General features: G+C 43.1%; 2 pseudogenes; one reads left to right on the top strand and one right to left on the bottom strand.

The window, feature by feature from the left end:
- The first annotated feature begins 283,752 nt into the window (after positions 1 to 283,752).
- On the top strand, positions 283,753 to 284,709 carry LOC147723092 (uncharacterized; annotated as a pseudogene).
- Positions 284,710 to 1,017,272: 732,563 nt separating this feature from the next.
- Positions 1,017,273 to 1,017,978, bottom strand: LOC147723091 (uncharacterized; annotated as a pseudogene).
- Between the last annotated feature and the right edge of the window lie 135,455 nt (positions 1,017,979 to 1,153,433).

Genomic DNA, 1,153,433 nt, shown 5'->3' with positions numbered 1-1,153,433 from the left:
TGGGCCCCTGTCTTTCCTTTCAAAATGCTGCCAACAATATTATATCAAACTCTGCATCGGTACTTACTTATAAATGCAGAAACAACTCAATTAACACAAGGGCTCTTTTCAGAGCCACCTTATATCAAAGCACTCAAACTTCTGATTTATCTCCATTTTCACACTTTTGTAAATAGGTGTGCGCGCCCGAGTGCGCGCACCCCGCAACTTTTTCGAGAAAAAAATATATATATTTTCGCTTTTAAGGACCTTACTGCACACCCTGAGAAAACCTACGCAGCAAAACAATCTCTACCTTCTCCCCTTTCCATGTTCCAACGCTTTGAAATGACAATATCTTTACTCGCAGTGACAAAATGGCGGTCAACACTTCCTGATTTCCTTCTAATCGAACGTTAACAGACGTCACGCAGCAAAAAAAATTCCGCTCACGCGCAGCCACTTGGGTGCGCGCACGCATGCGCGCCTATAGATATATAATTGACTTTAACTTTAATTTTCTCAACAACTACGAAACGGATTTACACCATTCCAAAAAAAGCGTAATCTGCGAGCCGGACTGTACAGTTTTGCCAAATTTCTTATAAATCCATTCACCCGTTCGACCTGTAGCCGAGTCTAAAGGTCCTATGGAAAATAACATGGAGAAAACACGTTTTGGGACCCCCCTTTTATCTCAGCCCTCACTTGACCAATTCCCCCCAAACTTTTAGGGAAGGAGCGCAGCGGACTGAGCCATCTTCTTTGAGAAATTCGCAAAGATTCTTCCACCAGGGCCAAAGTTATCCCAAATAGAATGTTGAGGATTTCCTATGGAAACTAGGTCCTAACTATAACTAGCTACTGGCGACCGCCAGTAGGTAATATATATATATACAACGCAATACGGTGTAAACCAAGCTCCGGCAGCGGCGCCACCAGAGACCAGACTTTGGAATGGGCCCCAAAATGCTCTACAACAGCATCGCCGGAAAATAAACGTGCAAAGAAATGAAATGTTTTCCTGACCTGTGGCGTGTGCTCCTCGACCTTTCTCTTGGAGCAGAGAAACTGTGAATGAAATTCGATACAGCCCGGGTCCTGGCTGATGAGCGATGCACCCCCAACAAAGCGCGCCGGATTCTGCCTCAAATGGACCAACAACGCAATACGGTGTAAACCAAGCTCCGGCAGCGGCGCCACCAGAGACCAGACTTTGGAATGGTCCCCAAAATGCTCTACAACAGCATCGACGGGGACACAGGCTTCACAAGATTGCCAAAAAATTAACTGTGACATCGACCACCAAAGGTTAAAAATTGCAGGCCCAAAGACGCACTACATAGACCAGAATGCACGACATCACACACCCACCTGAGGACAATTATTGATGAAGCAAATTAAAGGTCAGTGTGCGCCTGGGAGGCCATGAAATGTCAAAGGCTCCCTCCCTCTCCTCTGAAGAAGGCCGATGCGGCCGAAATGCATTATGTTAATTGGAGCCGGAAAATAAACGTGCAAAGAAATGAAATGTTTTCCTGACCTGTGGCGTCTGCTCCTCGACCTTTCTCTTGGAGCAGAGAAACTGTGAATGAAATTCGATACAGCCCGGGTCCTGGCTGATGAGCGATGCACCCCCAACAAAGCTCGCCGGATTCTGCCTCAAATGGACCAACAACGCAATACGGTGTAAACCAAGCTCCGGCAGCGGCGCCACCAGAGACCAGACTTTGGAATGGGCCCCAAAATGCTCTACAACAGCATCGACGGGGACACAGGCTTCACAAGATTGCCAAAAAATTAACTGTGACATCGACCACCAAAGGTTAAAAATTGCAGGCCCAAAGACGCACTACATAGACCAGAATGCACGACATCACACACCCACCTGAGGACAATTATTGATGAAGCAAATTAAAGGTCAGTGTGCGCCTGGGAGGCCATGAGATGTCAAAGGCTCCCTCCCTCTCCTCTGAAGAAGGCCGATGCGGCCGAAATGCATTAGGTTAATTGGAGCCGGAAAATAAACGTGCAAAGAAATGAAATGTTTTCCTGACCTGTGGCGTGTGCTCCTCGACCTTTCTCTTGGAGCAGAGAAACTGTGAATGAAAATATATATATATATATATATATATATACATATATACCACCAAAGTTGCGCCGGTAACTGAGCCACATGCACTTCAGGGGGGGTCAGTGTAACGGGACCGGTGCCCCCCGTTAATGTTCCAACAACACCCCACTTGCCTTACAAGTAGGAACACCGACACCAGGCTGAAGGTTAAAGGAAAATGCTTTTATTCCGTGATGAAAGGCTGGCAAGTAGGTGAAAATAAACCCAACGCGTTTCTCCTCCCAAAGAGGCTTGATCACGGGCACAGTCTCTGCTTTCACCTCGCCTCACGCTTTTCCGGAAGGTTCAGTGTTCTCCCAGAGTGCACTTTTAAACAGGTGTGTCCATTTTTTTATCCACGAAGAGAAACAGCAAGTTGCAACTTTATTGTTCCTTATCAAAGCAAACATGCTGCCTTTAGTTCTTTAAGTGGGGTGTGTTTAAAAATGCCAAGTTCATTTTTCAATCTACTTATTCACCTTTTATCTTTCTCACGTTGCACAGTCCTTCCTTCAGTCAGCAAGTAGAAAATCCATCTTGCTCCCCATGCTCGCATTTCATCCGATTTTCATTTGGAAAAGTTCCGTCCTTATTCTTTGAAAATGCTTGCAGGCTGGGCTCATGTAATTTAAACACCACCAAAGTTGCGCCGGTAACTGAGCCACATGCACTTCAGGGGGGGTCAGTGTAACGGGACCGGTGCCCCCCGTTAATGTTCCAACAACACCCCACTTGCCTTACAAGTAGGAACACCGACACCAGGCTGAAGGTTAAAGGAAAATGCTTTTATTCCGTGATGAAAGGCTGGCAAGTAGGTGAAAATAAACCCAACGCGTTTCTCCTCCCAAAGAGGCTTGATCACGGGCACAGTCTCTGTGCGTGAGGCGAGGTGAAAGCATATATATATATATATATTACCTACTGGCGGTCGCCAGTAGGTAGTTATAGTTAGGATTTTTTTCAATGTTAAATCTCAAAATTCTATTTGGAATAACTTTGGCACCGGTTGACGAATCTGCCTGAAAATTTCCTGAAAATGGCCTCGTCGAGCTCCGGTCCTTCCTTGAAAGTTTGGGGGGGATACGTCAAGCGGGGGCCGAGATAAAAGGGGGGTCCCAAAACGCGTTTTCCCAATGTTAATTTCCATAGGGCGGTCGATTTCACTTTTAACCCGAACGGCTGAATGGATTTCCACCAAATTTGGCAAAATTGTAGGGACTGGTAGCCTGATGTGCCTTTGCTATGTCTCAAGATATGTGCTGCAGTGGATTTTGAGTAATTTAGGTTACAAAAAATATATATATCTATAGCAGCGCACCGGTGCGCGCACCAGGGAGCGCTCCAGGCGCGTGACGCGAGGTGCGCATGGAAAGCTGATTGGCTCTCGGGTGTCTGTAAACATTCGAAACAGTCCAGAGCGGCCGCCATCTTGTGTCTCGGTAAAATCGAGACATAAGAGGTGGCTAAAACAAAGGGGGAACTGACCATAAGGCGTCAGGGATAGACCCCTTTGACCCCCTAGGTTTGATGTGGGGGCTATAAAAGGGCCCCGCGGGGCATTTAAAATATATTTTTTTTTTTTCGTTTTGCGCGGGGGAAGCGCCCGGTGCGCGCACCAGGTAGCGCACCGGGGAGCGTAAAATGAGGGAAAAAGATGACAGAGTTTTTAAAAAAATGAAGTTTTTATTTAGAAATTGGAGGTAGTTCTAAAAAGAACTTTTTTTTTTCTTCTTTTTGTTGTTTTATATTTTTTTTGTGTTTTTTGAACTTTTTGAACTTTTTTTGGCTTTTCAAAACAGTTTTATATTTTTTTTGTATTTTTTTAGGGGGAGAAACAAAAAAAGGGAATTGAAACTGGCTCAACTGGAGCAAAAAAACAAAAAACCCAAAAAATTACTTCTTTTTGGGGCACTTGTGATTATCACCTGCAAGGACGATGAGCTTAACGCTTTTTTCGCCATAGGCGATAAGCTTGCCACATGCAGAACAAGTGATTTTAAAATCAGCAAATCTCGGCTGAATGCAAGGCATCACCTCGGATGTTTCTGGTTCTGATGAGGTGGGTTGGTTTCTTTGGGAGGGGGTCCTTGATGACTGGGGGAGGTTACTGGCCAGTTCCCTGAACTCTGCACGAGAGTAGTTGTTTGGGTGCTTTCTGGTCATGTGCCGAACCATGGTATAGTTACCAAAAGAATATTTTTTGTTTGGGTTGCCCCGTGAAAGTTCATCATTGCAGATGAGGCAAGTCACCTTGGGCGCATTCACCTTTTTTTTCCCCTCTGGGATTGAAAAAAACTGCCATACAATGTGTGGTTTGGGTTTGTAAGGTGTATTTTCTTCTGGCAGCCATCTTCTTCTCCCCTCCTCCTCTTCCTCTTCCTCCTCCTCCTGTTCTTGACCACCAATATAATTTGGAGCTGGTCCTTTTGGTGGTTGTGGTGGTGGTGGTGGGGCAGATGCACCAGCTGATGCTACTACTGAAGCCATTATTTGGAGCAAAGTAGAGAGAGCAACAAACAGGTCTTCCTCAGTCAAAGGACAAAGTCAGAATAAGCAAAAAAGGTGGGGTCTTTCATCATTTAGAAAAAAAACTGTCCTGAACCAATGAGAAGTGTTATTTTCAGGTCACAAGACCAGGGGCTTCATCATTATGAAACTAAAACTGTTATGAACCAATGAAAAGTGTTATTTTCTGCTCACATGACCCGACGAGCTTACGCTACGCGCCCGGGGGCGCGCAGCGTAAGCGCGTCGGAAGTTTACGTTTTGCGATCGTATTCGCTCGAGTACTTCCGGGTGCGCTTACGCCGTGCGTATCACGCGGTCGCGGTTACGCGATACGTCACGATCATGTTTTCGTTTGCGATATTGGCGCTCACGGGACGCTCCCCGGAGCGCGCCTGGGGGCGCTTTTCGGAAATACGCTTTTCGGGGCGCACTCCGGGGCGCGCTCTGGGAGCGCTCCCCCCAAAAATTTAAAAAAAAAAAATGGGATAATTGTAGGGACAGGTAGCCCTATTCTGAAGTGGTTTGTAAAAAAATTAACTTTATAAAAATATGTATTGTGCTACATTGGGCTTAATATATGTTAGAGCCAAAATGTAGCCCAAATGTAGCCCAAAGTAGCCCAATGTAGCCCAAAGATGGCCACCAGAGACCAAAAATTGTAAATGTAGCCCAAATTTCAACTAGATGTAGCCCAACTGTAGCCCAATGACAGAATGTACCAGAGTGTTAAAAAGAACAACTAGAGTGCTAACAGTCTTATTTATAAAGTGAAACTTATAGTTAGGAATTAGCATTAACAAAACCTATGAAATTCACTGAAAAAACCATAGGTTTCACACCAGTTATAGTTAGGAATTAGCATTTAAAAAACCTATGAAATTCACTGAAAAAACCATAGGTTTCACACCGGTTATAGTTAGGAATTAGCATTTAAAAAACCTATTAAATTCACTGAAAAAACCATAGGTTTCACACCAGTTATAGTTAGCTGGAAATTTTACTGATATAAAACCATTGAAATTCCCACGTTATAGTTAGTCGGACTCACTATAACTTGCGCGTGCAATGCACTGCTGATGACATCACAAATTACATCACTCATGACATGGTGAGTGACATCACTCATGACATCACTGATGACACCATCCTTGTGACACAGTGACAGACCTCCTCTCAGTGTAAAGTAACCCTTGAGACACATATTCAAAAATAGAAACTGAAATTTTTAAAAAATGGACATACCTATATCAGTTACAACAAGCAATTCTGTACTTCCACTATCTATATACACATCCACTCATTCACCAACAGTTCTATATAGTCACTCATACATATACTCACTCATCATATGAAGAGATACACCTATACATCCTGTTACACACCGACATTCATCCAAAAGTTACTCACACACATATTCACACGTGCAAATAAACTATTGAACAACCATTTATTTGAATATAGAGTTATACACACACTTCCACCTTACTTCTATTGAAAATTACACATATTTATTCTCTTAAACAATCACTTATAGAAACACATACTTATTTAAACAGGAACTCTTACAATCTCTTACTCTCACATATACTCACTTATATACATCAATATTCATATATACTAGATTAAAACATATGTAGTTACTGATAAAGACACTAGTGAGACAGTCATTCACTCACTAACGAACACATATAGACACTCATCCACCCATACAGTCCTGTACATATGCTGTCTCCAAAACACATACAAACAAAGAGTCAGTCACTCATGCATCTATGTGCTAAGTAATACCCCCACCAAACCATATAGACACTCAAACTGATACTAATAAAAATATCAAATAACCCATATACATACGCATGTAGCTACTTATCAACACATGTAGCCACTTATACACAAAGTGAAACACTAATATATGTATTTAAATATTTAAACATAACTCACTAATATTTATTTTTCAGAAAGACACATATTCACTGGATGGTGTCATCAGTGATGTCATGAGTGATGTCACTCACCATGTCATGAGTGATGTAATATGTGATGTCATCAGCAGTGCATTGCACACGCAAGTTATAGTGAGTCCGACTAACTATAACGTGGGAATTTCAATGGTTTTATATCAGTAAAATTTCCAGCTAACTATAACTGGTGTGAAACCTATGGTTTTTTCAGTGAATTTAATAGGTTTTTTAAATGCTAATTCCTAACTATAACCGGTGTGAAACCTATGGTTTTTTCAGTGAATATATATATATATATATATATATATATATGCTGGTGGCGATATTTTTATTTAATAAAACATCTTATCACCTGAGCCTGGATCGACTTTCGTTGCTGGACCAGTGTGCCTGTACAACTGCGATGGTACGCTGATTCGTTTGGGACGAGTGCGAGTAGCATATACACTTATTTTATCATTTAATAAATATGTAATATGGATATGGTAATATGCTCTGATTTATTTTCATAGTTCAGATACATTTTCAAATTCATAATGCGAAGACTTAGTTGAATGCACCAACACAAATTATAAATTTAGTTGACCTGTGACTCGTACATGAACCCAGTAAGCCACATTATATGGGTGGTATTTTCTGGTAACGATTATTTCCTCTACCTGGGTTCAGGGATGCAGCGGTACTCAAAGCCATCTTTTGCAATTGAATAATATAATCAAAACAGCACTGTGAAACACAGAATAACATTTAAAAACGTGTATTTCTAAACCCCAGGTCTAGTGCATAAATTGCTAACTGTAACCACACAGAATGCAATGATACATTAAACAATGCATGACGTGGTCAGCAAAACTATATTAATATTCCTAACATGGTTTGCAATTTCCAAGCATCCTACCACCATGCAGGTACTTCTAAGTGCTAAACAAAAATTTAGCTAAAGGAGAAAATAGTAAGACTATAATTGGGGTTTTTTGAGATACACTGCACCTAATACCTTTTCTCAGTGAGAAATATAGGGGCAGATATATCAAGATTCCGTTTTGCGAATCTCAAATTGCGAGAATTTGCGATTCGCAGTTTCAGATTCGCAAAACGGGATGTATGTAAAAAATCGCAAAAAAATCGCAGAATCCTATTTTGCGATTCCTTATTTGCGAAATTGGCAATTTAAGAAATCGCAAATCTGGGAATCTGCAATACTGGTGCAGCTTGATGACATCACAACCAGGAAGTGGGAGTGATTAGCTGCACCAGTTTGCCTGAGCCACACCCAGAGTCAGATTGGTGTGTGTTTGGAGGCTGCACAGCATTGAGCATGGAGTTACAGAGGCTACAGGAGGGCATGGAGCCTGAAAAAAAAAGCACAAGTTTTCTGAAAAAGAACAGGAGGTACTAATTGAAGAAATGGTCTGCAGCCATTAACTCCTGTTTGGAAAAAAAACCTTGAAGGTACCTGAGGCAAGGAAAAGAAAGATATGGCTGGAGATCAAGGAAAAGGTGAATGCTGTGGGAGTGACCAACCGTAGCATTGATGAGCTGCGAAAAAGATGGTATGACATGTGCCAAAGATCAGAGAAGAGGGTGGCAGCCAGGTTGAAGGAGGCAATCAAGACTGGTGGAGGAACTTCAACAGCAGAACAGCCAACACCCCATGAGGAGCTGGTAGAGTCCACACTCCTGCCTGAGAGAGAGTGTGTGTGGAGTGGCTAACATTGGCAGCTCCGACCCTGCATCCAGTAGTCAAGGTAAGATGCATGGCAAATAATCTGTAAGCAGCTACACTTAGCATTCACTCTGTTTAGAATGAGTGAAATGGTTTAAACACATTTGACTCCGGTCCACTCCTAACAACACATGTAGAAATGCATTATGGTAGTTGTAGTAGGATGAAGGATAGTTTGTGAATGAGACAGATAAAATCATGCCTTAATTGTGCGTTGCAGTAAAGGAAAAATTACAGTGTCAGAATTGAGACAACTTGAAAGTTGAAAACTTTATTCAGTCCAAAATGCATGACAAAACACAAACTCATATGTCCCCCTTTACATTCACAGCACAACCAAGGGCAACATGGGACAGTGCAAAGGGAGAGGACTCCCAAATTAATTTGGAACACACAAATGAAGGGGAAAGCAGTGATGGATCCAACCAAACTCCGATTATGCGCAGGAAGCGTACATATGTGCCCCCAATGGATCCATTGGAGGACGACATAGACGGCACTGGGGATGAAAAGTGACAATACACCTCAAATTCAGGAAGTATGTGACGGTCGTGCACTACTGCAACCACGGAAAAGGTCTCAAACAAATGCAGCATGTAGGTCCTTGTCCAGGAGCAGCAGTGGCAATGTTGAGGATCACACTCTGTTTGCAGGACTGGAGCAGAACATGATTCAAGTGCAGTGCCTGCAACACAAGGCACTGCGTTCAATAAACAGGCAGCTGAACATATTAAATAAAAATCAGAGGCACATGGGAGAGGGCATGATGGCCATGGCAGGTGCCATTGAGAAGCTATGTGCTACAATCGAACGCACTGAAAGTGCCAGGAACAGGGCTGCAGAACGTGCCAATGCACGTATGCACAATTACACCAAGGCTGTAAATCGGCTCTGCGCAACCACCAGCAACCTAACTCGTTGCAGCATCACGATGCAGATGCGGATGACACACTGCTGTCAAGACATTGCCAGAGGGCTAGAAAAAGTTACAAATGCTGTTGAACAGATGCAAACTGCCAACTTTGGTGGGAGCACACTAACAGTCTCTGGGGAGAGTGAAGAGACCTCCAGTAGGAGCAGCATCACTCCTACATTGCCACTTACACAGCATCGCAGTGGCAGACATGGTGCTGCAGCTAGCCATGCAACAGAGGGCACACCGTCAGAACACCGCCCTGCAACAAGTTGTCACCGGAGGAGGTAAAGTAGACAATAACACTAATGTCAAAAGTGGTGAAGCAACCAACGAAAACTGATTTCCTGACATTAATCATCAGTGCTATCACTGTGTTGTAACAAGTGTTTGGTACTGCTAACAATATTTTGTGTGAAGTGTGAATCAACACATCACATGTTTCAAAATTCATTCTTGATCATTATATTTATTTCTTACCTAAAAGTAAGGGTGGGCGGGCGGCTACGCTCCGTGCACGGAGTGTGAGTAGTGCCGGCTTCAACGCATTTTGCGTAGCAGGCGTAGAATCCGGCACTACGCACACTCCGCAGACGGAGCGTAGCTGGCCGCCACCCGCCTCCCTCCCGCCCTCCCTAAATACTTGAAATTAAAAGTGTAAAAGAATTTAAAAGGCACTTACCTTGCCCGCCGCTGCCCGCCGCGTCCCCGGGGCTCGCTATCTTCATTCTGCCGTCTTGTGTACTAATGCGCATGCGCGGGCGGCCGCGCATGCACATTTCTCACGAAAAAATGCGCGGGCGGCCACGCACTAGTACACAAGACGGCAGCAATGAAGATAGCGAGCCCCGGGGACGCGGCGGGCAGCGGCGGGCAGCGGCGGGCAGCGGCGGGCAAGGTAAGTGCCCTTTTAATTCTTTTACACTTTTAATTTCAAGTATTTAGGGAGGGCGGGAGGGAGGCCTGCGCTGCGTTATGGAGCTACGCGGAGTGCGGAGGTGGGCGTAGTTTCTCGCCCACTTCACGTAGCTCCGCGAAGCCCCACTACGCCCACTACGCCCAGGGTTACCTAAAAGTAGCTGTGTGTGATCTCAGCCCATCTCTGACGTCCAGCGGCTGCCCCTACTCCTGCTGCTGCCCTGTCAGGGGGAGGTGTGCAGTCATCATCTGATATGTCTGAGTCGCTCACATCAATTTCAGTGCCTTTCCTCATTGCCATGTTGTGGAGCATTGCGCAGCTTGTCACTATTTTACAACATGTTACAGGGTTGTACTGCAGTGCCCCTCCACTTTTATGTAGGCACCTAAAACGGCTCTTCATGAGGCCAAATGTGAGTTCTTTGATGCTGCGCGTTGATCTGTGTGCCCTGTTATACCTCCTCTCACTTGCATTTGCTGGATTCAGATATGGTGTTAGGATTAAGTCTTGCACTGCGTAGGCACTGTGACCTGCATGGATGAAAAAGAAAGGTAAGTCAATGTTCCCCCCCAATGAGAAGTGGATGGATGGATATGTGCTATTGATTTACCTAGCAGGTATCCCTCTTCAAACTCTCCAGCACTCAGACGTCTATGTATCCCACTATGTCGGAAGATGAAAGAGTCATGTGTGCTGCCAGGGTATTTTGCCAAATGTTGTTGATGATGTATTTGGCATTGCACACAATCTGTACATTCAGGTAATGGCAGCATTTTCGGTTCCTAAACACATATTCTGTTGCTGCTGACAGTGTGAGGGTGACATGGGTCCCATCAATGCAGCCAATGACATGGGGGAAACGTGCAATTTGATAGAAGTCAAGTTTTGTTTGCTGTAATGCCAGTTGGGTGCTGGGGAAGTATATATGATGTGCTGGCCTGTTCAGCATTGCATCCAAAAAGGCATGGAAAAAACGAGATAGTGCACTCTGTGACAACCCGCCAACCTCTGCTATGACTCCTTGAAAACTGCCTGAGGCCAGAAGGTGCATTAAGCACAATACCTGCACAAGTGGGAAATTGGTTGTGTCCTACATGTTTGGTGTTCCAAAAGGGGTTTCAGCTCCACAATTAGGTCCAAGATGGTGTGTGGGTGCAGCCTGAACTTCTCATGAATGTCCTCTTCAGTCTGCTGGAACAGCGTGATGCGCAGCTTTAAATATGCGGTCCTGTCTCAGTCCCCTCTGTGCAAGGGCATGGATACGCAGCCTCCTGGCTATCACATATATTGCTGCCATTGTGGAAGTTTCAGTTGCATTGTGGGCTGCTTTTTATACCTTCCACCTGGTTACCAACTGCATGCACTTGGTGGTAATTGCGATATCTTAATTTGCGAATTTCTTAAAATTCGCAATTTGAGAATTTTTGTTACATGTCACTGCTATATCTAATTTTGGGATATCCAGTTTGTGAATTTCACAAACAGAGGACATCGCAAATTAAGAAATCGGAAAAAAGTTCACAGATTTCATGTTCTCGCAACGTAATAAATCGCTATTTTTGCGATTTCTTATTTTGCGATGGGATTTGTGGCATACATACCTTTTTCGATTTCTAAGACGCAAACGCTGCTTTTTAGCGAATCACAGCATTTGCGACAACAGAAACAGTTGATAGATATGCCCCTAACTGTTTAGCTATTCTCTATAACGGTCCTTACTGAATATGATAAGCAGTGCTGGGTTGAAAGCCACTTCTCTGTTCTTGCACCCCAGAGCAATTCCTGACTGAGGTTGGTTTGTTGCAGCAAACTAGTGTGATCTATGGCCTGACAGTTCCATCACAAACCAGCTTCAAACTATTGCCAATACAGGGGCATTTAGATAGCACTTTATTGCCGATTTTTATCTCAAGTTTATAAGTTCAGTGACATTAAAGTCATTACAAGACAAAATAAGTATGCCAATAAATGTGTCATCTCGAGTCACATGTAGACAGTTTAGCCTGCACTGTAAGCATTCATATTAACATGACAGCGACCATAACATAAAAAACAAAAATATATCAGCTTAGATAACAGGCATACATGATGCTATAATTTCTGAGCATGTCTAAACGTCACACTTTGTATTAGAAAGAGATAAAAGAGTCTGCAGGCAAGCACATGATAAAAAAAGAAGAGATATGCATGAGCCGCCCTTTCACAGTGTTCATGACAAAACGTTATTAGTTGTCTCTATGCTTTTACATATAGAGTTCTCCTCCATGGCTGGAGATAACTACCTACATTTGAAAAGTTATTAGTAGTACATTAATACTCCTAAATTTATTCTTAGATGTAGCCAACCTCTGAAATGATGCAGTGAAGATATTTAGGTTTAAATTTATGCTCAGAAGTCATGATCAGAAAAGAGTATACACTTACACATAGGTGCAAATGTAGAGATAGATGTGTGTAAATCGACTAGGTATACATTTATTTTTTAGTACAGGGCATTAAATGTTTTAAAAATGCGCATTTTGCCCTTATGTATTATTATGTTGTTATAACATCTTAAAAATTTAACAACATAAAACACATGTAAGAATTGTGTATATATTATTTTCATCGTTTCTATTCTTCTCTGTTGTATGCGCAGTCGTTTGCTCATAATGAGACCATTGTCCTTTGTGGTAGCAACCTTTGTACTATAATTCAAGAGATTTTAGCCTTCCAGCTATCGACTGCTCACAGATGAATTTCTGCTATCAATGTCAATTACATGATGAGAAATATCAGCAAGTTATATTGTATTGATCAGCAGTAGTCTTCGTTCTCCCTTTCGTTAGAGCCGGCCTCAAGAGACATAAAATGGAGATCCATATTATGGTCTCATGGAGTCTGTTGAATTTGGAAAGCGATCACGTGTCACCGGTACTTGACTGAGTCTTTCAGAATAGTATTCATTCACTTTTGATTTATTTAAAATGTTTTACTCATGAATATATTATTTCCCATGTTCTAAAATTACACTCACCCTTGATGATGTATGTTTTGCTTTCCACTGTTCTGCAATTATATGCATCCGTGAACGTAACGTTACACCCGTTCAACACTCAGTCCCACAATGGCACCCACCTTTACAAGCCGCATCTCAGTGCTGCCTCATAATTATACACATCCATGACCACATACAGTTTTTACACTATTTTCTAGTACAGCTTCTATGGTACTGTCCTGCAGCACCTCTCATATGTGATGAAGAAGACCATCAAATGTGTTGATATATGCATTTGTACATGGGAAACAGCCACTTCAACACAGCAGTTTCCACGAATTCAGTAACCACGCATGCTTTACAATGCATGCGTGGTTACCACTATAACCTTTACCACGCATTCCTTTACTACGAAATACGTAGTAAAGAAATGTGAGTTAAAGGTTAAATAAAAAAGAGGGGGCTTGGGGGGGGCTGGGGGTTCTCCCCCCCCCAAAAAAAACAAAAAAACGAGCGGATAGAAAAAAAAAACTTACATAAAAACGGTCTTCAGTGCCCCTGTCATCAATGAAAGAGCCGCCACAACGTCGCAGCGTAGCATGTCCGTCATTATAGAAGTCCTTTTTTAATTTTCATAGACGTGTTTTGACGCTTGTTTCTGTGGTTGGTGGAAGTAAGGGCTGCTGATGAAAGGCGTGCAGGTGTCAGGTAAGAAAACAAATCTTTGTAAATAAAAATTACCCTGACTAAAAAGTATGAAGTGTTTCTCTCCTTTCCTTCTGTAGACTGACCCCTCTCCAGGCCATATTTTCCTGGATATAGCCTGCTAACGCTAATAATAATATGCACAAATTGTTTAGCCTATCACTATCATTATGTATATGTGCCTAAGGGACGTAAAATGTTTCGAAGATGTTTTTTTTACCGTAGAATAATCCTGCGTACAAAAATGCTGCGTGCTAAAGCCACTTGCGAAGTAACATTCGCGTGGTAATGCCATGCGTGGTACTGGTTAGCGTGGTATAATCATATAACCTTTGTACATGGGAACGTTTACACAACATGCATTTCTGACGGATGCTGATCACAGCCCGCATTGTACTGTTTCTATTCACACTTATGCTGCCCCACGTGAGCGCGATGTTGTTAAAACTGTGAAGGAAACGTATTGTCCTTTTTTATTGGGTGTTCTACTATGCTCTCTCATTCGTGTGCACACTAGTCACACATTTTTCAGTTTCTAGAACTTATATCGCTGCGTAGCAAGGTAGTAGGATCTCCCTCAAGTGGGTCACTGTTCAATGAATATTATGATGTAATTCATCTATACAAAGCTTACAACAACATTCGTATATATTTCTAATCTAGAATGCAAGCTAATATTTAATGGCAATGTTAGCATTTTCATTTGCACGCTAAAAAAACCTCTTTTATTAATAAGTTCCCACAATTCACTCATGTAAAGCGTTCTTCCTAGGGCCCTATTAAAAGTGCCCCGGGAGCGAAATTTGCATTTGTGCCCACTTTGCGTGTACCAGGGGCACTTTGGTATTACAGAAGTGGGCGCAGATGCTTGTGCATCCCCTTCAGTAATACCAATAGTGCTAGTGCACTTAAAGCGCCAGTGCTACCTTCAGGGGCGTTCCTTCATTTGCATAGGAGCGTGCCCTATGCAAATGAGGGGACTCCTTTGCCTCTGCGCTTGCGCCGTAATACAGACAATGGTGCGGAGGCAAAGAAGCTCTCAGGGGGCTCACACACTGTAAGTGCGCCCTCTGAAAGCAGTGCTCTGGAGGGGAGAAAGGGAGTCCTATGGCCCGGCGCAAACAATAACAATGCGTAATATGGCCCCTACTGTTAATTCTATTGTGTCATTACTACTGTATTGGATCATTTCACCACTCTATTTGCTTTGAAAAAGCACATGTACAATTTACGTAAAGACAAAAAACGTGAACACATCACTTAAGGACTGATTCTGATGCGGTTAGGAAAGCTTTCCCACCTAGGGCCTGATTCTGATGCTCTTGGGAAAGCCTTCTGAAAACATTTGCTCCTTCCAAATAGGATCTGGAACGTGCCTTACCGACCGATGGACCTATTATGATGTCGTTAGAAACATATGCTCCTATAGAAGTCAATGGGAGTCCAACCAAATCTGAACCATCGGTCTGACTCTCCTGATCCGAGTGGGTCAGAAAGCATTTCCAAACCGATTCGGTCGGGAAGCTTTCCAACCCGCATCAGAATCGGGCCCTTAGTGTGGAATATATATAATTTAACAAATGCAATGGAACACAACATTAAACTTACAAAAAGCACTTTCGTAATAGCATTTCTCTCCGTTTTGCTTTCAAATACATATTGATTCTTTTCATATATTGACATCACATTTATGAAAACAATGAAGTTACTATTGCGTGTCTGAGTCTTGAGAACACGTTACTGGGTACATAGGCCAATCTCAGTGACAAGCAAAGCAGCTGCCTTGTATGTATCCAACTTAGGGGCACGTAGCTGGAGGACTTGACCCCTATATGCACAATCCTATGTCACAAAATATGCTTTAAAATGTGAGTTGAATATTTCAGGCTGATATGCAGGATGTAACGTTAACCCCACGACGAAGGGCATATTGATTGAAGGCAATGTATGATCTTTGTGATCCATTGACATAATTGGGATAATATCCAATTAGGCTGCCTTGACTCAGAGTCAGTTTTAGTTCACCCATGCTGGCACTTGTGCAAGGCAAGGCAATCAGTGATAACACATCGGCGTTCCAGGGTGTTCAATAGCTTTGTGTAGTCATCAGTATACAGGTAGTATCCAGCGTTGTGTTTACTGAAGATGATCCTGAGTGGTGCTATGGGGCCATTGAATCTAAATGTAAAAAAGACCCTTAAAGAACGCCATATTTTCCATTTTGGTGCAAAGCCTCAGCTGATTAGTAATATTTAATATGGATTACACAAGCCACAGTAGTGCTGCTCTTTCAATTCTGGAGTACATCTCCAAATGAGTGGAATGGGCTTTGTGGTCTACTGTATAAAAAGGCCAGGAAGAGTTTGAGCAGGCTTAAAGCATAAACCAGACATTAGTTCCTGACTGAGAGACATTTTCTACTAATGTCCTTAAAAGCAGTTATGGTCCCCTTACACACGATTGTATTTCAGGCAGTTTTCTAAGCACATGATTCACCAACTTCTAGCAGGTGCATAGGTACTCAGATAGCCTGGGCAGCTTACAATCACACTTAGGGCCCCATTACGATGCGGGCTTAAATGGCTCTCACTGTTGGTAGGAGCCCTTCAGCCCACATCGTAATCGGCATGTCGAATTCCTTTCCAACCAACCCATTTTGATTTTGAATTGGATTTTCGAATGGCTTCCGACAGCCCGTCCACCATTCGGCAAAGCCTTCTGTAATCCCTCGGCCGGATCTTTCTGGCTGAGGGATTACGATGGTAGATTCCCACAGCCTTTCGGTGCCAGCCTTCCCGGCACAGAAAGGCTTTGGGAATATGGCCTGTGCTCCCTGTTGATCACTGCACCCAGTGGCAGGCACCTTGAGTGCCTGCCACGGGGTGCAGGGATTAACTGCACATCTGTTTACAATAAGAGCATGCATTTCGAACTAAAAGCATGCATTCCGTTCAAAATGCATGCTCCCATTGTAAAGTAACGGATTGTGACCGAACAGAGCTCTGTGGCATCCTACTTGCTGGGCTAGAACCAACAACAGGAGGTCGTTCGGTTCCAGTTCCCAACCGATGTAGGACAGATTCCGGTGCGTCCGACATTGGAAACTGCCCCCTAGTTGGTAAAATTACGCTTTTGACCAAAACAGGATTATGAAAGTGCTCAGAATGTGGACTTGTATAGTTTGTTTGATTCACGATGGGGACGGAGTTCTGAAGTGGTTACCTTAAAATTTTTATTTTCAACAGAAGTTAAACCAAAGATTTACATTGTTTTGATAGATAGTGATTGTAAGGTTCTTGGATACATTGATAGGCATGAGAAAAGCATTAATAACCTCGGAGTATTTACCCTCGGTTACCAGTTGAATATGCTGGTAGATGGGTCTGGTACTGCAGTGCAGGGTTTCAGTACGGAACAGACGGCAAGTGCGGAATTTATTTCTGAAAAAAGGCTTCAGATTATGATCATGACGAGATCTTGAGCAATATTGGTTACACTATTCTACACCTCCATGTAGCAGTCGCTTATTATTAGTAATTCCTGTGTAGGTGATATACACAATCGTTGCCCAGGGTGGTCCTCAGCACTACACTATCCACCGAGTGACAATAGATATTAACACGATTCAAACATTTACACATGCGACTTCCTGAACACTAACCACCTAGCACAAAATGGCGGAGCGTCAGAACAACTCCAGTGAGAACCACTATCATTTTACTGCTTGACGTTTCCTCCTGTATGTTACAAATCAAAAAATCAGTCCATTGCTGTGCTCGGCAGAGTCACCAGGGATGCTTAGATGAATTGTATTAGCGGAACTAACCTCTTTTTTATTTTAAATGGTACACATGTGAACACTCATGGTTACATAATATATAACCCTAAAATTAATGTTCCAAACCTGCCTTTCTTAAGAATTGCTTCTTATTTACTTTACTAATACTTGAAACGCGTGCATTCACAGAAGAATAGTAAAGTCTACAATTATCTCTCGCAGATGGCTGCACGTGCATAACGGCAGCCACAAAAGGACCGCGTTTGCGCGATCTGCTGAGTTAAACGTAAAATTCCTGTGGTAGCACTATATGTGTAAAATCAATAAATAACAGCCACGATCACCCATCCAAACATTTTGCTGAAGTAAGCATGCTTCATTATTGCCAGACAGGAAGTGTGCAATGGTATTAAATAAATTGCATGACCAAAGTCAGTTCCGCCTTTTATTACAAACGCATCCATCATGATGTATGAGAAACTTGGGTGCTTCTTATTTCTCTTTAACTTGAATGCACAGTCCCAGATTCACAAATGAACAGTCATCCTTTTGCACCTGTAAATGTTCTCATACGCTCAGATGTAGATGTAGTTCATTCGCACTACTAGGAATGCCAATGGACAGGTGCTATTTCCAAATGCATGGTTGCAAGCAAAAAATACAATTCTGAATAGAGGAGAACTGGACCTCTGTGGAAAAGCCTTTTTTCCCCAAAAGGAAACATTTTCCCACGGAAAAAAAAACACTGCAAGAAATTAGGTTGTTGGTTGAGGGTGTGAACCGCTACTTAAATAGGAACCACAATCCTCCTCAGGGTGAAGTCACAAGCAAACCCTAAATTTACCTGTACTCAACTCTCGGGTAGCTTGGCACGGAGCAATGAGACTTAACTCAGAGGCAATATGTAAAGTATTTGGGCAATACTTTAAACAGTAACAGAGTGGACATGTCACAGTGATGATTCCATCATTGGGAAACGAGAGAAACTTTTATTAAGCAAAACAAGCCCAGAATCACTAAAATCAAATCAGTAGAACAATCCATATGCAGGTTTAAAGATTCAAGTGAAACTGACTCCACAAAACGCCAATTGGGAATATCTGGTTGTGCCGAGCAAGACAAAGTTGCCTGTTCTGTCTGTTCTGTCTGTATTGATAGAGCACAGTCCAGCTAACAGGTATCCAGTGAAGCCCGCTAAACAAGAATATCTAAAATCTTGTTTGGGCAGTTACAAGGTCCTGTGTTGAGGATGTATCATGCATAGGGCTCCCGGTTTTATGGTATTTATCTTTTGACCATTTCCGTCTGTATTTATCCATATTTATTTTTTGGGCATTTTTTCTGTATTTATCCACATTTATTTTTGCCACACGCAAAAGACGCCACTACAGGTAGTATTTTTCTGCATTTATTTAAATTGACAATGCACACTAGCGTCGGGTTGTTATTGGTCAACACAATACATTCATCTGAAAACTTTGCCATTGTAGTACAAGCACATGTGCATTTCAGGAGACTTTGCAGACATTGCGGCTCTTTCTGGTTTGTTAATGAAATGAAGACCACTGAAAACCCGTTCAATATTTGCTGATTTGTTGTTTGATGTGCTTTTTCTCTGAACAGTTACCCTCACCGTAGGCAAACACCATACTGACTATCAACCTGATAAGGATGAAAGGCCGAGTGGGCCCACCGATTCAAAATTAACAACCTCTCTTTCAAACAGTGTGCTAATAGTAATAATAAATAATTACATGGAAGTGCAAGGGCCTTGCAGCAGCCGGTGAGTCAGGAGAGTGCAACCCACTGAAAGCAAGAAACACAAAGTGAACACAGACCCCTCAAGGAAGTTCTCTCACTATAGGAAATTCTGTACTCCATGCCTATAGAAGTGCCTTCCCAGTGTGTTCTTGTGTTTGGAGTGACAGCACTCATTGCAGTATTATACTTCTATTTGTATCCAGTATGCTTATCTAACATGCACACTTGTCACTGTTCCCTCTTGTAACGTACCGGTTGCTACCTCATCTTGTACCTTGGTTACTGTTGTTACTTGCACAATTGTCACTTTTCCCTCATGTCACGTAGCGTTTGCTCTTGTAATGTTACTGTTCATATTGTGAAGCGCTCTGATACCTTCGGGTAAAGTCTGCGCTATATAAAAACGCATAAATCAATTAATGCCTTGACAGGGGGCCTAAACGCAACAGTCTGGCCCTGATGACAGCCAGGCACCTGGCATGTGCATAGCGTTCCCATGGGCCAGAACTGCAGGCTGCAATTCCCATCTCAAGAGAGAGGAGGCAAAGTGCAGGGAGTAGACCAGGATCTGCTGGGCACATGAGAAGGCAGATAGACAAAACTGAGTGCAGGAGCTGCGCTAGGCAGCAAATGGAGCCATACGCACTGCCCCAGTCGACGAGAAATGGAAGCTGGAACCTCGTGCACCGGGCTGAGCTCTGTACCAAGCTGAGGATAATACATTTTGTTCCTCCAAGCCCTGCTAACATTTCTCCTCGTTTCCTGCTGTTGGGAAAGGTACCGGTTCGCTGTTTGTGGTTATTTAGTTCCTCGAGGTATCGGTCGACTACTGAGCGCAAGAGGGGGTATGTTTGGCTCTGCGTGGTCTGGTACAGCCCTGCGCACAGATACAATCAACAATGCCATGAAAACAAGCATTATTGACAAAGTCCTATATCGAATTGTGCGCTATTACATTTGCCAGGAAGATCGGATCTTGCTTAATGTGCCTGTTACATTATTAAGACCATGCTTGAAGTATGTGTGTGTTAGAAAGTGAAGTCAGTTAATCAGAGCATGGTAATAAGGTTTGACAAATGCTGTTAAGTTTGTGAAAAGTCCGGCGGGTAGGTGCAGGTGAACTCTGGCGGGGGCTGGCCTCTGTAAGCTGCCTGTCTCTGTCCCTCTGCAGCCTCGGGCTCCTGCCTCCCTCCCCCACCCACGCAACACCAGGGATGCAAACAGCTGGTGCTGCACAGATGGGGGCGGGTGGGCAGGAGCCCGAGGCTGCAGAGGGACAGAGAGAGGCAGGAGCTGCTTTTATGGTGTATAGACCTGCCCACAGACATCGGGCACATACACCTACTTTTAAAGTGAAAATGCCGGCGGGTTGGTGCAGGCGAACTCTGGCGGGGGACTAGCCACTGTAAGCTGCCTCTCTCTGTTCCTCTGCAGCCTCGGGCTCCTGCCCTCCCTCCCCCACCCACGCAATGCCAGGGATGCAAACAGCTGGTGCTGCGCAGGTGGGGGCGGGAGGGCAGGAGCCCGAGGCTGCAGAGGAACAGAGAGAGGCGGGAGCAATCGATCTGCCCACAGACATCGGGCACATACCTTTACAGTGAAAATGCCGGCGGGCTGGTGCAGGCGAACTCATTTACTCGTATTTTTCCGCTTCTACATATAAATACAGACGAAGGAAAAAAACGTTTCCGTCTGTATTTATATGTAAAAATCCGTAAATACGGAAAACCGGGAGCCCTAATCATGCATCCGAGGTGATGTGCCAGATCCAAAGTGTTGTAGGACTGTGGTGCAAGGTCCTTCCTCACCTTTCAGGAGCTAGTTGATGATGAACTGGCGATGTTAGAACCTGGGTTTGGGATACTTGGCATAGCGGCCCTTCCAATGAGAATGCGCACTTGAAAGCATTGCGGAGTCCTTGATCCGGGTGAGTCCACGCAGAAGAGGTGATGTGTTGAATCTGCTAGATCCACCGATCGGCTGGCAGAGCACCTTTAGGCCTACTTCAAGGGGGCCAGAACTGGGTTCGCACTACTTGGCAGGGCAGGACTTACAGTTGCAGAGTCCAGGTACACAAGAGACTTGGCCCATGGTGTCACTCCAGTGGTCCTGGGTGCATATTGGAAGAGCCTATCCTTCACACCTAGGCAAGAGGGAAACAGGCAGCAAGTCAGCACAGCAGGCATCAGTCGTTCTGGGCAGTAGTCCAGCAGAGTGGCAGTCATTTCAGAAGCACAGCAGTCATTCTTTCTGCTAGATTCTTCCACAGGTGCCGAAGTGTACTCGAGAGCTGGAGTCTGAGGTCCAATATTTACTCATTTGAAGAGGAAGAAGATCCGAAAGGTTTCTTTTGGAAGTGCACTGGTTGCCTGCAACCACTCCCCCAGCTCCAGACTAACTACAGGGGGTAAGGAATCCTTTGTGTGAAGGCAGGACAGCCTATTCAAGTTTAAGTGGGGCTGTGCCTAACTCCACTCTTTCATCCTGCCAATCACAAACCAACCAGGCACACCTAAGCTCTCTAATGTGTGCCACTACCTAGCAGGAATACACAAAATCCAACTGCCAACTACACTTGGTCATGTGACCTAGAGAGAGGCTGCAAGCACCAAATGGCTAGGATAGGAAAACATTGCCTGAGAGATGTTAAAAGGCAACTTAAGTGGGAAGCCCAATGAGTGCTGCAGGCCCACTAGTAGCATTAACCTACTGGTAGTGGGCTCTGGTAGTATCACTCTACTAGGGACTTACAAGTAAATTCAACATGCCAATTGGGGATAGTGAATGTTGCCATATTTGAAAGGATCGAGAACACACACTTTAACACTTGTTAGCAGTAGTAAAGTGCACAAAATCCCTAGACCAAGAAAAACGACATCAGAAAAATATGGAGTAGTAAGGCAAAAATATTTGGGGAAGACTGCCCTAAGGACAACAGGTCTAAAACTCACAAATATTGGGCTGGCCCATTCTCATTCACACCCAGATTTTTGTACTGAATCCGAACTATTCTGGAATAAATATTGGACCATTTCCAGGGTCAGAACAATCTGGGAAAGAGTTTGTGAATACAAAAATTTACAAGTTTGTGGAAGTTCACACACTCTCAGAGCAAACCGTATTTTCATCCCGCTGTACATCACCTGCAAGGGGATTACTAGTATTTTTGTATTCAGTTATGTCATACAATTACACATCTGTTAAACTTTTTATTGATATTTCTGCCCATAAACGTGGGTTTGTGCCCAAAATCAGGTTTGTGAATGATGACCATAGAGTTGAGATGTATTTGATGCACATCACCACAAGAGTGAAATAACTTTTTATCAAATACCCTTTCCTATCAACAAAAGCTGGTGGATGTACATGCACTTCAGAAGTTCTCCACTGATAGCTGTAGAAGAGGAATGTATTGGCTACCTAGAGGGTGACAGATGTGGATTATGTGGGGTCAATCCTGAATCTTCAAAATATTCCATTATTTCAATTTGATAACTACCTGCAAATTTTAATAAGACCAGCGTCATTGTGTGAATTCAATTGTAATAGTGTTTGAGTGTATTATGATCATAATGCATTAACTTTCATTTGGAACAATTTTTTCCTTTTCACTTTGGTGTTAATATCAGTTTTATGTTTTATAACATGTGTAAGGTTGGATTAATCAATGGACAGTAGACATTGAAGAAATGTAAAGATTTTAGCCGAGTGTGCACTGCCCACAATGCTGTGCAGAGGACTTCCAAGCCCAACATAGGAAATGAACAAAAAGAAAACAGTACTCACATAGAAAAAAACACGTTTCTTATTGTCCCAAGTGATAATAGTACTACAATTCAAATGAAATTCATGTTCCATGTGTATAAGTAATAATACATTTTTTGCAAAGAAAATCTGCAAAATAAAATTTTAAGAAACATGCACTTGTTATAATCTCATCATCAGGAGTGATGCTGCTATAGTGAATATTAACTGCAAGCTGCACCATTGGGAAGCAGAAGAAAGTCCCTGGGAAGGCCTCGTCAAAATAAGGGATGGATACTTGGTAAACTATAAAAACACAGGCACACTAATGTAATGGTGTCAGTGTTTAATTGGAATGCGGAAAGAGATGAAAATAAAAGGGACGCCTATGAGATGAATGACATTGTCAGATTGAAGTACTCTGAATAAGACCTTTTTGAATTCTGCATCAGGGGGAAAAAATAACTAAGTATCACATTACGGATTATCGGACTACCAGAGAAAGTCCAACAGACAGTTCGGAGTCACAGTTACATGAATGGCTCCCATCACCTTAAACCCACATCTGGTCCCAGCCTGACTGAGTCCTGAACGCTCAATGGTGTCTCATCAGACCTGAAACTGTGCTTGTGGTGCTAAAGGTGCTCAGGGAGCCAAAATCTAAATCTTGGGGCTTAGACAATTTTTGGCTACAAACTTCTCTGAGGACCAAAGAAAGACCGGGACCATCCCGCTCCTTGATCTACTCAAGGTGCATTGCCAGTCTGTCTGATTTTGTGGCTGTCCCCACTATGTTCTTCTATGCAGCAGCAAATCCGGTTCAGCGGTCCTTCATCCTAAAGGGGAATGTGACCTCCTGGAATTGTCTTCGCCTACAGCCTCCTACCCACTAGAGACTTTTCACTTCCTAAAATGACTAAGTCCAAACATAAAAATCTTCTTGTTCAGAATCTCCCCGATGATGATGGCCCCTCTTCGGACACTGCCTGAAGCCTTGCCAAGTGTAGAAATTTACCTACTCCAACATTTCTCTTAAGCCTGAAGGTAAGCGATGACCGTACTCAATCTAGTTCTTGTATCCAACCTGGACTCCACCATGGTCAGCCATATATTTCGACTTTGAACAGGTCCACGGTTGGTGCTTTGATCTTTTAGGTGCTAGTTTCAGAAATTATTCTACTGCCTGTAGACCTTGCATACATGCTATACATGTTTGAAGGCTTCTGATGTCTAGAGTTATGAGCTAGAAATGTTCTTTTATTAACAACAAAAGAGAGCCTACTATTGTGAATTTCTAAAAGACATAATGCCTAGGTGGAAAAAACACACAGTGACTGGACTAGATTAAATATGTGGTCAAAAAACTAAAGGTAAGAGAAGAAGCTATCTTATAAAAGAACCCTCACTCACCCTAGTGGTGACATGCTTCATCATGGGGTTCGCCACAGGAGGGACCGAATATCACCCCTGTGTGCTTCGACGCCTGCACTTGCAGCGGAGCTGGTATTTCGATAGTGTGATGTGTGAGATCAGTGATTAGTGAATTAAAAGATCCCAACTGAACCCCAACAACTTTATTAAAAGGCCAATTGTTCACAATAAACAGTGAGATCACTTAGAGGTTTAAATTAGAACCCTAGTGACCTAGTGTGGGTGATCAACATGTTTCTGCTGTATATTGCTTTCTCAGCTCAGCTTTCTTCAGGACCAAATTAACAATCGGAAAAAAAAGTCCTTCGGGGGTCCACACACACTAAGGTGTGCCCACACCGTTAGGACAGAAGAGAAAAGGCCAAGATTTAATACTCTTATCAATTAACTCACGGTTTTACCCGCAGTCAAAGATCCTGCAATTTGCCTGGATACAATCTGTAATAAAAACACATGCATTTTAGATGTATCTGGTTGTGCCGAGCAAGACAAAGTTGCCTGTTCTGTCTGTTCTGTCTGTATTGATAGAGCACAGTCCAGCTAACAGGTATCCAGTGAAGCCCGCTAAACAAGAATATCTAAAATCTTGTTTGGGCAGTTACAAGGTCCTGTGTTGAGGATGTATCATGCATAGGGCTCCCGGTTTTATGGTATTTATCTTTTGACCATTTCCGTCTGTATTTATCCATATTTATTTTTTGGGCATTTTTTCTGTATTTATCCACATTTATTTTTGCCACACGCAAAAGACGCCACTACAGGTAGTATTTTTCTGCATTTATTTAAATTGACAATGCACACTAGCGTCGGGTTGTTATTGGTCAACACAATACATTCATCTGAAAACTTTGCCATTGTAGTACAAGCACATGTGCATTTCAGGAGACTTTGCAGACATTGCGGCTCTTTCTGGTTTGTTAATGAAATGAAGTCCACTGAAAACCCGTTCAATATTTGCTGATTTGTTGTTTGATGTGCTTTTTCTCTGAACAGTTACCCTCACCGTAGGCAAACACCATACTGACTATCAACCTGATAAGGATGAAAGGCCGAGTGGGCCCACCGATTCAAAATGAACAACCTCTCTTTCAAACAGTGTGCTAATAGTAATAATAAATAATTACATGGAAGTGCAAGGGCCTTGCAGCAGCCGGTGAGTCAGGAGAGTGCAACCCACTGAAAGCAAGAAACACAAAGTGAACACAGACCCCTCAAGGAAGTTCTCTCACTATAGGAAATTCTGTACTCCATGCCTATAGAAGTGCCTTCCCAGTGTGTTCTTGTGTTTGGAGTGACAGCACTCATTGCAGTATTATACTTCTATTTGTATCCAGTATGCTTATCTAACATGCACACTTGTCACTGTTCCCTCTTGTAACGTACCGGTTGCTACCTCATCTTGTACCTTGGTTACTGTTGTTACTTGCACAATTGTCACTTTTCCCTCATGTCACGTAGCGTTTGCTCTTGTAATGTTACTGTTCATATTGTGAAGCGCTCTGATACCTTCGGGTAAAGTCTGCGCTATATAAAAACGCATAAATCAATTAATGCCTTGACAGGGGGCCTAAACGCAACAGTCTGGCCCTGATGACAGCCAGGCACCTGGCATGTGCATAGCGTTCCCATGGGCCAGAACTGCAGGCTGCAATTCCCATCTCAAGAGAGAGGAGGCAAAGTGCAGGGAGTAGACCAGGATCTGCTGGGCACATGAGAAGGCAGATAGACAAAACTGAGTGCAGGAGCTGCGCTAGGCAGCAAATGGAGCCATACGCACTGCCCCAGTCGACGAGAAATGGAAGCTGGAACCTCGTGCACCGGGCTGAGCTCTGTACCAAGCTGAGGATAATACATTTTGTTCCTCCAAGCCCTGCTAACATTTCTCCTTGTTTCCTGCTGTTGGGAAAGGTACCGGTTCGCTGTTTGTGGTTATTTAGTTCCTCGAGGTATCGGTCGACTACTGAGCGCAAGAGGGGGTATGTTTGGCTCTGCGTGGTCTGGTACAGCCCTGCGCACAGATACAATCAACAATGCCATGAAAACAAGCATTATTGACAAAGTCCTATATCGAATTGTGCGCTATTACATTTGCCAGGAAGACCGGATCTTGCTTAATGTGCCTGTTACATTATTAAGACCATGCTTGAAGTATGTGTGTGTTAGAAAGTGAAGTCAGTTAATCAAAGCATGGTAATAAGGTTTGACAAATGCTGTTAAGTTTGTGAAAATGCCGGCGGGTTGGTGCAGGTGAACTCTGGCGGGGGCTGGCCTCTGTAAGCTGCCTGTCTCTGTCCCTCTGCAGCCTCGGGCTCCTGCCTCCCTCCCCCACCCACGCAACACCAGGGATGCAAACAGCTGGTGCTGCACAGATGGGGGTGGGTGGGCAGGAGCCCGAGGCTGCAGAGGGACAGAGAGAGGCAGGAGCTGCTTTTATGGTGTATAGACCTGCCCACAGACATCGGGCACATACACCTACTTTTAAAGTGAAAATGCCGGCGGGTTGGTGCAGGCGAACTCTGGCGGGGGACTAGCCACTGTAAGCTGCCTCTCTCTGTTCCTCTGCAGCCTCGGGCTCCTGCCCTCCCTCCCCCACCCACGCAATGCCAGGGATGCAAACAGCTGGTGCTGCGCAGGTGGTGGCGGGAGGGCAGGAGCCCGAGGCTGCAGAGGAACAGAGAGAGGCGGGAGCAATCGATCTGCCCACAGACATCGGGCACATACCTTTACAGTGAAAATGCCGGCGGGCTGGTGCAGGCGAACTCATTTACTCGTATTTTTCCGCTTCTACATATAAATACAGACGAAGGAAAAAAACGTTTCCGTCTGTATTTATATGTAAAAATCCGTAAATACGGAAAACCGGGAGCCCTAATCATGCGTCCGAGGTGATGTGCCAGATCCAAAGTGTTGTAGGACTGTGGTGCAAGGTCCTGCCTCACCTTTCAGGAGCTAGTTGATGATGAACTGGCGATGTTAGAACCTGGGTTTGGGATACTTGGCATAGCGGCCCTTCCAATGAGAATGCGCACTTGAAAGCATTGCGGAGTCCTTGATCCGGGTGAGTCCACGCAGAAGAGGTGATGTGTTGAATCTGCTAGATCCACCGATCGGCTGGCAGAGCACCTTTAGGCCTACTTCAAGGGGGCCAGAACTGGGTTCGCACTACTTGGCAGGGCAGGACTTACAGTTGCAGAGTCCAGGTACACAAGAGACTTGGCCCATGGTGTCACTCCAGTGGTCCTGGGTGCATATTGGAAGAGCCTATCCTTCACACCTAGGCAAGAGGGAAACAGGCAGCAAGTCAGCACAGCAGGCATCAGTCGTTCTGGGCAGTAGTCCAGCAGAGTGGCAGTCATTTCAGAAGCACAGCAGTCATTCTTTCTGCTAGATTCTTCCACAGGTGCCGAAGTGTACTCGAGAGCTGGAGTCTGAGGTCCAATATTTACTCATTTGAAGAGGAAGAAGATCCGAAAGGTTTCTTTTGGAAGTGCACTGGTTGCCTGCAACCACTCCCCCAGCTCCAGACTAACTACAGGGGGTAAGGAATCCTTTGTGTGAAGGCAGGACAGCCTATTCAAGTTTAAGTGGGGCTGTGCCTAACTCCACTCTTTCATCCTGCCAATCACAAACCAACCAGGCACACCTAAGCTCTCTAATGTGTGCCACTACCTAGCAGGAATACACAAAATCCAACTGCCAACTACACTTGGTCATGTGACCTAGAGAGAGGCTGCAAGCACCAAATGGCTAGGATAGGAAAACATTGCCTGAGAGATGTTAAAAGGCAACTTAAGTGGGAAGCCCAATGAGTGCTGCAGGCCCACTAGTAGCATTAACCTACTGGTAGTGGGCTCTGGTAGTATCACTCTACTAGGGACTTACAAGTAAATTCAACATGCCAATTGGGGATAGTGAATGTTGCCATATTTGAAAGGATCGAGAACACACACTTTAACACTTGTTAGCAGTAGTAAAGTGCACAGAATCCCTAGACCAAGAAAAACGACATCAGAAAAATATGGAGTAGTAAGGCAAAAATATTTGGGGAAGACTGCCCTAAGGACAACAGGTCTAAAACTCACAAATATTGGGCTGGCCCATTCTCATTCACACCCAGATTTTTGTACTGAATCCGAACTATTCTGGAATAAATATTGGACCATTTCCAGGGTCAGAACAATCTGGGAAAGAGTTTGTGAATACAAAAATTTACAAGTTTGTGGAAGTTCACACACTCTCAGAGCAAACCGTATTTTCATCCCGCTGTACATCACCTGCAAGGGGATTACTAGTATTTTTGTATTCAGTTATGTCATACAATTACACATCTGTTAAACTTTTTATTGATATTTCTGCCCATAAACGTGGGTTTGTGCCCAAAATCAGGTTTGTGAATGATGACCATAGAGTTGAGATGTATTTGATGCACATCACCACAAGAGTGAAATAACTTTTTATCAAATACCCTTTCCTATCAACAAAAGCTGGTGGATGTACATGCACTTCAGAAGTTCTCCACTGATAGCTGTAGAAGAGGAATGTATTGGCTACCTAGAGGGTGACAGATGTGGATTATGTGGGGTCAATCCTGAATCTTCAAAATATTCCATTATTTCAATTTGATAACTACCTGCAAATTGTAATAAGACCAGTGTCATTGTGTGAATTCAATTGTAATAGTGTTTGAGTGTATTATGATCATAATGCATTAACTTTCATTTGGAACAATTTTTTCCTTTTCACTTTGGTGTTAATATCAGTTTTATGTTTTATAACATGTGTAAGGTTGGATTAATCAATGGACAGTAGACATTGAAGAAATGTAAAGATTTTAGCCGAGTGTGCACTGCCCACAATGCTGTGCAGAGGACTTCCAAGCCCAACATAGGAAATGAACAAAAAGAAAACAGTACTCACATAGAAAAAAACACGTTTCTTATTGTCCCAAGTGATAATAGTACTACAATTCAAATGAAATTCATGTTCCATGTGTATAAGTAATAATACATTTTTTGCAAAGAAAATCTGCAAAATAACATTTTAAGAAACATGCACTTGTTATAATCTCATCATCAGGAGTGATGCTGCTATAGTGAATATTAACTGCAAGCTGCACCATTGGGAAGCAGAAGAAAGTCCCTGGGAAGGCCTCGTCAAAATAAGGGATGGATACTTGGTAAACTATAAAAACACAGGCACACTAATGTAATGGTGTCAGTGTTTAATTGGAATGCGGAAAGAGATGAAAATAAAAGGGACGCCTATGAGATGAATGGCATTGTCAGATTGAAGTACTCTGAATAAGACCTTTTTGAATTCTGCATCAGGGGGAAAAAATAACTAAGTATCACATTACGGATTATCGGACTACCAGAGAAAGTCCAACAGACAGTTCGGAGTCACAGTTACATGAATGGCTCCCATCACCTTAAACCCACATCTGGTCCCAGCCTGACTGAGTCCTGAACGCTCAATGGTGTCTCATCAGACCTGAAACTGTGCTTGTGGTGCTAAAGGTGCTCAGGGAGCCAAAATCTAAATCTTGGGGCTTAGACAAGTTTTGGCTACAAACTTCTCTGAGGACCAAAGAAAGACCGGGACCATCCCGCTCCTTGATCTACTCAAGGTGCATTGCCAGTCTGTCTGATTTTGTGGCTGTCCCCACTATGTTCTTCTATGCAGCAGCAAATCCGGTTCAGCGGTCCTTCATCCTAAAGGGGAATGTGACCTCCTGGAATTGTCTTCGCCTACAGCCTCCTACCCACTAGAGACTTTTCACTTCCTAAAATGACTAAGTCCAAACATAAAAATCTTCTTGTTCAGAATCTCCCCGATGATGATGGCCCCTCTTCGGACACTGCCTGAAGCCTTGCCAAGTGTAGAAATTTACCTACTCCAACATTTCTCTTAAGTCTGAAGGTAAGCGATGACCGTACTCAATCTAGTTCTTGTATCCAACCTGGACTCCACCATGGTCAGCCATATATTTCGACTTTGAACAGGTCCACGGTTGGTGCTTTGATCTTTTAGGTGCTAGTTTCAGAAATTATTCTACTGCCTGTAGACCTTGCATACATGCTATACATGTTTGAAGGCTTCTGATGTCTAGAGTTATGAGCTAGAAATGTTCTTTTATTAACAACAAAAGAGAGCCTACTATTGTGAATTTCTAAAAGACATAATGCCTAGGTGGAAAAAACACACAGTGACTGGACTAGATTAAATATGTGGTCAAAAAACTAAAGGTAAGAGAAGAAGCTATCTTATAAAAGAACCCTCACTCACCCTAGTGGTGACATGCTTCATCATGGGGTTCGCCACAGGAGGGACCGAATATCACCCCTGTGTGCTTCGACGCCTGCACTTGCAGCGGAGCTGGTATTTCGATAGTGTGATGTGTGAGATCAGTGATTAGTGAATTAAAAGATCCCAACTGAACCCCAACAACTTTATTAAAAGGCCAATTGTTCACAATAAACAGTGAGATCACTTAGAGGTTTAAATTAGAACCCTAGTGACCTAGTGTGGGTGATCAACATGTTTCTGCTGTATATTGCTTTCTCAGCTCAGCTTTCTTCAGGACCAAATTAACAATCGGAAAAAAAAGTCCTTCGGGGGTCCACACACACTAAGGTGTGCCCACACCGTTAGGACAGAAGAGAAAAGGCCAAGATTTAATACTCTTATCAATTAACTCACGGTTTTACCCGCAGTCAAAGATCCTGCAATTTGCCTGGATACAATCTGTAATAAAAACACATGCATTTTAGATGTATCTATCTCCGTTTCTTGACCTACCATTCCAAAAATTTCTTTGTACTATGATTTGCTGACTCATATTCAGTCTATTAATGAAGTATAAGCTGTAATTAAGCTAGTTAGCTGCCCATCTCATTAAAGGGATGTGAATCAGAAGGAGTTTTGCTTTACATTTAAAAACACCCGATAACCAGCCCATAAAATTCCAGTCCCTTCAACCTCCTCTCAGAGGCCTCCAAGACAGGCCAAACAGACAAGTCTCAGCAGGAAAAATGGTCAATTATAAAGCACTCACTCTGTCTGAAGGGTCGGCGTGCCACATGGACACTCAGTGTGGCAATTTCTTCACGTCCCATTTTATCTGCGGAAACAAACCAAACGGAGCGGGTTGCCAAACGTCAGTCCTCCCATGCTGCTAAAATATTAACACAGCAATAAGGACTAAAAATTGAAGCGTGGTGCACAGAAATATTCGCTTACTTTCAACAGGACGACTCGCCGCCTGGAACCTAGAGTATCTTTCCACTGGAGTCCGGATCTTACTCGTAATGGCGCCGTTGTCGCATTTAAAACGGATTTATTGGTACCTGACTACGTCATGAATCACATGACTGGAAAACAACCACTAGCTCTTTACGCGCTAACACTACCCTTCCGGTGGAGTCAACAGGAAGGCTAGACTGCTGACCTTGCTCATGAATCGTCGTGTTCTTATTTTGATAATTAGTAAGTCTTGTACACTGAAGTGTAGTAACGTAACAATAAACAGAATGACACAGAATTAAATTATAAACTGAATTCCGATCGTGGCGGGGTCTTAGACCTGCTCATTAGGTGCCCAGTCCGGATAGAGAACCCAGTTGTGTAAAAGTCCTAAAAGTAGATGTGCATAACTTTTAGGGCTGGAAGGCGGAATGAATGGGCATTATCTCAGTACGCTGCCCCAGGGAATATCATCATTAAGTCCCCTCTGGTGAAACGGCAGACGGTATACCCATCTCTGTTCCTGTTCAAATAATTTCTGCTCATTGCCATATTGCAGGTGTTCAATCACTGTCCAGTGAATGTCATTGGGGGAGTGTTTACATTCTAAAAAGTGTGTAGTCATTTTCGTGTTACTTTTGCCACACCTTATACTGCTCCTATGTTCGCATATGCGGAGTTTGACCATCCTTTTCATCATTCCCACATAATTTAGACCGCAGGGGCAGGTTATTAAGTAAACAACGTTGGTGGTGTTGCAGTTCGGGTGGCTTCCCTGTTCCCAGATCTTATTGGGTTCCAATTCTACGGTCTTTGAGCTTGTGGTAAAAGGACACACACTGCAACTACCACAAGGGTAGTGCCCCACTACAGGTGGTAAACCCCAGGCATTCAGGACACTTCGAGCAGATTGCTGCGTCTTCCGGGGGCGAGTGTGGACCAAGAAATCCTTAAGACTTCTTGCTCTCTTGTACGAGAAAAGAGATTTTTCCCAGTTACAATTGTTGGATGTGAGGATTCTCCAATGTTTATTAATGCAGAGACTCACTACATTAGATGCTGTATTATATGTAGTGACGCATGTCAATGGTGCCTCATGTTCTCATTGTGTGGGGTTTCTTCTAACAGGGAGTCACGATTTTGATTCCTTGCCCTTTTATAACTCCTTGTTAGTAGATGTTCGGGGTAGCCCCGAATATGCATTTTAACAGTCAGGTTCTTGGATTGCTCTTTATAATCTTCTACATCAATGCAGTTCCTCCGAATGCGGAGGTACTGCCCAAATGGTAGATTCTCCCTCAATGGCTGGGGGTCGAAGCTGGTATAGTGTAGAAGATTATTTTTGCTGGTTGGTTTGTAGTAGGTTTTTGTTTTTAGCTTGTCACCTACCCGTGTAATGGTCACATCTAGGAACAATACTGTTGATTCGTTGAATTCATGGGTGAATTTGAGATTCGAATCTCAACCATTAATCCAGCTGAAAAAGGAACCTAGAGTCTCTTCGCTCCCTTTCCAGACCAGCAGCACATTGTCTATGTACCTTTACTATAGTATGATGTTGTCAAAGAACGGATTGTCAGATGGTAAAATGTGCATTCTCTCGAAATTAAAGACATACAAACCAGCCACACTAGGGGCAAAAGTGCTGCCCATTGAAGTACCGGTGGCTTGTAGGTATAACTGGTCTTCATACTGGAAAAAGTTCCTTTTAAGGGCTAAAGAAGCACAATCAACCACAAAGGATTTTGAAGTCTTGTAATCCCACACTCAGGTCTCTAAGGTGTTAGCAATTACTTCAATGGTCGCATCTTGCGGAATGCAAGTGTAGAGGCTCTCAATGTCTAATGTCGCCAAGAAACATTGACCTTCTGGTAAAATTACTGTTTCCAGCAGAGCGAGTAAGCTTTTGGTGTCCTTAATATAAGTGCTGGTAGCCTCAACTATCGGTCTTAAGAAAAAATCACAATACTTGGACAAAGGTTCAAGCAAGGAGCCCAAACCCGAAACAATGGGTCTCCCTAGTGGCGGTAGGACCCCTTTATGTGTTTTCGGGAGAATGTAGAAGTAAGGTATTTTACCTTCTGAAACTGTCAAGAAATCAGCCTCCTGTTTGGTAACCCAACCTTCCTGCTCTGCTGACATTACAAGTTCAATTATTTCTGATTTGAGACTCTCAGATGGATCCTCTCTCCGCAGAATATAGTTGGTTTTGTTACTTAACAATCGCCTACATTCCTGATCATAGGCACTTTTGTGTTGGATGACAATGCCACCCTCTTTGTCTGCACTCTTTATAACTATATCTGAGTTTTTCTGAAGTGACTGTATAGCTTTAAATTCGCCAGCTGTTAGATTTTTATATGGACTGGGAGTCTCAATAGATTACATTTCTTTGATCACAGCCTGTTCAAAAGCCAGTATTTCTGGTGGAACACTGTGTGGAGGAGGGGTGAAAGTGGACTTGAGTCTGAAATTAGTATCACCCTGTATTCTCTGTGTTGGATCCGTCACCTGTTTTTCAAAAAAACTTTTTAGTCTCAGTTTTCGAAAGAAATCAGTAAGTTCACAACGTAGTTTAAATACATCGAAACCCGGAGTTGGGACAAACCCAAGCCCCTTTTCCAAGATTCTTTTCTCATCCTCTGTTAGAATAACATTAGTCAAGTTGGTAATTAGACAATCTGGTTGCTTGGACCCGGTCTCTGTTCTGCGGTCTTGCTCCTCGTATTGTCGCCGACCACTTCGTCCTGATCCCAATGGGACTGATTGGACCCTTTTCTCTTTACCCTGGTGCCCCGGCCCCTCCCTAAAAAAGGAGGTTGGAACATTGGGGGCTGATAGAAGGGTGGTTGTATGTGGCCAAAAGGTTGATTCCAGCCCATCATAGGGGGAAAAGAAGGTTGAGGGGGATATGGATTTTGAAAACGTGGTCCATTCTGTTGGTATGCCTGCCAATTAGGATTAATCATGCCTCAACCCCTTCCTCTTCCTTTGTTCTTTTTACTGGCACTACCAGTGCTGGAACCACTGGACTGGGAATCATCAGAATTGTCAGAATGATAACCTGATTTAGTCAGAGTAATATAATCAGGAGTTGAGTAAGGATATACCTTCTCATAAGCCCATTTTTAAAAAATCTTTCTGAAACTTCTGACCCTTGGACTGAGCCAAATTCTCTTTATAATCATTCAGCTCTTCATTTAGATCATCCAATCTTTTTTTATAACCCGTAAGGGTAGCCTTGAAATGGGCTTCTGTAGTCTGTATCTCTAATTGGATGGCCTCCGAAAGTCGTAGAACGTTTTTTATTATGAGAATGACCCAGTCCCGTGTACAGTGCCAGGCTATTTGGCCCTTTCTTTCCTGAATAATGCATCCTCAAGGAAGATTATTGGAGTGTTAGTCACCAACAGTCCCTTGGGAGCCGTATTCTATAGCAGATATTGTTTAAGCATCGTACCGTGTAAGATTGCTCTAACACGGCTTCTTTTTAATTTTCCCAACTTATCCCACTCCGTGGTTTGAGAGATCCTCTGGGATATAGAGGGATCAGCAAACTGAGTCGCATCTCCTAAGAGAGCATGGACCTCTTCCCTGCTATATGAAAGACCTAGATCCTCCATGTCTGTCTGAATGCGCTGTACCGGTGTAAAAAATGTAATTACTCTCGCAGCTGTGCGTTGCCTAATATGTATATACAACCTGAGAGGAAGGGTACAACAGGCTACTCTCCTAGCCCTCAATAACAATTATTAACAACAAAAGAAATGGTCTTCCCATACGATATTCTGTATGGTTCTGATGAAATCTGTGGTGTCCTTAATATACGATCTTAGACTCTTCCCAAATGGTAAAAGGACTGAGTCTACAAAGATGTATGCATGTTCTAGTAGACCTACCTTCTAAGACACTATTGGGCATCTTGGTAGTCTCTGGCTGTCCTTGTGGATTTTTGGTAAGTAATAAAATGTTGGAACTGCTGAGCACTTGACTTTCTCAGAAGCAAAAGAGGGTCCCATGAACACCCCTTATGCCCCAGGGATTTGGCCCACCTGGGGGCCTTTTTAAAAGGCATCAGGGAGCCCATGTGTCTTTTTCTTTATTTTGCCACAGATTAGTGGCAACACATGCAAATTCGTGGAAAGATGCTAAAACAAGCTTTTTAACCCCTGTGGTGTTCCTTTGGGACCCCCTACCATATCTGGGGGGTCAGGGTATTCCTACGCTTCCCCCTTTTCATTATCTTTTACTTTTTGTTGAACTCCGCTTCAATCCAAATGGAAGGATGGCTGCTAACACTTCCTGTTTGAACTGTTGGCAGCCAATCAAATTTTAGTGGGATCTGCAAGTCCACTGCAAGGACTTGTGTCCCCAGATATCTATATTTTTTAAATTTGCATATCTATGAAACTAAGAATCACATTTACACAAAATCACAAAAAAACACGCTTTCTGGACCAACATCTAGCTTTCTGCCAATTCTGGTGTAATTCCGTTCAGGAATTCGGGCTGTAGTTGTGTTCAAACAATGAAAAATCCCTTTACACATAACATGGGGAAAATGCATATTTATGACCCCCCCTTTTTCTCGGCCTCCGCATTGACAGGTCGCCCTGAAACATTCAACGCAACAGCTGAACCAAAAAAGGTACGTTTTGTGAACATTTTGGGTAAATTTGTCAAGCGGTGCGAAAGTTTTTGGCAAAACAAAAAACACTTTTTCTAAGGAAACTTTGGTTCTAACTACAACTACTTACTGGTGACCACTTTATGTATATCCTACTGCCGCTCACCAGTAGGTAGTTATATTAAGGCCCTAGTTACCATAAGAAAAGCTTTTTTTTTATTAGCCGTGTGAGTTACTGCATTGGAGAGAGCCAGGAACCCAAACAAACAGGACGTTTTGATACCCACGAAAATGTATTGATTTTGCTTGGTGTGACCTGCTAGCTCCCACCAAGAAAAAGTAAACAGCTGTATCCTGGGATACAAAAATATTGTTGTTTAAAATATCGATGTTTTAATTATTGTTATGTATTTTAGTATATATTTTAAATGTATGTGATGTATTTTCTTATATACATATTGTTTAAGGTGTGGTAAATAAAGATTTACCTATGCGGAATTTCTATGCGGTAAAGTTCAATAAGAATAACTCAATCAAAAATGAGAGGCAGAGTCCGTGGCATCTGAGTTTATAAGGGTTTTATTCCATAAAATGGAATTGGTTCGAACCAGGTATCATGTTCCATCACCACGAAGGTTCAGGAAGGGATAGACAATGCTTTATTAACAGAGTACAATATATATAGTAAATGCATACAATGGTGATGGATACAGAAGGCGTAACAGCTGAGGGAAAAGAGATAAGAACACATGTACGTAACAGAAGGCGTGCACGAGGGCGTACACGGAGGTGTGTGCTAGAAACGTCACATGAGAGTGTCACAGGTGGGTGGATCCATAGAGGAATCCTGCAGTGTCAGCAGAAATATATGGCAGAGATGCGCGCGCAGCAGCATGACGTGTGATTGACGTGGAACTGGAGGGTGAAGGGGACTTGACATTTAGCACTATACGTGGAGACAGAAGTCTGGCGTGTCAGAACAACCTAAACCCAAATCATATCTAATATCTTGAGTTTGAGGAACTGTATTATCTAGAAGGAAAGGTCTCTCGGGCAAAGGCTATTCTATACTGACTGCTAGTGCATGCATATGTGACTACGTGTCTACGTGAAATGCGAGGGGCCATGGGCCTACCATGGTAACGGGAGCAATGAATTACTTGCACGGAGACAGAAAAGCCGGGCCCTTTGCTCTGCAGCTGGGGAGATGTTTTCCTAAATCACTAGACAGGAATGTATTTTCGAGGAGCGGAGCAGATAACTTGAAGGTAAAATACAGTCTTGGCAGGCAAGTAGGCCGAGCCAGGCACCGCTCGCCGCACAGGGAGTAGGGTAAGGGTCATGGATGCAGATCCAGGCTGCAGCTTTCAGAGGCAGAAGGCAGAAAGGGCTCGATGGCAGAAATCAGGGCCTAGCTCGCCAGAGCCAGGAAAACGTGAAAGTGCACCATGTAAAGACGGTGGCACGGCATACTTAGGAACTGAATTTTCGACCCATTCATGGTGGATCTGAAAGAGGACATGTTAACGTTGGACGCAAATGTATTTGCGTCTTCATAGCTGGTTGTGGAGGGAACATACATGTACTTGAAGCACGTACATGGAGCCGTTGGGGTCTACGTTAGGGGACACAATTGACCAAAAATTCATATTACCTCATTCCCTCCTTGTCCCCTACGGACCCTTCATGATATATCGATCTTCATTAGTCCATCAATTTGTTCATATAACATCATTTGCTCTTCCTTTTTCAGGCGGGATTTAGAACGTGAACTTGAATGGGGAATACATGACGTGGCGCACAAGCCGCAAATCGCTGGCCCACACTGTAAACATAGACAACAAGTGAACACTATGAGAAGGGCTATTCCGAGGAAGGATAGGACTTTCCATCCCCAGGCTGATAACACGCTTCAGAACCAACCGGACCAAGTCCAGGTGCCTGGATTCTGGTGTATCTGACTTGCAATCTTGTGGAGACGGGTTATGGCTCTATATACTGATGGTGCGTTTTCTGGAATGAAAACACAGCAACTCGATCCGATGACTCTACAAGCTCCGCCCCTATCAGCCAGGATGACGTCAAGAACAAGACGATTTTGAAGAACAACAATCCGCATAGCAGACTGCTCCTCTGTTAAGTTACCTAGGGCGGAAGTAGTTTCATTCACTACTGCTTTGAGGGTTCTGGTTAATTTACGTATCAGTTTACTATTAAAGACAGTACCTAAATAGGGAAAGAAACCTTTATTGAAGTCTGTATACTGCTCCCATGCCGTTTCAGTGTAGTCGACAATCGGGAGATCTCTCTGGGGTCTATTGTGTACTAGATGGGAGTCCCTATGATAATCAGGAGGGGCTAGGAAAACTGGTGGCAGAAGGAATGCAATGTAACAAGTACCATCCCAATCTAGAGGTGAGCGTATATATGCTGTATGACCACAAACGAAATAGGAATGACGGGAAGTTTTGAATGTAGACTTGCCTTTATCACTGAATTCGATCACAGTAGTACATTTACTATGACCTAGGTGTACTGAACCATTCTTTCTGACACATAATTCACCTTTGACTGGTAATACTGACATAGCAGGCAAGACTGGTTCGGCTTCGGACTGGACATTCAGAATCATGAGGTTAAGTGTAAAATTACCTAATCCATATACTTCGTTTTCTAGATCAGTCCCTGTCCTTTGGGGAAGACCCTCCTTGTCAGGGAAACATACTTTATGCAAAACTGTGTTCAGATTGCCCCATACCCAATTGCCCTGGTAAACTACGGAATCAGAATCTAAAGAATTTATTAAACTAAACCATGCACCACAGGAACCATTATGTGTGAACGGGTACGGAAAGAGGGGCAGAACTCCCTTGTACTTCTGATAGGGAGGGAGTCGGCCACATATCCAACAATTGGTAGCATTGCTGGTCTGATGGGAATGATGTAACATACTGATGAATGTATTGTTGCGCAGCACAAGTCGGTAAGATAACTCGTGTGGGGGCAATTCACTGAAAGTATGCTCGGCAGTGTTATTTGAAGAAGAATGTGCACGTGTGAAAATAGGAAAGTACATGTGTAGCAATATGCTTGCAGCAATAATCATAAGACTCAGAAAAAACATGATCAATAATGTCACAATGCAGTGACTGCGGAGAGATTTACAATATTCATGTTTCTTGATCTGTTTCTGTCTATCTCTCTCTCTATTGGGGTCTAACTGGTACATGTCAGGAACTTGTCTAACCGATTCACCTAGGGGAGGACTTGAACAATTAAACTGTCTGACTTGCTAGACCTCAACTTCATACGAAATTCTTGAGAAGGAGTTTTCTCTACCAGTGGGAGTTTAGTATCAGTCTCTGGAAGGGGGCAGGGCTGGGAGTCTGGTTTTGGCGGCAGTCCATAGTGTCTTTTTACATGACTCGAGTGGAGCCAGCCCTTGCGGCCCTCCACCTTCACTGCTGTCCTTGTTGTTAATAACACAAGCTTCGGCTCCTGCCAACGGGGCTCCAGCGGACTCCTCCTGTCAAAATTCCGCACCAGCACCAGATCCCCAGGAACGATCTCGTGTGGCTTCACCTCGTTGTTGTCGGGAAAGGCTGCAGCTACCTGTGAACGACATGATTGTAGTGCAGACATCAAGGAGGCAAGGTAATCTGTCAGCATATTACAGTCAACATCTGTGATCTTACGAGGCAGAGGCGTCCCCCACATATTCGGTGGCCTACCAAAGACCACCTCATACGGGGATAGCCCTGTTCTTGAATGTGCTATCATTCTCATGTAAAAGAGTGCAACTGGTAAAGCTACTATCCAGTCAACGCCTTTCTCTCTACATATTTTGGCAAGGCGTGTTTTCAGGGTCTGATTATGTCTCTCTACGAGACCTGCTGCTTCGGGATGTCGGACACAGTGGAACTTCCACTGATAACCTAGCAGGAGTGATACCTGCTTCATAAGCTCGGACGAAAATGGCTGACCATTAACTGAGTACACGATACGGGGCAAACCATACCTGGGGAAAAATTCACGTACCAGCTGCTTGGCAGTGGTCGGAGCAGTGTAATCTGGGACTGGATATGCTTCTGTCCAATGGGAAAGTGCACATACAACTACGAGGACATATTTGAATCCTCGACAACGTTCCATCTGGATATAATCCATCTGGAGGACTTCAAAAGGGTGATCGGGAGGATGAAATCCACCTTGCTCTACGGGAATGCCTTTACCTGGGTTGAACTGACAACAGATCATGCAAGTACGCACTTTCTGTTTTGCTGCTGCTCGTAAGTGCTTATTGAACCAAAGGTTTTGAATACTGTCTAACATGGCTTTTTCTCCTAAATGTGCAGGACTATGTACTGTGTTAATGATAACTTGAACCATCGAGTCGGGGAGAAACCATGTGGCTTTTCCCTTCGTCATCCATCCCTGTTCTGTCTGGATCCCTCCTAGTTCAGTCCATTTCTTGATTTCGTCTGGTGTGCATGTGTCTGTATGTCAATTACATCTAGGGCGGGATCCCTAACTGTCATGCAATGTGTCGGTGTCGGGACTATTGTCTTTGTCGGGTCAGTTGCGTGAGTCTGAGTCTGAGCTGTATGCTTGGCTGTTCGATCTGCCAGGTCATTTCCCTGGGAAATGGTATCTGTAACTTTCGTATGTGCTTTGCACTTCATGATGGATATGGCTGTAGGCAAATGTATTGCTTCTAACAGAGCTTGGATGAGGGGACCGTGCTGGATCTTGGCTCCGTGAGAGGTCAAGAAACCTCTCTCTCGCCAGAGTACACCGAAGTCGTGTACGATTCCGAAGGCATAACGGGAGTCTGTGTATATGTTAACTTTCTTATTCTTGGCTCGAATACAGGCTTGAGTCAGAGCGATGAGCTCTGCTGCTTGGGCTGACAGGGTGTCAATACGATTCGTTTCTATGACTTCAGTTTCTGTCGTTACTGCATATGCGGCCACTAACTCTCCTGTACTTGTTCTCATACATGAACCATCCACATAAAATGTCAGGTCTGAATCTGGTAATGCAATGTCTGTCAAGTCTTGTCTGGGTTTCGTCGTAATGGTAATGACTTCAACACAATCATGTGCCAAAGGGTCTGTCTCACTTAATGGCAAAAGTGTAGCTGGATTTAATGTATTGCAACGTCTGATTTCTATGTGTGGCTGAAACAATGTCAATTCATAACCTGTCAGTCGTGCTATAGTCAAGTGTTGAGTCTGTGTCCTGTTTAAAAGAACCTCCACGGAATGTGGAACTTGTACTGTCAATTGGTGTCCTAACACTATGGAATCACTTTGTCTGATTGCTAGAGCTGTTGCTGCCACAGATTTCAAGCACGCCGGCAGAGCCTGGGCTACTGGATCTAATGTACTAGAAAAGTAAGCACACGGTTTGTGTGAACCTGCTTGATCCTGGGTGAGTACTGACAATGCAGTACCTTCGCGTTCTGTGACAAAAAGTGTAAAAGGTTTACTGTAACATGGTGTCGCTAAAAAAGGTGCTTGACATAGGGCTTTCTTCAGATCGTCAAAAGCATGTGTATGTTCCTGAGTCCAAGGGAGGACAATCGATGTCGCTGCCTCCTGAGTTGTCAACTGTATGAGTGGCTTGGCTAGAAATGCATACTGAGGGATCCATTGTCTACAGTAAGAAGTGAGGCCTATAAAGGCCCGTACCTCCTTTTGTGTCTTGGGTTGTGACATGTTTACAATTAACTGAATACGGTCAGGTGTTAGCTGTCTCCCCTCTTTGGACAGCAAGTGCCCAAGGTATACCACTTGCTGAACACAGAATTGCAGCTTCAAAGGAGACACCTTGTGTCCCTTGTCAGCCAGAAAATACAAAACTGTCAGTGATGCTTGTTCACATTCTGGTTCACTACGGGCGGTGATCAATAGATCATCGACATACTGAAGTAGAGCAGTGTTGTCAGGCATGTGAATACTGTCAAGTTGTCTTTTCAATGCTTGGCTATAGATGCTGGGGCTTTCTGTGAATCCTTGAGGTGCGCGTGCAAATTTGAAGCTTCGGCCATTTAAACAGAATCCGAAAAGATATTGGCTTTCCGGATCACTTGGTACACTAAAGAAGGCGTTCTTCAGATCAATTACAGTAAAGAACGTTGCCTCTGAATCAATAGCTGTCAATAATGAAGAGATGTCTGGAACCACAGGGTACTGTGGTACAATGCATTTGTTCAATTCTCGTAAATCGATCACTAATCGATAAACTGGAGGTGCATTTGGATCAGTGCGTTTAAGAATCGGAATGATAGGCGAATTACATAGATTGGAGTCAGTTTCTACAACCACTCCTTGTGCAATGAGCTCGTCAATGATTTTCAGTAAAGCCACTACAGCATCTGGGGGTAACTTGTATTGTCGGATTCGTGGTAGTACTACTCCTGGCTTGAGTGTGACACGATATGGAGTGATGTGCATACAACCTACATCAGTGGGGCCTTGTGCCCATAAATGTGCAGGAACATTCTGTAATCTGGAATCAATATCTCTCAACACATAGTGACCCTTAAAGTCACGCAAAAACAATCTTACTCCTTCCGGAGAACAACAAATGACGGCTCCTAGAGCTTTCAGTGTCCTGATACCTAATAAGTTTTCTGGACATGATTTCGTGAGCAATAAATCTGTAGTGCGAGACAACGGACCAACTGAAAGGGGAACTGGTTTCGATACTTCATTTACAATAGGCTTTCCTGAAAATCCAAGGGAAACATTCTGTGAGCCTGAGAGGGGTGCCCCTGGAACCTCGTCGTGACTGATTGTTGTCCTGCTTGTCCCTGTGTCAATCAAAAACTTTCTATCCTTTCCTAATACCTGACTATGTACATAAGGACCCTCTTGATCTACAGGAACCTCAATAAGAGGCAAGCCAACCTCCCTCTCTAGGCTGTTTCATGTGTATCGCTGGTAATCGGGATAATCAGTTTGAGCATATTGGTACATCTGCTGTGTTGTATGTTGGGTTGCGGCAATCGGTTGTGGCTGTGGTACCGCTACGGTCTGTACTGTCTGTTGTGGAGCATGCATAGGCTGTACATTCTGTGTAACGTGTTGTTGGGCCTGGTCCTGTCTAGGAGGACGCGGTCTCTCTTTAGTTTTACCTGTAGATATATTGTGTTTCAGAACTGCACAATCGTTTACATAGTGACCTGGCTGTTTACAATAGTTGCATGTCCCTTTAACAGGAGCTGCCGAATTATTGGACTGTGTCATGCCCTTTTTCTGACCGTCAGCTGGAACTGACTGAGCAACGAGCATTTTCATTTTCGTGTCTTTCATACGTCTTTGTTCGTGATCATGTTCTTCCCTTATTCTGTTCTGGTGGTACTGTAACATCTGTAACATTTGGGAAGGCGTGTTTGCTTGCCATGTGCTCTCGACTTTCAATACACAATTCTTAACTTGGGGCAGAGAATTCTCGACTAATTTGGATACAAAAAGGTGTGGGTATGACTCGCTACTTGTTTTCAGGCCACTATTAATAATGAAACATTTCTCAAATCGGGAATAAAAATCACTAGTGTCTTCATCGGGTTTCTGTTTGCAGGCTGAGATTGCATCCCAATCCTCCTTTTTAGTTGCCAACAACCTTGGCAATACTTGTACTAATAATCCTGGTAATGCTTTAGTATGGTCCCCAAGACCTAAACCTGGGGTTCGGCCAGTTTCTTCTGTTTCTAGTAAAGCCCAATTAATCTTTTTGTCTCCTACCTCCCATTCTTTTTCCTTGAGTTTCTCGTAAATACTGGCAGGTAATAGTACTTTCAATATTTTCATAATGTCGGGATAGGTGTAATCTCCCATGAGTAACATGTCTTTTAGTTCACGATGGAAACCTGCTGGGTCTTTATCATGACTAGGCACTATTTTCTTCATTTCTAACAATTCCATTTTAGTTAAGGGTGTGTATACAAATACACGTTCTAATGAATTATCTGGCTTCCTGACCGGGTGTACTTCTCGCAAGGGATTCTGTCTGTCTATGTAGAACATTTTTCTTTCTGGGGGTGGAGCTGAAACAAACTGTGGATTCAGGAAGGCACTATATCTGTGTCGATGTTCTAAAATTACTTTAATTAAATCGGTACCCAGGCCTCTCCATTTATTCGTGAGTAACTCTACTAGTACATCAGGTAGGGGACCTGGATCAGAATGTTGGCTCTTATACAACGTAAGGAGGTGCTGTATCATGTACATACCAGCTAGTCGCTGTTCGTCTGGAGAAAGATTCAAAAATGTTTGCGCTAATGCGTCATCATTATATCTATCGGAATTGTCAGCCCATTGTACTGCTGACCTGGCTAATTCTTGTTCATCCATGGAATTGAGTACATGGTACCCCATTCGTTCTTGAAGTACTTTATCGGTAGCCTGAAATAGATGTTCAGGAGTCTTCGGATTTGACATAGCAGAGTGAAAAAGTCTCTTGCTTTCTGGTCGTATCATTTTATTAAAAGGTCTACCCTTTCCTACATATGCTACCATACCAATGTCTTCTTCTAGCTCATCCTCCTCTGAGGATTTAGGCTTGTCACTGTCTGCTTCACTTTCAGCTTGCTCTCTTTCATGAAATACTGTTATTTCTTTACGTATTTTTCTGTACATGGCCTCTATACATTTCTTTTTATCATGTTTTCCGTCTGCAATATTCTGACCCCATGTAGTTAGTACCTCCATCTCTTCTTTATTTACACCAGGCCGGTCTCGTTCTCTTATGAAACAGTTTATAAGAAATCTTAAAATCATACTTTGAATGTCTACTTTCTGATGTGTCATGGCCTCGTGAATACACTCCTGACCCTCCCCAGTCTGAACAAAACAATATATCCTGTCTAGATAATCTGTCATTCCTGGAAATAGAACTAAAAAGTTTGCAGCACGTCTTATACGTATTGAGGCTAATAACATGCAACCATCTTTGCCTGGTACTGTATCATATCTACAGTCTGTAAGATACTCTTTGAGCTTTTCAATTGTGACTGGTTTCGGAGTACGTTGCATTGCTAGTTCTCTAATAGTTAATCGCTGTACTGGTGGCGGGGTATGGTAACCTCCTGATGCACCTCCTGAGGCGGAGGCTTGAGCATCACCTGTCTGTAGGGTCAGTGCTTGCTGTAACTGTGTTGGAACCTGGGCCGTGCCAGGCCCAAAAGGATTAAGCGGATTAATAGGGGCTGCAGGAGGGGTCTGCGGTTGCGGACCTGGGGGCTGACGATCGGCGGGTGGTACAGGTGCAGGTGGGACATTGGTATATTCGGGAGCTACATCGTCTAAATAGGAAGAAAGAAAAATATCTGCTGCGGTCTTGTGACGTAATTTAGTCGGAACCAATGGAGGGGGCAGATCTTTCGGTATTTCCGGGGTCGCTTTAGGCAGGCCCTCGGCCAGGACTGGATACAATCCTGTCATAATGGCATTACTTCGTCTATCGTGTTGTTCCATTCTAACTCGTTCTCCTTCTTCTAGTAGTTCTTTTTCTTTGGCTTTTTCAGAATCCTCTCTACTTTTCTCTACTTTTCTAAGTGCTTTCTCTGTCCGTCTGTGTGATTCTTTACGCCATAGTTCAATGGCATCTTTCTGTGACTGTCTGGCTTTCTTTTTCCACAACGCTTCTTCTACTCTCATGATGCATTCGGCATCCCATGTCCCTGTAGCGGGCCATCTCTGATTCTCTGCTAAATCCTTAGTGTAATCCACCCACAAGTCGAGATATAATACGGCATCTAAGCCGTGCTTGTGGTACATAAAATATCCGGGAGTGTCCCTGGGTGGGATGGGAACAGCTTCCTCGAGTATCCCTTTTCTAGTTCCTATCTGTCTCAGTTTAGAAAACAGTGGCATTCTGAACCTTGATACTTGATACTTGATACTTACTCGGACTCGGACACAACCAATACAATAAACACAGTAATGAAGATCAAACAGTCACTCATACCACGACATTAAAACACATTAAAACATTTCGGAACGGACAATAACTTGATAACTTGATACTTGATATACTGCTAAACAGTACAGATACACTGCTAAAACAGTGCAGACCGGGTCTGTGTACCCAAACCCGTCTTGACCGGACACAAATTAATGCACCCGTCTAGATGCGTCCCCAGCAACGGTACTCACCGGGAAGCACGGAACGGAAGGCCTCGGAAACTCGACACTGGACTGGACCGGACTGGACTCGACTCTACTCGTGACGTAAGTACTTCAGAACTGGTGGGCCTCTGAACACCTCGGACCTTGCTCTCTCGGCTGGGCTCTGGTCGGGATCCTCCGCACTCCTCACCGCCTCGTCTGGGTGTCGATCGCAGTCTCAGTCACCTCCGTTGGCCTGAGGGAGATACAGGAAATCCTGCGGGTACACGTAGTTGTCCGTCACGGCTGTGGCAGGGGGCTAGGCCTGCAACGCACCGCCGGCGCGTAAGGTGGGGGAGGGGCCCCTGTTCGGGCGCCAAATTATGTGGTAAATAAAGATTTACCTATGCGGAATTTCTATGCGGTAAAGTTCAATAAGAATAACTCAATCAAAAATGAGAGGCAGAGTCCGTGGCATCTGAGTTTATAAGGGTTTTATTCCATAAAATGGAATTGGTTCGAACCAGGTATCATGTTCCATCACCACGAAGGTTCAGGAAGGGATAGACAATGCTTTATTAACAGAGTACAATATATATAGTAAATGCATACAATGGTGATGGATACAGAAGGCGTAACAGCTGAGGGAAAAGAGATAAGAACACATGTACGTAACAGAAGGCGTGCACGAGGGCGTACACGGAGGTGTGTGCTAGAAACGTCACATGAGAGTGTCAAAGGTGGGTGGATCCATAGAGGAATCCTGCAGTGTCAGCAGAAATATATGGCAGAGATGCGCACGCAGCAGCATGACGTGTGATTGACGTGGAACTGGAGGGTGAAGGGGACTTGACATTTAGCACTATACGTGGAGACAGAAGTCTGGCGTGTCAGAACAACCTAAACCCAAATCATATCTAATATCTTGTGTTTGAGGAACTGTATTATCTAGAAGGAAAGGTCTCTCGGGCAAAGGCTATTCTATACTGACTGCTAGTGCATGCATATGTGACTACGTGTCTACGTGAAATGCGAGGGGCCATGGGCCTACCATGGTAACGGGAGCAATGAATTACTTGCACGGAGACAGAAAAGCCGGGCCCTTTGCTCTGCAGCTGGGGAGATGCTTTCCTAAATCACTAGACAGGAATGTATTTTCGAGGAGCGGAGCAGATAACTTGAAGGTAAAATACAGTCTTGGCAGGCAAGTAGGCCGAGCCAGGCACCGCTCGCCGCACAGGGAGTAGGGTAAGGGTCATGGATGCAGATCCAGGCTGCAGCTTTCAGAGGCAGAAGGCAGAAAGGGCTCGATGGCAGAAATCAGGGCCTAGCTCGCCAGAGCCAGGAAAACGTGAAAGTGCACCATGTAAAGACGGTGGCACTGCATACTTAGGAACTGAATTTTCGACCCATTCATGGTGGATCTGAAAGAGGACATGTTAACGTTGGACGCAAATGTATTTGCGTCTTCATAGCTGGTTGTGGAGGGAACATACATGTACTTGAAGCACGTACATGGAGCCGTTGGGGTCTACGTTAGGGGACACAATTGACCAAAAATTCATATTACCTCAAAGGATTTAATATATGTATTAAATCTTTAGTAGTTATTAATTTTATTTTAATTACATTTTGTTTTTTTTTATTTCGGGTTGTGGGTTTATAGGGGAATAGGGTGGTAAGTAATTTAATTGTAATCTAATAATAATAATTTTTTATTTATTAATATTTATTTAATTGAGATTTTATTATGTTAATTGTGTTTCACATTTTTTGGAGGTAATTTTAGGTGCGGTTGTGTTGCGGTTATGGGGAAAAGGTAAGAAGTAATTATTTAATAATTAGTTGTTAACTAACAATAATTCATTAATTGACAATTAATTATGATAATTGTGTAATTAAGATGTGGTGTCGATTGTGAGGTTTATAGGGGTAAAGGGTGGGAAGTAAGGTATTTTTACTGAATTAAACATTTGTTTTTAATTAACATTATTGAATTGACAGTTAAATATGGACATGTTGTAATTAATTTTAGTTGCTGAATGTGGGTTTCTAGGGTTAAAGGGTGGGAAGTCATTTATTTTAAATCAATTAATAATTAATTCATGATTAAAATGTAATAATTAGTTGATAATGAATTAGGGTAATTGTTTATTCCGTTTTTTTGTGTGGGGGTTTCATTTATAGGGGTGAAGGGTGTTGAGTAAATTAATTTTACTTACTTTATAATTATTTTTCTTAAATACTATTAGTTGTTTTATAGTTTTTTTAAATTGTGTAATGAATTCTTTTACAGTGAAAATGTAGGTTTGGGCTGTGGAGGTTATTGATGTAAGGGGGCCGATTCCGATTCGGTAAAATCCCGTCCGAATCGTTGTACGGAGCCTTTTTCCAGTACAAATCGTACGGAGAACCGTACCCGTACGAACGATGTAGTACGATGTGTACCCAATGCAGTTCTCAGTACAATTCGTACCAAAGACCGTACGACTCAATGATCCGTACAAATCGCATTCGGAACACGCAGTACACAACGTCCGTACAGTTCGAAGCAGCTTTATCGGACCCAGCAAGTACGATTCGTGTCGATAGCACTCTGTACAACGCTTTTGCTATGGGAGTTTAAAACGTCCGGAAAACTAGATTTCGGCTCGAAATGCATACCGCACGTACCCCCCATGTATGGTGTGTACACCCCATCATTGCAGGGGTATGGTGCATCGGGGTACGGTGTGAACACCCCTGGATTACAGGGGTACGGTGCATATGTCCCCGTGCGTACCCCCATGAATATAGGTATACGGTGCATAGGGGTATGGTCCGTACCCCCCAAGGTCATACGTGTATGGTGCGTACACCCTCTGCATACTCCCCTTGAATTTAGGTGTACCGTGCTTATGCGATAGTGTAGATCTCTGTACGAATTGCTCATACTCGTCGTATCCGTACGAATCGCGTCCCGATTCCCCGGTCCGGATTGTACTTGGCGGGTCGCACCGCATGTTTACTATTCATACGGTTTACTGTGAGGGACTATGTATGACGGACTCACCCTTGACTTTCGTACGGTTCGCGTCGAATTGTACGTATTTCGAGCCAAGGGATCGTACTACGCGATTCGGATGGATTAATATGAATCGTATTGAAATGGCTACGAAAACAAATCGTCATACAGATTCGTATCCCGAATCGGAATCGACCCCAAAGTGTGGGATGTTAATTACATTTTATGTGTTTTAATTTGTTTTTTAATTACATTTTTTGATTACTTTATGATTAATTATGTTAATTATGCAAATAAATTTTTGGGGGTGTGGGTTGTGAGTTGTGTGGTGTTCTAGGTAGGAAGTAAATAGACTAAATGTAATAATTAATATGTTTGTAAAGAAATAATTTCTAAATAAAAATGTTTAATTGTTTAAAAATTGTTCATGTATTTTATTTATTATGACATTTGTAGGTATTTGTGGTATGTATTTAACATTAAAATATGTTTTAATTTCTTTATTTGTAATATTAAATATATTTGTATTTTAATTTTTAACATATTTTTAATATATATATATATATAATTTTTTACTTTGTTGATGCTATTGTGTTTGTTTTAAATTTTGAACTTACTGGAGTGAGAATAGTACATTTTTACCCCTCCACAATCCCCAATTCCCTACTGTTGCACTCACTGGAGTGGGAATAGTAAATGTTATCATTCCTCTATCCAACACTTTCCCTACTGTCGCACTCACTGGAGTGGGAATAGTAAATGTTACCACTCCGCAATCCAACAATTTCCCTATAGATGCATTGACTGCAGTGGGAGTACTACATTTTATCTCTCCACTATTCAACACTTTCCCTAGTGTTGCACTCACTGGAGTGGGAATTATAAATCTTATCCCTCCGCTATTTAACACTTTCCCTACTGTTGCACTCACTGAAGTGGGAATAGTAATATTTACCCCGCCACTATCCATCACTTTCTCTACTGTTGCACTAACTACAGTTTACTGTTTTAATTTATAATAGAATGTTTTTTCAAAAGATTTTGTATTATTTGTAAATATAAATTAGGTAGTTATAGTTAGGACCTATTCCATAGGAAAACCGCAACATTCGATTGGCAATAACTTTAACGTTGAACTTTTGGCCAGCTCAGTTCCGCTCTGCCCCTTGTAAGTCTGGGGGTGTTTGGTCAAGCGGGGCCGAGAAAAAAGGGGGTCCCAAAACGTGTTTTACCCATGCAATGTCTCATAGGACCTTCCGACACGGCTACAGCCCGAACGGCTGACAATATTCTTTAGGGCTATTTACAAGACTCTTGCTCCAGTTTGTGTTACTTTTCTCATGTTGAAACTGACGCAAAAGTGGTGCAAGGGGCTTGTAAATAAGGTCTTTCTAAAGCATTTAATCGGAGGCATTGTATATCTAGGTCACTCTGCTTACCTTGTGTAAACATTGTGGCCAACAGAGTTCACAACTTGAACTCAGCTTTGGTTGGTCACGGCACAGTGGGCAGCAGTGTCCATAACTTTAAAAGAGAAAGAGAAATGATGTCAGAGGGAGAGAGAGTAGGAGAGAGAAAACAACATTAAAACTGTGAGACACTGAAGATATGGATGGAGCAGTTAATAGTGGAGAAAATACTCGTAGCTAACCTTTTGCCTTGGTTGTGTGTCCAAGTATGTGCTGGTTCATAGTGCACCCTCCAGTTTAGTGATCGGAAATATAGTATATAGAGTTAGTCATAGTATAGTACCTATATAAGTGGCGTAAGGGGCTTGTAGATTTGTCTCTCAGACTGTTGTAATCTATCTATTGTCACTGCTCGGAGGTAATTGTACATTCCTACACAGTAAAGCTGCTGCACACTACCCATTCTCTCCTTTCACAGATGACTTGTCATTGTTTTGGAAAGAAGCTTTTTTGCTCACCTTGTGCCATTGGTGTGATTCAAAGAGGGTGCACCACGTGTCGTAGCAGCCTTCTCAGACATTGTTACGGAGGCCACGCATCATCGCAGAATCCTCAATCGTTGAGTTTTAGAGGTGTTGGGGGACGCCAATTTGTGAAACACAACCTGTAAGATAAAAAGGAAGTTTAACAATGTGTGTAATTTTTTTATGAAAGGAGAGAGGAAGTGAGAGAATGACTGCAAAGAATATTTGCAGCTCAACTTTCTGTCACCAGTGTGTTTTTCACCACGTGCTGGGACATAATGCACCCTGAAGCTCTACATCTAAAAGATAGTAAAAGAAAGATGTTATGTTTGGTAATTGTTACTATCTTAATGTGGATTTGAATAACATCGGCCTTTCACACACGTTCCCTCTCACATTAAAAAGAACTATTTGTATAGTTTATATTCTGGACGTTTGACCGATTATAAAAACGTTTCTGCTATTGGAAAAAAAAATGTACATGTCATTTGATACCCTATATAGGACTGCGTTTGTCTAAATCGCTGCGTTGTTTTCTTGTATCCAGTCTACTGCAGCCTATTGATTCCCTCCGATGCTCACCAATGCCTCACTACTCACCTTTTTGTGGACAGGACACCTTCTGCATCATGTAGTCCCGCTCTGCCACAAAGAAGTCTCATATATGGTGCTGAGTCTTGATATCGGTATGGCTCATGACATACTTGTGCTCCCATCATCATCATCGCAGGTTCCTTACCCACTCAGTGCTTCTGATACTACTAACTTAGTGACCAAAGAGAGTGGAGAAGTGTGGCTCAGTGGTTAGAGGCGGCAGACCCGGAAGCTGGGATCGACCGTGGACCAGGGTTCGATTCCCCGCCTTAGCGGGTCTCGGGCTCAAAAATTCCACGGCCTCGACAATTCTCGCTCCGGTGCCTACTCAACTCACGGGGTCTCACTCTGCAACTCTGGGCAATAGCTTGCTTAATCTCCACGACGGCCCCTCGCGGCGGGATGCCTGGCTTTCACCCTGTGGACACCCCGCCGGGGCCTATCACAGGGGAATACCAGGACGGGTTCCCTAGGCAAGCGCCAGGATGCCCTTTGGGTGACAGGTTGCGCTATATAAATACACCTACATTTACATTTACATTTACATTTACAAAGAGGACACACACGTGGTGGTGGGCCCCAGTACTCAGTGGTTTAGGCATACATGAAGCATTTTGAATCACTAGGACGGGCCATCACAGGGCTTGGGATGGGAGCAACTCTAAAATGGTGTAGAGCACATGCGCCCCGTCTTTTTTATTAGTAGGGTCATGTGTGTTGTGACGCAGGTGCTGGATGGGTGTGATGTGGGTGTATACCAGCCATGAGGGAGTGTGTGTCTACAGTTCTGACAACTAGACCTGCAAGTAAGAAATCACTAGAAATAAATCTGGGTAATGTTTTGTTGTTATGTTTTCCTGGAAGTGTAAGTGGAGTGGGCTGGCCTGACGTATGCTAGTGCTGCGCGAGGCTCTGAACCATGATTCTAGAGCTATGGTCGTGGTCCCATCGTGAGCTATATGAGAAAACAAGTGATTTAGGTGTCCATTTTGTAGTGCTGACGTCACCCGGGTCTTAAAAAGAAATATGTCATTATATTTGTAAAGTCCCACAGGTTGGCCAACATGTAAGGTACGGGGTATCACTGACTCTATATTCGTTCATAGACTCATACATAAAAGATGGTGGACATGATGCATTTCTGCGATTATAAATCTTTGCTATACATTCAGTGGAGTGTTGTAGGTGTAGTAATACAGGGCTGTGAAATGTTTAAGTTGCAGATTTTGGCACTTGAAGGTCAGCTAATATATATATATGTATGTGGTTATTCAGGTACACTGTAGAAGTTGGTGCTGGAATTCAGTGTTCGAGCCTCGGAGTTGTGTCCACATCCTGTTATTGTAGAGTAATGACGTAATGCACGCGTGCCTGAAAATGTATTGAATTTGCGCTATATAAATATGCTAAAAAAAATGTAGGAATAGCCCACACTTGCTGTCACAGGTAAGATGGTTGCATACTCTATTTATAGAACAATATAAAGTGGTAGAGCGGAGGAGCAGGATTTTACAAACACAATAAATACACAGACTTAGATAGAGAGTTGAAGTGGAAAGATAAGAGAGTGTATATCTCACCAATTGTGAATTTCTTGGTCTTATTTAAAATTTCAGCCATCTGTATTTTATCGAATGGGGTATTTTCCCTAATCCTTCGTGTTAAAAAGTCTCTGATTTGCAGATATTTAAAACAGTCCCTCCATTCCAGTTGATATATTTCCCTCAAGGTTTCAAAAGAGTGCAGCCCTTCATTTGAGAAAAGACATCCAAGATGTGTAAATCCTGCCCCAGTCCATCTATCAATACAAGCACCTCTAAAAATTTTAGGGAGAGCCGGATTGTTGCCTAGAGGAGAATAGAGCGAGAGTCGCCCTATGCCCAGTAATTTCCTCACGGCTTTCCATGCTTTAAACCCCCCCCAGTAAAGTCTTTAGACAGACCTTTTTGTGGTAGCTATCATAGAGAAATCTCAATAGATAGCCTTTACTCTTATTGCCTAGTGCCAGCTGATGAATTGATGGTTGGTCTTCCTCTGAGACTGTCTCATTGTTATCTAGTAGAAAAAGGAGTTCATGATTATAGGACAGCATACATGCTCAATAATATAGCTTAAGGTTAGGGAGGGCAAAGCCTCCTTTTTCTTTGGGAAGAGTCAGGAGTTTATAGGCTCTTCGGTCAAAAGCCTTTTCGGCTTCGAGGAGAATAACCCCCATTGGGTCCCCCGTCACCTCCGTACTGTCAAATAGGGTAATCACTCTATGAATATGATCTGTGGTTCCTCTTCCAGGTATAACTCAGTGCTGGGAATTTGAGATAAGTTTGTGGATTAATGATGCCATACGGTTCGCTATTAATTTGGAGTATATTTTTGAATCCACGTTGATCAGGGTAATAGGGCGATAGGAGCCCATCTGATCCGGAGGTTTGTCTTTTTTCTGGAACACAACTATCTTGGCTTTCGACCATGACCTTGGTGGTTGACCCCCATTAAATATGTGCACACAGAAATCTAGGAGGATCTCTTTATTTGGTCTATGAATGTGATATAAAACTCTGGAGGGATAGAGTCCAGGCCAGTTGCCTTTCCTCTAGGTAAAGCCTTCACTGTCTCTAGAATTTCTTCCAGGACTGGTGTCTTCTCTAGATCCTCTTGACCCTCTTCGTCAAGTATACTAGGTGTTCCTTGATTTAGATATTCTCTCATGTTATCTGTATCGGCCCCTCCTTCCTCTGTATTTAATGTGCTGTAGAACTGCCAGAAAGCCTCCCTAATTGTATTGTTTTCTGAGATTAATCCTTCCACTGGATCTAATATTTCCCGTATGAGGTTCGGAGATGTTTGTTGCCTCATGCGTATTGCCAGTTGATGGCCTACTAATTCGCTTACTTCGTACATTTTCTCGCTATAGACGGTGGCTTTTTTTAACCGCTTTGGTGGTATATGTATACATAATAGCAGCTTTATCAATTGCCATCTGATATTACATTTTAGTGAGCTCTTCTGCAGCTAAGGAGTCATGGGTTGCCCTGATGAGTTTTTCTTCAGACCCCTGTAGTTTTTCCAATAGGGATTTTATACAAGTCTCTGGCCAATTAATTAACCCTCATTGAATACTGTGTGGTCTCCCCTCGGATTCCTGCTTTCAGAGCGTCCCACACTATCTTTATAGAGGTACTCCCTACATTATTTTCTAGGAAATTGGGAATCCATGCTCGCATGTGATTACAATATTCTTCCTCGAAAAGCAGAGATTTCTCGAAGGTCCAATTTCTTGGCATTTGCCCAGTTTGTGTTAGCTCTAGGGTGCATACTAAAGGGTTGTGATCCGATAGTACTCGGGGCAGTTTTTCTATTTGAGTGATAGAGCTTAATGTCTGTGATATAAAAAAATAGTCAAGCCTAGCATGTACCCGGTGTGGGTTTGAAAAGAAAGTGTAGCCTGGATCCTCGGTGTTGGAAATCTGCCACCATCTCGAAGTCCGTGAATATAGCATAGATGTTTTAAGGCTTTAAACACTTTAGGTTTCCTCCCATGATACGCCCAGTTATCATTCATTGACCAATCGGAGGGTAGATTAATATTTAAATCCCCACAAATAAAAACAGGTAGCGGCCAATGTGCAAGCTCACTAGAAACCTTGTTAATCAGGGTGGGATCGTCACAGTTGCTCCCATACATTGAGCAGATGGTAACTAACTGTGATTGTTCAACCTGGCATTCTGTGAGTGCCCACCTGCTGAATTTATCTGCCTTGCATCGGTTGAAACCAAAACCTCCGCCTCTAGCTAATATTACCATCCCCCTAACACGAGCTCCCTGAGTAGTGGCGCAGATTAATTTGTACCCCAAAGATTTTGATTTCTATAGTGAATACAATCGGTATTTAGATATGACACAGATATCTTTAAAAGAAAATTACAAAATTCACATTGTATACAAGCTGTTTAAAATTCGATAAAAAGCTGCAACACTTCAATAACCATAATAAGAGTAGAGATCTCCCACATCCTGAACCTCCTGATTCAATGACATTTTTAAAAAGATACAAAGCAGAGTTTTTAAAATGAATGTACAAAACTATTCAGCCATTTTTTTTGTTGCTCTGAAAATATGCAACATACATATAAAAGACAAACCAGTGTACTTTGCAGTACTATTTGATGGGTTGGCCTATCAGGTCGCAAAATATAATGATCATTTAATTTAATCTTCCCTGGAATTTTATTAGCAGGGCCTCTTTTGCATAAAGTTGCGATATGCTTGCTGAATAAAAGTTATTAGCCCTAGGTTTAGGTCTGTGTTTTCAGGGTTCAGAGCAGCAATAATGGCTTGCCTATATGTCCGAACACCCAGCCTATTCCACTCTACTTTAAGTTTACCCCTGTGTTGAGAATTAAGAGCTGGGCAAAGACAAACCACGTGCAACAGAGTTTCAGCTGTCTTGCCGCACCCTCTACAGATTACGTTTTCCACCGTACGTCGCCAGGGGGGCAAATCATGCAGAAAACGCCAATCAGCCATTCTGATTGCCATGAAACTACGTTTTAAATACAATAAATATGTGCAAGACAGGTAAATGGCGGGGGCTAGCCGTCTATATGAGTTTACAATGGCCCAAGCATGGCTACGTTTGGTAAAGAGTGCCTTATCAATTATAAGGGAAATCTTTCTCACCCATTTTTTAATGCCGGTTTTAAAAGCTGACCGACTGGGATTAAGGGCCCATAAATCACTCGCCGACATTTGATGAATGTAGTCCTTAAAGAGGCAACCAAACGTACCTCCAGGGTTTTTCTGGGTGATTTCTAGCCAGACGAAAGATTGTAGTGTACCTAGGTCCGCTTGTCTCAGTTTATGACAGAGGTTTAGATATGTACCGATGTTAGAAGCCTCATAATTAAGTATCCCTAGCTCTCTAATATTACCTGAGCTGCGGATGCAGAGTACGGCAGATGGAGTACCTTTTTTATAAATGTTGGTTGTGTGTTGATGTAAGGCAGTGTTCAATTTTCCCCTGAACATCTCTATGCCGTATGATAAGGTGGGGCCAGTTTTTGCTCTCAGAACTTCTAAGAGTGGCGAGAGAGTTGGGCAAGAGAGATTTTTTGAGAGCTCAGCTAATGACTCCGCAAGGGTCATTGCTTTAACTGCAATCTCGTTACAATGTTTAATAAGGTTGCCACAAGAGTCCAAATGGACACCTAGGTACTTGTACGAGTGACCTATGACGAGGCTTATGTTGTTGTATGACCAACCTCCACCAGTGTGCCGTTTCCGGCCAAATGGGACAATTTGTGTTTTCTTTAGATTGACCTCTAGTTGGTTCATGATCGTGTAGCTGTGCAGTTTATCGAGGAGCCTTTGCAGCCTGACCCTGGTAAGGCTAAGGAGAACCAAGTCATCAGCATATAAAAGATTACTTAGTGCCGTGCCTCCTACCTTAGGGGGATGACTGTTTGTTTCATCCAGTGACTTTGACAAGTCCGCTATGAACAGGTTAAAAAGCATGGGGGCCAGCACGCATCCGTGCTTCACACCTCTTGTTGTCGAGATTTTCCGCGAGAGATGCGTGCAGGCCCCCGCTTCACCCGGACCCAAGTACTAGAGTGGAGTTGTATGATTGCCTCCAATAGTTTGTCAGGAATCCCCCATTTCCTCAACTTTTCCCATAGAGCAGCTCTCGGGACCCTGTCAAATGCTGCTTTAAAGTCGACAAAGCAACAGAACACTAACCTAGACGTGGAGAGTGCCTTGTCGACAATAGTTGACAATGCTAGTAAATTGGTCATAGTCCCGGAGTTAGCAACAAAACCTGTTTGCTTCATTGGTATCAGATTGTGGTCCTTAGCCCATAGCCTCAGCTCCTCCAAGAGAAGACCAGCGTAATGCTTCGCCTCAATGTCCAGAAGCGCAATGAGTCTGTAATTGTAGGGAGAGGCACGGGAACCTGATTTATGAATAGGTTGGATTATTGCACCCCGTCATGAGTCCGGAATTGTTGCAGTTCTCAGAGCAAAGTTAAAGAGGTTTGTCAACGGTCCTGACCAGAGGGCTACGTCAGATTTAAACAAATTCTGTACCAGGCCATTTGGGCCTGGAGCTCCATCTGATCTAGCTCTTGATACAGCTGTGACATCTGAAGGGCATCTTTGATGGTGTGTGAACACTCTGTTGGGAAGCTCTGCATATTAAAATAATCTGTGTCTTTCTCTCTTGCGGGGCTGCCACATGTAACTCCTAAACATTCTGGAGACCTAAAGTGATCGGTGAGGAAGGATACCCACTCTGATTCTTGAATGTTTGCAGATCCAAAACCCGATGTGCCTGGGTTGGAATGACTGATTAGGGCCCAGAATTTTCGTGAGTTTCGGCTCTTGCTCTCCCACACTAGCTTACACCAGAATTGGTTTTCATGCGTTCGTTTGTCTTTGATAGTTGCCAGCCTGAATGACTTTTGGGCTACTTGATACTGTTTTAAGCGCTCACCGTTCCCTGGAGCTTTTACCAGTAGCCGCAGGGCATGATTTCTAGCTTTCTTAAGTAGCTTTGACTGTTGTGAAAGTGCGAACTGGCACGGGAGGGATTTCCTTGGGGGATACTGTTTTTCTGGGAAAAGATTGATCAGGTGTAAGCACAGAGTCGTCCAAGTCGCTATCGGGGAGGCTTCCTGCTCGATTCCACCTCTTATGAGCTCCATACTCGCATGAAGGATCTTCGGACTAATGTCCTCACTCCACCTGAGGCACTTTCAGATTTTCGGAGTATATTTCCCTGCTGGTTGAAGGTGCAGATATATGCATCACTGGGTTTGTGTTGAAAGATATGACCTGGGGTCGATGATCACTTTCAGATCGCGGATGGATGCAAAAACTGACCAGACAGTGGAGTAGAGCTGAATTACAGATAGAGTAATCCAAGTAGGATCATTTATTTCCATTTGTCCAGGATCATTTGGGGGGGTATTACCCTCCGATCATCCATTTATAACCAGGTAGCCTGCACTATAAAAAGACAAAACACAAAATTTTCCCAGGCCACTGTGGGCTTGGTTTGCCGGTTTGGTTTGTATCGCTGCCTCATTCAAGGAGAATAATAAGGGCCCCTCTGTTTCTTTTAGTTTCCCTTGGAATAAAGTAGTATTAAAGTCCCCGGTGAGAATACAGTCTGAATCAGGATGTTCCGCGGCTAAGTCACTCATAATTTCCATTAGACGTACAAGATGAACTTTTTTTGTATGTGTATTTGGGTTAATATACACGTTTAGGAAAAAAAGTGAGTGTTGTTCCTGCCATGTGTTGATTTTGACCCCAAGCAGCCAGGGTTCATCCAGTTTTAATTGTGTTATTGGGCCTTTTAAGATGATTGATATTTATATTGACAGGCCACCTTTTGGGTGACCGTAACGGCTGTCCCTAACTGCTGGTTTCCATAGATCAATATAGCCAATGACAGGGCAGCCTTGTGTAGCCCAAGTTTCCTGCAGGGCTATTACTGCGTGTTTGCAGATAAAGGAATGAATGTCTGGGTTTCTAATTTTCTGCTGAAGGCCGCTGATGTTCCAAGAACATATTAGAAAGGTGGAATCTACTTGAGGGTTACACTCCGTTGCCGATGGAAATGCTTGAGACCTTATATTTTCCCGGAGATTTGCGGGTCTGATCCGCAGACTCTGCTCCATGTGGTCATTCTGATCTTTTTGTAGATAAGATAGCTGGGCGCCAAACCCAGTCTTGGTGTGAATCGACATTTGAGACTGCATGTGGAGTGAGTTTGTTCTGTTCCTCCGGACCTGACGCATTTTTTTAAATCGAGTATGGTCTAGAGTAGGACATCGTTCTAAGGGTTCTGGTTTTTGTGGGTGGTATTGGCTGGTTTAGTAATGCTGGGGGGTACCCTGGGGTGGAATATGGATAAACTCAAATGCCCCAGTCCTGCAGGATGGCCTTGTGATCCAAAAATACTCCTGCCCAGTAGGCCAACTTGAATGATACCAGGGTTACCTCAGACGGTTGTGTGCCTCTTGGTGGAAGAAATACAATTGATTCTATATCATCCGATACCAGGCCTGCAAACCCCAGAGAACCATCCACTAGTTTTTTTATATTGGAACAATTAAGGCTATCTTGCCAGCCTTTTGATTTATAGTCAGGAGCTAGTAAAATATCAGAGTGTTTTGTGGTTGTAGATAGTTTTAGTAAAATTCGATCTATTCATTTGGTTGACTATCCGAAGTGGAGTTAAAACAGACGCTGTTTTAGGATCGGCTACAGTCGCTGTGATCTCTGACAAGCTTGGTTCGTTGATTTTCACCCTTAGCTTTCCTTTAGCTGTACTAGGATATTCTATCGCTGTTACCACAGCTGTGGTCTCTGATAAGCTTGGTTCGTTGATTTTCAGCATTAGCTTTTCTTTAGCAGTGCTAGGATCTTCTGTCACTGTTCCCCTGAGTGGCTCAATTGGGTCTTGAGTGCTACCCAGAGTCAATTGAGTGATAGTTTCAGATGAGTCCCCTTTCTGTTGGGTTACACTGGCATTCAATAAGGATGATGATGCATCGGATTTGCTGTTAGGTGCCATTGTAAAGAGAGGAAAGAAATTAGTGTGGGCAGCTGTTACTTTTGCCCTTGATTTATTTCTGTGTTTGCGCTGGCGTTTGTGGTCTCTCTTACTACAGGGTGGTAAAGGAGCTGGCTGCACTTCCGAGTTCGAGGGTATCAAGGCTGCTAAACTGGCCTCTAGCTCTGCCTCGATCGGGACTGTGCAAATTGGACGCCCGCTTGGAGACCGGGCATTTTTGGTTGTTGCTTCAGTCCGCTCAAAACCCCTTGTTCTGACTTGAGGTCGGTCGGGTAGTGACTGCTCATTTAGCTGGTTTGAGGGGGAGACTATTCCCGCACTCAGCTGAGTGCCTTGTATTATATTAGTCCAGGGATTAGCTTGTTCTTGAGTCATATTTGGCAATATTTGCGATTGTGAGTGAAGAGTTGTTAATGAATGGCCTCCCTTCAGCAACTTGACTTCATCTATAACGTTTGATAGAAAAGCTGGAAGCGACGAATGTAAGTCGATGATGGGAGAACAGCAGCAGACCGACTGAATGAGCTTTGCAGAGGATTGCGCTCCTATTATTAAGTTATTCAATTTGTCCAATTTATTATCAATGCCTGCTGTGAACAGCGCTAAGGTGATCAGAAGGTCAACCTGCACATCCAGTTTATCCGAATGATAATTTAAAGCATTAACTGTTTGTTGAAAGGTTTGAAGGAGTTGAGGCCAGACACCAGTTGCTGTGGGCTCCTCTAGGTTAGACTTTGCTTTTGGGATATGGTTTCGAGAATTTTGAGTATTTTTAAAGAAACATCGCAAGTCCGCTAAAAACTGGTCATTTGGGTCTGATTTTTTAGGCGATTTTGGTAATGGTGTCGTTGGTGCTGCTGTGGGTGAAAATACAATGTGCTGGGGACTTGACTCATCCGAATGATCCTTAGGTGTACTTATACTTTGAGGTGATTATGCTGATCGTAAGTGGATGTTTTGCACGTGGATTTGAGGGAAAATTAGTTGATTATGGGGAACCGCTGTAGATTCCTTTGATACGGCGAGGTCTTGACATAACAATGGTACTGATGTTTCTGGATTCTGAACTTGGTCTATGAGGGGGTTTGAGTTTTGTGAAGGGCTCAGCGGTAGGGTGTACTGCAAACATGCTTCTTGCGTAAACGTAGCTGTAGATGAGGGGTTTTGACCTGATTGCGATTGTAAAAGGTGATTAGGTTGGAGGTTTTGTTTTAAGCTTACCCCCCCAGCCGGGCTGAGGTTAGGTCATTAAGTGGAGATCCAAAAATAAAAACTTCCGGAGGTTGACCCAAGTTTTTGCTGTTTGTGTTCATCAACAACTGTTGTAGGGATGGGGGTTGTGAAGAAAGCATACTTATTTCGGCCAGTTGATCCGAGGCTCCGAGACCGGTTCCCTCCGGGGACTGAAAATGTGGAAGAGTATTCGACATAGATGGGATTTTAAAAAAATATTCCAGTAGGTTTGAAGATTTTAGGGTATTTTATATGCCCGTATTCTTGCCGTTTTGACTGAGACTGCAGCTGCCATTGCTTTTTAGCGTCGGTTTTGCCGCATTCACTGTTTTATTGCAAGCCCTAGGAGTCTTATCTTGGGCGGACTCCTCATCGGATGACAACTGTTTGGGTTTCCTCCTTTATGGTGCTGCTGCTATTTTTCTTACTTTCCCGGATTTCATGGCTTATGTTAGTTGAGGTTGTTGTTCGAGGCTAGCTGGAACAGGTGCCCTTGCAAGGGTCCACCAGGATTGCTCTACCAAGCTGTTGGAACTCTGGAAAACTGGTGGTCAATGATTCCAACAATGATGTCTCTGGTTAGCTGATATTGTCCTGTATTTATGTTCTATATTGTCTTACAAGTTTAATTATTTTCAACAAAATGCTGCCGATCTGATGGTGGATGGCATTTTTGAGGTTTACTTTTGGCACTTCGATTGAATTGCGCCAGCTTCTATCGGTACGTTAGTAGTGGCACCCCCTGCTCATTTATATGACCCGACCCCCAGTCCACTTGTCTGCGCCCGCCCGCTCACTGCACCGCTCAGGCCCAGGGCCGGGAGTCCAAATCTCACCTCAGCGTTTTCCCCCTCAAAAGAGATTCCACAGGTTGTGGGGCAGACAGTAGGGCTAAGAGATGAGATTGGCTCTGCAGTCACTGGCCAGAGAAGGGCGCGAGGCTGTCGGTCACGAGGCGGCTTCGGGGGGGAGCGGGGGGAGCAGCCCCAGAGCTGGACAGAGCTGCCCAGTCCCCCCACACGGCCCACCAGCCAGGCAGGGGAGTGGGTGGATACAGTAGGGGAAAATGGACGGGCCACAGGTGCAGGAGCAGCAGGGACCGCAAGAAGGGCAAAGAGAGCAAGGAGAGCAAGGAGAGCACCCACAAGCATGTGGAGGCGAGCACTGGGCATACAGGGAATGTTTAGGTGGGCAGCATTGTGCGGCAGCCCCTGCGACACCGTGCGATTCCGAGGGGGGGTGCTTAAGGCTGGGGGCAGAATCTATCCCGCTTTCACCCAGCCAGCCAGCCAGCCAGCCGAACTCCCGGCTCCCACCACTTGCGACAGAGACGGTCCTCACGCCTCACAGCCAAACACCCGTTTCTGCTGACTTACCGATGCACAACGGTGCGTCGATACTGCTGCCACCGAAATCCAAGCTCCCCGTACCACCAGCACCCGAGGGACATAGAGGCCCCCTCTTTCAGCTCGGCTCGGCTCTTGACCCACGACTCGGCACGGTAACCGCAGCCACAACCTTGCTCAGCCCAGCCCTGCCGTGCTGCGCTGCCCTCATCCAGTTCCGCCTACCTCTCCAGGCCACACCTCGCCTCGCTTGACGGCACGTCCGGCAGCACAACAACTCTTTCCGTTAGTGGGGCACGGCCTCGGTACACACTGACATCAGCTATTTCTATATTGAATTGTGTATAGTATTTCACCAGTAGTCTTAGCGTTGTGTACACTATTGTTGATGTTTGAGTTTTTTCCCTTATACTTACTTGGTTGCCACATCTCTGTAGATTGAGCTAGTGTACTGTTGAGGAGATATATTAATTTGGAAAGGTCCGTAGTACTGTTTTGCGCTACATCTGAGATAGTAGGAAGGAGAGGTCTGTGGGGGTGGTTGTAGTGGTAGTGGTGCTGAGTATTGTGATTTTGTTGGGTGTCGGAAGTATATAATTACAATCTCTAGACATATTGCTCTTTAAAAATGGGTGTGAGTTCGATGTAATTCACGTAGTACATGTTCGACATTCTTACAGTAGTTAAATGTTGATGTTAATTTGTTAGTTGTAAGAGGAACTATTGCCTGATTATTTATGTAGAATTGCAGATTTGGTTTCTGGTTGAAAATATGGGGAAGTGGTCAACATAATAAGTAGAAATTGTCATTTAAAAAACCTTTGAAATTCACTGAAAAAAACATAGGTTTCAGGCAGGTTACAGTTAGGAATTAGCATTTAAAAAAACCTTAGAAATTCACTGAAAAAAAACATAGGTTTTTGGAATGTTATAGTTAGCTGGACATGTCACTCAGACAAAACCATCGAAATTCCTCTGTTATAGTTATTTGTACTATCTGTATCTCTCGCGCCCGCAATCCACTGGTGATGATGTCACATATTACATCATTCATGACATGGTCAGTGACATCACTGATAACATCACTGATGACATCTCAAATGACATCACTGATAACATCATCCACGTGACAATCAGACATACCTCATCATACACTACTATAATCTTTCATCACTCACAGTAAAATATAGAGTACCATATTTGAATCCATTTACACACTAATACAAGCTGTAACTGTCCTTAAAAAAAGGTGCATTGACTGCTTTCCAAAAAGCAGTCATGTCCTTTAGTTCTGAGGCCTCCAAAATGGCAGACCATGCTTTATTTTTTAAAAACTCCTTTCGGGTTTTGAGTGCTGTTTTGTACTCCTTACGTAAAACCCTTATCTGGGATTGATCTCTCACTTGCTGCTGCAAAGCCATTTTTAGCAATTTGTGAGCTTTGCTACATTCCGGAGTAAACCACCCATTGCTTCTAGCTTTACACTTATTAGCCTTAACATCAACCCATAGTCCTTTTTTTATATTGGCAATAATCTCTCTGAAATTGATTATAATTTCAGAGTCCTTTGTTTCCGGGTCTAGGCATGCGTCGAAGTTTATACTACATGCTTTCACAAGTTTACTAAGAAATATCTCAGGGACCACCCTAGTCCATTTAAGGACATGCCCATTTTGTCTCTTTATATCCACATCAACAGAAAAAACCTTCACTTTCTTATGCACATTTAAACATGTATCCATCAGTTCTAGCCTTATCGGAAAATGATCGCTGAGAGGGACATTCAGGACATTATAATTAGCAATGCTCTTCATTGCGCTCTTGACCACACAGCCTGCAGCCCCGCCGCGCGCTTACTCGCGCTGTGTCTGTGTGCTGATTTTTAACTTCACAATTGAATTTTAACTGCAAACACTAACCCCCTTTTGTTGTGCAGGTCTCCCTGGTGCCGCTTTACTGCATCTTGCGCCGCCTCGCTTAAAAACCACTCTTGACTTCCTGAGTGCGCGCTGGGACCCGTCCGGTCGCGCTGCACTCCCACAAGCGGACATCTTGCCCCGCCTCCCGGCCCGCCCACTGCAGCCGAGCTAGGTGCTGCCTGGGTCGTGACCTGGTGAGTCGCCATCTTGGGTGAGGGAGTAGGCGAGCGGTGCAGCGCTCGGCCCCTCCCACCCTCGGCCCCATAAAATGGTCCCTCCATTCAGGGAGCGCAGCGGACGGGTGCAGCGGGCGCGCCGTCATCGCGCCGAAGTCGCGCCTAAGTCCCGCCCGTCTGTGCCCGTCCGTGCCCAGACGGGCGCAGGGGCCAGGGACGCTGCTCCCCCCATATCGTATACCGCCGCGGCACTTAAAGCACTGCAGTCCCCCATCTGCCCCCTTCACCCCACTATCTGGGCCCGCATCTCCTCATTGGGAATTGAGGGAAGCTCCCCCCCTCTTCTGGGGCCAGACATTTTAGCCACTCCCGAGTCACACATTCGCATATTCTATCTCAACACCCGCTCCCTTATCAGGCATCAAATGGATGTCTTCCTTTTACTGACTGCCGAGAACCCTGATATACTACTACTCTCGGAGACATGGTTATCGGAGGACTCTCTTCCAGATATTTTAGCAGCATTGCCCTCTGATTACTACATGCTGAACGCCAATAGATCAGACGGCCGTCATGGAGGGGGCGTGGCAGCAGTAATCCGGAAAAATCTACAACTCATTTCCACCTCCTCGCTCACCCTCCCAGCAGTCGATAATCTTGTGATTAACCTGGGCACGAACGAGGGTGCCATCTCGCTCGTGGTATTATATCGTCCTCCCCACCCCATGCCTCTTTTTCCCTCCTCTTTTGCTGAACAACTGGCCAACCTCACCACTTCTTCCACACGTGTGGCCATCTTCGGGGACTTTAATTATTGGTTCCAGCATAAGGATGCTGGCCCCCAGGCCACCGAGCTTTTCGAGACCTTATCGTCCCTCAACCTAAAACAACATATAGATGTCCCCACACATACCGGAGGTCACATCCTTGACCACATCTGGACCCTCGGGATCAAGCTCTCGCACCCGGTGATCACTCCCTGTATCTGGTCCGACCATTTCTTGGTCGAGACCACCCTCACCATCACTGGCCATATTAGGGCTCCTTCTTCAGAGGGTGGTATGGCGCGAAAATGGAAGGCTGTAGACACCCAGGGCTTTCTTGACCTCCTTTCAAAATCGCGCCCTCCCCTCACGCCTGACCTCAGCACTGGCAAGCTGGCCAATGACATTTCTCACTGGCTGCTATCAGCCAGTGATGTCTTGGCCCCTCTAACTAAATTCCCTCGATCCCGGCACAGTCACTCCCACAAGTGGTACAATTCTAGCTTGAAACAGCAACATCTTGAACTCCGCCAATTAGAGCGCAGGTGGAGAAGAGACTATTGCGCCACGAGCAGGGATACCTACTTGATTGCGCGCAAGAAGTACAAGAAAGCTATTATTGCGGCCAAATCTGCACACATCACTGATAGAATCCTCTCCGCACCTATTAAATCAAAAGAGATTTTTAGAGTTATGGGGGAACTTACCACTGACACCAGGACCCTTCCCACCCAGGCCCCCACTCAGGAATCCTGCAACACCCTCAGTTCCTTCTTTGTGGATAAAATCGCCATGATCAAGGATTCCATTTCTGCCCCTCTTCCTGACGCTGACACCACTTCCGTCCCTCACAATACTTCCTCATTTTCACACTTTCCTATCCTTGACTCCGCCACTCTAGCAAATCTTGCCACCCGGGTCAAGTCTGGCTCCCCGGATGATTGCTGTCCCCCTTCTATGTTACGTAACATCTGCTTGTCCCTCCCTGAATGTATCCTCCCTTTGCTGAAATCCTCTCTTTCCTCGGGTACGGTGCCTGGCTCTTTCAAGGAGGCAGTTCTTGTGCCCCTATTGAAGAAGCCTGGGGCCGATCCTTCGGTCCCAGCCAACTACCGACCCATCTCCCTCCTCCCCTACTTTTCCAAAATTCTGGAAGCCCATGTCACTGCTAGCCTCTCACAGTTTGTCGAAAGCTCGAACTTTCTGGAGGGTAATCAGGCCGGTTTCAGGCCTGGCCACTCCACGGAGGCAGTCATCCTGGCCGTGCTCGACACTCTGAGAGGCAATGCGGACAGGGGCACCCCCCAGGCCCTGGTATTGTTAGATCTGTCGGCCGCGTTCGACACGGTGGATCACAACATCCTCATCCGCCGTGTCGAACAAGCCAGCCTCCAGGGCCGGGCGTTGGCCTGGGTCCACTCCTTCCTGTCTGGCAGGTCTCAGTCGGTCAGTCTGGGCACCTTTCGTGGACCCAAAGTATCTTCCACCTGTGGTGTCCCTCAAGGCTCCTCTCTGTCCCCCCTTCTTTTCAATCTTTATCTTCGCCCCCTTCTACTTTCTCTGAGGCAGTGGGACGTCACCGTCTTTAACTACGCTGACGACCTACAACTCATCTTTCCTCTCTCTACCCCCTCTGCTGTTTCTAACTTTCATGCTGTCATGTCTCACATTCTCCTCTGGATGAGTCAAAATCAGCTCAAATTGAATCCTGGAAAGACGGAGCTCCTTCTTCCAGGCAAGAGCTCCATCCATTGGGGTCCTCACTTCTGGCCCACAGGGCTTGGCCCCCCTCCCGCCCCTGTGGCATCTGTAAAGAGTTTGGGAGTTATTATTGACTCCGAACTCTCACTTAAAGCCCAGGTGGGGGCGGTGGTCTCCTCCTGTATGTATCAGCTTCGCAGGATCAGGAAGGTCGCTTATCTCCTGTCCCCCGAAATTCTGCTCCAAGTCACCCTGGCCTTGGTCCTCTCCCGTTTGGACTTTTCAAACTCTTTATATCACAGTCTGCCCAAAACCCTGCTCTATAGGCTGCAGATCACTCAGAACCAAGCGGCACGGCTGGTCTTCAGGACTCCTAAATGGCAGTCGGCCAAGCCTCTCCTTGCCAAACTGCACTGGCTCCCGGTCAATCTCAGGGCAGCCTTCAAGATCGGCTGCATAGTATTTAAATCCCTGACCGGCCCCTCTCCTAGGTTCCTGAAATCCCTCATCACTCCATATCGCCCCTCTCGCAATCTCAGATCTTCCCATCTTCATCTCCATGCCACCCCCTCCTTCAAACTCGCGAGGGTTGGAGGTCGGAGTTTCTCACATCTTGCTCCCACACTCTGGAACTCTTTTCCCCTCTCTCTTAAATCTGCTAACTCTCTCACTCTTTTTCGTAAATCTCTCAAAACCTGGCTTTTCCCCCAATCTGGCTAATCTCTACCTGCTACCTCACTGAAATCCCAATCAGCGCCAGGAAACTCACGATGTCAGTGCGCTCTAAAAGAACCCCCCTAACATAACATAACATAACATAATACAATCATGGTAACTAGTAGAAATGAGGATATAATCTATAGTCAACATCATTCCTCTGCCATTAAAAGTTGCAGTAAATGGCACTCTGTTATAGCACAATTCATTTGCAAACCCTAAATTGTAGGTAAACAGAATTTCATTCAATGCATTCCCCAAGGTCGAGTGCTCAAAGTGGGATATATTAATATCTCTTTCTATGGATAATCCACAATTTCCAGTTGCACCTCTGGAACATAAGGAACAGTTAAAATCCCCGCCCCATATTACAGTAAATAGCCTTTTAGAACCATTGATGATACTGTTTAGCTTGCTATTCAGGGTTTTAGGTACCAACAATATAGTTACAGAACGAATGGTATTATAAAAATTAACTATTAAGGAAGATACAGAACTACTAAAATGAACCCCAACAATATGAAAGTAAGATGTGTGAAAATAGAGCTTTAATTTTTTTAAATGTATGCTATTTGAGATATACATACATAAACCCCCTTTCGCTCTTCCATGTGCCGAGGCTACAGCGGGGATAGAAACTGTTATGAAGGCACTCAAATGATGTTCCCCCTCTGCTCATGTTTCTTGGAGGCATATGATGTCACAATTTTCAGTAAAGAGCCTCCAAGCAGGATTCTCTAACTTAGCCCGAAGACCAGCTATGTTCCAAAATGTTATGGACCATTTTTTCCGGGAGTTTTCATCTAATCCACCACTAGCACATCGCTCACTGTCTTTAATAATTTCCGGGAGGCCCATCCCCACGATTTCATTACCTTTATCAGTTTCATGATAGTTTTCATTTACCCTTTGCTCCTCAAGAATGCTGTCAGGATCAACTTGGCCTATATCATCACTATTACCGTTACCACACATCATGTACCCGTCAGACAGTTTTTCCCTCGAACATGTTACATTGAGTCATTCATTCTCATCCAGTCCAGAGAAAGGGTGGAATAAATTTGACAATGGTATGTCCCAATTATCCCTGGGATTATAGGTATGGAAATTGTCCCTGGAATTACTGTCCCAATTATCCCTGGGATTGTAGGTATGGAGATTGTCCCTGGAATTACTGGTGTAGAAGTTGTTATTGTTAAACAATGGTTTATTTGAGTACATTGGCGAAAAACAAGGGGTGTTATTCCTGTTATGAAAGCTACGTACAACCGGATTCATAATTGAATTCGATCTGTATGGTGCATGGGGTCTATACATCTTAGGAGGATAGGAAGTAGGCATGGGTTGTAAAAAAGGGGAGTCATTTCCATTGTAATGTCTGTGAACTGGGTTCAAGATTGAATTTGATCTATATAAACCATTGAATCTCCGTTTAGTTAATAGAAAATGATTTGTGTTCGTCGTTGGTGGATTATTATTGTTTGGGGGCATCATTAGAGCTTCCGGATAGAAGTAGCTCAAGTTACGCGTAGAGATACCTCCCTTACATCTCCCTGGGAACCAGTCACTGATATATGTGACCAGTCTATGATCTTTAAAATTGACGATGATAACATCCCCTTCGATGTCCTTAGGTCGAACTCCCACCCAATTACATCGCCTAACTGAAACTGTATCTCCATTTAGGTGCATGGGGAGTGGTCTATATTTTCGCAGCCAATAAATGACTTTATTTTTAAGACTGGAATTATGTTCTGTATTTCCATCTGGCATGACCGGGACTCCTGTAGGAACGATGACATAATTTGAAGATTCCGGGGGCAGATCAGCAACATTTCTAGTTTTTGTTCTATTTGTTTTAATAAGCTTGCTTAGGGGTTCATTTGTGGTATGGCCTCTTTTTAGTGTGCCTATATGGGGTTTTTCCTTATTTGTATTCTCAATAGCTGTGAGAGGTTTAGTACCCATCAGTACATTAGATTTTACGACGGCAGGCTTTTTGTTTAATATAGGGGTAGCAGTTTGTTGCTTGGGTAGATTGCTAAGAGGCTGTTTTACTACCGGGTGCATTTTACTTTGGTCACTAGATTTATGGCAAGCTACTTTCTTTTGCTCTTGCAAGATCTGATCCATTTTCTCTCCTAACCTTTTGACCCTTTCGGTAAGTGGGAGAATCAATGCCTTGATAAGGCAATCAATATCCTTTATTAGCCCTTCATAACTTGGGGCAAGTATCGAATTGGCAGTCAAATGCCCTATGGATTCCACATTCCCTGCTTCCTTAGTTATCTTGTGCGGGGAGTACATATTACTAGTGGATAGTCTATTCCCCTTTTTGATTCCACCCTTCCTTCTTCTTTTTCTCGGTGGTGAACGAGAAACACTATTAAATTCCTTAGTGGAAGGTTTTTTAAACTTTTTGTCAGGTACAATAATCGGGTGATGATCAGATCCTAAGGGTGTAAATACAGGGGAAGGTACATTTATATTGTGAAGAGGTGCTACATCATTAGGTAAAGGAGTACTTAAGTCGATTGGCTGATTTTGGTTTGGCTCAGAAGAATTATGGTCAGGAATGACTATAATATCGTCTTGGGCAGGGTGGTTATTCTGAAATATGAGCGGAATATCGTCTGTACTAAATAGCTCGGCATCAGATTCTTTATGAATAATTGAATCTGATGCAGTACATGTATCCACCCTCTGGGCAGGAAGTGGTCTTTGTTTTAGGAGCTCAATAGATAGACGACGCCCAGCTCGCTTCTCTGCGAGCGTAATCTCTCTATCGACTTCGCTCTTCACTTTAGAAAATAATTTGTCCAATGGACCTAGAATAGGAACCCCTACTGTGCCAGATAAGGGATTCACTACTAGTGAAGACATTTTAGGCGTAAAAGTGAAGTTCAAAGGAACTATGTATGAGAAACCTAAGGGTGCAGTTAATAAAAAACCCGGTTAAGCATAATGGGTCATGTAGGACATAACAATCAATAATACAAGTAAAGTACGAAAAATATGGGGCTAAACTCAAAATTGGAGTGTAGTAACTATACCGCAGGTCCACTTTCCAAATATCAGGGGGGTGGCCCAGCCCAGCCTCCTTCGGCCCCTGACGGCCACAGACGGTCCCGCCCTTGTCCCGGGCTTCTCCCGCGCGCTCCCGTGCTACGGGACCAGGCTGTTGCTTTTATCTGTACTGGATGAGGGGAGGAGCCTGCAGGGAGAGCGTCCAGGTGCTGTCAATGGAGGCGGGCGGGCGCTTCTGGGACTTGTAGTCCTGCGCCCACCCTCCCTCGCAGCCCTGCAGCCCTAACTTCAACAGCAACCCTACAAAGTCACAAACAAACGTGGTCTTCCAACAGGGTTCAATTGGAATATCAGCAGCCGCCCCACATGAAGCGGGACCCGCGCAGCGGGTTCCGCGAGGAGTTGTCAGGAAGAGAAGAGTATCTCGCAGTCCCAGACGTGGCAAGCAAGGACAAAGATTTCCACCGATGAAACAGTTTGAAGCACTTTTCAATTAACACGAAAAGCGGGAGGAGCCTGCAGGGAGAGCGTCCAGGTGCTGTCAATTGAGGCGGGCGGGCGCTCCTGGGACTTGTAGTCCTGCGCACACCCTCGCTCACAGCCCTGCAGCCCTAACTTCAACAGCAACCCTACAAAGTCACAAACAAACGTGGTCTTCCAACAGGGTTCAGATGGAATATCAGCAGCCGCCCCACACGAAGCGGGACCCGCGCAGCGGGTTCCGCGAGGAGTTGTCAGGAAGAGAAGAGTATCTTGCAGTCCCAGACGTGGCAAGCAAGGACAAAGAATGCTGTCAATGATAAATAGAACACTATGAAATATACTTATACACCTATATTGACATTACACACCAGCACACGTCCTATTTACTTATGCAGTCATCCTGCTCACTTATGCAAACAATGGATCATACTTATATTTACTGAGCTACACACTTATACAAACACCACTTAATTTAAAGATATAGATAGTAACTCATACTTAGTGTGTTATAAAATTACTATTAAAAGTATACAATTATCTATACAGTCACTCATGCAATCACTGAGTCTTATGTATACTTATTTATATACAACATATGTCATATACACTGCCTTTTATTATTCTAGTTTTTGGGACATGTACCATGGAGAGATATATTTGCTCATCAGCAGATCCATATACATATTCACTCACCCAAACAAGTATTATAACATGTAGTCTTAACATCATATACCTACTAAATCAACTATTGACACATCTTTGTGCAGTCACAAACACCCCACCGAACTACACACAGATTCACTCTCCCATACAAATAATCAGTTAACTAACCAATAACTAATATAGACTTTCACATAGCTAGTAACTCACTGGTGCAGTAGTTTACACAACAATTGAGAAAGTCATACAGATATTCACACAGTTCAGTCACTATCCAATATATTTAGTGAGCCACTATAAATAAGTCAAGTAAATAGTCAATCAAACTGCTACTAAATAGTCCTTTTAGACACTTATACATCCACTCATTCTTCAATGCAGATTGCTATATTTGTAATACATATTTAAAAATGGAACCAAATCACATTCACTGGAAGATGTCATCAGTGATGTCATTTGAGATGTCATCAGTGATGTCATCAGTGATGTCCGTGACCATATCATGAATGATGTAATATGTGACATCATCACCAGTGGATTGCGGGCGCAAGAGTTACAGTTAGTAAAACTAACTATAACACAGGAATTTTAATGGTTTTGTATGAGTGAAATGTACAGCTAACTATAACATTCCTCAAACCTATTTTTTTAGTATATATATATATATATATATATATATATATATATATATATATATATATATATATATATATAATTTTCAAGGTTTTGTAAATGCTAATTCCTAACTATATATGGTCTGTAACCTATGGTTTTTTCAGTGAATATATATATATATATATATATATATATATATATATATATATATGTATGTATATATATATATATATATATATATATATATATATATATATATATATATATATATATATATATATATATATATATATATATATATATATATATATATATATATATATATATATTATAGTTCTCCAACTCATCCAGTTTGATTTCAAAGGCCTTGGAGGATTTAGAGATAGTAAATACCTCTTTTTGGATCGTGGTCATGTTATCCTCCAGCCCTGAAATTCTAGATTCGGACTCTTGAAATCTATTTGTGAAAGAAGTCATTGAGTCTTCAATTTTATCCAAACGATTACTGATTACTTCCAGCTCTGTCTTTTGAAATTGCTTCATTTCTCTTATTTCTCCTAGAATCATATTTAACATGTCTTTCACCGAGAACTGCGAGTCATCGGTAATCTTAGTGTCCATCTTCAAAATCGGACTCTGAGCCACTTCATATACTATCGCATCCTCCCTTAAATCTTCCTTTAAATCTGATCTGGATTGTGACTTAATTGACAAACCAGCGGAAGGGACAGTCGTGGTTGAAGCTCCACTTTTATTCAAGAAAACAGTTTTTGCCTCTGTGGATGAAGAGTCTATTGAATTAACCCCATTACTAACAGATGTCGCAAAGTCTCTTGAATTGAGCGAGGTTGGAGTTAGGGCCTCTGTTGGAAATGCCCCAATCTCAACTATATTCGTATTTGCATTATTAACTTGTCCTGTGCCCTTTCGCTCGAATAACGGAAATTGTTTAGAAACTTTAGAGACTTTAGAGACTTTAGGGGTAGAAATTACCAAAGCATCTTTAGCAGTAGGAATCACCAGGGCATCTTTGGAAGCCAGCGGATCACATAAAACTATAGATTGCGCCTCTTGCACCTGTCCTGGCTTAACCGCTGAGCGGGCTATGGTGGAGTTCCACGCCTCCACGTAGCTAGGATTTCCCTGTTCCTGGCTCCTCCCCCTGACCACGAGTCTGATGGCGATCTGATGGCGATCACCGTTGTTTGGCGTGCTGTTCATTGCTGGATGTGGTGTTTCTGAGGCGGCGCTGGAGTTTCTGTTATCCTCATTACCGGCGGTCGTGGAGATTGATTGCTACGATGCCTGCTGCAGTGACTGGCTGCGAGTGACTGGTTACAGGTTTGCCAGCTACGGCGTTTGGCAGCTACGGCGGAGTTTCATGAGGTTTGGGCTGCTTGCTGCAAGCTGCCGGGTGCGGAGTTGTTTGAAACGGCACTGAAACCCTCTATCATTTTCATTGCTGACAGCTGCAGCTGCAGAGATTGGTTGCCGCGGAGCCTGCACTGTGCCTGGGTTTGAGACTGTCTCACGGGGGAGGTGAGGTGAGGTGAGAAGCTCTATACTTTTGAGACGAATTTTGCACGGATACATTGTCTCAGGCAGGATCAGAGAAATACTACCTTCTTCATCTCTAACAGTCTCTGATAGTATCACTGAGATTGAATGTACCACCAGCTCGTGCACACGGAATTTGGCTGACTGCATACTTGCGTATCTGCAGCGCTACGCTTTCTTCACTGTAACGCCTGAACTGTTAAAATTGGCACATTGACAATTACAATTACCCCGTTGCTGATTCAAACAACTGTGCAATATTATACAAAATTTGTATTTCTGCAGTTTGTATAACCTGTAGACTGGGTGGAACTTTGAGCCCCTGTAATCCCTTTGACTTTTGGCTTTTTGGCTTTTGGCTTCTCGGTTTCTTATGGTGCACAGCAGACAAACAGCTACGCAAATTTGCACTCTTAGTTATGCTTTGAGAATTTCGAGAGAACCCTGAGTACAGCACAGCTGCCAGACTCGAACCTGGTTCCAGTGGTGTAATAAACGGCAGCACGTTCAAATGTTCCTTAAGAGGTACACTGGGTGAGAATTTGAATACTCGGAAACAAGGAAACAAGGGGTGAAGACAGATAAGACTGTGGTTTTTCTATTGCTGGTAAAAGATTGATAAGACTGTGGATTTACTCGCAGCTGATTATAAAAACGTGGCGAAGAAGATAAAACTACAGGTCCCAGCATTCTTAGCGCCCTAGAGTGTACTGGACCCCTTTTTTTTTTTGGAAAATTTTTTTTTGCTTTTTTAATTTCTTTCTGGTGAAAGCAGTGCTGGGTCAAGGCAATAAGAAATATCGAGATATATTGCCTTATAATTTTAGACACTCAGGTTCTTTTAGCCTACTAAGACTACGAGTTTGCTCAATTAAAAGACTGGAGATTACTGACGTTGAGGAGAGAGTACTTCACCTTGTAATCTGATTATGGGCAAACAATTGACGGCTAGGACCAGGGCGTTGAAAAAGCGTCAACAATTGAAATCTGAGAAAGCTAAACTGGCAGGATCAGCGGCAGAGAGGGAGAACTCTTCAGCTGAAAATTCGGAGAGCTCTGGAGAAGGTGAAAATAATCTTCTAAGTGTGAATATAACAGAGGCTCAACAGCAAGATCTCGGTACCTGTGTTACCAGTGAAGGGAAGCAGGGGAAAGAGCTGATGGAGGTCTCAGAGTTACCTGTGGTCAGGGCAGTAACATATGTTCTTATTCTAATTCACAAATATATTTTATATATATTTGTATTATATTTTTTAAATTCAATTTATATTATAGTTTAAATTATTTTTTCTTGTTTCGCTGCCGATCCGCGAAACGGTAAACGTTCCGTTAGTGCAAATACCGCGTTAGAAAGGCACATCGCGATGCGTCCCGTAAACGCAACATATCGCGTTACTACGTAATGTCCCTTAAGACGTTCAGCATTAGCGCACCCGGAAGCGTTCTGGAACGCGAACCAAGGCGCGAAACGTAAAGGCTCGGAATCGATCCGAGGCGCAGCGCGGAACGCGGAACGTAAGCATAACAGGTCATGTGACTTGTTTATAAAACTTTTCATTTGTTCATTTTACTTTTAGTTTCCTAATGATGGAACGCTTGATCATATGACGTAAAATAAACACTTTTCATTGGTCTAGAACATTTTCTTTTCTCAAATGATGAAAGTCCCACCTTTTTTCCTCACTCCGACTTTCATTTTTATGAGAGAAAGACCTGTTTTTGTTTGCTAAGACATGGCATTTGTATTAGCTGCAGCTGGTGGATCTCCACCACCTCCACCACCACCAAAGAAGAGAGGATCGACTAGCCAGGTCATCTTCAACCAGGAAGAAGAAGAAGAGGAAGACGAGGAACAGGAGCAAGGGACAAGTGGCTTTCTGAAAGAAATGCCAAGAACGTCCCATATCAAAGTGAATTTTATCTGGCAATTTTTTTCTCATCCTTCTCATGAAAAGAAAGTTAATTCCAGATACGTTACCTGCCTCATCTGCAAAAAAAAACTCTCGAGAGGGACCGAAAAAAAAAGTATAGCTATGGTAATCATACCATGCATCGGCACATGGAGAGGTGGCACCCTCTTAATTATTCTAAAGCACAACTTCGAGATCTGATGGATAACCCCCGACCGGCTAAAATATCCACCAATGACTTAGCAATAAGTGAGTCAGAGGCAAGAGAAACGGTCCCAAATCTCCAAAAGAACTTTGGGCAGATGAGATTTACATGTCTAGCATGTGGAAAATTAATTTCATGCGGAGAGATGAGTATTACTTTAATAAATACATCATTTGAAAATCATCAATGTCCAAAACGTCCAAGAAAGTAATTTTTTTTTGTTGCTCCTGTTGAGCCCTTTGAAGTGAATCATTTTTGTTTCCCCTTCCTCAAAAAACACACAAAAAAATATAAAACATCAAAAAGAATAAAAAAAAGTTCTTTTCAGAACTACCTTCCCTTTTTAAAAAAATTGCTAGAATGTTTAGCACTCTAGCATCCTCTATTTCTTTTGATTCGCTTCCCGGTTAGCGTTCGGGTACGCGAACCGGGAGCGAACTAAAAAAATATTTTAAAAAAAAAGACGAATAAATAAACAGAGAGTAATGTGAAAAGAAAGACAAATAGAGGGAGTAACACACAGTTACTGCTGAAAGAGGGACTGATAGAAGAAGTGAAAAGAGTAGTATAAGTAAGTAAAAGAAAAAGAAATGAAGGAAGTACCAAAGACAGGAAACTAAGGGTTAAAGAAAAGAAGCAGTGGAACTAATAAAAGTTAAATCTGATAGACATGTAACGTAAAGAGAACTAAACACTTACCTTTTAATTGTCATTACCATACTAAATTATCTTTTTTATACTTTTAATCTGTGTAAGAAAAAACAAAAAAATTTAAATTAATAGAAGGTGGTAAAAAAAGTGTGAGCATGAGACAAAATGAATGTTAAATGTTAAATGTGGTATACTTGTAAAGCGCACAGCTGCCCCAGCAAAGAGGCGTCCCAGCGCTGTATACCGCTGGGGAACCCATCCTGGCTTTCCCTGAGAGATGATCCCTCCTGGGCATCCCCAAGGTGAAGCTAGGCATCCCCGGCGCTGATGGGGCCGTTAGTAGAGATTAAGCAAGCTATTGCCCAGAGTTGCTGAGTGGGACCCATGGTTGGAATAGGCACCGAGGCGAGAATTATCGAGACCGCTGACCATGGCCCAAGACCCTGCCACGTCAGGAATTGAACCCTGGTCCCGGGCTGACCTCTGCTTCCGGGTCTACCACCTCTAACCAGTGCGCCACACCAATCCATATATATATTAGAAATCACAATTCAAAGTAGAAAATTAATTAAACATATTTAATGGTTTATTTTTGCTGTTATCAGAAAATATCAAATTTCACTGAAAACAGTGAGTTGAAGGTATTCATCATATAACAGCGGGGAAAAAAACCCACAATCAAAATGATTGTGTTTAAAAAACCCAAATAATATAAATAAGCAGAAATAGGAACTTCTCCAAGGTAACTTACTTTCTATGACGTCAAAGGATATCCTATGAACAGCTTATACTCTGTTGTGCTGTTACTATTTTCTGCCCGCCACTTTCTGAAAGATAAACTCAATTGTTTTAAGAAAACTGAGACATACAAAGCAATTTGAAACAGCACACTAAATTACAGCAACACCTAGAATCATTCTAGTCCAATTACCTACCCTAAATTCTGACTTCAAAAAACAAGTCAAAAGGCAACATTGCTTCATAGTCAATTAGTAATGTTTTCTCAAAGACTAGCCATTTTATAAATTTTAAATAAGCTGTGTAATATCCAGATGTTGTCAAAGGACCAGTATATGATATAAAAGCTGCAGTTGCAAATGTTCTTCCTGAAATCGATGACTATGTAGCCAAAACATTTTTAATTAGACTGGACAACTTATTTTCTTCCAGTTTATGTAGTTGAAATTGTAAAATGACATTTCGTCCATAAGTTTCCATAAATAATGTGGACAGCATTGCAGACTTACATTTCCTCTACTCCTTATTTTGATCTGCTACTTGACTTTGCTTATAAAAACAAACAGTTTTCGCTCTGTACTACAATTATCCACAAGGCCATATAGAGTAGGAGCCATTAGAACATCTTGAAATTCTTCTGAACAAATCCCAAGCTTTTTTTCCTAAAATTTTGGTTGTAAGAACACCAGGTAAGAATTTTGAAGCTGGAAAGGCAATCTTTTTTGGAAAGTTAAAACAGAATCATTGCAGAATGACCAACCGTTTCCAGATTTCAAATAAGCTGTATAATGTCCTGAATTAGTTGAAGGACCATTATGAAATTTAATTGCAGTAGTTTTAAAAGTCCTTCCTGATATTGACAACTGCGAAGCCACAAAATTATTAATTAAAGTTGTCAATTTAGTTCCATCAGGCCTACATCGTTGGAACATTAAAATGACATACTGGCCATAACTTCGTAAAATTAACGTGGACAGCATTCCAGACTTACATTGCCTGCACTCCATATTTTGATCGGCTGCCTTTATTAGCTTATTGAAGGATACTGATTTACTGTCAGGCAAAGTTAAATATATAAATCTTTCTGAGTCTACACTATTAGTACTTGATAGCCTACAGTTCTCGCAGTCATGTTGCCATTGATAAGAAAGGCCAAATAGATAATCTACATCTACACCTTCATCTTGCAATACATCAAGCATATACATTAAAAACTCCTGACAATCCTGCTGAATGTTTTCAGAGAATTCTGTTTGACCTGAACATTCGTCTAACAGAAAACGAATTTCAGACACACTTTCTACTCTCGTTTTATCAGCACTACATTTCTCTAACACAGAATTCAACAAACAGCATAAACTTTGTTCCGAATTGATCACAATCTGTTCTTTGAAAGTCTCTAGTGAAAAGAGAACATTAACAACTACATTAGCATAGCAGTTGACACCAGAACTATTTTCAAATTTAAAACCAACAACATTTTCAACAGAATTCATTTTATTCCTGCTTCCACTTTTGTATTCATCGACTTTTGGTCTTTTTGCATCAACCTCCCTACTATTACTGATATTTCTTCGTTTCCGGCCTACCACACGTTTCTCAAATAAAGGATATTGAGGCAAATGTGGCGCATACTCTCTTCTTAACCTATTGTATTCCTTAACACAATCTAGATCCGCACAAATGTTTGTGACATCACAGTCAATCAAGTACAATCCCGATAAAGTTCTGACTCGTGACAATGCTACATAAGCCATACCCTCCTTGAACACAGAACTGCCAATATTCACCAAAGCAGTGTCTACACTTAAACCTTGCGATTTATGGATTGTCACCGCATATGCCAAGCAAACAGGAAACTGCTTACGGCGAACATATAAGTCTTTAACAAGCAAAAACCTAGCAGAGCAACGACCAATTAGCTGTACTTCCTCAATGCCATCAAATTTAATTTTTAAAAATTCAATTCCATCTCTACTTCTGTATCTCTCAAAATCAACAACATTGCCCATTGATCCATTTACCAGACCTCTTTCACCATGTAAATTCCTTCTCAAAATGATTCGGCACTTTAAGCATACATTCAAAGTCTTTTCAAAACCCGCAGTTTTAGATATAGTCTTCTCTAATGAATCCAATTTAGATTTCAAATTCTCTGACAAACTAATTGTTGCTCCCATATGCTCTATTTTGTCAATAGCTTCAAGTTTTACAATGTCTTGTTTTTCTAAATTCAACATTTTGTTGTTGAAGATGGAACATTCTGCAAGAGTGCCCTCACCCATAGGCCAGCCCCCAGACCCGGTTAACAAGGTGAGGAACCTGGGTGTTCTGTTCGACAATCGTCTGAACTTCCTACCACATGTCAACCAGATTTCCTCCTCAGCCTTTTACAAGCTACGGCTTATTAAGAAAATTCTGCCCTTTTTACCCGAAAATGCCGGCAAAACTTTGGTGAGTGCCCTGGTTCTCTCCACCCTAGATTACTGCAACGCTTTGTTTCTAGGTGCCCAGGAGAGAGTGCTATCGAAAATGCAGGCCATCCAGAACGCGGCCGCTAGGCTACTAGGGCGAATCTCTAAATACCAACCGGTGTCTCCCATCATAAGACAACTTCACTGGCTTCCGGTGAAGAAGAGGATCAAGTTCAAGTCATTGTGTTTGATATACAAGGCCTTACATAATGCCGGACCAGTGTTCTTCACTCAGAATCTAACCCCCTACTGTCCTTCCAGAACACTGCGTTCCTCCAGCTCCTCTGATCTGGTGGTCCCCCAAACCAAAACTGTCCACTGGGGTGACAGACGATTTCTTGTAGCTGCACCGAAGCTGTGGAACACACTCCCTCTCTCAATCAAGGCCAGCACCTCCCTCTGGTCTTTCCGAAAAAACCTTAAAACCTGGCTTTTTAACCTATGATCTTTTTTATTCTTTACTTCAGCACCCCTTGTGGGTTAAACATTGCAGTTATTAGCGCCGAGATGCCCTAGGGCCTTCGTTCGCACTTTACAAATGTTGTTATAAATAAATAAATAAATAAATAAGAGTTGGCATCAAACATATTCCAGATTTCTTCTCAGTAATTTTCTGAAAAATATCCTCTGGCAAAACGTCTTTTTCTGGATATAAATTTGACAGTAAGCGTGCATGTAAAGCTTCTTTACCACGCTCAGTCACTTTCCCGATTCTAACATCTTGCAGAATATTCTTGTAATCTTCGTCCTTCGCCTGACGCATATTTTCACGCAGCTCAGCATAACTGAAGTTTAACCATATGTTAACGTTGCCAATGCTCCCTGGGCACTTCTTGGTATCTTCATGTGTAAGCAGTTTAAACACTGGTTGTCCTTTCACTGGTGTCAGCTGCAGAAGATCACCAAAAACAATGATGTGTTTGCCACCGAATAACACATCATACTCTGTTTTAAGAACTTCCTGCATTCTCAAATGCACAAAAGCAAGCATGACATTTGAAACCATGCTTACTTCGTCAATGATAAGAAGTTTCATCTTCTTCAGGACTCTAGATACTTCACAACAAGCATCTCCAGATAACTTGTGGTATTGTAATTTGTTATCATGCTCCACTGGCAGCATCAGTAACCGATGCAAAGTAATCCCTTTAATGTTATGAGCTGCCAGTCCAGTTGGAGCGGTCACAACACAAGACAGCGATGATTCAGTCCTTTTCTGCAGATAACATGAAATTGCTTTAATGAGGAAACTTTTTCCAGTTCCTGCTTCTCCACTCACGTACAGTCGGACAGGCTTCAACGACGTACATGAGCACTCTTCCTTCTCATGACTTAATCCATGATCAATTTGGCTGGTAACTTCGTCATATATTTTCCTCTGCTCAACGTTGAGTTGTCTTTCCAATTCTTCTAAGTTAACTGCATCCTTCTGAGCATGTGCCATGGCTCTTTCCACTTCAATCATGGCAGTGGCAGCTTCATTTTCGATAACTGGTTCTCCAAGTGGATCCTGACTCAATGAAACAGAACTCTGACTGTCCTGAGAACTGTCTCTAGCAATCTCGGCTGCAATTGTTGCTTCCTGCTCAATTTCTGCATTCAACATTTGTAGATATTTGGGAAAAACAGGACATTCTATGGACTCCTTGGCTGCATTGAAGGAGTCTTCGTAACAGAGAAAATCCCCAAGCAGTTCCTCTTCTGCACGCCAAGGCTTGAAAAGTTGCAAAAGAGCTAAATAGAAAAACTCTTTTCTTTCGGAAGATTCACAATCCAATTTTCGATGATTTATCAATTGACATTTTTTTTGCTTGACCAGACATCCTTCACTTCCAATTACAGCATACACTCCTTTATCGATATCTTCTTTGATGTTCCTTTTGAAAACGTAATTTTGAAGAACATCATACAGACAAGCATTCTCCAGGTGACTGCTTCGATTTGGATAATATGTATCCAACATGTTGGTCTTCAAAATGTCGGTACTGTTTGGCTCCTTTTCCGCCAAATACTCAATTTCCTGGACAGGTTTTAGAACTTGATTTCGCGTTGCAGCAAGACCAAGACTCGCCCAAACGATACTCCTGGATTTGGCATAGAGACTTGCTGAAGACAAGCGGTCAGAACATTCGTAAGCTCCGATTTCTCGATGCGACATCTACAAACTGAAACTGTACAACTTCTTGCTGAGGCTCTTTTCATGGGAAATATCCTCCCACATATCCTTCAATTCTGTCTTTTCTTTTTTGGTGATGTAAGATGTCACATACCGAGCCACAGCCATACAGTTGTCAGCCACAAACTGTATATCCATGTTAGCATTCCACATGGACAAAATCACAGGGTTGTAGTCGTTGATGTACTTGGACTCTTCATTTCTTTTCAAATTGTATGTGTTTTTGGGTGATTTCCTCGTCACATTATGTCGCAGTGAAGACATCAAACTGTTTACTCTTCCTTTAGAAATTACTGGTCGTGGAAAGTTGAAACGACATTTGGTGTAGAACTTGTCCTTGTTTCTGAATTTACGACGACAGTACTTTCCACAACGATGGCTTTGGAAATGTAGAACTTGTTCTCTTAGGCTTTTCTTCTCCTTTGCGTTTCGAACAGCACACGTAGAATACTGTTCTATGAAACTCATCACTAAGTCATCCAGGTCTGTTCCAAATTTAGGTGCATCCTTGATCCATAGCAGCATATGTATATGAGGAGCACCTCTTGCTTGGTACTCCTTTCTCCAGAAAAAATCCAACACCTCTCCAAGAGGTGGATTCTTCTTATTCATGATGAAAGACATCATAGCTTCAAATCTATGATTGAAGTACCTGCATACATTCACTGGATCTAAAGAGCACAGTTCTCCGGGTGTCTTGAATTCAGTATTTTCAATGTTTCCATTTGCCTCTCGTAGAAATTCAAGTAAGTCTTCCCAGCTATACTCGGCACAGCTGAGAGTGAGGAACCATGTCGGAGTTCCTAAGTTCCTCAGCATACATTTTAAATCACCATGACGACGGTACCAGTACTCATTAGTACCACGCTGACACGCCATGAGAATAATTAGGTGAGAATCCAAAATACTGTCTTGGACATTGACTTTATCCATAAAGTCCCTTGCCGAGATGTTTCGCATCTGTATACCACTTTTCAAGATGTGGTTCACTGCATATGACAGTCCAGACAGATCGCTTTCAAACAGGAGATGAAACAAATACGGAATGCATTGTCGAAACCTAGCATCTTCTGTATACAATCGTAAAGTCCGGTTTTCTGAAGCAGGAACTTGAACAGGTCGCTCATCATATCGTCCTCCTCGACCTGTAGGAAATAACTGTGGAAAACATCGAGCTTCCAAACTTTCCTCCCAAACACTAATGGGACTCCCTTTGGCTTGTTTCATTTGAAACAACTCAATAGCATTCCCCATGACTTCCTTGGAATGCAAAGGATGAACACTATAATGTTCATATATTTCTTCCTTTTTAGAGGCTTCTACTTTCTCAATTTGTCCAGGACACAAATCGCTGTCCTCTTCATCACTTACTTCCTCTTCTGCAACACATACATTCTTGTAGTACTTATTGTTTTTTATCAAATACAATGTTGCCTTTTTGACTTTCCTAACATCCACTAAATCTTGCCAGATTTTCTTACTCTTTGTCGGAACACCATTGACTATGATAACCAGAGGTTCCTCTTCCACTTTCTCTACTCCTATTGTATTAATGTTTTTCTTCAAATCCAAAGGCAAATAAACAACCCTTCCCTTTAATCCTCTCTGTAAATCTGATGGAGGCAACTTTCCTGTCTTTGGCTCCATTCGTACAATAGCCTGGAAGGGATGGACACCTTGAATCAAAATAGATTCATAAGTATTTAAATCCTTCAATTCAGAAGGAATGTCATCTAATTCCAGATTATTATGAACCGCTCTAGCAGGCATCTGGTTTTGGTTTAATTTGGTAAAACAATAAGTACACATACGTTGTACCCTTTTTACCCGAAAATGCCGGCAAAACTTTGGTGAGTGCCCTGGTTCTCTCCACCCTAGATTACTGCAACGCTTTGTTTCTAGGTGCCCAGGAGAGAGTGCTATCGAAAATGCAGGCCATCCAGAACGCGGCCGCTAGGCTACTAGGGCGAATCTCTAAATACCAACCGGTGTCTCCCATCATAAGACAACTTCACTGGCTTCCGGTGAAGAAGAGGATCAAGTTCAAGTCATTGTGTTTGATATACAAGGCCTTACATAATGCCGGACCAGTGTTCTTCACTCAGAATCTAACCCCCTACTGTCCTTCCAGAACACTGCGTTCCTCCAGCTCCTCTGATCTGGTGGTCCCCCGAACCAAAACTGTCCACTGGGGTGACAGACGATTTCTTGTAGCTGCACCGAAGCTGTGGAACACACTCCCTCTCTCAATCAAGGCCAGCACCTCCCTCTGGTCTTTCCGAAAAAACCTTAAAACCTGGCTTTTTAACCTATGATATTTTTTATTCTTTACTTCAGCACCCCTTGTGGGTTAAACATTGCAGTTATTAGCGCCGAGATGCCCTAGGGCCTTCGTTCGCGCTTTACAAATGTTGTTATAAATAAATAAATAAGAGTTGGCATCAAACATATTCCAGATTTCTTCTCAGTAATTTTCTGAAAAATATCCTCTGGCAAAACGTCTTTTTCTGGATATAAATTTGACAGTAAGCGTGCATGTAAAGCTTCTTTACCACGCTCAGTCACTTTCCCGATTCTAACATCTTGCAGAATATTCTTGTAATCTTCGTCCTTCGCCTGACGCATATTTTCACGCAGCTCAGCATAACTGAAGTTTAACCATATGTTAACGTTGCCAATGCTCCCTGGGCACTTCTTGGTATCTTCATGTGTAAGCAGTTTAAACACTGGTTGTCCTTTCACTGGTGTCAGCTGCAGAAGATCACCAAAAACAATGATGTGTTTGCCACCGAATAACACATCATACTCTGTTTTAAGAACTTCCTGCATTCTCAAATGCACAAAAGCAAGCATGACATTTGAAACCATGCTTACTTCGTCAATGATAAGAAGTTTCATCTTCTTCAGGACTCTAGATACTTCACAACAAGCATCTCCAGATAACTTGTGGTATTGTAATTTGTTATCATGCTCCACTGGCAGCATCAGTAACCGATGCAAAGTAATCCCTTTAATGTTATGAGCTGCCAGTCCAGTTGGAGCGGTCACAACACAAGACAGCGATGATTCAGTCCTTTTCTGCAGATAACATGAAATTGCTTTAATGAGGAAACTTTTTCCAGTTCCTGCTTCTCCACTCACGTACAGTCGGACAGGCTTCAACGACATACATGAGCACTCTTCCTTCCGTCTTTGGCTCCATTCGTACAATAGCCTGGAAGGGATGGACACCTTGAATCAAAATAGATTCATAAGTATTTAAATCCTTCAATTCAGAAGGAATGTCATCTAATTCCAGATTATTATGAACCGCTCTAGCAGGCATCTGGTTTTGGTTTAATTTGGTAAAACAATAAGTGCACATACGCTGGTCCGCTCCCAAATCAAAACAATTTTCTACCATCAAGTATGTGGCAAAATCCTTCCATTCACTATTGTTTTCCATATCACTTTTTGCATATATATCCACTAACTTAGTCTGATTCTTATAATAAGTCCGTCAACAACACACACAAGTGAAATTAGGCCTCTCACTTGATTTCACCATAAACGTGGAAATTTCCTTATGAAACTTATCTGTAATGAAAATCTGTACACTGTCTTCCACATTGCCTTCTTCTAGTGATTCAATATCAACATTGTTCTCTTTACCAGCAAAGTAACAGAACTCAATTTCTTGACAAATATTCTTCACATCTACTTCAGAACCATGCAAAAGAGCACAGCTTAATTCTTTAAGCATAATTGCTGGACATAATACAACATTCTCACTAATTTCCTCACTTTATTATGATGCACTGCTAGCATCCTGAAATGATGAAATACACTCTGGCATACTCTCCTGGAAAGACAAGCCAGTGAATGACCACGCAAACCTGTCACTTGTCTCACTCTGCAAGGATCTAATTCTTGCAACATCTTTATTTTTTGCTTTACACTTTTCTTATGAAATGTCCGTATAAAATCACAAAGCAAATTGATGGAATCCTGTCGCACACTGCAAATAGAACTACACTTCCAGGTGTACACTGGTCCCTTAGGACGTCTCCCTAAAACCTCATCACTTAACGCCTCTTCTGCATCTGCAGACACAAGTATTTCTTTTACAACCGGTTGACCGTCTTTCACCTCATAAGCTCGACCACTGGTGTCAACTGCATGCACCAAATCATTGTCCTGAAAATAACTCTCCTCATTTGCCTCACTATTTGAACTATGCATCCATTCTCCTGAGAAAACATCACAAAAATGACTTTGATTTACTTCTCTCTTCCATCTACTATTAGATTTGAAAACATAGATTACCTTGTTTAGTTTCCTAATTCTATTAATTACCAAAATAAATAACTTTCGCTTAATTTCGAAAGCCTGATCAATAATTTTCTCTACATTTTTCTTTTTCTTATAAAATGCCGCTTTCTGTTGGCCCTTCTTTAATTGTTTTAGGAAATTGACAATTACCCTGTTGCGGAACATTCGCCTACGAATGTCCCTGAATACATTTTCCCTTCTACTGCCATGCAGAGAGTTATCTCCAGCTGTAGCAGAAACTTTTTTGACGGGCCTTTCCTTTCCATTTAAATTGGCTCTCTTTTTCGGCACTAAAACTTGTTCTGTAGTTATACTTTTGTTTCTACAAATGTTTCTAAGAAATGATTTCGTTCGCTTACCCGAAGTTTTCTTCGTGCGTTGAGATGATTTAAATGTAGAGGACTGCTGCAAAAATGTAGTAATCTGCTGTCTTTGACGTTTCGTAGACTTTCGGATTCTATCTTTAGATGGCATTGTCTAATTTCTCAATAATCTGCAGTTGAATCTGTGGTAAAATATAATAAAAAATGCTATTAACCACTAATACCAAACAGTAAATCAACAGTAAGAATTTGATTCAGCAACGCTATAAAGATGATTCATTACATTTTCTTTAATTTTACTGTGATAGTGATAGTATTACAGGGCTTTCATGCAAATGACTACCCACCCTGCAAAAAAAAAGCCCACATGAAACTTTACACACATTAAATTGTGTACTTACCTGCAGTAATCCATATGCCAGTGTTTACGTCCCTCCACCCTGCCCCTCACCCTCCCCGCATGCCTGCCCCACCGTAACTCCCTCCACGACCCGCGGCTGCTGTTTTGCAACATGGTGCTTCTTGTAAATCTCTCCTGCATTACAAAAGTGACGCACCAACAGCACAAAAGAGGCGCACAACCATCATAAATCTGTCTCTAAGACTTTAAGGGCCAGATGTAGGTCGGTCGGTAACGACCGAAAAACAGTATTTTCGGCCGTTACCGACCAGATAACAAAATTTGTTATGTAAGGGGCAATATATTACCGAATCGGTAAAATTACCGAATCGGTAATTTTACCGATTCGGTAAAATGAAACATAGATAAATATACCGATTTAAAGCCACCCATATGTAGGTAGGACTCTTCTGGTCATAATTTGAAAACACAGCACAGCTCCTATGTACATACACACCTTATCAGTACTAATACTTTACATTAACTACAATTACAATTGGTAAAAAAATGCAAAATCGCCTTTCAAAGCATAATGCAAACACTTGACGCAAAACATAATTTAAAATATACATGTGGCCTTGGATTTAGGCCCCTACATACCGATTGGCCATTTACCGGTCGGAAACGGCTGAAATCGGCCGTAACCGGTCGGTAAATGGCCTGAAACGACCACCTACATCGGGCCCTAAGTGTGCAAGCATTTGATTTCAAACACAGTTTTTAAACCTTTTATGTAAAACAATAATACACCTACATTCATGCGGAACAGACTTAAGATGCCCTAATACACATCAAAAAGTTTTTTTAAGGAACTTGCACCTTTTTTTCAATAACTTTTAAAATGGCTATGTAACTCAAACAATCAAAATGAAACTTTTTCAGGCACACATGGGGGCGTATTTACAAGGGCCTTGCACTACGGGGAAAGTGACTGCAAATGACCAGACACACATGGGGACGTATTCACAAGGCCCTTGAACCCGGGGGAAGTGACTTGAAATTGCTAAGCACACATAGGAGAGTATTTACAATGCCCGTGCAACACTTATGCATCATTTTTTACATATACACCGTAACAATACCAACACAAAAGCATCATATATCTATTCCGCAAAAGCGACGCATTGCAGGAGTCACATCACAAGTACATAGTTTCTCATAATTTTTTAAAGCATGCCTTTTCCTTAAAAACGATTTTCCAATCATAATTTGAAAACACAGCACAGCTCCTGTGTACATACACACCTTGTCAGTACTAATAATTTACATTATCTACAATTACAATTGGTAAAAGAATCCAAAATCACCTTTGAAAGCAGAATGCAAAACACTTGACGCAAAACATCATTTTAAATACACAGCTGACTTTCTTATTTACGCAAAAAAGCATACTAGTCTTTATCTAAAATATATAAACGATAACTCACCTTTACAAATTCTTTTTGAAATTCAAAACAGACTCAGAAACACACCAATTATTCTTTAGCAGAATTAAAGGTATGCACTCCAGAGGCTGGAACCAACAAAGGCACTGAAACGCTGATATTCCTCACACATATCTCTCATGTCAGCCAATCAAAACTCTTCCCTCACTATTTTCAAATCAACACCCTTCCCCCCTCTGCCCTTTCTACCACCTGCCAGACCTCTCAGGTTTACAAGTTCACACAACAATGTTTCAAATGAACTCTGAACTCTCAGTACACCTGCTAATCCACTGAAATCTTTCATAACATCATTTTTTATTAACCATTCAAATTACATCTTTCAAAGAACACATCCATGCACCCTAACTTTCTGTTTTCACCAATGGAAATACACCAATCACTGCTAATGAATCATTTGCACTTAAACTCCACAAACGTCACTATTTCAACTGCCATTTCATTCCCACACTTCATCTGACTGCAGCAAAAACTCCTCTAGCCATGTTTTCAGTCTGGATTCTTGGACATAGCTACATCCACTGGGCTCACAGGTATGCTCACAGGTATGCTGATAACAGAAATTTACACAACCTCAATTTACAAAATGTGGAAATTAAATGGATTGGCCGAAGAGGATTGAAATGTCACCAATTGATACCATTGGTGAAAACCTTTTTACATTTGCCAAACCCTGACCTCATAATAGTGCACTGTGGCGGAAACGATTTAGGCACTTTGACTGGGGTAGGTCTGGAAATGCTCCTAAAAGACACCTTTGAGCATTTGATGACACTTTTTCCTCAAACTGCCTTGGTATATTCCAATATATGCCAAAGACAAAAATGGAGGTGGTCCAATCAATTTTGTCCACAAATAGAAAAATCGAGGAAGCATGTAAATAAGTCTGTTTCAGCTTACATGAGGGACCATGCAATGGGCTGCATCTACAACAATAACTTGCGTTACTACATGCAAGATATCTACAGAGGAGATGGCGTGCATTTCTCAGATGAGGGGAACAAAGTTTTCATACTAAATTTAAGAATGTGTATTGGTTCCTACTTATAAGTTTCTAGAACATACACAAAACCCAAAAGCTCTTTTCAGAGCTACCTTAACTTAGTGTACTCTTTTGAAATTTCAAATGTACCTTTTTTCACTTATTTTCACCTATATTCGCTTCCCGGTACGCTAACTAGTTCGCGTACCGGCAGCTAACCACGCGATAAAAAACAATTTTTTTTAATGACAAATATGAGCCTCCTGAGCCACCCTCAGAAAACTTAGTGAGACAGGATACGTCTAAACTACCCCAATCTACCCATTCTGAACATTATTTACCCTCCATCTTGTATCTCAATTCTACGGAAACACAAAATGGAGGACTCCCGTAACGCTGCAAGTTCGCGTACCGGGAAACACACTGACAAGCACTCGCTCAAAAAAGGTGGGAAAGTAATTTACAGAAAAACAACTGGAGACACTTTCACCAATTAAACATTAGCTCATACTACATACCAATCCCTACCATTTTCACAAATATTGTTGGAATACCATTTAGCCATTTAGCATGTAGAACTCTCTAAAATCCCTGAGGTAAATTACTTCACAAAACGTATCGGAAGTTTTGGAAATGACAACCAATTAAAAGATTACTTTCAATTTCTACTATTATATCATGACATTTCATTGGTTATGTACCTGAATATATATATACAAAGAGAGAGAAACACACCCATTTTGACTACTACTTCGTGAAGTGCATAACAACAAAAAATCAACTGATAACTTCAACTTATATTTAAAAGGTAAGATATTATTTATAAAACTGAAGTATGTTCTGTACTGAAAGCTAATTAGAAAAACATTTTCTGACAGTTATATTCTATCACTCTGTAATACTTATAGAAAAAAATAGACTTCTCTGTTTTAGTTATGGCAGGGCCAGTCCTAGGATTTGCGAGGCCCTGGGCTAAAAGGGAACGTGCGCGAGGCCCCCTCCAATTTACATAGGTGGCCCCTTGCAAGGAGAACATTCACAGACACTGAGGGGGCCCCATTGTCCAGCATTTTGACGCCCCCACAGTTTTAACTTTTACTCCACACGCATTTCTCACACCTTCATAGGTGTGAGAATTGATTGTGGTCTAAAAGTTAAAACTGTGGGTGCGCAAAAATGCTGGACAATGGGGCCCCCTCAGTGTCTGTGAATGTTCTACTTGCAATTGAAGGAGCGTCTCCTTCTCCCTCCCCTATACCTCCTGACACCATCCATGGGAGGCCCAAGGAGGGGGCCCCCTCCAATGGACCTTAATTGCAGGCGACACCTTTCTTTATGATAGATCTCCAGGAAAACAAAAGGACACATCACCAGTGTGTGGCCCCATGCTGGTGGGCTGAGTGCGAGGCCCTGAGCGGCAGCCCACGCTGCCCATGCCTAGCGCCGGCCCTGAGTTAAGGATAGAGTTAGACTTCTCTAGTATAATTCAGAATTGACTAAGAGTTTATTTGATAATTTTCTTCATATTTCTACTTCTAATTTGATACCATACACTGCCCAAAGAAAAAACACTGTTTAAATAACCAAACTGCCTATCTGTACTGAAACCCAACAATGCCCTTTCTGTACTGATATATTTTTTAAAAATTCATTTTTCAGAATTGAAAATGGAAGAACAACAAAACAACATGAAAACTGAAAAAAAAATTGAGACAGAAGTTGACATGGATTTCTACGACGACACAATAAATAATGAACTTGTGCAATGTGTAGATGCAGTAGAATTTCTACAAAAAAATGAAGAAAAAAATTATCACGATTTTTTAGATTTTCTTTTAAATTTTGAAAAACAAAATGAAAAATACATTTTAATTTCTTAATTCAAAAATTGTTTGACACATTATTTATTTTTATATGTATATTGAAAACTAGTAGCAAATGTATTATAACGTGAAGTCAGACTTAAAATATACTGTGCAACTTTTTGGTGTTACATACTAGCTTTGTTCATAGTTACTTCCTTTCTCCCACTATATAATCCCCAATGTGTATTTAACATCTCTTTATCATCTCCTGCCACCATGTTGTTTCGGCTTTCCAGACAGACTATGGTATGAATTCCATATACCACAATAACTTCTATAACAACAGGCAAGATATTTACAAAGGAGACGCCGTTTATTAAATTATAGACTCTGCATTGTTACCTACATGTAGCTACGTAAATAAAAAAAACAAAAAAAAAACAAATGAACAATCAATAAACATACAAAAAGTTAAAAGTCAATCATTCTTGTTTCCTTATAGTACGCGCCCCAGACCGCTTTCCGGTACGCGAACCGGGCGCACCCCATGAAAAAAACAATTTTTTTTTTTTTGGGACCCGCGGGGCACTTTAATATCCCCCTCATCAATCCTAGGGGGTCAGAAGGGGTCTACCTTGCCCCCTTTCCTTTATTTCCCCCTTCGTTTTGGCCTCCTCTTGTCTCTCGATTCTACCGAGAGACAAAATGGCGGCCGCTACGGACTGTTTAGAATGTTGACAGACACCGGAGAGCCAATCAGCTTCGCTTCGCAAAGCTCCGTTATGCGAAAAGTACACGAACTGGTGCGCTATCCAGGACGCTGTCACAGATATATAAATTTTTTAAAACGTTAATTTCTCAAAATCCACTGGAGCACATATATTGAGACCCAGCAAAGGCACATCGGGCTAACAGTCCCTACAATTTTGCCAAGTTTCGTGCAAATCCATTCAGCCGTTCGAGCTAAAAGTGAGGCCAAACGCCCTATGGAAATTAACATGGGAAAAACACGTTTTGGGACCCCCCTTTTTTCTCGCCCCCCCCTTGACGAAACCCCCCCAAATTTTCAAGGGCTGCTCAGAAACAAAATGTGCCATTTTCCTGAAAATTTCAGCCGATTCCGTCCACAAACGCCAAAGTTATTAGACATAGAATTTTCAAAAGTCCCATAGGAAAAAAATCCTAACTATATATACCTACTGGCGACCGCCAGTAGGTAATATATATATATATATATATTCACTGAAAAAACCATAGGTTTCACACCAGTTAAAGTCAGCTGGAAATTTTACTGACATAAAACCATTGAAATTCCACGTTATAGTTAGTTGGACTCATTATAACTTGCGCGCCTGAAATGCACTGCTGATGACGTCACATATTACATCACTCATGACATGGTCAGTGACATCACTCATGACATCACTGATGACACCAGCCAGTGAATGTGTGTCTTTATGAAAAATCAATATGTTTTATATATGTATTTGTAAAGGTAGATGGACGAATAATTGTTTAAAAAAGTATGTAAATGGATGTTTTTTTAAATAAAATATTGATTGGTTAACTGGCTTATAAAAAATATCTTATTGAATACATATATTAGCGAGTAATTTTTAAATATTTAAATATATGTATCAGTGTTTCACTTTGTGTATAAGTGGCTGCATGGGTTGGTGACTGACTCACTGTTTGTATGTGTTTTTAAGACATCGTATGTGCAGGACTGCATGGGTGGATAAGTGTGTATATGTGTGTGTTAGTGAGTGAATGCCTGCCTCACTAGTGGAGAAGTGTGGCTCACTGGTTAGAGGAGGCAGACCTGGAAGCAGAGGTCAGCCTGGCACCAGGGTTCCATTCCTGGCTCGGCGGGGTCTTGAGTCCTAAAATGTCCATGGACACGACAATTCTCGCTCCGGTGCCTACTCGATTCACGGGTTAACACTCTGCGACTCTGGGCAATAGCTTGCTTACTCTCCACAATGGCCCCTCGCGGCGGGATGCCTGGCTTTCTCCTTGCGGATACCCTGCCTGGGTTATCTCACAGGGGAATATCAGGACGGGTTCCCTAAGCAAGCTCTTAGAAACCGCTCGGTGATTTGCGCTATATAAATTCCTGTACATTTACTAGTGTCTTTATGAGTAACTACATATGTTTTAATCTAGTATATGTGAGTATTGATGTATATAAGTGAGTATATGTGAGAGTGAGAGATTGAAAGACTTCCTGTTTAAATAAGTATGTGTTTCTATAAGTGATTACTTAAGAGAGTAAGTATGTGTAAGTTTCCTTAGAAGTAAGGTGGTAGTGTGTTTATAGTTGTGTATGCAAATAAATGGATATTCAATAGTTTATTTGCATGTGTGAGTATGTGTGTGAGTAACTTTTGGATGACTGTCGGTGTGTAACAGGATGTATATGTGTATCACTACATATGATGAGTGAGTATATGTATGAGTGACTATATAGAACTGTTGCTGAATGAGAGGATGTGTATATAGAAGGTGGAATTACTGAATTAGTTGTTGTAACTGGTATGGGTATCTCTATTTTTAAGAAAATGTTAGTTTCTATTTTTGAATATGTGTTTCAATGGTTACATTACACTGAAAGGAGGTCTGTCACTCTGTCGCAAGGATGGTGTCATCAGTGATGTCAAACCTATGGTTTTTTCAGTGAATTTCAAAGGTTTTTTAAAAGCAAATTTCTATAGCTATGAACTGTAATATTTTTTAAAATAATGAATCCTATATTGTATATTTACTATTTTTTTTATGTATATTCATATTTTTATTTTATTTTATTTTTTTTACCCTGGAGCGCTCCCGGTGCACGTACCGGGGCGCTCACCGGTGAGCGCAGTATTCCGGCGCGCCCCGGTGCGCATACCGGGGCGCGTGCCGGTAGCGCACCCAAAAAAAATTATGAAGGAGTGTGCATGAAGAAAAGGGACAGAGAGAGTGGTGTTAAGAGAAACAGACCTTGAGGGAGGAACACAGAGGGACTGTGTAATAGATAGTAAGACAGAGAAAAGGTGTTAGAAGAAGTAACTGAGAAAAGGAAAGACATGGGAAGTAACAGAGAGAAACGACAGACAGAGTAAAGGAAGGAGTGTTAGAAAGGGATTGAGTGAACCCGAAAAAAAAGGTAAGTGAGGGAGTGTAGGTGAGCAGGGAGACTGAAAGAAGTTTAATGTGGTAGGAAAGTAAGGAAAAGAGAAGGAAACATAGAGGATAAGAATAAGTGAGGGAAGCAGAGTAAGGAAACAGGGGTGAGGTAGGGTGAGAGAAAAGTAGTGAGGTTAAAGCAAAGGGTGATGACAAACTACATTTTTTTTGTCACTCTTACCATATAATTAATGTAAACTTAATTGCATGTTTAAACTACACTATGTATCTGTGAAAGACAAAAGAAAAATTAAGTTATAATTAGTAAAATATATATTTTAAAATAGAAGAGACAGGTCAAGAGGTATAAAATCATAAAAGTGTACTAAGAAATAAAGCAAGAGTGAATGATAAAGAAACGGAATTAAAGTAGAAGGACAAAAAGAGGGAAAAAGAAATAGAAGGAGAGCAAATTACTGAAGGCAAGTAAGATACTAAAAGAATATGAGATACCAAAACTAAATCAGGAAAGAGGAGTAAGTAAAAGGGGAATGAGTGAAAGGGAAAGGAGTCTGATTGAGGATCCATTTACAAGAAAGAGGAATGGAAGATGACTGAGAGTGAGTGAAGGGGAGTCACAGAGTGAAGGGATGAAGGGAGTGAGGTTAATATACAAGGATAGAGGGGAAAGGAGTGAGGAAGTAAGTACACAGAAGGACTAAGGGAAGGACTGGGGTGAAGTGCAGTACAATGAGTGAAGAAAGGAAAAAGAGTAAAGGAGCAAAAGAAGGAAAGAGAGGGGAGGAGGACTAAAGCAGTGGTACTCAGAGAATGTGAGAAAGCAGAAAAGTGGTGCAAGGGAGAGAGGAAATGCAGACAGTTGAAATGGGATTGAGGGGTTGTAAAAGAAGTGGAGTAAAGGAACAGCGATGAAACAAAGTGGGAGAAAGGCAGTGTAAGTGAGTAAAGAGAGCTGAAAAGGGTGGAAAAAGGAAAGTGAGTGTGAGACAATGGGAATACAATATAAATTACACAATACAAATTATAGAATAACTTGTACAACATGTTAGATAGTTTATTTTTGCTGTTCTCAGAATATATTGAAATTCACTAAAAACAGTGAGTTCAAACTATTCATCATATGACAGCAGGAAAAAAAACACAATCTAAAGGATTGTGTTTTAAAAAACCCATATAAACTTACCAATCATATATGTACACTAATCTTTCATTCGCTAACTTTTCCTTGAGGCCAAATAGTAGATCGGGAAGGTCCTTTTTGTTGGAAAATACTCTGCTGTTCTTTTAAATTTCCATTTCATCGACTTTCTATAAAAAAAGATCTAAGAACATCTGAAATAATTCTCAACGTTTTCATTTTCCTCCTTGTGTTAAGTTACGACTCTTTGCTCATACCTTCAACTTTCCTTATGGCCAAATAGTGTCAGATGTATCAGTATGTTTTTAAATTTCTCAAATAAAACTCTGAAATTACCGTTTACCCGATGTTTTGAGAGAAAAGCTCATATGACATTTTCACAATGTTTAAATATTCATATTCCCTTTTTTGATCACTCATGTTCAACATTTCCTATAATACTGATATCACTTACTATGAGATCCACTTACAGTACCTATATGAGAACTGGATTTTTTATATTATGTTGATCACTTTTACTCACAATATAATTTTAAACATTAGACTAACTTTTATTAACTGCTCCTGTCTTCATAGGCCAATTACCTTTACTTAAACTTTGGTTCTAAAAACACTAGGTAAGAATTTTTTAAGTCAAAAGGCAAACGTTGTTTGTAAGTCAAATGAGAATCATTGCAGTAAGTCCAACCTTTTTGACATTTTAAATAAGCTGTATAATGCCCTGATGTTGTTGAAGGACCGTCATGATAAATAATAGCTGCAGTTGCAAAGGTTCTTCCTGTAATTGATAACTGAGAAGCCACGAAATTTTTGATACAAGTTGTCAATTTAGTTCCATCAGGTCTACATCGTTGGAAAACTAAAATGACATACTGACCATAAGTTTGTATAAATAATGTGGACAGCATTGGACACTTACATTGGGTACACACCATATTATGATCAGCTGCTTTAACTAGATTATTAAATGACACTGATTTGCAGTCTGGTAAAGTCAAATATATAAATCTTTCAGTGTCTATTCTAGTAGTACTTGATAAACTACAATTGTCGCAGTCATGCTGCCATTGATAAGAAAGGCTAAAAAGATTTTCTACATCTACACCTTCATCTTCCAAAACACCAAACATATACATTAAAAATTCCAGACAATCCTGCTGAATGTTCTGTCAAAACTTTTCTTGACCAGAACATGTGTCTAAAATATTTCGAATTTCTGTTACACTTTCTATTTTTGCTCTATCACTGCTACATTTCTCAAACACAGAATTCAATAAACCGCACAATCTTTGATTCCGATTGTCAACAATCTGTTCTTGTAAAGTTTGAAGAAAAAAAACAACATTAACCACTACATTAGCATAGCAGTTGACACCAGAACTGTTTCCAAACTGAAATCCAACAACATTTTCATCAGAATCCCTTTTCTTTCTGTTTTCAATTACATTTTCATCTACTTTTTGTCTTTTTGCTACTACCTCACTGCAATTATTCTCATTTCTTCTTTTTCCGCCTACCACACATTTTTCAAACAGAGGATATTGAGGCAAATGTGGAGCATACTCTCTTCTTAACCTATTGTATTCTTTAACACAATCTACATCTGCACAAATCTTTGTCTCATCACACTTAATCAAGTACAATCCTGATAAAGTTCTGACTCGTGATAATGCCACATATGCCATACCCTCTTTAAACACAGAACTTCCAATATTCACCAAAGCACTATCTACACTTAAACCTTGAGATTTATGAATTGTCACCGCATATGCCAAACAAACAGGAAACTGTTTTCGGCGAACATATAAGTCTTTTACAAGCAAAGATCTAGCAGAACAACAACTAATTTGTTGTACTTGCTCAATGCCATCAAATTTAATTTTTAAAAATTCAATTCCATCTCTATTTCTATAATTCACAAAATCAACAACATTACCAAATGCTCCATTTACCAGACGTCTTTAAACATTTAAATTCCTTCTCAAAATAATACGATAATTAAAACACACATTCAGCGTCTTTTCAAAACCAGCTGTTTTAGATATACTCTTCTCTAATGAATCCAATTTTGATTTCAAAATTTCTGACAAAATAATTGTTGCTCCCATATTCTCAATTTTATCTATTGCTTCTAGTTTCACAGTCTCTTCATTTTCTAACTTTAACATTTTGTTGTTGAAGATGGAACATTCTTGCAGAGTTGGCATCAAACATATTCCAGATTTGTTCTCAGTAATTTTCTTAAAAATATTCTCTGGAAGAATGTTTTCATTTGGATACAAATTTGAAATTAATCTTGCATGTAAAGCTTCTTTCCCATGCTCGCTTACTTTTCCGATTCTTATATCTTGTAGAATTTTTTTATAATCTTCATCCTTTGCCTGTCGCATATTTTGAAACAGTTCTGCATATTTGAAATTTAACCATATATTAACGTTTCCAATGTTTCCAAGGGACTTCCTGGTATCTTCATGTGTAAGCATTTTACACACTGGTTGTCCTTTTACTGGAGTCAACTGCAGTAGATCTCCAAAAACAATAATGTGTTTTCCTCCAAATAACACATCATACTCTGTTCTAAGAATTTCTTGCATTCTCAAATGCACAAAAGCAAGCATTACATTTGAGACCATGCTTACTTCATCAATGATATGAAGTTTCATTTTCTTCAGGACTCTGGAAACTTCAGAACATGCATCTCCAGATAACTTGTTGTAATGCAATTTATTATCATGCTCAACTGGCAGCATCAGTAAACGATGTAGAATAATCCCTTTAATGTTATGTGCTGCCAGTCAGGTTGGAGCAGTTACAACACAAGACAGCGGTGATTCAGTCCTTTTCTGCAGATAAGTTGCAATTGCTTTCATCAGAAAACTTTTTCCTGTTCCCGCTTCTCCACTTACATACAGTCAGACAGGTTTAAATGATGTACATGAGCACTCTTTTTTCCCATGTCTCAATCCATGTTCAATCTGTTCTGTGACTTTGTCATATATCTTTTTCTGCTCAACGTTTAGTTGCTTTGCCAAATCTTCTAAGTTAACTACATCCTCTTGAGCTTGTTCCATAGCTCCTTCCACCTCATCCATGGCAGTGGCAGCTTCATTTTGGATAATTGGTCCTCCTAGTGGATCCTGACTCAATGAAGTAGAACTCTGACTGTCTTGAGAACTGCCTCTAGCAATCTCTTCAGCAATTGTGGCTTCTTGCTGTATTTCTTCGTTCAACATTTGCAGATAATTTGGAAAAACAGGACATTCTATGGTATCCTTGGTTGCATTAAAAGAATCTTCATAACAGAGAAAATCTCCAAGTAGTTCCTCATCTGTACGCCATGGCTTAAAGAGTTGCAAAAGAGCTAAATAGTAAAATTCTCTTTTGTCTGGAGATTCGCAACTCAAATTTCGATGATTAATCAAATGTCCTTTTCTCTGCTTCACTAGACATCCTTCATACCCAATGACAGCATATTTTCCATTATTGATATCTTCTGTGATGTTCCTCTTATAACTATAGTTTTGCAGAACTTCATACAAACAAGTGTTCTCAAGGTGAGTACTTCTATTTGGATAGTATGTATCCAACATGTTTGTCTTCAAAATATCTGTACTGTTTGGTTCTTTCTCCGCCAAATACTCAATTTCTTGTACAGATTTCAAAACTCGGTTTCGTGTTGCAGCAAGACCTAGACTCACCCAAATGATTGTTCTAGATTTGGCATATAGACTTGCTGATGATAACCAATCAGAACATTCATATGCTCCAATTTCTCGATGCGATAACATCTTCAGACTGAAACTGTATAATGTTTTACTTACACTCTTTTCATGTGAAATGTCCTCCCACATTTCCTTCAGTTCTTTTTTGTGATGTAAAACGTCACATATCGAGCCACAGCAATAGAGTTGTCAGCAACGAACTGAATATCCATGTTAGCATTCCACATGGACAAAATCACTGGGTTGTAGCCGTTAATATACTTTGACTCTTCGTTTCCTTTTAAATTGTATGTATTTTTTGTGATTTCCTCGTCACAGTATGTCGCAGAGAAGACATCAAATTATTTACTCTTCCTTTCGAAATCACTGGTCGTGGAAACGCGAAATGACATTTTGTGTGGAACTTGTCCTTGTTTCTGAATTTTCGACGACAGTACTTTCCACAACGATGGGATTGAAAGCGTAAAACTTGTTGCCTTAAATTGTTTTCTTCAGTAGTTTTCGGAACAGCACATACTGAATACTCTTCAATGAAACTCATCACTGTGTCATCCGAATTAGTTCCAAATTTGGGTGCATCTTTAATCCATAACAACATATGTATGTGAGGAGCACCTCTCGCTTGATACTCCTTCCTCCAAAAGAAGTCCAAAACCTCTTCAAGGGGAGGATTTTCTTTGTTGGCAATAAAAGACATAATAGCTTCAAATCTATGATTGAAATATCTGCATACATTCACTGGATCCAAAGAACACAGTTCTCCAGGTGTTTTGAATTCTATATTTTGTATGTTTCCATTTGCCTCTCGTAGAAATTGAAGTAAGTCGTCCCATGCCTACTCAGCACAGCTAAGAGTGAGGAACCATGTAGGAGTTCCTAAGTTTCTTAGCATACATTTCAATTCCCCTTGACGACGGAACCAGTACTCGTTTGTACCACGCTGACATGCCATGAGATTGATTAGCTGAGATTCCAAAATACTGTCTTGCAGATTGACTTTCTGAATAAAGTACCTCGCCGCAACATTTTGCAGATGTGCTCCACTTTTCAGTATATGGTTCACTGCATAAGAAAGCCCAGAGAAGTCACTTTCATACAGTAGATGAAACAAATACGGAATGCATTGACGAAACCTTGGATCTTCAGCATATAATCTTAAAGTCCGGTATTCAGCTGCAGGAATTTGAACTGGTCGATCGTCATATCGTCCACCTTGACCTGTTGGAAATAACTGTGGAAAACAACGAGCTTCTCAACTTTCTTCCCATACACTAATGGGACTTCCTTTTACTGCTTTCATTTGAAACAAGTTGATTGCATTCCCCATTACTTCTTTGGAATGCAAAGGATGAACAGTATAATGTTCATATATTTCTTCACTTCTAGACACATAAACTTTTTCAATTTGGCCGACTGAACAATCACTGTCTTCTTCTGTAGCTGTTTCTTCTGCTCCAACACATAGATGTTTGTAGTACTCATTGTTTTTGACCAAATACAACATTGCCTTTTTGACTTTCCTAACATCCTTGCCAGATTTTCTTACTCTTTGTCGGAACTCCATTAACTAGAATAACCAGAGTATCCTCTTCTACTCTTTCTACACTGATTGTATCAATATTTTTCTTGACATCTAGAGGCAAATAAACAACTCTTCCCTTTAATCCTCTTTGTAAATCTGAAGGAGGCAATTTCCCTATCTTAGGCTCCATGCGAACAATAGCCTGAAAAGGATGGACACATTGAATCAAAATAGATTCATAAGTATTTAAATCCATCAATTCAGAAGGAATATCTGCCAACTGAAGATTATTATGAACAGCTCTAGCAGGCATTCTGTTTTCATTTAATTTTTTAAAACAATAATTACAAATACGCTGATCAGAACTCAAATCAAAAGAATTCTCCACCAACAAATAAGTTACAAAATCCTGCCATTCACTATTGTTTTCCATTTCACTTTTTTATGCATATAAATCAACTAATCTAGTCTGAATCTTATAATGAGTCCGTCGACAACACACACAAGTAAAATTAGGCCTTTCACGTTAAACTTGGTAATCTACTCGTCAAACTTTTCTGTACTTAAAATCTTTACATTGTCTTCCACATTACCATCTATTACTATATCCATTTCTACACTGTCCTCTTTGTCCCCAAAATAACAAAACTCAATTTCTTCACAAATGCTCTTCACATCTAATTCAGATCCATGCAAAAGAGCACTGTTTAACTGTTTAACCCCTTCGAAGCTCATGACGAGCTTAGCTCGTCATGAGGTACACCTCTCGTACACTCATGACGAGCTGAGCTCGTCATGAACAATGGGTTTTTAAAAACTTCAGCGCAAGGGAGGAATCCTCATAGCACCGATGGTGTTAAGCTTAAGTGCTGGACTTTTTGCATAATACAACCTTCTCACTAATTTCCTCACTTTATTATGATGCACTGCTAACATCCTAAAATGATGAAAAACACTCTGACATACTTTTCTAGAAAGACAAGCCAGTGAATGCCCATGAAAACCTGTGTTTTATCTCACTCTGCAAGGATCTAACTCTTGCAAGATCTTCATTTTCTGTTTTACACTTTTCTTACTATATGTACGTAAGAAATTTCGAAGCAAATCGATTGAATCCTGTCGCACACTACAAATACTACTACACTTCCATGTGTACACTGGACCCTTAGTACGTCTCCCTAAAACTTCATCAGCTAACACCTCTTCTGCATCTTTGGAAACAAGTTTCTCTTTTTCCATCAGACAACCGTCTTTCACCTCATATGCTCGACCACTGGTGTCAACTGCATGTACCAAATCATTCTCCTAAAAGTAACTCTCCACATTAAAAAATGGCTCAGAACTTGAACTATGCATCCATTCTCCTGAAAATACTTCTCAAAAATTAGTCCGATTAATTATTCTTTTCCATCTACTGTTCGATTTGAAAACATCAATTGCCTTGTTAAGTATCCTAATTCTATTGATTACTAAAATAAATAATGTTTTCTTAACTTCGAAAGCCTGATCAACAATCTTCTCTACACTTATCTTTTTCTTATAGAAAGCAGCTCTCTGTGTACCTTTCTTCATATTTTTTAACAAATTTAAAACTACCCTATTACGAAACATTCGTTTACGAATGTCCCTAAATTGGTTTTGTCTTCTATTACTGTACATACTGTTCTCTCCTGGTCCAGTAGTAACACTTTTGGGGGGACTCTCCTTCCTTTTCAAATTTGCTCTCTCCTTCTGTGTATTCTCTTTCTCATTAACATTTTTTTTTTGCTCTACATATGTTCCGAAAAAAAGACTTAGTTGTCTTATCAGGAGCTTTTTTTGTGTTATTTGAAGTACTTGTTGTAGGGGAGTGCTTTAATTCCGTTGCTGTTTTTGTTTTTTTCCGTATGGCATCTTTCCTTCTCCTCTGCCTTGAAGGCATATTACCAAAACTTTTGAATTGTTGATGTCAATCTGTGGTAAAGAAAATAATAACACATTATAGACCACTATTAGCAAACAACAAAGGAATGACAATAGGCAAACGATATAAAGTTTACAACATATCTACATGTTTGCAAATTTTACCTGTGTTTCCTCAGATTAGGAAGCAGTTTGTGCAGATGAGGTGAGGCCTGTCCCGCAGGGGAGGTGAAGCCTGTCCAGGGGAGCAGAGATGGTGAGGCCTGTGTCTAAGAATGCAGTCGACTGGACTTCATGAAGCCTCTCCCCCACTGCATTCTTAGACACAGGCCTCACCTCCTTTGCACCCCTGGACAAGCTTCTCTCCCACTACACTCTTGAACACAGGCCTCACCTCCTCTGCACCCCTGTGCAAGCCTCACCTCATCTACAACCCTAAACAGGCTTCACCTCATCTGCACCCCTGGACAGGCCTCACCTCATCTACACTATTTATTCCTTCTCAAAAATGTAAAAAACAATCATTTGCCCCAAAATAGTTTTTCGCATCACATTTAAGAAACACAGCATACAATTTCACTACTGAAACCTCACTATTTCACAAAAGACAATTCCTCTATCTTGCATATGTAAATATCAAGCATTTCCAGAAAACATGCCACAACCCAACAAGAAAGAATCTCAATCTGCTTCCTAATTTGAGGTAACGCAGGTGACATAATTCTAAAAGGTTCAAATATATTTATTTAATGAGGCAAACACTATTAATTTCTTCTCAAAAATATAAAAGCCATCCATTTATCCCAAAATCGTTTTTTAAATAACATTTTACAAACACAGCACAGGTCCTATGTACAAGCATTCCATGTCACTAGTGAGTCTTCACTATTTTACATAATGCAATTCCTCTATGCAGCAAAATCTATTTACAAGATTAGGAAGCACATTAAGCTTTTTTATTCCTCCTTTGTGTCATATTTCTTGATAATACTTTGTAAAAAATATTAGTGCATAGAGACATTGTATTTTGTAAAAAAGTGAGGTTTCAAAAGTGTAATGAAATACTTGTATATATGACCTATACTCTATTTTTAAATGTTATGCAAAAATTGATTTACAACACATGAATTGGTTTTACATTATTCACAAGGTTTAGATACTGTGTACATGATTGCACGTTTCACCTGTGTTTCCTCAGATTAGGAAACAGATTGTGCAGATGAGGTGAGGCCTCTCCAGAAGCGCAGAGGAGGTGAGGCCTGTCCAGGGGAGCAGAGGTGGTGAGGCCTGTGTCTAAGTATGCAGTGGACTGGACTTCATGAAGCCTCTCCCCCACTGCTTTCTTAGACACAAGCCTCACCTCCTTTGCACCCCAGGACATGCTTCTCTCCCACTACACTCTTGAACACAGGCCTCGCCTCCTCTGCACCCCTATACAAGTTTCAACTCATCTGCAACCCTGAACAGACTTCACCTCATCTGCACCCCTGGACAGGCCTCACCTCATCTACACCTCTGGACAGGCATCACCTCATCTACACCTCTGGACAGGCATCACCTCATCTACACTATTTATTCCTTCTAAAAAATGTAAAAACCATTCATTTGCCCGAAAATCGTTTTTTGCATCACATTTAAGAAACACAGCACATGTCCTATGTACACGCATACAATTTCACTACTGAAACCTCACTATTTCACAAAACACAATTTCTCTATCTTGCTTATGTTAATATCAAGTATTTCCCCAAAACATGCCACAAACCAACAAGAAAGAATCTCAATCTGCTTCCTAATCTGAGGTAACGCAGGTGACATCATTTTAAAAGGTTCAAATATATTTATTTAATGAGGCAAACACTATTAATTCCTTCTCAAAAATATAAAAGCCATCCATTTACCCCAAAATCGTTTTTTAAATAACATTTTAAAAACACAGCACAGGTCCAATGTACAAGCATTCCATGTCACTAGTGAAACTTCTCAATTTAACATAATGCAATTCCTCTATGCAGCAAAATCTATTTACCAAGCATTATCAAAAAACATGATACAAACCAACAAGAAAGAAGCTCAATCTGCTTCCTAATCTGAGGTAACGCAGGTGACATCATTGTGAAAGGTTCAAATATATTTATTTAATGAGGCAGACACTATTAATTCCTTCTCAAAAATATAAAAGCCATTCATTTACCCCAAAATCGTTTTTAAAAAAACATTTTACAAAAACAGCACAGGTTCTATGTACAAGCATTCAATTTCACTACTGAAACTTCACTATCTGCTTCCAAATCTTCTCCATAGAGCAAACAAGTCTCTATCTATATTAAATGAATCATTACTTACCTTTACAAATGCTTTGGGAGATTGAGAACAGTGTCACACACACACACCAATTTTTCTTTAGCAGAGCAAAAGTTATGCACTCAAGACACTGCAACCATGACTGGCACAGAAAACCTCTAATTCTACACACATATGCCTCATTTCAACCAGTCAAAACACTTCCCTCACTATTTTCAAACCGACACCCTTCCCCCCCTCAGACCTGTCTACCTGTTACCATAGCAACTCTCTCCTTACTGAACTCTCAGGTTCAAAAGTTTATTCTATAATGTTGCACATGAAGTCAGCAAGGATGTTTGACCTCTCAATACACAAGCTTATCCGGTGCATTATTGCTTTAATTGACTTTTTCTTAACCATTCAAATTGCTTCTTTCACAAAACACAACCATGCACCCTAACTTTTAGTTTTCAACTATCTAAATCCACCAATCATTGCTTGTGATTCAAGAGCAGGGAAACTCCACAATTATTTTTTTGTAAACTCCTACTGTTCCAACTGCCATTTCATTCCCACACTTCATCTGACTGCACCAGAACCATCTCTCACCATGTATTCTGTCTGGAATATTGGACATAGCTACATCTACTGAGCTCAAAGGTATGCAGCTAGCAGAAATTTTCACAACCTTGATTTATCAAATGTGGAAATCAAGTGGATTGGCCAGAGAGGATTGAGATGTCACCAATTGATACCATTGGTGAAAACGTTTTTGCATCTGCCAAACCCTGACCTCTTAATAGTGCACTGTGGTGGAAATGACTTGGGCACATTGACTGGGGTAGGTCTGGAAATGCTTTTAAAGGACACCTTTGGTCAATTGATGACACTTTTTCCACAAACTGCCTTGGTATATTCCAATATATGTCAAAGACAGATATGGAACTTGTCCAACCAATTTTGTCCACAATTTGAGAAAGCACGGAAACATGTGAATAAATCTGTTTCTGCTTACATGAGAGACTGTGGAATGGGTTCAATATACAACAATAACTTGCGTTACAACATGCAAGATATCTACAGAGGAGATGGTGTGCACTTCTCAGATGAGGGGAATAGAATATTCCTCCTGAATGTAAGACTGTGCATTGGAACCTACTTGTAGGTACCTAAATTAGACACAGAACCCAAAAGCTCTTTTCAGGGCTACCCTACCTCTGATCACTCAAAATGATTATTTTACTCTAACGTTTTTCACTATTTTTCACCAAAGTTCGCTCCCCGGTACCCTCCCCGGTGCGCGTACCGGGCACGCCCCCACGAAAAGTTATTATTATTTTTTGGGGGCATATATGTACCTCCTAAACTCCCCTAAGAAAACCTAGAGGGTCAGGGTGTGTCTACCGTGCCCCCTTTTACCCATTCCCAACGTTCTTTCTCCTCCATCTTGTGTCTCAATTCTTCCAAAACACAAAATGGCGGACTCCAGTAGCGCTGCCGGTGCGCGTACCGGAGCGTGCACCGGTAAGCGCTCCCAAAAAAATGTGGGAAGTTAATTTACATAAAAACTACTGGAGACACTTTCACCAAATATAGAATAGGCCCTACTACATAGCAGTCCCTACCATTTCCCCAAATTTGGTGGTATTCCATTGAGCCATTTAGGCTGTAGCCCTGTCTAAATATCCTGAGGTAAATTACATGACAAAAACACATATGAAAGTATTGGAATTTACAACCAATTAAAATGTTACTTACATTTTGTACTTTTATGTACTGACATTTGATTGGTTAAGTACATAAATATATATGAAAAATGAGAGGGAAACACAGCCATTTTGACTAATACTACCTGAGGTACATTTTGAAAGAATTTTGACAGAAAACTTCAACTACATAGAAAAAGGTAATTTGTTAATTTGGAAGGGGAACTATGTTGTGCACTTTAAGTTAATTTGAGAAAACATTTTCTGATAGTTATATACTGTCCCTCTATAAGAGTTAGAGATTGAGATAGACTTCTCTGTTATAATTATGGATTGAGTTAGGCTTCTCTGGCATAATTATGAATTTACTTAGGCTTCATTACATGCACTTTTTAATAGTTCTACTTCTTACCTGAAACCATACACTGCCCAAAAATTACTTCACTGTTAAAAACTCAGAAGTACCTGTCTGAACTTAAACCCAACAGTACCCTAACTCTACTAATATAGATAATTTTTATGCAATTTTCAGAAAGAAAATGGAAGGAGAAAAACAATCGACTGTTATTTCTTTCGAAGTAAAGGTGGAAAATCCAGAAGAACAAAAAGATGAATTTGATTTCATAGATGAATCTTTGGACCAACAGTTAATAGAATGTTTGGAACAAATAGAATCATGTACTAATAATTATGAGGAAATTCCGGACAATATTATGTTAGAAGTTTTATTAAATTTTGAAAAAGAATCAGAAGAAAACATTTATATTTAATAATTTTACATTGTTTGAGACATTATTCATTTTTATATGTAATTCATGAAGTAGTACCAAAATGATTATATTATAAAGTGAGACTTATAGTATACTGTGCAACTTTTTTGTGTTACATAGTATGTTTACTCATAGTTACTACCCTTCTCCCACTATATTATCTCCAATGTGTATTTTACATCTCATTTTCATCATAAGGGAGCAGGATAGACTACCAATGATCCCCTAGGACTTCTCAGGGAGTGCTTTTAAGGATCTGTTTCTGCTTTCCTGACAGACTATGGAATGGATTCCATATACCACAAAACCTTCTATAACAACATGCAAGATATCTGCAGAGAAGACGGTGTACATTAAATTTAAGTCTCTGCATTGGTACCTACATATAGGTACTTAAATAAAAAATAAAAAAAATGAACATTTTTATAAAACAGCTACTTTTTTTAAAACTGTCATTCTTTTTTCCCCATGGTACGCTTCCCGTACGCTCCCCGGTGCACGTACCGGGCGCTCCCCCAGCGAAAATCAAAAATAAATATTATTTTTTTTGCCCCGCAGGGCTCTTTTATGGCCCCCACATCAAACCTAGGGTGTCAGGGGGGTCTACCCTGCCCCCTTTTGGTCATTTCCACCATTGTTTTTGCCACCTCTTGTGTCTCAATCCTACCGAGACACAAGATGGCGGCCGCTCGGGACTGTTTGGAATGTTTACAGATACCCGAGAGCCAATCAGCATTCCGCGCGCAAGTCGCGTAGCGCGCTAGGAGCGCTCCCTGGTGCGCGTACCGGAGCGCGGCCATAGATGTATATGTTTTTTTGAACCTAAATTACTCAAAATCCACTGGAGCACATATCTTGAGACATAGCAAAGGCACATTGGGCTACCAGTCCCTACAATTTTGCCAAGTTTTGTGGAAATCCATTCAGCCGTTCGGGCTAAAAGTGAGGTCGACCGCCCTATGGAAATTAACATGGGGAAAATACGCTTTGGGACCCCCCCTTTATCTTGGCCCCCACCTGACAACTCCCCCCCAAAATTTCAGGAAAGGACCGGGGCGCCACAAGGCAAATTTGAGGAAATTTTCAGGCAGATTCCTCAACCGGCGCCAAAGTTATTCACAATAGAATGTTGAGATTTTCTATTGAAAATAATCCTAACTATAACTACCTACTGGCGACCGCCAGTAGGTAATATATATATATATATATATATATATATATATATATGTAGGTAATATATATATATATATATATATATATATATATATATATTACCTACTGGCGGTCGCCAGTAGGTATATATAGTTAGGATTTTTTCCCTATGGGATTTCTGAAAATTCTATGTCTAATAACTTTGGCGTTTGTAGACGGAATCGGCTGAAATTTTCAGGAAAATTGCACATTTTGTTTCTGAGCAGCCCCTGAAAATTTGGGGGGGTTTCGTCAAGGGGGGGCTGAGAAAAAAGGGGGGTCCCAAAACGCGTTTTTCCCATGTTAATTTCCATAGGGCGGTTGGCCTCACTTTTAGCTCGAACGGCTGAATGGATTTGCACGAAACTTGGCAAAATTGTAGGGACTGTTAGCCCGATGTGCCTTTGCTAGGTCTCAATATATGTGCTTCAGTGGATTTTGAGAAATTAACGTTTAAATCAAGATATATATCTGTAACAGCGCTCCGGGCAGCGATCCGGTTCGCGTACTTTTCGCTTATCGGAACTTTGCGATGCGAAGCTGATTGGCTCTCCGGTGTCTGTCAACATTCTAAACAGTCCGGTGCGGCCGCCATCTTGTCTCTCGGTAGGATCGAGAGATAAGAGGAGGCCAAAACAAAGGGGGAAATTTCGATAAGGGGGCCTAGTAGATCTTCCCTGACCCCCTAGGTTTTATGTGGAGGTTGTAAAAGGTTTCTGCAGGGGGGAAAAAAAAAAAAAAAAATTATTTATGCGTGGTGAGCTCCTAGTACGCGAACCGGGTAGCGCTCTGGGCAGCGTACTATAAGGATAAAAGAATGATAGATTTTTTTAATACTGTATGTTAAATATTTGTTGTTTTTGTTAGTTTTTTTTTGTTTTCTTTATTTTTTTTTTTTTTTTATTATGATTGTGTTTCATACTTTATTAAATGTTCTAACATTTCATTGTCAGAAATGTCATAATTTATTATAGGGTGTAATTGTTTTTCATTTTGAAGCAAGTTGTCTACTGCTTCAACACATTGTAGAAGTTCGTGGTCTCTACTGTCATCCATAAAGTCATCAAGTTTGTCTTGGCTGCTCTCCTTCAGTTCAATCGAAAATGAAACTTGTTGTTCGCCTTCCATTTTGCCTGAAATTTTGAATAAGAAAATATATATTAGTAGAGATTGGGCACTGTTGGGATTAATTTTAGATAGGTAGTTTTTATCAGTGAATTTTTCTTTTGGCAGTGTATAGTATCAGAGTGGAAATAGGACTATAAAAAAAGTGTATGTAATTTAACGAAGAGAAGCCTAACTCCATTCCTAACTATAACAGAGAAGTCTATCTAAATCCATAACTACTACAGAGGGATAGTGTATATGTATCAGAAAAAGTCTACCATATCAAGTTATAGTGTTCAATATACAACTTACCTTCAGAAACAAGTTGAAGTCTTAGGTAAGTATTGAAATGTGATGTACAACAAGAAGTAGCAGTCAAAATGGCTGTGTTTTCTTCTCTTCCTTTATATATATTCAGGTATATAACCAATCAAATATCAGGTAATAAAAGTAGAAAATGAAAGTAAGATTTTTATTGGTTGTCAATTCCAACACTTCAGATGTGTTTTGTGAAGTAATTTACCTCAAGGTATTTAGAGAGGTCTACAGGCTTAATGGCTAAATGGAATTTCAATCAAATTTGTGAAAATGAAAGGGATTGTTATGTAGTATGAGTTAATCTATATTTGGTGAGAGTGTCTCCAGTCCTTTTTCTTTGAATTACTTTCCCACCTTTTCTTTGGGCCGCTTCCCGGGAAGCAGTTTAGTCCGCGAACTAGAAGCGTATTGGGAGTCCACCATTTTGTCTTTCGGTCGAATTAACATATAAAATGGAGGTTAAATAATGTTCAGAAAGGGTAGAAGGGGACACGGTACAAGTATTTTGACCCCCCAGGTTTTCTGAGGGTGGGTGAGGAGGACCATATGTGCGGAGAAAAAACATTTTTAAAATAATTTTGGGTGGTTAGCTTCCAGTTCGCGTACCGGGTAGCGCTCTTTGAGCGTAGTTTGTTGAAAATTACAGAAATAAGTTACAGAAAAGTATTAATTGTGAGTGATCAGATGAAGGGTAGCTCTGAGAAGAGCTTTTGGGTTTATGTTCCATTTAGGTACTTATAAGTAGGTACCAATGCACAGTCTTAAATTCAGAATGAAAATTCTGTTGCCCTCATCTGAGAAGTGAACTCCATCTCCTCTGTAGATATCTTGCATGTAGTAACGCAAGTTATTATTGTACAGGGAGCCCATTCCATGGTCTCTCATGAAAGCTGAAACAGATTTGTTTACATGCTTCCTCGCTTTCTCAATTTGTGGACCAAATTGGTTGGACCACCTCCATTTCTGTCTTTGGCATATATTGGAATATACCAAGGCAGTTTGAGGAAAAAGTGCCATTAATTGCTCAAAGGTGTCCTTTAAAAGCATTTCCAGACCAACCCCAGTCATAGTGCCTAAATCATTTCCTCCACAGTGCACTATTAAGAGGTCAGGTTTTGGCAAATGCATAAAGGTTTTCACCAATGGTATCAATTGGTGACATTTTAATCCTCTTTGGCCCAACCATTTAATTTCCACATCCTGTAAATTGAGGTTGTGTAAATTTCTGTTGTCAGCATACCTTTGAGCCCAGTGGATGTAACTATGTCCAACAATCCAGACGTTAAACATGGTGGGAGAAGGTTGTGCTGCAGTCAGATGAAGTGTGGTAATGAAAGGGCAGTTGAAACAGTAGGAGTTTGTAAAGAAAAAAAACTGTGGATTTCCAATGCTAATTATTCATTAGCAGTGATTGGCGCATTTCCATTTCTGAAAACAGAAAGTTAGGGTGCATGGATGTGTTCTTGAAACATGTAATTTCAATGGTCAAGGAAGAAACTTTTAATGAAAGATTGCACTGGATACGCAGGTGCACTCAGAGTTCAGAGTTCAATTGAAACATTGTTGTGTGAACTTGCAAACATGAGAGGTCTTTCAGGAGGTCGTTGCTAAGCAAAAAAAAGGCAGAGAGGGCAGAGGGGGGGAAGGGTTTTGATTTGAAAAAAGTGAGGGAAGAGTTATGATTGGCTAATATGAGAGATATGTGAAATGAATATCTGTATTTCTGTGCTTTCAATAGCTGCAGCCTCTGGAGTGCATCCTTTTTCTTCTGCTGAAGACAATTTGGTGTATTTCTGAGACTGTTTTCAAAACTCAAAAAGTATTTGCTAAGGTGAGAAAAGATTTATTTATTTTAGATATAGAATAGAATGATTTAAGGAGAAAATGATGAAGAAAGCTGTGTTTTTAAAACTGTGGCTTTGTCTATAGTGATATAGAAATAGATTTTGTTACTTTGAGAAATTGTATTTGCATATTCGGTGTAGGATTCCGGCATGTAGTAACTCAAGGTATTGTTGTATATGAAGCGCATTCCATGGTCTTTTATGTAAGCTGAAACAGATATGTTGTTTTTAAAAACCATTTTGAAAACAATTAAATTTTGGATATGTACTGTTAGAGTTTCATAGGTTGTTTTGGGTCATATTTATAAGGCATTTGAGTGTCTTTGATATTATTTTTTCATTTTAAAATGGAAAGCATTCCTCATGGGGCAAGTGTCTTGTAAATACGTTCTCACCTGCGCTTGGCAAATTTAGATTTTGATTATGGGAGTTACATAGCCATGTTAATAATGTCGGAAAAATGGTGCTAGGGTATTCCAGAAAACGCTTTCGTGTGTCTCAAGGACATTTTCAGTCATTTCCTCTTGAATGCAGGTATACAATTGATTTATATGCTGTGTTTAAAAACGAATCTTTTCTATGATGATATGTTTTCTCTTTTAAATGGAAAGCGTTCCTCATGGGGCTCTGAGCAGTATTTAGTCATGTTATTCAATGGGTGGTGGATAACATGGCTAAGAGCATTTGCAGGATAATGCATGAATATCGCTGACTTTTCAGTGTGATATTCATGCATTGCGACCGTTTTTTTTCGCATTTGCGAGCAGTTCTTAGCCATGTTATCCAATAGGAGGTGGATAACATGGCTAAGAGCATTTGCAGGATAATGCATGAATATCGCTGACTTTTCAGCGTGATATTCATGCATTGCTACCGCTTTTTATCGCTAAGGAGAAAATGATGAAGAAAGCTGTGTTTTTAAATTGTGGCTTTGTCTGTAGTGATATAGAAATAGATTTTAGTGCACAGGTTTGATAATATTTCCCTACATTCGCAGGGCTAGGTGATAGGCTGAGACCAGCCTGGCATGTAAAATGGTTGCCGTGCACGACAAAATTGTGGCATTGTAAAAAAGGCAAATTGGCGCAGACATTGTATCTCAATAAGGATTCATTTATAACAATGTGGTATTTTATCAAGCCTGTGCGCTTCAATTATCGCCTCTTTATCAGCCGAAAACGACCGATAAAGCGGCGATAATGGGCTTGATAATATGCTCTATGGATTTCCAATCGAAGTACATGCTAGATGTGAAGACATCTAAAATGGGCTTCGATTGGAATTTCACAGAGTATATTATCAAGCCCATTGTCGCCGCTTTATCGGCGATAATTTTAGCGCACAGGCTTGATAATATATCTCAAAAGATTTTATCGTACTGAGAAATTGGTGGTCAACAGTTCCTGATTTCCTTCGAATCGAACGTTAACAGACGTCACGCAGCAAGAATTTAAAAAAAGCTCACGCAGAGCCGCTGGAACACATGTATCAACATATATGAGACTCCTCAGCCACTCTCAGAAAATATAAGGAAATAGGATACGTCTCCCGCACCTCCTTATTCCTAGTAATTTAATTAAAACGACGCACAAAATGGCGTATTCTCGTGCAGTTTGCGGACCAGTTCGGTGTTTGGGAAGCGGTTCTATCGTGAAAAATATATATTTCTTTATTTTCCTCAGGGGACCCTTTAAAAAATTCCAACAACATTCCTAGGGGGTCAACTGGGGTATACTTTACCCCATTTTATTAAATTTCCCCTTCGTTTTTCACCTTTTCTTCTCTCTCGATCCTACCGAGAGATAAGATGGCGGCCGCTCCGGACTGTTTAGAATGTTGACAGACACTGGGGACCCAAGCAGCTTTGCATTGCTAAGTTCCTTTTCGCAGGTGGGAGCGTATTTACAAGAAACTTGCACCATGAAGAACGCTTTCCATTTAAAAAAGAAAAATAACATCATACTCAGTCATATGCCTTGATTTGCTATGTTAAATAATAAGAAGGGCATTAAGTTTTTGATGACTGTTATTCATTTACTGTTTGGTAATAGTGGTTATTAACATTTTTTATTATATTTTTCAACAGATTCAACTGCAGATTCTTTCATAGTTTGGAAAATGCCTACCAAAAATAGAATTATAAAGGCTCGAAAACGTCAAAGACAGCACGGTGATGTTTTATTGCAGCAGTCCTCTTCCCTAAATACTTATCAAAACACCAAGAAAGCTCCGGGTAAGAGCACCAAGTCTTTCTTAAAAAATATTTGTAGTAAAAAAAGTATTTCTCGCCCAAATGTTTCAGTTCAGAAAAAGAAGAGTAATTTAAATGGAAAGAAAAGACCCATGAAAAATGTTACTGGTAGAGGAAGAGATAACTCTGTGCATGATAGTAGAAGGAAAGAACAGTTTAGGGACATTCGACAACGAATGTTCCGTAATCGGATAATAGTTAATTTATTAAGAAATATTAAGAAATGCAAACAGAAAGCGGCATTTTATAAGAAGAAGAAAAATGTCGAGAAAATTATTGATCATGCTTTTGAAATTAAGCGAAAGTTGTTTATTTTGGTAATCAATAGAATTAGGAAACTAAGCAAGGTAATTTCTGATTTTAAAACAAACAGTAGATGGAAGAGAATAGTAAATCGTAGCAACTTTTGTGAAGTTTTTTCCGGAGAATGGATGCATAGTTCTAGTTGTGAGGCTTTTTTTAATGAGGAGAGTTATTTTCAGGATAATGATTTGGTGTTTGCAGTTGACACCAGTGGTCGAGCTTATGAAGTGAAGGATGGTTGTCCAGTTGAAAAAGAAAAACTTGTGACAACAGAGACAGAAGAGGCGCTAAGTGATGAGGTTTTAGGAAGATGTCCTAAGGCTCCTGTGTACATTTGGAAGTGTAGTTCTATTTGCAGTGTGCGACAGGTTTCCATCAATTTGCTTTGTGATTTTATACGGACATTTAATAAGAAAAGTTTGAAGCAGAAAATGAAGTTGTTGCAAGATTTAGATCCTTGCAGAGTGAGACAAATAACAGGTTTGCGTGGTCATTCACTGGCTTGTCTTTCCAGGAGAGTATGCCAGAGTGTTTTTCATCATTTCAGGATGCTAGCAGTGCATCATAATAAAGTGAGAAAATTAGTGAGAATGTTGTATTATGCAAAGAGTCCAGCAATTATGCTTAAACAATTATGTGCTGCTCTTTTGCATGGTTCTGAAATAGATGTGAAGAATATTTGTGAAGAAATTGAGTTTTGTTACTTTAGTAGTAAAGATGAGAATGTTCAAATTGACCCTGAAGTAGAGAGTAATGTGGAAGATAATGTACAGGTTTACAGTACAGATAATTTTCAGAAGGAAATTGCCATGTTTCAGATGAAATCAAGTGAGAGGCCTAATTTCACTTGTGTTTGTTGTCGACGTACTTATTATAAGAATCAGACTAAGGTAGTGGATTTATATGCAAAAAGTGAAAGGGAAAATAATAGTGAATGGAAGGATTTTGCCACATATTTGATGGTAGAAAATTATTTTGATTTGGGATCGGATCAACGTGTGTGTACTTATTGTTGTAATAAATTAAACCAAAACCAGATGCCTGCTAGGGCAGTTCATAATAATCTTGAATTGGTTGAGATTCCTTCTGAATTGAAGGATTTAAATACTTATGAATCTATTTTGATTCAAAGTATTCATCCCTTTCAGGCTATTGTAAGAATGGAACCAAAGACAGGGAAGTTGCCTCCAGCAGATTTACAGAGAGGATTAAAGGGAAGAGTTGTTTATTTGCCTTTAGATTTGAATAAAAACATTAACACAATTGGAGTAGAAGAAGTGGAAGAGGAACCTCTGGTTATCTTGGTTAATGGAGTTCCGACAAAGAATAAGAAAATATGGCAAGATTTAGTGGATGTTAGGAAAGTCAAAAAGGCAACAGTGTATTTGAAGAAAAATAATAAGTATTATAAGAATGTGTATGTTGCAGAAGAGGAAGTAAGTGATGAAGAGGATAGCGATTTGTGTGCTGGGCAAATTGAGAAAGTAGAGGCCTCTAAAAGTGAAGAAATATATGAACATTATAGTGTTCATCCATTACATTCCAAGGAAGTCATGGGGAATGCTATTGAGTTGTTTCAAATGAAACAAGCCAAAGGGAGTCCCATTAGTGTTTGGGAGGAAAGTTTGGAAGCTCGGTGTTTCCCACAGCTATTTCCCACAGGTCGAGGAGGAAGATATGATGAGCGATCTCATCAAATTCCTGCGTCTGAATACCGGACTTTACGATTGTATGGAGAAGATCCTAGGTTTCGTCAATGCATTCCCTATTTGTTTCATCTCCTGTTTGAAAGCGATCTGTCTGGACTGTCATATGCAGTGAACCACATCTTGAAAAGTGGTATACAGATGCGAAATATCTCGGCAAGAGACTTTATGCATAAAGTTAATGTCCAAGATAGTATTTTGGATTCTCACTTAATTAATCTCATGGCGTGTCAGCGTGGTACTAATGAGTATTGGTATCGTCGTCATGGTGATTTAAAATGTATGCTGAGGAACTTAGGAACTCCGACATGGTTCCTCACTCTGAGCTGTGCCGAGTATGGCTGGGAAGACTTACTTGAATTTCTACGAGAAGCAAATGGAAATATTGAAAACATTGAATTCAAGACACCTGGAGAACTGTGTTCTTTGGATCCTGTGAATGTATGCAGGTACTTCAATCATAAATTTGAAGCTATGATGTCTTTCATCACAAATAAGAAGAATCCACCTCTTGGAGAGGTGTTGGATTTCTTTTGGAGAAAGGAGTACCAAGCAAGAGGTGCTCCTCATATACATATGTTGTTGTGGATCAAGGATGCTCCTAAATTTGGAACAGATCCCGATGACTTAGTGATGAATTTCATAGAACAGTATTCTACGTGTGCTGTTCCAAATGCAACGGAGAAGAACAGCCTAAGAGAACAAGTTCTACGTTTCCAAAGCCATCGTTGTGGAAAGTACTGTCGTCGTAAATTCAGAAACAAGGACAAGTTCTACACCAAATGTCGTTTCAACTTTCCACGGCCGGTGATTTCTAAAGGAAAAGTGAACAGTTTGATGTCTTCACTACGACATAATGTGACGAGGAAATCACCCAAAAATACATACAATTTGAAAAGGAACGAAGAGTCCAAGTACATCAATGACTACAACCCAGTGATTTTGTCCATGTGGAATGCTAACATGGATATACAGTTTGTGGGTGACAACTGCATGGCTGTGGCTCGGTATGTGACATCTTACATCACCAAAAAAGAAAAGACAGAACTGAAGGATATGTGGGAGGACATATCCCATGAAAAGAGCCTCAGCAAGAAGTTGTATAGTTTCAGTCTGAAGATGTTGTCGCATCGAGAAATCGGAGCTTACGAATGTTCAGATCGATTGTCTTCAGCAAGTCTCTATGCCAAATCTAGGAGTATCGTTTGGGCGAGTCTTGGTCTTGCTGCAACGCGAAATCGAGTTCTAAAACCTGTCCGGGAAATTGAGTATTTGGCGGAAAAGGAGCCAAACAGTACCGACATTTTGAAGACCAACATGTTGGATACATATTATCCAAATCGAAGCAGTCACCTTGAGAATGTTTGTCTATATGAGGTTCTCCAAAATTATATATTCAAGAGGAACATCAAAGAAGATATTGAGAAAGGAGTGTATGCTGTAATTGGAAGTGAGGGATGCCTGGTCAAGCAAAGAAAATGCCAATTAGTAAACCATCGAAAATTGAGTGGTGAATCTCCAGAAAGAAAGGAGTTTTTCTATTTAGCACTTTTGCAACTTTTCAAGCCTTGGCGTGCAGAAGAGGAACTGCTTGGAGATTTCCTCTGTTACGAAGACTCTTTTAATGCAGCCAAGGAGTCCATAGAATGTCCTGCTTTTCCTAAATATCAAGAAATGCTAACTTTGGAAATTGAGCAGGAAGCAACGATTGCAGCCGAGATTGCCAGAGACAGTTCTCAGGACAGTCAGAGTTCTGTTTCATTGAGTCAAGATCCACTTGGAGGACCTATTATCGAAAATGAAGCTGCCACTGCTATGAATGAAGTGGAAAGAGCCATGGCACATGCTCAGGAGGATTCAGTTAACTTAGAAGACTTGGAAAAACAACTCAACGTTGAGCAGAGGAAAATATATGATGAAGTTACCAAGCAAATTGATCATGGATTAAGTCATGAGAAGAAAGAGTGCTCATGTACGTCGTTGAAGCCTGTCCGACTGTACGTGAGTGGAGAAGCGGGAACTGGAAAGAGTTTCCTCATTAAAGCAATTTCTTGTTATTTGCAGGAAAGGACTAAGTCATCGCTGTCTTGTGTTGTCACCGCTCCTACTGGACTGGCAGCACATAACATTAAAGGTATTACTTTGCATTGTCTACTGATGCTGCCGGTGGAGCATGACAACAAATTACAATACAACAAGTTATCTGGGGATGCTTGCTGTGAAGTTTCAAGAGTCTTGAGGAAAATGAAACTACTTATCATTGACGAAGTAAGCATGGTTTCCAATGTCATGCTTGCCTTTGTGCATTTGAGAATGCAAGAAGTACTTAAAACTGAATATGATGTGTTATTTGGTGGCAAACACATCATTGTTTTCGGAGATCTTCTGCAGCTGACACCAGTAAAAGGTCAACCTGTGTTCAAAATACTCACACATGAAGATACCAGGAAGTGCCTAGGGAGCATTGGCAACGTCAATATATGGTTAAACTTCAATTATGCAGAACTGCATGAAAATATGCGTCAGGCAAAGGATGAAGATTACAAGAATATTCTACAAGATATTAGAATTGGAAAAGTGACCGAGCATGGGAGAGAAGCTTTAAATGCACGATTACTGTCAAATTTATATCCCAAACAAGAGATTGAGCCTGAGAATATTTTTCAGAAAATTACTGAGAAGAAGTCCGGGATATGTCTCATGCCAACTCTTGCAGAATGTGCCATCTTCAACAATAAAATGTTGAATTTAGAAGAGCAAGAGATTGTGAAACTTGAAGCTATCGACAAATTAGAGCACATGGGATCAACAATTATTTTGTCAGACAATTTGAAATCAAAATTGGATTCATTAGAGAAGACTATATCTAAAACAGCGGGTTTTGAAAAGACTTTGAATGTGTGTTTAAATTGCCGAATCATTTTGAGAAGGAATTTACATGTAGAAAGAGGTCTAGTAAATGGATCAATGGGTAATGTTGTTGATTTGGAGAAATACAAAAATAGAGATGGAATCGAATTTTTAAAAATTAAATTTGATGGCATTGAGGAAGTACAGCAAATTGGTCGTTGTTCTGCTAGGTTTTTGCTTGTTAAAGACTTATATGTTCGCCGTAAACAGTTTCCTGTTTGCTTGGCATATGCGGTGACAATCCATAAATCGCAAGGTTTAAGTGTAGACTGTGCATTGGTGAATATTGGCAGTTCTGTGTTCAAGGAGGGTATGGCATATGTGGCATTGTCACGAGTTAGAACTTTATCGGGATTGTACTTGATTGACTGTGATGTCACAAACATTTGTGCGGATCTAGATTGTGTTAAGGAATACAATAGGTTAAGAAGAGAGTATGCGCCACATTTGCCTCAATATCCTTTGTTTGAGAAACGTGTGGTAGGCCAGAAACGTAGAAATATCAGTAATAGTAGGGAGGTTGTTGCAAAAAGACTAAAAGTCAATGAACCGAAAGTTGTTAGCAGAAAGAAAGTGGATTCTGTTGAAGATGTTGTCGGTTTTCAATTTGAAAACAGTTCTGGTGTCAACTGCTATGCAAATGTAGTGGTTAATGTTCTCTTTTCACTAGAGAGTTTAAAAGAACAGATTGTGTTCAATTCGGAGCAAAGTTTATGCTGCTTGTTGAATTCTGTGTTAGAGAAATGTAGCACTGATCGAACAAAAGTAGAAAGTGTGTCTGAAGTTCGTTATCTGTTAGATGAATGTTCAGGTCAAACAGACTTCTCTGAAAATAATCAGCAAGATTGTCAGGAGTTTTTAATGTATATGCTTGATGTATTGCAAGATGAGGGTGTAGATGTAGATCACCTGTTTGGGCTTTCTTATCAATGGCAGCATGACTGCGAGAACTGTATGGTATCAAGTACTACTAGTCTAGACTCAGAAAGATTTATATATTTAACTTTGCCAGACAGTAAATCAGTCTCCTTTAATAAGCTAGTAAATGCAGCGGATCACAACATGGAGTGTAGCCAATGTAAATGTGATATGATGTCAACATTATTTATACGTAGATATAGCCAGTATGTCATTTTAATGATCCAACGATGTAGGCCTGATGGATCAAAATTGTCAACTTTAATAAAAAAAATTGTGGCTTCTCAGCTGTCAATATCAGGGAGGACTTTTGTAACTGTAGCAATTATCTATCATGAAGGTCCATCAACAACATCAGGACATTATACAGCTTACTTAAAGTCTGGAAACGGCTGGTCATTCTGTAATGATTCCGTTGTAACTTTAAAAAAAAAATTGCCGTTTGACCTTAAAAATTCTTACCTGGTGTTTTTAAAACCAAAATTTTAAGTAGAGGGAATGTAAGTCTGCAATGCTGTCTAGATTAAAAATCCAACTATATAAACCTGATGCAAGTAGGTCTGCTTCATAGTAAGCAGTATCAGTGTCATAGGAAAAGGAGAACATGAGTGACAAAGAAGAGTAAGATATTAGTAGTCCAGGATTGTGAAAATAATCTCAAATATTTTATTTTTGAAAGTTGCGTAAATAGAAAATGTCGGGATTTGATTGGAAGAAATATAAGACTTGCGAATCGCGGCAACATGATTTGGCCTAGTGGAAACATGTGATAGAATGAGAGAAGTTTTTTTTTCTATGTAACATATTTTACGTATCGATGGAGGTTTTCTTTCAGAAAGTAGCGGGCTGAAAATATTTATAGCACAACAGAGTGGATGCTGTTTATAGGAGATCATTCGACGTCATTGAAAGTAAGTCAATTTTAAGGAGTTTTGAAATCAGATTTCTTAGGTTGTATGGGTTTTTTAAACACAGTCATTTTGATTGTGTTTTTTTTTCCCCGCTGTTATATGATGAATACCTTCAAGTCACTGATTTAAGTGAAATTTGATACATTCTGAGAACAGCAAAAATAAACCATTTAACATGTATAATTAATGTTATCGTTTTTGTACTTATGATATACATTTAGAAATGTGAGGTACATATGGGTAAGCTGAGTCTTCTGTAAGTGTCAATTTTAATGCTTATAGTGCTGTACTTCTGGGTACTGTTTTTTTTTAAAAAAAGAAAAGAGGCCTCACCTCAAAGAAAGCTCTTGAAAGCACACATCTTATTTGCATCCTAAAATAATCATTTTAAATGTTAGACACAATTTTATGATGGTTTCACATCTCTTTTGCGCTGTTATGGCATCACTATTGTGAGACATAAGCAATGCAAATGAAGCATCATATTTCAAAATAGGCCTCATTTCATCAGCATGAAGATACTGTTTGTTGAAAATAAATATATTTAGGATTGTGTAGGGGTCGTAGAGAAGTAGAGGTTTATATAAGTGTCAAAGTTGTTTAAAAAGTGTTTCTTCTTGAACCTTTTCCCTTCTTTTTTCTAATTTTTAAATACATGTTTTAATATTTTTGGAAATGTTTGTTCTCTCTTTTACAGATTGAATGTATGAAAAATTTTCGTTAAAAATTAACAAGAATTATAAGGTAAATGTTTTCTACTTTTTTAACCTGCATTCCACTGCTGATGATGTCACTGACTATGTTATGAATGATGTAATAATTGGGCATATCTGTTATCTCGTTAAAAAAACGAACAGTAAGTTTAAGGATAGGAAACAGACAGTTATGTTACAAAAAAGACAGCTATAGGACGTAAACAAAAAAAACTGTTACTCGCAATCCACTGCTGATGATGTCACTGACTATGTGAAAAATAGTGTAATATATGACATGATCAGAAGTGAATTGCGGGTCACAGTATCTTTTCTTTACTCCCTATAGCTATCTTTATAGTAACATAGCTGTCTTTTTTCTTTCCTTATACTTACTGTTCCTTTTTTTAAAAAAAAATTTTTTGGTGCGCTCAAAGTTCGCGTACCGGATAGCGAACTGGGAGCGAACTAATAGAAATAGAGCTTGGCAGAGTTCAAAGAATTCTACCAATTTTTTTTAATAATGGGGAGGTAGTTCTGAAAAGAACTTTTTTTTTGTTTTTGTTGTTTTAAATTTTTTTTATTAGTTTTCTGAACATTTTTTATATTTTTTTGTTTTTTTCTGAACATTTTGTATTTTTTTTTATTTTTTGGGGGGAGGGGGGGAAACAAAAATGATTCATCGAAGAGGGCTCAACAGGAGCAACAAAAAAAAGAAGAATTTATTTTTGGGGGCGTTTTGGACATACATGATTTTTGATGGCTCTAATGATAAGAGTTATACTACTTTCGCGGTAGCATAATGTTTGATTGCACCTCATACAAACTTGTTTGACTTCCCCCATGTCCATTTGAATATTTGGGATCAGCTCCCTTGCTTCAGGTCCCGTTATTTCTGGCACAACCGATCTTCTGGCTATTGCTGGTGAATTCTGTTGTTCGTCTCGAAGCTGAGCTGCACTGTAGTTATTTGGGTGCCACCTGCTCATGTGTCTGTGCATAGTGAAATTCCCATAACTATATTTTTTATCCGTGCCTCTAGAAAGACGTTCGTCACAGATTCGGCAAAAGACATACCTGGCGTTCACTTTCTTTTGCCCTGGTGGAAATTTGAAAAATTGCCAAATGAAATTTTCCTTCCTGTTGTATCTCCTGGGCTCCTCAGGCAAATATTCAGACTCTTCCTCCTCTTCCCGCTCTTCCTCTTCTTGAAAGATTGGTTGAGTTGGTGGTCCTTTCTTTCCATGAGGAGGTGGAGGTGGTGGTGGGGGAACACTACCAGAAGCTACAACAGAAGCCATTTCCCTGGATTGTACAAAGGTCTTTCTCTCATCAAGATGAAAGTCAGAGTGAGGAAAGAAGGAGGGGTTTTCATCATTTGGGAAAAGCCAAAGTTCTAAACCAATGAAAAGTGTTAATTTTAGATCACATGACCTAGTATTACATCATTAGGAAACCAAAAGTGAAATGAACTAATGAAAAGCGTTATTATCGAGTCACATGACCTGCTGTCTTTACGTTTCGCGCTTTGCGCCGCTATCCAATCCGCTTTCGAGTCCGCTAACTTGGCGCGTCGGATAACGTATTACGCGACAACGCAAAACGTCATGATAACGTAACAGTCACGCTTAAGGAGCGATTACCGGCTCGCGCACCAAGTCGCGGCTTTGAATTCAGCTAACGGGAAGCTGACTAGTTCGCGGACTAGGAGCGGAACAATTTTTTTAAAAAAAAAATTGTATAAAAAAATGTACAATATATTTTATGATTTAAAGAAAAATACATTTTAGAGATAGAAATATTAGCTTTCAAAAAACCATTGAAATTCAATGAAAAAACCATAGGTTATACTCCATATATAGTTAGGAATTAGCATTTACAAAACCTTATTTTACTCGCATAAAACCATTGAAATTACATATATAGTTAGATGCGCTAACTATATATCGCGCACCCGCAATCCACTGCTGATGATGTCACATATTACATCATTCATGACATGGTCAGTGACATCACTGATGACATCACTGATGACATCTCAAATGACATCTCAAATGACATCACTGATGACATCTCAAATGACATCACTGATGACATCACTGATGACATCTCATTTGACATGACTGATGACATCACTGATGATATCATTCATGTGATAATACGATGAACCTCTTCAGACTCTAATATAACCTTAGATACAATCAGTGTAAACAGACACTCACAGACTGTCACTCATCCATGGAGTTACTCACACACCTAGTCAGTCATGCAAAGAATCAATCACACCTCCATTTCCTCAACTATACAGTTATACAAACTTTACTTATTCAAACATATACTAACACATATTTACTCTCTTATACAATCCCTGATACAAGTTCACAATGATCCATACAGCCACTCACACATTCACTGGCTCTTATGCACAGTTATTTATATATGTCAACTCTCACATGTACTGTGTTTTACATATGTACTTACTTTGACATGTAGCACTGAGATATCCATTCACTCACCAATACACTCATGCACACAGTCAACCGCCCATACAGCTGTTTCCACATGCACTTTTGAAACCATACATCTAGTGAATCAACTGCTCACACATCTATGCACAGAGTCATACACCTCCCAGCCACCCACACACACACTCAGTCTCCCATACAAATACTTGGGCAACCAATCAATAACCCATATAGTTACTCATATAGCTACTTATCAACACATGCAACAGTTTACAGAACAACAGACATAATGATGCACAAATTAAGACAGTTTAGTCACTAACCCATGCACTCAGTGAGACACATTTAATCACTCACTCATACAGTCAGTCAAGTTCCGATAAGCGAAAAGTACGCGAACCGGATCGCTGCCCGGAGCGCTGTTACAGATATATATCTTGATTTAAACGTTAATTTCTCAAAATCCACTGAAGCACAGATATTGAGACCTAGCAAAGGCACATCGGGCTAACAGTCCCTACAATTTTGCCAAGTTTCGTGCAAATCCATTCAGCCGTTCGAGCTAAAAGTGAGGCCAACCGCCCTATGGAAATTAACATGGGAAAAACGCGTTTTGGGACCCCCCTTTTTTCTCAGCCCCCCCTTGACGAAACCCCCCCAAATTTTCAGGGGCTGCTCAGAAACAAAATGTGCCATTTTCCTGAAAATTTCAGCCGATTCCGTCCACAAACGCCAAAGTTATTAGACATAGAATTTTCAGAAATCCCATAGGGAAAAAATCCTAACTATATATACCTACTGGCGACCGCCAGTAGGTAATATATATATATATATATATATATATATATATATATATATATATATATATATATATATATATATTACCTACATATATATATATATATATATATATATATATATATTACCTACTGGCGGTCGCCAGTAGGTAGTTATAGTTAGGATTATTTTCAATAGAAAATCTCAACATTCTATTGTGAATAACTTTGGCGCCGGTTGAGGAATCTGCCTGAAAATGTCCTCAAATTTGCCTTGTGGCGCCCCGGTCCTTTCCTGAAATTTTGGGGGGGAGTTGTCAGGTGGGGGCCAAGATAAAGGGGGGGTCCCAAAGCGTATTTTCCCCATGTTAATTTCCATAGGGCGGTCGACCTCACTTTTAGCCCGAACGGCTGAATGGATTTCCACAAAACTTGGCAAAATTGTAGAGAAGAGTATCTCGCAGTCCCAGACGTGGCAAGCAAGGACAAAGATTTCCACCGATGAAACAGTTTGAAGCACTTTTCAATTAACACGAAAAGCGGGAGGAGCCTGCAGGGAGAGCGTCCAGGTGCTGTCAATTGAGGCGGGCGGGCGCTCCTGGGACTTGTAGTCCTGCGCACACCCTCGCTCACAGCCCTGCAGCCCTAACTTCAACAGCAACCCTACAAAGTCACAAACAAACGTGGTCTTCCAACAGGGTTCAGATGGAATATCAGCAGCCGCCCCACACGAAGCGGGACCCGCGCAGCGGGTTCCGCGAGGAGTTGTCATTTGAGATGTCATCAGTGATGTCACTGACCATGTCATGATTGATGTAATATGTGACATCATCAGCAGTGGATTGCGGGTGCGCGATATATAGTTAGTGCATCTAACTATATATGGAATTTCAATGGTTTTATGCGAGTAAAATAAGGTTTTGTAAATGCTAATTCCTAACTATATATGGTCTATAACCTATGGTTTTTTCAGTCAATTTCAATGGTTTTTTAATAGCAAATATCAAAAGCTGTAAAATGTATTCTTCTTTTAAAGGAAAAATATATTTTATATGTATTTAATATAATTTTTTTATGTATATACATTTTTTGAGGGAGCGAATTTATCAACTATCATGCTGAAGAAGAGTGTGGGGTTTTTCCTTATTTGTATTCTCAATAGCTGTGAGAGGTTTAGTACCCATCAGTACATTAGATTTTACGACGGCAGGCTTTTTGTTTAATATAGGGGTAGCAGTTTGTTGCTTGGGTAGATTGCTAAGAGGCTGTTTTACTACCGGGTGCATTTTACTTTGGTCACTAGATTTATGGCAAGCTACTTTCTTTTGCTCTTGCAAGATCTGATCCATTTTCTCTCCTAACCTTTTGACCCTTTCGGTAAGTGGGAGAATCAATGCCTTGATAAGGCAATCAATATCCTTTATTAGCCCTTCATAACTTGGGGCAAGTATCGAATTGGCAGTCAAATGCCCTATGGATTCCACATTCCCTGCTTCCTTAGTTATCTTGTGCGGGGAGTACATATTACTAGTGGATAGTCTATTCCCCTTTTTGATTCCACCCTTCCTTCTTCTTTTTCTCGGTGGTGAACGAGAAACACTATTAAATTCCTTAGTGGAAGGTTTTTTAAACTTTTTGTCAGGTACAATAATCGGGTGATGATCAGATCCTAAGGGTGTAAATACAGGGGAAGGTACATTTATATTGTGAAGAGTTGCTACATCATTAGGTAAAGGAGTACTTAAGTCGATTGGCTGATTTTGGTTTGGCTCAGAAGAATTATGGTCAGGAATGACTATAATATCGTCTTGGGCAGGGTGGTTATTCTGAAATATGAGCGGAATATCGTCTGTACTAAATAGCTCGGCATCAGATTCTTTATGAATAATTGAATCTGATGCAGTACATGTATCCACCCTCTGGGCAGGAAGTGGTCTTTGTTTTAGGAGCTCAATAGATAGACGACGCCCAGCTCGCTTCTCTGCGAGCGTAATCTCTCTATCGACTTCGCTCTTCACTTTAGAAAATAATTTGTCCAATGGACCTAGAATAGGAACCCCTACTGTGCCAGATAAGGGATTCACTACTAGTGAAGACATTTTAGGCGTAAAAGTGAAGTTCAAAGGAACTATGTATGAGAAACCTAAGGGTGCAGTTAATAAAAAACCCGGTTAAGCATAATGGGTCATGTAGGACATAACAATCAATAATACAAGTAAAGTACGAAAAATATGGGGCTAAACTCAAAATTGGAGTGTAGTAACTATACCGCAGGTCCACTTTCCAAATATCAGGGGGGTGGCCCAGCCCAGCCTCCTTCAGCCCCTGACGGCCACAGACGGTCCCGCCCTTGTCCCGGGCTTCTCCCGCGCGCTCCCGTGCTACGGGACCAGGCTGTTGCTTTTATCTGTACTGGATGAGGGGAGGAGCCTGCAGGGAGAGCGTCCAGGTGCTGTCAATGGAGGCGGGCGGGCGCTTCTGGGACTTGTAGTCCTGCGCCCACCCTCCCTCGCAGCCCTGCAGCCCTAACTTCAACAGCAACCCTACAAAGTCACAAACAAACGTGGTCTTCCAACAGGGTTCAATTGGAATATCAGCAGCCGCCCCACATGAAGCGGGACCCGCGCAGCGGGTTCCGCGAGGAGTTGTCAGGAAGAGAAGAGTATCTTGCAGTCCCAGACGTGGCAAGCAAGGACAAAGAATGCTGTCAATGATAAATAGAACACTATGAAATATACTTATACACCTATATTGACATTACACACCAGCACACGTCCTATTTACTTATGCAGTCATCCTGCTCACTTATGCAAACAATGGATCATACTTATATTTACTGAGCTACGCACTTATACAAACACCACTTAATTTAAAGATATAGATAGTAACTCATACTTAGTGTGTTATAAAATTACTATTAAAAGTATACAATTATCTATACAGTCACTCATGCAATCACTGAGTCTTATGTATACTTATTTATATACAACATATGTCATATACACTGCCTTTTATTATTCTAGTTTTTGGGACATGTACCATGGAGAGATATATTTGCTCATCAGCAGATCCATATACATATTCACTCACCCAAACAAGTATTATAACATGTAGTCTTAACATCATATACCTACTAAATCAACTATTGACACATCTTTGTGCAGTCACAAACACCCCACCGAACTACACACAGATTCACTCTCCCATACAAATAATCAGTTAACTAACCAATAACTAATATAGACTTTCACATAGCTAGTAACTCACTGGTGCAGTAGTTTACACAACAATTGAGAAAGTCATACAGATATTCACACAGTTCAGTCACTATCCAATATATTTAGTGAGCCACTATAAATAAGTCAAGTAAATAGTCAATCAAACTGCTACTAAATAGTCCTTTTAGACACTTATACATCCACTCATTCTTCAATGCAGATTGCTATATTTGTAATACATATTTAAAAATGGAACCAAATCACATTCACTGGAAGATGTCATCAGTGATGTCATTTGAGATGTCATCAGTGATGTCATCAGTGATGTCCGTGACCATATCATGAATGATGTAATATGTGATATCATCACCAGTGGATTGCGGGGGCGAGAGTTACAGTTAGTAAAACTAACTATAACACAGGAATTTTAATGGTTTTGTATGAGTGAAATGTACAGCTAACTATAACATTCCTCAAACCTATTCTTTTAGTATATATATATATATATATATATATATATATATATATATATATATATATATATATATATAAATTTTCAAGGTTTTGTAAATGCTAATTCCTAACTATATATGGTCTGTAACCTATGGTTTTTTCAGTGAATATATATATATATATATATATATATATATATATATATATATATATATATATATATATATATATATATATATATATATATATATATATATATATATATTATAGTTCTCCAACTCATCCAGTTTGATTTCAAAGGCCTTGGAGGATTTAGAGATAGTAAATACCTCTTTTTGGATCGTGGTCATGTTATCCTCCAGCCCTGAAATTCTAGATTCGGACTCTTGAAATCTATTTGTGAAAGAAGTCATTGAGTCTTCAATTTTATCCAAACGATTACTGATTACTTCCAGCTCTGTCTTTTGAAATTGCTTCATTTCTCTTATTTCTCCTAGAATCATATTTAACATGTCTTTCACCGAGAACTGCGAGTCATCGGTAATCTTAGTGTCCATCTTCAAAATCGGACTCTGAGCCACTTCATATACTATCGCATCCTCCCTTAAATCTTCCTTTAAATCTGATCTGGATTGTGACTTAATTGACAAACCAGCGGAAGGGACAGTCGTGGTTGAAGCTCCACTTTTATTCAAGAAAACAGTTTTTGCCTCTGTGGATGAAGAGTCTATTGAATTAACCCCATTGCTAACAGATGTCGCAAAGTCTCTTGAATTGAGCGAGGTTGGAGTTAGGGCCTCTGTTGGAAATGCCCCAATCTCAACTATATTCGTATTTGCATTATTAACTTGTCCTGTGCCATTTCGCTCGAATAACGGAAATTGTTTAGAAACTTTAGAGACTTTAGAGACTTTAGGGGTAGAAATTACCAAAGCATCTTTAGCAGTAGGAATCACCAGGGCATCTTTGGAAGCCAGCGGATCACATAAAACTATAGATTGCGCCTCTTGCACCTGTCCTGGCTTAACCGCTGAGCGGGCTATGGTGGAGTTCCACGCCTCCACGTAGCTAGGATTTCCCTGTTCCTGGCTCCTCCCCCTGACCACGAGTCTGATGGCGATCTGATGGCGATCACCGTTGTTTGGCGTGCTGCTCATTGCTGGATGTGGTGTTTCTGAGGCGGCGCTGGAGTTTCTGTTATCCTCATTACCGGCGGTCGTGGAGATTGATTGCTACGATGCCTGCTGCAGTGACTGGCTGCGAGTGACTGGTTACAGGTTTGCCAGCTACGGCGTTTGGCAGCTACGGCGGAGTTTCATGAGGTTCGGGCTGCTTGCTGCAAGCTGCCGGGTGCGGAGTTGTTTGAAACGGCACTGAAACCCTCTATCATTTTCATTGCTGACAGCTGCAGCTGCAGAGATTGGTTGCCGCGGAGCCTGCACTGTGCCTGGGTTTGAGACTGTCTCACGGGGGAGGTGAGGTGAGGTGAGAAGCTCTATACTTTTGAGACGAATTTTGCACGGATACATTGTCTCAGGCAGGATCAGAGAAATACTACCTTCTTCATCTCTAACAGTCTCTGATAGTGTCACTGAGATTGAATGTACCACCAGCTCGTGCACACGGAATTTGGCTGACTGCATACTTGCGTATCTGCAGCGCTACGCTTTCTTCACTGTAACGCCTGAACTGTTAAAATTGGCACATTGACAATTACAATTACCCCGTTGCTGATTCAAACAACTGTGCAATATTATACAAAATTTGTATTTCTGCAGTTTGTATAACCTGTAGACTGGGTGGAACTTTGAGCCCCTGTAATCCCTTTGACTTTTGGCTTTTTGGCTTTTGGCTTCTCGGTTTCTTATGGTGCACAGCAGACAAACAGCTACGCAAATTTGCACTCTTAGTTATGCTTTGAGAATTTCGAGAGAACCCTGAGCACAGCACAGCTGCCAGACTCGAACCTGGTTCCAGTGGTGTAATAAACGGCAGCACGTTCAAATGTTCCTTAAGAGGTACACTGGGTGAGAATTTGAATACTCGGAAACAAGGAAACAAGGGGTGAAGACAGATAAGACTGTGGTTTTTCTATTGCTGGTAAAAGATTGATAAGACTGTGGATTTACTCGCAGCTGATTATAAAAACGTGGCGAAGAAGATAAAACTACAGGTCCCAGCATTCTTAGCGCCCTAGAGTGTACTGGACCCCTTTTTTTTTTTGGAAAATTTTTTTTTGCTTTTTTAATTTCTTTCTGGTGAAAGCAGTGCTGGGTCAAGGCAATAAGAAATATCGAGATATATTGCCTTATAATTTTAGACACTCAGGTTCTTTTAGCCTACTAAGACTACGAGTTTGCTCAATTAAAAGGCTGGAGATTACTGACGTTGAGGAGAGAGTACTTCACCTTGTAATCTGATTATGGGCAAACAATTGACGGCTAGGACCAGGGCGTTGAAAAAGCGTCAACAATTGAAATCTGAGAAAGCTAAACTGGCAGGATCAGCGGCAGAGAGGGAGAACTCTTCAGCTGAAAATTCGGAGAGCTCTGGAGAAGGTGAAAATAATCTTCTAAGTGTGAATATAACAGAGGCTCAACAGCAAGATCTCGGTACCTGTGTTACCAGTGAAGGGAAGCAGGGGAAAGAGCTGATGGAGGTCTCAGAGTTACCTGTGGTCAGGGCAGTAACATATGTTCTTATTCTAATTCACAAATATATTTTATATATATTTTTATTATATTTTTTAAATTCAATTTATATTATAGTTTAAATTATTTTTTCTTGTTTCGCTGCCGATCCGCGAAACGGTAAACGTTCCGTTAGTGCAAATACCGCGTTAGAAAGGCACATCGCGATGCGTCCCGTAAACGCAACATATCGCGTTACTACGTAATGTCCCTTAAGACGTTCAGCATTAGCGCACCCGGAAGCGTTCTGGAACGCGAACCAAGGCGCGAAACGTAAAGGCTCGGAATCGATCCGAGGCGCAGCGCGGAACGCGGAACGTAAGCATAACAGGTCATGTGACTTGTTTATAAAACTTTTCATTTGTTCATTTTACTTTTAGTTTCCTAATGATGGAACGCTTGATCATATGACGTAAAATAAACACTTTTCATTGGTCTAGAACATTTTCTTTTCTCAAATGATGAAAGTCCCACCTTTTTTCCTCACTCCGACTTTCATTTTTATGAGAGAAAGACCTGTTTTTGTTTGCTAAGACATGGCATTTGTATTAGCTGCAGCTGGTGGATCTCCACCACCTCCACCACCACCAAAGAAGAGAGGATCGACTAGCCAGGTCATCTTCAACCAGGAAGAAGAAGAAGAGGAAGACGAGGAACAGGAGCAAGGGACAAGTGGCTTTCTGAAAGAAATGCCAAGAACGTCCCATATCAAAGTGAATTTTATCTGGCAATTTTTTTCTCATCCTTCTCATGAAAAGAAAGTTAATGCCAGATACGTTACCTGCCTCATCTGCAAAAAAAAACTCTCGAGAGGGACCGAAAAAAAAGTATAGCTATGGTAATCATACCATGCATCGGCACATGGAGAGGTGGCACCCTCTTAATTATTCTAAAGCACAACTTCGAGATCTGATGGATAACCCCCGACCGGCTAAAATATCCACCAATGACTTAGCAATAAGTGAGTCAGAGGCAAGAGAAACGGTCCCAAATCTCCAAAAGAACTTTGGGCAGATGAGATTTACATGTCTAGCATGTGGAAAATTAATTTCATGCGGAGAGATGAGTATTACTTTAATAAATACATCATTTGAAAATCATCAATGTCCAAAACGTCCAAGAAAGTAATTTTTTTTTGCTGCTCCTGTTGAGCCCTTTGAAGTGAATCATTTTTGTTTCCCCTTCCTCAAAAAACACACAAAAAAATATAAAACATCAAAAAGAATAAAAAAAAGTTCTTTTCAGAACTACCTTCCCTTTTTAAAAAAATTGCTAGAATGTTTAGCACTCTAGCATCCTCTATTTCTTTTGATTCACTTCCCGGTTAGCGTTCGGGTACGCGAACCGGGAGCGAACTAAAAAAATATTTTTTAAAAAAAGACGAATAAATAAACAGAGAGTAATGTGAAAAGAAAGACAAATAGAGGGAGTAACACACAGTTACTGCTGAAAGAGGGACTGATAGAAGAAGTGAAAAGAGTAGTATAAGTAAGTAAAAGAAAAAGAAATGAAGGAAGTACCAAAGACAGGAAACTAAGGGTTAAAGAAAAGAAGCAGTGGAACTAATAAAAGTTAAATCTGATAGACATGTAACGTAAAGAGAACTAAACACTTACCTTTTAATTGTCATTACCATACTAAATTATCTTTTTTATACTTTTAATCTGTGTAAGAAAGAACAAAAAAATTTAAATTAATAGAAGGTGGTAAAAAAAGTGTGAGCATGAGACAAAATGAATGTTAAATGTTAAATGTGGTATACTTGTAAAGCGCACAGCTGCCCCAGCAAAGAGGCGTCCCAGCGCTGTATACCGCTGGGGAACCCATCCTGGCTTTCCCTGAGAGATGATCCCTCCTGGGCATCCCCAAGGTGAAGCTAGGCATCCCCGGCGCTGATGGGGCCGTTAGTAGAGATTAAGCAAGCTATTGCCCAGAGTTGCTGAGTGGGACCCATGGTTGGAAAGGGCACCGAGGCGAGAATTATCGAGACCGCTGACCATGGCCCAAGACCCTGCCACGTCAGGAATTGAACCCTGGTCCCGGGCTGACCTCTGCTTCCGGGTCTACCACCTCTAACCAGTGCGCCACACCAATCCATATATATATTAGAAATCACAATTCAAAGTAGAAAATTAATTAAACATATTTAATGGTTTATTTTTGCTGTTATCAGAAAATATCAAATTTCACTGAAAACAGTGAGTTGAAGGTATTCATCATATAACAGCGGGGAAAAAAACCCACAATCAAAATGATTGTGTTTAAAAAACCCAAATAATATAAATAAGCAGAAATAGGAACTTCTCCAAGGTAACTTACTTTCTATGACGTCAAAGGATATCCTATGAACAGCTTATACTCTGTTGTGCTGTTACTATTTTCTGCCCGCCACTTTCTGAAAGATAAACTCAATTGTTTTAAGAAAACTGAGACATACAAAGCAATTTGAAACAGCACACTAAATTACAGCAACACCTAGAATCATTCTAGTCCAATTACCTACCCTAAATTCTGACTTCAAAAAACAAGTCAAAAGGCAACATTGCTTCATAGTCAATTAGTAATGTTTTCTCAAAGACTAGCCATTTTATAAATTTTAAATAAGCTGTGTAATATCCAGATGTTGTCAAAGGACCAGTATATGATATAAAAGCTGCAGTTGCAAATGTTCTTCCTGAAATCGATGACTATGTAGCCAAAACATTTTTAATTAGACTGGACAACTTATTTTCTTCCAGTTTATGTAGTTGAAATTGTAAAATGACATTTCGTCCATAAGTTTCCATAAATAATGTGGACAGCATTGCAGACTTACATTTCCTCTACTCCTTATTTTGATCTGCTACTTGACTTCGCTTATAAAAACAAACAGTTTTCGCTCTGTACTACAATTATCCACAAGGCCATATAGAGTAGGAGCCATTAGAACATCTTGAAATTCTTCTGAACAAATCCCAAGCTTTTTTTCCTAAAATTTTGGTTGTAAGAACACCAGGTAAGAATTTTGAAGCTGGAAAGGCAATCTTTTTTGGAAAGTTAAAACAGAATCATTGCAGAATGACCAACCGTTTCCAGATTTCAAATAAGCTGTATAATATCCTGAATTAGTTGAAGGACCATTATGAAATTTAATTGCAGTAGTTTTAAAAGTCCTTCCTGATATTGACAACTGCGAAGCCACAAAATTATTAATTAAAGTTGTCAATTTAGTTCCATCAGGCCTACATCGTTGGAACATTAAAATGACATACTGGCCATAACTTCGTAAAATTAACGTGGACAGCATTCCAGACTTACATTGCCTGCACTCCATATTTTGATCGGCTGCCTTTATTAGCTTATTGAAGGATACTGATTTACTGTCAGGCAAAGTTAAATATATAAATCTTTCTGAGTCTACACTATTAGTACTTGATAGCCTACAGTTCTCGCAGTCATGTTGCCATTGATAAGAAAGGCCAAATAGATAATCTACATCTACACCTTCATCTTGCAATACATCAAGCATATACATTAAAAACTCCTGACAATCCTGCTGAATGTTTTCAGAGAATTCTGTTTGACCTGAACATTCGTCTAACAGAAAACGAATTTCAGACACACTTTCTACTCTCGTTTTATCAGCACTACATTTCTCTAACACAGAATTCAACAAACAGCATAAACTTTGTTCCGAATTGATCACAATCTGTTCTTTGAAAGTCTCTAGTGAAAAGAGAACATTAACAACTACATTAGCATAGCAGTTGACACCAGAACTATTTTCAAATTTAAAACCAACAACATTTTCAACAGAATTCATTTTATTCCTGCTTCCACTTTTGTATTCATCGACTTTTGGTCTTTTTGCATCAACCTCCCTACTATTACTGATATTTCTTCGTTTCCGGCCTACCACACGTTTCTCAAATAAAGGATATTGAGGCAAATGTGGCGCATACTCTCTTCTTAACCTATTGTATTCCTTAACACAATCTAGATCTGCACAAATGTTTGTGACATCACAGTCAATCAAGTACAATCCCGATAAAGTTCTGACTCGTGACAATGCTACATAAGCCATACCCTCCTTGAACACAGAACTGCCAATATTCACCAAAGCAGTGTCTACACTTAAACCTTGCGATTTATGGATTGTCACCGCATATGCCAAGCAAACAGGAAACTGCTTACGGCGAAAATATAAGTCTTTAACAAGCAAAAACCTAGCAGAGCAACGACCAATTAGCTGTACTTCCTCAATGCCATCAAATTTAATTTTTAAAAATTCAATTCCATCTCTACTTCTGTATCTCTCAAAATCAACAACATTGCCCATTGATCCATTTACCAGACCTCTTTCAACATGTAAATTCCTTCTCAAAATGATTCGGCAATTTAAGCATACATTCAAAGTCTTTTCAAAACCCGCAGTTTTAGATATAGTCTTCTCTAATGAATCCAATTTAGATTTCAAATTCTCTGACAAACTAATTGTTGCTCCCATATGCTCTATTTTGTCAATAGCTTCAAGTTTTACAATGTCTTGCTTTTCTAAATTCAACATTTTGTTGTTGAAGATGGAACATTCTGCAAGAGTGCCCTCACCCATAGGCCAGCCCCCAGACCCGGTTAACAAGGTGAGGAACCTGGGTGTTCTGTTCGACAATCGTCTGAACTTCCTACCACATGTCAACCAGATTTCCTCCTCAGCCTTTTACAAGCTACGGCTTATTAAGAAAATTCTGCCCTTTTTACCCGAAAATGCCGGCAAAACTTTGGTGAGTGCCCTGGTTCTCTCCACCCTAGATTACTGCAACGCTTTGTTTCTAGGTGCCCAGGAGAGAGTGCTATCGAAAATGCAGGCCATCCAGAACGCGGCCGCTAGGCTACTAGGGCGAATCTCTAAATACCAACCGGTGTCTCCCATCATAAGACAACTTCACTGGCTTCCGGTGAAGAAGAGGATCAAGTTCAAGTCATTGTGTTTGATATACAAGGCCTTACATAATGCCGGACCAGTGTTCTTCACTCAGAATCTAACCCCCTACTGTCCTTCCAGAACACTGCGTTCCTCCAGCTCCTCTGATCTGGTGGTCCCCCGAACCAAAACTGTCCACTGGGGTGACAGACGATTTCTTGTAGCTGCACCGAAGCTGTGGAACACACTCCCTCTCTCAATCAAGGCCAGCACCTCCCTCTGGTCTTTCCGAAAAAACCTTAAAACCTGGCTTTTTAACCTATGATCTTTTTTATTCTTTACTTCAGCACCCCTTGTGGGTTAAACATTGCAGTTATTAGCGCCGAGATGCCCTAGGGCCTTCGTTCGCACTTTACAAATGTTGTTATAAATAAATAAATAAATAAATAAGAGTTGGCATCAAACATATTCCAGATTTCTTCTCAGTAATTTTCTGAAAAATATCCTCTGGCAAAACGTCTTTTTCTGGATATAAATTTGACAGTAAGCGTGCATGTAAAGCTTCTTTACCACGCTCAGTCACTTTCCCGATTCTAACATCTTGCAGAATATTCTTGTAATCTTCGTCCTTCGCCTGACGCATATTTTCACGCAGCTCAGCATAACTGAAGTTTAACCATATGTTAACGTTGCCAATGCTCCCTGGGCACTTCTTGGTATCTTCATGTGTAAGCAGTTTAAACACTGGTTGTCCTTTCACTGGTGTCAGCTGCAGAAGATCACCAAAAACAATGATGTGTTTGCCACCGAATAACACATCATACTCTGTTTTAAGAACTTCCTGCATTCTCAAATGCACAAAAGCAAGCATGACATTTGAAACCATGCTTACTTCGTCAATGATAAGAAGTTTCATCTTCTTCAGGACTCTAGATACTTCACAACAAGCATCTCCAGATAACTTGTGGTATTGTAATTTGTTATCATGCTCCACTGGCAGCATCAGTAACCGATGCAAAGTAATCCCTTTAATGTTATGAGCTGCCAGTCCAGTTGGAGCGGTCACAACACAAGACAGCGATGATTCAGTCCTTTTCTGCAGATAACATGAAATTGCTTTAATGAGGAAACTTTTTCCAGTTCCTGCTTCTCCACTCACGTACAGTCGGACAGGCTTCAACGACGTACATGAGCACTCTTCCTTCTCATGACTTAATCCATGATCAATTTGGCTGGTAACTTCGTCATATATTTTCCTCTGCTCAACGTTGAGTTGTCTTTCCAATTCTTCTAAGTTAACTGCATCCTCCTGAGCATGTGCCATGGCTCTTTCCACTTCAATCATGGCAGTGGCAGCTTCATTTTCGATAACTGGTTCTCCAAGTGGATCCTGACTCAATGAAACAGAACTCTGACTGTCCTGAGAACTGTCTCTAGCAATCTCGGCTGCAATTATTGCTTCCTGCTCAATTTCTGCATTCAACATTTGTAGATATTTGGGAAAAACAGGACATTCTATGGACTCCTTGGCTGCATTGAAGGAGTCTTCGTAACAGAGAAAATCCCCAAGCAGTTCCTCTTCTGCACGCCAAGGCTTGAAAAGTTGCAAAAGAGCTAAATAGAAAAACTCTTTTCTTTCGGAAGATTCACAATCCAATTTTCGATGATTTATCAATTGACATTTTTTTTGCTTGACCAGACATCCTTCACTTCCAATTACAGCATACACTCCTTTATCGATATCTTCTTTGATGTTCCTTTTGAAAACGTAATTTTGAAGAACATCATACAGACAAGCATTCTCCAGGTGACTGCTTCGATTTGGATAATATGTATCCAACATGTTGGTCTTCAAAATGTCGGTACTGTTTGGCTCCTTTTCCGCCAAATACTCAATTTCCCGGACAGGTTTTAGAACTTGATTTCGCGTTGCAGCAAGACCAAGACTCGCCCAAACGATACTCCTGGATTTGGCATAGAGACTTGCTGAAGACAAGCGGTCAGAACATTCGTAAGCTCCGATTTCTCGATGCGACATCTACAAACTGAAACTGTACAACTTCTTGCTGAGGCTCTTTTCATGGGAAATATCCTCCCACATATCCTTCAATTCTGTCTTTTCTTTTTTGGTGATGTAAGATGTCACATACCGAGCCACAGCCATACAGTTGTCAGCCACAAACTGTATATCCATGTTAGCATTCCACATGGACAAAATCACAGGGTTGTAGTCGTTGATGTACTTGGACTCTTCATTTCTTTTCAAATTGTATGTGTTTTTGGGTGATTTCCTCGTCACATTATGTCGCAGTGAAGACATCAAACTGTTTACTCTTCCTTTAGAAATTACTGGTCGTGGAAAGTTGAAACGACATTTGGTGTAGAACTTGTCCTTGTTTCTGAATTTACGACGACAGTACTTTCCACAACGATGGCTTTGGAAATGTAGAACTTGTTCTCTTAGGCTTTTCTTCTCCTTTGCGTTTCGAACAGCACACGTAGAATACTGTTCTATGAAACTCATCACTAAGTCATCCAGGTCTGTTCCAAATTTAGGTGCATCCTTGATCCATAGCAGCATATGTATATGAGGAGCACCTCTTGCTTGGTACTCCTTTCTCCAGAAAAAATCCAACACCTCTCCAAGAGGTGGATTCTTCTTATTCATGATGAAAGACATCATAGCTTCAAATCTATGATTGAAGTACCTGCATACATTCACTGGATCTAAAGAGCACAGTTCTCCGGGTGTCTTGAATTCAGTATTTTCAATGTTTCCATTTGCCTCTCGTAGAAATTCAAGTAAGTCTTCCCAGCTATACTCGGCACAGCTGAGAGTGAGGAACCATGTCGGAGTTCCTAAGTTCCTCAGCATACATTTTAAATCACCATGACGACGGTACCAGTACTCATTAGTACCACGCTGACACGCCATGAGAATAATTAGGTGAGAATCCAAAATACTGTCTTGGACATTGACTTTATCCATAAAGTCCCTTGCCGAGATGTTTCGCATCTGTATACCACTTTTCAAGATGTGGTTCACTGCATATGACAGTCCAGACAGATCGCTTTCAAACAGGAGATGAAACAAATACGGAATGCATTGTCGAAACCTAGCATCTTCTGTATACAATCGTAAAGTCCGGTTTTCTGAAGCAGGAACTTGAACAGGTCGCTCATCATATCGTCCTCCTCGACCTGTAGGAAATAACTGTGGAAAACATCGAGCTTCCAAACTTTCCTCCCAAACACTAATGGGACTCCCTTTGGCTTGTTTCATTTGAAACAACTCAATAGCATTCCCCATGACTTCCTTGGAATGCAAAGGATGAACACTATAATGTTCATATATTTCTTCCTTTTTAGAGGCTTCTACTTTCTCAATTTGTCCAGGACACAAATCGCTGTCCTCTTCATCACTTACTTCCTCTTCTGCAACACATACATTCTTGTAGTACTTATTGTTTTTTATCAAATACAATGTTGCCTTTTTGACTTTCCTAACATCCACTAAATCTTGCCAGATTTTCTTACTCTTTGTCGGAACACCATTGACTATGATAACCAGAGGTTCCTCTTCCACTTTCTCTACTCCTATTGTATTAATGTTTTTCTTCAAATCCAAAGGCAAATAAACAACCCTTCCCTTTAATCCTCTCTGTAAATCTGATGGATGCAACTTTCCTGTCTTTGGCTCCATTCGTACAATAGCCTGGAAGGGATGGACACCTTGAATCAAAATAGATTCATAAGTATTTAAATCCTTCAATTCAGAAGGAATGTCATCTAATTCCAGATTATTATGAACCGCTCTAGCAGGCATCTGGTTTTGGTTTAATTTGGTAAAACAATAAGTACACATACGTTGTACCCTTTTTACCCGAAAATGCCGGCAAAACTTTGGTGAGTGCCCTGGTTCTCTCCACCCTAGATTACTGCAACGCTTTGTTTCTAGGTGCCCAGGAGAGAGTGCTATCGAAAATGCAGGCCATCCAGAACGCGGCCGCTAGGCTACTAGGGCGAATCTCTAAATACCAACCGGTGTCTCCCATCATAAGACAACTTCACTGGCTTCCGGTGAAGAAGAGGATCAAGTTCAAGTCATTGTGTTTGATATACAAGGCCTTACATAATGCCGGACCAGTGTTCTTCACTCAGAATCTAACCCCCTACTGTCCTTCCAGAACACTGCGTTCCTCCAGCTCCTCTGATCTGGTGGTCCCCCGAACCAAAACTGTCCACTGGGGTGACAGACGATTTCTTGTAGCTGCACCGAAGCTGTGGAACACACTCCCTCTCTCAATCAAGGCCAGCACCTCCCTCTGGTCTTTCCGAAAAAACCTTAAAACCTGGCTTTTTAACCTATGATCTTTTTTATTCTTTACTTCAGCACCCCTTGTGGGTTAAACATTGCAGTTATTAGCGCCGAGATGCCCTAGGGCCTTCGTTCGCGCTTTACAAATGTTGTTATAAATAAATAAATAAATAAATAAGAGTTGGCATCAAACATATTCCAGATTTCTTCTCAGTAATTTTCTGAAAAATATCCTCTGGCAAAACGTCTTTTTCTGGATATAAATTTGACAGTAAGCGTGCATGTAAAGCTTCTTTACCACGCTCAGTCACTTTCCCGATTCTAACATCTTGCAGAATATTCTTGTAATCTTCGTCCTTCGCCTGACGCATATTTTCACGCAGCTCAGCATAACTGAAGTTTAACCATATGTTAACGTTGCCAATGCTCCCTGGGCACTTCTTGGTATCTTCATGTGTAAGCAGTTTAAACACTGGTTGTCCTTTCACTGGTGTCAGCTGCAGAAGATCACCAAAAACAATGATGTGTTTGCCACCGAATAACACATCATACTCTGTTTTAAGAACTTCCTGCATTCTCAAATGCACAAAAGCAAGCATGACATTTGAAACCATGCTTACTTCGTCAATGATAAGAAGTTTCATCTTCTTCAGGACTCTAGATACTTCACAACAAGCATCTCCAGATAACTTGTGGTATTGTAATTTGTTATCATGCTCCACTGGCAGCATCAGTAACCGATGCAAAGTAATCCCTTTAATGTTATGAGCTGCCAGTCCAGTTGGAGCGGTCACAACACAAGACAGCGATGATTCAGTCCTTTTCTGCAGATAACATGAAATTGCTTTAATGAGGAAACTTTTTCCAGTTCCTGCTTCTCCACTCACGTACAGTCGGACAGGCTTCAACGACGTACATGAGCACTCTTCCTTCCGTCTTTGGCTCCATTCGTACAATAGCCTGGAAGGGATGGACACCTTGAATCAAAATAGATTCATAAGTATTTAAATCCTTCAATTCAGAAGGAATGTCATCTAATTCCAGATTATTATGAACCGCTCTAGCAGGCATCTGGTTTTGGTTTAATTTGGTAAAACAATAAGTACACATACGTTGGTCCGCTCCCAAATCAAAACAATTTTCTACCATCCAGTATGTGGCAAAATCCTTCCATTCACTATTGTTTTCCATATCACTTTTTGCATATATATCCACTAACTTAGTCTGATTCTTATAATAAGTCCGTCGACAACACACACAAGTGAAATTAGGCCTCTCACTTGATTTCACCATAAACGTGGAAATTTCCTTATGAAACTTATCTGTAATGAAAATCTGTACACTGTCTTCCACATTGCCTTCTTCTAGTGATTCAATATCAACATTGTTCTCTTTACCAGCAAAGTAACAGAACTCAATTTCTTGACAACTATTCTTCACATCTACTTCAGAACCATGCAAAAGAGCACAGCTTAATTCTTTAAGCATAATTGCTGGACATAATACAACATTCTCACTAATTTCCTCACTTTATTATGATGCACTGCTAGCATCCTGAAATGATGAAATACACTCTGGCATACTCTCCTGGAAAGACAAGCCAGTGAATGACCACGCAAACCTGTCACTTGTCTCACTCTGCAAGGATCTAATTCTTGCAACATCTTTATTTTTTGCTTTACACTTTTCTTATGAAATGTCCGTATAAAATCACAAAGCAAATTGATGGAATCCTGTCGCACACTGCAAATAGAACTACACTTCCAGGTGTACACTGGTCCCTTAGGACGTCTCCCTAAAACCTCATCACTTAACGCCTCTTCTGCATCTGCAGACACAAGTATTTCTTTTACAACCGGTTGACCGTCTTTCACCTCATAAGCTCGACCACTGGTGTCAACTGCATGCACCAAATCATTGTCCTGAAAATAACTCTCCTCATTTGCCTCACTATTTGAACTATGCATCCATTCTCCTGAGAAAACATCACAAAAATTACTTTGATTTACTTCTCTCTTCCATCTACTATTAGATTTGAAAACATAGATTACCTTGTTTAGTTTCCTAATTCTATTAATTACCAAAATAAATAACTTTCGCTTAATTTCGAAAGCCTGATCAATAATTTTCTCTACATTTTTCTTTTTCTTATAAAATGCCGCTTTCTGTTGGCCCTTCTTTAATTGTTTTAGGAAATTGACAATTACCCTGTTGCGGAACATTCGCCTACGAATGTCCCTGAATACATTTTCCCTTCTACTGCCATGCAGAGAGTTATCTCCAGCTGTAGCAGAAACTTTTTTGACGGGCCTTTCCTTTCCATTTAAATTGGCTCTCTTTTTCGGCACTAAAACTTGTTCTGTAGTTATACTTTTGTTTCTACAAATGTTTCTAAGAAATGATTTCGTTCGCTTACCCGAAGTTTTCTTCGTGCGTTGAGATGATTTAAATGTAGAGGACTGCTGCAAAAATGTAGTAATCTGCTGTCTTTGACGTTTCGTAGACTTTCGGATTCTATCTTTAGATGGCATTGTCTAATTTCTCAATAATCTGCAGTTGAATCTGTGGTAAAATATAATAAAAAATGCTATTAACCACTAATACCAAACAGTAAATCAACAGTAAGAATTTGATTCAGCAACGCTATAAAGATGATTCATTACATTTTTTTTAATTTTACTGTGATAGTGATAGTATTACAGGGCTTTCATGCAAATGACTACCCACCCTGCAAAAAAAAAGCCCACATGAAACTTTACACACATTAAATTGTGTACTTACCTGCAGTAATCCATATGCCAGTGTTTACGTCCCTCCACCCTGCCCCTCACCCTCCCCGCATGCCTGCCCCACCGTAACTCCCTCCACGACCCGCGGCTGCTGTTTTGCAACATGGTGCTTCTTGTAAATCTCTCCTGCATTACAAAAGTGACGCACCAACAGCACAAAAGAGGCGCACAACCATCATAAATCTGTCTCTAAGACTTTAAGGGCCAGATGTAGGTCGGTCGGTAACGACCGAAAAACAGTATTTTCGGCCGTTACCGACCAGATAACAAAATTTGTTATGTAAGGGGCAATATATTACCGAATCGGTAAAATTACCGAATCGGTAATTTTACCGATTCGGTAAAATGAAACATCGATAAATATACCGATTTAAAGCCACCCATATGTAGGTAGGACTCTTCTGGTCATAATTTGAAAACACAGCACAGCTCCTATGTACATACACACCTTATCAGTACTAATACTTTACATTAACTACAATTACAATTGGTAAAAAAATGCAAAATCGCCTTTCAAAGCATAATGCAAACACTTGACGCAAAACATAATTTAAAATATACATGTGGCCTTGGATTTAGGCCCCTACATACCGATTGGCCATTTACCGGTCGGAAACGGCTGAAATCGGCCGTAACCGGTCGGTAAATGGCCTGAAACGACCACCTACATCGGGCCCTAAGTGTGCATGCATTTGATTTCAAACACAGTTTTTAAACCTTTTATGTAAAACAATAATACACCTACATTCATGCGGAACAGACTTAAGATGCCCTAATACACATCAAAAAGTTTTTTTAAGGAACTTGCACCTTTTTTTCAATAACTTTTAACATGGCTATTTAACTCAAACAATCAAAATGAAACTTTTTCAGGCACACATGGGGGCGTATTTACAAGGGCCTTGCACTACGGGGAAAGTGACTGCAAATGACCAGACACACATGGGGACGTATTCACAAGGCCCTTGAACCCGGGGGAAGTGACTTGAAATTGCTAAGCACACATAGGAGAGTATTTACAATGCCCGTGCAACACTTATGCATCATTTTTTACATATACACCGTAACAATACCAACACAAAAGCATCATATATCTATTCCGCAAAAGCGACGCATTGCAGGAGTCACATCACAAGTACATAGTTTCTCATAATTTTTTAAAGCATGCCTTTTCCTTAAAAACGATTTTCCAATCATAATTTGAAAACACAGCACAGCTCCTATGTACATACACACCTTGTCAGTACTAATAATTTACATTATCTACAATTACAATTGGTAAAAGAATCCAAAATCACCTTTGAAAGCAGAATGCAAAACACTTGACGCAAAACATCATTTTAAATACACAGCTGACTTTCTTATTTACGCAAAAAAGCATACTAGTCTTTATCTAAAATATATAAACGACAACTCACCTTTACAAATTCTTTTTGAAATTCAAAACAGACTCAGAAACACACCAATTATTCTTTAGCAGAATTAAAGGTATGCACTCCAGAGGCTGGAACCAACAAAGGCACTGAAACGCTGATATTCATCACACATATCTCTCATGTCAGCCAATCAAAACTCTTCCCTCACTATTTTCAAATCAACACCCTTCCCCCCTCTGCCCTTTCTACCACCTGCCAGACCTCTCAGGTTTACAAGTTCACACAACAATGTTTCAAATGAACTCTGAACTCTCAGTACACCTGCTAATCCACTGAAATCTTTCATAACATCATTTTTTATTAACCATTCAAATTACATCTTTCAAAGAACACATCCATGCACCCTAACTTTCTGTTTTCAGCAATGGAAATACACCAATCACTGCTAATGAATCATTTGCACTTAAACTCCACAAACGTCACTATTTCAACTGCCATTTCATTCCCACACTTCATCTGACTGCAGCAAAAACTCCTCTAGCCATGTTTTCAGTCTGGATTCTTGGACATAGCTACATCCACTGGGCTCACAGGTATGCTCACAGGTATGCTGATAACAGAAATTTACACAACCTCAATTTACAAAATGTGGAAATTAAATGGATTGGCCGAAGAGGATTGAAATGTCACCAATTGATACCATTGGTGAAAACCTTTTTACATTTGCCAAACCCTGACCTCATAATAGTGCACTGTGGCGGAAACGATTTAGGCACTTTGACTGGGGTAGGTCTGGAAATGCTCCTAAAAGACACCTTTGAGCATTTGATGACACTTTTTCCTCAAACTGCCTTGGTATATTCCAATATATGCCAAAGACAAAAATGGAGGTGGTCCAATCAATTTTGTCCACAAATAGAAAAATCGAGGAAGCATGTAAATAAGTCTGTTTCAGCTTACATGAGGGACCATGCAATGGGCTGCATCTACAACAATAACTTGTGTTACTACATGCAAGATATCTACAGAGGAGATGGCGTGCATTTCTCAGATGAGGGGAACAAAGTTTTCATACTAAATTTAAGAATGTGTATTGGTTCCTACTTATAAGTTTCTAGAACATACACAAAACCCAAAAGCTCTTTTCAGAGCTACCTTAACTTAGTGTACTCTTTTGAAATTTCAAATGTACCTTTTTTCACTTATTTTCACCTATATTCGCTTCCCGGTACGCTAACTAGTTCGCGTACCAGCAGCTAACCACGCGATAAAAAACAATTTTTTTTAATGACAAATATGAGCCTCCTGAGCCACCCTCAGAAAACTTAGTGAGACAGGATACGTCTAAACTACCCCAATCTACCCATTCTGAACATTATTTACCCTCCATCTTGTATCTCAATTCTACCGAAACACAAAATGGAGGACTCCCGTAACGCTGCAAGTTCGCGTACCGGGAAACACACTGACAAGCACTCGCTCAAAAAAGGTGGGAAAGTAATTTACAGAAAAACAACTGGAGACACTTTCACCAATTAAACATTAGCTCATACTACATACCAATCCCTACCATTTTCACAAATATTGTTGGAATACCATTTAGCCATTTAGCATGTAGAACTCTCTAAAATCCCTGAGGTAAATTACTTCACAAAACGTATCGGAAGTTTTGGAAATGACAACCAATTAAAAGATTACTTTCAATTTCTACTATTATATCATGACATTTCATTGGTTATGTACCTGAATATATATATACAAAGAGAGAGAAACACACCCATTTTGACTACTACTTCGTGAAGTGCATAACAACAAAAAATCAACTGATAACTTCAACTTATATTTAAAAGGTAAGATATTATTTATAAAACTGAAGTATGTTCTGTACTGAAAGCTAATTAGAAAAACATTTTCTGACAGTTATATTCTATCACTCTGTAATACTTATAGAAAAAAATAGACTTCTCTGTTTTAGTTATGGCAGGGCCAGTCCTAGGATTTGCGAGGCCCTGGGCTAAAAGGGAACGTGCGCGAGGCCCCCTCCAATTTACATAGGTGGCCCCTTGCAAGGAGAACATTCACAGACACTGAGGGGGCCCCATTGTCCAGCATTTTGACGCCCCCACAGTTTTAACTTTTACTCCACACGCATTTCTCACACCTTCATAGGTGTGAGAATTGATTGTGGTCTAAAAGTTAAAACTGTGGGTGCGCAAAAATGCTGGACAATGGGGCCCCCTCAGTGTCTGTGAATGTTCTACTTGCAATTGAAGGAGCGTCTCCTTCTCCCTCCCCTATACCTCCTGACACCATCCATGGGAGGCCCAAGGAGGGGGCCCCCTCCAATGGACCTTAATTGCAGGCGACACCTTTCTTTATGATAGATCTCCAGGAAAACAAAAGGACACATCACCAGTGTGTGGCCCCATGCTGGTGGGCTGAGTGCGAGGCCCTGAGCGGCAGCCCACGCTGCCCATGCCTAGCGCCGGCCCTGAGTTAAGGATAGAGTTAGACTTCTCTAGTATAATTCAGAATTGACTAAGAGTTTATTTGATAATTTTCTTCATATTTCTACTTCTAATTTGATACCATACACTGCCCAAAGAAAAAACACTGTTTAAATAACCAAACTGCCTATCTGTACTGAAACCCAACAATGCCCTTTCTGTACTGATATATTTTTTAAAAATTCATTTTTCAGAATTGAAAATGGAAGAACAACAAAACAACATGAAAACTGAAAAAAAAATTGAGACAGAAGTTGACATGGATTTCTACGACGACACAATAAATAATGAACTTGTGCAATGTGTAGATGCAGTAGAATTTCTACAAAAAAATTAAGAAAAAAATGATCACGATTTTTTAGATTTTCTTTTAAATTTTGAAAAACAAAATGAAAAATACATTTTAATTTCTTAATTCAAAAATTGTTTGACACAATATTTATTTTTATATGTATATTGAAAACTAGTAGCAAATGTATTATAACGTGAAGTTAGACTTAAAATATACTGTGCAACTTTTTGGTGTTACATACTAGCTTTGTTCATAGTTACATCCTTTCTCCCACTATATAATCCCCAATGTGTATTTAACATCTCTTTATCATCTCCTGCCACCATGTTGTTTCGGCTTTCCAGACAGACTATGGTATGAATTCCATATACCACAATAACTTCTATAACAACAGGCAAGATATTTACAAAGGAGACGGCGTTTATTAAATTATAGACTCTGCATTGTTACCTACATGTAGCTACGTAAATAAAAAAAACAAAAAAAAAACAAATGAACAATCAATAAACATACAAAAAGTTAAAAGTCAATCATTCTTGTTTCCTTATAGTACGCGCCCCAGACCGCTTTCCGGTACGCGAACCGGGCGCACCCCATGAAAAAAACAATTTTTCTTTTTTTTGGGACCCGCGGGGCACTTTAATATCCCCCTCATCAATCCTAGGGGGTCAGAAGGGGTCTACCTTGCCCCCTTTCCTTTATTTCCCCCTTCGTTTTGGCCTCCTCTTGTCTCTCGATCCTACCGAGAGACAAAATGGCGGCCGCTACGGACTGTTTAGAATGTTGACAGACACCGGAGAGCCAATCAGCTTCGCTTCGCAAAGCTCCGTTATGCGAAAAGTACACGAACTGGTGCGCTATCCAGGACGCTGTCACAGATATATAAATTTTTTAAAACGTTAATTTCTCAAAATCCACTGGAGCACATATATTGAGACCCAGCAAAGGCACATCGGGCTAACAGTCCCTACAATTTTGCCAAGTTTCGTGCAAATCCATTCAGCCGTTCGAGCTAAAAGTGAGGCCAAACGCCCTATGGAAATTAACATGGGAAAAACACGTTTTGGGACCCCCCTTTTTTCTCGCCCCCCCCTTGACGAAACCCCCCCAAATTTTCAAGGGCTGCTCAGAAACAAAATGTGCCATTTTCCTGAAAATTTCAGCCGATTCCGTCCACAAACGCCAAAGTTATTAGACATAGAATTTTCAAAAGTCCCATCGGAAAAAAATCCTAACTATATATACCTACTGGCGACCGCCAGTAGGTAATATATATATATATATATATTCACTGAAAAAACCATAGGTTTCACACCAGTTAAAGTCAGCTGGAAATTTTACTGACATAAAACCATTGAAATTCCACGTTATAGTTAGTTGGACTCATTATAACTTGCGCGCCTGAAATGCACTGCTGATGACGTCACATATTACATCACTCATGACATGGTCAGTGACATCACTCATGACATCACTGATGACACCAGCCAGTGAATGTGTGTCTTTATGAAAAATCAATATGTTTTATATATGTATTTGTAAAGGTAGATGGACGAATAATTGTTTAAAAAAGTATGTAAATGGATGTTTTTTTAAATAAAATATTGATTGGTTAACTGGCTTATAAAAAATATCTTATTGAATACATATATTAGCGAGTAATTTTTAAATATTTAAATATATGTATCAGTGTTTCACTTTGTGTATAAGTGGCTGCATGGGTTGGTGACTGACTCACTGTTTGTATGTGTTTTTAAGACATCGTATGTGCAGGACTGCATGGGTGGATAAGTGTGTATATGTGTGTGTTAGTGAGTGAATGCCTGCCTCACTAGTGGAGAAGTGTGGCTCACTGGTTAGAGGAGGCAGACCTGGAAGCAGAGGTCAGCCTGGCACCAGGGTTCCATTCCTGGCTCGGCGGGGTCTTGAGTCCTAAAATGTCCATGGACACGACAATTCTCGCTCCGGTGCCTACTCGATTCACGGGTTAACACTCTGCGACTCTGGGCAATAGCTTGCTTACTCTCCACAATGGCCCCTCGCGGCGGGATGCCTGGCTTTCTCCTTGCGGATACCCTGCCTGGGTTATCTCACAGGGGAATATCAGGACGGGTTCCCTAAGCAAGCTCTTAGAAACCGCTCGGTGATTTGCGATATATAAATTCCTGTACATTTACTAGTGTCTTTATGAGTAACTACATATGTTTTAATCTAGTATATGTGAGTATTGATGTATATAAGTGAGTATATGTGAGAGTGAGAGATTGAAAGACTTCCTGTTTAAATAAGTATGTGTTTCTATAAGTGATTACTTAAGAGAGTAAGTATGTGTAAGTTTCCTTAGAAGTAAGGTGGTAGTGTGTTTATAGTTGTGTATGCAAATAAATGGATATTCAATAGTTTATTTGCATGTGTGAGTATGTGTGTGAGTAACTTTTGGATGACTGTCGGTGTGTAACAGGATGTATATGTGTATCACTACATATGATGAGTGAGTATATGTATGAGTGACTATATAGAACTGTTGCTGAATGAGAGGATGTGTATATAGAAGGTGGAATTACTGAATTAGTTGTTGTAACTGGTATGGGTATCTCTATTTTTAAGAAAATGTTAGTTTCTATTTTTGAATATGTGTTTCAATGGTTACATTACACTGAAAGGAGGTCTGTCACTCTGTCGCAAGGATGGTGTCATCAGTGATGTCAAACCTATGGTTTTTTCAGTGAATTTCAAAGGTTTTTTAAAAGCAAATTTCTATAGCTATGAACTGTAATATTTTTTAAAATAATGAATCCTATATTGTATATTTACTATTTTTTTTATGTATATTCATATTTTTATTTTATTTTATTTTTTTTACCCTGGAGCGCTCCCGGTGCACGTACCGGGGCGCTCACCGGTGAGCGCAGTATTCCGGCGCGCCCCGGTGCGCATACCGGGGCGCGTGCCGGTAGCGCACCCAAAAAAAATTATGAAGGAGTGTGCATGAAGAAAAGGGACAGAGAGAGTGGTGTTAAGAGAAACAGACCTTGAGGGAGGAACACAGAGGGACTGTGTAATAGATAGTAAGACAGAGAAAAGGTGTTAGAGGAAGTAACTGAGAAAAGGAAAGACATGGGAAGTAACAGAGAGAAACGACAGACAGAGTAAAGGAAGGAGTGTTAGAAAGGGATTGAGTGAACCCGAAAAAAAAGGTAAGTGAGGGAGTGTAGGTGAGCAGGGAGACTGAAAGAAGTTTAATGTGGTAGGAAAGTAAGGAAAAGAGAAGGAAACATAGAGGATAAGAATAAGTGAGGGAAGCAGAGTAAGGAAACAGGCGTGAGGTAGGGTGAGAGAAAAGTAGTGAGGTTAAAGCAAAGGGTGATGACAAACTACATTTTTTTTGTCACTCTTACCATATAATTAATGTAAACTTAATTGCATGTTTAAACTACACTATGTATCTGTGAAAGACAAAAGAAAAATTAAGTTATAATTAGTAAAATATATATTTTAAAATAGAAGAGACAGGTCAAGAGGTAAAAAATCATAAAAGTGTACTAAGAAATAAAGCAAGAGTGAATGATAAAGAAACGGAATTAAAGTAGAAGGACAAAAAGAGGGAAAAAGAAATAGAAGGAGAGCAAATTACTGAAGGCAAGTAAGATACTAAAAGAATATGAGATACCAAAACTAAATCAGGAAAGAGGAGTAAGTAAAAGGGGAATGAGTGAAAGGGAAAGGAGTCTGATTGAGGATCCATTTACAAGAAAGAGGAATGGAAGATGACTGAGAGTGAGTGAAGGGGAGTCACAGAGTGAAGGGATGAAGGGAGTGAGGTTAATATACAAGGATAGAGGGGAAAGGAGTGAGGAAGTAAGTACACAGAAGGACTAAGGGAAGGACTGGGGTGAAGTGCAGTACAATGAGTGAAGAAAGGAAAAAGAGTAAAGGAGCAAAAGAAGGAAAGAGAGGGGAGGAGGACTAAAGCAGTGGTACTCAGAGAATGTGAGAAAGCAGAAAAGTGGTGCAAGGGAGAGAGGAAATGCAGACAGTTGAAATGGGATTGAGGGGTTGTAAAAGAAGTGGAGTAAAGGAACAGCGATGAAACAAAGTGGGAGAAAGGCAGTGTAAGTGAGTAAAGAGAGCTGAAAAAGGGTGGAAAAAGGAAAGTGAGTGTGAGACAATGGGAATACAATATAAATTACACAATACAAATTATAGAATAACTTGTACAACATGTTAGATAGTTTATTTTTGCTGTTCTCAGAATATATTGAAATTCACTAAAAACAGTGAGTTCAAACTATTCATCATATGACAGCAGGAAAAAAAACACAATCTAAAGGATTGTGTTTTAAAAAACCCATATAAACTTACCAATCATATATGTACACTAATCTTTCATTCGCTAACTTTTCCTTGAGGCCAAATAGTAGATCGGGAAGGTCCTTTTTGTTGGAAAATACTCTGCTGTTCTTTTAAATTTCCATTTCATCGACTTTCTATAAAAAAAGATCTAAGAACATCTGAAATAATTCTCAACGTTTTCATTTTCCTCCTTGTGTTAAGTTACGACTCTTTGCTCATACCTTCAACTTTCCTTATGGCCAAATAGTGTCAGATGTATCAGTATGTTTTTAAATTTCTCAAATAAAACTCTGAAATTACCGTTTACCCGATGTTTTGAGAGAAAAGCTCATATGACATTTTCACAATGTTTAAATATTCATATTCCCTTTTTTGATCACTCATGTTCAACATTTCCTATAATACTGATATCACTTACTATGAGATCCACTTACAGTACCTATATGAGAACTGGATTTTTTATATTATGTTGATCACTTTTACTCACAATATAATTTTAAACATTAGACTAACTTTTATTAACTGCTCCTGTCTTCATAGGCCAATTACCTTTACTTAAACTTTGGTTCTAAAAACACTAGGTAAGAATTTTTTAAGTCAAAAGGCAAACGTTGTTTGTAAGTCAAATGACAATCATTGCAGTAAGTCCAACCTTTTTGACATTTTAAATAAGCTGTATAATGCCCTGATGTTGTCGAAGGACCGTCATGATAAATAATAGCTGCAGTTGCAAAGGTTCTTCCTGAAATTGATAACTGAGAAGCCACGAAATTTTTGATACAAGTTGTCAATTTAGTTCCATCAGGTCTACATCGTTGGAAAACTAAAATGACATACTGACCATAAGTTTGTATAAATAATGTGGACAGCATTGGACACTTACATTGGGTACACACCATATTATGATCAGCTGCTTTAACTAGATTATTAAATGACACTGATTTGCAGTCTGGTAAAGTCAAATATATAAATCTTTCAGTGTCTATTCTAGTAGTACTTGATAAACTACAATTGTCGCAGTCATGCTGCCATTGATAAGAAAGGCTAAAAAGATTTTCTACATCTACACCTTCATCTTCCAAAACACCAAACATATACATTAAAAATTCCAGACAATCCTGCTGAATGTTCTGTCAAAACTTTTCTTGACCAGAACATATGTCTAAAATATTTCGAATTTCTGTTACACTTTCTATTTTTGCTCTATCACTGCTACATTTCTCAAACACAGAATTCAATAAACCGCACAATCTTTGATTCCGATTGTCAACAATCTGTTCTTGTAAAGTTTGAAGAAAAAAAACAACATTAACCACTACATTAGCATAGCAGTTGACACCAGAACTGTTTCCAAACTGAAATCCAACAACATTTTCATCAGAATCCCTTTTCTTTCTGTTTTCAATTACATTTTCATCTACTTTTTGTCTTTTTGCTACTACCTCACTGCAATTATTCTCATTTCTTCTTTTTCGGCCTACCACACATTTTTCAAACAGAGGATATTGAGGCAAATGTGGAGCATACTCTCTTCTTAACCTATTGTATTCTTTAACACAATCTACATCTGCACAAATCTTTGTCTCATCACACTTAATCAAGTACAATCCTGATAAAGTTCTGACTCGTGATAATGCCACATATGCCATACCCTCTTTAAACACAGAACTTCCAATATTCACCAAAGCACTATCTACACTTAAACCTTGAGATTTATGAATTGTCACCGCATATGCCAAACAAACAGGAAACTGTTTTCGGCGAACATATAAGTCTTTTACAAGCAAAGATCTAGCATAAAAACAACTAATTTGTTGTACTTGCTCAATGCCATCAAATTTAATTTTTAAAAATTCAATTCCATCTCTATTTCTATAATTCACAAAATCAACAACATTACCAAATGCTCCATTTACCAGACGTCTTTCAACATTTAAATTCCTTCTCAAAATAATACGATAATTAAAACACACATTCAGCGTCTTTTCAAAACCAGCTGTTTTAGATATACTCTTCTCTAATGAATCCAATTTTGATTTCAAAATTTCTGACAAAATAATTGTTGCTCCCATATTCTCAATTTTATCTATTGCTTCTAGTTTCACAGTCTCTTCATTTTCTAACTTTAACATTTTGTTGTTGAAGATGGAACATTCTTGCAGAGTTGGCATCAAACATATTCCAGATTTGTTCTCAGTAATTTTCTTAAAAATATTCTCTGGAAGAATGTTTTCATTTGGATACAAATTTGAAATTAATCTTGCATGTAAAGCTTCTTTCCCATGCTCGCTTACTTTTCCGATTCTTATATCTTGTAGAATTTTTTTATAATCTTCATCCTTTGCCTGTCGCATATTTTGAAACAGTTCTGCATATTTGAAATTTAACCATATATTAACGTTTCCAATGTTTCCAAGGGACTTCCTGGTATCTTCATGTGTAAGCATTTTACACACTGGTTGTCCTTTTACTGGAGTCAACTGCAGTAGATCTCCAAAAACAATAATGTGTTTTCCTCCAAATAACACATCATACTCTGTTCTAAGAATTTCTTGCATTCTCAAATGCACAAAAGCAAGCATTACATTTGAGACCATGCTTACTTCATCAATGATATGAAGTTTCATTTTCTTCAGGACTCTGGAAACTTCAGAACATGCATCTCCAGATAACTTGTTGTAATGCAATTTATTATCATGCTCAACTGGCAGCATCAGTAAACGATGTAGAATAATCCCTTTAATGTTATGTGCTGCCAGTCAGGTTGGAGCAGTTACAACACAAGACAGCGGTGATTCAGTCCTTTTCTGCAGATAAGTTGCAATTGCTTTCATCAGAAAACTTTTTCCTGTTCCCGCTTCTCCACTTACATACAGTCAGACAGGTTTAAATGATGTACATGAGCACTCTTTTTTCCCATGTCTCAATCCATGTTCAATCTGTTCTGTGACTTTGTCATATATCTTTTTCTGCTCAACGTTTAGTTGCTTTGCCAAATCTTCTAAGTTAACTACATCCTCTTGAGCTTGTTCCATAGCTCCTTCCACCTCATCCATGGCAGTGGCAGCTTCATTTTGGATAATTGGTCCTCCTAGTGGATCCTGACTCAATGAAGTAGAACTCTGACTGTCTTGAGAACTGCCTCTAGCAATCTCTTCAGCAATTGTGGCTTCTTGCTGTATTTCTTCGTTCAACATTTGCAGATAATTTGGAAAAACAGGACATTCTATGGTATCCTTGGTTGCAATAAAAGAATCTTCATAACAGAGAAAATCTCCAAGTAGTTCCTCATCTGTACGCCATGGCTTAAAGAGTTGCAAAAGAGCTAAATAGTAAAATTCTCTTTTGTCTGGAGATTCGCAACTCAAATTTCGATGATTAATCAAATGTCCTTTTCTCTGCTTCACTAGACATCCTTCATACCCAATGACAGCATATTTTCCATTATTGATATCTTCTGTGATGTTCCTCTTATAACTATAGTTTTGCAGAACTTCATACAAACAAGTGTTCTCAAGGTGAGTACTTCTATTTGGATAGTATGTATCCAACATGTTTGTCTTCAAAATATCTGTACTGTTTGGTTCTTTCTCCGCCAAATACTCAATTTCTTGTACAGATTTCAAAACTCGGTTTCGTGTTGCAGCAAGACCTAGACTCACCCAAATGATTGTTCTAGATTTGGCATATAGACTTGCTGATGATAACCAATCAGAACATTCATATGCTCCAATTTCTCGATGCGATAACATCTTCAGACTGAAACTGTATAATTTTTTACTTACACTCTTTTCATGTGAAATGTCCTCCCACATTTCCTTCAGTTCTTTTTTGTGATGTAAAACGTCACATATCGAGCCACAGCAATAGAGTTGTCAGCAACGAACTGAATATCCATGTTAGCATTCCACATGGACAAAATCACTGGGTTGTAGTCGTTAATATACTTTGACTCTTCGTTTCCTTTTAAATTGTATGTATTTTTTGTGATTTCCTCGTCACAGTATGTCGCAGAGAAGACATCAAATTATTTACTCTTCCTTTCGAAATCACTGGTCGTGGAAACGCGAAATGACATTTTGTGTGGAACTTGTCCTTGTTTCTGAATTTTCGACGACAGTACTTTCCACAACGATGGGATTGAAAGCGTAAAACTTGTTGCCTTAAATTGTTTTCTTCAGTAGTTTTCGGAACAGCACATACTGAATACTCTTCAATGAAACTCATCACTGTGTCATCCGAATTAGTTCCAAATTTGGGTGCATCTTTAATCCATAACAACATATGTATGTGAGGAGCACCTCTCGCTTGATACTCCTTCCTCCAAAAGAAGTCCAAAACCTCTTCAAGGGGAGGATTTTCTTTGTTGGCAATAAAAGACATAATAGCTTCAAATCTATGATTGAAATATCTGCATACATTCACTGGATCCAAAGAACACAGTTCTCCAGGTGTTTTGAATTCTATATTTTGTATGTTTCCATTTGCCTCTCGTAGAAATTGAAGTAAGTCGTCCCATGCCTACTCAGCACAGCTAAGAGTGAGGAACCATGTAGGAGTTCCTAAGTTTCTTAGCATACATTTCAATTCCCCTTGACGACGGAACCAGTACTCGTTTGTACCACGCTGACATGCCATGAGATTGATTAGCTGAGATTCCAAAATACTGTCTTGCAGATTGACTTTCTCCATAAAGTACCTCGCCGCAACATTTTGCAGATGTGCTCCACTTTTCAGTATATGGTTCACTGCATAAGAAAGCCCAGAGAAGTCACTTTCATACAGTAGATGAAACAAATACGGAATGCATTGACGAAACCTTGGATCTTCAGCATATAATCTTAAAGTCCGGTATTCAGCTGCAGGAATTTGAACTGGTCGATCGTCATATCGTCCACCTTGACCTGTTGGAAATAACTGTGGAAAACAACGAGCTTCTAAACTTTCTTCCCATACACTAATGGGACTTCCTTTTACTGCTTTCATTTGAAACAAGTTGATTGCATTCCCCATTACTTCTTTGGAATGCAAAGGATGAACAGTATAATGTTCATATATTTCTTCACTTCTAGACACATAAACTTTTTCAATTTGGCCGACTGAACAATCACTGTCTTCTTCTGTAGCTGTTTCTTCTGCTCCAACACATAGATGTTTGTAGTACTCATTGTTTTTGACCAAATACAACATTGCCTTTTTGACTTTCCTAACATCCTTGCCAGATTTTCTTACTCTTTGTCGGAACTCCATTAACTAGAATAACCAGAGTATCCTCTTCTACTCTTTCTACACTGATTGTATCAATATTTTTCTTGACATCTAGAGGCAAATAAACAACTCTTCCCTTTAATCCTCTTTGTAAATCTGAAGGAGGCAATTTCCCTCTCTTAGGCTCCATGCGAACAATAGCCTGAAAAGGATGGACACATTGAATCAAAATAGATTCATAAGTATTTAAATCCATCAATTCAGAAGGAATATCTGCCAACTGAAGATTATTATGAACAGCTCTAGCAGGCATTCTGTTTTCATTTAATTTTTTAAAACAATAATTACAAATACGCTGATCAGAACTCAAATCAAAAGAATTCTCCACCAACAAATAAGTTACAAAATCCTGCCATTCACTATTGTTGTCCATTTCACTTTTTTATGCATATAAATCAACTAATCTAGTCTGAATCTTATAATGAGTCCGTCGACAACACACACAAGTAAAATTAGGCCTTTCACGTTAAACTTGGTAATCTACTCGTCAAACTTTTCTGTACTTAAAATCTTTACATTGTCTTCCACATTACCATCTATTACTATATCCATTTCTACACTGTCCTCTTTGTCCCCAAAATAACAAAACTCAATTTCTTCACAAATGCTCTTCACATCTAATTCAGATCCATGCAAAAGAGCACTGTTTAACTGTTTAACCCCTTCGAAGCTCATGACGAGCTCAGCTCGTCATGAGGTACACCTCTCGTACACTCATGACGAGCTGAGCTCGTCATGAACAATGGGTTTTTAAAAACTTCAGCGCAAGGGAGGAATCCTCATAGCACCGATGGTGTTAAGCTTAAGTGCTGGACTTTTTGCATAATACAACCTTCTCACTAATTTCCTCACTTTATTATGATGCACTGCTAACATCCTAAAATGATGAAAAACACTCTGACATACTTTTCTAGAAAGACAAGCCAGTGAATGCCCATGAAAACCTGTGTTTTATCTCACTCTGCAAGGATCTAACTCTTGCAAGATCTTCATTTTCTGTTTTACACTTTTCTTACTATATGTACGTAAGAAATTTCGAAGCAAATCGATTGAATCCTGTCGCACACTACAAATACTACTACACTTCCATGTGTACACTGGACCCTTAGTACGTCTCCCTAAAACTTCATCAGCTAACACCTCTTCTGCATCTTTGGAAACAAGTTTCTCTTTTTCCATCAGACAACCGTCTTTCACCTCATATGCTCGACCACTGGTGTCAACTGCATGTACCAAATCATTCTCCTAAAAGTAACTCTCCACATTAAAAAATGGCTCAGAACTTGAACTATGCATCCATTCTCCTGAAAATACTTCTCAAAAATTAGTCCAATTAATTATTCTTTTCCATCTACTGTTCGATTTGAAAACATCAATTGCCTTGTTAAGTATCCTAATTCTATTGATTACTAAAATAAATAATGTTTTCTTAACTTCGAAAGCCTGATCAACAATCTTCTCTACACTTATCTTTTTCTTATAGAAAGCAGCTCTCTGTGTACCTTTCTTCATATTTTTTAACAAATTTAAAACTACCCTATTACGAAACATTCGTTTACGAATGTCCCTAAATTGGTTTTGTCTTCTATTACTGTACATACTGTTCTCTCCTGGTCCAGTAGTAACACTTTTGGGGGGACTCTCCTTCCTTTTCAAATTTGCTCTCTCCTTCTGTGTATTCTCTTTCTCATTAACATTTTTTTTTGCTCTACATATGTTCCGAAAAAAAGACTTAGTTGTCTTATCAGGAGCTTTTTTTGTGTTATTTGAAGTACTTGTTGTAGGGGAGTGCTTTAATTCCGTTGCTGTTTTAGTTTTTTTCCGTATGGCATCTTTCCTTCTCCTCTGCCTTGAAGGCATATTACCAAAAATTTTGAATTGTTGATGTCAATCTGTGGTAAAGAAAATAATAACACATTATAGACCACTATTAGCAAACAACAAAGGAATGACAATAGGCAAACGATATAAAGTTTACAACATATCTACATGTTTGCAAATTTTACCTGTGTTTCCTCAGATTAGGAAGCAGTTTGTGCAGATGAGGTGAGGCCTGTCCCGCAGGGGAGGTGAAGCCTGTCCAGGGGAGCAGAGATGGTGAGGCCTGTGTCTAAGAATGCAGTCGACTGGACTTCATGAAGCCTCTCCCCCACTGCATTCTTAGACACAGGCCTCACCTCCTTTGCACCCCTGGACAAGCTTCTCTCCCACTACACTCTTGAACACAGGCCTCACCTCCTCTGCACCCCTGTGCAAGCCTCACCTCATCTACAACCCTAAACAGGCTTCACCTCATCTGCACACCTGGACAGGCCTCACCTCATCTACACTATTTATTCCTTCTCAAAAATGTAAAAAACAATCATTTGCCCCAAAATAGTTTTTCGCATCACATTTAAGAAACACAGCATACAATTTCACTACTGAAACCTCACTATTTCACAAAAGACAATTCCTCTATCTTGCATATGTAAATATCAAGCATTTCCAGAAAACATGCCACAACCCAACAAGAAAGAATCTCAATCTGCTTCCTAATTTGAGGTAACGCAGGTGACATAATTCTAAAAGGTTCAAATATATTTATTTAATGAGGCAAACACTATTAATTTCTTCTCAAAAATATAAAAGCCATCCATTTATCCCAAAATCGTTTTTTAAATAACATTTTACAAACACAGCACAGGTCCTATGTACAAGCATTCCATGTCACTAGTGAGTCTTCACTATTTTACATAATGCAATTCCTCTATGCAGCAAAATCTATTTACAAGATTAGGAAGCACATTAAGCTTTTTTATTCCTCCTTTGTGTCATATTTCTTGATAATACTTTGTAAAAAATATTAGTGCATAGAGACATTGTATTTTGTAAAAAAGTGAGGTTTCGAAAGTGTAATGAAATACTTGTATATATGACCTATACTCTATTTTTAAATGTTATGCAAAAATTGATTTACAACACATGAATTGGTTTTACATTATTCACAAGGTTTAGATACTGTGTACATGATTGCACGTTTCACCTGTGTTTCCTCAGATTAGGAAACAGATTGTGCAGATGAGGTGAGGCCTCTCCAGAAGCGCAGAGGAGGTGAGGCCTGTCCAGGGGAGCAGAGGTGGTGAGGCCTGTGTCTAAGTATGCAGTGGACTGGACTTCATGAAGCCTCTCCCCCACTGCTTTCTTAGACACAAGCCTCACCTCCTTTGCACCCCAGGACATGCTTCTCTCCCACTACACTCTTGAACACAGGCCTCGCCTCCTCTGCACCCCTATACAAGTTTCAACTCATCTGCAACCCTGAACAGACTTCACCTCATCTGCACCCCTGGACAGGCCTCACCTCATCTACACCTCTGGACAGGCATCACCTCATCTACACCTCTGGACAGGCATCACCTCATCTACACTATTTATTCCTTCTCAAAAATGTAAAAACCATTCATTTGCCCGAAAATCGTTTTTTGCATCACATTTAAGAAACACAGCACATGTCCTATGTACAAGCATACAATTTCACTACTGAAACCTCACTATTTCACAAAACACAATTTCTCTATCTTGCTTATGTTAATATCAAGTATTTCCCCAAAACATGCCACAAACCAACAAGAAAGAATCTCAATCTGCTTCCTAATCTGAGGTAACGCAGGTGACATCATTTTAAAAGGTTCAAATATATTTATTTAATGAGGCAAACAGTATTAATTCCTTCTCAAAAATATAAAATCCATCCATTTACCCCAAAATCGTTTTTTAAATAACATTTTAAAAACACAGCACAGGTCCAATGTACAAGCATTCCATGTCACTAGTGAAACTTCTCAATTTAACATAATGCAATTCCTCTATGCAGCAAAATCTATTTACCAAGCATTATCAAAAAACATGATACAAACCAACAAGAAAGAAGCTCAATCTGCTTCCTAATCTGAGGTAACGCAGGTGACATCATTGTGAAAGGTTCAAATATATTTATTTAATGAGGCAGACACTATTAATTCCTTCTCAAAAATATAAAAGCCATTCATTTACCCCAAAATCGTTTTTAAAAAAACATTTTACAAAAACAGCACAGGTTCTATGTACAAGCATTCAATTTCACTACTGAAACTTCACTATCTGCTTCCAAATCTTCTCCATAGAGCAAACAAGTCTCTATCTATATTAAATGAATCATTACTTACCTTTACAAATGCTTTGGGAGATTGAGAACAGTGTCACACACACACACCAATTTTTCTTTAGCAGAGCAAAGGGTAATGCACTCAAGACACTGCAACCATGACTGGCACAGAAAACCTCTAATTCTACACACATATGCCTCATTTCAACCAGTCAAAACACTTCCCTCACTATTTTCAAACCGACACCCTTCCCCCCCTCAGACCTGTCTACCTGTTACCATAGCAACTCTCTCCTTACTGAACTCTCAGGTTCAAAAGTTTATTCTATAATGTTGCACATGAAGTCAGCAAGGATGTTTGACCTCTCAATACACAAGCTTATCCGGTGCATTATTGCTTTAATTGACTTTTTCTTAACCATTCAAATTGCTTCTTTCACAAAACACAACCATGCACCCTAACTTTTAGTTTTCAACTATCTAAATCCACCAATCATTGCTTGTGATTCAAGAGCAGGGAAACTCCACAATTATTTTTTTGTAAACTCCTACTGTTCCAACTGCCATTTCATTCCCACACTTCATCTGACTGCACCAGAACCATCTCTCACCATGTATTCTGTCTGGAATATTGGACATAGCTACATCTACTGAGCTCAAAGGTATGCAGCTAGCAGAAATTTTCACAACCTTGATTTATCAAATGTGGAAATCAAGTGGATTGGCCAGAGAGGATTGAGATGTCACCAATTGATACCATTGGTGAAAACGTTTTTGCATCTGCCAAACCCTGACCTCTTAATAGTGCACTGTGGTGGAAATGACTTGGGCACATTGACTGGGGTAGGTCTGGAAATGCTTTTAAAGGACACCTTTGGTCAATTGATGACACTTTTTCCACAAACTGCCTTGGTATATTCCAATATATGTCAAAGACAGATATGGAACTTGTCCAACCAATTTTGTCCACAATTTGAGAAAGCACGGAAACATGTGAATAAATCTGTTTCTGCTTACATGAGAGACTGTGGAATGGGTTCAATATACAACAATAACTTGCGTTACAACATGCAAGATATCTACAGAGGAGATGGTGTGCACTTCTCAGATGAGGGGAATAGAATATTCCTCCTGAATGTAAGACTGTGCATTGGAACCTACTTGTAGGTACCTAAATTAGACACAGAACCCAAAAGCTCTTTTCAGGGCTACCCTACCTCTGATCACTCAAAATGATTATTTTACTCTAACGTTTTTCACTATTTTTCACCAAAGTGCGCTCCCCGGTACCCTCCCCGGTGCGCGTACCGGGCACGCCCCCACGAAAAGTTATTATTATTTTTTGGGGGCATATATGTACCTCCTAAACTCCCCTAAGAAAACCTAGAGGGTCAGGGTGTGTCTACCGTGCCCCCTTTTACCCATTCCCAACGTTCTTTCTCCTCCATCTTGTGTCTCAATTCTTCCAAAACACAAAATGGCGGACTCCAGTAGCGCTGCCGGTGCGCGTACCGGAGCGTGCACCGGTAAGCGCTCCCAAAAAAATGTGGGAAGTTAATTTACATAAAAACTACTGGAGACACTTTCACCAAATATAGAATAGGCCCTACTACATAGCAGTCCCTACCATTTCCCCAAATTTGGTGGTATTCCATTGAGCCATTTAGGCTGTAGCCCTGTCTAAATATCCTGAGGTAAATTACATGACAAAAACACATATGAAAGTATTGGAATTTACAACCAATTAAAATGTTACTTACATTTTGTACTTTTATGTACTGACATTTGATTGGTTAAGTACATAAATATATATGAAAAATGAGAGGGAAACACAGCCATTTTGACTAATACTACCTGAGGTACATTTTGAAAGAATTTTGACAGAAAACTTCAACTACATAGAAAAAGGTAATTTGTTAATTTGGAAGGGGAACTATGTTGTGCACTTTAAGTTAATTTGAGAAAACATTTTCTGATAGTTATATACTGTCCCTCTATAAGAGTTAGAGATTGAGATAGACTTCTCTGTTATAATTATGGATTGAGTTAGGCTTCTCTGGCATAATTATGAATTTACTTAGGCTTCATTACATGCACTTTTTAATAGTTCTACTTCTTACCTGAAACCATACACTGCCCAAAAATTACTTCACTGTTAAAAACTCAGAAGTACCTGTCTGAACTTAAACCCAACAGTACCCTAACTCTACTAATATAGATAATTTTTATGCAATTTTCAGAAAGAAAATGGAAGGAGAAAAACAATCGACTGTTATTTCTTTCGAAGTAAAGGTGGAAAATCCAGAAGAACAAAAAGATGAATTTGATTTCATAGATGAATCTTTGGACCAACAGTTAATAGAATGTTTGGAACAAATAGAATCATGTACTAATAATTATGAGGAAATTCCGGACAATATTATGTTAGAAGTTTTATTAAATTTTGAAAAAGAATCAGAAGAAAACATTTATATTTAATAATTTTACATTGTTTGAGACATTATTCATTTTTATATGTAATTCATGAAGTAGTACCAAAATGATTATATTATAAAGTGAGACTTATAGTATACTGTGCAACTTTTTTGTGTTACATAGTATGTTTACTCATAGTTACTACCCTTCTCCCACTATATTATCTCCAATGTGTATTTTACATCTCATTTTCATCATAAGGGAGCAGGATAGACTACCAATGATCCCCTAGGACTTCTCAGGGAGTGCTTTTAAGGATCTGTTTCTGCTTTCCTGACAGACTATGGAATGGATTCCATATACCACAAAACCTTCTATAACAACATGCAAGATATCTGCAGAGAAGACGGTGTACATTAAATTTAAGTCTCTGCATTGGTACCTACATATAGGTACTTAAATAAAAAATAAAAAAAATGAACATTTTTATAAAACAGCTACTTTTTTTTAAAACTGTCATTCTTTTTTCCCCATGGTACGCTTCCCGTACGCTCCCCGGTGCACGTACCGGGCGCTCCCCCAGCGAAAATCAAAAATAAATATTATTTTTTTTGCCCCGCAGGGCTCTTTTATGGCCCCCACATCAAACCTAGGGTGTCAGGGGGGTCTACCCTGCCCCCTTTTGGTCATTTCCACCATTGTTTTTGCCACCTCTTGTGTCTCGATCCTACCGAGACACAAGATGGCGGCCGCTCGGGACTGTTTGGAATGTTTACAGATACCCGAGAGCCAATCAGCATTCCGCGCGCAAGTCGCGTAGCGCGCTAGGAGCGCTCCCTGGTGCGCGTACCGGAGCGCGGCCATAGATGTATATGTTTTTTTGAACCTAAATTACTCAAAATCCACTGGAGCACATATCTTGAGACATAGCAAAGGCACATTGGGCTACCAGTCCCTACAATTTTGCCAAGTTTTGTGGAAATCCATTCAGCCGTTCGGGCTAAAAGTGAGGTCGACCGCCCTATGGAAATTAACATGGGGAAAATACGCTTTGGGACCCCCCCTTTATCTTGGCCCCCACCTGACAACTCCCCCCCAAAATTTCAGGAAAGGACCGGGGCGCCACAAGGCAAATTTGAGGAAATTTTCAGGCAGATTCCTCAACCGGCGCCAAAGTTATTCACAATAGAATGTTGAGATTTTCTATTGAAAATAATCCTAACTATAACTACCTACTGGCGACCGCCAGTAGGTAATATATATATAATATATATATATATTGGATGTTTTAGTGCGTTGCCACTCGCACTTGAAGCCCCCGCCCTGAAGTGCTCGGCGCAGTGTGGTAACTCGTGGAAAGTCTCAATGCTCTTGGGAAGACGCCGAGCCACCGCAGCTGACAGCGCATCGAAAGGCCATTAACATGGGGAGATGACTGCATCGCGTCACCGCTGCCTACTAAGGGAAGTGACACTGGTGCGCTGCTAGTATTGTTGGTGGGGTGAAGGTAAAGAGAATTGACCCCCTCACACTACATTGACCACAATCCTGGGCGAGCTGTGGACACCGCCCACTGGGGCAAGGACTACCGCTAGTGTGTCTGCAGCCAATCAACTCGTAGTTGCGGGTTGAAATTCATCTTCCCCTCAGTGGAACCCGTCGTGTACAGGTGAATTCTACAAACATTAGGCATTTGAAAAAGGCACGTTACGCCGAAATGCATCATGCCGTTTGTTTCCTGTCAATAAAGGAGGTCCGTTCAACTTACCTGTGTGGGCTGACGTCTTCTTGCTGAAGAGGTTCGTTTTTTTTGGATGTTTTAGTGCGTTGCCACTCGCACTTGAAGCCCCCGCCCTGAAGTGCTCGGCGCAGTGTGGTAACTCGTGGAAAGTCTCAATGCTCTTGGGAAGACGCCGAGCCACCGCAGCTGACAGCGCATCGAAAGGCCATTAACATGGGGAGATGACTGCATCGCGTCACCGCTGCCTACTAAGGGAAGTGACACTGGTGCGCTGCTAGTATTGTTGGTGGGGTGAAGGTAAAGAGAATTGACCCCCTCACACTACATTGACCACAATCCTGGGCGAGCTGTGGACACCGCCCACTGGGGCAAGGACTACCGCTAGTGTGTCTGCAGCCAATCAACTCGTAGTTGCGGGTTGAAATTCATCTTCCCCTCAGTGGAACCCGTCGTGTACAGGTGAATTCTACAAACATTAGGCATTTGAAAAAGGCACGTTACGCCGAAATGCATCATGCCGTTTGTTTCCTGTCAATAAAGGAGGTCCGTTCAACTTACCTGTGTGGGCTGACGTCTTCTTGCTGAAGAGGTTCATTTTTTTTGGATGTTTTAGTGCGTTGCCACTCGCACTTGAAGCCCCCGCCCTGAAGTGCTCGGCGCAGTGTGGTAACTCGTGGAAAGTCTCAATGCTCTTGGGAAGACGCCGAGCCACCGCAGCTGACAGCGCATCGAAAGGCCATTAACATGGGGAGATGACTGCATCGCGTCACCGCTGCCTACTAAGGGAAGTGACACTGGTGCGCTGCTAGTATTGTTGGTGGGGTGAAGGTAAAGAGAATTGACCCCCTCACACTACATTGACCACAATCCTGGGCGAGCTGTGGACACCGCCCACTGGGGCAAGGACTACCGCTAGTGTGTCTGCAGCCAATCAACTCGTAGTTGCGGGTTGAAATTCATCTTCCCCTCAGTGGAACCCGTCGTGTACAGGTGAATTCTACAAACATTAGGCATTTGAAAAAGGCACGTTACGCCGAAATGCATCATGCCGTTTGTTTCCTGTCAATAAAGGAGGTCCGTTCAACTTACCTGTGTGGGCTGACGTCTTCTTGCTGAAGAGGTTCGTTTTTTTTGGATGTTTTAGTGCGTTGCCACTCGCACTTGAAGCCCCCGCCCTGAAGTGCTCGGCGCAGTGTGGTAACTCGTGGAAAGTCTCAATGCTCTTGGGAAGACGCCGAGCCACCGCAGCTGACAGCGCATCGAAAGGCCATTAACATGGGGAGATGACTGCATCGCGTCACCGCTGCCTACTAAGGGAAGTGACACTGGTGCGCTGCTAGTATTGTTGGTGGGGTGAAGGTAAAGAGAATTGACCCCCTCACACTACATTGACCACAATCCTGGGCGAGCTGTGGACACCGCCCACTGGGGCAAGGACTACCGCTAGTGTGTCTGCAGCCAATCAACTCGTAGTTGCGGGTTGAAATTCATCTTCCCCTCAGTGGAACCCGTCGTGTACAGGTGAATTCTACAAACATTAGGCATTTGAAAAAGGCACGTTACGCCGAAATGCATCATGCCGTTTGTTTCCTGTCAATAAAGGAGGTCCGTTCAACTTACCTGTGTGGGCTGACGTCTTCTTGCTGAAGAGGTTCGTTTTTTTTGGATGTTTTAGTGCGTTGCCACTCGCACTTGAAGCCCCCGCCCTGAAGTGCTCGGCGCAGTGTGGTAACTCGTGGAAAGTCTCAATGCTCTTGGGAAGACGCCGAGCCACCGCAGCTGACAGCGCATCGAAAGGCCATTAACATGGGGAGATGACTGCATCGCGTCACCGCTGCCTACTAAGGGAAGTGACACTGGTGCGCTGCTAGTATTGTTGGTGGGGTGAAGGTAAAGAGAATTGACCCCCTCACACTACATTGACCACAATCCTGGGCGAGCTGTGGACACCGCCCACTGGGGCAAGGACTACCGCTAGTGTGTCTGCAGCCAATCAACTCGTAGTTGCGGGTTGAAATTCATCTTCCCCTCAGTGGAACCCGTCGTGTACAGGTGAATTCTACAAACATTAGGCATTTGAAAAAGGCACGTTACGCCGAAATGCATCATGCCGTTTGTTTCCTGTCAATAAAGGAGGTCCGTTCAACTTACCTGTGTGGGCTGACGTCTTCTTGCTGAAGAGGTTCGTTTTTTTTGGATGTTTTAGTGCGTTGCCACTCGCACTTGAAGCCCCCGCCCTGAAGTGCTCGGCGCAGTGTGGTAACTCGTGGAAAGTCTCAATGCTCTTGGGAAGACGCCGAGCCACCGCAGCTGACAGCGCATCGAAAGGCCATTAACATGGGGAGATGACTGCATCGCGTCACCGCTGCCTACTAAGGGAAGTGACACTGGTGCGCTGCTAGTATTGTTGGTGGGGTGAAGGTAAAGAGAATTGACCCCCTCACACTACATTGACCACAATCCTGGGCGAGCTGTGGACACCGCCCACTGGGGCAAGGACTACCGCTAGTGTGTCTGCAGCCAATCAACTCGTAGTTGCGGGTTGAAATTCATCTTCCCCTCAGTGGAACCCGTCGTGTACAGGTGAATTCTACAAACATTAGGCATTTGAAAAAGGCACGTTACGCCGAAATGCATCATGCCGTTTGTTTCCTGTCAATAAAGGAGGTCCGTTCAACTTACCTGTGTGGGCTGACGTCTTCTTGCTGAAGAGGTTCGTTTTTTTTGGATGTTTTAGTGCGTTGCCACTCGCACTTGAAGCCCCCGCCCTGAAGTGCTCGGCGCAGTGTGGTAACTCGTGGAAAGTCTCAATGCTCTTGGGAAGACGCCGAGCCACCGCAGCTGACAGCGCATCGAAAGGCCATTAACATGGGGAGATGACTGCATCGCGTCACCGCTGCCTACTAAGGGAAGTGACACTGGTGCGCTGCTAGTATTGTTGGTGGGGTGAAGGTAAAGAGAATTGACCCCCTCACACTACATTGACCACAATCCTGGGCGAGCTGTGGACACCGCCCACTGGGGCAAGGACTACCGCTAGTGTGTCTGCAGCCAATCAACTCGTAGTTGCGGGTTGAAATTCATCTTCCCCTCAGTGGAACCCGTCGTGTACAGGTGAATTCTACAAACATTAGGCATTTGAAAAAGGCACGTTACGCCGAAATGCATCATGCCGTTTGTTTCCTGTCAATAAAGGAGGTCCGTTCAACTTACCTGTGTGGGCTGACGTCTTCTTGCTGAAGAGGTTCGTTTTTTTTTGGATATATATATATATATATATATATATATATATGTAGGTAATATATATATATATATATATATATATATATATATATATATATATATATATATATATATATATATATATATATATATATATTACCTACTGGCTGTCGCCACTAGGTATATATAGTTAGGATTAATTCCCTATGGCATTTCTGAAAATTCTATGTCTAATAACTTTGGCGTTTGTGGACGGAATCGGCTGAAATTTTCAGGAAAATGGCACATTTTGTTTCTGAGCAGCCCCTGAAAATTTGGGGGGGTTTCATCAAGGGGGGGCCGAGAAAAAAGGGGGGTCCCAAAACGCGTTTTTCCCATGTTAATTTCCATAGGGCGGTTGGACTCACTTTTAGCTCGAACGGCTGAATGGATTTGCACGAAACTTGGCAAAATTGTAGGGACTGTTAGCCCGATGTGCCTTTGCTAGGTCTCAATATATGTGCTTCAGTGGATTTTGAGAAATTAACGTTTAAATCAAGATATATATCTGTAACAGCGCTCCGGGCAGCGATCCGGTCCGCTTACTTTTCGCGTTTCGGAACTTTGCGCGCAGAAAGCTGATTGGCTCTCCTGTGTCTGTCAACATTCTAAACAGTCCGGAGCGGCCGCCATCTTGTCTCTCGGTAGGATCGAGAGAGAAGAAGAGGTGAAAAACGAAGGGGGAATTTAATGAAAGGGGGAAAGGTATCCCCCTCTTGACCCCCTAGGAATGTTGTTGGGGTTATTAAAGGGTCCCGTGGGGAAAAGAAAAAAAAAATGATTTTTCACGGTAGAAGCGCTTCACGGGCCGCGAACTGGGCCGCAAACTGGTAGCGAAACGGGAATTCGCCATTTTGTGCTTCGTTAATTAAATTACTAGGTATAAGGGGGTGCGGGAGACGTATCCTAATCCCCTATGTTTCCTGAGGGTGGCTGAGGAGGCTGATATATGTTGATACATCTCTTCCAGCGGCTGTGCGTGAGCTTTTTTTTTTTTTTGCTGCGTGACAGTCCGGAGCGGCCGCCATCTTGTCTCTCGGTAGGATCGAGAGAGAAGAAGAGGTGAAAAACGAAGGGGGAATTTAATGAAAGGGGGCAAGGTATCACCCTCTTGACCCCCTAGGAATGTTGTTGGGGTTATTAAAGGGTCCCGTGGGGAAAATAAAAAAAAAAATGATTTTTCACGGTAGAAGCGCTTCACGGGCCGCGAACTGGGCCGCAAACTGGTAGCGAAACGGGAATTCGCCATTTTGTGCTTCGTTAATTAAATTACTAGGTATAAGGGGGTGCGGGAGACGTATCCTAATCCCCTATGTTTCCTGAGGGTGGCTGAGGAGGCTGATATATGTTGATACATCTCTTCCAGCGGCTGCGCCATCTTGCCTTTTTTCCAATGCCACAATTTTGTCGTGCACGGCAGCCATTTTAGATGCCAGGCTGGTCCCAGGCTATCACCTACCCCTGCGGATGTAGTTTATGGCCCCAGCTGTAGAGAATTCAGACATGCCAACCCTCCCGATTCAGGCGTGTGACTACTGATTTCAGTGCTAGTCTCCCGCCTCCCGATTTCTGCAAGCAAAAACCCGGGGGCATATCACGAACAACTAGCGATAACTTTTGTCTCTAACTTGTTTAGAGACAAAAATTATCGCCGCACATCGGCGATTTTTATCGCAGATAAACCTTGCTATTATCGCAGAAAAGTCAGCGATATTCATGTATTATCGAGCAAATGCTCTTAGCCATGTTATCCACCTCCCATTGGATAACATGGCTAAGAACTGCTCAGGGCAGTTGTTACATTTTGGAGATATTCGCGCTTAGCGCGAATATCTCCAAAAGTTGGTAATAGGAGATAGCGATGTTAGGGACTGTTTCCAGTCGCTAACATCTTGGCACGCCACTTTGCATGTCATTAGTGATAAGTATCACTGACATGCAAAGCGGGGCCCAAGATGGTCGCTATCTCCTTTTAGCTGTCACTAACTGGTGTTAGCGACAGCTTGGTAATAGGGAGATAATTTTATCTCCGCTTTCATGGCTTTTAAAGCCAAAAAAGCGGAGATAAACCCTCTTGATAATATGCCCCACGATTCCTTGGGGGTTTCAGCTGACAGGGCTTGGTATTGTGTTACATGGTAATTTTTCCAGGAAACGTCAGAGGGTCGATGCAGGAGTTCTAGAAGAGGTGATAAACCATTTAAGCCTCATGAACAAGCGCATGGTCTTTTAAAGATTTGTGAAGTACTCGGGGCGGCGGTGTGTGTGTGCCCTCTTTCAGGAGCGGGCGGGGGGGCACTGCCAGCAACTTGCCAGGTCAGGTAGTGTTCAACACGTGCATCACCCTTTCTCTGCCTGCTATTGCGCTCCATGCTTCGGAAAGGTAAGAAAAAGAACGTGCATTTGAGTTTGAAATGTCCGATCCTGCAGCAGCACACTTCCAAAGCCCACACATGACAATAACCCGATTCAAGGCCCTATTCACCCGTTTTTTAAAAAATAGATAACACTCCAAGAAAGTAAGATTATAAAACTTTATTAACTTTTAACTATAATGAACGCAACAAAAACTAAAAACATTTAAACATTTTTCAACTCAAAAAGCAACAATGGTTAGAAGCTGTCTTTTGTGCGAATAGTCCCAAGGCAGCACAACGTGCAGAGTTCTGGACGGCACCCAGGTGATGTCGCCTGGGTGCCGCACTGGTTTTGGGATCCTACAATGCAGCACAGAAAAACAGCGTGGGGCGTCCCGGGTGGTGCGGGGGGAGGCCTCGTCAGTAGCGGTCTGTTGTGCGAATAGTCCCAAGGCAGCAGAACGCGTTGAGATGTTGATGGGACTGTGTCCAGTGTCCCATGGCTGACACAACATGTACGACAGGCACCCAGGTGATGTCCAGTAAACTGCCGCACTGGTTTTGGTATCCTACAATGCTGCTCCGAAAATTGGCGTGCGGCGCCCCGGGGGGGGGAGGCGGCGTGAACGGGCCTCCCCAGGTGGCGGCCATCTAGCTGAGTTGCGCCCGCTCTTGCGGCTACAGCGTCTCGCTCACCATGTTGTTGAGTTGCTCTTAAAATGGCGGACGGCTCCTCGGTTTTGGGCCTGGTCCACTGAAATGGCCCTGGGACACCTTGGAACTCGGACGCTTGCCTGCTAGGGCTTGGGCTCCATTCTCGAAAAGCGTCCCCTCAGCCGTGAAGATTCTACAAAAGTCTTGGGGGCCCCCGACTCCCGCAGGCTTCCGGTGGGGAGCGGCTGCCATGATTGCTCGCGGAATGACCACGACGGAGCCACGAGATGGTGGTGCTCTCATGCTGACGCCAGCTTCAGTCTGAATGATCCAGAAACAAGGTGGGGCTTTCATCGTTTGGGAAAAAAAAATGTTCTAAACCAATGAAAAGTGTTATTTTTAGGTCATATGACCAAGCCTTCCATCTTTAGGAAACTAAAAGTAAAATGAACCAATGAAAAGTTTTATTAACAAGTCACATGACCTGTTATGCGGCATAGGGCTACAAAAAGCGTAGAAAATCCGTTGGCACGTGAGGCAGCGTCAGTAGCGGACCGATGTGCGAATAGGCCGAAGGCAGCACAACGCGCCGAGATTCGGATGGCACCGAGGTGGTGTCCAGCAAATTGCCGCACTGGTGTGGCCATCCTACAATGCTGCGCCTAAAGACGGCGTGTCCAGCTGAGTTTCTCCCGCTCTTGCGGTACAGTGACTCGAACGCGCCGAGATCCGGATGGCACCGAGGTGGTGTCCAGCAAATTGCCGCACTGGTGTGGCCATCCTACAATGCTGCGCCGAAAGACGGCGTGTCCAGCTGAGTTCCGGTCACTCTTGCGGTACAGTGAGTCGAACGTGCCGAGATCCGGATGGCACCGAGGTTGTGTCCAGCAAGTTGCCGCACTGGTGTGGCCATCCTACAATGCTGTGCCGAAAGTCGGCGTGGGGTGCCCCGTTGGCTTATGAGGTGATGTCAGTAGTGGACCGATGTGTGAATAGGTCGGAACCAGCACAAGGCGCCAAGATCCGAATGGCAAGTCCTGGATATTGAGTGTCATAGTTGAGAGTTCTGAGCAGTGCTTGTAAGACTATCTGAAGCTTATTTGCACCTGCTGCAGCTTCACTGTTGCCCAAGGTGGTGTCCAGCAAATTGCTGCAGTGGTGTGGCCATCCTACAATGCTGCGCCGAAAGACGGCGTGTCCAGCTGAGTTCCGGTCACTCTTGCGGTACAGTGAGTCGAACGCGCCGAGATCCGGATGGCACCGAGGTTGTGTCCAGCAAGTTGCCGCACTGGTGTGGCCATCCTACAATGCTGCGCCGAAAGACGGCGTGACCAGCTGAGTTCCGGTCACTCTTGCGGTACAGTGACTCGAACGCTCCGAGATCCGGATGGCACCGAGGTGGTGTCCAGCAAGTTGCCGCACTGGTGTGGCCATCCTACAATGCTGCGCCAAAAGTCAGTGTGGGGTGCCCCGTTGGCTTATGAGGTGATGTCAGTAGTGGACCGATGTGTGAATAGGTCGGAAGCAGCACAAGGCGCCCTGCACTGTTGAGCTTTTTTCAATGCCTGTTTTTTGTTGTTTCCCCTCCATCAAAAGCAAAAAAAAATATAAAAGTGTGCAAAAATACAAAAAAATGTTTCGAAAAGCAGTGCTTGTAAGACTGTCTGAAGCTCTTTTGCACCTGCTGCAGCTTCACTATTGCCCTGGTGTGGACAAAGATCGCCCATGACTTAGGCTGATTGAGAGTTTGTAGAAAAATGGCTTCAGATTTTCCACATATTACTCTTCAACATTCTTCCTAAATGTAACAATGTGAGACTCACTAGGAGAACGGCTGTTTATCTTTCCTTTCAAAATGCTGCCAACAATATTTTCTGAATGGAAGACACCATCTTGTAGCATAAAGGGCCGAAAGGGGTTCTGGTCTGGCCTATTGTTGGTGGAGACATTTTGACTATATCTTGGACCTGCTCGGCCTCGCCCAAAATGGCGCCGGTATAAATGGGACTCGTAACTCCTTGCCCGCAAATGTATATCTAGAAAATTTTATTGTAAGTGGCCCTGTCTTATTTTAATTACAAAATGTACGTCCACCGATTCCGCAACTGTTAGACACCTTAGTTCTTGCAACCTAATGGCCCGCTCGTTACGTTCCTCTACAGTGTAAATGTCTCCTCATCATATACGATTTCAGTTTGCTCCGTGGCCGGCCCAGGTGGTTATAGGCCCGTATTTGTATACTGACATTTTCACAATAAAGGTTTTTAAATCAAACACGGTAGTAGTATTTACATTGGTAAAGTTTTTACTTTTAGTCACTGTTTTCGAATCAGTAAAAGGCAAGTGAAATAAAGCAGTCCAATTACATGACGGATAAAAGGTATAATATGTAGGAACGTAGTAAAGATAAATGGTCAAGGGCAGTTGTTTTTTCTACTCCTGCAACATAAAGTGATCGATAAGAATCTGATAATCAGGCGTATCGGCGACTAAGACAGCAGGCCCAGTCTCTTTTACTCAACGGCTCCGTCATGGAACGAAGAAACGCCCTTTTTCTCGAAAAAGGAATATATTTTACTTGCAGGACAGTTGTAAATTTTCCGGGAAAGTACATTAGCCTGGAATATTATAACATATGTTTGAAAAAAATATATTGTTCGAAAACAATAAAAAGCGTAATTTTTAGGTCATATGACCAAGCTTTTCATCATTAAATTAACAAAAGTAAAATGAACCAATGAAAAGTTTTATTAACAAGTCACATGACCTGTTATGCTTACGTTACGCGCTGCGCGCCGCGCCTCGGATCACTTCCGGGTGCGGTAACGCGGCGTGTCATATAACGCATTACGCGACAACGTAGGTCAAGAATATAGTCAAAATGTCTCCACCAACCAGCGTTCGGAACACAACCCCTTTCAGCAGTCCAAAAAGTTCTGTTAAATGACAACAGAGGGGACAGGCAACAAGAACCATCAGTCAAAGAGGGGAGGGCAAGTTCTTCTCTTCCGGGTCATGTTGGGGCGCTACCGGAACTGATCGAATTGGTAGTCTACAGTGTTTCTGGATGTTTCAGACTAAAGCTGGCGTCAGCATGAGAGCACTACCATCTCGTAGCTCCGTCGTGGCCATTCCACGAGCAATCATTGCAGCCGCTCCCCACCAGAAGCCTGCGGGAGTCGGGGGCCCCCAAGACTTTTGTAGAATCTTCACGGCTGAGGGGACGCTTTCGAGAATGGGACCCAAGCCCTATCAGGGAAGCGTCCGAGTTCCAAGGTGTCCCAGGGCCATTTTAGTGGACCAGGCCCAAAACCGAAGAGCCGGCCGCCATTTTGAGAGTCCTGTGGCAGCCGCCTATCGCTGCACCGCAAGAGCGGGAGCAACTTAACTACATGGTGAGCGAGACGCTGTAGTCGCAAGAGCGGGCGGTAAACAGCTGAATGGCGGAAGAGGCACAGTGTAGCAAAAGCGGGCGGAATGGCAACTAAAACGGTAAAGGGGCGCCCCACTACAGCGTGTCTTCAGGTCAAACGGATTGTGGGACAAAGTCCAGAATAAAAGAGTCATCAAAAGGCAAAAAGTTCCGCCGGACCCCGGGAGCCGGCCGCCTATGTCGGGGGCGATCTCAGGCTACACCAGTGCTATAAGACTTGGGGAGGGGGTCGGAGCCAAGCGTCTTCTCCGAGTCCGTGTCATCACACCGCCCCTCGGGGGCCTCCGTCAAGCGGTTTAGGGAGGTACCATATAACATTGTTTTCAAATGCAGTCAGGTCCACAAACGACCCTCACTTACTTTGAGAATAGTGAAGCTGCAGTAGGTGGAAATAAGCTTCAGACAGTCTTACAAGCACTGCTTTTGTAAACATTTTTTGTTTTTTTTGTATTTTTGCACAGTTTTATATTTTTTTTTTGTTTTTGATGGAGGGGAAACAACAAAGCACAGGCATTGAAAAAGGCTCAAACTCAGAACTCTGAACTATGGCACCCAATATCCAGGACTTTCCATCCGGATCTTGGCGCCTTGTGCTGCTTCCGACCTATTCACACATCGGTCCACTACTGACATCATCTTATAAACCAACGTTATGTAAATAGTTATTTAATAAAATGTTTTACCCTGTTTCTTTGCTGGTGTGTTGTCTATATTTTTAATATTTGCATAGGGTTTGTCGTTATTTTGGGCGGGATGGGTGACGGAGCCGAGCTGTCTTGCAGCCCTCATGAAATCAATCAAATGGAGAGACAGGCAGGCAGGACGGATTACAACGGGGGTAAAGGCCTGCGTTAACTACAATTCAATATCTGCAAAGAGAGAGTACTACTAAGAGAAAAGAGGGGAGGGGGGCAGCGTTCAAAGCACATCAGCGTGCATAAATACGAAAATGTTTTTATCTATCACGTACTTGACATTTTAAAGCTTTTCATATTTGCTATTAAAAAACCAATGAAATTCACAGAAAAAACCATAGGTTATAGTGGATATATAGTTAGGAATTTGCATTTACAAAACCTTGAAAATTCAATGAAAAAAACATTGGATTTAGGCCATATATAGTTAGGAATTTGCATTTACAAAACCTTGAAAATTCAATGAAAAAACCATTGGTTTTAGGCCATATATAGTTAGGGATTTGCATTTACAAAACTTTATTTTACTCGCATAAAACCATTGAAATTCCATATATAGTTATAAGCGCTAACTATATATCGCGCACCCGCAATCCACTGCTGATGATGTCACATATTACATCATTCATGACATGGTTAGTGACATCACTGATGACATCACTGATGACATCTCAAATGACATCACTGATAAAATCACTGAAAACATCTCATTTGACATGACTGATAACATCACTGATGATATCATTCATGTGATAATACCATGAACCTCTTCAGACTCTAATATAATCTTAGATACAATCAGTGTAAACAGACAGTCACAGACTGTCACTCATCCATGGAGTTACTCACACACCTAGTCAGTTATGCCAAAAATCAATCACACCTCCATTTTCTCAACTATACAGTTATACACACCTTACTTATTCAAACATATACTAACACATATTTACTTTACTCTCTTATACAATCTCTGATACATGTTCACAATGATCCATACAGCCACTCACACATTCACTGGCTCTTATGCACAGTTATTTATAGATGTCAACTCTCACATGTACTGTGTTTTACATATGTACTTAATTTGACATGTAGCACTGAGATATCCATTCACTCACTAATACACTCATGCACAGTCAACCGCCCATACAGCTGTTTGCACATGCACTTTTGAATCTATACATATAGTAAATCAACTATTCACACATCTATGTACAGAGTCACACACCTTCCAGCCACCCATACACACACACTCAGTTTCCCATACAAATACTTGGACAACCAATCAGTAACCCATACAGTTACTCATATAGCTACTGATCAACATATGCAGCAGTTTGTAGAACAACAGATATAATGATGCACAAATTAAAACAGTTTAGTCACTAACCCATGCACTCAGTGAGACACATTTAATCACTCACTCAATCAGTCAGTCAGTCATGCACCTAGTAAATCCTTCAACCAGACACTTATATATCCACTCATTCTTCAATATGTAAAACATATTTTAACTTTACAGAAACATACAGTCACTGGATGTTGTAATCAGTGATGTCATCAGTGATGTCATTTGAGATGTCATCAGTGATGTCATCAGTGATGTCACTAACCATGTCATGAATGATGTAATATGTGACATCATCAGCAGTGGATTGCGGGTGCGCGATATATAGTTAGCGCTTATAACTATATATGGAATTTCAATGGTTTTATGCGAGTAAAATAAGGTTTTGTAAATGCAAATCCCTAACTATATATGGCCTAAAACCAATGGTTTTTTCATTGAATATATATATATATATATATTACCTACTGGCGGTCGCCAGTAGGTAGTTATAGTTAGGACCTAGTTTCCATAGGAAATCCGCAACATTCTATTTGGATTAACTTTGGACCCGGTGGACAAATCTTTGTGAATTTCTCAAAGAAGATGGCTCGGTCCGCTGCGCTCCTTCCCTGAAAGTTTTGGGGGGATTCGTCAAGTGGGGGCTGAGATAAAAGGGGGTCCCAAAACGTGCTTTCCCCATGTTATTTTTAATAGGATGTTTAGACACGGCTACAGCTCGAACGGCTGAATGGATTTATAAGAAATTTGGCAAAAAGGTAGAGTCCGGCTCGCTGATTACGCTTTTCTTTGAATGGTGTAAATCCATTCAGTAGTTGCTGAGAAAATTAAAGTTGAACTCAATTATATATCTGTAAGCGCGCACGGGTGTGTGCACTAATGCGGCTGTGCGCGGGAGAAGAATTTTGATTTGCTGTTTGACGTCTGTCAACGTTCGATTCAGAGGAAATCAGGAAGTGTTGACCGCCATTTTTTTAGTGCGAGCGAATATGTTGTACGGAACAAAGGGTTGGAACATGGAAAGGGGACAAGGTAGAGATTGTCTGGCCGCATAGGTTTTCTCAGGGGGTGCAGTAAGGCCCTTGAATGTGAAAATATATATATTTTTTTAATAAAAGTTGCGGGGTGCGCGCACTCGGTCGCGCACACCTATTTACAAGACTGTGAAAAACTATAGTGAAGAGCATGGAAAAGGAGCAGGGTGGAGAGTGTTTGATCTGGTAGGTTTTCTCAGGGGTTTATTAAGGTTGCAGAAAGTCTAAAAGTAGCTTTTTTTTTGCAAAAATGTAGCGGGTTGCGCGCACCCGGTCGCGCACGAAGAACAAAAATAAAAGGAAAGATGGAGATAAATCAGAAGTTTGAGTGTTTAGATATAAGGTGGCTCTTAAAAGAGCCCTTGTGTTAATTGAGTTTTATCTGCATTTATAAGTAAGTACCAATGCAGAGTCTCATGTTACAGAGGAAGATTCTGTTTCCCTCATCCGTGAAATGAACACCATCTCTCCCATAGATGCCTTGCATGTTGTAACGCAAGTTGTTGTGGTATATAGAACCCATGCTATATTCTCTGAGGAAAGCAGAAACAGATTTATTTACATGTTTCCTTGCTTTTTCAATCTGTGGACAATGTGGATTCGACCAATTCCATTTCTGTTTTTGGCATATATTGGAATACACCAAGACAGTCCGAGGAAAAATTGTCATCAATTGCCGAAAGGTGTCCTTTAGAAGCATTTCCAGACCTACCCCAGTCAATCGTTCCCACCACAGAGCACAATTATAAGGTCAGGTTCTGGGAGATGCATAAAAGTTTTCACCAATGGTATCAATGGGTGACATCTCAATCCTCTCTGGCCAATCCACGTAATCTGCACATTTGGTAAATCAAGGTTGGAAATTCGTCTGTTTGCTGCATATTTTTCACTACAGTGAATATAGCTGTGTCCTAAAAGCCAAACCTTCATTTTCAAGGCAGATGCAGTAGTACTCCGATGGGTTCCGGAAGTGGAATGGTAGTTAAAAGCTGAAAGTCCGGATAAAAAAGTGGATGAGGCTTGGTGTGGTTGAAAAACTAAAAATGATTGGTTGATTCGAATACCTCAAGATTGAAGACTACGTTGCATGTTAATGTTTTTGTAAAACGAAAAGTACTATTGGCTGTGAAAAAAAATGAAATGTAACAAAGCAGTGGATAGGCAGGTGTTTTTGGAGGGAAATCAGCCTTCTTGGTTTGATGTAGAACATTGAGATGTGAACTTTTGACCTGTGCCTTCAGCCAGGCGCAGAATGAGGTATTACCATGGTAACAGCCAGAGAAGGCAGAGGGTGAAGGGTGACCTTTATGTGACTTTGAAAATATTGAAAGGGACAACCAACTGAAATGGTAATTTGATTTTAAAATTGTGAGGGAACAAATATGATTGGTTGAAGAGACATATATGAGTCTGTATTGAGAGGACATCTGTGCCATTGAATTTTGGTTGCAGTGATAGAAGCATTATTGAGAGTTCCGTCAAACGAATATCTGTTTTGTGACTGTCACTGTTCTACATCTTATAAAGCATTGGTAAAGGTAAGTCTGTAACTGTTTCTTTTGTCATGTACCGTAAACTGTGGTTTAGTCACTATAATTGGTTGATTTCCCTCACAGTCTCTGAGTAACCTCATTTTTGACTGTGACAATGTCTTGTATTTTTAAAACTATTTTTCCATTTCGTTTCATCATTCTTTAACGACATTATTTGTTTGCAATTATTAGTTTAAAATGTTGAATAATAAATTTCATTAAGCTGAATGGTCTTCAGTCATGTTGTTTTTATGTAATCTTTTACTGTTAGTTCTTTTAATTCACTGTCAGTCAGAGTCAAAAACTGGAGCGAAATTTCGGGGGGGGCAAATTAAAAGTTTTTGTTAGGCGGACATGAATGTTTAATTAGTAGGCAGAGTAAAGCTGCAGGGGCTCTTAGAGGGGGTAAAACAACTGCAAGGCCTAATTAACAATCAAATGGTTGTTTACAGAGATGTGAAACGACCTGTGTGTGTATCTGGAATCTATGTTACCTTGGGCTGCTACACCAGACGGTAGGGGGGGCCTGAAGTCCTGTGCATTTAATGTGGGTTGTGCGCCTTTTCTTCACATTCTTTCAAGTGTAAATTATAGTTTTGTATATATTTTGGTGTACTGAAAAAAATGGAATATAAAATATGTTTAAAATAGACAGTAAATATTTGTGTGATTTTGAAGCGTTTCCATATAATCTGAGAAGTTGGTTTCGAGATGAAAAAATGGTATTAGCAGAGACACATGTAATGCAGGTAGAGAGAGAAATGGTACATTACATGTGATACCATCGTCAAAAAGTGCTAATGCTTAAGGTATTCATAAACTTTCTGTCAGACGACGGAATTAAAGTGTGGTTTGTGGCCGCGGGCTGCACTGGTGGGGGTGGGGTTAGAGGGGGAGGGGGCCGAGTAAAATAAAATGAAAACTTGTGACCATGAGGGTGTAGACAGGTTCGTGCAGTACATGCCTTCATACATTGAGGTAGCAGACGGAGTATACATAGATGTCTCTCCCTCCTGCCGTCTGACTCCATCTTTATCTCCCTCCTGCTTTCCGTCTCCGTTGCCCTGTGTTATCTTAGTGTGTGTGTGTCTGTCTGTGTCTGCCTTCAGCCCGGGCTGAGGAAGTTTGCTCTGCAGGCACACACAGATAGTCGCATCAAATTACTTGGCAGGTGTTTAAAAGACTATTTATATAATTGAGATGCTTTCTTGAAGCGCTAGTGAATGTCTACTTTCACAATTACCACTGGGTTGGCTCCACAGAGTAGAGGGTATGTCGTATTTGACTTCTTAGTGCCTTCGCTTTTCCACTCTGTTCTCTGGTTGCTGGCGGAGAAGTGTTTGTTATAGTAGAGATGAAAGCGTGATAAGTAGTGAAATACGACATAGCGTCTTGTCTGTAGAAGCGGGGGAGCAGTGATTATCAGTGTGAGTGAAGTGCCACTGCGGCGGTGCTTGGTAACAGTAATAAATTATTTTCTTACCAGAGGTACGATTGTTTGCATGGTCCGCGACCCGCTAAGAAAGGCTTGACTGGCCGTCACAGGCCTGCGGGTTGTAGTATGAGTAACTCAGGTCGACAAAAGAAAACATGAACTTAGTACAGCTGAGGTTACGTGGAACACATGAAAGCTCTCAGTATACAATAATTTCGCTTCAGAATATGGATTAAAAGAGAGAACGTGTATATTTGAAATGTTTATTCAGTAATGCAATGATTTCAAGGGAAGTTTCTTATCTAATACGAGTACAGATATTGTAAGAAACAAAGTAATCGGCATAGTCACTAGTCCATAGAATACAAACGGTGCAAGCTTAGTATGATGTAAAATGAATACCGTTTTCCAAAATTTATTCTACACCGTTCTGAGAAAGTATATTACATTTTATTAAATCTAAGAAGGTGTCTTGACTTTAAGTTCAGCAACCATACATGAAAATGCTAGTGGTTACACATCACCTCATTAACAATCAGCTCTCTGCATGCGAAGCACTATCAACTTTGTGTTATGCTATTGTGTAAGGAAATAAAAAACGAGCCAAAAGCGACAAGTTGGCTGGAGCTGCATGTATGTTATCCGTTGGAACGTTCAAAAATCAGTGTTGAGAACAAGTTCTGTATTGACGTATCTTTTGAAGGTTTCAGTACTCGATGTGAGATACAGCTCGAAAAGCAAGGCTAATATTAGTGTAAGAATATATTTTTCTCGTATTAATCGAAAATATTTCAGTACATGGAAAACTAAAGCAGCAGATGTGTGTCAGGCGCAAATAAGCAGCTGAAAGGGAAAATGGCGTTTAAACTTATAAAAAACTCATGCTAACTTTACACATTAATCAGGGCACATGTAGCCTATATTACCCTGCTTTGCTCCGAGTACGTTTCAATTAAGATAAGATAAGATAAGCAACTGAATTGTTGAAATTAGAGTTCAATGAAAAGTTTAGTTTGAAATTGAGTAGGTGAGGAAAAAAAATGTAGTCCACATAAAACACGAAAATCTGACCAGCACAAAATTGTAATGTCCACTATTAGTAAAGCCAATAGGTCTGTTCATATAAAAAAAGAAGTCCAAGAAAACGTGAAAAAGATAGGAAGGGGAAAAAAAATTTAGACGTCAATGGCTTGCATAAGAGTCATCCAACAACTGAGTAGGCGAAATAAGCAGCTACCGCTTCTAAAAGGAAGTCACTGTTATCATCCGAAAACTAGTCAGCCATCCAATTGAAAAGAGGAAAAGAACATACATGCTCTTCAATTACCGGAGCCTCTAGTACCATCAGAGGACAACTCGGTGACTTTTCTATATAGCTGTGTGCCAAGAAATCTTGCACCGCTGCCAATATATTCCAATGACCCAGAACTCCATGTATCGCTGCAAAGGCCATAATCCCTCTGTCGGAACAAAGCTGTTCATGATCAATTAACGGACTCATGAGATGATTGTAATTCACTTCAGGAGATACCAAGTTGCAGAGACATAAGTCCAGGGCCCACATGAAATCACAGTTCAGGCAATGAAATACAGGCTGCACACAGGTGAAATAGGAAAATCGAAATGATAATGCATATGATGCACTCATAGTCGCAAGTGGCAGGATGCCATAGTAGTCAAGCATCCTCTGGCGGAATAGTTCTAAGTGCTCCGGCTAGTTTGCGAAGACAGGACGGACATCCATTTTGTAATAAACAAAATAGGAACACAAAAGCAGCAGCCTTTGGTAGTAGAACAGGACGTCCACAGAAATAGGTCAGCGACTATGGAGTGAATAGTAGCAGAATGACTTCAAATAATTTCTGGCAAAGACGTCACTAAGTAGAATAAACAAAATGGAGAGCAAGGGTTATGAGGGGCGAGTCCCTACCCCTGGGATATAATCAAGTAAACAACGAGGACTGGCCCACTGTGTTAGAGTGATGGAATCTTGTTTGTATTCCATGTCACCTGTAAGTGTAGTTGTGTCAGCTGGGCACAAGCAGTCTTTGTTTAAAAAACCCTCACACACCAACCTGGTTGGTGTCATGCTTCATCATCGGGGTCCAACCAGGCAGCCGAGTGCCGCCTGGTTGTGCTTCAACGCCTGACTACAGCGGAGTGGGTGTCGTGCAATAGTGTGAAGTGGATGAAGGTGAATATTAAAATACACCTCTGGGAATCCTTGCCCGGTAATTTATTAGTGGTGGCCCAGGGTGTCAGTTAAAAAGTATGTGTTGTAACTAATAGTAAAAAAATTATGATTACTAAGTTGGCTTAATAACGGTCTACATGTTTCAGTCCCTGTAGAGTCTGGGCGGAACTTTCTTGAGGACCAGGGTGAGTGAGTGGCAAAAGGGAAGGCCACGTGTTTAAATCTCCAACACACATGCTAAGGTGTGTTGAAAAAAGGCGGCGGAAGGCGCGCCTGTAGGTTGCAGGCACCTTCAGGGAAGCGAAAAAATCATCGCTACTTAGGAAGGTCCAGATAATCGGGGCCACAGAGGACTACTGAATAGGTTGACAGCGGAGCACTCTACATTCACAAATAGTGATAGGAGTGACACCCACCCCCTGTGCCCCGATTCTCCGGACCTTCCTAAGTAGCGATGATTTTTTCGCTTCCCTGAAGGTGCCTGCAACCTACAGGCACGCCTTCCACCGCCTTTTTTCCACACACCTTAGCGCGTGTGTTGGAGATTTAAACACGTGGCCTTCCCTTTTGCCACTCACTCACCCTGGTCCTGAAGAAAGTCCCGCCCAGACTCTACAGGGACTGACACATGTAGACCGTTATTAAGCCAACTTAGTAATCATAATTTTTTTACTATTAAGTGCAACACATAGTTTTTAACTGGCGCCCTGGGCCGCCACTAATAAATTACCAGGCAAGGATTCCCAGAGGTGTATTTTAATATTCACCTTCATCCACTTCACACTATTGCACGACACCCGCACCGCTGTAGTCAGGCATTGAAGCACAACCAGGCGGCACTCGGCATTGTCTGTATGGTGGTGTATATCTCTCTCCCTCCTATTCACCCTTCTTCTCTCCATCTCTCTCTCTCTCTTCTGCTCTGCTTGTCCATCTCTGTGTTCCTCCTGCTCTCTCTCTTCCTATTGTACTGTTTGCCTGCTGTCCTCTCTGTCCCTGTGCCTCCTGCCGTTTGTCTCCTTTGTGCTCTGTCTGTTATTTCTACTCTGTGACTCCCTCTCCATGTTCATCTTTTTCTTTATTGTACCTTCCCTCTCTTTCTTGACTTTTCTCTGCTCCTGGTATTTTTCTGTCTCTCCATTTGTGCTTTGAATGCTGCATGTTCCTCTCCCTGCTACTGTCTCTCTCTCTCTCCCGTAGTCTGTATCTCTCCTGTCCTGTGTCTGTTTTCTACTCTACATCTGTCTCCATCTCTGTCATTAGTTTTGTGCAACTAGTGATCGTCATAATGTAGGAAAGAAAACAAATCACTATAATTAGCCCCTTCCCTGCTGGCCGGTTTCCGCCCCCGTGCGGTAAACAAACGAACAGGGGCAGGCCATGACGAACCCCAGCCGTCATCAGCACACGAGCACCGTAGTGCATGACGGCTGGGGTTCGTCACCAGCATGGAAGGGGTTAGTAGAACATAAAAATAAAACTTGAAAGCAAATTAATCAGCCAAAATTATATGAAAAGAGGCTTTTAACACAGTGTGAAGTTGGAGTTCCATGGTGACTTATTTTGGCAAGTAAAATTGGTAACAGATATGCTAAGTGAGACTGTCTAGCAGTGCCAATCATAAATATTGCATGTAGTATCCTGGAAATGTGTGGGAGATTACACTGTAAAGAAGTTTGATTTAAAATAAATCTGGGTGAAATATTTAGTTATTTGATGTGTTCAAAAAACAATTATTGAACTTACTTAGGCATTAGAATATCTAATGGTAGAGAATCTTAGGGAATTTATCTGTTAGGCTTGTTGTTTGCTACAATGGGTGTATGTTGTGTAATAAATATGTCTGTAATATGTTAATTACATTTCAGCATTTCTCTTTTTTATAGTGTTTGGTGCTGAACAGCAACAACCTGTCTTCTACTTGATAGACTTTTCAGCAATCACATTCTTTTTTTCAGGTGAGTTGGTATTTTTGAAAGGCAATTTTTTTGGGTGCAGATTAAAAAATTAAGCAAGATTTTTTAGAATATTTGCAAAGTTTCTCTTTTGCTGGATGATTTTATCTTCTATTTTTGCCATGTCTGTATCTGCTTGCACTAGATATGTATTTTGACATACTTTTCCACTGTCTGATGACACTATCTTTTTATGGGCCTGGTCCATGTGTTCTTTTTGATGCAGTTCTGGTTCATCTATCCTTTGACTATAAGAGTTTGCTGTTTCCGTGGAATAATTCTTGCTAAGTCTTCATTATTTCTCTAACTCATGCTGTATCATCTGTGTGCAGTCCTTTTTCTTCTTTTACAGAGGTGTATTATGATATGGCTCTTGGTGTGATGGGCATCTTTTCTGCATATCTGTGACTGTACTATCTGTCTACACTGTTTTACATACATTTGCAGAGGTTTATTATGATGTGGTTTCTCATGTTTAGCATGACATTTTGTACATGCTATGAAATTCACATGCTGAGTATGCTGTTGAAACATAAAAGGAACTGTCTCTGTGGGAAGTAGTAATCTGTTAAGTGAATGTTATGATTTGTACATTGTGAGCCTCCCCTTCAGACCGTATATAGTTTGAATAGCGGTTTGTAGTGGTGAACTCAGAAAATGGATTCCTAAAAATCAATTATAAAGTCTATCAACAGTTGTGATATCCAGAAAACCTAAAAACAAATTTCACAGTAAGATGTCTTCTTACAGCAGTAATTATTTAATGAAATAAAAAGAAATAGTGTTAATGTCTAGGCTCATAGTGTCAATTTGTTTTCAAACAAGAGGAAGGTGCTATCTTAATATATGTAGTTAATGAGTTACAAAGTATAAAAATGTATGTAGTTTAAAAATTAGTAAAGGTAGATTTAAGTTATCTATTGATGAAAAAGATATAATTTAGTCTTTATAATTTTTTAAAAGGATACAGAAGACAGAAAAAAGATTACAAAAATGAATAATTACTCTGAAAAAAGTGAATTAAATTTTGAAATCGCTAATGAACTAATCGAGGAATTACTAGATGGAGTATTTGAGGAGGAAATTGAGACAGAAAATGAGGACTTTATGGACAATACATTCAACAGTGCTTATTTAAAAGATGGTGGAAGGGGAAGAGCAGATTTTGGAGGATGATAATTTTGAATCTGAAGAAGTACCCGATGAAATTATGCTACAAGTCCTTTTAGAATATGAACTTTTAAATAAATAAAATTATTTTTAATACTAAAGCATTCGTGAAGACAGTTTTCTTGTACTATTCGTCCTTGATCTGCTTTCTGAGAGTGACAATACATGTTCTCATGAAGTGTATAAGAGATTATAGTCAAAAAAACTTAAAAGCACTAGCATCACCTACAGTGCTTGAAAAACAGTGTGCTGTTTGTATGCCTTAAAAATTAGAATCAGAAAACACGTCTATATTGCTGACACAGCTATGGACTGTCATAAATTTAGAACTAACATTCACTACAGGATTTCCTACTCTGTTCAGAGACTGTTTCTTTGTCTTTATTCTACTTATAAAATGAACCAGTGGTTATAATTTGTATGTTATATGCTAGTAGCGGTCTACAATATTTATTATCTTTTTTCTTAACAGATTGTCATTTTTATCAGAAACATAAATCAGTATGCCGACCAGAAATGAAAAAAGAAAGCTGTATAAATGGGCATACCATTCGAAGAGGAAAGAATTAGAAGAATTATCAAATCAACAAAGGACGGATAAAAAGAAGAGTGCTCCTGGTAAGAAAAGCAAGGATTTCTTTAAAAAGTTACGTCAAAGGAAAAGTGCAAAGGATAATCTTCAAAAGGAAAAACAGTTATCAGTATCTACAAGGAGAAATGCCAGAAAAAAGCAAAATGTTTGTGAAATCAGCAGTGAGGAAAATATGTACAGTAAAAGACGTACTAATCAGTTTGCGGAAATCAGGAAGCGTATGTTTTATAACAGAGTAGTTTCGAATTTAATAAAAAAGGAAAAAGTTTTTAAAAGGAAATCTGCTTTTTATAAGAAGAAAAAATATATAGAGGATGTTGTTGAGCGCGCGTTAGAGACAAAAAGAAAATTATTTATTTTAGTAATTAATAGAATAAATAAGGCAATCAGAGTTTTAAAAGCTAAGAGTAAATGGAAGAGACACATAAATAGAAGTCATTTTTGTAAAGTGTTTTCTGGGAAATGGATGCATACTTGAACTTCTGAGCCATTTTTTAATGAAGAGAGTTACTTTCAAAGTAACGATCTGTGGCATGCAGTTGACACCAGTGGTCAAGCATATGAGGTGAAGGATGGTTGTGCTATTGAGAAAGAGAAAATTGTGGTTAGAAATGCAGAAGAGGTGATAGCTGGAGATGTGTTAAAGGCACGTCCTAATGTTCCTGTTTACAGTTGGAATTGTAGTAGCATTTGCAGTGTACGACAGGAGTCAATTGATTTCTTTCGCAATTTCTTACGTAAGTACACTAAGGAAAGTCTTAACATTTTTTTTTAATGTTGTAATAATTACACCATTGCAGAGTGCGAGAAAAAATAGGTCTGCAAGGCCATTCTCTGGCTTGTCTTTCTAAAAAAATATGCCAGAGTGTGTTTCATCACTTCAGGATGTTAGCAGTGCATCATACAAAAATTAGAAAATTAGTGAGAAAGTTGTATTATGCAAAAAGTCCAGCACTTAAACTTAAACAGTTAAATAGTGCTCTTTTGCATGGATGTGAATTAGATGTTAAAAAGATTTGTGCAGAAATTGAGGTAAGTTATTTTGGTCCAGATGAAGACAATGTAGAAACTGATATAGTTATAGAAGGAAATGTGTTAGAAAATGTCGGAAATTTTAATACTGAAAATTTTGAACAGGAAATAACAAAGTTTAAGGTCATTGCAGGTGAAAAACCAAACTTTCCTTGTGTGTGTTGTCGACGCATTCATTACAAAAGTCAAACTAGGTTAGTTGATTTATGTTTAAAAAGTGAAGATGAAAATAATAGTCAGTGGAAAGATTTTGCGACTTATTTGTTGGTAGAAAACTATTTTGATTTGGGTTTTGAGCAACGTATTTGTAAGTATTGTTATAATAAATTAAATGAAAATAGAATGCCTGCTAGAGCTGTACATAATAATCTTGAGTTGATAAATATTCCATCGGAACTGATGGATTTAAATACTTATGAGACTATTCTGATTCAATGTGTACATCCTTTTCAGGCTATTGTTCGTATGGAGCCTAAGACTGGCAAATTAAATCCTTCAGATTTACAAAGAGGTTTAAAGGGTAGAGTTGTATATTTGCCACTTGATTTAAAAAAAAATATGGAGACAATTGGTGTTGAAAATGTAGAGGAGGGACCTGTAGGTATTCTAGTTAATGGTGTACCTACAAAGAGTAAGAAAATCTGGCAAGATTTAGTGGATGTTAGAAAAGTCAAAAAGGCAACGTTGTATTTAGTCAAAAAACAATAAATACTATAAAAATGTATACGTAGAAGAAGAAGAAGTAAGTGAAGAAGAGGACAATGATTTGTCTATTGGACAAATTAAAAAGGTTGAATTATCCAGAAGTGAAGAAATTTATGAGCATTACAGTGTTCATCCACTGCATTCCAAAGAAGCAATAGGGAATGCTATTGAATTATTTCAGATGAAAAAAGCAAAAGGAAGTCCTATTAGTGTATGGGAAGAAAGTTTGGAAGGTCGTTGTTTCCATCAGTTATTCCCTACAGGTGAAGGTACACAATATGATGATCGACCTATGCAGATTCCTGCATCTGAGTATGGGACAACAAGATTATATGCAGAAGATCCAAGATTTCGTCAATGTATTCCATATTTGTTTCATCTTCTGTTTGAGAGTGACTTATCTGGTCTTTCTTATGCAGTAAACCATATATTAAAAAGTGGAGTGCATCTGCAAAATGTTTCAGCAAAGGAATTTATGGATAAAGTGCAACAGAAAGACAGTGTTTTGGATTCACACCTAATTAATTTAATGGCATGTCAGCGTGGTACTAATGAGTATTGGTACTGTTGTCATGGAGATTTGAAATGCATGCTTAGAAACTTAGAAACCTACGTGGTTTTTAACTCTAAGCTGTGCAGAGTATGCTTGGGAAGATTTACTTGAATTTCTTCGGGAGGCGAATGCAAACATGGAAAATATAAACTACAAGACACCTGGAGAACTGTGTTAGTTGGATCCGGTTAATGTTTGCAGATATTTTAATCATAGATTTGAAGCTATGATGTCTTTTATTACAAACAAGAAAAATCCACCTCTTGATGAAGTTCTGGATTTCTTTTGGAGAAAAGAATATCAAGCAAGAGGTGCTCCTCATATTCATATGCTATTATGGATCAAGGATGCTCCCAAATTTGGAACAGACTCGGATGAGACTGTACTGTCTTTTATTGAACAATATGCCACTTGTGACATACATAATAGTACAACTGATAAGGACTTAAGAGGAAAAGTGTTACACTTTCAAAGTCATCGTTGTGGAAAATATTGTCGGCGAAAATTCAAATCAAAGAATAAATTCTACACCAAATGTCATTTTGGATTTGCACGACCGGTACTTTCAAAAGGAAGAGTCAACAATTTTATGTCATCTTTGCGACATAACATCACAAGAAGGTCACCTAAAAATACCAACAATTTAAGAAGAGGTGAAGAGTCCAAATATATAAATGACTATAACCCAGTCATTTTGTCCATGTGGAATGCTAACATGGATATACAATATGTTGCAGACAACTCTATTGCTGTGGCTCGATATGTAACGTCTTACATCACCAAATCTGAAAAGACGGAACTGAAGCAGATGTGGGAAGACAATTCTCATGAAAAGAGCCTAAGCAAGAAATTGTATATGTACAGTTTTAAGATGTTATCTCATCGAGAAATCGGAGCATATGAATGTTGTGATCGCTTATCATCAGCAAGTCTTTATGCAAAATCAAGAACTATCCTGTGGGTGAGTTTGGATCTTGCAGGAACACAAAACCATGTTCTGAAACCTGTGCAAGAAATGTAATATTTAGCACAGAAAGAACCAAACAGTACAGACATTCTGAAAACAAATATGTTGGATACATACTATCCAAATAGAAGTACTCTGCTTTAAAACATTGGTCTGTATGAAATACTTCAAAACTACAGTTTTAAAAGGAATATTACAGAGAATATTGATAAAGGTGTACACGCTGTAATTGGACATGTAGGATGTTTGGTCAAACAAAGAAAAGGACACTTGATTAATCACCGAAAACTGAGTTGCGAAATACCTGACAAAAGAGACTTTTACTATTTAGCTCTTTTGCAACTCTTTAAACCATGGCGCACAGAAGAGGAACTACTTGGTGACTTTGATAGTTATGAAGATTCATTTAACGCATCTAAAAGTAGTATAGAATGTCCTGTTTTCAGTAATTATCTCCAAATGTTGAATGACGAAATAGAGCAAGAAGCAACAATTGCAGTGGAGATTGCTAGAGACAGTTCACAAGGTAGTCAAAGTTCGGCTTTGTTAAGTCAAGATCCACTGGGACAACCAATTATCCAAAATGAAGCAGCCACTGCCATGGATGATGTCGAAAGAGCAATGCAGCAAGGTCAAGAGGAAGTAATAAACTTAGAAGAATTGGAGAAGCAACTTAATCTTGAGCAAAGACAGATATATGATGAAGTGACAGAGCACATTGAGCATGGCTTTCGTCATGAAAAAAAGAATGCTCATGTATGTCATTTGAACCTATTCGTCTATATGTAAGTGGAGAAGCTGGAACTGGTCAAAGTTTCCTAATTAAAGGAATTACTACATATCTACAGCAAAGAACTCAGTCAACACTGTCTTGTGTTGTTACTGCTCCAACTGGATTGGCAGCACATAATATTAAAGGTATTACTTTACATTGTTTACTGATGCTGCCAGTTGAACCTGAAAATAAATTACAATGTCACAAGCTATCTGGAGAAGCTTGTTGTGAAGTTTCTAGAGTCCTTAAAAAATGAAACTTCTCATTATTGATGAGGTAAGCATGGTATCCAATTTAATGCTTGCTTTTGTGCATTTAAGAATGCAACAGATACTTAAGACAGAGTATGATGTGTTATTTGGAGGCAAACATGTCATAGTTTTTGTAGATCTACTGCAGCTAACTCCTGTGAAAGGACAACCTGTATTTGAAACTGTTACGCATGAAGAGACCAGAAAGTGCTTGGGCAGTATTGGAAATGTTAATATATGGTCACATTTCAAATATACTGAACTGATTCAAAATATGCACAGGCAAATGATACTAAATATGGAAATATTCTTCAAGATATAAGGATTGGAAAACTAACTGAAGACACGAAAGAAACTCTACGAACATGATTACTTTCCAAGTTGTTTCCTAATGAAGATAATGTACCTGAGAAAATATACAAAAAAAATGTTGAAGTTAGAAAATCAAGAAATTAAGAAACTGGAAGCTAAAGATAGAATAGAGCATGAAGGTAGTACTATTGTTTTGTCTGAAAAGTTGAAGTTAAAATTGGATTCTTTTCAGAAATCTATATCTAAAACTGCTGGCTTAGAAAAAAATCTGTATGTATGTTTAAATTGTCGGATTATTTTACGGAGAAATTTACATGTAGAAAGAGGTTTGGTGAATGGAGCAATGGGTGATGTTGTTGGTTTTGTTAATTACCCAAATAGAGATGAGATTGAATTTTTAAGAATCAAATTTGATGGAATTGAGGAAGTTCAACAATTCAGTCGCTGTTCAACTCGTTTTTTGCTTGTGAAAGACTTTTATGTCCGTCGGAAGCAATTTCCAATTTGTTTGGCATATGCAGTGACTATTCACAAATCTCAAGGTTTAAGTGTAGATTCTGCTTTGGTAAATATTGGAAGCACTGTATTCAAAGAGGGTATGGTGTATGTTGCTTTATCTAGAGTTAGAACTTTATGTGGACTTTATCGAATTGATTTTGATGAGACAAAGATTAGTGCAGATTTAAATTGTGTGAAGGAGTATAATAGGTAAAGAAGAGAATATGCTCCAAGTTTACCTCAATATCCTTTAATTCAAAAGTGTATGGTTGGTCAGAAAAGGAGAAATGAGGAAAAATGTACAGAAGTAGTAGAGAAACGAAGAAAAAAAGATGTAGCTGTCATTGGTAGCAGTAAGAAAAAGGTTAGTATTGAAGAGATTGTTGGATTTAAGTTTAAAAACAAGTCTGGTGTCAACTGCTATGCAAATGTAGTGGTTAATGTTGTTTTTTTCCTAAAACATTTGCAGCAACAGATTGTACAAAATCGGGAGCAAACATTTTATTGTTCGTTAAATTCTGTATTTGAAAAATGTAGCAGTAGTAATAGTGAAGTAGCAAGTGTTTCAGAACTAAGGAATGTTTTAGACATATCTGCAGGACTAAATCAATTTTCTCAGAATATTCAGCAAGATTGTCAGGAATTTATTATGTATATGCTTACAGTTTTGGAAGATGAAGGTGTAGATATTGATAGTCTTTTTGGCCTTTCTTATAAATGGGAACATAATTGCGATAAGTGTTCATTTTCAAGTAGTACTGATATACACACTGAAAGATTTATATATTTAACATTACCAGACTGTATAGCAGTGTCCTTTAATAAACTAGTTAAAGATGAGCATCAGAACAAGGTCTGCTCTCAATGTAACTCTGAAATGTTATCAACATTATTTATCCACAGATATGGACAATATGTCATTTTAATGTTTCAACGATGCAGAGCTGATGGGAGTAAATTGTCAACTTTAATTAAAAAATTTGTGGCTTCTCAAATATCTATTTCTAGAAGAACATTTGTAACTGTAGCCATTATTTTTCATGAAGGGCCTTCAACATCATCAGGACATTACACAGCTTATTTGAAGTCTCCAACAGGCTGGACGCTCTGTAATGATAGTCAATTGACTTTTAAGAAACGTTTGCCTTTTGACTTAACTAATTCTTATCTGCTATTTTTGCAACCCAAATTTCTGCAAAATTACTTGATGTAGGAAGATTAATACTGTAAAGATATGAAACTTTGTTGTTTAGAAATATCATGTGACTGAGGGTGTGCAAATCTAGAAATTAAACTTGTATTTGGCATAGTGATAGCATCAGGTACAAGTTTACTTAATGTTTGATGGTACAGAACATGTTGGAATTTTTACTCAAAAGGTTGAGAAAAGAATGGATAAGACTACGATTAAGTAATTTGAGAAAATAACTACTTAACTCATACTATTTGGCCATGCGGAAAAGTATGAGACAACAAAATGTGTACTTGAGATAAATGTTTTTAGAACATACTTGGACGGAAGTTTGTTGAGAGGTATTTAAAAAATAACGAGTTAACTCATACTATTTGGCCACGCGGAAAAGTATGAGAGAAGAAAATGTTTCCTTAAGATAAATGTTTTAAGAACATACTTGCACAGAACTTTGTTGAGAGGTATTTAAAAATAAGTGGTATGGTTTAATTAGTTTGTAACTGTGGAAGATGTACTGTGCTTACTCAAGAAATTGCGAATTAGAGAAAAACATTTAAGACATGTTTTTTTCAGGTATTTATATTATGTATAGAGATCTTGTACGGGTTTTTTAAACACAATCATTTAGATTGTGGGTTTTTTCCCCGCTGTTACATGATGATTAGTATTGAAATCCCTGTTTATAGTGAAAATCAATATATTCTGAGGACAGCAAAAATAAATCATGTAATATGTTGTCTAAGTTATTTTGTTACATTGGATTTAGAAATATGTATTATAACAGATGTGTTTATTGTCTTCCACAGATATTACATTTATAAGGTAAGTACAACTAATAACATCCTAGAGTTTCCTCTGCCTCTCTCTTATCCTTATTCCTTTCATCCCCTTCCTTTGTCAGTGCTGTTCAGTCACGCTTATTCCCTTTAACTTATCCACATTTTGCGTTGTTTAATTTTCTATCCTGTTTTTCTTACATCTTTTCTGTCACTATTTCATTCAGTCTATCTATCTCTTCAGTTTGTTACTTCCGTTGTCTCATGGTGACTCACCTTTATTGACCCTGTATCACCTTTGTTTCTTGAATCTTAATTCCTTTGTCTTACCATACTTTAATATTTGTTCCCTTACTCTGCTTTCATTAATTATGCTCAATTCCTAAACCTAAATCTATAGTTTACTTCCCTTACCCTACTTCATTTCTATTTATCTGTCTCTTACAGTGCTTGTCTGTTTCTACCCCATTCATCTTCTGTTACTCACCCTTTTTCACTTTGTTTCTCTTACTGTTCCTCCTTTATTTTATCTATCTCCTTAAGATATTCCCGTACTCTTAGTCCGTTTCTTTAAGAGACTGTTTATTTCATGTACTATCACTGATCATACTCTCATTTTCTCTTTCACTTTACTATCGTTTAGACAGTCATTCCTTCAGTGCTATTATTTCTTTCAATTAATTATCTTACTCATTGATTTATATACTTCACATTCTGTCTCTGTCTCTCACTCTCCCTCAGTCTTTTTTCTTTCACTTTCTGTTTCATTCACTTCTACTTTGTTTTGTTTTATGAAATGTACATTATAACCTTATTTTTACTTTTCTTCCACAGATACTATGTATTTTAAAGAAATTTAGTTTTACTTTGTTACTATTTCTTAGGTAAGTATAAAAAATAAGAAAACTTTTCCATCAGTGTGTTATTTCTTTGTCTATCCTGGTCATACCAGTGTCATGTTTTATGTGAGCACTTCCATGCAGGATTGGGTGCACTGTCACAAGGAGCGCCTTAACAGTGATTTTATGAAATCAGCAACATTTCACTGAGTCAGTTCACCAACGCTGATATATGAAAACATTGGAGGTAAATGATGTGTGTTAAAGAACTTTGGGGCATATTATCAAGGGGGTTTATCTCCGCTTTTTTGGCTTTAAAAAACAAAAAAGCAGAGATAAAATTATCTCGCTATTAACTAGCTGTTGCAAACACCAGTTAGCGACATCTAGTAGGAGATAGCGACTATCTTGGGCCCCACTTTGCTTGTCAGTGATATTTATCAGTAATGACATGCAAAGTGGGCGTGCCAAGATGTTAGTGACTGGAAACAGTCGGTAACATTGCTATCTCCAATTATCCACATTTGGAGATATTTGCGCTAAGCGTGAATATCTCCAAAAGCTAACACCTGCCCCTGAGCAGTTCTTAGCCATTTCATCCCATACATCCATCTATTTACCATTTCTCTCATCCATACTTCACTCATTCGCTTATCTATCCATCCTTTCCTTATTTATCTATCCATTCGCCTTTTATTCATTCATTCATCCTTTCAGTAATCCATCCAACCATTCGGACATTCCATACTTATTTACTCACCCACCTTTCCACATTATGAGCTGAGCCTTTGTCTGCAGAGTTGCAGGGAGAAGAGGCCTATCAAGAACGAACTAAAGCAAGGGGTGGGGTGTGGTGGGGGAGACTTCACTATGCCCCTGCACATAGGCAGACTGAAAACATAGAAGTCATGAGTCACACATGATGTACAGTGCCCGGATGTGAGGTTAATGTTAAATGGTGTTGTTTCCGGGGCTTTAAGAGGTGTTTAAAAAATGGGGGGGTCTCTTCAAAGGGGGTGTTGGATGTAATTCAGAGGGCAGTTTAAAACACGTAGGCTAAAAATCTGCGCTTAGCATAGTGTTGCGCCGGACTGGTGTAATGTTGTTTATGTCATTCAATGCAGATATATAATATAGCAAATATTTTTTCACCAACAACAATCCATGGGTATTGGCTTTGTCAATGGTTGCTAGTTTCTTAAAATAAAAAAGCAGCAACCATGGCGTTGTTGAATATAATATTGTAAATGCTTATGTTCATAAATGCTGAGACAGTTAAAGAATGTTAACCTGTTTTTTTGCACTTATTTGACAGGCTTCTTTAAATGAAGTGTTCTCTAACATTGTAGCGTGGGCGTTTTACTTTTTTATACCTAACACAATCCCTTCTGTACGCTGTAGCAGGAGGAGCGCCACATGCTTGAACATCCTTGACTGCCCCATTCTCATTCAGTAAGTGGCAATCAGCCCGATACAGAACTTCAATGGGCGGGAGGGGCTGCTCCTGTGCTCCTGGAGGAGTGCAAGGCCGCTCCAGCAGTGGGAGTGAGGCCTCTCAGAGGGGAGCAGCGCTGCTCCCTGTGATGGCCACAATTACAGATAACAGGGTAGGGACGTCCGTGAAATTTACGGACGGTTAGTCACCCTAGACTGCGCGGCGCCCCTAGCACCTCATTACGGCGCACTGGGGAGCCGCGGTGCACAGTTTGGGAACCATAAACTTAGGAGATAAACCTTCATAATAGCAAGGCTCCTAAGCGATAAAAATTGCCGCTGCTCGGCATTAAAAATATCGCCACTATCGGCGGAATTTTCTGCAGTCTTAGTGCGTTAATATCAATGCGAACATATATGTGATAGTAAATCCTGTAACAGCCGGCGTTACTTAACATTACCCTGTGAAAACAAGCGTTGTTTTCAGGCACTAATGTGTGCCTTGTAATTATGGGACGGGGTTGATTCAGTTTTATTTTCCACACCCCCATGTTAACGCTGCTGAATGCTTGATTAGAGCAGGCTTTGGCAGTCCTACGATAAACAAGTTTATTCCACCTCTTTTTCTCGCAACACCTGTTTTCGTGATAGGGTCTTTTCCCCACCAACCACATTTTGCATGTGGTTTGACGTATGCCCACTTTGCATGTCATTAACTTACTGTGCGGCACATATGCAAAGTGGTCTTACGGCAGGCGCTGTAATGCCGTTTTCAATAAGGTGCTGGGGAATATTTTCAAGGATAGGCAAAACATTAACGCCGCTTTTATCGGCAGAAAACTGCAGATATAGCGGCGATAACGGCCTCGAAAATATGCTCTATGAATTTCAATCGAACCTAATGTTAGATATAAAGACACTTAACATAGGTTTCGATTGCAATTCGTAGAACATACTATGAAGGCCATTATCGTCGTTTTATCGGCAGTGTACTGTTGATGAAACCGATGATAATGTATTACGTCTCCTTCATAAATTGCCCCAAGTATCGTCGCTTTTTTGCATAATTGTCCTGAAAAAAAGCGTTGATACTTCAGCTTGTGAATAGAGCTCTTTTTGGTACAATGAGTTAGTTCTGAAAATAACTTTTTTTTTTGTTTTGTTTTGTTCTTTTTTTTTTGACAAGTTTTATATTGTTTTTGATTTTTAAAACTGGAACCGACATTTTGAACTGTAAAACTGAAACAGGATCAAAATAAAATGAAAAAAATCATCTTCTGTCTGAGCTTTGATGATCATTAATTCTTTTTTCAATAAGAGTGAGGCTCTGCTCTCCGTACAGAATAATTTCTCCACACAAGTTGCATTTCATATGCACCTTTGACAAATATGGTCTCAAGTCCATCTGTGCACTGGATGGAGATGCAGGTCGTCCACCAGATGATGTGCTGGCCACAGCTGATGGTATTTTTGTTGCCAGAGCTCTTGTAGATGCCTGTGCAAATTTCTCAGGATGCCTTGTCTCACATGCCTCATCATCGTATGTATTGAAAAGGAATACTTTTTCGAAGTATTTCCTCTTGAAAGAACTGCGTTACATATTGTGCAAGTAACTATGGGCGCATTCACTTTTTTTTCTTCCTTAGGAAAAGTAAAAAATTGCCAGATGAAAGATTCCTTCCTTTTTGTTAAAGGTAGCCGATAATTTTCTTCAGATTCAGAAGATGAATTCTGTGCGGCAGCCATTTCACCAAAGTCTTCAGAAAGATGTAAAACGTTCTTCTCCCTTGAGAGTAAAAAAGATAGTGAGGGAAGTGGGTGGGATCCATGAAAATTCCAGAACAGAAACTACTAAGAACCAATTGGAAATGTTGTTTTCGAGTCACATGACTTGACATTTGCGCATTAGGACGTGTACGCGGTGACAGTACCCGGTCACGTACTTCATTTGGAAGTATCGGTCTAATTTACTGAAGTTTCAAAACGTGAAAAGGAGGAAAGTTAAACACACCCTGATCTTGTACATCTTCTCAGGGGGATCCAAGAACAATATTGTTAAAGTATAAAACTTTTTATGTTTTTGAAAAAAATACCAGGGTGCGCGCAGCCGGTCGCGCACGAAAGTTTAAAAAGGCGTTCTGCACCATTTACTGAAAAGTTTCAAAACGTTAAAAAGAAGGCAAGGTACAGTCTCCTTGACCACTACAACTTCTCTGGGGGGTCTATGAAGAAACTCGATGGGTCAAAAATGCAATGTTTTCCCGAAATATATAGCGGGGTGCGCGCACCCGTTCGCGCACGAAAGTTTACAAAGGCGTTCTCCTCCATTTACTAACAAATTTCAAAACGTTCAAAATAAGGCAAGGTAGAGACTCCCTAATCCACTAGAGCTTTACAAGGAGTCCCTAAACAACTCTGCCAGTCAAGAAAACTGTTTTTTTCCGATAAAAACATTTGCTGAAATTCATTGATAAAACTATAGGTTGCAATCACGATATAGTTAATAATTAGCATTTAAAAAACCTATGTAATTCTCTGAAAAAACCATAGGTTTTAAACCCATTATAGTTAGAAAGTAGTATTTAAAAAAACCTATGAAATTCACAAAAAACTCATAGGTTTTAAACACGTTATAGTTACGAAGTTGCATTTAAAAAACCTATGAAATTCACTGAAAAAACCATAGGTTTTACACACGTTATAGTTAGGAAATAGCATTTACAAAACCTATGAAATTCACTGAAAAAACCATAGGTTTCACACATGTTATAGTTAGCTGGACATTTCACTGATATAAAACCATTGAAATTCCCCTGTTATAGTTACTTCAGCTAACTATAACTGGCGCGCCCACAAACATAGCTATCCGAGTTTTGCTCAAAGGAAGCTCCTTCCACTTTTCTGTGTATAAATCCCATGTCCTCTTTGATGAAAGTTAGAGATTCTTCCGATCCTCCTCAGGTGACGGAGCTCTCTCTTAACTCGAGTTACTGAATAAAGACCCTTTATTCGAACCCTTTCCCCCCACACGCCGGTGATGCGGACGCAAACCGGTCCCTTCAAGACAACAACGGACTTCAAAAGAGTGCATGCTGCAGGGTGTTCCTGCATGAACTCCTTCGTGTCCAAGAGAGGCTGTACGGAGGTCTGAGCATCCATACGAGGCGGTGAGGATGACAGCGGAAGTCTTGACCCAGAGCCCGAAACCTGTGAAGATTGCCGAGTCCGAGGACTTCAGAATCCCACCAAGTCCCCCGATCAAGAGCGCAGCGCAACTAGTACAGTGTCCAGATCTTCAAGATCTTCAAGTTCTCTGCACCACGGTGAGTACTGCTGGGGGTGTATCAAGACGGGTTCTGATTTTTCAGAGCACGGTCAAGACGGGTTCTGGGTTTCTAGAAAACGGTATGTTTGTATTCTGATACTCAGGATATATCAAGTTATCAAGTGTAAGTTTTAGTTGTTTGTTGTTTGTTGTTGTCACAATGCCTTTGTTTTCGAAGTTGTGTAAACTAAGTACCCGGAGGGGATTACTGGAACAAGATGTACCAGTCCCCCAAAGGATACTCCTGGTTTCCTTATGTACACCAAGTATGGCATGGGTGCCGTTTTATATTTGGATTTGTGATAAGAGTACACTCAAGATTTAGAAATTGCAATTAGATGGCCAAAGAGTAGCACATGGGATTTGAATTGTATCATGGCAGTTGAAAAGAAATGTTGGGAAAAGAAAGCAAGACCCTCAATGTTAGAGAGTATTGAATTATGGCGAAAGGAAGCACATCAAAGGGAACAGAAAGAGCAAAGGAAAGTAGAGAAAGCAAATAGAATGTCAAAAGAAAGTAAGATGAGAAAGTTACGAGAACAGAATGGCGATATTAATCTTGAACAAATAAAGAGGGAGGCCTCGGCCTCCGTGACAGGAATGTATCCCGTCCTTTCACAAAAGACAGAGTCCGATGATAACCCTAGTACTCCCACAGCACCCCCATGTCCTAAGAATACTTCTGCTCCCAAAGACTTCATTACCACCTACTTAATGGAACCTCCTCCTGCTTATACCAATCGAATAACGGCTAGACGAATAGTCACCCAGACCGAAACCATCTCCGACACCTCAAGCAGGGATCCACCCACGTTAGAATGTGATTACGACCCGACCCCAGGGGAAGGTTCACAAACAGATATCTCCCTTCATCTATGAGAAGCCCTAGAAGGTACACGAGAGGTAACGAATGTTGCAAATTGCCTAAACAAGATTTACGAAACTCACCGAACAGGAGAAAATTTAGAAGCCCTACAGGAAGCTATCAAAAATAGACCCATAGCGCATAGAAAAAGCCTCTCACGATTCATGATCACCTGTTTTATCAGAAGGATAGCCAGTGCACGAAAAAGAATTCCTGATGATTTGTTACAACTAGATCAAGCAGTGGTTACAGGTAGTTATAATAAGATAAAAGAAATAGATCTCTTTATTCGACTCTTTACAAGCAAGGTTTCTGACTTCCACCAAAAAGACACCCCTACTCAGGAAATAGAGAACGAGAGTACAGACAGGGAAGAAGAAAATGCTTTTCAAGGAGCAATACGATCCCATATCCCTCGTTCCCAGAATATTAGACAAATAAGGATTATAAATAAGAAATTGTCAGCTCATACAGATAGGTTGTTCCAAAGAACACAAGACGCTCTAGATGATTGGATGGACGACGAACCTCCACTCACTACCCAAGAAAAAGAACTAGCCCGATCAAGCACCCATTGGGTATCTCAATACTCTATATATGGCTCTGATATAGTGGCTCAAATGTTTTTATCGATCCCTCTAACATCCCAAAGGCTAGCAAGCATCTATATGGTTCAACACCTCATTACGATGTACGAAGATACTGGTTACCCGCCCAAAAAGTTACATTCTCTCTTACGAGACTGCTTAGAAGGGAGGTGGGTGGCCAGGGGCAAGAATTCCTTAATATCTTCCTTGACCTACGACAGCGATATGTTCAATACTTTTCAGACAGTTATGGCGCAAATCCCCATCACTATGACCAAGGACAGTTCCCCCTCCGAGAAGTACATCCCGTTGTAGATTCTGGAGGAAAGCTACAACAAACATTTGTCTACACACCCCTGGCAAAAATAGAAATACTAGAAATTAAGAAAATGGTCCCTTCTCACGAAAAATATCCTTCGGGTTTTCATAGGGAACTCAAGGATATTCTTCAAATGGGTTCCTTTACCTATAACGATCTCAACATTCTCCTCAAAGTCCTACTACTTCAAGGGACATACGACAAACTAAAAGGAAAAGATTGGGAGGTAGAAGGGAAAAAGATAGTATGGACAGCTTCAGAAACAGAAGAAAGTACTTGTGCTGCTGGACAAGGCCTGGGACCTCTAGTTCTAGAACTCCCTCGCCTTCTCCCGAAAATACTCTCCCAGTTGCTGACTACTAAGAAAGAAGATGGGGATGCTATCTTTGCATGCAAACAGAAACCAGATGAGGAAATAGGGGACTACTATACCAGGTTAGAGAAATGTTTTCTCATCAACAGCGGCCTCTCCTCAGGTGGAGACGCCTGTAGTCGATTATTTGTCTCCAAATTCGTAGAAAATGCTTTGCCTTCAATCAGAAATAGAGTACTAAAGGTAGAGAATACTTGGCAAGCAAGTTCCCCTTCACAAGCACTTCAGATGCTCCAATATCACCAAAACAGGATTAGAGACGAACAAGAACAAGAAAAGAAAAGAACGAAGGATACTAAAATGAAGGTATTGGTAGCACAGACTAATAAAATCCAACAGACCCCTAAACAAGCTCAAGCGTCACAAGAAAAAGTTACTTGCAATTATTGCAAAAGGTTAGGTCACTTTGTGCGTGACTGTCCAGTATTACAGCATAATATTGCCACTGGGAAGACCCAATCCCGTAACTATCCCCCACGACCCTCTGTTCCCACATCAGCTCCTCCGACTGATGCTAAACCTGCCACCCAACTCTATCAGTACCCAGTGTCATACTATCCTGAATTCCCCTCAATTTTATGAGACAGCTGGGAGGAACACAACAGTCGTCCACTGATCCCGGTCCCGGTCGACCAAAAGGGTCCCTATGTAAATGCTACCCTCTTAGGTAAGGAAACAAAATTTCTAATAGACACCGGGGCCAGTAGGACGACAGTACAGCACAACGAAGTTCCCAAGGTACCCCTCTCTGGTTCGAATAGTATTTCCTTGGGTTTCTCAGGTACACCAGTCATCAATAAGGTTTCTTAACGAGTATCACTTCAAGTTGGTCCTCTCAGAACATCCACTGATTTGGTACTTACTAAGTCATGTCCCGAAAACTTACTCGGCATCCAGACGTTAAAGGAACTGGGTGCTGTGATATGCTGTTCCCCGGAAGGAATACGACTATTCCTCCAAGATTTCAAAGGTCATTTCACCACACGAGAATTAGACATCAGACTAAAAGACATTCCTGCTACATTATGGGTGACAGATCCGACTGACGTAGGGTTAATGGACATCACACCACACATAGTCACATTGAAAGAAGGTGTAGTCCTACCTCATGTCCGACAATACAAGTTACCTCCAGATGCAGAAAAAGCCCTCATCCATATTATCGATGACTTAACACAGAAAGGAATAGTCAGAGAAGTACCTTCCAACATATGTAATTTACCAGTCTTACCAGTAAGAAAGAAAACAGATGACGGTGCACCACCCGTTTACCGACTAGTGGTCGGCCTACGTGAATTAAACAAGTGTGTGGTACCACAATACCCTGTGGTCTCTGACATCAGTACACTGCTAACAGCTATAGATCCTGAAGCCACACATTTTACTGTAATCGACCTTTAGTGTACCCATTCACCAAGACAGTCAGTACCTATTCGGATTCTCACTACAAGGTCGTAGCTTCTGTGTCAGAAGAGCTCCTCAAGGTTTTACAGAAAGTCCCAGTATCTACAGTCAGGCACTTAAAAGACAGTTAGATGACATTGTTATGCCTTCAAATACAACATTGTTACAATATGTCGATGACCTACTGATCACCGCACGCTCTGAACCAGAATGTGAACAAGCATCGCGGATTGTCCTAATGTTCCTTGCACAATATGGCCACAAGGTGTCACCCTCGAAATTACAATTGTGTTTACAGCAGGTGGCCTACCTAGGACACCTACTGTCAAAGGAGGGTAGGGCACTCACACCTGAAAGAATTCAACTCATCTTTAACATTCCTGTCCCTAAGACACAGAAAGAAGTCCGTGCCTTTATTGGCCTTTCCTACTGTAGACAGTGGATTCCTCAATTTGCATACTTGGCCAAACTCCTGATACAGCTAACGACCATGACCTCTTACCCATTCCCACGGACACCTGATCATACTTTTGCTTTCGAAACTCTAAAACAAGCACTATGTTCTGCACCAGTCCTAGCTACACCCGATTATGCCAAACCTTTTGTCCTCTTTGTCACAGAACGGGAAGGTACAGCCTTGTCAGTGCTCACACAAACACAAGCCAACAAACATCGTCCCTGTGCTTATTTTTCTAGCACTCTTGACCCTGTTGCACAAGGTTTGCCTGCCTGTCTAAAATCTATCGCAGCCACAGCTCTAGCAATACAACAAAGTGACTCCATAGTACTAGGACACTCTCTCGAAGTACAAGTTCCACATGCAGTAGAACTACTCTTGAATAGGACCCAGACACAACCTTGACCATAGCCCGCCGCAATGGTTACGAAATCACTCTGTTCCAACCCCACATCATCATCAAAAGATGCAATATCCTCAACCCAGCTACATTACTGCCTACTATTCCAGTTGACAATCAGTTTCGCGACTGCTTAGAAGTAGTCGAACTAGTCACAAAACCCCGGTCTGATCTTACAGATGTCCCTCTAAGTACACCAGAACACACACTGTTTGTAGACGGTTCCTGTATGCGCCTCCAATCAGGCGAACTTTCAGCAGCCTTCGCTGTCACTACAGAAAACACAGTCCTCTTAGCAGCTAGGATATACGTACATTTAGCACAAGCAGCAGAGCTAATAGGTCTCACGCAAGCATGTGACTGGTCTAAAGGAAAACGAGTTAACATCTACACCGATTCACAGTACGCATTCGGGGTCGTCCACAATTTTGGCATTTTGTGGAGAGAAAGAGGTTTCCTAACCTCTCATGGAACAAAGATCCAACATGGAGATCTTATCCTCCAGCTACTAGAAGCAGTACACAGACCCACAGAAGTAGCTATACTAAAATGCAAAGCACATACCAAAGTCATAGATCTATCACTAGAGGCAATGCTCTGGCGGACGCCACAGCTAAACATGCTGCTCAGACAGGAACACTAAGCACTGAAAACATCACTAAAACTATCTGTCCAGTTATCGATCCCACCAAAGATATAGTAGACATCCAAAACTAAGGCACAGAGACCGAAAAGAGAAAATGGGAGGAAGAGGGAGGTACACACACAGATCAAGGTTGGGTAACAAAAGACATGTCCAAATGGTTTCTCCCTGACATAATGGTTCCCGTAATGATAGAAACTGCCCATGGCCCTGCCCACCTAGGAGAAAAAGGAATGTTAGACAGTCAGAATTTGATATGGCACAACAAGCATCTGTGTGCAACAGCCAAACAAAATGTACGAACCTGTATGATTTGTTGTTGTTCAATCCCGGGAAAAGTGTATCAGTTAAACAAGGAGGGTTCGATCCTCCAGATAACCCCTTTGAAGTCCTCCAAATGGTTTATATCCCGATGGAAAGATGCCGAGGATACAAGTATGTCCTCGTAGTGGTCTGTACCTTAACCCGATGGACTGAAGCTTACCCTGTCCCAGACTATGGTGCCCAAATGACAGCTAAACAATTGGTTAGAGAATTTTTCGCAAGATACGGGTTGCCCAGAGTCATCTACTCTGACAATGGACAACCCTTCTCCTCTAGGTTAATGGAGGCAGTTTCCCTACTGTTAGGTTACACCTGGAAATTTCATTGTGTCAGACATCCCCAAGCAGCAGGCCTGGTGGAGCGGCACAACCAAACATTAAAAACCAAATTGGCCAAAATATGCGCTGACAAGCAAATAGACTGGGGGACAGCTCTTCCAGTTGCCCTGTTCTACATGCGAATGGTGGCGCATTCTCGGACGGGCCTGTCACCCTATGAGATGACATATGGGAGACCTCCAAATATCTGGGGTGTCCCATCTCCTAAAAAGCTTACTGACATTGATGCAAATGTACTGACAGATTACTTGGCTTCTTTGATGTCTGCACTACGTTCTTGCCGTTCACAGGTGGCTGCAGCCTTTACAGACAAGACCATGCCCGACGAGCACTCCCTTCAACCTGGCCAATGGGTGCTCATCAGAAACTTTGACCGAACCAGACCTCTGGAAAGAAGGTGGACGTCTCCCAAGCTGGTGCTGCTCACAACGAGGACCGCCGTCAAAGTCGAAGGACGAAAAGGATGGCTCCATGTGAGCGACTGCAAGCCCTTCCATGGACCAATTCCTTCAGACACTGTTGCTGATCCCGAGACCATAGACACTAAACCATCAGACTTTAAAGACACTGAAACAACAGACTTTATTTCACCCCTTCCAGTTCTTTTGCCCAAAGAAGAGTACAAATCAAGGCTGCGATCTTATCCAAAACAGACTTGAGACATTGTGCCTGACCTCGACCTACCAGTGGCTAATTAAGCCCAAGACGGACGCTTGGTGAAGCGGTTGCTGGGAAGTGTCCGATCACTGGGGCATACTTTACTCAGACTAAGCAGCCGAAATCATGAAGACAAAGACTCACTGCGCAAAACTATCTCAGAACAAAGTTCCTGTTTTTCTTTCTATCATGATTCTTATTTTCTGCATCATGGCTTGTCTAAGTTGGTTCCTTCATCTATCCTTCCCACTTTCTTCCCCTACGCTTTTGAACAACACTGCTATTCATTCACACGTAGATCTTCCCCCGCATCTCGAAAGTAGAGAAAAGAATTCTTCAATAACACATTCATCTCCACACTCCATCAACACCAACTAGTTATTAACAAAACCAACTGTTGGGTCTGCGGCTTAATGCCACACTCCATACACGGAGGTATGCCTTTTATCCTTCGGCTTTGCTGGATCTGCCTATGCTCTCTCTATGATATTCTCCGACCAAGAACACTAGTACCTGGAACGGGATAAAATCAAAGACTGTGTGCGCTGTTCAAAAGATGGTAGATTTCACCATAACATGGGGACGAGCAGATAATAGTGAATACACCAGTTATTCCCTCTTTAACGACACTACCTCCTTTAGAGAAACATTCTCAGTTCAGAAGAGACAGACAGAGCAGGGAGGAACGGCTGTGCCTCATAAGGGCCTGTTTTGTGTAAGAGGTAAGGGCAAGGGTCAGAAGATGGGAGACAGTGAGTGTAATAAGACGTACACCCTACCTGACTTAAACTTCCCAACAATGACCACCGCCCCCAACACTTATTTTATTTGTGAACCTCATGCATGTACTTGGCTACCTCAAGGATGGTCCGGGAAATGCTACATTGCATTTCTCCTCCCCCCTACCTACACCGCCCCAGCAGATTATCATCTAAGTGATCCTCCGACCGAGATTAATAGACAGCGAAGGGGGGTCATGGATGCTGAAGACACAGTGGATCAAGAGGCTGGCGATTTCTTCAAAGGAATCATCCCTTTCTGGGGGCCCATGTTCAATATCCGCCACATAAGACAACTAACTTGTGTAGTTCAGGGAGCCATAAACGAAACCGCTGGTGCGTTAAACAACATCACGGCTGAGATGGCTTCCGATAGACTTATGACGTTACAGAACCGTATGGTCCTAGATATCATATTAGCGGACCGTGGTGGCGTATGTGAAATGATCGGATCCAGCTGCTGTATATACATTCCAGATAATGCTCCCTAAGTATATGCTGCCATTTCCCGCCTTCATGTACTTTCAAAGAAGCTAGACGCAGACACCGGAGCCTGGTCCCTAACGGGTTTGGCTCTGGGGCCTCCTGTCCTCATGGGGGTAGAATATCCTTACGATACTATGTCTTGCTCAAGCCATTCTCTTCACCTGTTGCCTCTGTATTCAGTGTGGCCCAGCTCTCTGTAGTTTCTGTATCACTACCTGCATTCCCAAACCTCAGTCCAGAAATAAAGAAGAGGAAAGAATCATGTTACAGGAACAAGTAGACGGCCTAATGAGTAGAGAAGTAGACTAATAAGAAGAAGAATTTTAAAGGGTATATTATGGGACAAGGAGGGAATGTGGAAAAAGATTATTTTTTGTAGTTTATGTCCCATCATACACCCTCTCAGTCAAGTCCCCGAGCCCACCATGTTGGAAAACAAGCAAACGAGAAACACGAGTAAACCGATCACGCGCACACAAAGTTGCACATGCACTCTCCTTCCTCTAAAATTCAAAGGTACATTCTTATGGTTAGGGCGATGCTGAGAAACAACTTCCTCACTCAAACTGTACATTCCTATGGTTAAGCTGATTCCGAGAACAAGACCCCCCATTTGTAACCATTTTCCTATAATCGGGCCGATTCCGAGAAATAGGCCCCGTTCTGCTAAACCACGACAACCAATTCCGAGAAGAAGAGCCCCCGTTTGCTGAAAGACACGACACCAGACATCCTGTCAACGACCAGTTCTCCTTTTTCTCTCTCTCTCTCTCACTCTTATCTAAGGATTAAGCCTAGGATTATTTCTCAATGCTCTGCTTCTGCCGTGACTTCCTCCTGATTAAAGACACAGTCACGCTTCTTCCTGTCCTGACTTTTGTATGATTTCGACACACTAACGCTACTATGATTTCTGTAAAATTTTGACACAGCTATCCGAGTTTTACTGACTTCTGTACTGTTGCAAACACAGCTATCCGAGTTTTGCTCAAGGGAAGCTCCTTCCTCTTTTCTGTGTATAAATACCATGTCCTCTTTGATGAAAGTTAGAGATTCTTCCGATCCTCCTCAGGTGACGGAACTCTCCCTTAACTCGAGTTACTGAATAAAGACCCTTTATTCGAACCACCACGGAGTCTGCTCTTCATACTTGACCTTATTGATATTATAGAAATTCCGATCAAGGTAAATTACTAAAATATTTACCACACCTTCCTATCCTCCTGTAGAGAAAGAAGAAAAGATAAGAATTAGAAAAGAATCATAAAGGGCAATAATAGAGAAAAAATGAAATGACAGTTAAAAATGAATGTACATGGTCTATAAATTCAATAAGTACAGTATTGTAGAAAACCTCTAAAGAATAACAGGCAAAGCGAATGATTATTACGATCCTTCTTTCAGGTGTATTGCCAGTTCTTCGTCCATATTAAGACCCCCAGGGATCTTAGTTTGGAAATCAATTATGTACCGTGATTCTTTCATTCTAAGAGCGAGAACTCTGTCTCCCCCTCTCGGTTTCATCGGGATGTGTTACAAAATCATATAGCTACAGTCTGCTGTGTTAGAAAAATGATGCTGTTCAAAATGTCTAGCAACATGGTACTTCGGATCATGATTGGTTATAGCTCTTAGATGTTCCAAGATACGTTTTTTCGCAGCAAAGTTGGTGCTGCCTATGTACCACAGTCCACACGTACACACAATTACATAAATGACAAAATGCATACCACATGTAAGAAATTGTGTGAGTTTTTTTGTCACCCCATTGTAGGCCACTGTATCTTTGTATTTCCTGTTTTTGCAAGCCTTGCAATGGCCACAAGGATAGAAGCCAGCTAGCCCATGTTGTGTGATAAAGGGATATACAGTCACATCATTTCTTACCACTAGGTCACATATGTTCTTACTACATCTATACTTGATATTGGGTCTGTCAGGTATGGAATTCCCTAGGGTACCATCAGTTTTTAGGATGTCCCAGTTCTTAGTGATAATTTTCTTCACTTTCTGAGAATCAGAGTTGTAGGTGAGGATCATGCGTGTGACATCCGTGTTATTGGACGAGTCATCATCCGGTTTATCACAGAGAGTGTCACTTCTTTCTACTCCTGCAACTCGTTTGAGTGCTTTAGTAAGAACCCACTATGGATAGCCCCGTTTCAGAAATCTCTCTACAATGTTAGCGCTCTCTTGCTTGAATGTCAGGTTGGTGTTGCAGTTTCTCTTTGCCCTCAGCAGCTCACCGTACGGAATGCTCCATTTCAGTGATTCAGGGTGGCTGCTGAGGGCATGTAAGACACTGTTGCCCGCAGTTGCTTTGCGAAACAAAGAAGTACATACAGTATTGTTCAATATCTCGAGTTTAACATCAAGGTATTCAGTCTCAGTATCACTGATGTTACCTGTCAGGAGGATATTATATCTGTTGCTGTTCAGTTTATTGATGAAGCATTCTGCTTCTTCCCTGGTGCCATTCCACACGATAAACAAGTCATCAATGTAGCGTAGCCTCATGATGATTTTAGTCAGATCTCCTGAAAGGGTCATGCTTGCAAATATCTCATGTTCCCAATACCCCATGAAGAGATTTGCGAAACTTGGAGCAAAGCCGACCTCATCGCAGTACCCTTAATCTGCCTGTAGAGGGCACCATTGAAAGAGAAAATATTGTTTTGGAGACAGAAAAGTATCATTTGAGCAATCATTTTCATATGTTCCCGATATCTTAGGGCTCGATTGGACAGAAAGTGTTCACACGGTTCTATACCCTGTTGGTGATCTATGATGGTATACAGGGAGTGGACATCAAGAACCACAAACAAATAATTGGGGTTCCAGGTGAGGTTCTCTATTCTGCACAGAAAATCTTTGGTGTCCCTTACATAGCTGGGTAACTGGCAAACAAACTCACGTAAAAAAGTCAACATATTTGGAAACATGTTCACTAACACTCCCTATAGAGGACACAATAGGGTGTCCAGGGGGTTTGGTGTCGTGCTTGTGTATCTTAGGTAAAAGATACAAAATCGTGAGTTTGGGATAGTCTCTCTTTAGGTAACAGTACTCCTCCCATAAAAGTAAACATTTGTCCTTCCACATCACAAGTTTGTCCCAGATAAGAGTGATGCTCTGGTTGTAGATCAAAGTGGTCACAGGTATGTAAAAGTTATTGTCACTCAACTGTCGTATGGCCTCATTAATATAATCCTCCCTTTCTAAAATCACAATATTCCCTCCCTTAACTGCTGGGCGAATAATTATATTAGTGTCATCATATAGAGTTTTGAGGAATTTGCGTTGGTTTATGGAGAGATTATTGTTGCTTTTCATATTTTCACTACCATGCTTCTGTCTTAGATCGGTGAGGCCCTTAATCACACATTTGTGAAAGGTGTCTATACTGTCATGAGGGAGTATGGGCATAAAAGTAGATTTAACTCTGAAATCAGTTCTAGCTGCCACGCTCTGTTCTAATTCCATACTATCTAGTATTTAAATCGCACTGGTCTGTATATTCTGATTGTCATTAGTGTTGTCCAATTCTGCTATATATATATATTGTTACAAACCACTATCAGAGGCCCAGATCGGACCAAGTGAATGTATAAAATAAACACGTACTAAACGAACTCGGGAGAAACCACAGCCAGTTACAAATTGCTAAACACAAACGACACAAAGGATAAAAACGCACAGGAATTAAGAATAGCAATGGAAAACAGAGAAGCAAAAAGGAAGGAACTGGTTTCCACAATGTTTGACAAAGGCAACATGGAGAAAATGCAGGATAAACCTTCTACAGCCAGCAAAAACGATCCTAAAAACAAACTAAGATATTGGGAAAAATTAAACAAAAAGGAAATAAATAAATCCTGGGAAATAATTGCTTTACGGAAATATTTGGAGGTGGAAAGAGTCCCAAGAGGACTCCGAATTATGTTGATGCCAAGCCAGCAAGATGCAACTAATGACCTATTATGTGAATGGGGCGAATACACATTAAATTCATCCTAGGGCTTAAATAAAATACTAGTAAAACATATTGAAATTGCCTTGGAAAAAGTTATAGAAGACCTCAACAAGGTTGAGAAAGAACTGGAATCAATAAAATTAACCCCAGAAATGACCAAAATTAAGGAAAACTTGGATAAACAAATTGAGAAACATGAAGAAATTGTAAGAGTAAGGAAACACAATAAATTTGTGAGAGACGCCAATGACTATGCAGAGGGACGCATATTTACATTTGCCCGGAAATACGATCCTTTTAAAACTAAATTGAATACTACTGGCACATCATCCACCAGCTTGTCCTCGGTTACTTCCCTTACTTCCAATGAACAGAGTGAAGAAGAACTAACAATGGATAGTGCAAAAAACGTTTTTTAGGGGATATGCGCCTCGTTCTCCAACAACAACAGTGGGAACAAACACAGGGAGCGCCAAGACTCCAATGTGGAAGGGGCAGGCCATGGCAACAAAGAAAGAGAAATCAACAACCAGAAGAGGGTGGAGACGAAGGTCGATCCGCAGAAAGGATTGGCACCAAGATGCGCAGTATGAGACAGAAGCAGAACAAATAAAGGACAAATCACAAGTGGTGAACTTATCCACAAGACAAATAACACTAGCAGAAACATCGCTACTCAAAAAGGGCATAAATTACTGTCCCATGAAAAGAATGGACCTAGCTCAAACGCGAATAGATTTTTATCTATACATACGTACAATCTAAGGAAATTGAACTAAATTCTGCCATATCACAATTGGGGGCTGGAATCAGCAAGAAAAAGGCAAAATCGAAATTTTACCCACAACTACCCCCTGGCAACAAAATAGACATTTTTCAAGAGGCAGTGACACATGATTTGTACAACATCCCCAAAACCCAAGGCAAAGACAACTTAACCCCTCAAGAGAGAGAAGCACTTTCGAAATTGATCAACGACAAAGAAATTGAAATAAAAATGGCGGATAAAGGGGGAAATGTGGTTCTGTGGGACAGGCACGCATACATCACAGAAGCAATGTCTCAATTATCCAACCCCCTTTATTATGAACAACTATCAAAGAACCCCACGGATAAGATCAAAAGAGAGATTGACAAAAAACTTGACATTTGGGAATCACAGAACTTAATCGGTTTGGATGAAAAGAAATACCTAGTGGTGGACTTCCCAAGAACTGCGACAATGTATTTTTTACCAAAAATACACAAGGATCCCAAAACACTACCAGGGAGACCGATAGTGTCTGCAAAAGGATTCAGTATTAGAACCAATGGCCAATTTCATTGATTACTTCCTAAACCCTTATGTCCAGAAATTAAAATCTTACATAAAAGATACCACTGACTTTCTATGTACAATAAAAGAACTTACATGGCAATCTAACTATCTGATGATTACAATGATTACAATGGACGTAATCGCCCTTTATACGAACAGTGATAACAATTTGGGCATGCAAGCCTGCAAATACTACTTGCAAGATCGTAATATCCACTACACGGAACACAACAACATGTTAATGAACATGATTTCTTTTTGTTTAGAAAACAACATCTTCTTATTCGGAGACAAAATATTCCGACAACAAAATGGGGCTGCTATGGGCTTTTCCTTCAGCCCAAGCTATGCTTGCATAGCAATGGGATGGTGGGAGGAAACAGTGGCCTGGAACGACCAAAATCATCACTTCACCCGCAATATAGTGACCTGGAAAAGGTTTATTGATGATCTTTTCATCATCTGGAGTGGAAGTGCAGCGGAGTTCCGACAATACTTTGAATATTTGAATACCAGCACACCGTGCCTCAAATTCACCTATCAAATGAGCAATACTAAAGTGACTTTCTTAGACACGGAGGTGTATGTTAAAAATAACCGGCTGGAAACAACACTTTACCGCAAAACCACTGCAACAAATGCAACCCTAGAAGCAACCAGCTTCCATCAGCCTTCTTTGATTTCTAGTATTCCCTATGGGGAATTTCTCCGTCTAAGACGAATATGCAGTGAAGACCTGGAGTGGAAAAAACATAGTGCAGGCACAATGAAACGTTTTCAAAAAAGAAAATATGGAACACGTTTAATCAATAAATGTTGGAAAAAAGCGGCAGAAAAAACCAGAGAGGATTGCCTTAAAAACAAAGAGAAGCAAAATGAACCGGAAAATGAGCCAATAAGATTGACATTGGATTATAGCCAAGAATCCAAAAAAATCTCACAGATTCTGAGGAAAAATTGGAAGATACTCCAACTAGACCCCATGATGGGTGAAAGGATGGGGACCCACCCAGTAATCACCTACAGGAAAGCAACAAATTTAAAAGACCAATTGGTCCACAGCCATTTTGAAAGCAACAAACCTAAAACTTCTTGGCTGAAAACACAAGGATTCGTAAAATGTTTTAATTGCAAAATATGTGAGATTGCAAAACCGATGAAAGAACTAACAATGGCCAATAAAAAAACCTGGAAAATAAAAGAACTCATTACTTGCAAAAGTCCGTACACTGTATATATGAAAGAATGCCCATGCAAGTTGAGGTACATAGGCAGTACCATATGTGAAATAAAAATACGAATCCTACAACATGTCCGCGCAACGATCAACAAGGACAGAAATAATGCAGTAGCCAAACATATGGAAAAGGACCATAACAGCAATTGGAAACTCCTGAAGTTCTGGGGTTTCGAAACAATGTCCCTGTCCGATCGAGGTGGCCACCGGGAAAAACTTTTAAGACAAAAAGTGTCACGTCACATCCTGAATTTTCGGACCTTGTCACCCTTAGGATTGAACCAGTCGGAGGAACTGTACATCCACTTATAAACTATGAATCTCTTACTCCTTTCCATTGACAATTTACTCAAACTTATTCCCCTCCCTTTATGGTACCCTCAATACCCCCCCCCCCTTTTCCTAAAATGCCCACTGGAGGGCAGTCAAGCTGTTTATAACAAACATTCTAACTTAAAGCCCACTGGAGGGCAGCACTAAATAGAACTCATGATTTTCATGATTGACACTGACCATTACAAACATTTCTGGTTAAAGCCCACTGGTGGGCATCACTTAATAGATCATTTGAATTTCATTTTTTGACACTGCATGAACAATTGGTATGAATAAGTAAGATGGGGGCTTCCATAATACCGATGTAAAAATGTGATGATTGAAAATGTAAGCTACATGGGCCAGAATTCCCTGCGGGCGGAAGTGCAAAAATAACTTCCTGGGTAAACAGGGGTACTTTAAACAATGCTTTTGTTGAGTTTAAACTGACCGTGAGCAAGGTAGATGTAACTACTGAAACGCGTTGGATTTCTGTGCAAATCAAAACTTTTTGGCAAGATTACTGGCTGATAGTGATGGCTCACTTTGTTGATTGAAGGGATCGATGCTGTTGGAATAATTGGCGGCTTGGTTCAGCCGCAGTGAGCGACGCACCACTAAGCAGCGCCATTACGGGGGAAATGGAACCATGCTTTTGTGAATATATATATATGTATGTATGTATGTATGTATGTGTGTTCTTATATAGCGCTCGATTTACCCTAGGGCATCTCGGCGCTTGCCTTGGGAACCCGTCCTGGCTTTTTCCCAGTGAGATAACCCGTACTGGGCATCCCCAAGGTGAAAGCCAGGCATCCCGCCGCGGGGGGCCATTGTGGAGATTAAGCAAGCTAATGCCCAGAGTTGCAGAGTGTGAACCCATGATTATAGTGGGCACCGAAGCAAGAATTATCGAGTCCGTGGACAGTTGGGCTCAGGACCCTGCCGCGTCGGGAATTGAACCCTGGTCCCGGGTCTGACCTCTGCTTCATGGTATGCCTCCTCTAACCAGTGAGCCACACTTCTCCACACTATATATATATATATATATATATATATATATATATATATATATATATATATATATATATATATATATATATATATATATATATATATATATATATATATATATATATATATATATATATATATATATATATATATATATATATATATATATATATATATATATATATATATATATATATATATATATATATATATATATATATATATATATATATATATATATATATATATATATGAAAGCTCCAAAGTTGCCCAGCTGACAGGGAAGCACTCAGGGAATCAGCGATGCCACATAGACTCTGTAACCCACGGAATGCAGCCTGACGCGTTTCAATAAATCTTCTTCAGAGGCCGTTTTCGTGTGTATAATGGCATCAGGTGCCACACCTTTATTCAAATATGCTGCCTCCTGATAGGTTCCCACTTGTTAAGCAGTTCCAGCAGTCTCCCACAGCATTGTGGTATAAGTAGTGCGGCACTAATTGTACCTGTATAGGTGCCATCAACACATGTCCACTAATTCATGCCCTGGATGGGCTCCGTAAATTTCAGAGTCTTTCATTCCGGCGCTGACCCCCTCGTTACAACCTGAGCATGATTCACAGCTCGCCGACCCGCTTCAGTTCTCGTGGTGGTGCGTCCCTCGCGGCAGGGCCTAGCGTGTATTCATGAAAGCTCCAAAGTTGCCCAGCTGGCAGGGAAGCACTCAGGGAATCAGCGATGCCACATAGACTCCGTAACCCACGGAATGCAGCCTGATGCGTTTTAATAAATCTTCTTCAGAGGCAGTTTTCGTGTGTATAATGGCATCAGGCGCCACACCTTTATTCAAATATGCTGCCTCCTGATAGGTTCCCACTTGTTAAGCAGTTCCAGCAGTCTCCCACAGCATTGTGGTATAAGTAGTGCGGCGCTAATTGTACCTGTATAGGTGCCATCAACACATGTTCACTGAAGCGGGTCGGCGAGCTGTGAATCATGCTCAGGTCCGTAACGAGGGGGTCAGCGCCGGAATGAAAGACTCTGAAATTCACGGAGCCCTTCCAGGGCATGAATTAGTGGACATGTGTTGATGGCACCTATACAGGTACAATTAGCGCCGCACTACTTATTCCACAATGCTGTGGGAGACTGCTGGAACTGCTTAACAAGTGGGAACCTATCAGGAGGCAGCATATTTGAATAAAGGTGTGGCGCCTGATGCCATTATACACACGAAAACGGCCTCTGAAGAAGATTTATTGAAACGCGTCAGGCTGCATTCCGTGGGTTACAGAGTCTATGTGGCATCGCTGATTCCCTGAGTGCTTCCCTGCCAGCTGGGCAACTTTGGAGCTTATATATAAATATATATAAATATATATAAATATATATATATATATATATATATATATATATATATATATATATATATATATATATATATATATATATATATATATATATATATATATATATATACATATATATATATATTACCTACTGGCGATAGCCAGTAGGTATATATAGTTAGAATTTTTTCTCTATGGGACTTTTGAAAATTCTATGTCTAATAACTTTGGCGTTTGTGGACGGAATCGGCTGAAATTTTCAGGAAAATGGCACATTTTGTTTCTGAGCAGCCCCTGAAAATTTGGGGGGTTTCGTCAAGGGGGGGCCGAGAAAAAAGGGGGGTCCCAAAACGCGTTTTTCCCATGTTAATTTCCATAGGGCGGTTGGACTCACTTTTAGCTCGAACGGCTGAATGGATTTGCACGAAACTTGGCAAAATTGTAGGGACTGTTAGCCCGATGTGCCTTTGCTAGGTCTCAATATATGTGCTCCAGTAGTTTTTGAGAAATTAACGTTCAAACCAAGATATATATCTGTAACAGCGCTCTGGGCAGCGATCCGGTCCGCTTACTTTTCGCTTATCGGAACTTTGCGCGCAGAAAGCTGATTGGCTCTCCGGTGTCTGTCAACATTCTAAACAGTCCGGAGCAGACGCCATCTTGTCTCTCGGTAGGATCGAGAGAGAAGAAGAGGTGGAAAACGAAAGGGGAATTTAATGAAAGGGGGCAAGGTATCCCCCTCTTGACCCCCTAGGAATGTTGTTGGGGTTATTAAAGGGTCCCGTGGGGAAAATAAAAAAAAAATGATTTTTCACGGTAGAAGCGCGGCCGCGAACTGGTAGCGAAACGGGAATTCGCTATTTTGTGCTTCGTTAATTAAATTACTAGTTATAAGTGGGTGCGGGAGACGTATCCTAATCCCCTATGTTTTCTGAGGGTGGCTGAGGAGGCTGATATATGTTGATACATCTCTTCCAGCGGCTGTGCGTGAGCTTTTTTTTTTTTTTGCTGCGTGACAGTCCGGAGCGGCCGCCATCTTGTCTCTCGGTAGGATCGAGAGAGAAGAAAAGGTGAAAAACTAAGGGGGAATTTAATGAAAGGGGGCAAGGTATCCCCCTCTTGACCCCCTAGGAATGTTGTTGGGGTTATTAAAGGGTCCCGTGGGGAAAATAAAAAAAAAATGATTTTTCACGGTAGAAGCGCTTCACGGGCCGCGAACTGGGCCGCAAACTGGTAGCGAAACGGGAATTCGCCATTTTGTGCTTCGTTAATTAAAGTACTAGGTATAAGGGGGTGCGGGAGACGTATCCTAATCCCTTATGTTTCCTGAGGGTGGCTGAGGAGGCTGATATATGTTGATACATCTCTTCCAGCGGCTGCGCCATCTTGCCTTTTTTCGAATGCCACAATTTTGTCATGCACGGCAGCCATTTTAGATGCCAGGCTGGTCCCAGGCTATCACCTAATTCTGCGGATGTAGTTTATGGCCCCAGCTGTAGAGAATTCAGACATGCCAATCCTCCTGATTCAGGCGTGTGACTACTGATTTCAGTGCTAGTCTCCCGCCTCCCGATTTCTGCAAGCAAAAACCCGGGGGCATATTACGAACAACTAGCGATAATTTTTGTCTCTAACTTGTTTAGAGACAAAAATTATCGCCGCACATCGGCGATTTTTATCGCAGATAAACCTTGCTATTATCGCAGAAAAGTCAGCGATTTTCATGTATTATCGACCTAATGCTCTTAGCCATGTTATCCACCTCCCATTGGATAACATGGCTAAGAACTGCTCAGGGCAGGTGTTAGATTTTGGAGATATTCGCGCTTAGCGCGAATATCTCTAAAAGTTGGTAATAGAAGGTAGCGATGTTAGGGACTGTTTCCAGTCGCTAACATCTTGGCACGCCACTTTGCATGTCATTAGTGATAAGTATCACTGACATGCAAAGCGGGGCCCAAGATGGTCGCTATCTCCTTTTAGCTGTCACTAACTGGTGTTAGCGACAGCTTGGTAATAGGGAAATAATTTTATCTCCGCTTTCATGGCTTTTAAAGCCAAAAAAGCGTAGATAAACCCCCTTGATAATATGCCCCACGATTCCTTGGGGTTTCAGCTGACAGGGCTTGGTATTGTGTTACATGGTAATTTTTCCATGAAACGTCAGAGGGTCGATGCAGGGGTTCTAGAAGAGGTGATAAACCATTTAAGCCTCATGAACAAGCGCATGGTCTTTTAAAGATTTGTGAAGTACTCGGGGCGGCGGTGTGTGTGTGCCCTCTTTCAGGAGCGGGCGGGGGGGCACTGCCAGCAACTTGCCAGGTCAGGTAGTGTTCAACACGTGCATCACCCTTTCTCTGCCTGCTATTGCGCTCCATGCTTCGGAAAGGTAAGAAAAAGAACGTGCATTTGAGTTTGAAATGTCCGATCCTGCAGCAGCACACTTCCAAAGCCCACACATGACAATAACCCGATTCAAGGCCCCATTCACCCGTTTTTAAAAAAATAGATAACACTCCAACAAAGTAAGGTTATAAAACTTTATTAACTACTAACTTTAACGAACGGAACAAAAACTAAAAACATTTAAACATTTCTCAACACAAAAAGCAACAATGGTTAGAAGCTGTCTTTTGTGCGAATAGTCCCAAGGCAGCACAACGTGCAGAGTTCTGGACGGCACCCAGGTGATGTCGCCTGGGTGCCGCACTGGTTTAGGGATCCTACAATGCAGCACAGAAAAACAGCGTGGGGCGTCCCGGGTGGTGCGGGGGGAGGCCTCGTCAGTAGCGGTCTGTGTCCAGTGTCACATGGCTGACACAACATGTACGACAGGCACCCAGGTGATGTCCAGTAAACTGCCGCACTGGTTTTGGTATCCTACAATGCTGCTCCGAAAATTGGCGTGCGGCGGCCCGGGGGGGGGGGCGTGGGGGAGCCGGCGTGAACGGGCCTCCCCAGGTGGCGGCCATCTAGCTGAGTTGCGCTCGCTCTTGCGGCCACAGCGTCTCGCTCACCATGTTGTTGAGTTGCTCCCACTCTTGCAGTGCAGCGATAGGCGGCTGCCACATGGCTCTTAAAATGGCGGACAGCTCCTCGGTTTTAGGCCTGGTCCACTGAAATGGCCCTGGGACACTTTGGAAGTCGGACGCTTGCCTGCTAGGGCTTGGGCTCCATTCTCGAAAAGCGTCCCCTCAGCCGTGAAGATTGTATAAAAGTCTTGGGGGCCCCCGACTCCCGCAGGCTTCCGGTGGGGAGCGGCTGCCATGATTGCTCGCGGAATGACCACGACGGAGCCACGAGATGGTGGTGCTCTCATGCTGACGCCAGCTTCAGTCTGAATGATCCAGAAACAAGGTGGGGCTTTCATCGTTTGGGAAAAAAAAATGTTCTAAACCAATGAAAAGTGTTATTTTTAGGTCATATGACCAAGCCTTCCATCTTTAGGAAACCAAAAGTAAAATGAACCAATGAAAAGTTTTATAAACAAGTCACATGACCTGTTATGCGGCATAGGGCTACAAAAACCGTAGAAAATCCGTTGGCACGTGAGGCGGCGTTAGTAGCGGACCGATGTGCGAATAGGCCGAAGGCAGCACAACGCGCTGAGATCCGGATGGCACCGAGGTGGTGTCAAGCAAATTGCCGTACTGGTGTGGCCATCCTACAATGCTGCGCCGAAAGACGGCGTGTCCAGCTGAGTTCCGGTCACTCTTGCGGTACAGTGAGTCGAACGCGCCGAGATCCGGATGGCACCGAGGTTGTGTCCAGCAAGTTGCTGCACTGGTGTGGCCATCTTACAATGCTGTGCCGAAAGTCGGCGTGGGGTGCCCCGTTGGCTTATGAGGTGATGTCAGTAGTGGACCGATGTGTGAATAGGTCGGAACCAGCACAAGGCGCCAAGATCCGAATGGCAAGTCCTGGATATTGAGTGCCATAGTTGAGAGTTCTGAGCTGTGCTTGTAAGACTATCTGAAGCTTATTTGCACCTGCTGCAGTTTCACTGTTGCCCAAGGTGGTGTCCAGCAAATTTCTGCAGTGGTGTGGCCATCCTACAATGCTGCGCCGAAAGACGGCGTGTCCAGCTGAGTTCCGGTCACTCTTGCGGTACAGTGAGTCGAACGCGCCGAGATCCGGATGGCACCGAGGTTGTGTCCAGCAAGTTGCCGCACTGGTGTGGCCATCCTACAATGCTGCGCCGAAAGACGGTGTGACCAGCTGAGTTCCGGTCACTCTTGCGGTACAGTGACTCGAACGGTCCGAGATCCGGATGGCACCGAGGTGGTGTCCAGCAAGTTGCCGCACTGGTGTGGCCATCCTACAATGCTGCGCCGAAAGTCAGTGTGGGGTGCCCCGTTGGCCTATGAGGTGATGTCAGTAGTGGACCGATGTGTGAATAGGTCGGAAGCAGCACAAGGCGCCCTGCACTGTTGAGCTTTTTTCAATGCCTGTTTTTTGTTGTTTCCCCTCCATCAAAAACAAAAAAAAATATATAAAACTGTGCAAAAATACAAAAAAATGTTTAGAAAAGCAGTGCTTGTAAGACTGTCTGAAGCTCCTTTGCACCTGCTGCAGCTTCACTATTGCCCTGGTGTGGACAAAGATCGCCCATGACTTAGGCTGATTGAGAGTTTGTAGAAAAATGGCTTCAGATTTTCCACATATTACTCTTCAACATTCTTCCTAAATGTAACAATGTGAGACTCACTAGGAGAACGGCTGTTTATCTTTCCTTTCAAAATGCTGCCAACAATATTTTCTGAATGGAAGACACCATCTTGTAGCATAAAGGGCCGAAAGGGGTTCTGGTCTTGTCGATTGTTGGTGAAGACATTTTGACTATATCTTGGACCTGCCCGGCCTCGCCCAAAATGGCGCCGGTATAAATGGGACTCGTAACTCCTTGCCCGCAAATGTATATCTAGAAAATGTTATTGTAAGTGGCCCTGTCTTATTTTAATTACAAAATGTACGTCCACCGATTCCGCAACTGTTAGACACCTTAGTTCTTGCAACCTAATGGCCCGCTCGTTACGTTCCTCTACAGTGTAAATGTCTCCTCATCATATACGATTTCAGTTTGCTCCGTGGCCGGCCCACGTGGTTATAGGCCCGTATTTGTATACTGATATTTTCACAATAAAGGTTTTTAAAACAAAACACGGTAGTAGTATTTACATTGGTAAAGTTTTTACTTTTAGTCACTGTTTTCGAATCAGTAAAAGGCAAGTGAAATAAAGCAGTCCAATTACATGACGGATAAAAGGTATAATATGTAGGAACGCAGTAAAGATAAATGGTCAAGGGCAGTTGTGTTTTTCATTTCTGCAACATAAAGTGATCGATAAGAATCTGATAATCAGGCGTATCGGCGACTAAGACAGCAGGCCGAGTCTCTCTTACTCAACGGCTCCGTCATGGAACGAAGAAACGCCCTTTTTGTCGAAAAAGGAATATATTTTACTTGCAGGACAGTTGTAAATTTTTCGGGAAAGTACATTAGCCTGGAATATTATAACATATGTTTGAAAAAAAAATAATGTTCGAAAAAAATAAAAAGCGTAATTTTTAGGTCATATGACCAAGCTTTTCATCATTAAATTAACAAAAGTAAAATGAACCAATGAAAAGTTTTATTAACAAGTCACATGACCTGTTATGCTTACGTTACGCGCTGCGCGCCGCGCCTCGGATCACTTCCGGGTGCGCTAACGCGGCGTGTCATAAAACGCATTACGCGACAACGTAGGTCAAGAATATAGTCTAAATGTCTCCACCAACCAGCGTTCAGAACACAACCCCTTTCAGCAGTCCAAAAAGTTCTGTTAAATGACAACAGAGGGGACAGGCAACAAGAACCATCAGTCAAAGAGGGGAGGGCAAGTTCTTCTCTTCCGGTTCATGTTGGGGCGCTACCGGAACTGATCGAATTGGTAGTCTATAGTGTTTCTGGATGTTTCAGACTAAAGCTGGCGTCAGCATGAGACCACTACCATCTCGTAGCTCCGTCGTGGCCATTCCACGAGCAATCATGGCAGCCGCTCCCCACCAGAAGCCTGCGGGAGTCGGAGGCCCCCAAGACTTTTGTAGAATCTTCACGGCTGAGGGGACGCTTTTCGAGAATGGGACCCAAGCCCTAGCAGACAAGCGTCCGAGTTCCAAGGTGTCCCAGGGCCATTTTAGTGGACCAGGCCCAAAACCGAAGAGCCGGCCGCCATTTTGAGAGTCCTGTGGCAGCCGTCTATCGCTGCACCGCAAGAGCGGGCGCATCTCAACTACATGGTGAGCGAGACGCTGTAGTCGCAAGAGCGGGCGGTAAACAGCTGAATGGCGGAAGAGGCACAGTGTAGCAAAAGCGGGCGGAATGGCAACTAAAACGATAAAGGGGCGCCCCACTACAGCTTGTCTTCAGGTCAAACGGATTGTGGGACAAGGTCCAGAATTGAAGAGTCATCAAAAGGCAAAAAGTTCCGCCGGACCCCGGGAGCCGGCCGCCTATGTCGGGGGCGATCTCAGGCTACACCAGTGCTATAAGACTTGGGGAGGGTGTCGGAGCCAAGCGTCTTCTCCGAGTCCATGGCCATCACACCGCCCCTCGGGGGCCTCCGTCAAGCGGTTTAGGGAGGTACCATATAACATTGTTTTCAAATGCAGTCAGGTCCACAAACGACCCTCACTTACTTTGGAATAGTGAAGCTGCAGTAAGTGGAAATAAGCTTCAGACAGTCTTACAAGCACTGCTTTTGTAAACTTTTTTTTTTTTTTTGTATTTTTGCACAGTTTCATATATTTTTTTTTGTTTTTGATGGAGGGGAAACAACAAAGCACAGGCATTGAAAAAGGCTCAAACTCAGAACTCTGAACTATGGCACCCAATATCCAGGACTTTCCATCCGGATCTTGGCGCCTTGTGCTGCTTCCGACCTATTCACACATCGGTCCACTACTGACATCATCTTATAAACCAACGTTATGTAAATAGTTATTTAATAAAATGTTTTACCCTGTTTCTTTGGTGGTGTGTTGTCTATATTTTTAATATTTGCATAGGGTTTGTCGTTATTTTGGGCGGGGTGGGTGACGGAGCCGAGCTGTCTTGCAGCCCTCATGGTGTGGAGCTCAGTTCATCTCACTATTTTCGTATTTCTCATGAAGGGTTGTTTATAATATTTCTATTTTAGCGAGGTCAAAAAGAGATCCAATTAGTGGCCTACTGATTTTGCTCGATTACTTTTATTTTTTTACACGATTTTTCACGATCTGCAAAGACTAAACAGAGTATTGCGACTTTGTGCTTGTTTGTAAATAGAGAATGAACCAAAGAGAATCAATTGAAAAACAGTAAATGCTTGGATAATAATCAATCAAATGGAGAGACAAGCAGGCAGGACGGATTACAACGGGGGTAAAGGCCTGCGTTAACTACTCTTCACTATCTGCAAAGAGAGAGTACTACTAAGAGAAAAGAGGGGAGGGGGGCAGCGTTCAAAGCACATCAGCGTGCATAAATACGAAAATGTTTTTATCTATCACGTACTTTACATTTTAATGCTTTTCATATTTGCTATTAAAAAACCAATGAAATTCACAGAAAAAACCATAGGTTATAGTGGATATATAGTTAGGAATTTGCATTTACAAAACCTTGAAAATTCAATGAAAAAACCATTGGTTTTAGGCCATATATAGTTAGAAATTAGCATTTACAAAACCTTATTTTACTCGCATAAAACCATTGAAATTCCATATATAGTTATAAGCGCTAACTATATATCGCGCACCCGCAATCCACTGCTGATGATGTCACATATTACATCATTCATGACATGGTCAGTGACATCACTGATGACATCACTGATGACATCTCAAATGACATCACTGATGACAACTCAAATGACATCACTGATGACATCACTGATGACATCACTGATGACAACTCAAATGACATCACTGATGACATCTCATTTGTCATCACTGATCACATCACTCATGTGATAATACAATGAACCTCTTCAGACTCTAATATAACCTTACATACACTCAGTATAAACAGACACTCACAGACTGTCACTCATCCATGGAGTTACTCACACACCTAGTCAGTCATGCAAAGAATCAATCACACCTCCATTTCCTCAACTATACAGTTATACACATCTTACTTATTCAAACATATAATAACACATATTTACTCTCTTATATAATCCCTGATACAAGCTCACAGTGATCGATACAGCCACTCACACATTCACTGGCTCTTATGTTCAGTTATTTATATATCTCAACTCTCACATGTATTGTGTTTTGCATACGTACTTACTTGCACATGTAGCAATGAGAAATCCATTCACTCACCAACACACCCATGCACAGTCAACCGCCCATATAGCTGTTTCCACATGCACTCTTGAACTCATACTCCTAGTGAATCAACTGCTTACACATCTATGCACAGAGTCACGCACCTCCCAGCCACCCACACACACACTCAGCCTCCCATTCAAATACTTGGGCAACCAATCAATAACCCATATGGCCACTCTTATAGCTACTGATCAACACATGCAGCAGCTTACACAACAACAAACATACTGATGCACAAATTAAGACAGTTTAGTCACTAACCCATGCACTCAGTGAGACACATTTAATCACTCTTTCATACAGTCAGTCATGCACCTACTAAATTCTTCATCCAGACACTTATACATCCACTCATTCTTCAATATGTAAAACATATTTAAACTTTACAGACACATACAATCACTGGATGTTGTGATCAGTGATGTCATCAGTGATGTCATTTGAGATGTCATCAGTGATGTCATCAGTGATGTCACTGACCATGTCATGAATGATGTAATATGTGACATCATCAGCAGTGGATTGCGGGTGCGCGATATATAGTTAGCGCTTCTAACTATATATGGAATTTCAATGGTTTTATGCGAGTAAAATAAGGTTTTGTAAATGCTAATTTCTAACTATATATGGCCTAAAACCAATGGTTTTTTCATTGAATATATATATATATATATATATATATATATATATATATATATATATATATATATATATATTCACTGAAAAAACCATAGGTTATAGACCATATATAGTTAGGAATTAGCATTTACAAAACCTTATTTTACTCACACAAAACCATTGAAATTCCATATATAGTTAGTTGCACTAACTATATATCGCGCACCCGCAATCCACTGCTGATGATGTCACATATTACATCATTCATGACATGGTCAGTGACATCACTGATGACATCACTGATGACATCTCAAATGACATCACTGATGACATCTCAAATGACATCACTGATGACATCACTGATGACATCTCATTTGACATTACTGATCACATCACTGATGATATCATTCATGTGATAATACGATGAACCTCTTCAGACTCTAATATAACCTTAGATACAATCAGTGTAAACAGACACTCACAGACTGTCACTCATCCATGGAGTTACTCACACACCTAGTCAGTCATGCAAAGAATCAATCACACCTCCATTTCCTCAACTATACAGTTATACAAACTTTACTAATTCAAACATATACTAACACATATTTACTCTCTTATACAATCCCTGATACAAGTTCACAATGATCCATACAGCCACTCACACATTCACTGGCTCCTATGCACAGTTATTTATATATGTCAACTCTCACATGTACTGTGTTTTACATATGTACTTACTTTGACATGTAGCACTGAGATATCCATTCACTCACCAATACACTCATGCACACAGTCAACCGCCCATACAGCTGTTTCCACATGCACTTTTGAAACCATACATCTAGTGAATCAACTGCTCACACATCTATGCACAGAGTCATACACCTCCCAGCCACCCACACACACACTCAGTCTCCCATACAAATACTTGGGCAACCAATCAATAACCCATATAGTTACTCATATAGCTACTGATCAACACATGCAACAGTTTACAGAACAACAGACATAATGATGCACAAATTAAGACAGTTTAGTCACTAACCCATGCACTCAGTGAGACACATTTAATTACTCACTCATACAGTCAGTCATGCACCTACTAAATCCTTCATCCAGACACTTATACATCCACTCATTCTTCAATATGTAAGACATATTTTAACTTTACAGAAACATACAGTCACTGGATGTTGTCATCAGTGATGTCATCAGTGATGTCATGTGAGATGTCATCAGTGATGTCATCAGTGATGTCACTGACCATGTCATGAATGATGTAATATGTGACATCATCAGCAGTGGATTGCGGGTGCGCGATATATAGTTAGTGCAACTAACTATATATGGAATTTCAATGGTTTTGTGTGAGTAAAATAAGGTTTTGTAAATGCTAATTCCTAACTATATATGGTCTATAACCTATGTTTTTTTCAGTGAATTTTCTAGGTTTTGTAAATGCTAATTCCTAACTATATATGGTCTATAACCTATGGTTTTTTCAGTGAATTTCAATGGTTTTTTAAAAGCTAATATCTGTAGCTGTAAAATGTATTCTTCTTTAAATCTTAAAATATATTTTACATGTTTTTTAGAGAATTTTTCTTTTTTAATTTTTTTATGTTTCGCTCCCAGTCCGCGAACCAGTCAGCTTCCCGTTAGCTCAATTTAAAGCCGCGGCTCGGTCCGTGAACCGGTAAACGTTCCTTTAGCGTAACTGTTACGTTAGCATGACGTTTTGCGTTGTCGCGTAATACGTCATTGGACGCGCCAAGTTAGCGGACCCGGAAGCGGACCGGAAAGCGGCACAAAGCGCGAAACATAAACACAGCAGGTCATGTGACTCGGTAATAACACTTTTCATTGGTTCATTTAACTTTTGGTTTCCTAATGATGTAATACTAGGTCATGTGATCTAAAATTAACACTTTTCATTGGTTTAGAACTTTTGCTTTTCCCAAATGATGAAAACCCCTCCTTCTTTCCTCACTCTGTTTTTCATCTTGGTGAGAGAAAGACCCTTTTTCATTGTTGAGCAATGGCTTCAGTAGTTGCTTCAGCTAGTGTACCCCACCACCACCTCCACCTCCTCATGGGAAGAGAGGACCATCTGCTCAAGCAATCATAGAAGAAGAGGAAGATCAAGAAGAGGAGGAAGAACAGGAAGAGCCTGAGTTTTTGCCAGAGGAGCCCAGGAGGTACAATAGAAAAGAAAACTACATCTGGCAATTTTTTAAATTTCCAGAAGGGAAAAAGAAAGTCAATGCCAGATATGTGTTTTGCCGTATTTGCGACGATCGACTTTCAAGGGGTACTGACAAGAAATACATCTTCGGAAATTACACGATGCACAGGCATATGAGTAGGTGGCAACCAAACAATTATAGTGCTGCCCAGCTTCGTGATGAACAGCAAAATCCCCCGGCAATGGCGAGAAGATCTGTTGTCCAAGAAGTATCGGGACCAGAGGCGAGGGAGGTGGTCCCGAACATTCAAATGGACATGGGGGAAGTAAAGCAAGTGTGCGTGCGGTGTAACCAATTAATATGCTACCGAGAAAGTAGCATTACTCTTATAGTGAAAGCTATCAATAATCATGTTTGCCCGAAACGCCCCAAAAAATAAATTCTTCTTTTTTTCGTTGTTCCTGTTGAGCCCTTTTCAATGAATCATTTTTGTTTCCCCCTCCCCCCCAAAAAACAAAAAAATTACAAAATGTTCAGAAAAAACAAAAAAAATATAAAAAATGTTCAGAAAAATAATAAAAAAATTTAAAACAACAAAAACCAAAAAAAAGTTCTTTTCAGAACTACCTCCCCATTATAAAAAAAAAATGGTAGAATTTTTGAAACTCTGCCAACCTCTATTTCTTTTAGTTCGCTCCCAGTTCGCACTCCGGTACGCGAACCAGGAGCGAACCCCAAAAATTTTTTTAAAAAAAAGAACAGTAAGTATAAGGGAAGGAAACAGACAGTTATGTTACAAGAAAGACAGCTATAGGGAGTAAAGAAAAGATACTGTTACCCGCAATCCACTTCTGATCATGTCACATATTACATCATTCTTGACATGGTCAGTGACATCATCAGCAGTGGATTGCGAGTAACAGTATCTTTTCTTTACTCCCTATAGCTGTCTTTCTTGTAACATAACTGTCTGTTTCCTTCCCTTATACTTACTGTTCTTGTTTTAAAAAATTTTTTGAGATCATTCAGAAACAGTAACATTAATAGAGACAGAATGAGTGAATAAGAATGAAGAAGTATGAGAAGAGAGGGACTGAGAAAAATACTGGAAGGAGTAGAATAATTAAGTAATAGAGAAAGGAATGAGGGAAGTAGCAACCGCAGGAAAGTAAGGATTAAAGAAATGAAGCAGTAGAACTAATAGATGTTAAATGTGATAGATTAAATGATTGATTCAGGATGACGATAAGGTGTGTCCTCTCCAAAAGTTTGTTTAAGGTGAGGCCTACTCAGGGTTGCATATCAAATTTATGCTTGTTGAAGAATACAGAGGAGATAATACATGTGAAGGCCTACCATTGAAGTAAAACATGCCCACTTCACTCTTGAACAACGGCCAGACCTCTTCTGTGTCCATAGACAGACCTAAACTTCATCTACACAATGTCATTCGTAAACTTAGAAAACACAAGTAATGTAATTGAAAAACGTGGAGTTTCTTTTGCTCATTTCACAATCACATCACCTGTTGCCTTTGCTTAGGTATCTCATAGTGCAGATGTAGTCCAGCATATGAAACAGTACGCAGAAGTACAGCAGTGTATGCATTAATACATGTGAAGGCCTACCAATTAAGTAAGTCATGTCCACTTATTACATCATTCATGACATAGTCAGTGACATCATCAGCAGTGGATTGCGGGTAAAAAGAGTAGAAAACATTTACCTTATAATTCTTGTTAACTTTTTCAAATATTTTTTCATACTTTCAATCTGTAAAAGAGAGAACAAACATTTCAAAAATATTAAAACATGTATTTAAAAATTTGAAAAGACAAGGGAAAATGTTCAAGAAGAAACAGTTTTTCAACAACTTTGACATTTACAGAAGCCTCTGCTGCTCTACGTCCCCTACACAATCCTAAAGATATATATTTTAAACAAACAGTATCTTGATGCTGATGAAGTGAGGCCTATTTTGGAACATGGTGCATCTTTTGCACTGCTGATGTCTCACAATAGTGATGCAATAGCAGCGCAAAAAAGATGTAAAGCCATCATAAAATTGTGTCTAACATTTTAAATGATTGTTTCAGGATGCAAATAAGATGTGTCCTTTCAAGAGGTTTCTTTAAGGTGAGGCCTATTCAGTTTTAAAAAAAAACAGTATCCAGAAGTGCAGCACTGTAAGCATTAACTTTGACACTTACAGAAGCCTCAATTTCTCCATATCTACCTCACATTTCTAAATGTATATCATAAGTACAAAAAGTAGAACATTAATTATACATGTTAAATGGTTTATTTTTGCTGTTCTCAGAATGTATCAAATTTCACTTAAATCAGTGACTTGAAGGTATTCATCATGTAACAGCGGGGAAAAAAACACAATCAAAATGATTGTGTTTAAAAAACCCATACAACATAAGAAATCTGAATTCAAAACTCCTTAAAATTAACTTACTTTCCATAACGTCGAAGGATGTCCTATGAACAGCGTCCACTCTGTTGTGCTATAAATATTTTCAGCCCACCACTTTCTGAAAGAAAACCTCCATCGTTTTGAAAAATATGTTACATACAATAAAAGACTTCTCACATTCTACCACGTTTCCACTTGGCCAAATCATGTTGCAGCGTTTTTCAACTCTTGTAATTCTTATAATGAAATCCCGTCATTTTCTATTTTCGCAACTTTCAAAAAGAAAACATTTAAGATTACTTTCACAATCCTGGACTACTAATATCTTACCCTTCTTTGTCACTCATGTTCTCCTTTTCCTATGACACTGATACTGCTTACTATGAAGCAGACTTACTTGCATCAGGTTTATATAGTTGGATTTTTAAATTGACATTATAATTAAAAGTTTTGGACCAATAATCTAGACAGCATTGCAGACTTACATTCCCTCTACTTCATGAACCTTTTGCAATTCCTCAGAGGAAATCCCGAGATTCTTTCCTTAAAATTTTGGTTTTAAAAACACCAGGTAAGAATTTTTAAGGTCAAACGACAATTTTTTTTTGAAAGTTACAACAGAATCGTTGCAGAATGACCAGCCGTTTCGAGACTTTAAATAAGCTGTGTAATGTCCTGATGTTGTTGAAGGACCATCGTGATAGATAATTGCTACAGTTACAAAAGTCCTTCCTGATATTGACAGCTGAGAAGCAACAAATTTTTTTATTAAAGTTGACAATTTTGATCCATCAGGCCTACATCGTTGGATCATTAAAATGACATACTGGCCATATCTTCGTATAAATAATGTTGACATCATTTCAGATTTACATTGGCTACACTCCATGTTGTGATCAGCTGCATTTACTAGCTTATTAAAGGAGACTGATTTACTGTCTGGCAAAGTTAAATATATAAATCTTTCTGAGTCTACGCTAGTAGTACTTGATACCATACAGTTCTCGCAGTCATGCTGCCATTGATAAGAAAGCCCAAACAGGTGATCTACATCTACACCCTCATCTTGCAATACATCAAGCACATACATTAAAAACTCCTGACAATCCTGCTGATTATTTTCAGAGAAGTCTGTTTGACCTGAACATTCATCTAACAGATAACGAACTTCAGACACACTTTCTACTTTTGTTCGATCAGTGCTACATTTCTCTAACACAGAATTCAACAAACAGCATAAACTTTGTTCCGAATTGAACACAATCTGTTCTTTTAAAGTCTCTAGTGAAAAGAGAACATTAACCACTACATTTGCATAGCAGTTGACACCAGAACTGTTTTCAAATTGAAAACCGACAACATCTTCAACAGAATCCACTTTCTTTCTGCTTACAATTTTCGGTTCATCGACTTTTGGGCTTTTTGCTACAACCTCCCTACTATTACTGATATTTCTTCGTTTCCGGCCTACCACACGTTTCTCAAACAAAGGATATTGAGGCAAATGTGGCGCATACTCTTTTCTTAACCTATTGTATTCCTTAACACAATCTAGATCCGCACAAATGTTTGTGACATCACAGTCAATCAAGTACAATCCCGATAAAGTTCTAACTCGTGACAATGCCACATATGCCATACCCTCCTTGAACACAGAACTGCCAATATTCACCAATGCACTATCTACACTTAAACCTTGCGATTTATGGATTGTCACCGCATATGCCAAGCAAACAGGAAACTGTTTACGGCGAACATATAAGTCTTTAACAAGCAAAAACCTAGCAGAACAACGACCAATTAGCTGTACTTCCTCAATGCCATCAAATTTAATTTTTAAAAATTCAATTCCATCTCTATTTCTGTATTTCTCAAAATCAACAACATTACCCATTGATCCATTTACCAGACCTCTTTCAACATGTAAATTCCTTCTCAAAATGATTCGGCAATTTAAACACACATTCAAAGTCTTTTCAAAACCCGCTGTTTTAGATATAGTCTTCTCTAATGAATCCAATTTTGATTTCAAATTCTCAGACAAAATAATTGTTGATCCCATATGCTCTATTCTGTCAATAGCTTCAAGTTTCACAATCTCTTGCTTTTCTAAATTCAACATTTTGTTGTTGAAGATGGCACATTCTGCAAGAGTTGGCATCAAACATATTCCGGATTTCTTCTCAGTAATTTTCTGAAAAATATTCTCAGGCACAATGTCTTGTTCGGGATATAAATTTGACAGTAATCGTGCATTTAAAGCTTCTTTCCCATGCTCGGTCACTTTTCCAATTCTAATATCTTGTAGAATATTCTTGTAATCTTCATCCTTCGCCTGATGCATATTTTCATGCAGTTCAGCATAATTGAAATTTAACCATATATTGACGTTGCCAATGCTCCCTAGGCACTTCCTGGTATCTTCATGCGTGAGTATTTTGAACACAGGTTGTCCTTTTACTGGTGTCAGCTGCAGAAGATCTCCAAAAACAATGATGTGTTTGCCACCAAATAACACATCATACTCAGTTTTAAGAACTTCTTGCATTCTCAAATGCACAAAGGCAAGCATGACATTGGAAACCATGCTTACTTCGTCAATGATAAGAAGTTTCATTTTCCTCAAGACTCTTGAAACTTCAGAACAAGCATCCCCAGATAACTTGTGGTATTGTAATTTGTTGTCATGCTCCACTGGCAGCATCAGTAGACGATGCAAAGTAATACCTTTAATGTTATGTGCTGCCAGTCCAGTAGGAGCGGTAACAACACAAGACAACGATGTCTCAGTCCTTTCCTGCAAATAACATGAAATTGCTTTAATGAGGAAACTTCTTCCAGTTCCCGCTTCTCCACTCACGTACAGTCGGACAGGCTTCAACGATGTACATGAGCACTCTTTCTTCTCATGACTTAATCCATGCTCAATTTGCTTGGTAACTTCATCACATATTTTCCTCTGCTCAACGTTGAGTTGTTTTTCCAAGTCTTCTAAGTTAACTGCATCCTCCTGAGCATGTGCCATGGCTCTTTCCACTTCATTCATAGCAGTGGCAGCTTCATTTTCGATAATAGGTCCTCCTAGTGGATCCTGACTCAATGAAACAGAACTCTGACTGTCCTGAGAACTGTCTCTGGCAATCTCGGCTGCAATCGTTGCTTCCTGCTCAATTTCCAAAGTCAACATTTCTTGATATTTGGGAAAAGCAGGACATTCTATGGTCTCCTTAGCAGCAGTGAAAGAGTCTTCGTAACAGAGGAAATCTCCAAGCAGTTCCTCTTCTGCACGCCAAGGCTTGAAAAGTTGCAAAAGTGCTAAATAGAAAAACTCCTTTTTTTCTGGAGATTCGCCACTCAATTTTCGATGGTTTACTAATTGGCATTTTCTTTGCTTGACCAGACATCCCTCACTTCCAATTACAGCATACACTCCTTTCTCAATATCTTCTTTGATGTTCCTCTTGAATATATAATTTTGTAGAACCTCATATAGACAAACATTCTCAAGGTGACTGCTTCGATTTGGATAATATGTATCCAACATGTTGGTCTTCAAAATGTCGGTACTGTTTGGTTCCTTTTCTGCCAAATACTCAATTTCCTGGACAGGTTATAGAACTCGATTTCGCGTTGCAGCAAGACCAAGACTCGCCCAAACGATACTCCTGGATTTGGCATAGAGACTTGCTGAAGACAACCGGTCTGAACATTCGTAAGCTCCGATTTCTCGATGCGACAACATCTTCAGACTGAAACTGTACAACTTCTTGCTGAGGCTCTTTTCATGGGAAATGTCCTCCCACATATCCTTCAATTCTGTCTTTTCTTTTTTGGTGATGTAAGATGTCACATACCGAGCCACAGCCATACAGATGTCAGCCACAAACTATATATCCATGTTAGCATTCCACATGGACAAAATCACTGGGTTGTAGTCGTTGATGTACTTGGACTCTTCGTTCCTTTTCAAATTGTATGTATTTTTGGGTGATTTCCTCGTCACATTATGTCGCAGCGAAGACATCAAACTGTTCACTCTTCCTTTAGAAATCACCGGTCGTGGAAAGTTGAAACGACATTTGGTGTAGAACTTGTCCTTGTTTCTGAATTTACGACGACAGTACTTTCCACAACGATGGCTTTGGAAATGTAGAACTTGTTCTCTTAGGCTTTTCTTCTCCGTTGCGTTTGGAACAGCACACGTAGAATACTGTTCTATGAAATTCATCACTAAGTCATCCGGATCTGTTCCAAATTTAGGTGCATCCTTGATCCACAACAACATATGTATATGAGGAGCACCTCTTGCTTGGTACTCTTTTCTCCAGAAGAAATCCAACACCTCTCCAAGAGGTGGATTCTTCTTATTTGTGATGAAAGACATCATAGCTTCAAATCTATGATTGAAGTACCTGCATACATTCACTGGATCCAAAGAACACAGTTCTCCAGGTGTCTTGAATTCAATGTTTTCAATATTTCCATTTGCCTCTCGTAGAAATTCAAGTAAGTCTTCCCAGCCATACTCGGCACAGCTCAGAGTAAGGAACCATGTTGGAGTTCCTAAGTTCCTCAGCATACATTTTAAATCACCATGACGACGGTACCAGTACTCATTAGTACCACGCTGACACGCCATGAGATTAATTAGGTGAGAATCCAAAATACTGTCTTGGACATTGACTTTATGCATAAAGTCACTTGCCGAGATGTTTCGCATCTGTATACCACTTTTTAAGATGTGGTTCACTGCATATGACAGTCCAGACAGATCGCTTTCAAACAGGAGATGAAACAAATAGGGAATGCATTGACGAAACCTAGGATCTTCTGCATACAATCGTAAAGTCCGGTATTCAGACGCAGGAATTTGATGAGGTCGCTCATCATATCTTCCTTCTTGACCTGTTGGAAATAGCTGTGGGAAACACTGAGCTTCCAAACTTTCCTCCCAAACACTAATGGGACTCCCTTTGGCTTGTTTCATTTGAAACAACTCAATTGCATTCCCCATGACTTCCTTGGAATGCAAAGGATGAACACTATAATGTTCATATATTTCTTCACTTTTAGAGGCCTCTACTTTCTCAATTTGGCCAGCACACAAATCGCTATCCTCTTCATCACTTACTTCCTCTTCTGCAACATATACAGTTATATAGTACTTATTATTTTTCTTCAAATACAATGTTGCCTTTTTGACTTTCCTAACATCCACTAAATCTTGCCATATTTTCTTATTCTTTGTCGGAACCCCATTAACCAAGATAACCAGAGGTTCCTCTTCCACTTTTTCTACTCCAATTGTGTTAATGTTTTTGTTCAAATCTAGAGGCAAATAAACAACTCTTCCCTTTAATCCTCTCTGTAAATCTGATGGAGGCAACTTCCCTGTCTTTGGCTCCATTCTTACAATAGCCTGAAAGGGATGGATACTTTGAATCAAAATAAATTCATAAGTATTTAAATCCTTCAATTCAGAAGGAACCTCAACCAATTCCAGATTATTATGAACCGCCCTAGCAGGCATCTGGTTTTGGTTTAATTTGTTACAACAATAAGTACATACACGTTGATCCGATCCCAAATCAAAATAATTTTCTACCATCAAGTATGTGGCAAAATCCTTCCATTCACTATTATTTTCCCTTTCACTTTTTGCATATAAATCCACTAACTTAGTCTGATTCTTATAATAAGTGCGTCGACAACACACACAAGTGAAATTAGGCCTCTCACTTGATTTCATCTGAAATGTGGCAATTTCCTTCTGAAATTTATCTGTACTAGAAACCTGTACATTATCTTCAACATTACCCTCTACTTCTGGGTCAATTTGAACATTCTCATCTTTACTACCAAAGTAACAAAACTCAATTTCTTCACAAATATTCTTGACATCTATTTCAGAACCATGCAAAAGAGCAGCACATAATTGTTTAAGCATAATTGCTGGACTCTTAGCATAATACAACATTCTCACTAATTTTCTCACTTTATTATGATGCACTGCTAGCATCCTGAAATGATGAAAAACACTCTGGCATACTCTCCTGGAAAGACAAGCCAGTGAATGACCACGCAAACCTGTCATTTGTCTCACTCTGCAAGGATCTAAATCTTGCAACAACTTCATTTTCTGCTTCAAACTTTTCTTATTAAATGTCCGTATAAAATCACAAAGCAAATTGATGGAAACCTGTCGCACACTGCAAATAGAACTACACTTCCAAATGTACACAGGACCCTTAGGACGTCTTCCTAAAACCTCATTACCTAACACCTCGTCTGTCTCTGTTGTCACAAGTTTTTCTTTTTCAACTGGACAACCATCCTTCACTTCATAAGCTCGACCACTGGTGTCAACTGCAAACACCAAATCATTATCCTGAAAATAACTCTCCTCATTAAAAAATGCCTCACAACTTGAACTATGCATCCATTTTCCGGAAAAAACTTCACAAAAGTTACTACGATTTACTACTCTCTTCCATCTACTATTTGATTTGAAATCAGAAATTACCTTGCTTAGTTTCCTAATTCTATTGATTACCAAAATAAACAATTTTCGCTTAATTTCAAAAGCATGATCAATAATTTTCTCTACATTTTTCTTCTTCTTATAAAATGCCACTTTCTGTTGGCCTTTCTTAATATTTTTTAATAAATTAACTATTATCCTGTTGCGGAACATTCGTTTTCGAATGTCCCTAAACTGTTGTTTCCTTCTACTATCATGCACAGAGTTATCACTTGCTCTACCAGTAACATTTTTGATTGGTCTTTCCTTTCCATTTAAATTGCTTTTCTTTTTCTGGACTGAAACATTTTTTGGAGAAATACTTTTTTTACTACAAATATTTCTTAAGAATGATTTCGTGCTCTTACCCGGAGCTTTCTTGGTGATTTCACAAGTATTTTGGGGAGAGGACTGCTGCAATAATAGATGATCTTGCTGTCTTTGACGTTTTCTAGCCTTTCTAATTCGATTCTTAGTTGGCATTTTTCAAATTTTGTAATGATCTGCAGTTGAATCTGTGGAAAAATATAATAAAAAATGTTATTAACCACTATTACCAAACAGTAAATGAATAACAGTCATCAAAAACTTAACACCCTACTTATTATTTAACATAGCAAATCTTTTGCACCAGCACTGCGTCACAAAAATGACACACAGTGGTACAAAACAGGCATACAACAATCATAAATCTCTCCCTAACATTTTAAATGATTGATTCAGGTTGACGATAAGGTGTGGCCAATCTAAAGGTTTGTTTGGGCCCAGATCTTTGGACTGGGGTGAATGTGTGTCATTGATCCACATTCGGTCCATCACCTGTTTTGTTTGTTTGAGGTGAGGCCAACACATGGTTGCAGATGAGATTTTCACTTGTTGAAGAAAACAAAGGAGATAATACATGTGAAGGCCTAGCAATGAAGTAAGTCATGTCCACTTCACTCTTGAACAAAGGGCAGACCTCTTTTGAATCTGTGGTCACACCTAAACTTCATCTGCACAATGTCATTCATAAACTTAGGAAACACTAGTGATGTAATTGAAAAATGTGAAGTTTCTTTTCTTCATTTCAGAATTACATCACCTGTGTTTCCTCATTGACTTAAAATGTCCTTAATGCACATGAAAGCGTTTTTTAGATTGCCCTTGCACCATTTTTGGGTCATTTTGAACATGGCTATGTTACTCCCATAATCAAAATCTAAATTTGCCAAGCACAAGTGGGAGCGTATTTACAAAAAACTTGCCCCATGAAGAACGCTTTCCATTTAAAAAGGGAAAAATAACATCATAGACACTCAAATGCCTTATAAATATGGCCCAAACAACCTATGAAGCTCTAGCAGTACATATCCAGAAATGTAATTGATTTCAAAAATCGTTTTTAAACACAACATATAAATCAATTGTATACCTACATTCAGTTGGAAATGACTGTAAATGTCCTTGAGACACATGAAAGCGTTTTTTGAATGCCCTGGCACCATTTTTGGGACATTTTTAACATGACTATGTAACTCCCATAATCAAAATCTAAATTTGCCAAGCACAGGTGGGAACGTATTTACAAGAAACTTGCCCCATGAAGAACGCTTTCCATTTAAAAAGGGAAAAATAACATCATTGACACTCAAATGCTTTATAAATATGACCCAAACAACCTATGAAGCTCTAGCAGTACATATCCAGAAATGTAATTGATTTCAAAAAATCGTTTTTAAACACAGCAAATAAATCAATTGTATACCTACATTCAAGAGGAAATGACTAAAAATGTCCTTGAAACACATGAAAGCGTTTTTTGAATGCCCTTGCACCATTTTTGGGACATTATTAACATGGCTATGTAACTCCCATAATCAAAATCTAAATTTGCCAAGCACAGGTGGGAGCGTATTTACAAGAAACTTGCCCCATGAAGAACGCTTTCCATTTAAAAAGGGAAAAATAACATCATAGACACTCAAATGCCTTATAAATATGACCCAAAACAACCTATGAAGCTCTAGCAGTACATATCCAGAAATGTAATTGATTTCAAAAAATCGTTTTTAAACACAGCATATAAATCAATTGTATACCTACATTCAAGAGGAAATGACTGAAAATGTCCTTGAGACACATGAAAGCGTCTTTTTTGAATGCCCTTGCACCATTTTTGGGACATTTTTAACATGGCTATGTAACTCCCATAATCAAAATCTAAATTTGCCAAGCACAGGTGGGAGCGTATTTACAAGAAACTTGCCCCATGAAGAACGCTTTCCATTTAAAAAGGGAAAAAAAACATCATAGACACTCAAATGCCTTATAAATATGACCCAAACAACCTATGAAGCTCTAGCAGTACATATCCAGAAATGTAATTGTTTTCAAAAATCGTTTTTAAAAACAACATATCTATTTCAGCTTACATGAGAGACCATGGAATGGGCTCCATGTACAACAATAACTTGTGTTACTGCATGCCAGAATGCTACACCGAATATGCAATTACAATTTCTCCAAAAAAACAAAATCTATTTGTATATCACTTGAGACAAAGCCACATTTTAAAAACACAGCTTTCTTCATCATTTTCTCCTTAAATCATACTATTCTCTATCTAAATTAAATGAATCTTTTCTCACCTTAGCAAATACTTTTTGAGTTTCAAAACAGTCTCAGAAATACTCCAAATTGTCTTCAGCAGAACAAAGAGGATGCACTCCAGAGGCTGCAGCTATTGAAAGCACAGAAATACAGATATTCATTACACATATCTCTCATATTAGCCAATCATAACTCTTCCCTCACTTTTTTCAAATCAAAACCCTTCCCCCCTCTGCCCTCTCTGCCTTTTTTGCTTAGCAACCACCTCCTGAAAGACCTCTCATGTTTGCAAATTCACACAACAATGTTTCAATTGAACTCTGAACTCTCAGTGCACCTGCGTATCCAGTGCAATCTTTCATTAAATGTTTCTTCCTTGACCATTCAAATTACATCTTTCAAAGAACACAACCATGCACCCTAACTTTCTGTTTTCAGAAATGAAAATACACCAATCACTGCTAATGCATCATTAGGACTGGAAATCCACAGTTTTTTTTCTTTACAAACTCCTACTGTTTCAACTGCCCTTTCATTACCACACTTCATCTGACTGCAGCCCAACCTTCTCTCACCATGTTTAATGTCTGGATTGTTGGACATAGTTACATCTACTGGGCTCAAAGGTATGCTGAGAACAGAAATTTACCTAACCTCAATTTACAAGATGTGGAAATTAAGTGGTTGGGCCAAAGAGGATTAAAATGTCACCAATTGATACCATTGGTGAAAACCTTTATGCATTTGCCAAAACCTGACCTGTTAATAGTGCACTGTGGAGGTAATGATTTGGGCACTTTGACTGGGGTAGGCCTGGAAATGCTTTTAAAGGACACCTTTGAGCAATTGATGGCACTTTTTCCTCAAACTGCCTTGGTATATTCCAATATATGCCAAAGACAGAAATGGAGGTGGTCCAACCAATTTTGTCCACAAATTGAGAAAGCGAGGAAGCATGTAAACAAATCTGTTTCAGCTTACATGAGAGACCATGGAATGGGCTCCTTGTACAACAATAACTTGCGTTACTACATGCAAGATATCTACAGAGGAGATGGAGTTCACTTCTCAGATGAGGGCAACAGAATTTTCATTTTGAATTTAAGACTGTGCATTGGTACCTACTTATAAGTACCAAAATGTACCATAAACCCAAAAGCTCTTCTCAGAGCTACCCTACATCTGATCACTCATAATTATTATTTTTCTCTAACTTTTTTATGTAATTTTCAACAAACTACGCTCAAAGAGCGCTACCCGGTACGCGAACTGGAAGCTAACCGCGCAAAACTTAAAAAAAAAATGTTTTTTCCCCGCACATATGGTCCTCCTCAGCCACCCTCAGAAAACCTAGGGGGTCAAAATACTTGTACCGTGCCCCCTTCTACCCATTCTGAACATTATTTGCCCTCCATTTTATATCTTAATTCGACCGAAACACAAAATGGTGGACTCCCGTTACGCTCCTAGTTCGCGGACCGGACCGCTTCCCGGGAAGCGGTCTAAAAAAAAAGGTGGGAAAGTAATTCACAGAAAAACAACTGGAGACACTCTCACCAAATATAGATTAGCTCATACTACATAACAATCCCTTTCATTTTCACAAATTTGATTGAAATTCCATTTAGCCATTAAGCCTGTAGACCTCTCTAAATACCGTGAGGTAAATTACTTCACAAAACACATCTGAAGTGTTGGAATTGACAACCAATGAAAATGTTACTTTCATTTTCTACTTATATTACCTGACATTTGATTGGTTATATACCTGAATATATATAAAGGAAGAGAAGAAAACACAGCCATTTTGACTGCTACTTCTTGTTGTACATTACATTTGAATAGCTACTAAACACTTCAACTTGTTTGTGAAGGTAAGTTGTTATTTTTAAAACTAAAGAATATTGTGCACTATAACTTAACATGGTAGACTTTTTCTGACAGATATATACTATCCCTCTGTAGTAGTTATGGATTTAGATAGACTTCTCTGTTATAGTTATGAATGGAGTTAGGCTTGTCTTGGTTAAATCACATACACTTTTTTATAGTCCTATTTCCACTCTGATACTATACACTGCCAAAAGATAAATTCACTGATAAAAACTGCCTATCTAAAATTAATCCCAACAGTGCCCTATCTCTACTAATATATATTTTTTTAATCCAAATTTCAGGCAAAATGGAAGGCGAGCAGCAAGTTCAATTTAAAATTGTACTGGAAGAGAGCAGCCAAGGAAAAATTGATGAATTTATGGATCAAAGTAGAGACCAGGAACTACTACAATGTGTTGAAGCAGTAGATAACCTGCTTAAAAATGAGGACATGTTACACCCTCATAGAATACAAAATATATTCAATGACAATTTTGAAATATCTGACAATGAAATGTTAGAAAGTTTAATGAATTATGAAACACAATCAAAATAAAAAAAAATACTTAAAAAAAAAATTTAAAAAAAAATCAACAAAAACAACAAACAATTAACATACAGTATTAGAAAAGTCTATCATTCTTTTATCCTTATAGTACGCTGCCCAGAACGTTTTCCGGTTCGCGTACTAGGCGCTCACCAGGCAAAAAAAAAAAAAAAATTTTTTTTTGCCCTGCTGGGACCTTTTAAAACCTCCACATAAAACCTAGGGGGTCAACGAGGATCTACTATGCCCCCTTATGGTAATTTCCCCCTTTGTTTTGGCCTCCTCTTGTCTCTCGATCCTACCGAGAGACAAGATGGCGGCCGCTCCGGACTGTTTAGAATGTTGACAGACACCAGAGAGCCAATCAGCTTCGCATCGCAAAGTTCCGTTACGCGAAAAGTACGCGAACCGGAGCGCAGCCCGGAGCGCTGTTACAGATATATATCTTATTTTGAACGTTAATTTCTCAAAATCCACTGGAGCACATATATTGAGACCTAGCAAAGGCACATCGGGCTAACAGTCCCTACAATTTTGCCAAGTTTCGTGCAAATCCATTCAGCCTTTCGGGCTAAAAGTGAGGCCAACCGCCCTATGGAAATTAACATGGGAAAAACAGGGGCTGCTCAGAAACGAAATGTGCCTTTTTCCTGAAAATTTCAGCCAATTCCGTCCACAAACGCCAAAGTTATTAGACATAGAATTTTCAGAAATCCCATAGGGAAAAAATCCTAACTATATATACCTACTGGCGACCGCCAGTAGGTAATATATATATATATATATATATGTATATATATATATATATATTACCTACTGGCGGTCGCCAGTAGGTAGTTATAGTTAGGATTTTTTTCAATGTTAAATCTCAAAATTCTATTTGGAATAACTTTGGTGCCGGTTGACAAATCTGCCTCAAAATTTCCTCAAAATGGCCTCGCAGCGTTCCGGTCCTTCCCTGAAAGTTTGGGGGGGATTCGTCAAGCGGAGGCTGAGATAAAAGGGGGGTCCCAAAACGCGTTTTCCCCATGTTAATTTCCATAGGGCGGTCGATTTCACTTTTAGCCCGAACAGCTGAATGGATTTCCACCAAACTAGGCAAAATTGTAGGGACTGGTAGCCCGATGTGCCTTTGCTATGTCTAAAGATATGTGCTCCAGTGGATTTTGAGTAATTAAGGTTCAAAAAAATATATATATATATCTATAGCCGCGCTCCGGTACGTGCACCGGTACGCGCACCGGGCGCGCCATGCGAGGTGCGCACGGAAAGCTGATTGGCTCTCGGGTGTCTGTAAACATTCAAAACAGTCTGGAGCAGCCGCCATCTTGTGTCTCGGTAGGATCGAGACACGAGAGGTGGCCAAAACAAAGAGGGAAATGACCATAAGGGGGCAGAGTAGACCCCCCCTTGACCCCCTAGGTTTGATGTGGGGGCTATAAAAGGGCCCCGCGGGGCATTTAAAATATTTTTTTTTTCGTTTTGCGCGGGGGAAGCGCCCGGTACGCGCACCGGGGAGCGGCCCGGGGAGCGTACTATGAGGGAAAAAGATGACAGAGTTTTTAAAAAAGAAGCCTTTATTTAGAAATTGGAGGTAGTTCTAAAAAGAACTTTTTTTTTCTTCTTTTTGTTGTTTTATATTTTTTTGTGTTTTTTGAACATTTTGTACTTTTTTTGGCTTTTCAAAACAGTTTTATATTTTTTTTGTATTTTTTTAGGGGGAGAAACAAAAAAAGGGAATTGAAACTGGCTCAACTGGAGCAAAAAAAACAAAAAACCCCAAAAATTACTTCTTTTTGGGGCACTTGTGATTATCACCTGCAAGGACGATGAGCTTTACGCTTTTTTCACCATAGGCGATAAGCTTGCCACATGCAGAACAAGTGATTTTAAAATCAGCAAATCTTGGCTGAATGCAAGGCATCATCTCTGATGTTTCTGGTCCCGATGAAGTGGGTTGGTTTCTTTGGGAGGTGGTCCTTGACGACTGGGGGAGGTTACTGGCCAGTTCCCTGAGCTCTGCACGAGAGTAGTTGTTTGGGTGCTTTCGGGTCATATGACGAATCATGGTATAGTTACCAAATGAATATTTTTTGTTTGGGTTGCCCCGTGAAAGTTCTTCATTGCAGATTAGGCAAGTTACCTTGGCCGCATTCACTTTTTTCTTGCCCTCTGGGATTGAAAAAAACTCCCATACAATGTGTGGCTTGGGTTTGTATGGGGTATTTTCTTCAGGCAGCCATCTTCTCCTCCCCTCCTCCTCTTCATCTTCCTCCTCCTCCTCTTCTTGACCACCAATATAATCTGGAGCTGGTCCTGTTGTTGGTGGTGGTGGTGGTGGTGGTGGTGGGGCAGATGCACCAGCTGCTGCTGCTACTGAAGCCATTATAAAGATCAAAAAGGTACAGAGATGTACAAACAGGTCTTCCTCAGTCAAAGGACAAAGTCAGAATAAGGAAAAAAGGTGGGGTCTTTCATCATTTGGAAAAAAAACTGTCCTGAACCAATGAGAAGTGTTATTTTCAGGTCACAAGACCAGGGGCTTCATCATTATGAAACTAAAACTGGTATGAACCAATGAAAAGTGTTATTTTCAGGTCACATGACCCGACGCGCTTAAGCTACTCGCCCCCGGGCGCGCCCGGGGGTGCTCCGGGTCGCGTAGCGTAAGCGCGTCGGATGTTTACGTTGCGCGATCGTATTCGCTCGAGTACTTCCGGGTGCGCTTACGCCGTGCGTATCACGCGGACGCGGCTACGCGATACGTCACGATCATGTTTTCGTTCGCGATATTGGCGCTTACGGGACGCTCCCCGGAGCGCGCCCGGGGGACGCTTTATAAAAGTACGCTTTTCGGGGCGCTCCCCGGGAAGCGCACCGGGAGCGCTCCAAAGCAAAAAATAAAAAAAAAAAATTGGGAAAAATTGTAGGGACTGGTAGCCCTATTCTTAAGTGGTTTTTACGAAAATTAACTTTGAAAAAATATATATTGTGCTACATTGGGCTATATATATGCCAAAATGTAGCCCAAATGTAGCCCAATGTAGCCCAATGTAGCCCAAAGATGGCCACCAGAGACCAAAAAATCCAAATGTAGCCCAAATATCAGCTAGATGTAGCCCAACTGTAGCCCAATGACAGAATGTACCAGAGTGATCTAAAGAACAACTAGAGTGCTAACAGTCTTATTTATAAAGTGAGACTTATAGTTAGGAATTAGAATTTAAAAAACGTTTGAAATTCACTGAAAACACCATAGGTTTCACACCACTTATAGTTAGGAATTAGCATTTAAAAAGCCTATTAAATTCACTAACAAAACCATAGGTTTCACATCAGTTATAGTTAGCTGGAAATTTTACTGACATAAAACCAATGAAATTCCACGTTATAGTTAGTTGGACTCACTATAACTTGCGCGCCTGCAATGCACTGCTGATGACGTCACATATTACATCACTCATGACATGGTCAGTGACATCACTCATGACATCACTGATGACACCATCCTTGTGACAGACTGATAGACCTCCTTTCAGTGTGATGTAACCATTGAAACACATATTCAAACAATAGAAACTAACATTTTCAAAAAAAATGGAGATACCCATACCAGTTACAAAAACCAATTTAGTAATTCCACCATCTATATACACATCCACTCATACACCAACAGTTTTATATAGTCACTCATACATATTCTCACTCATCATATATAGTGATACACATATACATCCTGTTACACACCGACAGTCTTACAAAAGTTACTCACACACATACTCACACATGCAAATAAACTATTGAACATCCATTTATTTGCATATACAGCTATACATACATTAGCACATTACTTATAAGGAAAATTACACATACTTACTCTCTTAAACAATCACTTATGGAAACACATACTTATTTAAAAAGGAACTCTTTCAATCTCTCACTCTCACATATACTGACTTATATACATCAATGCTCATATATACAAGATTAAAACATATGTAGTTACTCATAAAGACACTAGTGAGACAGGCATTCACTCACTAACACACACATATACCCACTCATCCACCCATACAGTCCTGCACATATGCTGTCTTCAAAACACATACAAACAGTGAGTCAGTCACCAACCCATGCAGCCACTTATACACAAAGTGAAACACTGATACATATATTTAAATATTTAAAAATTACTCGTTAATATATGTATTCATTAAGATACACTTAATAAGGCAGTTAACCAATCAATTCTTTTAAAAAAAAAACATCCATTTACACACTTATTTAACCATTTATTCTTCCATCGTCCTTTACAAATACAAATATAAAACATATTTATTTTTCATAAAGACACACATTCACTGGATGGTGTCATCAGTGATGTCATGAGTGATGTCACTGACCATGTCATGAGTGATGTAATATGTGATGTCATCAGCAGTGCATTGCAGGCGCGCAAGTTATAGTGAGTCCAACTAACTATAACGTGGAATTTCATTTGTTTTATGTCAGTAAAATTTCCGGCTAACTATAACTGATGTGAAACCTATGTTTTTTTTAGTGAATATATATATATATATATATAAAAGACGTACTCGCCAAACGCCAGCGCGTATCCAACCGTCTCTGGTAGGAAAAATGACGATGAGCAAAGCCCGTTTCTGGTGCCAAAAATCAGTGCTTTATTAGTGCAATAGATTGCCCAGCATGTTCGCCATGGCGCGTTTCGCTTCTGTCCAGAGGCTTGATCACATGATATGTTGCTAGACACTGGAGAGGGTACTTATAGTTAAAAAAAGACGGTTATTGAGGGCCACACTCAATACAGGGAATCCATAGAGACTGACTGAAGACATACTTCTACAATGGTACAATTTCGATATATAGCAAGTGATTGTGTGAATCCACAAAAATTACTTTCTATATCTATGATCTTGATTCACTGTGTGATTTAAGCACTGTATAGTAAAGTTTTTGTTCGCACTAATGAAGGCGGAAACGATGACACGCGTTTGTCAACTTTCGCTGTAACTTATGGAATGAAAAGAAACCTTTGCTTTGACTCGATTTAAGGCTTTGGAGCGCACTCGTTGAACAGTTTTGGAAATTGTGAGACTGGTGTTGTGATATATATATATATATCAAAAAAACAAGGTTGCCCAAGTGGAGACATCGCACGAAGAGGGGTTACAGCACACGGCCTCCGGTAGAAGCCACCACACATGACCATGACCCACGTTCTCCCCTTATGAAATCCTGCCAAACGCGTTTTGAGCGCTGTGTCGCTCTTGATCACTGGCTGAAGGAGAATGCAGAGGCAGCGATGTTGAATGGGAACATGTTTTATTGAGTTAAAAAGTCCTGCCCCAATGGGCGACACATCGCTCCAAACGCGTTTGGCAGGATTTCATAAGGGGAGAACGTGGTGTATGTGTGGTGGCTTCTACCGGAGGACTTACAGGGTTACAGCAGCAGGTGCAAAAGTTGAAGCTAGTTTTTTGTAACCTTTTACAAAAGGGTTACAAAGAAATTAACTTCAACTTGGGCACCTGCTGCTGTAAGCCTGTAAGTGCTTCCTGGCGTCCCGTTGCCTACTTGCAACTATTCTCTGACCCAGAGAACATGCAAAAATTCGCACGAATTCGCAGATTTTGCGTATTGCAAATTCGATTTCGTGCAAATTCACGGAATGCGAATTCGCAAATTTCGCCCATACTTAATCTAGATACCAGTATATATATATATTTTATTTTTTCCTTGGATTCCCTCGCCTCCGTATAGAGCTATTCACTCCCGGCGAAAGTCACAGAACCACAGCAAGGTAACTGAGTTTTAAAATTGGTTTATTTCCGCACCATTGTGCAAAGTGAGCAAAATTAGGACGGCCTAAATGTGTCGCCCACCAGTAGCCTTCTACTGGACCAAATATATATATATTTATAAATATATATATATCCACACAACCTCCAGCAGAACTGTAGGAAGAGGCCACATGGGGAACACAGGAAACAAGCCTTTAATAGACACGCAGGTAAGGAATGATGCATTTCGACATTGTAGTCTTCCTCTGATCAAACTGCTGCACTAACAATCAGTCCAACACATCCACTTTTAAATACATCTGCAGACTTCCCATTTGTGGGAGGAAGCACCTCCCCTGCCATGTGATTGCTCACCTGCTGTAGTGCTGTCAGTACTACAGCTCCCAGAATGCAACATCTCTGGGCGGGTACTGCGAGAGGAATGAAAGAGTAAAGTCCATGTGGCATTGGTGCACTGCAGAGTGGAGCGCACTGTTGCTGGTGCAAAATAAAGTCATCGGGCATCCCTGGGCCCCCGCATAGATCTTCACCGCCAGAGCATAAGTCCGCCGAGTCATAGGCTGAAATAATATCCAAGCCTTTCCGTGAAGTCACGAGCTGCCAGCTGGCAGCAAACTCTGCTTGACTCGCGCTGGAGAGGTGGGCTGCTGCAATCCGATACCTCGGCTACAAAGAGAAAGCTGCTCACGCAGATGCCAGTAATGCCACAGCCACTTGACATATGGGACCTCTTAAAGCATCTCTGACTGACGCTGTAATTATTCACACAACCTCCAGCAGAACTGTAGGAAGAGGCCACACAGGTAACTCAGGAAACAAGCATTTAATAGACACGCAGGTAAGGCATGATCCATTTCGACATTGTAGTCTTCCTCAGATGCCACTGCTGCACTAACAAACAGTCCCACGCATCCACTTTTAAATCCATATGCAGACCTCCCATTTGTATGTATATATATACTGAAACCTCTGAGGCATGGAAAGCATTAGATAACATCAGGCATGGAGGGTACGGAGAGATGCCGATACCCGACCTGTGCCTATGGATGCGGTACCTCTGAGGCTGTGGCAGAGAGTTTGGGTGTTTGGCAGCCACAAGTTGTGTTAACAAGAACGTGAAGCCCCACCACTGGATTTGGACTGCAAGTACGTTGCATTCTGGGACTGGTAGTCCCCAACACTGACGTATGCAGAGACAATCTTGTGCAGGTGAGCCCGCCACCACTGGGAGGAGGAGCTTAAAAGGAATTCCTGTGTGGACTAGGCATTTGATGAAGGCACAAGCCGAAACCGGTCATGCCACTGTTCCTGTAATAAAAATTACCTGCCAAAACCTCGCTGTGTCTCTGGTGATCTTCGCAAACGGAGGGGAGAAGGATCTTCTTTGAAGTGGAGAGAGTAATTTTATATATATGAGGAAGTGCTGATATGCACGAAATGCGTCTGGCTGAACATTTTATTAAGAAGTGAAGCTTCCTTTCCTGCTTGCATGCTGTAACCTCCAGCAATAAAGTGTGGCGAATTTGAAACCCGTTTTGGGCCTCTCCTTGTTGGGCGCAAGTTTGGTGGATAAGAAGCGGTCACGCCTGGACCGCGGAGAGAGCCCAGCTGCTGTTGCGGTCTAGCTGTGGTGTTTAATTCACCACAGCATTTGGAACGGGTGCCAGAGTTGGTGGTTATCAAATGTGGTGTGAGGCATGAAGAGAGCAACACTCGCCCACTTGGGAAAAATAACTTTTAATTTTGCTCTGAACACGGCGACTCACAGGAGGTTCTAAGGCACTACAAATACCATGAGGCCACGGTGTGGCCACGCCCAGTGGGGCGGGATTTGGGACATTATCAAAAGCCTGAAACTGCCGCAGTTCATTTGCAGAGAAAGCTGTAGCCCATGAGGAAGTGCTGATATGCACGAAACGCGTCGGGCTGAACATTTTATTAGGAAGTGAAGCTTCCTTTCCTGCTTGCACACTGTAACCTCCAGCAATAAAGTATGGCGAATTTGAAACCCGTTATGGGCCTCTCCTTGTTGGGCGCAAGTTTGATGGATATATATATCTATATCTATATACATGTATTTGTAAAAATTTTATATAACTTTTAAGTTCCATAAAAATGATTAGTTTAATAATTGTTTTAAAGGAAATGTATATATTAATTATTATATATGTGAGTTTAACTTTTTAAATTACGTTTATTTGTTATATTTTTTTAAATGTATAATAAATCATTTTTTTTATTTTAGTCATTTTAGATTTTAAGACGTTTAATATTTAAAACTTTATTTTGAATACATATAAAAAGAATATTTTGTACAACTATATTCATGACAATTTTTTTTTGCCAATATTTTTGTACTTACACTTATAATGATACAATGTTGATATTTTTGGCATCTATATTTATGACTCGATATTGTAGTATGGGGATATTTTAGTTGTCGATGTTCTGTAAGTGAACAGGTGCATGAAATACTTTACACATGTTGCTCTAAGTAAGCCTGACTGCTCACTGCCACTCTACCGGGCTTGAGCTAAGGATTGCTGTGAGAGAATCAGAGGGCCACTTTTGTGTATTGGGTTAGTATTACATGATAAGGCCCACCGGCCATATCACATAATACCTCCACCTTGCAACATTGGTGTTTTAGCAGTGGGATTTAGAACCTGTGTTTCATTTGTACCTCCTGTCATTAATAGTTTTTCCAGTGCACAAAAAATCCTTATATTTTTTCAAGGCATAAGGTAAAATTTGTTTTAATTTTTTTTTTCTAAAAGCTAGATTTAATAGTAAATGATATGGCCTTTTGTTACATCCCTATTCCACTTGGGTTAAAAGTTTAAAAAGTGTTTTTGTGAAGTTAGGACAATGTTTTAAAAGTTCTTAGGACTTTTAATAAGAAGCTATACGTTTATAAAACAAGTAGTGCATAATGGAGAAAGTCCTAAGCCTCGATCCTTCTGTTCTCGCCATCCTGAAGATCAATGACCTATGGGCATTATGCAAGATTCGAGGCATTAGCTTTAAAGCAGCATCTAAGAGAGGGGACCTATAACAGGCCCTCAAAGTCTGTGAGGTTGAAACCCTAGAGAGGAATGACCATTCCTCCCTTTGTTGATCAAACAGCAGAAGAAGGAAGGATGTGGTCATAGCCAGTGATGAAGGCTAAGAATCTAGGCTTCACATTTTACTGCAAATTAAAGCTCAGGAAGCGAATCACTCAAGTAACCTCTGCTTGCTTTTGCACCTTGAAAGTTCTGCGCGAAATCCTGCTGTTTATCCCATTTATGTTAAGGAAAACGGTAATTTGAGCCCTAGTTTCTTGAATCGACTACAAGAACGCACTATAACTAGGTACAGACAAAGGTCGAATTGCAAAATTACAATCCATGCGGAATGCTGCGACCCATGTACTGCTCACTCTTCCAAAATACCATCCCACATCTATCATCATCAGACAGCTCCACTGGTTTACCAACCCTGAAGGAGTAACATTCAAAGACCTCTGCCTAGTGCACATGGCGCTATCCGCCAACGCAGGATTGGTACTCGTGCCCAGAAATAGATCGAAAGAAGTAGTTCTCTAGGACCCCAAAATCTTGTCAGGAGGGTGAGCCCAAGATTCCTCACAGTCCAAAGGTGTATCAGGGTAAAAGCTGTGATCCCAAAAAGGCCTGGACATGCTTTGACTGTGGCCAGTTTAGGCATAAGAGAGGTGATCCACCATGCACTAAGAGGTCTCCCACTGGCGGTACTTCCAAGGTTTAGCTAGTTTGAGCATGGAAATGGATGTGTACTCTGGACAGGCCAGAGAATACAGAGAGTCTAATTTCGTTTTCCAAGGTGGGGTGGGTATTGAACCTCTGGATACTCTTCCTGACAACCTGTCTAGGTACAGGCAGAGACCTAAAATCAGTAGGATTAAAGAAGAAGCTAGTATGGATACAGAGCTAGTGTTATCAACATGACAGCCAAACTGGTTTCTCAAGAGGAGTACATTCCTTGTGCTAGTCACCAAATTGCCACTGCTGACAAGGAGACTAAGCAACATTCACTGGCTGTGGTTAGCTTAGAGTACAGAGGGGTTACTGGACCAATGAACAGGGTTGTGTCTCCTGCCTTACCAGTTACATGTATGTCTGTTAGGCAATGATCTGGGGATGATTGCATGGGCAAAAATAGAAAAGAGGGTTCCTGCACATATTCAGGGGCCTCCCTGAACTGGTGTGTATTACTACTAGTGCACAGGTTGCAAGGATGGGTAGTCAAGAGGACTTTGGGCCTAAACATTTAGCCAGAGAAACCAAGAAAATTAAAGATCAGGACGCCTGGTGGTACAGCTTCTAAGAGGCCCATGGGTCAGGAGTAGACAACTTTTGAGAAAGATGCCCTGATGCCTAAGGAGGAAACTGCAGTTGAGGAGCTTTGGGCCTGATCTGACAGAGCTTAATGATGCAGGGGACCCTTCAGAAAGGACCTGTTCACAGAGGAACAAGTGTGCCCAACCTAGAGAGCCTGAGGAAGCAAGCTGCCAGGCAAAAAGAGGGGGATGTGAGTAGAGCTAAAAGGGTCTACTGGGAGGGTGAACTTTTGTATGCTAAGGCCAGGGACACCAAATCAGTAGAGAAGTGTAGTTGTCGCCCATTATTTTTGACCCAGATGTTTGAGAAGATTAATGAATTTTGTCACTCCTGTTCAACCTGTCAAGCCAGTAGCAAGACAGGATCAACTACAAAATCTCCTTTAATTCAACTATCTGTGATTGGGACTCCCTTTGAGCGGGTAGAGATTGACATGGTTGGTTCCCTGGACCCTCCTACTGCATCTAGAAACAAATGTATCCTAGTGGTAGTGGACCATACCTCTAGATATCCTGAAGCAATTCCCCTCTGAACTGCAACAGCTCTTGTAGTAGCAATGGCCGTCCTTGGCATCTTCACCAAGGTTGGGTTTCCTAAAGAAGTGGCCTCAAATAGAGGGCCCGACTCCATGTCCACATACTTTAATATCATAAAGTATGAATGTGGTGTGAGTTACAAATTCACATCCCCCTATCCACCCCAGACCAATGGCTTAGTAGAGAGATTCAACAAGACCATTAAAGGCATGATTCAGGACTCCCTGATAAACTCAAGAAGAGATGGGATGTCTTGCTGACATACCTCCTGTTTGAATACAGGGTGGTTCCTCAGTGAGGGTTGGCTTAAGCCCCTTTGAACTTCTGTTTGGACAACCTGTATGGGGTCCTCAGACTCTAGTGGGGGAGGTTAGGAGAAGGCTCTCAAGCAACCCACACAGGACAATGGACGTTGTGTTAGACCTACGCTCACACATTGCAGAGTACATAAAGAAGGTGAACTAGAATGTGCAGGCCAGCTAGAAGCACATAAAGCTCTAGTATAACCGGAAGGCAGCTGTGGTTGAATCTTACCCAGGTCAGCTGGTGTAGGGTTTTGGAGCCTGTGGCTCCCAGGGTCCACCAGGACAAGTGGAGTTGGCCCTATCTTATTGTAGAAAAGAAAGGGGAGGTCACCTACATTGGTTGACTTAGACACCCCTAGGAGTAAATTGAGAGTACTCTATGCCAATCGCCTAAAACCACACCAAGATAAAGCTGACATAACCATGCTGATGGTCACTGATGAGGGACAGGAGGAGGAGACTGAATCTCTACCTGATTTGTTGGCAATAAATCCTCAAAATGGTACAGTGAATGGTGTAGTCTTATCTCACACTCTCATTGCACAGCAGCAAACCGACTGCAGGAATATCATCAGCCAGTTTACAGAGATCTTTTCCCTGACCTCTGGACAGAGAACGTAGTGTACCCATGATGTGGAAACTGGTGCACAGCCTCCTTGTAAAGAACAAGATAAAGAGATGTCTGACCAAGTCAAGGCCAGCATCAAAGTCAAAGTTAGCAAGATGCAAGGGCTTGGGGTTATTGTACCCTCAAACAGTATCTTGGCCATCGCAGTGCGGATTACAGAGGGTTAAATGCGGTCACTAACACTGATGCCCAGCCCATCCCAAGGGCAGATGAGTTTATCGATAAGCTGTGGCAGTTAGATTTCTCACCATCTGTGACTTGGCATCAGAGAATTGGCAGATTGGCTTGACCCAGGGAGCAAAAGAGAGATTGTATTCTCCACCCCAGATAGTCATTTTCAATTTAAGGTGACAGCCTTTGAGGTAAAGAATGCACCTGCCACTTTTCAGAGGTTGGTGATTCGAGTTCTTTCAGACCTGCATGACTTTAGTGCAGCTTATCTAAATGATATTGCTGTCTTTAGCTCCACCTGGGAGGATCACCTGGTCCACCTCAGAGACGTTTTGCAGGTCCTGCATCAGGAAGGCCTCTCAATCAAGGTAAACACGTGCCAGATTGGGAAGAGTACTCTTGTGTACCAGGGCTAACTTAAGTGAAGAGTGGGTAAGACCTCTCCAACCCAAGATCCAAATTATTCTGGACTAGGAGGCTCCAAAGACACAGACACATGTCAGTGTTACTATAAGAGGCTTGTGAAGGGGTATGGTACTATTGTGTCCCCTCTCAAAGAGTTAACCTCAAAGAAGCAGCCAAAGTAAGTCATTTTGACGACAGGCTGTCAAAATGCCTTTGACACCCTGAAAGCAGCTATGTGCTCAGCACCTGTCCAAAAAGCACCTGATTATGAGAAATAATTCATTATTCAAACTGATGAAAATGAACATGGGGCAAATCAGGCTTGACCCTGTTTCTCATGGGTACAGTCCAGCCCCAACTTTCAAGCCAGGTCTTTCAAGGGTCAAGACTAATTTGCACATTGGTGGGACTGAACTAGGGTGACGAATTGAGCTAAAGAACGATGATGAATTAAACCCATAGCTGTGCCTGGGGGTGAGTTTCTGAAAAGTTGCAATGTCCCATCCATCATCCCATTGTGTTTGCTTTTACCGCCCTAAGTTGACCGCATATGCGCAGACATGGATCCCTTGCTCCCTTTGCCACTGCATTCAAGCTAGACTGACTGAAACCGGTCCTCGGATGCTTGTTTCGAGCCCCGGGAAGACCTGGCTTGGTAGTTTGGGCTGAACTGTTCCTATGAGGAACACGTTTCAAGACTGATTTGTCTATGGCTGGAACTGAACTGGGGTGGTGAAGTGAGCTAAAGAATGATGATGTATTAAACCCAGATCTGTGACTGGGGGTGAGTGTCTGAAAATTTTCAGCGATCCGTCCATCATCTCCTTGTATTTGCTTTGTTTGCCCTAAGTTGGTACGAAATGCCCAGACATGGGTCCCTTGCTCACTTTCCCACTGATTTTAAGCTAATCTGGCTGCTGAGGGGTGAATCCCCAAAACTAGTCCCAGGATGCTTGTTTCCGGTTTAAGGACGGCCTGGCTTGGCAGTTTGGCTGTCCTGTTCCCATGAGGAACAGGGGCAAGATTGATTTGCATATGCCTGGGACTGAACTAGGGTGGCAAAGTGAGCTAAAGAACAATGATGGAATAAACCCAGGTCTGTGGCTCGGGTTAGAGTCTGGAAAGATTCAGTTCCCTGTCCATCATCTCCTTGTGTTTGCTATGAAATAGTGTTAGTCAAAAATATTTTGAGGCCTGACTCAAAGTATCAAAGAAATGTTATTCTTTCGAATTTGCATGACAGATATGTGCTGATGGCCAGTACTGCACTTTCCTGCAGTCTTTCCCAACTACAGTTTCGAGGCAGTGATATAATAATTGTTAGCAGAGTCAGGATTGCATGACTTAAACAAAAATTTCACCTTTCTAACCCCACCCCAGTTCATCTTTGCCCCTTTGACAGTTGACAATCAATAAATAGTCGCTTCTTCTTTCACACTTCCATTACTTGTTAGAACAGACTGAGCATTAGCCAAAGAGAGTAAAAAGGAATAAAAAAGCATATAAATTCGAATTTCTTAGTCACATAATCATCCTATTCTCTATTCAATATTTCAAAAGACACCCTCTATCCACAACCGGGCAGCCTAGCCACAGAATAGTAATTTGTTTGACAGTTTTTACTGAACACGATTTGCATCATTTCTATCTGATAACATCCCTGCATTATAGATTATTAGCTAGGGCACAGCTCTATTTTGATTTGTACTTACAGTTATGCTGTTGCGCCATTGGTGAACTAAACTAACTCACAAAAGAGCGTTCTCATATTGAAAATACTTTAAAATGCTCAGGTTCTGTTTAATATTTGACTAAAGGTTTAAAACACTTGTTGAGGTGGCATGTTTTAAGATCAATATTTATGCTATTCCAGCCCTTGGGCATTGGCTAGAACATACTGGTAAATTCTTCTGCCTAGTAAATGCATTGTCCATGGACGCATCATGACAAGTCATCACTAGGTGAAGTTTTGTGGACTTGCCGTCATTGTTGAACTCCCTAGGTGCAATACAAAATACTGCTACTAAATGGTGTTTTTTCTGGCTACTTTGCTCAGCTATAAAGGTGCAGATCATGCGTCTTTCTGGGTGATGTTCGGTTGCCTGGAATCATGGTTGCTTTCCACTGATGTTAGTACCTTTGACTCATTGGTAGGTTTAATTATTATTTTTTTTTAAATGTGAAAATAAGAAAGAGGAAAAATATAAGAAGAGAATCAATAGTTTCAACTCCAGATCAATTAAAGGTTGTTGCAAAAAATTATATAAACGAAAATCAAAAGTGAGTCATGGTATCAAACAAATGTTACTGGTTGTCATTCTCAGAATGATCGAGGGCTGCAGTTTAGTGCCAGAGCACCATTTTACTAGAGTCAACATGGTTTGACATAAGAACATTAGGTGCCATTGATAAATCTCCTCACGCTTTTCTGCCTCCACAACATCCTCAAAAATATTTCCGCTAATTCTTCTTTCACACTTTTACGATTACGGATTAGAACCTTCTTTAGAGTGACCAGAATTCTAAAGCCAAAAACGGGGACATTTCATAAAAATAAAAGAAGGACTACAATTTTACTTCAAACGATGAGAGCGCTCCTCAGTAGAGAATTACAGAACAGGCAGTAAGAACCTAATTAAATGCAATGTTTAAACCCAGTAGATTGCCTGTGAATTAAATTGCTTTCTTGAAACAACTGCTAACTATCCCTGCTTTGTAAAATATAGAAAACACCTCCCACCGTTTTTAGTCGACCCTCTCTAAAAACAGGGACATGAGCTAAATTTCTTGAAATCTGCTGGGACAGCTGGTTAGAAACAGGGACCGTCCTGGCAAAACGGGGACACCTGGTCTCCCTAACCTTCTTCAACTTGCTGGGTAATATTCCACTAGGACATACAAATATTGAACAGTCAATTCAGTTTTATTTTGGCAGGATGTGATCACTCTCCTCTCCATACACAGCAGTTTCATTCCTTATGCCTAACAAACCGTAATCAATTGTGTACCCGTTTCCACTAAATCACATTGGTATCTTTTCTTAATTGCAACATCCCTGGATGAGCAGGAATAAAGTGCGCAGTACACAGTACACAAGGTGGTTTTGAAAGCTACAATTGCTTAAATTCAAAGTTGATCAAAGGGATGGAGGGTTTGCAAAACATTTTGTTCTTGAAAATGTTACTAATATTGCGTTTTGTGGGAAATTTGGTTTGCCCTATCTTGCTTGACGTTTTTCCCACATGCATGTCTTTTGATTAAACACATCTTGCAGGATAGTAACAAGGGGACTGCTTCAAGTAGAAAAAGCCTTAGGCCTAGATTGATTAACAATATGCATTGTTGTAGTGCCAATTTTTTAGCACAGCCATGATGGAAAATGCTAGTCAAGATTCACAAAGCCACTCAAGCGTCGATTAGCGCCACCTTCTTGGATTTGTAAAAAAAAGGAATGCAACACAGAACTTTGCACTACTTAATCGATTACCCTGCATCAGGGTCCGTATTACAGAAAGTGCCCTGGGGGAGCAACAGGTATTTGTGGTGCATTGTGTGCCCTCGGGTCACTTTGGTATTACAGAAGGGGCCGCAGACAATTCTGCGTCCCATTCTGTAATACCAATAGCGCTAGTGTACATAAATCGCCAGCGCATTCGTCAAAAGGGTATTCCCTCATTTGAATGGGGGCGTGTGCTATGAGAGATCAGATGTGCACAATTTCTTCACAGATATAGTGCATTTGTGCTTGCTCCTTTTCACACAACGCAGTTCATCAAGATGCCTTACTGCAGTGGGTTGCAGAGATTGTCTATAGTTATGCCTGTCATGTGCAAAAAGTACACATTTCATGCATAATGAAAAATTTCCAAAATTGCATGAAGTTTGTGTAATGCAAAATTTTGGAATTGCAAGAACATTGCCAGCATTTTTAGCATTTCTCTTGGACTTACTTATAGATGGCATGTATCACTATTATTTAGCCCAAGTGACTACTTCATAATTATAATCACGATGCTGTACCGCAGAGAACTAGATACATAGAGTGCTTTCTGTCTTACATTTCAGCTATACATCAAACTACCCTAGCCTCATTTAATTTTTCCACTCAGCTATTGAACTAATCCATTTATTCAATTGGCTGATCTGCACAATACAGTCAGGGGGTTTTCTTCACTAAAAACAGGATAGTAAGCATTCTGAAAATGATGTATGTAGTTGTAGTACGTCACATATTCTAAACTCTCTCAATGACACTCCTTAGTATTTCCATTTGTTTAATTTTGACTACTTATTAGAATAGGCTGGCACATCCTTCAGCATATCAATTGTATAATTGCAAAATCATTTATATAAATATCTATGGATGGACAGTGATGCATTAACAAAAGGTATAATTAGATGGTACTTTGCAACTGCCATCATGCTGTGTTACATGAGTACATTACAACAGGTTACTTTTTTGTGGAATTCTGCAATATAATTAGATTACAAAGTTGCAATACCACAGGTTTCTAAAAGGTGGAGTTCTGGCTGGTTCAGTTTCAGGTGTGCTACACCCTATGCTGTTACTAGGTGATCTTTTGCATCTGGGATTCATTTCTACATTACAGCGGTTGTTAGTACAACCAGCTTCTTACTAGTTTATCTTCAACAAAATATTTATTGAAAATAAGGAAGAATGGTTAATAAAAAGGAAGTATGTCCTCTTAAGATGGGATGCATTTTAACTTTTAGAATAGTTACTCCCAGCTAGCATGTGGAAATGTCACATTTAGATCAAATAATGTTTGGCATAGAAAAAATATACACAGGCAAGAAATCAAATGCTTCAAAGAAATGTTAATGTGTCAGCAAGCAAAGATCCTCACTTTTATGCAGTCAGCTAATCACAACTTCCCAGCAATAGCTAATGGTTTTTCCTGAGCTTAGATAGCGTGTGTTTAATTTTGTGCTACTGGTTGGCAGAGGTATGCACCCTGTCCAAGCAGGAACCATAGTCCCTTCAGGGTAAGTCAGAAACACACTTTAAATTAACCTGTGCTCACCCTCTGGTAGCTTGGCACAAAGCAGCCAGGCTTAACTAAAGAGGTAATGTGTAAAGTATTTGTGCAACAGTTCAAACAGTAACACAGTGAAAGCACTACAAAAAGAGTTCACACCAGTTAGAAATAAAATTATGATTTTGTAAATAAGAGAAAGACCAAAATGAGAAAAACCCAATAAGTACTAGCCAATATATGAGTTGTTAAAGAATAAAAGTGCCCAAAACACTCAAAAGCAATAAGCGCCTATGGGGTATCTGGTTATGCTGGACCAGGGTAGAGACAAGAGTTCAAGCCGACAGTGAAGGAGTACGGGCCAAATTCAGGAGCCACGCAAGGCCCGCAGAACAAAGCACCTTTATGCTGGTTGCAACAGAGAGATGTGGTGCAGCCAAGCGATGCGCCGGGGTCGATCCCGCAGTCAAGCTGATGCATCAATTTTCCCCACACAATGATGCCGATGAGCTGGTTCTGTAGATGATGGGCTGGAACAGAGAGGCATTGATTACAAAGCTGATGCACTGATTTTTTCAATGCAGTCAAGGGGATGTACTGAATGCCCCTCACTGCAGTGGCAGAGGTTGCGATGCAATATTTCGGATGGGGAACAGCCTTTACGACACGGCAGTTACACCGCCGTGCCGTTACAACGCGGTCTTTTCAACGCAAGTCGTTACCACGACTTGCGCTGGAGGGCGCTGCAGGACAAGGAATTTTTTTATTTACTATTCAAACACCTTCCCTACTGTACGTAGGCTGGTGTTGGAATAGTAAGTTAACAAATTCCTAAGTCCACACCCCCTCCAACGCAAGTCGTGGTAACGACTTGCGCTGAAAAAAACGCGTTGTAACGGCACGCGTTGTAAAAGTACGCGTCATAAAGCCGTACATCCGTTTTGGATGTGTCAGTTCTAGAGGTGATGTGCTGGTTCTGAGTGCAATGTGCCGGTTTGGTTCCCAACAGAGCTGTGATGCATCAATTCTGCTTCACATAACAAAGGATGTATCAGCCTAACAGGAGCAAGCACAGGAGGAGGATGTGAGATGTATTATCTCTGGGCCTCATATAGGAGTCAATCCAGCATGTCCTTAGAGATCATTCTGGGCAAGAGTCCAGTCATCTTCAGCCATGACCAGAGAGTAGGAGGCAGCAGGGCAGTACACCTCAAAATCAGTTCTTCCAGAGTTGCAGTCCAGCAGAATGGCAGTCCTTATAGTAGTACAGCAGCCCTTCTTCCTAGCAGAGTCTCTTTGCAGGTTCAGAAGTGTCTGATTTGGTGGGATCAGAGACCCAGTACTTTACCCTGTTGTGCCTTTGAAGTGTAGGTGACTTCAAAGAGGGGCTTTGAAGGGCACAGGGGTCCTACCTTCACAGACATGGCTCCAGACACACTACAGGGGGATATGCAACCCTTTGTGTGGGGAAAGAATACTGGTCATTGAGGTGCATCAGCTCCTCCCTCCCATCATGCCCAGGATGACCCAGCAGGATGCAGATGGCCTCTCAGTCACACCTAACCTTCCTTTGTGTGTATCTGTCTAGGGGAATGCTCAAAGTCCAGCTGTCACCCACCCCAGATGTGTAATGGAGACATCTGCAGGCACACAGGGCTTTAAGAACAAAGAAATACCATCTTTCTAAAAATAGCATTTCTAAAACAGTAATGTTAAATCCATCTTTACCAGTAAAGAGGATTTATCATTACCATTCCAATGATAATAAACCTGACATATCTACTCTTTCTCCATCAGGAATTACAGCTCAAAGTGTAATAATGAATTCCCAAAGTCAACCCATGAGAGGGGTAGGCCTCACAGGTGTGGACAATGGATATGGGTGTGTTTCACTTCCAGAACATGCAAACCTTAAACGTACATGTCCTACCTTTTACTTACACAGCACCCTTCCCAATGGGCTACCTAGGACATGCCTTAGGGGTGGCTTATATGTAATAAAATGGAAGTGTAAGGCTTGGCAAGGTGTTTTAAATGCCAAGTCAACATGACAGAGTAAACTGCACACAAAGGCTCTGAAGTAGCAGGTCTGAGACATGTTTCAAGGGCTACTTGTGTGGGTGAGTGCTGACGTACTTTACTCTACTAGGCTCTCAGTGTAATTTATTAGTAACCTAATACAATAAATATATCCATAATATATCTATATATCTATATATAATAATATATATAATTGTGGATAAGGCAATTAAACCATGTTTAGGGGAGAACCACATGCACATTCGCACCGGTTAACAGTGGCAAAGTGCTCAGAATCCTAAAGACAACTAAAATGTGTTTAAAAAAGAAGAGGAGGAAGGCAAAAAGTTTACAGTGATCCTTCAGAGAGAGCCATTTTCCAACATCATACCTTAAGAACAATGCTTCTATTTTGTGCAGAGTCTTAATTATTTGTCCCATGAATGATGCCTTTAATAAAATCTCTAGTAATTACTTTACACTTTCACCACTGAATATAGCATGGAAGACATTTTTCACAGGAAATCAAAAATGTTGAATGGCCATATCAGTTTTCATTTCTGAGGTGTAGGATCACTCTCCACTATAGTAATTACAAAAGATACGCTCCTGCAACAATCCTTCAGCCTAGCAAAAGCTGAACTGTTTGTTTGTTCAATAGTCTTTATTCGGTCATATTAGTGACCATAAAAACACAAATTAAAAAAAAACATTTTACATCACATATATATTTTTAAGGTCAGATTCATAAAAGTAAACATATAAAGACATCAAACAACAATGAACACATAGCTTAAAATAAACACCCAAATGTACGGTGTATAGCAGCAAGGGGTTGTGAAATAGCATTAGAGATGTTCAATTACAAACAGCAGACATTATAACTAAATAATTTCAATTTTGAAAATAAAAATGTAATAACCAAGAAAGGAATAATGGTAACATTTAAAAAACACATTTATGCTATTTAAAAAATTACTTAATGGCACCAATAAAATCTAACATTTTTTTAAATATAATTAACTATCTCATCAAATGCTAAAATAGGTATTATTATAAAGCGTACCTCTTCCTCAGTATTATTGCAGACAAGGTGTAATTAAGAACAGAAAACAAATTGTAAGTGTGTTTAAAGATTTTAAAAAGATCAGCCCTCCTTGGTGAGATATAAAGTGCTTGTGGATTAAAATTGATTGTAAGAAGTGTGCTCTCAAGCTGCTATTTATACTACATAAAACCATAAACTGCGCTGTTGTTTGAGACAAGATGTTATTACATGGGCATCCTGGAAGAGATTCAAACCAAGAGCAGGGGATGGGAAAAGCAACTAAATAGTGAATTGAGTGTAGTCTAAGACTTTTGAGGTAAAAACAATGTTGTGATTTTTCAACCCACGTTAAATACTGCTCCATCCCAGGGGTTGTAGAAATTGGCAAATAGTTAAGAACAAAGGTCATATGAATTGATCTCGCAATTGTAGTGCCTGCAGGACGCTACGAGCTTACAGTGGGGCTGTTTGTTTGCTTGGTCCGGCTGCTTTCCTTCACGCGGTAAGGCTTGGCTCTGCCCTCTTGCCTCAACCGACCGGCCGGGCTTGGCTCTGCCGGTCCTCCTGCTGTTGTTTCCCCCTACAAGCCCCAAGATCCTCAGGGGCAGGATGCTAAACTCCACGCGCCAGGAGGCGCATAAAGACACGCCTGGTGCTGAGTTCCCTGGTGCCTGCTGGACGCTGCGAGCTTACTGTGGGGCTGTTTGTTTGTTTGGACCCACTGCTTTCCTTCATGCTGCCGGGCTTGGCTCCGCCCTCTTGCCTCGATCCGACCGGCCTGGCTTGGCTCCGCCGGTCGGCATGCTGTTGTTGCCGCCTACAAGCCCCAAGATCCTCAGGGGCAGGACGCTAATTTCCACGCGCCAGGAAGCGCATAAAGACACGCCTGGTCCCTCATCCCGCGGGACTCGCCGGGCTAAGCCCGGGCAAAGGGCGGGCCGTCTACAGCCGTCCAAGGCTGGACAAGACTGGGCTGGGCCACCTCCCTAACGTTAACCTTAGACTGGTAAGATCACGAATGTGTACGTGGTATTCAGAGGGAATCCTGACTTAAAGCTTCCAGCCCTATTGATCCCATTCCACCTAAACATGGCAAACCTTTCTCGGAGAAGGGGAGAAAAAGTGTACCAAGTATAACGGGGGTAGTATAACTCTTGATAATTTTATCACGAGAGCAGCCGTGGTGCTAGAGCGAGAAAAAGCCCTCACGGAGAAACGGCTATCCCTGGAATTCATAGGTTCAAAGCGATCCTCTCTGGGCGATTTAAAGAATGCTGTCACACCGGATCATGTTGACTGCCAAAGACTAAGCATAACTAGCCCAAGTTCCCTAGGTAAAGGTAAAGGTATAGAAAGGGGAACTGGAATAACTTTTGTGAATACATCTTCTTGTACTAGCTTATCTTCTGAGGATTTTCACCCTATTGTTATTAACACCAGGTATGTACAGGCTGTTGAAACGCCTAAAAATACAGCCACATGTCCCAAACAAATGGGTAAAAGAAAGAGGGAAAGTGGTCATCAAATAGGTAGAAAACCAAAAGTTTCAAAAATATCAGATAAACCTGCAATATTGGTGCCTACTGAAGTGATCACTACATCTAATACCCCCGCCACATTTTTGCCTGTCCCAACAAGACTCTCACATAGCATGGGTCCCCAGCCTCTAATTAATATTCAAGCTGCACCTGGCGACGTGGAACTCACTGTATCTCATATGGAACAGTTGCTTAAATCGTTCATGCTTCCTCTCATTGATAGACTAAAGATAATAAATGATAAATTGGACATTCTGTATGAGGCTACTGCAGAGAATACTCTTAAATGAGTGAATCTTACACTTAATGTCCAAAATAGGGGTACCTCTGTAGATTTAAGTAATCACGCCGAAATACCACCATTTACCACTTGCTTGATACAAAAGATTGCTGTCGACGATCTGAGGTTCTCTAAAAATAAGGAGGAGCTAATGAATGAAGGCCAAGGGAACAAAGCTATTGTCGAAGGAAAATAATTTAAAAAATAGACAGAACATCCCTTTACCTTCCTCATCATTAAAAAAAGGGTAAGGGGGTTAGAGACCGGGCTGATTCTATTAAAATTGTGGCCACTCTCCCTGTTATTGACTTACCTCCCCAATCTGCACCTCTGGTATTGGTGTTGGGAAATGTTCCACCACTTAGTGAGGGAGTAAAGGAGGACTATAGCCAGTTAAAAAAACAAGGTGGCCCACTAGCTATCATGTAATACTTCAGAAGGCAGCAGGGTAGGGTATAGTGTCATAATGGCCCGACGGGTGTCTTGGTTGGGCAGGAAGAGTAAATCTGAAAGTGGTGTCTGTATTGTAATCAATTTTATCAGTCCAGCACCAGTAGAAAGGGTACTAAGAGAAGTTATGTATGGTGAGGGGCCAAGGGGTCAGGGTATTGAGATCTTCCCACTAGAGTTTTTTATGGGGAACAGAAACCTCCAAGACCTGATAAAAGGAATGGTTGGAAATACATCCGGATGCCGTATTATCAAGCACAACAGGGTCAGGGTCCACTAAGGATGAGGCCACCAGGTGTAACAAGCTGGAGTGGTGAGGGGTTTTCTTCCTTTTTCGAAGGGCAAAATAGATTTGCAGCACTCGCTGGTATTAACGACTGTGACTGACTGCGTGGTAATACTGTTGTAGCCAATGACTATAACTGCAGTTACGGCCCGTTCTTAAATCAGATGCTAGCACATAAAGTGAATAAAGAAGGAGGAGACCAGGTAGAAAAGGTCCCATTGGAAGCCCAAAACGTGTCTGACTTGGTATGGCAGAAAGCTCCTACGCCCATTAACAACGCACCAGATCATGACATAAATGGGAATGTTGATACAATTTTGATAAATTGCTGTAATACATTAGACAGCTCTGAAGCAGATGTCGTGAGGTCAGGAAGGATGCAGAATGTATGGATACTGTTGTTAATGTGGAGACTTCCATGCTCCCTATTGATAATGTTTGGTCAATACCAGCTAGCCCCCCACCTCCCCAAGGACAAGTAAGGATTGTCTCATGGAACATTTGTGGCTTGGAGAGCAAAGTGACTAATACTGGTTGGGGGGAATTTATGCAAAATTTCGACATACTATGCGTTCAGAAAACCTGGCTTTTAACTGAAAAGCATCTGGATGGTTATAAGACCTTTCACATCCCAGCAGTACGCTCTGTGCACTGAAGACATAAAGGGGGTATCTGTGTATACATATCTAATCTGTTGAAGGTCCAGAGAATCGAAAGGAAAAATTGCTCCTCCTATTATCAAATGGTATCTGTTATACTATACTCAGGTCTAGAGTTAGTGGTGGTAAACTTCTACAATAACATTAAAAACGCTGACTTCATAGAAGTGTTAAATAACCTGCATGTAGATTTAAACTACCTAAACTCAGCCAGAGGAAGAGATGTAATTTTGGTTTGGGTTGGTGATTTCAACATAAATGTATGTATGTGGATCACGGGTAAATGTCGGGGAAGAAAGTGATGGCATGAATCACTTTATACACAATGATAGAGGGGAAAAAATAAATGACATCATGGCCACTTTTGATCTTGGCTTTGCTAATATGATGTGTTCCCGCGAGGTAAAATTCAGTTTGACCTTTATGGCTAGGGGTTTTCAATCCGTTATTGACTTTATTATTCTCCCCACCAGATATTCTAACTGGGTGGAAAATTTTGTGATCCATCCAAATGGCCTTAGCGACCATTTGCCCCTTAGCGTGTACCTGATTGTAACAAATCTGCCACCGTCGAGTCCCTGGCTTGGTCACAAGATATAGTATTGGCACGCCAGAATGGGTTCACATTAAAGTGGAGTAGAATGGACCCAGTGAAAACTACTGATGACATTATATCTAAGGCTCTGACACAGATCCTGGTTTGTTTAGATGAGGAATCCACCAACGATGAAATCTTGGATGCCTTTGGGCATGTTACCACGGTCATTCAGGATTTACTTACCAAAACAAATACTAAGAAATGCAATAAGAGTAATGGTTGGTTTGATTCCCAATGTACAAAAGCATATACTCATCTTAAAGCTGCACTAAGCACTAAACCGAGGCATCACGAATTAATCAGAGTCCGTAGAAAGGCTTATAATCTAGCCCGGGTCCATTGGAAAAAAGAAATTAAAGATCTGGCTTGGCAAAACCTGTTGAAGGCTTCACAATGCAGAGACCCTAAAATGTTTTGGCAGACAGTAAATGCTCCCTACTTTACCAAAAAAGACATCGCGAGAATTGAGATCGCTATAGATGAAAATACGTGGAAAGATTTCTTCCCGAATGTATATAAAAACGTAGGTGGGGAAACGAGGACGCCCTTAGAGGCAAATGGGATGTCTATACAAGAGCATGATCATCTCCCAATAGCCATAGATATTTCATATGAGGAAGTCCGACTTGCAATCAATAGTAGCAAAAATAGTTATGCCCCGGGCCCAGATGGGATCCCAAATGATATTTATAAGATGACTACCGATCTTTGGGCCCCACTCTGCATACGTGTCCTAGTGGCTTGTTGTGCTAAAGGTTTTATTAAAACATGGTCTGAATCGGTAATTATACCGATTTATAAAAAAGGGTATAGGTAGAGTCCAGCAAATTATAGGCCCATATCCCTATTGGACTCCCTTATGAAGATTGCGGGCAGGGTGGTTCTAAAGAAATTACAAATTTGGGCTGATGAAAACAATATCCTAAGTCCTGTCCAGTATGGCTTCAGGGAGGCAATGGGTACTGTGGAGCAGGTCCTAAACTTTGTGATGCTACAAGGGAAATATACCCGGGCAAAAGGAGGATGTCTTTATGCCATTTTTGTCGACCTCTCAGCCACTTTCGACTGCGTAGATCACACAAAGTTGTGGCAAATACTGGATGAAATGAAGGTGGAGCCTGCTATAATGCACTTCCTATGACAACTGTATACAGGTGCAACTGCTAAGGTGAGACACAGGTTGAGGGGAGAATGTACAGGGTCTTTCCGCATAGAGAAGGGTGTCAGACAAGGCTGCGTGCTGGCTCTTTTCTTCTTCTCCTTATATACGAACGACCGGGAGGTGGAACTGGAGGGCCAGCACAGTTGATTCCCCGAGGTATGGTAAAAAGCAGGTTGTCTCCCTTCTCTATGCGTACGACGCAGTGCTTATGGCCAGAACTAGGATGGGTGCCCAGAAGGCACTCTCAAAATATGTAGAATTCATGGAAGCAAGGGGTTTAAAAATGAACGCAAAAAATCCTTTGTGATGCTGTGTGGGAAAGGTCGGGCCAAATGTAAGCCCATTAAGGTGGATGGCCTTACAATCGAACATACTAGTACCTTCCCATACTTGGGCGTACTATTGGATGGCTCTGGCTCGTGGGGTCCGGAGGTTAAGAGTAGGACCTTATTGTTTAAACGCTCCATTGCGGCATTGATGAATTTTTAAAAAAAACTAGGGAAAAGACCTCCCGAAATTCTGCTAAAAATTTATGTGGCAAAATGTTGAAGCATTGCACTTTATGGGGCAGGTATTTGGGGCTTCCAGAACGTAGCGTCCTTACAACTAGCGGTAAATCATTTTTTAAAGATATTTGTTAGCGCTCCCTCAGGGCACGTCTGTTTTTAACTGCCATGCAGAACTAGGTATGGACTTTATTTCTGACCTTATAAAATTACAACCAATTTTGCTCTGGCAGAGAATATGGGCCTCAGAAGCACTGGGCCTCAACCGGGAAATCATTAAGGAGGTTATGGCCCTGGATAAGGCAAAACAAATGTTATGGCTTGAGTATGTCAGGAAAACGTTAACTGACCTGCAAAGGCCGGAATTATTTGTGATGTGTGGGTTATCTAGGAAAGAACTAAAATGCTTATGCATGAACCATTTTGAGATGTTAAGATGTTCAAGTGAATTTTCGAAAAAAACAGTAATTCAACATCAAATGTCTTTGGCCTGCTATGCAATTCAACCCTATTTATCTGTTTGTACTAAGGGCTTAGACCGTTTCATTTTGACTAGGTTTAGATTCGATTTATTCCATTGCCTGGTAACTTTTCCGACAAAAAATGATTGTTCCAGAAATTTGGAATTATGCCCATGTGACAATCTATCATTGCAATCTACATTTCATGTGATTTTATTTTGTAAAGTTTACGAGAATAAACGCAGACGATGGATTAAACAATATTTGAGACAGGGTTTTTGGCGGCATTGTCGGCCTGCGTATCTAAGCCTACAGCAATTGGAAAATGTAAAATGTATTATGACCATGACTGGTTTTTTTAAAAATGTCCTGAGGAAACGGAATTCTATGATTTGCTAACTTTCTGAAATGCTATAGATTAATAATCATGTCAATTTAATACTATTTTTAAAGTTATTTAATATGGAATGATGTATATATATACCTGTTGCTTTTATGATTTTATATATTGTGAAAATCTAATAAAGCAAATCTTGAATTGAATGGAATTGAATTGTAGTCTCCTCATTCAGCATAAGGAACTCGTCCTTAACTATAGCCTTAGTTTGGGGGCCAATACTATCTGGAGACTCAAAAGCTTGTTCAGGCCCATATCATTAAAAGTTTTCCTGACATAAGCCAGTCAAGGGATGGAGTCTCTATTGTCTAAATTTAAACAATCACTCAAAATTTTCCTCTAAAATCCTGCTTCTGGGGTAGTCCAGATTTTAACCCAGAGTAAAATGGCAGCTATTTTTTCTTGGTCTTCCAAGAAGCCCATGCCCAATTCATGATAGGAAACAAAACTTGGGGTTGATTTAGAGACAGCCAAAATCCTGCAGAGGAACTTGTTTTCAAAGGCCTGCATTCTTGATGGAACTTCATGGCTCCACAAACCTGCTCAGTATGTTCCTACACCCAGACTTTTAGGTTGATATAGCTGGACCATCTCGTTAATTGACTTGTGCCCCTAATGTTTTGAAAATCTGAAACTTGATCAACAGACTACTCACATTTTCTGTTGGTTATGCTGCCCAATAACAAATTAGTTTGAAACAGGATGCCTAGAAAGCTAAATTGAGAAAATGCAGTGATTTGGGTCTCCCCAATAAAAAAGGATTTTGAATTTGGCTTTTTGGACCACAGGCTAAGTTCAACCATTTTGATGGTTCACTTTTAGGCTTAGGCTTGTCATAAAACTATTAAAACTGTTTAAAACTTTCTGGAGCCCAATTGCTGTTTGTGAAAATAAGCGTTGTCCACATATAAAAGAAGTTGGACTGGACAAGAGGCAATTCTGTGGGTGTTGTTACTACATATGCCCAGGGATGCATCAAGGGAATTAATATAAAATAAAAAAACAAAAGCGATGCCATTATGCAGCACTGCCTAGCCCCTTTGAGTACCTTTATAGGTCGTGTGCAGTCACCTTTTTGTGCATAGTGGGCCTTATTAGTAGTGTTCCAGTGTAAATGCCTGATATAGTTCAACAATGGCGGGTCGCCCCAGCCGACTCCCTCAAAGTCCACAACTTTCCCATGTCAACCAAACCAAAAGCGCAGGAGAGATCCATAAACGCCATGTGTAACGAACCTCTCCTGACCCTGACACATTTTCCCTTAATAAGGGATAAGTTGAGTGCCTGCTTGGTTGTCCCCAAGCCCTGGGCAAAGACTGGTTTGAGCCTTTGAGAAGAAGAAATTAGTTTCAGCCCATGCTTCCAACTTGTCCAAGATGATATGTCCTAATGTTTTCACTGCTGCAGTTAACAAAGAAATCGGGTGGAAACTTGTAGGGGAATTTCTGTTAGCCTTCTTAAGTATTGGCTTTAAAATGGATACCCTCAAGGTGTTAATTGGAGCCCCCTTCACAACTGGTCCGAATACATTAGTAACTAATAGCCCCAAAAATTAGCAGTTACATTTTAACATATCAATGGGGACTCAATGGCCAAAGAAATTATGTGCCTATCTCCACTGAAAAGGATTTGCATTTATTCTTTCTCTCATCATTCTTATATGTGCTGTTACAGGTGGCGTTTAGAACCAGCGACCACTGTTGCGTAACCGAGGTGCATTACATCAAGCCACTCAAGGGCCGGCTTTGGAGCAGTGCGACTGGTGCGGCTGCATTGGGCGTTGACATGTGGAGGGGGCGCTGACCTCATGATAGGGGGACACCATAACTTATGATTAGAGAGATAAGGGGCCCTTATGCCTGGTGGTAGTGAGAAAATCGAGGAGGCGGACATGGGGTAGGGTGGTGCCCAAAATTATTCTCGCACCGGGCTCCAGCCGCGCTAATGCCGGCTCTGAAGCCACTACTTGGCTTTCTGGAAAATTACATAGATTCAGTAGCAGACACCCTTATTACATGCAACTGTGTCTAGCAGCATCACTGAATTCCAAGTCTGTGGTAACACATGCCAGTACTAGCTAATGTTTTATATCTTAGAATCAATGAACAATTAAAGAAAGAGGCATGCCACAGGCTTATAACTACTTAGTCCCATATTACATAAAGTGGCTCTGAGGAGCAAAAGGTGTGTGAACCTTATTTCTACACCCCGGGCACTTTGGTTTTACAGAATGTCTCGTAGATTATTGTGTGGCCCCTTCTCTAATACAAATAGTGCTGGTACTAGTCTAAAGAAGTGTTTCCAGCCCATGCAATTGATAGAAACTCTATAGGGCCCTATTCATAAAATGCATTTTATCGAATGTTCAGTAGTACTTCTCACATACTACTAAATGCTACTCACAAACCTACATGAGGAGAGCTCTGCCTCTTCTATCTTTTCTGTGTGGATATTTCCACACACTTATGTTTACTCTACTATTTAGTAGTAAATGTGGAAGTAATTTAGGTGGTTTGGGGAAGACTAAGGAGGGGTGTCATTAGGAACATGTAGCAACCCACAAAAGAGTAAGCCCAATCCTATTCACAAACTTCTACAGCCAAAAAGTCCCAAAACAGTTGTTAATGTACTTCAACTAAGAATTGGAGTAAGTCTATCTCCACACATTAGCAAACACTGGTACGGCAATACCCTCCCATATAAAATAATGGAGGTATGGACTTAATACTGAACCCCGTAGGAAATAATGTTACAATATATACACATCTTTAACATTTTTCGAATATTTTTTTTTATTTAAAGTGGCCACAGGGGATTGGGTCCCGTGCAGCTATCCCTGTCCATTGTTATTTTGCACACCATGCCACCTCAGTGTTGCCCCAGCCATATGCAAAATTGCAAATCAGTCTTGACCGTGCAGCAATGAGAACAGTCCAGTCTTAACTACCAGGTTGGGGGCTCCCTGCACAGGAACACAAGCAATTGGGGTCGGTGTTGCCGTAGTTAGGGGTCATCAGCCAGGTATAGCATGCTTTCAGTCACACAGTGTGCAGGAGACCCACGTCTGATCTGTGCATTAGGATGCGACTCTGAGCAATTACCAGTGGCTTTGATTATTTCAAGCATTTCATCAATAACATTTTGTATAATTTGATATGACAGGACTGGGCACCAAAGGGAAAAAGAAAAATGGCCAGCTCTCGCAGGCACCCAAGATGGGTGCTGGCTGGGGAGCCAGCAGGGCCAGCTTGGGCTTTGGGGCTCCCCCATGGTCCCCAACTATACATAAAGTGTGGGAGTCCTAGGTGGGACCGGCACACCCCAAAAAATGTAAATGTGGGAGTTTGTTATTTAAAAGCAAAAATTGTATGCCCCTCCCCGACACATAGGCTTTTTTTTCCACATGTACGTAGGGGGTCATGGTTTGTATTATTCTGTCCCTCAGAAAACAAAGAACAGGAAAAAAGAACTCCACTGTGTCCTCCCTAAATAAGGTAAGTGTTGTAATGCCCTTCCTCTGATAGCCCCCTACTCCATCAGGACATCAGAGGAAATATTCCATTGATGGAGCCAACTGTGGTCCTATTGAATAAAAGCTGGCAGTACTCCCAACTCTAAATAGGGTGGGTGAACCTTCGGTTTGGTGTTCAGGATACTCTTGTGATGGAGTACCCTATCCGCTAGACTCTAAACCTACCCCATAGTTTTTTTAAGCACGTTATTTTCATGTAAACTCCTTGTTTATTGTTTCAAAGAAAGTTGCCTTTTTTATAAAAGAAATATTGTATTTCTTATGGATCTGTCTTAATTACTTTTCCAAGTCTGTTACTGTGTATTTGCTCATTACTTGTCTATCACTAGTGTTTCTTTAATTTACTCACGGATCCCGCAAAATCGTTTTTCAGTCATGCATCATTTCTGCCTTAAAAGAATCCAGCCCTCCGCCATTAATCTTCAGTTACTCAGCTATGCGCTAGTACCCTTCTAATGTTAAACAATTCATTCATTCTCAAACTTATCGACACACCTTGCCGCCAGCGTAGTTTACGTAGTTTTGCCTACTCCGAATTCCGTTGCAAACGTGGAGTAGAGGCAAAATTACAACTCCATGGCAGACCGTAGTTAGCCGGCCCCTCACCCTCCCAATGTAATTATAAAGTAATGAAAAAGGCACTTACCTGCCATGGCTGCCTCCTCCTTTCCATGGCCGCTCTCTTTTCTCCTCCTCGCTGTCCTTCATTACTGATAACCCCTATGTTGTACGTCCTGCGGGTACGCATGCGCAAGCGTAAGACGTACAATGTAGGGGTTATCTTAAGAAGAAGGACGGTGAGGATGAGGAAGGATGGTGGTCATGGTGAGGAAGAGGCAGCCATGGCAGGTAAATGCCTTTATAATTATTTTATAATTTCTTTAGGAAGGTTAGGGAGTGGAGCAAGGTTCCACTGAGTTGTTTTCCAATTTCGTGGAACTTCGCATAGAGGCACTATGCCTGCTCGGCCATGGTTTCTTGCCACACACCAACCAGGCAACTAAAGAAGAAACACTTTGGCCTATTGGCTTTAACAGTGCTTTTTTAAACAGTGTTTTAAAATTCTTGCTTCACAGTTAACATATAGGTAATAAATTCGTTTTATGCAGTGTGGATTCACAACACTTTAAAAGCAAATCTTTTCAATATTATTCGCCATATATGCAGAAAAAATACTACTCTTCTTTAGCTAAGTCTTCTTGTTGTTCAGTTAATGATTTAACACAACCAAAATACCTCTGCTGTTATGTAAAAGTCAGACACATTCATCACTGGAAAGCTTGGCCATGTACAGTAATTAAATGCTGTCTCCCAAAACCAAAATGACTCACAGGTACAGTGCATATTAGTTATCTCTACCCTATTATAGGTTCCATTCTGTCATCTGAGAGGAAACATTTGCCTCACATACATTTTCTCCATTTTCTAATTGTCCCTTCTTTGAACTACTAAATTTCATCCACTGAAAGTCGCTCTAGACAGCAATTAGAAAGCAATTACAAAGATAACATTTGAAAAGGAGAAAAACGCGAGAGTAAGAATGGCGAGGATATGAGGCTTTATCTTAGTAGCTGTATCACAAAAATGTTTTTACTGGCGCTATTTTTTGCCCCCGGGCTGTATCATGATGGGTCACGTTGTAAAGCCCTGCGCCATATTGAACCTGTGTCAGGTATAATGTATGCACGGTGACGTTCTCAAACAAAAGCCATGTAGAACTGATGCAGTGAAATTTACAACATTTCACTGCAACACTCTACACCTTCACTGTGTCAAAATCCCCACTCCTGCTAAGACCACGCGTAAGGAATGATGCAGACCATTTTGAAAGGGACCCACCTATCTGTTGTGGTGCAGTGCTGGAGTTGCGTCGCTTTCATGAGCAACACCAGCAATGCAACACTTTTGTGGCAACAGATGCGTCAGAATTTCTGATGCATCAAATAATCCTTGCACCATGGAGCACTGTATTGTAAATACAGAGCATCCATGGTGGTGCAGGAACATTTGGCACTGGAGCAAGGACACTGAGGCATCTATGCAGATGCATCAGTTTCTTGTAAATGAGGCCATGGAAGCACATACCAAAAGCTGTTCTGCTGTGCGCTGACCCAGCAAAGCCTACCATACCTTGGTGGTAAGCGAGGTAGTATTTGGTAGAAAAACTTTTTACCAGTGTATTATAAAAGTAGAAACGTGGAAGTGGTAATAGTGGCAAGAATGTTTGTGAATATTTGTTGAAGTGCATATTCTGGAAGTGTTTCTGGTCTTGATTTTTGTAGTGTTGTGCTAGTCTATTGCACTAATCTATAGTGTAATTCATAGATTGGACTGTGATTGTTATGTTGCAGCCTGTTTTTAATGTTGTGTTGTGCCTTATGTTTTTGTTGTGATGTTACTTTGCTTTCTGTTGGACTTGGCCCTTTTGGCAGGTTCACCCCAAAACTTTTTGCCTTCTCCTAGCCTTTTTGGTGACCTGGTGTTGGTAGTTTTAATCCTCTGGGCACTTTAGCACTGATGTCCAGTTCAGGTCTGTGCGTTTTCTGTGTTACATTGGTGAGATTGGCCTGCCCTCCCATAGGAATGCATTGGGGATTCACTGATCAGTGTGTCAGTGGTAATTCCTGATATGGGAGGAGCAGAGTGGTCGAGTTTAGTATGTATGGAATTGTGATAATAAATGCTGTGCAATGGTGGGGTACAATTTATTATGACTATTTGAGAAATGCCACTTTCAGAAGTTGGCAGTTCTGTCTGCTATGTGTCTGTCTCCCTGATGTGAATTGCATGTCTGGTTTGTGAGTGACAGGGGGTGGAAGGTGTGTGTGGCTCCAATAGGGGCACGGTGAGTCAAAATTAGGCTGAATGGGACATCTGCATTGGGAGTAGTGGGAGGACTAATCCCCTGACTCTGAATAGGACTCTGCCCAGTCTGTACAATGCTGGTTCCACCCCCTGTGGTGTGTCTGATCACCTAACCCCCACCCAACAAAGGGGAAGAGGAGCTTGGAAAACAAAGTGCTCCAAATCCCCCCTGAACCAGTTTCTGCTGGTTCCCCAAGCACTGTGCTTGCGCAGACAAAGGGAAAAGGTGTATAAATACTGGGGTTGTGACCCCATGAAAATGTTCTTTGTTTTTATGCTGTTCCTGACTTAGGGGGGCGTGCTGCTGCTGGGGCCCAGGAGGAACCGGCATGGGGACGTGCCTCCCTGCTGGAGAGCCCTGTGTGCTTGCCTCTCTGGCCCCAGCTATGCCCCATGAACCTGGAAGAACTTGTTGCTTGGACCCATTTGTTTTTCTTTTGGTAGTCCAGGACCTTCAGGACTTTGTGCTGCATCTTGGGCCCTGTGAGTGCTTTATTTGTGATTTTTCCCAAGAAAAGGAGCATGGGCTGTGCAGCGCTGCAGCTCTTTGAGAAGGAATCCCCATAGTGTGGATTCTCAAGTGATGCCATACCGAGCGGTAGCCCACCCGCGTTTTTCTTTATTCTCTTGGGTCCCCACCCCTCATTTGAATTTTGGTGGCCTTTATTATTTTGGAGAGCAGGTTCCCACCCCACTCTCATGTTATTTTTATAGCCGGTGCCCACCCTTTAGCGGTAGCCCAACCCACGTTCTACTATTGAAAATCACTGCTGCGGCCCGAGCCGCCGAAGAAATCCTCCTCGGGCAGTGCAACCCGGATGCGAGGCAAGCTGCATGGTTATGGGCGAGGCCGCCACATGCGACCGGAAGCAAGTTTGCTCCCGGGTAGCTAAGGGAAGCCCTGCGCACACCAAGAACACCAGCAAAGTGAAGAGGCTCCCCGGCGCCAATCCAGAATGCAGAGAGGAGATCGGAGGAGTCCAGCCCCATGGAGGGCCCGGTGAGTAGGCCCATTGTGTGTGCCGATTGAGGCACAGTTCATGAGCGGTCCAGCCAGAAAGCGGCCCGCTCCAACTGTTGGGAATATTTTGTTGTTAGGGCCCCCGTGGGGGTCCCGAGGGCACAGTGGTGCCAGTGCTTTACCCCTTTTTAGTCCTTTTACAGCTGGCCCACCTGGTAGAGGGCAGCTGCAACAATATGGGCAGTGTTATTCAGAAAGCCCCAGTGGAGGCTTCAAGGGCACAGTCGTGCCAGGGCCCTTTATGTTATGCACAGCTGCACTGCACCAGCGCGGGAAGCTGCAATGCTTTTTGCAAATTAGTCCAAGGGTACAGTGATTGCCCAGGCCCATGTTCTTTTCCGCAGCTGCATTGCATTTAGCAGCACCTGCAACGTTTAGGCTGACATTTCTTTGGGGGCATTTTCAGTGAGACAGGAGTGATATGCCCTCTTCTGCCACATCGCAATTGCGCACTTGCGAATTCTGCTGCATTGGCAGCTGCCCTGATATTATGGACACAGGGCATTTGAGCCTTCTGAGAAGGCCAGTTCGCCAGGGGGAATGTGAGGTTAATAGGGCACCAGGCCCTACTGTGATTTCCGTGGTGCGCAGGAAATGTGAATCATGTACTGTGAGTTAAGCACAGTGATTTATGCCTCTAAAGTGGTTTATGCTTATGAGGGGATTTTCATACTTTGATTTATGCTTGTGAAGTTATTCTCCACTGTGATTTATGCCTAATGTGATTTAGGATTAGGAGGTTATGGTCTAATATGTTTAGTCTTCTGATGTTGGCACATAATGTAGTTTGCGCCTCATGTGATACTGTGCCTAATATGATTTAGTTTAGTTTAGTTTATGCCATTTGTTAAGCGCTTGGTTGCACAGAGACCAGTGCGTCCCCGCGCTGACAACCCTACCTACATCTCTTCAGCTTAGCACACAGAGGGTGAGCAAAGGGACACAGGCGTACTATGCTGAATTTATCTTGGGGAAAAGATGGGTTTTCAGCCTCTGTCTGAACCTGGTTTCAGACGGCTCCATCCTCAATTCGATAGGTAGGTTATTCCAGTCATTGCTGGCATGGTGTCTAAAGGAACGTCCTCCCATCCTTGCTCTATGTATCCGAGGCGCCACTAATAGCATGCTGCCCATCGACCTCAAAGGACGTGAGGGGCGATAGACTGGAAGCAGGTCCTGAAGATATGGAGGTGCTTTTTTGTGAGCTATACGGTGGGTGATGCACATAGTTTTAAATTTGATTCTTTCCTTTATTGGGAGCCAGTGAAGGGAGCATAATGCATGTTTCCCAGATTTATGTTGCAGGAAAATGCTGAGTACAGTGTTTGCAAGTAATTACTGGTTGCTTTCTACATTTATTATTTGGTTCTACATTTACTATCATTACCTTGTGATGGTTCTGACAGTGGTCCAATTGGCTCTGTCATGTGTATATAATCCCCTGTAAATATTGCCTAGTGGCAGTTGGCACATTGTATATTGTGGGATTACTATTCTAATGTGTTTATGATAATACAAAGGCTATTTTTATATATAACCTTGTGAGGAGTTCCTTTTGTGGTGTGCCTAGTATGTTGTTGCTAGGTGTGTGTTGCGCAAATGCTTTACACATTGCCTCTGGGATAATCCCGACTGCTCATGCCAAGCTACCAAGGGGGTGAGCAGGGGTTATCTTCAGCGTGTGACTCCCTTGCCCTGACTAGAGTGGTGGTTTCTGTCTGGCTTTGGCGCAAGCCTTAGCCAACCAGAAATCCCATTTCCAACACTTTCTTTAACGCTATTATGTTGTATGCACTTGTGCTATTTAATTACTTTGCAGTTTTCAACAAGTCAAATGCAGCCTTTCCTATAAAATCCCAGTGACAAACACAATTCACAGCAGTCTCACATGGCAACATAACACTGCTCCCAGTCTTCATTTGTTTAAGACACCAATCTGCCCCAGACTGTTTCTGAGAATGTTTTAAATTAGGCGTCCCAGTGGAAACTTTATGTGATCCTGCTCAAGATTTCTAAAACACTTTGGCCCAGATTTGCAAATAAATAACATATTCAGTGCAGAAAGTGAAGTTGCTGTACTGCATCGTGTGACAGGACAGAGCAGGGAGGAAAGGTTCCCTTCCAGCACAAAAACTATGCTGAAAGGCAACTTCCTTTATGTATGTGTTTTGAAGAATGCAGGACACATGAAAAAACATGAAGAGTTATAGCTATTTCTCTCTCTCTTATGCCTGCCCCTGGTAGTCACAGAATTTTGGCGTAAATCCATGTCTACAAGTTTTGTAGATATATGTCCGAAAAAAAATACATGAGTGGATGCACAGGAATACCCATGTGTTGGACCTCGTCCTTTTTGCATGGTCATCCCCAAACATTTTGCCTTAACGCTCTTGTTCTGCTGACTTATTTTTTGTTAGCCTTTTGGACACTGGGCATTTTACCACTGTTAATCAGTGCTGAGGTTGCTCGAGCTCTCTCTTTAAACACAGTAGAATCGGCTTATACCCAATTGGTATATTAAATTTACTTGTATGTCCCTAGTTAAGTGCCACCACATGTGCCCAGGGCCTGTTAGTTAAATTCAATTAGTGGGCTTGAAGCACTGATTGTGCCATCCTCTTAAGTAGCCCCTTTACACAAGGGGTGGGATAAATTTGCGTAGTTGCGTTACGCATGTCTTTACAAAACCACAAAAAATCTCCGCGAGTACGGAATTGCTTGGCCCATCTGTTCACAATGTGTTTTTGCGTGATGCGTTAAAATATATTGGCAACTTGCCCATGCGGCCACTAATGGGCGCGGCCATCTTGTTTTTCACTTACTACACCCATTCGCGATGGCTATTTCCTGTTCTGGATCGCATATTGCATGCTTCCACCCGTTTGCGATGAGTATTTTCTGTTCAGGAATGCGTACTATGTGTTTGCCATGCTTTTTGCGTGTTCAGGGTGAAATTTCGCACCGGGCGCAGCCATCTTGTTTTTCAATCTATTCCATGGTTCTGAGCCTGGTTTTCTATCCTCCCTCTATCTTTGTAATCCTTTGTTTCTGTACACTTTTTAAAGTTGTTTTTAATTTATTATCTATCTCTCTATTTTCCTGATTCTATATTTTGACATTTTTTCTACTTTTTGTAACTGTTTCTACTACTTTTTTACTCTTTTGCCATAAGTTGCTTTTTTTACCTAGTTTTCAATTCCTCCCTTATCTTTTCTGCCTCCCCAAGAGTCCCGGAGCCATGGCCAAGGTTGAGGGCAAAGCCAAGGGCAAGGGCAGGGCTGCTAGCAGCCACAGCCGCAACCACCTTCCCTGCGGAAGGTGGCGCCCAAATGGGGTGCAAGCAAGGGGCTTATTTGGTGAGGCTGAGGTGGCCGCACTTATTTTTTTCATCCAGCGCCACCTCCCCTTAACCCTGGCAACAGGACTGGGTCTGGGTACGGGCAGCGGGAGCATCAGGAGTGGTGGGGAAAGGTGGGCCAGGCAGTGTTTTGCTACTCTGGTGTCCGGCGCACCAATAACCAGTTGACGCACAGGTGTTCCAATATCCTGGACCGACAGCAGGACCTGATGGACCTGCTAGGAGTGGAGGTCCAGGGGCTCGGTGACTATCTATTTAATATTACTACTTTGTGTTCTCCTGCTCTGTATTATATATTGTGAATACATATTTTTACCCGAACAGCAAGAATGCTGCTGCTTACATTGCAGGTAAATTACATTTAAAAATCTTCTGTGATTGTTACGAAAAAGGTGCTCAGCGCTACTAATCGTATTTGTTTACAACTTTGCACTCACTTGGCATTATTATGTAAGAGTTTACTTTAGAGAACTTAAGTTAGGTAATGCTAGAGAGACTCTAGACCTTGTTTTGTCCTCATGCCACTAAGAAGAGATAGTGGTGGATTGATAGGTGTAGTTTAGTTACTTGTTATTAGTAGGTACGTTTTTTAGTGCTCTGCGTGACGCATCCTCCTTCACATCATGTGTTACTGATTACTGCTTACTCCAGTCCTTAGTAGAACCTTTTGTAGTTTGTTTATTGAGTGGTAATATAGGTTTCTTATCACTAGCAGAACACAGCAAGAACCAAGCAAATCTACAATTTGGTGTATGAAAAAATGTATGCATGTGTCCTCCATTGCATTTTTGCAGACTTAGTGAACAATTGGCCCTTCTGGAATAGGTGGGCTAGGTCAGGTGGTTCTTAGGCTTAGTGTTCATAAATATATTAAATAATAACAAGACGGACCGCGAATCCCACAATACTAGTCGACCAGATTTAGATAGGTCATTTTTTTTGCAACTTTTGTTTCCATAAATGTTTTTGCGAGCGTTAAAAAAAATATTTTATTTGTTTCACACCAATCATCCATGTTTGTCTCTTTCTTTCTTATATCTTTCATGATCAATACCCAGGGGCAGGAAGACAGGGTCAGAGTCGGCGGGAGCTGGGGAAGATGCCTCCCAGGGCCAGGAACACTCCTCTATCGAGAGCTCTGCCGCTGGCCCCAGTAAGTCCTCCTGTTGTTAATATTGATAATTATACTTCCCTAACTTTTACTGCACCAGCACCTTATTTTTTCTGAAATGTCGATTTCCTAATTTAATTTTTTACAAAATCTTCTTCAATGTTCAATCTAGGCAATCAGTTTCTAAATTCTTGTTATCCCTGCCTCTAACTGCCTCTGCTATGACTACTACTATTAATCTGTCAGTAGCTAAGCTTGCCCAGGTGGCCACTCTTTATTTTAAAGGTTTTAAATAAAACTCAGATTCACCAATCACTCCAGCCACTGAGTTCTGTCCTTTGGGTTGTCCTCTTCTAGTCTTAATCTTGAGGCTTTTCAAAAATTACCACCAACAAAATGCCCAACCAGATCGTTAACTATTTTTTATAGGATACTAGTACATACTACTACTGTTGTAGGGATTCGGCACATACAGAACTATGAAAATGACGTTTTTGATAGGAGGTTGGACCGTCCTCATACCTCACCTACAATCCCCTGACCAACTAGCTATAGTGTCTCATTAGCTCCCGAACCCCGAGAAGAAACCCAATGATTAAACAACCCAGAACATAACACTACACCCCCGATCTCACAGAGTTGTGGAAGCAATGCACACCCTTTCACTCACTCACTCGTTTAAGTCCACAATCCACACCAAATACCACAGAGTGTATGTAAGTTCAAAGGGTTTATTTTCAAATACAAGCTCTGTACGTTATTCTATAATGCTAATTATATGAGCCAGCACCAACAGCAAAATGCATAAGATTAAAACAATAAACATTGTTACAACTACAAGTCCAGAGAAGACAAAAGAGGAAATCTTGATAACTGAATAGTGATTGAATTACCACCCTCCCCTTAGCAGGAATATAGTTTATATAAAATTATAAATGAAGATCTCTGAGCGAATGCTGGGGGAACCCTCACCTTAGAAGAACCTATGATTACTGGTTACATCATAAGCTCTGCAAAGCTCTGTTCCGTAGAAGGGAATCTTCCGTCTGTAATGAGAAAAATGGTGCGCATTAGCATGTTGCAAGAATTTCTCAGTCGTGCCAAAAGTGTAGCATATTATGGCTAAGAAATACAGACTGAAAACCAGAACTCAATAACAAAGTTGCTTGTTTTTTAAACTTGTATGCAGCGCTCAGACAGTAGCCGTATGAGCTCATGTGGGCTCAAAGGCTTCTTTGTTCTTACACAACAAGCTGCGAGGTAACATGCACAAAAATAAGAGACACAAAGCTAAAATGGTGGTGCGGCTCAGGCTAACTTGGCAAAGAGACTAGCATGACCCTAGAGACCATAACACTACTAGTGTCTACTCTACTCTTGTAGTACCAGCTTTGTACTAGTGGTGTCTGTTGTATATGTGTGTATTTAACTTTAGTTTGAATGCTGCTAGTGAAAAAGAATAAATAGGGGGAGGTGTACATGGCATCTAAATAATTAGTAATTTTTTTTTCTAGGTGTACTACCATTCTGGATGGGACAGGAGATGCGGTACCTGCAGGGGGTGAGACAGCAGCAGTGGCCGGCGATGGTAAGTTATCTTACTTATTGTCATTACACTCGCTGCAAGGGTGTACAGTACACTGTACTGTTGAGACTTACACCCAGATGCATCAAGCACCCATTCTGCGAAATCCAATTTGCGAAAAATACCGAATCCCAAATTGGAATTCGCAGAATGGGATGCATCAAAAAATGCGAATCGGCGAATGCAAATTTTCAAAAATCGCAGAAAATCCGCAGAATCTCCTCTTTTCCCAACCCGAAATTGCGATTTCGCAATTACCGAAATCGCAAATTGCAATCTCGCAATTACCGAAAAGAGGAGATTTTTACGGATTTTCTGCATGAAGTTTCATTTTGAGCACAATGATGACATCACAACCAGGACGTAAGGCAGTTCTCTTGCTCATTCTGAACACTGAGCTGGAGAGAGGAGGAGGCACCGCCCTGAGCTCTAGAAGACACACCCTGCAGCCCCACAACAGAAAAGACATCCAACACCAGAATGTCCCAGGATGCAACAGGAGCCAGTGAAACTGTCAGGAAAAGAAAAATAAAGTTTTCAGAACAGGAGCTGGAGTTTCTGATTGAGGGAGTCAGCAGGGGCCATGATAAGCTTTTGGGGAAGCTATCCAGAAATGTGCCCGAGGTTGACAAAAGGCGCATTTGGCTGCGCATCAGGGCGAAGGTAAACGCCATAGGATTGACCCAGCGGTCAATTGTTGACCTAAAGAAGAGGTGGTATGACCTCAGAGGGCGTGCCAAGGAGCGCATAGCAGAGAGGCTGGGGGAGCAACATGCCACAGGAGGAGGAGACCCCACAGTTGCTGCCAACATACCACTTGGAGACCTGGTTGGGGACACCATCAACCCTGCAGCCTGTGTGGGGGTCACTAGGCTGGACACCTCCCGACCCACACAACAATCACAAGGTAAGAGCCATGCAACTGCGACCCCCTCCCCTAAGAATGCCCATGCCCCCTGAGCAAGCCATTTGATAACCCCTGTAATGCAGTCCCTGCACATCAGAAACTCACTATTGCATTGTGGGCCCTGTAGTGTGACAATTGTTCCCTGATAGCCACACACAGCCAGAACTGTCAAGCGAAACATATACGTAAAGCCAGGCAGGGAATGCAAGCCTACATGCATGTTGCAACATCCCATGTGCAAGATTCATATCAATAATCATGCACCCATTTACAAGACAGGTGCTGCAGAAGCAAAGACCACAGACAGCGAGGCACTCCATATCGAGGAGACCCGAGTGTAGATGGAGGGAGAGAGCCATCCTGCCCCACAACCTGGACCATCACACACACCTGCACCTGCACCAGTACCACCACCTCCACATGCGGACAGGGCCACCCCTGCAGCCACAGGAGGAGTGCAACCACCCCATGCGTCACGCATGGCAGTGGAACAGGCCCCACCACCACCCAGGAGGCAGACATGCCGCACAGCCACTGTGCGGTCGCAGGCAAGCAGCCGGTTGAGGCTGCAGCGTAACGGGGCCACACGAGCAGAGAGAGAGCAACAGGCCAAAGATTCAGGGCTAGGGATCGAATGCCAGATGCTAACTGTGCACCGCAAGCAGGCCCAGCACATGGCAGCCATGCAGCTGCAGCTGTACAAGACTGCACGCAATGTGAATCAGCTCACCGAAAGTGTGCAGGAGTTAACTGCTGCAGTGAAGGAGAACAGCCAACTGATGGTGGCGCAGCAGGACATCACTCGCCGCTGCCACCGCCAGCTTCTGACCTGGCTATCAGCATATACCAGGTCAAACCACCTGATCGAGAATGCAACATCCCAACTGTCACGCCGGTCCCTGGCAATACAAATTCAAATGGTGCAATGCAGCCAGGATGTTACAAGGGCCCTGGAGCAGGTCACCACCACAACCCTAAACCAACAGGTGTGTGGCCATGCCCATGCAAGGGGGGGGGAGGAGGCCAGTGAGGGCACATCCAGCCTGAGCAGCCTGTCTGTGCCGGTGGCACCAGAACGGCGCCGCAGTACCAGGCCCAGTGCAGCATCACGGCCGGACACTGCTGACGTGGATTTGGAGAGGCGACAGGGTGCGTCCGGCAGGAGGCGCCAGTGAATAGCTGAACATTAGCAGCAGTGCCATGCTGATGTACCAAGCACGCCTGCTTTGCATTCAAGAGGCTGTATGATGCAATACAGCAGATAAGTTGTTTGTAAAATACAAAAAAGTTCTAGATCTTGTTCAAAAAATAGAATGAGAATATATTTGAGTGTTGTGTGAGGGGTATGGGTGCACTAGAAATAGTTCAGTGTAATGTTGTGGCGCCTGTGTCCTTTTGCCGGATTCTACCCGCGTGCATGATGCACATGTGCAGGTGGCAGGTTGTCCCCCTCCGACTCACTACCAGAGATCTCCACAGGTATCCTCTGCTTGGTAGCAATATTGTGGAGTATGGCACACACGGCCACAATGCGGCAGCAGACCTCAGGCTAGTATTTGAGGGCCCCACCAGTCTTGTGTAGGATGCGGAATCGGCTCTTCAACATCCCAAATGTCCGCTCAATGACATTTCTTGTGTGAATGTGTGCAGCATTGTAACGGTGTTCCTGTGGTGTAGCAGGGTTGAGGTATGGGGTGAGGAGGTACTCATGGAAGCCGTAGCTGCTTTCACCTGAAGGATGGGAGCAAAGGGTCAGTGCCTGTTATGCACAGCTACATGGTCTTGACATACTGTATGTGGGCATGTGTACTAACCTAGGAGATGTCCTTTGCCAAATCACCCCTGGCCAAGCGGGTGTGTATGCTGCTGTGCCTGAAGATGAATGAATCATGCGTGCTCCCCGTGTTTTCTGGCCACTGTGTCGGTGATGAATGTCTTTGCATTGCAGACCATCTGGATGTTTAGTGTATGGTAGGAATTGTGGATCCGGTTCATGTATTCTGTCTCAGCGGGTGGGCAGATGTGGATGTGGGTAAAGTCAATGCAGCCAATTACATGGGGGAATTGCACGGTGTTATAGAAGTCAAACTTGGTTTGGTTTAAGTCCTGTTGGGGGGTTGGGAAGGTTATGTAGTGGTGTATCCGGGTCAGCATGGCATCCAGGAAGCTCCGTAGGCAGCGTGACAGTGTGCTCTGAGACATCCCCCTGCATATGCAACTATCCCCTGGAAGCTTAAGGAGGCCAGGAGGTGCAGGCAGGACAGGACCTGGACATGGGTGGGCATGGCATTGGTCCTCCTTGTTGGGTGCTGCATTAGGGGGTCAAGGTCTCGGATGAGCTTAGTTATCATTGCCCCATTCAGCCTGTATTTCGATGTAGAAGCTCCTCTTCAGTCTGGCCCAGGAGTGTTATACGCAGCCGGAACATGTGCTCCTGGATCGTGCGTTGGTTCCGGGCTGCAGCCTGGAGCCTCAGCCGCCTTGCCACGATGTATAGACCTGGCATTGTGAATGTCCTCATGCTCCTACTGTGTCTCCTTAAGTGTGTTTGTTTTACCCCACACCTGTTTCTTGTTAGAATTTCATTTTACCAATTGAACTTCATGGTTACCACCTGGTTTGACTACTCCTTAAATTGCGACTCGCATTTAGCGATTTTGTTTTTTTCCGCAATTTGCGATGTTTGATTAATTGAATTTGCGATTTAATTGCAAATTCTCAAAATAATTCGCAGAATAAGTGGAAAATCGCTGTTATAGATTCGCTAAGGGGGTTCCACATTGATTCTGTGAATTTATGTTTGCGAATTCGTAATTTGATGTTTTTTTGCTTAATGAATTGCGAGAGCGGAAATTGCGATTGCAATAGCTGTTTTGCAGCTATTGCGATCACAATTTCAGTTGATGAATGTATGCCTTAGTAAGTAAGAAGTTGTTGTGAACAACCTTTGAAGAAGACACCCTTTACAAAGCATTAGCAATAGTGGCGGGTGTTGAGTAACCAATGGCCTCTTCTATCTGACTTCAACTCAGCTGTAAAGTTTTATGGAGAAGACTAAAAGTCAGGTCAGATGACCTTGATGGGTGTGTTGAACTAAAAGGGTAAGAAGGGTGGAAGGAGGAAGGATGGGCGAGGTGTAATATTTATGACTGGCAGAGAAGGATACATGGGATACAGGCATAGGTGGCTGATAGGAATCAGATGCATGGGTGGTTGAAGGCTGGGTGGAATGTGAAAGAAAAAATGCCTGCCTGGGTGGGTGAAACTGTATGGGTGGAGGATAGCAAGAATCCCCAGTGGTGTTTGGGTCAAACTCTAAACCAAGGCAAGCAAGGAAGTAAAGGACGCATCAGTGGTGGTTTAACAAAATAAAGAATAAATGTTTGTTGGTGAAACAAACTAAGGTTTGTTGAGAGATTAAGAACAATGATAGACGTTTACTTTGAATGGATGGATGACTGGATGGTATCATCATAGATAGCATAGGTGAAAACTGTCACTGGATGAAGAGTCTCAGTTTGAGGAGACTGTGCAAGAATCGCAACAGAGTAGCAAAGCCGAGGAGAATATACGTTTTTTTTTTTCAGAATACTCCCTTGACCCACAGTAGTTTACAAGCACAGCATATATATTGTGTATGAAGGTAGTAGTTATCATCAAGAACCTTCCTCCGACTCACAGGACAACTCCCTACCTATGTAAAAAAAAATTTGACTGTGTCAGCCAGCCTGCCATGGGTGGCCTATCGGCTGGTTACACAATCAATCACAACAAAGTACCTCATGTTGTCCCATATATAAGCAATGATTATTGGATCAGATATCATCTGCCTTTTTCTAGTAGTCAGGACAGGGTCAAACTGAAATTAGGCAGTTGCCCTTGATGTAACAGAGTATGGCCAGTGCCACCTGAAATAGAAAAATACGAGCTTCCCCACCTGCAGACAGTAGTGAATAAATCTAACGTGAGTCAGCGTCATGACTCTAGTATGTTTGTCTTGGGCACAGGGTGGCTGAGTCGACATGCCGGCTTAAACAAAGTTACGTTAATTTGGCAAAACAAGAGAGAAGAAGAAAACTGGAATACTGTGTACTTGAGTTCATACATGGTGCTAGTATAAAGACAGAAACTCCCACAAATGTTAGAGGCAGAGGAAGTGAGAAGATAGATACATACCACAAATATTATGTACTGTGCTGGCTAGTGCTACTGTGCCACTATGTGTTGAATTATTTGTGATACTGTTTGTTAAGAGTATTGGTTAAAACATGTTTTTTTTTATATAGCTACTCCTTCCAAAGCAAAACCATCCAGGAAGAATTTACATCCAAGGCCTGGCGGCGGAAGCTGGAGGCCTTCTGCCAAGAATACCGGCGGTTGGTGGCTCTGGCAGAGGAGGAGGAGGAGGCGGCGGCAGCTGCAGCCTCCTCCAATGGCCTGGGCCCCAGCCAGACCCCTCCAGTCATATGCCACACTTTAATATTCAGTCAGCAATGCTGGCCCCCCAGTGGATGCAACTGCAGGGAATATGCACGATGCATGCTCCTCCGGAATGCATGCCTAAAGGAGCAGTTCGGTACAAAAGGGGGTGGTGATGGACGGATAATCTGAACCAATCAAACACTCACACCTAGTCAACAGATCTGGGTTTAATCCATCACCGTTCTTTAGCCCACTCTGCCACCCCAGTTCAGACATGGCCATATGCAAATCAGTCTGACCCTGGGCCTCATGGGAACAGTCCAGCCCGAACTGCCAAGCCATGCCTTCCCTGGACCGGAAACAAGCTTCCTAGGACCGGTTTCCGGCATTCTAGCCGTCTTTAGCCAGGCTTGCTTGAATCCAGTGCAAAGTGAGCAAGGGACTCACGTCTGAGCATACCCTGCCAACTTATGGCGAACAAAGCGGTACAAAAGGGGGAGGTGATGGACGAAGCATCTGAACCAATCAAACACTCACACCCAGTCAACAAATCTGGGTTTAATCCATCACCGTTCTTTAGCCCACTCTGCCACCCCAGTTCTGACATGGCCATATGCAAATCAGTCTGACCCTGTGCCTCATGGGAACAGTCCAGCCCAAACTTCCAAGCCATGCATTCCCTGGACCGGAAACAAGCTTCTTCGGACCAGTTTCTGGCATTCCAGCCGTCTTCAGCCAGGCTTGCTTGAATCCAGTGGCAAAGTGAGCAAGGGACTCACGTCTGAGCATACCCTGCCAACTTCTGGCAAACAAAGCGGTACAAAAGGGGGTGGTGATGGACGAAGCATCCAAACCAATCAAACACTCACACCCAGACAACAGATCTGGGTTTAATCCATCACCGTTCTTTATCCCACTCTGCCACCCCAGTTCAGACATGATCATATGCAAATCGGTCTGACCCCGTGCCTCATGGGAATAGTCCAGCCCGAACTGCCAAGCCATGCCTTCTCTGGACTGTAAACACGCTTCCTAGGACCGGTTTCTGGCATTCCAGCCATATTCAGCCAGGCTTGCTTGAATCCAGTGGCAAAGTGAGCAAGGGATTCACGTCTGAGCATACCCTGCAAACTTATGGCGAACAAAGCGGCACAAACGGGGGTGGTGATGGACGGAGCATCTGAACCAATCAAACACTCACACCCAGTCAACAGATCTGGGTTTAATCCATCACCGTTCTTTAGCCCACTCTGCCACCCCAGTTCAGACATGGCCATATGCAAATCAGTCTGACCCTGTGCCTCATGGGAACAGTCCAGCCCGAACTGCCAAGCCATGCCTTCCTGGACCTGAAACAAGCTTATTAGGACCGGTTTCTGGCATTCCAGCCGTCTTCAGCCAGGCTTGCTTGAATCCAGTGGCAAAGTGAGCAAGGGACTCACGTCTGAGCATACCCTGCCAACTTATGGCGAACAAAGCGGTACAAAAGGGGGTGGTGATCGACGGAGCATCTGAACCAATCAAACACTCACACCCAGTCAACAGATCTAGGTTTAATCCATCACCGTTCTTTAGCCCACTCTGCCACCCTAGTTCAGACCTAGCCATATGCAAATCAGTCTGACCCTGTGCCTCATGGGAACAGTCCAGCCCGAACTGCCACGCCATGCCTTCCTGGACCTGAAACAAGCTTCCTAAGACCAGTTTCTGGCATTCCAGCCATCTTCAGCCAGGCTTGCTTGAATCCTGTGGCAAAGTGAGCAAGGGACTCATGTCTGAGCATACCCTGCCAACTTATGGCAAACAAAGCGGTACAAAAGGGGGTGGTGATGGACGGAGCATCTGAACCAATCAAACACTCACACCCAGTCAACAGATCTGGGTTTAATCCATCACCGTTCTTTAGCCCACTCTGCCACCCCAGTTCAGACATGGCCATATGCAAATCAGTCTGACCCTGTGCCTCATGGGAAAAGTCCAGCCCGTACTGCCAAGCCATGCCTTCCCTGGACAGGAAACAAGCTTCCTAGGACCGGTTTCTGTCATTCCAGCCATCCTTAGCCAGGCTTGCTTGAATCCAGTGGCAAAGTGAGCAAGGGACTCACGTCTGAGCATACCTTGCCAACTTATGGTGAACAAAGCGGTACAAAAGGGGCTGGTGATGGATGGAGAATCTGAACCAATCAAACACTCACACCCAGTTAACAGATCTGGGTTTAATCCAAAACCGTTCTTTAGCCCACTCTGCCACCCCAGTTCAGACATGGCCATATGCAAATCAGTCTGACCCTGTGCCTCATGGCAACAGTCCAGCCCGAACTGCCACTGGGAGTGAGTGTTTGATTTGCCCAAACGCTCCGTCCATCATCCCCTTTCGTAGCCCTTTGTTCGCCCATTGTTGCTCTAGCATGTGCAACAATGGGATAGCTTGGCTCAAAGTACAGTCCTCCTTGCTGACTTCACGTATGAAGACCTCCAAAGGAAGAAGCATCTCTGTCAGGCATTTAACTAGGCATCATTGGTCCAACTGAAGGGTCATGCCTTTCACAGTAGCATCCAACCTTCGCATGACATATTCATTGATTGGTCTGTACTGCTCAAACAGACATCGAGCATGTAATACGTTGAGTTCCAATGTGTTGCCACCTCCTAAATGAGTGCTTTGACTGGCATTCTATAGTCACATTGATTGATCCGCAGCTGCTTCCGGGCTTTAAAAGAATGGCTGAAATGAGTGCATATATTCTGTGGCAGGTGGTCAGTAAGTTGCTGACTATGGGTAATTTTTCAGAAAGTCTTAAACTATAATGTTAATGCAGTGCGCCAAACACAGGACCCTGAAATAGGCACCAACCTCCATGGCCTTAAGTACATTACTGCCAATATCCAATGTTAAGTCCTCTTGGGCGCAGCCATTCAAAGACCTTGCTGTTAAACTCTTCCAAAATGTTTGCAGCAGTATGAGATTTCTCCATGGCGAACATGGCTACAGCTGCATGTTTGTGAGTAGCATTAAAAGTCACAGCTGTGTCAAGAGCACCTACTTCACATAGCTTTTCTCTAACCCCCACAAAAGAGAACCAGTGTGAAGTGATGCACATGTAATCAGTGGCTTGGCAACTGGTCCACATGTCTGTTGTCAGGCGGATATTGTGAACAGCACTCTGCTGCAAAGCTTGTCCAACCGATTTCAGCACATCATGATGTAGACTGATCTGGTGGCCTCCAAGTGGCATCTTGATCATCAAAAGTGGGGCTTGAAGAAGAAGTTGATGGACTAACCCTCCTTTTCCTTGCTGGGGGTCTGGAAGAAGATGGATCTTCTGAAACAGTGGCTTGCTCCTCTTTATCTGCAAAAAGCTCAATTTCCTGAACTGTCCCTTCTTCAGGTGAAATAACTATTATTGTGGGTTGTGGTTGCGGCTGTGGTTGTGGCCGTGTTTGCATCTGTGGTTGCATCTGTGGGTGCATCTGTGGTTGTGGCTGTGGTTGCGGCTGTGGTTGCGGCTGTAGTTGCAGCTGTGGTTGCGGCTGTGGTGTGGTTCTGGCAGTTGTTGCCCACTTATCTGCTGAGTTTCCGCCTGTGTATGCCTCGGTTGGGTATTACTTTGTGATAATGACATTTCAACATCACTGCTCATTAGTAGACTGGCTACCTGTGCCACACTCATGGGCTAGGGCCTAGGTTGGTGGGGTGGGCCTGCCAATGCGGAGATGCTGCTCCCAGCTTGGCCCCCGCCGGACCCCACTGCTGCAGGCATACGTTTTTTGTTCCCAAAAAAGACCTATGGTGGCACACTAGTCTTGGCAAGTGCCACTTCCTTCTTCTGTTCCTTCGTCTTCTCACTGGCAACTTTCTTGGTACTGGAGGACCTGAGACCTTTCTTTGGGGCCATCTTCTTCAGATGTCAGCAGGACTCAGGTACACAAGTTGCAAAGATGTCTGTGGTCACACATGGACGTGACGTGGTGCACAGCAGGACTTCTGTCTGGCAGTACAATGGGTGATGATGAAACCTCCTCCTCTGTCTTTTTGTGCACCTAAAAGCAAAGATGCCAGGAGAAGAACATTAGTGAAATGTTGCATTTGTTGTTGTTGTTTAATAACTACTTTTACAAACAAACAAATCAAATATATAACTTAGTGTAGCCATTTGTGAGACGTTGTCAACATGGGCTTTCATGGTATACTGTGTACACTGTGTATCAAAAAGGGGGGAAGGGGCGGATCACGTCAAGATCCTAGGGCTCAGTTTACCATTCGAGAACCTCGGAATGGAAGGTCCAGCCACAGTCGGAGCCCATAGGGACAATGTACGGCAAAGACAGACTCGGCTGTTCCTATCGAGAAAGAGAGAGTTATAAGAGGTAGAAATACGGTCACAAAGGGAGAGAAGGTAGTGCTCAATGGATGGCTACCCTGGCAATCCAATATGTTGGTATTTAATGGCATCACACACCCTTGCGAGTGTCATGCTTCATCATTGGCAGTTGCTCCTCGTCGGGCAGGCGGTGCAATGCCCCACGGGCTCACCTCAAAGAGGGGCTCTTTAACGGAGATCTTTTTACCAACTGCCTTGGGTGAAGTGCAGGTGAGGGGCCAGGAAGGAGCGGATAGTGTAGGTACGTGAGTTAAAATGTGACAAAGGGTACCTGAGATCAATTTATTCTGGTGGTCCCCTGTCACAGTTAAAAACAGTGGGTAGCCTATGATCGCTGGAAATTAGGATTCCATGTGTCGGTCTAGAACTACAAATTTGATCGTGAGGTCAACATGTTTCTCGCTGTGCCTATTGGCTGCGATTCTTCAGGACCTAACAATTAACATCTATCCTAAAAACATGACCTAGATAAGTGTCAGTTTAGAAGGTTGTACTACCTGTATTGGACAACTCTTGCCTATGGAGAAAAAAGAAAACATTACCATGGTTATGTTACAACATAAAGCCTTATAGTGACCGTGGACACGCGGTGCAGTGGTAAGTGCAGTGACATCGAGGTTGTGACATACCAGTGCAGATTGGTGACCAGTATGCAGTTGTATACATATCACATGGTTACTTAGCACCGTGCTATTAGCTAAAAACAGAAGGTGAAGTTTAAAAACAGCGGCAATCGAACAAAATCTTCCGTCTAAACCCATGGACAGGGTAACATGTTTACTCACCTAATGGTCAAAGTGTCTAGGTGTCAACAGTACCCGGTAGGTTTTACATCAAGGGGGAGGAACCATAGGGGTTTAAGGCTGAAAAGGGAGTAACAAGCACAACAGCACACAGTATGAAACATTCCCAGAAGTCATCTTATCACACAATCGCCTAATATTGTCAAAGATTAGGGGGAAGGAAATACTATTATTCAATAGGTTGGCTTGGACTCCAGTTATTCCAGTCCATAGGAACAGTGGTATAAGTGTGAGTTTGACTTGCACAGGCTATATTCAGGACTTAGTTAGAGAGGGTTCCTTCTATGTCTCCATCTGGTAGCCTAGCGTGTATAGCTATCCCATGTTAATAAGGGGGTTCCTTCCAGTTATTAGCCTAGCCTTTTTAGCTACCTAACTACCTCTTAGCCCACTCAGTAGTGATAATCTAGCAAGGTGTGGTTTACACAGAGGGCGTGGGTCAGAGAGAATAAGAATAAGAATAACACCTCACCGTACCCCTAGTTAAGTGTAAACACATCCTTGGTGAAATGTTATACGCTAGATCGTATATATATAAAAAAATGATTTAAAGGGGCGAGGAGTTTAAGGAGCTAAGGGAACGTTCACATTACTTAATAGGGTGTTAGCCTGGTTGTACGCTCTCCGGTACTATCATTGGAGGCGTTCATGTGCCGATATGTTAAGAAATGCGCGGTGAGCCAAGTATGCTGGCAGTTGGCGAGCTGGGTATGTAAACAAGCGCCCGGTCCGCTTGGGGAAAGTGCTCGGACCAGGGCGCTGTCCCATGTTTTGGCATTAGCGGCGCCCAAGCGCCGACGTCCTCGGACATCCTCTCTAGGGATCCCTGGTGGCGAGCCGCGTCCGTCAACAGGCGCCGATCCCCGCTCGGGGCAGTGCCGGGACCGGGGCGCGGTATCAGTGGGCTCTGGAGGGGATCAAAGGTTAAACCTATGCGCATGAGTTAAGTGCGTAGCTGTACAGGCATGGCTAGACTCCGGAAATAGCACTCTAACGCTTGGGAGTTTTGGGCGCAGTTGAGACTAGCGCAGCTCCGCTGATTAGTATGCGGCTAAGGGGCAAGACACTTACTTCCTGATGCCTTGGTCAGCGCCGTCTGCCTACCCGACCTACCGGATTCCGGATAGTGTAGAGACAACTGGCCGGCACCTAGATTAATGAGTTGTAGGGGGCGTGGCCAGTGTTCCTCTTGGGTCATGTGTGTGTTTTGGAGTTAACGCGGGGGCCATATTGGAATGGACCTAAAATGAATGAACAGGGTGCAATTTAAATGAGAAAGGGTTTCTAAATAGACCCTAGGTGGATTAACTCAGTATAAGAGGAGTCGTAACCCAATATATACTCACTACATAATTCATGCAGCATATGTATATGCCCAATGTTATGTTGGGGGCGTGGTCTAATTTCCATGGGCGTCATGTATAAGTTGGAGTTATTGCGGGGGCCATCTTGGAAAGGTACCAAATTCAAAAAGTAGGGTGTAGATACAAGTAGAAAGGGTTTATGGATAGACCCTGGGTTGGGTGAAACAGTACAGGGGGTGGCAGACTCAAGTGTGTCCAGTGCATTTTATCTCTTATACCATAATCAGCTGAGAAGGCAAGTCATTAAGGTCAGCGTTATGTGTATATGGTATACTAGTATGGTCGTTGTTTATAGTGCACTCCACGGTATGTCCTCATTAAGACCCCGCCTATCAGAAGAAAGCCTGTGTATCCACCTCTGTTCCTTCTGGAACAGGTTCTGTTTGGATTTGTTGCTTGGTGTCTCTAGGATAAGCCACCTCAATGAGTCAGCAGAATGATTAAGGTCTATAAAGTGTTTACACATTTTTGTGTTGGTTTTCTTGCAACGGAAGTTGCTTCTGTGTTCCGCGATGCGGATCTTGATGGGGCACGTGGTCATGCCTACATATTGGAGGTCACAGGGGCATCTCAGTAAGTAGATGCAATTGGGGGTATTGCAGTTAGTGTGACATCGTAGTTCCCACAGGAATGTCTCTGTTAGTTGGATAGATTTGGTGATGCTGGTGAAAGGGCAAACACTGCAGGACCCACAGGGGTAGTGACCTTTCACTGGTGGAAGTTGCCAGAGTGTATTTTGTCTGTGGGTATCTGCTTGTTTAGGCCTAGTGTGCACCAAGATGTCTTTAATATTTTTGGACCTTTTGAAGGCAAACCTAGGGGGTACAAGGTTGAGGTCTCCTGTGTTGAGGATCTGCCAGTGTCTCCTAATTATTTTCTTGATTTCTGTAGAGGCTGGCGAAAAAGTTGTGACACAGGTCAGCAAGTCCTTGTCTTGTGGGGTAGGAGTATTGATCCCCAAGAGAGCCTCTCTGTGATTGTTCTGTGCTCATTTTTGTGCTTTGTAGACCTCTCTAGCTGGGTAACCTCTCTCTCTCAGGTTGCGAGATAGGATTTTAGACTCATTTTTATAATCTCTGAGATGGGTGCAATTGCGCCTCACTCACAGGAATTGGCCAAAGGGAAGGTTAAGCCTAAGGGCTCTGAGGTGGTGGCTTGTGAATAAGAGTAAGCTGTTACAGTCCGTAGGCTTACGATACATAGTAGTGTCAATTTTACCCCCCTCTAGTCTGATCGTCAAGTCCAGGAATGCTATCTTGGAGTTCGAGGCTGTGATGGTGAAGGTGAGGTACACTCTCAGGAAGGACAGGAAAGAAGAGGAGGAACAACAACAAAAATACAAATGTAATGGAAGTGGACCCTGTTTGACATTCAATGATTTGCTCATCACATCATTCACGGAGCTGCAGCTGGCAAAGGGGATAGGTGGAAGCAGTAAGCCAAGACTAAAACCATGTAGGCCTAAATTCAGCACACTTAAAACTCCCCCTGGAAATGGCCACCAGCCACATGGACACTCACATATCACAAGCAACAAGCAGGAGGTCTGGAAAACAATGTACTGAAAACAGGCCTATAATAGCCAGGCAAAGGCTGCATGCTAAACCACACTGCTTTGCCTGTAATGCAATAACATGCAAAAACGATAATCCACAGGGCTAAACAAGGTCTGCAACACACCACACGCAACTAATGCATTTATTTAACACCCAAAAACTGAGATTCTCCCAAAAGTACACATTTTGCAATTCAATCCAATGCCATCCATGCCCTAAATGATGTTTAAATTCAGCAGAACACACAGAAACAGTTGTTTCATGCACCCCTGACAACCTCTAAGCCTACTGGATGAAAGGCCTGTTGGCAGACAAAGCCACAAGCTTGCAGGCCTATGGATAAAAGCACACTACCAGGTTTTAAAATGGCCACCAGCCACATGGCCAGGCCCACAACAACAAGAAACTGAAGACAGACAATGCAGGCCTATGGCAAAAAGCACACTGTCTGGGTTTAAAATGGCCTCCAGCCTCATGGCCAGGCCCACAACCACAAGAAACTGAAGGCAGACAATGCAGGCCTATGGCAAAAAGCACACTGCCTGGCTTCAAAATGGCCACCAGCCACATGGCCAGGCCCACAACAACAATGGGAAAGCGAAGACAGACAATGCAGTACTATGGCAAAAAGCATACTGCTTGGCTTCAAAATGGCCGCCAGCCTCATGGCCAAGCCCACAACAACAAGAAACCTAGGCCACAAAGGAAACACATGCAGGCCTAAATGGCAAAAGCAGTACACTTATAACTCCCACCAGAAATGGCCACCAGCCACATGGACACTCACAAATCACAAGCAACAAGCAGGAGGCCTGGAAAACAATGTACTGAAAACAGGTCTATAATAGCCAAGCAAAGGCTGCATGCTAAACCACACAGCTTTGCCTGTATTGCAATAAAATGCACAAATACAAATCTGCAGGGCCAAACAAGGTCGGCAAGGTACACAACACACCACACACAACTAAGGCAAAAATACATATTTTACAATTCAATCCAATGCCATCCATGCCCTAAATGATGTTTGAAATAAATAAATACATCACAGAGCACAGGAACAGTTGTTTCATCTTGCACCCACCCATGACTAGCTCTGGGCCTACTGGTTACCCACAGCTATTTTTTTTTAAATGATGAAAATTACCAAAATTGTAGTTGCAGCAAATGCAATGCCCCAATCAAACAAAAAACAACACCAACTTACTTGTAAAATCTCATATCCAAAGTCCTCAAATCCAATGGTAATGATGCAGCAGACACAAAGAGTGATCCATTCAGCTCAAATCCAAATGAAAAATGAACAGGAGATGGAGAAAGCATTGGGAGGAGCCTGTTGGACAGGAACAGGAAGTTGGAGACTCTGTGGCACTTCCTCCCTCTCCCACAAAATACATTTGACAAAAAAGGACAGCCAAACATCAATCATCTCCATATTGAAAATTTTGCAAGTTCAGGATTGCGAGCTTCACCATTATTCCTCCGGATGTCCGATGGCGCGCCAGAATGACGTGTTCGCAATCCAAATCTCTCACGCGGTGAGCGATGTCGTAGCGAATGACATGTTTGCAATCGCACACTCGCGCAGTGTGCGATGGCATGGCGAATGACATGTTCACGATCACAAACTCTTGCGGGATCGCGCGGCCAGCTGCCAAAATCTCATGGCGCCAGCGAACGAATAGGAAAACACGTCGGCGAATGTATGAATCCTGGTAAGTCGCTAATGCGCGCGACAGAATGCATTTTTAAAGCACAAACAAGAAAATAGTTCCGCTAATCAGCAGATAGCAGAATTGCAGGCAATTTCACGTTCTGCACGGAGCACAAAATTGCCAAAATTCCTCAAATTCCCAAAGTGTAGCGGAACTTGACGCCCAGCCCTACTTTAAGCATGTCTCAGGCCTGCCATTGCTGCCTGTGTGTGCAGTTTTAATCTGACAATACATTTAAAAAGTATAGCATGTATTTTTAAGTCTTACATATCCTGGTAGTGAAAAACTCTTACATTCATTTTTATTGCTGCAAGGCCTACCCATCCCATTGATTAACATTGGAGTTACCATATTACATTTTAAGTATGGGCGTAAAATTTGTTCCACTCGCGAATTTGCGGATTTTCTACTATTTAGCGATCCGCGAATCACGTGAAATCGCGGCAAAATCCACGAATCTGCGAGCGGGATGAATTTTGCTCAGGAAGCACTTACAGAGTTACAGCAGGTGCCCAAGTTGAAGCTAATTTCTTTGTAACCATTTACAAAATGGTTACAAAGAAATTAACTTCAACTTGAGCACCTGCTGTAACCCTGTAAGTGCTTCCTGAGCGGCGCCTCATTGCCTACTTGCAACTATTCTCTGACCCTGCTCTGACCCTCGAAGCAGGGTCAGAGAATAGTTACAATTAGGCAACGAGGCTCCTGTAACAAAAATTAAACCTTAGCAGGAAGCACTTACAGATATAAATCAGGTGCCCGAGTTCAAGCTCAAATTCAGTAAGACATTATAATCAACAACCCAAGAATCTAGTGAGCACGGTCGATGCTAGGCAGGTGTGCTTTCTCCCCAAATAGCTGTAATCCGTGATGGAGGTCTAGGCATCCACGAGTTTCTCGAGCGCAATCCCCCTGTACTCCCAGTGACCAGGAGGCTGCTTTCTCCTCATCTGCTGCGCTGATCTGCCTCTGACCTTTATAAATAAGACAATTAGTCGGGAACTAAATCGCTCCCATTCTGTGAGCACTGTTGCGTTGCAAGAAATATATGCTACACTTAATTTCTGTTCAAACATTTCATTCTTGTTGTTCCAATCTTTTAAATCTTTCAATTTTCCAATTCGTTCTATCACATGAAATCCATTTTATGCATAAACATCTGATGCTGAAGGTATGCTAGCGCCGAGACAGTGGAAGGTATTTGTGCGCTTTAGAAATTTTATAAATAAATAAAATAAATTAATAAAATGCCCATCCAGGCCTTTTCCATAAAGCAGGACATATACATATTTCATCCTCAGTAGTTTGTCATTCCCAATGCATTTCGGGCATCTTCCTTGCCCTTCGTAAGGGGTTCACTACAGATATTAGCAATTACTTTAGACTTGTTGTTTAAATCTATAAAACATTTTACATCCTAAACTTGTGACATTTTCATTATTTATTATTTAAATACTTCTATCTGCATATTCCCTCTAAAAGTTCACAACTCGGGACCTAGATGTAATATAACCCCATATTTCTCCCTCTCAGTCTAACATTGTAAACCTTATTAAACTTAAGCAGAGATGTCATCCCACAGCCTAACTTCCCAAATTGCCCCATACGCGTTAAATCAACCGTCTGAGCGACCCTCACATACCTGCAGTACATGTCCTGATCTCGTCCCATCTATTTCGAAAAACCAACTAACCTGGTCTCTCACACCTGCGTCCCTTTTAACAGCCCATGTGACACCTCCCCTTCTCATCTCAATGATCCTACACTACAAAACCCATAATCCTCTGTTCAATTATATCAAAACCAGCAATCCATTACGGCCGTGTATGATCTAACAATGATGACCACCACACCTATTCACCCCGCCCACCCTTACGATGTTTCACGTTATGCCAGATATCAGATGTATATATTAAGCATTAAACATAAACAGCAATAGAAATGCACACGTTCCATCTTATTTCAATTGTTACACAGAATGCAAAATTAATGCCCATTAAAAGAACTAATCCATATCAAAAGTCTGTACGCAGAATGCTCATAAGAATCGAAACCAAGTCCATTTTGTTGCAGAAGGAGCATTTGAAACACGCTCACCCGGGTTGAGGCGAACAAGATTTTCATGTAACTATCCATTTTTGTTTTATAAACCAAATATTCCGTGGGTGCTTCTTCAAATGGGGCTGAAATATTCAGAAGCACCTGTTCCATGCTGTTTTTCGATTAAATCATTTTTAGTTGCGTGCATCACGGAGACGCGGTCAGCCCTACAACCACGTAAAAGATCAAGGCAATTAGTCGGGAACTAAATCGCTCCCATTTCGTGAGCATTGTTGCATTGCAAGAAATATATGCTACATTTAATTTCCGTTCAAACATTTTATTCTTGTTGTTCCAATCTTTTAAATCTTTCAATTTTCCAATTCGTTTTATCACATGAAATCCATATTATGCATAAACATCTGATGCTGAAGGTATGCCCATTCAGGCCTTTTCCATAAAGCAGGACATATACAAATTTCATCCTCAGTAGTTTGTCATTCCCAATGCATTTTGGGCATCTTCCTTGCCCTTTGTCAGGGGTTCACTACAGATATAAGCAATTACTTTAGACTTGTTGTTTAAATCTATGAAACAATTTACATCCTAAACTTGTGACAGGTTCATTATTTATTATTTAAATACTTATATCGGCATATTCCCTCTAAAAGTTCACAACTCGGGACCTAGATGTAATAGAATCCCATATTTCTCCCTCTCTGTCTCACATTGTAAACCTTATTAAACTTATGCAGAGATGTCATCCCACAGCCTAACTTCCCAAATTTCCCCATACGCGTTAAACCAACCGGCAGAGAGACCCTCACATACCTGCAGTACATGTCCTGATCTCGTCCCACCTATTTTGAAAAACCAACTAACCTGCTCTCCAACACCTGCTTCCCTTTTAACAGCCCATGTGACACCTCCCCTTCTCATCTCAATGATCCTACACTACAAAACCCATAATCCTCCATTCAATTATATCAAAACCAGCAATCCATTACGGCCGTGAATGATCTAACAATGATGACCCCCCCACACCTATTCACCCCGCCCACCCTTACGATGTTTCACGTTATGCCTGACATCTAATGCTGAAGATATGCCCATTCAGGCCTTTTCCATAAAGCAGGACATATACAGTCCTGCTTTATGGAAAAGGCCTGGATGGGCATACCTTCAGCATCAGATGTTTATGCGTAATATGGATTTCATGTGATAGAACGAATTGGAAAATTGAAAGGTTTAAAAGATTGGAACAACAAGAATAAAATGTTTGAACGGAAATTAAGTGTAGCATATATTTCTTGCAACGCAACAGTGCTCCCAGAATGGGAGCGATTTAGTTCCTGACTAATTACCTTGATCTTTTACCTGATTATAGGGCTGACCGCGTCTCCGTGATGCACGCAACTCAAAATGATTTAACCTCTTCCCGCCCTATCCCTCACTGTGATGGACAGCTCACTCGAAGAACCTCGGTGCCTATGGGCGCCGTGGCAAAGTTACAGACACACGGGGTCACTGGAGACAACTCTTCTGGGCTTTTACGCAGCTGTAGTGTGGGAAAAGCACAACACATTTACCCAATGAGGTAGCACTTACTGCTTTCTCCTCATCTGCTGCGCTGATCGGCCTCTGACCTTTATAAACAAGAGGCATGTGAACTCGCACAGAAGCCCGGCCCCACACACATTAGGCTATGCAACCTCTTCCCGCCCTTTCCCCCACTGTGATGGACAGCTCACTCGAGGGACCTCAGCGCCTATGGGCGCGGTGCAAAGTTACAGACCCACGGGCTCACTGGAGACAACTCTTCTGACCTTTACACAGCTGTAGTGCAGGAAAAGCACAATACATTTACCCAACAAGGTAGCACTTACTGCTTTCTCCTCAACTGCTGCCCTGATCGGCCTCTGACCTTTATAAACAAGAGGCATGTGAACTTGCACAGAAGCCCCGCCAGACACACACTAGGCTATGCAACCTCTTCCCGCCCTTTCCCCCACTGTGATGGACAGCTCACTCCAAGGACCTCGGCGCCCTTGGGCGCGGTGGCAAAGTTACAGACACACGGGCTCACTGGAGACAACTCTTCTGGGCCTTTACACAGCTGTAGTGCAGGAAAAGCACAATACATTTATCCAACAAGGTAGCACTTACTGCTTTCTCCTCATCTGCTGCGCTGATCGGCCTCTGACCTTCATAAACAAGAGGCATGTGAACTCGCACAGAAGCCCGGCCCCACACACAATAGGCTATGCAACCTCTTCCCGCCCTTCCCCTCACTGTGATGGACAGCTCACTCGAGGGACCTCAGCGCCTATGGGCGTGGTGGCAAAGTTACAGACACACGACTCACTGGAGACAACTCTTCTGGGCCTTTACACAGCTGTAGTGCAGGAAAAGCACAATACATTTATCCAATGAGGTAGCACTTACTGCTCTCTCCTCATCTGCTGCACTGATCGGCCTCTGACCTTTATAAACAAGAGGCATGTGAACTCGTACAGAAGCCCGGCCCCACACACACTAGACTATGCAACCTCTTCCCGCCCTTTCCCCCACTGTGATGGACAGCTCACTTGAGGGACCTCTGCGCCTATGAGACAACTCTTCTGGGCCTTTACACAGCTGTAGTGCAGGAAAAGCACGATACATTTACCCAATGAGGTAGCACTTACTGATTAGCCAGTTGAAAGTACCCCAGTTGAGTATAGTTTGCAATTGCAACAAAATCTGCGATTTCGCAGGGAAATCCGCGAATTCGCAGATTTTTTTTGCGAATTTGAACGAATTTGCGAACAGCGAATTCGCAAAATTCGCCCATACTTATTACATTTAATACACTGTAATTTCAAAATGGGAGTAAATAACCAGTTCGTGTTTGGTGTCCTTGTAATGAAAAATACAAAATCATTGTGAATTTAGATTTTAAACTACAGTTTTGAAAATGCCTCCATTAGAAAGTTGTCAGTTTCCTGTCTTAGCCATTTAGTGACTGTAGCTTGTACCTGAGTCACAACCACACACAATAGAGAGCTTAGGTGTGCCTGATTGGGCCATCACTGGGAGGGCAGGGAGGAGCTAGGCACAACCCCTTTTACACTTGAATAGGCTGTGTCCTGCCTCCCCCAATAGGGCTGCATAGCCCTTGTAGATAGTTTTGGTCTAAGACAGGTAAGGAAGGATGCCTGAGGACTTCAAAGGAAACCCTATAGCAGCTTCTCCCCCACTTCAAAGGCACAACTGGGTATTAATCCTGGACCTCAGACACCAAGTCTTCAGTGCAGTTTTGTACCTGTGGATACTCTGCCAGGAAAAAGGACTGTTGTGCTGCTGAAAGCACTGCCACTTTATAGGACTGCAGTTCTGAAAGACTGTTGTCCTGCTGTGTTGACTTGCTGCCTGCTGCCCTCTTGCCTGGGCAAGAAGGACCAGACCTGCATCTCTTGAACGTAGAATCCAGAGTGACTCCAAATGCAAGTTGGCTGGCCACCTGATCTCAAGCCTCAGGGACACAACAGGCTTCCAAGAACCTTGGACTTGCACATGGACTCTGCAATTTGTGATCCTACTCATCTAAGTGGTGCCACATCAATCCTGGATCCTTGGAAGTAGGCATAATATGCTTGGCCAGTCTCTGTGGATCCTGCGGAACTGACGCATCTCCTCTGCTTTGTGGCGCAAACCTGAGCAGAACGGACGCATCACCACTTCTCAGTGGATTGGACTTGTGCCAAAGATCTGCATCACCTTCTCAATCCCACCAGAACCCCCACTGTATGGCAAATCCTTGGCACACGCCCTTCCATCCTTCATCGACAGCAGCCTCAATGACAACACAGTACTCTGCAGAGCAGCCTTGCATCTTCATATAATGGACACATTGCCATGACTGCCCATCAGATCCTTTGCATTGCAGGATCTTCTGCGACGAATCATGCCCTTACATAATAGTCTCACCACATCTTGAAACCAACACATTGCTTTGGTTGCGCGATACATCCTGAAAACAGATCCTCATAATCATCCAAAAACAAGGATTTAAGGTACTTTTTTCAGTGGGTATAACTGGGTCCCTGTAGCGGGCCCAAGCTCCATCTTTGTCCCGGTCCAGTACAACAAGATATCCACAATTGGCACTGTGTGCTCTTTGGAGCTATTATACTAAAATCTTTAAAATTGCATACATCTGGTTCTACTGATAAGATTTTGGTAATTTCAGTCATGTTCCATTTCTTAAGTAGTGTCTTTTTACTTTGTGTGGGATCCTTTTTGTGAGGTGTTTTCACGTTAGTACTGTTTGAAGTGTTACACAAATACTTTAAACATTGCCTCAAAGTTAAGGCTGACTACTCTGTGCCAAGCTACCAACGGGTTGTACACATGTTAATTTAGAGTTACCTTGCCCTGCCAAGGATTGTGGTTTCTGCTTGGCCAGGGCTCACACCCCAGTCAAGCAACAACACCATTTCTTATACTGTTGACATTTTGTGTACACTACTATGCCATATCTGAGACCAATTCAAATTTAAAATTCTCCTTGATTGGCCTTTTTTCAGTTTCTTTTATTCTCTCCATGACTATTGTGCCTGAAACCACAGATTCAAGAATGAAATTTGAGTTGGTCAACATGAATGCCTACACTGTGGCCCAATTCAGGGAGTTCTGCAAGCAGAGGGGACCTCCAGCAAAGAGTACCACCAAGAATATTGAGCTCCAAAATTTTCTGAAGGCCTGGGCAGAAGCCCACCAGTTGTGGCTTTGAGCTACAGAGGGGTGTGATAATTCGACGAAAGGCCTGGAGCAGACCTTCCTGTGATGCCACCTTCAGTTGAAGAGGATGACAAAAAGGAGGGAGGAGGGAGAGATCAAGATGCAGATGGTCCAATGAGAATGGAGGAAAAGAAACTGCCCATGGAGGGAAATACAATCTTGTTGGCTCATGAACTGAGTCTAAAGGAGCTGGACATCAAAGCCAGACAGGGAGGGGTCCAGCAGGGATGGTGATGGCATGCCTGCAGGGCCCTCTAGAGACAACTGTGTCCATATTTGTAGGGAATAGACTGTGTACGCACATCCAAGTGAAGGGAGGGACATCCTACTGCCCCTAGAGAATGGAGACAGGATGAGGTATCCCCATTCGAGAATTCCTTGTTAGGAAGTATGACCTTACCCCAGAGAAGTATAGGAAGAAGTGTAGGACCAGTCAGAAACTGTCCCATCAGACCTGGGTGGGTTGTGAGGATTCCTTTAGCAAGGCATTGGGTGGATGGGTGAAGGGAGTGAATTACAATATCAGGGGCTGTACAATGTGATTTCAAAGGAGCACATGTTCAGCCTTTATTTTTGCTGATCAGGTTTAACCTGATGAGGGGTCCACTCCTGGTCCTTAGAGAGCAATGCCACCCTCCTCTGAGGAGTACCAATGAGTAAACCAGCCAGAATATGGTAGCCTAGACATTTCAGCCTATTGATGTGCCCTGATGGTAGGATGGGTCTCTTGTATACAGAGAATGTGAGGTTTAAGGGTACAGAATTCCTCTCTGATATACATAACTTTGCAGCAGTGCCAATACTGTTTATGTTCCAACTGAGAATCTTAATCCCACCTTCAGTATTGTTTGTCATTAGGTAAGAATCTACTATCATTCCTACCATGTTGTCTTGCTAAAGCTTCACAACTTCTCTGCTTGCATAAACCCTCTTAATGCTGTAACTCCTCTTTTTAGCCTATAGGACGTCATAGCCCCAGCAGAATTACCCAACTTAGTGCATCATACATTCCCAGGCCCCCCAACTTCCCGCTTCCCCCCATCGTCCCCACAAGTACCTGTCCATCTCATGCCACCCAAATCCAAGCCAATACTTGCCCTAAAACTAAGCAGGACTTGTGACCTTTGGTGTGAAAACACACCAAACCAGTTGCGTCTGTTGAATTAGCAATCCAACTGACTACAAACCCCACCTCCAGGGGAGCTCAACATAGTAATTAGTAAGATTTTGCTCAAAAATAGAAAATAAAGCAATGCTTTTACCCATAAAAAGATCATTGCAGCCTTAAATGCCTTAAGGGCCTTAATCCTGCTGTGTATAATTAAGAGAAAAAGAAAAACTGAATTTCTATTATTAATTCCTTCCTCCCCATCCTACCCTCTTCTATCCCTTACTAGAAAAAAACAAGAGAACAGTAACAATAGCATGCATTCACTGGTTTCACCAGACTGCCTTAACAAGTTGTTTGCCCATTTAGAATCTTGGCAATAAGTAATTTGGCCTTAAAACAGATCTTAATATTGGCAGGTTCCAATAAGGAGGCCTTGGCGCCCAGCTTCTGGAATGATGAAATGGTTTTGTGGGGGCACCATCGGCATTCCACCGTCTCACGAAATAAATCTGGTCTGACAAAGTATCCACTCTGCAGGCTTTTGTTGGAATGTGTCAGTGAGATGTAAATGAGTACCTTGATATGTGCAGGCCCTAAAGCAGCAATACCAATAAATGCAATGTCAATGTATGACATAACCTATGCCTGCATAGCAATGTCAATACCCATGAATACAAAGTCAATGTGTGCAATAATCTGTGCCCATAGAACCTTGTAGATACCAGCAGTAAGGATTTCGATGTATGCCATAATTCATGCAGAAATAACAATGTCTTTACCAGTAGAAACAATGTTGATGTACCCTATGACTTAGGCAAGCATAACTCTGTCAATCAAGATCTATAACGCCAAATGCCAGGCAATCGCAACATATGGTGCGGGAGTCTGGGGTTACACTGACATTAGTCCCATCCAGAAGGCAGAAAACGCCTTTCTAAGATTCCTGTTAGCCACCCCCAAAGGTACCTCAACCTATGCAATGCATCTAGAATTAGCCATACCTTACATAGAGGACCTAATTAAAATAGAACCGCTGATGCTGTGGCGCCGCATTTGGAAGTCAGACAGAAATGCCCTGACACAAGCCATCATTGCAGACTCAATGAACTTGGACAATTCCACAAAAATAAAGTGGCTCCTATATGTGAGAAACTTTTTTAACGATCTAGGTTTTGAGAACTACTATTCGGACCCGGTATCTATAACAGACATTTCGAAAAAAGACCTTAAACAGAAAGCATTAAGACATCTGGAATCCTTAAGACTTGCATCCATTTCCTCAAAAACGGCAGTTATCCATGCAAACATGATTCAAGTAGCCTATGACATTCATCCGTACCTGGCACTCCAAACATCTACATACGAGAGAATGCTAATTACAAGATTCAGGCTAAATACCTTCTTTAGAATGGTCACCTTTCCGTCACAAAACTGTTGGAATACCATACTTCCGCCTTGTCCATGTGACGGTCTATCAACGCAGTCTAACCTGCATGTGATTCTGCTCTGTAAATATCATCAAGCCCACAGAAAGATCTGGCTTTTACCGATATTAAGAACTTGGGGGCTGAGACAATGCAGACCCGCTCTCTTAAGATTGCAAATGCTGGAAACGGAAAATGTCTGTTATTTTGTTAGTAGTTTCCTAAAATGCATTATGAAACATAGAAAGAACCTTTAAAAATCCTCGTCAGACCCACTATGAGCGGCTCCTTGCACATTTTGATTAACTGTTTTTACTGTGAAATGAATTTTATACGAAATTTTACGTAACACATGTATTTTTGCATTGTATGATATTTTCTGCCCGTTTATGGTTTTTCCATTGTGAATAAGCCGAATAAAGATTTTATATATATATATATAACTCTGTCAATATCAGCAAAGACAATGTCGATGTTTGCTATGGCAACTGTACATACATTGTTGAGGATCTTGATAAAAATGACACTAGTTGCTGCCATATTATTTTCAGGAGTTCCAATGAACTGATATCATTGATGTCATATTTTCCCAAGGTGACCTCCTTATCAACCCAAAGTCAGAGATATGTGGTCAGGCAGGTCCTGCGACTGAATCCCATGCCTATCAAATGACAGGTCACAGGTGGGTTCTCACTTTGCACAAATGTGCACCAAGGGAAAACCCTGATCGATCCCACAGATAGACAGTTGCACCACAAAAAGGCCAAAGTAAATTGGCCGCAATAAAACACCTTTTGGCCAAAGTCTTGCATTCCCCCAAAATACCACAAAGCTTGATATCACATGTGGATAGAAACCATTAGTCAATCAGAACACATCATGCACACAACACGTAGTGATCACGTGCTCCTAATGATTGACATCTTGACGTGTAGACTTTGGTCCACACTAGCTCTCCCTGAGGTCGAGAGACATCTGCATCTTTATTAGATGCCCAAACGTGTTAAAGTTATGACAGAGATGCTTTTCAGGAATGCAGAAATTCCTTTATTGTACCTCAAAAGATGAATATAATGTCAACTAAAACTCTGTACACCAAGAGGCTTTCCTCAGACACATTCTGTCAAGACTTTCCTGGCTGCTGCCTCTAATTAAATCAATTTGTTCCTGCTTTGCCAAATGCCTCTTGTCTTTTCATTTCTTGAAAGTGAATTTATATCTGAGCAATACTTTCACTGGATTTTTGGGCAGACCAGCTGAAATATATGTTGCCTAAACAAAAAAGGTCTCCGTGTATATCAAAATAGCCCATAGCTATGTGACTGCCCCCGCCTTTATTTGGCTTGCAGAATGGGAAATGTTAGAAATTGAGTCTCTAATTGGCAGAGGTTTGCACTCTGTACAAGTAGGGGCCACAATCCTAGTCAGGGTAAGCTAGATACATACTTTAAATTAACTTGTGCTCACCCTCTGATGGCTTGGCACAGAGCAGGCAGGATCAACTTAAGAGGCAATGTGCAAATTTGTGCAACACACACATACAGTAGCATAATGAAAACACCACAAAAGCCTCAACTCTGGTATAGATAAGTAGGGAATATTTATCTGAACAAAACAAGACCAAAATGACAACATTTGAATCAATCAATAGGAGTTGAGAATTACATTTTTAAATGATAAATGCGATAACAGTGCTTAAAAGTCAATAGTTCTAAAAGGTTATTTGAGGTCATAAGAGAAGGGGGTAGCTCAAACGTTCAGGCCAACAGTGATGGAGGGGAGGTCGGCTATGAGACTCATGCAGATCCCGCTAAGGAAGTAACTTGGATGGAGCAAAGTGTTGTCGTCGACATTCCGATGCTTCTGTTCTGATTCATGCAGTTGGATCAATGCATCGAAGTTGAGCCTTGCAGTTTGGACCTCGGATCCATGCTGTGTCAGAGTCGAACCTCGCTATCAGGAGCCCGGATGAACACTGCACCATCGTCAAAGGGTCCTGCATTGGTTTTGATAGACATAGAGGTCCAATTGTGTTGGTTTAATGGCAAATCAGCTGCAGAACCCACTTCTAGCCAGGCCAACCAAGGACTGGAGGGAGAACCTCAGGCAAGGGTAGGACTCACATATTGCGGAGTTTAGCAGCACCTGCAGAAATGCAGGTATTATTTAGTCTTCCTGAGACTTCTGCAACTAGGAGGCAAGCCAGCAAGCCCTTGGAATCTCCTCTAGTTCAAGTGAGATAGGTCCAATCCTTGCGCTCAGTAGGGCAGAGATCAGCAGGTAAGCAAGGCAGCTCAGCAAAGCAGATAAGCTGTTTCTCTGGACAGGCAAGGCAAAGTGGCAATCCTTACTGCATAGCAGTCTTTACTCCAGACAAGTTTTTCCCAGGTCCAGTAGCGTCAGAGCCCAGTGCTTATACTCAAATGTGCCTTTGAAGTGAGGAGTTGTCTGCAAGGCAGCTCCTTGAAGTGCACAGGTCCCCTTTTGTCCTAGCCATGTGTGACAGCTATCTGTGGGGGAGTAATCAACCTTTTGTTGTGGAACACAGGGCACTGCCTATTTAGACATATGTGTCAGCTCCCAGTCTCCCTTACTGACCTGGAAGGTTATCAGAATGCAGATGAATGCAGATGAGTCCTCTGTCACACCCATACTTCCTGTGTTTTTGGCTGTCTAGAGGTTATGCAAAAAGTGTTGCTGTCACTCACCCCAGACGTGTATTGAAGACTGTGTGCAAGCACACAGAGCTCTGTTAAGAAAATAAAAATGTCCACTTTCTAAAAGTGGTACAAAAGGGGTTGGTGATGGACGGAGCATCTGAATAAATCAACCCATGAGGCACAGGGTCAGACTGATTTGCATATAGCCATGTCTGAACTTGGGTGGCAGAGTGGGCTAAAGAATGGTGATGGATTAAACCCAGATCTTTTGACTGGATGTGAGTGTTTGATTGATTCAGATGCTCCGTCCATCACCACCCCCTTTTGTACAGCTTTTGGCCGCCATAAGTGTGGCAGGGTATGCTCGGACGTGAGTCCCTTGCTCATTTGCCACTGGATTCAAGCAAGCCGGGCTGAAGACGGCTGGAATGCCAGAAACCGGTCCTCGGAAGCTTGTTTCCGGTCCAGAAAAGACATGGCTTGGCAGTTCGGGCTGGACTGTTCACATGAGGCACAGGGTCAGACTGATTTGCATATAGCCATGTCTGAACTGGGGTGGCAGAGTGGGCTAAAGAACGGTGATGGATTAAACCCAGATCCTTTGACTGGGTGTGAGTGTTTGATTGATTCAGATGCTCCGTCCATCACCACCCCCTTTTGTACCACTTTCTAAAAGTAGCATTTCTAAAATGTTAATGTTAAATACAACTTTACCACTAAAAAGGATTTATCATTTCCATTCCAAAGAAACAAAACATGATTTAACTACTCCTTTATAATTAGGAATTACATCTTAGAAGTGTTTTAAGGATTTCCCAATGCTAACCTATGAGAGGGGTAGTGAAAAATGAATTCAGCTGTTTGTAACTACCAGGACATGTAAAACATAAAAGTACATGTCCTAACTTTTACTTCCAAAGCACCCTGCCCTTAAGGTTACCTAAGGCATACCTTAGGGGTGACCTATGTGTAATCAAAGTGTAGTTTAAGGCTTGGCAAGTGGTTTTAAATGCCTAGTCGAAGTGGCACTAAACTGAACACACAAGCCCTACAATGTCAGACAGGTTTGAGACTGAGAGGCTACTTATGTGGGTGGCATAACTGGTGCTACAGACCCACCTGTAGCATTTAGATTACAGGCCCTGATTGTATGGTATACCACTTTACAAGGGACTTATGAGTAAACTAAATGTGCCTCTCAGGTACATACCAATTGCACCATGCTTAGGGGAGAATCACATGCACTTTTGTACTGGTTAGCAGTGGTAACCTGCTCATAGCCCTATGGACAGCAAAAAGATACAGCACAATATGGAGGTAAGCAGGAACAAAGAGGGAAAGAAGACCACCCTAAGGATGACAGGACTATCAGGATGTTATGGGTCTGTTGTACCTGGCAGTCAATGTCCCAATCACTAGGTTATGGGAAGGACTGTTGGAAAAGATAGACGGTGTAGCACTACGGATCATCCCCTTCCTGTACCTCCGGGAACCCCAATACATGAAAATTATTGCCCTGAATGTTATTTTTCACATCTTCTATGACATGGCCTGCAGTTTCTAATCTTATTGCTTTGTTTGATTTTTCATGTATTGTGCAGACTCCTTCAAGCTTACAGTCTAAAGCTCAATGTCATTAAGCGAACATGGAGGATGTCAATATTCATAGACATTTGTTACAGTACCACCTGTGTTTTTAGATGGAAGGTCTTCAGAGACAATGAGCCTTTTTTGTACTCCTCCCAATGGAACTGGAGCAGATTATAATGAAGACAAGTGAAAGGGAAAATAAGGCCTCCTGCTTCTACTCCTGCTCCTACTTCTGATCCAGTGCTCACAGATTTATTATTCTTCATTAACAACTAAGGTACCTCAATCCTAGTCTTTCCCAGGGTTCAGGGGTGGGTGATTTAGCTCTCACATTCAAATCATCTTCAATTTCCGAGCCCCAATCAGATGTGAGCAGGCTGCCAGTTTTGGGAGAGTGAGAAAAATTACCAGGCACTGGCACAAGCAAAGAATGCCTGTGCCTGCACTCTTGCCACACCCTCCACATGTGGCTCGAGGTCCATGCATTGTGACAACTTCCCTGCTCATGCAAAGCCATCCAAGGATTGCAAAGAGGACCTTGCCAGCAGTCCCCGCCATACCAGCATGTCCCTATGAAACATGGTGATAAGCAACCACAGTAGCGGAGGAATGCCCAGCTCCACAGCCAAGCCAAGCCAATGAGGGTCTGTGGGGCAGTGCTAGCCAAGTAGGTAAGAGGGGCAAAGGCAATTACCAGCTGTATCCCTACAGCATGCAGGCAAATGAGATGCATAGTACAGGCAGAGCATTTAGTTTAGCATATAGACAGCATTCCAATTCATAATCCCCACAGGGAGGTGCGGGATGCAATGAGCCACACACTGTCATCATGCCTCAATGGCACAGTCTGTCAAAGTTGTAATTAGGTCTGAGCAGAGTTTGAGTAGCTGCACTATGCGGAAGTCCGCAGGGTCGTAAAAAAAAAACTCTGCTTCAGCCGAGTCCTCCACCCGATTTCAATAGAGATCATGTGGAGGACTCAGCTACATCATACAGGCTTCCTCCTGGTGAGTTCACATTCAAACTTAGGCATGATGGCAAGTATCTGAGATTTATCCAGGGCTTAACCATACATGGGGAACTTGCATATATGTGCCTAAGTGTGCCAACACGTACCAAAGATCTTTTAAGGGTTAAATTACACACTGGAGCATTGTTAAGTGATAGGGATGCTGTTCCACTGCAGTATAGTGGACAGAAGGTGTTTCAATCTACCTGCAATCCATTTCAGGTTTTGCATGGCATTAAACCTCAATGCCAGACATTACTTTTATTGATGCACTACAAGGACACCATAATATAATCATCTGAGGATAGGTAGTTGCCATATTTATGTCAGTCTCGCTGCATTGACCATGTTATTTAGATACTCCTGTGAGGAGGAAGCAGGCTTTTTTCAAATCAATGAAGCATGGATCTCCTGATGAAGACTTGTGTGCTGAAATGTGCGTAGAGAGATACTTTGACAGCAGTGTGCATTCCAGCCATATTATATTTATTAACTATTTATGATATTTGGCCTCTGGATTCCTTGTTATGTGCCACATCTTGTTTTATAAATCAATAAGCAATTAAGGGCCTGAGTCAGAAAGATAAACTGAGACAAAGTCCAATTTTATGACTTTTGTTATTCACAAAGGGCATTTACTACTCTTTAAGGCCCTTTGTGAATATCAAAAGTTGTAAAGTTGCGGCTTTCGGTATTCACAAAGGGCATGTACAAGTAGTAAATGCCCTTTGTAAATACCAAAAGTCATAGAGTTAGAATTTCATATCAATTTACTTTGTGAATTGGGCCCTATATGTTTTAGAGGTTACCTCGTATAACTAACAGGATCTGTATGTTAAGAAGACACTGACTTAGAAATGTACTGGAATTTAATTGTTGGATTATTAAGTGAATTTTATAATTATATGTGTTATAATAGATGTGGATGATTGGATTGGGTTTTTTTTTAGAGCCGAACTATGTATATTTATATATATATGTCATTTTTTTGTCGAATATGAGTATTGATAATAAAATAATTTTTATACTTTCTATATTTATGTGGTCATGAGCTCTGTGTATTATGGAATAATATGTTAGTAAGTAAAGAGAATGTCTGCTTGAGCATTTACTTTATAGTTGTTTCTTTTCATTGACTCTGGAACTCTTCCTTGTTGCAGGGGGTCCTCTTTTTATTTGCAGTGGAACTCCCCTGTGCTGTCAATGAGATAGTGACAGTTATTAGTTAGCTAGTGCATTCTTGTCTAATTTCTATGTGACTTTATTTTTTGTAGCTCGTACAGGCCCAACTCCCAACCCCAAGCGATTTCCCAGTGATGTGTAGTAAGTTACCAGTAACTATGCATGCATCAGCATGTATGCATTTGAAAGAAATGCAGACTGAGGTGACCCACCAAAGGTTGAGAGATTGAGAACGAGATGCAAAGATCAATTTTCTGTGAGACTGTCAAGGAAATGGGAAATTTGTTCGAAGTCCCAAATAGGGATCCTACTGTGGCGAAGAGCAAAAGAAGTAAGAATACTTCAGGCTGGCTTACTAAAAAATGCAGGGGGAAGAAATCTGTGCTAATAGCTGCTATTAAAAGCAAATCCACGGCTAGGACTAGGGTAGCGAGGAAAGATTACAAGCAGACTATCAATGAGGCAAAGAAAGAATGGGATGACCGGTTTTGGTCTGACCTAAAGGTGGCCAGTGCAGGGAGAGATTCCAGAGCGTTCTGGAACCTAGTGAGGACCAGGGATAGGCCAGATAACACCCTCATTACGTGTAATATCCCGGGCCAACGCTGGCTTAACCACTTTTCCTCCCTATACACAATTACAACGGAAGATTGCCAGGTGCACCATTTGCCTCATATTATCCCAACCACCCGACTAGGGGAATCAATAGGGCAGCCTTTCACTTTCAAGGAAGTTGAGAAGATCCTTGGTGCCTCTTAAAGCAGCTGGGCCTGATGGGATCCCGGCCGACCTGCTACGTGCTAACCCGATTGAGTGGGGGAGAATAATAACACCACTACTCAATGCTGTTAACAATGATGCGCCAGTCCCTGATTCATGGAAGGGGCAGAGGTCGTCCCTATCGTTAAGAAGGGCTGTCGGGACGACCCCGCGAACTATCGCCCGATAAGTCTTATTGACTGTTCGCAGAAGGTCGCAGGGAAAGTGAATTTGGGGAGGTTGCTTCAGTGGGTAGACGAAAACAACATCTTATCTGACTATCAAGCCGGATTTAGATCAGGCACAGGGACCATTGAGCAGGCCTTTAGATTGATGCTTCTGTATTGGAAGGTGGTGGTGCTGGGCAAGGGCAGTCTCTATCTAGCCTTTATAGACTTGAAGACTGCCTTTGACCTAGTACCCCGGAAGGGGTTGTGGGGGGTTCTGACCGAAATGGGGATGCCTCCGTACATTTTGTCCCTGTTGGTGAGGTTATATTCTGACAATTATGCCCAGGTACGGTGGGGCACCCAGGGGTAAAAAACCAACAGGATTCCAGTGAATGGGGGTGGACGCCAGGGTTATGTGCTCGCCCCCACTCTATTCTCTCTTTATGTGAATGGAGTAGTTGACCATCTCTAAACAAAATTTATCGGATGCACCTACCCTGGCGGGCAAGCGTATACCAACTCTCCTATTCGCTGATGACACCCTCCTCATTTCCAAGTCCCCTATGGGCCTGCAGAGTCCCCTTGACAGTTTTTATATCTTTTGTACCCAAAGGGGCCTGATAATTAAGACAGTAAAAACTAAGTATCTTGTTCTGAACCCACTCAAACGATTAGGTCGCCCTCCATTATAAAACTCTGTCCCCCTAGAGAGGGCCTCGGAGTTTGACTATTTAGGTATTCGCCTCACTGATTCAATGCAGTGGAACGCGCACATTCAAAAGAGAATAGTAGGGTCCCTTCTTAAAGAGCAGCGCTCCTCTACAGCCAAACCTATCGCACCGGTTGTCAAAATCTACAAACCTAGAGGGGTGAGTGTATGGGGCCTCTGTATGGGGGAGAACTTTGGGGCACAAGCAATATGGAGTCGTTAGCCAGATTCGAGAGCAAATTCCTGAAGGATCTTATGGCTCTCCCAATGAGTACTCCTTCCTTACCGTTGCTTTTAGACATAGGGTGTCGCTCGATCAAAGATCAGGCCCAAATTCGCCCCTTGCTCCTCTGGGCACGGCTGAGGCGTGTCCCTGAATTGGCCTCTTACGCGGAAGGTCTTTTGGAGGTAATGTCAATGCATGGATGGTCACAAATTAAGTGGTTAAAAGATGTTAAAACCTTACTATGTAAGTTGGGCCTCGGAGACGCTTGAGTTTCTAGAAGTGATCACCCGAAGGCCACTCTTAAGAAATTGCATTGGGGAACTGGATAACCAGTAGTAACAATTCTAATTCGAAGTAAGGCAGAACCACTACTGAGTTTCTGAGGCTTAAGGATGTGCCCGTCTATGAGCCATACCTTGACACTATCACCAATCCAACAGACCGGGCACTGTATTTTAAATTCAGAGTGGGCACCCTTCCAGTAAATGAACTGACTTGGAAGGCATCGTCCATGGCCTCACCTTATTGCCCAGTTTGCCCGTCAAGAGTTGAGTCTGTTGCCCATCTGATGTTTGAATGCCCAGCATATGAAGTGCCAAGACATTGCTGGTTGAAACCCATTTGCCGAGAATTAGGCACTCAGCACCATATTGTGACCCTACGTATTCTGAAGTCGGACACTCGGACTCTGTTTTTATCTGGTGTTTCTAAATTTTTAAGTTGGGCATGGTTCATCCGAAGTAAAAGGCTTTTGTTATCTATTTGAAGGGCTGTTTTTAAACTGGATTTTTACCCCTGTTTTTACTGAAGTATCAATGTTTTCATAGGGTACTGCAAAAAAAATTATTTTAATTGTATTGTAATTTGCTATAAGATATGTTTTTATCGAATAAAGCATTATTCATTCATTCATTTCTTGAAATTTATTAGTAGTTTTATTGCAATTTATGAAATTTGGAACGGGGTTAGGAACTTAAGGAACAGGTCCACAATAATAATAGTAGAAGAGATCCGATTTATGAACGTCAAATCAAATTTTACTGTGTTTGCCTCCCCCAGTCAAAAATGTTTGTGGGAGATTAACTGTACACCTAATCTTTTGTTATTTTCATTTTGTTTATTTCTTACATCAGCCCCCAGGGAAAGGAGGGATACGGCGAGTACCATCACCGTGGCGCAGGCAGGTGAGGGGGCTGGAGTTGCCACTACAAGTGCAGATGGCCCTGCTGGGCCAAGTAAGTCCTTCTGTTAATATTATTTGTTTTACTTTCTTGATTCTTCTTTTAACGCTTCACTTTAAATCGGCTATAATTTTAACACCGTTTCTTGATAATATGCCCCTCAGTTTTAATGTTTATTAAAAGAAAAAATTATACTGTATTGTCAAATTGGGAGTTGTATCTTTATTCCTCTTGAACTGTCCATCAATTTAGGGTGCCTGGCGCAGATGCAGTCTGATAAGGTAAGCGTGAGTGTTATGTTGCTTTTCCAGTTTGGTGCAGTGTAAGAAAAGGGCCTTCGGGTTGAAAAACAAAAATGATATTGTAGAATCAAGGAGAAAGAAACAAGTTAAACTTCATAAGGAGTGCACTGAGAAGACTCAGAGGCAGCGTAAGACAGAAGAGAAGAATAGTCCTTTTTCAATCATTTATTTTGATGACTAGTGAGTTAACAATAGGGTGAGGGCAATTTTTTAACAACCAAAAATCACACAAAGGGGCTGCATGTGGCTATCGGTATAGGGCTGATCAAACTCGCAACTGCCATGATCATCAATTCATCATTCATGAATCATAAGCATTCTATGTAGCCTAACAGCATGTGCATAATGTGATGATCTTTCATGACTAAATGTCTCTCTCCAGTTACCTACAACAGAACCCCCGCCCAACCGCCACTTAGCTTTAAATTTGAGCAGACAGAACTGACTGAGCACACACACCCAGCAACATTGCATTTCAAAAATTAAGTAAATGAATCAATCCACCATTGTCACCACTCACCACCACTCCACAGATTTGGGTAAGCCACTTTACAGTCATCACTAAATCGGTTGTTTCAGTGGAGTTAGAAAAATTCATTATTTTGGTAGCAGTTCCCAAATTAGTCCTTCCACCATCCCTGATCCTCCTGACTCTGAGTTAGGTATCCAACTCTGTACCGACTGTGTCCCGAGTCCGACTCAAATGCAATTGATTGACCTGTAGTACAATGCTGTTGATGCACAAAAAGAGAAACATTGAGTAATTTTTGTGATGACTAGATTAGTGTTTGTGTTTTCTATTCTAATGGGACTGGTCAGGACAAACTCTTTGAGGAGTATAAACTAAAGCAGAAAACAGCACTGTGGAGTTGACCTGGTGCCAGTGAACACATCTCTATAACTCTCAAAGGGGAGGGAAATAATAACCTTCAGGGGATAAATTATTAGTCGCTGGTAGGCCTTCAAAATTGTAATTCATAACAAACATATTTAGGTGTAGTGGTTGCAGATAAACAAACACCCAGTGTTACACTCACTGCCTGCCACCACATGAATCATCTCAAAAACACACTCACAAACAACAAACACTCAGTGTGAAATGCATGTCATTTACCTATTCTTCTAATTCAGGGGTGGTCACTGTGATCATGGTACATTGCCGATCACTTGTTCAAGAAACAGACATTGCCCATCTAAATCGAATATTGTAGGCAGTCTGGCTTGGGGAATAATAAACTAGGAAAGGATAGATAATCACAGGCCATGGGCCGGGATTAGAGGCAGGCACAAATTTGTTTTCATCTCTAATGTCCTTGAGGGAAATGGGTGGAGTGGGGACTTCACTGCACACTGTTGCAACTCCAATCCAGTCATACAAATGTGTCCAAGAGTAAGATGGTGGGGTTGAATTAGTCAACCAGACACAAACAAATACAACTGAATTAATGTTCCCCTAGCTAACCTATTGTTTTTTTGCTACCAAAGAAAAGAAAGAAGATCAGCGATAGAGAGAGAAGTTCTATAGTTGTTGGACTAGGGCTAGTACTCAGGGAAGTAGAGCTTGTCCTCAAACTTAGGTGGGTCGCCCAGAAGTAGGTCATCTAACACACTACTTCCATGACCTAGGTCTCCCTCATTTTCTTCCTGTTGTACTTCAGGTATGGAGTAATCCGGTAGTATAAAGTGCTGATTCATTTTAATCATGATTAGTCTCTGTGCATTTTAGGGCAAGACACTGGTCCTTCTCACTGTGACAGTTACACCAGCTGCACTGAAAAGACACTCAGCGATACATCGGGCAAATCAGATATTTTAGTTTATTGAGAGTCTGCTGAGCACTGGCCATTGGTGCCTCTTCCCATACCAATACTCCAATGGGATTTGATCGAGGTAGACCTCTATTGGGTCATCCAGATACCTTGGGCCATCTGCTTAATGATCATTGGTGCTCCACCTTGCTCATCCTCTTTTGCCTTCACCTTTGCAGTGTATTTAAGCCCTGCCAGTAGAAACCATTTTTGGGAGATTTTGGGGCTGATGCTCCTGTTCTTGTTGTTGGTTTTGGCTGCTGTGAGACATCTGCACTGCCCTCAGGCTCTGAACTTAAAAACTGCCCACGGAACTTGGGCCCTGCTGGTGTTGGCCTCTAATTACCACCCATTCTTTTCCCTAGCTCACTGTCTTCCTCAACTGTCCATGTTTTATAGTTTGCAACATCCATGACTGAAAAAAGAATGAAAATGGACAGTGATGGTTTGCACAGTGGATCAATAATTATGGCACAGATGTAATGTTTGGATAACATAATGTCTCTTTTCAACCTTGTATTAACAGATTAGCAAAGGGTTAAGCTCTCCAGTAAGTCATACACATCTTTGTTCGCCTTGACACCTGCGTACATTGCAGATACCTTCTTTAGCTGTTCCTGTAGCATGTGTAACAATGAGATAGCTTGGCCCATGATACTGTCCTCCTTGCTGACTTCCAGTGTGAACACACCAAAAGGAAGCAGCATCTCATTAGGCATTTGAGTAGGCCCCATTGGTTCATCTCAATGATCATGCCTTTCACAGTAACATCCCATCTTTTCATGACATATTCATTGGTCTGTACTGCTCAAACAGGCATTCAGGCTTGTAATAAGTTGAGTTCCAATGTATTGGCATCTCCTGTGTGAGTGCTTTAAATGCCATTCTATTCTCAAGCTGAATGACCCTCAGCTGTCTCAGGGCTTTAAATGAATGGCTAAAACGAGTGCAGATTTTTTTGCAGGTGGGCATTAAGTTACTTACTTGGTCTTATTTTTTTAGGAATTCTTGTACAATGGTGTTGATGCAATGTGCCAAAAACATGACCCTGAAGTAGCCACCATGGGCCATGGCCGCGGCGGTAATTCCTCTGTGGCGCTGGGGGGAGGAGGGTCGCGCGACGCCACCATGCTTGTGACGGAACCACTCCTTCACGAGCCACTTGTGGGCTGTGCTTATGACGGAGTGGTTCCGTCACAACTCCACCCACTCATGAATTCGCCCGCACAGGCGGGGAATCAGTGCCGCGTGGGCGGAGCAGCGGCGGCATGACGGAACCACTCCGTCATGAGCACACGCCACCCGTGGCTCGTGACAGAGTGGTTCCATCACAAGCATGGAAGGGGTTACCTATATTACTTGCATTGTCCATTGCAACAAATCCAATGTTAAGCCCTCTTTATCGCAGCCATTCTAATACCTTTGGCACATTGTGATGTAGTGCTGGAACAGCAACTCTGCCAAAATAGGACTGGGTGGGAACCTTGCATTCTTGGCAGATGGCTGCCGCAAATTCAAGAAAACCCAGCCCGTCCACAAAAGAAAAAGGGAGGAGGTCCAGCACTAACATTTTATCTAGCTTTGTGTTGTACAAACGTGCCATTGGGTGATAGCGTTCATACTGCCCCTCTGGCCTAAGCATGCAGGAACTGTAGCCTGAATTTTTTCTTTTCTGGTGCTACTGATACAGGTGGCTTCTTCAGAGCAGAGGGTGGTAGGCTCATTCTGAATTTCAGCGGGGCAGTCACTGTCCTCTCTTGCCTTGGTGTCTCAAACTGAGGCTTGTGCCATTGCGATGTTGCTGATGTGGGCAATACTAATGCACTGCTCGTAAGACTGCTGCTTGGCGTAAAGAAAATGTCTTCCTCTTCTTCACCTTCCACAGTGATCAAATTGGATTCCCTGCTCAGCCTTTCACCCCCTTCAACAACAAAACTTGCAGTTTTTTGACCGCTAAGGTGCGCCTCCCACTTGGTCTTATGGTGCTTTCTCAAATGGGTTTTTGGCCCTGGTACCATAGTTTGTACCAAGCTTACCATTTCTAACAATTGTTTTGCAAAAGGAACATATTCAATGTTCACCTCCTTCTTGCTAAAGGCAAAGAATTTCCAAACTGGGGAGGTCAACTTTCTGATGCTGCTGCCAATATCAATGTTGGATGAATTGGTGGTAGGTGGGCATTTTGATGTTTGACTCCCTGAAGTACATATTTCTACTGAAGTGGTTGTGGCTGCTGGGACATTGCAAATATGGCAGCTGGTGGTGGTGGTATCTGTGGGGTCACATCCATCCCAGCAAGTTGGGATGTGGTAACATCAGTGTACACTCGGGCTTGGCTAACATCCATGATGACTGCCTCATGATCATAATCCTCCTCTATATCTGCCTCAATAACTCTAAGGCTTTCTGGAACCTTCCTTTTTCCTAGCCTCGTCTTGTAGCGTGTCTCACTCTCAGACAGAGGTGGGATCCAAGTGGTGTCTAGATTAACAGAAGGAAGCTTGGAGAAGAAGATGATGCACTAACCTATTTTTTCTAGCTGTAGAGCTGGAAGAAAATGGATCTTCTTAAAGAGGCTTCCTCTACTTCCTCAGCATTAAGCTCAATCTCCTGAACTGCTCCTACTTTGGGAGGAACTACTGTAGGTAGTTGCGGCTGTTGTTGTCCACTTCTCTGAGTTTCCTGCAAAGATTGGGTATTACTTTGAGATAGAGAGAAGTTCATTTCAGCGTCACTGCTCATCACCATTGCTGTGATTAGACTGGCCTTGAAAGACATGCCCTTGGGCCTAGATTGGAGTGGGTCCAATAATGCAGGATGCTTCTCCCAGCTTGAACCCTCAAGGCCTGTCCAGCAAGCACTGTTTTTTTGTCTCCAAAAAAGATCTAGGTCAACATACCAGTGGTGGTGGTAAACTCCTTTTTCTTCTTACTGGCCACTTTCCTGGTATCACCTTTCTTTGGGACCATCTTGAAGCTGTCGGTTGGCAGTGGCGCTTAGCTTCACACAAGTTGAAGAGTTATCAGTGTCATGTGTGGGTCATGCGTCACGTCGTGCACAGGCCTTCTGTCAAGCAGGACTGTGGGTGATGTTGTCTTTTGTGCACTTAAACGAAAAGAAGCAAGAAGAACATCAGTGAAACGTGACGTTGTTGCAGTTCAATTAGTAGTACTAACAAGCAATATCATTTAGTGTGGTCACTGGTTACTCTTGTCATAAATAATGAACAAAACAGTGTATCCATTCGTAAAACATGGTGACTGCTGTATTCTCAGGATGCATAAAACAGAGGAACAACAAAAACAACATACAGATGTAACTGTTTTTTGTATGTGCATCAGATTCACGTCACATGGGGTGTGGCACTCAGGGACGTGCAGCTAATAATTGACACTGGAATAAACCTTAGACAATGAATGCTGTTGTGCACCTATAGCAGACATGAGGTTGATTCATTTACGCCAGATGTAGTGAAAATAGTTTGAAAAAAACTAAGAACAATGTAAAAAGTAAAAACAATTGAAAAAACTAAAATTAGCAATTAATTTAAAAAAAGTTGAAAACAATCAAAATTAAAAAATATAAATAAGTGAAGTTATCCTCACAGATATATTATTAATTAATTAAACTGCTATCTCATTGACCAACCATTCATGCAAGCATATGACAAAGCAAAATGCCCCACTGGCAGGAAGCAAAAAAGGTCTGCCTTCCATTGCCACATGGTCAGCAAGAACAAAAATAACAACACTTAGCAAGGATGCATTAGGAACAAAGAGAAGACATGCAGGCTTATGCCTAAAGCACACTGCTTGACTATACAAAATGGCCGCCAGACACATGGTCATTGGTGACAAAACAACAACCAGCAAGTAAGAATGCATGGCCACAAACAAAGAACACATGCAAGCCCATGGCAAAAACACACTGACTGCCTATTCAAACTGCCTGCCAGTCACATGGCACCAAGAAGCAGGAGACCTGGGAAGCAATGACCATATGCAGGCTTATGGACACTGACTGTTGTTGTGATTATTCACTGAATACTGTCCCTCTATGTCATTGTAACTCCATGGTATATCAGTTTTGTTTTTGTCCTGGAAATTAACTGAGTTATAGCCATATATAACATGATGTATGTAAATGATATATAAATAATATATATGGAGAATAACCTTGGTGTGGTGTGATTTGACTCATCCCTTTACTTTCACAAAAAGTGTGTGATTGTTGTTTACTTTTATGCTGTTGATTTTTCTAAAACCTTTATTGGGAAAATTGCACATCACAGGTACAGAGTTCAACAGTAGCATGGGATTAAGCACAGCAATGCAATGCAGCACAACATAGGTGATCAAAAACATGTGACACTTGGAGACAATGTCAGGGAGAGTTGTCATATAACCAGTAGCGAGGTGAGAACATACGACAGACAGAGGCACCATGAGTAAAGGAGAGAGGCAAAGGGGGATGGAGCAGGCGGGGTGCGTCCATTGGGGCTTAGGGGCGTAGCCCCACTTAGCCCCATGGACCCACCGCGTCGTCCCATCGTCACTATAATAAAAATAAAAATATAGAATGATCGCGCTACCCGCCGGCCGGGAAATCCGGGAGACACGTCACATGACCCGACTTTTCCAGAGTGCGCAGGGTGCTGGGCCTGCTGCAGCTTGAGTGACAGTCCACTCAGCTGCAGCAGTACTGCGCAAGTGAATTTTAGGGCAGAAACCTGCCAGCGTATGCGCAGATACTTTCCCTGCTGAAGTTCCCCTTAGAGAGACCACCAGGGGGTGGGCTGCAGCCCCCGGGGCTGCAAAGGGTCGACTGGGCGAGCAGTCATGGTGCCCCCCCAGCCAATCCTGGCACTGCATGCAGCACCAGGATTGGCTGGTCCAGTGGTCCACGTGTGCAGGCGAATCATCGGGACGCCCACCGCTGTGACGTTGTGACTGACTTCGATATCAAATGACTCCCGCCCACCGACCGTCAAGGTACAGGTCTCTTCCACCCGCTGGTGTCCCGGCTCCCAGGCTCTCCCAGCAGTGTCTCCACCAGCCTTGGTCTCCACGGGCTCAGCTTTCGGCTCTGCTGCATGGGGCAGTAGCTGCTGGTTGAAGCAGATCCCAGAGAGAGCCCCCCCCTGCTTCCCGGTGCCATGCCCATTACCCCCAGGGCCACCTGGCGGGAGTGCGGGTGGCTGCTGCAGGGCTTCCTGGCGCTATCTCTGGCGCTGCTCCTCGTCAGCCTCGGGGGCTACCTCCAGCTGCGGGCAGAGCTGCGACGGGAGCTGAGCAGCGGGGGCCAGCACAGCAGCCCCCAGTAGCAGGACCCTGGCACCGCCGTCAGGTGAGTTCCTGCAGTCACCTCATGAGAAGTCATGACTCATGTCTTAGCACACCACAAGAGTGCATATTTTCCCTAGACATTAAGCTTCGCATTTAGAGGTTTACTTTTGAGTAATCAGGAAACTGCAGAGACATTGTATTTCCATAGAAGTAATCTGCAGAAAAGACGTTCCACTGATCTTTGCGTTTTTCCATATTAATAAGTATGCAGTTTACATCCATATTTTGCTGGTTCTAATGGGCCTATATTTAATGTGTTATTATGTGATATAGGGGCCTCCCTATTGTGCTTCTTTCCTCCCTTTCTGTGCTCCGTATTACACTCTCTTGTGACCGTTTGCTTCTCCCCTGCCCGCTCTCATTGCTCGCTCCCACTTTTCCTTTTCCTCCTCCACTATACATTGCTCTTTTTCCCTACTGGTTTACTTGCCTCCTCCCGGTGCACTCTGTGTTGCATCCCCCACCCTCGCCTCCCATGTCGCTCGCTACCCTCCCTGTGCCTTTCTGTTGCTTCTCCCAACTCTGCCTTGATTGCACCCTACCCTCTAAGTTACTTCCACCACCACCTCGACGTTCCATGTTTCTCTCTCAGTCTCTCCCCATTAGATTTCTTCCATTGCCGCACCTTCCCGTGTTGGTTCTCCCTACCCACGACTCCCATTATGTTTCCCTCGCGCCCTCCTGATGCTTCCCCTACCTCCAGCCACTATGATTGTGCCACACCCCTCCTATTACTCTCACCCCCCATGCTACATGTTACTCTTGCCTTTCTCTCAGTTAGAGTGCTGAGTGCTTCCCTCTGTGTTGCTTCCTTCCCTCCGCGCCTCCCATTACGCTGATCATACAACTGTGGAAATTGTGTTGCGTTTTATTTTGCCATGTTTTTATTCATGTATGGTGGGACTCTGAGGCGCATGCCAGTTTTGAGTGGCGGTTCCTTTGTTGAATGTATTTGTTAATTTTTTCCTGATGAAAAGTGTTTGTATTCTAGGTATGCTTAGTGAGAGATTCAAAGCAGCTTGTAACCAATAGGTAACCAATATAAGGCAGGGGAGATGTGGGTGTGTGACTTGGCAGACACATAACGTCACAGACTGTCGTGTTGGGTAAATCAAGTGTCCTGTTCAACGATCACATACAGGAATTTTGGGGGTATGTCACAACTGGTATGAATGAGCCAGGAACAGGCCGTCTGGACATTCGGGGTTACTTATTTAGTTTTAGGCAATGGCGTTTGAGTAGCTAACATGAAGAAATCACTATGGCTACCTCAGGGACTCAAATGGAAAGTTTGTGGGCTGTTTCCTGTTATACAGTACAGAGGTGAAGTCAGTGTGAATTCCATGAAGGGATTGAGATGGCGTGGGCTAGGGAGAAGCAGTAGCTTAATTTTAATTTTCATGTCAGCAATTTTCTACGCCTTGCCGTCTTCTGGGTTACTGTGTTACATGCACCCTGTTCCTGAAAGCCTGGCATCAGCCTCACATCCTGTACTGTCGGAACATAAATACACTTAAACACTATTATGTTAATGTTAAAGCACTTTAATCTGACTAAAGAGCACACAATGGCTGCCACAGTGCCGCCATATTTTTGTGGGCCCCGCTTCTTCCATCTTTCCCTTAGCCTGTAAGACTACACTGCTTCAGAGTTGGCCTTTCTACAATATGTATTTTTTGCTGGTGGGATGTGCTCACTTTTGGGGTACATCTAAGACGTAAAGAAAGACGGACTGTAAAAACTGGCTGCAAGTACTTAGGCCTCAAACAGCCTGACAGCAAGCTCCCTGCAGGAACACAATCTGCATGAGTGTGTGTGTTTGTGTGTGTGTGTGTGGTTGTGTGTCTGTGTGTGTATGCTAGATCCTTTATTTGCCTTTTCGAAAGAATAGGCATGTGTGGTAGCGAGCTGGCACCTCATGTAGTGACTGTGGAGAGTGGAATCTATCTAGATATGTGTGTGTGAGCGTGTGTGTGTGGGGGGGGTGTGTGTGAGTGTGTGTGTAGATTGATGTGTGGGTGTGTGTGAGTATGTATGTGAAAGTGTGTCTGTGTGTGGGCGTGTTTTTGTAATGTAATAACTGCACTTTCACAATTGCTTTATTAACCTTCCTGCTTTCTCAAATTTGCTTGAAAATGCACGATTTTTCTTCTCTTTTTTCAAAATTTTCCGAACCCCCTTATGGGCAGAAAGGCACAAAAAACGAGTGGGACAGAGGGCAGAAAGGCACAAAAACGAGTGGGACAGAGGGCAGAAGGGCACAAAAACTAGTGGAACAGGGGGCAGAAAGGTACAAAAAACGAGAAGGACAGAGGGCTTTGTAAAGCCTGTCTCCCAACTGCTGTGCAACCTTTTCTACTCTTAGAGCTGAGATTTTCATGCAAGTGTTATAGTCTGAATTGAGCAGCATAATAGGATGGAATGTATGAAGCTCTGTGGTTATACTATATAAGCAGCTACCTATGTTATGTCATCTATTAATGTAATAACTGCACTTTCACAATTGCTTTATTAACCTTCCTGCTTTCTCAAATTTGCTTGGAAAATGCACGATTTTCTTCTCTTTTTTCAAAATTTTCTTAGGGGGGTTATCCCCCCAAACCCCCCTTAAGGGGTTCGGGCTCGCTCGCTGTGTTTGCTCGCTATGGTGCAGTATGCAAATCACTTTGCGCCCCACCACTTTCAAATACCACCACCCACCCCTGGGGTGGAGGGGAGCGTGAGCAGAGGGGGAGCAGCTCATGGACATACACTGGCGGCTGTTGTTAGCGGGGTGCCAACAGGGAGCGCGGAAGAAGTTGCACAATGCTGGGAGTCATGGCTTGAAAGGTAGGTAACAAGTTGGCCCCATATGTCAATTGGGTGGGTTTTGGCTAGTAAAAGGTCCCAGAATTCAGACAGAAGGGTTTGGCAGCGGGACGCATCATCGAGCCAGAGGGTAACCTTAGGTGCAGGCCTGCAGCCCCAGCACATAGAGACCCTACACCGCGCAAGGACCAGCAGCATGGCAGTCAAATGACAGGAGGCGTCCGGGCAAAATTTAACAAAGCCAAAGAGGCAGAGCACGGGGTCAGGTTAAAGTGGTGATGAAGTGATTTCCGAGATAATTGCGCAAATTCATGCCAGTATGCCGAGACCCGGGAGCACAGCCAAGCGAGATGAGAGAAATACGCCTCAGGCACTGAGAGGCACAGGCATCTGTCAATTCAATTCAATGGGGCTGCAGTATGTAACTTAATGTGCGGACAAGCAACAAGCATGTGAACAGTCCGCATTCGTAGTCTAGTATGGACATACTGATGTGAGCGTATAGTTACCATTTTTAGATATTCTGCAAAACCAGATTCAGCAAGGTTATATGTATTATAAAAACAGTGTGTAGAATACTGGCTGGTGGCAGCACTACGCTTTTGTGCCTTAGCCCTCATATACACGAGCTTTAGCTCTTTTTTTTGGATGTCCGAGGCACTGGAAGGGTTTTCAAGGACATTCAGCTTAAAGACATCTTTAAATGAAGTAAAAATGCAATTGAGCCAGGGAATCAGGTTACACTTGTCCAAGTGGAGGCAGTCATTTGTGATTTTCCTCGTGAAACTGGTTTGTTCTTTGAGCCAGATAGATCTCCATACCAGTAGGGGTCTAAGGCCAATAAGATCTGATAGATGCTCAAAACAAACCTCCTGATGGATCAAACTGGTAGAGACTGAGGATGGTAAACAGAGGAGTTTCTTAATTAATTTATTTTCTTCAACTTGAAGCAAGTTATGGTTACAGTGTCCCCATACCCCTAACCCCTAAAAAGGGCCAGAGCTACACATCTATGGCGATATATATACAGCATATCGAATATGCGCCTGGAGCCCAATTTGGATGCAAATTTAAAAATGCCAAATGCACATTTGCCCATTTTTGCCCTGACGTTGGTCATCTCATTAGACCATATACCCCCGCTGTTAAAAGTAATACCTAGGTAACAAAATTTGTCAACCACTTGGATCGTTTGCTCCTTAAACGAAAATTATCTTAATTTATTTACTTTCTTTCCACAAGCCAAGATAAAAGTTTTTGAATTGTTGATCTAAAGTTTTCTCCCGTTGATAAAATCCAGAAATTTATTCATAAGTCTCTGCAGCCCGACTGGGGTTCTGGATAAGAGAACAGTGTCGTCCGCGTAAAGCACTACCGGGATTGCTAAACCATCAGCAGACGGAGCATCGGCACTAACTAATCGCAACTCCGACTCTATGGCATTAATAAAAAGAGAGAAAAGAAGGGGGGCGAGAACACATCCTTGCCTAATGCCGGAACCTACTCAGATACTAGAGGTACATTCACCCATTTGCCCAAAGCGGATCTTAGCGGACAAATTACTATACAAACGTGCAAAAAAATGAATAATTTCGGGTGGGGGCCCCATATTCAATAAGGTTGTCCATAGTAAGCCGTGGTCAACCAAGTCGAATGCACTTGAAAGGTCCGCAAAACAGAGGAACAACGAACCCTGTTTGGCACGCGTATACTTGCCTATAATAAGGTCTAGGTTGATGCACTGTTCTATAGTGCCTAGCCCCTTGCGAAACCCAAACTGGGAGTCCGCAAGGATGCCTTTGTCTTCTACCCATTCCTCCAGGCGAATCAATAACACCCTGCTCATTATTTTCATGGAGGAGTCGAGAAGAGAAATAGGGCGATAGTTATTGGCCTCGCCCCTATCTCCCTTTTTATAAATTGTGATAATAATCGACTCTCCCCAGGTCTGTGGTGCAGAGGCCATAGCAACAGCGTTAAAGACCTTGGTCAACAGGGGGCTCCATAGCAATACATCTGCTTTGTATAGGTCGATAGGGACCCCATCAGGGCCGGGCGCCTTCCCTCCCTTACTACACCGGATGGCATTATCCACCTCGGTGATTGTAATATTAAGCGGTGTAGGGGGACCAGAGTCAGCAACCGTGTCTCTCCCTGGGGATGTCCCTCCTGGATTAAATATACTAGAAAAATAGGATACCCAATTTTCCTCGCTTACTTGGGCAGAAAGTACAGGGTATACCTCGTTATGTAGGAATGGGCTATTAACAGTATTCCAAAATAACTTGGTGTCCCGGAGTTCCACGGCCTTGGACATGTTATCCCACGCTTCCTCCCTTAATTCCTGCTTCCTTAAATTCAGGTGCATTTAGTAAGTGTGCCTTAGAGAACTGACCACTTCCCTGTCCCTGGGTTTACTAGTGAGGGCATTTTTTAAATTTTGTAAGGATTTTGTACATGCCCTGTTAAACCACCCTCTAGGGGCCCCTAGTCCCTTTACCTTGTTGCTAGTCAGAATCTTTTTCGTGATCTCGTTAATTGTATCAAACCCAGCTAATATACCTGTCAGGCCTGTATTAGGATCGAGACAGCATTCCACCTCCTGGAGACATGCAGACACGATTTTAACCAACAGCTGCTCCTCATTATGCCTCCCCCATTTAATCCTAGGACTGCGGTCTATCCGGAGTTCCACGGCCTTGGACATGTTATCCCACGCTTCCTCCCTTAATTCCTGCTTCCTTAAATTCAGGTGCATTTTGTAAGTGCGCCTTAGAGAACTGACCACTTCCCTGTCCCTGGGTTTACTAGTGAGGGCATTTTTTAAATTTTGTAAGGATTTTGTACATGCCCTGTTAAACCACCCTCTAGGGGCCCCTAGTCCCTTTACCTTGTTGCTAGTCAGAATCTTTTTTGTAATCTCGTTAATTGTATCAAACCCAGCTAATATACCTGTCAGGCCTGTATTAGGCTCGAGACAGCATTCCACCTCCTGGAGACATGCAGACACGATTTTAACCAACAGCTGCTCCTCATTATGCCTCCCCCATTTAATCCTAGGACTGTTCGGTCTATGCGGGATTAAATCCGCCACTGTTCCATGTGACACACCAGCCTTCTCCCCCCACAAAAACAAATGCATTGTAAGACAATTGTGATCACTAAGGGCCAGATCTAGTACTTCCGGGGTGCTACACAAGGTGTTAATACTTGCAGAGGCTATGAGGTAGTCTATGATAGTGGCGGAATTCCTTCCCACAAAGGTTGGTACCAGATTACCCTCATTATCTTTCCTGGGCGACAAAATCAGCAAATCCAATTTAAGCAGAAGTGTATTATGTGAATCGCCATAGGCCGCGTGTAAGAAATGAGCCTGGTCCTCCCCGTCCTCCCCGTCCTCCCCTCCAAAACCACACACCCTCAAGAAAGAATAAGGGCACATATGAATATTAAAATCTCCTCCCCACAAGATATCAAAGGGAACACAGGTTTGCCCACACAAATTGTCAACTGCCGCATCAAGTTCATCGACCACTAAAGAACTGGAATGGTTGAACACATTGTTATAATGGTTAAATATTAAAACATTCCGGCCACCATTGTGCTGCAACCATATTACCTGTGAATGTGAGCCAACTGTCATGTGGGTTTTAACTCCCACCGGGAGACTCACTGACAGCAGAATCACCAACCCATCTCTGGCTCTACCCATAATGGAACTCTGGGCAGGACAGTTATAAGCAACATAGCCATCCAGTAGGATATCTTCAGTAGACCACGTCTCCTGGAGACAAAGAATATCAAACTTTGTAACAAAATCCGATAAGCCCAGACGGTCCGCCTTATTACACCACCCTGCAATATTCCAACTTATTAACTTGTATCCTTTTCCTGGAATACTTGCTTCCCCGGCAATATGTGTTCCCATATGGGGAGGGTGCAGAAACCTATTCAATGGTTCATCTAAAAACAGGGGGTTGGTAGGTGCCATCCGGGGTGCCATGGGGGATGAACTATCATTTTGGGCAATGACTGAATCCGGGTATACCCCTAATCCCTCATATCCATTTACCGGGCAACCTAAAATGAGTCCAGTGTCATGAGCATGACAATAACCCGGAAATCCCTGCACCCCAGGGTCATTAAGGGGTTCCATTGGGGCCTGATTATATTGTGAGTAAACTTCCCCGTGAAGAGTAATAGAACCCGAGGGATCATTGCACCCCATGGACCTCTGAATATTGTCAAAGAATCTCGGGGCTTCCGCTTCAGTTCTTTCCATCGGACTACTTAGGCGTGTTACAGTAGTTAGAGTGTTGTCCCTAGGAATCCCCATCACATCAACTCCGTTGTCAGTGCCCTCCGAGCTGAAGGTATGTATTCCACTTCCCTCAACCCCTAAACTCAGTAAAATTCAATCACAATCATCCAATCCATTAAATATCTCAAACCTATTTGTGGTCTCCAATGGCGTAAATGGCTTTAAATGGTCCAATCTCCTATTGGCGGTTGTATTGAACCTTGAAGGTTCAAAATTCCACCCATAGGGATCAGGAACCGGTACAGAATAAGGCACATATGGAAGGTTCCTGACATTCTGTATGATTGGAGAATAAGTATTAGAGTAAGCTTGTATTTGCGGGTGTTGAGGGAGTTTGTGTTGAGGTGGGAACACCACGGATCTCGGGTAAAAATACGTCAATGGTCGGGGAATGATGCGGTTGTTAGCATTACCTGGAGGCCAATTTAATATAAAATGAACAGCGTTTTGGTCTCTAAAATTCACTACCACCACATCGCTCTCAATATCCTTTGGTCTACCCCCCAACCACTGAAGGCGGCGGACATGTACAATTTTGCCGCTGATATTACAAGCAATTGGCCTGTATAAACTCAGCCAATGCATAATTTTATTCTTCAGCTGGGCGAATCCCTCCCGCTTGTTCTCTTCCAGCTCAGGCACCCCGGTAAGAACTACCACAAAAGGCACTGCTGCCGGTGGAAGTTCTGGAAGGGAGGCCCTATTTTGTATCCCCCAAGTATGCCTGGTACTTCCCCCTCCCTTGTTGGTATCCCCAGAGATGCATTACCCAGGCCCTTAGATTGTCTGCTGACAGAAATAGCAGAAATCGGGTCATGTTTGTTTATCGGCATTTTAGGAGGTGGATTGTGTTGCTTATTATTTTTATTGCGGGGAGGTTTCTGGGTAGCTGGAATCGGGTTCAATACAGGGTTGGGGGCAGATCTAGTAGGTTGGGTAGGCAGTGTAATGGTTTGCGCAGCGTTGTTTGCTGCAACCCTTATCGGTGCTTCCTTTCTTCCCAGTTCCCGCTCTATTTTCCGTAGTCTTTCTTCCACCTTGTCTAATCTCTCTATGATTGCTAGGGAATAGCTCCTAATTATACACTCAATACTATCCAGTGTAACACTATTATGAGCTACTTGCGGCACAGGGTCAGCTGGAGGAATATCAATACTAGCCTCCCTAACTATATGTGTGGAGGGTGGAGATGCTGGCATTGGGCCTGTTGCTTCGGGAGCAGCTATTGGGGCCTTATCACTCCTAGTGATAGTCTTTACCTTCATGCAAAAAACGGAGTGACTCAACTTTTGTTTATATGGATCCCTCTTTTCCGCCTTTTTTTGTTAGGGGGAGGGCCATAATTTCTATGTGGCGTAATTTTCTTAGCCCTATTTTGTATGATTTTACATGGCATAGGTGTATGAGTAATCAATGCCTCAGTTACAATGGAAGTGCTGGTAAGGTTAGGGGCGAAAAACCATTCACAGTTTTTTTAGGGCAGGTACTGGGTGTCGGCGTACAATCTCTAAATACTAGAGGCATGCTGTTCAGTAAAACAACACTATCATTGCCGTTTTGGCTCTCTTGAATAGTGGGGACAAATGGTAAAGGTGACTCAATCAATGACCTATTCTTCATGCTTTCAACGGAACAACGGCGTTCTGCTTGCCGCTCTGCTAGAATAATTTCCTTAGGAACATCAACGGCAGTCTTTATAAAATAATTATCAAGAGTTCCATTAGGTAGACCCCGAGACCTGTCCGACATTACAGTGTCTGTGCTTAGTGCTAACAATGACATTTATAAATGTTTAAAACACCAGTAAATGATGGACCTGAGTAAACTTACTCAGAATGAGCTCAACAGGACGATAAACAACCAGGGGTTCAGGCCCAGTCCAGTCTCCTCGGGCCTCTGAGGTCCACAGAGGGCCCGCCCTATGCCCGGGCTTCACCCCGCGCTACGTCCCGCACGCTTCCCGCTACGCGGGAATATAGGCAAGTTTAAATCCCCGCAGGCGGGGGGGCGGGAATGCCGAGGGAAGAGGCAGCAGCTGTGGACCAGAGAGCCTGCTGGACCTCGCAGTACCTCGGCGTCTGCAGGTAGTAGATGTTCACTCCCCTCTCCGCTCAAAACACGAGCGCTGGCCAAACAAAAGCACAAGGATCCCACGACGTCCTTCACTCGCCGTCACAGGGAATAGGGTCAGAGCAGTCACACAGCGACACACGGTGAGCGGCACACGATGAGCGGCACACGGTGAGCGGCACACGGTGAGCGGCTCCCGCGGAGCGGGGGCCGCGATAGGTGTTTTAAGTGTCCAGGCGGGGGGCGGGAACGCTGAGGGAAGAGGCAGCAGCTGTGGACCAGAGAGCCTGCTGGACCTCGCAGTCCCTCGGCGTCTGCAGGGAGTCGATGTTCACTCCCCTCTCCGCTCAAAACACGAGCACTGGCCAAACAAAAGCACAAGGATCCCACGATGTCCTTCACTCGGCGTCACGGGGAATAGGGTTAGAGCAGTCACACAGCGGCACACGGTGAGCGGCTTCCGCGGAGCGGGGGCCCCGATAGGTGTTTTAAGTGTCCAGGTGGGGGCGGAAATGCCGAGGGAAGAGGCAGCAGCTGTGGACCAGAGAGCCTGCTGGACCTCGCAGTACCTCAGCGTCTGCAGGTAGTCGATGTCCACTCCCCTCTCCGCTCAAAACACGAGCGCTGGCCAAACAAAAGCACAAGGATCCCACGACGTCCTTCACTCGCCGTCACGGGGATAGGGTCAGAGCAGGTACACAGCGACACACGGTGAGCGGCACACAGTGAGCGGCTCCCGCGGAGCAGGGGCCGCGATAGGTGTTTTAAGTGTCCAGGCGGAGGGCGGAAACGCTGAGGGAAGAGGCAGCAGCTGTGGACCAGAGAGCCTGCTGGACCTCGCAGTTCCTCGGCGTCTGCAGGTAGTCGATGTTCACTCCCCTCTCCGCTCAAAACATGAGCGCTGGCCAAACAAAAGCACAAGGATCCCACGACGTCCTTCACTCGCCGTCATGGGGAATAGGGTCAGAGCAGTCACACAGCGGCACATGGTGAGCGGCTCCCGCGGAGCGGGGGCCGCGATAGGTGTTTTAAGTGTCCAGGCGGGGGTGAGAACGCCGAGGGAAGAGGCAGCAGCTGTGGACCAGAGAGCCTGCTGGACCTCGCAGTCCCTCGGTGTCTGCAGGTAGTCGATGTTCACTCCCCTCTCCGCTCAAAACATGAGCGCTGGCCAAACAAAAGCACAAGGATCCCACGACGTCCTTCACTCGCCGTCACGGGGAATAGGGTCAGAGCAGTCACACAGCGGCACATGGTGAGCGGCTTCCGCGGAGCGGGGGCCGCGATAGGTGTTTTAAGTGTCCAGGCGGAGGGCGGAAACGCTGAGGGAAGAGGCAGCAGCTGTGGACCAGAGAGCCTGCTGGACCTCGCAGTCCCTCGGCGTCTGCAGGTAGTCGATGTTCACTCCCCTCTCCGCTCAAAACATGAGCGCTGGCCAAACAAAAGCACAAGGATCCCACAACGTCCTTCACTCGCTGTCACGGGGAATAGGGTCAGAGCAGTCACACAGCGGCACATGGTGAGCGGCTCCCGCGGAGCGGGGGCCGCGATAGGTGTTTTAAGTATCCAGGCGGGGGTGAGAACGCCGAGGGAAGAGGCAGCAGCTGTGGACCAGAGAGCCTGCTGGACCTGGACAGGTCCAATACTGTGGAGAGGCCAAGACGAGCAGCGTGTTTAACTATTCCAGAGGACTGGAGAGGAGGAAAGTCAGGGTGGTGAATGATTGGCATCGTATTCGCAGAGAGCATATCAGAGCCAGAAATTTTGCAAAGCCCGTCCCAAGCCCAGAGCAAGGTTTCGACCGTGTCAATTTCAGAGCGTAGGAGTTTTTCTGGGGTGAATAAAGCAGTCTTGAGTGGTTACAGGGTGGTGAGGTCGGCCTCCACCGTAACATTAAGTTGGAACGGAGTGGGGTGGAACTAGAAATGAAAAAAGCTGGACTGAGCGCTGAGATCATAGAGCTTGAAGTCCAGGGCCCGCCACGCGACATCGGGAGGGTAGGGATGTTATATGCGATTCTGGGTTGCCATCCGGGCCACGTCAGGGTGATGAGCAGAGAGCAAACCTGATGAGCAGTGAGAGGGATAGGGATATTAGCCATAAGAACTTTGGAAGTACCACTATTTTGGCAATGGCTATGTGCCCGGCTAAAGTGAGAGGCAGCCGGTTCCAAAGAGGGATCTTGGACTCAAACCAGTCCACAGCGCAGCCAAAGTTAACTTTCCAAAGTTCATTCACGTCCATGCTCTACCAAATGCCCAAGTATCTTGTGGGTTCCAAAGCCCACACAAAGGGATAATCGGGATCCAAGGGAGTTGTTGCGTCTGTAAGGGAAAATAGTACAGACTTATTCCAATTGACCTGAATGCCGGAGTAGCCACCAAAACGCATCACCTCATGGACCAGTGGACAGGGATTCTCCTGGGGATGGCGGACGTAAAGAATGATGTTGTCACCGTACATGGAGACTAGCAGAGCACGAGCTGCGAAACCAATGCCTCTCTAGGTATGATGTTGTTGAAGACGAGCTGCGAGAGGTTCCATTACGACAGCAAAGAGCACAGGGGACAGTGGGCAACCCTGTCGAGTGCCACGCCTGGTAGGAATGGGCTCAGAGATCTATTTATTGATGCAGGGACGGGAGGTAGGAAGAGCGTACAGCAGTAGCACATTGTGTATAAAGACCTGACTGAAGCCCAGGCGGGGAAGAACATAACACAGGAAAGGCCATTCCAAGGTATCTAAGGCCTTGGTGGCATTGAGCAGAGCCGTCACTGCCGGAAGCGACAGGTTAATTTGTTGGAGGATGGAGGAGATGGTTCAGAGGTTGTGGGAGGTCGCACGACCGGGGATAAAACTGGTCAGGGCCAGCAATGAGCGGCATGAGACGCGAAGCAAGCAATTTAGCAAAAATGTTATTGTCTGAGTTAATGAGGGACGGGGACAGTAGGAGTCACGCTGCTTGGGTGACTTGTCTGTCTTGAGAAGTAGAGTTAACAATGCCTCACGCAGCGATGGGGGGAACTGCCCTATTTCGAAGGACTCGTTATACATGGCAGCTAAATGAGGGATCAGAAGCGGGGCAAAGGCCTTGTAGAAGGAGGCCAGCAGGCCAGGGAGAACTGGGGGCCTTGTCTCCGGGCATGCTGTTGATTGCCGATAGAATCTCCACTTTATGTATGTGTAATGTATGTATACTTGTAAAGCGCACTCTCACCTGACAGGCATCTTGGCGCTGTATACCGCTATGGAACCCGTCCTGTCTTTCCCTGTGAGATGCTCCCTACTGGGCACCCCCAAGGTGAAACCAGGCATCTCAGTGCTTTAGGGCCATTGTGGAGATTAAGCAAGCTATTGCCCAGAGTTGCAGAGTGGGACCCATGATTAAAGTAGGCACTGAGGCGAGAATTATCGAGTCCGTGGACATTGAGCCCAAGACCCTGCCGCGTCGGGAATTGAACCCTGGTCCCGGCCAGAACTCTGCATCAGGGTCTGCCGCTCTAACCATTGAGCCACACTTCTCACACTTTAAAGAAGGGCTCATCCAGGAATTCCTGATGTGGATTGCCAAGCCAGAGGAGTTAAAGAGTATCGAAATATTGGTTGAGAACCTCGCACGGTGGTACCGATCTGGCCGTATATAGTTGTGTATAAAATGTAATGAAGCGCGCCTTACTTTCATCAGGGGAGGTAGTGCGGGCCGGTCCGCCATCCTGGAGGGCAGTGATATATGATGCCGCTCGAGGCTGGCGAAGGAGATTGACAAGGGTTTTTCCAGGGCGATCACCCTCACCTAAGCCAAGCGCCCACGCCTCTCTGCCAAGAAACACCAGTTCCCGCGTATCTGAGCAAGTGTATCAGGGTGCGGGTTCTGGGCGTGGGAAGCGTCGAGCACATTAATCTCCCTTTCAAGTCTGTCCAAGGTGCCACGGATGGAGTGTAGGACACCGGACTCCTTGGAGATACATTCCCCGCAAATTACGGTTTTATACCCCTCCCACAGTGTGGATGGGAAGTCCACCGAACCCTTGTTGAGCTTAAAATAATTCACAATTGTGGTTTGTATCTCGTTGCAGAAGACCGAGTCATGAAGTGTATTAGGGGGAAGCTGCCAGGAGAAGGCTCGGCAGGGAGAGTGTGGAAGACGGAGGGATAGGCGAACGGGAGCATGGTCTGAGAGAGTGTGCACCATATGATTAACCGAGGTTAGCCAGACCAAAGTGTCTATAGTGGTGATCGATAAGTCCAGTCGAGACCAGCAGGCACGGGAACCAATGACACATGTGCTCTCTCGCACACGGTGAGTATGACGCCGCGCATTGTACAGGGAATTGTCCAGGAGAATAGAGCTAAGGAGTGAAGTCAGGCGTGGGTGGGAGACATGAGAGACAGACCAGTCCAAAGTGGCGGACAGTGTCACATTAAAACAACCCTCCAGAGGAGAGCAGCAGGGCCAAAGAAAGAGATGTGGTGGCAGACTTGTGCAAAGAAGTCTGGGTCATCGCAGTTGGGACTGTACAGCGCAGCAAGCGTCAGAGGCTGGGCCTGTAGGGTGCCGTGAGGGATTACGAAACACCCCCAGGGTCAGTGAGCACTTGAGAGGTCTGCCATGGGAGCCCTTTGTGCAGCAATATGGACCCCCGCATGAGTAGTTGGAGTAGAATGAAAGGTGTATTTCACCCCAATGTCAGGAAAGAAGTCTGGAGGCGGCAGCCGATAGAAGATGGGTGTCTTGTAAAAAACAGATATCTACCGTGTGCCCGGAGAGATGGGCATGGACCAAACGTGACTTGCGGTGATCATTGAGCCCATGGACATTCCAGGTCCAAAGTGTGGTGTTGGTCATGGTGCTGGGACTGGGAAAGAGTGTCCAGAAAGAGTGAAAAAAGGGGCAGGAGTTGTGTGTGACTGTAGTGAGTGGTGCAATGGATAATGAGGAAGGAAGGCAGTGCAATAAGCGTGGAGTCAATCAGAAATACAATGAGGACTCCAAGATAAGGCAACAAGTAAATCAGTACAATCCCCTCAGTAGGAATCTCGATAGTAGGGAAAAGGAGCCTGGTCATGGAAGGGCCGGATAAATGAGCCTGTGCTAAAGGGAACAACAAGGCCTCATAAGGAGACCACAAACCCCAAACCCCCGACACTCAACCTTTCGAGCCCACCCCAAAACACAAAACCCCAGGAAGACCCACCACCCCACACCCAGACCAACCCCCCAATCAGGCTGAGATACCACCCATTTCCACCCCAGGGACCCACAACTAATAGGAAAAAGTCCATGTATGTGAAGGGAATTATCCTGTAGGGGCATGATGATGCCCAGCATACACCCCTGCCGGAAAGACCGGGTGACCAAGCCTTTAGTTCAGCAGACCGCAAAAAATGGGCATCACGAAGTAAAGAGCACCATGCCAAAGGTAAAAAAATTAACAAAGATGACCTAGGAGGCAACGTGAACTCAGGGGTCACAATACAAATTACAAGGCTCAGTGACAAACAGTACACACAGCATAACATCAGAGCTTGACACTAGTTGAAGGGCGCAGGATGAACAGGGGCACCCAGCCTGAGGCATACCCGTGGGTTTCAAGAGCCCTGTGTGGTAGGAAGATGCTAGATAGGCCAATAACAATCAGGTGCACGAGCAACATGAGGAAGAGGCAGCTAGTAGATTAATGGTGCACTTAGTGTCAGTCAGTGTCGCTTATATTACATTCTGCAATAGCATGTGAGTTTACAGGAGAGGATCGACACAACTTGTCCAATTACTTTGCAAAGGCCAAAGAGTCATTGGGATCTGGGAAGACGAGTAGCTTAATGGGAAATGCCAGGGAATAGAAGACTTCATGCTTTTAGAGAATCCGTTTTGCCAGAAGGAACTTGTGAGAAGCCTGCACCACCAGGGTATAATCAGCGTAGAAGGACAAGGAGTTACCCTGATGTCAGATCTTGCCCTTCTCCCTGGCAGCTCGGAGAACATCATCACGGTCCCTGAAATTAAGGATTTTGGCAATGATGGGTTAGCCGGCAGGCCGGGGCCAGGGTGAGGGCTGAAGGAGCGATGGGCATGTTCAACAATAAAAACAGGGGAAAGGATGTCTCAAAAAAGTTCTCAGATGAGTTGTTCGACAAAGTGCTCCATATGTGAGATATTGGTGGATTCCGGCACGCCCGTGATACGAAGGTTGCTCCTACGGGAACGCACCTTCAAATTCTCGTTTTTGTTCCAAATCAGTTCCAGAATCTTGTCCATCTGGAGGAACTTTTGACGATCCTGAGTGGTGGCATCCTCAGCATCAGAGACCCTAGAATATACGGTCAGCAGGCGAGCATCATGAGAATCAACACGGGCTTGACTGTGTCCTGTTAGGAAAACAATTGTTCAAGCTGGGCCGCAATATCGGTGACAGCTGACTTGACTTCCAGCATGATGGACTCGAGGCCCTCCTCCCAAGATGGACCAGCCGGGTCACCCCCTCTGTGACTGCGCCATCCTGACGTGTTTGTCGGCGCTGGTCGAAGGCATCTTCGGCTGTTTGGGGTCGTTCTTCCCCATTGCTGGGCGAGGGGCATGTGAGAGAGTCCGCCACCCACCAGTAGGGGCCAAGGCAGAAAAGGCAGTCAGGCAGAGCCCTTAGTTGCGGGGAGAAGGACCTGGTGGGAGCCAGGAGGATCCAGCCAGTAAGATGAAGAGGCGGTGGTGGAGGCCGACAGTTGGCAGGCCATGGTCAGGCCAGATGAGGGGAGCCGCGAGGAAGCCGTAGGCAGCGCCCCCCACGATGACAAGCCCCGCGAATGTCCCTGCAGGCCCACCAGCTCCAGCAGGTGGGTGACAGGGGAGACTGCGGAGTAGCGACTCTGGGCTGTTGAGGAGGCGCAGAGAGCCTGTAAAAAAGGTACTGTCCGGTGAGTAGTTCTATCAGCAGATACCGCCCAGATGTATTCGCCGCAGAGGGTGGTGTAGCCGTGTGGGTGGTGGCAGCGGGGATGCGCAGGGGACTTGCGGCCTAAAGCACGGGGCAAAAGCAGCAGGACCAGCGGGTGTGGGCACAGATGCAGTGATTCAGAGAACATGCTGGCGAGTAGGCCCATGGTGTGAAACGCAGAAACCCAACCCCACTGCGCAGCCCCCACAGCAGCAGAACACACCTGGAGCGACATGGGAGGTACGTGAGGTGAGCCTTCAGAGGAGCAATCGTAGAAGGCGAGGCATGGATTCCCAATGGCCGTCGAAGACATAGACAGCTGGCCGAGGACCAAGAGGCCCACTAGGTCGGCCCCAGCCCGCACCAGAGTCAACAGGAGGACCGCGTGGACACCAGGTATGGCCCTTCAGTGCAGGGAGGAGGAGAAGGTGACGCTGCAACAACGGGGCCGAGGGCCGGGCGCCTGGCTGGGAAGCAGCAGAGGGGGCCCACTGTGATGAGGAGGCAGGAGTAAGGGAGCTGGGAGGCCGGGTTGCAGAGAGGACCAGGACACCTCCAGCCAGATGCAGCAGAAAGCCGTGGGAAGCCAGGAGCCATGTAGGAGGAGGCAACAGGCAACGGGGAGTCATGAAGGATGCGCCGCCCAAGTCACAAGGCCCGGTGGAGGTGGGCCGCCGAGGCAGGTGCCCGTAACAAGGAAACGGCACCCACAGAAAGGGAAGGCCTGGGCCGGGCAGGACGGTGCACATGCCATCAATCCCGCTGTGAACAAACCCAAAAAGTGGCAGCACTCACTGGCCTCGGCGAATAGGAGGAGGCAGCAGTCCACAGGCCGAAGATACATGCGCAGGAGGCAGTGGTGCATGAGGATCCTACAGGCCAGTCTGTGCAAGCCGACTCACCCGGTCTCAGGGCTTAGACCCGGCGGCAGATCTCCACCCATCAGTGGCGTGAGAGGCCCGGAGTTGAGGCAGGTGGTGCCCCCAAGCAAGGGGGGTCAGGATGGCATAGAATCAGGTGAGTGCTATGATAGAGTCTGCAGGATTTCTTACGGATAGTAGGCTTGGCCGGCTGAGCCCACTTAAAGTGCAGCAATCTTGCAGCCGGCTAAGCCACGCCCCCTCTTGAATGTGGTTTATTTTCAATTAAAACTAAGCAATTGATTTACCCGACGAAACATACTGTAGCATTTACCTATGAAACCCATGTTCTGAGGGACACAGGGTTGCCCCATTACATTTAATGGTCAAACTATGGATTGATCAGCTCTTTACTGGCCTCCAAGTTTTTATTAGTTTTGTTCATGTACTCAGCCAATTTGGATCACAGGCCTAGCACATAGTCTAAAATCTCCTGTTTGGGTTTCTTGAAAATTTTTATGTACCATCTCAGAACGGACTTAAATGACACTTGACAAGGTGCCCAAGCAGACAATACACTTAATTTTCCCTGACAGGTTGTTGGGGTCCTTGTGGTATGCACAGCCACTCACTCACACCCAACATTTTAGCATGGGTCCTTCTTTCCCCCTCTAACCAAGCAGAGCTTTTTAGGTCATTCATCGACAGATACTTGACTGGTATGGCATGGCTCACAGACACCGTTCTAGGGCCAGTAACCACCCCAACTCAAAAATGACCATTTACATGGAGCAGAACCTCTCCTTGTTATCAGTATTGACTACCATGTGTAGAACATCTTGGGTCATCAGCTCTGGTGTCACCAGCCTGTCCACCACTATGGTCATGCTGGCTCTGATATCCCTAAGAGCCTCTGTTTTGGCCCCATGTATGGTTTCGCAATTGCTTGTACTTCACCATGAGGAAAGGCAAGGTGGCCAAGATTGCAAAATCCATCCCACCTAATGAGAATAAAATGTGTTCAATCCAACCTGTTTTCCCCATTCCAACTTCCATCCCAATTTCACAGGTCCCTTGAGACTTGCCATCTGTAGGGAGCTTCTTGGAAAAGAAAGAATCTGCCTACAAATACCCAGTCAAATGACTGCCCAGGCATATTCCAACCTTCAAGGTGTCAAAGGGTTTCTCTCTCTTGTAACCACCCCAATTAAATGAAGGAAAGATTCATGACTTTCCTCGTGATTAGTTCTTTGGGGCCTTTTTGAGCCATCTTTCTTTTTATCCTTTTTATTCCACACATTCCCCCACTGAAGGGCTCAACCCCCTCACTGTAGGTACCAACTTCTACAGCAAGGCTTCCTAATGCTGCTTGAGGAGGTGAAACATTTGTCAATGCCATACACACCACAAACCTAGACACTGTACTGTTTGTCAAGTGAGGAGTGTGTGCCCCTCCCCCCTCTGTAGACACCTAACCATTGCTATCTTCATCTTCTTTGGGCTGCACCAATTCCAATTTGGCCTCCTTTTCTTCTAAGGCTGTGGGTGCTAGCCCATTTTTCAGGGTCTCCCTCAGGTTTTTGCCTTTTGTTGCTGAATCCATTATTGTTGACTCAATGATTCTGTGTACTTTTCCCCTGCTAATCATTGGTAAAGTGCTTGTGTTCTCTCACTAAAAACATGGAATTGGTATCTACCTAATCGGTACATTTAAACTTACTTTTAAGTCCCTAGTCAACGGCACTACATGTACCCAGGCCTGCAAATTAAACACTACTAGTGGGCCTGCAGCACTTCTTGTGTGGCCCCTTAAAATAAACTTTCAAAAACATGTCTCAGGCCTACCACTGCAGATTGTAGTGCAGTTTTAAACTGCCATTGCAACATGGCAAAATAAACATGTTTCCAGGCTTAAAACTTCCTTCAAATACTTATAGGTCACCACTAAAGTAGGCCCTAAAGGTTTATAGTGCAAGATGCATTATCCCCCACCCCGCTCCACACAGAGGCTGGCACCAAGCAAACATAGTGGACCTCCAGAGCTACTCTTCAGAACACTCCTGGACCTGTGAAAGTTACAGAAGAAGGACTGTCCTGTGAACTGCTGCTAAAGGACTGACTTACCTTCTGAGAAAGAAGATTGAACCAGCTTGCCTTCATCCCAGACTGCCCAGAGTGATTACAAGGGTCTGTTGGCTGACCTCCTGTTTGACCTACAGGAACAGATGGCCTGCTGCACTGGACCTGCCTGAGCCCTGCTGCAGGACTCTGCCCAGTGCGAATCCTGATCCCCAAGAGGTGCTCCCCAGGGCCTAGACCCTTGTTTGGCATCAGAGTGTATTCCACTTTGCCTGTGGGCTCCATGTGATTAGCTGTAGTGCAATCGAACCAGACGCAGGATCTCTCATCGCAGCACCTTGCAGCTCCTCACTGATGGCTTCACTGGAACCAACACAGCACAACAAACTTGATGCAGGACCTCCCATTGCAGCCCCTTGCACTCCTGATTGATAGCTTCATTGGAACCAACGCAGTGGGACCAACTTAATGTAGGATCTCATATTGCAGCCTTGCAGCTCCTGATCAGAATAAACACAGCACAGCATGGAGATTTGCATCAAGGGTACAAGGTACAACTCTCAGCAGAACTAGCCCAGTCCCTAAATTCGGCCTGCCCTGCATTGCAGTTGGACTAAACTTTTGACTTTGTCCCAGATATCTGTCATGTTTGTGACTGACCATCCCATCTGCCAAGATTTTAATCAAGCCCTTAGTTTCTGACACAGGAGTCAAAATTCTTCAGCGGGCAAGGTCTGTATCTGTAGAAGTACTCCCGAAGCTAGATTGCCGGTGGATGTGGTCCTACTGATGCTCTTTGTTTAGGTAGGATAAGCTCTAGGCAGGAAAAGTTGAAATTTCTCAACCAGGGAAGTCTTCTCTTCAATTGGATACTTTTTGAGCCTTCCTCTGCCGAGATTTCTTTGTTCGGAGTTAGCCTCTTTCTTAGAGATTAGAATCCTCCAGAGGGAGAAAACTGCAGGCTTAATCCAGAAGGGCTACACTGAGGTCTGATGGGTTAGCCACGATTGTCCTCTGAACAGTTTCTATTGCGTGGCGCAAAGCTCTGCGTGGGACCAACTTGATTTTCTTGGCAGTGAGGCTGCAAGTTAAAAATATTAACTTGGATAGTTGACCCTGGTCCTCTAAAGTCAGAATTCTAAAGTTTGTTCAAGCTCCAATTTTTCAAACAGTCAGCTAGCCAGAGCCAAGGGTTCCAGGACCTAAGTGACAGTACTTAGGTTCAGAACTCACTCCATCAGGGGAACCAGTAGGTCCAGTCCAGGTCCAGCTGCAAAGGTAGGTAAGTACTTCAGGGACAAGGCATCTTGCAGCCTGTGTGCCCCTGCAGCCACATAGCAGGGCAGCAATCTGACTCTTGCAGTCCAGTTGGCCGTGGGTACTAGTGGAAGCAGGTCCAATCCTTCAGGTCTCTTCACAGCTGTTCTTCCGCAGGTTCAGAAAGTATTCAGAGGAGCTGGTGGCGAGGTCCAAATTTGTACACTTATGCAGCCAGTGGATGGGGGTAACACTCACAGAACAATGGGGGAAAACGGGTGTAAAAGTTCTGAGAGGAAACCCCATGCAGTTTTACAGCATAAACTATATGTCTTAGAGCCAACTATTCCATAGTTTTAAGGGTGATCCAAGATGACACAGGCCTTCTCCCTTTGGATGAAAATTGTGTAGTCAGGTGTGTGTTTAGGGAAATGAGCAGTCCCCTCCCCCAAGCTACACAAAACACATTCTGGGATAAACTCCCCCTCCAATTGGTGTGGTGCCAATTTGTCTACTTTTGTCCTGAGGCTGACCCTTCCGTAGATCTCTCAACATATTTAATTCTGAATGGGTAGGCTTCAAATTTGTCCGTTTATAGTTAAAACCCTTCCTGGAACCTCCTCAGCTACCCTTACTGATCCAATGTCTATCCCTCTCTCCACATCCAGCCTCTCCTGTCACCATGTCTAAGCCATTGTCCCTATTCTGGGATCAGTTTTCATAACTTAATAATGTCAAGCACTAGCAGGGTAGTTGCTCTCAGGCTAATGCTAAATAGCTACCAGGAACTGTAGGCAGGTAAAAGATAACTTTCTGAAAGTTACTTTTCCTAAGTATACATTAAAATTCTAAATGCACCATTAGATTGGATTTTTAATAAATATTAAAAATAGTGGTTGAATAATTTTTGTACATTGTCCCAAACCCGAAATAGCAGAATTGCACTTGAAACCCACAGTTGAAGGTGATTGGTGGATTCCAGTTCTGGTTTGAGTGCTGCCAAATGGGAGTTTATTTTTATTTTTTATGAACAATTTTATTTGAATTGTAGTTTAAACACTGTTATTAATACACATCGACTATTTCCACACATCCACATCATATGATATGCATTAGGTCAAAATGTATATCTATGAAGTCCCAAAGTCTAGCCCATGGTACTCCGACTATTTACTCCATACCTGTTCAAAGATTCCAGCGGCAGACCCTTGTTTTAAAAATTAGTTGCTCTTGCTGGGCACACCAGTTCACTCCCTTTCTCCATTCCACCAGTGATGGGAGTTCTGTGGATTTACATGGAATGTAATGTTTGGCCACCAGCATTGCCACCTAAATGAAGACCTGGTCCATCCTCAGTCCGCCCACCTCCTCCAACAAGCCCAGCAGAGCCACAGGGGGATAATTTCAATCCGGCACCCCATAATGTGTTTTCTGCACATTACCCAGTACACATTTTGGTGCCCTTTTGATAGCCCACATGTTGTTAAGTGCTTGTAACTATCGGCGTACAGGAATTACTATGGGCCCGATGTAGGTAAAAGGGATTTTCCGAATTCAAAATACCGAGGCGGGCCGAATCGGTATTCTGAAATCGGAAAACGAGATGTAGCAAACAAACAGCGAAATAATAGCGTATTGGTCGGCATCGGTAATGTGAATCGCTACGTACCGATTCGGCACGGACCGAATCGGAAAGTACCGAATCGGCTACCACCGAATCGGAAATAGCCGAATCAGCTACCACCGAATCGGAAATAGCCGAGTCAGTAAAATCCGAATCGGCAATTACCGAATCGGAGGTATGAAAACACACCCATGGGCAAAAAGCCCATAGGAATGCATTGAAGAAACCGAATCGGTAAAATCCGATTCGGATTTTACCGATTCGTTAGAATCCGATTCGGTAAAATCCGATTCGGTAAAAGCTGATTCTGCAAAAGCCGATTCAGCCAATGAGGTGGATCCCCCTCCCCCACCCAAACAGGGAGTGGCAACCCTGGCAGGTGCAGCTTATTAAGAACTTTCTGGAGAGCCAGCCTGAGCTGAACACTCACAGTTAGCAGCAGTGGGAGTAGGAGGTAGAGAACTGTTCAGATCAAGATGGCAAACCCTAGTGAGAGCCAGAAGTCCAGCCAGAAGAGGAAGCCAAAGTTCAGCAGCATCGAGCTGCAGGTGTTGGTTGAGGAGGTGGTGAGGGTGCACCGGCAGCTATTCGGGAAGCTGTCCCTCAATGTGCCAGACAGCACCAAGAGGAGGCTCTGGAGTGAAATCGCCCAAAAGGTCAATGCTGTAGGTGTCACCCCCAGGTCCCTTGATGAGCTGAAGAAGCGCTTCTATGATATCCGCAGCCTCACCAAACGTAAGATGGCTGAGATCCAGAGGCAAGCTGGAGTCACAGGTGGAGGCAGGAACCCGGCGCCACCCCTCACCGAGCTGGAGGAACTGGTCTCCAGCACCATTGAGAGGGAGAGCGTGACCGGAATTGGGACCCTGGACAGCTCAGCCAGAGCTACAGCTACAGGTAAGAAGCATGCGCATCATGACACACCCTACCAGACACCTCCCCATTAGACACAATGCACAGCCAAACCCCAGCACAGTACTGTAACCAACATACAAGAGACAAGCATCATGGTACATGTAGTCAGCAGAAGTTAGCAAAATATGGCAGTGCAGAATCACAAGACAGGAAACAGTGGAACACATTCTAAGGAGATGCAAGGACATGTGGAATGCTTTAATTGTACTGACTGTAATACATCGGCACTCAATTTACAAATGCTTCTTTGTACCTAGGGGCACCATCAGGCGGAGAACCACTGACAACAGAGGCAGCAGCACCATCTACCAGTGCACTCGCAGGGCCGAGCACGAGTCAGGCTGCCGAGGAGGAGGAGGAAAACACCATAGGGCTGGGTATTGAGGGAGACCTGGCAATTGACTATGATTCACTTCACTCCCCACAAATGCCGAGCACACCCCCCTTGCTGTTCTCCCCAGAGAACTCCCTGACAAGGGACCTCCATCCACCTACACCAGCTCCTGCCACGATTATGGCTGTGGCTCCAGTACACCCTGTCCTGGGAGCAGGGGCTCAGGCCCCGGCCAGCACCACACCCCCACCAGTGGCACCCCAGCCCACTCAGCAGGCCGGCAGCAGCAGTACCCGGCGCCGTGCCATTACCACCACTGCAGCGCCAGCACCGGAGGGCAGTGTCTTCCTGGGCCTTGAAGGGAATATGGTGAAGATCCAAAGGCAGCAGGCGAAGTCCATCATGGCCTGCCAACGCCAGCTCCTGCAGCACAACCTGCAGATGGGGGAAATTGTGAAAGGTTTTCAGGCCTTTGTGGATACCAACAAGGAGGTAGCAGCAGGTCTAGGCAGGCTAACCACTGCCATTACCCAGTTATGTGGCAGACTAGAGGAGCATGAGCTGTCGCGCAGGCGGGATGCCCGGGTGCAAAACCGCTCCATAAGCCGCCTTGCTGCTGCAACGGCACAACTCTGTCAGCGCGGTGCCAACATGGAGTCAAGTCTCACCCAAAATACTGCCGAGATAACAAGGGGAATGGCCCGCATCACCACAGCAATGGAGGCCATGATTATCTCAAACACTGCCGCAAATCCTGCCCTGGACCTGGGGGATGCTGGGGACAGCAGCAGCCGCAGCAGCCCGGCCAGCGCTGCGTCAGAGCCACGCAGGAGCACCAGGCGCTCCGCAGACGCCGCTGGTCATTCTGAAGGGGGTGAGGGACACCCCAGTGGGGCTGCCAAGCGCACAAAGAAATAGGCTTGCAAGGGCGGGTGAGGTAACCTGGACCTTAGACTTTTGTTATCTTAGCTATTACACCTTTTTTTTGTTGCACATCAGTGCAGTAACTGTGTTGCAACAGTATTAAAATTTGTTTTTCACCACAACCATTTACCTGTCTGTGCATCTGTACTCACTCAGAAATAGTTTTCTGTGATCTCCTCACGTCTGTATCTGCCATCACTTGGCGTAGACACCCCAGCTGGCTGTGTCAGTGGCACAGCTTCGTCGTCGTCATGGTCCTCGTAGTCAGACAACTCCACCTCAGTGCCCTTCTTCACCGCAAGGTTGTGTAACATTGCACATACAGCTATGATCTTGCAGCAGGTGATGGGGGTATACTGCCTTGCACCTCCACTCTTGTGCAGGCATCTGAATCTACTTTTCCAGATGCCAAAGGTCCGTTCGACGACATTCCTTGTGCTTTTGTGGGCCCGGTTATACCTCCTTTGGCTGGGTGTGGAGGGGTTGAGGTAGGGGGTGAGTATGAATGAGCGGAGGGCATATGCACTGTCACCTGGAAGGGAAAGGGGTAACATTACACACATGCATACATGTATTCCACCTAGCTACTTTGTGTTATGGGGGTCTGATGATGTGTCTCACCTAGGAGGTATCCTTCACCAAATTCGCCAGCCATCAGCCGTGCATAGATGCCGCTCTGTTGGAAAATATAGGAGTCGTGGGTACTCCCGGGGAATTTTGCTACCAGGTCTGTGATGGTGCACTTCGCATTGCAGATCACCTGCACGTTGATGGTGTGCGTAGACTTCCGATTGCGGTATATGTATTCTGTGTCCGCTGGTGGGCAAATCGGAATGTGCGTGCCATCTATGCAGCCAATGATTTGGGGAAATTGTGCCATCTGGTAGAAGTCAGCTTTAGTTTGTAGCAGTTCTGCGTGGGTTGCAGGGAAAGAGATGTATTGGTCCATCCTGTGTATCATGGCGTCAAGGAATGTGTGGAAGAACCTTGACAGGCTGCTCTGGGTCACCCCTCCTGCCGCTGCAACTCCACTTTGATAGCTGCCAGACACAAGCAGGTGTAGGCTGCATAGCACCTGGACGTGTGCTGGGATGGCGTGTGCCCTTGGGGTGTGGTGGTCCAACAATGGTTTGAGGTCCCTGATGAGCTCAAGAATGGTGTCAGAGTCCAGCCTGTACCTCTGTAGGATCTCTGCCTCTGTGAGCATGAACAGGGTTATCCTCTGTCTGTAGACCTGTTCATTTCTTTGCCATTCCCTCTGTCCTTCCTGCTGTAGCCGTAGCCGCCTCGCAATGACATAAAAAGCTGCCATCCTGCAAGTTGCAATGCATTTTGGGGCTGTTTTTATGGGTTGGAGTTGGTTACCACCTGATTGTAATCCATGGTAAATACCGAGTGAATTCTACCGATTTTGAGCCGAAATCGGTGTTTCTGTGCCTCCCTACATCTCCCCATCTGTCCGAATCGGGGAATTTCCCGATCGGTGATTCATACGAATCGGTAGGTTTTCCGATTCGGCTCATGTCCGAATCGGTGTATCTACCGATTCGGTACATGGACCGAATCGGCTTTATTCCGATTCGGTGTGTCTACCGATTCGGTACATGGACCGATTCGGATAATTTCCGATTCGGTGTCAGTACCGAATCGGTACATGGACCGATTCGGATAATTTCCGATTCGGTGTCAGTACCGAATCGGTACATGGACCGAATCGGATAATTTCCGATTCGGTGTCACTACCGATTCGGTACATGGACCGAATCGGTGTTTGCATCCGATTCGGTGTGTTACCGATTCGTTACATATCCGATTTTCGGTATGTACGTATCGGATTCTTTTCCATTCGGTACTCATTCCGAATCGGTTTTCGCTCCGATTTTGACTTTTTTCTTTGCCCTACATCTCGATGGCTGTATACCGATCGGTAAGGGCCCAAAATCGGTATTTTCGGCCGTTACCGATCGGTAACGGCCTACCTACATCTGGCCCCTAGTGTTATATTTTAAGGAAATGATTTTGCCTTGTAATACATTTATATCAATCAGTCAGAGTTCCTCTATTGCATGTCATCTTGTGTTCAGTGGCTGCAAATCATGTAGTGGGCTGTATTAATATACATCAATCTTGCATTTTTAGCACCCTGACCACCAGCATGCTGCGCCTGAGTGAAGCAGGTAGTGACTGTGGTCACACTGCATTACAGCAGCGTGGTGTCCGCATGCTCAATGAATGAAGGCTGGAACAAAGCCATGATGAGGCATGTACAGCCAGCTCCAGCACCGTCTGGCATTGTGGCTCTGGGACAAGAGCATGTGTCTACAGTGAGCAGAGCATTGAAGTCAGTCCTAAAAGCTATATTTTAATGGCTCTGCTTCTCTGTCTCCACCACAGTTTCACAGAGGGTGCTTCTAGCCTTCCCCTGGCACTGGCACTCCAACCAGCCATCCCCGTCATACTCTACAGCCTGATGGCGCACAGGATTACCAGCTCAGTTTACAATACTCACCTGGGCCCATAAACATTCACACCTTAAACCAGTAATCCTGCTTCGAGTTCTTGCCTATCAGAGTTTATAATTCTCTTTTAGGACTTATACCTGTACACCATAATTTACCAAATCCTTGTCACTTGTACACTAAGTCCTGTGGATCGAAAGGATGTTAGAATAATAGGTAATGATAAAACATTTACCTTTATGAAATAACCACTGACTCAGGAGAAGATTTTAAACACTTTATTCATGCAATAGTTTATGAATCATGAGCCATAAAATTGAGAATATTCTTTCAATTAAGAAAATAATTATTAAAGCAATAGTTCTGCAAGATTTTAAAGATGAACTTTTAGACATTGGCACCTGGGAAGGGTGAGAAAGGGAAACTGTACAAGGACATACCCACACAGAATATATTTACCCAGAATGGTGCAAGGACCAACCCTGGCCACGGGCTGGGACAAAAAGGAAAGAGCTCCCGACAAATCAAGTGCCAACAGGACAGGAAAGGTGCAGGTCGCGACAGGTAACCTCAGCTAAGTGGAATGCCAGCATCACACCCCTCTCTGTGGCTAACAGTCGGACCCCGACTGGGTCAACAAATCTTCTCCCTCAGCAAAACTCCTGATTCTTCTGACAGAGTGCTCGACTAGCACCCTGCTCTCGATTTTCCTTCAGCATATGTTGGGTCTGTGGTAGAACAGGGGGTCTCTAGTTGGCAATGGTATACACCTTTGTTCAAATAGGGACCATTGCTAGTAAGTCAGGATAAGGGGATTACACTCCTAGATAACCCCTGCTCACCCCCTTTGAAGCTTGGAACAAGCAGACAGGCTTATCCCAGAGGCAGTGTGTTAGGAATTTGTGAATATACACAGTAATACAGTGAAAACACTACAGATGGACACAACACAAGTTTTATAAAAATAAGTATTCTTTATATAGACTTAACACAAGACCACAAACAACAAAAATCCACAATACTGTACTTAAGATTGACTTAAAAGATGGTAAAAGTTACTTAGTTCAAGTTGGTGATAAATGCGACACAGTTCTCACAAAAGTATCTGGATGCGTAACGTAAAAGAAACAAAAGACTCGCAGAGGGAGATGTGTTGATTCCGTGCTCTGGGGGAGATGATGCATCACACCTCAATGCTTGCGCAAAGTAGGGGATGCGTTGTGATCCTTACCGGTGCGGGAGTGATGCGTAGGTTCTCGGCTTGCGGACTGGTTGCGATGCGCAAGATGGTACCTCGATGCAATGTGACAATCCTGGTGCGATGCGAAAATATGGTGCCCTTGATGCTACGATGCGAAGATGATGTGTTCACGCCCTGGAAGCCTTGCGACAACTCTATACTTTGGAGCAGCTATAGGCTCAGCAACACGCTTTTTCGGTGATGCAATGGTGACCCTCTCAATGGAGTCACGCTTCTCCGGTGATACGACAGCAGACAGCTTCGATGAAGACATGCTTCCTGGCAGCACGCTTCTCCGGCGATGCGACGACTACAGCGGCGGCTGCGTCACGCTTCTTCTCGTTGCGTCGCACTTCCAGCTCCCAGCGTCAGGCAGGCTTCTGCGTATGGAATTTCCAGCAAGGAAATTCAGAGGGGAGCAGGTGGTGAAGTCTTTTGTCCCTGAGACTTCGGCAGGAGGCAAGCACTTGGAGAAATATTCTGTAAGATGATGAAAGTTCTTTGAAAGTACCTTCTCCTTTCCTTGGCAATGAAGAAACCACTGTAATCCAACCCAGCAAACAGCACACTGGTAGAGGGGCAGTCCAAACTCCTGCAGCTTCCTTGCCTTGGTTCTTCTCCTTGGCAAAAATGTGTCTTGTTCCCAGAAGTGATCTAAAGCTCTTGGGTCAGGGTCCCAATATTTATACTACTTTTCTCCATGTTCACTGAAGGAAGAGGGGCCTTTGCCCAGTCCAAACCAGTTCTGGAGCACTCTGTTTACATGACTCCTTTCCTTTCACAGTACAGGGCAGAAACATCAGCTGCACCCCAGGGGGTCGAGCCAGCATTGTGGAGGGACGGCACAGCCCTATTCAGGTCCTAGGTGCAAATCCTCCCTCCCATCTAAATGCAGATCTCCCTATTCACCACTGGGCTGGCACATTCTGTCTCCTGGAATCCCCAAGCCCTGTCACTCAAACTCCAGACAAGGAATACACAACCTAGCAGAGGCAGGCTTGGATAGTTAGACAAGAAAATAACTACTTTCTAAAAGTGGTATTTTCAAACACAGAATGTTAAAATCAACTTTACTAAAATATGTATTTGATCATACTGAGTTCAGGCATACTAAATTTAAATGTCGACCGTGTTCCCTGTGTCAGTTAGGATTATAAGATGTAATAATCTAACTGCCCATTCTGGCCTAGGGAGAACAGGTAGCCTTGAAAAAGTGAAAAACGAAAAGGGCTGTAATTCACTTTTAGGACATGCTACACACACCAGGGCATGTCCTACCTTATACTTACAATGCACCTTGCCCTTGGGCCTTCCTTAGTGGTGTCTGATATGAAGAAAAGGGAAGGTTTAGGGACTGGCAAGTGGGTGCACTTGCCAAATCGACATGGCAGTACTAGACTGCACATTGCCTCTGCAATGGCAGGCCTGAGACACACTTTACAAGCTGCTTCTGTGGGTGGCACAACCAGTGCTGCAAACACACCAGCAGCATTTAATTTGCAAGCTCTGGGCACACATGGTGCACTGTACTAGGGTCTGACAAGTTAATCAAATAACCCAATCATGGAATCACTAATTAGTACATCAATTGAACATAGGGAACACTTGCACTGTGGCACTGAATAGCAGTGGCACAGTGCCCAAAGCATATAACCAGCAAAACATATCAAAAACAGAGGAGGCAATTTATAAAAATGGAAGGGAGGCTCACCCGAATGATGCCAGGTCTAACAGTCAGTGACAAGTCTGTGACAAGTTGAACAATCTAAATGACTAAGTCTACCTTAGTTATACTATTTTCCAGGGCAATGTACCACCCCCTAGTGCTGCAAATGTGTGTATTCTCTTCATTTGATTGGCCAGAAAGGCTAGGAGAGGTCATCACACCATACCAGTATGAAGTCATTTTTATTCAATAAAATTGATCAAGGTTCCCGCCCATAATTTACTTTCCCATGAATTCATTCCACCCAGCAATAATTGTTTCAAACTCAAATACAAAGTATAAAAAATCATTCAGTCTTTTCTTCTCCTAGGGTCAAATGTTCATGTTCCCATGAATATTGCGAGTAAGTCAGGACTTGGCTGCTTATCAATGTCAGTGTCTTCAAGGTTTTCTGTATTCGCTTGCACCGACGCAGCCTTTAAGCATGGGTGGAAAATCCGTTCTGCTCGCAGATTTTGCGGATTTTCGGTAAATTCGCGAACGCTAGCGAATTTACTGAAAATCCGCAAATTCGCATGCAGCGGATTTTTTTTTCTAGGTGATACAATTTTGCGGCGCAAGTTCGCAATTGCGAACATGTAGGTGCGGCGGGCAGCAACAATCTCGCATTCGCAAAATTACCAAATTTGCAATTCTGCACAAGAAATCCACTAGCAAGCAGCATAGACCTTCTGAAAATGATGATTTTTATCAGAATAACTCCTCAGGTTGGCATTTGCCTGCCCTTTTTTGGATTTGAGGCCTTTTGACTTTCTTTGGATTTTTTTTGGATTAGAAATCAACTTTCACAAGTAAGTTTGTTTGGGGCATTACATTTGCTGTTCTGCAGAAAAAACAAGTTTTGCTAAACTGAAAGCACTCAGCAGGTGCAAAAGTTCAAATTCATCATTAGTAACCATTCCCTGTAGTGCTTCCTGACTGGGGCCCCTCCAGAGTTCAGTTGCTAGTTGCAACAATTGTATGACCCTGCTCTGACCCTCACAGCCGGATCATAGAATAGCTACAAGTAGGCCACAAAGGTCCTGGGAAAAAAAATTGCACTGCAACAGAAAGCAAATTACCAATAAGGAAGCAGGTGCCAGACTGGAATTTTAAAACAGTGACACATTAATAAATCAACCCCAAATTAATTCATGTCAGTTGAAGCAGGGCAGGTGTGCTTGCTTTTTCCCCCCATAATCTACAGTGATGATGATGAACCAGAGGGTGGCATTGATGTACCAGAGGGTGGCATGGGTGAAACAGAGGGTGGCAGTGTTGAAACAGAGGGTGCTGTGAACCTGTGATGATGAACCAGATGTAGAAACAACATAGTCGCGACCGTTGCGTGCCGACAAGTAAGTTCGCAATTGCGAACTGGTACAAAATCCTCGCGAACTGGCAGAAACCCTTGCGAACACTATAAAAAAAAAACGCAAATTTGCAAGAATTCGCAGATTTTGCGGATCGCGAGTTCACAAATACGCAAATTCGCGAACGTCAGATTCGCAAAATTCGCCCATGCTTAGCAGCCTTATAAAAATGGAGTTTGAAAGCCCCCTTCAGGCCCAAATACGTGCTAATAATAAAGTCAAGGAGAAACACATTAGAATGCAAAAATAAATTCATGCACTCTATACCACTTATTTCTACTCTAACCCCATTACTTTAATTTAACTATAGCGTTAATAGTTAAGCAGAACAAACACAGTTTAGTTATAGCAGTAGTAAGTGCATTAATGTGTGAGACATGAAGTGGCCATTTGGGCAATAGTGCGCAGCTGCAAAGATTTCCCACCAAAGCAGAAAGACGTCATATCACATGGATGTGACAGATTCATGCACAGAAGAGTTCCCACGTTTTCGGCAGCCATTTTAATGCATTCGGGTTACTGTTAGTAAAGCACATATGCAAGCTTCTCCTAGATGTTAGAAATGTTGTGTAATGCATTTGTTAATAAAACAAAACATGTTGATTAATAAGTTACATGTTATTTCGAGAGGGCTGAATCAGAGCAAGTTTCTTTATGTATGAGACCTTGATCCATCAATCCCCTCTTTGATAGTGTTCTATACCATCACTAAGTAAGGAACCATATGCCAACTTCAGCACTCTCCCAATTCAATTTCTTCTATTACTTTAGAATGTTGTCTTTCACTATTCTTCTGAAAACCCCTCATTGTTTTTTATATGTCCCCTTCAATTTCTTCAAGCTGAATTTCGTCAATTTTTCTCTTCTTTTGTTCTCATTTACTTCATACCAATGATCAGGTAGCTTAAAGTAATCTTTGTTCCCACAAATAAAGTAGACTCCAGGAAAAACTGGATCAGTTCTCCCTTTTAGTCCCCAACCCCCAATTATCAGGAAATTGTGTTCACATTCACTGGAACCGATGAATAAGTTATTATATTCTGTTTTCAAACTATGGAGACAGATTTTCCCTTCTTTTCAAAGTGCAGAGACATAGCAGCAGGAGTCTTGCCAGTTGCCATATAATCTTCCCTTGCAGCCCACTTGGGTATTTTGGGTTTTGGTTCATTGGCCTTTCTGTCTCCTTTTCTTTACTAAATTCAAAATCACCTTTTCTTGTTCATATAACTTGCAAGTTAGATTTTCGATATGTGCTTCGGCTATATCTATTGTTTTTAATTGTTAAGAAAAATTCTCCCATAAACTGTGCTTCTTTACTACTAAGGACAGGGCTCATGTTTCTACATATAGGAATCTCAGTAAAGATTACGTCTTTGTTGGAATAATAATACTGTAATTTTCCAGTTTTATAAAACAAGCTAGCTAAATTACTACATGAAATACCATAGGTCAAGGGTAAGTGATGGTAGGTCACCCCTTCTGCTACTGATGTGGGCAACTTCATGCACATGTAGCAATAAATAATTTCCATTGTTTCTACATAATGTACTAACAGATTAGCAAATACATTCAAATCTGTCTCATTTCTAATTTCATTTTGGTGTAATTCTATCTCATCTGGGGCTTCTAAATCTACTCTGTCCTGTTTCAGGTTAGCTACCCTTCCATGTGTACTAGTGTTATTCTGTTTATTGGCAGCCATCAAATAAGGTATTGCTATTGTCAGTCTTAACCATGCTATGAGTGCTATCAATATACTGCATATGCATATTCTACAACCTGTCTTTATACAATTTCTTTTCGAGTTTCCAGTAACTCCATTATCAACAATTTTTGAATAAGGAGACTCAGCCCCTCTTTGTGACTTGTACGTAGAATAAACTGCGGCTTAATTTCAAGTTGGCCTCACTTCTTTGTTAATTGGATCAGTAATCAGTTCTTCATCACTTTCATCACTGATTTCAAGATTTTCAAAATCTTCAAGGTTTATATGTGTCCACTCAGGACTCTTGAATTTATAATTCAGTCTTTTCAAGCGTGGACTTCTTCTTCTGGGTTTCTCTGTTTGTGGTCCAGTCTGACTTGTTACTTCGTCTACTTGGTCAGGTTCTTGATTTATTGTCTTAGGGCGATATTTTATTCTTTTAACAAATCTAGGCCAAGCATCACCTTTTCTGAGTCTTTTAGCTGGCACTGTGTTTTGATTTCCTTCTGACACTCTTTTGTTTTAGTTCAGTTGTGCACACTTTGGTGATTTTCGTCTTCTGTTTTCCTCTCTGTCTGACTTTGTCCAGGGCTTATTACCTCTGTCGTTTCTGCCTGGATGGGTTCTTCTATACTAATCTGACCTTGATCAGGATGTTGCAGGATTTTGCTTTGACATTTTCTTTGTTCACCTTCTTCTTCCTGAACACATTTTCTATACTTGTCTGGTCCTGCTCAGGTCTTGTAATCTCTTGATTGTCTTCTGCCTGAGTGTTTGCTCTAATACGTGTCTGTCCCTCCTCCTCTCAGGAGTGCTGTTGCTGTTTTATTGTGCCTGAGTATACTGTTCTTTCCTTATCTGGTCCTCTTCAGAATTACTATTGGCTTTGATTTCTGTAATCTGAGTGCGTTCTTCTATTGCTGCCTAATCCTCACTATCATCCTGTCTAACTAGATAGGTTTGACTTCTAATTCTCACAATATCTTCAGGTATGTTGACTACTGGAATCCATTCATCCTGACTGGTGCTCGGTTGTTCCTCATCAGCTACTTCGGATCGACTTCTTGGGATCCTTCAGTTGTACAACCTTCAGCCTCTAGTTCGTCAGGTTCAGTCACCCTTTTAGTATGACTGGCGTGAATCCAGTTCGAAATTCCTTTGCACTGTACAGCTGTGGTGGTAACCAATATTACTTGGTCTGGTTTTCCCCACCGTGGTGCTAGACACGATTCTTGGGTGTGTTCCTTTATCACTACCCAATTACCTGGATTCATGTCATGTGCTGGAGTCAATTGTCTGGCCACAGCATCTACCCCAACCTGGTGAGAGATAGTACGCACTTGATCAGCCAGCTCTTTGCAGTACTCCTATATCAAATCATCAGTTATGTTTATCAGCTTGGGTCCTGGTACCCACACCTGTCTCATTATTCTTCCCTTGAGTATCTCATGGGGACTCAAGCCTGTGTCTTTGTCTGGAATGCTTCTGAGTCCCATCAGAACAAGAGGTAAGCGTCAGGCCACTCCAATCGAGTAGATTCATACATCTTTCCCAATCTCGATTTGATTGTGGCATTCAGTTGTTCTACCACTCCAAAAGCTTCTGGGCTGTATGCACAGTGCAGCTTTTGCTCAATTTTGAATGCTTCACAAATGAGACAAATTATGTCATTATAAAAATGAGACCCTCGGTCTAATTCAATCGTTACTGGAAAATCGAAACTAGGAATGAGCTCTCTCAACAGAAGTTTGGCCACAGTTAAGCTATCATTCCTTCTGGTAGGATAGGCCTCCACCCATTTTGAAAACAGGCAGACAATGACAAGGACATATTTTAATCCTCGACAAGCAGGTAATTGAATTAAGTTAATTTGTAATCTTATAAATGGGCCTTCTGCCATTCCAATTTTCCCGGGGAAAACTACAGTTTTCCAACCAGGGTTCATTTGTTGACAAATTAAGCATCTCTGGCAAAGACTCTTAGCTACATTCCTGAACTTCGCATTAAACCAAGTTTGTTTGAATAGTATTATCATTGCATCTCCACCTATGTGTGTGTCCCTGTGATACATCCTAGCCATAGGTGCAAGCATACAGTCTGGTAACACAGGCCTTCCATCCAAGTAAACAATGACACCATCTTCAGCCCTTCTTTGACAGCCTATTTTCTCCCATTCTTCATTTTCTTTTTGCTCTACTTCATTTTGCAAATCCCTCACTTCTTCCCATATTCTTACACCCTCTAGCAGCATACGTTGGCAACCGATTCCACATGCATCGATTTTCTTGTTTACTGCCATTTTGTACTTGGCACAATGTTGGGCCACTTCGTCAGCATAACGGTTACCCTCTGTCACTTTGTCATTTCCATATTGGTGAGCAGCACACTTAACCAGGGCCACTTCTTTTGGCAATTGAATTGCTTCTAGCAATTCCTTTACAAGTTGTCCATTTTTAATAGGAGTACTTGAAAAAGTCATGAACTCCCTTTGCATCCAGAGTTGGTCAAAGTCCTGCACAACCCCGTAACGATACTGAATATCAGTATAAATGGTTACTATCCAGTTTTTCCCAATTTTGCAAACTTTTAGTAGGGCTTTTAATTTGGCTACTTGTGCAGACTTGACTCCTGGCAAATAGGATGCTTTGACTATAGCACTCAATGTACACATAGCCTAAGCAGCACTCAAGCTGCCTTCCTCATGTCGCATACATGAGCCATCTACAAATAGCTCATATTCTGAACCTTTTAGCCGGCTTTCCTGTATGTCTGGGCGTGGTTTAGTACTGTATACTGTGAGGTCGACACAATAATGTTCGACTTCTTCCCTTACCTCTTCAAAATGTGAATTTGGTAAAAGTGTTGCTGGCAAGTGTCACATTTTCTGCACCTAGAATAACTCGCTTATACTTAGTCAGCCGACTAGGAGTTAGGTATTGTGTGTGAGTTCATGTCAATAGAATCACAACTGTATGTGGGGCATATAGAGTTACAGGATGTCCTATCACAATGGACTCACTCTGCTCTAGACTCATGCAGGTTGCAGCTATAGCTTTCAGACGTCCTAGCAATGTCAATGCCACTGGATCCAGTGTGGCAGAAAAATATGCCACAGGACGCCCCATTAAACCATGGATTTGGGTCAGTACTGAAAGAGCACAATTGTCTCGTACATCCCAAAACAGTGCACATTCTTTTGTATAATCAGGCATCCCTAATGCTGGAGCTGAGCACAGACAGTTTTGTAACTTTAGGAAAGCAGTCATGCTCTCTTCATCCCATTTTACTGGATCATTTGCATGTTTCTTTGTTATTTGGATCACTGTCTTGGCTAGGACTGCAAATCCCACAATCCACTGCCTGCAAAAGCCTACAACTCTGAGAAACATCCTGATTTCTTTTTGTGTATGGGGTAAATTCATGTTTCAAATTATTTTGATTCTTTCTGATGTCACTCTTCCGACTCTCTCTATCTGGTGTCCCAGATATTTTACTGAAGTGGTGCAAAATTGCAGTTTCTCAGGTGGCACTTTATGTCCACCTTCAGCCAAATGATTCAGTAATGCAATGTTATCAACAATGCTGTCATTTCGGGTTTTAGACGCGACGAATAAGTTGTCGATATACTGCACTAAGACAGTCTGTCCGGGCAGCACCAGAGATTCAAGACATTTTATCAAAATGTGATTAAAAATTGATGGACTTTCTGTGCACCCTTGAGAAACACAATTCCAAACATAGACATGCTCGCCAAACTTAAACGAAAATAAAAATGTACTGTCTGGATGCAAAGGAATTGAGAATAAGGCATGGCATAGATCAATTACAGTGAACCATCCTGCACTCCATGGTATCTGATACAAAATTACTGCTGGATTCGGGACCACTGGACAACATGGGACAACAATTGTATTGATTCTGTGCAGGTCTGGTAAGACCCTATATTTCCTGCATGGTTTTTTTATTCCAATTATAGGTGAATTACATGGACTGCTCATAATTTCTTTAAAAAATGCCTTGCTCTATCAAACGCTCTATTCTTGCTACAACACCTGTTTTTATTTCTGGGTTCATTTTGTACTGTCGAGTATTTGGGTAAACTGCACATTCCTTCACTGTCACTTTTATGGGGTTGACATTTGCCATTAATCCTACTTCTTTTCCAGTAAAGTCCCACACATCAGGATTTACAGTATTTTGAAGCTCTTCTGGTAAATATTTTAGGGTCATCTTTAAATTTCAGTTTCTTGCTTGGCTAACATGATTTTATAAATTCCATCTTCATCTGTAGTTTGAATTTCAACTCCACTTGGGGTGCAGTAAATGGTGCAATTCATTTTGCACAGTAAATCTCTCCCTAACAGGTTTGGAGGACTGGAGTCACATACTACGAACGTATGCATTTCTTTAAAATTGCCAATACACACTTCAATGGATTCTATAACAGGAGTCCTAATTTGTTTATTAGAAATGCCCACTACTTTGATTGCTTCTCCCGAGAGGGGTAGGTTTGGGATGTCTGCTGTTCTTACAGTAGAATGGGCAGCACCAGTGTCCAAAAAGAAGGTGATGTCACTCCTTCAACCTTGCCTTCTACATAAGGACCTGACTGATCTACTGGTAAGGATGTGTCAAGTACGCATTCCTACGCCCCCCTCCCCCTCAGGCACGGTCAGAAACTATCTTCTTCAAAAAATATGTCTTGCAAAAGAAACTGTGGTGTTACTGTGTTTTTCTTTCCACTTCCCTCTCGATTCACAGTATCCACACTGTATTAGGCTTGACTCACAAAATCTGGCATAGGAGCAGAGGGTAACTGGTTTTGATGTTAACTGCTGTGGTTGCCTTTGTGATACTTCATTCTGCGTCTGTGGATTTAAGTTTTGAGTTTGGACATTACTACTTTTCACAGACTTACACTCGTATTTCCAATGCCCCAATTGTCCGCACCCGTGACAGGGGAACTTTTTCTTTGCGTCTTTTCTGCTCATTCTGTTTCTAGGCTGGGCCCCATTACCTTCACCTTGTCCTTCCCCTCTTCCGTGATTATTTGTCTGCTGACTCTGCTGGAGTTCTTGCTGTTCTGCTAATTTTACTTGTGCCCACATTACCTTTTCTTCCGAATTCTGCTGCCTATTATCAATTTCATCCCCATACAATATTTTGCATACTTAAGGATCTCGTCAATAGGCTTTCCCTGCCAACATATTTTATGGTCTTTAATCATTTGCAAAATTTCTGGTTTTAAACCTGACACAAACCAATACAAACCGATAAATAAAATGTGTCATGTCCTTGTTATCAATGGTTTCCAACCCACTGTACTGTTTAAACACTTGTAAAAGGCGCTCATAACATGCATGCACCGATTCATCTTTATTTTGGGTTGTTCTATCTATTTTGTCCAATCTGTTTCCTTTAGAAGTACCGTTCCTTTCAAATAAGTTGTTATCTGATGGTACTTTTTCATAACATCATCTGACGGAGCTCCTGTTTTTAAATCTCTAGAGTATTCATCATTTGGCCAATCTACTGTAATTTTACATTCTGTCCACAAATCTGCAGGAACAACTATGTCAAATAAACCATCCAAATCCTTTAGCAGCACTTTTGAAACTTTCACTAATCTATTAACTTGCCTGTACCATTCTACGGGCTTCTCTCTAAGTTTTGGGAAATCCTTTGTAAATGATAAAATATGCTGTCGAGGCCATGGGACTTGCACATACCCTCTTCCTGGCACTTCTCCTATTGGACACAACCTTTCAAGCTTTTTAGTTTCTTACACTAAATATTCAGATGTAGTTCGATTTGCCTGAGCTTCCTCCTTTTTCTTTGTCCATCTTGCTTTCCATATGTCTAAATCTCCCCATTTTTGTAACAATGATTACATTTCTTTTATTTGCAATTTTCTTCCTGACACATTCATGTTTTCTAAATCTTTGTCAGAAAATTCAGCTCTATATGGTTTCTGCAATACTTTAGATTAACCTATGTTAATTCCCATATCAGAGGCCAAATTCATTAACTTTTCATAAAATATTTTGGTATTTTGGTGATGCTTTTACATATGAATAACACTTCTTCTTCACTGGAAGTATTTCATCTTTCCAATCCTACATTCCCAGCTATCATTTCCTTCAGTTCAAATCTTACTCTAAATATGACTAATTTTTTTGGCTGTGATTTTGGCGTTTTTATGTCTCGTGTCCATCTCTCTATTTCTTCTGGCATTTTTTAGTTCCAGTAAATGTTTCAATCTGTACCTCTCTTGAGCATAAAGGAGTACTTTTTCTTATTGAGTCACCCACTGGTACTCTTATATGCAAATCCATCAGGGAAATCACTGACTCGCACTCGATTGCTTGGTCATCAACTATTATGTTTTCTTTCCTGGGTTGTTCTATAGGTGTGGTCAGAACTGGATTTTTCGGGCTAGGTTGCTTATCTCCATACAAGGAAAAAACAGGACCTATAGTTACTGGTATCGTTAGGGCTCCAGGACTCATATTCAATTGAGTGATTTTCTTAATTAATTTATTACGCTGTTTATTTATAGCTTCCCTTTCCTTTGTTTTGTAATACCTTTTCCATGCTGGTCTCATGTAAAATTTGTGGAATCAAAGGTGGCTTTAAGAATCAAGCAATAGAGTTAACTCTACTTGTTTCTTTCTGATAAGGTGGTGGATTTTTCATTAATAAATCCTCAAGATAATCATCATCTGAATCACCACTAATCATTACGTTTTCATTTTCTGTGTACTTTTACTTCCTGTCAGTTCTTCTAAGGTCAATATAGGATATAAAACTTCCACTAACATAGACTGTCTTCATTGTTCCATCTGCTTATCCCTTGTTTCTTTAGGATATCTAGAATAAAATCTACTAAAACTTCTATCACACCAAGGTCGGTCACGTTCAAAAGCCTCTGTCTCCCACTCTTCTAAAGCTTCATACTGCGTTAATCTTGGTCTGGGATCTAATTCATTCATGCAAGTTTGTACCATTAAAGGTATCAAACTCAAGGAAAAGCCAATATAACGTCGTCTTAGGTGTACTCTATCCAATTCTCAAACCATACACAAGTGTGGTAGCCTCTTTCTATCATCATGTATGATGTGGGCTTTTTTGGTGGTGGAATAATAATACCTTCTCTCGTTTTTACGGGTTTATCTTTTTTAAATAATTCTTAATTTTCTGCAAGAATGAAATTTTTCTCTTTTCTCTATACATGATATGTGGTCTTCCTCTAATTTGTTTTTCTCTAGCAAACCTTAAATATTTTTTATCAGGGAGATTTCCTATAATTGCTGGGTCTAGATGCCACATATAATTACGGCTGTTCTAATTTTAATCAATTGTTTACTTCACTTAAATGCTTCTCTAATACCAGCGCGTCTCTTATTTGCAGCAACCAGTCAACTTTTGATTTACAATTCACTTTAAGCAATGGTTGCGCGACTTTCCAGTTAGATGAGTTTTCTCATGGTCTCTGAACTCACCCCTCCTTTACAATATTTCCTCAGCTACACACCTGCTGCCTCAACCAATCCCAGTGTGGCTCTTTGTGACGTCAGTGCAACACCAGCAACTGACTCCCTCCTTTGCAAGGTGATACAAATACTTAATTCTTTTTCAACTTCAAATGTTCATTTCATTAATAACAACATAGAAACATGTGCTACTGTATCTGATTGACTAAATTCAAAGAAAAGATAGTTTATTTTGCTATGAGTAAAACCCTTCCGCTTACTCTTCACGCACTACGAGTAAAACCTCTTCCGTTTACTCTTCACTCAAGCATCAAATAACCTGTTACTTTTTAAGACTTACCCTTTCTAGGTGGTGTAAGGCCAAAGTTTTACCAGCGAACTTCTTTACTATCATTCACTCGTACTTTTATCCCAGAAAAATAATCCCTAACCAGTGCTTCAAGTTCTACCTAACTATATGCACTTACTTCATCAGACAAGTAACCTCACTGCAGTGTGTCTTCCATTTACCACCTGCTATACAATATCCCCGGAAACTTCCAGACAACGAACAACAATACAAACGGGTTTTGGGTTAATACATAAAATAATATCAAATCAATATAATCAATACACACTAACTACCTATCTTAACTAAACCTTACCCACTACTCTGCTACAAAAACAATACTGATAGCAGGCGGGATAACCAGCTCAGTTTACCATACTTACCTAGGCCCATAAACATTCACACCTTAAACAAGTAATCCTGCTTCAAGTTCTTCCCTATAAGAATTTATAATTCTCTTTTAGGACTTTTACCTGTACACCATAATTTACCAAATCCTTGTCACTTGTATACTACGTCCTATGGATCGAAAATATGTTAGAATAACAGGTAATAATACTACATTTACCTTTATGAAATAACCACTGACTCAGGAGAAGATTTTAAACACTTTATCTATGCAATAGTTTGACAATCATGAGCCATACAATTGAGATTAATATTCTTTCAATTAAGAAAATAATTATTAAAGCAATAGTTCTGCAAGATTTTAAAGATTAACTTAAATATATTGGTACCTGGAAAGGGTGAGCAAGGGAAACGGTACAAGGACATACCCACACAGATTATATTTACCTAGAATGGTGGAAGGACCAACCCTGGCTACGGGCTGGGACAAAAAGGAAAAAGCTCCCGACAAAATCAGGTGCCAACAGGACATGACAGGTGCAGGTCAGGACAGATAACCTCAGCTAAGTGGAATGCCAGCATCACACCCCTCTCTGCGGCTAACAGTCGGACCCCGACTGGGTCAATGAATCTTCTCCCTCAGAAAAACTCCTGATCCTTCTGACGGAGTGCTCGACTAGCACCCTGCTCTCTATTCTCCTTTAGCATACGTTGGGTCACTGACAAGTCTGTGACAAGTTGGAAAATCTAACTGACTAAGCCTACCTTAGGTATACTATGTTCCAGGGCAATGTACCACCCCCCAGCATTGCAAATTTCTGTATTCTCTTTATTTGATTGGTCAGAAAGGCGAGCAGAGGTCATCACACCATACCAGTATAAAGTCATTTTCATTCAATAAAATTGATCAAGGTTCCTGCCCATAATTTACCTTCCCATGAATTTAATTCACCCAGCAATATTTGTTTCAATGAATATTGCGAGTAAGTCAGGACTTGGCTGCTTGTCAATGTCAGTGTCTTCAAGGTTTCTGTATTCGATTGTGCAGACGCAGCCTTTTCAAAATGAAGTTTGAAAGCACCCTTCAGGCCCAAATATGTGCTAATAATAAAGAAAAAGAGAAACACATTAGAATGCAAAAATAAATAAATGCCCTGTATACCACTTATTTCTACTCTAACCCCATTACTTTAATTTAACTATAGCGTTAATAGTTAAGCAGAATGAACACAGTTTAGTTATAGCAGTAGCAGGTGCATTAATGTGTGAGACATGAAGAGGCCATTTTGGCAATAGTGCCCAGCTGCAAAGATTTCCCACCAAAGCAGAATGACGTCACATCACGTGGATGTGACAGACACATGCGCAGAAGAGTTCCAGCATTTTCGGCGGCCATTTTAATGCATTGGGGTTACTGTTGGTAAAAGCCCATAGGCAAGCTTCCCCTAGATGCTAGAAATGTTGTGTACTGCATTTGTTAATAATACAAAACATTGTTGATTAATAAGTTACATGTTATTTCGAAAGGGCTGAATCCGAGCAAGTTTCTTTACGTATGTAACCTTGCTCCATCAAGCCACCCTGGGTGCACTGTTATTCACTGCGGTACTCAGCTCCCCATGTTGTGTGCAGACTGAGCTGCAAGTCTGTCACTCAACCTAAGTTGGCCTCTGTGCTCAGTCTGTACAGTCAGTGAATAATTGAATTATTGACTCAGATTGACACACAGTTTACTGTTGAGATTATAACAACACTTCATATAATTTTAGCAGCCCGACAGCTGCCTGCAAGAACTTGTTATGCAAATAGTGGTTCTGTCGGATTTTTCTCAATTTCTTTGCTCAATTTCTACTTTACTTAGTATTTGTTCATATATACCTTTTTTCATTGATAGACATGGAAATACTTTCATGAAAAATGCACACACCAAACGTTTTTACTTTAAGCAAAGTTGTAATTATTCAGTCACTTTGCAAAGCTTTTTTTCAAACAATAAAAGTTCGGTTGTCCATACAGTTTGAAAATGAAATAACAATAAAAAAGTGCAGAAATGAATAAACGTGATCTGTGATTAATGGTGACTGTTATAGTGATACAGTTTCATGGAAATGCAATTAGAAACACAGGTCCAGCAATAACTTTCGCGGCTGCGGCACTACAAACCCGAATTCTTCACCGGACGGTGATAAATTCTTTTACAAAGATACCACGCTTCAATATAGGAGAGATCAATCACCCCCTGGAGGCTACGAGTAAGACGCCTCAAGTTCTAACCATCAGGTTGTCCCCCCTCTTGTCCTGATGAAGATCCGAAACGGTTGCTAATAAATCAGCACCATACCGCAGGGTCGAAACGTCGACGCTAATCCACCAATTGGTCCTCACTGCATCTCAACAGAAAAATATGAATAATTATACTGATTGAGGGAATTGAAGTTATTGCTGGACCTGTGTTTCTAATTGCATTTCCATGAAACTGTATCACTATAACAGTCACCATTAATCACAGATCACTTTTATTCACTTCTGCACTTTTTTATTGTTATTTCATTTTCAAACTGTATGGACAACCGAACTTTTAATGTTTGCAAAAAAGCTTTGCAAAGTGACTGATTAATTACAACTTTGCTTACAGTAAAAACGTTTGGTGTGTGCATTTTTCATGAAAGTATTTCCATGTCTATCAATGAAAAAAGGTATATATGAACAAATACTAAGTAAAGTAGAAATTGAGCAAAGAAATTGGGAAAAATCCGACAGAACCACTATTTGCATAACACGTATTTCCCAGGTTCTGAGGGTCACTGGGTTACCCCATTAAAATTAATGGCCTGCAAGAACTCGGCTGACAGTGACTCGAGTCATCCTCTGGCTCTAGCCAGCAGGGCTCGGCTGTGCTCAACTGACTGCATTAGCTGTAGCGGAGACTTTTCCTGGCTGCCTCAGCTGTCTGACACTGTGTAGTAACTGAAGCCAATAGATGAGACTTAGGGGCACATGCATCAATCTAGGATTTTGCATTTCCTAAATAGCGAAAATTAAGGAATCGCTATTTAGGAATTGCAAAATCCTATGCACCAAGAAATCCTAAATTTTTGTAGGATTTCTTAAATTTCGGAATTTGCGATTCCTTAATTGCGAATCGCAATTAAGGAATGGCATAACATTGATTCCTATGGGCCTAGAGGCCCATAGGAATCAATGCCGTTTGCATTTCTTTTTTTAGGAAATCGCAATTTGTTGATGCATTGCAAGGGTGCAGAGGGGGGTCCAAGCGACCCCCCCCCTGCACCCCTGAAATGTATTTTAAAGTGCATGTTTCACACACACATGTCCTAAGGACATGTGTGTCTGTAACATGACACTTTTCAAAATGCATTTTTGTGCTTTTTGAAACAATTTTGCAAATCAACACGAGGGTCAACCTCGTGTTAATTTGCACTTCCTATTTCAAAATTCGCATTTTTTTTAAAAATGATGCATTGCATTTAAGGAATAGCACAAATGTGATTCCTTAAATGCATTCGCATTTTTAGGAAATGCAAAAAAAAGCGAATTTTGAAAAATTGTTTCATGCATCCCAAAAACGTATTTAGGAAGTGCAAACGGCCGAATTTACCGATTCGCACCGTTTGCACTTCCTAAATAGGTTGATGCATGTGCCCCTTAGTTCCAGTTGATTTATTAGTCTTAGTTACAAGTTGTTAAGTTCATGTGAAGCAGCCCCACCAGGAGCAGCTTACCTGCTGCTCAGCCCATACTCCAACTGTCACACTTCACCTCACAGGCACCCAAGCATTCCAATTAGCATCATCACAGCAACATTTCATGTAGCACATTTACACTGGCTGAGCAGCTAAGGAGAAAGTAACAGGTTAATTACATAAACAGGATACAACACACTGTCATGTGGCCTGCAGAACTCTGTGCTTGTTGGTTATTGGTGGAGGGGGCATGTGAACTAGCTGTTGCTGTTTTCCAACAAAAACTAGAGCCATCTCCAGTGTCAGTGATGTTTCCTTTTAGTGGTTTTGGATTTGGCCCGCTGGTGGCACCTCTCTCTTTGAGGCTTTCACAGGACGGTCCGGATCCCACGTGGACACACTCTGTTTTCTCATGATGAATTGGGGAAGAGTGCCTGGTCGACACAGACTGTGGCTGAATGTTTTAGTTTCAATGTCCTGCCCGTCTGGGAGGGCCCCGGTTCAGGCATTAATTGCTGCTGCTTCAGGGTCGGTCCCGAGTTAAACAGGAGAGAGCCAGTGTTTGAGAATCAACCACCTGCTCACCTGCTCCTGACCCTGAAATGTGCTGCTGCCTGCCCAGCCCAGGGGTTGACTTGTGTCCAGCAGTGGCGTAGCAAGGTCAGGTGGTACCCGGTGCGGAAAATTTCTTGTCACCCCCGGCTTGACAAAATGGCGAAAATATGTGTTTTAAACACATATTTTTGCCATTTTGTCACCCCCCTCCGAGATGACAACCGGGGCGGACCTAACACTCCGCACCCTCCTTCCTACGCCACTGGTGTCCAGTCACACTGGTGTGAGTCACAGTGAGAGTAGGTAGGGCAGGCAGTGCACAGCTTTCAAGACAGCGATCACTAGATTGCCACCTGCTACTTAGCAGTTCCTCTCATAGCATTGTCACTAGCATGTGACATCACATGAGAATTTATCGGATTCCCAGCTGTCTGTCTGCAGCCAAGCAAGGACAGGAGAGCGGAGTGTGACAGTCTGACTTCAAGCTACCCAAGTCGATTAGCTGCAGCAGACTTTATTTTCCCAGTTGAGCTGTAGTAGTGTGACTGGGAGACTGCTAAGTCACAAATGAATAACCCGCTGCAGGCATTATAATTGTTTGTTATGAGAATGGGCCAGGGGGGTCCAGGTAGGCCATAGAGGCATCAAATGAGGATACACTGTTGCTTCGCTCAAACTGGCAAAGACGAGGGGGCAGATTGATGTTAACTGGCGCATCCCTAGGGATGCGCCAGTTAACGTGCGCCACAGTGCGCCACAGCTCCGCCACCCATGGTGCGCCGCATTTATAATGCAGCGCACCATGGTGCAAAAACGGCACAGATGCGTGACGCATCTGTGCTGGAAATGTGGCGCATTGCTGGAGTTGCGTCGCAAGCGCGACGCAGCTCCAGCAAGGCTCGGGGGTGCCCCATCTACACAATGCTGCATCAAGACCTACGCCTGCTTTAAGCAGGCGCAGGGTTTTGACGCAGCATTGGCCTGAAAGTGACTGAGTGAAATCTCATAGATTTCACTCAGCCACTTTCAGGAGGCGTTCCTGCTCAGGAACGCCCCCCCCTGCGCAAGAACGCCTCCTTATGGCGCAGGGCTTTACAACGTGACGCATCTCCTAGATGCGTCACGTTGTAAATAGGGCGCATTGTGTGCACAGCAGTTGCATCAAATAAAGTGACGCAATTGCGGCGCAAGGGCCTCATAAATCTGCCCCTTTGTCTTCAAGGGAAATGCCTGTTGTATGCCACCTAGCTGTGAAGCAGAGTTGTATTCCCTTGCCATCTGATGATGGGCGCCCTTTTGAAATGGCAGCAGAGGGTTCAGAGAGAGACCCTCACCGCATTGTGCGTGGTTTTCCTCCAAAGGCAAGTCAGGCTCCATCACATATCAGAATCACAAGAAGTGATTTGAATAGCGTTTCTTTGTGTCACTTCTGCATGCTCTCCAACACAAGATGTAATTTAGAGTTTGCACTTATTTAGGAAAACATGCAGTCCGGTGCATGGTCCTGATCTGTGCTGAGTGCACTTGGAACAAACCGGGACTATGTGCCTGCTTGCCTAATTACTTGTGTTGTGTCTCCACTGTGGAAGTTAAGATGCACCTAATGCACTTGAGAAATGTCACAAAAGAAGGTTTCTCCAGGCGTTTCATTGTGGCAGCAAATAAATTCCTTAGCTGTGTTTCTGCATCCTGCACAGTGAAAAGTTGACTGTGCTGGAAATGCAGGACCATCTAAGGTCGGAGTTTTGTCTAACTGAGAGATTGGTTCGCCATGATTTATTAGTGCAAAGGGTTAATATCCTTGCAGAAGAGAATTTGTACCATGGAATGCATATTTGAGAAACTGTATGCTTTTCTCACAAACAGCCTTCTGTTACAGGAACGTCTGCCGCTCAGCACCTGGCACTGAAAGCTGAGGGGTGATGTACTTTAAATAACATGGGTTTAAAACCACCTGACAGTGGGGATGAATTCCTTGTGTGCCCAGGAGTTTCCAGGCAACAATAAAAATGTCAAGATGACTTAGAATAATGTTTGTTGAACAGATCCGCATTTAGTTAAGTGGCATTTTTTACTCCTCATAAAGTTCCATAGAGGGTTAATATGTCTTCTGCAAAGAACATGAATGTTTGACATCAGATTAGAAGTGCTTATAATCCTTAGACAGGTTAGTGTAAGAAATATGGCACTGTCATCCTCTGGTACTTTTATCTCAATACTGTGGGCTGTTTGCTCTAATCTTAGTTTATTTTCTTAATGCTGTTTTGTCCAGTTGGGCAGGTGGTGTACTTGGTCTAGGGTGTAAGTACATATGGACTTTAATAGTCCATTGCTTATTTTATCATGCAAGTGACAATCTGTTGCATTCAGTATGCAATTTATGTGTATCTAACTGTGCAACAAGTGTGTCTGCATATGTGCACAGAACTTTAATAATGTACTGTCTCTGAAAGACTTGTTTAATACCATGGTTACACATTTGTTTTATAACACGACCGGGTTACAAGGGTATGAGATGTAAATATATGTAAATGTATTGCGACTTATATAGCACACGTATCACCCGAAGGCATCAAGGCACTTGCCTTGGGAACCCGTCCTGGCTTTTCCCTGTGAGATAACCCCTACTGGGCATCCCCAAGGTGAAAGCCAGGCATCCCGCAGCGGGTGGGCCACCATAGTGGAAATTAAGCAAGCTATTGCCCAGAGTTGCAGCATGGGACCCCATGATTAGAGTAGGCACCGAGGCGAGCATTATCGAGTCCGTGGACATTTTTGGACTCAGGACCCTGCCGCGTTGGGAATTGAACCCTGGTCCCTGGTCCCGGGCCAGACCTCTGCATCAGGGTCTGCCGCTCTAATCAGTGAGCCACACTCCTCCAGATTAGTGCTCTTCCATTTCTGGTGCTTTAATGAAGTTTCAATTTCGTCTTGGAGTTTCTCGTTGCTCAAATGGGTGTAATTTCTTATATTTATCTATTTCCCTGGATTTCTTTGTAGATTTTGGTCACAAGAAAGCATCACTCCAAGTGTCACACATTTGGTCGTTAAATGTCCCTCATAACTGCTCTGTGAAAATGTCACACATATGGAATATGAAACGTTGGCAGCTATGAGTAATGCATGACAGTTTGTCTCCATGCATGTATTCCTGTATGACTGTCAGGGTGAATGTATGCCAGTTCATCTATTAGTCTGTGTTTCTGCGTGTCTCAGTGTCTTATGCATTATATCCCCTCACATGCACGGTGTGGGCATGTATGGCAATAAGCTGTACGTCTGTGAATGTTCACTGTTCAAAGGCTAAGCCTATTGGCTTTGCCAACGCTCAATATCTTTTGTCATTGACATATTTTGTTAATGTTTGGGAACTTTAAGTGGTATTTTCAGCATCTGCATTATAGTTCTTTCTGTACATTATGCAAACCTTCTCCATGATTAAAATTCTACATTCACTACTGCACTTTCTGATGCTTATTAACTGTACCCAAAGATAATGGTCACGTACGAAGGTCAGTTTTTAAAGTTTTTAAATTATATTTCAAAACACAACGCCAGGTGTTCTGCAATTAAAAAGTGTCGCATATTGAAATATGTCCCAAGCGCCACTGAAGTAACATCTGCTAAGAGACTGCATACTGTTGGATAAACGTTTTATAAGCTTGCTTTGTTTGGAATTTTCGATAGTTTCAAGATATGAAAGTTTCCCCTGATTGTTTTATGGCATACGCCTTCATTGACTGACTTCTAGCAAGCGAGATCTACACAGCACATCATTGTATGCCTTTAGCTGCTAATAAATCGAGTGCAAAGACCGATATTATTTACAAAACTGGGGAAATGTAATTTTCACTCCAGTAATGGCGCAAGCCAAAATTCTGCACTAAATAGCTTTTTTTCTGCTCAATTACTCCAAAATTAAAAATGTCCTCTAAAAACTATTAAACATCTCTCAATACATGAAAGTGTTTGCTTTTCTTTATTTTTTTAATATTAAAATATACTTTTGCAAGCCATTCGTGGATGTACTATTGAGTGGAAAATAAAGTCACACATTTCTGGTGGGGAAAATTGCTGTGATGTAACAAATTTGGAAATTAATTCCTGTTGGACTCAGGGTAAATACGTTTCAACTTATATATTCCCTGTTTTCGAAATTCTGACTGTTTCGAGTCATTCTCTGCTGTTGCCTGATGCCTAATGATGACGAGCACGTTTGTGTGCTTCTGCCGGACTTGTGCCTGCCCACCACCGCATTGGGCTGCACCATTACTCATCCGCCTCCACAGTGAGAGGAGCGGTTTAGCGATTTGGAATCGGCTTCGGAGGCAAGACGGTGAAAAGGAGAAAAATCACGGAAACCAGAGCCGCTAAGGAAGGTGGATTTTACCAGGGGCGGCTCTAGGCTCATGGCGGCCCTAGACAGGGAGCGTAGGTAGGGGGCACCGGAGGAGGGAGTTCGGGTGGGGCGCAGCGCGGAGGCCAGTAAAGAGGGGGGGTTCAGGGTGTTTGGAAGTGAAACAGAGCAGGAGGCCGCCAAATCCCTGAAAGGGGCCACCACGCAAATATGTATCCATCCTCAGAGGATTATTATATTAAGGATATATATTGGCATGGTGGCCCCTGGGGTTTGGTGGCCCTATGCAGGTGCACAGCTTGCACATGCCTAAGGCCGCCCCTGCTGTTACCCCTTACAATCGTCACATTGCCCATTAGCTCATTTGAGAGCTAATTTAAGGGAAGAATAGCAACTGAGTCTCGCAAGGAGCAGACGTGCAGGAATGCTCGGGCTGCTTGTAGGCCCAAAGGGCTTTGGTGAGTTGATTCTGGACAAAACGATAGCTGAGAAAGCAGGAAATTCAGTTGGTGGCAGGGACAGGAAGGTGACACAATACAACACTTCGAACAAACAGGCGCAGCATAGGTAAGTGAAGTGTTTTATTAAGTAAGGTGGTGAGGGCGCCCAGGAAACAATTTAAAGTGTATCAACAGGAGATGAAACCTGTGAGAGGAAAATCTCATAAAGGGAAGGGCGGCAGCCTCCGAATGGACGCTACAACGGGCAATGGTTTCCCAGATGAGCGTGAGGTAGCTCCAAAAAAGGAGGCAAGAAAGTCAACGCGTTGGATCACCAGCAAACAACTTCCTGTAAGCCCCCTGCAAGACGAGAAGGGAAGAGCGCCAGTCACCAAATCCACCAAGGATTTTGTGGGGAAACGCTTTCAAGGAAAATAACTATTGTCAGACCCTGTGCCAAGTAATGTAGGGCAACAAATCACTGTTGGGCCTCCAACCCCGAACTCATTGGACTTAATCCTACCCATCTTAAACAGCCAAATGCCTGCACATCAAAGGGTATTTTCTTTCGAACCAAGGTTGTCTTCGTCACCACGGCTATTTACTCCTCTGACCAGTAGAGATTGACATAAACAGGAGGAGAAGGCTGGAAATATAGAACACTCTGGCACAGCATTGGGGAGAAATGAGACAGAGCGGCGAGCAGAAAAAGAGAATGGTGCATTCCCTAAAAACAGCAAATTAGGAAACCACAAGCTCCACACATAACTCTGTCTCCAATCTAGAGAGCTCAGCATCCCCATCATCTACCATGTTGGATGCAATGGTGGTGCTACAAAAAAACCACTGCAAAGACTGCTGGAACTATCCAAAGTGAACAATGATATACTGAAAGTTAAAAAAGACCAGCTATGGATCATTGCGGGTGAACTTAAAACAAATCTGTGCGCATATGCCACCTATAGTCAGACTGGTGGGAAGTAATAATTCAAACGTGGAGTCTGAAGGCTAGACAGTGACAAAAGAGATAGCTGCACAGTTAGCAGGGGGACAGAGAGTATTTAGTTCTAGATGCCTCATGCCTATAAAAAACTTGGGAGATAACTAGATATAGACAATATATACCTAGAGCAAGGAGGATGTTGAAGAGTGTAAACAGGAGAGTGAAAGTATTGAACAAAAAGGTCCAGTAGGAATAAGAAATTAAAAAAAGTACATACCAAAAAGCACTCCCTAATAGCCCGGATGGAGTCTGAAAACTAGAAGAGTTATGAAGTTGAAGGAAGTGAATCTCAAGAAAGACCAAGGACAGTGGCCTCAAGTTCTAGAAGCAGGAAAGATGGAAGTGTTAGAAATCAGGATGGTGGTTTATGTAGATTAAGAATGAAGGATATTCAGATGTTTAAAGTTTCTAGTAGCAGGAAACTGAAAATAAGGGGAATGGTGGTCATACCTAAGAACAGAAAAGGACCCAATTATAAGGAAAAAAAGGAATGGACGAAACTTGTGGCTGTGCCTTGAACCATCACAGTATAGGAACGGAGGGGGTGCAGAGTGTGAAAGCTACACCCCTTAAATCAATCCCAGTTAATGTTTACCATTTCTAAATTTGCCAGCCTAAAAAAAATAGGGGCAAAAGACCTCAGACAACTAGGATTCATGCTGAATAAAAAGGGAAATGAAGTCACAAAGGTACTGATGTATTCTGGTTTGGTAAAATCAACAATAATAAAAGTGAAAATTAGATGTTTAAGGAAGGAATAAGGCTAAATCCAGAATTAGAGTTGTTTATAGTGGGCAATCATGGAATAGTATTTCTGAGGCATCATACGGGACTAGGACAAAGGCAAGTAAGACTAATTGATCAGGCATTGAATGGAAAGGATGGTAAAGAAATTACAGTGTGTGGTTTGAGGTCCCCAAAGAGTTAGAGAGAAGTGAGCCATAAAAATAGTTACATGAACCATACTCTACCAACCCAGGAAGAAGAGGGATTGTTAAGTGAAATAGATTAGGATGCTGAGTCATTGCACAGCCTTGGAATATAAATGGGTTCAGTAGAATATCAAAATTAGGAATTTTCAAAAAGCTAATAGATACTTATGAGATTTTGTGTGTGCAAGAAACATGGCTGTGTGATGAAACCCCTATGATTGAACAGTATGTGCAGGTACAGATATCTGCTATAAGGAGACAGCAAGGATGACCTGCAGGAGGGTAACCACCCTGACATCCGCCAGGATGGCAAGCCAGGTGACACCATTAGTAGTAAGAGTAAATGGCTGATGGGTTGTAAAGTAAAGCTTTGAGACCCATACCCCAAGAACAAAACTCTGATAATTATAGATGCATATGTACAGGGGGTAGCGGTCAGAGGAGTATAGGTCTGTAATGCGAAGGATGAAGGAAGATATTGACTGTGTGAAAATTACCAGAAAGATATGCTGATACTGATAGAGGATCTGAACCATACATTTAACCCAAATAAAGTGGATATTTGAGCTAAAGAAATACTGAGTTCATATAACATAAAGGTGGTGACTTTCCCTAAAAATAAATGGTCTAAACTTGATATAGAATTGGGAAAATACCTGGGTTCAAGCGGCTTATTTTGTATGAATGGTAGGATGGTGGAGGATTGTTCAGCACAAGAGACCTTTAGGGTTGGCCATCAATTATGCCCAATTGAATGTATATTGATGCATGCCGGGCATTTTGATAAATTAAGTGATTTCAAGTGGGGTCTGAAGAGGGAAGTGATCACCATCCACTCAAATTAACATCAATTGGAGGCAAAAGTATGTTGAGAGAAAAGGTGATCCCTCTTCAGATGGATTATTCAAAATGACTGACCACAAGATTAACAGATGAATATGTGGAAACATTGATTATTTTCATCAAAACACAACAATACATCTAAAGTGGTGCAAGAATATATTCCGACAGGTGGTATAGCGCCCTCAGGGTATATCTAGAAGGAAAGAGAACAAGGAATGTGAAGGTTCTGAATAACCACTGCAAGAAAAACACATGGTTTACTGAGGAATGTAAGAATCTAAAGGCTTAGATAAGTAAAGGGAAAAGAGAGGGCTGGCTTGAATCGTCCCCAGAACAGGGGGGTTTCAAGGAACATCATTCTGCAATTGACCACTGCTTTGCGCTCTGGCCCATTGTTGGTAACACTGTAGAGCAGAGGGGGAACTTATTCTGTTTCTTCGTAGACTTACGGGTAGCTTTTGTTCTGATAGAAAAGAATTGCCTATGGGAAGCATTGAAAAAACATGATATCCCAAAAGACATTCCAAGCTAATCAGGAGCTACACAGGAGAAATTGGGCTCACATAATTATGGGCACAGTGGGGAACTTAACACAAAAAATAAAAATTAATAATGGGTTGAGGCAGGGGTGCGTACTAACCCCTTACTCTTCTCTCTATTTGCTGCTGATCAGCCCGTGGTCCACCGTCTGCTAAAGGATTTAGCCCAGAATAAATGGTAAACACGTGGCATGCCTTTTGTATGCAGATGACCTTATGATTTTATATCAAACAGAAATAGGTTCATAAAGGAAACTAGACATGTTTAGAGAATACAGTAAAAGTAAATAATAGTGGTAAATATGGATACAACTAGAGTCCTTTGCTTTGGGAAGACAAAAAGTAAATTTAATTGGCACCTAGGCCCTGAGAAGCTTGAATCAGTCAAAGAATATAAGTATATTGGGGTCTGGTTTGAGAGGCCCCCGGAATGGAAAACACATTTAGAGGTACTGAAGATCAACGCACTGGCCTCGGTGAGTGGCCTTAAAAAATTCAATAGGAACTTTGGAGAAATGTCAAATAGAGCAGTTTTAAAAGCCTTTATAGCAATTATTCCCCTGTAACTGCAATACGAGGGCAAAGCTGCTATATATTAGTGGCACAAGTAGGTGGGATGCTGAGGAGGGAAACTGTTTGAAGAGATTATTGTCTCTGCCTTGATAAGCAATAAAATAAAAACTTGCATGATATCATGGAATATATTGGCTGCAATGGTGCTTATAAGATTCTTTAAAAGATTGAGTGGGGAAAGGAATAGAACGTTTCTCAGTGGTGCAAAAACAAAATCCTGCACAGTGAATTACTATGGGCAAAAATTGTTAGGAAAGATTTGGGGGCTGTTTGTGAGAAGATGAAAGTAAAGCTGGGCTTACAGAATGAAATCTCAAAGAGTGAGGTAAAGGTGCTAGGTAAAGACATGTCCCATGAATATGCCTATCATTATTTAAAATCTTGGTGGAATAAAGAGAGAGATCCATATGTGGATATATTACCAAATCAGTTGCTAGGAAGTGAATTATTGAGAATAAAGCTGTGAATCAATCCCTGTCAGATAAACAATATGGTAAAATTTAAAAATAATCCAACCAGGAGGCAATTGCACTTGTGGTCTGAATACTAAAGGCGCTATGTTGCACATTTTGCTGGACTGTTTAAAGGTTATACAGCCCTCGGAGACAGCTTTTACACCGAATATTTTTATAATACGGAGCAGGAGGCAGTATTTGTAACTTATATGCGTTTTCTGGATATAGCATGTGCCATTGGGAGATTCATGAAGGTAGTTAAAAATGTGATTATTAAATTATAGTAAGAATGGTGTATTAAGTAATCTATAGGGTTGTATTATGTATTACACTCAAAAGCATATTCTAATGGACGGATTTATATAAGATTGTATTGGATGAAAGTTAATGATGGTTATTTCTGTTTATCTAAAATGATTTAAAATGAATTGAGTATGTATACAGTGTTACAGTTATAAATTGGTGTATTGTTTAAAGACCTATGACCTAAATTATATTCTTTGATTGATTGAATGACTACACCCAATTAACCAGTTGACATTGATGAGAGAAAATATATTTGTTATTGGATCAACATTTTAAATGTTTTCCACCCTTATCATTTAATCGTTTTTTCCCAACCAAAAATCATAATTGGAATATGCGTCATTTTTTCTGGACACATTTTTTCTGAAAAGCGGATACATGTTGAAGGACTGGGTTCTTTTGGACCCAGCGGTGCCAGGGCACAACACCTGAAACCTTCGTGGGTAACCTGCTCCGGCGTACAAGTCACAGAGACACGGGACACTTCCTTCGGCGTCAAAGATTCAAGGTTTATTTGCTGCAGGGAACACAGAAGTCACAGGAAGTACATCAAGTGTAGTTCGGGGAGACTGCTTCAAATTGGTTCTGTGGATCGCTCCTTTTATACAGTTTTTACCCATAGGATGACATTGCACACAAAAGTTTACAACCCGGTTCCCACAATTAGCCCCCAGAGGGGTCGCCTTGGTCACTTTGAAATACATGAGGTCCGGAACATAAGTGCGGAAACATTTGGCGGTTCCCAACTGTAAAAACCATCTTCCCACCATTAGCGAATTCCAATCAGCAGTAAAATAGATCGAAATAGGAACGAAGACAGGTGCAGAGGAAGACGGAGACAGTGGGGAGATCGGAAAGGGTGTAAAAGGGGAGGTATCGAGAAACACGAGATACAGGCATCAAAGGGACGCGCCTAATGAGATGCACGGCTGAGACAATAAGCCCGTGCGGCAAGATGAGCCTCGAGCGGCGCCATCTGCCTTACAGCAGCAACCCCCTCGTCATAAAGACACTTACAAAGAACATGTGTCTTCCGCAAATATCTTGGGAGTCCCAGGGTCGCGAAGCGGACAGCGTCCGTTCGCTGGCTACTTGAGGGCAAGAGACAAAATGGATGCCGTATCTAAGATGGAACCCGTGGGTACAGATGAAAAACCCACATAACAAACGAACGGTTTAAGTTAGCACAGCGAAACTGCGCACACTTACTAAACTCGTCATTTGCGGTTCGTAGATACCAGACTCGACCATATTCGTGCGAGTCGAAAACACCACTTACAATCGTCACGGAACCTCAGACGCTCCTTTTGCCCTCATGTAGGCAAGCACTAGTCGGAATCATACTCGATATTCATCAGACCATCGAGATGTTGTTGTAGCATAACTCTGTCCAACCGAGTCCCCTTGGTAACAGATGGTTGTCTTATACACGTTGTAGCACAGAGGCCACATAAGGCAGGACCACACTGCACGCAAAGGCAACACGTGAACAGGAACACTACCACAACCCCGATGATCATCAGAATCTTCCAACCCCAAGTCGACATCAGGCCCCAAAACCATCCAAGTAGCGTCCAATCCCCTACATCCACGTGTATGGATTCGGAGATCTTATGCAACTTCGAGATGGCTTGATAGACAGTAGGAGCATTATCTGGAATGAAAATGCAGCAGCTCGAATGGATCACCTTACATACCCCACCGCGATCTGCTAAGATGACATCTAAAACCATTCGGTTTTGTAACGTCATAAGTCTCTCCGCCTGAAGTTCTGTGGTGATATTACCAAGGGCACTGGCAGTAATATTAGCTGTCGATTCTACCACTCGAGTCAACTGTCTCAGGTTCCTACTATTAACCATAGGTCCCCAAAACGGGAGGAAACCCTTGAAAAAGTCTCCTGCCTCTTGACCGGCAGTGTCTTCTTCGCTAACTACGCCTCGTACAACTCTAGTCTTATGATAATCGGCATCTACAGTGAACGTCGGAGGCAACAAATTTGCAATGAAGCATGAGCCCATGAAGTCTGCGGGCAACCATGTGTATGCACGATCATAACAGATAAAGTAGGTACCCTTGGCAGCCAGAAACACAGGGGACGAGAACATTGGCAGAATGTAACTTTCAGTGCAAGCACTTGCTCCAAGTAGGGCTTGCGAACCACGACCCATAAGACAAAGATTACCAGTGTGGGGTACGACCCATATTGGAGGCGAGCTTTTAAGCTGCTTTTCACTAGTGAACATACTATATTCCCCTCTACTTAGGACCCTATAGGCTTGTACCTCTTCTTCAGGGATAAGAAAAGGGTCATGGATCTCATCTTCCATATCCTCTATTGCCATCGATAGCAGCCTCTGATACGAGGTAGGACCAGAGTAGGGGGAACGTTGTTCTTGAATGGGGTGGAAACCCAGTGCGCTTCGAAACATTGTTTGGAATGCTCGAGCTGACCCTTGGGAACTATACGGTAACACCAGATATGGAATTCCCTTACCCGTAGTATGTGGCATCAACCCACACACCCAACAATTAGTAGTGTTAACCACTAACTGATGCTGATGGAGGAGCTGAATAAAGGAATTGTTGCGGAATTCTACACGTCTAGCCTGCTCGTGTTCCGGTAACATATGAAAGGAATGAGGAGAAGCAGTAGAAGTAAGGTTAGGGTAAGGAGTAGGAGTAGGGGTAGCAAGTAAGAAGTAAGACATAGTGTAATACACCCCACCCGCCAATAATGCAGAAGCAGTTAAAAACAATACGAACAGTTGTAATATAAAACATTTGGTACGACTGAGTTGCTGCAGCTTGAATCTATAGACTTGAGCTCCCTCCAAATCATTCAGCTTCGAGAATGCCATTCCCTATGACCATCCGCAACGTTTCTTGACGCACTTCGTTCTGTGCAGCAATAGTCAATCCCCAGGAGTTCCTAGGAACCGACGGCCTTTAACCTAGCGTCAAGACCTACTGTCCAGAAGGAAGTACGCGCGCGGCCCTACGGCCTTCAATACACAATATGTATATATAAGCACAATGTCTCTCAGCTGTGGAAGTAAAAAGATACAAGGAAGGAAACTCAATATATATATGTATACAAATCACAATGATACGAATGTCCAAAACTGATCACGGGAAATCGGGGATAATGCAGTTGTCAATTTCAACAAAGCAAGAAAATTTTATTTGTCCTTAGTGCGAGATCGCAGAGAATATCGATGTTTCCCGGGACGTGTCTGCTCGTCGAACAAAGGATCCGTTGAAGAGACAGCGTCCTGCTGATCAGTTGGTTGATCTGGTCTTGAGTCTTTTGCTGACAAGTGTTCAACAGTGGCTTTCTGCTGCGCTGAGTGTTCTCCAACAAGCTGTGCGTCGCTAAAAGGTACAAACGCCGGCAATGTTTCTGTTTCTGTTGACGCAATGCCTTTCCTTACCCACGGGTCTGCCGGCAAAGGAATAGGGACTCGCTTACAATGGGTAGCATGTACCCAATTTTTCCGCCCCTCAAGACGAACGGCAGTCCTCGTGGCCAGGAGTACCTGGTAAGGTCCGGTAAATCGGGGGTCCAGATTGTTCTTGCGTGAAAAGTTGCGAGTAACCACCCAGTCCCCGGGCTGGAGCTGGTGGCCTGGACCCTCCGTCTGCGTCGGCAAGGCGTCGTAAACCTGTTGGTGAATTAACCTCAGTTTAGCAGTCAAGTCATGTAAGTAGTCAATCAACATCGGATACTCAAGATCAGAGAATATTCCTGGCCTAGGAACCCCCCACACATTCGCAGGACGGCCGAACACTATCTCATAGGGACTAAGCCCTATTCGGGAGTGTACAGTCGCCCTAGTTGACAGTAATGCTAGAGGCAAAGCATCAGGCCACGAAAGTCCAGTCGTAGCCTGAATCTTTGCTAGCTTTAGTTTAAGGGTGCCATTGTACCCCTCAACCAATCCAGCTGACTGGGGATGATTGGCGCTATGGAATTTTTGATTAATTCCAAGGCCCTTACACACACTCTTCATCACACTTCCAACAAACTCACTTCCGTTATCTGACCACACGACTCTAGGCATTCCATACCGAGGAAAGTATTCCTTCAGTAGGATTTTCGCAGTAGACAAAGCAGTATTGTCTTTGAGGGGATAGGCCTCGATCCATCGGGAGAATGCGCAAACCACAACCAAAACGTATTTCAGGTTATTGCATCGCTCCATATGGATGAAGTCCAATTGAATCACCTCAAAGGGATACGAAGGAGGAGCAAAACTGCCAGGGGGAGTTGGGGTTCCTTTGCCAGGATTGTACATTATACACACCATACAATTCTTCACCAGACGTTCAGCACATTTCGTAATTCCATCATTCTTCCACACAGCAGCCAGCAACTTGCAAATGCCTTTCGCGCTAATATGTGCCAACCCATGTGCCATTGTCACAACGGCCAGCACATACGCATCAGGCAACATCCATCTTTTCTGATCCGACAAATCAATCCAACAACCATTCGCATCCAACTTTCCCGTACTCTCTTTCCACTTCATCTTTTCAGTGTCGGTGGCCTCATTCTGAATTGTTTTCACGCTCTCAACAGTATCTTCACACATACTTGATTCTGCAGGCCACCTAACCGAACTCGTCACATACATTCGAGTGCTAAGGTTCCGGGCAGTCTCCTTAGCAATCTCATCTGCAAACGCATTACCACGACCAACATCATCCGTCACTTTACGATGCGCACTACACTTAACAATTGCAACTTGCTTAGGCAAAGTCAATGCATCCAAAAGATCGTTCACAAGCTGGCCATGCTGTATCTTCGTACCATGCGACGTCAAGAAACCACGCTCTCGCCACAATCGTCCAAAACTATGCGCTACACCGAAAGCGTACTGGCTATCGGTGTACACATTCACACGTTTCCCTTTTGCTAACACGCATGCTCTAGTAAGAGCGATCAGCTCTGCAGCTTGGGCAGAATTCTGATTCAATCTTGCAGTCTCGACAACAGTATTCAATGTTACAACAGCATAGGCAGTAGTCACATCGCCATTCGGCAACTTAAAACATGACCCATCCACATACAGAATGCCATCCGGATCTTCCAATGGAGTGTTTTTAAGGTCCACTCGACCTTTTGTTTCCTCTTCTGTCCGCAAGTAACAGTCATGTTCTGCTACTTCATCTGACTCTGCACTAATCGGTAACAAAGTTGCCGGATTCAGGACATTACAACGTTTTATCTGAATGTGGCTTGCCAAGAGCGTCAATTCGTACCCAGACAACCTCGCACTCGTCAAGTGCTGAGTTTTCGTTCTATTTAAAAGAGTATCGACTGCATGCGGAACCATCACCGTAAGCATATTATCCATGACCAATCCTGCTGATTGTCGGATGGAGACCGCAGCTGCCGCAGTTGCTCTCAAACAACTCGGCAATGCTCTAGCTACTGGGTCTAAGGTCGAGGAAAAATATGCACATGGACGTTGCTTACCACCAAAAGGTTGCGTTAGAACACTCAAAGCACAACCTTCCCTCTCGTGAACATATAACGTGAACGGCTTGCTGTAATCAGGGGTACCTAACACAGGAGCCGAACACAATGAATCACGTAATTCAGAAAAACTTTTCTGACATTCTTCCGTCCATGGTAAAGGAGTTGAAACATCCTTGCACGTAAGAGCCACCAATGGTTTCGCTAGCAATGAAAAATTAGGAATCCACTGCCTGCAGTACGACGTGATACCTAGAAAGGCACGCACATCTCTTTGGGTTTGTGGCACAGCCATTCGCGCAATCGCTGCAATTCTCTCTGGGGTCAGTCTCCTTCCCTCCTTTGACAATAAGTGACCTAGATAGGTTACTTCTTGACAACAATATTGGAGTTTAGAAGGTGACACCTTGTGATTTAACTCACAGAGATGTTGCAGCAACGACACTGTAGCAATTTTGCAAATGTCCTGAGTATCAGCAGCCACCAATAAGTCATCGACATATTGGATTAAAGCCGCACCAACCGGCAACCTAAACGCATCCAGTTGACCCTTCAAAGCTTGACTGTAAATCGATGGACTTTCACAGTAGCCCTGAGGAGCGCGTTTGAACCGGAAGCTACGTCCACCAAGAGAGAAACCGAAAAGGTCCCTGCTCTCTTCGGCAATCGGGATGCTGAAAAATGCATTTTTCAAATCAATCACCGAAAACCATGAAGCAGTAGCTGGAATCAGAGTCAGTAGCGCCGTGATGTCAGGCACAACAGGGAATTGAGGAACCACAATTTTATTTACCTCCCGTAAATCAATAACAAAACGATAAACAGGCGGTTTGGTAGGATCCGTACGTTTAAGAATGGGCAGTACAGGGCTATTGCACACGTTTCCCCGAGTCTCCTCAATAACATCTTTCTCGATCAGATCATAAATGATCGCTAACAAAGCTCGTTCACCATCAAGGGAGATACGATATTGGGGAATACGTGGCAATCGCACATTCGATTTCAACTGAACAACATAAGGGGAGATATCAAGTAGGCCCACATCATTTGGACCCGTCGCCCACAAAGACGCAGGAAGAGAACTCAATTCCGGTGGAAGCTTATCGAGGGACAAATACATGGGAGAGACTACTCTCTCTCCTAACGTAAGCTTTACACCCGCAGGAGAACAATACAAAGTTGCATACAAACGTTTAAGCAAATCCAGACCCAAAAGATTTTCGCCACAACCAGTAGTCAAAATCAACGGAGCTTCGAGCTCACGAGGCCCAATTTGAAGGGGCAAAGGGCGCGAAACTGGATTGCTAACGGGGGCGCCAGAGAATCCAACGGAAACATTCGTTAAGCCAGACAAAGGTGCGCCAGGGAGTTTCGAACGCATGATAGAACTTTTCGCTGCACCAGTGTCCAACAGAAAAGGCTCAACGACGCCCGATGTAGCAACTGCGACGTAAGGCCCTCTCTGATCAACCGGAACTGATACCACTCCCTCTCCTTGTCTTTGGCTGTCCTAGTAATTACTATCGTCAGTTCCCTGATCGACGTAATAATCGTCTACATTGTACTGTGCAGATCGTCCTTGCGATGATCCACGTTGATCAAAACAGTTATTAGAATTTGATGAAGTGTCAGAGCGATCAGTCTGAGCACCACGACCTCTACCACGTGATGCGTGCTGTGAACCCCCACGACCTCCTTTAGACGAGTTACCACTACCACGTTCATTTAGAGCAGGACAATTGAATTTAATGTGTCCCTCTTGTCTACAATAAGCACATTGATTGTACCCTAACGAAGATCTTTGGAAAGAGGAATCATTACGCGACTGCGATCGATTTGATTGCGACTGCGATCTATTCTGTTGGGGCGCATTCTGATTAGAACGCGGCGGATACGCTTGTTGCAACAACACTTTAGTTTTTAGCTCTTTCGTCTTTTTATCAGCACGGTCATTTTCCTCTTTCTCTCTATTCTCGTAATATTGTGCCGTAGCCAATATCTGAGCTGAGGTAGAAACGGCCCATGCACTTTCCGAATTCTTTAATTTATTGCTCAGATCGGGCAACAAGTTCGACACGAATTTATCCACAAACAACCTCTGTCCACCCTCAGTACCCATATCCTGTCCACTATGATCAATGAATGCTTCCTCAAACCTCGTAAAGAAATCGGAAACACTCTCATCTTTCTTTTGTTTGCAAGCGGACAGCTTGTCCCAATTTACCCTCATAGCTGGCATAAGCGTTTTCATTAATGTTATTATCCGCTGAGGAAGAGCAGTAATCAATTGATCGGGTTTAGTAGCAGCCACTTGTCCAGCATCTGCCGCTGTAATGGCAGCCCAATCGCCACCTAATTCATTTGCGTGATCTTGGTGACGAATCTTAGCCCATACCGGTTGCGGTACGACGTTGCCAAACAACATGTCGATATCGGCAAGATTCATTACCGTAGCATCTACGAGCTGCGATAATTCCTTATAATACCCAGTAGGATTTTTACGAGGATCGGGCAAAGATTGTTTCACCTGAAGCACTTCCGATCGTTTCCATGGGAGGTGTATCCACACTCTCTCAAAATGTGCCACTATCGGATGAGGTTGAGCATTAGGATCAGCTGGTATCCAAACCGGCGGAACTTCACGCATAGGATATTGGCCAGACTCGTCTTGTTGTTCAATATCCTCAACGAACAATGCATGAGGAATAGGAGCGGGACGAAGAGATAGCAACCGCTCAATAGCCCGTCGAACATTAGTGTCTACTATCAATCCAGTTGCGAACTGAAGCCGAAGTTCAGACAGGGCGGTCAGCACCTCGTCAGGCGCATTGGCCGCTATCTGATCATGAAGGAACTTGCACATTTCGTCAAACACATATCTCTGAGTTGGTATGTTGAATTGATTAAACGTTTCGAGGACAACACGGGGTGGATTTCTAAGAGGGTTTACCATCCAACCCATCGCCATATTATATAGTGCAACACGTTCTCTGTTACCAGGAAGCTGACTACGTCTCTGAGGACCATCAGATCCAGCAGACCCAAAAACAGGTCCGAGCGACTGAAAGAAGTTTGTCGCAAGGGGAGAATTACGATTACGAGTAGAGGGAGAAGAGTAAGACACAGGACTAACAAGAGAAGGAGTAGAGACAGTAGCAACAACAGGGGTTATCAACACAGGAGCAGTAGCGGGAGCAGGAGTATGTGGAAGCGGAGGAGCAGTAGGAATAGAAACAGACAAAGGAGCAGGAACAGTCGGAAGAGCGGGTGCAGGTTGAGGAACTGGTGGAGGAACAATAGGTGGAAGAACAGGTACGGCAGGGACCACAGGAGCTGCGGTACCCTGTACGTACGGAGGTGGCGACTTCATAAGATAGGACATTAAAGGATCCTCAACTGTCTCTTCCTTCTTATCCGACTCCGTAGGCAAAGCAGGATAGCATTTATCTATGGCCATACGCTGTAGCCTCTCAAACACTTCCTTATCCTTATCCTCCTTATCACGCTGAAACTGCTCAGCTTTCTTCACTATAGTAGCAACATTATCTCGCTGGCTACGTTTATTTTGTCTGATCTCTTTCTGTCGGGCTTCTTTGCGCCACAACCGAAAGGCATCAAACATGGCCGGCCTAGATTTACGTTCGAACAACTTTATTTCCAAATTATCTAAGATCGACGCCTCGAAGCTACCGTGAGGTGGCCAACGAAGGTCGCCGTCTTTCTTTGTATATTTAATCCAATAATCGTTAAAAGCAATCGGGCCTAGCCCATGTTTGCTATATAAATCATAAGTAGGAGTTCCAACCGGAGGTATCGGACACGAGTCCTCCAGCAGGGAATCCGCACCACAAGGTCTGAAACAACTAAACAAAGTACTGCGACCAGGCATCTTGCACACTAGCCGAGTTTCACAAACTTCAAGGGTTACAGGATTTACCAAGTCCCAGCAAAGAACAAAACCCTCGGTTTTTGGCGGCTGCAGTCGTCAAACAATACAACAACAAAGTACGCTAGCAAAGTGTCACCGACAAAAACACTCACACAGCGTGAACAACAAAGACACTCGCTAAAGTGTCAACAACCAAGAACTCTGGGAGCGACCCACAAATACTTAACTCAAAGATCGATGGCGTCCTCAGGAAGGCCCGTCAATCGTCTCGCTATACCAAGGTCTACGCCAAGCGCCAAAACAGGTCTACAGTCAGGGCAGCAGTCCGTCGCAGCCGTCAGGAGGCGGGAATCTTCGCGGGAAAAGTCTTCGGGCCACTTATTTCGACAACAGGATCGATGAAGCGGGGTGCACCTTCCCTCGGAGATTTCACACGAAGTTCCTCACGATCGTCGGGCTTGGACCGGTACCACTGATGCAGCCCCACGTTGGGCGCCAACTGAAGGACTGGGTTCTTTTGGACCCAGCGGTGCCAGGGCACAACACCTGAAACCTTCGTGGGTAACCTGCTCCGGCGTACAAGTCACAGAGACACGGGACACTTCCTTCGGCGTCAAAGATTCAAGGTTTATTTGCTGCAGGGAACACAGAAGTCACAGGAAGTACATCAAGTGTAGTTCGGGGAGACTGCTTCAAATTGGTTCTGTGGATCGCTCCTTTTATACAGTTTTTACCCATAGGATGACATTGCACACAAAAGTTTACAACCCGGTTCCCACAATTAGCCCCCAGAGGGGTCGCCTTGGTCACTTTGAAATACATGAGGTCCGGAACATAAGTGCGGAAACATTTGGCGGTTCCCAACTGTAAAAACCATCTTCCCACCATTAGCGAATTCCAATCAGCAGTAAAATAGATCGAAATAGGAACGAAGACAGGTGCAGAGGAAGACGGAGACAGTGGGGAGATCGGAAAGGGTGTAAAAGGGGAGGTATCGAGAAACACGAGATACAGGCATCAAAGGGACGCGCCTAATGAGATGCACGGCTGAGACAATAAGCCCGTGCGGCAAGATGAGCCTCGAGCGGCGCCATCTGCCTTACAGCAGCAACCCCCTCGTCATAAAGACACTTACAAAGAACATGTGTCTTCCGCAAATATCTTGGGAGTCCCAGGGTCGCGAAGCGGACAGCGTCCGTTCGCTGGCTACTTGAGGGCAAGAGACAAAATGGATGCCGTATCTAAGATGGAACCCGTGGGTACAGATGAAAAACCCACATAACAAACGAACGGTTTAAGTTAGCACAGCGAAACTGCGCACACTTACTAAACTCGTCATTTGCGGTTCGTAGATACCAGACTCGACCATATTCGTGCGAGTCGAAAACACCACTTACAATCGTCACGGAACCTCAATGTGAACAGATTACTCCTGATTCCATGTCTTTCTACAAACTCCTGTTGTATACAATGCGCAAGTCCGTCTACACAGTTATGACTCCTTACTTTTGCCCTTGTTGTTTCTACTTTTTATCTGAGGGTACGTGATTGTTTTTGCTGAGAAGGCACGTGGCATGCAGAACAAGGTCTTTGAAGAGGAGATCTAAGTCATTTCCAAAGACCCTGCTGATGAGTTCCAATTTCTGAAATAGTGAACGATGGATCACCAGAGAATACTGATGGAGAAAGCATAGCTTGCAGAGGTTATACACTGTTACATTCAACATTACAAGATGGCAACAGCAAGGAAAACGTTTCCACCACCATGACCTAATTTTTAACGTGGAGGTGCAAGCATTCAAACTTTCACATACATAGTTTGTTTGATATAAAATTACAGTAAGTGATATATTTCTACTGTAATGTAAAAGTATAAATACAAAAACAACCATTGGCAACACCAATAGGTTTGACTTTAACATGTTAGTGCATGCCCACATAGGCATGCAAAACTTTTGTTTGCATTCAAGCTCATCCCTGAGCTAACAGGTCTTTTGAGCACAGCACCCATGTAAGAGCAACATGCAGAAATCCTGTTAAGGATAGTGGGAACTAGCTTGCACTATAAATAAATAAATTGAGCATGAGCAGGATATCTAGGTCACAGTTTACAAATGCTAGACCGTGGACAAATGAAACAAAGAGTTGAGTGGTTCACTTCGAGTGCTCATATTGTGCCATTATTATGCAAGCAAATATTATGGGCCCCACCTCCAGGTTTATGATTGAAATGCAGAATTGATATGAGTTGCAGTGGGGTTCCACAGTCTTGTACCTGGAGCCACTGCACTTGCTGCACTGACAATAGCTATACCACTTGCTGCACTAACAATAGCTATACCACTGTCTAAGAATGTACTGTCTCTCGTATTTAAGACGTGACTTAACACAATTTCTGGAGGTGGAGGATCTGTAGGGATGATACCTAGAGGCAAGCCCAACAAATATATGTGTGGCTCCAAAGAAGTTCAGGGGGTTTGGGTTTTAATGGACAGTTTATACAATTGGTTAGTAGTTGTAAAGAGTACTAGCCAATTTCCACAGTTAAATTGTGAAAGAAGACACTGGCTTATTGACCTAACTCCACCCAAATCACTATCACAGAAGTAGATAGCAACCTCTGTTAGAATTCCAGTAGGATTTGTATGTTGGAGGTGACAGCTGGAGTGTCATTGAAGCAGACAGATAATACAAGCCAGTCTCATTTATTAGATTGAGTGAATAAGAAAATGTTTGAGTAAGACAATTGTGCCACCATAAGTAAACATGTCTGATGTACATTCCCTGTTACCACCCCTTCCCCCATCAAACATGTTTTCTATGGGGACAGGTCAACTCAAACATAAGATATGATTTTGCATGTTACTGGTACAGACTGCTGCTGGAGGACAGGGAAAGTAATCTAGTCTTCCTCTCAATAAGCATGCAGACCTCTACATTCATGATTATACACATTCTCCACTGCTTCATCACAATTATGCTCATGTGTAATTGTTATTTGTACTTAATCCAATCACAAATCCAGGGTGAAACACCATCTAACCAAAACACATCCAATCAGGCCCACCTCCTTGATCACTGAGATCCCAACAGGTCATTTGCACAGCCTTCATCATGGTTATCTAAAAATTGCTAGGCAGTGTTCATGTATTCACTTTAAGAATGGACCAGAGAAATAGAACTGGGCACTCGATCCAAAATAGTGCTCAATACTTTGCAAGATTCCATAGCTTCACAGCTGTTGCTGAGAATCAAAATGACAAAAGGGTGACTCAGATGAGCACTGGTTGCCAAAACATGTATCATACCACAGGTGATGAGTTTGAAACCTATAAATGCTGACTCCATGTTCCATGTTTTTGAGGTCTGTACATTTGGCATCCACATAACTACATGTTGCCAACATAACTATACTAATTGCTGCAAAGCCCAGAGCTGTCATTTGAGTTTGTAATGATTTATAGACGCCTTTCATATACACAATATGGGGCAAATTTACTAAAAAGTCTTGAAGGCAGTGTAGCAACCAAAGTTGTTGTGTTGCACTGTCCTAAAGGAAGAAAGCATCACCGAGCCATATGTACTAAGATTTAACACTTCTGTTTTCTTTCCCTGCATTGTGCATTTTATGTTGCCTTGCTCTATGCACATATCCTTAAATCATAGTGCAAGGATGTTTGTGTGGTGTACTGGAAGTTTACCCTTCCAGTAAAAACGAATGGGGCATATGTAAGGTGGGTGTTCCAGTGAAAAAATTGCAGTAAAGCCCAATTTGCGATATTTACAATGGATCCTCTGTCTGGCGATGGTCCCCAAAAAATGCTGCTGAGGCTAGTTAGTGGCGGGTTTTTAAGACAAGAAAAAAGCTGATCTAAAAATGAAGCAAAAAATATAAGCGACACAAAGCCAGAGCCTCATTTGTACACACAATGATGCCATGGAGGTACTACTCCTGCAGCTTGGAGCCCCAAGAAAACCACAACCACTACTTCCACTACCACCAGGACCACCAGAGAGGCAGCACCAAAGAAGAGAGCGGGTCTACCACCAATGCATCCCCCTGATAGACCTCCGGCCAGAGGACATGATCGCACACAAGAGGCTCAAGAAGAACTCCATCTTACACAGATAGCACCAACGATGCAGGCAAGATACCAGTACAGCATAAACATCCCTCCGGCAACAAAGTTAATTGCAGTGCTGCACATTTTGGCCTCTGGTACTTTCCAAGCAACCACTGCCAGAGTGGGTGGAGTCTCACAGTCATCCTTCTCCAGGTTCCTACCCAATGTTTTGGATGTCATCATCAGCCTGATGCCACAGCATCTACCCTTCACCAACACTGCACAGGAACAACTGGAGAGCAAACAAGGCTTCCATGACATTGATGGTTTTCTGCATGTGTTGGGGTCCATTGACTGCAACCATGCCCTACTTGTGCCTCCTGTGGACACTGCACACATATACAGGAACAGGAAGCAATACACACATATACAGGAACAGGAAGCACACACACTCAATCAATGTTCAGGAAATTATGGACCACCTGGGCCTGTTATCAATGTTGTTGCCAAGTTCCCTGGGAGTGTGCATGACTCATCTATATTTCGCAAATCGGTTATCAACCAGCGGTTTGAGAATGGTACTTATGCAAATGGACTGCTTGTTGGTAAGTACAAACTGAACACACCATACACCTCAAGTACACAAGCACGTAGCTGAAATATGAGACAATGCACAGGTAGCAAATGTAATACGATATACCTTGGAACAGGTCCAAACAATGCACACAACCATGCACTGCACATTAATCAAGATATGTGGAACACAGCCCAACAAGGGAAGAGCCATGAAAATATCCCACAAGCCAAATGGCATGCTTGTATCATAGACTTAACAGAACACATCAGACACAAATTTCAATCATCCAATGCAGTATATGATACAGAACATATAATACTGCTGTGCCACATACACGTTGAATACAACAACATGCTCCAGATGTACAGATAGATGACAGATGACCCTGCCCTCACTTGTGAAAGTGCACAATTTGCTGACATGCAAAAACACAGTCAGCAAATCCCCATGTAGTATGTGTACATGCATAAGGGATCCCAAGTTGTGCCGAATGAAGGGAGTACCAAGTGACCACAAATTAATCTAAAGTTGTTTTGTACATCAGTCTGTGTTGTAGCTGAATGAAGGATACATAGCAAAAGCATACAAACTATCCAAATCACATTACCAACACATGTCGTACACACACATGTCTCCCCTGGTGAGGTGTAGCAATCTGATGGCCGAAATCCAATTCCAGAATATGTGTTGTTTGTGAACAGACACACAAATGTGTACATTGACATGTTGTACCACAACATGCATACATGCATAGTCAAACCATGCCCAAGGACATCAAGGCAAATGTATGTTGTCCATATTGTCCTAGGAAATCAAGTGCACCATGTAGCAGTGCCTCTGTCAACTACACTCTGTCCAAAATTAGTGGCAAGGTTGATGTAAAGAGAACCCATTGATTCAAATCTTAAGCAGACACGATGTAGACTCCCAGTCACCCTCAGCACAATGACCAACAATGAGATAACTTGATGATGTCCCAACATAGTAGTCAAAACTAAAGGTTGATGTCTAACATGGGGCATATGCCAATGGTGCACCCTCAACAACATATGCACCGTAGACCTCAGTTATGTACAAAGTGCCTGTAAATACCCACCTATGTTCATTTACACTGACCCATACATCATGACAGTTACAACATGGAGTCAATACACAGGACACAGACAATGACAACATTGTAATGTGTAGTCTATCTAGTATAGGCAAGTCAATTTCAAAGGTAGTGGTAAAGTGTAGCAAAATCAACCTGTCACATCAGAAAGAAAAAACTTGCACAATGCACACACACCTTAGAAGGCGCTCCGTAAAAACATCAGGCACTTGTACTAATGGCCACATAACTCGTCAATCTGTCTCTGGTGATCAAGGATATGCCCTCACGCCATAGCTGATGAAGCCCCTCAGAGTGACACACACATAGTCCCAGAGAGACTGCAACGTTGCACTGGGATGCACAAGGGCCATAGTTGAACGGTCAGTTGGAGTCCTCAATTCCAAGTTCTGGTGCCTTGATATTTCAGGGGGCCGACTTCTGTACAGTCTTGAACTCGTTCGCAAAGATCATAATGGCCTGTTGCATACTGCACAATATATGTGTACACACAAACACGCCATTGGATGAAGAGCAGTAGGATCAGAACAACCCATCTGATGGCCAGGATGAAGAGGCAGATGTGATAAACACACCAGCCTCTGCTGCGGGAACAGCAAGAAGAGATCAAATTATCTTACATTTTTTTTGCCATTACCCCATTACATGTATATTCAGCCAAAATATTTAAACATTGTAACTCAGTATAATAAAATAGCACCTCACCAATTGCGACCTAAGATGGCGGCCCCCTTTGGCAGGACGGTTGCCTGACTGGGAGGATGGCTGCTGTGGTCTGCAGAAATCCTGAGGCCACCTGCCTGTGGAAGACTCTACCTGGGAGGAGGACGATGTGACTCACCTGGACATCTGGGGTGAGGAGACTTCGAGGGGCAGCGGGAGTGAGCGGATGTGTCCTGGCTGGCTGGTGGTGGGTGCCTGACTTCGAGATAGCAGCGCCCGAGACCCGATCGGCGCCACAATAAAGCCTGCCAGGTGTGACTCCTGCTATTAACTGGGCTATATTTGGATGTGCTAATTAGCCTGAGCTGCTGAGCGCGAGACCTCCTGTGATAGTGCTGGAGAGGAGTGGAGGGTTGGCCCGGTGAGCTACAGTACAGTTGCCTGTGAGTGCCTGAGACCTGGGGCGAAGCAGAAGCACAAAGCGCACGAAAAGCTGAGGGGCAGTCGAGATGGTCCTGGTTGCAGGGGCACTGCCTGGCATGAGACTGGGTGACTGTGGCGTGGGCGCCCCGATGGCTGGAGGCGATTACAGCGAGCAGAGTGAACTGCTGATGGAGGCTGCCCGTGGGTATTGAGCAGGTGGCCCCTGAGTTCCTCTGGTCACTGTGTAGAGGGGAGGAGGGATTCAATGTCACCACATGGACAGCTATACAGAGGCTGCAGCTGATGTGGAAGACCTGCGATTTGGAATAGGACAGTCTGATACTGTAGGCGTGAAATCTGAGGTGCGCCCGCCTGGATACTGACGCAGGGCATATTCCATACCTCCACCAGGAGAAAGGAGAACTGATTGAGGCTGTGGGGATGGAATTGACTGTCCTCAGTACTACCTACAACCGGAGCTAGGGACTACATGGCTGGGGAACCCGCTGCTGCGCCTCAACATGGCGGCCATGGGCGGTGAAGAAGAGGCCTGACCGGGAGCTGGTCGCAGACAAGGGGGGTGCCCTGGGAGTGCCCTGATCTTCCCTGCAGATGCCGGAGCAGAGGTGGCGACCCTCCCAGACCATCGGCAATACGAAGCCAGCAGAAGGGGGCGGTTGTTCCTGGTTTACCGGCCTGCCTCTTTTTGGCGTGAAGTGTCCCCTGCTGACGTGAGAGTCCACTAGGACAGGGACTCATTGGAAGGTCCCGTGTGGCCTTGACTGGGCACGAGGAGAATCACCGAACCCTTGGCCACGGAGGGAGGTGAACATAGACTTTGCTGCTCTTACTCACTGTTGTTGCCTGCGAGTGTCAAGATGGGCAGAGTGTCCAAGAGAAAGGGGTTTGAGGTTTTACAGGTAGAGGAGATGGACCGGCACATGGATGAAGGGGATGCTTCCACTGCACGTGGGGCAACCACACAGCCCGGGGACCCTTCCATGGGAGAAATCATGCAGGCCATCATAGCCTTGAGGGAGGCGGTGGAGAAGAGAATGGACGCCATTGGCTCGGATCTCTCCCTGTTAAAGGACGACCACCGGAAACTCAAGAGCGGGTGGCGACAAGTGAAACCACCATGAAAGACATTCCTGACACGGTTACTGCCTTGCAAAAGTCACTGAATGAGGTGGTACGTAGAGTTAAAGTGATGGAGGTGAGAGTGGAGGACAGTGAAGAGCGCTCACAGCGCAACAACCTCCGCATAGTGGGAGTTCCGGAAAGAGAAGAGGGGGCGGATGTGGTACAGGTTTTGGAGGTGGCGCCGGAGGGCCCCTCTCTGTTTTAACGCGCTGGAAAGGGCACACAGGGTCCCAACTCGCCCCCCTTAGCCTGGAGCTCCACTCGCCCAATGGTGGTGAGACTGCTACACTACAGAGACCGTGATCTTAAACTGCAGAGGGCCCGGGACCAACAGAATTTACGGATTGGAAACAGCAAAGTAATGATATTCCCAGACTATACTAGGGAGGCACAGCGCCAGAGAACCTCCTTCCTGGCTGTCAAGTGGAAGCTGTGCCAACTTCATCTCCCTTATTCCATACTGTTCCCAGCCCGGCTACGAGTGGCTGCTGAAGTGAACACACACTTTTTTCTCACACCGCAGGGCACTTGGGACTGGTTGGAAGCCCAGGGGAAAGCCGGGGCACGTTCGTCACGGACGGCTTCACCGCGAGGACACCCGCCCACCGCATCGCCGACAGAGAGGCCTGTGTCTACCAAGGATTGGTGCCAGGAGTGAGACAGGGCAGTTTTAGCAGTGGTGGCCATCAGCCAGGGAGCTGTTAGTCCGGCCAGCAGCAACTTGGAGCACGCGAGGAGTGGAACGGAGAGTCCAAGTTCTAATAGTGCACAGGGGCACTCGGATGCAGATCTTCCTGTAGTTACTCAGCAAACGTCAGCAAACGGCGGATGGGATGTTTGGGTGACGGAGCAATGGGGGAGGCACGAGGTGATCGGTAAAGTCTCTGTTCTGACTGTTGGGACTTGAGTCTCCTTTGCCAGGTGGTGACGGGCTGCAATGACTCTCCGTAAGGACAGTGGGGGGCCCGGATGGATGTATTAACTCGAATGGGGGTGCCGGGGGGGGGGGGTTCTGGGGACTTCATGGTAGAGTCCTGAGTCGCCTTCTCCTGATAGATTGTTATATGCACATTTCCATATTTTGGATGGGGTTGCCTCGTTGGGTGCCTGTCCTGGGGATCGGGAGTTGGGAATGTTTTCCTAGTTGTCCTTTTTTAAGGGGACCCAGGCGTGTCAGGGGGATGAGTGTTGCTGACCATCTTAAATGGCATTACATGCAATGGAACCCGCATTAGATTACCCATGTCTCATATGGAATGTACGGGGCATGCATACTATGCTTAGGCGCCACACGATACATTCATACCTGATCAGTGGGGGCATACAAATTGCATTCCTCCAGGAAACCCACCTCCTGGCGAAAGAGGGGAAGGCACTGCAGCGCCGTTGGAGGGGTCAGGTTTATTGCACTACATATTCTGTAACGCAAGAGGGTTTCTGATCTGGGTTAGAGCAGGAGTGCCATTCCAATGCACGACACAGCTGATTGACCCAGAGGGCAGGTATGTGGTGGTACAAGGGAAGTTATATGGTAGGGACCTTACTCTGGGATGTGTATATGCGCCTAATGCTGACTAGCCTGCCTTCTTCTCTCTGCTATCGTGTAAGCTAGCGACCGCCCTCACAGGACCACTATTCTAGGGGGCGAGTTTAATTGCGTTGCTGATGTCAACTTAGATCGCTCCCACCCTCCCTCTCGAACGCGCCGGCACATAAGCTAGCGGAAGTGATTAGGAACTAGCAGCAGAAATGGGGATAAGTTGACACTTGGCAGGCCCAACATCCATTGACCAGAGACTACTCCTTTTTCTCTGCCCTGCATGATTTGCACATCCGCCTCAATGCCTTCTTGTGCCCCCCAGAAGTCCATGGGGGGATCCGCAGTAGTGAGTATCTCACTAGGACGATTTCTGACCATAATCCGGTGTTGGCCCAGTTGGGATGGTCGCGAGCGCGCCCCAAAATCCCCACCTGGAGATTGAGACCGGAAGCTCTTGATGATCAGGTTTTCCGCACTACCATTGCCACGGCTAGTACAGAATACTTCCAGTTTAATATGGGCACAGCAGGGGCAGTGTCCGTGGAGTAGGACGCTTATCAGACGGTTATTAGGGGAGGGTCCATCTCTGCTGTGGCTGGGACCAGAAAGGCCCTCTTGCACGACATCCAAAGGGATGATGAATTATTGTGCATCCTGGAAAAGGAATGCCCTGAAAATCCGACCAAGCAAGAGGAACAGTTAGTAGCCAGGGAAGCATTGGCAGCTAATGTGGAGCGCCTGCGGTGCTTTGATTATAAAAAAATATATCACGCGGGCGCATTCGGAGCGGGATAAGTCGGGGGCACTCCTAGGTTGGTTGGCTAATCTGGCTCGTTGCAGCTCAGTCATACTGGAACTGCGGGATCAGATGGGGGTTGCCCACTTTAATCAACAGGGGATAAATGATCTGTTCTTTGATTACTACACGGAGCTTTATCGCAGCCGAGTAGTCCCTTCTGAAGCAGAGCTACAGGAGTTCACGGAGGATGCTAACCTGCTGACGTTGGATGATGAGGGGGCGAATTTGTTGTGAGAGAACATTGACGTGCAGGAGGTGGAGTGGCCATCAAAAGCAGGGCCCGTAATAAAACGCAGGACTCGGATGGCTTCACAGTGGAATTTTATCTTACTTACAATGATCTGCTTGCCCCATCTCACGAGCCTAAACAATGAGGCGAAAAGGATAGGCAGATTGCCGGATTCCACTTGGGCATCAATCATTGTTCCCTTGCTAAAGCCGGGCAAACAATCTTGGGACAGAACGGCATATAGACCATTATCAATGCTCAACCTTGACTACAAAATACTGAGCAAGATACTAGCCACTCGTCTGCTACCCCACATGACTACCCTTATTCATGCCGATCAATCGGGGTTCATCCCTACCCGCAACACAGCGCTTAATATATGAAGGCTCCTACATGTTTTGGAGGCGGATTCCTACAATGTGGACTCTGTGATGTGGCAAGTTTGACATATGGATGTCATTTCAAGAGGGCCGCCATATACAGGTATTGATATGAATTTCTTCGAGCATCCTCAACAGCTGATCTCACTTGATTATAAATGAATATTTCATACTGTGAGGATTTACACTATATTAAAATATTCATGATCTCTACAAAGATATTAGAGAGATCGAGCTAATATACCTGTGGTATGCATTACACCTAGTAAAATGGCAGCTCCAGTTTCTCATCTTTTTACTCACCTTACACACTGCCGTTTTGGAGATGCCTAATATCGTGATAACATGACGATATTTTGAGACATAAAATAGGCCCAAAACTAGTAGCTACATTTCAAATCTTCCTCTGTTTGGGACCTGAAACTTCCGGCCTACTGGTAAGAGATTTACGGTTTCTACTTGTTAGGTTTGGGGGTCTCTAGTTGGCACAGGTACTTGTGACAAATAGGGATCCTGGCCTCTAGTCAGGGTAAGGGTGTACACTCCTAAAATAACCCCATGTCACCCCCTTGGTAGCTTGGTATGAGCAGACAGGCTTATCACAGAGGCAGTCTGTAAAGCATTTGTGAACACATACAGTAATCCAGTGACAACACTACAGATGGACACCACACAGGTTTTATATCAAAAATAAGTATGCTTTATATAGATTTAACACAAGACTATAAACATCAAAAATCCACAATACTGTACTTAAAATGGTAGTTTTAGCCTTGTTCTGTTCAGTTCTTAAAATGAAACACTTTTAGTCAATGTACCTTACGATGCGTTAATCTTCCACAATAAAAGTGTTGCAGCGATGGAAATGCGGCCAAATTCCGGTGCAAAGAAATAAAGACGGCACGCTTCTCCAATGTTGCGAGAAGTCTCAGCTCAATGCGTCAGCTGCAGCGGCGACACCCTTGTTCAGAGATGCAACAGCGGCGGCTTTGGTGATGACACTCTTCTCCCTCGATGCGACAACTGTAGCTGCGACACCCTTGTTCGGAGATTCGACAACAGCTGCTCCAATAGCTGCACATTTCTCCGTGGATGTAAGGTGCTTTTCTCGATGCGATGCAATGCGTCAGCTACAGCAGCGACACCCTTGCTCAGAGATGCGATGGCAGCGACTGCGACGGCAACACACTTCTTCCTTTTGAGTCGTGCTTCCAGCTCCTTGCTTATTTGAGGACACAATGTGCCACAAGGGATTAGTTTTTGGAAACAATAAAACCTAGTTGTGAGTCGTACATATGTAACAGACTCGAGTGTATCAACAGAGTATCACTTTAAATCAGTAAGTAGAATTAATAAAAAGGAAGGAAAAACACACGGAGATAGTGAGTTATATTTCTGAAACATTTTTACATATATTTGATGGTGAAGCAATCAATTGACATCTTGGGAGATGGATACAAAGAAATAAATCAAAGCAAAAAACGGAGATCAGCTCCTTGCAACACGCAGTCCCTAAGAAAGCCCAAAACAGCAGCAGACACTTCCCAAAGAACTCTGGGAAGCTGTGGATTGAAGTCTGTTGTCCCTGAGACTTCAGCAGGAGGTAAACTCTGTTCCAAACCCTTGGAGATCCTTACAATTTGATGAAAGTCTACAAAGCCTCTTTCTCCTCTCTTTGCCAGTCAGGCAACCCCTGCAGGCCAATCCCCCAAGCAGCACTTCAGCTTAGGGATAGTCTCTCCTCAGTTTCTTCTGGTTCCACTCCTCAGCAAAGGTTTCTTCTTGTTGTCCAAAAGTGATCTAATTTCTTGGGATCAGGGTCCCAATATTTATACCCCAAAACCCTTTGTCCTCTGAGGGCAGAGGGGCCTTTGCCGAGTCCAACCCAGTTCTGGAGCACTCGGTTGACAAGACTCCTTCTTTCCTTTCACAAGAAAATACCTACTTTCTAAAAGTGGTAATTTCAAACACAGTATGTTAAAATCAACTTCACTAAAATATGTATTTTATCATTCTGAGTTGAGGCATACTAAACTCGAATTTCTACTGTGTTCCCTGAGTCAGTTAGGATTATAAAATGTAATAATCTAACTGCTCATTCTGGCCTATGCACCGTCCCACACAGGTAGCCTTACGATAGTGAAAAACGAAAATGGCAGTAATACACAATTAGGACATGCCAGACACATCAGGGTTTGTCCTACCTTATACTTGAAATGCACCCTGCCCTTGGGCCTACCATAGGGGTATCTGATATGAAGAAAAGGGAAAGTTTAGGGACTGGCAAGTGGGTGCACGTGCCCAGTCAACATGGCAGTACCAGATTGCAGGCCTTAGACACACTTTAAAAGGCTGCTTCTGTTACGTGGCACAACCAGTGCTGCAAATCCACCGGCAAAACACTTGGTTTACAAGCCCTGGGCACTCCTGGTGCACTGTACTAGGGTATGACAGGTAAACCAAACCAGCCAATCATGGAGTCACTAATCCATACATCAATTTACAATAGGGAGAGTATATGCACTTTAGCACTGATCAGTAGTGGTAAAGTGCCCAGAGTCATAAAGCCAAGAGAAACAGGTCTGACAAGGTACAGGAGGAAGGCAAAAAGTTCAGGAATGACCCTGCAAAAACGGCCAGGTCCAACACTACTCCATTATGGTCTCTGTCCAGGGTTTTTTTAGTCATGCTATTACTGCGCTTTACTAATGTCATCTTATTCGTATTAGAGCTCGATTATCATCTTTCTTTGTGCATCTATACAGCGTTGTGTAGAGTTGCAATATTAGATTTGCTTCTACTACTCCCGACTTGGGGAGTTGTTATTCCGTCTTGGAATGAACACATTGTGCAGGGTTATTTATTTGCATAAAAATGTTGATCTTCACAACGTATAGTTATGGTAATTGAGATTGCTGTGAAGCAGTTTCGAGCATGATTTTAGTTGTTTTGAAGCTAGTCTCTAGTTTTAATTTATTCAGCTGGTTAATAGTGGTAGCCGATATTGGCTGAACAAGGATACCAACAAAAGTTAGCCTAAAATGGGCTGAGATTTGTCCTGAATGACGTCAATATATTCATGCATTTCAGAGCCGTCAACCCTTCTTGAACAAATCCGGTGACCTATTTGTGCTCAGCCTATATGTGAGGAAGAGTCCAGTCTGGGTACTTTGTGACTGATTTCGGACAGGTAAGCGCTGTCATTCATTATGACACCCATACAATTAGGATAATTTTCCAAACGTTTTTCTACGAGTCTACCCCACTCACCTTTAATTTATTTTCTCCATTAGAATTGGGTTCCCATAAAACTGGTTGTGACACCATTTGATTTGTATATCTAGAAAAGGCAATTGATAGGCCCCAACCGTGGCCTGATTTAAGACACTGGATAACCATTTAGCCAGTAAATGGAACATAGTATCTTGTGTTCTTAGTATTGTAGATCACACACCATATAGATCACAATCTACCTCTCATTATCGTATCTTGTGATTTTCCATTAGGTTGCGTTCTTCATAACTGGACGTGACACCTTTTGATTTGTGTCTCTCAAAAGGGCAATTGATACGCCCCAACTAGTGACCTTACGTAAGACACTGGAAAATCATTTAACTAGTAAGGAAACTGCACAATTTCGCCTGAGGCTTGAGCCGGGCGGTTCTCTTTTAACTTGCAACCTTTTATTGTACTACTAGCACTTGCCCTGTGTGTCCGCTCCCCCCCCAGCACCAGCACGCCGATTTGAATAGCGACGCTGCAATCTCACCGATGTAAGGGTGTAGATTATATTTTTAAAATTACATTGGCACTTTAGTTTGACCTACCTAGCTAATGCTGCCTCCACCCAGAGTTTTCCGGCCGATTTTAGGGCTGGGATTCCAGGGACTCGGGTGGAAGTGATTACGGCGGCCATCTTGGGTGAGTCACCGGTATAAAATCAAACGGCCATGGCTCCGCGCAGCGGACGCGTTCAGCGGGCGCGCCGCAGTCGCGCCAGAGGTTCGCCAGAGGTAAGCCCATCTGTGCCCGTCCGTGCCGCGGCCAGGCACAGGGCCCCCCCCCCGGTCAAAATATTCCAGCAACCCCATATACTAGAGAGGAGCTACTCTCATTAAACATTCCTAATGAGAAATGTCTAAATATCATAAATGTAGCTGACTGTCATGGTCCGCTTTTCTGTAGTTACTGCGGCCCGCTTACAATCCCTGAAAACTGTAAAACCATACCCCGACTTTCCAAAACTATGAAGGGAGGCTTAATCAATGCTAGATCCATGTGCAAACACGCCGCACATATCCACGATATGATCGAAGAGAATGACTTTGACTGGCTCTTCGTCACGGAAACGTGGCTGAAGGACTGGTGTACCCCCGATGTGGTCAACGCCTTACCACAGGGTTATCATATCCAACGCTCTGACAGGCAAATCAAACAAGGAGGAGGAATTGCTATTGTGCACCGAGATTCCATAAAGTGTACCACCTTCGACCTCCCTGACGTCAAAGGAGCAGAGTGTCTAGGCTTCTGCCTTCATACACATGAATCTAATACCTTTTCCGGAGCTCTGATATATCGCCCTCCCGGTTCTCATAAGGAGTTTCTGGAGAGTTTTACCGAAACGTTCAGTAATATCATCCCTAAATACGCAAATTTTACTATTTTGGGTGATATAAACTTCCATTTGGACACGATTACTGACCCTAATACCAGGGAGTTTCTAGAACTTCTTAATATGTGGGGGCTATCGTTATTAAACATAGACCCTACTCATGAAGCTGGACATATTCTAGACTGTATCTGTACAAATCTAATGACCCTTAAGGCAAATAAACCATGCCCTCAGACATGGACCGATCATATGCTTATTCCCTTGGAACTAATTATAGCAAAGGAACCAGCGAACAAAAGGCAGCAAATAGTACCTTCCCAAAATAAACACGACTGGAGTAAAATTAGTCAGGACCCGGACTTTCAGGATCTTATGAAACAGGGCAAACCCACCCTGACGGGGGACACTGAGGTAGACAATGAGACCTTCAATCATTGGATCACGACTAGTCTAGAATTAATTAGTACTAAGGGATTAAAGAACATGTCTAAGAAAAGGAAAAAAATAGCACCCTGGTTCTCACAATCTCTTAGAGAGAAGCGTGCGGAGGTTAGACTATTGGAGAGGAAGTGGAGACGCTCATACGCAATAGAAGAACGACAAATTTACAAAGAAGCAAGAAATCAATATCATGTGCTGATTAAAGACGCCAAAAAAAGCATTCTTCTCTGAGGCAATTTCGTCGGCAGAAAATAAGCAGAAGGAGATCTTTAAAATAGTGGATGACTTCCTAAATCCAAAGATTACCAAGCAGGACATCCCCCCCTCTCAGACCCTCTGTGACTCCATTGCGAACTATTTTTAGGCAAAGGTCCAGGAGCTCACAAAAGCCTTCCCTATACCATTCATGGGATATAAAAAAGGAACATTAGACCCAGATACCAGAAGGGCGGAGTTGAATGAGTTTCTGCCAATTAGTTTGGAAGATAGCCATCAGGCAATCCTGACCGGAAGATCCGGATCTCCTTTTGATCCGTGCCCCCCCCAAGATATTACACTCTCTGATTGATCTAGTGAACCAGATTATTAATAACATAATAAATTCCTCCCTTGCATCAGCCACAATCCCTCAGGAATGGAAGTTAGCGGCGGTCAAACCCCTACAGAAGAAAGTGCTGGCCGATCCCACCACTCTATCAAACCTAGGGCCAATTTCATTACTACCGTTCCTCTTTAAGCTCACCGAGGCAGTTGTAAATAAACAACTGACCAAATTTCTGGAGGATGAGGATCTTTTACACCACAACCAATCGGGTTTTAGAGCCTCCCACTCAACGGAATCAGCTCTCCTTTACACAACGGAGACACTGAGGGCCGCCATGGATCAGGGGGACAGGGCTGTCCTAGTTCTCCTGGATCTGTCGGCGGCCTTCGACACTATCTCGCATGAGATACTGATCAACCGTTTAGCTACGGTGGGCATAGGGGGCATGGCCTTGGCATGGATGGAAAATCTCCTGGTGGACAGGAAACAGATTACTGTTCTCGGACAGTATCTATCAGCAAAAAAGTCAAATCCAACAGGTGTACCCCAGGGATCAAGGCTAAGCCCGGTGCTGTTTAATCTATATATGACACCTTTAGTTGAGCTAATAACATCATTTAACATCAATACAGTATCATATGCAGATGATACTCAGCTCATCTCAGTTTTAGACAGCAAGTCCAAAAGAGCGGAGGAGAATCTTGGAAATTGCCTCACTGCAACCTTCAATTGGATGAAGACTAACCATCTGAAATGCAACACGGGCAAGACTGAAATTCTCCCTGTGGGTCCCCAAAATCTGTTCTCCCCCCAGTTATGGTGGCCCCCAAATGAGGAAATTCTGCCAAAAAGAGTACCATCCGCACGTAATCTGGGAGTCAGATTTGATGCAAAACTCTGTTTTAAACAGCAAGTGGTTGCAGTGGCAGGATCTTGTTTCAACATCATCCGTGGTCTTCGAAAGTTTTTTAACTTTCTCCCATTAGAAGCAAGGAAGACAGTTGCAGTGGCATCAATTTCATCACGCTTGGACTACTGTAATAGCATATATGCAGAAGTGAATAGATCTACCCTGCATAGGCTGCAGGTTGTCCAAAATGCTGCTGCACGCCTGGTGCTTAATCTTCCTAGGAGATCTTCTGCTTCTGCTGCCTTAAAAAAGTTACACTGGCTCCCCATACATAAGCGAGTGCTCTTTAAGATACTGGTAATTACTTTTAGAGCGTACCACAAAAAAGGGCCTAAATATCTGCTCTCACGGTTCAAGCCATACATACCAGTTCGGAACCTGAGGTCATCAGATATGTGTCTTCTAACAGTCCCCAGATTTAGATTAGCCACCAAAGGAGGAAAATCCCTGGCCGTCCTTGGTACTAAGGCCTGGAACAAACTCCCACAAAGCCTACGGCAAATCCCCACTGAAATCGAATTCAGGAAAGCCCTGAAAACCTGGATTTTTAATGTACCAGACACGGTTAGCAAACAGCTAGTCTAGGCTCTAAATATCTCTCAGGGACTATGAAATTGATGTGAGTAGTGTTTCCAGCCCACCATTCTAGGCTACGGACTACAGCGCCAAGATGCTCCTTGGAGCGATAGAATGCGCTCTATAAAAACTATTTTACAATTTTACAATAGTACTTTGAGTTCTATTGACAGTCCATTGCACACTGTTTTTATCACAATCTACCACTTATTTCCGCATTCTGTAGTTTTCTAATAAGAGCTTTTAGATCGTTCTTGCTTGAGGGTTGTTTTTATACAATAGGAAGGCAACCTTAAGAACTTTATTCATCCTAGGCTGATCATTCAAAGTGTCCATCTTAAACAATTGGGAGGAATGTGAGCCTCCAGCTCTTTAGGTAAGAGACTGCCCACCATCCATGCTGATAAATCCAGTTGGCTAATGCAAATACAGCTCCAATTTTCTTCTTAGTGGGGATTTGCCACATTTAATTGCTCCTACCCCAATTGTTTCAGTATCAGCATATAACCTTCAAGTTTTAATCTTTAAGCTTTTTCCTGTAAATAATAGGCAAATATGAGTAACATAAAGTGAAATATGATATGTGATGCTTTGTGTTTTGAGCCATCACAGGTACATATTACTGATATAGTTTCCTCTTTCTCTTGTTTTAGAAAAGTTTCTTAACATACACTTTAACCTGAAGAAGATGATGATTACTGTCAGTTTCAATGAAACCCACCGTCAACACATGTTTTGAACCAGCCAGCTTATTTGGAGCTTGCTATTTTAAAGAGAAATTTACTTTTTGATATCAGTGTGGAACATTATTTGTACCTATGCAAATATGAACTTGATAAGTTGAGCATTCGAACCGTGCAATAACAGCATTTAATGAATGTACAGTTTTGATCTATTTTGTATATTGTTTCTATTAAATGTTTATATGCTGTTATCTTTGGAGGAATAATACATATTTTATTGTGTAATACTTTATTGCGAAGCATTGAATTGTGAATTTCGTGATTAGACTTGTCTCAGGTATTATGTGTTTCAAGAATAAAACATATAAAACAAAACAGACTTTTTTAACAAATATTAATAGCTTTTTATGCAATTTATTACTATGCATTTCTTTGATATTTGATACATACCTTTGTTAACCTGTTGCTTTGCGTTCAACCATTAATGCTATTTTGGTTTAGGCTTGGGGGAACATAGTGATACAACGCATTAAGCCCCATCCAATCGGGTGCGACGCGGGATGAAATGTATTATATTCCATGCTCGTCATAATGGACATGTGCATATTGATGCAATCCTGAGAAAATTCTCTTGAAAAGGAGCTCTATTTTGTTCTTGATTTCCATACACTGTCTCTTTTCTTTACATAGGATAACTCTCTCGAGATTGTTGACTGACATATGCAAGGCATGCCACAGGCCATGTATGTTGTAGTACACATTTTGTATGTTCATCACATGACAATCAGCTCTTGTGTGATGATGATGCATACAGTCAAGTGTATTGCGCATCAGCATCATGTGATACAGGAGGAAATAATTGACATTTCTAACTTGGTGTTGCAACATAATCAGTTGAGTCACAACACTGTGTCTATGTCCAAGCACAGAATGCATGATATGGGTGATGTCATAGCCATGTCATGGAGTCAATCACACAGCATCCCAAACATCTGTGAGCCCTGGCAATATTGTGCAATATTTCCAGATCTGCATCCTCAAATTTTAATTGTAGGTAGTCACATATGATGATAATTTATCGCAACAAACATGTCACAACTGTTGTTGATCATTATAATGCTAAGTGATGTGTCATTCAGACATGAACTACTGACAGATGACCACATACAAAATTATTGAGAAATTACTAGAATGTACTACCGTCACCATATGGTATTTTGCCCATGACATCAACTGTGTCACCACAAGATAGTGTGGCATGTGCACAGTCCCCTATGGCCACCACAATGTCATTTTAATTTACTAAGTGGTGGCAATTGTGTGTGTGCATTATTTACAAGTCAGCATTAAGCCACTTAATGCATTGTATCTACTCATATCAGTCTCCTTCCATGTGTGCTGCCTTGTGCAGCACGCGGAAAATGTAAATTGCCATTCTTTCTTCATGTACGGGAAAGTGTCCATTCCTGTACATAAACACACTTGAATGTATGTGTCTTTTTGTCACCTTCATTTGTGCTGAATGAAGCAGCACACATGACTGTGACATCATGGTATTTGAGGATTGTGTATGAGAATTTTGGTACACCGTCCCACACATAAACAATACTGCACTGCACACAGCCCCCCTAGCACCATGGCAAAATGGTGCCTGCATTGACGCTAACTTGGTAAAGTTAGCCCCATCGTAGGTTTACACACAAGGCTGCCCCACATTCTTCTCAATGTGGTGCAGACTTGCATGTAAGGTGTGGCGGAGAGAGGACTTACGCCAGGAAGAACAACACATCTCTTAGCCACTTCCTTGTACATATCCCCCCATGAGTAAGTGTCACAGAGGGATGAATGACATGATGAAACTAACACGCTTCGCACGATGTGGAATAGATTGTTGTTACATGACTCGGTCCTATCAAATAGTTGTGTATTGTATGATGAATAAGGCCAATCAATTTAATGCTGAGTCATATAAGCAAACATCTGTAGCCAATAGGAAAGCTTGTACTCACAACATAGTCTTGGACAGACTAATGCAGAGTCAGTGTGGGAGCCTGCCTTGTGAAATCAGGGTAGGACAATCTCAAAACAGGCATCCTTGCAGACTGAATTTACATGATGAGTGTTTGACATTGGTACGCTGCTTAGAGCAATCATCATGACAAAGTACCCACAAATTGACAATAACCTCTGTACATGATCTAATCTGGTTGTGTACCTGTGGTCACACCTCCAAGGGGTCACTCATACATTGTTCTGACATTTGTTCTAATGTATCACATGACTACCACTGTTGTGAATAGTCAGCAGAATTGATCACAGTCAGTGCAGATTACTGTCTTCAGTTGGTTGGAATGGCGGAGTCTGCTATGGGCCTGTCATACTTCAGACATGCTGCATGCCCCTATTGTTCTTGATTTCTGTTAATTTGCAAGGCCAAATTGCAAACAGATATCTACAAATTGTTGTCAGTGCACTGTGTGCTTGCCTTGTCCAAACACAGTACCAATTATTTCATGTGTATATGAGACCACTTTCTGATGTCATCTTGCCTCACAGGATTAAAATCGTCATCTATGCGGATGACACGCAGCTGGTAATTACCGTCAATGGTCCCAAAACTTTCCCTCAGATTTTGAAACCTGTCTGGAGAAAGTGGCCTCCTGGATGGAACATTCCTGCCTTAGACTTAACAGAGGAAAATCAGAATCAATGCTCCTGTGCAATGCCCCTAGCATGGATCTTAAACAGACATGGCCTACTTGACTTGGCCCGCCCTATCCCAGAAGACTAGGATCAAAAGCCTGGGTGTTTTGGTTGGATAACTCTTTTATGTTTGCCCACCAAGCAGTGAAACTGGCAAAGGCCTGCTTGGCATTTTCAGACTGCTCCGGAAAGTTCTTCCTCTCCTTCCAGTGGGGGCAAGGAGAATCCTGATCCAGGCCCTGGTCCTATCACGCCTGGACTATGGCAATTCTCTTCACCTCGGAGCACCTAAAGCAACAATAAGGAAGTTCCAAGTAACACAGAATTGCACTGCTAGTCAGTTGCTTGGGATCCCAAAAACTCAGTCGGCCAAGCCGGCCCTGAAAACCCTACACTGGTTGCCAATTCAGAAAAGAGTAAAATTCATAGCTCTCTGTATAGCCCACAATACCCTATGGGAAAATGGCCCAGCAATCAACAGCTCCCTCATTACCTCTTACCGCCCCAGAAAATGTCTTTGATCGGCCAATCTGAACCTCACTGTCATCCCCAAAATCAGGAGGTTAAGAAGCGGAGGAAGATCTCTTTCCTACAATGTAGCTAGGCTATGGAACATGCTGGCCCCACACCTTTGTTTGGAATCCTGCCATCTGCCCTATCAAAAATTTCTTAAAACCTGGATATTTCAACAATCTGCTCTATAATCTATCACTCTCTCTCCTGTTTGGCTGCTAGCGCGGGGATGCCCTAGGTTAGTTATGAGTTTTACAAATTAATAATAATAATGATGTTGTCATGACGGATAGGACACTTTACCCAGTATGCGTTATTCAGCAGTGCCTTTGCCCTGCAGAATTTTCCCCACTAAATGTATTACAATGCCGGGCTGTACACCACAAACTTATACAACACATTCCCCATTACAACACAGTTTAGTATTCCAACTCCAAAGTTGATCTATAATGGGGAAAGCGATGTAATAGTTTGCGGTGTACTACCCTGTGTTGTAAAAGATTTAGCAGAGTAGAAACTGCAGGGCAATGTCACTGTGGAGTAACGCATGCCGGGTAAGGGATGTTTCCCTGTCAGGACCATCCAATTCGGAATATGGCTATTATGTGTTCATGATTCATCAGGTCATGTGTCTATCTGCATGTTGTTTTTGATGATGTTCAGGTAATCTATGGCTAATTATTGATTGGTGTGTCAAATATGCTTTGTGCCAGCATGTTATTGGAGTCAGGAAATATGACAATTATCATTTCATTTTTTCAGATAACATGTCCCCGGAGGAGCATCATCAGTTCCTCGTGTGAAAACACCATTATGAACATACCAGGTATGTGGCTAAGAGGTACAGGGCAATGGCCAGGAGGTACGGGGATGAAAGGGCTGCAGGCAGATGGAAGTCGATCCCGGACAGTGCAATGATTTCTTGGAAGAAACACAGTACACTGCCTACATCGTCAACACAGCAGAGCCAGACCCAGCCAATCCCTGGACCATCAGGAACGTACCAGCCCTCTCACAAGAGAATGTCTGGTGTCCAGGCTGGATCAGGGGCTTCTCCCCGTGCAGCTGCCACATGCTCATGCATGAATCTTCCTTGCCCACAAAGTGCCCAACCAGGGACATCCTCCAGAACTCATACCCCCTGTGATAGGTCTGTCCTCACCAGAAGGGAGAGAATGTTAATGTTCAGTCTGAACATAAGAGTTGTCCAACAGGAACGGGACCAGGATGACATTAAGGGCCACCTCATGGACATTAAGGGGGGCCTGGGCTCCGTTATTGATGGAGGATGTGCATTTTGTTTCCCACCCTGTCCAGTCCACAGTTACCCTCTCCTATTTATCATCCTGTTAACATATTTTAAAGTTAATTAGTGTAAGTGTAGATTTAGTGTTAGGTTTAGGTAGTTTTTAAATATAGGATTTTATCTCCATAGTACTTTGGTTTAAGTTTCCATGTGTTGTTTGACTTGTTAGTTAAAAAATAAAATATATGTATTTATATAATGTCATTTGAGATGTCATCAGTTGTGTCATGAGTGATGTAACTGACCATGTCATGAGTGATGTAATATGTGACGTCATCAGCAGTGGATTGCGGGGGCGCGAGTTATAGTTAGCTGAACTAACTATAACGGGGGATTTTCAATGGTTTTGTATGAGTGAAATGTCCAACTAACTATAACATGTGTGAAACTTATGTTTTTTCCAATGAATTAGCAAGGTTTTTTAAATGCTAATTCCTAACTATAACGTGTGTGAAACCTATGTTTTTTTTCTGTGAATTTGCAAGGTTTTTTAAATGCTAATTCCTAACTATAACGTGTGTGAAACCTATGTTTTTTCCAGTAAATTTCAAAGGTTTTGTAAATGAAAATGTTTTAATGTATTAAATATTATATTTCTTTCTTTTTATACTAATTTCTTACATTTATATTTATTTTATTTTTAAAATTATATTTCATATTCTTTTTGTAAAATAATAACAAAACTAAATTGCTAATTATTGTGTGGATTTTTTTTCCTCTAATATATTAAAATTGAATTCTATATCATTCCTTTTTCATTCTTTTTTTTGGTAATCGTACCGTACGCGTACAGTAACGGAAGTACACCCAATTTGGCAGATAGGTAGAGTTCAGTTCACAGATTGTGCTTTTTGCTAAATGGTATAAATCGTTCAGTAGTTCCTGAGAAAACCCGATAGACTATGTATGTTGTGTTCTATGCACCAAGAAACTTGTCTTTTACATCTTCAATTCCCCAATCTGTATCCTTACACTTCCAGTAAACACTATCACACTTCTGTTTCAGTATTGTAGTGACCATACAGCACTATGTGCTTATCTATACACTGTTCTAAAAGAATCCATTCACTACATTAAAACACTAATCAGCAGATGTACAATAAGTGGTACATCCCCGGGGATATGCCAGTTATTGTGTGTTGTGATATCACCTCCTTCTGGCGCAGGGCTTTATAATGTGATGCACCTTCCAGATGTGTCACATTGTGAATACTACACACCTTGGCACATCTTTTGCACCACCAGTGCATCATAAAAGTGATGCAACAGCTTTGTTAAAAGAAGCACAAGGGGGTTGTAAATCTACTCGTACCACATAGAAATTCATCCAGGCAGTTTCACCAGCAGTGCAAATTGAAGCATAGACTTGTAATGTATTTATGTGCATATGTTACATTCAAGTTCTTCGGAGGTACTACAGTATACTATAGGTTAACTGCCAATAGATTTATGCTGTAGCAGTTCCTTATAGTTCTGCACTTTCACATTCACCATACACTCTTAATGTATTCATTCATTCATTTATGCACTACACATTCATTCAGACAAAGTTTTACACACTATCATAGAAATATAGCTCTGACCAGTGGAGGTAGTTCTGAGAAGAACTGTTTTTTTTGTGTTTTTAGTTATTTATTTTTTTTGTGTTTTTTCAACAATTTTTTTTAAACCAAAACAAAATGAAACTGGAACCCAAAAAGTGTCCAACAGGAACAAAAGAATGCAAAAAAACCTAATGTTGAGGATAGCAATGATCCTTCTTCCTTCGTTTTATCAGGTTGATAGACTGTTGCCCATAACACAAAAGTTTATCGCAATAAATGCATAGAATTTTAACTTCACCAAAATCAGCATCAATTTGTGGATCTGGACTGCTTGCTGAAAATGCTGCTGCAGCAGTTGATATTCTTGGTGCAGTAGCAGGTGGGTTGTTCTGTAACCTCCATCTTGCAGCTCGAGCAAAGTTGTTGGGGTGCAAGTTCTTCACGTGTTGCACCATATCTGCTGTGCCAAAGGAGTATTTTTTAGATGGATCACCCCTTGAAAGAATTGTTTGGCAAATTTTACAGGTTCATTTCGGAGCATTAACCTTTTTTTTGCCCTTCAGGAAAAGTAAAAGACTTCTAAATTAGAGCTTCTTTCTTCTTCTTTGGAGGTTCTTCAGGGATGAAATCTCCCTCTTGAGAATAGCTGGAAGATGAGTCCATTGCTGTTAATATGGTGATCTTGCTCCTATTTGACAGGATTCTCAGAAGAGTAGAATGATTAAAATGGGATGGAACTTTCAACAGTTGGAATAGGAAGTGTTATGAACCAATCAAATCTCTTCTTTTAAAGTCAAATGGCTTTGCAGACGCTAACGGTGGGCTTACGGTACTCTTCGATATGAGTACGCATGACATTCCACCGCGATTTGTGTAACTGCTTTTATAAAAATATACGATTGTTAAAAGTTTTTTTAAACTATTTTCATAATTATCCCAGATCATTTCTACCCTTAGTATCTATATTAAATACATAAATATATGTTTTTAAACCATTAAAAACATTGGCACCTTTCGCCTACAGGGCGCCGTACATGAAGTCACACGGAAGCTTTGATGCGACGCCTAACGTCAAAGCGTATTCGTAGCGTATGCACGGGTACGCGCTGAGTATGATTAGCAGTACAAAGTATGGTGCGATCACCCTCTCAGTGTCAAATCAGAGCACAGGGCGCACTACAAGAATGATTACAAGTGGTCACTCATTGGAGATCCGATTCTGGGCCTGCCTCTGCGCACATGATAACCTCACCCCCTTCTCTCTCTGCTATTTCTTGTTGGTGGACACACTCACACTTGCACATGCGCGGTGCATGCCCGCCCACACTCCCCAGATGCCACCACCTAGCTTTCTTGCTATTACTAAGCCTGGAAACCAATACATTAGCCAATGGGAGGTCCCCCAGGGTCATCATTCTTGTAGAGCTCGAAAACGCTACCTATGACGGCCCTGGGCTTGGTTTGGTCAGCCCCCGCGGTTCCCATATAATGTGGGCACTGATGTGAGCATGCTCTCTTTTGCCTGCCTGTGCTGCGGTGACAGACAGACTGTTGTCGTCGATTGTACTATAAACTGTTTGCTTGAGCGGAGGAGGACTTGTGACACTCGACGTGGTGTCACTGCTGCTGCCTCCCAGCCAGGCCACCATAGGCGCGGTGGCGGCGGTGCCTGCACCCAGCCCACCCGAGGCCCAGCCAAAGCCCCAGCCTTTGAAGACAAGACAAGAGAAAACAGAAGCAAAGGTAAGAGAAGCCATCACACATCAGCCTCCGCTGTAAATTGTACCTGCATGATAGTATTTTTTTTACTGCGTCACGTGGCCCTCTCAGCTCTGTTTTGCTTTATTGTTGTGCGCAACATGCTTTGTGCTTCATCGTATTATCTTCCTCCTAATCCTCCTGTGACTTTTAATATTTATTGCTGCCTCAAGTGGCCTTCACAGGCCTCTATTCTTATTGATTGTATATTGCTGATCGGAATATTTCCACCTGCATCACGGGGCCCTCCTAGGCCTTTTTTAAATAAATTGTGCGTGCATGAATTTCTGTGTCGTACTTTTGAACTGTGTCACATGATTTAGCCTGTATTGTAATAAATTGTGCGTTCATAATAGTATTTTTTTACTGCGTCACATGCCCCTCCCAGCTCTGTTTTACTTTATTTTGGTGCGCAACATGCGTTATGCTTCTTCGTATTTGCTCCCCTTAATCCTCCCGTGACTTTTAATATTTATTACTGCCTCATATGGCCTTCCCAGGCCTCTATTTTAATTGATTGTATGTGGTTGAACGCAAAGCTTGTTTACGAAACAACGACAAGTTATCTGTCAAAGGAGAGAATATGTAGTATGCAGCAGGGGCGCAATACCCTTTAGGCTAACGGGGCTTCAGCCCCCCCATCCATCGTCTGTGTCTCTTCCACGTTTTAATGTCCTTTTATCTCTCTCTTTCTTAATGTCTCTCACATCATTGTTTTTTCTTTTTTACAGTTATGGACGCTGCTGTCTCAACTGTGCCGTATAAAACCTTACCCAAGTTTGAGTGGTGAACTCTTTTGGCTACAGTGAAGCCTGCTTCAACCCTCTTTTAATCATTGTTTCCCAAACAACAACAAATTATCTGTGAAAGGAGAGAGTTGATAGTGTGCAGCAGCTTGACTGTGTAGAAATGTATAATTAACACAGAGCAGTGAAAATAGATATGGTACAACAGTCTGAGGAACAGCTCTACAAACTTATGCCACTTTTGTGTCACTTTTAACATGGGAAAAGTGGCGCAAGGAGCTTTTAAATCTGCGTCTAACTTTTTTTTTTAAACTCTCAACTCCAGACTCTGCGAGGCAATTTTAATGTTGTTTTCTTTCTCTCTCTCACTCTCTGTGACATCATTTCTCTTTCTCTTTTAAAGTTATAGTCACTGCTGTCTACTTTGAGGTGCAGAAGCAGAACAAAACTCATTGGAAAATATTTTTAGACAAACATATTGATGTGTTGGTGAACAAAGTCTACATTGGAGCAAAGTCTTTGATTGGTCTTACAAATATTTAATCATATGGGGTGATTAAGCTAGGACAGATTTAAACCCAATGCATGGTGGCCATTTTGCTAGGGGGTATGGAGTCTGGACAGTTTTTGGATCTTTTATTACATCTGCCTTCACAACAGCTTCACTTTCCACGTGGGGCTGCAGGGGATGTATGCTTTCATGATTCACAATGCCTTCTGACACCTCATTATAGATTCATGTACAGCCTTGTCAATTTAAAACAACAGTGTGAACAATTGGTAGAATGTTGTGGGAGGGATGTAGTGATGGCCTTTACAGCTAACCCTGGCAGGTTTTGAACCCATTACCAGATTCAGAGCAATGCTTTCCTACACCATTCCTCCTCTTCCTGCTTGACAGAATTATATTCCATATGTGACGTATTAGGTGACGGGAATTTACATGTGTCATGCCACAACACACATTTTTTCACACATTGTCCAACAGATTGACTATGTATAGTTATTCAGTGTATGTATTAATTAAGTATTGTTAGTATACATGCGGGGCCTAAGTAAGAATAGATGGCAGAGTGAGGCGTTAGCAGTCATGGATTAACAAATCCCTCCACCACTGCACAATACTGCAACATGTATACAACATTATGGTGCAGCCTTGCATTTCCCACCGGCACTGGTGCTACACTTAGCAGTGTAGCAGCAACGCAGGCACCCTTGCACCATATTGCCAGAGTGTTTGATTTTAGGGGATGATTGTTTATGTGTAGGAAGGTATCCCTCCCTGCACATTGACAATCCGAAAATGTCTTTTCCTCACTTTTATGTGTGCTGCGTCGTGCAGCAAACATGTAAGTCACTAAATGGCATTGTTTTTTACTTGACATTTATGTTATGGAAGGGACACGTTCCTATACATATAAATCGATGCCAGATAGCTTTTCCATGTGTGATGCACAAGGTACCATGCATGTAAGAAGCAGATAACTGGTGGTAAGATGCTCTTCTCACTTTTTTTCCATGTTTAGAGAAGGTTTACCCTGATCAAAATATATGTACTGCCTCCTATGTATGCTTCACTTGTACATAGGGGGCTGCGTCAAAATGAATGGGTGTTGCGCTGGAACTCCCACCACAACACACACTGACAGACATTTAGTGGATTAACACTGTCTTGTTACTAAGGCCATGACCCTATCGCCATCACACCGTCACAAATAGTAATCTTGTGTTGGCGATAGGGGCTTATACATATAGCCCTTCATGTGTCTGTAAACCGACATGAGCATTGTTACAAATCACAATCAACATCATGGTCATGTAGTACATTTCTTTCTCGGAGACAATGTTGTCTAACAGATCAGGGTATTTTTTATGTTGCACGAGTCAGGCACTCACATTGCATATCATGGACAAAGACCAGGCATTTTTCCTTCTGCAGATGTTCTTTGATTAGTAGTAATGGCTACCCTGAACATGCGTTGTTGACACATTTCTGACATGATTGCTCACAGGCAACACACATCTTCGTTACTCAATGCCATGTGCAATGGCTGATGTGGAAGGTTGGCCCTGTTATTTGTGCAACAACAAACCATTATGTGAAAGCCCGGGGGAGGGCAGACAGAGTCCAGTGTGTAACATGTGCAGAGACATGTTGAAGAAGATGCAGAGTTCAGTCAGCAGGGTGATTGTGGTGTCATTGGGAACCACACAATAAATGGCAATCCATATTGTGTCCAAGATGAGTGTCGCAGAGTGATTCAGGGTACAGTGGAAGATGATGTTCCGGGGCATGTTGCTAGGCACGTATCCAGACAGAAACAGTCCATTTGACAGAGATGACTACTACCACTGACTTTAAAAGATTGTTGATTCATCCACATCTTCCTCCTCTGATGTATCATGTGCCTCCTGTGTGTTTGATGGAATATTGTCTGGGGCACTGTGAGGCAGTGATACATCAGGGGTATGAGATATGGATGTTGAAGGTGCAGTAGCAGTCATCTGTGCCAAAGGTTGAGGAGGTACTGCTGTGATGAGAAGCTGCTGGGCTTGGAGTACTCCAGCAATGTCCTGTGGTATGCAGCCATGGCTGCCAAATGTGTGATACAACTCCTTGGTGACATCGCTGTAGCCACTTTGACTGGACAGTTCTTTACGCAGAGACAGTATTCCAGCAATCTCAGTTATGGAATGCCGGAGAGCATGGAAGGGACTGTGGGTGCCTGTGATGGACTCTAGGTGGTCCCTAATGGGACTGAGACACCTATGTGCCCCATCTATTTTGGCCACCAGGCTGTCAAACCCCACACACACCTGACCAGCCATGTCCTTCTGGACCTCTATCACACGATGTTTAAATCTTAGAAGTGGGTCCTCAAAGTCCTGTGAGACAGCTGTGGTGGTAGGTGCTTGCTGCTGTGCATTTTGTGCAGTGGGTAGAGCTACCATAACGCTGCTGGATGTCCCTGCTTCCGGAGATGAGCTGCCAATGGAGTTGAGCAGCTCTTGGAGGGTGTCCGGGTCCATGGTTGAGATGTCTTCATCTTTGTAATTGAAGAGTGGGACAGGCTGCTGTGCAGTAGGTGGTGTAAAGGTGAGATAATGTTGTATGTGTGTGTCAAGTATGATAATGCTTTTGATCATTTTACAAGCAGACAGCATTACATGCAGGATAGTGAATCAATGTACAACATCACTGATGTGACATTATAGTTTTATTTCTTTTTTGCCTGTTTCTAAGTATGCCAATTGTGAGTGGCAAGTTTCTACACACATGCAGCACCAGTTGTGTCCTCTGTTCTGTAGTGGCAGTGGTGCAGGTTATACCACATTGTTGTCAATGCAGACTAGCTCAAAATAGCTCAGATTTATGTGTCTGTACACTGCAGTGTGATAGAGTCTCTCCTACTCAAATTACTATGTTCTTTTTAAAGGTTGTTTAGTTTTTGAGGTGTGGATTGCATGCTGCACACATTGCTGTTGGCGATGCAACATTATTGTTGTTGTGGCATGAGTAGGGCTTTCACACTGTTGTGATCTGGGTTGATGTGATGTGCCACATAATATGGGCAGGGACAGTGAGTAATGACATTTTAATTGATGCATGTTGATCTGCAGGTATTGTAATGCTTCTGTTTTACTGACCCTTATCCCTGTTACACAGTGACCCTGTCACTTATTTGCATTTCCAATGTATGATGTTTCAGGCAGGAGAAAATTTGGTTTTTGGTCACAGTTTGGACACTTTTGCATTGTTTGACAGTAGATGTCTTTTTTACATCAGGGTTGTGTGGATATGAGGAAGTGACAGAGTGAGACCCGCTCCTTGAAGGATAAACTCCACACTCATCCACTTCAGTAACAGGTGACTGCACCATGCTTACATGTTTATGGTTTCATCATGAAGTGGCAATTGACTTGTCAAGGTGGCATAAAAGCAGGCTGTTTTGCAGGGTAGTACAAATGTGAATGTTCATGTGTGAGGAAGGACCCTTCGGGCACATTAGCAATGATTGACTGATTGATGTTTCCGTATGTGCTGCACAATGCAGTACACATGTAAAACCAATGTAGCTTTAGCAATTGAGATTTTATTTTAGGCATGTTGGGGACATGGTTTTCCTTGCATACATTGCTTACTGCCCTCCTGTTGCATTAACCTTTGTGAGTATAGGGAAGCATGACTTGCTATGGGCATTGCAGGGCGAACCGACAGAAACAACACCTATTACTATAAACATTCACACGATTTGCAGTGCGTAGGTGGGCTGTGATTACATGGCAGTCGTTTTCCCCTGGTTTCTTAGTGGTGCTCGGCCCCTATCACCACCTCAACGTCACATCAAGTGCAATTTGCAGGGTAATGTGTGCTTGGAAATATGCCCCTCAGATGGTCACATGGATAATACTTGCTGTTCTGTTTGGGATTGTTGAGGCCTCTGTTTGTGTGAGGATGTTTACAGACAGGACTGCGTATTTGCTCACCCACACTGTTGCCTTTCACAAAATACTTGTTTCCATACACATCAAGGTGTAATGGGCATCTCACATCAGAAATTTGATTACTGTTATCTGAATGGCACATGCGTACACTTTGGAGCTTTTTGTCATAAGCTATGATGGTGATATGTGGCAAGTTGACATGCATTGGTGCTAGGTTGTTATTCTTGCTTGACATGACAGTTTCTGTGAGCATGACACGCAGACAAGACATGTAGATAATGTTTTGGGGGCATATTCCTGATATGCATGGTCCATGCACTGTACTGTTGTCAGCATATCCCCCCTGCTCATGGTATGACATCACATTATGCCTCAAGTGTGCAGAATATTTCTGCATTGTGGGATATGCACCTTTTAGACAGAAGGCTGCATGATCACTGTGTTGTAGCAATGCGTGTATTTAGGGTTTGCAAACTCACTACATGCTTTCTGCATCTCTGGAACAAGCAAAGGGGCACATTGACTGGAGAGGCGGCAGAGTGTCACATTGGCCTCTTTGCCTGAACACCACGGACATACCAATTGTCTACACAGGGCTGCCTCTATTTGACCACAATATGATGATGTTATGTTATGTTATGTTAATAACTTTTATTCGGCGCACAGCTGCCCCAGCGAAGGGGCGTCCTGGCGCCTGATCAAGTACCACAACACAACAAATCGCCGCTGAAAAGAGAGGAGATCAGTCAACAGAGGTGAACAAATGGGTTTTGATCGCACGTCTAAAGAGAGTCAGGCTGTTAAGGGCACGGATATGGACAGGAAGGGAGTTCCATAATCCAGCCGCCATGACACGATGATGCAGCGTGAACAAGACCAATGATGGTCAGACATGAGTATGCCACCACCTTTGGCAGCATACATGACTATCTGGTTGTGTGAGACTGGAAGAAAGCCGCAAGTTCAGGCAAAACCCCATGGAGAGTGGGATGGATTAAGGGTCCATATTATTCCAATTAAGAGAGATATCTTCAAGTCCAGAGCAAATGGTTCTGTTTTTGGTAGAAGGAGCCACGAGGAGCCACAAGGAGCAGGGAGAGCATTGCGAATGGCCGCCAAAGTAGCGTGAACATCAGGCAGGCTCTTGCGGATGACCGTAGCTGGTGATTCGCATTGGTTGTCCCTGTGAGTGGTCAATGCTGTAGCAATAAGAGTTGGTTGGAAGGAACTTTGCTTTGGTGATGGGCTTGAACAGCAAGGTTTTGGTGCCAGTGGACCCGTTCACAGTCATGAAGAGTGGAAAAACATGAAGGGACCTCAATGGAGGCCACACCAAGGGTCCAGGATCTAACTGGCACCCCTTTGGGGTCGGGAACTCACTCCAGGAGAGGCCAGTAGGGCTTAGGCAGGTCCAGTCATAGGTCCAGTTGCAGGTCCCAGCAACAGAACAGGTGGGCAGTTCAAGAGAGACTCTCGAGTGTGTTATGTCCCTGTAGTTCAGAACTGGAGGTCGTGTGGCTAAAACTTGGATTCACTTCCACCTGGGATAAAGGGTACTGTTCCAATCTTCTTTCTCAGGAAGCAGGGCAGCAAGCAGCAAAACAGTTAGGCAGTGAGTGGAAGCCCTTCTGGCAGCAAAGGAGCACAACAGTCCTTCTTCCGTAGTATTCACAGGTGCAGGATTAGTGTCTGATGACTAATATTTATACCTAGTGCCTTGTCTGAAGTGGGGTAAACCTCTAGAGGATTCCATTTGAATTGCTAGGGCATCCTGCTTTCCCTGTCATGTCTCCAGACCAATTACCCGAGAGTATGCAGCCAGTTGCGCGGAGGCAGGATGCAGCCTATTCAAGTGTAAGTAGCGCTGTGCTCAGCTCTGCTCTCCGATTCAGCCGTTGTTGCCTCATCCAGGCACACCTAAGCTCTATGTTGAGTGTAGCCGTTTAAGGAGAATATACAGAGCTCAACTGTAAGCTACACCCAGCCATGTGGCCAGAGTCAGGCTACAGGCACTAATTGGGTAAGGCAGAAAAATGACAACTTTCTAAAAGTTTAGCTATAGAGAGGTGTTGACCCTGATACACCCAGCTAGAATGGGCCAGTTAATATCAATAACAAATGATCTAGCTGACAGTTTGTAATGCTTGTATTCACTTCAGCGAACTTAAACCAAACTGCAAGATGTCTTGGTCTACATAATTTATAATGTTGATTCTTCAGACGTTTTCAATAAGAAAACACTAAGGCAAAGTATTCACACACAGATCAAGATAACACTTCTTGTTTACATTGACATAAAAACAAACTAACACAATAATGAAAAATAATTTGTTATACAAAAATAAATGTGAATGTTCAACCAGTCAAGAATTCACAAAGCAACCCTCCTCAGAGTTCACAATCATGTTAACAAAATATTCAGAGGTTGCTGACCAAAAGGAATTAGTATTCAAGTCTAAGGGTTTACATATTTGAAAGTAATCCCCTTTGAAGCTATTCCTATTTCAAGCACTTGTTTGCTCAATGGTAAAGCGTGCCGACGCGTTTCAAATTCCAATATGCTTTCTAGGATTTTCTTCAGGGCTAGGACTGCATAGAATCTATGAAAGAAGAAGGAAAAAGACGATTTTTCTTAATTACACCCTTCCTTAATCTTATGCATCGTGAATAATCTATATTTTAAAAAAGCACAGTACCTGCTGTAAGTGACTTCTCATTAATAGAAATGCCGTACCGCTTGTGTTGCCAACTGTCTGGTCTGAAACACAAATAATAAACATTCAGGGAACCACTCACATCAATAGAATTGGGTCTCGTGTTTATTTAAGGAAACACCATAGCTGATCGATTTACTTTCTGCAAGCACTAGGCGAATCTTTAACGACAGCTCTGATTTACAATGCAGTCTTTTGGGGAAATATTCTGTGAATATTAAAGGCAAATGCGAATCAGTGTTTGTGTCCATTTCCTGTTCGTAATTAACGTACACGCAATCAAAGGACTTACTTTGAAATTTCAAATGAGGACACGTTTTCTGTTATCTGTAACAGAAAGTGTGAGTTACAGTTGTATCAGCACCAAAGTTAATAGTTCAAATCGATGCACTCGGCAGATGCGCTCACTTACATTGATCTCAGTTTGTGTATCCATTTGATCTGTGAAGCACCCGCATACGGCTCCAACTAATCAGGTTTTTTCTGCAGCATGAAACTCTGCCTAATCACATGTTCAAGACTTCTTCTTTTCCAGTGACGAGCCCGTGAACCTAGCGGATCGTCATGATGTATCCTGGGCCTTGTAGTTCATGCATTGCCCATACATTGAACATGCTTGGTAATTAAGACAAAATGTTGTGTACATCAAAGTAATGTGAGCTGGGTTCCACAGCCGCCTCTTATATGCTACTGTTCGGAGATTTCTGACATTTCATTTAGACCTATAATTGCACTGTTGTATTTCAAAATCAAGAATTATTCATTTTGCAGCAGCAGTGCTTCAATATTTCCACCTCTGGGGGTTTGTTTTATTACGCAAAATACAGTCCATTTGAAAATCTCTCTCACTGTGATTGACTTGTATGACGTGGCTGACCATTGGAGCATTTAGGACCTTTGTTCTGATTTGTGAACGATGTTGAACCGTTCGCAGCCTCACTTTTTGGTTTGGTTTTAGCAATTTAGATTTTGCTGCAAGGGCAGATGATTGCATAGACAACATTTGTTGACTTATAGTTCGAAAAAGTTTTATGTATCCATTTGATGTTGTTGTGCTCAAATACAATTCCTTCCAAGGTAGATTCACAGGAAACACAATTACCACATTTATGATGGCCTTCGATTAGTTTGAAATTCCATTGGGAAAATAGATCTTTCCTTTTTGATGATGGTTAGATGTCTGCCCTTACCAGCCGCTAACCTATACTGGTGTCCTTTTTCATGGCAAACATTGGTTCATTTCAAATTTTTTAGAAGGTGCCAATTTTTGAGTATTGTTTGATGAAATCTATTCGTATGTGGCTCATAGGTAGATACACAAACCAATTTGTCCATCAGTTTGTTTAATCTTTTTCGAAAGAAGGCATTCTCTTGTATGTTTCTGAAACCTTTCCTGCAAAAAGCTCCTTCCTAATTGAGAAACATGATGGATTTTTTAAATAAGATTGAAGGCCATCAATTTAACTCCTTTCACCAATGGGTTGTCGCGTTTGATGTTGTGTCTTTGTACACACAGATCCCGCAGAATGAGGCACTAGAAGCAATAGGGGTCTATTTGGAAAACCTTGAAAGACCTCATAATTTTCCTACTGAATTCATTCTTCAACTGGCTGCAGTGGCTCTCAAGAAAAACGATTTCAAATTTGTGGACCAATTTTATATTCAACCGAAAGGGACCACAATGGTCTGTCCCTTCACTCCAGAAATGGCGGTACTCCACATGGCCAGATTTGAGGACAAAATCATTCACAATGACAATCCACTTATACAATATCTTACACAATGGTATTGTACATAGACGACATCTGGTGTCTATGGAACGGCCCAGAAATGGAGTTAACAAGGTTTCATGATTGGCTCAATACAATACATCCTGAAATCAAATTCACCTTGACCAAAAGCAGGACATCCCTAACATTTCTAGATGTTGAGGTGAGACCCATCGAGAATGAGCTTAGCACTACCTCACATCGAATTCCAACTGACAAAAACACCATCCTCCATTACAAAAGTTTGCACCCGAGGAATTTGAGGGATAATTTACCCTACGGGCAGCTATTGAGGATTAGACCAAACTGTTCAAGGAGACAAGATTTTGAAATTAGCAAAAGGGCATTGTGTGATCAACTGAAAGACAGAGGATATCCCAGAAAGTTGCTCATGCAAGCGATGAAAAGAGCATAGTTTACACCAAGAGAATGCCTTCTGTTCAAAAAGATTAAACAACCAATGGACAAATTGGTTTGCGTATCCACCTATGGGCAATATACGAATAGATTTTGTCAAACAATACTAAAAAGTTGTCAACTTCTACAAACTTTGGAATGTGCTTTTGATCCACCAATGTTTGCCATGAAAAAGAACACCAATTTAGGCCAGCAGCTGGTAAGGGCACACGTCACACCATCCTCAAAAAAGAAAGATCTATATTCCTAATGGAATTTTAAACCAATCGAAGGCCATCATAAATGCTGTAATTGTGTTTCCTGTGAATCGACCTTGTAAGGATTGGCATTTGAGCACAACAACATCAAATGGTTACACAAAACTTTTTTGAGCTGTAAGACGAAAAGCGTTGTCTACACAATCATCTGCCCTTGCCGCAAAATCTATATTGGTAAAACTATATTGGTAAAACGAACCAAAAGGTTGCGAATTGTTCAACATCATTTACGAATCAGAACAAAGGTCCTAAATGCCCCGATTGTCAGCCACTTCATACAAGCCAATCATAGTGAGAGAGATTTAAAATGAACTGTATTGTGAGTAATCAAACAAACTACCAGAGGAGGAGTTGTTGAAGCACTGCTGCTGTAAAAAGAGGCATAATTGATTTTGAAATACAACAGTGCAATTACAGGTCTAAATGAAATGTCAGAAATCTCCAGAACGTAACTCTGTTTGCTCCACTCTAAAACATATATGAGAAGGCTGTAGAGCTCAGCTCACATTTCTTTGAAATACATAACATTTTGTCCTAATTAATAAGAGTGTTCAACGTATGGGCAAATGCATGAACTTTGATGCCTTGGATACATCAGGATGATCCGCCAGGTTTGCGGGCTCGTCAGTGGAAAACCGGACGTCTTGAACATGTGATAAAGCAGAGTTTCATGCTGCAGTGAACACCTTATTAGTTGGATCCGTACGCCTGTGCTGCACACATCAAACAGATACAAGAACTGAGATCAAAATAAGTGAACGCAACGGTTGAGCTCACCGGTTTGAACTACCAACTTCGGTGCGGATACAATTGTAACTCACGCTTTCTGTTACAGAATTAGACGTTGCAGCTTACTAAATGTAATAAGGTAACTCCAATGTTATCTTTTGGAAGAGGTAGGCCTTGCAGTAGTGATAAACATTTTTAGGAGTTTGTCTCTATCAGGACATGTAAAACTTAAAAGACCTACTTTTAAAATACTTTGCAACCTGCCATGCGGGCTGTTTAGGGCCTACCCAAGGCGTGAAATATGTATTTAAAAGGACATTTTTGACCTGGCAAAAGGTTTATTTTGTTAGGGAATCCTAGATGATACTGTGCACTCAATCTTTCTCTATTATGCTCAATGTAAATAAAGTAAGCTTTGAGAGAGTGCTGCTTTAGAAAAGAGTGTGTCTGTCTCCGTAAAAACTTTGAAAGAGACTAGATAACGACACTTCTACCTAGAGCCAAAACCCACAACTACGTGAGCTCGTAGGCTAATCTTTAGACTTCGTACATCAATTTCTATGAATTTCAAACAGCAAAGTCAAAACACTAACACATTTTAGTGTTTAATAACAGAATTGAAACTTATTGTACATCAATTCTTTCTTTGGAATGTTAAACAAATGTTGCTTCACATTTGTTACATTATCAATGAAATTTTAAAATGTAGATTACTGCTGCATCAGCAACTTGATTGCTGATAACCAATGCATTACTGGAAAAAAAACCTTTGTCAGATGTAGCTGTAAGTGAATAAATAATACAGTATTACATAACAGTTATATTCTTTAGAGGTAAATTCTCACATAAACAAAAGAAACTCCATGGAGCTCCAACCTAACTTAGAACATCTGTGTGTGCCAGCATTGGTGAAAATTAACAATGAGCGTGTTGAAAAGACTTAACGGTCTCATAATTTAATAAGGTGCTAGCAATATCAGTGTCAGCTCCAAGAAACAAATGAGCAACAAATAAAACTGTGTCATGTGCTGCATGCATTCCCATTGGACGAATTAAATGTGCGTGGTGTTTCAACAGAAACTCACATACCCCACATGCAATGTGATAGTTATAAATAAAACTTTCTTACTGCACTAGGAATGTTCTCAACTAGAGTTGTTATTAAGCAACTCTCAATCTGAGAGCAAGAGGATGAAAACTAACTAAGAAACAAATGAACAACAAGGTTATAATCTTGCTATACTGGTGGACATTGATATGACTCAACGTGATGGAATACTTGCATACTTACAGTCTGGAGTGCAAATTGATTAACTAAATTATCGGCGGTACCGGTTCCCAAAAACGATGCGTGGAATGACAGAAACTTGTGTGAAAAATTGGATACTCAAACTTCAATATAATATGCGTAGAACAACTAAATAGCCGGGAACAGATTCCCGAATATGAGTGACCTCTCAGCTGTGTTCCCGATTCTGCATGACTTACGTGCTCATACCCGTCCTTGTGTAGTGAACCCGACTAAGGAAAGTGCGTCTTGATTAACTCGTCATAATGTGTTACGTATGTCCAGTAGACATAAAGAAAAGACACTTGTCCCAAACGTAAGTCGCAAGTAAAGATACAATCATAATCCATGAGTTTAAAATAACTCAGTTGCTAACACAAATTACCGTGGTCCTATAACTTGATTTGTAAAGACGCTATTCAAAACGCCTGATTTGAATTTGGAATAGTGATCAAGAAAATTCCAATATTAGGGATGTCTGTAAATGATTACAATGTATTGCATGCAACCTGTACCAAAGACCACCAGAGTGACTCTAATGTCTAGTCTCTTATAACGAGCACCTGGACTCTTCTAAATTGAAATCTACCCTGCTAATTGGTGCCACCCCAGTCCTGGACCCTTGGAAGTTGGTGTGTAGATGATCTGCCAGGCCATCTGTTGATCCAGCAGAATCAACACATCTCTTTTGTGTGGCGCAACCCAGAGCAGAACTGGAGCAGTGACTCTGGTGGGAGGATTCTTGCAGCCTAAGGACCCTGCTTCCACTTCCCAGCCCACATCAGAACTGCTGTGTCGTGGTGCATTCCCAATGCAAGCTCACGCATCGTAAATTTCTCATTGACCGCAGGCTCGACAGCGAAGCAGGTTCTTGCAAGACAGCCTTACAGCTCCTCTTAACCAATGTATTGCCTCAGTTGCAAGACTCTTCCCAATTGCTGGATTTTGCATTGCAAGGCCTCATTAACGGGCTCCTCAATGGAGATGAAGACCCTTGCATCGCTGCTTCTCAGCTCCTCTTGGCTATGCAATGCAACGTTGGTCAGAACCTCACAATGCTCCACATCCAGGATTTATGGTTCTCTTTTTCCTAACTAAGTCCCTGCAGCTGGCCCATGCTCCATTGTGGTTGGCCTGAACTTGTGACTTTGTACCAATCTGGCACCACCAGATATCTACAGGTGGTGCTCTGTAGTTATGGCAATGTTTTACTGAAATCTTTGAAACTGCATAGCTAGTTATAATGATTGGATGTTTGTAAGTTTGGTCTTGTTTTATTTATTAAAATCTGCACAAATACAACACACATTGCCTCTAAGTTAAGCCTGACTGCACTGTTCCCTGCTAACAGAGGGTTAAGCAAAAGTTAATTTGAGGGTTGCTTGTAACTTCACCCTGACAGGGATTGTGGTTGCTGCTTGAGTAGACTTTCACCCCTCTCAACCAGTAATCTAATTTCTTACAAGTCTAATATACCAAAAGTACTAATTAATTTGAAATAGTGGCACATATGTATTACACAGAGGCACATATCTTCATCCATATTTGTGTTATGCATTATACCTCAAAAGAAGCTGGCTTACTTGCATTCCCAAAAACTCTGTGGGTAGTCATGATATCTAAAGCTGTTCTGCTTGGACACAAACACAGGTGAGCCTGAGCCATGAGAATGAAGAACACCAGTTGCAAGTTGGTGAGGTTCTGACATATGTGCATCTAGGTCTACGTGCAAGATGCAGATAAAAAGTAAAAATATCTCCAAGCTTCAAACACACCACTTGAATGAACATCATTCTAAATAAAAACATCAAAAAGGAAATTGAAGCAACAATGAACATAGTTGACCATCAGAAAAACTGTTCAAGGAACAGCACTAAAAAGAGCGCTTCTAGACTGCTACTGAAGTCATAGAGTTATGATTTAATGCTCAATGGCTGTGGTTGTTCATTTTGCTGCATTTAAGGGGTCATAATAAAGACAATGCAGGTACTAAACTCCATCAGTCTTATCAATAAATTGAGTAGGGTTGCATTTGTGCTACTGGTCAAAGTTCACCTACACATTACAACTTGCAAATCATCATTTATTAGGATACAACAAAACTTTCTCACAGTTATATGGAAACCTACAAATTCCACCACCAGATGACACTTCATACCATACTAATCTCATCAAAAACTACTATGATGAAAGGTATTGTAAGCTGCTGAGAAATCAAGCAGCAACAAGAGCGCAGTTGACCTCTCATCTGTGATCTTAAGGAGGATCTTTTGTACGTTAAAGAGATCTGCCTCCATTATTTGAGCAGGTCTAAAGCTCTGTTACTATTAATCAACTCCCAAGTCACCTCTAAACATGTACCTAATTGTTTGGTGATAATCTTTTTAAGGATCTTGGTAAGAAAATAAGCTTCTGCAATAGGTATATTATTTTCTAGATAAGCAGGACTAAGAGTGAGTTTATTGGCTTATAGTTCAGAAAACTCCCAGGAGCAATGAGTTTCCTGGTTCTCAGACCTCCTCCTGTGTGGCAACTGACAGTGAAGGCAGATGTCCACTTATTAAAGGACTAAGCACACATAAGGCCGTAACCAGCCCTGCCTCACACTATAGAACACTTGGCTGAAGATCAGTAATACTTATATAGGCTCAGCCTACAAAAAAATTAGTCCTGCTTTTATAATCACATACATACAGAGAATAACTTAATGTAATATAATTGAAAAGAAATGGGTTATAGAGGCATCTAAGCAACTCATTGTATAAAATGGATGAAAGGAGGAAAGCTAAACGTAGCATGTTTTAGTTTTATCAGGAGATGACTGGCATCTGCAAACTTAGAACAGAGGGGTACATCACAAGGCTTGTGGCACCGCTACTGACCGCCCGTCAGTGGTGGTCCCACTGACAGGCAGCCCTCAGGCCGACCACTGCATTAGGATGCAGGTGGTCGGACCCTTGTCTGTCGGTTGATGGACCCCCGCCTCCCCCAGGTTCTACTGATCCCAATGGGATGGCGGTTGGAATCATGATCCTAAATGGAGGTGGTGTCTGCTCAGGCACCGCCATCAGGATCACGATGTCCATTTCCCACAGCCTTTTCATAGCAGACCCACCACCATTAAAAGGCTGTCGGAAAGGAACTTTGGGGGCTCCAAGTAGGGCCCCTTCCCCCATGGGCCACTCCTAAGTAACCAGGGGGCACTGGTGGTGCCGCCACAAACATCCATGCACCATGTACCAAGCACAACACAGTGCATAGGAACACAGTGCATGGATGTTTTAAAAATCCCTTTTTCCACTGCGGCTTGTGCTACTTCTCTTTTTCAGGCTGCAGCACAAGCCGCAGTAGAAAAAGCCATTTTACGACCGCCTACACAGTAGTCTGAGACCTCCAACTCTGTGTTGACCAGTCTCAATCCTGCTTCAATGGGGTTCGGATGCTCGTCGGACTGCCATTGTAATGAGCCCCAAAGTTAGGAAACAAGGAGAGAGACTTTGAACTTAGACTTTCTGCCACCATTTTGGGGAAAATGGAACATTAGGCCTTTGTGGTCTGATTTTGCCAAAACACAGCAAGTGTTGAAGAATATAAAAGTGCATTGCATAGAAATTTCACCATGAAACTTTTGGAAAATGTACCAATCATTGCTTTGTTTGCTTTATAACGTACTGTTCTCATCATGCAACACAGTGGTGCCTGGGAGAGGACAGGGGACTGACCCTTCCTTTCCTTGAATATTTGACTCAAATAATTATGCTGATTATGAGGCATATCAGTCCTTTGTTAATAACACAAGGAGGAGGACTATTCTGGACTGCCTATTGCTGTGGACTAAGACTAACGTATTCCATTATAAAGGGGAAGACCAAAGTAAGAGTCAGAGGCAACATTCTATAAAAACAGTGGGGCCGATTCACAGAACTAATCTGAGATAAAATCCTAAACATATTACTTTTGGTATTCGCAGAAAGCATTTAGTAGTAGTTAAGTTAGGACTCCTAACTTTACTACTACTAAACTGAGATAAAATTCTAAACGTACTACTTTTTCTATTCACAGATGGCATTTACTAGTAGTAATGTTAGGACTCCTAACTTTACTACTACTAAATGCCTTTTGTGAATACCAAAAGTCGTAAAGTTAGGATTTTGTCTCAGTTTAGTTGTAGTAGAGATAGGAGTCCTAACTTTACTACTACTAAATGCCTTCAGTGAATACCAAAAGTAGTAAGTTTAGGATTTTGTCTCGGGTTAGTTTGTAAATCGGCCCGATTATGTCTATTTGGAACTGGATTAGTGGCTGTGGTTCTGAAGGAAAAGGAGAGAAATATGTCATCAAACTTGAACCCACAGTCAATAACTAAGCAATGATTCCCAAAATCCTGGTTTACAATCATCATGGATAATATTAAACCTTTGGAGTAACGGGGCAAAGGACGAGGTCTACCTGAAAAGAAACTAAAGGTTCTAAGTGCTAAAATGAATTGGTGACCAGGATGACCACTTACCCTTACTTGCCTTTTCATCCATCACAAACTTGCCATAAAGGCCTCCATAGAACTTCATCTGGCAAGTTAGCAGCACATATCATGCCTCCCTCCATGAAAGTCTAGGCTTCGGTCAGTGCATAGCGCCCATTTAATGCCCTGCCTCCTCCACTATGCCAACATGATGTTTATGTTTCTCGTTGCTTTCAATTGGACTTTTTACTAATTTTGTTTTAAATACATTATTACTGTTTCCCTTTCCAAATTTCTGTCCTGTTGGGAGTCTTTGTAATTATTTGATAATATTCCTTTTTACTAAATAGATCTTAGAGAAATGTAACTTACCTTTCACATCCGATATGTTTGGTACGGTGATTTACACAAGACATGCTTTCTCAATGTGGAAATCCTAGCTGCTCCCGCCAAGCTGTAAAGGTGATGTTAAGATTCCTCACAAAAAAATAATTTTATTTTCAGTATTTTATTTTAGATGCTTAGGTGTTTTTCCTATTTGGGCGCTACACTACAGCTCAAATCAAGACTGAGCATTCCCCCTGCCCCCTCCACCCAAAATCATCACAGTCTGATTTCTTACAACAGTGCAGCATTTTATAATTGGTATTGGCAAGAAAAAGGCCATCTTAATCAGGCTTAGTCTTTGCAACGCATGCCTGGTAAAGGCATGCGTGATTATAGCCGCGCTGTAATGGCTATGTCCCGCACTGTACAATACTTTGCTTCTAAAAGAGAAGAATACAACAATAAAAAAAAAAAAAGCTGACCTAGAGAAACAATAGGAAAACATGAATACTGATACGCCCAAGGGGTTCTAGTAGTACAAAGTGCAAAATATAGAATTTAGCAGAATGCATTTTGTGAAACGGGAACAACACCATAAATATATATCACTCTTCAGCCATCCATTGATTCCCTATTTATAACTGACATTATGATACAGCAACATACATTGTAACGGATGATCGAGATACCTAACGAGTGTAAAAATAGTGCAGCATCTTTAAATTTCTGGAAAGCAAGGGGTTTCAAAATATATTTAAGACAACATAAGAAGAAGGGTCTATAAAATTAAAAAAAAATCATAAGATGCCGCAATGATTGTTCAGTCGCTCCAACGCATGGACAGACAGGCAATTTTCCCAAACAAGTTAATATCTGACATACCCCAAACATTCTGTTTTACCTTTTGCAGCCTTCTATTTATCCTGCACAAATGTGCACCTTATAAGTACATTGAATTCTGCACGATAAGGAGGTGGTGAAGTTTGAATAACGCAAATACCACAGTTGATGGACAGAATGCAGAACAATGTCATACATTCACCCCAGTACAGAGATTTGGGCCTAAATCCATTGTTTTTTTGGACTCCACACCACCCCAGTTCAGACATGGCCATATGCAAATCAGTCTGACCCTGTGCCTCATGGGAACAGTCCAGCCCGAACTGCCAAGCCATGCCTTCCCTGGACCGGAAACAAGCTTCTGAGGACTGGTTTCTGGCATTCCAGCCGTCTTCAGCCCGGCTTGCTTGAATCCAGTAGTGTGGAGAGCATGGGACTCACGTCTGAGCATACCCATCCCACTCAAGGTGACAAATGTAAAAACCACAGTTGATGGACAGAATGCAGAACAATGTCATGCATTCACCCCAGTTCAGAGATTTGGGCCTAAATCCATCGTTTTTTTGCACTCCACACCACCCCAGTTCAGACATGGACATATGCAAATCAGTCTGACCCTGTGCCTCATGGGAACAGTCCAGCCCAAACTGCCAAGCCATGCCTTCCCTGGACCGGAAACAAGCTTCCGAGGGCCAGTTTCTGGCATTCCAGCCGTCTTCAGCCCGGCTTGCTTGAATCCAGTGGTGTGGAGAGCATGGGACTCACGTCTGAGCATACCCATCCCACTCGGGGTGACAAATGCAAAAACCACAGTTGATGGACAGAATGCAGAACAATGTCATACATTCACCCCAGTACAGAGATCTGGGCCTAAATCCATTGTTTTTTTGCACTCCACACCACCCCAGTTCAGACATGGCCATATGCAAATCAGTCTGACCCTGTGCCTCATGGGAACAGTCCAGCCCAAACTGCCAAGCCATGCCTTCCCTGGACCGGAAACAAGCTTCCGAGGACCGTGTCTGAACTGGGGTGGCAGAGTGGGCTAAAGAACGGTGATGGATTAAACCCAGATCTTTTGACTGGGTGTGAGTGTTTGATTGGTTCAGATGCTCCGTCCATTACCACCCCCTTTTGTAAAGCTTTTGGCCGCCATATGTGTGGCAGGGTATGGTCAGACGGGAGTCCCTTGCTCACTTTGCCACTGAGTTCAAGCAAGCCAGGCTGAAGACGGCTGGAATACCACAAACCGGTCCTCGGAAGCTTGTTTCCGGTCCAGGGAAGGCATGGCTTGACAGTTCGGGCTGGACTGTTCCCATGAGGCACAGGGTCGGACTGATTTGCATATAGCCATGTCTGAACTGGGGTGGCAGAGTGGGCTAAAGAACGGTGATGGATTAAACCGAGATCTTTTGACTGGGTGTGAGTGTTTGATTGGTTCAGGTGCTCTGTCCATTATCACCCCCTTTTGTAACACTTTTGGCCGCCATAAGTGTGGCAGGGTATGCTCAGACGTGCGTCTCATGCTCACTTTGCCACTGGACTCAAGCAAGCCGGGCTGAAGACGGCTGGAATGACAGAAACCGGTCCTCTGAAGCTTGTTTCCGGGCCAGGGAAGGCAAGGCTTGGCAGTTAGGGCTGGACTGTTCCCATGAGGCACAGGGTCAGACTGATTTGCATATAGCCATGTCTGAACTGGGGTGGCAGAGTGGGCTAAAGAACGGTGATGGATTAAACCCTGATCTTTTGACTGGGTGTGAGTGTTTGATTGGTTCAGATGCTCCGTCCATTACCACCCCCTTTTGTACCGCTTTTGGCCGCCATAAGTGTGGCAGTGTATGCTCAGACGTGAGTCCCTTGCTCACTTTGCCACTGGATTCAAGCAAGCCGGGCTGAAGACGGCTGGAATGCCAGAAACTGGTCCTCGAAAGCTTCTTCCCGGTCTAGGGAAGGCATGGTTTGGCAGTTCGGGCTGGACTGTTCCCATGAGGCACAGGGTCAGACTGATGTGCATATAGCCACGTCTGAACTGGGGTGGCAGAGTGGGCTAAAGAACGGTGATGGATTAAACCCAGATCTTTTGACTGGGTGTGAGTGTTTGATTGGTTCAGATGCTCCGTCCATTACCACCCCCTTTTGTACCGCTTTTGGCCACCATAAGTGTGGCAGGGTATGCTCAGATGTGAGTCCCTTGCTCACTTTGCCACTGGATTCAAGCAGGCCGGGCTGAAGGAGGCTGGAATGCCAGAAACCGGTCCTCGGAAGCTTAGTTCCGGTCCAGGGAAGGCATAGCTTGGCAGTTTGGGCTGGACTGTTCCCATGAGGCACAGGGTCAGACTGATTTGCATACAGCCATGTCTGAACTGGGGTGGCAGAATGGGGTAAAGAACGGTGATGGATTAAACCCAGATCTGTTGACTGGGTGTGAGTGCTGATTGGTTCAGATGCTCCGTCCATTACCACCCCCTTTTGTACCACTTTTGGCCACCATAAGTGTGGCTGGGTATGCTCAGACGTGAGTCCCTTGCTCACTTTGCCACTGGATTCAAGCAAGCCGGGCTGAAGACGGCTGGAATGCCAGAAACCGGTCCTCGGAAGCTTGTTTTCGGTCCAGGGAAGGCATGGCTTGGCAGTTCGGGCTAGACTGTTCCCATGAGGCACAGGGTCAGACTGATTTGCATATAGCCATGTCTGAACTGGGGTGGCAGAGTGGGCTAAAGTGGTGATGGATTAAACCCAGATCTTTTCACTGGGTTTGAGAGTTTGATTGGTTCAGATGCTCCCTCCATTACCACCCCCTTTTGTACCGAAGTTTGAATAACAACATTAATTTATGTTAACTTAAAGAACAACCCCAAAGAGCGACCCTTACGTCGGCCCACTGGTACCGAGTAGACCTTACATGAAAGTGCAAACTCTAAACGACTTTTACTTATTTAATCAGTTTGCTAAATATATATATATATATATATATATATATATATATATATATATATATATATATATATATATATATATATATATATATATATATATATATATATATATATTACCTACTGGCGGTCGCCAGTAGGTATATATAGTTAGGATTTTTTCCCTATGGGATTTTTGAAAATTCTATGTCTAATAACTTTGGCGTTTGTGGACGGAATTGGCTGAAATTTTCAGGACAATGGCACATTTTGTTTCTGAGCAGCCCCTGAAAATTTGGGGGGGTTCATCAAGGGGGGGCTGAGAAAAAAGGGGGGTCCCAAAACGCGTTTTTCCAATGTTAATTTCCATAGGGCGGTTGGCCTCACTTTTAGCCCGAACGGCTGAATGGATTTGCACGAAACTTGGCAAAATTGTAGGGACTGTTAGCCCGATGTGCCTTTGCTAGGTCTCAATATATGTGCTCCAGTGGGTTTTGAGAAATTAACGTTCAAAAAAAGATATATATCTGTAAGCGCGCTCTGGGCTGCGCTCCGGTTCGTGTACTTGACGCGTAACGGAACTTCGCGAAGCGAAGCTGATTGGCTCTTCGGTGTCTGTCAACATTCTAAACAGTCCGGAGCGGCCGCCATCTTGTCTCTCGGTAGGATCGAGAGACAAGAGGAGGCCAAAACAAAGGGGGAAATGACCATAAGGGGGCATAGTAGATCCTCCCTGACCCCCTAGGTTTTATGTGGAGGTTTTAAAAGGGCCCCGCAGGGCAAAAACAAAAAAACCTTTTTTTTTTTGCGTGGGGAGCCTCCGGTTCGCGAACCGGAAAGCGTTCTGGGGAGCGTACTATAAGGAAAAAAGAATGATAGACTTTTCAAATACTGTATGTTAATTGATTGTTGGTTTTGTTGATTATTTTTTAATTTCTTTATTTTTTAAGCATTTATTTATTATTGTGATTGTGTTTCAAAATTTAATAAACTTTCTAACATTTCACTGTCTGAAATGTCATTATTTTCATTGAACATAGTTTGTAATCTCTGAGGGTGTAAAATGTCCTCATTTTGAAGGAGGTCATCTACTGCTTGCACACATTGCAGTAGTTCTTGGTCCCAAGTTTCATCCATAAATTCTATATAATTTGGATCAATTATTTCTTGGCTGCTCTCTTGCAGGACAATTTGAAATTCAACTTTGTGTTCGCCTTCCATTTTGCCTGAAATTTGGATAAAAAATATATATATTAGTAGAGATAGGGCACTGTTGGGAATAATTTTAGATAGGCAGTTTTTATCAGTGAATTTATCTTTGGGCAGTGTATAGTATCAGAGTGGAAGTAGGAATATAAAAAAGTGTATGTGATTTAACGTAAGTAAATTCATAATTATACAAGAGAAGCCTAACTCCATCCATAACTATAGCAGAGAAGTCTATCTAAATCTTTAACTACTACAGAGGGATAGTATATAACTATCAGAAAAAGTTTACCATATTAACTTATAGTGCACAATATACTTCAGTTTTAAAAACAACAACTTACCTTTACAAAGAAGTTGAAGTGATTAGTGAAAATCCAATTGAAATGTACAACAAGAAGTAGTAGTCAAAATGGCTGTGTTTCCTTCTCTTCCATTATATATATTCAGGTATATAACCAATCAAATGTCAGGTAATAAAAGTAGAAAATGAAAGTAACATTTACATTGGTTGTCAATTCCAACACTTCAGATGTGTTTTGTGAAGTAATTTACCTCACGGTATTTAGAGAGGTCTACAGGCTAAATGGCTAAATGGAATTTCAATCAAATTGGTGAAAATGAAAGGGATTGGTATGTAGTATGAACTAATGTATATTAGGTGAGAGTGTCTCCAGTCGTTTTTCTGTAAATTACTTTCCCACCTTTTTTATTGGACCGCTTCCCGGGAAGCGTCCCGGTTCGCGAACCAGCAGCGTTACGGGAGTCCACCATTTTGTGTTTCGGTCGAATTAAGATACAAGATGGAGGGCAAATAATGTTCTGAATGGGTAGAAGGGGGCACGGTAGACTTATCTTGACCCCCTAGGTTTTCTGAGGGTGGCTGAGGAGGCTTATATGTGCGAAAAAAAACATTTGTTTATGAAATTCCGCGAGGTTAGCTTTCGGTTCGCGTACCGGATAGCGTTCCGGGGAGCGTACTTTGTTGAAAATTAGTGAAGAAAGTTAGAAAAAAATAATAATTGTGAGTGATCAGATGTAGGGTAGCTCTGAGAAGAGCTTTTGGGATTATGGTACATTTAGGTACTTATAAGTAGGTACCAATGCACAGTCTTAAATTCAGAATGAAAATTCTGTTGCCCTCATCTGAGAAGGGAACTCCATCTCCTCTGTAGATATCTTGCATGTAGTAACGCAAGTTATTGTTGTACATGGAGCCCATTCCATGGTCTCTCATGTAATCTGAAACAGATTTGTTTACATGCTTCCTCGACTTCTCAATTTGTGGACAAAATTGGTTGGACCACCTCCATTTCTGTCTTTGGTATATATTTGAATATACCAAGGCAGTTTGAGGAAAAAGTGCCATTAATTGCTCAAAGGTGTCCTTTAAAAGCATTTCCAGACCTACTCCAGTCAAAGTGCCCAAATCATTACCTCCACAGTGCACAATTAACAGGTCAGGTTTTGGCAAATGCATAAAGGTTTTCACCAATGGTATCAAGTGGTGACATTTTAATCCTCTGTGGCCAAACCACTTAATTTCCACATCTTGTAAATTGAGGTTAGGTAAATTTCTGTTCTCAGCATACCTTTGAGCCCAGTGGATGTAACTATGTCCAACAATCCAGACAGTAAACATGGTGAGAGAAGTTTCTGCTGCAGTCAGATGAAGTGTGGTAATGAAATGGCAGATGAAACAGTAGGAGTTTGTAAAGAAAAAAACTGTGGATTTCCAGTGCTAATGATTCATTAGCAGTGATTGGTGGATTTCCATTTCTGAAAACAGAAAGTTAGGGTGCATGGATGTGTTCTTTGAAAGATGTAATTTGACTGGTCAAGGAAAAAACATTTAATGAAAGATTGCACTGGATATGCAGGTGCACTGAGAGTTCAGAGTTCAATTGAAACATTGTTGTGTGAACTTGCAAACATCAGAGGTCTTTCAGGAGGTGGTTGCTATGCAAAAAAGGCAGAGAGGGCAGAGGGGGGAAGGGTTTTGATTTGAAAAAAGTGAGGGAAGAGTTTTGATTGGCTAACATGAGAGATATGTGTAATGAATATCAGCATTTCTGTGCTTTCTATAGCTGCAGCCTCTGGAGTGCATACTCTTTGTTCTGCTGAAGACAATTTGGTGTATTTCTGAGACTGTTTTGAAACTCAAAAAGTATTTGCTAAGGTGAGAAAAGATTTATTTAATTTAGATAGAGAATAGTATGATTTAAGGAGAAAATTATGAAGAAAGCTGTGTTTTTAAAATGTTGCTTTGTCTCAAGTGATATACAAATAGATTTTGTTTCTTTGAGAAATTGTAATTGCACATTCTGTGTAGATGTCTTGCATGCAGTAACGCAAGTTATTGTTGTACATGGAGCCCATTCCATGGTCTCTCATGTAAGATGAAACAGATATGTTGTGTTTAAAAACGTTTTTTGAAATCAATTACATTTCTGGATATGTACTGCTAGAGGTTCATAGGTTGTTTGGGCCATATTTATAAGGCATTTGAGTGTCTATGATGTTATTTTTCCCATTTAAATTGAAGAGCTTTCTCCATGGGGTAAGTTTCTTGTAAATATGCTCCCACCTGTGCTTGGCAAATTTAGATTTTGATTCTTGGAGTTACATATGCATGTAAAAAATGACCCAAAAATGGTGCAAGGGCAATCAAAAAACGCTTTCATGTGTCTTAAGGACATTTTAAGTCATTTCCTCTTGAATGAATGTAGGTATACAATTGATTTATATGTTGTGTTTAAAAACGTTTTTTGAAATCAATTACATTTCTGGATATGTACTGCTAGAGCTTCATAGGTTGTTTGGGGCATATTTATAAGGCATTTGAGTGTCTATGATGTTATTTTTTTCCCATTTAAATTGAAGAGCTTTCTTCGTGGGGCAAGTTTCTTGTAAATATGCTCCCACCTGTGCTTGGCAAATTTAGATTTTGATTCTTGGAGTTACATAGCCATGTTAATAGTGACCCAAAAATGGTGCAAGGGCAATCAAAAAACGCAATCATGTGTCTTAAGGACATTTTAAGTCATTTTCTCTTGAATGTAGGTATACAATTGATTCATATGTTGTGTTTAAAAACGTTTTTGGAAATCAATTACATTTCTGGATATGTACTGCTAGAGCTTCATAGGTTGTTTGGGGCATATTTATAAGGCATTTGAGTGTCTATGATGTTATTTTTACCCATTTAAATTGAAGAGCTTTCTCCGTGGGGCAAGATTCTTGTAAATATGCTCCCACCTGTGCTTGGCAAATTTAGATTTTGATTCTTGGAGTTACATAGCCATGTTAAAAATGACCCAAAAATGGTGCAAGGGCAATCAAAAAACGGTTTCATGTGTCTTAAGGACATTTTAAGTCACTGAGGAAACACAGGTGATGTAATTGTGAATTGAGGAAAAGAAACTCCACATTTTTCAATTACATCACCTGTGTTTCCTAAGTTTATGAATGACATTGTGCAGATGAAGTTTAGGTCTGTCCACGGACACAAAAGAGATCTGGCCTTTGTTCAAGAGTGAAGTGGACATGACTTACTTCATTGGTAGGCCTTCACATGTATTATCTCCTCTGTATTCTTCAACAAGCGTAAATCTCATCTGCAACCGTGAGTAGGCCTCACCTCAAACAAACCTCTGGATACGCCACACCTTATCGTCATCCTGAATCAATCATTTAAAATGTTAGGGACAGATTTATGATAGGTGTATGCCTGTTTTGTACCACTGTGCGTCACTTTTGTGACGCAGTGGTGGTGGAAAATATTTGCTATGTGGCGACATATTTACAACTTGATGCATCTAGGCAGATGTGTCATGCTGTAAAATAACAAGCAGGGTGTTAAGTTTTTGATGACTGTTATTGATTTACTGTTTGGTAATAGTGGTTAATAACATTTTTTATTATATTTTACCACAGATTCAACTGCAGATCATTTCAAAATTTGAAAATGCCAACTAAAAATCGAATTAGAAAGGCTACAAAACGTCAAAGACAGCAGATTCATCTATTACTGCAGCAGTCCTCTACAAAAAAACTTGTCAAGTCACCAAGAAAGCTCCGGGTAAGACCACAAAATCATTCATAAGAAATATTTGTAGTAAAAAAAGTATTTCTACAGAAAATGTTTCAGTCCAGAAAAAGAGAAGCAATTTAAACGGAAAGGAAAGACCAATCAAAAATGTTACTGCTAGAGCAAGAGATAACTCTGTGCATGATAGTAGAAGGAAACAACAGTTTAGGGACATTCGAAAACGAATGATCCGCAACAGGATAATAGTTAATTTGTTAAAAAATATTAAGAAAGGCCAACAGAAAGTGGCATTTTATAAGAAAAAGAAAAATGTAGGGAAAATTATTGATCAGGCTTTTGAAATTAAGCGAAAGTTATTTATTTTGGTAATCAATAGAATTAGGAAACGAAACAAGGTAATTTCTGATTTCAAATCAAATAGTAGATGGAAGAGAGTAGTTAATCGAAGTAATTTTTGTGAAGTTTTTTCCGGAGAATGGATGCATAGTTCAAGTTGTGAGGCATTTTTTAATGAGGAGAGTTATTTCCAGGATAATGATTTGGTGCTTGCAGTTGACACCAGTGGTCGAGCTTATGAAGTGAATGATGGTTGTCCAGTTGAAAAAGAAAAACTTGTGACAACAGAGACAGAAGAGGTGTTAGGTAATGAGGTTTTAGGAAGACGTCCTAAGGGTCCTGTGTACATTTGGAAGTGTAGTAGTATTTGCAGTGTGCGACAGGATTCCATCAATTTGCTTTGTGATTTTGTACGGACATTTAATAAGAAAAGTTTGAAGCAGAAAATGAAGTTGTTGCAAGAATTAGATCCTTGCAGAGTGAGAGAAGCGACAGGTTTGCATGGTCATTCACTGGCTTGTCTTTCCAGAAGAGTATGCCAGAGTGTTTTTCATCATTTCAGGATGCTAGCAGTGCATCATAATAAAGTGAGGAAATTAGTCAGAATGTTGTATTATGCTAAGAGTCCAGCAATTATGCTTAAACAATTATGCACTGCTCTTTTGCATGGTTCTGAAATAGATGTCAAGAATATTTGTGAAGAAATTGAGTTTTGTTACTTTGGAAGTAAAGATGAGAATGTTCAAATTGACCCAGAAGTAGAGGGTAATGTTGAAGATAATGTACAGGTTTCCAGTACAGAAAATTTTCAGAAGGAAATTGCAACGTTTATGGTGAAATCAAGTGAGAGGCCTAATTTCACTTGTGTGTGTTGTCGACGCACTTATTATAAGAATCAGATTAAGTTAGTGGATTTATATGCAAAAAGTGAAAGGGAAAATAGTAGTGAATGGAAGGATTTCGCAACATACTTGTAGAAAATTGTTTTGATTTGGGATCGGATCAACGTGTGTGTACTTATTGTTGTAACAAATTAAACCAAAACCAGATGCCTGCTAGGGCGGTTCATAATAATCTGGAATTGGTTGAGATTCCTTCTGAATTGAAGGATTTAAATACTTATGAATCTATTTTGATTCAAAGTGTCCATCCCTTTCAGGCTATTGTAAGAATGGAGCCAAAGACAGGGAAGTTGCCTCCGTCAGATTTACAGAGAGGATTAAAGGGAAGAGTTGTTTATTTGCCTCTAGATTTGAACAAAAACATTAACACAATTGGAGTAGAAAAAGTGGAAGAGGAACCTCTGGTTATCTTAGTTAATGTGGTTCCGACAAAGAATAAGAAAATATGGCAAGATTTAGTGGATGTTAGGAAAGTCAAAAAGGCAACATTGTATTTGAAAAAAAATAATAAGTACTATAAGAATGTATATGTTGCAGAAGAGGAAGTAAGTGATGAAGAGGATAGCGATTTGTGTGCTGGCCAAATTGAGAAAGTAGAAGCCTCTAAAAGTGAAGAAATATATGAACATTATAGTGTTCATCCTTTGCATTCCAAGGAAGTCATGGGGAATGCTATTGAGTTGTTTCAAATGAAACAAGCCAAAGGGAGTCCCATTAGTGTTTGGGAGGAAAGTTTGGAAGCTCGGTGTTTCCCACAGCTATTTCCAACAGGTCAAGGAGGAAGATATGATGAGCGACCTCATCAAATTCCTGCTTCTGAATACCGGACTTTACGATTGTATGCAGAAGATCCTAGGTTTCGTCAATGCATTCCCTATTTGTTTCATCTCCTGTTTGAAAGCGATCTGTCTGGACTGTCATATGCAGTGAACCACATCTTGAAAAGTGGTATACAGATGCGAAACATCTCTGCAAGTGACTTTATGCATAAAGTCAATGTCCAAGACAGTATTTTGGATTCTCACCTAATTAATCTCATGGCGTGTCAGCGTGGTACTAATGAGTACTGGTACCGTCGTCATGGTGATTTAAAATGTATGCTGAGGAACTTAGGAACTCCGACATGGTTCCTCACTCTGAGCTGTGCCGAGTATGGCTGGGAAGACTTACTTGAATTTCTATGAGAGGCAAATGGAAACATTGAAAACATCGAATTCAAGACACCCGGAGAACTGTGCTCTTTGGATCCAGTCAATGTATGCAGGTACTTCAATCATAGATTTGAAGCTATGATGTCTTTCATCATGAATAAGAAGAATCCACCTATTGGAGAGGTGTTGGATTTCTTCTGGAGAAAGGAGTACCAAGCAAGAGGTGCTCCTCATATACATATGCTGCTGTGGATCAAGGATGCACCTAAATTTGGAACAGATCCGGATGACTTAGTGATGAGTGTCATAGAACAGTATTCTACGTGTGCTGTTCCAAACGCAACGGAGAAGAAAAGCCTAAGAGAACAAGTTCTACGTTTCCAAAGCCATCGTTGTGGAAAGTACTGTCGTCGTAAATTCAGAAACAAGGACAAGTTCTACACCAAATGTCGTTTCAACTTTCCACGACCGGTGATTTCTAAAGGAAGAGTGAACAGTTTGATGTCTTCTCTGCGACATAATGTGACGAGGAAATCACCCAAAAATACATACAATTTGAAAAGGAACGAAGAGTCCAAGTACATCAACGACTACAACCCAGTGATTTTGTCCATGTGGAATGCTAACATGGATATACAGTTTGTGGCTGACAACTGTATGGCTGTGGCTCGGTATGTGACATCTTACATCACCAAAAAAGAAAAGACAGAATTGAAGGATATGTGGGAGGACATTTCCCATGAAAAGAGCCTCAGCAAGAAGTTGTACAGTTTCAGTCTGAAGATGTTGTCGCATCGAGAAATCGGAGCTTACGAATGTTCTGACCGGTTGTCTTCAGCAAGTCTTTATGCCAAATCCAGGAGTATCGTTTGAGCGAGTCTTGGTCTTGCTGCAACGCGTAATCGAGTTCTGAAACCTGTGCGGGAAATTGAGTATTTGGCGGAAAAGGAGCCAAACAGTACCGACATTTTGAAGACCAACATGTTGGATACATATTATCCAAATCGAAGCAGTCACCTTGAGAATGTTTGTTTATATGAGGTTCTACAAAATTACATATTCAAGAGGAACATCAAAGAAGATATTGAGAAAGGAGTGTATGCTGTAATTGGAAGTGAGGGATGTCTGGTCAAGCAAAGAAAATGCCACTTGGTAAACCATCGAAAATTGAGTGGCGAATCTCCAGAAAAAAAGGAGTTTTTCTATTTAGCACTTTTGCAACTTTTCAAGCCTTGGCGTGCAGAAGAGGAACTGCTTGGAGATTTCCTCTGTTACGAAGACTCTTTCACTGCCACCAAGGAGACCATAGAATGTCCTGCTTTTCCCAAATATCAAGAAATGTTGACTTTGGAAATTGAGCAGGAAGCAACGATTGCAGCCGAGATTGCCAGAGACAGTTCTCAGGACAGTCAGAGTTCTGTTTCATTGAGTCAGGATCCACTAGGAGGACCTGTTATCGAAAATGAAGCTGCCACTGCTATGAATGAAGTGGAAAGAGCCATGGCACATGCTCAGGAGGATGCGGTTAACTTAGAAGACTTGGAAAAACAACTCAACGTTGAGCAGAGGAAAATATATGACGAAGTTACCAAGCAAATTGATCATGGATTAAGTCATGAGAAGAAAGAGTGCTCATGTACGTCGTTGAAGCCTGTCCGACTGTACGTGAGTGGAGAAGCGGGAACTGGAAAAAGTTTCCTCATTAAAGCAATTTCTTGTTATTTGCAGGAAAGGACTGAGTCATCGCTGTCTTGTGTTGTTGCCACTCCAACTGGACTGGCAGCACATAACATTAAAGGTATTACTTTGCATCGTCTACTGATGCTGCCAGTGGAGCATGACAACAAATTACAATACCACAAGTTATCTGGAGATGCTTGTTGTGAAGTTTCAAGAGTCTTGAGGAAAATGAAACTTCTTATCATTGACGAAGTAAGCATGGTTTCCAATGTCATGCTTGCCTTTGTGCATTTGAGAATGCAAGAAGTTCTTAAAACTGAGTATGATGTGTTATTTGGTGGTAAACACATCATTGTTTTTGGAGATCTTCTGCAGCTGACACCAGTGAAAGGACAACCTGTGTTCAAAATGCTCACGCATGAAGATACCAGGAAGTGCTTAGGGAGCATTGGCAACGTCAATATATGGTTAAACTTCAATTATGCTGAACTGCATGAAAATATGCGTCAGGCGAAGGATGAAGATTACAAGAATATTCTACAAGATGTTAGAATTGGAAAAGTGACTGAGCATGGGAAAGAAGCTTTACATGCACGATCACTGTCAAATTTATATCCAGAACAAGACGTTGTGCCTGAGAATATTTTTCAGAAAATTACTGAGAAGAAATCCGGAATATGTTTGATGCCAACTCTTGCAGAATGTGCCATATTCAACAACAAAATGTTGCAATTAGAAAAGCAAGAGATTGTGAAACTGGAAGCTATTGACAGAGTAGAGCATATGGGAGCAACAATTATTTTGTCTGAGAATTTGAAATCAAAATTGGATTCATTAGAGAAGACTATATCTAAAACTGCGGGTTTTGAAAAGACTTTGAATGTGTGTTTAAATTGCCGAATCATTTTGAGAAGGAATTTACATGTTCAAAGAGGTCTGGTAAATGGATCAATGGGTAATGTTGTTGATTTTGAGAAATACAGAAGTAGAGATGGAATTGAATTTTTAAAAATTAAATTTGATGGCATTGAGGAAGTACAGCTAATTGGTCGTTGTTCGGCTAGGTTTTTGCTTGTTAAAGACTTATATGTTCGCCGTAAACAGTTTCCTGTATGCTTGGCATATGCGGTGACAATCCATAAATCACAAGGTTTAAGTGTAGATAGTGCATTGGTGAATATTGGCAGTTCTGTGTTCAAGGAGGGTATGGCATATGTGGCATTGTCACGAGTTAGAACTTTATCGGGATTGTACTTGATTGACTGTGATGTCACAAACATTTGTGCGGATCTAGATTGTGTTAAGGAATACAATAGGTTAAGAAGAGAGTATGCGCCACATTTGCCTCAATATCCTTTGTTTGAGAAACGTGTGGTAGGCTGGAAACGAAGAAATATCAGTAATAGTAGGGAGGTTGTAGGAAAAAGACCAAAAGTCGATGAACCGAAAATTGTAAGCAGAAAGAAAACGGATTCTGTTGAAGATGTTGTTGGTTTTCAATTTGAAAACAGTTCTGGTGTCAACTGCTATGCTAATGTAGTTGTTAATGTTGTCTTTTCACTAGAGACTTTAAAAGAACAGATTGTGATCAATTCGGAACAAAGTTTATGCTGTTTGTTGAATTCTGTGTTAGAGAAATGTAGCACTGATAGAACAAAAGTAGAAAGTGTGTCTGAAGTTCGTTATCTGTTAGACGAATGTTCAGGTCAAACAGACTTATCTGAAAATATTCAGCAGTATTGTCAGGAGTTTTTAATGTATATGCTTGATGTATTGCAAGATGAGGGTGTAGATGTAGATCACTTGTTTGGGCTTTCTTATCAATGGCAGCATGACTGCGAGAACTGTAGGGTATCAAGTACTACTAGTGTAGACTCAGAAAGATTTATTTATTTAACTTTGCCAGACAGTAAATCAGTGTCCTTTAATAAGCTAGTAAAAGCAGCTGATCACAACATGGAGTGTAGCCAATGTAAATCTGAAATGATGTCAACATTATTTATACGAAGATATGGCCAGTATGTCATTTTAATGTTCCAACGATGTAGGCCTGATGGAACAAAATTGACAACTTTAATAAAAAAATTTGTTGCTTCGCAGTTGTCAATATCAGGAAGGACTTTTGTAACTGCAGCAATTATATATCATGACGGTCCTTCAACAACATCAGGACATTACACAGCATATTTAAAGTCTAGAAACGGCTGGTCATTCTGCAACGATTCTGTTATAACTTTCAAAAAAAAATTGCCGTATGACCTTAAAAATTCTTACCTGGTGTTTTTAAAACCAAAATTTTAGGGAAAGAATCTCGGGATGTGCTCTGAGGAATTTCAAGAGGTTCATGGAGTAGAGGGAATGTAAGTCTGCAATGCTGTCTAGATTATTGGTCCAAACTTTTGATTATAATGTCATTTTAAAAATCCAACTATATAAACCTGATGCAAGTAAGTCTGCTTCATAGTAAGCAGTATCAGTGTGATAGGAAAAGTAGAACATGAGTGAGCAAGAAGGGTAAGATATTAGTAGTCCAGGATTGTGAAAGTAATCTTAAACGTTTTCTTTCTGAAAGTTGCGAAAATAGAAAATGACGGGATTTGCGTACAAGAATTCCAAGAGTTGTAAATCGCTCTAACATGATTTGGCCGTGTGGAAACATGTGGTAGAATGTGAGAAGTCTTTTATCATATGTAATATATTTTTGAAAACAATGGAGGTTTTCTTTCAGAAAGTGGCGGGCTGAAAATATTAACAGCACAACAGAGTGTAAGCTGTTCATAGGACATCCTTCGACGTCATGGAAAGTAAGTTAATTTTAAGGAGTTTTGAATTCTGATTTCTTATGTTGTATGGGTTTTTTAAACACAATCATTTTGATTGTGTTTTTTTTTCCCCGCTGTTACATGATGAATACCTTCAAGTCACTGATTTTAGTGAATTTTGATACATTCTGAGAACAGCAAAAATAAACCATTTAACATGTATAATTAATTTTCTACTTTTTGTACTTATGATATACATTTAGAAATGTGAGGTAGACATGGAGAAACTGAGACTTCTGTAAGTGTCAAAGTTAATGCATACACTGCTGCACTTCTGGGTACTGTTTCATATGCTGGACTACATCTGCACTATGAGATACCTAAGCAAAGGCAACACAGGTGATGTGATTGTGAAATGAGCAAAAGAAACTCAACGTTTTTCAATTACATCACCTGTGTTTCCTACGTTTACGAATGACATTGTGCAGATGAAGTTTAGGTCTGTCCACGGACACAGAAGAGGTCTGGCCTTTGTTCAAGAGTGAAGTGCACATGATTTACTTCATTGGTAGGCCTTCACATGTATTATCTCCTCTGTATTCTTCAACAAGCATAAATTTGATATGCAACCCTGAGTAGGCCTCACCTTATACAAACCTTTGGAGAGGCCACACCTTATCGTCATCCTGAATCAATCATTTAACATGTTAGGGACAGATTTATGATAGGTGTATGCCTCTTTTGCGCCACTGTGCGTCACTTTTGTGACGCAGTGGCGGTGGAAAAGTTTTGCTATAAGGCGACAAAATTACAAATTGATGCATCTAGGCAGATGTGTTGTGCTGTAAAAAAACCGTGCCACATGAAACCGATGCAGCAGTGATGCAAAAGATGCACCATGTTGCAAGATAGGACTCACTTCATCTGCATCAAGATACTGTTAGTTTAAAATGTATAGACTCATTGTGCAATCCAATCCATGCATTTTATCAATCCTGCAAGTGAGGAGTACTGGTATGGTAACCAGAATATTGAGTATTAAATATCACACTAACATAGAATTGCAGCAAAATAATGATGACCAAAATATTAACTAGTTAAGGTAATTATGTGATGTAACAATACAGAGGTTGTCATTTTAAGGAAGACAGACCTAATGACTTTGTGAACGACCTACTGACTTGTATAAGGGTCAGAACATTAAATTATACAAACCAGACTTATTGCTTTATCAAGGGGTCAGCACATCAACATATATATAGCAGACTTATATTCTTTTTTTAAAGTCACCCAAAACTTTAGTCAAATGTATATTTCATACATTGTAATGTTTAATAATTGAGATCATTTAAAATTATTCTCAAAGCACTTAAAAAAACATTCTAATTTTTTTCAGTGTTTTGTGACATTTTTTCAGACCACAAAGCACAGCCCCAGAACCAACCACAAAGATCCATGCGCTCCACCTGATGAACATACAGCTCTACCCAGAGTTCTTTAAAGTAATATGCTAACCTCTCTTGAGGTCATGGATTCAGTGATCCAGGAGGCTGACTGTGTTTTTTTCTTCATGTTTCTGGGTGGCTACTGCACTCTCTACAGCCCAACACAACATTGAAAAATATTTGGTGGTGCCCCTGTCCCCTTCTAGATTTTACTACCATGCTCCAAAAATATATAAAAAGACCTCACAGGGCATTAAGGGGCACTCCTTGCTTGGAGCAATGAATAATACATGTGCAGCACCTGCCTCTCATTTAATATTCTTTTTATATATTCTTATATTTTTATTGTTTCTTTTATACTTTTTGTGTGTCTCAGTCCCAGTCCCATTCGGGGCATCCACACCATTGTCAAAGGTTTGGTCCTCAAGTGGAGCCCCACAGTGCATAGTGAGTTCTGGCAGGATCCAGCAATTATTTGAAAGTGAATGGCCTGGTGCCTGACTAGGGCACCATAACAAAGCCAATTGTTGACAGTCGCAGGGGGATCCCCAAGGCCCCTACAACCCCAGCGATATTCCCAGCTAGCAGCCATCTTGGGTGAAGTCGGAAGCTAGCCTCATTCCTTCGCTACTGCCTGGGCAGGAGAAGCTTTTTTCAAAACAACATTCAATAACAATATTATATACCAAAGAAAGCAATATTGTTGACAACGATGTTCTGTGAAACAATATTTCTTCAAAAACAATATTTATGACACAATATTTTTGCATCACAATATTAGAAACTAGATACTTTTTTCAAAACCCTCCCCAATATCAGTTCATGAAGCATACCTGTATGTAACGGTCAATCCAGTCTTATTTTTAAGAAATCAAGACTATTGTCAGGGATGATACCTGGCCTGGTTCCACCATTCTCCCTCCAGCTGTTATATAATCTCTGATCTTCAAACCCAGAGTTTCCAAATGTATTGAGATAAGAGTAATCCTTGGAGTATTCTGCGACACACGCATAAAGAGGAAAAAACTTCTGAGGATTGTTTTTGGGCAGGAAGGGGTCCCTTCCTGCACAATAACATTTCTACAGACAACACAGGCACCCTTGCACTATGAAGCAAGGTACTTGCGCTGGCACAAGGCTGCACATTGTGAACCAGTACAAGGACAGGACAGGACAGAAATGCACAGTTTAATGTTAAAATACAGCATAATATACAGCACATTCCTGACCGTTCATGAAGTGCAGCAAGGAAATGTTCTGCATTCTGCTGCATGAAAGTAGGATAAATCTGTATCCTAGTTTTTAAAACTTCTAAACAATTATGATAACTTTTTAAAATAAACGGACTCAATGGTTAATGTATTATAAGACTGTTGTACTGTTAAATAAAAGAAAGTTGGGATGCCTTGTTTTGAAAATTGTTTATGATTTTCGAAAAGCTAATTTTTTATAGAAAATATACAAAAGATACATTTTAGTCATGCTGGAGCAAGAATCAGTTCACAATTTTCTAGCATTTTGGTTCCATTACTCGGGCTGATTCCCACTCTTGTATTACTTGCCTTCCCTTGGTTGAATAGATCTTTGCAGTTGTTTTAGAGTAGAAGGGTGTCATGTATTATATAAATTAAAATCACAATGAATTATTGAATGTTTTATTCAATAATGAGAGTTTGTGGAGGTTTAAAGGTCTGTATTAATCAAATCATTTACTAGTTCAGATTTATTGCAAATCACAAGTGAATTCAGATTAATCACAATAGTCAATAAATAACAGAAATATATAATCAATATTGGTTAATCAATCATATAATAAATGCATTAAGTGTGTTCCATAAAGGAATTAATCCCTACTCTAAGGATTGGGTTTAAATTAGGTTTATCCGAAGCCATAAAGTGTTCTAATTTGAGAGAGAGTGAGATAAAGCATAAGGCTTCAATCTTTCGATCATTTCAAAAGGATCAAAACGTCAAAGCAGAACTTGCCATTAAGAGAGGTTTTGAGAAGGTCAGCGGATTTCCAAAGCAAAACCATTTAAAGTATGAGTAAATGGATTTGTAAAGTCATAAATACAAGTAAGAGAGTATTAAAAAAGTGTGGTAACCTTCTCTAGGAGTATGCAACATTATAGACTTAACATTTCCCGGCTTTGCAACGTGTCTATTCTCGTCCCCAATCAGCTAAACTGCGTCCGATGCTCTCCTGGTATCAGGATCACTTCTCATCTTCTAACACAAATACAGTAGTCCATGGATGTTTTCTACTAGCTTATAATAAATATATGTTTGTTTAGAGTTTGACTCTTTCAGGCTAACCTTTTCACACATATACTATATCATTAACTTTCTAAATCAACTTTTTAAACAATCATCTACGTAGTAGTCAAAATATATATTTAATGAAAGAAAGCATTTTTGCAGGAAATACTTGAAGCTATATGAGTAACTTATTATTTATGCAACTTTCTTTGCTCTTGTGGAGGCCAGAATGAAATATTTTATATGTATTCAGTATTCTCTATTTAAGCTTGTTTTTCAAGCAGCTTTCAAGCAATGCTGCTTGAATAATTTTGATGCCTTGTACAAGTATATCAGATAGCCTACAGATTTATGAACTACATTATTTTCATCAAAATTGCACGTTGGTCCTGTACATGTATTATTACCAACATTATTTTTCATTACATTTAAATCCTGTGTTATCAATCCCCATCTGATTGTTATCCTAGGCACCACATTTTCTCAAACAAATCATCCTCACTTTTAGTGGAGTGTTTTCTCTTTCTTTTTAAACTCCAATAATGCATTAGCTTTCTGTATTCTTTACAGATATGGTCATTTAATGCTAATTTTCTCTCCATGCATTTGTCTCTTTCTCTAATCTTCCTTCTTTTATTACAAAATTTGCAAAGTTTGAAAATTCCAGACACATTCAGTATACAAATCCCTACAACTAGTATAGGCTTTTGTGAACCAATTTCATATAAGAGAAACTCCTTTAATGACAAATTTCTAAAACACTACGTGTTGCTACAGTTTGTAATTCAGGTTTCAGGTCAGAAATGTTCTTTGTGAATTCTAAAATGTTCTTACTTTCATTAGGTATGTATGAAAAACATTGCTGAGTTTTCAGCATCTTGCAGTCACTGCCTTTTTCTACATATACAATGTCTAATGCTAATAGATTTTGCAAAACCATAGGTCTAATAGCTAATATCTCTGTATTTAAGACTAATATTGGTCCAGAAGTACTGTTTTCCAATTTGCCAACAACTGTTGAAAGCTTTCTAATCTTTTGTCATTCAAAATTCCCACTGGTGGTATAATTGCACCAAATATGTCTTCAACTATACCACGTGCATGTCTGTATGATTATGTCATTGTTAATCCGTCTATACAATATACATGATACATCTTCGGAAAGAATAAAGCTGAATAGCAAATACCCGCCAAGTCAGTTGACAAGTGAAAATAAGAATCCTGTTGGTTTCTTCTGCCTGAAAAATTTCACATTCACCTCCTATAACTTCAAATGTGTGTTCACAGCTACTAATTCCTATGTGTCTACTTCTACTTTGAGTTCTTCTTCTGGAAACACATATTTTCTCTTAATGCCATTTGTCTGATTTCAATTTTGGATAGCTAATTTTCTTCCTAAATTGATCTCCTTCTTTCTCCGTCATGATGAATACTTTATTTAGTGGTCTCAATAAGCAGGTTAAATTCTTCTTGTCTGGCTTAACACTATCTATATGATACAAAAAACTGTGATCCAGTCATAAAGAGAGCGGGATAGGATAAAATGATTAACGTATCTGATTCAATTTCAATTTCAACTCAATTTAATACTTTATTTCGGTCTACTTTGGACCATAAAAGTACATAAGATAAAAATACAACACATTAGGTTTAAAAATCATCGTCAACAAACAAAGAATGGCCTGGTCAAGAACCTGTAAGTATGCCGCAACTGAGCTAATGCCCCAAAACCATTAGTAGCACTAGAAGTGATAGCCCGGGTCTGCCAGGAAAATTCCCATCAGCCCACCCATATGGTGGAATGTCGTCATGTGGGAGATGTCACCAATCCCAATCTCAAGCAATGCACCTAGTCATGGTGCAGAGATGGACTACCATGGTGTAGATTCAAACCACTGGGCTTCACTGGTGATGCTAATGGGGTGCAGTGCAAAAAACAAAAGTGAAAAACGTGAATATAAAATTAACTCCAAGGGCCTAAATTAATTTTAATCAGTAAGGCACCTGGGTCAAGATTAAAATATATTGCCTGAATAGTTTGAAATAATAACTATATATGAGCAAAGTGGGTGAAGGTCGACATGTTTCAGCTATTATGACTGCTGGTCTTAGCTTTCTTCAGGACCATTAAGGAAACTTGCGACTGCAAAAGAGAAATAGTGATGTACGCTGATGTACAAAGGATAGATCCTACCAGTTCCTCTGAGCCCAGATGAATACTGTAGGGAATCCAGAATTTTATGTACCTCCTAAGGAAGAGATATAAGCGTAAATCAGAAACCATATAGTGCACAACAGGTTTACAAGAGAACAAGCACAGGATGCTAAGCACACATAACAGGGCGAAGGAGAAAGTCTCTCCCCGCTAATTAATACAACTATGTTGAAAGTGTATAGAAATCACCAACATGTAAATATATGGTAACTTACCCAGCATTATGTGGGAGTACGCCTCACCTCACCCGGAACCAACTCGGGAAAAAGGGAGGCCCCGCTCTAGTTAAGGAGGGAAATGGACAGGAAAGTGCCTTAGAAAATTAGCGAAGGGACTACAAGCCAAATGAGCTACCATTTCCAAGATAAGTCTTAACAATACCTAGCTTAAAAGCAGAAAAAGACTCAACCACATATAAGGAAAATGACTATGACTCTGCAATGATTATTTTAGAAAAAGGGGGGAGCTGTGTTCAGCGCTATAAAATCATTAGAGTAGGCTCTGGCGCTGTCAATCCCTAAGTATAGGGCAAGTGTTGTAAGATGTATGGTCAATTAGGTCATTCTTGCGCTCTCCTACTGGGACTGCAGTAACTAGCCCTGTAAATGTCACAAAAATGGGAGACCCTACCTGTCCGTCGGTACCTCGATGCCGGCGTCCGAGAAGGAACGGAGGTACCGACGTGTAGGGCGCATGCGTATTTATATCCCATTCAATTAGCCAACTATACACAGCTGTTTTCATTCCCCAGCGCGCCCGCCTTATTGCGGGATGACAGCGCTGAAGAGCGCATGCGCAGAGCAGCCTGTAGTGCGATCCCTGAGTACTGAGGTAACAGCACGCATGCGCACCGCATAGTGTACGTAATGCGCATGCGCGGGCTTCGGACCATGTGTGTCTAGCCGCGCATGCGCCTGAATGAACTGCGCATGCGCGAAAATAGAGACACGTCCGCTATTGAGAAAACACAAAAGCGGAGCTCTATATTTTAAAGCAGATAGCCCTCTCTAACGCTTAGTGAATCACTAAGGATCTATAGGGATATGTTCTTTTCTAACCCCTACTAAATATGTTGAAAGGGCAAGTGTTATTACTATCTGAAAAGCAGATAGCCCTCTCTAACACAAAGTGAATCACAACGGATCTATAGGGATATGTTCTGATCTAACCCCTATGAAATATGTTTAAAGGGCAAGTGGTATTACTAACCGAAAGTCTAGACACTAGAGCCATTTTACAATAAACAGTAACTTATGTGGACCACTATTAGAAAGCGCTCAGTCACCATATATGGTCAAGGAAGAAATTATAATGACCATAAAAATGATGACAGGGTTAATCAGAGTGAAAGGCAGATGACGCAATCTGTGGACTGGTTGGATTACAGCGATGTCCACGGTATGTCATCATTCAAACCTTGTATATGACTTTTCAAAAGAAAAATCCATTTCTGTTCCTTTTTGAAAAGGAATTTTGCCACATCACTGATGTGTGACGGAATGAATGGCCGTTCTATAATGACCCATTTCATTTCTTCAGCATTGTGTCCACGCTCCAGAAAGTGATTGGTTAATTTGGTGGACTGTCTGTGACACCTAATGGTGCTTTTATGCTCCCCTATTCTTAATTTGATCTTACGGGTGGTGTAGCCAACGTATCTAAGGGAACAGGGACACGTTATCATGTAGATAGCGTTGTCGGTGTTGCAATTGGTGTGCTTCTTGAGCACCCATGACCTCCCAGTCCCTATGTCAACTATAGTAGTTCTCTCAGTCTGGGGGCAGACGCTACATGACCCACAGGGGTAGTGGCCAGAAACCGGAGGAAGGTTCCATAGGGTTGTCGAGCTGTCAGTCTTGGTATGTCTAGGTCTTGTATGGACCAGAGTGTCTCAAAGGCTCGGTGCCCTTTTAAACGAGAACAGTGGAAATGGAAGGTTAGCTCCAGTGCTGTTAAGAATCGTCCAGTGTTTGCGTACCATTTTCTGGACAGAGTTGGACAGTGTGCTGAACGTGCTTACAAAAGTTAGGCGTTCCATGGGTGGTTTAGGTGGGCGTTTTTCAATCAGTGCCTCGCGGTTGTTGTTCGAGGCACGTTTCCATGCTTTCTTTACCAGATGTTTGGGGTAATAGCGTTCCTCTAGATGTGTGGCTAGTGTGGTTGCATGCTTGTTGAAAAGTTGTAAGGATGAACAATTCCTCCTGACCCGGAGGAACTGCCCCACTGGGAGATTCTCCCTCAGGGAACGTGGGTGATGACTGTCGAATGACAAGAGTGAATTTCTTGCCATCGGTTTGGTAAACAACTCGCTATGGAGACCTCCATCCTCGGGAAAGATGGATAGATCAAGGAAGGGAAGTCTTACATTGCTGAACTCTAGCGTAAACTTGAGATGAGGATTACATCCATTGAGCCAAGTGTGGAAGGCCTGTACTTCAGGGATAGAACCTCGCCACACTACCAGGACGTCATCTATATACCTCTTCCATAGCACCAGGTGTTTAGAAAAAGGGTTGCTATGGTTGAGGATCTGGGTTTGTTCCATTTGGTGTACATAAAGATTTGCCAAACTTGGGGCAAAGACGCTCCCCATAGAGGTCCCGGAGATCTGTAGAAACAGCTGGTCTTCAAATTTGAAATAGTTGTGCCTCATTGCTAATTCTGCAAGAGAAAGGATAAAGTTAACCGGAGTTATGCTGTCCAGATCTTCCAATGACAAAAGGCCTCTGACTGTATCCAAGGTGTCTTGTTGTGGAATTTCTTCCTTGACCATATATGGTGACTGAGCGCTTTCTAATAGTGGTCCACATAAGTTACTGTTTATTGTAAAATGGCTCTAGTGTCTAGACTTTCGGTTAGTAATACCACTTGCCCTTTAAACATATTTCATAGGGGTTAGATCAGAACATATCCCTATAGATCCGTTGTGATTCACTTTGTGTTAGAGAGGGCTATCTGCTTTTCAGATAGTAATAACACTTGCCCTTTCAACATATTTAGTAGGGGTTAGAAAAGAACATATCCCTATAGATCCTTAGTGATTCACTAAGCGTTAGAGAGGGCTATCTGCTTTAAAATATAGAGCTCCGCTTTTGCGTTTTCTCAATAGCGGACGTGTCTCTATTTTCGCGCATGCGCAGTTCATTCAGGCGCATGCGCGGCTAGACACACATGGTCCGAAGCCCGCGCATGCGCATTACGTACACTATGCGGTGCGCATGCGTGCTGTTACCTCAGTACTCAGGGATCGCACTACAGGCTGCTCTGCGCATGCGCTCTTCAGCGCTGTCATCCCGCAATAAGGCGGGCGCGCTGGGGAATGAAAACAGCTGTGTATAGTTGGCTAATTGAATGGGATATAAATACGCATGCGCCCTACACGTCGGTACCTCCGTTCCTTCTCGGACGCCGGCATCGAGGTACCGACGGACAGGTAGGGTCTCCCATTTTTGTGACATTTACAGGGCTAGTTACTGCAGTCCCAGTAGGAGAGCGCAAGAATGACCTAATTGACCATACATCTTACAACACTTGCCCTATACTTAGGGATTGACAGCGCCAGAGCCTACTCTAATGATTTTATAGCGCTGAACACAGCTCCCCCCTTTTTCTAAAATAATCATTGCAGAGTCATAGTCATTTTCCTTATATGTGGTTGAGTCTTTTTCTGCTTTTAAGCTAGGTATTGTTAAGACTTATCTTGGAAATGGTAGCTCATTTGGCTTGTAGTCCCTTCGCTAATTTTCTAAGGCACTTTCCTGTCCATTTCCCTCCTTAACTAGAGCGGGGCCTCCCTTTTTCCCGAGTTGGTTCCGGGTGAGGTGAGGCGTACTCCCACATAATGCTGGGTAAGTTACCATATATTTACATGTTGGTGATTTCTATACACTTTCAACATAGTTGTATTAATTAGCGGGGAGAGACTTTCTCCTTCGCCCTGTTATGTGTGCTTAGCATCCTGTGCTTGTTCTCTTGTAAACCTGTTGTGCACTATATGGTTTCTGATTTACGCTTATATCTCTTCCTTAGGAGGTACATAAAATTCTGGATTCCCTACAGTATTCATCTGGGCTCAGAGGAACTGGTAGGATCTATCCTTTGTACATCAGCGTACATCACTATTTCTCTTTTGCAGTCGCAAGTTTCCTTAATGGTCCTGAAGAAAGCTAAGACCAGCAGTCATAATAGCTGAAACATGTCGACCTTCACCCACTTTGCTCATATATAGTTATTATTTCAAACTATTCAGGCAATATATTTTAATCTTGACCCAGGTGCCTTACTGATTAAAATTAATTTAGGCCCTTGGAGTTAATTTTATATTCACGTTTTTCACTTTTGTTTTTTGCACTGCACCCCATTAGCATCACCAGTGAAGCCCAGTGGTTTGAATCTACACCATGGTAGTCCATCTCTGCACCATGACTAGGTGCATTGCTTGAGATTGGGATTGGTGACATCTCCCACATGACGACATTCCACCATATGGGTGGGCTGATGGGAATTTTCCTGGCAGACCCGGGCTATCACTTCTAGTGCTACTAATGGTTTTGGGGCATTAGCTCAGTTGCGGCATACTTACAGGTTCTTGACCAGGCCATTCTTTGTTTGTTGACAGTTCCTTTCAGGGCACGAGTGGTTCTTGGTCATTAAATATAGCCCTATATTGACCCTCCTCAAACTTATTTTCTGTTAAAAATCATCGTTACAGCAATTTACAAAAATTTGAGCAATCCTGGTGAATAAACCAAATGACAGGGATAGGGGAATTATTTCAACATTTCATCAATAATTTACGGATAAAATCAGTTATGTTTAAAAAATACAATAATTATTTGTATAGGTATAAAAATAAACAGGGGTATTAAGTTAAAAACTTACATTCAATTAAAAATTTGAATATTAATATACAGTCAATCTATCACTGCTGAGATACTCCAGTGTAATGTTCTATAAAAAAAAATGGACAAACAACATTTTAAGATAAAAGTGAAGTGGACTTTTTCCTCCTTGTAACAGTATAGATAAAGTGCTGCTGCAATTACAATTTTAAACCACTTTTGGCTCTATGGAGCATTACGTTCATAAGGAACCTAGACACACAAAATACAATCAATCGATTTGTATCAGATCGTAAAATCCGCTCAGCCTGTCTACAGTGTCTTAAATTTTGGTTTCTTAAATAAAGGTTTAATCTATCTTTCTCTTGAATATTGATAAGCCGGGCAAAAAAATAAGATATGCATATCATTTTCTATGACAGATGTGACATTTTTGCATAAACCACATTTGTCGGAATCTTTATCTTGTGCATTGCTGCCCCATTTGGATTTCTTATCATTGGTCTGCAGGACCCTGTATCTAAATTTAAGATATAAAGATTTTGCTACCGGGGGGTTGACCTCATCCAAGAGAATTTCAAATTTAGGAATGTCTTTGAATTGGAGAAACATTATAGTCACCAAACCTAAATTGGTATCCTGTATCAGTTTGTTACTTAGGTATTTCCAAAATGAGCGTTTTGCTAATTTATTGCAGGATTTTGTTAACTCTTGAGGATTTTCCCAGTAGTTTAATAATCCTATTCTTTTAAACCAAGAGGCAATGTGTTTGAACCATAAAATATCTTTTAGAATACCCAAGGGCATTATCTCCTGTAGTCCCGTTCTGTAATGGATAAGCTCGTCTGTTGTCTAAATTCTTATCCAATACATCAGGGGGCGTAATGCAGCAAGACTATCAGTACGCTGTAGATTAATGTCTAAGAAAACCGGTATCATCAGTGTTCTTTTAGGTAAGGATAATAGTCTTCGTACAAAATTGTTTTTGTCCACTTCAAAATTACGCTTACAGTGTGGACCCCAAAGCTCTGCTCTATAGAGGGCTGCTGACTGGGCCTTAAATGTAAAGTCCTCGATAGCAGTGGATGCAGCCTTAGAAGTACTCTCTCTGTGTTTCTTTATAACAGGCATAGAATTTTGGAGCAGTATTCATTTTGTTTTTACCAATTGGGGTTTCCATGACATTTTGGAGTCCAGCCTGATACCTAAATAATTAAAATCATTCACATACTCTAATCTTTCCCCTTGCAGTTCCAACTTTTTTCTAAATGTTTTACTTGGGTTAATGGACATATATTTTGTTTTGCTTGGATTAATTTCAAGTCCTTTTTTGATACAATATAAATAAAAGCTGTTAATCAGCTTTTGGAGGCCACCGGGAGTCTGAGAAATTAAAATGGTGTAATCACCGAAGAGTAAATGGTGTCGTCAGCGAAGAGTAAATGGTGTTGTCAATTTAAATGAAACCAACTCACCTATCTAGAGGTTAGGTGTAAGTATTATTTCTGAAGAAAAGGCAGAGTACACAAAAAATGTGATCACATACAAAAAAATACACTGAAATGTATACATTTCAGATTGTATTGATATTCAGCAGTATAAATACATTATTTACATATGGTGGTTGCTCCAAAAGATGTGCCAATTTGCTTGGTGATTGTTCATGAACTTTATACAAAAAAGGAAAGGGAAATAGATCCCTTACATATACAATATTCCTTATAACATAACCTGTCTGTAACACTTATACATAGCAAAAGTATATTCCCACTGAACAGATGTAATTGTTTAATTCATCATTGTCTCTCAGTGGACAATTTATCCAATCCAGGCTTTACAAAATGTCGATGGTTTGACCCGGCAAGGAGGGGGAGGTCAGTCTGAGTCTCAAAAACGGGTCTTCATCAGGACAGGGTGAATGAGGAGGGAGGAAGCAACCTATGGAGGAAGATGAGGCTTGCCCATCTCATTAAAAGCATATAAAAGGATGCATGGGTGTAGTAGTAAGGACTATTCCATATACTGTAAAAACCTCACCTAGAAACATACATCATCCATTGAAAAAACTGGAGAAGCAATCATGGAAGTATAAAAAACCTTACAGCTCCTTATCTGCAGGGGATTAATCTATCCCTATGAATGCAAGATTTCATCAGATCAGGCTCAGCAAAGATCACAAATTGTCAGTAAGAGAGTCATGTATGCGGCATTGCTTGAACACAAGAAAATCGGAAAAGAAAAAGAGTGCAGCATTGGAGCCAGGCCCCTTACCTCCGTCTGATAGAAAGTATCCCTGTAAATATCTTGTTCGCAGCTCAGTGAGCAGTCCCAGAACAGAGAAAATAAAGCAGCCATGGCATTAACGTGCAAGTTGATGGTGGCACATTAGTGAAATGTATCTCTGCCGAATAACGTCAGACCCAGATGGACGTCTTATTGGTCACTGTCATGAATTAGGGGGTTAGAAAAAGATGTACTTTTGAGTAAAAAACAGACTGAATGCATTGGGGAGAACGTGCCCGTAGAGTGCAAAGGAAATATACTTTTAAATAAAGGAACGGGCACAGACATTTTTAAGTAGCTAAGCAGTATTTTGTCTTTGCCCTGCCTCATATATGTTTCTCCCAGTATACTCACTAAAACCATCCAATTCCAATTGTGAAAAAGGGTCAAAATCAAAAGAGAATGACAATTTACATTTTATATCTATTGACAGTGGCATAGTATTTATATTAACATTGGAGACTACATAAATTATTCCCTGTTTGAACATGCAACACAATTGTAAACAGACTACATAACAGTACAATATGCGGTAAATTTGTGTGGATGAAGACTAACCCACAGGGATTTTTCTTAATATAAGCCGGTATCTGATGATACTATAGATAAACAATCCAGGGAGACATGAAACATTTTATTGTATATAGACATGACACATTTTATTGTAGGTATCCCCCATCTATTACCATTATCTATAGGCATACATGTTTTAAAGTAATACCAAGTTGTGTCCATTTCTTTTGCTTGTGGCTGTAAATTCATGCTCTTTACTAATGGAACTATATAAAGGACTAAATCATATTTTTAATTAAAATATTCACAGTATTCTTGCCAAATTAGTAAGGTAAGCAAAATACTAAATGTTGTTGCAAATGATACAAGTATGTGTTAATAATCACTTCTACAGCTGATGAAGGTAAGTTGGCACGGACGTAGCAGTTCTTTGCATCTTTTGCTTGTGTGTATTCTTGCACTAATTTAGATTAAATGTTTGTAGACTAATCTTGTTTATACCTTACAAATGATGCTTTTAACTTTCTTTCTTCTAGTGTGTGCGCGGATATTGTAATCTTGGGCTTAAATATAGACTTCGCTGCCTCTGGAGTCAAATAAAATCCATTTAATGTTGTTCTAATCACTAAAACTGCTACTAAAATGTATTACCCATAATAATCTTGTATTTATTTCTATTTAGGCAACACATGTTTGTCTGTAATCGGATCGTTAAGCAAAAATATAGCAGCAATAATTCAGCAATTCAGTTCTGATTATTTCAAGCAGTTTTTTGTTTGCTGTTACTTTTCTTTTAATCACTCTTTTTTTAAGCAATTATTGCTCTTAGCATTTTGTTTACAGCAATTTTCATATAGTCGCCCTTAACCCTACTCCCTCTTCTTCTAAATACTTCCATACTCTTCTTCAACAGCCTTGGACCTAGGGAATCTTTTTTATAATAAAAAAGAAATTCAATCCTTTGCACTTTCTCAATTAATATTTCTCAAACTTTTGTCAATAATCTTTTTAAACAGCTTTTCTCGAAATGTATTTCATTATGATGCCATAGGAGTTCAAACAGTCCTGCGCTCAAAGGAAGTACTTGGTTTGTGAAGTATGTCTATTCATGTCCAGAATACCAAGGCTCTTCTTGACCTTGTTGGTTTTTGCAGTTCTTCTTCTGTGTCACTTATCCTGCCTAACTCTGTCTCTTCTGAAGTTGTTGGCGGTATGTGATAAGTTTGCACACTCAATCTTAATTTCCTTTGACCATACGACTCTGGATATTCAACAGTGCGTGTGACTCTTCTTGTCCAGTACTTGTTCCTTCACCCGGATCGTGTACTTGCATATGTACTGTCTCAATTGCTCTCCCAGGTAGAAATCCTTTTTTCTTCTTCCTCCTCAAAGATTTCAATCCCATTTTTAGAAATCAAAAGAACCTGGATCAGTGTGACGGTTTGTCGTTTTTTGCCCTTGTCTCCTCTCTGCTGTTGTGACTCTTGCTGTATTGCTCCTTGCAATTATCAAACTTGTGAAGGCTCTGTCCCTAGTTCTCTTCATTCAGGTTAATCCAACAATATTTCTTTGTATGGATTTCTTACTCTCTGGGTATATGATGCATGCACCCAGTTTGATATTCCAGCACATTTAACAGCAGCGTTTATGGTGTGGATCACCTAGTAGGGTCCTTTCCACCTCAGCTCCAAACAATACTTATGAACATGCTTCTTTATCAGGACCCAGTCACCAGGACTAAGGCTGTGGCAGTGTTCTCGATGCAAATTTAAGGTGACAGCTTCAATCTGGTGAGAGTCAAATGCACAACATAAGCCAACCCTTTGCAGTAGTCGAATATTATATCATCTGTGATGCAAAAGTGCCTTTGTAGATACAGCAGGCAGTTTCATTGCACGCCCCATCAAAATCTCATGAGGCGATAACCCAGTCTTTCCGTCAGGATAGTTTCAGAGACTATTCAACACCAAAGGTTATGCATCTGCCCATTTAATTGATGTAGAAACACAAACCTCTGCCAATCCGGACTTAATGGTCCATTGAGCTTTTCAATGATTCCAGAAGCTTCAGGTCAATAACTGCAGGGTAATCTCTGATCAGTCGGTTATGCAGCACAAATCATTTGCAGGACTTCTGTATTACGATGAGTCTCACGGTCTATCTCCAGAGAAACCAGCAACCCGTACATCAGGATTAGCTCTCTCAATAACTGTTTAGCAACAGTGACACTGCCATTTTTCAGTGTTGTCTAGGCTTCCACCCGTTAAGAGAAAATGTCCACTATAACCAGGATGTATATCATCGCTTTAGCAACACGCATCTCGATAAAGTCCATTTGAATTCTGTTAAAGGGCCCACCTGATCTTCCTATGTGATTTAGTGTTACTGGTGTTCTTTTCCCTACATTCATCTCTTGGCACATCACACAAACATGGCACAATTATTCTGCAAGCATTCTACATCTGGGATTAAACCAATTTTATGTGACTGTTCTCTCCATTGCATCTCTTCCTAAATGTGTTGAACCGTGTAGGTATTGTGTCATTGGAACCAATAAACTGTACAGCAAAACAGATCTTCCTTCTGCTGATCTCCAGATGTCATTTTTCTCTCATCCTTCTGTAGTCCAACCCTGCTGTTCTGAAACATTTTCCTGCAGTCTTTTAAGCTCTTCCCATGTATTAGTCAGTGACAACATTGAGAAAACAATGTCCTCTTCAGATTCATTTGAGTAAGCTCCATTAAATATGCATGCAACAATTGCACAACAAATGCAACTTTGTCCACAAATCTGTTTCCAACAGTAACATATCCATTCTCCTGTGAGCTGCACATTTAAAAACTTCAATTTCTGCTGGTTTCTACAGTACACCCTATAACTTTCTCACATGTTCCCCATTTCTAATTGGGGTTCCAGAAGAGATCATGAAACATCTTTGTGACCATAACTGTCCAAAATCTATAACACGAAATCTATATTGACTATTTGTAAATATAGTCAATCTCAATTGGGTGGTTAAACTGCAAGTTCTTGTAAGGGCAATCAATTCTACCACTTGTGCTGAGGTCACACCTCAAAGCCAGGAAGCTTCTATAACTTCTTGAATTGTACAGAGACGTACAGACAACATAAGCTACTATCAAGGTATCTTCATTGTTTCGCAAACATGAGTCATCACCAAACATTACATAATTAGGATCTGTCAAAGACTCATGTTTTATATTTGGTCTTGGCTGGGTACATAAATCCATGACATTTAGACAATCACGTTCAACTTCATCTCCATTACAATACTCTTTTACAGATAATAGTGTTGGTGGGTTTAAAAGCTGACAGAGCATCAAGATTATGTTAACCGCTATCAAAATCCATTGCTCATACTTAGTGATCATACTGCCAGTCATGTACGTTTTTTTTTGCCCTGGTAATGTAAATTTCTACAGAATGAGGGACCATAAAGGTTGAAAGGTATCCCATCACTACGGTCCCATGCCTTTTTATACTAACTCCAAAAGTTGCTACTGACTTAAGACAGCCACAGCAAGGGGGTCAAAGGTAGTTTAAAAATAAGCCATGCGTCTTCTTGCATCTCCATTCATCTGAGTAAGCACTGAGAGATTGCAGCCCTCCCTCTCACTGCAGACCAATGCAAACATCTTACTGTTTTCAGGAATTCCTAGGGCTGAGGCATGACTGAGACGTTTTCTCAGCTCTAGAAAAGCTTTTAAGGACTTGTTGTCCCTTGAAAACAGATCAGACCCATCTTTGTATAAGCCTCAGTAAAGGCTTGGCCAATAGGGATAAGTTTGGTATCCACTGTTTGTAGTAGCTAACCATTACCAAAAACATTCTGACTTTTCTTTGTTTTCTGGATGGGTTTATTTGTAAGATTGCTTCAACTATCTGGGGATACTTTCCTTGCTCCTTTCTCAATGATATATCCCAAATATTTGACCTCTTTTTGTTAGTATTGCAGCTTATGTGGAGAAACTTTGTGTCCGTTCTCAATCAGATGGTTTAAAAGTGCAATCATGTCTTGTTTGCAAGCTTCTCACGTATATGATGTCACAAGTATGTCAACAATGGATTGCATGAGAACTGAAAGGTAGGATACCTGAGGGGACTCCAGATTCTTTTTCAATAACTGGTTTAAAATGAACAGGCTCTCTGTATATGCCTGTGGAACTCGACACCATACCAAAACTTTCTCTCTGAACACGAAGGAGAACAAGAACTATCTGTCCTCATGTAATGGAACAGAGAAGAAAGTCTGACACAAGTCCATTACCATAAACCATTCTGCTGTGCACGGAATCTGAAAAAGGATGGAAGCTGGATTTGATACAATGGGATAACATGGGACACCAATGCTATTAATCTTTCAGAGGTCCTACACAACCTGATATTTACCATAAAGCTTTTGTAATCCCATGACTAGAAAGTTGCAAGGGCTTCCAACAATTTTCTCAACATCCCTTTCATCAACACGTTATTAGGTTTCACTGTAACGTAGACAAGTTCTACACCTTTATACAGTCCAATATCTTTTCCTGCAAGATCCCATACTTCTGGATTTACTGCCTCATTTAAATAAGGAGGCCATTTTTCAAATGTATTCACTGGATACAATCCGAGAGCTTTTTTTTGTCAGCAGATTTTAAAATGTTTGTCCTCATTGTTGAAGGGAAGTCAGGGTTTTGCGAATGTGGCAGCATCATAACCTGTGGAACTTTCAGCTACAAGGGAGCGGAGCTTGCTTTCGCAGTGCTGACTTCCCGCGTGGGCCAGTGCCTTCATCATGCACTAGCCGGGTGCTTACATTTTATTCATCAAGCCCACTCTCCGATTGTGAGGTGCTTTCTTCTTTGTAAGTGAGTAGCAGCTTTGTTTATTGTGCAGGTTCTCCACCCTTCTAACGTCTTTGCATTGTACCCGGTTTGTACTGCTTTTAGTGCTTTTTTGCATCAGAAACCAACGTTGACGCTTTTAGTGCTTTCTTGCACCTGACTATCACTGCTTTCAGTGCTTCTCTGCACCTGGTTGTCACTGTTTTTAGTGTTGTACTGTATGAATGACAGCTCTGTGTCACATTGTGACACAGTACCTCGTGACTTGACTTTATCAGCAAATTTCTAGCCAGATAAACAAACTTTCTGTAAGGCTTTCACTGGCAGTACTGGCGCTTTGACTCTACATATGCAAAGTGTCAATTTTCTCTTTGACTAAGGCACAAGTAGCACGCACAAGCAGTTTGCTGGAACACAGCAAACTCTGTGGAAGAGCATTCTCAGTTCTTTAGGTAGTGGGATTTACGTAATCCCCTATCTCATCTCCCGCTAAAGCATCCTCCCCAGCCAGCATAAATGCAAAAGATAACGCCCATACATGGAGCTTCGTATTACAAATCTTTATTCCTCAATGTGTAACCGTTAACTGAACATTCTACATCAGGAATTCTTTCAATAACACCCACACACTTACATCTCCGTACTACGGAGACCATCATGAACCAAAAAGGTCCTGTTATCTCTTACTTAGAAGACAATACACCTTGCATTTGGACATTTCCATTTACCCTGTCTGGATTAAGTCTATACTCCCTTTTCCAGTGCCCGATTTTATTATAAAGGTGACAATAGGTTATTTTCTTCGGCATTGCAACATCTACACCAGAATTCAGATCTGCAGGAACACCTCTACCTCTGCGCTGTGAAACACCCAATCCTCCATGAACATTCTGAGTCTACATTCCAAACACATGCATTCCACCTTGATTTTCTAAAAACTACTGATTCTAAAGACCTTACACAGCAAACTTTGTCTGGGCCAAAATGAATGTTTCCTTTATCTTTTTTGGCTTCAACTCTTGATCATCACTGCAATACTTTGCATACCCTAGAATCTCATCCAACAATTTAGTATGCCTACAGATCAAACTCTGTTGTATGTGCATACTAATCTCTGGTCTTAACCCAATAATAAACTGAGACACGAAAAACCACATATCACTCGACTTGCGATATTCTCTTCTGCTGAGATGTTAATACCCATATACAAGAAGAGGAGACAGGGGGTGAATTAAGGTCTAGTATACATGCCCCCAATTAGGCTATGTAGGTATAAGGAGTATGCAGTTCCTGAGCGAAAGGAGAAGTAATAGGTCTGGTTAGCCTGAGGTGCCAGATCAGGGGATTCGATTGCTCAGTAGCAGGATCCTTCACACACCCAAGTCATGCTTCTTTATCAGGCGGCTCCTCATTGGGCTGGCAGTGCAATGCCCAGTGGGCCCAGCAAAGAGGCTCTTTGCCAGAGTTCCTTTGAATTTTTTGCCAATGTGAATGGTAAGGTAAGGTGTTCAGTGTGTTTATGTGAATAGACTGGCGTAGAGTTGCAGTGGGAGGCCGTCTGGCAACCATGCGCTTTATAAGTGCCATTTTCATTTCATTTCATTTTCATAGAGTGAGGTTAAAAATGACTTAGGGATAACCTAGTCTTTAAATATACAGGTACCCTCGTTATCGTTATAAATATATAATAGGCAGAAATGGATACAATGATCCAAACTGGCTAAGGAGGTGATATATTAGAGGAAGGTTGACAGGATTCTTGCCTATGTAAACTCAAGCCTGATCAAGACTGAGAATGACAATTCATCAGGGTCAGAATCCTATTCTACTCATGATTTGGGTCACCAAGGAGTGCAAAAATATTTTAATCATACCCAATGAATTTGCAAGTGTATACAGTATACATTCAAGATTAAAAACCTACCATATTAGGGGGAGTACTCTGCCCCAGCATGAGTGGCAGGGTTGACGCCCACTGGAGCTAGAACATTGGTGATCAAGAGCGCACTTCGCACATGACCTCCCCCATTCTCTGCCATGAGGAAGGTGTTGTTACAACACCTGAAGCAACCGCTCATTGTAATTATGCACTGATTCCTTTGGCACTTGTGAAGCTATTTTAACCTTTACTCACTCAATATCCTTCAAAAGAAGCTTTCCTTTCAGAAATTTAATCACTGCTTCATATTTTTCTATGACTTCAGGAGATGGCACTGAGCATTCCTCGATGGTTCTGCATGTGGCCATTGTACAGTGTTTTTACGCTCACCGTACGAATCATTCAGCACTACAATGTCATAGAATGTATTTAAATCAATCCACAGCACTTTTGATATCTTAACAAATTTATCGACTTGTGTGTACCATCTCGGACGAACAATGGGATGCCTGCTGTGCGGTCACAAACAAGGTCTCCCTCAACAGCCGACACAAATAAATTCACTTTAAATTTCTTCGTAGGATGTACATTACCCCAGCCAGACTCCATAGAATAGACCCTACCAGGTCGCATCACTGCACCAGATGCCATGCCCTGAATGCCTATTTCGCCCACCTTGCTTGGACCTGTCCGAACGATCAAGCTCCGTGCCGACCCTGTGTACCACAGCCCATAAATATATTTAAAACCCACCTAACTCCTGCAAGAAACAGAAATTCTGGGATCGGAAGATTCACAGCAACGGCAGAGCTGTAAATCGAAGGAGGAAATTGATGGTAGCACCCATAACCAACCCCGGCAAACTCAGGGACCCGACAAAACAAAATGGCGCTTGCAGCTTGCGAAATCGGTGCAATCGGCGCCGAGAGTAGAGCTAATTCGCTGACTTTTCCACCTGCACAGGATCAGGCTCCAGAGCGGCCGACAGGTACTAATAATCTTGGGAATAAAGGACAATCCCCATATGCGCACACTTTCGGAGCCTGAGTCATTGTAAGGGGCTCCGTGACCGGGCTAAACTGAGATGCCCCGACAGTGTCCACCGGTATGAACTGCCCTCTGCCGCAGCAGACATGCCAACTAGTCTGCCCAGAGGCTCCTGTTGCCGAAGAGCGAGGTGAACAGTCTCCTCTCCCCTCCACCCAAGCGCAAGGCAAAATGGCGGCCCCCACTGTACAGGGAGATGTGTCCCCGCGCAGCTACAGGGTGCCTAGGGATGCCGGTAGTGATTGACTTTGTTGTCTGTTTAAACAACTAATGGAAGTCGGACTCTTCCATCCCTGCAAAGCTCTGCTGCACGCGAAACACTCTAAGTATGGCACAGGACCCAAGGATGCCTGACCCCATCATGGCTGACAATGATGACTTCTTCCCCCCTTGCTGATCTTTGACTTACTCTACCGATCCAGGTCTGCACCTGCCCTCGTGAGGACGTCTGCAAGTCTTTCAGACCATGTCTCCCGCCCTCACCCCACTTTTCTGACTATCCCTGAGCACACATGACCTCTTTCCTGACAGCAGAGTCTGAGCATTATGTCCGACGCCCAGTAGAGCTGCTCTGTTCAGCTAATGAGGAGATCAGCCTTGGCTCACCCCCTGAATGTCATCTGCCCAGCCGGACCTTGGGCATAGTTTCTCCCCTTCTCCCTGTCTCACCCACCCCACTCTTCATATTTCCTACGCTCTGCCTTTGCCCTTTCTCCTTTCTATCCACCTTTCTGACCGATGCCCTTTGGAGATTCCTTTGAGAGCTATAGTGGAGACTGCCTCTGGACTACCTTTCGGACCGATGACCGTTGGAGCTTCCTTGAAAGTTATAGAGGAGACTGGACTTGGATTATCTCCCTGGCTGTCACCTACCCACTCGGACTTTGGGCTGACTTTCCCTTTATCTCTTTTCCATTCTCCCCCTCATCCTCTCTCTTCTTACTCTACCTCTCCCCTTTCCCTCTCTATTTGTCTCTCGGACATTGGACACAGTTCTTCCTCGTCTTTCTGCTATGGCTCCTTCCTCCCCTCCTTTCCTATATATTCCATAAACCTAGTTGTTTGTTTACTGTACCGTACTACAAAATTGTAACTGATGTAAATTGTAACACAATGTTCCTCTGTTTTAGCACTCTGATACCTACGGGACTAGTCAGCACTTTATAATCATTTTGATGTACCTTCTATTGCAACGTTCCCCTGCTTATGCGCTCTGATACCTCAGGGTCTAGATAGCGCTATATAACCTTAGCAAATAATATAAACTAAAAACTTTTTTTTCCTGAACGCTGAGACCTGAGCAACATAACTGATGACAGGTGGAGCTGCTTGACAGCTAATGAGGAGATTGGCCCTCGTTTTCCCACTTGACAGTGCCATTGCCATTGGGCATTGTTTCTCCTCGTCTCACCGCTATAACTCCTTCCTCCCCTCCCTCCTATGAATTATTGGAACATTGTTTATGGGTACTGTACCTTACTATGCTCTTGTATCTGCTGTAATTCGTAACGCTACTATCCTAAATGTAAAGCGCTCTGATACCCTCTTGGGTCAAGTTCGCGCTATATAAAACTTTATAAATAAATAAATAAATAAATAAAACAAGCATATTGAGTGGCCATACATGTAAGGTGAGTGGCATGATCAAAATACCTATAACCCCATTGTCTGAGATTGCATTGCTGGTGTACATTACACAGTTCCCACAGGCTACACGCAGATTTGTTGCTATCAGTTTGCTCCTGGCCAAAAGGGAAGTGGCAATCCACTGGGGTGGAAGGACAACTCCCTCGGTAAAAGAATGGCTAAAGAGCATGGCATCTTGCTCTACAAACAGTGACATTTATGCAACAACACTACCCCCCACTTCCAGGCCCAAAGATATCTGGGGCCCCTTCAGGGCATATCTACAACCCGCCCACACAAGCAGACCATGGAATAGTTTCGCTGGAGTGGGCTAGACTGTCGCATTTCGTATGGCACCATTCACCTCTTAGATAATTTGTTAATCCTGTTGTCAAAGTTACAATATGCCCAGACTGTGAGTGTGTAACCTACTTCTGTTAAACATGTGATTGAAATGGCTCACACATTAGTGAAATGGGGATTTGAGAAACACCCTTCGGGCGGCTGGCGAGCACCACAATTTTGTTGAATGTATCATGGGAAATGTATATTTTTACCTGCATGTACTTACCAAATAGTTCTTTTCTGATCCCAGTGCACTACTGTAACTGCAATAAAAAGCAAAATAAAGTGTTAAAAAAAAAACTTGTGTGTACCACTGCACAGGCTTGTCACTAAACTTACCAAAATTATTTGTTAATGTTACAAGATCTCCTCTGCTCCAATGCACGTGAACATATGCTCCTCCTCGTATTTCTCTCTATTGATACATCAAAGCTCCTCCTTCACCTGGAAAATCTGTCAGTGGTTTATTATCTGTTTCATCTACTTCTGTTTTTTTTTCATTCTTCTTTGCCCATTTACTGCCTAGCTCATCAAATTTGCTCCATTTACAAATATATGTTTTCAATTTAGTTTTGCGTAATTGAATCATTGAAGAATGCATTGTTTCAATATAGTCATCATCCAATGGAAACCTGAAACGTTTCTGAAATGGAACACTTTTTGTAAGAATTTCTTCATATTTTTAGGCTAATTCAGTCAATTTGTCATGAGCAACTGCTGCACGTCTGGTTCACATGCTTCAGTTCTAACCATCTTCCTAATTTGTTCTATCTCTATTTTTAATCTCGCGACATTTAATGGTCTCTTCTTCTGTATTTGCAGTGTAATGATAACTTGACCCTCTGTCTTCTATTCTCTTCCATTACTTTGAACGACGGGCGGAAAATCCCATCTTCAAATAGTTTAGTTTCACCCTGTATAATTGGTGTTGTATATTTAATCCTTCTCAATTCTCTCAATGATTGAACTGTTTTTGGTGCTGTACATGCAACAGTTGGTGAATTCTGTGATGTCGAGATAAACCCGGTCACAGCTGCTCCTCCAACATCTCCTTGAGCTACTGTATTTGAAATAACATTTATCAGATTGTGCACGCGGGGGGAGGAGAAAGCAGTTGCGTTCATGAATGACATGTCCAACATCAGGGCAAGAAAGAGCACATGCAGCAGGCCTGGTGGTGAAATTGTTTTATGTATGACATGACATTTCGAGCAACAACAAGAGAACTCTCTGCTACAAACTGAATATTTATGTTGACATTCCTTGTAGACAGGATTACAGGATTGTACTCATGGGCTTCGGGAATCAAAAATGACACAAAACAAGGCAGTTTCCCTGCCAGCATCACTTGCACTAACCTAGCGGCCCTCGATGGGGGCGGGACATCATAGCTCAGCTTCCCCCTGAGTCTAGGAGCGGCCTGAAACTGGTGACCCACAAGATAAGCCCCAATGACTTCTTGTAGAGTGGGATATAATCCAAAGCGGTTTCTGTGCCCGCATCACCCACACTAACCTGGAGGCCCTGGCTGGGTGGAGCTTTTTACCCCAGCTTCTCCCTGAGTCTACGAGGGGCCTGAAACTCATGGCATGCTAAATAGGAGCTGCAACCTCCAGCAGCAAGGGATAAAATCCCAGGGGGTTTCCCTGCCCACATCACCTGCACTAAACTGGAGGCCCTGGATAGGGTAGGGCCTCCTCCCCATTTTCCCTTGAGTCTTGGAGAGGCCTGAAACCCATAATGCACTAGATAAGCCAACAACTTCCTGCAGCGTGGGAAACGCATAGGACATTCCTGGGCATGCACCTGGGCAAAGACTGGCCAAGATAGCCAGAGGAAGGGCTGGGCTGGCCACCTATTTTGCTCCAATAGAACAAATGATGATATTTTGAGACAAATGTTTTTGAGTTTGTTTGAGGCAATTCCAGAGCCATCTGACTTTTAGTACTTTCTTGCCTTCAATTTGTTCACAAGGGGCTACTTCCATTCTTCCCTCACGATGGATAAAATGAAATTAACTGTCAAAAATGTCAGAATTCCTTTTTTCCAATCTCAGCAAAACTTTAATATTGAAGTCTTGTATCGTAAGACATCGCAATGTGGCACTTACACAACAATTGACCAATAGCAGCATGGCACTCTGTGGCCTCATCAACTAATAGTAGCTCAATAGTGCATCAACCAACTAAACTCAGACTAGTTCAAGTTCAAGTTCAAGTTCGGAGATTTGTATAGCGCACTACTCACCCAGAGGATCTCAAGGCGCTTTAGGGAGGGGGGGTGCTTTACTTGCCGAGTTTTTAGTTGCTTTCTGAAGGCGAGGTGGTTTTGTGTAAGGCGGAGGTTGGTGGGGAGAGAATTCCAGGTTTTGGCCGCTAGGTAGGAGAAGGATCTTCCCCCCATAGTGGATTTATTGATGCGTGGAATAGCGTCGAGGGCTTGATTGGACAATCGTAGTTGGCGGGAGGGGGAGTAGAAGGACAGTCGCGTGTTGAGGCAATCGGGTCCTTGGTCGTAGAGGGCTTTGTGTGCGTGGGTGAGGAGGCGGAACGTTATTCTCTTGTTGATGGGCAGCCAATGGAGGTCTTTGAGGTGGTTAGAAATGTGAGGTTGCCGAGGAATGTCCAATATGAGTCTGGCTGAGGCGTTTTGGATTCGTTGGAGTTTTTTCTGTAGTTTGGCTGTAGTTCCGGCGTAGAGGGTGTTTCCGTAATCCAATCGGCTTGTGACCAGTGCGTGGGTGACCGTTTTTCCTGTTTCTGTGGGGATCCAACTGAAGATTTTTTTTAGCATGCGGAGGATGTTGAAGCAAGATGATGAGATGGCGTTGGCTTGTCTGGTCATTGAGATGGAGGAGTCCAGGATGAATCCCAGGTTGCGTGCGTGATACGTAGGTCTTGGGGCCGGTCCCAGGGCTGGTGGCCACCAAGAGTCGTCCCAGGCAGAGGGGGATGATCCTAAGATGAGGACTTCCGTTTTGTCTGAGTTCAGTTTTTGGCGGCTGTTCTTCATCCACTCGGCTACGTCTTTCATCCCTTCGTGTAGGTTGGTTTTGGCGGTGTTTGGGTCTTTAGTGAGGGATAGGATCAGCTGGGTGCCGTCTGCGTAGGAGATAATGTTGAGGTTGTGTTGGCGTGCTATGGATGCGAGGGGACTCATGTATACGTTGAAGAGGGTGGGGCTGAGTGATGATCCTTGTGGTACGCCGCAGATGACTTCGGTGGCCTCAGATCTAAAAGGGGGGATGCAGACTCTCTGGGTTCTTCCAGCAAGGAACGAGATGATCCAGTCCAATGCTTTCCCTTGTATTCCGATGTTGCTGAGGCGTTGTATGAGAGTGCTATGACAGACTGTGTCGAAGGCTGCGGAGAGGTCGAGTAGGATGAGGGCAACTGTTTCTCCGTTGTCCAGTAGTGTTCGAATGTCGTCTGTTGCTGCGATGAGGGCGGTTTCGGTGCTGTGTTTGGCTCGGAAGCCGGACTGTGAGGGGTCGAGGGATTTGTTGGATTCGAGGAAGGCGGCGAGCTGACTGTTGACGGCTTTCTCAATGACTTTGGCAGGGAATGGGAGGAGCGTGATGGGGCGGTAGTTCTTAAGTTCAGTGGGGTCTGCTGTGGGTTTCTTCAGAAGGGCGCTGAGTTCGGCATGTTTCCAGCTTTCCAGGAAGGTGGCAGAGTTGAAGGAGCAGTTGATGACATCGCGGAGATGGGGTGCGATGATGGAATCTGCTTTGTTAAAAATGTGGTGGGGGCATGGATCAGTTGGCGATCCTGAGTGGATGGAGTTCATAAGGCGGATGGTGTCTTCGGTGGTGATTGGGTTCCAGGCGCACAGGTTGTTGCAATGCGATTTTGGTTCAGAGGTGGGTGGGGAGGACTGGTCTTCGGACTGGTTTTCAAAGCTGTTATGTATATCGGCGATTTTGTTGTAGAAGAATGAGGATAGAGAGTCGCAGAGTTCTTGAGACAGATTGATGTCGTTGGTGCCAGCGGTGGGGTTGGTAAATTCTTTGACGATGTTGAATAGTTCCTTGCTGTTATGGGCATTGTTGTCAAGTCAGTCCTTGAATGCTGATTTCTTGGTGGATCGGATCAGTTGGTGGTGTTTGCGGGTGGCGTTCTTGAAGGTGGCCAGGTTGTCAGAGGTTGGGTTTTTTCTCCAGGCTTTCTCGTGAGTCCGACAGATCTTCTTGGATTTCTTGAGGTCATCGTTGAACCAGGGGGCTTTTTTGCTACTTTGCTTGGAAGGATGGTTCTTCAAGGGTGCTAGTTCGTCGGCGCTGTGGGTGATCCATTGTGTGAGGTTGGTGGCTGCTTGGTTCGGGTTAGATGATATGGCAGGGGGATTTTGGTGGAGCGAGGTGAAGAGCTGGTCGGTGGTGATTTTGTTCCAGTTTCTTCGAGGAATAGGATGTGGGGGGTTGTGGGTCGTGGTCTTTTTGTAGCTGAAGTGAACGCAGCTGTGGTCCGTCCAGTGGAGGGCTGTGGTGTGATCGAAGGAGATGTGCTTGCTGGAGGTGAAGATAGGGTCGAGCGTGTGACCCGCAAGGTGGGTGGGGGTGTCGACAAGTTGTTTGAGTCCGAGGTTGTTCAGGTTGTCAACAAGGGAGGTGGTGTTGCTGACGTTTTTCTTTTCCAGATGGAAGTTGAGGTCTCCTAGTAGAATGTAGTCCTCGGAGGTGAGGGCATGTGGGCTGATGAAGTCAGTGGTGTCTTCACTGAATTTTGTGCGGGGTCCTGGTGGTCTGTAGATGAGGGTGCCTCTGAGTGTGGTCTTGATCTGAAAGTGAAGGTTTTGGGCGTTAGCGAGGTTATCGTCAGAGCTGGTTGTGATGCGGATGGTGTTCTTATGGACGATGGCGATGCCTCCTCCTGTTTGGTTGATGCGGTCTTTTTGGATGATCTTGTAGTCGTCCGGGATGGCTATGGCGATGTCGGGCGCTGATGAGGTGTTCCTCCAGGTTTCTGTAAGGAAGGCGACGTCCGGCGAAGTGGTGTCGAGAAGGTTCAAAAGTTCAATGGCGTGCCTGTGGACCGAGCGGGTGTTGAGTAGGATGCACTTCAGGTGGTTAGTGTCTGAGCTCTGTTTGGAGTCTGTGGATTTAATGTGGGTCCTGATGCAGTCGAGCTTGCAGGAGTAGCAGTTGAAGGGTCCATGGGTGTGTCCTGGGGCGGCTTGGTAGCAGTCTTGGAGACGGCCGGGGTTGAGTGCTGAGAGGGAAGCGGCATCATACGTTATGCGGGTGGGGTAGGATTTGCGAGGACCAGGGGGTCAGGCGCTGGGCGCGGTCCAGGCGCGGACGGGCGTAGACGGGCTTACCTTTGGCGCACCTTCGGAGCACATGGGGCGCGACCGCTGCGCTTGAACGCTGCGCGAAAACGCATCTGTCATAAATGGGTAGTGGAGGGGGGGAGGGGAGAGGGAGGAGCAGCTGGGAGGCGGTAGCGGGGTGGAAGTCCAGGCAGGGAGGCACAACAACAAACAACAAAATGGCTGCAGGACAAAAGCGAAACTGGATTGGGGCACAAGGTAAAATATACGCTATGCACAGATCTAAATCCAACCTTCTATGAACGCAATGCACAAAGTGAATTATCCAGCCTAAGGCAGCCAATCACTATACAATGCTGTTAGAAGCGCGATTTCCCAAATATAGCGCTACGATCAATATTTAAATCGAGCAGCAGATAGGCACTAACGCGCGTTTAACAAATAAAGCGCAACGATACAATCATAAATGGCAAGCAGGTAACAAAGGCAATGCAAGTAGGCAGTCTGGCGGTGCAAAGCGCTAAGATACCGCAACAGTGCTGGGAGCTGCGTGGGGAGCGACCACTTCTGAAGCCTTCAGGACGGTCACAGCGTAACTGCAGGCAAGTAAAGCCTACAGTATCAGTGGGAGGGAGGAGCAGCTGGGAGGCGGTAGCGGGGTGGAGGTCCGGGCAGGGAGGCACAACAACAAACAACAAAATGGCTGGAGGCCAAAAGCAAAACTGGATTGGGGCACAAGGTAAAATATACGCTATGCACAGATCTAAATCCAACCTTCTATGAATGCAATGCACAAAGTGAATTATACAGCATCTGTCACATTATGACAAATGATTCTACTTCTCGCAGAAGTTAACCCTCCTTTACAATTCCTCCCGTACTTCCAAAACCTTCAGCAACTTTACACAAACACACATAACTACACTTTGTCTGCTCCACTAAGGAAGACAAATGCAATTCATTAATCTGAATAATAAGTTTTTCATGTCTTCTGACTTTTCACACAAAGAGAGTTTTCACACACAAATGATATCTCAACCAGCGGGCAATCACTCTAATCAATGCAGCTTCAACTTTGCCGAAAAAAGGCTCTGCACACACCAATCAATTAAGTAAATTCACAACAGTTCATCTCTAGCAGACAAGAAAAACCATATAAATTATATTATACTCTTTCCTCAATATATCTCTATTTGTCCCTGGACCTTAGTCTATGTCTAGCCTGATAACTTTTCAACTTCTTCACAATAAGCACATAAACATAAATAATTCCTCCAACTGCAATACGTAACATTATCACTAACAAGAATAACAACTGCAATGCATAACCCATTTTAATACTGACATTTCCAATGCAAAAAACACTTTCGACACTACACCTAGTCAGGCTTCAGATTCTGGTCTTTGGAGAATGGGATTTGGGCATTATAATACATCATGGTAATTAGTTATAGTTCTTCTTATCATACTGTAACCTGTTCCTCTGCAATTCAAATTTGCTGGAGCAGAAACCAGTTCACAATCTTTTAGTATTTTGGTTCACCATCTCTTGAGCTAATCTCCCTTCTTTTATGGTTCACCTTCCCTTGGTAAAATAGATCTTTGCCTTTTTATAAAAGAAGAGTGCAATTTATCTTATAAATAATCACCACAATAAATTATTAAACGTTTAGTCAATAAAGAGAGTTTGTAGAGGCTTAAAGGGTTTTAATATTCAAATCTGTAAGTAGTTCATCTTAATTGCAAATCACAAGTTAATTTAGATTAATTAAGAGTCAAAAAATAACAGAAGAAAAAAACAATATTGGTTAATCAATCGTCTAATAAATGCATTAAGAGAGTTCCTAAAAGGAATACATCCATATTCTAAAAATTTATGAATGAAAAGTTTAAATTTGAGACAGAGCAGAGTGAAATAAAGCAAACATTTTCAGCATTTAGATTAGCTTAAAAGGATCAACACATCAAAGCATTACTTCCCATAAAGAGAGGTTTGAGAAACTCTGTAGAGTCTCAAAGCAAAATGACATAAAGGCTGGATCAATGGGTCTGGAAAGTCATGAGGACAAGTAAGAGAGTGGTAAAAGTTTGGTAACCTACTCCAGGAATGCGCACTAATATAGATTTCAGATTTCATGACTTTGCAACATGTTTCTCTTCTCGTCTACCGTCAACCATTCAGCTTCTAATGCTTTCCTAGGAACAGGATCACTCCTCATCTTCTCACACAAACAATAGTCCATAGACTACAATGTTACATTTTCTACTAACATAACATTTATATATGTTTATGAGGTTTCCCATGTTCAAGCTTACTTCCTAATGCATAGGGTCCAATTATGATGTTGGTAGGAAGGGCTCTGGATAGAATTCGGTATTGTCGAATCCGATTCAGAACTCTTTTTACCACCGAATCGGTCACCTTTACGGATGACCGGGTACGACGCGAGTAAGCAATCCGGGCTGTCCGGGTTGGTTCTGAATGGGATTCAGGCAGCCCATGCCTTTCAGAGCTGAGTTGTACAGCCCAATGGATGCAGTTTCCAAACGAGCGAGTATGATGACCGATTTGGACAGCTGTTCCGATTCAGTTTGACCGAGACTGAACGGCTGTGGGAATCGGTCTTTGGGGGTCCATAGCAGGCTCCCCTTCACCCGAAGGCCTCCAGATGGGCCTGTGGGTGTACCCAAGGGACCCCCTTTCCTAACCAAGCACAGTGCGGCAGGCACCATGGGGTCTCCGCCACAGGGTGCAAGGTTTTCCCCAAATACACCTTTTTGCATTTGGAGCCTGAGTTTTCATTTGGCACACTTTGAAGTCAAACCAAACCGAGTCCGTAAGCATCCGCACACATCATAATCAGTCGGTAGGATCCGATTGGTTGGAATGCTTTCCTAAAGACATCGTAATTGGTCCTATAGACTGCATCATTAACTTCCTAATATCAACTTTCTAAACAATCATCTACGTAGAAGTCAGATCATCTATTTAATAAAAAAATATTTGTTCAGAATCACCATTGATGTGGGAAAAAAGTAGATTAGCAAATCAAGTTCAAATTTTAGACTGCAATTCAATCAATGATCTCTTCATAGCCCTATTAAAGGGAAAAATGTGTCAACAGTAGTCTTTGTGTATATTGAAACACTCAGAAATACTTGAAGCTATGAGTAGCTTTTTATTTATAAAACAATGTTTGCTCATATAGAGGTCAGAAGTTAAACCTTTTATGTGTATTCAGTATTCTCTATTCAAGCTTGTTTCTCATGCAGCTCTCAAGCACAGCTACTTTAATAATTGAGTCCTTCTACAGTATAAGTAATCAGATGAATCCGAGCTTGCAAGTTAAGTCTGCACATTTATTAAAACCAGCATTTTTTTTAATTACATTTCAAATCCCCCTTATCAGTCATATTCCAAACATGCCCAAACTGTTTTATATTTTCAAAGTACCTCGGATTCAAAATAAAGCATATTGCCACTGTTTCCAAATGTTCTAACATTAATTTATAGTTTTGGTTAAAATCATGATATTTTGAAGGTTTGATAATTGACTTCAAAATTATGGGGGAGATTTATTATAGAATGGAAGAGATTACAAATGACCATATTTGCAAAGATGTGGAACATTCCTGCTGCCTCTTTGCACTGGAGCACTGTGTTCTTCCCAGCACCAGCATATGCACCCTTAAAGACATTTTGTTTCTATGTGTGAAGCAGAATGCATCACAAATGGGAAAAGGAAGAAAATTGAATGTAGACATTCACAGGTTTGCAGCTCTTTGTAAATCTGCGAATGCACCAACATCTATGGGTTGATACATGGTTTCACCTACACCCCACCCATAGACGGCATCCCTGCTGTAAGATAATGCAAGGTAGATAAATGTGTTGCCTTGCATTTCCTTGGATTTATTAAACTACCAGAGCCATGCAAGGTGGCTTTGAGTGGCTTAATAAATTCTAGCTAAGAACTAGTGTTGCCTTGCGTCACATAACCCGATGCATTCAAGTCAAGTCAAAATGTAAGTTTATTTAGATCATTAATCTTTAAACCACAAAGAATACACATTTAATTTGAAACTCTTAAAATAATTACTAAAAAAGCATATTGTTTCCATAAGAACTATGAGGTTCCATATCCTCCATCATAGTTATATTAAAACCAATTTCTAACAGCAATGAAATACATTCCAATATCCTAAGGGTAGTTCGACTTCACTAAAACCTGTTTTAAAATATTAAAAGAAGAAAACTTCGTTTTCTATTCCTCATTACTTGATCTGATCCTGCATTTCCTATTCCATGAACAACTTTTTACCAGCCTGGATAAACTTTGCCACCTCAATGGCAATATCAAGGTAAACATATCTGTGAGGAGCTCAATTGCTTGCAGAGGGGACCCAATGCTATATTTTACAAATATCGGTCGTAAAAACTATTTTCGCTGGACTACTAATTTTTGACAGTCTATTAATATATGCAAGCAATTATATTTCGTACCAATCCTGCATGTGCATCTACACTCTGGATCCAACAATTCCTTTTTTATTTTGTCATTTGACCGAGCTGGGTTAATCCCAATTCTCACCCTTAAAAGTTCCATCCTAGGCCCTAGATTTGGCAGGGTGTCTAACTAGGGATACCAATTTTCTTTCCTCCAGCTATTTATCAAGGGTTGCACAGACTCTTTTTTAACAGATACTCTATATCGTTTGATTTGGACAGTTCCTTCCCTAAGAGTTTAAGCTCACTCTTTGACCCTGCAATATACAGGGACTGCAAGTCCATTTCCACTTTTAAATTATCACAGATGGAGTACAGTTTCTTTCTTGTTTCATTCGCCCACCCAAGTTCACTCTTCTGAATCTCCTCCATAAACCATTGTGACACTTTCATCTCTTCTCCTGTTCCCAGCCATTTCCAGGACCGTAACAAACCTACTTGTACCTGGACATCCCACGAAGTCACATCTAGCTCTAACCTAATTGACTGTAACATTGATGAGCTGGGTAATGACAATAGTGCTTTTAAACATTTCCCCTCTTCTCTGTTTCAGGTACTTTTCCCTCCTAAGCATAATATTTCCGCACCATATTGCTTTTGTGGAGGGATCATTGCATTGAATGCCTTCAACAGTGGCCTGTGGGACATATCACCATAGCTAATATTGACATTTTTCAGCCCGCAAACTGAAGCTAGGGCTTTAACTTTCTGGGCCTCCAGGTGCGTAGTCCATTTTAGAGACTTGTCGAACCATATCCCAAGATGTTTATAATGGTTAACAATTTCTAATTTTGTTTGCCCCAAAGTCCAAATATATTTTTGGTTTCTCTAACCAAAGCACAGGATTTTTGTTTTATCTATATTCACTGTAAGGCGTTTAGATGCACAATATATATTGAACTTATTTAACTTTCTTTGCAGACCCAACTACGTTTAGTCTAAAAATACTAAGTCGTCTGCATACAGCAAACAGGATATGTGCTTCCCACTAACTTTTGGGCTTGCGCTTCTATCGGTCATAACGCGATATATTGGCAACGCATGCTCCTAGTAAATCTGGCCCTATATTTTGGAGTTCATTGATAAAAAGTTATACATTACTTCCATAACGTTACAAGAGATGTCATTGTGTATTAAAAATGTATGGATGATTTAAGATCTTTTCTTTAGGATATATAATGCTTTTCTTGCATTGTTGAAGACGATTTAAATTGTTTTATTAAAACAATATGTAACATTCCTTTTTTTACAAATGTATTTTCCTTGTTTGCTGAACCGTTTCTAATGTATAAATAATCTGTATCCAATGTTTGAGCACTCAAGTTCAGCTTTGGTTCTGTTTTCTTAACTGTCCACATATTTCGAAATCCAAAAGACCTTTTTAGTGGGTGGCCTTGCGGATTTTTTGTACAATCTTGGTAAACTACAGCATAATTAAAGAGATTAATCTGTTTTTAGATTGAAAAAAACTTATGTGCAGAAAACAGCTGTGCATGTACAATGGTCCTGCAAATAAGCAGCTAAAATTATTCAGCAAATATTTGAGATCTGTTACTCGGCGTATACTATTGGAAGGATTTTCGTGTACGAGTGGCACTCCCTATCCTAAGGGGAAATACAAAAGAAGTATAAAGAGGAAAACACAAGTTTCCCTTAACCATGGGAAATGTTTTAAAAACTCAATTTTAGAAATGAAATCAGTGGAACATCACAAGAGCAATTGTTCTATAGTTGATGAGCAAAGCTTTAGGGGCATATTACAAGTCTGGTGGTCCACGGACTGTCAAAATTACGGGAGTGAGGCTGTGGCTGTCTTCTGACTGCCCTGTTAAGACGAGGGTGGTAGGGCCACCCTGGGAACACTCAAATGCCAGGGCAGTGCTGCAGTGGTCTTAGGGCTGCAGTATGCTTGGTGCAACTGCCATCAAAAGTGTGGCCCTGAGGAAACAAAGGGGAACTGGTGCCTCATGTCATGTGGATGCACACAGGGGGGCACAACAGGCCTCATGAGTGCATGCATACCAGTACATGCACTGCACAGACTGCAGGTACTGCCATTGACATTTACATTGCAGTGCCTTTCATAAGCACTGCCCTGGGAACACCAAAGAACTGCCCCAGACAGGAGAGAACTCCTGAACTGGCGGTTTATTCCTACACGGGTTTGCCGGTGCAAGAGCTGGGCGGTCCCGCTCCTGCACTGCCAAACTCATAATAAGGCCCTTAGTATACATCATTTATGTGCATATGTAGAGAGCATTATGTAAAATGATAAGAAATAGCATATTATACTTGTGACTTTGTCCTGTGTACTTACTTTAACAAAATATTTTAACGAAACCCTGAATCCAAGGAGTTAAGTTTGTGCAGTATGATAACATCATGTAGAAGTGACTCTTAGGATTGCTTCCTGTGTAAAGTGTACAAAGCAATTATGTCTAATAAGCACATAGTAGCTAACCTCACAACTATGAAATATTTTTAGTCAAGAGGAGTAACCAAAGAGAGATGTGATATTGACTTGATTCACAAAAATGTTGCTGTGAATTACTCTTGTAGTTCTCCTAATTTACTGCCATACTTGTTGTGTAGTTCCTGTAAACCTATACAGGATCTGCGCACAACATAGACTGTGGGATTGGTGTCCAGACTGATTCCAGACACCCCCACAGGGTATGTTAGCCTGTATACCAGCTAGCTCACAGTGCCACTGTAAATTCCTCTTACCAAGGAGACAATAGGTCTTGGCAACTATCGAACATGACAACTCTGTCCAATCAGGGATCGTAGAAACAGTGCAGTACTTTTCGCTCAGTCGTGCTCACTTTTTCTCAGAGAAATACACGGAATAAACTGTGGGGACATTTTCAATAAGCATTTATTGAACCTGCGTCATTCTAGTGTAAAATAGGTGAGCTGAAACAACTTTTAATTTAATTTTATTTAATTTAAAGCCATTTGTAAAGCGCCTGGTTGCTCAAGAACAGAGTGTCCCCGCGCTGAAAACTGCATTGACGCTAAAGGAAGGAGCGCCGGAGGGCCAACTCAAGGGGATAGGAAGGAAAGGCAGAAACGGATATAAATGATTCAAAGCACCAACAGAGTAAAAGGATGGTAGATTCCTACCATAGTGCTAAGACAATGAATACAGGCAGGTATAGAAATTCATGACAGTAATAATGCATACTCCTACGATGCAACCCTAACTAGATGTACCTAAGTGTACCTAGCGTGTACGTAGGTGTAGAGCCAATAAATCCTCTAGGATAATGCCAACCCATTACCTGAAGTGAGAGACTGTAGGACCCCATCTTGGTCTTGAGATTGACACCACACATGGAATGTCAGACCACTGTGAGCTGGAGTGTCAGCATGCAGGAACATCAGCGTCGTTGCATCGGTGTGTCAGCATGGAAGTCCTTTTTCTCCTCTGCCTGCTTAAGCAGGCGATCTACCTTGCTGTGTCATGTCAGACTACGATGACTGAAGGAATGACCCTTATACATAGTAATTATGCAGGAGATGGTAGTCCTGCTGAGATTCCAAGAATCCTCATGCATAATGAATGAGGCTAGTTTTCGGAGAAAACCCCATGCCTTAAGAAGTACCGAAACTAGGTAAAAGGTTTAATTACTCCTGAGCCTATATTAAGGCACCTGTATGAAAGATAACATACTGTTGGAATTCAGAAGTACTTTAGGAATACTAAAAGAGTAAGACACACATATTCACAGCTTTGGTATTAAGTGGTCCTTTTACTACCCTTCGAGTCACCACTTAAAGAAAGTTTATGTACAGTCCTTCTTTCAAAACTGGACACCTTTGACTCATAATGGCGACTCTTTTCAGCCTTCAGTAAGGAGTCCAACTTTTAAAGAAGCACAGTGCATACATTTTCTTTAAGTGGTGACTCTAAGAGTGTCAAAAGGACTTTGGACCCTCCGTCCTAATACTTTACATTTACGGACTATCTCTAGTGTGTACCTTATTGTAAAATTGAGGAAACTTGGACACGTAAAGGAACTTTTATTGGCAGGATTACTGTATAAATGTTATTTTAATTTGTGTGCATATGTTTTGCAGATATGCGTCAGCATGAAAAAGTGTAATGTATTGATATACAAGGTATATCAATGCCCAGTGTAGGATGAGGAGATGTAGGCATTGAAACAAATTATTGATTTGTAAATGTTGATTAAAATAGCATTCACAATGGCAATTGAAAAGTCATTGGAGTCTTCTGGATAATTAATATATTCCTCCAGTGAACATATATATGATTATCTATGACCTATGTTAGTTATGGTTTTTAAGGAAGCCCCTTTATAGTCCAAAAATATATATGAAAAGCATCATCGTCTATAAGGTGTTAAAAGCATCATCTTTTATAAGGTTTTAAACATAAAAGCCACATACATTCAGTGGTAAGATATGACGTGATAGGGCTGAACTAATAATTTATCATATTGTACATAAGATACATTCAATAGCTACACCTAGAAACACCTACTTCCATTGCATATTAATGAATAAGGCGTGTATAGTAAATTAACAAAATTACATTACATTTACATAATACAGAAATACAATAGTCAGTTGAGCTAATGAATTACCCCCTAGAAATGCTATGCTATGCTATGGACACTTATATTGCGCACTGATGCTCCAGCAAAGGAGCGTCCCGGCGCACGACAAGGTAAAACACAACACCGCTAAATGCAAAGAACTGAAAAGGGGAACAGCTACGGGGGCAAAATTAAAATAAGAAAGATTTAATGGCCTTACGGAACAGCAAGAGGTCCTCCAACAGACGGATCTCTACAGGAAGGGAGTTCCAAATAGCCGCAGCTCTCACTTGAAAAGATCGGCCCCCAGCTCGGCTGAGCTTGAACCGGGGGACCACAGCGAGAGCTTGGCCAAAGGATCTAAGAGAGCGAGTCGGGATATAGAGAGACAAGAGGTTGGTAAGGATCTGGGGAGCAGAACCTTTCAAGATTTTAAAGGCCAGACATAAGACCTTGAAATGAATTCTCATCTTGACTGGCAGCCAGTGCAAGGATCGTAGAGTGTTAGAAGCGGAGCAAAACCTGGGCAGGCCAACTACCGCTCTGGCTGCGGCGTTTTGAGTGCGCTGCAGGCGAGTGATTTCTGCCTGGTTGGCCCCCATCAGGAGAGAACTGGCATAATCAAGCCGGGAGATCACCGTCGCCTGAATCACCAATTGCCTGGTTGGGGCATCAAAAAATTTGAGGACAGGTCTTAAGCCTCGAAGAACACCAAAGCAGCAGGCCGCAGTTCTCTTTGTGTGGCCAACAAAGCTGAGGGTGGGGTCCAGCCAGACTCCCAGGTTTCTTAATTCCGTGACCGGAGTCGGGGACAGCCCAAGTTCCGGAGGCCACCACCTGTCCCCCCAAAGTTCCGCTTTCTTACCGACAATCATGATTTCAGTCTTTTTTGCGTTAAGCTGGAGACAGTTGGCATTCATCCAGCTAGCCACCGCCCTCAGTCCACTCTGGAACCTAGGGGCATCCTGCTCAGCATCCCCACTGATAGTAACCGCTAGCTGAGTGTCGTCAGCGTATGAGACCATAGTCATGCCCCACTGCTTGACGACATCAGCCAATGATCTCACGTATAGATTGAATAACGTGGGACTCAGCGAGGATCCCTGCGGAAGCCCCATGCCCAGAGGATGGAATTTGGACTGGTGAGGTGAGATGGCCACGCAAAAAGAGCGATTGTCGAGGAAGGAGCGGAACCACTGCAGAGCAAGCCCACTGATGCCAATCTCCTCCAGGCGATGCAGAAGAATACGGTGAGAGACGGTGTCAAAGGCAGCGCTAAGATCTAATAATACAAGCGCCGCCGTCTGACCTGCATCCAACACCGCACGCAAATGCTCCACCATGGCGAGAAGGGCTGTTTCCATGCTGTGACCAGCACGGAAACCGTTCTGCGTGGGGTCCAGGACATTGGCCTGAGTAAGATGGTCTGAGAGGGCCAAATTGACGTGTGCCTCCGCAACTTTCGCCGGCCAGGGGAGCAATGACATAGGACGGTAGTTTTCAGGTTTTAAATGGTCCAACGAAGGCTTCTTCAGGATTGGAGAAACCACCGCCTGTTTCCATTTGGCTGGAACCATGCCCGAGGCCAGTGAGAGGTTAATCAGGGAGCACACCGTGGAGCGTCCCAAAAAAGACTGGTCTCTAAAAAGGGCAGGTCTTAATGGATCCGAAGGAGAGCCGGACTTGATTTGCTGGGCCAATTTGTTGACCCCCTCAGGAAGTAATGGGGGAAGAGAGTGCAAGATGGTATGGCCTTGTGTGCAATCAGGGGCTCCTGGAGATGGTCCAATACTAGGGAAAGCGTGATAGATAATCTGGACTTTCTCTAGGAAAAAGGATGCCAGGGCCTCGCAGTGGGAGGTGGAACAGGCTTCCGGGGAGGAGATCCTTTTCGCCAAGAGGTCCTTAAGGACTTTAAAGATGGTTTTAGACGGGTTCGGGCTGTTGCGAAATTCCGAGGAATAGAACGCCGCGCGAGCTCTACAGATGGCTCGATGGTAAAGCTTAACAGAAGCAAGATACGCGGCTTTCTTGTCAGCCTCGTAGGACTTGCGCCATTGTCTTTCAGCCCGTCTACAGGTACTTTTTAGAGCACGTAAGGCACTATCGTACCATGGGCTCGACTCTCTAGAGCTAAATTTGCTCAAGGTAATGGGAACCACAGAGTCAAGCGCTCTGGTTCCAACCAAAGGAACTTGAAAGTTACAAAGACAGAAACATCCTGAATATGGCTTCCTAGTGAGGAGCACACTTAAGTACATTTCTTAATACAGATAACGTGGATTGGGCTTATATTTTGAAGAGTATCTGAAAATGGAAAAGCACACAAAGAAATGAATGTGGAAAGGCTGTTTACGTAAAATAAAAGTGCATATTTCTTTCTGCAAATAAAAAGATATTAATGCAAGCTGTTAGAGGCGTAGTAAGGTTAACAAAACAATGTCTACATTAAATAATATTTTCTAATTAGTAAAGACAGTTTAAAAATCTCATTTGTCTTAGTGAGTCTTAATTTTCATTTAGAAAAAATATCACTTCGTTAGAGAAAATAGTTGAAAATCTACACACTTTGACACAATATTTATGCCAAACGATGTCTCTAAAGATAATGTTCTAACATACAACCACGATCCCACCGTCAGGTATGGTGTATCACTTGAAGTCCTGTGACCCCACCTGCAGGAACAGTATCACCAGTAGACGGCTTATAGTGTTTCAGTACTATATTTGTACATGGTTCATCAGCCAAAAACAAATACAAAATACTGTGGGCTACCTCAGCTACCGATGCCCACCTCTCCTCAATATTGACCATATGTCCTGTCTTGTCAAATATGTAGCCTCTAGGCGTGCATTTGCTGTGATGATTGCTCATTCTCTGCCATCAAAGAGTCATGTACCCGGGTTATTCAATTCGATTGCATTCATTTTTACGGCGCTGGCCCACCACTTTTAAAGCAGTGTGCACATATTTAATAATATGTAGTGCCCAGAATCCATTCTCACACACACAAATAGTACTTTCATATGTCTGCCTCCTTATTGTAGACTAGTCACAGGAATTCCTTACATGACAAACTCTGAAACAACTGATGCATAGATGGCTCTTACATGACTCAGACAGAAAACCAGTAGTTTATCAATAATTCCATGACATGTTCAATGGGTTGCACCGTGCATCAAGTTCATTATGGAACAATCATAGAGAGGAATACATTAACTTAATGCAGATCTATGTCTTGAGGCAGAAATTATCACTTTATACTGTATGGAGCCTATTTACAAAGGTACATATACATTTGAGTGCATCTATATATATCTCAAATGACTTCTACTTTGTAGTAAATTTTCTACTGTTGGAACTTCATGTACAAAGGGGTTTACGCATTCTAAACCTGTTTTTTTAAATATATTAAATCTATTTAATTGTTCATACTTTTATTTTTTACAAATCCACCAATGGCTTTAGGAAACAATTAGGAATCTCTATTTATAAGAGACATGCCAAAGGTGTCCTTTCAAAATTAGGGATTCTTTATTGTATGTATTCATGTTTTACAACCAACACCCTGTTATTAAATATTAGTATTTTGTCACCAACTCAAAGGAAGTGGTATCCCATTTCCAAACTGATCCATGTGGGATCCCTTCCCCTCTGTGACTGTTAACAAAAAGATTATTTAGGAGTAGGCAGTGGTCTATGATTACTAATAAAAACTGTTTCTGAAACTTCGATTTTTATCTTTTTTTAAACATCCCATGTTGCTTTAAAGAAAAAAAGCTGTATTTAGAAAAAAAATGATTGATTAAATCAAAAGCAATTACAAACATGGTGGACTGCTGACCATAGAAGGCCACTATCTCTAGGGGTGTAGCCAATCATATGTTGCAATTTGTGACCTTTCTCATGCATAATGATGAGGTAGGTCAAATTGCTACCCACTTTGAGTCTCTATTTGTGAACAGAACTTTTAATACATATATAAAGTCAGAAAATACATAATAAGTAAATGCAAATATTGTGCTTTCAGTGGAACATTCCTAATACATTTTAGTATTTAATCAATTTTATTGGTAGAACACGAAGCAAAGTAAAACAGAACACTGACACCTACAACTCAGTGGGCCGGCTAAAAGCTGACCAGATCACGGCAACAATACAATGAACGAGAGTATACCGACTGGTAATTAGCACAGCATGTCGCCTACACAACCCAAAGAGGGCCGGTAAAAAGGAGAGGAGGGAGGCAACAACCACCTCCCCGGCATAAGAGTATCCATATGGTCCAGTGTGCTGCCAGTCATGCGAGCAGTGATAGCTGGCAGCCTGTGACAGGTGGCAGCTTCTTAGTGGTGCTGCTTTTCACCAGAGGCAAGGAAAACCAACAAAAACCTGTCAACTCCATTTCCCACCCCCTCCCACCCTCCCCATTGAGCAGGAAACAAAGGAAAAGGAAAGAGTCCAACCTGTAGGCATTGTAGGGAGTGTGAAATCCATTAGTCTGAGGGGTTCGTGGGTCCCACGAGGAGCCACCACATTAGGTTGGGGAAATGTCCCCAGGGATCAGTTTCAGGAGCCGAAGACAGCTGGGGCATGTCAGTTTCCGAAATTCAGTGGAGAGGATAGCTATGAATGGGGTCTAAATCTTGGCATAATCTGCGTAATTCCCTAGGGTAGCCATCAAGAGTCCTTCCACACCCAAAAGATACCAGAGTTGATGCAACCATTGCGTATGGTCCAGGGTTAAAACTGATTTCCACCCAGCCAGAATCACTCGATGTGCGGCGTTCAGCGCAAGCACCATCTACCACCCTCTAGTAAAGTGAAGGTGGAAGGTCAGCACGTTGGGTAAGCCTAGTAGAGTGTAAGCTGGGAGCCTGGGAATAGTAGTGCGGAAAGCCTTATCAATGTTGTCTAGTATCATCTCCCAGTATAGCATGAGCTTTGCGCAGTGCCATAACAAGTGGAGGAGGGTACCAGGGCTACCACACCCTTGCCAGCAAAGGCCGTCACAAGAGTGCCATTTAGAGAGTTATGCTGAGGTGTAGTATCAATAGGGCGTAATCTTAAAAGCAGTTTCCGCAAGACCCATGGAGTGTGCTGTGAAATACAGAAAATATCTTCCCATTCCATATCAGACAATGTGCATCCCAGTTCTACCTCCCAGCCTCTCTGTCCTGGTAGGCGAGTTGCTTGGATGCCTAACGTGAGAAAGAAGTATATTTCAGATACAAGCCCACGATCATTCTTTTTGCGAGAGAGCCACTTCTCAAACGGTCGCATCGGTCGGTACGCCAGAGGGCGTGTTGTGGTTCCCGAAATCCAGTGTATCATCTGGGAGTGGAGGAATAGATCAGAGCTCTCCTGCAGGTCCTTAAAAGGGATGAGGCCCTGAATGCAAACAGATGCCCTAGGCATTTGCAGCTGCACTCTAACCAGCGTGTTACTACCTTTTGGTCCATGCCAGGTGGGAAGGCAGGATTGGAAAAAATCAAGGTCATTGGCGAGGGGAACGTAGTTAGGTTAGCCCGCAGAGAGACCCTATCCCAGACCAACATTGTGGGGTGGCTGACTGGCAAGGAATAAAGCCCCCAGGTGCAGCCAGGCTTCGCGCCAGATGTGGTGGCCTGTGACCGTCTGATCCATGAAGACCCAGTATTTCTCAGTCATAGGGTGGTTCTACTCCACCAGGTACCGCAGTAGAGAAGCTTGGTAGTAGCGGGTAATATTGGGGAAGGCGAGACGGCTCTCCTTCTTAGGGCGTTGTAGCAAAGTCCTCTGTAAGCGAGGGGAGATCAGACCCCATACAAAATGCTTGATCTCGGTCTGAATGTGGTGAAGTGACTGCGGTGGGGGGGTCCAAAGGGAGCGTTTAAAAAAATACATGACCCGCGGTAGAACGTTCATTTTGCCAGCGGACAGCCTACCAAACCATGACAAAGGAAGGCGCCGCCAGCAGGCCAGGTCTGTTTGGATGCAAGCTAGAAGGGCTGTATAGTTCACCTCCGCTCTTTTTGCAAGACTCTTGTGGAGGACCAGTCCGAGATATGTGATACCGTCCAACACCCAGTCAAAGGCGAAGTTGGCCCATAGTGCATCAACCGTTGGCTGGGCAGCATTGAGGTTGAGTACCTGAGATTTCTGCATATTAATTTTGAAGCCTGAAGGTCTGTAGGTCTTCCACAATAGCCAGTAGTTAGGTCTTGGGATGTGCCATCGGAAAGATGATGTCATCAGCATAGAGGCCGATAAGACAGTGGTCTAAGCCGAACGGGACACCCTTCGCCTTGGGGTCGTCCTGAAGCCGCTGGGCGAAGGGCTCCATATAAAGAGCGAAGAGCAGAGGAGAGAGGGGGCAGCCTTGGTCCATTCCCCTTCCCACCGCAAAGCTTTCGGAAAGCAAGCCGTTGACTAGCACTGCTGCTGTTGGAGAACTATAAATGCTCGCAATCCACTGTCAAAATCTGGGCCCCAGTCCAAATCGCTCAAGAGTAGCAAATAAATAAGGCTAGTGCACACGGTCAAACGCCTTTTCTGCGTCAACCGCTAGTAGTAAGGCTTCTTCTTTGGACTGTTGTACTTTATCGATTAGGTGGCATAGTCGTTTGGTAATGTCCCCACATTGCCTACCGGGGATGAAGCCTTATTGGTCCGGGTCGACCAGACCAGAATGCTAGAGAACAGTTTTGCATCAATGTTCATTAGCAAGATTGGGCAGTAGGAACTGCAAAGCTCCCGGTCTTTCTTGACCGCGAGAGAGGCCTTTAAGTTACATTGAGGCTGTGAGGAACCCTATATCTGCGAAGGAGTTGAACAAGCGGGTAAACAGCGTGGCAAGTTTGGTACAGAAAGTTTTTTAAAAAAGAGTGCTAAAGCCATCAGGGCCTGGCGCCTTCATGGTCTTCAATCGAGTGATAGCAGAGATCCCCTCTTCAATGTGTATGGGGGCCTCATAGGGAGAGGAGTGATTGCTGCTCCCTGCAGGAACTCGTGGGATTGGGCAGCAGGGAGTGATCAGCAGCATAGAGATTTTTATTAAAAAGAGCAGAAGGCCGACAGTATCCCTGTGTCATCCATGAACTCCGAACCTTTCTCTCCCTGTATTGCTTTTATAGTTTGTGCCGCTTGCTGACTGCGCAGGCAGTGAGCCAACATTCGTCCCCCTTTATTGGGGCCCACATAATGTTTCTGATTGGATTGGACGATCGCGTTCTCAGCTCGGTCAAGGTCTAGCCACCGAAGCTGGAGGCGCTCTTTTTCCAACTGCCGCCAAATTCTGGGAGCGCCTCTGCATTTGTGAATAGCTTCCAGTTCCCTGACTTTAGCTTCTAGGTCTGCGTGCTTGATCTGTCTGTTTTTATTTTCATATGCAGCTTTAGCGATTAGTGTCCCACTCGCAACAAGTTTAAGCACCTCCCATGCCAAGGAGAGTGGTGAAAGTCCCTCGTCCTTACTCGCTAAATAGTCAGTCAGGCAACGCTTGATGTCATCCACTACTGCTGAGGATCGGAGCAGTGAATCTAGCAGGCGGCAGTGGGAGGCGGATAGATGCATGGTTAGGGTGATGTGTGCATGGTCAGACAGGGAGCGGGCTTCAATGGTGGCATCTGTAATGGAGGACCAAGCAGCTGGGGTAACAAGGAAGGGATTCAGGTGGGCAGAGGTCTTGTGCGCTGGTGAGTAGTATTAAAAGTCCCGCTCGTCTGAATGGAGGCATATAGCCATGACTGAACTGGGGTGGCAGAGTGGGCTAAAGAACGGTGATGGATTAAACCCAGATCTTTTGACTGGGTGTGAGTGTTCGATTGGTTCAGATGCTCCGTCCATTACCACCCCCTTTTGTACCGCTTTTGGCCGGCATAAGTGTGGCAGGGTATGCTCAGACGTGAGTCCCTTGCTCACTTTGCCACTGGATTCAAGCAAGCTGGGCTGAAGACGGCTGGAATGCCAGAAACCTGTCCTGGAAAGCTTGTTTCCGGTCCAGGGAAGGCATGGCTTGGCAGTTCGGGCTGGACTGTTCCCATGAGGCACAGGGTCAGGCTGATTTGCATATAGCCATGACTGAACTGGGGTGGCAGAGTGGGCTAAAGAACGGTGATGGATTAAACCCAGATATTTTGACTGGGTGTGAGTGTTTGATTGGTTCAGATGCTCCGTCCATTACCACCCCCTTTTGTACCGCTTTTGGCCGGCATAAGTGTGGCAGGGTATATTCAGACGTGAGTCCCTTCCCTTGCTCACTTTGCCACTGGATTCAAGCAAGCCGGGCTGAAGACGGCTGGAATGCCAGAAACTGGTCCTCAGAAGCTTGTATCCGGTCCAGGGAAGGCATGGCTTGGCAGTTCCGGCTGGACTGTTCCCATGAGGCACAGGGTCAGGCTGATTTGCATACAGCCATGACTGAACTGGGGTGGCAGAGTGGGCTAAAGAACGGTGATGGATTAAACCCAGATCTTTTGACTGGGTGTGAGTGTTTGATTGGTTCAGATGCTCCATCCATTACCACCCCCTTTTGTACCGCTTTTGGCCACCATAAGTGTGGCAGGGTATGCTCAGTTTGAGTCCCTTGCTCACTTTGCCACTGGATTCAAGCAAGCCGAATTGAAGACTGCTGGAATGCCAGAAACCGGTCCTCGGAAGCTTGTTTCCGGTCCAGGGAAGGCATGGCTTGGCAGTTCGGGCTGGACTGTTCCAATGAGGCACAGGGTCAGGCTGATTTGCATATAGCCATGACTGAACTGGGGTGGCAGAGTGGGCTAAAGAACGGTGATGGATTAAACCCAGATCTTTTGACTGGGTGTGAGTGTTTGATTGGTTCAGATGCTCCGTCCATTACCACCCCCTTTTGTACCGCTTTTGGCCGCCATAAGTGTGGCAGGGTATGCTCAGACGTGAGTCCCTTGCTCACTTTGCCACTGGATTCAATCAAGCCGGGCTGAAGACGGCTGGAATGCCAGAAACCGGTCCTCGGAAGCTTGTTTCCAGTCCAGGTAAGGCATGGCTTGGCAGTTCGGGCTGGACTGTTCCCATGAGGCACATGGTCAGGCTGATTTGCATATAGCCATGACTGAACTGGGGTGGCAGAGTGGGCTAAAGAACGGTGATGGATTAAATCCAGATCTTTTGACTGGGTTTGAGTGTTTGATTGGTTCAGATGCTCCGTCCATTACCACTCCCTTTTGTACCACATCTGGATGGAGGCAGCGTCAAGCGCCTCGAATCCCAGCATCGCGCAGCCAGTCACCACCTCCTGTCAACAAGGCTCCTGCCCCCTGGTTTGCGAGCCTCAACAGTCCATCCAGGCATCCATCATTAAGTTGAGGTCACCCCCCACCACCACTATCGGGTCAGGCGTGTGCAGGACATATGCATCTATAAGGAATTTCTCCAGTCGCTCGTTTGTTGAGTAAATAGAGGCTACGGTGAAGTGAGAATGCCCTATACTAAGGTGCAGCACAAGGAGTCGTCCATTGATCTCTGCGATGGGACCCCCTACCGAGCCCCTAAAGTGTCTGGAGATTAGGATAGCTACCCCAGCACACTTACTATTCCCAGAGGACCGGATTTGTGAGCGGAAGTGGCTATTGCACAAGCGCGGTGTGTGTCACTGTGAAGCAGGTGGGTTTCTTGAAGGAGACAGACATCTCCACCAGAGTGTTCACGCAGAGAAAGCACAGCTTTCCGTTTGACAGGGTTATTAAGTCCCCGGGCATTGAAGCTAACTATCTTAAGTTAATGTGAAAGGGACAGGCCAACTGGTGTGAGTGTTGAGGCCCGAACGATGTGCTAAAGGGCCGGACTATAGGAGAAGCCCCAGAGAGGGAGGAGACAGGCATCACTGGACAAAAGTTCGTGTAGGGAATAAAGAGAACCCCCTAACCCAAAAGATAAGAAACCACCCCAACAACCACAAATTAATCATCTCAGGTCTTAGAACACCAATCCAAAAAGGGCCAGCACAGGGAGAAAGAACGTGTAGAGTCCCAACAAATAGGCATTGAAAAATAGACCAAAATAACACAATCCCACAGAGGGGCATTAGACATAGGTCCATCTGCCTTGTGGAAGACTGTCGAACAGAGTACCTGGAGAACCAAGAACTGTAGAAAGGCATTTCGCTGAGCGCAAATTAGTAATCATCTCAGGAGCCCCTCCGACCTCTCTCCGTGGTGGCTAACCCTGCGTGTGTACTCGGGGTGCTCAGGGGGAACACGGAGGGTCAGGGGCTTGTGAGAGAGAGTAGCTCACCTCTTCCTGCTTCTTCGCTACCTCCTCCTGGTCAGGTTTCGCAGAGGCCTTCGGTTTCTGAACAGTGTGCCATTGTGAGAGTCTACATGCAGATCAGTCCCTGGGGCTCTCCTTCCACCCAGCGTCCGGTGAATTGTCCAGCCCCATCAGATCAACGGCCACAGCAAGGGAGTGGATATGGCACAGCTTTCCCTCATGACTAAATATGAGGCAGAATGGATGGCCCCATGAGTAGGGGATGCCTTTGTCCTGGAGGTGAGAGGTGACCATTCGGAAGTCTTTCTGTTTGTCAAGTGTGGACGCAGCAAGATCTTGAAAGAGGTCCGGGGAGTGTCCCTGGAATTGGATCGGCTGGCCCATTCGAGCCCTGTGGAGGATCTGCTGAGTTAGCTGAAAATCGTGCACACAAACGAACACATCTGGGGGGGCTTTCTCTCCCCTGGGCAGGCCCACATGGTGCACCCTGTCCATCTGGATTTCGTGTGGGCCGTCATCTCCCAGGATCTGTCAGAAAAGAGCCAGGACATAGGCTCGGAGGTTGTCTCCATCCGATCACCATGGAATCACTCAGATGCCGATATTGTTCCTTCGTGAGCGGTTCTCCAGATCCTCTGCATGAGTGTGGAGATCTAAGTCTTGGTCCTGCAGCCGGAGCATCTCTTGTTGAAGCTGGTGCAGATCTTCTTCATGAGACAGTTCATGATCCTTAAGAATGACCACTCTCTCTCTTTATCCACGTCACGCCGGACTTCTTTGAGGTCGGCCAAAAGCAGCTCCCTCAGATCCATTATGCCCTCTTTAACCGCGGAGAAGAGTTCCATCATGAAGGCCCTCGTGGTTGGCCCATTCGCTCCTTCTAGTGCCTCCAGGAGCCTCGAGTCCCATGTGTTGTGGTCGCTGAGTCTGGGCCAGATGTCTGTTTCAGTAGCATTGAGGGTCTTCTCCCTTCGCGCTCGGGCTGATGCCTTGATGCTATGCGTGGTATGCTGGAAAGGGTTACAGGGGGGATCTAGGGTGATGCCAAGTCACTTGCTGAGGTCAGGAGTCCGACAGAGTTGTGGCCCGGGCCAGAGTTCGTGCCAGAGTTCGGATGTAGTGGGTATACTTCCATACACACCAGTTGTGACCAGTCAGGCTTTGTGGTTCCGGAGTGGATCCCCCAGTCCTCGTGTTCCAGCGCCCATGTGGCAGGCGGGAGCCCGAGTCCACTCCGGGCAGAAGGCAGAGGCGCCAACACTCGCGCAGGCCAGTCGTAACGGGTAGGGCTGCTCCCACCCTTAGCGTTCAAAAGGCAGGTCTGGAGAAGGGGGAGGCGCAGCTCTTAGTTTTTATCCACAAACTGTAGCGGAACTCCGCAGAGGTAGAGGGGGTGGCATGTGGCAGTGTTGTCGCTTCGTGACCACAGCCCTCTATGGTAGCCGTTGCATCAGCGTGTTGGTGCCACGTGGGTTCAGGCAGGAGCGCCAGTAGGGTAAGGCTGCACTAACCGGGGAACCAGGGGTTGGAGTGGTGCTCTGCGGACAGACCTCAGCGTTCTTGGGTGCCGAACTTTGCCCCAAGTGGGAGAGGCTGATGGGGTAGGTCCTCAGCTAGGCTCTGCAGTCAGGAGACCCCAGGTTCCTGGGAGACCCGTCAATGGTGCTGCAGCCCTGCATGGTCAGGAGATAAAAGAAGATGGTGGGTGAGGTGCCAGCCTCCCGATGGAGGGACGCTGCCACCCCAATTCGTGCCAGGCTGTAAGCTGCAGTCCAGGCAAAGCAGGGCACCTGGCCGGGTTTTCATGCAGGGCCCACCAGCGGTGTCGCAAGGCTCCAGGCGCGGCAGCTTCCAGCTTGCCCGGCCGAGCCACGTGGAGGAGATGCAAGATGGCGGGTGGCAGGCAGACCACTCAATGGTCTGGTACTGCGCCGCTGTATAGCAAGGCTGCTCACCTCCTGTGGTCCTCGGCCAGGCCTCCATTTGGGGTCAGTGCCTGTCGCTGGGTGTGCGGTACGATCAGTCGCCACCCATGCAGTGTTCAGGAAGGCCTCCTTAGGTGCACCAGCATTGCCGCCACTGTGATCTCTCCTGCATTGCCGCAGCCTCGGTGCACCTCCATCCAGAAGCGCTGATGTCTATCTCCTCCCGCTGGCACAGGAGGAAGCACAAGTCTATTCCTCTCTGTGTCCGGCAATTAGAAAGCCAGGGGATGGGGCTAATACAACGCTTTGTGTCAGCGAGGCCAGAGGGACGGAGATTCCATCCTACTGAGCCGCCATCTTGGCCATGCGATGTTCTTAATACAGTTTATAAATGAATTTTATTTTAATGTATTATATTTAAATTATTTATATTTTTAATTAGAAATAAAGTTTATAGTGTAAATGTTGGTACTGCTAACTTTCCACATTTAGAGTTCTTTGCCAGATAAAGAAAATGTAAAATGTTTATTCAACTTGAAAGCACTTAATAAAAATATGTTCATTGTAACTGTTGATCTAAATTATTGCTCTGTATTTATTTTATTAATTTATTTATTTTAAATGTAGAATGGCACCAATATGGTACAGCAATGTTAAAAAATAATTTTGACTTCAATACAATAAATGAACTTTATTTTTTATATTTTATTTAATCACACCACAAGTGCAGTATTTATATTTGCTTACTATGCATTACTAATTATAAAAAGTTACCTTTAGAATAATTGTAACTCAATTTTAAAAATGCAATTGCATTTATTTTTAAATTAAAGTTTATCAAAATATTTAACCATTTCCTATGGAGTTCTATTTTATGCTTCTGCTTCAATTATTTTCTCTGAGATCGTGTAGCAATACCAGTGGTTGACCACCTGGGGTGTTGGACTTATTCTAGGTCTGAACTGGAATACATTTGCTACTGCAATAATGCAGGAACGCCCACAGACCCCTCACAAGCCCTGGGCCTGCCACCTCCCTGGGGCTGAAATCAATGAATGCAGCGGATCCATCGCTGACCTCCAGCCCCGGGGACTACAATCTCCCCGGGCTATGTTCTATGATGGAGGAGGCAATGCAGCACCCATCACAAAGCCATTCATGGCTAAGGGGGCCACCACTCCCCAGTCCCAGTCCCTGAGGTGCCCCCCTCTAAAAGTATCTATTTACTTTTGCTTGGTTGGAGCTGACAGTTCCCACCAAGCAAAATCAAACATAGCTCAGCTTTTGCAAGCCAGAGATGTCAAACAGGTGTTTTTATCTGTATCCCTGAAAACAAATATGCATGCAGGAAAACAGCTGAAACATTGCTAGGTCAGACAGGAAGCTGCTTTTCAGCAGCCCCATGTCTCTCAGAGCAATGCTGGCTCTGACAGGAGGCAGGTAGTTGGCTGGCACAGTGTTGGCCTTGAGGCTCCCCTCCGAGGTCCCATTGGACACTGGCATCCATTGGGTCACTGAAGTGACATGGCCGAGGCCCATGGGACATGTTCCCTGGGGCTAAAATCAGTCCAGGGAGGGTGAGGTGTATGGCCCCCCTCCTCATAGTATTATCGCAGTTCACCATGGGATAGGTTCCGCTGGGCTGAAATTGGCCCAGGGAAGGGGAGTCTGTGTGGCCCCCTCCCCATTGTATTATTGCCCGGCTCTGAGGGATGGTGTCACACAGGGACAAAATTGGGCCTAATAACAAAATAAAGGTCAGAAAGGAGCAGAAAGCGGAACAGTAAAAGTCAGAGAGGAGCAGAGAGAGGCAGAATAAAAGTCAGCAACAAGCAGCAAGAGGTAAGATAAAGGTGAGAAACAAGCAGAAAGAGGAAAAATAAAGGTGAGAAGTGAGCAGAAAGAGTCAGAATAAAAGTGCAAGAAGCAAAATAGAGGTTAGAAACCAGCAGCAGGAGGCAAAATAAGGGTGGGAAACGAGCAGAAAGAGGCAAAATAGAGATCAGGAATGAAAATGACGTAGACATTTTTGAATATTTAACATTTACACATAGTGAGGAACCTATACTTTTCATGACAATCTAAATAATGAGAAAATAATTATAATATTCTCTACAGCTAACAACTTAATGAAACTTAGACCATGTCAAACCTCGACGATTGATGGGATCTTCAAAATGTGTTCTAAACCATTCATTCCGATATACACCATACATGGTGAACAACATAACACAAATAACCCTTTTATATATGTCCTACTACCAAATAATCAAAGCAGAACTTAATGTGAGCTCTTAAACCATATTAAACATGAAAGAAATAACTGCAACCGCAACACAAAAAATTATCATAGACTTTGAACAAGCCATGATTCAAATCATTCTAAAAATATACCCCCAGTATATGGAGACACCACCAAAGAACAGCAATAAGCATAGAATATTCCACAAACAGACAATTTGCCTTTGAAATAAAAAAAATGAAAGTGCTAGCCTATGTCCATATCACAGAGTTTGCCAACCATTACAATTTGCTAATATAAAGCCCTTTGTACCAATGAAATGAAGACAAACTAAGGGCCTTATTACAACTTTGGCCACCACTCCATCCACTAGAGGATCACCAAAGCTATGGTGAAACAACCTGCCAGATTAGGAGTTTAATCCAGGTCCACTTGGCCATGCTGCGGTAGCCTCATGGTGGTGGGCTGTTAGGCTCATACAAGAGCCTAACATGCAGCCTGCCACCGTGCCACACTATGCAGGAACATGGGTGTAATTCCATGTGCCCACCTGCATGCAGCCATAGGAGCGGCATTATAACTCTGTTAGGGCCTTCTTTGCTGCCATTCGCCAACCTTTTTGTGGTGGGCTCACATGCATAAAAAGGGTGAGAGACAGGTACTCGAAATATACTCTATGGTGCCCCAGCAGCACCACCAGCATATTGCAGCTCCCTGACCACTGCATGACTGCCGCTGATCCCTGGTTCCTAGGCGGACACAGAAGTCCTCTGGCTGTCCAACCTCTCATTTGATAATACTGTGAGTGGGCTCACAGAGTGGGGATAGTCTGACTGCCACTGCAAGTAAGGTGGTCCTGTGGACCTCCGTACTCATAATAATGCCATAAGTCTCCTAATAGACTATTTTTAAGACAATTGGGTTGGAAGAATGCATCAATCTGGACACAGATACCAACCTGAATTCCACATACTATGGAGTAATGTCTATGACAGCACCTCAGCAAAGCAAAAACAAACAACATAGTGGAAATGGCACAATGCTTTTCAGTCTACGCTAGACAGACCTCAACCTACACTACATACATTTATAGAAGCATTAAAAAAGGGCAAAGCATCCATGAACTACAAATGGAGCAATCTGATAGCTCATATACATAAAAGGACTACATCACTTAGAAATGATAGCCAAAAGCAGATTTTAAAATTAATATCAACATACCAAAGTCCTAAACAAATGACAAACTCCAAATCAACATACCAAATTAATGTAACTGTCATGCACCAAAATAGATCAAATAGAACTCAATACATCACATAAAATAATTACAACACATTATCCAAACAATTCCACATAACAATCACATAAATATAGCATGAGCAATATAGGGGCCTATTACTATGTCAGTCGGAAAGCCTCCGACCTACAGTTGGAAGCTTTCTGACTGCATCAGTGCCTTTCTGGTTGGCTCAGTCAGTTTTACATTCCGACTGCCCTATTACGATGTTCACAGTCGGAATGTAAACCATCTGGTCATTCTGACTCGGTACTGACCAACTTGCGGAGTATTCCAGTCAGTAGGAACATCATTGTACACCCTTATAGACAACAATTCCACCCTTAGGATTACGAAGTCAATTTCTAACCGCCTTTCCACGTCAGCCTGTAATGGAAAGGCTGTAAGAAAATGTCTTTGGGGGCTGCTGGCAGGGCCCCTATGGCCTACGGTTGATGGCTGAGGGGGTACCAAATGGCCCCTCCTTGCACAATCCTGCACTGTATGGTGCCTGCGACAGGGTGCAGGGCTTTACCCACACACTCCATTTCCCCATTGGAGCCTGATTTAAGGCAGTTGTTGTGCGGAACATGAGCTCCTATTACAAACATGGTAATCTGACCGAACAGTATATGGTAGCATCATAATCTGTCGGTCGGAGCCACCGACTGCAAGTCGTTGGTCTCGATTCCTAGTCAGTGTCAGGCGGAGGAAACTCAGACCGTCATCGTAATGAGGTCCATAATGTTACATTTCACACTCAAAATAAATGAAGAATCAAAACGTATTATTCTGTAGCTGCAGATATTTCTCTGTCTCCAGGTTAAAAAATTAGTAATCCATTAAACATGATCTGAATGAATCTAAAAATCACCCATGAAATACCAGAATATAACAAATCCAATCAAAATCTCTCAAAGCAATCCAATGTATCAAGGTTCCATGAAAAACCCTAGAAGGTGTATCAACCTGAAAAAAGAAATCAAAGTTAAAACCAATGGTGTATTTTTACCAAAACTGATTTACTTTAGTAAAAATAGTAAACTCTTAATGCCCATAAATTGCGCTTGTAAACAAAATCATGTAGTCATTTTAAAAACCCACATGCAAAACACATTGCATTCCCAAAAATACATATACATAATCATCAAAATAAAACAAAAAATATCATAGCATAATAATAGACCATTAAAACAGTGTAGCAAAATGAAAAAACGACAAACAAGTGTAAAACTTGAAATATACCAAAATTACATAAAAAAACACTATATGTAACTTTTAAACCTTCCTCCTGAATGCCCCTAGCCTCAAAATCCTTAAAAATCCTTAAAAAGTGCTTACCTTTTCATGAACAGCAGCGCAATCCGGTTCTGGGAAAATATATTAAAAATAACATAAACAGATTACGAAACAGAACGTAGAGGTAAAAAAAATTGCAGCAAAATAAAAATTAAAAAAACTATATCTGTATAATAATAAACAGGAAATATTGTAAAAAAGTTGAATTCATGTTTACATTTTTACTTACATTCTTTAAATATGTAAAATGTATCAAATAATGTTATAAAGAAGTATGAAAATAATGTAAAGTATAAATTAGGTAATTGTATAAAATATTGACAAATATTTAATATATACTAAAGGCACATGTTAAAATTATATTATAAATATATCTATATATATGTACACACACGCACACGTATATATGCATGTTTAGCAACATGAAAAAGGTAACACATTATTTAACATATAAAACATTTCAATGTTACACAAAATTATCTAAAAATTGTAACTTATAAATTAAGTCATAGTATAAAATATATATAGCGGTCTGACCACTGGTGCGGTGGCCCACAATCACCATCACACCTCTATCATGGGTTTAGCAGTTCCATGGACCGCCCAACTCGTAATCAGGCCCTAAATGTTTTTAATATATATAGTTATAAATATTAAATATCATTAGCATATATCTTAATTTACATTAAAATAAAATATATTAAAATATCAATATGATAAAATACATTTAAAAATCTAAATTATTAATTTGCATACCTTTAATATAATTACTTTGCAAATTAAATTTTAACTATATATTCTTTTAAAATATCTCCACCCTTATCTCATAAAAACCTAATATCGCACTACTAAAACAAATTAAACAAACAATTACATATAATATTAAATATTATTAAAACAAAAAATACAAAAAATTCATAAATAAAAACATATCTTACTAAGAATACTGATAAAAAAATCCAAACAATTAACATGTACACATGAGATTACAATCAACAATATTTTCAACATAAATATTTTTTTCAATAATAAAAACACACTAAAAGCAATATTTTTACCTTTAATATTCCTGTCTATGATATTTTTGATGTCCCGATATGCTTGACACACAATTTTTGTAACACAATATTATTTTCCCAATGTTTGTCCAAATACTAAGGTTACCTGTGTGAGAGAGCTGGTTAATCAGTAATGGAATTTGGCAAGGACTACAGTGTTTAGATGGATATGTTGTGTACTGGCAAAGGTTGAGAATTTCACGGGTGGAAGATGTCAGGGGAAAAGAAGAGGGTGATGTCCTTGGGCGATGGTGTTGGTGAGTTTTGATTTCAGTATAGCTTAAGGAGTACTAATGCTCCTATAAAATTCAGAGACTTGTGAGTTCAGCTTCACCTAATGATCCAAATATTTGCTCATTACCTTTTTTTACTGATATTGCAACATTTTAAAATGTCAGATCGTTTCCCTTTACTATGTTTTGGCATTTGATGTTATGTTAGTATGTTTACTTTGTGCAATGCTTTCTATTGTATCTGTGGATCAGAGAAAATGTGTGGTCTTAAGTCAAAGAACATTATATGGTTAAAAAACTCCTCTGCCATGATTTCACATTTCAGGTCAGGAAAGCCCCTGCTCTCAAGTTACAAACATATTGGATTAATATTATTTAAAATGAAGATATTTGCTCTTGAACATTTCAGGTACTCATGATGATTGTAATTCCAGTAAATCATATAATATCATGAAGATGGGTATAGTTTTCTTCCAACTATCACTTCGATGCTAAAAGAAACAATTCAACCCTACATTGATCAGGACAGTGACAGTGTGTTTCTCAACAGCGTCCTTAACTCTACATTGGACCCATCTTAAGTGCATTTAAATATGTTCCTATATGACTCATCAAAAGACAAGACACAGAACCCCCAAAAAAACACCATTTTTAGACCTGCAACAGATGCCCTTCTGGGACAAAATCATTTTCCAAAGCCACTTAATCACCAACAATTCAGTAACAACTTGTCTTCCTGGCATAAACATGAACCACCTCAGTAATCTAAAATATTTCAGTGAATCAAAAAATTGCCATGCCAGAAAACAATACATGTAAAAAAATACAAATCTTGTTACAAGCTGCCTCCATCTACCAGAAAAGATTCTAGAACACATCATTCACATATGCAAGGCTTTCCATAACTCTTGCAACTCAAACCTAAGTGTAATGTTCAGCTCTTCAAGAGGCATCTTGCAAGTCAACAAAAGTAGTCATGTTGCTGTTCCAGCATTCCTACAACAAAGAGACACCACGCCAAACGTTTCCGTTCGTAAGGGTCCTGAATTCTTTTGATCCCTACTCAGCACCTAATCTGGACTCATTCCTAAATCTAGCAGTATATATATATATATATATATGGACATATATATATATATATATAGACATATATATATATATATATATATATATATATTACCTACTGGCGGTCGCAGGTAGGTAGTCATAGTTAGGATTTTTTTCAATGTTAAATCTGAAAATTCTATTTGGAATAACTTTGGCGCCGGTTGACGAATCTGCCTGAAAATTACCTCAAAATGGCCTCGCGGGGTTCCAGTCCTTCCCTGAAAGTTTGGGGGGGATTCGTCAAGCGGGGGCCGAGATAAAAGGGGGGTCCCAAAACGCGTTTTCCCCATGTTAATTTCCATAGGGCGGTCGATTTCACTTTTAGCCCGAACGGCTGAATGGATTTCCACCAAACTTGGCAAAATTGTAGGGACTGGTAGCCCGATGTGCCTTTGCTATGTCTCAAGATATGTGCTCCAGTGGATTTTGAGTAATTGAGGTTCAAAAAAATATATATATCTATAGCAGCGCTCCGGTAAGCGCACCGGTACGCGCACCGGGCGCGTCACGCGACTTGCGCGCAGAAAGCTGATTGGCTCTGGGGTGTCTGTAAACATTCTAAACAGTCCGGAGCGGCCGCCATCTTGTGTCTCGGTAGGATCGAGACACAAGAGGTGGCCAAAACAAAGGGGGAAATGACCATAATGGGGCAGAGTAGACCCCCCTTGACCCCCTAGGTTTGATGTGGGGGCCATAAAAGGGCCCCACGGGGCAAAAAAAAAATTTTTTTTTTTTGATTTTCGCGGGGGGAGCGCCCGGTACGCGCACCGGGGAGCGTACCGGGGAGCGTACCATGGGGAAAAAGAATGACAGTTTTAAAAGTAGCTGATTAGAAAAAAAAAATGTTTAGTTGTTTTTTTTATACATACACATACATATATATAAATGCATATGCACATATATATATGCATATATATCTATATGTGTGCGTGTAGAGAGAGGTAGAGAGGTAGAGGTGTAGAGGTAGAGAGGTAGAGAGGTAGAGAGTAGAGAGTGAGTAATAGAGAGTAGAGAGTGAGTAGTAGAGAGTAGTAGAGAGCAGTAGAGAGAGTAGCAGAGTGAGTAGTAGAGAGTAGTAGAGTGAATAGTAGAGTGAGTAGTAGAGAGTAGTAGAGAGTGAGTAGTAGAGACTGAGTAGTAGAGAGTAGTAGAGAGTAAGTAGTAGAGTGAGTAGTAGAGAGCAGTAGAGAGTGAGTAGTAGAGAGTGGGAGAGAGTAAGTAGTTGAGAGTAGTGGAGAATATTCCAAAGTTTGGCACAGCACCACTTTCACAATGAGTCCAATCAAATCATATCACTTAGAGTACTTATTGAAGCGCTGAATCTTGGTGTATATTCAAATGCTTTTATTTTCCTTAAGTTTATGTACCACAGCCAGCCGAAACGTTTCGTTCTGTACAACAGAACTTCTTCAGGGCGTTCTTATTTCCTTCAAGTTATGTCGGTATCCCATTGTCATATAACTAGATATTTCTTCCAAATGTTAGACGAGACATAAGTATATTCTTATTAAAAGTGACTAGGTATCAATTTTACCCACACAATTCGGGCAGACTTGAGTAATTTATAGCATCCTCAAAGTCAGTCTTTCAAAAATTCCAAAGTATAGGACATGATAATCCAAATCCAAATGTTTCTCAAGAAAAGTCATTTACAATCGTTCGGAATATCGGTGTTTGGGCAGATATGATCCAGGGACCCCCAGTATGCAAGGGGAATTAGTCCCCCCTCTGCAAAGGCGCCAGTGGCCTGCATTGCAGAGAGGTGTAACAAGGGTGTGGCCTCATTACACTTCTCTGCAATGCAGCTCCCTCGCGCATACTGGAGGCTCCTGGTGGACTAGTTGACCCCAGGGACCCCCAGTATGCAAGGGGAATTAGTTCCCCCTCTGCAAACGCGGCAGTGGGCTGCGTTGCAGAGAGGTGTAACAAGGGGCATAGTCTCATTACACCTCTGCAATGCAGCCCCAGGCGCATACTGGAGGTTCCAGGTGGGCTAATTGGCCCCCAGGGGCCCCCAGTATGCAAGGGGAATTAGTTTCCCCTCTTCAAACATGCACGGGGGCTGCGTTGCAGGGAGGTGTAAAAAGGGTTGTGGCTTCATTACACCTCTCTGCAATGCAGTCCCCTGGCGCATACTGGAGATTCCTGGTGGGCTTTCAGGTCTTATATAGTTAGGAATTAGCATTAAAAAAACCTTTGAAATTCACTGAAAAAACCACAGGTTTCACACCAGTTATAGTTAGGAATTAGCATTTAAAAAACCTTTGAAATTCACTGAAAAAACCATAGGTTTCACACCAGTTATAGTTAGGAATTAGCATTTAAAAAACCTATTAAATTCACTGACAAAACCAGTTATAGTTAGCTGGAAATTTTACTGATATAAAACCAATGAAATTCCACGTTATAGTTAGTTGGACTCACTATAACTTGCGCGTGCAATGCACTGCTGATGACGTCACATATTACATCACTCATGCCATGGTCAGTGACATCACTCATGACATCACTGATGACACCATCCTTGTGACATAGTGACAGACCTCCTTTCACTGTAATGTAACCCTTGAAACACATATTCAAAAATAGAAACTGAAATTTAAAAAAAAAATGGAGATACCCATATCAGTTACAACAAGCAATTCAGTAATTCCACCATCTATATGCACATCCAGTCATTCACCAACAGTTCTATATAGTCACTCATACATATACTCACTCATCATATGAAGTGATACACCTATACATCCTGTTACACACCGACAGTCATCCAAAAGTTACTCACACACATACTCACACGTGCAAATAAACTATTGAACATCCATTTATTTGAATATAGAGTTATACACACACTTCCACCTTACTTGTATTGAAAATTACACATATTTATTCTCTTAAACAATCACTTATAGAAACACATACTTATTTAAACAGGAACTCTTACAATCTCTTACTCTCACATATACTCACTTATATACATCAATATTCACATATACTAGATTAAAACATATGTAGTTACTGATAAAGACACTAGTGAGACAGTCATTCACTCACTAACAAACACATATACACACTCATCCACCCATACAGTCCTGCACATATGCTGTCTTCAAAACACATACAAACAGAGAGTCAGTCACTCATGCATCTATGTGCTAAGTAATACCCCCACCAAACCATATAGACACTCATACTGATACTAAGAGAAACATCTAATAACCCATATACATACGCATGTAGCTACTTACCAACACATGTAGCCACTTATACACAAAGTGAAACACTAATATATATATTTAAATATTTAAACATTACTCACTAATATTTATTTTTCAGAAAGACACATATTCACTGGATGGTGTCATCAGTGATGTCATGAGTGATGTCACTGACCATGTCATGAGTGATGTAATATGTGACGTCATCAGCAGTGCATTGCACGCGCAAGTTATAGTGAGTCCAACTAACTATAACGTGGAATTTCATTGGTTTTATATCAGTAAAATTTCCAGCTAACTATAACTGGTTTTGTCAGTGAATTTAATAGGTTTTTTAAATGCTAATTCCTAACTATAACTGGTGTGAAACCTATGGTTTTTTCAGTGAATATATATATATATATATATATATATATATATATATATATATATATATATATTCACCTGAACCGTGAACAAGCTATCAGGGATAGCGAAACGCGTCGGTTGTCTCCTCAACCTTTGGAGGTGCTTGAAATAAACAATTGGCGAACAAATAAGCCAGTGAGTGAGTTTTTCAAATGAATTCCGTAAGGATTTGTTGTGGAAATATAAATATATATATTTGTATCTCCTGCCATTTTGTTATAATGCTATCAGCTCACTTGGGTCCTCCATCTTGGCGGTTTCGTCTGATCCTCATTGCTGCCGGACATCTCCGTGTTACCTGAATTTACCTTTTCCTCTGGTCTCCCACACTCCTCTCTTTGTGTACTTTCACCTTTACCCGGGTTGTCTTGGACCGTTGGTCTCCAGCCAGTTTGTCTGTCTCTCACTTGACTGCTTTGTCCCCCTGAAGTACTTTCCCCTTGCCAGTCTGCCTGACTCTTTCTGCATTCCTTTCACCTTTTTCCATTCCCCCTCTACTTTCCATTCCCCATTAGACATGTGTCCTGGCTATGCTATACGCTAATAACTCTTGTTATTGTGTTATCACTGTTTTTCTCTTATGTTTATACTTGGCTCTGTGTAACTGATGTAACTTTGTAACCTGTAACTCGCTGATCCTCATGTAAAGAGCTCTGATACCTCCGGGTCTAGCCAGCACAACATAAAACTCTGCAAATAAATAAATAAATACGATAAAATAAATATATAACAAGCTGATGCTCCCTACCTATGCTCCCATTTAAAAAGTTCCAACTTACACCTACTTACAACTGATTGCATGCATTTAAGGTAACAACTTTAGGGAAAGGACCATTAGATAAATAAAATTGAATGAATCAGGATATATCCTATTAATTTGATTTACTAACTCAAGATTCCACTCTGGTTAGGTCAAAACATTGTTCTGTGAGAATCTCTGCTCAACCCCTGGTAACTATGGCACAAGCAGAAAATCATTTTCTGAAATCGTCTTGCTATGTTCACGCACTACCAGCAATTTCAAAATAAAAACACTCTCCAATGGCATTCCCAACCCAAGTTAGAAACATAGAGAAAACATTTATGAGTAAGAAGGCACCATGAACATCAGAATATGTTAACATGAACTTGAGTTATAAATATGAAAAACTTTTAAGGCAAAAAAAACCTAGACAAAGTCAACCACCATGGAATGGCAACAGTTCGCAGTGGACCAGAACCTAGGCAAAATTTCAAACTGACTGCAATGGAGTGGAGGGCAAAAACATCAAGTGGGTTGTCACAATCTTACCTTTGTACTAAAGGCCTGATTACAAGTTTGGCTGCCCATTGGATCTCCAAACCCATGGTAGAAGTGCAGTGGCAGTTGGGGATGCCACGCCGGTAGTCTGATCGCTGTATTATGACTACGGACATCCCTGGCAGTGGCTTTGAAGTCTAAGGCCGCAAACTGCTTGGCAGTGCCGCTGCAGCACCTCCAAGAATATTACGAGTTTCCTCTCTGCCAGCAGTTTCATGTCAGTGCTCACATCATGAAAATACTGGTGGTGAGGAAACTACGCGTCTGGGCCTGAGGATACATGCAATAGGCCCTTAGTCTTGAACTGCCCCGAAACATTCAGAAGCCTATTTCATTCAAGGGTGGGCTTCTGGGACAAGGTCACTCTCCATCTATGTAGCCTGCAAGGTCGAATCCTCTGTAGTCAGCTTGGCCCTTTTGAAGTCAGTGGTCCTCCTGTGTTTTGAATCCCTGAAGCAGGTAGACTACAACTGACCACTTGGATACTGGAGGGACGTTCCATTCCCTGAGTGCCAGAAGGATGCAGGATCCTTGCATCATTGTGTGAATCCTCTTCATCCAGCAGGAGCCATGAGTCAGAAGCCTGAAATCAGGATTGTTCTTCAAGAAGAGCCTTCTTCCCAGGTCCAGGAATGTTCTTAAGAGGAGGTGGTCAAGGTGACAAAATATATCCTGTGCACTAGCCAACGTTTAAAGGAAATTTTCAAAAGCAAAAAGAACAAATGATGTCTGGAACGCAGAACAAATCAAACATTCACTCCTGTCACAGATCTGGGTTTAATTCATATTTTTTTTGCTCACCACGCCTCCCCAGTTTGGACCCAGCCATATGCAAATCAGTCTTGATCCATGGGAATAGTCCTGCCAGGCCAGATCCTTCTCTGACCGGAAACAAGCATTCTGGGACTGGTTTCAGTTCATTACCCCTTACCATCCAGACTAGCTCGAAACCAGTGGGTCAGCTGTGACTTTCTCCCCATGGGAACAGTCCAGCACGAACTGCCAGGCCAGATCCTCCCTGGACCGGAAACAATCATGCTGAAACCGGTTTTAGGGTATCACCCATCAGCAGCCAGGCTAACTTGAATCCAGTAGCACAGTGAGCACGGGACCCATGTCTTGACATACCCTTACTACTTTGGGCTACAAAAATAAAAGAGCACATGATGTACGGAACACTGAACAAATCAAACATTAACCCCCAGTCACAGACTAGATTTAATACATCTTCTTTTTCTCACCATGCCACCCCAGTTTGGACCCAGCCATATGCAAATTAGTTTTGATCCTTCTCCCCATGGGAACAGTCCAGCCTGAACTGCTAGGCCAGGTCCTAGCTCGACCGGAAACAAATATTCTGGGACCAGTATTGTAGTAATACCCCTCATCAGCCAGGCTAATTTGAATCCTGTGGCACAGTGAGCCCTGGACCCACATCTAGGCATTCCATTCCCAGTTTGGGAGACAAAAGCAAAAAGAACAAATGATGGACAGAAAGCTGTACAAATCAAACATTCACTCCCAGTCACAAATCAAGATTTAATGCATCTTTTTTTGCTAACTCTGCCACCCAAGTTTCAACTATGCCATATCTAAATCAGTCTTGAACCGCCTCTCCATGAGAACAGTGCAGCCCCAACTGCCAGGTCAGGTCGTCCCGGGATCAGAAACAAGCAATCTGGAATGACTTTCAGGGTATCACTAATCATCAGCCAGGCTAGCTTCAATCCAGTGGCACAGTAAACATGGGACCCTCATCTGGGTATACCCAGGGAGACAAAAGCAAAAACAAATATTTATGGATGGAATACTGAACAAATCAAACATTCACCCCCAGTCACAGATCTGGGTTTAATCCATTGTTTGTTTGCTCACCACGCCACCCCAGTTTGGACCCAGCCATATGGAAATCGTCTGTGACCCTCCTCCCCATGGGAATAGTCCAGCCTGAACTGCCAGCCAGGTCATCCCTGGACCAGAAACAAGCATTCTAGGACTGTTTTGGGGGTATTAACGCTCATCTCCCTGGCTTGCTTGAATTGAGTGGCACAGTGAGCACAGGACTTACAAGTGGGCAAATCATTCCCATTCAGCGTGACAAAAGCAAATAGAATAAATGATGGACAGAATGCGGAACAAATCGAACATTCACCCCAATACAGATAGTTTTTTTGCTCACCATGCCAGCTGATTTGGACCCAACCATATGGAAATCGGTCTTGACCCTACTCACCATTGGAACAGTCTACTCTGAACTGCTAGGCCAGGCTCTGTGTACCTGAAACAAGAATTTTGTTACTGATTTTGGGGTATCACCCCTCATCAACCAGGCTAGTTTGAACCCAGTGGCACAGTGAGCATGGGACCCATGTCTAGCCATACCTTTCCGACTAAGTGCGACAAAAGCAAAAAGAAAAAATGATAGGCGGTATGCTGAACAAATCAAACATTCTACAGCAGAATCCTAACAATTTTCTTGCAGTGCCTTGCCTCCTATTGCAGTACTTTTTCTCTCCCCTACTGTAAAATTACCCAGGAGCCTCTGTTTCTTAATGGCAGCATCTCCATGTCAAAAGAGGTATGCTAAAGCTACCCTTTGTTCATCCAGCTGTTTCTGTACACTTCAATATACCTAATCCATGCTAGGTGTTCAGTGGTTAACACCCATCTGCTCTTTTCAGAGTCTAGAAGAAAGCCAGAGTTGTCTGACTCAGGGCCCTCACCTCTCCTAACCAAAGATGTGGATTCCAGCTCCAAAAATGTGATAGGTGGCAGAACTGGATTTCCTTCCTACTTTGACTGGGCACAGGCTGTCTAGGAGTTCCTCAGAATGAACACGAGACAATCTTGCTGGCATGTCGAAATCATAAAGTTAGTGATAAAGCGGCCCTTTCTTTTGCCACCTGTTCCTCTCCAATCACAGATAGCTACTCACTGCTAAGTGCCCTGCAAGTAACAACCATTGGCCTTTCCTAGTCCCAGAGGAAGCTATTGCCCATTTGGTAACAGTTTTCCAATATCCGAGTCAAATATGCATAATACAGTTTTGGAGGTGTTATAGGTGGCATAAATGGTTTTAAGTCAGCTCTTACTCAAGCAGTACAAAACACATTTTTACTAAATGCCGCTTAAGATATCAAAAATCTGATTTCACCGATAAGTCAGGTTTATAAAGCTAAGTGGGAAATAACCTTCAAGCAATTTTCTAGCCCTTTCCTAAGTGGATATATAAAATAACGGTTTTATTTGTTCCTCGATGTATTAAAAAAGTTCTTGCCAGGCCTACCAAGTGAAATAGCTTTGAACTTTTATGTAAGTGAAGGGGTACAGTTACTCCAATATGCAGTGTTTCATATTTTTTCATATATATTAGCAGCCTGTAGAGTGGAATTACAAGTCACAATTTAGTGGTACATTCATATATAAAAATTAAATTCTGCATGGAAATACAGTTTTCCCTACTATGAGTCACAGCAGTGCATTGGAAGAGCAGCATAGCTAGAGCACAGCGATGCTACTGGCAGAAATATATATTGTTGCCATAAATGTGTGTGGTGTAAATGCCCACTTCAGCCAATCTTTGACATTTAACTTTCCATTCATAAGCACACATAAGGCACCATTTGCAAGGAATTATAAGAAAGTTAATAGACCAAATATGGATTCCCAAAGTACAGCAATTTTTTTAGAGGTGAAGCACAAACATGCCAGTACATTCATATTTAGCAGTAGTAAAATGCACGGAGTTCTAAAGCCAGCAAAACCGGTTCCAGAAAAAGACAAACAATTCTGTGGTGACCAGGCAAATTTGCTATTATACCTTTGATTGTTTTGCTATCAGGTGTACAGCAGATGAGCTGTGGCACCACTGAAACAATGGAGTGTATATCGAAGAATTGGCAGTGAGAATGCTGCCTTTCATTGAGGAAGAAGGATTTTGAAGCCCAGACTTATTGGTGGGATTGAAATAGGTGTTCGCTCAGAGGCAAATCAAGCAGCATTACCCAGCTTCTTAAAGGTACAGTCTAGCTTATATTTGAAGACTCTGACAGATGCATCAATCCATACATAAGTATAAAAATAGACTAAAAATGAAGAACATGGAAAGAATACAGAAAGAAAAGTACGATTGGTGAGAAATTATATGCTTGATGGAATAGGCTAAGGTAGAGTAATGCCTCTGATTATTTAACGCAAAAACAACAATTGATGGACAGAACGCAGAACAATGTCATACATTCACCCCCTACAGAGATCTGGGACAAAATCCATCAGCTTTTTTCTCCCCATGCTATTCCAGTTTGGACCCAGCCATATGCAAATCAGTCTTGACCCTGCACCCAGTGGGAACAGTCCAGCCCGAACTGCCAGTCCAGGTCCACCCTGTACTGGAAATAAGCATCCTAGGTCTGCTTTCAGGGTTTCACCCCTCATTAGCCAGGATAGCTTGACTCCAGTGGCATGGAGAGCACGGACTGACGTCTGGGTCTAGCCGTCCCACTCGGGGTGACAAATGTAAAAACAACAATTGATTGACAGAAGGCAGACCAATGTCACACATTCACTCCAGTGCAGAGATTTGAGCCTAAATCCATTGTTTTTTGCTCCCCATGCCATTCCAGTTTGAACCCAGCCATATGCAAAGCAATCTTGACCCTTCGCCCAATGGGAACAGTCCAACCTGAACTGCCAGGCCAGGTCCTCCCTGGACTGGAAACAAGCACCCTAGGACCGGCTTCGGAGTTTCACCCCTCATCAGCCAGGATATTTTGACTCAGGTGGCATGGAGAGCCTGGGACCCACGTCCTTAGGCCCAGAGCCCTGTACTGGGGTGAATTTATGACATTGTTCTGTATTCTGTCAATCAACTGTTCTTTTTGCATCTGATTATATAACAGCATGATTTACCACTTGTGATGGTGGTTTACACTAGATGGCAAAGATGAGGTTATAAAGAGTAACCACTGGGGTTTTCAAGCAAACATAGTTGACTCCAACTGCATTTTTCATGGAACAGATTGCAGGTTGCAGATTGTGCCAGATGGTAGAAATTGACATTCTTAACCTATTGACTAGCTCTTCCTCTTTCACCAGGACCTACAATGTTTTATATCCAAAATACATGCACCTAACTATCTCTAACTGAGCCATTTAAACTAGAAAATTAGATTCCCCACCTGGGCACAAAGAGGTTGTTGTCATTTTCTCCTCTGTGACGACATTACGGAGGGTACTTCCGTGGATGAAGAAAATTTGCACTCACACCCATGCGAGTTTAAAATTCATGTTTCGTTTAATTTTGATTCGAGTGTGATTGTAAAAAAGACTGTAAAATCACTTACATTGTCAGTCCTCAACCGCACATTATAGAGAAAGAATATAATACCTGGGAGTTACAAAATAAGTGCTATATCACGCTTTTTCAAGAAGACAAGGACTACATTTTTAACAGCCCATTGGTGACAGTGCATATGCATCCAAAGACAATACACATGCAGAACAAGCTCATTAACATCAAACTTTAATTAGTCTCTCGGTATTTAGCAATGAAGTATCAGCAGCTGTCTTAGATGCCATATGCTAATTAGCATTAATACACTTCAGGAATAATTGTCTCCATTGTTTTATGTCATAATACGCCCTGTAATTGTACTTTGGAGAGCATTGGCTATAAATGGTAGAGAGCAGTACATTAAATTCCTTGAGGTTTAATGAGCATTTTACTGCAATTTGTGGCAATAGAACCAGTATATACAGGAAAGTAAAAGATAAATGGCGAAGAAAAAATCCATAATTATCTTTTTGGCTTGTACCTGTGTCTCCCACTATTGAAAATTCGCAGGTTGAAGATCATGTTCCACTAACCATGGCTGCTTTGTGATAGGCAGATATAAAAAATAAAAAAAAAACACATGAATCTAGTTGCAACAGAACTTGATACGCAGCCTCGGCAAGCGCATTATATTTTGAAATAAAAATGGCGCATTTCGCACCATGGTACAATTTTACAGTCTTTCTATTGGTATTTGAATTTTATGGATGGTCAAAGCTAGTACAATACTTGTCTAATCAGGAGGAAAACTGTTCAATTGTGGGAGGGCGCACTCCGGTTGTGGTCAATACTCATTAACTTCCATTGAAATTGTTCTTTTTTTTCTTTACAGAAAAAGCTTTATAGTGTAGAATCGCTTATTTTCCATGATTGTTATGTTTAAAAAGACAAAGTTTTCTTTTCAACAGCTCAATTTTTCTGCAGGCGGAAAGGAAATGAATTGCCTTGAACTTGTCTGAATTGCATTACTCAGTTTGACCTGGACCGTGCATTCAATTCAACCTCCTTTTTTGTAAAGAAGCAGTCACCATTTTCCGATAATTTACAGAAAGGCATAGATAAGTGTTGTAGCTGAGCAGTGTGAACAATCGCATCTATTTAAATGTATGTATTTCTTATTAAAAAAAGGGTGCTCTTCTCTTGATGAAATTACATCTATTGAGTGACATGATGACTTAATCATAGGCGTTATGTGCTGCTTTTTAGCGATTTTATGCATTATATGACAAAAGAAACGCTTAAGTGTTTTTGATGTGCCCCTTTCCTGGACGTCAGTCGTATATCTGTGGTTGTTAACATATGTATTGCATGCATTTTGGATGCCATCTATTTATGTTAGGTATGCTCTTTTTTAATATAAGTCTAAAGTTTTGCATTCATATGTAAGGGATGATGAAGCAGAGAACATTTAGTTTAGTACTCTATACAATAGTGTTATCCAATACATACTCAGGGTTTTCTGGATCCACATTATGGGCATCATTTATGAGAAATGACGCATCGCTGCGTGACAGCAGCAATGCGTCACTTCTCAGTGCGCACTCCTTGCTACATTCCTGATGAGTCATATTTAATGTATGACGCATCATGTCGCAAGGAGTTACAGATACGTCAGTATTTCTGGCGTATCTGTAAGCGCAAAAGTGACGCATTGCTGAAGTGTGTCACAAAAGTGACGCAACTCCAGCAATGTGTCCTTTCACATGGGGCAAGCCCCATGTGAAAGGGCCTGCGTCACTCTTACGCCTGCTGTGAGGCAGGCGCAAGATTTTGACGCAACGGTGTCCTAAAAGTGACGCAGTGAAATCTCATAGATTTCACTGCGTCACTTTTACCACCCTTTCTTGCGTCAATACGCCCCCCCTTGCATACATTATACCTGGTGCAGGAATAATGTGGCGCAGGGGTTTACAAAGTGATGCATCTACCTAGATGCGTCACTTTATAAATATGGCGCAACAAGGCGCATTTTTTACGCCACTGGTGCGTCACAAAAATTGACGCACCGGTGGCGTAAAAGTGACGCACGGGCTCAATAATGAGGCCCTATATTTTCAGGATAACCACTGACTATGGGGCCCGATTCACAAAGGTAAACATACGCATTTCTGTAAGTTTACACAAAGAGAATCTCCGCACTCAGGAAATAAGCTTTGCATTCAGGGGGGCTGAAAGTTTGATTTCATCCTGACACACCTGTATCAGAGGCTACCATCCCCTCAATCAGCTCCAGGGTAACTCCTCAGCCTAACAGCCAATCCAATCCTTGAACTTGGTGTGGAGATTCCGCATTCGAGCCATAGTAAGGGAAATACATACACCAGCAAACTATCAACACCACCTGCAATCCAAGCACTCCTAACCACATAAAAGCAGTACACATTCAAGGCCCTGTTTTGGCCACACAGACATTTTTGCTTGCCTGCTCTGCACCTTGCCTCCATCATGCTACCTCTGAGGAGGAAGACGAATTATACAGAGGAGGAGACCCCCATTATAATCAAGTTCATAGTGAGGCACCACAAAAGACTGATTGGTCTTCCCCCTACAGCAGCAGTGCCACACAGAAGGCAGCCCTATGGCAGCATGTGGCTACTGCAGTCACTGCACTGGATAAGTATTTCCACACTGTTACAGACATCCAGAAGAAGTGGCAGGATAAGAAGAGGCAGCTGAAGGAGAAGTTTAGCAGAATACAGGTGTTCAAAGCTCTCCTGTTTGGACAAACCGGACCCAACCTCTGTCTCTTCCCAATTGAGAGGAATGTATTCTCCACCATGCACTCCCTCCTGCTCCATGGGATGCCTGTGATTGATGACCTCAATGTAGTATCAGGTAATATGTGATGATTCCAACAATGACACTAAATGATAAAGGCCAATGATATACTACAAATCTGATTATGGATGTTGGCCCAAGTAAGTGCAATTGCATGGTGCGTTAGACCCTCATCTGTCTCAATTTGTCCATTGCACTACGAGTCACAGAATCCTTTGTGATAGAAATGGCAACTTCCAATTCTCAGAGAAAAATGGTGGCCATCACTGCTGGTGTAATTATCTAACACTGGCAAATGTCAATTGATAAGGTGCCTCATTCACTTATCATTACTGGTGGTATGCAGAGGCCATAGAATAAATATGTGAAAAGTTGCACATATTCAACATTTCTTGATTATTTCTGGAGACATTTCCCTTTTATTGCCACATACTGCAAGAGAACAGTCACCCACTGGAGCAGAGGTCTCTACATCTGCAGGGAGACAATGTCATGGGGCACATCCACCCATACCACCAGCACAAACTGGTACATAAATATGGCCAGATGTGAGTCCAAAATTCCACATTTTGATCAAACAACCCATAGATATATTACATAGATTCCATCAACAGTACCAAACCTGTGAACTGATCTAGGAAATCTTGTGCATTGAATCTGTCGGCTAGAATATAAACTGAAAATGCCCATATCATTGTAGGCCCCATGACATTGTCCAGAATAACACAGCTCACAGCGATCTCTGTTACAAGCACAGGTGTGACATCTGGTCAGGCACCACTCACTGGTCGGATACAGGACCCTTTCAAGTATACCTAAGAATGACTTGACCAAATGCTCATGTGCCTAAAAAAGTGAATAATTGTCTGGCAAATGTTTAATTTCACTGTTGTCACTCACCTCCATATGCTCACATTTTGCTTATAACAGTATCAACAAAAGGGAGGGATGGTTTTCTGGGCTTTGGTAGGTCCAACGTACAAGCCCTAAATGCACTTATTAATGAGAAGGGTACAAAGGGGCATATTATCAAGCCTGGGTGATAAAATTATCACAGCTTTATCGGCAGAAAACTGCTGATAAAGCGGCGATAATGGGCTTGATAATATGCTCTATGGATCTTAAATCAAAGCCCATGTTAGATGTTTTCACATCTAACATGGGCTTCAATTGGAATTCCATAGAGCATATTATCAAGCCCATTATCGCCGCTTTATCTGCAGTTTTCTGCCGATAAAGCTGTGATAATTTTATCACCCAGGCTTGATAATATGCCCCTTTGTACCCTTCTCATTAATAAGTGCATTTAGGGCGTGTTCTGCCGATAAATCAGCGATAATTTTATCGCCCAGGCTTGATAATATGCCCCAAAGTTCCTAGGTGATATAATAGTCACTGGTAGAATGCATTAGCTAATCAAGTCTGACAAAATACTACAGGAGGTTAAGGAGGAGAATACCTCCTTTCAGAACTAGGGCTCTCACACACCCAGCAAGCGAGGTGTCATGCTTCATCATTGGAGCCTGCTCCTCATCTGGTTGGTGCTGCAATGCCCGACGGGCACTCTTAAAGGGGCTCTTTATCGGAGATCTTTTGTTTCTTAACGTAGGGGGGCCATGGGTGTGAGGGGCCTAGATGAGTGTAGATGTGAGTTGTGGTGTTAAAACAGGTAAGGGAGTCCTCTTTGATAAGGCTTTATTCTGTGAGGGACCCTGCCTGAATAAAATAAGTGGGGAGGGGTAGCTTTCTTTGTTCTTAATGTGACAAATTGCATACTCTACTCCGAGATGGTCGACATGTTTCTCTCCCTAATCTTGTCATGGAGTATTCATCGGCGATTCTTCAGGACCGTAAAAAATATTAAAGGAAAAACTATCTACATGTGTGTGGTAAGGTGCACTGCTACCTACCACTGGTTATCCCCTTGGGGGTTACTCTTTAGGGAAATGAGGCAACCTGTAGTTTAAAAGGGTAAACACACAACATTCCATATCAGTTGCACAGTTGGCAATGGATGTGGGTTTCCAATTACATAGCTTCAACTAAAATCTGTGTTGATCAAACACATCACAGTTCCAGAAGACAACATGAAAAACACAGTGTGACTTGCATTGACAAACCCCTTGAATTAGCGGTGAACAACTTGTGACAGCACCATGTAGGTGAGTGTAGTAGGGACTCACCTGTAATAGTATAAGATTAAGCCTCATTAGGTGCAGTGGAGTGTATGTACACCGAAAAAGTGGTGTCTCTGAAAAGTGAAGATTGGAGACACACAACCATTTGTCAGGGGTCATCATCATAGTTTGTTGCATCCTGTCTGGTGCAAGAACATGCAGGAAAATAATCATGGGGTCCTAGTCAACTTGCTAGTGACTCGAATCAGGTGCATTTGCATGCCCGCTGAAAATCGATAAGCGTGTGTCTCCAAGCACAAGCCGGTACCCTCAAGGGTGTTGAAGAGTGGCTTAAAGCTAGAGGTTCGCTCCACCCAGTATGAGATGCAGCTGAGCCCCAAGCAATAGTGCCCCGATCCTGGCACCAGTTTTTTGGCAGAGTTCAGAGCACCCCTTAGCAGAATAAATCAGGGTGGGATTGCTCGCTCCCACTAGGGGTGCTAAACAGAGCTAACCCTAGTATCATCTTACCTCCACTTGTCGGCGTAGACCAGGGGAGCATAAAACCACGCTACCATAACTCATCTGCTCCTCAATGGGAACCCAGCGCCGACCTACACTGCTCTGCTGCTCCCAGGAAGGTAGTGCTGCCTCACCAGAGGCAGACTTAAGTATCCTTCATTGCAGGCATCGGGGCGCGGGCAGGACAGCTGTGGTCTCGGAATCTGGTGGTCCTTCATTCCTTTAACTATCAGAAAATGTCAATTACAAGTTTGACTGTTAATGTGGAATCTGGGTGATGTCAGTGCCAATAATATCTTTGATATATTTTTTTGAAGAGTTTTATATAGCGCTGGCGAGACCCAGAGGTATCAGAGCTCTTTACATGAGGATTAGCAAGTTATAAAATTACGTCAGTTACATGATCCTAGTATAAAAATAGGAAAAACATCAGTGTTTCACAGTAACATGAGTTACTAGAGCATAGCTTAACATATACAAACATCCTATGGGGTATAGAAGGAAGAGGGGAAAAGTAAAATGAGGTTGGAATGAAGATTGGGTCAAGGAAGACCGGCAAGGGGGCAAGTACTTCAGGGGAACCAAGAAGACAAAGTGCAAGTCAAGCAAACCGGCTGAGGACCAGCAATCAGCAATTTGTCGGAAGGCGGGGGAGGAAGGAGACACAGCAGAGAGACAAAGGAACGTCTACCCAATGTTCGGCTGGGTAGGTGACAGCCAAAGGGGTGATTCACAGCCAATCTCCTCTATAGCTACCTAGGTAGCGCCACCGGGCATCGGCCATATTGCTGGGTCTCCGCGGTCGGTAGAATATCACAAATCCCTCTGAAGTTGCTGAGGCTGGTTTTGAATTCAATCGCAGGATTTGGAGACTCAAAGGACGGCAGTCCATAGAACCCCACATGTGTATAAAGGTTCAAGGAGGGGGTAAATTGCAGGGGATTAGAGCCAAAAAGGCAATCCCTAGCCAGAGAGCTCCTGACTGGAGCACCTCACCTGTCAGACATTTTGCTGATTAGTTAGTATGGCAGCCGATTCACAAGCCTGTGGATGCCCAAGGTTGGAGTGATCTTCTACACAGAGGACGCCATTATTGCTGCCTGGTCTCTTTGGCCTTCGTCCGAGCACCACCTCTTGATCTCCTTTCTGTCTTGGTGGGTGAACTGGATGGGGGTGTGAGATGGGGGACATGCAGGAGATCTGATCGGTATCCACTCCAGATGCTGTCGCACTTGTGACCTCTGCGGGCATGGGCATCGCCCACCCCTACTCAGCTCTTCTGCTGACCTTAAACTGGAGTCTACCCCCTCGAGGAACTGCCTTGTCACCTGATTGGCTTGACTAATTCTACCCGGACGCCATCTTAGGGTCAGGCAGGCTTGGGCGCATCCTGCAGCCTTTTTAACTGTGGTAGCCAGTTTCCAAAGGCTTTCAGCCACCCCTTGCCCCGCTGGTGCAACTCTTGGTGGCCAGCCCTTGGTGCCCACTGTGGTTTAAGGGGCTTCTCTTCATGCTGCAGTCCGGTGGAGTGAGATGGGGGGACCAGGATACTGCAGGTCTGGGCGGGTGAACGTCCTCCACCAGATTCCATTCACCCCCCCAGCAACGGGTGCACTCACTAGTACAGTCACTCATGGGATGTGCCCACCTCCTCCGTGTGTTGACTGACCGTTTCGCTGCGGTCTGCACTTCAACGGCAACTAGTCGCCATTTTGTGCCCGGGCCGGATGGGTTAACAAGCCTTTATCGCCTCTCTGAGTCCAATGGCCTCACTTCGGGGCTCGGGAGACAAAATGTCTCAGCTTTACAATTATTCAGTCCGTGCGTTCTTTGGGCTAAACTCTAGGTAGACAGGCAGGAATGCATGCAGGTGTCTCCTTGTCAGTGTGAGTGGTGGTATTAGATGCTGAGTTGGTGTGCTGGGCTGCCATTTAAGGTCAGGCACACCAAGCGTTCTGCGGTCATGAGATCTGCGACTCGCTTGTAAAGCTCATAAAGCATATATACATTCCTTACTTGAACTAAATGATCGCTCCACCTCGTCACAACAGTGCAATCTGTGTAGCTGCAGGATCACTAGGCGCTGGTGTGTGTCGATCTGAAATGCGGTGTAGATCCGCTCTCCGGGCTCTTAGTGCTGCTGTTGATCGGGGTCACATGTAAAGGTCAGGAGGGACACATGCAGCCCACCACAGGAAAATTGCACATCTATGGTCTTTACCTATGACATATATGTAAAATCATTATCATCATACTTTGAACTTAAACATGGACATATCTGTCAGCTACTGACAGGACTTCCTCAGTGATTCAGATGACACCATCCAGGGATTTGGGAGACATTGGGGCAGCAGCTGTCAAACCCCAATGCCATCTGTCCAGCAGGCAAGCATGCCATTTAGTGTAGTACCTAAATTATGCACAATAACCAAATCCTTGTGGAAGAACATATACAGATATAGCCGATTTTGCATAACATCTAAAGGTTGTGTGTAAAATGTTCCAAATGTAATCAGTGATGTGTGTGTCAAGTGCATATGTACACATAAATTCATGCACAAAATTAAGTATAGTGTCACTTTCTTCGTAACCTGCTGGATCAAGGAAAACATCTTCTCCAACACACTTAAGGAGGCAGTTTCAGCAGCTGCTGTCACAGCAATCTCAATATCCTACAGAGCTGTGGCTGAAGCTGTTGAGTTTGCTTTTGCATTGCACATCTTCATTGAACACCTCAATACTACAGTGTGAGCTGCCATGTGTAGGTGTACACAAACAAGGCCACATCTTGAACATCCATTGATGCAAAGATCATTTGACTTAACTATTGGGTTACATTACATGCTATACTAAGGCAAATACTTATCCTGTTGCAACCTCTGCCTTCCAGATGCTGAAGATGATGAGTCTCTTCAGGAAGAATGACTATCACCAATGATGGGCGATGAGCAATCTGGGCAAAACATCTAAGCTCACACCTGCTCTGGCCAGCAGAGTGTCAAGGATTGCCCATTCCCAGCAGTCAGCCAACCAGGGACAGCATTCACCGACCCCAACAAAACCATCAACGGCTCACAGCCCTCATGTCTGGTCAGACGCGCTGGTTCCCATGCACACTCTTTCAATGACAGTGCATCTCAGTCCTTCTTTTCACCATCTGAGGGACCTACCACCTCTGGTGAGGAACAGGTATCCCTTAGGCATCAATCTCCTCCGTACAGTCTTGCACCTGCCAATCCCTGCTGGTGGATCTGACAGTCGTATCCGAGGCTGTCCCATGTGGAGGGGATTGGCATATAGTCATAATGGCTAGTTGGAGGAGGATGTTTTTCAACAGCAGGCAGATTTGAGGCAGGACATTTGTGCCATAGGGGCTACTCTGTCGGACATGTCAGACTCACAACAGGGCATACACCAATTCCCAAAGATGGTGGACAGGCTGACCCATGTCTTGGACAGGATGGATTAATCTTGGCAAGACAAGCTAAGGAAGATAAATTACATCATAGCCATCCATAGAGAAGAGAGTGAAAGACACCATGCCTTGGCCATGAAGATGATAACGGGCATGCTGAAACATGGGAGCGAACACATCTACCTGCACCGCATTACATCCAGCCACCTGCACAGACAGCGCCAAACTTCACAGGTACTTACCCTTTGCAATTAGATAACAGCCCATTGGAAAGTAATAAAATACATCAAACAATGGTCTTCATTGTGAATAGGAAGCTTTGGGCAAAATAAATAAAACACACCAGGAAGTGTCTGGGGAACCAGTCTATGTACAAGGGGGAACAAACTGTCCACAGTCCACACATGATCCAGTTACTCGTCATCCTTGTCATCATGATTTTTCCATGATGCGGAGATCCTTTGCATCTATGGCCTCCTCCTGGCTGACTGGTGCAGGACCAGACACCCCACGGGAGTGGGATACATGAGGGGTACAAGGGGAGACAGTATGGGTAGATGTACAGGGTGACACATGGAGTGCGGTTTCGGTGAGGCACTGTGCTAAGGCAGACCACATGGCTGAACCCAAGGAAGTAATGGAGGCATTCATGATAGCCTTGGCTCGTGCATGCTCCCCTTGAAACCTAACCAGTTCATCATAGATCCGCAGTAGTATTTGAGAGGTCATATCTGGCTCCCCATCAGATGTCACCATCACTTCCTGGGATGTAGCCACATGAGTGACAATACAGGGAGGGGTTTGGGTCTCACATGTGGAGTGTAGGCTATCAGGGTAGAGCTTTCCTTTGGTTCATCTGGGCAGCCACTTGGAAAAGGACTAGTGACAGGAGGTACAGCTGAAGACCACTGTGGAATGGGGGCCTCCAGAGGTAGGGAAGGGTCAGTGACATGCCCTGGTGGTGATATGGACTGCTCGGTGCACACTTCAGCTGTGTCAATTTCTTGTGTGTAGGGGGATAGTCACATTTCTTGCCTCCTTGAAGGAGGTGTCCTTTTCAGTACCCATCCTACAGTGTCTTCATTCACCACCCGGTCTGTTGTAGTTGTTGTAGGCCTTGTATGGGTGGACGCACTACCCCTGCCTGCTGAGGTTTCAGGTCCCTCCTCCTCGTCCTTTTCACTGGAGATGGCCCAAGGATGTCCTGCTCTGACCATGGTCCTGTTCTGTTGTTCTTGGCTAGAAATGTCCACTGAAATAGAAGGGAAAACATGATTTAGTTGTTGTACTAGTCATGAAATAGCACCTAAGTACATTAAGCAAGTGCAAGCATTGTTCTCCTTTTATCTCAGTAGCCAATTAGATGTGTCTTGGAGCCAAAAAGTGTGATTAACATCACTTTGATGTCCTGAATTCACTCACACATTGACATATTTTACAATTTTGGAAAATATCCACTACTATACTGACCAACCCTCCCTTTCAGCATTTTTGGATTCAGTGTTTCCTGATATAGCGACATGGTCATCTTCAAATGTCAGTGGAGATGGGGCACAGTCTCAATGGATATATCCACACCTAAGCATGGATCTATTATTATTCTGTAATGTGCAGTGTCATCAGTCTTACACTTAGTGTCACATGTCATGTGTTGTCATGTGTTGTGTAGCATTGTATAACCAAACACAAATGCTGGTTTGGGTGTACATATACAACAAGGCCTTGGATATGAAATTTGCTAAGATGTAAATCTAAGTATTTGAACATCCCTTGACAACATCAGACATACTCCAAATAGCACATTTAGCGTGTCAGGATTTATTTGTTGGTGCTGTACACTGGTTAGCACATGTGCATAGTTAGCACAGCTACCTAGACCTTACCACTACTGGGAAGAGGTGTATATTTTGGCCTTCTTTGGAAATGTTAGTATAATTTTAAGTGAGACAAGTATCACAAAGTCAACCTTTACTCCATGGCATATAATAATACATTTTTGTCTGGAAGAACACACAGAATAAAACCCACACTGGACACTGTCTGGGACATTTCTTCCCAATTGAACACAGCAGTCATAAGGCCTTGGCTCACACGTCATGGTGTTGGGAGTGCATTTATTCATTCAAGTGCAACATGTGAGGGTCATTTCCCTAGTTGTGTTCAGAACACTACAAGTTCACCAATGCACTCTGGTTAGTGCACTCAATGTGCTCCAATGAAACATTGGCCATAACTACTGCAGCAATCACTCAAATTACCTGAGAGGAGACATAAGACACACACAAAAGTTATGCATAATAACATAATACAGCTACCAGCACCCAAAGACCTCTCGTCCACAAAACTGGACATTGTCTCAGCTATTCCTTCTCCATTGCACGCAGCAGTCATAAGACCCTTGGTTCACCAATCCCCACAATGGGAATGCAGAGTGCCGGGCCCTTTGCGAATCAGGTCCATACATGTATTTCTGGATTTCGACCTTCATCAGTGGAGAGCAGCACTCCCAACCACCTTCAATACAGGGAGGTGCAGACAGCTATTGTATGGTCATTCTGAGTCAACTTCACTTCCAAACAAGATCCTCTGCCATACTGCTGCAGTGCTGGACCCACCTCCTCCAACATGGCTCAGAGAATTGAGGGCAAGGCACCCACACATCCTATGATAATGATATGACCATAATAACTGAAGGGGTGCTTGATTGGTTCCCTCTGCATTATGTGAGCAAAAGGAACAGATGAGTTCTGCAGTGCACAAGGAGATCTGGAGTCAATTTGCTACATGCTGAAGGGTTGTGTTTATTAGATGTGCCATAAGAACAGGGGGGTGTTAGTACAACATCACCAGCTCAGACAGTGGCAGCCACTCTATGTCATATATCTCTCAAGGTACCTGTTAAGTTAACATGAGACAGTGACATATCATCATAGGGATACTTTAGACCTGCGTGTGTGATGCACCATACATTACACACATTACAAAATGTCTAGCCATTTTTGAATGGGTCCAGTAAGTGTTAGTCGGATTCATGATGGAGACAGTTTCTAATCATACAGCCCAGCTAAGTTTCACAGGTCTGTTCATGATGTGCTGCTCCAACCCATATGATACACATTGGATTCTGGGACTTGTAGTCTTTTTCGGTCCATAGTGAACCAGGAGAAGAAGTACCAGTTTCCACAAAAAGTAGCAACAGGCCTGTAATGGCACATCACACATGGAGCTGCCGAACATGCTAGCTATGAGCATGGACTGTCTATGTCATTACACAGGTCCACTTGAACCATGGTGTACATCTGGCAGACATATGGCCACACTGCCACATGAGTTGCAGCATACACACATACAAGGGGTTTGATTCATAAGGGGCCTCTGCCCACATGGTGGAAGGAGCCTGAGTTGTGGGGGAGTCTCCGCACTTGGGGCAGGATCCCTGCACTGAGCAATCTCATTGAAGCTATTCCGCCCTGAGTATGGAGACTCCCCCACAACTGCAGGGCAGAGGCCCTTTGTTAATCAGGCCCCTATTGTCAAACTATCCATGGAGGTCCCATGCATGCACTGACATTTAATCCTCTGAGGCAATGGAGTCCTTAGAGATGTTTTCCACTCTAATCACTGACATGTGCACATAACCTACTGCATGTCAAATCTTTTGATTCTTGTTAACGGCTGTTGTTTGCTGACATTATGTATGGCTTACAAAGTAGTCGCAGAATGGAATTTGTGATCAGAGGGCTAAATGGCAAACACAACAAGATGAGTGCTGAAACTTTTCAACCACTTACCCCTGTCACAGATCTGGGTTTAATCCATTGTTCTTTTGCTCACTAATCCACCCCAGTGTTGACCCACCCATATGTAAATCAGTCTTGACCCTGTTCCTCATGGCAACAGTCCAGCATGAACTTCCAGGCCTGGTGCTCCCTAGACCAAAAACAAGGATCCTGGGGCCGCGTTCGGTCTATTACCCCTCATGATCCTGAGGAGCTTAAATCCAGTGGAACAGCAAGCAAGGGACCCGTGTCTGGGCAGGCTCTTGGCCACTTCGGGTTAAATGTCCTCCTAACATCATTGACAAGGTATGATGAGGATGCATTATAAGGATGGTAGTCTGTTTTCCCCTCTTGGGGAGTACAGGGAGGTGTAAATTAGGGGTGCATTTTGACCCCACTGCTATTTACCCTTTACAATAATGAATTGGGGAACACTCTGACAGCAGCCTATAGGGGCATTCCTACAGTAGGTACCAAAACTATACCAGCTCTGTTGTACACAGATGATACAGGCCTCATTTCGCAGACCACTGCGGGCCTACAACACCTCCTGAATGCCTTCATAGAATTCATGGATTCTTTAGATCTGTCCTCTAATTATACCAAATTGCATACAATGACGATTGGCTGTCAGAAGGCCTCTAGGTCCAAGTTCTTTGGGAAATTGATAGAACTTACTAAAGTAATGACCTTTCCCTACCTTAGAGTACTCATTGATGATAGAGGGTCCTGGCAGGCACAGAAATCCCTTAAAACGAGTATTTTAATGAGAGCAGTAGGGTCGACTATGGATTTTACAAAGAGGCTTGGGGCTAAACCAGTGCAAGCCATGGTACAATTGTACCGTGAGAAGTGCCTTCCAATTGAAGTGATGTCTGGGGTTATAAAGATGCAAGTGATCTCCAGGTGACCAAAAATACATTTCTCTGTAGGTTCCTCGATGTTCCCACCAGAACTCCATCATTTTCGGTTCAGGCGGAAGTGGATCTAGGCTATATCACTGATCTTATTGCCCTAGCATCCATCCTGTATTGGCTCAGAGTTTGATCAAGCCCAGATCTTATTATAAACCAGCTTGTCATTGAGGCCTACAGATCACTTGCCTGTGCACTGGATATATCATGGCTTAGGTATATCAAGTTGTCGCTGAATAGTGTGAGTTGCATAGGGGCAGGTGAGATACAGGACATAAAAATGTGTTTCTAACTAAGTGGCAATGCGGAAGAAAAGACGCAAAGTTACTTAAAACCCACAGTAAGACAATATATTTTGTTGAAAACATGTCTCCAGACGGATCATTACCTGTTATCTGTTACCAATGCCCACCACCGTTTTTACTAACAAGACTCTGGTTTAACCTAATCCATTGGTTTTTAGCTGTCCCGAGGGATTTTTTCAGTCAGGTGATTTAAAACCATGCCCCTGCAATAATTTTTCTGAACAAGGCATTTTACATTTTTATGTTCTTCTATGACTTTTATCAGTCACTAAGGTCTAGATATATCATTCCACTGGTAAAACAAAGAATTTGCTCATGTAAGACTAGCCTTAATGTACTTACAAATGCTGTCTTCCCCCATAGTCTGCATTGGGGTTGCAAACTTTCTCGCCGGAGAAGTAAGACTCAGGATAAAGTTATTTACTGACTAGAGGCCATCTTTAGCTGCAATAGATTGTGCCTATTATGGGTAGCATGAGAGAACGCCCTTTTATTAGTATTTTATGTACATTGGTAATGTCATGATGCACTTGCACTTTATATGATGCATGTTACTGTCCTGTTCAGTGCCATATTGGATATTTTTAAACAGTTATTTTTTAACTAACGCAAACAAACCAAAGGTCTTGGGAGGACTGATGGGCAATTCCTTCTATCATAGCGGACATTAAATAAGAGGATTTTGTTGACAGGTTTTTATTAAGATGAGCCCCTACACTGTTTTTGTCTATCTTTTTACACGCTTATTTTTAAATTTTTATTTTGAATATAATATTATGGGATGTCTCGTTTTCATGTCAAAAATGAATTTGTATAAGTTCTTATCATGCATCACATTTGTGTTTGTATACTTGTTTCTAAAGTTATAAGACATGTTTATATGTATAGTTGTCATAAGATTTGAACAATGAGTTTTTACATGTGTTTTATGGCCTACATTGGCTGAAGGAAGAGCGAATGACTGACTGACTGACCATCATTGAGAACAGATTGCAAACAACATGAAGGCCATAGCACAACAGGTTGTTCAGGAGAAATATTTGTCAACCAGCTGGCCACACACCTGCATACCCTGCCTTCTGTTTTGCACAATGGCCCGGTAGTCTGGATTCAGACCTAGCTGAGGATCCAGAGTATGTGTAAGCCATAATTTAAGGCAATGTTGTGCAAGACACAACAGGCTACTATTATCTTGCACACAACTTCATGGGAGAACAGCAGCACCCCCGTACGGTCAAGACATTTTAATTGTGACTTCAGGAGGCCAAACTCTATTATGGCTCATGTATTTATGTGTGCCCTATTGTATCTCCGCTGAGGTACAGTGGTTTCATGTCTGATTGGTGTGAGGAGATGAGGGGAGAGTGCATACGCAGCATCACCTGAGGAGGAAAATGAGGGAATATTTAAACATGTCCCTCTTGCATCTGTACATTACATGATGAATGGAATGGTACATTCTGTGTCAGTTCAGTTCAAATGACTTTATTGTGGCCGCCAGGGGAATAAAAGTATAGACAAATAAGAACAAGTAATAAATACATAAAAATACAATTTGGACAAAGAACAGGCACAGTTGATTAAAGCATAAATATAAGCCAAGCACTAAAATTAACACCAATCTAAAAGATGTAAGAGTTACTCATGACATTATGTGCAAAATTGCAATAACTTTACAGAGGAAAGTATCATAATTATACATCAAAAGGATGCCTAATGGGTATTAGATACATCATCATGCACATGGAGGAGGAGAAAGAAGATTTCACCTAAGTACCCACATAGCACCCAAGAACCTAGCAACATAGATAGCAAAAATAGGATGGAAGTCTGCCCTAATCATGAGAAGGGCAACAGAATGTCTGGGTCCACCCAACAGCCTGCTTATTGGAGCTAACCAGTTTCTGCAGGGGGAAGCATAGGCTGGGCACATGAAGAAAATATGTGGCATGCTCTCCTCTAGAGGGATGCCGACCTGACATGTAGGGGATTCCACACTGGCCCAGTTGGAATTGAACATTCTAAGCAAACTTTCTGTGCAGTGAAACAGATACCTGGTCCCAGAAATGGCCAAACCCAGAGGTGGGCTTGAAGTTAACCAAATCATTTGATAACTTGGCACAAGTAGCTTTTCATGATTCATTGGCCGTTAAAATTGCCCAGTATCACTATTTCAGGGAGTCTTTGGATGGGAAATTAGTAATGCCCAGATAATCACAGGGTGAAGATCCTGCTTCCACTCACATCCATCTCCAAGATTATATCAGGGGAAAAACAGTATCAGGCCCTGACATCTTGGCAGTACAACCCAAAGAGGTTTATCCTTTGTCTAAAAGTCCTCTATATTCTGCTCCTCTTTAAATTGTCCCGTCGCATGGCAAGGGGCAAACCAACAAACACATTCAGTGACATGTTGAAAGGTCTGAAACTGTTTATTTGTGGCAGCTCTGCTTTTATGTTTGCATCAAGGCTGGGATTGGCTGTTCAGTTAAAGAGTTTCACCTAGAGCTGGTTGGTGGGATGGTAGGTTTTTCCTCTTTTACTTGAAAACATACAATCTCATGCATGTTAAATCCGTAACATATTGGCAGCAGAAGAGATCTCTACTTGCTCTATGTTGCATGTGTCTGGAGGTAGCAGTTACAGCCTAGCCTCATACAGCCTCAATACATATCTGACATACTGGACTAACTTTAGGCAGTGCCATATGTCAGACAATTGAGCTTCAAGTCTTGTCAATCATGCACTCAGTTTCAAAATGCTTTATTCGGTTTGTACAAGTACAACCATATAGCAACATACATCAATACAGTTAGAAATCATAATTATGTAAGTTAGATAATGAAACGTTTAAAATTACATCAATATCCATGCCAATCTTGAAGGTATATCTCGTTTGTGTACAGAGTTAAATTTGGTCACTGTATATTATTTAGCAGCAGTTAAAGGTTTAGTGCAAAAGACGCCAAGTATAATAGTGCAAAATCGAAAAGACCTGTTATAGCCATAAAGTGCAGTTGGCATGTGCAAATATGCAAAGTTATAAGTTATAAGTAAAGTGCAACGTTTGTTTGGTCACTTAGGTATTTTAGCAGCAATTTGTATAAAAGTTTGTACAAACGTTAGTGCAAAAGTGCAAAGCCAGAGGACAATCATTACCATAGATACATTTCAACAGGTAAAAATACAGAGTAAATATAAAATTCATATAAGGGAATGCACATGGCTCAATAGTATCTCACAGTTAGTCATAGGATGTAATAACCTACGGGGGTAACAAAAAAAAAATCATATAATAATTGATTTCCTATGCCAAATACATTTTAAAATATAGGTGGCCACATGGTAACACACATTCGGGGAAGCCAGGTTAAACAACAGTTGCATGGCAGCTCTTGTATTGCACATGTTGTGTTCTAAAAATAATTGCTTCAAATAAAACTTTCTAAAACCAGTATAAAAATTACAAAAAAGTAAAAAGTGGCAGACACTCTGTTTGGATTTCCCATCGCATGGGCACAGACATAACCCGGGTTTTTTTACAGTAGGGAAAGCCACCAAGTGGTGGACTATACCCAACCTCAGGCGTGCTAGAACAAAGCGATGGGAGTTAATGCTAACAAATGTAAGATAAGATGGGAATCCTGTGCTAAGGTTATACTCCAGATACAAATTAAACGTACTTTGCATAGCATATTCCTTCATTCTGGTCCCTTTTGCGTGATCCAAATAGGTGGTTTTAAGGTCACGCGTCGTTAAAACCGATTCTGTTAAAATGTCTTTAAAAATGTCCTGACCTAAAAGGATCTTGTACCAGGAGTAAATGTGTTTTAACCAAGGGATTTTTGAATGCCAATCCAATTTAATACAGTCCAAAATTACTTCCTGGGTGAACCTAGTTTCTTCTTTGGCACATATGGACCGCCAAAGAGAAAGGGGACGCAATGCGATCAGGTCGGTGACATAATTTATGCCTAGCTCTCTGTGGGTAATCTCATTTGACGCTGAAACAGGGAGGCATAGTAGTCGTTTCAGGTACCTGTTTTCCTCTTGCTGGATGGATAGGGCAATCTGAGAATTATATCCCCATATCCCTGCTCCATATAGGGCAGAGGACATGCACCTCGAGTTGTAGATGGAAATCATCTCTTTGATTCTACGACCCCCCAGTTTAGAGGCGAATCTGAAGATGCAATTTGTATTTCTAGTCATCTTCATGCCGACACAGGATTGCTCGTTTACCCATCTCCCATCTCCTGAGAAGGTGATACCTAAATAACAAAAATGTTGAACAGACTCAAGTTTATCCCCATCTAAAAAGAATGACTTATTTTTCTTTAGTTTCTTACCACAGGTCATGGTCATAGTCTTACCCTTATTAATTTTAAGCTTTCTGCCCTTAATAAAAATGTGAAATTTCTCAATTAGCTTTTGCAGCCCATTCGCGGTCCTGGAGATCAGGACCACGTCGTCCGCATATAAAAGGACGGGTATTTGTTTTCCATTTATAATGGGGGCATCAGCATAAGATTCTTGTAAAAATTGATCAACCTGGTTTATAAAAAGGGAAAATAAAAGGGGAGCAAGCACACACCCTTGTCGGATCCCTCTGCCAATTTTAAAAAAGGGGGTGCATTCACCATCTGATCCGAATCTGACCTTACTCGAAAGACTACTATACATTCTGGCCAGGAGGTGGATGATTTCAGATGGTGCGCCCATGGCAAGTAGTGTTGGCCAGAGCAGTGCATGTTCCACTAGATCGAATGCGGAACTTAGATCGGCAAAGCACATGAATAAATTCCCCTCCTTGGCTTTTGTGTACTTGGCGATAATAAGTTCGAGGTTCACGCACTGCTCCATAGTTCCTAGACCTCTCCGAAATCCATACTGAATAGGTGAAAGGACATTTTTGTCTTCGGCCCAGGACTCTAATCTTACCAGAAGCATGTGACTCAAAATCTTTAATGACGAGTCTAAAAGTGAAATTGGGCGATAATTTCATGCACTCTTTTTACCCTATCAGAAATTGGAATATACAAAAGGGTCTACCTTAAACTCTGTCCTTTCTCCTGATAGGGTAAATGCTCACAGAACTGTCTCTTGGGTGCCAGCAGAGGTAGGAGACAGGAGAGTTGGGAAACCTGGGCCATGCAATTAAAGAGCATGCAAGCTCTTAGTGAAGAGTATTGCCCACGTACGATTGTGTTCAACTGCCTGAAATTTCGTAAATGTTAGTGAGAAATTGGGTTACTGGTTGAGTGGGGGGAAAGCCTACTCAAGCAGCAACCATAGTCTTTCTCAGGGTGAGGCACAAGCAAACCCCAAATTAACCTGTGCTCAACCCTCTGGTAGCTTAACACAGAGCAGTCAGGTTTCATTTAGAGGTAATGTGCAAAGTATGTATGCAGTACTTCAAACAGCAATAGAGTGAAAACACAACACAAGAGAAATCCCACACCAATGTAGAAAAATAGAATACAGTCTAATTACAAAAGACCAAAATAAAAAAATCCAATCAGTAGAATCAGAAAAATGTAATTCTGAAGATTAAAATAGCACCAAAAAGGCCAGGCCGCCACCCATGGCTATCTGGTCATGGGAGACTGGAAGAAAGTGACAAGCTCCGGCCGACTGCAATGGAGAGTGGGTTGTATACAGGGAGCAGTTTGGTGCAGCTGAAATGTTACCTTCTCTATCCACTGCTGAGTCCCGTTCACGGTGGATGGGGCTGCAAAGAGTAGAGAAGTGTCACAGACCGATGTCAATGTAGCACAAAGAGCAGACCTGGCATCATGGAGGCTCTTTCCTGTAGTGCAAAGATCCTGCTGTCGTAATGAGCGGGCAGACCAGGGCTTCACGGTGGTGCTTCCCTCGAGCAGGCAATGCTGCCTCTCTTAGGCCACATCAATGATCCAGGACTTTTGGGTCAGGGGCTTTCTCCAGCTGGATCTTGGTGTTGGTATAGGTGGTTGGGAGCCTGTTATGTCACTGTGGTTCTAAACAGGAGACCAGCTGACTAGCCCTTGGAGTCGCTCTGGGAGTCTTGGACTCAGGTGCCAGTCCAAATTCCTTTGACTCACGCAGGACAGCAGGGCAGCAGGGCAACAACCCAGAAAGGCAGCAGTCCAGCAAGGCAATAGTCCAGCAGGGCAGAAGTCCAGCAGAGTGGCAGTCCTTTCTGCAGCCCAGCAGTCCTTCTTCGTGGCTGTACGTCCATAGGGCCAGAAGTGTATTAAAGAGTTGGAGTCTGTGTTCCAATATTTATACCTGAACCATCCTTTGAAGTGGGTAAAGCTTCTAGAGATTTTCATTCCGAGGTGCTCTGGTGTCCTGCCTTTCCTGCCCTGGCTCCAGACTAACACCACACATTAGTGGCCAGTGCAGGTAAGAGTGATGGGATGGTGGGGTGGGGCGCGGTCAGTCAACAAATGACTGAACAGGGAAAAAATATAAAATAGATAAAACCACTTACCTTGAACTCACTGCATCCCCGAATGCGAGGTAAGTGCTTTTTTTTTTTACCTTTCTTACCTGCACCCGCTGCAACTGACTAAAGGGGGTAACCATTTGTATTGAGGTAAGACACACCTATTCAAGTGTAAGTAGGGCTGTGTGCAGCTCACTCCTCCCATCCTGCCTGTGAAGACCCATCCAGGCCCACCTAAGCTCTCCATTGTCTGTCTAAGAGGAATACTGAAAGCCAAACTTCCAAAAACATCCAGTTGTGCCACCCAGTAACAGACTGTAGGTACCAAATAGCTAAGGCAAGAAACTGTCCACTTTCTAGAAGTGGCATTTTCAAAATTGTAATTTAAAATTGAAGTTTACCCTGAGAGAGGATTTTTCATCACAATTCCAAAGACACCAAATATAAACTAGTTACCTGTTGCCATTTGGAAATTACAGCACATGAAATGTAATAAGATAACTCCAATTTTATACATGGGGTAACAGACCTTGTATTAGTGAAAAACAAATGTAAGCGTTTTCACTACCAGTACATGTAAAACTTAAAAGTACCTTTCCCACTTTTTTAAAACAATACACCCTACACTCAGTGATGTTCAGGGACTATCCTGGGGGTGACATATGTATTAAAAAGGAAGGTTTGGGCCTAGGAAAAGTTGTTTTTGCCAGGTTGAAATGGCAGTTAAAAACTGCACACTCAGGCTGCAATGGCAGACCTAAGATATGTTTAAAGGCCTAATTGAGTGGGTGGTACAATCAGTGCTGCTGGCCCACTAATAGCATTTAATTTACAGGCCATGGGCACAGGTAGTGCCACATTACTAGGGACTTGCAAATAACTTAAATATGTCTATTGGACATAAGCCATATCTACATTTTGTTAAGGATAATTCACAAGTATTTAGCAGTATATATCTTTGTATGTGTGCGTGCGACTATGCATGTATCTGCTTGTGTGCGTGAGAGCATGTTTAATTGCAAGGTTATGCATATAGGGTGACATCCTTGCTGTATTATGTCTATATTGGCTGTTGCATCTTCGCATAAAGCACAGTGTTATGTGCTAATTAAATTATGGATTTTTTAAAAATAATGCACACGGGCAGGTGCGAGCTACTGTGCAGTGCCGCCACCTGACTCACAGTAAATTACCAGCCTTTTGTTTTCGTTGTGAGATTCTACAAAGGCCCGGCCATGATTCAAAAATGTATACAAATGTGTCTGTTTTCATTTTTCAAAATACCAGCACGGCAATTAAAATGCTGATAGACTAGTATAAAAACAGCCATGTAGCAACCCTACATGTGGAACACGGCACAGATCCAACTAGACAGTTTGTGTTTCATAGGGAAAGTTCCTGCTCAGAGACCATATAGCCCAGTAAACTGGTGGTAGTAGTGCATACCAAAAACAATACATTAAGCACTACTAAGATGCATAGACCTGCCTTGATTATATTACATGAGTGTGTAGAACCAATATTGCATTCCAACAGTACCAAGAGTTTATTTAAGACTAAGAATAAATGGCACTGAGTGCAAGGATTCCTATTTTTGGTCCTCTTCATGGGTAAATTCCATAAACACGGTCAAAATGTCATGCAAATGCACCACATTGTTCTATTGAAACATTCAGATAGTGTATCATGGATAAAAAATGTTAGCAAAAAAAGGTGCAGACAGGATGAGAGAGATTACATAAAACCATATAATGAGTAAGCTGCTCGTTTTCCCCATGCATTCATTTGTACTGCACACAGTCTTTCTGTGGGGCGCCTTGAGTTGTTAGAGACCGTGTGCAGCTCACTACAAGAGATAGCCTTATGAGGGATCATAAAAAGCCTCTTTGCAAGCCTGGAGTCCCATCAGAAAAGTGCATTGTGCTGCTGTAAGTGGAAGACGGCCTCTTATGCCGGGACCAGACTTTGGTGTACAATTTTTCCTCCTAGAATACACTTCAGTTTTATAATTAGTGTGCGACTCCGTAGTTTTATGTAGATTAAACAGCTAACAGTCTTTGGGGGATAGGAATGCATTTCCCAAATCTTGCCCGCTCTGTCGGGTATCCCTACAGTAGAGTAATTATTTTGTTTCCCCACATGTGCGCACCCCGTTAATTAAAAATACTGGATTTATTAAAGTGTGTTGTGCGTTTAAAAGAACCGGCAGATACATAACAGGTGCTTTTAAGGTTTCATCTCTTGTGTGACATAACCTGCAGGAAGCGGCGTTGGCAAGGGACTTCCAACTTCCATTTCTTTCCTTAATTGGGAACACAATAAGTCTTGCGTAGAGGATTCGCTTGAGCGTTCACTTCCCTAAGGCACTGTTCAAGTATGGTAGGAAGGGATTATTCCTGTATGATTTTAATATATGCTGATATTGCAATTAGATTATTCTCTCGGTTTAATGTTTTCCTGACTCGACATAAGCATGGTTTGTTTTTTCAGGGTAGATTTTAGTGTCTGCTAGGTGTGTTCCCAATTTTCCCTAGCCAGGTTCAATTTTGCGCACGCTTCAGTCAAGTAGTCTGACCAAGGATTCTTTCTGACTGTGAATAGGCTCATCAGTCCTTCTTTTTTTTTTTAACTTTATTTTTTCAGTGTATTAACAGATACAAAAAAAACCCCGATTGGCATCGCTATAACGCATGTACACAGTTCGACAACCTCAATATGGCACTTAGGTAGGTATTATCATCCCGAGAGGTACAGACACATGAGGAACCACAGACTAGCAGGCAAATAAATAACATCGTGAGGAAGCAGCCAAGCACAGCACAACTCCTGGTGATAGATAACTCTAGTGGTCCCCCCCTCCCTCACCTTCAGATCCCGACCCCACTGGCAAGCACATCTCATCACTTGCCCCATCAGACTGGTTCTGGGAAGACCTCCCCCTCTCCTTTAGTCCCGAGGCACACATGATTCGCCACCATCAGTCCATCTTTAACTGCATTTGGGGCCGGGAATAATATGTTGTGTGGTAATAACTGATGACCGCGGTCTAATTTCAAAAGTTTGTTTTTTCATGACCAACTCCAAGTGCACTGAGGAGTTTCTGGTACATGAAGGTATTCCATAAATCCACTTGGAAGCTCGACCTTGCACTTTCTCCGTGCTAGCCACTAAAGCCCCAGGGAAAACAAATGCTTGGTAAGAGTTTAGCTCCTATTTCTGGATGGGAGAAATCCAGTAGTTTCACTTTGCGGAATTACGTTGAGTGATATTCCCGGAAGTTCCACAAACAGTAGGAATCGGCACAGGATTTTTAGCACCGGGAGCTTGTTCTTCATTGAAAAATAAGTGCGTACTACACCACCTGATAGAGGTTGCTGCTTCTTTGCTTCTACTCAAGTAGATTTTCTTTTTGAGTGACAGAATTCTCACTCCAAGCAGTTGTTACTGTCTGAGAGAGCCCACATTGAGAAAATCTAACCGGGTGTGGTCCTAGTGCCCCAAAGTTACGCTAGGGGATGCCACTTCTCGCTGGTTAACTTAAGGTTGGTGAGACGCGCACGGGAAAAATCTTGGCCAAGCGGCGGTTGGTGGAGTTTTGCCAGTTTTCCGCATTCCAAGCATAATGTGAAGTGGGCAAAACTCTGCGAAATGTATTGCATCAGTAGAAGTGCTGTGCACGCTTGTGTAGAGTATGTAACTGCCTTTCCGTTTTCTGTTTCCCAAAATGCAGAATCTTCCTTGAATAGAGTTCCTAGCAGCCCAATGGGTTATCTGGGCCCCATCTTGCCTTATGTACTTCAGGATTCAGGAAACCCGGCTGCTCTCGCCTAGAGTCATGGTGGGGGCATGGCTGGTCTCTTGAAGAATCTTATGTTTACAATCTGATTGAACATATGCTGGTTTGTCTTGTGTATGGTATAGGCCAGGGCCACAATCACTGGTGAGTTACTTGCTGTACAGTGCTTTCCCATGCTTAACCCAAGAGTGTGCAGTTACACCATTGCATTTATCTTGCCTACGACCATTTAGAATGTTAATATGCTGCCAGAATTTGGCCTGGTTGCATTGTTTCAGGATATATCTAGCCATTGTGATTCCTGATGTTGTCTTATATGCTACCAATGAGCCTGTTGCGGATCTTTCTGGCTGTGGCTGGTTTATTAGGATGCATCTCTTCCCCTTATAGTTTAAATTATCTGCTGGCTTTCCTCAGGGTTCTCTTGCTCTGTTTCACATCCTTACCATATGCCAGCATATATTCACTGTTGTAGCACAATGGTTCATTTTCTTCACTATTCTCGTAATGCTAATCCCACTAATCTGTTTCATTTTATTGATTATTGAAGCCCACGTATTATAAACAGGAATCACAATTCTCCAATAAATATTAAAATGCCTTGCTGTGTATTTCTTGTGTATTTCTGTGACCACAATTTTCTTGGAGATGGGGTTGTCATATTCTGAGTTTACATGTGCATTTGAATAAAATGAAATGAATTCGTACTTGTATGGCACACTTATACCCTGAGGTGTCTTGGCGCTGTACGCATACTGCTGTGGAACCCTTCCTGGCTTTTCCCTGTGAAATGCCCACTCCTGGGCACTGCCAAGGTGAAGCGAGGCATCCGAGCACTATTGGGGCCATTGTGGAAATTAAGCAAGCTATTGCCCAGAGTTGCAGATTGGGACTCATGATTAGAATAGACACTGAGGCGAGAATTATCAGGTCAGAGGAAATTGAGCCCAAGACCCACCGAGGTGGGAATTGAACCCTGGTCCCAAACCAGATCTCTGCATCAGGGTCTGCCACTCTAACCATTGAGCCACACTTCTCCACATTTGAATGTTTGCAGATTGTTCACTGTGAGATATCGGGGTATAGGCTAACATATCCTGAGGGTGCACATGGAATCAGTCTGGAAAAATACTGATGTTCATATTGTCCAACAAACGCACATTTTCAACTGGCAGGTATAAGCCATACAACATGGTGCAACCAACATTTTAACTTGGAGTTTTATTTAATGGGTCACCTGAGTAGTTTTCTTTTGTATACCCTAAGATCCCGACTCACCAATTTACCATGAGACATCCTTGGTGTTAGGGAAAAATTCTCCTCAGCTGAGTATGTAAATACTATGTATTTGCTATGGGCAGTTCAAGCTTGACCCTTTCAAAGGATTACCCTGTAGTGGTGCCCTCTCTGAGTTCAATATATTCTTATGGCTGAACCTGCAGCATTAAACATACCTGAGAACTGCAGACATTCAGTTACTCGAAAGCTGCTAGAAAATGATCTCACACTTGCGGTGGGGAAGTTACCTTTGGGGTTGAGGCACATGAAGCATTTAGGGAAGAGGTATTCTATTCATGGGTTACATTGCCTGCAGGAAAGGATCACTCACTATTGTTTCACATTTAAACTACAACTGACATTCCATATAACTATACAGCTTACAAAGCTCAAGAAATAACATTGACATCCCACAAACATCAACATTAGTTTGAAAGCACCCTACAACACTCTTAGACTAGGTCCCCTTAATAATGACGGAGCACCATGGTCAGTCATAGCCATTAACCACCACATCGGAAACATAGCTGATATGATAGCATCACAATTATGCAGACTATATAATAGTCTAGTCAGAATATATAGGAGTCTGACACAGTTCATTATGCAAACAATTACTGTGAATCCTGTTAGGGCTGCTCAAGCTGCACAGTGACAATTGGCTTCACTGGGCATAATCCCATAAATGAATAATGCAGTCATGGGTAAAGTTTCCATCAGACGGAAGGAAATTCTCGTTCTGGATTTCACAAAAAATAAGTCAGCTTGATGCAATGTTTCCCAATACAGCACCACAGAAAAAAACATAATTCTTACAATGTGCTTGCCAGTTGGGATGGCACCCCCGTTTTGGACTGCTCCACATGGTGTAAAGTTTTTGCTACGCTATATACCAGAACTCATGGAACACCCTCAATAGTTGGTTTGCCAGAGGCACTTAAACAAATCCCAAATGATCACAGGGCAGCCCTTGTCCAGGATTTTGGGATGAAACTGATTGGCAAATTTGCTGCTGTATCTGCTGTGTATGTTGAGTAACACTGAAGAGGAAACAGCAACATTGGGGGTATGCTAAGGACTCTTTAACCTAACTCCGAGAGAACAGGACCTCGGGTTATCTAAAATAATTTAGGAAACCTATGTCTCCATAGGCAGAAGTAATTTCAGAGCCAGACATACAAAGCTAAACAATTAAGAGCAGTTCTGAAAAGGATAACTCAAAGCTAGCACCCAAAGTGGGATCATAAGAAAAAAAAATTAAAAACTATGTCACAGCAGGTCTCCTCGCCAGAAGGCCTCTCAAAACCAGCATAATCTGCGTAACCATGATAATATTACAATGCCTGAAAAGTATCAGGATACTGATACATGATCATCTTGTTCCTTTCAGGAGTCATCCAAAAAAACGCTCGGAGAGAAGTGGACGTCAGAGTGCAGATCAGAGGATCAAGTGAAACCAAAAAAGGACTCACAATGCTCCCCTGACTACATATAAAAAAGGAAGTTAAACCTAAACAGTCAAAACCTCTATTCAAAAAGAAAAAGGTAGCAGGACTCAAAGTCAAGCATGCCACAAATATTGAGTAAACTGCTTCTGAGTGGGGAGAATGGGGTCTGACCATGCTGGACAGCGCAGCAGAAGTCAAAAGGGTTTGCCGGAACCTGATGGATTGTCTGGTGGCAGTAGCGTTGAGTGATTATATTCAGGTAAACACCAGATACGAGGGTGAGCATCCTGCATTGTTTATATGAGATGCGACTCCAATTGGATGGGGAAGCACTAAGATATATTAATTTTGTCTTTTGGGGGAACTTGTCATTCAGCTATGATATTTTCATGGCTGAAAAATGATTGGCCACCTGAATTTGTGATGGATTACCCAGAAAGAGAAACTGTAATTATGCCTGCCTTCTCTGACCTTGTACCAGAGACCGTGAATGTTCATATGCCAAGGAGTGGGCATGAGCGCTAGCTCCAGTGTTATACCTCAACATTGTGGGGTGGGATGATGGTTCCTCTTATCATGTAATACTTGTGAAGTCGATTCCACTACCTCACAGACAATACCCCGTTAAAAATGATTCTGAAAAGCAAGTTAGAGAGATGCTCACGCAACTTGCATACCATGCTGTAATAGAAAGTTGCAGCTCTCCTATGAATAATTCTTTGTTTCCAGTAATGAAACCAGACCATTTATATCATCTAGTATTAGCGCTCTGGGGGAAAGCTCCCACCACAGGGGAGGTCCTGACACTCGATCCCAGTGCCGTGAGGGGAACGGCGGAAAACTTAATTTTGCCAGCAACCCGACCGCCGCGAGGGCAAGGGACTACATCCCCCAGGTGCCCCGGCGGTCGGGTGACGTCAGCGGAGCGCCTGGAGGCAAGGGACAAAGGCGGGAGAGCCGAGCGCTCTTGTTAGCGCTCTGGGGGAAAGCTGCCACCACAGGGGAGGTCCTGACACTCGATCCCAGTGCCGTGAGGGGAACGGCGGAAAACTTAATTTTGCCAGCAACCCGACCGCCGCGAGGGCAAGGGACTACATCCCCCAGGTGCCCCGGCGGTCGGGTGACATCAGCGGAGCGCCCGGAGGCAAGGGACAAAGGCGGGAGAGCCGAGCGCTGTTGTGAGCGCTCTGGGGGAAAGCTGCCACCACAGGGGAGGTCCTGACACTCGATCCCAGTGCCGTGAGGGGAACGGCGGAAAACTTAATTTTGCCAGCAACCCGACCGCCGCAAGGGCAAGGGACTACATCCCCCAGGTGCCCCGGCGGTCGGGTGACGTCAGCGGAGCGCCCAGAGGCAAGGGACAAAGGCGGGAGAGCCGAGCGCTGTTGTGAGCGCTCTGGGGGAAAGCTGCCACCACAGGGGAGGTCCTGACACTCGATCCCAGTGCCGTGAGGGGAACGGCGGAAAACTTAATTTTGCCAGCAACCCGACCGCCGCGAGGGCAAGGGACTACATCCCCCAGGTGCCCCGGCGGTCGGGTGACGTCAGCGGAGCGCCCGGAGGCAAGGGACAAAGGCGGGAGAACCTCTCGCACCGCGAGACGCGCGCGGGAGCGCCGGGCTAAGCCCGGGCAAAGGGCGGGCCCTCTACGGCCCTCATCGGACATAGGAGGACGTGGACTGGCCACACCTCTTGGCTGTTTGTTGAGGTAATTTTCCAACGTGTAAATCATAACCACATGCCCAACTCAAAAGCAGGGGTAATGCCCAATACAATCCCAGATGACATTTTTGCACACTCACCATCTAACTTCCCATGGCTGGAGGACCTAAATAGTCTGTGCAAGGTCAAATATGTCCCAGCAGTACTCTCCCCCACGCGAAAACGTAGCTCACTACCACCTACAAGGGAGCTGGAATCTATACCTTCCAGGGCCACCCCTGCCAAAAGGAAGACTGAGGGGGTCAAAGATATTGGGAATCTTATGAGATGTCAAACACCTGATAAACATTCTGTAAGCCCAATTCCTACTTAAATTAATTCTCCTCCTACTGTGCCACCTGTTGCTCATCTGGACGATTTGTTACCATCTCCCCAGCAGGCCCTTCTGTCCATGATCGAGCAAATGCTGAAATCTTTAATACACCCCTTGATGGATAAAATCAATACGCTAGAGAATAAGCTCACGGGTCTCGAGAGTTCCATTGGATCTTTCTTGAAACCATCAGCCCATGTCGCTACAGCTAACTCCTCGCCGACACCACCCTTACAAATCTATCTAACCCGATTACTTCTCAGGATGCGGCGCCTATCCAACTCTCAACCACCACTTCCTTGTTGCCCACCAAACCCAGAGGCCCCCTGAAAGTGACAACACCACGCCACATCCCACCTAAATATGTGCGAACCACCCATATACATTTACCGCCAGAAGCAGCGCCTTTTGTAATAGTTCTATCGGGAGTCCCTGAACTAACAAAAGGCAAAACTGAGAGTCACATTGAACTTATGAACAAGGTCAAGTTCTGGTTATCAAAAAACAGACCTCTGCCTTACCATCTTGATGGCCGCATAATAAGTGTCCGGAGGGTGGGTTGGCTTGGACCCCTTAAAAAAGACATCTTGGGGGATTTGATCTTGATCCGATTTAGGAGTAGACACATTGTGCCATACCTGCAGTCATGGCTACCTCAAACTGAAGATGGTCTTATTTCTATTTGGGATCTATATGACTTTTACCCTTACATGCCCTATAATCTTTCAACTAGTACATGGGGCTTTGATAAACATCCCAGTGGGCAGAGGAACCCATGTAAGCAATGGTAATAGTCTTTCACTGCCTACTAACTGTCCCAAACCGTCTTTTTACAGTCCTCTGTATCGTAATTACTAAATCTTTTGGACTACTAAATTTTTTGGATTATTGAGACCTATAACGTTGCCTAAAGGTAGTGTAAAGTACGTTTAACACGTTAACTGTGCAAACCTAAAGCTATTATGAGATTTATTTTAAAATGTATTTAGAATGTATTGTGGTATTTGTCTGTATGCTTTTATGATTTTAATTCTCAAAATCGAATAAAGCTTTGTGATACTGATACTCATCTAGTATTAAATTACAGACACAGATACAATTACAGTCACTGTACAAAACACACATAGCGCATCACTAATGAACAACATAGGCCAGAAAAAATACAAAACCAAATTAGATACCTCAAACACATTTTTATGTCAAAATAAAGCACCTTAAAGCAGGTATTTGACCACTTGTTACATGCTGGGTTCTCAAAACCAGTACTGTTGATTACCTCATGTGCATAAGAATAGCCCAGGGCTGTTCTCAGCACCGACCCCAGAACTCGTGCAATAATTTGCGGACCAGGCATTGTCCTATGTTGATGACATATATTTAATGGGTGATGACCTTTCTACACACTTGAAAAGAGTAGATGACATAGTTCTGGGATTTGCTCCCATGGTTTAAAATTAACTTTTAATAAATCAAAAATATCCCACCTCAATGTCCTATTTTTGGGATATGAACTGTCAAGTGACGGCAAAAACCTTGGGACATACTTGTTAGAGAAGAGTGTGCTCTTACAACCACCAAACATGTTGTAGAAACTTCAACCCATGTTTGGAATCCTTAATTTTGGCAGAACTTACATTCCAGATTATGCAGAGCGGGTTTAACAAATCTACAACTTGATTTGTTCAGACTTTTCAAACACGCACTGGACAACTGAATACACACAGATATTACATTCAGTACAAGCTGACATGCTAGCTTTGAAACACTTACACACGAGTGTAAACACAACAAACCTGGTGATCCGTATGATTGTGGGGTAGTTGGGGTATATCTATATTACATTCAATGTAGGTGACACTGTACCATTTGCATATAAATCATATTTATAAACCACTGCAGAGATGTGTTTTGCACCAACAGAAAAGATACAGATGGCGTTTCAGTCTTCTGAGGTGAGAGAGAGCATTAACTCAGGGGAAAAGAATATTTGACATGACTCCGGTTCCAGCCCTTGAGGCTGGCACCAAGAACAGCATTCCTAATGCTACAGCTTTAAATCCAAGACGGATACAGTGGCCCAAATCTCTCACCACAACAGATGTAGACTACTGTTCTAACTTCACACAGCTGCAATATAAAAATGAATAACCTCTTCCTAACGAAGTCATCCCTCTTGATCAGCATGATTACGTCATCTACACTGATGGCTTGGAACAGCCTGCTGTTGGAGCTAAACTGCAATATTCAGCAGCGTGCTCAGATTTTAAGGGTAGAAAGCAGTCACTGGGTAAATGCACAGTGCATCTGGCAGAACTCAGAGCTCTGATTCTGGCACTAGAGAATACGGATCCCTGTGTGTGAATCGTATTATTGTGTTCAGTCTTACAATGAGTATCTACACTACTGGAGCCAGAATGGATTCAGGGATTCCAAAGGGTACACAAGAATGCCAAAACACTTTGGGGATTAGTGGCTAAGCTGAAAGAAAGCTTGCCACAAACTCATGTAATTCATACCTTGAGTCATCAGTGTGTAAGAAAACAAGTTGTAGGGAATTCCATGGCTGATGAAGCAGCAAAAGCAACAGTGCAAACTACTGCTATCACTGTGTTTTCTCATTTCAGTACGAGCATAGATAGAGAAATTATGATGGCAAACACTTAACAAAAGGATTTACAGCAAAGTACTCATACCATTTTAGTGCCCATTAGCTCATATTCCCGGTGTGGGGGATAACATAATAGCAAATCCAGATTGCAGGTTAGATTTAACCCTAGCAGCACATGAGACCCTAGCATCTGTATACACAGGGGTGGCAGCTGCAATTTCACTATTGCAGCAACGCTATTGGTGGAAAGGTCTGTATAAGCACAGAGTTTCATTCTTCAGGGCCCAATCAGGGGGTATAAATACTAACAGATGCCGTGCACATTTCTTAGGTGACACCAAAGGGTTTAAGATCAGCAGTCTCGACCTAAGTTGGGCACAATCACAACACTCAGGGATGGTAATTACTTACAGTCTTGAGAAGTTATGTATATTTTGGCTTAAACCCTCAGAATTGCCTCAGGTGAAACAACTCTTGTACCTTCTTTATGATGATATGGGATTACAGTATTTTTGCTGGATACTCAAAAACCAGTTCAAAAGTATGTACTATTTAACGAAATGTGAAAGTTTTCACAGCAGGAAGTTGCTGAGAGATTGTGAGAAAATGACCTGGCAAATTTAAAAAGAGCTCTAGCAATAGTTGATAATGATATGACACATTGTCCACTAGCATATACTCACTAGGTAACATTATGTCATCTGCAATAGACCACATACAGAAATGGAAGGTCCACTTTCCAACATGGGAAGTCACAGCTTAGATCGATTGTTTTTAAGTTGGACTCTTCGGACACTTCGTGCCAGTCAGGCACGATGGCAACACCTTAATGCCACTAGTTTGTCGTTAACTTGCAATCTAACAAAACAACAAACCATCATCTAAGAAAGGACGTGAGGTACACAAGTTTACTTATAGAGAAGTTGAAGCAGTTACCATTCACTGTTGCAGAAATATCTTCAGTGGATTTGATTATCCACAGTTTTATTGTTCTACCAATTTTGATATTTCACTTCCAATACTGTTTACAAGACTATCAAGTAGGCAGATAAGAAGTGGTAGGAGAATGATATGTGCACAGTAAGGGACCTTACCTTTTAGATATCACTGGAGGAATGGTAAAACTGTAGTCTTTCTCAACTGGACTGACTGTGAGAATACTTTACGGCATTCCTTGATGTGTTAGAGAGGTTTTGCATTATGTTGCATGTGATGTGTCAAGTGCCAATTTGTCCTGCTATCTGAGGGGGTCTGCAGATGCAGTGATCTGTCTGGCTTTCGGATTGCTCTTGAAAAGGATCAGTTTGATGTTGGACGATCAGGGTGGCTTGGGCATGAAACCGGGAATTGCATATCTGGAAACAGTTTCTACAGTCATGACCTGTTGCACACAAGTACTCTTTTCACCTGCCCGCACATTTTTTGAAGTGACGCTTTGGCCTTCGATAAAACTTTTGAATGTGCATCTTGATGCTTTGAGCTGACTGAAAGCCCTTTTGTTCCACAATAATGTGACCTTAACATCTGCAAAAGAGACGTTTGATCTCCAAGCCGGAAGGTCTTCTTCTGAGATAGCTTTGTTACTCTGCACTAATTTCCCAACAAATTTTGCAGAGCTTGTGTACTACATTTTTAACATATATAGTACTTGCAGGTGTAGAGTACTTTTTCAAAACAATTGGCTTTGGGTTGGTTAGTATCTTCCAGACAGTCTTTAGAGTTCTTTCATCATTCATACACTCTGCCCTTGAAAGAATTTTTGAAGGTCTTCCGCTGGCCCTTTTCCTGATTGTCAGGACTTTGCCTTTATTTTTGCTTCCTCACAAGGGTTGTCCCATTGCCATGTGTTTCCTGCATGGCCGGTTATAGTTTTCCCTATGTTAGCCTAACTGTGCATGCTGCAGGCCACATTTTCATGTGCACACATTAATATATGAACAAACTTGCTTTGCACCACACTGTGCTTTCACACAGACCTGGAGATGATTTTGTGTTCTGTTCTTTTCCTGGGATTTAGTGTGAACATCCTAGAGAGGGTCAAAGAACAACGTCCTTTGTTGTTTTCTCTGGTCACGAACAAACACCTAGACCTAACATGAGAACAAAGTTGCTCTTTATGAGGACACAATGCTTGTCATATAACTGAGTATAAGAGGGTAAGAAAACACATGGAGCAAGAGTTCTCAGACAAGATCACTGTGGTAGTTGAGATGTAGAGTATCCATCTGTGTATGATAAGGAAAGGGGTCCGCCACTAATCCCAGAGATCTTTGATATATAATATTTTAGCTTCAGAAGAAAGAGGGGTTTAGGCTAATCTGTCTAATACCATGAGAGGGCTCTTTATATTATATGGTTCAATAGCCTTGCTAACAGTATTTTTGATATACATTTGTTTTTTAACTGTGGCATGAATACTACATTCTAGGACACAATAGTTTGAATAAATATTTGGTCTTCCTCAGGAACTGTCGCAGTCAAATCCACTTGTTACCCTATGCCGTAGTTCGGTCATTGGGTTTCCCGAATGTAGTAGGTCTCATAAATCCGTATTCTTCTGGGTCTTCCAATCATACAGTGGAGAGGGAGACCGAAGTGACCTCTCGGGGCACAATTGAAGCGGTCGAAACATGTTGACTCTAGCAGTGGTAGGAGGGAAGTCTTGAGTAACCTCATTTTCTGAACAAGACATTTTCCCATCCTTTTTCATTATTTTTAATCCTGATAGGGGTATCAAAATTGGGGTCAATAAAGTAATTCTTTCTATTGGCACCCTTAATCAGTTTTAATCACATCCTAACTGCACTTTTTTTGTCGCACTCTCATCAGATCCACGAGGTGTTCACTAACAAGTTCTATCACTCATTTATGTTATTCGTTGTACGTATTGACTGACTGTGTTGTACGTATTGTGACGTGGAATTTATTATTTTTCCCCCTCCCTAATGCTCTGCCCTGGATGTGGCTACACCAGGGCGTTTGTAGCAGGCCCTATGATGAAGCATGTCACATACTTTGGTATGTGAGTGAGGGCAGTTTTTCCAAATTGGGGAATTTTCCTTTGTTGTAGTTATGTACTCTATATACCCCTTGTGTGTGATCAGCTTCCAAAAAAAAAAACATAGGATAAATCTAAACACCATCAACAGAAAAGTAGACAACATGGAGGTTCTCCACCCCAGATACCCCTGAAAGAACGTACGATTTTCGCGACCACACTGAAATGAATACTTCAGACAGGTATCAGTCATCTGATAGACATTCCCCTCATCCTTTCAGGAATTGTGGGACTAACAGTATGACAGAGGAGGGGGATCTGACCACAGACAATAGGAGTGTGTGAAACCAAAAGGGGAGACACATTGCTCATCTGACAGGAAGATAAAAATGGAGAATATACCTCCTCCATATAAAGCTCCTTTATAGAAAAAGAAAGTTGCAGCCTTAACTGCAAAATATGCCACAGATGATGAGAACCTTCCTCCTGAACAGGAGTTGGGAGGTGACTATTCTCGACAGCGTGAGTATGCCGGAATCTCCACCAATACTGGTACTGAAAGCAACTGAAACCTTTATTCAGGTCGATACACGGATTGTCGGGTTCACATAAACAATGAGATGATAACTCTTCACAATCTTGGTGAAGCATAAAAATAACCACCTCATGATGTCCCCAACTCTGATAGTAATATCAGAGAGCATTAGGGCGATCAAGTGAAGGAAGGTATAGGAGGTGAACAGAAGGGAATAGGAAACCTGGAATACAAAGGACAATACAATGAAGAATTCTATACACAATTGCTACTTTCATATGGTCTCACTAAGAGAAAACGATATCTCTATAACTGACGTAGCTCACAACTGGTCTCCCACTCACATTGAAGGCTAATATTCTTTCTGGTCAAATCTCCTACAAAATGCAAATGCATGATTAGACATGATCTCTTCTTTCTTTCAAAAATGAAAACCTCAATACAGCATATGACCCAGATACATAGCAAATTCATAGTTTCAAAGAATAATATAATAAATGAGAAGATGTGCAAAAATATATTGGTGAAAAAACAAAAAGGTTTACGTTAGAAAGCACAGCATACTTAATGTTTGAAGTATTCACAGAACAAAGACCTTGTTCCGACATCAGCATAGATAAGCCATCACCATAGATAGATTCCCAAAAAGAGTAACCAAACAAAATGCTTTTTCAATAAGCAACAAAGGAGAGGATTATTTTACTACTGGAGCCCAACGTTATGAATAGTGAAGTAGCAAAGTTCGTACCTGAAAGCACCGATTCCTCACCGACTAAGCAGTTTCTAACAATAATAATTTCTTACCGTGGAATTTCTTGGAGAATTAAAGAACAAAGGGAAAGATGTGGGACTATGGTACTGCGAAAGAAAAGTAATTGGGAGATGTTACTCGCTGCCAGCACCATTGGGGAAGGGGTTGAGGTAACGAACAGCAAAGGATGTCTACGTGGTTTGACTCCACAGCCAGACGCCGGAAGGCAAAAAGCCACAGTAACTTCTTTGATACCCCTAGTACGAGGATTGCAAGAAGGCTTCCAAGTGCAGATGAACTCGCTCAGCCGAGTAGTTCCACAGTATAGCATTGATTTTAGGAAGGCGCTAACATGCACAAATCCTGATATGGACACCTGCATGGCCCCTCCAGACAGAATATATATACTTAAATATTCATATTGAAGGTGACGTTAAACACATCATGGAAGCAATATTCTGGGACAACTTCCCTGCATCTTATGACTTTCTCTTGGAGGAGGTCGATTGGCCCCACCTTTTGTTCTTGCATGCCCCCAGGGTGAGGATGTCATTTTCCCTTTTTTTGCGCACCTCCTTCTTGACAAGGTCAAACATGCTTTTGCATCCATGGGTCCTTGCTTTGGCTTCTGCTCTTTATTGCAATCATGCTGGCTGGGATAAGGATTTCCCTTATCATGCTATTCCTATATAGTGTACTCCTCAAGTACAACAAAAGTATACTATTAAAAGAGGTGCAAGTGCACCCGTTAAAAATTTATTTCCCAGCTGGAATACCAGAAAGTAATTGAACCCTGAGTATCTAATATGAATAATCTTCCTTTTCCTGTTCCAAAACCAGATCATTCAATCGCATTGTCTTCGATTATAGACATAAAAAAGTAATTTGTGCACAATTGCAGTGCAAAAAACCCATAGTACGTAATTCATTAATAACATAGTTCGTAAACAATATAAAACCACTTTGGATATTTCCAATGGGGTTTTCCATCACAATTTGACTCCTGAGATCCGAGACTGGTCTGCCTTTAGTGCCTAGACTTTCAAATGCGCTATGCTCGACTTCTATGGGCTATAAAATAGCCCAAGAGTTTTTGCGTCACAAATTGTGTTGATTCTTCATGAAATTGACCCAGATGCTCTGTCCTACGTAGATGATATCTACCTGATTGACGATAAATTAAGCCTCTATCTAGCAAGATTCAATCGCATAATATTGTGATTTGCAGAATTTGGCTACAAGTTGAAATTAAAAAAATCAAATATAGTTGCGGCCTTCAAGTATGCCTAAAAATGACTATCCCTGCTTGGATTTTTGAATTTTGGCAGAAGAGACGTACCTGACTATGAACAGCATATTAAACCACTCTATGTTTTAATATAGCTAGGTGTTTCCACTTCCTCTTAAACACCAGAACTCACTGAAACTCTTGGATCTTTGCAATCTGACTTACTTAAAACACGTCACCTTCATGCAAGTGTTAATACCACGAATGTGGTTACCTGTGATTTACATAAGTCATCATTAATCAAAGTGAAACAGTACCTATAGCATATAATTTGCATTCGTATTCCCCTGGAGAAATGTGTTGTGCTTCTACTAAACAAAAATACTGACTGCTGTAAAGAATGGCCATCCTTAAAAAATCGGTACAAAAGGGGGTGGTGATGGACTGTTCCAATGAGGCACCGGGTCAGACGGATTTGCATATGGCCATGTCTGAACTGGGGTGGCAGAGTGGGCTAAAGAACGGTGATGGATTAAACCCAGATCTGTTGACTTTGTGTTAGTGTTTGATTGGTTCAGATGCTCTGTCCATCACCACCCCCTTTTGTACCGCTATGTCTCGCCATAAGCTGGCAGGGTATGCACAGACGTGAGCCCCTTGCTCACTTTGCCACTGGATTCAAGTAAGCCTGGCTAAAGACAGCTGTAATGCCAGAAATAGGTCCTATGAAGCTTGTTTCCGGTCCAGGGAAGGCATGTCTTGGCAGTTCGGGCTGGACTGATCCCATGAGGCACAGGGTCAGACTGTTTTGCATATGGCGATGTCTGAACTGGGATGGCAGACTGGGCTAAAGAACGGTGATGGATTAAACCCAGATCTGTTGACTGGGTGTGAGTGTTTGATTTGTTCAGATGGTCCGTCCATCACCACCCCCTTTTGTACCACTTTGATCGCCATAAGTTGGCAGGGTATGATCAGTTGTGAGTCCCTTGCTCACTTTGCCCCTGTATTCAAGCAAGCCTGGCTGAAGACGGCTGTAATGCCAGAAACCGGTCCTAGGAAGCTTGTTTCCAGTCCAGGGAAGGAATGGCTTGGCAGTTCGAGCTGGACTGTTCCCATGAGGCACAGGGTCACACTAATTTGCATATGGCTATGTCTGAACTGGCGTGGCAGAGTGGGCTAAAGGACGGTGATGGATTAAACCCAGATCTGTTGACTGGGTGTGAGTGTTTGATTGGTTCAGATGCTCCGTCCATCACCACCACCTTTTTTTACCATCCTTAAGAAATGGCCTCTTTCTCAAAGTAAATGCATTATTGTCATTTCTCCAGTGCCAGCCATTGAGATTGTCACCAAAGCCAGAATTCCTAATGCAAAACTCCTCCATCCTCCATGGATTCAATGGGCTATGACTTTCAGAGCCATAGATGTAGCCTTTGTTTTTTACTCTTTCTTGCAAACGCAAGAATTTCTGCAATATGCCTCTTGATCAATATACGTACATTATTTATACATATTATTTATACTGACGGTTCCACACAACCTACTATAAGTTCTAAGAAGCAGTATTCTGCAGCATGCGCCATCGTTATTGGTATAATGTTGGATGGCATTTTTCACCCCGATCACTTGATATCTGGGAGACTGCACTGTGTATTTGGAAGAACTGAAGGCTTTGCTTGTTGCACTTGAAAATACAGATCCCAAATTCCCTACACTTTTTGTGTATGATTCGTATTTTTGCATACGTTTCAGTTATAGTGCACATTTTTCCAAAATTCCAAAGCAGCACAATCAAGCACAAACTGCTTTTGCTTAAAGTGGCAGATAAAAATGATAGGTTGCCGCAAACTCATGTTATACATACATTGAGTAATCAATGTGTGGAAGCACACTCTGTGTACAGAATTCTCCTGCTGATGAAGTGGCAAAATCAGCAGTAGCCACAACTAAACTTGCAGCTGTGACATGCTCCAAACCTTGTATTGACACTGACATCTTGGCTACCGTGATTGCTTTTAAGAACGGCACCCCTTTACCAAAGGGCTTAACTTAAAAATATTCTAATCATTTGAATAACCAGAATGCTCCTTTTGCCATGATGCCCAACGCTGACCGCAGACATATGCTGGTTGTAGCCACACACAAGGGTGGAGGTTCTGCCTACGCGGGAGTACCTGCCACTATTTCACTCTTAAAATGACGTTATTGGTGGCAGGGTTTATACCAGAAGACTTGAAATAATTTAGTGTTGTGAAAAATGTTGACAGATCAAATGTTCTACTGTGTCTCGACCACCACATACATGTTTATTTATTTTGAACAAACTATTTGGCTGTATTCACTTAGATCATTGTGGTCCACTGATCTCAGTTACTGCATTCAAATTTATTTTGGTTTCAGTTAATTCTTGCTCTAGATTCCTCTGGGTTTGTGCACAGTGCTCAGCTGATGCTTGAACTGCTATAAAAGACATGCAGGTCTTCTTCAGTACTTATACCTGATGTGCGTTCTATTCGGAACAAGACCTGGCTTTTGCTTCTAAGGCATACCATGATTCGATGAAGTCCACGGGTGTACAAGTTCATTATTCTTGATCATATTGGCATGAGGGCAATCCTGTTGTGGAAAGAATGAACAGTGACTTAAAACAGTCCTTGTAAGGAAGCACCTCAAACCCCTACTTACGATATGGATCCGATCCAGATGTCTCTGCCTTGGGTTCCTTCCTATGGGGTCAGGATGACGTCAGCATACACCAGACAGGAACACAGAAAATAAAAATAGACTATTGTTCCTTCGTATAGGACGGAATGACAACCAAAGAACCAATCAATGCAAAGGGAGGCGGAGATAGGACCCCAACGGCCCAATTAACACCGGAGATAGATATCAAGGAGGGGGGCTAAGGAGGAAACAGATGGCCTTTGAGGTATAGGAGAGCGGGAGAAATGTCACGGAGGAGACAGAAAGGTGTTCTATATCTGAAGAAGGACTCGGGTTAACAAGCACGGTTGAAGACGACGCCGGAGACAAAGAAGACCCCGAGCTGGGATGGGAAGAGCCACCGTAACTCTGGAGAGTTGCGGCAGGAAGCGGTATGTGACTCAGGAGAGGGAATAGTTGGGAGTAGTGGGTGGAGGGTAGTTATTACCATCCCTGAGACCCAGGTTGGGAAAACCCCATGCACAAAACCCTAGTTGGTATACAACGTTTACAACGAAGTTTTTACCACGCACTACCACTACAACGCAGGCATTACCACGCATAACATTACAACGCATTGCGCTGGGGGGCGCTCTAGGATAGGGAATAAGTATAATTTTATATCCAACACCTTCCCTAGTGTCCACGGGGACTGGAGTTGGAATATAAAATTATACTTACCACTATCCAGCACCTCTAAGCGCTATGCGTTGTAACGGTATGCGTTGTAAATACCGCGTTGTAATGGTATGCGTGGTAAAGGAATGCGTTGTAACGTCATACATCCCCCTAGTTTGACTGTTTTAGTTCTTTTTTGTTAATTTACTGATTTCATTCCTCCCTTCACGGTCGATCCATCTAACAATCCTTCACAGTGGTGTGGTGGATGTAAATGGCATTAGGCTGAGAGCATGTGCTTACCACTCCATTTTGTTCTCCTTCTCTTCCCTTGTTGGTGAGGTAACTCTTGGGACTTCCACCGGAACTCCATCCCCAGAGGACCATAAGACTAAAGAAGAATTGAAGAAACTTCTCCACAATTCTCCTACGACCCGAAGGAAACAGAAACCAGCTATACTAGTTCTTGCAAGAACCTGTGACCAATTTGTTGTTACCATCTAGTCTAAACCTACTACTACAATAAAATCTTAAATATTCTCCCTATACAGCCTCCTCACTTCTGTTTCTGCCCATCCCTCCGACAGTCCTTAAAGGCAAGGGTAAAAGGTACAGGGTGTAGTTCGTTGAGCCATCTCTATGGGGTTCAACCAGCACTTAATAATCTCCCCAAAAGATCTCTGGGTGGGTGCATCCCGTACAAAGTTACAAAGTACTTTTTGGCATCAAAATGCATGTTTCAGGCCTTGATGGTCCAGGCATTGTGCAGGCTGCTGCATCCTTTGATATGGATAACCATTGTGCTGTCTTACAGGATCTACAAAAGTTCTGTGATGCTCAATCTCACAAGCACTTGTCGGCATCCAGCTCTTCAGGTGCGGATGATCCACTTCCAGTTTCTGGTAGATTTAAATAAATCGGAGACCTGGTTCAAGAAAAGATGGCCATTAACAGGGAATTCAGCCCCATGTACCGTCCTTTTGATCCAGTCCTTTGCATTCAAGGTACACCCACTGTGATCTTGCCACCACTCCTAGGGCCTAAAGAAAAGCACTTTGTCTCCATTGAAAATCTCAAATTACAACATGTGGCTGATTCTTCATAGTATGCCACGGAACAGTTGTGCCTTTCCACCTGTAAAGTAATGTAATATAATGTAAATGCAATTTGTAAAGCACAAACTTATGCCCAAGAGAGTCTTGGCGCTGTCAAGAGCAGATTGAAAAGAAGATTTCTGGCTGAGATCAGGTATCAGCCAGGTCTTTAAGGCCTTTCTGAAGGTGGGTAGGGAGGGAGCAGATTTTAGTGTCAGTGGTAGGCTGTTCCAGAGCACTGCAGTGGTTCTGAAAACGTTCTTGCAACCCCAGGTGGTTCTCCTGAATAGGGGGACAGTCAGGTTCATAGCAGAGCCAGAGCGAAGAGTCCTCCCTGCGATATACCATTTGAGCTTCTCCTTGAAGCGTGCTGGTCCCAAGCCTTGCAGTGATTTACAGGCCGAACATAAGGCTTTGTACCTGCACTGTTGTCTAACTGGTAGCCAGTGGAGTTTCCCATTAGCTGCTCTAGCAGATTAATATTTTGTAAATTTGAAGAGGGAGAGAGTGGCTGCCTCTTCGGGGACTTACAGCAAGTTTAAGATATAGACTGTTGCAGTGTCAATCCTTGAGAGTATCAAAGCAATGATCACAGTTTCCTACAGTGAAAGATTTTTTTTTTTTTACCAGACAATTATTGTCCATCCAATTGCTAAGTTTACACATGACTTTTCGTTGCAGGCCGTGAGCACCACCAACATTGATACTCCCCGACTGTGGGGTAGGCCAAGTCCTCTGTTGACAACTTTACTGATACACTACCTGTTTCTACTTTTACGTCTTTTACAATGGCTTTCATTTATACAGATCTATTATTGGTGAATCCTTCTGAATCAGATTTTTTTGAGCCATACTACTGAGTCACAGCCTTCTGTTTTCCAGCTAAGTACCTCCAGGTACTACATGGATCAAAATGATTTTTCTGCCGACAGTTCATCTGTTTTGCACCTTCTGCCAGCATGGATTTGTTTTGATATCATGGTTAAAGTGCACTTATCTGGTCCCACCATAGATTTATATCTGGATCATACTCTCCTTCGTTCTTCAATTCATGTGGATTGGATTTGTGGCAGTGTTTTTTCTTGTTGATCAATGGCCATTACCTCCCTGAACCTTCTGCTATGGAACTGGTCAATTGGGTGTTGGCCCCTCATTCTTCATCACATCGATTGAAAAGAGACTTGTCGCTCTTTAACATTTCAGCCGTTCCAGTGACTGATGGAATTGTTTGGGACAAGGTTCATTTCGAAGTGTTTGGTTACACGGAGATTGTGTAGATACCATGAGTTTATACAGTTTCTATGGGTGATGTATTAGTGGTGGGTTTACATTTGGATGATTGGAATGTTGAAAGTGTAAATTCTGTGCTATCTGAAGTAGATTATTATACTGTTTTTGAATCTGAGGATTTACATCTTACTTCTGCTAATTACACAGATATGTTCCATTATCATCACTATAGACATAATATTCTGCACAGATCCAGTAGACAGCATCCCCATTTTAATTACACACAGTGGGAACATTGTCCAACTCCCCCTCAAGCTAGATCCAGGAAGCAAAAAGAGAAGTACATGTATTTTATGGGATATAACACTTCAGAACTCAAGTCGTATTATTGCAAATTAGTTCCAACCCCACCAAGAAAATATATGCTTACTCAGACTAAGCTCATCTATACAGCTTCGTATATCAACCAGTTGGACCTTGATGGTTATGACTACTGGAAAAGTGTCAGAAACAGGAATTCCCCTTTGGGTAAATTAAAAGTCACATATACTCACAATCACAGCATTAAATCAAGAAAGGTAAACAAAGAGGAAATGTAAAAGTCACTTCATAAAAATTGCACAGTTTATTCAAACAAATATTAAAAAAACAGTATTCCCTAACCTTAATACATAATAAATCAATAAAAATTATCACACATAGAAATATGCACGTTCTACACAAAAAAACACAAGTGGGAAACAAGTGGGAAACAGAAATATTGAAAAATGGTTCCTATTAAAATGAGGAAAATACAGTAGCTTAACAGTAATCAAGCTCTAACACATATATCTCTTTTAAAGTCAGAGTTGTTGCTTTACAAACTTAGCGTATTTTCTCTCAAATAAGCATCAACGCATTTCAGTGGGCTGATGATTTAAAAAGCCAACATCTTCTTCAGGATAAAAATATTTTGAATCCCACATGAACATACAATATCTTATGTGGGGTCTAAGCAAACCTCCCAATGTCCAAGTATTCACTGCAATGCCACTAGTTAATTATTTTATTCCTTGATGGTTCGTTTCGCTGTGATATTTTCAATATTCATAAAATCCTCATGCGTGGCACAAAACAATATTTCTGAATCGCCCGCATTAGTCTTGTGATTTCCACAGTCAGTAAGTTTTGGCTGTATATTAAAAAATGGCTCCAAGTAATAAAAGCGTCACAGGTTACTCCGTAATCCCGACCGCAATTAAAAATAGCACCGCCAACAATCTTATAGTTTCTATAGTAAATAAATAATGTGCTGGGTGCTGCTGTACTACCAGAGGGAGAGCTAGATGACTGTGGTGACTGCTTGTTAACCTCGCCCAAAGACCTAACTCCTCGCGGCCCCCACTCCGTGGGAGCCGCTCGTGTTGTGGAGAACTGGGAGTGTCTACCTGTTGAACTTGGACAATGAGTGCTGGAGTTGGAGACGCATTCACCGAAGAGCGGGACGGCGAGGTCCAGCCTGCAGAGCGGCTGGTGATTAGCTGCAGCTGGTCCTCTTCCCGCCCCCACCGCCCGTCTGGATAAAGTCCTTGCCAGTCGTCACTTACCTGGTGCTGCTGTACTACCAGAGGGAGAGCTAGATGACTGTGGTGACCGCTTGTTAACCTCGCCCAAATACCTCACTCCTCGCGGCCGCCGCTCCGCGGGAGCCGCTCGCGTTGTGGAGAACTGGGAGTGTCCACCTGTTAAACTGGGACAATGAGTGCTGGATTTGGAGTCGCATTCACCAAAGCGCGGGACTGCGAGGTCCAGCATGCAGAGCGGCTGGTGATTAGCTGCAGCTGGTCCTCTTCCCACCCTCACTGCGAGCCCGGGCTAAGGGCAGGCCCGTTCTAGTCCATTACAGACCGACTAAGACCGGAGCGCCCCCCCCCCCCTCCCGTGTTTAAATCCTCGTGGGGCTAAAAACTGTATGTACTCTATATTAAGTTATTGATTACGAGTGCCTGTGTATCATCATAGATCAAGTGTCTGTCAGGATGGCCACTCGTGAAAGTAGGAGCAAGGCTGCAAAGGGGGGAGGACAGCTAATAGGTACCCTTGATAACTTTATTATTAGAGCTAACTCGGTAACAGACCAGGGCATAAGCTTAATGGAGTGAAGAGTGTCACAGGACTTAGCAGTGGCCAGAAGATTGTCACAGGACCCTGCAATGGCAAAAAGATCGTCCTTGGGCCACATAGCATCTGCTAGAACCCCTGAACATACTGATGGTCTCGCTCTTATTGAGACGCTAGCAGACGTACACCTCATCCCAAGTTCATACCTTCAGGCACCTACACTTACACAAGTGCCAACACAGTTTCCTAATGACACCATAGCCCTTACAGGGTCAGTTGTAGCGGACAACACTATAAATGAAACTATAGAGGCAGAGGCCCAGGAAAATGAGACTAATACAAGACAACTACATGGGAGGAGGGAGGGTGCTATATCGAAACAAAAACGTCCGACTGTTTCTGCACACGCCAGAAAAAAAGTAAAATTCACAAAAGTACAGGAGAATAGGGACACAATGAATAAAGAGTGAGAGGAAATAGGGCTTGTTCCAGAGGTAGTGCAGAGTGGGCAGGACGATGTTCAAAGCATTGTTAATCTTGATATACCAGATGAATCACAGGACTCTCCAATTAGAGATGAGGTGGGAGATAGTAGCGTAGGGATGGCTCATAATGGGACTTCAACCCTGCTAAAGAACATGGGGGAAATCCTAATAAAGCTCCTAACCCGACTGGAAACCAGATTAACACGCATAGAAAATCAGTTACTTGAGGTTGAAAAAAGCATAATAACACTGGCAAGTCTCAGTATAGTTGGAAAACCACCTAAACCAACCTTGGGTACTGCCCTAATAGCAGTGGCACCAGATGTGAACAAATCTCAGCCATTGACCCAGGGGACGAGTAAGAATACCAAAAATGCAACTATGGTGAACCTAGCAAGCACCGTTGCAATAGTTAAAGAAACCCCAGTACAAGGCACTAATGTTATTAAGCCCAACCAGCAGGACCAGAAAGGGCATCAAACAGGGAGGAAATCAAGGGGAGGTTATATCAATCTACCACCAGATGTTAGTCCCTATGTAATTGTCCTGACAGGGGTCCCTGATCAAGGCAATCGACACGAAGAATCCTTTTGGTCACTTAAAAATAAAGTATCACATTGGCTAAATGAAAACAGGCCCTTACCTACTCACTTAAAGGGTGAAATTTTGATTGTTCGAAGGGTCCTGTGGATAGGCTCCACAAGAAAATCAACCACAGGCGACTGTGTGGTAGTAAACTTTGAAGACCCACGAACTGTGTACCATATATGTTCATGGAACTCTCCAGGAGGGAATTCTATAATTGAAACTAAACCACTTTCGTTTTTTTATCCACCCAGGACGCGACCTGAAGGTGGCGGAAGTTGGACTAGGGTCAACTATCATGCTTGGGTGGGCCCAGTGATAGGGGCCTGGGTACTTCAAACCAATGGGTAGGGGCACCAACTTTTAATAGATTTAGCTGCCTAGAAGCAGTAGATTGACTAAAGCCAATTGTGGGTTGTATAACCAGTACCAAGGGGAGACCATGTATGTTGAGCCCTATCTTCAACCATGACCACAGGAAAGGACTCACAGAAGTGATTGTGGGTGAAGAAATCGAAATCGGCCTTACTGCCCGTGCTCAATCTGGGGACTTGAGAGTCCCGAGTATCACTAGCAGCGAAGGAACTGTAGCGGCCGCTTGTCCCCAGGGGAAAGGACCACAGAATCTATCAATGCAAAACCCAGCGTGTGGAAATATTGCCACCATACAGGGAGAGCGAACCAAACCACTGGAAGGACAGAACTCTCTGGGAAAGTTATCCACAGGAGTTACTAGTTTAAATATTAGGCCTCCAACTCTAGAACAACTACCCACAAGCAGCAGTAATGATAAGGTTTTGAAATTAATATCATGGAACATAGCTGGCGTAACAAAAAACCTGAGTGACCCCGATTGGGCAAAGTACATTGATTCGGGTGATTTCTGCCTTCTTCAAGAATCATGGGCACTCGATACACCACATAGGGTAGGCTATAAGTCTTTTGGTATTGGTGCCACCCCCTCAGTAAGGGGAATGCCATCAGGCGGTTTAATCACCTGTGTCAAAGTAACTTTAAGGATCCAGGTAGAAGTTATAGACACAAACTCGTTGGACATACTGGCATTAAAAATTACAACTTGCGAAGGGAAAATACTCTATCTATGCTCCAGCATCTAAAGAATCATTGACTTTGGTAAAACTGGACTCCTTCCTAAATAGAATAGTTGATAAAGAAGCTTTTATCATAGCTGGTGACCTACATTGCAACTATGAACCAATTCTAGAGCTGGGCGATGTTTTTGACGAGGAAGATCAGGCAAATAATATTCACTTGTTGAATAATAATGACCCTCTACATTGCTCAGTTCTGGCAGTTCAATTAGTGAAGCTGTCCGCGGAACATGGTCTCAGGGCTTGTAACAGACGTCTCCCGTTGGATACTTCCAAAAAGCCAACATTCTTTAGGAACAATTGCAAAAGTAACTTAGATTTCGTAATCGTTGAGTATCTGGCAATACATGATCGACCTTGAGGTAAAGGACAGGCTAGAGAGTTATCATCGTCCTTTGGATTTACTGTTAGAAGCATGCTTGTTTAAGGGGGCCGGGAGTACCAAGACAACTGATGCCCATAGCGGTTCCTGCGACGAGATTTTGGTTAGCAACTACAGACGAGCCCTAAAGTGGTCTCATATACTGGAGCACGGAGACATCCTTGCGAAAATCTATTCACAATTTGCAAGGTCATTTCCAGCTTTCATAGGTTCCCCTCCTGAGGACGATAATTCTGGATGCTTTATTGCACTCCATAATGAGTTTTTCAAAACCCTGAAAAGCCTAGTCACAAAAATGCCAAAAAAGACACACCAGAAACTGCTAAACCTTGTCCATAGCAAGCCATAGTATGATAAGATATGTAGGCAGTCCAAGGAAAGCCTCCTGTTGGCGATTAAAACTAAATCTTCGGACGATGTGAGGTTAGCACGAAAAGTTTATAAGCAGGTGCAGGCTGTCTCAAAAAAAGGTTGGGAGGAAGATAGTTGGGCGGCTATGCTGGTAGCTTCAAAGGCAAAAGACAACGTAGGCTTCTGGAGGTTGGTTGCTAACGGGAACCACGAAGGGAGAGTTGTCAAGGATGTTTACCATGACGAACTCACGTGGGTTAACCACTTCACCACTTTATATAAAAAATATGATGAAGTCACTAACAATACCAGCGAAGAAGTTCCTTGGATCATACCTCCCAATGTTAATCTGGAATTTACATTAGAGGAAACTGAAGCAGCCATTAATGCAGTAAAAAATGGGAAAGCACCTGGCTTAGATAAAATTCCCGGGGATCTCTCCAAGCATTATTTAAAGGTATGGGACCCTATATAAATTATTTGTGCAACATGCTAGCTTCTAGTGTAGATTTCCCAGAAAGTTGGCGGGGAGCTGAGATCGTTTTAATTTTTAAAAAGGGTGATCGGTCCGAACCCTCAAATTACTGACCAATTAGCCTAATGGACATTCTCAAAAAAATCTGCTCCAGGCTTATTTTATCCCGTGTAAACTTGTGGTTGGAAGATAACTCGGTCCTCACAAAGTTTCAAGCTGGGTTTAGGAACAAAGTGAGCACCGTCAACCAAGTCTTTAGATTTTGCTGTCTCTACTGGAAATATGTTCATATTAAAAAGGGTCATCTATACGTTGCTTTTGTAGATCTTAGAGCAGCATTTGATTCAGTGCCACGAGATCGTCTATGGAGGTCTCTCCATATGGCAGGGTTACCCAGCTGCCTGTTGTTCCAGATAGTTGGGCTGCATGCTAAGAATTTTGCTTAAGTGAGATGGGGCCCCAATGGGGAACTAACCCAGAATATACCTTTTGAGCGTGGTGTTCGCCAGGGCTGCGTCCTGGCCCCCACTTTATTCTCACTTTTTGTGAATGATATCCCTGTACACTTAGAGGGTTGTAAAAATGACTCCCCAAAACTGAATGGGGAAAGGGGACCCGCATTACTATTCGCGGATGATACCATTTTAATCTCTCAAACTAAGAAAGTTCTTCAGGCACTACTTCATTCCTTTAGTGACTATTGCAACAGGAAAGGTCTGGAAATTAATGCCAAAAAAACTAAATGTATGGTCTTAAACCCTATTAAACCACAAAAAGGTTGCCTAACATTAAACAACCAAAAATTGGAATCGGTCCAAAACCTTTCGTATTTGGGGGTTTCCCTTGATTCCAACTTCACGTGGAGGCCCCAGATTGAGAAAAGCAAGCTATTATTTACTCAAAACACTATACCCATCCTAAGAAAGCAGGGTGCAAGCACTAGTAAAGCTGTGTCACCAGCATTAGAGCTATTTAAATTTAAAGTCCAATCAGCAGCTCTCTATGGTGCTGAGATCTGGGGGCCGATGTCAAAGGATGCTATTACAATTTTGGAGCATAAATTTATGAGAAGCCTTGTAAGGGCCCCAAAAGGTACTCCTTTAGTACCACTTCAGTTGGACCTAAACGTTAAAAGAACCGACCACCACACTATTGTTCGGCCCCTAATGTTTTGGGTGAGACTCTGGCAAACACCAGAACTGCTTGACTACAGGAATGGGTTAAAAGAGGTAAAGTGTTTGGATGTATCGAACTCCAATATAGGGCTAAAACATGTTAGATTATGGTTTACCAAAATATGTTTATCTCAATTTTGGGAGAATCCGGAAAGGTTACCGTACAATAAAAAAAAATTGTGAAAACTGCTTTTTGGGGTTTTATTACCAACCAAATAACGGATGGAAATAGTGGTGGGACTTTAGTAAGCAACTTTCTAAACTTCAAGGATGAGCCTCTCTTTGAGAATTTCCTTGATGAAGTCGAGCCCCCGCTTGCCAAAATCCTATTCATGAAACTAAGATATGGTAAACTTTTGATCAACTCAACCCTGGCACGCTGGTCTAGAAGGGGTAATGCTGACAACGACCAGCGAAACCTGTACTATGTGTGAGGGCAATCTCAAGGAGGATGACCAGCATATCCTTCTCTTCTGCCCAGCCTATGCGTTGGCCAGAAGAAAGTGGATTAAACCTTTATGCAATCTTTTGGGAATAAGGTCATGTAAGACGGCATTAAGAATGATCAAATCTGACACAACCCGAACAATAGTATTTTGTGTTCTGTTCTATTCATCAATTAATGGATATCAGTCCGAGCCCCTCGGCTTTCCGAGCGTCTCATACTCTTTTTACTAGCTTTAATCGCGGTCACGTGCCCTAGTTTCCTGGGTTACGGACTAAATAGGAAGCGTTGCCTTCAGTCCCGAACCTGCTGGGAAGACGCCGGTCATACCACGAATCGGTAAGCCTGCTCGCCATACGGCGGTATATCCAATAGCTACGCTATGTCCATTAACCAGAACTGGAGCGTAACACTAACCCGTTGCTCCATTCTTTTGTTTTCCCAGCGCAGAACTCCTGATTAATGCGGAGCTCCGTGACTCTTCGGGGACGTTTTCTACGGGAATAATTAAACCCGGTAAGCCACTTCTCCCTTGCCTGAATATCTTCCTTTTAGCAAGTGTTCCATGCATAAATATTAACCTAAATCCCTCACTCATTCAGATACTTTGAGTGATTTCCAGTGTCCAGTGTCCCCAGGCCAGCCTTCTAATCTCGCCCCAACGCTAACATTTACAAGCCAATTGTAAGTCTTTCTGACTCATCTAAGTGTACTGGATATAATTCAGTCCGCCCATGCGGACCTTTTTTCAAAAATATTTACACAATATTTGAACTCTCCGCAGGACGTACCGGTCTTCTCGCTGATTTTTTGAATGTGACTATATGACAAAATGGCACCTTTTTAATAGGTAGGCCCTCTAATGGTGTGTTCATTTTAATTTTAATTATGCGACTAAGGCAATTTTGATTAGATAAGTAATGTGTACCTATCACTTGACATTAATAGGTTGCTAGTCCCCCCCTTTGTCCTGATGAAGACCCCGCCGCAAGGACTCCACTGATTCCTGCACTATCTGGGGTCAAAACGTTGACAAGTCCCTGCCTAAATACAGCCCCCTATCCACTATTGTTACATACTATGTATTGTGGGGCATGTACTTGATGAAATAATGTGTTTGAATCAATGACCGTTATGTACATTTATAATTGATTTTTGGATGCATAAGATACATATCTGATTTTATTGTCACTACTCCTTACCTGCACTACCCTCACTATATCACCTCCTCCTCACCTCCAGGGGCACTATTCAACCTTTTCGAAATGACAATGTTCGATACTATATCCTTGGTTTGTTCTATAATGTGAATTAAACATTGTAGACTCATTAATTGTTTCTTTATTTAGCTCAATTTGCATATAACTGTCTCATTCCCACTGGGACCCCTTCCCTCTTAGCATCATTATGACCCAGGTCCCAGTGACTTGTTCTGGGTAAACCCCCTCTCTCATACTCCAATAGTATTTAGTGTCAGTAGATTCTTGCTCTCCATCCACTTTCACCGCAGGAAAAAAGGCCTAAAGCTATAAGGACAATGTTATATACCACTTGCCCATTTGGTTTTCTTTGTTCAGTGGTTTGATAGTATGTATTTTTATGGTTCACTTTCGAGCTCCTTGTCCAAATGTATCACTAGCTAGGTATGCCACCACGTTTTTATTCTTGTCTTTTTTAATCTGTTCTGATTTTATCAGCAACAATTGTCAGTTGTTAAAAAAATTGTGTTTGCTATGCATTTTATAAATGAAATGTGTTTGCTATGCAAATATTTTATGGCCATGCAGGGCCGAAATAAAGATTAATTGGAATTGGAAATAAATAATGGCCGTGTTTTCAGGAATGGCTCCTAATAACAAAACTGCCAAAGTTAACTTCGTAATTCTGACCGCAATTAAAGGCAGCACTGCCAACAATCTGCCTAGATAAAAAAAAAAACGACGAGTAATCAGGGCACACGCCTCAGTGTTTCCGTCAAACCTTATGACTACTGGAAAGACAACATTGATTTTAAATTGCGTTGTGGTACAAAGTCCTGGCAGGTTCAGGGCACAGAAACATTATTTCGATCCTGTTTAATTTCCACCCAAATGATTTCCTTGTATGAAACCGTCCAATAGACTACCTTTCTGGTGTTGGCAAAAATAAAAGAAATAAATGCCCTGACCATTCCCTCTGTTGCCCACTTTGACAGCTGGCAAAGAGTAACAAACTTCCCTGACGACCAATTTAATAGCTTGGAGCAGAATGGCAAATTGAATTCCTCATTTTCAAGACTTGGAGTGTGGTTATTATGGCCGGTGGACACAAATGGTTGTCATGCGTGTTTTTTCAATTCCATGCACATCCATCCAGCAGACATGATCACCGATACTCTCAGTCAACACATTCTGGTATTGTTACCATCTATTCGGTGGGAACACTGGTTGGATCATTCCACAATGTCTTTAGTGAAACAACATCTTTCTCTCCTGTTCGAAGACATACATTTATCAGATTTTCTTTTAAATCCCAGATCCCAGCGTCCTAAAAGATTTCCATATGCAAGTTATAATGACATTTGAAAATGGTTTCAAATGGAAATTGCTGGATGTTTAAGACAAATTGAACAAGATAATTTGGAGAAAATGATAGCTGTTTTTGATAATAGCATAAATATGTTGTAATCATGTAAACAGCATTGTGTCATCTGTTATTGTGAAAAGTGACATGTCAAAATTGTATCATGGGCAAAGTTAGCTTAGATCTATTATGCAGTTTAGCTGGACGCTTCAAGCAATCAAAAATGGGCATGTTCCATGGCATCACATGAATTGCAGCGATTTGTTTCTGGCTTTCAATTTAAAATGTAAACAGCAGTTAATGACCATGAAAGACATGACCCACATAATGCTGCATTTGTTGTTGTAAAAGCTTTTATTCGACACTTTGTCATAAAGCCAACACACATATAATACACGTATTTATCATTAAAAAATGCTGCATTTAGAAAAATTGTATCAACTTCCATTCACCATAGCTGAAACACATTCCATGGTGTATTTAATACACAGTGTTATTTCATTGCATATCTCGATATTTCAATTTACAGCTTGCATGAAACCCTTAGTCATAGAACTGTGGGTGGACCCCCTCAATGCTCACTTGTACTTCCAGTTGCTTCTGAATACATTTCACAAGTCCTCCTGGGATGCTTCTACTCCTGGATATCTGGCACCTTGATCGGCTCTTGTGGATCCCGCACTGGCTGTTACTTCTTCAGTGGCTGCTGAGAGGGACGGATTGGACCACATTTGCTTTATGGATCTGCTCTGATGGGTGCCTCTGAGAACATCGTCTGTGGTTGCTGGGAACAGCAATGTTCCATCTACCTCACAGAACAGTAAACATTCTGAAAGTTTTGAGCCATGGGAACTTTTTAATTCAGCTTTTGTTTGTATATGCTAAATAACAGTTAAATGGTTCACTTTTGTACAGATTGCTTGATTTTACTATTATAACTCTTTAGCTTTTGCTATGCTCTTGGCTTAAAAGTAGCACAAATATTTTCATGCATTTAGGGATGTTATGGATATTTTACCTTATGTTTTAGCATTGCTTTTATCACCTCAAGTCCAAGGAGTGGCTGTCATGTGGTCAGGAAAGTTCCGGTTAAAAACACCACCACTTCACACGCTCAGGTTTCTTAAGTTACCTTCCTTCTTACACAGTGACATTTGACATACATTTGCTTGCATGTCTGTGCAGAATATTATTCTTGAAGCTGCGTTATGTACATTTCCACTTCCTAGGCATTCTATCACAACACCTTGATCATTCCCTGCAAGGGAGAAAGTTTACTGTGCAAATGTTGTTGTCTTGTTTTAGTCAAAAAGGCGACAGAGCTATCATAATATAATAAACAATAGTGGCCTGAACTCGGGTTTCAAAAGGGGGTGGTGATGGACGGAGCATCAGAACCAATCAAAGACTCACACCCAGTCAACAGATCTGGGTTTAATCCATCACCGTTCTTTAGCCCACTCTGCCACCCCAGTTCAGACATTGCCATATGCAAATCAGTCTGACCCTGTGCCGAAACTGGGGTTTCGACATTGCAGCATGGGGGATGTTTATTTTATAAACTGCATCACCAAATTGTTGGGTAGAGGAACATTTTGCTGACACTGTGAGGGTGCTGCATGATGGAATTTCAGCTCAGCTGATTTCTCTTCACCCCTGCAAAGAGGGATGTCAAGGTTACAACCAAGACAGACAGATTGATGACGTTTACCAACAGGTAATGGGGAGTTAGCCCACCCAACAGGAATTTTGGAGATCACCCACCCTATGTAAAACTCGGTTAGTATTTGCTAGGTAGGAATACTTATATGCCAGCATATATTCAATGCTATAGCACAATGGTGGAATGGTTCATCATTTTTAAGCTGTTCAATAAACGCACAGTTTACCTGGAGGTATAAGCCATATGACACTACAGGCCGCCATGATGATTGTGCGTTGATACTGCTTTCGATGCCTGTATGTAGCTTGTAACTGAGGAGGGTGTATAGTACTGCTACTACTTACTGATCCATACAAAAAGTCATAGCGTTTCCATCCATCCAGTTTAAAGGCATCTCAGACCAGTCCTTCAAAAATTCAACACTTGTCACCTAAAATACTGCAGAGTTTGTAGGCATTTAGGGGTAAGTGTTTAATACTATATTCAACAGATAGATTCAGCAGCCTCACTACAATGTATCAGTGGTATCAACAGGCAGTGCCTACCCACCTGCAGCAGCCCTTTAACTGTCCTCAGTGTCTCCCAGAACCAGCCCCAGGACTTGAGCATGGTGGCAGGTCAGTCCTGGTTAACTACTGAGACCTTACCTTTCAAGCCTGCCTGCTTGCCCCTCCCCTTCCAATAGCACAAGAGCCAGAGGACTATGTCCCTGCTCCCAACTGCACTGCATTCTGAAGAGGGGCTAAGAATGGTGTCACCATCAGAGCTAACTCCCTGGCTGCTGCAGCCTGCCCTTTCTCTGCTTGCCCTCCTTAACCTCCACAAACCAACAGGGCTCCTCTAGATACTACAGCAGGAAAGCACCTTTCACTCTTTGATCCTGATTGGACCCTGCCCTTGGCTTAGGTGAGGCGGTAAGCTAATCCTAGTGAATGGCTAAATCTTCACATTTACAGCCCACACCTAAATCGATAATACAGGAGCCAGACCAGAGGCGTAACATGCCTGCATTGACCCCAACTGAAGTATCCTGTGAGTGTGCGTAGGGTTCTGTTGATAATTTGGTCAAAATCAGTGTTATCTGCCTGGCTGCTGCAGACTGCCCCTTCATCTGCTTGGCCTGGTTAACCCTTCCCCCACACCATACAATAGGATCTCTATACACACTGGCATGAAACCGCATTTACTTTCTTTCACCCCAACCGAACTGGTGGCTTTCTTCGCTGCAGCCCGATCTGTGCTTGTGTGCTTGAAGGTTGTCTATAGACGATCAGGGTGCCTTTGTGAGTGCAGTGTGCATGTGTGAGTGCAGGGTAGGCCTTTTACCTGTATGAGTTCAGGTTGTGGAGTGTACCTGTGAGTGTAAGATGAGTCTTCTGTCTGTGAGAGAGCAGAGTGAGCAATATGCCTTTGCGAGTGCAGGCAGAGCAGTTTTGCAGTGTGACAGAGGGTGAGTGCAGGGTGAGCTGTGCAGTTGAATACAGAGACAGCTGTTCATTTGAGTGTCATCAAAAATAATAGAGTTGCCCTGTGTCCCTCAGATCCTGGGTATACAATATTATATACTACAATGTGTTCTGGTGGGTGTCACAAATCATTTGCATTTAGAAATGGTGTCGGAAAGTCACACTTGTACAAAACAATCAATGTATGGTCTTAAAGATACTAGTAGACGTTGGGCCTACATTGACCATTATTCAACACTCCCAAGGTACATTACTGAAATTAACAAAACAGAACCACACAATCATCATTATTTAGTATATTTAAAGACATATAACTAAAAAGTAAGTACAAAAAAAGTTTTACTTTTTTCTATTACTTATTCAAAGTAGGCTGTCATAAACACAGAAACATGACTTTTGTGATAAAGTGACATACTGTGAAAAATAGGTTTGACATTACACAACACAGACAAATACTGTTCTCAACATAATACATATTAAATAAAAAAAGGAAAAGGAATTGTTTATAGGGAATGACTGTTCTCTCGAATCTCAGTAGTTCAATACATATCCTGAACCTTATTGGCATTTATGGGTTTATTGACAAAGAATATGAACCAATGGGATTGCCGTCAATAGTTTGGCTCAGTGTACATGTGTGAGTCTTTCTTTGGACTAATAAAAAATTTACAAAAAATGAACAACCATAGTACCAGTTTATGTATTCTTTTACATTTAGGAAGTTGAGGTGATGATTATGTATGTGGCTCTCTCATTACTCATCTATCCCCTGCATAGGTAGGAGTTGAAACAAGGTGGCATGCATTTTTTTTCCGAGGGGGGAGGGTGGGGGGGAACGTGCATAAAGAAAAATGTAGATAAAAAAAATAAGAATAACAAGGATATTTTTAACCTCAGAGTTCTGAGTGACATCATAGACAACTTAATATTTGCTCTCTTTGTATATACAATGTCACACGGAACACCTTGGTCAAAAACATCCCCCTTATTCTTTGTTAATATTCTATAATTCCGTATTCCACATCTTATGTTTGTTTGCCCAAAACTCATAACTCATACTACGGGAGACACTGGGGTTGTAGGGATATGATACAAAAACAATATGGATAAACGTATTAAAAAAAACTGTAATGTTCAAACAAGTATGCTTGAATAAAAAAAAATATGCTAAAGGCAACAAAAGATTAAAAAAGAGGTACAATACAGGAAAAGTGGGTTGATTGACCTCAGCCATATGAGCAATAATGAAACTGAGTGACTGTACAATTTAAAGTCTGTGAAAGGAAAGTTTTTCCAAGAGAAATAGTTAAAACTCTATACAAAATGACTAAGGGCTACTACAGGCCTTCTCAATAGGGCTAGATCCAAAGTATATGTAAATGAACAGGATCTTGAGGGTTCATCAGAAGAGGTCGCTGCGTTATTTCCCATTCTGTAGTGACCTATGAAGACCAAAAAAATGAAGAATGTAGACAATGACACTGGAGTGCCTGTTCTGGTTGCAGTGTCATCAGATATGTTGGGAGGCTTTCCTTGTTCATTTCTACTGGTGAAGGCTTGGTAAGTTGTATCTTACCTGAAGATAGATCTTGAGACAAATGACTGATTTCAGAAGAAGTTCCTAGTTTTGGAGCAGTAAAGTTTTATTGGTGAATGGTTTTAAAGATTGCTGCCTGGAAATTGTCAGGTAAGATTTTTTTACAGATGTTGAATTGCTTAAATCATGAAGAAACTCGCAGACTAACATCTCAATGAAAAAGTAAATGGCATTGCTGCTTCTACTCCTTATGCTTATAGTCATGAACACTGCAAGAGCTCAAAGACTTTCTACTAAAAGGAACGTCCACTGCAGGTCTTGGACAGTGTATTCATCTTAGACTATAAAGCTGACAAATAAACTAGGATTTTAAGAATTATGTACTCCAGCACCAGGTATTTATGACACTTTCTGTAAGGAGAATACCTCAGTGTCTATGAGAATGTCTGGAACAGGATGAAAAATTTCAGCTGATGGCTGAGAAAACCTTTCTCATTAGATTATTTTTCCAGGGAACTAGGTATTCCCTTTTTTATCTAAATGCTACTATTATTATCAGGAGACTAGGCTGTCTTGGTGTAGAGCAACCCCCTTCATTTCTGTGGAAATGTTGCACAATCTAGGCACCATTTCGAATATTTCTCTGAGATAGCTTACACTCATTTTTTTCCATCTTGCAACATAATCCAGTTCTGAGAATTCTGGCTATAAACTGCCTTAGTCCCATCAAATCCATCTTTGTGAGTTTCTTACCAAGAGTTTTCCCCCATCATTGTTTCAAATTTCTCTCATTCTATGAGAACTGTCATGGGCATTTACATCTGGGTCTTTTTGGATGATTTTGGGCTTCATTAATGGTTTTTGCAGATTGATTAAAGCCTGCTAGTGGGACCCAGGTGAACACTCCCCCAGTGGCTGATTGCCTGCCATATTTAGTGATCCTGGTCCCATTAGTGGGGATCTACGTGCCTTTGGTGCAATCTCCAGATGCACTGTGGGCAAGGCAGATTGCTAAGTGGATGACTTGTGCTTTGTCCCCACTCCACATTTTCTTTTAATTTTCTGTAGCATACTACAAAAGCAAGAGTTATTTTCAGAACAATAAATTATAATTTACAACAATGATGTGCAAGGAGTTTTCTTCCTATACCTGGGGGTTGAGAGGTAACACTTTATGACCCCTGTGCACAACTACCATGCCTGTCAGGTCTGGCCATAACTGCGAAAAATAATTTCAGTAGCCCTGTGCTAATAATAATTTTTTATTATGCTCAGTGGTTGCCAGTCTTTATACAGATAAGATGCTAGTGGGTCATCTCCAACAACAGAGTCAGTGAGGATCCGCTGTTGGAAACATGGTAGTTCTCCTGACACTAAATGAAGCAGGGAGAAACATAGGTTTTGTTGGATGGGAGACCATAACATTTATGATGCTTCTCTCATGCTGTTAAAGAAAGCAAATGACTCCCTTTGTGTGTTTATATGATGCACATCATACTCTAGATATTACATTATATTCTCATTCCATTCATATTTTCTCATAGTGTTGACAGGCTAGCCCCCAGATCAAGGAAGAAATCAATTGCGCTTGCACAGGCTATCGGGGTTTGACCTCAGACAGTGAATGTCATCAAATTCTGGTAGCCAGAAAATGCTGCATGTTCTCCTTTCTATTAGTAAGCTGACAAACTCAGCATAGCATACTAGCACTTACTGAGCTCCTCCCACACGACATTGCAAGAGTTTCATAGAAAATAGTGGTGTAGCTATTGCGGATGCCAACCTTCAACCTGTTCTTGGTCTGTTATATAACAACTCCAGACATTATAATGTTTGCAGTTTCATTATTCTCATTATACACATGAGTATGATAGACCTAGAAAGCTTAACATTTCATATCTATACCCTTGTTCTTAAAATGTTTGACTGTGTACAAATGATCTCAGGCAGTTCTCAGCCATATAAAGTATTGTAACAACAATGTGAATCATGCCCTGAAGGCTTGGGCTGCACTAGCTATTGGTGAATTATTTATTATGCTGAAAAAAAAGAGCAACATTTTTACACAAATTTCACATTTTCTTCCATTTTCAAGTCATTTTGTGAAATGTTTGCCAGCAAGAAACTGGTTTGAGCAGAAAATATCTAGCTGGAACTCTAAAACCGATGTTTGCCATGATCAAGTAACTCACAAGTATGTCTGGTCAATAAGAAAGGAAAACACAGTGCACAAATATGTGATCATACATGCCTGTATGTGTGTATGGTAGTGTGTTGTGTAGCTTTCCGATTAGAGCTTCGCAAACAACGAGAACCCTCACTAACCGGAGGATGACCTGCTTCATCACTGGGTTCTGTCATCAAACCAAAGCTGCAAGGTCCTTGGTGTGGGATACAACTCCCCAGAGGGGGAGGAACTAAGGTGTTTGAAAAATGAGCATTGTTAGAGGGTCAGTGTTGGGCGGAGTACAATGAGGATAGTGAATACAACTGCCTTCAGAGGGCCAAATTAACTTTATTTGATGGTCCTCTGGGACAGGGTTAAAAGAAAGAGAACTCTGAATTTTAATCAAATATACCCCTGTACATGGATTTGCCCTCGGTTGACCCCAACTGGGGATCAAAGGCATTCATCAGCACCTAGACAATTAATTACTTTGCTGAAAAGGAAACAATAATAATCCAAAATATACTGGCTCACCAAAAGATTAACCTTAGCCTGGAGAGCAGTGATTGCCTGTACGTATAACTGTTATTATTATGAGAAAATAGCTCCTACAAGACACACTACTTTGGACAAATAAACATGGTCTCAACTCATGCTGTTAATAAACATGCTTCTCTGGTGTTTATCAGAGATCAAAGTGACTCCCAGTAAGCACACTACATGAATTCCCTTAGCTACAGTGAGAAGAAGAAAAATCCACTTGCAAGCCAGAAGGGCAGCACCTCTAATGCAAAGCCAGAATGAAGTCATGCAAGAAATGGAAATGGAGCAACAAAGAAAACAGGAATACAAACACATCAACTGAATTAGGGCCTGTGGGTTTTATCATGCACACTCTCTAACAGAGCTCCATCTGTTGGAGTACATTAGGGACAATAAAGTGTAGAAGAGAAAACAGATAATGCCGAGCTATATTGTGTACATACAGTGCATCTAGGATGTAAGAATTGCCCTAAATGCAGAGATATCTACAAGGTTGGACCCTGGGAGGAGCCGGACTGGCCCATTGATCAAGTAGGCCACCTCTGGGAGGCACACAGTGACATCCGGCCACAAGAACACAAAATTGAACAAGGTCAGGCAGGCGTGGTACATGATATTCAGTCTAGATAACAAGACAAGAGACAAGGTTATTGGTCTTGACTCTTATCCATTGTTAAGGATCGATGAGCTCTAAGGTTGATCGGAGAGATTACAGTAAAGTAACCAGCTTGCATGTGTGAAGTAGTGGGATCACGTTGAGTCATAAATCAAATGCACCAATAAGACAGCGGACGATAAAAAAGTCTCTGTGGTCACAGGCTCATAGTGAGAGCCGACGAGCCAGCATCAACAAGGTCTCATAAAGGGGACATGGCCCCCTTAACATTGCAGCGGGAAGCTGAAAAATGGCCTGCAACCGAAGACATGGAGAAAGGGAGGCCAGGGAAGTAAAGCAAAGGAGTTCTGAGCGGCATTTTCTGGTCTCCTATGAAATGAAGTCATTTTGCACAAACTTTCCACAGGATGACACTTTACATACAGTTAAGGAATTACTTGACCAAAGGGTCTGGGATGACATGACTCAGACCACCTTTGTGAGGGAATGCCACACAATTGCCATGAAAGAACATTTCTTTCAGTTTCAAGATCATCTATACTAGCAGGTCACTGTAACTTCCATGGGGACCACATTTGCCCTGAGCATGGCTAATCTGTACATACATAGTTTTGAGTCATGTCCCATTTAACAGGTAGACAACCCACACTCTTAAATTCTGAAGGTGTGGAGGAGGTACATAGATGATATTTTGGTGATTTTGGAAGTTGATCTCAAATCTTTACAGTTTTTTTCAGGCTGGCTTTACACAAGAAACCCCTATCTCATGTTCACCTGTGAATTCAGCAAGGTGTCCTTACCTTTCTGAACCTTCTGTTATATCCAAATGAGGGAAGGATCTGCTCTGAGCTATACAATAAACCAATGCCATGAAATTCCCTCCTTTGCTATAACAGCTTTCGCCCACACACCCCAGGAGACAATTTGCCAGTAGGACAATTTTTGAGGAAAAGAAGAAATTGTACTGAAGTAGCAAAATTTAAAGAACAGGCAGCTATGCTTAGTATCCACCTGTACCAGATATTGCACCTTAAATAACTTACTCAGGGTGGCTAAGAGGGCGAGAAATGAAAACAGAGATGCCTTTTTTGAGAAGCATCCTAAATGCCAAAAGGAAAGGTTGGTCTGTGTAAGCACATACAGTCACCTACTTAATACTATTAAGAGAGTAGTAAACAAGAATTTGTTGATTCTGAATGCAGTAGAAAGAATATTACCTAAACTCCTGTGGGCATTGAAATGTAGTAGGAATATTGGAGATATTTTAGTTTGCACTAGAACTTCTTCTTCCCACAGGATGCATCAGAACACCTTGTGGTCACATCCAACTGTTAGATGCCACTTTCCAAGTGGATTCTGTTCAGTTTGTCCACACACCTGACCTATTGTACACGTTGATCTAGGCCTCAAGATTCCATGGGAACTCCTGAATCACATCAATTGTAGCACGTAAGGAGTAATATATCTCCTCAAATGCCCTTGCAAACTTAACTATGTAGGCATGACTACCCTCAAGATCAAGACAATGATAGTAGAACATTGTAGTTCAGTGAGATGCAAGAAGTCTAACACCAAACCCACAATGCTGGCCATACGCTGGCCATACGGAAAAATATATCACATAGGTAGTTATAGCTAAATCCAGCTATCTCCCAGTCAAGGGTAACCTTGAAACAGTTCATTGTCACAGGGAGCAGTGTCTGAGTTGTATTCTTCATTCTATTTATAGATGTGTATTTTGATGGCCACTTCACTGCACCCACCCTTGTTTGACTCGATCCAAGTGGCACACAGTATATGAGTTCCTCATTATCATGATTTATGAGCACCCTTGGGTGCCAGACCTTTTCCTTTATGTTTTGCCAACTTTTTCTACTTAAGTCTTCTATACAGGACAGTATACCCTTTACCTCAGCTGCGGATTCCTCTGTTGCAATGCCAATGACCTAGAGTTTTGCTCCCCCCTCCCGGGTGATTGCATTATTTTAACATGTGGACTTAAGTCAGACAGACTCGGATGTCCAGCATGTCCCCGTTTATCCTATGAGGCACAGTCGACTCATTGCACGAGTTTTTCCTATTTGACTCCAAACCCTGGAAGTCTAGTTGCCTGGCTGTGAGTTTACAGCTAGTGCCGGAGCGCCTAGGGTTGGATGCACCTTAGCGCGTGCATACCGCCCAGGCTCCTTTATTTATTTATTATTATTATTTTTTTTTTTACTTCTCCTTTTTGGTCCTGACAGAAACCTGGAAATCCCTCGAACAGGTTGAAACATGTAGACCCTAGCACTTCACACATAGATATAGTTGGTCAATTTAACCTACTCCAATATCTTATCTTTATTTTTAATATTGTCCAGTACCTTCAGAATAAACTTTTATTGAAGGTATACTGCGCCAATTTTTAACATCACTTTTTGTGCCACACTCAACAAATTAACCCGCTCCACTGTAAATCAGGTGTCGCAGCACACCCGGACAGCATTCGGCTTTCCGGGTGGGACCCCTATGATGAAGCATGTCTCCAACTAGGTTGGTGAGTGAGGGTTCTTTTAAAACAAGGAACATTTTCCTTGTGCCTTCATCCTTTCCCCCATCTCCATTGTAACCATTACCCGGTTCACTGGTGATACTCCTCCCTCTTTTGTTTACATATGACTTAAGTCAGTGCACAGCATCTACAGAAGTATACTTGATAAAAACCTGAGTCCTCTTTCTTTTAACCCGGTCCCAGAGGACTATTGAATACCGTTTATTTGTCCCTCAGAAGAAAGTTTTGGTCATTATCCTCATTGCACTGTGCCCCTCACTGACCCTCTAACAACGCTCATTTTTCAAAACTCCTCAGCTCCTCTCCTCTGGGGAGTTGTAACCCACACCAAGGACCTTGCGACCTTGGTTCGAGAAGGGAACGCAATGATGAAGCATGTCATCCTCGGGCGAGTGAGAGTGCTCAACCTTCAAGAAGCTCTCTTCTGACAGCTACACAACACACTACTATACACACATATATGATCAAATATGTGTGCACTTTGTTTTCCTTTTTTTATTGTCCAGACATACTTGTTTTGTGAGTTTAATGTTAGACAGGAAGTAGTACTTCTCTGGTTGGGCCTCTCCCGCTATATCTTTTGTGATAATGTTCCATAATCAGGTGAAATTGTCCACCAGAACCAGTCTACTTTAAGTATCTTGTGAATTTTTACACAAGTTATAATTTGGTGTTCAGTTTTCAAGCAAGATACATTCCAGGAATAATTAACATAATGTGCTTAATTTTGCACTATATTCAGGGTGTAAGAAATTGCAATTTTAGCCCACTCCTCGTGTGCACCTCAGTTGTGTCTGTGCACAGATACCAGATGTACTTAACAGGCATTGCCCTCCCATGATAGTGTTAATGACATTAGTATGCCACAAATTCCTAAACACCAACAACACACACTCTTTGTTGTTTAGGCATTCACTTTACCAACCATTCCTCCTGAGTGAATTTGCCAATTCAGGCTTATAGTGATTACTTCGCTAATTACTGATGTGCAGACACAAAAATGTATCCATTCACTCAAACTACTGCAGCACACAAATATTTTTAAAGGAAAAAGTCAAGGATAGCTGACCCAGTTCAGTTCCAGGTGAGTAACATTTGTGGTGGTTCAGTGCAACTTTGAAAGCAAACATAAGCCTATTGATTCAGATGTTTGAATTAGTCTTGTCTTAACCAATTTTTACATCTATGCATAGCCACTATTGCATTCTAATTAGAGATGACTGATTTAGCACTGAAGACTCATAAAATGTATGTGTCAAATAGGCCTTGTGAGAAACTTCCATTTACACATTTTAGAAAATACTTCAGACTAGATTTACAAAATTCTCATGCAACCTTGTGAAGCACCCGAAAATGCTGTGCTGCATTGTGTGAGAAGGAGATAGCAGGAAAGCACCATATGTACAGAGATATGGCTCTCTCCTCCACTCTCCCTTGTGCCAGATCAGAATTTTGCTGCCGAGTGCCATGCATACACCATTGCACCTAGCCAAGTCTAGAATAGGTTTTGTAACAATATATGACTAAACAAGTTTTTAAAATGTTCTTTCTTCGTGTATGTGCTGCACAGACACATGCAAAGTCGGAAAAAAGGAATAATGAAAACAATTGTCATTTCAATGCTTGCTTTCAAATGGTGTTGATTTTGATGCAAAGTCCTTTTTCAAATTTTTGGTAGGTAGGGTTTTGCTCCAAAAAAACATGGTTGCATGGGAACACACCCATGTAACACACCTTGAGGATAAGTAACCCAAAGCAGCGCTTCAAACTACTTTGCATTACTTTTAGAGATATTCCAGAACAAAACAAGTTTTGCGCTGGAAAGTAAATAACAAAAAAACCATTTCACTGGTTTGGTCATAAACACAGCACAAAATGTTGGTAAATCTGGCTCATCATGTCTTATCAAAAACAGTATATGTGTAAGACCCCAAGGTCTGCATAGACAGAATGTCACGTTTCTTTGGATCGTTTTACGTGCACATGCCACCACCAATTAAACCACTCGTGTATGGCTGGCCCAGGCTTACCCACTCTAGTTAACTTGTAGATGTCTATTGAATTGTAGGCAGTTTATTGCCTTCCCATAACACACCTCTACTCAAAACATATGATCGTGCTATAGACTTCTTATACCTGTTCATTGGTAGTGCCTACTAAGCATTTTGTTGAAATGGAAATGGGTTTCACAATTACCACAATTATGAATGAATGAATGAATGAATATAAGATTTTCAAAGAGCGGACTAAGCCTAGGGGCATCAAGGCACTGCGGACAGAGATCATTGTGTCAAATGTTCATATGCTGCAGGGCTAAAAGATTACAGCAGATGACAATCATAAAAGGTGAAAAGACAGGTCTTCAAAGATTTCCGGAATGAAGAATGTGTTTCCAAAGTGGAAATTGGGAGAGGTTGCAGATTCCACAGGTTGGCTCCTATCAGCGAGAATGCCCTCCCCCCCAACTGACTTTCCTAAACCTAGGAACTGTTACCCAGTACTTGCTAGCAGATCTCAAATTCTTGCTAGGGATGAATCTGTGAAACATTTTGTTAATGCCTTCAGAACCTCTTTTGTGAACGGTCTTATGAACCAGGCATAAGGCCTTGAACACAATTCTCCTCTCAAGCGGGAGCCAGTGAAGGCTCCTAATAGTGGCTGAGACCGCGTGAAAATTAGGGAGACCCATTACCATCCTGGAGGCTGCATTCTGCACCAATTTCAGTTGATGTAAAAGTCCCTATTTATCCCTAAATAAAGGGCATTGCAGTAATCCAGCCTGGATACCACAAGGGCAACCACTGCCTGTTTCCGAGCTGGAAGGGAGAGAAAACTGAAGATCTTCCTAAGAGTCCATATCATCCCAAAACAGGCAAAAACAGTTCTGTTTATTTGTGACCTCAGAGACAAAGAAGAGTCTACAATAATGCCTAGATTCTTGGCACTGAGACAAGGGACGGGGCAAGATCCTAGAGAAGCAGGCCACTAGGCCTCTGACCAAATGTCCAAAATGTCTCCAAAGATTAAAACCTCAGTTTCATCCCCATCCATGCAGCCACCGCTTGCATGCAGTTTTTGAAATTTACTGCTGAGTCTGAGACACTCTCTGTGATGGAAATCAGGATCTGAGTGTCATCAGTGTAGGAAAGGACTTCTAGACCAAAAGACCTAACCACAGCAGCAAGCGGGGCTACATAGATATTGAAGAGAGTAGGACTCAAAGAGGTTTACTGAAGAACTCCACAAAACAGTTGTTTGGGGGCAGACAGAAATTGGGCCAACGTAACTATTTGTGAACGATCCTTGAGGAATGATGACACCAGATTTAATGCAGAAGCCTCCATCCCAACTTCCTGGAGCCTACAAACCAGTCTACCCGGAGAGATCGTATTGAGGGCTGCAGTCAGGTCCAGGAGGATCAGCAGAGTAGTGTGAGCAGCATCAACCTGTTGCCGAATGTTGTTAAAGACAACAGTTAGTGCCAACTCCGTACTGTGTTCAGTCCTGAAACCATGCTGCGAACTATTGAGCAGTTGGATTTCCTCCAGGTAGCAACTGAGATGGCGGTTAAGATGTTTTTCTAGGATCTTAGCTGGAACCGGCAGCAGGGAGATGGTAAAGTTGAGAGCCGCTAGCATGTCCATGACCCTCATGATGAGAAATTTGGTTTCTGCTCTGCAATGGATTTGTTTGTCTGCTGCTAGCATAAGTGAGAACAGTTAGACACAGCTAGTGTGTACACATTTGGATGTCTATGTTAGTCCTGCGTAGATGCATTAAATGGGACTTGTAGGAAACACGTGTCCACTGAGACCACCTGTCATTTGCCTGTGATTATATTTTGCCCGATTTAAATTTTCACAGAGAGCCTCAAGAACAGATCAAACAGGCTACCACATTTCATAGATTTTCTGGAGAAATTAGAATACATACAATTGAAGAATTCAAACCAAGTAAAAAATGTAACACAACTGCTCAGTTGAACCTGCACCTTTTTGGCTAAATATCACAAGTGTTTGCATTTGAATATTTAAGGAAATGTACAAATATCGTAAATGTTCAGAACTCCTCCCAGGAATCTTGGTGAACACCCTACAAAAATGTGAAATCTGAAATAAACATAGGGGTAAGCCAACAGTAGCCAATCTTTGGTTTTTTAAATTGAATTTTCTGAGGTAGGCAAACTAGATGTTTTATTACACGGAGTCAAAACTAACAAGTTAGTGATTTTGAACCTCATAAAACATAAAGGCTGAGTTATACTTTGACGTAGGGGATGCTACATCATTAGAAGAAACACTATGATTTATTTAATCTATTATTTCAGGAAACATGTAAGGAGAAAAATATTCGCTCTGGTAGCAATTGTTTTGTCCATTATTAGGCCTACAGAGTTGAACATAACACTCACTCACCTAGCAAACTATTGTTAGTGTATCTATTAGCTTGGGTTTTCATTCATATTTGGCACATTAAGGAAGCCAAAAGATAAAAAAAAAACATCAATAATTCACAGTCTTGCTTTAACAGAAGTAACAAAAAAACTCTCACCTGCTGTAATCAGCAAACAAATGTTTCCAGTATATTACTGCTATGCTCTATGTGAGCAGTGACGTGGAATACTTTGGAATTAAGGGGCAGATTTACAATAACTGGCGCATCCCCGCATATCAGCAGGGATGCACCAGTTATTGAGCGTCACGGCTGCGCCACGATGGATGCGCTGCATTTACAATGCAGCGCACCATGTGTCAAAAATGGACGGATGCATGACGCATCTGCTGCCGTAAAGGCGTCGCATTGCTGGAGTTGCGTCGCAAGCATAACGCAGCTCCAGCAAAGCTTGGCGGTGCCCTATCCTGAAAATGCTGCGTCAATCCTTAGGCCTGCTTCATGCAGGCGCAGGGTTTTGACGCAGGATGGCCTTAAAAGTGACTGAGTGAAATCTTGTAGATTTCACTCAACCACTTTTAGGAGGCGTTCCTGCGACGGAAGGCCCCCTGCGCCAGAACGCATACATGTGGCGCAGGACTTTTACAACGTGACGCATCTCCCAGATGCGTCACGTTGTAAAATACCCCGCAGCATGGCACCATTTTTTGACCATCTTCGTGGTTCTACAGCATAAGGTTTATGAGTGAGGTTTATAATTCATTTTTATTACACTTGATACATGAATATCAGTATATGTTGCTCCCTGTTCTGTCACATTTTAAGTCAGATTTACTCCTAAATAATAGTCATCCTAATAATATAGGATTTCCCATTATAATCTCTGAGGAATGGGACTACTTATATCGCTAAAAATTCTTGCACTAGCCACCATTGCTAGTTTTTCCAATTTAAAAAAGACAATATTGTTTTAGTAAGTGATTTTTAGTTGTTCACACTATGTTCACTTCAATAAATATAATATTTACGAATTAAATTTAATTTTTTCATGATTTATTCTTTAGCATGCTGCTTGGTAAAGGAGATGAGATGAACATTACGCATGGGTTCACTACAATTTTTGTTTATTTTTACATTTATTTGTGACATAGAAACCGATTTGCATATTATTTAGATTTTTTTTCCATTGATTTTTGTGCAAATTGATATGTTAGACAAAACAATTAAGAAGAACAATTCTATGTGACAAATTTGTGATATATGACATAAAGTGAAACATATATGCCTTATGATGAGTCTAAAATATGACTGTTTTGTTTGATTATTAATTAATATGAATTTTTTCATTCTGTTAATGTCCTCATGATGCAATGCTTTTCTCCATCAACTGTTGAAGCTCTGATGAAGCACCCATTGTATCCCTTGTGTTGCTACCGTAATACCATCTTTGCTAAGTATTCTCTGGAAATGTGCATCCAACGGTGTTTCATATTTGTTTTTATTTCTCGGATAAAAACAATTTCTTAATGTGGTTTTGTAAAGCGATATAAAGATTGATTGATATAATCTGTTGACTAATACATTCAACTACACTTATATAAAACCCATGTTTTAGTATATTGGCTCGTTTTTCATGAACAAATATTTTATATAAAGAAAAACAAAATTATTATTTCAGTTGGACGCAGTACATCTGGTTTCTAATAGCATAACACTGTTTAGATTGACATATACAAATCTCGCATAGACCAACAGTCTTCCAGGGCCTTGATTTGTTTTACTTTGCTTTTATTCAGGGACACCATTTCAGAAATCTGCATAAAAAATTGTTTAGACAGTCCTTTACTTTCTGCTATTCCAGATTTGTAGGCCTCAAGCCATCCAACATCCTGGATGTTCAGGATGAGAGCCTGGATGTCTCACAAGACCTGTGCCTGGATCCTGAATACCTCACTGGACCTGCACCTGGAGCCTGCATGCCTCGCTGGACCTGAGTCTGAAGGATGGATGCCTCACTAGACCTATGTCGGAAGCCTGGAGTGGGATGCCGAGGGGCTGTGGAGTTAATGTGTGCTGCGCTTGACCCCGGCTACTCCAGTCTACATGTTATTTTTTGTTGCTTATTTTCTATTGGAAGTAGACTGATAGGCAATTTTTTCTAATACAGGTAAAAAATCTCAAGTTGTGCTGACTAACATGCATTTTTTTGTCGCTAATGGGCCTTTAGTTGGTTTTCGCCCACTAACGCCGAAATTTCTATCGCCATCGCGCTAATGTTAGCGGCAGTTTTCGCCGCCGATCCCTGAAGCTGTTGCCATGTAACAATGGCTTGTAAATACATTGGCAACATGGTGATGGTTTTCAGCGGTACACAGGGGTAAGAAAACTGCTGCTAACTAACGATAGCAATAGTTTTCGCCAGTCCTTGTACATATGGCCCTTGGATTCTTAACAGAATTGCGAGTAAATGGAAAAATGCCTTGTTAATGATAATGAAACCGGAGGATTCTGAGACATGCAAATATTTAGGAAACAGGTGAATTGTTCTATTCTATGGAAATGTTCTCTTTTATAGTGTGTTTAGAGAATGGCACCGAATCACGTCTGCATTGGGCAGATATGGGGCTGAATATAGTTTAGAAAGAAAGTCCTGCAATGTTTTATGAACTCCTGATATATAAAAAATTATCTGACCCACAACACCCTCGATTTGAGTCATGCATCTAGATTCAGAATGTTAACAGTTGCCAATCAAAATCCTAACTAATTACTCGATGACATGTTATTGCAGGTGTCTATTTTTCAAAATAGATGATTATGGACTGGCAGGATTGATATAAAGGTGAGCAAAGTTTAAAAGTGTAATAGCTTGCAACTTTGCTGCTTTGATATAATTTCACTACCTCAAGAACAGTGAAGATGGCAAAGTTTAAAAGATAATGGGTACAATAGGATCCTTTGACGGCAGCAGAAATGTTCCTGCTGCCATGAAGGAGAGGAGCATGCTTCTGGATAGGCGTCTACTGTCTGCTCGTCATCTTTTTCCTCACTGATGAAAGTCCTGGGAGGTACAAGGGCATAACACAGCTTCTAACTAGTAATTCCGTATTACCTGAATTGTGTCCAGGGCTAGGACAGCCATGATTGACAGTTATTTAACCCATTGTGCTGGACCTGAAGGAATTTCTGTTTGGATGGAGCATTCAGCTGCAGGGAATGGATTATGTGACCTTCTGTCCGACTTTGTTTTCTCAATTTAACACTACTTGATGACCCCGCACAGAGTGACAGCAAGAGCTGCGATTATCTTGGAAAAAAGCATCTAATTCCAAAATATTTATGCAATCCAGGCTCACCCAGGAAATGTTCAGGCTTTAGTGGCTCTAGATGTCTTTGACTCTTATGAATGAGAGTGCTTTTAGTAGGATGACGTAAAATCACCTGTGGGGAGATTATCATAAAGCAAAAGAAAAGAAAGGGAAGTACCTGGAGATCAATCAGAAATGTACCACTCGGTAGTCTCTGTTAATTACTCTTGCTCTCACTTTCATTCACCCTTGTCTCAAAAAGAATTTTCCAACAGATATATAATACTGCTTCCACACTTCTCACAGATCATGCAATCAATCTGTAGGGTTACCAGCGGTGATTGGTTCTTGGAATGGAAAGCAGTTGACTACTCAAATTCAGGACAAGTAAGTCCACAACGATGCTACCTGAAATGAGAGGAAAGAAACATTCACACTAACTAGCGATATACTAAAAGAAGGGGTTTCTAAAAATACGATGGTTAGAATATACTGAGCCGCATTTAGGAAAAGTGACGCATCTCTGCGTGAAAACAGCGATGCGTCACTTTCCACTGCGCCCTCCTTGTGACACCAATGATGCGTCATATTTACAGTATGACGCATCATGGTGCAAGGAGTTACAGACACGTCAGTATTTCTGACATATCTGTATGGCGCAAAAGTGACGCATTGCTGGAGTGTGTCAGAAAAGTGACGCAACTCCAGGAATGTGTCCTTTCACATGGGGCAACCCATGTGAAAAGGCCTGCGTCAGTCTTACGCCTGCTGTGAGGCAGGCGTAAGAAATTGAAGCATTTGTGTCCTAGAAGTGGCGCAGTGAAATCTTATAGATTTCACTGCGTCACTTCTATGACCCTTTCTTGCGTCAGAACGCCCCCCTGCATACATTTTACCTGGCGTAGGTATAATGTGGCGCAGGGGTTTACAAAGTGACGCATCTACCTAGATGCGTCACTTTGTAAATATGGTGTAATAAGGCACATTGTTTACGCTGCTGGTGCGTCACAAAAAGTGACGCACCGGCTGCGTAAAAGTGACGCATGGCCTCATAAATGAGGCCCACTGAGTCTAATGTGGAACTTATTGTCCTTGGAAAATTGTTCAAATAACCTAATATGTTTGGCAATTTTGAAGAAAGAATTGAAAGGCCGATTGCTGGATAGACTTGGCAGACACAGGAGGGAGCTCCATTGTAATAAGGTTACTGTCAAACAATACTCTTTAACACCCAGTATACACTATACTGTGTCATCATACTTGACATTTGTTCCTAATCTCTAACATAGGTATGTATTGCTGCGATTCTGACTAAATTATATCCCTCCAATGTTAGGCTATCCGGCCAAAAAATATTCTATTAAGGCTTTGTCACCATGCCCATGTGATGGACAATACTCTCAGACTGATTTCCATCTTTTATTCTTCTGTAACCAATATATGGAGGAAAAGAAGAAATATACCTTACCACTTATGCATAAACTTAATTTTAGACAATACCGTCTTGCTTTGTACTATCTCCAACTTTTACCTAATCACTTTGTTTGTTATTGTGTCGCCTTTTTCCTTCTGTCTGCTATAAAAAACAGAAGATTAACCTCATAGGGTGGGTGCTCATTTACAGCAACAAGAGTGTTCCTAAGGTAACACCATGAATTGCTTGTTTTAATGATATGATTCATTTTATTGATCTGTGTGATTTTAAATCGTTTTTATTCATGTGTATGTATCTTTTGTGTATTTATAATGTTTTAACCTCATTGATTACATTTTGTAGTATACATTTTTTGCTGTTTTTTAATAACGAAATAAAGCTAATATGACTGACTGACTGATACTGGCAGTCTTTTTGAAACATCTGCAATTAAAGTACAAATCAGGACGTAAGTACGGATTCCCTGAGGCATAACTGAATGGATACACTAAGGGGGCATATTTATGAAATTGTAGCACAACGCAGCACAACAAAACACCTTGCTGTGCTGCATAACAGGGAAAGGGCATAAATGCTCTGTATTTATTACAATGTGGTGAATTCCTGTCCTTTCCCCAGCACTACACAAAATGGGCTGCCTAGCGTCAACACAGACACCCTTGCACCATTGTGGAAGGGTGCCTGTGTTACATGCAGGATTGTTTTTGTGCAGGAAGGGGCTTAGTCCTGCACAAAAACACTCCTGAGAGGCATACTCTTTCTATGTGTGCGGCAGAACGCAGAACATAGAGAAAGAGGAAGAGTTACGCCTCTCCCTTGAGAAGACATATCTTTTTGAACAATTCTCAGGTCTACCAGTGATGGTAAATATAGGAATGTGTCACAATTAATAGGAGGTGCGTGAAAACACTCACTCAATGCCAATGGAATGCCATCCCGGAAGAGAGTTACTCAATGCAGTGACTTGCGCTGCATTATTGCAGATATATGAAGCTACTCAAGGCCACAAAAGGTGGCCTTGCATAGCTTCACAAGTCACAGTATGAAGTGCAAACTGCATGCTGTGATTGTAGTTCCCATGGCCTCTGTGTGTGTATCTGCCAGCGTCTCACAGTACATTGTTGGTTGTGGCTATTTCCATACCATATGTATAAACATAGCTTCCAGTTTACTGCAACTCAGACAAATGTCAATGGAGCCTGGGAACATTTGTACTAGTCTTTAGGGGGTGAGATATGTATGATGGAGAAAATGAAATTGTGTATACTTAAGCCTGGTGTTCATCAAGACAGTCTTTGGGGCCCTCAGGCATTGTTCGCATTGCTTGTCAGACAGTGTCTTCAAAAGCCAAGTGTCCCAATAATCTCTGAGCGATATTAGAGGAGACACAGTATCCAGTCTCAAGAAGTTGTACAGCATGGTGATGGATCGTTTGCCTATGCCATGCACAAGTAAGTTTGTAGTAATGTGCATGTCATATGTTTGTCATGTGTTTTTCCCCTAACCTTGTTCTATTGCTGAGAAAGGGATGCAAATATCAGAAATGGGTCTGGAGGTACCCCATAGTCGTCCATCAGGGTATCGAACGTACATAGTGTGGTTGACTTCTATTTGTCTGTTGACTAACACCTTGGTCAGTATCTTGCAGTCAGCGTTCAAAAGTTGTAGTGGGTCACTACCTAGCTTGCGACATACCACCAATACAGTCGGTCTGAAGTGAGGTGGGAAGTATACTACTCTTGTAAGCATCTGCATATATTTGATGTAGATGAGGGGCCAATTGTGTGCTAAATGATGCATAAAATTCCAAGGGCAACCCATGAGCTCCTGGTGTTTTTCCTCTCGTCATTTCTTGGGTGGCGTCTGTTATTGGGTATTCTAGCATTGCAAACTGTGGTTACGGAAGTTGGGGAAGGGCTATATGTTGTAGGAAAAGTTGCATCTCTGTCGGGTCACATATTGGGGTGTTTTATATAATTAGGCGTATTATGAGTGAAAATTGTGTTTGATCTCAGCCTGAGTATTAACAAGATATCCTTCCGTATCTTGAATGGCAATAATTGCTGTTCTGGATGTGCCAGAATGCAGGAGCCATGCCAATAGTCTACCGGCCTTGTCCCCCTCCATCTCTCTCCTGGATAGGTATCTTTATAGTCTAGGATGCTCAATTAATCAAGCATTGTTTAATGTTGTAACCTGGTTTGGGCTAGTACAGGTGCAACCTGCGGTGTGGTAGGGAGTAGCTGCTTGTGTTGGCAAATCTCCTCCTTCATGGCACCCAGTTCAATGCGCAGGGTCACGGGCACACTGTATACCTAATTTATCATGTGTCCACGTAACACCACCTAGAGTGTGCCCCATTCTATCCCCGTTCTGGAGCTTGAATTCTAAGACTAGGCGCCAGGTGGGGATGCTGGATCTGATTTTTCCCCATGTCAGCTGTAACTGTAGGGGGTTGTGGTGGGACATTGTGCAACAGAAGATATTCCGCATGGGACACCTTGGTGGCAGCGGCACATGCACTGCACATCAGATCGATTCTGGTGTGCTGAGCATGTAGCCCTAAATACTATGAGTACTCCCTGTCGACAGGGTGTATGCCACGCCATGCCTCTTCTATTTGGAGATTAGTAGCCCATGACCATAGGTGCTGCACATGTAAAATTGAGGGAGCTCCTGGAAGTGGGGAACATGAGCAATCCACTTCTAGGTCAGGGGTGCAGTTAATATCCCTGCCCCAGTAGGTCAGTGCCATAGGATTGGGAAGAAGCGACGGGGTCAGTGATTGCAAAAGGGAGGATTAGCCAGAGTTGGGTGCGTATAATGAAACCAGTGATTTTGGAAGTCCATCTAATAACCCCTCAGCACCATGCAGTGGCTGTTAGGGTCAATGCAAGTGTATAGACTTTTCTAGTGGGGTCTCTAAAGCCACCCAAATCATAGCACCTCTTGCATAACCTGATTACATGGTCCCCACCAGTGTACCCCCATCTCTTGTGCATCAATTACAGTGTCTGGAAACTCAGGTGTGTTTCTTGCAGGAGTCCAATTGTTACCTTATCGCTCCTTAAGTATTGTTATAGCCAATAACGTTTAGCGCACCCTGCGAGCCACAGAAATTTTAACGTCAGTAACAATGTGGATGTTCCTTGTATACCTGTTATAATGGGCAAGCTAATGTGAGTAACTCCAGTTCCACAGCTAGTAGTAACTTACTCTTCCCCCTCCGATCGTGCCTCACCCCCACACAGCATGCACGGAAACCGGAAATATATGCTCAATGATTATTCCATTGTGTTACAAATGATTAAACCTACATAACAACATTTCCTGACTCCCGTACCCATGGCAGTTTGCCAACTCATATGCCGTTCAAACTGATCAAAGATCAACAGTGCCTACAACAGTATTGCAATGTAAGTAAATAAAGAAGTGGGGGGTGAAGCGAGAATGGTGATCTTAGAATGCCCGCCAATCATAGCTCGCTACCTGCTGCCAATGCTCAATATGAAACAGTAAGGCGTTATTGTTCCCCGGCCCACGTCCAAACATAGGCATTCATACAGTCCCCCTTCAGACCTTTTCAAAGTTCGTTACATCAGTTTCTTGGACATATGTGGGGTAACAGTCGGGCCCCCACTGATAGAGTTCACTTTTCGACACCCTAATTACCTATTGCTGATGTATGAGTTAGCATCATATGGCTAACTGATGACGTTCGTATATGCACCTATGCCGAATTACTACACTGCTCCTTACGTATATTCAAATGTATGTGTGACCATATTAGTTTCTTAGCTTAGCCTGTGTGCCGCCATTTTGTGTAACCCTCTGTGCCTGCGGGCCCTGCTCGCTCATATGCCCCTCCCGCAGGAATACAGAAATGTACTAAGACAGCAGTTTTCATTTCTTAGCTTGCCGTGGCCGAAACTAACAAGTCTCTTAATCAGTAATGTTCTCATGCCCAGAGACGCCGGAGCCTAGCTCCATGGCCTTGAGTAGAGATAATAATGTATCCCTCGCAGGTGCAGATGCCTGCTCTATGAGAGCATTGTTCCATGGTCTGGGGCTCGGTAACTTTCCACAAGGGGCGTACCCCTCGTTACTGTATTGCATTATAATGTATTGCTGTGATGCAGAGAGTCAGTCCTCTCGTTCGCACTCCTAGGAGTGAGGTCGGACAGGGCCCTCTCATATGACTGTTGTTTGGCCTAATAAAGACTTTTGTTTATTCTTCTCCACTGTCCGGCTGACTTCCTATATAGCGACTATAGGTGAGTGCGGTAAGTCACTCGGGTGGATTTGAGCCACGCTTATCAGATGGCGCCCGAATAGGGACCCCGCGATAAGGATCTTTCTCACCCGTAAGTGGGTAGCAGAAGACCGGGGACCCGCTGGTCGGCACGGTGGGCCCGGGTACCCATCTGATGCCGAGCTTGGTTCTCGCAGCGCTGCCCCACCCTGCTGATCGGGAGAGGTCCCGGTTCGGATCTTACGCCGGGGTCCAGAAGGCGGAACTTGAAGCTGACCGTGTTGGTCCTGGCAGCCGGAGGTGGAGAACGGTAGAGGTCGGTGCCGCCTACGGAAGGTGAGTGGTCCACCTGTGATTGTTGCAGGAACGGGAGTGTTCCGGGAGACTAGAGTGTCTCCAATGGTTTGAGGAGCCGGTGTGCTCCTGGGGCTAGTGTGCTCCGGGGAACTCAGAGTACGAGTTGGTGCTCTGACAGACTTAACGAGGTTGGGGATGCATTTAGAGGTAATTGTTTGTAGCGATCCGACCGAATGGTACTGTGGTGAAGGCGTGGCTCATTGTGGGCAGACTCCGGTACTTACCCTGAACTCCTAGTGTGGTGGTTCAGTGGAGGTGAGATCTGGGTTTCCCGCGGTAAAGTGCGCAGTGATCCATAGTGCCGCACGGGTGGCGGATCTGTTCCCCGTCCTCAGAACAGTTAGCGTACTGTTCGGTCTGCGGTAGAGTCCAGGTTCCCCAGGACTTGGTCGACGGGCCTTGTCCCATTTGGTAACACGTGTTTAGAGATATTGTATATGTGTATACGTGGTTTTCTGATGTATGTCTATATGTGTGAGTGAACGAGCTCGAGTTTGTGATTCAAGGTAACGTAGTCTGTGGAGAAGTGTTACTTTTACATCGAAGTAAAGATGCCGTGTTTTAGCAAGTTACGATGTTTTGGATGTTGTTGTCGACCCTCAGATACTAGGCTGGCTAAAAGCCAACCTGCCCCTCCTGAGGGCACTCCAAGCTTTGATATGTATGTCAAGCATGGATTGCCCCCGATCTTGTTTGGTACTTTATGGCATCGGTACACTGCTGATAATGTGGATTTGCAATGGCCTTTGACGGGTTCTTTTGAGGAAGAAAAATTGGATTATTTACAGGACAAATTGTTTGCTAGGCGTAGCCGACAGAGCATGTTTGATTCCCTGAGATTGTGGCAGAAAGAAGCTCGGAAGCGTAAGATGAGAGAAGAGAAAGAAGCTTATAAAAAATCCACTCAGACTATGGCGCAGAAGGCGAGAGAACACACTAAGAATGAGAATGAGCAGCGTTTGGAGCGCGCAGACAGGCTCTGCAGGTTGAAAGAAAATAAGAGTTATGTAGTGCGCGAAGACGACCCAGATGAGATGGAAGACATTTTGAACACCCGACCCCCTCCCCCTTATGCCCCACAGCCCTTGTATCCCTCCTTGCCAGTTTCGGCCCCTAGTAGTGAAGTTCCGGGTCCTTCAACCAGTGTTCCCCAACAATCTTCGCCCTCGACACCCCTCGTTTCCCTACTCCAGACCACCTCACCTGCACCCTCCCAATTTTCTTTGGCACTCCCTAGTGTTTCAGCCAGTACCACCCCCAGTCAGGAGATGCTAACGCCGAGTCGAGGCGCAGGTAGCGGATTACTCTCGCAGGTCCGGAAGTTGCTCACGCGTTCTACAGTTGGTTTAGATGAAAAGAGTATGGTAGCCAACAAGGCATGTCAGTGGGCCAGGAACAATATTTATTCGTTTGAGGATATTTGGTCCACTATGAAAGATTTTGAGCCTTTGATGCAGCAGCACGCTTTGTGGCACATGTCCAATGTATTGATACCGCTATGGGAGCAGGGGTATGGAGGTGTGGCTCCAGCGGTTTTACAAGACATACAGGCTGGAGCCTATAGAACGAACACAGGGGTGAAAGAAGTGATGAGTAGTCTGCGTGCACTATTGCAATACAGGAATGAATTACCCTCTGCCGGCACACCCCATTTCCCAGGTCTCCACCCAATGCGCGAGGTGCACCCTATTTTTCACCCCGAGGTCCCCGAGTTGCTAGACCCAGTAACGAAGGCTGTTACTAGGAACAGGATCGATGCACATTTCCAGGAGCAATGGGTGTATACGCCATGGAAGAGAAGTGAGGTATTGTCATTGAAGGCCCAGCTACCGGATTCTAGAAAGAACCCGACTGCCTATTACAAAGAGCTTACGGAAGCGGCGTCTTCTACTGTGATGACCTTGGCTGATGTTGAATTGTTTTTCGGGCTTTTGGTCCCGGTTTGATGTGTGGCGGCAAGTGAAAGGTACGGATCATACGGAGGAGCTGGGAGGTACATGGCAGGAGTTGCAGGATTGGGACAAGGAGCGTAAGCCAGGAGAGAAGCCGAAGGCTGAAATATTAGCTTTGCCAGGGCGCATAATAAAGTATATGCACTCTCTCATTCCCCCGAAAAAGGTAGATTGGGACAAGTTGACGGCTTGTAAGCAGAAAAAGGATGAAGCGGTCTCGGATTTTTTTACGAGGTTTGAGGAGACGTTTATGGATTACAGTGGACAGGACGTGTCAAAAGATGGCGGATTGCGGCTTTTTGTTAATAGGTTTGTTACGAACTTATTGCCTGAAATATCCGCTAGATTGCAAGCGTCGGAGAGTACGTGGACAACGTCCTCTCCTTCGGGTATCCTCAGTATGGCACAGTATTATGAACACAGGGAAAATGAAAGTAAGGACAAACAGGAAAAGAAGGCTAAGGATTTGAAGACGAGAGTTTTGTTACAGCAAGTGGCTAGAGGAAGGGGAAGAGGTGCAGCGCCGAGTCGTGGGGGAGGTTTTGGGAGAGGTGAAAGTAGGGAGAGGCTGGGACCGAATCAGTGTGCGAAATGTAAGCAGGAAGGGCATTGGTGGCGGGATTGCCCACTGCTTCAGTCGGGCACCGGTCCCGGACGAGGAAGAGGACGAGGTGGTGGTGATTTTGGGAGACAGGCTGCACGGTCAGAAGGTGGCGGGAGACTGGGAGGAAATTACTTTGACAATGGTGCAGACAGACAACAGTCGCAAAGGGGTGGGGGCCAGTATTATAACGATGATTACTCAGTGGACGATTTGACAGGGTTTTCCCACAACTAGGACAGCGTAGGACAGAGCATGGGACCAGTACTTATGGAAGTTGATCAGAGGGGACCTTATGTCGAAGCTGACTTATTGGGGTCTCAACAAAAATTTCTAGTGGGTACGGGTGCAATGAAAAGTTCTGTGGCTCGTTCTCGGGTCCCAGGGGCGGCTCTGTCTGGCAAGAATAACATCTCCGTGGGTTTCGCAGGAACTCCGGTGATTAGCCCCATTTCTAAACCTCTCACGTTGACGATTGGCCCTTTTACTGTTGATTCACCGTTTCTATTGACATCCAATTGTGGGGAAAATTTGTTGGGCCTAGATTTATTAAAAAGGTTACACGCCACCATCTATTGTTCTCCAGACGGTGTGTACCTTACTTTGGGCCCGAACGTTGCCCGCCCATTGCAGTGTTTTTCGAAGGATGACCCATTGCCACCTGAATTCCAAGGCATACCAGACAGCTTGTGGGCTGTCAATGATACAGATGTAGGTAAAATGGATATTGCTCCGGTGACAATAAGAGTGAAGGTGGGAGCGAAATTGCCCCGAGTTCCACAGTACAGGATTCCTAGGGAGGGGGAGAAGGCCCTGTTACAAATAATACAAGATTTAATACGGTCTGGTGTAGTGGAAGAGACTGATTCGAACATATGCAACAGCCCTATTTTACCTATCCTCAAAAGACGGTCACCTGAGGCTACTGATAATACCCCTGATGTTTATAGATTTGTGATTGATTTGCGACATGTAAACAGGGTAGTGGAGCCACAGTACCCGGTGGTCTCGGACATTACAACAATATTGACAATGATCCCCCCTTCGGCTAAATATTTCTCTGTCCTAGATTTGAAAAATGCTTTCTTCAGTATACCAGTACATGAAGAGAGCAGATATCTCTTCGGATTCTCATTGGCTGGCCGAAGCTTCCGCTTTAAAAGAATTCCTCAGGGGTACACTGAGAGTCCGAGCATCTATAGTCAAGCGTTGAAGGCACAATTGGATGAGCTGGAACTTCCACCTGGCAACGTCATGTTGCAGTATGTGGATGATATCCTGATAGCATCGGATGACGAACAGGGTTGTCGGGATGCTACTGTGAAATTACTTCATCATTTGGCTACGAGAGGACATAAAGTGTCCCTTCCAAAATTTCAATACTGTCGAACGGAGGTCACCTACCTCAGTCACCTCCTTTCGAAAGTGGGGAGGAGATTGACGCCAGAGCGCTTAAAGGCGATCACTAACATGCAGGTACCTAACACGCAGCGAGAGGTGCGCGCGTTCTTGGGCATAACATCGTATTGTCGTCAGTGGATACCTAACTATGCGTTACTAACAAAACCCCTATTGTATCTGACTACCAAAGAAGTGCGCGAGCCCCTACCCTGGACCCCTGCATGTCAAGAAGCGTTTGAGTCACTAAAAACGTCTTTGTGTTCTGCGCCAGTTCTTGGGACACCTGATTACCAGAAGCCTTTTGTTCTTTACGTGCATGAGGCGGAAGGTTGCGCGTTGTCTGTCTTAACTCAGTGTTTTGGGGGGAAGCAGAGACCTTGCGCTTATTTCTCTGCCTTGCTCGATAATGTGGCGAGAGCGCTGCCGAGCTGTCTGAGAGCCACGGCGGCTGCTGCGGTCTCTATAAGACAATCGGCAGGGCTCGTGCTGGGATCCGATCTCACAGTAATGGTACCGCATGCTGTGGACATTTTGCTGAACAGGACACAGACGCAGCACTTAACTAGTGCTCGTCTGACGGGTTACGAGATGACTCTTTTTGCACCCCATGTCATGATCAAAAGGTGTGCTACATTGAATCCCGCCACCTTGTTACCTATCCCTACAGATACAGATACAAAAGACGATGACATACATGACTGTTTGTACAGGATCGAAGAAGAGACAAAGGGGAGGGTGGATCTGACAGACAGGCCCTTGGACGAACCAGATGGGGAGTTGTATGTGGATGGGTCCTGTTTTAAATTACCAGACGGTACATCGACAGCAGCATATGCAATAACAACATTACAGACGGTGGTGGAGACTTCTAGGATAGCTTACAATTCTGCCCAGGCTGCGGAGATTATTGCCTTACTGAGAGCATGTGAATTGAGTGAGGGGCTAGACGTGAATATTTATACTGACAGCCAATACGCCTTTGGCGTGGCTCATAATTATGGGCGACTTTGGGCAGAACGGGGATTTCTGACTTCTCACGGACAACGCATACAACATGGTCCACTGATATTACGACTGCTAACGGCACTGACACTACCCAAACGATTGGCTGTGATAAAATGTAGCGCACACAAGACGATAGTGGATGATGTGGGAAGAGGCAATGCTTTTGCTGATGAGACAGCAAAGGAAACTGCTAGAGAAAAATTACCACGGATGTTTGTGGCAGGGCCAGTTAGATGGGTCCCAGATGTTCATATGTTCGCAGACACTGTACAGAGTGTCAAGAACATACAGGGAAAAATGACAGACGAGGAATTGGGAGCATGGAAGGATGGGCAGGGACGACTGGATGCGGATGAATGCTGGACAGATGCGACAGACAAGAGACGATGGTTGCTACCGAATGCGTATGTTCTTCAAGTAGTGACGATGGCGCATGGGCCTGCCCATGTGAGTGCCAAGGGCATTTGTAAGCTGTTAGACCCGGTGTGGAGTAATAAAAACATATCCAAAATGGCCACTAATTTGGTTCGCCAGTGCATGGTGTGTTTGAGACACAATCCTGGAAAAGGTACTCCTGTCCCAACTGGAAATTTTGCACCCCCTTCTTTCCCTTTCGAGGTGATCCAGATGGATTACATCGAAATGGAAAGGGTCAATAACTTGAAGTACGTCCTTGTAGTCGTATGTGCCTTTAGTAGGTGGGTGGAAGCGTACGCTACGAAAGATTGCACAGCCATTTCTACTTCAAAAATGTTGATAAAAGAGTATTTATCCCGCTTCGGATTACCTAGGGTGATCTGGAGTGATAATGGTACGTCCTTTAATGCTGAATTAGTGAAACAAATATGTAAAGGTCTGCACATTTCCCAGAAGTTCCAGCCTTACATCCCCAGGCAGCAGGACTGGTGGAGCGGTTTAACGGCACGCTCAAGCTAAAGATGGCCAAAATATGTGAGAGTACAGGTCTCCGTTGGCCAGACGCACTTCCCTTAGCTTTACTTTCAACGAGAGTCACTGTAAATGCAAAAATGGGCGTCTCCCCTCACGAGGTGGTATTTGGCCGTCCGGCCAATATTTGGGGAGTGCCCAGGCCTAAATGTTTTTCTGAAGTGCCCTATCCTTTGTTGACAGATTATCTGTATGCTTTGACTAAAGATCTCCGTTCTATTCATCAGCAGGTAGCAGACACTCTGAAGCCGTTGCCGGAGGGACCTGGACATTCCATCCACCCAAGGGACTGGGTGGTCGTAAGAAGATATCAGCGGAAGTCTTGCCTGGAGCCAAGGTGGTCAGAGCCGCGCCAGGTGCTCCTCACCACGCGCACAGCACTTCGGATCGACGGCAGGAAGGCGTGGACTCACGCCTCACATGTGAAGAGAGTCCCGCTCCCGTTGCCCTATGACAAATGGGTACAGGATGGCATCGCTGACGAAGAGCATGAGTCTATACCGAGGTATGCTCCTTTCTCGGATGCTTCACTGATTGGAGAAGAGCGTAGCGGAATAGAGAATTCAGTGAGCTCTACTACTCCCCTTGCTACTAGTGAAGAGACATCAGAAAGTCCAGCGTCTGCCACAGATACACCTGTTTTGTTCGCTGACCCCGAAGTGCCAGGGAGCACTCGCTACAATTTGAGGCCCCGAAAGAGAAATAACAAGTAACAGTGCTGAAAATGATGGACTAGACACCGGAAGAAGGGCTTAGTGGATTTTCTGAATAAGAAGATTTAGTGGTAGGGATGGACTTATAAGAGCCCTGGTGTTTAGCCGAAGATTGTGTTCTTTGAGACTATAGAGTGGTGCGGGGCCCGAATTAAGTGCTTCCCTTGTTTCCAAATTGTTGAACAGCATCGTTGGAACAAGGTATGGACGGTAAAAGCCTGCCTGTGAGGTTTTGAAGGACACAGGGAGAAGATCCCTTTTTAAGGGTTGAAGAACCCCTCTGGCCGGTTGAGGATTGTCTGGGACTATTTTTTCTAGTAGTAGTGTGATTTTTTCCTTTTTGATTTTTGATATTTTTGACAGATTATTCAGAATGTATCCCTTTGGGCGTCCCATTCCTGATGAGGAGCAGCCTTTTGCGGCTCCTCCGAGACCTGTGCCTGATTCCCCTTGGTTGGCCCCTCCCCGAAGAGGAAAGATAGTGGTCATCGTCATTGTTCTGATTGCTTTTATAGTGACTCTTGGAATATTATTTTTCTTGGACAAGGCTTACCCTGTTCATGTGTTTGCACCCACACCCACTGCTGTTCCTGAACACAATATTATTACTGTTGATTATGGTGAAAGAATGTTGCGGAAAAATTACAGAGATAATGTTTTTATTAAGACTTTGCACCATGCACACGCCACTACCAACATGACAGATTGCTGGGTTTGTGGGCTTTTGCCTTCTGCTGCCTATAAGAAAGATAGATTCCTTGCTCTCCCTTTGACGCCGGTGAATAGTTGTGTGGGGTGGTATACTCTTATAGGTCTCGTTAAATATTTCCAACAGCCAGATTCCCTGACTCCCCGACTACAGAATAGGGGGTGGACAATGACAATGCGAGTGCGCCCTCTGCCTCCATCTTCTCTCGGGCGAATATATACTGATGGACGTTTTGACCAGACTTTTATAGAGACGTGTGAGAAAAGGCTGGGTCGATTTCTGATACCAAATGATACTGACAGACTTAGGGATAGTTTCCTGAAATTGAATGCCACTCTGTCTTACAGACACCCTCCAAAGAGTAACGACAGTTCCAAGTCCCTGATACCCCTGGCAGTGGTGGGTCCTTCTCCATTTTTCTGTATAGAGGGAAGGGGCCCCATAAAAGTTGGTAATAGCTCTTGTAATGTGACTGCTTCAATACGCCTGCCTCTTAGCCCCTCTTTGATTGCCCCACCCAGTATCTATTTCATCTGCGGCGATAATGGATACTTATGGTTGCCTGAGGGTTGGGGTGGGGTGTGCTACCTAGCCTACATGATTCCCCCTGTGTATGTGGCTCCCTCTGATTACCACAAAACTCATCGTCGATTCCCTAGTCCTCAGGAGCAGCTGCTAGAGCAGCGCAAAAGGAGGGAACTTCAGGTAGATGACGTTGATCAGACGGACACCTCGTACCAGCAATGGACTGATTTTTCTAAGGGTTTGCTACCTTTCTGGGGTCCGATATTTAACAGTAGAGCTATTAGACGACTGTCTAGGGTAATGGAAAAGGTAGTTCTAACTGAGGCAGACATTACGACTAACATATCTGTTGAGATTCAGGCTATGAGATTATTCACGATCCAGAACAGGATGGTGCTTGATGTCATACTAGCCGATAGGGGCGGGGCCTGTCGCGTCATCGGGACGTCTTGCTGTGTTTATATACCTGACTCAGCCCCGACGGTTAACTTGGCAGTACAAAAATTACATAGATTAGCGACTGAGCTACATCAGGATAATGGGACATGGTCCCTACAGGGGTGGCTTTGGGGTGCCTTTTCTTCCTGGGGTTGGAAAATATTGATGGGTCTGGTTGGTGTCGTGACTGTAATTCTAACATGCTGCCTTTGCATATACTGCCTCCCTCCATGTTGTTCAATGTGTGCTGCGAATATACGCCCGAAAAAGAAGTTGCCTGGTCAATATGCCAATTCTATGATTACTGAAATTCCTGCTGATGCAAGTTGGTTGATGTTCATTGCAGAAGATGTTCTAGATTAAAGACACAAAGTCCTGCCCCTAGAATGGATGTCGGCACTACCTTTTGGCAAATAAATGAGGCCATAGTTAGCCAATGATGCTAAAAGGAGGGTCTGATAGAGTTCACTTTTCGACACCCTAATTACCTATTGCTGATGTATGAGTTAGCATCATATGGCTAACTGATGACGTTCGTATATGCACCTATGCCGAATTACTACACTGCTCCTTGCGTATATTCAAATGTATGTGTGACCATATTAGTTTCTTAGCTTAGCCTGTGTGCCGCCATTTTGTGTAACCCTCTGTGCCTGCGGGCCCTGCTCGCTCATATGCCCCTCCCGCAGGAATACAGAAATGTACTAAGACAGCAGTTTTCATTTCTTAGCTTGCTGTGGCCGAAACTAACAAGTCTCTTTATCAGTAATGTTCTCATGCCCAGAGACGCCGGAGCCTAGCTCCATGGCCTTGAGTAGAGATAATAATGTATCCCTCGCAGGTGCAGATGCCCGCTCTATGAGAGCATTGTTCCATGGTCTGGGGCTCGGTAACTTTCCACAAGGGGCGTACCCCTCGTTACTGTATTGCATTATAATGTATTGCTGTGATGCAGAGAGTCCGTCCTCTCGTTCGCACTCCTAGGAGTGAGGTCGGACAGGGCCCTCTCATATGAGTGTTGTTTGGCCTAATAAAGACTTTTGTTTATTCTTCTCCACTGTCCGGCTGACTTCCTATATAGCGACTATAGGTGAGTGCGGTAAGTCACTCGGGTGGATTTGAGCCACGCTTATCAATACCACTGAAATCTGTGAGTCAACGATGGAGTGTCCTCTCTTGGGTTCTTGCCTCCGTGCCCGAGGCCGACGCAGAACACGATGCAGCATGTCTCTCCGCTCTCTGCATTCCTCACCACCTGGGCCCTCTTCTTTGTTGCTTGTTCTTTGGTGGGACCCTGTGTATGATGTTTATTGAGTGGTGTCCGGTGTGGCTGCAGTTGCCATGAAGCAGGTGCACCAGGTGTGTCTCAAAGCAGTGTTGCAAGCCCTGTTTGTTCCATCAAGGTCCAGGCCTCCTCCACAGTCATACTGAAGGTAATGGTTCCCTCGTATTTACCTGAAGTTTGGCTGGGAACTGAAGAGCAAACTTCACATTTTGTTTTCTCAAACTGTTCTTTACCTCAAGAAAGGAAAATCTGCATCTCTGGACTTCTAGAGTATAGTCAGGGTAGAAATGCACTGGAGCATATTTGACCGTCCAAGGGCCCTGCGCTCTCATCACCTGTAAGATGTGGTCCCTGTCACAGTAGTTAAAAAGGCGTGCTACCACTGGCCTTGGTGGGGTGCCAGACACAAAGGGTCTCCTAGTACTCTGTGGGCTTTTTACGCAGAGAAGAAGGTACATTTCTAGCCCTGAAGTATTGCGTGGACAAAGCAGTTTGCCATGCTTTGGCACTTGGTTCGTTCGGGTAGGCCTACTATATGAAAGTAATTCTTATATGCTTCTGTGATCCTCAACCGAGCCCACTGGTATTTAACCTCCTCCTGTATAGCCTTTAGGTGCTCCTCAGCATCTAGAACGATGTCCAAAAGTGGCCTGTGTCGATTCACACTCCTCAACACAATCCTTCAATTTCTTATGATCTTCATGAAGTACCCACACCTCTATGCATAGGGAGTCTATTTTGGGTCACAAGGTAGATTTGCTATCTAAAACTGCAGTAGCTCGCAAAAGTGGCAGGAGTGGTCCTCTAGTGTGTCTGCCAGTGTTGTTTCAGTGTGGGCGGTGCACCCCTGGGCATTCAGTGTGGTCTGTTGCTCTGCTGGCCTGATCAAATGGCTTGTCCACCTTATTTTTCCCCATCTTGTAGGAGTCAATGTAGACCCAGTCGTATCTTCCAAGTAGCGACCAACAAGGAGCTCAGCCCGAGGCCACAGCCTGGCCTGGGCAGTCTACTGAAGGGACTGGTCCCCATGTAATGGGAGGCATTTCCCGAGTCACTCCACCCCGCCGGGGTTCCGGCAATAATTCTCTCCGGAGCTGTCTCGGGTTTGACGGTCCACCACTGGGGGGAGCACCCTGTGTGAAAGAGCAGGTCGAGTACTTAGATGAAGAGTTCAAAGAGAGTATAGGGTACAGATCAGTCCTTTGCAAGCACTATGGAGGAGTGACAGTGCTTTACAGGGATTGGTACCCTTGAGTCACAAGGCCCTGTTCCTTCTCTTACTGCGGGGGTATTATATGAGTGTTTATAATTATGCCACAATGATTTTTTACGTTGAATATCCGTTGGGGGTGAGTACTACACCCAAGTACCTGTTACCTCTTGTCTATTTAACCATAAATCCCTGAGAGACCTGGATATATGGTACACATGCACACGGTCTGTCTTATTCACGGTGTGCTCCTTGCTCATAGAATCCCCCAATTACACAGCTGCAGGCCGTGCCCAGTAGGTGGTCTGATGTAGGGAACAGCAGTCCCTTCCTTACCTGAGAGGTGCATTGCATTGTCTCCAATTCAAGTGCCCTGAGTCAGGGCAGTGGCACTTCCATCTCCGGTGAGTGAAAGCCTGCAACACAGTTCCCTCTGTGACTCAGCACCAGGCACCTTTGCTGCAGTGCCTCAGGCCTCCAGCATTTCAAAAACACAAGAGCAACCCATATGTCCATGTGAACTGGGTAGTAGCTATTAAGCTGAAACAATGTTCACAAGGAACTCATTTTGAGAAAAATATTTAAGAATGATGCAAATATCTTGTTTTTTTGCAAATGCTCTTTAGTGAGCTTAACATGGAGAATAATGTCTCTATTAATTAAACATTGAGGTATTTAAGCTAAAACAACATAATAACTAGCCCGAAAAGTTGAATACAGTTAGTACTCACTTCAGCTGAAATTAGTTGTCTGTTTATTTGAGAATGTAAGATCTTTATAAAAAACACACATACTTGAATTGCATATGAAGAATAGAGGCAAGTGACATTTGTGATCCCAGGGAAGTCACCATACCCAATTTCTAATTTAAAAACATGAATTGACTGTGTAAAGTTGAGAAGACGTTATTGGAATAAAGCAGGATGTCGTTTGAATTTCTGATTCACTGTTTTCAGATCGAGGACCAGGGTATTTTTCCCCAGTCCTCTCAAGACTATCCTTAATGGTTGTCGATGATGTTTCGACCCCACTTTGTATATGGGGGTCTCTTCACTACAAAGGATTCTGGGGACTATAGAGATGAGTATTGCATTAGTGCAATAGGATTAAAACAGACCACTACAAGAATTTAAAAGAAGGGAGGTGGTTGCTTACCTAAGGACACACTATCCCTTGTCGTAAGCGCTGGTCACTGGATGTGTACGTCTTCAATTTCAGAGGAATTGGGACCCTGTATCAATGAAACAGGGTGATTGGGGGATAATAACTGTAATAAGAAAAAGGTGATGCCCATGGAATTTGGACTCACCATGTAAGTGAGCGGACCGCCTTCCAAGTTTAGCCTCAGGAGTTAGCAGAGGTTTGAGTGGGCTCCAATACCTAAAGACAGGAGCCTTCATTATTTTATCTTGTCTAACGTGGATCATAAGTGCCTTTTAAGCATAACACGGTTGTACACTCAACGTGCCCGGTATTTTGACAATGTGATTAGAATCACTTGTAGTATGAGTTTCAGCAAGCAGCCAGTGGCAGGTCAATTCGGGTTAGCTGGGTGTGGTCAGATGCAGTGGGGAAGGCCCTCCCAGGCCTCCCATGTCCCCAGCAGACCACAGCCTTCTCCTCTCTGCCGCTCTGATGACCAGGGGTCAATCCACTCCTTGGTACATCAGTGTACAAGGAGCGCTCCGGTACTTTCAAAGACAGCCACTGGTGCACCTACAGGACATGCACGGCAGCCGATATCTCTGCTGCTTCGAATGAGGTCAGCGGCGTCTATCCGCCAACACACAGCGGTCAGACTCCCCCCCAGGTTTTCCGCTCCTCTCCAGCAGCAGTTCTATTCAAGCCGATCCTCTGAGGATGCGTAGGCCTCCAGGCCTGCACTCTGGATTCATCTAATATGTGCCCCCTTAACTCAGCCTCACCTGAGTCTGGAAAGGGGGCACTATGGTAGTGCGGAGAAAAAAAATGGGCAGCACCGGAGAACAGTTGTTATGGCAGGATATTGTGTGGGCTGATGGCTGAACTTACTATTGTGTGTCCACTCATTCCCCCTTATATGTAAACAAAGTAGGCAGAGTGTTAAACTCTGTATGGGGCAATTTTTAAATTCCCACTCCAATGTAAGCAGATGTAGGCTTTGGGGGTTAGATTCATTATTGCCACTCCAGATTGAGCAACAGTTCAGAAAGTGTTGGACTTTAGAGGGGTGAAATTTATTATTTACAGTCCAAAATAGGAGAAAGCAGGGAAAGTGCTGAAGTTTGGAGAGGTGAAATTTAATATTCTCAGGCCAAAGTAAATAAAAGAAGAAAATAGCTGGACTTTGAAGGGGTTAATTTTGATTTTTCTTACTGCACTCTGAGCAACTGTGAGGAATGTGTTAGAATCTGAAGAGGTCAAATTACTATTCCCCATTCCAATTTAAGTAAAAGTTGGGCAAGGGTTGTTCTTTGGAGGGGTTAAATTGCTGTTCCTACTCCAATCTGAGCAGCACTAGGGAAAGTGTTGGACTTTCCAGGTGTCAAATTTATTATTACTATTCCAATGTAAACAAGTGCAGAAAAAGTGCTGGTCTTTGGAGATGTCAGGTTCAGTATTCCCACACCATGTGAGCAGCAGTGTGAAAGTGTTGGACTTTAGTTTAGTTAGAGTTTATATTTTAAATCCCATGCCTCTTAAAAAACATTTAGATTTAAACCAAAGTAAAAAAAACTATTTAAGACATATCTGTTCTAAAAATATAAATTCCATTCTAAAAATGCTTATTTTGTTTACAAAATAAAATAACTAAACATTAAAATATATACGAAATACACTTATTTCCCTATTATTGAGAAAAAAACAATAAAAATTACCAATATGTATATTGAATTAATTATAACAAATAAAACAATGAATTATACAAATCATTTACACAATTCTATAGTTAAATAAATGGTTGAATAAAAAACATTTATTAGAAACACCACATCTTAAATAAGCCAATCAAGTAAAATATTTACATGTTTCATTAGCAATTAAAAATGATTTTACATAAACAAATAAAATTGAAACCACAAATATGCATTCTAAATAACTTCCTAACCAGCAACCAGCTACTAAATCAATATTTTTTAATAAATATATAAATGTACATTTCACAATTACAAACTATACTACAAAATACAATTATTAATATACTAGTCATAACTTATAATGATATATAATGCTTTTTTAAAAACAATAGTATTTACTAAAAAAATTTTTTTTACATTCCATATTCTATCTCAATATTTTTCAGTTGACAATGTTTTTGAAATGCTATTCTTGTATCACAGTACTTTTCCCACCATCATAAGAAAATATCTTTACTAGAGATGATCTTAGGAGGTGCATCTTGGAAAGGCAAGTGTGGAACTGACTGCAGAACTATGAAAATCAAAGGAAAGTCCCAGGAAGCAACATACTGATAAACCCTAGGACAGGAAAATTAAAAACCTCTGTGCAAAACAGGATGGCGCATCAACCACGGATGCAGATCTCTCCATGAAAGATGAACTGTCTGATAGACTGCCAATTGAAATGCAAAAGAAGAAACTGTTAGTCGTAGAAATAAAATGCCTTAGAAGCCAAACATTTGAGAATATCTCAGGATATGGTGTTCAGTTCTCAATACAACACTAGTCATTAAATAGTTATTCAGTTGGTGGGAATGGAAGGTGGCCAAAGCTTTTTCAGGAGAGACCTAGACTGCAAGACCCACTCTATGACATTCAAACCATCAACTTTAGTCATTGCAGAGATCTAAGAGGAAGAGATGGTCAATAAAGCGATAGGGGGCATGTACAAAAGTAATTCTGAGCTATTGCTAAATCCAAGCACAGGGGATATAATGACATTCATGGCCCATGCAGAGCATCTACGATAATCTGGAAACTCTCCCTTTTGATTCAAAGTGGAACCCTTTGAAGCTGGGAAAAAGAAATAATGCAAGTGAAAGTCAATGGGGTCAATGAGAGGTCAGCACATCCCTGCTTATCACCACCAGATCCATTCACATGGAGAAGAACTAGGAAAGTTATGAGTCAGGATGCTCGCAAGGAGATTCACCAGAAGCAATCTGAATCATTGACAAATCTGCTACTGAAAGAGATACACTCTTAAAGAGAACATTGTAGATGAAAGGAGCATTCTGCTGAGGTTATCTTCTAATCTACTGTGTTCTCGACCCCTAGGGAATAACCAGCTGAGAAGGGAAGGAAGGTGAGATTCTGCACATATCCTGTGAGCAACTACTTTCAGAACACACTACCAACTGGTGAATTTCAGAACTGTAGGCAATCTGATACCCTGTTTGCATAGGCCAGCTTGTCCCTGCAGGAACACTGACAAGTGAATGAGAACCCTCAAAACTGATGTGGGGTCTCTCCAGTTTGATACCTGACCTGGGTCTGATGAAGAACCTAGACCCTACTAAGAAGTGTGGCCCAGGACTATACTCCACCCTTTAGACTGGGCATCTATGTTCTTTTTCAGTGGTGAAAGAGGGGCTAGATCCACTCCTTTCAGAAGATTTACTAGTGGAGAGCACCGCAGTGGAAATTGGATAATTGTCCAGGAGACGGGGATCAGAGTCTCAAAATTCATTGAACCTCGGTGCCAAGAACTATAATTTGCCATGTGGTGCTGAGCCCATAGTACCACAAACACTCATGCTGCCATATCCCCCTGTACCTGTATAATAAGTGAGCTGTTTTCAAATTATGCCCTGGGTGCAGAAATAATATTGTAGTTTCAGTATACATTGAAGACGTAAAACAATGCTGCTGACAGGTGAGACAAACAGGCCAGAAATGTTAGCCAATGGCTCATAACGAAATGGGACATTTTTAGATTCGGAAACCACCCATTATATGGAAGAAGGAAACAAGCATGATAACTGTCTTGAAGAGCCCCATTGTGAGAGGGGGCATGAATGAGAAAATCATTTATGTATCGTTACATTTAGGAACATTTTCTGTGAAGTAGAGCTAACATGGGGGCCTAGCATCTTCTTGAACATTCAAGATGCTGATTTGAGGCCAAACAGAAGAACCTGAAGATGAAAATATTTTGAGAGCAAAATGCAGAAATTGTTGATGACATTCCTTTTCTAATGGGTACATGAATTAAGGACTCTTGTAGGTCTATGTAAATCAAGAAATCCCCTGGAGATACATTTGGGAGAGTCTCTATTCTGAGCTAAACACTTTGTAGATTTACATTTTGCTCCTTAACTTCTATAATGAGTTGGACAAATTTAAATGGAATTTACCTCTAGCCTTGCTTCTTCGCAAGAATGTAGATGACAGCATTTTGTGGAATGAGACCTCAATTCTAGGCTTGGGCAGAATTTCATGTGGGCTGGAGTAATGGAGTAATTTTGGTAATTACACGCAGCTATTTGATGCAGAATTACTGATAGTTACTCAATTACGCCTAATTAGGAGTAATTTAGGGGAAAAATCATACCTCAAGGGCACATTTAGCATCCACTAGTGGCCGCTCACGCTCGATAATTGTGGTCTGCTACATTTAGTGCTATTTCTTAGTGCAAAATGAATCCTCATATCCATTTTGGACGTGAGGGTGCATTTTGCACTAAGAAATAGTTTTAAATGCAGTTAATAAGTTGGGGGAAATCTTATGTTAAGAGCAAAATTAGCAACCGCAAGTGGCTGCTCATGCTCGCTATTCGTTTTTTTGTTGCACTTAGAACAATTTCTTAGCTCAAAATGCATCCACGCATCCAATTTAGAAACAAGGGGTTATTTTTACACTGAGAAACTGCAATAAATGCACAATGACTCTTCTTGCTCAACTCAAGGGTAATCTTGTGGAAGTTTTATATACTTCTATGTGATTACGCTACATGAAATTACATGAGTTAAGCTCACCACTACTTAATACCCTTCTTCAGACAACTTGTTTTCAAAGGATTTCAAAGGATTCTATGACCATGTTGTTTTTTAGTAATGTGAAAGACATGGGAAAATCAGTGTAGAATATTTCTTTTTATAATGTCTAGTAACCAATTCAATTCAATTCAATTCAATTTTATTGAGTATATGATTTGGAACTCCTTAGAGATCCACATATAATAAAGCAACAAAAGAGCAGTATGAGAGTAAAACAACTTATTAAAACAGATTGTTGTTAACATGGTTTTACAAATTTTCGTGCAAATTATTTAATACAATTCTAAAAAGCATTTTAAAAAGTTAAAAATTCTATTGCAAAAAATTTCATTGGGAGGACAGAAAATTGCATCAATGAGAGATCTTGCTGATAAAATACCCAATTGCATAACAACTGGTCTCACCCACAAACGACGATAGGCCATTAGGGCAGGACAAACTAACAAAACATGTACGGTGTCTTGGACTGAATTATTGCAGAAAGTGCATATGTTGGGTATACCGTACCATTTGGCCAACAACTTATTCAAAGGAAGGAGATCCTGCCTTAAAAGTAGCCAAAAATGACGCAAACCATGGGGCATATTCCAGGAGACATACGGTTGTAATTGTCTAAACAGGTAAGAATTAACAACTTGAGTGACCCCCTTCTTAAGTGTAATAGAGTTACAGTCCCTTTCGAAGCTGAACTTCCATGTTGCCTGTTTTAATGTAGATTTTAGCTGATGCACAGAAAGGTCAAAGAGGGTTGCTTCCTCCAGATCCAAGAGTGTAATAGCCTTCCTAAAGTTCTTTATGAGTAACGAATACTCTTTTAGGGGGCCCATTAGCTCTTTTTTAATGAGAGATCTTAATGTGGCTGGATTTCCTTTAATCAAGCAGGCGACCCAGCGAATAACTTCTGCCAAACTCTGTGCCCAGCTACTTCTTAATCCAAATTCTAATCGAAGGGATGCTGCAGTGCAACTGTTATTGAAAGAAATTAGGTTTCTCAAGAGGGAACCCTCAATGGTGTCCAAAAAGCCCCATTCACCTAAATCGATAAGTTCTATGCCGTAGAGCAAAGTTGCAGGGATTTTTGCCCGGAATGCTTCTAGAAGATGCATAAAGTGTCTTTTACCGGTTGATTTATATAAGACTCTCAGCCCATTTCCCTGCGACTTTGCTTTGCTGGAACTATTATCTATATGGGGTTTATTACTCAAGTTCCTACTAACTATTTTTCCTAAAAAAACATATGATTTTACACTTTCCAATTTTTGACCTCCCAGCTCCCAACTAATGTGACCTAATTTCAGTTTTTTCTTCCCCTCCAAACACATTACCTTGCTCTTGGAAATGTTTATTTGTGAGCTTCGGAGAATAAGTGTAGGGCATGCAGATGGTTATTAAGGCCTTTTGGGGTAAGGTCTAGAACTAGTATGTCATCTGCATACATTAAACAGGAAATGTAAGTGTCTCCCAAGCGCGGAGCAATTCCTTCACTGAGGGATATAGTGCGGGGGAGGTCACTAACATAAAGGGAGAACAGAAGGGGAGCTAATAGGCAGCCCTGTTTCAGACCATTGGCAGAGGGGATAGGCCGGGACAAACCCCTTTCTCCCCCCAATAGTACTCTACACCATGTATTATCATGCAAATCCTGTACCAAGTGTAGAAGCCTAGGTGGCATTCCGAGAGCAGATAGTTTTTTCCACAGCAATCGACTTTCGACCTTATCGAATGCTGTGGAAAAATCTATAAATGCCACATAGACTCTCCCTTTTCTGGCTCTAATATATTTATCAGTTATTACCTGGAGGGCTGTTAAATTATCCATAGTACCATGGTTCTTCCTGAAACCGGTCTGCTCAAGTGGGAGTATGTTTGTATGATCCACCCAGTCATTTATACGCTTCAGCAAACATCTTGTAAAGACCTTGCCGATTGCATCCAACAATGCAATCTGGCGGTAGTTTTGAGGGGACAAGCGATCCCCCTTTTTAAACAATGGAACTAGGATGCTGCCCTTCCAGGAAGGTAGAACCTTGCCTCCCAATAGGCAAATGTTGAATACAGGACAAAGTAATTTACTCCATTTGGCACCACTTTGCTTTAGTATAGAAATGGGCAATTCGTCGGGGCCCATTGCCCCAGAGCGCCGCATTTCTCTGATGGCTAGATTTATGTCTTTTTATAAGAATGGTACCAGGGGCAGACTAGTCTCCTCTGGCCATGCTTGTGGGGCCACAGAGCTGTTACTTGCATAAAGATTAGAAACAAATTCAATCCATATTTGTTCCTCAATTGGGATGGGTAAAGGTCTTGTTCTCAATCCACAACCCTCACCTATAAGAGACCAGAACTGCCTCATTTCCCCATTAATAGATGCTTCTCTTATTTTTATCTAAATGGCATCCTCTTTTTCTTTACGTATTGTGAATGATAACCTTCTCCTTTTCCTTTTTAACAATTATATTTTTCGTGCTATATCAACAGATCTAGCTAAATATTGAGCCCTTACTAATTTGTTAATTTCTATATTAAGCAATCTCAGGGGGCTTGGGAATATTCTAGCAGACTTTTTCTTATTGGAGTTTTTAGCCACCGCTATTACTGCCTTCATGAACAAAGAAAAATTTTCAGTTTCCAAACCGTGCCAGGAAGGAAGATCATTTATTGCTGCATCGAGCATTCCCTCCAAATTTCGTTGAGCTCTTGCATTCCAATGACACCTTCCTGATTTAACGCCAAAATTTACCCATTCACTATTTAGAGACCACTTATCACATTTAGGGGGCTTTACATTCGCAAAGATAGACAGTATTTTGTGATCACTAAACGGCGTATCAATAATACTGAGATCCTTCAGTAGCTCAAATGAGTGAGTCCCCACTATTACATAGTCCAATATCGATTCACCCTGATAGGATTTATGCGTGAAGTTGGCAGGGGAATCTGAGGGGAGTCTCCCATTTACAATAATCCCGTCCATATCTGCCAACTCGTTTATTTGTTTTAATATTTTCAGGGAGTAATGCCTGAGGTATATGGAGAGTTTCTTCTTTGAATTTATCGCGAAATAAATTCATGCTTAGATTGGAAATTTTGCAATTTAAGTCCCCAACTATGACTATGGCAATCATCGGATCTTTCTCCCTGATACTCTGAACGTGAGAAAAAACCTTTTTCAAAGTTACGTTATAGCCAGCTTCCGGTGGAATGTAGGCATTGATAAGAACTAAGGGTTTAACAACATCATTGTTGCTAGACCTAAATAGAGTTACTGCTTGAAAAAGGTTAGAGGGGTCCATATAGTGGGCATAATTCCAATTTAGATGATTCGATAAAAGACAAGCTATACCCCCACTGGCGTGTCCTCTCTTGTTAATGGTGGCGCTGCCTTCCAACACAAAGTAAACTTTCCCTACCTGAATTTTATCTGGGCACCATGTTTCCTGGAGGCATATTATATTTGCCTCCAGAGACAAGAGGAATTGCATTTTTTCCGGGCTATTTTTTAGGCCAGCTGCATTCCAAGATATTATAGATAACTTGTCGCTAAAGATGCGGATTAGACGTTTGATTGTTTAGGGGTTTTCCTGCTAGAATTCCAGGTAGCCAGTTCCAATGATCTCTTTCATCCCCGGAATCAGGTTGGCGAGATAACAAAGACGGATTAACATAGGACACTAAACGGAGGTCCTTAGACTTACATATTTTTAAATCCACAAGATCACCTGCCTGTTATGTACTACCTGTTGCTGCTTGCAACAAAGAAAAGGGGGACCTTGAAGGGAATAAGGGTTTAGAGACTCTATTTTGTCCAGTGTACCCTAGCAAAGGGATTACGTCTATCCCTCTGCTCTGAAGGGCTTCAGAGCGTTGCAGGATTAAATTTGCTACTAGCTTAGACTGGAACTTCACCCTAGTTATCATCCCTATCTCGGACTTTAATATTAATACCCTGTCTAGATCAGCAGATTGTATTATTGTCAAGCTAGCCGATTCTTGAAAGTACTTAAGTAAAAGAGATCTATTCAAAATGCATTCAGCGTCAAAAAGGGGGGAGAATTCTAACCACATGGTGTTATTGCTATTTTCCTTAAGTTCTTTTAACAAAATGCCTCGTGAGACTGCTCCAGCAAAAGATGTTGCTAAGGGATTGAGAATTGGAATTACATTTCCGGGGGGTTATGCTCTTGTCCAAGAGGAATCGAGCTTATGAATCCAATTGTATCCCTATTAGCATTAACTGGTTGGAAAAGGCTATTTGTGTCAGTTGTTATGGGAGGGACGGGAAAGGGAGTAACTGTTAAAGGTGCAGCCGGGGGCGGAGAAATGATATTTTCCATTATGTTCATATTTTCAGAAATGTTATCATTTTGAACTGCCACCTCGGATGTTTGGCGTACTTCTTTGATCGTAGAGGAGTTAAGGTGTTTTCCAAAAAGGATTTTCCTCCGCCTATTTTTCTCTATCCGTCTTATTAATTTCCTCTTGTTCTTCCCATTCTTTTTAGATTTCACTAGATTCCCTTTATTACTATTCTCCTCTAGAACAACTGCCGCCCTGTCTCCCTCTCCTTGTTGCCTCTTGAAGATCGGGAAGAGATCATTCTCCGTTTTTGGTGGGAACTCCCCTGAGACCTTTATTTCTGAATCAATATCTATTGAGAAATTTAAGGTAGGGATTGGATGGATAGGACTTGAGTTAGCTTCCTCTTTTACCATTTTTAAGTCAGCTTTGGCTATAGGTAACAGATCCTTTATTACTACCTCATCTCGTGCTGTAGGGGACTGCTCCTTTTGGACTGCGTCCTGGACAATGTCCTTCCCATGTCGATTGCCCAACAGAACTTTCAGAATTTGGGTCACTGTGTCTAATACACAATCGGAGCCACCCACAAATTTTTCTAGTAGTTGCAAAATAGACGACAATAGGTGTTCTAATGCGGAGAGAGAAGCAGAAATAGGTGTGTCCATCCCATGGAATTGAAGTGCATTTATCCCAGTTAGATTTAGGTTGGGACTCATTGAAAAATTAGAGTGTGAGGTCTTGGAGGGTGTACTACTGTAAAGATGGAGACCTGCATGTGTTGATGTTACCAGTGTTTTTAGGTCAATCTGAGCCTTGTCTAGATCTGTATCTATGTATCTTTGACATAAATCCTTATCTAGGACCATAGGAGATAGGCCATTATTGAAAGAGTCTCTTGATGGTGAGACAATCAATGAGGGGTGGTTATCATCATGGGGGATTTTCACATTCGGTAAAATATCTTGTGCTATCTCTTTCCTTGTTTTTATAATTACTTCTGGTACAAGATCAATATTGTTTTTCATTGTGGAGAAGAGAGGAGGTGAAAAGTTATGTACAGGGGGTGTAGGTTCTGCTCTTGCTGCTACAGAACAATTATCTACGTTTACCTTTCTCAGTGTGTTAGATAGCATATCTGAATGATTTGCTTCAAGAGCCTTGGTATAATCAGATATGGTATCCACCGTTATAGCTTTATTCTTACCCCTTTCCCAAAGGTTAAAGAGCTGGCAGGTGCCTTTCAAGTGAGCTGCTTGGCTAGTCTTATTTCTGAGGGGGTTCAATTTGGTTTTAGAGCATGATCTTCCTACTAAAATTCTCCCAGACCTTAATTTTTTTGTCGTCATCTCACTCAATGAAAACAGTTAAGACAATAATTACGAAAACGTACTGTTCAATGTACATAAAATACAATACTGCCCCTTTGCTTAAAGATAAGAACAGAGGAAAGAAAACAAATGATCTATATCAACACAACACTTAGTGGAATCGCAAACCCCCTTATTCTTTGCCCAATAGGGGCATAGAAGTAGAAAAAGAAAGCTGGTCCCTTCCCAACGTCCGTAGAAACCAAAGTCAGGAACGACCTTAATTCCCCCCAAAAAAGCTTCGTTAGGTAATACAACGGTATAAAACCCTCTCAAAGTCACTACTCCCTTCCCAGGGACCTGGGCGATTCAGCGGTGGCTCGTGTATTACCGCTAGCTGACCCCCATCTGGATACCGGGAAAGGGGCGGGGTAGGAGGGCGATGAGCAAATAATTTATAACTACCATAAAAACCGCTGGACGGGATGGATATGTTGTGTTGGGATGTTAGGGGACTGGCCTAGCCTAGCTTTCTCGTGCCTCTGAGGGCCTCAGAGGGCCCGCCCTTGTCCCGGGCTTCTCCTGGGACGCTCCCGCGCAGCGGAGGGGAGTACTACGTTTATACTGGAGTAGAGGGAGGTGGGCGTGGCAACCAGGGAGAGCGTCCCAGGTGACTCGGGTGAGCAACAGGGACTCCTGGGAATCGTAGTCCATGCACCGCCTTGCTCGCAGCCCTGCTTCAGCCAACGCCCGCAGCAACAGTGTCCAAAGCACTCCTCAAAGTCACAGGGAGCAAGTGCCGCGAAGCGGGAACCGCGGAGCGGGTCCGGCGAGGTGTAGCGCTGTGCAGATGAAAAGGCGCTCAAAGTTCCAAATTGGCCACACCAACTGCGAAGATCCTGGTCAGGCAGGTAGGCGCTAAGAGAATACGCCGAGGGATTGCAGACCGGTGAATTTAGCAGTCAGTAGGGGGGGCGTGGCGACCAGGTAGAGCGTCCCAGGTGACTCGGGTGAGCAGCAGGGACTCCTGGGAATCCGAGTCCGTGCACCGCCTTGCTCGCAGCCCTGCTTCAGCCAACGCCCGCAGCAACAGTGTCCAAAGCACTCCTCAAAGTCACAGGGAGCAAGTGCCGCGAAGCGGGACCCACGGAGCGGGTCCGGCGAGGTGTAGCGCTGTGCAGATGAAAAGGCGCTCAAAGTTCCAAATTGGCCACACCAACAGCGAAGATCCTGGTCAGGCAGTTAGGCGCTAAGAGAATACGCCGAGGGATTGCAGACCGGTGAATTTAGCAGTCAGTAGGGGGGCGTGGCGACCAGGAAGAGCGTCCCAGGTGACTCGGGTGAGCAGCAGGGACTCCTGGGAATCAGAGTCCGTGCACCGCCTTGCTCGCAGCCCTGCTTCAGCCAACGCCCGCAGCAACAGTGTCCAAAGCACTCCTCAAAGTCACAGGGAGCAAGTGCCGCGAAGCGGGACCCACGGAGCGGGTCCGGCGAGGTGTAGTGCTGTGCAGATGAAAAGGCGCTCAAAATTCCAAATTGGCCACACCAACAGCGAAGATCCTGGTCAGGCAGGTAGGCGCTAAGAGAATACGCCGAGGGATTGCAGACCGGTGAATTTAGCAGTCAGTAGGGGGGCGTGGCGACCAGGGAGAGCGTCTCAGGTGACTCGGGTGAGCAGCAGGGACTCCTGGGAATCAGAGTGCGTGCACCGCCTTGCTCGCAGCCCTGCTTCAGCCAACGCCCGCAGCAACAGTGTCCAAAGCACTCCTCAAAGTCACAGGGAGCAAGTGCCGCGAAGCGGGACCCGCGGAGCGGGCCCGGCGAGGTGTTGCGCTGTGCAGATGAAAAGGCGCTCAAAGTTCCAAATTGGCCACACCAACAGCGAAGATCCTGGTCAGGCAGGTAGGCGCTAAGAGAATACGCCGAGGGATTGCAGACCGGTAAATTTAGCAGTCAGTAGGGGGGCGTGGCGACCAGGGAGAGCATCCCAGGTGACTCGGGTGAGCAGCAGGGACTCCTGGGAATCGGAGTCCGTGCACCGCCTTGCTCGCAGCCCTGCTTCAGCCAACGCCCGCAGCAACAGTGTCCAAAGCACTCCTCAAAGTCACAGGGAGCAAGTGCCGCGAAGCGGGACCCACGGAGCGGGTCCGGCGAGGTGTAGCGCTGTACAGATGAAAAGGCGCTCAAAGTTCCAAATTGGCCACACCAACAGCGAAGATCCTGGTCAGGCAGGTAGGCGCTAAGAGAATACGCCGAGGGATTGCAGAATGGTAAATTTAGCAGTCAGTAGGGGGGCGTGGCGACCAGGGAGAGCGTCCCAGGTGACTCGGGTGAGCAGCAGGGACTCCTGGGAATCGGAGTCCGTGCACCACCTTGCTCGCAGCCCTGCTTCAGCCAACGCCCGCAGCAACAGTGTCCAAAGCACTCCTCAAAGTCACAAGGAGCAATTGCAGCGAAGCGGGATCCGCGGAGCGGGTCCGGCGAGGTGTAGCGCTGTGCAGATGAAAAGGCGCTCAAAGTTCCAAATTGGCCACACCAACAGCGAAGATCCTGGTCAGGCAGGTAGGCGCTAAGAGAATACCATTAACCATTATTGCAACACATCCAGAGAACAAGAACCATTGAAAATATCAGTCCCCCTTCTTGGGTTGGACAAGGAGAAAAAGGAATTGTTTGCTGAGACATATTCATGAAATCTAACTTTTTGTAGTAGCAGGAATGCTTCCCTTTTTATCAGAAGCAGAAAGATGACATCTACCCCTTCAACTGAAGCGCCTGCCGCAGGAGACTAGAGGGCACTAGCGGGAGTAGTTAGGGGAAGGTCTGTTGTGGAAAGAAGAAAATGACTGAAAAAAACCGTTAGGTTTCAAGCACACCTCAATCAACTTAGACACCAGACCAGGCTGAGCATTAAAAAAACTCTTAAAGCAGGGTTAAAGAAAGGTAAATGTAGAAGGTCTGACTGGGCTATAGGTCAATCTGTCACTTTTAGATAGGTCAGTCTGATGGGTGTGGAGTCTTGGTTGAGTGGACTTGTGTTGTCAACATGTATATATAATAAGAACGATGCAGTAGTTTGTTTGTCTGTCAGAATGTCACATTAAAAAATATTGTCTGACTTAAATACTGTGACCTAAATATCATTTACAAAAATATTGTCTCACAGGATGTTGATTATTCACTTCATTAAGGCAATATTTTTGCAGACCATACTTAAGACACAATATTTATGTAAGATAATATTGTCACAATTATAATTTTGAACCATAATTTAGCAGGCAGCACTATTCAGGCAATGGTACATTGCTCTGTGTGCAATGAGCAGTATAGCGTGGCTGTCTCGCATTGTATGGAAGGAGCTCCAATCAGGCCATATTGAGTATTCTTCAGTTCTGTAAATAAATGAGCTGCCACACAACCCACCAATGCTTCGTCACACATGCCTTCCACAATTCCCCTACTCTTCGAACTCCTTATGTTGCATTGGCATTAAATGTGCCATGTATGCTCTTGCCAAATCCCCCTTGAAATGCCGGCAGCACGTAAATGGTTGAATGTGGATGGGTGAAGCCAGTGGGCAAGCTGTGGTCACTTGCCTTTGTAGCATAAACTCTGTCACACTATGAGGGTGAGTTGTTGACTGCCTGACAGGTTCTGTCATATAATGTTGTATGGGGACACCGGACATAATGGTGGAGGAGTTTCTAAGCCAGGGAGACAAACAATATATTTTTTTGATGCGCAGTTTCTGCCTTTCCTACCCTTTGTGTTGATTAATGGAAGAGAAACATTACCTGTTTTTTAATTAACTATTTTCTTACATTCACTATTGCAACAGCCACTACTCCCCAACAAATCCATATTCAAACTCCTTAGAGCCCAGACCGATCCTGCTTGTCTCCGGTGTAGCATGAAACAACATAACCACATATCGACTGTGCTGAAGGCCCGCAACTGGCTCCCTGTAAACAAAAGAGGACATTTTGAATTAATCTGCCTCATCCACAAAGTTTTATATGGGCAAGCCCGAAAATGTAACCTTTTGTCCATCTTTTGGACTTGTCACAAGTTCTGAGATATGACTTTTCACTATAAAGGATCATTCCTGTGAAGCTCTTACCTCTGTCTCTGCACCTGGAATTTGACTTTCTGGAAATCAGGAGATTTTCAAACCCCATTTCTTCAAGCAGACTTCTGACTAACCATACCCATGCATGTGTTTATTTTCCTTTCTTCGGGCTGTTGCCCAGGTGCCTAAAAACATTTTTCACAGACTTGACCACATGTCCGCATTGCCTTATCTCCTTTCTCTCCTTCTTTTATGATACCTCTCCAAGAGATGTCCAATTATTATCCAAAACGTAATCCATTTTCAGTCTTCTGTGCATGTCATTGCTAGCACTCTTAGGCTACCCAAGGATTTTTTGGAGTGCTTTATATACAACAAAATAACTAGTTAGGAGGAAAACTAAAATAGCACTATACCTTTAATGCCACCAAATTAGTCAGTCAGTTGAACAGTACCTTGTGATTTTTAAATAACCAATTTTTATTCATTTAAAAATTACATATAAAGAAATCAAAAACAAAAACAATGCGATCGCTATTACTCTTGATCCCACGTCAACATCCTGAAGAGGACTACATGCAGGGGAACATCCTTTTCAATGCAACTTTTAGACGCATGCCTTTACATCGCAAGTTTTACAACGCATGTCATTACAACCCATTACGCTGGGGGGCGCTCTAGGATGGGGAATAGATTTAATTTACTATCCAACACCTTCCCTACTATCCACGGGGACTGGAGTTGGAATAGTAAATTAAACTATTCACTATCCAGCACCCCTCAACACTATGCGTTGTAACGCATTGCGTTGTAAAACTTGCGATGTAAAGGCATGCGTAGTAAAAGCATGTGTTGTAATGTCATACAACCCTACATGCAGGGTAATCACTGTAAAGACCTGCAGTCTAATATTGGTCCAACCATTTGCCCTATATTAGTTCATGTTTACTTGGGCAGCCTCATGCCATGAAGATGGGTTCCGCTTATGTTGCACTCCAGTCCATCCATTTTCTCCATTCAGCCATCGTCGGTGTGTTTATGAGCCTCCATCTATGGGAAATGTCTTGTTTGTCACCACAGGTAGTCACCTCGATTATGTGTCTTTCCTCCCTAGTATTACCGGGGTCATAGAGAAATCTCAATAGGGTCTCTTTAGGTGACAGTTTGAGGGTGTATCCCAGGACCTGGGAGAGGGAGGGCATGACTTGCTTCCAGTAGTCAATGATTAGGGGACATGGCTATGTCATGAGGAAGAAGTTGGCGTCTGGGCCAGAGCAGCGGAAGCAGGTTGTGGACTGTACCTTTCCTGCTCGCCATAATTTCATGGGGGTGATATAGGTACAGTGAAGGTAGTTAACCTGAATCTGCCTTATGCTGGAAGTTATGGCTTTCTTGCAGTGGGCCATATGGGCTAATTTCAGTCAGTGGCATCCAGGGGGGCTGATCCAGGCTTACCATTTCCTCCTCAAGGGAGTGAAGACATTGGGGTTGTTATTAATCATGGTACAGTACATGCAAGCTACCCAATTCTTCTCTAGTTTCCCCATCAGTAGCAGTAGTAGTTGCAAATATTTGTAAAACTGGGTCTTCGAGAGGACGTACTGTGTCTGAAGGTCCTAAAAGACCTGATAAGGTTTCCTTTCCAGATGTCACCTAGAGTTATTATGTCAATGTTGTTTCATGCCTGATAGCCCCGAGGACTGGAGGTTTGCCTAAGAAGTTGGGAAAGTGTGTCAGACCACCTCATGGCCTTGAGTACCAACTGCCTAGTCATGAAGACCACACATATCACTTCAGGGAGGAGTGCAGGGATGGAATTTCCATAAATAAGTCTCATTACTCAAACCAAGTTAAGTAGAGCTAGTTCAGCTTGATATGCAGGATCATCCTAGTCACCCATCATCCAGTCATAGATCACCAGTAGTTGTGTGGTTTGATAGTACCTTTGGAGATCTGCCATCGCTGTCCCTCCACCATATATTGATTTCTTACATTTATTCCATGCAAAAAAAGTGGCAGACTTGCCCAGACGAAAGTACAGAGCATGGAGGTTAGGTTTCTGAACCACCGGTAGGGGATCAGCAGCAGTAAAGGACTGATGAGTGGTGATATCATGAAACCGGTCAGAGGATGCTTGTTTCTGGTCCAGGAAGGACCTTGCCTGAAAGTTCGGGCTGGAATGTTTCAATAGGGAGAAGAGTCAAGACTGATTTGTGTCTGACCTCAAGTCAAGAGTTGAAGATGCCCAGCTAGACCACAAGGTAGTCTCTGATCAGTCCTCTAGCCTGTTGACAGTAGGGGCAGCATGAGCAGCCAAGGGTGGTCTAGAGCAGTGCGCCGATATGGAGCCTCCAGATCAGCTTAGGAAGTAGCCGGTGTAGGAAGGTGGAGTAGAATGTGGTGTGGGAGTTAGACCTCACCATGATACAATCACAATACCCCAAAGATGGTCCTTGGATTCACACTATTAAACCCTTGCTCAGGCCTAGTAGTGTGGCAAAGAGCAGTCAGGCTTCACTAGAGGAACATTTGCTAAGCATTTCAGAATACCAACATGGACAATAAGCAAATGACATGACTCAAGGGGAATCCAATACCACTTTTTTGAAAAAGCGTGTATTTTTATCTTAATTTAGACACAAAAACAAATGGAACAGCATGCATATATCCGGAGTTATAGATTTTTGAAGCAATATAAAATTAGCATAAACTAATACAGTGAAACTTAGTCACGGTGGTCAATGGTAAAAACACAAGAAGCAATTGGTGACTTGTAGGCGAAGTTGCGTGATATCTTGCAGAGTAAAGGTGATGTGGGTCCCAGTACCAAGCCACGACAGTCAGTTAAATTTTACCTGGACTGTGAAGACTGGGTGCAGAGTTGTCCTGGCTGTCCATGGTGCTGAACGAGAGCCATGGGAGAGCTGATTTTATCACTGAAATGGTGCTGTAGAGGAAACATATGCAAAAACACAACAACAGAGTGGTTGCTGACATCGGTCAGCGGTCAGATGAAGTTTCTACCCAGAGCCCTCTATTCTGCCACATTCTAAAAATGGCAGAACCATTCTTCCGGGTGCCGACTGCGCTGTCCACCCTGCAGCTGTGGCTAGCCTTCTGGGGGTGTACACCGCCTTGACTTTATCATTTCCCGCCTGCCTGGGTACAAATGTGCATGGGACAAGGGGAGGGCTGGTTTCTACTCTGGGAGTTAGCCCTGATGTATATCAGAGGTGGTGCAGCCTTTGAAGCTCACCGTCATGATGAGTCACTTCACTAGTCCGCTTAGGAGGAAGAAAGTGTGACGTCCTTCCTGACCGGGCCTTTGTTTTTGACTTCTGGTAGTAATCACACTGCCTGGCAGGAGGCCAGAATCTTGTCTTGGTGGTAGCAAACGGGGGAAGCACAGGCTTGCCAGTTAGAGCACAGAGAAGATGGGGAAACCAGGTGGGCAACCTCCACAGTAGCCACCGGGGTGCATGCCTAATCATCCTTGACACAAAATTCATGTCAGGGGTGGGAAAGCAAATTGTTTGACACCAAATATGACTTATTTAGATGACACAATAATGGAGCTTCCAACCTCTGGTTTGCCCATGTGCCAGTCCTTGTTATCCTACAGACTGTCTATCACTTATAGTGTCCTTTAATGTTATAGGGCACCATAGGGTTATTAGAGAGTAAAGGAGCCAGATGATTTGTATGTATCCTGCACCCCTTGGGATAATACTACCATTATATTGCTCAGGTGGTTAATACACTTGATAAAAAGATCTGAGTGCAGTTCATCTTTCCAAGTTTTATTAATAGTGAATTTGACTGCTTCATTGTCATAAAATGAACACAACATTGCTTGCAGTAAATGCAAATACCAATGGTTTCCAGGCCCTCAGAGAGCACAAAGCTTGCCTATTTTTAAAAATGCTGATTTATAAATGTGGACTACTTCTTTTCCTAGCCAATTCACACAGGGGGGTCATTTTAATTTTGGTGTCGACCTTTGTATGCTCACTTCTACACTGGAAAAGTGCTAAGATAAAAAAAAAAACTACTGGATTGCATGTGCCCTGCAGTGCACAGCACACATTCAACATGATGATCCTATAGGAATGTTTACTGTAAGGGTATGCTTCCAGTACAAATCATATGCTAAAGAGAGCAAAATCCCCTTTGCACCATGGTACAAGGCAGTGCATCCTTAAAAACATCCTTGTTAGAGCACCAGTGCAAAGAATGGAAGCAGCAGCAGGCCAATCTTTACAGATATGTGTCCTGATTAACAAAGGTAAACTTACACTTTTGGACAGGTCTATCTTTCTACGTGCAGAATTTTCGGCCCGACTACGGAGTCTCAGCAATTGTAAACTTTCTATTAACTCACAGTTTGTGAATATCATAAAAAATGTAATCTTATACAAAAGTTTAAGTTTTACCTTTGGGAATCAAGCTCAGGTGCTGCTTTGTGTTTTGCCATTTGCGCAATGCGGTGCACCTGCATGAAAAATTAATAAATATAAATTCCGCATCTTGAAGTCTTTCAAATAAATACATAGACCCTACTACTTTATTGATATAGATATATAAAAAAAATAACAGGTAATTCTCTAAAAGTGTTTAAGGTAGCAGAAATTAGTGCCTCCCAAAATGTATTCATAGATTGCGTTTTCATTTTGTAATTTTGTATTCGTGACAACACGTTTCTAGCCAGTTTTTAGCATTTGGAAGATGAACTGGATGGAAGCAAAACAGGATATTTTTTACAAATTAATCTCACATCCAGTCAAGCTATTCTTTGAATATAAAATCCTCAAGTACACAAAGGCGATTATGGCAGGAAGCTTCTTGAGTAGAAATAGAACTGGTCACATATGAATATAACATGGTCACATTGTAACAACGTACAGTTTTTGTGCCTATTTAATGTCCTAAATATTTCTGTTGGGGAAAATATACTATTTCTCCATAAACGTCTGCTCTGTGTAAGATGACGGTATCTGTCATCTTAATGTACAGTAACTGAAACTGATTAATGTGTAGCCACATTTAGTATTTGCTGCACTTTTTCTTTTGGAATGTCTGCATAGAGATATTTTGCAGGCTAATTCCATCAACCTGTCTCCAAGGAAGTATTTGTTATGGTCCTCTGGGAAGAGAATCCCATCCACGATGATTAAAAGACAAGTGAACACTGTGGTACGATCGCTTTCTCCTCCTATGATTAGAATATATATGTTCATATATATATTTACAGTTTTCGTTATTTAATCTTGGTCAAAATCATCATAACGCTCCTAAAATTCGGTGTTTATTTTCTTTTATTTGGGTTTTCTTAAAATAAAAACCTTCACCTAACTGAAAGTTGCATCAGGGCACTCAGGGCCCAAGTGGGGAATTAAAATCAGCCCATGCAAAATTGCTCAAACCAGCCCTTTTCTCGCTCAGTCTCTTTCCTTTTCGGTCCACACATTCTCTCACTACCCTTATCTCCTGTCTCTCTTTTACCCCCCTGTAATCTCTTTACCTCGACCTTAGCCCTCCACCCTTCTCTTTCCCTGTCTCTTGAAACCCCTTGAGCCTGCTGCAATTAACCTCGGGGAGCTGGAAAAGTCCCTTGGTTTTAAAACCATCCGCCAAAGTCTCCAGCACTTCCTGGAAATGCCCACCATGTTATTAAAAGGTGGATGTGCCAGTGGCGGCTCCGAGGAGCGTTGCCCCACTGCCCAAAAAGAAAAATGAAGATGGCAATAACGTATCGTTTTAGTCATTTTATTTTTCCGATTGCATGCAGTCAGTGGCCTGTGTGCAGTGGGCTGGCCAGAGCAGGGGTGGAGTGGTGGCACTCCCTATGTGCTCATGAACAGTGGCGGCTGGTGACATTTGAAAGTGGGAGGGCGTAAAATTAGGCGAGAGAGCGGGGGGGGGGGGGGCTTTCTCCCCAAGACAATTTTGAAAAGAGTGGATAAATGGATCATTTTCAAGCAAATTTGAGGAAGCAGGAAGGTTGATAATGCAATACATTCAATACAATGCATTCTAATGTCGGACTCTCGCCCACTGCATGTCTGTACCCTTTCTAAATTTTTATCATGGGCCTGGTGCATTAGAAGCAAAAGGCTTAAAGAAAATGTTTAATTCTTTTTTAATTATTCACTTATGATATGCTTCTTTTATCTGAAAATTAAGACTTCTAAAGTTAAATGTAATTAAATTGCTGTATCTTCCTTTTTCTCTTTTAAAACAAATGAACTTGTGTATTTTTACTGTGAAGCTTTTATAATAATATTTATTGAAATAAAGCCTTTTTGACTTTGACTTTGATAATGCAATACACCCAGCAATGCCCCAGCCTCCTCCTTATGACCCATATTTCCTTCCCATCTCTCTCCTTTGCTTCTCTCCACCTCTCTCAAGTACCGAAAGAGCAGCAGCACTTAAAACAGGTCCTCTGGAATTATGCAACAGGAAGTACCAAATTATGCAGCAGGGTAGGCTACATTTTACAGTGCAATGCAGGGTAGTGTTATGTAAAGGCCAGCAGACGACCCCCCAGCCACCACACGTCACAAGAGCAAGGTAAGTGCCATGTCCCTACTTGATCAGCAATACACCTTGTGTAGCGCCCGCTCACTTCATGTTTATCTTAGCTCGCCCTTTCACCTCATGTGTACAGGCACGTGATTCCCTGCGTTTTTCCTAAAGGCAATCATGGATTTATTTATAACTTGGTGAATGAAGTTGGCCTGCATCTAAGTCATTTATTCTGTCAGTGAGATCAGTGACATTGTACATAAATAAGATGCACATCTGGAGATCGCATCGTGCATAAGACTTTATATGGGGAGAGCGACATTGTACATAGTTTTACAAATGAGGACAGTGACAGCTCTGTTCTTCGAACAAAGCGAAGGCCAGAACATTACAGCATTCAGACTTTACTCCTTAAATTGCTGCGATCCATTGGCTCAGGAAGCAAACCCCCACTCTATCGAGATTTTAATTTCTTTCCGAAGTCCCAACAACAGAATCCCCCCCAAAAAAACACACACACCACACACACAGACGCCTGTAGCCAAAACGCGTGCACTAATATTTTCGAAGAATGATAGGATATTTCACCCTCTGGCCATTTTCTGAAAATGTCTGGCAACGATGGCATACCAGACCAGAGCTGTGGCTTTTCAAATAATCGGACCATTTGATACATTACAGACTTATCCATGATGAATATGCCTTTGCGTAAATGCTGACAAGAAGTCACTACAGTATATGTGCGAAAAAAAAAGGTTGACGCATGATGAACAGGACTGGTGTGAGAAATTGCTCTTTGGGGGGAGAAAAAAGGCTGAATTTAACCCGAGAGAAATGTCCCTAATCCGTTTGAGTCATCTGCTGTTAGCTTCAACACTTAGATGGTGAATTCTAACACAATTACTCCAGGGCCATGCAGCGTGTTTCGCCTCTACGTTTGTGAAGAAAAGTCAATGACTTTTTAGAAAATGGTAAAAAAACGTAGAGGGAATTAGCAGTCGATCTCACCTCACTTACATAGTTAAACAAATTAATTGTAACGTTACAGTTTTTTTTGTTATCTACTGAAAAAGAGAATGCTAGTTTCCTTCCTCTTGTCCTCATAATAAAAAAATGGGCAGGTAGTGAGGAAAAGTGTCAATGCACACTTTGTACAGAAGAAAAGTATAAATGTTGCCTATCCCCTTATTGCCGGTGGGCCTAGTTTTTGGCCTGGACTGTTGCCAGGATACCAATTCCCTGGCAGTGTGTATGTATCATGAGCAGAACAATCGGTGGCTCGGGGTGTGGGGGTGTCACGGCTCGCGGGAGGGGGGGGGGCAGGGAATTAAATATAAATGAAAAGTAAACTGAACACTTACCTGATGGCTGGCCGGTCCGCACCGCCTCTGCTGTCCTGGGCTCCTTCACAACGATTGGCAGCCCCTCTCAGCCAATCCTGGCGCTGCCAGCAGCGCCAGGCTTGGCTTAGGGCACAGCTACTCTTCGCCCGCAGCATGCCCATTAGGAGACCAAGGGGCTCCTAATGGGCATGCGCAAACCACTTTAAACACAAGTGCGCATGAGTGGGCACGGGTAAAAACTTCGCCCTACGTTCCCACTCATGCGCACTTTTGTTGTGCTGCTGCCTGCCTCTGGTGACGGTCTGACAATCATGTCAGTCAACATGACGTTGGGCGTTCCGACGTCATGCTGACTGACATGATTGTCAGTTCTCCCTCGGCCTCTTTGAACTTAAGTAAACTGAATCAGTTTACTTAAGTTCAGAAACGCAGAGGGAGCTGCTGTGGGCGGGGGGGGGGCTACGCCCCCACGCTCAAATGGACGCACCGCGCCTGCTCATGAACTGTTTGGCCTGCCCTTTTGGGGAGACAAAACAGTGTATGCTCCCTTTGCATATTCTTACCAGGCTGCATTACACACCCTGGTCAGGAACATGCACAGGCTCCCTGATCCAGTCTGAGCACCGACCCACGGCGCTCAAACCAATCACAGGCTGCATTGTAGCTTTGTGATTGGCTCAGGGGAGCTTGTGTGCCAGATGCTTCCTGCTTCCAGCCGGATTGCAGATAGGAAGAGGACACAAGAGAGGCAGCGGCCTGCCCTCCGCTCCAAGGTAAGGGTGTTTATTTTTGTTACCCCTCCCACCCCCGTCTGATTGCAGCCGCTCCCTGCCGGTGTTATCCATGGTCTGTCCGGCACCCACAACACCTGACTGGGAGGCGGATATGAAGTAATTTTGCAGGCACTTCAGCAGGTACTGGTGACTGAATGTCCATGGTAGTCAGGGATTGTCATTCCAAATCACACCAGGGAAAACGTTGTGTGGCTGGAGCTAAACATATGAAAAAAAGACACCATGAACTACATACATGTTTAAAGACGTCTTCACTGTGAGCGGCTTTATATTACCAGGCTGAACAGAGAACTGTACTGTATATTTGAAGGCAACATTTTATATTCTCATCCTTAAGCTGGAAAATAAGAAAAAGGACTGTATTCCAAAATATCACCACCCTTAAGAATATCATAAACTGAGCAATGCTTTTGCCTCACAGTCAGTGGTGTTGTGAACCCCCACTTTAGCAGGTGCAGTCTTGGGTCCCAAAGGCAGTCAGGATGGGTTCTAATAAAATGATGATTAGTTTTTTTTGGGACAATTGATTCTCAATGCTTGTGAGCAAAGGGTTGTCAAATAAACCAAATGCAAGAATACAAAGAAAGTTAAATGTGGAAACAAGATTAGAGAAATTTGCCAATAGAAAGATGTAGCAATAGACAGAATGCGGAGAAGTAATTAGTGATGAGAAAGAGAAACAGGTGATAGGAATGATGAATGGGAAGAAAGGGAGCGAGGTCGGAGGTGATCAAAGTGATAACTTACGAGAGGTAAGATGTATGGATGGATGGCATAGACCAACACTTGAGTGAAAGGATGGCTAGAAGAGTGAAAGGAAATGGTCATTAGATGAAGGTGTAAAAAATCCTTCTCCATAACAGGCTCCTATGGGAATCAAGTCAGACATACCAGCAAAGGATTTCAAAACTTTAGTCAAACACTCATTTTTTTGAGACTTGATTATGGCAACATCCTACTGAGTGGGATTTCCAGAATTTCCTTAGCTCCATCAAAAACTTCCCTAAATTCGTTCCAGGTACTACATTATCTGAGCAAATCTCACAGTTGATCACTCGCAAATGCTGCAAATTGTCGTCACTGCGATACACTGTTCCCGGGGAATACTCCGTGCCTCGGTGAGAATTGGAAGCTTGTTATTCGGTAGCAGGCCTCGCTGCTCTCGGACTCCGACGCAGCCCAGCAGCCACAACCTGCTGTGGCTGCCGCGTCCTCTCCATAGAACCCGGGGAGGAAGCCCCATTAGTCATAGATACCTGGCCTGGATGCAGAATCTTACAATTTGTACAATTCTACAATTGTAGAAGACCCCATAGAGCGATGGTTGATGCTGCCGAAGGGGCGCATTACGTAGCTCTGCTTTCATGACGGCCGTGAAAGAAACTACATGGATAATTGTGATCTCAGTGTAGTGGTTACAATATCTACTTGTGATGCTTTATTTGAACTGTTTCTGCTATATAAAGTTGCTAATGGATGGAGAAGTGGCTAGATGATAGATGGAAGAGTAGATTTAAGCAAGTAAGTGTAGATGGTGACTGGATAGGAGGATTGCTTCTTGTAAATGTGAAAAGAAGATAGATAGAAAGTTGGTGTAAGAAATTGTGTTACTGGTTGAGAGGGGTGAACACCTAGTCAAGCAGCTACCACGATCCTTGTCAGGATCAAGTCACAAGCAAACACAAAAATAAGCTGAGCTCAACCCCTTTGTAGCAAGGAACATACAGCCCGATTCATGAAACAAAATTGCGCTCGCAAAGGGCCAGATTCTGAGAATCTGGCCCTTTGCGAGTGAAATTATTGCATTTGGGATTCATAGGAATGAATGGGGAGTTATTACTTATTTGCCATTAGCAATTAGCTAATCGCAAATAAGGAACCTGTAGGAATCGCAAAAAATATTGCGATTCCTACATGAATCCCGTTTTGTGAGTCTGGAATAGCCGATTCCTTATTAATCGCTATTTCAGACTCGCAAAACTTCACAATGATGAATCGGGCTGAGAGCAGTTAGGCTTAATTTAGAAGCATTTTTAAAGTATTTATGCAGCAATTCACACAGTAATAAAGTGGAACACAACACAAGAAAAATCTAAACCAATTCAGAGAAATATATAAATACTTTAAGAGGAAAATGACAGAAATCCAATCAGTAGAATTGGAGTCACGCAATTTTTAAGATTTAGGTGAATATAGCGCCAAAAAGAAAAAAGTGCTCTCTGTGGTTATCTGGCGACTGTGGTTATCTGGCCGTGTGAGACTGGGAAATAGTCTAAAGTTCAGACTGCCTGCAATGAAGCATGGGCCAGATACAGTGCACAAGTTAGGCCTATTGAACAAGAGTACCTTAAATCCTGGTTGTGCAGCATTGCTGCATCACATGTCGAGGTTGTATCATGCAGCAAGGCGATGCAGGATCCTGGTGTGGAGATACATGAGACAGTGACAAGTTCAATAAGCTGCGAGGCTGCGATGCGAGTTCCTGCATCGTTATTGAGGATGCTGTTGATGACGGGCTTGAGATGCAAAGTTCTGTGTCGAAGATGTTTCATGTACCGAGTGGCTCCACAGAAGTTGTAGGACTTGTGATGTGGAGCTCGGCATTCCCATCAAGGATGCTGTCAATAAGGGGCTTGTGATGTGAAGACTTGCACCGAGGATGTGTCGCTCAGCAGGGGTTCTGAGAAAGTGGGGTCTGAGAAGTAGAGTGCAATATGGAGTTTTTCCTACAATTCTTTTTAAACAAACTCCCTATAGCAATGCATTTATAATTGTGACAAACATGATCCATCAGGTGATGAGGTCACCAAGAGCCTGAGACAGAGTAGTATACAACATCACGTGATCTTCAATATAACAAGCACTGAGAATAACATTGGCAGAATTAGATATAGGCTGATACATCAGTCAGATTCCTAATGTTACATAAACAAGACAAGTATTGTGACACTTCTAGTTGTTAATTCCAACATATAATTGAAAATCTGTTTGCAGTTGGGGTACTAGACTCAATATGAAATAGTAGTATCAACAACCAGACCAAATAGAGACGCCAGTAGAAACTGATGGATGAAGAATTGGCTTGGTAGTTTAGTCTGCCCTGTTCCCATGATGCACTGGGCCAGGGACAGACTGATTTGCATATAGCCGGGTTCTGAACTGGGATGGTGCAGTGAGATAAATAACGGTGATGGATCAAGCCCTGATCTTTGGACTGGGTAAGAGTGGTCTGCTTAATTCAGACACTCTGTTCATCACCACCCCCTTTTATGAATCGTTTTTGGCCACTATAGGTGTGGCAGGGTATACTCAGACATGAGTCCCTTTCTCACTGCACCATCTGGATTCAAGCAAGCCGGGCCGAAGACGGCTGAAATGCCAGAAACCGGTCCCCAGTAGCTTGTCTCCTTTCTGGTGAAGAATTGGCTTGGTAGTTTAGTCTGCCCTGTTCCCATGATGCACTGGGCCAGGGACAGACTGATTTGCATATAGCCGGGTTCTGAACTGGGATGGTGCAGTGAGATAAATAACGGTGATGGATCAAGCCCTGATCTTTGGACTGGGTAAGAGTGGCCTGCTTAATTCAGACACTCTGTTCATCACCACCCCCTTTTCTGAATCGTTTTTGGCCACTATAGGTGTGGCAGAGTATACTCAGACATGAGTCCCTTTCTCACTGCACCATCAGGATTCAAGCAAGCCGGGCTGAAGACGGCTGAAATGCCAGAAACCGGTCCCCGGTAGCTTGTCTCCTTTCTGGTGAAGAATTGGCTTGGTAGTTTAGTCTGCCCTGTTCCAATGATGCACTGGGCCAGGGACAGACTGATTTGCATATAGCCGGGTTCTGAACTGGGATGGTGCAGTGAGATAAATAACGGTGATGGATCAAGCCCTGATCTTTGGACTGGGTAAGAATGGTCTGCTTAATTCAGACTCTCTGTTCATCACCACCCCCTTTTCTGAATCGTTTTTGGCCACTATAGGTGTGGCAGGGTATACTCAGACATGAGTCCCTTTCTCACTGCACCATCAGGATTCAAGCAAGCCGGGCTGAAGACGGCTGAAATGCCAGAAACCGGTCCCCGGTAGCTTGTCTCCTTTCTGGTGAAGAATTGGCTTGGTAGTTTAGTCTGCCCTGTTCCCATGATGCACTTGGCCAGGGACAGACTGATTTGCATATAGCCGGGTTCTGAACTGGGATGGTGCAGTGAGATAAATAATGGTGATGGATCAAGCCCTGATCTTTGGACTGGGCAAGAGTGGTCTGCTTAATTCAGGCACTCTGTTCATCACCACCCCCTTTTCTGAATCGTTTTTGGCCACTATAGGTGTGGCAGGGTATACTCAGACATGAGTCCCTTTCTCACTGCACCATCAGGATTCCAGCAAGCCGGGCCGAAGACGGCTGAAATGCCAGAAACCGGTCCCCGGTAGCTTGTCTCCTTTCTGGTGAAGAATTGGCTTGGTAGTTTAGTCTGCCCTGTTCCCATGATGCACTGGGCCAGGGACAGACTGATTTGCATATAGCCGGGTTCTGAACTGGGATGGTGCAGTGAGATAAATAACGGTGATGGATCAAGCCCTGATCTTTGGACTGGGTAAGAGTGGTCTGCTTAATTCAGACACTCTGTTCATCACCACCCCCTTTTCTGAATTGTTTTTGGCCACTATAGGTGTGTCAGGGTATACTCAGACATGAGTCCCTTTCTCACTGCACCATCAGGATTCAAGCAAGCCGGGCCGAAGACGGCTGAAATGCCAGAAACCGGTCCCCGGTAGCTTGTCTCCTTTCTGGTGAAGAATTGGCTTGGTAGTTTAGTCTGCCCTGTTCCCATGATGCACTGGGCCAGGGACAAACTGATTTGCATATAGCCGGGTTCTGAACTTGGATGGTGCAGTGAGATAAATAACGGTGATGGATCAAGCCCTGATCTTTGGACTGGGTAAGAGTGGTCTGCTTAATTCAGACACTCTTTTCATTACCACCCCCTTTTCTGAATCGTTTTTGGCCACTATAGGTGTGGCAGGGTATACTCAGACATGAGTCCTTTTCTCACTGCACCATCAGGAATCAAGCAAGCCGGGCCGAAGACGGCTGAAATGCCAGAAACCGGTCCCCGGTAGCTTGTCTCCTTTCTGGTGAAGAATTGGCTTGGTAGTTTAGTCTGCCCTGTTCCCATGATGCACTGGGCCAGGGACAGACTGATTTGTATATAGCCGGGTTCTGAACTGGGATGGTGCAGTGAGATAAATAACGGTGATGGATCAAGCCCTGATCTTTGGACTGGGTAAGAGTGGTCTGCTTAATTCAGACACTCTGTCCATCACCACCCCCTTTTCTGAATCGGATGCAGTGCACTAAGCACTATGAATGGTATAGGTAAGAGAGAATCAGGAGATATCTGATCCAGTCGACATTTCATTGTCAAATATTCAATGCACTGAATATGTCTTCAAGGCACTATGCCCAATAGTGGATCTATATAATACGAGACTCCAGAGTAACACAGGAATTGGGGAATCTGCCATTCTAAAAACATAGCCAAAAACATACATATTACAGACTTCGGTCAATGCAATTATTACACACACGCAGAAAGTGGGCTCAGGTGTGAATATGTGTACAATAAGTAAACATCACAAGAGAGAATTAATATGTACCATCCAGTCTCTCCTGCTAATACCAGTCTTTTGATTATGTAAATGCTTTACTTAGTTATGGCCTACATGAGTGTGGCTGATTTGCTATTGTATATTTGTTTAAGATCATATTTTGCACTTACATATTCTTATTCAATGCAAATCCCACAATGATTCTTTTTTTTTTTAAATGAGGTAGGTACGCTACCGCAATGATATGCGGTAGCGTACCTACCTCATCGATCTCGGGGTACGGTACGCTACCGCATATCACCAGTGTCACAGTCAGACGTGCCGCACCTACCTCATCGATCTCGGGGTACGGTACACTACCGCATACCACCAGTGTCATAGTCAGACGTGCTGCACCTACCTCATTGATCTCGGGGTATGGTACGCTACCGCATATCACCAGTGTCATAGTCAGACGTGCCGCACCTACCTCATCGATCTCGGGGTACGGTACGCTACCGCATATCACCAGTGTCACAGTTAGACGTGCCGCACCTACCTCATCGATCTTGGGGCACGGTACGCTAACGCATATCACCAGTGTCATAGTCAGACGTGCCGCACCTACCTCATCGATCTCGGGGTTTGGTACGCTACCGCATATCACCAGTGTCACAGTCAGATGTGCCGCACCTACCTTATCGATCTCGGGGCACGGTACGCTAACGCATATCACCAGTGTCATAGTCAGATGTGTGGGACATAAGTCTGCAGTGTCAGTGCAAGTGTAAGTGATGTGTAGAAAACATACCCAGCAATGCCCAGCATCAGAGTGTGAGTGTGACCAAGACCCCCAGCAGTGCCCAGCATCAGAGTGTGTGTGTGGCTAAGACCCCACCAGTGCCCACCAGTGCCCAGCATCAGAGTGTGTGTGTGGCTAAGACCCCCACCAGTGCCCAGCATCAGAGTGTGTGTGTGGCTAAGACCCCCACCAGTGCCCAGCATCAGAGTGTGTGTGTGGCTAAGACCCCCACCAGTGCCCAGCAGTGCCCAGCATCAGAGTGTGTGTGTGGCTTAGACCCCCACCAGTGCCCACCAGTGCCCAGCATCAGAGTGTGTGTGTGGCTAAGACCCCCACCAGTGCCCAGCATCAGAGTGTGTGTGTGGCTAAGACCCCCACCAGTGCCCAGCAGTGCCCTGCAGCATAGGGTGTGTGTGGCCAAGACCCCCGGCAGTGCCCAGCATAACAGTGTGTGTGGCTAAGACACCCAGCAGTGCCCAGCAGCATAGGGTGTGTGTGGCCAAGACCCCCAGCAGTGCCCAGCATCAGAGTGTGGGGGTGGCAAGACCCCCAGCAGTGCCCAGCATCAGAGTGTGTGTGTGGCTAAGACTCCCACCAGTGCCCACCAGTGCCCAGCATCAGAGTGTGTGTGTGGCTAAGACCCCCACCAGTGCCCAGCATCAGAGTGTGGGTGTGGCTAAGACCCCCAGCAGTGCCCAGCAGTGCCCAGCATTAGAGTGTGTGCGTGGCTAAGACCCCACCAGTGCCAAGCGTCAGAGTGTATGTGTGGCTAAGACCCCCAGCAGTGCCCAGCAGAAACACCTTGCTGCATTTTACAAGTTTCCACCCCCGCAACCAGAGACAGAGTATCCCCTTCTCTCAATTTTTGAGAGTAAGGCGGAACTGTACTGATCTTTGCGACTACGACAAACAAGCTGTTGATATGCGAAAAAAGTTCCTAGAAAGGGGATACCCTCACCGACTTCTGGGGGACGCATATAAGAAAGCGCGGTACTATGACAGAGACTCCCTTCTTAGATCAAAACCCAATAAAGAGACCCAACAATTGGCATGCATCACGAGGCATTCCACCCTTGATGCAAAAGTAAAACAGGTCATTAATTCGTCTTGGCACATCCTTAACAGCAATGGCACGAGCAAGCAGAAACTGGATAAACCTTTATTCGCCCATAGACGGAATAGGAATATAAAAGACCTAATTGTGCATTTGAGGTTCCAGGAACTTGCCAATCAAGGAACCCACATGCAAAGATCTATACATACCAATCAGGCAATCAGAGGCACATTTTGATCTTCTAGCTGTATGTCCTGTTCCAATATTTTGGAAGGTGAATTCTTTACTCACAATGGTTTCACTGCATCAGCCACTAATATGTGGAACTGTAGGACTTCCAATGTAGTCTATTTTATCAAATGTCCGTGTCTTCTTGGATATGTGGGTGAAACGTCATGATCAGTGCAGGTAAGGATGACGGAGCATCGCTCCGCAATCAGAACTAAAAAGTTGCTTTCCCCCATGGTGAAACATTTCCTCGAGCATAGCCATGGTCCTGAAGAATTTAAATGGCGCATTTTAGAGAAAATAAACACCCCAGACACGAAAGGGGGTGAGCAGATACGTAAGAAGCATGAGGTCTTTTGGATCTTTTCTCTGGATACCTTCAGAAGGGGATTAAACAGTGAAATCCCGTGGGAGAACGCGTTTATTTGAAATTGACCTGTATGATAATATTAAGTATGACTCAGGAAAAACACCTGGGCCTAGATGTAGGTAATAGCAAATTACCGAATGGTAAATACCGAATTTTACCGATTCGGTATTTACTATTCGGTAATTGCTATGTAGGTAAAAAATTCAGTAAAAATACCGAATCCGTAAGATTCTGTAATTACCGATTCAGTAATTACCGAATCTGTATTTGCCATTGATTCCTATGGGCCTGTAGGCCCATAGGAATCAATGTCAATTACCGAATCGGTAAATACCGATTCGGTAAAATGACCGATTTTGCAAGGGTGACAGGGTGTCACGTTGACACCCTGTTGCACCCCTGATTTTGACTTGTGTGCCATGTGACACACATACATGCCCTTAGGGCATGTCTGTGTGCCACATGGCACAGGTGTACATGCACAGATGTGCATGTACACGGGTATTCGTTATTTACCATGCAATAGAATTACATGGTAAATAATGAATCGGTAAGGGCCTGTGGCTCTGTTTTCTGTGCCACCTACATATTGATTTACCGATTCAGTAAATTTACAGAATCAGTATTTTACCGAATCAGTAACTTTACCGATTCAGTGAATATACCGATTCTGTACATTTTAAGGCCCCTACATCTCCATTTGTCAATACTGGTCGGTAACGGCTGAAATCGGCCGTTACCGACCGGTATTTGCCGGCCTACATCTGGCCCTTAGTATTTTTGGGCGGCTCTGTTCTCTGTCTGTTCACCTGATTTCCGTAATCCCATTATTAAGTAGACGATGGTCTTAAATGGAAATAATCAAGTTTTGATGATATTCTTTGTACCTACTTTCTCTGAATTGTTGTTCGCTGTTGCTAAAAAATCTTTTTGGTCAATTGAGTGGCTGACTTCTAAGGATAAGGTATGACCAGATATATGCTCATTGACACAATGTCCACTTGTTCCTTCCGTGTCTTTATCTTTGATTCTCTTGAGTTATGGAAACCATGGTTTCTACACGGAAGGGATTACATCTTTATAACATCGCGTTCATTTCCTACATTAAAAATAAAAAAATATCTCCCCCTGGCCCCTGATCAGTATCTCCCTACAATGTATAATGTGTTGTTTGTCATACTTTACATTTGGAATTCATTTACTTGCGGGCTCGTAGAATCCATCCACCTTTAATTTTCCAGTTGTATTTCCAATACGTAGTCCTCTTTTCCATTTCTATGAATGAGAAGTCAAGTTCCGTACGCGGCCCGGCAAGTATACCCCTATCATTGGGTTTACTCCCACCTATGGCTGGAGTTATAGTCACCTGGCAGGTATTTAAGTTTGTTCCTGCCTTCTACCCCTTGATATCTTCCCGCCTTTGATGTCCATCGAGACACGGGTGTAGCTGCGAGCCTCCGCGCATCTGTTTTTGGATTTTTTAAATCAGGTATGTTTACCCAGCGAGATCGTTCGTGTCTGTTCATCCCAAAGGGGATTCTTAAATTGGCTAGTTAATAATACTCTTATCCTACTGGTAACAAGTAACTCCCTGTTCTATGTTTCAGCAGTGAATCAGTTCACCTGAGTAATCGGTTCAAGAACATCGTACACTTGACTCGGAGGCAAAACAACGTTACGCTATGAACTAGGTATTTTTTCTTAAACAAATCCAGCTCTTTCTTTCCGTACGAACGGTTATATCCAGCTGAACTTGAATGAATTCCTTTTGTATTTGGTCCTTTGTAGATCAGATTTGTATGTTTGCTGACCTATGGAATAAACATCCTTATACCACGCTCCACAGCTTTCCCGGATCTAGAACCAGAATAATCACGTTTTTTAGGAAAGAACCTTTCTTTTTAATGTAAGTGGCTTTTTGCTTTAAGAAAAAATTGAATGTGTTCTAGCCTGTTGCAACATATAGTGCCTTGAAATTCGAACCCTTATGATATCTGTCCGTCTCTGTCTAGCTCCTTCCGTGCACCGGGCGTTTAATCCAGACACGCTTGACACGTTGAAATATACTTTTCTCGAGGAGATACCAGTGATTAACCATATGGGTAATTATCCTCATTTTGATTTTTGTAATTCCGATTGTGAGGGTTTATATTTAGACAATTTGAACCTAATTCAAAATTCGAGCAGTTGATGCAAAGTGAGTTATGTTATTGCCATTGCTACATCCACTCCGCTAAGAGGTTACTATAGAAGCTACTTTAGAGCCTTCACGGATATGTTTTACCTCCTGTTGGAATCTCATAACCAGAGTTGTTTTAAGATTTTTAGGTTGATTAGTTTATTTTGATTTGCTCTTTATTTATACTCTGTCTATTATTATTATAAGTTTTGAACAGAAATTGTGTCCTTATCAACAATGTGGCCTACATTTATTCAACAGTTAGAGTATCAGTCTTACATATACCGTGACGAAATATATTAAGTAAGTAGAGGCAACATGTTTTATACTTTTTGCTCCTATATAAGGATGGAGATTACTTGGAGTGCATATCTGTTGGAAATGATTTATTAAAACCAGGGGCCTTTTATCCATTAAGAATTTTGGTTTTCCATCTTCCTTTTCTATATGAGCCCTGAGGGTATTTTGCACCCCTGTGTATAGTGTTTTTTTTATATTATACACCGAGATTTACTTAGTGTCTTCTTTTTCATCCCCCTTTTCTATTGAAAATGATTGTTTTCGCCTAGCCCTTTGGCTATTTGTTTCCTATGACTATATGAGCACAGAAGTTCACTTGAAATCCATCCTTATCCATGTGGATTTGAAACTTGTCTTTTAAGGGACCGATAAACATATTATATGCATTTTTGCACAGTGTACAATTGTCATTAGCTTTTTGCTATTTTAATTATTTATATATACACATTTGTTAGTGTTGACTGAATATTTTATTGTTATATTAGATTTGTTTTAGTTTGTAGTTTTATGGATAATTTACACATTAATATTTTGTATTTAGGCAATAGAGTTTGTTCCTGAAGAAGGCGCTGGTTTGCCAAAACGCGCGTCGGATGATAAATAAGTCTTCCTTTTTTATTAATTATATGTTTTTTGTAATAATTGATTTGTCCTTGTTTATGCATGTCCTTTTATGAATACATTATTGTATGTTTTTATTTAACCTTGTAATAAAAAGATGAGTTTTTAACCAATTTTTGTTAACGTTTTGACATTTTGAATACTGTGCTCTTTCACTTGCTTTTGGTCCCTTATTTGTCTATTATAGATTAGACAAGTACCTATAAACTGCCTAGGTTGTTATTTTCTCAAACAAAGTGTGGATTCAGCCTGTCTGTCTCGTATGAGATTCTGAACAGGTGAAACAGCTTTCAACTCCCTGGCTAGCAAACCTTGTCTGAGGTCACTGGGACCTTATATCGTGTGCTATTGTTCGGTACATGTTTACACTGATTGGTGGTTGTATCTGTTGTTTCTATTGTATTAGGGTTAGTGTCCTCAATAGTTTGGTATTTGAGGGTTCTAATTGGTTTCTGGGTCTGTGACTCGATCAATGTAGGGTTCGGACTAGGGCTAGTGTTAGGATTTCTATTGGAAGTAGGGACTAAAGCTTCCTGTGTTATTGGTTGTTGGGACTAGGGTGGGACTAGGGCTAGGGTTAGGCCTTTAATTGGAAGTTCCCTCACCAAAATGGAAGATCTTCAAATAGTGTGATTCAGGTGGTTACAGCGGTATTCATTAACTATTAAAATGTAGTATTCATTTAGTAAGCATGAAGGCTAAGTAGTATGCCCACGAGCCGAAATATGCTAATGAGGGAATACTAGTTCTACTCAACTACCCTTCAAATACATGATGAACACTTCAATTGATTGCTAAAAGAAGACTAGTAGTATTCTAGAAGAATAGTATCTGAAGCTTAGTAGTATTCTGTTAGGGTTTATTTGCAGCTCTTGTGCTATTTCAAAAGCAAAATGAAGGCTAGTCTCATTGCTTGTGACCACTGTTTGAAGACTAGTGGTATTCTTTGTGAGCACTAACTGAATACTAACTGAATACTAACTGAATACTAACTGAATACTAATGATTGCGCGGGGGAGATGGGGGGGTCGCGGGGAGATGGGGGGGTCGCGGGGAGATGGGGGGGTCGTGGGGAGATGGGGGGGGTCGTGGGGAGATGGGGGGTCACGGGGAGATGGGGGGTCGTGGGGAGATGGGGGGGTCGCGGGGAGATGGGGGGGTCGCGGGGAGATGGGGGGGTCGCGGGGAGATGGGGGGGTCGCGGGGAGATGGGGGGGTCGCAGGGAGATGGGGGGGTCGTGGGGAGATGGGGGGGTCGCGGGGAGATGGGGGGGTCTCGGGGAGATGGGGGGTCGCGGGGAGATGGGGGGGTCGCGGGGAGATGGGGGGTCGCGGGGAGATGGGGGGTCGCGGGGAGATGGGGGGTCGCGGGGAGATGGGGGGGTCGCGGGGAGATGGGGGGTCGCGGGGAGATGGGGGGGTCGTGGGGAGATGGGGGGGTCGCGGGGAGATCGCGGGGGGGTCGCGGGGAGATGGGGGGTAGCGGGGAGATGGGGGGGTCGCGGGGAGATGGGGGGTCGCGGGGAGATGGGGGGGGTCGCGGGGAGATGGGGGGGCGTGGGGAGATGGGGGGGTCGCGGGGTAATGGGGGGGTCGCGGGGAGATGGGGGGGTCGCGGGGAGTTGGGGGGTCGCGGGGAGATGGGGGGGTCGCGGGGAGATGGGGGGGTCGCGGGGAGATGGGGGGGTCGCGGGGAGATGGGGGGGTCGCGGGGAGATGGGGGGTCGCGGGGAGATGGGGGGGTCGCGGGGAGATCGCGAGGGGGTCGCGGGGAGATGGGGGGGTCGCGGGGAGATGGGGGGGTCGCGGGGAGATGGGGGGGTCGCGGGGAGATGGGGGGTCGCGGGGAGATGGGGGGGTCTCGGGGAGATGGGGGGTCGCGGGGAGATGGGGGGTCGCGGGGAGATGGGGGATCGCGGGGAGATGGGGGGGTCGCGGGGAGATGGGGGGGTCGCGGGGAGATGGGGGGGTCGCGGGGAGATGGGGGGTCGCGGGGAGATGGGGGGGTCGCGGGGAGATGGGGGGTCGCGGGGAGATGGGGGGTCGCGGGGAGATGGGGGGTCGCGGGGAGATGGGGGGGTCGCGGGGAGATGGGGGGTCGCGGGGAGATGGGGGGGTCGTGGGGAGATCGCGGGGAGATGGGGGGGTCGCGGGGAGATGGGGGGGTCGCGGGGAGATGGGGGGGGTCGCGGGGAGATGGGGGGGCGTGGGGAGATGGGGGGGTCGCGGGGTGATGGGGGGGTCGCGGGGAGATGGGGGGGTCGCGGGGAGTTGGGGGGTCGCGGGGAGATGGGGGGTCGCGGGGAGATGGGGGGGTCGCGGGGAGATGGGGGGGTCACGGGGAGATGGGGGGGTCGCGGGGAGATGGGGGGGTCGCGGGGAGATGGGGGGGTCGCGGGGAGATCGCGGGGGGGTCGCGGGGAGATGGGGGGTCGCGGGGAGATGGGGGGGTCGCGGGGAGATGGGGGGGTCGCGGGGAGATCGCGGGGGGGTCGCGGGGAGATGGGGGGGTCGCGGGGAGATGGGGGGGTCGCGGGGAGATGGGGGGGTCGCGGGGAGATGGGGGGGTCGCGGGGAGATGGGGGGGGCGTGGGGAGATGGGGGGGTCGCGGGGAGATGGGGGGGTCGCGGGGAGATGGGGGGGTCACGGGGAGTTGGGGGGTCGCGGGGAGATGGGGGGGTCGCAGGGAGATGGGGGGTCACGGGGAGATGGGGGGGTCGCGGGGAGATGGGGGGGTCGTGGGGAGATGGGGTGGTCGCGTGGAGATCGCGGGGAGATCGCGGGGGTTCGCGGGGTCGTGGGGAGATCGCAGGGGGTCGCGGGGGGTCGCGGGGAGGTCACAGGGAGATCGCAGGGGGTCGCAGGGGGTCGCGGGAGATCGCAGGGAGTCGCAGGGGGTCGTGGGGGGTCGCGGGGAGGTCGCGGGGGGTCGCGGGGAGGTCGCGGGGGGTCGCTGGGAGGTCGCGGGGAGGTCGCGGGGAGATGGGGGGTCGCGGGGCTTGGACAGTGTATGCAGAGTACTTTGGATGTGAAGGGTTAAGAACAGATGTGAAGGGTGGATAAACAATGGATGCAGAGGAAAATGTGCACATGAAGTGTGGAGGGCACACCTGGATTCTGAAGATTGGATATGGAAGGGGGCCAAAGTGTATGGAGAGCACATTTAAAGAGTGAGACCGATGACCAGTGTCGAAAGTGTGGTGAGGGGTTTGGAGAGTGGATGTGGAATGCAGAGAGAGGATGGAGACCATAGAGTGCAGATGTACATAGGTGCAGAGTCAGTAGCATTTCCATTGCAGATGTGGTGAAGTGGTGTGAAGAATGGATAGTCAGAGTTGGTGTCAACCACCGACAGTGGATGTATGGGGAATCTTGAGGTTGGAGAGCAAATGCAATTAGTTGAAACCCCAAGTGGAGGTTGGAGAGGGCATGTACAGTTTAGAGATAGAGGATGCGGAGGGCAGAGAGTGTATGTCCAATGTGAAAAGCAAATGTGGTGGGACAGGAAGCTGATGTGAAGGGTAGGGAGGGAGATGCGAAGGGTGGTGAGCAGAGTAGTTTGATGGCAAGTGCATTTGAAGTAAAAATCTATCAGTTGGATAGCACATACGGAGAGTGGAGATCAGGATGGTGTGCAAAGCCCATAAAGAGGGCAGGGGTGGATGGCAAAAAGCAGCTGGTCACCGAGAGGAGATGTGTTGCAAGGAAAGAGCATAGAGAGGATGTAAAGTGTGGATGTGACTGCCAAACTTAAAGTGGCAAGAGTATGGATGCAGAGGATTTAGAATGGGTGTGTATTGTGTAGAACAGAAGTGGAGGGTAAATACAAAGGGTGCACATCCGGATTGGAAAGTAGTGCACATTAGTGGACAGTGCACATAGCTGGAGAGGGTGATGTATATGGAGTGCAGATGATGGAATGAGAATGGACAGGAGGTAGAGCAAATGTATAGTTTTGGAATATATATAGAGTGGATGCAGAGCATAGTGGGTGGATGTGGGCCATGGAGTACTGGTGCTCATAGTAGAAAGTAGGGGCCATATGTAAGTAATTCTATTTTACCGATTCATAAATACCGAATTTTACCGATTCGGTATTTATGAATCGGTAAAATAGAAGGGGGGAGATTTAGGTAAAATCGGTAATTGAATTACCGATTCTATAAAAATCGGTATTTACCGAATCGGTAAATACCGATTCGGTAATGCCCATTGATTCCTATGGCCATTGAAGCCCATAGGAATCAATAGGCATTACCGAATCGGTAATTATCGGTTCGGTAAATACCGATTCCAGCAAGGGTGCAGGGGGTGTCACTTTTCTAGCACCCCAAATACAGGCATGTGTGCCATGTGTTACACAGACATGCCCTAAGGGCATGTCTGTCTGTCACATGGCATAGGTGTGCATGCACACATGTGCATGCACACCTGGATTCGGTATTTAACCACCCAATTGGATTGGGTGGTAAAATACCGAATCTGTAAGGCCTTTGGGACTCAGAAGAGTCCCACCTACATCAAGAAGTTACCGAATCGGTAAAAATACAGATTCGGTATTTTACTGATTTGGTAAATTTACCGAATCGGTAAAATAGGGCCCCTACATGCCAATACCTAAATACCGGTCGGTAACGGCCGAAATCGGCCATTACCGACCGGTATTTGGGCTCCTACATCTGGCCCTAGATGTCCTATCTGCACAGTAGATGTAATGAAGTCGTATTGAAAATGGATTTATAGTAAGTGTGGACCACAGAGAGTAGGGAGCGGTATAGGCTGGATATTGTATGTGCAGTATAGAGCACATATGGGGAGTTGCTGTACATGGCAGAGAGCATGTGGAGGGTGGATAACGAGTATGGGTGGTGTAAGGCATATCTTGAGGAGAGGGAGAATGCACCTGGAGGGTTGGGAACAGATAGTGTGGAAAAGAAGGCAAGGTGGTGACAGCAAATGGAGATTTGAGAGAAAAGGTACAGGATAAAGTGCAGATGAACAGACTGTAGACTACAAGTGGAGAATGTAAAACATGTGAAGTGTAAAGATGTCTGGGGTGGAGAGTGATATGCAGGGTAGAGAGCGGATGTGAAGGGGTGTGGATTGTGGACAGTAAACACGAGGAGCGCATGTGGACGTTGGAGAGAATGCATGTAGAAAGTTTATGTGGAAAGATGTCAGCTAATGTGGAGGACAGAGCACACATTTACACAGTGGTAAATGGATTATCAGGTTGTAGAGCATGCATAGACAACAGATGTGGAGGGTTGAGAACGCAGTGGGATAGTGGTTAATCCGTATGCAGGGTGGACAGCAAAAGCACAGTCAGTGGAGTAAATTTGACAGTGGAGAGCAGATGCAACGGATAGAGTGAGAAAACGAACGCCCCTTTACTGCATTCATCTTTCTGCTCTAAATGGAAGCAGACATGGTGCGGGTGTGCCTACTGTGTCAGCAAATTATCCTAAAGCAAATTCACCATATTTCCGTTGGACCCATCGGGATCCGGCTCAATAATAGCTGCTGGATCTGGCTGGATGCCCCTCATATGCAGCACTGACCCCAAGTGCTATTTTAAGACACTGTGCATGATTTAGAGTTTTGTGGACTGGTACTTCATCACACACATGAAGGACTTCCGACTGCCTTATTACAATTGCATTAGGCTATAATCCACTTGTAATAAGGCATACCGGATGTCAGTCACTTTTGCGATGGGAGTACCCGTCCACCAAACTCTAAATAAGGTCCAGTCTTTGCTCATTGCCCTTGTAAATTAGAGATTCTAATCTCGGCAGGGGTGATGTAATCTTTCAAGCTTCTGAGGTTGATTGCTTTAGAATGGTAACCCAAACATCAGCTGTTTTAGCGACTTGAGTCGATTCAGTATGTTGTCAGCGCTACCTGGCTAACAGAAAAGAATATGACAATACCTCTTAAAATTGCAAATAAGAAAACCTGCATTAAAATAGTAATTTATCAGTCCCCAAAAGCAGGACAGTCCTTCATAAAATAAGGGCGATGGCGAATTAGGACATTATAAAACAATGCTTGAGGTTCGAGTTGCTGTTTCCCCTTTTCTTTTGCAGAATAGAAGTCAATGCATTTTTCTGAATTTCAAAGTGCAAAGTTATACCTCTAGCTAGGGAGCAGGTTGAGTTTGCAGGATGTAAAAATCAAGCTGGGTGTTCTTGTGGAGATGACCATAGCTGCCAAAGTTTTAGATTGCTTGTGTGTGACATTTTCATAATTTCCGTGTAAATATGAGTGACATTCAACGAGTATGAGTATTTCGTGAGCAAAATCAAGCTATGAAGATGAGGGAAATATATAAATATAATAAATTACACCCATTTGAGCAATGAGTAACTCTTAGAAGATCTTTAAACGGCAACAAATCACCAGAAATGGAAGGGCACTCCGGAACCCGACTGTACCAAATAGGATGTAAGCATAATTGTCAAGTGTTCAGATTTCTTCGAGTGACATTTCCATGGTTTCAGTGCACCTATCAGTGACATTCTGCTACCAAATGTGACACTCAGGCTGACAATTCTTGCAAATAAAACCAAGCAATTAAGTCCATAGAATGAGATACATATTAGAAATGTTGCTATTTTTAACAATGAGAAGTGCTAAAAGATCTTAAAACTGGTACAAACCCCCTGGTCACTAACCACAGTCCCTTTCTAAGTTGATTATAATGTCATTTCATTGAAGACATGCCAAATTCTTTTAGCAGTTTTATATACTGCCAACTCGACCCGAAGGTATTTGAGTGCTTCACATGAGCACCAGTTAAATTACATGAAGGAACATTCATTTTTTTAGGCACGGGGAGATTCGGTGATTTGCCCAGAATCACAGGATGTTGAGCCGACACTGGGACTCAAAGCTGGTTCTCCACTCCAAAAGCAGTGCCTGTAACGTACGTCACATCTTAAATGTGAGCAATCATTAAATGTGATTAAGGATCAAACAGCCTGATTCACCATTGGGAAGTTTTGCGAGTCTGAAATAGCGAATCATAAGGAATCGCTATTCCAGACTCGCAAAACGGGATTCATGTAGGAATAGCAATATTTTTTGCGATTCCTACAGATTCCTTATTTGCGATTAGCTAATTGCTAATTGCAAATAAGGAATAACTCTCCATTCATTCCTATGGGCCTAAAGGCCCATAGGAATGCATGGGGAGTCATTCCTTATTTGCGATTAGCAATTAGCTAATCGCAAATGAGATTGCGATTTCAAGGGTGCAGGGGTGTTTAAAGGACACCCTGTAACACCCCATGAAATGTCAAATTACACAGATGTTACACACACACAGGTCTTTTGGACATGTGTGTGTGTGTGTGTGTAACATGCAACTTAGAAAAATGCTTTTAAAAGCATTTTTCTAAGTTTTCGCTATTACCACGAGGTTTGACCTCGCGGTAAATAGCTGCCCGAAATTGCGATTTCGCAATTTGAAAATGGATGATGAATTGTATTTAAGGAATCTCAAATAGAGATTCCTTAAATGTAATTCCTCGCAAATTCGCTATCACCGATTTTTGCATTTGGGATGATGAATCCCAAATGCAAAAATTGCGCTCGCAAAGGGCCAGATTCTGAGAATCCGGCCCTTTGCGAGCGCAATTCTCCTTCATGAATCAGGCTGAAAGTGAGGTGTTTTTAGGGGAGAAGTGGTGCCTTCCTGTTTAGAAGCTATATGCTTAGGCTCACAGATATCATGGTTCTATACACTTGACACAAAGTTTTAGGGAACAAATGCGTTCCCAGATGTCAGTGGAAAGGTGAAAATTATATTTTTCTAATCAGTCTGTGCAGGGCTCACCTGGCTGTGCCCAGACGTGCGTTCCCACATGTCTGCACGGCTGTGCATTCTGAGCATGTTCTTCAGCAGCAGCTGAGCAGGGGGGTTGGGGGGGCGGGGTGGTTGGTTAACAGGCTGCATGAGGGCAGTGCTGATTGTACCTGCTGGAGAGGATTACTAGGGGGCCATAATCGGCTTCATTGGACGTTCTGCCGCTGCCATACTCTGCAGTGCTTAGGGCCGGCCATGGTTGCTTGTGTCATGTCCATCCCAACATTGAGTGACGTCATGAGCTGACCCACTGGCGGGAGAGTCGCCCCCGACCCACAAACATGCCAGATCCAAATCAAATACTTTCAGAGGGAGCCATTTAATCAGTCTCCCCGGAGTCCCTTGCGCTGCCCTCACATACTGTTAGTTGGGTCGGGCACGGAAGTGGAGGGTTAAGACTGTGTACGATGTACTTTGAAATAACGGTCTTTTTCGGAATTGTTTTCCAAGCCTTGCTTGTTACTTTATCAAACCTTTTATGGGTAAAGTAAACGTTTGCACTTTCATCAAGTAATTGCGTGTGTAATTTCTAATGCTGCTCATTTTGTCATACGATTTTGTTTTGAAGTGAACTCTGTGAATGATAATTCAAAATCTAGGATGCTGCTCACAAACCAACCAACACTAAGCCTTTTTTCCGGGAAAGCGTGTCTGCCTGAAAGTAGTCACTCGGCATAATAAAAAAAGAAACAGATACTCACAATTCTCCTTAAGATAAAAAGCATACCGTTTCTGCACAGTGTTAATTTTCAAATCTCAGCACTTCTTTGTACTTTTAAACCTACGGGTTATTGTTACGAGTAGGGCATCTTTTGAAAACAGCGTAAGAATGTGTCCGTCACACTTCAGACCATTGCTCAATTAAACCAGGAGTGTCCTGTCGGTGAGTGACTATTAATAGTCAGTCACTCACTGTCTCACGGCAACGCCGCTGAGATCAGACGTTAATGTTCTAGTGAGGATGTACAAGACGCAGAGAGCAGTTGGGCAGGGTAGAGAGATGGAGAAAGTGAAATTAATACAGAGAACACATGTGAGGAGAGAATATACACCGTGTAAAGTGCACACAGAAGATAAAGAACAGGGAGTAGAGGCTAGATGTGGGCAGGAATTCCAAGATGCAGTGAAATGCACAGCAGTACTGAAAGACTTGATAAAAGAGAAATGAAGCACAATGAAAAGGCTTTTAATGAGTATAAATCCCTTTCCGCTCCTACTTACAAAGAAATACCAAACTAGCCAATCGCTCACCTTTGGGGATGGGGAGGGCCGATTCCTCACTTAGCTATTTCTCCCTAATAAGTATTCCCTTTCCCTTCCTGCCAGAGCGCTGCGCTCAGCTTAACACCCTGAAAAGTTTCAGCTGAAAACCCTGCTGATATATTTCCTCCATATAGGCTCCTCGTAGGCTCGGTGTCTTTCCCTCGGTTTCAGCAACAAACGTGAACAAAGAGGTTAGAGGTCGAGTAACATGAATGCTGGTTTGAGAACAACAATCCTCTTGCTGATTGGCCAAAAAGGCTTCGGAGGTGGGCGGAGATTAACAAGGTTGGTTGGATGGGGAGGGCCGATTCCTCACTTAGCTATTTCTCCCTATTAAGTATTCCCTTTCCCTTCCTGCCAGAGCGCTGCGCTCAGCTTAACACCCTCAAAAGTTTCAGCTGAAAACCCTGCTGATGTATTTCCTCCACATAGGCTCCTCATAGGCTCGGTGTCTTTCCCTCGGTTTCAGCAACAAACGTGAACAAAGAGCTCAGAGGTCGAGTAACGTGCATGCTGGTTTGAGAACAACAATCCTCTTGCTGATTGGCCAAAAAGGCTTCGGAGGTGGGTGGAGATTAACAAGGTTAGTTGCAGTACAGAAGAGCTTTTGTCCAATTGTTTTCAACAACCTTTATTGAACAAGCATTTGCAATGCAATTGGTCTCGCATTAGGAAAGTTCGAGCTGTTGGTATTTTAAATGACAATTTTTGTATTTATGCGTTGGTTTTGAAAATAGCGAAATTAATAGCTATGTCATTTACAATGCAAATAGTTTTAACTTTCGCAAATGTGATACCTATAGCATTTGTAATGCAATATGTGTTGTATTTACGTGACTTAGATGTATTGATATTACAAATACCAATGCCGTTTAATTTTTTTAATAATTAATAATTAAATAAAAGTTATTGTAATTTATAATGGCAATAGCTTAAACTTTTGTAAATAACTTTTGTGAAGATTATGTTCAGTGTGTTTTATTGTGATGAAAATCCAAGAACAGAAGTTAAATATTAACATATTTTTGTGACATTTGTAATAAAGCTTGAAACATTGAGAGTACATATTTGAACCAGTTGTTGTTGAATGGTTGAACAGATTTATGCTGTAGTGGCGCTGAGTGATGTTGTGGTGGCGACAAGTGATGCTGTGGCGTTCAGTGATGCTGTGGTAGCGCATAGTGATGACGTGGTTCCCCTGAGTGATGCTGTGGTGGTGCTGAGTGATGCTGTGGTGATGCGATAGAGGGAGGGCGATAGATAGATAGAGGGAGGGCGATAGATAGATAGATGGGAGGGCGATAGATAGATAGAGGGAGGGCGATAGATAGATAGAGGGAGGGCAATAGATAGATAGATAGATAGATAGATAGATAGAGGGAGGGCGATAGATAGGTATACATATAGATAGAGTGAGGGCGATCGATAGATAGATAGAGTGATGGCGATAGAGTGAGTGCGATAGATGGACAAATAGAGTGAGGGCGACAGATAGATAGATAGAGTGAGGGCGATAGATAGACAGATAGATGGAGTGAGTGCGATAGATAGATAGAGTGAGGGCTTTAGATAGAGTGAGGGCGATAGATAGAGTGAGGGCGATAGATAGAGTGAGGGAGATAGATAGAGTGAGGGCGATAGATAGATAGATAGATAGTGTGAGGGCGATAGACAGAGTGAGGGCGATAGATAGATAGATAGAGTGAGGGCGATAGATAGATAGAGTGAGGGGGATAGATAGATAGAGTGAGGGCGATAGATATGTTATGTTATGTTATGTTATTTATTATTTGTTAAGCGCGCATACGCCCAGGGGCTTCTTGGCGCTGGTGAGAGAGTCAAACATAACAATACATAAAAGAAATACAATCACTGTTTACAATAAGCCTGGGAAAAAAGAAAAGTTTTAAATGCCTTCCTAAAAGCAAGGAGGTCCTTGCTATGTCGCAGAGTCAAAGGGAGGGAATTCCACAATGAGGCGGCTAAAAATTGAAAACTGCTGCCTCCCTGACGTTTCTTTTTGAAACGGGGGACCTCAAGTAGGTCTTTGTGGATTGATCTCAAACTGCGCGAAGGTATATATTTGCGCAGTAGTAATCTAAGCAACATGGGACCCTTACCCTCCAGAGCCTTAAACACAATGCAGCCCACCTTGAATGTGGCTCTCTGTTCCACAGGCAGCCAGTGCAGGGTCTCTAGTCCATGTCTAATTGATTCCCACTTAGGGACTTTGCAAATAAGTCTCGCAGCTTGATTTTGCAAGTATTGCAATCTTTTAAGTTGGCCAATAGGCGCCCCCAGATAGAGGCCATTTGAGAAGTCAATGTGGGACAGGACTAGAGCACTAACTGTCTGAATTAAGGCCAGACCTGTAAGAAGATGTGCTATTTTCTTGATCTTCCTCAGTTGAAAAAACCCCGAGGAGACCACAGTTCCGACTTGACTTACCAAGGTAAGGTCCTCACTAAGAGTCACTCCCAAACTTTTTACTGTACAGGATTTTTTTGGGGGCGAGCCCATGTCCGACGGCCAAAAACTAGGACTCCAACTGATCTCACTCTTCCCAGGTAGAATGAGCTCCGTTTTTCCCGGATTTAACTTAAGGTGGTTTAGAGACATCCACCTCTGGATAAAAGACATGGTTGCTTGAAATTCCTCGGCAGCATTGTGGGAGTTTAGCACAAAGACCAGCTGCAGGTCGTCTGCATAATTATATACATCAACCTTAAACTCTCGTAGAGAGAACAACAGAGGCCGCATATACAAATTAAATAATAAAGGGGACAAGGAGGATCCTTGAGGAACCCCACAAAAGGATTTTTTTTTAGGGGCTGTGAAAGAACCTAGTCGAACCGATTGGGTACGTCCAGAAATAAAGGACTTACGCCAGGCCAAGGCCGAGTCCCGAAGACCGGCCTGTTCGACACGGTTGACCAAGATGGTATAGTCAACCGTGTCCAACGCCGCAGACAGGTCCAATAACACCAAAGCCTGGTGCAAGTCCCTATCTGCATTAGACCTTAAAGTATTCTGAACGGCCAATATCACTGCCTCAGTAGAGTGACCAGGCCGGAAACCTGCCTGGTTGGGTTGTAAATACCCAGAGGCTTCCACAAAACTTGATAGGCAGTTGGTTACATGCGCCTCCAATATTTTGGATAAGTAAGGCAGTAACGATATTGGTCTATAATTAGAAAGGTCTGAGGAGTCAATGCCAGGTTTCTTTTTCAAAGGAATCAATAAGGCCTGTTTAAAACTATTAGGAACATTCCCTGACGCGAGGGAGTTGTTGAGCAGTGGAATCAGGCTACTTGGGAGTGCCCGACCAATTTCTCTCATTACTTGGGGAGGGCAGGCATCCTGAGGAGATCCTGATTTAACTCTAGTGAGCAAATCTTGAAGGGTTTGGTGAGTGATTAAGGGGAAGGAATGCAAAGTAAGAGGGTTTAAAAAGGTGTCGTCTATCGGGGCACAAACTGGAAGCTTGGATAGAGTGTCCTTAATCACCACTATTTTATCATTGAAATAGTCATTCAGCGAGTTGCAGAGCAATTGTGAGGGGACAACCGGGGGAGAAGTTCTCTCATCATTGCACAACTCAGTCACAATCCTGAAAATTTCTTTCGACTTATTGGTCGCGTTAAGTATTTTAGAAGAGAAATAAGCAGTTTTGTGAGTGTGCAACGTTTTTTGGTAGTCTTTACGAGTGGAACAGTATGCGATCCTTGCTTGAGGACAATAATTGGAACGCCATGTTCTTTCTTGCTGCCTCACTTCAAGTTTTAGTTTCCTCAACTCCGGCGTGAACCACTTATGCGCGTCCGCGCCGCGTGAGTTATCAAAGCGAGTGAGGGGAACACAAACATTAATGGCCGAGTTTAGCCAATCTTGAAGCCTGCAATCGGCTATCTCCACATCTGAGCTCTGCTCTGGCAGAGTAGACTTTAACAAATTTAAAAAAGCTGACATGTCCAGCGAGGACCATTTCCGAGTCAGACTGGTAGCCTTCAGCTTAAATTGAAGAGCTTTCACAACACAAAATGAGAAACTAATAGTAAAATGATCAGACCAGCTACAAGGTTTAATATCAATAAAATCAATAGCTAGATTCAATGACCAAAGTTGATCGAGACTGTGGCCCTTTTGATGGGTCTGAGTATCTATATATTGTATTAAATTCAGATCACTCAGAAGGTCCCTAGTCTCAGCTGCTTGGGGATCTAATAGGATGTTATCAAACCAGAGATTTAAATCCCCGACCAGGAATAGTTTTGAATTATTAGTGGCTAACATGGCCAGTTGCTCCGCAAGAATAGCAGGGAACATAACCATAGTTTGGGGCGGGCGGTATAGTAAAACCACCACAAGTGTCCCATTGACAGTATCCAATTTGGCAACAATATTCTCCACATTAGGAATATCTAAGGAGGGGAGTTGTCTAAGTTGATGTTTCTTATTGGAGATGATGGCCACCCCGCCCCCAATTTTACCTGCCGGTCGTAACACGGAGATAATATAATACTCAGCAGGCAAGGCAGCTAAGATGTCCGGTAATGAATCCGGTGTAAGCCATGTTTCGGTCAAGAGGAGTAAATCCGGTTTAGTATCGGATAGTAACAGAAAGATATCTGTCTGATGTTTGGTCATGGAACGGGTGTTTAAATAAACACATTTAAAATTACAAGTGGTACCTGGCGTGCTTTCCGAAACCGCGTAAGTAGAGGCAGAGTCCGTAGTTAGGTTGATGGGATTAGTGATGCCTAGGCGAAATGTCCGCTTCACCGCGTTGAGGGGTACGGGGGGGCACTTCATGATGGAAGGTCGCAGCGCTAGTAAATCAGCGGATGTATACACCAAAGGACACGCAGAGTCCTTAGCCCCTAGTCCCGGACGCTCGCGGACGAGCGCAGACGAGCTTGACTCTAGCGCGACTCCGGCGCGCCTCCGTCGCGCCCGCTGCGCTCGTCCGCTGCGCTCCCTCCACCACATTACGTTTTATGTGAGGGAGCCTCGAGCGACTGGACCGCTGCCACAGGTCCCTGCGCTCTCTGGCTCCTCCCAAGATAGATAGAGTGAGGGCACGTTACTCTCTTCATTCGGCCTCAGACTAGTACAACTCGGCTCCCGCTTCCGTTCCAACCAATGTTAAATGGCTGCGGCATGGTTGCCTGGATCCTACTAAAAGTAGCCCAAATGTGGCCCATTGTTCTACACCGAGGCAGGAAGGTCTGGGCACTTGATATAGCCAGACCTCCCAAATTGAACCGCCTACATCCACATCAGAGAGTGTGCAAAGGCTCTGGGCAATTATGTTAAAATGTCAAACAACGTTATTAAATCAGTCCAATATTTTCTATTGGTTATTCATCTGCAAATAGGTAAACCTCTCCCTAAAATGTCAATCAAGTATATCATGAAAAAACAAGTATATAGAATATTGCAAACAGTGTTAAAACACGCCTCGGTGCCTTACATAGCAGGAGCAAAGAAAACACAAAGCAAGAAGTTGGATAACGTCTATAATGCACCTTTCAACAAGCATTGAAAATGCAATTGGTCGTTCATTTGTTGATGTTAGATCTCTTTGCATTATAAATGGCAATACCTTTTACCTTTGTGTTCTGGAATGAAGTAAAGCAGAATGGCATTGAATGGAGAGAGTCAAGCAGAGTAGTGTGGAGTAAAGCAGAGTGCTGAGTGGAGTAATGCGGAGTGAATTAAAGCAGAGTGGCGTTGAGTGGAGTGGTGTGGAGAAATGTGGAGTGGAGTGAAGCTGAGAGGAGTGGAGTAAACCAGAGTGGCGTGGAATGGAGTAAAACAGAGTGGAGTAAAGAACAGCAGAGCGGAGTAAAGCAGAGTGACGTTAATTGAAGTGGAGTAAAGCAGAGCGGTGTTGAGTGAGGCAGAATGGCGTCGAGTGGAGTAAAGCAGAGCATAGTAAAGCAGAGTGGCATGGAGTGGTGTGGAGTAAAGCAGTATGAAGCGAGTAAAGCAGAGTGGAGTAAAACATAGTTGAGTGGATCTTGAGTGGAGTAAAGCAGAGTGGAGTGGAGTAAAACAGATTGGCGTTGAGTGGAGTCAAGAAGATTGGCGTTGAGTAGAGTGGAGTGGAATAAAACAGAATGTAATTGAGCAGAGTGAGTAAAGCATAGTGGTGTTGAGTGAAGTGGAATAAAGCAGAGTGGCATGGAGGAAAGCAGAGCGGTGTTGAGTGGAGAAAAGCAGAGTGGCATTGAGTGGAGTAAAGCAGAGTGGAGTTGTGTGGAGTAAAGCAGTCTGGAGTGGAGTAAAGAAGAGTGCTGTTAAGTGGAGTAAAGCAGAGTGGCATTGAGTCGAGTACAACACCACAACACTACCCTAAAACACTACCCCCAGCACGACCCTCCACGATCCCCAGTCCGGTCCCCACACTCAAACACTACCCTGCACGACCCCCCAGGACTACCCTAAACCCTAAAACACTACCCTAAACTACACAAACACCATAATACTACCCTAAACCCTTAAACACTACCCCCAGCACTACCCTCCACGATCCCCAGTCCGATCCCCACACTCAAACACTACCCTGCACGACCCCCCAGCACTACCCTAAACCCTAAAACACTACCCTAAACTACACAAACACCACAACACTACCCTAAACCGTAAAACACTACCCCCAGCACTACCCTCCCCCGACCCCCAGTCTGGTTCCCACACTCAAACACTACCCTGCATGACCCCTCAGCACTACCCTAAACCCTAAAACACTACCCTACACTACACAAACACCATACCCCTACCCTAAACCCTAAAACACTACCCCCAGCATGACCCTCCCCGACCCCCAGTCCGGTCCCCACTCTGAAACACTACCCTGCGCGACCCCCCAGCACTACCCTAAGCCCTAAAACATTACCCTACACTACACAAACACCACAACACTACCCTAAAACACTACCCCAGCACGAACCTCCCCCGACACTCAGTCTGGTCCCCATACTAAAACACTACCCTGCATGACCCCCCAGCACTACCCTAAACCCTAAAACACTACCCTACACGGACCCCACAACACTACCCTAAACCCTAAAACACTACCCTACACAGACACCACAATACTACCCTAAACCCTAAAGCACGACCCCCAGCACGACCTTCCCTGACCCCCAGTCCCGTCCCCACACTCAAACACTACCCTGCACGACCCCCCAGCACTACCCTAAAATATTACCCTACACTACAGAAAACACCACAACACTACCCTAAAACACTACCCCCAGCATGACCTTCCCCAGACCTCCAGTCCGGTCCCCACACTCAAACACTACCCTGCACGACTCCCGAGCACTACCATGCCTAAAACACTATCCTACACTACACAAACACCACAACACTGCCCTAAAACCTGAAACACTACCCCCAGCACACCCCTTCCCCAACCCCCAGTCCGGTCCATACACTCAATCACTACCCTGCACGACCCCCCAGCACTACCCTAAAATATTACCCTACACTACAGAAAACACCACAACACTACCCTAAAACACTACCCCCAGCATGACCCTCCCCAGACCTCCAGTCTGGTCCCCACACTCAAACACTACCCTGCACGACTCCCGAGCACTACCATGCCTAAAACACTACCCTACACTACACAAACACCACAACACTACCCTAAACCCTAAAACACTACCCCCAGCACAACCCTCCGACGACCCCAAGTCTGGTCCCTACACTCAAACACTACCCTGCATGATCCCCCAGCACTACCCTAAACCCTAAAACACTACTGTATACTACACAAACACCACAATAGTATAATAAATAAGGCATACAATTAGTATAATAAATAAGGCACCAATCTACCATTCGGCATGCAGCTTGAATAGAATGTTAATAGTAGTCTGGGTAAAGTCCAGTAGTATTCAAATTGTTTGTATTCACTAAATGTTCTGCACTGTAAATGAAGACTATGCAATTACAAATAAGTATGTGCTTAGTATTCTGTTAGTATTCAAGAAGCACCACTCACATATCAGTAGTCTTCATGCACTAGCCTTCCCAAAAAGAATACTACTGAATACTAAAATTGGCATAAAATAGTCTTCGAATGCTATAAAAAGACAGGTTAACCACTAAATGTAGTATTCCACTTCGGTAAGGGTTACGATTAGGGCTCCTGGTGTGATTGGTTGCTGGACTAGTTGTGGGACTCAGAGTAGGATTAGGATTTCTATTGGAAGTGGGGAGTAGGGTTTCCTGTGTTATTGGTTGTTGGGACTAGGGCTAGGGTTAGACCTTTAATTGGAAGTAGTGATTAGGGCTTTTGGTGTGATTGGTTGCTGCACTAGTTGTGGGACTCAGAGAAGGGTTAGGCTTTCTATTGGAAGTAGGGCTAGGGCTTCCTTTGCCATTGGTTGCTTGGAATTGGGTTAAGACTACTGGTAGGGCTAGGGCCTCTATTGAACGTAGAGATCAGAGTTTTTCAACTGATTGGGTGCTTGGACTAGGACTTATATTGGCTGTAAGGTCCTGGTCTCCTATTGGTTCTAGATTTTTAGGGCTAGTGTTGTGATTGGATAGTGTTAGGGCTAGGGTTCCCATTGGCTGACGGGGTTACCTTATCACTAGGGCTAAAAAAGGCCAGGGTTAGGGTATGTCAGCCAAGGGTGGAGAGGACAAGGGCAGTTGCCTGTTTGAGCCTGTTCGAGACTGACCAGGACTAGGGCCAGAAATGCTGCTGAATATATATACCTCCTTTATGCATCTATATACTTTCAATGCACTTATGGATCGATATATTTATCACTTTCTTCTAATTTAGCATTTCCAATGCCCTTCCCTATTTCTCAGCCTATATTTCGCTCAATATATCTTCTAGCCCAACCTTCTGACTCATCTCAAACTTCTTTCTACTACTCTTTTCAATGGACTACCCTATCTCTCATTTCTATACATCTATCAATATATCCTCTACATCCACTCTCTCATTTTTCCCAAACCCCATACCACTACTATGACCCCCAAAATAACCCTTTCTAGACTCTTTCCTACTCTACCTCTCCTTGTATCATCTGACACCTCTTTTACTATACTGATACCCCAAAACAAACCTTTCTAAACTCTTCCCTCTTTTCTACCCCTTCCCAGCCCATTGACGTAAATAATTAATTTACTCTCTTAATTTCTATGCAGGTAAGTACTTAATCAATAATAACTCAATCGGAATGAAAAAAGACAGAGTCCGTGGTGTTAGAGTTTCTAAAGGTTTTATTCCTCATTAAGGAATGGTCTTGACCAGGATATCATGTTCTGACCACCACAGGGGTGTCAGAAGGGATAGAGCAAACTTTATTGATATTACATAGCTTATATACTTAATTCACATCATAAGTAATAATGTAAGAGGCGTAACAGCTGAGAGAAGACAAGATAACAGTATACACGTGGTACTAGTACGTGATCAAGAGGCGTGAACTAGGCGTGAACCAGAGGTGTGTGCTAGAAACGTCACTGATAGGTGACGCAAGTGGGTGGCACCAAGGGGTGGTGCTAACAGAATTGTTGCAATGTCAGCAGAAATCGGAAGCTTGGATGCGCGCGCAGCTGCATGACGTGTGATTGAAGGGGTGCAGGGGACTTGACATTTACACTGACGGAAAGAGACAGAAGTCTGGCATGTCAGATCAACTTGTACTTCTATCATATCTGATATCTGATGTTTAGGAACCATACTATCTGGGCGGAAAAGTCTCTAGGGCAGAAGCTATTCTATGCTAACTGTGGATGTGTGTATAAGCGCCTAAGTGTCTGCATGTGAAGCGTGGGGGCACGGGGCCTTCCATTGAAGCATGGTAACAGAGGCTATGAATTACTTGCATTGAGACAGGTCGGCGCTTTGGCTCTGCAGCTGGGGAGGATGTTTACTGGAGCTGGTAGGCCGGAATGCATTCTCGAGGAGCGGAACAGATAACTCGAAGGTTATAGTCAGTCTTGGCAGAAAGCAGGCTGAGCTGAGCGCGAGGGGCCGCGCTGAAAGTAAGTCAGAGTTCACGGGTACAGAGGTAGCCTGGGCAGAGGCTGTCAGAGTCAGGAGCCAAAAAGAGGTTAGATGGCAGAAATTCAGGGCCTACTCTGCTAGAGCAGGAAAACATGTAAAGTGTACTACAAAAAGACGGTGGCATAGCATACTTAGGAACGGACTATATAATCCATCCATGGTGGATCTGAAAGAGGACAAGTTAACGTTGGACGCAAATGTATTTGCGTCTTCATAGCTGGCACAGGAGGGAAGTTACATGCACTTTAAGCTGGTACATGGAGTCGGTGGGGTACGCGCTAGGGAACATAACATGACCAAAAATTTAATTTTCCTCATTCCCTCCTTGTTCCCTACGGACCCTTCATGATATATCGATCCTCATGAATCGATCAGTTTGTTCTTGTAACATCATTTGTTCTTCTTTCTTTCGTTTACGTTTTGAGAGAAAACTGGAGTGTTCAATACAAGAGGTGGCACACAGTCCACAAATCGCTGGCCCACACTGCAGGCACAGGCAGCAACTGAATACTAGGACTAGGCCAATGCCTAGGAAGGATAGGATCTTCCATCCCCAAGCTGTTAACGTTGTCCAGAACCAACCGGACCAAGTCCAGGTGCCTGGATTCTGATGTATCTGATTTGCAATTTTATGAAGACGGGTGATAGCTTGATATACAGATGGTGCGTTTTGTGGTATGAAAACACAGCAACTTGACCCGATGACCTTACAGGCTCCACCTCTATCTGCCAAGATGACGTCAATAACAAGACGATTCTGAAGGACAACAACCCGCATAGCGGACTGCTCTTCTGTTAAGTTACCTAAGGCGGAGGCAGTTTCATTCACTACTGCTTCAAGTGTTCTAGTTAATCTGCGTATTAATTTACTATTCTGGACAGGGCCTAAAAAGAAAAAGAATCCTTTATTAAAGTCGGTGTACTGTTCCCATGCCGTTTCTGTGTAGTCGACAAGTGGGATATCTCTTCTGGGCCTATTCTTTACTAGATTGGTATTTCTATGGTAATCAGGAGGAGCTAGAAAAACAGGGGGCAGAAGGAATGCAATGTAACAGGTACCATCCCAATCTGGAGGTAGACGTATGTATGCGGTATGACCACAAACAAAGTAAGAATGACTGATAGCTTTAAAGGACGATTTTCCATGATCACTGAATTCGACCACAGTAGTGCATTTACTATGACCTAAGTGTACTGAACCTTTCTTCTTGATACATAATTCACCAGTGACTGGCAATACTGACATAATGGGTAGAACGGGTGTGGCTTCGGATTCGACAGTGAGAATCATGAGGCTAATTGTATAATTACCTAATCCATACACTTCATTTTCTAGATCAGTTCCTATTCTGGTGGGGAGTCCCTCCTTATCTGGGTAACAGACGTCTAGTAGGACTAAGTTCAGATTTCCCCAAACCCAGCCCCCATCGAAAACAGCAATATCAGGATCTAAGGAGTTAATTATTTTAAACCATGCTCCGCAGGAGCCATTGTGAGTGAACGGGTACGGAAAGAGGGGCAGAGCTCCCTTGTAATTCTGATAGGGAGGGAGTCGGCCACATATCCAGCAATTTGTAGCATTGTTAGTTTGATGAGAATGATGTAACATACTAATGAATGTGTGGTTGCGCAGCGCAAGTCTGTAGGAAAGCTCGTGTGGAGGTAACTCACTAAAAGTGTGTTCAGCAGAGACATTATAGGCAGATTGTTCACGCTTGAAAATAGGGTAATAGATAGGCAAAACGATACTGACAACAATAATTAAAATACTCAGAATAAACATGATTAATAGTGTCACTATACAGTGACTACGAAGTGATTTACAGTATGTACGTTTCTTTGCTTCTCTCTCTCTCTCTCTATCTCGATCTAGGGGATACATGTCAGAAACTATTTAACCGATTCACCTAGGGGAGGACTTAAACAATTAAACTGTCTGACTTGCTAGATCGTAATTTCATGCGATAACTTTCTTGAGGAGTTTTTTCTCGTTCAGATTCTGTAAAGTCTTTTTGTTCGACACAGTCTTTGGTGGGGGTGGACGAGTCTCGGTCAGGTTTCAGTCCAGAGAATTTTTTTATATGACTCGTGTGAACCCACCCCTTTCTTCCTTCTATTTTCACGGCCGTCCTGGTGGTGAGAAGAACGGTCTTCGGAGACTTCCAGCGGGGCTCCAGCGGACTTTTTCTGTCGAAGTTGCGGACGAGCACAATATCGCCAGGACGGACGTCGTGTGGCTTTACATCAGTGTTGTCAGGGAAGGCTGCGGCAACCTGTGAACGACATGATTAGAGTGCAGACATCAAGGAGGCAAGGTAATCTGTCAACATGTTACAATCAACATCAGTAATCTTTTTCAGAATGGGCGTCCCCCACATATTCGGTGGTCTGCCAAAGACCACCTCGTACGGGGATAGCCCTGATCTCGAATGGGCGACCATCCTCATGTAGAATAGTGCCACTGGCAGGGCGACTATCCAGTCGACCCCTTTCTCCTGACATATTTTGGCAAGGCGGATCTTTAGTGTCTGGTTATGCCTTTCTACAAGGCCTGCGGCTTCGGGATGTCGGACACAATGGAACTTCCACTGGTATCCCAGTAATAAAGAAACTTCTTTCATTAATGCAGATGAGAATGGCTGACCGTTATCTGAGTACACGACACGAGGCAGGCCGTATCGTGGGAAGAATTCACGAACCAACTGCTTGGCAGTGGTCGGAGCAGTGTAATCTGGGACTGGGTATGCTTCGGTCCAGCGGGACAGAGCACAGACAACTACGAGAACATATTTAAATCCTCGACAACGGTCCATCTGGATATAATCCATCTGGAGGACTTCAAAAGGGTGATCGGGAGGATGAAATCCACCTTGCTCTACAGGGACGCTTTTACCTGGATTGAACTGACAACAGATCATGCAAGTACGCACTTTCTGTTTTGCGGCTGCTCGTAAGTGTTTATTGTTCCAGAGATTTTGTAAACTGTCTAACATCGCTTTCTCTCCTAGATGTGCAGGACTATGTGCTGTATTTATCATGACTTGAACCATAGAGTCAGGGAGAAACCATGTAGATTTTCCCTTCGTCATCCAACCTTGATCTGTCTGGATCCCTCCTAGTTCGATCCATCTCTTTATTTCTTCTGTAGTAGCATGTGTCTGAATGTCGATAACATCTAGTGTGGGATCCCTGAGTGTCATACAGTTTGTCGGATCTGTTGTCTTTGTCGTATCAGTTGTCTGAGCGTGAGTCAGTGCTGTATGTTTTGCTGTCTGATCTGCCAGGTCGTTACCCTGGGAAACAGAATCTGTGACTTTAGTATGTGCTTTACACTTCATGACGGATATGGCTGAAGGCAGATGTATTGCTTCTAACAGTGCTTGAATGAGAGGACCGTGTTGGATTTTGGCACCATGAGAGGTCAAAAAACCTCGTTCTTGCCACAGCATGCCGAAGTCGTGTACGACTCCGAACGCATAACGGGAATCAGTGTATATGTTGACATTTCTGTTCTTGGCTAGGATACAGGCTCGGGTCAGAGCGATGAGCTCTGCCGCTTGGGCAGACAGTGTATCAATACGATGTGTTTCTTTAACTTCAGTTTCAGTGGTCACGGCATACGCGGCCACTAACTCTCCTGTACTTGTTCTCATGCATGAACCGTCCACATAAAGTGTCAGGTCTGGATTTGTCAATGGAACATCTGTTAAATCTCGTCGGGGCTTTGTTACTGCATTAATGATCTCTATGCAATCATGCGGAACTGGATCTGTCATAACTGTAGGTAACAGTGTTGCTGGGTTCAAGATACTGCAACGTCTGATTTCTATGTGTGGCTGGAATAATGTCAATTCGTAACCTGTCAGTCGTGCTATAGTCAAGTGTTGAGTTTGGGTTCTGTTTAAAAGAACCTCTACAGAATGTGGGACTTGTACTGTTAACTGATGACCTAGAACAATTGAATCGCTCTGTCTGATTGCTAACGCTGTTGCTGCTACTGACTTTAAGCACGCAGGGAGTGCCTGGACTACTGAATCCAATGTACTTGAAAAATAAGCGCAAGGCTTATGTGAACCTGCTTGATCTTGAGTGAGGACAGACAATGCTGTACCGTCACGTTCTGTGACAAAAAGTGTAAACGGTTTGCTGTAACATGGTGTCGCTAAAACTGGTGCTTGGCATAATGCTTTCTTTAATTCCTCAAAGGCTTGTGTGTGTTCCTGAGTCCAAGGGAGGGCAATGGAAGTTGCTGCCTCCTGCGTCGTTAACTGGATGAGTGGTTTAGCTAGAAATGCATATTGAGGAATCCATTGTCTGCAGTACGAGGTGAGGCCTATGAAGGCCCGCACTTCCTTTTGTGTCTGGGGTCGTGGCATATTTACAATTAACTGAATGCGATCGGGAGTGAGCTGTCTCCCCACTTTGGACAGCAAGTGACCCAAGTACACAACTTGCTGAACACAGAATTGTAGCTTCGAAGGAGACACCTTGTGTCCCTTCTCGGCCAGGAAATGTAAAACCGTCAATGATGCTTGTTCACATTCGGGCTCACTTCGTGCGGTGATCAATAGATCATCGACGTATTGCAGTAAAGCGGTGTTAACTGGCATTTGAACACAATCTAGTTGTCTTTTCAGTGCTTGGCTATAGATGCTGGGGCTTTCTGTGAATCCTTGAGGTGCGCGGGAAAATTTGAAACTTCGTCCATTTAAACTGAATCCGAAGAGATATTGGCTCTCCGGATCAATAGGCACACTGAAGAAAGCGTTCTTGAGGTCAATTACAGTAAAGAACGTTGCTTCTGAATCAATAGCAGTCAATAGGGAGGAGATATCGGGGACCACAGGGTACTGCGGTACAATGCATTTGTTCAGCTCTCGAAGATCAATCACCAGCCGATATACTGGCGGTGCATTGCGGTCTGTACGTTTAAGAATTGGAATGATAGGTGAATTACAGATATTGGAGTCGGTCTCTACGACCACCCCCTGGGCAATTAGCTCATCAATGATTTTCAGTAAAGCCACTACAGCATCGGGTGGTAACTTGTATTGTCTGATTCTGGGTAGAACAACTCCTGTCTTGAGTGTAACACGATATGGAGTGATATGCATACAACCTACATCAGCTGGGCCTTTTGCCCATAAGTGATCTGGTACATTTTTCAATCTGACATCAAATTCACGTAAAACATAATGACCCTTGAAATCCCGTAGAAAGAGTCTAACTCCCTCCGGGGAACAGCATATTATAGCTCCTAGAGCCTTCAGTGTTTTAATTCCTAACAGATTTTCTGGACATGATTTCGTAAGTAGCAAATCTGTAACTCGGGATAATGGACCCACAGCTAATGGTACTGGTTCCGATACTTCATTTACAATAGGCTGTCCTGAAAAACCAAGGGAAACATTCTGTGAGCCTGAGAGGGGTGCCCCTGGGACTTCATTATGACTGATTGTAGTGCGACTTGCCCCTGTGTCAATTAAAAACTTTCTGTCTTTTCCCAATACGTGACTGTGTACATAAGGACCTTCTTGATCTACAGGAATTTCAATAAGAGGCAAACCACCTTCCCTCTCTAGGCTGTTTCATGTATATCGGGGGTAATCTGGATACGCAGATTGGGCATACTGGTACATCTGTTGTGAGACTTGCTGAGTCGCGGCAATGGGCTGTGGCTGCGGTACTGCTACTGTCTGCGCTGTGTGGGATGGAGCATGCATAGGCTGTGTGTTCTGCATGGGCTGTACGTTTTGTGAGGTCTGTTGCTGGACCTGATCGTGTCTAGGCGGATGCGGTCTCTCTTTAGTTTTACCTGTTGAGATGTTATGTTTCAGGACTGGACATTCATGTACATAGTGACCTGGCTGCTTGCAGTAATTACATGTCCCTTTAACGGGAGCTGTAGAGTGATTGGTCTGGGCCCCACCTTTTCTTTGACCGTCGGCTGGGACCGTCTGAGCTACTAACATTTTCATTTTCGTGTCTTTCATACGTTTCTGTTCCTGATCTTGTTCTTCCCTAATTCTGTTCTGATGATATTGTAACATTTGTAACATCTGGGATGGCGTATTTGCCTGCCAAGTACTTTCAACTTTGTACACTCTATTTTTAACTAATGGTAGGGAATTCTCGACTAATTTTGATACAAAAAGGTGTGGATATGACTCGCTACTAGGTTGTAGGCCACTATTTATAATGAAACATTTCTCGAATCTGGAATAGAAGTCACTAGTATCTTCATCTTGTTTCTGTTTACAGGACGAGATGGCGTCCCAATCTTCCTTTCTAGTTGTCAATAATCTTGGCAAAACCTGTACTATTAATCCGGGTAATGCTTTAGTCCTGTCCCCAAGGCCTACCCCTGGGATCCGTTTGCTTTCTTCGTCTTCTATTTCCGCCCATGCTATCTTTGCCTCCCCCACTTCCCAATCTTTTTCCTTTAATTTCTCGTAAATGCCCGTGGGCAACAGTACTTTTAACATTTTCATGATATCATCATACGTGTAATCCCCCATGAGTAACATGTCTTTGAGCTCTCTGTGAAAACCTGCAGGGTCTTTATCGTGACACGGGACTAATTTCTTCATTTCTAACAGTTCTAACTTAGTCAGTGGTGTGTGAACATACACACGCTTCAAGACTTGATCCGCACCCATAACTGGGTGTACTTCTCGTAATGGGTTCTGACTTTCAATGCCACTCAGGCATTGCATGTGGTACGTTTTTCTTTCTGGAGGCGGGGGGGGGGACATATTCAGGGCTTATGAAGGTGCTATATTTATGTCGTTGTTCTAGAATTATTTGTATTAACTTGGTGCTGAAACCTCTCCATCTATCCATGAGTAGGGCTTCTAATATTTCGTGTAAGGGACCTGGGTCGGAATGGTGGTTTCTGTACTTGATGAGGAGGTGCTGAATCATGTATACACCTGCTATTTTCTGCTCTTCTGGGGAAAGGTTCAAGAATGTCTGTGCTAACGTATCATCATGATATATGTCTGGGTTTTCGGCCCATAACACGGCTGACCGAGCTAGTTCCTGTTCATCCATAGAATTGAGTACATGGTACCCCATTCGGTCTCGAAGCCTTTTATCAGTTTCCTGGAACTGATGTTCAGAAGAATTCGGGTTTGTTAAAGCAGAGAGAAAAACTCTCTTGTTTTCCGGACGGATGCCTTTCCTAAGGTAGTTTCCCTTACCTACATACGCTATAGTATCTGTAGTCCTTCCTTGTTCTGTAAGTTCTTCTTCCTCCTCGGAGGAAGCTTTATCATTCCCTTTCTGATGTGCCGTTATCACTGCCCTTCTAATTTTCTGGTACATACTGGCTATGCAAGCCCCCTTGTCATGTTTTCCTTCGGCTATATTTTGACCCCACTTTGTTAGTCCATCTAATTCACTTTGATCTGTCTCGGGCCTGTCTCGTTCTCTTATTAGACAATTTATGAAAAATCGTAATATCTGTGCTTGAATGTCCACTTTCTGTTTATCCATGGCATCCTTGATACTGTCGGGGTCTTTCCCTGTCTGAATAAACTCATATATTCTATCGAGACGCTCCTTCATTCCTACATAGCATAGCAAGATATCAGTGGCAGATCTTAATCGTAGTGATGCCAATATCATTAGATCGTTTTTTCCGGGTACTGGATCATATCTGCAAACTGACATGTTTTCCTTTAATGCGTCAAGACGGGGAGACTGGAACATGAAAGGGTTCTGCGTGTCCCTTAAATTGAATCTGTGTGTTAATGGCGGGGTCTGAGGACCCGCAGTCGCACCTCCTGAGGCGGATGCTTGGGCATTATCTCTCCGCGGAGTCTGGATCTGAACTTGAATTTGTCGTTTAGTAGGATCAGGTAGGACTTGTTTCGGTAGGTCAATCTTGAGTGCGGGAAGTGGCGGAGCGGGCGGAACAGGGGAGGTCTGTCGCGGTACTGGCGGAACATGATCTGGGGGCGTAGTGCCACCCCCATCCCTGTCAGTAGGCAGGGCACGAACAGGCAGATTGGTGTAAGCTGGTGCTACATCCTCTAGATAAGAATTTAAGAATATGTCTTTAGTAGTTTTATGCATTACTTTAGTTGGAACTAATGGTGGCGGTAAGTTTTTCGGTAATTCTGATAGGCCTTCAGATGTGCCCTCGGCCGCGAGATACATTCCGTTTACAAGATTGTTTCGGGCACGGTCTATTTGTTCTGTTTTTACTCGGATCCCTTCAATAACTAATTCGTTTTCTTGGGCCTTTTCTGATTCTTTAAGTCTGTCTTCTCTACGGAGTGCTTTCTCAGCACGCTTATGTGATTCCTTACGCCAGAATTCTATGGCGTCTTTCTGGGATTGTCTAGCTTTCTTTTTCCATAATGCTTCTTCTACCTTCATGATGCACTCGGCATCCCATGTTCCGGTAACAGGCCATCTGTGTCTTTCGTCTAGGTGCTTGGTGTAATCGGCCCATAAATCTAGATATAATATGGCATCTATGCCATGTTTATGATACATAAAGTTACCGGGAGTGTCCCTAGGGGGAATAGGAATTTCTTCCTCCAGTATCCCTTTCCTAGTTCCTATCTGTTTTAACTTGCTGAAAAACGGCATTTTGCTTACTTATTACTGAATGCTCAATCCTTATTCCTTAATACTCTTGACAGCTAGTTTATACGAGAAACACAATAATACACATTTAAACAGTCACATTCATACCACGACATTAATCACATAAGAACGTTAAAGACATAGATGACTACCCCCCTATACTGGATGTACTGCTCAACAGTACAGATACACTGGTGTAACAGTGCGGAAATTCGGAATACTAGATATACTGCTAAACAGTACAGATACACTGCCTAAAAACAGTGCAGACCGGACTTGCGTACCCAAACCCGTCTAGATACGACCCAGCAATGGTACTCACCGGGAAGCACGGAAACAGAAGGCCTCGGAAAACTCGACTGGACTCGACTCGGAACTTCGGAAAACCTCGGAAAACTTCGGAAACCTGGTGGGCCTCTTGACACCTCGGACCTTGCTTCTTTCGACTAGGCTCTGGTCGGGATCCTCCGCACTCCTCACCGCCTCGTCTGGGCACTGATCGCAGTCTTCGTCACCTCCGTGGGTCAGAGGGAGATGCAGGAAATCCTGCCAGTACGCGTAGGTTCCTTCTAACTGATGGCAGGGGACAGAGCTTGCAACGCACCAACCGGCGCGTGAGGTGGGGGAGGGGTCCCTATTCGGGCGCCAAAATGACGTAAATAATTAATTTACTCTCTTAATTTCTATGCAGGTAAGTACTTAATCAATAATAACTCAATCGGAATGAAAAAAGACAGAGTCCGTGGTGTTAGAGTTTCTAAAGGTTTTATTCCTCATTAAGGAATGGTCTTGACCAGGATATCATGTTCTGACCACCACAGGGGTGTCAGAAGGGATAGAGCAAACTTTATTGATATTACATAGCTTATATACTTAATTCACATCATAAGTAATAATGTAAGAGGCGTAACAGCTGAGAGAAGACAAGATAACAGTATACACGTGGTACTAGTACGTGATCAAGAGGCGTGAACTAGGCGTGAACCAGAGGTGTGTGCTAGAAACGTCACTGATAGGTGACGCAAGTGGGTGGCACCAAGGGGTGGTGCTAACAGAATTGTTGCAATGTCAGCAGAAATCGGAAGCTTGGATGCGCGCGCAGCTGCATGACGTGTGATTGAAGGGGTGCAGGGGACTTGACATTTACACTGACGGAAAGAGACAGAAGTCTGGCATGTCAGATCAACTTGTACTTCTATCATATCTGATATCTGATGTTTAGGAACCATACTATCTGGGCGGAAAAGTCTCTAGGGCAGAAGCTATTCTATGCTAACTGTGGATGTGTGTATAAGCGCCTAAGTGTCTGCATGTGAAGCGTGGGGGCACGGGGCCTTCCATTGAAGCATGGTAACAGAGGCTATGAATTACTTGCATTGAGACAGGTCGGCCCTTTGGCTCTGCAGCTGGGGAGGATGTTTACTGGAGCTGGTAGGCCGGAATGCATTCTCGAGGAGCGGAACAGATAACTCGAAGGTTATAGTCAGTCTTGGCAGAAAGCAGGCTGAGCTGAGCGCGAGGGGCCGCGCTGAAAGTAAGTCAGAGTTCACGGGTACAGAGGTAGCCTGGGCAGAGGCTGTCAGAGTCAGGAGCCAAAAAGAGGTTCGATGGCAGAAATTCAGGGCCTACTCTGCTAGAGCAGGAAAACATGTAAAGTGTACTACAAAAAGACGGTGGCATAGCATACTTAGGAACGGACTATATAATCCATCCATGGTGGATCTGAAAGAGGACAAGTTAACGTTGGACGCAAATGTATTTGCGTCTTCATAGCTGGCACAGGAGGGAAGTTACATGCACTTTAAGCTGGTACATGGAGTCGGTGGGGTACGCGCTAGGGAACATAACATGACCAAAAATTTAATTTTCCTCACCATCTCAATCCAAATAACTGATTAACATATCCACCACAAAAATGACTTTCATGTTTCACCATACTAATCCAACACTAATCCTGATGGGTTCCAGAGTAGCGCGCTACTTGCGCTTCAAAACCCCATCAGGGGTAGCAAGCGCTATATAAATACAAACTTCTTTCCCTTCACTATCCCGCCACCTACACTTCTCTACCCAAATAACTGAATAACATATCCACTATTTAAATTACTTCATATTTTACCATACTAATTTTCAACACTAATCCTTTATGGGTTCCGGAGTGACGTGCTATTCGCCAGAAAAGCGCGTCAACATCCATCAGGGGTGACAAGTGCTATATGAATGCAAACCTTTCTTCCCCTTTTATACCTCCATTATTCTTCTCACTCCAAATAACTGACTAATATCCATCACTGAAATTACTTTCATATTTCACCATATTAATTCACCACTAATCCTTCCTGAATAGCGTGCTCCAACACCCTATCAGGGTTAACAAGCGCTATATAAATACACTTTTTTTCCCTCTTCTTTCCTTCGGCTATCATTCCACATCCAAATAACTGACTAAGCTATCCACTACTTAAAATGTACTTGCATGTTTCACTATACTAATTCAAAAGGAATCCTCTATGGGTCCCGGAGTAGCGTTGTCAGGGGTAGTAAGGGCTATATAAATGCAATTACAATACAATACAATACAATAGATGGTGTGCATGAAAAGAGAGTGGCTTATATTTTATCACTTTAAATCTCTACATTCCACTTTGCAAGCCAGTCAGAGCAGGCTTATTCTTTATCACCACCCAAGCCTTCCTCGCCATGTTCACTGCTGGTAAATGACATTGATTGCAGGAGTCGTGGGTTCTATATTTAAGGTACTTAGAACATAATAAAATGTGAATATAATTATAGAAAACACAGAGCTTAGACACTAGTATATTAATTTACCTGTACCCACTAACTTTAATTTGACTGTTTTCAAAACTGAAGCACTCTCAGCCTAACCTGGGGTGCATTATCCAGTTATTTATTTGAGGTCAATTTATATTTAAAATGCAAACGAAGAGATAATTAACCATCTGTTCCGAATAAGATGTTGAATGTTTTTTCTGAGTCCATGAGGAGATATTTATCTAGAGAGTTGGCAGTGACTCCTGTCATTGTATTCCATACAAGAGCTTCATCAGTACCAGCATCAGACCAGACGCGCAAAAATATTGTGAGAGACAGAGGGTAATGGTCAGATAAAGTCTTTTCTCATAAGGACTCTACCAGTCAACAAGTACCTGTCATGCTAGAGAAAGTTTTCCTGGGTGGTACAATGAAACAGAGATGGCTCATCTCTAACGTTTTGAGAAAATAAAATATATCCAACCCAGCAGCCTTGGAAATGAAAGTAGTAGTCTGGGTCAGGTAGAGGGATATCGACCTCCAATTCACATTTTATTGGATATTTCTTTTCCCAAATGTAGTGTTACATGTATAGTTTTATTTGAGATCTCATTATAAACAATAATTTATCATTTACAATATATTGTGTTAAAACTTATATATATTAAACGATTAACATTTAGACATTTTTATGTAAAAAAGTATAGATTTAAGCAATTAAGATCAATTTTAAGTTTAATTTAAATTTGTGTTTAAATTACTTTATTTTATAGCTTACCTGTTCATCAGAGTTATTTCCTGTGTAAATTGATTTCTCTGGGAGTGTGTTGCAGAATCAGTGACTGGCAATATATGGTGCTTACATTATTCCAAGACTGCGCTGAAGTACATTCCTGCCTTTTTTGTCGTTAGTTCTAGTGTAGTAGACCGTGTAGTACATTTAAAAGTGAATTTTATGATGTACAGTTGTTTTACTCTTATGCATGTTTGTGGTTTGTATTAGCATGTCCCTCACTAAGCCCCCCCTTGAATTTCTCTTAACACCAGCCATTTTATAGCAATTAGTCCCCATTTTCCTACCACTCCCCTATGCCTCAATGACATTTACCACTAAATCCTATTGTTATGTGTGCAGAGATCATCGACCCTGGGGTGAAGAGCTTCATACAAAGAATAGGACTGGTATAGGTGGAGATCACCAGCCATTGGTATATGAATTGCATTTTGGAGTACATAAAGTGGTTATAATTTACCTAGTCAGGAATAGCAATAGTGAATAGGCCTCTCTGTTTATATGTCAACACCAAGCTTGTTTCCATTTTATAATAAGTGTTACTAATATCAGCAGCTACATGAATTCCTTTGAAGAACACGCCATTACCAAAATCTGAAAGAGCTCAATTGAAAGATAACATTGGGAAAAGCATGATTGTGTGGAGGGTAACCGAAGAAGTGAGCAGTTGTGATGTGTTGGCAATGAGGTAGTAAAATTGACTGAAGATTGTGATTGGACAAGGGACTGTTTTAGCATGTATCATATCCTGTGCCAAGAGTAATATTTGTTTATTGCATTGTACACCTCATCATGGTTGCTGTATAATACAGGTCGTTTTCTGTGAAAGAGTGTTCGTTAAGTGTCATTTGGTAGGTCAGATAAGCAAGATTAGGTATTTCTGTGGCTCACAAGCAATGAGCCTTTCTAGTGGCTCTTTCATGGGGAGAGCTTTGGAATTCTGTTGAATGTAAGCGGCCTCAGTAAGTGACCTGGTTGAGAAGAGAATTAAAAGTGAACAAGCATTCGCAAAGACAAAAGGTCTGACTGCAATGTGTTAATTAGTAGCACAAGCCTCAATATTGCTGTTGCTTCAGTAACAGAAGGGGGCTATCCTGGTGGAAGGTACTAGATGTCTCTGTTGAGTCTCCAGCAAAAAGATACAATTGCACAAACTGTTACAAAATGTTCCTTTTAGGTAAGCAGCATAAAGGTGCAATAGCACAATCCATTACTATATATTCCTTTTGAGTCAGTAATACAATGTTGCCATCCCACAGGTTGAGACTAGAAGTGCCTACTAAGTGTGATGCCCTAAGCGAGACACGTATGCCCAAACATGGGTCCCTTTCTCACTTTATCACTACAATCAAGCTTCTCCCGACCGAACATCCCCAAATAAAGCTAAGTCGGTCTCGGGTTATTTGTGTTTCAGATCAGATAGGACCTGGCATGGCAGTTTAGACTGGACTGTTCCTATTGGAGTAGGGCAAGGATGATTTTTAATATAGATGGGTCTAATCTGAGGTGACATTGTGGGCAAAAAATCTATAGTCCAGAGGGCCAGACACATAAAGATTGATAAGGGTTAAGGCTCCGGCCACTTTTGGCTTTCGTCAGAACCTCATATCAGAAGTTGCCAAATAAATCTGGTCTGTGTGTAGTGCATTTACCCATTGTCAAAGATGAGTCACTGTGCTTGTGAAAACAGGTGTCTTAATATGGAACTGTTAGCAGTGAAGAACGAGGCAGTGTTGTCCTTGAAAAAAGGATTCAGAATATTGTTGAAGTAGCTTATCAAATTGTTGACTAGAGGTAAAAGTAAGTATTGTTTTCAGACCTGTGAAATAAAAAAAAATCAACTTGCATGCTTCCTATATAACATTTACTATGTACACGTTCCTGCCTAGTCTAATATGCATGCAGTGATAATATAAATGTATTGGGTGCTACAGGGGAAAGAACCTCATTTGAGTAGGTTCAACTTGAGAAAAATAACAGAGTTTTGCTTCTGTTCAAAACCTAGCTACTTGAGCTTTGAAGAAAACATGAGTGCACTTAGGAAGAAATTGATGTACAAAGGTTGGTTGAACATGTCCTCCTCTATTATTGTAGTGGTGTTCAGCTGGACGTCTCCATAAAGAAGAGCTAAGTAATGCTCAAATGCTTAGCCATGTATTGATCCTTTTGCAGTTAAGCATTTTTTTGTATAAAGAATAAATATTTGGCAGAGCTCCAGTATGTACCATTTTGAGTTCGTACATCTGGCACAGAGTTCATAAGTTTAAAAGAAAGACCTCAAATACAACTTCAGAGTTCAATGTATCAGTACTTTCTAGTTCAAACGGGATGTTTTACTCAAACTACACTATGAATTTTTATGAGCTAGTACCTCTAGAGGTTGAAGGTACTCAGATTATTTTGTTCCTTACTAGAGATAATGTTTTTGTTCAGTGGTATGCAATTGCTTTTTTTCTGTGTTAAGAATGTTAGGTAACGATTTAACAAGCTTCTGCGCAAGGCAATGCAAGAACAACACAATGGTTTCAGTAATATTAACAAACCCATGCAAAGGTTTATTTGAACTACCTTGGTTGGCTTTGTAAAGAAATGTAAATGGAACACAGGGACTCACAATGTGTTACAATATTTTTCAAGGCGGAAGGCGTTCCAATAATGGAGCATGGGCTTTCCACATTTATCCTTGGCTAGCGCTTACTTTGTAAAAAACAAGTGCCAGGGCCCTCGTCAGGAGGCAAATGCAGCTTGCACTACCCATTGCCCCTATTCAGCGCTGCCAATGACAGTACTAACACAAATAACTACCACACTCTTACAGGTGTGACAATTTAGACTATCCCAGGCCCCCACAACTATTAGAATGGCTTCAGCAGCAGGTGTTAGTTATTTTCATTGTGTACTGAATTATTAAATGACTGTTGTTGTTATCATTTGTAAATTAGGCAGACAGCACCACCATGTGACAGGCCATCATAAGTGCCGATGTTGACAATTAAGTGCTGGTGCTGCGCACCGGAAACCATTGGCTCATATTAAGCACTGCATGAATTTCCAGATTTCCAGATTTACTAAAGCTAGTAAACCTGGGAATGCATCAAAATTATATGCTTTTCCCAGTGAGGCGTACTGAGGGAAAATATCTTTATTTCTTCTTCTTACTTGCTCTTTCAGTAGCACACATAAAAAGAGGAAAATGCCACTAAGGGTTGTTTCTGTGCAGGAAGGTGACACTCCCTAAACAAAAACAATCGTCCCGTAGTGCAGGCCAACTTGCACGTCAGTTGGCAATAGGCAGCACAGATTGCACCGGGGCAAGAAGGGAGCATAAAGGCTCTATATCTTTGAATATATGAAGCATTTATGCTCTCTCTCTTTCAGACCACTCAACAACTTTGCTAGCTGCCCTGCATTGGGTGAAAGATTAGTAAAAATGCCCCATTGTGAGTAGTATCTATGGAATATCTGTGCACTAGTTCACCGGTGAGTGTGCAATGGTACAAGCAATTTGCCCATCAATGAGCATTCAAGATTCAGTATTTTGTTTGAGTGTATGAGTTGGTATATTCCAATACATTGATGGCCACATGTTTGTGGTACTAGATATAAATTCTACCACTCTGGCCCAGGGTACAAGGTGTACATATACCGTTTTTGCATCCTCTGAGCATCAGTGAATATCGAAGAAGTAGCCCCCTCCAGCATGCTTACATCACGGTCTGTCCTGAAGAGTAATCCTCTCCATAGAGCTAGTTGTGTTCTGCTTTTGACTTTATCTTATTTAAAGTGTCTCTGAGGAGGGCAATTTCAAATGTGTGTTCTACATCAGTGGTTGGTAGCCATCATTTGGGTTCACTCCTTGGTGTGATCTGCTTAGTTATTTGTTAAGCTGAATATCTGAGTGTACATGCCATTGTAAAGATAAGTTAGCTATGAGTGAGTTGTATTTGGTCTTCTTGTTGTCTTTATTTTCTGTTGTGTTTATTCACTAGCGTCAATCTGGTTCTCTTGTGGAAATTTAAGGTAGTGGTGTCACATTCATCTGCCTGTGGGTGTTTCACTTGAGCCCATGATTCACGATGCTGGTCGCATGTGATTAATGTAACCTGTTTGCCATATCCCCTAACCAAGCGGTCATTAAGATATGTTTGTCTGTCAACAGAGTGACGTGATCTAAAGTTTCTTATTGTGAATGTTGTATGTTACATATTGCAGTATTTATCTATTTGGTATTGTGCTATTCATGCTCTTTCTCTTCCAAAAGATGGTTATAGTCTGTGTCTCGGAAGTTCCCTTTGTATATGTTGGTTTGCCCCTGATCCACTCTAGCTCTGTAATGCTACTGTTTCTCGTTGAGTAAAGTTAGCATACACACACAGGGGCAGATTTACAAGCCCCTTGCGCCTCATTTACGCTGCTGTTGCGTCACTTTTGAGATGCAGCGGCTGCGCAAATCCTGCGCCATGGTGGGGGGAACTTACAACGTGACGCATCTCGGAGATGCGTCACGTTGTAATGCCCTGCGCCACATATAGGTGTTCCTGGGCAGGGGAGTGCGTTCCGGCGCAGGAACGCCTCCTAAAAGTGGCTGAGGGAAATCTACAGGATTTCACTCAGTCACTTTTAGGCCAATGCTGCGTCAAAAGCCTGCACCTGCTTGAAGCAGGCGTAAGGCTTGACACAGCATTGGAAGAATAGGCCCCCCCAGAGCATTGCTGGAGCTACGTCGCGCTTGCAACTTCAGCAATGCGCGGCCTTTACGGCACAGATGCGTCACGCATCTGTGCCGTTTTTGCCCCATGGTGCGCCGCATTGTAAATGTGGCGCATCATGAGTGACGGAGCTGTGGCGCACAATTACTGGCGCATCCCTGCTGATATGCAGGGATGCGCCAGTAATTGTAAATCTGCCCCACAGTTTGTTGGTTAGTCAGTCAGACCAGCGGGCTTGGAGATGCCATTATTGTGTCTCCTGTGGGACTTTTGTCCATAGGAAAAGTGTGTAATAAGTTAATAAGCTGCAACGTGGCATTACTGCCTAGGTTTAAGCAACTTTGCATCGTGATGCTTCAATGTATTTCACTTTTACACAATATAAAATCAATGAATTTATTATTAATTGTTTGTTAGTGTACCTATGTGGTTCTCAAGTCAAGTCAAGTCAAAGGATTTATATAGCGCACTACATACCCAGAGGGTCTCAAGGCGCTTAAGGAGGGGTGGGGAATTACTTGTCAAATATCCACGTTTTAAGTTGCTTTCTGAATGCTAGGTGGTTCTGGGTAAGGCGAAGGTAAGTGGGAAGTGAGTTCCAGGTTTTAGCTGCCAGGTAGGAGAAGGATCTACCTCCCATGGTGGTCTTGTTGATGCGAGGTACAGTGGCAAGGGCTTGGTTGGAAGAACGAAGCTGGCGGGAGGGGGTGCAGAAGGACAGTCGTGTGTTGAGGCATTCTGGTCTGATTTCGTAGAGTGCTTTGTGTGCGTGGGTTAGGAGCCGGAAAGTGATCCTCCTATTGACGGGAAGCCAGTGGAGGTTTTTCAGGTGGCCAGAGATATGTTCTTTACGCGGGATGTCTAATATGAGCCTGGCTGAGGCGTTTTGGATTCGTTGGAGTTTTTTCTGGAGTTTAGCGGTAGTCCCGGCGTAGAGGGTGTTTCCATAGTCCAGTCGGATCGTGACCAGAGCGTGGGTGACCGTTTTCCTAGTTTCGGTGGGGATCCAACGAAATGTTTTTTTGAGCATGCGAAGGATGTTGAAGCAGGATGAAGAGACGGCGTTGACTTGTCTGTTCATTGAAAGTGAGGAATCCAGGATGACGCCCAGGTTCCGTGCGTGGTCTGTCGGGATGGGTGCTTTTCCAAGGGCTTCTGGCCACCAAGAGTTGTCCCATGCGGAGGGGGAGGTACCTAAGATGAGGACTTCTGTTTTATCAGAGTTCAGTTTCAGACGGCTGTGTTTCATCCATTCGGCTACTTCTTTCATTCCTTCGTGTAGGTTAGTTTTGGCGGTGCTAGGGTCATTGGTGAGTGATAGGATCAGTTGAGTGTCATCCGCGTAGGAGATGATGTTGAGGTTGTGTTGGCGGGCGATGGCCGCGAGGGGGCTCATGTATACGTTGAAAAGGGTGGGGCTGAGTGAAGATCCTTGTGGTACGCCGCAGATGACTTCAGTGGCCTCTGACTTGAATGGTGGGAGGCGGACTTTCTGGGTTCTTCCGGAGAGGAACGAGGTGATCCATTCCAGTGCTTTTCCTTGGATTCCGATGTTTCTGAGGCGCTGTAGAAGGGTGCTATGGCAGACTGTGTCGAAGGCTGCGGAGAGGTCGAGGAGGATGAGGGCGACTGTGTCTCCATTGTCCAGTAGAGTTCGAATGTCGTCTGTTGCTGCGATGAGGGCGGTCTCAGTGCTGTGTTTTGCTCGGAAGCCGGACTGAGAGGAGTCGAGGGATTTGTTGGCTTCGAGGAAGGCGGCGAGCTGGTTGTTGACAGCTTTCTCGATGACTTTGGCCGGAAATGAAAGGAGCTAGATGGGGCGGTAATTTTTGAGTTCGGTGGGGTCCGCTGTGGGTTTTTTCAGAAGGGCGCTGAGTTCAGCGTGTTTCCAGCTTTCCGGGAAGGTGGCAGATTTGAAGGAGCAGTTGATGACGTCTCGGAGGTGCGGTGCTATGATGGAGTCTGCTTTGTTGAAGATGTGGTGAGGGCATGGGTCTGTGGGGGATCCAGAGTGGATGGAGTTCATCAGGCGGATGGTGTCCTCAGTGGAGATTGAGTTCCAGTCATTAAGGATGTTTGAGGGGGGTGAAGGTGCAGCAGATGGTTGGGTGGGTTGGTCTCCGGGTTGGTTGTCGAAGCTGTTGTGGATGTCTGCAATTTTGTTGTGGAAGAATGAGGCTAGGGAGTCCCAGAGGGCTTGAGAGGGGGTGATGTCGTTAGAGTTGGCCGAGGGATTGGTAAATTCCTTGACGATGTTGAAAAGTTCCTTGCTGTTGTGGGCGTTGTTATCTAGTCGTTCCTTGAAGGCGGTTTTCTTGGCCTTTCGGATCAGTTGATGGTGTATGCGGGTGGCGTTTTTGAAGGCGTCCTTGGTGCTGGTGGTTGGGCCTTTTTTCCAGGCCTTCTCAAGGGAGCGGCAGAGTTTCTTGGATTTCTTAAGATCATCGTTGAACCATGAGGCCTTCTTGCTGCCAAGTTTGCTTTGTCGTTTTTTCAGTGGTGCTAGGATGTCGGCGCTGTTGGATAGCCATAGGGTGAGGTTGGTGGCGGCTTGGTCGGGGTTTGAGGAGTGGGCTGGGGGGTTTAGAAGAAGCGAAGAGGAGTTCTGGTCGATGGTGATTTTGTTCCAGTTTCTTTGCAGAGTTGGTTGGGGGTGGTTGTTGGGTTTGGGCTTGTTGTAGGTAAAGTGAACGCGGTTGTGGTCAGTCCAAAGGAGATTCGTGATGTGGCTGAAGGAGACATGATTGCTGGAGGTGAAGATAGGGTCGAGAGTGTGACTGCGATGTGGGTGGGGGAAGTGACCAGTTGTTTAAGTCCGTGGTTGGCGAGGTTGTCCAGCAGGGTGGTGGAGTTGCGGTCGTTGTTCTTTTCAAGGTGAAAGTTGAGGTCTCCCAGAAGGATGTAATCTTTGGAGGGGAGCGCGTGTGGGGTGATGAAGTCCGTGATGTCCTCACTAAATTGAGCGCGGGGTCCTGGAGGCCTGTAGAGGAGGGTGCCTCTGAGTGTGGTCTTGGGGTCGATGTGGATCTGGAAGTGAAGGTGTTCAGAGTTGGCGAGGTTGACGTCAGAGCTGGTTGAGATTTGGATGGATTTCTTATGGACGATAGCGATTCCTCCTCCTGTGTGGCCGGTACGGTCCTTGCGTATGATCTTATAATCTTCTGGGATGGCAATGGTGATGTCTGGGGCGGAGGAGGCGTTCATCCATGTTTCAGTAAGGAAGGCGACGTCCGGAGAGATGGTGTCTAGTAGATTCCATAGGTCAATGGCGTGCCTGTGGACCGATCTGGTGTTGAGCAAGATGCATTGTAGGTGGTTGGTGTCGGGAATCTGAGGTGAGATCGTAGCGGAGTGGTTGACGGTGCAGAAGAATTTGCAGGAGTAGCATGAGAAAGGTCCATGAGTGTGTCCAGGAGCGGCTTGGACGCAGTTGGGGGGACGGCCAGGGTTAAGGGCTAGGAGGGTGGTGGCATCGTAGGTAATGCGGGAGGGCTGGGCAATGCGAGGACCAGGGGGTCTGGCGCTGGGCGCGGTCCAGGCGCGGACGGGCGTAGACGGGCTTACCTTTGGCGCACCTTCGGCGCGACTGGGGCGCGAACGCTGCGCGTAAACGCTGCGCGCGGGACCTGCTGTCATATATGGATAGTGGAGGGGGAGGGGCGAGGGCGGCTCAGCTGGGAGGCGGGGCAGGTTTACTCGGACCACAACAATAAACAAAATGGCAGCGGAGCACTGGGGGATAACGCGCAAGCACAGACAAAGTTACACTGGCAATTACAAATTAAAACAGAACAAAAGCGGCAATGTAAAATGTAAACAGAGCACAAATGCGCCAAGCAAGGCAGATAGCAGGTAAATACAACGAGGCGCTGCACAACGATACCAGGTGTCATCAAAGACACTGGGGAGCGACCACTCGGCTCGGGAGAGAAGAGCGTAAAGCACTCACATTGTGCCCGGTAGGCATTATAATGCAGCATTGCTATTGCTGCATTTTTACTTCATATTGACAGCCTCCCCGTGCATGGTTCAATAACATGCATATATATACACATTTAGAAACATCAGCATTCAAAGGTCGATTGCAGTTGTCCTAGTAGCTCTGGCAAAACTTGGCAAACTCTTTGGGGTTACTGTTATTTGAAAGAGTTTTACCATGAAGAATTGCTGCTCTACTTTCTCAGCATCATGATTCTGTTACTTCACTAGTTATTCAGGTGTCTTTATATTCAGCTTCTGCTATTGATTTCCTACTACCTCTCGCTTTCTTTGACAGAAACAAATTACAAAGATTTATATTAGGTTCTTTTTCACTCAGTTCATTTGCCCAATCAATACATACAAATATATTTGATTTTTTTTAAACAATAGACTATAAAGTGGTTAGTATGGTCTAAAGGCATACAATATTGGGTATGCATGTACATAATACTAAACAATGATACAATAAGATTTAAATATAGCTAAATATGTGTATAGTATCTTGGTATGCTTGCAAAAGGCTGCACACCACTAACGCGGCTGCAGTCACTTAAAAAAGAGAAACATTAGTAGGGCTACCCAGTGCTCTCTCTTTGTGGTGCTGCCTAATTTTTGTGGCTAAGGGTTCAATCGCCAAAGCAAGTAGGATTGGGGATAGCGGACAGACTTGGCTTGTTCCCCTTCAAATATCAAAGTTAGTGGATCTGGCTCAGTTCAGTAATACAGTGGTTACAGCCTGCTTATATAGCAGTTTCACCCAGTGTAAAAAAACAAGGGGCACCCTCATATACCCCAGAGTTACTATCAAATAGTAGTCCTACTCTACCGAATCAAATGCTAAGTGGCATCAAGAAATACTGCTACCGCCGAGCAGTTGGGGTCCAGGTCCTGCATTACCGCTAAGAGTGTTCTGAGATTGAGTGATGTAGCATGATTTGGGATGAACCCCTCTTGATCCGGCAGCACCAGTCCCTCCATCAGGAGACTGAGTCGAGTAGCCAAAACTTTAGCAAGGATCTTAGTGTCACAATTCAGTAATGACAGGGGACGGTAAGAGTCACAGTAAAGCGGGGATTTGTCCGGTTTTAATAAAGAGACTATCTGTGCATCACGGATATTTGTCGGTAGGCAGCCCTCCTCCCCTGCCGCATACAAGACCTCTTTCAGGATGGGGGCCAATTGTGTCACACTAGTTTTATAAAATTCTATTGGTAATCCGTCTGATTCAGGCGCTCCTCCAGATTTCATGTTCATAATTGCGCCAGTAATTTCATCTACTTCTAAATCTAAGCTAAAAAATATACGCTGAGTAACTCCAAGCCAGGCTATGGCTGTGTTCGTAAAAGTACTGCAGCAGCTTAAGTGGGGCCCCCCTTTGGGACGTGTACAATGAACTATAATAGTCCACAAATGTTTTCAATTGCTGCAGGAGGTTCCTGTGTACCGTGCCCTGTGAGTCCTGGATCTCTGCTATATGATTAGAAAAGTACAGAGGGTGCACCACACTTGAAAGGACTTTCCTAGGACGATCCCCTTCATCATACACTCTTACCCTGTGATGTTTTCCTTGAAATTTGAATTCCCCATTTGCAGTTTCTTCATATTCTGTCATTGCATTCCGCAGTTTGGCTCTAGTTAGACTTTCGTCTTTGCCTAAATTAAGATCTCTCTCAAGAGCTTTGATGTCCCCTTCCAACCTGTGTAGCTCTCTACGTATGTCTCTAAGTATGCCCCCGCCCTTAGAAATGCACCACCCCCTGGCCGTGACTTTCAATGAATTATCTTTGAGTTGTAGTAAATTAGACCTATGTCTGTTTTTAACCATCTTGTGACCATGTGGAATTTTGTAATATATGATGTCATTTTTGACTTTTTGAAATATGGTGCCTACCTGATGTAAATAATTGTGATTTGTGTATGTATGTATGTTTTATACTTTGTATAATTTTAATTAATCGAATAAAGTGGTTTGACTGACTTTAAATGCCTCCCATACAGTTGTGAGACCAGCCACTGATGTTATATTACGCGCAAAGAAGTCCTGTATTTCCTGTTCAATTTCAGTCCTGAAAACTTGGTCGTGGAGGTGTAGAGGGTTAAGGTGCCAGTTAATATAGGTGTCCTGATCTACCTGGGCCTGCTGAGCCACCATCACAGGGGAGAGATCGGAATACGTGCGGGCTAGATGAGCCACTTTTTCCAGCCAGTGTGCCATTCCCACGGATACAATCAAGTAGTCCAACCTAGACCATGTTGAGTGTACCGCAGAGTGATGCGTGCCTTCCCGCTGCATAGGATGTTTATATCACCATGTGTCAAGCAAGTAATTAGTATCAATCAATTCCTTTAGTGATTTTTGCGCATTTGTATAGTGTGCAGGGGAGACCTTGGATCTGTCCATTTGCGGGCACACTACCGTATTAAAGTCCCCACCCCAGATAATATAAGTGGTGCATACATGTATGAGTGATTGTATGGGTGAATGAGTGGATGTGTGTGTAGACCTAGGAATCAGTGAGTGTGTATGTAGTAACTGGTATTGTGTCTATGGTTTCGAAAATGGTAGTCTGTATTTTACAGTGGGTGTATCAAAGGTTATATTAGAATGTGAGGAGGTGCATCAGATTTTCATGTGGATGATGTCATCAGTGATGTCATTTGAGATATCTTCAGTGATGTCACTGACCATGGTGCCTATCGCTTGTTCCTTACTCCACAGCAGTAGTAAGGCATGTGTATCATTATTGTTAGGGCCATAATAGGAAGCTATCGTTACATATTGGGCGTCTAGTTGCCCCCAAATCAGGCAAAACCCCCTATTGGTGTACGTTTCGATCCTCCCATCACGAAGTTCACTCCGCGTCTGATAAGAATGGCTACCCCCCTAGAGTGTCCAGAATCTGATGCGAAGCAGCGTTGTTATGCCCATTTTGCGGCAAACTGAGGCGTGGGTTCTGAGTTTACGTGCGTTTCTCGCAAGAGAGCTATCTTAATGTGATGCCTATCTAAGTACCCCAATACCTGCCTTTTCTTCTAAGTGTTGTTCAAACCACGGACATTCCAGAATACTATGTTGAGTGTATCTATGTCATGTGTGGCGCCTGCTATTTCCCCATCTTCGCATAAATTAGACTTAAACACATGTTACTGCCATTTGCAGGCTGAGTGAAGTACAGCCCAACCAAACCAGGACATCCTGCCCCCACCCACTCCGACATTCCCAACTTGTCAGGCATATATACCCTCCCAAACAGTTAGAAACTTAGTTCAAACAGTTGTCAATTCTCAGTACAGTAAAATTGGGGGATCGCCCTCATTGGAGAGTAACTAGGGGCTCACGACTTGCCCACTCACCTCCTCTATTGCACCCACACACCACTCCGCTATTGCCAAGCGGGCAGCTACTGCGGGATGGAGGCGAGTGCCCGGGTGGAACGAAATGTAATGCAATTTCACAGTTAATACTTTACCTGTTGGGAACTATTCGCAAAGTTTATCTCTGTACATGCAGTCTTGTTCGCACTGGCAGGAGCTACCAACTTCAATCTGGGTTTGACAGTGGGAATTGGGATCTGGAGTGTTGACGTGTCTCCGCTTCCTCGGATGCTGCTCGACGGTGCTGCTTGAGATAGTCCTCTGCCTACTGTGGATTCTGGAAAAAATGCGGCTTTCTGCAGTGTGTTATTCGTAGTTTCGCCGGGTACATCATGGCATATGGGATCTCCTGAGCCTGCAGTTTTTTCTTTACTGCTGCAAATTTTCATTTTGCCTCTTGCACTGTCTGTGTGAAATCTGGGAAGAACGTCAAGGTGGTATTTTCATAGGGGAAATGTTTCTTCTCCCGGCCTCGTGTCTCTATCCCGGTAGTTCAAGAAGCGCACTATCACCGGGCGTGGCCGTGCTCCTGGGGGCGGGCGAGCGGCTAGGTTTCTGTGAGCTCTTTTCACTGTCAGGTGCACCGAGAAGGAGTCTCTCTCGAACAGTTCGAGGATGAGCTTTTCTATAAAATCTTCCATGCGGCCCCTATTGGTCGATTTAGCCAGGCCAAGAATGAGGACGGTATTCCTCTGGAACGAGCTTCCAAGTCCACATTCTTATCCGCTATTAGCTTAAGAATCTTGTCCATGTGCAAAACTCGCTCTTTATTCACCACCGCCCCATCCTCCAGTTCCACAATCCTTGATTCTGTCTCTTTGATACGTTGATAATGCTGTTCTAGTTTGTTGACCACAGAGTCCTACAGCGCCATCATAGTATCCATTTTCGCATCTATGGACGATAGGCTTTGTTTCATGCCTAGTAATAGTGCTTTCCAATCTTCTTCCTGGTGTTCCGCTGTATCTGAGTCTGCCTGCTCCACCGAGCCAGATTTTGGCGGTTTGCATGACTCGAATGGTATTTTCATCTGCTTTGTGTCGGTTCGCCCCATGCTTCCTGGCAGGTGCGTGCTAGGTACTTCGAGTTGTGATTTATAGCCATGCTCCACCCTCCTCTCTTCGCCCTCTGATTATCGGCACTTTTGTCTGCTGTGTTCTATCTTCGATTCCCTAACCTGACAGGCCAGGGTTCTCCAGAAACCACCTGAGCAATAATACACTCAACTCTCAACCCCAGGAGTCAATCACTCGTGATTGCAGATAGTATCTCCCTGATATCTTTCTGTGGCAGGACCAGGTCCTTCGTGTGACTCAAATGTGCCACCATGCTACGGGGTCGTCCGGCCACTCCACTCGTGGCAGCAACTGTAAGTTACTAGGCGATGTTATTGTGGGATGCAATATCCTAAGAGATCACACAATATGATACTGCAAATTGCTCCGAGTGTCCAGACTCACCAGCTCACCACCAGCACCACCATTATCTCACCATAACCATCTGGACTCGCTCTGTCTCTATCGCCATTCAGCGGTCAGTTCTGGCAGAGGCCACATCTCACTTCTCACTTTGTGTCACGAATTGGCCACCTCCAGCACCAGCCACGTGCTCTCTCCTCCACTGCAATTAACCCGGCAGAGCGTGCCAGAGTCCACCCCAGCAGCAAAAATTGCCTCTTTCAGCTTAAGGGGTTTAGCACACAGGTCGAGAGTTATATTAAAGAGGCAGCTGGCTGTGTTCCCGGTGGGTCCCCTGTGTGTCTCCGGCCGTGACTGCCTACTAAAATGGCGGTCCCTCCGCTCGGTCCCATTTTTCGTAGTGGTGTGCTTTTTACTACACCAACGAGGCACCCAGCGTCACGTGACAGCCCAATATGCCCAATACTGTCTTCCCACTAATTAGTAGCGCCAATTCACAGTCCGTTCACACTGCAGCGGTGTTTGTGTTCCGGAGCTCCCGCTATTCCACCCAGCAGACCCTGAGTGATTCTGCCAGGTGCTTCTTCGTGTCAATCGCCTGATGTTATCTTTAGCGCCGGAGCAGCGTTCCCGTCACTCCTGTTCGCCTCTCACATCAAGCACATGGGGCAGTACGTTGTTACGAGTGCTGCAGCCGCTGTGGTTCAGCCCTGGAGCTTCCTGCACCTCCGCCATCACTAGGGCCGGGCCTGCAAAGTTCTGCTGTGCCCCGGACTTTCCTGGCATCTGTTCCTGGCACCAAGCACCAGACGCCTGGCTCAGTGCTTGGCTCGGGTTATCTCTGGTCACTGATGTCCGACTGTCTGCTCCTCCCACTGTAGACTTGCACCGTATGTATCAGCAATGTCTCAGCTGCTCTTTTATGTGCATTCAGGCCCTTATAATCATTGCAGGATGGGGAATATGAATATTAGTCCACCCGGCTCGGCAGGAGCCTTACTGGTGTGCGGTCATCTTGGTCGCGCGCCACCTAGCCCCCCCTGTTGGCTTAGGTCTTTTGCAAAGTCATTTACATCCTCAATGAAGGAGTAAGTAATTCTTTATTGTTTAATTATTTAAAATCTTACAATTTTACCAATACAAAACATATACTATAATGATAAAAACTGTTGAAAACTATTACACCATAAAATTCATTATAACTCATTAAGCCTCTTAATTTTATAACTTAATCTCCCAATTTTGTTTTAGCTATCAATAAAAACCTTACCAAGGTGGCGTTCATACCTATATCATTAGAGTGAAGGCACCTTATCAGTTTGTTGTTCGGTTGATTATCTTTTTTAAATGATGCCTTTCATATTGTGTTATTCCAGATTGGCATTACAGCAAGATTTTCTATCGCTTTTTTCAGATTATTCCATGCAGGTGACTTTACATTGTCTTCTATTTCTTGCCATGATAACTGTGATAACTGATTATCATGGTCATTTTTTATTCGATTCCATGTTTTTATAAATTGGCCCTTTCTTGCATAGTATTGGTTATTTAGTCCAAATTCTAATCTGATTTGTGCAGGAGAGGCATTGTTTGGAAGGTAAAAAAGAGATTTAAATGTTTTGGATAAAGCGTTATTTATTATTTCCGAATCTTTCCCAATTAGCGCCTCGCTGCCATATGTAATAGTCGGAAGAAGTTTTGCCGCTATAATCTTTAGGAGGGGACGATATGTATGGTTACCAAGGGATTTCTGTAGGATCCTGAATGCTGCCATCAAAGCTTTTGCCTTCCTTTGTATATCCAGTTTTTTGTGGAAAATAATTTCCCTTTTCGTCGAATAATACACCTAGATACCTATATACTTCGACTTGTTCTAGTTGGGTGTTCTCCATATACCATTTGATTTTATATCTTAAATTTATATTCTTAGTGACCACCATGATTTTAGTTTTTGGTTTCATTTATCACCATTCCATTTTCCTTTGGGTATATGGTTATTCGGTTGATTAGACACTGTAATCAAACTTTAGTTTGGCTTAAAAGGATGGCATCATCTGCATATAATAGACTAGAAATTTGTTTGCAACCTAGTTTTGGCGGATGTGCATTTATCTCGTCCAGGAACACTGTTAAATCTGCCAGGAACAAATTAAAGAGAAGGGGGGCCAATACGCATCCCTGCTTGAGTCCTTCAGTTGTTGGGATTTCGTTTGATAATGTTTGGCCATCCCCCATCCTCACTCTGTCCCAGGTTTTACTGTAGAGAAGTTGAATCAGTTTTAATAATTCAGTTGGAATATTTTTTTGCTGGAGCTTCTTCCATAGTAGGTTTCTTTGGAAGCAATCAAAGGCAGATTTAAAATCTACAAAACATAAATACAGCGGCTGTTTGGCTCTGATTGACTTATTGATTAGTAGAGATAATGATAAGATGTTTCTTAAGGTTCCCAATCCTTTAATAAAGCCAGTCTGGTTTGATGCAATACCTTATTTTCTGTTGCCCAATCATTCAAGTTAGTAAGCAAAATCCCTGCAAACAGCTTAGCGTCTGAGTCTTGTAGAGTGATAAGCCTATCATTTTCAGGAAGCGCCCAGTTTCCTTTATTAAAGATTTGCGAGATTAAAGACCCTCGCCATGATTCTAGAATAACACCTGTCTGTATTATTTCTTTAAATACTTTTACGAGATATCCTGACCATAGTTCCAGATTTTCTTCATAGAGAGCAAACGGAATTCCATTTGGTCCTGGTGTCCCACCTTTTTGCTTCTTAATTAATTTCGTTAGTTGGGCTTTTGATATGTCAATTTGTTCTTCAATCTCATACTTTAGTCTATTTGCAAGCTGTGTTTCATCTTTTATTTTTATTTTTCCTTTTCGATTTAGGTGTTTTTCGAGGAAGGTGACCCACTCTTGCTCCGTTAGAGTTGATGATACCACCAATTTGTTCGGCCGCACGAGACCATTTTCTCTTGCGTTTGCTTGTTTACTTGCATAGAACAGTTTTTACCAGAATACTTATTTTGCTTGATTTTTTTCATTCCATATTAGTTTCTTCAAGTTTTGATTTAAAGATTTTAATTCACTCAATATTTCATCATTATCAGTGAAATTTGTGATTTGTCTTCTTAGCCTATTACAAGTTCTTTTTAGTTTTGTTATTGTAAATGGAAGATTTATATATGTTTTCATTTCCTCTCCTTGCTTATTTTGGATCCTCTTGTTTAATCGTATTTGAGTTTGAGGTTTAACCAGCTTCCTGGTAAAATGTACCCACTGTTCAATCGGCGACTCCAATGTTCTATCATTCAAATAATTCTCTATAAGTTTCTGGACTTGATCATTCATCTCATCCTTGTTCTGGACAGTACAAATAAGTTTTTTATAATTTATCGTTCCAAAGTGCCCCGGCCCAGTTTGGTAAAGTTGTTTTACATTACTCCTGATGTTTGTAGTTATTATCTGTTGGCAATGGTCACTTTCTGCAACCTTCTCCAGCTGATATGAGGAAATATTACAAAAGATGTTAAGTGATACCATTGTATAATCAATCCTAGTCTTTGCATTATGCGAGATGTACATATATGCTGGTGGAGTATCTGCTTTAAATCTCCCATTTAGAATACGTAGCCCCATTGCTTCTATGTCCTAGACACATTTTATACCGATTTTATTTCGTAGGGAGTTTGTCTCCATTCCTAAATCCTGGTGGGGGATTGACCATTGATGATCTTGTGATTGGGAGATGTCGTCTCTTATAAAGGGTGCTAGTAAATTCAGGTTAAAGTCCCCTGTCATCATGTAGTCTGCTAATGGGTCATCCAACATTTGTTCCAACAAAAAGTTATTAAGTGTTGCACACGATGATTCTCTACTACTTTGTGTGGGATGTATATATATATTAATCAAAATTAAGGTCTTTGTTTTCTGATTACTTGTTTTATATTTTCACTTGACTACTAAAATGTCAGGGCTAATTGAGTCCATTTGCTCATGTTTAGCCTGCAGGTTACTAGAAATAAATGTTGCTAGCCCCCCACTCGGACGGCAATATTTATGGGTTTTATTTGCATATTCAAAGTAACCTATATAGCCCTGTAACACAAACAGACTGGTTTCCCATGTTTCCTGCAGTAGGATAATCTGACAGGGTTGTGGAATAGAATCTATGGGCCAGATTCACAGAATGAATTTAAGACTCAATCCTAAATTTACTACTATTTTGGTATTCACAGAATGCACTTACTACTTTTGGCATTCACAGAATGCACTTACTACTTTTGGCATTCACAGAATGAACTTACTACTTTTGGTATTCACAGAAGTTAGGATTTTGTCTTAAGACAGACTTAAGACAGACTTAAGACAAACTTAAGACAGACTTAAGACAGACTTAAGACAAAATCCTAACTTCTGTGAATACCAAAAGTAGTAAGTTCATTCTGTGAATACCAAAAGTAGTAAGTGCATTCTGTGAATGCCAAAAGTAGTAAGTGCATTCTGTGAATACCAAAATAGTAGTAAGTTTAGGATTGAGCCTTAAGTTCATTCTGTGAATCGGGCCCACTGTGTGCATTATAAATCTTAGTTCCCACTCCGTTTATGTTTCCATGAACACATCATAATTTTTTCAAGATCCTTTTCGTTCTTTGCCGGGAGCATGATTATATTCCCTTATTGCTATGTAATGCCAGGTTAATCCATTTTACATTTATTCCTGAATTTTTTTCCTATTTTCCCTTGCCGCATTGTGCTACTATTTTATGAGCAGATCCACCCCGGGCATTTTTTAGTACAGTACCGATTTGCAGGTTCCACTATACCTTCTGTACCTGATCTATCTCATTAATGAGTGGTGTCGGATAGACCTTTGGAGCTGGCTTACTAATTACTATGCCCCAGGCGTTAAATATTTTGCGTTTGTTTATAATTTTTTCTGCTATTAACATTGAATTTAGTGTATTTAATGTCAGTGCCCGGAGACTATCCTTATTATTCATAAATTCGATGGAATCAATATCCTCACTTGCAATGTTAACTAAAGACGGGATTGATTTACATAATCAAAGTATATTTCCTCTATTTAATATATCTTGTTTCCCTCTTGATTCAAATTCTGGTTTAAAAATAAGTTCTACCTTCTGATTTGATATATGGTCATCATGTCTATCTGTTTCCATAGCTTGCTTTGCTTTGTAAGTAATTTGCTTTACTCTATCCCAATTTTCAATAACAAGTTGATCCCAGTCTGGTAAGTTTGTTTTTGTCTCCACTATTTTTAATGTATTCCTTCTATCCTCCTCATTTGCATTAGATTTCAAATATGTTTCTATCTTTTCGTCAACATATTGAATTTGTTGTTGACTTGCTTTATTGTTACCTTTAAGGAGTGCTATCATTCCATCTTTGACAACTATGGATGCTTAGGCAACTATCATGTTCTTCTTCCTCTTTTTCTAATAACATATCTTCAAGTTGAGGTGGCCTTGCTATAATCCTTTGTTCTGCTGGTTCTTCTAATTTTCTCTTTTTTGTGAACACCGGCGCTTGCTCTGTGATCGGCTCTTTACCCAATGATTTCCTTTTTCCCAGCTTGTTACCTTCCTCCATATTTTTCTGTGACTTCCCCATTTGGCTTGTTTTAGCTGTCTTAATAGCTATATTCTTTTGGGCACTCAATTTTTCCATCGATAGTTCTTTTTTAAATATTGCAAAATATTTATTTTTCTCATTCTTATTTATTGGTGAGGTCTTTTTTTCTTCTCTTGATGATTCATTTTGTGATTCGTATCCTTGAGTATCTATCAGTGTGATCGACTCTTCATCCGATTGTATTATTACGCAATTTTGTGGTTTAGCCTTTTTTTTTACATAATTTTTTTCTTTGACATTTTGTCATGGTGAAGCCTTTGGTGGCGTGGTCTTTAATTTCTTGATCTACCCTTGTTTCTATACTGGTTATCTCGTCCCTTGTCTGGTCCATTGTTTGTACGTCTATTGCTGTTATTCTTTCATCATGTGAATTTGATTTTGCCTGTGGCTTTCTTGTTGGTGTTTGTTCTAGCCCATCAATACTTTCAACATAACTGTTATATTCTTTATCATTCTTCATAATGAATTTGAGTTTTTCTTTTATTTTGAAGGGACTTTTTGGTATCTTCTATTATGGTATACAAAACCTCCGGTATTGTTGCTAGTTTGTCTATAATAGGTATACAAATGCAGTCTTTCGGTTTGAGCTCTAATTATCAGGCCATTAAGCTGGGCAAGTTTTTTGTCAATCCCCGCCACTGCATTTGCCATCATTTTGAGAAGATCAATTTGAATGTCCATTTTATTTGACTGGTACTTTAGTGCTTCTAACATCAATGTAGAGGTTTAGTAAAAAATATCCACGCTCATCCCCGTATCTTGTTCTTTTATTCCTATTTGCTTATCTTGTGTTGGCTTTCCATATTGATCTTTACTGGTAGTAGAAGTTGAATATTCCTTTGTGGCCATGTCATTTATTTTTGAGTCAGTATCTTCATTTATTTTCTTTCCTAAATCATCCCCCCCATGTGGTTTATACTGCTTTGTTCTATGAGGATCATCGTCTTCTTGAATGACAGTCCCTGAATTGCAATTTTGATAGATCAATTGACTGGGCATTCTTTCCTCAGGATTCGTCTGACATATTTTCTTGATTTCTACCTTTACTTCTATAGGAACCATTGACCTAGGTGGCAGTTTTTCTTCATTCGTACCTCTCTGGATTACATGATTAACATCGGTATAATTGAAATCAGAATCCCTTGTATAGCAATTTATGTCGTTAGATAGTACACCTGTTACATCCATTTCTTTTAGATTATCATGATGATTTGCATTGGAATGTGAAGTTACACTTAATATATCCTGATCTGTAATTTGGAATTCATTATCCTTTGGTTCATTACTCTTAATTTGTGAGTTGCACTCTTCTTCTTGTTGAAGACTTTGTATGACTTGCATGCTCGATTTCTCACTACTAATAGGTTTAGTTGGGATTTGTAGGTTATTTTTTTCCACATCTATTTGCATTGTCATCAAAACTCCAGTTGGATCTTTAATACATTGAAATTTATCTGGCACTTTGTGGTATCTCCCTCTTTGCCCCCCGGCAGCTCCGCATGTAATGGTGCTGCTCGCGGTGACATCATTTAGAATGTCACCGCGACCAGCGTTCCAAGGCGAGCGCCGGGGACACTGAGGCGGTGACAGCGAGCAAGAGGCTGTGGCTGAGGTCACAGGAGTCCGTTCTTATTAAACGTTTGTCTAGCATTCACCGTGTCTTGGTCATCCTTTGGTTGTGTATTAAACATGCAAAGTGTAACCCCTCCACCCTTTTTCCTGACCAGCCCAGGGGACCCCAGCATCCTGTGGAAAAAATGGAAAAAAGTGTTCCTTAATTATGCTACTGTGTGTGGGCCCAACTTGGGTCTAGAAAGGAAAGTTGCATTATTAGCTTATTACTTGGGCGCAGAGGGGGAGGAAGTCCTAGACCATCTCCCGGATTTAGGAGCACAGGAGGCAAGGGGTCTGAATGAATTTGAAATTAGTCTTAAGAAGTTGGACTTGCACTACCTCCCCAAGACCAGCACAATTATGGAGAGGTACCATTTTGGTAAGAGGGCACAAAAGGATGGGGAGTCCATAGAAGATTTTGTGTCTGAGTTGAGGAAGTTAGCTGCGACGTGCAAGTTTGGGGGAGCGAGCGAGGAGAGAATTAGGGACCAGTTCGTTTTGACCTGCAGGATGGAGCGAGTGCGCGAGGAGCTGTGGCTCAAAGATGACCCGCCATTAAGAGAAGTTCTCATCATAGCCAAACAGGTAGAGCACATGTTGCAGTGTGTAAAAGAAATTAAGCAGGATGCAGGGGAGAAAAAGATCGATGACAAGGTCAGTGTCAGTGAGGTGGTGTCCGAATGTGAGTCTGTGTCTGTTGTTAAAGGTCAGAAGACAGTGGGCAAGGAGCAGAAGGAAAGCAGACCGGGAGGGTCGTACAAGGGTACCTGCTACAGGTGCGGGAAACAAGGGCATCTAGCCAACGACAAAGAATGTCCCGCCCTCAGGTTCACATGTAACAAGTGTGGCAAAAAGGGCCATTTCAAGCAGTTTTGCAAGAGTGGGCAAGGGGCCAGTAGACAGAATAGGGACAGAACGAACGTGGTGAGCGACGAATTTGTTGTGCAAGTGCAAGAGTTGAAGAAACTAGGTCCAGGGAACCCCTTGAGCAAAGAAGTTACAGCACAGGTAGAAGAGGAACAAGTTGAAAGTCCCAAAGACACTATAAAAGTTGGGAATGTTGAGATAGATGCATTGTTTGACTCTTGTTCTCGAATAACTATCATTAATGCCAATGAGTTCTCACGTGTGTCAAAAGGCAAAATAATCTTGAGAAGGTTAGACCTGAGACCAGGAGGGTATGCGGGGCGCCCCATCTCCATGAAAGGGTACTTCCTGAGCAAGATCGAGTACAGAAACAGGTCCACTGTCTCCAAGGTATATGTGTCCACTGTAGGGGATAACATTTTGGGGTGGCGTGCACAAAAGGGGTTAGGGGTGTACCTCAATCCCAACAGTAATCCCCAAATTTTGATACAGGAGATACAGGAGGGTGAGGCTAACTTCACGAGAGAATTTGAAGAAGTATTTAGAGAAGGGCTTGGATGTTTGAAGAACTACTGCCACAAAATCAAATTGAAGAAGGATGCCAAGCCCGTTGTAGCGAAAGTCAGAAGACTCCCCATAGCCATTCAGGAGGAGGTCAGAACTGAGCTCGAAAAACTGTGCAAGGCAGGAGTTATTGAACCTGTGGAAGCGACCGAATGGTTGGCGCCCATCGTGGCAGCGAAGAAAAAGGATGGGTCAGTCCGGCTCTGCATTGATTTGAGGGCACTCAATAAAGAGGTCGTCGTTGACCGATACCCCTTGCCGAACATCACCCAAATGATGAGCATGCTTGAGGGTGCCAAGGTGTTCTCCACCCTCGATCTCACCTCGGCCTATTTCCAGATAAAACTTCACGAGGAGTCTCAAGAACTCACTGCTTTTGTGACACCCATGGGCGCTTACAAGTTCAAGAGGATGCCTTTCGGCCTAGTCTCGGCGGCCGCCGTTTTTCAAAGAATCATGGGCAACATCCTTAAGGGCATCCCGGGCGTCATGTGTTACCAGGATGACGTACTGGTGTTCGCAAAAAACCAAGTTGAGCATGATCAGAGACTTAGAGGTGTACTGAGGAGGTTTTTGTCCCAGGGTCTTACTGTGAAGAAGGACAAATGCGTTTTTAGCTGTGCCGAGTTGGATTTCCTGGGTCACAAGATTACAGCAGGAGGCATACGTCCTAAGGTCGAGCTCCAAGACACCATTGTGAATTTGTCACCACCCAAGAACAAAGACGAGATCAAATCATTCATGGGGATGCTGGAGTTTTATGGGAAGTTCATCAGAAACCTAGCTGGCAGGACTTACGCCATCAGGCTGTTACTGAAGAAAGAAAGCGAGTTCAAATGGAGCCAAGACTGCCAGAGCGAATTCGAGGATGTAAGGAGAGCTCTTGCGGAAGCCCCTAGTTTGAAGTCCTACATGCCCGGCCGGGCAACGATCCTCACCACTGATGCAAGTGCAAAAGGGTTGGGGGCGGTTCTAACCCAGAAAGGTGTGGAAGGAGAAGAAACCGTGGCCTTCGCCTCAAGGTCACTCCAAAAATCTGAGAACAATTACTCGGTCATTGAAAAGGAAGCATTGGCGGTATCCTGGGCAGTAGGGAAATTCAGAGACTTCCTGTGGGGTACGCAGTTCACCCTCCGAACTGACCACAAACCGTTGGTAGAAGTGTTCAGCAAGAAGGGATTGGATGCCATCTCCAGTAGGATAAGGCGTTGGGTGGTCAGTCTCCAGGAGTACACCTTCAATGTCGAGTATGTTCCGGGAACACAAAACCTTGCAGCCGACTGTCTGTCCAGGCTTGTCAGTGATGCAGAGGCGAGTGAATTGCGAGACAAAACAGATGAAGATGAAGAAGGTTTCATGGTTGAGAATGTCTGCACAATCCAGAAGGCGTTGGGAGAAGAAACGTGGAGAAAAGCACAAGAAGAGGACAAGACCATGGAAGAAGTTTGCAGAAGAGTGAGAGGTGGATGGAAGCACGTGGACAAACGTGTTGAAGACCTGCGGCCCTTCCTGGCTGTAAAGGATGAGTTAACCATTGTCGACGGATGCCTGTTCAGGGGAACAAGACTTGTACCACCAGCTAGCGTGAGAGACAACCTGGTCGAGATAGCTCACGAAGGGCACCTAGGAATCACTAAGACCAAGCAAAGACTCAGGGAGAGATATTGGTGGCCGAACATGGACCTGATCACGGAAAGAAGAATCAGGGGGTGCATCCCGTGCTGCAATAGCGACAAGGTTTTGAAGCAACAGACACCACCCATGGTGTGTAGGCCGCCCCCGTCTGGACCATGGGACGAGTTGGCTTTGGACATTTTGGGCCCGTTGTCCGGGGAATTGCGGACACCCTACATCTTGGTGCTCGTGGATCTGTATTCTCGGTGGCCAGAGATAAAACTCGTCAGTGAAGTCACGACAAAGACTGTCATCGGATTCTTGCAGGAGGTGTTCATCCGTGAGGGGCTCCCCAGCAACATTCTCACTGACAACGGGGTGCAACTATGCTCGAAAGAGATGGAGGACTTCCTGGAAGAAAGAGGCATCAGACACAAGCGATGCGCGTTATACCACCCAGAAACCAATGGCATGGTCGAACGCTTCAACAAAACCATCAAGGAGAGCATCCAACTGGCCAAAGCCAGTGGCGTGAATTGGAAAGAAGAATTGTGGAGGCGTCTGGAAGCATACAGGTTCACACCGCATCAGACGACGGGCGTCACCCCATTCGAACTGCTCCGTGCAAGGACACCCAACACCAAGCTTACCCCGGGGTGGATGGAATGGCACAAGGGGTGGTCGGACCGAACCAAAGAAAAGGACAGCCTGAAGAGAAGTGAACAAGCCATGAAGATGAGGAAGGAAGGATACGATCAACGCAAGGCCACACGAGAGGTTGATTTCAAAGTTGGAGACGACGTAAAAATCAGAGCTCCCACAGGGAAGGCAAGCTGGTCAGAGTACAGCAGTCCCACGAAAATCACAAAACTTTTCAAGAATGCAGTCAAGACCCAAGAGGGGAAAATATGGAACCTAGGGAGGGTTGTGAAGTACCACCCTCCTGTTGAAGTCCCAGAAAAGGAAAAAGGGGAGGGGAATGGTCCTGGAAGGGATAGCGGGTTCGCTGTCAGGAGATCGTCAGGTGTTCCTCATCCGGGTCATGGGCCTCGCAGGAGGGTGACCAGGCCCCCCAGGCGTTTTGACCAATATGTAATGATTTGACTATCGCCAGTCTGTTTATGTAATGTCTTAACTCATGTTTGATTTCTGCACCTCGTTTATCTAATGTTTTCTATTCCGCAGGGAAGGGGGATGTGTGGTATCTCCCTCTTTGCCCCCCGGCAGCTCCGCATGTAATGGTGCTGCTCGCGGTGACATCATTTAGAATGTCACCGCGACCAGCGTTCCAAGGCGAGCGCCGGGGACACTGAGGCGGTGACAGCGAGCAAGAGGCTGTGGCTGAGGTCACAGGAGTCCGTTCTTATTAAACGTTTGTCTAGCATTCACCGTGTCTTGGTCATCCTTTGGTGAATGCCACACTGGCGACGAGGATGGGATGTGTCTTGGTCATCCTTTGGTGAATGCCACACACTTTTTTCCCGATTTCTCAAACATCCTTGCTATGGGAGATATTAGTGACTGATTCACTCCTACAGTGTTAGCATTCACCTTTTTTAACACCTTCGGCATTTCTATTTTCTTTGTACGTCTCTCAATTGGTCCTGACGTGCTCTCTTTACCTGAGCGCATATTTCCCCCTCTATTCCGTACTGTTGAACCCTTTTCGTGTTTTCGTCCCGTGATCGTTACCTGTGTTTTTTTGAGTTTTGAGATTTTTTAATTTAGCTTCTCCCGCAATCAGCCCCTTAAGAGTTTCAAGTAGAGGTAATCAGGGTATTTGTGGAGATTCCACTTATAGCTCTACATTGGCTAGCTGATCATGTACTAGCAAGATTTTATGCTATACACACCCCCTTTGTTGTCCTCCACTCTCTTACTCAGACCAACTGCTCAAGGGCTCAAAGGCTTAGGGGCTTCGGGGGCTCAAGAGGCCAAAGGAATAGCACTCTACCCCCATATCGCTCCCCGCCACTGTTTAGCAGGCCACTCGTCCCAATAGCTCTAAAATCTGCTTGGGTTTAATGCTTGAGTTTTAATGTATTTATACTGTGTTTATAATCTTCCAAAAAATGTTCCAAAAAGAAATAACACAACCACTGTAGTGCTCACTGCTAGATTTCGCCTGCCCCAACAGCAGCAGCAAGAGCCACTCGCGTGTAGTACCAGACTCCATTCGTCTTCCAGTGCCCCCTGACGCTCCACTGAGGCTCCACAGTGAATAAGCAGCAATTCTGCAGCTCCTCGTTCGAAGCGGTGAGTCAGCTGCTCAGTGCTCACTGCTTTCTTCTTCCTTAATTCGCTTAATCGCTGATGTGTGCCCTCAGCTCACTCGCACACTCGCACACAGCTCTGCCTGTCAGTTTTTGCCCCCAGACTCCACTCCGCACCCTCCTGGCTTAGCAGGAGGGGGGGGGCTCCGCTCAAAGAACCAGCAGTCAGCAGATGATAGCCACAGGCTGACTCTGCCGACTCCAATCACCCGCGCCGGCTCTCAGCTGCGCACGCCAGTTTCATTAAAGGCTTTTTTGGCTCTAGGCCGCGTTTTATCAAAAAAAAAAAAAAAAAAAACACAGACTGCAGAGTCCCCACCACGTCCTCTCCACATCAAACAAGCGCCGCAGTTTCCCTTTCGCTTATTCTGAGGGAAATGCTCTTCTCCCCATCTCCGCCTTGGCTGCAACTGGAAGGAGAGAAACTGCAGCCCGCACCTCTGGTGCACACAGGCACACCGTGACGGTCCGCAGCAGTCTCCTCCTCCCCAGCCTGTCTGCACCCAACCTTGCTCCCAGACACAGAAACGGCCGCCAACGCCAACCACCAACCTCCGCCGGCCGAAGAGGCAACAAGGCGGCATGGTGTGGCAGAGATGCGGTAGCAGCCCTGACAGCAGGGAAAGCACTGGAAGCAGCAGCTGTCGGGAGATAGCAGCCAAGGTACGTGTCTCCTCCCTCCAGACAGACAGAATGAAGGACCTTCAATGAAGGAGTAGATTATATGAATGTTTGCTTCCTAATTTTTCCCCACCCAAGAGAAAAATTCCAACCAAGCCAGTCTCAACATAGCTTCATACACACACTTGTGTACTCAAACTGCACGATTGTACATGCAACCTTCTAGTCGAGATGATATTAATCCTTTGGCTACCTATATCCGCTTTACTACATGGGTCGCGAAGGCCAGCATCTTGAAAGCTTTTTCAAAGAATAGATATGACATACTAAAAGGTGTGAACGGTGCCCATTCAAAGGATGATTCTGTAATATGCTACTTTATGCTTCCACATGATTTCAGTTGCTTTTGCGTAGAGGGCTTGATCCATGAGCACTACAATTTTCACAAAATGCAATGATTCCCTGATCAGATATGAGTGTTTCAAAATTTCAGAAATAGTTGTCAGTTCAGTTGTGGGCGCATTAATGGAGGTCAAGTAGCTAGTAGAAGCCTGTGATACACTAACTAGGTGCTGATGTTAAATCCTTACCACCTTGGTATTAATTGTGCAAGGCTCGCTTCTTGTCTTGTAACAACCCAGATTACGTTCCTATTTTATACAAGCTTCAGTTGGGCAACACATCACAGCAAGACTTCAGTACTTATCATCAATGGCTGAGGGCCAACTCATTCATCATCAACATACATGAACAATTCTTCAGCATTTGTGGTGGTCAATGCTCTTTGCTTTCGATTCTCAATGCTTGGGAGAGGAGCTTTAAAAGTTTGTGGTCCAAACAACCTGGGATGCACAGCTATACTGTTGACTCGATAAGTTGTCCCCTTACCAGCAAGAGTCTCTTTCAGCCTATCAATATTATCCCATGCTAAGTTAGTGAAGACATAAGACTGAATGTCAGCTGGAAGAACAATTTACTCATTTACGGTAGCAGCAAGTTTCTGGAGACGCAAGGCAGTATTATTTTCTTCCAGTTGTGAGTATGAAATCCCATTAGCAAGTCTGTTTAGAGTGCAAATGATTTTGAAATTGCCTGTCACTGTTGTTATGGTATATGGGAGAAACAATTGCTTGGGGGGTTCTGCTGGCCATTTGTCGCTGCATATGTAATGTTCTGACTCAATGATTGCATAAGTAATGTGACCCTTTTGATTGGCTTTGTGTTTTCTGGCTCTCCAGTAGGAAGTCCTAATAGGAACTGTTTAAGGTAATCAGGCACTGCAAATGAATCTTTATCAATGTATGATGGATGATATTGCCATGGTGTTGATGTCAAGTTTGTTTTAATCATTGTTCTTATGTGCACTGATGTTTGATCAATGATCTTGTTCATGACTGTTGCCTTAACCTTTAAAACCGATAATTCTCTTTTCAAACTCTAGTTTTCTCTTAAACCGTCCTGTAGCATGACACTATCAGGTTGGGCCTATAATTTTCATTGGTTGTCCGGGAATATTTGGAGGCCATCACTGAACTCGGAGTCCAATTTTCTTCGAATATGTTTCTTGGATGATTAGTCTATTCCCTGTATTCCTCTGCATGTCATGAGGGTTTTAAGCCTTTAAGTGACAGTTGTTATATTGGTTACTTCTTTGTTAACAATAATCACAGTTTCAATGTATTGAAATAGTTCATCATATCCTTCATCTATCATATTTTAGTAATGATCATCGGTTTAAATGCTAAAAGCATGATCTTCCTCCTTTGCTTTAACCCTTATTTCTCTATCAACATGCATGATAATGATCTTCTGCAGCCACTATGTCCCTTCTCCAAACTGCCAAAATCTTTGAATCACAAATAATTGTTGCACACTCTTTGAGCCTTTTGTCACTCTATGCTATGTGGCCTTGATTAATTTCACACGTGTTGATGTTCCCTTGTAGCATTTTACCTTTCCTCAAAATATACATTCTTCAGCAAACACGTTTGACTTTAACGATGTTATTCTTTTTAAATATTTACTTGTGCACTCACTTGTTCCAGCATCATCAATGACACTTGCTTTAGCTTTTCACTTAATAGTCTATAAATCTCTCTTCATAGTAGACAGGCTCCTGCACCTCCTCTGGTAGAATACTTGTAGAACTGTGTTGCTTTCTGCATTTCTCGTATTGTCTAACAGTGGAATGTGATTTCTTACTTGAGCTGCTTCTAACAAAGTTTTCCATGATGAGTTGTCCTGCGGGCGTGTCAGCGTAACTCCATGTTGCACATTTCACCATAAACGAACTACACTAGGGATCAGAGGTACAGGCAGTGCTTTTTCAGACTTCTTCATGATGCGGCACTGTCAATCACCACCAGCTATGGAAAAAGAAATTAACTAAAACATTTATACATTTTACTTGGTGTAGTTAATATAATCATATGTACTATTATAACTGTTATCAGTTTATATAATCACATTCACTGTAATTGTAATTTTTAATAATAAAATTCACAATAATAACAATTATGAAAAGATACCCGTTTACATTAGGGTATCATGGGAGTGGAGTGGCAGCATACAAAAGGCAAAGGGACACATGCATCACGCATTTTACCGGTTTCAAATGGGCCGATTCGCAGAATCGGCCCATTTGCGACTGGAAAAATGCCTTTTCCGATGCATTTAGCTTTTTGCATTTGCAATATAGGTACTCACAATTATATGTGATTACCTAAATTGCAAATGCCTTTAGGGAATCACAATTTGCAAACACAAAAGTGCCACAATTCTTGCAGAACTTGCAGCCCTTCTCAGGACCCCCTGAGAAGGGCTAGAGGGTAGGGGGGTCTCTACCCTGCCCCCTTTTCGGGTTCTACACTCTTTTTTTGGGCTCTCTTGTGCCTCAGTTCTCCTGAAAAACAAGATGGTGGCCAACACTTCCTGGTTTGGACAGTTTGGAATGTTGGCAGTTGACTGCCAGCCAATCAGAAATTCACTCGCGGACGTAAGGGTACGCACACGTACGCGTACCGTGAGCGCATATAGATATATAATTTGATCAAATTCAGTTTTCTCAACAACTACTGGAGGGATTTTCACCAAATATAGAAAAGGCACTACTGCATACCTGTCCCTACCATTGTGAATAACTTTGGCGCCGGTTGAGGAATCTGCCTAAAAATGTCTTCAAATTTGCCTTGCGGCACTCCGGTCCTTCCCTGAAAGTTTGAGGGGGATTTGTCAAGCGGGGGCCGAGAAAAAAGGGGGGTCCCAAAACGTGTTTTCCCCATGTTAATTTCCATAGGGCGGTCAACCTCACTTTTAGCCCGAACGGCTAAATGGATTTCCACCAAACTTGGCAAAATTGTAGGGACTAGTAGCCCGATGTGCCTTTGCTATGTCTCAAGATATGTGCTCCAGTGGATTTTGAGTAATTTAGGTTAAAAAAAGTATATATATCTATAAGCTCTCCCCGGTACGCGCACCGGGGCGCTAACCAGCGCGCTACGCGAGTTCGCACGCGGAAAGCTGATTGGCTCTTGGGTGTCTGTCAACATTCCAAACAGTCCGGAGCGGCCGCCATCTTGTGTCTCGGTAGGAACGAGACAAAAGAGGTGGCAAAAACAAAGGGGGAAATGACCATAAGGGAGCAGAGTAGACCCCCCTGACCCCCTAGATTTGATGTGGGGGCCATAAAAGGGCCCCGCGAGGCAAAAAAAATAAATTCCATTTGCATGGGGGTGGGGGGAGCGCCCAGTACGCGCCCCGGGGAGCGGACCGGGGAGCGTACCATGGGGAAAAAAGAATGACAGAGTTTTAAAAAAATTTAGCCTTTTTTTATAAATTGGAGGTAGTTCTAAAAATAACTGTTTTTTTTCTTCTTTTTGTTGTTTTATATTTTTTTAATGTTTTTTTGAACATTTTGTACTTTTTGGGCTTTTATGAACTATTTTATATTTTTCTTGTTATTTTCATGGGGAGAAACAAAAAACAGGGAATTGAAAACGGCTCAACTGGAGCAAAAAAAAAGTCAGGAAAAAATTATGTTTTTTGGTGACAATTGTGGATGTCACCAGCACGGTTGATGAGCTTTATGCTTTGATCACCATAGGTGATGGTTTTACCACAAAAAATACAAGTGATCTTGTATTGCCCAAACTGGTTGTATGTTTGGGACCATCTCCCTTGTCTCTGGTCCCGATGGAGTGGGTTGCTTTCTTTTGAAGGTACTGGGTGAAGATTGGGGAGGGTTACTGGCCAGTTCTCTCACCTCTGCCGCAGCATAGTTGTTAGGGTGCTTGCGTTGCATATGGCGAATCATGGTGTTATTGCAAAATGAGTATTTCTTGTTAGGGTTCCCCCTTGAAAGTTGAGTGCCACAGATTAGGCAAGCAACCCTTGGTGCATTCACTTTTTTTGGTCCTTTGGGATGGAAAAAAACTCCCAGATAATGTGCTGCTTTGGCCTATATGGGGTGTTATCTTCTGGCAGCCACCTCCTTCTCCTCCTCTTCCTCCTCTTCTTCATCTCCACCACTGTGGTGTTGTGGTGGTCCTCTTGGTGGTGGTGGTGGGGGTGGTGGCTGAGATGCTCCTGCTGCTGCTGCTACTGAAGCCATTTTTCAGTCAAAAAAGGTACAGAGAGGTCTTTCAACAGGTCTTCTTCACTCAAAGTACAAAGTGAGAATGAGGAAAAAAGGTGGGGGCTTTCATCATTAGGAAAAAAAAACTGTCCTGAACTAATGAAAAGTGTTATTTTCAGGTCACATGACCAGGGCTTTCATCATTTGGAAACCAAAACTGTCCTGAACCAATAAAAAGTGTTATTTTTAGGTCACATGACCCAACGCGCTTACGCTACACGCCCTGGGGCGCGCCCAGGGGCGCGTCGCATAAGCGTGTCGGATGCTTATGTTGCGCGATCGTATGCGCTCGAGTGCCTCCGGGTGCATTTACGCCGCGTGTATCACGCGGACGCGGCTACGCGATACGTCACGATAATGTTTTCGTTCACGGCAAAAGCGCTAACGGGACGCTCACTGGTACGCGCCTGGGGCGCACAGAAAGACTGCACTTACCGGTGCACTCACTGGGGACGTGCACCGGGAGCGCTCCAGGGCAAAAAAACATGAACAATATACATTAAAAAAAAGTATTACATAAATATACAATATAGGATTCATTATAAAAAATATTACATTTCATAGCTATAGAAATTTGCTATTAAAACACCTTTGAAATTCACTGAAAAAACCAAAGGTTTCACACCAGTTATAGTTAGGAATTAGCATTTAAAAAACCTATGAAATTCACTGAAAAAACCATAGGTTACACACCAGTTATAGTTAGGATTTACCATTTTAAAAACCTATTAAATTCACTGGAAAAACCATAGGTTTGACACCAGTTATAGTTAGCTGGAAATTTTACTGACATAAAACCATTGAAATTCCCACATTATAGTTAGTTGGACTCACTATAATTTGCGCGCCTGCAATGCACTGCTGATGACGTCACATATTACATCACTCATGACATGGTCAGTGACATCACTCATGACATCACTGATGACACCATCCAGTGAATGTGTGTCTTTCTGAAAAATAAATATGTTTTGTATATGTTTTTGTAAAGGTCGATGGAAGAATACATTTTTAAATAAGTGTCTAAATGGATGTTTTTAAAAAAACAAAATTGATTGGTTAACTGGCTTATAAAGTGTATCGTAGTGAATACATATATTAGCGAGTAATTTTTAAATATTTAAATATATGTATCAGTGTTTCACTTTGTGTATAAGTGGCTGCATGGGTTGGTGAGTAGCTACATGTGTGTGTAAATGGGTTATTAGATTTTTTTAGTATCAGTATGAGTGTCTGTATGGTTTGGTGGGGGTGTTACTTAGCACATGGATGCATCAATGACTGACTCACTGTTTGTATGTGTTTTGAAGACAGCATATGTGCAGGACTTTATGGGTGGATGAGTGTGTATATGTGTGTATTAGTGAGTTAATGACTGTCTCACTAGTGTCTTTATCAGTAAATACACATGTTTTAATCTAGTATATGTGAGTATTGATGTATATAAGTGAGTATATGTGAGAGTGAGAGATTGAAAGAGTTCTTGTTTAAATAAGTATGTGTTTCTATAAGTGATTGTTTAAGAGAGTAAGTATGTGTAAGTTTCCTTAGAAGTAAGGTGGTAGTGTGTGTATAGCTGTATATGCAAATAAATGGATGTTCAATAGTTTATTTGCAAGTGTGATTATGTGTGTGAGTAACTTTTGGATGACTGTCGGTGTGTAACAGGATGTATAGGTGTTTCACTACATATGATGAGTGAGTATATGTATGAGTGACTATATAGAAGTGTTGGTGAATGAGTGGATGTGTATATAGATGGTGGAATTACTGAATTGGTTTTTGTAACTGGTATGGGTATCTTAATTTTTTAGAAAATTGTAGCTTCTATTTTTGAATATGTGTTTCAAGGGTTACATTACACTGAAAGGAGGTCTGTCACTCTGTCACAAGGATGGTGTCATCAGTGATGTCATGAGTGATGTCACTGACCATGTCATGAGTGATGTAATATGTGACGTCATCAGCAGTGCATTGCATGGGCGCAAGTTATAGTGAGTCCAACTAACTATAACGTGGGAATTTCAATGGTTTTATGTCAGTAAAATTTCCAGCTAACTATAACTGGTGTCAAACCTATGTTTTTTTCAGTGAATTTAATAGGTGTTTAAAATGGTAAATCCTAACTATAACTGGTGTGAAACCTTTGTTTTTTTCAGTGAATATATATATATATATATATATATATTTATATATTTACATATATATATACATATATATTTGTTCCAATCCTGCTTCCGAGATCAAGAAACAGGCACCAACTCCTTGGGATGTGGATCAAAGAAGAGTATTTATTCTATGCAATACAGCCAGATGTGTTTCGATGGATGAGTCCACCTTGCTCACTACATATATTGTTCATTAGTATTGTTCTCAACCTCCCATTTTCCAGCCTATGTAATAAAATACAACCCATGACTTTAATAGTAGAATCTAGGAGGGCAATGGACCTGTTATTATTTGGTTGGGCTTTAACCACTTTTTTTAAAAATGTGTATAATTGCAGAGCTGTTTCAAGTCTCTGGGAGACTCTGGGAGACCTACGTTTACTATTGCATTAAATGCATTATTAGCAACGGGGGCCACAGATCCAAATTGTCAATAAAGACATCTAGTGGGACCATATCCGGGCCTGGGACCTTCCCCTTCTTGCTTTCCTTCCTTCAGAGCCCTAGAAACCTCTACAGACTCAATAACCAAGTGAGCCTAGCAGTTTTTGTAAGGTTCCTTCAACCATCCTCTACTTGATCCTCCAGGAAATCGTGGGTGGAATAGAGGTTAGAGAAAATCCCTACCCACTGATGTTCCACAATATGTACTTCAATAGAGGGCCCCAATGTATCACTGAAATCAGGAGCATTAACCACCTGCCAAAAAAGCAGCACTATCTTTCTGCACACTAGCTGAATGCAGGGCATTCAACACTACCTCTTTTATCTGCTTTTTTTCTAGCAGCCAAGGCTGATTTATAAAGTGCACTTGCATTTCTAATTGACTCCATATCTCATGGTCTAATATGAAGGGCAGTGTAAAGGGCCATGTGTGCTTTGGTGCAAAAACTATCAAACCACCCACAAGGCTTACATGGGGGGAATTCTCTAGAGCTTATGAGAGACTTGCTTATGCTAGACAAGATTTCAATACATGCAAACCAAACCTTGTTAGTCGCTGCTTTGGTGTCAAGATAGGTTGCTACCTATGCATGTTTTTTTTGGATAATAGTTGTATAGAGATGATTAGGTAGAACCATTTTTGCGAGGATGGATGGGTTTATATCTGACTTTAAGCTGACTTTTAGACAGAACCCCAATCCCCACCCCTAGAGATAAAGCAGAATAGTCACTGTGACAAGTAAACTTAAACTCAAAGTCACTAACTCAGGGTTTCAGACACCAGAACAAAATCAACAGTGGATTACTTAAAAAGGTAGGTGCTAACTTTAGGGATACTGAGCCCATATATTTAGTCATGAATAACTTATACATGACTAATAGGTTGTTCAATGTATTCTCATAGGCATCATGTACAAAATGAGTCAGGTTATCCCCATTTAATCTACCAATCCACACACAGATTTAGCTGACAATTTGCAGTGGTGAGCATTAAAACCTTCTACTCAGAATACTCGTAATGTCTTAGGGTGCTCACTGAAAATCCATTAAAGTGAATCATCCAAATTGGCTACCACATGACTACTTTTAGAGTAAAAACAGTTATTATAAAAATGAACTATGATCATAACCCACTCTCTCTGCAACTCAGACAGAAGTAAATGAAAGAACGTGCACTCATTACAATTTTTACCAGTTTCCCAGAGAAAGTGTTTATAATGTAATTTGCAAGCCCTCCCTGGGCTCTTCCTGAGCAAGAAGGCTGAGCCGGTGTGGAATACACTGAATATCCATCAAGGTAACTACCCTGCATCATCCATGTTTCTTGGAAACAGAGGAATTGAAAGGTAACAACATATTCTCTCCAGTTAGCCATAATCAAGTTTTTCTTTAACCCCAGTATTTTCCATGATAAAAGCCCGACTACATTTGCATCACTCATACACTGTGATTTATATCCATGATGATTAATCTAGAGGTTAAAACCACATTGGTCAAAATAGGAACAGTAGGTAAGGTAAAGCGGATACATTACAGTTTATATGATCTATACCAAGAGGATCACCATTACAATTGACACGATCAGAGCCAGAGAAATCACATTTTCTCTGTGCCCTATTTAAAGGGAGTCAGTTTTGGCTAAATCACACATGATAAATGTGTAGGTCAAATATGTGGAAGATTAATCAACTTCTTTTCAGATACTAGAATCCTGGATCAGGGCCCAGGGGATTGACTTCATTAAAACTCATTTAAAACCAGTAAATAAAAGGATGATGATGGTCACAGATAGTCACCGGTTATTTACTGAGGATATCCAGATCATATGTCAGATTGTGTCACATAGCATAACCCTGCCTCCACGTATTTACTTCGTTACTTGCATCAGTTGAATAGTTGCAGACCTCCAATGCCTATTCAGGTTTGGTTGGTTTACACTATAAGTTGTTGACAGTTTCTGGTTTGAGATCTAGAAATGTGTGTAGTTATCTGTGTAGTTCCATAGTGCCAACAAGCAAAACCAAAGTGTCAGTATTAGCAGAAACCCTTTACCCCTATTTCCACAAGATGCACCAGAGCTACCTTCTCAGGACCACAAGCAGAACCACAAAACACACAAGCACAGTCTCTCCTACTTTATTATCTCCATGGAAGAAGCATGCTCCTCCTGTACCTTCCCAGACTAGCTGGTTTTCACTCAAAACATTTAGGCGACTTTTAAGGAGGGGCACTAGCCACGCAGGGCATGGGTGCTACTGACCACTTCCGAGTTTGGGGAGAGAGACTAGTTGCTCATGAAGGACTGGCTGTTCATGGTAGGGTGTTGAAAGGAGGATTTATTTCTGCAGCTCCTATGCCACTGCAGTAAAACAACTCCGGCTTCACACCTCACTTCTACTCTCACACCCTTTCCTGATATCACCTCAAAAGAAAGCGGCAAGTCACAATCTGCCATTGTCCACTATGGATGATCTAGCCCCAGCAACTTCCTCAGAAAGGTCTACACCACAAGGCATGCACCACCGCAGCCGGTCGATCGGTCAGCAACAACAGGTGAAGGTACAGAGTGAAAATGGGGCCAGACAGGATGGGGCTGGCCCGTGCTGAGGGCTAAGATTTAGACCAAGGTGATGTTGCATGGTCTGATGTCCACATTCTATGGTTCTGTTGTCTATGGGTCCGTGGTTTAGTCTATGGAGTAAGAAGAGGCGGCGGGAGATCGGAGCAGAGCAGAAACTCAGCGCTGAGAACTCTGATAATCACGTGGCACATAGTACATGTCCATGTCACTTTCATTAGAAATCACAGATCAATGACACTTACAGATTATTGGCAGTTCATAGAAAAATAAACATCAGAATCATTTTCTAGACATTATGGCCATTTTTCACTTATAACAGTCATTATCGCCATCTCCTAGCTACCACAAATCCATGGCAGTCCACTGTTAGCACATGCTGTTGCCAATTTGTAAAAATCACATGTTTGTCTTTTTTCCAGTGTGTACATCACAGTCAGTCCATGTCAGGTGCATGCAGGACCATCAGGAATCTGTCCATTTCATCCATGGCCCTGAAACTGTTTCCTGATATCTTAAATGATGTACCATGCCACAGGAACAGGATCCAGTGAAAAGGAGACAAAGATATGACAACTTCAAAACCTGAAAACACTAAGGGCCCGATTCACGAAGGTAAAATGAGAAAAAATTTAACTTTTTGACTTTTGGTATTCACAAAGGGCATTTACTATTCGTAAATGCCATTTGTGAATACTGAAAGTCAAAGTTCAACATTTGGTATTCACAAAGGGAATTTATGAGTAGTAAATGCCCTTTGTGAATATGAAAAGCTGTAAAGTTAGACCTTCGTCTCAGTTTACCTTTGTGAATCGGAACCTACATGGTTGGAGATAGGGAATAAGGTTAGTTTCACAGCATGAGGTTGGTAATGGAATTATTTCTTTGTCCCACCGACTTATGTATGTATGCCTATCTTCTTTGTCCAAAGAGTGAAGGGACTAACAGCCAGATTCATCAATGTCGAATTCTGCGATTTTCAAATAGCGAGTAAATGCGAATCGCAACGTAGAAATCGCAGAAAGGCATTCATGATGTTTTGCGATGAAAAAATGTGAATCGCAAGCGGCCGCAATCGCCGATTGCGGGAAGGCAGAAATCGGCAAATAATCGCAGAATCGGCCGATACCCCTGTTGAAATTGCGAATTCGCAATTACCGATATCGCAAATTGTGATCTCGTTAACTGCGAGATTGCAAAAACGGGAAGTCGCATCCTGAGCACAGTGATGACATCACAACCAGGAAGTAGGCAGGTCCCACCCTCATTCAGCATTGAGAGGCTGAAGCCCAGGCAGCAGTAGCAGAGCTCCCCTCCAGCATTCAAACAGGACAACAGCAGGAGACACCACAGTGGCAGCCATGGCAGAGGATGCAGCAGGAGCTTCCACCAGTGGGAGGAAGCACAAAATAAAGTTTTCGGAGCAGGAGCTCGAACACCTAATTGAAGGAGTCTCCAGGGATCACAACCACCTATTTGGCAAGGACTCCCGAAGGGTGCCAGAGGCGGACAAAAGACGCATATGGCTGCGCATCCGCACCAAAGTGAATGCTGTGGGGGTGACCCAGTGCTCGGTGGACGAGCTGAAAAAGCGCTGGTATGACTTGAGAGGGCGAGCAAAAGAAAAGATAGCAGAGAGGCTGGGGGAGCAATTGGCGACAGGTGGAGGGGAGCCCACTGTCCCACCGAACACCCCACTGGAGGACCAGGTGGAGGAGACCATTGACCCACAGGCCTGCTTGGGTGTGACCCGGCTTGACTCCTCCCGACCTAAGACACACCAGGGAAGTGCCATGCGACTGCAACCCCCTGTCCACTAACATTGTCCACGACTCCAGTGCATCCCATTACAAACCCCAAGCATGCAGCCAATGTACAGCTCCATAGCGCAATTGCATTGTGGGACATGTAGTCTGCCCACAATTACCAACCTGTACCATAGAGCCCCACATGTCCAGTGACAGTCAATCCTGCAGCCAGACAGGGAATGGTAGACTGCATGCATGTAGCAAGCCTAAGTGCGAACGTAACATGCCACTAATCAACGTCCACTTTACATCACAGGTGGCGCTGATGTCCCCAGCACTGACAGTGAGGCCCTGGTGATAGAGGAGAACACGGAGGACACGGAGGGGGATACACACCATACTCCACAGCCCGGACCATCAGGGCAAGCTGCAACAACACCGGTCATCCCACCACCCACCCCTGTGGCCCGTGCCACCCCTGTGACAACAGGAGCTGCAGTCGTACCACGCAGCACACAGCCACCAGTGCGGCCTGCAACACCAGCAGCAGGTCGCCAACAAACCCGCCACCCTGCGGCTGAGAGGAGCCAGACGAGCAGTCTGGTCAGGGAGCCGCGCACCAACACATCCCGCACTGGCAGGGGCAGAATTGTTAGAGCAGGTGGGCTCTCTATTGAGCACAGGCTGCTGAGTGTTCACCAGACCCAGGCCCGACACCTAGCCGCCATCCACCTCCAACTGGATAAGACGGCACGTAACGTTGCGCAAATGACTGCAGCTGTGGAGGCCAACACTCAGGCAATGTCCAGGCAGCGGGATGTCAATCGCCGCAGACACCGTCAACTGTTGACCCGCCTTTCGGCGTACACGAGGTCAAATCACATCATTGGTAACGCCACCTCCCAGCTCTCGCGACGATCCCTGGCCATGCAGGTGCAAATGGTGCAGTGCTGTCAGGACGTCGCTACAGCCCTGGAGAACATATCAGTAGCCATGCAGGGCATGCAGGCCAGTGGCCAAGGCCAGGCGGGGGGGCAGACGACAACAGTAAGGCAACATCAAGCCTCAGCAGCCAGTCCCTACCACCAGTCGAGGCACCCCGCCGCAGCAGCAGGCCCTCTGCCGCCGCACGGCAAAATCAGGAGGAGGACGTACAGAGGAGGTCTGGGGCAACTACCCGGAGGTGCCACTGAACTGTGGTGCATTACAAAGAGGCCACATGCTGACACAACAAGCATTCCATACTAACTAACCTGGACATATGACGCAATATGTCAATCTTTGAACACTTTTCAGAATGCCATGTTTATTGTGCAGTAACAGTAACTAAAATTCTGAATAACGTAAAGTGCCTCATGTCATTATTAATGTTGTCATGTATGAGTTGAGTAATGGGTGTGGGGAGTGGGTCCCCTAGAAATAGTTCATGCAGATTTCGTTGCGGCGCCTGTGTCCTTCTGCTGAATTCTCCCTGCGTGCGTGACGCACATGTGCAGGTGGCTGATTGTCCCCTTCTGACTCACTGCCTGAGATGTCTACAGGTATCCTGCGCTTGGTAGCAATGTTGTGTAGGATAGCACACATGGCCAGGATGCGGCAGCAGACCTCAGGATCATATTTGATGGCCCCACCAGTCTTGTGCAGTATACGGAATCTGCTCTTCAAAAGGCTAAATGTCCTCTCGATGCAAATTCTTGTGCAAATGTGTGCTGCATTGTAACGCCGTTGCTGTGGTGTTGCTGGGTTGAGGTATGGGGTGAGTAGATACTCACGGAGAGCGTAGCCGCTGTCACCTGCATGATAGGAGCAGAGGGTGAGTGCCTGTGCAGCGCAGCGTCATTAGCATATTGTACTGTTGTGTGGCATATGTACTTACCCAGTAGGTGTCCTTCACCAAAGTCTCCCCTGGCTAGTCATGTGTGGAGGCCACTGTGCCTGAATATGAAGGAGTCATGTGTGCTCCCGGGGTACTGTGCTACTATGTCGGTGATGATTGTCTTTGCATTGCATACCATCTGTATATTGAGGGAGTGGTAGGACTTGCGGTTCCGATATATGTATTCTGTTTGTGCAGGTGGGCAGATGTAGATGTGGGTACAGTCAATGCATCCTATGATGTGTGGAAATTGGGCTACATTGTAAAATTGCAGCTTGGTTTCGTTCAAGTCCTGTTGGCTGGTGGGAAATGAAATGTAGTGGTGTAGGCTGGTCAGCATGGCCTCCAGAAAACTCCTTAGGCAGCGGGAAATGGTGGGCTGGGATATTCCCCCTGCATCAGCGACTATTCCCTGGAAGCTTCCGGAGGCCAGTAGGTGCAGGCTGCACAATACCTGCACATGTGTGGGGATGGCGTTGGTCCTCCTTGTTGGGTGCTGGAGGAGGGGGTCTAGGTCCCGGATCGGCTTCAATATCATTGCCCCACTTAGGCGGTACTTTGCGTAGATCTGCTCCCTGGTTTGGCCCAGTAGGGTGACCCGCTGACAGAATATCCGCTCCTGGATACGTCGTCTGTTCTGTGCTGCTCGCTGTAGCCTTCGCCCCCTGACCACCATTTAGAGTCCTGGCATTGTGAGAGTCCTGAGGCTCCAGCTGCATGTCCTTAAGTGTGTTTGTTCCAGCCAGCACCTGTGGGTACTTAGCAATACTTTTTTTCAGATGTGTTGTTTTTTTTTCATGGTTACCACCTAGTTTGGGTTCTCCATAATTTGCGCGTCGCTAATTGCGATTTTGTTTTTTTTCCGCAATTTGCGATTTTTCATGAATTGCGATTGCGATTTCTTAGCGATTTCGCACTTTTATTCGCAGAATACCTGCATTCTCGCTATTACCGATTCGCTGTTTGTGTTCTTCCTGGTTTCTGTGAATTTCATTGCGATTTTGCATAGATTTTTAGCGATTTCGCAAATTTGTTTGTTGAATACCTTTTCTTCAAATTGCGATCGCAATTGCTTTTTCGCAGCTATTGCGATCGCAATTTGGCTTCATGAGTCTAGCTCTAAGCTAATAAGGAGTATCCAGCAGGTATTCTTCTAGAAATTCTGTATGAAAAAAGACAATCTGATCCCATTCTGCATGACCCTTGTCTCTTCGGTAATGGAGTCGTTGTCATACATACGATTTTTTCTGAGCCTTGCCCTCTCTTGATCTCCTTCCCAGGATTAGTTTTTGGACATGCCAATGTTTCTCAGGGTGTTTTCTCGTGGCAATCCATGCTTCCTCTCTGATCCTTGACATCCTCCTCAAGGTGCATGACCCTTGATTAAGTCCTCGAGGTGTAGTGGCACCACTGTTCACGCCTATTCTAGAGCATTTTCTAAAGGTTTGTTTGTCCGCACACTGGTTCCACTGCATCAAAGTCAGCTTTGTAGGTATGAATATATTGGTACTTGTACAGTGCAAAACTAGTAACTGTCTCAAATGCACTAAGCTACTTTATTTACTCTGCAGGTCAGCATTTAAAAACAGAACAAAAGAAGAAGCCAACAAGTAACAAAGGGAACGGCTTGCCAAGATGCCAGGAAACAATACATCTAAAATAGCAGCCACTTCAAAGTTAGGTTCCGCATAACAGTTCCTGATACAAAATTAAATACTGACAAGGGTGTTGTATTTTTTCTGTCCTCATTCGGTGGGATTTTCAAGGTCTTGTGAAATTTGCTAACTCTTGTGTTGTGCAAGAGTTGAAATACCAGCTGCACACCACACAGCACCTACTGCCCTAGTGCTCCAGAAACTGACAAAGACACAGGCTGGTTTCACAAAGCCTGTGGAGGTGGCTTTCACGGCTCAGACGTGGGGGACAAGGCTGGCATCTTTGGTGAATTGGTCTTCAGAGGTTTAGATGCCAGCTTCCGCAGCTCTTTCATCTTCTGCATCTCTCACAACAACCTATTTAGCTTCTACATGCAGTTCTCAGGTCGCATATAATATGGAGTTGAACTCGTCAGTGATTAAAACATTTTTTGTAATTCATTGTAGCACAAACTGAGACCACAGGCATTTAAAAAAACTTTAGAACCGAACAAAAATATGTTACTCTTTTTTTTAAATCATTTTCATTCACAGTAAGATTATGCGATTTGTCCAGAATTACAGGATGGTGAATGAGGCTAGGATTAAAAACCTGCTTCTTCATGTTCTGAATTGGAATCCTTTCACCACATGGCCACATCTCCTACCCGCACTTCTATTCAGCTGCATAACGGGTAAATTATGTGGCCCACCTCCTGAATTAGATGGTGGATCCCTGTACCTCTTATATGAGATATAGACTGGATGGGACCCCCCTGAAGAGTTAGAGACCCCTGCTCCGTAGTGGCTGCAGGGGCCTGCAGCAGGACCCTGCTTCTATTTAAGTTCTCAGTAAGCATCCAGGTTCAGATTTATTATTGGACTGCACTGCCCTTGCATCAGGCATGGTGTTGCAAGGGCAACGCAAACCTTCAAGTCAGAATTAACAAGCAAGAAAAGGCCCAGGGAGGGATTCCATGGGTGGAGCGTGGGTGTTCCCTTGCATCCAAGCATGGATTTTGGTGCATTCCCTGGCTTACCAAGACTGGCCGATCTGGGGATGTTCCAAAATCCTACAGCATCCTGATAGAGTCAAAATATATTTCTTTCTCTTTTCTTTCCTCTTACTAAGTGTGCCACATTCTGCAGCACACAGAACATAGAAAAACACTTCTAAGGATTGTATTTGTGCACAGATGTGTCCCTTCCTGCACAAAAACAATCCTGATGTAAAGGAGCCTGCGTTGGCACTAGGACGCACTGAGTGTGCCAGTGCACAGTGAGAGCAGAAATGCTTCATATCTTGATAGATGTGGCATATACATTGGACGCAGCGCTACAAGGTGCTTGCTGAGTTACACTGCGTTAAAGTTTGATAAATCTCGTCCCAACGTCCAAGAATAAAATGCGCTTCTTTCCCTCCTAGAAGAAATTGAAATGTAAAATATTTAGGGGCAGATTTACAAGCCCCTTGCGTAATTTTTGCTCCGCCGTTGCATCACTTTTTCTAGTGAGATGCGTCACATTGTAAAGCCCTGCATCACATTATACCTGCGTCAGGTATAATGTATGCAGGGTGCTTGCAACGCACCTCCAGCAAAGTGAGGCTTTTGTTCCAACAGATGTGTGAACATTTCTGACACATCTGTCATTCCTGGCGCCATGGTGAGCCGTATTGTAAATACGGCACATCCATGGTGGTGCAAAGGTTTTGGAGGCTGGGGCATGGAAAATGACATATCTCTACAGCTGTGTCCGTTTCTAGTAAATCTGCCCCTCAGTTTAGAGTTAAGGTTGTATTGTTCTTGTGCTAATGTCACTGTAGAAAAGTCAGCAATGGAATGATTTGAAACTTTGTGAAAGTGGGTGTATTTATAGATTTAATTAATGATCTGGGTCAATTTTCGAGACAGTACCAGTGAATTAAACTTTAATGGTCACATCTTTCTATACAATAAAATAAGCCAAATGTCAACGAGTTCCCTGCTGTGAAATTATATTACAATGCAATTATATGATGCAGTTCGCTTAAAGTAAGTTTATTTTCAAATCAAGCAGATCCATCTATAATCGACCTTGAAGAAGGGTCGTTCAGTTTCTGTCAACATTTTTAATGTAGCACTCTGCACAGTTCTTGTTTAAGCCACTAACATTAACAGTGGCACTTTCATTAAATATGTATTTGTGGTAACGGTGGGTAAACATACAGAGGCAGTAAAACATTAACAAACCAATGCAGAAAAGCATTTAGTGAAAGCAAAACAACTTGACTTTCATAGAGCTACACTGTAGTGTAGGTTGTGTGACAAAAACTCTTAGCCATGTGAAAATGGTTTGGATGCTGATCCTGTGCCCTTGACCTGGAAAGGCTGAAATATACACAAGCGTACAAACATAGGGCCTCATTAATGAAGAATAAGCATTGGGCAGCATTACAAGTCTTCTTGCAGCGCTTGCCTATGCCAATGTGAAAGGGCTGCAATGCACAGTATTTAGGAATTATGGTGCATCCTTGTCCTTTTCCCTGGCGCAGCTGCATTATTTCCTGCATAGCAACAATGAAGGCACCATTGCTTCATGGTGCAAGGGTACCTCCAATGCAGGCAGGATTGTTTTGTGCAGGAAGGCGCACCTTCCGGCACAAAAACAATCCAGAGAGACGTTTTCCTCTTTCTATGTGTGCTGCAGAATGCAGCACACATGGAGAGAGCAACAAAAAAAGGAGAACTACAAATATTTCTCCTTGTTACGCCTGCTCCGGGGAGGCATAAGATTTTGGCGCTGTACAACATAATAAAGTAAATCTGGGGCAGCATCAGCATCCATGGGTGTTGCGTGGGAAAACCCATGTCAATTCCCATGGAATGCCTCCTGTGAAGCAGAGTAAGGCAAGGCAGTGACCTCATAAATATGATTGAAAGGCTAGCACTGCCGGAGTGTAAAAAAAGGTGATGCTCAGACAGTTCAAGGCTCTCATAAATTAGACCCACATTTTGTTATTGTAATATTAAGAAAAGATGATTACAATATACTATTTAGAAACTAATCTTCACAAAACTTTCCTCAAAAAATCTAATTCACTTCAGCTCCTTTCTGGAAAGTTTCGGAGTGATGCGTCAAAATGGGGCCTGAGAAATAAGGAGGGTTACATAACATAAAATCCTCATGCATTTTTCAATAACTCTTTTAGACAGCACTATCGTAAAAACTGCAGAACAGAATTACACCAAATTTGACAGAAACCTAGACCGTTGTACGAAGATGGTGCTTTTTGTGATTTGGTGTAAATCTGCTCAGTAGTTTTTGAGACATTATGGTAAAAGTATATTTTCATATATGGATGGTTTAGTCATCAAGAGGCTAAGAAAAAGTCTCACTTGAGCTGCAATTTAAAAATAGGACATTCGGTTTGGCCGAGGGAGCTTTTTTTCCCTTTGGGCCATCTTGCTTCCACAGGAGTCAGAATCCTGCAGTAGCATGTAGTCCCCTGCCCTGGACTTAAAAAAAAAGTAATAAAGGTGCAGGGTGCAGGATACAGGGGGACCTCCCCAGGCCAAAAAAAAACCAACATTTGGTGGCTTTTGCTTTTATCCTGCGGGTCCATCACAAGATTGCGGCAAAAACAACAACAAAAATGTGGCTGTGATTTGATTTTTGTATATGCGATGGGGGCCTGAGTAGGGCCCCTCACTCATTTTAGGCCCCAGGGCCCCATCCTCCTGTGCCATTTAGATTATGTAAAGGGAGGGAGGTGCAAGGCACCCCTCCCTGAGCTGTTTAGGCCCCAGGAACCAAATCTCCTGGGTTCCAATATATTTTATAATGGGAAGGAGCAGTGCCCCATCTCTGAGCAATTTTGGCCTTGGGGATCCCATCCTCTGTGTCCCAATACCTTTATAAATGGGAGGGGACATGCAGCCCTCCTCCCCAAACCATAATCACCCAGGGGACCCCATTCCATGGGGACCAATGTGTTCGAAACGCAGAGGGGGTAGTGTGGCCCAACTCCCTGAACCTTTAAAGGTCCTGGAGACCCTATGCCCCAGGGCCAGCTCAGTGACTGTGTCCAAAGGAGCTGGACCCTGGGAAACAGACGTTTTCCTGCATGCACCAGCAGGGGCAAGGAAATTTCTGTTTGCTTCCATCTGGCAGGATCACGTTCAAATCTCCCGCCAAACGAGCGGGCTATACCGGCTATTAAAGGCCCGCTGAATCGTTAAAGGCCCGAGCCGAAGGCGAGGGACTATAACGAGACAGCAGGACTTTAATAGCCGTTATAGCCCTGCTATGAAGGGCTATAAGGCTATTAGAACATTCTGCCACTAGAGGGCAGAATGTTCTAACAAATTAAACAAAGGGTTCTCGAAGTTCGAGGGGATATAAATCCCCTCGAGCTTCGAGAGGCCTTTGTAGAACATTGGAATGTTGCTCTGCGGGCCTTTACCGGCCCGTAGAAGCAGGGAGCACTCCATTGTCTGCAATGGAGCTCCCAACATTCCAATGTTCTAATTGCTATTAGAATACTTTTCTATTTATTATATGCCTTCCAATCTAACAGATGTATTACCTATACTCTCATTATTTTTCTTGTTTTTACATTATTGTGTACCAATGTGTTACTTAATCTTAATAAACATCTTTTTGAACTGAAAGACTGTAGAATCACTGATTATTTGATACTGATCACAATATGTTGCATGTCCTCAAGCAAACATGCTCTTGTCATTTCTTCGTTACCTTCGCTTTGTTTGGATAATAGCCGAGATGCCAGGCTTCTATTCTTTTCTAGACACTGTTGGGGATGCTATTTTCACAGTCCACAATGAAGCAACCCATTCAGATGCTTGTTCAGCAGCCGTCCTTTTGAACCTTAATATATTTTTTGAGACCTTGAGGCATAATATCACCTTGAGGGACCTTCAACTTCAGCCATTCCCATGCTCGGTTTTTTAAGAGCATCTCTGGGTTAACACCTAGATGGAGTTAGAATATTTATCAATATGAAGATTTTTTGTCCTTAAGCAACACTTTTAAAAAATGTTTTATATTGGGCGTGTGATCTTTTTTAACACAAGATTATCTTTGCCCCCACAGGCATGAACAGTTGATCTCTTTATTGATAGTTCGGTCCATCATGTCAGGGGTTTTGCCTCGGTCTGTGTGGACTCGTTTTCGGGTAGTTGAGGGAGGCAGCTTAAGGGTTTGGTGAGAACCGCTTTCAAAATGGCCTGGGGAATCTGGTTGGACTGTGCTCCCATGGTGGGTTATTATAACAATTTGAGTTGCTTCGGTCTGTCTCCCAATGCCTTCGGTGACAACAGGTCAGGGCTACTAAGAAAACCACCTACAAGATTATTGTTTTCTATGAAGGCCTGGACAATGCTGTTTTATGTTATGGAGCATGTATTCCTCTTGTAAACAATAGCAGGATCTTTAAATTCTTTCAGCTAACTGGGCCTTGATGAATACTCTCTCTCTTGCTCAAAGAATCCCAAGCGAGCGATGCACATGCGCAGAGGGGCGTCTCCTTTCCATACCAGGGGCCTTATTTATGAAGGCCTTGCGCCGCCGGTGCGTCACTTTTTCCCATGTTAAAAGTGACGCACCGGCGGCGCAAGTCCTTCATAAATAAGGCCCCAGAATTCTAAAGGATGACATCACTGAGTTAACTCCTTCTGTGTATTTTGCAATCATTACTTATAACGTGAAGATGTGTCAATGTTTGTTTTCATGCAATTTCGTAATCATATTTGATTCAAATACCGCCACCAGCATATTGCACATTAGGCAGCCAATACACAGCTAGTAAAATATGTTTTTCTATTGGTTGTTGATAGCAATCTCGCCCGATTTCAGAAAGATATAGGGCCCTAATCCAGAGTCATTTTTAGCCGTAAACATATGAATACCGTATACATTGCATGATTTAAACATCGAAAGTAACTAGAAGGCAAAAATGCATTTACTGTCGCAAACTTTATACCTTGGCTGCAGAATGGACCACTCCTAAACTTCTTAGGTGCACAGTGCAAGGGTTCTCCAGGGGAATGAAAAAAACATGGGGAACGGAATGAACACTGACTTCCTCCCCTGTGGAAATCTACAACTACAGCTTTCTAGATGCTCTAGTGATATTTTTGCAGTATTGTAAAAAGGGGCCAATTTATGTCCTTCCCTAGGAGCACTTCTGCAAGTGCACGTTTACAGTTGTTTTTTATTTGCTTTTTTTATGAATCATGCCCTTTGTACGTAGTGGTTTTACCTAGTTTGCTTAGTTTACATCAGGCTTCTTTTTAACATAGCCTTGCATTGCCCACAAAATGTTATCTCTTATTTTGAACAGTGCACAGCATTAAACCATGCCATGAAATGTGCACGGTTTCTGTCCACAGTAACCGATGAAGAATGACAATTCATTGTTAAAGCCTGTGGCCTAATTTACAAGGTCGTTGCTAAGAGTCTTGTATGACATACAATTTTAGTACTCCTAGTGGGATATTCTCAAGAACACTTGATAATCATTGCCAAAATCAGTTAACTCAATCACTCATATCGCCGTTCATTGTGGGAAAATGACTCTCTGTCAACGTCATATTCACAACACGGCGGTAACATGCAATAGCCTCCTGATAACGTGTCAAATGCCCATGATACAATCACCGGGAGGGAGATAAAGATCGGAACCCGAACGTGACAAAATCTGTGATGGGCCCAACTGCGAGATAAAATGCAGCGATATGAAGCGCACGCCTGCAAGTCCCACACGTCAGGCTGGAAACATCACTATAAAAGCACACATATAATTGTGAAGCACCATGGATGTAGCCCGAACCCCACAACCCTCAATGGAGGACGAGCCTGGGGCCAGCATTGGGGAGATGGTGACAGAAGTTGGGGGAGGACCGGACACTGCACAACATGACCTGAGCCAACAGCAACAGGGTGAGTATCGACCATGGAATGGGGGACGGGGGGAGATGGGCACAATGGCATACATGCATGAGTAAGAATAGCACATCTGTTGGCAAACCATGCCCCAGAGTCACAACTCCGACCAAGGGCAAAATTTACCCAAGTCTTCAACATCTCAGCACTGCATAAGCGCAGAATTGAAAGGCACACCGCTTGAAAGGGATAAGGGCCAGCCAAATCAGAGCCGAAGGGGCAACACACCCACAATGCAGCACACACACATAAGATGCAGAGCACCCCAACATTCACAACAATGTGGTAATTGCAACACTTTCACAACAGAACAGAGGACACAACTGCTGCCACTTGTGAGTAGAACATGGCCATTCGCATTTGGCATAGCAGGAAACCATGAGATGACAATGTACAACTCCACCCCCACATCCCAGATGGCATAGAAATGCAAAGTGTCCCGCTTCAAATAGGCATCTCCTCATAAACAGTCACAATGTACATTGCCATGCAGCCTGACAGGAAACGTGTACAATGCGTGAACATACATGTGAACACAATGCCAATCTGCATTTCCCCTTCACATTGCAGAGGGAGAATCAACACCTCCTGCACAGCAGAGCCAACAACTCAGCACTGATGATGAAGAGCACCTCCCCAACATTTACACGGATGCACTACAACAGCTCAGGGACAGCTCCAACACCCAACCTCCAGGAGCAGGGCAGCCCAGCTGCATCCATGAGACCCCACCCCCTGCACAGACCTCAACATGGACTGCCATAATTTGTTTGGTTACCAATGACACAGCAAACACACTTTGGACTGTAGTCTTCCACTCCCTATGAACTTGTCAATCCCGAAAGGACTCTGGCTGGCCATCCACAGGCCAGCAATGTTACGTAGGGTTTGCATGGCCCTGTACTGGTCCAGCTACAACATTCCACTGAATGTGAATGAACATCACAATTCACACAGATGTGTCTTGACCTCGATCAAACAGGAATGAAAGTATGAATTTATGTAGGGACAGTAATTCCACATAAAGGTACTCCCTGAGTACTGCAATCAATGTGCATGTATGGCCATGACCCAGCTAGGCATTGAGACGCACATTGTCATTCAAATCGTCACTCATCACAGTTGAATACAAGTGAAAGTGCGTAGACTTTATTAGCATTTGCATGTCAGTACGGGCAAGATAGGTGCCAAAACATGCAGACAAATGCTGCTGTATGTCAGAACGAGGTAAATTGCCATGCGCCGCTGTGCACTCCAGGGGAGTACCTCATTTTTCACAGGTGTGTGTTAAGCCGCGTTATGTTCCGCTCTTGTATTCTGAGTCCATGAGAATGCAGCCATGCCCACTTTTGTCGTGGTATATGTGACCAAATCTCCTAGATGCGACATATTGTTGGGACAAGTGCAATGTGTACCAATCTGTTGTGGCTGCAGGTATGTAGTTACTCGTCCATAAAAGCGATTGCTGCTTCGTAGGCTAACATTTCCAACATGAGGTCATTCTCGACTTCATCAAACAGGACGGCAAGTCCATCCATCAGCGGGTCCAGACAAATGTGCTGCAACCACACCCTTTCACCAACTTGCAGTACAGCCCATTAGGTGGGGTTCAGTGTGGCACTGTACACGAGGATTTGTGCAAGCTCGCAGGTACAGCTGCCAGCACGTATGCCAAGTATCATGGCAGCCCATAAACGGGTATAACATTGACAATCCTGGTCGTGTGCCCACAGGGGGTGCACACACATGTCAAAATCCAGTTTATCAATCGTCCTGTTTGATAGTCAGACATCCTTGCACCACTTGAATATGCATGTGCGACAATGCAACACATGCTGGACATTGGTGACATTGGCAAGGCGTATGCTTAGCCGGTAACTGATCCGTATCTCTGCCAATGGGAGCATCCCCAGCATATGCAGCATACGTGCACGATACAGTTCAACGTGACAGGGGTTGTGCATGTGTCCGGGATGTTCGGCCATTGCGTCAATGGCTCTGGTTGATGCGCCACTGGTCTGTACTGCACCTGGTCTGTGGATGAAATGCCACATCTTGAATCAATGAGTTGTTTTAGTGTGCAATGGTTGTACGCCTGGGATGGTGTGGGAGTAAGTGTGAAGGCCATTCCATGTAAGATAACTTCGAGCAAAGACATCTGTCTGTGGGGGTGGATACTTTGTACCTTTGTCGGCCTGATCGTAGTGTGGGAGTCGGCATCTGCTGCAATGGTATCAGTCAGGAGTGCTAGGCACAGGCTATTCAAAGGATGGAGGGGCAGATGTGCTCCTGCATGATAGTTCAGACAAAGGAGCTTTTAACCCTAGTGTAAGTTTGGAATCTGCTTGCATTCATGAAATGTGAAGTGGCTTGTTGGGGGTGGAGTTTGCGATGTTTGCGACTTTTGGATTAATGTTTGACATGTCTTGCATGTGGCATATGAGCGGCATCACTGTGTGTTACATTGCCTCACAGCTGCTCCTCACTCCCCTGAGCCTATTTACGTGTGCACAGTGCGGTTGCATCACTTGCACTCCTAAGATACACCATCACCATGCATGTCTGCGCATGTCCACAAGCCTGACTATGACACTGTGATGTTGGCCATTGTAGGCGTTGAGCCACGTGAGTGTAGGCCTATGTTAAGGTTAAGGCAGACGCAGTTGTGGAGTACATAGTTTGCTGAAGTGGCGCAGCTAATGTGTCTAGGCATTTGGCTCATGCTGCAGCAATACAGATAGACACAACACTTGGCATGTATGATTCTGGACCCCCAGCGGTCTTGCTCTCCTTCATTACTCCGTTCTTGCGAGCCCGCCCTTCGGGTGCATGCTACATTGCAACATTTTCGCCTGCAGCGGGGGACTTAGCTACATGTCCAAGCTCTTACCCACTGCCTGAGGTAACATGGTTGCGTCCACTGTCCACAACACTACAAACACCAACAGTATATATTCACATGGACATGTCTGTGCTCTACATACTGAGGACTATCCAGCACATCACTGCCACACTTGGCATTTTATGCATTCTTATTCATGGGTGACTTGCCTCCTTCACACATACTTGGTTACCACCTCTCCCCAAATTCTGCTATTGTGTGGCTGAGGGGCCATGCCGTTTTCAGAACATCCACTGTCCTGTTCTATGATGCCTCAGTGGTAGTCCAGTGGGGGGGGCATGGGGGTGGTGGCGGTGGGTGTTGTGACCCTCTTGGGTCTCCGAGCTGCATGTTCAGTTTCTCCTTGCCATGTGTTAGCCTTCAGATGTGGGTCTGGGATGGGCTCCCATTCATAATGCAGGTAGTCGTCCTGCTTTACATCAGTAAAAGGCAGGTGTTAAATCCCTGCTGCTAACGCGCCTTATCTCCTTTTTTTGGATCGCAGATCTGTCTGGCCGTTGTGAATATTGCGTAGTAGTGTTTTCATGCTTTTATGCAAGGGAATGCCTACTCTGCATATCATTAACGTTAGTTGTCACTCTCATCCATGTCAATGTTTTTTGCGGGTGCTTTTGCAGGATAACTGGCTCTATCAGCAGTTTGCCCCAGCTTGTGAATGAAGTGTTGATTCTTTCGGCACTTTTGCTGCGCTAAATTGACGATGACTTGGCGATGAGTCCTTGAGAATATGCCCCCTAGTTTACTCTTAATCAAGGAGTAAGCAAGAGTAGGATAACATTAAATGATATTAGGTACAGCACGCATATCCATGTCAGAGTGCTGTCAACTGAGAGTGCAATCGACCACTTCAAAAAGATACAGATTCAAATATCTTTCCCCATTGTCCTTTTAAGCACATCTAAAGCGTACTCCTTGTTACAAACAAGGTTAACACGTACATAAAACTGAATGTAATTCAACACGGTGTGTAGTGCCAACTCACATTATTTTTTTAAAATGAGACACATAGGACATATCTCATTCCAGGTTTTTCCAGCACTGGTTTGCAGACTGGGGAGTACCGCCGAAGAAACGTGTGATTTTTTTTCATTTATTCATATTTCTGGGAGTAATTGCTTCCCTGTCTTTTTAGGCGTGGGACATGTACAATTTTATCTGGCACTGAGCTATTAAAACCGAGTATCTCCCAGCAGAAAGTTTTCATTACAATGTGTCATTCAATTCCATTTGTAATCACAAATATTCAAACAAGGGAAAAGATGAAAACGCAATTTCACCCTTAATCTTTCTCAAATATATCTAAGGAGATATACACGTTTTTTTTGTGTTTCCACCTTCTAATTTAAAATCTAGCGCTGAAAAACACTTGCATAATAGATACCATCTGAGATATCAGTCCTTTTATCAAAAATGTGTTACTGATGGATAGTTTGCCACCCGTACCTGGCAGTAAATTAATTATCCACCTGTCTAACTAATTTGGCGAATATTTAGATGTATAGAAAAGGAATTCTTCCACGTATAACATTCTTCAGGCTCTTTTTAATGGAATTCAGAAAATCGAGCTCAGTGTATTATTTCGTTTGCCATGCATAAGAAAAGTTGTTACCAAATTAATTTAGTAGAAAAAGCACCGCGTTAAGATGAGAATAGAAAACACTGAGAATCCAATTGTGGAATTATAATTGCATTTTTCATCTGCATCAAGATTTTGTTAAACAACAGTGTCAAATAATTATTATTTACTCACAATTATAACAGTTTGAATCAGTTACATGATTTTGTAGACAAGTATTGAAGATGCCATACTTTTAATGTAATCAGAGTAAATGTAATGTCACTCAATCAATCAATAATAACTTATTCTTTGTGTAGATTACTTTAAAATCATTCACAAACCTTTACAATTCACAAAATGAAAAACGAGCAATAAAGTAGTTCCTTTCATAAGACTGAACAATGTGAAGTTGGACTGGATACATATTCTCGGTCTTACAGAACGATAAGCCAAATATAGGAATATTTGGTTGCAAATTATTGGTCACAAATTGCGACCATTGAGTTTGTGGCCAGTAAAGATTTTTAAGAACCGGCCTATATACTAACTGGTCGTTTAAAAAAAATCTGATTTGATGTTGGGTGCAATAGTAATGGGGTGGGTTGCAGATTGCAAATCCCTTTGATTGGAGGCGATCACAGGGTTGTGGCCTGTTCGGGCCAGAAGACCACCATGTCTGTGATTGCTTTGAATGAAGTCTTTTTTTCAATACAGCTACTTTTCCTAAAAAGAAACAAGCCTTTGTTTAAAAAAAAAATATGTAAGTTTATGTAATTGCTGACCACTGCCTATTCCACCAATGCTTATTTTTTAACACACTTTTACAAAGGGTAAGAGGTCCCTTTCACAAATGCTTTATGACCTCATAGTAGGAGCCAGTAAATATTTAGGGGCATATTTATGTTAACTGGCGCACCCCCAGGGATGCGCCAATTAACATGCGCCACAGTGCGCCACAGCTCCGCCAGCCATGGTGCGCCGCATTTATAATGCGGCGCACCATGGTGCAAAAACGGCACAGATGCGTGACGCATCTGTGCCGGAAATGTGGCGCATTGCTGGTGTTGCGTCGCAAGCGCGACGCAGCTCCAGCAAGGCTCGGGGGTGCCCCATTTTAACAATGCTGCGTCATGACCTACGCCTGCTTCAAGCAGGCACAGGTTTTTGACGTAGCATTGGCTTAAAAGTGACTGAGTGAAATCTCATAGATTTCACTCAGCCACTTTTGCGAGGCGCACCTGCCCCGGAACGCCCACCCTGCGCCGGAACGCCCACAAGCGGCGCAGGGCTTTACAACGTGACGCATCTGCCTAGATGCGTCACGTTGTAAATCGTTCGTAGGGATGCGCCACGTTTATGCCGCCTTGCGTGACGCAACAGCGGCGTAAACGTGGCGCAAGGGCCTCATAAATCTGCCCCCAAATGTTTTGAAACTGGATTTCAGTTTCAAAATATTGAGACACAACATAACTATCCGGTATTTGGGAGGGATGCCTATAAAACGGCATTTCCATATATCAAAACGATATCCATTCAGAATCCCATTTTAGGAGTCAGAAAGTTTTTCTGATTCCTAAAATGGGATTAGTGCACAGGAAAATTTTAAATATTGCAAGTGCCAAAACGAAGCATTTGTGCTCATTAAAATGCTGAGTACTTCTGGCCCTTAGGGCCTTATTTAGAGTTTCTGGATACTCTCTCAATATGTGAGGGAGATGCACTTGTGACACAGTGAACAACGCATTTGTCACTTTTATGGAATATTCCTTATGCTAAACTCTAAATAAGCCCCTAAAGCCTTTAATCCTATCAGTCATATATAATATTTCTGCCTGCCAATGTTGTGCAAATGTGTCTAAACATCTCATTTGTATCTACAATTGACCTTTGATATAGGCTTTACATGCCTATAGCCTACTGAAATCCCCAGCTTTGAAAGCAAACATTTAAGTATTCTTACTAGTGCATCCTTATATTTTTAACAGTGAAGTAATAGGTGTGAGCTATCCATTTCCACATTTGAGCCATATTTACACGTCTGCTTTTTGACACAATCTTTCAAAGTCCTGGTAGCCTAAATAGCTTTACTTTATCACAACGCATCACCAGAGGTTTTGTCTTAACCTGGCACTTTAGGTGTAATTAGATGTACTGCTGGAACCTTCTTTACCAAGCAGTAACACATACTATTGCTATCTAGTGATGGGGTATCTTGAGCTAGAATCTCCCATTCCAGCCAATATTCATGTACCGAATAATGGGCACTTCCAGTTATTCCACATGGAATGGGAAAAAATAGTGGCCCACGCAATACTGGTCATTTTATGCATTTATTTCCCCTTTAGTTTCTACTAAGAGTCCTTTTATCACTTAAATTTACCACCTATTTTGAGATTAGAAAGTTTTGGAACAAAGTGTTGACTGAGAATGCACTAGTTATTGGCTGCAGTCTGCCCATGTCCCACTTGTTTATGTTGTTTCACTCCATGCCAGTCTCTTTAAATATGGTATAAGAAAGCAACTTTGTTTGTTGTGTGGATTTATAAGACTCCAAACATAAAAGACTCTGGAGCATATGTAGGTAAAATAGGTTTTGCGATTCGGAAAATGCGCTTTTCCCCTAATCGCATTTTCTGAATCGCAAATCGCGATGTAGGAAAATAATCGCAAAAAATAGCGATTACCAATAATTCGCAGAATAATATAGCGATTACTCAAACAGCGATTCCTTAATAGCAAAAACGTTAATAAGGAATCACAATTACGGAAAACAGCAATTTAGGTGCAGAATGATGACATCACAACCAGGAAGTGTGACTGCCCAAGCTGCACCTGATTGCCAGAACTTGTGTCTGAGTGAGAAGCTGCCTGAGAGACTGTGAGGAGGGAGTGTGGTTTTCACTCAGCAGTTGCAGGAAGGAGAAATTGAGTCTCAGGGGAGTGAGAAGCAGCCAGAGGAACCCACAAGGAAAAGAAAACAAAAATTTAGTGAGAGGGAGCTTGAGGTGCTCACAGACGAGGTTGTAAGGCGACATGACCTCCTTTTTGGAAAGAACTCACTCCGTGTTCCAGAGGCAAGGAAAAGGAGAATCTGGAATGAGATCAAGGAGAAAGTGAACGCGTTTGGCGTAACCCAATGCATGATTGAACATCTACGCAAGCGGTGGTACTACATGCGCCAAAGGTCCAAGGAGAGGGTGGCCACCAGATTAGCTGAGGCAAAACTGACTGGAGGTGGGACCTCAACAGCACCAGAGCCGACGTCCCTGGGGAAGTTGTTGGAGGGCACACTTATGCCTGAGACTGTGACTAGCGTAGCTGACCTGGACAGATCCGAAAATACAGACACCAGCTCCAAAAATACAGACACCAGACAAGGAAAGATGCATGCCAATATCCCCAAAACATACCCAGCCCACTTACAGCCCCAAACACCCATGCCTGAGTACAACTCCAGTATATGTCCCCAAGCACACAGAATTGCATTATGGGAAATGTAGTTCCATTGACTGATACTTGGTCCTGTGACACATAGCAAGGGGACATAGGGTGGAGTTATACTTGGAATTTGCAAAACAGACAAGTACTAGTCATGTGATTAGTTCTTTTATAAACTTTAATGCATAAAAAAAATGTTAACATGACACACAACTAATGTGTGCTTTTTATTTTAGAGCACCAACAACAACACAGGAAACAGTGGCTGAAGGGCTGGAGACACCAGCAAATGTAGACATGGCAGGGCAGGAGGAGCAGGGCGCAGCAAGACACACACAACCTGCTCCACCCAAACAGCGCAACATTGTTCAACCACTGCCACTGATGGAGGCAGAGTCCACAGATGCAGATGAGGAGGCACAGCCAGGTCCACGGCAACTAGCAAGGCAGCATAAACCACAGTCCACTGTATAAACATCAAATGGCAGTGGTGCAAGACACAGGGCACGGACCACCACCAGCAATGCACCATCCAAAACAGACACGGTGTTTGCAGGCCTGGAGGGCAGCATGTTAAGAGCGCAGCTCCTGCAAGGTAAAGGCATTCGATCAATCCAGCGCCAACATGCAACACACAACCATCACATGTCTGAGTTGCGGCTCAGTGTGAATACCATGACTGGTGCATTGGAAGGACTGTGTAGGGAGATCAGGAGAGACAGGCTGGCCAGGCGCAGGGAGAAACACCGCCTACACCCTCAGATGGACCTCTACACTAAGGTTGTGAACCGCCAGTCCACGGCCAGATCCCTTCTAGCTAGGAGATGTGTGAGCATGCAGCACGAAATGGCATACTGCTGTCAGGATGTGGGTAGGGGCCTCGTGCAGGTCACATGTGCGGTTGACCAAATGCGTGCTGTAGCCACAGGTGCAAAAACAACAGTTGATGGACAGAATGCAGAACAATGTCATACATTCACCCCAGTACAGAGATCTGGGCCCAAATCCATCGTTTTTTTGCACTCCACACCACCCCAGTTCAGACATAGCCATATGCAAATCAGCCTTGACCCTGTGCCTCATGGGAACAGTCCAGCCCGAACTGCCAAGTCATGTCTTGCCTGGACCGAAATCAAGCAACCTAGGACTGGTTTCTGGCTATCAGCCGTCTTCAGCCAGGATAGCTTGACTACAGTGGTGTGGAGAGCATGGGACTCACGTCTGAGCATACCCATCCCACTCGGAGTGACAAATGCAAGAACAACAGTTGATGGACAGAATGCAGAACATTGTCATACATTCACCACAGTACAGAGATATGGGGCCAAACCCATTGTTTTTTTGCACTCCACACCACCCCAGTTCAGACATGGCCATATGCAAATCAGCCTTGACCTTGTGCCTAATGGGAACAGTCCAGCCCGAACTGCCAAGCCATGTCTTTCCTGGACCGGAATCAAGCATCCTAGGACTGGTTTCTGGCTATCAGCCGTCTTCAGACAGAAAAGCTTGACTCCAGTGGTGTGGAGAGCATGGGACTCACGTCTGAGCATACCCATCCCACTCGGGGTGACAAATGCAAAATCAACAGTTGATGGACAGAATGCGAAACAATGTCATACATTCACCCCAGTACAGAGATCTGGGCCCAAATCCATCGTTTTTTTGCACTCCACACCACCCAAGTTCAGACATGGCCATATGCAAATCAGCCTTGACCCTGTGCCTCATGGGAAGAGTCCAGCCCGAACTGCCAAGCCATGTCTTTCCTGGACTGGAATCAAGCATCCTAGGACCGGTTTCTGGCTATCAGCTGCCTTCAGCCAGGATAGCTTGACTCCAGTGGTGTGGAGAGCATGGGACTCACGTCTGAGCATACCCATCCCACTCGGGTTGACAAATGCAAAAACAACAGTTGATGGACAGAATGCAGAACAATGTCATACATTCACCCAGGGGGCATAGGAATACTGGGCAGCTGGACACTGATAAACAGTCAAGCAGGAGCAGCCTAACTCCTCTACCTCCTGCAGAAAGACGACAGAGTGGGCGTCAAGGTAGAGATGGGGAAGACACCAGTGAGGCCAGTGCGCAGGCCTAACGAGGGACAACAGGGTGTGCACGCAGGAGATGAAGGGGCAGCATGTACCCATGGCAATGTGTGAGGCAACACATGCCATATGGACTAAGTGACTCTTGACAATGATAGTACTGTGCAACTAGCAACATTTCAGTCACGCTGTGTGACAGGTTTAATCCTGCTGTTAAGGAAGTAAACATCTTATTTGAGCCTCAATATTTGGCATTGTGGCCTCATTTCTCACCTAGATGTAGTTCTGTGTGATGTTATTACATCTCAGATGTCCGGCAGCTGCCCCTGCACTACCTGCACGTCTGCGTTGGGGAGCTGGATTCTCCTCATCTGATGTGTGTGCATCTGTCAGATCCACTGGGATGCCCTTCTTGGTAGCGATGTTGTGTAGCATTGCGCAGGCCACCACGATTTTGCAACACGTCTCAGGGCTGTACTGTAGGGCACCTCCACTCTTATGGAGGAACCGGAAAAGGCTTTTAAGGATTTCAAAGGTCCTATCAATGGTGCATCTTGTGTCTCAGTGGGCACTGTTGTACCTCAGCTCTGCTGCTGTGGCTGGATTGAGGTATGGTGTGAGGATGTAGGCACGCACAGCATACGCACTGTCACCTGCAGGGCAAAAGTAGGTTGATCTTAAGTACTGTCCTGCCAGTTCATACCTTTCCTACTTGTATGTGTGTTTGTGCCATGCAATTACCTAGTAGGTAGCCCTCTCTAAACTAGCCATTTGTGAGTCTGCGATGTAAACCACAGTGGCGAAAAATGAAGGAATTGTGTGTGTTTCCTGGGAATTTTGCAACAATATCTGTGATGACATGTTTAGCATTGCACACTACCTGGATGTTCAGGGAATGATAGGATTTCCTATTTCTAAAAACATACCAATTCTGTGATGGGGGTGACAGTGCGACATGGGTCCCGTCTATGCAGCAAATCACATGGGGAAATTGGGCTATTGGTAAATATTTTGCTTGGTCCGGTCTAGTGCCTGCTGTGTGTTTGGGAATTGGATGTGGTGATGCATCCTCTGAGGAAAGCAAGAACACGTTCCCCTGGACTCCAGATTATGGTAAGTATTCACATCCAATCCTGCTGCTCACTCACAGATATATAAGCAAGAAACAGTGAATGTGAATGTTTCATGCTGATATATCTGTGAGCGAGCAGAGGATTGGATGTGAATAGTTACCCATAATCTAGAGTCCAGGGGAACCTTTTCTTGCTTTCCTTAGACTAGGCTCTGCCCCCTGGGACCGAGGGAGCCACCTCTCCCTTCTGTTCAATACGATGCATTCTCTGAACCATAGCATCAAGGAAAGCGTGGAAAAAGTGCAAAAGTGCACTCTGGGAGACCCCTTCTGCTGTGGCTATTATCCCTGAAAACTCCCTGATGCTAGGAGGTGCAGTGAGCACAAAACCTGTATGTGGGTGAGAATGGTCTGTGCCCTGTATGTGGGGTGTTCAAGTAAGGGTGTCAGCTCCTCTATCAACTCCAGGATACTGTCTGGGTGCAGCCTGTAGTGCACATGGATGTCCTCCTGGGTCAGCTGAAAAAGGGGGATGCGTGCTCTGTAGATCCTTTCCTGGTGTCTCCTTCTCTGTGCAGCCTCTTGAATATGTAGCCTCCTGGCTATCACATACAGGCCAGCCATTGTGGGAAGTCCCAGTGGCATTGTGGGCCTATTTAAATAGGTTGCACCTGGTTAGCACCTGTTCAGAGTTGGTGGTATTTGAGAAGTGAAAAATTGCGATTTTTGTAAAATCGCAAATTGCGATTTTTTGCTACATCTCAAATTGTGAATTTGCATTTTGCATTATCAGTATTTGCGATTTTTGCAAATACTGATACACACCTTGCGATTTCGCAATTTTATTTGCAGAACTCTTGCCATGCAAAATTGCTAATCGCTAAATTTGCGATTCTCATTTTTGTGAGCTGCAATGCTTACCTGCATCGGAACACTCTCTTTTGCGATCGCAAACACCCTGGATTCGGCGAATCGCAGTTTTTGCCATCGCAAAAGATGTACCTACATATGGCCCTCTATTCTTAAAGATAGATTTCAATGTGTACATTTACTTCTGAAAAAGATTCCCTTAAACTTTATAGTAACAATACTACTTTTGACTAATTGCCATTTCTGAGTGTAAAGCTACATTAAAGTGTAGACATACATGTCCCTATCCCCTGAAACCAGAGGGTGGAGCAAATTTATTACAGTAAAGTTACTACTTGTAACTGTCCACATGTAGGTTGAAATCTCTACCAATGACGTTGAACTATCTCTGTAGTGGTGGCTGGTAATTTTAGCAGGGAGGGGGCAGACAGGCCACACACACTCACATCCAGGCATTCACACATGTGAACACTCACACATCTATTAACAACACTCACTCTCAAATATTCATACATACATACACGCACCAAACATTAAAGTAAATTACATTTGCCTTCTGCAGCTCTCAGGGATCAAATCCTTGTAGGTGCTTGTAGGATTGGGACTGCAACCTTCTCTCATTGGCTAACCTTAGGTCAGACAAAGAGGGGAGGCAGCAGTCCCTACCTTGTCACAGAATGGGCTGGGGTCAGCATCCCAATCTGTTACAAGGTGCCAGTGATAGGCACTCAAGGCTTAAAACTGAAAGGTCAATGCCTGAGGCTATGAATGATGTCCCCCTCATCACGAGGGGGAGGGCCTCCAGCTGCTTTGCCAGGCTGAGGAGGTCACGCCCACAATAGTTGTGACATCTTCAGCCTGGCAAACCTCAGCTCAGGCAGACCGGAATGCACATTTAGAGGATATCTAGCTCCTAGTTGCATGACCTGAAAAAGAAGAGCGTCTGCCAGGCAGTCTACTTGTTGTGAAAAGGGTGGGGGGTGTAGCCCCTTTCCCCATTAGGACAGGCAGAGGTTTATCTCTGTAGTAAAGTAAAAGGAAACATAAAAAACTTCTCTTTAACAATTAAAAGATAGTACAAATAATGTTAAATAGTAATGTGAAATTATTATATTTTTAAACCTAGAATAAATAAAAAGATGTTCAAGCACTAGTGGTGGAACTGGCATACTTGTGGTTTCCTCATACTTTTTGCCTTCACACCTCCTGTTTTTGCTGTCTTTGTTTCTGCTTGCTTTAGGAGTCCCAGCACTTTAGCACTGCTGACCAGTGCTAAAGAACTTATGCTCTTTCCTTAAACAGGTAAATGTTGGCGTATCCATAATTGCCATATTTAATTTACTTATAAGTCCCTAGTAAAGTGCATTACATGTGCCCAGGCATGTATATTAAATTCTGTTAATAGGCTTACAGCACCGATTGTGCCACCCACTTAATTAGCCCTTTAAACATGTCTCAGGCCTGCCATTGCAGAGCCTATTTGTGCAGTTTAAGCTGCCATGTCGACCTAGCAAGTTTAACTTCTTGCTATGCCCAAACCTGCCTTTTTAATACATAAAGAGCAGGGTGCAGTGAATTTAAAAATTTGGAAATGTACTTTTTAAGTTTTACATGTCCTGGTAGTGACAAACTGTCAAATTTGTTTTTCACTACTGCAAGGCCTATCATTCACAGGATAACATGGGGATTACCTTTTTACATTTTATAAGTGTAATTTCTAATTGGGACGATATAAGACACTCAAGTTTGGTGTTTCTGTACTCACAATCAAAAATGACAACTTAAGGTGTAGTCAGATTTTAAATTACAATTCTGAAAATCCACTTTTACCCTAACTAGAATTGTGGTTACTGATTAACCAGGGCTCCCACCTCAGTCAACCACAAACCCGCTTTCTGTTAACTATGATCTAAAACATGTATTAAAAGGTAATCAATTTATTAGTCTTAAATTAGTGTATGATTGCTCATTTAAGGATTTATTTTGAAACACCCATCCAGAGGAAAATGGTTATTTGTATTTAATAAGTATTTAAATGACTAAAGTTATGTAGTGAATTAATTTTAATTATTAATAAAAATAAAGTTTACATTTACATTTTTAAAAGTTTTTTTAAAAAGTATAACAAGACAATATTTATTTTTAACTATATATAATTGTTTTAAGATGAAATATGATTTCTATATATATTTTAAACGGCAAAATATGTTAGTTTTTTTCATTAATATTTCACATGGAGCTTTATTTTGAGTTCTTGTCTCAATTATTGTCTATAGAAGGGAGCCTCAGTTTCACTGGTTCGTCATGTGTGGTGCTAGACTTACTGGTTTGTTTTAGCTCTGAATGTCTCTTCTTTTTCTCTCTGGCTTTCCTCCTTCACCCAACTTTTTGCGTTTGTTCATTGGTTGCAAAAGTTTCCTAATTATTCCATAAATTAACATTTTTTGCACTACATACATTTCCATTTTACACGTATGTTTAGACTTTGACTGGTGGTAAGAGATTGTGTATATTTCCTGATGATTTATTTTGAAAGGTTAGTAAATACATTTGAAAAAAAAATAGGGTTTGGTTGCAACCTTTACCCTATCCCAGCTTACACTCTCAGAAGTTCTCTTGATTGTAGTTGCGAATCTCGGAGGTATAGAACATACCTTTATTTATACTTCAATCACCATAAACTACATGGCAAAGCTGGTGAGGCTGAGAGCGTTGAAACTGAGTAAGGGAAGAGGTGAAACCAGATTGCACTGGCCATGGGATCGACTAGGACAACCTCCAGCACACACAGGAAATAGAGGAGGAAGAAGATGGTGAATATACTGCAAAAGATTTGGGGAAGTCTCACGGAGCTGTTATCGAATTGATTTGTGTATATAAGAAGAGGTTGAGACATAAGGAGCAAGAGTAGATTGGGCATTGATGCTACAATGACAGAGGCCTTTATTTCTGTCAGGCAGTTCTCATGTAACTCTAACTGGGCATAATTAGATCACATGCCAGAATGCATATTTCAGTGTAGTTAGACTCAACCCATTCACCTGGCAGCATAACAGTGCTAGTACCCACAAAAGAGAGACAAGGGATAATAGTTTCTCTAATTCCCTTATTCATATATCAAGCCCACGTAGCAGAGAAACCTATACTGCATCAATATTGGACCTCGTCTGTATTTAGAGTGGTAACAGATCAAGTTCCCAAAGTAACATAAATAATGGCACACAAGACTCACTAGAAACACCAGAGGGAGGTCCGCAAGTGTCTTAAAACTGCCCTCACACACCTTGCGGTGTCATGCTTCATCATTGGGCCACATCAGACACCTAGGCGCAGACCAACACTCTAGGTGGAGCGTAAGATTTTTTTGACGAAGACAGGTGGTAAGGGTAGTAAAATAAAAAAAGTGAGGGTGATAATACACACAAGACACTTGCAACATTAAATGGAAAGGAAAACATACAAAACATATATGGCGGGATTACTTCTTTCCCACACTGACAGGACCAAACTTAGCAGTAAAGTGAAAATAAAAAAGACTAGAGGTTTCCCAGTTTCTACTTTATTCTATAGGGAAAACTCTGGCTGGATTAAAATGAGATAATGGGGGTATATATAGGGAAGTTATGGTCCCTTGATCCCCTCTGCTTCTACCAACATGTTTCTGCCTCTTTGAGTGCCTCCAACTGGATGGCTTTAGGCTTTCATCAGGGTGTTGGTCCCTGTTTTCCAATCCTCCCCCAAATCGGGTGAACATTACCTTAATTAGGTTTTTCGAAATGGACAAATCTGTTCCACCTTGTTTGTCCCCCTCGCCAGAAATTCTGTGGGGAAACAGATACCTAAGGAAGTAAACACACATAAAGTACTCCATGAGTGTGTATCTAGCCATCAGGATATCTTTGTTTCTCACTCTACTAGTTTTTCAAAGAGTCTCATGCCATCTACTCACTTACACGCAGCCATTAAAAAAAACCTTTGTGTACCATCCACCAAGGTTTTCGCACACACTTAAAATATGTGGTTTAACAAAACACAAATGGTGACACAGAACTCACAAAACCATTTCTTCCATGTATTAAGTCAAAAACCACGTATGGGTTCTTACTTACATGAGTTTAGAAGAACTGCTCTTAACCCGGGACTGTGTGGGTCAGGTTCTCTCGCCGTCACACTGTAGATATTAAAGAGCGCGTGAATGTCTAAAAAATAAAGCTCCAGATTTTATTTATAATCATTCTTCTGTCCCCTCAATTGTTAACATTAGGTTTACATGTGGTCCATTACTCCAGAGTATACACTTACTAGTCACAAGAGAACAACTGGTCTTATGCTCCCACTTTCGCAGTCCACCGCCGATGCAGTGTGTGCAAAAAGACGCAGTTTCTAAATACTCCATTTTCACTAACCCACGTGTCGGTCCTACTTCCTGGATGCTGCTAAACATAGTTACAGGACTATCTGCGCTCGCTATGTTATTCCATGTTACGCGGGCGCCATCTTGGAAGGGTAAATGTCGTGGTTCACTAGAGTAATGCCCTCTCAAAATTACTACAAAAGTGTTATGTTACTAATGTCACAGTGTTTTAATAATTCGTTTTCCATGACATGAGGGTCAGATGTAGAGAAGTCGAACAGAACGGAAAATAGTTCAAGTATCGGGATACATGTAGGCTCATATTTGCATAGTAATGCTGGCATAACAGTGCTCACTGCTGCTCCACTTGCTCAATCCTGTCTCACTCAACTTCACTGGTTAAGAGGTAGAGCGTGCTTGGTGAAAGAAGTGAAACTTGACAAATTTGGATAGAATGTGAGCAGGCGACTCAGCCAGCATGGGATGGGTACATGCGATGAATGAGCAAGGAGCAACTTTGGGGAATATTATCAAGAACTGCGATAACATTATCGCCGCTTTAGCGGCAGGAAACTGCCACTAAAATGGCGATAATGAGCTTGATAATATGTCATTGTGAATTCCATAGCAGCCCAGGTTCGGGTGTTAACCTGGGCTGCTATCCGAATTCACAAGGGCATATTATCAAACCCACTATGGCTGCTTTAGCAGCAGTTTCCTGCCGCTACAGCAGCGATAATTTTATCGCAGTTCTTGATAATATGCCCCTGAATTCTCAGACTAAGGAACAGCTGGTCAAGAGGGGGACCAAGAGACACTGTAGTGTTCATCGTAGTAAAGCACAGGAAATTATGACATATGTACTCCAAAGATATAGGAAGGAAGTACCTTTGCACGTTTTATAACATGTCTATATCTTGAATGTAAAATGATAACAATCGCTATTCTACATTTTTAGATGAGTTCAACATTTACACGGTATGATGAATTGCCTCTGTATCACGAATGTGATATGTGACGTCCTCTGACACTCTAGGGTTGGTGTGAGAGAGGCGCTATATAGAGATGAGTGGTACTGTTGGAAGGTGATAGAGAGGGAATGCGTGGAGAAGAAGGTCACTGGGGGTGCCAAAAAAGATTGTTGCATCAGGCACCTCTAACTCTAAAGTAAACCCTGTAAATCAATAATCAGGGTTCACTGGCCCCTCCATGGCTTCTGTGCCATGTTGGGGGTTGCTGAACCTTCCGCACCATCTAAGGCCATGCCCCTGCTACCCTATTCACTTCAACAATAAGCCGTGATCCATGACGTCCCGCATCACGGTTGCCTCTCAGTACCATACATTTCGAGTTTCTCACTTATTGATTTATTTTGAAATGAATGTTTTATAGAGATGTTTTGGCTTTTTTTTAAAGTCATTTGTACTCTACGTGCAGGTTTTGTGGCTTACAAGGAATTCTATATTTAGGGCCATGTTTATGTGCCCCCTGAACCACTGGAGCATCACTTTTTTGTGATGCACCAGTGGTGCAAACTACAACATCATATTTATGGGATCACCCAACATCACTTTGCCTTGCTTCAAATGGCTTCACAGTTATGGAGTAAGGCAAGGCAGTGCAAATCACTGCATTGCCTTACTGTGTGCTAGGGAGGCATTCCATGGGCGATGTGGTGGCTGTTCCCTCCCAACACCCATGTTTTTTGACACTTCCCCAGATTCACAACACCATGACAACCTGGGGATGCGCCAAAACCGTATGCCTCCCCAGGGAGGCTCAACGAGGGGAAATAACTTTATTGCTCCTAGTGTTTTATCTATATCCACATGCACTGCATTCTGCAGCACACAATAACAAGGCAAAAAAACCTCCCAGGATGATTTTTGTGAAGGAAGGTGCCCCTTCCTGCAAAAAAACAATCCTGCTCTCGACACATGCACCCTTGCACCATGGTGCCAGGGTGCCTGCATTGGCGCTAGCCTGCCAAAATGGTGCCAGCGCAGGGGGAAAGGAAAGGAATCCACGATATTGGATAAATACAGTGCATTTGTGCACTTTTTTTTGATGCCCTACGCCAAAACCCTATAAATGAGGGGGCATATTACCAAGCAATAGCGATAATTATCGCTATTGTTTGGTTAGAGACAAAAATTTACCTCTGAGCTGCAGCGATTTTTACCGCAAATAAACCTTGGTATTACCAAGGTTTATCGCAAATGCGATAAAAATCGCCGCAATGCATGAATATCGCTGAAAAGTCCGCGATATACATGCATTACCGAGCTAATGCTCTTAGCCATGTTATCCCCCTCCCATTGGATAACATGGCTAAGAACTGCTCAGGGCAGGTGTTAGCTTTTGGAGATATTCGCGCTTAGCGCAAATATCTCCAAAAGTTGGTAATAGGAGATAGCGATGTTAGCGACTATTTTCAGTCGCTAACATCTTGGCACGGCAACTTTGCATATCATTAGTGATAAATATCACTGACATGCAAAGTGGGGCCCAAGATGGTCGCTATCTCCTACTAGCTGTCGCTAACTGGTGTTAGTGACAGCTAGGTAATAGGGAGATAATTTTATCTCCGCTTTCTTGGCTTTTAAAGCCAAAAAAGCAGAGATAAACCCCCTTGATAATATGCCCCGTGGCCCTTATAATCCTTACGCTGCAGTCTCCAAATACTAATTTCCAATGTGTGAGCTTATTTCAGATTCTAGTATTATGAATGACCAAATTCCTTATGTTGATTACACGGAACGCAGTGCCACATCGAGTCTGGTGTAGGGACGAAATGTATGAGGTTTGCTCTTTCATTTGCCAAGCATTTTGGATGCAAACTGTTTCAAGCAGACATTTCTTTTGCCATTTCTCATGACCCAGTTACTGAGTTACATTCCATGTATATTCTTTTAGGTGTCCATCTACCTTTTCTGCAGTATGTACCTTTATGTTTACTAATGATCTGTTCAATTACCACAGGGCCTGTAAGATGGCGCCAGAATTTTCTCCATTGAAACATTCATGTTAACCAATGACTTAAAGTTTCATGATGTTGGCTGGATGCTATTACATAAGCCCACATACTACAATCTTTTAGTTCAAAATGTGCAGGCTTATTTGGCATGTCACTAAAGTTTTGTGACCCTGTTGTGTTGTACACTTCAAATGTTTTGCCAGCCCTTTTTATATTAATTAACTTGGGGTTCCTATCCACATGTCATTTTGTTTTTTTATTAAATGATTGCAGAGGCATCCGATTGCATGTGCTTCAATCTTTGTGGTTTCTCTTCTTCACGATAGCTTCAAATAACCTAATCCTTCTTCTGTAACTTGTAACAACACCTTTGATGTAACCTGCAAGTATAAATACAGGTAACAAAATGAAGTCTCTTATCTTGTTGAATTTTGTGAGCAGTTAACTTGACACAGGCCAGAGAGGCAAGTCATATTGTTTCTGCTCGACCATTGCTGTTTTGATTCTGTGTTTAGGGTCGAGCTTGCAAGAGCATACTTTAGCCCAAACCTCCGGTGCCGGTGCGCAGTCCTGAGCATTGGGCGCTCCACGTGGGTGGCACTATGTAGGGCATCTGGCGTCTCTGCTTTTGGAGTGAAGTAGACTTGTCTCAGAAAAATAAAATACTCAGGTGTACTCACACCTCCAATCGTAGTACGGCCAGAGTGTTTGATCCTGATCTGCAGGAAGTTCCGGGAAATTGCTTAGGCTGCAGCTAGGGAGAGTAGAAGGGAGAAGGAAAGGAGCCGGGCTGGATACAAACTGCCCGAGAAATGCACCATGGGGGAGTTGAATCCAATAGAAAAAAGGGCAGTCAGGTGAGGACGCCTGCCTTAATGGGTCTGTAAAAAGTGTTGTGGTGGTCCCTGGGGGCAATGTGTCTGAGGGCGGGTAAAGGGCTTCACCAAACAGTATGAAAAAGAGAACAAATTGGCCATGTAACCAAACTGCCCTAAGGAGGAATCAGCCCCACTTGAGATACCTCCCTAAAAAAGTCATTGTTCTTATTTTACACTTTGATGGGCATCTGATAAGGCTGTTGCTGATGCATTACATTTTTAACCAATACCGGCTCTGTTACGTCACATTGGAATATCCTAACTATAAAATGCCCTTTGACTATTCGAACCTCCCTTTCCGTCATAAATGAGACACACCTGGAAGATGGCTCAGCAAGTTTTACGGGCTCCTGGCATCTGCTGCTGCTATCTACACTTCAAATCCTGGCAATGTCAACGCAGCCTTTCATTCATCCACAGAGTTCCACTACACAGGACTTTAATAATGGTTTCATTGTATTCATGAATTGAAAAGAGAACATGGGTGGCAGTGAGCACTATATAAAAACACTTACAGTTATATTCGGCATGCGCTAATGGGCAGAAGATACAAAATGTTCTCGTTTGATACCGGGATCCTTTACTTACAATCTATAAAATGCATCTCCAAACAGGACCAAATGTCAACCGAGGGACGCTTTACATTCTCGATGTTAAAGTGACGTGTGCACATTAAAGTCTCTTACAAAATAGTCCTCCAGAATAAATACTGTGGCCCTCATTTATAAAAAGTGACGCATCGCTGCGAGAAATCAGCGATGCATCACTTTTAATTACGCCTTCCTTGCGACACCCATGATGCGTCAAATTTTAAACCAACGACAGCCCCGCTGGAGCGGGCGCTGTCTAATACCTGCACAAACAAATTGTGGGGAACGTTTCCTGGCCAGCCCTGCCAACTGGGCACCTTCAGACACTCCCGGTCTCCCTCCCTCCGCCGCAGCTTGACACCTAGCAGCCACCGAGAGGAGGGAGACTACATCCCCCAGACTGCTTGGCTTCGCCGCGGAAGCCGCCACCGCAACTTCCGTGCCCGGAGGCGCTTTAAACTAACGACAGCCCCGGTGGAGCGGGCGCTGTCTAATACCTGCATAAAGAAATTGTGGGGAACGTTTCCTGGCCAGACCTGCCAACTGGGCACCTTCAGACACTCCCGGTCTCCCTCCCGCCGCCGCAGCTTGACACCTAGCGGCCACCGAGAGGAGGGAGACTACATCCCCCAGACTGCTTGGCTTCGCGGCGGAAGCCGCCACCGCAACTTCCACGCCCGGAGGTGCTTTAAACCAACGACAGCCCCGGTGGAGCAGGCGCTGTCCAATACCTGCATAAAAAAATTCTTGGGAACATTTCCCGGCCAGACCTGCCAACTGGGCACCTTCAGACACTCCTGGTCTCCCTCCTGCTGCCGCAGCTTGACACCTAGCGGCCGCCGTGAGGAGGGAGACTACATCCCCAGACTGCTTGGCTTCGTGGCGGAAGCCGCCACCGCAACTTCCGCGGCCGTAGGCGCTTTAAACCAACGACCGCCCCGGTGGAGCGAGCGCGATCTAATACCTGCATAAAGAAATTGCGGGGAACGTTTCCTTGCCAGACCTGCCATCTGGGCACCTTCAGACACTCCCGGTCTTCCTCCCGCCGCCGCAACTTGACACCTAGCGGCCGCCGAGAGGAGGGAGACTACATCCCCCAGACTGCTTGGCTTCGCGGCGGAAGCCGCCACCGCAACTTCCGCGCCCGGAGGCACTTTAAACCAACAACAGCCCTGGTGGAGCGGGTGCTGCCTAATACCTGCATAAAGAAATTGTGGGGAACGTTTCCTGGCCAGACCTGCCAGCTGGGCACCTTCAGACACGCCCGGTCTCCCTCCCCCCGCCGCAGCTTGACACCTAGCGGCCGCTGAGAGGAGGGAGACTACATCCTCCAGACTGCTTGGCTTCGTGGCGGAAGCCGCCACCGCAACTTCCGCGCCCGGAGGCGCTTTAAACCAACAACAGCCCTGGTTGAGTGGGCGCTGTCTAATACCTGCATAAAGAAATTGTGGGGAACGTTTCCTGGCCAGACCTGCCAACTGGGCACCTTCAGACACTCCCGGTCTCCCTCCCGCCGCCGCAGCTTGACACCTAGCGGCCGCCGAGAGGAGGGAGACTACATCCCCCAGACTGCTTGGCTTCGCGGCGGAAGCTGCCACCACAACTTCCGTGCCCGGAGGCGCTTTAAACCAACGACAGCCCCCGCGTCGCGGGATCGCGAGCGGGTCGCACCGGGTTAAGCCCGGGACAAGGACGGGCCCTCTGTGGCCCTCAGAGGCCTGAGGAGGACTGGACTGGACCACTATCCTTGAATTTTATATTTCTCATTGTTTCACAGTAAGATATTGGTATATCTGCTGCGCTCCCTGATGACAACTTTGCACCATTAGGTTACATGTAACTAGTGAAAAGTAGCCTCGAAACTGCTTGAAATGGCCACCAAACACAACAAGAGTGAAAAAACTGAAAAATCTGGAAGTAGGGGAGGGAGAGGAAGCATAGCCGGTACTTTAGATGCTTTTATAACGAGGGCATCAGCAGCTCTGGAAAAAGAGTTTGGTTTAACTGTGCGTCGAATCTCTCTCGATCCAGTGTTTTTAAGAAGATCTTTACTCGGAAGTATAGCAACAGTACCCTCACCCTTACAACCCCTTACTCTGATCATACCGACTTCTCGACACTCGCGAGACTTACCCACCATCATAGATGTAAGCAAGATCGATGTAAGTCTAGATTCCTTTATGACATATCCTAGTGCGGGGTCGGACCGTAGAAATAGCAACAAGTCCGTAAATAATCAACATACAGTAGTTAAACAAACTGAGGGCACTTCACTAACTGTCCCTAATCAAAAACGTAAACGTGGGGGGCAATCGCCTAAAGGTGGCCGTTCTAAAAAACCTAAGGTAGCTACCCCGAAAATTTTTAAAAGACAAATGAGGATAGAATCAAGACACCGACTCAGGTTGCGAAACCCGGTCTCGAATCAAGTCATCGTAGGGAGGAAACTTTTAAAAACCCATTGGACGGTAAGAATAGTATTGAATGCTTACTTGAAAACATAGAGAAATTGGTGAGATCCTTAATTCTCCCTCTGTTGGAGCGCACTAAAAGGATTTGAACTCATCTTGAGGCACTAGAGAAATTAATACAGGGGAATGCTGTAATGTTAAAAAAACTGGCTGACAACAGATCCGCCCACATTTTAGATCCTCCGAAACCAAATATCAATCAGAAGACACTAATTAGTGAAACGGTGGGATAAAAAGGGAAGGGAACACTAAAAAGTACAAATAAAAAGGTAACTACCATAACTCCACAGAGTATTAATAAAACGATAAGGGCCGTTGAAGAAGATAAAGCCGAGAAGAACATTAGAACGAGCGCAGATAAAGTGAGGGAAGGGGAAGATCTTGTAGATCTAGCAATTACTAGAAGTACTGCCAACAAAAGGAGGACCGACTTGCCACCAGAATCATTCCCATATGTCATCGTGCTAGCGGGTGTCCCCGAGCGGAATGGTCAGAGGGGTGAGACCTACCATGAATTAAAAAATAAAGTTATATTCTGGTTAGGAAAAAATTGACCCCTCAGACCAGACTTACAAGGGAAAATTATGAACGTCCAGAGAACCAGATGGGTGGGACATAAGGCCAAAAACATTGATGGTGACTGCATCATAGTGAATTTCAGAGACCCGCGAGTTGTGGAGTTCATTAAAGGTTACCAGAACTGTGATAATCTTCGAGGAATCATTACCCTAGACTTAAGTTACTTCTATCTACCGCGCCCCTTTTTGTATGGCAGATACAGAGTCCACCTTCCTCGCCATGAAAGAAATGATCACCAACTAGGAAGTCTATTTAATGGTGCTCCAACAACTAATATACATCGCGGAAATTTCCCCACTAACTATCCCAACACTCAACTAGCAGGGTATATATATAATGCACCAATCAGCAATCGTTTTGATTGTTTATCCGGTTTGGGGGGTGTGGATTGACAACCAAAGAATAAACTTAATACTACTGTAACTAGTACTGATAATTCTCCGAACCAGTTACATAAGGTTTGTCATGAAAATTTGATTACCCCAGGATTAGTAGAACCTGATAATCTTGTAACAGGGATGGTCCTTCCTGAAAATTTGGATGGTGCATTGACAAGGGAACAAATTCCAAGTGGGGGCATTATTAGTAATAATTCTGACTATGAGAGAGCAGAACCTAGCAGGTCCATTATTTATCCTGGATCCCCTGAAGAGCTTAATGTGATCACTGTGAGGAAGGTAAATGCGGGGGGGAGGCCCGCTGAACCCCCTAAAGAAAGTGCGGCGTGCCATAATTTAGGTTTGAATGGAGGGCCTGGAGATAAATGGTCCATTATATTTTGGAACATAGCTGGCCTTAAGGCCAAATTGGATAACCCAAACTGGCAAAAATTAATTAATAACTGTGATTTTATATGTTTGCAAGACTGCACTGAATCGGAGCAACATGATGCCCCGTGTCGGATGCACAGCTTTAATGTTCATTGCATTTACAAATGCTACTACACTTATTTTTCATATTCCAAATCCTTTTATTTTATGTTTGTCATTCACATTCTTTTTCCATTATCTTTGTAATCCACATGTAATCAAAACTTCATGCTTTTTAGGCAAGTCACAGGAGAGACATTTACGTTTTCACCGTATTCTTTAAAGACACAGAAATGCTAATCTAAGCTTCCTCCTGCACCCCAAGGGTGTACGTAAATTTTATCCACTAGCATGACTATTTACCCAATGCATTTTGGGCAATCCATTCGGCCCTTCCTCAGGGGTTGTTTATCTAAAATGTAAAAACACATGAATCAGTCTGTGTTTTCCCCAGTCTCCCTCGATATTTAAAGGCACATTATCACCCATAGCCCAACCCCCACCAATCAACATCTTCCCGCAATATATATAGCTGTTGCTACATCTCTTATCGGGTATTTGCACTTTCAACAATGCCTCTATCCCCTCCTACTTCTCTTCCAGTGCTGTATCCTTTATAATACCATATCCCCCACTTGAATCATGTGTCATTCCTCCGAAGTACCTCTCTTTAAGGTGTCACCACTCTACACACTCCTGTTACCCCTCCTCTTCAACCCCTTTACGATTTCACTGGAAAAGTCTCCTCTCCACCCTTCCATTCTCCATACCATTCAATCTGCTAATGCTAGCCTCTTTCCATCGACTCTTGCCGAAATCGCCAACTGCTTCAGTCTTCTCACACATGCTTCTCAAGTCACTCCTTATACCGGTGTTTGTACCCGCCCCTCTTCCACACCTGTTTCCCAACCGCCTCTTCCCGTGCAACACCTTCCTTCAGTTTCACAACTATAATACCGCTGTTGCCTATCAGGCCCACAATGCACTAGACCCATTTCTTGAAACAGAGGCTCCAGTTCCCGTTTGAATGATTACACTGTAAACGTAAACCTCCCCACTTGAATAAATACCCAACCTCTATTGCCCCGCCCACCCCCTGGTGTCAAACCTGATGCTGATTGTTCTATATGTTTGTCCCACAATATGCCAGGCTTTTGTGCGTGCTGAGTTAAACTTGTTCACACTTCTGAACTATGATGTTTTCTAAGAACTTGTATATTAAAACAAGAGTCCTCTTTCTTGTGTATCACATCCGATCCCAGTCTTGCTGTGCTCAGATAAATTTCCAATTGTCTCTCTTGTGACGTATCTCCTTTGTGACCTTTTTAATTTTACACTTTTTCACTTGTAGAATTTTCTTCCGTGAGTGCTTCGTGTCCCGTGGGCCGAAAACATTCACATTGCACTGTAAGAATGGAACGGTGCACACCTTTTTTAACTTATTGTCTCTCTTTTTTTCTCATTTCCTTCGTTGCATGCGTGCTACCCGAGGAGCGTGGACAGCCCAATGCCACGCACATAACTGAATACTGCACTGAATCTGAGCAACATGATGCCCCGTGTCGGATGCACAGCTTTAATGTTCATTGCATTGACAAATGCTACTACACTTATCTTTCATATTCCAAATCCTTTTATTTTAAGTTTGTCATCCACATTCTTTTTCCATTATCTTTGTAATCCACATGTAATCAAAACTTCATGCTTTTTACGCAAGTCACAGATACCAGAACTGTGATAATCTTGGGGGAATCGTTACCCTAGACTTAAGTTACTTCTATCTACCGCCCCCCTTTTTGTATGGCAGATACAGAGCTCACCTTCCTCGCCATGAAAGAAATGATCTCCAACTAGGAAGTCTATTTAATGGTGCCCCAACAACTAATATACATCAAGGATATTTCCCCACTAACTATCCCAACACTCAACTAGCAGAGTATATATATAATGCACCAATCAGCAATCGTTTTGATTGTTTATCCGGTTTGGGGGGTGTGGATTGACAACCGAAGAATAAACTTAATACTACTGTAACTAGTACTGATAATTCTCCGAACCAGTTACATAAGGTTTATCATGAAAATTTGATTACCCCAGGATTAGTAGAACCTGATAATCTTATAACAGGGATGGTCCTTCCTGAAAATTTGGATGGTGCATTGACAAGGGAAAAAATTCCAAGTGGGGGCATTATTAGTAATAATTCTGACTATGAGAGAGCAGAACCTAGCAGGTCCATTATTGATCCTGAAGAGCTCAATGTAATCACTGTGAGGAAGGTAAATGCGGGGGGGAGGCCCGCTGAACCCCCTAAAGAAAGTGCGGCATGCCATAACTCAGGTTTAAATGGAGGGCCTGGAGATAAATGGTCCATTACATTTTGGAACATAGCTGGCCTTAAGGCCAATTTGGATAACCCAAACTGGCAAAAATGTATTAATAACTGTGATCTTATATGTTTGCAAGAGACATGGGCTAAGAAAGAATACCATATGAGTGGTTTTAAAACTATATTCATCCCAGCCATAGGATAAGTACATGGTCGAGCAAAGGGGGGATTATGCATGTACATTTCAAATTGTTTTCTATGTAAAAAAATTGAGCTGTATTTCCATAACTGTTTTTACCATATTGTTGGGCTACATATTAATACCACTGTTTGTATACTGTTAGAAAATTTCTACATTAACATCCCTGTATTAGATATTCCAGTGGTGCTTAGAACCTTGAACTCTAAACTTTATAGCATAAACAACAGTGCTCATAAACAGTTCATTGTCATATGGGGCGGTGATTTTAATTGTGCCCTTTGTGAAAGAGCAGGAACAGGAAATTGTGGGTTAATGGTGGATACGGATACCGCTTCGTCACATTTTGAGCACTCAGTAATGGGGACTGCTTCAAATGAGATCATGTTTAATAATGATTTAGGGTTCTCGAACGAACTATGTAGCACTGAGGCATCCTTCTCTCCTACTTTTAATGGTAGAGGTTTATTCTCTACAATTGACTTTATCCTAATTTCCTCGTGTTATAGGGACAGCATTGCAAGTTATAATGTTTTAAAATCTCCCCTAAGGGACCATTTCCCCATCAGGGTAGAATTATCCGACCCACAACTGATAGTGCATAAAAGACGGAGGTTTCTTCTGAAAACCTAGAAATTGCCAGGCAGAATGGATACGCTTTAAAATGGACTAAGGTCGTCCCCGAAGAGTTTCTTAGCAATCTAATTAATGCGTGCAACATGAGTTTTTCTGTTTGTTTGGATTTGGCATCTGATGATGCAGACATTATAAATAATTTCAAATAAATAACTGCTTGAATAAAGAGGGGTCTGTGGGTAAATGCTAAGGAAAACACGACTCGAAGGAAGTAAAAAGGCTGGTTTAAATCAGCATGCAGTAAGGCCCACAAGCAATTAAAATTGGCTTTTCATAAGCATGACAGAAATCAGACCCTGATAAGGGCCCTACGCAAAGAATATAAAACTGCACTTAAAGTTCAAAGAGACCTGATGAGAGGGAAGCATGGACAGCTATAATGGAGGCCTCTGAACTAAAGGATATGACGGCCTTTTGGAAAGCAGTAAATGCCCCATTTTTTAAAGATAGTACAAAGGCTCAAATTGAGATTGCTGTTACCGAGGACGAATGGGTCAAGCATTTTAAAACACTTTATAGCCCAGTATCAATCACCACTGACACACTGAGTGAACCCACGTTTAAGAAGAAGGGCACTGAAGGGTTGCAACTCAACTTTTCCTTGGATGAGGTAATTAAGGGTATTAACTCTAGCCTAGGGGGAAAGGTACCCGGCCCCGATGGTGTCCCAGTGGACATTTTTTTTAAAATGTACCCCTCTGGGCACCATTGCTTACTAGAACTTTTAATGCGGCTTGTACAATAGGACTGATTGGTACTTGGTATAAGTCGATCATTATCCCCATTTTCAAAAAGGGAGATAGAGCAAGTTGTGTGTGCTATCGGCCCATATCCCTGCTTGACTTCACCATCAAAATTATTGGCAGAGTCATTTTAGACAGACTGCACTCATGGGCAGACAAACATAATATTATTAGCGACCTCCAATATGGTTTCCGCGAAGGAGTTGGTACCACTGAACAAGTACTCAATTAATCAATATTAATAGAGAAATATACTAAGGCTAAGGGAGGAAGACTGTTTTTAACATTTTTAGATTTGATATCTGCTTTTGATTATGTAAATCATGGCAAACTATGGATAATTTTAACCCGGTTGGGAGTGGAGGAAAATATCATCAAATTTCTGAGAGAACTGTATAACGGGGCTAGTGCAATGGTTAGATACGGTAAAAACGGGGAGTGCACAAGAGAGTTCAGTATAGCGAGGGGCGTGAGGCAAGGGTGCGTCGTTTTTATTTTCTATTTATATAAACAGCCTGGAGGAAACTCTATTACAGGATTTCACTGATATGCCAATTGTTTCAGCCCGTCGTATACCTGCTCTTATTGATGCAGACAACACTGTTCTCATGGCAAGAACCCCTATAGCCATGCAGACTCTGATTACCTCCTTTAGCTCCTTCAAGACCAAATTAGAACTACAAGTAAATTGAACTAAAACTTTCTCTATGAACTGTGGCGGTAACGTGAAACAAAAGAAAAAAACTATGTTCATAGGATCGACTCCTGTAGACCATACTCCAACATTCCCATATCTGGGGATTTTGTTTGATTGCACAGGTAAGTGGAGCAGTGCGATCTAAGCTAGAGATTTGCTATTTTCTAAATCTATAATGGCCCTTAAGTCGTTCAGCAAAAAGATGGGAAAAAAGCCAGTTAAAGAGCTTTTATATATACATAAATCTAGTTGTGTTACGGTGGCAATATATGGGGCAGGAATCTGGGGTGATTGTAATGTCAGTAGCTTACAATTAACTGAAAATGGCTTCTTGCGACATCTTTTAGCTGTCCCAGAGAGTACGTCCAGTTATAATTGCCACACTGAATTGGGTATTACCTATCTGGAAGACTTAATTAAGGTGCAACCGATTCTTTTATGGCATCGGGTATGGACTACTGAAAAATGCCACCTAATTCGCCTCATTCTGGGGGATGCTCTGAAATTAGATGGCGTGAACAGGATAAAATGGCTTTGCTACATTAAGGCATTCTGTGATAATATTAACCATCCGGAATTTTATGTAGACCCTATGTCGATGTCTAATATCACTAGGAAAGCACTGAAACAGCTAAGTCTAAGGCCCACATGCATCAAGCACTTTTGCATTCGCAAACGGTGCGATTCCTTAAAATCGGCCGTTTGCGAATGCAAAAGTGCTTTTTCAGATGCATCATCATTTCTGAATGGAATTCGCTGATTTTGCGACTTTCCAGAATGCGAATGCATTTAAGGAATCGCAAATTTGCGATTCCTTAAATGCAATGCATCATTCAGAAATGAAATTGCGAGAACAAGGTTTGGAAGTGCAAATTACCACGAGGTTGAACCTCGTGGTAAATTGCGAAAAATGTTTAAAATGTACTAATTTACATTTTAAACGATGTCATGTTACAGACACACATGTCCTTAGGACATGTGTGTGTGAAACATCCATTTCAAATTACATTTCGGGGGTGCAGGGGGGGGTCCTTTGGACCCCCCCCTGCACCCATGAAATTTTCTAAGTGCCATTCGCAATTTCCATTGATTCCTATGGGCCTTTTGGCCCATAGGAGTCAATGGGAATTGCGAATTCGCAATTTTGAAGTCACAAAATATTTGCGAGTCGGTAAAAATTGCGAATTTTACCGAATCGGAAATATTTTGCACTTTCCATGATGCATCCCGTTTTGCGAATCCATATTTGCGATTCGGTAAAATTCGCAAATTTGGAAACGCAAAACGGGAGTTTGATGCATGAGCCCCTAAATTTCCTAGAGAATCGAAGAGAACAAACATAACTGCTAAAAAAGACAGTAATTGCACATCAATTGATAATAAAAGCAAGGGTTATTCAGCCTTACCTAAACCTCCAAATGAAAGATCAAGAAAGGTATCTGTTGACCCGATTTAGATTTGGGATACTGTTCAGACTGCTGAGCTTTCCTGTTATAAATGATTGGACAAAGGAAATTTGTAAATGTCTGTGTGATAATGTCTCCACTCAATAGGATATCCATATTTTATTTTTTTGTAGATTTTATGTAATATCTAGGAAAAGATGGATTATGCCTATTTTAAAATATATGAATATGAGACAGTGCCGCCCAGCTTTTTTAGCTATACAATTTTTGGATGATATTTTCTCAGTGGCATCTGTTTCGGCATTTCTTAAAAGTATTTTTTATCTACGTAAGAGACTGATTGTATGAAATCCATTATTTTAAATTCTGGCCCATGTTAAATACTGTGTTTATTGATTTTATAATATTAACTATGATGATGTAATACTTGATGTGATTTGATGTACTTTTATGGTTATTTATGAAATATAACCAAATAAAGTCTTTTGAATTGAATTGCGTCACATTTACAGTATGACGCATTATGTTGCAAGGAGTTATAGATACGTCACTGTTTCTGACGTATCTGTAGGCGCAAAAATGACGCATTGGTGGAGTGTGTCACAAAAGTGACACATCTCCGGCAATGGGTCATTACAAGTGGGCAAGTCCCAAGTTAACTTTGCCTGCATCAGTCTTACGCCTACCATGAGGCAGGAGTAAGATATTGACGCATTTGCGTCCTAAAAGTTGCGCAGTAAAATCTCATAGATTTCACTGCGTCACTTCTATGACCCTCTCTTACATCAGGACACTCCCCACTGCATACAGAGGGCCCGATTCACAGAATGAACTTAAGACTCAATCCTAAACTTACTACTATTTTGGTATTCACAGAATGCACTTACTACTTTTGGCATTCACAGAATGCACTTACTACTTTTGGTATTCACAGAATGAACTTACTACTTTTGGTATTCACAGAAGTTAGGATTTTGTCTTAAGTCTGTCTTAAGTCTGTCTTAAGTTTGTCTTAAGTCTGTCTTAAGTCTGCCTTAAGACAAAATCCTAACTTCTGTGAATACCAAAAGTAGTAAGTTAATTCTGTGAATGCCAAAAGTAGTAAGTGCATTCTGTGAATGCCAAAAGTAGTAAGTGCATTCTGTGAATACCAAAATAGTAGTAAATTTAGGATTGAGTCTTAAGTTCATTCTGTGAATCGGGCCCTATATACCCAGCGCAGGTATAATGTGGCACAGGGGTTTACAAAGTGACACATCTACTTAGATGCGTCACTTTGTAAATATGACGCAACATGGTGCCTTTTTTAACACCGCTGGTGTGTCACAAAAAGTGACGCACTGGCGGCACAAAAGTAACGCAAGGGCCCATCAATAGGCCCTTGTGTGTTTATGTGGCCTGGTGAACAGGATGCGGGGATGTAGCTTGTTCTGCACTTACAATGATTGGAAGTGGAGCTTGTCTCTTTAATCAACCCTCTGTCATGGCCTCACTTCACCTTCTCCTTTCCCGGAAGTTCCTCAATGTGTTTTGTGCTCATCCCCTTTATTTTGTTAATTAAATTGAAATATGAGTGACTTTCCAAAGCTGTCTATATTAAAACTCCACTGTGTGCGTCCCTGGTGCGATCCTGACCCTTTATAGAAAGGTACACGGAGATTGTTTCTTGAAACAGAGTTCCCTTCATTCCTTGTTCCTTTCTTCCCTTCCCTTCTCTTTTCTGACTTTCTTCTGACCCCCACCCAAACATGATGATATCTTCTTTCTCGTTGTGTTATTTATTAGCTTCTATTTGGTCTTCTGACCTGCGAGTCCCAGATAAAAGTAAAGAATAGCCCACAGGTACTTCTCTTCTGTGTCTTGTTACTTCCATTCCTGCTGATGTGATATCTCAGATGGTTAAAATACCTGCTGTAGCTATCTAATAGTTTCCTCCAGTTCACAGAAGTTATTCCTGATAGCCCAGAGCCCAGAAATCCCGGCATGGCTTGTTACAGGATATGTTCTGCTTATCTGTGCCACAGCACAGATTTCGGTTAACCTCCTAGCACTGGAAGGGACACGTTTTTGCAGGGGAATGTTTTTAGTTGATTTGAAGTCTAGTTTGGACTTGACATTGGTTGAATAAACAAAGGCAGGTGTCACTGAGTCCTAAAGGCTGGCCTCTTGCCCTTCCTGTGTTTAGGGATAGATCATAAATGAGTGTTACTTGCTGGGCACCCTTCTAAAAGGTTCACTTACCCCAGAGGCTGGTTGAATACTCACATACACGGAGAAGTGGATGAAGGAGAGGGAACCATTTACAGGAAAAAGGGGGCTAGAGAGAGGGTGCACTGATGAAAGGGAAGAGAGATAGCGAGAGAACACAAGAGCAGTATTTACCTGAAATCTCAGGGCTCAGGTTAGAGACCACATGTGCGACACAGAAGACAGTTTATGGTTTCACACACTGTCCCCGCCGCATATGGGTGACTAACCCCCAATCCAGGTCCACCGGCCGGGTCCTAATAAGTGTCAGGTGGACAGCAGTCAGTGGTCATTGGCGACAAAGGCACCTATGGGTGGAGTGGAAGCTGAAGTTTGTGGTGACGGTCTAGTGTTTCCCGGAGGGCGGAGACCGGAACCGGAAGGGCGGCCATCTTAGATAGCGGCCAAGCCCGAACGTAGCAAGAGCGTTTTCCCCGGCGCTCCGAGTGATTAAAGAAGTATAAACATATTTCAGGCTCCAGTGTATTTATTAAGGCATAAGGGGCGACCTCCACAATGGCGACGAGGCGGGATGCACACAGAGCGTGACCCACAGAGAAAAAAAGGAGGACAAAGGAACACACAAGGAAATACTGGAAGTGCAAGCCCACGTTGTGGAGAACTCCCGCGGCAGAGGGGCAGAGGGTGCGCATTGCACAGGGCCATTGGAGCAAGCGCGAGCCACACCAGCAACACGCCTAGTCTGCGCAAACAGGGCTCGGAGGCGATACGCCGATCAAGGGCACAAGGTAGCTGCGAATCGCGCCAGAAGTCAAGCCCAGCTGCGAGCAGAGGCAAGAAGCCTCAGGCAGCGAAGGTGAAGGGGCACATAGCACCAGGATACACTCCACTCTCAGAGTCACGAGGGTGCCAAGGTACGGCCGCTACCTAAACTGAAAGGAAGCAAAAAGCACCAAACGGGCAGACTGGGCTAGGGGAGAGCCAACAACACTACCAAGGTAGTAAGGAGGGAAGCAAACCTGGATGCCCGAGGAGCATCAGACAGCGATGACGGCAGCTGGACCCAGGAAGGAGCAAGAGAAAAAGGGCAAGCACCCGGAAGCCCACCCAGTAACAACAGGCAAGCCCGAGCTCAGCCAAGGGGCAACGAAAGGATGGCTACACCCTCCAGTTCACTCACCAGCATGGTGCCGTTCCTGCCCAAGAGAGGAGAACCCACGATGCCATGGGAGGACTGGAAGAGGTACTTTCTCAACTAATTGTCGGCACTAGAGGAAGAAGGCAATGCGGAATTCTCCAGCCCAAGGAGGAAGAAGATACTCCTGCACAGTTTAGGGCTGGAAGGATTAAGGGTGTACGACAACATAGTCAAGATAACTAGGCAAGCTACAGACACAGATGTCTTCCAACACGCAATAGAAGATCTAGATACACACTACAGACCAGTCGTGTATGTGTGGCCATAGACAGGTGCAATTTCTTCCGGAGGAAGCAGGAGAGCGGCAAGACCATTGATGAATATGAAGCAGCACTACAAATATTGGCCTTAACATGCAAGTTCGGAGACCTACAAGACGAACTGGTAAGAGATCAAATCATTATGCACACGTCGAACACAGCGGTACAAGAAAAATTACGGGTAAATTGAGATGCTCCCCTTAAGGAGGTATGGGCCTTAGTGAAGAAGGCGGAGTTATCCAAACTATGCAAGGAAGCAGCAAGGAAGGACACGGGGAGCAAACAAACAGTGTGCAGAGTGATGGTGAACAGCAAAGGGGACAAACCTAAACAAGGTGGTCCAACCAGAAGCCAATACTTGAAAAAAAAACAGCCGAATGCAGGAGCGCAGTAGAAGGCGAGTGGGGAGAAGGAGAAGAGAACGAGTTGTTACAGGTGTGGCAGCACATCACATGTGGGCAACGACAAAGTGTGCCCAGCATTCAGAGCGAAATGTACGTACTGCGGAATATTTGGCCACTACAAAAAGGTCTGCAGGAGAAAGCCCAGAGGGGCAGCAGTTAGGTATGTTGACCAGGTCAGCGCTGACAAAGAAGAAGCGGAAAGAGGCGAAGAGTATCTGGAAGAGGTCCTCTACATAGCGGACCATATGTTGGATGTGGACTGCAAGGGGTCCAACAAACCGGTACTAAAAATGAACATAGGAGGAGTGATAATCGACATAGTGGCAGACTCGGGATCTCCTATCACGATCGTGCAAAGGAAAGTATGGGAAGAAGAATTTCTGGAAACAATAAGGAAGGAGCTACATCCCATGGATTTGAGACCAGTCACCTACACAGGACAAAGGATACCCATGCTGGGGTATAGTGCCTTGCTGTTTGAATTCAGAGGACGACAAGCCGACTGCAAGCTGTATGTGACGGAGAAGGGGCCCTCGGTGCTCGGATGGAAAGACCAAGCCATTCAACTCAATCTGGGCGGAGTGGAGAAAGTAATGCTGACGGATACGGAACAAGGATACGAAGGAGAGGCATGGAAAAAAGAATATCCGGAAGTGTTCAGTGGAGAGATAGGGAAATTAACAAAATGTATGCACATGATACACTTGAAGGAAGGAGCAAAACCTGTGAGCCTCAAGGCCAGAAACATACCGTTCCGATGCAGAGAAGCAGTTGAAGAAGAACTTGAAAGGTTGGATAGAGGTGGCATGATAAAGGCCATAGAAAGTGCTGAAAGGCTATCACCCCTTGTGGTAGCACAAAAACCCAATGGGAAAGTGAGGCTGTGCATGGACCTCAGAAAACTCAACAAGAACATACTGGTTGACAAATTCCCACTGCCACGCATAAACAAGATGCTCACGAAAACCAAAGGAATAAAGTGGTTTTCTACGGTGGACTTGTCCTCAGCATAACATCAAGTAGCGCTGCACCCCACATGCAGCCACCTCACATCCTTCATAACACCGTTTGGGTGTTACAAATTCGTGAGAATGCCATTCGGACTAGCGTCAGCGGCAGCTGTCTTTCGAAAACTGATGCATAAGATATTCAAAAAAGTGGAAGGAGTACAGTACTTCCTGACCGATATACTGGTAATGGGGAGGTCAAAACCTGAGCACAATGACAAGCTACATGCAGTACTAGTGATACTAAAGAACAACAGACTCACAGCTGAGTGGGGAAAATGCAAATTTGGAGTACCATCTGTGACATACCTAGGACATGAAATCAGTGAAAAAGGTATTGAGCCCAAGAATGCCAACTTGGCGGCGATAAAGGATGCACCGGCTCCCTCCAGAAAGGAAGATGTCAGGTCGTTCCGAGGGATGGCTGAATTCTACAGCAAGTTCATCCCACACTTTGCTACCAAAACCCACCACCTACGACAACTACTGAAGGATAGAAATGGGTTCAAATGGAACAAGGAAGAACAAGAAGAGTTTGAGGCACTAAAGAAGGAAATGAGCGAGGCCATACCACTCAAGGGCTTTGATCAATCAGCAGCATCAATACTGACCACAGATGCCAGTGACAGAGGGCTGGGGGCGGTGCTGATGCAGAAATCTGACACTGGAGAGGTCTCTACTATTTGTTTCGCGTCGAGAGCCTTGGCGTCCAATGACGAAAAGTTCAGTGTAATCGAAAAGGAGATGTTGGCCGTCGTGTGGGCGATGGAACGTTTCCGACAATTCCTATGGGGAGCCAAGTTCTTGGTACGCACGGACCACAAACCTCTGATAAAAGTGCTCACCTCAACCGGACATGCACATGCAACACTGCGCATAGCGAAGAAAACGCTAAGGCTGCTAGATTATGTTTACGAGGTGGAGTACATACCGGGTCCTAGGAACAGGGTTGCGGACTTCTTAGGCAGGGCAGCAGCAAAGGAAGGAGCGGATGAACAGGAACGCCCCGGATGGTAAGGGCACATGGTGGCGACCATGCAGGACATGGAACAAGTCATCAGTGAACAGGAATGGGCGGAAGCATACAGCCAAGATGAAACCTTGGATGCGATCAAAGAGTATGTGACTCATGGATGTCCGGAAAAGAGACACCTAGACAGCCAGATGAGGAAATGTTGGAAGTGAGAGAAGAACTGTCGATTGGAGAGAATCCCACGTTCTTGTTGAGGGGGGATAAAGTCATTCCTCCCCAGAAGTAGGTGAAACACTTATTGGCCATTCTACATGAGGGACATCAAGGAATCACGAAGACCAAGGAGTTGGCCAAGCAGGCATTCCTGTACCCATGCCTTCTCCCCTTTCTTTATTAAACAGCGTAAGGCACTGCATGGTAAAAGTTAAAACCTATGTAGGATGAAAACTCTGTGTGGTACTTACTTGCCTGGTAAAGAATGTTTTTCTTTTTATTTACTGAACAACTTTGATCAGTAAATAAGCAGAACAAAGCACCCTCATTACTTGATTGACACATGCTTGCATGGTGCACACACCTATAAAATGATGCAGACGGCTCCACCTTAGGCTTTTTTCTTTCTTCTTTAGCCATGATGCACAGTATTAGGGATGCTGTGCAACATTGGTAAAAACCATTGGCAAAACCGTTAAGTTCCAAAGGCGAGACCTAATGGCTTTGCCAATGCTTGTTTTCACTTTGTTTGTTGATTTGAGCCACACAATCATCCTTGGATGCCGTGATCTTCTTCTGGATATAACTAACCCTCCCAATTTTCAATTTTGTTTACGGATTTTTACAGATAGATACAGACAGAAAACAATGTGCTTTTGGTCTGCATTTATTTTTTAAAGTGGGTAAATTCAGAAAATTGGGTTTCTTTAAAGTGACTTTCTGATCTGTCTTTCAGCTAAGCAGAAGGACAGCATAGGAAATTAAACAACAAGATGCAATTTCTATAAATAATGGCATATGTCAACGTACATTTGTGGTATAATGCTAATATTTACTAGTGGATATAGTGTTTTGTAATAATTGGCAGATTAACCCTTTCGTTGTGCCTGTCGGCCAATGGCTGTCGCGAGCACTACTTCTGTAGTGCTGCACACGTCCGTGGCCGATTCGCCGTGGTTAGGGTGTTAAATAGCTAAAACACTACAGACATGAAAGTGTGAGTGCACATCTATCAGTTAAATATAGAATGTACTGTATTCCAACTTCATTTATCCACAAAACACAAAATAAATATAGATAAATACAGATAAAGTGGGCAAAAAATAAATATGGATAAATACAGATGGAAATTATGAAAAAATAAATACGATAAAACCAGAAGCCCTGGATACAACTTACTGAGGTCTGCTTTTCATAACTTTATCTCATATGCACTTTGCAGTCTTCATTAGAATGAACTCACCCCAATGAAATACTGTGTTTACAACTCATAATCAACAAAGGCATTTATATCGAGCTGCACATGTGATCTATACACAGTACTCTGATTTTCATCTAGAACTGATGGAATTGAAGTTGGGTCCAAATCTGCCTCTCACTTCTGCTTTTTCAGTACCTGGACTTTCTGTCTAACTATGATAAAGACATTCACTAGAATCTATTTAACCTCCCACACTTGCGCCATATACTTTCTGAAAATATTTTCCATCTGTTAGTGCAGCTGTTCACTCGTTATTATCATAATCTTTAACTATACATGGTTAACAAGAGGTGACTTTTTATTTCAGCATGTCCCCCTACTACTGGTATTGTGTATTTTGGGTTTTACTCTACTTCTCATTTGTGGTTGTTGCTGTTCACTCTATTTAGACTCTTAGCCTCTTCAGTGCTCAGGACCGCCCCTGGCCGTCTGACGTCATGGTGGACGTGTGCTAAGAACGGCCGTGGGCCGTCCGAATCCCGGCCACTTATTAATTCTCCCGCACAGCAGGAGACTTTCCGCAGCTCCAAAGGGCTTTAACAAGGAGCCCATGGATCATTGATTTCTGGTCACCATGCACTGTTGTTGCTGAGCATTCAAGCATAAACACTGTTTATTATCAGCACTAATGTCTTGTAGCTACTTATTAGTGGTGATGGTGATTTCTGTAAAGACTTCTAGCGACTGAAGAATCACCAGATCCTGTAATTGCTCTGTCCTGCACCCTTTCCACAAATTTGTTTTCCCTTTTTTTTCTGAATCTTTCCTAAAAATATCAGTTGGAGCCTCCCCTTTCCCAAACTCTTTCATTTTATACCAGTTGCTCTACTTTCATCAGGTATCATCCTAACTTTGAGATTATTAACACTTAGGCCCAGATGCATTCAGCTAAAAACCGCTCACAAAGGGGCAGATTCTCAGAATCTGCCCCTTTGCGACCGGTATTTTTGCATTTGAGATGCATCATCCCAAATGCAAAAATCGCAATTTAAGAAATCGCAAAACTGCGATTTCATAGGCATAGATGCCTCAAGCGATATTGCGATCGCAATCACTGCGAAACAGCGATTGCGATTGCAATTCCTACTTCTGCAATGCATCATGTACAAAACCAACAAATAGCAAAATCGCAAAACAAAGAATCGCAAAACCATTTTGAAACCCCCATTGCGATTCCTTAAGAGCGATTCCCCACAAATTTTGCAAAACAATAGCGAATTCACAATCAAATTGTGAATTCGCTAATAAATCGCTAATCACATTCATCAAAAATCGCAAGTCATACCACTCCCTCAACAGATGGTCTGCAATGCCAAGACCGTCATCACAGACATTGTTTCACAATACCCGGGGAGCAGGCATGATTCGTTCATCTTCCGGCACAGCGGCAATCACACCCGCTTGGCGAGGTCTGATTTTGGCGAGGGACATCTCCTAGGTAAGTACACATGTCCACATACAGTATGTTAGGACATTGTTGCCGCGCATAACAGGCACTGACCCTCTGCTCCTCTCTTCAGGTGACAGCGCCTACGGACTCCGTGAATACCTCCTCACCCCATACCCTAAACCTACAACGCCACAGGAATGGTGGTACAATGCTGCGCATATACACACCAGAAATGTGATAGAGAGGACATTTAGCATGTTAAAGAGTCGATTCCGCATCCTCCAGAAGACTGGTGGCACCCTGAAATACCGGCCTAAGATCTGCTGCCGCATCGTGGCCATGTGTGCCATACTCCACAATATTGCCACCATGTGGAGGATACCTGTGGAGGTGTCTGGTAGTGAGTCGGAGGGGGACAACCTGCCACCTGCACATGTGCATCATGCACATGGGGAGAATCCTGCTGAAGGTCACATGCGCCACGCAAACATCATACAGAACTATTTCTAGTGCACCCATTCCCCTCACATAACACTGCACTCATGCAAGCCACATGAATGATTGACAGGAGGATGATTTGTGTTCAAAATAAAGCTTTTGTTTATTGCACCAGCTCTCAATGTGCTTCAATCAGCAAACAATAGTTCAACTGTATTCTGACATACAGTCTCATGCAACCTGAGCAGGCGAGCGTGGTTTCCTCACTGCAGCACTGCCGGATGCACCCTCTCGCCTCTCACCCTCCAAGTTGGGATTGTTTTGTTGTGATGCAGTGTTGGCCCAGGAACTGCGGCGCCTTTCTGATTGCATCGGCACAGACAGGCTGCTGAAGCTAGATGTCCCTTCACTGGCATCATCCCCCCCTAGCATTGCCATGGCCGGCCGCCTGTTGGTTCTCCACAGCGGTGGGGACCTGCTCCAGGGCCCTTGCAACCTCAGCACAGCATTGGACCATCTGTAGCTGCATGGCCAATGGCCTGCGCGACAGCTGGGAAGTGGCGTTCCCAATCAGGTGGTTCAATCGTGTGTAGGCAGATAGCCTTGTGAGAAGCTGCCTGTGGCGTCTGCCGGTGATGTCCTGCTGCGCCACCATCAGTTGATTGCTCTCCTTGACCACTGTGGTCAGCTCCTGTACACTCTCAGTGAGTAGACTTATGTTGCGTGCAGTTTTATATAGCTGCAGCTGCATTGCTACCATGTGCTGCGCCTGTTTACGGTGCACAGCAAGCATCCGAGCCTCAATGCCCAGGCCCAAGTTGTGTGCTTGTTGCTCCATGTCTGCTTTGGTGGGCACAGAGCGCACCTGCCTAAACCTGCTGCTTGCGTGGGACCTCACACTTGCTGGGCGTCGTGTCTGCCTCCTGGGTGGGGGTGGGGGTGGGATCGGCTCTACTTCCATGCGTGGTGAGTGGTGAGGTTGTTTTCCACCTGTAGCTGCAGGGGTGGCCCTGTGTCTTGGTGCAGGTGCTGGTCCAGGTGCTGGTCGAGGTGCTGGCTGGCTCCCTCCCTCCGTCTCATCAGGTGTCTCCGCAATGTGGAGTATCTCACTGTCAGACGTGCCATCATCTGCAGCACCTGTGATATGGATGAGTGCATGATTAATGATATGATTCAGGCACCTGGGATGTAGCAACATGCATGCACGCTTGCATTCCCTGACTGGCTTTAGGGGTCTGTTTCACTTGACTATTCTGACTGTGTGTAGCTATCAGGGCACATTGACACACTACAGGTCCCACAATGCATTTGGGCATTTGGGAGGAGCAAGAACTGGTTACTGGGGTTACAAATATGGCTTTCTCTGGGGGCATGGGCATTGTTAGTGTACGGGGTCGCTGTAGCATGGCTCTTACCTTGAGATTCATGTGTGGCGCGGGAGGTGTCCAGTTGAGTCACGCCCACGCAGGCTGCAGGGTTGATGGTGTCCTCCACTAGGTCCTCCAAGGGTGTGTTCTCAGGGACTGTGGATTGTCCTCCTCCTGTAGCCAGTCTCTCCCCCAGTCTCTCCGCAATGCGCTCCTTGGCACGGCTTCTGAGGTCGTACCACCTCTTTTCTAAGTCATCAATGGACCGGTGCGTGACTCCCACCGCGTTGACCTTAGCCTTGATGCGCACCCAGATGCTCCTCATGGTAGCCTCGGGGACCTTCCAGGACAGCTTCCCAAAAAGTTGGTCATGGTCCCTGCTGACTCCTTCTATCAGGTACTCCAGTTCTTTTTCTGAGAATTTGATTTTGCGCTGCCTGGGTTTTTCACTTTGTCCTGCAGCTTCCTGGGACATTTTGGTATTTATTTGTAACCTGTATTGGGACTGAAGGGTGTGTCTCTTGGAGCTCAGTGCTCTGCCTGCTCCTAAATCCAGCTCTGTGATCCAAATGATGCATGGAGCAGGCTACTTCCTGGTAGTGATGTCATCATTGTGCTCAAAATACGACTTCACGTTTTTCGATCTCGCAATCTGCGAGATCACTAATTGCGATTTCGATAATTGCTTTTTTAGTTCGGTAATTGCAAAATCGCAATTTGGGTGTAGGAAACAGCCGCTTCTGCGATTTTATAGTGATTTTAGCAAATTCGCATTTGGCGATTGCGACCGGTTGCGATTCGCTGATATTTACCGATTTTGGTGATGCATCCCATTCTGCGATTTGAAAGGGCAATTTTGTTCTACTTTTGATCCAGTATTGCCATTGCTGATGAAGAGATATGCCCAAAAAAAGGGGTCTTCCGGTTTGCTCACATTTGTTCATTGCACCGTAAGGGAATTGATCCATCTGTTCCTTTCAAGTGCCTTGGCTATACTTGTGACGTCATCAAAAGGTGATTTGTGCGCCGTACGCCGTCAGCTACGTTCACATATGTCTTCTGTTTCCTGATTTCCAGATTTGTGTGTGACACAAGCCATCTGCTACGTTCACACATTCCGTGGATGTCATTTTTCTTCTTCTCAGCGGCATGCACTCAGGAATCTGCTGGAAAGTTTCAAGATTCTCTGCTTGGGTATACAGTGAGCGTTGCAGTTTGGAGCTTGACTCTTTGTCCAATTTAGTTAAATCGGCAGTTGGACATATTGTTATGTTTATTTTTGGCTATTTGGCACACGTCTGAGACTCTGGGGTATGTTGACACAGTGAGACACACATTTGGATCATCATTATTTTTTTATCTTGTGTGTCAGTTCAAGACTATGGACCGTTAGAACTCAGATTTTTGAGGGGAAATTGTGTGGCATTTTCATATGTATAACGGGGAAACTTTTGTTATGTGCTATCTTTAATATTATATAGTGCATGCAATTGTCTTTTTGTTTGTATATGTTTGTGTTCAAGATTTGAAAAAGGGTGGCAGAATTTGCTTATCTTCTAATTAAGTGTTAGGTGCATTATACATTTGTGTCGTTTTTTTTCTCAAGTACACTTATGTCTTCTGTATGCACATTTGCATTTCTTTCAACTACAAAATGCAAAGTGTACAAGCTTCTCCCCTTTCTTGCAGCTTCCAGATGACCCACCTGCCAGGTGGAAAGTATGGTATAGGGCTTTCAAAAAGTATTTAGGGGCTATTGGTGGTTTCAAGTTCAGTGCGGAACGGAAAAAATATATTCTGGAGCACAACCTTGAGCTTGAAGGACAAGCTGTTCTGGAACATTTACCACCTCTTAAAGTAGTAGAAGGTAAGGAGCATCTCAATGAATTTGATTAAGCTGTCGCTATGTTAGAAAAGCAATTTGATGTTGAGGGTAGCTTAGTCATGGCCAGGCTAAGTTTTTCACTAGAGAGCAAGAAGCAGATTAAAGTATTGTTTCTTATGTAGCTTCTTTGCATATCTTGGCATCCGATTGTGAGTTTGAACATTTTACCTCGCAGCTGATCAGAGATCAAGTTGTGGTGCGTTGTAGGGATAAAAAAGTGCAAGAAAAGCTTCTCATGTTGAAAAATCCCTCATTACAATAAATGATTTCTATTAGTAAAAGTATAGAGTTGTCACATAAAGCTTCTAGAGAGTTGAAACCTGACAAAGCTGCTGTTGGTGCAATAAAGGAAGAGAAAGACCATGGTGAAAGAAAAGTTAGTGAACAAAAGGGAAATAAGGTTCTCTTCACTAAGCCGGAAAAGAAATTTGGTCAACAAAGAAATCTTTGTCCAAAGTGTGGTTTTCCCTCACATTTTCCCAACTCTCATTTGTGCCCTGCGAGGAGTGCTTCTTGTCAAAAATGTGGCAGACAAGGTCATTTTGCCAAAGTGTGTAATTTCAGGGGGAATGTCAATGCAGTGTAGGTTGATGAAGATAAGTGTGACGTGTCTGTGGATGTGGTTAGTTCCATGAATGATTTGATGCTTGTAGACAAGGATGATTGTGAGGATTGTGTTGATCACATTGTTGATGTTATTGTTGATGGGAAAAGCATTTGATTACTTGTTGACTCAGGTGCTCTTATGACAATGATCACTTAGGAATTGTTCGAGTGTTTGTGGACTGATAAGTTAGTGGAACCTCCTGATGGAAATCCTGCTTCGCATGAGGGAAGCAGAATTGAGTTGGAGGATTTTTTTAAACCAATTTTGCGTTCAGGGAGAGATGTGTCAATGGAAAAGTGTATATCGGCCAAAAAGTTTTGAATATTTTGGGGTGGTACCACCAGGGGTTATTTGGCATGACCCTTAGGCCTGGGACAAAAGAACCTGTGTCTGTTGTGGATGATGATGTCATTAGTGATGGGCCATTTCACTAGGGTCCTAAGTTCCGCAGGGTGTTTGATGACAACTTGGTACACATTAAGGGTTTCAAACATCTTATCAAGGTGAAGCATCAAGCTGTGCCTGTGAAACGTAAGCTACTGAATGTACAGTTCAGTCTTAGAGATGCCCTGGCAGAGGAACTCAAGAGGATGTGTGAGTCTGGAGTCATTGAGCAGGTTGAATCATCTTTATGGTAATCCCCAATGGTTGTAGCATGCACAAAGATGGTAATTTTAGGGTCTGCATTGACTTGCACAGTTTGAATAAGGAGATATGGGTCTATCACACCCTCTACCCCGTATCAATGACATTCTTTCCAAATTTGCAGGTTCTAAGTGGTTTTCTAAGATTGATCTGTCCTCAGCGTACCATCAGGTCGAGCAGGACTCGTCTTCTAAGCACCTTACTGCTTTTCTCTCTCATGTTGGAAGCTTTCAAAAGGATGTCATTTGGGCTTGCATCGGCAGCATACGTATTCCAGCGCATTATGGAAAAAGGTGTTGGGAGGACTTGAAGACACCGTTGTGTTCCAGGATGACATTCTGGTAGCCGGAAAATGTAAAGATTTGCATGATAAGAATCTTACTGTGTTGAGCAGATGACAAGAGAAGGGAATTGTTGCTAACAAAGATAAGTGTGTTTTTGGTGTAGATTCCATTGAATATTTGGGCTATCGTATCTCTGGTGAAGGAATTCTACTGAGAGAGGAGTTGATTGATGCCATATTTAAGGCAGCAAGTCCTAAATCGAAGGAGCAAGTGTCTTCATTTTTGGGAGTATCCCTAATTTTGCTGCCAAAACGTGTCAAAGGGGTGAGCTTCCTTCCTCGGGATCTGGACGCGAATATACAATGAACCCACCTCTTGATACCTTCAACTCTAATTTTTATACAACAGAGTATTGAAGTGATCAAGCGGGGGAAGGGAAATTAGGAAGGGAACAGCTGGGAAGGAGATCTGGAAAGGAAATGGTCAGTAGTCAACACTAAATTAAGAAAACAAGTCTTAAACAAAACCTTATGAGCATCTAAGTGCTTCTTTTCAGGTATGCTTCCGCCAATAGCACAATAAGCACATTCATGAAAATAAAATGCCTCATAATAAGAGATTCGTTGATGGCACGTATAAAGAATCAAATGATTCCTTCTATGATTTCTCTCAACCTCTCACTAGGTTAGTGGAACTCTACTAAGTCATTACGTGAAAAGATGCTCAATACATTAAAAGAATGCTCAACTTTGAATTCCAAAAAGTGAGATGAGCAAAATAAACAAGATTGCCAGTATCAGTAGAACAAAGGAACCATATAAGTGCCCCTATCAACAATCAGGGAGAGACAGTTGTTAAGAGTCACTGCGCTGGTCAGTATAACATATGTATATTCTGTCTAACAAAACGATAAGTCTCAAGCAACTCCGTTATATCGTGACGAGTCTTACGTTCAGAGTTAGACCTACTCTGATATTCTTTCTTATCTTGCCAATGCTGGGGAAGGCTGCGGGAACCAGGGAGTGCTGCCTTTGATGCTTAGAGCTGTGGGAGCCAGGAAGCGCTGCCTTTGATGATGAGAGCTGCGGGAGCTGGTGAGAAAATGCAGAGAAGAAGAGGAGTCCAAGCGGGAATGCAGAACAGGACTCGGCTGCTTCAAGAGAGATTCCCAAGTGCTAACTAAAATCTGCAAGGCGCCAGAAACAAAGCGGAATGGGAGCAAAGATCAAGAGCTCCGTGCTCTGGAAGATTTTAGGAATAGTGAGCATGGAGGGAAGGGCATGGCCGATGACGTAGATATCGTCACGCTCTCCGTGGATGCCCCAAGCATGATGGGATTTGTAGTGCTTGGAGGCAATTCAACTTTTACAATGCTCCTGCAAAACCATCAATGATCCTAAAGACCACCCAGCATCTAGGGCACAGAGAAATACAACATAGATAAAGGCAGACAAATCACCTACCATGAAAACAGGATTCCCACCAACGAGTGATGGAAGCTGACTCATGAGCTTTGCCACAGTGCACCTTTGCACACAGTGGTATGGGAACAAGTGTTATAGGGATATGTGACGTTAATGGGGCGGGCTCCAGACCGCGTACCACCCTAATCCTGACAAAACGGTTCATTTATATGATCTTCTTAAAAGGAGAGCTACCTTCTTGTGGGATCAAGTGTGTAAAAATGAATTTGATCAGATTAAGCACAAGCTCGGTGTTTGTGAAATTGTAACTCCTTTTGTTCCTTTGTTGCAGTGCATTGTCTCTGTTGATGCTATTTCGGATCGTTTTGGTGGTATGATTACACAAATCAAGCAGGGGATTGAGCACACTGTTGGGTTTGCCTCCCGTTCTTTACGTCAAAGGTAAAACAACTACTCAGTTATTGAGAGGGCACTACTAGCTTGTTGTTGGGCAGTCAAAAGAGTTAAGACCTTTTTGTGGTGTAGGACTTTCAAGTTGTTAACTGATCATAAGCCTCTCATTCCCATTTTGAATGGGCTTGTGGTGAAAGGGCATACTCCTAGGATTGCCAGGCTTCATTCTAAATTGCTTCAATACAATTTTTCAGTGGATTAATTTCCTGGTGGAAGAAATATTAGACCTGATTTTCTATCTAGATCAACGTTACCTTGCTGTGAGACTGATTTACCTGGTGATGATGATGAGGAATGCTTAATCGCTGCTATAGATGTTTCTTGTAATATTGTTTTTTCAATGAAAAGGAATGGTTTGATGCTTTGGACTCTGATTGTTTTCTCAAAAAAGTTAAGGGCTATATTGTCCATGGTTGGCCTAAGGAAAAACATCTTGATAATGAGCTCTAACCATTCTCCAAAATTGCTGAACTTTCACCTGAGCGTGGTGAAATGGTTTTACGAAGTGAAAAATGTGTGCCTCCTGTTTGACTGAGGGATCGCATCGTTAGTGCTGGCCATGAGGGTCATCTTGGACAGACCAACACCAAACTTAGAATTTGTGCAGTCTATTGGTGGTCTTCCATGATTGTCAAATAAATGATGCAGTCAGAGGTTGTGTTATTTGTTGCTCTAGTAATAAAGTTGTCAAAACTGTTACCCCTCCAAAACAGGTTGTGGAGCTCCCTTCTGGACCTTGGAGGAAGTTGGATGAAGTTGTCTGTTTATTTTGTAGGACCTTTCAATGCTCTACCCAACAGATATAAATGTGCGTTGCTGTTTGCTGACTACTATAGCATGTGGTGGGAGGTACATTTTATGATTAATCCCAACACTCATGAAGTTATCAAATTCTTTGAGAGCCTTTTTGCCAGAGATGGATTTCCCAAAGAATTGGTTTCAGACAATGGGGTACAATTTGTTTCTAAGGAAATGTCTGATTTTCTTTGTCGATCTGGTACTCCTCATCACTGAGTCGCTCTTTATCACTCTCAGGCCAATGGTTTTATTGAGCTCATGAATCGCATTTTAGTTGAGTGTGTTCAATATGTTGTTTCTAAAACAGGGTGGAGGTTAGAGAAGCTGTGCAGAGCATGCTGCGGGCTCATCGCACTACCCCTTGTGTGGCTGTTGGGAAAAGTCCTTTTGAATTGTTGAGAGGGAGAGTGGCCACTTTTGGTATGTGTCCTGTGTGGATGAGGCATTGGAGTTTGTGTTCTTTATCAGGTGTGGCTGGTGGTGGGGAACTTAGCAAATCTCCTGTTGAAGTTCTCTCCAAGAGCGACAAGCAGAAAAAGGGAATGGTGTTCTAAAGTTCTAGTGGGAGATTGGGTGAAAATCAAATTTCCTCATAATGTTCCTAAGGGTTTGTCAAACTTTGGTCCTACTGTGCGAGTAGTTGCCACTTCTTGTTATGCAGTAAGAATTAACGGAAAAGGTGGTGGAATTTATGAAGGATTTACAGGATTCCTAATCAAAGTATACGCCAATTGGGACTGGAATTCAGTCTAGAACACTCTTTGGACAAGTATGATCAAGGTGTTTCCAATTTCAGTGTCCCGGGGTGAGGAAATATAAATTTTATGGTCAAGTAATGTTCCCTAACGGGTACCCCACCGTCTCCATGTACCAGCTTGAAGTGCATGTAACTTCCCTCCTGTGCCAGCTATGAAGACGCAAATACATTTGCGTCCAACGTTAACATGTCCTCTTTCAGACCCACCCTGAATGGGTTGAATATTCCGTTTCTAAGTATGCTATGCCAACTTCTTTTTGTGGTGTACTTTACACGTTTTTCAGCTCTGGCAAAGTAGGCCCTGAATTCTGCCATCGAGCCTTTTCCTGTTTTCTGACTCCGAAAGCCTCAGCCCAGGCTGCCTCTGTACCCGTGACCCTTGCCTTACTCCCTGTGCGGCTCACGGCGCTTAGCTCAGCCTGCTGCCTGCCAAGACTGTATTCAACCTTCAAATTATCTGTTCCGCTCCTCGAAAATGCATTCCTGCCTACTAGTTTAAGTAAACATCCCCCCAGCTGCAGAGCAAAGGGCCCGGCCTCACTGTCTCCGTGCAAGTAATTCATAGCCTCTGTTACCATGGTAGGCCCATGCCCCTCGCATTCTCATGTAGACACTTAGGCGCTTATACACGCACTCACAGTCAGTATAGAATAGCTTCTGCCCCAGAGACCTTTCCCGTTTAGATAATATGGTTCCCAAACATCAGATATCAGATATGATAGAAGTACGAGTTGATCTGACATGCCAGACTTCTGTCTCTTTCCGCCAGTGTAAATGTCAAGTCCCCTGCACCCTCCAGTTTCACGTCACTCACACGTCATGCAGCTGCGCGCGCATCCAGGCCTCAGGTTTCTGCTGACATTACAAGATTCTGCTTTGTTGCCACCCACTTGTGACACCTACCTGTGACGTTTCTAGCACACACCTCTATGTTCACGCCTAGTTCACGCCTTCTAATTACGTATCACTACCACGTGGATGCTGTTATCTTGTTTCTCTCAGCTGTTACGCCTACTGTATTGGTTTCTATAATGTCACTTAAGTATATAAGCTATGTATTGTCAATAAAATATTGCTCTATCCCTTCCTGCACCCCAGTGGTGTCAGGAACCCGATATCCGGTCTTGACCATTCCTTTTTAAGGAATAAAACCCCTAAGAACTCTAACACCACGGACTCTGCCTCTTTCTTTCCGATTGAGTTATTATTGATTAAGTACTTACCTGCATAGAAATTAGGACGGTAAATCAAATATTTACCACATTATTTTGGCGCCCGAATAGGGACCCCTCCCCCACCCCACGCGCCGGTTGGTGCGTTGCAAGCTCTGTCCCCTGCCATCAGTTAGACGGAACTACGCGTACTGGCAGGATTTCCTGTATCTCCCTCTGGCCCACGGAGGTGACGAAGACTGCGATCAGCACCCAGACGAGGTGGTGAGGAGTGCGGAGGATCCCGACCAGAGCCTAGCCGAAAGAAGCAAGGTCCGAGGTGTCAAGAGGCCCACCAGTTTCCGAAGTATCCACGTGTCGAGTCGAGTCGAGTCCGGTCCAGTCCAGTCGAGTTTTCCGAGGCCTTCTGTTTCCGTGCTTCCCGGTGAGTACCATTGCTGGGACGTATCTAGACGGGTTTGGGTACACAAATTCGGTCTGCACTGTTTTAGACAGTGTATCTGTACTGTTTAGCAGTATATCAGTTATTTCGAGTTCTTGCACTGTTTTTAGACAGTGTATCTGTACTGTTTAGCAGTACATCCAGTATAGGGGGGTAGTCATATATGTCTCAAATGTCTTTCATGTGATTAATGTCGTAGTATGAGTGACTGTTTTTAATGTGCATTATTGTGTTTTTGTATAACTAGTTGTGTTCAGAATTAAGTAGCAAGGATTGAGCATTCAGTACTAAGTAAACAAGATGCCGTTTTTCAATAAGTTAAAGCAGATAGGAACTAGGAAAGGGATACTAGAGGAAGAAATTCCTATCCCCCCTAGGGACACTCCTGGAAATTTCATGTATCAGAAACATGGCATAGACGCCATATTGTATCTAGATTTATGGGATGATTATACTAAGCATCTAGACGAAAGACACAGATGGCCTGTTACTGGAACATGGGATGCCGAGTGCATCATGAAGGTAGAAGAAGCACTATGGAAAAAGAAAGCCAGACAATCTCAGAAAGACGCCATAGAATTTTGGCGTAAGGAATCACATAAACGTGCTGAAAAGGCACTCCGTAGAGAAGACAGACTTAGAGAAGCACCGGATAAAGCCCGAGAAAACGAATTAGTTACTGAAGGGATCCGAGTAAAATCAGAACAAGTAGACCGTGCACAAAATAATCTCGTAAATGGTATGTATCTTGTGGCCGAGGGTTCGCCTGAAGCCACTTCAGAAATACCGAAAAATCTGCCACCACCATTGGTTCCAACTAAAGTAAATCACAGGACTACTAAAGACATATTTCTGAATTCCTATCTAAACGATGTAGCACCCGCTTACACCAATCCACAGGCCCACGTTCCGCCTACTGACGGTGACGGAGGTGGCAACCCGCCCCAAGATCGCATTCCGCCACTACCGCAACAAGGTTCCCCCGTCCGACAGCCTGTTCCTCCACCCCCACCACTTCCCTCACCTAAGGTTAAGATACCAAATCCGTTCACGCCTGATCCTACTAAAAGACAAGTTCAATTACAGATACAGACTCCACAGAGAGATAATGCTCAAGCCTCCGCCTCAGGAGGTGCGACCGGGGGTCACCAGACCCCGCCAGCAACACACAGATTACACCTTAGGGATATGCAGAAGCATTTTTCACTCCAATCACCCCGTCTCGACATACTCAAAGAGCCGCTTCAAGTTTGCAGATATGATCCAGTACCCGGCAAAGATGATAGGATGTTTTTAGCATCACTACGCTTACGACAAGCTACAGATTACCTACTGTTTTTCTCAGGAATGAAAGAGCACCTAGATAGAATATATCATTTTGTCCAGACTGGGGAAGACCCTGACAGTATTAAGGAGGCCATGGCATACCAGAAAGTTGACACTCAAGCATATATACTACGTTTTTTCATAAATTGTTTAATAAGAGAACGAGACAGGCCTGAGACAGAACAGGATGAACTAGAGGGACTAAACAAGTGGGGTCAAAATATATCCGAAGGAAAACATGATAAAGGGGGTTGCATAGCCAATATGTACAGGAAAATAAGAAAAGCAGTGATAGAAATACACGAAAAAGAGAAAGAAAAAGCTTCCTCCGAGGAGGATGAAGAACCTGAAGAAGCAGAAAAGACCACTGATACGATAGCGTATGTAGGTAAGGGAACTTACCTTAGGAAAGGCATTCGTCCAGAAAGCAAGAGAGTTTTTCTCTCTGGCATATCAAAACCGAATTCTCCTGAACATCAGTTTCAAGAGACTGATAAAAGGCTTCGAGAACGAATGGGGTACCATGTACTCAATTCTATGGATGAACAAGAACTAGCCCGGTCAGCAGTACTATGGGCTGACAATCCGAACATATACAATGATGACACAGTAGCGCAGACATTCCTGAACCTTTCCCCAGACGAGCAGAAATTAGCAGGTGTATACATGATTCAGCACCTCCTCACGTTATACAGAAACCAACATTCTGATCCAGGTCCCTTACACGATACATTAGAAGCACTACTCATGGATAGATGGAGAGGTCTAAGTACCAAGTTAATACAAATAATTCTAGAACAACGGCACAGATACAACACTTTCTTAAGCTCCGAATATGTTCCCGCTCCGCCCCCAGAAAGAAAAATGTACCATATGGAGCGTCTGCATGGCATTGAAAGTCAGAACCCCTTACGAGAAGTACATCCAGTTATGGGTACCGATAATGCCTTGAAACGTGTGTATGTACACACACCTCTGACCAAGTTAGAACTATTGGAAATGAAGAAACTAGTACCCTGTCATGATAAAGACCCTGCAGGTTTTCATAGAGAACTCAAAGACATGTTACTGATGGGAGATTACACATATGAAGATATCATGAAAATGTTAAAGGTACTACTGCCCACCGGCATCTACGAGAAACTAAAGGAACGAGAATGGGAGGTGGGAGACAAAAAGATTGCATGGACAGAAATAGAAGACGAGGAAAAACTCCGTACCCCAGGGCTAAGCCTTGGGGAGAAAACTAAAGCATTACCAGGCTTGATAGTACAGGTTCTGCCAAGATTACTGACAACTAGAAAGGAAGATTGGGACGCTATCTCAGCCTGTAAACAGAAACACGATGAAGATACTAGTGATTTCTATTCAAGATTCGAGAAATGTTTCCTTATTAATAGCGGCCTTAAACCAAGTAGCGAATCATACCCACACCTTTTTGTATCAAAATTAGTCGAGAATTCCCTGCCAGCAGTTAAAGGTCGTGTATACAAGGTTGAGAGTACATGGCAAGCGAATACGCCATCCCAGATGTTACAAATGTTACAATACCATCAGAACAGAATTAGAGAAGAACAGGATCATGAACAGAAACGTATGAAAGACACGAAAATGAAAATGTTAGTGGCCCAGTCGGTTCCAGCCGACGGCCAGAGAAAGGGTACGACCCAGACCCAGAATTCAGCAGCTCCCGTTAAAGGGACATGCAACTATTGCAAGCAGCCAGGTCACTACGTACATGAATGCCCAGTCTTGAAACATAATATATCAACAGGTAAAACTAAAGAAAGGCCGCGTCCACCTAGACAAGACCAGGTCCAGCAACAGACTTCACAGAATATACAGCCTATGCAGAATACACAGCCTACGCATGCTTCATCACATACAGCACAGACGGTAGCGGTACCACAGCCACAGCCCATTGCCGCGACTCAGCAAGTTTCACAACAGATGTACCAGTATGCCCAATCTGCGTACCCCGATTATCCACGATACACATGAAACAGCCTAGAGAGGGAGTTTGGCTTGCCTCTTATTGAGATTCCTGTAGATCAAGAGGGTCCTTATGTACACAGTCAAGTATTGGGAAAAGACAGAAAGTTTTTAATTGACACAGGGGCAAGCCGCACAACAATCAGCCATGACGAAGTCCCAGGGGCACCCCTCTCAGGCTCACAGAATGTTTCCCTTGGTTTTTCAGGACAGCCTATTGTAAATGAGATATCAGAACCAGTTCCTCTGGCTGTGGGTCCATTATCACGTGTTACAGACTTGTTACTTACAAAATCATGTCCAGAAAATCTGTTAGGTATCAAAACATTGAAGGCTCTAGGAGCAGTGATATGTTGCTCTCCGGAGGGAGTTAGATTGTTCTTGCGAGATTTCAAGGGTCACTATGTATTACGAGAGTTTGATGTCAGATTGAAAAATGTACCGGATCACCTGTGGGCACAAGGCCCAACCGATGTAGGCTGCATGCACATTACACCATACCGTGTTACACTGAAACCAGGTGTTGTTTTACCCCGAATCAGACAATACAAGTTACCACCCGATGCTGTAGTGGCTTTACTGGAAATCATTGAAGAGCTCATTGCCCAAGGAGTGGTCGTGGAGACCGACTCCAATATCTGTAATTCCCCTATCATTCCGATTCTTAAACGTACTGATCCCAATGCACCGCCAGTATATCGGCTGGTGATTGATTTACGAGAACTGAATAAATGCATTGTACCACAGTACCCTGTAGTTCCCGACATCTCTTCCCTATTGACTGCTATTGATTCTGAAGCAACGTTCTTTACTGTAATTGACCTCAAGAACGCCTTCTTCAGTGTACCTATTGACCCAGAGAGCCAATACCTTTTCGGATTCAGTTTAAATGGACGAAGTTTCAAATTTTCCCGCGCACCTCAAGGATTCACAGAAAGCCCCAGCATCTATAGTCAAGCACTGAAAAGACAACTAGATTGTATTCAAATGCCAGTTAACACCGCTTTACTGCAATACGTCGATGATCTGCTGATCACCGCACGAAGTGAGCCCGAATGTGAACAAGCATCACTGACAGTTTTACATTTTCTGGCCGACAAGGGACACAAGGTGTCTCCTTCGAAGCTACAATTCTGTGTTCAGCAAGTTGTGTACTTGGGTCACTTGCTGTCCAAAGTGCGGAGACAGCTCACTCCTGATCGCATCCAGTTAATTGTAAATATGCCGCAACCCCAGACACAAAAGGAAGTGCGGGCCTTTATAGGCCTCACCTCGTACTGCAGACAATGGATCCCTCAGTATGCATTTCTAGCTAAACCACTCATTCAGTTGACAACACAGGAGGCAGCGACTTCGACTGCCCTTCCTTGGACTCAGGAACACACACAAGCTTTTGAAGAATTAAAGAAAGCCTTATGCCAAGCACCAGTTTTAGCGACACCATGTTATAGCAAACCTTTTACACTTTTTGTTACAGAACGTGATGGTACAGCGTTGTCTGTCCTCACTCAAGATCAAGCAGGTTCACATAAGCCTTGCGCTTATTTTTCAAGTACATTGGATTCAGTAGCCCAGGCACTCCTTGCGTGCTTAAAGTCAGTAGCAGCAACAGCACTAGCAATCAGACAGAGCGACTCAATTGTTTTAGGACATCAATTAACAGTACAAGTTCCACATTCTGTAGAGGTTCTTTTAAACAGAACTCAGACTCAACACTTGACTATAGCACGACTGACAGGTTACGAATTAACGCTATTCCAGCCACACATAGAAATCAGACGCTGCAGCATTCTGAACCCCGCTACATTGTTACCTTCAATTATGTCAGATCCAGCTCCGCATGATTGTATAGAGATCATTAATACAGTAACAAAACCCAGACGAGACTTAACCGATGTTCCATTGACAAACCCAGACCTGACACTTTACGTGGATGGTTCATGTATGAGAACAAGTACAGGAGAATTAGTGGCCGCGTATGCAGTGACCACTGAAACTGAAGTTAAAGAAACATATCGTATTGACACACTGTCCGCTCAAGCGGCAGAGCTTATTGCTCTGACCCGAGCCTGTATACTAGCCAAGAACAGAAATGTTAACATATACACTGATTCCCGTTATGCGTTCGGAGTTGTACACGACTTCGGAATGTTATGGCAAGAACGAGGTTTCTTGACCTCTCACGGTGCCAAGATCCAACACGGTCCCCTCATTCAAGCACTGTTAGAAGCAATACATCTGCCTTCGGGCATATCCGTCATGAAGTGTAAAGCACATACTAAAGTTACAGATTCTGTTTCCCAGGGTAACGACCTGGCAGACCAGACAGCAAAACATACAGCATTGACTCACACTCAGACAACTGACGTGACAAAGACAATAGTACCGACCCATTGTATGACAGTCAGGGATCCCACACTAGATGTAATCGATATTCAGACACATGCTACTACAGATGAAATAAAGAAATGGACTGAACTAGGAGGGATCCAGACAGATCAAGGTTGGATGACGAAGGGAAAATCTACATGGTTTCTCCCCGACTCTATGGTTCAAGTCATAATCAATACAGCACATAGTCCAGCACATCTAGGAGAGGAAGCGATGTTAGATAGTTTACAGAATCTCTGGTATAACAAACACTTACGAGCAGCATCAAAACAGAAAGTGCGTACTTGCATGATCTGTTGTCAGTTCAATCCAGGTAAAAGCGTCCCTGTAGAGCAAGGTGGATTTCATCCTCCCGATCACCCTTTTGAAGTCCTCCAGATGGATTATATCCAGATGGACCGTTGTCGAGGATTCAAATATGTCCTCGTAATTGTTTGTGCACTTTCCCGTTGGACCGAAGCATATCCAGTCCCAGATTACACTGCTCCGACCACTGCCAGGCAGCTGGTTCGAGAATTCTTCCCACGATACGGCTTGCCTCGTGTCGTGTACTCAGATAACGGACAGCCATTCTCATCCGAACTCATGAAACAGGTTTCCTTGCTGCTAGGATATCAGTGGAGATTCCATTGTGTCCGACATCCCGAAGCCGCTGGCCTTGTAGAGAGGCATAACCAGACACTAAAGACGCGCCTTGCTAAAGTTTGTAAAGAGAAAGGGGTCGACTGGATAGTCGCTCTGCCAGTTGCATTGTTCTATATGAGGATGGTCGCCCACTCGAGATCAGGACTATCCCCGTATGAAGTGGTCTTTGGCAGACCACCGAATATGTGGGGGACGCCCATACCTAAGAAAATTACCGATGTTGATTGTAATATGCTGACAGATTACCTTGCCTCCTTGATGTCTGCACTCCAATCATGTCGTTCACAGGTTGCCGCAGCTTTCCCTGACAACACTGATGTAAAGCCGCATGATGTCCGTCCCGGGGACACGGTCCTAATTAGGAACTTCGACAGGAAAAGTCCGCTGGAGCCCCGCTGGAAAGAGCCGAAGACCGTCCTTCTTACAACGCGGACCGCTATCAAAGTAGAAGGCCGAAAGGGGTGGATCAATACAAGCCATATAAAAAAGGGTAACGAACTGATGCCAGAAAAGGACTCGTCCACCCCTTCCAAAGACTGTATCGAACCTAGTGACTTTAAAGTTCCGAAACAAGAGAAAACTCCCCAAGAGGAGTACAGATTGAAACTTCGATCTAGCAAGTCAGACAGTTTAATTGTTTAAGTCCTCCCCTAGGTGAATCGGTTAAATAGTTTCTGACATGTATCCCCTAGATCGAGATAGAGAGAGAGAGAGACAACTCAAGAAACGTACATATTGCAAATCACTCCGTAGTCACTGTATAGTGACATTATTGATTATGTTTTTTCTAAGCCTTCTGATTATTGTTGCTAGTATATTGCTTCCCATATACTACCCTATTTTCAAGCGTGAACAATCTGCTTACAATGTTTCTGCTGAACATTCTTTTAGTGAATTACCTCCCCACGAACTTTCTTACAGACTCGCGCTGCGCAACAACACATTCATTAGTATGTTACATCATTCCCATCAGACTAACAATGCTACAAACTGCTGGATATGTGGCCGACTCCCTCCCTACCAGAAATACAAGGGAGTTCTGCCCCTCTTTCCGTACCCGTTCACTCACAATGGCTCCTGTGGTGCATGGTTTAGAATAATTAATTCCTTAGATCCTGATGTCGCTGTTTTCAAAGGGAGCTGGGTTTGGGGAAACTTGAACTTAGTTCTGCTTAATGTCTGTTACCCTGACAAGAAGGGACTCCCCACTAGAATAGGAACTGATCTAGAAAATGAAGTATATGGATTAGGTAATTATACAATTAACCTTATGATTCTTACTGTTGAATCCGAAACTGCACCAGTTCTCCCTGCTATGTCAGTATTACCAGTCACTGGTGATTTATGTGTCAGTAAGAAAGGTTCAGTACACTTAGGTCATAGCAAATGTACTACTGTGGTCGAATTCAGTGACCAAGGCAAATCTTCCTTTAGAGCTACCCGTCATTCCTACTTTGTTTGTGGCCATACCGCATACATACGCTTGCCTCCAGATTGGGATGGTACCTGTTACATTGCATTCCTTCTGCCCCCTGTTTTTCTAGCCCCTCCTGATTATCACAGAAATACAAATCTAGTAAAGAATAGACTCCGAAGAGATCTCCCGATTGTCGACTACACTGAAACGGCATGGGAGCAATATACAGATTTCAATAAAGGATTCTTTTTCTTCACAGGCCCCGTCCAAAATAGTAAACTAATACGCAGATTAACTAGAACACTTGAAGCAGTAGTGAATGAAACTGCCTCCGCCCTAGGTAACTTAACAGAGGAGCAGTCCGCCATGCGGGTTGTTGTTCTTCAGAATCGTCTTGTTATTGACGTCATCTTGGCAGATAGAGGCGGAGCTTGTAAGGTCATCGGGTCAAGTTGCTGTGTTTTCATTCCAGAAAACGCGCCAACTGTATACCAAGCTATTACACGTCTTCATAAAATTGCAAATCAGATACATCAGAATCCAGGCACCTGGACTTGGTCCGGTTGGTTCTGGACAACGTTAACCGCTTGGGGATGGAAGATCCTATCCTTCCTAGGCATCGCCCTTGTCATAGTATTCAGTTGCTGCCTGTGCCTACAGTGTGGGCCAGCGATTTGTGGACTGTGTGCCACATCGTGCATTGAACATTCCAGTTTTCTCTCAAAACGTGAAAGAAAGAAAGAAGAACAAATGATGTTACAAGAACAGACTGATCGATTCATGAGGATCGATATATCATGAAGGGTCCGTAGGGAACAAGGAGGGAATGAGGAAATATAAATTTTATGGTCAAGTAATGTTCCCTAACGGGTACCCCACCGTCTCCATGTACCAGCTTGAAGTGCATGTAACTTCCCTCCTGTGCCAGCTATGAAGACGCAAATACATTTGCGTCCAACGTTAACGTCCTCTTTCAGACCCACCCTGAATGGGTTGAATATTCCGTTTCTAAGTATGCTATGCCAACGTCTTTTTGTGGTGTACTTTACACGTTTTTCAGCTCTGGCAAAGTAGGCCCTGAATTCTGCCATCGAGCCTTTTCCTGTTTTCTGACTCCGAAAGCCTCAGCCCAGGCTGTCTCTGTACCCGTGACCCTTGCCTTACTCCCTGTGCGGCTCACGGCGCTTAGCTCAGCCTGCTGCCTGCCAAGACTGTATTCAACCTTCAAATTATCTGTTACGCTCCTCGAAAATGCATTCCTGCCTACTAGTTTAAGTAAACATCCCCCCAGCTGCAGAGCAAAGGGCCCGGCCTCACTGTCTCCGTGCAAGTAATTCATAGCCTCTGTTACCATGGTAGGCCCATGCCCCTCGCATTCTCATGTAGACACTTAGGCGCTTATACACGCACTCACAGTCAGTATAGAATAGCTTCTGCCCCAGAGACCTTTCCCGTTTAGATAATATGGTTCCCAAACATCAGATATCAGATATGATAGAAGTACGAGTTGATCTGACATGCCAGACTTCTGTCTCTTTCCGCCAGTGTAAATGTCAAGTCCCCTGCACCCTCCAGTTTCACGTCACTCACACGTCATGCAGCTGCGCGCGCATCCAGGCCTCAGATTTCTGCTGACATTACAAGATTCTGCTTTGTTGCCACCCACTTGTGACACCTACCTGTGACATTTCTAGCACACACCTCTATGTTCACGCCTAGTTCACGCCTTCTAATTACGTATCACTACCACGTGGATGCTGTTATCTTGTTTCTCTCAGCTGTTACGCCTACTGTATTGGTTTCTATAATGTCACTTAAGTATATAAGCTATGTATTGTCAATAAAATATTGCTCTATCCCTTCCTGCACCCCAGTGGTGTCAGGAACCCGATATCCGGTCTTGACCATTCCTTTTTAAGGAATAAAACCCCTAAGAACTCTAACACCACGGACTCTGCCTCTTTCTTTCCGATTGAGTTATTATTGATTAAGTACTTACCTGCATAGAAATTAGGACGGTACATCAAATATTTACCACAGGGGAGTCCTGCTCATGTTCCTTTTTTGCGGAGAAGTGGAAGAAAGAGAGTTCCAATACAACGCATAAATCTGTGATTTTGTCTTTTTTCCTTTTATACTGAAATGTAGTGCACATTTTGTTATTCTGTGCTATCATTTGGTATTTGCTAAGTCTTTAGTGCTTCTTTTCCTTTTTTGCATCTTTTTCTTCTTTTTCCTTTTTGTGTCCTTTCTTTCTCTTATTTTCTTGCATTGTTTAGCTTCCTGTGTCTCCCTTTTTGTTTGGTTTGTAAAGAAGGGAGATGTTGTAGTAATGCTATTATTTGCCTAGTGTGCCTACCTCCATGGTTATGGAATGTTGGTGTTCAAACTGCCAGGGACTGTTATTCATTCCCTGGAAGCTGTGAGGACGAACGGTCAATAAACATATGATTTCTCCACTTACCTGTTTGGAGTGGTTACTTCAGTAGTCCTTCATGTCCACATCATATATGTTCTCTTGGGACATTGTGTATAATTGACACCAAAGAAATTGTTGTGAATAAATACCACAGTGATTGTTAATTGTTGTCTGCAGTGGTTTTTTTAGTGGGTCATGCAGCCATTTTGGCTAAACAATAGGCTGTTTTTTTTTGTTTTGATGGGTAAAAGATTTCACCAGACAACTTTGTTTGCAGCACTGATACAGTTCTGAGTGGGTGAAGTTAAGAAAACTGAAATTGCTGGAGACCACAGAAGGCACAACCACCTTCTTGTGACAGGAGATAATTATTTTCAACATTTCAGCTGTACTTTTTTTCGTCTGAGTTTGGCACGCCAGTAGAAAATTAACCACTTACATGTTTACCCTTTTTAGAATATTTTAATTATGCTATTAGTCTTGGTGTTTCAAGCCTTAATTGTCTACTTTGGTGTTTTGTAAAGTATGTTCAAGGGAAATGTTTGGTTTGTGTCAAACTAATCGAACTTTGCAGTTGATTGTATAATTCTATAGTTAAATAATTTGAACATCAGTTTAAAAGTTACAATTCTGGAAATATGGACCTTACTTATTCTTAAAATGTGATGGTCTGTGAGTGATGAACCATTTATATAATGACGTTTATAGGTACATTTAAGCCATTGCCCATTATACACTGGTTAGCCCGACCAACCAATGTTTAAAATAATTTTTACACATCCACCATTCCATAATCAGATTACTGCACAATTAATGAACAGAGATAAGGTGGTAGTAGTGATATATTATGGATACACGTTCCACACCCTTGTGCAATGCAGGGACTACTCCACAATTATATGTAAGAAAATAAGACATAATGTCAAATGGATGAGTGAAGATTCTGGACTAAGTGCAGGGCCGATAGGCCTTATGCCTTCCCTTTCACCACAATTCTAAAAAGACTATCCTCAAAATGTCTCTGGCGCAAATATTGTTTTGACACAAATTAAGGGTATGTTTAAAGTGATTGGGTTGTGGACAGCTTCTGGTGTGGATATGGGGAAATTGGTATACTCATTACCAACAAAAGTGACCCAAGTTGCTGAATTACATTTTTCTTTATTCACGGGTAGATGAGTTGTAAGGGCCATTTTGTCAACATTTCAGGAGATTGAGAGTGTACGTATGGCATGAGTGATTTTACTCATGTGAGAGAGTGCAGTAGCCTATGTGCAACATATTGTGTCAATATATGTATGACATGTATATGTGTTTGAATGATTGTGTTTCTGGGCCGTGTTATTGTGAGTGTTTGGGAGAAAGAGATGGGTGTGAGCATGTGTTGTGTGCATGTTGGATAATGTATTTGAAAAGTGCGACATCTGTCTGAGTGTCACCTAGAGTGTGTGTGTAAGAAGGTGATTATGTGGGAGACACCTAAGCCCTTTCTATGAGTGGCCTCTTAATTCTGATTTACAAGAAAGCAGGAGTCCTGCACAAAAGTGAGATATGAGTTCTGCAGTATTACTACATGTTTCGTGACCAGGTGGAATTTTAACTAGTATCGCATGTGAGATTACAAGAAAAAAATCCACCTGGTCAAACCCAGTGGAACATGACGCTTCTCAGGTTCAAGGCCACACATTCTAAAATGTTAGCAGAGCCAGAGGGACAGTATGCCTGAGTAATTTTGCCCAGGATTTGAGTTTTAGGGAGAAACATTATGACAATTGAAATGGAATCTATATGTCTAAAGATTCAGAGTCTGGCAGATGACATTTTCCATTACACATGTGACTAGCTTGCCTGCCCACAGCTCAGAATAATCTGACACTGCCTCATGCAATCAGGATATTGTGACTTCTAATTTGATGATCCACACTTTAACCAAATATAAGAGAGTGTCCACATGGAGAATTAAAAAAACTGTTTAAACTCAGTTTGAAAGAGGAATCAAGGAAATATAGGGGCATATTATCAAGGGGGTTTATCTCCGCTTTTTTGGCTTTAAAAGCCAAGAAAGCGGAGATAAAATTATTTCCCTATTACCTAGCTGTCGCTAACACCAGTTAGCGACAGCTAGTAGGAGATTGCGACCATCTTGGGCCCCAATTTGCATGTCTGAGAAATATATCACTAATGACATGCAAAGTGGGCTTGCCAAGATGTTAGCGACTGGAAACAGTCGCTAACATCGCTATCTCCTATTACCAACTTTTGGAGATATTCGCGCTAAGCGCGAATATCTCCAAAAGCTAACACCTGCCCTGAGCAGTTCTTAGCCATGTTATCCAATGGGAGGTGGATATCATGGCTAAGAGCATTAGCTCGGTAATGCATGAATATCGCTGACTTTTCAGCGATATTCATGCATTGTGGCCGATTTTTATCGCATTTGCGATAAACCTTGGTAATACCAAGGTTTATCTGCGGTAGAAATCGCCGCTGGTCGGCGATACATTTTTGTCTCTAACCAAGCAATAGCGATAATTATCGTTATTGCTTGGTAATATGCCCCATAGAGCATTATTCAAAAATTGAATTTTGCAGTACGTAAGTGATAGAGCACGCAGGTCACCCGACTCAGTTTACCATACTCACCTAGGCCCATAAATAATACAACTTATATTTGTGAGTTTTAATCAGGTAACCTGTGCACTTCCTCTATCAGTGAATTATAACTTTCATTTAGGACCTATACCATTGACTTACCAATCCACGTCAGCGGTACCTAAAAGTCCTAAGGGATCAAGGGTGTTAGAATATTAGGTAAGACAACATTTGCACTCATATAATAACCACAGACTCAGGAAGTTTTAAAATCTTTATCCAAGTTTCTTAAATGGTCATGATCCAAAGATTAAACATCAACAGACTTTCAATTATGAAGATCAGAATTAATGTGTAACTATGCAAAAGATATATTATACTGAACATTTAGCAATAAGGGAAGGTAAGAAAAGGAACGATTTGGCATTTAACAACAGGGAAGGGTAAGATAAAAGGGAATACGTAATCAAGATTGTCTTAAGATTTTAACCATAGGGAGGATAAGAAAAAGGGAACATATGTAATCAAAACTTTTAACGGTAGGAAGAGTAAAGAGAAAGAAATAATACCATGACACACCCAAAGGTTATGAACGGCACCCGCAGTTCAGTTGCAACTCCTGTGCTACTCCCTCTCTGCAGCTAACAGCCAGAACCCCGATCGGGTTATCGATTTCACTGACAAAGTGCTTTGCCAGCACTTAAGCTTCCCGAACCCCGAATGAGTCAGCAAATCTTCTGACAGAGTGGGCCGCAGCTCTCTGTTCTTGGTCACTTATTGAGTACGTTGTGTCTGTGACAGGTCAGCTATTCGGACAAGTCGGACAAATTAACTAAATTACCCTACCCTAGTTATACTATTTTCCAGGTCAGTGTACCAATCTCCAATGTTGCAAGTGTAAGGATTGCCAATTTTGATTGGGCAAGGAATGAGGAGAGGTCATCAGACCATACCAAAAATGAAACTTTCTGCATATCATATTTAAATTAACGTTCCCGCCCATCATTTTATTTTCTCATGACATCTCTATTCCACCCAACAATGAATGTTCTATTAGTAAATACATTGTATTAACATTGTACATTTGAGCTTCCTCTGACAGAGGTAAAGGGTCAGTTTCCCAGGCGCATCTTTGGATGAGACTGTTCCTGGCAACCATTCAATGCCATTTCTGAAGCGTCCCTTGGTTTCTTTTGTGCATGTTCAAAATTGATTCAGTGGGATCTCGTCAGGCCCAAAGGAGTTACATGTAAAAATAGAAGACAACCAGTTTTAGAACAAAGGATAAAAGAGTATTCTGTATACAACTTAGCTCTACTCTGTACCCATTAATATATTTTTAACTATAGCATTAAGATTAGGCAGAACATACAGCTTAGCAAAAGCAGCTGAGCAAGCTTCATGCATGCGATTACACAGAGCAGCCATTTTAGTTCAAATGCGCAGAAAGGAAAGTTTCCCTCCAAGCAAAAGATATGTCATGTCACGTGAGTGTGACTGATGCATGCGCAGTAAGAAATCCCGCGTAGCAGCAGCCATTTTATTTGCAAGCGAATTAACATTAGTAAAACACATAAGCAAACTTCACTCAGACACCCATTTGTTTTGTGTAATGAGATATTAATAAAATAAACATGTTGATTAATGTATTAACGTTATGCCGAGAGGACTGATTACAAGCAAGTCGCATTACGTGTGTATCCTTGCTCCATCATAAGTATATACTACACACATTTGCTAATATCCACCTCTCCAATATTGTCTATGCGGAGATCCTCACACATGTAAGTTTGATATTTAGTTGTAAATATATGAGGGACCGGGGGAGTGGCTGGAAAGTTGGAGGAACTAACTAGAAACTGGGAGTGGCATGGGGGGATAAAGAGGGGTATGTAAGTGATAAATAGGGATTTAGGGAGATCAGACACCCACAAACAAATGAGTTAGCTCACTGTAATCCACAAACTGCTATTTTAAAGTTAATACAGCCCAAAATGACAGAATAAATGAGCCAAAAATGACCACATGTACTCCTGCACAGAGCTGGTATAAGTCCTGCACCATACATGGCCACCCACTGGACCTACAACATCATCCCTTTGAAAAAAATGTGGGCACGGATTTAAAATAGAAACCAGTAGCAAATAAAAGGAAAATAAATTAATTAATGTTGGCATTTAGAAATCTATGTACAGTGAATTACAATAGAGAATAAATATTTAAATACAAAAAAATGTTGATCATTATATTAATAAAGTTTTTCAAATTAAAAAAGTTTTACATTCATTTTTTCATTGAAAAGGGTTTTAAAGCATTATACCACACAATGTTAATTTTATTTATGTAATGTAATTTAATGTAATGTAATGTAAATTGGTATTTATACCGCGCGACTATCACTCCAAGGAGCATCTTGGCGCCTACACAGACCAGAGTGGATCTAGAGTCTGGTCCGGCTGGTTTTAGTAGTATGACCAGGGTACTCATTCTAGGGCTCTTGCGCATGTGTCAGGGAGACTAAAAATCCAGGTCTTCACTGCCTTTCTGACCTCAGATTCCCATTCCATAGCACAGAGAAGTGGGGGGAGTTTGTTCCATGCCTTGGATCCTAGTACTGGCAGGGATTTGCCACCCCGTGAAGTGAGTCTAAAAGTCGGGATAGCCAAAAGGTTGGCATTAGAGGATCTCAGGGTGCGCAATGGATGGTATAGGGAGAACCTCTTTTGTATGTACTTTGGTCCTTACGAATGAAAGGCCCTGAAGGTGATCAGTAGGACTTTAAACAACACCTGTTTGACCACTGGTAACCAGTGAAGAGTGTTTAATGTGGTCGACGCTGAGGATTTCTTTGTCCATTTCAAAACCAGCCTGGCGGCTGCATGCTGCACCGTTTGCAACTTATGAGTAACCACCTTGTTGGTTCCCACATATAGACTATTACAATAGTCGAGTCTCGATGTTACGAGGGCGACCGCTACCATTTTCCTGGCTGATAGTGGGAGTAAATCAAATAATTTTCTTAGACTTTTAATGACATTGAAACAGGTAGCAGCTACTGACAGCGCATGTAGTTTAAACGACAGATCGGCATCAAACTTGATGCCTAAGTTACGTGCCGCATTAGTCATGTTTGGCGGTACCTCCGCATGTACATATGTACATATCTCTCACACAATTCACCATAACGATATCTACTATGCAGGCGGAAACAATGAAACATGCAATACCATCAAAGTAATTGGAAAACAATGAGATTGTGCGGGATTGATAATGTTTTGCCACATGAAAGGGAAAGACACAGAACAAGAAAACTCCACCAATTAGAATCCAAATACATAATCCATTAAAAAACTAAAACACCATTTTGTTTGAATAACGATGTATGTACATCTGCAAAATAATATGATGACCTTAGGTAACAAAGAATATCAAAATACTAATATTGAGGATCACTTTTATTATAAATATAGGAGATTAATTCCATGAGGAAATATACAACACAATGCTAATGACTCATTTCACTACTGAGGTCAACAATAAAGAGATAATTATTAATGTGTAGTGAACTCGTTAATCAAGCACTATATGCCCACTGAGGCCGATATGGAGTTTGTTTGTTCATAGTCAAGAAATCTCAGATATTATGTGGCTATAGATTCATTCACATGATTAAGTTATTATAAACTGAAGCCCTTACACACAATATTTTAAATAACGTGATTAAATTGGCATGTTATGTCACTCCAAGATTCACAATGCTGAAAATGAGAAAAAAATCGGTTCAAATATGAGTCAATTGAAAACGGAAATATTGTTCTTGATTTGTGAATATATTTTCATTAAAAACACATTATCAATTATTACAACAATATAAGTGTTTTAAAATGAACTACATGTCCCAGAATGTTACACTGTAGGCAGGGAAGGCTAATTGTGTAAATTATGAAATGAAAAATGGACTCACCTGCAGTGATCAAACCCATTGTGGTCAAAAAGTGAAACTGTGGGCCCCAAATAAATTAATTTTAACAAGATATATATATTCACTGAAAAAACCATAGGTTATAGACCATATATAGTTAGGAATTTGCATTTACAAAACCTTGAAAATTCACTGAAAAAAACATAGGTTAGAGACCATATATAGTTAGCTGGACGTTTTATTGATATAAACCCAATGACATTCCATATATAGTTAGTTGCACTAACTATATATCGCGCACCCGCAATCCACTGCTGATGATGTCACATATTACATCATTCATGACATGGTCAGTGACATCACTGATGACATCACTGATGACAACTCAAATGACATCACTGATGACATTATCCAATGACTGTATGTTTCTGTAAAGTTAAAATATGTCTTTCATATTGAAGAATGAGTGGATGTGTAAGTGTCTGGATGAAGAATTTAGTAGGTGCATGACTGACTGTATGAGAGAGTGATTAAATGTGTCTCACTGAGTGCATGGGTTAGTGACTAAACTGTCTTAATTTGTGCATCATTATGTCTGTTGTTCTGTAAACTGCTGAATGTGTTAATCAGTAGCTATATTAGTAACTATATGGGATATTCATTGGTTGCCCAAGTATTTGTATGGGAGACTGAGTATGTGTATGAGTGGCTGGGAGGTGTATGACTCTGTGCATAGATGTGTGAGCAGTTGATTCACTAGAAGTATGGGTTCAAAAGTGCATGTGGAAACAGCTGCATGGGCGGTTGACTGTGTGCATGAGTGTATTGGTGAGTGAATGGATATCTCAGTGCGTAAAATACAGACCATGTGAGAATTGACATATATAACCGTGCATAAGAGCCAGTGAATGTGTGAGTGGCTGTATGGATCATTGTGAACTTGTATTAGGGATCGTATAGGAAATTAAATATGTGTTAGAATATGTTTGAATTAGTAAGGTGGGTATAACTGTATAGTTGAGGAAATGGAGGTGTGATTGATTCTGTGCATGACTGAGTAGATGTATGAGTAACTCCATGGATGAGTGACAGTCTGTGAGTGTCTGTTTACACTGATTGTATCTAAGGTTATATTAGAGTCTGAAGAGGTTCATCGTATTATCACATGAATGATATTATCAGTGATGTTGTCAGTGATGTCATTTGAGTTGTCATCAGTGATGTCATCAGTGATGTCACTGACCATGTCATGAATGATGTAATATGTGACATCATCAGCAGTGGATTGCGGGTGCGCGATATATAGTTAGTGCAACTAACTATATATGGAATTTCATTGGTTTTATATCAATAAAATGTCCAGCTAACTATATATGGTCTCTAACCTATGGTTTTTTCAGTGAATTTTCAAAGTTTTGTAAATGCAAATTCCTAACTATATATGGTCTATAACCTATGGTTTTTTCAGTGAATTTCATTGGTTTTTTAAAAGCTAATATCTATAGCTGTAAAATTTATTCTTTATTACGTGACGTATCACGTAGCCACGTGAGACGCCTCATGACGCGTCGCATAACCGTGACGTATCGGCTCTGCAGCGCAAACAAAACCCGTAACGTAAGCGCGCCGGAGCACGCTTACAGATAAATATATTTTTTTTAACCTTAATTGGACAAAATCCACACGTGCACATATCTTGAGGCCTTGCAAAGGCACATCAAACAAACAGTCCCTCCAATTTTGCCAAGTTTGGTGGAAATCTATTCCTTTAAATTTTATTTTACTGTTTCTCTTGGTTTTCCCCTTGTTACGCTTACCGGAACGCTACCCGGTACGCAAACCGGACGCTCCAAAAACACAAGATGGCGGACTCCCGTTACGCTGCCGATTAGCTGCCCGGTTAGCATACCGGGAAGCGCCTCTACCGCGAAAAATCGCAAAAAATGTTTTATTTATTTTTTGCCCCGCGGGGCACTTTAATATCCCCCTCATCAATCCTAGGGGGTCAGTAGGGGTCTACCTTGCCCCCTTTCCTTCATTTCCCCCTTCGTTTTTCACCACCTCTTGTCTCTCGATCCTACCGAGAGACAAGATGGCAGCCGCTCCGGACTGTTTACAATGTTGACAGCCAATCAGCTTCTCCTCTGTCTCCCGTTACGCTGCCGGTTAGCTGCCCGGTTAGCGTACCGGGAAGCGCCTCTACCGCGAAAAATCGCAAACATTTTTTTATTTATTTTTTGCCCCGCGGGGCACTTTAATATCCCCCTCACTAATCCTAGGGGGTCAGTAGGGGTCTACCTTGCCCCCTTTCCTTTATTTCCCCCTTCGTTTTGGCCTCCTCTTGTCTCTCGATCCGACCGAGAGACAAGATGGCGGCCGCTCCGGACTGTTTAGAATGTTGACAGACACCGGAGAGCCAATCAGCTTCGCTTCGCAAAGCTCCGTTACGCGAAATGTACGCGAACCGGAGCGCTGCCCGGGGCGCTGTTACAGATATATATCTTTTTTTGAACGTTAATTTCTCAAAATCCACTGGAGCACATATATTGAGACCTAGCAAAGGCACATCGGGCTAACAGTCAGTACAATTTTGCCAAGTTTCGTGCAAATCCATTCAGCCGTTCGGGCTAAAAGTGAGGCCAACCGCCCTATGGAAATTAACATGGGAAAAACGCGTTTTAGGACCCCCCTTTTTTCTCGGCCCCCCCTTGACGAACCACCCCCAAATTTTAAGGGGCTGCTCAGAAACAAAATGTTCAATTTTCTTGAAAAATTAAGCCGATTCCGTCCACAAACGCCAAAGTTATTAGACATAGAATTTTCAAAAATCCCATAGAGAAAAAATCCTAACTATATATACCTACTGGCGACCGCCAGTAGGTTATATATATATATATATATATATATATATATATATATATATATATATATATATATATGCCATTAAAGGTGTTGAAACTTCTCCATGAGTGGCGTCTCCATAAGGGCAAAAAAACAGAAGTGGATGTTTTGCGGCTTGCTCAGTCGCGGAGACACCCTTCTGCAAGCAGGCGGATCCGTTGGTCAGTAAACACTGAGCACAAAGGAGCGGAAAAGGCCGTGTGGCAGGGCTTGATAATTAACAGATGCAGGGGTGTCTCTACGCCTCCAAATCCACTTGGGGCATATTGCAGGACACTAGAGGCAAATTGGCACCCATTGGGAAAGCATATGCAAAGGACCATGAAGACCAGCATGCCTCTGAGCATACGCCCATTGGGGCGGGACTTTCTATCAGTTTAAGGAGCCTTTGAAACTTGCCGATTTGATCACTCACCTTTCAGCCCATGAACAAGAGCACCTCCGTGCTCGAAACGCTTTGGGCATTTGATTTTAATTGAAGGAGTTTTAGATGCTGCTACACTGATGTCTGCCATTAAAGGTGTTGAAACGTCTCCGTAAGTGGCGTCTCCATAAGGGCCAAAAAACTGAGCTGGATATATATATATATATATCCACCTATTGTTAGGAACTAGTTTCCATTGGAAAAGCCTTTTTTGACATGCCTATATTTTTTGTTCTGTTTGATGAATCCTAATGGAATTTTCCCCAAAAAGTGTGCCATTCATTCTACTTGTGCATGGAATGTTTGGTGGTGATCTGTCAAGCAGAAGCTGATAAAAAGAGGGGGAGGGAAAAAATTTAGCTGTTCACATGTTAATTCCCTTAGGAATCTTAGCTATGACTACATAAACAACGGCTGGAATTACATCAAGTTTGGCAGAAAGGTAGTTCTTGGTCAAGAAAGCAACCTGTTTGTTATTTGGTGTAAATCCATTCAGCAGCTTTAGGGATATTAAAAGAAATCCAAATGTGTGTATCTAGGGACCCTTTATGAACCCTCGATCTTGTGTAGAGATCTGATTGGCTGCCAATGCTTCAAGCAGGAAGTATTGGCAACCATCTTGGGACTCGGGTTCAGCTGAATCCCAAACAAAAACCTGAAAAAAGAGAAGGGGTGGGGTAGGAATACCCTGAACCCCTAGTCTTGGTACTGGGGTCGCAGAGGGACCCCACCAGAGATAAAATTCAATTTGTTTTAAATGTTTTAGGTGAAATTCATGACAGATTCATGAATTCTGTAACACCAGACCATGGTGGGGAAAATGGCGGCCGCTAGTTAGTAGCGGTCACGGGGCTTCAGTTCTACTGAGGCAAATTTTCTGAAAGACTGCAGATGTAAAGACATACGACTGACCTTTAAGTGATCCTCGGCGGGATCATTAGTTTTGCGCTTGGCTCTCTCGGTTCTCAGCTGAGTGTTTCTCCTTCGCAGTCCGGTTCGTGGAGTGAGTGCAGTGGAGGCCGGCTGGGAGGAGGCGTTGCTGAGAAGCCACTGGTCAGAGGCGGCACTGTGGATTGCGCGAGGCAGGTGCACCGCTGCAAGAGTCGGCTTCTGGGGCAGCGGAGGTCGGGCATCCAAATTGCTCCTTGCACGTTTTTTCTCCCAACTCCTGGAGGTTCACAGGCAATCCCCCGGTGGACACACGCAGAGGCACAGCTCTGCCGAGGGACAAACCTGTTACAAACCAGGGAGCTGGTCTGCTTGAAGGAGGAAGCCCCCTGAATATGGCCTTCATCAATGACCCCGGTAAGGAGGAAAGGAGGAGACTGGGGGCCTACTTTAAAATCAGAAAGAGGGGCCTCTCGGAAGGAGATACAGGACGGTGAAACTCTCATAGGAGCCAGTTAACTAAATAGATACACCCTAAGAAGCAGGGAAATCTGGGGTAAAAATCAACTCCCCCCTGAGATTGTTAATAAGGATCTCACTACAACTACTGAGCAACCCGACTCCCCAATAACTGCAAGCGTCCCACAGAGTGAAAAGACCCTTGCAGGAAAGAAAATCGTAAACAAAGTGTCAAAAAAAATTCTAAGAGTAAATCAGCAAATGTACGTGTTACTCCATCCCTGAGATCATATTTTAATGTACAAGCTCTGCAACCTGCCTTGTGTGAAGCATAGCAAACTCCTGAATATACCCTTGGGGGAACAATGAGTGGTAAAAGCACTCCGAAACAACATCCCCCACTGCAAACACCTTTATTAATGGATAACAGAGGAGCAGGAACTGAAATGGTCTCTATCTGCCCTGGCAAAAGATATGCTCCCCTGTTGACCCTGGTTGAAAGTGATACATTTATTACTACTCCCCCACTTACTTTGTCTGAGAATAACATCACAACCACAGTTAGTCCTAATCGGAGCGCCAACATCGAGGCACAATCTCCTGCGCAGAGTAGTACACAGTTTTAAGAACCACGTCCTCCAAGCATAAACTAACACAGGAGATTTACCCTCCACGGATGGATTACTAACTACTCTTCTCACAGAAATAAGAGAAAAATGTGCTGTCTCCGAGAGTAACCAGTTAAAAATACAAGCAGCCTGTGAAATACTTGAAACTAAAATGAATGCCATCTCGGAAAGAGTAGGGGCCTTGAAACAGGCCATGGAGGACCTCATGACGCAAGTAGAGAAGAATGCGTTAGAAATCCAAACTCTGAAGAACAAAGATAAAGATCTAAGGGATAAATAAGAAAGTTTAGAAAAAAATGCAAGAAGGAACAACATCAGGCTCTTGAACATACCAGAAGACACGGAGGGAGGTGATATAAGATCTTTTACAATCAACCACCTTTATGAACTGCACCCTGATATAGATAAACAACTCCCAGAGGACGATATACAAAGAGTTCATTGCGACCCCTTCTCCAAAAGACCTGGAAAGCAATATCCAAGAAGGATTTTGGTCAATTTTAAATCCTACATGTTAAAAGATGAAATCTTGATAGGCGGTTTAAAAGCAGGGGTGTACAACACAGGGGAATGGTCATTCCACGTTAAATCAGACATTTCACACGTCAACCAGGACAGACAATGGGTGGAAGGTAAAGCCATGCAAGAACTAAAAAGCCTGGGTGCCACAGCAAACCTAATGTTCCCTGCTTTATTAAAAGTGATGTGGAACAATAAAATGTTTAGTTTTAAGGATTCCGCAGAGGCAATCGCCCTGATTAACCAGATTAAAAGCACATCTATATGAATAATTTCAAAGTTCCGCCCGGATAGAGACAGAACTCGAAAATCAGAGGTATTTTAACTATACTTTTAGCATCAAGGGAGGGTTCCCCAGGGGAGGGGGTAGGGTCACAATACAAATACAAAACTTTAATTATTTTTATTTATACACTGGGTGGGGGAGCAAGTGGGGAAAAAGAAAAAAAAATCCTAATTTCCAAACAACATGCAAATTCTCCAGCTAGACTTCCGTAGTCTAATGTTCTCCTTTCTAAATATAAGTAGCACTCCATAAAGGAGTAGGCACAACTAATACAAATATGAGCAAAAACATGAAAATATTGTCCTGAAATGTTAATGGTCTAAGGGTCCCCTCTAAAAGAAAGAGAATACTTGAGTATCTAAGATTATCTGATAATAGCGTTTTCTTTATCCAAGAATCGCATTTGCTTACATAAGAATGGAATTCTATTCTAAAAAGCCAAAAATGGATCGATGATTGCATTTGCACTACCTAAATATGCACAGTTAAAGGGGTTCGTCTTTTGTTTAAGAAAACCACCCAAGCCATGCTAGGTGACTGCAAGGTCTACTCCTCGGGTAGGTGGGCAACCACTAAGGCCAAAATCAATGGTTCATGGTTTACGTTTGCAGGGTACTCTGGACCAAATTTAGACCATCCAACTTCATTGTATTCTCTACTTCTCCAGCTAACCAACATAAATGACCCTATTATATTTGGGGCAATTTTAATCTAGACTTAGACCCAAGCCGAGATTCAACTTCAAGGTGAGCTACGGCAAACACACAAAACATGAGAGCTGCTCTCAGGCAATTGATGACGGATATGAGTAAGTGAGTAAGTGAGTACATGAGTCTCCGAGTGGGTCTATGAGTGGGTTCATGACTCTGAGTGGGTCAGTGAGTGGGTGTATGAGTCTCTTAATGGATATATAAGAGGGTGCATGAGTCTCTTAATGGGACTGTGAGTGGGTGTGAGTGTCTGAGTAGGTCTGGGAGTGGGACTGTCCGAGTGGGTCTGGCTGGCGGGTGACTGCTGCAGACTGCTTGGTTGTGTGGTGCATCTAGGCTATATGGGACGGCCTGAGGGCTCAAGGCTTTGAATCCTCACCTGGATCACCTGGATCGGACGGCCTGAAGGGTTTGATGTTTGCTCTCCTTGCCTTGATACAGTGCAGAGCATTGGAGTTGGAAAATTGATACCCATTGCTCACAGCAGTGGGGACTAGTGCTGTGGTTCGCAGGTGTCGGGTGCGGAAGCGGCTGGTATTAGGCCAGTGCAGCTTGCACTTATGCAAGTCTGCTCCTCAGCGCTTCTCTGCCACTATTTGCATCTGTATCGCTTCTCTTCCCATGTGCTGCCTGGTCCTGAGCGGCCGATACTGGGTTGAGGTCGGCTGAGCAGCTAGGGCTGGAAAACCAGCACGAGTGTCCAGTGGCCTCTATTAAAGGAATTTCTGCCAGCATCTGCACCGGCACCTGGACCAGAACCAGTGAAACTCTGGAGCAGGTCAGGGGGAGCTAAAGAGAGGGGGTGGCACTTCTTGTGGCAGTTTTGTGCAGTATTTCCTCTGAGGAATAGTGGGTCTTACCAGTCTTGAATTCACCATTGGTTGAGCCGAACTCTGGACTCTGTGCATTACACTCTTGCTGAATCCTCTCACTCCATACCTCTTTCGATAAAAGCCCGCAGAGTGCAATCTGCTGCCCCTATAGGCAGACCACCACAGAAACACCCAGCATCTGTCGAAGTTGGCAAAGTTAAGCTTAGTAAGCTAAGAAAGACAAGACATTTTAAGACATGTGGCCCACTGAATAAGGGCAGGTAGGACCACACACAGACCTAGTTTGGTCAGCAACAAGAAACTAGAGAAAAACATGGTGATATAGCTTGTTTTTATCAGGCTGAGTCTCCCGAGTTTTCTCTTAGCAGAGATAGCACGAGGCTTAAACCCAAGGTCCTCTCATTTCCGCAAGTTTGCAACATTCTTAGAAATACCTATAGCCACAATTATAGGGATAAAGAGAGCAGCCAACAGAAGCACTATTTTCAAAAGCGAAACTGCATTTGCATGTACTAGTCTGCATCATTAGCCTGCATCAGTAATCATCAAGGGGAACAATTAAAAACAGCACACCAAAAGCAATTGCGGTGAACCTCCATCAAACCTAAACCTCAAAGAAGTCATATTTGAAGACAAGAAATATAATACACCAAAACTGACGCTGATTAATTTTGGAGCTTGAGATAAACACTTGAAAAGCAAATATGCACTGAGGTAATACCTGAGGTCCTACAGCAACTCAAAACATGTGGAGAGAAAAGGGGAAATATAGAGAATGAATTTAAAAATCAATCTGACTTTCAAAAACTACTATAAATCAGCAAAGAAGTTCACTCAACTAACTAGAACACTTGGGGGCATATTATCAAGGGATTTATCTCTGCTTTTTTGGCTTTAAAAGCCAAGAAAGCGGAGATAAAATTATCTCCCTATCAGCAACTGGATGCTAACACGCAAATTCGCATTTTAGCACCCTTTTTCTCTATGCTTCTCCTTGCATCTCTAATGAGATGCAAAGGGGGCGTTCCAGAGGAAAATAATAGGAGAAATGTTGTTAAGCGACATTTCTCCTATTATCAAGGATTCCGCTAACCCTGTTAGTGATAAAAAAAAGCAGCGCTAACCGCGGTTAGCACTGCTTTTTTTACACCTGGTATTTTTCTGACTTAGCCATGATATCCTATGGAAGGTGGATATCATGGATAAGTTTGTGAGCCCCTATCATCAAGCTAACGCCAAACTTCGAGAGATTATCGTTGGTTTTCCAGCGATAATCTCTCAATTGGCAGTTAGCGCGACGATTTTTATCACTTCTGAGATAAACCTTGCTAATAGCAAGTTATCTCTGCGATAATTTCCGGCGATGCTTAGCGTTAAAAAATTTGTTGCTAAGCATCGTTAGCTGTAAATATCGCTAAACGTTGGTAATATGCCCCTTGGTGCTAAATATGGACTCAAGCCCAAAGCAACCGAAAATAAAGGAAAAATGTAACTACATGAAAAAAGCGGGGGTTGTAATATATTCTTGCAATGGGAGCATCACTGGACTTCCCCAGCCTCTTAGCCCCATTGTAATAATTAAAAAACAAGAAAAACCGACGGCGATACAAAAATAACCAGCCAGAGTGATAAAGCAGAAGGAGAATAATTAACAAGTTAAAGACTTAGAAGAGGAGGAACAGAAGGTGAATAAAAGTCCCTTAGGAGGAGTCTGTAATAACAATACAATCAATAACCCTCAGTTTTCCAGTCAGAAGAACCTTGAAACTCATTAATGAATGTGCAATTTCATGGTCTAAATGCACTGAGTCAGCGCACAAAAAACGAGAGCTCATAAATACAGGGGGCACAGGGAACAAAACCAGAGAAGGTCAGAGAAGGAACACTCAAGAACTATTTGAGAAGTCTCCACCAATAATATGCAGACAAAATGAGAGCAGACAAACCTGCTGGCACCCCAGATCTAGCCAAAGATCTTTTTGCATTTGAACACCAAGGAATGGGAAAACTTGCTCAATACATACACCAAAGAACCACCACTGCACACCAGAAATGGACCTATGGAAACTTGAGGTCACTGGGCACTAATCCTCAAAAGCTTACAAAGTTTAGTGAAGGCTTTAAATTATCAGGCCAATAAAATTAATATTCAGATTAGCCTCCTAAATACCTTGGCAATGTACACAGTGGGAGACGGCGAAAACATTGGCAATTTAAATATTTTGATCAGAAGAGCTCAATCTGATGCGCAAAAGGCAGAGCAAAATTGTAACTGCTCACCGGTACCAGACAAACTGGCAAGCCTCCCGGACACAATCACCCAGCATGTGGGGGAGCTGAAAGTAAACCTAGCGCAGAGCGAAGTAATTAAATATGGAGCCTACGTAAATTCTATGAATTAAGCCTAACGACCCCACGAGGGGTGCAAAAAAAGCAACCACAGACAGCGGATAGAGAAATCATAAATAGGACCAAAACCGGGGAGGCTACTGAAACTGAAGCTCAAGTAAACCATTTGCAGGAAAAACAAAACAAAAAGGTTGTACATCTGGGGTAGCTAAGTGTTAGACCTGGCATCTTTGGCGTGGTTTCCCCTGAATTTCTGATGCTGTGCTGGATTTCATTTTTGCTGGTTTAGATGCTTTGGGCACTTTACCACTGCTAATCAGTGTCAAAGTACAAGTGCTCCCTGAGTAAATTGTAATTGTGATTGGTTATCCATGATTTGCATATTTGTATTACCAGGAAGTCCCTTGTAAAGTGCACTGAGTGTGCCAGGGCAGGTCATTCAAATGCTACTAGTGGGCCTGCAGCACTGATTGTGCCACCCACATGACTAGCCCTAAAATGGTGTCTCCGCAGTGCCTGTGTGCAGTTGCTAACTGCCATACTGCCCTGACCAGTGTCCGCACTGGCCAGGCCTACCCCTTCCCTTTCTGTACACATTGGACACCCCTAAAGAAGGCCCTACATAACCCCCTGGGCAGGGTGCAGTGTATATGAAACGTAGAGTATGTACTGGTAAGTGTCACATGCTCTGGTAGTGAATTCCAGCAATTTTCGTTTTTCACTACTGAGAGGGCTATCTTGCCCATAGGCTATAATAGGGATTGCTGTGTATAATGTTTACCTGCATGTATTCCCATTGGAGCAAGATGAAAAATTAAAGTCTGGTATCCCTGAGCTCAGAATGAAATAACACATCTTTTAGGAAAGATGGTTTTTAAATCCTGTGTTTGAGGACAGCACTATTAGAAAGTGTATGTCCTCTTGTCTGACCTTTCTGTGTGCCTTGGCCTGTTTGTGAATTGACTGGTTGTGTAAGTGACAGGGGCTGGGATGAGTCAGCCCTAGGCTGAATGACTGAATCTGCATCTTGAGTGGGAGGAGGGGATAGCACCTGGGCCTGCATGGGGCTGTGCCTGCCTTCCACAATGCAGGCTCCACCTCCTGAAATGCAGCTGATGACCCTGCCCCTCTCTCTGAATGGAGAGGAGGAGACAGAAAAACAAAGTGCTCAGGAACTAACTTGAACTGGTTCTGACCAAGCCGAGACCTCTCTGCCTCTTGAGAACAAAGGAAAAACTGGTGTAAAAAGGGCTACCCAGACAACAAAAAATTAGATCATCCTGGAATCAAAAAGGAACCTCTGCCAAGGAGATAGCTGGAAGACTGAAGAGGAAGGACTGTCCTGCTGTGTGTTTGTGGGCTGACCTGCAGTTGCTTTGCTGACAATGAGAGGGGAAGGGCTTTGATGTGGCTTTGTCCCCTTGCTTGAAAAGATCTCCAAGGGCCTGAGGAGTGCTGGCCTCCTGTTGAGAAGTCCCAGGAACAAAAGGACTTCACCCCCAGCTTCCCCCTTAACTCTGCTGAGTGAGTTCTGCCCTTCCTAGAGTGCTTGGTCCAATTGTGGGGCCTCTGGAAGTTGTGTCTGCTGTTTGGGAAGCTGGACAATGAGAAAAGAAGAAAATCTAAAATGTTTATGCATCGCTCGCTTGAGGAGCGCATCGTCGACAGTGCGAGGAAATTTCTACCGCCGCGAAGATCGAGATCGTCGCAGCACCTGTTGTTGCCAGGTGAGATCACTCTAATGCTTGTTTGCAGACCGTATCACATCGCTGCGAACATCGTCGTAGAAGCATCGCATCGAGGCGCCGCAAGAGGAGAAGATTGACGCTGCACTGAGCATCGCCGCCATAGCTGAGATCGTCGCCGTCCCGAAGATCATCACATCGTGCCTGTGCGAGACGCTTCCCACCGAACCTGCGCACTGGAATCCATACAAGGTATCACCTATCACCTCCCTCCCCATACAGACAGGATCCAAAGATCATCGCATCGTGCCTGTGCGAGACGCTTCCTACCGAACCTGCGCACCGGAACCCATAAAAGGTATCACCTATCACCTCCCTCCCCATACAGACTGGATTCGTCGCAACACACCCGCTGCGTGCAGTGGACTGTCACATTGCCTCCCCAGGGTCTCAGGAGTGATGCATTGCTTGTTTTTCAACGCTGCAGCTTCCATTTGGAACTTTTTTCGCATCTAAAGGTATTTTGGGCTAAACATGACGCAACTGTGGATTATTTTGACACAAACCATAGATCTCTTTTTAAATCATATTCTTGAGCTTCGTATGTTGGATTTTTGTCATTTTGGTCTTGTGTAGTTTAGTTAAAGATACTTTATTTTTCTAACCTGGTGTGGAGCCCATTTGTGGTGTTTTCACTGTGTTACTGTGAGTGTTGGTACACATACTTTACACATTGTCTTTGATAAGCCTGTCTGCTCGTGCCAAGCTGCCTAGGGGGTGAGCAGAGGTTATCTAATGTGTGTATCCCCCTTCCCCTGACCAGAAGCAAGGAACCCTATGTGAACATTGGTACATACCTCTGCCAACTAGAGACCCCCAGATCAAACATTGGTGGTCAGAGGAGAGGATTTGAACTTGTGTTTGTACTTGAACCACAGTAATTGGTGTACATCATTAGTTTAGTGCAGACCACTATGCAGCCACCGTGCTTTGATTTTTGGTTCTATTTTAGAGTAACTCTTCAAAAGCATCATGTCTCTGAAGGAGAAGGCAGCCAGTGAAGGGGCAGAAGTGGAGTTTCACATTGAGGATCTGTATTCATACAAGGTGGAGCAGCTTATACACTTCTGCAAGGATCGTGGTTGCCCTGTGAAAAGCAGCTCCAGGAAGGATGAGCTGCAGAGAGCCTTGAAGGCCTGGTGGGAGGCCCAAGAGGCAAATGATGCAAGTGACTGGGATGGTTTTCAACCCCAAGATTTGCCAGTGAGAAATCCAGGCTCAAGCCTTGGCAGCAACCATTCTAGTAGGGGTTTCACTCCAGAAGAGTTAGAGGAGAATCAGAGAGTGAGAAACTATGACTTGGAAGTCATGAAGTTAAAGATGAAGCAATTGGAAGTGGAGAAGGACAGAGAGAGGGCGGCGGAGGCGAGCAAGAATGCCCGTGCCCTGCAAGAAAATAAATTGCTTTTGGCTCATGAGTTGAGCATGAGAGAACTGGATATCAAAGCCAAGGAGCTGGAGTCCAGTTCAAATGGTGGCAGCGCACAGCCAGTGCAGGGGGGTAAAGTATATATTCCCAAGGACTTGGTACAGAATTATAATAAGAGTGAGGATATCTATGCCTGGTTTACCTCTAGAGCCCTTAGAATTACCAGGTACCATGACCTACCCCAATATGAAGGCGGCCCTATGTCTCAGGTATGGACTTACCCCAGAGCAGTATAGACTGCAGTTTAGGAACTCCAAGAAGAAAGACTCTGAGACTTTGATGGGGTGTGTGAATCTGTACTCATGTACACTGAAAGGTTGGATGAAGGGCAGCAAAGTAACTGATTTTAAGGGGTTGTTACATTTAATTAGTTGAGAGCACATGAGTAGTCTTTGTGTTCCAGAGCTGCGCCAGCATCTTTTAGACAGCAAGCTGATGGACCCCATTGAGCTTGATAAGGACGCGGACCACTGCACCAGTGCCAGGGTCCACAGAGGAATTGTGGGTACCATAGCCAAAGGTGGGCGGGGTCCCAAGCAGAAGAGTATAGGGACAGGGGTAACCAAAAGGAGTTCTCTCAAGGGCCCCAAAACAGTTCCCAGGGAAAGGAGTTCCAACCCCCAGACCTAGACAAGCCTGGCCCCCTAGTGGCAGGCGGGACAATTGGGGGTCTCCCTACCTGCTTTCATGATGAGGTGGGACACATTGCCCCTAGCTGCCCCAAGAAATCTCAACCACCCACTGGTGTTCCAAAACTGGGTTTAGTGAGTGTGGCTTTGGGAGGGGATTTAATTTCCAGTGAGGGGGGGAGACTAGCAGTAATGACCCTTGTCTCTTTAGGAGACCAAGAGATGGTCCAGGAAACCTACCTGCCCCCGAACACTAAGAAATACGGGCAGTAGGTGACCATCAATGGGAGGTAGTTCGAGGCTCTGAAAGACACAGGAGCCAGCGTGACATCTGTAAGGTGTCAGTGGGTGTCTGAAGAGCAGGTCATTCCCAATGTACTTCACCCAGTAGTTGCAGCTGACAACTCGGTGCACCTCTGCATATTGGTGCCTGTTCCATTTGAGTGGAGGGAATTCTCAGGTCTCTTGAAGGTTGTTGTGAGTCCATTCATGCCTGTAGACTGTCTGCTAGGAAATAACCTGGAGAGTTCCCCATGGAAGGAGGTGGAACACCAGGCTCACATGGAGATGTTGGGTCTGCCCGAGTGGGTCTGTCTGACCACCCGGTCTATGGCAGCCAGCAGGGGTGATTCAGCAAACCTGGAGCCTGAAACAGTGGCCCAGGAACTTGCCAGGAAGCAGAGGGGCAGGGGGTGCGGGAACCCCACCCCCACCCTTCCCACAGCCCAGGAAGGAGCAGAACCAGAGGGGGATGCCCTTGAACCTACTGGGGAACAGGTGGCTGAACTGGGGGACCTACCTAAGCTGACCTATTGGCAGCAAGAAGGTGGCCCCTCCAGTAAAGAGTTCTGCAAAGCGCAGATAGCAGGTGGAGAGTCCAAGGACCATCTTCTCTACTGGGAAGATGGGTTGCTTTATAGTGAGCCTAAGGTCACTGAGCCCGGCGCAGCCCGTGTGCTGGTGGTACCCGAGCGCTTCAGGACCTTCCTAATGGGTCTGGCTCATGACGTGCCTCTCGCAGGACATCTGGGGCAAGACAAGACCTTCCAAAGGCTTGTCACCCACTTCTTCTGGCCACAGATGAAGAAGCACGTCGGTACATTCTGTAGGACTTGCCAGACTTGTCAGGCAAGTGGCAAGAGCGGAGAGAAGTGCAAGGCACCCCTCCAACCCTTTCCTGTGGTGAGCAACCCTTTCGAGAGGGTGGGCATCGACATTGTTGGGCCACTAGACCCCAAGACGGCCTTAGGCAACAGGTTCATCCTGGTCTTGGTGGACCATGCCACCCAGTACTCTGAAGCTGCCCCTCTCAGGACAATCACAGCACCTGAGGAGGGCCGCACATTGAGGGTTATCTTTTCCAGTGTGGGGCTCCCCAGAGAGGTGGTCTCCGACCAGGGTACCAACTTCATCTTAAGGTACATGAAGTCTCTGTGGGAGGAGTGTGGGGTAACTTATAAGTTCACCACTCCTTACCACCCTCAAGAAAATGGGTTGGTTGAAAGGTTCACCAAACTCTGAAAGATATGATTATGGGCCTTGCGGAGCCCATGAGACGGAAGAGGGACGTCTCTTTACCATGCCTGTTGTTTGCCTACAGGGAGGTGCCTCAGAAGTCTTTAGGGTTCAGTCCCTTTGAACTTCTGTATGGCCACCCTGTTAGAGGACATCTCACTCTGGTGAAGGAGGGGTGGGAGAAATCTCCCGGGAAAAGCCCCCAGGATGTGTTCAGCTGTATGCTGGTCTTCCGCAACCAGGCACAACGCTTCAGGAAGCTGTCTCAGGAGAACCTAGAAGCTAGCCAGTAAGAAATGAAAAGATGGCACGACCAGAATACCACACTGGACAAATTTCAAACTGGGCAGAAAGTGTGGGTGTACCACCAGTGGAGCCTTGTGCGCTCCAAGACAAGTGGACTGGGCCATATGAGGTGGTGGAGTGTAAGAGAAAAGTAACTTACCTGGTTAACTTGCAGACTCCCAGGCAACCCCTGAAGGTCTAACATGTGAACCGCCTCAAACTCCACTTTGAGAGGTCTGATGTGACAATGCTCCTAGCTACAGATGTTGGAATGGAAGAGGAAAGTGACCCTCTTCCTGACCTCCTGGCAGCCAAGGAGCAAGATGGGTCAGTGGATGGTGTGGTCCTCTCGTCCACCCTGACACCAGAGCAGCGAAAGGACTGCCTTCAGGTGTTGGGTCAGTTCGCCTCCCTGATCTCCCTGACCCCAGGTGTCACCAATTGGTGCGGCAATGATGTGGACACTGGAGATAGTCTACCAGTGAAACTGAAATTTTACCAGGTAGCTGACAAAGTCAGTGCCAACATTAAGTAAGAGGTTTCCAAATGTTGGTGCTAGGGGTAATTGAACCCTCCAGCAGCCCCTGGGCTAGCCCAGTGGTCTTAGTGCCAAAAGCTGCTGCGCCCGGTGCCACTCCAGAACTCCGGTTTTGTGTGGACTACAGTTGGCTCAATGCAGTCACCATGACTGACGCGCACCTCATCCCCAGAGCTGATGAGCTTGTGGACCGGTTGGGCGCTGCCCAGTACCTCAGTATGTTTGACTTAACATCTGTGTACTGGCAGATTGCCTTAACTGAGGGGGCCAAAGAGAGGTCTGCATTCTCAACGCCAGAGGGGCACTTCCAGTTCCGTGTCATGCCCTTTGGGTTGAAGAACACCCCTGCCGCGTGCCAGAGACTGGTCAACCAGGTACTGTCCGGGCTGGAGGAATTCAGCGAAGCATACCTGGAGGACATTGCTGTGTTCAGCTCCACATGGGAACAACACTTGCAACACCTCTGCAGAGTGTTGAAAGCTCTGCAAAGGGCAGGCCTCAATATCATGGCCAGTAAGTGCCAGATAGGGCAGGGATCTGTGGCGCACTTGGGACACCAGGTGGGGAGCGGCCAGGTGGCGCCCCTACAGGCAAAGATTGATACCATTCTGGCTTGGGAGCCTCCAAGACCCAGACAGAGGTGAGAGCCTTTTTAGGTCTCACCGGGTATTACCGAAGATTTGTCAAGGGATGGTGGGAGGGGGTAGCACCTGGGCCTGAATAGGGCTGTGCCTGCCTTCCACAATGCTGGCTCCACCACCTGCTGGGTGGCTCACAACCCTGCCCCTCTCTCTGAAAGGAGAGGAGAAGACATAAAAACAAAATGCTCAGGAACTGACCTGAACTGGTTCTGACCAAGCCAAGGCCTCTCTGCCTCTAGAGAACAAAGGAAAGACTGGTATAAAAAGGGCTACCCAGACTGCAGAAAATTAGATCATCCGGGAATCAAGACGGAACCTCTGCCAAGGAGAAAGCTGGAAGACTGAAGAGGAAGGACTGTCCTGCTGTGTGTTTTGTGGTTGTGGTATAACACGGGAACCAGCATTGATGCCCACTCCTTGGTGTATGAGTGTTTAACTGATTCTGGGATGAGGTCGTAAAAAAATGTGGTTTCTCCCTTTGGGCAGTCAATGAAAAATGTTGGTGCCAATACTTTTCGCCAAAGATAATGTCATATGACAAGTTCTCCCAAAAGAGAACCTTTCTGGGCACTGTATTTCCCCTTCGATGTGAAGCTCCATCTCAAATAAATGATGTGGAACACTCACTCTCATATATAGTATTTCTACCTGGCTATAGTCACTCAAAGCTACTGCCGCAAAACAATCCATCAGGTTCTGGCAAACTATTGTGACTTCTGCTGCCCTGTCCAGCCTGGCCAGAGCCCACTCCCATTCAGAAGCATGTTCCTCAATACCCATGGCATGCTTCAATTTGATGCCTGCCACTTTCTTCTTTTTGAACTGAGACTTGAACTGTTTGGGTTTGTCTTCCTTTTTTATGATGTAGTCAGGTGAGCGTTGTGAGTACTTGTTCGGTTTTGCATACTCCTCTGATCTGCGCTCTGACTGTCCACCTCTCTCCGAGCCTTTTTCAGATGACTTCTGAAAGGAAAGAGACAAACGCGTATCAATATCCTGATACATGTCAGGCGTTTGAATAGTTTCACGGTCAGTCAGATTGTAGATCTTTTTAAAGGTTCCCTGTTGAAGAGACCCACCCCGTGGCTTAGACTTTTCATTATTTTTCTTATTATCCACACTTCTTCTTAGTTTAAGAGTGGCGCTAGCTTTGAGTTAACCTTTTCAGAATTACTCTTAATTTGTGGTTTCCTAGGTCTGGCACCAAAATTATCTCTGTGCACTATGACGTGAGGTTCTTCAAAACATTTTCTGTCGGAAGCAAATATCTGGTGTATAGCCAGTGCTGCTGCTTCCCTTTGATTGTTACTAAACCTTATGGTGGACACTGAAGTAAAACTGCACATTGGTTTCATCTCCAAGTACAGGGGAGGTGTGGCCCCCTACTCATTTTGGATCTGTTTTAGCACTTTAGGTAAAACAGCTAACGAGGGTGAACCGTGAGTTCTGGAATATACTGCAGCAAAGACTGTGCCCCAAGTAGTGCAGCCCTACACAGTCAGAGCCATCCACATCAGCAAGCATTTGGTACAAATCCAGTGTTTTTCCTGAGGTACCATATGGGGAAACTCTGCTTCAAGCTGACTTGCTTTTGTGCAATCCTGAATGGAATTTCCTCCCACCTGATGTGAACTTTCCCCATTACTGCATTTATTGTTTTTGGGCTGAGAGAGGGCTACTGATGCTGTTTATGGTGTCTATCCAGACATAAGATAGACCTGAGCAATAACCCTGCGTAAGAGTATGAATAGCGAAGTTATTATAGTAAAAGTTACACGTCCTGTTGAAAATTGGAACTAAGTACACTACTATGCAAGACATGCATTGTGATTTTTTTTTCTTTTGGCATAAGTGAAGGCAATCCAATTTGTATTTTGTGGACAGCTGCAATACACTTTCGCAGTGTGTATGAGAACTAGCTGTTATTAATTGTATACTAAAATTCAATCACGGACCACTTAGTAGCTCTCTACAAAACGTTACTGTGTTAATATTGTTATTTTGATACACGGGTAATGTTCCAAGATAATGAAAATGTATATTTACTTGATGGTGGCTTCCAGGGAAACACTTGTTGCCCCTTACATCTGATGAGATACAGAGGGCTGAAAGAGCTTGCCCTCTTTGGAGGACTAGAAGGGAGACCCTTCCTTCAGTGGTCGGGCTATAATTTAGCGTATCTCTGCCCAGCCGAGTCATTTCCACATAGACTCCTTGGCAATGAAAGAAGCAATACAATTAGTAATTATTGAATAGAACAAACGCCTGTATTCCTGTAGGAACTAAGAAGTATTAGTACATTTAATTCTTCTACACTTAGTAATGCCACATTTGGGGATTAAAAGTGCTGATGTATTCCATTTATATAGTGCTTACTACCCTTCATAAGGCATTAAACCGCTTTACTCCGAGATGGCCGCTGTTCTGGAAAAAAATAAGTTTTTTGTATCCAGCGTGTATTAATTATTGTTTTTTATCGTGATTAATCTTGATCTCGAAAGGAAACCATTCCATGCAGTCACTCCAGTTTCTTACTGTTTCGTTTAGTTCTTGTATTTATTTTAAAAAATTGAGTGCCACAAGCATGATACAAAACTCCTATTTTCTAACAACATTATTAATTTGCCGATAACATTAGCCATGTTGTGACATTGTTGTACACATATCTGGTGCATTTTCGCTAGTGTAATTTGTAAATGCAGTGGGTTATTATTTTTCCTTCAACTCCAATATGACTTGAAGGTCTAACCTCTTTTTTCTTCTTTTTCTCCACTTCCCTCTATTCCCTTTTCTCCTTTGCTATCCTTTTTATTGCTCCATTTACTTGTAGCATGTTTTGTACTTTAATCTAATATTATCTTTAAATTATTCATACATACTGATAGTTCCAACTATCTCTATTTTCCAGTAGCGGTCGGCAGTAGGTGTTTCTATAGGGCGGTGACGTGGGCAGGAGGAGGGGCAGGGTGGGGGGAAATAATGTATGGATTACGGAGTTTTACAGGTAAGTAAACATTTAAATACATAAAACGAATTTCGTTGGGCACACTGCATCACCAAATGTGATGCAGTGTGCGCAACGAAATTCGTTTTATGTATTTAAATGTTTACTTACCTGTAAAACTCCGTAATCCATACATTATTTCCCCCCACCCTGCCCCTCCTCCTGCCCACGTCACCGCCCTATAGAAACACCTACTGCCGACCGCTACTGCTATTTTCGAAATATTTGTCTAAGTAATGACTTAATGTACAATCATATTCTTTAAAATATATTATATATTCCTTGTCGAATAGAAACCTTTAATTATGGATTACTGATACAGGTCAGAATAGCTTCTTCTGTTTATTGGGTCTGCTTATTTACTATGAAAATACTATTTAACCTAAAAGTGTGGCCCAGTAGTCTATGCTCAGTAAGTGGCACAAAATACTGTTTTAGTTTCAATATTAGGGAAACTCGAGTTAGTGACCCTCTGACCTTGTAGAGTGATCTGTTTGCTACTTAGCTGTCTTCAATATTTTTGCGGCTTAAGATAGAATGCTCTTCACTGCAGGAAATTGCTTTCCTTTCTTCCAAATATATTGTAAGGGCACTTTGTGAATTTAAGGTCAAGTGGTCTCTTTATGATACAGAAGTTAAGCATGTTAAAACCTGGACGTCTAAAATCAATAATACATCTCGGAGCTTTAATTTCCAGATGATATTAAAGGAAGGGCTATTAACAATAGATAAAACAGTGACAGGAACATGAGTCCCATGTGCTTTGTTGCAGTAAGAAACTCTGAATTTAGAAACTCGAACTATTTACTTGGCAAAGACATATTAAAACTTTGGTGAAGGTGTAGGAAAGTATTACACGCTGCTCTCCTTCAGTGTGATTCCTCTGTATTGGGTGTTTATGCAAACTTCTGTTATGCTCACTAAGGGGGTTATTTACTAAAGTAGTTGCAGGCGCACTGGTGGCGCTACACAATTTTGCGCTCTCCTTGCAGGCTTTTGAAATGGTAAGCAAATTGATGCAATACTTTTGCATTCATTTGTATAACTAGAGTGACAGTGAATATGTGTTAGGAGCTAACCCCCAATTAGGATAATATGATTATATAATTGGCGATTGCAAACTGATTAACATGTGTTAGCCTTAAAATAATCACTTTGGGATGATTTCTGCATAGGACAAAGTTCCGATCAGAAGTAAACAGTCCATGAAACAGTAGCAGCCGCTGGCAGGGGAAATCAGTAGGGCAGGGATTAAAAATAAAACAAACAAAACTTATCTTCAGCCTGACATCCACCGCCTTGCTGCCTCGCGCCACTTCAGCTCCGATGCTCGCACAGGCTCCCGGAGTCCCCTGCGCCAATCCAGTCGCTACTCTCATGCTAGTTTTACCTAGCATGAGCAGCTTCAGGATTGGGCAGAGTGGGCTGTTTCCATGCTTCACCAGGCACTAGGATTCTGTGCTCCTGAGCCTGCCGATATCTCCAAGCAATAGCCTGCAGACATCAAAGTGCGCATGTTGGTTTAGCCGGCTGTGGATGGCCGGCCAAAGAGATATGCACACTAGCAGTGCCAATAGGCAACGTAACTGATTCTATGTAAACTGCTGTAAGAACATGTAACGGAACTGGTGCTATGTAAAGCGCTCTGATAACCTATCGGTTCAAGTTCGCGCTATAGAAAACTCTGAAAATAAAAAATAAAATAAATAGCCTACCAGTCTTCCTGCTGGCCCTGCTCTCAAGACTCGGCTGTGGCTCAGCTCTGGAGTAAAATAAAATCATAATAAAGCAGTTCCATAACTGCTTTATTATAATTTTATTTTACATACGTCTGCTGGTTACTGCAGTGGAGCAACGCTCGTCCGCCTTAACAGAGGAGGCACCCCTGCAATGAGCCTTGCTGTTATATAATAAATAAAAGAGGACACATAATGGAACACCTTATTATTAGGAGGGTGAATATTTTTAATATTTGATCATAGATCTCGATTATTGGTCTATTCACAGTTTATGGAGTTTCCAGTTCGATGTCTGTGTTGTGGGATAGTTTTCAGGCAAACTGTCAATACTTCTTCGCGAATGGAACCTGGTGCTGAAAATGGATTTGCTATTTTCTCATGAGTTAAATTTCATATTTGTTTGTTTGGGTCTTTGTATTTGAATCAGTGTTGCCATTCTTTTTTCTCACGTCAATTTCCAAAAGGGGCCCAAAAGTCCTGGCTTTCGTGGGAAAATGCATTTGTGAGTATCTGTGCAAATAACGGCTAGTAAGTGTAGAATTCGTGTGAAATACTGTTCCAAAAAGGACAATTTAGCATTTTTGCATGGCCTAGATTCAACTCTTTAAAGACCTTTATTCAATTATATAGAAATATTGATTTGAAGTATTCAGGCCACAAAAGCAATTGAAAGTATGTGAGAAAAGGAATATGGTATATTTCTGTAGTCGACTTCCAAACCTCTTTGAGGATTGACAAAATTAGAAGAAGTGTCTAATGGCTTAGCACCAATCTCACAAATCCTGTTCCCAGAGCTGCACCAAATTAATCATCTGTAGGTGTTAATGCCTTATCCTTATTCACAGAAAATAGGATTCATATCAGTAGATGGAACTTACAACAGCAATACATCTTCAGTTATAGTCAAGTTTCTTCAGTTTTATGATAGTAATAGGTATGTTGGGCCTGATAATGATGACGGAGGGACCACCACCGACAGCCCGTAAGTGGCGAACCCACCTCCATTGCAGTAAAGATTTCCTAATGTGGCAGGCGGATGGTCGGGGTGGAAAGACCGTCCTGGACCGTCGGACGTTCTGTAATGCCTACAATGGTGGGGGTGCCTGCTCAGGGACTGCCATTGGCATTACAAGGTCAGTTTTCGCGAGCCCTTTCATGGTGGTGAACCCGCCATGAAAAGGCTGGCGGAAAGGGATATTGGGGGCCCCTAGCAGGCCCCCCTTACACCCTGGCACCCAGACACGGAACCTGGGGGGCACCTATGGTGCCCCTTACATATCCCTGCATCATGTGGCAGAAAACACATGTCTGCCATATAGAGCAGGGATATGCAAAATGTGTGTTTTTTTGGACTGCGGCATGTGCTGCAGCCTGCAGCACATGTCGCAATACAAAAAATACACTTTGCGACCACCTTGAAGGCTGTTGCATCGTCATACAGCACGTGGGACAGCCAACAGCTTGTTGAGCGATCCCATCCCCAATACGATGGCAGTTGTCCATCGTAATCAGCCCCATACTAATTCTCATGTGATTGAAAGGGGTGGTGTTTGAGAAGGTGGTGAACACCTAAAAACACTCACAACGATTCCCAGTCTTTTTCCACCCTATTTTCATGGGTAAAAGTTAAAATTGACTACCAGTAATTTTTATAGTCTTAGTTCAATATTCATGGCTTCAATGCAGAATAAAAAAATATTACTGACTGCACACATGCAGTGAGTATAGAAGCCCCGCCTACACCCATAACACTTTGTACAACAAGCTATTAACACTAAAAACTAATTTTTCTGTCTGAGCAAGCTACGTGATTTGGCATAGTAAACTATACGCATGAGCAGGATATATTACAACTGATTAAGGAAGATTGCACTCAGAGGAATGGAATTACTTGTAAGTATTTAATTGTTACATCTTCATACCCTCCCTCATTCCAATAATTACTAATGAGGCATGCTTACTCAATTTAGTTGGATAAATGACACTCAATCCAGGATTACAATGAAGAGCAACATGAATTTAACAAAATAGTTCTTTTTGTCTGTTCATAGACGAAACAAGTTAAGAACCAGAATATCATTGCAATCAGAATGCAAAAACCTACAACCCTTATTAGAAGTAGGCATAGAACCAAAGTAACTACAAATGTTTCGGGGCTTCTTTTTGCCCCAAAGACAGTGGGCATTTGCATTCAGTATTTATAAATTGAAACTTCTGTTTCTTCCTTTTTAAATCCATACTTCTTTCTGTTATTCAATGTTCACTTAATGTTCACTTTCTCCTCTCGAGATGTCAATCACATCACCATGCAAGATCAATGCCATTTTCCATAGTTTCTCATATTCCAGTCGGCCTTCCGAACCTTTCTTCCAAGAATACGCACAAGAAGCACCATTCATAAAAAGCAGTTTATTAGTAGTCCAATGCATTTCGGACCTCCAGGGATCCTTCGTCAGGGAAAACTGTAATGACAACATCAAGAACATCCTATTAGACTTATATCCCACCTCGCTCATGTTCACAGAACTTATTTTTAAAGAAACATTTGTTGCACATGTTTAACTGCACTAATTTGCTCGGTGAAGAACAACCCTCTCTCTGCTGCAACCTTCCACTTCACCATAACCAACTCATTCCACCGTTCTGTTCCTCCTGCTCCACCTTAGGCAAATCTTAAATATCACCTTCTTTCCTAACCTACACCCATATCTCAACCTTTTTATTGCCTCCCAGTTTTACTCTCTCCACAAACCTGCTTTAACGAGTCATTCTCGTATCTCAATCCAGCGTATAAGATCTACTACGTCCGTTTTAACGCTGCTCTCTTTACTCACTCACTCCCTCCCTCCCACCTCTTTGCCTAGACCCTCCCTCTCACTCCGTGAAATGATTCACACCTGAGCCTTCCTTGGGAACTACAACTCCCATAATGCTGATGGTTTCTCATTTAAACAGTGGTGTTTTTAAAATCTCTCTGCAGCCTTTCATCCAAAAACGACTTCATTTACAAGGAACGTTTTGTCATGAGAGAAAAAAGGAAGATGTCCAAAGTATTACAAATACATTTTTCAATGTTATTCGACGACAAATTTCACATAAACATGCTCAACGAATGTCGATGTCTCTCCTTGCATGGGAAATGTTCAAATATTTTGAAAGGTCCTAATTCATCGTGGGTGCTTACCCAGTCGGGCTAAAGTATTACATTTCACATATAAGTGGGTAGCACACCCTTCTTTGTGGGGAGAGTAAAACTGGGAGGCAATAAAAAGGTTGAGATATGAGTGTAGTTTAGGAAAGAAGGTGATATTTAAGATTTGCCTAAGATTTTCCCTGACGAAGGATCCCTGGAGGTCCGAAATGCATTGGACTACTAATAAACTGCTTTTTATGAATGGTGCTTCTTGTGCGTATTCTTAGAAGAAAGGTTCGGAAGGCCGAAATATGAGAAACTATGGAAAATGGCATTGATCTTGCATGGTGATGTGATTGACATCTCAAGAGGAGAAAGTGAACATTAAGTGAACATTGAATAACAGAAAGAAGTATGGATTTAAAAAGGAAGAAACGGAAGTTTCAATTTATAAATACTGAATGCAAATGCGCAATGAAAAGAGGCTGTCGCCACTGTCTTTGAGGCAAAGAGAAGCCCCGAAACATTTGTAGTTATGTTCAAGCACGTGCTGTTTGGGCTTGGCACGATTTAGTGAGCACGCCAAATGTGGAATTGTCAGTTAAACTAAGGTGAAATTGGATGCTTTTAAGAAGGGTGTGCTACCCATTTATATGTAAATAGAACCAAAGTAAGCCATTCTGCAGTTCTCCAATAAAAATTCCCCTAAGACTAAGCCTTGGGGCAAGCAATTCAGATTTGAAGATGACTTCCCACCCTTTTAGGCTGGACCAAAATTGAAAACATAGAGTCTGATTGACAGAAGGAAAGCCATCATCATGCAATAAATCAAGACTGCTCTATTTACATTCATATTTTGACACTCAAGCTCTTCATGCGAAGAAGGAGAACATAAACCTTCTTTTATTACCATCTCTAGGGTCTAATGACAATTGTATGCACCCTTTGGATTAAAAGAAGGAGCCAAACATACGGGCTCATTAGGATGGCGGACAGAAGTGCCTCCGCAGCCCCGGAGCATGCGGAACATGCCTATTCTGCGTCCGCCCGTCGTGGACACTCCGTCCGCCAGATCAGGATAGGAAACATGGGCCAAAATCTGTCCGCAGCGGTAGATCACGCTCCGCCGCCCAACTACACCCAACCACGCGGCGGACGTAACCAATCCAGAGACTCCGCCGTACGGACTGACGTCTAGGACCGTCCTCCAAATCAAGATGGCGGAAAATACACATTAAAGCGCTGCGGAAAAACAACCTGCCTGAACACTGCGGATGCCCCACAGCGACCATACCCACCACGAGCCGATCGCGGACATGGACCCAGCACTACACGCTTACCCGATACTCTTCGCGATCCACCAAGTCCTACTCTTGGCCCACCATCGAGGACAACGCAGGTAGGCTACAAACCATACGCTGTCCGGAGAGGAGTACCTGCAAGGGCCGTGACGTAGGGAGGGGGGAGTGACATGTATCTGAAACCACTGATTTGTGTGGAGGGGAGCAGCTGCAAGGGTCGTGACGTAGGGAGGGGGGAGTGACATGTATCTGAACCCACTGATTCGTGTGGAGGGGAGCACCTGCAAGGGTCGTGACGTAGGGAGGGGGGAGTGACATGTATCTGAACCCACTGACTTGAAGTAAATACAAATACACACCAGCATCACACACGCAGGAATGACTCTGACAACCCACGACACATGATTGACAAGTTTATTTACACATAATCGGGGTAACATCACAGTCTAGGCTTCAGCATGGGCATAGTGGACACCAGAGCAGGTACATCAGAGGCAGTACATGAGAGGGCAGACAGCAGTATCTGAACAGCAACAGGGAATTGTGGACACCAGAGCAGGTACATCAGAGGCAGCACATGAGAGGGCATACAGCAGTATCAGAACAGCAACAGGGCATTGTGGACACCAGAGCAGGTACATCAGAGGCAGCACATGAGAGGGCATACAGCAGTATCAGTACAGCAACAGGGCATTGTGGACACCAGAGCAGGTCCATCAGAGGCAGCACATGAGAGGGGCTAAGTGCACCAACAGTCCATGGCAAGGCACAGGTCCATCAGAGGCAGTACATGAGAGGGCATACAGCAGTATCAGAACAGCAACAGGGCATTGTGGACACCAGAGCAGGTCCATCAGTGGCAGTACATGAGAGGGGCTAAGTGCACCAACAGTCCATGGCAAGGCACAGGTCCATCAGAGGCAGTACATGAGAGGGCATACAGCAGTATCAGAACAGCAACAGGGCATTGTTGACACCAGAGCAGGTCCATCAGAGGAAGTACATGAGAGGGGCTAAGTGCACCAACAGTCCATGGCAAGGCACAGGTCCATCAGAGGCAGTACATGAGAGGGCAGAAGGCAGTATCAGAACAGCAACAGGGCATTGTGGACACCAGAGCAGGTACATCAGAGGCAGCACATGAGAGGGCATACAGCAGTATCAGAACAGCAACAGGGCATTGTGGACACCAGAGCAGGTCCATCAGAGGCAGCACATGAGAGGGGCTAAGTGCACCAACAGTCCATGGCAAGGCACAGGTCCATCGGAGGCAGTACATGAGAGGGCATACAGCAGTATCAGAACAGCAACAGGGCATTGTGGACACCAGAGCAGGTCCATCAGAGGCAGTACAAGAGAGGGCATACCGCAGTATCAGAACAGCAACAGGGCATTGTGGACACCAGAGCAGGTCCATCAGAGGCAGTACATGAGAGAGGCTAAGTGCACCAACAGTTCATGGCAAGGCACAGGTCCATCAGAGGCAGTACATGAGAGGGCAGACGGCAGTATCAGAACAGCAACAGGGCATTGTGGACACCAGAGCAGGTACATCAGAGGCAGTACAAGAGAGGGCATACCGCAGTATCAGAACAGCAACAGGGCATTGTGGACACCAGAGCAGGTCCATCAGAGGCAGTACATGAGAGAGGCTAAGTGCGCCAACAGTCCATGGCAAGGCACAGGTCCATCAGAGGCAGTACATGAGAGGGCAGACGGCAGTATCAGAACAGCAACAGGGCATTGTGGACACCAGAGCAGGTACATCAGAGGCAGCACATGAGAGGGCACAATGCAGTATCAGAACAGCAACAGGGCATTGTGGACACCAGAGCAGGTCCATCAGAGGCAGCACATGAGAGGGCCTAAGGGCACCAACAGTCCATGGCAAGGCACAGGTCCATCAGAGGCAGTACATGAGAGGGCATACAGCAGTATCAGAACAGCAACAGGGCATTGTGGACACCAGAGCAGGTCCATCAGAGGCAGTACATGAGAGGGGCTAAGTGCACCAACAGTCCATGGCAAGGCACAGGTCCATCTGAGGCAGTACATGAGAGGGCAGACGGCAGTATCAGAACAGCAACAGGGCATTGTGGACACCAGAGCAGATCCATCAGAGGCAGTACATGAGAGGGGCTAAGTGCACCAACAGTCCATGGCAAGGCACAGGTCCATCAGAGGCAGTACATGGGAGGGCAGACGGCAGTATCAGAACAGCAACAGGGCATTGTGGACACCAGAGCAGGTACATCAGAGGCAGCACATGAGAGGGCATACAGCAGTATCAGAACAGCAACAGGGCATTGTGGACACCAGAGCAGGTCCATCAGAGGCAGCACATGAGAGGGGCTAAGTGCAGCAACAGTCCATGGCAAGGCACAGGTCCATCAGAGGCAGTACATGAAAGGGCATACAGCAGTATCAGAACAGCAACAGGGCATTGTGGACACCAGAGCAGATCCATCAGAGGCAGTACATGAGAGAGGCTAAGTGCACCAACAGTCCATGGCAAGGCACAGGTCCTTCAGAGGCAGTACATGAGAGGGCAGACGGCAGTATCAGAACAGCAACAGGGCATTGTGGACACCAGAGCAGGTACATCAGAGGCAGTACATGAGAGGGCATACAGCAGTATCAGAACAGCAACAGGGCATTGTGGACACCAGAGCAGGTCCATCAGAGGCAGTACATGAGAGAGGCTAAGTGCACCAACAGTCCATGGCAAGGCACAGGTCCTTCAGAGGCAGTACATGAGAGGGCAGACGGCAGTATCAGAACAGCAACAGGGCATTGTGGACACCAGAGCAGGTACATCAGAGGCAGTACATGAGAGGGCATACAGCAGTATCAGAACAGCAACAGGGCATTGTGGACACCAGAGCAGGTCCATCAGAGGCAGTACATGAGAGAGGCTAAGTGCACCAACAGTCCATGGCAAGGCACAGGTCCTTCAGAGGCAGTACATGAGAGGGCAGACGGCAGTATCAGAACAGCAACAGGGCATTGTGGACACCAGAGCAGGTACATCAGAGGCAGTACATGAGAGGGCATACAGCAGTATCAGAACAGCAACAGGGCATTGTGGACACCAGAGCAGGTCCATCAGAGGCAGTACATGAGAGAGGCTAAGTGCGCCAACAGTCCATGGCAAGGCACAGGTCCACCAGAGGCAGTACATGAGAGAGCAGACGGCAGTATCAGAACAGCAACAGGGCATTGTGGACACCAGAGCAGGTACATCAGAGGCAGCACATGAGAAGGCATACAGCAGTATCAGAACAGCAACAGGGCATTGTGGACACCAGAGCAGGTCCATCAGAGGCAGCACATGAGAGGGGCTAAGTGCACCAACAGTCCATGGCAAGGCACAGGTCCATCAGAGGCAGTACATGAGAGGGCATACAGCAGTATCAGAACAGTAACAGGGCAGTGTGGACACCAGAGCAGGTACATCCGGGGCAGTACATGAGACGGGCTAAGTGCACCAACAGTCCATGGCAAGGCACAGGTCCATCAGAGGCATTACATGAGAGGGGCTAAGTGCACCAACAGTCCATGGCAAGGCACAGGTCCATCAGAGGCAGTACATGAGAGGGCAGACGGCAGTATCAGAACAGCAACAGGGCATTGTGGACACCAGAGCAGGTACATCGGAGGCAGTACATGAGGGGGCATACAGCAGTATCAGAACAGCAACAGGGCATTGTGGACACCAGAGCAGGTCCATCAGAGGCAGCACATGAGAGGGCGCAATGTAGTATCTGAGGCACCACAAGTACAAATCACAATTAACCCGTCCCAAGGACCACAGCAGTGGAAGACTGTTTACAATGGACAATGTACACACCATGTGCAATGACATGTGAGTGAAGTCAACAGCACCTTACATCACACTATCAGGTGGATTGCGTGAAGTACCCGCATCAGACAGACTGCCAGCACCAGAAACAGGAGTGTGACACACAGCCACAGCCCGAGTGACTAACACATGGGCCACAGACCCAGATACACTGCCAGCACCAGAAACAGGAGTGTGAGACACAGCCACAGCCCGAGTGACTAACACATGGGCCACAGACCCAGATACACTGCCAGCACCAGAAACAGGAGTGTGAGACACAGCCACAGCCAGAGTGACTGACACATGGGCCACAGACCCAGACACACTGCCAGCACCTGATACAGGAGTGTGAGACACAGCCACAGCCCGAGTGACTAACACATGGGCCACAGACCCAGATACACTGCCAGCACCAGAAACAGGAGTGTGAGACACAGCCACAGCCAGAGTGACTGACACATGGGCCACAGACCCAGACACACTGCCAGCACCAGAAACAGGAGTGTGAGACACAGCCACAGCCCGAGTGACTGACACATGGGCCACAGACCCAGATACACTGCCAGCACCAGAAACAGGAGTGTGAGACACAGCCACAGCCCGAGTGACTGACACATGGGCCACAGACCCAGACACACTGCCAGCACCAGTAACAGGAGAGGGCACAACTGATACAGTGCCACTACATGATGCATGACAGCAAACAACAGACACAGTGCCACTATCTGACACATGCGAGTCAACTGCAGCTGCGCCACTGGGATCACTGAAATGATGAGCCACAGGGCTGTATGGGCCAGGAGGCAGGGTGGCTCTGGGAGTGGGGGATAGTTGCAATTGGCCGACATCGGGGTGGGCATGTGTCAATGCTGTGTGTCTACGTTTCTTGGGGACATGTGACTGCACCCTGGACAGGACAGGACTGGCAAGTGGCCCGGACTGAAAAGAAATATCACCCACCATGGGAGGTGCATCTGCTGGCGGGGGAATGCTCTGTGGGGACGTGCTGGAGCCTGCTTGTCGTTTGCTGTGTGGCTGCCTTCTGGCCTCTGCAACATGTGTCATGGGGATGCTACTACAGGGTCCACCTGCATCCGCTCCTGACGGGCCCTGATGGGAGTGGAGGTAAGGGGTGACTCCACTGTGGAGACATCTGTATTCCGTTCCCTCAACAACAGCAGCCTCAGTGCATCAAGGGGTGATGTATGCCTGTCCTTGACAGCGCCACTGTCCATGGGAGATGCCTTGTCCCTTGGATGTTCCAGTTCAGTAGGAGGAATGTTGTCTGTGTACCTTCCTTGTTCCCTGGATGGTGCCCTGTTCCAGGCAGCAGACTTGTCGTCTGTGGTGTACCTATCCCCAGAACACACCTTCTCCCTGTATGTGTCCCTGCCCCTGGGAGTGTCCGTGCCCTTCTTAGGTGCGTTTGTCTTGTGACTGTCCTTGTCCCTGCCCTTGGTAGTGGCTCCTTCCTTCCTAGTCTCTGTGCCCTTGGGAGTGGGTCCTTCCTTCCTAGTGTCCCTGCCCTTGGGAGTGGGTCCTTCCTTCCTAGTCTCCGTGCCCTTGGTAGTGGGTCCTTCCTTCCTAGTCTCCGTGCCCTTGGGAGTGGGTCCTTCCTTCCTAGTGTCCCTGCCCTTGGGAGTGGGTCCTTCCTTCCTAGTCTCCGTGCCCTTGGGAGTGGTTCCTTCCTTCCTAGTCTCCCTGCACTTGGGAGTGGGTCCTTCCTTCCTAGTCTCCCTGCCCTTGGTAGTGGGTCCTTCCTTCCTAGTCTCCCTGCCCTTGGGAGTGCCTCCTTCCTTCCTAGTCTCCCTGTCCTTGGGAGTGCCTCCTTCCTTCCTAGTCTCCCTGCCCTTGGTAGTGGCTCCTTCCTTCCTAGTCTCCGTGCCCTTGGGAGTGGGTCCTTCCTTCCTAGTGTCCCTGCCCTTGGGAGTGCCTCCTTCCTTCCTAGTCTCCCTGCCCTTGGGAGTGGCTCCTTCCTTCCTAGTGTCCCTGTCCCTGGGGGTGTCCCTGCTCTCATGAGGTGCCTTAGTCTTCTGACTGTCCTTGTCCAAGGTAGTGTCCATGGAACTGGGAGTGAGGCTTGCCTTGGGAGTACCTTTTGTGTGGGATGCCTGTGCAGCATGTCTTTAGGGGGATAGTGAGTGTGTTTACAACAATTCTTTGTATCATCAGGCTGAATCCTTACTCATATAGATTGAGTCAAAAGTCCATTTTTGTGTAGAAAAAGGATCTTTATTGATTCTAGTAAAAACATGAACAGCCGACACGTGTTTCGCCCCCTTTGGCGATTTGCGCCAGGGCTTTTTCAAGGCTGTAAAAGATCAGAGTTACATGTATATGTTTAATAAAGGTTGCCGAAGACTGACCTTTGACCCCAATACAAGTGAATGAAGTGTTGGAAAGGAAAAAGGAAAAGTGAATCAGGTGAAGCAAAAAGACTCCAATTTATTTAGTCCATTGCTTTCATGCAAGATGTGATTGATAAGGAAACAAGAGAAAGGAAGTGCTATTTTAAGGATTTGTGACAGCAGTTTCGAGTTGAAATTTCTGGTTTTCAATCACTGTGAAAAAGAGCCATAGTGACAAGTACAAAGCATAAAGGAAAGGGTTGATACCAAGCGAAAAAAAGCGTTCACCTATGTGGTTTAAATATTGTCTATAAAAACAGTAAGTGCAGTCAGTTTAACTATTAAAGAGTTTAAGAATCAGGAATTCAAGTCAAATCAGATAGGACAAGCCATAAGAGTCCAAGTGATCAATTTAACATGCCAGAGGGAGGTAGAACAGTCTAAAAAGCTAATAGTTAGTGTTGCATACCTATTTGCATATCAGTCTGCTCATTGCAGTTCTTCATCATTGCTGTACTGTTTTCCAACAATCATCTGGTCTTTCAGAGAGTAAATCTGTTAATACAACGTTTTCTTTTAGCTACAATTTTTTCACTATATTCATGGGTTTGTACTTAAACACTTTTTTCATAAACAGAAAGAGATTCACTTTATACGGTCTGAACTGTTTGCTAAACTGGTTGTTGCATTATCTCTGCGAGACTGGTTATAAAAAACATTGTCTGCATTGTAACGTCTTTAACGTTTTTAAACCAGATCTGATTGAGGAGCAGTGCGCAACAATACTTATGATTTAGTTAGCGAGAATGTATTTGGATGGCCTATGTCACGTTTATTTTTACACTTGGGAGTATGGTATTTCAGTAGAGGGCGATCACTGTTTTTCAAAAATCTAATTCAATACAAAGCAGGTTGTTTAGTGGTGAGTAGCCTTAATGGCCTGGCATATAAACTCCGATGTTTGGTCAGGGGAAGATATAATGCCAGCGAGATTTTTTGCAAAAGGCGTATTACCGGAGTACGCAAAAGGAGAGGGTCCGATATTAAGTGAGCGGTAGGGTCACACGGACATAAGAAAAATATTACCAAGAGAGAAACCGTCCATATAACCGGTAGGCGCACTTACTTGTGAGGGGAAATCCCTAGGTTTCAAAGTCGGCGTCTGTGACTTGTTCCTGCCGCTTTCGCGTGTTCCTATTTTATGTGGCTGTGGGCTGCCTCTTTTAAACCGGAAGGGCAAAAGATGACCCGGAATACAAAACCAGTGCGGTTTTGCGGAAAAAAAGTAATTAATTTTGTTTCTGATAATTTTAGTGAGCCGTGCAAGCATGTACGTTCAAGATTAAGTAGGCTCCATAATTACTGCTACCCAAACGTGTTTTTTTGTATCTTTTCATTTATTCTTTATGGGTATTTCCGCCGGTTAAACCCGAGGGTGGAGGCAGTGTTATGCTTTTAGTGAAGATCGACAACGGACTTAGGCAGAGCGTGAGCTCGTATTTTTAGCCACCGCCATATCAGAGTGGCGTTATTAAAACTAGTTCGAAATTTATGGTTATGGAATGGACAGCACAAGTGTCCATGAGACAGCGTCTTTTAGTCATTGTGGGGATGGCAATGGGAGTAATCAAAGTTGCTTTAGATGTTAATATGTTTTCAAGGGAGGTAGGCAAAGTATCACCAATTGATCTTGAGCGTTGCTGTGAGGGGCAGGGAGTCCCTATGCTCGGATTTACATATAGGGACGCCAGCATTAGTGTGTATCAGACTTGTAGGGTGAGCAGTCACATCACTTGCTCTTCTATTATGTCTAGGATCAACATATATAAAAGGCGATGGCAAGTTGTTTGGCTAACGTGTGATGGAAGGATAATGTGATCAGTGGAGTGGTGTGGCTGTGGAGTGGTGTGGCTCACTGGTTAGAGGCGGCAGACCCGGAAGCAGAGCACGGCCCAGGACCAGGGTTCAATTCCCGACGCAGCAGGGTTGTGGATCAGGGTCAACGGACTCGATAATTCTCGCCTCGGTGCCTACTCTAACCAGGGATCACACTCGGCAACTCTGGGCATTAAGCTTGCCTCATCTCTACAACGGCCCCCCACAGACGCCGGGGATGCCTGGTTTCACCTTGGAGATACCCAGAAGGGACCATCTCACAGGGAAAGCCAGGACGGGTTCCCCAGCGGTCTTCAGCGCCAGGACACCCCGAGATGGGGTAACAGTGCGCTTTACAAGTATCATCATTATTTTTCATTACAGTTAACGAGTCCAGTACTTTCAATATCTTTCAATGGTTAAACACGGAGTTTTGCTCATGATAGAAGTCAGTTCTCAATCACAAAAGTCCTTATATCAGAGTCCAATTCAAAGGCACGTTTTACTCTAACCAATGGTGCCATTCGTATTCTTGGTTTAGGCTCTTTTCAACTGTCTCCATTTTTATGATCAGTGAGCTCTCTTCCCTTCGTAGGAGGCGGTCCAAATCGCCGCCACGTTTCGGAGTTTTTAGTCTTTTTATACCAACAAAGGAAAATGTTAGGTGATGTCCATGGTATTTCAAGAAGTGTTCCACTAGAGATTGTCTGGTGTCTGTTTTGTGAATGTTCCGATAGTGTTCTTGGATACGGATTTTAAGTGGTCTCCTTGAGCTCCCAATATAATGCTGGCCACACGGGCATGTGATCAAGTATATTACATTGGTGCTTTCGCAGTTGATGAAATCTTTGATTTTGTATCTGTGTCCATTTATGTTAACTTCTTTGGTCTTGGAGTTACCTAGTTTACAGATTGAACAATTAGTACAGGTATAGATGCCTGTAGTTTTTGGTGGAAAGTCCTTGATTTTGTTCTTTTTTTCAAAGAAAGAAGGACACAGAATGTCACGTAGATTCCTGCTTCTGGAGAAACCTAATTGTGGTTTGTCTGTTAGAGAGTCTGACAGCGTGGGGTTGTCTCTCAGGAGATGCCAGTGTCTGTTCAGGATTTTTCGAATAGTGTATTGTCCACTATGATATTCAGTATTGAAGCGGATAATTGATTTTTTCTCTGTGATGATATTATTGTGGAGTAGAGATTATCTGCTGAGATTTGAGAATTTTTTCTTAGCTTTAGTTAGTGAGTGTTCCTTGTAGCCTCTTTGTTTGAGTCATTGTGTTACTTCCTCTACAATTTAGACGAGCCCGTCTATATTCTCCTCCTGGAATATTTGCAATTGTGTGTGATGGATGACTGCTTGAGGCATAGAGGATTGAATTTGCAGATGTTGATTTCCTGTGTATTTTTGTCTGTAATTGCTGATCCGCGATCATTACCAGCAGGAAACTCCATTGATATGTTCTAAAAAAGAGTATCTGAGGATCTAGACAAGGAATTTCAGAAATATAAAGCAAAACAGAAATACACCCCCAACAACATCTCTGCAAAAGTAAGATCGGCTTTGAATGAATTGAGACAAAATGAAAATCTTATAATCAAAGAAGCAGACAAAGGAGGTAACGTTGTTCTTCTAAACACCTCAGACTACTTATTAGAAGCTCAAAGACAACTGGAGGACAAAACATGTTACCAAATGTTGGACCACAATCCCACCCAACATATTCAAGAGAAACTAACCATTCTACTGAACCTCTGGTATGAAAAAGGATTATTGAGTATGGAAGAAAAAAATCTACTTCATATCAAAAACCCAATTACACCAACACTATATCTGTTGCCCAAAGTGCACAAGCCAGGAAGAATATCAAAATGAAGACCAATAATTGCAGGCATAGATTCCATCTGCTCAAATGTAGGAGCATTTACAGACGCAGAACTACAACCTCTAATGAAAGCGTTACCGTCCTTCCTTAAAGACACCAAGGATGTCTTACAAAAATTAGAAAACATAACATGGCAGGAAGACTATCTCCTGACAACAATTGACATCAACAGTCTGTACACCTCAATTAGACACTCTGATGGTTTAGCTGCATCAAGGAAATATTTACAGACCAGATCAGTCCATCTAACTGCACGGAACAAAATGGTCTTGGACCTATTAGAATTCTGCCTCTTCAACAACTACTTCCTCTTTAACGGGAAGTATTATGCTCAACTGCAAGGGACCGCAATAGGGGCCAAATTTGCCCCGCCCCACGCCTGCCTCCTGATGGGAGCAGTAGAAGAACACTGGCTCTGGCAAGAAAGATCTGATGACGTCACGACACCATAATTATGTGGGGTCGCTACATAGATGATATTCTTCTAATTTGGCAAGGCAGTGAAAAAGAGTTGAGAACCTTCATCAAATCTCTGGTACCAAACAAATGGGGCATTGAAATCACATATAACATATCAAGAACAGAAATAGACGTCTTGGACCTAACTATCTACGTCGCGGATAAGCAATTACAGACAAAAATACACAGGAAATCAACATCTGCAAATTCAATCCTCCATGCCTCAAGCAGTCATCCATCACACACAATTGCAAATATTCCGGGAGGAGAATATAGACGGGCTCGTCTAAATTGTAGTTCAACTGAAGAATATCAAAACTACTCTGAGGAAGTAACACAACGACTCAAACAAAGAGGCTAAAGGGAACACTCACTAACTAAAGCTCAGAAAAAATTCTCAAATCTCAGCAGACAATCTCTACTCCACAATAATATCATCACAGAGAAAAAATCAATTATCCGCTTCAATACTGAATATCATAGTGGACAATACACTATTCGAAAAATCCTGAACAGACACTGGCATCTCCTGAGAGACAACCCCACGCTGTCAGACTCTCTAACAGACAAACCACAATTAGGTTTCTCCAGAAGCAGGAATCTACGTGACATTCTGTGTCCTTCTTTCTTTGAAAAAAAGAACAAAATCAAGGACTTTCCACCACAAACTACAGGCTTCTATACCTGTACTAATTGTTCAATCTGTAAACTAGGTAACTCCTAGACCAAAGAAGTTAACATAAATGGACACAGATACAAAACAAAGATTTCATCAACTGCGAAAGCACCAATGTAATATAATTGATCACATGCCCGTGTGGCCAGCATTATATTGGGAGCTCAAGGAGACCACTTAAAACCCGTATCCAAGAACACTATCGGAACATTCACAAAACAGACACCAGACAATCTCTAGTGGAACACTTCTTGAAATACCATGGACATCACCTAACATTTTCCTTTGTAGGAATAAAAAGACTAAAAACTCTAAAACGTGGCGGCGATTTGGACCACCTCCTACGAAGAGAAGAGAGCTCACTGATCATAAAAATGGAGACAGTTGAAAAGGGCCTAAACCAAGAATACGAATGGCACCATTGGTTAGAGTAAAACGTGCCTGTGAACTGGACTCTGATATAAGGACTTTTGTGATTGTGAACTGACTTCTATCATGAGCAAAACTCCTTGTTTAACCATTGAAAGATATTGAAAGTACTGGACTCGTTAACTGATCACATTATCCTTCCATCTCACGTTAGCCAAACAACTTGCCATCGCCTTTTATATATGTTGATCCTAGACATAATAGAAGAGCAAGTGATGTGACTGCTCACCCTACAAGTCTGATACACACTAATGCTGGCGTCCCTTTATGTAAATCCGAGCATAGGGACTCCCTGCCCCTCACAGCAACGCTCTAGATCAATTGGTGATACTTTGCCTACCTCCCTTGAAAACATAATAACATCTAAAGCAACTTTGATTACTCCCATTGCCATCCCCACAATGACTAAAAGACGCTGTCTCATGGACACTTGTGCTGTCCATTCCATAACCATAAATTTCGAACTAGTTTTAATAACGCCACTCTGATATGGCGGTGGCTAAAAATACGAGCTCACGCTCTGCCTAAGTCCGTTGTCGATCTTCACTAAAAGCATAACACTGCCTCAACCCTCGGGTTTAACCGGCGGAAATACCCATAAAGAATAAATGAAAAGATACAAAAAAACACGTTTGGGTAGCAGTAATTATGGAGCCTACTTAATCTTGAACGTACATGCTTGCACGGCTCACTAAAATTATCAGAAACAAAATTAATTACTTTTTTTCCGCAAAACCGCACTGGTTTTGTCCTCCGGGTCATCTTTTGCCCTTCCGGTTTAAAAGAGGCAGCCCGCAGCCACATAAAATATGAACACGCGAAAGCGGCAGGAACGAGTCACAGACGCCCGACTTTGAAACCTAGGGATTTCCCCTCACAAGTAAGTGCGCCTACCGGTTATATGGGCGGTTTCTCTCTAGGTAATATTTTTCCTATGTCCGTGTGACCCTACCGCTCACTTAATATCGGACCCTCTCGTTTTGCGTACTCCGGTAATACACCTTTTGCAAAAAATCTCGCTGGCATTATATCTTCCCCTGACCAAACATCGGAGTTTATATGCCAGGCCATTAAGGCTACTCACCACTAAACAACCTGCTTTGTATTGAATTAGATTTTAAAAAAAACAGTGATCGCCCTTTACTGAAATGCCATACTCCCCAGTGTAAAAATAAACGTGACATAGGCCATCCAAATACATTCTCGCTAACTAAATCATAAGTATTGTTGCGCACTGCTCCTCAATCAGATCTGGTTTAAAAACGTTAAAGACGTTACAATGCAGACGATGTTTTTTATAACCAGTCTCGCAGAGATAATGCAACAACCAGTTTAGCAAACAGTTCAGACCGTATAAAGTGAATCTCTTTCTGTTTATGAAAAAAGTGTTTGAGTACAAACCCATGAATATAGTGAATAAAATGTAGCTAAAAGAAAACGTTGTATTAACAGATTTACTCTCTGAAAGACCAGATGATTGTTGGAAAACAGTACAGCAATGATGAAGAACTGCAATGAGCAGACTGATATGTAAATAGGTATGCAACACTAACTATTAGCTTTTTAGACTGTTCTACCTCCCTCGGGCATGTTAAATTGATCACTTGGACTCTTATGGCTTGTCCTATCTGATTTGACTTGAATTCCTGATTCTTAAACTCTTTAATAGTTAAACTGACTGCACTTACTGTTTTTATAGACAATGTTTAAACCACATAGGTGAACGCTTTTTTTCGCTTGGTATCAACCCTTTCCTTTATGCTTTTTACTTGTCACTATGGCTCTTTTTCACAGTGATTGAAAACCAGAAATTTCAACTTGAAACTGCTGTCACAAATCCTTAAGAGAGCACTTCCTTTCTCTCGTTTCCTTATCAATCACATCTTGCATGAAAGCAATGGACTAAATAAATTGGAGTCTTTTTGCTTCACCTGATTCACTTTTCCTTTTTCCTTTCCAACACTTCATTCACTTGTATTGGGGTCAAAGGTCAGTCTTCGGCAACCTTTACTAAACATATACATGTAACTCTGATCTTTTACAGCCTTGAAAAAGCCCTGGCGCAAATCGCCAAAGGGGGCGAAACACGTGTCGGCTGTTCATGTTTTTACTAGAATCAATAAAGATCCTTTTTCTACACAAAAATGGACTTTTGACTCAATCTATATGAGTAAGGATTCAGCCTGATGATACAAAGAATTGTTGTAAACACACTTACTATCCCCCTAAAGACTTTACTTTTTAAAACTCAAGAGGTCCAGATTTTTTTGAGTGTGTTCCTCTTACACAAAACTACGTGAAAACTGATATAGCCTTGGATTCTCCTTTGGACCACCTCCCCTTTCTAGAAGCCTGTGCAGCATGTGTAGCCATTACACCCAACCCCTCTTGTGGATCCCATGTGTGTACTCCAGTGTATCTGACGTTGTCTTTGTGACGAGATTTTGCTGACCTAGGGGATGGTGTCTGAGCCCTCCGTGCCTTGACGTGCTGGCTGACGCTGCTTCTAGTGCAATAACCTGTATTTGAGTCCTGGTCAGAATATTCACTCCCCCCTGAGACGTCCAGTGTTGTAGATGGTGGAACAGAAGTAGCACCCAGTCCATGCGACTGTACAATGGCAGACGACACACTGTTAGCCAATGACTGCACTGTCCTGTGTAGCCCAGCCAGATCGCCATGCATCCCTTCCATGAAAGCCACCACCTGCCTCAACTTCCTATCGTGGTCTTGGAAAGCATTTATCATATTGGTCTGCCCCACACACAGCTGTCGCAGCAGATCAACAGCCTCTGCACAAAGAGCATTTTGGCTCACCGAGGCTGGGGCAGCGGTGCCGACACCGAACGCCACTCTGCTCCCCCTACTCCTGCGTGCACGAACAGTACATGGTGCAGTTGGCGCCAGGGTGGGCCCTGTGTGCTGTGTCCCGACCGAAGGTGTCGATTGCCCACTCCAAGTCTGTGACAACAGTGCTGACTCACCAACACTGTCAGAAGATGATGACGATGTTGTCTCCACATGCGAGTCCTCCGGGACGGTCCTGTCCCCCTCTCCGGCGCTGGCCTCTTCTGTGTCAGTCTGCGTGTGCGCGACGTCTGATCCGGATGCATTGCCTTCAATCATCTCCTCCGTCTTTGGCTGAGTGCCCTCTGCCAATGCTGAAATGCACAGGAAATGGGTGTAAGTCATGGGCACACTCATGTACAGTACTGCTACGGAATCCCTAATGCCATTGATGACAATGTACATCGATCCCCCAACCTGCACACGGGCCACCCCTACCAGTCATCCTCACAGGAAATAAGTGGTGTTGGCCGTGCAACATGTACAGCATGCGGACAGGGCATGAGCACGTACATCTGCACACCAGTTTTGCCATGGGGTGAGGGAGCACTACAGCATGTGCATCAACACTCAACTGCTTAGCGAGTGGCGTGTCAACATGCCGGACATGGACGTGACATTTCACTGCGCCAATGTCACCAACATGCCATTGCAACAAGACACACGCTACACGGAAGTCACTAATGTGTCTGGGCAACAATACATGCATTGCACTCACAATCAACATACACTGACAGTATGCTTACCGCCACGTTGCTGTTCATCCACACGCAACCGCTCGGACAGGTCAGGATGCGTCACAGCAATGATACGGTGCATGAGAGGGGTCATTGAGCATCGGGCCAGACGTGCCGTTCTTGGAATCATCCCTAGTGTCACTTCCGCTACATTCTTGCTCAGCCTGGAAATGTCGTCCCAGCATTTGTGGCAGTGTGTATGTCGTCTATTGGACACCCCCACTGCCCGTACATCACGTGCAATGCTCCTCCACACGTCCTTGTGAAGGTGCAGCTTGACCTACCATGATGGGAGACAAAAGGGTGCAAGTCAGTGGACAGTAGGCCAGTCACACAGATAGGGGCAACACGTATCTCTCAGCAGCCATGCACATTTCGACTAATGTGTTGGTCCCACATTACACCGCCAAGATTTCAGAGCCCAGGTGTCATGGACCACCTCATGCACACCAACATGTCCCCCACTGCACTTACCACCTGTCCGGGTGCGCCGTACAGGCGTCCGAAGTTGTGGAGCACACCGTCCACGAGGACATCCAGCTCCGCGGCGGTGAAGGGACGGGACCGGATCTCTTTGACTCTCGACATGGCAAGTTCACGGAGTATGGCACTAGAGCGGCAGTCGGTGGTCAGCTTCGCAGCAGCAGGTGGAGGTGATGGTCACAGGCAGCAGTCGGTGGTCAGCTCCGCAGCAGCAGGTGGTGGTGATGGTCACAGGCAGCAGTCGGTGGTCATCTCCGCAGCAGCAGGTGGAGGTGATGGTCACAGGCAGCAGTCGGTGGTCAGCTCCGCAGCAGCAGGTGGAGGTGATGGTCACAGGCAGCAGTCGGTGGTCATCGTAGAATGTGTGCTTTTGCACATCACACATATATAGGGCCCTGAGGCCATGTCAGTGGCATACGGCGCCAGCCATTGGTCAGCCCTGGATGCGTGTTTGGAAATGGGCCAATGACTGGCCCTGGTGTTGCGGTGCACAGCATACGCTACATTCAATTGGGCATACGCGGGCCTTGTTCACACTTCCCATTGGCTGCACGTGCACAGACAGTCACGGTCACACACCGGCACCCGCATGTGGAAGCTTCCAGGATGGATGCTTCATTTGCAACAATGTTCAATCACTGGCGCCAACATGGCGGGGCACGTATTCGGCGGGGGAAGTGCAGGCCAACACATCCATTAGCTGATGTCAATGGACATGGCAGGTCATGACCCCCCTTACTGTGACATTGCATTATCCAGCCTACACCTGCCAGCCCAGCCCTGCCCAGGACCGCCGTGCCGGCCATGTCAACTACCGCCGTGCCAGGCCCGGCCCAGGACCGCAGTGCCGGCCATGTCAACTACCGCCGTGCCAGGCCCTGCCCAGGACCGCCGTGCCGGCCATGTCAACTACCGCCGTGCCAGGCCGGCCCAGGACCGGCGTGCCGGCCATGTCAACTACCGCTGTGCCAGGCCCCGTCCACCACCGCCGTGCCAGGGCACGGCGGTAGTTGACATGGCAGGCACAGAGGTGGTGGACGGGGCCTGGCACGGCAGTGGTGGACGGGTCCTGGCACGGCGGTAGTTGACATGGCTGGCACGCCAGTCCTGGGCCGGCCTGGCACGGCGGTAGTTGACATGGCCGGCACGGCGGTCCTGGGCAGGGCCTGGAATGGCAGTAGTTGACATGGCCGGCACGGCGGTCCTGGGCCGGGCCTGGCACGGCGGTAGTTGACATGGCCGGCACGGCGGTGGTGGACGGGGCCTGGCACGGCGGTGGTGGACGGGTCCTAGCACGGCGGTAGTTGACATGGCCGGCGCGGCGGTCCTGGGCAGGGCTTGGCCGGCCGGTGTAGGCTGGATGATGCAATGTTACTGTAAGGAGGGTCATGACCTGCCATGTCCATTGACATCAGCTAATGGATGTGTTGGCCAGCACCTCCACCGCCGAATACGTGCCCTGCCATGTTGGCGCCAGTGATTGAACATTGTTGCAAGTGAAGCATCCGTCCCGGAGCCTAGCACATGCAGTTGCCGGTGTGTGACGGACCGTGCACATGCAGCCAATGGGAAGGTGGAACGCGGGCCGCGTATGTCCAGTCGTAAACAGCGGAAGCAGTGCACCGCCATGGCGGGGCCAATGATTTTATCTTTGCTGACGAAGCACCTTGTTCTATTGTCTGCAGCTGCCTGATGACGGTTGTGTGCGTGATTGCGTGACTCCACATGTCATGCTCTGTCCCATGTGTGTCCATACCATGGCCATCGGTGTGCCACAAATGTGCATCACATGTGCATGTCGACATCGGGTATTTCCATACACAAGTTTGTAGTACCTCACATCTACATAGTAGATCCCGGATGCATCGACACAATCACATTCAGTTGTCAGTGAGTGGTATATGTGAGATAATGACTATGGTGGGGGTACACATGTGTTCAGTGCATGTGTGTTGCCTATTGTGTCACCATGCATGTGATGTACGTATGCCCACCATTATTGGTGTTGCCATTGGTGCATGATGAAATGGTGTGTGTGTGTGTATCTTTTCGTTTGTGTGCATGCACTTGCATGTGTGTATGTGATGTTGTGCCTACACATTTGGGTCATGTCACATGTCTTGTTGGCAGTAATGTTGACCTGAGACAAAGTAGCATTGCACATGTTGAGACACATCATGTTGCTAGTGGCTGCACATTGTTGCTACGTCAATCCATGTTGTAGTGACAATCAGAGATGTCACACATATGACAATTATACACTGCATTTTACGTGTTGTTAGAGTTCGTTGACATGGGAGTGAGTTGCACAGACATGCGTTGTATGTGAATTGACTTCCATTCCATCTACTCCAACACAGGAGGGCTCCAAATGCCCATCGCCCATACACTGTGCTTAAGGATATGGTTGACGAGGAGGTGATCAGGAAATTCCGGCTGGATCGACGTCGATTGATTGAGCTTGTGAACCAATTGTCTCCTCACCTGCAGCCGCGAAGAACCTATCCAGGTTCCATTACTCCCACGGCAAAGGTGATGGCGGCACTACACTTTTTTGCTACAGGCACATTTCAGTACACAGTTGGACATGCCGGGGGGATGTCACAGGCCATGTTAAGCATGGTACTTCGGGATGTACTGAGTGCCATGATGCTGTACAAGTATGACTACATTAATTTCCCACAGGCGGCAGAGTTGGCAGCGGTCAAAGTAGACTTCTATGCACTGGGTCGGATACCACAGGTTGTGGGTTCCATTGATGGCACACATATCGCAATCATTCCACCACGGACACGTGAGCAGGTGTTTAGGAATCGGAAGCACTTCCATTCCCTCAACGTGCAGGTGGTGTGCCAGGCCGACAACATAATATTACATGTGTGTGCAAGATTTCCAGGCTCTGCACATGACGCCCAAATCATGCGGAGCAGCATTGTCCCCCAACTGATGGCAAATCTGCTTCCGGCACAAGCGTGGCTTGTTGGTGAGTATGCTGTGGTGACAGGAGTGATATCTGTGTGGCATGGTGTGCCCACCAATTCTGGTTGTGATGTTTCTTTTTCTCTCTCTCTTCCACCAACATAGGCGACTCGGCTTACCCAAACAGGCCTTGGCTGCTGAGTCCCATACGCAATCCAACTACAGCGGGAGAAATGCGATACAATGATGCCCATGGAAGGACACGTCGAGTGGTAGAACGTACATTTGGCCTGCTTAAGTCTAGGTTTCGGTGCCTGGATAAGACTGGAGGGGCCCTGCCCTACTCACCTGGCAAAGTATGCAGGATCGTGATTGCCTGCTGCATGCTCCACAACCTGGCTGTGCGCAATAACATTGAACTGCTCTTGGACCCTGATGAACAGCAAGTTCCTCGCCCTCCCGACCCACCCATGCCCACTGATGAGAATAGTGGTGAGGAGGAAGGTGTGGACCAGAGGTGCCAGCTCATTGATCGCTACTTCCCTTGAATGTGAGTGTGCTCCTCTTGTGCTGCTTGTGTATGCCCTGTGTATGTTTGCTGGTGTTGTGTCATTGTGGTGTGCATCATCTATGTGTTCTGCAATGTGATGTATGCATGTGTGTGTGTGTGTTTATTTATTTGTACATGCAAGTCTCCATGATGTGTGTACTCTCATCCAATCATGTTGTGATCAGTGTAGTTTGTGGAATGTTGCACTGCAGTGTGTTGTTATGAGTGTGAATCTGCTTCCTGACGTGTCTTTTCGGTTTCTATATTCCCCTAGGTCACTCCCGCTGCGGCATGATTCTGTACGACTTGGATCCCTGAACCTGGTAACGTCTGTTTCTGATGCAATCATGTGAATAAACATGGAGGCAACACATCATTGAGTGAGTAAGTGGTATTTATTTACAGATTGTGCATTGGTGTTGGTGCATATTTACAAATGAGTGAAGGGGTGGGGGAGTGTGAGTTAAAGGTTATGGCATATGAAATGTCCGTGCTGACACCACATAGGGTGGTGTCTGCCTAGTGCAGCAGGCCTGTGCCAATGATTGGCTAGGTGGGACAGGATAGTTGGCAGGGTGAATGGCTGGCTCAGGTAGTGTGACAGTCATTGTCGGCTCCTCTTGGAGTGTGTGGAAGGAGCATCCACACTGCTCTCGCCCACTTCCAGCCTCGGACGGCCCCTCCGTCTTTGAGTCGGGACGGAGTCAGCTGGGGGCGCAGGCTGATCTGGTACCACATCCGTCGCCAGGGGCGCAGGTGGCGGTTCCGGTGGCGGTGGCGGTGGTGTTGGTGCCCGTGGCGGTGGCGGTGGTGTTGGTGCCCGTGGCATTGTTTGAGGGGATGTGGGGAGGGTGGTGTTGGCGGCTATCCATCCCATCCACATGCTATTGTTCTGGGACATGAGGTCCACTAGTTGGCCAAGCCGCCTCTCAATGGCCCCCAACATTGCAGTGTTCTCAACAGAGTCCTGGTGGGCATGGTCTGACTGTGCCTGGCCACGTTCATAGGTTTCCTGGACCCTGGCTAGGGCTTCCAGTGACTGCGCCACGGCATTGGGTGGGTGTCCTTCCTCAGAACGTCTTTGTGCTGTGCTCCTGCCTGCCGGATGTGGCCTTGCCTCTCTGCTTTGCCGCACACTCTCCCTGCGTGGCTGGGATGGCGCAGGCCCGGCGTCGTGCGGTGGGTTGGCCAGGGTGGCAGGGGCAGGAGTGGTGGTACTGGTGGTGGTGGAGGTCGTGGTGGTGGTGGTGCTGGTGGTGGCTGTGCAGGTCACAGTGGCCGGTGTGGTGGGAATGGCAGAGGCCGTATTAGTCGGTGCTGGTATCACCTGGGAGCCAGATGGCCCTGGCTGCCTGCTTGTGCCCGCACCATCCTCCGCACCGGAGCTGGCTGGGCAATCGTCCCCAGAGAGTCCTGAGTGAGGCGAGTCTGGAGGCCGGGTGGTGGTTCCACCTGTCAGATTACGATCACCTGCAAAACAAAAATGTGAAGATGAGTACTGTGGGCATTACGTGTTATTTTCATTTTGTTGACTATTCAGTCGCCCCTCACACTCACCCCACTCTACCACCACCGCCATCCCTATGGACATGGGTGCCTGGTGGGAGTTGGACTAGTGGCCTCTCACACACCCCACCCTACCACCACCGCCATCCCTATGGACATGGGGGCCTTGTGGGAGATGTAGTGCCGTCCCCTCACACACCCCACCCACCACCACCGCCATCCCTATGGACATGGGGGCCTGGTGGGAGTTGTAGTGCCGTCCCCTCACACACCCCACCCACCACCACCACCATCCCTATGGACATGGGGGCCTGGTGGGAGTTGTAGTGCCGTCCCCTCACACACCCCATCCACCACCACTGCCATCCCTATGGACATGGGGGCCTGGTGGGAGTTGTAGTGCTGTCCCCTCACACACCCCACCCACCACCACTGCCATCCCTATGGACATGGGGGCCTGGTGGGAGTTGGACTAGTGGCCGCTCACACACCCCACCCACCACCACCGCCATCCCTATGGACATGGGGGCCTGGTGGAAGTTGGACTAGTGGCCTCTCACACACCCCACCCACCACCACTGCCATTCCTATGGACATGGGGGCCTGGTGGGAGTTGGACTAGTGGCCTCTCACACACCCCACCCACCACCACCGCCATCCCTATGGACATGGGGGCCTGGTGGGGGTTGGACTAGTGGCCTCTCACACACCCCACCCACCACCACCGCCATCCCTATGGACATGGGGGCCTGTTGGGAGTTGTAGTGCCGTCCCCTCACACACCCCACCCACCACCACCGCCATCCCTATGGACATGGGGGCCTGTTGGGAGTTGTAGTGCCGTCCCCTCACACACCCCACCCACCACTACCGCCATCCCTATGGACATGGGGGCCTGTTGGGAGTTGTAGTGCCGTCCCCTCAAACACCCCACCCACCACCACCGCCATCCCTATGGACATGGGGGCCTGGTGGGAGTTGGACTAGTGACCTCTCACACACCCCACCTACCACCACCGCCATCCCTATGGACATGGGGCCCTGTTGGAGTGGTTTAGACGTTGGTGAGTATGTGGACTGCATGCATGGGTTGGGGTCTGGGAGATGTGTCTTCTGAGTTGTGTGAGGCACACCATGTTGTTCTGCTCGTGGTGCTTGGTTTGTACTTACCAGCCTCTTCTCCATCCTCAAGTCCATCAAGGGTCTCTGGGTGCAGGATGCTCAGCACCTTGTCCTCCCAGTCGGTGTACGGTAAGGGCTCCGGGGGGGTTCCACCGCCTGTGTGATTTGCACGAAGATAGTTCTTTGCACGGATGGATTTGACTCAGGTTTTGAGGTCGTGCCACCGCCTCTGCATCTCCTGCTTCGTCCTTGGGATGGTCCCAGACGCATTCACCCTGGTGACTATCTGGTCCCACATGTTGTTTTTCCTGGCAACGCTTGTCTGCTGCACTAGGGCCCCGAATAAGTGGGGTTCTACACGTATTATTTCATCTACCATAACCTTTAACTCGGTGTCTGTGAATTTGGGGTTCTTTTTTGGTGCCATAGTGTGTGGTGCTTGGGGAGTGGGTTTTAGTGAATTGGGAGGTGCAGGTGTGTGGTGTGTATGAATGGTGTGGTGGGTCTTTGTGTAGTGGGTGTGTTTGGGTGTTGTTTATGTGTGAGATATCGGTGTTCGCTGTATGTTCTGTGGTCTCTCCTGCTAGCAGCTATGCTGTGATGCAGAGGATTTCGGGAGTGGGTGGGAGTTATTTTATAGTCTGTGTCTTGGTCCTGTCTGAATGGTTATTGGCAGTCAGGTGCTAGGTGGGTGTGTTGCCAGGTGTGCATTATGTGGTACTTGGGGGTGGGTCATTGTGTCTTGTGATTGGTTTTGATGTTTCAGGTGGGTGGTCGTTCATTTTCCTGTGTTTGGTATTAACTTCCGTCGCACTGTATGGCATTGGTTTGACAGTAGGGATGTTGTTCGTGTTGGCCTTCCGCTGTGGAGCACGGTTTCTCGTTGCATTGGTACCGCAGCGGACGTGGATCGCGGTGGCTACCGGGGTAGTTGCGGAGTTATCCTAATTGCGGACACGGACACTACGCAAGTATGGCGGGAGAAGTGGATGTTCTCGCGGTCATGTGCGTACGCGGCGGTCGGTGTTCTTTCGGTTCCGTCCGCCTGCGGCGGTCTCAGGTGTACTTCGACCGCCGCGGACGGGGTTTGGTGTGCTCCGTCCGCCGCGATCGGTGTTTCATTCATATATTATCCTAATCGCTATTGCGGTTTATCCGCGGACCGGTCCGGAGTATCTTGCCACCTTCCTCGGCGGACGGAACACGTTTACGTCTGCGATCCTAATCGACCCCTTAGAGTCAATATATTAGGAAAAATACTTAAAAAAGGATGTCTACTGGAATTAGCGTAATTCCCCCAAAATTCTTGCTGAAGTGAATGCTACTAGAAAAATAAGTCTCCCCTAATGATTCAAAAAGGGATCTCTTCCAAACCTTCAAGAGCATAGCTGAATACCAAGAAGGAAACAGAGACCTTTAAGCAGGACAATGGAAAGTAAAACCCCTAAGAAGAGGAAGCGCAGTGATTTCCATTGTTTGACTCCACTACCTCTTTCTCTGAAAGCTTTAACAGTAGCACACTGTGCATTGACACCTCTATACTTAAAAGAATCCTTCATGAAGGAAAGAAAGGATATGGAATTGAACACCCTTTTATGGGTGGGGTCTATATTTTTGGAAACACCTTGAAACCTTAAAACATTCCAATGGTGAGAGTGAGCCCTCAGTGTATGTGTCTTCCTGGCATCTTGGACTTCTATTCTTAAGTTCCTCTACTAGCCAGCTGGTTCAACTTACCGGTCGTCAAGCACTACCATTTTAAGATACCATCTCTTCATTATCCTAAATGAACCTTCAAGAACATAGGAAATGGGGAAAGGCAAATAACTGACCCCTGGGCCAAGGTAGACCATCTATCCCTGCAATCCCCTTCTCCTTATTCTTGGAAAATAAATTCAAAAGATGAGTATTCTTTTGACTTACAAACTGGCTCAACAAGGAGAAGTGAGGTTTGGTTTCCCTTAAGATGGCCATGCTCTGAGGAGCTCCGACCAGCACAGGAGGAAGAACATGAAATTTCAGTGGACCGGACTGCAATGTTGAACCAAACACAGTGGCAACGCAAAGCGGCATATCAGTGGAATCACTGGAGTTTCAGTGAATTATGGAATAAATCAAGTGATGGATCAGAGAGCAAAGAACACAGATTTCCCTAATGGGAGGAAACATCACAGTACAAAATCAAATTATTACAAACTGAGGTTAAAATGAGAGTCACAACGTGTCCTACTACACAACAGCGTAAGCGGACACAGACTAGCATGGCTGAAGGGATGGAGAAGGAATGCAAATGTGAAGCACAGACCTACACCAATATCAGAGAGAAGTGTGAGACAGGCCGTAAGACAGCAGGACAGGGTCTGATACTGAATTGGACAGCAAAACCCTAATACGCCATTGAATCATTACAGTGGAGAACAAAACGAGAATCACCACATGACACAACACTTGACAGGCCAGAGGGAGGAACTGCAAAGACATCTTTACACCTCGGCTAATACCAATGCCCTGTGTAGGCACTGGCCTGACCAGTATTCAGTATCGAGTATTTCAAGAACCATATGGGGATGTAAAATTTCAGTTGAGGAACAACTGGAGCGTTCTAGTTGGATGGGCAGGAAAGCACCTCTCATGGTAAAGGGGATCACTTTGACCTCCACAGATCTTAAAGCACCAACCTTCTAGGAATGTAAATATGAAGCACAGACGACGACCATTTACTTTGACATGAGCTGAAAAAGGTTCTGTTATCATGTTATGGACATTTGTAGAGTGCACTTGGGAGGGTATCCTGGAGCTGAGCAGGTTTGAATCTAGTCTCACGTAGGGCCTAGTGGGACTATAAAAAAAGCCAAGGCTTCAGCTTCTAGCGTAATTCAAGAATTGAGTAGGAGCCTCTTATGTTAAGCAGCAGGTTGTACCATGCTCTAGGAGCAATGTAGGAGAAGGCTCAACCAAAGAATCTGTTTTTCCGTATTTGTAGGATTTGTGCAAGTAGCAGTCTGGATGAGCGGAGGTGTCTGGAAGGTTTGTGAAAGTAAGTGCAATTTTTGAGGTATGCTGGCCCAATGTTATGAGGTGCCTTGAAAATGTGGGTGACGAGTTTGAATTGTGTTTGTGAATAGCGAGTCAGGGGAGCTCCTTTAGGTGTGGGGTGACGTGAGTGCGACATGGGAGGTTGAGAGTGATTCTGGCCATCAAGATCTGAATGATCTGCAGCATTATGTTGAGGTTTTTGTTGATTTTAGCATAGAGGGTCTTTTTGTAGTGCAGCTTGCTAGTGACCAGGGTGTGTGTGATAGTTTTCCAGGTGCTGATTGGGAGTCATTTGAAAATCCTCCTCAGAATTTTTTATGGAATCATGAGGCAGTGAAGGCATTGACTTTGGCGGCCAAATTGAGTTTGCTGTTGATTATAATCCCGGTGATTTTGGCATGGGAGGTGTGGGTGGTTGTTGTTCCTTGATCTGTTGACCACCAGGTGGAGTCCCTGGATGATGTGCTCTTTCCAAAGGTCATTATTTCGGTCTTGTCAGTGGTGAGCTTCAAAGAGGTGATCTTAAACCAATGACCGATTTCAGTCATGCGGACATTGACTGGATCCTGGTACTGGATGTCTTGTCCATGAAGGAGAAAATTATTTGCATGTCATTGGTGTAGGAGAGGATGTTGATGTGAGAGTGATTGATGCTGTCTAGATGGATCATGTATGAGTTGAAGTGTGTCTGGCTCAGAAAGGATCATTGCTGAACTTCGCAGATGAGGTCGAGGGTGTCCAAAGTTGATGGTGTCAGGCTGATTCACAGGGTTCTTCTAGTTAGGAAAGTGTAGATCAATTTGATTGTATGCCCTTGAATTCCAATGTCGTGTAGACATTGGATGAGGATGGCGAGGGAGACTGTGGCAAATGCTGCACAGAAGTCCAGGAGGATGAGGGCTGAGTTGTCATCTCTGACCAGAGCCATGCGGATGTCATCCTTGGGGATGATGAGGGCAGTTTCCATGCTGTGTGAAACCAGACTGAGTGATGTTGAGGGGTTGGTGGTCATTGACATATTTCGTGAGGCATCTGTTGATGAGTTTCTCTAAGACTTTGACCAATATGGTCGCTGGGAGGTTGGTATGTAGTTGATGAGCTTTGAAGGGTCCTCAGAAGGTCCTCAGCAATAGGACAATAGTTGCATTTTTTTCAAGCATCTGGAAAAATCACAGAAAAGGTAAAGGCATTCAGAATGAGTGTGAGTCCTCTGGACTAGGCGTGGTCAAGGTAGGAGTCCGAAAGAACACCTGGGTGGAAGGATTTCATAGTGGGGGCAGTTCCTTCTGGGATGATGATGGGCCATGTTGTTAGCATTCGTTCTTTGGATAAGATTAGGAGGTGTTTGGGGAGGCCTCTAAGGTCAGGTTGTGGACTGAAGCTGACATAATAGGTGGTGATTTGGTTGCTGAAGAAGTGAGATTGTTGGAGAGGTCGTGCAAAGAGGAGGAAGTTGAAGGCGGCTGACGGTGAAGTGAAATATTTCACAGTGGCAAAGATTTCTTTGCTTCTGTTGGTGTTGGTATCAATGCAGTCTCTCAGAAGGGAGCATTTGGTGGTCCGGATCATTTTCTATTACTGTATTAAACCGAAATTGATAATGCTCTTGTCTGCATTGTCTTGGCTCATTCTCCATTTGTGCTCAAGTTGTTTGTCATGGCTTTTCATCAGCCTGATTTCCTCCATGTACTAATTTACCTGGGGTCTGGATCTTGCTGTATTGCTATGTTGGGGGGGGGCAGGGGCAGCAGGTGACCCAGTTATTGAAATTTGTGATGGCTCTTGGGAGGACATTGCTGTGTTCCTATAGAGAATGGTGTTCTAGTCCTTGTCAGTGATGCTAATCTAGTGTTGGTGGACTGGTCTGGCGGTGGTGCATGTGCATTAGGGCAGAGATGCTGAGCTTGACAACGACATGGTCTGTCCAGGGGACTGGTGTGGTATCACTGACTCAGATGTTGTTGAAATTGGTGAAAACAGGGTCCAGGTGGTGCTAATGACTTTGAAAAGTGTATATTTGCCACAATATATAAACACTTGCTACAAAACTATTTTTGGAGGTCCTGAAAGCATGTAAGGCAAATAACACTAAGATCCCTATAAATAGTGAAAACGTCTTGTAGTAAAGCACCTATGTACAACCAAAGACATTCTCATGCACACTGTGTACATACAAAATTACAAGTATCACTGGGAAGATGGGTGGCTTGGATTCCCCTCACACAACAGGAAGGAACAGTGCTTACTTCTTCTAGAGAGACACCTACGTGTCTTGTGCCTAACAACATTCAATATGTAACATATTTCTCATGCTACAGGCCTTCCAAAGCTCAACCCAAATGCCCAAGGCAGCTACTCTCTTCAGAAGCGGTCCGGGATGGAATCAAGAAACCCCCAATCATCAACAGCCCTCACTCAGCCATGGTAGAAATCACATTACGAACCCTAATGCAGGAATTAACATCCATCAAATGGGTGTTGAAGGAAAGCACAATCTAAGTAGAGATAATAGATCAAATGTAGCTCTCATTTAAATATTTTTTTGGTATGCTAATAATACACACTTAAAACCATTACATGGGGAAAAAGGAAACCTACATTTAAAATGTCCATATTATACACCTCCATAAAATATAGAGTCTTGAGATTCCCTCACATACACTCATTTTATTTACAGGAGCGGCCAGTCGCACTTTGAAGCGGTGGGGCGGGGGAGTGGGGAACACAAAAAAGACAATAATAAAATGAAAAAAACTGCACCTAACTGCTTCGACGGCAGCCACTTTCCTCCTGATCCTCGGGTCCTTGGCAGGAAAATGGTGCACACTGTGCAGGATCTCAGCTCCCAATTCCAGTGCTGGGATAGGTGAGAGAACCTCAGTTTGCCGCTCAGACATTGACTCGGAGCCTGTGCTGGTTTCTCCACCCAGCTGTACAACACAGCTAGGCGGAGAAAGGCTAAGTGCGCATGATGGTTTCGCCATCCCTCTGGGGGTAGCCAAACCATCATGCACACTTAGCAGTGCCCACCACATCCCCCTCCTCCATGGTGATGGTGCTGCTGCATTACTGTGGCTTTCCTCACCCCTCCCTCTGATCGATTGGAAGGCAGCCTGCAGGACGCAAAATAAAATGATAACAAAAACATTTTATGATCATTTTATTTATGTCCTTGCCTCTGCTAGCTTTCAACAGGGGGCAACACTCCTCCACCATTACGGAGGATCCGCCACTATTTATTTGGTCAATATAGGTGAAACATTGGCTCAGAGTAGTGACAGGGCGCCTGCATGGCGGATAACAGAGAATAGGTTGATAACAGCAGAGGATAATAAAGAGATTATTTATGCAGAATATATGATTTAGACAGGAGCAGATGATCCAATATTGAATGCTACTAGGAAACCTTGTCTAACCATACACAAGCTGTTTAAGGTTTATCTTTAAGTACATGTGGAAGCTCCATGTTGGAGAAACATGAAGCTTATAATAGGAGTCTCCACAATTCAGTGTAAATACAGGCAGACAAAGAACTACAAACCGTACAGGACCTAGTACAAGAAGGTAGACTAAAATCATTCATAGATATAAAGTAAGGATCTAACATGCACGCCTCTCACAGATAGAAACATTCAAAACTTGCTGAATGTCTACAGGCATGACTAGAATGACCCCTCTTATGACCTCCCATCTTGATCCATTCGCGAATACAAGTGAAGTACATTGAAAGAGGAGGTGTCTGGAATCTATGGAAGTTAAAGAATTGAAGTTTTCTAAATCCACATCAGAAGGGTCAAAACAGTATTGGTAAAAGTCACTAGACAGTAAAAAATAAAATGCAAAATGGGGCACACTAGTAGGACATTAGTAAGAGGGACTGAGAGAGGCCAGCCTTAAGTTAAATGTTTTCAAGATTATTTATTGTTGGCACTGATCTCAACAGCAGCTACGCAAATCCAATTGAGCTCTAATTTTAAGTGCTAGAGAAGTCACCTAGAAGCAGGAGACCTACTACATGGCCTCTGGTTGTCCCCACAGCTACCTCAATATTGGCAGGGAATTCACACAGAAATGGAAACAGTAAAGGGGTGAAACATTTGCAATGACAGCACATATGGTGATGTTACATGATTTCTCAGAAAATGGGGGTATGACTATTCATTGGCGAAGGCGGTTCACTCCAGCCACTGCAATGGCATAGATAGCTATGCTTAGAAAATGGAAAGCGGAATTGCTGTCACCTAGTGAGGACCAGCTAATGAAAATGAGGGTGATGGCAGGTTATGGAAAGCTAGTTTAGAAATTCAGTGATCAATCACAGGTCTTTATGAGTATCCGGAAAAGTTCTGGAAAGGTGGCTAATGCTTACGGTAAATAACAAGACGTGCATCCCAGCAACCCTGCTGGCCAGCTAAGTGAAAGGGTTGTAAAATGGTACACTATAGAATGTTAATGTCTGTACACACAACTGGCAGTTGGCACAATTGCCACTACTGGGCCTAGGCATGTAAAGACAGGAATAATGCTGCAGGGATATTTTACATGTTGAAGGACTTCTACAATCTTTTGACAAGAAAAGGACGTAAACTCAGTTCAGAGGGGTAAGATTGATTCGTACAGATGGATTGTGATAACATTTGATTCCTTTTATCATGTAAGTGGTTTTTGAAACTGAACAAGACACTAAGCAGATTTCTGCAAGCAGGGGAGTGCATTAGGATCATGCTGTTCGCTAAGATTTTGAGCACCAAGTGTTCGTCCCGGGTTGTAAAATCATCATGAATGGCACCATGTAAGAGGGCGCAGCATTCTTTCTGCCGCTTAAATAGATTTTCTACTCGAGTTGCAGCTTTCTCAATGACAATGGAATGTTTTTCAACGTGAGCGGTCCCAACCTCCTGCAACCACTAACATTGAGAAATCCGAATACGTTGAGCTATCTCTCCAAGAGGTGGATTTTCCTCGCTCATCAACTTTACATTGACGAACGTGAGTGAGAAAAAAATAATCTGCTCTGCCCTGCAGAGCGGAGTTTCTGGTAACTCTGGGTGCTCCATGGAGTGTGGAAAACTTTGCAAACTCCACAAATGGAGTGGAGTAAACCGCCCTGGCCTAGTGAAGAATGGAACTGCCTGCTTATACTGCCTGGCAAAACATTCTGAGTTCCCTGAAGGTGTATTGTGGATGAAGCTGTCAGGGACACCAATCTAGTACTACTGACTTTTTACATAGCACTTTAAGACTTGGTTGACACATCTGTTCTTATAAGAACAGATAGGCTTACAGAAACAGAACAAAATTCCAAAAGGTTCTTACATTCCTCCATCCATGCCCACATGCAAACCAACAGGCATCCATTTTCACCACTGCCCATTTTGTTAGGAAGGGAGAAACACCTTTCATAGATAAGAAGGATAAGCTGCCAGTTTAACTCTTTCAGATGAAAGGAAACAAGTCTTTCCTCTTCTCAAAATCTTGTAATAGTGTATCTTATCTTGGCAGAATTAAATTAATCATGATACCTGGCTGTAATCAAGGAGCTAAGGGGCTCATTAGTATGGCGGCCAGACTTTGTCTGCCCTCCATATCAGTGGGAAATGGGACCGCCCACTAAGGGTACGGCGGTCCTGCACATCCCATTAGGATGCACCCGCCACAAGGGGTGCACTCCGCATTTCTGACATTGGAGCATGAGGTGCTGAAAGCACTACCCGCCGCAATGCCAAAAATGCATGTTGTGCTTTTCAATGCACAATGTGACAGGCAACGGCCGGTGCCTGCCACGCTGTACATCGAACTGCAGGGGGTACCATAGGTACACCCATGTGCAACCGCAGAGTCCCTGGGGGCCCGCAACGGGCCCCTGCAAGACATTCCTGTGTGCCTTTCTGTGGCGGCAATGCCGCCACAGAAAGGCATGTTCCCGCCCACATCTTAATATGACTGGCGGTGTCTAACAGACACCACCACCATATTGAACGCTTTTCCGCCCGGTGGACTTGTCGACTGGGCGGAAAAGCGGTGGATGGTCTTTCCGTCCACCACAGACCCCCCAGCCATAGTACTATGGCGGGGGGGTCTTTGCAGCAAGGTTGGCGAGTGGATCGCCCCTGCCAGGCCCGTGGTGGCGATCTGCTCGCCATCCTAATGCGGCCCTAAGTCTCTGTGTCTTCATATTGGCTTCAGGCAGTGCCTTCGCCTGCTGGTAGAGCCAGTGGGGAACTGTTGATTCTTATTTCAAATAAGTTATCAGCCATTAGTGTTAAAGAATTATTACAATTGGTGCACACTCTCAGATCTTGTGGTTGCATTATAACGACTGTAGGTACGTTGATGTGGTTACTTACTACAACAATTTGTTTGATTCAATGTGTAGTAAAAATGTATCTGAACTAGATAATGTACTTGATAATTTGTTAAGCATGATCACAACAAATATTGCAATAATATCGGTGGGGGATTTTAGCATGCAGTCATGTCCAATGTCAATGACTAAGGTCTGTGGGAATATGCACAGTGAGGATGTCTAGTGTATGCATTTCACACACAATGATTATGGAGGAGCTCTAAATCCGATGATGGCTAAACGTGATCTGGTATTACTACAGTGTGCCAAGGATATTAGTGGTGGTCCTATACCAGCGTTTATTGGCAGAAATTATGCATCTTTCATCGACCATATGTTAATTTCAACTAGCATTAGCTACTTATGCTCTACTCCATTAGCACTGAGTGACCATAACTGTATTTCTATGTTTATTCTTGTTTGGGGCCCGAAAGTGGTAGTAAATCAAGATTTCATAACTAGCATCGCTCCTATTAGACCAAATAGGACACGCATCCAAATGGACAGGTGTGGAACTGGCAAAAGTACTGTACGAAATTGTTACAAAATGTGATGCAGAGATTTCCTATTGCCTTAATGAGTATGTTAGCTCCTCTTTGTTGTTAGCTAATGTCTCAAAAATGTATGTTGTAATAGAAGAGATTTTGACTGTACCTTTTGGGAAAAGAGCAGACAACACAGAGGTTGGTTTGACGACACCTGTATTCAGGCATTAAGCCAACATAAACAAGCGTTAGGCAATAAACCTAGAAATAACGAAATCATCAAAAACCTTCATTTTAATTATAAATTGGCCATTAAGAGGGGGAAAAGTAAGCTTCAAGAGCAATCGTGGGACAAGTTATCCATGGCAGCGGATACAGGGAACAATAAGTTATTTCAGGAAACTGTAAATTCACAGTTTTTAAAGTTTGATTCATTTCTTGAACTACTGTCCCAGGTTAATTGTGACGCATGGGTCAAACATGTTGTAGTATTTTCAATCCACCAGATCCCAATGTATCTAGGAAGCAAAGCCTAAAAAGGAGTGAGTTGCCAGTGATACCTCTAGATATCATAAACAAGGAAGTACAGGAAGGATTGACTGGAAGTAGGGGTAGTAAAGCACCTGGCCCAGACGTCCACATAGATGTCTATAAAGCTGAAATACATCTCTGGGGCCCTATTTTAACTAGAGTTTGTAACTTAGCCGTGACAGAGGATATTCCGTCTTCATGAGGTCAATCAGTGATAATTTCCTTTTTAAAAAAATACATAAAATCCGAGGCTAAAAATATTCGCCCATCTCGCTTTTGGACTACTCATATAAAGTGATGAGCAGAACACTATTGGTGAGATTAGAAGATTGGGCCGACGAAAAAGAAATACTCTCACCAGTGCAATATGGTTTCAGAAAAGGGCTGGGAACTCTAGAGCAAGACATCAACTTAGAACTTCTGATAGGAAAATATACGCTTGCTAATTAGAAAAGATTTTACCTGTGTTTTGCACATCTCAGCAATGCCTTTGATCTTGTTGACCATACTATTCTGTGGCCAACACTGCTAAACCTCAGTGCCTCCACAGAAATATTTTGCTAGACTATATGAGAAAGTGTCATGTAAGTTGCGATATGGTCAGCGTGGTGAGTGCACACCAAATTTTGAGGTTAAAAGAGTTATCCGCCAAGGTTACGTCTCAGCATCACTACTTTATTCCCTATTCATAAATTAAGTTGACAAAGCCCTTCTGTTGACAAAGGCAGATGCACCCGAATCGCTCGCAGCCCGGTACCCATCCTACTTTATGCGGATGATGAGGTGTTGCTCTCTAGAACCCCAGTTGGCCTCTAATGGTTAACAGATAATTTTTGTAATTTATTACTAATAGGAAGTTATAAATTAACAAGGCCAAAACTAATGTAATGGCCTGTGGCCAAAAAACCAAGTAAAACAAAACTTTTTATATTGAGAGTTTGCCAGTAGAATCTGTCAATATCTTCGGCTATCTGGAAATAACCTACTCAGATGAAGGGAACTGGATGCCTGAACTATCTAATGTTCGCTCTAAAATGGTCAAGAGTGCCCATGGAATCTTCAAATTTGCATCAAAGCTAGGTAATCATCGTCTCAAGAATATGGTAGACATCGATAAGGCTAGATGTGTTGCAACAGCCCTTTATGATGCAGGGATGTGGAGCCACAATCATAATCAGATTTTACAATATAAAGAAAATTATTTTCTAAAATGCCTTCTAAATTTAAATAATACATCAAGAAGTATGAATAAAGTACCTGTCGGATCAAATTACCATGAGACCTTTATTGTTAATGAGATCCATTTGAGCCAAAGACAAGACTAAGTTTACTCAAACATTTGTTAAAGACTGTCTACTCCTTGATAAAAATGTGTGCATTCCCTGGATTAAATACTTTTATGATTCATTTAGTAATTTATTTAATCTCCAGATTCAGGCAAATCCAGGTGGCATGATAACCATATCTAAACAGGAGACTAAAGACACTTTTTTAGCCAATAAAATTGAGACTCGTATGAGAGTTGTTGGGAAACAACCCACCCTTGTATTTTATCAAATGCTGGAGCTTAGAGTGGGATTTCAAGATTATCTGTCATTTGTGACTAGGCCCTTGCACCGTTTTGTTCTGACACATCTGATATTAGGTATCGTACATCACCTAGGGGCCGATTAGGATTGCGGTGATTCCGCATCCTCCGGGCCGGCGGAAGCCACGGCCGGCCCGGAGGATGCGGAATCACCGCTGCGGCCCTTCAAAACATCCTAACGCAAGATTAGGATGGCGGTGGGATCAGCAGCGGACAGCAGATCCGTCTGCTGCTGATCCGTGGGGTGTTGGCCGCAATTTAGTGGCGGTGTCTGCAAGACACTGCCAGCCAAATTACAATGTGTGTATACACATGTTTTTCTGCGGCGGATTTACCGCTGTGAAAAAGCATGTGGAAAATAGCTTCTAGGGGGCCCTTAAGGGCCCCCATGGTGTTCGGGGTGGGGGGTGCACATGGGGGGTACCTATGGTACACCCCAGCATTTGCATTGCATTTGCATGTACAAGGCGGCAGGCACTGCGCGGTGCCTGCCGTTTTGTGCATGCAAATGGAAAGCATGCATATTTCACCTTGCCGCAATTTTAAATATACAGGATGTGACCACCAGGGTGGCGGTCACATCCTAATTCGCACAGAGGGACCACCGCTGCCCCTGCGGACGGTCCCTCCACCTCGGGGGTGGCAGACGGACGCAGGTCCATCCGCCATCCTAATGAGGCCCCTAGTTTCTTTTCCGACAATTAAAATGTGCCCCTCTACCCCATGCCCGTGTGATGGGCAATATAAACAAAGCACCATGTACTTTATGCTTTTTTGTAAGTTTTATTCTCCATTAAGATGTGTTTATCTGAATAACTTTTTATAAAATATAATGCGAGAGAACAACCCATGCTGCTGTGAAATTGTTGGTTACTCTCAATGATCCTGGGATATGTTTTTATGCTGCGTCCAATATCCCAAAAACTATTTCTGTAAGGAAATGCATCGTGCTTGATTATTAACTGTTCTATTTTATGTATTGGAATGTTTTAACAAATGTATGCTAAATTTTATTTGTATTTTATTTTACGGTTGTTGTTTATACCAAATAAAACTCTTTTGAATTTTGAATTTAACTTTAAAAAGCAAATTATTTTCACTATTAACATAAATATTTATCAATTAATTAAAAAATGATTAACTTACAAAACTATACCCACTCAAACCCCAAAAGTCACCCGTAAAATGTAAGTAAAAAAAATGTGATTGCAAAATTAACATACTTAATTATCAATTAAATAATTAATATTAACTAACAACTAATTATTAACTAATTAAAATTCATTTAGTTCCCACCCTGTACTCCTATAAACCTCACAACCCCCACCTAAAATAAAAAAATAAAAAATAAAAATTACAAAATGAACATATTTATCAATTAAATAATTAATATTGATTAACAACTAAAAATGCAAATGAATTTGCTTCCCACCCTATACCCCTACAAACCATACAAACCAAACGTAAATATTTTTTAATGATGTATACAATTAGCATAAATAATTATCAATTAATGAAATACTAATAATTAACAACTAATTATTACTTCACTAAAATTAAATTACTTCTCACCCTTTACCTCTAAAAATCCCACAACCCACACCTAAAATGTAAATGAAAATAAGATTAATTGTACAATTAACATTATTAATGATCAAATAAATCAATACTTTAAATTAATAAGAATGTATAATTTATTATAATTAAATTACTTCCCACCCTGTACCCCTATAAACCCACAGCCCGCTATGGTACTAAAAATCACACAAATAATTAACTATATTAAAAAAACATAAACAATAATTATACAACAAAATGACAATATATACATTTAATAAATATACTAAAACACATAACAATAATTAAAACACAATATTATAAATAACTATATTTTTGTAAATGATATTAATAACTTTTATATTTTAAAAATCAATATTACTTCCCTCAAAATTGATATCCTTGACAATGATATACTTGTAGACGATATTTCCATATGACAATATTTTGGGTACTATATTTTCGTAGGATGATTTTGAAATGTTTATATTTTTGGCCTAATTAGGGCTGTAGGACCACAGTGGAAGCTGCATTAAGAAACATTTATGTTTCCAGACATTCATGAACCATGTGGTGCCAAACACATGGGCTATAGATGTTTGGGGCCTCACAGGGGTGGCCATGGGGGAAATAAGGCCCTACTAGGAGACCAAAATCCATTTCTGACATCCTTTCTATGGTGGTCGGACCCTCATAGGAAGGCTGTCATAAAGGGACATTGTTATCCCCACATGATGCCTGAGCAGGCATTGCCCAATTGTGGGGTATTTCGTTCCGAACGACATTCGAACGGGCTCTTGAGCCCATTGGAAGCGTCAGTTGGATCTCTCACCCACGGCTTCCGTCTTAAGCACATCATAATGAGGCGGTCAGACCGCTGCACCTGATGGCGGTCTGACCGCAACCGACGGCCTGTGAGTTGTGATCTGACAGACATCGTAATGAGGCCCTTTGTCTGAATACCATTTTAAAGAGAGCCAGGAATTGACTTGTTTTACAACTAGCATTGGGCAATATCCAGCTGAAGCTGTTATGATCAAAAATAGGATAGAGGAGACTGATTGACCTTAGTTCCTTTCTGGTGCAGGAATACTTGCTTTTTTGCTCAAATAATGTAAATATACCCTCCTACATGGCTAATACCTTCCTTCATGGAGCAGGGTTACTGAAGCTACCCAAAGTAGAGAAATAGATATTGTGTAATTTTGTTATTTCATAAACAAACAACTTCTTCCCAGTAAAAGAGATTTTCAAGCAAGACGGCTTGTCTGCTTTTCAATCCTCTTTTCAACAAGGAACGACTAGAAAGAATGGAAGAACATAAAGTCAAGGACACTGCTCTGAATGTTTTTCAATATGTTAGGGACCCCCTCTGAAAAAACATACAAGGTCAGGGAGAAGAGGCGAAAATATGACACAACAAAAACAAAGTCTCCCTCTCGACCTTTTTTTCACTTAATTTGACACAAATACAAAGCGTGAGCTCAGAATCCCTTAGTGACAAAGTACTCAGACAGTTAACAAATATATATTATTTTATTTCATTTCTTTTATCATAAATGTTTTCATCATGATTCTATATTTACAAATTTTTTACTATATATAACACCTCAACATATTATCCTTCAGATAATAGTATAATCACATCTAAGTGGAAAATACAATAGAACAATAAATAAAGAATATTGTAGTAATCCAGAGAAAAGGTTGAGTTTAAAAGGTTTATTCAACAGCACAGCATAAGTTCTTTGTACAGCTGGATCAAGGTTCAACTGACATAAAATACAGAATGCTACTTGAGGAAAGCTCTGTTCAGAACATGGAATGCAAGCAGAAACATAACATGTCGCATGCAATTAAAGGAACAGTCTTACAAGGCTAAGCAATAAATAAAACTTTAACAGAATGTAACACATCCCCCTCATTAACGAAAACAACATAAAAAAATGTTTTATACAAAATCTTGTAAGGAGATGGGTCTTCTCCTGATTCGTATATCATCTTTGATTCTTGAAGCCACTGAGTCAGGGAAATAAATATCTTTTGTTTCAACATTGTCTAAATCATCATGGGACTGAAACTGTACATCATTTTGCATTGGGTATTTGGCAACTTTACTCACATTCCAAACTTTGCCATCTTGAGTAATGACAGAATTACTGAAAACCTTTTTAACTTGCATCGGTCTGCCATACTTACCCATGCCCTTGCTGACCATGAAAGGTTTTAAAATCCTGACCCAATCACCAACCACAAAATTATGCTCTTTGGTTTTCCACCTTCTATTGTACCACAAAGCTGACTTGCTTTGCTTGCAACTAACCCTGTTGGCAATTCTTCCTCTTTTTCCACATTTTTACACTTCTCCTTAAACCACCAGGGACAAATAACTGAGGCAGGATCTCTACCTTTAAGAAGTTTGAAAGGACTAACTTCCGTGGTAGTATGAGGAGTTATGCGATAAGTCCAAAGTTTCTCTCTAAGCACACTTAACCAATTATTTTTCTCCTTAACTGCATCAGCAACAAAACCCTTTAACACCCGGTTAAAGCGCTCAACCTGTCCGTTCTCATGTGGTTCATAAAGAGATGTCCGAATGTGTTTGATATTACAACCCTTTAAAAATGATTGCATCTCAGAAGAAACTAATTGCACACCATTGTCAGACACTAAAACAGAGGGAGACCCTTCTCTCGCAAAAACTTCTTTGAAAAAAGAGCTAACTACCTCAGAGGTAAGTTTAGCCACAAATGTTACCTCTGGCCACTTAGAATGATAATCTATCATGACTAATGCAAAACGAGAGGCTTCTGGTAAAATATTGAAGGGGCCTGAAATATCAAACGCAATTGTATTCCAAGGGAATTCCGGCCATTGCACAGCTTTGAGCGGTGGAACATGCACTTTAAGCATTTTGTCATTGGCACAACACTCACTACACTCCCTAACTGTGCGGTCAACAAATCTGTCCATCCCTGGCCACCAAAAATGTAATCTTATTAAACACTTTATGGCCGAAAATCCCAGGATGGGTCTTGTGAGCTAACTTAAGAATAAGTTCTTGTATCCCAACCGGTGGAATGCATTTACCAGATTTGAAAATCAAATCTCCTTCACACCATAACTCATCCGCCACATTATAAAATGGAATTAAATCATCTGTAACATTGGCTTTGTTAGGCCAACCTTCAAGAAGATATTTTCTTAACAAAACCAACTTTTCATCATTATCTTGACATTTCAACCAACATTGCTCAGTGATCTCCTGGTACTGAGGAGAAACAAAATCTGACAAAAATGTAATCTTATTAAACGCTTCATGGCCGAAATCCCAGGATGGGTCTTGTGAGCTAACTTTAAGAATAAGTTCTTGTATCCCAACCGGTGGAATGTATTTACCAGATTTGAAAATCAAATCTCCTTCACACCATAACTCATCCGCCACATTATAAAATGGAATTAAATCATCTCTAACATTGGCTTTGTTAGACCAACCTTCAAGAAGATATTTTCTTAACAAAACCAACTTTTCATCATCATCTTGACATTTTAACAAACATTGCTCAGTGATGTCCTGGTACTGAGGAGTAACAAAATCCGACAAACTTAACACAAAATCAACTTCCCTGAAACAATTAATTTTGTTAACCGTACTCTCACAAGGCAAACGTGACAAGAAGTCAGCAGTAACATTTCTTTTTCCAGGAATATATTCCACTGTAAAGTTGTATTCCTGTAATTTTGATGCAAGACGTGCAATTCTTGCAGTGGAGTTCCAACCTCCACCCACCGATAAAATATGTACAAGCGGCTTATAATATGTTCTCAGAACAAATTTACTGCCCCATATGTAAATTCTAAAGTGTTCAATAGCCCAGACGCAAGAGAGCAATTCACGTTCAATGACTGCATACCTGCGCTCCGTCTCACTCAACGTCCTGGAAGAAAAAGCCACATTCCATTCTATGACACCATCTGTCTGAGACAACACACACCCAAGACCATACAGACTTGCATCAGTGGTAATAATACATATTTTACCCATTCCAAAAGGTTTCAGAGTTGGCGAATTTACAATATCATACTTAATGTCAGTTAAAGCTTTTTCCTGTTCATCTTTCCAAACAAACTCATTACTTTGTCTTAGTAACCTCCTTAATGGTTCCATCTTAGTAGCAAAGTTTACAACAAATGTACTGTAATACTCGCACATGCCCGAGAATGACAGTAGTTGTTCCTTATTGCTTGGGGAAGGAGCTTTGAGAATAGCCTCCACATTAGATTTTTTAGGAATCAAACCTTCCCCCGACAATGTATGGCCCAAATACTCCACAGACTTACTAAGCAATTTACACTTGTGTGCCTTGAGAGTAAGACCAGACTTTTCCAGCCTAGTACACACTTCACTTAAGTGTGTGGCATGCTCAAACTCATCTTTAGAAAAGATCAAAATGTCGTCTTGAAAACATTTAACAAATGAATCAAGGTCTCTAAAAAATTGGAACATAACCCGTTGAAAAACAGAGGCAGCAAATGCCAAACCAAAAGGCATTCTTCTATACTGAAAAAGACCCATGGGAGTGATGAACGCTGTATATTTTTTAGATTCCGCCGTGAGCTCAATTTGATGGTACGCAGATCTAAGATCTAATGTGGAAAAAATCTGCGCACCATCAAAAAGAGAAACAAGCTCATTAATATTTGGAAGAGGATGGCAATCTATAATTATGTTTGAATTTAGTGCCCTCAAATCAATGCAGACTCTTAATTTTTGATCAGGCTTCCGTACCAAAACTATGGGCGAAACCCATTCTGATGACTGAATGGGTTCAATAATGTTAACCTTAAGTAAATCATTCAACATTTCCTTTAACTCTTCCCTAACATTGAGAGGGACTCCTCTTAATCTTTGTTTAACTGGGAGTGCGCCTTCCTTCAGTACTATTTTATGTGCAAAATTCTTTAATTTTCCTAACTGGTCACAGAAAACCTTATCAAATTTGTTGCTCCAGAAGGAAATATCATTTTTTTTAACCTCAGTAGAACAAATGGCATTTAACATATCTTGCTCACTACAGAGTGAAATAGGGTCTTTAGCACGTGGATTTAACATGATACCCAGTTCCCATTGGTCATGCCAACCCAGAACATTAACACCTTTAACAGCAATATACCATTTGATATGGGCTAATCTTCCCCTAAAGCTTAACGGAACTTTGAAATAACCTTCAACATCAATTTTGTTCCCATTGAAACTTTCGGCTAAAATATGTGATTGTTGAAAACAAGCAACATCACATACATCTTGTAGTTTTTCATTAAAATATTCTCTAGTAATTATAGTCCAAGGGGACCCAGAATCCACCATAAGTTCAATAGCAATATTAAAAGTATGAAAGATACATTTTGGTGATTTCTTACTGGTTAACATAACACAACCATTTTCAACAATAGAGACAACAAAACCTCTGTCAAGATTTTGTTCAACACACTCGCTGCTACTGCTACCAATGGATGAAACTTTGGCGGGAGTAACATTGTGAGAGGATGGACGTGTTTGTCCTGTTCTCAATTGCCTATTAAAACGCCTCTCTCTACAGACATTACTGAAATGTCCTACTCTACCACAATTATTACATGTTTTATCAATAGCAGGGCAACCTTGAAAAGATGCAATGTGTGATTTGTTGCCACACCTGTAACAAGACACAAAATTATTACCCAGTTCTCTCCTCCTATTGGTCATACCATACTGATTCTTGGTTCTCACTTGTGCGGGAATAAAACTTTTGTTGTCAGTTTTAGGCTTTAAAACACATACCTCTTCTTCAGAAGAAGTTTTACCAGGATTAGAATTTTGTTTGACAACAACATCCATCCATTTTTCTGACAACTCAGTGGATTTAGCAATGGCAATAATTTCCTCCAAATTGGGATCACCTATACACCATACCTTATCCTGAATTTTTTGGTTTCTAACATGAACAATAATCTGGTCATGAATCATTTCATCAGACATAGCTCCGAAATTACAATGTAACGATAGAGCCCTTAGAGAAGTGAGAAAATCATCAAATGATTCTTCCTGCTTCTGTGCCCTAGTGTAAAATTTGAACCGATTTAAAGCAATGTTGGCTGTAGGTTTGAATCTTTTTTCCAATCTATTGAGTGCTTCAGTATATACATTCATGGTATCCCCACTACCAGTAGGAACTGACAACTGTGGTAAAGTTCTGAAAATTTCCTGTCCTTCAGAACCTAAAAAATGTAAAAGAATACTTCTTTTTCTTTCCGCACCCATTCGCTCCCCATCAATAGCCCTCATATAATTCAAAAATTCCTCCTTCCATCTAGACCAGGGCATGGGAGGATCACCCTTAATCTGTAAGAACTTAGCAGGGGGATCAAACTGCATTGTAAAATAGATAAAAAAAAAAAAAAAAAAAATAAAGTAATATCACTAGTACAATGTAAAGAAAAATATGAAAATAACAGTGTAGAACAATTAAACTAACAAAATAACGCAGTAATAATGACAGTGTAATTCAAGTTTTAAGGCAGTACTTGTGATGAAATACTCCAATTTTGAGGAAAAATGTACTGAAATTTATTTTCCAGAAGCCAAAAAGTGTTGAAGATTGCCTGGAAAAACACGAGTAAACACGAAGGAAAGGAGGGCTTCGTGTAAATGAAGATTCAATGTCGGTGGTTCCGATGCCAACCGTTGCTTAGCAACGCTGCCGGTGAACAAATAGTCTGAATGCAGCAATAGGGTGAACGCGCTAACGTCAGCGTCGTAAACACCAATGGGAAGCCTCGTAGGATGAAAGCGCTCGTGTAAACACACGGAGAAAGGAAATAAAATAAATAAATTAGCGCTTAAAACGAAGGCGATCCCACACGCAGACAGGCCTCGAAACTTCAGAAGTATGAAGAAATGTAATCAAGAAACAATACAAAGGCTTTGGAAATTTGTGAGGCGCAGGGTCAAACCGGCACAGGAATCACGTCAGCTTCAGAGCGTTCAAGACGGGAAGCTCGAGCAGAGACGGCGTTGTAGACAGGTAACCAGGCAACAGTACTTGAAAGATGCATATGTAGGAAAAACACTTGAAAACGATGTAAAAAATGTAAAATTACGCAGGATGACTTCCAGAAGCAATGTTCTTCAAAAGGAAAAGAGGTAGAAAGTTTCTTCCAGATAAGCTTGCAAGGAAATTAGAGATCCAAAGGAAAATAATCCAGAAAAGTAGAACATTTTAAATTGGGTCCAAAACTCCGCTCCTGTGCTGTAAATGGCTGGAGTAAGGTTGTCCACGTCGCCAAATTTTGTAGTAATCCAGAGAAAAGGTTGAATTTAAAAGGTTTATTCAACAGCACAGCATAAGTTCTTTGTACAGCTGGATCAAGGTTCAACTGACATAAAATACAGAATGCAACATGAGGAAAGCTCTGTTCAGAACATGGAATGCAAGAAGAAACATAACATGTCGCATGCAATTAAAGGAACAGTCTTGCAAGGCTAAGCAATAAATAAAACTACAACAGAATGTAACAAATATCCCCAGGAAGAGAGACAAAAACCAAACTCAGACACTCTAATTCATTCCATACTCTTACACTCCCAAAACAGCCTCCAGACTAATTACATATATCTGGGTTCCTAACTACAGAATAACATAGTAGTCTGGGTGACCAAATACAAAAACTGCATAGAGCATGGTCTAACAAGGCAGTAGTTGACACGTTTCGGTGGCTGCAAAGCGATGAAATGCCACCTTCCTCAGGACCTGCCAGATATATAGCCCTAAAAAGCCGCTCAACCCGCGGGGGGGGGTGAGAGACAACCTGAAAAGGTATAAAAACAATAAGGAAAAAATAGCCCACATACAAAATATGAATTGATACAATTTATAAGTGGATTGGACCATATTACTCAAAAGCTACAGGAGTACTCATAATTACCATTGCTTTGATGTTTTATATCAGATATTCATTTTTATCAGTTATACTGGATTGATCAACACAAAAAACTAACCGTAAAGAAGGGTATAAGGGGAAAACTTTTAAAGACCTACTTGCATCCTATCCCCCAATCTAACTAGCAAAAAACACACAAAGGATACCAAGGGTCTGACCCATCAGCCCACCCATTGGCGGAGTCTCGTCATCTGGGTTTTCTTGTATAAACTGGTATCAACTAGATGCCTCACTGAATGTATAGTGAGGATTTCTAGTATAAGATCCACCAGTGAGAGAAAGCCAACAGGACTTCTCTTGAAGGAAAAAAGTGGAGGTGGAATTTCACGCCGGCAGTATTAAGAATACGCCAGTTCTTTCGGATAATTTTCGGTACCTGTGTAGAAGCTGTACTAAAGTTGGTGACAAAAGTCAGCTTCTCTAGGGGAGGTTTAACAACCGGTGGAGCTAGTAAGGCCTCTCGATGGTTGTTGGAGGCCCTCTTGCGTGCTTTTCTTAACAAGGCTCCAGGGTATAGTCGTTGCCTCAGTTTGATAGAAAGATCTCTGGATTGAGCATCGAAATCAGTTTTTTCAGAGCAATTTCTACGGACCCTTAAAAATTGTCCGAATGGCAAATTTTCTCTTAGGGAGCGCCGATGGTAACTGTCAAATCGGAGCAATGAGTTCCTAGACATAGGCTTCCGATACAGTTTACTTGCTAAGTGGCCATCTTTGAAATGCAAGTATGCAAGTATGGAAGCAATGTCATGGGGACATTGCTTCCATATTTGCATTTCAAAATTGGTTGAACACTCAGAACCAATTTCTAAGATTCACAGTGGAATACAGTGAGAAAGAGCTTCCTTTTCTGGACCTACTCATCATCCCCAAAGATGGCCACCTAGCAAGTGGCCATCTTTGCAAGAGAGCCCAGGAAGGCTAACGCTAGTTCATACAGCTTTTAGAACTAAATGTTTCCGGTTCCGGTCCTCATAACTAACCAATCATCTGACAAGAGGAATTGTTTCCTTTCTGGTCCGCATACACTGCATTTAGCTGGCCGGGCCGTACTGTCCGTCACCTTCCCCTCGGCTCAGATGGTAGCCTGAGGCACCGACGGACAGGTGGGTGGCCGCTTTATCGAACGAGGCAGTTTCCATTTTTTCGAACGAGGCAGTTTCCATGTCCACATACAAAGGTTATGGATCATTAGCGGCCGTACATTGGGTTTTTTCAAAGCAGTCTCTGTCAGTGAGATTTACTTTACCTTCTCTAACCTAGACCACCTATATTAATTATCGCCCAGGGAGCTTTTTCATGAATGGAGACGCACACCCTATCTCCATATTTTGCCTTTTGGGAGTATTTGTCTTGCTTTGAAGTGAACAGCACCCTGTGACTGTTGATGTATAGTTACAACGGCGAATGTAATGGAGGCATAAAATCGTTGCTTCTGATATTTTTGAAAACAAGGATGTTGTTGTGTTTTTAAATGGCATAATAACATAACCTTTAGAGTCTCATTTACCTACAGGAGACCACTGAATGTTTAGGCTGTTAGAAGTTGCCATCTTCCCTACCTACACCAGAGTGATTTCCAAGAATTGGTAGAAGATAAGGAATTATGACATACGCACACTGTTTGTCATTATACTATAAAAAAAAAATTCCCCTCCCCATTTTCTTAGAGCGGGGCCTCTTATACCTGATCGAGTGCCAGGCGAGGTGAGGCTTCCTCCCTACAACTTTTTGGGTGAGTCAATTTTTGCAAAATGCTGAATGAACATTGATTGCTACGTTATTATACGTTTACACATACATTTTTGTATTGTTGTCTTTGTTATTTACTATATCTGTTTCGATGTATCTTCCTTGTGTTACAGGAGAGAATTTTTCTAACCATGACTTTATACTACCATTTAGTATTCTACTCACGGTAGGTTCCGATTTTTACATGGTTCCAATGTATTTACTTTCCACTGTTGCAGTAGTGTTATACTTACGGGTCCTAAGTAAGCCTTGTTAGGCTGAAACATGTCGACCATATAGTTCCATCTACCGATAGCAGTATTTGTTGTCACACTATCGTCACTCTGCTTTTAATCTTGCCGTTATGATGACGCCCTTAATAAAGTCTTACTTCTGGCACCAAAACAGGCAATCTTAAACATCACTTTTTCACTTCTTTTCACACATTTTTAGAGCACTGCAACTTTTTCCCTCCAGCATTACCAACATATCCTGTTGGCTTTCTCTCACTGGTGGATCTTATACTAGAACTCCTCGCTATACATTCAGTGAGGCATCTAGTTGATACCATTTTATACGAAAAAAACCAAATGACGGGACTCCGCCAATGGGTGGGCTGATGGGTATATATATATTCTTTTTTCTAACACTTTCTCAACAATCTTCTCTCTCATAACACATTGATTACCTCTCTACACACTACTTCTGAGTGTACAGATATTTATAGCTTTACTCAGACCCTTGGCATCCTTTGTGTGTTTTTTTTTATACTGGATTGATCCCAAAAAAACATGTGACAAAAAAACTCAATTCGCCCCTACTTACTCAGGGCTATTAGTGAGTTTTACATGCAAATCAACCAACTACCTCCACCAACACCAATTTTGGTGAAAGAGAAAAGACAAAAATCAGCACATAGAGCATTTCTCGAGGGTGACTGATTAACCAGAGGTTAAAAGTCCAACAACACCAGACCTGTTCCATTCTCGATAATTACTAATGATGTATTCTACTGTCATCTATTTTAGTAAACTTTGCTGTTTCAATTATCCAGATATTCAATATACTGTCAAAAAAATGTAGACCAACATAAAAAGACAAAATAGTCACTTATCTTCAAATCACCACTCAATAAGGACCCTATACCACAACACAGTTGCCTGCCAGATTTAAATGGTCTTTCTTATCTGAGACGACTGAGGATAGTATTATGCCACTTCTCATGAAGATTGCCACAATTTCAAGCTCTTCTCTCCTGTAAGGACAGAGTAAAAAGAGAAAAAAAGTCTCATAACCAAGCCCATCCATAATCCAATGTGAACAAACCACACAATGTGGTAGCTGTGGTAGCTGAAAAAAACACAGCAAAGATACCTTCCTGAGGGTGAAATTGCACAGGAAGATGACTCCTTCTGTTCGTGTACGTAGGGCTCAAAACTTCTCAAACAATCGCAGTACGGCGTAACTATAGAAGAATCAGAGAAAATGTGTGCCATCAATATAAGTGCGGGAAGGTTCCTTCACCTTTCTCAAATTTATGAGTCTCTTTGGGACCGCGCTGTGAGGGCAACGGCTGCTCTTACCTGCAAAACCGCTGTGAGGGCAACGGCTCCCTTGATGACATTGCCATGAGGGAAACGGCTGCATTCCGATGCGGGGAACTACATCCCCCAACAGCCCCAGGGCACGGCACTCCAGTGACGCCATCACCGCGCCCGGAGGGGCCTTAAGGGAAGGGGGCACCGAACGCTCCCGGGGCTCACAGCTTCTCGTTGGGACCACGCCGTGAGGGCAACGGCTGCTCTTACCTGCAACACTGCCGTGAGGGCAACGGCTCCCTTGATGACATTGCAGTGAGGGAAACGGGCACTTTCCGACGTGGGGAACTACATCCCCCAGCAGCCCCAGGGTTTGGCACTCCAGTGATGCAAACACCGTGCCCGGAGGCGCCTTAAGGTAAGGGGGTGTTGAACGCTCCTGGGTCTCACAGCTTCTCTTTGGGACCACGCCGTGAGGGCAACGGCTGCTCTTACCTGCAACACTGCCATGAGGGCAACGGCTCCCTTGATGACATTGCCGTGAGGGAAACAGACGCATTCGATGCTGGGAACTACATTCCCCAGCAGCCCCAGGGCTCGGCACTCCAGTGACGCCATCACCGCGCCGGGAGGCGCCTTAAGGGAAGGGGGCGCCGAATGCTCCCAGGGCTCACAGCTTCTCTTTGGGACCATGCCGTGAGGGCAACGGCTGCTCTTACCTGCAACACCACCGTGAGGGCAACGGCTCCCTTGATGACTTTGCCGTGATGGAAACGGGCGAAATCCGATGCGGGGAACTACATACCCCAGCAGCCCCAGGGATCAGCACTCCAGTGACGCCATCACCGCGCCCGGAGGCGCCTTAAGGGAAGGGGGCGCTGAACGCTCCCAGGGCTCACAGCTTCTCTTTTAGACCACGCCGTGAGGGCAGCAGCTGCTCTTACCTGCAACACCACCGTGAGGGCAACGGCTCCCTTGCCGACATTGCAGTGAGGGAAACGGCCGCATTCCGACGCGAGGAACTACATCCCCCAGCAGCCCCAGGGCTCGGCACTCCAGTGTCGCCATCACCGCGCCCGGAGGCGCCTTAAGGGAAAGGAACGCCTCCCCCCCTGCGGCACGCGCTTGGGCAGCGCCGGGAGAAGCCCGGGACAAGGGCGGGACCATCTGTGGCCATAAGTGGAAAGAGGAGGCCGGGCTGGGCAACCCCTCTTGGGTCCTCCATCAAGTACTTTCCTTGTACCCAGCGGTATCCAGACAGTACGAGTATTCGGCTGATAATAGACACTGGACTATGGCGGTCGGTTATTGATTTGTAAATCACTTGTGAAGGTGGGAAGGGGGGCCTACTTTGTAAGCTCTTTTTAACTGTGGGAGGAGGCACTTTCAAATCTACGGGTGAGCCCAAAGGATATAAATGTGATAGTGAGGCCCACCAGTTTGTTTTCTTTTACTATGGCCAGCAAAGTGAAAACTCGCTCCACCAAGGGCAAAGCTCATATCCCCCTCACACCCTGCATAACAGTGCTTAAGCCTAATGTATCACTATCTCAAAAAGCTCAACCTACCGCAATTGACCTTATGCCGAGGAAAGTTATTGGCGCAGTCTCTGGGGAGATCGAGCACACTGAGAGATGCTTATCCCTAACGCCAACAACTGTTTTATCCACCCCCTCACAGGCCATTGACAAGGAAACATCGGCTGTTCTCCCACTTGTCACTTTGGAAATTTCGACTGACGATATTCCTTGCGCCCAGCCGGTAGTGGACACGGAGGTGGTAACAGCCGTGGCTGACAATAAAATCCCTAGCAGTAGAATTAGAAGAGCGGGCCCAAGAACTTTTACTCCAGGAAAGTAAAACCAAGTGCCTTTATGCCCAGAACAAAAGATACTGAGGATGAAGTTACTGAAGTAGAAGCGACATACCAGCCAGCTCCACCAGGGTGGATGGCTCAAGTAATAATAGATCTCCAAAAACATCTGGAACTTTTCATTGCAAGCCAGATTAAACCATTAATCAGTAGGTTAGACAAAATTACAAACAAACTGAATAAGCAGGGAAGGACAAAAGACTCTACTATAAATAACAACTTACTCGTCAACCCTGCTCCATCAAACACCATTCCAGACCGGCAGTCCCCCACTAATAAAAACTGTGTTAGCAATGAACAATGCACGATTGAACAAGTTCATGCCCCTCCAAATCTTCCAATGCAGGCGGAGTTGGAAATAAGCAGAAAGTAGGGGACAAGGGTTCAGATAAGGGCCAAAACCAAACAACTATGTTGCAAACACAAAATAGGAACCCCTCAACCCTTAGATTGGCAGAGACACATCATAGACGTTGAGAGACAAATGGAAGAGGTAACAAATCCTTACCAAACATAAACTTACCCCCTGAAGGGTGCCCCTACGTAGTTGTTCTAGTGGGGGTACCAGAACTTAAGCCAGAGCAGAAAGAGTCACATACAGAACTAAAAAATAAGATAATTAATTGGTTAAATCTGAACAGGCCTTTGCCCGGCAAGGAAAGCAGGGAGATTCTCCATGTCAGAAGAGTAAACTGGATAGGTAGTAGGAGTAAAGACACGGTGGCCAATTGTATTATAGTGAATTTCAGGAATACTAGCCTAGTGGAATATATATTGGAAAATGGTAATATGAACCAGACTAGCACCATACGACCATTGCCACTAGGATATTGTTACCCAATACAATGTGTCACATATGATCCAAGGAACACTTTTGGAAGAATGGGAAGGGCCCCAGACGTGACCAGGGCAAGGAACCACACTCTGGAAGGTCTGGTTTCAAAAGATCAGGGTTTGGCAGAATGGACAAACAGATTCAGCCCCCTATTGTCCCTCAATGAAAATGACTGACTAAATAGGTCAGGGGATCCCCAAGATCACATGGCCGAGGAGGAGGGTGTTGAACCTATCTTTCAGGGAGTGTTTGGGGAATATCAGCAGTGGGGGATCAAAGAACTCCAACTAACGCAAGGTCAGGGGAAACAATGGGGTATGTCAATAATGAGGTATGGATCCACCTTAGATAACCTGGGAGCACAGGTCACACAACGATCTGTGGGAGGGCTAAAAATATTGTCTTGGAACGTAGCAAGCTTAGCGGGGAAATTTGACAACAAAGACTGGCGGAATCAATTAAGTGGGTTCCAAATAATAAGCTTCCAGGAGATCTGGGCGGTTGATAGTACCCCTTCCAAATACCGGGCTACAAATGTTTCTTTGTACCAGGACAAGAAGCAAAATCTGGAAGGGCAATGGGGGGGCTAGCACTATATATAGACTTAAACCTATAAGGAGTCTGGGCACTCCCATCCTGGACATCGCATACTCTCCAGGCGGCAACATCTTCAGGGAATGGTTTGAGGCTGTTGATATTTAACATCTATAACACAGGGCCGGTAAAAGGAACTAATGCTGTACTCCAGGAATTAGATTATAGACTCAATCAGGAGCTAGAATACAGGAAAGGGGCGGCAGAACCAATTGTAATAGTGATGGGCGATTTAAATTGTCATCTATGCCCAAACTTGCTCCCAGTAATCACTGATTGGTCTTCCTGCCAGGTTGAGACTGACCCACACTTCGAACACAATTCTGAGTGGTTAGCACTCAGCAAATTACTAGACACATATGCTCTAGTACACACTATTGACTTGGTTGTCCAGGGAAAAGAGGGGCCCCTCACCCCAACTTTCAAAGGAAGAGGATGCTCCTCTTTTATAGACTACATTGTAGTATCCAGTTTTTCAAAAAACTAGATTACTGGGGTGAGGATTGATTGGAGCATTTTTAGTGACCATAACCCTTTAGTCCTGGAACTCATGTTTAGAGGCTGTCCCAAGAGGAGTAAACAAGTAGATACAGTCCTGAGGGCAATTGATCAGGGGAGATGACTTAGGTGGCCGAAAATCGATGCTCAGGCATTCTATAAATCTTTAATAGTAAAGGGTAAAAGTCAGATCGAAGGATGCCTAGATCCACTGATAGAGGGGTGCTCCCTGGTCATGGCGTTTGGGTCTATAACCAACTTGGTTGACGAGTTAATGAAGGCAAAAGGCCCCAGGAAAAACATAACTCAGCCAAGATGGTTTGATACTAACTGCTCTCGTGCACTGAGAGATTTAAAATCTAGTCTTAAAGCCAATCCTAGGGATAAATTAAAAGTGGCCCTTTTTAGACAAACCTACAAAACTGTGTTAAAACAGAGAAAGGTTACCCTTCAAGCTGAAGTGTAGGCCGACTTGAGGGAGGCTGGGGAGAAAAGGGACTTGACGGAATTCTGGAGAATAATCAATAGACCATGCTTCCAGGACAGCAGTGCCCCGGTGATTGGAACCAACATACTCCCTGAACAATGGGTGACACACTTTGAAGGACTTTACAATCATACCCATGATACAAACCCAGAAGGGGGTTGGGATGGAGTTCGGAAGTAGAATTTTCCCTCACAGACATAACTAAGGCAATTCAAGGTCTAATCCGTAATAAAGCCCTAGGTCCTTACGGCACCCCGCCAGATTTGTATCTGAGCAATGTGGCCCTATGGGCCCCAATCTTGACGAGGGTCCTAAATGCAGCTGTTAAAACTGGGCTGCCCCGCTCTTGGTCTACAGCTACAATTGTCCCTATATTTAAGATAGGAAGTAGGGACAATCCTCAATGCTACAGACCGATATCGTTGATCGATCTCTCTGCCAAAATCCTGGGCCGGGTAGTATTTGACCGACTTATGGATTGGACAGAAGAGCACCACACTAAGGCAGACACCCAGTATGGCTTTAGATCAGGAAAATCAACTAGCGACCAGTGTCTTAACCTTTACTTGCTGGTTGCTAAATACAGAAAAGCCAGTAGCGATACTATTTATCTGGGGTTTATGGATCTGGCCGCGGCATTTGATAATGTAAACAGGAACAAGCTATGGGCTGTGATGAGTAACCTGGGAATTGACCCTGGACTAATTAACATTCTTGGAGAAATACACTGGAACACCCCTGCCAGGGTCCGCTATAGCACGGAGGGGGGGTACCGAACCCTTTCCGTGCACTAGCGGAGTGAGGCAAAGTTGTATCCTTGCTCCCTTCTTGTTCTCACTTTATATTAATAACCTTGCAAGAACTCTGATTGCCCTGAACACAGACTGTCCAAAAGCCGGAACGCGTTATATTCCGGTACTTTTGTACGTGGATGACGTGGTCCTGCTTGCCGTACCCCATGGAGCTTACAGTGCTTGATCGACGGATTTGTAAAATTCATGGACAGCTTAGACCTGTCTGTGAATTTAAGCAAGTCCTTTGTGATGTTGGCAGGTAAAAAGCCTTGCAGGAACTTTGCATACAAAATAGGAACCCACACTTTAGAAATGGTGAAGACTTTCTCCTATTTCGGACTCTTATTTGATGGGGCACTAAAATTTAAAACCCTGATAGAGGAACGCTGTTCAAAATTGGTTTGCTCAAATGGTGCTATACTAAATTTTGCCCGAAGGCTGGGTCGCTAGTCCCCAGAACAGGTGATGAACCTATACGGCTCCATAAGTACCGCAAAAGCCCTGTATGGAGCAGATGTTTGGGGCTTTGGGGATGCAAAACAATTGCAGCTGGAGGAAGACACATATCTCAGCAGGATTTTAAAAATCCCGCAGAGTAACCCAGCGGCAATTGCGCACAGCGAACTGGGAAGCCCTTACATCGTAGATCAGGTAAAGCTGAGCCCCATTATGGCATGGCTTAGAGTTTGGGAAAATCCTGAGACAGAACTAAGTAGAGTAATTGTAGCAGATTGCTTACAAAGGGACAAGGGGTTGCAAATCCCGTGGCTAAATTATGTCAAGGTTACGCTAGAGGATATAGACCTGGAAGGATCTTTTTACCAACCAACACATAATTTCTACCTCTTGTAAATTACAGATTAAAAAACTGTTGCTAGAAAAGTTTGCATTTCGCAGAACAGGTTCTGAATTGTCGAAGAGATCAGTAACTGCTCATTGTCTTGTGAGTAATAGTGAGGGTATGGAACCCTATCTATTTTTGATGTCCAACTCGCAGGACAGGTTTTTAATGTGTCGTTTTAGGCTCAATATGTTACCAAATATATTGTCTTATCCATCTGGTTTTATTTTAACAATTGAGCAGAAGGGTGCCGGCGGCTGCGACAATAGGTCTCCGCAGGACACCCTTCATTTTGTACTTTTGTGTCCTTTTTATCAGATGCCTCGACGTAAATTTCTGGTGGCTATTTTGAAAGAGGACAAGTTTCGTCATGCCAAAACTGCCTTACTCTTCTTACAAAGAGCAAACAACATGCGAACATTATGCTCTATTATGAATTTTTTAAAAGTGGCAGTAAGATTAAGAATTACAAGAGGTTAATGTTGAGGAATTAATGTATATTATACTCTGTTTTATAATTGTGTTTTTAGATAAAGTTCACACATGCTATTTAATACATTTTTAACTGTATATATGTATTTTTATGATGGTTTTTAATCATCAAAATAAAGATTTACTGAACTGAACTGAGTACTATATGTTTTAATTGGCCAAGAAAAAGGAAGGTTTTAAAACAGTAACACCTTTAAAAATGCGGAATTGCTGTTCACCGAAGCATCTCCTATTTCTCCATGTTAATGCAAACAAATGGAGTTTCCTTTAGCAATAAGGGTCTGCTATGACTGCCAAAAAATTGAAAAAATCCATCATCACTCTAAATGCGAACCAATACACTCCTCTTTTCTTATGTTACTAATAAAAGGTGTTAAAGTCTAAACTACCAACCATTCACGATACGTCCTGCTACCAAGACTCAAGGCAGTAGGCCTCATCCTGTATTTCTTTCGAAGCAGTAAACAATACAACCAATGAGTGGTACGTAGTCTCCAAGATGAGAAGCATATATGAGCTCCACAATTTCCTAATGAGTATTGTTTTACGTATCCTATCAAGCTCACAACATTTTAAATCGTAACTGCTACGGCAGGACTCCTCCCGATACCTTTCGTACAAACAGCCTCTTTTTAATCCTTAAGTTACTAGTAACAAAATTTGTCTAGCGGTGATGCATCTAGAATATTACTTAAGAATAATCCCCATTGTGCCAGTACTTTTCTAAAGGACCAATGAAACTTCTGACACTTCAAAATTTGCTAACATTCGTGACAAGAATTTTCAATTCTATTAAGGACAGGGAGGCGAGGATTATGCTTATACTCATTTCTTTACTGACATATAGCAGCCAATCACAGAACAGTAAAGAAAAACAAAAACTACGTTACCCATGAACCCAGGGTAACCATAGAGTACACCAATAGTATATAAACAGTCTCAGAGGTAACCACTTCCTCTTTCTTTGTCCAAAATCCATTAGGAAGAACAACTTAAACATCAGAAATCCAAGAAGAACATCATCCGAAAGGACCAAAATCTGAACGAGGAGGCGGAGGAACTTCCCAAAGCCACAGGAACAAAAGCAGGCCAACGAGGAGAAGAAACTCGCAGCACATCTTCCACAAGGACGGAGCCGGAGGAACATCACTTGGGATCAGAGCCTGAAAAGAGACACAAAGCCGTAATACACATTCCGTGTAATCATGAGCAAATAAAGGGTGGGTAGAGAAAAAACAAGGCAATCATCACATTACATTAGGACTAAGATCCATGAATCATTGCATAGTAACAATATAAGATATAGTACATGCATATACAATGGGTGGGATAATCCTCGCCTCCTTGTCCTTAATAGAATTGAAAATTCTTGTCACGAATGTTAGCAAATTTTGAATTCTATTTCAGGACAGGAGGCTCCGATTATGCTTGTTCAAAGCTCCTCCACCACAACAGAAGCAACAGTAGGAACAGGCTTGAAGTAAAAGGTCTTAAACACAGAATCTGAGGACCAGTCAGCAGCTTTCATAATGTCACATAAAGTGACACCCAACGAAAAAGCCTTAGAGGCCATGGCTCCCCGAGCCGAGTGAGCACCAAACACAGAAACATCAATGCCCGCTTCCCCCATGAGCCATCGTACCCAACGAGCCAAAGTGGCCGGAGTAACGGGCGAAAGGGCTTTTGCAAGGCAATCAACAATTGGCCTTGCATATCAGATCGATGAAGAGAAGTACTTACCTCATAATCTTTAAGACATTGGACCACACAAAGGTTAGGTCGAGCCGGAAAAGAAGGGTAAGAGATGACCTCAGTGTTAGTTTTAGTGCGCCGGGAAAGGCGAAAGGAAACACCCTCAGGCGTGAAGCTACGACCCGCAAGATCTAAAGCGTGGACGTCTGATATTCGTTTGCAGGAAAGCAAACACAACAACATAGTAAGCTTGGCCGAAAGCTGTTTACGAGTCAATAAGGAATTAACCGGCCAAGCTTCCAGAAAACGTAAGACCACTGAAACGTCCCATAAGGAAACATATTTAGGACGAGGAGGAGTAGCCATACGAATACCTTTTAGAATCTTGGCCACAAGAGGATGTTCACCAACAGGTTTCCCATCCACAGGAAGATGACCCGCCGAAATGGCGGAACGGAAATTGTTGACAGTGCAGTAAGCCAAACCCGAAGAAGAGGACAGAGAAGCCAAAAAATTGACTATCAAAGAGATATCAGCCGATGTGGGATCAACTTGCAGTTGAGCACACCAATCACTCCAACGTTTCCAGGAGCTTCTGTAACGCTTGTGAGTGTTTGGGGCCCAGGCGTTGCTGAGGAATCTGGTAGCGTCCGCAGAAAAGCCTGGCACCGTCCAATGTTCCCCGAAATTCGCCACGCCAGGAGAAGGAGGGATCCGGATTGAACCAGGGGATGCGGATTCTGCAGTGGAACTAGAAGGAGATTCTCCTTCTAAGGAAGAAGAAAGGGCAGGTCGCATGCCATCTCCAGAAGAACAGGGAACCACGGCTGAGCCCGCCAGAGAGGGGCAATCAGAATTAAATCCGCCCGAAAGCGCGTCACATAGGCCAGAACTCTCGGGAGCATCATGAATGGGGGAAACGCATAACAGAGGGACGACGGCCACGTCTGGAGGAAAGCATCGGTGGCCAGAGCTTCTGGGTCCGGTCTCCAACTGAAAAACTGGGGAAGTTGGGTGTTGAGACGGGACGCAAAGAGGTCGATCAGACACGGACCCCAACTGCGAAGTAGTTGGCGAAACACCCGAGGATGGAGTCTCCAGTCGCTGAAGTCCTTCAGATATCTGGAGTTCCAGTCCGCCACAAGATTGCGAGACCCGGGAAGGTACTCTGCAATAACTGTGATCTTGTGCTGAAGGCAATAATGCCAGAATTCCTTGGCAATCTCTGCCAACAACCTCGATCGAGTCCCTCCCAGCTTGTTGATGTAACGCTCTGCGGAGACATTGTCCATCCGGAGAAGGATGCAGCAGTGGGACCGAAGAGGCGACAGGCATTTGATCGCAAACGACCCCGCCAGCAACTCCAAACAGTTGATGTGGAGTGAAAGTTCCTGCGGAGACCACCGTCCCCCCGTCGAGATTGGACCGCAACGAGCTCCCCAGCCCCAACGACTGGCATCTGATTCGATCACAATCTCCGGAGAGGAGCCGAAAAGAGCCCTGCCGTTCCAGGCCTCCATGTGATCCAACCACCATTGCATCTCCAATCTGGCCTCCTCCGAGAGAGGAATCAGGTCGGAATATCGCAGGCCCCGCTGAAGATGTTGAATCTTCAGACGTTGAAGGGCCCGATAATGTAGCGGGGCTGGAAATATTGCTTGCAGGGAAGACGCCAAGAGACCGACAACTCGTGCTAACAACCTCAATGACACAGTCGGACTCGAGATAATGGAATTCAATTCTCTCTTGATATACCGAATCTTCTGTTGGGGAAGCAGAAGTTGACAAGTGAGGGAGTTGACTCTGAACCCCAAGAAATCGATCACTTGAGAAGGATGAAGTACGGATTTGGGAACATTCACCAGAAAACTGAGTGACTGAAGAAGGTCTATGGTCCAGTCTAGATGAGTCATTAGTTTGACCGGACAATCCGCCAGTAGGAGGATGTCGTCCAAATAAATGATCAAACGAACTCCGCGACTGCGGAGAGATTCCACCACAGGACGTAACAGTTTCGTGAAGCACCACGGTGCTGACGAAAGGCCGAAGGGCAGGACCTGATACTGATACCAAGTCCCCAGCCACTGAAACTGCAGAAAACGGCGATGGGGACGGAAGACCGGGACAGAGAGATAAGCATCTTTGAGGTCCAGACGAACCATCCAATCCCGCTCCCTCAAGAGATCTCGCAACAGATGGATGCCCTCCATCTTGAAGTGCCGGTAAACTACTCCCGCATTGAAATCCTTCAGATTGAGGACCAACCTTGATCCCCCTCCCTTCTTCTCCACCAGAAAGATCGAACTGGCAAACCCCTGAGGATGGCGTACTGTCGGCACAATGGCCCCCTTCAATACCAGAGACTTGAGTTCCTCTGTGATGAACTCCTGACTTTGCCTTGAGAAGTGAAGAGGGAAGGGAGGACGAGACTGGTGGAAGGGATGATACAATTCGATTTTGAATCCCTGAACCGTTTCCAGCACCCAAGCATCGCTTGAGATTGCACGCCAATTGGCTAGAAAATGGCGAATCCTGCCCCCCAGAACAACACTGCATGCAGGAAGAAGTCTCACCTGAAGTGGCGGAATCCTGATATCCGCCGGAGTTGCCGCCTGAACCTCCTTTTCTCTACTGCCCACGTCCTTTCCTGGAAGGGTAGAAGTTAGACCGCTGGGCATAACCGGAATCCTGCTGGCCTCCCTTATGGGACTGGTACCCACGTTGATTGGGTTGGTATTGACCACGGCCGGACGAGCGTCCCCTGTTTCGTCCGGCCTTGCTGAAAACCGGACGCATGGCCCGTTTCAAGGTGGCCTGTGCCTTGTCAATACTGCTAAAGGTATTGACAAAATGCGTGAGCTCCTTTAAGAAGGGCTGGCCGAAAAGAAGACACTGAGCTGCAGCCCCTGCCTCAGAAGAAGAAAGTTCAGACAATTTTGGGTCCAGCTTCAGCAGAATTGAACGCCGAGGTTCACTTGAGAGGGCACAGTTGGCGTTCCCTAAAAAGCAGACGGCCCGCTGTGCCCACTCAATGAGCTCATCAGGATCAACCGTGGAAGATGCTTCCTTGGCTCGGAAGCCCAGATCTAACATTTTAGTGATAGGACCTAGGAGGTCCAAGACCTTATCCTGGCAAGCCCGCCAGGAACGGTCTAGACCCTTCTTGGGGTCCTTAGAAAATTTCTTCATGTATGTCAGCATTGTAGGGTCGACCTCAGGCGTGTCCGCAAGGTTATCCGCTAAATCTGGCCGCGGACACTCCGAGCGAAGACGTGCACGTACGTCCTTATCAAAAGGATGGCGGATATATTGCTGAACATACTCCGCCACAGCTGGGGAGGGGAGCCAGGCAGAAGAATTAGGGTGCACAATATCCTCAGGCTCAAAAGTCAAGACAGGAGGCTGAGAGGAGGCGTCAACAAAATGTTCTTTACATTTACGCTTTTTGGGAGGAGGAGGCAAAACCTCCGAGGAGGAGGAGGAAGCATCATGGTCGTCGCTCTCAACAATTACAGGGACAGTCTTCGACTTGGAGGACAATGACCGAGCTAGCCTTCGAAAATCAGAAGAATGGGGATTACCAGGGGATGAGGACTTCTTGGAAGGCACCCAACCTTGCTGTTGCGCATATTGCGTCAAATGGCGCTTCAGGGGTGTAATGGCGCGAACCATCGCCTTGTTCATAGAATGCTGAACCCCTTTGTCCAGTGCCTCAACAAGGTCCTGCTCAAAAAATTCGGACCCCTCCTCCTCATAGTCACCTTCCTCCTCATAATAATAGGAGCCACTCATGATACACAGGGAACGTGTGACTATAGCCCACCAGGTGACAAGGAATCTGGTATGTCAGTAACACAGTCCGAGGGAGTGAAAAAACCTCACAGCCAGCAAGTACAAGCAGAAAAAACTGCAAAACAACAAGTAGAGCATGGAGGGAGGCTTGCTGACAAAAAACACAATCACTCTCGGCAAAGCCTATGCTATAAATCAACCGGGACTTTTTCCTCAAGCTCCGGTGTCAAATGGGGCCAGCTGACAGGCAGTGGGCGTTTTCGTCGACAGACGAGGTCAGGAGCCGGCGCTGCGATGTCAACAAACGCAGCAGCGCGAGGAAAGCTCTGCGTGACAAAGGTCGTGCATGCGCAGTCACCAGGCTCGCCAGACAGCCAAGGAACCTTCTCGCGCTGAACGCGCGCGAGGCAGGACCACCCCAAACTCCCTCCACAAAGAAACGGGACAAACGGCAGCAAGTGCCCGACCCAGGGAGGTGACACACGCTCCCCACCGTGCGCGCCGGTCGAAGAAACGAACGACCAAAAACGGCAGCAAGAGCGCGAGAGAAGCGCCGATGAAAGCAGCACACAGCGCATGCAAAGCGGTATTAATAATATCAAAACACAAGTCAAATAACAGTGAAATAACAAATATGCACTTAACTGGCTGCGGAGCAGCAAAGAAAGAGGAAGTGGTTACCTCTGAGACTGTTTATATACTATTGGTGTACTCTATGGTTACCCTGGGTTCATGGGTAACGTAGTTTTTGCTTTTCTTTACTGTTCTGTGATTGGCTGCTATATGTCAGTAAAGAAATAAGTATAAGCATAATCGGAGCCTCCTGTCCTGAAATAGAATTAGAATGTAACTTGCCACCTTCTCACATTTGATATGGAATATAGCCCGTCTACACGTCCTGCAGTCGACCCGGTCATGAACACATTAAACGGCGGTCGAATTTAAATGCCTCAGCCAGCCGACAGAAATTGCACGCTCTGAGATAGCCTGCAACTGGGAGGACCAGTCGACACAGAGGAAGGACAACACCATCAAAATGCTGCCACCATATTAGAAGAGTGCATGGATTGCGGACTGCAGTCAGACTAGAAGATGGACTAACACATATCCGAGTGATATGTAGAAGAGGACTCTGCACCAGATGCTGACTCGAGATAGTACAGCTATCTTAGAAAAATGCTGCCGCCATCTTTGAGAAGTATGTAGATTGCAAACTGCAGTCAACATGGAGGATGGACTGATTCCCAGATAACAATGTAAAAAGGGAATCTACACCAAACGCTGACTCAATAGAGCCGCCAACTTAAATAGCACAGCTATATTTATGGAAGCAAAAAAAATATTTTAATTAAATTGAAAATTGTCCATGCACAACCACCATTTGCATAGGAGCCCAGGATGTTTGGAAAAATAAGCTACATGTAAACGAGGAACCATAATATGCTAATGTATCTGTTATGTACCTCTTTTTATAACAAAACGATCCCTACTCCCAAGTACAAGTAGGTGATCTACTAAAGAGCAAGATGTCTCATGAGGGTGTCTACTTTCTCCAATCATAAATCCTTATCATTGAATTACAGGCTCCTAGAAAGAGTTTTTATATCCCAAAAAGGCACAAATGAACCAAACTCCTAATCATGGCAGAAATCTAGGGCTCTAGTATATCAAAGAAGTGCCAACAAGCCTTACCTCCTTCCTAGATTAGTTATGGTACTACCACCAGACAAATTACAAAGATTGAATGACATGCCATTAGATATCATCATTAAGACCCTGTTTCACACTGTCCATAGTAAAAATCCAAAAGGTTTCCCTCCTTTTACGGATGATATTGACGGGAAATCCAGCCTTGCTTTTAATTTTTTCTAAAACACACCATCTGATGTCACTCAGAGTGGCTTTTATCCAAACAGTGTTGGACAAGATGGGCTGTAGTTTTCCTTGTGCTTATAGCTGATTTATGCTTGCCAAAGCATACGCAAAACTCTTGTGCAGTCTCACTAATGTATACTAGTCCACATGGACACATACGCAAATACACTGTGTTTTTGCTTCTACAATTGGTAAGATCACGCAGAGTAATCTTGCGACCATGGTAACACAATGATTCCTTGACAATCGCTGCCTCACAGGCGTGACAGGACCCACACCTATGGTTGCCTAATATTAATGGCAATCCCGTGATCAAAGTCTGGCCCAAAGTGCTGTTCACAACTGGTCTTGTGTGGACCAATAGGTCACACAAGTTCCGATTCCTGCGATAAGCTGCTAAAGGCTGTTCCGACTGTACCTCGTTCTCATCGCTATTCAGAATTTTCCAATTCTTTTGAATGATATTTTTGATTTTAAAGATCAGGCCAGAGTGGTGAACAACACATACTACTCGATCTTGGGGTGTACGATGTGTTCCCTCTAACAAGGCATCACGGTTGTAATATTTAGCCCTTTTGTATGTGTGTTGTACTAATCTCTGAGGATACCCTCTAGCCATTAAGCGTGTCCTTGGGGCATCACCATGTTTATGAAACTCCGCCATATTCGTGCAGTTCCACCGTACTCTTAAAAATTCTCAAAAAGGAATGGAGTCTTTTTGACAGGTCGGATGGAAACTCTGGTACTGCAATATGGTGTTTTTTGCGATAGGCTTCCAGAACAAGCTTACCTCAAGGGACCCATTTACACCTGATATTAAAATGTCCAGAAATTCGACGCTGATGGAGCTACTATTCGCAGTGAACTTCAAGTTGATGTTCCTCGCATTCAGCCACAGTATATAGTCTTGAAATGAATCACTATCTCCCTTCCATACAAAAAAGATGTCATCAATGAAGCGTCTCCATAGACCAACCTGGCCATAGAATGGAGCCGCCTCATTGAATACATTCTTAATTTCCCACTCGCCCATGTAGGTATTTGCTACGCTGGGAGCACAAGATGCTCCCATGCTGGTCCCCTTCAATTATTGGTAAGTTGTGACATTTAAAATCAAAGTAGTTGTTTTTAAGCACTATCTCTAAGCACTCGAGAATGAAGCCATCAGGTCTTTCTCGGGCAACCTCTGTAACAAGGTGGCGACCACTTGCAACGCTTGACATTGAGGGATGGTAGTATATAAGGCCTCAATGTCAAGCGTTACAAGGATCTCAGTGTGTTGATTGTAAGGTGTACCCTCAATATTGCTTATGATGTCACCCGTATCACGGATGTATGAGGCGTAGTTCTGTGTCAGAGGGCACGAATAGGCATCCACAAACTTGGACAATGGTTCAGTTCTAGACCCGATATTTGAGATGATGGGATGCATAGGGGTATCTTCAATATCCTTGTGGGTTTTTGGTAGCTCATAAAGGGCTGGCGTTTTAGGACATGTTTTATTGAGGAAATTGAATTTCTCTTGGCAGATATATCCCGGATCTAATGCTCTTCCAGCCATTTCCTCAAAAGTGGTTCTCAACTTTGTTAATTCTCTAAGGTGGGATCTTTTATAATGTTCTGGGATAGCCAGCACTCTCAAAATGTTGTCATTATAGTCTGACTGTTTCATTAAGACTATCCCACCACCCTTATCACAAGGTTTTACAATCAGATCTTTATTTTATTGGATGTTCTTTAACTAACAACGAGGAGCTTAGAGGGAAAGTTGGTCATAGGTCGCCCTCCACTCAATATATGTGTTCACAAAAAAGACCTAGACCACAAAGGCATCTGTAAGTTAACCACGTAATGCTGTACCATATATTGCAAAACTTTTGCAAATCACTCCTCTATTTTAATTAATGAGGTAGGAGGTATATCCATGTTATGCCATATTTAAAAGAATTTGCCCAATCCCTTGAAAAAATGACAGTTGTGAGACAACAAAGAACACACACCTATGTGCCAAACTCAGACAGGTAAAAAAAAGTGTGTGTGAGCGAGATGGTGCCTCACGGGCGCACCACCAACGGGAACCTGGCAGGTACTCACCAGGATTGCCCTGATCTCATCATTGTCACCATCAAGCTCAAAAGTAAGAAATGTACCCAAAAACAAACAAAGCTGTGTTTGTGAGAATGTGCAGTGTATAGAAACCACGAACCACACAAATCGTGTCAAAAAACAAACATATAAAACCACAAACAACACAGAACTTGGCTGTATTCTGTCTCTTTCGTGTTGGTTGTTGACTCTAAAAAAGTGAAAGTGGCTACCACCTATCTAACCACACTCCACTTGTAAGTGGAGTGTGGTTAGATAGGTAGTTCCGTGTCAAAAATCTGCAGGCACATGCATCAAAGGAAAAAACGGTCGCAAACGTGCAGATTCTCAGAATCTGCTTGTTTGCCACCTGTATTTTAGCATTTGGGATGCATCATCCCAAATGCAAAAATCGCACTTTAAGGAATCTCTAAATGGCGTTCCTTAAATTGCAATTATATTTATGGAATCTCAAATTGTGATTCCTTAAATGCAATGCATTAAAGTAAAAAAAGTTGCAATTTCGCTAATAGGAGTAGCAAATTAACATGAAGTTGAACTTCATGGTAATTTGCAAAAACATTGAAAAATGCACTTTTGTGCATTTTTCAAAGTTTCATGTTGCGCACTCACATGCCCTTAGGGCATGTGTGTGTGCAACATATTTGCACATATCAAATTCAGGGGTGCAACAGGGTGTCATTTTGACACCCTTGCACCCTTAAAATTGCATGAGCAATTTGTGAGTATCTACTGGTACTCGCAAATTGCTCATGCAATCTCCAATTCATTCCTATAGGCCTGGAGGCCCGTCGGAATGAATGGGACAGCATTCCTTAATTTCGACTAACAATTTGCGAGTCACAATTAAGGAATGTGTAGGAATTGCTATTTTTATGGCGATTCCTACATGCATAGGCTTTTGCGGTCCTTAATTGCGATTCCTTAATTATCGCAATTAAGGAATCGCAAAAGCCTACGTGGATGCATGTGCCAGATTGTTGTTAAAAATATTGTTTTATTTAAATGTTTAGAAAATAATGTAAAAAAAAGTAAATACTACAGATAATTAAAAGAAACATAGTTGAAAATATTTTTAAAATGTTTAAAATTATAACTAATACATATAATGTAAAAATAGATTAAGCATATACATATAAAATATAATATAAACGTATGTCCACTAACACCCGCTCTCAGATTTCTTGCCCAAAAAGAATTTAATGGAGGTTACGTGTTTCGGAAGCAAACATCCTTGTTCACACGAGGAACTCATTTCAATGCGTGGGTTTACATAGTAACAGTACTGGTAATAGAAAGAGGACTAGAAAGTCTGTAGTCAGCGGCCATCTTTGAACATGCAATTTGACATACCATAGTGAATTTATACGTAATTCTGTCCGCATATTGCAAAATACTTATGTACATACATACAGTGGCATTTTATATACATGGTTACATTTGCATACCACGTCCTGATGGTCAAGCACTGAAATACTAAGCTTGGCATCAGCGTCCATCTTATATATAATTTAACACCATAGTGAAACTGTCCGCATATCTCAAGATACTTCTGTACAATTGCATTTAGAAATTAAAACGCATACTTGCATGTGCCTTTCATATCCTCTTATAATGAATATGTAGTAGTAGTAGTAGCTTTATTTCGATACGGTACATATCATAAAAGCAGTACAAAGAATAAAATCATTACAAAGATGCATAATATAAAATACCGTAGGGAATCATGATAAAAACAGTAATACACGAAATACACATTTAAGCTATCATTCCAATCGTTTACGCTAATGTCTGGACAAAAAAAGGCATTACTGGATCAGTAGCTTCCTTGCAGATCTTAAGCGCCAAGCCCAGCCAAGAAATTTTGCCATGCAGCATGCAAAGAATGGGCGAGCATCAGAGCGCAGTATACGTAGGGCTTCTACATGTGATCTTGTACCCAGACTTCTACACAGGGGCTTTAGCCATTTCAATCTAGGCGCTGCGTAGACACTGCACTCAAATAAAAGGTGGGCGACAGACTCTACCCTTGAGTTGCAAAACGGACAAAACGCCATCGTTTGAAAAGGAGGATTCCAAGAGGAAGTTAGCGATCCTAGGGGGAGAACACCCACCCTAAATTTAAAGTAGAGTGATCTGTCTCCAGAGCTGTGGATTAGGTCCAGATAGGGTTCCCTGAAGGGGAGATCTTTAACTAACAAGAACTGGGCAACAGATTTGCAATGGTTGGAATTACGCATTCTGTTGTTTTTTACCCATAACCAGTAAGCGTTCTTTAGTAACTGCTTGGGCGGTGCTGTTTTATTGGCCCAGGCATCTCCTAATCCCAGCTCGTAGAGCAATCGTTTTACCTCCTTGAACCAGGGTATCTTATTACAACCTGGAAGAGACAACAGATCTATCAGGGCATCCGCGTAACTACTCAATTCTGGGACATTCCATACCCGGGACCAGAGTAGCAGGGGGCGTAATTTTGCTTGCTCACAAATTGGGCGAGTACCTGCATCCATCAAGAGGGGGATTGTAGAAGTACTGTGGGGTAGCCTCATCAGATCTTTATGGAAGTTATTTTCCAGATGGGCCAAGGTATCGACTCTCTGCGTACCCCACAGTTCAGCGCCATATAGAGCTGCGCTTACTACCCTTGCTCTGTAGATATCTAGCACTGCCCCAATTGGTTTCACCGAAGAGGCTCGTTGTTCCTTGAGCAAGGCACCTGTGACCCTTTTATGAGTCAGAAACACCTTTTGATGGTGTGCCTTCCAACTCATTGAGTCACACAAACGAATTCCCAGGTAATCAAATTCTTTGACTCTCTCCAGAGGGATGGAGTCTAGAACGGGTGGGGCGACAGATTTCTTGGGGGGGTTAAGGACAAGGAATTTGGTCTTGCTTATGTTTATAGCTAAACCCCTGCTGTCACAGAAGGATTTAAAACTAGAAAGCAATTTCTGAATGCCCGCTGGGGATTTCGAGATCAGGAGGGTGTCATCCGCAAACAGGAGCGTTGGGACTTTTCTGCCCGCCAGGGTAGGTGCATCCGCAGGGTGTTGCAGCAGATGCTCCACCACTCCGTTGACATATAATGAAAACAGAGTGGGGGCAAGCACACACCCCTGGCGGACGCCCCTGTCTACTGGGATACAAGATGTTTTTTCGCCTTGGACACCCCACCTGATCTGGGCGAAATTGCCTTCATGGAATTTTTTAAGCAAGATCAGCAAGTAGGTGGGTAACCCTAATCCATCGAGGACATTCCAAAGTAGTTTCCGCGGGACCAGGTCGAAGGCCGTTCTCAAGTCAATAAAGACTAGATATAACGTACCCCCTCCCAGTACCACCACCTTCCAGTATATCATCAGAAGGCGGAATGTTTGCTCGATGGTGCCTGTCCCTGTTCTAAAACCTGCCTGAAAATCAGACAGGATCTTTCCCTCATCGGCCCACTGCAGGATCCTACCCAGGACAACTTTCCCCGCAACCTTCTGGGTTGAATCCAACAAGCTTATGGGGCGATAGTTGGCTGGGTCGTCCCTGCTGCCTTTCTTAAAGATAGGCACAACTTCTGCACCCCTCCAAGAGTCAGGAAAAGATTCTCCTAGCAGAGCCTCATTTAAAAGTGAAGCGATTAATCTGCTCCACGCTGCTGGGTAGGATTTCAGTAGGTCCCCTGGGATCCCGTCGGGGCCCGGGGCCTTATTGGGGACAATGCCTCTGATAGCCCTTTCGACTTCCTGACTAGTGAAAGGGAGGTCTATGGCAAGAGAATTAGCAGTTGTAATGGACAAGGATCCCGGGCATGGAGGAGACAAGTCCAGTGCAGCAGAATAGAGCTTGGAGAAGTGTGCAAACCAAGCATCACCCGGGATGTTACAGGTTATTTGCTGGTCAATGGGCTTGTTCCTTGCTCTTAGGAGATCCCAGAACCTTTTGGAATCCTTCAAGCTACTAGCTTCGGTTAGGTCGCACCAGAAGTGATAATCATAAGCCTCCTTTGCCACCGCCACTATTTTTTTATAGGATTTCCTTGCAGAACTAATAGCTACCTGATCCCTACTCTTTACCGCAGCGATAAGCTCCCCCTTAGCAATACGACATTTAGGAGAATACCATTTGTCTCTAGCATTAGAATCACTTTTGGAACCCACCCTGGGCTTGGTATGGTGAACAATGAACAGCTTACTCAATGATTCTATGGTCTCTAAGAAAAGTGATAGGACTTTAGTGCTAGATGGGTTTAAAGCGTCAAGCCGTGGCTCCACCACAGACAAGATGGACCCGGCTTGCGCCAACCTTGCCTCATCTGCTTTAACTTTTGCCCACTTCAAACGCCTACCACAGTTGGACGGAACGATTTCATGGGATGACTTCCAGATATGGATTTGCTTGTCGTGTTTCTTAGTTTGCCAAGGGGGAGAAAGGGTTAAACAAAGAGGGTTGTGATCACTGTCACAAGATGCAACAACCTCCATATCTAGGTGAAAGGACCAAAGGTTATAGTTCAAGATGATAAAATCGATTCTGGAGGAGTGGCCCGGTCTGTTATAAGTGTGAGCACCCATAAGGTCCGATTTTGAACGCCCATTCACTGATCTCAAATTATGCTCCAAACACAGTGCATTGATATCTATCGCACTTTGTTACCATTTGGGGATCGGGTCAAGGGACAGGGTCGGGATACCCCTTCTAGCATCTTCTTCAAAGGAATCCAAAATATCTTCTTTTGCCAAGGGTTCAAAGCAACAGTTAAAGTCGCCTGCAAGGAGAATATAGGAGTCTATCTTGCAGGCAGCTAGGTCGTTGCTAAGACCTGTCTGCGGTAGGCTTGATGTCCCGCTCCTAGCGCCCCTCAGATACAGGTTAAAGACCTCTAACATTCTTCCCCCCTGGCAATATATTGAGATCCTCTGCAAGTCGGGAGAGTGTGTGGACCTATGGCTCACTTTTAGGCCCAAAGCAATGCTAACCCATATTAAAAGGCCTCCAGACGGGCGGCCCTTTAAACCCCTTTGTTGAAGAGCTGGGACAAAGTAGGTGGTATATCCTACTCTGTGTTTTGGTTCCAGGATCCAGGTTTCTTGCAAGATACAAATATCAAATGGCTCTAAGAACACATTCCATTCGGGATTATCAAAGTTCCGATTTAGCCCTGCCACGTTCCAGCTTACAATCTTTAACGGGGGTACATCTATGGTAGGTTGGCTCGAAGAATGAGCAGATGCAGGTGGAATAGGCACAGCCACTAAAGGTAACCTATCAAGGGGTTCATTTTGGGAAATTTTGTAGGAGGTTGAAAGGACCGTAATTCCCTCAGGCTGGGTTCCTACCGATAATGTGGCAAGTATGGAGGCCTTTGGTAGGGTGTTGGAGGGTTCCAACCGGTCATCCCTAGCTTGAGGGCTAAAAGCTCCCACTTCAGACAGTTCAGCTAAATCTACACTACTCTTAGCTATCAAACCCCCCTCAGAAATAGAACTATATGATGTTCGTACTAAACCAGAAGGATGGACAGTGACTGAGGATTTAATGCTTACACAAAGGGAATCGGGACGCCCTTGGGCTGGCAAAGATGGTGCATTACCCGCTGTGTAGGAACCAGAGTGCCTGGGGAGTCAATCTACTTCCTCCAGGCCACCGAATCTATTTGAGATTGGGAAACCATTCCAATGTGAAAGGGGATCCACTTGATGGTTATAACGGTTTCTCATTGGTTGGTGTTGGACTAATGACCAATTATCCGTCTGGTTATACATGGGTCGTGGGGGATAGAAAAAAGACAAAGGTCTCGGGATGACAGAGGACCCCTCGCTACATGGCCACGAACATATATGCTGAGCCGTGTGCGGATCATCAAAAGTTACGACTATACAATCCCCCGCTTTCGTTTTCCTAGTAGGGCCCACCCAGGAAGTTCTGCGCACCATCAAAACTTTACTTCTGCGGCCATTGGGAATAGGTCTATTGACATTAAGCCAATGCATTATTTTATTTTTCAAGGACCAATGATCCTCATATTGGCCATTGCTAATCTGAGGAACTCCCGTCAGTACGACTACAAAGTCGTTAGCTTCCGGGGGAAGGTCAATATAGCCCCCTCTAAAATTATTCTTTACCTGGAAGTCCTGGGTAGGTGGTGTAGTTGCCTCGCTAGGCTGGGGTTTTGAGGTTAAACCAGCTTTGGTGTTAGCAGGTAAGTGGGTTGGAACCCGTTTGGGGGCCTTAGGGATTGTAACAGTTGACATTTGGTCCACCTTCACAGTTCTAGGTTTGGGGACCGGGCGTGCAGTAGTAGGTATAGTGGGCAGACTTTGGTGTGCTTCTGCTGGGGTAACTAGAGAAGTAGTTTCAGCTACAGGGAGACCCTGATTCTCAAGACTTCTCAAACCGAGAGTGGCCAGAGCAATAATGCTCTTTTCCATCTCAAGCAAGTTATTTTCGATTCGTGAAAGTCTGAGATCTAGAGGAGAAAGAAGCTTTTTAAGGGATTCCCATACCAGATCTATAAATTCCCTATCGTTATTGCCCAAACCATCTATCTGTACACCTTCAATTGCTGGGGTGGTACCGAGTGATTGCTCGATGGTTATCCCCACCCCAACTTCCTCCGGTGGGGGCTGCTTCCCAAGAAGCCGGGCACCTTTGGTGGTAGGTGTTAAGCCTTTTGTCAGTGTCAGTTGTTGAGACACCGCAATTTTCGCCTTCTTCCGTGAAAAAGCGGAACGAGAGCGAGGCTTCCGGTTTGGTTGGGTAGCACTAGGAGCATTAAAAACCACTGGGGGGGGGAGGGTAGTAGTGACATTCTGAGTGCAAGAGGTGGCAGGTACACTCACTTCCACAAGGTTGGATTGTGAGGTGTGGTGTGGGGAAGGAATAAGTTGGGGCGGGGTGGGGTGAACCTCAACCTCTGAAATTATGCAGTGGGGAATCGGAGGGCGCTCTGGAGTAATCGCCGCAGCTATAGGGCCCAATGAGGATTTTTTGGAAGTAGCAATAACTTCAGACAGTCTTCTAGCCGCTGCCAACTCAAGAGATACTCGAGTTTGAAGCTTGGATATTTCCTGATCAATGGCGAAGTTAGTACGGGTAATGAAGTCGTCCATTGGACCACTAATTGGATGACCACCTTTAGAGGCTTTACTCCTGGTTATTCTAGTGCACATATCTTAAGCAAGGGGCAAGGCCAGGCAACAAGTTATATATGGAATGGAGGGTGTAGATTGAACTTTGTGGTCCTCTGTAATAGGGAGCAGTGGGTGAAAGAGAGTGGGCCAGTCCAGTCCGCTCAGTCCTCGAACGGCCTCAAACGGCCCGCTCTTAGCCCGGTCTTTGCCCCGGGCTGCGTCCCGCGCTGCGGGAGAAGAGGCTATGTTTAAAGTGTTGATGAAAAGGGCGAGGGGCGGAGCTCCAGGGAGAGCGGACCGGAAGCTGACCACGGTCTCGCAGGGACACCTGGGAACGGTAGTCCCTGCACGCTCGCAGCCCTGGAGTTCAAGTTCCACCCTGCGTCACCCCCACCGAAAACAGGCAGAGACAGCACCGGCACGGTGTCCCAGGTGAAGCGGCACCCGCGGAGCGGGTGCGGCGAACAGCACAACAGTCAGGAGCAGGGGTAAGATGAGCGCCAATTCACGAGTGCGCTAACAGCCACAGCAAGGTATCCCAAGGTCAGGAACTGCCCAGATGGTTTTAATTGCCTTCAGATGGGCGGGGGGCGGAGCTCCAGGGAGAGCGGACCGGAAGCTGACCACGGTCTCGCAGGGACACCTGGGAACGGTAGTCCCTGCACGCTCGCAGCCCTGGAGTTCAAGTTCCACCCTGCGTCACCCCCACCGAAAACAGGCAGAGACAGCACCAGCACGGTGTCCCAGGTGAAGCGGCACCCGCGGAGCGGGTGCGGCGAACAGCACAACAGTCAGGAGCAGGGGTAAGATGAGCGCCAATCCACGAGTGCGCTAACAGCCACAGCAAGGTATCCCAAGGTCAGGAACTGCCCAGATGGTTTTAATTGCCTTCAGATGGGCGGGGGGCGGAGCTCCAGGGAGAGCGGACCGGAAGCTGACCACGGTCTCGCAGGGACACCTGGGAACGGTAGTCCCTGCACGCTCGCAGCCCTGGAGTTCAAGTTCCACCCTGCGTCACCCCCACCGAAAACAGGCAGAGACAGCACCAGCACGGTGTCCCAGGTGAAGCGGCACCCGCGGAGCGTGTGCGGCGAACAGCACAACAGTCAGGAGCAGGGGTAAGATGAGCGCCAATCCACGAGTGCGCTAACAGCCACAGCAAGGTATAATGAATATGTGCATCTATACAGTTTCAAGTGAAAGTAAACACAAACTTAGGCATCATTGATCCTATTAAGGTATAGGAAATTGATAGTACTCATGAGCACTACGGGGTGCTAAGAACTTGAGATATCTGAAGACACAACTGATAGTGATTGAGCGGGATAAGTCTGCTGTAAATACAGGGGCAGCTGGGAGCTTAGACACGCCTAATGCCCTCTGTGCTGTGCTACAATCACAAAATGCTTTAGGTGTATTGGCTCGGTGGTGAATAGACAGAGAAATGCAGGATCTGACTTTGTACTGGACATGACAGACAGTATAAGTGAGAGATCTAATACTAGCGCCAAGTGGCTGAGTTTACACAGAGATACCAGTTACTGTCCAAAACAAGACTATAAACAGTGAGAAATAGTGAAGAAAATAAAATGGGTTGAAGTCTTATCCATGCTTCTGGTGGTGCACTCTTAGAACTGGTGAAGAAAAGGGTAGGTGGCCCGTGAAGTGCCCGAGAGTGGCTGGTGGGCCCCTTCCTTTCCTCCTGTGAAAAATGGAAAAAGAGAAAAATAGATTAAAATATTAAAATATAAATTTACATATACTAATACATATTCTTGCGAATATAATATATACACTTACTTAATATTTCTAAATAATTATTGTAAAAACGTATTCATTGTTAAAACATTTTTTATAAATTATAAATACATACATACACATACAACAATAATAAAAATCAAAATTAAACAAAAAAATATAACAAATTTAAAACAATATATAAATTATACACTACATTAACTAAAACAGTACATTTTGGATAGCGTAGGGGTAAAAATTACTATTCCAACTCCAGAGAGTGCAACAGTAGGGAAAGTGTTGGATAGTGTTGGGGTAAAAATTACTATTACCCCTCCAGAGAGTGCAACAGTGGGGAAACTGTTGGATGGGGTCGCGTAGGGGTAACAATTACTATTACAACTCCAGAGAGTGCAACAGTAGGGAAAGTGTTGGATAGCATATGGGTAAATAATACTATTCCAAATTCCTAGAGTGCAACAGTAGGGAAAGTGTTGGATAGCATACAGGTAAAAATTACTATTCCCACTCTAGAGAGTGCAACAGTAGGGAAGGTGTTGGATAGTGTAGGGGTAAAAATTACTATTCCCACTCCAGACAGTGCAACAGTAGGGAAAGTATTGGATAGCGTAGGGGTAAATGTTACTATTCCAAATCCAGAGAATGCAACAGAAGGGAAGTGTTGGATAGCGTAGGGGTAAACATTACTATTCCCACTCCAGAGAGTGCAACAGCATGGAAAGTGTTGGATAGTGTGGGGGTAAAAATTTGTATTCCAACTCCAGAGAGTGCAACAGTAGGGAAAGTGTTGGATAACGTAGAGCAGGGGTCCCCAATCCGGTCCTGGAGTGCCGGATCCATGCCAGATTTTTAAAATAACTACATGTATCTCAATGGGGATATCCAAAAAATCTGGCATGGATCCGGCCCTCCAGGACCGGTTTGGAGACCCCTGACGTAGAGGTTAAAATTACTATTCACACTTCAATGAGTGCAACAGTCGGGAAGGTTTTGCAAAGCGTGGAGGGAAAATAGCTAATCCCCCTCCAGTGAGTGCAACAGTAGGGAAAGTGCTGGATAGCGTAGAAGTAAAAATTACTATTCCCACTCCAGTTAGTGCTATAGTAGGGAAAGTGTTGGATAGCGTAGGGGTAAAAATAACATACAAATATTTAAAATAAATGTTTTAAAATAAATAATGATTTATTATTAAATAACAATAAATTAATTATCACTACCAAAAAATAATCAATGAAAAATATTAACCAATTAATATTTAATTAACAATTAAATTAATGATAAATACCAAGAAATAATCATTATTTAAAATTAGGCACCAAATAAAAATTAATTAACAATACATTAATTTCCAGCACCCCAAAACATTAATTATTAAAAAGTATGTATCAATTAATAATTGATAAACAATAAATTATTGATAAATACCAGTAAATAATAATTAATACACATTAGTTACCAATTAAACATAAATTAACAATACATTAATTTCCAAAACCAAAATATTAATTATTAGAAATATATTACAAATTAATAATTAAGTAACAATAAATTAATTATCAATACCCAACAATAAAATAATAATGACTCAATTAGAAATAAATTGCTTCCCACCCTATTTCCCTATAACCTCAGAACACACTCCAATATTAAATCAATACACTTAATATAATTATCAATTAATCAATTAATACAAATAAATTAGCAATCAATAAAAATAATTACCAATTAATAATTATTTAAAAATACATTCATTATCAATACCATAAAATAAAAATAAATAATTACTTAATTACAAATAAATTACTTCCCACCGTATTCTCCATATAAACCCACAACTCGCTACAGAACTAAAATGCCTAATTTACTTAAAAAACATTACTAACTTCTAAAAATGTTATACATATTTTCAAAAACCAGTACAATACTTAACAAAAAATATAAACACAAACCTATAAAATAAATATTAAAATACAGAACACTAATATGAATATTGATATTAGTAACATAGATATTTTTGCTATCGATATTACTAACTTCGATATTAACCAAAACAATATTTCTTACCTTCAGATGGATATTCTGGTAGTCCATATTCTTGATTTTGATATTGTGTCCCTACGATATTTACAACTTGATATTACAGTGGGTCGACATTTAAAACTCGATATTTACACTGCGCACAGTAAGGGACGGCATATTGTGTACGAAAACCAAAATGTCTCACCATCCTGAGGCCGAATCCTGTTTTATTTTGGCGGTGACTGAATGTGTTTGTGCATTGACAGCATAACACAGGCAATTCTGGATCCATAGCATTTGATGTTTGAGCTATAAAATCTTTTAGCGTTATTTAAATGTGTTGCACTAACTGATATTATTGTCAGTGCTTCTTAAGTACTAACAAAATATTTAATATAATAAGCAGCAAATATCAAGCGCCCTACAAATTACTACTAACAAATTACTTTGCATTTGAAATATTTGAATTCAAATGGCACAAAACGTTTTACCTGTGTTTGGCTCTAAATTGAAGACACTGATTCCTCAATCTATAGATAACCATCTGGAGGCAGTGGTGCAACCAGACGCTTGGGTAGCCCATTTCAGAAACCTATATAGTGAGTGGCCTCATGATATAACACAGGGCATAACAGATCCTACTTTGGACCACATAACACACAAGGGTGGGCCCAATGATTAAGATCTTGATGATTCACCCCAAATTACCACTGCCGCCCTAGTTGTTAATATATTATTGAATGAAGGAGATAGCTCCAGAGATACAAAGAACTTGAGACACTGGAAAGAATGCAGGCCTTTAAGTTTATAAAGAGGGAGTAAGCTACAGGCCCATATGGCATCCCAGGAGATCTCGACATGTCTCAGCCCGAAATGTGGGTCCTCTACCTGAACGCCCAGGGAAATTTCATTGTGAGAGGGGAGGAAAATCCTCCCTCTTGGTAGGGAGTCACCATCGTCCCCATCTAAAAGACGGAGAAGTGGGACTCCCCATCCATTTCAGGCCAATTAGCTTGATTGATAACAGCAAAAACATTTTTGCAGCCGGGCACTAGTAAGGCTTCAATCTTGGGTGACAAAAAACTCTCTCAGATTGTCAAGCTGAGTTTAGGTCTAAGATCAGTACTCTTGACCAAGTCTTCCAATTTAAGATGACATGCTGAAAGTATGGAGACTTTATTGACTTAGTGGTGGCATTTAACTTGGCACAGAAGGAAAATCATTGGAGAGTACTTGATACATATGACATTCACATCGATATTCTAAGAATTAATAAGGAATTACAACAGGACACATATGCACAGGTTAGGTGGAATTCAGGTGCGGATTTCACTGAGAGGATACCAATTAATTGCGGTGGCAGGCAAGGATGCATGCTTGCCCTCTATTTATCTCTATTCAACTTGTATATCAATAGAGCAGTAGAGTGGCTGGCTAAGTGCAGACATGATCTCCCAACTCTGCAGGTACTAGTTTACCAATACTCATGTTTGCAGATGACAAACTCCTTATTTCCTGAACTCCATCAGGTCTCCAATCCCTCTTGGATAGCAATTTCAACTTCTGCTCAAGGAGGGGTCTTTAGGTGAACTCCATTCATTCTAAATTCATGCGGTTCAATCCTCGCAGGTCCTTTGTAGGCAGGAAGATACTGGACAGGGAGATCCTCGAACAAATGAAATGCTTTGACTACCTAGGACGCTGATTGGCTGATAATCTGTCCTGGGCCCCCCCTGGTTGGAAAAAGCCGGGTGAATCTCCACCGAAGGGCAACAGCTATAATTAGGGAATACAAGGTTCACCTCCAGTGGCGCTGTAACATCTGTTCTAGAGGTTTATAGAGCTGCCGCCATGGTGAGGGCCATATACGGGGCCGAGCTCTGAAGTGTCTTCACTTACACAAACAGAAAATAAATCCAAAAGGTCACTGTTTAATCTTCCCCAAAGTTGTGCCCTTAGTCCCCTTACTCCTCTTCATCTTGACCTTTCACTATCCCAAAATGAACATGAGGGGGCATATTATCAAGAAAGGGCGTTATATTATCGCCGCTTTTATCGGCAGGAAACTGCTGATAAAGCGGCGATAATGGGCTTGATAATATGGCCTATGGTATTCCAATCGAAGCCCATCTTACATGTCTTCACATCTAACATGGGCTTCGATTGGAATTCATAGAGCATATTATCAAGCCCATCATTGCCGCTTTATCAGCAGTTTCCTGCCGATAAAAGCGGCGATAATGTAAAGCCCTTTCTTGATAATATGCCCTGTAGTTCTTCTAAAGCCGCTGATATACTGGGTGCGCCGGTGGTCAATGCACGAAATGGCTATGTAAAGGGAAGGTATGGCAGAACTAATTGAGATTGACAGGAATATATGTGTCACATGGTGGAGTAAGATTGGGCACCTGAGTGAATTCATTAAGATAGGGGAAGTGTGGAAATATCCTGCTACACTTAAAAAAGGCATTCTCACTAATCTGAAGCAGGCCTTTTGGGACCTTGTATTGCACCAGATATCTAATGAGCGGAAAGAGGGGAGCATTATTGAAAAATGTTGTTGTTCAAATGTTACTTTAGCTGTGAGCTGTCCTTGGATAGGACCAGCCCTCTACAAGCTGAAAGCCTCTATATGAAGTTCTAAATTAGCAGCATTCCTTTGGTCTCTTTTACAAATGGAACAAAAAAAGAATCTGTATCTCCAAATTCTCCATTTTGCCTGGGGTCGCCAGAGACAGACGATTATTTCATTTTCTTTTGCCTAGTGTATGCTCTACCTCAAAGGAGGTGGATATTCCCTGTATGCAAGCTTTCGGGCATTATTGGGAAGCAAGTGGAATTTTTTGATGCCATACAACTTAATACACATCGTGTTGGCTGTCTCTACGTATTTACTGTGGGCATGGAGAGTTTGAAAAACGAATCTGGCAGGGAGAAATAAGGACACGCCCGAAAAAGCCACCAGGGCTAATTGTAGTTACTTGTTTTTCTGATTATTTTTATTATCTACTATTTTCCTCTCAGTCTTCGATCCTAGGGCCCCATTCACAGAATGAACTTACTACTTTTGGCATTCACAGAATGCACTTACTACTTTTGGTACTCACAGAATAAACTTACTCATTTCGGTATTCACAGAAGTTAGGACTACTAACTTTAGGACTCCTAAATGCCTTCTGTGAATACCGAAAGTCTTAAAATTAGGATTTTTCTCAATTTAGTAGTAGTAAAGTTAGAACTACTAACTTTAGGACGCCTAAATGCCTTCTGTGAATACCGAAAGTCTTAAAATTACGATTTTTCTCAATTTAGTAGTAGTAAAGTTAGGACTACTAACTTTACTACTACTAAATTGAGAAAAATCCTAATTTTAAGACTTTCGGTATTCACAGAAGGCATTTAGGCGTCCTAAAGTTAGTAGTCCTAACTTTACTACTACTAAATTGAGAAAAATCCTAATTTTAAGACTTTCGGTATTCACAGAAGGCATTTAGGCGTCCTAAAGTTAGTAGTCCTAACTTTACTACTACTAAATTGAGAAAAATCCTAATTTTAAGACTTTCTGTATTCACAGAAGGCATCTAGGCGTCCTAAAGTTAGTAGTCCTAACTTTACTACTACTAAATTGAGAACAATCCTAATTTTAAGACTTTCGGTATTCACAGAAGGCATTTAGGAGTCCTAAAGTTAGTAGTCCTAACTTCTGTGAATACCGAAATGAGTAAGTTCATTCTGTGAATACCAAAAGTAGTAAGTGCATTCTGTGAATGCCAAAAGTAGTAAGTTCATTCTGTGAATCGGGCCCCTAGTTCTCACTGAAAGGTACTGCAACAAATCTTTTATGCAACCATGATTTGTAAAATTGATTTATCTTAATGTATATTGTATTTTGAACGCCAAAAATCTTTTTTGTAACTATTTACGTGTATGCTGTTTTTATGGTTTGCATAAACTGAAATAAAGAAATATGACTCTGAGATTCCTAAATAATTGCTGACTGGAAATATTGAAAAGAAGCATAATCAACAGAAGCAAGGTTACATATGTTAATATATGATTTAGATACTGTCACAACAGTATAAATAGATAAAGTCATTTCTGATTTATTGAGGAGAAAATGGAAAATATTCAGCTAAATTATTTGAAAATGGATAATGCAACTGAGAACCTCGGCTTAGTCCCTAATGTTGCCATCTCGGATGGACCATTTGGAATTTTCATGTTACCTTTTGTAGAATATATTGTTAATGAATATATTGCACCTCTTGTTATATAAAAAATAAATATAGCATTAGCACACAATTGTCATTAAACTATGGATTGTTTCAAAGGCAGTAAACACTTTACACCCATTCAAAAAATGAAACACAAATGTGGCTGTTATTAGGAGAACAATTTACGAGCCGATTTGCATCACATTAGCACCATGCAACTTGGTACATGTGTGATGCAAACCTTAAATGTGATTTATGGAGTCACGCAAGGCCACTTTGCTTGGTCCTGAGTGGCTCAATAAATCTGGAGTAAAGCAAATCAGTGCATAAATTGCTGCATTGACTTACCCTGTGGAAGGGAGGCGTAACAAGAAGAAATATATTTATTTCTCTTGTTTACTTCCTTTTTCTATGTGTGCTGCTTTCATGGTGAAGGGGTGCCTGCCTTGGCGCCCCGGCTACCAAAAGGGTGTGAATGCAGGAGAAAGGCAGGAATATGTTGTAATGCCTCAAATACTGTGCATTCCTGCCCTTTTCCTGTCATGCAGTGCAGTGAAGCAAGGTTATTTGTTGTGCTGCACTGCGTGACATTCTCGTAAATAGGCTCCTAATTTTCTAGACTTACAGTCAGAGGATGTTTGGGTAGAGTCATAAAAATAACCTCAATCAGACCTGCTAGCAAAATCAGGTTGTGCTGCTTAAACACAAAGCGAAAACAATGATTTTTATTCATGGGTGTCATTTAGGGGTTTCCAGGGGTCACAGCTGCGACCCCTGGCATGCCCCTTGCTACTCTTGGCACTGCTTTTACGACCCTTGTCCTCAGAGGTGGCAAAATCAGTACCTGGAACACAGGGGATGCTCTTTCTAATGGAAGCTAGTTGGAGCTCCACTTGCCTGGTTTTCTGTCAACTTTTTTATTATACGAATAGTGAATAATATTATTCACTTTTAGTGTAATAAAAATGGAGTTCATCAACTGGAATAGGACCCTATCTGGAAGTTAAAGTAGGTAACAGAATGCTGTTAAATGTATGTTTTATGCATGCTTGTGGGTGGGAGTCTGTTTATGTACACGAGAGTGTGTGAATGTGTTAATATGTGTAAGCATGTTTGTGTGAGTCAAAGTAAAGGTCAAACAGTGTTCAATGTCATATCGCTACCCCTGGCATTTGGACGAATTGACGCCTAGGTTTTTTATGTGTCAAATTGTCAGCTCAACAAATTGCCAGCTGATCAAACACAATTTTTTTTTCTAGAAGTGATGGAGAGTCAAACTAAAGAAGCCACACAATTTGAAAGTTAAGGAAAATAAGACAAGAAGATGGATGAAACTTCAAATATAGCAACACAATATATTATTGTGATATAGTGATAGAATAAGTAAAGAATAGGCATAGACTGAAACAACTAACTCTTACTATGAACCAAACCAGAAGAAGAAGAAAATATGGGACCAGATGCAGACAAAAGTAAGTGGTGAGACAGACATTTTTAGAACAGAATATGTTTGTCATGTTAAAACCAACCTGTAGATCGAACAAGAATATTACACTGGCTGGTCTGGATGACTTGATTCTACTGAAAGGCTGTCAAACAGATATGGTCTGTGCACAATTTGTAAAAAATGACAAAATAAATATGCAGCCCTATTCTTGATAGGTTCTAGATGCATTACATACGGATATTTTTGAATGGCTTCGCCTACAAAAACAGTGCTCCGAAAACAAATTGCACAATTGGTATCAACTATTTTTCACTGATAGCTAGTTGTCAAAAGTCTTTATGGTTTATCAACTGGTCTTCACCACAGGATACCCTTTGTGACAACTTTCTGAACAAACTTCTTTCAGGTTAAGTTTTGTGGCACAGACATTTCTGCTCATGATGTGGTCCCAGTGTGCATCGGCTACATGACACCAACGAATGATCAAGAAAAGAGTCTCTTCAAAGTTTCAGTATGCAGTGCTTGCAGATAAATATCACAGGCCACCAACAGCTACTAAAAAGGGACAATCCAAGTCACCCACAAAACGAATAAAGTAGGATATTCTCTTATTCTGATAGAATCATAATAAGGGATGTTCTAGATTATAATATGATCTAATGTCATCATAACTGGGAGATCCTGATGACTGGTAGAAGCTACTTGAGCCTGGAGAATCTTCAGGGTGATATCAGATAGCCTATCTTTGGCCAGAGTGCTCTCTATTCTTTCTTCAGGGCTGCAACTTATGGCACTACAAAATCAAATGTAGTTCCAGAATTATTTCAGAAGTTCAATACAATCTTCTTCATCTGCATTACAAACTATAGAGATTCAAATATTTTCACATTGGTTTAGTTTCAGACTGAATATCATGGCATGCCAAACCCAGCTTATGCTATAGACATAGAAGAAGAACTACCTGTGAAATGTCTATTTATAGAAGCAGATATTAATCATTTTTTTGACATGTCATCTGTTTGTAAACAACATAGCAGCGACGTTCTTTTTTCAATGTTTCTTCAATGTCTATAGTTCAGTTGGCCAAGTGTTTTTTTTTCTTTTGCTTTAATCGCTTACTTTTTTAACCAAGGGTAAGACATTGTGGCGGCCTGCAGATTTGGCTGTGGCACCTCGAAATGAGATTTCAGAGCGGAATGAGCAATTCTTTGGTCCGAGCAATACCAAAGAGAAAGACAGTCCACAGGCTGCAGCCTGGATAAAATATAAACAAAACAATACTTGAGGTTCTTACTCAGAGGACACAATCCCCACAGATCTCATCCAAAGCCTCAATTACTAGGATAAAAGCAAATTGCCATGCAATAGCCGAGCTGAAAGCACTCAATGATTTATTTTTAGACATGTCGAAATATAAGGTTCACTCTGGCAATTTAAAAAACAGAATGTAAGCAAAAGAAAAAAGTTAATAAACAGACAAATATAAGAATAGGCCAATGCCTGCAAAAAAAAGGTGGTTGAAAAAGGCAAAAAATAAGTATAAATCACAGTTTTATAAATCATAAATACATAAATATATTGAGATTTTCGCAGTCAGCAGCAAGAAGATGCAACGTTCCACAGACTGGAAGACTTTGTGGTGTTTTCTGCATAGGACACACTTATAAAGGATATTACCATCATGGTAAGGCAGGGATTAGGGCAGAGGTCTTCAACCTGGGGAGTGGGCCACACTATGGGGGACTCAAGTGATGGGGGGGGGGCAGACTGTGGCTAAAAGAAGCACTATGAAAATAAAAGTGCTTTGTATTAAGCTGAAAACAATGCATTGCAGTTAGCCGCTTTGAGATGGGTCATCGCTAAAGTCTCTTGTCATTTATTTCCTGGCTTCAAAACTCTCAGCCCCCATTTCTACTAATCACACTGTGGATACTCTACATGTTAGTAAGGCCTGCCTGACCAGAATAGTATGTGTGGCAATCATATATTTGATCACAATTTCAAAAGGATAACAGAACTTAACTGCAAAGCTTATATATGTCTTGACTTATTTAACAATGTCAGTTTAATGGAATAATTATGAAAAAGTTTGAGGGTGGATCTGTCATTTTTTCCCATTGGGGGCGCGGGATTAAAAGGTTTGAACACCACTGGACTAGGGTGACCACCACACTCTAGGTCACTACTAGCGCTTTCTCCAGTCCTAAACAATTTGCCTACAAGTCATTGTTTTCAGGTATGCTAGTTTAATTAGTTCCATGGAAGTGAATGAATACTGCAGCACACAAGATGCAGTAGGTTTTCACATAAAAGTTCAAAAAGGGAAACAGTATCGGTAGTAACCTGGAGACATGAGGTCATCCTAGTAGGGACAATTAATTTTTCTACCTCAAGAAAAGTCATGATTCAGCTGGCAGATGGGTGACTGCACTTATATTAATGGGAAGAAGGAGAATATTAGGGGCAGATTTACAATGTCCTTGCATGACTTTTGAGCCGCCTTTGAATCACTTTTGTGGCGCAGCGCCAGAGTAAACGTTGCGGCCCATTAACAGCATGATACATCTAGGGAGATGCGTCATGTTGTAAAGCCCTGCGTCACATTATATATCTGTGTCAGCTATAATGTATGCAGGGTGGGCGTTCCCACGCGAAAAGCCATGTAGAACTGATGCAGTGAAATTTACAACATTTCATTGCGTCACTCTACGCCGCCTGTGCGTGAAAATCCCTACGTCTGCTCAGACCAGGCGTAAGGAATGATGCAGGGCTTTTCGTATGGGACAGACAGACCGGCATCGTAATGACCCTCTGTGCTTGCTTTCAGCAGATGATGGCACCAGGAGAAATACTCCATTTTTGCCCTATTCCTACAAAACATTACATTTCGACGGAGCTGGTAACTCCCTTTACCGGCTTCAATTACATTCTTGTGCCACTCATGAGTGCCTATGTCAGTTGGTGCTGTAATCCCCTTGTTAGAAAGCCTGAGAAACCACATTTCAAGATATTGTCTTAATAAGTGTTCATAGATGTTTTTAACAAATTGTCCAAAGAAGAGTCTGTATTTCGTATACTTGGTGCCCAAACCGTTTTCTAGTAATTCACCTAATGATATCCCATGATTCATTTTCTCTTGGGTTTGTGTCTTGAGTCCTTGTGCATTTGGTACTCTGCTCGTGGCAATGGCTTAGGTAAACTATTCACCCTCAGTTCTTCTCTGGCGTTTGTTTTGATCTTTAGTCATTCTTCTGACATTTTGCTGAAATAAAATAGTACGAGGCTTGTTGGCGACAGTTACTATCCACGGGTGGTATACTGACTTCAAAACAGAGGTTGGACTGCTTCTCTTTTTCTTCTCTATTCCGAACAGAAACCCACATCTCTCAATGAACAATAGAAACAAAATGTGCACCAAGTGCACAACCACTTTTTCTGTGAATCAAAAAATCGTAATGGTAGTTTGCTCATTTACTGAACGATGTAAAAAGTCAATCTTCGCTTCTGTACAGAGATCATTAGAGATATGTAGTGTTTAGTTTTTTAATTGTTTTTATGTGACAGTGACACACAACCTTCTGATCTCTGGCATTATTTAATGGCTTTGTGAAAGGATACAAGAAGGTAGCGTGTATTAAACTCATGGAATAGTTCGATGACTGCAGTAATTGGAGGGCTACCATATCTGAAATAACCTTTGACATGAACGGCAATCGGGTGATCAAGTTATAACTCACCTTTTGTACTTCATATTGACAGATGCATAGTGTGGCAGCGGTGCTAACGGATCGACACTAATGAAGCAAGGCTGCTTACTTCTGGTTTAAACGACACAACTTTCCATTCGCTGTCAAAAATGTGGTGCCTGTCATCACACATCCCTTTGGTTTATGCTGGTAGTATCTTTGTCAGCATTGATAGGCATCACTCTTTAAGGAAAAAATACTCAATTTTGTCCCAGTCTTGGGCTGTTATTGATATAATTATTAATATGATGGCGAAATAATAATAATAACAATAATAATAATAACAACAATACTATTATTAGCCGCTTCGTTGTGCACAAGATTTCTCCGCTGTGAGGGCGAATTCCACGCGTGTGCAAATTGCACTCCCAACGTGACGTCGGACTGCCATAGCAATAATAATAATAATAATAATTACAATAATAGTAACAATAATAATGTTTTTTTATTAATAGGTATTTTGTAATATTGTTAGTGTTGCTGTTGTTAATGTTATTATTTTTATTATTATCATCATTGTCATTATTATTAATACTGCTACTACTACTAATAATAACGATAATAATGGTAATACTTGTCAATATTGTTTTAGCGTTATTATTGCTGTTATTATTGTTAATTATTATTATTGTTGTTATGCTTTCATAAACAATGTCATGATAATACTGCTTGACATAGGACATCACTACATCAACTGTAATTATGCCAACGTTACTGCTTTTACTTGCGCTTCTACCACTACTACTATTACTAATACTACTACTACTGATAATAATAATAATAAAAATAATACTAATAATAATATAATAATAATAACTCTGAGCATTAATTATTAACTATCAAACTGGACCTGCTTTCCTTCTACCGCTGCAGGTGAATAAGGATGGAGATTGGAGATATTTAGCAGGGTGTGGCGATACCCTAAAGTGGAACCGTGACCCCAGAGCTGGGTGTGGCTTCATTCCTGTTTGTCCATTGGAAGTATTAAAGTTAACAGGATTCTTAACTATTGAAAACATTGTAATGAAAATTGATCAGTAATTTCTTTTTTTGAGTTTTAGATGTAACTAGACCCGAAGGTATCAGAGCCCTTTACATGAGCCCCGGTTTTGTTAGAGACAGACAGATTCATTTTGTCAGGCACAGGGAGATTAAGTGATTTGCCCAGAATCACAGGATTTTGAAAGTCCCTATTTTTGCTCAAACCCAATTCCCCATCTTCGAAATGGGCCACTCTAGCAGTTAGGCCTCATCTTCCAGAAGTAAAACTATTCTAGGTAGGAAAATATACATGGATTTTTCAGGTGTTAATATTCACATTTTTCCATAACCTCAACTCTCTGCAAATGATATATCTATATCTGTCCTATATATATATATATATATATATATATATATATATATATATATATATATATATATATATATATATATATATATATATATATATATATATATATATATATATATATATATATATATATATATATATATATATATATATATATATATATATATATATATATATATATATATATATATATTCACTGAAAAAACCATAGGTTATAGACCATATATAGTTAGGAATTAGCATTTACAAAACCTTGAAAATTCACTGAAAAAACCATGGGTTATAGACCATATATAGTTAGGAATTAGCATTTACAAAACCTTATTTTACTCACACAAAACCATTGAAATTCCATATATAGTTAGTTGCACTAACTATATATCGCGCACCCGCAATCCACTGCTGATGATGTCACATATTACATCATTCATGACATGGTCAGTGACATCACTGATGACATCACTGATGACAACTCAAATGACATTATCCAATGACTGTATGTTTCTGTAAAGTTAAAATATGTCTTACATATTGAAGAATGAGTGGATGTATAAGTGTCTGGATGAAGAATTTAGTAGGTGCATGACTGACTGTATGAGTGAGTGATTAAATGTGTCTCACTGAGTGCATGGGTTAGTGACTAAACTGTCTTAATTTGTGCATCATTATGTCTGTTGTTCTGTAAACTGCTGAATGTGTTAATCAGTAGCTATATGAGTAACTATATGGGATATTCATTGGTTGCCCAAGTATTTGTATGGGAGTCTAAGTATGTGTGTGAGTGGCTTGGAGGTGTATGACACTGTGCATAGATGTGTGAGCAGTTGATTCACTAGATGTATGGGTTCAAAAGTGCATGTGGAAACAGCTGCATGGGCGGTTGACTGTGTGCATGAGTGTATTGGTGAGTGAATGGATATCTCAGTGCAACATGTCAAAGTAAGTACATATGTAAAACACAGTACATGTGAGAGTTGACATATATAACCGTGCATAAGAGCCAGTGAATGTGTGAGTGGCTGTATGGATCATTGTGAACTTGTATCAGGGATCGTATAGGAGATTAAATATGTGTTAGAATATGTTTGAATTAGTAAGGTGTGTATAACTGTATAGTTGAAGAAATGGAGGTGTGATTGATTCTTTGCATGACTGACTAGATGTATGAGTAACTCCATGGATGAGTGACAATCTGTGAGTGTATTTTTACACTGATTGTATCTAAGGTTATATTAGAGTCTGAAGAGGTTCATTGTATTATCACATGAATGATATTATCAGTGATGTTGTCAGTGATGTCATTTGAGTTGTCATCAGTGATATCATCAGTGATGTCACTGACCATGTCATGAATGATGTAATATGTGACATCATCAGCAGTGGATTGCGGGTGCGCAATATATAGTTAGTGCAACTAACTATATATGGAATTTCAATGGTTTTGTGAGAGTAAAATAAGGTTTTGTGAATGCTAATTCCTAACTATATATGGTCTATAACCCATGGTTTTTTCAGTGAATTTTCAAGGTTTTGTAAATGCTAATTCCTAACTATATATGGTCTATAACCTATGGTTTTTTCAGTGAATTTCAATGTTTTTTTAATAGCAAATATCAAAAGCTTTAAAATGTCAAGTACGTGGTAGGTAAAAACATTTTCGTGTCTATGCACGCTGATGTGCTTTGAACGCTGACCCCCCCTCCCTCCCTCCCCCCCTCTTTTCTTTTAGGAGTATTCTCTCTTTGGAGATAGTGAAGGGTAGGTAACGCAGGCCTTTGCCCTCGTTGTAATCCGTCATGCCTGCTTCCCTCTCCATTTGATTTATTGTTATCCAAGCATTTACTGTTTTAGAATTGGTTCTCTTTGGTTCATTCTCTATTTACAAACAAGCACAGAGTCGCAATACTCTGTTTAGTCTTTGCAGATAGTGAAAAATCGTTAGAAACAAAAAAAGGAATCAAGCAAAATCAGTAGGCCACTAATGGGATCTCTTTTTGACCTCGCTAAAATAGAAACATTAGGAGCAACCCCTCATGAGAAATATGAAACTAGTGAGAGGAACTGAGCTCGACGCCATGATGGCTGCAAGACAGCTCGGCTCCGCCGCCCACCCCGCCCAAAACAACGACAAACACTATGCAAATATTATAAATATATACAACACACCAGCAAAGTAACAGGGTAAAACGTTTTATTAAATAACTATTTACATGGCAGCCTGCTGCAACATCGATCCAAATGCATGCCGCCGTTCCCGGGATTTCTCCCCGACTACTCGGCGGCCTACGAGATGGAGAGGCCGGGGCGTTGACTAAGCAGGGCCTCCAGCCGCAACCACAGCGCCAACGATCTCTGCTAACAGCCACTGATCTGAAGAACCGCTGCCTGCGATGCTTCCCTGAGCCGCTTGACGGAGGCCCCCGAGGGGCGGTGTGGTGGCGTGGACTCGGAGGGGGCGCTTGACTCCTGCCCCCTCCCCAAGTCTTGTTGCCCTGGTGTGGCCTGAGATCGCCCCCGACATAGGCGGTCGGCTCCCGGGGTCAGGCGGAACTTGTTGCCTTTTGGTGACTCTTCCATTCTGGACCTTGTCCCACAATCCGTTTGACCTGAAGACACGTCCTGCGGTGCCCTGGTCCAACCATCACATATACCTGCGCCAGGACACTGCGTGGGGTGCACTGAAAGGGAGAGGCGGCGCGAACGAGCCGCCCCCACCTCCCCAGGTGGAGGTTTCTCAGTTACACCCCAGCGCTTCACTCAGCCACCTGAGTTGCGCCCGCTCCTGCGGCACAGGGCCTCGCTCGGCCAGCTGAATTGCGCCTGCTCTTGTTATTGCAGCGTCTCACCCGCCATCCGGATGAATTACACCCACTCATGCAGTACAGCGACAGGCGGCTGCCACGGAGCTCAGGAAATGGCGGTCGGCTCCACAGACTTGGGCCTGGCCTGCAAGGATGGCTCTGGGCAACCCTTTAACTCGGACGCTTGACGGCGTGGGGTGCACTGAAAGGGAGAGGCGGCACAAACGAGCCTCCCCCACCTCCCCAGGTGGAGGTTTATCAGCTACACCCCAGCGCTTCACTCGGCCACCTGAGTTGCGCCCGCTCCTGCGGCACAGGGCCTCGCTCGGCCAGCTGAATTGCGCCTGCTCTTGTTATTACAGCGTCTCACCCGCCATCCGGATGAATTGCACCCACTCTTGCAGTACAGCGAGAGGCGGCTGCCACGGAGCTCAGGAAATGGCGCTCGACTCCACAGACTTGGGCATGGCCTGCAAGGATGGCTCTGGGCAACCCTGGAACTCGGACGCTTGACTGCTAGGGCATGGGCCCCATTCCCAAAAGCGTCCCCTCAGCCTTGAAGATTCTACAAGAGTCACAGGGGCCCCCGACTCCCGCAGACTTACGGTGGGGAGCGACTGCCATGATTGCTTGCGGAATGGCCACGACGGAGTCATGAGATGGTGGTGCTCTCATGCTGATGCCAGCTTCAGTCTGAAACATCCAGACACACTGTAGACTACCAATTCGATCAGTTCCGGTGGAGCCCCAACGTGACCCGGTAGAGAAGAACTTGCCCTCCCCTCTTTGACTGATGGTTCTTGTTGCCTGTCCCTTCTGTCATATGACTCGCCGCGTTAGCGCACTCGGAAGTGCTCCGGTGCGCGAGGCACGAAAAGCAGCTACCCGGAAGCGATCCAGGGCGCGGCGCGGAGCGTGTAACGTAAGCATAACAGGTCATGTGACTTGTTAATAAAACTTTTCATTGGTTCATTTCACTTTTGGGTTCCTAATGATGTAAGGCTAGGTCATGTGACCTAAAAATAACACTTTTCATTGGTTCGGACTGGGAAGGGGCGCTTGCCTCATGCCCCCTCCCCAAGTCTCGCTCGGCCAGCTGAGTTGCGCCCACTCTTGCGGCCTACGACATGGAGAGGCCGGGGCATTGACTAAGCAGGAGCCTCCGGCCGCAACCACAGCGCCAACGATCGCTGCTAAAGGAGGGGAGCCTTGCCAGTGAGAGCCACTGATCTGAAGAACGGCTGCCTGCGGTGCCTCCCTGAACCGCTTGACGGAGTCCCCCCAGGGGCGGTGTGGTGGCGCGGACTGGGAGGGGGCGCTTAGCTCCTGCCTCCTCCTCAAGTCTCTCTCGGACAGCTGAGTTACGATTACTCTTGCGGCCTACGACATGGAGAGGCCGGGGCGTTGACTAAGCAGGAGCCTCTGGCCGCAACCACAGCGCCAACGATCGCTGCTAAAGGAGGGGAGCCTTGCCGGTGAGAGCCACTGATCTGAAGAACGGCTGCCTGCGGTGCCTCCCTGAACCGCTTGACGGAGGCCCCCCAGGGGCGGTGTGGTGGCGCGGACTGGGAGGGGGCGCTTGGCTCCTGCCCCCTCCCCAAGTCTCTCTCGGCCAGCTGAGTTGCGCCTGCTCTTGCTATTACAGCGTCTCACCCGCCATCCGGCTAAATTTCACCCACTCTTGCGATACAGCGACTCTTCTATTCTGGACCTTGTCTCCCCAGAGGTACATCACCTTACACAGACATGCACTCTAATCTCCTTGGTCTCAGTCAAGCATCAATAGTAAGATTTTCATAGGTGAGTGTAAGTGGGGGCTGTTTGAGGACCTGACTGCATTGGAAAGCAATGTGATGCGGTGCCTCCCTGAACCGCTTGACGGAGACCCCCGAGAGGCAGTGTGGTGGCGCGGACTGGGAGGGGGCGCTTGGCTCCTGCCCCCTCCGCAAGTCTTGTTGCCCTGGTGTGGCCTGAGATCGCCCCCGACATAGGCGGCCGGCTCCCGGGGTCCGGCGGAACTTTTTGCCTTTTGGTGACTCTTCAATTCTTGACCTTGTCCCACAATCGGTTTGACCTGAAGACACGTCCTGCGGCCTGGTCCCTGAATGTGTGCAAGGGGACGGTATTGATTGGATCAAGATGGCGGCTTCACACAAAGCTGACTCAAGTGTTGCTGCTGATGCTATGCAAACAAAAACTGGTTTTCAGTTTGTACATTCTTCAGGATTTTTCCATCCAAGGCTGGTTGAGAGTTTGTAGAACGATGGCTTCAGATTTTCAACATACTACTCTTCAACATTCTTCATAAATGTAACAATGTGAGACTCACTAGGAGAACGGCCGTTTATCTTTCCTTTCAAAATGCTGCCAACAATATTTTCTGAATGGAAGACACCATCTTGTAGCATAAAGGCTGCGTCAAGGGTGGTATTGCCCAGAATGTCTTGTTTTCTAGTGCTCGTAATGACGAAGCCAGAACTGCCGAAAAGGATTCTGGTCCTGCCGCTACTTACTGGAGACATTGAACTATACTCTGGACCTGCCTGGCCTCGACCAAAATGGCGCCAGTATGGGAGCGACTTGCAACTCCTTATGACGTTCTAGTTACTTAGCCTTGACGTTATGGGGGATGTATGCGGTCTTTGTGCACATGGCGGGCGGGGAAGGGTACTGACTGGCATTTGGACGAATTGACGTCTTGATTTTTTATGTGTCAAATTGTCAGCTCAACAAATTGCCAGCTGATCAAACACAATTTTTTTTTTTAGAAGTGATGGAGAGTCAAACCTAAGAAACCACACAATTTGAAAGTTGAGGAAAATAAGACAAGAAGATGGATGAAACATCCAATATAGCAATAACCGTGCATAAGAGCCAGTGAATGTGTGAGTGGCTGTATGGATCATTGTGAACTTGTATCAGGGATCGTATAGGAGATTAAATATGTGTTAGAATATGTTTGAATTAGTAAGGTGTGTATAACTGTATAGTTGAAGAAATGGAGGTGTGATTGATTCTTTGCATGACTGACTAGATGTATGAGTAACTCCATGGATGAGTGACAATCTGTGAGTGTATTTTTACACTGATTGTATCTAAGGTTATATTAGAGTCTGAAGAGGTTCATTGTATTATCACATGAATGATATTATCAGTGATGTTGTCAGTGATGTCATTTGAGTTGTCATCAGTGATATCATCAGTGATGTCACTGACCATGTCATGAATGATGTAATATGTGACATCATCAGCAGTGGATTGCGGGTGCGCAATATATAGTTAGTGCAACTAACTATATATGGAATTTCAATGGTTTTGTGAGAGTAAAATAAGGTTTTGTGAATGCTAATTCCTAACTATATATGGTCTATAACCCATGGTTTTTTCAGTGAATTTTCAAGGTTTTGTAAATGCTAATTCCTAACTATATATGGTCTATAACCTATGGTTTTTTCAGTGAATTTCAATGTTTTTTTAATAGCAAATATCAAAAGCTTTAAAATGTCAAGTACGTGGTAGGTAAAAACATTTTCGTGTCTATGCACGCTGATGTGCTTTGAACGCTGACCCCCCCTCCCTCCCTCCCCCCCTCTTTTCTTTTAGGAGTATTCTCTCTTTGGAGATAGTGAAGGGTAGGTAACGCAGGCCTTTGCCCTCGTTGTAATCCGTCATGCCTGCTTCCCTCTCCATTTGATTTATTGTTATCCAAGCATTTACTGTTTTAGAATTGGTTCTCTTTGGTTCATTCTCTATTTACAAACAAGCACAGAGTCGCAATACTCTGTTTAGTCTTTGCAGATAGTGAAAAATCGTTAGAAACAAAAAAAGGAATCAAGCAAAATCAGTAGGCCACTAATGGGATCTCTTTTTGACCTCGCTAAAATAGAAACATTAGGAGCAACCCCTCATGAGAAATATGAAACTAGTGAGAGGAACTGAGCTCGACGCCATGATGGCTGCAAGACAGCTCGGCTCCGCCGCCCACCCCGCCCAAAACAACGACAAACATTATGCAAATATTATAAATATATACAACACACCAGCAAAGTAACAGGGTAAAACGTTTTATTAAATAACTATTTACATGGCAGCCTGCTGCAACATCGATCCAAATGCATGCCGCCGTTCCCGGGATTTCTCCCCGACTACTCGGCGGCCTACGAGATGGAGAGGCCGGGGCGTTGACTAAGCAGGGCCTCCAGCCGCAACCACAGCGCCAACGATCTCTGCTAACAGCCACTGATCTGAAGAACCGCTGCCTGCGATGCTTCCCTGAGCCGCTTGACGGAGGCCCCCGAGGGGCGGTGTGGTGGCGTGGACTCGGAGGGGGCGCTTGACTCCTGCCCCCTCCCCAAGTCTTGTTGCCCTGGTGTGGCCTGAGATCGCCCCCGACATAGGCGGTCGGCTCCCGGGGTCAGGCGGAACTTGTTGCCTTTTGGTGACTCTTCCATTCTGGACCTTGTCCCACAATCCGTTTGACCTGAAGACACGTCCTGCGGTGCCCTGGTCCAACCATCACATATACCTGCGCCAGGACACTGCGTGGGGTGCACTGAAAGGGAGAGGCGGCGCGAACGAGCCGCCCCCACCTCCCCAGGTGGAGGTTTCTCAGTTACACCCCAGCGCTTCACTCAGCCACCTGAGTTGCGCCCGCTCCTGCGGCACAGGGCCTCGCTCGGCCAGCTGAATTGCGCCTGCTCTTGTTATTGCAGCGTCTCACCCGCCATCCGGATGAATTACACCCACTCATGCAGTACAGCGACAGGCGGCTGCCACGGAGCTCAGGAAATGGCGGTCGGCTCCACAGACTTGGGCCTGGCCTGCAAGGATGGCTCTGGGCAACCCTTTAACTCGGACGCTTGACGGCGTGGGGTGCACTGAAAGGGAGAGGCGGCACAAACGAGCCTCCCCCACCTCCCCAGGTGGAGGTTTATCAGCTACACCCCAGCGCTTCACTCGGCCACCTGAGTTGCGCCCGCTCCTGCGGCACAGGGCCTCGCTCGGCCAGCTGAATTGCGCCTGCTCTTGTTATTACAGCGTCTCACCCGCCATCCGGATGAATTGCACCCACTCTTGCAGTACAGCGAGAGGCGGCTGCCACGGAGCTCAGGAAATGGCGCTCGACTCCACAGACTTGGGCATGGCCTGCAAGGATGGCTCTCGGCAACCCTGGAACTCGGACGCTTGACTGCTAGGGCATGGGCCCCATTCCCAAAAGCGTCCCCTCAGCCTTGAAGATTCTACAAGAGTCACAGGGGCCCCCGACTCCCGCAGACTTACGGTGGGGAGCGACTGCCATGATTGCTTGCGGAATGGCCACGACGGAGTCATGAGATGGTGGTGCTCTCATGCTGACGCCAGCTTCAGTCTGAAACATCCAGACACACTGTAGACTACCAATTCGATCAGTTCCGGTGGAGCCCCAACGTGACCCGGTAGAGAAGAACTTGCCCTCCCCTCTTTGACTGATGGTTCTTGTTGCCTGTCCCTTCTGTCATATGACTCGCCGCGTTAGCGCACTCGGAAGTGCTCCGGTGCGCGAGGCACGAAAAGCAGCTACCCGGAAGCGATCCAGGGCGCGGCGCGGAGCGTGTAACGTAAGCATAACAGGTCATGTGACTTGTTAATAAAACTTTTCATTGGTTCATTTCACTTTTGGGTTCCTAATGATGTAAGGCTAGGTCATGTGACCTAAAAATAACACTTTTCATTGGTTCGGACTGGGAAGGGGCGCTTGCCTCATGCCCCCTCCCCAAGTCTCGCTCGGCCAGCTGAGTTGCGCCCACTCTTGCGGCCTACGACATGGAGAGGCCGGGGCATTGACTAAGCAGGTGCCTCCGGCCGCAACCACAGCGCCAACGATCGCTGCTAAAGGAGGGGAGCCTTGCCAGTGAGAGCCACTGATCTGAAGAACGGCTGCCTGCGGTGCCTCCCTGAACCGCTTGACGGAGTCCCCCCAGGGGCGGTGTGGTGGCGCGGACTGGGAGGGGGCGCTTAGCTCCTGCCTCCTCCTCAAGTCTCTCTCGGACAGCTGAGTTACGATTACTCTTGCGGCCTACGACATGGAGAGGCCGGGGCGTTGACTAAGCAGGAGCCTCTGGCCGCAACCACAGCGCCAACGATCGCTGCTAAAGGAGGGGAGCCTTGCCGGTGAGAGCCACTGATCTGAAGAACGGCTGCCTGCGGTGCCTCCCTGAACCGCTTGACGGAGGCCCCCCAGGGGCGGTGTGGTGGCGCGGACTGGGAGGGGGCGCTTGGCTCCTGCCCCCTCCCCAAGTCTCTCTCGGCCAGCTGAGTTGCGCCTGCTCTTGCTATTACAGCGTCTCACCCGCCATCCGGCTAAATTTCACCCACTCTTGCGATACAGCGACTCTTCTATTCTGGACCTTGTCTCCCCAGAGGTACATCACCTTACACAGACATGCACTCTAATCTCCTTGGTCTCAGTCAAGCATCAATAGTAAGATTTTCATAGGTGAGTGTAAGTGGGGGCTGTTTGAGGACCTGACTGCATTGGAAAGCAATGTGATGCGGTGCCTCCCTGAACCGCTTGACGGAGACCCCCGAGAGGCAGTGTGGTGGCGCGGACTGGGAGGGGGCGCTTGGCTCCTGCCCCCTCCGCAAGTCTTGTTGCCCTGGTGTGGCCTGAGATCGCCCCCGACATAGGCGGCCGGCTCCCGGGGTCCGGCGGAACTTTTTGCCTTTTGGTGACTCTTCAATTCTTGACCTTGTCCCACAATCGGTTTGACCTGAAGACACGTCCTGCGGCCTGGTCCCTGAATGTGTGCAAGGGGACGGTATTGATTGGATCAAGATGGCGGCTTCACACAAAGCTGACTCAAGTGTTGCTGCTGATGCTATGCAAACAAAAACTGGTTTTCAGTTTGTACATTCTTCAGGATTTTTCCATCCAAGGCTGGTTGAGAGTTTGTAGAACGATGGCTTCAGATTTTCAACATACTACTCTTCAACATTCTTCATAAATGTAACAATGTGAGACTCACTAGGAGAACGGCCGTTTATCTTTCCTTTCAAAATGCTGCCAACAATATTTTCTGAATGGAAGACACCATCTTGTAGCATAAAGGCTGCGTCAAGGGTGGTATTGCCCAGAATGTCTTGTTTTCTAGTGCTCGTAATGACGAAGCCAGAACTGCCGAAAAGGATTCTGGTCCTGCCGCTACTTACTGGAGACATTGAACTATACTCTGGACCTGCCTGGCCTCGACCAAAATGGCGCCAGTATGGGAGCGACTTGCAACTCCTTATGACGTTCTAGTTACTTAGCCTTGACGTTATGGGGGATGTATGCGGTCTTTGTGCACATGGCGGGCGGGGAAGGGTACTGACTGGCATTTGGACGAATTGACGTCTTGATTTTTTATGTGTCAAATTGTCAGCTCAACAAATTGCCAGCTGATCAAACACAATTTTTTTTTTTAGAAGTGATGGAGAGTCAAACCTAAGAAACCACACAATTTGAAAGTTGAGGAAAATAAGACAAGAAGATGGATGAAACATCCAATATAGCAATAACCGTGCATAAGAGCCAGTGAATGTGTGAGTGGCTGTATGGATCATTGTGAACTTGTATCAGGGATCGTATAGGAGATTAAATATGTGTTAGAATATGTTTGAATTAGTAAGGTGTGTATAACTGTATAGTTGAAGAAATGGAGGTGTGATTGATTCTTTGCATGACTGACTAGATGTATGAGTAACTCCATGGATGAGTGACAATCTGTGAGTGTATTTTTACACTGATTGTATCTAAGGTTATATTAGAGTCTGAAGAGGTTCATTGTATTATCACATGAATGATATTATCAGTGATGTTGTCAGTGATGTCATTTGAGTTGTCATCAGTGATATCATCAGTGATGTCACTGACCATGTCATGAATGATGTAATATGTGACATCATCAGCAGTGGATTGCGGGTGCGCAATATATAGTTAGTGCAACTAACTATATATGGAATTTCAATGGTTTTGTGAGAGTAAAATAAGGTTTTGTGAATGCTAATTCCTAACTATATATGGTCTATAACCCATGGTTTTTTCAGTGAATTTTCAAGGTTTTGTAAATGCTAATTCCTAACTATATATGGTCTATAACCTATGGTTTTTTCAGTGAATTTCAATGTTTTTTTAATAGCAAATATCAAAAGCTTTAAAATGTCAAGTACGTGGTAGGTAAAAACATTTTCGTGTCTATGCACGCTGATGTGCTTTGAACGCTGACCCCCCCTCCCTCCCTCCCTCCCCCCCTCTTTTCTTTTAGGAGTATTCTCTCTTTGGAGATAGTGAAGGGTAGGTAACGCAGGCCTTTGCCCTCGTTGTAATCCGTCATGCCTGCTTCCCTCTCCATTTGATTTATTGTTATCCAAGCATTTACTGTTTTAGAATTGGTTCTCTTTGGTTCATTCTCTATTTACAAACAAGCACAGAGTCGCAATACTCTGTTTAGTCTTTGCAGATAGTGAAAAATCGTTAGAAACAAAAAAAGGAATCAAGCAAAATCAGTAGGCCACTAATGGGATCTCTTTTTGACCTCGCTAAAATAGAAACATTAGGAGCAACCCCTCATGAGAAATATGAAACTAGTGAGAGGAACTGAGCTCAACGCCATGATGGCTGCAAGACAGCTCGGCTCCGCCGCCCACCCCGCCCAAAACAACGACAAACACTATGCAAATATTATAAATATATACAACACACCAGCAAAGTAACAGGGTAAAACGTTTTATTAAATAACTATTTACATGGCAGCCTGCTGCAACATCGATCCAAATGCATGCCGCCGTTCCCGGGATTTCTCCCCGACTACTCGGCGGCCTACGAGATGGAGAGGCCGGGGCGTTGACTAAGCAGGGCCTCCAGCCGCAACCACAGCGCCAACGATCTCTGCTAACAGCCACTGATCTGAAGAACCGCTGCCTGCGATGCTTTCCTGAGCCGCTTGACGGAGGCCCCCGAGGGGCGGTGTGGTGGCGTGGACTCGGAGGGGGCGCTTGACTCCTGCCCCCTCCCCAAGTCTTGTTGCCCTGGTGTGGCCTGAGATCGCCCCCGACATAGGCGGTCGGCTCCCGGGGTCAGGCGGAACTTGTTGCCTTTTGGTGACTCTTCCATTCTGGACCTTGTCCCACAATCCGTTTGACCTGAAGACACGTCCTGCGGTGCCCTGGTCCAACCATCACATATACCTGCGCCAGGACACTGCGTGGGGTGCACTGAAAGGGAGAGGCGACGCGAACGAGCCGCCCCCACCTCCCCAGGTGGAGGTTTCTCAGTTACACCCCAGCGCTTCACTCAGCCACCTGAGTTGCGCCCGCTCCTGCGGCACAGGGCCTCGCTCGGCCAGCTGAATTGCGCCTGCTCTTGTTATTGCAGCGTCTCACCCGCCATCCGGATGAATTACACCCACTCATGCAGTACAGCGACAGGCGGCTGCCACGGAGCTCAGGAAATGGCGGTCGGCTCCACAGACTTGGGCCTGGCCTGCAAGGATGGCTCTGGGCAACCCTTTAACTCGGACGCTTGACGGCGTGGGGTGCACTGAAAGGGAGAGGCGGCACAAACGAGCCTCCCCCACCTCCCCAGGTGGAGGTTTATCAGCTACACCCCAGCGCTTCACTCGGCCACCTGAGTTGCGCCCGCTCCTGCGGCACAGGGCCTCGCTCGGCCAGCTGAATTGCGCCTGCTCTTGTTATTACAGCGTCTCACCCGCCATCCGGATGAATTGCACCCACTCTTGCAGTACAGCGAGAGGCGGCTGCCACGGAGCTCAGGAAATGGCGCTCGACTCCACAGACTTGGGCATGGCCTGCAAGGATGGCTCTGGGCAACCCTGGAACTCGGACGCTTGACTGCTAGGGCATGGGCCCCATTCCCAAAAGCGTCCCCTCAGCCTTGAAGATTCTACAAGAGTCACAGGGGCCCCCGACTCCCGCAGACTTACGGTGGGGAGCGACTGCCATGATTGCTTGCGGAATGGCCACGACGGAGTCATGAGATGGTGGTGCTCTCATGCTGACGCCAGCTTCAGTCTGAAACATCCAGACACACTGTAGACTACCAATTCGATCAGTTCCGGTGGAGCCCCAACGTGACCCGGTAGAGAAGAACTTGCCCTCCCCTCTTTGACTGAGGGTTCTTGTTGCCTGTCCCTTCTGTCATATGACTCGCCGCGTTAGCGCACTCGGAAGTGCTCCGGTGCGCGAGGCACGAAAAGCAGCTACCCGGAAGCGATCCAGGGCGCGGCGCGGAGCGTGTAACGTAAGCATAACAGGTCATGTGACTTGTTAATAAAACTTTTCATTGGTTCATTTCACTTTTGGGTTCCTAATGATGTAAGGCTAGGTCATGTGACCTAAAAATAACACTTTTCATTGGTTCGGACTGGGAAGGGGCGCTTGCCTCATGCCCCCTCCCCAAGTCTCGCTCGGCCAGCTGAGTTGCGCCCACTCTTGCGGCCTACGACATGGAGAGGCCGGGGCATTGACTAAGCAGGAGCCTCCGGCCGCAACCACAGCGCCAACGATCGCTGCTAAAGGAGGGGAGCCTTGCCAGTGAGAGCCACTGATCTGAAGAACGGCTGCCTGCGGTGCCTCCCTGAACCGCTTGACGGAGTCCCCCCAGGGGCGGTGTGGTGGCGCGGACTGGGAGGGGGCGCTTAGCTCCTGCCTCCTCCTCAAGTCTCTCTCGGACAGCTGAGTTACGATTACTCTTGCGGCCTACGACATGGAGAGGCCGGGGCGTTGACTAAGCAGGAGCCTCTGGCCGCAACCACAGCGCCAACGATCGCTGCTAAAGGAGGGGAGCCTTGCCGGTGAGAGCCACTGATCTGAAGAACGGCTGCCTGCGGTGCCTCCCTGAACCGCTTGACGGAGGCCCCCCAGGGGCGGTGTGGTGGCGCGGACTGGGAGGGGGCGCTTGGCTCCTGCCCCCTCCCCAAGTCTCTCTCGGCCAGCTGAGTTGCGCCTGCTCTTGCTATTACAGCGTCTCACCCGCCATCCGGCTAAATTTCACCCACTCTTGCGATACAGCGACTCTTCTATTCTGGACCTTGTCTCCCCAGAGGTACATCACCTTACACAGACATGCACTCTAATCTCCTTGGTCTCAGTCAAGCATCAATAGTAAGATTTTCATAGGTGAGTGTAAGTGGGGGCTGTTTGAGGACCTGACTGCATTGGAAAGCAATGTGATGCGGTGCCTCCCTGAACCGCTTGACGGAGACCCCCGAGAGGCAGTGTGGTGGCGCGGACTGGGAGGGGGCGCTTGGCTCCTGCCCCCTCCGCAAGTCTTGTTGCCCTGGTGTGGCCTGAGATCGCCCCCGACATAGGCGGCCGGCTCCCGGGGTCCGGCGGAACTTTTTGCCTTTTGGTGACTCTTCAATTCTTGACCTTGTCCCACAATCGGTTTGACCTGAAGACACGTCCTGCGGCCTGGTCCCTGAATGTGTGCAAGGGGACGGTATTGATTGGATCAAGATGGCGGCTTCACACAAAGCTGACTCAAGTGTTGCTGCTGATGCTATGCAAACAAAAACTGGTTTTCAGTTTGTACATTCTTCAGGATTTTTCCATCCAAGGCTGGTTGAGAGTTTGTAGAACGATGGCTTCAGATTTTCAACATACTACTCTTCAACATTCTTCATAAATGTAACAATGTGAGACTCACTAGGAGAACGGCCGTTTATCTTTCCTTTCAAAATGCTGCCAACAATATTTTCTGAATGGAAGACACCATCTTGTAGCATAAAGGCTGCGTCAAGGGTGGTATTGCCCAGAATGTCTTGTTTTCTAGTGCTCGTAATGACGAAGCCAGAACTGCCGAAAAGGATTCTGGTCCTGCCGCTACTTACTGGAGACATTGAACTATACTCTGGACCTGCCTGTCCTCGACCAAAATGGCGCCAGTATGGGAGCGACTTGCAACTCCTTATGACGTTCTAGTTACTTAGCCTTGACGTTATGGGGGATGTATGCGGTCTTTGTGCACATGGCGGGCGGGGAAGGGTACTGACTGGCATTTGGACGAATTGACGTCTTGATTTTTTATGTGTCAAATTGTCAGCTCAACAAATTGCCAGCTGATCAAACACAATTTTTTTTTTTAGAAGTGATGGAGAGTCAAACCTAAGAAACCACACAATTTGAAAGTTGAGGAAAATAAGACAAGAAGATGGATGAAACATCCAATATAGCAATAAAATATATTATTGTGCTATAGTGATAGAATAAGTAAAGAACAGGCATAGACTGAAACAACTAACTCTTACTATAAACCAAACCAGAAGAAGAAGAAAATATGGGGCCAAATGCAGACAAAAGTAAGTGGTGAGACAGACATTTTTAGAACAGAATATGTTTGCATGTTAAAACCAACCTGTAGATCGAACGAGAATAGTACACTGGCTGGCCTGGATGACTTGATTCTACTGAAAGGCTGTCAAACAGACATGGTCTGTGCACAATTTGTAAAAAATGACAAAATAAATATGCAGCCCTATTCTTGATAGGTTCTAGATGCAATACATACATATATTTTTGAATGGCTTCGCCTACAAAAACAGTGCTCCGAAAACAAATTGCACAATTGGTACCAACTATTTTTCACTGATAGCTAGTTGTCAAACGTCTTTAAGGTTTATCAACTGGTCTTCACCACAGGATAGCCTTTGTGACAACTTTCTGAACAAACTTCTTTCAGGCTAAGTTTTGTGGCACAGACATTTCTGCTCATGATGTGGTCCCAGTGTGCATCGGCTACATGATACCAACAAATGATGAAGAACAGAGTCTCTTCAAAGTTTAAGTATGCAGTGCTTGCAGGTAAATATCACAGGTCACCAGCAGCTACTAAAAAGGGACAATCCATGTCACTCACAAACAAAATCAAGTAGGATATTCTCTTATTCTGATAGAATCATAATAAGGGATGTTCTAGATTATAATATTATCTAATGTCATCATAACTGGGAGATCCTGGGGACTGGTAGAAGCTACTTGAGCCTGGAGAATCTTCTGGGTGATATCAGATAGCCTATCTTTGGCCAGAGTTCTCTCGATTCTTTCCTCAGGGCTGCAACTTATGGCACCAATAAATCAATTGTAGTTCCAGAATTCTTTCAGAAGTTCAATACAATCTTCTTCATCTGCATTACAAACTATAGAGATTCAAATATTTTCACATTGGTTTAATTTCAGACTGAATATCATGGCATGCCAAACCAAGCCTATGCTATAGACATAGAAGAAGAACTACCTGTGAAATGTCTATTTATAGAAGCAGATATTAATCTTTTTTGACATGTCATCTGTTTGTAAACAACATTGCAGCGATGTTCTTTTTTCATTGTTTCTTCAATGTCTATAGTTCAGTTTGGCCTAGTGGTTTATTTTTCTTTTGCTTTAATCGCTTACTTTTTTAACCAGGGGCAAGACATTGTGGCCGCCTGCAGATTTGGCAGTGGCACCGGGAATGAGATTTCAGAGCGGAAGGAGCAATACCAAAGACAAATACAGTCCACAGGCTGCAGCCTGGATAAAAAATAAACAAAACAATACTTGAGGTTCTTACTCAGAGGACACAATCCCCACAGATCTCATCCAAAGCCTCAATTACTAGGATAAAAGCAAATTGCCATGCAATAGCCGAGCTGAAAGCACTCAATGATTTATTTTTAGACATGTCGAAATATAAGGTTCACTCTGGCAATTTAAAAAACAGAATGTAAGCAAAAGAAAAAAGTTAATAAACAGACAAATATAATAATAGGCCAATGCCTGCAAAAAAAAAGATGGTTGAAATAGGCAAAAAATAAGTATAAATCACAGTTTTATAAATCATAAATACATAAATATATTGAAATGTTCGCAGTCAGCAGCAAGAAGATGCAACGTTCCTCAGACTGGAAGACTTTGTTGTGTTTTCTGCATAGGACACACTTATAAAGGATATTACCATCATTGGAAGGCAGGGACTAGGGCAGAGGTCTTCAACCTGGGGGGTGGGCCACACTATGGGGACTCAAGAGATGGCAAGGGGGGGCAGACTGTGGCTAAAAGAAGCACTATGCTAATAAAAGTGCTTTGTATTACGCTGAAAACAATGCATTGCAGTTAGCCGCTTTGTGATGGGTCATCACTAAAGTCTTTTGTCATTTATTTCCTGGGTGGAAGAAGGTGTCAAAAGGGAGGATACTCTAAATATTCTTCAAAACTCTCAGCCCCCATTTCTAATATTCACACTGTGGATACTCTACATGTTAGTAAGGCCTGCCTGACCAATATAGTATGTGTGGCAATCATGTATTTGATCGCACTTTCAAAAGGATAACAGAACTTAACTGCAATGCTTAAATATGTCTGGACTTATTTAACAATGTCAGTTTAATGGAATAACTATGAAAAAGTTTGAGGGTGGATCTGTCATTTTTTTTCCCATCGGGGGGCGCGGGATTAAAAGGTTTGAACACCACTGGACTAGGGTGACCACCACACTCTAGGTCACTACTAGCGCCTTCTCCAGTCCTAAACAATTTGCCTACAAGCCATTGTTTTCAGGTATGCTAGTTTAATTAGTTCCATGGAAGTGAATGAATGCTACAGCATACAAGATGCAGTAGGTTTTCACATAAAAGTTCAAAAAGGGAAACAGTATCGGTAGTAACCTGGAGACATGAGGTCATCCTAGTAGGGACAATTAATTTTTCTACCTCAAGAAAAGTCATGATTCAGCTGGCAGATGTGTGACTGCACTTATATTAATGGGAAGAAGGAGAATCTTAGGGGCAGATTTACAAGGTCCTTGCATCACTTTTGAGCCGCCGTTGCGTCACTTTTGTGGCACAGCGCCGGCGTAAACATTGCGGCCCATTAACAACATGATACATCTAGGGAGATGAGTCATGTTGTAAAGCTCTGTGTTACATTATATATCTGTGTCAGGTATAATGTATGCAGGGTGGGCGTTCCCACGCGAAAAGCCATGTAGAACTGATGCAGTGAAATTTACAACATTTCATTGCGTCACTCTACGCCACCTGTGCGTGAAAATCCCTATGTCTGCTCAGACCAGGCGTAAGGAATGATGCATTGCTTTTTGTATGGGACAGACAGACCGGAATCGTAATGACCACCTGTGTTTGCTTCCAGCAGATGATGCCACCAGGAGAAATACTCCATACATGCTCTATTCCTACAAAACGTGAAATTTCGACGGAGCTGGTAACTCCCTTTACCGTCTTCAATGACATTCTTGTGCCACTCATGAGTGCCTATGTCAGTTGGTGCTATACTCCCCTTGTTAGAAAGCCTGAGAAACCACATTTCAAGATATTGTCTTAATAAGTGTTCATTGATGTTTTTATTAAATTGTGCAAAGAAGTGTTTGTATTTCGTATACTTGGTGCCCAAACCGTTTTCTAGTAATTCACATAATGATAGCCCATGATTCATTTTCTCTTGGGTTTGTGTCCTGAGTCCTTGTGCATTTGGTACTCTGCTCGTGGCAATGGCTTAGGCAAACTATTCACCCTCAGTTCTTCTCTGTCGTTTCTTTTGTTTTTGATCCTTAGTCATTCCTCTGACATTTTGCTGAAATAAAATAGAACGAACATGCCGCAAGCTTATTGGCGACAGTTACCATCCACGGGTGGTATACTGACTTCAAAATAGAGGTTGGACTGCTTCTCTTTTCTTCTCTATTCCAAACAGAAACCCCCCATCTCTCAATGAACAATAGAAACAAAGTGGTCGATTAGGATGACGGACGGACTTGCGTCCATCCGCCACCCGTGGTGGAGGGACCGACCGCAGTGGCAGCGGCGGTCCCTCCATAGCAATTAGAATGTGACCGCCACCCTGGCGGTCACATCCCATATATTTTACATTGCGGCGGGTGCTGCTTTGAGCAGCACCCGCTGCAATGTAAAATATGCATGTTTAACTTTGGCATGCACAACTTGGCAGGCACCGCGTTGTGCCTGCCACCTTGTGCTGTTGTATTTCTATCTAGGACCCTAATTCGATATTCCCGATTCATGCCCTTATGTGGTTATAACAAATAATATCCTTATAAAGGCATAAGAATCATATCCATATTGAGTAATAGCCCATGCAGTCCAAAACACGGCAAGGCTACTCCCATAAACTCCTAGAAAGCACAACACGTTCTTTAAACAAACCAAGCCTCCAGCAGCCTGGGAAAACCCCCTGCTTTTGTTTTGATTTGCACAAGAACTCCTGGAGTCCAGAAAGAATTGTTAGTTCTTAGTGACGTCTTATGTCCAACCTTAGGTCAAACCCGGCACCTTTCAGGCATAAATATACCAATGTTGCCTTAAGCAAACACACGGTGGTTGGGAGCAGAGCGACGTTCTACTTGCCCGGGAGCTCAGCTGTTATGAGAGCCGAAGGAAACCGCCCCTCCCCTTGACGCACTGAGAGAGACGCTGTCTTTTTCTCCAGCCGAGAAAATCCAGCTCGGGTGTTCCCAAGTCACCCTCGCGGGTTGCGGGGAGATCGAGTCCTGAGAAGCTAGATACACGACCTCCTTCATTCTATAACCAAGGTACGGAGCCTATTAAAACCTTCGAGAGAATTCTTGATTCCGAAACTTGGCAAAAACTTAACTTAACTTAAAACTGCAAACTTACTTACTCCTTCCCACGTATTAGGCTTAGGTCAGGTACACCCGGGTAGGCGTATTTAGAAGCACCAGTTGAGTTCGTAGTCAATGTTTTTATGTATGTATATATTTTGTCCATTTTAAAGTATCATATGGATAAGAAACCGTATCAATGCTTTTACAGTATTATTTCATAATACTACTTTTACTGTATGCACTTTACTTTATAATAAGTATTGCAATTGAGGCAATTCATTTCTCTTGCATGAGAAAGAAGACTGCTCAATAAAATGACACCTTTTTATTGAAAACGCCTGTCTCTCTATTTCTCTGCACTCTGGTGGAACTTAGCATGCACGATTGACTGAGTGAAATAGCTGTCAATTGTTTTCACAGGACTCTAGAGATACACTCTTTATTCTGGGGGAGCAAAGTTGTCATGTTTATGCGGTTGTCAGAAACTCATCCCTTCTTGTCTAAATCAGGACAGTTAACCCTTTCCTGAACATTCAAGAAAGTTTCTAGTGACCTCTGAGCTAGCTGGCAAAACAAATTAAGTCTAACATAGTCAGTAGAGACCTAGATGACCTCAGTCCTACGTCTACACTGCTGTTTATGTTATTCCAATGCGCAGAGCCTATTGGGAATATAGGAACTACACTACAGTGCATGCCAAAGCAGGGGGTTACCATAGGTACCCCCCATGTGCACCCCCCAACCCCCAACACCCTGGGGGCTCGCAACGGGCCCCCAAACACAAAAGACCACATGCTTTTCCACGGTGGAAAATCCGCCATGGAAAAGCATGTTTCCGCCTGCATCATACTATGGCTGGCAGTGTCTTGCAGACACCGCCACCATATTTGGGTACACACACCGCGGATCAGCGGCGGACGGACTTGCCGTCCGCCACTGATCCCACCGCCATCCTAATGTGGCTGGTGGTGTTGTGGCAGTCCAAGGCGGTGAATCTGCTTCCTCCAGGCCGGCGGTGGCTTCCGCCGGGCCGGAGGATGCGGATTTACCGCCATCCTAATCGGCCCCAAAATGTGCACCAAGTGCACAACCACTTTTTCTGTGAATCAAAAAATCGTAATGGTAGTTTGCTCATTTACTGAACAATGTAAAAAGTCCATCTCTTCGCTTCTGTACAGAGATCATTAGAAATATGTAGTGTTTAGTTTTTTTATTGTTTTTATTTGACAGTGACACACAACCTTCTGATCTCTGGCATTATTTAATGGCTTTGTGAAAGGATACAAGAAGGTAGCGTGTATTGAACTCATGGAATAGTTCGATGACTGCAGTAATTGGAGGGCTAACATATCTGAAATAACCTTTGACATGAACGGCAATCGGGTGATCAAGTTATAACTCACCTTTTGTACTTCATATTGACAGTTGCATAGTGTGACAGCGGTGCTAACGGATCGACACTAATGAAGCAAGGCTGCTTACTTGTGGTTTAAACGATACCACTTTCCATTCGCTGTCAAAAATGTGGTGCCTGTCATCACACATCCCTTTGGTTTACGGTGGTAGAATCTTTGTCAGCATTGATAGGCATCACTCTTTAAGGTAAAAAGACTCAATTTTGTCCCAGTCTTGGGCTGTTATTGATATAATTATTAATATGATGGCGAAATAATAATAATAAAAATAATAATTATAACAAGAATACTATTATTAGCCGCTTCGCTGTGCGCAAGTTTCCCCGCTGTGCCGGCGAATTCCACGCATGTGCAAATCACACTCCCAACGTGACGTCGGACGGCCATAGCAATAATAATAATAATTACAATAATAGTAACAATAATAATTATGTTATTTTTTATTAAAAAGGATTTTTTGTAATATTGTTAGTGTTGCTGTTGTTAATGGTATTATTTTTATTATTATCATCATTGTCATTATTATTAATACTGCTGCTACTACTACTAATAATAACGATAATTAAGGTAATACTTGTCAATATTGTTTTAGCGTTATTATTGTTGTTATCATTGTTAATTATTATTATTGTTGTTATGCTTTCATAAACAATGTCATGATAATACTGCTTGACATAGGACATCACTACATCAACTGTAATTATGCCAACGTTACTGCTTTTACTTGCGCTTCTATCACTACCACTATTACTAATACTACTACTACTGATAATAATAATAACAATAATACTCATAATAATATAATATTTATAACTCTGAGCATTAATTATTAACTATCAAACTGGACCTGCTTTCCTTCTACCACTGCAGGTGAATAAGGATGGAGATTGGAGATATTTAGCAGGGTATGGAGATACCCTAAAGTGGAACCGTGACCCCAGAGCTGGGTGTGGCTTCATTCCTGTTTGTCCATTGGAAGTATTAAAGTTAACAGGATTCTTAACTATTAAAAACATTGTAATGAACATTGATCAGTAAATTCTTTTTTTGAGTTTTATATAGTGCAAACTAGACCCGAAGGTATCAGAGCCCTTTACATGAGCACCAGTTTTGTTAGAGACAGACAGATTCATTTTGTCAGGCACAGGGAGATTAAGTGATTTGCCCAGAATCACAGGATTTTGAAAGTCCCTGTTTTTGCTCAAACCCAATTCCCCATCTTAGAAATGGACCACTCTAGCAGTTAGGCCTCATCTTCCAGAAGTAAGACTATTCTAGGTAGGAAAATATACATGGATTTTTCAGGTGTTAATATTCACATTTTTCCCCCCCCAAAAAAAAAAAATATATATATATATATATATATATTACCTACTGGCGGTCGCCAGTAGGTATATATAGTTAGGATTTTTTCTCTATGGGATTTTTGAAAATTCTATGTCTAATAACTTTGGCGTTTGTGGACGGAATTGGCTGAAATTTTCAGGAAAATGGAACATTTTGTTTCTGAGCAGCCCCTGACAATTTGGGGGGGTTTCATCAAGGGGGGGCCGAGAAAAAAGGGGGGTCCAAAAACGCGTTTTTCCCATGTTAATTTCCGTAGGGCGGTTGGCCTCACTTTTAGCTCGAACGGCTGAATGGATTTGCACGAAACTTGGCAAAATTGTAGGGACTGTTAGCCCGATGTGCCTTTGCTAGGTCTCAATATATGTGCTCCAGTGGATTTTGAGTAATTTAGGTTCAAAAAAAGATATATATCTGGGCGGAGCCTAACCACACATCTGATCTGATTGGCTGTCAGCACTTCATCCAAGAAGTGTTGGCAGCCATCTTGGGACCAATATACATGATAGCACCTCATTAAAAAGCATTGTAGTTAATAGAGGGTTTTAGGACTTTAGTTAAATTATAAATCATTTGTTGATGGTACCATACTCGTTTTAGGAATTGTGGTGGGTTCTAAGGTGATTTTACCATGTGAGAAAACCTTCTGCTGTGATATCATGAATATTGTTTGAAAGAAAACTAATATCTCATGATTTTCCCACAGTGGTTTGGAAGGGGATCTATAAGCTAAACTGAAAGCATATTTTCTGTAAATTCACATTATCTTTCTCAGTCATGTGAAAATGAAGTCTGACATTCTCAGTAAAACATGCACATCCAACAAGGACAGAGACTGTCAGTTGATTCCTTTGTGTTCTACTGCAGCCTCCTAGAGTGTTCTAAAGAACAACTAGAGCGCTAACAGTCCTACTTATTACAAAGGTATGGCACACCTGAAGCCATCTTGATTGGAATAAAGTGGTAACTCTTAAAACATTTAATTTAAAAAGAAACAACATGAGGGGGTATATTTTGCCATAGAAAGTATGATTAGTGCTGCAGAATGAAAAATTAGGGCACATTTTGAGTGACTTCTCAAATCCTTTTCTATTTCATTAAAACATTCTGACATGCAGTCTCCCAAGATGGCCACCAGAGACAAAAGAGCCCAAATGTAGCCCAAATATCACCCAGATGTACCCCAAGTATAGCCCAATGACAGAATGTCCCAGAGTGTTCTAAAGAACAACTAGAGCGCTAACAGTCCTACTTATTACAAAGGTATGGCACACCTGAAGCCATCTTGATTGGAATAAAGTGGTAACTCTTAAAACATTTATTTAAAAAGAAACAATATGAGGGGGTATATTTTGCCATAGAAAGTATGATTAGTGCTGCAGAATGAAAAATTAGGGCACATTTTGAGTGACTTCTCAAATCCTTTTCTATTTCATTAAAACATTCTGACATGCAGTCTCCCAAAATGGCCACCAGAGACAAAAGAGCCCAAATGTAGCCCAAATATCACCCAGATGTAGCCCAAGTATAGCCCAATGACAGAATGTCCCAGAGTGTTCTAAAGAACAACTAGAGGGCTAACAGTCCTACTTATTACAAAGGTATAGCACACCTGGAGCCATCGTGATGGGAATAAAGTGGTAACTCTTAAAACATTTAATTTAAAAAGGAACAAAATGAGGGGGTATATTATGCAATAGAAGGTATTATTAGTGCTACAGAAAGAAAAATTAGGGCACATTTTGAGTGACTTTTCAAATCCTCTTCTATTTCATTAAAAAATTCTGACATGCAGTCTCCCAAAATGGCCACCAGAGACAAAAGAGCCCAAATGTAGCCCAAATATCACCCAGATGTAGCCCAAGTATAGCCCAATGACAGAATGTCCCAGAGTGTTCTAAAGAACAACTAGAGCGCTAACAGTCCTACTTATTACAAAGGTATGGCACACCTGAAGCCATCTTGATTGGAATAAAGTGGTAACTCTTAAAACATTTAATTTAAAAAGGAACAAAATGAGGGGGTATATTTTGCCATATGAATTATGATTAGTGCTGCAGAAAGAAAAATTAGGGCACATTTTGAGTGACTTCTCAAACCCTCTTCAATTTCATTAAAAAATTCTGACATACAGTCTCCCAAGATGGCCACCAGAGACAAAAGAGCCTAAATGTAGCCCAAATATCACCCAGATGTACCCCAAGTATACCCCAATGACAGAATGTCCCAGAGTGTTCTAAAGAACAACTAGAGCGCTAACAGTCTTACTTATGACAAAAGTATGGCACACCAGAAGCCATCTTGATTGGAATGAAGTGGTAAGTCTGAAAACACTCAATTTAAAAAGGAACAACATGAGGGGGTTAATTTTGCCATAGAAAGTATGATTAGTGCTTCAGAAAGAAAAATTAGGTATCATTTTGAGTGACTTCTCAAATCCTCTTCTATTTCATTAAAAAAATTCTGACATGCAGACTGAAACATGCACTTTGAATACCAGCAGCAGATGTCCCTGGTGAGCAGTAGCTTTACTACAGTGATCTAATGTGCAACTAGAGTGCTAACATTCAGAATTTATGGCAAATGTGTGACACATCTGAATGCCTTCTTGATGGAACCAAAGTAAACAAGCATTGAAAATGCAATAGATCTCGCCCTCGTTTAAGTTAAAGCCATTCTGTTTGTAATGAGGTGGCTTTTTAGCTTTGCTTTTATTAGTGTTTTTTCAACTTTCATGTAAATAACATGCATCTGTATGCATATAAGTATATGTATGCATGCATTTATGTTTGTATTTATATAGATATACAGATGATATATGTTTATATATGTATGTATATATATATATATATTCACTGAAAAAACCATAGGTTATAGACCATATATAGTTAGGAATTAGCATTTACAAAACCTTGAAAATTCACTGAAAAAACCATAGGTTATAGACCATATATAGTTAGGAATTAGCATTTACAAAACCTTGAAAATTCACTGAAAAAACCATAGGTTATAGACCATATATAGTTAGGAATTCGCATTTGCAAAACCTTATTTTACTCACACAAAACCATTGAAATTCCATATATAGTTAGTTGCACTAACTATATATCGCGCACCCGCAATCCACTGCTGATGATGTCACATATTACATCATTCATGACATGGTCAGTGACATCACTGATGACATCACTGATGACATCTCAAATGACATCACTGATGACATCACTGATGACAACATCCAGTGACTGTATGTTTCTGTAAAGTTAAAATATGTCTTACATATTGAAGAGTGAGTGGATGTATAAGTGTCTGGATGACGGATTTAGTAGGTGCATGACTGACTGTATGAGTGAGTGATTAAATGTGTCTCACTTAGTGCATAAGTTAGTGACTAAACTGTCTTAATTTGTGCATCATTATGTCTGTTGTTCTGTAAACTGTTGCATGTGTTGATAAGTAGCTATATGAGTAACTATATGGGTTATTTATTGGTTGCCCAAGTATTTGTATGGGAGACTGAGTGTGTGTGTGGGTGGCTGGGAGGTGTATGACTCTGTGCATAGATGTGTGAACAGTTGATTCACTAGATGTATGGTTTCAAAAGTGCATGTGGAAACAGCTGTATGGGCGGTTGACTGTGTGCATGAGTGTATTGGTGAGTGAATGGATATCTCAGTGCTACATGTCAAAGTAAGTACATATGTAAAACACAGTACATGTGAGAGTTGACATATATAAATAACTGTGCATAAGAGCCAGTGAATGTGTGAGTGGCTGTATGGATCATTGTGAACTTGTATCAGGGATTGTATAAGAGAGTAAATATGTGTTAGAATATGTTTGAATTAGTAAGGTGTGTATAACTGTATAGTTGAGGAAATGGAGGAGTGATTGATTCTTTGCATGACTGACTAGGTGTATGAGTAACTCCATGGATGAGTGACAATCTGTGAGTGTCTGTTTACACTGATTGTATCTAAGGTTATATTAGAGTCTGAAGAGGTTCATCGTATTATCACATGAATGATATTATCAGTGATGTGATCAGTAATGTCAAATGAGATGTCATCAGTGATGTCATCAGTGATGTCACTGACCATGTCATGAATGATGTAATATGCGACATCATCAGCAGTGGATTGCGGGTGCGCGATATATAGTTAGTGCAACTAACTATATATGCAAATTTCAATGGTTTTGTGCGAGTAAAATAAGGTTTTGTAAATGCTAATCCCTAACTATATATGGTCTATAACCTATGTTTTTTTCAGTGAATTTTTAAGGTTTTGTAAATGCAAATTCCTAACTATATATGGTCTATAACCTATGGTTTTTTCAGTGAATTTCATTGTTTTTTTAAAAGCTAATATCTATAGCTGTAAAATATATTCTTTATTACGTGACGTATCACGTAGCCACGTGAGACGCCTCATGACGCGTCGCATAACCGTGACGTATCGGCTCTGCAGCGCAAACAAAACCCGTAACGTAAGCGTGCCGGAGCACACTTACAGATATATATATATTTTTTAACCTTAATTAGACAAAATCCACACGTGCACATATCTTGAGGCCTTGCAAAGGCACATCAAACAAACAGTCCCTACAATTTTACAAAGTTTGTTGGAAATCTATTCCCTTAAATTTTTTTTTACTGTTTCTCTTGGTTTTCCCCTTGTTACGCTTACCGGGACGCTACCCGGTACGCGAACCGGACGCTCCAAAAACACAAGATGGTGGACTCCCGGTATGCTGCCGGTTAGCTGCCCGGTTCGCGTACCGGGACGCGCCTCTACCGCGAAAAATCGAAATTTTTTTTTTTTGCCCCGCAGGGCACTTTAATAGCCCCCTCATCAATCCTAGGGGGTCAGGAGGGGTCTACCTTACCCCCTTTCCTTCATTTCCCCCTTTTTTTTTCCACCTCTTGTCTCTCGATCCTACCGAGAGACAAGATGGCGGCCGCTCCGGACTGTTTACAATGTTGACAGCCAATCAGCTTCTCCTCAGACTCCCGTTACGCTGCCAGTTAGCTTCCCGGTTAGCTTCCCGGTAAGCTGCCCGGTTCGCGTCCCGGGACGCGCCTCTCGTTTTTCACCACATCTTGTCTCTCGATCCTACCGAGAGACAAGATGGCGGCTGGTCCGGACTGTTTAGAATGTTGACGGACACCGGAGAGCCAATCAGCTTTGCTTCGCGAAGTTCCGTTACGCGTCAGGTACGCGAACCGGAGCGCTAACCGGAGCGCTGTTACAGATATATCTGTTTTTTAAAACGTTCATTTCTCAAAATCCACTGGAGCACATATATTGAGACATAGCAAAGGCACGTCAGGCAAACCATATCTACAATTTTGCAAAGTTTAGTGTAAATCCATTTAGCCGTTCGAGCTAAAAGTGATTCCAACCGCCCTATGGAAAAATTAATGGGAAAAACGCGTTTTGGGACCCCCCTTTTTTCTCGCCCCCCCGTGATGAAACCCCCCCAAATTTTAAGGGGCTGCTCAGAAACAGAATGTGCCATTTTCCTGAAAATTTCAGCCAATTCCGTCCACAAACGCCAAAGTTATTCGACATAGAATTTTCAGAAATCCCATAGGAAAAAAATCCTAACTATACATACCTACTGGCGACCGCCAGTAGGTATATATATATATATATATATATATATATAATATATATATATATATATATATATATATATATATATATATATATATATATATATATATATATATATATATATATATATATATATATATATATATATATATATATATATATATATATATATATATATATATATATATATATATATATATATGTTTAAGCAATGCCCTCGAGCTTTGGACAGGGCACTCTGACGCTGACACTCACCATCCGGTTTAAAACCTTGCTGAAGCACACAAATCGCCTTTCAAGTGATTGTCCCCAGATCCGACGCGTTTCAAGGCTGTTCCGCCCCTTAATCATGGATGATGCACAGTGGACAGCAAGAACTCATACCTCGTGACTTTCCACCCTTTTATTGATTGAAAGTACGCCCCCAATAGGCGTGGCATTCTGACAGTTCAACCAGCTGCATGCCGGTATTTATAGTCCTCACGAGGTGAGTAAATAATCCTTGAGTAGGTTTGCCTACACTGTTGGTTGCATTTAAAATTGAATTCCTTAAGTAGGATTGAAGGTTTGATTTGCGTGCGTTTTCGCCCTGTGAAAGCGTGCTTCTCGGCATGGAAAGGGTTTCCTTCCGAAGCGTCCTCTGTCTCCGGCTGACTTCAGGGGAGAAGAAGATGGTGCTCCTGCCCCACGGCCAAGGGGGCCGTGTAGAAAATGTTTAAGCAATGCCCTCGAGCTTTGGACAGGGCACTCTGACGCTGACACTCACCATCCGGTTTAAAACCTTGCTGAAGCACACAAATCGCCTTTCAAGTGATTGTCCCCAGATCCGACGCGTTTCAAGGCTGTTCCGCCCCTTAATCATGGATGATGCACAGTGGACAGCAAGAACTCATACCTCGTGACTTTCCACCCTTTTATTGATTGAAAGTACGCCCCCAATAGGCGTGGCATTCTGACAGTTCAACCAGCTGCATGCCGGTATTTATAGTCCTCACGAGGTGAGTAAATAATCCTTGAGTAGGTTTGCCTACACTGTTGGTTGCATTTAAAATTGAATTCCTTAAGTAGGATTGAAGGTTTGATTTGCGTGCGTTTTCGCCCTGTGAAAGCGTGCTTCTCGGCATGGAAAGGGTTTCCTTCCGAAGCGTCCTCTGTCTCCGGCTGACTTCAGGGGAGAAGAAGATGGTGCTCCTGCCCCACGGCCAAGGGGGCCGTGTAGAAAATGTTTAAGCAATGCCCTCGAGCTTTGGACAGGGCACTCTGACGCTGACACTCACCATCCGGTTTAAAACCTTGCTGAAGCACACAAATCGCCTTTCAAGTGATTGTCCCCAGATCCGACGCGTTTCAAGGCTGTTCCGCCCCTTAATCATGGATGATGCACAGTGGACAGCAAGAACTCATACCTCGTGACTTTCCACCCTTTTATTGATTGAAAGTACGCCCCCAATAGGCGTGGCATTCTGACAGTTCAACCAGCTGCATGCCGGTATTTATAGTCCTCACGAGGTGAGTAAATAATCCTTGAGTAGGTTTGCCTACACTGTTGGTTGCATTTAAAATTGAATTCCTTAAGTAGGATTGAAGGTTTGATTTGCGTGCGTTTTCGCCCTGTGAAAGCGTGCTTCTCGGCATGGAAAGGGTTTCCTTCCGAAGCGTCCTCTGTCTCCGGCTGACTTCAGGGGAGAAGAAGATGGTGCTCCTGCCCCACGGCCAAGGGGGCCGTGTAGAAAATGTTTAAGCAATGCCCTCGAGCTTTGGACAGGGCACTCTGACGCTGACACTCACCATCCGGTTTAAAACCTTGCTGAAGCACACAAATCGCCTTTCAAGTGATTGTCCCCAGATCCGACGCGTTTCAAGGCTGTTCCGCCCCTTAATCATGGATGATGCACAGTGGACAGCAAGAACTCATACCTCGTGACTTTCCACCCTTTTATTGATTGAAAGTACGCCCCCAATAGGCGTGGCATTCTGACAGTTCAACCAGCTGCATGCCGGTATTTATAGTCCTCACGAGGTGAGTAAATAATCCTTGAGTAGGTTTGCCTACACTGTTGGTTGCATTTAAAATTGAATTCCTTAAGTAGGATTGAAGGTTTGATTTGCGTGCGTTTTCGCCCTGTGAAAGCGTGCTTCTCGGCATGGAAAGGGTTTCCTTCCGAAGCGTCCTCTGTCTCCGGCTGACTTGATGGTGCTCCTGCCCCACGGCCAAGGGGGCCGTGTAGAAAATGTTTAAGCAATGCCCTCGAGCTTTGGACAGGGCACTCTGACGCTGACACTCACCATCCGGTTTAAAACCTTGCTGAAGCACACAAATCGCCTTTCAAGTGATTGTCCCCAGATCCGACGCGTTTCAAGGCTGTTCCGCCCCTTAATCATGGATGATGCACAGTGGACAGCAAGAACTCATACCTCGTGACTTTCCACCCTTTTATTGATTGAAAGTACGCCCCCAATAGGCGTGGCATTCTGACAGTTCAACCAGCTGCATGCCGGTATTTATAGTCCTCACGAGGTGAGTAAATAATCCTTGAGTAGGTTTGCCTACACTGTTGGTTGCATTTAAAATTGAATTCCTTAAGTAGGATTGAAGGTTTGATTTGCGTGCGTTTTCGCCCTGTGAAAGCGTGCTTCTCGGCATGGAAAGGGTTTCCTTCCGAAGCGTCCTCTGTCTCCGGCTGACTTCAGGGGAGAAGAAGATGGTGCTCCTGCCCCACGGCCAAGGGGGCCGTGTAGAAAATGTTTAAGCAATGCCCTCGAGCTTTGGACAGGGCACTCTGACGCTGACACTCACCATCCGGTTTAAAACCTTGCTGAAGCACACAAATCGCCTTTCAAGTGATTGTCCCCAGATCCGACGCGTTTCAAGGCTGTTCCGCCCCCAATAGGCGTGGCATTCTGACAGTTCAACCAGCTGCATGCCGGTATTTATAGTCCTCACGAGGTGAGTAAATAATCCTTGAGTAGGTTTGCCTACACTGTTGGTCGCCTATTGGGGGCGTACTTTCAATCAATAAAAGGGTGGAAAGTCACGAGGTATGAGTTCTTGCTGTCCACTGTGCATCATCCATGATTAAGGGGCGGAACAGCCTTGAAACGCGTCGGATCTGGGGACAATCACTTGAAAGGCGTTTTGTGTGCTTCAGCAAGGTTTTAAACCGGATGGTGAGTGTCAGCGTCAGAGTGCCCTGTCCAAAGCTCGAGGGCATTGCTTAAACATATATATATATATATATATATATTTAACGCTAGCTGTCCTGTCGCAGAGGGAGCACTTGGCAGGTTGGTGCTGGAGTCGGAACCAGGACCGGGTTCCGTGTTTAGATTCCTCACAAAAAACGTATTCCAGCACTCGGTTAGTTATCAAGGTTTGATTTATTCAGTGCAAAAAGTACAAGCCTACGCGTTTCGAACCCACTGGTTCCTTCTCACGGCGGCATAAACAATTGTCCTACTTCACTTTCCATATTTAAGTGATTGTGGTTACTTGGTGCATTGTGGGACATGTAGTTGGTTATGGAAAGGGTTCCAACCAACACCATTTGAAATAATGACATTTACACTAGGTTCAGTGTTGATACAAATGAAGCATACATGTATAGCTTTTAAGTCACAATTATGGCTAAGTGCCTTAATTATTATTTGATTTAAGTCCCAACATTAGCACATTTCTGGCAGCCTGGCAGTGTTCACATTTTGAAACTAATATGGATAAGCATATTCCAATTTAAAGGGGAGATTTGGTGGTTTCTAACATTCCCGTGTGCAAATTGTTTTGTTTCTAGGGCTGAGTGCCCTTCCCACCGCCAATGAATGGTTGCCAATAAACTAAATTTACATAAGATACCAATCAAAATATAAATGAACAAAAAGGTGAAAGGAAGGTGCAGTTCTGAGAACTGTCATCCCCTTTCACTAAAATGTCTCTTAGTAGTGAACAGGTTCATAGTTGTACTTTGTCATTTGCAGTACATAGGAAGTGTCAAATTGTAATTACAGGTGGAAATAAAGTTCCTCATCTCCGTTCAGGCCTACGGAGATTTTGGTCTTGAACCGCATAATTCATTTTGATTCCAATCTGCGTAGTTTTAATTTTCTATTTCCGCCACGCTCATGTTGTGGAATCGTTGCTAGACCAAAGAATTGCGTGTCTTGCCATGTCTTGTTGGTGTGATTTCCTATGTGTTTGGCCATTGCATATGTCAAGTCCCCATTTTGTATCGCACGGATGTGCTCTAGGATACGCTTTTTCAAAGGGCATGTTGTGCTGTCTATATATCTTTTTCCGCAGTAGCACTGAAGCATATATACTGCGAAACTGGTTTCACACGTTATGTGTTCCCGTATTGAAAATGCTTTGCCTGCTGGGTCTGTAATAGTCTTAGTATTCTTTCCTATTTTGCAAGCCTTGCAGGTATTACATCTTACAAAGCCTTTGTTTCTATCTGTCAGCCAATTGTTTGTTTTTTTGATGTTTTCAAAGTGACTATGCACCAGATGGTCAGAAAGATTATTAAGGTTATTAGTGGTCTCTCTCCTATGTTTTTGCCTATATCAGGATCCTTCTGGATTAGATGCCAATATTTTTTTAGTATTGTCTGTATCTTATAGCTCTCTTTGCTATACGTGATGACCATCCTTGGCGGTTCTTTGTCATTGTCTTTATCCTGTTTGTTTGATTTTTCCTGCGAGGGCAGTAAGGTTTCAGCTCTTGTTTTGTTTCTGGCCTTTTCTTCACCTTTCTTGATATCTTGGTATTTGTATCCTCTTTGTGTGAACCTCACCGCGGTCTCATTAAAGTTTTTTTTCCATTTCTGTGTCCTCCGAACAATTTCTCCGCATTCTTAGTAGTTCACCATACGGAATGCTTTGTTTCAATTTCCGAGGATGGAAGCTACGTCCGTGCAATAGGCTGTTGGTTGCCGTTTCCTTCCTGTGAGTTGTTGTTTGAATTTGGTTGTTATTGACATAAACTTTCGTGTCCAGGAATACCACTTCCTTATTACTAATGGTGTGTGTGAACCTCAGGCCTACAGTATTGTTGTTGAGTTCATCAAAGAAGATTTGGAATTCAGACCTTGTTCCCTTCCATAATAGGAAGAGATCATCGATGAAACGCAGCCATAGCGCTACATTGGCCATGTGATGGTCGTTTTCTTCTCTCCAAGCTATGCTCCTCTCCCACCACCCCATCATGAGGTTAGCATAGCTTGGAGAGAAGGAAACTCCCATTGCTGTCCCACATTTCTGTCTGTATACCTTCTTATTAAAAAGAAACACATTGTTGTAGAGGCATAGTCTGATCATCTCGATCAACATCTTAGAATGTTCTCGTTCTTTCACTGGGCATTGTTGTAAGAAGTACTGTACTGCTTTTACGCCTATCTCGTGCTCTATTGAGGTGTATAACGAGATGACGTCTATAGTCACTAATAAGTAATTGGGCTGCCATTCAGTATTCATCAAAATACGCATGAAATCCCCAGTGTCTCTGATGTAGGAACTCAAATGGGGACTATCGGGGCCAAAAAATGATCAACGAAAATGGACACATGCTCATACAGGCTGCCACAGCTGGAGATTATGGGTCTCCCAGGAGGTTTTGTCAAAGTCTTATGGACCTTTGGGAGGAAGTATATGGTGGGCGTGATTGGATGTTCCACCATAAGGAATTTCCTTTCTTCCTCAGATATGAGTCCATTTTCCTTCCATTCATTCAATTTATTACCAAGTTCTATTTTGTAATTCAGTGTAGGGTCCTTGGGCAAACATTCGTAATTTTTGATGTCTTTCAGCTGGCGCATGGCTTCTTCGATGTAATCTGTTTTCTCCATAATTACTATATTTCCGCCTTTGTCGGCTGGTTTTATCTCTATAGCTGGATTATTTTTCAAAGTTTGTATGGCCAGACGTTCCTGTTTACTGAGATTTTCTTTGCTTTCTGTTGTAATTGGTTTCATTTTGTCCAATTCGCCTAGTACCAATTCATAGAAGATGTCAATCTTATTGCCAGGATTCATAATTGGGCAAAATTTGGACTTGTTTTTGAACCCGGTGATTCTTCTCTTGTTTGTTGTGACATCCATTTCTGTGAGTAGTTGTGTGTCCGTGACTTGAGATGACTTGGTATCATTGGCTAATTCATATGCAGTTCGTAAGCATGGTATTTCACTGATGTTATATTCGCCAATTGGTTCATCTGGATGTGGGACCTCTTGTTGAACAGTCCCTGTTTTTGGATGAGGATGCTTGGAAAAATGTTTTTTGAGTTTTAATTTCCTTATATATTTATAAAGGTCAATTTTGGTATCCACAATGTCTTGATGTGACTCAGGACAGAATGATAGGCCTTTGTTCAGGAGTTTTATCTCAGCTTGATTTGGTGTGTATTTGGACAAGTTTATAATTAGATTTGGTGGTGTTTTATCGCAGGATTGTTTGTGCTTCATTTTTTGGATTGTTTGCGATTCCGCAGGTTGTACCCGCTTGTTTTTGTTTCGTCCTCTCCTTGTTTTGCGTTTTGTCCTCTTGATTGATAAGCACCCCTTCCCATTGGCCTCGACGTTTGATAACTTCTGTTTCTTGATTTGCCTTTCGGTGCCTGTTGTTCCTGGTACGTCAATGTCAGTTCCTCTAAAAAAGTGAACCTCCTCATGTTTTTATTTGTTCGTTGTTCCCCATCGCTGACCTCAGATTCAGGCTCACTTCCAGAGGTTGTCGGGTCTGCGGATGGTTTCCATTGTTGTTTAAGGATATCATATTTTTTGGCAAATGTCAGGATGGTGCCAAATTCGTAGTCATCCTCGTCCCTGCGGAATTTCCTCTGTTTTCTAAGTTTTACCTCTTCCTCATGCTTATCCAGATTTTTCTCCATGTCACTGCGTAGTTTCTTGAGGGTGCCATTATCTTCTTTTAAGGCTGTGATTTGATTTTCAATATCCCTTATTTTTTCATGGAACTCTTCCACGTCTTTTCTTGCGTATTTTATGATAATCAGCATCATGTTGCGCGAGCATCCCATATTATTGATGCCCCATTCTTCTAGCATCTCCGGTTTGGTGTCAGGGTGATTAGGAAGCGTAAAGATTCACAATCCTCTCAGAACCATCTTGTGTTCTATGTATTTTTCCAGGGTGATTATTTCCCATGATCTGGAAATTTCTTTGCGCATCAGTTTTTCCAATTGCGCAAACAACTGTTTTCCAGAAGTCGCAATTGATTGTGGTTCTTTCCTTGCTTCGTCCCTGCGTTCTGGTCTGTCCTTTTCTTTCTCAAACAGACTCTCTGCCACAGTTGCTCTTTTCGCTACGTGCTCTTCCATGTTGAATAACTGATGGTTGCCAAATATTACGATGTAGTTAAATGTTCTAACATTGATTGTGATCTGAGTTTGTTTAGTTACGCAGGAACTTCTGTTTTCTGCTTTTATTATCTGTCTTTGTGAAGGTCTTCCTCTGATAGGAAACCTTGTCGTACTGCACTGAAAATAACTAACGCGGCCACAGTAGGCAAATGAAGTACAATTGTTTATGCCGCCGTGAGAAGGAACCAGTGGGTTCGAAACGCGTAGGCTTGTACTTTTTGCACTGAATAAATCAAACCTTGATAACTAACGGAGTGCTGGAATACGTTTTTTGTGAGGAATATATATATATATATTATATATATATATATATATATATATATATATATATATATATATATATATATATATATATATATATATATATATATATATATATATATATATATATATCAGCACAATCTTCAAACCTCCACAGGCAGCGGCGAGAGAAGAAACAGACCCCACGTAATCCAGGCAAGATGTTATTTATTAATCCAAGTGCCTTCCAAAATGCAACGTTTCGACTACAAACGTAGTCTTGTTCTCCAATCACAAATTGAGGTTGTTACATACAAAATGGTCTTTTTGTGGTCACTAATGAACCGACGTTTTGATTACAAAATATATATATATATATATATATATATATATATTACCTACTGGCGGTCGCCAGTAGGTATATATAGTTAGGATTTTTTCTCTATGGGATTTTTGAAAATTCTATGTCTAATAACTTTGGCGTTTGTGGACGGAATTGGCTGAAATTTTCAGGAAAATGGAACATTTTGTTTCTGAGCAGCCCCTGACAATCTGGGGGGGTTTCATCAAGGGGGGGCCGAGAAAAAAGGGGGGTCCCAAAATGCGTTTTTCCCATGTTAATTTCCATAGGGCGGTTGGCCTCACTTTTAGCTCGAACGGCTGAATGGATTTGCACGAAACTAGGCAAAATTGTAGGGACTGTTAGCCCGATGTGCCTTTGCTAGGTCTCAATATATGTGCTCCAGTGGATTTTGAGTAATTTAGGTTCAAAAAAAGATATATATCTGGGCGGAGCCTAACCACACATCTGATCTGATTGGCTGTCAGCACTTCATCCAAGAAGTGTTGGCAGCCATCTTGGGACCAATATACATGATAGCACCTCATTTGGCTGTCAGCACTTCATCCAAGAAGTGTTGGCAGCCATCTTTGGGACCAATATACATGATAGCACCTCATTAAAAAGCATTGTAGTTAATAGAGGGTTTTAGGACTTTAGTTACATTATAAATCATTTGTTGATGGTACCATACTCGTTTTAGGAATTGTGGTGGGTTCTAAGGTGATTTTACCATGTGAAAAAACCTTCTGCTGTGATATCATGAATATTGTTTGAAAGAAAACTAATATCTCATGATTTTCCCACAGTGGTTTGGAAGGGGATCTATAAGCTAAACTGAAAGCATATTTTCTGTAAATTCACATTATCTTTCTCAGTCATGTGAAAATGAAATCTGACATTCTCAGTAAAACATGTACATCCAACAAGGACAGAGACTGTCAGTTGATTCCTTTGTGTTCTACTGCAGCCTCCTAGAGTGTTCTAAAGAACAACTAGAGCGCTAACAGTCCTACTTATTACAAAGGTATGGCACACCTGAAGCCATCTTGATTGGAATAAAGTGGTAACTCTTAAAACATTTAATTTAAAAAGAAACAACATGAGGGGGTATATTTTGCCATAGAAAGTATGATTAGTGCTGCAGAATGAAAAATTAGGGCACATTTTGAGTGACTTCTCAAATCCTTTTTTATTTCATTAAAACATTCTGACATGCAGTCTCCCAAAATGGCCACCAGAGACAAAAGAGCCCAAATGTAGCCCAAATATCACCCAGATGTAGCCCAAGTATAGCCCAATGACAGAATGTCCCAGAGTGTTCTAAAGAACAACTAGAGCGCTAACAGTCCTACTTATTACAAAGGTATGGCACACCTGAAGCCATCTTGATTGGAATAAAGTGGTAACTCTTAAAACATTTAATTTAAAAAGAAACAACATGAGGGGGTATATTTTGCCATAGAAAGTATGATTAGTGCTGCAGAATGAAAAATTAGGGCACATTTTGAGTGACTTCTCAAATCCTTTTCTATTTCATTAAAACATTCTGACATGCAGTCTCCCAAAATGGCCACCAGAGACAAAAGAGCCCAAATGTAGCCCAAATATCACCCAGATGTAGCCCAAGTATAGCCCAATGACAGAATGTCCCAGAGTGTTCTAAAGAACAACTAGAGCGCTAACAGTCCTACTTATTACAAAGGTATAGCACACCTGGAGCCATTGTGATGGGAATAAAGTGGTAACTCTTAAAACATTTAATTTAAAAAGGAACAAAATGAGGGGGTATATTATGCAATAGAAGGTATTATTAGTGCTACAGAAAGAAAAATTAGGGCACATTTTGAGTGACTTTTCAAATCCTCTTCTATTTCATTAAAAAATTTTGACATGCAGTCTCCCAAAATGGCCACCAGAGACAAAAGAGCCCAAATGTAGCCCAAATATAACCCAGATGTAGCCCAAGTATAGCCCAATGACAGAATGTCCCAGAGTGTTCTAAAGAACAACTAGAGCGCTAACAGTCCTACTTATTACAAAGGTATGGCACACCTGAAGCCATCTTGATTGGAATAAAGTGGTAACTCTTAAAACATTTCATTTAAAAAGGAACAAAATGAGGGGGTATATTATGCAATAGAAGGTATTATTAGTGCTACAGAAAGAAAAATTAGGGCACATTTTGAGTGACTTTTCAAATCCTCTTCTATTTCATTAAAAAATTTTGACATGCAGTCTCCCAAGATGGCCACCAGAGACAAAAGAGCCTAAATGTAGCCCAAATATCACCCAGATGTACCCCAAGTATAGCCCAATGACAGAATGTTCCAGAGTGTTCTAAAGAACAACTAGAGCGCTAACAGTCTTACTTATGACAAAAGTATGGCACACCAGAAGCCATCTTGATTGGAATGAAGTGGTAAGTCTGAAAACACTCAATTTAAAAAGGAACAACATGAGGGGGTTAATTTTGCCATAGAAAGTATGATTAGTGCTTCAGAAAGAAAAATTAGGGATCATTTTGAGTGACTTCTCAAATCCTCTTCTATTTCATTAAAAAAATTCTGACATGCAGACTGAAACATGCACTTTGAATACCAGCAGCAGACGTCCCTGGTGAGCAGTAGCTTTACTACAGTGATACTTGCCCACATGCATCAAACTCCCGTTTTGCGTTTCCAAATTTGCGAATTTTACCGAATCGCAAATATGGATTCGCAAAACGGGATGCATCATAGAAAGTGCAAAATATTTCCGATTCGGTAAAAATCGCAATTTTTACCGAATCGCAAATATTATGTGACTTCAAAATTGCGAATTCGCTATTCCCATTGATTCCTATGGGCCAAAAGGCCCATAGGAATCAATGGAAATTGCGAGTGGCACTTAGAAAATTTCATGGGTGCAGGGGGGGGGGTCCAAAGGACCCCCCCTGCACCCCTGAAATGTATTTTTAAATGGATGTTTCACACACACATGTCCTAAGGACATGTGTGTCTGTAACATGACATTGTTTAAAATGTAAATTAGTACATTTTAAACATTTTTCGCAATTTACCACAAGGTTCAACCTCGTGGTAATTTGCACTTCCAAACCTTGTTCTCGCAATTTGATTTCAGAATGATGCATTGCATTTAAGGAATCGCAAATTTGCGATTCCTTAAATGCAATCGCATTCTGGAAAGTCGCCAAATCAGCGAATTTCATTAAAAAATAATGATGCATCTGAAAAAGCATTTTTGGAGTCGCAAACGGCCGATTTTAAGAAATCGCACCGTTTGCGACTCCAAAAATGTTTGATGCATGTGGGCACTAATGTGCAACTAGAGTGCTAACATTCAGAATTTATGGCAAATGTGTGACACATCTGAATGCCTTGAACCAAAGTAAACAAGCATTGAAAATGCAATAGATCTCGCCCTCGTTTAAGTTAAAGCCATTCTGTTTGTAATGAGGTGGCTTTTTAGCTTTGCTTTTATTAGTGTTTTTTCAACTTTCATGTAAATAACATGCATCTGTATGCATATAAGTATATGTATGCATGCATTTATGTTTGTATTTATATAGATATACAGATGATATATGTTTATATATGTATGTATATATATATATTCACTGAAAAAACCATAGGTTATAGACCATATATAGTTAGGAATTAGCATTTACAAAACCTTGAAAATTCACTGAAAAAACCATAGGTTATAGACCATATATAGTTAGGAATTAGCATTTACAAAACCTTGAAAATTCACTGAAAAAACCATAGGTTATAGACCATATATAGTTAGGAATTCGCATTTACAAAACCTTATTTTACTCACACAAAACCATTGAAATTCCATATATAGTTAGTTGCACTAACTATATATCGCGCACCCGCAATCCACTGCTGATGATGTCACATATTACATCATTCATGACATGGTCAGTGACATCACTGATGACATCACTGATGACATCTCAAATGACATCACTGATGACATCACTGACGACAACATCCAGTGACTGTATGTTTCTGTAAAGTTAAAATATGTCTTACATATTGAAGAATGAGTGGATGTATAAGTGTCTGGATGACGGATTTAGTAGGTGCATGACTGACTGTATGAGTGAGTGATTAAATGTGTCTCACTGAGTGCATGGGTTAGTGACTAAACTGTCTTAATTTGTGCATCATTATGTCTGTTGTTCTGTAAACTGCTGCATGTGTTGATAAGTAGCTATATGAGTAACTATATGGGTTATTGATTGGTTGCCCAAGTATTTGTATGGGAGACTGAGTGTGTGTGTGGGTGGCTGGGAGGTGTAGGACTCTGTGCATAGATGTGTGAGCAGTTGATTCACTAGATGTATGGTTTCAAAAGTGCATGTGGAAACAGCTGTATGGGCGGTTGACTGTGTGCATGAGTGTATTGGTGAGTGAATGGATATCTCAGTGCTACATGTCAAAGTAAGTACATATGTAAAACACAGTACATGTGAGAGTTGACATATATAAATAACTGTGCATAAGAGCCAGTGAATGTGTGAGTGGCTGTATGGATCATTGTGAACTTGTATCAGGGATTGTATAAGAGAGTAAATATGTGTTAGAATATGTTTGAATTAGTAAGGTGTGTATAACTGTATAGTTGAGGAAATGGAGGAGTGATTGATTCTTTGCATGACTGACTAGGTGTATGAGTAACTCCATGGATGAGTGACAATCTGTGAGTGTCTGTTTACACTGATTGTATCTAAGGTTATATTAGAGTCTGAAGAGGTTCATCGTATTATCACATGAATGATATTATCAGTGATGTGATCAGTAATGTCAAATGAGATGTCATCAGTGATGTCATCAGTGATGTCACTGACCATGTCATGAATGATGTAATATGCGACATCATCAGCAGTGGATTGCGGGTGCGCGATATATAGTTAGTGCAACTAACTATATATGCGAATTTCAATGGTTTTGTGCGAGTAAAATAAGGTTTTGTAAATGCTAATCCCTAACTATATATGGTCTATAACCTATGTTTTTTTCAGTGAATTTTTAAGGTTTTGTAAATGCAAATTCCTAACTATATATGGTCTATAACCTATGTTTTTTTCAGTGAATATATATATATATATATATATATATATATATATATATATATATATATATATATATATATATATATATATATATATATATATATATATATTTTTTTGTAATCAAAACGTCGGTTCATTAGTGACCACAAAAAGACCATTTTGTATGTAACAACCTCAATTTGTGATTCAGTAACTGGTTGGATGGAAAAGTCACTCACATGGTGACGTTTTTCCCCCCTGCCCTGAGTTGCCCAGGTGCAACAATGTCTGCGTCATTGGTGCTGAGTTTTGCTGTCATGGGCGAACATGGTTCATGACAAAGTCATCTCTCATGGATAATGGTTTTGTTGGACCGGGAGGGAGCCCAAATCGTTACCTTCTTAGTTCTGAAAGGCTTTATACTCTTAGGGGGGTGGGAGCGCACCAGACACGCCCAGACCCCAGGATTTTAGAACTCACTCGGTTCAAGGAACCTGCCTAGAAGTAGGTCTGGGAGAAGTGCCCCGAGGAGTACTGCCCCTTTACTGTGCTTTTGCTTTGCTGGGTTGGCCTGCAGTCGCTGCTTCAACCTTGAGCAGTGAAAGGACCGGACTGAACTTTCTTCACTTGTCCTTGAATTTCTCCAAGGGCTTGAAATAGAGCTTGCCTCCTATTCAGGAATTCTCAGGTACAGCAAAGGCTTCACTAAGCTCTGGGTACCGCCTCTGGAACCATGGGTTTCAGTTGCCACACAGAGGAAAAGCGGCTAACAGTGTCCAGAAGGCACCACCGCACTTTGCACTGCAACCCTGGCTGCACCGACGACAATGACTGCCACTGCCACCAAGCATCAGCTTACACCGTGACCTGTGGGCACCGCACTCTGCACCGCCTCGCTTAACTCTACCACCCTAGTCTCACCTATGACTTCGCTGCACACTGATCTCGACACCCATGACTGCACTGTGCTTTGAGGGCAGGGCTCATTAGTGATGCAATGCACCACCCCGTCTCACACTGCATCAAGGGCCGACGGACGCCAGCTCCCATCAGCCGGCAGTGCTGCTTGCACCATGACCTATCAGCACCGCAACAAGCACTGTCCCGCTCCGCACCACAGCCCTGGCTCATCCATGCTGATGGACAACCGTCACTGAGCGGCTGCCTGCATCGTGACTTGAGGGCACTGCTACGCTTCACATCACAACCATTGCAGTTGCCGCAACCGGTTCACACTGATGCACTCGGTCAGAACCAAAGGTACTGTTTACAAGTCTTCTGACACTTTATCTAGTCTGCCCCAACACAGTTGCCCGGAACTGTTGGATTCTGTTGCTTTCAGCATGGCGGTAGCCCCAGGCAGAGGGCCCGGCTTTAAGGAACTGCATTTTAAAGTCATTCTTGCAAAGTGCATATTTTGTATTACTGTATGATGGTCTTTGATCGCTTTGGTCCTATTTGTACAGATTAATATTGGTTATTTGTTTTTAAACTGGTGTGATGTCATTTTGGTGTGGTTTCACTGTATTACGGTGTGTTATGTGCAAATGCTTCACACGCTGCCTCTGAGATAAGCTTGCCCGCTCTTGCCAAGCTACCCAGTGGGTGACCAGCAGTTATTTCAGTAGTATATCTCCCTTATCTTGACTACGAAGAAGGGTCCCTACTTGGACAGGGTCACAACCTGCCAACTAGAGACTCCCATTTCTAACAATCCCCTATGTGCCATTTATGTGAAGGATTCATACAGTGCAAGGTGGAAAGCCAGTGTGCTGAATTTGAAGAGCTCTCATTTTGAAGATTGAAATTATTATTTAACACCTGTTTTCCAAGTTATGCACTGGTTGGATACCTCAGAGATGAACCACAAGGTCAATTAGGTATTTTGGATTTCTTTGATCCCTAATTTCATAACAACTGGCATCATCAATAATCTTTTCAAATACAGTTTCTAATTGTGAAACACAACCCTTAGCTGAAGTGACTTTTCCACATGGTGTGTATGATTCTCTTCCATTATGGGGAAATCTGCAATTTACTTCTACACTTAATTATTTCCGGTCAGAGAGGGGTAAACAAAAAATGTTATGGGTCACAAGGGTTTGTTGTTATTGGTAAAGCTGGAAGCCATATTTGTATTTATATTTCAGGTTAATTTTCTTCTGGAGATGAAGATCTGTACTAAGGATCTGCTGTTAGATTTGGATGAGTTGACATTCTGGAAGCTCACCAGCAAAGAGCATACTGCAAGGGCCTTTCCAGCAGCTGAGAACTCTAACATCTAATTTGAAAGATAGCTGGATTGATAGATAGATAGATAGATAGATAGATAGATAGATAGATAGATAGATAGATAGATAGATAGATAGATAGATAGATAGATAGATAGTTAGATAGATAGACAGACAGACAGACAGACAGACAGACAGACAGACAGACAGACAGACAGACAGACAGATAGATAGATAGATAGATAGATAGATAGATAGATAGATAGATAGATAGATAGATAGATAGATAGATAGATAGATAGATAGATAGATAGATAGATAGATAGATAGATAGATAGATAGATAGATAGATAGATAGATAGATAGATAGATAGATAGATAGATAGATAGATAGATAGAGTGGGATGGCTGGGTTAGGTTGTTAAATATACGTTTCTATGATCATGCCGAGAATTCCTGGTGTATTGCTTTGCTGAATTGCTTCCAACAGTCATCTACTTGCTCTAGATCATACCGTTTTTTTTCAGGTCAGATCAAATTAAATGTATGTATGTGAGTGATGAATTTAGAACTTTGCAAAGCAGGAATTATTAAAAATAATAGGTCATGGAATAATATTAGAACATTCCCTGGACTTTTATGCACCCTTAAAATCAAAATTACTCAAGATTAAACATAAGCATGATGATTTTAAAGTATTTAAAAACATTTTTTCTAGATAAGAGTAATTTTGCACTGACCAGCAGTATCTGTGCTTTGCCCAATCTCTATTTGTCTAGATAAAGTGGATTGTGTCAATCATATTCTTTTCCTTTTAACACTCTTAAACTTTGCCTATAAATGTATTCACACATAGAAAAAGGATTAGTCAAGATTAATCAAAAACATCACAGATTTAGTGAGTAAAAATATTTTGTCCAAATAAAGCACATATTTGCTGTGCAGATTATTTTTTCTTTTTAGCATCTTTAGCCCTTTCTAGCACTTTTTGCGCCAGATTTTCCCTGAATTAACAGGCACATGCATCAAGCAATTAAGAAATCGCACAACGTGCGAATCGCTAAAAAAATGCATTTGCGATCGCAAGTAACAGTGTTCCAATGCATCAACCTTATTTTTGCGAGAATCTGTATTTTTTCGCAAAAATAAGGAATCGCAAAATAATTCTGAGAAAACATTTACAAATCCTTATTTGCGATTCTCAAATACAGAATCACAAATAAAGAATCGCAATTGAAATGCATAAAAAATCGCAAATAGCGATTTCCATAGAAATCGCAAAATTGCTATAGCAAATTAAGAAGGGACACAACCAGGTGGTAATCATGAGTGCAAATCAGAAATAGCTGCAAATCAACAGAACTGATTTAAACCCACCCACAATGAGCTCCCAGAAGTCAAAATGGCAGGGCTGTACCTGATGGCGAGGAGGATGAGGCTGTAAGCTGCTCAACAGAGAGGGAGGCGAATCAATGAGCGCATCATCAGAGTCCGCATAACTTTGCTAGGACAGCAGGAGGACGAGATATACGATACGTATAGGCTGAATGCACAAATGATACATGATCTCATCAATGAATTGGACCCCATCCTGTAACGACAGGCTCATAGGACCAATGCAATCCCAACGCATGTACAGATTTTATGTTGTCTACATCTACTGGCGCCAGGCAGTTTTCAGGGTGTAATTGCAGTAGCAGGAGGGGTGTCGCAAAGCGCATTGTCATGAATATTCAAAGCGTTCCTTGATGCCATGAAGGTCCGGATACACTCACATATAAGTTTCCCCACCACAGCCCATGACATTGCTAAGACCAAGCAGGAGTTATACCAAATCGCAGGCTTCCCCCAGGTCCTGGGTTGTATTGATTGCACCCATGTGGCAATATGTCCCCCTGCAGCACAGGAATATTTGTATAGGAATAAGAAATGTTATAATTCCCTCAATATTCAGGTTGTGTGTAATTCCAAAAACATCATAACGGACATTGTTGCACAATTTCCCGGCAGTGCACATGATTCATATATCTTCAGGCAAAGTGGCATTCACACCAGTCTTGCAAAGGGAGAATTTGGAGAGTGACATCTGCTAGGTAAATATGTGCAATACAGTAATCCATTCATTGTACAAATGTCAATGTCAAACAACCACTGACAGCCTTTGCTCCCTCACATGGAGGTGACAGCGAATACGCCTTGCGGAATTACCTGATGACACCTTATCTCAATCCTACGACTGCCACCCAAAGGAGATACAATGCAGCACATATCTCAACAAGGAATGTCATAGAGCGAACATTTGGGCTGCTGAAGAGCCGATTTTGACGCCTTCCTAAGACTGGTGGAGCAATGAAATACAACCCTGAACAATGCTGCAAGATAGTGGCAGCATGTGCCATGCTGCACAACATTGCGACAAAGGGAGGGTTGGAAATGGAACTGTCTCACAGTGACTCGGAGGATGGGAACCAGCAAGTGCAACACCACTCTGCCCTACAAGGATCAGGCACAGCAGAAGGGGGCAGGCGCAGATTGGGGATTACACAGAATTACTTCTAAGGTGAGTAATGATGGCACAAACACAGGACATGAAATGAAAAGTAAGCTTTATGTAAACAAATTGTGACCATGGAGTTGAAGCACAGTTCCAAAGTGAGTAGTGGCACAATAGTCTTGCAAATAAACATGTAAAAATTGAAAAAAACAATTACTTGGAAGTCAGTAATGAGGTTACATTGTAACAATGGTTACGTCACCATCTCAGGTAAACATTTTACATGGGAGCCTAGCGCTTTCTCCCACGAACGCCCTGATGCCAGTCAGCGGCAGCATCTTCTTGCCTTACGTTGGGAGTGGAGGGGGTGGCGCTGTGTGTATTGCCTCTCACTGCACTGGCAACTGGCATTGTTGTACTGCCTATGCTTGAGGCACACTCACTACTATCTTCCTGTGCAGACATGTTGCCTCCACTAGTGGATGCATTCATCATCTCAACAGCATTTTTCACTTGGTCTAGTGCTTTGTCAACATCTCCGCTCTAATGACACATTTGGGTATGCATGGTCACATATCTACGTGTCAGCAGTGCTGTTGCAGTGGCTAGCCTATTGTTTGACTTTACTTGCAGTTTGAGCTGCTGCATGAGTTGCCGATGCTGTCTATTGCGCAATGCATGCCCCTCCTGCATGACCTTTGTCAGTTCCTGCACACTACTGGACAGTACTGCTATGTTGCCTGCTATCTTTGCAATTTCCTCCCTGACTAATTCTTGCTCTGCAGGCGATGTGCACAGACATCTGTCCTTTCAGGCCACCCCAGACATGATTTGTCTGCTCCACCTGCTGTGGTATGCGTGCTCTGCGTCTTCTCCGATGCACTCTGCGATTGCCTCTACGGATCTGTGTTGGTGTAGTTGTGGCGCTAGTACTTTGCCGAAGGCTGACCTCAGGTGCTGCATTGGCCTCATCACCTGAAGCCATGGGAACCAGTGTTGGGACAGGTGACCTACGGGAATGTGGTACCCGTGACTGTGTAGTTGGCAGAGCTGGTGTGTCCTCATGTTCTGACGCGCTGCTGTGCTGCATTTCCAGGACCTCACTATCCCCGGCCTCACCACATTCTGCATCTGTGAGGTTAAAAAGTGCAAAACAGCATTAATATATGCTTGTGAGGTCATGTCACAGTTGACAAATATTACATTTGCACTTCATTGGAACATCTGCTACATTATTTGAAATCATTTTTTACATATGTGTGTGTTTGTCATTGTAACTGCTTGCCCTGCCTACATCTCCCGTGATGTACTTCCCTTAGTAATGAAATTGTAGTAAATGCTTTACAGTGTGCGCTTACGCTATGCTGAGCTCACATTCTGACTTCAGTAATTGGGACAATGGCAACATGCATTCCTCTTACCTTCAGACGTGTGTGCAGCTCCTGAGGTGTCCAGCTGCGTCACACCAACAACAGTTTCAGGCTGGATTGTTGACTTCACCAAGTCCTCCATGGGAGTGTTTCCAGTGTCTGTTGGTGTACCCCCTCCTGTTTAATGTGCCTCCTTCAACCGGTCTGCAATGCGCACCTTGGCCCGACTGCACAGATCGTACCATCTCTTTTTTAGTTCTTCATTGGTGCGGTGAGTCACCCCAATTGCATTGACTCTGTTCTGGATCCGGATCCATATCTTCCTTTTTTCCTGCTCTGGTACCTTCAGAGAAGCTTTTCCAAACAACTTATTGTGGTTTTGCACTACTCCCTCAATCAGTGTTTCAATTTCTTTTTCAGAAAATGTCACTTTTCTTTTCCTGCCACTTTGGCTGTCCTCTGCTGTTTGTGCAGGTTCCATTTTCTGTTGTTTGCAGGTGTTCTCAATCTCTCTCTCCAACTCCTCTTCTGCTCCCAGAGCCAGCTCCCTCCTCTCCCTGAGCCTCAGCACTGAAAAAGAGGCTTGGAGTGCAGACTTCCTGCTTCTGATGTCATCAACTTGCATCAATGTGCGACTCCAGAAATTGCGAAATCGCAATTTGCAAGTTCGCAAACACAGGAAATCGCAATATTTTCTGCAATTTTTACCGATTTCTTATTTATTCGCAGAATTCATGATGCATCGCGTTTTGCGATTCTTTATTTGCGATTCTTTAAACATCGCAGATAAGGAATCGCAAACTCATTTCTTGATGCATGTGCCTGATAGATTTTACCAGCCTAATGTTCATTTTGTCCATATAAAGTGCACATGTGCTGTACATATTTATTTGCTTATAAACCTCTGCATAGTCAAATTGTTTTCTTGAATATGGACAAGAACTTTATCAGCTCAATGTTAAAGACAATGAGCAGATTCGCGGAGGTAAACTAAGGCAAAAGTCTAAATTTAAGACTTTCGGTAATCACAAATGGCATTTACTACCCGTAAATGCCCTTTGTGAATACCAAAAGATGTAACGTTTGACTTTTGGTATTCACAAAGGGCATTTACGAGTAATTAATGTATTTTGCGAATACCGAAAGTCGTAAAGTTAGACTTTCGTCTCAATTTACCTTTCTGAATCAGGCCTATCATTTGTCAGTTTCAGTACCTCCATAATTGCCAGTCTACATGTCCGCCCTCAAGTTGTTAAACAGTCGGAGCAAGTGGTGTCTACGTTCTTTAAGAAGCACTGTACACAGACATGTGACATATATGAGTTTCTTTTTCCTTCATACATAACCTGCAGTTTGCAACTGCAAGTTGCATACTCCACTTTGGCAAAAAACACAAGGTTGGCAAGCCTCTAAACCGGTTCAGCATAAACTTGTATTTCATATGCTTTGATTGATTTGTGATGATATATGCTTGTTGACCTGTCTTGCAATAGTTGTGTATCACCATCCAGACATGACTTTGACATGCTAGCATATTATTTTCCTGCAATCTGCTGAGCTTGAGAGCACTTTATGCAGTTTTTTTCTTAAACACTATGGGGGTTGTTTACAAAGAGCTTGAATCACCAATGCATGAAAATGTTTGATGCATTGGCAGCACTACTTGATATTTACTAGGTGACATATGTAGGAGGAGGTATCACTTTTTGGAGTCCTGTATCAAAAGGAACATGTGTCGGGATCGCCTGCGTCGCACAAGTATCAGAATAAGCAAGGTAGGCTTTCCATCATAAAATCCATTGCATGTACCGCTTTGATCGCCATAAGTTGGCAGGGTATGCTCAGACGTGAGTCCCTTGCTCACTTTGCCACTAGATTCAAGCAAGCCTGGCTGAAGATGGCTGCAATGCCAGAAACCGGTCCTAGGAAGCTTGTTTTCGGTCCAGGGAAGGCTTGGCTTGGCAGTTCGGGCTGGACTGTTCCCATGAGGCACAGGGTCAGACTGATTTGCATATGGCCATGTCTGAACTGGGCTGTCATTTCCGGTATTCATGGTCCAAAGGAGAAAATGTCTCATTACATTGATATTTATTTATGGCCCTATGTACAGAATTTGCCCTCTCACATTGAAGATACCAAACATGTCCTGAACTTAATGAATGATATAGTTTGGGAGTGTGGCATGATCTTAGCGGCATTGGATGTGGTTTCTTTGTACAGTAACTTAGAACATGACTTAGGACTAACTGCCTTGGAGAGTTTTCTTAATAAACGACCAGCAGAACAATATAACCATACAGTTATGTTGTTAGAAATGACTAGACTGGTATTAGAAAACAACTACTTTCTTTTTAACGACAAATGGTTTAAACAGAGGCTGGGTACGGCTATGGGTTCCAGATTCACTCCATCTTTTGCTAACCTCTTTATGGGATGGTTTGAGGCGGAGTGGATCTGGGGCCCTAGAGGTAGTAAATGGATCGATCACCTTTACAACTGGGGTCGCTTCATCGATGATTGCCTCCTTATCTGGAGTTGTACTGTTGAGGAATTACATGAATTTTTTGATCACTTAAACAGAAATCAAGTGAATATGAAATTTACTACTGAGTATAGTCTGGAAAGATTGGTCTTTTTAGACGTTGAATTATTTATCAAGGAAAACAAGCTCCTTAGTAGTATGTACCGTAAAGCTACTAGTTGTAACTCATTACTGTTTGCCAAAAGTTGCCACCCGATGATCAGGATTAATTCTATCCCCTACGGAGAAATGTTAAGAGCACGCCGGAATTGTTCAGAAGATGGGGATTTTGAGTATAACCTGGTAGATATGACTAAAAGGTGTCAAGCCCATGGTTATTCTGAGAAGGTTATCAACGATGCTAAGATACAGGCCAAGAGATTACATGGTCCTGATATTTTGAAACCAAAACCGAGTCTACCCCAGAAAGATGATACTAATAAGATTGTAAGACTGGTGATAAACTATGTTGAAGGTAGTCATAAACTGTTTGGAGTACTTAACAAATATTGGCATTTACTGAAAAGCGATCCAGTTATCACTCATATGTTGAATGAAAGACCTAGTATTACGTATAGAAAGGGTACAACACTCTCTAATATGATGAGCCCTAGTTACCCCAAAAGACCTGACAGAACAAATTGGCTGAGTCGACAACCACATGGACTCTTTAGCTGTGGTAACTGTAGTTCCTTTGGAAAACAAATAGGAGAGTAAGGAGTTGTGTCCGTGAAAGTCGGACGGGGAATACTCCTGATTCCCTGGTCAAGGATCAAAAGAACAAAATGGAGGAGTACTACCCGATGAGGGTATATGAAGGCTATTGTCTGAACTCAGGAAGAATTGTTCCTTTGTTAGGAAACCCCTCACTCACCACCTAGTGGTGACTTGCTTCATCATCGGGGCCCACCCAAGTGGCCTAGCGTCACTTGGGTGTGCTTCAACACCTGCAATTGCAGTGGAGCTGGTAGTGAAATGTGGGGTGCAAACAAAAAAGAATGTGAGTGTTAAAATTGTCCTGGTATTCCTTTGTATAGAGCATCGAGCACGGGGCAGTAGGTGAACCGCCTGATCCCGCCCTAACAACTACTATGTTGTTACCGGCATAGCGCCCCACTCCTGCTTGATGCAGCTCGAGTTGAGCTACAGCATTGTTTTACAGCACCCTCTATTTTAGGTGTGCGTCCCAGAAGCTGATTTTTCTTCTGGCTGTCCAAGGATTTAGGACTGGGTGTGTCTTTTAGGGGGCACATACCACCTACTTCCTTGTTTTGGTCCTGAGGAATACCGGGGATTTTCCCCTTATGGTAGAAACATGTCGACCAACACATAAAATAGAGATAAGTGGGCCGTAACTTCCCCACTACTATCTCAACCTTATCTTTTAATTTTGTCCAGTATCTTTTTTATTAAAACTCTATACAAAGGAATACCAGGACAATTTTAACACTCACATTCTTTTTTGTTTGCACCCCACATTTCACTACCAGCTCCACTGCAATTGCAGGTGTTGAAGCACACCCAAGTGACGCTAGGCCACTTGGGTGGGCCCCGATGATGAAGCAAGTCACCACTAGGTGGTGAGTGAGGGGTTTCCTAACAAAGGAACAATTCTTCCTGAGTTCAGACAAGAGCCTTCATATACCCTCATCGGGTAACTGTAGTTCCTGCAGATGGGCTGTCGGGAGAATTAGTGAATTTGATTATAACAACATGGGTGTTTTTAAGATCAATTCATTCATTAATTGTGATACTACTTATGTAGTTTATGTGATTTTATGTTCCTGTTCCAAAATTGATGTTGGTAGCCCAATTAGAAGATTACGTGACAGGATGACTGAGCATTTTCGAGCCCTTAAAAATGGTGATAGCAGATATCCAATAGCTGCGCATTCCATACAAACTCAGGATGACTCTCAGAAACATAAATTCAGTTATCATGGTATAGATGTTGTGAAAGCTGACAAGAGAAGCGAAGACAGGAACCTACAACTTCGACATCGGGAATGCATGTGGATTATGAAATTAAGGGCTGTGGAGGATCGTTTGACTTTGGATTCTGGATTACAGTATTTTTGGGGATATTAAGTAGCCTGTTTATATTATGTATATAATAGGTGACTAACCTTTGACTGTTTTTCTTCTGTGAACCCATGTTGTGATTACATAAAAAGAGTATTTCCTTATGACCTGTTTCTGTAGGAACATATATTTGGAATGTCTATTATAACTGTTAGTATAGTATCATGTTGTTTTTAGGATTTAGTATGGATGTACCTGAGACATGTGATCAGTTAGTATTTAGTGCTATCAAATTCAAGTCAATGAATGTCTTAGTTTTGACTATATATTGTATTTTTTCTCCTTTTCACTCTATATTCTCCATTTGAATCTTAAAATGTAGATTTATATATTTTCTTTATACTTTGCTATTTTCTTAACTACCCTAATTTTCCCTTCTGAGCGTCCTCTTTGGAATTAAACCTATGGTGCACTGAGGATACCAAGTAGAGATTGAGGCGAATGGAACCTCCTTTGGAGTGAAATCACCGTTAGCTCCACGGATGATTATCGACTTAGCAGTGATGACACTTTGAGTTCGGGACTGCTATAGATTAGTTGTTTAGTATGTTTTCTTTTTTGGGGTTGGTTGATATAACCCCCGTTTTTTATTTACGGTAATAGAGCAAAAATTAATTCATATCTTTTGTTGCTGATTTTGGCTTAGTCGTTGATTATGACGTTATTATGGAACTGAGCAGTTTTACTCGATATGCTGGAATAAGGGTTGGTAACGTTGGTTTAAAGACATAGAAAGGGGACTTGATAGCGCGGATCGGCGGATTTGATCTGCATTAATGAGAGTTACAATGCTTTGAGTAACTTATATGGGGTCTATTTATTAAACCGAGACAATTGTGGTTCCAAGCTTCTATTATCGGGGATTTTTACTTTGGGTAAGCCACTACAAGATGGCGCTTACTGCGATTCAGTATAAATAGGAACACTAATATGGCGACCACGCTACACAGCAGATTCTAATGGAGACGGATAGCTCTTCATAGTAAGGTTGGTATGTCTACGCGACCCGGGGTAAATTAGATATTTTATTATATTGATACACATATTGATAGTGATTTCTCTATCTTATGTTTCAGCATATATAGCTGGATGAAACATATGCTCAGCATTATTGAGGTGAGGCATATTTCGGCTACCCGACTCCCTTACGTGGTTTGCTGATGTTGGTTATCTGCAAGTGTTTATTTAAAGCGCAATTTATCGCTTATTACAGATATCGCCGATCTGATGATACAGTTTATTTGGGTAAGGAGGTGATGCATGATTATTAACTCTCATTTTTATATACAAACTTATTGGGGTTTCTTTTACAGCCCCATGATATTCCGGTGGTTTTATTACTCTCTATGTCTTACTTTGACAGTAGGTTTCAATTTACGAAACTAGCTTATATTTGTTTTTTGTATACAGAAGACTTGATATTAAATTAGGATGAAAACTACATTAAGGTGAGGTGTTTATCTAGACCACCTTAGGGGATTATCGACATAAAACTATTAGAAACGTGACCATTGTAAATATTACGTTTCTTTATTATAGACACAAATGATGTTCTTGTAAACGCGTGCAGCCTAAGAGACTATACACTTTCTTTTGGAAAACTACTGGCTACTCCTTATAAATGGTGAGTGCTTACTAATAATGGGCACACTGTATTCGACCGTGGGTGAATTTGGATAAACTGATGAGGCTAACTTTAAGAATGGATACAGTGAGCATTTGGGATGACCCGTGGGGATACTCTTTGACGGATGACTTGTTATAATATGTTGTCGCAATCCAAGGGGTTGATCCTTTGGGGTTTATTAGAGGTCCGCTGTTATAGTAAGGACAGAATTGTATAATTTTTGGATTTTTTTTTATTTCTACCGAGTGAAGTACGGTGCCAGGTTATGGGAAAAATGTTACTAACTGTGATTTTTATTTGAGGTGAATATTTCTTGTGTTGGAACTCACCATCTTAGTGTTAGAGAATGTCCACAATGGTGACCTTGCGACCTTGGTGGTGTTTTACTGTTGTCTCGTTCATTTTCTTTTTGACTAATTGTAGCACAGTATGGATTCTAGTGTTTTCCACTTTAAACTTATTTTTTATTCTTTTATCTTGGTATTGGACTATCATCAACTCTTTATTAGTGTCATGTGACTGAAAATGTCTGATATATATTATTTTTGATGTTTGGGTTGCAGCCCTGAGGAAGTCAATGGCACGTGTTGGTGCCTGACGAAACACGTGTTGGCTGTGTTTGGCTGTAATAACCTGTTTGAATCATCATTCAAGGAAATAAAGAAGATTCTAAAATTTGGATTTTACAACTTTTGGAGCATATCTGACCACAAGAGAACATATTGTGATGTTGAATGGACTACACTACCACTTGATTAGAGAAATGGACTCTGATTGATTGTGATCATTACTAGTGGTCACATGATTGAGAGTTTTACTTCACAATCTTTACAGATGAATTTGATTTTGTGTTGTATGTGTTAGATATTGTTTTCATGAGATACATAGCTTTTTATTAATCTTGGAGCTCAGGGAGGATCTTCTATTTAATTAAACTAGGATCATATCTTGGTATGGTCTATGAGGGTTGTCTGGTAATCACCCTTTTTCTCACTTTGTAGCACCTTCGAGATTGTGTTGACTCATTATTATTATCCCTTGTACTAGTGTGGAGTGCCCCATATTTGCCTGGTTACCAGAATTTTGTTTTGTGGCATATGCATTTGTCAGTGTATTCCATGTATGCTATGACACTACATTCTTTAAGTGAAACAACTACTCAAATGATTGATTCCCAATCAGCCATACCACACGTGTAGAATGAGCACATAATATTGAGTGGTCAAAACCATCTCCAAACAGATATCACATAAAACTGCAGGATAAACATGAAAGTCATGATGTAGAAGTATACAATGTATCAGCCCATACTCACAATTTGCTATTACACAGAGTAATGGAGGAGACATGTGTTAACCAATGAACAACTGTATGACTAACACATATTGTGAATCCAACAACGTTAATGTGTTTGACAATGTACCTACTCATAACACATTTGCCCTGGCAGGTACCTTTAACAGTTTGCAAAAGTATTGACAGTTGTTCTTTCTTTTCAGTTTCAGCTGACCAGGGATATGGGCCTTAGCAGTGGGTAATGACCCCATATGAACAACCCCAGACTGAGCTCGAGAACACCTTAAACCAGGCATTAAGCAAGACATGGGAGATTGTTGAGCTGACTTTCAGCCTGCTACTTTTTGTGTGACTCACCCATACAAGCTGTGATGAATCATACCTCAGTGTAGACTGAAAAGTTATGAGTCAAAGTGATTTATCAGTAGTCCACACATGCCAATGCTGTCACATGCATGAATCATGCTCTCATATTGCCAATGCCCTAAAATAGACACAGTCCCATTCCTTTGTAGTGTTTTGTGCGGTATAAGGCCAATGTGTCAAATACCACAGGCATGTACGAACTTTGTTGTCAGCTTAGAGGCCAGTCCACATTCCACCAAATGTTGTCATTACCCATACTGTGTCCCCAGGATTTCTAGCCATTGCACAGTTCTTGGGAAATTACTTGAAAGATACAGCTCAATATAATGAAATATCTGAGATCTACTGCATGCAAGAACACACTCATCTTATGAGTAAGTTTGAGTTGATGTGATTCTAGGCAACAATCAGTACAGAAATGTAGGGTCAGGCTATTGGGTATGTAGAGGAGCACATGCTATTGACTTATTTTCATCAGGTGCTCTATGGTAAATTGTTGCAGGTATGTCCATGTGTAATTATTGGAGGGAGAAGTATCCAACAGGCCTGTTGAATCACTGGTAGCAAGACACCCTCCATCTATATTTCAAATTCCTGGCACTGAGTCAATCTATGCTGCTGTATCTGTGGCCTTATGTATATTCCATAACAGTGAACAATTGCTGAGGCACAATACGTGTACTTGCTAGACATCACTCATTTCACGTAGGTTATTGGCCAAAGATTTTACACTCTGACATGTTGCTTGACATGTCCCAGGGAGTATTTAGAGTAGAGTGATAATGTGTACCATTCCATGTGTACACACCATCATTGTTCAGAATCTGTCTTCATATGCACATGTGTACAATGTTATGATGCCAGACACTGCCATTTCCTATACCTACAAGGCTAAGACCTGAGTAATTTAGTATTGTAATTCTAGGGGAAGTACATGCTTCTCATGACTGTTGGGTGATTCATTATATAGATGTAATTTTCTGGTGGGAAATGCCACTTGTGCTTCTAATAGTAATCAATGCATATAATTGTTGATGATATGGATAGTTCAACTTGGGCAGATACATGACCCCTGCTCAGGAAAAGGCCTGCTGAATCTACCAGGAGAGGTACGGAAACCTCTGGCATGCTGCTAAGGCCATTATTTTTAACAAAGAAGGGAGGTAGAGTACAACGTAGGATTCCTACTCCACGGGCACTGATAAATAAACAAGAAGAATCCTACTACCAGTGTGAAACAGAAAGGGGAGCACTCAGTGTTGAGTAAAATACCCCTCACACACCAACAGGCCCCTTGGTGTCATGCTTCATCATCGGGGTCTTCGCACCCCGCTAGAGGGATGCGGCACGCTGCGACCTACGACTACGCGGGAGCGTTGACAAATTTAGACTATGTGTGGTGTGTGTTGAGTGTGAGTGAAAAGAGGATTAAGTGTGAGTGGGAGATGTGGTGAGAAAATTAAAAAGTACCTGGCTAGTGGGTAAAATGAAAAAAACTTTATTTCGTACCCCTGGCTGGTGCTATTAAAAAGGTGTGCAAAGAAAACGAGGTTTTTTGTCTTAATTAGGGACAGAACCTCTGGTGTGCGTCGACATGTTTCGGTACATGTGTACCTTCTTCAGGACGGGGCACAACTTCCCAACCCTACTCACGTTTTTCTAAAAAAAGGCGATTATTTTGCTAAAAAGTGAAAATCACTCATTTAAAGTTGGCTACAATGTGCCTACAGCGGTTCTCTGGATCATGTAATTACATGTCCTAGAAAAAAAGAAAGAAAAAACCATTAGGTTTGGTTACCATATGGTATTGGCTCAGACAGGTGCAGTCACCTGGAGCCCCAAACAGTTAAACAACCTGTAAAGGAAAAGACATACTAAACACACAACACATAAGACACAATTAGGTTTTTTGTACTTATTGTTTTTTTGGACATACTCGTGGTCTTTGATGTCTACTGCACCATGAGCAAGTCCTGAGCATCAAGGTAGGTAGGTGGATCCACAATCTATAAGGATAGAGAGGTGGACTCAGTGCTGTTGTTTTTATTTACTTCTTACCTCCTCCATACACCTAGAAGGGCTGGATTCTGTTGAAAAGAATACTCACGAAATCCGCCTATATTGGCCTCCTTCTACCACCCTGTGCAGCTCCGCCGTGAATGAAATGCGGACGAGTTCGGTGGTATATAGAGGGAGTCTGGGTGTGTTCCTATTGGTTAATTGTCGGAAATACCAGGGACCATGTATGAAGAATACTTGTTTTAGCCTCTGTACATGTGATCTGATCACATGAGACATGTGACCCTTTGTTATTTGTTCATTGCCGGAATGCCCATATATGGTCCTTCCGCTCAATAGCCACTCACGGACTGATGTTAAGTCTAGCGTTAAATGGGCACGGCTGTTGCACGGCCGTGTGTCATGCGTGCATGCGCATGAGTAGTTTCCCACTTGTGTCTTTGCGCATGCGTGATAGTGGGATGAAGGTAGCGCATGTGCAAAGATGTATTTTTTGTAGCGCTGCTCCTTGTTGGTACCATTTACTCCTTTGACAAACGGTATATGAGGGTTTGTGGACAGATTCCAACCGTAAGATCAAAAATGGTAATCAAGTGATTTGGCTCCACGGTATATCATCGTTTAGTCCAGTAATGTGGGTTCCCAGACGGAACACCCAACGTTGTTCCTTCTGGAACAGGCCTGTTTCTGAAGGCAGTCGTTCAATGACAGTCCAGCGGAGATCGTTGATGCAGTGCTGTTGTGACAGAAAATGCGATGCCATCTTTGTTGTTGTCTTTTTACAGCGTATGTTTGATTTATGTTCACCTATCCTTATTTTGACGGGTCGGGTGGTCATGCCTACATATTCCAGTCCGCATGGGCAGTTTATTAAGTAAACCACATTTTTCGTATTACAGTTTGAGAAAAGGCGCTGTTCCCATGTCATGCCATTCCTGAAGGTGAGATTCTTGCTTTTCTGAGTTTGGTGGCAGCAGCTGCAATCACCACACGGGAAGTGGCCCTGTATACTGGTCACATTTTGTCTCGCAGCCTGGTTTTCCCGCGGTCTAGTGTGGACCACGATGTCTTTTATGTTTTTGCCCCTTCGATGTGCATGCATCGGTTTCTCAAAATTAAGGTCTCCACAATTCAGTATCCCCCAGTGTTTATCGATAACCTTTGATACCTGGTTTGATATGGTGGAGTAGGTTGTCACACAGATAGGTCTGCGGTACGGACAGTTTCTGAGACTACAGAGGAACTGCACGGAATTGAGCGAATTCAACCGACAGGCAAAAGACCTTAAGACGAAACTTATGGAAAGGCAGTACCCCACAAGGACCATCGAAAAAGCGATGAAACGCGCAAAGAACAATCATAGGGAGGCACTCATAGAGGAAAATCCCAAAGAAAAGGAAATAAACAGAAGACCTATCTGTGTGACAACCTACTCCACCATATCAAACCAGGTATCAAAGGTTATCGATAAACACTGGGGGATACTGAATTGTGGAGACCTTAATTTTGAGAAACCGATGCATGCACATCGAAGGGGCAAAAACATAAAAGACATCGTGGTCCACACTAGACCGCGGGAAAACCAGGCTGCGAGACAAAATGTGACCAGTATACAGGGCCACTTCCCGTGTGGTGATTGCAGCTGCTGCCACCAAACTCAGAAAAGCAAGAATCTCACCTTCAGGAATGGCATGACATGGGAACAGCGCCTTTTCTCAAACTGTAATACGAAAAATGTGGTTTACTTAATAAACTGCCCATGCGGACTGGAATATGTAGGCATGACCACCCGACCCGTCAAAATAAGGATAGGTGAACATAAATCAAACATACGCTGTAAAAAGACAACAACAAAGATGGCATCGCATTTTCTGTCACAACAGCACTGCATCAACGATCTCCGCTGGACTGTCATTGAACGACTGCCTTCAGAAACAGGCCTGTTCCAGAAGGAACAACGTTGGGTGTTCCGTCTGGGAACCCACATTACTGGACTAAACGATGATATACCGTGGAGCCAAATCACTTGATTACCATTTTTGATCTTACGGTTGGAATCTGTCCACAAACCCTCATATACCGTTTGTCAAAGGAGTAAATGGTACCAACAAGGAGCAGCGCTACAAAAAAGACATCTTTGCACATGCGCTACCTTCATCCCACTATCACGCATGCGCAAAGACACAGGTGGGAAACTACTCATGCGCATGCACGCATGACACACGGCCGTGCAACAGCCGTGCCCATTTAACGCTAGACTTAACATCAGTCCGTGAGTGGCTATTGAGCGGAAAGACCATATATAGGCATTCCGGCAATGAACAAATACCAAAGGGTCACATGTCTCATGTGATCAGATCACATGTACAGAGGCTAAAACAAGTATTCTTCATACATGGTCCCTGGTATTTCCGACAATTAACCAATAGGAACACACCCAGACTCCCTCTATATACCACCGAACTCGTCCGCATTTCATTCACGGCGGAGCTGCACAGGGTGGTAGAAGGAGGCCAATATAGGCGGATTTCGTGAGTATTCTTTTCAACAGAATCCAGCCCTTCTAGGTGTATGGAGAGGTAAGAAGTAAATAAAAACAACAGCACTGAGTCCACCTCTCTATCCTTATAGATTGTGGATCCACCTACCTACCTTGATGCTCAGGACTTGCTCATGGTGCAGTAGACATCAAAGACCACGAGTATGTCCAAAAAAACAATAAGTACAAAAAACCTAATTGTGTCTTATGTGTTGTGTGTTTAGTATGTCTTTTCCTTTACAGGTTGTTTAACTGTTTGGGGCTCCAGGTGACTGCACCTGTCTGAGCCAATACCATATGGTAACCAAACCTAATGGTTTTTTCTTTCTTTTTTTCTAGGACATGTAATTACATGATCCAGAGAACCGCTGTAGGCACATTGTAGCCAACTTTAAATGAGTGATTTTCACTTTTTAGCAAAATAATCGCCTTTTTTTAGAAAAACGTGAGTAGGGTTGGGAAGTTGTGCCCCGTCCTGAAGAAGGTACACATGTACCGAAACATGTCGACGCACACCAGAGGTTCTGTCCCTAATTAAGACAAAAAACCTCGTTTTCTTTGCACACCTTTTTAATAGCACCAGCCAGGGGTACGAAATAAAGTTTTTTTCATTTTACCCACTAGCCAGGTACTTTTTAATTTTCTCACCACATCTCCCACTCACACTTAATCCTCTTTTCACTCACACTCAACACACACCACACATAGTCTAAATTTGTCAACGCTCCCGCGTAGTCGTAGGTCGCAGCGTGCCGCATCCCTCTAGCGGGGTGCGAAGACCCAGATGATGAAGCATGACACCAAGGGGCCTGTTGGTGTGTGAGGGGTATTTTACACAACACTGAGTGCTCCCCTTTCTGTTTCACACTGGTAGTAGGATTCTTCTTGTTTATGCTGCTAAGGCCGTCTGGTGCATGGGGCACAATTTTGAGAGATCAAGTGCAGCAGGAACCTGGAAGTCATTACCTTAGGGACGGACAGCACTGAAAAGGGCAAGTACCAGGCCACAAGGGAACCATACACAGGGTGATGTTCCAGGCCCGCTTCCAAGACCATCCACAGCCCCACCAGCAGTAGCACCACAGCCTGTTGCCAATACCTCTCAGCAGCCAACTGAGTTTGACAGGCAGTTGCTAAAGGTACAGCCAGACACTAATGTTAAGTTGGCAGGACTCCAATTGCTGGTGACAACCCTCAAGCAAATCACACAGAGCTTACAGCTGACTGTGGACTGCATAGACAAGCAAATTTAGGCCGTCCCTCAAATTTTCTGGCATTCCCCAGTTCTTTTAGCTTGTTTTAATCGTTTAGATTTTTAGCATGGGATTGGGTTGGTCTTAGCATAGTGGTAGGCCAGGCTAGTTTTAGTGTTGTTATACGTTTTAATATTTATCTGTTTTAAGTTTGGGATATGAGAGGGTCGGTTGTTAGGTGGGTGGGAGTTAATATTTAGAATGCATATAAATAAACAGAAAATGCAAAAAAAATTAAACAAAATAGAAAAATACCCAAAAATATATATTTGTTTATGTTTTAATATTTAGGTAGTTTGGTTATAGGTGTAGTTTATGTTGGTCTCATGTGCAAATGTGTTTTAAGGAAGGTGACGGTTGTTGTTGGGGAGAGGAGTTGGCCTAATGGCTAGGGCGGTCAAACTCGAATCTGGGGAACTGGGTTCAAGTCTCGCAATGACGCTGAACATCCTGTGGTTCTGGGCAAATCACTTAATCTTCCAGTGCCTAACAAAAATTATGAATGTGTCCTCGTGTAAGGCAACTGGTGCTATGTAAAGCGTTCTGATACCGGGTCAAGTTTGCGCTATATAAAACTCTGTTAAAAAAACCTGTCTGTTGTGGTAGATGTGAAGAGTAGGAGCAGTTAAGGTTCGGTTCGTTTTAAGTTTGGATAGTGTAGGTAAGTTATATTATGTTAGTTTAGATAGATATACTTGTGTAGGTGTTTAGTTTTTTAGATTTTAGGATTAGCAGGGTGTGTTAAATAAAATCTGTTTTGCTCTTTCACAACTGCTTACATGGCTGTTGTGACATTTACTTAGTTTCGGTTCAGAAAATGCAGTAGGATTTCATGCCAGTGACTGCATACGTGTTACTAGGTGTAGTGCCTAAGAAGTGGATGATTTCAAGTATGCAATGCAGTCACTTAAGGGATCATCAAATGTGATTGGACACTGTAAGTATCACTCTTGATGTGAATGGACACACAGCCCAAAACAGGTATTAACCCAATGTTGCACTATGTGGGTGCTTGATACTACGTTTTGTATGGATGATTGAGTCAAACCACTTTGACTAAACATGAATGTGTTGTGTGCTACACAGATGAACGCCACTTATACACTCTCTTTAGTACCATTTGGTCATCACATCACTGTTGTCTGCAGGTCAGTATGTATGGAAGTATTCCCCACCTGGGCTGAAATGTCATTCAGTGAAACAATTGACTGATTGCTTAGTGTAGCACTCATTGCATGTGACCTTGGGAAACGACTTGCTAGTTTAGATGCACATAGGGATCACAAATACTATTTTGCAAGGCCTGTGCAATTTATCCCCTGGGTTTATGATACACACTTTACTTAATATAGTAGGTAGTGTCTTTAGGGTCAGCACTTCGAGCATGGTCTAGTTAGTCAAATCATGAAAAGACATACAATACGCTGAATATGGTTTGTGAATTTATTGGCACGTGAACTAAGGAGAAAGTGGCAGTCCTTGGGGCAATAACCCCAACATAGTTTGTGAGCCATTGGATATCCAGACAAGGTCCTTGGGGGATATGTGTATGGAACATGTGGAGTACAGGAGTGTTCCAATTAGGAGGGTACCTAATTGCCATTGGGAAGAAAGGCCACATTGACAGTCAACAAAGGGGTGAGATCAACAGGTGGGAATGCCAATGGAGGACAGTGCCAGTTGAGATGTACACCAGATGTATATCATGGTGGTAGTGGACCATTCCACAAGATCCCCTAAAGCCATAGGCCTCAGAAGAATCACAAATGAGGTTGTTTCCAATATGGGCAACAATTTCATGTCCAGCCATCTGATGGTGATGTGGGAAGAATATGGGGCTACCTACAAGTTCACCACCCCATATCATCCTCAGAATAATGGTCTGGTAGAATGGTTAAATAACACCCTGTACGGCATGATCAATGGTTTGTCTGATAAACTCAGGAAGAGATGGGATGTTCTTCTCCCATACTTACTGTTTGCCTACAGGGAGATTCCACAAAAAGTGGTTGGCTTTAGGCCCTTTGCATTGATTTCTGGGCACCCTGGATGGTGGCCATTGTGCCTGGTGAGAGAGTCTTGGTAAAAGCCTCTCTAAGAAGCCAAGGGCAATGTGCTAGACTATGTGCTCAGTATGAGATCTCACATGGCAGGGTACCTGCTCCCTGGTGTGTCTGCCGCACAGGGGCGCAGAGTGGGGCTGAAACTGGTGTCAGGTGGCATGGTTACTGACAGTGAACACAGTTGCGGACGCCGTAATGGCGAAACCAAAGAGGAACAGAACTCCCTCTAGCTCACAACGGACATTACAAACTACTTGGGCCCAAAAATGCACAGTGGAGGCCCCCTCGATCATCTGGAAACCGCACCGAAGAAACACTTGGAGTAGTTTGACAATTCTATGTAAGGCTCCGAAACCACATTTGAGACCAAGATTGAGCCTGTTATACAGGAGATATTCTTACGTGCCAACCACCGGAAACTCACTGAGAGGTTGAGAACACAGAGTCAACTAGCTTTGTGATGCCCCCCCACCCTGAAGGAATTGTACTTCCAAATGCAGCTCATGAGAACAGCCTGCAGTTGTCGACTGAGGATGCTGAGAGGCACTCGTGGCCTTCTTACTGGGCCTGCCTGAGCGAGTCAAGGTTCCAAAAATTGAACTGTTTTTGGAACAATGGATGATTGGCACTATTGCTGGCTGGAAAAGCCCCAAAGTTCTTCTCCATTAAGTGCCATGAGGTCCTCAGCCGCCTGGGGTGGCCGGGCTCCGTGGTCACATGCCTCATGAATTAGGGGGACAGAGACTTGATTTTGCATACTTTTAGAGCCAAAGGGCTCTGGTTTCATGAGGGAGCCATGATAATTGCCTACCTGAACTACACGGCAGAGGTGCAGTGGCCACAGTTCCCATGTGGCAGTCAAATAGCAGTCACTCCTGTGGGAACTGAACCCAGTAGTTGGGAGGGATAGGCTCCTGACCCTACGGAGGATGAGGCAAAATCTTACTCACACATGAAGCAATGTTTGGTCAAGAATTTTGATCTGGCCCCAGAGCAGTACAGGGTGAAGGTCAGGGACACCCAGAAAGTTAACAAACTGTCCTAGATGCACTTTGTGTTGATAGTGTTGGATTAGTGATAACCAAGTGGGCACTTATTAGCGGCTGTACAATTGATTGCTTAAAGAGCACATCTTGAAGCCTTGTGGATAGTCGAAGTTACACCAGTACCTAGTGGACTCTAAGTTGACTAGCCCTAGAGAGCTGGGGAAGCTTGCTGATGAGTGTTTGAGATCCTGTATTTAGCATCAGCATCAGGGGCTGTGCGGAAGAAGAGTGGACAGGTCCCCGCCAACGGAAAGCCCAGGGGAAAGAAAGTCAGAAACACAAAGAGTCCTCACAAGATCCACACAAACTTGTGCAGGGTGGAGAGACCCCAAGCCATAACACCTAAAGAAGAAGGGGTATTTGGGGAAGTCTTTTGACCCTGCAAAAGCAGGAAAGTTCCATTACCTCATGAAGGCAGGTAATTGTTTTGGCTTTTATCAGAGAGGGGATGCTATCTGCACAAAGAATCCCCCACTGGTGGGAAGCCCCAGGGGATTGCCAATATAGGAGTGGGGGTGGAGATCTTCCCAGAGATGGGGCAGGGGTTGACAGAGGCAACGTTAGTGTCTTTGGGTGGGGTGGAAACTGCAACCCTGGCTGTCTTGCCTCCAAGCATGAAGAGGAATAGGCAGAAGCCTAAAATCAATGGAAAAAGAGGTTGAGGCTCTGAGAGATACAGGAGCCAGTGTGACGATGGTCACAGAGAACCTGGTTTCTCCAGAGCAGATCATGCATGGCATGTATCACCAGATAACTTATGCTGACAGCAGAGCCAAACTCCATCCAATAGCAATAGTGAGTTTGGAATGGCGAGGTGTGACAGGCCCTAAACAGGTAGTTGTGTCTCCTGTACTCTCAGTAGACTGTCTACTGGGCAATGATCTTGAAGGATCTGACTGGTCAGGGGTGGAGTGAATGATCCATGCAAGGATGCTGGATCTCCCTGAGTGGGTGTGTGCTTTGACCAGGTCACAGACTATACAGAAAGACAGTTGGACCCTGGAAAAATGGGCCAAGTATCCAATGGCAAGAGAAAGGACAATGGGTTTGATGACCAAGGTCAATGAGCTCCAGAGGTGAAGCAGGAATCTGACCCTTTGAAGGAGGAGCTACCCTATAATGATGGGATTTCATCCTTTCAAGGTCTGTCAGGTTTGACAGAATTGACAGGAGCTGGTGAACCCTCAAGAGAGGAGTTTTGTCAGGGGAAGAGATAGAGTCTCCCCTTGAGAGCTTATTGAGGGTGACTGCCTCTAGAGAAGAGAAGGATCATGTCAGTATTTTCTACAAAGTGTAACAGGATGTTCTCTACACTGAGGCTAGGGACCTCACAGAAAGGGCTACCAGGAGGATGGGAGCCCACCTGAATAATTCCTCCTGACCTTAAGCCATTACATCCCCTAGGCAGGTCATTTGGTTCAGAATAATACTTGAAACCAGTTGGTTAACCACTTATATCGGCCCCACATGTCTGCAGAAGTGAAGGAGATGTGCAGCTCCTGTGCAGCCTGTCAGGCTAGTGGCAAGACAGGGGACAAGTCAAAGGCTCCCTTGATACCACTGCCAGTGGACATTATGGGTCCCCTAGAACCCCCAACAACCTCAGAGAATTAGTATATCATGGTGGTAGTGGACCATGCCACAAGATCCCCTAAAGCCATAGGCCTCAGAAGAATCACAAATGAGGTTGTTTCCAATATGGGCAAAATTTCATGTCCAGCCATCTGATGGTGATGTGGGAAGAATATGGGGCTACCTACAAGTTCACCACCCCATATCATCCTCAGAATAATGGTCTGGTAGAATGGTTGAATAACACCCTGTACGGCATGATCAATGGTTTGTCTGATAAACTCAGGAAGAGATGGGATGTTCTTCTCCCATACTTACTGTTTGCCTACAGGGAGATTCCACAAAAAGTGGTTGGCTTTAGGCCCTTTGCATTGATTTCTGGGCACCCTGGATGGTGGCCATTGTGCCTGGTGAGAGAGTCTTGGTAAAAGCCTCTCTAAGAAGCCAAGGGCAATGTGCTAGACTATGTGCTCAGTCTGAGATCTCACATGGCAGGGTACCTGTAAAAGGCAAGCAAAAAAACTTGAGGCTAGCCAGAAGCTCATAGAGCACTGGTGTGATCAGAAGGCTACCATGCCTGAGTTCACTCCAGGACGATTGGTGTGGGTGTCAGAGCCTGTGGATCCCTGGGACCTCCAAGAACAAGTAGACTGGGCCCTATCCAATCCTAGAGAGAAAGGGTGAGGTTACCTACCTGGTAGACTTGAACACCCCCAGGAACCCTCACAGGGTCCTGCATGTCAATAGGCTGAAACCCCATCAAGACAAGGCAGAAATCATAATGTTGATGGTCACAGATGAGGGAGGAGAGGAAGAGACTGAGCCAGTACCAGACCTCATCTCCAACAATGTGCAAGATGGGTCAGAAGAGGGAGTGCTATTCTCTCCCAAATTGACAGAGTGTTGAGATGGGTGAATATGATGTCAATGAATGTTAATGAATGTCATGATATGTGCCGGCCTGACAACAACATCAGTAAATGCAATGTGAACATATGCCACTGCATGTTCACACATGCTCATCAATGCAATGTCAATGTATTCTGTAACTTGTGCTCGCACAACAGCACCTACATCAGCAATAATGGCATCAATGTATGTAGTAATCCACACCTGTACAATAATGTTATTGTTGCCAATAAAACCAATATCAAAGTACGATCAGACCAAAGCAATCATACATTTGATAACCCCATTAAGGACAATGTCCTAGTGCAAGATGACAATCGTATGCACAATGTTGGAAATGCTGATAAAATCGATACAAATGGTTGCCATATTATTCATCAGAGTTCCAATGAACACACATCATTGCTGTCTGATTCACCCTAGGTGAAGTCCCCATCAACTCTGACTCAGAGGCACATGGTCAGGCAAGATATGCAATCCATGCCCATGCTTATCGAGTAACACGTCTCAGGTGGGGTCCCCCATAAATTACAGGCAAACACACACCCAGGGAAAACCCTGATTGAGTCCATAGATACATAGTTGCACCAGAATCAAGTCTGAGGTAATTGGCACAATAAAACCTATTTGGCCAAACACAGTAAGCCAGACACTGTAAGCAGATGTTGGAGCAGTTTGCTGGTCTGTTCTCTCTGACCCCATGTATCACCAGCTGGTGTACTTTCAACATTGACACTAGTAACAGCCTAATTGTTAAGAACAAGTTGTACTGGTTGTGTGACCTGGTCAGAGCCAGCATCAAGGCTGAGGTAGCTCAGATGCTGGGACTGGGGGTAATGGAGCCCTTTGACAGTCCATGGGCCAGTCCAGTTTTGCTGGTAGACAAACCTAACACCCACGGCGGAAAGATGAAATTGAGGTTTTGTGTGGACTACAGGGGACTGAATGCAGTTACAAAGACTGATGCTCACCCTATTTCTAGAGCTGATGAGCTCATTGACAGGTTAGGGTCTGCTAAGTACCAGAGTATATGTGATTTGACCTTAGGCTACTGACAGTTTGCTCTCAGTGAAGGAGCAAAGGAGAGGTCAGCATTCTCCACACCAGAGCGGCATTACAAATTCAAAGTAATACCATTTGGATAAAAGAATGCCCCTGTCACCTTTCACAGGTTGGTAAACAGGTCTCTGCTGGAGCAGTTCAGTATATCTAAATGATGTAGCTGCATACAGTTCCACCTGGGAGGACCACTTAAGCCACCTTAAGGAAGTGCTTCAGGCCCTGCAGCTTGCAGACCTGACTATTAAGGCAGTAAGTGCCAAAAGGGGCACAGTTCAGATGTGTACCTGGGTCACCTTGTAGGTGGGTTTGATGTACAACCTCTCCGGACCAAAATCCAAACCATTTTGGAGTGGACAGCTCATGTAACCCAAACATATGTCAGGTCCTTATTTGGGCTGACTGGGTATTACAGAAGATGTGTTCAGAACAATGGAACCATTGCAGCTCCCCTGACAGAACTCACTACGAAAACGTGACCAAAGAGGTTCATGTGGACCGCAGAGTGTCAGAAAGTCTTTGACACTCTGAAAGAGGCTATGTTTTCAGTACCAGTGTTCCTGGCCTCTGACTACACAAAGGAATTTGTGGTTCATACAGATGCTTCAGAGCAAAGGATTGGGACAAAGTTGGCACAAGTAAATGCAGAGGGCTTTGATCAGCCAGTTGCCTTTATTAGCAGGCAACTTCTTCACCGAGATCAAAGGTGGAGTGCCATTGAGAGGAAGCCTTTGCTGTGGTTTAGTCACTGAAAGAGCTAACCCCATGCCAATTGGACCCTCACTTCTGTATGCAAACTGACCACAGACCTCTCAGATGTTTCATGCAAATGGCAGGGGAGAATTTAAAGCTATTGAGGTGGTCCATCTCTCCACAGGGAATTGACTTCAAAGTGGAACACTGATCTGGGACTGCCCATGCCAATGGGGATGGACATTCTAGGTTTTCCCACTTAGCTTACTTTTCATTTGGGTGTATATTAGAAAGGCATCCTTTTTGCCCTGTTCTGCCCCCCTTTCTTGACAGATACTGGTGGTAATTGACTGTGACAGGGCTCTGCTAACCAGGCCCAGGGCCAGTGCTCTGATAAAAAGGTATATGGTGATTAAGTATAATTACATTTGGCAAAGACAGTCCCTGTAAGTCCTTAGAATATTATATGGCAACAGAGATTCAAACTTCCTATAGGTCCCTAGTCTATAATAGGCCACAAGTGTTTAGAAGACCAGTAGTTTTCCTGTACTGCAGTGTGCACTACTGTGTTGCCTGCTGTAATTTTAAAGGCAGCCCTGATGTGCAGACTGTCTTTAAAAGTAAATGATATGCAAATTTGTCTTTGGAATTAAATGTACTTCAAAAATGATAATCTACCTTATTTTTACATAACTGCAAATGTGTTTTCCCCATTGCAGATTATTAGCTCCGTAGGCTAACACTGGAATATGTTATTTAACTATCTTTGAGGCCAAGTTTGATTTACCCAGCCCCCGACGTGGCCTGTTCGCTGCAGAGCTCCCTCAGCAGATAACCTCTGCTCTATACAGGCCACTTATCACCTCATCAAAACAGCTTGGCTAAGCCTTTTAACTCTGACTGATCACGCAAGGCTGCTAGAAGGATGGATATTGCCTTACTGAAAGGAAAGCTTTATAACTTCTTTCGTACTAGTTATGATACAATTAACAGTGGCAGGGTGTTGGATTTATCATTGTCAATCATTAAAGTTCATGAATTACATTTAGCTCCTTCCTAGCGATATTTATACTTAAATAACATATTCCAATGTTAGCCTTTGGTGCTAATAATCTACAATGAGTTCAAAACAAAATTGGCAGTTTCCCCTCACCAGAGCATACAAAACATGCTTTATAATGCCCCTATTTATAGCCACATGGTACCCCGCCCCTTGGGGACTGAGGAGAGAATTTGGGTGCAATTTATATGTAAAAATAAGGTAGATTACGTTGTTGGAAGTACCTTTTATTCCAACATTGAATTTGTATATAACTTACTTTTAAAAACAATAAAGCAGGGTTGCCTTTACAAATGACAGCAGGCAACACAGTACTGCACATGTCAGTGCAGGAAATCTATTGGTCCTGTAAACCCTCCTACCCTATTATATACTAGGGACTTATAGGTAATTTGAATTCCCCTTGTCATATTATATACTAGGGATTTACAGAATTTCCAAGTGTAATTATACCTAATCACCATAAACATTTTTCATCAGAGCACTGGCCCTGGGCCTGGTTAGCAGAGCCCAGGTAGCAGTCAGTTACCACCAATATCAGTCAAAAAATGGGGGACAACAGGGTAAAAAGGATGACTCTCGCATAACCCCAGTTATCTCAAAGGCCATCCCAACTCACTTTTTGAAATTCACAGTTTTCTTCTCAATTAAATACATGAATGGTAAAACTCTATTCAAATTTTATTTTCGCTTGTGACTGGTCATTGTTTGTCACATGCATACTTAATGGCACACAGGTTTTCTGTCTAAAATAATCATCATGTCAAAAGAGTATCTGTATTCACTAAAATGCCTATTATTATGCAGGGAAAATACAACCAGTATATTGTGAAGATTTATAAACAAATAAGACACCTATTATTTTTTTTATTTCAAAACAATTTTATTTAAAAAATCTATTCGTTTAACATGTTAATCCTGGCATCCAAATTTGCACAAAGTCAAATCTGTATGGGGACATAGTACACAAAATCATGTGAACCATTGTTTGTGTTTGTGTAATACAAACTGGAGCAAGCAAAATATTCAAAAGTCCCCGTCTCAGAAGGATTAGTATTGCTGCTTTGCGAAACCATATGTATCACTAGGCCCTCATTCAACGGTTCTTTTGAGAACGGCTTTTCTGGAATAATAGACAATTACAAGGTATGCAAAAATAACCGACCCTCCAGCTCCAGACACTTCACTAGCTAAAAGCTTGGGAAACTTTTAGGTGAGAAAAATGAAGATTTGCATTAAAAGTAGTTGAAGCAGCCTTGTTTCTCACAGTAATATCCCCCTTGTGTCAGGGGACCTTCTAGTTGCAAGTTGGAATACCAGGTTACTACCACATTCTGGTATTGATGATTTTGGGTGAGAGAATATCATAGCAATAATCCCACACTAATATGAACGTGCGCTTTAGTGCTCGTAAATTATTTTGTAGTGATGTTCGCAATGAGATCCAATAAATTACCAACTATCTGTTGACGAAAATGAAAGAATGTCATTTTGCACAATTTTGTTTGTTTAATAAAAATGAAACACACTGATTTTGCTTCATGTTAACGCTTTAGTGGGGTAACTATTTGTGAGATAAGCATTTCATTACCTTTTGTATCAGCAAACATACTGTGAAACCAGTTTGCTCCACGACGTAAAGCCACTTGTTCTATTCCGTATTAAAGAAACAGAAAAATTGCTACAGCAAATCGATGCCTAGAGCCTCTGATTCTCTCTTCCCCGTAGATTCTAAACATTTGAAAATGGGGTGGAAAAGTCTCTACTAAGTTGGAAAATCTCATTAAATATCCCTTTTGGCATCTGCTATCTAATAATATAAGATGAAGACTAGTGTCACTCTCCCAGCCCCGTCCACACAGCTCCTAATAACCCAGCAAAGGAAAAGGTTAAACTGGTACAACAAGGCTTTTAAAAAACAATTCAGTTGGTAAGCTATATATTCCTTGAAATGCCCTCCTGTTTATTGGTTTTATTGCTTGCGTGACCTCTCGTTTTCACATAGGGGCATTCAGCAAATCCCTGTCACTTGTTCCCTTTAGAATTTGATGCTCCTTAAAGCAGGAATGGTGTCTTTCGCTCAAAGTGCTCTTGAGATGTATTTAATCTGGCACTGGAGGCTTAAATGTTTTATTGATAGCCTGCTGATTAGTGATTAACTTCATATCCTTCTCCTTGTCTACGGGAAAACAAACTATTTTTTTCTGCTTAAGGATAAATGCTGACACCGTGCCTGACATTATTCATTATTTTATCAACCTTGGGGTGTATTAGGATGCCCTTTGCCCATGTCCCACATACCTATATTGAGGTGTCAATGACATGGTGAAATGCAGTTGTTTTATGACTGACTATGCTCTGTCAACCGCTTTTTTGTTTTCCTAATAAAAATCTTGATATAGTTATACAAAACGGTCGAACTTTAAGGCTCAGTCACAACAAAAATAATGGAAGCCCAGATAAGTGGATGTGAGATTGTCTTAAATTTTCATTTGCATTAAGTCTTTGATTGCATTGAATCCAGAGTACAGATTCACCCCAAACAAATCACTCAGGTATTAACCGGAGCAATGTGTACAGGGAAAATACGCAGCATTAACAGTTTGTAAAACTGAATTTGCAGTTCTTCCTCATTTTTGTACATCGTGTATTCACCCACTACAATTGCAGTTACAGCATTTTTTCTAATTTACTTGACTCAGAATAGGGGGCTTAAGGTCAGATGCTCAAAGCACTGGACGCAAAATACTGGTCACATTCGCGGCCAGTGTTTTGTAATTAGAGTGGTATTTTGGGGACTGGACTATGTACTAAGAGGTCAGTTCACAAAATACATAATTGTAGTGGGATACTGTGAATATCTTGGTATACAATATGATATGACTGTGGGCTTTATTGTGGAGTACACTCACAGATACCGCCTTCGGTCCACTCAGTATCTTTTACTTAACCTTAGCTCAACCCTAGGTAGCTGTGGCTGTGAGCAGAAAGGCTTGGCAAAGGAACTGAGGGGCCATTGTATGAGGCTGTTTGTGTCACTCTTGCACCATGCAATGTGGTGAAGGAGCGATGCAAACCAAACAGATATTTTAAGCCATGCAAAGCCACTATGCGTGTCTCTGTGTGGCTCAAAAATCTGGAGTAACACATGGCAAATCACTGGGAAGGCATTCCATGGGCGCCGCATGGGTGTTTCCACACAACTAGTTGAAAATACGAAAAATTAGGAACAGGTTAAGATTTATGGACTATGACTGACATTAAACAACAAACATTGTGTCTGAACCATAGTTTAGGTACAAAAGTATTTGTTCTTTATTGAATCAAAAATAGGTATAAAAAGGGAAAATTACATGTGAAGAACTTTCTACATGTATTGAATACTGTAGATTCCAATCTGTGGATTTTTAAAGTGCATTACAGTACATATTAAAACATGGCTATAGGTTACAGTGTACTACGCGCGTTTCGGCTGTGAGCCTTCATCAGGAAGCCATGACTTTTTCCAATCACCCTATATGGGGAAATACAAAAAATAAAAAATACAAAAATGTATATCAGTATCATTTTATATAAATCTTAATGTCAGTCTATTGTCCTATACAGTTAAAATATGTGAAGGACGAAACCTTAACAGTGTCTATCTATGTACAATATTTACAAGTGTCTTATGTACATTTCTACCTATCTACAACTTTGCATTTATAAACACACAATGTGCTAGATTACAGTCATGCGAAAGTAAGACACAGTATTGCTTCACTTTCTTACATACATATTTACAAATTTACAGCTATACATGTACATAGAGAGTGCAGATACATTTGCTATACCTGGTTGTACATTTGAATAGGTCCATGTGGGGGGGGTGTGGATGGGAGAGAGGGAGGGCGGGAAAGGAAGAGAAAGGGGAGGGGGGGCGAAGAACAAGGAGGTGGGGGGAAAAAATGGAAGAAAGCCTGCAACAATATAGGTGCATGGGCATACCTTGCAAGTGGATGGGGATCTGCCTAGGCCGTTCTTTGAGACTTGATGTTTTAATTGATTCTGGAGTGAGTTTGAACAAGATAGGAAGGGAAAAATTACAAAATAGGACAAATGAAAATAATCCCTTACATCTCTCTCTGGAAATTAATGGGAAATTTAATTAAGTACCTGCCCGTGGGGTGTATGGTGTGATCCAACGTTGGAGTCCAGTATACCCTCTTTTTGTGCACAAATCTGTTTCCACACAACTCCCATGGATTTTCATACATTCACAGATTTACAAGAACTTGTAAACCCGGGGGATGAACCAAAATCTTACACCTTCCCCTCGAGGGGGGGGGGGGGGGCAACAGCGAGAAATATTTTTATTTATCTTTCTTTCTTGCACCTTCTATGTGTGTTTTCTGTAGCACACATAGAAAGAGGAATATGCCTCCCAGGATTGTTTTTGTGCAGGAAGCTCTCCCTTTCTGGGTAAATGCAATCCTGCATGCAACACAGGTCCCTTTGCACCGTGGTACAACAGTTCCTGCTTTGGGGGTCAGTTGTCAAAAGGGTTCCAGAACAAGGGAAAGGAATGTGCCATAATGCCCTACATATGATGCATTGCTGTCCTTTCCCTGTCACACAGCACAGCAAGCTGACTTACTGTGCTGCAATTAGTAGAAGGGCTCCTTAGTAGGAAGCATGTAACAGTATCAAGCATCAGAATAAGAAAAACACACATCAATAAAGGGACACAACAATACATTTTAGAGCATATTTGTATACATTTCTTGAGGCCTTGATCATCAAAATTCACTGTAGGATTCTGGAGATAGAGATTTTAAAAGTTTTAAATGCAACCACAAACAAGCATCATTCAACCAAAAATATGTAAACTTTTCAAGAGTTTGAAAGACCTAGTCTGAGTACTCCGGCCCAGGCTGGGTGACCAAATCTGGCAAGGAAAATATCTAGGGGGCTGGAAAGGATACTTGGGCAGTTACCTGGCCACCAGAGTATTTCAAAGCAAGTTTCAAACTTTACAGGTGGTTCACCATACACATCTATGGTGTGGTCCTGATGCTGAGGTTATAGGCAATGGATACACAAAGGATGCTCCGTTTGTGGTGTAGTTGATGGAGGTATCTCTGTGGTGGTTTCTTGGTCTACTTTGGCCCCATTGATCAGAGTCCCTCAGAGTACTCTACGTTGCAGTAGATGAACAGCTGATGCTGTACTACTGGTCTTGCTGCACCACAGTTGGATGAAAATTATTTGGTGGGGGCTGGTGTCCTTGAGTACAACAAAACCGCACTCTAATGGCACTCCTGGGTTCATCAGACACAGGTGCAAGTCTTGGCTATCTCGGATTTGTCTCTTGTTGTGCCCAGAGACTGATTGCAGCCAAACGTCTGCAGTGGCTACCAACTTGTCTGTTTCAGCTCATTCACCCCTTGTAACCCTAGAGCAGGTTCCAGGGGATCAGATAACTGATCATTGGAGTCACTGCTGTGGGTAAAGGAGGGAAATCAACTTTTCCTGTGTCAGGAGCCGCAGGCACTGTCCCAATCTCACTAGACGAAACGTGCAGCAGGTGTGGTCCTCTCGATGATGCAGCCTTTATTTGTGCATGTCAAGGGCAGCAGGGCAGTCCTTCTTTCGTCCTCTTTTCTTCTCCAATGTGAACTGAGGGGCGGGGTGTGCCATATCATTCCAGGAAAGAGACCTGGGGGACCATATGGTCACTATCCAATGGGTTACTGGGTTGACTCCTAACTAGTGATGAGTTTCCTATGATGTATGACATATAGCTATCCCAGAGTGCCCCATTCTTGCCCCTTTCAAAATGATACAACCCTTAGAGATGTGGCAACCAGTGAGCTACACGTCAACAGAAAACCCGGTTTAAGCACAGGTTTCCTTGAAATGTAAAATACCTTAGTACATCTGGCCCTTATTCTTTTTTGTGTCCTTGGACACCATTGTATGCAATTCTCTGCAGACTCAAGTCTTGCTCATGATTGGATGGCGTTCTTGTCAATCTAACTTCGCCTCCTTTTAGGTTTTGCCTGCACAGCACTTGCACTGTGCTTGTGAAATCTATTAGTTTTAATATTAACTTAAAAATGACTTACTGCATTTTAAGGGTGTGACCAAGCACGATGGCTGAGGGGACATCATCTGCTTCAGCTCCGGACCCTTGTGGCTGCCCCTAGTGATTTCCAGAGCACACAGAGAGCCGTAAACCGAATTCTCTCACCTGGCTAGGGCCTGTGCTGTCCAGGAGGGCATCAGTGGATCCTGAACTCGGTTCTGCAATCTACAAGCTGTCCCGAAATGAGATGGGGCACAGGGCCGAGGAGGCACCTAGGATGGGGAGGAGATTGGAGCTGGTTGGGGCTGGCGCAGAGGAGTGAGCGCCCGTGGCCCTTGGGCTCACCGTGTCTGCGCCTCCATCGGCGGTGGGTTAGGTCCACAGCGGTGATAATGTGGAGGCTGTGTTCAGTACATTTCAACACCATTGGAGATCTGCTGCACTGCCTGGAAGAGGGCTCTTCACCATGCAGTATTGCGGCCTGCTTTCCCTAAGCTTCAGAGACTCGCCCGAGACACAATTTCAATGTGAAGCTGCATTGTGGTGCTCAGATCTTCGCATTCACCAGTTTGGGTACTTGACTAATGGATCCGTCTCCCCTACGTTTTTTGCTCGCAGTAAGTAATTACTCTGGGGGAGAAATGGGATAAGAGGCCTGCCTGACTTCAAAATGGCGCCCCTCCACTGAAACGTCTCGAGCTACAGCCCTGAATCTGCTATAGTGAGGGGGATGAGGTGGGCTGAATACCCTCTCCCCTTTCTCTGTCTCATCTGATTTAATCTGCAACCCCCCGGCTGATGGTGCCCCCATGCCAGTCCAACATACAAGTTCCCTGACTCTAAGATCGCCCCCAATATGTAATCTGCCAGCATCAGGCCCGACCTTGCACCTGGGTGTTTGGGAGACTGGGCTTGCCCCCTGGTGCCAATCCACAGAAGGGATCGCTGCCTGCCAGGGTGATGCATTCCGCTCTGTACCTATGCCACCAAAGAAGGCGACAAATAAAGTATCCCGCTATTTTGTGAACGCAGACAAGACAGCTGACTCCGCTGTCTCAGTCCAAGCGAAGATCATGGCCCTCACCAGAGAGGACTTGTTGGCCTCCCTAAGAGACTTTAAAGTTTAACAGTGCCAGGAAATAAAACAAGATATGCGCGCCATGATGGATCAACTGAAGGCTGACCTAACAGAGAAGATGGCGACCCTCTGACACGATGTGGACGCGGGGGGTACCAGGGTGCTGGAGGTGGAGGAACGGACACAGGACCTCGATGCCCACTCCAGCAAACTACACGACACCCAGCGGAATCTACAGTCCCAACTGCAGCAAGTGCTCCTGAAGGCGGAGGAATTGGAAAACAGATCTCGCAGAGAGAACATATGTATCCAAGATGTGGAAATAGGTGCAGAAGGGCCAGACCTAGAGGCATTTGTAATATCATGGCACCTCTCCAATTGAAGATGAAGATTGACTGAATTCACCGTGTAGGGACCCCCTTAGCAGGAGAACGCAGAAGGACTTGGGACTTCTTGGTGAAGATGCATTCCTTCCAAACGAAAGAGGCGATCTCAAGCAACGCAAACAAAGAAAGACAAGACGTTCTTTCAGGGGTAGAAGTGTGCACTATTCCAGGATTTAGTGCCCTCCACACTGGCGTGTATACAAGCCTTTTGTCCTGTCACCACCAAGCTCTTGGAGGACAATACTTGCTACTGCTGGACCTATCCTTTTGGTCTTGCCTTTGAATATAAAAATAAGCCCCACCATGTAACTGAACTAATCGAGGGACTGCGTATTTTGGGCCTTCCAGAGCTGGAAGACGACAGCGCTGCAGGCTCTGCACACAGCTCGGGTCCCTCACAGAGAGAGACCTGAACCTGTCAAACGATCATGAAGAACAGGCAAACCCCTCAGTGACAACTTTCTTGAATGGAGATAACTATAGACGCTCTGCTACACAGGGACTCATCCACGATGTAGAACTAGTTACACTACAAAGCAGCAACTTGAGGTGGACGGAACTGTGGGGGGATACATGGTCGGGAAGGGAATGCTGACACTGAGTCTGCACGATCTGTGGCGGACATTACATCCTACTGCTAAAGATTACACATATTTTTCTCATGTTGTGATGACAAGAGAGGGTTTTTTGTAGTAGGAGATAGTGGCGCTCTGCTAAATTTGCTTGTGTGTGTACATTTGTAGAACTACGCTAAAGGTAAATATGGTGCTAACCAGGTTGGGGAGACCCCTGTAACCGCTATATCTGTGTGGGAAACTCCCACAGCACTAAAGTACAAGCAAGTCCCGGGCACTCATATACCATAGTAAATATAGAAAATGTCTTCAAGTGCAAGTCCAGAAATACACAGAAGGGTCCATGAAATAACAATAGCGGCAGAGTTGTTTCAAAATTCTTTTAATTTTCTTTATGTTGTAATTTGCTCTGCATGAAACAACCAGCCGACAGGTGTTTCGTCAAGGTGTAATTTCACCTCTGACTCTTCAGTGCTGGGAATGTTACAAAAGGTTGCGTGAGCATTCACTGGAAGGAGAACCCCTCACTGGGGAATCGGACTCCTTTAGTTTAGTGACATTTGTGCATAAATTGGAAATCCTAAACAAAAAAAACAATAAAGCACTGTGTGAAAGTGTGACAATAGAACAGAGACACGGCGGAGAAAACCGTGTGTGTTTTTATGGCTGACCATAGGGATACATATATCTAGGCGGCGGCATGTGAGGTGAATTGTAGTGACATAAATATAATTTATAAACCAGAAACTTAAACAATCTTTTCAATTGCTGTGCAGGCTTAAAACAAGCAGGAACTACTGTTATTGTTGTGTGCCAATTTACAAATTACTGGAAGCTAATCTAGAGAGGAGAAAAAAGGGAGAAAAGACGAGGGCTGGGGTGAACTGGGGTGGGCGAGGTGGGGGGTTTGCGGCAACGGACGAAGTAGAAGGCAAATGAATATTAACAACCTGAAATAAGCTGTATGAAAATATAATACCTGTGCTGGTGTGTGCAAGGTGGACTTCAATGACCTCAGTTACACCCTAAGAAAGAGTCGGACCAAACACTGGAACATCTTACAATCAGATGAGACACTGAACAAACACATAGATACACGTCCTCAAATCAGCTTTAGACGGGGCAGAACATTACGCAATAGAGTCAGCCCTATAGTTCAGCTCACTACAGAAGTCTCATCGTGGCTTACTCCCAGTACCCAAGGTTTCTATAAATGCGGGAGCTGTGGGGTCTGCAGATGGGCGAAACATGGTACAAAAACATTCACTAGTAATGACACTAGGACCTACTCCTACTCCACGATTGACTACATTTTCATTAGCCAGACGTTTATGGGGTCCCTCCGGGTTGCCCAGATCCTGCCAGTTTCAATATCACATCATAGCATTGTCTATCAGCCTAGCTTGGGGTGGGTTTAAGCCAGGCACATCTAGGTGGTACTTCCCGGCCTCAATTACCTATGATAAAACCCTCCGAGAGGACTTGACATCCACTATCACTTTTTAAACTCAATACACCGGCGTCTACTTCTCCACAAAACAATTGAAATGCTTTTAAAGCGGTCTTAAGGGTCAAATGCATACAGTTCAAAGCAGACCTGAATACGCAATGGGCTAAGGAACACCTGGCTCTAGAAGAAGAACTAGCGGCCGTGGAAAAATCGCAAAAGGCAACATCCACCAGGGCGCTATAATGACAACTCACCGCACTAAGGGGCAAATTGTGTGCCATTTACAATAAAAGAGCCAAATAAACACTGCTTAAATTGCGACAGACGTCATACTCCCTGGGTGACAAAGTGAGGACTCATTTACAGTGACAGTTATGGGAGAAGTGGGAACGCAAATTTATTGGGGGTATCATAGATGCGGCTGGTCACCTTACACACGCAGACAACATTAAAGCCAATATCTTCTGCACATTCTGTGGGGAACTCTATCGAGGTACCTCCCCGACATCATCTTTCAACAGCAATACCTCGACTCAGTGGGACTTCCTCACCTCTCCTCGGTGACGCGGAGCTGCTTGATGCCCCCATTACATCAGTGGAGGTTAGACAGTTCATTGTTAAGCTCAAACTGCACAAAGCCCCAGGGCCTGAGGGCACAGTTTTACAAAGGCTATGCTTCTGAGATCATCTCACACCTAACCGAGCTGTTCAATGCTATAGCGGCGGACGCTAGAGTATCACCCTGAATGGCCGAAGCAGTGATTTCTGTCATTCTGAAGCCAGGAAAGGACCCTTACATTTGTGTGTGCTAAAGGCCCATAGCCCTCCTCAATCTTGATGCAAAGCTTTACTCCACGATCCTGGCCACCAGACTGGAATACTGAATGCCCACACTAATCCACTCTGATCAATCAGGTTGTATAAAGGGTCAGCAAATACATAACAATGTTCAGGGCCAACTATCACCTTCTCCAATCATGGGTTTTAGTCAATGGTTACAAGTCCCTCCCCTGTGTGCTCAGCAGGAGTATGCGGCAGGGCTGCCCGCTCTCCCCCCTCTTATTTGTCCTCAGTATCAAACCCTTAGCCGCACAATTTCGAGCCAGCGACGAAATCCGGGGTTTATGCTTTGAAGGCACAGATTATAAAGCAGTATAAGGAAATTATAGCTAGCAAAGGTGGCAACTGAACTTATTAATAAAAATACCTCTCTATACGTGAAATATTTCAATATATTTAAGGAGCACCCTAATACAAACAATGTGTACATATAGAAAGATTCTTCTCATGATAAATGTATTTACTTATTTTTTGTATAGTTCATAAGTCATTGAATATTACAGAAATTCAATTGTGCATATAGGATTCAAAGATAAACATTTCAAAAAAATTAATTAAATTAAACAGCCAACATAAGTATATACAGATCCAGATGATAGACGAAACGTTGATTCAGGCAGTGCGGCAGATGTCTACAACGCGCGTTTCAGCATACACGCCTTCATCTGGTAGCCGTCTATTACTCATATAACTTTATTCTGGATGTAGAAAATGATGTAATGTGGTTCTGCAATTCTCTACTTTAAATTAAGGTTCTGTGGAGCTGAGGGAACATGTAGAGGAGAATGGTCACAAGACTATAATTACATCTTGTCAAGGACATCAAAAACATGGGCTTCACTTAGAAGACGATTTCGAATAACCTGAGATGGTCTCCTGAATATAAAAGATTGTGATTCAATAAGGCTTTCTATCAGAAATGCCGTCCGTGAAGGATGAGACCAAACAGCCGGTAAAATACGACCCAAATGGACCGGGGAATATCTCCTGGATATAAAAGATTGCGATCCAGTGAGGCTTTCTATCAGAAATGCCGTCCGTCAAGGATGAGACCAAACAGCCGGTAAAATACGACCCAAATGGACCGGGGAATATCTCCTGAAGGGTAGATAGTTTTGGTCCAAAACGCCCCTCGCTAATATGTCACCGGCAGAAAGTATGCTCTCCGCAATTTTAGTGGGCCTTGATGCCGAAAAGGCATTTGACAGGGTAGATTGGTTGTTTCTTTTTCTAACTATGTAGAGATTTGGCTTTCGGGAGAAATTCCTTAACATGTTCAGGGCCAACTATCACCTTCTCCAATCATGGGTTTTAGTCAATGGTTACAAGTCCCTCTCCTATGTGCTCAGCAGGAGTATACAGCAGGGCTGCCCGCTCTTCCCCCTCTTATTTGTCCTCAGTATCAAACCATTAGCCACACAATTTTGAGCCAACGAGGAAATCCGGGGTTTATGCTTTGGAGGCACAGACCATAAAGCATTCCTCCTTGCGAATGACATTCTGCTCACACTCTTGGAGCCGGCCTCCTCACTCCGAGAGGTTCAAGAAGAACTGCAGAATTTTGAGATGGTCTCGGTTTCAAAGTTAACCTTTCCAAATCCTCCTTTTTAAATCTTACACTCTTTGATGCTGAAGCAACGAGATTGCAGAGTCAAACATCTCTTCATTGGGCCAAACACTCCCTTCTCTATCTTTGTGTACATCTCACACCCAAAATCGAGGACCTTTACAAGGCTAACTACTTTCCTCTAGAAGTACAGCTTAAACAAGATTTTAAAAGATGGAAGCCTCTCTAAATATCCTGGTTGGGTCGGATTAACGCGGTCAAAATGACAGTACTGGAAAAACTCCCGTATTTATTCCAGGCGTTCCCAATCGCAGTCGACCGAGATCTCCTACCTCGCCTGCGCTCGCTGGTCAGTAAATTCCTTTCACTGGCGGGGAGAGTGTGCCTTCCCTTTCATGTCCTCCAGTGCCCAAAGAAGAATGGGGGATGGCCCTACCGGATTTCCAGCTATACTCTCAAGCGGCACAACTGTGGGTGGTGACAGAATGGTCTGCCATAGAATCACTGGCTCCACATGGATAGGGCAATTGTGGGGCGCACAATCTGGAATGTCCTGGGAAACCAAAATCAGCCATGCCAGAAATCTCATACCTCAGCACACCCACACGTACCACACTTACAGTTTGGGATCAAGTCACGAATAGAGAGGGGTGGACCTCCTTCCCCTCCCCATACACTCCAATCTACTTCAACCTGGACTTTCCACCGGCATTGCATGATGGCCCCTTTGACTGTTGGAGGAAGGGGGGCCACTAATCCAAGAAAAAGAAATGTCTATACTGTATTTGAATTTTACATAAAGAAACAAAAAATAGGAAACCACAATAAAAATATGACTAAATGGATTAAGATTTGGCACAGTACATCATGTAAATATACAGGGCCTCATTCATGCCATTTAGGTGTAGGGCAGCCCAGCAAGGCACCTTGCTGCCCTGCCCTACGCCAAAGTGAAAGGGCAATAATGCACTGTATTTAAGCAATATGCTACATTCTGGTCCTTTCTGCCTGCGCTGTTGCAGTTTTGGCAGCCTAGCGCCAACATAGGGTCCTTCGCACAATGGTGCAAGGGCACGTCCATTGCAGGCAGGATTGTTTCTGTGCAGGAAGGTGCGCATTCTTGCATAAAAAAGAATACTATGAGGCAGTTTCCTCATACTGTATGTACTGCAGAATGCCGCACACATGGAAAGAGGAATAAAAGGGGGGACATGAACATGTTTTTCCTCGTTATACCTCAACTTGGGAGGCATACATATTGGACGCTTGTCCAGGTTTACATCAGTTTGTAAATCTGAGGCAGCATCAAATGTCATGGGTGTTGCATGTGAAAACCCACTGCAACCCCATGGAACGCCTCTCGGGCGCAGAGTAAGTCGACGCAGAGTCACGCATGTACCATTTTACGTTGTGCAAAAGTAATGCAGGGATCTCATAAATAATCCCCAGAGTTTACAGAAAACAATGCAATGCGAGAAATAAAAATCAGCACCTGAAGTACATTAGAAGTTGTCAACATCATTATAAAACATATAAATAGATACGTAAAAACAGAAAAAAAGCCATCACTTAATATGTGCCACTCACAACGACTAAATTAACTTTAGCATTGAAATAGGATACGCAGGTAAATACCAATAGCTTCAAAGAACTAACCCACTTGCAGACTAAGGCCCTGATTTAAGTAGCCTGGTAAATGGTTTGGATTTTCTCTACTCCCAGATTTACCAATGCTGGTTGTATTCTAAGGGTGAGACATATCTGGCCAATAGCGAATTGGACCCTGAGGGTCAAGATAGAAATGGCAGGTAGTCAGTAATTCTGTGTGTCCAATTCCCCTGGTAATTCCTCATTTTGTGCTTGCCTCTCACCCAGAGACTTACTGGGTAAAAGTTAAATGATCTGTGGTGTTTCTGCAGAGCTCATAATTCCAATGGGGCAGATAACTACTTTTACTTGCCCCATAGGAATTAAGATGAGACTCATAATGAGGGTATAACTGTATGGGATATGTTACTGGCCCAGTGTTTGATTTACACCGAAAGTAAAAAATGGTAAATTATATCTATTATAATACAATTATTTTATTGAAATGTAAGTTTTTTCGATCAATAAAGCTGTGTCTTGGTGAGACCATAATCATTGCCCACTGGAATTGATAATAGAAACTCTACACCTAATAAAGCAATAATAAGGAAACGATATTTCAGCTGCAATTTTCAGTCAGGCAATTATTTCTGTTATCAATATTCTAAAATACAAAGTGACACTATCAATTTTTGAGTATGGATTCATAGTGTTTTTGCACTCTTCTGTTTTTTTTCTTCTGGACTACTCAAAGTATTGGCAACTTCCTAATTGTGCAAAAAAGTAATGTAAATTTCAATGCTATTCGAAAGTGGGTATTAGTAATGGTAAATATATATCTACCACTGGTAATAAGGCCACATTTCACAATATAGGGCTCAGTATAGATCTTAGAAAAATGTTCCCATGCTCAACCCTTGTTAGCGTGGCTGCAAACAGGCAGGCTTACCTTCAAAAACAGGTATGTAAAGCATTCAAAAGCACCAATTCAGTGAATAATTAAGAAACAAAACGCAAAACAAATCCACCACTAATTTATAAAAATAGGACATATGTTTATCTTTAAAATGACACCAAAATGAAAAAAACCTAATGTAGGGAACCTGAGATAAGAATTTTTTAAGATTTAGCAGTATGTAGCACATAGAAACCTATAGTCTTCAAGGCGGACCTGGAGGACAAGATTTCTGATTATTTTGCGACCAATGGGGGCACTGCTGGTTCGAGAGCGTCAGAGTGGGATGCGTTCAAGGTAGTGATCAGGGGCTATTGTATCTCTAAGAAAGTGGGAATGCGACGCGTCATCCTTGATGACTTGACCTCTGCTGACCGGAAACTCCGCGAGATGGAACTTCGCCGCCCCGGCCATCCGGAACTTCAGGAGCGTACTGCTGCGGCAAGGGAGGCAGTGGCAGCGGAGGTCGAAAGACTGCGCTGCTTTGATTACAAGGCCTACACCACCAGGTCGCTCACAGAGGGGGATAAGTCGGGGGCGCTATTGGCTTGGTTGGCCAATCCCACGCGACGGACCTCCCTGACTACGTCCATGCGCACCGCGGAGGGCCTTGAGGTGTACACCCAACCGGAGATATTAGGTTGCTACCAGCATTACTACGAACGGCTGTACCGCAGTAACCCGACCCGTGACCCCACCCTGATTGATGATTATCTACAACCCTTAGAGATTCCTGCGCTGGAGCCCGACGTGGCGAAAGCCCTGGGCTCCGATATTGAACTGGGGAAATCTGTAGCGCCATTAAGGGGATGGCGAGAAATAAGACCCGGGGCCTTGATGGGCTCCCGGTCGAGTTTTACTCCACCTATGTAGACCTACTGGCGCCCCGACTACTGATAGTCTACAAAGAGGCGAAGCGCTTAGGACGGCTCCCCGGCTCGATGTGTGAGGCCTTAGTAGTTCCCCTCCTCAACCCTGGTAGGGAGTCAGCTGACCCGGCGTCTTACCGACCATTATCAATGTTAACGGTCGATTATAAGATCCTAAGCAGCATATTGGCATCGAGGCTGCTAGGACACATGCGCTCCTTAGTACACGAGGACCAGGCGGGATTTATACCCAAGCGCAACACGACCATGAATATTCGCAGGTTGTTTCGCTTGCTAGAGGAACCTCAAGCGGAGGCCATGTGCCCGCTGATCCTTTCGGTTGATCTCAAAAAGGCCTTTGATAGCCTAGAGTGGGACTACCTGTGCAGAGTTCTGCTGCGCTTTGGTCTGGGGGAGGGCTTTGTCAGGTGGACCACGGTGCTTTATGCCTCGGCGTCGGCCAGGGTGAGGGCGGGCCCGCTGATCTTCCAACAGTACCCAGTAGAACGAGGCACGAGGCAGGGATGCTCGTTATCCCCATTGCTCTTCGCGTTAGCGGTGGAGCCATTGGCGCTGTCAGTCCGGTCCGGAGCTTCTTTCGGCGGCTTGCAGACCGTATCTGGCCAGCACTATATCTCACTGTATGCTGATGACCTGCTGCTCTTCCTTGAGAATTCGGATACGGCTTTGGATGGGGCTGCTGAGGCTCTGACGTCTTTCGGGGAAATCTCGGGCCTTCGGGTGAATTGGGCCAAGACCTGTCTGTTCCCGGTTCGCAGGGGAGCACCCAGACCCGACATTAGCAGAGAGATTAGGTGGGACCCTAGCTGCCTCAAGTACCTGGGAGTATACGTATATCATGACCCCGCCGACCTTCTGGACGGCAATATAGCCCGCTGTACTCGCGCGTTGCGGGGTAACATGGAGTTTTGGGCTACCCTGCCGCTTTCGGTGGCGGGGCGGATTACACTGTTGAAAATGGTGGCACTTCCCCGGTTGATATACTACTTTAGAGCGCTTCCGATTTGGATCCCGCCGGCCACCTTTCGGCTTTTGAGATCCATGGTGGTTGGGTTCCTCTGGGGTTCGGGCCGCCGGAGAGTGGCTCTCAAGACCCTGATGCATCCAAAGTCAGAGGGAGGCCTTGCGGTGCCAGATTTTGAGAAATATTACCTGGCAGCTCAATTGCAGACCTTCACCCAGGAAGTTGCGAGGGAGTTTCGTGGCCCGGAGGTTGGGAGGGGTAGGGGAATGCCCAGGCATGTGATTTCCTTCATCGCGCTACGCCAACGTCTGGTCCTGCAGGACCTGACGCTCGAAGAAAAGACTATTAGGCTATGCTGGAATCGCGCCCACGCCCGGTGGGAGCTACGGCTCCCATATGCACCGGAAATACCGCTGGGGATGCTGACGGCCTTGCCTCACGGAGGTGACTGGTCGCGCCTAGGACAGTGGGAAGACGCAGGATTACAATTGGTGGGGGACCTTTATGAAGACGGGGTGTTACTGCCCTTCCAGGTGATCCTGGACTGCTTCGACGTTCCCCGAGGTGATTTCCTCCTGCACACGGCTCTGGTTAGAGCGATCCAGTCACACTGGAAAAGTGGCCTAGAGGAACCGCCCACATCTCCGGTGTGCCAGTTCGTTATGATGTCCGCGGGGACGGTCAAGGCAGTCACGTGCTTATATAATAGATTGATTAACGAGGGTTTGCCCCCGCTCACCAGACTACGGACCCGTTGGGAGGCAGACATGGGGACAGAGATACCGGAGACGACGTGGTCACAACTCATGCGCAGAGCCTGGAAGGGAGCACGTCATGCCCGGTTCCAACTGGTTCATTTTTATGTACTCCACAGGGCCTATTTGACCCCGGCGATACTTCGCCACGGACACAGCGGATTGCCCCAGATGTCGAGCACCTGAGGCTGACCTCATTCACATGCTGTGGTCCTGCCCGGCCCTGTCCTCATACTGGCTTTTGATCGAGGACACTCTAAATAGGGTTACTGGGAGAACCTTGTCGGTCGAGGGGGCGGTGGGACTCCTACACTCTTTCCCTCATACCCCTAAGAATAAAATTTCGAGCAAATTTATTGATCTGGGGCTCGTTCTGGCGAAACGGGAGATAACTAGGAATTGGAAGGCGAGAGTTGGTCCAACGGGAGCTAAATGGCACAACGAGCTTTTGAAGTGGGCCACAGGGGAGAGCACTCTGCGATACCAACCGGCGAGGCGGCAGCACAACGAGAGGGCACTAGAAACAGCATTGGAATGGGAAACTATAGTGCAGGCCCTTAGAGATTACTGTGCTTCCAGCGATTCCGAGGGTGATGATGCAGCACAACTTGAGTCCCGTTAGGCGTCCACGACACTGTTCTCTACACAGTCACTTGGGGTATCTTCCCACAAGCTCTTCCTGCACGTATCACCACACACTGATGGCCGGGACGGGTGGGGGGAGGGAGTAGAACTTAGAGACTGTTGGGCGGGGAGTTTTTTTCTTTTACTGTTAGGTTGATCTAGAAAAGCAGATGAAGGGCGTTGGATTATCCGGATCAGCTTCGACGTCATACCGGTTCCCCACCTGTGTTCCTTATCAGAAGACGCCGCCCGACCCTCGGGTTGTGGGCTGAATGGCTGTGTATTCCAGATGTCTTCTTATGGGGGATCGGATGTTTTTACCTTCTCTTCCTGCAGATGTGTTGCTGATCTAACATGTAACTTTGGCTAATTCCTGCAATAAAAATATATAAAAAAAAAAAATGTAGCACATAGAAACCTATAGCACCTTTTGGGGCATCAGGAAGTGCTAGGCCTGGTCAAAGTTAAAGTTTCAAGCCGACCACGACAGAGCCGGGCGTGAATACCCCTCACGGTAATTCTCAGTCAAAGTTTTTACCTTCTTGCTTGGAAACTTTTCTGGAGTTTTTCTTCCCAGTGTTCCTCTAAGCTCTTAGTCAGTCCAGATTCGATGAGGGTTCCCTGGCTTGCCTTGGGCCGAGCTCCACATCAAACTCATGGAAGTCCGACCTCCGGAGCTTTCCAGTGGAACGAACCAGGGATCCAGGCCAGCTGGTGGTTGAAGGTGGGTTACTTGGCTGTCGCAGTTAGTCCCAGTCAACTTTCCTTTGTTTGGATTTAGAAACTTTTCAGGTGTAGCTTGATGTTCTTCACCAGGCTGGCTTTAGTGAGGGTTTGCTTTCATGGGTTTCAGCTTACTTCCGGTCAAACTCGGGAAGTCAGACCTCCAGAACTTTTATAAATGTGAATTTCCAGTGTAGGGATTCCAACCTTTACAGTATATTCACTGAACATTTGTCTAATTAACCTGCTTGTTTTTTCCAATGCCATTATCATATGAGGGTCAGTTATCTTTATCCTTTTTTATTTTGGTCCTTATCTGTGTGTGAGGGCATACAAGTATCATGATTAATTTTATGTAACAAGATAAGCTCATCTGCCCATTTAACAGGGGCTGAGAGTAAAGAACATTTTTTGACCCAGCGTTGGGTGGCTCATGCACTCTATACTCCTCAAACAGCGGTACAAAAGGTGTTGCAGTTCTAATCAGATAAGGGGTAAATTGCTCAGTCGAGGGTAAAATTGCAGATGTTAGAGGTAGATGGCTGATTGTGAGGTTAAGAATGACAGGTCCAAGTGGAGAAGTGCGGCTCAATGATTAAAGAGTGGAGAAGTGTGGCTCAAAGATTAGAGCGGCAGACCCTGATGCAGAGGTCTAGCCCGGGACCAGGGTTCAATTCCCTGCCTCGGCGGGTCTTGGGCTCAAAATTCCACGGACCTGATAATTCTCGCCTCGGTGCCTATTCCAATCATGGAGTCCCACTCTACAACTCTGGGCAATATCCTGTTTAATCTCCACTACGGCCCCCACAATGCTATGGATGCCTGGCCTCCACCTTGGGGGTGCCCAGGAGTGGACGCCTCACAGGGATAGCCAGGATGGGTTCCACAGCGGTATTCGTACAAGTGCCTTGAGACCCTTGTGGGTGAGTAGTGCGCTATACAAGTATCAATTTACATTTACAGGTCAAATGTACACTATAATTGGTTGTTATTGCCCGAATCAAGATGATGTTGGGCCTTTAGATGAGTTGGCTAGGGAAGCTTTATGCTTCCCGGGCAAATCATGGCAGGTGATTTTAACACGGTGTTGGATCATACGTTAGATCGGTCAGAAAAAAGCAGAGCCATGGTAAACACTAAAATGTCAAATAGAGTAAAGGTGATGATGGCTCAGTCAGGTCTGTGTGATATTTGCAGACTGAGGTATGGCCAGCTATCAGGCTATACATTTTATAATAAAAAGTATAGTCATAAATCTCATATTGACTATTTTTTGATTGATTCTAGATTGATTGATTGTGGGGTTCAGGTGGGCCATGTAGGGGTACATCTTTCCATTAAAAATGGAGAACGGTTCATCGGGTTCAATATGGAGGTTGGATCGCACAGTCCTTTATGATCAGATAGCTTTAGTTAGTTTGAGCAAGGAGATCGAAGTTTTTCTGGATAAAAATATGGGATCAGATTGGATTGAGATTGTCTGGGATACGTGTAAGGCTTTTTTGCGAGGAAGGTTAGGAGCTATGGGAGCTAAGAAGAGGAGAGTATATTTTAACTGAGTTGCTGAGTTGGAAAAGTAAAATACGTCAGCGGGAGGCGGATATTATAAGTTTGGGTGGTCCTGAGGTTCAGGCAAAGACACTGCATGAGTTGGCCAAGTTAAATGCAGATTTGGTGGGAGATTCTCCAGGTTTAAGTACTTGCAGATACAGAGTTGGCCAACTGGAAAGGGAATCTTAATTGGTCTCCACAATGACTTTGAAGAGAAACTAATGTCAGAAACGGAGTTTAAAAAAGAAGTTGCGTTGTGGTATTGGCTAATATTGGAGATGGAAGATGGTCCATTTACACTGCCTGAGACCTTGTGGGGAGAGTGCTTGCCGGAGATTGCTACAGAAGACCAATTCAGAAAAAGGGGGTGGTGATGGTTAGAGCATCTGAATTAAGCAGAATACTCGTACCCAGTCAACAGATCAGGGCTTGATCCATCACCGTTTTTTAGCTCACTGCACCATCCCAGCTCAGAACCTGGCTACAAGCAAATTAGTCTGTCCCTGGCCCAGTGCATCATGGGAACAGGGCAGACCAAACTACCAGGCCAATTCTTTTACTGGAAAGGAAACAAGCTTCCGGAGACCGGTTTCTGGCATTACAGCCCTCTTCGGCCCGGCTTGCTTGAATCCTGATGGTGCAGTGAGCAAGGGACTACTATCTGAGCATACCCTTCCACGCTTATGGTGGACAAACCGATTCAGAAAAAGAGGGTGGTGATGGACAGAGCATCTGAATTAAGCAGAATACTCGTACCCAGTCAACAGATCAGGGCTTGATCCATCACCATTTTTTAGATCACTGCACCATCCCAGCTCAGAACCTGGCTACATGCAAATTAGTCTGTCCCTGGCCCAGTGCATCATGGGAACAGGGCAGACCAAACTGCCAAGCAAATTCTTTTACTGGAAAGGAAACAAGCTTCCGGGGACCGGTTTCGGGCATTACAGCCGTCTTCGGCCCGGCTTACTTGAATCCTGATGGTGCAGTGAGCAAGGGACTCATGTCTGAGCATACCCTTCCACGCTTATGGTGGACAAAACGATTCAGAAAAAGGGGGTGGTGATGGACAGAGCATCTGAATTAAGCAGAATACTCGTACCCAGTCAACAGATCAGGGCTTGATCCATCACCGTTTTTTAGCTCACTGCACCATCCCAGCTCAGAACCTGGCTACATGCAAATTAGTCTGTCCCTGGCCCAGTGCATCATGGGAACAGGGCAGACCAAACTACCAAGCCAATTCTTTTACTGGAAAGGAAACCAGCTTCTGGGGACCGGTTTCTGGCATTACAGCCGTCTTCGGCCCGGCTTGCTTGAATCCTGATGGTGCAGTGAGCAAGGGACTCCTGTCTGAGCATACCCTTCCACGCTTATGGTGGACAAAACGATTCAGAAAAATTGGGTGGTGATGGACAGAGCATCTGAATTAAGCAGAATACTCGTACACAGTCAACAGATTAGGGCTTGATCCAGCACCGTTTTTTAGCTCACTGCACCATCCCAGCTCAGAACCTGACTACATGCAAATTAGTCTGTCCCTGTGCATCATGGGAACAGGGCAGACCAAACTACCAAGCCAATTATTTTAATGGAAAGGAAACAAGCTTCCGGGGACCGGTTTTGGGCATTACAGCCGTCTTCGGCCCGCCTTGCTTGAATCCTGATGGTGCAGTGAGCAAGGGACTCATGTCTGAGCATACCTTTCCACGCTTATGGTGGACAAAACGAATCAGAAAAAGGGGGTGGCGATGGACAGAGCATCTGAATTAAGCAGAATACTCATACCCAGTCAACAGATCAGGGCTTGATCCATCACCGTTTTTTAGCTCACTGCACCACCCCAGCTCAGAACCTGGCTACTTGCAAATTAGTCTGTCCCTGGCCCAGTGCATCATGGGAACAGGGCAGACAAAACTACCAAGCCAAATCTTTTACTGGAAATGAAACCAGCTTCCGGGGACCAGTTTCTGGCATTACAGCAGTCTTCGGCCCGGCTTGCTTGAATCCTGATGGTGCAGTGAGCAAGGGACTCATGTCTGAGCATACCCTTCCACGCTTATGGTCGACAAATCGATTCAGAAAAAGGGGGTGGTGATGGACAGAGCATCTGAATTAAGCAGAATACTCGTACACAGTCAACAGATCAGGGCTTGATCCATCACCGATTTTTAGCTCACTGCACCATCCCAGCCCAGAACCTGGCTACATGCAAATTAGCCTGTCCCTGGCCCAGTGCATCATGGGAACAGGGCAGACCAAACTACCAAGCCAATTCTTTTACTGGAAAGGAAACAAGCTTCTGGGGACCAGTTTCTGGCATTACAGCCGTCTTCGGCCCGGCTTGCTTGAATCCTGATGATACAGTGAGCAAGGGACTCATGTCTGAGCATACCCTTCAACTCTTATGGTGGAAAAAACGATTCAGAAAAAGGGGGTGGTGATGGACAGAGCAACTGAATTAGGCAGAATATCGTACCCAGTCAAAAGATCAGGGCTTGATCCATCACCTTTTTTTAGCTCACTGCACCATCCCAGCTCAGAACATGGCTACATGCAAATTAGTCTGTCCCTGGCCCAGTGCATCATGGGAACAGGGCAGACCAAACTACCAAGCCAATTCTTTTACTGGAAAGGAAACAAGCTTCAGAGGACCGGTTTCTGGCATTACAGCCGTCTTCGGCCCGGCTTGCTTGAATCCTGATGGTGCAGTGAGCAAGGGACTCATGTCTGAGCATACCCTTCCACGCTTATGGTGGACAAAACGATTCAGAAAAAGGGGGTGGTGAGGGACAGAGCATCTGAATTAAGCAGAATACTCGTACCCAGTCAACAGATCAGGGCTTGATCCAGCACCGTTTTTTAGCTCACTGCACCATCCCAGCTCAGAACCTGACTACATGCAAATTAGTCTGTCCCTGGCCCAGTGCATCATGGGAACAGGGCGGACCAAACTACCCAGCCAATTCTTTTACTGGAAAGGAAACAAGCTTCCGGGGACCGGTTTCGGGCATTACAGCCGTCTTCGGCCCGCCTTGCTTGAATCCTGATGGTGCAGTGAGCAAGGGACTCATGTCTGAGCATACCTTTCCACGCTTATGGTGGACAAAACGATTCAGAAAAAGGGGGTGGTGATGGACAGAGCATCTGAATTAAGCAGAATACTTGTACCCAGTCAACAGATCAGGGCTTGATCCATCACCGTTTTTTAGCTCACTGCACCATCCCAGCTCAGAACCTGGCTACATGCAAATTAGTCTGTCCCTGACCCAGTGCATCATGGGAACAGGGCAGACCAAACTACCAAGCAAATTCTTTTACTGGAAAGGAAACAAGCTTCCGGGGACCGGTTTCTGGCATTACAGCCGTTTTCGGCCCGGCTTGCTTGAATTCTGATGGTGCAGTGAGCAAGGGACTCATGTCTGAGCATACCCTTCCACGCTTATGGTGGACAAAACGGTTCAGAAAAAGGGGGTGGTGATGGACAGAGCATCTGAATTAAGCAGAATACTCGTACCCAGTCAACAGATCAGGGCTTGATCCATCACCGTTTTTTAGCACACTGCACCATCCCAGCTCAGAACCTGGCTACATGCAAATTAGTCTGTCCCTGGCCCAGTGCATCATGGGAACAGGGCAGACCAAACTACCAAGCAAATTCTTTTACTGGAAAGGAAACAAGCTTCCGGGGACCGGTTTCTGGCATTACAGCCGTCTTCGGCCCGGCTTGCTTGAATTCTGATGGTGCAGTGAGCAAGGGACTCATGTCTGAGCATACCCTTCAACTCTTATGGTGGAAAAAACGATTCAGAAAAAGGGGGTGGTGATGGACAGAGCATCTGAATTAGGCAGAATACTCGTACCCAGTCAACAGATCAGGGCTTGATCCATCACCTTTTTTTAGCTCACTGCACCATCCCAGCTCAGAACATGGCTACATGCAAATTAGTCTGTCCCTGGCCCAGTGCATCATGGGAACAGGGCAGGCCAAACTACCAAGCCAATTCTTTTACTGGAAAGGAAACAAGCTTCAGAGGACCGGTTTCTGGCATTACAGCCGTCTTCGGCCCGGCTTGCTTGAATCCTGATGGTGCAGTGAGCAAGGGACTCATGTCTGAGCATACCCTTCCACGCTTATGGTGGACAAAAAGATTCAGAAAAAGGGGGTGGTGATGGACAGAGCATCTGAATTAAGCAGAATACTTGTACCCAGTCAACAGATCAGGGCTTGATCCTTCACCGTTTTTTAGCTCACTGCACCATCCCAGCTCAGAACCTGGCTACATGCAAATTAGTCTGTCCCTGGCCCAGTGCATCATGGGAACAGGGCAGACCAAACTACCAAGCCAATTCTTTTACTGGAAAGGAAACCAGCTTCCGGGGACCGGTTTCTAGCAGTACAACCATCTTCGGCCCGGCTTGCTTGAATCCTGATGGTGCAGTGAGCAAGGGACTCATGTCTGAGTATACCCTTCCATGCTTATGGTGGACAAAACGATTCAGAAAAAGGGGGTCGTGATGGACAGAGCATCTGAATTAAGCAGAATACTCGTACCCAGTCAACAGATCAGGGCTTGATCCATCACCGTTTTTTAGCTCACTGGACCATCCCAGCTCAGAACCTGGCTACATGCAAATTAGTATGTCCCTGGCCCAGTGCATCATGGGAACAGGGCAGACCAAACTACCAAGCCAATTCTTTTACTGGAAAGGAAACAAGCTTCCGGGGACCAGTTTCGGGCATTACAGCAGTCTTCGGCCCGGCTTGCTTGAATCCTGATGGTGCAGTGAGCAAGGGACTCATGTCTGAGCATACCCTTCCACGCTTATGGTGGACAAAACGATTCAAAAAAAGGGGGTGATGATGGACAGAGCATCTGAATTAAGCAGAATACTCGTACCCAGTGAACAGATCAGGGCTTGATCCATCACCGTTTTTTCGCCCACTGCACCATCCCAGCTCAGAACCTGGCTACATGCAAATTAGTCTGTCCCTGGCCCAGTGCATCATGGGAACAGGGCAGACCAAACTACCAAGCCAATTCTTTTACTGGAAGGGAAACCAGCTTCCGGGGACCGGTTTCTGGCATTACAGCCGTCTTCGGCCTGGCTTGCTTGAATCCTGATGGTGCAGTGAGCAAGGGACTCATGTCTGAGTATACCCTTCCATGCTTGTGGTGGACAAAACGATTCAGAAAAAGGGGTTGATGATTGACAGAGCATCTGAATAAGGCAGAATACTCGTACCCAGTCAACAGATCAGGGCTTGATCCATCACCGTTTTTTAGCTCACTGCACCATCCCAGCTCAGAACCTGGCTACATGCAAATTAGTCTGTACCTGGCCCAGTGCATCATGGGAACAGGGCAGACCAAACTACCAAGCCAATTCTTTTACTGGAAAGGAAACAAGCTTCCGGGGACCGGTTTCGGGCATTACAGCCATCTTCGGCCCGCCTTGCTTGAATCCTGATGGTTCAGTGAGCAAGGGACTCATGTCTGAGCATACCCTTCCACGCTTATGGTGGACAAAACGATTCAGAAAAAGGGGGTGGTGATGGACAGAGCATCTGAATTAAGCAGAATACTCGTACCCAGTCAACAGATCAGGGCTTGATCCATCACCGTTTTTTAGCTCACTGCACCACCCCAGCTCAGAACCTGGGTACATGCAAATTAGTCTGTCCCTGGCCCAGTGCATCATGGGAACAGGGCAGACCAAACTACCAAGCCAATTCTTTTACTGGAAAGGAAACCAGCTTCTGGGGACCGGATTCTGGCATTACAGCCGTCTTCGGCCCGGCTTGCTTGAATCCTGATGGTGTAGTGAGCAAGGGACTCCTGTCTGAGCATACCCTTCCATGCTTATGGTGGACAAAACGATTCAGAAAAAGGGGGTGGTGATGGACAGAGCATCTGAATTAAGCAGAATACTCGTACCCAGTCAACAGATCAGGGCTTGATCCATCACTATTCTTTAGCTCACTGCACCATCCCAGCTCAGAACCTGGCTACATGCAAATTAGTCTGTACCTGGCCCAGTGCATCATGGGAACAGGGCAGACCAAACTACCAAGCCAATTCTTTTACTGGAAAGGAAACAAGCTTCCGGGGACCGGTTTAGGGCATTACAGCCATCTTCGGCCCGCCTTGCTTGAATCCTGATGGTTCAGTGAGTAAGGGACTCATGTCTGAGCATACCCTTCCACGCTTATGGTGGACAAAACGATTCAGAAAAAGGGGGTGGTGATGGACAGAGCATCTGAATTAAGCAGAATACTCGTACCCAGTCAACAGATCAGGGCTTGATCCATCACCTTTTTTTTAGCTCACTGCACCACCCCAGCTCAGAACCTGGCTACATGCAAATTAGTCTGTCCCTGGCCCAGTGCATCATGGGAACAGGGCAGACCAAACTACCAAGCCAATTCTTTTACTGGAAAGGAAACCAGCTTCTGGGGACTGGTTTCTGGCATTACAGCCGTCTTCGGCCCGGCTTGCTTGAATCCTGATGGTGCAGTGAGCAAGGGACTCCTGTCTGAGCATACCCTTCCATGCTTATGGTGGACAAAACGATTCAGAAAAAGGGGGTGGTGATGGACAGAGCATCTGAATTAAGCAGAATACTTGTACACAGTCAACAGATCAGGGCTTGATCCATCACCATTTTTTGATCACTGCACCATCCCAGCTCAGAACCTGGCTACATGCAAATTAGTCTGTCCCTGGCCCAGTGCATCATGGGAACAGGGCAGACCAAACTACCAAGCCAATTCTTTTACTGGAAAGGAAACCAGCTTCCGGGGACCGGTTTCTGGCATTACAGCCGTCTTCGGCCCGGCTTGCTTGAATCCTGATGGTGCAGTGAGCAAGGGACTCATGTCTGAGTATACCCTTCCATGCTTATGGTCAACAAAACGATTCAGAAAAAGGGGGTGGTGATGGACAGAGCATCTGAATTAAGCAGAATACTTGTACACAGTCAACAGATCAGGGCTTGATCCATCACCGTTTTTTAGCTCACTGCACCATCCCAGCTCAGAACCTGACTACATGCAAATTAGTCTGTCCCTGGCCCAGTGCATCATGGGAACAGGGCATACCAAACTACCAAGCCAATTCTTTTACTGGAAAGGAAACCAGCTTCCGGGGACCGGTTTCTGGCATTACAGCCGTCTTCGGCCCGGCTTGCTTGAATCCTGATGGTGCAGTGAGCAAGGGACTCATGTCTGAGCATACCCTTCCACGCTTATGGTGGACAAATCGATTCAGAAAAAGGGGGTGGTGATGGACAGAGCATCTGAATTAAGCAGAATACTCGTACCCAGTCAACAGATCAGGGCTTGATCCATCACCGTTTTTTAGCTCACTGCACCATCCCAGCTCAGAACCTGACTACATGCAAATTAGTCTGTCCCTGGCCCAGTGCATCATGGGAACAGGGCATACCAAACTACCAAGCCAATTCTTTTACTGGAAAGGAAACCAGCTTCCGGGGACCGGTTTCTGGCATTACAGCCGTCTTCGGCCCGGCTTGCTTGAATCCTGATGGTGCAGTGAGCAAGGGACTCATGTCTGAGCATACCCTTCCACGCTTATGGTGGACAAATCGATTCAGAAAAAGGGGGTGGTGATGGACAGAGCATCTGAATTAAGCAGAATACTCGTACACAGTCAACAGATCAGGGCTTGATCCATCACCGTTTTTTAGCTCACTGCACCATCCCAGCTCAGAACCTGGCTACATGCAAATTAGCCTGTCCCTGGCCCAGTGCATTATGGGAACAGGGCAGACCAAACTACCAAGCCAATTCTTTTACTGGAAAGGAAACAAGCTTCCGGGGACCGGTTTCTGGCATTACAGCCGTCTTCGGCCCGGCTTGCTTGAATCCTGATGGTGCAGTGAGCAAGGGACTCATGTCTGAGCATACCCTTCCACGGTTATGGTGGACAAACCGATTCAGAAAAAGAGGGTGGTGATGGACAGAGCATCTGAATTAAGCAGAATACTCGTACCCAGTCAACAGATCAGGGCTTGATCCATCACCGTTTTTTAGCTCACTGCACCATCCCAGCTCAGAACCTGGCTACATGCAAATTAGTCTGTCCCTGGCCCAGTGCATCATGGGAACAGGGCAGACCAAACTACCAAGCCACTTCTTTTACTGGAAAAGAAACAAGCTTTCGGGGACCGGTTTCTGGCATTACAGCCGTCTTTGGCCGGGCTTGCTTGAATCCTGATGGTGCAGTGAGCAAGGGACTCATGTCTGAGCATACCCTTCCACGCTTATGGTGGAGAAAACGATTCAGAAAATGGGGGTGGTGATGGACAGAGCATCTGAATTAAGCAGAATACTCGTACCCAGTCAACAGATCAGGGCTTGATCCATCACCGTTTTTTAGCTCACTGCACCATCCCAGCTCAGAACCTGGCTACATGCAAATTAGTCTGTCCCTGGCCCAGTGCATCATGGGAACAGGGCAGACCAAACTACCAAGCCAATTCTTTTACTGGAAAGGAAACTATAAGGAGGACCCCCAATATTGGGCATGCAAATTAAACATCTTATTTCGGTCAATAAATATCACAAGTCGGCTCCCTGAAAGCTGGAGAGGGGCGATTATAAATCCGATTTACAAAGGAGGAGACCGAAAAAACCCATCAAATTACCATCTGATAGCACTTATTGATGCTGAAGCAAAATACTATGCATCTCTTGTGCTAATCGACCTTACCAAATGGTCTGAAGATAATAATAAGATTCCGGTAAATCAGACAGGGTTTCGCAGGGGTACAGGCACTATGGCTAATACCATGGCAATAAGTTTAATCGCCGAAAAGAGTATACAAAGCCGTCGAGCACTGTACGCCTGCTTTGTTGACTTCAAGGCGGCTTTTGACCGTGTCAATCGTCAGCTACTATGGTCCAAGTTAGAACACAATTCTAAATCCCATAATGGATTTATACACGGATACCTGGATGCAGGTAAAGATCGCTAATGGGCACCAACTAACACGGACGATCAGGACATATGACGGATTGAAACAGGGCTGCGTCTTGGCGCCCCATCTTTTTAATCTATTCATGGCAGACCTAATAACAAGTCTGGACGGGATTAACGCCCACCCACCGCAGCTAGGAACATTACGGCTGACACATCTCTCCTATGCCGATGATGTGGTGCTCCTTAGTCAGACTAAAATAGGTCTGCAACGCCTCCTGCATGAACTGGCTGAATACACTAAACAGAATCTTCTAGAAATAAATAGCCAAAAACAAAGATCATGATAATAACTCGCCAGCGCAAAGCCCTGCAACTTTTTGTCATAGACAACAAGAAACTGGAGGTAGTGGATAGCTATAAGTACCTGGGAATACAACTGGACAGATGCCTTAACTTTTCCTTGCACTTTGAGGCCATCTAAAAAAAGGGAATAGCACTGTTACATGCATTCAACAGTATTTCCAAGCAGTTAAAGGGCCCTCTGTTTAATCCACTTCTGGCCGTCATTAAGGCCAAGCTACTCCCTACAATAGCCTACGGCAGTGTGTTACACCATGGGAGAAGTGCACAACAATTAGAGAAGATTCAAACTAGAGTCTACAAGCGTATATTCAGATTACCATATAATGCCTCTCCGGCACAGGTCCGACTCGAGTTTGGCCTACAATTTCAAGATCTGCAAATAAAGTATGAGACCATAAAGTTCTGGTATGACATCTGGATGAACAGGCAAACAGAGATCAATTCTGCTACGTGGGAGGCAAAGCAAAATAGTCCCATTTCCCAGTACACCAAGTTTTTAAATCTGTCCCTTGATACTACCGAACTTGCATCATTGTGTCAAACTAAGCTACCGGTATCATCGTTCAAGCAAGTACTTAAAAAGGCGGCAAACAGGCATTCTCTGACTAATGACAAGTCAATCTTTAGTCACCGCGCACATGCCTGGATGATAATTCAGTCATACACTATGCTCAAACCCTCAGTTTATTTCGGGCATCCTTTTCATCATTTATCAAACTGAAATACCTTAGTTTAAGGATGGGAAACCTGCCAACAAATGCAGATCAACCAGCTTGGATGAAACCGGACACCAAGGAGTGTGACTTATGTGGTGCCACAAAACAAGACCTCATCCACCTATTTTGCATCTGTCCAACATTGGACGAGGAACGACGGCGCTTGTTAAAGGAAAAATTTAATGACCATGGAATACGTACTTGTCGAACTGCCATTATACAAGTTTTGTGTACAGCGGATCCACAATTTATCTGCAGATCAGTCATGTTTGTTATGAACTTTGAGAGCAAAAGAGGTGTCATTGTAAAGGGTTGTTAAACATTCAGATCAAGACATAACGTTAAGAGGCTATAAGAACTTTTGCTACTCTCACGCAAGTAAATGCACCAGCCGTCACACGCCATTTAATGGCTTCACATAACTCGCAGTAGATCGACCCAAATCAACTTTGATCTTGAGTAGGAAGAGCTGTGTGAACCATTTTACACTAGCAAATGGATCGATGTAATTTGATATTGAGCTCCTGAAATAAGAGCTATTTTGTATAGAACGAATAGGAAATTGTATAATGTAGTTCAGTAATATTCTTACATCTGATATTTTATGAATATAAATAGTTATTAATGTTTTTTTTAAAACAGGCATGTATACTGGAAAGGAAACTAGCTTCCGGGGACCGGTTTCTGGCATTACAGCCGTCTTCGGCCCGGCTTGCTTGAATCCTGATGGTGCAGTGAGCAAGGGACTCATGTCTGAGTATACCCTTCCATGCTTATGGTGGACAAAACGATTCAGAAAAAGGGGGTGGTGATGGACAGAGCATCTGAATTAAGCAGAATACTCATACCCAGTCAACAGATCAGGGCTTGATCCATCACCTTTTTTTTAGCTCACTGCACAATCCCAGCTCAGAACCTGGCTACATGCAAATTAGTCTGTCCCTGGCCCAGTGCATCATGGGAACAGGGCAGACCAAACTACCAAGCCAATCATTTACTGGAAAGGAAACAAGCTTCCGGGGACCGGTTTCAGGCATTACAGGCGTCTTCGGCCCGGCTTGCTTGAATCCTGATTGTGCAGTGAGCAAGGGACTCATGTCTGAGTATACCCTGCCATGCTTATGGTGGACAAAACGATCAGAAAAAGGGGGTGGTGATGGACAGAGCATCTGAATTAAGCAGAATACTCGTACCCAGTCAACAGATCAAGGCTTGAACCATCACCGTTTTTTAGCTCACTGCACCACCCCAGCTCAGAACCTGGCTACATGCAAATTAGTCTGTCTCTGGCCCAAAGCATCATGGGAACAGGGCAGACCAAACTACCAAGCCAATTCTTTTACTGGAAAGGAAACCAGCTTCCGGGGACCGGTTTCTGACATTACAGCCGTCTTCGGCCCGGCTTGCTTGAATCCTGATGGTGCAGTAAGCAAGGGACTCATGTCTGAGCATACCCTTCCACGCTTATGGTGGACAAAACGATTCAGAAAAGGGGGGTGGTGATGGACAGAGCATCTGAATTAAGCAGAATACTCGTACACAGTCAACAGATCAGGGCTTGATCCATCACCGTTTTTTAGCTCACTGCACCATCCCAGCTCAGAACCTGGCTACATGCAAATTACTCTGTCCCTGGCCAAGTGCATCATGGGAACAGGGCAGACCAAACTACCAAGCCAATTCGTTTACTGGAAAGGAAACCAGCTTCCGGTGACCAGTTTCTGGCATTACAGCTGTCTTCGGCCCGGCTTGCTTGAATCCTGATGGTGCAGTGAGCAAGGGACTCATGTCTGAGTATACCCTTCCATGCTTATGGTGGACAAAACGATTCAGAAAAAGGGGGTGGTGATGGACAGAGCATCTGAATTAAGCAGAATACTCGTACCTAGTCAACAGATCAGGGCTTGATCCATCACCGTTTTTTAGCTCACTGCACCATCCCAGCTCAGAACCTGGCTACATGCAAATTAGTCTGTCCCTGGCCCAGTGCATCATGGGAACAGGGCAGACCAAACTACTAAGCCAATTCTTTTACTGGAAAGGAAACAAGCTTCCGGGGACCGGTTTTGGGCATTACAGCCATCTTCGGCCCGCCTTGCTTGAATCCTGATGGTGCAGTGAGCAAGGGACTCATATCTGAGCATACCCTTCCACGCTTATGGTGGACAAAACGATTCAGAAAAAGGGGGTGGTGATGGACAGAGCATCTGAATTAAGCAGAATACTCGTACCCAGTCAACAGATCAGGGCTTGATCCATCACTGTTTTTTAGCTCACTGCACCACCCCAGCTCAGAACCTGGCTACATGCAAATTAGTCTGTCCCTGGCCTAGTGCATCATGGGAACAGGGCAGACCAAACTACCAAGCCAATTCTTTTACTGGAAAGGAAACCAGCTTCCGGGGACCGGTTTCTGGCATTACAGCCGTCTTCGGCCCGGCTTGCTTGAATCCTGATGGTGCAGTGAGCAAGGGACTCATGTCTGAGCATACCCTTCCACGCCTATGGTGGACAAAACGATTCAGAAAAAGGGGGTGGTGATGGACAGAGCATCTGAATTAAGCAGAATACTCATACACAGTCAACAGATCAGGGCTTGATCCATCACTGTTTTTTAGCTCACTGCACCATCCCAGCTCAGAATCTGGCTACATGCAAATTAGTCTGTCCCTGGCCCAGTGCATCATGGGAACAGGGCAGACCAAACTACCAAGCCAATTCTTTTACTGGAAAGGAAACAAGCTTCCGGGGACCGGTTTCTGCCATTACAGCTGTTTTCGGCCCGACTTGCTTGAATCCTGATGGTGCAGTGAGCAAGGGACTCATGTCTGAGCATACCCTTCCACGCTTATGGTGGACAAAACGATTCAGAAAAAGGGGGTGTTGCCCAGGAGTGGACGCCTCACAGGGAAAGCCAGGATGGGTTCCACAGCGGTATTCGTACAAGCGCCTTGAGACCCTTGCGGGTGAGTAGTGCGCTATACAAGTATCAATATACATTTACAGGTCAAATGTACACTATAATTGGTTGTCATTGCCCGAATCAAGATGATGTTGGGCCTTTAGATGAGTTGGCTAGGGAAGCTTTATGCTTCCCGGGCAAATCATGGCAGATGATTTTAACACGGTGTTGGATCATAAGTTAGATCGGTCAGAAAAAAGCAGAGCCATGGTGAACACTAAAATGTCAAATAGAGTAAAGGTGATGATGGCTCAGTCAGGTCTGTGTGATATTTAGAGACTGAGGTATGGCCAGCTATCAGGCTATACATTTTATAATAGAAATTATAGTCATAAATCTCGTATTGACTATTTTTTGATTGATTCTAGATTGATTGATTGTGGGGTTCAGGTGGGCCATGTAGGGGTACATCTTTCCATTAAAAATTGAGAACGGTTCATCGGGTTCAATATGGAGGTTGGATCGCACAGTCCTTTATGATCAGGAAGCTTTAGTTAGTTTGAGCAAGGAGATCGAAATTTTTCTGCATAAAAATATGGGATCAGATAGGATTGAGATTGTCTGGGATACATGTAAGGCTTTTTTGTGAGGAAGGTTAGGAGCTATGGGAGCTAAGAAGAGGAGAGTATATTTTAACAGAGTTGCTGAGTTGGAAAAGAAAATACGTCAGCGGGAGGCGGATATTATAAGTTTGGGTGGTCCTGAGGTTCAGGCAAAGACACTGCATGAGTTGGCCAAGTTAAAAGCAGATTTGGTGGGAGTTCTGAGTCATAGGGTTAAGGAGAAATGGGATGCCAGTCAACTTGCGCATTTTTAGTATGGGGAGGGGAGCAGTACATTGCTAGCTTGGAAGGCGAGAAACTACCAAGTATGTAACTTGATAAAGGAAGTAAGAGAGGTGGAGACAGGTCTGACGGTCACGGATAGTAAGGGTATAGCGGGAGCTTTTCACAAATATTTTGTGAAGGTCTATAATGAAGATCTTAGACCTGAAGCCCAGGCAGTAGATCAGTGGTTAGAGGCTGTGAAGCCGTTTTCTGATGACCTTCAGGAGGCATTGAATAAAGAAGTTGAAGGGGTGATTAAGTTGGTAAAAAGGAGTAAGGCACCAGGGCCTGATGGGCTTCCAGCTGAAGTTTACAAGGCATTAATAGGTATTCTAGCACCTTTTGTAAGCCGGTTATATAATGAGGTCTTTCTGGGAAAGGCTTCTCTGCCCCCCTCATGGAACGAGGCGAATATTATATTAATACCTAAGTCAGGGAAGGCGCCTAAGTACATGGATTCATACAGGCCTATATCATTACTCAACTGCGACTACAAGCTTTTTCGCTAAGATCATGCCGATAGGTTGAGTAAAGTAATCCCACAGTTAGTCCATGAAGACCCAAAAGGCTTTATAAAGGGCAGCTATTTGAAGGAATTAACTTTCTCCCTTATTGGAAGTATGGATGTGGCTTCCGCTTACAATCTTCCCTTGGCGGTTATTGCATTGGATGCGGCCAAGGCGTTTGATCTGTTAAACTGGGTATACTTACAGGCCTTGATAAAGCACCTCAAGTTGGGTCCAAACTTTAATACCTCCCTTGCATCGTTATATCACTCTCCTACGTCCAGAGTCCTAGTTAATGGGATATTAACTCAGACAGTGCCAATTATGCGAGGGACCAGACAAGGGTGTCCCCTCTCTCCTCTTTTATTCGACCTTTACATTGAGCCCTTAGCGTGTAGGATTAGGTCAGCAGAGAGGATTACCCCGTTCGAATTTGAGGGTTGGTCTAGAAAAATCAGGTTATATGCTGACGATATAATCATTTTTACCCCCAAGTTACACCAGTCAAAGGAATGCCTTTAAGAATTAACTAAGGAGTTTGGGGCCGTATCAGGCTATCTTATAAATGAGGATAAGACGGAGGTTATGTCTTGGAATCTGAATACTGAGGGTATAGTCTGTAAATCGGAGATGAGATATTTTGGGGTGAGGATAACTCAGGATATACGGGAGCTTACTAAAGTTAACTTTCTTAGAGTGAAGAAGGAGATAACTGCTACTCTTCGAGGCTGGGCATATTTGCTGCTCTCTTTGTTTGGGCGTGTGAATCTGGTGAAGATGATGATTTTACCAACGATAACTGTTTTGTTTGAGTCGCTGCAGTTATTATTCGAAAAAAAACTGGTTTGAAAGACTACAAAGTGAGATCAGCTCATTTATTTGGGCTTCAAATGGGTCCCGCCTTTCTTGGAAGAAGCTTAGGAGTAAACTTGTGAAGGGTGGGTTGGCGGCTCCTGACTTTCAGATTTATTCATGGGCCATCCTGCTGAAAAACTGTTGAATGCTGCCACTCCGGCGAGTACAGTTATTGGGAAATTGTAGGCTGCGCTGCTCAGAATGGCTAATTACAATGAGCATGGCTTTATGTATAAATTTGCTGATCCAACATTTTTTCAAGAAGATCAGGTTAAGAGTTTTAAGGGTGTTAGCAGAGGTCTAATTTAGAATTAGGAGGCTATTAAAAATTCCATATTATAGTTTTATGGCTCCGATTTGGGACGCACCAGGATCCCCTCTCTGGTCAAAGGATGCCCTGGCTAAATCATTGAGAGAGGATGGACCTCAGAGGAGGAAAGATTTGTTTCCGGATGGCAAGTTGATTACATGGGGTTTTTGTGAACAGGAATGGGGTCGGAGATTCTCCAGGTTTAAGTACTTGCAGATACAGAGTTGGCCAACTGGAAAGGGAATCTTAATTGGTCTCCACAATGACTTTGAAGAGAAACTAATGTCAGAAACGGAGTTTAAAAAAGAAGTTGCGTTGTGGTGTTGGCTAATATTGGAGATGGAAGATGGTCCATTTAAGCTGCCTGAGACCTTGTGGGGAGAGTGCTTGCCGGAGATTGCTACAGAAGACCAATGGCAAGTAACAATGTCTATGCTATATAAAATAGTCACACCTGCAAATTTAAGGAGGAACCATCTGTTCACGATTCACAGGGCATATTGGTCTCCTAGAAGACTCTTGAAATTCTACCCTGGCGGTATGGTGGTGTGCCTAAATGTTCGTCCATTGCCCGATTATAAAAGAATTTTGGGAGGCTGTAAGTACGAGTTTGTCAAAAGCTCTCGGCCTGCAGATCAAGGTAAGCCCTGAACTTGTTATTACGGGGAGACTGGATCTGCAAGGTAAGGGCACGGATGATAATGTTAAACTCCTGTTTTATGCAATACTGTTGGCTCAGAGAGAGATCTGTAAATTATGGGTTTCCTCGGTGCCCCCAACAGAACTGGATTGGATAAGATCTATGAGAGCAATTGCTAAGTTAGATATTTTGGATCAGCTTAAAAAAAGATACCAATTTTGGACTTCCTTTTTGTTATGTTTTGGGTGAAGGGGATGGTGGTTAACCTTTTTTACAAGTCCTATGATTAAGCTTTCTCTTATCTCGGTTGATTTTAAGTCTTCCCTGGTTAGGTGGAGACGTGAGGAAAGGGTTGTCACGCCTTGGAGGAAGTCCCTCTGTCCAACCAACTCAAGGGGCCGTGCCCAGAGGAGGGTTCTGACTTTAAGTAGTGCTGCACAATGCCCCTTCTATATAATAGAGCCAGTATATGAGATTAATAGCCCAAGGGTGGTTTTGTTCAGTAATGGGTGGTGAGAAGGCAAATGAGGATAAAAGAAGAAAAAAAAAGATAAGCTCATCTACTGCAAATCATAAACCTCTCTTTTGGTGTGCAAATCTGTAGTTAAAATAGCATCATTTCAGAATGCCAAAATATGCTTGATCCTGCGGCTCGCTCCCCAGCTTGGGTTACCTTACAATGACTACGCCACACACGAAGCTTAATATTGCATGTATTTATTCATCTGCATGTAACTGCAAACTCATCATTCTGAAACAAGCTTTCATAGCATTCCCCTCTGACACAGTGTTGTAACCTACCCCTTGGTTCCTCCCACTCCGCCCTGTCCCCCCCCTTGTCTCCTTCCCACTTGGTATGACCCTAGCTGTCACCTGAAGGCAGCAGTAGAACGTTGAGTTTGTCACGATCCTGCCAAGCTGGGAGCACCTATGTTGAATAGAACTAAATAAAGGTTCTTGAATCTTACCACGTGTGGACTGTCATTACTACAATTTTGGCGACGGAGGAAAAGGAGCTGAGCCAGGGTTAGTGTGGTGTCTCTCCCCTGGAATGATATGAGCTTGGACAAGAAAAAGGGAAATAAGAGGAAATTAAATTTATTAAGTACCTTGGGCGTTTTAAGGAAATGGAGACATTATAGAGAAGTAAGTCCCAAGTTGATGAACAGTGAAAGAAACGCAAGTCCTTGAGGTGAGCAGCTTAAGCAGAGTGAAGAAATTTGAGCGGAGCAGGGAACGAATTTAACTTTCTGTCACCGCGTTTTGAAGTTGATGTTTTGAGCCTTGCTAGTGCTGCATGAGGGACGTGACCAGTGAAAAAAAAAGTGGACTTGGATTTATCGAGTCAAAATCACAGGTGAAGATAAGGAATCTGTGTTGCTCAATACTGAAGTGAGCTAGGAAGGGGACGGAGTGTCCTCTGTAACATTTTGGCGACGGAGGAAACGGAGCTGAGCCAGGGTCAGTGTGGTGTCTCTCCCCTGGAATGGTATGAGCTTGGACGAGGAAAAGGAAAATAAAAGGAAATGAGATGATGACTTGCTTTTGGCGTTCTAAGGAAACTGAAAATTAAAGAGAAGTAAGACCCAAGTTGATGAACACTAAAAGAAGCGCAAGTCCGTGAGGTGAGCAGTTTAAACTGAGTGAGGAGATTTTAGCGGAACTAGAACGAATAAAATCTCTGTTACTGCGTTTTGAAGTTGATAAATTGAGCATTGCTGGTGTCGCATTAGGAGCATGACCGGTGAATAAAAGGGGACTTGGATTTATCGTGAGACAACCGGAGGTGATGATAAGGAATCTGGTTGCCTATACTGGAGTCTGCGCAAGACGAATGTGAAGCGCCGTGGTGACTAATCATAGGAGAAGTGAGCGAGGAAGGGGACGGTCCGTTCTCTGTAACCGCATGTGAATTTGATGTGATTCAGCGCAAACAGCGCTGGAAGTGACACTTCTCTTCAGATCTCCAGAGTGCAGCCAGAGAAAACGTCTTAATGTTTAAGTGTTTGAGGTGAGATTCTCTTCATACCTCCTGCGCAAGCCCAATAGAAAAGGTGATAAGGCACTGCCTCTTTGCAGCCAATTGGACCAAGAGACCTCATGTAAACTTCGGTAAGGAGGGATAAAGTCCTATTTAGAATTTAATGGCAAGTGGAGAAATAGAAAGGGCAGTGATCATTAATATCTGTATAATCCTCAAGTAAAGTGGGAATGTAAGATTGAGCAATTAAAAAGACTTGAGCAAGGTAAAGGAATTGCTGAGATAGGAGAAGGAGATATTGACGTATATTAAAACAGCGTTTCCACGTTTGTGCTGAATGAGTTACTTTAGCGAGTAGAGTGAAATCCACAACAGCGTTCATGCTTGGATTCATGAGTATTTATTAAAAAAAATAATACTAACAGCGCATGATAATTCTGCCGTGTTTTGAGGGAAAGTGTGGTGCATGTAGAGCTGTGGAATATTCTCGGATGTGTAAACTGCCTGAATGTAGGAGCGTGACCTTCCTCCGCTTGAAGTGAAAAAACTTAACCACACTATAGCAGTTTATCAACATCAGAGCATGTCGACTGCTCTTGTCACGCTTCTTTGGAAGGATTTAAAAGATATAATGGGCTTACTTTGAAGCAGCTGTTTCGAGAGTGTGAGGTAAACACGGTTGACAGCTTCCGGCGGCGCTCATCTAGAGCAGCCCTTTCCTCAGCGTGGTGGCGCAAAAGGGAGAGATGACAGCAAAATGAGGCATATTTCCGCCTCAAACCAGATGCACAGCATTTATAGCGCCTACTCGGCTCATGATTCCATTTTTTGACCATCAGTTCATCCATCTAGTCCAATTACTCCATACTTTAACTCTAGTTTTTTTGTTCTATACAATCACTGTTCCACTTGCGGGGTTCATATGGCGATTTTCCAAGTTTCTTGTGTTTAAACTGTGCCCATCCAAGCCTCTAGTTTACGCACGACAGATGCCACGGTTCATTCAAAGCAGTGCTTTATTTGAGACCCAATGCATTTCGGGCGGGATACGCCCTTCGTCAGGGGACACTGGAAATGGCAAAAACATTACGCAATTACATAACGTTCATAAAATACACTACATCACTCGTCTATATTGTTCATGCACTCCACCGTCTTTGTGTCATTATTTACATTTTGCGAGCTACTAAAATACATAATTACACAACTGCAGTGTATCTACAAGCACTACCTGCGCACATTCTTTCTAAGGCAGTTTGCATGCAAAACAGTAAAAACAAACTGGGTATTTAACCACTCGCGCTAAACACATAGCTAGCAATAATTCTGCTCTAACATTTGTCCCGAACCCGCTCTATTACCTTCCTACGCCCTCTCTAGATTCTGATTTAGTTTCCAAAGATGTTACCCTCGAGTGTCTCCTCTCCCCCATGGCTCACTGGTTTCTTTCCGTGATGTTGCAACATTTTTTTCATGGGTGTGCATCCTGCACTTTCCCTGCTTACTACGTGTCAAAATAATTCACAAGTAAACCCCATATGTCATTGGAGCACTCTACCAACTAAATAATGCTTCTTGAAAACCATCCCTCAATCACCCTTCTCTACCGTACCTGCTTTGGAAGTTTAAAACGCTCGGTTCTCCGACCTTGCGCAATCTGTCTCACTGTTATCCCGTTGTTCTTTTTTTTAAACCGTGTTAATCTGACTTGCTGCTGCCTGATTGGTGCGCTAGTACAAATCATCCCACCCCGTTACAGCTGCACCTAACGGGCTTCAAAAACAGACTCAAAGAACCACAATACATTACGAGAGTAATGTATCACCATTATCGATAGTCCCTGATATTTTTTCATCTACATTTAACTTTCTAAATAAAAATGTCCGTAAAAACGAGTCCGTTTCCCTTTCACTGAACACCACTTTTTTATGAACCAGAATATTTTCTCCGTCGATATGGAACATTTATCTTTGATGCTTTGCTTCTTCTATATGCTCTTCTCACGGGTGCGTCCCCTTAGTAGGGCAATTAATGTGATTAACAATGCGAAGTTGCAGGGTGCACTCCAATTACTCATGTCTTGACCAGCTAATCCAATGTTTAGAAAGACTGCGTGCAGCCTGGTAAAGTGCCCTGCCCTGATGGCACTTGAATACATGACAGCAAAATGAGGCATATTTCCGCCTCAAACCAGATGCACAGCATTTATAGCGCCTACTCGGCTCATGATTCCATTTTTTGACCATCAGTTCATCCATCTAGTCCAATTACTCCATACTTTAACTCTAGTTTTTTTGTTCTATACAATCACTGTTCCACTTGCGGGGTTCATATGGCGATTTTCCAAGTTTCTTGTGTTTAAACTGTGCCCATCCAAGCCTCAGGCACAGTTTAGTTAAACTAGAGTTAAAGTATGGAGTAATTGGACTAGATGGATGAACTGATGGTCAAAAAATGGAATCATGAGCCGAGTAGGCGCTATAAATGCTGTGCATCTGGTTTGAGGCGGAAATATGCCTCATTTTGCTGTCATGTATTCAAGTGCCATCAGGGCAGGGCACTTTACCAGGCTGCACGCAGTCTTTCTAAACATTGGATTAGCTGGTCAAGACATGAGTAATTGGAGTGCACCCTGCAACTTCGCATTGTTAATCGCAAAAGGGAGAGAGACGCACTTCGTGTAAGGGCGCCACCTTACAGTGGATGGCCGCTATTGCATCTTCACAAGTGAATTCCTGGCACTAATATAATCGAGTGGTTCAGCAAAGAATAAACTAATTAAAACGTGAGTAGAGAAAACAAGAAGGAATAAGATTAATACCTTCGTGGGTGGAACTCATGATCACCACTTCAGAAAAAAAAAAAAGGTGTTTGAAAAAAAAAAGGTTACTCGATACACAATAAAAAGTTGGCAAATAGAAAGATATTTGAAAGAAAATTCACCCAAGTAAGTGAAAAGTCTAAACATCCACTTCAAAGTAAAGAGGTGATAAGAGAAGCAGCAGTCGGCAAGTTCAAAAGAGATCAAAATAATTCCTGGAGGGAAAAAATGGAAAGAAACAAAAGGAAAAGTGGCGGCGAAAAGATCAGTGAGGAAGTTGTTGTTTGGAGAAATAAAGAACTCGTTGATAAGGTAACATGTGTGGCAACACAACCCATGAGGATGGAGGAAAACCTGGGAAAGCCCACCTGCTACAACGCCGAGGAAGCGTGGTGCTCTACTGCAATGGCCGAGTCCAAATCCATTGCAAGGGTGAAATGTTCTTTGGACGTTGACCGAGGCGGATTTTATAGTCAGAGTCTGTTTGAATCAATGGGCAACAAGCAAGGAGAGTACTTGGACTGGCTATATAGTGAAGATAATGAGACGGAAAGTGAAAAGGCTCACAATAACGTACGCTACCCGCACCCCAAAGGACCTTTAAGAGGGAACAGGATGCTTACAGAAGGCGGGAGAGGATATGTGTTCATAGACATAGAGGAGACAGCCACATTTTCCAGTAGAACGGGTTTGAAGGAATCGGTGGAAAGACTGGTCTTTGGGAAGGCCCGTATCGAAGATTTTACCAATGGAACAAAGTGCTACAAGAGAACTTACGTTAGACCTAATGCTGATCATTACTATGAGAAGGTAACAGGATATTTGAGTAGGTGTAGACGCAGTGTTACATGGTCCAGGAAATTTCCCAAGAAGAAAGATTCTAAGGGTGAGAATCCGCAGGAGGGGAGATGTGGAACAAGTTATGGGGGACGAGAGCAAAATTGTGAAAAGGTTCGCTGTTGCCGGGGGCACACTAACGAATTAGAGGAAGAGACTAATTCGGCATCTCTTCCCTCACTTGCTCCCACCATGAAGTTTTCTTAGGGGGTGGGGGCCCTGCGGGGTTTTGGAAATGTGGGGCAGCCCAAGTTCAGGTTATCGGGAGGCCCTATTTTTTCCCGATGTATACGTTCTCTCCTCCGCGTGTGAGAAGGGACGCACCTTGGGATGGACCCACACCGACCAAAGGAACACTGTTCAAGGTAACCCCACGGGTGAGCTGAGAAAGGAGGAGAACCTTGGTGTCCAGTGCCTACATTATACCTTGAAGACAAGCTTTGTTTTACTAGGAACTTGTTGTTTTACAATTACTGTTTAGTATTTTCGGGTGGTCGGGGAAGGCGGGTAGTTGGGGTGCCCAGAATAGGCATTACCCGTCACTTTTAGTTCCCCCCCCCCTGGAGTGTCATGGGGATATTGAGTCCGGCTATGGTTGGTAGGAAAAGGAGGGGCAGAGATGAGAGAGACCCCGGAGACAAACCCCTTGTCACTTTACTCATCACCCCGCCCTGACATAGACTTCCTGGCAGGTATTAAGGGGGCGCCCTGCCAGTTTAGGTAGAGGTTAAGGGTTTACCCTTCTAGGTAGATCCAGGAGTCCAACCGGGGCCCGGGTCTTCCGTGCAGGACTCACTGTTGTATCCCCGGCGCATCTGTTGTCAATTCTTCCTTCCGTGTACACCTGACTTTCTCCTACATCCCTCTCTCTCTCTCTCTCTCTCTCTCTCTCTCTCTCTCTCTCTCTCTCTCTCTCTTTCTTTTCTCCTCCTTCTCGTTCCTTTCCCTCTCCCCCGCTCCTCCTTAGTTGTCTCCTGCCCTTTCCCTTTTCCCTTGTGGTCTCCCTAGGGAGGATGATGTGTTGTAACCTACCCCTTAGTTCCTCCCACTCCGCCCTGTCCCCCCCCTTGTCTCCTTCCCACTTGGTATGACCCTAGCTGTCACCTGAAGGCAGCAGTAGAACGTTGAGTTTGTCACGATCCTGCCAAGCTGGGAGCACCTATGTTGAATAGAACTAAATAAAGGTTCTTGAATCTTACCACGTGTGGACTGTCATTACTACACACAGCTCTATGAAATCTGTTGGGACCCAAAAAGGTTCTGCCATGGAAACTCGCAACTTACAATATTTTTACAAAATGTACAATTATATCTCTCCAATCAACCTTCACAATGCTGTACTTATTTGACCTGATCTGGTTACTGGAAACTGAGAGTTTTCATCTCCAGTGTCAGAGATTTTTGAACATGGTGAAGAGGTAACAGCAGTCACTGAGTTTTCAGGTTCTGTCTTACCTTCACCGTCTCGATAAGAAGACCAATGAATGAAATGCCGAAAGTGAGAAGAGTTTCTGGTAACATATTTTCCAGTACGCTGGGCAGTCACCATGTGTTCCTTTATGGATACTACATGGAAAGGTTCAACATTATGTGTAGCAGCAGATTTCCTTCTTCTCATTTGTTGGTCAATCACTTAATCACCTTTATTAAACTCAATTTTCTTTGCATGTCGCCTTTTGTTTGCATAGATTTTCATTTTCTGCTTGTTAACCAAGTCCTTTCTATGAGTTGTCTTCTCACTTCTTCTCTTTTGTTGGTTCATTGAGGTAACTTAATTGTCATTGCTCTCCTAAATATTAAAGTCACAGGACTTTTGTCTGTGTTCAAGTAAAGAGATGAACAGTAGGCTCATAGGGTAGAATTCAATACAGTTTTTAAACAGAGCCTCTCGCTGTACTACTTTGTTTAGCATACTTATAATTCACTCAACAAGATCGTGCAACCATAAAGATATCCTCTTCTGATGCTTTATTTTCAGATACTCCAGGAAATACTTACATTGTCAACTGTTAAAAGGTAGGCCTTTATCAGGCTTAAAATTGTCTGGAACTCCTCATGTCGCAAAAATGCCATCTAGACTCTCAATTACTTGCTCGTAAGTTGTGGATGAGAGATCTTCTATAAGTGGAACTCGTCCATGATTACCAACAGATGATGTCCATTGTCAGTGAACCAAAGATATCAAGTGCTATTCACTCCCATGCAAGCTTAGGGAGGTTTGACATGTTAAGAGAATGTTGAGTAATACTGATAGCAAGGCAGTTGCATAGACAACAGGGCTTGAGGCAGGGCCGTTTCTATGTGTTTTGCCGCCCTAGGTGAGAATTGAAAAATACTGCCCCCTCCCTTTTACTACCATCTCTCTCTACCCCTGTCATCCAGGCTAGAAGGATCGCCCCCCACTAACATGTTGGAATTATGAAGGTTCAACCAGTGTTCTACCTAAGGGTATTTAACAGATAACCATTACACACGTGAATATGTTGGGAACCGAAGACGTGTAGCAGACAGGGGACCTACAATAAGAACACACAGGCTGTTGAAGAGGTGTGCAGTGGGGCCTCGAAAAAGGAACATACAGGAGGACCCCAGAGTGGAAGTACAGAGGGCACCACAGAACATGAGATTCAAAGACCCTGCAGTAGGAGCTAAAGGGACCCAGAAGAAGTGCACCAGGGGCTCCAAAACAGAAGCCTAGAGGAACCCTAGAAAAGGAGGCCAGGACTCAGCAACCTGAGGAGCCCCATGGAACCGACAAACACAACCACAGGGAACGCAGATGAAGAGCCTGAGTGTTCCTGTATATTAACAGGTATATATATATATATATATTTGTTTTTGTAGAGTTTAATATTGCGCAAACTAGCCCCGAGGATATGAGGTATCAGAGCCCTTTAGCTGAGCACCAGTTTTGTTACAGATGGACACATTTATTTGTGTTTTTGTTAGGCACAGGGAAATTAAGGGATTTTCCTAGAATCACAGGATGTTGAGCGTCGTTGCAGAGACTCGAACCCGGTTCGTCAGCTTCGAGGTCGACGGTTCTAGCTTTAAGGCTACATCCTCTCCCCAATATATAGCACCTAATACCCTTATGTGGGGCACTGAAGCACTCACCTACATGGGCAGAAACTAAGCCATGTATGGGATGCGGTTGGACGTGTTTTGTCTTTGTTCTTTATCCTATGTGGGAAGTATTTCCCCGCCATGGGTGATGACCACATGCGATTACCATGTGATGGGACACAGCACCTAATAAGATATGTGAAAATGAGTGCTCCAAGTCCAGGTAGGTTAGACAGGATGCATACATTTGAATAATGTGAGCCCTAGGGAGAGACCCCCATAACAGAAGACCTAAGGAGCCCTGACAGGAGATCCCAGAATAAGAGGAGGGCATGTGAGGCAGTAGAGGGAGGGAGGCATGACTGACAGCAAGCGGAGGGTGTGAGGGGGCAAGAGAGAGATGGGTGTAACAGGGCTAGAAGGAGGTGGAGTGAGTGGGGTATAGTTGGCAGGAGGGCACTGGGTAGAAGAAGGTGAGACAGGGATAGTGACATCGTCCGAAGGAGGAGTGAGCGTGTCACACTGTGACAGGACGCCTACCTGCACACGCTGAGGAGAGCTCCAGACTGGAAGTCCTGCCGGATTCGGGTAGTGAGATGTGAGAGGGGCCTCTGCAGGGCAGTGCTGTTGAAGATGCAAGGGCGTTTTAATACCTCTGTCACGTTTATTCTACTTGGGACACTTTTTGTAATTCATGTTCTATCCTGAGCACACTCTGCCCTGCGTTACCAGCTATCCCAGACACACACTGACTGCACGTCTTGCCACCCTGCCCAGCATGCCCTCTTATTTTGGACACACTCTGTATTTACGGGCCTTGCTGCCCTGGACACACTTGCACTATATGCCCCTCTGCCCTGGACTCACCTGCCTGCCGGAGCTCCGCAGCCGCCTTCCCCCAGTTGTGGCTCCAGTTTTCCGGGTTCCAAATGCCCCTGCACGCCCCTGCTTTTAATGTATTGGTGTTTGAGGTGCTTCGCCAGGGGCATGAACCACCATTCGCCGCCTTCGAGACTCTACCATGCTCGACGAGACAGGGGATTTGGTTCAGACAGCAGGCTGGCATTTTGAAATAAAAGTGAGCTTTGTATGAACACTGCGCGCTGCGTGACTGTGTCACATTGTTTGCAACGATTACTGTCAGGGGCGCAGTCATGCGTGGGGGGTGGGCCATAGTCTGAGTCTGTCCAAGTGCATGGCAGTTAATTGCTGAAAAATAGTAATACAGGAAAGGCGCCACTCCGAGTCACTTGTCAGAGATTCCCAAACTAATGTTTTATGCCGCCCTCCCCCTTTTCCCGCCCTAGGCAGCCGCCTAGTCTTGCCTAATGGCAGAAACGGTCCTGGCTTGAGTCCCTTTTCAACCCTCTCATCTATGTATAAAAATCTCACAGAGCTCTTTTAGTGGTAACAATACCACAATGTCCTTTATGACCTACTTCAAGTATTTTCACTTTCAGATTATCTGGAATCAGGATTCTTCCCCCTCGCAGTATAACTTCTTCCTGAGTTATGGACTGTTCATCTTTAAAATGTTTGCATTTTTGATATTCACCATCACTGGTGAGAGGTTCAGAGTGTCTGTTTCATGAAGGATGTGTAATCATATCTTTCAACTTCAGTATTTTACTGTCATGGCTCATGTCATTGATGATCTGGACTATGATAGAGTACCCTGGCCTTGTATAGGCTCTCTGTAAAAGTAGTTAGCAGGTTTGAACCTTGCCTGGACAATGCAAAATGGTGTAATTGCAGTCTTGTAATCGTAGTCCCCCAATATTCATTGCGAGGCAGCATATTGGCTTTTGGATTGGCAAAGCTAGTCAATAAAGATTGATGACCAGTCACCAGCATAAAAGACTTTCAGTTAAGGAACACATGGAAATTTTCTCAAGTCCATACCACAGGTACAATTTCGTCCTCAGGTTGTTAATAAGCATGTTATGTCTGGGAAAATCTTCCACTACCATGTGCCACATTATGCCTTCAACCATTTAGGTGTCCGATTTACAAGGATAGCGCCTAACCCGACTGAGCTAGCATCAACAGCAACCTCTGTACGAAACTTTGGATTGAAGTAGGCGATTTCAGCAGCAGTTTCCATGGCTTGTTTGATTTTCTTGAAACTTCTCTCACATTCTTGTGACCACTTACATGAAACATAATTCTTCATTAACTCTTGTAATGGAGCACTTCTTGTATGTATAATGGACAGTAACTGGCCATAAAAATAAATTAACATATCATAGTAACATCTTGTGGGGATCAGCATTTGACAATGATTGTTCTTTTGCAGGAATAGTTATCACCCCCCATCTCAATAAATATGGCCAAATAACTTTAACATTGTCTAGTGGAACTCACACTTGTCTGCACTCAAAATCAAACCTGTATCAGTTAGTAAGCAATATCTTATATGAGAGCTTTATCATGCTCCTTCTGTGTAGGTCTGAAAATCAATATGTCATCGCTATAATTGAATGCATTTCCAACTGGCTGTATGATACATTGAGTGACATCTTGGAAACGTTCTGCAGCCCATAACACACCAAAACTGAGTCTCTTGCATCATAACAGACCAACATGTGTACAAAAGGTTATACTACCTTCAATCTTCTTCAAGTTCCAGCTGATAACCTTTATTTGAATTAAGACAAGGGTGGACCCTTGCATCAGTTAATTGCTTTATCATGTCAGCATTGTGTGGGCTTGGATGTTGTCCTCGTTCAATTGACTCATTTGCTAATCAAGTATCAACGCATATGTGTACAGCTCCTTCACAGTCCTTTTTGGGCACCACCAATATGGGAGAAACCCATGGCATCAGACCAGTTGTATGCTCAATAATATCATGCTTAAGTAACATTTTAATTTCTTTCTCCACAGTTTCTGGTGAATGAAACTTATTTAGTCTATGTTTCTGAGGAACAAGATGGACATTTTCATTAACGAGCAACTTTACTTTCATAGACTTAAACTTTCCTAAACCATGAAACAATAAAGAGACTTGACTTAGGGTTTCATGATGAGCATTCATGTTGTAGTTCACCGATATCAGTCCCATGTCAGCAGCTGTACTGAAACTGAGCAGACAGGCACTTGACGCTGTACTTTGAAGTCAATCAATTATTGCTTTAATTATATTTTTTTACATGTTTCATTAGGAATACAAATAAACCCTGACTTTTTATGGGCGTTGATGGAGCCCATGTGTACACTTTGGGTTTTGATGGCATAAGTCATAGCAATAGGGATAATTCATTGAATTTCTCTTCAAGCATTATATATATCGATGAACCACTATCGATGATGAAAGGTATTGAGCAACCGTTTAATTTTAATGTAATTTCTAGACACTCTTTGTATGACTTTCGGGCTTTGGCATGTCGACTTTTCTTTCACTGATATATTTTCTCACATGCAACCGGTCCAACATTTGCATGTTTCTGAGGTAAACACCGACATGACACAACAATATTCTGGACTTTCATGTGATATTGAGGTAGAAGAACTGTTTGACGAGGATTTAGATGGCAATTGACTTTCTTCAGTGCCAATTTGCCTCAATTGATATCGCGCTTGTACGTATCGGTGTGTGTTGAACATTTCTTCTGGAATGCTCTGGTGGCCATTATGTCTTGATGCCATGGCTACCTTGGCTTTACAAACCATCATAAAATGGTTCTCTTTCCAACAGCATTTAAATATATGTCCAATTGCAGGATATTTACCTTTGTGTGGAAAGAAAAATCCACATTTAAAACATAACTTCTCTTTATGTGTCCTTCTGTCTTTTGCTTCAGCTTCCTTTTTATACTCATGACTGATTCACTCTGGGCACCTCCAGCCTCCATGTGAGCAGCTTTCTTTCAGCACACTCAGCTCTGGCAACCATTAACATTCACTCCAGACTAAGAGTTTCTCTCAGCATTCATTGTCAAATTTATTCTGACAAGCATCCATAAATAACTATCATTTGTATAGTTTCTTTATTATTAAATTCATTGAATTTACATTGTTTGATGAGTGCCTTGAGTCGCTCTACAAATTCATCAATTGTTTCACCAACTTTTTGACATTTTTGACTGACAATGTATGTTTTGTAATCTATGTTTGGTATTGATTGAACTTGAGATTCAGCGTTTCTTTGATCTGACAGTATGTGAGCTTATCGTCAGTTTGCAACATTTTCCTTATGACTTCTTTCACACCATCCATAGCAAGATTTTCGACATTTTTGATAATCTTTTTGCTATCAGTCTCTTCAACTGCATCAAAGAAATCATCAAATGTCTCTATCCAAGCAATCCAGCTATTGTCAATATTTTGCTGTTTGCCTGTATCGAAAGCTGGAGGTGGTTTCAAGAAGGTAATAGGATGGTAACTAGTTATGGGAGTGGCTGACATTGAGGGTGGAGTCTTTCTGCTCCAGTTAAACATCCATTTGAGCCTGCATCATTGCTCTGTTTCTGAGTATTTGTGATAGACCAGATTCAGAGGCGTCATGAACAAACGGAGAACTGTGACCTCCTCCTTATCTTGACTTGCAGCTTGGTACCTTGATACATATGGCCTCACCAACACATTCTCAGCCATCGAAATGTAGATTGTTTGCAGTGTTTTTAGTTGTCCTCAACTGCTTTTCGGCAGCTGGAATTTGGCTTTGAATCCACATGCATGTAGAGTCACTTACCTACTTCAACAGGGACACATGTGGAATGCACAAGCAGTGCAAACTCTCTGGAAGGACACACCATTCTTCAGGTTACCAGCCTGGGTACCTGCCAATCATCACACACGGAGCTTAATATTACACGTCTTAATTCAACTGCGTGTTACAGCAAACCCCCCATTCTAAAACAAGCTTTCATTGTGTTTTGCTCTGATACCTACCTCATAGCTCTACCATCTCTACGGAGATTATTAGGAGCCAAAAGGGTTTCGTCAAAACACTTGCAAAAAATTACAGACAGATCTGATGGGCCTATTTCACAACACCTGCTCAGAAAATGAATCTCCCCTCCTAGCACTCTTAGACAGCCACATAGAAACAAAGGTGGAGGTCTCTTGGTAAAAGTATGTAATAATGCCTTAGAAAGAGGTAATGAAAAGAGAGAATCATCATTAGGTTTACTTAAAGGTGACAACGCAGCCAGTTAAAAAAGGCGACATCTGTTGCCAAGTGCATGTGCACAATGGCAGTTAATTCCTAGGCAATTAAGAGGACAACCAATAAAACCGTACTTACATAAATATGCAACTGAAGAGTGACACAGTCTTGTGGATTCATTTCCTAAGATGTATACCTATGACTCACCAAATTTGTTTGGATCCCTATTGAATACAATGTGGGTGACAGCAGGTGTATTTGTGACATTTATTCAACTCTCTATAACTTCCTATGGTAGTGTTCCTTTAATTTTAATTGAATAATTAGCAGAATGTAGAACGTTTTGTAATGTATTTTGCAAAAGGACTCAAGGCAGAAGGTTTAGTCAGAAGATTTTCCTTTTTCCTGAAGGAATCGGATCCAAGTGTGAGTTAACAGATTAAGGTTTTATGTATTCGATTACAATTATATAATTTCGAGGCTATTTCTGCATTAATTCAATGTTTTTGTCTGATTTTACTGTCGGATATTAGCTCTTTGTATGAGATGGGGGTCAATTGCTAGATTGTTTCCTGGTGCCTCCCGGGAAGGGATGGTAGTTGCTGTTCTATATGAATATGTTCATTGTTGACTGTTGACTTTGACAAATTTCAGAAGTTTGCAAATACTTTGATACTCTGGAAGCTGTACTGCTCATATTTGAGTTGCACATAGCCACAAGTAAACATATTTGGCTCCATTCACGAAACGCCTTATTTATGGCAAAGTCACTCAGGTAGTGCAACTAGTCACTATGCTGTGCTGCGTGACAGGGAAAAGGGAGAAACGTGCTATATTTAAAAGAATACAAAAACCAAAGTTGATGGACAGAATGCAAAACAATGTCATGCATTCACCCCATCATTTTTTTTGCACTCCACACCACCCCAGTTCAGACATGGCCATATGCAAATCAGTCTGACCCTGTGCCTCATGGGAACAGTCCAGCCCGAACTGCCAAGCCATGTCTTCCCTGGACCGGAAACAAGCTTCCGAGGACCGGTTTCTGGCATTCCAGCCGTGTTCAGCCCGGCTTGTTTGAATCCAGTGGTGTGGAGAGCAGGGGACTCACGTCTGAGCATACCCATCCCACTCGGGGTGACAAATGCCAAAACCACCGTTGATGGACAGAATGCAGAACAATGTCATACATTCACCCCAGTACAGAGATCTGGGCCTAAATCCATCGTTTATTTGCACTCCACACCACCCCAGTTCAGACATGGCCATATGCAAATCAGTCTGACCCTGATTTGCATATGGCCAATTTCCAATATGGCGAATTCGCAAAAAAAATCTGCGAATTCGCGGATTTCCCCCCCCGAAATCGCGGATTTCTTGCAATTGCACTATACTCAACTGGAGTACTTTCTTCTGGCTAATCAGTAAGTGCTACCTCGTTGGTTAAATGTATCATGCTTTTCCTGCACTAAAGCTGCATAAAGGCCCAGAAGAGTTGTCTTTAGGGACCAAGTGTGTCTGTAACTTTGCCACCGGGCCCATTGGCGCCGAGGTCCCTCGAGTGAGCTGTCCATCACAGTGGGGGAAAGGGCGGGAAGAGATTGCATAGCCTAGTGTGTGTGGGGCCGGGCTTCTGTGTGAGTTCACATGCCTTTTGTTTATAAAGGTCAGAGACCGATCAGATCAGCAAATGAGGAGAAAGCAGTAAGTGCTACCTTGTTGGGTAAATGTATCGTGCTTTTCCTGCACTACAGCTGCGTTAAGGCTCAGAAGAGTTGTCTTCAGTGACCACATGTGTCTGTAACTTTGCCACCGCACCCATTGGCGCCGAGGTCCCTCGAGTGAGCTGTCCATTACTGTGGGGGAAAGGGCGGGAAGAGATTGCATAGCCTAGTGTGTGTGGGGCCGGGCTTCTGTGTGAGTTCACATGCCTTTTGTTTATAAAGGTCAGAGACCGATCAGATCAGCAACTGAGGAGAAAGCAGTAAGTGCTACCTTGTTGGGTAAATGTATCGTGCTTTTCCTGCACTACAGCTGCGTAAAGGCCCAGAAGAGTTGTCTTCAGTGACCACGTGTGTCTGTAACTTTGACACCGCGCCCAGAGGCGCCGAGGTCCCTCGAGTGAGCTGTCCATCACAGTGGGGAGAAAGGGCGGGAAGAGGTTGCATAGCCTAGTGTGTGTGGGGCCGAGCTTCTGTGCGAGTTCACATGCCTCTTGTTTATAAAGGTCAGATACCGATCAGAGCAGCAAATGAGGAGAAAGCAGTAAGTGCTACCTCGTTGGGTAAATGTATTGTGTTTTTCCTGCACTACAGCTGCGTAAAGGTCCAGAAGAGTTGTCTTCAGTGACCACGTGGGTCTGTAACTTTGACACCGCGCCCAGAGGCGCCAAGGTCCCTCGAGTGAGCTGTCCATCACAGTGGGGGGAAAGGACGGGAAGAGGTTGCAGAGCCTAGTGTGTGTAGGGCCGGGCTTCTGTGCGAGGTCACTTGCCTCTTGTTTATAAAGGTCAGATACTGATCAGAGCAGCAAATGAGGAGAAAGCAGTAAGTGCTACCTCGTTGGGTAAATGTATCGTGCTTTTCCTGCACTACAGCTGCGTAAAGGCCCAGAAGAGTTGTCTTCAGTGACCACGTGTATCTGTAACTTTGATACCGCGCCCATAGGCGCCGAGGTCCCTCGAGTGAGCTGTCCATCACAGTGGGGGAAAGGGCGGGAAGAGGTTGCATATCCTAGTGTGTGTGGGGTCGGGCTTCTGTGCGAGTTCACATGCCTCTTGTTTACAAAGGGTAATACCGATCAGAGCAGCAAATGAGGAGAAAGCAGTAAGTGCTGTTCACTGGAAGTACAGGGGGATTGCGCTCGAGAAACTTGTGGATGCCTAGACCCCCATCCTGGATTACAGCTAATTGTAGACGGTGGATCTGGGGAGAAAGCACACCTGCCTAGCATCGACCGTGCTCACTAGGGGCTAGATGTAGGTAATTGCAATTTACAGACTCTTAAATACCGAACTTTACCGATTCGGTATGTATGAGTCGGTAAATGCAATATAGGTAAAAAATCGGTATTTTTTACCGAATCGATAAAACTCGGAATCGGCCATTCGGTATTTACCGAGTCAGTTTTTACTGAATCGGTATACCCCATTCATTCCTATGGGCCTTTTGGTCCATAGGAATGAATTGGAAATACCGATTCGGTAAATACCGAATCGGAAAGCAAAGAAAAGTGAAACTGAATCAGGCAGCCAATCAAGTGCCACCACCCTCCTCCTCCCTACCAGGAAGTAGCTACACTGGCAGCTGCAACTTATTAGAAGCTTCTGGAGAGGCAGTTGGAGCTGAGCTGAGTCCCTGAGTAGCACAAAGTGTTTTGTGCACTTTTAAATTGGAAAAATGACAAGCAGCACAGACAAAAATCAGCCAGAGAGGAAGAGGAAACTAACATTCAGAAGCATGGAGCTGCAGGTCCTTGTTGAGGAGGTGGTGAAGGAGCATAAAACACTGTTTGGCAGGCAGTCCCTCACTGTGGCTGAATCTGCCAAAAGGGCATTCAAGAAAAAGTGAATGCAGTTGGAGTGACTCCTAGAGATATAGAGGACCTTAAAAAGAGGTGGTACGACCTCAGGAGCCTGACAAAAATAAATTGCTGAACACCACAAGCAGGCAAGCAAAACTGGTGGAGGGAAGAACCCAGCACCCCCCTTACTGACCTGGAGGAGATGGTGGGCTCAATCATAGAACCTGAAAGCGTCTGCGGACTGGGAGATGTAGACAGCTCAGCCAGAGCTGCTTGCAGAAAAGGTAAGACGCATGCACAGCAATACCCCCCACACCATCATCCTTCACTTTACCCTATGTGGCTAAGTGAAATCCAGTCCAGTACAGCTAGCACTTTACAGGAGCAATGCATTATGGGACATGTAGTCAGTAAATGAAAGACCCTGTCATACAGCACAGCAACCACCAAGTTAGGGAAATGATTCCAGACTGAATGAAGCGTGGGCAACATGTACATTGTTCAAGTGTGATTTTTTTCATTGTAGTGGCTGTGAGGCAGTAGCGCTTAGCTAATGTATGCTCATATGTCCACAGGTGAGACATCTCGCAGGCTTAACTGGGAGATGGAAGGCACAGCACCAGAGAGGGATGAGAGTCAGGAGCCAGGTCCAAGTGCACAGAATGTATCAGAGAACACAGGTGCACCAAGTACACAGCCACCATCCCAAGACACAGAAATGGCTCCAGAGTTGCAGGCATCCCCAGAACGTACACAATCCCCTCTGTAACTGTCATCCCCAGAAATGCCTGCATCACTGCCTGTGACAACACCTGCATCACAACAGAGTAGGAGGCATGTTGTGGCCCTACTATTGGAAATGGAGTCGTCAGCAGGTTTCATGGAGGGGAAAGACACACACCTTGCCTGGGGAAGGTAGCTCTGCCACACTGCAGTCCAGTGCAGAGGTGGCCCGTACTGGTACCAGATGCTGCAGGCTCTGAGTAAGCAGTGTAGTTGCACGTGTGGAGGGTACCAGTGTGTTCTGTGGCCTGGAGGGGAGCATGGTCAAAATCCAAAGGATTCAGGGAAAGGCCATCATGTCTGTCCAATGCCAAATGAGGAACCTAAACAACAATATGGAAGACATAGGGAAGGGCATCAGAAAACAAGTTGATATCAACAAGGAGATGGCTGCAGGGATTTGTGATATGTCACAATCGGTGCACCTTCTGTGCACCAAACTAGATCAGGAAATGTCATCAAGTGGCAAGGAGAAGCAGCGTGTGCAGCAACAAAGTAAAGCCATCAACCACCTGGCCACAGCCATTTCCCTGCTATGCAGGAGATGCATAAACATGCAGGAGGGACTCATACAAAATAGTAATGAGGCATCTAGGGGCATTGCTAGGATGACCAGTGCTGTTAAGGTGCTGATAAATGCACAAACAGCACAAACTGCTGCTCTGGATGTGCCAGAGAGTGAAGGGAGCACAAGTAGGAGCAGCATGGCAAGCCCCCTTGTCGTAGAGACACGGAGGAGCAGCAGGCGCCACGGTGAGGCAACAGCCCAAACGCCAAGTGAAGATAGCCAGCCACAAACATCTGGCAGTGGTAGGCGTGGACGCAAATGAGTAGTTCAGTTAATGGGGAAGTGACCCAGGACTAACATCATTGAATGTATATAATTTGTGTTGCACAATTGTGCTTTAGAAACCTGCATAGTGACAAAATTAAACTACGTTGGGTGCATACTCCACCTGTCTGTGTCTCTTTACTTACTTTAAAGTAGTTGCGTGTGATCTCTTCCCGTCTGTGTCTGCCATCTGTTGCTGTTGCTACTCCAGCAGTGTTGGGTTCAGGCAGTGCTTGTTCGCCATCATGGTCCTCATAATCAGATAATGCCACCTCGGTGCCCTTCTTCATGGCAAGGTTGTGCAACATTTCACAGGTTGCAATCATCTTGCAGCAGGTCACTGGTGTATAGTGGCGTGCCCCTCCACTTTTGTGGAGGCAGCGGAACCTGCTTTCCACAGCCCAAAGGTGTGCTCCACAATGTTCCTGGTAGATTTGTGTGCCCTGTTGTATCTCCTCTGGCTGGGGGTTGAAGGGTTGAGGTAGGGAGTAAGGATGAAAGACCAGACCCCTTATGCACTTTCCCCTATATGTAACAGAAAAAGACATTACTCATCCACACATTCACATACATCTGCAATATGTATCAAGGGAGTGTCACACAGTGTTTTACCTAGCAGGTATCCTTCGCCAAATTCCCACACTGTCAGGTGTGTGTATATTCCACTGTTTTGAAAGATGTATGAGTCGTGGGTACTTCCAGGAAACTTGGCAACTATGTCCGTGATGATGTACTTTGCATCACAGATTACCTGTACATTTATGGTGTGGGTAGACTTCCTGTTCCTATAAATGTACTCTGTTGCCGCAGGTGGACATATTGGTATGTGGGTGCCATCAATACAGCCAATGACGTTGGGGAAATGCGCCATTTGATAAAACTCTGTCTTGGTCCTGAGCTGTTCTGCATGCGTTTCAGGAAAGCTTATGTAATAATGCATTCTCTGCATCATGGCCTCTAGGAAGTTCCTAAAAAAACATGACAGGCAGCTCTGGAACACCCCATCTACCTCAGCAACCTCACACTGGTAACTCCCAGAGGCAAGCAGGTGTAAGCTACACAGCACCTGCACATGGGGTGGGATGGCGTGCACCCTTGGGGTTGGGTACTCCAAAAGTGGGTGGAGGTCCCTGATCAGCTCCAGGATGGTTTGGAGGTGTAGCCTGTACCTTTGTATGATCTCTGGCTCAGTCAGTTGGAATAGGGTGATTCTCTGCCTGTAGACCTGCTCCTCCCTTCTCCAGACCCTCTCTCCTTCTGCCTGGAGCCATAGCCGCCTCGCAATCACATAGAATGCCTCCATTCTGGTCCAACAGTTGTGTTTTAGACACTTTTTTATAGCCTGCACCTGGTTACCACCTGATTTGAATTCATGGTAAATACAGACTCTTAAATATCGAATTTCATGTAAATTCAGTATTTTAAAGGTTACCTACATCTCAAAAGTCATTTTTACCATTTCTGATTTACCGAATCGGAAATTTTACCGATTCGGTAAATTTTCCAATTCTGTAAATTTTCTGATTCAGTAAATTTTCCAAATCGGTAAATTTACAGATTCGGTAAATTTACCGAATCGTATAATTTTGTGGCCCCTACATCTCAAACACCAAAAACCGGTCGGTAACGTCCGAAATTCTGTATTTTCGGCCATTACTGACCGGTATTTGGTTACCTACATCTGGCCCCAAATTCTTGGGCTGATTAATAATGCTGAGGTTTAGTTTTTGTGACAGGAGCCTCGTTGCCTAATTGTAACTATTCTCTGACCCTGCTTCGAGGGTCAGAGCAGGGTCAGAGAATAGTTGAAAGTAGGCAACAAGGCGCCGCTCAGGAAGCACTTACAGGGTTACAGCAGGTGCCCAAGTTGAAGTTAATTTCTTTGTAACCATTTTGTAAATGGTTACAAAGAAATTAGCTTTAACTTTACCCCTGTAAGTGTTCCTGAGCAAAATTCTTCCCGCTCGCGGATTCGCGATTTTGCCGCAATTTTGCGCGATTCTCAGATCGCGAAATCGCGGAAAATCCGCAAATTCCGCGAGTGGAACGAATTTTCTGCCCATAATGATATTTAACCCCTTAAAAATAAAAAATGAATAAAAACAGAAATATTTTCTTAAAATTTAAACTAATAAAATACAATTAAAAATAGTAAACCCCACCTATAGAACACATTTTTTTTATAATTCTCGCTGACATAATCAATACATACAAAACCATTTTTTCAAGATAACAAATGAAATATTCAATAGCAAAATGTTTAAAAACCCAATTAAACAAACAAGATAGCACACCGTCCATTACAAAATAAAATAATTGATCAACAGTATATACAATTATACCTATCATATTAAAACTTAATTACAACTATAATTCATTCATTGTCAATTTCAAAATGATCAAACTTATTACCGTAATCAGTTATTTCTCAATTTTACTTAATATTAATTAAAATACTACTTATCCAAACGCCCAAAAACCTGCAACCCTGAACTTAAAATGTAATAAATGCCTCTTTTTTTTAAATATATTTTTTATTAGTAAATCTGGTGCATACAAAAGAAAAATTCAATCAGTTTATTAAAAGTAGCGTTTAGACATCCCTATGATTTCAATACAATACATTTGAAAATAGACCATAAAAATTGTTTAGCGGTACATGAAAACATCCGAATATACAGTAAAATTCATATAAAATTTCATTATCCACACCCACTTAAAAAACATAAAAAAAGGAGTTTATAATCTAGCTTCCCTCCAGTTTTTGAGGGGGGCCCAGATGTTCTGGCCCAGCTCCCGCGACTTTTTACCCCTTCGGGAGTATAGTGCTGCTTCCATATTGTGAATCCCCAATAACCTTGACAGCCACATCTGAAATGAGGGAGCCGCAGAATCTTTCCAGCCCAACGCCAATATTATTTTTAAAACAGCCACACATAAAAATACAAAAGCTTCCTCCTCCTTTTTCAGTCTCAATCTAGAATCAATGCCCAGGATCATAAGAGGAGGGAATAAGGTGATTTTAATCTCTAGCAGCCCCTCCCAGAATCTTTCAATCTCTGTACCTAAATTCCTAATTGCACTACATTGATATAACATATGTACCAGGTTTGCCAGACCCTGGAGACATCTTGGGCATTTATAATCATCTTTTCCCCCCCACTCAAATAGCTTAGCAGGAGTATAATATAGATTATATAGTGTCATATAGTGTTGAGCCCTGAGATTCAAAAAGCGGAATACATTCCCTGCCATCAATAAGGCTCTATCCAAATCGATATCAGGGTCATCTAGTTTCAGGGCCCAATAGGCCTCCATCTTCTCTATATCATCCTGCAACATAGGGATCAGGCCACCATATATCGTACCAATCTTCATACCTCCTGCCAAAATATATTCTAAATTATTACTTTTCCCTCCTGGTATAATCCGGGGCCTTACACTGATTAAATTTTGAGAGATCTGTAAATATTTAAACCTTGATTCAATGGTATTCCAAATTTCCGCTGTATATCTATGAAAGTCATTGGGCCATTCCCTCCCAGATATGCCCAATACTCCTAATCCCTTGTTCCTCCCAGATTGCCCAGGATCCATTACAATTTAAGTGAGGAAAAAGGTTTTTTTTCCACAAGGGTGTATAATAATTAAACTTAGGTATTCCTAAAATTTTCTGAATCTCCTTCCAAACCCTTCATATGCTGTTGAGTACCTGGTACCTTTTTTTGTTGTAATATCGTCGTTCAGTTTTAAGCAGTAGGAGCCCAAAGGCTTTCTTTCACAATAACAATTCAAAAATAGAGGGCGGATATATATTCCCATGTGTACTGTAATAGTATCCAAAAGTATCGCCATCAAAGAGAGAGGCCCTCATATAAAGCCACTGGATATTTGGGACCCCTAATCCACCTCTTTCTTGTGGTAGGGACAAATATTTGAGGGACCTTCTTGTTTTCTTATAATGCCAAATAAATTTCATAAAAACGGACTCGATGGACTTTAACACACTCTCACCCACCATAAACGGGATCGCCCGGAAGAGATATAATACTTTCGGAAGCATTGCCATTTTAGGCACATTTGCTCTCCCTATTATGGACAAATGAATGGAGTCTATTCTTTTTAGCTCAGATGATATTGAGTCAATCAGTGGCCCAAATTTATTTTAATTATAGACTCCATTGAGGGGGTGATCCTAACCCCCAGAGAAGTTGCTGAGTCTGTATATCTGCCATCCAGTCTAATAATATCATGGGAGCATATTAAGTTTGTCTTATTTTCATCCAAGAGATACCCCGAATGCTGCCCGAACTAAGTAGTTATTGCCCTTAATACAAGCATAGCCGCATCCGGTTCCGTAGTCATTATTGCCAAATCACCGGCATATGCGAGTACTTTGGTTTCAAATCCGTTGCATATGACTGGTTTGATACCCTCATGCCCCAGTATCTTTCTAATTAACAGGTCAAAATAAAGGGCAAATAAAATTGGAGAGCAGGGGCACCCTTGACGCGTCCCCCGAGAAATATGAATTATATCCGACCCTCCACCCATTAACTGAATTATGGCACATGGGTCAGAGTACATTGCCTTAATTGTCTTTATTATTATGGGACCAAAGCCCCTTCGCTCCACTATCCCCCACAAATACAGCCAGGTGACCCGGTCGAAGGCCTTTTCGGCATCGAGAAGGAACATGGCGATCCGGCCCCCAGTGACTGCATGCACATCAAAGAGCGTAATTGCTTGCCTTATGTGATCTGTTGTTCCTCTGCCCGGAATAAACCCATGCTGCCACAGAGAAACCAGACTGCCAATGACCCCTCCCAGCCGATTTGCCAGGACCTTCGCATATATTTTGGTATCTGTATTTATGAGGGATATCGGGCGATATGATCTGGGGTCCTCCTTGGGCTTACCCTACTTATGAAAGACAGCTATATTTGTCTTCTTCCTGGAATCTGGCACTACCCCTGAACAAACTATACCACAAAATAAATCAAGTAGAATCGGGGCTAAAATTGTCTGGAGGCATTTATATACCTCGAGTCAAATGTTATCAGGACCTTTGGCCTTACCGGCAGCTAAATCCTCCAGCACCTGAATTATTTCAATCAACGCTCTTTATCTAACTCAGCTTTCTCCTGGTCAAGACGATTTTGGCCCAGATATTTATCGGCCAGACAGGGGGAGCCTTCCCTATCCTTTTCCTGGTATAGTTTTTGATAAAAGTCCTTAAACACCCTTCTAGTGGCTTCTACCTCCGTATATTCCTGGTTGGCAATCTGAATTTTATCTATCACATTTTTACTGAATCCTTGTCTAATTCTCAATGCTAGGAGCTTTCCTGCCTGCTCCCCTGTCTCATAGATTCTGCCCCTTTGCCTTTGATAATCATCAGCGCTTTTCTGCGCCTTTCCTTTATACTCTTCTGCCTAGAGAGCCAAGATCTTAGATAAGCTCCGCCCAGCATCTTTCCCATCTAAAATGCCTTTTACACGCTGTTCCTCTGCCTGGGCTAGCTGTTTCATTAATACCTCTTGTGCCTATCTACTTTTTTTCCTCTGACTAGCAGAGAAGCTAATTGTTTCACCCCGTAGGGCTGGTTAAAGTAGTCCCATACACAGTTCCAAATAACAGCCTTCTCTCAAATGTCCATTTTGACGGGGGATATTAGCCAAATGATATTCATAACTTAAAATTAAGGGGTTATGATCAGATAATGTCTTTGGCATTTTAGTAATCCCAATCTTGGCCACCTCTGAAGATGATATAAGAAATAATCTAGTTTTGTGTATTTTTTGAAGGGGCATGAAAAATTGGTAATCCCCGTATTATATGGTTCCTTATCCCCCCAAACATCCACCAAGCTATGTGTATCAATTAAAGCAGACAGAACTCTGAACACTCTGGGTTTCCGCCCAGTATAGACTGGCCTGTTATTACCACCCGCAAATTCTGCTGAGATTTTGAAATCCCCACAAATTATTAGGGGCTGCGGCCATTTCAATAGTTCCACTTCTAATTTATCAAAAAGATCTGGTTCATCTTGATTGGATCCATAAATTGTGCACAGGGTTATCCCCATCTTCAATTCCACGATCGCCCATCTTCCGAGGGTGTCTGCTAGAAACATCTTAATACCACCCAGGTTATTCTTGGCCAGAATTGCCACCCTCCTAACGATAGAGGTCTGCGTGGAAGACACCAGTATGTTGAACCCCTTAACATTTAAAAGATGTCTCTTAGACCAGGGCAAATGGGTCTCTTGTATTCAAATTATATCTAGGTGATTCATCCCTATAAAGTGCCCTAATCTTTGTATTTTATGCTAATCATTCATCCCCCCGATATTCAGCGTACATATCTTAAGTTTTCTCCTCATTGGACATTTGTTCTACATCTCCCATCAAATCCCTGAACTGAGCATCAGCAGTTATTAAGACTACCTGTTTTTTAACGCTTGCAGCAATGCACCAGATACATTTTACTTTTTCTTTTTTTACCCCCTTTTTATCCTGCCCCCCTTAACCCTTCCCCCCGTGCAACCCAGCAACCACCTATTTGCCCTTGTTCCCCCCTCAGTGAACCCCTTCCCAACCCCCAACCCCTTCCAAAGTGTACCTACCCCCCCTACAGGACGCTCAGACCTAAGTCTGTGCATAAGATGTACGCATTCCTAAAAGACCACAGTCCCTGGGTGCTGCCATAAACTAACAACTCTAAGCAATTAACCCTTTGTGCTTCAGAGGGCAGAGTAAGGTAAGACAACACTCCTCTCATAAATTGATAAACGTTTCCCAGACTTACCTATTCCCTACCCAGTCTAATCCCCCCACGCCATTTCTTTTGTAAGATCAAGTAATGATGTTTATCACCATTTCCCCCCCCAACTCCCCAACCCCCGCACCCCCACTGAGTTGAGGGACAAGATGGCGGCCGCTTAGGTGGACGTGAGCAACACTAGCTGGCTGCGGTCCGGTAATTCCTATGTGGCCCTATCATAAAATGCCCTGTCACGCTAAAAAAGCATATACCCCCCATTCTGCTGAATGTTGCTTCTTCGCAAGGGGATTCGGCCCCAGTACCTTGTTACAACAGTGAAGTGCTGTGTTTCATTCTATCTGAAGTGATTGGTGCTCCAGCTGGTAGACGGAGAGACAGACATGGCCCGAAGCTGGCTACTTGCTGCGTTGGCTCCAAGGCTACTGCTGCTCAGAAAGCGCGAGCTGAGGCGCTGGCAGCGAATGCTGTAGTGGAGATGTCGAACTCTGGAGAGAATGACCCGGGCTCAGGAGAGAGCTCCCCCGGCCGTCTGCATCGACTGCTACAGCCGGACCCAACGAGGAGAGGAAGGGGCGGGACATCCGCTGCGGGAGCCACGAAGGGCCGGTCGGTAATTGACCCGATGCACAGAGGAAAGGAGCATGCTGCAGGACCATTGAATGAGACTGTGATGCCTGGATCCGAACCATCGGAAAACAGAGAATTGGATGCCGGGGGTGAAATTGACACCAGCACCATGGCAGTAAGTTTGGGGAACACTGAAAATGACATTGTAACCAGCCGGGGAGAATCAGATGGCAGTAAGCCCCATGGAGAGGGACTTGGTTGGGGTAGGGGGGTGTATACGGAGAATGCGGCGCATCATGAACAGTGGGAACAGCTTACTGGGAAAGAGAAAAGTAGCACCAACAAATTTAGTTCATATAATGCGTAGGTACACGATCCTACCAGGCCTATGATTTTTAACCCCGTGAGCCAGCTTGGGAGAAGGAATATAAATAACATAATGGCAGCTAGGACCCCCATGGAAGACCAAAATAAGGAGAAAGCCGAGAAAGAGTCTAGCGAGTGCTTTTTTCTGTGACAGAAGAAGCAGAATGGTCAGATGAAGCATTAAGCACTTTACAGGGTGCGAGCAGTTTAGAATCAGACCCTGAGGACAGTGGGAGGACCATCAATTATCATCTAAGAAAAGGACTGAAAGGGGAGGGGAAAAAAAGGATCTTTCTTGGGACTATTCCGCCACTATTCCACTTTCAGGGGCAACTGGAAAAACACCTCCAGGGACAATGGCTGAACCTTCTACCACTTTAGAGATTATACATCAAGCTATCTTTGCCCATAGGGAAGAGGCTCGACAAGAGAGCCGTAAGGCACAGGCAGTGATGCGAAAAAGTCAGGGGGTGGTAAGAAATATTTCGAAGGCATTTTCTAATATGGGAGAAAGAGTGGTAACTTCACAGGTCCCGTCCAAAATAGTAAACTGATACGAAGATTAACTAGAACACTCGAAGCAGTAGTGAATGAAACTACCTCCGCTCTAGGCAACTTAACAGAGGAGCAATCTGCCATGCGGGTTGTTGTTCTCCAGAATCGTCTTGTTATTGACGTCATCCTAGCAGATAGGGGCGGAGCTTGTAAGGTCATCGGGTCAAGTTGCTGTGTTTTCATTCCAGAAAACGCGCCTACAGTATATAAAGCTATTACACGTCTTCATAAGATTGCAAGTTTGATACATCAGAATCCAGGCACCTGGACTTGGTCCGGTTGGTTCTGGACAACGCTGACCGCTTGGGGATGGAAGATCCTATCCTTCCTAGGCATTGCCCTTGTCATAGTATTCAGTTGCTGCCTGTGCCTACAGTGTGGGCCAGCGATTTGTGGTCTGTGCGCCACTTCATGTATTGCACATTCCAGTTTTCACTTAAAACGCGAAAAGAAGAAAGAAGAGCAAATAATGTTACAAGAACAGACTGATCGGTTCATGAGAATCGATATATCATGAAGGGTCCGTAGGGAACAAGGAGGGAATGAGGAAATATAAATTTTATGGTCGAGAAATGTTCCCTAACGTGTACCCCACCGTCTCCATGTACCAGCTTAAAGTGCATGTAACTTCCCTCCTGTGCCAGCTATGAAGACGCAAATACATTTGCGTCCAACGTTAACATGTCCTCTTTCAGATCCACCCTGAATGGGTTGAATATTCCGTTTCTAAGTATGCCATGCCAACGTCTTTTTGTGGTGTACTTTACACGTTTTTCAGCTCTGGCGAAGTAGGCCCTGAATTCTGCCATCGAGCCTTTTTCCTGCCTTCTGATTCTGAACGCCTCAGCCTGGGCTGCCTCTGTACCCGTGACCTCTGCCTTACTCCCTGTGCGGCTAACGGCGCTTGGCTCAGCCTGCTGCCTGCCAACACTGTATTCAACCTTCGAATTATCTGTTCCGCTCCTCAAACATACATTCCTGCCTACTAGTTCAAGTAAACATCTTCCAGCTGCAGAGCAAAGGGCCCGGCCTCACTGTCTCCGTGCAAGTAATTCATAGCCTCTGTTACCATGGTAGGCCCATGCCCCCTCGCATCTCATGCAGACACTTAGACGCTTATACACGCACTCACAGTCAGTATAGAATAGCCTCTGCCCAAGAGACCTTTTCCTCTAGATAATATGGTTCCCAAACATTAGATATCAGATATGATATAGGTACGAGTTGATCTGACATGCCAGACTTCTGTCTCTTTCCGCTAGTGTAAATGTCAAGTCCCCTGCACCCTCCAGTTCCACGTCATTCACGCGTCATGCAGCTGCGCGCGCATCCAGGCCTCAGATTTCTGCTGACATTGCCAAATTCTGCTAAGTACCCACCTACTCGTGACACTTACATGTGACGTTTCTAGCACACACCTCTATGTCCATGCCTAGTTCACGCCTTTTGATTACGTATTGCTAACGTATTGCTAACACGTGTATGCTGTTATCTTGTTTCTCTCAGCTGTTACGCCTACTGTATTGGTATTCATTCTATGGTTTAGGTATAAAAGTTATGTCTTGTCAATAAAGTATGCTCTATCCCTTCCTGCACCCCAGTGGTGGCAGGAACCCGATATCCGATCTGGTACCATGACCATTCCTTTTTAAGGAATAAAACCCCTAAGAACTCTAACACCAGGGACTCTGCCTCTTTCTTTCCAATTGAGTTATTTTTTTGTTAAGTACTTACCTGCATAGAAATTAGGACGGTAAATCAAATATTTACCACATTTGCAATATGGCAGTCGGAATTGAAGCTGAAGATGTTGGGCTTTCTGACTGACATCAAAATAAAGGGCTGAATGTTAAAAAACCCAAAACTTACCTTCAATATTTTGACAGGTGATATTTTTATAACCAATATATTGAGACCAAGATACAATGCAAACACAAGGAGATGATGGATGGAGCACTGAAACTTTTCAGACACTCACCCCCAATCACAGATCTGGGTTGAATTCAGCATCATTCTTTCATTCACTTAGCCACCCCAGTTCAGGCTTAACCCTGTTTCTCATGGGAACAGGCCATCCCAAACTGCAAAACCTTGTCTTCCCTTTAACGGACAAAAGCATCCTGGGAACGGTTTTGGGATAACACCCCTCATCAGCCGGGCTAGCTTGAATCCAGTGACAAAGTGAGCAAGGAACCCACATCCGGGCATACCCTTTCAACTTAGGATGAACAAAGCAAACACAAGGAGATGATGGATGGACCACTGAAACTTTTCAGACACTTACTCCAGTCACAGATCTGGGTTGATCTGGGTTGAATTCATCATCGTTCTTTTGCTCACTTCACCACCCCAGTTCAGACCCAGTCATCGGCAAATCAGTCTTGACCCTGTTCCTCATGGTAACTGTCCAGACTGAACTGCCAAGTAAGGTCTTTCCTGGACCAGAAACAAGCATCCTGGGACCGTTTTTGGAATAACACCCCTCATCAGCCAGGCTAGCTTGAATCCAGTGCAAAGTCAGCAATGGACCCATTTCTGGGCGTACCCTGCCAACTTAGAGCAAACAAAGCAAACAGTCCAGCATAAACTGCCAATACAGGTCCTCCCTGGACCCGAAACAGGAATCATGGGTTTGGTTTTAGTCCCAGGATGCTTGAATGCTCGGGTATGCCAGCCGTGGGTCTGTGGTAAATAAAAATTACCTATACTGAATTTCCATGCGGTAAAGTTATAAGAATAACTCAATCAAAAATGAGAGGCATAGTCCGTGGCATCTGAGTTTATAAGGGTTTTATTCCTTAAAAAGGAATTGGTTCGAACCAGGTATCATGTTCCATCACCACGAAGGTTCAGGAAGGGATAGACAATGCTTTATTAACAGAATACATTATATATAGTAAATGCATTTAATGGTGATGGATACAGAAGGCGTAACAGCTGAGAGAAAAGAGATAAGAACACATGTACGTAACAGAAGGCGTGCACGAAGGCGTACACGGAGGTGTGTGCTAGACAACGTCACATGAAAGTGTCACAGGTGGGTGGATCCATAGAGGAATCCTGCAGTGTCAGCAGAAATATATGGCAGAGATGCGCGCGCAGCAGCATGACGTGTGATTGACGTGGAACTGGAGGGTGAAGGGGACTTGACATTTAGCACCATACGTGGAGACAGAAGTCTGGCGTGTCAGAACAACCTAAACCCAGGGGGTGCAGGAAGTGGTGGAGGAGTGGTCTGTCGTTGGGGAAGGCGATCAGTTGGGTGGTATAGGTGCAGGTGGAACATTGGTATATTCGGGAGCTACATCGTCTAAATAGGAAGAAAGAAAAATATCTGCTGCAGTCTTGTGACGTAATTTAGTCGGAACCAATGGAGGGGGCAGATCTTTTGGTACTTCCGGGGTCGCCTTGGGCAGGCCCTCGGCCAGGACTGGATACAATCCTGTTATAATGGCATTACTCCGTCTATCGTGTTGTTCCATTCTAACTCGTTCCCCTTCTTCTAGTAGTTCTTTTTCTTTGGCTTTTTCAGAATCCTCTCTACTTTTCTCTGCTTTTCTGAGTGCTTTCTCTGTCCGTCTGTGTGATTCTTTACGCCATAGTTCAATGGCATCTTTCTGTGACTGTCTGGCTTTCTTTTTCCATAATGCTTCCTCTACTCTCATGATGCACTCGGCATCCCATGTCCCTGTAGCGGGCCATCTCTGATTCTCTGCTAAATCCTTGGTGTAATCCACCCACAAGTCGAGATATAATACAGCGTCTAAGCCGTGCTTGTGGTACATAAAATATCCTGGAGTGTCCCTGGGTGGGATGGGAACAGCTTCCTCGAGTATCCCTTTTCTAGTTCCTATCTGGTTCAATTTAGAAAACAGCGGCATTTTGAGCCGTGATACTTGATACTTGATACTTACTCGGAATTGGACACCACTAATACAATAAACACAGTAATGAAAATCAAACAATCACTCATACCACAACATTAAAACACATTAAAACAATTCGGAAAACAAACAATAACTTGATAGCTGAATACTTGATATACTGCTAAACAGTACAGATACACTGCTAAACAGTGCAGACCGGGTCTGTGTACCCAAACCCGTCTTGACCGGACACAAATTAATGCACCCGTCTAGATGCGTCCCCAGCAACGGTACTCACCGGGAAGAACGTAACGGAAGGCCTCGGAAACTCGACACTGGACTGGACCGGACTGGACTTGACTCGACTCGTGACGTAGGTACTTCGGAACTTCGGAACTGGTGGGCCTCTGAACACCTCGGACCTTGCTCTCTCGGCTAGGGCTCTCCTCCGCACTCCTCACCGCCTCGTCTGGGTGTCGATCGCAGCCTCAGTCACCTCCGTTGGCCTGAGGGAGATACAGGAAATCCTGCGGGTACGCGTAGTTGTCCGTCACGGCTGTGGCAGGGGACCAGGCCTGCAACGCACCGCCGGCGCGTAAGGTGGGGGAGGGGTCCCTGTTCGGGCGCCAATTATGTGGTAAATAAAAATTACCTATACTGAATTTCTATGCAGTAAAGTTATAAGAATAACTCAATCAAAAATGAGAGGCAGAGTCCGTGGCATCTGAGTTTATAAGGGTTTTATTCCTTAAAAAGGAATTGGTTCGAACCAGGTATCATGTTCCATCACCACGAACGTTCAGGAAGGGATAGACAATGCTTTATTAACAGAATACATTATATATAGTAAATGCATTTAATGGTGATGGATACAGAAGGCGTAACAGCTGAGAGAAAAGAGATAAGAACACATGTACGTAACAGAAGGCGTGCACGAAGGCATACACGGAGGTGTGTGCTAGACAACGTCATATGAAAGTGTCACAGGTGGGTGGATCCATAGAGGAATCCTGCAGTGTCAGCAGAAATATATGGCAGAGATGCGCGCGCAGCAGCATGACGTGTGATTGACGTGGAACTGGAGGGTGAAGGGGACTTGACATTTAGCACCATACGTGGAGACAGAAGTCTGGCGTGTCAGAACAACCTAAACCCAAATCATATCTAATATCTTGTGTTTTAGGAACTGTATTATCTAGAAGGAAAGGTCTCTCGGGCAGAGGCTATTCTATACTGACTGCTAGTGCGTGCATATGTGTCTACGTGTCTACGTGAGATGCGAGGGGCCATGGGCCTACCATGGTAACAGGAGCAATGAATTACTTGCTCGGAGACAGAAAGGCCGGGCCCTTTGCTCTGCAGCTGGGGAGATGTTTTCCTAAATCACTAGACAGGAATGTATTTTCGAGGAGCGGAGCAGATAACTTGAAGGCAAAATACAGTCTTGGCAGGCAAGCAGGCCGAGCCAGGCACCGCTCGCCGCACAGGGAGTAAGGCAAGGGTCATGGAAGCGGGTCCAGGCTGCAGCTTTCAGAGACAGAAGGCAGAAAGGGCTCGATGGCAGGAATCAGGGCCTAACTCGCCAGAGCCAGAAAAACGTGAAAGTGCACCATGTAAAGACGGTGGCACGGCATACTTAGGAACTGAATATTCGACCCATTCATGGTGGATCTGAAAGAGGACATGTTAACGTTGGACGCAAATGTATTTGCGTCTTCATAGCTGGTTGCGGAGGGAACATACATGTACTTGAAGCACGTACATGGAGCCGTTGGGGTCTACGTTAGGGGACACAATTGACCATAAAAATTCATATTACCTCAGGTCCCTTGTTCAATTTGCCACTGAATTTAACCTAGCTTGGCTGATGAAGGTTGTTTTCCAGTAACCGGTTCCAGGATGCAAACAGTACATTGGACTTAAAGTACCAAAAATACACTTAGCCAACCTACTTCCGAATGCACATTAAACTCTTGTAACACAAATGTTAAAATTTACCCTCAAAATGAAGGGTAAAGAAGTACATATGTTCACTGACATGGTGCAAAAAGTGTATTTTTTGCCTGTCTTTGTTTATTATGTGGGCAGATTGTGTGTGATTGCTCAATGTTGTAATGAGTTTCACCTGATGATTAAAAGGGTAAGGAAGGTCATGGCTAACCTCCACTTGAAAAGACCTATCTTGTTTATGAGTGGGATCCACAATCATAAAGATCTGTCTGGTAAAATACATTTGTGAATAGGGAAAAAACTTACATTTACACTGAAGTGTAAGTTTAGCTTTGTGAATTCAGCCCATGGTTTGTATTACAGGATTGGTGAATGTTCAAGGATATAGGCTTGTAAATGTCAAATGTCAAAGCTGATGGGTCTGACTTTTTAATAATGATCAACATAGTGTACATTTTTAATGAGACCAAAAGGTGTTGGGTTCTAATATACATGACAAGCTGTAGTGAGTATCAAAGGCTGTAGCATATCTTTTACCCCAGTAGCTCCCCATATGAGGATTTCAACCCTAATACTCCACCTGCCATTTTATGAACTAGGATTTAGTGAGCATTGCTAAATTAAATGTTTTTAGTCCACAGTACCTCATGGCATTAGCCTTGAATTTCTCTATCCCGCTTTCTGGAGTGCCAATTTTGAAAATCGATAAGTGGCCATCTAATTTCAGGTTCCACTGTTCAGGGGCCCTTGACACCAAATGCAAAAGACACCATTTAACATATTTGAAACCCACAGCGACCGTCTGACCAGTAGCGGCTGCTACCAGATGGGGGTGATGGGGAGAAGGAGGGAATGAAATAAAAGCATTTTCCTGGGTACTGATGGTCACCACCTCTCGCCATCCTCTTCATCTTCCTTCTTCCTGTCTCCAGTGCATCCAGGCTCCCCTAAGCCAATTACAATGCTGCAATGCAGTGTTGTTATTTGTCTGAGCACCGTGGTCCGGCGCTCAAACTGGGACAGGCAGTCCGTGCATTTTCCCCACAAGGCTGTGCCTTTCAGCCTGGCGGGGAACATGCAAAGTGTGCATGACTCTTTAGCTGGCCCTGACTCTTTGGCAGTTCCAAGAGGGCCGCCCAAACAGTCATGCACATCTAGGGAGTGCAAACCACTCCTACCCTGCTGTGGTCAGCCCTGCCTGCATGTAATAGAGCCACTGACTGCAATAGGAAAATAAAATGATAATAAGGTACGTTATTGTCATTTTATTTTTTATTTTGAGCAGTGGGGCGGCACTCCACCGCCTTAGCAGAGGAGCCGGCCCTGGTTCTGACTGATATTTATCACATTGAGGAAGCCAAACTCCATGTGGCAAAGCATATACTCTTTAGGAGAGATCGGCTTCACAAGATTGTTAAAATGCAACCTCTGCGAGTCTCTGTTTTTCATTGAAACTTGGAACCATGCTCAGACCCTCCATTAGATTTTACAAAATGTTCTCCAAAATTCATACATTAAAGTTTCATTACCCCAGTTAACTGTAGATCAAAATATTCAGTTCCAGGTAGTTCCAGAATTTCCTCAATAACACCACTCTCTCTGTTTGTCCACAAGACCTCCTACACTCCCCAGACACAGAGATGTTTTCTAGGTGATTGCAGGTTCAGATTCAACTTCTCTATGGGTTTCTCTTTGACATTTACAATTTCCTCCGTCAAAGTGCTTTCTCCTTAAGGCAAGAAGTTCCCCAAAATAGTCAAGTTAAAGTGCCAGCACTTCAACCATTTGTGCTGGAGGGCCAGCAAGAGTCCAGTAGCCCAATGTACAAAAATACATTTGCAGACCATAAAGTATACTTCGTGCCCTAACTGGTTTGCAAATATATAGGCAATTTGCTTTACAACCAATGTGCTGGTTGGTCCCATCACAAATGATACTTTTGCAGGGAGTCCCAGAATTACCTGACTAATGCATAATAATAAAAGCAAGTTGCTATTTATTACCACTGTGAATGGCTGAGAAGGCAGGGATGGTGTTGCACATGGACGTTAGAAAACCATTTGTGCATAACCTTTTGCGCTCTGTTTTTGTAAGCAGACCGTGTTAATTAACTCCTTGTGTGCTCATGATGGTTCCAAGCTGTCATGAGTCACGGTAGTCATGTGCTCATGGCGGCCGGGAGCCGTCTGAACGTTGCTGCACCGCCCACGCGCTGTTAATTCCCCGCCTGTGTGGGAGAATTAATTAGTGGGCGGAGTTCGGACAAAATGTGCAGAGAACCAAATGTTTTTGTTGTTAATGGAGTCCCAAAATGACTGAGCAGGCATGGTAAAGTGGAAGCAGGGAGATGTACTGAGGTATATGGATGCTTCCAAATGTTGAAAGCCCAAAACAAATGCAGGTGTATGTGTGCTTTAATGGTAATGTACCAATAATGGCCTATATATTTCAAATTAAGTTGAATGTCCTTTTAGATTCCAGTGGGAGGCTACCACGAAAATACAAAATGGTGGACGAAGTACAGGACATGAGAAGCATCTCCTAATGCACTGGTGCCCAGATAGCCACACCCTCACAGGGTATGGTCAAATGGGGTGCAATTACGTGATTATAAGTCTTACAGGTTCTTATGGGACTCTGGGTGCCCTTTGATTGAGGGACTACAGGGTTTTGCTGTGAGTGGGTCCCTGTTGAATTGGGAGTATGAGCATCTTTCTCAGCACCAGTTAATTGGGGAGACTTTGGGAGTCCAGTGTGAGGGGGTTGCAATGATAGTTATCAACACCTGCCTAAAGAACAAATAATGACAGTGAGACCACATATGGACCCTACACCTGGAGATGAGATGAAGAGGCTCCTAAAAGCCAGAGGGAATGCAGCATTGTGACTGAAGCAAGAGGCCCTCACTGGAGCCTAGCAGTGCCATGGTGTGTTGTGAATTTTCTTTCACAGGGATATTTGATCTTGGTGTGTTGGAGCATTGTTCCCTTCAATCCTAAATCATGCTTGTGGGTTTGCTTTTGAAAACAGTGATTTGGCCTCCTCAGCTCCAGGAGATATTTAGTGTGAAAAGATTAAGATGAGGAGCGACGAGCAAGAGGTCAGGCAGTAATGTTAAAGAACACTTGCAAAACGCTGCTGATTCAAATATATTCTGTTTATTAATTTAAAGCCTATGAAAATAGTATAGATTGTTAAAATTGTGCTGCATTGGAGATGCTAGCATTCTGTGTTCAGGTCCTTTATGTGATTGTGCAATTTATTGTGGATATACAGAACAAACGTTTGATTCGGAACATGGTAACAGGAGCAGTGGGGTCCACTAGTCATGTCTGGGATGGAGGAGGGACTAAAGCAACAGACGATTGAAGTGTTTTGATATTTAGTTTAGGATACCACTATTCTACAATGGACGACACAAAGAATATACAATATTATACCAATATGCGCATAGCTGTTCTGCACAGTGGAAACTCACTTTGCAGATTTGAGAGGGGGTGCTCCCACTGTTGTGGACTTTACCAAGATGAGGTCACATTGAATAGACAGAATTGTAGGCAACGTTTCATCTGCAAACTACAGACGATTCTTATCTCAACCAACTCCTACATTGGAAAAATGCATCTACGATGAAAAATGAAGGTACTTGAGATAAAATGGCTCTGGACCAACTCTTTGCACAGGGCCCTATTACAAAAGAACTCACTCACCTTTATTTAGCCTAATATGGCCTTAATCAGCCATGGAAATACCCCTACCAGTCATGATGGGAACAAGATTTAGGTATCACTTTTGCTGATGACACCTGGCAGTGTCTCTGGATGCATGCAGCCTGGACTTATATATGTTTACATCATAAGGCTAATGCCTACACAATCCTCATAAGATGGTATTTCACCCCCTTCCAACTCCAAGCCATGGTTGGAACTTCTTTTTTTAGTTTGAGGAGCTTTATTTAATCATAAAAAACTGAATAACATGCATTAAAGGCCTAGAGAATAACAATGGTAGATTGTCTTGTAAGCAAGATAGAGTAGGCAGTAAAACAGAGATGAAAGCTAATTATATATTGGGAAATTAAAGAAAAGGAAAGGAGGGGAGGGAGGGAGGGAAAGACAGTGAATAGAATATCTATATAATCCACAAAACATTGAAGTATAAGTCAAATCTATGCTCATAATTACCATAAAATGTAAAGAGCAAGTAACAGTTGAATATATATATATATTACCAAAATAGTGTTAGAAGAGGAAAGATAATGAGAAAAGATAATACATAGAGGAAGGAATTCAAGGGGGTTGAACATTTTCAGAACGATGCTGAGAAACAATATTAACTGCTACTATATTCAAATAATCAGTTAAAGGCATCCAAAACACATCTCTATTTACATGTAAATGACATTGGGAGGCATAGGCCACATCTAATCTATGGTATTGACATACAGTATTCCACCATGACTTAGTTGAAAGTTTAGACAAACATTTCCAATTCATTGTAATTTGTTGAAATGCTAGTGCCAACATAAGATCAAACAGTCCTCTTTCACAGGAAGTTAAAGGAATGGAATCTGAGAGACTTGGATAGTGGTGTGTGAATCTGGAAAATTTTAGATAAACAATTTCAGATTTGTGACCAATAAGAAAGAACAGGAGGACATGGAAATAGGAGATGGAAGAGATCTGCTGACAGACAATCACAGGACCAGCATTTCTTATTGTCTGTGTGAGTGTAAGTGGCAATGGAGACAGGATTAAAATATAATCTGTGATATAGAAAAAACATAGACTGAGTAGTGGAAGCAGATCTTGAAATCCTCAACGACCGAGCCCAAATCCAATTCCCGGTATCAGTACTCCAATGGAAACTTAAGTCCGAATCCCAAGCAAGTTCCAATTTAGTCTTATCCCGCTCTGGGTTTACGGAGGAAAATATTTTGTATATGAGGTAAGATTTTGGACTTAATGCCAACATTTTAAGAAGGAATCTTGAGTAGTGGGCACATCATCAGAAGGGAGAGAATAAAAGATACTTAAAAGCAATTACATAAGTATAGAAAATGTATGTACAAAGAACGGGGACAATTAAAAGTAGTTTGAAAGTCAGGAAAAGAACAAGGAGAAGTACCATCAAACAAATCATTAACCAAAGCAATTCCCGTAGCTCTCCATGAGGCCCAGTACATAGGTCTACTATTAACGGTTATAACACATTTATGCCATAAAAGAGAATGGAGAAAAGATATTGATTTTGGTTGAAAGCGAGATTTCAGCCAACCGCCTCCTTTCAACTGTAACTCCACAATTTAGTAGAAATCATTATTTTTTACAAACATTAATTTCTGGAGACTTAAGAAATTTGAAATATAAGTACACAGGCCTCCTTTGGGTCTGCTATATTTACTAGGAAGTGCTGGGGTATGATAGGTCTGAAACACCTCCATGTGCAGCTCACTAATTTCCCAGGTCTCTTGTAAGCAGATTATCAGGTGATCATTCTCGACCTTCAACCATGCTGGGTCCTGTATTTTTGCAGCCAGCCCAGCAATGTTCCAGAACAGTAATTTGCATTGTTGTTTCCCTAATAAATGTGGCCTACCAGATGACTCTAAATTTACATTATTTGTGTTCATTTTAGAAATACTATTATTAAGTTGTTCTTTTACAGGACTCACAATTTCTAATTCTACTTTTCCTTTTTGGTTTCTATTAAGTATGGAATGTGGCTGGGGGTCAATCATTATATTACTATCCAGGGAGTGATTCACACTAATATTCTTACCATGTTGTTATATAGACATATCTGTTACCTTAATCTCTACCCACATCACCAAATCAGAGCAGTTGGTTAGCATATAATCCTTGCTGCCCCCTCTAAAGTCTTAGGGCATTAGTCAATCAACGTTCCCTAATGATGATAAAGGTTCAAATCTAATTTGTACTGCCACATTAAAAGGATTCCACCTGGCTCTATAATTCGACCCAGTGTAGGTACACTGTCTTTGCAAATTTGGAGGACTGTAGAAAAAACCCAAAGGAGGTACGCCCATTTCTTTCTCATTAATATGGGTTTATCTTATCCTTGTCAATATTGCATGAATACGTCTGGGGTCTCTAAACATTAGAACAATATAATCCCCTTCTGCCATTTTCCTTCCCAGATTACAATTTGGGCCATTTTAAAATTTGAAAAAAGAGCTTCATCCAAGCCAGTTTTTTTCCCTAACCATGCGAGTGATCTGTTTCGTAAAGTTTCCAAGGATTCTTGAACTGCTTCAGCTAGTGGCGGAACATTTGCTATCACAATAACATAGGGCGATGCAGCCGGCGGCAGATCAAGGTGGCTACCATTATTACCATAAGTCTTAGATGTGACCTTCTCTGTTCTTTGTCTCTCCTCGGACCACTTAGTCATTTGGGATTCTAAACCCTGGCTCTGTTTGACTTGATTGGCCATGATATTGTTGTTATTAGTGTTGTCAGACTTTACCGGAGCATCATGCTTTACAGGGCCATTCACGCAAGTAATTACCAGGTTTATTGGCTGCAATGAACTACCAGGTAAGGATGGATGACTTGTATTGCCATTATACCTCCGTAGATTGATATTTTTCAATTATGTCTCAATTACCTCAACTTTTTCAAAGAGTTTTCCCAGGGAACCTGTAACAAAAATATACAAATTATCCAATATTTTTATTATGATGACCAGATTTTTTCTGTATTTATCCGAGGCATATCCAGTTTTGTCGAACCCATCTCCCACCTGTTTCTTATTCTGAGTTTTCTTTACTGTCTTGCTAATGGCTTTCCTTTTTCTGCATGGTGTTTTTTTATTTTTTGCCATATTTATATACGTATCTTCTATCACATGTTTGCTACTCATATTTAATAAAGGGTTTTTTGATCTTTTGCATAGGGGCTCAATCTCTTGTTCGGAATCGGTTACCTCAATCTGATCAGAGACATCCAATACACACCCGTTAATTACACCTGTCTTAATTTCCCCTGCATTGGTAATCTCACCTTGTCTGTGATAGGCTTCTTCCCCTAAACTTGATTCTACAGGTAGGGATATTCTACCCTGTGTTAATATCTCTTCTACAGATATTATTTGTTCCTTGATAGCTCCCAAGGCCCCCTTTAAATATGCCATTAGTGATTGTTGTCCACCTCGACCTCCTGTTTCTATATTAGTACAGGAGGTAGAAATATTCTTTCTTTTTCCCATTGTATTGTACCTATACTATATCCAACCCCAGTCAACTTAGCAGATACACCACCTGTGTTGCACAAATAATGCAGGTCAAATAGTTTTGGAAAACCCAACGGAAACAAGCAAATTACTAGTAAGCAACAAAATGTCTATTACTACTTATTGGGAATGGATTATACATCCGACATCAAAGGTGTCTATGCAATAATAACAGTTACATTTTTCAATATACAAAAAACACCACGGTAAGGGAAAAAACGGAAAATGTGCCAATCGTACAGCAACACAATGCAGGAAAATTTGCAAATTACGCTAGAATAGGGGATAAAGGGTAAAGTGCCAATGTGCCAGCAGCAAGATGCCAGAATGTGCAAAGATTGCCTGTACTGGGTTACATTGGAGGAGGTGCCGTCGAAGACAGCAATTGGATACAAAATGTGCAAAATACGCTAGAATAGGGGATACAAGAAAAGTGCCAATGTGCCTGCAGCAAGATGCCAGAAGTGCAAAAATCGCTTGTACTCGGTTATATTGAAGGAGGTGCCATCAAAAACAGCAATTCGGTACCAAATGTGCAAAATATGCCGGGATTGAGGATTCATTATACCAACTTCAATAATATAGGCGTTTCAGCTAAAACAATTAATTAAAAATAAGGTACCACATAAAAAGTAAATAGGTAAAACTGGTCTCAGATACTAACTAAAAACAATAAAAAAAAAATCACGGTTACATGCCAATCAGACTCGGGTCCACATAAGAAACAATTGTGCCAGACCCCCTCTTCCGCCTGTCTCTATAAGCAAACAGATAGTTACTGGGCTTTCTTAGAGTACCTGGGCAAATACATGATGTCCAATTCTTGTACAGATATGGAGACATAGGTTCAAAGGGAATTGCCCAGCCCAGCCTCTTCCAGCCACTGACGGGCTGCATGAGCCCTCAGATGAATTTAAAGCGCTTCACGGCGCTTTAGCGGTGACGCGTAGTTCGGCGTCGCAAGGCAGCGGTGGAGGACACTGGGAGGTGTAGTCCTCGTGCCCGTGCGGCAGTAACAGAGCCTGACTGCAGTCCCTCCTGGGACCGTTCCAGCAACAGCCAACGGCAGCAACCAGCAAGGTAGGGCAAAGAACCAGTGAAAACGAGAGACCCGCGCTGCGTGAGCCCCTCAGATGAATTTAAAGCGCCTCCCGGTGCTTTAGCGGTGACGCATTGTTGGGTGTCGCAAGGCAGCAGTGGAGGACACTGGGAGGTGTAGTCCTCGTCCCATGCGGCGGTAACAGAGCCTCGGTGCAGTTCCTCCTGGGACAGTTCCAGCAACAGCCAACGGCAGCAACCATTAAGGTAGGGCAAAGAACCAGTGAAAGCGAGGGACACCTGCCGCTTTTGGATGATAAACTGAATGCAATTTTTGCTTTAGCCCTAATACTAGACATACTAGATCCATTATTTTATTCGAAAAATGTACCCTGTTGTCACTTCAGAGACTTCTGGTCAAACCGTAGCGAGAGAAGGACTCTTTCAACAACATCTTAGCTGTGCTTAATGCGGTGTTATCTTTCAAAGGGAATGCCTCCTCCCAATTACTGAAACTACATATAACGACCAATACATATCTTTTGCCATTGGCAGGGGGCATTTCTTTGTAATCCATCTGAAGGCATTCAAAGGGGTATTCCGGCATTCTGAAATGTCCAAGTGGTACTTGTATCCCTTTTACTACATTATGAAGAGCACAAGTCATACAATTCTTAGATAGTTTTACAGCTGTCTTTCTTATGTTTTTGTTCACCCATATCTTTTCAATTGTATTTTCATACCATCAGCCCCCAGGTGTGCAGGGCCATGAACTATGTGAAGCATGGGTAGGAGAAAACTATCGGGCAGGACCCACTTTTTCAAATGCCCAAGTGTATGCATCCAATCCCCACAATGTGTGTCAAAATAATATCCTTCCTTAACCCATTGCTTCCTCTCAACTTCACTTGCAAATGCTTGAATGTCATTCATCTCTTTGTAAGGATCCATGTCTGTCTCCTCCTTATCAGCCCTTGACACTACATAGGTCTACTCATTCAATGCAGTGTGCCTTGCTATTTCGTTGGCAAAGGCATTTCCCTGACCTACATGGTCTGTGATTTTCTTGTGTGCACTACACTTTATGATAGCCAACTTAGGGGTCCATTAGGATGGCGGACGGACGAAATGGGGCTTGTGACAACGGCATTGGAAAATCCCACCGACTTATCTAATTTTCCCGAGAGAGGAACATGTCGGAGCAAGCGGTGGGAAATGGATGTATTAGTTGCACCAGTATCTAGAAGGAATTCTCTCTCTTCACCTTCAACTACCATTTTTACATATGGCCCTGAAGAATCCACTGGTATCTGCACTCACTCCCTTTCCTCTCCAGGGCATCCCTATTGTGTCCAGTCCTCATTGTCATCATATTGTGCATAATCATGGGTGAAATACGCATTATTTCTGTTGTCAAAATAATTTGTCTGTTCAGCGTCACTGTGATTTCTTTGCTGTCCTCTACCTCTCCCTCTGTCTGCACGGGGAGTTGTGTTCCCTCTGTTAGTGTTTGCATTATTTCTCACAGTCTGACCCTGGCCCTGTAACAAAGGGCACTCATTCTTCCAATGTCCCTCCTCATAGCAATAGGCTCATGTATTGTATCCTAAGCCTTCTGTCTGCTGCGCCGGAGCTGAAGCAGCTCAACCAACCCCACAACTATGTCCACCTCCCCTCTGAAAAGTTGTACATCCTCTTGACCTTCCTCTGTCAGGAAAAGCTTGCTGCATCAATGCTTTCATTTTTAACTACTTCATTTGCTTATCTTTTTTTCCCTATCTCTGCATTTCTTTTATTTTCATAATAGCAGGTCATTGTCAATAATTCAGCTGGATCTTTAGCAGTCCAGGTTTTTTCGTATGTCTTTATACTGTTTGATAAGTCAGGTAAGATGTTATGAACAAATTGAGTAGCAAAAATGTGCTTTCTTTGTACTGTCTGAATGTCTTGTCCACTATATCCTTCAAAAACCTCATCTATTCTGCTGAAAAATTCAGTCACTTCCTCTCCCTCTTTCTGTTGGCATGCAGTCATTTTATCCCAATCCGCTTTTACTATGGGCAAAATTTCCTGCATTCGTGTGTCCTGGTAACGTTTTTAATAATTGTGGCACATCCCCTCCCGCTGGTCTACCATTATCCCCTGCTACTATGTTTCGCCAGTTAATGGTTGCACAATCATGATCCCTGACTGGGTGCCATATTTCTTGAGGTACTAAAAAATAAAACAAAAAATCTATGTCTTTTAGTGTCGTAGGTGTTAAATTAAGAGCGGATTCAAGTTGTTTATTAAAAATCTTTGGATTACTTCTAGGACAAGGTAACTCTTTTTTCATGGCTCATAAATCAGCCCTGGTCCAGGGAATGTGCACAAATTGTGGGATGGCGGGCTGATTTCCACCTCTAGGATCAGCAATTGGATGTACTTCTCTCATAGGGAAAGCTGAAGTATCATCACTACGTTCTGGGCCATAGTGTTGGTGGATATGCCTGTGTATGGCCCCACATACGATGACATCCAACTTCTTTTGGAATTAATAACATTCATTAATTGCATTTTTACATTGTACGATAGTCAATGTGGAGTGTTCATAATTTATTCAACCATTCTGGTGAGTTGAAAAGAATGGTACTGTCCTCTAGTAAGAGGTGACAGTGATCAAACAGTTGTGTCACCATACTATTAATTATAAAATGTTAACTCTTAATTCCTACATTCCTTCAAACGTTTCCCAGGAGTCTCTTTTAGTTAATTCTCCTAAGTCCATCCATTTTTTTGTCATTTTCGTTATAGTATTTTTTTCAAGACCTAGTCGGAATTGTCTAACATGCATGTCTGGTGTACGTCTGTCCATCATTGGTGACCAAAAGTAAGGGGAATCCATCCAGTTGTAAATTCTCCGTGTATTTATTGTAGGAGAATTACTTTGTGTGGTAAGTGGAGTTATTAACATTGGAGGTGTTGTGCTGGGGAATACTGGAGCGGACGGTGTTGCTGTGGTGTTTCCTACAGACCCATGTGCGCCCTGCAAATTATTAACAAAAGGGGCTGTCTGTTGGGCCGGTACAAGAGGATTGGATGGCAGTGCACAGGAGGGTGCACATGCTGTATTTGTGGCAGAGCAACAATGTTAAGTGGTTGACCCCCAACACCGGGACCTGGGGAAGCAGGATTTTTAACAATATTACATGGGGGAGGCTTGTATAACAAGTCCTCCAATACTTCACCGACAGGAGGACAATTCCTTTTGTCTATTGCGACAAAGCATTTTTCTGTCATGCTGTTCAATATTTTCGTTTATCTTCATTTTGTTATATTCTGCTATTTTGGCCTTTGTAGTTTTATTCTTTTCTCTTTCTCTGTCTTGTTTTTGTTTAATGTGCCTAGTTCTTACAGATTTCTCCCATCTTTGAAATACCTCAAACATAGCAGGTCGGATCTTTCGTTCCATCATACATTGCTGCAAATATATCAAAGGTAGCATCGATCGGAAACTGTAATTCCTTATCTTTTTTGTGTCCTCATGCCAAATTTATTGTATAGGTTCACAGATACTCCCTTTTTTATCATTAATATCCAACCAGGACTGTCTTCAACAGGGGTGGGGACACTTTCGTCCAACCGGTGACCTGAACTTATACAACAGAACGTTTTAGAAATGCATTTCTTCACTGTTCCTATTATTTTAGTTATAACTATTATTTTACCAAACTATCCAACAAACTTATTTACCCAAACTGAATTAACAAAACATGCAACAGAACAATCTCACCAATCTGTGGTGTACCTCGAATCGTCCGACTGTTTGTCTTCGGACAACAAGTCTGTTTCAGAAGGTATCAGCTCGTGGACCTCTGCCGGGGAATCCTGTGTCAAGAGGTCAGTCGGGACTTCAGATTGCAGCTGCGGAGAAACGCTGTCTCCTTAATGCAGGGGCCCCCACGATCATTTGGTCCTCGGTCGCACATCTAAAAAACGGACTCAGCTAGCCGTTGGATGTCCCACGGAGAGGTCCCACCAGAGTCGCTAATTTGAGGAAGTGGATCTTTTCCTACCTCACCCAGGTATGCTCACCACAAGGAAGACAGCAGTCAGAGGTAACTGTAACATAAAAAGATTTATTGTGCTCAAGCGGGTACATCACCTCACAGCTCCATGTGGCTATGAGAGAAGTGGACAACTTACACAGTCATAGACAGTCTTATATATCCGTGTGCTGGATCAAGCGTAGGTGGGAATGGATCTGAGAAATTGGAACCTGCCAAGGATAATTAATGATCCCCATACAATATCATGTACTGGTTAGGACCAGTAACTCCGGAAATATGTATACGTGGCATGCAGAACACAAATATAAAGATTACTCACTAAATCCCATCAATCATCAGTAATCTCATGGTTCGCAGAAATAAAGCAGAACTGTGTATAACTTGTGCCAAGTATAAAGACAGGCCTGTGGTTACAGAGTCAGGCGCTCACTTGATTAGTCATCCGGATATGGAACAAAAGATCACATCCCTTGTGTCAACAGTAATTTGTAGCATCAGCAGTCTTTTGTTAGCTGTAATACATTTGATATAAAGTTAAACAAATGAGTCATTGACCTTTTGGCAAGGTATGCTGCTCTACTTGCGTGCTATAAAGTAAAGTACAAACATATGCTCTGGGGTTGTTTGGTATATCAACATTTCCTTGTGCAGATGGAGCGGACACATTATATGTTCTGAGGTGGCAGGCTAGAAAAAAGGCTAACCCCAAATGTTGACTGGAAAATACAAAATGGAGGAGCTTTCGTCCATTACCAAAAATACTGCATTTCCACACCACTCTGCATTTTATATAAATAGCTGACAAAGCACTGCATGTGTACTTGTTAGTTTTTAAGGTAAAAAGGGCATTAGTAAAACTATATGAGAATAAAGCCATCCATAGTAGCAGACCTTTTTACTTGAAAAGTATGGTGCTACATTTAAACATGGAAGCCACCTTGAAAAGAGAGTGAGTGAGGGCAGTTACTGTCTGTCCGTATGAATTCCTCTAGAGGCATTAGCACAGTAACCAAAATGACAGGCGCACTGAGGGTATCACATCGGCGGCGAAAATGAGAATTGAAGCCCACTTCACGAAAATAAAGCACTCACTGGACGCACTGCATCCTCACACACTGAAGACAGGTAATATCTTCATTGAGAAGGTGCAGAAATATGCACCCGCAGCAGATATTTGTCCCGGTGCAGCGGAGTCTCTGGCTCAGGCGGCCATCTTAAGCGGCGTTGAAGCCACGCCCCCCATGGTTGGAACTTCTGATCTCTGCTGGAGGGCCTGTGAATAAGAGCACACATGTGGTGGCACTGTATACATATAACATGATTCTGGGTAGAGGCGTGCCTCTTGCCCCATCAGATTTGCTTGGTAGCTCTGCAAATGGACCCTCTGGTGCTTTTCTTGGGAGAAGCTGAGGAAAGCTCAGTTAAACCATACACTACCCCTGTTCCCTGGGGGCAAACTGCATACCTTTTCCCTCCTGGCGGCAAGACTAACAATTGCCCACAACTGGAGGAACCCTCCCCCACCGAACCTTTCATTATGGAGGCTTGATCATATGACTCTGACTCTGTGTAACGATGATCTGCCTGCTTGATGTTCCATCTCATAACTATAACGTGTGAAATTGTATGTTGCTCAGGTTGCTAATGTGATAATTCTATTTCTTTCTTTGTTCTCCCTTTTCTTTTCTCTTGTGCTGTGACTACCCTGGAACCCCCGCTTTCTTCTAAAAAGGAGGCTTAATTACTTGGGAATCCCCAGCGCTATGTGATGAACTTGTGCGGGAAATATTTAGTGAGGTTATGCAAATGTATCCACTCTTCGCTACCAAAAGCTGCCAGTGGCAACAACACATCTAAGCGCTTATTCCTTTAAATGTAGTATGTATAGTCGCGGACAAATGTGTCTTAAATGACAGTTGTCAGCCTTTAAGACAATTAAGGCAAATTAAATGGCCAGACTTTGCAGTAATCTACTTCACAACTTTAGGTATGCACTCTCCCTTCGCAAAGTCCCACATCGGTGTAAATCATTAAGCATGTTTATAATCGATTTCAAGTTACATGTATAAAGTATGTTCCCAAACCTACAGCATCACTACAAACACACTATTATCACGATCCAGCCTACGTTTTAGTGCCCTAGACAGGTAGCAACAGAACAAATATAAGAGAAGGTAAAGGAGGTGCAATTTAATATTTTAATCTGTGTTTCTACTATTCTGTTCTCTCCCAGATTAGTTTATATAAATGTTGTAAAGTGGATTACTAATTGGTTGGCTGCGAGTCCACCACACGTAATAAGACATTCAAGTCTGTATGGTAAAACCCAGTTTCAATAATTTAAATCTGGACTCAACCCCTCGTGGTTACAGCACAGAGCAGAATAACTTATCGCATGGAGATTTGTAAAGTTTTTAGAAGTACCAAAAAACAGAAAAAGTCAATTCCCAGTACAATAACAACCCCATAACTGATTTATTTTAAACATTTAAGAAAAAAGTAACCAGGAAAAAAGTGCTAATGAGACTTTGTTGTTCAGTTCAGCACTGGCCTGGACATAGGTATGATTTCAGGATGACCCAAATGAAGCATCAATGGACCAAGCAGGTCATCCCGGTCAAAGATTTTACCTCTGGACTTATTCTTTGAAATGGAATTTATAGTCCTCCAGCCGGCAAGGTTGGAGGCTGTATCCAATCAATTTCTCCCAAGCCCGTGAATGAGGTCCCCCTGACACTTTGGTTTTGGTGGAAAAAATGGTGAGTGGAAGAAGTTCAGATTTGGCATTTTCTGAAGTTCTCACATTGGGTGGATTCTTTTAGTGCCTTTGCCCAGTCAAGATTTTCATCTTTGGACAAAGGTCTGATTTAGATTGTGGCGAACAGGGTACTCCTTTGCTAGCATGGTAAAGTACCCTGCCTGCCAAACCCTTGGTCAGCTCTTCTCATTTAGGGAGGGGGAGACCTTCAGCTTTCTGTAAGCAGAGGCCCCTATTGGCTCTGTCAGCTCAAAACTTTTTCACAGGGTCCAAAAGAATGGGACCATCAGAGGGTGGATATTATACCATCTTCCCCTATTGAGGTTGTGTGGTGTAATGTCCTTTTTTTCTGAAAAACCTGGCCCTGGGGGGCACAAAAACATAATATTGACGCCTTACCATGCGAGGGTCTTTAGCGTTTTCTTATTCCGCTTTTTCAGTTTGTTTCAGAATAATAAAAGAATGGAAAAAGTTTGATGAACAGAAGTCAAAACTAATGGCGTCCATCAACCAAAGATTTTGTAAATGGAAACTAACTGCTGTGGCAGGAGTTTATATTAATGTACAAAGATGATCGCTGGGCTTGCATCATCTCTAAATTTGATGATCGGTAGCATTATTTTTAGTGCAGAATGAGTCCTTGATACATTTTTGATTTAAGGACGAATTTGCAATAAAGAAAACATCCAAAAACGTAAGTGGCACAAGTAATAGCCACTCGCCTTCTGACCATTCACATTTTTCCAAAGCACATGCAGTAACATTTTTCCATGAATAACACATAATTATGCAATGTGATGTGACGGCACTAGTTCACATAACAAGAGTAACACAAAATGACTGCAACTACTTGAATTACGTTGGCATAATCGAAATTTAACCCTGGCCTAAATGACACTGCAATCTGTGAGTCATAAGAAGATATAAGTATTCTTTGAATAGTTCTCTCCATCTTGACAAAATTTCATATGCCAAATACTTTAGAACCAAAGAGAGTCCAGAACCATTGCCAGAGGCTAAGTCTAGCACTAAACTAAAGGAAGAATCCATGAATGTTAAAACATAGGCAATACAAACCATTAGAAGTTAGCACAAAAAGAGGCTTCTAACCATTCATAAAAATTCATCAACGTAAACCAAATTTTTTAATGTCTAAAGGGACTGATGTAGGTAAATTAGATTTACCGATTTTTAATTTCCGAATTTTACCGATTCGGTAATTAAAAATCGGTAAATCTAAAGGGTGGATATGTAGGTATTTCCAGATGTGGAAATACCGAATCTGTAACAATCGGTATTTACCGATTCTGTAAATACAGAATCGGTAAATACCGAATTTTGCAAGGGTGCAGGGGGTGTCACTTTGACACCCTCTGGCACCCCACAAATAGGCATGTGCGCCATGTGGCACACAGACATGCCCTAAGGGCATGTCTGTCTGTCACATGGCTAGGTGTGCATGCACACATGTGCATGCACACCTGAATTCGGTATTTTACCACACAATAGGATTGTGTGGTAAAATACCGATTTTGTAGGGCCTTTGGGACTCAGAAGAGTCCCTCCTAATTCTGAGATTTACCGAATCGGTAAAAATACTGATTCGGTATTTTACAGAATCGGTAAATTTACCGAATCAGTACATTTACCGATTCTGTAAAATTGTGCCCCTACATGCCAATTCTTGAATACCGGTCGGTAACGGCCGAAAATACCGATTTTTGGCGGTTACCGACCGACCTACATCGGGCCCTTAGACTCACTGAGGGCCAGATGTAGGTAAATCATATTTACCGACTCTGAAATACCGAATTTTACCGATTCGGTATTTCAAAGTCGGTAAATATGAAGGGGGGAGATGTAGGTATTTCCAGATGTGAATCGTTAGAATTCGGTATTAACCGATTCAGTAATTACCGAATCGGTATTCCCTATTGATTCCTATGGGCTGTGAAGCCCATAAAAATGAATGGGAAATACTGATTCGGTAACTACCGAATCGGTAAATACCGACTTTTGCAAGGGTGCAGGGGGTGTCACTTTGACACCCTCTGGCACCCCAAAAATAGGCATGTGCGCCATGTGGCACACAGACATGCCCTAAGGGCATGTCTGTCTATCACATGGCTAGGGGTGCATGCACACAAGTGCATGCACACCTGAATTCGGTATTTTAACACCCAATTGGATTGGACGTTAAAATACCGAATTTGTAGGGCCTTTGGGACTCAGAAGAGTCCCACCTACATCTGAGATTTACCGAATTGGTAAAAATACCGATTCGGTATTTTACAGAATCGTAAATTTACCGAATCGGTAAATTTACCGATTCTGTAAAATAATGCCCCTACATACCATTTCTGAAATATCGGTCGGTAACGGCCGAAAATACCAATTTTCGGCCGTTACCGACCGACCTACATCTGGCCCTGAATGACTTGTGCAAGAAACAGGGTTGTTAGTTGAGGGGTAACTACTCACCTTAAACAACAACTAAAATGCTTTTCAGGGTGAAATAACTAAATTAACCTCTGGTCTGTCCACTTGTAGCTATTGTACAGAGCAGACAAGTGCCATTTGGCAAATGGTAATACTTTGAAAATACAACACAATACAAATACCACAATTAGAAAAATAGAGAATATTTTAATAAATAAAATTGCACCAAAATCCCCAAAATCTAATCAAAAGAACCTGAGGTGTGAGTTTTTTTTGGTAAACTTTACATAAAAATAGCACCAAAAAGCATTATTGTCAGATGCAGTCAACCGGTTACCTAGGTATGATAATAAGACAACTGTGATGGATTCGATTCAAGGACCAGGTCCATTCCAGTCAGAGGATTTACCTTGGAACTTAGGGGCTGATACAATGGCGGGAGACCACCACTGAGAGGCTGTCAGTGACGGTCTACCCGCCACCCTAACCAACTTTACCGCGCGCCATATTATGATGGTGGGCAGACGTGTGGTAGTTGTAATGACCAACTGCCACACATCCGATGGGCTCCTTAAGCCCACCGGTGTGGCAGAGGGGCTCATAGTCCCCACAATGCTGATGGTGTCTACCAGGCACCGCCATAGGGATTTCGATGTTCCTTTCTGCCAACAGTTTCATGGCAAGTTACTTGCCATGAAAAGGCTGGCAGAAAGGGACATTGGGGGCCTGTAGTGGCCCTCCCTTTCCCCCTGGTCCTCAGACATGGAACCTAGGGGACACCTATAGTGCCCCCTACATATTCCTGTACCATGCGGCAGGCACTGCATCGTGCCTGCCTCATAGTGCAGGGATATGTGTGGGGTCTCAGTTTTGTATTGCAGTGGGTGCTGCAGAGCGCAGCACCTGCCGCATTAAAAAATGGACAATTAGCCCTGTGAGACCACGGCCTTGTAGGTGGCCAGTGCCAATCTCCAATACGATGGCGGACAGACTGAAGTCCATCCGCCATGGTAATCAGCCCTTAGTCTCACAAATGGAGCTCCAAAAACCTTAGCCGGGCAAGACACCTAGCTGTAGACAAGTAAGGGCCCATAAGTTCAGTTAGCAGTTGTATATGGTCCTGGTGAAACCATCGGATTTTGCCAGGAAAGCTTCAAGAAAGAGAAATGTGAATTTCCCATTCATTGAATGTCACTCACCAGCTGGACATTTTTTGCACCTTTTCTCTGTCAAATTTTCTTCATTCTGACTTTTCTGTAGCTCTGGCTTTTCTAGTGGGGCGGGTCTGCAGGCTGTCAGTCCTCTACTCAAGGTCCTTCTGTGTTAAAGCTCCAAGTGAGGGAAACCTGAATCATCAGTCCAGCAACAACACATTGTGACTGGATTAGCTTGGCAGGTTTGTCCCAGTCCTCCAAAATCTACAGATCCAAAATATCCCAGGTTTACATGGGTGGTAGCAAAAGTATAGCCAGGCACAGCCATGGGGACCAGTACCTTAGCACTTGGGGTCAACCTTCACTCCTGAAGAGGCCACCAGCAGGGTCCAGATCTGGTCCATATACAGCTGGTTAGCTGGGAATTCAAAGGAAAGGTCTCTTGTAGCTTGTTCTGTATCTTGAACATTAGGTCAACCCTATGACCCCTGAAGCCCATGTTATTGTCCTGGGTACACAGGGGAGCAAGTCCAGACCTTACAGGCTAATCCAGTGCTGTTGCTCAATACATCACTTCATACATTACAAAATCAGAGAAGTCAGAGATCAAGGAGAAGTGGGAAAAGAGTTCTGCAGAAAAGATCTCAACAAGAAATTGCAGCGCCAGCTTGAAAATGCTTCATAGATAGATAAGATCCTATTAGTTCTCTGATCAGATAAGCTCAGCCAATTTGTTTTCGAAGTCAAGGGGAATTATTTGGCTAAGTCTAGGACTTGCAAGCATGCAAAATAGAGTTTTAAGTCTTTTCAAGAAATTCAATATCTAGCAGAGTTTGATCTGGAAAGTAAATATATTGCGATGTCAAATATGTTGGATATGCACTATCTAAGAAGGAGTCAATACCTAGAGAATATGTGCCTTTATTAAGTACCTCAACACTACAGATATAACAGTAATGTAACAGTAAACATAGAAGAAGGGAAACATGCAGTAGATAAAAGTGGTGATTATTTAGTGAGACATAGCGAAAGAAATGGGTCCGGACCCCGGGGGCGGGGGCCGTGGGTCTGGACCAACAGCCCCTGCGCCTGGGACAACTGATTTCTAGCCCGCAGGATTACAGCATGATTAATTGTGCATAGTTCGCTATTTGCCATGTAGCCACAACGAGGACAGTGACTTTTTTGAGCCCATCCTTCGTAGTGCTTTTCAGCCAGGTACTAATTGAATTGACCTTCTTGCTCCTGGACTCGAGTTTGATCTCAGGACTCACGAAGTCTATGCCCCTTTCCCCTTATCCTGTCCTGAAGAAGACCCTACTTTAAGGTTCTAACACCACCTATCCTGTTGTGGGGTTGAAAAGTCAACAGCCGGTCCACCTGGCAGCCTCTACCCTGAGTGTGATTTATAATGCAATCCTAGAAGCATGGCATAATGTGATTTTTGTTCATTAATTGTGTATGTGTCTGGCTCTGTTTGGAAGCCAGGTTTAGAAACTGTTGTGATTAAGGTCGTCTGACCTTCACTTTACCACTTCCCGAATTCTGCACTTATCTCCCCTCACAGACACCTCCCTTCCCCTACCCTAACGGGGCACTTCTCGTTTTATGATGATAATCATTTGTGTACAAATATATTTTGCTTGGGCGCGTTGTGATGAAATAACAATGTACCTTTAAGTTGATATCATTTGTTTTCTGTTTTGCTCACACTTAGTCTTGTCATTTGCGTATGAACAGTGTTCTGGGACCATATTCCCTCTGTACATTATACCTGAAGCAGGGATAATGTGATGGAGGGCTTTATAATGTGAAACATCTTCCTAGATGTGTCACATTGTAAATGTGTCACATTGTGGCGCATTGTTTACGATGTCCCTGCATCACAAAAGTGATGCAACTGCGGCATAAACGTGTCACCAGGGGCTTGCAAATCTGCCCCTGAATTGCCAAACTCCAGACAGAAGGGAGATTTTTCTATTTGACTCATCTGCAACTGTTCAAGCCTTGTCGTGCTGCATCAGAACTACTCAAAGACTTTGATTGCTGCAAAGACTCTTTCAATGCTGTAAAAGACAGCATTCAGTGTCCAGTCTTTTCAAACTAGTTGCAAATGTTGAAAGATGAGATGGAACAGGAAGAAACCACTGCTGCTGCGGTAGCTAAGGGGAGATCACAAAACAGCCAAAGTTCTGGACCACTGAGTCAAGATCCATCTGAAAAAAACAATTTTTCAAAATGAAGCAGCCATAGCCATGAGTGACGTGAAGACTGCAATACAAATAGCAAGAGAAGAAAGGGTTGATTTCAAACACTTAGTAGCGCAACTGAATGACAAACAGAAACATTTCTATCAAAGTAGAAGATAAAATAGAGCATGGATTTCAGCACGAGAAGGAATAATGTGACTGATCTTTCTTTAAGCCAATAGTACTACACATCACTGGTGAAGCTGGCACTAGAAAATACTTTCTAATTAAAGTTCTCACTGCTTATCTACAGAGGAATACAGAATCAAATTGATCATGTGTAGTAACAGCACCAACTGGATTAGCTGCACACAACATTAAAGGAATTACGTTACCCTGACTACTTATGCTACCAGTTGAACATGACATTAAACTGGAATACCAGAAATTATCTGGTGAAGATAGTAATGAGGTATCAAGAGTATTGAAGAAACTGAAGCTTTTAATCATGGATGAGGTAAGAATGGTTTCAACCTTAATGATTGTCTTCACACTCTTAAGAATGCAGCAGATTTTAAAAACAGAGTATTATGTGCTGCTTGGAAGAAAGCCTTTAATTTTCTTCGGTGACCTACTGCAAATTACCCCCATGAATAGACAGCCTGTTTTCAAGACACTTCTCCGTAATGAAACAAGAAATTATTCAGTTAAACTTTTAATACAAGGAATTAGTGAAGCATTTCATGTGGAATATGGAGATATCCTGAAGGACATTAGAGTAGGAGTTCTGACAAAAAAAGGGCAAGATGCTTTGAAAAGTCCCTTTCTCATCTGACAGCACAGAAGCACAACTAATGGAGAATTTCATTCAAAGCGACAAATTCATAGTCTGTTTAATGTCTATTCTGCAAGATTGCTCCAATCTCAACAAACAATCACTAAAGCTGGAGAAAGAAGATAGTTTGGAAATTACAGCTCTTGATAAAATGGAACAACAGCAAGTAACAATACTACTAACTAAGAAACTACAAGCAAAATTGGATTCTTTGAAGAAGTCTGTGTCAAGGACTGCAGCCTTAGAAAAGTGATTACGTGTGTGCAAAAAGTGTCAAGTAATGTTGTGGCAACATTTTAAATGTGGACAAAGAATTAGCAAATGGTGCCATGGGTAAAGTTATTAATTTAATACATTTTCCAAATGGAGATGAGTTTGAGTGCTTACCCATAACAGTTGATCCGATTGATAATGTGAAGCAGATTGGCCAATGTATTGTACGTGTTTTTCTTGTAAAGGATTTATATGTGAGGCGGCAACAGTTTCCAGTGTCTCTAGCATATGTTGTAACTAGCCGTAAATCTCAAGGTTTCAATGTAGACACATATTGGAAATACAGCATTTAAAGAAGGAATGTTGTATGTACATTTATCCAGAGTAAGAACATTGACTTATTTGTTTTTGCTAGAAAATGATGATAGGAAATGTAGTGCTCATGCAATCTGTGAAAGAGCGTACAATTGGTTAAGAAATCTATAGGTTTCTCATTTAGGTCAGTACCCTATTTATGAGAAATTGGTAATATGTCCAAAATGGAAGCTTACAGAAGAGTAGACTGATGTTCAAGAAAATAAAGGAAACCAGGAAAAGCTAGAAGGCGTTGAGATGAAACAATTGGAAAATGAGAGAGATACTGTAGGATACCAGTTGGAAAACAGTTTAGGTGTCACCTGCTATGCATATGATTGTCTCATTGTACTCTTTTATTTACTACATCTTGTAAATCAAATTCAACAAAAACTAAAAAAGAGATTCTGGTCTGAACTATATAATTTGCTCCTATGTTTACCCGGTTCAGAACTGAAATACATTCTGCTTCAGGCATTCAAGACCTTTTAGATATATATAGCGGATTATTAGTATCTACTTTCAACACTCTAAAAAATGACCAAGAATTAAGAATGGTCATGCTTGGGCTTCTAGAAGAAGACAAAGTAGATATTGATTATTTATACAATGGAACAATGACTGTGAAGTTTGCTTATTTACATTTGCCACTCAAATAAATTCTGAGCAAATTCTGTACTTACCACTACCAGATTACAAAACTGTGCCTTTTGACAAATTGATTAAAAACGCAAAGTAAAATATGTCCTGCCCTAATTGCAGATCAGATGTTATGTCTACATTGCATCTACAAAGAGCTAGGAAATACCTTATATTGTTGTTATAATGATGCAGAGCAGATGTATCTAAACTTAAAACCAAAATTACAAACTTTAAACTACACAAATAGCTATTTCTGGAAGGTCTTATAATACTATTGCTATTATCTTTCACACAGGTGTTAATGTAACATATGGACACTGCGCTGTGTATTTCAAATAGTGAAACTGGATGCCTGGAATGTAATGACGGTACAAAAGGGGGTGGTGATGGACAGAGCATCGGAACCAATCAATCACTCACACCCAGTCAACAGATCTGGGTTTAATCCATCACCGTTCTTTAGCCCACTCTGCCACCGCAGTTCAGACATGGCCATAAGCAAATCAGTCTGACCCTGTGCCTCATGGGAACAGTCCAGCCTGAACTGCCAAGCCATGCCTTCCCTGGACCGGAAACAAGCTTCCTAGGACCGGTTTCTGGCATTCCAGCTGTCTTCAGCCAGGCTTGCTTGAATCCAGTGGGAAAGTGAGCAAGGGACTCAAGTCTGAGCATACCCTGCCAACTTATGGCGAACAAAGCGGTACAAAAGGGGGTGGTGATGGACGGAGCATCTGAACCAATCAAACACTCACACCCTGTCAACAGATCTGGGTTTAATCCATCACCGTTCTTTAGCCCACTCTGTCACCCCAGTTCAGACATGGCCATATGCAAATCAGTATGACCCTCTGCCTCATGGGAACAGTCCAGCCCGAACTGCCAAGCCATGCCTTCCGTGGACCGGAAACAAGCTTCCTAGGACCGGTTTCTGGCATTCCAGCTGTCTTCCGCCAGGCTTGCTTGAATCCAGTGGGAAAGTGAGCAAGGGACTCACGTCTGAGCATACCCTGCCAACTTATGGTGAACAAAGCGGTACAAAAGGGGGTGATGATGGACAGAGCATCTGAACCAATCAAACACACCCAGTCAACAGATCTGTGTATAAACCATCACCGTTCTTTAGCCTACTCTGCCACCCCAGTTCAGACATAGCCATATGCAAATCAGTCTGACCCTGTGCCTCATGGGAACAGTCCAGCCCGAACTGCCAAACCATGTCTTCCCTGGACCGGAAACAAGCTTCCTAGGACTGGTTTCTGGCATTCCAGCTGTCTTCAGCCATGCTTGCTTGAATCCAGTGGCAAATTGAGCACGGGACTCATGTCCGAGCATACCCTGCCAACTTATGGCGAACAACGTGGTTCAAAAGGGGGTGGTGATGGACGGAGCACCTGAATCATTCAAACACTCACACCGAGTCAACAGAGCTGGGATTGATCAATCACTGTTCTTTAGCCCACTCTGTCACCCCAGTTCAGACATGGCCATATGCAAATCAGTATGACCCTGTGCCTCATGGGAACAGACCAGCCCAAACTATAAAGCCATGCCGTCCCTGGACCGGAAACAAGCTTCCTAGGACTGGTTTCTGGCATTCCAGCCGTCTTCAGCCATGCTTGCTTGAATCCAGTGGGAAAGTGAGCAAGGGACTCACGTATGAGCATACCCTGCCAACTTATGGCGAACAAAGCGGTACAAAAGGGGGTGATGATGGACAGAGCATCTGAACCAATCAAACACTCACACCCAGTCAACAGATCTGGGTTTAACCCATCACAGTTCTTTAGCCCACTCTGCCACCCCAGTTCAGACATAGCCATATGCAAATCAGTCTGACCCTGTGCCTCATGGGAACAGTCCAGCCTGAACTGCCAAGCCATGCCTTCCCTGGACTGGAGACAAGCTTCCTAGGACCGGTTTCTGGCATTACAGCCGTCTTCAGCCAGGCTTGTTTGAATCCAGTGGCAAAGTGAGCAAGGGACTCATGTCTGAGCAAACCCTGCCAACTTATGGCGAGCAAAGTGGTACAAAAGAGGGTGGTGATGGACTTAGCATCTGAACCAATCAAACACTCACACCCAGTCAACAGATCTGGGTTTAATCCATCACCGTTCTCTAGCCCACTCTGCCACCCCATTTCAGACATGGCCATATGCAAATCAGTCTGACCCTGTGCCTCATGGGAACAGTCCAGCCCGAACTGCCAAGCCATGCCTTCCCTGGACCGGAAACAAGCTTCCTAGGACCGGTTTCTGGCCTTCCAGCCGTCTTCAGCCAGGCTTGCTTGAATCCAGTGGCAAAGTGAGCAAGGGACTCACGTCTGAGCCTACCCTGCCAACTTACGGCGAACAAATCGGTACAAAAGGGGGTGGTGATGGACGGAGCATCTGAACCAGTCAAACTCTCACACCCAGTCAACAGATCTGGGTTTAATCCATCACTGCACTTTAGCCCACTCTGCCACCCCAGTTCAGACTGACCGTTGTGCCTCATGGGAACAGTCCAGCCCGAACAAATAATATCTAGCAAACGGGATGGGCAGCATTAAATGAAAAATATAAAGAGAATGGTGCCATGACGCGGGGTGGGCACCCGCTAGGAATAAAAAGAATAGGCGGCCATGATGCGGGGTGATCACCCGCTAGGAATAATTAAATAAGCGGGTGGGCACCCGCAAGGAAGTCAAGGAGGGGGGAATCCCCAGACAGGGGGAATCCCTCAGCGTCGCGTAGTCCAGCGCTGCAGGGAGAGGACACAGTTCTCCCCCGAGAGAAACATAAAGCGCTCACAGGGCGCTGGGGGGTAGTCCTCCAGGTAAAAAAAAAGGAGGCCAAAGTCTTTCCAAGGTCCTGGGAAGAATCCAGGCAAAGAAAAAAAAAGGGGTTCAGGGCAAGGGAAGGTACCCCAGTCAGAAGTCCTCTAAGGCATCCAGGGGCTGGGCAGAGCCCAGGGAGCCAAGCCTTCCCCTGGACCCCAGCAGCAGCACACCCCTGGTAGATTCCAGTTAGAAACAAGAACCTTTACTTGGGGTCACAGCCCCTATTTTATACACACAAATCCTTTGTTGTAGCAGTGTAGGCAAGGGGAGAACCAGATGCAACTGGTTCTTGAGCACTTTGTTTTGCTCAGCCCCTCTCCCTATTCACAAGACAGGCCAGGGACATCAGATGCACCACAGGGGGTGGAGCCAGCATTGTGGAGGGAAGGCCCAGCCCTATTCAGGTCCCAGGTGCACTCCTCCCTGCCATCAACATGCAGATCTCTCCATTCACCACCAAGGCAGACCCATCCTGACTCCTGGAGCTAGGCACACCAACCAGCTCCAACCTATTACAACCCAGACAGTCAATTCGCATTCACTGCACAGACATGACAACTTCTAAAAGTGGCACTTCTACACTAGACACAATAAATATGCACACATCATCGCGCAGCATTTAATCTCACAGGTTCACACATACCAAACTCGACCCAGCACTCCCCACACATCAGGAACTACCATGGACACACATATCCCCAATGCATCCCTATGGGAGGGCAGGCCATCTCAGCACACACACTCACTGGGCCACAGTGCTAAAGTACGCAGAGGCCTAAAATTACTACCACCATGTCGAAGGCTAAAGGCAAAAAGTTTAGGGGTGAACCTCTCAAAAAGGCCCAAGCCCAAGTCCAACATCTTCCTTTTTGGCAAATGTACCTCTTTCAGGACATTCTCCTTCTGGCCACAGAAACTAGTATTGTTACTGTCACCAGCCAAGAAGGTCATGAACCAGGTCAACTCTTCTATCTCTGCTACCTTCTACACACTTAAGTTAGTGAAAAAGATTCTCCCTTACATCCCTCCATCTCTGTAGATAGCAGTAGTAAAAGCATTGGTGCTGTCAAAGCTGGATTACTGCCACAAATTTTACCTTAACATGCAAGCACAGTTTGTCAACAAGCTGCAGTTACCTCAGAATGCAGTCGCTAGGCTTCTGTTGGAAATCCCAACATTTCAGTCGGCCAAACCAGCTTTATGGAAGCTTCATCAGCTCCCAATCAAACACAGAGTCAATTTCAAAGCCCTGTCATCAATCACCTTCAGGACTCTGCATAACCTTGGACCAAATTTTCCTAAAGACAGGTTGAAGGGATCCTGCCCGGAGAGTCTCCTCAGGTCAGGAATGGCCAAATACATTGTGATTCCAAAGTTAAAGCTCGCCTCCTGGGACGGTAGGATCTTTGTGACAGGGACCTAAAAAATGTGGAACACTCTTCCTCTGCATATTAAATCTTTGCCTGACCTTTTGTAAGGCACTGAAAACAGGGCTTTATACTTAATAATTCATCTTCATACTCTCAGCAAACCCAGCAGCACCTAGATACCTCCAGGCAATTGTTTGGGCTATATAAAATGATTTGACTTTAACATCACTTAACATACAGGCACATACAAAGGCGTTCGTAGAAACATTCATGCACCTATTCATTCACCCATAGACTACTTATGAACTCATGTACTCGCCCATACACCACTGACTCACTCACCCATACAGCCACTGACACACCAACTCATACTTATCCTCTACTGACATACCTTTCCACTAACTCGCACAGCTACTAACACACCCAGTCACTCACCATAACACACACTAATATACCCACTCATTCATACAGCCACTAGCACATGCACTCGAACACAGATTACGCAGGAACGACTTATCTATACCCTCAGTAACATACCAATAGACATAACAAGACATATTCACACTATTACAAACAAACATTGAATATTTATATTTTCATCCTTAAACTGAAATGAGTGGTTCTAACATGAACAATTTGTTTAACTTTTTTAGTTTTTTTTGTATTTTCTAACATTTTGTTTGTGGGGTGTTTTCTTGTTTCTTACAAAAACTTGAAAAAGTGGTTAGGAAGAAAAAGCAGACAACAAGTGCTGTGGCACTACAAAAAAAATGCACTTGTGTGCATTAATGATTTGTATCAGAGTAGCTATTGATTGTTCTCCTATACTGAGAACTTTCTTGCATTTAGGACAACATATCCATTTTTCCAAAGTCCAGAACATTTGACGGGATAGATGGAATATGTCCTCCAGTAGATGAAGTGCCTGGTTGTGGTTCTCAAGCAGCATATATACCTTGCTGGCTCTTGTTTCTCTTGTTTTGTGCTCTTGCGGTATGGGTTAAATGTATTTTCTGCAGATGCTTAAACATAATAGAAGTACTTCCTGTCAGTACCTTCAGAGGGAATCTTCTGGCAGACATTACAGGTTTCTCTCTTTGTGTTTACTTTTTTTCACCGAGTTTGAATTCCCAGACAGTGCTTTCCTTTGTTGGATTCACTTCATCTTCATCCAGTGAAGAGTTCTCATGTTCCTCTGGATGACCTTGATGAGCAGACACCATTTTTAATCACCAGAAAAAGAAAATCAAAGTTAAACACCTGAGATACACAAAATGGTCAGTGGCAATAGAAAAATTTGAAAAGTCACAGCCACTCTAAAAATATGGAGGAAAGGGGTGCGTACATCCTGTAATAAGCTAAACCATTTGTTTCTGTGTAACCTGGGATGCACAATGCTATTGCAGCACTGTCACAGAACCGCCATGACTTCGCAAATCACATTAAAACAACATTTAAAATGTTTTTTTCTCTATTATGCTAATTGTCTGACCCTATTAGTAAACTTCCTACCTTAAAATGAACTATTAAAGTTTCTACATATGTGTTTTAGTTCTCCCAAAAATACTCGGGATTCGCGTCCCCAGCCCGAATCCGAAAATGCAATGTGCAATGATGATGTGACTCCCGAAAAAGTATTAAAACAACCCTTAAAATATTTTCCCTCGGGAAACATCAGAGAAGCAAGATGGCGACTGCTTGAGCCGGTCGCACAGCAGCTCCCTGGTCACTGATCATATCTGATATGTTGGAGGACCATAATGTTTGGAGCCTGACCAATGAGATAATTGGCGGAAAGTCAAAAGACTGCATGGAAACTGTGCGTTCTTACGTACAGCTTTACCCCAGGTCCCAGCAAGTGCGGGGTTGCCATTTGTGCACAGATCTCATCAAGGCACTGCTCTGTCACTGGACCACATTGACATGCAGCAAGGATCAAGGAGGTTGCCTAGAGTGTCTGGGACAGTGCTGGACGTATTCCCGGGAAACACTGGCATCAAAGGTCCCGGTTCGGAAGAGGAGTGAAGGAGAAGACGCGCTCCGGTGCGGGTGCTGTCTCCTCTCCGAAGTCTGCAACATCATCGGACCCTTGTGGTACCACAGAGGTTGGAAGCCAAAATGAGACCCGGTTGGGGGAAGAAACAGTCCGTATGGAACTCTGCAACCCGGATGGGGAAGGCGGATGACAGGAAAAGCAAAGGCGGTGCTCTGCGGCAGCCGCACGCGAGCAAGCTCTCTGTCCAGGAGCGAAGCATGCGTGATTCAACAATCACAACAACAAGGAGAAGCTGGAGCAGGTGAGCAGAGTCAAGGAGGCAGTGATGCAGCAGGGGGGATGATGTCACAACAGCCTGTAGCGGGCCAGAGACTTTAGCCGAGACTGTGTCTGAGTTTGTACCTGCGCCTATATCTTTACATGAAATCAGCGAGGTAACAGGGAGGGATCAATTGCTCCCTGCTGCCACCTGTTTGCAACTGGTGTCAAGGGGTGATGATGGGTGTATGACAGAGGAGTTTGGGGCTCAACTGGAGGAAATAATGCTGGAAACCACCCTGTTAAACCCCCAACAAGGAAATGTATTGATTAAGAATCAAACTGCCTCTTCGAACCATAGTGAGTAAGATATGGACTGCTTCTTTTCCCTTTCAGACGGAGTCTGGTCATGGTCAGGTTCAGGGTCAGACTCACTAGGTGACTCTAGTGAGGAGGTTTCAGACAGTGGCAAAATAGACCAAACAGCCACAATGCGTAAAGCAACAAGAAGAGAAAGCCACCCTAACCTACATACAAAAATGGGATCATTCAGGGGTCGAATTACTTAGCAGTCTTATAACACCATCCCCTCAGGGTGAGAGTACACTTCCCTCAACATCCCCAACCCTGGACACTGTTCTGCTGTGTATACTCTCCCATCTTGAGGAGACACACCAAGATAGAAGGCGAGCACAGACAGCTATGCGGAAGATTCAAGGGGCTGTTAGGAAAATTGCAAAGTCATGCACTATAATCAGTAAGCACCTGACAACCCTTGAAACTAGAACAGAAACTTTGGAGAACGACCTGGCAGACACACGAACAAGTAATATTGCACATGATGCACAATAACTGACAAACAATGGAAGATAGAAGACCAGGAAAATCGGCAACGCCAAAATAATCTGTGGGAACTAGGTGCACCTGAGGGACAGGAAGGGTTGGATACCGGTCATACATGGTTGATATGCTATCTAAAGCATTTCCAGACTTAGATGAATGGAACTGGTCTCTGGAAGTGCAGAGGACACACCGGGCCTATTTAATTTCAAACAACCATTGAAATCCAATGCAAAACCCTGTACTATTTTGGTTTACTTTGGCAACTTTCTCCTGTGTCAGTCTATCTATGATTAAGCCAGGCCAACAACAAAGTGCAGTGGGGGGGACTATTTTTTCTTTGTTCAACCGGACTTCTGCCATTTTACAGTTGAGCGACAATGGCGTGTACGCCAGATGTTTAAGCCATTTCAAGATTTGGGGGTGTCAAGCCTTTTTGCTGCATCCTGCTCGCCTGAAAGTAATCAAGGGCGACCACACTCGCTGTTTCCCCTCCAAGGTGAAGGCTAAAGAAAATCAGGAGAACTGGGATCTGAAATCTTCGATCGATAAATATAACAATCAGGGTACACATGAAACATTAAACCTCAAGGGGAACGAAGAATAATCTGTTTTCCCCACATATATGGATCTATATTTAAGCTAGTATCTATTATGAGCTCCATTTTTCTTACACTTTTCTTCTGCTTGTAAAGATTTAAATAAGATTTTTCTTTACTTGTTCCCCCTAAATGCAGCCATGCAATAAGAAATATTGATCAGGGAGCAGCAACCATTGCAACAGACTGAGTCCAATCTGGATGCCTTTCAACATGGGATGGGATAGTGGAAGGTACCAAGGGCATGGGGGTCAGGGTGGGATGCAAGAGGGGGCAGGTGGGGTCGAGGTTTTAAGGGTGTTGGGCACAGGGTGGAGGGAGAGCAAAAATAAATTTGGACAGGGCATAAACCAAAGGTTTGAAAAAGCAAATACAATCAAACAAGAACAATCAAAGCTGAGAAAATCATATAATGACAAAGTAAAATGTATTTGGGTCGCAGAAGCACTAAGAAAGCTAAAAGCTGACATAATAAGGCAACAAGAAACACACATTCCCTGGGGCACGCTAGACATTTTTAACAATAAAAGCTTATTCCCTTGTAGCATGCTCCACTTAAACCTCGATGAGAGGGGTAGCAATTCACGTAAAGAATAGTATTGGCCCAGCTAAACGCGTCCGGGAGGTTAAATGGGGAAGATGGGCTATTGCACTACTTCCCATTGAATTGCCAGTGTGCACGATATTCGCATTGAATCAGAATAATCCGCAAATCTTTAATGATTTAGAAAATGAGCTAGCATTATGGCCAGGCCCACTAATAATATGTGGAGACATGAACATCAATTATGAACCCAGAAATATCTGGGAAAAAAACCACATGTTCATAAGGCTCTATCAGCCCTGAGGACTAGTTACAATTAGATGGATGTGTGGGCCGCAAAACACCCTACCGACTTCGGATATACTTATTTTTCAAGCCCCCATTAGATGTATGTTGGATTAAACTACTTCTTGGTTTCTTCATCTCTGCTTATGGCTGTAGAAATAAATAAATTACTGAAAGTGCTATCTGATCACAATCCACTATTTATGGATTTAGTATTTCAATCTAGGGACCATTCACAGAGTAAATGGACATTTGATAGAACATTATTAACCAATGAGCGGTATCTAAAATATATTTGAAAGTGAGTGATAGAATATTAAGAGATTAACCATTATAGTTCATCACGGTGTACAGTCTGGAATAGCTTTAAGGCGGGCCTTCGGGGGGAAACAATTAGCTGTGTTGGTAAGGCCAGGAAACAAGAGAAAGTAGAAATCAATACTTTGATCGAAGGCTTGGGAGAATTAGAAAAACAACAAACCCATGTTGTTAGGCAAAAGCAGGGGACTATGGAGGTATCATTGCGGCAGGAAATAGTGGTAGGAAAAGCTGAAATAAATAGTTACTATAGCAATTAAGGGCTGGCAGCTTTTCAGGCACATAAAAACGAGAGCTATGAAAGCGTGGAATCCGTGGGTAAGATGCTAGCTCTACAGACTAAACAGAGAGGTGCTAGGAATAATATACCCAAAGTTAAAGGACAGGATGGCACACCTTTCACAGAATTTAAGGACATCATCAAGGTTTTTGAGAAGTTTTATCAAGATCTATAGCAGCAAGATAATCTTGATCCTTTTTTAGCTAATGAAAGTGAAATCATTTTGGGAAATCAATGAAGGGTTGGAGAAGAAATTAAGCAGGGGATGGAAAAAGAGATCACAATAGAAGAGGTATTATTAGTCCTACAGTCTATGGCCCCAGGAAAAGTGTCTGGTCCCGATAAAATTCCTTTGGAATTTTATAGAGCAATCCAATTGGAAATGGCTCAGCTATTTTTGGATTTGTTTCTTGGTGTACAATACAGCGGGGTTCCTCTGGAATCCTGGCAAGGAGCAGACATTGTGCTCTTTTTAAAAAAAGGGAAGCCCCATGACAATCCTGCCTCCTACAGACCCATATCCCTCATGAACGTGGATGCTAAACTTTATTCTAAAATTCTCACGACTCGATTAGGGGGATCATAGCTCATCTAGTCTCACCATGGCAACACTGCTTTATATCGGGAAGAGGCATAACAGATCACATCAGATGTGCTGTTGCCCTGTTCAATATAACTGAGATAACAGGAGAGAAAATGGCTGTGATCCTCCTAGATGCAGAGAAGGCTTTTGACTGAGTCTCATGGCCATATCTATGGGCTACTATGGTACAGAGAGGGTGTCAGCCTTTCTTTATAACAGCTATACAGGCAATGTACTATAGACCGTATGCAAGACTACATATAATTTGTCAGGAATCAAGCCGTATTGATGTCACAAGAGGGACAAGACAGGGCTGTCCTTGATCTCCCTCACTATTTGCCCTAAACAGTGATATTTTCATTCAACAAATTCTTCGAGACCAGACAATCACACCAGTCTGTTGCAAGAGCTATGAATCAAAGATAATGACTTATGACGACGATCTTGCAGTAGTGACCACCGATCCAGAAAAAGCAATTATTAAAATTCAGAAACTGGCCAGCGATTATGGCCAAAAATCTGGCTATTTAATATGCACAGGGAAAACGCAAATTGTATGCAATTCTAAAACTCCCTGTAATAATCCATAAAAGGCTGGATAAGGTAATCTATCTTGGGATAAAAATTAGCAGCAATGTAGGTTCTCTCTAGAAAATAAATATGTTGCCCATGATAAATAAGATTGGCATGGATCTATGATCTTTAGATAGACTCCATCTTTCACTAATAGGATGATGTAACATACTTAAAATGGTTATGTTCCCTAAGAGTCTATATATGTTTAGATCTATCCCGCTAGAAATTGAATACCTATTTTTAAAGAAGTTGGATGGTATCTTTAGCAATTTCATTTGGAAATAAATGAACATTTGATGATCCCTCAAATTTTTAACACTACCGCAAGATCGAGGTGGATGGCCAGCCCCTAATCTTAGATTTTATTACTTCACAACTTTTTTTACAACAGATGACTTTTGTGACCTCATCAGGAAATGGATATAGAACAGTTAGACACCAGGAAGCAAATATGGGCGTCCACTCTATATACGAGCTGGCCATAGGCAAAGCAGCGCAGGGAGTACTTCTCCGACAAGTGGAAATCAGGTACTACAAGAAAAGGGTTAAGGTTGTAATAGCAATTTGGAAAATCTGGAGCAAAATGGTAGGGCTCATGCAATAAATACACACCTTTGTGGCGATCTCCTCTATTTCCCACATCAATGTATGACATCTTGGGTAGGCAATGAGAGGAAAGGGAGATCTCTAAGAGTGGGGATTTATTCTCAACTAATCAGAGATTCTCATTCATTGAATTGCAGCAAAAGTATGGTATAACAGCTGGGATGTAAATATAATCAGATTACCAGTTTTTTAAATCAAATTAACAGACAAAAGATCTCCACAAATAAGATTTCTTTAATGGAGGCTATGTCTCACTCCGAGATAAGAATTACAAATATATATAACAAATTAATAGACACACTCCCTGGTGATCTGGAAATAGTACAAACCAAGTGGGCTACCAAATTAGGAGACCCTGATGTCTATCTTTGCCAATCACTACCTTAAGGTAAGGGGTCATTTCTCGCAGCTAACTTAAAAGCCCAACATTACTATATCATTTATGATCTCTACTTCACTCCCGCAAAGCTCTACCACTGGGAAAAAAGAGAGGATAATAAATGTCCTCGATGTGATCAAGGGCCAGCGGACATAATTCATATGTTTTACGGTTGTGAGAAATTGGGACCTAAGGAGTGTAATTAGCATAACCTTAAATTATTGCTGTTAGGATAGCAGGAAAAGGCACAATATGATTTACTGGAGAATACGTTTGTCTTTGTTTTAGTAGCTGTGGCCCGGCTGCTTATTGCCACACAATGGAAGGATGTTGCTCCACCTGAATATTGTGCCTGGCTGGGTCATCTATTAACCATATATAATCCTGAAAGTTCACTGTATAACTGTAAAGGCCGAGGTGTTAGTAGGAGAGGCAGGAATATCTGGGCTCCAATGAATACATGGATTACAAGGCAAAACATAGGGAGGGATTGGTTGGCTTAGGCGGAAGAATTTATGGGGTCTGGCAGCACTCTTTTGTTTTCCCCGTTTCTCATATTTTCTATTTTCTTTCTTCTATGGCCCATTTTTAGTTTGTTTTTCTGTAAATATTGATTGACTGTAATTCTATCCGCACATATATGAAATGTTGAAAAATGTAATTTTCTGTAAACATATATTAGCTAAAACTATATTAATTTATACTCATGAACAATTTTTCAGTATTTTGTATACTGTCTCCAAATAAATAAAATAAATAATATATATATTAATAGGTTTCCTCTATTAATTTAATACTTTTTTTTACCCTATAAGTAAACCTCTTGCCTTAAACTAAACCTTTAAAATCTCTATATATGTGTTTTACCACTACAAAAACTACACAGCGATGCATATCAATGTGTGAGCACCTCCGATAATTTTTCGAAAAGAATAAATAAATTAACATAAATTTAAGAAATATATTGTCCACTACGGATACACATAAGCTTTTGATGTTGGCTAAATCAGGCTCCCCTTATGATTCTTTCCCAGTGGGGATGTTAAAACTGGCCCCGGAAACTATTGGCTTAATGCACACTTCTCTCATGAATCCTGTGTTTGCTGAAGGGTATTTCCCCAAAGCTTGGGAATATTGCATCAATATGACCCCTGCTAAAGAAGCCTAGTTTGGAGCCAAAGGATTCAGACAGCTTTAGACCCATTTCACGGCTACCTGTTTTAGCTAAACTTGTAGAGAAAAGTATGAATGGACAACTGAGTACATATCTACAAGAAGCTCAAGTGCTGGATCATACGCAATATGGGTTCAGAGAGGGGCACAGTACGGAGACCACTCTTTTAAAATCGACGGAAGAAATCAGAGCAGTTTTAGACCAGCGAGGTAACGCCACTATGATTATGCATGACCTCTCTGTGGTCTTTGATACGTTCCATCATAATCTTTTGATTGACCGGTTGCGAGAGAGTGGAGTCCAGGGTAAAGCCTGGAAATTGATGAAGTACTTCTTCTCAAATAGCGTGCAAATCGTCTCACTTGACAAATGTTGTGCCAAACCTTACTCGCTGCCTTTCGGAGTCCCTCAGGGGTCGGCCATGAGCCCTATACTTTTAAACATGTATGTGTCTTCTTTGGCCCTTCTTATTGAATCTTTTGGACTCTGCCTGATCAAATTGTGGTGTCGCTGTTACCTGGGCAGGAACTAGGGACAGCAATTTGGTTCCATGATTGTATGGGGGCTGTGGGTAATTGGATGTCCCATAATTGTCTAAAACTCAACTCTGGTAAAACGGAGGTCGTCCTGTTTGGGAATGACCCAAACTTCTGGGCCCCAAGCTGGTGGCCAGGTATTCTGGGTCCTCTCCTGAACGCATCAGGAAAGTGAAAAACCTGGGAGTTGTCATCGACAATAAACTAAACTTTGGGGAACAAGTGAACTCAGTAACCTCAGCTAAGTCGTGTCAGAACGTGAACACAATTTCACAGTGCCCCAGAAATAGTCAAGAAACAAGGGAAAGGGGAGTGATCCTGTGAGGAAGAAGTGGAGGGAAAGAAGAAGAAATTCTCAAGTGACAGTTTAGTCAAAATATGTACATCATTTGTCCTCACTACACGGTGTGTGTGGAGATAGGGACCACAAGGTTCAGATAATTATTTACACAAAACAACATACTCCACAAAATTCAAAGAATGGAAACAATGGGGAGTGGAGTTGATAATGCGAATAGTTGTCGACGTTTCGACCCCCTAGTATGCAGGTAGAGTTGCTATCCTTGCTGTGGGGTCTTCATCAGGACAGGGGTGGGGGGACACCTATTTAATATAAATGTATAAATTAATGTAGGAAGACTAATCCCTATATAATTCATCAGAAAACGCACATCAGTATAAGAATCAAGTGGTAGAGGGAGAAAATCATGGCTGTGCCATATAATTGGCGTGAATTGGAGTGATATGCCACATGGTCCAAGAATATAATGGTCATTAGCAATTTAATCAAGAGCGCATGAAGGATTAGCGCTCAATGAATAGATAAATTAAATAAAATCCTGAAGGTTATCATGAAGGAAGGAAAAACAGCCAGTCCGGGTGGGAGGCAGCAAACAAACATCTCAGTACCCACTAAAAGGGACCATAACATATAGGCAAGAACCAGCAATGTCCAGGTATGGCAAATAAATTAATTAAGACTTACCACGAAGTGGTATTCAACAAGGACCGTGGTGCAGTCTACTGGTGCGGTCCGTATGAATCGTCAATAATGATGGTACTAATTAATATACAAACAAGGCCCACAGTTAGACCTAGTTACTAATAAGCCAATTAATTAAAAGATCTAGCATAAGGAGGAGGGTGAGCTTACCACAAGTTGGTATAGGGACGGCCACGTGTTAATCAGTTAACATGGTCCAGAGTGTCATCGAATGGGGCGGAACTACGGAAGATAAATAGATGGTTGGAGAGAACCATTATCACAACGGACTGGGTAGATAAAAATAGTCCGAGTGAGACTGGGATTACACTCACCAAAGAACGCGGTCAAAAGTCAGATCGCGAGGCAGTCTGGTCTAGTCAGATCAGCGCTCCGTTATTAATCTGGGGAGAGAAGGCGGAAAACTCATGAAAACCCTCCACAACGGGGTAATCATTCAAAGAAGTATAAGTGCAAAGAAACGCACGCTTACCGGTCAGAGAAGTAAATCCAGTCCCGCAACGAGCTCGATTCGCAATGCCGAGGCTCGGTTCCGGGTTTGAAGATATCTCCATAGTAACGAAGTCACGTGGTGCAGGGCACCCGTGTAGACATAATAGACAGACTAGGTTACTGAAGTGGGGTTAATTAAAGCTATCTACTTAAAACCGGGTCTGATGATAATTTAGTGAAGAACCCTTAATAAAGTAACCACAATAGATTGATATTATAAAGCATTGCGTTACGCATTCAGAGGAAACGCCGTGTGGATATTGATATTAATACTGAACATGCATCGAGTGGTTGCCGCCAGTACAGGGACTGTATAGAGTCACATAGTTAAAACATAGATAGCTTTAAGACGTTCGACAAACCCGGCACGCCGTGCATATTGTGGGAGACAGTTGTTATTATGACCGACACGGTTGACATCATCTACTAATGCAAATGAGAGACAGTGGAAAATGGAGTGATTGCCGCCACTATAAGGGCTTTGAAAGCGTTCGAAAAACACAGCATTTGGTGGGAGACAACTATTATTATGACCGGCATGGTTAACATCATGTATTACTGTTAATGAAAATGATCAATTTATGCCATCATGATAACATGGAGCAGCGTACCTCTCACAAGAGGGTAAAAGGCTGCAAATCAAAATGATCCCAAACGTAGTTAATGAATTAAATGTTGAGTTAGGGCTGAAATCATAAACGCAGGACAAGGCGTACCTCTCACAAGAGGGTAAAAGCCGTCCAATGTATTACTCCAAGTAGAAAGGCACACAAAATACAGAGTGGTGGCGTACCTCTCAACACAAGGGTAAAGGCCACATGAGATTTATGTATCTTACAGCATTACAGCAACCACATGACATTGGGATCAGGTAGACGATAAAGTTGCCAATTGAGAGAAAGAGCTATCTTGCTCATTGAGCCCGTTCTCAATGGAATCAAACTTTAACATCCATTTTAACTCCCTGGTGTTTAAGATCGTAGCGATATTGCCACCCCGGGGTCCTAAGGTGGCTCTTTCAAGGATTACCCATCTCAAACTTTCTGGTGTGTGACCGGCTGTGGAAAAATGTTCAACCAGGGGTGCACCTGGTGTTTGGCATCTGACCCTACTCATGTGCTGAAGGATCCTAGCCTTAGCTTTCTGCTGTGTCTGGCCAACATATATCATTGAACATGGACATAAAATAGCGTATATAATGTTTGATGTGTTACAGTTGGTGTGCGTTTTTAACGGAATTTTATGATCACGATAAATGAATTCCTTGGTCTGAATGACACTGTCACATGCCTTGCACTGGCCACACTTGAAATGGCCCACAATAGCTGGCAAATTCCAAAGAGTTCACCATTGAATCAGATAACCACAAAATCAATTTCCTTGATCTTACCATTTATGAATGCTCGGGTCACCTACTAACAACACTCTATCGCAAACCCACTGAGAGGAATTCATTATTACACTATAACAGTCACCACCCTAGAGCTTTGCGAGACAATTTACCGTTTGGGCAGTTCTTGCGAATTCGCAGGAACTGTTCCAACAAGGACCATTATTTCACTGAATCGGAGGAACTCAAACAACGACTTCTGAGTAGGGGATACCCTAAACAACTACTCAAGCGAGCGAGGAAAAGAGCTTGGTTTTATCCCCGTGAGGAGTTGCTCACCCCTAAAACTGATAAGGATGAACAGCAAGATAGGATTGTATGCGTTACCACCTTCAACACCCAGAGTAACAGAATTAGACGCATCATTAACCACCATTGGGAATTGATATCAGATGATATCGAGCAATATAACCCTCCTTTGCATGCATTAATTAGTACCATCATTATTGACGATTCATACGGACCGCACCAGTAGACTGCACCACGGTCCTTGTTGAATACCACTTCGTGGTAAGTCTTAATTAATTTATTTGCCATACCTGGACATTGCTGGTTCTTGCCTATATGTTATGGTCCCTTTTAGTGGGTACTGAGATGTTTGTTTGCTGCCTCCCACCCGGACTGGCTGTTTTTCCTTCCTTCATGATAACCTTCAGGATTTTATTTAATTTATCTATTCATTGAGCGCTAATCCTTCATGCGCTCTTGATTAAATTGCTAATGACCATTATATTCTTGGACCATGTGGCATATCACTCCAATTCACGCCAATTATATGGCACAGCCATGATTTTCTCCCTCTACCACTTGATGAAGACCCCACAGCAAGGATAGCAACTCTACCTGCATACTAGGGGGTCGAAACGTCGACAACTATTCGCATTATCAACTCCACTCCCCATTGTTTCCATTCTTTGAATTTTGTGGAGTATGTTGTTTTGTGTAAATAATTATCTGAACCTTGTGGTCCCTATCTCCACACACACCGTGTAGTGAGGACAAATGATGTACATATTTTGACTAAACTGTCACTTGAGAATTTCTTCTTCTTTCCCTCCACTTCTTCCTCACAGGATCACTCCCCTTTCCCTTGTTTCTTGACTATTTCTGGGGCACTGTGAAATTGTGTTCACGTTCTGACATAAAATTATATATTTGTTATATACATTTCACATTGTGATTAAAACAATGTGGACAGATTTGTTTCTTGGTTGTTTTATTTTTGTTACTATATAGTAAACTGTTCATTGATTACTGGGACCCCTTCCTCTTATCACGTTGATAGCCCAGGTCCCAGTGACACTTTCTGGGTACAACCCCTTGTGAATACTCTACTTCGTGCAGACGCTGGTCTGCGAGGTTTTTCTTATGCTCAATTAATTTTGACTTTTGCACATCATGGTAGAAAGGGAACTGTTATCTTTTTCCGAAGACTATATAGATAAACTCCTTGAGGATCCAAACAATTTATTTATTTCATCCGATATTCCTACCGTTGACTTTTCACTAAAGGATAAAATCACCCGTTTAGAGAGATTGGAGAAAAAGCTGATCCGGACCAGGTGGCATGGGCATCTCTTAACCAAATATTTAAAGGAGAACATCATCCCCATTGGGCTGCAAATTAAGATCGAACCGGCAATCTTTGTCGAGGTACCCAAGTTCAGAGAAGGGTTCAGCCACGTGGCGAATAACTGCAGCCGCCATTGGATGGTCCTTGGCGTGGAAACTGCTGCGGACCAGATCAAAGTGATTACGGCTGAAATAAAGACTTTAAAAGCGGAAATAGCGGCGGATGCCAACTTCGCCAGTGCTAAAGAAACCTTGAACAATCTTGAAGCTACCCTTAAGGATTTTGATTTAACAACGCAGAATCGTAAACTTGAAAAACTGGCAAGGGACATTAGACTGTACGATAAGAAAAAAACGTATCCTTACTTACAGGAAGATTATTTTCGCCAAGACCAGCAAGGCAGATTCACGAATCGGGGACGAGGTGGTTACAGAGGTAGACGTAACTATCAAACCTTTTCGGACTCTTCTTTTAGTTCTGAGGGTGAACAGGAACAACCCGGTCCTAGTTTCCAGCAATACTACCCTGACTACGCCCAATACCAACAGTATCAATTCAACCCTTTTTTAGGGCAACGACAATGGTCATGGCGACCACCACGCGGCAGAAGCAACAATTGGCAGCGAGGCCAACAACGTGGATCTCAGCAAGGCACCAACACTTGGAATGGAGGTCGTGGCCAACCGCAAAAACAGGTGCAATTCCAGACGGAACCTCAGCACGGAGAACGAGTTACCCGGAACAAGACCTACAGATGGTGAAAAGTTCTGAGATTTATCCTAAACTCAGACTCCTAGGAGGAGCACCACCAGTGGCGTCCAGCCCGGTGGTCAATATATCGAACCAAATTCTCAATGATGATGAGATTAAAGTACTAGGGAAAGGACTATCCTATGTTCCGACCAATAATCCTGATGCCTTCATTATTCGCACTGAGCTTTTTCAATTTTTTCGGAAGATTAGGTTGAAATACTTCTTTCGCAACTCTGAACCTTCAATACAATCATCTGTCACGGCGCTTAAACCTCCTTCCACGTTTGTCCCATTCAACAGTACCATGTCGCCTAAGATCCTGGCTTATGAATCAGTTGTCATCAGAGATGTGCTACAACTATTGAGTACTAAACCATTTATCAAATATAACATCAGCAAGAATGAGAAAATGGCCTTACAATCGCTTGCCAACAATGAACAACTTGTCATCAAACCTGCTGATAAGGGCGGAGCAATCGTGGTGCAGGATGTCACCGCCTACGAGTCCGAAATTCTCAGACAATTGAATGATGGGACTAGTTACCAACAATTGAGATCAGATCCCTCAAAAACTATTGCGCTGGAGATCATGGAGCTAACCCAAGCGGGCCTTGAACAGGGTTTTATATCAGAACCAGAATTCAACTTCTTGAATAAAAAGCACCCACGTCTGGCAACTATCTATACTCTGCCCAAGATCCACAAGTCCATGTCAGCCCCCCCTGGTCGTCCAATTGTCTCGGGGTGTGGCTCCATGCTTGAGCCCCTAGGCAAATACATCGATTTCTTTTTGAAACCACTGGCGGAAGACACTCCTGCATACCTTCGGGATACTATGCATACCATTAATATTATTGAAAATTCTGCATTTGATTCCTCACAGCAACGACTTGCCACCTGTGATGTTGTGTCTCTTTATACATCGATTCCCCAACATGAGGCACTATCAGTCATCACACGCTGCCTGAATCAACGCCTAGCTCCGGTTCAAGTCCCAACTGAGTTCATTGTTGCCTTACTACGCATAGCCATGACAAAGAACTTTTTCATATTCAGAGACAAATTCTATATACAAACATCCGGAGTGGCAATGGGGGCGCCGTTTGCTCCTGATGTAGCCATCTTGTACATGGCAGCCTTCGAGCAGGACACTATTCTCAACCAAGTCAACCCATTCAGAGACCAGCTTGGTCTCTGGATGCGGTATATAGATGACATCTTGCTAATTTGGAATGGAGACTTGGATGGTTTGATGCTGTTTTTTGGTTGGCTTAATAACCAATCGGGACATCTCAAATTCACCATTGAATCAGATAACCACAAAATCAATTTCCTTGATCTTACCATTTATGAATGCTCGGGTCACCTACTAACAACACTCTATCGCAAACCCACTGAGAGGAATTCATTATTACACTATAACAGTCACCACCCTAGAGCTTTGCGAGACAATTTACCGTTTGGGCAGTTCTTGCGAATTCGCAGGAACTGTTCCAACAAGGACCATTATTTCACTGAATCGGAGGAACTCAAACAACGACTTCTGAGTAGGGGATACCCTAAACAACTACTCAAGCGAGCGAGGAAAAGAGCTTGGTTTTATCCCCGTGAGGAGTTGCTCACCCCTAAATCTGATAAGGATGAACAGCAAGATAGGATTGTATGCGTTACCACCTTCAACACCCAGAGTAACAGAATTAGACGCATCATTAACCACCATTGGGAATTGATATCAGATGATATCGAGCAATCTAACCCTCCTTTGCATGCATTTAAAAAAGCACGGAGTGTTAAGGACCATGTAGTCCGCTCCTTCCTGAAGACTAGAGACGACCCCACGGTCGCAACTCTTTGGAATTTGCCAGCTATTGTGGGCCATTTCAAGTGTGGTCAGTGCAAGGCATGTGACAGTGTCATTCAGACCAAGGAATTCATTTATCGTGATCATAAAATTCCGTTAAAAACGCACACCAACTGTAACACATCAAACATTATATACGCTATTTTATGTCCATGTTCAATGATATATGTTGGCCAGACACAGCAGAAAGCTAAGGCTAGGATCCTTCAGCACATGAGTAGGATCAGATGCCAAACACCAGGTGCACCCCTGGTTGAACATTTTTCCACAGCCGGTCACACACCAGAAAGTTTGAGATGGGTAATCCTTGAAAGAGCCACCTTAGGACCCCGGGGTGGCAATATCGCTACGATCTTAAACACCAGGGAGTTAAAATGGATGTTAAAGTTTGATTCCATTGAGAACGGGCTCAATGAGCAAGATAGCTCTTTCTCTCAATTGGCAACTTTATCGTCTACCTGATCCCAATGTCATGTGGTTGCTGTAATGCTGTAAGATACATAAATCTCATGTGGCCTTTACCCTTGTGTTGAGAGGTACGCCACCACTCTGTATTTTGTGTGCCTTTCTACTTGGAGTAATACATTGGACGGCTTTTACCCTCTCGTGAGAGGTACGCCTTGTCCTGCGTTTATGATTTCAGCCCTAACTCAACATTTAATTCATTAACTACGTTTGGGATCATATTGATTTGCAGCCTTTTACCCTCTTGTGAGAGGTACGCTGCTCCATGTTATCATGATGGCATAAATTGATCATTTTCATTAACAGTAATACATGATGTTAACCATGCCGGTCATAATAATAGTTGTCTCCCACCAAATGCTGTGTTTTTCGAACGCTTTCAAAGCCCTTATAGTGGCGGCAATCACTCCATTTTCCACTGTCTCTCATTTGCATTAGTAGATGATGTCAACCGTGTCGGTCATAATAACAACTGTCTCCCACAATATGCACGGCGTGCCGGGTTTGTCGAACGTCTTAAAGCTATCTATGTTTTAACTATGTGACTCTATACAGTCCCTGTACTGGCGGCAACCACTCGATGCATGTTCAGTATTAATATCAATATCCACACGGCGTTTCCTCTGAATGCGTAACGCAATGCTTTATAATATCAATCTATTGTGGTTACTTTATTAAGGGTTCTTCACTAAATTATCATCAGACCCGGTTTTAAGTAGATAGCTTTAATTAACCCCACTTCAGTAACCTAGTCTGTCTATTATGTCTACACGGGTGCCCTGCACCACGTGACTTCGTTACTATGGAGATATCTTCAAACCCGGAACCGAGCCTCGGCATTGCGAATCGAGCTCGTTGCGGGACTGGATTTACTTCTCTGACCGGTAAGCGTGCGTTTCTTTGCACTTATACTTCTTTGAATGATTACCCCGTTGTGGAGGGTTTTCATAAGTTTTCCGCCCTCTCTCCCCAGATTAATAACGGAGCGCTGATCTGACTAGACCAGACTGCCTCGCGATCTGACTTTTGACCGCGTTCTTTGGTGAGTGTAATCCCAGTCTCACTCGGACTATTGTTATCTACCCAGTCCGTTGTGATAATGGTTCTCTCCAACCATCTATTTATCTTCCGTAGTTCCGCCCCATTCGATGACACTCTGGACCATGTTAACTGATTAACACGTGGCCGTCCCTATACCAACTTGTGGTAAGCTCACCCTCCTCCTTATGCTAGATCTTTTAATTAATTGGCTTATTAGTAACTAGGTCTAACTGTGGGCCTTGTTTGTATATTAATTAGTACCATCATTATTGACGATTCATACGGACCGCACCAGTAGACTGCACCACGGTCCTTGTTGAATACCACTTCGTGGTAAGTCTTAATTAATTTATTTGCCATACCTGGACATTGCTGGTTCTTGCCTATATGTTATGGTCCCTTTTAGTGGGTACTGAGATGTTTGTTTGCTGCCTCCCACCCGGACTGGCTGTTTTTCCTTCCTTCATGATAACCTTCAGGATTTTATTTAATTTATCTATTCATTGAGCGCTAATCCTTCATGCGCTCTTGATTAAATTGCTAATGACCATTATATTCTTGGACCATGTGGCATATCACTCCAATTCACGCCAATTATATGGCACAGCCATGATTTTCTCCCTCTACCACTTGATTCTTATACTGATGTGCGTTTTCTGATGAATTATATAGGGATTAGTCTTCCTACATTAATTTATACATTTATATTAAATAGGTGTCCCCCCACCCCTGTCCTGATGAAGACCCCACAGCAAGGATAGCAACTCTACCTGCATACTAGGGGGTCGAAACGTCGACAACTATTCGCATTATCAACTCCACTCCCCATTGTTTCCATTCTTTGAATTTTGTGGAGTATGTTGTTTTGTGTAAATAATTATCTGAACCTTGTGGTCCCTATCTCCACACACACCGTGTAGTGAGGACAAATGATGTACATATTTTGACTAAACTGTCACTTGAGAATTTCTTCTTCTTTCCCTCCACTTCTTCCTCACAGGATCACTCCCCTTTCCCTTGTTTCTTGACTATTTCTGGGGCACTGTGAAATTGTGTTCACGTTCTGACATAAAATTATATATTTGTTATATACATTTCACATTGTGATTAAAACAATGTGGACAGATTTGTTTCTTGGTTGTTTTATTTTTGTTACTATGTAGTAAACTGTTCATTGATTACTGGGACCCCTTCCTCTTATCACGTTGATAGCCCAGGTCCCAGTGACACTTTCTGGGTACAACCCCTTGTGAATACTCTCTCTCTTTTTTGCCAAACGGCAGTCACCAAACTGTAATCACAGCATTCACTTTGACCAGACTGGACTACTGTAATTGTCTATTCCTGAAAATTCAGGATTGTTTTATGTATAGACTTCAACTCATACAGAATGCAGCGGCCAGACTGCTCACATGTGCGTCCGTTTCCGGGGAGCTCAGAAACTTCACTGGCTAATCATCAAGAAACGTGTGAAGTTTAAATCACTCTGAATAGTCTACAAAGCCTTTGAAGGCGCTGGCCCTGACCACCTGAAGTGGTAATTTCAGTGGTATGTGCAAATAGACCTCTTCATGGGGACAGTTCCTCCGATTAAAAAGCCAGTTGGGGTGGCAGAAGTTTTGTGGTTTGTGCAGTTAGGGCCTGGAACAACCTCGCTCTCCATCTTAGAAGCATGACGGATTTACTGGCATTCAGGAAGGCCTTAAAAACCTGGCTTTTTAATGTATAACTCTGGTTTATTTCCATGCTTCATCTGGAGGACTGTAGCTAGCGCCAGGTCTTCCTTGGGTAACCGTAGTGCTTCACAAATGTCTGTAACATAACATAACATTACTGTACACACCTCACAACCATCTGTGTTTTGACAAGATGATAGGCAACATACCAAAATGCCCACCAGCACTTTTCCTGCAAAATGTGGTGATGTGTTCTTGATGATGAGGAGTATGAGCATAACTCCACCAAACAAAGAAGCACTAGTTGTAAAAGGTTAAAAGAAAGGAAAATTCTTTGTTGGATATTTACATCTTTATACTCTTGTCGCCTTTTCTAAAGGAAGATTGATGTTTTTATACATTTCTAGAGAAAGATGCACAAGGAGCAATCACAGTGGAGTGGAGTGGTGTGGCTCACTGGTTAGAGGCGGCAGACCCGTAAGCAGAGAACGGCCCGGGACCAGGGTTCAATTCACGATGCGGCAGGGTCATGCACCAGGGTCAAAAACGGACTCGATAATTCTCGCCTCAGTGCCTACTCAAACCAGGGAACATACTCGCCATCTCTAGGCATTAAGCTTGCCTCATCTCTACAACGGCCCCCCACAGATGCCAGGGCTGCCTGGTTTCAACTTGGGGATACCCAGAAAGGGACCATCTCACAGGGAAAACCAGGACGGGTTCCCCAGCGGTCTTCAGCGCCAGGATACTCCATGGAGTCGCAGTGCGCTTTACAAGTACACCCTCATTTTACATTTACATTGCCAAAACACACACAATGTCACTAGAGACATTCCCTCGTACCTGTGCAGCTGTAGTGCACGATACATACTGGACATTTACCCAAGGAGGGAGCACCTACTAATTAACCAGTAGAAGTTTCTGATTTAGATGTTGGCTGGTCTGCAACAGAGTGGTCTCTTTTGGCATTCTTCCCACCTGCCGCACTGACTGTCTGCCCGCCCTTTAGCTGTTGGCTGTCAATAGGAGAGAAGACCATGGTGATCCTGCCGACTCCAATAGGACTTTGCTCCCTGCCCCTGAGGTGGGATGGGCTGCAGCAGGAAACAACGGGACTTCATTCAAGATTCCCACCCTCCAGATATGGATGTAGGCTGTTTCAAAGAGAATTCTGGCAGGAATCCCCCCTACTTTGAGTCAGCCGAATGGGATGATGAGGGGTTGAAAGTCATCTTTATTCGATTACAGCCTGTGATTTCATCCACCACTCATTCACTGCGGTCCCCCCTTACCTGCTGCATCTTCACCATGACGAACTGGCACAACATTTTGATGGACCTGAAGGTAGGTGTCTCTGGTGTGTGTGGGTACACATTTCATGGTATGTGTAGGTTGGTGGAGAGCAATGCAGAATGTATAAAATGTGCTCACTACACTTAACCTACATAATCATATGTACACATACCCAACATATATGTGTTTTACATTTTGACAAGGGGTACCATGGTCACACCCAGTCAGTACTCTAATGACAGGACACTGCTCCTCCAACTGGAACATCCAAATCTGCTCAGTGGGAGCCTGCCGTCGAAACAGCAATGGCAAGCGGTTTGCCAGCACAGAAAAGTCCCGCTGTGATGGTCTTCTGTGTATCGCATATATATCCAAATATGGCGGGTGGAAGACTATCGGCTCAGCGGAGTACTCAGTCACACTGCTACATCAGGCCAGCAGTCGGACTGCCAAGATCAAAATATGGCCCTTAACCATTAGAAAAAGTATAAATTGACTGAAAAACAAAGGTCCCATGGATATTATAGTTAGGAAATAAGATTAAGAAAAACTTTGAAATTCACTGAAAAAACAAAGGTTACAAGAATTGTATAGTTAGTTTCACATATCTATCATATAAAGCCATTGAAATTCAAAGGTTATAGTTTCTTGAGCTAACTATAACTTATTGGCTTGCAATGCACTGCTTGTAATAACCTCACATTTTACATCACTAATGACAGAGACAGTCACATCACTGATGACATCTCAAATGACATCACTGATGACTTCACTTATGACATAATCCACAGAACTGCTCGCATACCTACTCACACCCCATACAACCTCTCATTCACACTCCCACACAACTTCTCACATACCAATTGACACACCCATAGAACTACTTACACAGCCTCTCACTCAACCATGGAGCCACTCAAACACCTAATTGTTCACCTATTCAGGTACTGATACAGCCACTCACTCACCCATACAGCTACTATCACAGCCAGTCATTCACTCAGACTACAACTCACACAGCCACACTCTCAATTATACAGCTACTCACACACCCACTTCATCAACTATGCAACCACTCACCCAATCATGCTCTCCCATTACACTCACCTATACCACTACTAATGGAAGAGATGTGGTGCAGCGGCCAGGGCATCTGACTCCGGAACATGGGGCCTCATGGTTCGATCCCCAGTGCTGGTGGTAGATCAGACCAGCACCATGTGACTCTTGGCAATAGCTCGCTTAATCTTCCAGAAGGCCCCCAGAGCCTTAACACCTTCGGGTAATTGTTTGAACTTTACAAATACTGGACATTTACATTTACATTTAATACACCTAATCACACACCCAAACAACTACTTATATACCCATTGAGACATCAATACAACCACTTACACACCCGTACATGCATCCATACAGACACTCAGACAGACATTGACTCTAAAATACAGCCACTCACACACCAACTTACTTAACCAAACACCCTCTCAAACAGCTAAACACTCACCTATACAGCTACTCATACTGCCACTAATTCACCCACATAGGTACTCAAACACCTATCAATAGAGCATTCATACAGCCAGTCTTTCACCCATATGGCCTCTCAAATACCCACTCACTCACCCATACAGCTACTTACATACCCGCACATCGACCCATATAGCTACTCACAAAACCACTTGCACGCCCATACAGCTACCGGACACTCATTTATTCACCCATGCAGCAGCTCACAAACCCACTTAATAACCCATACACATACTCATACACACACACGTATACACCCATATAGCCACTCAGACATCCACTCACAAATAGATTCAGACAGTCTCACAGCCACAGAGATTACATATGTTAAAAGTATTGTCACTCATTATCAGTGCAGAAAGATAGTAATTTAACTTATACAGTAGCTCACTATATATCTTTAAGTGTTAGAAACATTTATGAAACACTTTCCTCCACTGGATGATGTGATCAGTGATGTCATTTGAGATGTCATCAGTGATGTCATTGGTTATGTCAATAACCATGTCATAAGTGATGTAATATGTGAGGTCATAAGCAGTGCATTGCGTGGGAAGGAAATTATATCTAGCTCAGAAAACTGTAACTGCTGATTTTCGTACAGTCAATCAATCAGAGGTTTGTAAGGCGCAACTACTTACCTGTGAGGGTCTCAAGGCTCTATGGGGAGCATCTACATAGGGTGCTGTAGTCATCTGAAGAGCCAGGTCTTGAGTTCCTTCCTGAACTGGAGCAGTGTAGGGTAAGGTCATGCCGGGTCTTGGCTGTGAGGTAGGAGAAAGACTTTCCACTCGTTCTGGTCTTGTAGATGTAAGGGATGGTGGTCAAAGAGAGGTCTGCTGATTGGAGGTTTGTTTGGGTGCGTGGAAGGAAAGGTGGTGGCTTAGATATGTATGAATAAAATATGAGCCTAACAAAAACGTCCTTGTAAGATTTCTTTTTTTCAGTGAATTCCAAAGTTTTTTTTTATTTTGATTCCTTAATATATCATCTTTGTAAACTTTCTTTTTTTCACTGAATTTCTACAGTCTTTTAATGATATTTCCTAACAATTACATACCTGCATCCTTTGTTATTTTTGTGAAATTCTACCTTTTTTAACTTATTCCCTATCTATAACATCCCGTTAACCCTTGTTTTTTTATGAATATCTAAGTTTTTTTAATTACATTTCCAATCTTTCACCTGCAACCCTTGAGAGTGCATGTGTGAGTGTCTATATAGGTCGGTAAGAGGGTATGAGTGGCTTTATGGGTCTGTAAGTGGATGTGGGAGTAGATGTGTGGGTCTGTGACTGGGTGTATAAATAGCTGTTTGAGTCAGCAAGTGGGTGTAGGAACATGTACATGGGTCTGTGAGTGAGTGCATGAGTAACTGTGTAGGTATGTGACCAGTTTTGTGAGTTGCTGCATGGGTCTCTGAGTGGTTTTGTGATTGGCTGTATGGGTCTGCGAGTGGGTGTTTGAATGGCTGTATGGGTGTGAGTGGTTTTCTGGATGTCTGAATGGGTGTGTGATTGACTGTATGGGTCTGTGAGTGGCTGTGTGACTGATAATGTGGGTGTGTCAGTGTGTGTGTGAGTGATGGTGTGGGTGTATGAGTGGCTGTTTGGGTCTGTTAAGGGGTCTGTGAGTACCTGCATTGATCTGTTAGTGGGTCTGTGAGTGCCTGAGTGGGTCTGTGACTACCTGTGTTGATCTGTGTGTGCCTGTGTGAGCATCTGTGAGTGGGTGTGTAAGTGGTGCTAAAGATTCTGGACGTTGTATTCTAAGGGCATTTAAAAGGGAGAAGTGTGGATTCTGCTCTCACCAGGAGACTAGAAGAAAGTACCCACTCATCACATATGAGATTGAGCTCCAATGAATGCACAATGCATTCACCTCCTTTAAGTAGAGTTTCAACTCAAGCCTTTGCTATGTTTATAGTTGTGCTTCTCATTGAGGTTTAATTTCAGTGAAATCAGCATCTGGGCCAGAATGGACCCCCATTTTTTCCAACTGCGCGGTATGGGGCTGTGTGGCCCCCCTTTCTGGGCTGATTCGGTCCAGGTACCCCATTCACTGGGGCCCGGCCTCTTCATGCTGGGTACCCTAGAACCTACCAAGGGTACCTAGTATGCTACACTAAGAACCGCGTGAAGAGCCTGAATTATCTTGCAGTCATTGCCAACTCCCAGCCTCCAGTGGGAGCCAGCATTGCTCCCACACATAGGGAGCGGACAGAAATGCTTACTTGCCAATGAGAAAAGTATCACTGTTATCTTTTGCAACCAAAGCAACATGTAAAAGGTTACTGATAAAAGATGTAGCTGTGCATGTGCTTCAAGAATAGGAAGTGTATGCCTCAATGAAAAATGAAGCAACCCATTGATCACAGACAGCTCACACACTGGTGGACTGCCAGGGCTTATTGTTTTTAAATCTGTGCTGTGTGTTGAGGTGGCTGAAGTACCATGAGAGGGCATTCAATAGCACTAAGCAAACATGGCAAGTGGCCAAAAACATAACATTCCCTTACCACACTTTGCCTTTCTGGCAGTGACTGCAGGATATCTATAAAAAGGGCACACTTTTATATTGTTACATCTAAATACCCGATGCAAGCATCAATGGCTTGCCTGTGAGATCCCAACATTGTCAGAGGTGACCCACTGGTAAGAGCCAGTGGCCATGAAATGGAATTCATAAAGACAGCCAAATGTGTTTGGCATGTGAGTTCATTTCTTATGTGATTGGTTGGTATTTCACCTGTTTATGGTTGGAGGAGTTCAGAACACTCACTCCTTGCATTTCCATGTTTTGAAAGTGCGGTAAGCCTTGCAATAAAATGTATGATATTTTTCTAAAAAATATTTGTATCTGAATCAAAGTAAATTATATTGTCATACAATTCAACATGATATGCTTTTAATAAAATAATGGATTCTTAACAAATAAGCTAAGCCTTGTAATACAATTAAACTAATTTGCAATGCCATGTGTTGCAAGTGTTGCAATCTTTGGTGTAAAATGCTGCAAGGTTTGCTTCTAAAAAAGATTTGTATTGTAATCAAATAAATAATAGACTTATCATAAAATTCAACAGTGTTTGTATTCAATATAAAGTAGATCTTAAAAAATAAAATAGGAATTTTTATACAATTCAACTAATTTGCTTAAAATGTAGGATATTCAAAACATTTCTTTATTTCCCAAAGTCTTTCCATAGTTGTTTGTTGGTTCCATTTCTTCTATGGGAGTATGTGGCAGTATCAGTGGTGAGTCATGTGTGGTGCTGGACTGTGCTCCACGGCTGACCAGGAGTATATTTACTACTGTTTTGGGTTCTTTTGGTCTGTAGTAACTTTGAAAGTGCTTTTTGTGAATGCCAATGTTCTTGCTTTTTGTGGGTGGGTTTTGGCCCTCTTTAAACTCTCCCTTAACCCATTAGTAACCTTCCTCAAACTGTCCCATTTTGTAGTAAGTATTCCCTATTGGAAAGCCACTTCCCCATATCCCTTCCACATTTGCTGAAAAAATATATGTGTATGGAATCTCCACACTTGAAAGCAGAGATATCAAACATAAAAGATAGGAAAGGCAGAGACCTCAACAAAGAGGTATGTAAATAGCCTTTTATATGTGTGGAGTACTATTGCACTTCTGCTAAACATACTACAAAATACAGTTTGTGAGTAGGTTCCATCTTGACTTGCTTGTGAAATGTTAGAATTTGTGAAGTAAGACACTAAAATTGTCTGAAGTGCTGACATTTGTAGCTGTATATTTTCTGCAGATTCAGCCATAGTATGTTTGATATTGAAAGAGTTCAATGTAGTGTGCAAAATCCTGATAAGTGTTCTGATCATATTTACAGTGAACATGTCACTGCCACAATGCCTGCCAGTGTTTATATGGTAAGGCTGAGAGTATAGGGCACTTTTTTTCTGCATATTTAAGGTGTTTGTTAGACCTGTCATCCTTAGGGTGATTTTTCCCCAGAGGTTTTGCCTTTTTGCCTCCTATTTTTGCTGAGTCTTTTCATTTGCCTTAGGACTCTGCGCACTTTACCACTGATGGCATTAGTGTACACCTGATTGGCCTATTTGTTCTATAGGTAAGTACCTTGTGATGTGGTACAACATGTACCCAAGGCCTGTACTCCAAACAGGGGCGTAACACAGCCCCCTGCAGCCCCCGCGGTGCGGGGGGCCCCCGAGCTGCAGAAGGCCCCCTAAGCACAATTTTTAGGCCCAAGAACTCTGGATTAAACTCAGAGGGGGGGCCACTCCGTGTATGTGGCAGGGGGGCCCCCTCCATTTTCATTACGCCACTGACTTCAAATGCTACTATTGGGCTACAGTACTGATTGAGCGACCCACAGAAGTAGCCTTTCAAACCTGTCTCGGAGCTGCTACTGCAGTGCATGTGTGAACAGTTTACTTCCACTTCAGCTTGGCATTTAAAACTAGGGGGCATATTATCAAGGGGGTTTATCTCTGCTTTTTTGGCTTTAAAAGCCAATAAAGGGGAGATAAAATGATCTACCTATTACCTAGCTGCCGCTAACACCAGTTAGCGACAGCTAGTAGGAGATAGCGACCATCTTGGGCCCCACTTTGCATGTCAGTGATATTTATCACTAATGAGATGCAAAGTGGGCGTGTCAAGATGTTAGCGACTGAAAACAGTCGCTAACATCGCTATCTCCTATTACCAACTTTTGGAGATATTCGCGCTAAGCAGGAATATCTCCAAAAGCTAACACCTGCCCTGAGCAGTTCTTAGCCATGTTATCCAATGGGAGGTGGATAACATGGCTAAGAGCATTAGCTCGCTAATGCATAAATATCGCTGACTTTTCAGCTTTGCAGCGATTTTTACCGCATTTGCGGTAAAAATCGCCGCAGCGCTGCCGTAAATTTTTGTCTCTAACCAAGCAATAGCGATAATTATCGCTATTGCTTGGTAATATGCCCCTTGTTTCCATGCCTTAAACTCCCCTTGTAATACATATGTCACCCCTAAGGTAGGTCCAAAGTAACCCTAGGGGCAGCATGCCATGTAAGTTAATGGTAGGGCATATACATTTATGTTTTACATACCCTTGTAGTGCCAAGCAGCCTATTTAATTTTTCACTACTGTGAGGCTGACCCGTCTTATAAAACCAGCATTGGGAATGTACTTAATACACTTGTAAGATGTGGTTCTTAATCAGGGAGGCACGTTTTTATGAGTAATTTGTTTCAAATGGTAATGATAAATCCTTCTTACTTGGGAAGTTGACTTAAACATTACTGTTTTAGAAATGCACTTTTAAAAAGTGGACAATTCTCTGTACTTACTGCTCATTGTGCAGTACAGCCTTTCTGGAATACACGTCTTGGTTGGGTGACAGCTACACTTTGGGCATTCCCTCTAGATAGCCACAAACACAGGGAGGTGAGGCACACCTGCTGTCTGAACACTCATCTGCATTCAGTTGCAGTCTGATAGGACTTCGTGGGGAGGGGGGAATGGGAGGAGCTGACACACTTCAATAGGTGGTGTCCTGTCCACACACAAAGCCACTGATTTACCTTCCACAGATCTGGCAGACCTGGCAGACAGGACTACATTGAAAGGGATGGATTCTTGTGAGCTTCAGAGAGCAGCTCTGAAGTCACCCCCTACATCAAAGGCACTTTTGGGTATACGTTTTAGGTCTCTGACCTCCTAAAATCACACATTTCTGGATCTTAAACTGAACCTCTGTCAGAAAGGCTGCTGTGCTGCTTAAAAGACTCAACTTGGCAGCTTTAATGGAAATAGTGCTTTTCTGCTTGTTGACCTGCTGCTCTCTTACTCCACTACAGGAGAATGGGCTCCGCCTTCCCTCTATAGTGGTCTCCAAGGGCTTGCTGGTTTCCCTCCTGTTATCTTGAGTCCCACGACACAAAACACATCATGTAATTCTGTTAGTGCTGCTTGACTCTGCCCTCTGTAAGGCCTACCCTTGCCTGAGGTGCCCACTCAAAGTTCTCTGCCTCAGAAGTGGGTTTTGCAGCCATTTTAATACAAAACCAACGCATCATCACCACTGCACCATTCGGATGGATGCATCACTCTTCGACGCTGATGCAAAGTCTGTTTGACTACAGCAGTTCTACAGCCTGTACAGTCCAACGATGACACTCTGCACAGCTTCACAATGAAGGCAGTGACTTCACCTCAGCAAAGGCCGATGACGACGCAGGGTCCGACTGCCTTGAAAAGTTCAAAACATCATGCCCTCATCGTTGACACTATGCTCCATCCAGGGTACTTTTTCAGCGGGCTCTGCATGGGTGCTGTAGCCACCCTAGTCTGAAATTTGAATTTGGGATTCCTATCTCAACTTCTACTGATTCCATTTTTGTCATGTTTTCCTCAGATAAATATTCTATATTTTTCTAAACCTTTTTGGAGTCTTTTTGTGGTTTTATTCATTGTGGTATTATGTGTGTGAGTTTGTGTTGCAGATATAATTTACACATTGCCTCTTTAGATAAGCCTAACTGCTCTTTGCCAAGCTGCCAGAGGGTGAGCATAGGTTACCTTTTAGTGTGTACCTAGCTTACCCTGACATTAGTGGTGGTTCCTGCCTGGCCAGGGTGCATACCTCAGCCAACCAGAAATGCCATTTCTTACATTGGTGATCAGTGGTGAGGATAGGACTTATGTTTGTGTATTACGATATAATAGCTCATTGTTCACTACAACTCTATACATAGACTATTTCAAGCCTTTCTGCATTCTCCATTTCTGACATCTTTCGAGTTTTCCAAAGGCTTTTTGTTCAGTCCCACTTTCCTTGTGGTCCTCCTACCATGCAATATTAAATTTGAGCTGGACAATCTGTGGGAGTACACAATGGCCCAGCTCAAGGAGCTCTGCAAGGAGAGTGGGGTGTGTAATAAGGTAAGTTTCAAGAAGGCAGAGCTTCAAAAAGCCTTAAGAGCATGGACAGCCACCTACCCAGAAGGAGAAGTGGATGAGGAGAAGGGATCTGTACCTGAAGAAGAATTGGTGCAGAATCTGACAGAGGGTTGTGCAATGCAGCCTACAGGGGAGGGGGCAATTTCCTCTCCGGACTGGAAGTCCACTGTAGACCAGGCGGCATAGTGTATTCAAATAATCTGTCCCAGAGGATCTGGGGGACAGGAAGGAGTAGCAGAAATTCAAACTGGAGCTGGCCCAGATTGACAGAGAGCAAACGCTGGATGAATTGGAGAACGAGCAGGCTCTAGAAAAGAAGAGGTTGGCCAAGGAGGAAAAGAAGATGGCCCATGAACTTAGCTACAGAGAGCTGGATATTAGAACCCTCCAAGTGGGGTCCAGCAACAATATTGGTGACAGCATACCAGCAGTGTCCTCACATGAGACAAGATTTGAAATCCCAAAAGATATGGTGCCCAGTTATAATGTGAGTTTGTATGTATGTATGTATGTGTGTTCTTATATAGCGCTCGACTTACCCTTGGGCATCTCGGCGCTTGCATTGGGAACCCGTCCTGGCTTTATCCCTGTGAGATAACCCGCACTGGGCATCCCCAAGGTGAAAGCCAGGCATCCCGCCGCGGGGGGCCGTAGTGGAGATTAAGCAAGCTATTGCCCAGAGTGGCAGAGTGTGAACCCGTGATTCGAGTAGGCACCGAAGTGAGAATTATCGAGTCCGTGGACACTTGGGCTCCGAGTTATGACATAGATAAATGGTTGACAGCCTATGAAGTGGCTTTGAAAGTGCACAGAGTTCCAGTGGAGTTCTGGGGGGGTAATCTTTAGTGGTACATACCTATGGTGTGGAGGCAAACACTCCTTACACTAGAGGAGGGGGACCAAACCAACTACGCTGCCATGAACACCATTTTAGTCAGTACATTTGGGGTGACACCCAAGAAGTACAGGCAACAGTTCAGGGTCAGTCACAAACTCTCTACACAAACATTGGTGGATTTCTTAGACTATGCTGGTAAGGCACTAAAGGGCTGGGTCAGGTGCATCAAAGTTAATGATTACGAAGGGTTGTACGACTTCTTTTAAAGGTGCACATTCTTGATAGTTGTTTTCCAGAGCCGTACCAATGTCTGACTGATAGCAAGCTTTGTGATGCCAGGAAGGTTGTTGAGGAGGCCAACCTCAGTGTCAGCACCAGAGTGTTCAGAAAGATATCTGGGGGATGCCCTAGGGGGTGGTCAGTGTTCCCACCAGTAGAAAGTAAGGGGTGATAAAAAGACTGTGTTCTATACATGCCCCCAAAATCATTCATAGGGAAATGGTCTGGTTCAAATTACCAATCTGGCCACTAAAAGAAAACTTACCTTGACAAAGGTCAGCAGCCCATGCCTATCAAGTGCTATGAGTCCTACCAGTATGAACAATACAAGGGTGGTCCCAAAAGTCCAAAATGATCAGCACCTCTCACTGGAGGTAAAGTTCCAGGGGTTGCTAGTGTACTGCTGGGAGAGGAGTTTGTCCCAGTTAATGGGGTGGGGGTTCACAGGGGCTACCCCGGTGTCCCTGGGTGGTAGTGAGATGGTTCCTAAGAACCATGTGTCCTCAAATACTACAAAGTGTAAGCAATGGGTCACCACCAATGGGCAAGGTGTTGAGGCTCTGAGTTACAGGAGCCTGTATGACTATGGTAAGGAGTCAGCTGCCTTCCCCAGAGGAGATAATTCGTAATGCAGTCCACCGGGTTGGGGTAGCTAACAACAGAGAGGGCCACTAACATGTGGCCCTTGTTCCATTTGAGTTGGGTGGTTCAGGTCTTCTGAAAGTTGTAGCGAGCCCTGCCATACCGGTGGACTGTTAAGTAATGACCTGGAGAACACTACTTGGAAGGAAGTGAACCTCAAGGCTCATGTGGAGATGTAAGGCTTACCTGAGTGAATCTATGCAACACAAATATCCATGGCTGTTCAGGAAGGGAGTCAATAAGGTCTTGAACCGGGAACAATGGCCCAGCCAGCTGCTAGGAAGGGGAAAGGCAGAGGGCATTGTAATACAGCCCCTGAATGTAATGCCAGTGAGATTTATTTATTTATTTATGTAGTTTGTAGAGCGCACAGCTACCCCCGAGGGGGTGTCCCGGCGCTAGAACCTGAACCTCCAGGTGAGAAGAGAGGGGCCGGGAGGGAAACAGCAGAATAAAAATCAGAGTCCAGAAAAGAGCCAAGTTTTGAGTCTGGCCCGGAAGATGGATTCAGAAGGACAGAATCTAAGATCGATTGGCAGAGCGTTCCACAATTTTGCCGCGATAACACTGAACCCTCTGCCACCCATTCTAGAGAGTCTGAAACGGGGAGAGATCAGAAGGCGGAGGTCATTGGATCTCAAGGATCTGATGGAACGGGATATTGAGACACGTTTTTTCAAGTAGTTGGGTCCGAGGTCGTTGATGGCTCGGTAGGCAAGGGTAAGGATCTTGAACTGGATACGGCTGGCCACCGGTAGCCAGTGAAGTTCCTTACGATAAGCGGAGACTGATTGACGGTAGGGGATATTACCAATCAATCTGGCCGCCGCATTCTGGACAATCTGAAGCCGGTCTATCAGATATTGGGGGGCACCAGCATAGAGGCTGTTAGCATAGTCCAGGTGAGACGTGATGAGGGCATGGGTAACTGTACGGCGGGAATCCAGAGGGAGATAGGGAAGTATCTTTTTGATCATGCGCAACTTCAGGAAGCAGGCAGAGGTCACTTTATTGACCTGAGTTTTGCATGAGAGGGAGTCGTCAAACTGAAATCCCAGGTTACGAGCAGAGTGAACGGGAGAGGGAGCGGGATCAAGTGCCGTGGGCCACCACCAAGAGGAAGGGATGGGATTTTTCTGGTTAAAAAACAGCACCTCTGTCTTGTCTGCATTGAGTCTAAGGTGGTTATCAGTCATCCAGACACTGATGTTGTTGAGGCACTGGCGGAAGTTGGTGAACGCGGAGTCCGAGTGGTCTCTGAAGGAAAACATCAGCTGAGTATCGTCAGCATAGGAGACCACCCTGACTCCGTAGGACTCCACAACGTCGGCCAGTGGGGCAAGATAGATGTTAAAAAATAGAGGGCTGAGGGCAGAGCCCTGTGGCACACCGCATGACAAGGGTTTATCCTCCGATTTAAAAGGATTTAGATGGATGGGGCACCTGCTCTGGCCGCCCCAGAGTCCACTGAGGAGAACATTACTTCCCTTGGTGACCTGCCTGAGCTTGCTAGATTGCAAGGGGAAGGAGGACCCACCAAGTAAGAGTGTTGTACGGCACAAAGGGAGTGCCCAATCCTTATTGGCATGAGGCAACATGCTCAAGTGCAAGCAGTATGTGATGCCTCTGGTAGTCACCAAATCAACTGGGAGGGAAATCTCCTGTACAGTGAGCCTAAGGCTCCTGTTCATGGGGCTTCAAGGGATGTGGTGGTCCCTCAGTGTCACAAGGCCTTCTCACTGGAGATAGCTTGCTAAATTCCCCGGTAGGACCCCTAGGCCAAGACAAGACTTGTGCACGGCTTGTCATTAACTTCTAAAAGGCTATGATCAAGAATTCCTGGGATTCATTCTGTAGCACTTGTGTGACCTGCCAAGCAAGTGGGATGACAGGGCAAAGGCTTAATGATCCCCCAATCCATTTCCTGTCATTAGCACCTGCTTTGAGAGGGTGGGCATCAATATTGGAGGGCCTGTGAATATCCAGACTGCATCAGACAACAGGTTCATCCTGGTTCTAGTGGATCATGCCACTAGGTACCTAGAGGCAATCCTTCTGAGGACTACAACTGAATCCACAGTAGCAGAAGCCCTGATGGGGATTTTTACCAAAGTGTGTTTTCCCAAGTAAGTTATGTCTGACAGGGGCATAAACACCATGTCTGCTTATATGCCGTCAGTGTGGAAGGAGTGTAGGGAACAGGTTTTCCAACCCTTACATCCACAAACCAATGGGCTTGATGAAAGTTTCAACAAGATTGTTAAATGCATGATCAGAGGCCAGTCTGAGGCCCAGAGGAAAACATGGGATATCCTCTTACCATGCCTGTTGTTCACTTACAGAGAGGTGCCACAAAGAGGAGTGGGTTTCAGCCCCTTTAAACTGCTGTGTGGGCACCCAGTCAGAGTACATTTGAGTAGGGTGACGGAAGAGTGGGTGTAAGTTCTGAGGTAGGTATCCCAGAATGTAGTAAGGTGCACGCTGGCTTCAGAATGCAGATGGCTAAGTTCCGGAAGCAAGCTTTCAGTCACCTTGAAGGCATCCAAGAAGTCCTTAAGTAGTGGCATGACAAACATTCTACCACTGTGAAATATCAGCCCGTTTGGAAAGTGTGGGTGAAGGAGACGATAAGGGCCATGGCCCTCCAGGACTGCTGGAATAGGCCATATGAGGTGATTGAAAGAAAGTGTGTGGATGCATACCTTGTGAACCTCAGGACTCCTAGGCAACCCCAGAGTGTGGTGCATGTAAATCGCCTCCAAACACACTTTGAAAGATCTGAGCTTACCATGCTCTTGCTGACTGATGGAGAAGAGAAAGAGGAGAGAAAACCTCTCTCTCACCTCTTGGACGCCAATGAGAAGGATGGGTCGGCAGAAGGAATAATCCATCCCCCCACTACTGAACTTCTCTGTTCTTCCTTATCCCTGGGACTACTCACATGTGTACTCATGATGTGGACACAGGGGATAACCTACCTGTTAAGAATACCGTTTACAGGTTGTCAGATAAGGTGAGGTACAGCATTAAAGCTGAAGTGTCCAAAATGCTGGCGTTCGGGGTGATAAAACTCTCAGGTAGACCGTGGTCCAGTCCTGTGGTCCTGGCACCAAACATTTATCGCCAGGCACCACACCTGAACTGAGGTTCTGTGTGAATTACAAAGGGCTAAAATCTGTGATTAACACTGATGCTCATACCTTCTCCCAGGTTGATGAGCTGATTGATCGGATAGGGGCTGCCCAGTATCTCAGTACCTTTGAACTTACATCAGGGTACTGGCACATTGCCCAAACAGAGGGAGCAAATGATAAGTCAGCCTTCCACACCCCAGAGGGCCACTACCAGTTTAGAGTGATGTCCTTTGGAATAAAGAACACCCATGAACACTTTCCAGATTCAGGTGAACCTGGTCCTTCCTAGTTTGGATGCCTTCTCTGCTGCTTATATTGATGACATAGCTGTCTGCAGTATCAGCTGGAAGGACCACCATTTTCACCTCCAGGAAGTGCTTTAGGAACTGCAACATGCAGGCCTGACTATCAAGTTAAGTAAATAGTGGCACATTGGGTGGGGTCTGTGACTTACCTGGTATAAATGTTTTGGGCAGGGGGAAGGTAGAATCCATCATGGCCTGGCTGACACACAAAACCCAGACTGAGGTGGGAGAATTCTTGGGTCTCACAGGGTACTATAGAAGGTTTGTTAAGGGATATGGCACCATTGTTGTACCCTTGACTGAGCTGACTTCCAAGAAGCAGTGCAGAAAAGTGTCTTAGACAGAGTCATGCCAAACTGCATTTGACTCCCTGAAGCAAGCCTTGTGCTCAGCTTCTGTGTTCACGGTCCCTGATTTCTCTTAGGCATTTATCATTCAGACGGATGCCTTAGAGTCTGGCATATGGGTAGGACTATACCAACTTAATTAGGAGGTCCTAGACCAACCTGTAGCCTTTATATGTGGGAGGATCCTTCCCAGGGAACAAAGATAACGTGCTATTGAGAGAGAAGCTTTTACTGTGGTCTGTTTTGGATTCACTTCCTGATTCAGACTTACCAAAGGCCCCGCAAGTTGCTCATGCAAATGAGGGGTGAAAATCCAAAACTGTTGAGGTGGTCCACAGGATAAGGACTTCATGGTGGAACACAGACTTTTAGGTTTTCTACCTTCGTGATGAGAACTCTTTAGAGATTGGTTATATCGCCCCATAATCACCAGCAGAGGACATATGTTAGACCTGTCATCCTTAGGGTGGTCTTTCCTCAGACTTTTTGCATTTTTGCCTCCCATTTTTGCTGATTCTTTCCACTGGCCTTAGTACTCTCAGTACTGTGCCAGTTATCACCAGTGCAAAAGTGCATGTGGTTCTCCCCTAAAACATGATGACATTGGTGTATATCTGATTGGCATATTTGTTGCACTGATAAGTCCCTTTTAAAGTGGTAAACCATATATCCAGGGCCTGTACTTCAAATGCTACTGGTGGGCTGCTGCAATGATTGTGTGACCCACAGAAGTAGCCTTTCAAGCCTGCCTCAGGCCTGCCACTGCAGTGCCTGTGTGCAGTTTAATGCCACTTTGACTTGGCATTTGAAACTACTTACGTACCATTAAACTTCCCTTTTATTACATATAAGCAGGGCTCCAGGTTTTATGGTAATTTTTTTTTAACATGTTCACCTGTATTTATCCATATTTCGTTGTTGGCCATGTTATCTGTATTTATCCATATTTATTTCCTGTTTTGCGTCTAAATTCAGTTGCAAAACCGTACATTTCCATATTTATTTAAATGATAGTCGCGCACTCAGACTTTGATGTCTGTGGTGTTTTAGCTATTTAAGTTGTCAGAAAAACATGAAAAGGGGGAGTTCCCAATCATAAAGAGGAATAATTCCAAACTAAGCAGGAAAAGCCCAGAGGAAAGCTGAATATGAAAATATTTATTTTTATTAGCATAGAAAAATATTTTAGTTCTGGAAAGTTAATACATAGTCAATTTCTTTTTCATAATTTTTTTCCTCTCGGATTTGTTTTTAAAAAGCACATACATAGAGATTTATAGTAACAGCCTAAGGACACTAAGGGGCATTAAAAAATTGACACAAATTTCATTCACTCTTCCAGTCAAACCCAAACCTATCCACACAATCACAATCACACAGCAACCAAGAACAGCGCCGACGCGCGTTTCGGAAGAAATGCCAGTACAAATTTCCTTCATCAGGGCGCACAAATAAAGATTATATGGATTTGCGAGGTCTTTCAAGATCCAGTAACCCAATCCTTGGAAGGTGTCCTAGTAACAATCATGGCTGGAAGAAATAATCTGTGGGCAAAGAAAAACAAAATTGAGAAAATATGTACTACAATAAAATAAAGCAGGGCAAGTAACGAGTTAAAGCAGAGTCCAATTACACAGTCAGCCAACAAAGTACAAGCAACTAGCGTGCTTACATAAGTGTGCGGAAAGGAGAAACACCTTATATACCATACATAGAACAGATGACTATCCAACACCAGAGTAGAAACAAAGGAGATGGGTGGGTGTGTGTCGGAGGGTGTCACTAAAGACCAAAGGTGAGTCAAAAAAGAGGGTAGGCAAACAAACAGAATAATAATAACATCATAATTTGACGCGTACCATAAAGCCTGTCTGCAGGAGGATCCCTTAAGGGTGAAACAAGGGAGAGACGACGAGTCGAATTCGCCCTTTATAAAGGTGTAGGGGATCGTCACTATCTGGATACAGGTCTAATAAGGCAGAAACGAGAAAAGCTAATAAAAAGGTGCACAGAAAACAGGAGGAAAATAAGTACAAACTGAAAATAAGGCACTCTACAGATAAACAAGCGTCCCCTCTATGGTGTGGAATGGGCAATTTGCTAAAACGTATTCCCGGAAGTCGGAAATGCGAGGAGTTTAAGAGAAAAAATAATGAAGCAGACATAACTTTACCTCAGCTATTTCGTCCAAGAATAACTGGGTGAAAGGTATCGCAGAAAACTGCTTTCAAAAAGTCAGGGACAGTAGAGCACCTCAGGAGAACAGCAGACCAGAATAAAAATAAATACCGGGTAGTGTCAGAAAGATACATAAAATGAGACCCTGTAAAACAAAACTGGCCTAAACACATAAACTGCACTGTACAGAAAAAATGAGGGGCACAACTAAAGGTGGACCGAAAAGCTTGAACGAGCAGTGCTTAAAAATGGATAAATAACCTCAGTTGATCGACACCAGATAACAAAGAATTATGTATATATTCACCTGAAATAAATCAGCGTGATAGCAGAATCGGAGGGCAGCTCAAAGGCTTGAGTACACGACGTTTAACAAACGGAGGCAGCCTAGAGTGAAAAGAACATAGTAAGAACGGGGGAAGTTTAAAGAGTTGGAATGGAGTCGTCCCTACCCCCTCGGCAAGTGCTCACCTCCGGGCGTATGATAGACGTGAGTCCCTTGCTCACTTTGCCACTGGATTCAAGCAAGCCGGGCTGAAGACGGCTGGAATGCCAGAAACCGGTCCTCGGAAGCTTGTTTCCGGTCCAGGGAAGACATGACTTGGCAGTTCGGGCTCAGACTGATTCCGACATATAGCCATGTCTGAACTGGGGTGGCAGAGTGGGCTAAAGAACGGTGATGGATTAAACCCAAATCTTTTGACTGGGTGTGAGTGTTTGAGTGATTCAGATGCTCCGTCCATCACCACCCCCTTTTGTACCACTTTTAGAAAGTTGACATTTCTCTGCACTTACTGCTCTTTTTGCCTCACAGCCTGCCTCCAATACATATCTGGTTGGGCGACAGCTACACTTTGTGTATTCCCTCTGGACAATCACAAACATAGGAGGGTGGGGATCATCTGCATTCTGAACCATTATCTGAAAATGTCTGTATCCTGATCGGTCTTCATGGCAAGGGAGGAATGGGAGGAGCTGACACTTACAATTTAGTAGGTGGTTTCCTGTCCACTCAGAGAGCACTGATTTACACCCCACTAATAGCCTGGTAGATAGGGCTGGGTTGAAAGTGATCTTTGTACACTTCGGAGAGCTGTATTGCAGGGCCCCCCTAAATCAAAGGCACTATTTGGTATAAGTGCTGGGTCTCTGTACCCCTAAAATCAAACACCTCTAGATCTTGAACTGAAGCTATGTAAGAAGGACTGCTGTGCTTCTTAAAGGATTCAACTGGACTGCTTTTCTAGAAGTACTGCTTTTCTGCTTGTTGACCTGCTGTTTGCTGCTGCCTGACTGCGCTGAAAGAGAGCTGGACAAGGCCTTCACTCCAAATTAAAATCCAAGGACTTGCTGGCTTACCCCTTATTTTTTGAAATCTCAGGGACATAAAAGTCTTCCTGGACTTCTGTGAGTGCTTCCAACTTCTGTGAGTCCTAACCTTGCCTGAGTTGTCCTCTCCGAGGTCTGGAACTTAGAAGTAGGTTCTGCAGCTGTTTTTTCTTGAAAATCAGCACATTGTCACCACTGTCCCGGTCAGAACCAAAACATTGCCCTTCAATGTCAATGCAGAAGATGTTCCGCGATAGCGATTCTGCAGCCTCTGTGGGCCAACACGCTGTGTGGCTCAATGACAATGCAGTGCCTTTATCTCAGTGAAGCCCGACAAAGACGCAGCGACCTGACTACGACTACGTGGAAAAGATCAACGCATCATTGCCTCAGTATCAACTATTTGCTCCATACAAGGTACTTTCTCAGCAGGCCCTGCATGGATCCTTTAGCTGGCCTGCTTCACTTGCGGTCGGTCCGAACTTTGGATTTGCCTCGGTCCCTCACGACCTCAAGTAGACTTTAGATTGCTTTTGACTTCTAAGCATTGTTTTTGCATTTAATATTCAAATCTTGTTTTGCTCAGGTAAATATTCTCTATTTTTCTAAACCTGTGTGTAGTCTTTTTGAGATGTATTCATTGTATTACTGTGTGCATGTGTTGCACAAATACTTACACATTGCTTCTTTAGATAAGTCTGATTACTCTATGCCAAGCTACCAGAGAGTGAGCACAGGTTATCTTTTAGCATGTCACACCTTTTGTGCCTACATTCTTTACTGTTTACTCTAAGCCCCCTAGTATGACTATTGATATAACCCAATATTATATGCAAACACTAGTTTTTATTCATTATATAATGTGCTTAGGCAGAAAATCACAAGGAACTCTGTGTAGTTCAATTGATGGATTTTTTGCTTCTTATTAGTACCACATAGAGTAATCAATAACGATGTTGTAATGATAATGCTTCCTAGATAATTTAGGCTATCAAACAACAATCACAGATTTTGAAATAATGATGCTCCATAGATGATTTCAGCTGACTATTGTTTCGTCCCCACTTGGAACTTTTTTCAAGGCTATATCCGTCTTTCTCAAAAGAGAAATTGGTCTGGATATACGTTATGCATTAATTGAACTACACAGAGTCCCTAATTATTTTCTGCTAAGCACATTGTGCAATGAAGAAAAGCTAGTTTTGCATACAATATTGGGTTATACCAATAATCATACTAGGGGGCTTGGAGTAAACAGTAAATGATGTACACACATTAAGAGTGTGCCACTTTTTATTGGTACATTTGTGGTTTGGGCATCAAACATTCTTATTCATTGGTCTATCTGTGCATTTTGGCAGATGTGTTAATAGTGGTTGGAGCACCACAGTTTGTCTACATTACAATGCTCTAATCATAGGGATGTGTGACTGTCAAATCAATGTTGCCTTCCATTTGCATTCAAATATCTTTTAGTGTCCATTCAGCTTACCTTGACTAGAGTGGTGATTCCTGCCTGGCCTGGATGCATTTCTCAGCCAACTAGAATTCTTCTTTTTAACAACGTTCTCATGCCCATTATTCAATTAATAGAGGGGATGCATTAAAATTGAATTTAGTGTCCAAAAGCTAAATTATTGTGACAAATTGCTCTCCAAATATCAGCTTTCTGTACATTTTGTTATCACATTGTCATTTTCTTCTTGTAAATTAGTATCACTGCGTTTGTTAGAGTGCGGCAGAACTGCGTATATGTGTTTAGTGCATTTTGTTCTAGTTCAGGTTATTTTGTAACTTCACTGCAATATTCAAATCTTCAAATTTATAAAGCTGTTTCCTCTGTTCAATGATAACTTTGGTTATCATTATTCAATCAATCAATCAGTTAATTTGTAAAGCGTGCTACTCACCCCTTAGGGTCTCAAGGCGCTGGTGTTTCCACCATCTGGAAAGCTGACTAATTTATGCCCCAATATTTACCTTTAGGTAGGTATACTTAGGTTTAGCAAAAAACAAATTATAAGGCTTCACCCGTTTGGAACCTTAAGAGAGTAGAGAGCAGTGTATTTTTTTTATATAAGAGTCTCGGAGATTGAAAATGATAAGGCTGGGATGATTGACTAATTGCTATTTTTGCAATCGCCTGAGATGATATAATCATTAATGTGAGAAAGCCCATTTCTTGTGATACGCCACCCGGACTCAATCCAAATTTCATGGCAGCATCATTGTTCATGAAATGATCCTTATGAAATAAAGTCAGAAACATATTTATATGACCAGGGCTGGACACATTCAACAGTGCAAAATTCACAATCTATTACTTTTATATATGTTTAAGACAGATATTACTGTTTCAAATGTTTAGCATATTTATGTAGAACACCTCCCTATCATATTCCAATCTTATAGATCTGTTCATGTTGGACTTCTTAACTCACACTGTGTTAGTGACAAAAGTTAATATTGTCCCAATGCATAACTTTACATGCATGGAATCCTAATGGGGACTTCTGATCTGTGTTTAATGTTAAACATTGTGTGAATTCAGCTCTCAGGGTCCAAAGTTAGATGCAAATGATCTTATGCTGTGTTAATGTTAGCACAACATTTCGACTAATAATAACAACGTACGTTGCCTAATTACAAAATAAATATTCAGTGGCAAAGTCAGTAGGTCTGGGGTTGTCTGCCAGCCTTTCACATTTGTTAATGCGTGTTTTGTTTTGGCATGATTTTTGTAAAACTTTATTGCTGGTGGAGTTGCCAGGCACTCTGCAAAATGAACAAAAAATGACTATAAAATGGCTTACAAAAACAAACTTTCAATAGTAGTTCCTGTCACTGACGAGAAAACTTTGACAGTGGATCCGCTCCTAGTTAAAATGGGGAAGTGAGGCAATAGCTATAGCGGGCTGTGCCATTTTGTAGTGGGTAAAAGGAAATCGTGACTAACACAAGAACAGACCAGACAAGAGGGCTGGCTGAACGCCAAAATAAAGTAGAATGGGGACAGATGTTCAAGCCGCCTGCACCTCCTTGCGCCACCATTGCGTCACTTTTTTGACGCAATAGCGGCACAAATAATGAGGAAAATTTACAACGTGACGCATCAAGGGAGATGAGTCACGTTAAGCCGCGCGTCACCTTATTTCTGCCCAGTTATAATGTATTCAGTGTGGGCATTCCCACGCAAAAAAAAGCCATGTAGAACTGATGCAGTGAAATTTACAACATATCACTGCATCACTCTACACCTTCACTGCGTCAGAATCCCTTCGCCTGCACGGACCAGGCGTAAGGAATAAGGCAGGGCTTTTTGGTTGGGACTCAACTATCTTTTGTGGCACATTACTGGAGTTGCGTCACTTTCATGAACAACTCCTGCAATGCGTCATTTTTGTGCCAACAGATGAGTCAGTATTTTCTGAGGCATCTGTTAATCCTTGCACCATGGAGCACTGTATTGTAAATACAGCGCATCCATGGTGTCACAAGTACATTTGGCCCTAGCGCAAGGAAACTGACGCATCTATGGAGATGCGTCAGTTCCTTGTAAATCTGCCCCTAGATATTTAACTTGCCTATCAGCAAACCTAAAACATTTTTCGTTTGTTGCTCGCGACCAAAGAAATTAGTTTAAAGATTATTGAAAGAACACAACTACAGAGGGGCGATGTTCATAAAAAAGGGATCGCTTCAGCATCTTGCACCGCAGCAGGGAGTAAGAAATGTTTGTAACATTCAAATGGAGGAGAAGTTTATTTTCATAGCTTCTGTGCTGACAAAGAATTCCGTCTATCATAAGATTCAAGTACTGCACTCTTTTGTTCAGCCTTTATTTTCATTCCAAGACGAAAAGATGCAGAACCACTTTAAGTCAGTTTCATCGTTTTTCCCATTAAAAAAAAATACCGTCTCCATCTGTTCACCGTAGATGAAGAAAGTTAGAGCGAATCTTTGCCGAGAAAGTTGCCGAGAGAGTTGGCTTTCTGTCAGCCTCAAATGACTTCAGATCTCCAAGATTCAATTTTGCCTCTCTGCAATAAAACAATTGAAGAAGGCACAGCTTTTAACAAAGTGGAAAAACCTTGGCTTGACAGTTTATGAATTACAATGCATTCACAGAATGAGGAATATATATGGAGCTACCATTAAAAAAGGAGCTGTGACTAATATGGACAAATGGGCCATTTCGCAACCTTTTATGAGAAATAAATGGAATTACAGTTATCACTCCAGCTTACTGTCAATAATTAAAGAAAGATTATGAGGCGAAGTGTGGCGGTGCGCAGGAATGTTGACAGCGAGTGAATACGTGGGAGGTTCCTCCCGGCGCCTCATTTTTATTCAAAAATACATTATTATCAATTTCACCTGGTCACTAATTGAAGTCATTTCCAAGTCGGCACACATTCTGCTTGTCAAAAGTGCTTAAAATGTACCTTTAGATGTGAGCGGCCATAGGCCGTCTACAAGGAAGTCTAAATATAAAAATGTCATGCTATCATTTTGCTAATGGGCACCACTGAATTATTCAGCTCCAGTAATAATAAGGCAAAAACCTGTCTCCTACCTCCACATTATGAGTCAGGGTGGTAATTTAGTTCCTGCTTCTGAGGTAAGCCTTTTTCCAGGAAGATAAAGAATTTTTTTGTGTGTGCGTTTGCTTCATTCATCATGTCAGAAGAAGAGAAAAGGGGGAGGAGGGAGCGCAGCAGGGGAATAGTGCTGGGAGGCTAAAGATTTGTAGACTGCTCGATGTTTTCTGTCACACGGTCTCCGGGGAGCCTTCCTGACTGGGGAACGAGGTAGGCTGCAGCAGAGCCGGGGTTGCAGAGGTAGGTGGCTGGAAGGTGAAATAGAGGACCGGAGGGCAAAAGATGACAGAGATTTTTCTGCAACAAAAAAAGAGATATCTGGTTTTCAACTGTTCCTTTTTGTGTGCACAGTAAACATCTGCTGGCCCATCACTTCTGTTTATCTTATAAAATGTCTTCTGGCGCTTGACAGAAATATTTTCGAACAGGCTCGGTCCCCCGAGTCGCCGTGTCAGGTAAATTTCATTTGAAAAAGGAAGATCATTTGATTTCGGTTTTCTACGTTGAAATTTTAATATAGCATATTATTAAAATCGGCAGAATTTTACATAAACTTCTCAAATGTTCCTTATTTTTTTTTACTGTTTTTGTTTTACAAAGGTTGGCAAAACGGAAGAGAAAAAAAGTATTCCTGCTTGCTTAATACAGGGGCGGCATTGTTGAAACTTCACTGGGGCCAGGCCCATCCTATACTGAACCACTTCATCGTTCATGTGCGATGGAAAAGCGGGATGTTACTCCCATTGTGTCATCTGCTGCTTTCCCCGAAGCCATTTTGCTTTCTAGTCTCGGTTTCTGGGCAGGCATCGGTTTGGAATGTGTGTGTGCTTCTAGCGGAGAAGAAAGGGAGGTCACCACTTGCACGGCTGGGAGGTCATTTCATGAGGCCAGTAGCATGGTGATCTCATTCTGGGACACATGGGAGCTAGGATGCTAATACACACCGACCGATTTATTTCATTTTATTTTAGTTTAGCATTCGTATAAAGAGCTTCTTAACGATGCTGCTGTCAGCGCTGTGCAGTACAGTTAAGATGCCAGGCATCCCATCCCATACATTCGAAAATGATAATACACCAACCTTATAGCAATGTAGTGAAACTCGCTTCACGTCGAGAGGGCACAAAAACAAGGTTTCGCGTTGTAAAATCTATGTAGGAGCCGAAGCGTACCCAATAGACACACCTACGCACGATGACCCCCTATTTTTCCCAGCAAATAAAAAAAGAAAAATAAGCAAAGAGGTACAATGACGCACGCACGCGTACATGAGCATGTTCGTGTCAAGATGCTGAGGACGGTGTCATTCAATAGAGGCCACACATGCACGCACAACGAAGTATGCATGACAATGCATCAGCCGCATCCCTATGGATTCCCGACAGCTGTTGAGCCCTCAAGAAATATTAAAAATAAACAATTTTTTGTCGGGCCATGGGAGAACGGAGCAGGTGGTTGGAAGCAACTGGGTGTGGGTGAGAGAGCTACAGTCAACCTTCAATACGTGGAGGAATTAAACATATACATTTAATATTATTATAAATAAATACGAGCAAACGTGAGGGAAACAATGGACAGGGTGAGGGGAGAAGAAAACCATATGGGGTGGTGCTTGATAGAACTGAAGCTCTCTAGTTGGCTTAGGCAGTTACCTTAGTAAATAGGGACCCTCGCTTCTAGTGAGGAAAAGGAGGGACACCCTCTTTGATAACCCCTGCTTAGCCCCTGGTAGCTTGGCACGAGCAGTCAGGCTTATCTTCAAGGCAATGTGTAAAGTATTTGCAACCACACTCCCAGTGACACAGTAATAACACCACAAATGGACACACACTCTTGTATGAAAATAGCGGTATCTTTTATCAAGAAGACAAATACGGTAAGACCAAACACGGTCAGACCAAACGATAAAAATCCAACATATGCGTATTCGTAATATTTCACTTTGCCGGTTATTAGGCCAACAAACACTTGTAGGTTCTTGTGGAATTAATGAGCGTTTCACGATATTCAAATGCAGTCCTAATGCAATGCTATGCAGTTTGTAATGCAGTACGTATTGTCAGACTAATGCAGTTCGTAATGCAAGAATAATGCAATCCTCAATGCACGCAATCAGGCAGTTCGTAATGCAAGTATATCACAATCCCTAATGCAATTATTAAGGAATGTCGTAATGCGAGAATACTTCAATCCTCAATGCACATAATCAGGCAGTTCGAAATGCAGGAATCATACAATCCCTAATGCAAGTAATAAGGCAGTTCGTAATGCAGGAATAATACCAGGCTAATCGACGCAATTAGTGCGGGCACCACAAGGCCCCAACCACAGACAACATTCCTGAACTTCCGGGGGCGGCCTGGTACTGCCGGACAGGCCCAGGCTGCTCGAGGGCTCAGGCATCTAACACGATACAGCGGGAGATAGACGGGAGCACTCTTGTACTCCTCCTGCACGCCTCCCCAGGCCACACACACTTGCAGCTACCGACCCGAGTCCAAGCCTTACCTGTGGGATGCGCTGTCTTGCTCTCTCTCTCTCCCACGGATGTATGTCGTTACAACGCATACTTTTACTCCGCATACCATTACAACGCGGTATTTACAATGCATACCGCTACAACGCATAGCGCTTTGGGGTGCTGGATAGTGGTAAGTATAATTTACTATTCTAACTCCAGTCCCCGTGGACCCTAGGGAAGGTGTTGGATAGTAAATTAAACTTACCTCTTATCCTAGAGCGCCCCCCAGCGCAATGCGTTGTAACGGTATGCGTTGTAATGCCTGCGTTGTAGTGGTAGTGCGGAGTAAAAAATGCGTTGTAACAGGTGCATACCCTCTCCCACTCATCAGACGTCCTGCTGGGCATTTCCAATGACGACGCAGCTCCGATGCAAGGCGACGCTGGAGCCGTACAGGTAACGCCGATGCCTTCTCCGTTGCTGACGATCTTGGACAGATTCCTCTTGTGAACAACGATCACGATTACCTCACAACTTCCTTAGCTTCATGAAATCCTTCAGGACGTTGCGGCTCGGGCCGACGGTGGCCATCTTGATCTGCAGCCTACGTTACAATGATGGCTCGGGTCACAATCAGCTACACAGCAGCATGGACAATGATTCACACTGCGTGGGCACTGCTATCACGGGCACTTTCCAACCAGCACCATGGACCCCACACAGTCTCCGGCTGCACACGCACATGCACAAAGCGCCGCTGAAACTCGGTTGGGTTTTTGGCCACACAGTCCCAGGGCAATGTTACAAAGATCTTAGGCTGCAAAAAGCACAAGCACACAGCGTCTCTGAGACACACTTGGAAACTTTGATTTTCCTGACTTTCCACAAAGGGGAGTTAGCTCTCCTCGGGCCCTTGGAGACCAGTTACTTTGGGACACATCACACTGCAAAGTCCTTTGAAGCGAGGGGAAACAGCACACAGCAAAGTCCCTTAGCCTCTCATTAGTTAAATCGGAAAACTGCAGGCCAGCCCCAGAACACATAGCAAGGGTCAGTCCTTCTCTTCAGTGTCTTCAGCTGTTCCTCCTTGGCAGAGGTTCCTCTTGACCACAAAGTAGTTTCAATCCTTTTCAGTCTTTATCAGTCCAACGTTCAGGGGTTTCCGCTCTCATAGTTATACCCCTAAATGTCTTTGAAGTGTTTGTGTTCCAGGGGGCACTGACCACGGTCCAAACCAGTTTTCGGCGTCTCCCTTCCAGTGACACCTTCTTCCTTTGATAGTGGGGGTCTAGTTCCTCAATCACTCAGCAGGAGGTGGAGCCATTCTTTTGTGGCAGCAGCCCAGACCTCTTCACATCCAGGGGGCTACTCCTCCCCCTACACTCCAGATGCAGGTCAGCCTACTGATGTCTCACCTACTCCTCCCCTGGGCCAAGACATATCCCAGAGCTTATCACATTCAAATCCACACAGTCAGTCCACAACCAGGCAGAGACACACAGAATTGTTAGAACAAAAAAAAAACAGTGACTTCTAAAAGCGTGGTTTCTAAACACACAATTTAAAAACCACCATCACAAAAAGATGTGTTTTTAAATTGTGAGTTCAGACACACTAACTTTCACACCTCCATCTTACGCCTATGGGAAGATAGGCTGGAAACATATTACACAGCCTTCCCAATTCTGTCCTATGGGCAAGATGGCCTTGCAACAGGGAAAACGAAATGGAGAGTATTTCAGTGTTAGGACATGGTACACACCTCAGTATATGTCTTACCTTTCATAGACACTGCACCTACCTTTCACAGACACTGCACCCTGCCCAGGGGGGTACCTTGTCCCTGCTATAGGGGTGTCTGATGTGCATAAAAAGAGAAAGATAAGGCCTGGCAAGTGGGTGTACTTTTCAGGACAACATGGCAGTAAGCAAATTGCACACAGGCACTGCAGTGGCAGCCCTGAGTTCTCACTTTAGGGCTACTTGAGTGGGTAGCACAATTAGTGTTGCAGGCCCACTACAAGTATTTGCATTACCAGACCTTGCACACATAGTGCACTTTACTAGGGACTGTGATAGTAAGGCAAACATACCACTTATGGATAACCAATTACCATAAAACTTTATACAGTGAGCACTTGCACTTTGACACTGATCAGCAGTAGTAAAGTGCCCAGAGTCCTAAAACCAATAGAAACAGGTCCGAAACAATACAGGAGGAAGGCAAAAAGTTCAGTGTTGACCCTGAAAAGGGCCAAGTCCAACAGCACTGAATGGAGAAACCAGCACAGGATGGATAGGGCTAGTGGGGAAAGGAGGGACCAGCACGAAGTGCACATGGATCAGGAGTTTGAGGAGGTGGGAAGCACATATGCAAATGTGAGCAGTAGAAGCATACTTTCAAACCAGTAAAAAGGATAGTAAAAAGCATGTGTACCAGGGAAGAAAAATACACAAAAAAGAGGAAGGCATGCCGACCAATAAGAAGCTAACAGCACAAAGTGACAATAAAGCCAACTAACTGTAGACAGTAGGTTGGTTCTAAGACCTCTGTAAGTTTTTGGCATGGTCCACGAGCAGTCCTTCTCAAACAGACAGCTAAAAGTGGAAGAGCAGTTGGTAGATTAAGACATGATTAAAGAAGCTCTAATTTCTAATAGATATAATGGGAAATCTTGATTGAGAGAGCGTAGAATAGGTAAGGCAGAAAAATATTGAAATTTAAATATTGTGCTACCAAAATATCACAGCAAAAAGATTGTTAACCACAATATTGAAAAGGTAAGCATATACAAGAATCGGTTTCATCTGCTTAACTCCACCTATATGTCCCTTAAAAAAAAAAAAAATATATATATATATATATATATACATATTAGGAATGGCCACTCAAACACGCAGTCAGAGAAGCCTGAAAAAGTAAAACAATCTGCAGATCTCTCCATCATTAATTTGACACAGCACAAGCTATCTAAAGATCAAGAAAGCGTGTTGAAAAAAGGAATGACTTTTTGCCCATCTAAAAAATTGGAATACACCCAAACTCGCACTGATCTATATTTTTTCTCACGCAAATTGAAACTGCAAAAATTCTTTAAATTAAGAGGTGAAAATCGACCACCCCAGGCAATAACATCTGATGCTCATACTGAATCCTCTTCCTTGACTGGCACTGACCTTGGAGCAATGCAACTTATTGCAAGCCAAGTACCAACGGACTCTCACGACCATCAATCTAATGTGATGGAAGCCATAAGATTTGGCTTTAAACAAAGATCGGCATCTATGAATTTCAAACCAAAATTGACTTTTACACCAGTCTCAGCTTATGATGCTATCGATGTATTTGAAAAGGCGGTAAATCAAGATCTCTTGAGAAAGAGAAGAAATACATTGCCTAATCCACAATATAATCTAACCAGAGGAGAACAAGAAGCCTTAAAAGAACTACAGGATAATGACAAGATATTATTCAAACCATCTGATAAGGGTGGCAATGTGGTTTTGATGACAAGAGAATATTATATGCAAGAGGCATTGCGTCAACTGTCGGATGATAACTGCTATCAAAGAATTAGTAGAGATGATTACATCAAAAGCATTGATCATATCACAAGTTGCTTATGAAATGGGCAGAAAGAGGTATGATAAATGACAAGGACCATACATTTCTTGCTTGCCCTTACCCTGTAACATCTACATTTTATCATTTACCCAAAATACATAAGGACACCAAACGACCACCTGGTGTGGAATTTTAGTTTGCGATCTAAACATCATCTGTGCCAGCTTGTCACCCACGTACGACGTGCACGGCAGCCATTTTAGGTATCATGGTCTCCCTGTCCACGATCGATCGCCAGCGCGCCCCTCTGACCCAGCAAGCATCCTCCGCGCACCCTGGCTCCCCCTCCCTCCCCCTTATGAGCATAACCCTTCTGCATGACCCTGTCCTTGGGAGTCACGCCAGCGCCTGACCAGCACCTCCTCTCCTCCCATGAATGCCCCTCTGTTGATAAACCTTCCCTCCGCGCTGGATTGTCCACGCGGCATGAATACCACTCCTTTGATGACCCCTTACCCCATGTCCGACTGTCCACACAGGTCCGAGGCCATTGCCTAAGCCGGGAGATACCATTTACTGCCCCTTATTGTATGGAATCGCCCCTCTTCAAAGGACACACTGTTGATCAGGGCCTCCCCACCCCCTGGGATATGATCAGGCGCACACATCCTAAGACTTGGCGAAACACTCAGCTGCGTGATGACCCCCTCCTCTTATCAGCAGGTTGAGGACCTCTATTGTGAAGGTATACGGGGTGGGATTGACACGAGGATTATGGGGATGTCTTTTTCCTTACTTCACAATGTTCTGATTGTAATAAAGAAAGGTCACATGCCATAAACCAGTGTATAAGAGGCCAGGCCTCCGAGAGGCTGTTAGAGCACCTCGAGACGACACCTTATTGTCTGATCTGATGTGTTCTGCTCCGTCGGAATAAAACTCCTGTTTCCTGCCTTCTGGTCTCCGGCGCCTGCCTCATTGCTTGGTAAATTGAATGGTACAAGGGCGGTTAGCGCCGGGCGAAATCTTGAAAAAGGTCATAGCCCTACCTTTTTCCACAATTGGCATCCCAAAGCGTGGGGCCCATCAGCGACACGTGGATCCAGTGGGAGAGGTCCCGACGACAAAGTAAACAACTGCAACGATCGGGAAGAGCTCATGTCCGATAGACCCTCGTCTGACAGCTGATCATCCGACCTTCACTAGTTCCGAACAGACCTCTCTCGAGTGATCTACGGTCCTGACTGAACATCACGAAGAAGAGAGGACGATCGGGCGCTGGATTCAGAAGACAGGAAACCGTCCATGCGGTCCGGGTAAGGTCGTGTAAACACGACAAACTGAGGAATAATTGTTTTGTTTGGATAATACTAGTATTACGCTTTGTTGAACCCTCTGGAGATTCACCGTCTGCAAACGGAGAAAACAACAGGCTCTCTCTTTGCAAGCAGTGAAGGATAGGTAACGCAGACTTTTGTCCCCATTGTAATCCGTCGTGCCTATCTTCCTCCCCCACTGTTTTCCCGAACTATCGTTCGTGGATTGTTGTCTGGAGATTCTTTGTCTGCAAACAGGGAAGAACAAGGTCTCTCTTTGCAGGTAGAGAAAGAGTGGGTAACGCAAACTTTTTCGTACCCACTTATTCTCCCCACTGATTGTTTGATTGACCGTACATTAAGTGTTCGGTATTGGTTCTTTTGAGGTATTCACGGCCTACAAACAACGTAGAATAGAAAAATTCTGTCTAGTCTTTGTCCGCCGTGATAAGATAGGTAGTGCAGACCTTTGTCCCCGTTGTAACCCGTCATGCCTATCTTCTCCCCACTGGTTGGTAGCCTGTACAGCCCGGACCGCTTATTAGAGATGAACCATCCAGCTCCACTGGAGGGCACCCCTAATAAGGACATGTTCACTAAGCATGGACTAGTCGCTATAGCTTATACTAAGTTATGGCATAAATATACAAAGAAGAACCCTGAAAGTCAGTGGCCACTGATAGGTTCCTTTGACGATCATAAAATAAAAGCATTAGAAATAGCGCTTCAGAAAAACGGAACAACGAAAGAAAAGAGAAGAGGCAAAAATAGGGAAAGAATTACGAAAGGCAGCCCACCTAGCCGCAAAGCAACTAGAAGAAGAAATAAAAGAAAGAAAGGAAGCTACACAAAACCAAGAATTAAGGTCGACAGGTCAATGTCCTGTCAGGACCCCCTCTGCGCTCTACCCTGAATTGCCCTCCAAACAGCGGGCGAACGATGAGTTACTACTAGGTCCCCCAATCATCTACATGCCCCCACCGTATGCCCCCTGCCAACAACACCCGCAGGCCCTAAGTGCAAACGAGAGCGATCTTAGCGCTAGTGCACCGGCCCTCGCGGCCTCCGCACCAGCCGCATTAACAACATCGTCAGACGATCCCGAGGCTAGCAAGCAACCACCAGCCAGGCCAGATAGGTTGAGCAAAGATGAGCGGGATGGGATCGACAAAATAGCAAAGACCTTAGTAGAACGAAGGGAGAGCGAAGAATACACAATGAACATATATAATTCACATGCCGACAGCCACAGACGGCATTTCATTTTGCGATTCAGCTACCACACCCTGAAAGCATATGAAGATAGGTATCAAAGTAAGGGCCCCGCTAAACTAACAAAGCTGTATAGGAAGATTGATGTTGGAGATGGGACTGAATGTGAGGCGACGGAGCTCTTCATGCAGATGCTTGAGGTCTTCCGCCACCTCATGGAACAAAAACCAGAAACCAAGGTTACAGTCCCTGAAACGACCTCAGTAGAAGTAGCCAATACTATGATGCCCATTAGAGAGGAGGCCCCTTATTGGATCCCGCCACGTGGCCTGGGAACAAGCGATGATATTAATCATGCAGATGCAAAAGGGAGAGTTGTGTATAATTGGGTTTACCAACCATGGGACCGACAAGATATCCTAACCTTTAAACAAACTCCGCCCGATTTGAGAAAGAACCCGACAGCATTCTATACCGAATTAGGCACAGCTTTGGGTTCGACGATAATGACTTTAGCGGACATTGACTTGTTCTTCGGGTTATGCCTGCCAGCTGACGTGTGGAAGCAAATCCGGAAGGCTGACCACACGGATCTGTTTGGACATACCTGGGACCAACTCAGTAAACTAGATAGACAGCGAGAGCCACGAAGGAAACCAGTGAAGGACATACTGGAGCTCCCAGACAAACTAGTTCAGAAGTTAAAGACACTGATCCCAGAAAGAAAGGTAGACTGGTCGATAGTCACGGCCTGTCGACAGAAACCCCAGGAAGACGTGTCAGAATACTTCTCCCGATTCGAGACAGTGTTCTCCCACTACAGTGGCCAAGATATGACCACTGCAACCGGACAGCACCTGTTTGTACAAAATTATGTAAAGGGCCTAACACAAGAGGTCTCCCAAAAATTGCAGACAAGTGAGAGTAGATGGGGGGCCTCCAAACCCGCAGCTATCCTTCAGATGGCTCAGTATTACGAGCACCAAAAGAATGAGAATGATAGGGCGTCCGAGAAAAAGAAGAAAGATTTAAAAGAAAGGGTAATGATAGCCCAGATACAAGGTATAGCGGTGGGACGGGAACGCAAAAGGGGGAACTACCAATCAACCCCCCCAGAGATCTATCTCCTAAAGATCACACCCCAACACCCCACACTGGACGTAGAGACATTAGCAATGACCAATGCGCCTTCTGCAAAGGGTTCGGCCATTGGAAATCCCAGTGTCCGGTTCTGCTAGAGATGAATAGAAATAGGGACTCCAGGGATGTGGCAGGAGGGCCGAGAAATAGAGTACAAGGACGAGGGCACACTAACGACACCAACAATGACAGATCAGGGAGATTGAACACATTTGACCGTCCTCGGCAGAACCAATATCAGCTGTCCGAAGGTGAAAATACCCCCGACTTTGCATAGGACTGCCAGGGGCAAGGGAGGGATCCAGTCGAGCTCTGTGTTGACCAGCAAGGTCCTTATGTCACCCTAAGGTCCTGGGTACAGAGTCTCCATTCTTGATAGACACTGGGGCGACACGTAGTGTGTTATCAAGACGACTGATTCCAAGGGCACCCTTGTCTGGCTCGCACATTACGTCAATAGGTTTCGATGGAACGCCCTCCACTAATCCCCTGTCCATACCTATTACCTTTGACCTAGAAAACAACACCACTGACGCGACATTTCTGCTCTCCTCCAACTCCCCTGACGCCATTATGGGCATTGACTTACTGAAACATTTTCGAGCTACCATTAGGTGTTCCCCAGATGGAATCCGAGTCATCCTGTACGACAATCCGGACACACCCAAATCTTGCCCTGCACAACACATGTGCTCCATAACTGACGCTGACCTGTCTTTACTTGACACCCTGCCCCCGTACCTATGGGCCAAAAATGACTCTGATGTGGGACGAATGATGATTGACCCTATTCATATAACTGTAAGACCGGACGCTATGCTCCCGAAACTCCCACAATATCGGATATCCCCCGAGGGCGAGAAGGCACTGGTAGCGATCATTCAGTCTCTGGTAGATGCAGGAGTGGTTGAAGAAGTGGTTAGCAACGTCTGCAACAGCCCAATCCTACCTATTGTTAAGAAACAAGGTGAAGGAGATGAGAAAGCGTACCGCTTCATCATCGACCTGCGAGAGATTAACAAAGTGGTTGTACCCCAATACCCCGTGGTCTCAGACATCACCACCATTCTGACCCTCATCCCGTCCACTGCCACCACCTTCACTGTCATCGACCTTAAAAATGCGTTTTTCTCTATCCCGATCCATCCAGACAGCCGTTATCTCTTCGGCTTCACTTTAAAATCCCGCTCGTACCGATTCTGTAGAGCTCCCCAGGGGTACACTGAAAGCCCCAGCATTTACAGCCAGGCCCTCAAAATACAGCTGGATGCCTTCCAGCCACCAGATGGAGTGGTGTTGATCCAATATGTCGATGATATCCTTTTGGCGGCCGACATCACCCCACTTGCAATCACAGCCACTATCCAACTCCTACACTTTCTTGCAGAGAATGGCCATAAGGTTTCCAAAAAGAAATTACAGTTCTGCCAGCCACAAGTGACTTACCTAGGCCATCTCCTGTCCAAAGAAGGAAGGAAACTTACACCCGACCGAATCCAAACCATCCTAGACACCCCCATCCCAAAAACACAAAAGCAAGTCCGCTCTTTGGTTGGCCTAACCTCTTTTTGCAGACAGTGGTTACCTAACTTCAGCCTCATTGTAAGACCCCTACTTGCCCTATTAACCAAAGATGCCTCCTTCCCGCTCCCTTGGACCCCTGAGTGTCAAGCATCCTTTTGTGAATTGCGAAACGCACTCTGTTCAGCACCCGTCCTAGGAACCCCGGATTACTCCAAACCTTTCTCCCTCTTCACTCACGAAAGGGAGGGGTGTGCATTGTCTGTCCTAACTCAATCAATTGGTCCTAAGCAGCGCCCTTGTGCCTACTTCTCCGCCACTCTTGATCCTGTAGCCAGAGCTTTACCTGCCTGCCTTCGAGCAGTAGCTGCCGTTGCTGTCTCTATCCGTCAGAGTGAGGGAATCGTACTTTCAAACTCCCTCACCGTGTTAGTACCCCATGCAGTCGACACCCTTCTGAACCAAACCAAGACTCAACATTTGACTAGCGCACGACTGACAGGGTATGAACTGACGCTACTTGCACCCCACATCACACTAAAGAGATGCACGACTTTGAATCCTGCCACATTACTGCCCCTGCCTGAAAATGACCCCGACGTTCCTCCCATACACGACTGTGTGACCCTCACGGACGAACAAACTAGGAGTAGAATTGACCTCCGAGACACTGCTTTCACTGACCCCGATGGAGAACTATGGGTAGACGGCTCATGCATCAAACTCCCAGATGGCACCACTTCAGCTGCCTACGCAGTAACTACAGCCCGAACAGTAGTTGAAACAGCCTGCATCACACAACGGTCTGCCCAGGCAGCAGAGCTGATAGCCCTCACACGAGCATGCATCATAGCCACAGGGACCACCGCGAACGTATATACAGACAGCCAGTATGCCTTCGGGGTGGTCCACCATTTTGCACTCCTGTGGAGGGAGAGGGGATTCCTGACGTCCCACGGCACCCCCATCCTTCACGGAGGTTTGGTTTCTGCCCTGATTGAAGCTGTTCTCCTCCCCAAACGACTAGCAGTGATCAAATGCCAGGCACACAAGAGGGTGACAGACTTAGTCGGACAAGGGAATGCACTAGCCGACATCACTGCACGAACAACAGCTGAGAATAGGACGGTGACACGCATATATGTGACCAGGTCACAAGCAGAGAAATGGACTGACGCAAGGGCAATGATCAGAGACATCCAGTCGGCCAGCACCCCGCACGAACTAACTAAATGGGCCGGGGTGGGTCTGAAGGATGATGAGGGCTGCTGGCGAACAAGAGATGCAGACAAATGGTTACTGCCTGACTCATACCTGATCCCCATACTGACTATGGCTCATTCCCCCGCACACATAGGATCTGCACCCATGATCAAACTCATTTCCACAGTCTGGCACAACGACAAAATCCCGACTCAGCCAGACGCCTAGTCCAGCAGTGCCTTATCTGTCTGCAACACAACCCCGGGAAAGGAACTGTGGTACCCCGGGGAGGGTTTGGGACCCCCAATCACCCCTTTGAGGTCCTTCAGATGGACTACATCCAACTAGAGAGATGCCAAAGCTTGAAGTATGTACTAGTCATCGTATGTGCCTTCAGCAAATGGGTAGAGGCCTATCCAACCTGTGACAACACTGCCATGACTACTGCCAAAGTACTGCTGAAGGAATTCTTCCCTCGCTATGGCCTTTGTCGAATTTTATGGAGCGACAATGGCCCCCACTTCATAGCTGAGGTTATCCAACTAATCCTAAAGGGGTTGGGGGTGAAACAGAGATTTCATGCAGTCTTCCACCCCCAATCCGCCGGCCTGGTGGAACGCCATAATGCCACACTGAAGCTGAAATTGTCAAAAATAGTGGCAACCACCGGACTTAGATGGCCAGACGCTCACCCTCTGGCCCTGCTATCGATGCGCTCCACCCCCACCAAACACCATTTGACCCCATACGAGGTTGTATTCGGGCGACCGATGAACCTCTGGACCGCTCCCAAGCCGACCTCCATTCATGACGTCCCGGACGTCCTACTGTCTGATTATTTGTGCAAATTAACTAAGACGTTGTCTGTCATTCATCAACAGGTGCAGCAGGCCATCCCCGATGCTTCCAGGGGCCCCGGCCACGACATCCAACTGGGAGATTTCGTTCTAATACGAAATTTCCAGCGTACCAAGAGTCTGGAACCCCGGTGGACGGGCCCCTGGCAAGTGCTGATCACCACACGAACGGCGCTTCGAGTGGAGGGGAAGAAGCACTGGCTGCACGCACATCATTGCCGGAAGGTCTCTGCGAACTTGGCCACGACAGAAAACGTCAACACCCAAGAAGAGCTCCTGAACAAGGACCGACCGACATTGAACTGTTATCCCGATACTGGGGCACTTGAACTTGCAAAATTCTCTGATCCCACTGTGCCATCCAGAGAAGGGTATTTCCTGCGTCGAAAGGAGGGAGCTTCGGCTAAGTAGGCCACGGACTAAGTTGAATCTCAGAACGGTGACCTAAGCACAACCAAGGGTTGCCGGGAGAGAAGTTAAACGAAGTCTGTGGTTCTGCCCGCTACTGAGCCCCTTGAAGGTGATGGAAGCGCCAGATAAGAAGATGATGGAAGCGCCAGATAAGAAGATGATGGAAGCAACCGGAAATACCCACTATAGAAACCCAAAGACTGACAATTTGCACAAATCAAAGACAATCGCCCTTTTTATTGCCTTCCTCTTCTGCCTCCTCCTCATGACCTCCTTCTGGATTCTGGAGGAAAGCGCACCGGCTCATGAGGCATTGCTACCTACTGCACAACCAACACCCCTGAAAGAGCATCACCTAATCCCTCTGTCGCCTCAGCTGCGAGAAAGGCGCAGGGAATTCTGGAACAATTCCTTCGTGCAACTGTTGCACCAACACAACCTTGCTGCAAATGCCACAAACTGCTGGATCTGCGGGTTGCTCCCGCATGCCACTGGACACTCCATCCCCTTCATCCCTTCTCCTTTCTCAGTTCACGGCTCCTGCCTCGCCTGGTTGATCCTCATGCAAGAGAGCCACAAGGACAACGCCACTTCCAGCCAGACAGTGTCGCACTTCTACTCTGGGTTCTGGCTGAACAAAACCGGAAAGACCTCTGCTCCCCTGTGTCCTGCACTCACAGGCGCCACCTTCCTTAAAGACATTCCAGCCAAAGAACGAGTCGAAGTACAGGTACTCCACAACCCGGCTAGGTCCACGTTCTCCCATCTGCAGAAACAAACTACTGCCACTCTGACCGTGGCTCTTTCAGTCATCAATGTCACAGGTCTTGTGTGTCTCGAAGGCCAGGGAACACAGCTGGTGGGTCGCAGTTCCTGCCGAATCACCAGAACACTGAACTCAGTTGATTCCCCTTCCTTTGTTGCTTCTCCAAATATGTACTTTGTGTGCGGCACCAAAGCTTACACCTGGCTCCCGAAAGGTTGGAAGGGTACCTGCTACATTGCCTTCGTTCTTCCCCCCACGTATGTAGCCCCTGCCAACCATCACCGGCAGAGGCGTGCAGATGACATTGGACAAACCGACTCCACTGGAGCACAGTTCCTAGATGCAGCAAAGGGACTTGTTCCTCTGTGGGGCCCAATGGCAAACAGCCGCGCTATCCGACACCTGACCCAGGCAGTAGAAACGACAATCAACATCACGGCTGGCATCCTCGCTAACAACACGGCGGAGCTTCAGGCGGTCCGTCTTGTGACCCTTCAAAACCGCCTTGTCCTAGACGTGGTCCTAGCCGACCGAGGAGGAGCATGCCGCATCATCGGATCTAGCTGCTGCACCTACGTGCCAGATAACTCGCCATCAGTCTACAAAGCCATTGAACACCTCCATAGACTTTCCTCGGAGGTTCACCAAGAACAAGAAGGATGGTCGCTTGGGAGCTGGTTTTGGGACACTTTGAGGAACTGGGGTTGGAGGTTGTTTTCCTTCATACTGATACCTGTTGTAATATTATGTGGGTGTTGCTTAGGTATTCAATGTCTGCCATCTTTGTGCGGCCTTGTTTCTAACTGTATGTGCCCAAAGACTTTGGACTTCCGAAATGAGCACATGAAGTCCCCTCTATGAAGTAGAGATACGTGGCCTTATGGGGATAAATCCAAACTGACAAGTTGGCGAGACATGTTAAAAGGGAGGACTGTGGAATTTTAGTTTGCGATCTAAACATCATCTGCGCCAGCTTGTCACCCACGTACGACGTGCACGGCAGCCATTTTAGGTATCATGGTCTCCCTGTCCACGATCGATCGCCAGCGCGCCCCTCTGACCCAGCAAGCATCCTCCGCGCACCCTGGCTCCCCCTCCCTCCCCCTTATGAGCATAACCCTTCTGCATGACCCTGTCCTTGGGAGTCACGCCAGCGCCTGACCAGCACCTCCTCTCCTCCCATGAATGCCCCTCTGTTGATAAACCTTCCCTCCGCGCTGGATTGTCCACGCGGCATGAATACCACTCCTTTGATGACCCCTTACCCATGTCCGACTGTCCACACAGGTCCGAGGCCATTGCCTAAGCCGGGAGATACCATTTACTGCCCCTCATTGTATGGAATCGCCCCTCTTCAAAGGACACACTGTTGATCAGGGCCTCCCCACCCCCTGGGATATGATCAGGCGCACACATCCTAAGACTTGGCGAAACACTCAGCTGCGTGATGACCCCCTCCTCTTATCAGCAGGTTGAGGACCTCTATTGTGAAGGTATACGGGGGAGGGATTGATACGAGGATTAAGGGGATGTCTTTTTCCTTACTTCACAATGTTCTGATTGTAATAAAGAAAGGTCACATGCCATAAACCAGTGTATAAGAGGCCAGGCCTCCGAGAGGCTGTTAGAGCACCTCGAGACGATACCTTGTTGTCTGATCTGATGTGTTCTGCTCCGTCGGAATAAAACTCCTGTTTCCTGCCTTCTGGTCTCCGGCGCCTGCCTCATTGCTTGGTAAATTGAATGGTACAAGGGCGGTTAGCGCCGGGCGAAATCTTGAAAAAGGTCATAGCCCTACCTTTTTCCACAATGGCAGACCGATCGTCTCCTCAATTGACTGCCTAACTGATTCTATGTCTCAATACATTGACTTTTTCCTTGCAGACTTTGTCAGAACTTTGCCTTCAGACATCCAAGACTCCACTCATTTCATTAAGAACATTATGGATATACCTTGGGAACCTGACATGTGGATGAATACATTAGACATAACTAGCCTATATACTGTCATTGATCACCAAAAGGGTATACATGCAGTCCGGTATTTTCTTAAAGGGAGATCTCTTGAATATTCTGAGCTCAATGAAATGTTGTTAGACTTTGTAGAATTTGTTCTTCACAATAATATCTTCCTCTTTGATAAGCAACATTACCGGCAAATAAGGGGGACCGCGGTGGGCACCTGCTTCGCCCCCAGCTACGCAAATTTATTCGTGGGCTGGTGGGAGAAGCAGGTGGCCTGGGCGGAACCCTTTAACAAATATGTGAACTGTACTGTATCATGGCATAGGTACATTGATGATTTATTTATCCTATGGAAGGGCCCTAAATCACAGGCAGAGGCATACATTGATCAACTCAATAAGAACTCTCTTGACCTCCACTTCAGTGGACAGATGAGTCAAACCACGGTATCCTTTCTAGACCTTTCATTCAGGATGATAGACTTTGCACGAAGCTGTTTAGAAAATCTACAGCTGGTAATTCGACTCTTGAGGCAAGCAGTAGCCATCAGACATCTCTGAAGAAAAGCATTCCCTATGGGGAGCTACTTCGGCTCAAAAGAAATTGTTCAAATTATACAGATTTTGAACAGGCAGAAATAGATGCTATTGATCGATTGAAGGTCAGGGGATACAAGAGCGGGTTACTAAGCCAGACTTTGGAGAAAGTAAAGAAAATTCCACGCAATAGCCTTTTGAAAGAACGAAGACAACCCATTGAAAGTGATGTAAAATCAAATAGATTTATCACCACTTTTTCTAGGGAAGCTGAGGGACTAAGAAAGATACTTTATAGGAACTGGCATATACTTAAAGCAGATCTAGTAATTGGTAAAGAGTTACCGGAACAACCAGAGATAACTTTTAGACGCAGTAGATCATTGAAAGATCATCTAGTCAAGAGTCATTATCAGCCAGTTCCTTTTGTCCCCAGACTACATGCCATGACAGGATTCTTTCTATGCTCTAAATACAAGGCATGCAAGAATAGCACTAAGGTTCAAACATTCCAGTTGCCAGGCAGAAGGGTTATCAAGAAGATAAATTATTTCTTAACTTGTCCTACACCTTTCTGCGTTTACTGTTTAGTATGTCCTTGCATGAAAACTTATCTTGACAGCACTAAACATCCCGCCAAAAAGAGAATTCTAGAGCATGCTAGGGCCATTGAAAACAAGGACACCACCTATCTGGTGGCAAGACACTTTTCTGAAGTTCATAATAGTGACCGAACATTGTTGAAATTCTTTTGTATTGACCACGTCCCAGTGAGTGAACGGGGTGGAGATAGACTGCAAAGACTGCGCAGACTCGAATCGAAGTACATCATTGACCTGCATACCATCATTCCCTTTGGTCTTAACTCTGAAGAGGAACTTTCAATACATCTTGGATAATAATATCATGTTCCTTTAGATCCATTGGGCTATATGTATATATACTTTCTCTGTCAGTAGTAATGTAAAATTCTGATGCTTTGAGTGTATATCAAGGATTTTTTTTTTGAATGCTTATACTGCAATTAATTATTTTGCTTATCTGCATGATTTAGACACACCATCGGTAAAGTGGCATTGCCCATACAGGGTTCAATTCTGTAGCGGTATTGCCCATACAGGGCGTGATTTATACTCTTTTGTTGTTGCATAATTTATATGCGAAGGACTTTGAATGATGAATTGTGGCCTTTTAGTTAATCATTTATTTAATTTTTGACCAGCAACAATTTGATTATATAATATTAATCAATTGTAAAACATATACTCACTTGCTTTCGCTGTTTGCTGTTGCCTGATTAGCGCTGATACTGCGAGAGGACAGATCAACTCCCTTCACGCGTTCCCAGGTGTTGCCTCCCCGAGGACTCGCTGGTGTGAGCGAGAGCTGCAGTCGGCAGGCTCTGTCTAGCGCTCCCAGCTGGAGTCCTCAGGGTCAGAGGCCAGGGCGAAACTACACGCGCAACCCGGGGGACTGCGAGGACCAGCAATCCCTGCACTGACCAGCTGGTTCCTCTTCCCCCAGGCGCCACGCCCACGGACACACCCACCGGCGATTTGGACATTTAATTCGTGACACCCGCTTCGCGGGCGCCACTCACTTGCTTTGGCTGTTTGCTGTTGCCTGATTAGCGCTGATACTGCGAGAGGACGGATCAACTCCCTTCACGCGTTCCCAGGTGTTGCCTCCCCGAGGACTCGCTGGTGTGAGCGAGAGATGCAGTCGGCAGGCTCTGTCTAGCGCTCCCAGCTGGAGTCCTCAGGGTCAGAGGCCAGGGAGAAACTACACGCGCAACCCGGGGGACTGCGAGGACCAGCAATCCCTGCACTGACCAGCTGGTTCCTCTTCCCCCAGGGGCCACGCCCACGGACACACCCACCGGCGATTTGGACATTTAATTCGTGACACCCGCTTCGCGGGCGCCACTCACTTGCTTTGGCTGTTTGCTGTTGCCTGATTAGCGCTGATACTGTGAGAGGACGGATCAACTCCCTTCACGCGTTCCCAGGTGTTGCCTCCCCGAGGACTCGCTGTGTGAGCGAGAGCTGCAGTCGGCAGGCTCTGTCTAGCGCTCCCAGCTGGAGTCCTCAGGGTCAGAGGCCAGGGCGAAACTACACGCGCAACCCGGGGGACTGCGAGGACCAGCAATCCCTGCACTGACCAGCTGGTTCCTCTTCCGCCAGGCACCACGCCCACGGACACACCCACCGGCGAAACGTTTATCAATACCATCAACCCCACCGCGACGCGGGAAGCGCGCGGGTCGGCGCACGGAGCGAAGCCCGGGCAAAGGGCGGGCCGTCTGTGGCCGTCCGGGGACGCCCGAGGACGGGACGGACCACCACATTTACATTTCCACTAAGTGCTCTGGACCTCATGAGTTACAGGAACCATCGGTAAACCTCGAGGGTGAGACATGCACAATAATAACTAACTTCCCCTGGCTGCGAATAAGGTCAAGGAACCTGCTACATCACATTTCTCAGTTTTCAGCTAAAGCATAAAACATCCTTTTCCTCACAAGCCCTATTTCTGTTTACCTAAACAAATACAACGAAATAAGAGTCATTCCAAAAATTCTTTCATTGACTTGTCGTCCTTCCTAAATGGCATTAAAAAGACTACGCTCACGTACAATATATATGAGGCGCATGGGTACAGACGAAGCCGTCAGAAAATCTACGGATAAGGCACAGAAACCTGGTCAGTTAACCTGTACTCCAGCTATAAACAAATATTTTTCTACCCTATCTGTGAAAAAACAATCATCTATTAATACCTCAGAAGTAGAAAATAAGCTCGAAATCACGGAAACTAAAGTCGAAAATCAGTCGCTAATCTCCTCTCATCAAAGTAATCATAATCAAAGTTTCACAACCACTGGGAGTAATCAAACAAAGATCTCTTTTGCCGAGGATCACCAAAAATCGGTTCATGATATGTCTCAAATAAAACCCTTAACTCCTATAAAACTTATGGAGAGCGAACTATGTTTGGAGGATTACGCAAGTAACAACACGAAGGTAGAAAACGAAAAATCAGAAATTTCGCTAAGTTAAAAACATCCACTTACCAGTTCTCCAGAAAAATCGCCTCAACAATATTCAAATCATGCTACCCTTACTGATCCTTATTTTCCAAATCTAACTACGGCAACCTCTGTTTCACCCCTATCACAAGCTTTGTTTACCCAGCAGGAAATTAGGGAATCAGTTCTTACTCATCTTGGTCAAATCTTAGCTAATTCAGATGACACGCTCGACGTACAAATAGGTATACTTAAATTCCTAGTGGAAGAAAAAAAGAAAAAAGACCTAACTACTGTACTGTCAAAAAATCATGAAACAGAAAAAATGCCACACTCAGAAATTGACCAAAAAAAACAAACTACATCTCCAAAAAAAACGAGAAGCTAGTTCACAAACTACTGATGTAGTAATTACAGAGTCTAAAACCAAGGAATTAAGAAAAAATAAAAAATCTCCCATCACTTTTTCTCTTAAAAGACTATTCAGAGAAGATCTAAATAAAACTCCCAATAATATAATTAAGCAATTTCCCATTTTCTCAAAAAATGTAAATAACACGGACCTAGATCCAAGAATATGTGACACTAAAGTGGAGACAATAAGAGTTCTCGCTGAACAGGAACCAGATCAAACGGAGAAGACTCTACATACTAAAGATCTGGAAGCAGACAGGGGTAAGAAAAAGAAAAGAAAGCCACTAAGAAGAATACAAAAGAAAAAAGGGAGCAAGCTTAAATTTAAAAAATTTACTCTTTTAAACAATCCAGCGGAGTCTCCAGTAACACATGTAACACCGATGGTGAAATCTTTGAACCCTAAAGCTGAAGAATATCGCCCACCCCCAGCAACTAAAATAACTGAGCCAAAGATCAACAACACAAAAGATCTACAAGACAACAAATCCCAGTTATGGGAAGGTACTCCATCAAAGCACGTAATAATCGAAGAACTCTTCCCTACAGACAATATGCCATTCAATCGAGACAGAATAATTAATCTTTCACAACAAATTCCATCACTGCAATCTCTTACAAGTAATGAAATAGATCTGGTACTCTTTCCAAATAAAAATAATGACAAATTAGCACAAGTTTCATTTCTGTCTCCAGTTCTCCCAGGAATAATAATTAGAGAGAAGGAAATCTTACATAAGAATGGCTATGATGTGATCTCAGTATCCGAACCCAGAAGAAGTATTCAAAACAATGACCTAGCTGGTCAATTTGACAAAAGAAATAATATCTTTAGTACTAAATGGGGAGACTCTGCACCTAACAATATGGGAAACGACCCACTAAAAATTCTAGTAACCCATGGTGAAAGGAAAGTATGGTCCCGTGAATCTGAACTAAGCAATGTTGGGAATTCAATAAAATCCTGGGCATGGTTATCGACGACTTTAAACTGTAAAAAAACGGATAAACCTCAACAACATCCTGTTTAGCAAAGGCTTGACGATAGCGACATGGAATCTGGCCGGGAAAACAGCTAAAAAAATAAAAGAAGCAACAAAAGATCTACCAGATATCCTTGCTTTACAGGAAACATGGTCAATTGAATCCTTCTCGCAAAAAGGATACTATGTCTATGAAATTCCCGCAAAAAGATCTAAAAGGGGCCATGCGAAGGGAGGATTGGCAATCTTACTACGCGAGGAATATTCTTGGTCACAAGAAATTATCGATACAAACACAGATAACCTGCAATGTATTAAGGTGTCAATCAAATCTCAACTAGCAACTGCCCAGAATAAAATACTGCTATTTAACATCTATGCTCCTCCCAGTAATGAATACGATACCTTATTCGATCATTTAATGGAAATTATTACTCACATACTAGATGATCGCCACTATATGCCATACATTATTATGGGTGACTTGAACGCCAAAATTTCTAATAGAGAAATAGAGAAATGGGCTAAACTTTTCAATGAGGAATCTCTCGATATATCTCTCCCACAACTCCCTAAAGGAGCAAAATCAGATAGGAGAGGTAGATCACTACTATCATTCCGTCCTAGTATAAATGGGATAATTTTAAATGGTAATATTAAGGGAGATAAACCAGCATCCCATACAAGGCAGGGAAATGGAGCTCCCTCTACCCTTGATTACTTCATCTGTGGGATGGAAGAAAAGGAACAAATCACCCAACTCTTAATTAACTTCAAAGAAGATAGCGACTACGCACTTTTACATTTAACAACTCTTTGGATACCACAGACCAGTTATTTGAACCAGCCAATACTTTTCAAAACTGAAATCGAAGTAAATATAGTCCAACGTCGACTTTATTGGTGCTCAGAAAACCTGGATTATTTAAAAGCTCTACTCGCTCATACCCAGTTGTTGACCACCATCTACTCAGATGATCCCATACAGAACTTCGAAAATATAATTTATCATCTCAAATACGCAATACAAAGCAAATCACAACAGGATAGATCAGTGAAAAGTAAAAATACTAGTAGGAATCAACCTACTGTAAAAAAGCTTAACAGACTTATCCGAGCCCAACATCTGAGTTTCTCTTTGGTAAATAAAGTGGAAATCAACAGATTAAAGAATCAAATACGAAGAGAAAAGACTAAACAGAAAAAACTGGTTCAGGACTCCAACTGGATTGATATCCAATTAGCAGTCAAACAATGTAATCAACGCAAATACTGGTCTCTGATTGCGAAAATGACTGGATCAAAAAAGAAGCTGGAAGCGACCCCTGTATCAGAGGAAGACTGGGACAGTTACTTGAGCGTGTTATACAAATCTAATTCAACAACTATGGTAAGGGAGGCTGTTGTTCAAGAGATGGAAATCGAAGATACTAAGACCATCAAGACCTCGGCAGTCTCTATTGCTATGAATATTAGAAAGGCAAGAAGTACGGGAGCATCCGGCCCAGACCAGATCCCCATTAAGATCTACCAGGCCGATCCTAAGAAGTGGAGCCTGATGCTCTCACCTTTGTTCAATTACATCTTTGACTCAGGAAATGTACCGAAGTCCTGGCAGGGAAGCATAATTATTCCCATACACAAAAAAGGAAACAGAAACATAGCAGGGCATTACAGACAAATAGCGTTGATGGACGCTGCCGGGAACATCTTCGCATCGGAAATATTGGACAGATTAAAATCCTAGGCATTTTCGCTGGATCTAATTCCCATGTTTCAGGCTGGATTTCGACCTAATTACTCGGTTACAGATAATATAGCAATTTTCCAAACAATACTTGGCAAATATGTAGCAGGGAAGTCACAACCCATATACGCAGCATTCATCGATTACACCACTGCCTTTGATCGAGTGGATAGACCGACCCTGTGGAATAAACTAAAAAGGATGGGAATTCCTGAACTACTGCTACAGGCAATAGTAAATCTCCACAGCAACACTTGTGCCGAGTACAAATGGGGAGCGACAAGGGCTTGTCTAAAATAATATGGACATCAAATGGACTAAAACAAGGGTGTCTCTTAGCTCCGATTTTGTTTTCCTTGTACTTAAGCGATTTACCATCTCGACTGCAACAAGGGTTATGCACGCCCCCGAAAATCGCCACTCAACGCATACATGCTCTATTATATGCGGACGACATAGTCATGTTTGACTTAACGCCGTTTGGTCTTCAACGCCTTTTAGACATTTTACATAACTATTCTAAGGAAAATTTTCTAATTCCTAACATAAATAAAACAAAAGTGGTCGCATTTTCGAAAAAGAAAAAAGGTGTTAGGTATTGCTGGAAGCTGGGTGGAGAGAGGGTAGAGCAGGTAGAGGAATATACCTATCTGGGCAGAATTTTTTCTAGCAATATGAATAACACGAAACAAATTAACCATTTAAAAAGGAAATGTGACTTACACGCTGGGGCCATTTCTCGATTGTACTCGGCCACTGGTTACAGGCATTTCTCGGCATTAATAAAAGTCTATAAAGCTAAGATTCCCCCGGTTCTGTCATATGCCTCTGAATATATTCCTTTAAAACAATGGTCCTACATGGATTTAAAAGAGAGCAAAACACTAAAGAAAATACTGAAAGTCTCAACTTCTACACCAGTGCAGGCACTAACATTGGAATTTTCCATCACCAGCGCATATGCTACAGCTATAACAAACATCATTAGATGGGCCTACAACCTTCTCCATTCTAAAGAAGATACTTTACGAGGCCTGTTAAAGATCGAGACATTTGATAAAAATTCCACTCACTTTACCTTTTTCAGAAATATGAGAGAGGCATTTCAGTCAGCAAAAATTAGTTCAGAAATTTTGTTATCTTGGACACCTGCTCAACTCAAACTCTTCCTAAAAAACTTTACCCCCAAATTGAGTTTCGAGCTTGATCAACTACACTGTATTAAACTATCTGTGTATAAATCTTATGCTAACTCTTTGGAATATAAGCATGATCAGCCTTATTTAGACTATTCTCTCACACACGATGCAAGGCGGGCAATTATGATGTTGCGTATGGATATACTACCCGTGCTAACCTTTACCTCTACCTGGAGAATAGATGGTTCTTCGCTATGTACCCTCTGCCAGGGGGGTAAACAGAATCTTGAGCATCTCTTATTTATATGCCCAAACACCAAAGTGGTAAATGCTCGGTTAACGTGTCTTGATCCCATCTATCCGACATGTAGGATTGTTAATGCTAAAGATCTGCTATTAATATGCAAAAGGCCGCCGAATGAATTTGTTTGCTATAAAATCTATACATTTTTAAAAATTTCATTGAAAATGTATTAAATTGTATAAATAACTGTGTGTGCATTTTTAAACAAATTTGTGGTCCTCAACAGAGTACCGAAACAAATAAAATCTTTTTGACTTTTTTGTAAAACATATATGTAGAGACATGTTTGCTTTTTTGATTATATAGAAAACCACTCTGAAAATTGGCGGCCAAAGAAATATTGATGTTTTTGTCCGTTTTCTATGTTTATGAATTCACAGAAAAAAATGTGATTGTTTTTTTGAAAGCTTTAAATGGCGGCAAACCTTGTAACCAGGTTGACACAGGGGAAAAAGGCACGTTCGCCTGAACGCGTCCCGTTTGTGCAATAAATTAATTCTTTTCAACTGACCACGCGAGTGCGGCCGCTTCCTTCCTTAGTGTGGGGGGCTTTTGGAGCAGATATATATATATATATATATATATATATATATATATATATATATATATATATATATATATATATATATATATATATATATATATATATATATATATATATATGTATATATATATGGAAGTAAGTCGTCAACCAAACAAAGAAATCAGTGCTCCATCAAACTGCTTTTATTTAGTCAGCCAGTCCGCCATGACACGTTTCGCCTCTGCTGAGGCTTGATCACATGTCATGTTGCGTATGGCAAGGAACAGTATTTAAAGTGCAATGTAACACAGCTGAGTAGGCAACAACATAAAAAACATACTGCCATGTAGCAAAAGATGACCTAGCCTTGTTCCAGATACACTGGGCTGAGATATAAATATTAAATAAATATAAGTAAATATTTAAAATTCATGTTTACAATCCTATTTCATAAAAAAATCACATTTTAGATTTTTGTAACAAATTCTTTTTCGGAAAATGTATAAAATCCTCTTGTGAACAGTATATAAATATACTACATGAAACAGCCAGAGACAGTATAAAACTAATGCAAAATACATAATATACTGTTCTGTGATAGCTACTTGAATGGATACCTCAAAAAGCATTGCCTTATTTTGTAATATTGCCCCAGTGGGCTAAGATTCAATCTCATAATTCACAGCTCTGTTACAAAAGCCATTCCCATGTCCAACTGGTCCCTAGGAATTGCAGTGTGCAATCTAAATCAAGAAAAGTGCCTATGCAAGTACAAATATATAACAATTATAGTACACATTCTAAAACAACCCCTCCCCCATTAAAACCTAAGTATCGCCAAAGACCGAATGTTTATACCTTCTGCAATATATCTAATCTGTAATATAAATTCTGATGTTACACAGTTATTTGTCCAGCCCCTAGTTAAAACCAAAGTTGTCCACAGGTGAAATCTTTAAAATTAAGACCCTCATAGACAGGTATACAGGTCCTCACTCGCATTCAGTCCATTTGGAGTCTTGCTCTCCAGTTCTAGTATGTACTGTGTTTCGAGAAGGCGAAGCTTAGCTTCTCTATCCCCTCCTCATTTCAAAGGTCATACTGTGTCAATAACATAGTACTGGAGGTGGACTGAATTGGCTTCATGATTGGTCTCAAAGTGTCTGGCCACCGGATAGGCTTCGTCTTTGTCTATTATTGCCCTTATGTGCTGGAGTATCCGTTTGTGGGCGGGTAGTCTGGTACTGCCCACATACTTCAATCCACACGCACACTCCTGCACATACACGCAAAATCTGTTTTGCATGTTAATCTTTTGGTGATTTCCAGCGGGTATTGTTTAAAAGGGCTCTTATAGCTGTTTTTTTTTTGCATCTGTAGCGGCAGGCCTTACAGTTCGTACACTTTTTAAAGCCAGTCAGTCAGTCAGTCAACATGCTTTTATTCCATATATTAAAATCATAAAAAGACACAGGTACAATCCATACAAATGTAAACAATGCCCATTATACATAAAAAAAAATCGTCAGAATACAACTATGGCATAAAATAATTTTACAATTCATTTTTATAATAAATCTTAAAATAACCCTCAGGTGCATTCAAGATCAGACTGAGGAACTCGGGGCACCTAAGCACTTCTTGTTGATCCGCACTCCAGCTACTAAAAAGCTAGCACCATGGAATGTAACACGCGCACTACTCAGCAGTTGCAGATACAGAAGGGCAGGCCTAACCTGTGTTAACCCCACTTCCCTTAAAATAGGCAACAAATACTTTTTCCTGATATCACTTACAGGGGTCGGAGTTATCTGGGGTGCCCCATTTTGGAAAAACGCCCAAAGATAAATGAATTAAATTAAAGCGGAATCTAGTAAGCGAGTACCGGTGGAAGGGGCAAGTTACTAAATTCAGGTAGGGCTCAAGAGCAGGGGAGCTTACTAAAACATAATTCGCTCTTACAATGGGCTTTCTCATTTCCAGTTCCTCCCTCTCAGTTGTAAGAAGGTGTAGTGTAGTACCTATTTTCCCTATAGGCCCTGCACATTGGAATAACATAAACAGCAGTGTAGACGTAGGACTGCGGTCTTCTAGGTCTCTACTGACTATGTTAGACTTAATTTAGGTTTGCGCCAGCTAGCTCAGAGGTCACTGGAAACTTTCTTGACTGAATAGGAAGTTATCAGCTTCCCTGGCTCAGACAAGAAGGGATTCAGCTTCCGACAACCGCATAAACATGCCAACTTTGCTCCTCAGAATAAGAGTCAATCTCTAGAGTCGTGTGAAACAATAGACAGCTATTTCACTCAGTCAGTTGTGCAGATTTACTTTCACCAGAATGCAGAGAATAGAGAGACAGGCGTTTTCAATAAAAGATATTATTTATTGAGCAGTCTTCCTTCTCATGCAAGAGAAATGAATTGCCACAATTGCAAGACTTGTTATTATAAAACGTGTGTACAGTAAAAGGAGTATTACGAAATAATACTGTAAAAGCATTGATATGGTTTCTTAGCCATAAGATAGTTAAAATGAATAAAATATATACATTCATATATACATTGGCTAACGACCTCAACTGGTGCTTCTAACCATGCCTACCCCAGTGTACCTGACCTAAGCCTAACACATGGGAGGGAGTAAGTAAGTAGCAATATAAGTTAAGTTGGTTTTGCCAAGAGTTTGTTTCAAGAATTCTCTCTAAGGGTTTAGTCAGCACCGTACCTCTGGAATAGAATGTAGGAGGTCTGGTATCTCCGCTCAGGACCCGATATCCCAGTCACCCGCAACGGTAGGCTGGAAACGCCAGAGCTGGATTTTCTCGGCAGGAGAAAAGACAGCGTCTTTCTCAGCGCGTCAAGGAGGAGGGGCAGCGTCTGTGGGCTTCTCGCATCTGCTGGGCTCTCTGCAAGGGGACAGCTGTTCTGCTCCAGTATTCACCACCACTGTGTGCCTGCTTAAGGCAACGTTAGTATATTTATACCTGAAAGGTGCCGAGTTTGACGTACGTTTTGGGATATAAGACGTCAATAAAGATGTCACTAAGAACTTGTCCTTCTTACAGTGCTCGCAGGAGTTCTATTACTAATCAAAACAAAGCAAGCGGGGCTTTCCCAGGTTGCTGGGGGTTTGATATGTCGAAAGAACTCGGTGTGCTATCTAGAAATCTAAGGAAGTGGCTTCTGCTGTGCCATGGACTGTCATGGATTGCAGAGGCGAGTTACTGAAATATGGCTCTGATTTTTATGCCGTTATAGGGATATGTATTGATTATAGCCGTATAGGGGCATGAGGTCACAATATTGATCGGGTTCCTAGATAAAACACATCATCCACTCCACAAATTTATGTCCATCAAATTACTAAAAACTAAAGCAATAGGATGCACGTGTATTCCTACCCACCCCAAAATACATTTTCGCATTTGAAATGGTGTATATGAAATACATGAAAATGATAATAGGTACTGTACGTTTTCAAGCATAGTAATCATTCAAAAAATATTGCATATGTAATCAGTTGAACGATTTTGCGAAAAATTACACATGAAATGTCTCTTAATACAGAAAAGAAGGGCGAGACTATTTCATCACATATAAATACAATTGCTGTAAAATGTGCTAGAGGCTGAGGTAACGTTTTGTCTCCAGATCTACTAAAAATAGAAGCTCTGTTCTCTATGAATAGTTCTACTTTAAGCAAAGTACGTGTGCCAGAAAAAAAGGTAAATATTTTGGAAATTTTTGAAAAAAAATAATTTCATGCTGAGCGGGGAAAAAAATAGTTCAAAACGCTATTCAGTAGCTTTTGTTTATCAAAGCTGAAGGCCGAATTCAGAGTTCATGGGAATGCTGTTTGCCGGATTGTTTTCCAAAAGTTATTGTTTCTGTTCAGTGGAGAACATCATTTCAGACAGGCTCGCAAAGAATTGGTCTACATATTCAGGTGACAGTTCGACCAAGTTTGATAATGCTGTAATTTGGCAGTTGTGAGAATGATTGCTATCATCGATTTCAGGATCAGCAATGCTCACAGAAGGTCATACCTGGGTGATGTTGCTTTCATTTCTTGCTTCATTGCCACCACCTAGTCGTAGCGCAGGAGTCTCAACGAATGCCGTCATCATGAGGAAATAGAAATTTTACGTGGCCAGTGTGTCCCCTACATGTACCCCATGTATGTCCATGTCACCATGCAACTCCCTTCTCATACCTGTATTATAATACAGGCATGAGAAGGGACACCGAACACCCACGTGTACGCCTTCTTACACGCCCTTTTCACGCCCATGTGCTCTTATCTCTCACCTTCGCATGCTCTGCCTTCTCTATGCAAGTTAATGTATGTTTTAAGTATAAATAATGAACTCTGTGAATAAAGTTCAGATGACGATCCTTCCTGATCCCTAGTGGTGATGTAACCCGATTCTCCCTTAACTCGAGTTACTGAATAAAGCCCTTCTGAATCGGACACCACGGACTCTGCCTCACATTATATGCATGATCCTTGTTAATGTATAGAAATTCCGACAGGGTAAATATTTTATTTACCACAATCAGGATTGATAACCACTGGGGACAACACGATGCGTGAGCCGTAACTGGACTTAGCAAAGTATCGACGTCCATAGGTACTGCTGATTGTAGTGCAACACAGGTGTCTAACACGCATTCCTCTCCGCATAGCATACATCAAAGCACAGGTAAGATGCAGGTCTGCCATATAGGTCTGAATGAAAGAAACCAGGTCATATTCAGATCTCTTAGCCGGGCTATCCCAAGGACTTTAGTTATGCGGTCCCGGTAGTGTATTGCTAGGATCGTTTCTTCCATCCTTACCGGAGTCATGTCTGCGTTTTGGTTTGCCATATCGGAGCAGGAGGGTCAAAAATAGAATACCTGCTACGAGTCCCAAAAGTAGTGGTAGGCAACCAAAGATTGAATGGACAAAATTGGGAAAGATGCCCAGGACTGCTTCAAATGGTGTTAACAGTCCCGAAAAAATTGTCTTAAATACATTCGAGATTCCACTGGCATTCGACATAATTAGGATTTGTCTGAGCATTTCTGTGTAATGCACCAGGCAATTTGTTGATAAAAGTGTATGTATCTCTGCAGTCGTCCTTGCAACTTGGAGATCATACGTCTCTTTTGATGACGTGATGGGCACTGTTGTCTGCAAAAGCACAGTCTTCATTCTGCTTAAAGTATCAATTCGTATAGAAGAGATATTCAAAGGAGGCCAAATCGGAGCCACTGAGTCTCCAGGGCCATTTGGATACAATGCTTGCATACAGCAAGTGACCATGGAACTCACGCTTAAGAGATATGCTTTCCCTGGCACCAAGCCACAACAGCTGTGATCCGTTATTAGAACGTAACTTTCGTTAGAAAGTTGCCTAAAGAATGACTCTATTTGTGCTGCAGGTGTGCCGTGCTGGTGGCATGAAAGGTTATTCGAAGTACCCTCACAGGCCCCATGCAAGTTAATACCTTGGCACAAAAGTATACCGCTTAGTGAATGTTTACACTTATCACCAGTAAGAAATACACTTTTATTGTTGTCACTATAACATGTGTGTATATAAGGTAATTTCCATGATGACTTAATGTATCCTTTACCCAACTTTTCATACTGGCCTGCCGGTATATACTCAAGGCAATTTTTAAACTGGAAAGTTGTTATCGGAATTGTGATAATCCTGTGTATTATCCATTCAATGACAGTTCTTTCTGACATTGTCAATGGTAATCTCTCAAGTTTTTCGATGCTCAGGATTGTATAGTCTGCTCCTTTCTGTGCCAAACTGATTTGTTTATCAGTAAGGTTAAAGATAGAAAACAATGACGTTGCGTTGATTAAACGCCATGACACATAGCCTGAACGAAGATTTTGTAACGTCCAGCCTAACTGTACAATAGAACGTAATTGGGACTGGCCATTTTGTAACATTAGCAAGTCCTGGTCTATTATATCAATAGCAGATGATACAATACTGTCCAGTGAATATATTCTGGAGGACAGAGTCATTAACCCATTCTCCACAACAGAAAGTGATTTTTCCAAATTAATACGATCAATTTCTCGTATCTTCTCGGCTGTTTCAATTTGAGTTTCTTTCCATTCCTCGTTGTATGCAGCATATATGCTGGCCGCTATGAAAAGTTTTTGACGCTGTTTGCGTGGTCCCATTATGAAATCTCGCAAATCAGTACCATCTTTAAGTAAAGAGAAATGTTGCTTAATTTGTGCCAGTGTGAATGTTTGTAGCCATTCAAGGTATTGTTTCCCTATACTATAAGTTGTTACTATCCCTGGATGTTGTCTCTGGAAGTATCTAGGGTCTGGTCTGGTCATTTTTAACCCCTGTATTTTGTTCAGAAATCAATCTTGACAGTTATTCGTGCCCGTAGGCCAGATTAACCACTTTTTCCAATCAGGATGTGTTCTGTTTTCGTTTAAAATTGGGATACGTCTAATTCAATATCTGTGGCTGCATTATCAGGTATTGGCTTTGGAATAGACGGTTTGTTAAGGTCTTTAATCTTGGCTAGACCAAGACAGGTTGTTTGTTGAATTGTGTCATTCAAGAACATTATTTGTTCTGGGATCATGCAGGCTCGAAATATTGCGTCTAGGCCTTGTACCTGCCAATCTTTTGTACCCCAGATGGTTTTTGTTTCAATGTTTTTTTCCAGAAATCATAACCAAATGTAATCATTTTTTCATAAAATGCTTCTGAGTATATCAATTTAGTATTTGTCAGCATGGTTTTTGTCCCTGTTTTATCCAACATTTTATAATAAAATGTTTCTGCATTACTTGTGTTAAACCCTGAGAAGTATTGGAATTTCTCATAGAATATTTTTGAACTGCTTTTAGGGGGAGTAGTACAATGTTCCCATTGGTTATATTTAAAAACATTTCTAGGTTGAGCAGATTTAAGTAAATAGTGGTCTGCGTAATGTGTAAAACAGTACATCTGTTCATAATTAGATGAACCTTGTAAATAATCATGTTCTGTACATTTTGCTGACAACATTAAATCCTACATCATATTGTTTATACTTTCAAAATCCAAATCATCAGGGAATGTACTTGGTTTTACAAAGTCACTTAATGAAACCTTAAATTGGTGAGGATATTTCAAGAGCTCGACTGGGTCATATATTTCATAGTCTGTCTTGTCCCAAACTACCCCGCCGGGTATTGGAATGGCTGTGGCATTTACTGATGATAGTTCTCTTTTCTCGATGTGAGATGATTTGTGAGGCTTTAGAACTAAGTTGATGTTCTGACTTGCTGTGTCCATTGAATTGTTTTAAATTTTCCTAAAATTTAAACTAAAATTAGGCATAGTAGGAGTATAAGTACCCCTGATACAATCCAATGCTCAATCAATGGTGCATTTAGATGTGCTTCTGTGAGTTGATGAAAGAGTTCTGTTGCTTTTTCTTTAAAAGTCTTTGTTTCTGGCGTCACTTCAGGCTCGCTTTGATCTTCAGAAAAGTTGTCAAAATTGATGAAGTAGCCAGATGCAGTTCTGTCGATTGTTGGAATTGTTTTCTCAATTTGCCTTTCATTAGCACATTCTGATGCTACATCATTGTAGACTGGTGTTTCATGACAAACTGTTTCAATTTGGGTTTCAAGAGGCACAAGTTCCATGGCATTTCGGCCTAGTCCTTTTTATTCACTACAGGTTTATCAAATGTGATTAGTCTTTCAGTTTGAACCTCTTGGATACTAGCAAGTTTGGGTATTCTGTTACTTCTTGGGAGTCCACTGGGCCTGCTATTTATTATAGGCCACATGATTGTGGTTTTACCAGGTCGATTGATACAACTTGGTTCTCCTTTTTACCAGCAAGGGGCGGTAGTACTACCGATCTTGTTCCGTTGATTGCTAAGACAGGTACTGTTTCTCTGTAAGAAGGCCCAAATTCCTGCTATTTTTTCTCTGACCAGATCCCAAATCTTTGGAATCCAGGCAGGTCTTGCTGGGACAGGTGGTGTGTCTTCAGTGGTGGTTGGCTGTTGCTTTAACTTTATGTTGCTCAGGGCTTTTCTTGTTTCATTTAAGTCCTGTAAAACAGCCAAACGATCTTTGATGTCAAAGTCTTTATTCTTATCTTCTACCACTGAAGCAAGACTATCTAAGTCCTGAACATACATTCTAGTTCTGAACAATAGTTCGTACGGTCTGAAACCTTTTAGAGAATTTCTTGGCAAGTTGTTAAGACTACCTTGAACACTTGTTTAATGCTGGACCCACCCATCACTCGAACCTAATACCTTTGCCGTTATAGATTGCTTTATGTCTCGGTTTTTTCTTTCCACTACCCCTTTTCCCTCAGGATGGAAGGGACAAGAGAATCGCAATCCAATGCCCATACTGGTCATGGCCTCCCTATAAGCTCGAGAGCTAAAAGCAGGACCCTGGTCAGAATGAAGCATGGCAATTGCGTATGTGCCGATAAAGACTCGCAAATCTTTTATAACAGTTCTGGCGTCAGCGGAGCGCTGGGGGCCACATTTTTTAAGTGAATATAGTCTAAAATAATTAATAGGACGCTGGGTTTCATGTGTAGATAGCCCTTTGCTGCCTTCAGAAATGTCCATGGCATTACTCCGCTTGACTCGTTACTGCGGTCTCTGTCGCAGTCTGGACAGCTCTTTACAAATTTATAATGGTGCAGGCTCATCCCCGGACACCAGTATTCGGATTGTAATTCAGTCAGAGATTCTTTCATCTGTTTGTGCCTTGGACCTTCACCCATGTGTGCGTCTGCTATTAATAAGATTCTCCGGTTCGTGTTTGGAATTACCCTACCCCCACTCCAGGGATTCGAGCAAAAGGAACGGAGTTTGCATCAATTACATATGTATAATTGAGTGGATAGTTCACAGGTAGTGCTGCACATTTGCCTTTTGAAGACGTTTTTACCGCCAGCATGGTTTCCCCGTCTATGTATTTTTCTGAACGCTTTTTTGTGGCTACGGAAGCTGGTTTAGTTGCTTCCGCTGTGGCTGTATTAGCCAATGAATTCCCTGCAACGTGAATGCCATCACGTTGATGACTCAGAGTGTGTATCACGTGAGTCTTTTGTAGTTCCTTCTGTAAAAGAACTACTTGTTTCCAAAGCATTTTATGCTTGATTGTGGCACCTGTGTCGTCTTTGTAATCATTTCGAACCCAGCTCTGCAAATCATTATTGTAAGAATTGATGCAAAATGCGAATCGCACACGATTAGTGTCGGGAATTCATGTTCGGCATTTTCAAGCGCCATCTTTAAAGATCTGATTTCAGCTCGCTGAGCCGAGCATTTTCTCAGTGATTCAGTTTTTGTTATTTTCGGTCTGAATTTACCGCAGAGCCAGCGACCTTTAACAATCGCGCAAGCTGCATCGTAGGATTTATCTTCTACATTGTAATGCTGTAAAAATCTGTCTGTATAGATTATACAGGAGTACTGTTCAAGGGGCAGAATTTCGATTGGCAGAGGATATTTTTTTCATATTTGAAATCATTCAGTTTTTTCATGTTCGGTACGAAATAGTATTGCACGTCTTCTGCAGCAAGAGAATTTTCCCACTGTATCCATTTCGGATCTAGTGCCACGGTAGGCAGGTTGACCGGGCTTCTTAATGCCTCGAAGGCTGATTCTGCTGTGAAAACAGTGATTCTTTTGCCTTGCGCTAGTGCTCGTTCTCTCGCTATAGCAGTTTGTACTGCCTTTACAGTATTTTCTGTGAGACTAAATGTTTTTTCTGCTTGTGTGTACAAATGTGATTTGTAAGCTATTGATACCGTTTCTCCCTCATTAGAGGTCAGGTACGTGAATCCGCATCTTCCTGGGATGACCCGTATTACAAGGTTGCGTGTATTGTCACATGTTTCTAATTTTGTTTTAGCTAACATGTCTGTTTGCAGTGATCTCAAAATTTCTGTGTGTTTTTGAGTCCAGTTGATTGGTTTAAAATCAGGTTTTATTAATTCGTAGAGAGGTTTAACCCTCTCTGCATAGTTTAGAATGTAAGTTCTTCCGAAATTCAGGAAGCCTAGAATCGATTGTAAGTTCTTCAGCGTTTTCGGTGCTTGGAGTACAGCGCACTTCTCTAAGAATTTGTCTACTAGGCATTTCCCTTCACTTGATAATTCGTATCCTAAAAATAAGACTGTTAGATGGGCAATTCGTGACTTTTTAAAGTTGAATTTGTAACCCTCTGCTGCGAACCCACGTATTATGGTGTTTACTCTTTTCAAGTCGTTGTCTGTGAGATAGATGTCATTGACATAAGATAATGCCTCATCATCATACATTTGTAGTAACTCTGTTACTCTGGCTGAGAATAGTCCTGGGCTGTTCTTGAATCCCTCTGGGACCCTACAGAAATGTTTCTGTGACCCCATTATTGAGAAAGCGGACAAGTACCTGCTTTCTGGTGCAATATTTTGACAAAAGAACCCATTAGATATGTCTAATGTTGTTTTGTATTTTTTGCGAAATATGTTATTCATTAGTGCAGCACTATGCGAATTTTGTACTGCAAATGTTTTGCAACATGAGTTAAGGTGTCTGTAGTCCAAGACTAGACGATACGATTCGTCCGGTTTGGAGACAGGAAACAAAGGATTGTTCATTTGAGAGGTGCATGTTTCAATTACCCCTTGGTTTTCAAGTTGATCTAAAATCTCCCTGACCTGTTTTTTTAGCTTCTTGCTTATTTGGGTACTGCCTTTGTGCAGTTGGTTGACATTTTAATTGGATTTTGTGAGGAGGAGAGTCCTCTCCCCATCCTACATGATTTTTATATAATGCTGGTGCCTGGGCTACTGCCCATTTCCTTGCATATATATATTTAGTGTGAATTGGAATGTGATTTGAGAAGGCAGGCATAATCATTTCTTCGCCATGAGGGCACTCCCTGAAAAACTCTGGGGGCCAATCTTTCTCGGCTAACAGGATGTCATAGCCATTTGAGAGGTTATCCCAAAATAGACCCCTTATTTTTCTAGTCTTATCCCCCTCTATACGCAGTGGTATTTCGTATATCTTATGAGGTTCCCTAACTCTGGTCTGCAGTTTCTATTTGAATGTATTCATTCGTGTCCACTGTCTCCAGATGACTCATCAGGATCTTGCGAGCTATGCTGATTTCTGCTGCACTGTCTAGCATTGTTTGTGCCCATTCTCCGTTTTTCAGCTGTGTCCTCAGTATTCTTGGCATATTTGATTACTCTGGCTACCTTCTTCCTTGGAAATTGTGATTTTTTACTTTGAGCAGGTTCCTTGTCTTTGGACTTGGTGTGCTCTTCCCTTGGGTCTGACCGTCCTCTTCTTTCCGATTTCTGCGAAAAAGATCGAGAGGGACATGTATCAATACTTTGATATCTATCAGGCTTTTTCAAGTTATCCCTATTTCTAAGGTTGTATCTTTTTTCAGAGTGCTACCTCTGGGGAGACTGGTGTTCTCGATCCGGAGTTCTTTCCCTCCGCCGAGGAGATCTTCCTCTGGACTGAAAATCTTTTTCTTTGGGAGTGGATTGTTTATTTCCATCCCAGCTCTTTTTAGGAGTGTTTAGATTATTTTTAATAAATAATTTTTCAGGATTTTCGAGTAGTTGGGGTTTTACTGGTTTTCCACCCAAACTCTCTACCTAATTCTTCATAGCATTTTTCTATTATTCTGGCAAGCTCAATTGGTTGATCTGTTATATCTGTTTCTTTCAATTTCTGGCGGATCGCCACAGATGCTCCTTCTCCTTTTATATTGGCTAGTAATATAGCGGAGACCTGCTTGAAGTCTTTCAGTAATTTCATACCAAGAGTTAAAGCAGGTTCTGGACCGTATTCATTCTGAATTTGTTTTAGCACATCTGGTATTACCGCCATGGACGGAACACCATTTGTTTTTGTGTAAATGGAAGCAAAGACTGTACCCCAAGTGTCACAGTCCTCCACATGTGGTGCGACCCCCATTGGAAGGCAGATAGTCAGAAGTCTGTGTTTCTCAATAGGGGTAGTATTCGGGAATACTGCCTCTATTTGAGTAATTTTCTGTGCTAACCAGAAAGGAATTTGTTCCCATTTTGCTGGAGTTTTTCCAAGACATGATTGTATGTTTTGTTGTGTAATTTTATTTGTGTTCCCCTGATGAGGGGTTAGCTGTGGAATATTAACAGCTGTTTGGACTGTTGCAGTCCGCATTACATATTGGACAAACTGTCTGTGTATTTTAATTAATAATTTTAGCTGTGCTAAAAGTTCTTCTTTTGACATTTTATCCATGTCTGGATGTGGTGTGTAGCTGGCTAGAACCGGCCACGTTGCTCCTGGTCTACCTAGTGGACCGAGCCTGGTAATGTGATCATTATGTTTTAGGGCGCCTTTAAACCAGAGCAGGTGCTCTTGGTATTTTAATGGGATTTCAATCTCCTCGAAAGGAGCATACTCTTCCGGTGGTTCCTCTATTTTGTAATAGTGGAACTCGTGTGTTGCAGCGTTTGCCGCTGGAAAGTTTATCCAAGAATCGAATACCTCTGTCTGCCGAAATTCGTGTGCCTCTATCATGAAAATGACTGTACCACCTCGCGATGTCAGTCCGTTTTCTATAAGTTTTAAAGTTATAGTTTTTCTTATGTTGACCGGAATGATAATCGCACCCGGTTCATTAATCCCTGTAACATCGAAACCCGGTTGATTCGCATCTACTGCGACCTCATTGGTTCCGTTGTTATTGCCATTTTCTGGCATTATATTAATGAAGCTTTGCAGAGCAGGTTTCCAAGGAAACAAAGATTAGGTGCACAATATTTTGGAACACTGTATCCTTCAACGTTGACTAAACCAGAAACTCTACATAGGAATCTCTTCCTACTACGTTCCGGCGGATTTTAACCTTTCACCCACTCCAGACGTCTTTTGGAGTATTTACGGGAGAAAGGGTCTGTGTGAAAAAGCACGACTGAGTTACTCTAACGTCTTGCATTAGTTTTATCGCCTTACCAAATGTTGGGCGCCATGTAGTGTAGTTCCTATTTTCCATATAGGCCCTGCGCATTGTAATAACATAAACAGCAGTGTAGACGTAGGACTGCGGTCTTCTAGGTCTCTACTGACTATGTTAGACTTAATTTAGGTTTGCACCAGCTAGCTCAGAGGTCACTGGAAACTTTCTTGACTGAATATGAAGTGATCAGCTTCCCTGGCTCAGACAAGAAGGGGTTCAGCTTCCGACAACCGCATAAACATGACAACTTTGCTCCTCAGAATAAGAGTCAATCTCTAGAGTCGTGTGAAACAATAGACAGCTATTTCACTCAGTCAGCTGTGCAGATTTACTTTCACCAGAATGCAGAGAATAGAGAGACGGGCGTTTTCAATAAAAGATATTGTTTATTGAGCAGTCTTCCTTCTCATGCAAGAGAAATGAATTGCCACAATTGCAAGACTTGTTATTATAAAAAGTGCGTTCAGTAAAAAGAGTATTACGAAATTATACTGTAAAAGCATTGATATGGTTTCTTAGCCATAAGATAGTTAAAATGAATAAAATATATACATTCATATATACATTGGCTAACGACCTCAACTGGTGCTTCTAACTACGCCTACCCCAGTGTACCTGACCTAAGCCTAACACATGGGAGGGAGTAAGTAAGTAGCAATTTAATTTAAGTTGGTTTTGCCAAGAGTTTGTTTCAAGAATTCTCTCTAACGGTTTAGTCAGCACCGTACCTCTGGAATAGAATGTAGGAGGTCTGGTATCTCCTCTCAGGACCCGATATCCCAGTCACCCGCAAGGGTAGGCTGGAAACGCCGGAGCTGGATTTTCTCGGCAGGAGAAAAGACAGCGTCTTTCTCAGTGCATCAAGGAGGAGGTGCAGCGTCCGTGGGCTTCTTGCATCTGCTGGGCTCTCTGCAAGGGGACAGCTGTTCTGCTCCAGTATTCACCACCACCGCGTGTTTGCTTAAGGCAACGTTGGTATATTTATACCTGAAAGGTGCCAAGTTTGACGTAAGTTTTTGGACATAAGACGTCAATAAAGATGTCACTAAGAACTGGTCATTCTTACAGTGCTCACAGGAGTTCTATTACTAATCAAAACAAAGCAAGCGGGGCTTTCCCAGGTTGCTGGGGGTTTGGTATGTCGAAAGAACTCGGTGTGCTATCTAGGAATCTAAGGAAGTGGCTTCTGCTGTGTCATGGACTGTCATGGATTGCAGAGGCGAGTTACTGAAATATGGCTCTGATTTTTATGCCGTTATAGGGATATATATTGATTATAGCCGTATAGGGGCATGAGGTCACAATATTGATCGGGGTCCTAGATAAAACACATCAAAGGTTTACCATAGCAGTTTTTATTACCTCTTCTTTCTTTATACACTCAGGGGAAGAATAGAGCTCTGGACACCCAAGTTTTGAGAATGTTGATTTAATGTAAACCAACCATGGGATCTTACTGGCTCTATCTAGGGCAAGGCAATCTTTTAAGATCATGTAGTTCATCGAATTTTCCTGGTTAAGCCAGGTCTTAAGCCAACAATTCAGCAGGGCTATTTTCAATGTATCTGTAACGTACCCCATCCCCAACTCCGTGTGGATAGAAAAAGTAGGAGTACACTGTGGCATGGATAGTAAAGATCTAAAAAATGTATTTTCAGCCACTTGAATTTGATCTTGTGGGGTGTAACCCCAGATTGCTGATCCATAAGTCGCAATTGCTAAACACTTGGATTTATACACATTTAGAGTTGCCTCCATTGGTCTAGCCCCCTGTCGTTTTGTAAAACCCATAAGAGCAGAGGTGGATCTAGCAAATGCATTGCTTTTATGTTTCTGTTGAGGGCCCCAGGTCCCTCTTTCATCGAAGAGGAGCCCTAGATACGTAAAAACAAGCACCCTTTTTACCTCTTCTCTGCAACAAAAAAAGGTTTTCACCTTTTTCTTTCTACTGTAGTCCCTCACAATCAAAACCTGGGATTTTTTTGTATTTATTTTCAGGTCCAAGGACTCCATGAAATTGCCGAAAGTATCCAGCAATTTTGTCAGACCCACTCCAGAGCGAGCCAAAAGAACGGCATTGTCCGCGTAAAGGAGAACCGGAATAACAGTTTCTCCAGTGCGCTGCACATCCAAAGTTGCCTCCCTTAAGGCAGGGTCCAAAGTGTTAATATATAGCGTAAAGAGGAGGGACGCCAATATACAACCCAGCCTAATGACCTTTTCTGATTTAAAATGGCTAGTACATCTTCCTTCCTGGTTACCCTAACAGAGGCTAAAAGGCTGCAATGAAGGTCGGCTAAGAATTTGACTAGGGGGGATCAATACCTAAATCCAGCAAAATTTGCCACAACCTTGACCTGTTCACCAGATCAAAAGCTGTTGAGAGGTCCATAAACCCCATATAGAGGGACCCCTCTTTGGCTTTAGTGTAGTTACTTATTAACAGTTGTAAGTTGAGGCACTGATCGAGGGTGCTTCTCTTTGACCTAAAACCATATTGGGCATTTGACAGGACCCCTCTACCCTCCATCCAGTCCGCCAGTTTGAGCAGGATGACTCTTCCCAGGATTTTGACTGCGCAGTCTATCAGGGAGATAGGCCTGTAACAGGAGGGATCTCCCCTTTGACCCTTTTTAAAAATCGGAATGATAATAGATTTGGCACATGAGGTAGGGAATGAGTTTAGACCTGATGCATTAAAAACGTTTGTCAGAATCTTATCCCAAAATTTTGGGGCGCTCTTATACAGGTCAGCAGGAACCCCATCTGGGCCCGGCGCCTTATTCTTCCGTATCACTTCAATTGCTCTTTCCACATCTATAGTTTGGAACACCATGGGGGCGGTTTGTTGTGGAAAGATAATGGCGTTGAGGGGATCCCGCCCTTCTGGAGCCCATAAATGTTCCAAAAATGGGCTAACCACCGATCGTCTGGGATATTACATTCTAGTGGGGTGTTCTCTTCGCCCGAGAAAAAAGGCTGGTTGATGATCGACCAGAATTTCCCACTATCCCGCAGGCCCTCAACTGATAAAAGTTTACCCCAGGCATCCTCTTTAATCTGCAGTTTCCTGACCCGGATAGCCTGTTTATATGTTTTCCTTAAACTTGATATCTGTTCCCTATTTCTAGGGCTTATTTTCAGGGCCTTGAGCAGGGCAGAATGTGCCCTAGAACAGCTGCTATCAAACCATCTTTTATCTTTGTATCCACCAGATCTATTCTTGGTCATTGGGTTGATGTTCATTTGTTTACAAATAACATCAAAGGCCCCCACTATCCTTGTACTCGATGCCAAGCTATCCATACAGATAGCTACCTCGGTATCTACTTTGGTCAGAACTTCCTGCGGAAGGTTTTCCGGTACCACCTTAGACCATTTGAGTCTTCTACCCTGGTCTTTTAGTGTTACATCACTCCCTCCCGTAACTTGTGTTTCTTTAAACCCTAGAAGGACCCCTGTGGCCACCTCTAGTATCACGGGGTTATGATCACTAAAGACGGAGGCCCTAACCTTATATAATAAAACCTTGGGTAAAATTAAAGCTGTGAGGAATATATATTCTATAACTGTACCCACGTCTTTTCCTTTGAACGTGGGAGCCCTTGGTCCCCCATCGACAAACCCAGATTCATGAAGATTCATGGTGGCCAGAAGGTTCTCAAGGGCCTCCCCCTGCTTAGTGTGTTCATAATGTGTAAGGACTGAGTATGAAGGCCCTTCAAGTTCATCCATAACACATGATAGTCCACATGGGTGAATGTTGAAATCTCCCATGAGGATGACTTCAAAAATATATTGTTTAGCTCTATATGTTTGAAAAAAATACTCTAAGCAAACTAAATATTGATTTGGAAAGTCACTCTCACTTGAGTTATAAAAGTTGAGAAATAGCAATTTAGGTGTCTGTGGTGCTGACAACTCTACTATCAGACAGTTATGGCACTTTTTAAAGCCTTTACTGAGGGCCATCCATGTTTTGGAGACCTGCGGTTCTAAACTATGTTTAACTAGATATTTGGCCATAGACGGACACCTTCTAAAAGTGGGCAAAGGTTTATCCGGAACCTTCTGACCGATTATTGTATCTCCTTTAATGAGATTCTAATTGCGGTGGAAAATTTTCCTTAAGTCAGAGTGTTGCCTGTTATAAGACAGAATCATGTGAGATTGAATAAGACCACCCTGCGCGGCATTTGATTTTTCCTTTGATTTAGATGATAAAGCTAGATGTCTGGGCATTTGTTGGGTCCGGTTGATAGCGGACTCGATAATGTCTTTGGAATACACCCTGACTAAGAATCTCAGTCAACTAGCTTCCTGCGCGGTTGCACATTCTGTCTCTGAACTACAAATCCGCCTGATGCACAGCATCTCCCCATAGGGATGCTGCGGATGAGATGATGTGGATGATGACTTGCCGCATGCAGGATCGTATTGCCTGCCGTTGGTTTTCTGTACAGTTTAGTGGCTAAGATATTGTTATCCACACAAACCTGCATGTATGTATATATATATATATACATATATATATATATATATATATATATATATATATATATATTACCTACTGGCGATAGCCAGTAGGTATATATAGTTAGGATTTTTTTCCTATGGGACTTTTGAAAATTCTATGTCTAATAACTTTGGCGTTTGTGGACGGAATCGGCTGAAATTTTCAGGAAAATGGCACATTTTGTTTCTGAGCAGCTCCTGAAAATTTGGGGGGGGTTCGTCAAGGGGGGGCCGAGAAAAAAGGGGGGTCCCAAAACGCGTTTTTCCCATGTTAATTTCCATAGGGCGGTTGGACTCACTTTTAGCCCGAACGGCTGAATGGATTTCCACGAAACTTGGCAAAATTGTAGGGACTGTTAGCCCGATGTGCCTTTGCTAGGTCTCAATATATGTGCTTCAGTGGATTTTGAGAAATTAACGTTTAAATCAAGATATATATCTGTAACAGCGCTCCGGGCAGCTATCCGGTTAGCGAACCTTTCGCGTATCGGAACTTTGCAAAGCGAAGCTGATTGGCTCTCCGGTGTCTGTCAACATTCTAAACAGTCCGGTGCGGCCGCCATCTTGTCTCTCGGTAGGATCGAGAGACAAGAGGAGGCCAAAACAAAGGGGGAAATGTAGGAAAGGGGGCAAGGTAGACCCCTCCTGACCCCCTAGGATTGATGAGGGGGATATTATAGAGCCACGCCGGGCCCAAAAAAAAAAAAAAAAAAATCCGATTTTTTCGCCGAAGAGACGCGTCTTGGTTCGCGAACCGGGCAGCTAACCGGGCAGCTAACCGGGAAGCTAACCGTCAGTGTAACCCAAAAAAAAAAAAAAAAACAGATTTTTTTGCCGTAGAGACGCGTCTTGGTACGCGAACCGGGCAGCTAACTGGGCAGCTAACCGGGAAGCTAACCGGCAGTGTAACGGGAGTCTGAGGAGTAGCTGATTGGCTGTCAATATTGTAAACAGTCCGGAGCGGCCGCCATCTTGTCTCTCGGTAGGATCGAGAGACAAGAGGAGGCCAAAACAAAGGGGGAAATGAAGGAAACAGGGCAAGGTAGACCCCTTCTGACCCCCTAGGATTTATGAGGGGGATATTATAAAGCCACGTGGGGCCAAAAAAAAACAAACAAAAAAATCCGATTTTTTCGCCGTAGAGACGCGTCTTGGTACGCGAACTGGGCAGGTAACCGGGCAGCTACCGGGAAGCTAATCGGCAGTGTAACGGGAGTCTGAGGAGAAGCTGATTGGCTGTTATCATTGTAAACAGTCTGGTAGCCGCCATCTTGTCTCTCTGTGGGATCGAGAGACAAGAGGTGGAAAAAAAAAAGGTGTAAATGAATGAAAGGGGTAAGGCAGACCCCTCCTGAACCCCTAGGATTGATGAGGGGGCTATTAAAGTTCCCTGAGGGGTGAAAAAAAAAAAAATTGCGATTTTCGCGGTAAAGGTGCTTCCTGGTACGTTAACCGGGCAGCTAACCGGCAGCGTAACGGGAGTCCGACATATTGTGTTTTTTGAACGTTTGTGATATGTGCACGTGTGGATTTTGTCTAATTAAGGTTAAAAAAATATATATATATCTTTAAGCGTGTTCTGGCGCGCTTACGTTTTGGGTTTGGTTTGCGCTGCAGAGACGATACGTCACGGTTATGCGATGCATCATGAGGCGTCTCACGGGCTACGTGATACGTCACTTAATAAAGAATATATTTTACAGCTATAGATATTAGCTTTTAAAAAACCAATGAAATTCACAGAAAAAACCATAGGTTATAGACCATATATAGTTAGGAATTTGCATTTACAAAACCTTGAAAATTCACTGAAAAAACCATAGGTTATAGACCATATATAGTTAGGGATTAGCATTTAAAAAACCTTATTTTATTTGCACAAAACCATTGAAATTCCATATATAGTTAGTTGCACTAACTATATATCGCGGACCCGCAATCCACTGCTAATGATGTCACATATTACATCATTCATGACATGGTCAGTGACATCACTGATGACATCACTGATGACATCTCAAATGACATCACTGATGACATCACTGATGACAACACCCAGTGACTGTATGTTTCTGTAAAGTTAAAATATGTCTTACATATTGAAGAATGAGTGGATGTATAAGTGTCTGGATGAAGGATTTAGTAGGTGCATGACTGACTGTATGAGAGAATGATTAAATGTGTCAAACTGAGTGCATGGGTTAGTGATTAAAGTGTCTTAATTTGGCAATCAATATTTATGTTCTTCTGTAAACTGCTGCATGTTTAAATCAGTAGCTATATCAGTAACTATATGGGTTATTGAATGGTTGCCCAAGTATTTGTATGGGAGACTGAGTGTGTGTGTGGGTGGCTGGGAGGTGTATAACTCTGTGCATAGATGTGTGAGCGGTTGATTCCCTAGGTGTATGGGTTCAAAAGTGCATGTAGAAACAGCTGTATGGACAGTTGACTGTGTGCATGAGTATATTGGTGAGTGAATGGATATCTCAGTTCTACATGTCAAAGTAAGTACATATGTAAAACACACTCCATGTGAGAGTTGACATATATAAATAACTGAACATAAGAGTCAGTGAATGTGAGAGTGGCTGTATGAATCATTGTGAAGTTGTATCAAGGATTGTATAAGAGAGTAAATATGTGTTAGTATATGTTTGAATAAGTAAGGTGTGTATAACTGTATAGTTAAGGAAATGGAGATGTGATTGACTCTTTGCATGACTGAATAGGTGTGTGAGTAACTCCATGGATGTGTGACAGTCTGTGAGTGCCTGTTTACACTGAGTGTATCAAAGGTTATATTAGAGTCTGAAGATGTATTATCACATAAATGATATCATCAGTGATGTAATCAGTAATGTCAAATGAGATGTCAGTGATGTCATCAGTGATGTCATTTGAGATGTCATCAGTGATGTCATCAGTGATGTCATTTGAGATGTCATCAGTGATGTCATCAGTGATGTCACTGACCATGTCATGAATGATGTAATATGTGACATCATTAGCAGTGGATTGCGGGTCCGCGATATATAGTTAGTGCAACTAACTATATATGGAATTTCAATGGTTTTGTGCAAATAAAATAAGGTTTTTTAAATGCTAATCCCTAACTATATATGGTCTATAACCTATGGTTTTTTCAGTGAATATATATATATATATATATATATATATATATATATATATATATATATATATTCACTTAAAAAACCATAGGTTTCACACACGTTATAGTTAGGAATTAGCATTTAAAAAACCTTGCAAATTCACTGAAAAAAACATAGGTTTCACACACGTTATAGTTAGGAATTAGTATTTAAAAAACCTTGCAAATTCACTGAAAAAACCATAGGTTTCACACATGGTATAGTTAGCTGGACATTTCACTTATACAAAACCTTTGAAATTCCCCCCTTATAGTTAGTTCAGCTAACTATAACTCGCGCGACCGCAATCCACTGCTGATGATGTCACATATCACACCACTCATGACATGGTCAGTGACATCACTCATGACATCACTGATGACATCTCAAATTATATCACTGATGACATCACTGATGACATCATCCTTGAGACAAAGTGGCAGTCCTTCTCTCAGCGTAAAATAACCTTTGACACACACATTCAAAAATAGAAACTAACATTTTCTTGAAAATGGAGATACCAATACCAATTACAACAACCTATTAGGTAATTCCAACATCTAAATCCACTCATTCACCAACAGTTCTATATAGTCACTCATACATGTACTTACTCATCATATGTACTCATACACCTATACATCCTGTTACACATTAATACTCATCCATATAGTTACTCACACTCATATTCACACATGCAAATAAACTATAAAAAATCTATTGACTTGATTATTCTGCTATATACACACCACAACACGTACTTCTACAGAAACGTACACATATTTACTCTCTTTAACAATCAATTGTAAAAACACATACTTATTTATACAGGTACTCTTCCAAACTCTCACTCTCACATATACTCAATTATATACATCAATACTCACATATACTAGTTTAAAGCATATGTACTTACTCATGATTACACTATTGAGACAGTCATTCACTCATTAACCCACCCATACACACAATCATCCACCCATACAGTCTTGCACACATGCTGTCTTCAAAATACATACAAATAGTGAGTCACTCATATACTCATAAAAACAACTAATAACCCATATACACACTCATGTAGCTACTCACCAACCCATGCATCCACTTTTACACAAAGTGAGACATAGACACAGATATTTAAATATTTAAACATTACTTGCTAATATATGTATTCACTAAGATACACTTAATAAGTCAGTTAACCAATCAATTTTTTTTAAAAAAACCATCCATTTATACACTTATTTACACATGTTTTCTTCCATCAACCTTTAGATATACATATATAAAAAATATTTATTTTTCAGAAAGATACACATTCACTGGATGATGTCATCAGTAATGTCATTTGAGATGTCATCAGTGATGTCATGAGTGATGTCACTGACCATGTCATGAGTGATGTAATATGTGACATCATCAGCAGTGCATTGCTTTTGCGCGAGTTATAGTTAGCTGAACTAACTATAACGGGGGAATTTCAAAGGTTTTGCATGAGGGAAATGTCCAGCTAACTATAACATGTGTGAAACCTATGGCTTTTTCAGTGAATTTGCAAGGTTTTCTTGAATGCTAATTCCTAACTATAACGTGTGTGAAACCTATGGTTTTTTCAGTGAATTTGCAAGGTTTTTTAAATGCAAATTCCTAACTATAACGTGTGTGAAACCTATGGTTTTTATAAGTGAATTTGCAAGGTTTTTTAAATGCTAATTCTTAACTATAACATGTGTGAAACCTATGTTTTTTTCAGCGAATTTCTAAGGTTTTTCAATGCTAATTCCTAACTATAATGTGTGTGAAACCTATGGTTTTTTAAGAGAATTTTAAAGGTTTTTAAAATCTCTATCATTTTTTATATTTTTTATATATTTTTTTCCCACAAACTGCCTTTGTATATTGTAATACATTGACTGTATCCTGTAATATGCAACGGCACAGCTAGTTTTTATGATTTGGATAAAGTTGAACAGTATAGTCTACATCTTCAATCAACATATAAACAGTCAAATTTGTTTATTAACTTTTTTTTTTCCAACGTGCGCACAACGTGCGCGAACATCACGATTTAAAAAAAAATGTTTTTGCCATTTGGGGTCCTTCAGGGGCCCCCTGAGAAGGCCTAGGCGGTCAGGGATTCTCTACCCTGCCTCCTTTTCACGTTGTCCACTATTGTTTTTGACTCACTTCTCCCTCAAGGGTGCGTGCAATGTGCGCGCACCTTACGTTTTTTGTTTTTTTTATTGCTTTTTTGCCCTTCGTTGACCTTCAGGGACCACCTGAGAAGGCCTAGGGGGTCAGGTAGTCTCTACCCTGCCCCCTTTACACGTTCTCAACTTTTGTTTTTGAGTCACTTCTGCCTCAAAGGTGCGTGCACCGTGTGCGCACCTCGCAATTTAAAAAAAAAAATAATAATTTTTTGGGGCCTTCAGTGTCCTTCAGGGACCCCCTGAGAAGGCCTAGGGGGTCAGAAAGTCTCTACCCTGCCCCCTTTTCACGTTTTCCACTTTTGTTTTTGGCTCTCTTCTGCCTCGGACCCAAAATGGCGGCCAACACTTTCTGGTTTCCACCGATTAGAATGTTGACAGATGTCTATCAACAAATCAGAATTCAGCTCGCGCACACCAGATTCGCGCACCATGCGCGCACGGACAACAGAACTACGAATTCCGATTTACTCACCTGTTAAATGGAGTGACCTCAGTGCTGCTTCTTTAAACCCAGTACTGATCCTGAAAAGTAATTCTAACCGTACTTACCAGTAACTTGTATTTCCTTCCATAGGAGTCCATTGTCTGGTTCTTACCAGAAAAGTTTCTAAGTGTCTATTTTCACAAACTAAAAATATTCCTTAAAAATTGCCTCTATGACTTAAACGCATTCTTTCGACTGTTTACAGGAGATGCACCCGTACTGGATCCAGGATCCACCACTGAGTAAGAAAAAGTAATGTTAACACTTCTTACCTGATAAGTGAATTTCTTCCCATAGGATAACATTGGTGATTCTATGTGAAAAAGTTTCTAAGTGTCAACTTTTAAAATATAATAATATTCCTTAAAAATCACTACTGTAACCAAAACGCTTTTACTCAACTGTTTACAGGTTTCGGATCCGTCCTGTGGTTAGAAAAGTAATCCAAAAAGTAACTTATTGCATTTAACTAGAAATTCACATTGACCTCAATGTTGCATTGTGTCTGAAATTGTGTTGCGCATTACAACAACTGTAACTATTGTACTTAGAAGTCTATTTCCTATTTGCAAAGTATTTAAACTAAAGTAATTCATTCTGAGAAAGTATATTTTGTAATGTAATGTATAATGTAAATATAATGTAATTTAAAAAATAAAATATCTAAAAATAAACTGTTTAAAAAATATAGAAAATCAGTATAAAAAATTAAAATAACAATTAATACAATTAAAAATTGTCATTTACAGAACTTTTGAAATTCACTGAAAAAAACAATAGGTTTCAGACATGTTATAGTTAGGAATTAGCATTTAAAAAAACCTTTGAAATTCACTGAAAAAACCATTGGTTTCAGGCAAGTTATAGTTAGGAATTGCTATTTAAAAAACCTCAGAAATTCACTGAAACCGTTGGCTGAAATGCGTCATCTGTCTGATACTTTGCACTTTTTTAAATGGAAAAATAAATATGTTACTGCAGCCGGCAGTAGCAGAAATCAATCAAGGAGTCTGTCTCTCTTTTGGTGACTGAACGCACCTGAGTCGGAAAAGAAGAGGGAAAAGAGGTGTAGAAAGAGTCAATAAAGTTGCACAAAGATGGAAGAGGGGTACAGAAGCAGACAAAAGGGGTGCAAAAAGAAGTAAGTGAGGTGCAGCAACAGAGGCAAGAGAGTTGCATAAAGAGGCAAGTGAGGTGCAAAAATAGGCAAGAAAAGTGTTGAAAGAGAGGTGCAGAAGGAGGCAAAAGAGTTACAGAAACAGGCAAAATAGGCATGGAAAGAGGGAGCAGGGGTGCAGACAGAGGCAAGAGAAGAGCAGAAAGAGGTAAGATGGTTACAGAAGGAGACAAGAGGGGTGCAGAAATTTGGAAGAGAGGTGCAGGAAGAAGTAAGAGCAGTGCAAAAGAACCAGCAGAGGTGCAGAAACAGGCAAATTGGTACAAAAAGAGGCAAGAGAACTACACAAAGAGGCAAGAGAGTTGCAGAAACAAGCAAAAGGGGTGCCGAAAGAGTGAACAGGTGGGCAGACTGGGCAAGCGAGGTGCAGAAAGAGGGAAGAGGGGTGCAGAAAGAGGCAAGAGGGGTGTGGAAAAAAGCAACAGATGTGCAGAAAGAAGCAAGAGAAGTGCTGAAAGAAGCAACAGAGGTGCAGAAAGAGGCAAGAGTAGTGCAGAAAGAGGCAAGAGATCTACATAAAGAGGCAAGAGAGTCACAGAAACAGGCACAAGGGGTGCAGAAAGAGGGAACAGGTGGGCAGACTGGGGCAAGCGAGGTGCAGAAAGAGGGAAGAGAGATGCAGAAAGAGGCAAGAGGGTTGTGGAAAGAAGCAACAGATGTACAGAAAGAAGCAAGAGAAGTGCTGAAAGAAGAAACAGAGGTGCAGAAAGAGGCAAGGGAAGTGTAGAAATAGGCAAGAGAGGTACAGAAAAAGGCAGGAGTGATGCAGAAAGAGGGAACAGAAATGCAGAAAGTGGGAACAGAAATGCAGAAAGAGGTAAAAGAGGCGCAAAAAGAAGAAAGAGTGGGTTGCACACCATTAGTACCACTTTAATACCCACATTTAGCACTAAGTAACAGTTGATCATTATAGGTTTGCAAGGCTTTCCACCATGCTGTAACACTTGTTGCTGCATTTTTGGTAGAGTTTGAGCAGCTTGACCTAGAAACAAGTTTTTTTTGTTCAATTCTACAGATTATGCAGTAGTAGATGGATTATGTGGCAAGTGCGGAAAATTTATAATTGTGCGAATGTTGGTGCAGCCAAACAGTTGCATAAATCCAGTGGCTCTGCTCATACCTCTGACTAGGTCCACAAGCGCTCCTCAGTGGTTCCTTCTTTTTGGTCTCTTTGAGTTGATAGTTTAGCTTCTATGGAAACGAGGAAGACTAAATCTGAGGTTACCACTCCACAACACAGATTACCATACCACTTACTTACTCTCCATAACACATAATCCCACTCTACATAATTCCTATACACAAAATACCACATACCTTCCATCCACATCAAAGTCAAATTCTATCCACATCATTTCCCTGCACATCATACCACATAATTCCCATACACACTCCACGCCTCCAACCAGTACTCAGGAATTCCACTGCGTAGGACTTACAGGTGGTACCAGGAGGGCTTCTTGGCCCCCAAAGTCCCTCAGGAGCAAAGTAGACTTTATCCCCCAACACCTAGAGTGCCAGGAGGCACGTTTGCATAGCTGTGGAGAAAGGGTGCGTAGCCTCCGAAGACCTCTTACCAATACCACTGTATGAGACTTACTGGAGGTAACAAGAGGTTTAGATGGCTCCCAAGGACAACCTTGAATGGGGAGTAAAGTCAGCTTTGCTGCTGGGGGTCCTTAGGGGCAGACTAGCCTACGTGATACCTCCAGTAAGCCCCATATTGTGGGATTGCTGAGAGGTGGACACAGGCCATGCCCCTTTTCTGCACCGCTATGCAAACGCGCCTCATGGTGTGCTCTTGGTTGAGTGATGAAGTCCCCTTGCCTCCTGAGGATCCCTGGGGGTCAAATAGCCCTTCCTGTTACCTCCCGTAAGCCCCACACAGCCAACTTGCTGAGAGTGGTCCGAGGCCACACCACTCTACAAATGCGCTGC

This window comes from Lissotriton vulgaris, chromosome 4_1 (genome assembly GCF_964263255.1).
Source record: "Lissotriton vulgaris chromosome 4_1, aLisVul1.2, whole genome shotgun sequence".
Classification (NCBI taxonomy): domain Eukaryota; kingdom Metazoa; phylum Chordata; class Amphibia; order Caudata; family Salamandridae; genus Lissotriton; species Lissotriton vulgaris.
The sequence above is the reverse complement of the archived record's forward strand: the minus strand, read 5'-3'. Positions and strand labels throughout refer to the sequence as shown.